The following is a 1,153,433-nucleotide window of genomic DNA, read 5'->3' on the forward strand; positions in this document are numbered from 1 at the left end:
GAAAATTTACGAATTTATACGAAAATATTGTCAAAAATCGCCTAGAGGATGAATTAAGCGAAAGAGAAAGTATTTCCAACAGATAATACGGATTTAGAAAAGCTAAATCAGCCATAGACGCGGTAAAAAGTTTAACTGTAAAAAACACAAAGAAAAGAGGGGCCATACTGGTTATTTTTAATGTGAAGAATGCCTTCTACTCTGTCAACTGGGCACATAGCATAACAAAACTGGAATCAGCACGAGTGTCAGGATATCTCATCAATAGCATTAAAAAGTATCTTACTAATAGATACGTTACAGTAGCAAAAAATATAGTTTTTAAACAGAAGTTAACAGCCGGCGTACTCCAATGTATCGTATTAGGTCCGACACTTTGGAATATATTATATAACGGGGTACTACAAATAGACTTTGGTAGAGGTACTCTAGCTATTGCATACGCAGATGACCTGCCGATACTAGTCATGACTGACATGACCTGGAAAATCGAAGATACAGTCAACACATGCTACAGAAAACTCAACAGCTGAATGGCTAGAAACGATTTTAAACTGACAGAAAGCAAAACAGAAGTGATCATATTAAAAGGACCACGCCAAAGTCCCAAGATGACTTTTCAAATTGTTAGTACTATTATAATGCCTACAAACTGTGCAAATTACCTAGGCATATATATCGACACAGGCCTAAGGTTCACGAAACACCTGAGAAATGTAGTCCAGAGGGCGGAAGAAGGAATGGCAGCCCTACAAAGAATTGCCGAATATGGGAGGCCCAAGCAGCCAAAACCGAAGAATGTACCTGCAAGTGGTACACTCGACCCTCTTATATGGAACCCCTGTTTGGACAGATGTATTAAATTACAAAAAGTACAGAGACATGATAACCAGAGCCCAGCGAAAGCCCCTATTAAAAGTAACAAGTGCGTTGCGTACTTCAATTATGGGCCTACATGTAATAGCGGGCACGTTCGCCATTCACCTCCTAGCGAAAGAACGGCAGACGCTCAGACGTCTCGAGACTCTCGAGACGGCCACCTATCTCAGGTCAGAGCCGCCATTAGAGAATAATTACATTACATGAGAACAGAATGGCAAGCAGTATGGAAGGCACAGATAGACAAGGCAGAATGGATCAAAAAATTAATACCCAATGTGATAGAGTGGTACAAATGTAAGTTCAAGCGAGTAAATTTTTATTTTATGTAGTTCCTGACCGGACATGGATCTTTCAGGTCTTACACGTATCGTATACGAAAAACCAGCGATGATAATTGTGTTATATATAACGTAGATGACGATGCAGAGCATTGAATCTTCAGGTGCAAGGTGTTTGCGTCGGAACAACATATAATGCGAACAAAGCTAGGAGAGATATCCTCTGACAACTTGATACGTGTCGCTATGGAAAGCAGAGAGAACTTTGAATTTCTTATAGACCAAGTAACAAAAATTATGAAGACAAAGTTTATGATAAAGAAAGGAACTGAGACAGGATGAGAGTGATCTGGGGCAATCCGACTCCATTCAAAATTGGTTATCATTATATATTATGTATGAATATATAGATATGTGTATATGTGTGTATATATGTATTTGTGTGTACTAAGGTGTGTGTGTGTATGTACGTATGTATGTATGTACATATGTATGTACTACACTTGTTTACTATACTTACTTATTGTTACCTAGTATTACCTAATACCTAGTATTCCTATACCTTATTGTTACCTAGTATACTTATACATTCCATATACTTTCCCCTTGGTTTCTTACCCCTCTTAGGTAATACCATCGGCAATGCCATGTCTCTATTTTACATACATTTTCTTCTGGTTGCTTACCGCTCTCTGCTAAGAATCGGCAACAAATGATCATTATCAATTCAGGCAGCGCAAGTCAACCCTTTACGTTTACTAACTGAACACGTACGGGGGTGTCTTGACGAAGAATGGATGGTTTTAGTTGGTAGGCAGGGCAACAGGAAGTCATCCGTTTGGAGGACCTCCTCTACACAGGGGGAAATGAGCTCGAATGTTTTCCTCTGCCCTGAATCAGACACACACTGAGCAATGGTATTGTTGTTTAGAACATTGCCACCCTCATCAAAAAAAAAAAAAAAGATGTTAAATAAGCATTGACGGCATTAATATTAAACATGCAAACATGAAATAAAATACCTTTAAATTACACTGTCTAGCTATGGAGACCTGGTCAAAGAAATGAGAGATCAAATACCAAAAGCAAATAGACTTTAGAATATCTTAATAACATTATACGGCAAAATCGACATATTAACACTAAGATGAAGTCAGGAATTTATAAAGCCAGTATTAGACCAATAATAACATATGCATCAGAAACAAGATCCGACAAAGCCACAACACAAAATCTACTGGAAATGGCAGAAATGAGAATACTGTACCAGTAGTGAGTCATTACAGAAAATACGCTGATAGATCAAAAGAAGAGTGAAGACATTAGAAGAAAATGTAACCTACAGTGTATAAACGAATGGAAACTCAGCAGAAAAAAAAAACATTGGAATAGAGGTATCAATCCGCCAACGAATAAGCAGAATTGTATATTAAAGAGGAAGCAGATAAAAGGGAATTCACCATACAATTTGATACATTTGTCGTCGCCCTTACGAATAGTTTTAATTATTATAACTTTTCGCATTTCTGCATACGCCTGTCGAATTATTGCAAGTTCGTCTATGTCTCTTGAGCGGGTTTGGTAAACTTTTTGTTTGATAACTCCCCAAAGAAATATGTCTAAATTTGTGAGATCTGGATATCTGGGCAGCCAATCTATTAACGGACTACCAGGCTTATCTATTGATTTGACAAATTTTCATTTAGCCATTTTTTAACCGTTCCGATGAACAGAACACAAAAAATAATAAACAGAACATTGAACTTGATGCCCAAATTTAATTTTCATTAATTCGAAGCTCATGCATAGCTTCCCATAAGTCGGTGTTTAAAAAATTTAAAATCACCACACACTAGGATCAAGGTTCCTAGTGTGTGGTGATTACAATGCGAAACATCTTTTTCGGGGCTCTACAATAATTAACCTACATGGCAAAAAACTTCTCCTGGCAATTAACATTAAAACCTTAACAGTTATTCTACGAGTGAACCTACATATTGGCCAATAGACAGAAACCTTTCAGATCTCCTTGATTTCAGTATAACCAAAAGTATAGCAGATAATCACCTAACAACTAAATTATGCTTTGACTTAACAAACATCCGATCACTTGCCAGTATTTCTCAGTATGAATTGAATTTTATTTAAATAAACCATTACCAATAAGTTAAACATAAACTTATACTTATACTAAATTCTAAAGACAGAAAGTGATCAAGACACTGCTGTCGATCATCTCACTACATGTATACAGAAAGCGTACCCACCACCCCATAATAAACCTAACAAGGAGTTTTATCACCAGGCCATTACACAACTAATTGGAGAAAAGAGAAAACTTAGAATGACATAGCAAAACAATCGAACACCGAGCAATAAAGCAGTATTTAACAAAGAAGCAAAAGACCTGAAAAAAAAATATATAATAAAAGATCTATACGTCACGTGCTTTGGTAATTTTCAATGCCTCTTGAATTTGTTCATAGAACGATTCCACCTCTTTGTCATCTTTTTCGGTTGTTGGGACATAGACTTAAATTATGTTTATTTTTCTGTCTTTCGTTTTTAATTGTAGTAGCATAACTCTTTTGTCGATGTTGTGTGTTATTATTACCCGAATAGTTCTATTGTATCGTATGGTCTATAACTTTACATTTTCCATTCCCTATCCATCGGGTTTCACTTATTCCCAAAATATTGATGTTAATTCTTTTTATTTCTTGGATTACATTGTGTGTTTTTCTGGATTCGAACATTCTGGTCACATTTCACGTTCCAATTTTAAATTGACGGTCTGCTTTTTTCTTTTTCTGGTAGGGATTTCGCTGGTTGACGACCTGAAAAATCCTGACTCCTTTCCTATCAGATCTTGGTCTCCGATAGCCATGATCAGTATACGTCTGTTTATTGTGTCTTCTCATTTCATGATGATTCGACTAATGATATCTTACGATCTTTAATACAGTGGTTTCCCGTTGCCTTCTGTATTATTGTACCGTTGGCTAATGTCTTAGCTCCCAAGTTTCCCAATCCTAGAACAAAGGACTGCCCTGCCACTTACCAGCTCATCCGCAAGAAGCCGTTGGCCAGTAAGTGGGGGGATTGCTTATACCGGCAATCTCTCGGACGTAAGCCTCGTTTGTTATCTGGCAGAATGTAATGCATTCTGCCAACTATCACTAGAAAATACATTATTAGCGTATAAAGTAATTCCAAAACCCATCTGGACCTATGGCATTCAACTGTGTGCAAGCGAATCCAATATTGAAATCCTGCAGAGGTTCCAATCAAAGGTCCTTATTAAGATTGTTGTTGCACCATACTACGTCCCTAATGAAGTCATTGATTTTGATCTCTCAGTAAGTATTTTGCGCCAAGAAATAAAAAAGTGTAGTGCTAGGCATTTAAAGCAGTTAGAAGTTCACCCAAATTCTAACGCATTAAACCTACTGGACAACAGCACGGAATTGAAAAGACTTAAGAAAAACAAACCCTTGGACTTACCAGATAGATTTCATAATTAAATTGTTCAGAACATAAGAAACTTTTTTTAAATATTAGTTTTAGTTAAATTTAATTAGGAAGGTATCAGAACTGGCAGGTAATCTTTGCTCAATCTAATTTTTCTCTTTGTCTTATTAAATTTATTATTGTCCAAACAAGACAGATTGCAAATCTTTACTTGGAAAATAAAAACAAAATTAGAAATACTAATTTTCATGGCTATCTGTATTAACGGTGTGTTGTTTGCTGACTAGCAGCTTAGTAAGTTTTAAAACTTTAAGTTGCCATAACTTAGTTATTAATACGTCATATATTTTGATAAAATTGTTGTCAGAGTTATTTAAAGCCACCTTAAATACAATGGCGTAGAAATTTTTTTAATAAAAATTCTTCATTTTCAACTAAGAAAAAGTATCGTAGTGTGCAGTGAAAACCTGATTAAACATAAAAAAATTGGTTAACATCGGTTACCAATTATATAGAGGTATTTCCAATCTAAATGGGTATACTATATATATATATATATATATATATATATATATATATATATATATATATATATCTAAAGTATTCAACTAGTGAATTCAGAGGTTTAATCGGTCATTCAGGTTGGCAAATAAAAAAAGAAGTCAACTACTTCATAAGTTTATTGAAGACGTTTCGCTTTATATTTCTAAAGCTTCATCAGTTCTCTAAAATATAACAAATGACATTGAGTTTATAAGAAATACAGATGCTTATAGTTCATAACTTACAACTCAATATGTAGTATGTTATCGATGTTATCATATCTACTGTACACTTTACTCCTTATTTAAAACTAACTTAACCAAAAAAGAAAAAACAAAAAACAAAAACAAAAAACACACAAACTTTGAAGAAAATAATGTTCATATTCGTAGATATGAATATTTAAAAAATTTTAAACGAACATTTGGCTTCATTTAGATGGTTCTCCACTGAAGACCAACAAAGTTCTGATTTATTGCAATCTAAGCAAACAACTTGACGCGATACCGAAAATTTTTTTAAGGGCCATGTGTCACCAAATTCCAAGGTTTGAGACAATTATGAACTTCTACAGGGGACATTGCATAATTAGTTGGACAGATGGAATTTGTATGGCGGAAATATTTGATATATTATTTTTAATTTATGTTTTAATGAAACTTGGAAATAGGGGATGATTTTGTTATTATTTTGAACGGAAAATACGCCAACTTTTAACTGAAGAATAATTGGTATCATTTATTTCGTAAGATGAGAGAGTGGTAAACCTGGCTCAAATTGTCGATGTCGGTTCTTTTGTTTATTGCCGATGAGTTCTTGAGGATCTCACACATTTCAATAAAGGAGCCTTTCTGATGGTTGTTTTGTTTCGCCAGTATTTTGGTATTTGTGAAATCAATGTGATGTTTAGTGGAAATGGCGTGTTGTGCAAGGGCACAAGAGGGTTTGGAAAGTCTGATGTCGCTTTTGTGTGAAGTTATACGCCCTAGAAGAGATCGACTAGTCTGGCCAATGTAGCAGGAGTTGCATTCTGAACAAGGTATCTGATAGACAACATTAGTGTGCTCTAACGAGCTTAGTGGAGTTTTAGACTTGGAGAATAACTTTCCAATGGTTTTAGTATTTTTTAGGGATATTTTGCCGGGTAAGTTTTTAAATAGTTTAGTAAGCTTGTTCGTAATTTGTGGGAAATAGGGAAGAGAAGCATATTTTGTGGCTGGTTTTGGGGTTAACGGGGAAATGTTCGTCTGTGTGCTATTGGATATGGAGGCTAGTATTGCACCGTTGGGTGCTTCCGAAATAGAATGACCGTAGCTTTTAGAGAAAAGATATCTGTTGATGATGGATATGGGGTAAGAGTTATCAATGAGAATGGATTTGAGTAAATCCAAAGATTCCCTCTTGTACCGCGTATGGGTCAACGTATGTACTCTAAAGCTAAGAGCTTGTACAAGGTTATGTTTGTATCTTATTGGGTGTGTAGAGTGGTAATTTAAGAACCGGTTGCTCGCCATGTCTTTCCTATACCACGTAGTGCCCAATGTGTTACTATGTGTGCGTATGATTCGCATATCCAAAAACGGTATGCTGTTATCAACCTCCAATTCACAAGTAAATTGCAGGTGAGGGTCAACGCTATTGAAGACTGATAAGGTGCTTAAAATCTTATCAGGTGGTGTTGCTAGGATCAAGTCGTCGACATAACGCTTTACAAAGGGAACCTGGAAATCTAACTTACTGATACTCTCATTGATAAGGTCATCGAGTACGAAATTAACTAGAATGGGGGAAATGGACGATCCCATGAGAGTTCCAAAGATTTGGCGATAATATTTGTCATTAAATATTAGATAATTGATGTCAAACGTCAGTTTTAATAATTCCGAGAATATTTCCCATGATACTGGACTGTGTGGTTGGATTTCATTCCAATGGTTCCGGAGTGACGTGACGACGCTGGAGAGTGGGAGGTTAGAAAACAGTGATACTACGTCGTTGGCGTATTTTCCGTTCAAAATAATAACAAAATCATCCCCTATTTCCAAGTTTCATTAAAACATAAATTAAAAATAATATATCAAATATTTCCGCCATACAAATTCCATCTGTCCAACTAATTATGCAATGTCCCCTGTAGAAGTTCATAATTGTCTCAAACCTTGGAATTTGGTGACACATGGCCCTTAAAAAAATTTTCGGTATCGCGTCAAGTTGTTTGCTTAGATTGCAATAAATCAGAACTTTGTTGGTCTTCAGTGGAGAACCATCTAAATGAAGCCAAATGTTCGTTTAAAATTTTTTAAATATTCATATCTACGAATATTAACATTATTTTCTGCAAAGTTTGTGTGTTTTTTGTTTTTGTTTTTTGTTTTTTCTTTTTTGGTTAAGTTAGTTTTAAATAAGGAGTAAAGTGTACAGTAGATATGATAACATCGATAACATACTACATATTGAGTTGTAAGTTATGAACTATAAACATCTGTATTTCTTATAAACTCAATGTCATTTGTTATATTTTAGAGAACTGATGAAGCTTTAGAAATATAAAGCGAAACGTCTTCAATAAACTTATGAAGTAGTTGACTTCTTTTTTTATTTGCCAACCTGAATGACCGATTAAACCTCTGAATTCACTAGTTGAATACTTTAGTTATATATTATATATATATATATATATATATATATATATATATATATATATATATATATATATATATATATATAAAGAAAAGAGATTTACCCAACAGATCCTGAAGAAACACAAGGCCGTGTTTAAATAAAGTAACAGACAAGAAATGGCACGACAAAGATAAATAAAAAATGTTCGGTGACGAATGGCAGAGAAAACTCTAAATATACATAAACTAATATACCTAATAAGAAACGTATTATCCCCCAAGCAAGGTATTTTGTAACTACAGTGGGTACAGTAGTTACCAAATTTAGATCTAGTTGTTTTGATTTATACGTCTAGTTTTGTTCCTGACGTCCCTGGACGTTAAACGGACGTACTTGGGATGTACGCAGTGGTACGTACAATACTTCGAGTGGACTAAATATGGACGTTCTCTGGACTTCCGTAGTCGGACGTTCCCTGTACGTCCGTACTCGGAAGTTTTCTTTACGTTTTCTGAACTAATTACCAATTATGGGATCAAATAGCAAATATTTCAATAGAATTAAAAATTATTTACGTTAATAAAATAATTAAAAGCGAAAAGGTTAAATCATGATTAATTAAAAATTGTATAGTTTGTATAGTATTGTAATTGTATAGTAAACGAATTCGTTAGGAGAAGCATTAGAAAGCTGATCCACAATAATATTGAAGAAAAATATAGTTGGCTAGGGAAAAAGCAATATAAAGCTTTTGAAGACATACCTATACCTATGATTTTAAAAGGTTTGTAACTTGCAAACATACATCAATTTAAGGTACATTTAAGAATTTACACTATCGCTTAGGTGGCCACATACAGCCGCGAAGCATATCGTTAACTGTTTCTTATATGTAATTTAAAAGGCAAAATTTACTCTCATAGTCTGGCTATGAGATTGCTTTAAGAACTACAATTAGAAATATGAGATGAAGGTTTGTTGTTGGTCGTATATTTTATTTATACACTGTTATTTTTGTATTTTAAGTGTCAAAGTGTAACTACTACTTATTTGGTCTTCTTCTTCTTCTTCTTCAGCCTTCATTCATCCATTGTTGGACATGGGTGGACAGAGACAGTAAATTTTTGAGACATTTTTATTCATTAAAAATAAGTACCTACAAATTTATCTACTGCTGAAATAAAACAGACAAATTTCCATATTAAGTATTGATCTTTTGCATACTTGTCTGTTTTTAATTGCTGACCACACAATTGTAAGGGAAATCAGAATGGGAAGGGATAAGGGAAGTTGAATGATTCTGTTTTTAGTGAGCGACAGTCATTTTCAACGATTTTAAAATTTTTTTTAGCAGTATCCACGTCTAGACAAGTGTAGTTAAATACCCTATATTAGTCACAGCCATATTCACTCTTTAACTAATAAAATTCGTGACATTCTAGCATGTTTACAGTGTCTTAATACCAATAAAGGTATTGGTCCAGACGGAATATCCTAACTTATTTTTAAGGGATTGTGCATTCATTTTATGTAGGCCTCTATGGCTTATTTTGAATAAATCTCTGGCTTAGGGTCACTTTTCATCACAATTTATTTATTTATTTCATCCTTAAATCATTGATTTCTAATTATCGTTCTATTATAATTCTTTCTGCTATTCCTTAAATTTTAGAAGTTTTACTGACTGATTTTTTAACAGTAAATCTGAAGAATCAGCTCCATACTGGTCAGCATGGTTTGCTGTCTGGTAGTTCAACTTCTACTAATTTACACTAATTATGTTATAATTGCATTAAAAAACATTTTTTATGTCGATTAGATTTATACTGATTTGTCTACAAGCATCTACTGTTCTTGTAAATTGTATAAACCATATTCTTATTCTGGTATGATGAATTTCTTTCAATCTTTATTTTTAAGCTTGTTCATAAAATAACCAATCTCCTGAATTGCTTCAGCTAGTTTGTTATCATATTCCTCCACATTCACTGCGTCAGAATTCAGATTTCCATGTTCCTTACCGCAGAATTAATTATGATTCAAATATGGTCTGAAACTTCTGTATCAATAGCTTTAGGTACTATTTGAAGCACTAAAATGCAAAATGATACTTTTTATAAATATGTACTTATTTATTTTATTCATGTATATTTTATTTTTTTTTTCTGTAATTTTGTGTATATTTCTATAATGTTGCATTTTTGTTATTAATAAATAAATATAAATATATGTAATAATTAATGTAAGGTCCCTTAAACATTTATGTTTTAGTACCCCAAATTATTTTAATTTTTATAATGTTGCATTTTTGTATAATCTTGACAGTGGATTTGTCCCGTTTGTTAATGATAAATAAATATAAATAAATGTAATAATAAATGTAAGTTCCTTCAATAATGTAATAATAATAATGTAATAATAATAATGTAATAATAAATGTAAGTTCCTTTAATAAAATGTAAGTCCGGCAAGCAACTCCACCGGACGCATTATGGACGTTCGATTAAGGTCCAATTAACGTCCCTATACGTCCAACGTACGTCCGCTCGGGACGTTAAATGGACGCCCGTCTATAGCAGCGGTCCGCAACCCTGGGATCACGAAAGATCTTTATGGGGTCGTCAAAAAAGTAAAAAAGTTAACAAGGTCCTGTAGCCTGCAAAGCAACAGCTACATTGGAGACAACTGGGAAGCGTCAACGCATTTTTAAAGAATCGTACATCCAGTTTGGTTTTCAATGTACAGTGTTTAATTTTGAACAACGTCCACAGTGCGTTGTTTGTTTGGAGGTTTTGGCAAACCTCCCAAAGCATGAGAGTATGAAGCCGGCGAAATTGAAAAGGCACCTAGAAACTAAGCATCCTTCTTCTTATGGTGCCGTGCACCTATAGTGCGTTGGCGAATTATCTTAAGGACAGACGTCTGTCTTTTGCGGCATGCAAAAGTTCGCCAGTGTTAGTTACGCCTGTCCAGTTCTTTATATTTCGCAGCCACGACATTTGTTTGCGACCTACTCCCCTCTTGCCCTCAATCTTTCCTTGGATAATTAGTTGAGGGATTGCGTATTTTTCCCCTCAGGATGTGGCCCAGGTATCCAATCTTTCGTGCCTTGATGAAGCTGAGCAATTCTGTCTCAGTATTTGCTCTTCTTAGGACTTCCTCGTTCCTCACCCTATCTGTCCATGGTATGCGGAACATTCTTCGCAAGGTCCACATTTCGAAGGCTTCCAACTTGTTAATGGAAGATATTTTCAACGTCCATGTCTCCATGCCGTATAACAATATGGACCATACATAGCACTTAACCATTCTGTAACGGAGATTGAAGGAAATATTGCGGTTGCAAAGTAGCGGTTTAAATTTAAGAAAAGCTTGTCTTGCTTGTAAGGTACGGCATTTTATTTCTTGTTGAGGATCCCATTGGTCATTCACCATCATTCCCAAGTATTTGAATGTTTTCACTTGCTCGATTGGAGCATTATCTACGTGCAGTTGTACTCTGAAAAATGCGCCCTTTCTTATTGTCATGCATTTTGTTTTTCCAGCATTTATCTTCAGGCCATATGTTTTTCCTGTGGTGTTTATTTTATTTAGTATCAACTGCATATCATGTTCGTTATCTGTGATTATTGCGGTGTCGTCAGCGCAACGAATGTTATTCGTCGGGTACCCGTTGACCTTTATACCACAATCAGTGCCTTCAAGTGCCTCTGCAAAAACATTCTCCACATAGAGGTTGAACAGCATAGGAGACAAAATACACCCCTGTCGCACCCCTCGTAAAATTTCGAATTTCTCTGTGTTTGTTGATTTGTTCAGCCTCACACGTGCCTTTTGATTCCAATAGAGATTCTGGATAACCCTTATATCTTTCTCATCAATATCAGCATTGTGTAGCATTTTTATTATTTCATCGTGTTTTACGGTGTCAAAAGCTTTTTCGTAGTCGAGGAATGTGATGACTATATCTTTTCGTTGGTCCATACAGTTTTGTACCAGGGTATTCAAGCAGAATTATGCTTCGCGCGTCCCGAGTCCCTTCTTGGAACCAAATTGTGTCTCGCCGCTCAGCTCTTGTGCTGTGGTCCTTGCACCTTGTCGCTCTTTGTGATTTAGGGATCATTATGAAGGTTGAACTAAGCATCCACAGTTAAAGAATAAAGATGAATCTTATTTTAAACGACATGCCACATTTTGCCAACTGTAATAAAAATGGTTTCGATCATGCCAGGGGAAAAGTATGCCGTTTTACTGAAAACAATTCCACTATCAAGAGACACTGATCATCGTCGTATCAATCTACTTGATGATGATATCAAAATAAACTTATAGATCGCGTGAAAGGGATTCCCTATTATGCTATTCAGCTGGATGAAAGCAATGATGTAGCTTATGTAGCTCAACTTCTGATATTGATCCGATACGACATATGCGAAGATTTGTTATTCTGTCAAGGGTTAGAAGGAAGAACAACCGGTGAAGCAATTTTTAATGCAGTTAATACCTTTTTTTAAATCCATGATATAAAGTGGAAATATTGTGTATCTGTGTGTACAGACGGCGCAGCTACATTGACCGGCTCCCGAAGACATAGGTCTTATTCACCGTGAAGCCCTTGCAGCCAAATATTTGCAACCAAATGTAAATAAAGTGTTGGAACAAGTCGTAACAAGTTCGCACATTGAACAGTCGCCTTTTCAAAATAATGTGTCGCGAATTGGGATCAGAATACGAAAATCTACTGTTACATACGGAGGTCAGGTGATTATCGCGAGGAAAAATACTCCAACGTGTATTTGATCTCAAAGATGAAATCAGAATATTTCTACTTGAAGGGGAACCAAAGCTAGCGGAATATTTCTTGACTGAAAATTGGCTGACAACAGTTGGCTATGTTTCGGACATTTTTGAAAAACTTAATGATTTAAATCAATCGTTACAAGGGAATAGTACCAATGTATTGATTTTTGCTAACAAAATAAAAGCTTTTTGTAGGAAAATAAGTTTGTGGATAGACGAAATCAGTGCTGAAAACTACGAGATGTTTTTATGTTTGGAGAAATTTTCTGAAGCAAACAATATAAAGCTCGAAGAAGAAATTAAAACAAAAATTATCATGCATCTTACAAGCCTTAAGCAAGACTTGGTAATACGATTCCCAGAGACGTCACACGGCGACCAATGGATAATTAATCCATTCACTTGGGATCTTAACACTGTGAAGATGAACTTAAAAGAAAAGGAGCAGCTGATCGATTTATTTTCCAATGAAATCCTTCGATCATTTTTCAAAATCACGGATCTATCCAAGTTCTGGATAATGATGGAAAAGGAATATCCACTGTTATACAAAACACCTCTGCTGAAATTTCTGCCATTCGCATCTAAATAGCTGTGCAAGACAGCTTTCTCCACATTGACTGCTATAAAAACAAAATATCGCATCAGACTTAACGTAGAACCTGATTTGAGGGTGACTCTTTCTGATAATATATGACCAAGAATTAATATACTGACTGCAAGTGTGCAAGCACAAGGTTCACGTTAGTTTGTAAACTTACGTATATATACCTATTTTCTTTTTAATAAAATGTTAAAATAATAGCTTGTATTATTTATTGCCATCATAAATATTATGTAAAATGCATAGTCTGCTCTAATATTTCTTTTTAAAATAAATAAACTCTTCAACATAATTTACGAAATAAAAACAGCTAAGTACAACATGGAGGATAATTGAAGTTTACCTTAATTTCGCCCTGAACCAACCTTTGCACTTGTTAATTTAGTGATTTTTTTCTGGGGTCGCTCATAACTCTTTTTTTAATTTTGGGGTCGCAATATCAAAAAGGTTGCGGACCGCTGGTCTATAGGACGTTTGGCACAGCGACATTCGGACCAATATAGGACGTTAAAAGGACGTCCTTGGGACCAAAGCGGACGTTCGAGGGATGTCCTTAAAGTCCGTGAGGGACGTATTATGAACGTCCACTGGACTTAGGTTTGCTATTAGGGATTATAGTGTTACAATAATAAATGTAAATATTTTAAATACTACTGCTTGCTTTTTCGAAGTAGGAAGTTTGAATTAATAGCTACCACACACAAATAAAGTAAAATTATAGATAGTACTCCTTAAAATCCTAAATCCAACAGAAATGCGTCAAACCTTACTTACTAAAAATCCCGATAAGGAAACGGATATATGATACCTTGACAAAACTGATAAGAAAGGTTTACCGAAATAAACAAAATTAACAAAGTCACGTAAAAAACTAAGATAATGGTTGAATATCAATCTTCATATGTCACACCAAATATTTTATATTTTGGGCATAAACCACAGTAATTGTAATTAAAATTACATGTTTTCTATTTTGACATTTTGATTTTTAATTCGGAAATCATTCTGAAAAAATAAAATTACAAAGGTTGATATAACCTGTCAGATAATATTTTCATTAGTTGGTGGTAAATAATTTCTTGAAAAAACAGTTGAATACGGTATATATCTATACGATAGATTCTCATAGATATCCGATATTTTTATTCTTATTGTTAGTGGTGCATTACAATAATCGCACTAATATAATAAGGTATCATCATTATCATTAAGCTTTATAATCCATGAGGATTCTAGTTAACGCCATGGCGTTCAAAATCCTGTTCTTGGGTTAGATGGATTATTCCTCTCTCACTTATGGTTTGCTGTATGTCTTTGCTGCTGTAGTGATTCTTTTCCATTTCTTCCACATTTGCTTCTACATCATCCATCCCTCTTCTTCTAGGCCTTCCTCTACACATGGACCATAGTGGTGTCTTATAAATGAGTGTGGGCGTCTCTGTATATGCCCTATCAATTATATGCGAAGTACGAATATGTATCTGACTGTATTTTCTCCCTTTAATTCTTCTTTAATTTCAGCATTTGATTTTATCCTTCTTTCTCGCTTTCTTGTTATATTCAGGCTTAGTATCATTCTCATTATTTTTCTTTTAAATTTTAGTAGGCTAACCCTATCTTTCTTATTAATCGTCCTTGTTTCCATCTTATATGTAACGACAGGTCTTATTAAGATCATATATAGGTTCATCTTTGATCTTTTACTTAGAGTCTTGATTCTCAATAGGTCTATATTCATTCCATATGTTTTTTGCCTATGAGAATTCTTTTCTCTGTTCTCTTGTTGTCAAGTATGACCTCCTTTCCATGCCTTTAAGTAATTTTTAAGTATTCATTTTTAAGTATATTTTTAAGTTTAACCACCAACACCAGAGGTGACGACAAACGAAGAAATAAATATTAAGGAGAAAGAGGTAAAGAAAGCATTAAGGAAATTAAAAATTAGAAAATCACCAGGAGAGAACAGAATACCAAACGAACTACTAAAGTACGGAGGACCTAATCTGACCAAACAACTATCAAAACTAATGCAAAAAAATAATAGAACAAAACAGAATTCCTCAAGAATGTATATCAAGCATCCTAATACCTCTCTTCACAAAGGGATACAAATTGGACTCGGAAAATTACAGAGGAATTAATTTATTAAACACAACACTAAAATTAACAATCAAAGTAATAACAAATAAACTGAATGAAATTATAACACTAGCAGAAGAACAATAAGGTTTTAGGTTGGAAAGATCATGCACCGACGCTATATTAAATAATAAGGCAAGTGCAAGAGAAATCATTAAAATACAACAAACCGGCATATCTATGTTTCGTCGAGCTTAAGAAGGCATTTGACTGGGTCAAATTAAAAAACGTTTTCCACTTACTGTACGCAAGAGAGATATCTCTAGGAATAAACAAAACGATGGAAATTATCTACCAAATCAAAACAATAAAAGTAAAAGTAGAACAAGAACCAACCGACCCTATTAAAGCTGACAATGGGATAAGACAGGGAGATTCCCTGAGTCCTCTAATGTTCAACCTGATTATGAATGAAATAATAAAAAAATTAAAAACTAAAAAAGGATATCAAATGGGAAAAAATCAACTTAAAATAATCTGCTCTGCAGATGACGCAATACTACTCTCTCAAAGTGAAGATGATTTACAACGTATTCTGCACCAATTTAATATAACAGCCAGAAAATTTAACATGTTAAATTTAACATCCAAAAAGGACAAAATGCATGGATATAACTAAGATCTTTACTAAGATGTAAACTGGAGCTGGAAGGTCAGATAATAGAACAAGTGATGGATGGAGTTTAAATATCTAGCTACGGAAAGCTCGAAAGTAAAGTGGAAGATCAAGTAAATAGAGCAAACAGAGCCACAGGCTGCCTGAATGAAACACTATGGAGAAATAAAAATATCGGGAAAGAAACGAAAGGCAGAATTTACAAAACAGTCATCAGACCAATAATAACATACGCGGCAGAAACGAGGTTTCTGCCGCGGTTTCTAAATGCAAGGTGGAGAACATCAATGACTGAGTAAGAAATAGAAGAGTAGAATGAAACGATCATATAAGCCGAATGACAACAAATAGAGTAGTAAAGACGGCAAGAGATGGTTCCCCAATAGGAAGACGATCAGTAGGAAGACCACGAAAACGATGGAACGACAACTTATATTGTCACATTGGCACATTGAAAAACAGAGTCATGTCTATATAAAAAGAACAAGAAGAAGAAAAACTTTATGTAGATTTTTCTGTAATAGAGTGATGGTATAGCTGCTTTGCAATATAGGCTTTCTATTGTCTTTTTTTTTGTAATTTCCGTATTTCCAGAGCCAAGTAAGAGCCTAAGAAGGTATCTATTGAATTCTTGAATTCTCATTGACAGGCAACGGTGGGGGAAATCTATTTTGGACATCTACGTATCTCTTTGTATCTCTATTTGTTCGGCGAAGCGCTTTCCGAAGCGATTATGTTGATTATTTTCCATAATTACTGGATAGTCACATATTGTAACGATCGCTGTCACATATTGTTAGATCAAGTGGAGTAGCTCTTCAAGTTCTTATATTAAATCTAGTTGGACTTCCAACATTTAAAAGAGAGAAGTTATATACCGATCCAAAGATTTGATTAAATGCGTTTAGGCATCCCAAAATGATTCGAGAAGTAGGAATTTGATTCAAAAGATCTTCTAGTGTTTCTGGATATTACTACACCAGGAGGTAGATATATATTGCAAAGGTTTATATTAGTTTTTCCAATAACGGTGACGGCAATGACTTCTAAGTTAGTATTTAGAGGTATCCTTATAGAGTCATATGAATTATTAATTAAAATTGATACACTGCCACTAGCAATGTTTTGATTTTGTCTTATTTGAGTATAACACAAATAATTTTTTAAGTTTATATTTTAATGTTGTTTAAAATTGGTCTCTTGTACACAGATAAAATCTGGATTTTATTTTGAAAGTATGATTTGTAGCATAGATAGATTATTGTAATAGCCATTTATATTTCACTGTATTTATTAACTTTTATAATAAAGTATTTTATATACTTTAATTTATAAAACTTAAGATCGATGACAACTGTCTATTTCAATTTTGTTTCAATCTTTTATAAAAATCCCCTATAGCTTAATATAAAAATACATAAAACTCCCTTACCGATAAATGACTGACAAAATAACTTCCTTTGTTTTAATTTGGACTACAGTCAATGAATAATAAAGGAGACTTGGAAGTTATATGAACTTCCTTTCTCGCTATTGCGTATTGATCCCACTGAAAGTAACCCCTATTTATGTCAAATTCTAGTTATGTCAAATTTATTATTAACATGTAGAGTCTATGTGTGTTTACGCTTCGCGTACAAAAGGTTGGATAAATGAATTCTGGAGCATTATTTTTTTTGTAAATTTCAGGTGCAATCCAAAAAAAATCATTGGGGAGATGCTGAATTTTTTGTAGGTTCTAGTTGAGAGTGGTTGCAGTGGGGAGTAATATAATAATATTTACTCCTAACATCAACCTTATTACTCATTTATCGATGTCGAGCCTTATCCTTCTTACAGTCACGAGAGAGACATAGGTCTTGCTCAACTTTTTCCATCTGTCCCTGTCTTGTGCGGCTTGTATCCAGTTATTGCTAACACTCTTCAGGTCGTCAGTCCATCTAGTTGGTGGGCGTCTTCTGCACCGTATTGCTTCTTGTCTTGGTCTTCAGTTAACAATACGTTTTGTCCATCGATTGTCTGATAATCTGGCGACGTGTCCTACCCATTTCCATTTTAGCGACGCGATTTTTTCCATGACGTCTGTTGTTTTTGTTCTACGACGTATTTCTTCGTTTGGGATTCTGTCTCTCAGAGACACCCAACATCTGGCGCTCCATAGTCCTCTGAGTCACGCAAATCTTATTCAATACCTTTTTTGTGAATCTTAATGTTTCCACTCCATAAGTGAGTACAGGTAACACACATTGGTCAAACTGAGGTCATAGTGATTATCATATCATAATCACCCATCGGTGGTTTTTCATTAATTTTAATTTTTTTAATATTTAGTATGATACGATAAAAAATGATTATAATCTTTTAACCACTCGTAACAAAACAAAATAATTTTTTAATTTGTATTTTAAGAGCGATTTCAGAAGTGGAAATCAAAACGTCAAAATAAATATATTTTCAAATAAAATTGTGGTTACTTTCCATTAAAGATATTTAATTTAATGTAGCGTTTTACCAATAAAACGAGCGGTTATAATTTATATAAATATTTTTATTTATAAGTTTACAGCACGATAATATGTGATCAACTAACTAACCTAATATCAGCGCAGCTTATAATATATACAAGTTGTTATGTACCAGAATAATCTTGAGTAGTCCATCTCTATTCTTCCCGTCGAAAGCGCATCGAAGAACGGCGCTATTGATAACGCCAACGATTAAATATTCTAGGTTTATTCTTCTAAGAATTGTGACACGTACCACGCATCGGAGATGGGTTATTTCGTTACACTGCTCCTCTCTTAGATCTGAGCGTCCCGATCAGCAATTCCATATGTAGGCCCAGGATGGCGTAATCTACAGGACTCTCTAGCTCTGCATAAACCCCTCGAGAAGAAATACCAGTCTAGTGTCTTTGAAGGACACGATCTCTTCGGATTATTGGAACACACAGTAATTCGTACGCTGGTTTCTCGGACCACTTCAAGCATGCTTCTGACAATCTTCTAATCCAGATTTTCTAGTGTATGGCCTATCTTGGGTAAGGCCAAATTCTTGATGTCATAATTGCACACAATTCTCTTTAAATTAGTTAGAGCACGCCATATATCCTCGTAGCTTGCCCTGTCTGTATACGATTTCCTGGTCATCATATACAGCAAAGATCGAGGACCATCTTCTAATCTTAGTACTCTTCCAACTTTAATCTGCTAGAGAAGATTCCTTTAGTCATCTCAAGATCTTGAGCAACACAGTGGGCTAGAGAGACGTTATGCGGAACACTAAAAAGATACCGCTTAATTTCTGTGGTCACACCGAATCTAGCACTCTTTCTCTCTGCGTAATTTGAATTCATGTGATTGAGAGTAAAAACTGTGTGGAATGTGTAGTAGAAGGCGACCTAGATCATGTAATTTTTGGTTACGCCAAATATAATTTGTAATCCACCTTATTATATAATAATATAGTTCATATTACCGGTAAATCTCCGTTCAACGTTGTATCTGCCCTATCAACTCAAAATAGATTAATTTGGGATTGCATAATTGATTTTTTGACCAAATGTAATATTTTAGTTTAGTTCAAAAATAAAATTTTGTTTTTACCTTTATTTTCTCTCCTTTATATGTTTAATCCTATTTACCGTTGCCTAGTTTTCCTGTGTATGTTATATATTATAATGTCCTGATGGGCCCCTGAACGTGAAGCGAGTGACCCATGTTAATTGTATGTGTTTATGGAGATACATGTGTATGTATGTATATTTTTTCTCTTCTTTTCATTAATTGTTGTACTGATTTCCCAACTTTAAATTTGTCTATTTTAGTCTATTCGATTGCAAATAATTCAGAAACTTTTTACTGCGCCTAATGAGATTAAAAGATCATGTAACTGGCTGTATGGCAAACTGCCGAAGCCATTTAAAAAAAAAACATGTTACAGACAAGGTCTGCAGCCAAACTCTAGGTCGCAAGGCAAACGAACTTCACGACCTAACATCAGGCAGGTTGGAGTATGGCCTGCAGTTTCATACACGGCCGAGCGTTAGGCACTTAGGAATAAATGAATGTGCTGGTCCCAATCTCTTTGATGTTCTGATACAACTTTGAACATGTGTTTATCCATCTTTCGGTTTATCCTCTCGACCATTAAAGGTTCTATACAGAAGATTATCTTTTAGTACTATGCAGTTTCATTGGCTCCAGGAAGACTTGGCTGCTGGACTACATGCACTAATGTCTTGCCAAGAAGGTGTTTTACTTCGACGCATCCAATCCAATACTCTTTGTATACATGGATCATCTGCTTGAGCGTCTTGTAGCTGTTACGGCTGCCATTGATCAATATTGATGGTGGTTCGTTTCACGGGGCAAAGTGGTTCAAGTTTAAGACAGTGATTACAATTTGCACTTCATGGCCGCCTTGACTGAGCATCAGCATTTAAATGACTTTTTCCTGCCCGGTGTTCGATCTGTTTCTGCTTTCTGAGTGTTGTTTTATATTCTAGCAATTTACGGCCAATGTGACCTACGTCCCCACCATCCCAACATCTGGTTTCGCGTCTCTTTGGCATTGTGTTATAAACTAGTTTCCATGCGATTTCCTCCAGACGTTTATCGTTTTGTTTGTCGCTCTCTTCAGAGGTTTGTACTCGATAGCTCCGTGAAGTTCGACTAGCTGTTTCGTATTCATGGCAATGGCGAGAGCTTCATCTAAAACTTTTGGTGTTGCTAGTCGTAAAGCTTTCTGTAGTTCAGTGTCTCTCAACCCATTGACGAAGGTATCTACAGCAATTTCTTCCAAAATGTTGTATGGTACCTCCGGATAAGCTAACCGCTCTATATGAGCAACATCTGTTTCAAATTCTTGCAAATTCTCACTTGCTCGTTGAATTATACTTCTTCTTTGTACTTTGTAGACATTTTGTAGATGGACATCTCCGGGTGATATTTTTCTTGGCCCTTAGGAATCAATCTTAGGATATCCGCAGCACCACCTCGTAAAGAAGCAGTCAAGGAGACCTTTTCTTGTTCTGTTCAATAATTGGCTGTCGAAATAGCTTCAATTGTCTAAAGTATATGGACCAAGAAGACTTTCCATCAAATGGTGGCAATTTGAATCTAATATGATGTGTCGTTTCATCTCTAAGTGATTCTTCTTTCACTACAGGATCTAAAACTACTGAATTAACTGGTGGTAGCACGTTTGTATTGGTTATCATGGTCTCTAATTGTTTTATATTATCTTCTACGTCTTTTATCTTGTCGTTTACATTTCTTTGTATCTTATCGAATGTTCTAGAAACTTCTTCAAATTCCTCATTATTCTGAACACATACTTTTTTAATTATTTTAGAAGTCCCGTCGAATCTTATATAAACTTTTTCAAATTTCTCATTGTGTTTACTAGCTGCTTCTTTAATAATTTGAGACGTTTCATCGAATCTTTTGGAAACGTTTTCAAATTTACCATCATTTTTTCTAGAAGTTTCTTCGATCGTTTGAGAAACATTTTCAAATTTGTCGTCATGTTTTCTAGAAGTTTCTTTGATCATTTGAGAAAAAATTTTTATTTTCGTTAAAACTGCTTTTTCTGCTGACTGGAACTGGAATATCTCTGGGTCATCTACATTATTGTTGGGAACATCTTTTAGTCATTCTTGAAGGATCTTCTTGGACCCGTTGCAGTCTTCATCGCGTTTTTCTAGTTGTTCACGCAACTATTTTACCGAAAGTTCTACTAGCAGCACCTTTGGTCAGGCATACACGTACTTTTTAAATGTTCTTTCTTACAAAGATCACTACCGAACTACGCTGATGTTTCCGATGAACAATACTTTTCAAAAGAACAAAAGTCTTTTTCAAAAGTCACTGCTAAATTTATTTTTAAATAAATCAATCATCCTCACACCGTGACACCAACTGTAGCATTTTATCAATAAAACGAGCGATTTTAATTAATATAAATATATTTATTTATAAGTTTACAGCACGATAATATCTTATCAACTTACTAACCTAATATCAGCGCAGCTTATATATACAAGTTGTTATGTACTAGAATAATCTGGAGTAGTCCATCTCTATCCTTTTCGTCGAAAGCGCATCGAAAAACGGCGCTATTAAGAACGCCAACGATAGAATATATTAATATAGGTATAGAATGTTAAAATGCCACAAGAAACTAGCTCTAGAACAAATTTAAAATAAACCAATTAGCTGGAGTACGACGAGTGTAGAACAAATGGCTTTCAGAAAATAAAATCAAAACCGACCAGAATAGTGGAGAAACTTATAATCGATGGTAATAATGGAGAAAATTACTTAGTTTTAATATTTTATTTCTTAACGCAATCCCACAGATCTTACAACCTATATACCAAGACACAAAATTATCTCACACTTGCGTCTATAAAATCAGAAACCCTCCATGGTCTAGAACACCTCCTTACATAAACACTTCCCTTAGTAAATTTAATAAGCAACAAACAAATAATATAATTTTTCAACAAGTTTTTAAGGATATTCTGACTGCATCCCATTATGATTTTAACGATAGTTGTCTGGATGGGAAGTGGGGGATTAAAAGCAAAATATAAAATCCAGGTGCAGGTATGTTCACATTGTTCACCGTGCAAACCGGCGCTCAGGTATTTTGAAGGACAACGTTGAGATTTGGGACGTTTGCCTATAGATTTGGGATGGGGGTATATTTAGAAAAAAAAATTGGAAATTGAAATATACCAATAAAATGATAGAATTTGGTACTAAAAAAAAGGGAGAAAAATTAATGATGCCACCTAGTCCTTTGTCGAGGGACAAGGAAAACTCGACACTAGACCTATGAGAAGACTGGTTCATGAAAGATTAAAACAAATGTCACGCTAAGCCTAAAAAAAAAAACCAAAATGCATACATTGTCAAAACGAAGGAGAAGAATCAAGCACAGTTACCTTATATTGTCGGTCTACATTCCTGTCAGATTTACCTTCTTATTAGTTACCAGAAGAAAGGAAGATTATAAGAGAGTATTAAACAAATAATTGCTACAAATAAACAATTTTTATTTCTTAAATGTATAGCTAGGTACAATTAATATAGAATGTCAACACATTCGTAACGTAAACATAAATCAAACAAGGCAAATAGCAAAAAAAAAACAAAAATGTAAATTTATACAAATTACGTATTAAACAAATATTCCCAAAATTAAATAGAAGACCTTTATAACTAGGTAAAGCTAAAATGTGAATTTAAATAGCAAAATTTAGCAAGAATACTTTGACAATACCACAGTTATAGCATAATTTTCTGATATTTTCGGTATTATAACATGATCTAATAAAAAAATAACTATAAATTAGCTGTACAAAAAGTATTACTGCACATATAAACTTTTAGGTTGTACAAAAAAACCAAAGATTATTACAGAATAAAAAAAAATTGAGGAACATACCCTAGACAGAAGAAAAGTGGCATTGCAATGCACTAAATACGTAGGTAATAAAAGTTATAAATTAAATCAGGTTTATTTATTTGGTTCTTCAGATGTCTAACATTCTACGATCATATTTCAAAATTCAAAAGAAATATTCTTTTTGGAATTTTGGATCACCAAAGACACAAAACTCGGAGATATACAATCGAATGCCAACAATATTTATCCCTAACATCCCAGAACAGAAAAGAGAATTTAAGTATACGAATATTGAGGATTGGACACACACGTTTAACACGTAGTTATTTTATGTCCTCTACACACCAACAGTTACTATAATTACAACGATATTCCTATGACCGTTAAGCACATACTTACAGAATATTAATTCTACCTGGTCACTCGCATTGTCAACCATATAAAATACAGTTTAAAAGAACTTCTGAACAGTCCAAGCTGACTCAAGAGCCTTATAGATTTCTTTAAGACTACACAATCTTTTATATATATTTAGGGATTCTACAGTACTCACTGCCTTCCCTCCCTCAACCGTTTCCATCTCTTTCTGTTGTCCCATTCTCCATCGTTTAGGCCTCTCTTACTCATGGCGTCGTCTACTTCGTTCCTCCAGACCCTTCGGGGTCGTCCTCTTTTCCTCCTTCCTATGGGGCTCCATTCGGTTATTCTCTTTATCCATCTGCTGTCGCTAGTTCTTCTTACATGTTCATACCACTTTAGTCTTTTTGTGGTATATATGTTAGTATGTCCGTTTCAATTGATGATCTTTGCTTTATTTCGTCATTACTTCTCTTATCGATTCTTGTTACTCTGCAGCATCTTCGCAGGCATTCCATCTCTGTTGCTACTATCTTACTGCTGTTTTTCTTGTTTATAATTAAATTTTCAGCCCCATATGTCATAATACTTCGCACTAATGTTTTATAAATCTGTGTTTTTGTCTTCATATTTAGGTGTCTATCCCAACATACTGAGTTAAGGGATTGCTGTTCTTGGTTGTCCCAATCTTTGCTTAATTTCTTTCTCTGTTATTTTGCCTTTTTCGTGATTATAAAACCCAAGTATTTGAATTTATCCTTTCCTTTGATTGTTACGTTGTCGTCAATCTGTAGATCTTCTATGTCTTCTTCACTTGTAGATAGGTACTCTGTTTTAGCGAAGTTAATATCTAGGACAGCCTTGACATATTCTTCTTGTAGTTTCTTTATCATGTAACTGAGGTCTTCTTGGTCTTGTGCAATCACTACTTGATCGTTTGCAATGCGTAACGTATATAGGTATTCGTTTCGTACTGGTACTTCCATGCCTTTGCATTTTCTTTTCCATTTAGTCAAGACTTTCTCTAAGTATATTTTGAATATGGTTGGAAATGTGGATCAACCCTGTAAGAGCCCTTTTGTTGTGGTGAAGTCTGCTATGATTCTTGTTCCCATTTTAATGGACACTTTATTTTCTTTGTACAGAGCTTTTGTAGCTTCTATGAGTTCCGTCTGTTTTTCTAATTTGTACATTGCCTCCCATAGTTCTGACCTTGGTACAGAGTCATTTGCCTTTCTTAGGTCCAGAAATGCCAAATGTACATCCCTATTTTTTGCTTTTTTCTTTTCCAGCAGTTGTTCTCCTGATCATCTCCGATTTTGCCTTTTATCGCTTGCTCTATCTCTTCTCGCAATATCTTCCCATATAATCTTTTTATTGATGATATTACGCTCATTCATCTGTAGTTTTCGCATCGTTTTCTATCTCCTTTTTTAAATATAGATGTCATATATGCCTCCGTCCATTCCTTTGGGAGCTGTTCTTCATTTATGCCTTTCTGAAATATCCATTTTATCATCCGGTTTTTTTTTGAGCCGTATTTTATAAGCTCGGGTGAGATGCCTCCAAGTCCCGGTGCTTTCCTATTTTTGATTGCTTTTATGGCCGTTCTCATTTACCTATATGTTATAGTCTTTGATTTTGTATATTTTCCAATTTAATTTTTTCTTTTGAGTTTTGTTTCAATCCTCTCAGTACTTTCCATGACTCCGAAGTTCTTGTACCTCCTATGTATGTTTCAATATTTAAGCAGGTTCTTTCCCATTTTTTATTCTTTTGTTGTGTTATTTGTTTTTTCACTCTTTATTTGTTATATGTTCTTTCTCTCTAAGGGCTTCGAATGCTGCTTGTTTTATACTCGCCTTTATATGCTCGTATATTTCTTAGATGTTGCCGTATCTGAATTCTATTAATTTTTAGTCTAGACGTTGTTTGTATAGTTCTCTTATTGATTGTGCTTGGGGTAGTTCTATATTGTATTGTTTTTCTCTTATAGTGTTCAACAGTTCTTCTGTAGAGGAGGTCTTGTTATGTGTCCAATTAATGCCCATTTTTGCTGTCAGTAGTTTATGGTCAGTTCCACATTCTGCTCCTCTTTTGACTCTCACATCTTTTATCTTTATTGTGGTATCTTGTTTGACTATTGCGTAGTCTATTATCGATTTTAACTTTCGTGTTTCTTGTGTCCATGTATATTTATAACTATTTTTATATCTGAAGAATGCGTTGGTGATTTTTAGGTTGTTTAGTTCGCATAATTCAATCAGACGTTCTCCGTTATCATTTTGTTCATCCTCTCCAAATCTCTAAACTACTTTATCGTTTTGGCTCCTTCCGGTTCTGCCGTTAATGTCTCCTGTTATAATTATCTTCACGTTCTTCTTGGTTAGCTCTATTTTGTGTTGAAGTTGTTGAAATTTTCTTTTTCTACTCTCGAGGAATCGTCTGTTGGTGCATATACTCCGACTATCGCTGTCTCTTTACCGTATATGTCTATATGAATTTTAATTATCCTGTCCTTGATCGACTCCCATGTTCTAACCCCAACTAACAATTTTTTAACACAATTTAATTCACTTAATATTGTTATTCTTTAACTTTTTAAGTATCTGTAATGGAAATATTGATAACTATGTACTATCGTAAACCCACGTAAATTCGAAATAAAAAAAATAAAGACATAAATTTTTAAAAACATTAGTTAGAAGTAAAACATTTTATAGCGTGTTTAATTCACTCCCCTTCAAATATTTACTTACTAAACATAAATCGCATAAAAATTGAATTCGATAACGAAAAGAAACAGCGTGGAAAGAACATAACAAAGAATCGGTTTTATTAGAGCTATAAGAATTCAATTGCTGGCCTGGGACGTATCGGACACCCCAACCGGAACGCCCTTGGTTAAGTTCGTATTGATTGCGGGGTTAGGCGGGAAAATCTCAATATTTTGTTCCGGGAAAGCTCCGGAGGAGGAAAAAGTCCGTTCCTACAACTCCAGCTCTCATCTGTTCTCGGTCTTCTGCCAAGAAAGCATTCCCGGGTTTAAATTTAAAAAAGATAAACAATTAACATATGCATAGTTTAAATATTTAGTGAATTTTTTGTAATAGACTAGAAGTTTGTAGGAACATTTAGTGAATGTTGCCGTTTTTTGTAGTGAAATAGAGTGAATATTTTTAGGAGAATTGGTGGGTAATGGAAATAGTTTGAGTTTTTTATTTTTAGTTAATCTGTTATCAAACAGGTTGAGGGAGTGCCGCTTTCCACAAAGGGCGCTGCCATTTCACATTTGTTGCATTACCGAAATTTGCATATTTTCTGATAAAGTTAATTGATATCACATATATATGTTTATCTAACACTTGATTATAAATTAATTAGTACCGTTTAGTAAATATCAAATGTACATCCCTTGAACACATATATAACAGTTAATTTGACTTAATGAACTTTTTTTAATTACATAAGGAATATTTTAATAAATTTACATCTATTTTTGTCATTTATTGAATATTAATATAAACTGTTTTTTTATATAAAAAACTAAAAGTAAGCTATATCTTATTTTGGACAATACCTTTTAAACCTATTAACTTATCGTTGTTAAATTTTTTTTTATTTCAGCTTCCACCTTTTTCTCTAAATTAATTTTTGCTCGTTAAATTTTGCTCACATAAATTAGTTAATTTTTATTTAAATTAAAGGGCATATTTTTATGTCAAAGAAGTTGGAGGTCATATCGTTTAAATTTCATACTACGCAAGTTAAATCATCGTTGCTGGTTCTGCAAAATGTGGTAAACATTTTGAGACCATAAGTTTAGTCAAATTATACCTAATAGTTTTCGTGAAGTGGTACATGATTTAAAAACTCGTAAGGGGACATAATGAGACTATTATATAACGACAATACATATATTTTCATTGCTCAGTTAGTTTTGCAAGATGATATTTAGCATTTAAAACTGCTATATTCTTATTTTAAAGGGGAACATCTTGTGTTAAAATTCATTTCAACTCTTAAAATTATGCAATTAAAATTAAATAACATGTTAAAAATGGAATGGAAATTTTTTTTTTATATAATTAGAAAAATAATCGGTAAAATTAAATATTGATTTTAACAAAGTTTTCTACCGAGCGCAAAACATTGGTTATTATTTTTGTTTTCCCATATCCTTAAACAAATTCTCTGTGTTACTTGCTGTTTGTAGTTGTTGCAGCATAACTCTGAGTTCTCATAAGTTGTCTGTTATGGGAATGCTATCATCGGCATTTTGGAAATAATTTAATTTATTTCACACCTATTATAAACATAATAACCTAAGTGTTATAAATAGTTTGGACGACAAAAGATCTCGCTGACGAATACTTCTGACAATTTATATCTTCATCATCATTCTGGCTTTATAACCCTGTGTGTTTCATCCCATGTTATCAAGGAACCTTGTTCTGGGTCTTCCTCTTTTTCTCTGACCAATGGGTCTATCAAAAAGCGTTTTTCTACCTGGGTCATTTTATTCCATCCGCATTACATGCTCTATCCACCTCAGACTTCCTATCTTAATATGTTTTACGATATCTGGTTCCTGTTATATTCTATAAAGTATGAAGTTGTATCGTTTTTTCAACACTCCATTGTCATTCACTGCTCCATAGATTCACCTTAGTACTTTTCTTTCGAAACAATATGTTTTCATTATTTCTTGTTAGAGTCCAGGTCTCTGACCCATATGTTAGGACTGGGCGTATTATTGTTTTGTAGTTTTATTTTTGTATTTCTCGATATAATTGTGAATTTAAGGAGATTGACCCCAAAATAGCATCCGTTTGCCGTGCAAATTCTGCGGTTTATTTCTGCGGTAGTATTATTTTCAGCGTTAAGAAGCGCTCCCAGGTATACAAATTCGTTCACTGCTTCAATGATGTCGTTTTCTCTAAGAAGTGGTCGTAGGATTTGTGGTTGAGTGCATATTTTCTTATACTTCGTTTTGTTAATATTATTTTAATATTGATAACAATATTAATATCATCAGCATAGGCAAAGATTTGCACTGAATTATTATATATTAAACCGATGATTGTGATTTGTGTAATACATATTAATTTTTCCAGAGCCAGATTAAACAGTATACAGGAGATAAAAGGTTTAGACAGTTCCCCCTGAATTCGTACTCTACATTTAATTTTTCAACAGTTAGTTTTGTTAAATTCACCAACTGATTGATGAGTATTCCTAGATCTTCCATTGCTTTGAACATTTTCCTTCTATTCACAGAGTCGTAGGCTAGTTTGTAGTGTATGAATATGTGATGATGCCATATTCTAGCCTAAAACTTGTCTTAGGGTTTCAATCTAATGAATTGTCGATTTACCACCTCTGAAACCAGCTTGGTATTTTCCTACTGTCTGTTCTGAATATGGTGCCATACGCTGATATAGTACTGTGAAAAATATTTTATAGTCAGCATTTAGAAGCGTAAGTCCTCTGTGGTTAGAGCATTCAAAGATATCAACATGCAAACATGGAGTGAAATTTAAAATGTAAAATGTAAATAAATGCGCTTGGCATATCAGTGTCCTACCAGCCTGACAAACTGTTAGAACATATATACAATACTGCCAACTAAACATACGTACACAGGTAATTTTTAACGGTTTAAATACGTGGGTCATATTGACCCGAACGTACTATAGGTAACAATTTAGTTTTTATCAAAAAATCAGGAAGTTGATTTTTTATCTCGTATGCAATTGAAAGACCTCATAATAGGTAATAAAGTCACGAAACACCAAAACGTTACGCCGCGTAATAATTTGCAAAATAAGAAATAAATTTTTTTTTTGGGTCAAATAGACCCGAACAGGACAGCAGGGTTAAAAAAATAACTTTCGACGCTATTTTAACTTTTGTACGGAAGTGATACCTCTTTTTTTTTTAAATACTTTTTGGTTTGATATATACGATTTCGTTAAATGTAGTATTTTGTTTTTTAACTGAAGGTGTAATTAAATTTAAAACATATTTAAACTGAATCCTATTCATTGTAAAATATCCATAATATTTTTCATCGTCATCAATTAATTCATTGTATAAAGTCCAGTATTCACCTTCCTTCTTCCTTTATCTTAGCATTGGATGTACTTCAAACCTTCTTTTTACTACAGTTTTTCCTTCTTCATCGTTAAATAGAAGAGCAATAATTGCACGTAATTTTTGTCGAGAAAAGCGAGATCATATCTTCACCGAACCAAACTGAAACGTTCTATGTATGAAAATGTGAACGCGCAGTCCAATTGCTGGACTGAAAACGCTACGTGCCGGAAACTATACGTGCACGATAATATGCCGCGACCTTTATTCTATTTATTTCGAGAAAGAATGAATGTCGTCATGTATAAAATTACAATGGTTTATACTTTCATATAATAGTCTTATAAACCAAAATATTTTTATTAATTTCTCCAAACAAAGTGATAAGATAGTGTAAATCAAAAGTTTAGAAATAACGAATAAATAAATCAAATTCAATTAAATAATAGACAAATAAAATATTGAATACACAAATAAAAAGTTTTAAAGATAATATACGTATCTAAAGATAATAAATGCATCTACACAGATTCTTCCTCCCTTATTTTCCAACAGGAATTTAAAAAAAAATTTGTGTGTTCCTTACAAATCTGGTTTTCACAATTTGGCTTTCAGTAGTTTGTCTCTCAGAGTTTTTTAGTTCTAGTTGGCTGTATACCATGAATCACAAAAAATTTTCATTTATTAGATTAATATTCACTTCTTCTTCAAGTGCCCTGTCCGTTGCGAACGTTGGCTATTAACATGGCAATTCTGATCTTGTTTGCGGCGCTTCTGAATAGTTCGACCGATGTGAGCCCGAACCACTTCCTCAGATTTTGGAGCCACGAGTGCCTTGCCCTCGCTTACTGTCTATTTTTCCCTGGACAATCAATTGCAGTGGACTGTACTTATCGTTTCTCAATATGTGGCCTAGATATTCAAGCTTTCTTTGTTTAATTATATTCACGATTTCTTTCTCCTTTTCAATTCTTTGGATTACCTCTATGTTGGTGACATGTTCGGTCCAGGATATACGAAGAATGCGTCGGTACACCCACATTTCGAATGCTTCTAGTTTTCTCGTGAGCGTCTCCGTCAGCGTCCAGGCCTCTACACCATACAGTAAGATCGGAAAAATGTAGCATTTAACTAGACGTAGTTTTAGGGGAAGAGACAAATCCCTGCTTATGAGGAGCTTTTTCATATTGCTAAATGCTGTTCTAGCTCGTTCTATTCTCGCCTTAATTTCTGTGGCCTGTTCCCATTTTGCATTTACGTTGGTGCCAAGGTACACATAAGATTCTACATGGTCAATTAGTATGTTACTTATCCGTAACTGTCGAGCAGGCTGTTGCTTTCTGCTTATCAGCATCCACTTTGTCTTCTTGAAGTTGAGGCTCAAGCCGTATTCCTCACTAACTAAATAAACTCTTTTCATTACCTGCTGTAATTCGTCTATGGTACTGGCAAGGATCACCGTGTCGTCGGCATATCTTATATTGTTCGTTAACTCGCCGTTTATTTTTATGCCCTCAATTGGATTTTCCATACATTTGTTAAATATTTCTTCGGAATAAATATTGAATAGGAGTGGGGATAATATACACCCCTGACGGACACAAGATTCTACATGGTCAATTAGTATGTTACTTATCCGTAACTGTCGAGCAGGCTGTTGCTTTCTGCTTATCAGCATCCACTTTGTCTTCTTGAAGTTGAGGCTCAAGCCGTATTCCTCACTAACTAAATAAACTCTTTTCATTACCTGCTGTAATTCGTCTATGGTACTGGCAAGGATCACCGTGTCGTCGGCATATCTTATATTGTTCGTTAACTCGCCGTTTATTTTTATGCCCTCAATTGGATTTTCCATACATTTGTTAAATATTTCTTCGGAATAAATATTGAATAGGAGTGGGGATAATATACACCCCTGACGGACACGTCTTTTGATCTGCACACTTTCAGTGAGTTCGTTGCCAATTTTTGCTCTTGCTGTTTGATCCCAGTATAGGTTTGCCACAATTCTAATGTCCTTGTCGTCAATACCTGTCTTTCGCAGAATATCTATCAATTGTTCATGATTGACATTGTCAAATGCTTTTCTAAAATCCACAAAGCACAAATACTCGTCCTTATCAACGTCTCTACACCGCTGTATAAGCACCTGGAGAGCGAAAATTGCTTCTCTAGTTCCAAGTGCTTTCCGAAAGCCAAACTGCGATCTATCAATATTTGACTCACATTAATCATATATTCTTCTATGAATGATCTTAGTGAATGCTTTAGTGACATGATTGATCAAGCTTATAAGCCGATAGTCATCACAGATCTGGGCATTTGGTTTCTTCGGGATTGTAATAAATGTTGACTGCAGCCAGTTCTCCGGGATTTTACCGCTATTATATATGTTGTTAAAAAGTTCAACTAGATTATCAAGGAACTGTTTGTCTGATTTACATAGGATCTTTAATATTTCGCAGCGTACATTGTCCGGACCTGCTGACTTATTGTTTTTTAGTGCTGCAATGGCATCTTCTATCTCCGATTTAAGGATTGAAGGACCTGTTTCTCCTTCTCCATATAGGTGATCGTCAGTTCTGTCAGATGCAAATTATTTTTCTATGTATGATTTCCATGTTTTTAGGATCGTTGATAGCTCCGAGATAAGATTTCCATCGCCATCTTTTATGCTGTTGGGTGACTTATTGAATTTCCTCTTGTTTGTCATTGATTTTATTTTTTTGTACATATTGTAACTGTCGTATTTTCGTTCGTATTGTTCTATTTCCCTGCATTCGTTGGAAAACCATTTTTCTTTGGCTTCTCGAATTTTCGTTCTTTTGATTTTGTGGATATGCTGGTATTTTTCTGCATTTTTATTCTTGAATTTACGTCTTTCATCCATCATATCCATTATCTCATCAGACATCCATTCTTTCTTCTTCCGTCTGTCACGCTTTTATAGAGTCGCGCATGTTGTTTGGATTGCTTCCCTCGATAATATTCACTAGAATCTAGTTTATTTGACATTAAAAAAACATAATATTGCACGAGCAGTGAGGAATACCCTCATATGAAGAGTGCTATCATAGCATACCGACCTGAAATATTTTAAAACGTTGCCATATTCTCTTATGAACGATGCTAAACGCATTCCTTGATTGTCAAGGTTTTTAGATTAGCTATAACAATGTCATTGCTTATAAATAAATATCGAGAGAAATTCGGTCATAGCGAGTGTGAAATGCTCACAAGAAGCTCTCCAAGAAGGAATTTAAACACACATACGTACTCTTTCCTAAACCAAACCCAATAACATACAGGAGAGATCAAAGAACTTCTTTTTTGGATCTACTAAAACTACTAAAAGAACTACTTTTGTACTATTAAATGGAACAATTTTTATTTGAGAGGAACCTCAAGATCACCGTTAGGATAAATCAGCAGGAATCATACATTCTAAATAGAGACTTTGACAGATCCTACATAATATGCAAACATACCTGGGTTAATGAGCATAGAATACAATGGGACGATGAATCAATTTAAATAATATAAACATAAAAAAGTTTAAAAAATAAATGAAAATGAAAATTAGAAATAAAAATATTAGAAAAAATAAAATAAATAAATACTGAAAAAATACAATCAATGGATAATACAGGACAAACAAGAAAAACATAACCACTGGATACGAAACTGGATAAAATTACAAAACTGTAAAGAATTTTTTCTACTCTCTTACTAGTAAATTGAATATTACCTACTATTTGGATGCTATAAGTAAATACATCAAAACCGATACTGACACGTAATGAGTAGCACGTAATAAAAAAAATTACGCTTCAGTTCTATAAAAAAAAGCCTTGTAAGTCAGTTGGTCGAGTTACCATGGAAACGAATTAACAGACGTTATTGTGACAGATTAAAAATTACTAATCTGTCAGTGTAAATATAGTGGTAATTTAAATACAGATAAATAAAATGAGTTCATTGAATAGTGAAGATGAATTTATTAGCACACCACCTAATATTATGCAGTTAGCTGCGAACACTACCGAGAACCTTTTACCAGAAAAATGTAAATTTATTTTCTGAAAACGTACTCTTGGCTTATTTTGGAGAAATCGCTAAGAATTTTAAACCATCCTAATTATGGGCAATATATTCTATGCTAAGAAGTGTTATAACTTTGAAAAATAATGTTAATATTGAAAATTACCCGAAATTGCGAGCTTATCTAGAAAGACAATCAGAAGAGCTCCTGATGTACAGTACTTGTTAATAAAGGTATGTTATTTAAAAGTATAACATAAATGTGCCTACTTATATTACTTTTATTTTAAGGTTGTTGCAATTATTGGAATATGTGAAGCTTGTAGGAAACAAGAGTTAGAAAATCTTAAAATTTGTGACATTGATGATTTAAGTACCATGTTATTGGTTGAAATTCCTGATACGAAAACCAAAATATGTAGATCTTTCGTTATTTCCGGAAATTTCTATAAAATCTGCAAACAATAGATAGAAATTCGACTACAGATTAGCGATCCGCAAATAAATCAATTTTTTCTTAATTATCAAAGAGGTAAATGTACGAAACAGGTGGTAGGATTCAAGAAAATAGGCGGTGTTCCTAAACAAATAGCCGAATATTTAATGTTACTATTTCTGCCACTATTTTCTGCCACTATTTTGGTAGATGCCGGTGGTGATTTAATGGCTCTTAAACGACATTTCGGATGGAAATCTTCAACAACGACCGAAGGATATATCGATGAGTCAATAAATAATAAGACGTCAACAGCCAATAGAATTATAAATTCAATTGAAAGGAATTTACAGACTAATTACTATTTAACTGGGAATAAGCCACAATTAAAGGTTGAAATACGTTTATTGACGTTTCAATTTCCACTTCGGAAATCGTTCTCAAAATACAAACATTTGTATTTTGAGAACGATTTCCGAAGTGGAAATTGAAACGTCAATAAACGTATTTTAACCTTTAATTGTGGCTTATTCCCAGTTAAATAGTAATTAATTTAAAAATGCCACAAGAAAATAGCTTCAGAATTTACAGACCTTTACATACACTGAAAATACCAATGTTCAAAAAAAACACACCGTACAGTTTACGTCATCTCACCATTCACCACGTATTATTAAACAACCGCCAAACTAGGATAAGGGTATAGTTATAAATAATTGCCAAAATTTTACAATTAATTATTATAAATAAATGTTTAATTTAAAATGTTCCCGAATTTTGTTAAATAAATTAAAGTTGCTTGTTATACTTTTTATTTTTATAAATGAAAATAATCGTAGAAAAAGTATAGTACACAACTTGAGTTGTAAGTTTATTACATGCTTGTAAAATTACTGCGCTCGCCGCTACGCAACTCGCGCGCAACATTTTTACTCGCATGTAATAAGCTTCTTACAACTCTCGTTATGTAATATACTATAAAACGTTTTCAAATGTTTTTACCCTTATTTGTTGCTTAGAAAGTTGCAAAATATGTAAGTCAGAAAATTCGTTTTTTTTTTTATAAATGTTTTATCAACTTTTTTAAAAATAAACCTATAAACTTTATATTACGGGGAATGTTGTGTCTTGTAGTGCTTAAAATATAATCAAAGTTTCAAAGCGATCGGTCAAATAGTTTAAAAGTTATTTTATTTGTTTTACCCAAATTAAATTTTTTTGCAATTATATTAGTCAGAGAATATTGAAGTTACAGTAATTCTAAGTATAGTTTATGAAAGAAGAAGGATTATTCTATTAACATTCAAAATTTATGAAGAACAATGATTTTTATTATAGCAAAATGATTTTGCGAAAACATATCGATTTTTTGCTAATAAAGAATTACAATAACTTTTTAAGTATTGCCTATAGGAAAATTAATTTTTCATATTTGGAAAGCCTGCATTTTTCTACAGATTTTCCACAAAAAAAAAGTTGTTCTAGGACCATTTGGGAAGAAGTTAGTCCATTTTTTTTTAATTGACATTAGTTTTGTTTATAACAATTAAGTTTTATATGCCAAATTTAAAAAGATTGACTTTCAACGCAATCGTCTACATAGCTTCAAAATGTTGTCCTAAAAATTGGTCGGCTTTGAAATTCGCCGAAGTGATGGAGGGGGAAAGAGCTGCTAACTGTATCTCTAGGTCTTGTTTATGGATTTCTTCGTTTCTTTATTTTATTTTGTATGTACTATTTGCGTAAATTACAATGATGTATTATTTTAATAATTAAGTTGTTAAAGAAATTATCTAACTGCTTAAACGATTTTTTTACAATACAATAACAATTTTTTACAACAATAAAATTCAATATTGCCTGAAATAAATAATTTGGCAAGTTGTAACAGCTTCAAAATAATTTAGACTCTCTGGTTCAAACGGGTTTCGCGCTTTCAAATTTGACGAATCGAATTTTGGAAATATCCGTTGCGAACTTTTTACATATTGCATCACCCATTGTTTATATACTATTACTTCAAGTAGTCTTTCGCCTGGAGCTAAAATTTCAGGTTGATCTCAGACTGTGTTAAGCGAATATAACATCAAAGGAATTCTTTTTTCTCCATGTCTTGATCAGCTCAATGTTAGTTTTACGATTGTCAATCACTTCCAGTTTCAGTCTTTTCTTCTCAATGGCACGAAAATCTCTATCCACTGAAATCATAGAGTGTCCTGGAATAAGATACTATATTTTACTATTTTTAAAAGTGTTTCTTTTGTATAACTGGTCTAGGTAAGTAAAAAGAATTCGATTTTTGTTTTGGCTAAATGCGCTGTCATAAAATTTTTTAACTTTCTTTGCAGCGTATCTCTGTATTTTTCAATATAATGATTTAAGTAGGTTATAACCTCATTCGGCCTTTTCGGAGCAAAATTTTCCGTGTAAGTATACATTGTTGTTTTATGTGTTTTTATATTGTGAATTCCAAAAACGTACAACCAGAACTGACTAATATAATATTCATCTTGTACGTTAGTTACAGGTAAAGGCAGGTTTCCATTCATATTTAAAACATATAGTCATTTCAGAAGAATCAGCTGATTTTTGATCATCAGTTAGTTGTGTTTTAAATACATCTGCTTTTCTAAGATTAATCTCTTTATCTCTTTTGAGTGTTTTTAAGATTTCCTCATTAGATTCCAGTTCAGCTTGCCTGATACTAACTAGAAATTTTGACCAGGTTTTACATAATATATCCTTTCTTGGATATTAGAAGAAGATTTTAAATCGGCCTATGATAGTGTCCTAAGAAATAAATTGTATGAAGCCATGGATGAATTCCACGTCCCCGATAAACTGATAAGATTGGTTAAGGCTACAATGCGTAAAGTTGTTTGCAAAGTCCAAATACAGGGCGAACAATCACAGGCATTTGAAACGCATGTTAGGCTGCGACAATGAAATGTTAAATTCTTAATCAAATACCTTCGCCAAAATCCCATATGAGACTTTGTTATCAGAATGTGTGTAAAAATTTTCATGTTGTTTAGTGATTGATAGATTAGGGTGAAGGTATTCTCTATTACAGCTATCAGATCTTGTATAGTGTGATTATCGACCTGGTAATTCAGCAATAAATTTTCTGAAGTTTTCAAGAAATTCTGGTGTTGTTCTGTTTGGCCTAGTTGCCTAGTTTGGCCTTTTCTACATAAAGACACTTTTCTATTTTCGGAATTGTTATTAACCTTGTAGGAGAAGACAACGTCTTCCTAATTCATCTTTATTACGTACACGTCATCGGTTTTCCATACCTTTCTTGACACAACCTTGTAAATAATTTTTTTTGCATGGGTAGATAGACTACATTACTTTTCAAAAATATTTGCTTGCTCTAAATCACTTAGCGTAGTTGCACACTTATACCTACAAATGCCATTTTCACGACGTTTATTCTTTACTAAAAAACGATTTTTCGGTTTTAAAGTTCTTTTCCATTTTTCTGGGTTTCTAAGCCGTTTATTTCCTTTTGAAACAGAATACAAATTTTTGGAGTCACCTTCAACAGAACCTGAGTTATAGGCTGCATTTTTTGTTTCTACAACCTTAATGTCTCCTTCATTCTCGCTGATACATGAATCACTAACCATCGTAGGTATACTATTATAATAATTGCCTTCGTGGGGATCATACTCACTTCTCGAGGTTACATCTTCACTATAACTACTTGATTATAAAATAAAAAAACGTAGTTTACTGAACATATAGTATTTTTCATATAAAAATGCGTGCACGTCATTCAAGATTTACGACGTCAAAACCCCACAGCGTTGCCAAAACATCAGAATAGTTAGTAAATGAGGAATTTTTAAAATGTCAACTATTTGTCAAACTATTATATTAACAGTAAATACACTTAGTTTTAAGATTACTGCAACACACTAAAATACATAAGAAAACATTTTAATACAAAATTATATATTCTAAATTTTAAACTTACCACTTTTAGAGCATTAATAATAAAAACGTCCTGCCATTATTTCTTGTTCAAAATAATCTATGATATATGAAAGCTTATTAGCTTTCTACAGACAATTTAGTTGTTTTGGCATAGCACAATCACAATACACAACAATAATTAGTTTTTAAAGCTATTAATCTAAATTTATTATGTATTTATAAATACAATTTATTAATATATAATATATTGTGATCAAATTGTGTAAGAAATCAAAACATAAACAAAATTCTTACTCTAAACAAGCGGCAACACTTTAAACAATTTTACCACACGCTGAACTGTCAAAAAATTTGAAGTATTCCCATATCAGTTGCGTACAATTCTCTAATATATTTAATTAAAATTATTATTTTGTGGAATATTAGACTTAAAGAATTATTTCATAAAATTTATATTAGTAATAATAACAAATATTTTTGCTTATTTAATCAATATAATTCTAAAATTCCCAATAAAATGATTATTACATTTTTATGATTATTATACCATGTTGACGACTATAAAAGATCAAGCAGTTCCGTATGGGTTTCGTATTATTAGCTGTGTTAGGAAAATTTGAACTCTAAGGTTGACGTTCTGGAAATTTTAAATATAAGTGACTTTATATAAATTTTTATATGAAAAATACTATATCTATATATCCTTAATATCATAATTTTTACTAAGCTATGCTTATTGTTTAATATTGTATTTCCCATATATTTAAACTACTTATTTAGTTTTAATATAAGATCATAAATACCAGGGAAAATATTCTTACCAAAATCAGACATTTTTCTCTATGATACTTGGGTACAATTTCAAAAAATTCACACATTAAAATTACACGTGAATCTATTTTCATCAAAAACCTATAGGTTAGAAATCCCCGTGTCAGTAGAAACGAGTTGTCAAGTCCATAGACTTACACACTTTTTGACACTTAGCAACTGCTTATACTGAAATGATCATTGATTAAAATTTAAAGATATGGGATTTTACCCACTAGGACACGTTTTATTAGACATCTGACTTCGCCACGGTATAGTACACATAATTTTATATAAATGTCGGTACTCAATTCTAAAATAAATATGGCCTTGTTGAGAACATTAAACTCTCCATAAATTGACCTTGACTAATTTATGTCATGAACCCAACACGTGTTAAATAAGGCCATGGAATGACATATTGTACAAATGAATTTTTTGTAAGTAACACTTTTTGAGCTATATTTGAAAGTGACATGTTGTCAATGTACCAACAAGAAAATGATCAATGCGTCTGCCGAACCAACTTTGCTTTGTGGCCACTACGTATCCAGATGGGCGCTAAGTAAGCCCCTGTCGCTTTGGCTCTAATAAGAGAAAGAGATACATTATATGTATTTAGCTTGGCGATCACATATCTTCACCAGTGCTGTACAAAAGTTCTATAAATTTTAATATTTGTTATACTAGATACAAGTGTTATATCACCACTCATATTGCATATTATATCTTATGGTAACGCTTCATTTTATTGGACTATCACTCACAATTTTCACAAACTTAGCCGTTATTTCTTCACTATTCAGTGCACACCACAATATCTCTGAACTTGCTTCCTTATCTACAAATTTTATGTTATAAAAATTATAAAAAACTATTATTTTATTTTTAGCATTAAACGATCCTAAGCCAAAATAATGCAAATATTCCGTCACACTATCTAAGCTTTTTGATAAACAACATAACACACAACTTATGCCACAATATTTACTTAAGGTATTACGTCATTGTAGGTACCTCTAGTTGTTAAAAGTTTGCTTTTAATCATACCACAAATAAAACTCAAGTGCTGCATTTACGCAATGGATTGATTGCTAATTATATAAATAAAAGTTATTCATTAACAGGCATGTTATTAAAAATGTTAAATTTTTTCTCTTACGTCTATAATTTAACATATAAATTATTATTAAAACAACTATAGTTTAACGGATTTCTAGATAGATTTCACTATAATATATTTATATCGCACCTCTGTTGTAATACCGCCATACGTAAAAATTAGTAAATTTTACAGGAGAGCAGTTTAAAGTTTTACTGTTCAATAAAACAACTTGTATAGAAACTAAAAAACGTATATTGTTTTATTTTTGTTGATACATTGCATTCTTTATAATCTTATTGTAATTTTAGAAATACAAAACAAGCAGTAACTGATTAAATTATTATAATTTTGAATATTTTAATAATTAAATATGAGATGTGGCAGTCTTGCATCACGGAATGGAGTCAGACGTAACTTAAAACCGACGATTGCTACATACAAAACTGCAATACAGTTTCGTTGTACACCAGAATAGATTGTCAAAAAAAAATTACTAATTTCACAAAAAGTTAAACAATTGTAAACGTAATATTAATTATAAAAGTATGAAAGTATAAAAATTGATTGATAAAAATTAGTATTATAGAATTATTAGAAATAATTAATTATGCCCAATTAATCTATTTTTTATCTACAGTTCAAGCTTTAAGATTTCAGGCTGTAATAAAAAGGATTCACAGAGGGAAACTAAATCTTTTTTTTTCAGCAGAAATTTTTGGTGGAGTAACAAAAGCTTTTCTTGGTACAACATTTGAACCACGTGTAGTACGCCAAATAACTACTGTTTTAAAGGACGTTTCATCATACGTATACTTATATTGAAAACTAGTAGACTGTTCCTTTGTAACACGCAATATTTTTATATCGTTCCATCTAACTTTATTACCACAGACATCGACATTATAATTAGTTCCATATTGTTGGGATAGATCTTTTAAGTCTACAATATCTGCTGTTTCCATCTCCGTAACAGAATATGGTTGCCCAGTTTTTTTTGCCGTTTGAATTACAGTTACCCACTGTGCAGGAATGTATATGGGTCCAGATTTTATGGTTCTTTTCTTTTGTTTTTCTACAACGGAGTGCATGCTGTCTCCTTCATTCTGTCCATATCCTATAGTGAAATATTTGTGGGTAATAGATGGTATATCATACTTTCCTACACAAAATATATACAAAGCTAATATCAGTCTGTTCTTATTCTGACCGATACAGTTATCCGAATAGAACACAACATCTTGACCACGACTGTGTTCTGATAGAAACTTCATCACAGAACTTCCAATTTCGTTAGATCCTCTATGTGCCACTGACTCACTCCAAAAATAGCAATAACCGTTCATCGTTCCTACATTATATATTGTAAAATTATAAGAAGATAATCGACGTTTATAATAAAAAATTGAAATTTCCCCAACAGGAGATGGCAAAACAGCTTGAAGGTCATAACAAGCCATAACGATTTTACCCTGTTTAGCTTCTAAAGCATCTTTTTCCTTTTCTTTTCGAGAATCATTTTTTAATTTTATATGCTGCTCATAATTTTCTTTCAAGTCATCTTTACATTCTGCGTTTTTGTAGACTGTGCAGATCGAGCACTGATCTTTTTTAGCACGAAAAAAACCGATATTAAATTCCGTATTCATCAGTTTCGTTTGAACCTTCGAAGAGAGAAGTCAAACAACAATAACCGGCTTACCGATTTGTTATTAATTAGTGTTCAAGTTTTTGTTTTTTCGTGTTGCTAAATTTATCAAAACAATTTAAATAAGTTAGATTTTAAAAACTTCGCCCCCGCCATGGGGAGCGTAAAAAATAAGACGCCAGATGGTGATAGTGGAGTTACTTGTGAAAGTGATAGTTTTTCCAATATGGAAAGTACTGCTGCCGTCATGGAAACGGGAACAATAGGTGCTAAGGAGGACGAACCAAAACTATTTGACTCGATAAATCCAGATAAGTACTTGTTAAATAATTATTGCGTATATGTTGAAAAAACTAATCAGCAAAGTTTGGGTCGTTTGCATCCTATGTTTGTAGGACATATTTTACACAAAAATCTAAAAGTACAAAACATTCAGGAAATTAAGGGAATAGGTAGAAATCGCGTTAAAGTAATAGTAAATTCAATAGCAGAAGCTAATAAGTTGGTCACAAATAAAAATTTAAAAGAATTAAACTTAAAAGCTTTCATACCTAATCACCTTTTAGAGGTCAAGGGTCTGATCCGAGACGTTGACACAAGTTACGACGTTGATTATTTAAAACAAAACATAAATTCAAACTCAAGGGTTCTAGACATCAGACGAATGCACAGGAAAATTGAAAAAGATGGTAAAGCTGAGTATGTACCTAAGAAGACCATTGTAGTCAGCTTTGAAGGAAACATATTACCCAGCCATATATCCGTTAATTTTGTTTATTTTAATGTGGAAAAATTTATAGGCAGGGTCACACAATGCTATAGATGTTTGAGATTCGGACACATATCAAAACAGTGCAAAAGCAGCCAAGAACATTGTATTTTATGTGGATCTGTCAAAACCGAAGAACATAACTGTTCTGAATTCAATAAATCATGTATACATTGCAAGAGTACACAGCATACATCGATTTCCAAACTATGCCCAATTTACGAGGAACAGAAACGTATTAAAAATTTGATGATAGAACAGAAAGTATCCTTTTTAGAAGCCAAAAAGCTTTTTCAATCTTCATATTCAGAAATAACAACGAACAATCGCTTTTCTGCCTTAACAAACTACGAGGCAGATTTCCCGAAACTACCTCAAAGTTCTGGTAATAAACATGCTTTCCAGCAGCCACAACCTACAAATTCTCAACGTTCGGATAGTAGCAGACCTATGGCACTAACCCATAACAACAAAAAACGTAAAGCCACTACTTCTCCCTCATCCCCAAACTTACAGAACCCTCCCATGTTTAACTTCCGTTTTGGACCATCACATCCTCTTCCCCAGTATCCAAAGCAATCTACCTTTCAACCCACAGAAGGTGATAATAAAGATATTGCTCAGGCAGTGACGGAGTGTGTCATTAATTTTTTAAAAAATATTCACACACTTGAGGATTTAAAATCTGTAGATAATGAGAGCATAAATCAAAAAATATTTTCAGTATTGGAGGGTACTAAAACATTGAAATAGAATTCTTAGCATATATCAAAATCAAAATTATTTATCTAAATTATGTAATTCAAATGGAACTTTTTTCTGGCAGTATTTCTTATTTAAACATTAATCCAAGATCAAAATGCACTATTAAAAAAACAAATATGAATGTTTTCACTTATTTTATTATACAACTTTTTACTTATTCGTTAGAATCAGATGTTGGAGGACATCTTCAGTAAATAAGGTTTTCCAAGGACAAACAACTCTGAGAATTTTACAATGGAACGGAAGGTCCGTTGCATCCAATAAAAATAGTTTAGTTCATTTTTTAACAGCTGAAAACATTGATATAGCGTTGTTAAGTGAAACATGGTTCAAACCAAATCAAAACTATATATTTAAAGGTTATAATATAATCCGCCAGGATAGATACGATGGATATGCCGGTGTAGCAATTTTGATTAAAACTTCTATCTCATTCTGTCAAGTGAATATTACTAAAAATTTCAATGATAAAATTTTAGTTTGTGGCATCTCCGTTAAATTTAACAATTTAGAATTAAGTTTCTTGTCTGTGTATAGGCCTCCTAAAGTCCATACTTCTAAAGATGATTGGAAAAATATCTTCTCTCAAGTTACATCACCTTGTATAATTGGAGGGGATATGAATGCTCATAACTCTTTATGGGGCTCACTGCACAATGATGCTGCAGGTCATCAAATCGTCAGCAGTGTCGAGGACCTAGATCTTATTATTTTGAATAATGGGGAACCCACATATCTTTCCAAATATGGTACTCAGAAATCTATGATTGACATTTCTCTCTGTACAGCTAATCTAGCCAGCAAAGTTTCCTGGTCCGTATCTTCAGATACCTTAGGGTCAAATCATTTTGCTATAACCATGAACCTTTCCACAACTAACACATCACATGAAACAATTTATCCAAAAAGCAAATGGAATATCAATAAAGCCAATTGGTCACTTTATACATCCTTAATAGAAAACATGTTTGTCAACTATAGTATCTCTTTAAACACTTACGAAAATTATAATTTTCTTATTAATTGTATTAATGAATCTGCTTCAAAATCTATCCCTCAATATAAAATTCTTAAACTCAAAAATCGTCCCCCACCACCATGGTGGGACCCTGAATGTGATATTATAATTAATGAAAGAAAAAAGGCTTTAAAAGCTTACAAACTTTCATCGAGTTTTGATAACTACTTAAAATGTCAGGAAGTTACTGCTCGAACAAAAAAGCAGTTGAAGCAAAAAGCTAAATCCAGTTGGATCAAATGGTGCTCCAATTTAAACAAAAATACCTCTGCTAAGCAAATATGGTCACAGGCCAACAAAATGAATCGAAAACCGCAGAATAGTATAAAACCTTTCAGCAATGAAGTTTTAGATGACTTCTTTAATAAAGTTTCTCCTCCCTGGGTTCAATATTTCTCTAACCAATCCGAACAAAGTCACCAATCCAATCACTTTTTGTTGAAACCTTTCACTAAATCTGAATTAGATTTCGCTCTCAAAAATTGCAATAATACCTCCCCAGGGATTGATCAAATCAAATACCCTATGTTAATCAACCTACCAAGAGCCGCTAAAGATCTGCTGTTACAGGTATTTAATGACATCATTCAAAATAACATCGTTATTGATTCATTTAAAAACGCCATTGTGGTTCCTATCCTAAAGTCTGGTAAAGATCCAAATATTGCAAATTCATACAGACCAATATCGTTACTTTCCTGTGTTTTTAAAACTCTAGAGAGACTCATAAAATTTAAACTGGATTGGTGGTTACAAAAAAATAATTTGCTACCAGAAAATCAGTTTCGTTATAAAAGAAGCTTTGGAACACTAGATGCTCTAACAACCATTGTGGTAGATGTACAAAATACCTTAACCAGAAACAACTATTTAACAGGACTATTCTTGGATATTGAGGGAGCATACGAATCAGTTTGCTTGTCAACTTTAAGAAATAAAATGGTTAATTTATTTCATATGCCAATCGCATTCGTGGATACAATAATTGGATTTTACACAAAGAGGATCATCTATGTAAGAGATCATAATAACAAGCTAATTGGACCGCGATATAATTATCAAGGTATACCACAAGGCTCAGTTTTATCTCCAATCTTATTCAACATATACAGCTCTGACATACATAACATCCAAATAAATAACAGTTCATTCAAAATCGTACAGTATGCCGACGATTTCTGCATCTATACAGAAAACAAAAAATATGAAACCTGTATACAAAGCCTTAGCAAAGTATGTGAATCCCTTTTTTCATGGTTCTTAGAGAATGGTCTCAATTTATCTATAGAAAAATCAGTAGTATCTATCTTCACAAGACACAACATTCCTAGAAATGAAAATATCATTCTGAACGATCAATGTTTTAAGCTTCAAAATCATGTCAAATATCTAGGCCTTATTTTGGATAAGAAGTTAACTTGGAGACAACACATAGAGTACATGCTTGATAGATGTAACAAAGGCAGCAATTTCCTCAGAATGACAACTAAAACATGGTGGGGTTGCGATGTAGAAACATCCTTGTTGTTTTATCGCGCATATATACGATCTATTCTAGATTACGGTGCTACTCTTTATGGTTCCGCCTCTAAGAACCTTTTAAGAAAAATCGACACGTTTCAAAATTCTATTATGAGGATATGTTTGGGTGCTATGAGATCAACCCCTATACAACCCTTATATGTTGAAGCCGCTGAGCTACCCCTGGAAAATAGAAGAAATTTTTTAAGTGAAAAAAGCCTTCTTAAAATTCTATTAACTAACTCCCAGTTATTTTCAAGCGTCCGTCAACTTAACGAGTCAGATCTTACAAACAAATATTGGGAGAAAAAACCTTCCCCGCCTTTATGCATGGCATTACAGAATAATCCTATTTTTTTCAAGAAATTGGACACGGTTGACAGAAGCTTAGACTACTATTCTTTATTCCACAGAACTCAGGTTATAATACCCACTTATAGTGAGAACACCATTATGAGTAGCAATCTTCTAATATCTCTATTGCAGGATTATAGGGAAGCCACAGTAATATACACGGACGCATCAAAAACAATAGAAGGGACGGGATGCGCATACTTTTTACCTGCTACAAACGTAGATTTCAAGTATAAACTACCATATGAATTTTCAATCTTTTCAGCGGAATCAATAGCTATACTTGAAGCTCTAAAATATGTTAAAAACACCTGTAATAGACATATCTTAATTCTGTCAGATTGCCTTTCAGTTTTGCAGAGCATAAAAAACATTGAATTACCCTCAACATTTAGCAACCCCTACATATTTGAAATAAAAGACCGATTGTATCATTTATCATCGACTGGAGTCAACATAAAATTTATTTGGGTCAAAGCACATATTGGTCTCAAACACAATGAATATGTAGATCACTTGGCTAAAATGAGTGTAACAACTGGCTCTACGTTGAAATATATGCTTAACACATCAGATGTTACTACGATTTTCAAAAAAAATCAGCAACTTAGATGGAAAGAGCAATGGAAACATTACTGTTCTACAAACTCTAAAAGGTATACCTCTTTACAACCAACTCTACCTCAAACAACCTGGTTTCAGAATTTCAAAGCTCCTCGTAAATATATTACTACTATAAATCGAATACGCTTTGGACATGCATGCTACCCATGCCATTTATTTAAAATTAAAGTCATCGATGATGATAGTTGCAAACATTGCGGCAAGCTAGGTGACCTCGATCACATCTTCTTTGAATGTCCTAAATTTATTCAGCATTCAAACTCCCTGTATACAAAATTAACTAAATGCAATACATACGCTCCATATAATATACAGTCTTTGTTAGCCATAGGTTCTGTAACAATATATAATTTAATTATAGAATTTTTGTCAGACACATGCATAGCTTTATAAATCTGCTACTCGTTCATGAAAATTTTCATGAGCGTGTATAGGATTAGACTTGTACCCTTTGTTTATCCTATATGTAACAATACCTTATCCGTGGTCCAGTATTGTTTGTCTGTTAAAATAAATGTCTTGACGGACCCCTAGACGAGAAGCGAGTGTCCTTGTATTTTCCTTCGACGTGGTCTTCTATTAATTATTCGTCTATTTCGTTTTAGGGATATCGCTGTGCATTTGTCTGAGAGAAATAATCTGTACTTATCTGTCTATACTTTTTTAAGGAATATATTATAACCTTTCGAGACTGGCTGAATGACGAAAGTCAATGCCACAAAAAAAAAAAAAAAAAAAAAAAAAAAATTCCGTATTAAAAATTTTCGTATATAAATGTATATTTGCTACCTCTCTACCCTCCTTTTCACATTTGCTTGATTGTCTGAATCAGTATCTGATAACTCCCTTTCTGATTCTAAAGGTTCCAACGTACAATCAACATGTGGATCATCAATCGCTTGATGATCAGAATCAATATTTGCTAACTTTAGTTCCGGTGATAATATAGGTTTCCATAACATCTCAGCGTATGTCTCAACTACATCGCTATCTGGGATATCTCTGTGGTTCGATGTAAAAATAGGCACCCCAATTCTGTTTCTGTTGTGATTCCTATATCTGAATCCATACAATTATAATCAGAGGAGGGACAATCTTGAATTACATCTAATAATACCTTAGAGCTATTATCAATATTTTCTATTACCACATCCTGCAAACCAGAAATGAATAAGAATTAATAACACAATTCTTAACACAAACGCGTTTCAAATATATACCGGGTTAGCGTAATATAAAAATGTATACTAAAATACCTTACAAACAAGTAATTCACAAATAACGGCAGGTAGTAAAAGATTTTTAAAATTTTTGTTAGGTTAGAAACACTTACATACCTCTACACTATTATTAGGGCTCCTATATTCATCAGTTTCTTGTAAAACAAGATTTAACATTATTCTTCCTCTTGAATATCCACTCATTTTTTTCTAAAATCACTGTACTTTACTAAACAACGGGTTATAAAACACCAAAAAACACTAAAATAAAGTACACGTGCACGCTAACAAAACGGAAATGAGACTGAATACAATCCAAACGACTGATGCAATACCGCCATAAGTAAAATGTTGCGGTATTGTAGTCGACTAGACTGATATCTCCTTGTGCAATACTGCCGCAATTCATAATGTGGTAGTATTGCAGGTTGTGATTTTAATATTTTTAAAATGTCATAAAGACACTTTATTATATACTGTGGACATTTATTGAATTTTGATTTGTGGCAGTTTTGCACCACATAAATTGACGTTTTTACAGATGTTCTAGACCAAAAAACCAAAATTCAATTTTTCGGAGTTGTGGCGGTATTGCAACAGGTGCGATATTTTAATTTTTTTTAATTAAACCAACAGAAGTTGGTGATATCATATTAAAATAGAGGTGTATTGAGAGTGGTCGATAATACCTTTTAAGAGAAATTAGCCTAGAAGGCCGGTCCTGATAGTATATTGGAAAGGTGTATTTATTTTGCCTCTCCAAAATAGTTCAGTTAAGTGAGAACAAGTTTTCAAAATTTGACCACTCTTTGTCAAGTTATTAGTGATCAACTTAACTCCTGTATTACATATTTATCATAATTGAAAATTTTCATATCGATATCTACTTGGCATTAATCAAAAACATAATGTAATCAACATCGACCTGTTCTCCGGTCTTTTTCTGGGTGCGAACAGGTCCGTACTTAGGAATGTTTAAGTATCGACGAAAATGTCGCAAGACGATCAAATAAATTTACCAGGCAGTTCTCAAATAGAGAATTCTACAGCAAGTAGTTACTCTACCGCACTAACTCAACAAAAATTTCCCTCCAAAAGTCAGGCTACTAAATATCGGAAAAGAAATGAAAGGCAGAATTTACAAAACAGTCATTAGACCAATAATGACATAAGCGGCATAAACACGACCAGACACATAAAGGACAAAAAGTATGTTAAAAACAGCAGAGATGAAAACACTTGATAAAGAGATGAAAAATTGATAGTAAAACACTAGGGAATAGAGCTAGAAGTACTACGATAATATGTAGACAATCAGTAGAAAGAACACGTACACGACGGAATAATAACTTACTGGAGGCAGATTGAAAAACAGAGAGTCATGTCAAAATGTGAAAATATAAGATTAACTCCTTTCCTGAGAGAAAACATCCATCCAAAACCATACTATTCGGCTTTAGATTATGAAGAATATGTTTGTATTTCTTCTTCTTCTTCAAGTGCCCTGTCCGTTGCGAACTATCAACATGGCAGTTCAGATCTTGTTTGCGGCGCTTCTGAATAGTTCGACCGATGTGAGCCCGAACCACTTCCGCAGATTTTGGAGCCACGAGTGTATTCTCCTGCCTGGCCCTCGCTTACTGTCTACTTTCCCCTGGACAATCAATTGCAGTAGACGGTACTTATCGTGTCTCAATATGTGGCCTAGATATTCAAGCTTTCTTTGTTTGATTGTGCTTACGATTTATTTCTCCTTTCCGATTCTTTGGAGTACCTCTATGTTGGTAACATGTTCGGTCCAGGATATACGAAGAATGCGTCGGTACATCCACATTTCGAATGCTTCTAGTTTTCTCGTGAGCGTGTCTGTCAGCTTCTAGGTCTCGATACCATATAGTGAAATCGGAAAAAAGTAGCATTTAACTAGACGTAGTTTTGGAGGAAGAGACAAATCTTTGCTTATGAGGAGCTTTTTCATATTGTTAAATGCTGCTCTAGCTCGTTCTATTCTCGGCTTAATTTCTGTGGCCTGTTCCCATTTTGCATTTAGGTTGGTGCCCAGGTACACATAAGATTCTACATGGTCAATTAGTATGTTACTTATTTGTAATTGTCGAGCAGGTTGTTGCTTTTTACTTATCAGCATCCACTTTGTCTTCTTGAAGTTGAGGCTCAGGCCATATTCCTCACTAACTGAATAAACTCTTTCCATTACCTGTTGTAATACGTCTATGGTACTGGCAAGGATCACCGTGTCGTCGGCATTTCTTATATTGTTCGTTAACTCGCCGTTTATTTTTATGCCCTTATTTGCATTTTCCACACATTTGTTAAATATTTTCTCGAAATCAATATTGAATAGGGGTGGGGATAAGATACACCTATGACGGACACCTCTTTTGATCTGCACCCTCCCAGTGCGTTTGTTGGCAATTTTTGTTCTTGTTGTTTGACCCCAGTATAGGTTTGCCACAATTTGAATGTCCTTGTCGTCAATACCTGTCTTTCGCAGAATATCCATCAATTGTTCATTATTGACATTGTCAAATGTTTTTTGAAAATCCACAAAGCACAAATACACGTCCTTATCAACGTCTCTACACCGCTGTGTAAGCACCTGGAGAACGAAAACTGCTTCTCTAGTTCCAAGTGCTTTCCCAAAATCAAACTGCGATCTATCGATATTTGACTCACATTTATCATATATTCTTCAATAAATGATCTTAGTGAACGCTTTAGTGACATGATTGATCAAGCTTATAAGCCGGTAGTCATCACAGATCTGGGCATTTATTTTCTTCGGGATTGTAATAAATGTTGACTGTAGCCAGTTCTCCGGGATTTTACCGCTATTATATCGGTACCTCGGAGGTAAAGGACACTATGTCCATTTTCTTACTTTTTCAGGAGAGCAGTTTTAACATTTTTTAAATTTGTAATCAGTAAATACTCAAATGTTTCTTATGTTTAACCAAGATTAATATATTATTATTGTGGTGTGTATAATCTTTTTTCTTTCCATAAAGTGTTATATACCTGAAGTTTACCGTTCATTATTTAAAATTTTTTTAAAAATGTGTAGTTGGACATAGTGTTGTTTACCTCTAACACTTTTTTTGATTAATGTAGCATTGCATGTTAAGGTCTCTACGAAATAAACAATACAAACACATTAAACAGCCTACACTATTATTTTATTAGAGGTAAATATTATAATGTTATAATAATTAAGTAAAATTATAGACGACAAGTTTCAAAATTGTTAAAGATGCTCCATATCATCTTCATCTTCTTGTGGGTAATCGTTTGTGGCTACATCGTTATGTGTTAAATTTTGATAAAACGCATGACAAACTGACGGAACAAAAGGCAGTAGTGAAATTACGTCATTGTACTTTTGTTTTGTGATTGGTAATGGGATTACTGAGACTTGATTTTTAATTGTGCTGGAAACGTTACTTGCTGTCTTCGATACCTCATGAAGTCCACTTCATACATATTTTGATTATTGAAATCGGTCTTATAAAAGAGCTTTCTAATGTGTTCTTCTTGGACTTGTAGGAAAACACATGTTGACAGTAGAACAGAGTCTTTATTAACATTCTTTTTTCTACTTACAAAAGGAGCATTAGGTGCCAATTTCTTATCGAACAGCGTTTTGAAGTTTTTGAAATCTGCAAGTTCCATATTGTGCACTGTGTATTTACCTGATGTTTGCCTAACTAGTTGTTGCCAGTCCCATGGTGTTAAAATGGCCAAATTGGAGAGTTTCTTTCTTTTTCTTTCGATTAAAACATGAACACTGTCTGCTTCCATATGTGTGTGCCTTTCAGTAAAAACATTTGAGTGATCGTCTTTATTTGAGGGTACGTACGCAGTATCCAAAAATAGCACATTATAATACTTATATTTTTATTTTGTCCATAGCATTTATCGGTCCAAAGAGTGATTTCCTCTACTTGACTACCTGGAAATGTATTGTCGGCCCATTTCAAAATTGACGAGGCAATTTCATTTGCACCTCGGGCCCCTTTTGATTCGTCCCATATCATACATTGTACAGAAGAATCACTGGCATCATATAATGTAAAATTTAATGTCCAAAGCTTCCTTTTGTAGAAACTAAGACAATTGTTTGTTAGTGGTGAAGGCAAACAATTTTGCAAATCACCAGATAGTACTTTGTATTTTGGTGACTCTTTAGCCATTATAAAGTCCAATTATTTTAAGTTATACCGAGTTTTAGATTCAATTAGGTGAGCATCATGATCAGCCTGTACACTGGTTAGTTCATCTGCAGTAAGATTATTTTTCAATTGAGCGGTGAATGTACTGCATGTATCGCATTAGTCTCTTTCGGGTGGTTTAAACGACAACTTGAAATCTTTATTAAAAATATCTGCGTACAACCACTTTTTTGCTCTGAGCTTTGTCTTTCATTGCATTCATCAATGTACAGTTGATACATCTTTTCCATTGTAAGTTCTGTGCCCAGATAATCTCTCCTACTCCTTTTTCTGGAATAATGACTCTCGTACTTTGGGAATGATTTAATATGTTGATGTATACTATTTATGGTTTCGGTAGGAGTTTTATTGATTGGCGTGTGTCTACCTCTTTGATCAGCTTTTATTAAACCTTCTGGCTCAATTTTTTTCAACATATTTACTACTACTAAATTAGATATACACAGTGTGTTTAAAAACGTAACCTTGCACACCTTCAATCGCTGATTGTTCACTGTAAAATGGTAGTGTAGTGTATTATTTTTAGATTTGGTAGAATTTAGGTCTTTTTTTCTTGATCGAAGAGTAGGTTGGTTGTCGACACATGAGAAGATAAATTGCTTTTTAACATCTGAAACGTTTGTCTCAGTCCAGTATGAGTTGAAAATTTTTTGTCTTTCGTATTCTGGCAATCTTTCAGAACATTTCATGCGACACATGCAAGGAGGCTTTAACATTTTCGCAGGCATTTTTTGCCTCTTTTACTGAGATACTATTTCCCACCAGCTATTTTTCTTTTGCGAACATTACAGGTCCAATTTTGTTCATTTACTACACGTTTTTTACCTTTTTGTTTGCACTTAGTTATATTGTGTACCTTTCTTTCCTTTTCTCTTTCTCTTCTTCTAAAATAACTTCATTATGTCATTCTTATTTCTAGGGAAACGTTGCCAGAACAATGAATATATTATATCAAACCAGCTAAAAGTAGGACTTGAATCGTGTTTTATTATAATTTATGAAAATATTTTAATTCAAAAATAGTGTAAAATAATAAAAAATTTAGACATGACTTTAAATTGATATGTTTAATTTCAAATCGAGAGGTGTCATTCGTTTCTCGTAAAGTGTAGCACAAAACTGTATTGAGTTGTGGCATACTAGAATAAATAAAACACACTGAAAAAATTAAAAATTTAATTTGAAATTAATACAAAATGAATAACTTTTACAGTAAACAAGTGTGGAATTTAAATATATGTATTATAATTCGAAACTGCTGAAATAATAGTATTTTGTTATATCTCCATTATTAAAAAATTCTTCAAACATATTGGACATTAACTCAACCGTCTCTCTGGTTATTAAATTTATTAGATACCGTTTTTTATTGTTAATGATAAAAATAATATTTATCTAAACACATTTTTGAACGTTATTTTTGTTTATTTAGATTTAGTGCAATTCCGTTACCTCTGATGGCAACAATGAATTGTTTCACGAACCATTGTGTCCAGTCTGAACCAGAGATATGTAAGAGAGGCTCTCTTATATATCTCTGGTCTGAACACTGGTTTACATTGGGAAAAAATAGTGTACCATTTTTATATGACGGGTAGTGTACAATGTACAAGGGTACATAACACTATGTCCGGATGGTAAATGACAGTGCACACATATAGTAGAGGTAAACAACACCAAGTCCACATGGTGTTGTTTACCTCTGACTGGAAGTGGACTTGGTGTTTATTAAAAAGTCGGTAACTTGCCGTAAAATTGTCTCTGGACATAGTATGGTTTACCTATGTGTAGAGCCAGAAAAGTTATATTCAACAGTGCAATAATCTAAATTTCGATAAAAATGGACATAGTGTCCTTTACCTCCGGGGTACACATATATGTTGTTAAAAAGTACAACTAGATTATCAAGGAACTGTTTATCTGATTTACATAGGATCTTTAATATTTCGCAGGGTACATTGTCCGGACGTGTTGACTTATTGTTTTTTAGTGCTGCTATGGTATCTTCTATCTCCGATTTAAGGATTGAAGGACCTGTTTCTCCTTTTCCATATAGGTGATCGTCAGTTCTGTCAGATGCAAATCATTTTTCTATGTATGATTTCCATGTTTCTAAAATCGTTGATGGCTCCGAGATAAGATTTCCATCGCTATCTTTTATGCTGTTGGGTGACTTATTGAATTTCCTTTTGTTTGTCATTGATTTTGTCTTTTTGTGCATATTGTAAGTGTCGTATTTCTGTTCGTATTGTTCTATTTCCCTGCATTCGTGGGAAAACCATTTTTCTTTGGCTTCTCGAATTTTCGTTCTTATGATTTTGTGGATATGCTGGTATTTTTGGTATTTTTGTGCATTTTAATTCTTGAATTTACGTCTTTCATTCATCATATCCATTATCTCATTAGACATCCATTCTTTCTTCTTCTGTCTGTCACGCTTTAATAGAGTCACGCATGTTGTTTGGAATGCTTCTCTCGATTTATCCCATTTCTCTATTATGTCCGACATATTCTCGTTAATATCGTTTATTTTCTTATCTAGTTGTTCTCGTACTTTTATTTCGGTTTCTGGGTTAGTGAGTTTCTTAATATCCGTTATCCGTCTTAGTAGCCGTTTTACTCTCATGACCATTCTGCATACCAACAGATTGTGGTCCGTAGGAACATCGGCACTAGGGTATGTTTTTGATAATTTTATCATGTTTTTATATCTTGTTGGAACTGCTTTATAATCTATCTGATTCCTTATGATGTTGTCAGATGAGTCAGCGGGGGATTTCCATGTGTAAAGTCCATGTTCGTATTTATCATTCGAAAATATCGTAGAAAAACTCATAAATGAAAATAGCGGCAACATTGAAGTTAATAATCAGATTATACAAGCTTGACGGTATATTACTCCATCCGAAAGAAATATTCTCTCTAATGTTTACTTAGCCATTCCTCATGATGTATTATTTATTAAAGAACTCGAACCCATGGCCCTTGTTATTCTATTTACAATGACTTCTTTAAAAAGTGATGCGCCGTTACCTGAATTTTGTCACATGCTAAGATTTAAAAGGTAGATCTTTATTATCCGAACAGATCCTACATCTAACAGAATACATCGATTGTAACATTTACTATAATACCTCATACATAATCTACTTATCAATTGGCAAGCTAACGTATGCCAACTGTAAACAAAATGTGCATATGGCAAAAAACTTCAAAAACCCTATTAATCCAAAACCATATGCTATTTCTTCAACCACAGCAGAAAAAATCTCAACATGTACTCCTCCAGAAATATCAATCATTATACCGGCACCTACTTTAACTCAAACAGATAACAGATACTTTAACTACAAAAAATCAAGTATACTCCAAACAAACTGCGGGTGAAACAACTACCCTATATATGAAAATTAAGTCTTGACAAACCAGTTCAAAAGACATATTGATGATATCTTAAGTCCTTCCCCGCTTCCTAATGATACTATTAATAAACTGAAGTTTACCATTCCAAAAGATATTCAGTCAATATTCCAATAACACTTAATCCCAAGAAAAACAAAATAATTGCTAGAAGCACTCATAAACCAGCAGTCACCATCATTTATTTTAAGATATATGTTTAGATAACAGACCTATTCCAGAATATCAAAAGGTTCACCCCATCCACTTGCTACCTTTGAAAATTATACCAACAACTTTCCAACTCTTATCGATATATTAAGCAAAATATATCCTCAAGACTGATCTACAAAAACCCGAAATACCAAATTAGGGAAAATTCTTGTGAATCACTGACAGCTGCAAATCCCACAAGACCTAATATCCGATACAAAGACTGACTGCTCACAAACGAGTTGTTAAATAAATTTAATTAATAAAATGGAGTTTAATAAATTAATACAGTGGAATATAAATGCCTATTAAAATAATCTACCTATGCTACAAATTATTCTTTCACAACAAAATCTAGATTTTGTCTGTTTATAAGAGACCAATTTTAAACAAAATCAAAATATAAACCTAAGAGACTGTCTGTGTTATAACCAAATAGGATCCAATCAACACATTGCTAGTGGCGACGTATCTATTTTAATTAATAATTATTTAATTATTAATAATTCACATGATACGCCGATGATACAGTGTTAATTGCGGATTCCGACGTAGGTCTACAACGACTCATCGACAAGACCAACTCGACCTGTGAGCAATTTGGTATGAAAATAAACATTAAAAAAACCAAAGTGATGTCAATCCGAAAAAACCAAAACGTACCTCAACCTTGCACAATAAATGGGCACATTTTAGAACAGGTCAATAGATTTAAGTACCTGGGATGTTGGATCGATAGCAGCCTAAATCCTGATCTAGAAATAAGATCGAGAATAGAACAGGCCAGAAAATCTTTAGAAAAAATAAAAAAACTGCTTTGTGATTCTCGAATAAAACTCGAAATTCGACTACGTTTATCAAAATGCTACGTCTGGTCGACTCTTCTATATGCAGTTGAAACGTGGACCCTAAAAACATCAACCGTAAATAAATTGGAGGCCTTTGAAATGTGGATCTACCGGAGAATGCTCAAAATTTCATGGACATCGCATACCTCAAACGAAGAAGTGCTGCATAAAATAGGCAAGGAAAGAGAACTTTTTAACACAGTAAAAGTTAGAAAAACATCATACCTAGGCCACATACTGAGAAATAATAAGTACCAATATGCCCAACTTACAGTGAAAGGAAAAATCGAGGGAAAGAGAGGCCTAGGAAGGAAAAGACTATCGTGGCTCAGAAACATCCGACAATGGACAGGGCTAAATTTTGAACAGCTAATAAGAACAGCTGAAGATAGACAAGATTTTAAAATTGTAGTAGCCAACCTCCATTGAGGAGAGGGCACTTTAAGAAGAAGAAGAATTCACATGACTCGATAAGAATACCTCTAAATACTAACTTAGAGGCCATTGCTGTCACCGTCATTGGACAAACTAATAAAAACCTTGCAATATATATCTACCTCCTGAGCAGTAATATCCACAAACGAAGTAGAGGATCTTTTTCATCCAATTCCTACTTCTCGAATTATTTCTGGAGACCAATGGTATGTTATCAAAAAAAAAACAAAACTAAAAAATGATATTCCGCACGGATCAGTTTTAAGACTTTTACTTTTTTAGAAAGGTCTATTATACGCAGACGACATTGTTATGTATGCGAGTAGTAAAAATATGGAAAACATACAAATATGCTACACAGTGTAACGACACGACTACCAAAGAGAATTGAAATACTATTATAAAAATAATACCTCAGTCAACCATGGAAGCTTATCGTCTATGCTCCGCCTAGCGCAGTATCTCAAGTGTGAGTTCGTCTTGTCTTAAACTAGGAATTAAACCTAAACCCGTAGCCAATAGCAAATAAAACAATTTTTAACTAATTATATTTATTAAAAAAAACAATCAAACCTGCCAATGCTTAACAATGAATTAATGAGGATGATACTTATGGCATCGATGACATCAATGGGCTGCTTGTGTGGCCTCTTAATTAGACGTTAGGTCCTTCGGAGAACTGCAGTTATACCATGTGGGTGTAGCCTCCCAATTGAGGGGTTATGTCCTCAATGGTCAATAAATTTTCATAATAAGGCCAATAATCCGTGGATATGGTTAATTAATTCTTGAATATGGTCAATGAAATCGTCAATAAACCAGCCAATAAACGAAAATATCAAAAACAGTTTGTATTAGAAACACCTCAAAAAGGGTTAAATTTCGTTGCCATCTTACAAAATTACAATTACTTAAACAAATACCGGATGGCAAGAATAAAATGAAATATAATTATTATTACTTAGTTAAATTCTGTTCAGATCCCTACATGCATATAATCGAAACGTGGTTTCGAAAGAAGTGAGGTTACGAATCTTGAAAATGCTGTCAGAATTAAAGAATAAATATTACAATGAAAGTACTCACCCCAAGAGAATGTTGCGGACCATCAAATGAAGCTTATAATCATTTTTGCCTTCTTTTATAAATTTTAATTATGGACAAAAAACATATCTCACTATGCCAGAAAAGCTGATTGACAGAATGTAAGTGGGAGACTGAAATGAAGTTAGCACGGATGACATAGGACGTAAGCCTATGATAGAATTAGCTTTTCTGTCAACATAGAACAGCATATTTAGTCTACCGGACAGAAAGAGACAATGCAAATATTTATTCTAATGGAAAGAAAGAGAAAGAAAAGAAAGACAGAGGGCGCCAACTACTTTTTGAAGAAAAAAAAGTAAAAACGAAACTGGAGGTGAAGGAATTAATAAATTAATAAACAAATTAAAATAAAATAAGTATTTATATATAAATTAATAAAGATGTGACGTTTATAACGTTACAACACGTTAAAAAATCTACTAGAGAAATGGTCGTAAAATTATAGATTTCAATTTTTTACAGGAAAACCTAATTAATATTGTTTTCAAATAAAAAAGCCACCCTAATCCCCCTCCACTCTTACTATATAACCATTCTCTAGTTCAAAAAAATAATGTAAAATTTTTGGGAATGACATTCGATTAACATCTAAATTGGAAAGAACATATTAAAAAATTGGCAATCGAATTCTAAGCAAGAATTTTTATCCTTAAGTCATTGTCTAAAAAAGACTGGAAAGCAGATAGACAAACTATGCTCTCCCTCTACAGAACACTAATCAGATATAAATTAAATTATGGTGCGATAACATATTAATCATCTAATAAGTTTTCCCTTACATTTTAGATACAATTCACAATACTGCACTCCGTATTGTCGTGGGAGCTTTCAGAACTATACCAATATCTATCCTAACAACCACACCTTCATATATGATCACCTTAATCGATCATCAACATTTTTCTCTAATAAACCACGTCTACATAAGCCTTTATACCACCGAATCAAAATGGATTTCTCATCCCTTAACACCACTTTACCTCCTTGCTTTCCCGTTAGATTTGAACTTGCTGCACCATGAACATTGGGAGTACCTAAAATAATCAATACCTTAACTTAATTAGCCAAACATACTACTAACCATAATATAATACATCAAAATTTGCAAAGCTTAGTATCAAACCATACAAATTTCTTTGAAATATATACAGATGCTTCAAAATCAATATGTGGAGTGGGAGCAGCTGTTATATCTTATAATATCTGAAAAAAATATAAGTTGCCAATACACTACAGTATTTTTAATGCAGAATTATATTTCATATAGAGGGCACTTACATATATTATATCTTCACCACAACAGAAATACATCATTTTCACTGATTCACTAAACTCATTACAATCTATAGGAAAAATATACCCAGAGAATCACATTTTAGGAAAAATCAAACAAAATCTGGTAGATATAAAAAAGTTTAATAAGGAGGAAATCTATATTTGGATCATATCACATATCGAAATTCAAGGTAATGAAGAAGCAGATAAGTGTGCGCGTGAAGCCGCCAACTCAGCTGACTCTATGATGGAAATATGTGATAACTAATGATGTTTCAAGTTTTACCACATCATGGATCCTAAGTGAGTGGCAAATCCGGTGGCAATTTTCAGTGTTCAATCTTTGGAATATTAAACAGAACTTTAAACCTTGAACATGTTTTCCCACGAAAAGAAGAGATCGAGTGACAATACCCCGTCTCAGATTAGGTCATATAAATGCTACAAATAAGTTTTTAATTACAAAAGAATATGAACCGAAATGTGGACAGTGTAACGTCAAGCTTTCAGTGAAACATATTATTATAGACTGTCCAATTTTCTCTGTAGCAAGAAGCAGTGACGGTATCCCAACAAACCTAGAGAAAGCAGTTGAAATTCCTTCACAAATATGCTAAATTAGGATAATAATTGTGTAAATATTTATATTAAATATTGTAAAGATTCACTTCCGGCTAATTATCTTCCTTTTGATGAGAATTTGTTAATAAAAACCTCCAATATTGTCTGTCATGAGCAGCTATTCTCCATTGCTGTATTCCCATTTTGCGTAGATCACTGGCTACTGCGTCCTTCCATCTCTTTTTTGGGCGACCAACTGACCTTCTGCCATCGGGCCTTGCCCAGAATGTATCTTTCAGGAGTCTTTCGTCACTCGATCTTAGTACGTGGTACGTGGCCCATCTTATTTGGTTTGCTTTAATTTAGCGTACTGTTTTCATCTCCATATACTGTCTGGAGTTCATCATTGTGTCTTCTTCTCCATTCTCCTGTTGTCTCTTCTCTGCAAGGCTCATAGATAGTCCGCAGTATCTTTCTTTCCAGTACCAGTAATTTTGTCGTTTCCCGCTGGTTCAGAGTACATGTCTCGCTTTCATACGTTATTGTGGGACAAATTATTGTCTTGTACACTCTTATTTTTGCTGGTATTGAGAGTATTTTTGATTTAAGTACGGTCATTAATGAGTAATATGCCCTGTTTCCTGCAATGATCCTGGCTGCCACGTCCTTTTTATATTTATTTTCAGATGTTATGATCGCTCCCAGGTACTTGAATTCTTTGACGACTTCAAAGTTGTCGCAAGCCGCTTATACATATTCCAACCTCTTTAGGTCTCATCAAAACGACACATGCAGTTGCTCTCCAGTTGTCTGCTTTGCAAGTTTTAGAAAGCACAGTGGTAAAGACTTGAATTTAGTTTTGCCAAGTAGGAAATCTTAGGATTCCTAGTGCTAGTTGGCTAAGATACATATAAGCGTTTGACAGGCGGTTTTTTTTTATTTTTTATTATATCTATGCTTTGTTGTGCAAGATTGAAAACAAATTTAATTATAAAAAACATTTAGATTGCAAAATTATTATGTGAAATTTGTTAAATCCATTTTAATGGCATTTAGTGGACCGTTTTATTATATTACAAAGATCGTCTGGACGAATTATGAAGGTCCTAAGTGCAATCTAAGTGGTTGAAACATATTAACATTTTTTACCAGCCCTATCTTATAAAAAAATATCAGAGTTAAAAATCAGAGTTAATACTAGATATATGGAATACGTAAACAATGGAAATTAGCAGTGGTATGTCCTATACCTAATAAGCGAGATAAGTTAGACTGCAATACTCGCCGGGGAATATCACTACTAAACGATGGGGACAAAATATTTAGTAAAATATTAGAAGGAAACCTGGAAATGATAGCAGAGTAAAATAAGAACGTGGAAAGAATATCTAGAGAAACTATTTGGAGACCAAAGAGATAACACCTTTGAGGTAGAAAAAGAGGTAAATGATGGACAAAGAATATTACAGCGGGAAGTTTATTCCGTAATAACACAGTTAAAGAATGGCAAAGCGGCAGGCCCTAATAATATACGAGCAGAACTACTCAAACTAATGGACAACGAATCAATAGCAATAATCACAAAGATATTCAACAACATATACAACTCTGGAGAAATACCAACAGAATGGCTGAAATCTGAGTTTATTGCACTTCCAAAAAAACCAGGAGCCAAAAAAATGCAAAGATTACCGTACTATAAGCCCCATGAGTCATCTTCTAAAATTGTTCCTAAAAATAATTCATAAGAGAATCTACAAATGTGTGAAAGTCAAATTTCCCCCAACCAATTCGGGTTCACAAATGTTGTTGGTACTAGAGAGGCTTTATTCTCAGTACAAGTCTTATTCCAGAAATGAAGAGACGTCAACTGCGACGTATACACATGTCTGGTTAATTACGAGAAAGCGTTTGATCGAGTACAGCGCGCCAAGATGGTGCAAATAATAAAAGAAGCAGGAATTAACAACCAAGATATAAAAATAATTAGAAATATTTACTGGAATCAGACAGCAAATCTCAGAGTTGAAGATGAACACACTGACTATGTGAAAATCATGCGTGGAGTGAGGCAAGGTTGTATTTTGTCTCCTCTAATCTTCAATCTGTACTCTGAAAGAATATGTATCGAAGCTTTGCACGAAACTGAAAAAGGTATTCTACTAAATGGTTACCGGCTAAACAACATCAGATATGCAGATGACACCATAGTATTGCGGACGACTTCGAAGACCTACAAGTTCTTATGAACAAAATCACGTATTACAGTCAACAATATGGACTCAATATAAACGTTAAGAAGACAAAGCTTATGATAATTAGCAAGAAAAGGATAACAGAAGGTCAACTCTACGTCAACCAATCCTCTGTAGAAAGAGTGACGCACTACAACTACCTCGGCACCATAATAAATGAAGAATGGACCAACAACCAGGAGAATAGAGCACGCATCGAAAAAGCTATATCCACCTTCAATCCGATGGGGGCCTTCTTCAAGAGTCACAACCTCTCTCTTGATACAAAAGTAAGAATGCTGCGATGCTACGTCTTCTCTGTCTTTTTTTATGGTATTGAATCGTGGACCTTGAACGAAGATATATGTGCAGAAAACTGAAAGCATTTGAGACATGGCTATATCGGAGAATACTTAACATCCCGTGGACTGACCGAGTCATAAATAAGAAGGTCATCAGAAGAGTTAATAAGAACCGAGAGGTACTGACCACCATCAAATCTCGAAAGGTACAGTTCTTCGGACATATTATGCGAAATGAATCCAGATATGCTCTCCTTCGAGCCATCCTGCAAGGAAACAGAATCGCCAACATTCGTAACAGATAGGCATATTAAAAAGAAGAAGAAGAAGAAGAAGGAAAGCTAAACAATATAATGAAATAAACAACAGGGAATTATCAAGGAGGATTCAGAAAAGGTAAGTCAACTATAGACCAAATATTTACAATAAGGAAAACGCTGGAAGAATTCTACGAACGGAATACCGAACTGTATCATCGTTTTGTAGATTTCAAACAGGCGTATGACTCAATAATTAGAAAGGAATTATATAACGCAATACAAGAGTTAAATGTACCAAACTAATTAACTAAACTAAGATTAGTAAAACTATGTCTAACTAACACCAAAGCAAAAGTAGGAATCCAAAATCAACTGTCCGATGAATTTAATATTAACGAAGATCTAACATCAGGAGATGAGCTATCCACAACACCTTTTAACCTTGTGTTGAAACAAGTAATCAGGAAAGCTCCTATAGATAGAGAAGGTACAATATTTACAAAAAATAACCAAGTCATAGCTTACGCAGATAATATAGACATAATTAGCTGGACATTAAAAGATCTAGAAAAGATTTACACATATTTTAAAAAAGCGGTACATACTATAGGTCTAAAAGTTAATGTCTGAAAGACAAATTATATAAAAACAACTCAGAAAAAAGTATAAATGAAAGGCACCTTTATGTATTTAAGCGGGAAAAAATTTGAAAGAGTAGACCACTTTAAATATTAAGGATCAACAGTTACAGAAGGAAATAAAAAAAGTAATGAGGCAACAACGAGAATTTCACTTGAAAACAATTGCTGCTACAGACTACAGACTACTACTATTATAAAGTTAAAATTAGTATCTATTAACTTAAAAATAAAAATATATATAACAGTTGTGAGACTCGTAGTAATGTATGCATCAGAAAAATGGACTTTGACTAGTGAACAAGAGGAACAACTTTTTAGATTGGAAAAAAAATTTTAAGGAAAATATATGGACTTATACAGGAGAATGGGGAATGGCGTATAAATATGAACCAGAAAATAAACAGAATATTTAATAGAACTACTATTACAAAAGAAATACAAAGTAAACAACTGAGTCAGTTGGGGCACGTATACAGGATGGATGATAACAGAAATACAAAAACAGTACATAGAAAAGAATTAAACAAGAAGAGACCGAGAGGTAGGCCCAGAAAAAGATGGATTAATGGTACTAACCAGGGTCTAAAAAAACTAGGAATACGAGAATGGAAAGAACAAACAAATAAAAGTTAAACATGATCAACTATAGTCAAAAAAGCAAAATACATATGACACTGAAATGATCTCCTCAAATAAGACAAACGAGAAAGTAACGATTTTAGATATAAAACGCTGGAGGACTTATGCGTGTGGCTGGCCTCCACACCTTCTAAAACTTTAAAGTCTATTATACCCCAACAGGGGACCAAGGACCTCCATGCGCTGTTAGTGGTCACAGATGATGATGAGGATGACTTTGCTCCAAAATAAAATGTTTTAAAGTTATAACCAAGCAAAATAGAAAAAAATCGATACTTTTAGTAATTTTTAATTATTTTAATGTTATAATAATACTCCCTCTCGAGAGGGAGTGAGTATAAGTCAATTATTATTACAGAAGTTATTACAGAAGTTTTTCTGCAAAAATCCGAAAGCCACCTCTCACATCCACCTCAGAACAGATCCGCCCTGGTCTACTACTATTTTTAACTACATTATTTAAAATTCTTATATTTAGTAAACACGACATTTCCAAATATAATATAAATTCGACCATCCGATGGCAGGAGGTCCAGTGTACTCACTTCACTCTGAGTAGTATAGTGCGTTCATGGATCGATTCCTGGCGATTCCAGAACAAAAAAGAAAACGTTTAACGTAGAAGTATAAAATCCAAAATCGTTACGACTGCGACTTAAATAAGACTACGCCGGTGTATCTGGTCGCCCAATGGATGATCAGTACGATAAGAGATAGGGGCTTACGCTTTGGTGTTCTCATTCCATTGTATTCATTGTATTCACGCCGAAAGGCGTGTTTACGCTAGAAAAACTAAAAATTGTCATATCTATATTTTTTTGCTGTTATTCTTGGCTTTATATAATAATCTTTTTTGTTCTATTCATCGGATTTCTTTCAAATTTAAACTAAGTTTATGAAACTAATAATCTTTGTAACCTAGAACTGTTTATGATGTTTTTTTTTTCGTTGTATCTAGTTGTTAATATTCTTATGATATTCGGTAAATCGTTATTTTAGTTTACTGATTAATTCCATTTTTAAATTTCTGAATTTGTTTAACCCTAGAACGGTGAACTATAATTTACTGGCACTTATGGTGGACTATCGTGATTTTTACATCTAACAACCCTAATAGCAGACGTACGTCCAGTGGACGTCCATAGTACATCATTCATGGACGTCCGCTTTGGTCCCAAGGACGTCCTATATTGGTCCGAATGTCGCTGCGCCAAACGTCCAAACGTCCTATAGACATACATTTTACGTCCCGAGCGGATGTTCGTTGGACGTACCGGGACGTTAATTAAACCTTAATCGAACGTCCATAATACGTCCGGAGGACTTACTTGACGGACTTTTGTGATGTTCTCGGACGTCTATTTTAGCGATGATGATGTAAATTAGTCGTCAACGCCATTGTATAAATTACTAAAAGTGGTATCATCCTGTGCATATTAAGAATGTATTTTGGGAAATAAAACGTAAATGTTTAAAGGAACTTACATTTATTATTACATTTATTTATATTTATTTATTATTAACAAACGGGACAAATTCACTGTAAAAATTATGCAAAAATGCAACATTATAGAAATATAAAATAATTTTGACTAATAAAACATAAATGTTTAAAGGAACTAACATTTATCATTACATATATTTATTTATTAATAACAAATGGAACAAATTCACTGTCAAAATTATACGAAAATTCAACATTATAAAAATATACACAAAATTACAGATAAAAATAAAATATACATGAATAAAATAAATAAGTACACATTTACAAAAAGTATCATTTTGCCTTTTAGTGCTTCAAATAGTACCTAAAGCTATTGATACAAAAGTTTCAGACCATACCTATATGTGAACCATAATTAGTTCTGCGGTAAGGAACATGAAAATGTAAATTCTGACGCAGTGAATTGGGAGGAATATGAAAACAAACTAAAAGCTTATAGCTGAAGCAATTCAGGAGATTGAACCTGAATAACCTTATGAACAAGCTTAAAAATAAAGATTGACAGGTCACACTTCTGATAAGAGAATCCAGATTCAAGACATTGATCATACCAGAATAAAAATATGGTCTACACAATTTACAAGAACAGTATATGCTTGTAGATAAGTCAGTATAAATCTAATCGACATACAAAATGTTTTTTAATACAATTATAACATAATCAGTGTAAATTAGTAGAAGTTGAACGACTAGACAGTAAACCATGCTGACCAGTATGAAGCTGATTCTTCAGATTTACTTTCAAAAAATCAGCTAGTAAAGCCTCAACAATTTTAGGAATAACAGAAAGAATTATAATGGAACGATGATTAGGAATCAATGTGTTAAGGACAAAATCAATAAATAAATTGTGAGAGAAAGTGACCCTCAGTCAGAGATTTATTAAAAATAAGCCATAGAGGCCTACATAAAAAGAATGAACAATTCCTTAAAAATAAGTTAAGATATTCCGTCTGGACCAAGACCTTTATTGGTATTAAGACACTATAAGCATGCTAGAATGTCACAAATTTTAATAGTTAAAGAGTGAATATAGCTGTAACTAATATGGGATCTTTGACTACACTTGTCTACACAGGAGAAAGAAGGATTGTGAATACTGCTAAAGAAATTGGCAACATCGTTGAAAATTACTGTGGCTCACTAAAAACAGAACCATTTATCTTCCCTTATCCTTTCGCTTTCTGATTTCCTTTACAATTGTGTGGTCGGCAATTAAAAGCAGACAAGTTAATTTTTAAGTTTTATAGTTAAAATAAGTATGAAAAAGATCAATACTTAATATGGAAATTTGTCTGTTTTATTTCAGAAGTAGATAAATTTTTAGGTACCTATTTTTAATAAATAAAAATGTCTCAAAAATTGACTGTCCCTTTCTTTCCACCAACCACACAATTTAACCATTACAAAATTAATCATATTTACTAATGCAACATGCAAATTAAATTTTATTTATATTTTTATTTCAGCATCTGTCCTCTCTTTAGATCTCTTCAGATATTTCATTATCAAGTTTTAATTTTCTTCCCCCTGGCAACACTGATTTTGGAGTTTTTCCAAGCAGCATCTGAAAACAAAATTAATGTACATTCATTAATTGAACAAACTAATTTTTGAGTTAGTTCATTATACTTTGCTTATTTTGAATATATCATCATTTAAAGGCGTAAAATTAAACACATGAATTTCAAGTGCTGTAGTTTTAATGAATCTCACCTAAACTAGAAGAATACCAATCCAACCATTGGTATTTATTTCTAATGACCAAATGAGCAGTAATTACATTTTGATACTTAAAAAACAAAAATAACAGTGTATAAATAAAATATAAGGCCAACAACAAACCTTCATCTCATATAGCTAGCTGTAGTTCTTAAAGCAATCTCATAGCCAGACCTGAACATTTGTGAGTTGGTAAATTTTGCCATCTAAATTACATATGACACAGTTAACGATATGCTTCATCGGCTATATGTGGTCACTTAAGCGGTAGTGTAAATTCTTAAATGTACCTTAAATTGATTTATGTTTACAAGTTACAAACCTTTTAAAAGCAGAGCTATAGTTGTGTCTTCAAAAGCTTTATATTGCTCTTTTCCTAGCCAACTATATTTTCCTTGAATTTTATTGCAGATCAGCTTCTTTAGGCTTCTCCTAACAAATTTGTTTATGGTCTTCTCACCAATTTTGGAATCCTCATTATCCTAAAATACAAAATCAATCAAACATCCATTTGCAAATTTTGGTTTCTCATAACGATCAATTTTTGGATATGTAAACAAATTACACAAACTAGGATCAAACTGACTACTAAAACTCTTTTGTAGTGGGATTCCATCAAAATTTACACAAATTTTTATAACATTGTTTTTTGCGAAGATAAAAATACCTTAGAAATTTCAATCATATGGATCTGAGTATTTGTTATCTGGGTGAAGCAAGAAGGATTCTAGCATCTGAAGGCAAATGAGAAAGATTAGGAATTTCTTTATGAATTTTTAATAAATTACCTAGTATTAAAGGACAAAGTCCAGTTGCATAACTTATTAGAAAAATTAAAAACATCTTAATAATGTTCTCTAGAATTCTCGTTACAACCATGTTTAGACCTCTCTTCAGTTTCATTGAAAGAAGAGCTTTGTAAAGGATCACCAGAATGGTCGTCCACGTGGTCCATTTGGATTAGTTTAGGTATTTAGCATGATGTTAATATCGGAAGTATAGTAACCTAAACTATTTGAACTGAAACTCTCATCAAAATGATCAGTTAGGGATTCCGAAGAAAGGTTTGAAGAAGATGGAATATCGGGGTTATTAATATTTTCAACAATATTCTCTACGTTTTTCGTAACCATCCTCTGTCGTTGACGTTTAAAAACAAATCGTTTTTTTTAAACATAACTTATTTTAGGAAAAATTACACTTACCTTTTTGTAATAAAATAAAAACGAAACTCGGAAGTAACCTAACAAATGGTACCAAATCTTTAACAATACACTATAACCAAAGCAAGCATCAAAAAAAGTTGCTAATTCACACTATTTGCAATATATGCTGCTTAAATAGAATTCTTTTATTTCTTTTAAGCATTAATAATATTATAATTAAACTGTGCCATTTATTTAAATAGGTATGACATGAAAATGACAATTGATATCATCATTTTGCTAGTTGCCAGCTGCCACACTTGTTTGTTCATCTTCAAGATTCATATTGTTGATAAAAATTATATTTTTACTTTTAGCAAACTTATATCATCGTGGTAACTAGAATAATAAAACAATTGTAACGAATTAGCTAGAAATAAAAGAGTTTTACACTTTACCTAAAAACAAAAACATGTTTTGGATATATTAAACTATACAATTTTTAATTAATCATGATTTAACCTATTCGCTTTTAATTATTTTATTAACGTAAATAATTTTTTATTCTATTGAAATATTTGCTATTTGATCCAATAATTGGTAAATGTCGGACGTCCAGGGAACGTCCATATTTAGTCCACCCAAAGGGGCCATTTTACGTCCAGACACGTCCGGACTAAAACCGGACTAAAACTGGACGTAAATTGGACGTCCATATGACGTCGTGTGTTACTAGGGAATAAATTGGAAAAAAATACAAATGTAATAAATTATAAAATAAACACTTTTATTGCAAAAGATTAGAATAAATGTAAGTCTGAGTAAGTGACACAAATAAATAAATAAAGTCGATGTACACTACCTGTTTGCACACATTGTACATATATGACCTCGGTGTTTGCCACATATAGCGTGATGGCATTACATACAATATGTAGTAGTCATGCGCCTCTTTTAATTCGGACAATGGAAATATGCCTTGCGTTTCTTTTCTTCAGGTAACGGACGTTCAACTTCTTTGGAAATTTTGAGGACATCTTTACTATTTTTCTTAAGATTTCGACGTATATAGTCGGTTCGCTATATTTACGCGGGTTTCGGATTAAAAATTTTATTGTAAGTACCCAGTTTTAATTACCTGCTCTTTGGGGAAATATCAACTGGTCAAATGAAATGAAAAATAATCCATACCTTTTTTTAATTAAATAATAATGGAAAATCTTTTATTATATAATTGACAGTATAATAAGGAAAATTACTTCATTAATGGAGTCTAATGTGGCTAATATAAACCTAATAATAATTTTATATTACACTTCACACAGAAAATATGGTCTATGTATATTTGTTCCATGGAGAGAATTTCTAATGAAAAATAAAAAAATTTAACTTGCCAACAAAAATGAAAATCAGTCATTATCATCAAAAATATCATAATCGTCATCATCATCACTGTCATCACCATTAATTGTTATTATGATTGGACTTATTTCGTTTATTTTATTTTCACGAGTCCACCAATCTTCTATTAGTTTCTCACACTTGAATATACAGTTTCACCACACTTCTGAAGTTACAATTGAAAGTGCCTTTCGCCAAGTTTCCCGAACTGCGTCGTCGCTATAACCGTTAGGCCCAATATGGTTGTCCTAATACTGTTTTGCTATTCCCCATATATATTCGATGGGATTAAACTGGCAATGATACGGTGGCAGACGTAAAACTTGATGACCGTAACTTTCAATAATCTGATCTACAACAAAGGTTTTTGGTTTTGCGTGGATATTTGCCAAGCGTAATAATTCTGATTTTAAAATATGTTGTGTAAATGGTATATGTTCCTTTGTCAACCATTCTTTAATTTTATTAACAGTCCAAGAATTCGTTGGACTTTTGTTTAATACTTCAGAATGGTAAGGTGCATTGTCTAAAATAATTACGCTGGGCTCACTTAAACCTGGGAGAAGTTTTTCATGTAACCATTTTACAAACATTTCTGTGTTCATATTATCGTGATAGTCACTTGATTTTGATTTAGATGAAAATATTAAATCAGCACCTTCTATAAAACCCGATTTCCCTCCTGCATGTATATTGTACAATTATGTGTCGCTTCCCTTCTCCATCAGTATGTTTGATAGACTTTACGTTATCATCTTGCCATATTCTCTCAGTTGCACCACTAGAAAATATCCATGTTTCGTCTAAATATATAAAATTTGCCCTTTCTTCTTTTAATTTAGAATATTTTCTTAGAAAGTTAATTCTTTTACGCACAACACAATTTCTTTCACAAAGGGCTTTTCTGTTATCCTCCTTTTGAAATTTGAAACCCAAATTATGTATCACTTGCCATAGACTTGTTCTGCCAATTTCGTCAAATTTTCTATCTTTTAATTCCGAGAGAATTGTATTTAAGGTCACATGTTCCTTGTTGGCTCGCATTCGATAAATGGTATCACGAATTTCAAATTTTTTTCCATCTGGAATATCTTTCGTTTTCAATGATAGGCGAGTTTTTCGGTGATCTTCTTTCGGCCGTTCATTATTGCGATTTTGTAATACTCCTCTTAGTTTGGTTTCACTAATTCCTAGAGCATCACATACGCGTTGATGAACAGACATTACCGATTTTAAAGGACCGCCATTTTCTTTTTCATCCGTAAAATACTTATGTACACTACAAATTAGACTATCTACATCTAACACACGTCTAGGCATTTTTAAATATTTCCACCAAACATACAATGTCAACACTGGCAAAGAATCAATTCAACTGCAATATTGTAACAAATTTATACCTACCCTAATGTTATTTTAATGTATTTTAAAATATGACCATTAATGCAGTTGTTACCTAATTTTCTGGGAAGTCGTTTACTGCAACTGGTTATCAATGAATCATTAGCATAATTTTGTTAATCCGAAACCCGCGTAAATATAGCGAACCGACTATAGTTGTAATCCCCAATCGTTCTTTCAGCCAGAGTTCGGCGAGATGACAAGCCAATTCAAACATATATTCGTATCAGGATAAAACTTTTCTATTTGCTTTTAATCTGTTTGTGGTATAAATAAAACTACGAGTTAAAACTTGTAATATTTATCATACTAAAGAAGATACACAAAGGCCATCTCCTCGTTTTACGACCCCCATTCATATTTGAACGCATCTGGTCAAATATATCCACTCCACCTTTCGTTCCATTATAATCAGTTATTATTGTGAGTTTACCATTTAGATGTATTTTTTAATTGTAATTTTATTAATGTTTTTATATTACCGAACGCATCTATACTATAATCTGCTGTTTTTGCTATTGATTTTTGTAACAAGCATTTCTTCCTCGTTAAAAAAAACCTTAAAACAATATTTTATATCAACCACAACTTTGCCGTTAAAAAAAAAAACAAAAAATATCATAAGCCAAATGACAACACCTGTGAAAGGATTACATGCCCTATCTGCGGTTTCCAGTTTAACCACCGCCACTGACGGTTGTAAACAAACCAATGCCAGTCATAACTTTCTTATTAAAAAAAAAATTACGTGTGTATGGTGTGAGGTTGAAATATTTTAATAAAGAAATAATGACCTCCCAAAATATTGAACCAAACAGTGATACACCCCTCTTATTCTTGGTATGTACTTTATTATTATTGCTGATAATTTATTTTAATTCACTATTAAGCATAAACTTTTATCAAAGTTCATCACTATTGTAAACAGAAGGTTTTTTAAAAGATTTCTCAATATTGGAATATTCTGATCTCTCTATTGGTAGCACTTCTCCCTAAAATTCATAAGAGCTGTAGTATATAATTCTCTGCCAAAATTTTATTTTTTACATTATTCTTTTTCTTCTTAGCCTTCTAGCGTCCATTTTTTGACGTAAGCTTCTCTTAACTACTTTCATCGATCTCGTCCTAAACAAAGTTTATTTTGTCGAGTCGATTTCCATTTCAGAAAATCTTTGTCAAAATACAAAACACTAATAAATTAGCCAATATTGTTGAGTTGCGCTCCTGAGACGACTTTATTATAAGATAGTTGATTCGATTACATGAAATCAACTTTAACTCGAGAATACCCATCAGAAAAATAATACCTTGTGATTCGTCCCTAAAAAGACAACCACATGCCATGATGACAGTAAAATTCTCCTGTTAGTGATTCCATAGTAAATTATAAGGAAAAAAACAAAACAAAAACGTATAATACTATCCCGACTTCTTCTAAATGGACCTATCTTCTAGGAATGTTGGCGACCATATTGACCCATCTTATTCTATTCACAGCAGCTCGAAATAGATCAGTTGACGTTAGACCAGTCCACTTCCTAAGATTGGCCTGCCAGGATATACGTCTACGTCCAGGGTCTCTCTTACCCTTAATCTTACCTTGTAGAATCAACTGTAGAAGTCGGTATTTATCATTACGCATGATGTGGCCGAAGTAAGCCAATTTTTTGTTTTTTATGGTGATAATCATTTCTTTGTCTTTTCTAAGCCTCTGAAGAATAGTTATGTTACTTGTGTGGTGTATATATGAGACCCTCAACATACGTCGGTAGCACCACATTTCAAATGCCTCTAATCGTTTTATGACATCTTCTGTAACGCTCCAGCTTTCTACTTCATAGAGAAGGACACTAAAGACGTAACATCTAAGAATTCTTATGCGTATATTGATACTTAAAGATAAGTTGCAGAGAATCTTCCTAAGGCTGTTGAAATAGCTTCTGGCTTTTTCAATACGAGTTTTTATTCCGTAACTGTGATCCCAAGTATTCTTAATATTGCAGTCCAAATAGCATATTTTTTTCACTCTTTCTAACGGTGTATCGCCTTTTGTAATTAGGGTGTTTATGTTGTTGTTCTTACTAATGATAATTATTTTTGTCTTCTTGCAATTTAGTTTTAGGCCGTATTTGTTACATGTTTCTACAACGTTATCCACCATCCTTTGGAGCCCCTGCGCACTATCTGCCAGCAACACTGTATCGTCTGCATATCTAATATTGTTTATAAGTTGGCCATTTACAGCAATCCCATCTTCTAATTCGTCCAAGGCTAAAGATGTTTTAAGAGTATATGTTAAATAATACAGGTGACAATAGGCAATATGTCTTACTATCCCGACATGGTAAGTATTTGGTCTTACATTTAATTTACTCTCAATAAACACCAAACTCTGATTTTATATGTATGTTATTTAAAAACATAAATGATGTATCCTGGATATGTTATTGACTTACTAATAGTGGTATTTTCTTTTTATTGATTTCCTCTTTTAATATGGGTAACCAGATCCTACTAAATTTACCCTACACTCCTACAATTAGCGTATTTAGAGTCGTTTCTTGTATTGTTTCATTTTTGCCATCTGTTTCTTTTTTAACTATACTTGAATCATTTCTTTAAGCCCTATGTTCATTTTCCCATGCGTGTTTACATATTTAAGATCTATCGAATTCTCTATTTTTAATATAAGAAATGTTCACTCATTCCAACATTCAATGGTCTTGATTTTTCACCTAAATAAAAATGATCGCATTCACAAAGTATTTTATAAATACAATTCTTTGGTATTTTTGTTCATTGTTAGGTTTAGTTTTAAATAAAATAGATTATAATGTGTTTGTTATTTTGAAGTTTGTTAAAATGTTGAATTTATTTCCTATCGTTTTAAGTTTTTCTAATCCTTCCATGCATAGTATTGTTATTTTCCTTGTATTATTCCTTGTTGATGCTGCAGTTTCCCGTTCTAAGTTGTTCTGTTCCATGCGGTCGATTTTTAAAAATTCCTTATTTATAAACGAAGGGGTGTATTCTGTAACATTTCCGTTAAATTTAAGAGGCCTCTAAAATTTAACTTTTAACGGTCCTCCTAAAGTTTTAGGTAACATTGACATTCTATAAAGAAATATTATAGAGGACAGCTAAAATATATTTTTTTAGAGGAATCCTCTAAAAGGTTTTCAATCAGATCCGGCAACGTCGCACGTTGATCATGTTTAAACTACTTGTAAGGTAGAAATTGACCAAAAACTAAGTGTTGGAGGCCAAAAACTTAAGAAAGGAGAAGGACAGTCTGCTTAACTTATTATTTTATTATTATTGAAAATATATTTCAGTTTATTTGTGTTTGCGTTGGCTTTATTTTCGTTTTAATAAAATTTTATTATGTCTCGTGCTCCACGAACAACAAAATCTCAAAAAGAGTTTTTGATAAGTTTTTTTAGAAGAAAATAAAAGTCTAACAGGAATTCAAAATTAATCCTAAATGAATTTTGAAAAGTCCATGTGTTATGAGAAAGGATTGATCATATCTCGGATTATCTTTTGATGTAGTCTGAATTCAGCTCTACAAAAAGAATAAAAATATTGAATTTTGTTATAGGTATAACACATGGATTATAAAGTAAACTGAGAGTTACCTTTCATTATTATTTATTATTTCATCAACTAGAGCTTCGCCAAATATATCATAAAAAACCATTTGTCTTTTTTAATTGTTTATCTGCACTATAATATATAAATAACAAACTAATAATCATATAAACCTAACCAAACAAAAATATTCAAATGATATTTAACGGACTGCTAAAAATTAGAGAACAAGTTTTGACATCCTCCAAAACATTCTGTTTTAGCGGGAGTTTTAACGGTTTAGGTTATAATTTTAACGGATACATAAGTTACAGAATACAAAAATAATTTTAGTGGGCGCTAAAATTTTAGAGGCCTCTAAAATTTAACGGAAGTGTCACAGAATACACCCCAAAGGATAATCAATTTTTAATAAACACATGAAAACAAATGTTTGTTCTCTAAGAACGAATTTTCAAGTAATGGATCTATCGTATAAGGATTTAATGATTACCTGTTTAATACCCCTGAGTCTCGTATCCAGTATCTTTCTTTGAAATTAAAACATCCAGAAAAGGTAATATTAATAAATTCCTTTTCCACGGTAAATATTATTCTCTCTTCTTTATCATTTTCGCAAATAAATACATCATCATCGCTATCAGCTCCTGCACAAGCCTCCTGTCCCCATTTTTTACAATTGCAGCATTGTATCCAGCCTTCTCCTTTTTTGTCTAAAGAATATCTATTGTTGCAATAGAAGCATTCCTTATCTGCACTACTGTCACTGTTTTTAATCTTCTTGGAAGTATTTTCTTTTTTACGGTTTTCTGCTTTAGTGACTTAATCTTAGTCTTTGAGTTAACATTTTTAACATTAACTTTTAGGTTTCTCGTAGCTAGAGATGTCTCCAATTCTTCTTTATAAGGGGTGCTTGTTAATATGAGAGATTTACCTTTATTTTTACTCTGTTGCTTAATTTGTTTTTGAGGTGCTTTTGGATAGGGAACAACTTGTTCCGGAGAGAATAGACCTAAACCAGTGCTTGTTGAGGGCATGTCCATAAGCAAATCTTTGGAAGATTGATTATTTTGTCTTTCTGGAGTAACTTGTTCTTCGACAGGCTGGTCATTTTTGGATTGACTTTTTTCGGAGAAGGATATGCTTTCTTTAATATTTGGCTCATGAAGCCATTCCATTTTTTGGAAACCATTAATGGCATTTAATGGAGTAGATGCTCGTAGGTAAGCTTTTCCAAATAGGTGAGGTACCTCTGAGATAGTTACACATCGCCCTGGATGATGTCTCAGCAACACTTCTATTTCTTGCGTATAAAATGTACTTAACGGATACATTAAGGAAACATCCAATGGCTGCATCCTATGGCTCGTATGAGAAGGTAGGCAAATTATTGTCACTCCATTTTCACGTGCTTTATCAATAATAGCAATATTTTGTGTATGGGTTTTATGGCCATCCAAGATTAAGAGAGATGGGTTTTCTTTTGATGATTGAGTGTGATAAAGAAAATGGTCAAATCATGGTTCAAACAAGTTAAGCTGCATCCAACCAGATTTATCAGTAACGACTAAGGTTCCTGGCGGTGCACCCTCCGAGAACTGCGGCTTCATACGAACTCTGGGAATTATGATCATAGGAGGAACAAATATGCCACTAGCACTCATGCAGATTACAGCAGTAGAAAGCTCCCCTCGTTCTGCAGATGTTAGGGTGCCGACCTGTTTTCTACCATTGACAGCAATCACTTTTGATGGACGACCTTGAAATGTTGTAATCCCTGTTTTGTCAACGTTAAAAATACGGGAGGGTGGGAAGTTCATTTTTTCTTGAAGAGGCTCCAAAATGTCAAAAAATAATGAAACTGGGTGTTTTTGTTGAAATGATGTTTGATGTTTTTCTCTACCATCTGATATGCCAAGCTACGGATGGAATGAGTTGTAAGACCGAACATCATAGTTTCCATATTCTTTGCATATGTTACCAATTGCTGCTCCAACTCTAGAGGAAATGTAGGCAGTCGGCTCCCAAGTAATTTAGAATGACCTGTTGCGGATTTATTTCTTCCTTTAAACCTTCTTTCCAATGTTGATTTTGGAACTTTTCCATTGTTGATTTTTTGGATGCTTTTAGAAATCCACAAGTTCCTTTTTCTAATGCTTCCAGAGCGCTGGCCATAGATTTTTCAGACCATTTTTGACGCTCAGTCTTTCGTTGGTAATTTTTAGGCATCTGAAACAAAAACAATTCTTCTAAGTTTATTCTTATATTACCCTAAACAAACTTGAATATTTTTGCTTTTAAAAGTGTTTTAACTACAGAATTTTCACATAAGGGGTAAAACGGGATATCCCATTTTAGCCCACCCGGGTATTTCATGTTTTACCCCACATGCTGTTTAAAAAAAAACTTACCTTGTATGCTCAATATGAGTTGGTTCACTCAAAAAACTTATTTACATTATGCGCAGGGCACTAGACATCATCTTAGTTCAAAAATTATTTCAAAAACTTGTTTAAAACAAAAGTTACAGCTTAAAACGTGGGACCCGAAAATTACATCAGGCACCTGTCAAAACACATATTTTGGTTTGAGCACGAGGTCGGGTGTTTGAACTACGGCGCGTTCGAACTACAAGCCAAGGCGCATTAGACGAATATTTTAAGTATTTTTCACCGCGGCGGACTCCATTGGTAGGCCGCTAGAGGCACTATCCCGTTTTACCCAAGTATCCCATTTTACCTCACCTTCCCCTACATAATGTCAATAACTCCATTGCAGCTGATACATTTAGTCTTGTTCTAGTTGCCATTGTATTATCAATTTCTAATTTTGTTTTATTTTTCAAAATATTATCTATTGGCAGATTTGTAAATAAACTATTTATGTCAAAACTTATAAAACTTACTAAAATATTATTTGAATTAAATGTAATATTTGATAATTTATTTAGAAAATGTCCTGTATTTTTTATAAATGTGTCATTTTTATTTGCAAATGGTTATATAATACTTAATCAAAATTTTGACAGTTAACTACACGAAGAATTCATGGTACTGCAAATAGGTCTGGGTGATGTATTCGCTTTATGAACATTCGGTACTTCACAAAAATGAGGTGTCTTGCTGTAATGAGGTGTAATTAGTCTTCTTTAATAATTTGTTAAATAACCTTTAGACTTAAATAAAGTTCCATATATTCTGTTTTCCAAAGGCTTCGTTGTATCCTTTGTTAATGATGTATAAGCTCCGTTTGTAATTAGGTCTTTAATTTTGTTTTCATATTGAATTTTATCCATTATCACAGTTGCTAATTATCTCCACCACGCTAATTATGTTTAATTTTGATAGATCGATGAGTAACAGCAAAGTTTAAACCCTTTGAGAGTATTTAACTCTGCGTTGCATTTAAATGTCTATTTGATAAATTGACCACTGTAGCGAATATGCTATTATTTCTATTGACGTTATCTAATATGCTGGACGAAAATATGAGTGAAGAAAATATCTCAATATTTACCAACCCACGAAACAAGAGAATATAGAGTATTATGTAAAATTATATTGGAAAAGTCTAAAATAAAATAAAACAAAAAATAATAAACGAGGAACTAAAGGCAGTAAGAATTAAAAAAAAAATAACGACTTCATAATTATCCTTCCAGCAGACAAGGTAAATTCAAGCCTTTGGAAAACAAAATATATAGAACTTTATTCAAGTTTAAGATTATTAAATAAAATATCAAAGAAGATTGATAATTGAAGAAGATCAATTACACCTCATTAAAGTAAGACACTACCTTTCCTGGATGGTTTAATCTCACACAACGATACTGGATATGAGACTCAGGTCTATAAAAAACCAACACACACGAACAGATATCTCCTTCTTCTTCTACTTCTTGGAGATCTTTCGATCTGTTTAATTCTGAAGCAGCCTCTGGTTAATTTCCTGGGAGGTAGATTGCCAACTATCCCTCCATCTTTTAGGTAGTCTTCCGGGAGGTCTTGAACCGGGCGGGTTGTTTTCTAGGGTAATTTTTGAAAGTCTATTCTCATCCATTCGTCTTACATGACTGTACCACATCCTTTTACGCTGCCTTCTCCATCTTACAATATCTTGAATTTTGCACTGCTCTCTAATGTTTGTATTTCTGACCCTGTCTCTTCTTGTTTTGCCCACTATTGTTCTTAGGGTTTTCATCTCGGCAACCCTTAGCATCTGTTTCGTTTTTTTGGTATCTTCGCGCACTTCTATGCCATATGTCATGATCGGTCGTATGCAAGTCTTTAAGATTCTAATTTTACTATCTGTGTGCATATACGGATTTGACCAGACTATCTCCCGCAGATATCCCAACAATGCGGATGCTTTGTTGATCTGACTCCTTAGGTCCTTTACTGGGTCGTGTCTGCTTGATATATCTATGCCCAGATATCTGAATTGCATCACCTGTTCTGTGGGGTTGTTCTCAACCCCTAACTTACATCTGAGATATCTAAATTACAAATTTAATCACAACATCAGTTTTAAAAAAGGAATAATTAAATCCTTATACGATAGAGTCAAAATTACTTGCTCTAACTAAAATTCGTTCTTAGAGGAGAACATCAATCTTAGGTATATTAAAAATAAAGAATTTGATAGATCTCAAATATGTAAACACGTATGTCTAAATTATCAATAAAGGACAATTCAGATAAAATTAAATTATTATAAGAATTTTTCACCAAGTATCAAAAAACAAAATTTGTTTAAATTATTAATGTTTTATATTTTGAGAACGATTTCCGAAAGGGAAATCGAAACGTCAAAAATAAACCTATTTTAAACTAAAATTGTAACTTATTCCCAATAAAAATAGTAACTGTATTAAGATGCCACAATAAAATAGCTTCAGAACAATATCTTGTGAAGTTTTAACGATGGTCTTTTTGTTCGAAGCTTCATTTGAGTTTGGCAAATTTGGTTGTGATATCCTGGACTTTTGTTTTTGATCTTAGCCAGTCGTTCTTCTTTCTATGTGACAGTCATATACCTAACATTGATCTTTCCATTGCTCCTTTCTGTTCTGACTATTTTGTTTAAATTTGCCTTGGTAGGATCCAGGGTTAACATCAATATGCCATGATAGGAAAAATGCTTAAGTTGAACACTTTGCACTTTAAGTATTGAAGTATTTTGCGATTCTTTAGTATCTATCCAACAAAGTTTTCCAAATCTTGCCCATACCAGTCTTGTTCTTCTAGTGATTTCCTCACTTTGATTCGCTTTATTAAGTTTCACAATTTGGCCTAGGTAGATATATTCTTGGACTTGTTCTATCTTTTTGCGTTTATAGTTACACGTCTGGTGTCGTCTCCGTTTGTCAGTGTTTTTTTTTTGTCATATTTATTCTCCACCGTTGTTTGTAATTTGTCGAATGTGCTAGCTATAATCACTATGTCATCAGCGAATCTGAGGTGGTTTAACTTGTTGCCATTAATGTTGGTAACTCACCATTTTGTGAGTCAATCAGTTATTAATACTGCCCAGCTAAGCTGAAAGGTCCTATCTACCAATTGTGCTATTTTGAGAAAAATGCAATTAACTTTAGTTTGCTGCGCCATCCGTAATATTAATATCAAACTGTAATCTTGAATGAACTTGATTTGTGTATATACAATGTATGTGGATTATCCACGGAAGTAATTAGTTTAAGGCTTACATGAGTTTTGATAGATAGGACGGTTTAGCTTAGGATTTTATTAAAAATTTCAGATAGGACAAGATTTTTTATAACGAACCTTTATTACACTTATAACAAAACATTTTTTTATATATATAAAAACTTAATACAATCCTCTAATGTAAAAAAACTAAAAATTCTCTATTTTCGTCCTCTTCAGGTGCATCGCCTACCGGTAGTTCTTCCCAAAAATTTCTCCTGTTGGCTGGAATTATAGCTTGCAGGTTATTCAGCAAATTTTGCTTTCTCGCTTGACTAATCCCTTAGTTAGATGTTCGTGGAGATGGAAGTGTCATACCAGTTTTAAGTTCAGAAGTTTTAGCAGTTAAAAAGCTCAGTTCTGTCAAATGTTTTGTGTCATATGAGTTTTTATATTTTAATGTTTTCTCTCCCCTCGTAAAAATTGCGAGAGAAATATTATTGAGATAGCAGCGTGATGTTAACATTTGTAATTTGTATTTTGAACTGAAATCTAACCACTCATAGAAATTTCTAATCTCTAATACTACAACATCGGTCTGTTTTGTTAAATTTAGAACACATTGAACATAGTCATTAAAATCCCAAACAATTTTGGCCCTCTTTAATGATTTTTCTACCTGGTGGTGAAAATGGTCCGCGGACATAAACGTGTATCCACGCTCAAAGTATTTTATGGTTAATTGTTTTAAGTTAAGTTCTGTAGCATTGACTATATAGACAAAAAATCTAAACAAACACCAATTCTTGTTGTGCCCCGAGCAATTCTCCATCCAAACTGTTATGGATTGTTTATCCTTGTTTTTTAGGAAGAATGCGTAGAAAGTAGACACTATATCTTCTTTTTTTCTTCCTGATATTCCTTCTTGTGCCACAGAATTCCTAAAGGACGGACGTTTCTACCTTTCCCGACACCAACAATACTTTCATTAAAAGCAATTATGCGCCTATTAAAAATGACTTCTTTAAACATATCTGCTCTTGGAAGCATTATCACTTTCTGAAGATCTGCTGAAACTATGAGATCTGATGATTTTAGTTGCGATTCCGCATCTCTTTCATACTCTTTCCGTAAAATATTTATTTCTGTGAGATACATAGTTTTCACACACTACACAATTTTCTGTTGGATTAATATGATTGGCTTCGGTTTTATGGAGATCATATGATGCACACTGGAAGCACTCTTCACAACCAAGTTGTGCAAACGATATGTTGAGTTTTGCAATTTCCTGACGATAGAGCTCATAACTACCCTGATAATTAGGATTCTTTATCTTGTAGTCATTGTACATCATTGTAATTGAAATATCCGATGGTAAGTATAGACGATTTCGAGCATGCTCCCGACGATAATGAGATACGGTAAGTCGAAAAGACTTTATAATATGTTCAACGATCGGTTGTTTGTCAATAAAATTCAGAGCTGGTCGGTGTCCTCGTTGGTCTTGTTTTGGAACAATAGTATTATTATTATCAGTTCCTCTAATATTTTTCAAAAATCGATCATTACTTTTGTCATAGCCTAACGTGGCGAGGAAAAAAGTTTTACATACTTGCATATCTAATCCGTTAGCATCCCGTAGATAAATATTTGTGACGCGAATCAGTTGCAACAGTATTTTTTCTTTTGTTTAGTTGTCTAACATTACCGTGCACAAACAAACGTTGAGCTTGTGTGTTCCTAATACTGATGATAATTTCTGCTTTTTTCTTTCGCCAGGTGCTTTTTTTTATTTTTTGTTCTCTTTCTAATTGTTCCCTTTTTGGTGTACATCTTAGCGTTATTGTTTTCAGCAATGTCTATGGATGAAGTGGCCATGTAGTCGACCATAGACTTCAATAATTGATAAACAGATGCATCTTCTTCGACTAAACTTTCATTATCAGACATAGCTGGAGTGTGGAATAGGCAGTCGCTATTTTCATTACTGACACAGCCTTCTACAGACAAGGACTCGATACAAAAATCGTCTTGCTTTGGATCGTAGTCGGGATCATTGTTAACATTTTTGGTATTGACAAGCTTTTTATTAACATGTAGTCGTTCTCTTAATTGTCTATTTAAGACAAGATTAACCATTTGACGGCCACGGCTGGTGGAAGCGTTGGCGGTCATACTAGAATAAAACAAAGCATTACTTTATACACTGTTAAGAGGTTACTAAATAACTATTCTAACCTAACTACTGCAAGAAAAGATTATATGTATTATTAAAGTGTTTAAGCGAGTTTTATATGTTGGAGATTTTGCAGTTATATTTACCTACCGTAAGTTTCAGCTTCAGCATAGTAAATGTAATGAAAATAAAAACGGAACTAAATATAAGAGGTACTTAAAACAGTCATGGAGGTACTACTATCTGGCACAATAAATAATAATGATTAATTCGATACTTACTTTGAGGTATAAATCAAATTCTTAATTCTCTGCACTAAAAACTGACATTACAGGAAACAAACACTTCTTCTTCTTCTTCTTTTTGGCTTTTATTCTTCTGAATAATCAGCCAGTACATTTGTTTTGTTAATTTTTGGGCCACTGTCGTGAGTCTGAGAATATCTCATGCCCTATTATCAATTATCATTGACATATAGACATTTTTTTTCTACAAATCTACATTTTATTTATGTTTTCTATTTTCTTATCGTTGGTTTAAATGTTAATATTGGATAGGTTATTATTAAGGTTATAATTTTTATAATAACATTTATAATAACAAACACTTTCGATTTTTAGGTTATGTTGTTTAAAGGTGCAATGCTGAATATGTCATATCTGTCACTCAGGACGTGCTAGATTTTGGGTAGCATAACAAATTGCAAGTCCTATCTGTTACAATACGACACTTCAGGTTTGTGAAGATGAAATAGGACGTAATGCTTAGTAATCAGGTTTTAGTTTGAACTTAGGATAACAAGCATCGCTTCAGAACAGCTATTTAATGATAGATAGGACAGCTCAGCTTTGAAAGGAAGATAAAGAATGCCTTTTGCTACCACCCAGTACCGTTAGGACTAAAATTGCAATTTTGTCAGTTAGGACCTTTCAGCTTAGCAGGGCAGAATAGTTCTAGTAAACAGTTTGTACACTTGACTGAGTAACGATATAGGTATATACTTTTTAAAGTCACATTTGTACCATTTTTTGTGTAGGAGTATTACGAGACTTCCGTTCCAGTCTTTAGGGATTTTGCTATTATGGAGACAACTATTAAATAGCTCTGTTAGTATTGGAATTCTTATTATCTTGCTTGTTTTAAAAGCTTGGCAATTATATCGACGTGGCGTATAAATTTCTCTATATTTGATAGTACCTCTGATCCCACGTTTTTTATTTTTCTTTTGACGTTCTCTTGTAGTATTTACTGTCACAATATTTCTTCTCCCATAAAGTTTTCTATTAATATACTTATTTTTTTACATGACGCATTAACCTTACAGGGTTATAACGGGCTCGGATTGTGTTACAAAATTTGGACTTAAACTAAAATTATTATTGTCTTTTCCAAGAGCACTTTTTAGAGTTTCGTACTTGGGACACTGTCATCAACAATATTTTACTTCTTCTTCTTCTTCGTTTGTTTTTGGGTTTCGATTATATAATCATTTACCCAGTACATGTAAGGTTATGCTCGTCTTGCTCTAGGCAATGCACAACCAGGGATAAATTTCTACTTCTGTTTACTTTACTGCTAATTGACAACTGGGTGATACTGAAAGATCAGCTTTTTCATTTGTTTATCTTCTTCATTTAAGGTTACTTTTTACTGCTAATTGACAACTGGGTGATACTGAAAGATGAGCTTCTCCATTTATTTATTTTCTTCATTTAAGGTTACTTTTTACTGCTAATTGACAACTGGGTGATACTGAAAGATCAGCTTTTCCATTATTTGTTTATCTTCTTCATTTAAGGTTACTGTTTACTGCTAATTGACAACTGGGTGATACTGAAAGATTAGCTTTTCCATTTGTTTATCTTCTTCATTTAAGGTTAGATTAGACTTTTCTCGTTTGGGGGTAGCTTCCAAACATTGTCACATTAGGTTTATGGGTAATGCTACCTTCGGTTAGGATTAAGGATTTTAAGGACGTACATTTTTGTATGTTAGGATATTTCCAGTATTTTCTAGATTTATTTTGTTATTTTGACAAGTATAAAAAAAAAAAAAAAAATTTTATAGATCGATTTGAAAAAATTTGATGAATTTAATAATTATTTTTATAACTTTCTCAGAGGGTTTATATAGAATACTATGTAAAGATATTGGACTCTCTACTCCTGCTTTTATTAGTTCTAAATACAGATCCATATTTTTGTGTTTGTTTATGGGACATTCAAAGAAGATATGGATCACTGTTCCAATGGTTCCGCATTCACATATCGGTGTTTCCGTTTTACCTATTTTGTAGAGATAGCAAGGAGTTTTGCAATGTCCACTACGTAACCGATTAATATTTGTTATGGTATTTCTGCCCATATACCCACATTTGGCATACCATGGTTTTATGGGGAAATCACACTGCAATCTGCAATAGTTTGGATCTTTATGTTTAATTTGGGAATGCCATTCATTGTAGAACTGTGTTAAAATGTCTTTTTTTGTAACGCAAAAGATATCTGTACTAACATTTTTTATATTATATGGTACTCTTAATTCTCTCCCAATATTCGCCAGCCTATCAGCTACCTCATTACCTTTAATCCCCTGATGTCCAGGTACCCATTCTATTCCTATCGAGAATCCCATATTATTAGCTTCTACCAATAGTTTTTTGGTCATTATGGTTACGTAATCCATTTGATCCCATTTGAGACTGGAAATTTTGGATAAAGCACTTTTTGAATCCGCAAAGATAACTGCTTTCATGATCCCCTTCTCAATGCACACAGAGATAGCTTTATATATAGCTATCATTTCAGTTGTACAGATTTGTGTGTAATTATGGAGCCTTGATGAAAATTTGTAATTAATCTGTGGTATATAAATTCCAAATCCAGATTGGTTTGTTTGTGGGTCGATAGATCCATCTGTATATACATAGGTATGATTACTATATATTCCACCATATTTTGCTAAAAACATTTCATTAGATTCAATTTCATATTTTTCATATTCTAGGCTATTAATTGTAATAGGATACAAAAGAATTTTTCTTTCTACTTCATATATGGGATTAATTTTGTATCGGATTTTATTTTTTGATTTTTTGAGTATGTCCGTATATGCTAATGAGTAGTCTGGTATAGCTTTATTCTTCCAAAATTGGTTATTTGCGTTTATAGCTTCATTTAACTTATTTAAACTTCTTATTACTATGTTATTTTTTTCAGACATTTGTTTCAATATATACTTATGAGCCAATATTTCCCTTCTAACTTTTAGTGTGGATACTGAACATTCCGCTTGTAATATTAAAATTGGTGTAGAACGTAGATTTGTTATAATCCTTAAGGCCACATTTGGTACTTGTTCCAACTTCATCATCAGACTTTTACTGCAAGGATTTAAAAGATTGGCTGCATAATCTAAATGAGATCTTACTATCCCTTTGTATAAGCTTAAAAGAATGTTTGGATCAGATCCCCATTTTGTACCACAAATTGCTCTCATAACATTAATTCCTTTGTTTGCTTTAGCTATCATATCATTTATTTGAATTGTCATATTCAAGTTACACTGTAGATGGAACCCCAGATACTTTATTTCATTTTTCCATGGGATTTCCATGTTGTGGTACATAAGGTGGGGGAAGTTATAAACTTGAGCTCTTTTTCTAAATATTATTGCTTTTGATTTATGTGCTGAGATTTTAAAGTTGTGTGTTTCAAACCACTCCTGTAATTTTTGTAAGTAAGTATTTAAGCAATTAATTGATTTATATATATCTGACCCTTGTACCAGAATTACAAAATCATCTGCATATTGGAAGCACTCCATTTCAGGTTTGATTAAATCATGTAAAGACTTAGAGTACAAATTAAACAATATTGGACTGAGAGGAGACCCTTGTGGCAATCCAGTTGATGCTTGGATTGGGCCTAGTATATTGTTTGATTTATCTTTAATATAAATATTTCTATTGAGCAAGAATTGCATAATTAGGTTTGTATAGGTTGTTGGAATACCATACTTTATTAGATATTTATATAGCAAAAACGTATTGACAGTATCATATGCCCTACTAATATCCAAAAAAATTGCGATTGTATTTAAATTTTTACTAAATCCTGTTCTAATATAATTTATTGTTAATGCTAAATTATGGTTACACCCTTTATTTCTTCTAAATCCTAACTGTTTTGGATTCAATATACAATTTTTTTCAATTATTTGTTCAATTCTTAATTTAATTATATTTTGGAGTATTTTGCCCACACATGACTCTAGGGCAATATTTCTATAGTTGTCTGCACATAATGGATCTTTATAGGGTTTTAAGAAAGGAATAACAAGAGTGTTTTTCCATTCTTGTGGAAATCCAGCTTTTCTGTTCATTATTTGATTAAATATTATTGACAGTGATTATAATGCTACCGGAGGAAGTCTGCCAATCATACTATATGTTATTAGATCTAAGCCAGTAGCCTTATCCTTTTTTTTAATGACACTTATTATTTCCTCTCTGGAAATGTCCTCCACATTGTCATTGGATTGGATAACAGTAAATTCTGGATCTGTTATATCAATTCCCAATTTATTTAATATATCCAAAGCTATGTGTTTGCTGGGAAGTTTGGCAGGAATTATTGCATTTTGATATGTGGAGAACTGTTTAACAGTTCGCCATATTTCTGCTAGAGGAGTGTCCCTGTTTAGTCCATTACAAAAGCATCTAAAACTATTTCTTTTTTTATTTTTAAATATTTTTTTACTATAGGCAAAGATTTTTTTGATTTCTATATAATTATCTGTACTTGCATCTTCTTTGTATTTTTTGATTTTTTCTTTCCTCATTTTAATTAAATTTGAGCATTCCGTGTCCCACCATGGAGGACTTTTCTTTTTTCCTGTGTGCTTTTTTGTTTCCAAAAAGGGTATTTCTTCATCACTCACCTTCTCCATAATTTGCGTAAAGGTGCTATATTCTTTACACCCACTTTTCATTAGTTCTTCTATTTTTGAACAGTATTTTTCCCAATTGGCATTTTTAATGTTTCTTTTGTAACTTTTTTGGATAGATGTATGTTGAATTTGTGTCTGGATTTTACACATCGTTGGGAAATGATCACTACCACCCGAGTCCTCTAACACATCCCATTGACATCTGTTCACTATTTCCGAGGAGATTAGTGTTAGATCTACTGCTGAAGCATTCTGACCTGGGAGTGTAATCTGTGTGGATCTTCCATCATTGCAACAAACTAGATCCAAATCCTCTAGAGAGTCAGCAATTATTCTTCCATTAGCATTAGTAGTTACCTGACTTCCCCAAAGTGCATTATGTGCATTCAGATCACCCATTATAATTTTATTGCCTCTGATTTTTTCTATTCGCCCAACCCATCCATTTAAATCTATTTTTGCCCCAGGATGAATATAAATATTAAATATTGTTATGTCCCAATCAATTATTTTAACTGCTAAAATTTGAATTTTACTATTATTATTGTTATAAGTATATACTACTTTATGATCCAAACTATTATCAACAGCAGTAGCAATACCACCATAACCATCTAATCTATCCAATCGATGTATTTTATACCCTCTTAAATAAAAATGATGATTTATTTTTAACCATGTTTCATTTAATAATATTACTTTAGGGTTAAAATCGTGTATAAAAATCTTTAAACTATTATAATTACTGTTTAAACTTTTTATGTTCCATTGTAGGATGTATGGATTCTTGGGATCCATCTAGATCTAATAATTTTCTATTTGTTGAAGTTTCATGTGTAATTAGCTTGTTCAAGTAGGTGATTAGGTCTTCCTTATGTCTCCAATTCAGTTTTTTTAGTATTTCATTCAATATTTTTTCCGTTTCCCTCTCTAGTTGTTCTGTACGTGAACATCCAGGGATAGGAATTTTAGAACTAACAGAGAAGGTTCCCTCTTCAAATCTGCTATTTGGAGATATTAAATTCTGATTGTGAAGCTCTCTGTCATAAGTTTTATTTGACTCGTTAATTTTTCTTTTATTTTTGTTCCCGCTATTTTGTTTTTTTGCTAAACCACTGTTCTGGGTTACTTCGAATATTTTCTATCCATCGCTCATTAATTGGAATTCTGTCAGGTATATTAACCTGATTTGATAGAGGTGGAAATTCGTCCTGGCTTACTCTAAATGTATTTTCTTTTGATAACTTTTTATTGGAGACATATGGATACCTTTCACTTGCTCAAAATAAGAGAGATTATCTAATGACATAACAGCTTTAATATTCTGTTGTCTGACATATTCAGGACACTCTTTAAAAGTACTTACATGAAAATTACTACTACAATGGAGACATTTCATCATACATTCACCTTCATGTGCTTTATCAGCACAATTTTTACATTTTTTATCCCCTCTGCATTGATTTTTTGTATGGCCAAAACGAAAACAATGATAGCATTGAACCACCGGAATCATATATGGCTTTACCCTAAAGGGAATCCCATATATAGAAACCTCTTTTGGAATTTGTTTTCCTGAAAAGGTAAAAGCAACTGTCTCTGTATTTATGTATTTGCCTGAATCATATTTTGATTTTCTTTTAAAACGTCTTACCTCCAAAATTTTAATATTTACTGAGGATGTACCCGAAAAACTAATTAATTCAACATCAGAAATACTTGCATCAACATTATTTACTACACCCCTACAAGTTACTTTATTAGCAGGAATAAAGAGTTCATATCCATCATTTTTAATCTCTATATTTGAAACAAATTTATTAGCACATTCCCATTTCTTAAAAATAACGCTAATTCGGTTTTTACCCTTTTTATGAATTTTTTGTATATTCTCAATTTTCTTATCATGTATATATTTTGCTAGCTTTAAAAAACTATAATTTCCGACCTTATTGTTTTTTGATTCCATATAGACCTCAAATGGGCCAGTGTCGGTATACTGATAAGAATACTGTTTTTTGTCTTTTTTACTCTCATGTTGATTAGTGGTCTCCGAATTATCATTATTTCCTACAAATGTTTTGTCTAAATTTATATTACATTCTATATCTGGACCAACCCCCCCTGTGCTATCCCCCATTATTAAACCTCTTTAAATCTTTTTTTTCCAATTGATTTTAAACAATAAAAATTATTTATATACAACTAAAAATTAAATTAAAGTTTATAAAGATAGGAACAGAACTATTATAATACAACCTCTCTCCACAAAAGCCAATCACGGAAACCGAAGATAGCCTCAACCCTCAACCTCAAATGAGTTTGACAGAACCTCTCTCCTACTTTCGATGGACAAAATCGACAAATTGTTAAGATTTTCTTCAAAAAACCGTGCTTCAAGTTTGACAGTTTTTTGACATTATTTTACCGTTTAGACACTTTCATATTTGTCAGACACAGGTTTAGCCACACGTTGCAGTAAGTAGTCATTTGTTAACCAAGCATGGCCAATCTGAAGGCGAGTGAAGTTTACATGTTCTTTTCTATTTTTTAATTTTAGAATATTGTGATGGTTAATATAATTTTCGTACAGCTTAGTAGGACAGTTCTTCCATATATCCTGCCACATTGTAATAGACTTTTCGGACAATGATGTTTTCCATTTTTATTTATGTTTAATATCAGAACTAGTGTATTTAATATGGTAAACAGTATGAAATGTATGTATGTAAATGAATCTAATTTTAGAGGCTGCTGCGTAATCTGATAAGTAGATTGCTGCCCCAGTTTTCTCTTTATTTTTGGAGGTATCCGTGTAAACTTTGTAACAGCTACCATATTTGCTGCGTTGTTCAAGTAATTCTTAATTAATTTGAGCCAGTAAAGAAAAGGCCAATTGGATTATATTGGAGCAGCAAAAGAAAGACAGATCTTCTAAACGTGAGTGGGATCTCTCGAGTCACCCAGTATAGGGTTTGGATTGTATTGTGCCTAAAGGAAATTCAAAGACGTGTATTTTGAATGACATCTATTGTTTTTAAGTACGCTTTTTTTTTTTGAGGGATTTGTAAACCATTGAGCCGTAGTCAAGTTTGGAACGTACTAGTGCACTTTTCCTTATTATTTAGCCTAATTTATTAAGTTTGTAATATCCTAACAATTTTTAAATTATGAAAATCTAATGATTCATTTAAAATGTGAGACATGACTTTATCAGATAATATTTTCTCTAAATCTAGTTAATCATAAATTATCATAGAAAATTATAATAATTATTAAGTCAGTTTCATAATATTTACTGTCATTCAAACAGACTTGCTGAAATTTTGCAGCATGTTATTTGTTAATTTTACTAACAGCGCATTGATCCTACTCACTAAGTCATCTAATCTTATTAATTATTTAAAATTTCGTTTCATTTACAATATTTTCTTTTACTTTAAAGAGATCAGTTCCTCTAATTTTTAAAAACAAAAAAAATAAATAAAAGATATATGTATTACTAAAAAAATGAACTTTTTAAAAGAATATGCAATTTTCATTACCCACCAAGCTAAAATATGAACATTTATTTTACAGTATTTTTAAATAGTTCTAAATGAACTTTATGAACGTTAAATTACCAAAATGGCTCAATTTGTTACGCATATTCAGCCAACGTTAGTGGAGTCTTCCCACCATCACGTTCCTCATCATCACCATAAAGAACACCACAAGGAACACCACAAAGAACATCATAAAGAACATCATAAAGAACACCACAAAGACCACCACAAAGAGCACCACAAAGATCACCATGGTAAAGATCATGGTAAAGAAAAAGATCACCATCAATCGACTAAAAGTCCTTACAAAGCTGATCATTACCCTCATGAATATTATGCAGGAGGACATCACCGAGACTTTCCTGTGCTTCCTCACGTTCCATCTGACTACCATCACGAAGATCATTATCACCATAATGGGGGTAGTAAGAGGGACTCAGATCATTACGAACATGGTGGGAGTCACGGATCAAGTAAGAGAGATTCGGGACAATATTTAGATTCCCACGGTATTCCCCACCAATTTGAATTACACTTTATAGATTCTCAAGGCATACATAGAGATTATCATGGACATGCTATTGACGAAGATCATCACGGCGAGAAAGAGAAGCATCACAAGAAGAACGATAAATCCCCATATAGAGAAGAAGGTGGAAGACCTACTCCACCTCAGTTTATCGACATTCAGCCAATACATTTGGAAAACAAATTACATGTAAGTATTTTTATTTAATTTTTCTATCGTTTTCTGAGTTTTTTATAATACATATTTTAATAAAACAATTACTATTATTAATATCAACTAGTGCTGAAATTTTTAAAAGTTTTATTCTGAATTTACATTTATTAGACCATGCACAGTGTGCACAGTAAGATAAGTGTGCTGGTTTGTATTCGTACATTGGTTTTTGATACCAGAATAAACTTAAAGATTTTTTATGTTTAATATTTTATATTTAATATCAATATAATTAAACTCTACCTAAAGGTTATTGATATTGTTCGGACTACTGAATATATTGCGTTTATTTACAAAAAGTGGACAGTCTATTAAAAAATGTCGTAAACAGGTTGTATATATGTATACAGATATATATATATATATATATATATATATATATATATATATATATATATATATATATATATATATATATATATATACAACGCAAAAGTCTAGGGATATTTTTATAAATAGAGGTATTTTGTTTATCTGTAATCAACTTAAAAAAAGTAATACAAAATTTGTAGTTTAAATTGTTGTTTAATATGTCAAAAACCATAAATTACGTCAAAAATACGAAATATAAACTTAAAATAAAGTATGGTCACCACGTTGGTTTATCACAGCTCCACATCTACTGTTCATGCTCCGAATCACATTGTTAATGTCTGCTTGCGGTATTTGTACCCATTGTTCTCTCAGAAGCTCTTTTAATTGAAACTCATTGTAGATATTGCTCATATGTGGAGTAATTCTTCGTTGGAGCATGTCCCATATATGCTCAATGGGATTCAAGTCCGGTGATTGTGCTGGCCACGGCAATACATCAATATCCTCGTTATCCAACCAGTTTGTTACAATATGCGCAACATGTGGTCGAGCGTTATCATGCATAAAGTAAAAATTTTCTCCAACAGCAGCAGCAAACGGGCGCACAACAGGTTCAAGAATAGTGTCCAAATATTGCTGACTTGTGAGAAAGCTACGTGAGAAAATGAGGTCAGTTCTTCCGTCAATCATGATCCCGCCCCATACCATTAATGCACCACCTCTGTATGCATACATTTCTTGAAGATGTCGTAATCGTTCTTCATTTCCGGGTCGTCTCCACACTCTTGTCCGACGAGAATCTGGATGAAATCCATATCTAGACTCGTCAGTAAACAAAACTGTGGCCCAGTCATTGTCAGTCCAATTCTGAAACTCTTGACACCAGGTTAATCTTGCAGCGCGATTGCCTCTAGATAGAGGTGGACATCTCAATGGTCGCCGACTACGAAGATTGGCTTCATAGAGACGATTCCTCACACTACTGCTCCTAATTGATACATTATGTACAAGCTGTAATTCATTAACCAGCTCGGGTGCTGTGATTGTTGGCTGCCTTCTGGCATTTAAAATTAAATATCTGTCTTAAGCAACTGTTGTAGAGCGACCACGTCCTGGATATTGCTCGGCTGAACTCCCAGTGTCTCTAAACCGACACCACAAACGACTTACGACGCTTTGGGAGACACCCAGCTGGTCAGCAACTTGAGTTTGTCGCATACCAGCTTGAAGGAGGCCCACGGCTCTATTCATCTCGTCCAACGTTAAATGTGGTCGTTGCATGGTAAAAAGACAATATCTTTAACTCACTTATTAAGCAAGAATGGTATAAAGTGACTAAAATTAAAAATAAACAAAACATAAAAATTTCGATTTATTTGTCCCTTATAAAAAACATTCTAAAACAAGTATTGCTATCAGTTTTACAATTTTTTTTTTAAAGAAGTGAGTGTCTGTATTAACAATTATAGTACAAGCAAATTTATATGGTCATGAAATTTCTGTCATTGGTATTGTCAAATTATTAAAATATCCTTAGACTTTTGCGTTGCATATATATATATATATATATATATATATATATATATATATATATATATATATATATATATATATATATATAAATATATATATGCGCACCTTGTGCTGAGTGTGACTCGTGCTACATCGGTCAGACAGGGAGATCACTGAGGGGGCGTCTTACGTCACACCGCAGTGATAGTAACCTATCCAAGCATACTTGTGCTCTTGCTCAGCATGCTATTAATACAAATCACAAAGTGGACTTCAACTAAGTTAAGATTCTTGGCAACGAACGTAATCTCGGGAAAATACAGTTTTTGGAAATGTGTTCGATACTGAAACACCCCAACGCTATGAATAAGAGGACGGACATTAGTAACTTGACCCAAATTTAGCAGAACTAGGCTTTATCAGTTCTTTACTTTAATAATAATATTGTCTCCTATGGTGTGTTTTTGTATACATTTTCACTTTTAAATAAATTCAAATAAATTTTTTTATTTGTTTACTTAAATCATGATTGCTAATCAACTAATAATTTATTGATGCATTTATCAATGTTATAAAATATATAATTTTTTTTTTGTGATGAAATAGTTTAATACAATTTTTTAAATTAATTTGATTAATGTAATCACTGAGGTTCTAAAATATTATGAACCTTGGACTGTTGGACGTTGAATTTAATCTGTACCTGTGGCTGGTTAACCAGCTACAACTTGGTCACTTGTATTATAATATGGAAGGATCAACCTCACTTGTTTATTTTTCTTCGAACCATTCCTTGAAAGTGAAATGGTGTTTCCAAGCATCTGTTGCTTTTTTTTTAATGGTTCGTACAGACAGGGATTTCTTTTTTCTATATCATATTTTTAAATTTACCGCTCCAATGCATTAGCGGTTGGTAATTCGCCTTGTTGTTGTCATGTTTGGACTTCAAGGACACTGTCTCTCACGGGATGGTTCGTTTACTATAAAATAGGTTCCCTTTGTCGAGTGTTTCCGAGAAGTGTAGAAGCTCTTTGTGGTAACTTTCATTACATTTTTTACAAGAAACTTTTGCAATATTTTTAATAATGTTACCTAAAGTTAAAATTAAACTAAATTAATATTCTATTGTTGGAAGGGTGATCTCGTTAGTTTCTCGGTGAATACTAGTTCTTTACATAAGTTTTTTAACATATTTTTTTACATTACATGTATAATAACCACATGTTTCTTTTGCTGTTCTAAGTTTGTGTTAAATTGTAAACTGTACTTAGTTTCAATTGATTGTTTATACAACTATTGAATGGAATGGTTAATCTAATGTCTCAAGCTTTTTTACATTTTATACCTTTGACTGCTACATGTCTTTTTGAGGTAACACATTTGTATTACCCTCTCTATGGATGTTTGGTTTTTTCATATTATTCTTTTTATAAGAACTGATGATGCTTTCTGATTAGAGAGCGAAACGTCTTCAAATAAATAGGTGAAGTAGCCACCTTCTTTGTCTTTTTATCTCCACCTTTTGACCGAAAAACCCACCACTCTTCGAGTGATCCTTAATTATATATAGATATATATATATATATATATATATATTATTGTGATATTTAAAGTCTTGGTGCGCCAAGCAATAATTAGCTAATTAATTTTTTTGATTAATTAAAATTATTTAAATGATATGATTATGACTCTATCACAATTTTTAATTCTTTTATCTCAGGGTTAAATTCGTGCTTCAATATCTATGCTATTACATGTGAAAGGTAAGGTCCAGAGAATACCGGAATAATAAAAAACACATATGATCTAACACTATATATTGAAATAAAAATAATGAAATAATTCACACTCAAAAGTTTTCAATAAACAAATCTCATATAATGATTCTCAAAATTTTGTTCTACGTACGTGAACAATCAAAATTAATGGTACAAACAATATTAATTGAAATCTCAAAATCCCAAACTATTCTAACTCTCCTAATCAAAATATTGGTATCTTTTCTAAATTAAGTGTAAAAATTGTGTTATCAATAAAAAAAAAACTGCAGAAAACAACAATATCTCTCTCTGATGATGAGTGGTCCAAATCCTTGTTCCTTGTAGACTATATTATCTCCTCTCAACCGCTCCCTATGTAATCAGCAATCTTACAACAGTTTATTGCAAGTATATCGTCCTTAATGATCTCCTTCAAAAGCACAAATCATTCAAATTATGATAGCCTTTCTCCTCTCGATAAACTGAATCTCTCGTTGGCCCGAGTGAAAAATGACTCTTGGAATATCTTCTTTTTACGATAAACTGAATCTCTCGTTGGCCTGAACAGTGACTCTTGGAATATAAGTAGAAAAATATGACTTACAATATTTTGCTGCTTCAGCCTCTGTCAGATACACTAACTCCACAAAAACTCACTAACATTCAACACTACTGCTTGCTACTTCTCTTGAACCGCCAGAGAACAATCACTGTTCGTCTTACAGACTTGGAAAACCAACTGATTATCTTTTCTCTCTCCTAAATCTAGCTAAACTTTCATTCCTACATACCTATGCCACCTTTTTCAATCTCCTCCAATCAAAACTCGTCACAATTCCCCCATTTTTTCATTTTGATAACAAACAAATTTTTACCTATAATTATAAAATTTCCTAAAACTTATTTACAAATAATATTTTTCTATAATTCTTAAAAACTAACAAAAACCTCTTTCTAAAATCTCTTCTATTGTCTTTAATCACTGCCTTAATGTATCTGGAAAACCCGGTTCAGTTGTCTTTGGATTTCACTTAAAATTATGCGGGTCACTCAAGTATAACAAAGAAATAATTTATGTATAGCTTACATTTTGTTTAATACAGGTAATCCAAGAATTTAAAAACTTTCCTTCTTCGAAATGTTTGTTGGTTATTCTTTCTGAATTATTTTAATGTTTTTTGAACTTTGAAATATTTTAATCAAACCAATATTTTTCTCGATTTTACATATCATAACAAATCCCCGCCATTTGATCTGCCGAAAACTCTTTGTTAAATTTTAAAAATGACAAAAGTTTTCTAGGATCAAATTATTTCAGTATGTTATTAAAATCTACTTATGATACTGATAAATGTCGTGAATGTTAAAATACCCCGTATATTGCCTGTCTTTATACGGGATTGGATATATTTTCGTTTTAAATTTTTCCAACTATTTTCCCTTAAAAGAAAGTTCATAATTTTTAGCCACTCGGTTTACTTCATTAACAAGATCTCCATGGTTTCCTAAAATCTTCTCTATTTTCTTTCCCATGTTTTCTCCACAATTTATTTTTCTTTCATCCTCCTTTTGTTCACATGTGTTCACTGTCCATAATACTTCTTCACAAAATTCTGGATTCTCGTCCATCAGTGCCATTTTTTCTTCTGTTTTCTTTTTATCCTCTAATTCCCTTTGGTATTCCGAGCACCATGTTTCTATTCCTTTCATTTCTCTGATGATACTTTCTTTTTCTTCCTGCTTCCATTATGTTTTATCGTCGGTTGCCAACAATTCTTCTGTACCTTCTATTTCCTGTTTTTCTCTGGTCTCCATCTTATTTTCCTGCTTTCTTTTCGAACTCTTCTTCTTTTTCTTCCTTCTCTTTTTCTCTTCTGTTAGATCTTGTTCTTGTACTTTCGGTTTATCCTCTACAGTCATATCGATTTCTTTGCGTTTTTCCTGTGCATTGATCCTTCCAGAATTTGTTTTCCTATCTGTTTGCTTTTCTTCTCCTGTGTTGTCTGGTTCTGCTCTGATTTCCAGTTTATTTTCCGAAAAATTTATGGTGATATCTTTTTTCCTCAATTCATCAATTCCCGCTATCATATCATGATTTAAATCTTCAATCACCACACATTTCATAATATGGAATTTGTTTCCCACTCTTATCTGTACTCTCAAACCTTCGTTTACTGTCGTCAAATTTTTATTGTTTGCACCCACTAAATCAACCCTAGGAATCTTATACACAAATCTGTCCAAATTTAATTCTTTTACTAGTTTTTTATTGATTAGCGATATCTCCGAGCCAGAATCAATCACAATTTTAATCGCTTTATGTTTTCTAAATGCATCTAAAAATATTAGATTAGAATTAGAAATTTGTCTTTCGTTTCCTATTGCTACATGATTCATCTCCCTTCTATTTTGTTGTTGGAAGCTCTGGTTATTTCTATCGTCCCTTTGTTCGTTAGTATTCCTATTCGGAGGATTTTGTGCATCTCTATTCCTGTTGTGATTTTCATTTGTTCTATTTTGTGTATCATTCCGGTTATCGTAATTTTGTTGTCTATTGTAATTATTGTAATTTCTCGGCCTATATTCGTTTGTTGATCTGGGATGTCGGTTTCTCTGGTCATAATTTGATGAATACCTTCTTTCCGGTCCATTATATTGGTCATGTTGTCTTCTATTTCTCATTTCTTTTCTTCTCGCTTCTTTTAATTGAAGGAATTGGCACAAACTATCAATATCTTGATAGTTTCTCAAAATCACGTGATCTTCCAACGTTTCCTCAAAATGTCTGCTGATCATTTCTACCAGCTGTTCGGTAGAATATTTGTATTCTAGATATTTTGAATTGTTATATATCTGCAAAGCATATCTTTCTTCAGATATTCCCATTTTTTCGTGATATTTTCCATTCTGTAGCTCTTGGTTGATTTCTCTCTGTTTATTTTTCCCCCAGAAATAGTTGAGAAATTTATTTTCAAAATCTGTCCAATTTTCAAACTCATCTTCCTTGCTTTCATACCATAACGCTGCTCCTTCTTTCAAATGGTTTCTAATTGTTTCTTTGCAATCGTCAAAATATCTAATATGTTGTAATTTGGTTTTCAAATTTTTAACAAACGGTACTGGGTGTGTTTTCCGAATATCCCCGCCAAATTGTATTTTCGCCTCGCTTGTTCCATGGATGATAACTTCTTTCCTGTCTCCCGTCTCTCGTTGTTTTCTGATATCCTCAATTTGTTTTTCTATTTCTTTCTTGTCTTCTTTCATTACATTTTCAAGTTTGCTTTCTAATTCCTCCAAATTATCTTTAATTCTCATTTCTTGTTCTTTCATATCATTTTTAATTTCATTAATCTCTTCTATTTGTTGTATCAGTTCTTTCTTTATCTCCTCAACACATCCTCTAATTTCCTGTTCATAGTTTTCCAGACGCTGCTCTATATTGCTCATTGTTTGTTTTGTTTCCCGTTGGTTTTCTTCCATTTTTAGTGATGTTTCTTGTTGATTTCTATCCATTTTTAGTGATGTTTCTTGTTGGTTTCTATCAATTTTCTTTGATGTTTCAATTTGGTTTTTCTCTATTGTTTGTGTCTGTATTTGCATCATTGCTAATAATTTTTCCAGCATCCCTGTTTCTTTTCTTTCCTCCATTATTGTGGCATTTCCTTCATTATCCGATCCTTCATCAATAATTGTTTCCTCTTCTATCTTATCCTCTTTCCTTTCTTGCGTTTTACTTTGACTCCTTGTGGTCGACATGTTGTTTCTTTTCGTTACTGTTTTTGTCCCCGCCAAATGTGAAATTTTACAACACTCTATATGTTTCAGAACACGACAATATTTCTCCCCAAATGTATTAAATTTTCACGACAAATATCAAATATGCAATCAGTAAAATTCAAATAATTCAAAATAAATATCAAATGTACGATTGGTAAAGAAAATAAAATCAAATAATTCAATAGCAGTAAATATCCACTAACTACGATCAATCAATAAATCAAATTTATATTCCCTGGAAAAATTGTCAAAATACTTTCAAATTCAAATTCCCTCAATGTTATATGTTTTTATCTCTGGATCACCTGTACTTATTCCAGATCTCTTTCCCTTCCTTCAAATGTAAAGCTGCGATATTTTCAAGCCCCACGTTTTGGAAACCAGTTATTGTGATATTTAAAGTCTTGGTGCGCCAAGCAATAATTAGCTAATTAATTTTTTTGATTAATTAAAATTATTTAAATGATATGATTATGACTCTATCACAATTTTTAATTCTTTTATCTCAGGGTTAAATTCGTGCTTCAATATCTATGCTATTACATGTGAAAGCATTTTTTCATTTCGATAACAAACAAATTTTTACCTATAATTATAAAATTTCCTAAAACTTATTTACAAATAATATTTTTCTATAATTCTTAAAAACTAACAAAAACCTCTTTCTAAAATCTCTTCGATTGTCTTTAATCACTGCCTTAATGTATTTGGAAAACCCGGTTCAATTGTCTTTGGATTTCACTTAAAATTATGCGGGTCACTCAAGTATAACAAAGAAATAATTTAGGTATAGCTTACATTTTGTTTAATACAGGTAATCCAAGAATTTAAAAACTTTCCTTCTTCGAAATGTTTGTTGTTTATTCTTTCTGAATTATTTTAATGTTTTTTTGAACGTTGAAATATTTTAATCAAACCAATATTTTTCTCGATTTTACATATCATAACAATATATATATATATATATATATATATATATATATATATATATATATATATATATATATATATATATATATATATATATATATATATATATATATATATATATATATATACGTAGGAATTATCAGGTAAAATGGTCTCCAATAAAAATCTTTGTTTTTTCTAAGAAACTCAATATTTCGCTATTTATTTGATAGCTTCATCAGTAGTACACTGTAAAACAATTTTAACATTACAAAAAAGGCGTACAAAGAAATTAAAAAACACTTGCAGAAATTAAAAGATTTCACAGAAATCAAAGGATTTTACAGAATTTAAATGATTGTCAAGATTAAAATTTAACCTGTAACGAACGTACTTAAGACAATTTAATTGTCTTAGCACGTTCGTTACAGCAATACCGATAAAAAAATTTAAATTACTTCAAATGTAAAAATAAAATAAGAATAAAAGAAACGTTAGAAGAATGATATTTCTTTGATGAATTATTAAGGTTAGTTGTTATGAAGGTGAATGTTAGCTATTTTCAATATCTATAAATTTTGTTCAATATATTACAATATAATGTCACTTAACTACAAAAGTAGATTATTTCTTGAGATATATCACACTGACAAAAATAAAAACACTTTAAATTATAAAACGGACACTGGACAGTTAAGTAACATATATATTGTAATACATTAAACGAAATTTATAAATATTGAAAATAGCTAACATTCACCTTAATAACAACTAACCTTAATAATTTATCAAAGAAATATCATTCTTCTAACGTTTCTTTTATTGTTATTTTATTTTTACATTTAAAGTTATTTTAATTTTTTTTATCGTTATTGCTGTAACGAACGTGCTTGAGACAATTTAATCTTGACATTCATTACATACTTCAATGTCAGTTTTTATTTGTGAAATCTTTTAATTTCTGTAAGTGTTTTTTAAATGTATTTGTACGCCTTTTTTGTAATGTTAAAATTGTGTTACAGTGTACTCCTGATGAAGCTATCAAATAAATAGCGAAATATTGAGTTTCTTATAAAAACAAAGATTTTTATTAGAGACCACTTTACCTGATAATTCCTACGTATTTATAAATTATTTTTTGGTCGAAATAATCACTTGTAATTGCATAATATTTTATCTTTAAATTGCCTCACAAAAAAGTCCAATATAAGTAAATCTATCAAAGGTGCAAAGTTTTATCCTTCTGATCTATTCTTTCGATCCGAAATCTCGTTTAAAAATTATCTAGAAGTCCTGCAAAATTCGTAGAAGCCCCATCTTGTTTAAACATTAAGTTTCCTTTACAATAACAGTTGTTAATACTACTAATAAAGCAAGAATATTAGCATATTTTAACAAAAGTAGATACATTTTGCGATTTAAAGTTTCAGATATGATATAATCTTTAAAAATGTCTACCCAAATATTAAGTTGCTGTAAATGTTGAGTGTGTACCTCATGAAAAATTTTCGGATTCTTGTCTGAACCATAACGAAAGTTATGACAGTTAACTTTCACCATGTAAAAGGAGTACTTAACAGAAAAAAAAATATTAAAACCATAATTATATACAGGTGAACAGACTTTACATGTATGGTATAAAATTTTTCCACTGTTTTTCTCCATTTTCTTTTGTCCATGGCCGCAATTCTCCAATTTGTTATCCCAATTGTTTATAGGTCTTCCTTAGACGCTTCTAGACACTTTTTATGGTCGTCCTCTTCTTTCCTTGTTTTCCCTCTCAGCAGCGAGCCCTTTGTCCACCTTCCATCTACCATTTCTTTTATCTTTTATTGGATCTAATCTTTTACTTCCCCGAATGTCTTTCTTAAAGCACTCTGTTTCCATATTTTCAGTATATTTCAGGACAGTAAGTTGAATCACTGTTCGTTGTAGTCTCAATTTTGCCTCTCTGGAGAAGTTCTTTGTGCTTAGTAGTTTGTGTAAAGCTCCAATCATCTTCCTTCCTCTCGAAATTAGTTTCTCAATTTCTTGGCTTTCTTTCCCTTTACTTAATAGGGTAACTCCTAGATACTCAAACTCCGTCACCTATTTGAAGCAATACTTTTACTATCGGTGTTTGTCGTAGTCTTCAGCTGTGTGTCTTCAAATGCGGTCTGTTCCATTTCCATATATTTTGCTTTTCCTCGTTAATAATTAGTCAATACTGTTTAGCATTTGCTTTAAAGAGTTTGAAAATCCTCAGCAGTTCTCCTTTAGGTCTTGCTATTAACACTTTATCGTCCACAAAGGTCAGGACCTAGTTTTTGTTGTCATAAATCATACCCTTTGTTCGTATTCAATACTCTCTCATTATTGCCTCTAGCAAGAAATTAAAAATTTTCCTGATCGGATTCCTTCTATCCCTACTCTATTGTCGGTCTTCATTAAGCTCATTTTTACTAGTCTTATCATCTTTTCCGAAATTACAAGTACTCTTAAACCATCGTAAATTTATAAAGAGGAGGTTTAGCTTTAAATTTTTGAATCCATTCTTGTATTTACCAACCTGCATGTTTAAGTACCTTTCCAGTCTACTTCTTATGACTCTGGCGAGTACCTTATATGTTAAACCCAGAAGAGTGATACCCCTGTAGTTTTCGCACACTGCTTTATCTTCCTTCTTATGAATGGGACATACTGTTGCCTCTCTCCATACTTCCGACATTTCCTCTTGCTCCCATATTTTCATCAGCACGCTACATATTCGCATTATAAGTGATTCTCTCCCATGCCTGATTAGTTCTGCAGGAATACCATTGCTGCCTACACTTTTATTGTTTTTCATTCTAAATATGATTTGACTTATTTATTTTACGGTGGGATTCTCCATTGTTTCCGCCATGTCGCTCCATGTTGCCGCCCCTACCATTTCCACTTGCATCTCATTATTTCCTTGCGGTTCTTAATTAAGCAGCTCTCTGAAATGCTCTTGCCATCTATCTAGCTTTCCCTGCTTATCTCCTATTAGATGCCCTTCTTTACTCTTTTAGTAATTCTGTTTTAATTTTCAGAAAGATTTTGGGATTCTTGTCCGAACGATAACAACAGTTATGTTGCGGTTAACTTAACAGTGATGATGTCACAAAATTTCAAACTCCTAGCACAATTATCTTCACAGAATTCGTTATTACACTTATTTTATAAGGATGAAATTTTGTATTATTTCAATATTCTTTCAAACTTTATTCGACACACCTAAAAATTTGATCAATTTTTTTTCTCACTTAAGATAGGTTTAATTGTAATGATGCCCAAAGCAGCCACCTCAGCTGCCTCATTTCTTTCGAACGTTTTTTTTTGTTTTTTGTTTGCATTAATATTTTTTTATTCAGCGTTTATGGAATCATTGTAAAGAGGTAGATCAATACAAAAAATCTTCGCATATGGTTTTAACAGAAAAGTTTTAAAAGTGTTTTTAGTTCTTTCCCCATTGCAAATTCGTAACCTAGCAATAAATGAACTTGAGACGTGGGCTTAAGACTCTTAAGTCTACTTACGGACTAAATTTTTCCGGCCAAATGGCGAACATAAAATCCTTCATTTCTATATCAAAGTATAGTAATTGGTGATATTGACATTAAACATACTGGCGGGTTAAAATCTTATCTCACAAGAAGGGATTTGAAGATAGCAACAATACCATGTAAAATGCTTAGAAATATTAAAAAGGATTTGAATATTTCATACCATTGTCTTAGATTTTTCAGCCTTGATGTTCTTCTACCGTGACCACGTTAACTTTGGATCCTTCCCTGAATGATCAGAGGTAAAAGTTCATGTTTTTAATGTGTCTCATAATGTGACCTAAGTATTCCAGCTTGAGCCTCTTTATTATATTCACCAGTTGTGTTGTTTGCGTTGTTGGTTCAGGCGTCTGAGAACCTCCTCGTTTCTAACTCAGAATTGTTCCTCAGTGGCTCGGGCTTGTTTTATGCGACTTTTGATTTCTACGGTCAACACCCAGCTGGCATTGATATTACTGCTGAGATACACGAGTTTATCTACTCTGTCCAGTACGGCATCTCCGGTTTTTGTACCGTCATTCTGTATATAGTTGTGCTTGCTAACTATTATATATTTGGTTTTATTTACGTTAGGTTTTAATTCATAGTGATCACAGGTTTGTTTTATTACGTTCATTCATTTTTGAAGGTCTTCTCCGCAATTAGCTAGCACTAAGGTATCGTCGGCATATCTAACATTGTTTACGGTTACACCATTAACAATAATACCTTTTGTTGTCTCCATTACGGCTTCCTTAAATATTTTTTATGAATACATATTTGTACGTCGGACCTTGTCAAAAGATTTTTCAAAAACGATTGCACAGATGTATACATTTTAAATTATATCTCTGCATCTCTGGACCCGAACAAGGCTTCGCGCGTACCCAAGCCACTCCTAAATCCGAAGTGAGTATTGCTTATTATCTCCCCTAATATCGTCTATATTCTGCTATGAATATAAATCATCAGACTTATTGTCCGATAATCACTGCGCGTCTTGGCAAGATTTTTCTTTTTGTATTTCGAACTGTCTTCTTTTAAATAGTATACAATGTGATAATCTAAAGTTACTTTGCCAGATACACGATCTCATTTTACTTATTCCAAGTTTACTTATATTTAGGCGCTTTATTTCTTTTATGTTATTGTAAACCTTTCCTGGTTCGTACATGCTTCTTACATGCCATGTACCAATTTTTTTTTAATCAGAAAATGCATTCATGCTTCTGGCTAATCGGGAGATTCATAGCACCCCTACTCCATTTAAGGAATGCCCATACTCGGGGTCGTTGTATTTATGAGCCATTTCCATGGGAAAGTTAGGCTCTAGGTAGTTTCCCGTTGCCTTCCTAAAGTGTGTAGTAGAAGTAAATATAGTGACCCGTCTTCCCTCGGAAACCCAATAGGTTTTCGGGGTCGGAATAAACAAGAGTTATACATAGAGTTATACAACAAGATAAAACATTTCACTCAAGACAAGTTAAAAAAGAATAAAATGTGAAGGCCCTTATGATCCGTCAGGTGCTCACATCTCTCACTCATACCTCGGGCTGTTGACTTCAGACTGTATGGCTCGTCCAGTATGGCATAGCATGGAGGATAGAGTGTCCGTCATTTTTACAATGTGGACATCCCAACTCCGTGGCCTGACTTACTGCAAAGAACTGCATCTATAAACTACCTTGTAAATGCAATAATTTTTATGTGGGAGAAACCGCAAGACCATCAAGTGTCTGGATCAACAAGCATGAAACATATATCGAAAATAAAGAATTAGACAGATCCTAGATACCAAAATATGACTGAGACAATAATTACAATGTACAATGAAACTATGCATCAATAGTCATGAAAATAACAGACATAAAAAAAAAATCAATGCAGCAGCGCCTACCTTACTTAATTAAGAAAAATGTGTAGAAAACCCATCAACAGAATGTAGTAGGCTATGGCTATTAATACTAAAAGAAGAAGTTATTAACAAGAACATACCAACATTAATAGATAAATAGGTCAGAGATAGATCATCTACCATTATACATAATACATAGACATATAATAAATGAACACCAAAAATCAGAATTTTATATCAACCCGAGGGTGAAAGTATCAACCTCAGAATTTCCAACTAAACAACAAGGGTCTTTTGCCTACAAGATCGAGGCCAAGTAAGATACCTGTCACATTGGTATAACGAAGCGCCAATTAATAAACGTCCACAGATTAAAATAACCTCCTTTTTTAAATTAATCTTTTTTGAAAACGATTTACGGAGTGGAAATCGAAACGTCAAGACCAATGTAAAACGTAATTCTTATTACAAACAAATTGTGGTTTAATCCCATATAAATAATATTTATACTTAGATAATATTTTGTGTTTGGCCAAGAATATAAGGCTTAAAAGACACTCCATTTAGACGAGAATTTTCTTGAATTATTTTGACGCACAGTTGATGACACATCTATTGATGACGTCATTAAATCTGATGCCACGTATTACGCTAATCATTTTGTTACCACGATAAATACTTTTTGTTTCACTCTTTTGAATATTCTCATATGCAAAAAGCTAAACTACCATTTCGAGCACATCAAATCAATTTTATTTTCAGCGTGACCTTAAGTTAGTGTAGTACAATATTGATTAAATAGATTAAAAATAACACCAGATAAAGTGAGTATCTAAATGTGATCTGATAAACATAATTAAATTACGAGATACCGTACAAAAGCAATCCCGATCTAATATGAACTATTTAGCCCTAATATCTACGCTAGGTTATCTATGTTAGTTAACAAACAACTGTATCAGCGATATTATATCTTTTTAATAGTATACAATATATTAAAATATATTATGGGAAACCTAATGCCGACTTAGATGTTTGATCCAATAACAAACGTCAAATAGTCCGCAATATTCATTTTCACTTTACTGTATATATATATTATAGTTTAGTTCATTTCACGGATTTTGTCCGATGATTGAAATCATACTCAAGGCACATTTAGAGTTATATCTCTGTCAGACACATGCAAGTTAGAATTTTAAAGGTGGACATATGTTTTTAATTTAGCACCTAAGCAACTGCATCTAGTTTCGCCGGTAAATACAAAATATTCAATACGAAAGTCTTTACTAAATTTGACTGGTCCTACGAAGACTGTAGTAACTCATTTTTTATGTAATGGAGGTAATTATAAAAATATATCTGTATCGTTACCAAACTTTATTAATCTATAAAATGAATGTTTTTACATCATTAAGTGATACTTTTAATAATGAGTCTTACAAGAGTAAAACAGATTTAAGACCGAAATGATAATTGATCAATGATTTAAGTGATGGGTTACTAGAGTTTTCGATGGAGATATATTTAAAGTAATAAATACCAGAATTATTTGTTTCTTAACTTTATTTATCTAAATCTAATCAAATCAAGTCAATGAACGATTTAAAAACTGCATAAAATCGGTCAAAACTTACCCAGGTGCCGATATTCGATCAGACCATACTCTACTGTGCTCTACAATCACAGTTAAGCTAAAGAGAGTCTGTAAAAATCAGAAAACCTCCAAAATATCACTAGATGCACTCCCAGACCCTTGCACTCTAAATAAGGTTTCTCAAGAAATTAACAACAAGTTCCACGAAATTAGACTAGAAGATACCCACAACATAAATTATTGCTGGGAACAAATGAAAACGACAATAACCACTACATCTAGGGAAAATCTTCTAAGACGACCAACAGTTAAAAATGACTGGATGACACAAGACATCTTAGATCTTATGGACGTTCGGAGGCAGTATAAATCCATAAACAGAGAAAATACAATGAAATACATAAAGAAATCCGAAAAAGAATTAAAGTAGCAAAAGACCGATGGCTACAAGAATCCTGTTTAGAAATTGAGAAACTGGAGCAACAACACGACAGCTTTCATTTGCATAAAATACTAAAAGAATTAACAGGCAAAAGCAGAACTTATGGGCAAAATATATTACAAGACTCTGGTGGTAGAATTTTAAGTGATAAAAAAGTGCGATGTACCGAATGGGAAAATTACATAATAGAATTATTTAACTATGACCAAAGAATCTGCCAAGAAATAACATCTAACCGAGATACAGGCCCACCGAGTCTAATCTCAGAAGTTCAGAAGGCTATCGACCAAGCGAAGCAAAGGAAGGCTTCTGGTCCTGACGAAATACCTGCAGAATTGTTAAAACTATTAGATAATGAGAGTGTTGCGATTATCACATCCTTCTTTAATAAGATATACAGCAGCGCAAATTACCAGACAACTGGTTAGAATCGATATTTATAACTATTCCCAAGAAAAAGAATGCCAGACAGTATAGCGACTATTGACTTATCAGTTTAATGAGTCACACGCTCAAAATTTTTATGAAAATATTGCATTGTCGCATATATAAACTTTGTGAGGGGATAACTGGTGATGAGCAGTTTGGTTACCGAAACGGTATGGGTACTCGAGAAACTCTTTTTTGCATGCGAATACTCTTACGAAAGAGCATTGAGTTTAGGAAAAATATTTACGTATGTTTTATAGATTTCGAAAAAGACTTTGATAGAGTACCACATACATTATTATTTCAATGCTTAGACTCAGTTGGTCTGGACACGTATGACATTAGATTGCTTAAAAATCTTTATTACAATCAGACCGTTTGTGTTAAGGTGGACCAAGAGGTTTCAGCTTAAGTTTCTATTAGCGTGGTGTCAGACAGGGATGTGTTATGTCACCGATGTTGTTTAATGCCTACACTGAACCAGTTGTTGAAATAGCGTTAAATAATCGCCGCGAAGGTGTTAAGATCGGTGGTGAAATTATTAACAACATCAGATACGCCGATGACACCGCAATAATGGCAGAGAGTCTAGAAGATCTTCAAACCCTGTTGAATGCTGTAAACAACGAATGCACTGAAAAGGGCTTAACAATCAACGCAAAAAAAAAACAAAATGGATGGTGGTCGGAAAAATTTATATCGAAGACTCAGTACTAAGATTAGATAACAAAATCCTGGAAAGGAAGGAACACTTTAGATATCTGGGTAGCTGGATTGACTGCAGGGTTGAAAGTGACGAGGAAATTTCGACCAGAATAGAACTCGCACGGAAAAACTTTATTAACTGGCGTTCGGTATTATGCAGTAGAAGTCTGTCGTTGACCATACGTCTAAGAGTATTGAAGTGCTACGTCTGGTCCACTTTGTTCTATGGATGTGAAACCTGGACAACCAAAATAAAAAATCTCAACAAATTAGAAGCGTTTGAGTTATGGTGTTACCGTCGCATGCTCAGAATCCCGTGGACAGCACACATATCTAACGAACGCGTGCTAGAGACCGTGTACAAAGAGCGAGAATTGATCAACATCATCAAAATGAGAAAGGTCCAATACTTCGGTTATATAATGAGAGGACTTAAATATCGCTTACTCCGGTTAATCATTCAGGGCAAAATCGAAGGAAAACGTTGGGTCGGAAGAACACAACTGTCCTGGCTGCGTAACATTATACAATGAACAGGTCGAACGGTTGAGGAACTGTTTCCTCTAGCTGCCAACCGAGAATCATTTCATCAGCTTGTCAATATGACGATAGCCAACGCTTGAATACAACCACGGCACACAAAGAAGCAGAAGAAATCAAATCAAAGATCTAATTTGCAGTTTTGTATTTTAATTCAATTTTCCTCCTCGTACTATTGTTCGCCCTCAACTGAATCAACTTCGAGCTCGACTTTAAGAGATCATAACTATTTAAATTAAGATTTTTATAAAATCCATGGTACATTGTGAGTATTTTGCTAGTATTACACAGCCACAGTAATCCTTTTAGCTTTTTTTCTTCAATTGGTAATAGTGGATCATACAGTTTCGGTGGAAATTTGATGGTAGTGGAAGGCCGTCCTCTGCATTTTCGATTTAATGTTATGTCACAACTTTTAAAACCATCATCGAATTCGTATTTAAACATAGAATAATTTTGGTGTTCATGTGAAAATTTGATTTCTCGTCTTTTGCTAACTTTTATTGATTTTTTTCGTTGTCAACTTTCCAATTATCGGTATCAGTCAGTTGTTTAATGTTAAAAAAATTATCCTTGGACATTTCCGTAACATCATAAACTCTTCCTGTAGTTGTAGCTATTCTGATTAATGTGACCCACTTGTTCTGGCACACATACAACCGATTGCATTTTCTTTGAATTTTCCATAAGAACGTGCATACTGTCACTCTCGTGCTGAGTGTGGCCTTTTTTTCAGCAATCTGTGAACAATGTTAATGTGAAAATGTGCAGCAGCAAAAACAAACATCGAAAACACCAAATGATTCCTATTTTGTTCCCAACAGTTGTCTGAGTAGAATATTATCGTTTTAAAACTATGTTTGGCCTTGAGATATAAAAAATTTATAGAGGTAACTGGCAATTTCGTTTGAAACTCTGTTTAGCCACCTGCTCATGCCAGACATAGCAGTGATCGTAAAGTTATATGTAGAGTATTTGCTTTTGTAGTAAAAATAACTTATGTTAGATAAAGGGGTAGCTAAAACCTTTTGAAGTTCAAAACAAGCCACACACGCTCTTATCATTTAGTGCAAGCTATTTGTCTTTTGTTTGTTTGTTTTTTAAGTTTCTGATAATTTCTTTGGTTTTCATATGGGACTCGTATTTTTCGAGCAATATTGCTTTTTCATCATCTCCGGCCATGCTAAAAACAGAACAGATGGTACACTGGTCCTTTTTTGGTTTAAAGAACACAATATTGAACTGTTCATTAAAAATAACTCGATAGTGGCGTGATTTGGCAACTGTAGTGATGTATTTTTGTTCACAATACTCGTTGTAAAATCGGCTCATTTTCTGGATATTTAGCCCTTCTTTAAGGTACATCTTCGTCGTATTCTTACGCGTATACTGAGAAGGTACTACAGAAAACTGATTTATGTGATTTTTTAAGTTGTCTATAAGTTATGGTGATGGTTTATGTGGTCTGTTAAAGTGTTTTTCACGTTTATTTTCCTCTAATGATCCACCATCTTTCAGTTTTTTTAATGCTGTAGTGATACGAGTTTCTGAAACGTTAAAGGTTTCCAAAAACATAGTTTTGCAACGTTGTTCTTTATTGCGAATGTAGAAGTAATCTTGTCGAGAGTAATTTCTTCAAGACCGTTGTTCTGCATTAATACTTACTTGGTTTTTGGCAACCTGTCTCACATCACGATTAATAAAATCTCATTTTTTCATATGATCTTTTTAATTTCCAAAATTTATTGAAAAAAGGTCTCTATCTTCTCTTGCTATTTTGGTAGTACATTTGAGTTCACCTATGTTTGCGTATGGTGCACATAAACAACTCTCTATTTAGACAAGTTTAAGGTTTTTCATCCATCCACTCACTAACGTTTCTATTTATTTTCCTGCTTACTCTCTATAGAAATGGCCCTTGTTCCTTCTAGTTTTTCTCTATTTGTGGTTGCCTCAGTTATATTCTTGTTAGGTTTAATTATTACTTCAGAGATATTTTCCTCTTCTGTCGGAATGTAATCTGGGTCAGTATCAGAGTCTGCATAGAATGGTTTTTCATCGCTTTATTTTTCAATTATTCCATTTTCATTCCCATTGGCTTCATTCTTTTCTAAGCTTGCTGAAATTAAACACAAAAGAGGACAATACACAATATTTTTTCATGCAGAATTTAAACCAACCTGTAGAACATTCAGGATTAATATCAGTCTCGTGGTCACTATGATCCTCGTTCGTCTTTTTGTATTTGATTTCTTCTATAATACTTACAACAATATGTTTACCTTAAAAAAAAATAAATAGGTTATTATTTTACTTTTACTTTTTTGTTATTATTTTAAATAAAGTTGATTATGAAATTACCTTTAAAAAACGATAAGAAATATCTGTTTCAGTGTTTTTATATGCTTTCTCAGCTAATTCCAATCTTAACTTAATTCTGAAACACATTATGGCAGTTATAACAAAACTAAACTTTTGAACATAACCTTAAACTAGCGCCGAATACCCTAACTCATGTTACAATATCTCACGGTTCGTAGACTTACTACGGTTGACTCTTCCGACTGGGGTGGGGATGCTTGAGTTACGTCACCTGAGTACATACAAAACCCATTTATTCGCGATTGAAACTGAATGTAGAGGGCAGGTCGATTGCAGTGTTGATTGGTTGAACGGGAAGAATTACGTCACGAGAGTGCAGTTTCTGGCTTAATGTTCATTGGTTAGGCGGAAGAGGCAACCGTAGTAAGTCTACGAACCGTGACAATATCTAATGCTATCGCCGCGGATAACAACGAAGACTATTGTAACTCAAGATACGATAATTTGCTGCTGTTATTTTTCATAAATCGGAGACACTATAAAACGCGTAAACGTAATATTGGTTGCATAACTATATTTACTGAAATACGATTCTTTCCTGGAGAAGAGATCATTATGTTTTATTGTTTTGCGCTCGTAACTCAAAAGGTAAAAAATTTGAGTTACCACAGTCTTCGTTGGACCAGTCTAATTGACATTCATCCGTCATCTACTGCTCGTTTTTAATGGAAAATACTTTAAATTATTTACTGTACCCTTATATTCATTTAATGTTTTTAAATGACTATCACATAGATAAAATCAAGCATAGATGAAATCTCATTAAACAGTAGAATGGAAGTAAGACTAGTAGTAGTTTTAGTATGAAGTAGTTTCTAAAGTATTTGATTAGTAGATTTTTGATTGCAAGCATTATTATTTGATTCATATCTTTCAGTTTTCTTCTGCGTTGGAGAATTTACTTGGATTTACAGGTCTTTCGTGCGACTAGTTTCAAGTCCAAGATCAAATTATGCCCCGTTTGTTCAGTTCTGCATAACTTTCTCAAGCGCATAATCATTTTTATAATTACAGTTTGGTTGTAGTATAGAATTTTAATAATCCAAGGTCGTTAACATCTATAGAACTTTTTTTTATGATCGACATTAGTTTGTCATGGTTTATCTTGACAAATTCCTTTTGGTAATCTATAAATGTATGTATCACAACCTCTCTGCATCTTTGAACTAAGATGTTTGTAGTAAATAGGGCTTCCCATGTACCCAAGCAGCACTAGATTCAAACTGTGTGCGTTATACATGTTCATCCTTGTGCACTATAATTTCCATTAATTAAGTTATGAAATTTAAGGGTTATAAATTTATTTAATTTAAAAAATAATATAATTTCCTGGAAATGAAAACAGCTATATTTACTATAATGTCAATATCGAGCGTTTTATGAAATGAGTTACACGATATACATCCCGGTGAATCAACGTTACATAAACCGAATGACGCCATCCATTACGCTGATACATCCCTTAAAAGGTTATTTAACTTGGACGAAGCGACCGCCTGGCGGCACCTTCTTGGGATACTGCCAGAGAGAAACTCCCGGGTTTTTTAGCTCGAATGGAGCTGCCAAAGTTTTTTTTCTATTTTCCGATGTAATTTTTCATCAAAACAACCTAAGCAAACTTTACTTTAAAACTGTGTTGTAGGTAATCGTGCCAATAGAAATCTTTGTAAAATAAATTGATAATCTCATATTTTCTCATATAACCTCTAAAGTTTTTAAGATTTATACGGTTTAAGTAGAAAAATGGTTATTTCTTGGTAAAGTGGGGAAGGGTGGTTCAATAAAAGGACAACAGAACAAAAAGAAAACAAGTATATATGGAGCTTAAAATCACCAAAAAAGAAATAAATTAATAGAAAATAAAAATAAAGTAGTTATTAACATAAAAAAAAATAAAAAAATTGAATTATGCAACGACGGAAGCAAAAATGAAGTTAAAAGTAAATGCGGATGAAAATATTATGGAAAAATAAACAATTAATCTCTGGCGACCAATGATCAATGAATGACCATGAGACTTGAATCTTAATGTTGACTTAATCGAGATGTGTCACTTTCCCAGTCCGATGCATCATTACCAAGATTGTTGGTCAACGTTTAGAGTGAAAGATTTTCTATAATGTTTTTAGCAGTTTTAAGTGAATGAGATACTAAGCAGTCAGAAGCGTTTACTGAACTAACTTTTATTTTTTAACATATAATTGAATCAGTGGAAGGAGAAAGCAGACATGTCACAAAAATTAAGTTGGCGGTAAATAAGAAAAAACTTCTACCTATTAAAAACTATTCAGTATTTAACACAATTTTAATTACCACTGTATAGAGCAATCCATCACTGATAAATATTGATATTGAATTTAATGAAGGCAACTATCAAAGGACAGAAAATAAATATTTATATATTGGACATATCTTTTTTTAGACAATATTATTATTTTAGGATTATTTATTATGATATAAACAATACAACACAAAATACCAAGATAAAAAGGAATAAATCAAAGTTCTTCGGATTCATCTTCACCTTCTGCAGTTGGCCATGTAAATAATGAATCATAAAATATCTTGCATCCAGGAATGTTCTCATCCAAATACGGTGCAAATTTCAATAGATGTTCTAATTTCTTTTTCTTAATAGAAACTCTGACTTGAGGATAGACCAAGGTAACAGGTAGTTACTCTACTTTGGTGCGTGTAGAAACATCAAATGTATGGTGAACAATTCCATCAATAAAGACCGGCCCTGGCAAGGTACGGTTAAGTAGTACTGATAGCGTACTCCTAGTTTTTAATAAAAACAAGTGGTTTTATTAAATAGTTTTTTAAAATTAAAGTGTTTATCTACTAGATACTACTACGTAAGTCATCTATACGTAATTATTATTTTATTATTGTGAAAAGAAAACGTCAAATAATAAATATACACTAACGTACAAACATTTTGTGAGGTTAGCTGCTATAAGTAGCTTATGGTAGCATGCGACTAGTTTTTCATTTACCAGAGTCGGAGTAAGGCCTTCGCCACCGCAGCTTAAAATGACTTCACACAATGTAAACACACCTTCCGATCTAACCAGTCCAGTAAATCAACGTTCGAATATCACAAACAGTTATGCTTCAGCCGCTTCACATTCTTTTCCGAGTAAGAACCAAGCAATTGTTTTTAGTTGTATGTATCGATAATGCTAAACTGCAGGATTATCTCATTCCTTTGGGTACAATCATCAACCCAAAAAATATTATTTTTTCATCTAGATTATCTCATAATAGAATCTGCATGTATTTGGCAAACAAAACCGTAGTAGATAACTTCATGACACAACATGGCTCTATAGAAGTACTCGGCGAAGTTGTAACAGCACGAAGACTTGTCTTTCCAGCAGAAACACTAGTCTTGTCTGGAGTCTGCCCGTCAATTCCTCATCAAGTATTAGTTGAAGAATTACAGAATATCGGTTTAAAGCTTATTTCCCCAATAACATTTCTGAAAATTAGCTCGACTCTTCCCGAATATAGTCACATATTGAGCTTTCGGAGGCAAGTTTATATAAGCCCTATAACGTCTCCAATTCCAGATTCTATTCTAATAAATTTCGACCAAACACCTTACCGCATATTTTTGTCACAAGGTACACTCACCTGCTTTATTTGCAAAAATACAGGACACATATCATCCCAATGCAAAACCAGTTCAGTAACGGAATCAACTCATATTGAGTCAAACAATGAAGTACCAAATCAAACAGCTTCAACAAGTATACTACACAAGGTACCAAACATCCAGCAGTCATCAAGTTATCCATTATCATATCCGAGCATATCACCTACACCTACAAATCTCCACGACAAAGAAACTACTAATACTCCTACTCATAGCAACACTTTTAATCAACCTCATTCAGCGGCAACACCGTTTTCACAAACTTCGGAAGCAATATTTTCCAATCTACCAGCTGCTCTTCCATTAGATACAACTGCAGAAAATTCTAATATAACTGATACATCACCACAATTTTTTGAAACTACCAATTCAACCAATCTTACAAATAAAACTACAAGCTCGACTTCTGTCACTACCAATGAGTTTGCTCCAGTACTTCCAAATGTAATAAAGCCATATCATCTAAGTGAAAACTCTAATAGCAATTGCGAAAACGCAAGTTCTTCCATAAAACGCAGTATTGGTGAGATCGACACGCCTCCTTCAGATTCAGCAATCTCATCAGAAAATCTGTTTGCAAAACCCAAACTCTCCAAACCAAAAAAACCGCGCTCATCTAAAATTCAATCTACACGGGAAACTCTTGAAAATTTCATTGATAATCATACCCCACCATTCGTTTTAAATTTCCACCAATTGTCCTTATTGATTGATAATGTTCAAGGCTCCCCCGACACTATTAGCGTCGTTAAAGAATTTACAACTGATATGGCTGGTTTACTCCATCTTTTACAAAGCAGCTATCAATATGCAAATGATAGATCTACAAAAAGCAAGTTTACAAAACTTCAAAAGAAACTACACAACCACTTAGGGAAGGAGATTTCTGACTTAGATAGTGACTCTTCTGTAGACAATCGTTCAGTATCATCTAACTCCGAATGTGTTAACAACATTCAACTCGATACTTCAATGGAACATTGATGGATTCTTCCATCGTCTCCCTATGCTACAGCTTCTTTTATCTGAATATTCTCCAGATATTATTTGTCTACAGGAGACAAACTTAAAGACCAATCAGTTGTACAATTCAAAAAATTTCACTTGTTTCCGCAAAGACCGTACAGATGCACGTAGTGCAAGCGGTGGTGTTGCAATACTAGTAAACAAATCCATCGAGGCGATACAAATTCCAATAGTCAGTGATTTGGACCGGGACGCCGTCGTATCTCGTGGTTGAAAAATCTCCGACAATGGTTTGGGATGACCTCAGCGGAGCTGTTTCGCAGAGCAGTCAACAAAACCATGATAGCCTTGATGATCGCCAACATCCGGACCGGATAAGGCACTGAAGAAGAAGAAGTGATTTGGAGGCCGTTGCTATCAGAATCATATCTACCAGTTTAGTATCTATTTGTAATGTTTACCTTTCTTCTGACAAACAAGTCAGTTCTGATAGCCTTTGGAGGTTATTAGAGCAACTGCCACGTCCTCGTATAATTCTAGACGACTTTAATGCTCATAACATAATATGGGGTTCAGATCACACGTCTGTCAGAGGTTCAAGTATTGCCGATATCTTAGATCAACTTAATATAAATTTTCTTAATGATGGTAGCCCTACAAGATTCAATATTTCAACAGGATATTCCTCATGCATCGATTTAACTCTCTGCGACCCAAATTTAGCTCATTGTCTCAGTTGGGACGCTCAAACCTATACATATGGTAGTGACCATTTTCCAATCCTAATTAGAAACCATAATTATCCCTCATCAGGACCCATATTCATATCTAAGTGGAGAATAAAAAATTCAAATTGGCAAAAATTCTCCCAATATATCGATAATAACATTTCTAGTTTGGATATAACAGACGATGTTAACTCGAATGTAGAACAGTTTAATCAACTTATCTTAAGCGCCGCCCACAAATTTATTGGTAAATCTAAATCTGTTAAAGGCCGATGTCCTGTACCATGGTGGAATGACCGTTGTGCTACAGCAATCCGTGAAAGTAAATCAGCCCTAAACCGATACAAAAAACATAAAACATCCGAAAATAAATTAAAATTCAAAATGCTAAAAGCAAGGGCACAGCTAACTGTCAAAACAGCTAAACAATTTTCATGGAACAAATACGTATCGGAAATTAATAGCAATACTCCCCTCTCTGATGTCTGGAACAAAGTTAGGAAAATTTCTGGTTTACATACTTCATATAATTTCACGGGACTAAAAGAAAATAATAATTTCATAACATCGAGCAGCGATATTGCAAACATTTTTGGAAGAATCTCTCAAGGCCACTCATCGAATCAACAGTATACCGCCAATTTTCTCAAAGCCAAAGAATTCGCCGAACAAAATCCCATTTATCTGTTTGAAGCACAAAACAATTCATTAAACCATCCCATCACTTTTCAAGAGATAAACTCATCTATTCTTAACTTGAAGGACTCTAGTCCGGGGCCTGATGATATTCCTTCAGCATTTCTGAAACATCTCCCTGTTTCAGCCATAACGTATCTCAAACATATTCAACAGAATTTGACTTCACCACCAATGGCCAGCTATTTGGTCAAATGCAATAGTCGTTCCTTTCCTAAAAACTAATAAACCTAAATATGACCCAGAATCATATCGACCCATATCTCTGACATCGACAACCTGCAAATTACTAGAAAATATTGTTAACTCCAGACTCTCATGGGTTTTAGAAAATTCTAATTTCTTAATCTCCGAGCAAAATGGCTTTAGAAAAGATCGGTCATCCACAGACAACATTTTAGATTTGGAAAGTGAAATGCATGAAGCTGTTGCTACAAACCAAAAATGTGTTGCTATATTTTTTGACTTAGAACGTGCATTTAATAAAGCTTGGAAATACAACATTTTAAGACAACTTCATAAATGGAATATTCAAGGTCACTGCCTTGCTTTCATCCAAAACTTTTTAAATAACAGATCTTTTTAAGTAAAAATAAATAATATCTTTTCAAATATTTATAGTTTGGAAAATGGTACACCCCCAAGGATCCATACTTAGTCCAACACTATTTCTGGTAGCAATAAACGACATCATCAAAAATATTCAAGCACCCTTACAGGCTCGTTTATACGCTGATGACCTAGTGGTATCTATTAAAGGTAAAAATATTTCCTCAATGTCATCAATCCTTCAAAACTTTTTAGATACTCTCGAAAATTGGTCCAACTTTGCAGGTTTTCAATTTTCAGTAGAAAAATCAATAGGAGTCGTATTCTCTTCAAGTTCCTTGCCACAACCTCCTAACCTAAGAATGTATAAGAAACAGCTGGAGTTTAGAGATCACCACAAATTCTTGGGTTTAATCTTCGATTCAAAGTTAACATGGAAAAATCACATCTCAGAACTAATCCTTTCCTGCAATAAAAGATTAAATGTTTTAAGATCTCTCTGTAATAAAAACTGGGGCTCAGACCAATCCACTCTACTCCTCCTGTATAAATCTTTAATACGTTCTAAGCTAGATTATGGAGCAATTGCCTATTCCACTGCTAATAAGTCTCTACTGAAATCATTAGATATTATTCATAACAAAAGTCTTAGATTAATCTTAGGGGCTTTCCCAACTACACCTGTATCCAGCATTTATGCTCTTTTAGGAGAACCATCGCTACATCACCGCCGCATGTACCTCGCTCTATCACATGCAGCCTCAGTCGCGAGCAATACTTCAAAGCCAATACATCAAAATACTTTTACAAATAAATATTTAAACTTATTCCAAGATATTCGCTATACTAAAAAACCATATTACGAAAGAATTAAATTCATTCTTCAAAACCTAAACATTAATTTTCCGGAGGTTTTCTCCTCGGATATTAAATACCCCGAGCCTTGGCTGATCGATATACCAACTTGCGATGCATCTCTAGAGTATTTAGATAAATCTAATACACATCATTCTCTAATTCGGTCCAAGTTTGAGGCCCTCATAAATAAGTACCCCGACTACCATAAAATCTACACAGATGCATCTAAATCCAAAGACGGAGTGGGGGCATCAATCATTTCTTCAGAGAACAATCTTCTTTTCCGTTTACCCCCAGCATGCAGCACATATTCAGCTGAACTCTATGCCATATACCGTGCTGTGAAACTTCTTAACGAGCTTACACTCACAAAAGCCCTGATTGTAACAGATTCCCATAGCTCTTTAAATTCATTAAAACACATTTTTCCCAAACATCCTTTTGAAAAGTTGCTAAAATACCAGCTTTCCCAAGCTCATGAACATGGAAGAAGCGTCCAATTTTTATGGGTTCCCTCACACGTCGGAATAACAGGAAATGAAGAAGCTGACAGGATTGCACGAGAGGCAATTTTAAGTGATTTGTCGGAGCCGATAGACAAGTGTGTTTCCACTGATTTAAAAGCTTATTTTAAAAATAAAGTGTTGTGTTTGTGGCGAAATGAGTGGTCTCAAACTAATTCCAATTTAAATAAAATTAAAAATAATGTGTCTCAGTGGTTTCCATTGACGCGCAATACACGAGAACAAATTGCGGTTGCGCGTCTACGTCTAGAACATACCAGATTAACGCACTCCTACCTCTTCACAAAGAAAAATCCACCTATATGTGATCAGTGTAATGTCCGATTAATAGTCGAACACTTTTTAACAATTTGTAGTAAATATGACCAAGAAAGACAGCGCTACAAGATCCCAAACGCTCTACCACAGGCTCTAGGTCAAAACTGTTCCTGTGACAATATAGTGAATTATCTCAGATCCATAAACATTTTGTATAATCTGTAGGTGTTTAACTATGTTATTTATATTTTGTTCCGTCGCTAATAACCTTTTGGTGGATGCGACATATTTTTCTAATAAAAAAAAAATTCCATCAATAAATTCATGAGCAACAATTTGACCTTTTGCCTGAGAATTACAAAAAAAAGTGCATAAACTTGCCGATAGAAAAAGAAATTTTTTGTTCTTTGGGAATATGCCTACCTAGTAATCCGTTTCTTGTGTAATATCTAGTCCATCAGGACATATATAATAATAATCTTTGATAATACTATGATAAATGCTCGATTAGGTGGACAGTGAAACTTCTTTTAGTACTAGCAGTTACAGTAAGTTCTACATACTCTTTTAATGTGTAAATCCTATCAGCATTTTCTATTATTCTCTTTGCTACAGCAAACTTACGGTCACAAGGCATGAGCGAGTGACCACGAATAGGGTAGTACTGGCTCACCGTTTCAAATCTTCTGAGGTCTGTTAAGGCTGGCGAACCTTAAAACTGTGTAGTTTTTGTTTTGACCTCCAGCTCCATCAGAGAAAATGTGAAAGTGTTTTACTTTCTCAGATATATATGTTTTAATATAATTCATTATAAAGGAACACACCTCGTTAGGGCTCTTTTTACCTAATCCATCGTGATATACATAGAAGCAGCTTTTACCGGTTTTAAGATCGTTTATGTTAAACATACTGACTGTATGTTGAATTAGGTAAAATAATAAAATAATGAAATAGGGTTTTTTGATCGACGTACATGCTGCATCTTTTCACCTCTTGTTACCCTCTTAGCCCTCTTGTTACCCTCTTCTATTTGAATTTATCATTCAAATATCAGGACTTTATTTTTAAATCTAGTTCTTCGCATTTACTGAAGGTGTCAATCTGAGGCCTGCCGAAGCTTAACTAATGGAAGTCGGTGAAGACAGCTCTATAAAATCCATATTTAACTGGGGTATCTGGAAATTTTTCCGAAAATAACGAATGCATTATTTTTATATTTAGTTTTTCGTTCAAATATTTCACTTCGCGTCCAGTGTTGTGTACTAGTTTGACAAAAAATGACTCAATATAGGCTTTTATACTATTGACTATTTCTTCAAATTTTGCATTAACTGGTTTTTGTTTACCTCTCATGTCAACAAGTACTTGTCCTTTTTCTAAAAGCTCTATCAACCGACCTACTCCGAGTTTCGTTATAGCATGCAGACTTAAAAATGCAGATTTACAAACAAAATAAGCTCCTGTACTAGTCACTCTATACGAAAATGAGTGCTCATGTGGTTTTCTCCTGTTATCTTCAGTGTTTTGTCTAGGACGCCGTCGGGCAACTGTCAATATTTCAATAAGGAACTGAAGATAAGAATCGCAAGAAAGCCTTTCTTCTTACATCTACAATGTAATAAGTCTAGTAAGAATTAAATATTTAACAAAATTTGAGGTTATAACATACCTGCGTGGTTCTCCAATCATTTTGCTTGGAATAGTACGACTTTTATAATCAGTATACTGTTGTCCAGATTGTCTTGCTTTTTTATTGATAACAGCCTTCCAACACTCTGGATTTCGCCTTTTTTAATTTTTTTAATTTTTAATTCGAGATTATCATCTTGTACATGTTCCATTGTGACTAATGACAAATGTATATTGGGACGAATAGACATGCGTTGCAGTTTTTATAGAAAAAGTGGACATGTCCAGGACTTATCCGGTTTTTCCACAATACCATAATTTCTAATATATACACATGAAGGCATTATTAGTATGGGGGCATGTCCGGTTTCTATACAAAACATGTCTTTATACTTATAATGGATTTCTGTCAAAATGTCAAAAATGCCTATTTATGGACATATCCGCTTTCTCTTCTCATTAATTCAATTGGACTTTAGGTATTGGGAAACTGTTACATTGTTTTGAAGATTGATCGACGTATGCGGCTAACGCCGCATTCCGATGCCTAATCGCCATCGTTGCCTGTCTTGAGCGTCTTCTTAGTATACGATTAATATTATAATTAAAATTGTCGTATTATAATTAAAATTATAATACGATATAATATTTTTAGTATACGATTATACAGTTTTTTCTTTGGTTCTTTTAATTGTTTGATATTACTAATGACTCTGTTTGACGTGTGGATAGCTTGATATTTCTTAGAGAACAACCTTTATCTCTTCATGCTTTTCCAGATTTTTCAATATTCACGTTAACTATTCAAGTAGCAAGATTCGTTTAGGATTTTGATGATTTCTCTCCTTTAATTAGGGTTGTGATTCTAGTTATTGTTCAAATACCAATTTGTGTGACGAAATGTGAAAAACAAAACGAAATATAATAAAAACTTAACGGAAATCTGGGGTTTTATCCGGAGGATGCGTAGAAGTATTTATGTAGATCTAATCATGTTTAAAACATATATCAAATATTCATCTATAGATTATAATAAAATCATAATAACCACTTGGAATACAATCAAAGATTTGATGGCATTGTCTAAATATTTTAAGTAAAATAACACTTGATAATTATTGTGACAAATATTAATCTTAGAATTTTTCTCAGATACGGACCCCCAGCTGACTAATAATAGAATAGTAGAGATAAAGATCAAACATTGCTTTATAACATATAGGTAGAGAATATTTAACGAATACGCTTTTGTATACCTGAGTAAGCTACAATCATATGGAAAAATGTTTTATTAAGGATTTTAGAAAAACTAGTCTATAGAAAATGTCACACCGAGAGTGCAGTACAGCTAATATAGGAATGCACAATTGCCGGATTTCACGCCTTGTGCTTGGCGATACAAACAGGCCCAAGTGGTAGTCACAGAACCGTACCCAGATCTCTACGCCCGGCTCTGTTATTTATTATAAAATAATATATTGATAAAATAATTGCCTTCAAGTAGCCAAATAAGAGGCATGAATTTTAATAAAAAGACCTTAAGTTTTTAGCGAGAATTTTATTATGAAACTGTATACTTTATTAAACTAACAAATGTATTTTAAATTACATTTCTTGATAGCTATAAATATACCTGGTGGAACCTCCGGTAACTCGATTTCCGTGCACCCAGCCCAATATCCAAGAAAAACTTTTTCTTTTGTAAATATGTGAAAAATTATCAGGAACGGGAATATCGAAAAAGCTTTGCACATTTTTTAATCCCGGCGATGTTATTAAAAAAACAAGTTGCGCACTTGAATCACTGCGAAATTTTAACAACTACTATGAAATTTTTTTTTGTGGAAATCTGAAGTGCAGGTTTTGTCCTTGTTAAAACATAATGCAGTCTCGCATTTTTTACACACAACATAAGTTTATCTAGTTCCTTGGCATAGCAACCTGGTAGTTTTCAGCGAAACCTTGTGTTATTCCATATGGGATAATGGTTTTCCTTGCCCACACTTGACCAGATGAGCAGGTATAAGGTTTATAGTGTAAGTTATTTAACATTATATTATATTTATACTTTATTAAACTAACAAATATATTTTAAATTACATTTCATGATAGCTATAAATATACAGGGTGGAACCTCCGGGAACTCGATTTCCGTGCACCCAGCCCAATATCCGAAAAGCCCATACTCTGATTGGACTGGTAAATGCATTTTATTGGTTATACAGTGTAAAATAATCGAGGTTACTCACAGATATTCAATTAATTATACTAAAGTCGTCCTCTACATCCGAGATGTCGGATTCGCTTTCGCTACTCTCCCCTGTGTTCGCGTGTATTATCAATTGGTCTACGTCATCTTGCAGGTTGTTCGCAGTCCACATCTCAGTTTCCGTTTTCTCAACAACATGAGTGACATAATTGCGCCAATTTTGCTCTGTGATGCATGCGAAACCGTCGTCGATCAACTGGCGTACCTCGTCGTTTTTAAAAGTGGTATTACATATCGCTTAACTTGGTTCCACACCATTTCTATAGGATTCAATTCGCAGTGATATGGAACATAACTGTATTTTTAATATTTTACATACAATAGAAAAAATCTAATTTCTATGAAAGAATTGGAAATTTTAATATTATATATAATATCTATAAATAATATCATTTCCAAGTTTTCAAATTCTTTCCTAGAAATGATGTAGGTTTTTTCTATTTTATGTAAAATATTAAAACTACAGTTATTGTATGTTGTTCTTGTAAAGAGGTGTTCAAATGTTACTCTTATGAATATGATTCAATTGTATATCTCATGTTGACGTTTTATATGCAAAATTCATAGTTTTCGTTGTCAATAACTCATCAATGCCTTTTTATTCTACTGTATATGTATACATGATATAAAATATTTTAATCCCGGCAGATGCATTTTATCCAAGCCGGTCCTGTGAGACAATGAGCAATCAACAGCTGGAGAAAACCGACAACTCTGCGCGTTTATTCTCCATAAGAAAAGCATTGCCGTATCTTATCCGTACTGCACTCTCAGTGTGACATTTTCTATAGTATAGTCTAAAACCAGCCTACGATTCTGTGAATAAAAGAAAAATGTTTAAAACAATGAAAGAGCTAGGAATACCAAATCGGTTGGTAAATTTAACAAAACTAACTCTTGAAAAAGTTGAATGTAGATTTCGAATTCAGGGGGTAATGTCTAAACCTTTTAAAACAAATAAAGGGCAGCGCCAGGGAGACCCTCTCTCCTGTATACTGTTTAATCTGGCTCTGGAAAAAGTAATACGTGTGTCACAAATCACAACCGTTGGTTCAATATATAATAAATCAGTGAAAATCCTGGCCTATGTTGGTGATATCAATATTGTTGGGAGAACGGAAAACGCTGTACGAGAGGCGTATGTGGCAGTAAAAGAATCAGCTGCAAAAATGGGCTGCAAAAACACCAACAAAACGAAGTATATGAAAATAAGCAAGCAACCACAAATCATACCACCACTTATTATAGAAAATGACATCATCGAAGCAGTGAACGAATTTGTATACCTGGGAGCGCTCCTTAACACTGAAAATAATACTACCGCAGAGATAAACCGCAGAATTTGCACGGTCAATAGATGCTATTTTGGGCTCAATCTCCTCCTTAAATCCACAATTATATCGAGAAATATAAAAATAAAACTCTACAAAACAATAATCCGCCCAGTCCTAATATATGGTACAGAGACCTGAACTCTAAAAAAAAAATGAAAAATGTTAGGATGTTTCGAAAGAAAAGTACTAAGGCGAATCTATGGAGCAATGAATGACAATGAAGTGTGAAGAAGGCGATACAGATTAGGCGATTAAGATAGGACGTCTGAGGTGGATAGGACATCTAATGCGAATGGAACAAAATGACCCAACTAGCAAAACGCTCCTTGATAGACCCATTGGTCAGAGAGGAAGAGAAAAACCATAAAAACAAGGTTCCTTGGTAACATCGATGAAGACATGAGAAATATGGGAATACGTGCTTGGCGGAGAAAGGCGATTGATAGGGATGACTGAAGAGAAATTCTTGGGGAGGCTATAATCCATGCAGGGTTGTAAAGCCAGAATGATGATGATGATAGTCTAAAACCTTAAAGGAAACAATTAGATATCATTTTTTTACAAAGGCATTCTGTAAAAAAATATAAGTTTCGGTCTTGACTAAAGCTATATATTTGAAAGAGTTTTTAAAAAATTTAAAAATTTAAAATTAAAAAAAATTATTACAATTAAAAATTACGTTCAAATTTAAAGTTTATGATATATAAACATTGAAAAAGTTTGTTTATTCCATCTGATACTATTTTATCGTCGCCTGGGTTATATTTTTTTTATTTCCTTCCAGGTCTCATTGATTTCTGATTTTGTTATATCGGACATTAGATCGAATCCTCAGTTTATTACCCCTATTTTTACTATAACTGAACGAACTTGTGTTACAATATAACTCCAACTAACGTTTGGAGCCAATTGGTTTGGGTTTCGACTAGCTCTAGTCTCTCAGGTGTATGTACATACGTGTTATTTTAAACACAAATCTCAACAATGAAAAATGGCAGGGACAAATAAAAGATAATTTTAGCTAATCATACATATTTATTATACATTAAAAATTAAAATCTTAAATATGTTGCCTGTTTGAGTCCGTGTCAATTTACTTAAAGAGAAATAAGAATAAGACTTACTCACAATCATTCTATTTTACCACCGACGACCGGTTTCGCATACAGGTCAACGTTACATGGCAAACTAAATGCTTAACTTACAATAACCTGTATTAAACCCTATTCATTCTACAAATTCCCAATCGTCAATAGAACCACGTGTAAGCCAAACAGGGTCGTACTGATGTACGACCTCTGTATCATATGATTTTTAAAAATATTTACTTTTGAAACTGTTAGTGTAAGAATTTCTTGAAATTTAATCATTATATCACAATTAAACTAAACTCTAAAAAATAACACGACCAGTAAATAACTTAACAATAACTATAACATAAATATAACACAATATATTAACTTAAAAATCAACACGATACAATTAGAATTTAAAATGATCACCAGTTGGGATCTGTAACATGAGAATCTGTCTCGCTTACGGTAATAAATTATATTTTATAGCCTCTTGACGAATGAGACGGCGAATATCAACACGTGCTCATGTTTACTGATGGGAATTTGGTAAACGAATAAACTTTAGAGTGCTTCTTCTTCTTCTTCTTCGTCTAGCCATTCACGTCCACATCTGAACATACGCCTCTTCAAGTCTTCCTTTCTATTGTTTTTTATTGTACGCTACTTGTAGCCAATTTTTTCCGGCAGTCCTTTTCAGATCATCTGTTCATCTCATAGGAGGTCTGCCTCTGGGTCTTTTGTGTTGGTATGGTCTCCAGGTTAAAATTGATCTGTGCCATTTGTTTAGATCGCTCCTAGCTACATGTCCAGCGTATTCCCATTTCAACTTTAATGATTTTTGCACCACATCGGTGACTTTGGTTTTCTGTCTTATCCATGTGTTTGTTTTCTTGTCCTTAAGTGATATACCTAGCATTGCTCTTTCCATCGCGTGTTGAGTGACTCTAAGTATATTCATATTCTTTTTTGTGATTGTCCATGTTTGTGCCGCATAAGTTAATATCGGAATAATGCATGCATCAAAAACTTTAGATCTAAGATGTAATTGAATTTGTTGATTTCTGAGTATATAGTTCAGTTTACCGAATGCTGCCCAAGCTAGCTTTCTTCTTCTTTTTATTTCTTCAGTTTGAATTTCCCTATTTAGTATTATTTTTCGTCCTAAGTATATATATTCTTCAATTTTTTCTATAACTTTATCGTTTATTATTGTCACGGTGTCTTCGGAGTGCATGACTTTTGTTTTGTTTAAATTCATTTTCAGTCCTATTTTAGAAGATTCGGTATGTAGTTCTAAAAGCATGGTTTGCATTTCTTGTAGGTCAGTAGCTATCAGGATTATGTCATCTGCAAATCGTAGATTACTGAGGTAGCGGCCATTGATGTTTATTCCCTTATATTTCCAATTTAGGTTTTTAAAAACGTCCTCCAAAACTAAGGTGAACAGTTTGGGTGATAAAGTATCTCCCTGTTTGACTCCCCTGTTTAATGGTACAGTCGGTTCACAATTTGTTGATAGCTCACTACAAGTTTAACCCTAATTAGAAAACTGAAATACAGAGAGGATAGGTAATACGATATAATAGTAAAAACCAACCTAAAACTGACGGTTTAAGACGTTTTCGACTAACCCACCTTATATCTGAAGGAATACAATACCTTATAATCCTATTACGGGGGTATTTTGAATGGTTAGAGATGAACGACCAGTGTCGTAGAGTATATGATTGAAACATTTATTTGAACTAAATAAATATATTTTTTAAATTGTACTTATGTAAATTGTATTTTTTAATAAAACTTATTTATTTTATTCAAAAATAAAAAGTTTCTTGCCATTTGTAAAAGATACATTTATTTAATTAAGGAAAAAGGCGCCAAATGTCGCCTGGCAAAATTTCCAATGTGTTTTAAATGTATCCATTATTTTCGAATCCGGAGAAAACTAATAAATATTTTTGAAAAATTTAAACGCAGAATGAAAGATTACATTATTACTCAGGGCAGAAAGTCCCGGAAAACTTCTACAATGTTTATTTTAATATGTTATGTAACAGGGGTGAAAATAAAAGAGAAAATATAGTATAATTTTTAATTGAAAATATTGCATACAAAAGAAACTTTTTATTTATTCTAAAAAATATTTCATTCTGCCTTTAAATTTTTCAAAAATGCTGTTTAGTTTTCTCAGGATTTGAAAAAAAAATGGATACATTTAAAACACATTGGACATTTTGACAGGCGACATTTTGCGCCTTTCCCTAATACCTTACGATTACAACTATTATTACTTACCTTAGATTTATTACGATTAGAAAACTATTCAAATTCAAAATAAATAGGATCAACTTCGGAATCCGAGTCATCTTGAGGGTTAATAATTAGCGGTTGTGTCTCTACGGTCGCATCAATTATGTTATCAAGATCCCACATTTTTTGTTCTTCTTCTATTACATGCCTTACTGCATCTTTCCAGTTTTGTTCTGTAATATGTTGTAAAGACTCGTATAACAATTCACGTACAGCTTGTATTTTATATAACGTATTTTTTCTAGCCACATAACTTTTCATTTGTGCCCAAATGAGTTCAATTGGATTTATTTCGCAGTGGTAGGGTGGAAGTCTAAGGACTGTAATGTTTCGCCTTTCCGCCATTTTGTCAACTACGTATTCCTTGAACTTAGATTTGTGTTGCCGGGCAATTTTTAGAAGTTCTGCTTTTACCATTCCATCTTCGTAAGGCAGATACTTATTCCGCAGCCAGTCAAGAATATCCTGTTTCTTCCACGCAGTCGTTGGAAGTCTTTCTACTAGTCGTGAATGATAAGGTGCATTATCTAATACTATAATTGAATTTGGTGGTATGTGTTCAATCATCTGCTCAAAATACTCTTCGAAAACATCAGCTGTCATCTTCTCGTGATAGTCTTTTGTGCTTTTGGACTAAAATTCCAACAAACCATGCTTAACAAATCCTTTTTCACTGCCAATGTGAGAAATTATTAATCTACTGCCTTTACCAGAAGGTGGGGAGATACCAGTAGACCAACCTTCCATAAAGGCTTGCCTGGAGCTTAATATATTTTTATCTGACCAAATTTTTTTTAGAGTATGACCTGAGTTTACCCACGTTTCATCCTGGTAGAAGATGGGTAGCCCGGAATTTTCGTATGGATCTTAGATAATTTCTTCTCCAACATATTATCTCCTCCCTGTCAATCAAAAGTGATTTTCGGTCTGATTTCTCCCACCGGAAATTTAATTCTTTTAAAACTTGCCACAATTTAGTTCGTCCGATATGAGGCAAATCCGGGTCGTCTCTAACTTCTTGTAAAATTTTGTTTAGGTTTGGTATTTCTTTTTTGAAAAAAAATCCATGAATTTTCCTTCGAATACCATTGTTGGCAAATTCATCAATTTCAATAGGCTTTTTCCCTAGTTATATATAGTTGACTCTCCTACGCCAGTCATGTTGCACAACTTTCGACTATGTTGCGAACAGTGTTTGTGGGATTCTGAGAAACCAGAGCATCGTGAACATTCAGGACAATAGTCTTATCTCTTGGTGAATAGACAGACTTACTGACTGTACGCAACAGTACCGGTGTAAAACTTGATGATGTTGATGATGAAGCCATCACAAACAATCCAACAAAACGAGCACGAGCGAAAGGTACGTATATGTTCGTAGGTATATGGAATAAAAAATCACTCACGCACTGCATATAATTCGCAAAAGAAATATTCAAGACGCTAATTACTGCCGTAGACGCGGACACACCGACGAGCCGTAAATTACATGCGATCAAAAACGTACTAAACAAAAAAATTGTTTTCGTTCGTAATAACTTCACCCTTTTAAGTTGTTTCGAATATAAACTGAACAAACGAGGCACGTGGCCAAAGCATACCCATTATATTATTAAAAATCTGGGAAATTCCATCCTAATTATCTTGCAACGAATAGTACCTTCGGATATGAATTCCAGGTTTTCTAGTAAAGTGATTAAACGCGAAGATTAGTATTGAAATATCCAAAGAGATAAGGTATTCTTATTTACAAAATTGTTAATGGTTAAATTCTTATTTTTATTAATATAATATAATTACATAACATTGGCCGTGAAAGTTTTAATTGTTTTTTTGCTAAATATATTAGTATTAAAATATTATTAATATTATATATATATATATATATATATATATATATATATATATATATATATATATATATATATATATAACAGTATTAAAAAATATTATATTATTATTTAATGAATAAACACCTCAGGAACGCCTATGGTTTACGACCGTTTTATGAGTTTGAAGCACATTTCGTGCTCTCAACAATTTATGAAAGGAGAATACAGGGTTCGTGTGTTCATTTTCATTTAGGTAGTATGTAGCTGTAGCTTGGTTCATAGTTTCTTTTATTAAGTTAATATATCTGCTGTCCGTCCATTCTACAATTTTGCATTGCGTTTATTGCTAGGAAAACTTGTATTCGTTACATTTTTCTATTAATATTTTTGTGGTTAACAGGTGATCGGAAGTTGAATAGCCTTTTCTAAAACCTGCCTGTTCATATGGTTGGTTTTCATCTAATTTCCTTGTTAGTCGAGTAGTTAGAGTGCTGTCTGGTACAAAATATATAGCAATTATGCCAATATTATATGCGTTCAATTTTTTTAGTGTTAAATCACTTTAATTAAATAAATAATTCAATGAAATATTTGCCGAAACAAGGATTATTTTTAAATGTTTGAGAAAACAAAGTTAAAAACTTCGTTATAGTTAACTGGAGACAAATGATCATCGGTTTTACTGCACTAACTGACGCCTATAGGGAAAGTTCTTGAGGGGAAAAGTAATATTAATAACTAGGATATGAATATAGTTATTGATGTAATTGTATTGTTTTTTGAAAATTAAGCGTAATGTTATATTATTTAAAACTTATTTATATTTTGAATGAAAAAGACAGTCAAGATTTCATTTAACGTACAAATCGTCTATGTATCTGTTTATATGTATTTCGCTTTAATAAAGCTCATCAGAACAGTTATTCATAGGCGTTCTCAACGTGAAAAATAAATCGTTCCTGTCTTTAGGAAGCAACAATAAAATGGCTTCGAAACGGACTCAATAGCGACATCTAATATTAAATCCGTAAAATAGTTTCGAAACTGTTCTGATGAGCTTTATTAAAGCGAAATACGTATAAACAGATACATAGACGATTTGTACGTGAAATGAAATATTGACTGTCTTTTTCATTTTATTCGGATCTACTCTGTATGAGTACAAGAAACCAATTCGCTAACGATTTCTGCTTAGTTGAGGAGACATGTTGTGGAATGCAAATTTTAGATTCCCCATGTATCTATTAACATCTTTATCAACGTCTGGCTATGCCTTGCAATTTTTAGAAGGCTCAGATTAAGGCAGTTATCTGAATTGTGTTTCGAAACTATTTTACGGATTTATTTATATTTATTGCAGAGATATATTTTGAAAATGTGTTGATAAGATAGATGTTTTGATGTTAGTTTGGATGTGCAAATGATCCAAGGTATAGTTATTACGTAAATAAAGATCAGATCTTGGTCTTTTTTGGCAGAGAGAAAATATTGTGAAACATATAGTAAAAAAGAAAATAGAAATAAATTTTAGAGATTTTAAAAATCTTTAAGTGACAAACAGAACACACTCAACAGATAAAAACACACATTTAATTTAAAAAAATGGGGAAATTTTAACTTTGAGAGATTATTATTGCGTCGCCTGCATAACAGATTATTTTAAGTTGTTTTTACCCCATTTGATATCCTTTGTTCATTCTAACATTTTTTTTTATTAAATTTTTATTTCATCCATGATGAGAATGAACAACCGAGGACTAAGAAAATCTACCTGTCATCCCATTGTCAGCCTAAATTGGGTCGGTAGTTCTTCTACTTTTATTTTTATTGTTTTTCTTTTATATCTACATTTCTGATCTTTATTACAAATATAGCGTCGGTACATAATCTTTCTCATCTAAAACCTTGATGTTCTTCTGCTAGTGTTATAATTTTATTCAATTTATTTGTTATTACTTTGATTCTTAATTTTAGTGTTGTGAGTCCTCTGTAGTTTTCCAGGTTTTATTTGTCACCCCTTTTGAAGGTAGGTATTAAGATGTTCTATTTTTGTGGTATTCTGTTTTGTTGTATTATTTTTTGGATAAGATTTAATATTAGTTTGATCAGATTTGGTCTTTCATTCCTTTAGGAGTTTGTTCAGTATTCTGTCCTCTTCTAATAAGTTTTTATTTTTTAAATTCTTTAATGCTTCTTTTGCTAGTATGTCTGTATGTCCTTCTGAATGTGCCTCATTTTTATTAGTTCGTTTATCTCCTCTGTTTGTCCTTTGAGCATTTTCCATAGTTCGCTTTATATTCCGTAGAGGTCGGGATTCATACATTTTGAGAAGCTCTTCCAGTGTTTCCTTTTTACTTTTCTGACTAAAGTATTAATGTTTCTTATGTTCTGTATTGTAAAAACGCTTTCTTCTCTTTTTCACATTTTTTTATGACGGGGAACAAATTGTGGAAAATTTTTCACGAATCGGACTTCGTTTGGTATATGCACGATAGAAAATCTGTGCTTATAGAAAAAAAAAGTGCTGGAGGAGGCGATATTTAAAAGAAACTTAAAAACTTTTAAGAAAAGTTTGATAAGATAAACTGATTACAAATGCTAAAACCATTTGCTGGATCTACTGGATTAAAATTTACATTTGCACAAGTTCCTTGTTTAAATATCACTCATATTAGATCAGACAAACGAGTTTTCTATCAGAGTTTGTTAAAATTTGTTTCCAACTCCATGAAAGGCTACTAAAGAAGTAAAATCATGTTTTGAGCCACTGTGGAGTGGAATTCTAGTTAAGGCTTGATCATTTACATTTTATATTGTGATTTATTTAAAGTTTATCGAAGAAGTCGGGGTTGCTTAGTATTTTTATAAATTCGTATACAAAACTGAGACAAAGATATTGACATTTATATTTTTTGTACTTTGAATCCTTTGAATAGTCCTGTATTGCGACCATTGCAATCTTCTACGATAAAATCTGTGATATCATCCATTTCCAAATCGAGTAAAAGTCCTAAAGTTTCCACCTCGGTGGGATTTGAATTCGCATGCCAAGGACGAATCTTATCCACTACATAAGCAATGCTTTGCAAGGACAATGAAAATCTAAAATTATCATCATTACTCCTACCCAGTGACGGCTTGTGATAATTTTGTTCAGGAAATCGTTGAAACGATGTGAGATGATTCGAGAATACAAAAAATAATAAGAACATATTAAAAGCCTACTTCTTAAAATAAACCAAGACTTCTGTTTTTATCGGAAATGAAATTAAGGGTCCGCTGATAAATTTCTCCAACAAGTTTTTTCGATGGACAACATGGCAAACCTCGTCAGTAATTTTTGCACATTCTATTCTTTAGAAATGTTTTGATAAATTTTAAAGTAGAGAAAGAGCTTTCAGTTTTTGCGGTTGTCATTGGCATCGTTAGTTAAATAATAAGAAATCATAAAATACTCAGTGTAAAAGTGCTTTTTTAAACATTTTTATAAGGAATTTTCCCAGTTATGCTATAATTTCACTATTTAAGAGAGTGATTCATCGTTTAAAGGCGCAGAAATGCGAAAAGACGTATGAAAATCCAGTGACGTACACTCACTTTTATTTTAACGTTAATTATATTTTATTTTTCAAATATTAATGTTCGAAATAGGCCACAATATATTTATTTACAAGTTTTTACTGACGTTTCGATCTCTATATCCAAAGACCGCTTTCAAAGATATAAATGATAGTTACATTTATTTTATTTGTTTAATAATATATATTTTTATAATCTTATATTGTTTATTTTCTTTTTTTTTCTATCTTTAAAAACGGAATAGAGATCGAAACGTCAGTGTATTAAACATGTAAATAGATATATTATGGCTTATTTCCAACCTTTTCCCTAAAAATATAGAATGCCACAAACAAGAAGCTATAGAAAAATAAATATATCTGTCATTTGTATGTTTGAAAACGGTCTCTTTATAGAGATCGAAACGTCCGTAAAACATTTGAATAAATATATTGTGGCTTATTCCCAACAATATTTCTAAAAATACAGAACGACAAGCGAAAAGTCATAGAAAATAAATATTACTATCATTTGTATAATTGAAAACGGTCTCTGGATATAGAGATCGAAACATCAATAAATAAACATATGAATAAATATTTTGTGGCTCATTCTCTACATTCCCCTAAAAATACAGAATGCCACAAACAAAAAGCTATAAAAAACAAGTAATTTTGCAGAAAGTCTACTGATACCAACCTGCTGTCGCGGAAGTTACGCTAAAACGTCTTTTGACGTGACCCGTCCTTAAAGAGTTACACAATGAAATTTTTTTAAAACAAATTTTAAGACAGTTTCCACACCACCACAGAGGTATGTCTTGTGGCGCGTTACTTTTTTTAAATAGGTGTTCGCCAAGAGCCATATTGTCTTATTAAATAAAATGAACAAAACACTTCCCATCCATCCATCCAATGGCGCTACAGCCCAAATCGGGCCTTGGCCTCCCTCAACAGGCTTCTCCAACCTTCTCTATTTACAGCTGTTCTTTTCCATGAACGCGTTCCCAGGCAGTTCCTGGCATCCTCATCGACTTCATCTTCCCATCTCTTTTTAGGTCTTCCAACATGTCTTTTTCCCTGCATTCTTGCATTTAATAATTTTCTGGGGATTCTATTCTCATGCATGCGGACCACGTGCCCTGCCCATCGTAATCTCTGCAGTTTAGTATGTTGTGCTAAAAATAAAATCCTATAAAACAAAATAAAATTCTATAAAAACAAAATAAAAATAATGTTTGATGTAACAAAACATTGTACTATTCTATTTAAACACAAACACTATACACACTTACTATGTTCTTCTCGTTTTTTTTTTGTTTTTGGTTTTTTTTATGCTGATGTTCTTATTAAACTATTAGAAAATATTATTCGCTGTCTAAATCTGAAGATGCAGTTGGCTCTAGTAAAACTTCGATATGAGTGTCAAGTTCCCACATACGATGTTCTTCTTTAATTATGTTTCCTATACATTTAGCCCATTTCTCTGGAGTTACATGGAGGATTGTTTGAATCAAAAGTTTCTTAATTTCGTTTAATTTGAACGTTTTGTTATTGCGTGCTACTTCTCCTTTCACTTGCGCCCAGATAAGTTCAACGGGATTAAGTTCGCAATGATAAGGTGGTAGACGCAGAACTTTGACATAATAATCTTTTGCAGTTTCATCTACAGCATATTTAAGATATTCACTTTTCCTTAACCGTGCAATGTCAAGTAGCTAAATTTTTAGCATTGATTCTTCGTATGCAATCCCCTTTTCTGTAAGCCATTCTTGAATCCTCCCTTTCAATTTCTTTCATATTCACCTGTTTGTTTCGACTCAAATTGAAGAAAACCATCATCAAGAAACCCTGTATCACTTTCTATATGGGTGATGATTAAACGCCGTCCCTTTCCTGATGGAGCTTTTAATCCTGTAGATCAGCCTTCTATAAATGCTTCGCGTTTACTTTTGACATTTAAATCTTGCCAAACTTTTCCATTTGTATGACCTTCGTTAATCCAGGTTTCATCCAAATAACATATTTTGCGTCCAATGCTGCGAATTTTGCGTATTTCTTCTAAATATTTTCTTCTCCACACAATAATTTTATTTTTTTCTAATAGCATACTTTTTTCTGTTGAGTTTTACATATCGAAAGTTCATTTCGCATGGTTCTAATTAAGACTCTACGAGATATCTTGGGTAAGGAGTCATCGTTTTCGAGCTCTTGAGAAATATTTTTCAGTGTTGGAATTTCACTCCGAAAATAAAATGAATGAATTTTTCGACGTATAATATTCCTTGTCTCGTCATCCCAAATTCTTTTCCTACCTCTAGTTTTACCTTTTTCTTGTCTCAAGTCCAAAAGAGAAGTTGAGGGTAAGAGGAACCTGAATCAAATTTTCAAGCAAATCCGTCGTGACTAGGAAAATTGCATTCCAAAACGGTCATTTACTGGCGTATGTGTAGAACTGTTATTAAAAAATAGACAAAGACATAATACAAATACATGTCATCATCATCAACCTGTATGTGTCCATTGCTGGACATAGGTCTCCCTCAGCTCTTTTCACCTGTCTCTATCTTGTACGGCTTGAATCCAGTTATTGCTAACACGCTTCAGGTCGTCAGTCAATCTAGTTGGTCGGCGTCCTCTGCTATGCATTGCTTCTTGTCTTGGTCTCCACTCTAAAATACGTTTTGTCCATCGGTTGTCTGATAATCTGGCGACGTGTATTGCCCAATTCCATTTTAACGATGCGATTTTTTCAAAGGCTCCTGTTATTTTTGTTCCACGACGTATTTCTTCATTTCGGATTCGGTCTCTCAGAGAGACACCCGACATCTGGCGCATGCTGCATGCTCATGCATTCACGACGTCATGCGAATCTTATTCACTACCTCTTTTGTGAGTGTTAATGTTTCAGCTCCATAAGTGAGTACAGGTAACATACATTGGTCAAAGATTTTCCTTTTAAGGCGTATGGGTAGATCCGATTTAAATACATAGTTTAATTTACCAAACGCTACCCTCCTATGCGACGTGGGAGCTCACATGTCTGGTTATTTCTGTTCAACCGAATTTTATATCCTAAATACTTATACGATGTAGTCTGCATAATATCCCTTTCATCAACAGCAATATTTCAATTGAAAGCGTGATATAATTTTTCAAACATTATTATTGTAGCATCCATACGATGGGCTATAAGGATGATGTCATCTGCTATATACAGAATTTATTTGTTTCTTGTTCAGATAGTCTTACGCTAGCTGTGGCATTTTGGTAAACATATTTGATTATGTTAGTATGGCGATGGTCTATTCGGCATTCTGTCAATGCTTTTAACAATTTCTGATGGCTTATATTGTTGAATGGTTGTTGGTTTATATATGTGGGGGTATAGAAAATACCCCCAATATTTAAAAACAAGAGTCTTCAACCAAAGTATACTTCCTGTTCTCACCTACGGTTCTCAAACTTGGACGTTTACAAAGGAAAACATGAAAAAAAGTAGCAAAGACCCAAAGAGCCATGGAAAGGCAAATGCTGAACATCACGCTATCAGACAAGAAAAGAAATACTTGGATCCGCAACAAAACAAAAGTGACCGAGGTATCAACGCAGATAGCAAAACTTAAGTGGATGTTCGCTGGACATACCATAAGACAGAAAGACGACAGATGGAATAAGATGATTATACACTGGAGACCATATAGTTACAAACGAAAAAGAGAAAGACCACAAATTAGATAGTCAGACGACTTAAAGAAACACGCAGGCCCGAAGTGGATACAAACTGCCTACAATAGAGAGACGTGGAAGAAGGAAGAGGAGGCCTATGTCCAAAATTGGACTGCAAGGGCTGTATAGATAGAGAGATTGTTGTATTCTGCAGACTTCTCTATCAGGTTCTTTATCACTAGCAAGTGGTCGTTAGTGCTGTATCCAGATCTACATCCAGCTTGTTCTCTAGGCTAATAGAAGTCTAATTTAGCGTCCAGGCTTTTTTGGTAATTTTCGTGAAAAATTTATATATGTGTGAAAGCAAACTGATATAGGTAATGGATTTTGACAAGAGCTATCACCTTGTAAATAACAGGTAAACTTGTGTACTGCATCGGCATGACTTATAGCTCTTGTCAAAATCCATTACCTCTGGAAGGTAGTTTTTTAGATCTGATATGTCTCCTTGCTTGTGTAATCAAATAATACCTGCATTGTTCCATTGAGAAGGAGTTTTTCCTTGGTAGATGCCTTCAGTGAAAAGCTTGGCCAAAGCCTGGATAATTTTATTTCCACCTAGTTTGATCTTTTTAATTGTACTTTATATCATTTTTATAGCTTGTTTTCGGTATGTGAAAAAATACGCCATTACAAGCGAATGTAAATTGGCTTTTTCGTTATCAATTTTTGTATTGTTGTAGCTATTATTGTTTCAATTATTGTTGCAACTATTTTAATTCCCTTTTTATCTTCATAACTTCAATTTGATGATCTGAGGATAAAACAACTTCATCTGTAATAAAACAAATTAAAAATTTCTAAATATAATCTAGGAAATTTTATTAACATTGTATGAATTTTCCTTTTCATACTCGTAGTCCCCGCACATTAATAAATTTTGAATGAGTCCCTGTCGTAAGATAAAAAAATATTCTAGGATTTCATAATATGACAGAACTTCATTTTAACGTTTCATTTTGAATCAAATGCTCTTATGAGTAGGATCGCTTATACTTTGGTAAACATGTCAGCCCATAAAAATGTCTAGCAAGGATCTGGATAAGCGCTTGGATAAAGGGATTCGGTGGAGATGGCCTTGATAAGAAAACGTTTGTTTTCGTGCTACGCAATAGGGGCAATAAAACGAGGGCAATTTTCGGAGATTGTCGTTGACATAGCAACGGAATACATTGTCGGAGTTAATAAAAAAATTCTTTGTAAATGCGTTCGTTGAATAAACTGAATAAAAATGTAACGTTTATTTCATTTCAAAAAATAACTTTAAATCAAAACTAAAAAAAAGCAATATATGTAGAACTAGGTCACGAACGCCTTGGTTTAATAAATATATCTAGGAAGTGGTGTATTTGTTATAACTGTGTCTTCCTCGTTTTGTCGTCTATTTTTAAATTAGCTATTTTCTAGACGTAATTTACTTTCAATATCTGCTGTTAGAGAATGTTAAACTTCCACCGTCCTCTTATTTCATCGTTGCAAATTCTTTCTTTGCCGGATACTCCATCTTCTTCTTCTTTTTGTAGTGCCTATCCATTTTGGATTTTGGCGACCATCATGACAATCACTATTTTGCAAACTGCGGCTCTGAAAAGATTTGTGGTTGTTGTGTTTAACCACGTACGTAGTTCTTCTTTCGCTGTTGCTCATGATGTGATAGAGGTATTCAATCTTGACTGTTTTAATTGTGGTTAACAACTCTTTTCCTTTTTGCGTTCTTAATAAAACGTCCTATTCATTATAAGACAGGTGATTGAAAAGAACAAAGAAAAAAACATTGAAACACATATGACTTTATCGACTTAGAGAAAGCATACGATAGTGTGCCCAGGAAACAACTATGGGAAGCAATGAGAAGAATGCGCGTTAGAGAGAAATGGGTGAATATAACACAAAGACTGTATAAAGAAACACAAGTGCAAATAAAGTTAGGTAATGAAATAACAAAAACAATCACCGCAACAAAAGGCCCCCAACAGGGATGTGGTCTCTCACCTACACTTTTTAACATATATATAGATCAGGCTTTGAAAAGATGGTATAGAAAATGCGGAACAATGGGCATACCAGTACAAGAGAATATATTACATTCACTACTTTTCGCAGATGATCAAGTCATTTTTGCACAAGACAGGGAGGATATGGAATATATGATAAGGAAATTAAAGGAAGAATATGAACTTTGGGGACTCAAGATAAATATGTGCAAGACCAAATACTTATGTATTGGACCCGAGGTTGCAGATTTGAACTTAAGTTTAGAAGAAGAGACTATTAAGAGTTGTAAGGCTTTTAAGTATTTAGGGTCAATGATTAGCCGAGATGGTACTTGTATGAAAGATATAGAAATGAAAATAGCACAGGGAAAACAAGCTACAAGAGCACTTCATGGAGTGATATGGAACAACACTCTAACCAAAGAAAACAAAAAGAGGATCCTTCAAAGCATAGTGATGAATATTACCCTATATGGAGCGGAAGTATGGCCAATGACAACAACAATACGAAATAAAATAAGAACAGTTGAACTGGACTTTATGAGAAGATATCTACAAATCACAAGAGCGGATAGAATAAGAACGGAGGAAATATGGAACAGAATGGAAGTAAAATGCTCAATTACAAAAAAGTTGGAAAACAGAGCCCTGCAGTGGTACGGGCATGTACAAAGAATGCCAGAGCATAGGTGGCCGAAAAGAATATTAAACTGGGATCCGCCGGGAAGAAGACGGAGAGGAAGACCTGCTACAAGATAGAAAACATACGACGGAAATGCTATGATAGATAGAGACCTCAGAGAAGGTGACTGGGAGAATAGAGTGCTGTGGAGGACGAAAACGGCGAACTCATAATGGGAAAAGCCGAAGAAGAAGAAGAAGGTTAGTAACGTGGTCTGTAAAGGATATCTTCAAGATTCGACGATAAAGGCACATTTCGAAAGCCTCAATTTTCTTAGAGGTAACATCTGTGAGAGTCCACGACTTAACTCCGTACAACAGTATAGGAAAGATATAACATCGTAGTAACCTGATTTTTATGGGTACTAATAAATTGTGGCATTTGAATAGCTTAGGCATTTTTTGAAATGCAGATCTTACTTTCTCTATCCTGGATTTTATTTCTAGGGAATGGTCCCAATTCTCATTGACGTTCGTACCAAGGTAGGTGTATGTTCTTACTCTTTCTATTGATTGATTATTCATACTAACTCTTTTAATTTGTTGTTCCTTCTTAAAGATCATCATACATTATGTTTTCTTAATGTTAAGTGAAAGTCCATATTTCTGAGTCACTTCTGTGATTCTATTCATTAACTCCTGGAGAGCTTAATAACTGTCAGCGTATACCACCGAGTCGTCCGCGTATCTGATGTTATTGATACATTCTCCGTTAATTTGAATTCCGGCTTCAACATTTTCTAATGCTTCTTGAAAGATTTCCTTAGAGTATATGTTGAACAAGTCTGATAGTAAATCGACGAAGTTTGATTGATTGCTAATAATTCTTAGATCACAGGTGTTTATTCCAATATTTGTTAATATCCATCAGCTTGTCGTGTTTTACTGTATCAAATGATTTATAGTAATCAATGAAGCATGCATAAATGTTGCACTTCACATCTCTACATCGTTGAAATAGCACTTGTATGCTAAAGAGAGCCTCTCTCTTAAAATAACTTTACAATGTGGCTTATTCAGCTGATGGTTCATAAATCATTGCAGGATACGAATTTTAGTAGAGCAATAAACGTTGACTTCAGCCAAGATCTTGGTACTCAGTTTAAATATATATCATTGAATATTTTTGTTAATTGTTGAGTACCGTCAGTGTTAAATAGCTTTATGAGTTTAGCATGTGCATTTTCAGGTCCAGGAGCTTTGCCATCTTCTAGTTGTAATATTGCTTTTCCACTTCTTCTGATGTGATTGGTAAGTGGTCATTACATATGTAGGACCGAGGTTGTTCGGATCTATTATCATCAAAGAGAATCATATTTCTTGATTTTTATCTATGATGATGTTCCCCTGTTGATCCTGCAGTTTGCTAGCTGTGTTGAATTTTTTAAGACCAGCTGCTCATTTTACCTTTTTATGCATATTAAATGTATCGTGTTTTTGTTACAACAACTCTATCTCTTCACACTGTGTTTTTTAACAATTTTCTTTGGCCTGTCGTATTTCGGTTTTTACTTGTCTTTGAATATTTTTGACATTCTTTTGTTGCTCTTTGATTTTCTTCTTTCTTCCATGACTTGCAGTGTATTGTCATTCATCCAACTTTTCCTCTTTTCCTTATTTTCTATTAGATGTTCTTCTGTGATCTTGTGAAAGGTTTCACATATATTCTGGAGTTATTCTTCTGGATCATATGTTTGCTCCATGTTGCTTAGTTTTTTTGAAAGAATCCGTGCGACTGTGTCCTTTGTTGCCTTATCTTCTAGTCTTATATTACATTTTTTCTATTCTTTTTTGTAACCTTTTTAAATCAAAACCTAAATTTACAGGAATATGATCTGAAGGTACGTCAGCACCGGGGTAACTTTTAACTGATAGGCATCCATTACGGAATCTTCACGTTCTTCTTCCTTTAAAAATAGTTTTAATTCACCGCTTTTTATCGCTGATTGGGGCAAACACTTGTAAGACATTTATTTGACCGGAGTAGTATTCAGTTGGATTATTATTAATCTTTCAGAAACAGGTATAATATTTGTAATATATTGACGTAATTGAGGAGAAACACGATTACTCCAACCCCATACATATGTTCAACGTCATCATTTCCCGAATGGTATACCACATGGTTGTCAATAATACAAGCATCACTATTTGGCCACCTTATTTCGGTTATGCCCATTATACCTACTCCAAGTCTGGTAATTTCTTTAATTGAATTATGAAGTTTTCCAGACTGATACATTGTCTTCACATTCCAGGTACATATTTTGATAATCAACTCTGAAGTTTTCAGAGAGACTGTTCCAGTTCTTTTACAGGGGTTTCTCTGGGTTACGACCTAGAATACCCTGTGATCTAGAGGTAGATCACCTCCCCTGCTGAATCTTGGCTTCCGTATTCCATGATTAGTAGCTGTTTCCACTTTAGTTGTGTTTGCCATGATAGCTGTACTAGAGATGTTATCAGGGACCTTTAATGCAGTGGTTTCTCGTTACCTTCTGTATTCTGATGCCGTTAACCACTTTCTTGGTTCTTCCGCCTTCGAGACCAATTTCTCAATCTCAGGACAACAGAGTGCCCTCCCACTTACCAGCTCATCGGCCCTAAGCTGTTGGTCAGTAAATGGTGGATTGCTTATCCCGGCAAACACTCGGGCGTCAGAGCCTCGTTGGTTATCTAGCAGGAAGCACCAGATGACCATGATCATCACACGAGCAGGTGTGGTTGACATTTGAATAGGAGAGGCTATCTGTTGCACATCACTATCCTATTACACTCCATATTCCATCTGATGTTCTAAAATTATCCATTTTAAATGCCTGTAGCTTTCTTCTGATATTTTAGGTTACTCCCCTTTTTTTTTTTATTTGCGTAATTATATTGATTGTAATAAGAGTTTCATACATATTATATTTGCTTCTTTTTCTATGTCGTATCTCGTCAGTACATTGTTTAGGCATATTATTGTTCGACTGGCTTGTATTGTTCTTCTTTTATTTCTTAATCATTGTTCACTCAGGTGTCAAAATATACATTATCCCTAATAACGATATCATTATTTTCTGATGTGATGTTCTTCAAGTCGGTTCTTATTGGCAGGTATTTTTTTCAGTATTTATTTCCGGTCGTCATTTTGTGTATGCTCAGTGGCGGATCCAAGGGGGGGGGTCACGGGGGTCATGACCACCCCCAAAACAAAATTAAATATCTATCAAATAAACCTAAAAAAAATAATTTAAAACCCATCAACCCTATAAGCAAGAAGTCAAGAGTTAAAATTATTCAGACTCGTTTATTCTAGGGGTAAGTGTAGAATTATACGCAAGCCTTTTTAAATTGCTCTTTAAAAAAATCAACAATTCTAAATACCTCGACTAAGACTCCCACGAATTCAGAGTTACCCGATTTTCAAATTTTGTCAATTCGTCATTTGAGTGCCAGATAATCGTTCGATTATCGATGCGATAGAATTACCGCCCACACATTATTGCTCATTCAGTGTATATGATATGACTTTTCGCACGAAATCAGCATCTTTTTATTTTGTATTAGGTATTTCTTATCTTCAGTATTGTCTACGTATTGGTTGTTTGTAATTTGAATATGTATTATAATTGTTGAGACTGTGTGCTACACAGTCTGTGCCTTCTAAAGCAGAAATCTGAATTTGGTTTCGAAAATTAGTTTACGGATTTATTTATCAGATGTCGCTATTGCGTCTAGATCGAAGCCATTTTAGTGTTGCTTCTACTATAACAGGAAATATTGTTTTCACGTTCCGATCGTTTGTGAATAGCCGCTCCGAAGATCCCTTTTAGGGTGAAATACGTATAAGCGGATACACAGACGAACTATACGTGAAATCAAATCTTAACTGTCTTTCCTTTTATAAAATTATATAATATTTACTTATCTTATTCTTATAGTATTTTTAATCACTGAACTTTTATTTACCACCCGTTGCCGGCTGTTGCTGACAATTCGTGAGAAAAATTTCAATACCGAGTAAAAAAATATTTCACTCACTTAGCCTAATATGCCTAATTTTAGAAATAACTATTCCTTAATTATATTATGCTTTTTGGTGAATAAATTAATTTAAATAAACTGCTGTTTACACTTATTCTTAAGGTTTCTTCTTCATTACGGAAGGGTGGCTATAACTACAGCAAATTGATCTCTATCTTGAGCTGTTCTTAATATCGAATGTGTGTCCATGTCTGTCCAGACTCTTACATTCTTCAGCCAGGAGTATTTTCTTTTCTTACTGGACCTCTTTTTTCTTCTACTTTCTCTTTCAGTATGAGTCGTAGAAAGTTATATTTTTCTTCTCTGTAAATGTGTCCTAGATAACTCGTATTTCTGTTGTTTACAATATTTAGGAGTTTTCTCTCAGTCCTCATTCTTCTCAGCACCTCGTTATTGGTCACATGCTCTGTCCACGAAATCTTCAGCATTCTTTGAAATACACATTTCAAAGGCTTCTATACGCTTCATACTTGTAATTCCGAGAGTCCATGTTTCCACTCCGTATAGCAATAAGGAATAAATGATTGTTTCTATAAAATGGATATCGGATATAACGATAAGATAGAGTTTATTAAATACATTCATTAATGTTTACACGTACATTGAGTTATTGCATTTAAATTACTTAACTTTGGTTTGTACTTATTTATCCTTGGTTTGTTCTTGATTTTGTAGCTATAGGATAGGTTAAATTAATTGTCTTTAAAATACCTAGCTTAAATTGACAGTCCTTGATTTTTCAGTATTTATATTTTAATAACTTTCCTTTGGTTTAATAGTCTTGTACACTTGATTTTACTTTCATAGAGTATGTGGGTTTAAATTTTTTTTTTGTTTTTAAGTTTAAGACCCCTTAATGTTGTACCCTTCTTTGCACCCGTAGAGTACTTGGGTTTTAATACTTTTCATTGGTTTAATATATCGCTTAAAATAATTATTGAGGAAATGGTTTCCTTACATGAGGCACAAATCATATCAATCGTAAAGGTGCAAAAATCTAAATCCTGTATCAAAATCACCCTCAAGACCCATGACCCCACCTAACAAAAATTTCTGGATCCGCCACTGTGTATGCTTCCTGTAGTTCATAAACTACAAGCCCATGGGACGTTTTTACCCAACGTATGTTGACCCAACATAAATCATATATAAATCAATACTACAATATATAATAACAACTTTAGAAACTAAGAATTAATTACGACATTAGGTCGCAGGTTTTTATTTTTGTATTACCTACCTAAGTTATAAATGCTGTACAAATATGTTTGGCCAAAAAGTCTCCCCTCCCCTTGACTTGTAAGTTTATCTTACCTGTGGCTCACCTATACTGATAAGAATTAACGGCGTAGTTCCTAAAGTTAATCACCACTTACATATTGTGGTGTTCTTTTAAATGTGATTTATGCTAAGTCAAATGACACATTAAAAATCTCCAATGGGCTTTCAATCTATCACTTTATTATCAGGTTAAAATCTTCTTTCTCCCATTAGGTCATACCAAAATTTCTGAAGCACCTGATGATTCATCAAAATAAACATGTAAACATCTGTGTAACATCTGTATTGTAATGAATGTTGCTAATTACGCAGGTGGTTATTGCTACTATAAGTTTTTTAGAAATAAAAAAAAAACAAAATATGCAAAAACGGGAATTTAAGTGTTTCTAAAAATTAGTAGATACAAAGTATCTAATGTATTCTAATCTATATGATCTAATTTGCGATGATTTAGCATAAGTATTTCATGAATAAATGATAGCAACATAATATGTAGTAAAAAATGAACGCTAAGGAAACATTTTGTAATTTATTGTCACTGTTTTATTAAATTAATAAAAATGCAGACAATATTTTTTTAGAGGAAAAAATGGAAGCAATAATTTCTGTTTGAGAGGGAGAAGTTTTTTGTGAACATGACACATTAATAAAAGACCTAAGCAAACCAAAACTTTACTTCTATGAAAAATTCAAATATACTATAAATTTTTGTATACTGGCAAGATCACTTTTACCATTTGTTATTTTTTAATTGGTGAAATAGTAACGTGTTAGAGATCCAAAACACTATTTTCTTCTTTTATGATTGGGTGTAAAATCGATGAAATCGATGATATATTCAAAACCTATCTCAGCGTTAGAATCTTAGGGGTTGTCTGAACAATATTGTGGTTCATGCTCATCTGCTTTCTTATTCGCACACGATTCTCACGTATTCTCGCACTTTTTCGCTAGAGACTTTACTCCCTTTTCTCCCTCTCCCTCTTCCTATCCACGTTTAATCTCTCCATCTATGGTTTTTCCTTATCTTTCTGCTTGTGACTTCAGTGGCGGCTCGTGGCTTGAGAGACAAGGTCGGCAAGGTATTTTTTGTCTCCTCAGATAGGTATACCGTCTAATAAAGACTTCAATCAGCATAGGAGATTTTTTTTTTGTTTTTTGTTTTTTTTGTTTTTTTTTTATAAATTTAGAACCTAAACATGTTTATAAATTAACTCTAGTCTACGTTGTTTGGAAGTAGCAAAATGGGTTATAACGTCATCGTAAAATTTATTAGAGTTTTGGAGAGATTCTAAAAGTTTTTTTTCTATTGACATTTGAGACAAGCTTGACATTCTCTCTTGTTTCATGGTATTTCGACAGTACGTTTTGATTCTTTTGAGGCAAGAGAAATCTCGTTCATTTGAGGCAGACGTTGGTGGTAATGAGAGAATTAATGACAATAATTTAATAATTTCGGTAACAGTTTGTTGTAATGAATTGCAGTATATAAATTATACATATCTTGTAACTTATCCCATCTTCCGAAAATATTTGGATCAGCATATAAAACTTTTAATTCATTTTCTAATTTTATTTTATTAAAGAATGAATACTCGTTTCGAAAAACGAGTATCTATTTGCATAATAATAGTATCCAAAATTTCAAAATATACTCGTTTTTCGAGATCTGTTTCTGTGTTATGCCTTTGTCTTTTTTTGGGGGGTTCGGAAATATCAAGCGAGTCCAAACCGTCACTGCGTATATACTGGAAATCAGTTTGAGTAAACACTTTCTTAAAAATATTTAAAAGTATGTTAAAAGAGTAATCATTTAATAAAGTTTTCAAACCGATTGCTTCACGGATCGAGATATCATCACTTTCAAAATCGTCGCATTCAATAATAAAATCAAAAATTTCCAAAAGCTGTTCACGAAAATCTGCTACAGTAAAAACTAACCGAGATTTAAAATTCCATCGCATCTGACAAACTGTTGGCATTTTTTTCGAAACAAACCGTTCGGTTTCGAAACAAAACATTAGTCCGTTTAGGCGAGCTTGAGAAAAATGAAGCAAATCCGCTTAAACTGGCAAAAAAGACGACATTCTTTAATTTTTTTACATGTATACTGCAAAACTAAATTCATTCTATGTGCATGACAGTGAGTAAATAAAGCTTGCGGTGCAATAGTTTTAACATTTGGAGACCATTTAATTCACCATACATCACGGCAGCGCCGTCATAAGTTTGCCCTACCAATTTATTTTTGATATCAAAAAATTTTAATCTGTCCTTTAAAACACCAAAAATATATTCTGCCTCATGGCTTTTACTCACGTCTGTAAAACCTAAAAACCTCTCATAGATATTACCACGTAACGTGTATCGAACAACAATTGATAATTGTCAATGACATGATATGTCGGTAGTTTCATCTACTTCTAGTGAAAAGCAAATGGTTTCCTGAATCTCAGATTCAATAACGTTACTCAAAATGTAACTAATTGATTCTATTAATTCATTCTGGATTGTTTTAGATACACCGCTAAATGTCTTCGAATCAGAAAGTAAATTAGAAAATTCCAAATCGTATTTCTTAAACATTTTTATTAGTTCTCTATAATTACCTTGATTTAACGAATGCTCCGATTCATCGTGTCCCCTAAAAGATAATTTTTGACAACTTAACAAAATTACAAAATCAATTAAACGACGTAAAACTGCGTGATTATTTTTTACAATTTCGTTATGTTTAATAGCATTTTCACGTTGGGCATTATCTAAGGAAACATAGATATTTTGTTTTCCAAATAAATCTAATTTAATCTGGCTGTACGTATGATCTTTCGAAATATCATGTTTATGTAAAGCCCTAAATAATTCCTTTAAATTATCGTAACCAGATTCACACCACAGATTTTGATGTTTGCCCCTATTTGTCGAAAATAAAATGCAAGGCCAACAGAAAAGTTTGTTTTTTATTTCACTCCCGGTAAACCATGAGTACTTGCTGTACCAATTATCTGAAAATGATCTATTGCTTCCCTTACCCGCACTAATATTTATAAGCTGGGATATTTTAGGCAGAGGACGCCCCTTATTTTTAATAACAATTTGTTCTTCGTATGGAATAGATGAAAACCCATTATGCAAAATATAATTTACAATATCAGACTTATCAATATTTACAGTTTCTCCCATGGCTTGCACTTTTTAGGTTAATTTACCTGAATTTGTTTACACTTTAATTTAAAAAAAAAACTTCTAATATGTCAAAAAACCCTTTAACCTTTAACTATTTACGGCAGACGTAACGTATCGCTTTAGAAAATAAAAATAAATCACAGAAAGAAAGGCTAGTTCGTGCATCACTTCACTTTACTACTTACGTTCTTATATGAATATGAAATAACATTTCATCCCGCGCTCTCAATGTACAGTTCGCGACCAATCACCAATCCAAATGAAGCATCGGCAAATTTAAATTTGCCGTACTTGGTAATTAAGTTCATATGGAAAGAAATGTATGTTTGGTTGCTAATCAACTAATATTCCGTTGATTTTTACAAGTAAATCGTCAAGGTTGGGATCGGCTTGCCGAAAAACCCAAAACGTGCCTTTTTAAGAAATTACAGGCTGATGGATGTCTCCGATAATATCGGATAATCAATTTGAAAAGTGTCTACGTAGGGATCACTTAACGCTCAGATTGGACGAATTCTTTTAAAAACCATGAATAAAATTTAGTCTGGTCGAATTGGTCGAATTCTTTTAAAAACCATGAATAAAATTTAGTCTTTATTATCTCACAGATATTTTTTTATTTCACAAAAACAAATGACATCAACTGATTACTTGCCACAGTTAATTATTGAAATACTGAATAAATTAAATATTAAAAAAATCTATAATATCTATAAAGGTGTGGGTCGGCACTGCCGACCCTGACCGGCCGCCACTGTGTGACTTACCAACAGAGTGTAAGACAGTGTCCGACATTTCCCACTAACAAGCATTCGTCATTTTCTGCCTTTCCAAACCGTTACATTTATTCCCTGAAGTAGCCATTTACTATTGTTGATGATGGTCTGTAAAAGTGGAGTTCTCGGTCCGACTAGGCCCTACGGACGTCTTCTTCGGAGCTCGACTGCCTAGATCTGATTCTGCCATTGGTTTGGAGCAGATATTCGAAAAGCTGGATGTTAAATATTGCATATATTAGCGGAAACATTTCGTTTTGTACTTACAAAACACCATCAGTCCATATCTGCAAGATTTTTATTCTATTGTTCGACCAGGTGCTACTTTTCAGAGTTCTCCCATTACATCTAACATTTATTGCTCTTTAGCGTTTTCCCGCAATTTACTTACAACATGTTGAGGCCTTTCCGGATTGTACCTGTCATGGTTGGGATAAAGAATGTCAGGTCCATAGGAAAGTTATTCTTCAACAATAAGACTCCCTTGTTGAAATAAGATAAAACCAATGTAGTCTATAGAATCTCTTCACAGGATTTTGAATTGTCCTACATTGGAGAAACTAGTTGTTCCTTAAAAGGACGCCTTATTTTTCACCGAAGTGATATAAATTGTTTTAAACACATGTGCGCCTTATCTACACACGTTTTATCAACAAACCATCAGGCTGATTTTGAGAGTATAGAGATTTTAGCCACTGAAAATAATTATTTCAGAACAGCCTTCAGCTATGAATAGGGATAATGATATTGACCATCTCAGTGAAATTATCATTTACACATTTTGCACAACAAGTAGAAGTCGGGTTTTCTCTCTTTTCCTCTGTTTTTCTCTGGGTTCTGGAAATTTGATTTGTAAGTTGGTTGCCACCTTTTTCCGCTCCACTTCCCCTTGTTTCATAATTGTTAGGGTAAATAATACTTGAGATCATCCTCTCTTTAACGGTCAAATTGGTTTTTTTTTTATCTCAACTGTCAATTACTTTGGGATAGTCACCTTATATTACCTAGAACTTTGTTTATAGTCATATTACCATTCTTTTCTTATTAGAATGCTTTTAAAACTTAGAATATTCTCATTTACTCAAACCAGACAACAGGCAAAACCTTTTTGTTGTTTAGATGAATATAGTATCTACATTGATGAATTGTTTCACACTTATGTAGGTGTGTCACAGTCTTCAACTTGTAAACATTGTAGTGATTTTAGATAATCACTAGTTTCAATACATCTTTTTATATAAAACATCATATAAATGTTTTCAATATTATTATTTTCATTTGGATGATAGACGAAGTGGGTTTTAATACGGCGTACAAAAATCTTATCTAACATCCTATTAAGTCGACCAACACCTTTTGCAGAAAATTTCATAGGACAATACCAAACCGGATTCAGAAAAAATACATCTGCCATAGGTCAGATTTTTACTCTAAGGCAGCTGCTTGAAACTCTTTAATCTCTTCGTAAATTTCCGACAAGCAGCTCGTTAAAATATGTATTTTAATTGTGTGGCTCATCCAACTGATTATAAGTCTAAAATCACTGTATTGTGTGCTTGCTTTTTTTTGGTAATGTTATAAACAGTGACTCCAAACAATCATCTGGTATTATTCCTTCGTTGTAAATTTTGTTACAGAAAGTGGTTAAGTAGAAAACGTTTTTCTCGTCCAAAAGTTTAAGTAGCTCAGCAGGGATTTGATCTGGTCCAGATGCTTTAATATTTTTGGCTTGCTTAACTTCAATACCAACTCATTTTTTAATAATACCTGAAAAATTATATACTTATTCTTAATAAGTTTTTTCCATTTTTCCTATAAAACATAAGTTTATTAGGTATATATTTTCTTTTTAGCATATACTCGTTCAATATACGTAATTATTATTATATATTCAAGTTGAAATGGGAACATCTTCCGAGTTTTATATTATACGGTTCTTTCAAAACTATTGCTAAATCTTTTCGACATACCGTGTATATGAATATGGTGATTGTTCTATGGTGACTTTTCATGCATATTTGCATATCTAAGTATTTAATTCTTTGTTTTTAATGTAAGATTTATATGTTTCTATCATTTAATGGTCTTGAGATCACTGATTTTTTTTGTCTATTCATTGAAAATTTGAACTAGGTACAGAAATTTTTGCCGTATTAATGTTCAAAGTTTTTAATTTTCAATAATATATTAATAATATAATTAAATAGTATATAGTATTATAGTAATAATATAATATTATATTTAAATTTAATTACCAAAATGTTACATTATCCTTCTTTTTTAACATAAAAGAACTTTATAGGTCTCGCCATCTTACATTAGTTCTATAAAACATACAAGCTTCTAAAACAAAAACTTCTAAGTCTGATAGACGGAATTTTATTTCTGTCCCTATTGTCTAGCTTTACTCCGATAGATGGCGGTAAGCATGTCTGCGCCAGAATACAAAATCGATATGAAATAACGTGTGTGGTGTCTATAAAATCAGCAGGAGCCTGTCTGGCTGGCTTGGAATCAACTGCCATAAACTAAAATTTAACTGCAGCAGATTGCATACCGATTCACAATAGTTTATTGCTTGTAAAGTCGGAATATTTCTCGCAAAAAAATATTCGTTTTAACTGAAATTTAAAAAATAAGTTATGGTAAAACTGTTCCCATACTGATGGAGAACAATCACGAATAAAAGAGACCTTTATCAGACATCTAAAACAAAATTTCTTTTAAAAGGATCCAAAATTAAAAAAAGTAGTATTATAAAGTTTAACATTTTTTCTTCTTTCTTTTTTGTAATTCGTAAACCAAAATCGACTTTATTCCACAGACTCAGAACATTTACCTAAATATTATATGAGGGTAAATAGTGCAGAAATAAGTCGATTTGTAAAAAAAAGATTACTAAAATTTATATATCACTAGTTATATTATTGTTCTGCGAGAGACATCTGGAAACAAAAGGAATGTTATGGACTATAAAATATTTTGTTTATACCTACAAAAGTGTATTTAATATCCAAATAAATTCATATTATTATAAAATCCGACCGCTTAAATTTCCTGATACTTACCTATTGATTTTTTTTTATGAAACTTGACTGTAATTATAACAAGTGATGGAGTTTAAATATGTAGGCATCACATTATCTAGCTACGGAAAGCTCGAAACCGAAGTGGAAGATCAAGTGAATAGAGCAAACAGAGCCTCAGGCTGCCTAAATGAAACAATATGGAAAAATAAAAATATCGGGAAAGAAACGAAAGGCAGAATTTACAAAACAGTCATTAGACAAATAATGACATACGCGGCAGAAACAAGACCTGACACAAAGAGGACAAAAAGGATGTTAGAAACAGCAGAGATGAAAACACTTGGGAAAATTAAAACACTTAGAAACACTTAGAAATACTTAGAAAAAAGTAAGACACTATGAGACAGAGCTAGAAGTACAGATATACGACGTAGATGCAAGGTGAAGAACATCAAGAACTAGGTAAGAAATAGAAGAGTAAAATGGAATGATCATATAAGACGAATAATAACAAATAGAGTAGTAAAGACGGCAAGAAACGGCTCCCCAATAGGAAGACGATCAGTAGGAAGACCACGAAAACGATGGAACGACAACTTATTGGAGGCACATTGAAAAACAGACAGAGTCATGTTTATATAAAAAGAAGAAGACTTCGATTAGCTCTTTCTCAGGATCCTACGAAAGAAAGTAGGGCTAACCCTCAACGTTACTGTGAAATTAATAAATATTTAGATTTTGATAAATTCACTCGACCTTCCCCAAAATGTAGTCGGACCATTTCGCTGAAGCGTGTCCCCTTGAGTATTGAGACTTTATTTTAGTTTAGCCTGTTGTACGCCACCAGTATTAACGGTAAACATTTTAGTAATTTGGGCAATTTATACAATAATAAAATACATCTTTGTTACACCACTCCATAGTAAAATTACCACGAGACTGACCGTGACAACCCATAGCCGCGTCGAAAGGAATAAAGGGGTAAGTGCCTGCTGTGCATTAGCTTCCGACCTTCCTTTGAATCGTGTTGATTTATTGACAAATGACGGGACTGCCCGCATTGGCTATAAATCGACAGTTATGCCGTATTCCACGGATCATAAACCAGAAATATTGAGAGGAAGGACTGTATTCCATATGGCGTTGGTTCCCGTCTTTAGATTTTGTCTTTTTATATTACTTATTTTCTATTTCTCTTCGCTAACTGTGAACCGATGAAACACGCCGCTTTACGGATCCAGTTATTATCTTAATGCAAATAGTACAATTAGAATTTTGGAAGGGACAAATAAACGATTATATTACCTAATCATATTTACTAAATATAAAGAAACAAAATTAAGTTCATAGAATCTTGCCTAAGGTTTACAATAAAATAAAAATGTAAAATATACTTTCACTCCTGGAGGAGAACTGAATGATTCTGAACTAAAATTCTACATTAAATACATAAAAGTTATATTCCTACTTCTATTCATTACCATCATCCAGCCTTAAATTCCACTGCTGAACATAGGCCTCTTTCTAGTGTTTCCGCCCTTTTCTACCTTGCGCCACTCTTATCCAGTTTTTATTTTGTCTTCTTAAATCGTCAGAACATTGTAAAAGTGGTCGACCGCCGCTTCTCTGGTCTTCCCTTGGTCTCTATTCCAATAAACTCGCTGTCCATCGCCCATCCGTCATTCTAGCTATGTGTCCTGCCTATCCCCATTTAAGTCTGGCTATCCTTGCGGTGGCGTCAGTCACCTTGGTTTTTCCCTTGATGCAATGCAATGGAATAAACAAGAAAACATACAAATACATTCGAAAAGATATTAAATCTTCATTATAATCATGGACACTTCACGTTATAATCATGGAGTTGAATGCTACAACGTTCCTTCCACAAGGAATAAGTATAAGAAGGCAGCCAATAATAGATACGGTTGTACAAAATGAAGAAGGAGATATCGTCGTTATTGGCTCTCTTCTAATAATTGACAACACTAGATACACCCCACTGAGAATCACAGCTCTTCCGTTGTCAGTGACAAGTGGCCTTGTTCGCTCATTATTGGTCCCAAGGAATCTTCTTGCAGTAGATTATAATAATTTACAATATTTTGAAGTGACATATGAAGATAAAGAAATTACAATAATTAGTATGGATATCCAGCCAAACTGTATCCTAATTTAATTATATGATAGAACTTTCAACACCGCCTGCAATATAGTAGGGTACATAATAAAGGAAGCCAGTGGGTTCCAAAAAAGCACACCAAACCTCTGGCTAGTCATTCCACCATACGCTATAAATTTAGCTATAATATGCGATGGTTCTCGATCTGAACATATAATAAATCAAACTAGATTAGTAATGGATTGCAAATAGCAATTAAAAGTTACTTAAAGACTCCCGTCAGCCCCATTAAAGAGCTTATGCAGAGGCCAATAATAAAACAGATCAACATTCCCAGATATAATATAGACATTTGGGGAGGTGAGTTGCCAAATTTAGTACTTGAGACAAAGCAGTTGGGCCATTTGGAGCAGAAAACCATTGTCAATCATCAGTGGACTCCTCATTTAACCACAGGACTAGTAACTATATTCGTTGTTATGTTGGAAGGTAGTCAGATATCTTCGGAATTCCAAGAGAGCCAAAAACAAAGCCATCAAGGTTCCTGCATCCAATTTCATCCAGCGCCTCGAAGACATACGATATCACAACCAAATTTACGTAGAATTTTCGGGACAATCCCACCCAGATTAGTTTCACTTAATGAGCTTAGATTTGGATTAGATAGTATAACTGAATCATAAATTATTCTAAATATTCAAGTTATAGGTAGCACTGCTCGGGTGAGATAATAATTCAAAAACCGAGTAAATTAGTAATATGATGTTATCGGAACTACTTTGGAAACAACAACTATAGTGTAATAATTCAGTAGCTGTCAATAAAACTATATTTTACTCCATGACTTTTAACATTTTATTTTATCATCGTCCATCGAGAAGAATCGCACACAGAGCATTAGAAATAATTCGAAATTATAATTAGATTCGAACTGGTCAATATGGTATACTTTATAACCTTTTAAGCTAAGGTTACATGTATAAAATGTTATTCAGAAATGAGACATGTCAATTCTTTTAATATCTAATAATTCTTGTTTGTGCTGCACTAGTCCATTTGCAATCTATTACAATATTCACAAAATAATTTCTAATAAATTTGTAAAGAATAGCTCCTTATGTGCTACATTGTAATCTGCTAATAAGCTCATTCAGTTTGAAATGTCCCCAGTATTCGTTGGAGGCTTTCCTCAATGATAGACCTCTGGTACTGGTTAATATTTTTAAAATCCAATTTTTCAATAACTTTCTTTTTTGGACGATAATTCCTATAATTTTGTCCTTAGCGGCCGTTAAGGTAATATCAGTTTTTGTTGTTTATCTTTTAATTTTAGCATGTATTTTGCTACTATGCATCCTCTATCGTTAGCTGCATGGCCTTGTACACAGTGAACATATTTTGGCTGGCAGTCTCAGGCTTTTCACAATTATTGGTCAGTGTCCTACCATTAGATCTAGTTTACAGCAATTATCATATTGTCTAAATGATGGTATAAACATGTTTATGGGTTGTTTCTATTATTCTGTAATCTACTAACCATTACTTTAATTGTTATTCTTCTAATTATTCTCATAAAAGTCCTTAGCATTTAATGCAGCAAAAAAAAATCATTATTGAAGCTTTTGGAAAACTGCGTACCATAATATAAACATCATTAATGTTTATGATCCTCTCTACAACAGTTGCTACAGTCGTTTCCACGTTCGTATTTATGGTATTGAATCGTGAAAGATTGGATGCATTTAGATCCCGTGGAATGACCAAATAAGGATGTCCTGATAAGAATGAAGAAAAACCAAGGGCTACTGACCACCATCAAATCTCGAAAGCTACAATATTTCGGACACGTTAAGCGAAATGAACCCAGATATGCACTCTGACAAACCATGATGCACGGAACAATAATTGGAAAGCGACGACCAGGAAGAAGAAGAACATACTGGTTAAAGAACCTGGTGCAACACAACATCTGTTTAGCTTTTCCGCGCTGATGCAGATAAAATAAAGATGGTCATGATTATCGCCAATATTCGTCATGGATATGCACAGCAAGAAGATGAGGCTTATCTGAACTATTTTAAGTACCCTGATCGGAATACATCTTGGGCTACCCATTTGTTACGTAAAACATGCGTTGAACACATATGGCAGCGATCAATGGGAAAGACGAAGTGCCGAAAGTTTAGCCTACCAATGATTTAGAGGAAACAACGAAACCATCACGATGGTTGAAATGTTTGTATTGTAAATATTAAAGGCATTAATCAGAATATTAAAAAAAATAGATATATCCTGACGTAGATTCAGTAAGGAGGCCAGTATAACATTCAAGAATACCCACTTCAACATTAAGTACTTTCCCTATACTCCCAGAAGATAACAAAGAAGTATCAATGTTTGATGCAGTTAAAGATTTAAAATCGCATAACGCCTGTGAGTCAATCAAAAGGATCTGAATGGCCTTGTTAGAGATCCCAACATTGTATAGAGATCTGCTGCCTTTTTTCTTAAAAAAATAACCTGATTTTCTATAACGACATAAGAGCCCTTAAGACATGTCATGATTTAATGAAAAATTTAACCTCCAGTTACAAGAGAAAAAAATTATATTTTAACCCCTCATATCAGATAGATAGATGTCAGTGTGACAGTCTGAGAAATGTACGTTTCTTTTCATTAGAAGAAGAAAATCCACCGGCAAATAGCTACATGGAAGGTACATTCTCGAAGCTATTAGACTTTTTAAAAAGGGTCAGGCTAGAGAATGTTATCTAGGACTAGAGGACCACAATAGATCTGAAAAGGTCGCAGTGGAATAGGCCAAAAGGCCACCTCTCTAAATCTATCATATCAAGTTGGGCTTATGAAGCAATTTGTAAAGACTTAATTAAAATTCTTCCTAGAATAAGATAGTATTGCTGGTATATTGAATATTATTTAAAAATCTTAATTTTGTTTTTTCATTCATATTATTTCCTGATTTATTTCTAGTTCTTGAAAGATCCAATTTTTCCGTTTGTCTGAGTTTCTAATTTCAATATTGAGAATTTCGTCTTTTTTTCCTAAAAAACCTTAAGTTAAATTTTTCCGTCAAATTCTCTATCGCGCTGTCAACCTTTTAATTGATATATTTTTTCAACCACAAAAATTCACTGATCAGTTAATCAATTAATTAAAACCTACACTTTCCACGTGTTATTTGATCACAATCTCGGTAAGACATAAAATAAATAAAAATAACGCTGATTTCAAACAACGTTATCGCCGTGAAAATAAAGGTGACATTCTTCATACTAATTAATTTCAATAAATCCTCATCATACCATTAACTCATGACCTATTTTTATCGCCAGATGCTTTTTATAGCCTCACAACGCCCAGTAATTCAGTGTGAGTATTGCATTTAATTCGAAGAATTCAGTCAAATGGAAGGTATGCGATCAGGTCATGGGGTTAATTGGTGTATTTCTGCTTTCATGTTGTACGTAGTGTGTGTATTAAGGAATATATTTAATGATGGTTCAGTACTTCATTAGGATAAATCGTATTTGGTATCCAGAGAATAGAAATTGGTGTATTAATATCTTTTTATTTTAGTGCTATCTCTGGTGCAAATGCTTGTACTCGTCTTATTTGGACAAGTATTGTTATGGACTGAATGTAAATAACGAAAAAGGTTAAGAAAAATATAGTTAAAACAAAGTCGGCGAGCTACATGCCTTAAGCCTACAAGGTTAAGTGATATGACCTTGATACTACTTCATGCAAAATGGTCAGAAAGATTTAATCTGACAGAAGTTTACAGTACTAACACAACCTAGGAGATAATTTAGCTTTTTTACTTTTTATATTTGGTAAATAATGGTATATTTTTTAATTGTGGTAATTTTTATTTTATACTTTATAACTTTACATATTATAATACAAACTATTGCCGTGATCAATTACTGTAAACTAAAATTATAACTGGTGTTAGTAACAGCACTATTATATAAATCTGAATGAGTCTGATAAAACTCGGTGCTAGCTTTTTGGTTTTTTGAAAAACTATTGCTTTTTTGTTCCAAATTTCAAGCCGATTGAATTGACAATACTGTGTTTACATATTTTTCAGAAGATAGTTTTTTACACACGACTTTTATTTTCTTTTTCTTTTCCATTTTCCATTATAAGTGCGCCGGTTTAACCCTCCACAGCGTTCTATTCTACCAGTCAGTTTCTCTGAGATCTCGCTTCATCATCGCATTCCCTATACCTATATGTTTTCAATCTCATAGCGGGTGTTCCTCTGCGTATACTCCTGGAGGTTCCCATTTCATTACTTTTTTTTTTAATTTCTGCTTTATGGACCAGTTGATAAATCTGAACTGATCTAAACAATCAATAGGATCAAAAGCAAATATTCCCGTACTACTGATGGACTATCCATAAAAATGTTCTTAAATCTCCCAAAAAATGTGTTGGAAGTCCTGATCTCACTAATTAATGATTCTTTTGAAAAAGATATATTTCCAGAATGCCTAAAAACAGCCAATATTATTATTCTTCATAAGGGTGGTGAAAAATCAAATGCCTAAAACCATAGACCTATTGCCTTACTACTTCTTCTTCTTTAAGTTCCATCTTCTATCGAAGGTTGGAAATCATCATGGCTATGCGGACTCTGTTGACTGCCGCTCTAAAAAGTTCTGCACCACTGCATTTAAACCATTCCCTTAAGTTTTTAAGCCAGGATATTCTTCGTCTTTCCACATTTCGCTTTCCTCGGATTTTGCCTTGCATAATAAGTTGTACTTATATAATATATAATAGTAAGTTGACTTACTACTAGTCCTGTCCAAAATTATTGAGAGACTTAAGCCCAACTCATGTCCTTTCTCGTTGAAAACAACATTTTATCACAAAATCAGTTTGGCTTTTTGTCTAATAAATGTACCAATGATGCTATGTTATCCGTACTACATGAGATTTACCAAGCACTAAACAATAATCTTTACACTCCCACTGTTTTTTGTGGCTATGGCTATGCCAAAGATTTGATTATGTAAATCACTTTTGATAAAAAACTAAATTTCTAAGAACGTATTTCTTTGAATTGGTTCCAATATTACTTAGGAAATAGAAAACGACTAGTTAGAGCAAATGAAACTGACTCTAGTCATAAAAAAATCATTGTATAAAGAGTACAACAAGTGCTAGTATTGGGTCTTCTACTTTTCCTGATCTTTATAAATGACATCACTAATTTAAAAATCGATGCAAAATTTTTCTTTTTGCTGATGATACCAGTATCGCCTGGAGAAACTCTAATATTGCAACTCTTTATGCAACGATAACTTCTGATCTACTTAAAATAAAAACCTGGTCCGACTCTAATTTACTCTCTTTTAATTAGACAGTGGCATTATTCTATAAAGAAGCTCTTCAACTTTTGATTTTTAATAACAGCCAAATCAGTATCACTGATTCTGTAAAACTTCTTGGTATTTTTATAAATCTTCTTCTTCTTAGCCTTCTATCGTCCATGTTTGGACATAGGCCTCTCCCAACTCCTACCATCGGTCTCTATCCTGAGCAACATATTTCCAATTTGTTCCGGCTATTCTTTTAATGCCATCAACCCATCTCATCTGTGGTTTTCTTCTTGGTCGTTTACTTTAGTAAGGTCTCCAATGTTGTATTGTAGTAATCCAACGTTGGTCTTTTTGTCTAGCATTGTGGCCCGCGAAGCTCCAATTAAGTTTGACAATCTTTGTTGCTATGTCCTCGACTTTTGTTTTGGATCTTATCCAGTCGTTTCTCTTTTTATCTGACAGTCGTATACCTAACATTGCTCTTTCCATTGTTCTTTCTGTCCACCATTTTTATACATAGCTACCTTAAATGGTCCCTTCATATCGATTTTTAAGTACACGTGAGGTGGATTATTCCTCTACATAATTTATAGCTTGCTGTGTATCTTTGCTGCTGTTCTGATTTTTTCATTTTTTCCTGTCCTTGCAATAAACTTTCCAGTATTTAACATTCATTGTTCTTATATGTTCTTCTATATCATCCAGTCATCTTCTTCTAGGCCTTCATCTACTAACTGGACACCACTCTGGGCCATAGGGGTGTCCAGTTAGTCATCCTTCTCAGCATATCTGAGTGTGAGCGTCTCTGTATATGTCCTCCTCCATTCTAAGCGTATCTGACTATATTTTTTCCCTTTAATTCTTCTTTAATTTCAGCATTTGTTTTCTGTTTGTCTTTCTCCCTCTCTTGTTACATTGGGGCCTAGTATCGTTCTCATTATGTTTTTTAAATGTCAGTGGGCTATCTTTCTCTTTCTTGTTTATCGTCGGAACCTATCTATCGTATTCTTAATGAACAACTAAGAAATTTCTCTTATGTACAAGTACTCAAGTTCGTAAGGTTTCATTATCCAATTTTCAAGTTACTTAAATTTTGCAGTAAATTGTTTATTTTTTGTTATTATCTTTTATTTCATGATATTGACGACTTATGCAATTTCAGATAATTTTAATTGGTATTGTTATTGTCTGACTTTTTGTAAGCTTTGTCCATAAAATTGTACAATTTTCAGTAGCAATAAAGCATATCTTTAGACCCCATAGTTCGTACTCTTCTTTTAATTTTTCGTATCAATATATCCCATGTCCTATTTTCCTAACATGTACATTGTGATATGTTTTTTCCAAATCTATGAATGTATTTCTCGTTGTTTTTCTCGATGACTTGTCTCATGATAAATATATTGTGGAGGTATCATCGAGTTTTCCGGGAATCTAGATTGTTCTTTACTCGATATATTAAATAGTACTTAGTAGTACTTAGTTATAATGAGATTCAAATCCCTAATTAAGTTATCAACTCTAAATTATCAACTCAACTGTCGTAATGTCGTTGTTTACAAATGTCTATGACGATACCGGTCAGGTTTGTTGTGCATGTGTAACCAAAGCCACGCTTGGATTATTTGCAATTATGCAAATTCGGGTATTTTGTTAATCTTGACACACTACATGTGTCCTTGATTCTGAATTTAAGAAGAATTTAACAATAACGCAATGTAAAATATTACTAATCTTACTTATCAATTTTAATATCTTAGGAATAATATCACACCCGGTTTTGAAACTCGCGGGAGCAGGGGAGAGAGAATGAGGTGGTAAATGTGTCTCTGGTTCCTGTTTACGAATTTCGATGCTTATTCTTTAATTTCTATGTAATTTTTGCGTAAATTAAGAATATGTATCATTTAAATAAATAAATTGTTTAATAGCTATTTTCATTTAAAAATAGTATACAAAATATAGTGTTCTACTGAAATCAATGTGGAGTGTATTTTTCTCCAAAATATGTTGATATTTTCCAATACCAAGAAAATTTCATAATTTAAAAGGTAAACGGTTTTCTATGTAGTTTACTTGATTTTTATTTTTATACTTTATATACAACACACACCTTCTCGTTAATCCATTCTATACGGTTGCTTTTAAAGAAGATGCAGTGTTATGGGACGTGGGAAAATTTATTTTCTTTCCAGACTGTTTCACGGCGACGGTTTCTATTTAAATAAATGATCCCATTAGAATAACACCATCTTTCATAGGGAGACGTGTAGGTTAAAGCATTATTCTTGTAGCAGTTAGGTTTAATCTCTTAATGCGATTCTACAGTTATTTACAAAATAAGAACAATAATTACCAGGGAAACCTATATTCAGTTATATATTACGAAAGCGGTAGAAGAATTAATAAATACATTTGTATTGTATATTAATTTTTTGCTGTAGGTACTTAAACGTGGATATCATACCCCATTACACTGAACAACAAAATATTGATATCGAAATGTCTCATGAACAAGATCATGATTTCTATACATTATGATGTAAATGTATGGAATAAATTCATTATTTCAGAAAGAGACGACTTTTAAAAAAAATCTTAAAACACGTCAATTTAAATTTTTGAATAACCATCAACTGACATATATATGTTGCACATTACGTCATCAGTTTCGGCGTAATGACGTAATCGACGATTTTTTTAAATACAAACCGAGGGCACACAATAGCTCATTTGAAAGGTCTCCTTATCGTCATTGCAACGATGTAATCAGTTGAATATTTATTTTTACACGGTTCACTAAAATTATGAAGTTTGTCAAGTAACATGGAAATATAATAAATATTTATTCCCTGAACTAAAATACACAAAGAAAGGCCACTGGGAATAAAACAAAATATTGTTTTTTGCTGGTTTCGAAGACAAAATACATTGATAACAAACAATGCTACATTATAATCTGAAATAAATATTGTAGTAGGAATTCCAAGTTATTTTCCAAAAATATTTAAATCAATATTGTCCTTGACTCGTCTTTATTTGCCAATGATCTATGAATCTGTCAAATACCTAATAGACGTCAAATTTTTACTCTTTCAGTTTTTTGCAGACATATATATATATATATACAAGGATTTCCACAGTTTTCACTGTATTCCATCACTCAACCGTTTTCTCCAATTTTTCCTGTTTAGCCAGTCCCCTTCCTGTAGGTTTCTTCTACTCATTGCATCGTCCACCTCATCTCTGAAAGATCTTCGGGGTCTGCCTCTCTTTCTTCTTCCTATCGGGCTCCACTCTGTTATTCTATTTATCCAGCGATTTTGGTCTGCTCTTCTGACATGTCCGTACCATGTTAATCTCTTTTGTTCGATGTAGTCTATTATGTCGGAGTTCATTCCCATTCTCCTCTTAATCTCCATGTTATTTATTCTGTCTCTTCTTGTTACTCTGCAGCTTCTCCTTAGGAATTCCATCTCTGTTGCTCTTATTTTGTTTTTGGTTTTCTTATTTATTGTCCAATTTTCACACCCATAAGTGAGGATACTTCTTGTCATGGTATTATATATTTTTTTCTTTGTTTTCATGCTGATGTTCTTATCCCATAGTACCGGGTTCAATTTTCGTATGCAGTCTCTTTTTTGTTCTAGTCTATTTTTTATCTCTTCCTCCGTTGTTCCTTTGTTTGATATTATGAAACCTAAATACTTATACTTGTCTGTTCCTTTGATTTGTTTACCTTCGTCTATTTCCAGCTGTTTTATTTCTGTATTCTCCGTTGTTAGGTATTCAGTTTTCTTTAGGTTTATTTCCATCCCATTCTTTGTATATTCCTGCTCCAGTTTTCTCATCATAAAACTGAGGTCATCCTCGTCTTGTGCGATCACTATTTGGTCGTCGGCAAAACTTAGCGTATATAGATATTCGTTCCTTACTGGTATACCCATTCCTTTGCACTTTCTTTTCCATGGTTTCAGGGTTTTTTCCAGGAATATTTTGAACAGGGTGGGGGATGTGGAGCAACCCTGTAGTAGTCCCTTTGTCGTCTTAAATGGCCTGCATATTCTATTGCCCGTTTTGATAGCTACTTCGTTATTCTTGTAGAGTGCTTTTACCGCGTTTATTAATCTTCGTGGAACTTCGATGTCTTCCATTGCTTCCCATAGCTTGGTTCTAGGTATTGAGTCATATGCCTTCTTAAGATCAACAAAAGCCAGATGGACGGATCTATTTTTGGCCATTCTTTTTTCTATTAGTTGTTCGACCGTGTAAATGTGATCTAAGCATGCTTTCCCCGCTGTGAAACCTGCCTGGTCTTCTCCGATTTTATCTTGTATATATATTTCTAATTTTTCCTTTATGGTCTTTCCATACAGTCTGCCTATAGACGATATAATGCTGATTCCCCGATAGTTTTCGCAGTTTTTTCTATTTCCTTTCTTGTATATTGATGTCATATATGCTTGGGTCCATTCTGCCGGTAAGTCTTCTCCATTCAGTGCTCTCTCAAACATTTTATGTATCATACGGAATAACTTTTCCGATCCGTTTTTTATCAATTCATTTGGTATTCCGCCGGGACCTTCTGCTTTTTTGTTCTTTAAAGTTTTGATCGTTCTTTTTACCTCAGCTAGGCTTAATTCGATTTCGTCATGTGTGTAGATTTCTATTCCGTCTATTTCTGATTGTTTGAATTCGGGGCGGTCTTCGGTTAGCAATTTTTTATAGTATTCTTGCCATTCGTTTTCTTTGATTTGACCGATCTTGATTTTCTCTGTCTTATTTCTTTGGGGCGACTTTAAGATGCGCCATGACTCTGAATTTCTCGTTCCTCCTATGTGCTGTTCTATCTCTGTGCATGTTTTTTCCCATCTCTCATTTTTTTCATTTGCTACTTTTCTTTTCACTTCTTTATTTTTTTTTTCTGTATAGTTCCAAGTCCTCATAGTTTTTTGTGTTCAGGTATTTTATATGAAGTTCTTTTTTCTCTTTTATGCATGTTAGTGTGTCTTCGGTTAATTTCGTAGTTTGTTGGGTGTATTTTTGGTCCACTTCTCGTCTGTTTAGTAATGCAGACATTACTAAACAAAATTTACAAATATGAAATTAACAGAAACAGAACGAATCTAGATTTTAATCATGATTGGTTATGGAGATAGTGTGAGGACTAGAAGCAGAAGTTCGTAATTTATTTAATGCTAAATACCCCAATCGCGAACCAATTACTCAATCAACAGTGAGTAAAATTGAAAAAAACATTAGAGAAACGGGCCATGCTAAAGATCTTCCGAGAAGTGGCAGAAAATCAATATCCGAAGCCAAGAAACTGGACGTTGTACTGGCGTTTTAAGACAATCCCCATACCAGTTCTAGGCAGGTCGCACTAGATAATAATGTCCACCAATCAACTGCTGTAAGAGTGCTAAAAAAAGAGTGGCATCCATACAAAGTACATCTGGTCCAGGAGCTATTTGAAGATAATTTGATAGAAGAATCGAATTCTGCGAAACCATTATGGAAAAATGTATCAGAGATCAGGATTTCATACAAAAGGTTCTTTTTTCTGATGAAGCGTCTTGTATGCTGAACGATCACGTAAATCGCCAGACATATCGATACTGGGCAAGTGAAAATCCACATTGGATGGAAGAGTATAGGACACAATCGACACACCCGAGAAGGTGAATGTTTGGGCTGAACTTAAAGGCATTAAATGAACTTAACTGCTCCTCGTCATTTAGAATTTCTTCAGGATTATCTGTTGCCACAGCTGAATCAGCTATTTCCAAATAGAAATAATTTGTGGTACCAACATGACGGGGCTCCCCCACACTACGGCGTTGAGGTACGAAATTTCCTTAATAACGTTTTCCCAGGTAGGTGGATAGGTAGAAGGAGGCCTATCGAATGGCCACCAAGGTCTCCAGATTTGACTCCGTTAGATTTTTTTGGTAGGGATATTTAAAGAGCAGAGTATATCAAAATCGACCGAATAATGTAGAAGAGTTGAAGGAGCGCATCAGAACGGAAATTGCACAAATAACACCTGAAGTCATCGAAAACGTTAGGAAATAATTTATTGCCCGTTTTTCACATTGTATTATTGCTGAAGGTAGCCAATTTGAACATTTGTTGTAATTTAATTGTATTTTATTGTAAGTTAATTGTATTGATAAACCAACAGTTTTGGTTAGCCCTGTAGAAATAAATATTCAAATTTTTATATCGTTGCAAAGGCGATAAGGAGACCTTTTAAGTGAGCTGTCGCGTGACCTCGGTTTGTATTTAAAAAAATAGTCGATTACGTCATTACGTCAACACTGATGACGTAATGTCTAATACATATATAGCAATTGATGGCCATTCAAAAATTTAAATTTAAGTGTTTTAAGATTTTTTTCGTCTATTTCTGAAATAATGAATTTATTACATACATTTACATCATACTGTATGTATTTTGGGCATCAGAATATAAAAATGCTATCCAAATTTGCCCTAAACGTCAATGTTTTTTTTTTATATTGTACACGAGTTTGGTAATAAGTAATTAAAGCATTTTTTAAATATTCATAAACAATGTGTTTTATTATAATTTCGAGTACGCTGAAGACGATTCCGAACTATTAAACTTGTAAATAATTAATTTGGAAGCTTTTTCTACTTATTTTTCTCTTACGACTTATACATATTTCAGACTCTCTCTTTAGTCCTTAATCCCCGTAGAGAGTGTAGAGGTCATCGTGATGTCGTTTATTGTCCGTCTCCAAAGATCTCTGTCTCTTCTCAGTTCTTCTAACTCATGCATAAGTCTTTTGAATAATCCTGTAATTTGGTCGATCCATCTTGTTGGGGATCTTCCTCGTGATCTTCGTCCTTCTACTGTTTCTTAGATAACAAGTCTTTCCATGTTTTATGTGTCTGCTCTCATAATATGTCCAAAGTATTTTAATTGTTGGAGATGGACTTTGCTGTTCCCCAACGGAACATTTCAGTGGCGTTTAACTTTCGTCTCTCCGCTGGTGATAGAGTCCAAAAAAGTTCCCTATATCAGTATTGGAAATATTAAGCAGTTAATCAACCTCTTTTTTAGAGTTCGTAAAATTTAAGAGTCCTTCCATATTTTGGCCATCTTTCCTTCTTAAGACGACTTTTGCTAGATCACATCTACGTTTTACTTCTTCCTGTAGTGACCTTGTGTTTGTGATCAATGATCTCAGATATAAGTATTAGCTCACAACCTCAAACCGGTCAATCGTGCTTATGTGTGGATGATTGTTATGTAGTCTATCTACTATCATGATTTTTGTCTTTTGATATGCTTAACTGCAGACCAAATATTTGACCTTCGTTTCCAACCAGTCGTATGTATATCGACTACCTGCAAGACGGCATCGTCTTCTAGGTTGTTTATTTTTCGGTTATTTATAGAGATGTCTATTTCACATCCTTTAATCGCTCTTCACATAACATGCTCCCCACATATATTTAATAATTGTGGAGACAGTATATATATCCTTGTATGACACCTTGTTCTAGATGGAATTCGTTTGAGAGTATGTCAAGCACTTTAACTGTTCCAGTAGTATGTTATAAGTGAAATTAAGTGTTGTGGTAAGCCTACTTGATTTAGTATCTGTCATAAAAGTTTTCATTTGACCCTGTTGAACGCTTTGCAATAATCTATAAAACAAATGTATAGTGGAATATTGAATTTCCTAAATTTTTCTATTATTTGCCGTATGTTCAGCAGGAGTTCTCGAGTTCTCTGCCTTTGGTAAATCCAGTTTGCTCTTGGGTATTTCTCTTTGTAGAAAAGTTCTCAGTCTCATATTAATTATGTGTAGTATTATTTTGCTGGCATGTAAGATAATAAAGATGGTTCCATAATTGTCGCGTTTATAAAAGTTACCTTTTTTATGTATTTTCGTTATTGTAGATTTTCCCCCGTGTTCAGGCCATTGCTTGGAATGCCATATTTTGTTATAGAGCAAGTAAAGCTAATTTTATTTTGGTTTCTTCTGTGGCTTTCAGCATTTCTGCTGTCATCTTTTCTGTACCTGTTTTGTTATATTTAAATTTGTTGATCGCCATCTGATCTTATTTCATTTTCGAGTATATTAGGTTTTTCTTCGATTTCTTTAGGGGTTTGGTGAACAATTTCTTGACCTTGATCATTTTTATATAGATCCGGCGATATTATAATCTTCATGTCTCTTTGTCAAAAAAGCTTAGAGAGCCTGTCAAAGACAGAAATTAGGTAAGTGTGAAATAAACAAAATAAAAGATGTAAACGGAATCGAAACAAACATTAAAGATGAAATCATACATATAATCCACCATTTCTACTTAGAATTATATAAAACAAAAAAGGAACCACCAGAAGAAATTAAAAACCAACTTAAGGCTAAAATAAAAAATGTCAACTTAGAGCTACAGCTAGAAATAAGCAAATCTGAAATAAAGAAGGCGTTGAAAAGAAATGAAAAACAACAAATCGCCTGGACAAGATGGAATAACTGCAAAGAGGCTGAAATATGGTGGAAAAGTGGTAATTAATACTCTTCATTCCCTTTTTAACGAGTTATTAAAAGAAAAAAGAATCCCAAACAACTGGAAGGAATCCGTATCCATTATCCTACACAAGAAAGGGGATAAAGCAAATATAAAACCTACCGTCCTATGACACTTCTCAATGTAATGTATAAACTCCTAACAAAAATTTTAACCAATAGATTGACGACAAAATTTGACGGATACCAGTCGAAAGAACAAGCTGGTTTTAGAAAGGGATTCAGCACAAGTGACCATTTACTAAGTATGAAAATACATATAGAACGGGCAAATGAATACCACATTCCTTTATATATAGCGTTTATAGATTTCGAAAAGGCTTTCGACAGTGTCGAACATTGGGCAGTGAAAAGTTGTTTGATTAACAGCAAAATTGGCCACACATATACACAAGGAAGCCAAAACAACAATTAAAGTATCTGAAGGAACAAAATCAATAAATAAATAGAGTCGTGAGACAGGGTGACACAATATCACCGAAACTTTTCAATCGGGCCCTGGAAGATATTTTTAAAAGATTAGAATGGGAAGAAAAAGGTATAAAAATTTGTGGACAACGCTTAAACCATCTAAGGTACGCTGAGGACATCGCATTGATAACCGATAAAAAAGAAGAATTATTTGAAATAATGAAAGAACTGGACCTAGAAGCTGGAAAGATAGGCCTTAATATGAATTACAGCAAGACCAAAATCATAACAAATACAGATGAAGACATCACAATGAGGATGGCACAAGATGAAATAGAACAAGTTCAGGATTATATATATATATATATATATATATATATATATATATATATATATATATATATACTTATCTGGGTCAAACTATAAAACTTAACAAAGAAAACTAAACAGCAGATAAACAGCATTCTTAAAAACAAAAGATATCCACAGCATCTTAAGACCAAAGTATACAATCAATGCGTACTCCCTGTTCTCACTCTAGATAAGACTAAAATAAAGATAAAATAAAAGGTAATTGACAGACCAATCAACTGAATGAGCATGCTACGGGGCTTTATATAATATATAACTATTTTTGTAGGAAAATAAAATTTTTTGCTTTTACTTATTTATTTACAATTTTATTATATTTTCTTCTTTTATTATTAACTTCCTTTTTATTTGATTAATTATTTAATCATTTATAAGATTTAATAATAAAAGATAAAAACATTATTTACAATATTTACATAATATACACAATATTTAAATAATCGTTAAGTTTTCCATTATTGTTTTAATTATTAGTTATAATTATAGTTTTAATTAATTATTTATTATTTAAAGTTTCCTTTCCGTAAAAACTTTTTCCACAGTATTAAAAAGATATTTAAAAAAGATGAATGAAATCGGTACAGTCGTTCTCAGATATGGCATAACATAGGGAAATAGGGATTTCTTTTTATATAATAAATTTACACATTGGCAGTTTTTTCTCTTGTAGTCTCCGGGTTCTTACGTGACCTAGATAAGAGCAGGTACCTTTTAGGGTCTCTTGGGTGATAGGGAGGCCGTTGATGATTCTGAGGTTGAGGTTTCTGTTAATGGGTTTTGATTCTCTTGATGATTGTGGCAACATTTGCGGTCTTATGGATTTCACGGGATGAGAATATCCAGGGTTTCCTGCTTACATTACACAGCATCCTGCGTTCAGCAGCGAGTAGTCTTTTCTTCTAATAATCTTTCAGAAAGCCATATAAGTTAGACTTATACTCTATAACGGGCGGAATGAATGTTTTATAAGTGTAGACGAGAGTTTTTGTATGTGTTTTTTTTTTAATTTTTCCTTTTCCGCTGATTTGTGACCCTAAAGTTGCCTTTAGATCAAGTTCCAAGTTGAGTGTCTTTAAAAAAAAGAACACATAAATAGGAAGCTGTCGGGCGGATATCGAGACTTTGTCTCATAAAATTCAGGAGGAATTGGTCGTTATCGCGGGCGACGACTCATACAGATGTTTTTGGGCTGCGAAACACAATGGTTTTCGTTTTTGTAGCGTTAAGTGTAACTGTCCACTTATTGCACAATTCTTCGATGCCGTTTAAATGAGTTTGTGCTCTTCTAAAAGTTCTCTCAGGAAAATAACTGTTCGCTGTTGTGAGAAGGGCAGTATCATATGCGTAGAGAAACAGTTGAGTGGGATGTTTAGATTAGAAATGCTGTGGTATATTATATACAACAGGGGCGCTAGCACTGAGCCTTGGGGAACTCCGGCACGTGGAATGGGGTACATACATATCTCTAAGCTCTATTTACAATGTAGTTCAAATAATCCGCCAGCTAGCGGCTGTTGGGCCACCGACTGCTAAGACTGTGCGTTTGCGGGAAATTCAAATAAATTTTTGACAAAACAGAAATTTTGCGGAAAAATCAAAAACTTGAATTGAATGAACTTTTGAAAAAAACTGAATTTAAAAGAAATTATGACTTAGTTTGACGCGTTAAATTAAAAAACTAAAACCAGAATCATATTGACTTCTCGAAAACGTAAGAAAACAGTTTTTTTATTAATAGTTAATAATGCTTTAAGTACCTATTACAAAATTCGTAAACAATGAAACCTCTAGAAATGCATTTTTTGTGGATATTAGCGCCGCTCGATTTTTGCAATAATGTCTATTTGACATAAACAATCAGAAAGCGACGACAAGAAAAATATTTTATCATTTAGTAAAATCATATAAAATTCATTTTGCAGAAGCCAAATTATTTTCCGGTAAATCAATATTTGGGTGTTGTAGCTTATAATTTAATTGGAATTTGCTTTCAAAGGTGCGGATAAAAATAAATTAAGCGTTATATAGGTCATCCTAAAAATGGAATAATATGTGTCGATGACTCTATAAAGTAAAGAATGCGACTGCTTATGTTATGCTTATGAATTAATAAATTGTTCGAACGTATTTTAATATAATTTTTGAAGAACATAAAAATATGTATTTTGATATGATAAAAATATGTAATAAAAAAGCATTTCAGTGTCCTATTTGGACAAACAATCAACTGAACTGAAGCCAGATAAGAATAATTTTGAAAATGCAGAATCAGGTGGTAGTCACTGGGCTGTAAAGAAATCAAATTTGATCAATCAAGATCTTCATCTTGAATAGCTGTTTGAAAGACATTAATTAGCACTTTTACTTTTTATTACGTCACGCGGTTTTTGTAAATTTTCATAATTCGTTGCAAAATTAATTTTTACGATTATTAATATAATATTTTACAAATTAATCGACGAGAGATTATCAGGAAGATATAGGTTCAACGTTAGTTATATGATAAAATAAGCGTATTCATGTCTATATTCGCAGCAGTTTTTCGCTCCCTGTTTCTATGGTAATGTAATAAATTCGGAAAAAAGCTAATCTTTTGGAATATTGCTTGTATTATATTATTAAAGATTTTATTTAGTATTCTTAAAGATTCATCATCAAGAAGTTTAAGAAATTCAGATTGCGATCATTTTGCGATACTGTTTCTGCTCTTGCCCTTGCTGGTTGCCCCTCTCATCATTAAATAAATTTTATATGTAATTTTTCAATATTCTTTTGTTTACGATAACCTCCCCATTATCATTAACAAGTTTACTGGTCATGGATATTGGAGACTAAAATTCGACAGGATAAGTGATTTCCATGACTGCAGACCTCAAAGGTCATTAAAATGCGTAATCCCCGTAAAATAACTGTATAATAACCCAGTTATAAAAAAATCAACACGAATTGTCTGAAAAACCTAATGGCTCTATCGGAATAATACAATGGTCAATAAAAGAAATGAAAAGTATTAAAATTGCAATAATGGGCGCAAGGGAAATGAGGTGGTGACTTAAGTAATTGTCACATACAAGAATACAAAGTATACTATGGTCGAAATATTCACACATAAAAGAAAAGTCAAACATGTCAACTTTATATCAGCAAACGATAGAATCCTTTTGTTACAAAGAAATACATTACCGGCGAAGACAAACGTCAAAAAAGCCTATGCACCCACATCAGACAACAGTGACGAGTAAATTTCAAAATTCTACATAAAAATCAGCAACCTTATAAGAGTATCAACATACAAACTCTTTATGGTCATGGGATATTTCAATACAAAAATACACAACAGAAAAGAAGGACAATATAATAATTCTTATGAATTGGTAGAGAAAAATCAACGAGGAGAAACAATGAGTATATTTGCAGTTCAACATGACTTGAGGGTGCTAAACACATTCAAACTATCAGCTAGACGCCTGTATACGTGGAAATCACATAAAAACAACGGGTAGGTAGGAAGAAATCAGATTATGAACTCGTTAAAAAAACATATTGACATAGTTTGAACAGTGTTAAAACCTACCCGGGAGCTAATATTAAATTTGATTAGTTGACGTGTAAAACTCTAGTTGGCGTGTATGAACTAAGTTCAAGAGAGTACTCGTAAAACTGTAAATAAACATGATATCACAAAGCTAAAATGTAGCAAAGTAAAAGAGAGAGTTATTAAAACATTAAATCAATTCTTCCACCTTTGGAGCCGGTTTTTCAGCTTCAGAAAAACAGAGTGCCCTACAACCTACCAACTTGCCCACCCGAAGCCGTTGGTCCGTAAGTGGAAGTTTGCTTTTACCGGTCTATTAAAATAATCTAATTAATCGGTCCATGACCCCCTTAAACAACGCATTAGATGTGGCAACACTGGTGACCTGTCAAATAGAGGGCTTATTTATAGATATAAAAGTGAGCCTATACTGGGAAGAATACAATACAAGAATACTTTTGGAAAACACTTTTTTCAAAAAGTGAAAAAAAGGTGGCTTTACAATGTTTAATTCAGTCGCAGAACATAAGTCGCAATGGGTGTTGCAAGGCTCCGGAATATTCGGTGCTGATATGCGGTAACTTCTTACTGAATTCGCGTGGTCGAATATACTGGACTCTAGCGGTCATTGTACTATAACTACTTCATCCCCTGAAGAAGTTTTGTGAGAGACGAATTAGCATTTATTGTATTTAATTCTATATATTTGTTAATACAGCTTAAAAGTCCCATTGTTTTTCCGTAAACATGCATGATCGATTCTATCGAACCTTGTCTCAAATTTACTAGGTCCCTTGTAAGCAAGTTTTCATCTCTCTGATCTCTAAAATTTTGAATTAATGTATTTTTATCTATAAATATATATATATATATATATATATATATATATATATATATATATATATATATATATATATATATATATATATATATATATATATAATATCAGAAATGTTCGAGCCAACCTTCACCAAAACCATTTCACCATCGACGGTATAAATGAACGGCCGCTGTTCACAGTACCAGTAATGCATTGATTAGTAATCGGTGTAGTGATGTCTGGGGCTTGGGAGACTAAGACTTCGGAAACCTTGAAGCTGTGCTCCTTTATGCCAAACACTCACTATCAGCTAGGCACACCTAACAGGTACGCCTGAACATTTACATCTGTCAGGTATAAGGAGAACATATACTCGTCATATAACTCAGTAACATAACTGTTAAATTTTGTCAGTTTGCCATGGCTTCAGAAGATGATCTGCTCTTTCTCTCCTTATTTTTTGTGAAACGTGAAAACAAACGGAAAAAACGCAAACAATGGTATAAGTAATGGTTGCAAAGAAGAAATAAATTTACCCATATCAATCTCCTTAATTAATTAAGACATGAATTATCTGATTATAAGCATGACCTTCATTATTTCGTTGCGAGATTTTTTAATATGTACCAAAACTGATTTTTTTATTTGGTAAAAAATTAAAGGAACACAATAGTAAAATAGATCAAAATTACACAGCTTTAACCTAAAATTGTAAACTGTTCGCACCAAAGGTTTGTTAAAATCTCAAACCTGTTCAGATACACCTGATGAAACTGCCATACATAAATCAAGTCTACTTATCGAATTGTCATCAGTTGTTAGGTCGCCTCAAAATCCATCCAACTTTGATATTTCTTAGACATTTTGATTTATAACTTAGTCTTCTGATGATAAATATATATTATCTTTACATGAAAAACATTTATATATTTTAGATCTTTCTACAGCGTCTATAGAATAAGGAGAACATAGAAGAAAGCACCGTTTACAATCTAACAATGCAGCTTTTGCCCTTAAATTGAAAATGTCTAGTAACAGTTTTAAAAACAAAACAATATTTAATTTTACTTTATCGTGATGATCTCAAGAAATACGAAACTACCGCATTGTATAAAATACCCTGATTTTTTGGAAAGTTGCCTGTTTGGCTATTTGGAACATGAATAAGAATAAAAGAACAAATAGAAAATAATGTTTTGTAAATTTTCTGTGTTTATACTGGATAATATTTGGCAAATTGCCTGCATTACTATATACTCTGTCCGTTGGTTCTCGGTACAAACATCATTTAATTTAAACCAATTTAATCAAAACATTGGATTCATGTGGATGTCGTCCATGTAAGAATTAGGAAATGGCTAATATGATGGTGAACCATGCTGAAGTTTTATTTTTTAATATAATTTATTGTATTTTAAAAACTGAGTATATATTCACGGGTACCTAAACGTAAACTCATTACCAACTAGTATAAATGCATTCGTAGATAGTAAAAATTCAACACCGCAATAAAACCAGGGTTTTAAAATATACCTGGAGAGATTTGCAATTTGATCATTGGCCTACCTGCACCCTGTGGCAGTAAAGAGGATAAAATAACGTTTGACTGTTTTGAAAAGTCAGGAAATTGCACTTGACCATTTTGATGCATTCTGCCATAATAAATAAATTGCTAATTACCTTTTATGCGTGTAAAAAATTTGTGTAGTGTAGTTTCTTTTGTCTTCTATGCAGTGGTGGCACACTTAAGTTTTTAGCTTTACCTGGTCAAAGAAGAAGAGGAAGACGCAGAACAAGATTCCTAGATAACATAGATCAAGATATGAGAAATATGGAAATACGTGCTTGGCGGAGAAAGGCGATGGATAGGGACGACTGGAAAAAAATTCTTGGGGAGGCTAGGACCCACACAGGGTTGTAAAGCCAAAATGATGATGATGAGAATCCAAAGTCGTCTATTAATTCCAAGAAAAGTCAAATAAGATCAAAGCCGTAATACTTAGATAGAATGTATGCTCAACAAAGTAACCCTAGAATTCAACAAGAAATTCAAAAATGAAAATCAAATAATGAAGTTGGGAACTATTTTCAGTTAACCAGAAAACACATGCTCAAAAATATTTTTGTTAAAAAAATCACTATCGAAAATATATGCAGCTGAATTTTTCAGATCTCAAATACATCTAGATTGGCAAACACTTTTAAAATGCTACTTATAGTGAGACACCCGATAGAAATGTATCAAGTAACTTTTAAAGCCATTTGCTTAAAATAACTTCTGAATTTAATAGAAAACTTTGCCTTAGGGCAGAAGTGCTGGTGATGAGTTTACCTATCTGAGGTAATTAGTTTCTTCTTCTTCTTAAGGTGCCATGCATTTCTGCGTAGGCGTCCACCGTACATCGTCTTGTCAGGTGAGATGTATTACGGGATGTAATTAGTTTACGGGACTTTAAAGGATGCCGGTGATCAGTTTGCGATATCTCGGGGTCTAATAATTTTATGGTGGGCTATAAAATAATGAGTTCGTAAGGTGATTTAATTTTTTTTTTTTTAATATAAGTTTTTGAATTAGTGGTCCTGTTTATTTCAAATCTTGATCTAATTTCTTTGAGCTTGACTCTTTCGTTTAGAGTTAACGACCTTGGTCTTAAAGCTTCTGGGTATATTAATATGCCATAATTACAAAAAACTGTATATTGATTATATTGTAATAATCTTAATTTACACTTAATAATCGATTTACACTTAAGACGACAAAACGCAGGTTGCTCATGTTATTAAATTAAATTGAGAAGAGCAAAACAAGAATAATTGATGTGACCGTAAAGTTCAAATTAAAAACTGAGAAGTGACATTAAATGCATATTAAAACTGATTTGAGTTCTTGAAAGTACAAGTATAGCAATTCTCGGATAAGTAAATATTCTTAAAAATAACGAAGTGATATAAAAAATTAATTCATTATAAACAAAAGCATCGCTTATATACCCTAGAATAAACCAGTCATAAAATTGTTCTACCGGAGTGCAAAAATACACAAAACAACCTCAGAAGGTTAGCTAAAAGGGACAGTTGGTAAATATGAAATGGGCTAACAAAATGACAGAGGAGAAAGGCTACTACATTTTGTCATAAACACTGGTCATGATGTTTCAACATCACCCGCGAAGGTTTTAAATTTGGACATACTGGGAAAGGTATAAAAATCAAATAGACTACATACTTGTCAGCAAACGATGGAAAAGTTCAGTGGTAGCAAACGTAAACAGGCGAATATATTCATCGAATAGAAGAGATGAAATAATCACATAAAAGAATTACACAAACAAGTAGACGAACACCCCGATTGGCAGGAATCTAGAGAACTATTTGACAAAGCAAAATATTTAACCATAGAGTCCAAACCACAAACGCAGATCATTAAAGATAACTTCAAATGGATGAAATCACCAATCCAGAGGGTATAGCGGCGACATGGCAACAATATTGTAAAATGTTCTTTTCTAGTGACCATAAAGAAGTAAATTGAACGTAGAAAAACTGCGAAAGCACTCAAAGAAATGTGAGACATTTGCATTGAGATAGTATTCAAACTATGTAATGAAATCTGAAACACAGGAAAATGGCTAGAAGGCTTTATGGCTACAAGATTAGTGTAAAACCACTTTCATACATGCATACAAGCAATATTTACCAACTGACTGTAATAACTAACGTACCTACCACATATCCTCAGAGTGTCACTTAAGTGAGTGATATTCTTTAGAATTTAACTAAACATTTTTCTTTATTAACATCTAAGATTTTTTACAATGTGTTTCACAATAAAAACAATAAGTGAAATTGTTTGTCTTTACAATGTGCGAGAGATGTAAGGTCCAGTGACCAAAGCATCATATCACAAATATTAGCTTGTTTACCGGTGGGATGCGCATATACACAGACACGCGAATAGGAATACTAAAAACTGCACAGATCACAATGGCTGGGCGCTGTTGAAGGTGTAGCTTCCACTACTGTAGGCATTGTCAGGAACAGTTTGTTAGGTCCAAGGGATTATACCACTTAAATCTCTTCGCTTGTTGGTTGCGGAGAAGATTGTGTGCCAGGGTGTAAGGATGAATCTATTGCGAAGTAGTTAAGAGATATACCTTTTATCACACAGAAATCTAAGAGATCGGCTGTTTTATTTGGATCTGTAGGCCAATAAGTTGGTTCGTCTGTTCGTCTATAATATACATTGTAGGTTGTTTCCCATTATTGATTTCAGGAGTTATCTATCCCTTGTTGTGATTACCCTAGAATCCCAGTGGTGATGTTTGCAGTTAAAGTCTCCTCCTGCTATGAATTTGTGTCCAGGAGAACTAAATTAGGTTGTTTTCGTTAATGGATTGGCCAGGAGGACAGTAGACTGCAGATAAGGTAAAGTTGCCTAGCCAATCTTCAATGACGATGCTAGTTGAATGTAGTTACTTTTCACTGAATTTATTTAACTCATGATGTTTTATATTTGATTTGATGATGATAGCTGTGCTACCGTATGCTTTGTCATTTGGATGTTTTGTGTAGTAAACAATGTATTTTGGAATTTTAAAATAATTTCTGTCTGTTAGATGAGCTTCTGATATGAGCATAACATCAATTTTCTTTTCGTCGAGAAAAATTTTGATTTCTTAACTAAACATTAGTCTATATTTGTCTATAAGAGTTTTATGTATTTGCCTTAAAACCTAATCTTATCTGTTAAGGCAAGTTAAATAAAAATTGATATTTTAGCGTTTGGACTTTACTAACATCTGGCACGTTTAGATGGATATTTAACCGATTAGGGTGGACTGACGTTTTTTCATTATTACCGGCTTCACGGATTTTAAGGGAATATCAAGATACATAATTTCGTTAGAGACGTAGTAGGGGCATCAATCTTTGTAAACTTGATAAATTGGAGTGGCTTGCATTACTCCATAGCTGGATGCCGTAGGTTCACACAAGTTTTAAAATGGTTCTATATAGTAGTAGTTCCTATCGAATCAATAGATTAACTTAAGAAAAAGTTACTTAACGCTAAGACGCTTAACGAATATGTATTTTGTCCATAACAAACGTCGATATCTATACATGCCGAGGTATTTGGTGCTATCAGATTGAGTTAGTTAGCAGTCATTAAGCGCAACAGGTGGGCACATATTTCCGCGAAGAGTAAAAGTCACAGTAGTCGATTTCAACAATCCACTACTACAATTGCAAAGTCTTTTTGTCTTTAGTTGTTCTTATTAGCTGTTCAAAATTTAGTGCTGCCCATTGCCGGATGTTTCTTAGCCACGATAGTCTTTTCTTTCATAGTCCCCTCTTTCCCTCGATCATTACTTTTACTATTAGTTGAGCATATTGGTACTTATTATTTTTCAATATATGGTCTAAATATGATGATTTTCTAACTTTCACTGTGTTGAAAAGTTCTTGTTCCTTGCATATTCTCTGCAGCACTTATTCGTTTGAGGTATGCGATGTCCATGAAATCTTGAGGATTCCCCGGTAGATTCCACGATTCAAATGCATAGAGAAAAGTCGACCAGACTTAGCATTTTGATAAACGTAGTTGAATTTCGAGTTTTATTTGAGGATCCCATAGGAGTCTTTCGATTTTTTTGAAAGATTTTCTGGCCTTTTTTATTCTTGATCTTATTTCTACAAGATTTATGCTGCTATCGTTGATTAAACATCTCTTCCAAGATACTTGAACGCTTGTTCTAAAATGTGTCCGTTTCTTGTGCAAGGTTGAGGTACATTTTGTTTGTTTTTCAGATTGACATCGCTTTGGTTTTCTAAATGTTTGTTCTCATAATAAATTGCTCGCAAATTAAGCTGGTCCTATCGATGAGTTGTTATACACCAAAGTCGGAATACAAAATCAACACCGTATCATCGGCAACTTTATCCTTGGAATCCTCAAGTGCCTTTTTAAATAGAAACTCAGACGTGGAAACTTCGATCTAAACTCTGGCGTTTTGATTCCAGTATAATTTTTTAGTAGTTTGGTGTCCTTCCTATCTAAACTGACTTCTTGCAAACGTTTTAATAGTAAGTCATGTCTTACTCTATAAAATACTTTTTCAAAGTCTATGAAAAATTTGAGTCTATCTTTTTGTTGGTCGTAGCATTTTTTGGCCAGAACTAGTAAACTGAAAAGTTCTCTCGTTCTCATTTTGGCTCTAAATCCAAACTGATCGTCTTCGATGATTGTTTCACACTTTTTGTAGATTTCATTATGTACGTCTACAGGACTGTTACTGCATACTAATAAGGTTTATCAGACGAAACTCGTTGAAGTGTTGTTGGTTTGGTTTTTTCGGTAGTGGGATGAATATTGATTCTAGCCAATCTTAGACTATTTTTCCTGTATTATAAATACCATTGAATAAAAGAACAAATATTTCGATTATTTTTTCTCTTAGCGTGGTCTTCGCTGATTAATTTCAAAGATTCTGGGTATATTCCATGTAGACCTGGGCTTTAATTTATTTTCCCTCGTTGATTATGATTCCATATGGCTGTCTCTCTGGTGCCTTTTTAAATAGCTAGTCCGAGTAAACATAAACCGATGTTGGAAACAAAATGCCACCACGTCTGACTCGCTGTATGAAGATTTCGTCAGTGTAGTTGTCTCCAATTTTTACGATAGCAGTTTGATTCCAGTGCAGATATTTAATGACACGAATACCTTTGTCATCTATTTCTATATTTTTTAACATCAGCATTAATTCTACATGCTCTACTTTGTCGAATGTCTTTTCGAAATTTAAGAAAAATGTCTATAGTATAAGTTATGTATTATTGTAATATATCTTTGGTCAATATTTCTCTTTTAAGAATCTTTATCAATGATTTATGCTGTATGTTGTCCAAGGTTTTTTGGTAGTCCAAGAAACAAACATATAAACCCTGATTTACATCTAAACAGCTATGCGTTAGAAAGTTAAAGGCAAACAGTGCTTCTCTTGATCCTGAGCCGTTTCTAAATCCAAACTGAGTATCACTGATGTCATAACTACCTATATATTCTGTAGTAAATAAACATATTTTTAAAATATGACATTCATCAAATACTTTTGGTAGAGATTTAAAAAAGCAACTTCATATTTTAACATAATTGTTGATTTTAGACAAATTAAATTCTACACAAATATATTGATATTCTTTATACATAACTCCAATCCATTATTGCTTTTAGCTTTTATACTCGAAAGGGAAATAGAACTTTTGTTTTCCTTATCAGTCTATAATGTTATCTATCCAGTGAAGGATGATATTCCCAGTTACCATTAAAAAAGGAAATAATAAAGTTCTTGAAGGGGGATAACATCTGGAAAATAAAAAGTACGATTTTTTAAACAAGGTTAGATATATAAAACAAACGTGAAATTACATCACCAGTCAGTAATCATACGTATAATGTTGTCTGTAACTAATAAGACGTCCATCTGTTCATATTCTTAACCCTTGAAAACAACTGTTGACTTACCTAAGACATCGATTATCTTGTCGTCCTAGTGTCCTTGATATCGTTTAAAGGCGTGGCTTGAATAAAAGAACAACCAATAACAAGCTTCTCAAGTTCGTTGGCAAACTCTTTTCGTAACACTTCTAAATTCCCCATGAAGTGAAATTCAGTTCACATTCTAAGAACGGTATTTTCCGCAAATAAATACGCCACCGGAGTTTAGAATATGCTGGAATTTCGCCAAACATTGATTGAGTATTCTGCTAGCAGCAGCACGTTCCGACGCATTGCACCCCAACCGGTAAACAGCAGGGCATGCATTTCCTAGGTTAGAATCCGAACCGGAATTGATTGTGAAATAGTTTTCCAGTTACTTTCATGCTGCAACATTCAAAAATGTTTGAACTTGATCGGTATACAGTACTCTGAAAATTTCTCTTTCGGTTTAAATTTCTATCTTTAAAAAATGGTTGTGTATAAAAGGGAGCATGAGTGACATTATTCAGACAGATTCGGTAAGTGTCTTTTGATACATTACTGCAGATAGTTAGCGTATTACATCGTCTTTTTAAATTTTTTACTTACGTTATTATTTATATTTATACTTTTTTATATTTTAATTTCTTTATAAACATACTAGTGATTTTGCCCGCCAGTCACCATGCGACATGGGATCCAATCATCAATAAATTTTTAAATTAATAAACTTCTTGCATGTAAACCAAGTAAATATAAAGTAATATAAAACTTTAGCGTGAATTTTTAATATTTTTTTAAAACACCACATATTTAAGTTCTTTAAAATTAAGATACTTTAAATTTAAATTTTTTTTCTTTAAAAGTTTTAGTGTTTTTCAAAATTTGTTAAATATACTTTTAAACATTTTCATTATTTTCTTGTATTCATGTTTAATTACTTCCTTTTAATTATCAATATACTTCATTATAATGGTTTAAAAAAACAAAAAAAAAAACGGTACTCTGGGAGAGGCCGAGAGGAGCAACAGCTTTCTTATCGTCTAAACACCGAGCCATGGTGTGTAATTTAATTTATTTTATTTTATTCCATTCAATTCGATTTTACTTAATTCTATTTAATTTTAGTTAATTTTATTTTTATAATTTTTATAAAAATTTTTGTAAAAATATTTTTAAATAAAAATTAGCCAAATCGATCCAGTAGTTCTCGAGTTGTGATAAGAATGTAAAAAAAAATAAAATGACGTTTTCATAACAAACAAGTCACTTTCAGCGAATCTCTCAACTTTTGTGTACGAATTTCCCAACAAAGTTTTCGCAGCCAATATTTTAGAACCAACAAACTTTCAAAAGAATTAAAAGTTGAATTTTTAGAATAATCACACTTTTTACATGTAAACCAAGTCAATATAAACTAACATAAAGCTTTTGCTTATTAAATCTTTCTTCTTCTTCGTTTTCTTCTGACCACAACAGAACATCGAAAAGTTTGCATTTTAAACTTTTAGTCCATATCTCTGTGGAAATCTCGTTTTTGTTTTTGCGAAGAGTACCTATTGCTGTTAATATATGGCTCTGTAACAGTTTATCGACTATTTTCACTGACGTAAACCAGTTGTCCATGGTTACGTTCCGATTGATTTTGATAGTTCTTTGACATAATGCAAACCATTGGTATAAGTTTTTTTCCCAAATAGAGACTTGCATCCATCATATAGTTTCTGGAAGAATCACATACGATAACAATCTTAATCCCGTACATTGAAGGTCCATTTGGGGATATATATTCTGAAAGAGCATCTTCCCCGGAATCCTAACAGTTATTCATTATAGGATATGATGATGAAGTAAATGAAGTGCAGCATCTTTCAATGAAAGTATCCCATATTTCTCGGATATGAGTGAAAGAATCATTTACTTGCCTTGCAATTCTTAGAAGGCCCAGATTAAAGCAAAAATCTGGATTTTGGTTTTGTCAATTAAAAATGGTCGGATTTCTAGTTCGGTGATTTATTTTCAGATGTCGCTATTGCGTCCATACCGAAGCCATTTTATCGTTGCTTTCTTTTCGACAGGAAAGATTGTTTTTACGTTCAGAGCTTGTGTAAATAGTCGCTTCGAAAATTCCTTTTAGGATGAAATACGTATAAGCGAATATACAGAGGCACTATATGTGAAATCAAATCTTAACTTTTTTTCCTTCTATTTCGATATACTCTTTACGAGTACAAGAAACCAATTCGCTAAGGATTTTTGCTTAGTTGAGGAGATATGTTGTGGAATGCAATTTTAGATTCCCCATTTCTATTTTGACCTCTTTATCAACGTCTGTTTTGCCTTGCAATTCTTAGAAGGCACAGATTAAAGCAAAAATCTGAATTTTGGTTTTATCAATAGAAATCTTCGGATTTCTAGTTTCGTGATTTATTAATCATTTACTTGTTTCTCTTGCCTTGTTTGCTTTTTATTAAATCTTATACAATTTAGTAGAACTGTAAAGCGATTATAACTCATACATGCTCTAGCACGTTCCTGAAATAGAGGTGTTAAACATATATTTTGTAGATAAATGGTCTTTTGTTGCGACAGAAAGGACAAGAATTACAAGTAAGGCAAGCGTAATTCTTTAATTGTTATTTGAGACACATTTTCATGACAATTATGTTTCTCAGCTTGTCTTACAATTTCTACATTTGTATATTGCTAAATAATTTCAAGTAGCGTGTTTGGAAAGAAAAGTAAAAAGCGTTCACTAAAAGTATTAGAGTTTTTAGCGGTACCTCTGGGACCTGGTAAGAAGTGAATAATATTCTTCGAAACTATCCTTTGTGATATATAAGGAACTTCGGTTGACCACTTATGACCATTATTACCCTTAATTTTTTTTATTTTGTCTGATAACTACATACTTTGATTTTCCAGATATCGACGTAGAAACTTTTTCAATATGATCCGTAACGGCATTTTCCTCTGTCGGTTTTTTAGAACAAGGGGATAAAATCAAATCTTCAATAGCTTTATTATCCGAGTATGATAATTATATCTCCAGATTATCGTATTATCTGTTGCTGCCACTGTCCTCGAAGGTATCTGAGTCAAAGTCTTCACAATAATTCATAATACGTGCAATTTTCTCTTCCAGCCCTTTTTTTAACAGTGGTCTTTTGAAATACATTTGACTAAAATCTAAAATGTATATTTAATACAAGAATATAAAATAAAATATTGAGCTAATAACGTACCCTTATGAAATTTATTCGAAGACAATGAAAAAAGAAAAAAAAAATAATGTAAACCTCCGTATAAAAAACTTCCGTAGATTGTTGTACGGTCGGACCATCCTCCGAGGTATTCGGAGATTCTGGATGACTTCCGATCGCCGCTCTGGAAGAGAGAAGGTTTTTCGTCTTCATCCTCGTGCTCGTTTATGTAATCTAGGTTTTCACTTAGCGAGCAGCTCACTGGAGGGTCTGTAGTCAGCAAGCTGCCACCGAGAACCAGAATACTTTACCAGTTCGAGGTTTTTATCTTACATGAATTTTGTCTTACACGAATATTTGTTTAGTATTCTGAGCACAGTGGATGCCTTGAGTCTCACAGAGATACTTCACGCCTCAACGTGTGGCCAAGTTCACACTCCTCTAGGGGTATAGGAACGTCGGCAGAGTGTTGACTCTTCAACGGCCCTTCACTCTGCACCTCCACCTCTCGAGAAATAATCTCATGTCCCGTAGGGACTTTTACTATTCCTATCGAATGATTTTTAGCGGCGCAGTGGTACTGCAGCTCGGCCACCGATTAAAGTTTTTTTACTCCTGACCGTCGGTGGTCTAGTGAAATGCTATGTCAGTTCGACACGATTTGAAATACCTTTAAGACCTGTCTTTCCCTATTTCAAAGATCATGTCTATCTGACCAGGGAACGTTCTCTCCGAGCTGTTAGTCGGCTTCTGCGAGGTAATAGAAAAGTCTGTTGCCAGATTTTTCTTTACCTCAACAAAAGGTAGGCCGTCAGTCAACAATCGCCGGTTTCTTGTAGGTCTATACTTCTTGTAGGTCTGAATAATGTTGTAGCCACACGGCTTCGTGTTTATTTAAACACTAAAGATCTTTTGGAATTGTCTTCGAAGCGAAGTCTTCTTAAATCGAAGAAATGTTTATTCAGGTAATAATAAAACGCAGAATCGTAGTACAGGCACTCGGCCAACAAGGTCTAGCAGGGGCTAGTGGTGTAAGACAACTAGATCCCGATCGGAAGATGTGCTGTCTTTTTATACACTGTGTGTTTGCAATTTAACAGCGATCTTCTGCCGGGAGGCTAATAACAACGCAGTTAATAAAACTGTTTGTTATTGTCCGGCCAGAATGACATCTGCATCGTGATTGGTTACTTCTAGCGACAAGAAACTTTCTAAAATTTGCAATGAAGGTGTGAGAACTTTGTTGTAGGAATCTTAAATGGTATGACTGCACACGACACTTAAAAAAGAATCTAAGAAGTTTGCGGTTCGTGAATTTTACGACTGTCCAGTAATCTAGGGTTAAAAAATCGTCGATTATGTCATTACGCCATCACTGATGACGTTATGTCTAACACATATATAGCAGTTGACAGCCATTCAAGAATAAGAATTGAAGTATTTTTATATTTTTTTAAAAGTTGTTTGTTTTTGAAATATCTTTTTTGTATTAAATTTACAAAATTACAACCTTCTATATAAAGCTATTAGTAAAGGTGAATATTATAGATACATGAGGGGAGAAATTCTCCACTGATAACACTCCCAATACTAACACTAACAAATTAAATTAATGGATTAAATTTGAAAGTAATATTCAAATTTAAATTAAAGCTTAAATTAAAGAATGAAATCTGTTAGCCAGTGTCTTTTCAATCCTTGTCGGACTTCTGGTGTTGGAGGTGTAGTTGCCTTGCTTTCTCGTTTGGATGGGCTGGCAGTAGTTCTAGATAGTTTCTTGTTAGTCTGCTGACTTCGTCTGCAATAAATGGTATACCAAAGTCGTCATGCAATGTTTTCTTACTAACGTACCACGATGCGTTGAAAATCAGTCTAAGTATTTTGGATTTTATTCTCTGAAAGATTTTGGTATTAAAAGGCTTGGCACAGCCCCATAGTTGCACTCTATATGTCCATATGGGCTTTATTATGCACTTATATACAAGAAGTTTATTAGCTGTAGATAGCTGCGATTTTTGGCCAATTCTGCCATCATAAGCTAAAAAGCCCTATCTTCAAAAAACAAAATTTTACAGGAGACAATGAAAACCAATTTTTTCTCCAGCGTCACAGTTTTGATATTTTTCAATGAATTTAATGTGTAAATGGTTTTGTTTAAATGTTAAAATTACGGTTTTAACGTTAACATCAGAATACTTAAATTTTTTAAGACAAAAATGGATATGGCTTTTTTTTTTAAGTTGGATGCTGACATATCAGATTCTAAGAAGCCCTAACTCCCTCGTATAGGCAGTTAAAGCTTTTTACTTATTAACTAATTTTATACATACTGAACATAAAAGGTTTATTGAAAATACAACTTATGTTTTAAAAACTAAGTAACATAAGGGAAAAATTGGTTTTATGACTCATTCAGCGTCAGTCAGTGTTTAATAAATCTGGCTTCTCTGACTCTTGAATGGTTAACCAAATTCCACGGCGATAAGATGGCATAAGAGGGCACAATTATTCAACCATTTCTTTTTTCTTAGCCTTATTAAATCCTCTTACTCCTTTAGTTTTCTCAGACATTGGAAAGTTCTTGATATATTTAGCTTGTAAGAAATTTAGCACGTTTGTATTAGATTCTTGGTAATCAGTGGAATATAGTAGATTTGTATTGCCTCGCTTAGCTATTATTTGTACAATGTCTGTGAGATACGAAACGCTATCGTTGGCACGATGCTTAAGATTTGGCTTGGAAGTGTAGTCTTTCCAAGCGAAAAGATCCTCACTACTAAAAGTGTGACCTGGTTCGAAATAAAAAATATCAATGACGTCGACAGAAATCTCCGGGCAATAATTAACAATATACACCAAAAAGGTAAAGAAAGTTCATTTCTTATTTTGTGCTGAGCAATTATCCAGCCAAATACAAATATGTTTTACATCTCTGAAATCGTAAAAAATGAGTAAAAGGCATTTAGGACGTCTTCCTTTTTTTCTTCCAATTATTGCCTCATGCCACAATACGGCGAGAGGTTTGGTCTTAGGTTTAGTACCAATAGGTACAAAACTTTCATTAAATACTACCATTCTTCGAGTAAACACGACTTCTTTTAAGGAATCCATGCGTGGCAACATAATGACTTTTTAAAGATCAACACAAAAGAACATAGTATCATTGGAAGACTGTAGTTTTGTATCTTCTTCTTCACGTGCCATCTCCGCGACGGAGGTTGGCAATCATCATGGCTATTCTGATCTTAGATGCTGCTGCTCTGAATAGTTCAATTGATGTGCATCCGTACCATTCCCTCAAGTTACGCAACCATGAGATTCTTCTTCTTCCTACACTTCTCTTGCCCTGGATTTTCCCTTGTATAATCAATTGAAGTAGGTTGTATCTCTCATTACGCATAACATGCCCCAGGTATTGCAGCTTTCGTGTCTTGATGGTTTCCAATACTTCCATTCTTTTGTTGATTCTTCTCATGACTTCGTTGTTTGTTACATGCTCGGTCCATGATATCTTCAAGATTCTTCTATACACCCACATTTCAAATGCTTCCAACTTTTTAGCAGTCGACGCGTTAAGTGTCCATGCTTCTATCCCATAAAGCAGAGTCGAGAAAATATAGCACCTTGCCAGCCTAACTCTCAAGTCCAATTTCAGTTCTCTTGCACAAAGTACCTTTCTCATTTTATTGAAGTTTGTACGTGCTTTCTCTATTCGAACTTTGATTTCTTTGGAGTAATCGTTTGTGTGATTAATTATTGTGCCAAGATAGTGGTAGTTTTCAACTTGTTCTAAAACACTACCGTTAATTGTCAGGCTTTCACCATTATTTTGGGTTTTTGATATCCTCATAAATTTGGTTTTCATGGTGTTTATTGATAATCCATATTCCTCTCCATACTCAACTATCTTGTTCATTAGCTTTTGGAGGTCTCGGAGGTTGTCTGTTATAATGATAGTATCGTCCGCATATCTAATGTTGTTAATTGGTGTTCCATTGACCTTGATTCCTGCTGTTTCTCCCTCAAGAGCTCTTTTCATAATTTCTTCAGAGTATGCATTGAATAGTAGTGGTGACAATACACACCCCTGTCGCACTCCTCTTTTGACTTCGAACTCTTCTGATTTGTGTTCATTAATGCGTACGTGTGCCTGCTGTTTATAATATAGATTTGTTATAATTCGAAGGTCATTGTGTTGTATTTGTTTTGCTTTGAGGATGTCCATTAGCTCTTTGTGGCGGACTTTGTCGAAAGCTTTGTTGTAGTCTATGAAAGAGACGTACATATCTTGGTTCACATCCAAGCATCTCTGGATTAGTACGTTGAATGCAAATAGAGCTTCACGGGTACCTACGCCATTACGGAATCCAAATTGAGTTTCTTCAATATCCATATCAAGTGTTTTGTAAATGCGTTTATGAATGATCTTTAAAAACAATTTAAGTGTGTGAGACATCAGGCTTATGGTACGGTGGTCGGTGCATTCTCTAGCATTTTTCTTTTTTGGGAGAAAAATGAATGTTGAGGTCAACCATTCGTTGGGTATGTCACCCGATTGATAAATTTTATTAAAAAGCTTTAAGAGGACATCAATGTACTCATTTTCTATTATTTTAAGGATATCAATAGGCAGTTGATCTGGCCCCGGGGTTTTTCCGTTTCTGGTGTTCTTTAGTGCATACATTATTTCTTCCTTTGTAATTTCTGCACTTGTTTCTCTGTCCTCAAAAGACAAGTCTTGTGGGTTTCCTCTTTCGTCGTCGAAGAGCTCTCCCATATACTCTTCCCATCGTTTTAGTTTTTCGTCAGTCGTTATCATAGTATTTCCATTTTTATCTAAAAGAGTTGTATTGTGGTTTCTTTTTTGCAGTCCTGCCATTTCTTTAACCTTTTTATGTATGTTGAATAGGTCGTATTTGTTCTGAAGATCCTCTATCTCTTTACATTTTTTCTCATAGTAAGTTTGTTTTGTCCCTCTTATCTTTTTTCTGATTTTGTTGTTAATAATTTTGTAATTGTGACTGTCTTTGTTCTTGGGTTGTCTTCGTTGTTCCATCATGCCGAGTATCTCGTCGGTCATCCAATTGTCTTTCTTTCGTGTCGGTTCTTTTAATATCTCTTTGCATGGAGCGAGGAGGCAGTTTTTTAGTGTTTCCCATTGTTCGTTTATCTCGTAAGGGTTAGTATCTAATTTATCAATGTTTTCGTATATTTTCTGTTGAAGTTTGATTGTTATGTCAACTTCTTTCAGTTTTCTAACATCTAATTTTGGAGTTCTTTGTGGTTTTCTTATACGTTTAAGCTTAAGCGTGACATTAGCGATTAGTGGGTTATGGTCTGATGCGACATCTGCTCCTGGATATGTTTTAACTGATTTGATGGTGTTACGATATCTCTCTTTAATCATTATATAGTCGATTCGGTTTCTTACAACTTTTTCCGGTTTATCTGCTGGTGAGCGCCATGTATATAACCGTCTCATTGGTAATTTAAAGAACGTGTTTGTGATTATTAGACTTTGTTCTTGGCAGAATTGTATTAGACGATCGCCTCTATCGTTACGTTCCCCTAGTCCTTGGTCTCCCATTACTGTTCCAGTTTCTTTCTCCCATTCCTAGTTTTGTATGCTCTTCATATAATTGTCTTGATTCTATAGCTTTTACAATATGGCTCTTTCAACAGACGCAAACCAAACAATCTGATTATAAGTTTTCCTGACTTAGAGGTATCGGCGATTTGGTGCATGTTCTCTTCTGTAATGAGCAATACTTGGGTTGTAACTTTCTATATGATTTCTAATGACGCTTCTGTCAATTTTCTTACGATTAGAATGCTTTTTTTAGAAATTCTATGTAGCAATCTATAATGCAACTTTTAAACTGTGTCCAAATTGGTAATATTAGTTAAGCAACAATGTTGGTCAATCAAAATCAGATTCCAGGACCTAGACTATTAAATTTTGAGGTTAACGTACAACTTTACTGATAACTGAATATCTTTAAATACATAATATGAATGAACTTACCTGATTAAATGATGCGGAAAATAAAATGGATATTATATCTTCTTGGGAAAACGGGATCTTAAAATTACAACTAAACAAAATTAAATCCACAAACGAAAGAAGTAGTACTCGTCAGCGTCAAACAATTAATGACAATGAAACTAGCAAAAGCCACGTCAAAACAGCCAGTCACGCCATAACATTTGATGAAAGAATACCCTTAACTCCAAAAACTATTCCGCGGTATTTCACAGAAGAAGGACTTTTAGTTGTTTTTTGCTACATAGGGCTTTCTTTTTACAAAAATGACACCAAACTGGATTTAGGGCCAATATATATTTCACAATAACTCAGCTTTTCATCAAGTGTCATTCCCAGATATTTGACTTCTGTTTTTACTAGTAGTAATATATTGTTCAGTATGATTCACTGCATATGGCGTTTCTGTTCGTGAATGTAATTTGATTAGACTTTTTGTGGTTAACTTTGATTTTTCATCTATTCATTCAGTATTGTAGTAGATTCAGGTATATTTGAAGGTTTTCTGATGTTACTTGAGGGTCATCATTGATAGATATTATGGCGGTGTCATCTGCGAACATGGCTACTGTAGTCATACTTGAGAGACGCCGGATTTTATGGCATAGAAATGAGAGGTTTTTGTAAGAAATCTGACTGAAGTCACGTTTTATGAGGTATGATTTTAATAGTAGATAGTGAGGTGTGGCAAAGGATGACTGACGTTTATATAGTAGACTGTCATGCCAAACACCGTCTAAGGCCTGTTCTACATCCAGAAAAACAGCAGTGCATTTTTTTTTTCTTCAAGGCAAATATTAATCTTTTTAACAATCCTATGACACTGTCTTGGAGTTGAATGGGCTTCGCAAAAACCAAACTGGTGTGTTAAGATCACTGAATTAATTTCGAAGTCTTCTGAGATTCAGAAAACAAAAGCCTTTCTAAGATTTTTGACATTATTGGAAGTAAGCTGATTGGTCTATATTATGATGTGGTAATATTTGTTGGTTTATTTAGTTTACTAATCATAATTATTCGTGCGAGCTTCCAAATAATCGGATAATACTAATCTTATGATACTATTATATGTCGTGGTCAGTAGGATAATTGCTTTCCTCGGTAATTTTTTTAATATTAGCCCGGTGATCATGTCAAACCAGGTGTACCAAAAACATGTGAGAGATGTTTTGCAAATATTGATGCCTTTTCTTGTTCAGGTTTCTGAAATAATGAATTTGTTTATTTTATTTATTTAATTATAATAAATTTGAATCATACTGTGTAATAGTAATCCCTAAAAACAAAGAAGAAGCAATAAAAATGCGAACAATAAGAAAGCAATAAGAAAAACAGTAAATAATATAACAAATCAGTTGTTATAATACAAAAAATAGTGTTTATTACTCGTACTCGATGACAATTAACTACAGTATTTTTTATTAGTAAGAAATGTATACAACACTTATTCCGTTAATTTTGCCACTTTTGATACTGTTTTCATACAATACTATTTTTTTTTTAATTCTTCTCACATTAAATCACATTAAAGTTACCTACTAAAAATATCCGCACAACACAAAATAATCCAAGAAGCGCGATGACTCATCCCATTATAATATATCAAAAGGCCGAAAACTTTTTTGTTGCTTCACTTCGCACTTCACACTTCAACCATTTGGGCAGTCTGGAATAGTTCAAAGATATTTCAGCCGTATCTCTAAACCTATAAATACATCAGAAATTGTTCTGATTTTGAATTATGAAGATGTAGTCCTAAATTTATTGTGAGAATAAAAGTTAGTTGCATTTGTAGATTAGATCGAGGGCTATAATAATAATGAGAGGTTTAATTTTTAACTACGATAATAATTTCTATTATGAATTATGCGGATTTTGCAAACAGGGAAGTAAAATACAAGATGTATGTATATTGATTTTAAAACGCCTTGGACTGAACGCAAATTTTAGTATAAAACCCAACAATATTCGGAATAAATTAAAAAAGGATAGTTCATTAAATTAAAAGGATAATCTTAAAATGCCAGCTTTCTTTTTTTATTTTTATTTATACATTTTAATGTTGAAGAAGCTTTACTTAACAGCCAGTAAAGCTAGAAGAAGAAGAAGTAGAAAAGTTTAATTTTACAGTGAACCATGCCCTAACGTTATCGAAACACTATCTATTCTGAACACCATTGTCACTTGTAAATAAGATGCTGTCGTCAGCGGAAAACTAAACTTCGCTCTTTACCTGAAGTAAACCGTATTTAATGCTATTTCTTCTTCTTGTAGTGCCTTTCCATTTCGACTATTGGAGATCATGATTGAAATCTGTATTTTACACACTGCTGCTCTAAAACGATTTGTGGTTGTTGTGTTGAACCACGTACATAGATTTTTCGGCCAGGAAATCCATCGTTTGGTGATCCTTATTTTTCTCCTACTTTTCCAGGTAAAATAACTTGCAGCAATCCATATCTTTTGCTATTTCCCATGCCGTGATCGAGGTATTTAATGTTGGCTATTTTTAATGTGCTAACCACTCTTTTTCTTTTTCCATCCTTAATAAAACGTCCTGAGTAGTAACTTGGTCGTTATAAGATGTCTTTAGGATTCAACGATAAAAACGCATTTCGAAAGCCTTAATTTTCTTGCAGGTAGCGTCTATGAGAGTCCACGATTCAACTCCGTACAACAGTACAGGAAAGATATACCATCGTAGTAACCTAATTTTTATAAGTATTCATAGTTCATGAAATTTCTATCCTACATTAAATTTCTAGGTAATTGTCCCAATTTCCATTGACGTTCGTACCTAGGTAGGCGTAGGCACTGATTAGTCCAAATTGTTGTTCGTTCTTAGGGTCATCTTACATTTTATTTTCTTAATGTTTAGGGAAAGTCGATATCTCTGACTAGCTTTAGTGATGTTATTCATTAACTACTCGAGGGCTTCATAACTGTCAGCAAATACCACCGTGTCGTCCGCGTATCTGATTTTATTGATACATTTTCGAATATCTCGGATAATTCAAATTCCGGCTTCAACAGCCTCTACTGCTCTTTAAAAGATTTGCTCAGAATATATTTGAACAGCAGGGGTGTTAGTATACATCCCTGTCGTACCCCACATTTAATTTTGATACAATCGGATTCTTCTGCATCTATGCGGATAGGGGATGATTGATTCCAGTAAATATTGCTGATCATTCTTAGATCACATATGTGTATTCCATTATATGTTAATATCTTTATCACTTGTCGAATTTTTGTGTATCGAACGCTTTATGGTAATAATGAAGCATGCTATTTAATGAAACATATTGCTACCTTAATAACATAGGATATAAACAGAGAAAGTTTGGTATCCTGAGTTCTTCTACTTCTACAAGTGCCGTGTCTGTGATCAAACGGTGGCTATCACCATGTTTATAATAAGTTCTTGAAATGTTTTTCTACCATGTGTGCGAAATAGTTCTTCAGCTATCATATTGCACTATTGTCTAATATTGCATAGCCAAGTATAGCCCTGAATGATAAGGCGAAGTAAATGGTATTTGGTCCTCTAATTATGTGTCCAAAATACTATTTGAATACTTTATTTCTTTTTATGGTACTTAGCAGCAGACGTTCACTATTGCGGTTGCTTTTATAGTATATGTCTCGTAACCATAACTTAGGATCGACCTCAAAACTATTTTACAAAAATTTCATGACAGATGTCTATTACACAGAACTGGTTTCCATATAATATTTCAATCCGTATATTATCTTCCCTTCAGAATTGGAATTTGTGTTTAACCAGCTGCCTATAGATTTAAAATGACTGTCACGGTCTGCTTTTTCTACATCTTTTCAAATTTGCTGTTTGGCTATATTTATTTTGTCATCTGACAACGACTTTTATTTTCTTAATATTAAATTTGAGACCTTTGCGATCTTATAAAGTTATAAGTTAATGTTTAAAGGTCTTTTACACTTTCTGTAAGAATGGCTGTATCATAAGCATATCTGACATTATTTTTTCTACACCAATTTTTATTCGTTCTGGTCTTCCATTTAAAGCTTCCTTGAATATTTCCTCGGAATATAAACTAAAAATATTTAGAGATAATAAACAGCCTTGTCATAGATATTTTATTAGTTTTCAACCATAGTTATCCAATCCTACCGTTTCCATGCATTTAAAAAGTAAGTCATTTTGAACTCGATCAAATTCAAAGTCAATAAAACAGATATAGACCTTATTTCGAGGAGAACACGCATACAGAGTACGGTCTCTCTGGTTCCTAAACCATCTTTTTCAATACACATCCCATTTAATTTGCAATCTGTAAAATTTTACAATGGACAAATCGAGGGGTTCGAGCGAAAACCCGATAAATGACAAAATTATGAAATCCGGTATTTTTATTTCTTCTGTATTAAAAACACGTCTTCTATCACTGAAAAATTTTTTAAATTGATATTAACATTTTTAAGCTCAATAATTGATAAAAACCAAACATGGTAAAAACCGTTAACTCGTATTTTTAAATAACACCAACCCGATATATAACTTTACTGATAAAAAATACTTTGAAGTAAATATATTTATAATATGAGAATCCGGTAGAATCATTTATCTTCTTTTCCTGTGTAAAGTTACTAATTTTATTAGAAATATTTCTGAGTTAAAAACAGATAATTAATTTTATCGGAAATAGATATTCATAATAAATTTCTGAAATATAAAATCAGTTCTAGGAAAAATAAGCTAGAACAACTTAACTGCTTTCTTTTTAAAAGAAATTCACAAGTTAAGATTTTAAAAATATATAAATACATTTATGGGATATGAAGATTACAAAGCTGTTAATTTTAACAAAATATATTCATGCGAAAATCCAATAAAGAATTTTATACTACGACACTTTATTAAATTTCAGCACATTTTTGTCCTGCGAAAACCCAGTAAATCAATTTTAGGTTACACGAAGTACAACGATTTACCTTTTTGGGTCGGTAGTTCTGATTAGTTCGCTCATGTCTGAACTTGATTACGGACGTTGCGTTCTCTAACAAGTATAGTTTGATGTTGAATTGTGATGAACTCTGTAGAAATTACTGGAGTCTAGATTTTAAATCTAGAAAAAATTTTATTTTGCACAATATAACTGTAAAACAAATTATGACTAGACTTGTCCTTAAAACTTCCAAAAGAAAGGGACGAAAATTTAGCAAGAAATGTTTCTTTCCACTAGCTAACAACGAACGGATTCCAGTGTGCCAAAAGTTTTTTACAAAAACGCTGTGTATATCCCCAGATGTTATAATAAATGCTGTAGCTAACAGTGATTCTACTGGTTGCTATTCTAAAGAAGACAATCGCGGAAAACAGGAACCAGTTAACACAACAAAGGCTGAAGATGTTCAATTTGTTAAAAGTCGTATTGAATCCTTTTCGGTCATGGAATCTCATTATACCCGAAAGGATACCATTAGAAAATACTTAGATCCCACTCTAAATATCAAAAAAATGTACCAGCTTTACTTAGATAACTGCATCGAAAATAATCAAGACCCTGTTGCTTTACGTAAATATCAATCTATTTTTTGTGAAGAGTATAATCATAAGTTTTTTCACGCCAAAAAAGGACCAGTGTTTTATCTGTGCTAAATATGCTAAGGCTGATCTACAGCAGCAGAGAAAAAACCTTGAAATAATCTACGAAGAACATAAAAAAACAAACGAAATTTGTCAGGCCGCTAAAAGAATAGATAAAGACACGACATTTATGTCTGTAACATTGGATTTACAAGCAATTTTACACATACCCAAAGGATCTATTAGTCAATTACACTATCGTAGAAAATTGGTAGTATACAATCTTACTATTTGGGAATCACCGCTACCCAATAACGCATATTGCTTGTGCTGGAATGAAATGCATGGCAAAAAGGGTAGTTCTGAAATCGGAACTTGTATGTATTACTATTTAAGTGAATGCTTAAGACCTGAGGTTAAGCATGTAACAATTTTTTCAGATACTTGTAGCGGTCAAAACCGCAATCAGTTTATAGCCGTACTGCTGTTGTGGATCGTACAAAATATCGATCAATTGGAAATTATAGAACAAAAGTTCTTAGAAGCAGGACATACTTATATGGAAGTGGATTCTATGTACTCGGCAATAGAATCTGCAAGTAAACATGTAAATGTAACTTGCATGAATGACGAAAAATATATTTCAAACAGCAAGAAAACAGAAAATGAAGACAGTAGACAATGTGAAACATAATATAGGCCCATACAAGGTAAAAGAAATAAAATTTAATGAATTTTTAGAATTAAAGTCACTTGCAGCAAATATATTGCAAAACAGATCAGTAGATTCTGACGGTAATACTGTGCAGTGGTTAAAAATCAAGAGACTAAAATATATTAAAGGTTAAAGAAGGAAAATTTTTTTCAACTACGATCTATCAGAAGAATTAAAGTATTTAAACATATCAGAAGATATTGGTTTGAATTCAAAAAAAACTCCTACTCTACGGTCTAAAAGGCAAAAACAAATTTTATCCCAAAAAGCAACCCTAGACTTACCAACTCCGGGTAATTTACCAAAGTTATACAAAAGTACTCTTCCAATAAGCGAAGCAAAAAAAAGGATTTAATGAAGATGTGCCAAGAAAACATTTTTCCGGAAGAGCTGCATGCTTGGATATCAAGTTTAAAAACAGGGAATAATGTCTTAGATCGAATTCCAGACGTAATGATGGGAGAAGAATCGGAAGAAGAAGATATTACCTTTTAATTTCCTAAAAAGAATGTAGATTATTATCTGTTTTATTTGAATAAAATACAGTTCATTTTTATTTTATAATTAACAAAATTAAAAATAAAAACCAATAAAATCAAATGTTGTACTCATTCAGCGAGGAAAAACCTGATAAAAATCATGTTTTATTTTTTTTTGTAAATACCTTTTAAAAAGTTAAACTAAAAATAAATTATTCTAACTAAACATTACATTCTCTACTGTTTGGCTTTAACAAATATTTGAAACAACTTCCTATGACGATTTTAAAGCCTCTTCAATGTTACGAAAATCTTTAATCGCGATTATCTCCAAACAATGATTTTGTTAGTTATCGGGTTTTCGCTCGAACCCCTCGAAATGTTAATGATATTAACAAAACATTTAGGAAAACTGTTCAGAGACAGTTTCATTATACTTATATAAGGTTGGGTTTGGGAAACTTAACTAATACACAAGACTCTACTATAGAATAGTACTAAGGTTCGAATAATCTAACAGGCAGTTCACATGGAAGATGCCTTCTTTACCTTTGATGGACGCCATGGACGGGACGTCTCATTAGGGATTGAGCATTTGCGAGCGGTAATTTTCTATGCGTTTGTCATACTTCTGGAAGAAGTCGAATATTTCTTCTCTGATAGATTTCATTTTAAGATTAAGAGTAATAACACTGTTAGTTACATACTGGAGCGTTTACGATAATTCTAAGTACTTTGGACTGGAATCTTTATAGGATTTTGATATTTGAGTGGGATACTGTCCTCCACAATTGAACTCCGTAGCCGAACTCCACATCGGTTTTAGGACGACTTTGTAAATTAGCCAACAAATTGTGATTTACGACCTAACATCCAGCACTATTTGCTAAGTTTTAAGCCCAGTTGGTTTTTCTTAGAAAATATATGTGTCCTCTAAGGTTATCGTCGGTCCAGATGAATTCCCAGGTATTTTTCACCTTCGTTTTGTTGTAAGAACTGTCCATTTATTGCCACAGTTGGACAGGCGTCTCTTCCTAAGCTGGAGGTAATATGAATAGATTTAATTTTATTTTCTTTAATTCGGCAGGTTTTTAGCCAAGAGGAAATAACATCCAAGTGAGTTTGTAATATTTAAAAAGCAATAACAGGATCTTTGTGAGATGCCATAACAGCGGTATCATCTGTATATGATGAAATGGTTATATTTTTAATAGTGGGAAGATTAGCTGTGTATATGATAAAGAGGATCGGAACAAGTGCGGTCCCCTGAGGGACGTCATTTGAAGGTTTGACGGCTTTTGAAGACTACACCCAGAAATCTATCTCTTCCCAAATCTAAATCTCTCTCCTGACTCTACACTTCACTTTACATAACTGAATTCCTGATAACAAAAAACGAGTAACGAAAAAATGATACCGAATTAAAAAAAAATAAAAATCCGGACTAAAAAATGACCTGACTTCTATCGTTGTCCATTGTAGAGTGACATCATTCGACCAACCCGGTATTAGCAAGGCATAAATGGAAAAAATCTTGTTTATTTGATGTGCAAAATTTCTAATAGGCGGAATCAATATCAAAAGAAATACCCATCTGTGTTGTATAACCAAACTAAAAATGTTTACATTATCAACTTAGCGACGCAAAAAAATTGAAAATATTTTTCGGTGTTTTAACATATACCAGGGGAAATAGAAATGCTACAATATATGAATGTTTTGACTGGGTTAATGATAAAATTTTATGTAGGTAGTTCTAGTTGATATTGGGTTTGCAGAAATGCTTTTAAATGTCGAAGTTATTTTCAGTGGGATATAATTAGAAGGCTTTTTCTAAGTGCTTTGTCCTTATTTATTTTTGTCCAGAATAGAACAAATAAGACTAAAGTGGTATGGACATGTAAGAAGAACTAGCGACAGCAGATGGATAAAGAGAATAACCGAATGGAGCCCCATAGGAAGGAGGAAAAGAGGACGACCCCGAAAATCCTGGAGGAAAGAAGTAGACGACGCCATGAGTAAGAGAGGCTTAAACGATGGAGAATGGAACAACAGAGAGAGATGGAAACGGTTGAGCGAGGGAAGGCAGTGAATACTGTAGAATCCCTAAATATATGTATATATATATATATATATATATATATATATATATATATATATATATATATTTATCCATTGACCATCTGGAGTATATATAGAAGGGTTTCTAAATTGAGGTCTTTTATACGGCTTTTATACGATAATTTTTTTACGGCTCTCCATAAGTCATAGTCAGTCGCTTCTGAAGATAAACTGTTCATCAACAATTTGGCTTCCGAATATACGGAATGTGCGGTTTTGAATTATTCGCCAAAAATATTTTAAATACATAACTCATCAGTCTAATAAGTCTAAATTTACAGAATATTGTGGGTTTATTCTTCTTTGGTAATGTTGCTTAGAGAGACTCAAGCCAATCGTCTGGTATTTTGTCTTCTTCTAGTTTCCTTAAGTTCTTTAGCGTTGCTGGTTATTTCTATTTCGGCACAAATTAGTTTTTGGATTGTACCTTTGTTTTATTTGTTTGATAAATTTTGTCTTTGTTTATGTGTTTTCTTTTTTTTTTTTTGCTACACAGTTTATCAGCCATTTGTCTTTGGTTTTCAAATACCATTTTTCTTTTACTAGTTCGTCTAGTCAAATACATTCTGTGCTTCATTACGTTCTTCAATTATCGCCTTACACTCATCATCAAACCATTGCTCATTTTTCCTTTTTTGTTCCTAAGTTCCTTGTCTGAGCCGCAGCATGCAACTCGTCTATTTTTTACGTCCAGAATGCTTGTTGCTTATCGTTTTTCTATCCAGACGTGCACTATTTGGTTCACAACATCCCTTCTAGGTGATATCGATGTACATACCTGTGTGTATGTTTTTGTGGGAAAATATGGTAGAACTTATGATAATATTTTTACTAGCTGCAAAGAATAAGATATTGGCCGTTTTCATGTGTGTCTCTATGTGGGCTATGCCTCCCAATTATTTCTTTTTAAGTTGCTAACTCGCCCTGAAGATTATGAGGCATATAAAGGAAAAAAAAGAGGTTAAAATAGCTGTGAAAGCAGAAAAAGAAAGGTCATGGGAAAAGTTTGGACTAAAAATGACAAATAATTATAGAGAAGACCAAAAACTCTTCTATGGCGCATTAAAACAGCTCAGACAAAAGAAAGAACACATGATGCTGAATATAAAAGACAAGAATGGAAAGGTAATAACCAAGGTAAGAAGAAAACCAAATGATGGAAAGATGGAGAGAACATTTAAAAGAGCTAACTCATACAGACGTAGACAACATAGTGGAGATACAAGAAATTAATGAAGAAAAAAAGTAGAACCCATAACAACAGAGGAACTAGAAATGACAATTGAAAGAGTTAAATTAGGCAAAGCACCAGGCAAGGATGATATCACCCTGGAAATAATAAAATTCATGGGAATAGAGGGAGTGGACAGCATGAAAGAACTAATGAATGATATCATAAAGAGAGCAGAAATACCACAGGACTGGAAGAAAGACATTATACTACCAATACATAAAAAGGGCGACAAGAGAAACTGTAATAATTACCGAGGTATTACTATATCAAGTATTCCTGAGAAGGTATTCGCAAGAATAATAGAAACAAGAATAAAAACCCAAATAGAACCAACTATGGAAGATACACAATGTGGATTCAGGAAGGACAGAAGCACGCAAGACCACATATTCACAATAAGACAAATAAGTGAGAAAGTAATCAATAAAAATAGAGAAATACATATATGCTTTATTGATCTGGAAAAGGCGTTTGACAGAATACAAAGAAAAGACGTATGGAGGACATTAAAGTAAAGAGGAGTTGACAGGATAACAATTGAAGTAATAAAGGATATGTACAATAATAATACAAATACGGTGAGAACCAACAACGAGGAATCCGAAGAATTTACTACAAGTCAAGGCGTCAAACAGGGATGCGTGTTGAGCCCACTCCTGTTCTCAGTGGTAGCAATAAAGAAAGCCAAGAGAAGAATGAGAAAACTAACATTAGGATACTGGCAAATGAAACAGACTCAACTATCAGAGCTTCTATTTGCAGACGACATGGTTTTGATAGCAGAAAATAGAGAAGACCTACAGAAAAACCTTGAAATCCTAGAAGAAGAACTGTCAAACAAAGATATGAAAATAAATACAGAGAAAACAAAAACAATGATAATTGCAAATAAGAGAAAGACACACGCAATACAATTAAACGGAAAACAACTAGAACAAGTGGAACATTTTAAATACCTAGGAGCAATAATTGAATCAAACGGTAAACAAGACATGGAAATAAATGAGAGAATGGGACGAACCGGAAGCTTATTTAACACTATGAAAACAACATTTTTGGGGAAAAAAGAAATACCGGAGAAGGTAAAAACGGAGTTAAATCAGTAGTTAGACCTACAATCATGTATAATAGCGAGTCATGGACATTGACTGGGAGACAAAAAAATCTCGAGTCAATGCTATGGAAATGAGGTTCCTGAGGAAAATAGCAAACAGAAAAAGGACAGACAAAATACGAAACGAAACAATCAGACAAAACCTAAAACTAGAACCAATAAACGAAAAAATAGTAGAGGGCAACTAAGATGGTTCGGGCACGTGTGTAGAATGTCGAATGAAAGATTAACAAAACGAGTGTTTGAAACGAGAATGCAAGAGAAAAACAAACGAGGAAGACCAAGAGTTAGGTGGGTAGACGAAATCAGAAAAGAAGTCGAGAAGAAAGGATTGACATGGGAAAGTGCACGAAATCTAACACAAGACCGGATAGCATGGAGACAACAGTGCAAACCTTAACCCCACCAGCCTGTGTCATCTATTCCTATTAAGGTCATATGTTTGCTCTAGTAATTGGTAAAAAGCTACTTTGATGTTCTCATCTTGTTCATTCGTTGGACAGTAAACCTTTATTATTAAGTGGAAGAAGGGAATTTAGGAAAATACAATTCTATCCTGAGTCTACAGTGTTCTAACTTGTAGTTTGTAAATAATTTTTAAATAGTATATTTAGGTTGACATAATCTAACGCCTTCGTTACATTACACGTACTATCAGATATGGTTAAACCATATAAGCAGTAATATAAAAAACTTGACGACCTAAAGCGTGTTAGCAGTAAATGGATGGAAGTCGCACAAAATAGAAACAGATAGAAATAGCTGAGGGAGACCCATGTCCAGCAGCGCAGGTGTACAGGTTGATGATGGTGAAAGTCACACCTTAAAAATGTGATGATAGTTTCTGAACTCCAATAGGAGATCATTATCAGAATAAGATGAGAATAACAACCAAATTGTAAAGAACAAAATAATAAATAAAAAATAAGGAACCTTTAACAGATACTTAAATAGTATGCTTTAAAAATAATTTAACATACTTGATTTATAATCTATCCCAAAGGAACACCTTGTACATATTATGCTCCCGACCTAAAGATGATTCATTCACACATTCTAGATTTGATGCATGGTACTGCACATATCCGCATTCACCAGTTGTAATAATAGTGAAAGGAGGCCTATTGCAACCATTTCTCAAAATTTAACATGATTGATGGCTACATAAAATAAAGTGGCGTGTAGCTAATTCTGTGCAAATACGATGTTCTTTCATTTGCTATTTGACATATTACCTCCAGTAATGACTTTTGCTACATTATAGAATGAAATAATTTAACTAATTTTAATTGTAATATTCCCATAAAAAATTTTTATTTTATGGGAATAATATTATATACTGTGTGAGTTTAAAAATGCAGTACCAGGTAAAACATACCAACGAAATCTTAACGAGAGTTTGATAAATAATTTTATTGTACTAAAAGTAAATATGATGGTTTTATTGCTTTTATTGTTTGCTTTTTATTTTTCTTTTCCCTTTATATAAGCCATTTTGCTTGTTCTTTGGTGGGTTGTTGCCTTATAACTGTCTGATGATTGTCATCCCATCTCTTGCGCGATCAGCCGATACTTGGTCTACCACTTGGTGATTTGTCCCTTGCTATTTTAACGACTCTTGTGTCCGCCATTCTACTTATATGATTGTTTTACTCTTTTTTGTATTTAGTGTCCACTCGTTTATACCCTGCTCTTCTGATTTCTGCTGTTTACAGTATTTTCTCTGTCTTTTGGATGTGCCCGGTCTTGTTTCTGATGAGTATTTAAACATACTGCCATACTACCGTTAGGGACTTATATCTTATACTGGCCTTAAAGATTCTCAATTTCATCCCACAGGTAATATGTCGGTTACGTGATATAGTGTTGTTAGGGTATCCTGCTAATCTATTTGCTTTTTGTACTTGATCTTTTAGTTAATCACTGATAGCTGGACAGTGTAATTTCTAGGTCCCTTATTTTCATTACTTGTTCAATGCTCCTTCAATTTGAAGCTTGCATCTCATTGGTTCTTTACTAATTACTATTGTTCTAGTTTTATGAGTTTTATGAATCAAAATATGGCATCTTCTGCGTAAAAGCGAATTTTAATTTCTATTTAAGTTGCTTTACAAACAATTAAAGAAGGTAATTTTAGTTTCAATCCATGCCAATTTTATTTAGTAAAGTAAATTTGAACGGATCAGAACAGTTGGTAATTCTTTTCGAGAAATTAGATATAGAATTTGTAAAATGTATCCGATACTTTGAGTTTGGAATGAGTGAACGACAAAGTAAAGACAACAAGGTCTTAGAGATACTGGTAATTAGAAACAGAAGGAGTGCATTTTCTAACCGGATGAATTATTTAAATACATATGGTGTTCCACTTTAAAATAAGCTCGATATTACATATTTTATGATCTAGTTATCAAATTGTGAATTTTGTATATTCTGTATAGAGATATTTAATAATTAATCATAAAATACGTTCAACCAATATCCAACTAAAGCAAAACCAAGCAAATTCCAAAAAATTGCATTCCTAGACGTATTTTGTACTGAAGCCGTCTCTTATAAACTGATAGTACCACTTATTGTACCAGTTTATCGCACATTTTTTATTTATTTATGATATATCTTAGAGAATTCTAGAAAACATGCAAACCAGCTTGTTCAGGTTGTACATTTCTAAAAAGTGTCTGCTTTTGCGATCTAATCACTGTCAGTCATTCAAAATATTAGATCTGAACCAAGAAGAAGAGGTATTGGAGGCTACTGTGTCACTTATTTGACGAGGATAAGGTTTAGATTTCAATGAAGCATTTGGACGCCCTGCTGCGTATAATATGCCATTGGACCAGAAGCTGAAGACGGTAATTGAACTCTTTCCAAACGGCCGGTGTGACGGTGTGCGGGGAGACGTAGAGAATGAGCCTGGGGTTCCCTTTACGTTGGATAACCTGGCTGCGGCGGTGGGCACCCCCAAGTCTTGTAAGCCTACATGGCGTTCCGCCTAAAGTGGTTACTGAAGCACATGACCGCTCTTCTTGTGGTCGTTTCTGGATCCTTGAAAAATTTGAGGCTCGTGCTGCTGTCTAAATTCAAGGCGGCAGAATATAGTCCCATTTGCTTCTTCTTTGCGCCAGAAATTTGTATAAGAGAGTACTGCATGCACGTATCGAGGAGGTGATTGTAAGCTCTGGAGGTATGTCTCCGAGATAGTGTGGTTTCTGCCAGGGTAAAAGTACAGTTGATGCGGTGACTGATGTGCTTCGGGCAGTACGGGGTATTGAGGCTGATTGGAGTTCTTTCTAAGCAAGAAACTGTTCGGGTTATCTGAGGAACGTGTTCGTTGATTATATTTTCGACAGGAAGATTGTGTTGAAGAATGGTGTGATAGTGGATATAATGGCTGGGGTCCCACAGGTTCCGTCCTGGATCCGACCCAGGTAGCATATGACGAGGTATTAAACCGCGAATATGGGGAAAATGTTATCACGTTCACGTTCTCGGCCTTGCTCTGCTTTTAGTGATGCAGTAAAGTGATACTTCGGATTACACGTGCGTATATCTTAATTGAAGATTGGATAAAAGAATATGATCTTACTGTCGCGGGGGATAAGACTGTCGGCTGTACAGGAGGCCGTCGTACTTAAATGCTACTGAAAGATAGGTGTTTTTCTGGGTGGGGGAACATTTTCGAGGAGTAATCGTAGAACTTTTTAGAGAATGGGTGCTCTGGTAAGGATATTGCCCAATATTGGTATACTCAAATCTTAAAGGAGGGCGCTTTACGGTATTGTGCAGCCTGTCGTTCTCTACGAGGTCTAAGTCTGGAGTGAAGCGGTAGAAATACCAACTTATAAGAGCTTTATGGTACGAGTAAACAGTCCGCTACGGGTAGCATGTGCCTACAGCAGGACTAAGTCAGCTGCCTATCGGTGGGTTTGTTCGGCTGTGTTACCTTACATATTTGCAGGTAAGAGGGCCATGGTTCTCTAGTTGTAGAGAAAGGAACATTGGAAAGGAAGAGATGAGTAAGATAAGGTTGGCCGAGAGGTTAGTTTCAATCGACCAGTAGCAAGAAGAGTGAGAGTCATCTCGTAATGTAGCAGAGTGGACTGTCACTAATCTCGAACCTGCTGAGCTGGGTATACAGTGGGTAAGTAGCACCTCAGTAGGATTTGGACTATCATAGGTCAAAATATCTGGGCATGAGAAAAAAGACGTGAGAGAGATGGCAGCCTCACCAAGGCAGGGGGTTGAAAATCTTTAGTGGTTCTTGTGGGTGTTGTTTCACCGAAAAATGTGTGGGAGGGAAAGTATTAAAAGTCTAACCCCCTCAGACATCTCGTCGTGGTTAGGATATTGGAAACCGAACATTACCTGGGTCACAGGTAGTGCAGGTTTCCTTCATCTCTTTAAAAATGTAAAAAAAGTCGTGTAAAATATATTTGACTGTTTCAGGTTGTCTGTCACAAAGAACATCTTAAGTAACAATCTGATGGTAATCAGGTGTCTCTTGACTGGCACATGTCAAGTAAGAGAGCTTGCTAGGATTCTTTCGCAAAACTTTAGCCATATTAGCACATTTTACTTTGTATACTTTCCCAGTGGGATTTATGTTGTTTGTAGGTCCAGGCTATTTTCTGGTCGCAGACATTGCTTTTTGAGACTACTAAGGTTTGTTCTAGTCAGTAGTATTTTATAGCTGATCCACTTCGAGAACAACACACAACTTTTATAGGTTGACAGATAAAGTATTTAGTTTAGAACATGGCAGATCTCACAGAAATTTATATTGCGAAAAAGCCTTTCGTTTCGATTCTTGTTCAGGAGATGTAAGCTGTGGTAATACTTTTATAATAAAATATATATTTAACATAGTGAAAAAATACAAAAAAAAATAAATTTAAACTTAACTATCGTCTACATTTAAATCGGTATCACTATCATCGCTATCGTTTACATCTATAACTACTCTATTTATAATGCTTTGAAACTGTAAGCATTTTTCTGCAAGTTTTTTGACGTGCTTTATACATTTTTTCCAATTATCTGCTGTAATATCATTACATTCGGTCTTAATTAAATCTACAACAGTCGAAAATGATTAAGAAGAATTATTATTTTCCTCACATTACTTTTTCATCTAGACCACAACAATTCTATTGGATTCACTACACAATAGTAAGGAGGTAATCTTAATACTTTATGGCCATAATTCTCAGCTAGCCTATCGATAACATAATTTTTTTCACATTTAACTAATTTTAATAGTTCTACAAGTTGTTTTTCTGTGTAAGAATCCATAAAATATATTTCATATTTTGATAAAAATTCTTAAATTTTAGCTTTGTTTGAATTAGTATTTGGAATTTTACTCTTTAGTTTACAATGATAATTATCCAAAATAATAACGCTATTTTTTTTTAATTTAGTTAGTAATTGCTGCTTAAACCACTGTTCAAACCAAGTACTGTCCATATCTTGATGATAATTTAAGCGACAGTCACTTACACTCTTAGCAGAAAGTAATAAAGCATCTTCTGCTCATCCTGATTCTCCCCCACAATGTAAAATACAAATTATTTTCCCTCTAGATGGAGAAACATTGGTGACGCAACTTTTACTACCATCGGTCCAACATTTTTTAACTATATCGTGGGTGTCGAACCAAGTTTCATCCAAATAATACAAGTTCTTTCCTTCACTCCTAAGACCTTAGACTCTCCAAATAATCGAACCTCCACTTTATTAAACGGATGGATTCCACAATTGCCTACCGTTTATGCACTGTTTTAAACATAAAACCATTAGATTTTAAAAACCTCCAAAAAGTAGTATTATGACACTCGGGGATTATTTCTTTGTTACTTAATTCACTCAAAAGTTTATTTAAAGTTGGTAAGTAATTCACTGAATACATATGATATATTGCTTCCCGTATAGCCGATAAATGAAAATTCGGTAATACTCGATGGGCACCAGTATCCTTTCTTTTTTTTGCAACACTGCACCGTCTTTTATAAGTTCGTACACAGTGGATCGTGGCACTTGTGTCAAGGAATACCGTCTTTTTGATCGCTTCTGATTTAACCATCGTCGAAAGAAGATCTAAGAAAAAATATGTAATTTAACTTTTTAAGAAATTCTGCTCGAAATTCTGTGTTTTTTATGAATTAATTAATCGGTAAATATGATTAACCTTCCTAATACAGGATGGAGCGAATTCTCGCCCCAGGTCTAACGTTTTTATTAATATCTATAATTAAGTTTAATCAATCGCTTTGACGGTTTAGGACATTAGTAGTTAATGTATTAAGAGCATAAAGAAGTAGTGAAACCCAAAAATATTCTCGTTAGATTTCGCGGAAATAGTTAGAATACGTTCTACAAATCTGATTTTATCAGTTTAGACGAAAGTTTTGGAAAATAACTACTAATGACTGTACTAATTACTTGCCATGATGTGCAGTCGCATCCTTTACATATTAGCAGTTGATTTTAATGCGTTTCCTTTATTTTTGAAATTCCATTCTTGCTACTACACAGTGGGAACTTTTATAATTCCCCTATTAGCATATTTTTGTCTAGATTCTTCGAAGCATCACTTTCTAGTTGGGATTGTCTTTCTAAGAATTTGTAAAGTGCAATTAGCCCTAAATACGTCTGATATCTGATAACTGCTAAAATTACCTGTTTATTTGGTGAGTTTCTGAATGTGACTGTCTTCTGTCTTTGATTTTTAATTTGTTGAATTGGTACTAAACAAAGTATACAGACAATAAAGAGTTAAAAAAATGGTAAGATTTTTACCTAGAATCCTGGCACTTAAAAGTGAACCAAACTACTGGGGCGAGAAGTCACTCCACCTGGTACTAGTAATTTTAAAATTCAGCCGGTATTAGGAAGATTAACTAAAGAGTGTTTTTAACGAATACTTACCATTGTAAACGTTAAGCATGATTTGCTTTGCATCGTGTGTGAGATGAATATAACCAGAACGTTTTTCAGGTTCAGACTTGTCTTTACTGCCTGAAATAGTGCCAGAAATATACAGGACATCGTCACTAATCATTTCTATATTACTCATATTTACAGTTATTACACTGACTCCTGTTCTAAATGAACGACAAAAGAAACATATAGTTCTTTTCAAATAAACTTTGTTCTCACAGAAGCCCATTTAGTGATAATTTGATATTAAGTGAACATTATCCTTTTACCTGAATAAACTTCCAAGAAATTTTCTAATCTCTTATAAACACGTACCTAGAAATTTGTAATTCTAAATTCCAAGTACAAATACAATTAACTGATTAAATTTAAATATAGGTACACAAAATTATGCTTAAAATTTTAGTTACCAATATTTAACAACTCAAAATTGAAATACATACCTGGCTACACCCACTTTGTATCATTTAGTAAAGTACCTTTAAACTTTGTGTAGTATTTTTATTAATCTAATTTATTGTCTTTATTTATTATCAAAGGTTCTACATTTATAACACTTGGAAGTTTATTAAAGTCCTTATTACAATATTCATTAATTTATTTCACAATATTTATTTATATTTATTTCCGGCTTACAATTAAAACTCGATATTCAAAACTAGAACTAAAACTAACTGTTTTCAACAAAATTCCCTCGTTAAATATCGAACAGCCGTTAGCTTGGAATCTCTCGAAGCAGGCGGATGTTGACCCTCGAATTGTCTCAGGAAGGTGTTACCGATTATAAAAGGGAAAAGCCAATTGTTGCAAATAAAGGGAAAAAGCCGGAATTGGTGAAGCCAATATGAGAAATTATGTAAGACGATAATGTGTAGTGAATCAGAATATTTATGGTTAAACAAAATTGTTAAACAACAGGGAATGTAACCAATACAAAAGAAAATATAAAGTTTACTTGAAACACTACAAGAGAATAGGCTTAGCGCAAGAGAATAAGAGTTGTGCTCAGAGAGGAGGTCGGCACGTTTGCTGCCTGTAGTAACTTAAGGTTAGATCAATCCTAAGATGATCTTAAAATGGGCGCTAGGGTGAATTTTGAATATCACTCCAATTTGGGACATCAATAGTTATATACTAACTGAAATAAACGATTATGGGAAACAAATAAAAATCTGAAATGCTTTATACACTACAATCTTAATCTACTTACGTACCAACTCTATATTTATATACACTAAAATAATTACTGAAATATATTCCCCAAAATATATTTACAAAGAACAGTTACCTAAAACTAGGACGGAAAAATATAAATATATACAAACAAAATTGATCTGCACAGTCCTCAAACAATGAGGTAAAAGGGTATATAACATAAGCAATCGGCGAATTATAAATAACATTTTTAATTTCCCGCTTAGTTTCAAGTTGGTAATACAGTTGGTAGTACTCAAAATTCATAAACAGTATTTTGTGAGACGTTAGTTTCAAAGTTGTTTTTTGTATTTTTTTCAAACTATTTAAACAGTAATTGTCCTCCCACTTTCTCTTTCTGCTCGTGAAATGTGACTGAAATCAAGCTTGCAACGACGACTGTTTTAACATGTCGTCCTTCATTTTGTTTTTAACTTTTTAACGTATTTATTAATTTTTAAAGTGTCTTTTTAACAGTAACATTTTTAAGTTTAGTTGCAATTTCAGTATTATCATGTTATTTAACGTTGTTGTTTATGCCACGAATCTTACATTCGGGTAAGTTTTTTATAGTTTTTTATAGCTTTTTTTTGCACCATTTAAATTGTTAAAACATAGTAATTTTCTTTGTAGACCTTGATAAAGGTGGCAAAAAACCACCGAAAGCTTGGATTCAGAGTACGCCTTAGCAAAGCTCTATTTTTTATTGACTACCACACCCAAAAAGAAAAAAGTATTTACATATATTTTTTCCAAACTAGTCAAAAAAATTTTGGACTACTTTATATATATATATATATATATATATATATATTATAAAAAAAATTGAAATTTAAATATCTATTTAAATAGCTTTGATAAGAATATAATTGTCCTTAGTAATCCTATTGCTGAAAAGGGAGTTCCCTAATCTGCTGTCTAATGTCCAGATAGTGGATGGGCTCTAAGATCAGCTACTGTCTATGTTCCTTGTAACAGCTTTTAAGGTCTGGCAGACCAACCAGAAAATTCAAATCAAAATTCTTCCCCAAATCCAAGTTTCTTCCCAAATTAAAAAATCTTCTTCCCCAAATCCAAGTTTCTTCCCAAATTAAAAATCTTCTTCGCCAAATCAAAAATTAAATGAAAATTACAGTTCTAGAGATTGGAGCCGGCAGGCTACAAGAGAACAAAAAAACCTTTTTATTCTGTGTTCTTGTACTTAATATAGTTTTTGTTCTAGTAACAAAAACTAGAATATATTTGTCATTAAGTGACCTTGGCTCAAATATTTAATGTTACTACTCTGGAATATATTATATATGTGTATAAAAAAATAGGAATGATTGTTTGATATTTTTAATAAGGTGAGGAAGTTTAAATGATTTAGGACTCGTAAATTTACATGTAAATTGTGGTAACTCACTAGAATCTTTTGGAAGTTTTATTTTTCATAAACAACATAACTTCGACTTCACATAAACTAAATAACTTCTTGTAACTAAAAACTCATTCCATTCCCAAAAAAAAATAACAAAAATAACTTAACTCTCTTCCTTTATAAGATTCTGCCCGCCGCAATTAAACTCCACAACCTCTCTTCAGGAAGTTCTGTTCCAAAATGGCCAGAATCCTTTTTCCCTTTTAACAAGGGGAATCGATTATATTATCACCTACATATCGATGTTCGAAAGTCATAAAATGAAATATTGGAGATAGTATTGTGGGTTGCATACTACAACGGCGGCAAATTAGTAGCTATTGTAGGGATTCGGTTTGCTATTGTTCAAAATGTTAGATTATTAACGATCGTATCGTTACAAAGGCAAACAGGTTTTTCAGCAGAGCGGCGAACTTACTAGAATAGAATAGAATTATGACTCATATTTATCGTAACATTTGGATAAAATTTAAAATTAAACCTAATGTAACGAAAGACTAAGGGTAACTATTCGTTACAGCATTAAGGGAGTACAGTCATTTGGTGCTTGATTTCGGCCCAGTATCTCTGGAATCTGGGGAATTCCATCCGAATTTTTTTGCAACGGACAGTATAATGTATAATTTTAAGACTTAAATATAAAACGCATAAAATTTTAATTAACGAAGTAGCTTTCCAAATGCAATAATTTGGACAAACTGGGACATTATTCGGCACATAATATTGCATTGAATAGTTCAGCAACAATTTATTACATCGGAAGTCATTCAATACGAGTCAGATAAAATTAAATTATTAGAAGAATTTTTTACCAAACAACAAAAACAAAATTTGTTTAATTTATTAATGTTTTGTATTTTGACATCGATTTTCGAAGTGAAAATTGAAATGTCAAATAACCTTAATTTTAAATTAAAATAGCTTCAGAACAATATTCATAATTTTAAAAACCACCAAACTGACTTAACGACTCACTCTGTATATACATTATCTAATTTTAAATTTAAATAGTATAATAGTATACTACAATTTAATAAATATTTACTGTTGGAGACGTCCTAAAAATTATTATGCAACAACTAGGCATATTTTTTACCGAAATACGTGATCCCACTACCTTTGTGTGTGACTGCCATCATAAAATTATGTACAACTGGTCGTTACTCTATTACTGAAAATAATTAATTAAATTATGACATGGCATCATTGCACGTCCGCTTTAAAAAAGTATACAAATAGCAATGAAAAAAGTATTCATTCACGTTCGCCTAATGGGATCCTACGCTAGTATTTATAGGGATTATTCAGAAAATTTTTATTGACATTATCATTGGAGGAAAAATAGAAACATCTTTCCTACTTACTCTGAAACTGAACAAATATTATTTTGTCATCGAAGGGTAACTGTTTGCCTTTATTTTTTACTTAAGACATTACAGGACGCATTTTTACCTGCTGTAAGTCTTCCGCTACCGTAAGACTAAGTAACAAATATATTATTTTATGTTTTTATACAATTATTAGTAACAAACGGGACGACTTTTTTTCTGTCTTTCTAATTGTTGTAGATTCTTGGCATTCATAGCTTTAGTTGCAAACTGTTTCCAACTGGTCTTTTGCCTTTCTCTTTCCAAGGTTTTGTTGATTTCCAGTTCATTACTTACTTACTAGCCATATTGTGACTACAGCTGTGCTTCCTCCAGAATCCAAAAGAACAAAAATTATTGCAATTCAGAAGCCTGGCAAGTACAACAAGTTGCCTAAAAGTTATCAACCTATTGCCTTAGTTGTTGTTATAAATTACTGAAACGTCTCTTATATACCAGCATATGTAACAGTATTGAGGCTGCTCTACCAATTACGCAAGCCGATCTTAGAAGAGGACAAAGCTGCTGTTACCAAGTGCTGTCCCTAACTACATTTATTAAAGCGGCTTTGAAAGAGGCGAAAAATCTGCCATAACATTTATAGACTTAACAGCACCTATAACACTTAGTGGAGACAAGGCCTTATTTATAACTTGCCAGCTAATAAACAATTTACTAACTAACAAACTGTTTCAGGTATGTATGAATGATGCACGGAGTAACATTAGAAAACTTAACAACGGCTTACCTCAAGGCTCAGTGCTCCATTATTATTTAACCTTTATAAGGCAGATACAACTGAAACAAAATCAAGAAAATTTGCTCATGCAGATGACCTAGCCATTGGTTATTAAGATAAATAATGAGGAAAACGAAAATCTAATTAACTAAGTACCTACTTTAAGAGCTGGCGTTTACGCTCTAACACAAGCAAAACTAAAACCTGTCTCTTTCACCTGTCGCGTCGACTTGTGAGAGATACTCTAAATGTAATTCTAAATGAAACAGCTATCAAACATAAAAGCAACCCCAAATATCTAGGCCTCACAATTGATAGAATTCTAGCATTCAAAAGCCATCTTAAAAAGCAGCCGGTAAACTGAGAACAAGAAACAATGTAATATTATAACTTGCTGGAACAACTTAAGGTGCTTCCGCAGATACACTACGGAAGCACCTGAGATAGCTTTAGTTTTTTCATTGGCAGAATATTGTGCACCAGTGTGGCTAAATAGTGCACATAACAACAAAATTGATATCCAACTTAATCAAACAGTAAGAATTATCACTGGAACAATAAAATCATTCCCAGTGAGATGGCTCCCTATTTTGAGTAATACCTATTGCTCTACGCCGTACAGCAGCACTATCGAGAGAGTACCAGAAAATTGTAGCCAATGTACAATTACCAATCCACCAAGATATACCACACATAACAAAAGAGTACCAGCGACAGATCCAGAAATCCTCCAATCAGAAATGCCCAAAAACTTGGTGATACTTCTGACATACATTGGCAATGGTCAACAAGATGGACAACAATGGAATCAGACTATATCCAGATACCCATTCCAACTTTAGGCTTTATCGGATCAAATCTGCCCTGGCCCACCTGGGCGAGGCTTAATTGCAAACGTACGGGACATGGTAAATGTGCTGACTAGCTGGTCAAATTGGGCTGTGCACTTTCCGTATGAAATCCGCTTTGTTCTTCCTTTTCTTGACCTTTGCTAATTTCCTCTACTATAAGAACTCTTACTTCATTTGACCCAAAAAGTTAACTTTATTCACTTTATATTGTAGCTTATTAACATTTAATTTAATATTAACACTATTTTTAATGCTTCACCATGCTCTTGTTGATTTGTACCACAAATTATTATGTCATCAAAATATATACTTATGTTAAAAATGTCTCCAAAGATTTCCATATTGTTCTTTTGAAAACTTTCAGGTATCTTACATAAACATAAACCAAGTGGAACACGATGAAATTTATATTTCCCAAAAGGAGTATTAAAAGTACACAGATCTCAGAACTCTTTTTTAATTATTTATTATCTATATAATAAATTTACAACTTGACACATCTGACAAATGATGTCATACTAACATGGAAACATATAATAATTACAGAACAATTATTATAGGAACCTACATTATATACAATATATTCCTATATAATAGGTATAGGAAATAAAATGGGTTTAAAATAAAGAAATGAACTAGACAGGGCTGCATACTATCACCATTATTATGCAACATATATTCTGACTACAGAATAAGAAAAGTACTAGACGAATAGGGTGGAGTAATAACTATAGGAGGCAAAACAATCAGTAACCTGCGATATACAGATGATACACTTATACCAGCAGCGACCTCGAAGTCGAAATTATTACCATCACTGAACGGCTAAGCCGGATAAGCAAATAGCTTATCTGAGCTCATCATCGGAGCTCATCTCAGCTCATCATCGGAGCTCATATCAATACCGAAAAAACAAAAATAATGATTGTAGACAGAGCAAATAATAATTTACGGCACATACACCAAGTGACGAATTTTGAAATAGTTGACAGATTTGTATACTTGGGATCCCTGATAACCAACAATGGTGATAGCTTTTTAGAAATTAAGTGCAGACTAACAATAGGACGAACCGCAACAATGAATGAAAGCCATATTTTTCTCATTGCCATATACGCACTTCAAACATAGACTTAAAAAAAATTGTTATTAGCAAGATTGAAGCCTTCGAAATATGGGTCTATAGAAGAATTCTATGCGTGTACTGGACACAAAACATAACCATCTTGTCAATTCTCAAAGAGCTTCAAACAAAAAACACCAAAAAAAAGTAAAACGAGCATATCTGAATTACTTCGGTTACAGAGCCCGAAGAACAGAGACTATGGAACTATTAGTAGTATAAGGAAAGGTAAAAACATCAAGCTAAAAATATTTAGAGTATCATCAGGCCCTGATAAGGGCCTAAAAAATGAGGAGGGAGAGAAGGATTTATCTTAATATGAATATTTTTCTCAAATCTCTTAATCCGTCAATGTTTCTTCGCACATTATCATCTATACTCTGCTCCACGTTAAAATAAGAGAACCATAGCAGTTTATTCGTCCCTTACTTTTATTTATTTCATATTTACATGATTTTGTAGTAAAATGTAAACATTTTTTTTATCTCACCTTGTATGAATAAATCCATTGTCAGCGCGCTCTTATTTTAATATGAATTGTTGAAAATTGCGGATGAGATCAACACTCTGAAAAAAATGATGTCACTTCGTGCAGAAATAGCTAGCAAAGGCCATCAAGAGGATATTAGTGGGTACACGCTTTGGTTGTTTTCTATTTAACGTCATTAGAAACGCACTGAACTGTTTTATGGATTTGGTTTTGAATAAAAGTTACAATTGAAGCACGTTAGATTTTTATTTCATAAAATCACGGACATGGTACTACTGTGGTTAAAATATATAAAGATCATTATAATTTATTATTAATTATATAGATTTATTGCTGACGTATAATATAGGTTGACGTATATAATATTAATAAATCAAAAAATGGAAAATAAGATTATTTTTGAAGTGTGTCAAATTTATTTCCTAGCTGAGAGATTTCAGCTTATAAAGTCATTATCACAGCTATGCTACAATAAAATACTAATATAAATAACTAATTTAAAGTTTACATTTTTCACTTCTTCTCAAGGCGCCGTCTCCTTTCGAAGGTTGGTGATCCAAATGGCAATTGTAGTTTTGGAAACAGCTGCGCGAAAGATTTCTGCGGATGAGCGGTCGAACCATCTCCTCAGGTCTTTCAGCCACGAGTTCTGGCATCTTCCTACTGATCTTTTGCCCTGTACTTTTCCTTCCAGTATAACTTAAAGTAATTCGTATCTTTCGCCTCTCAACACATGACCCAATTTTTCACTAACGTCAAGTTTTAAAAGACGATCCCACTAATTAAAAGATATCTCATTTTGGTTGTAAAATCCACAATTTTCCTTGTGTATCATATCGCATTCTCGCCTCCTCCTTTATAACTTCTTCTTCTTTTTCTACGGCACTACAGCCCAAAATGAGCATTGGCCTCCTTTATTTTTTGCCTCCACCCTTGTCTGTCTGTGGCTGCTCTTCTCCATACACGGACTCCTAAAAGTGCTTGTGCGTCGCTGCTTACTGTGTCTTCCCAGCGCTTTCTTGCCTTTCCAACTGGTCTCTTTCCCTGCATTCTGGCGTTCAGTGCTCGTTTTGGTAGCCTATCCTCTCCCATTCGTATCACATGTCCGGCCCATTGCAATCTTTGTATTCTAATGAAGTCTGACAGGGGTGTTTCCTTATACAATTGATAGAGCTCGTTGTTATATCGAATTCTGAAGATTCCGTTTTCCCTCACAGGTCCTAGTATTCTCCTCAGTACTTTTCTTTCGAATGTGTCGAGTTTGTTTTTGGATGTTTCTTTCAGGACCCATGCTTCGCTGCCATAACATGCTATTGGCCAAATTAAAGTTTTATAGACTCTCATCTTTGTATTTCGGTGGACACTTTTAGACCGAAATATATGGGAAAGGGCAAAATAAGCTTTGTTTGCCTGCGTTATCCTTTTTCGTATTTCTCCATCCTCTGCTCCATCGGCATATATTTCTACTCCCGGGTATGTAAACTTTCCAACCGTTTCAATGTCATCTTCATGTATAATGTTTTGTGGGATTATATTTCTTCTCGTCTGTACCATTATTTTTGTTTTTTCTGTGTTAATTTCCAGACCTAGCCTTTTCGTTTGTGTTTTTAACTCTGCGTATGCTTCCTGTGCTCCTGTTGATGTTCTACTCATAATATTAATATCATCGGCGTAGGCAGCCAGTTGAACCGTTTTATTGGTCAGTAGGTTTTCTCGTCCAGTTTGCATTTGCCTAACCGCATACTCCAGTGCCAGGTTAAACAATGTTGGTGCCAGCCCATCTCCCTGCTTTAGTCCCTGCGAGATTTTGAAAAAGTCTGTCCGGTTGTTTTGTATTCGTACACATGCCTGAGTTTCATCCATTGTGGCTTTAATGAGTCTAATCAGCTTATGTGGTATTGCTAATTCTGCCAATATATAGTATAGTCTGTCCCTTTTGACTGAATCGTATGCCTGTTTGAAGTCTACAAACACGTTGTGAACATCAATGTCGTGTTCCCACGATTTGCTCAAGACCTGCTTGACTGTAAATATTTGATCCATTGTCGATCTTCCCCGTCTGAAGCCCGTCTGATATTCTCCAATAATATTTTCTGCTAGTGGTTGGAGTCGCTGGTTTATAATATACGTGAGGACTTTATACGCTGTACATAGTAGAGAAATTCCACGGTAGTTTTTGCACTGGAGTTTGTCTCCTTTTTTATAGATTGGGCATACTATACTTTTCTTCCATTCGTCGGGTATTTTCTCTTCTGGCCATATTTCTTTGATAAGCGCGTGGATATGACTTGATAGGTGGTTGCCACCTACCTTATACAGTTCTGCTGGAATCTCGTCAACTCCCGGGGCTTTATTGTTTTTCTGGGCCTTAATAGCTTCGAGAACTTCCTCTATGGTTGGAGCTTCTTTATAACTCTGTGATGTTAAAGGAAGGGGCTCTACTACAACCTCTGTAGCTACTGTTGGTGTGCCTCCATAGCCACTGTGGGCCTAGGGCCAGCAAATCTTTGTACCTGGCTTAGTTTGGTAGTGTCATACCCTGATGTATATGTAATTGTTAGTTTTACCAGAGAAAAAGTTTAGTTTTAGAGAAAACTAAGAATCGGCACATGGAATGTGCAGGGCTGGAGAACTAAAGCCAGTGAAGTAACATCAGAATTCGAAAAGATGAATCTTGATATCCTCGTCACAACGGAAACAAAAAAGAAAGGAAACGGCACGGAAAGAATAGGGGAACTAATCCATTGTTGGAGCGGAGTAGAAAAGAAAGACCGCGCAAAAGCTGGAGTTGGAATTCTACTAAAGAAGAAATGGGAAAAATCTATAGACGATTGGGAATCCATAAACGAGAGAATTGCCAAACTGAAAATCAAGATGTATGGCAGAGAAATTATAATACTAGCAACATACGGTCCAACGGAAGACAGTCCAGCCAATGAGAAAGAACGATTTATCGAACAACTTCAGGAACAAATGTATAAGAGAAAACCTAAACAAGAAATAATAATAGTGGGGGATCTAAATGAAAGAGTCGGAAGAAAAGACAATGACAGAACAGTTGGTCCATTTGGAGAAGACACAATTAACGACAACGGAGAAAGATTGGTAGAACTATGTGAAGTAAATGATTTGAAAATTATGGACGGATTCTACAAACACAAAAATATACATAAGTACACATGGACTCAAGAGACAAGAAAACTTAGATCCATTATTGACTACATTATCATGAACCACAAAAGCTCCATCAAAGTGAAAGACACCAGAGTGAAAAGAGGGGCAGAGTGTGGAACAGATCACAAACTTGTGGTGGCATGACAAAAGGACTTGTACAAGGCTGTGCTACGTCCCCTACTCTGTTTAAAATATTCTTGAAAAAGACACTCAAACCATGGAGGAGAAAGTGCAAAGGAATGGGCATACCAGTAAGAGACGAATACCTATACACCTTAAGTTTTGCCGACGATCAAGTAGTCATCGCACAAGATGAAGAAGATCTCAGCTTTATGCTCAGAAAACTCGAAGAAGAATATAAAAACAACGGAATGGAAATAAACTTAGAGAAAACCGAATACCTAACAACAGAAAGCAAGGATATGAGAAACCTAGAGATAGACGAGGGAAGACAAATAAATGGAACAGATAAATTCAAGTATTTAGGAACCATAATATCGAACCAGGGAACAACAGAAGAAGATATAAACAACAGACTGAGACAAACAAGAAACTGTATAAGACAACTAAACTCAGTGTTGTGGGATAAGAACATTACGATAAAGACAAAAAAGAGAATATATAATACCCTGACAAGAAGTATCCTGACATATGGGTCCGAAAACTGGACAATAAACAAGAGAAATAGAGGTAGAATAAGAGCAGTAGAAATGGAGTTCCTGAGGAGAAGCTGTAGACTTACAAAAAGAGACAGAATTGAAAACGCAGAGATTAAGCGGAGAATGAGAGTGCAATCAGACATAATCGACTATATAGAGGAGAAGAGACTATCCTGGTACGGCCACGTCAGAAGAGCGGACAGAGGACGCTGGATAAACAAAATCACAGAATGGAGCCCGATTGGAAGAAGAAAGAGAGGAAGACCCCGAAGGTCATTCAGAGATGAAATCGACGAGGCTATGGAGAAAAGAATCCTGCGAGATGGAGACTGGAATGACAGGGAAAATTGGAGAAAACGGTTGAGTGAAGGAAGACAGTGAAAACTGTGGAAATCCTTAGTAGTAGTAGTAGTAGTTTTACCACTAGTGTTATGAATTCAATATAAAGTGTCTCATTTTGAACCTCACATTTTTTCTTGAGTGCATCTGGCTACTATTAACTTAGTTAAAAGCTTTATTGGATATTCGTTCTAGCTGCTGATTTCAAGTAAGACTTTAGTCTTATATTACTCCAATATACATTACTTCACTCACCAGATTTAGATGTGTACCATTTAGGCTTAGAGGAACCAATGCCTCTAAATTCCTTTTTCTGGTAAATTATATGAGTCTGAGCTTATGGTAAGACCTACATTTGAAGTTTATCCTGTAAGTATAGTCAGAGCCTGTTGAGAGTATTCTTTTTATGACTGTGCCATTAAATATTTCGTGTGCTCAGATGACCAGTTCATCCGTACAGCCAAGGACATGATAACTGTCATTGTTGAGCCGAGCTATCAGCGCATCTATGACAGATTGCACAGGAGAGAAGATAAGACTCATTCTGCGGACATCCTCTTGTACTGACACTGTATCCCCCAGTAATGTTCTTTATATTACACGGTTCCTCAGCATGCAAACTATTTATCTACATCTTATTAGGTCTATTCCTTTTAGACGAATCGCCTCTGCATTTTGATTTTCGAGAACGTATTTCACCTTCTCTACGCGACAGTGCAGTGCTGTTTCCATACTATTTCTGAGGTATCTGACATTCAACCAATTTAACATCCCCAATGTGCTTAATGTACGTGTCGTCCAGTTTTTCTATAAGTTAGATCCGGGTAAGATTGAAACATCTTCACGAAGTATTTTTCTTAATGGTCGGATAACGTTGACATACAATAAGTTAATTATGCACTGTTTTTGGTTCACAAAATTTATGCGATAACAGGAAGAATTAAAGTTAACACATAGTGATCGATTTTTTTGAGAATTAGAAAACTCAAAATCTAAATTAAACACGTGCATACCACTCTGAGTTCTAGGATTTGGCAGGACCATTATTATATATTTTAGCAAAACTGTCGCTTCATCAGCAACGGTAGAAAATACAAAACATTTTTCTTTCTTTCTCAGGAAATTTATTGGTACTTCAATACCTTCGAAAATAATTTCTGTTACTTTTCCAATATAATGATGGATTTCATTCCTATGCTTATCAACTGTACATTTTATCATAATCCAAGAGTTATTCCCAATTTTGGTAGAATCGTGTTCTTACGTTTTTGCCACTGTATCATCTTCATCTTGAATCGTTATCCATTTGTATACTTATTTCGCTATCAGAACTTAATTAATTTTTTTTTCTTTTTCGCCTTTATCGGCTTTTTTTAAACTTCTTGCATTATTTTCTTAACGAATTCTTTCTAAAACCTCTGCGCTAGTAAGACATTCAGCAAATTTTCTTCGAGCTTTATTCTGTTCAGAATAAAGCTTCTGGTCTTTTTTCTTGCCACTTTATTACTGATAATAATCATAGTTTAAAGTTTTTTCAGTATCACATCTTTCTGTATGGTGGCTACATGTACTGGTAGAAGCTAGATCATCTCACTGAAAGTCACTACTAACCTTAAGTTCTAACTTTTCTGGAAAACTTGGAGCAGCTCGTTTTTGTTGTAGATCTGGAGTAGACGTGTGTACTTTTCACATTTTGTGAATAGTAAAAGATTTTAGTATGGATTGGTAGTTAAATTAAAAAGTATTTTTCTGTCAGTTCGTTTTAAGTAACCTTGCTCACAAATTTTTAAATTCATTCGATCAAATCCAAATTCCAAGTCTGCTAATTTGGTTAGTGCATGAACTATTAGTCACTCGTCGTCTTTGGAAAGTACAGTAGGTTTTTCCACAAATTGACATTTCAAATTATCTTTGTTTAGTGTATGTTTTGTAGGATCTCTTTTTTTTTTCGACACTGTTGCTGAAAAAAATAACTCATATGTAAGTAATTATCTAATAATATTAAAATTTTGGAATAGACACTACTAGCGGACCAACTCGACATAGAGTTTTTTAAATGAAATTTTTATTTTGCGAGAAAAATTAAGAGATCAATACAAACAATATAAGCAAGAATATACATTCATCAATAATAATGCAAGTAAAAAGTGTATTAAATATCACAAAATATTTCGTCGAAAACAATGTTTTTTGTTACAATGTTATCATTTAGCAGTTAATTTTGCATGCTGATCACGAATCCGGTGTCAGATTTGCTCTATCTTGACGTTTTATGCGCGTTTCGGGTCACTTCCGGTGTCGGATCGCAACCGGAAGTACATATTTAGATTCGTCTCGACGAGACCTTTCGATCCATATATACATTGTGGGGTCTAAAACTTAAAGTAAATTTTAACTTCCGGTCATCTCAAAACCGGAAGTGAATTTTTGTACCAAAAGTATGTCTTGACAATCTCATACGTAATACTAATAATATTCCGAAAAAATATTTTAATTATCTAATATGGTTTTTGAGTAAAGTGGTGGACAAGAAAAGGGCTTAGCGTTTTAGTATATAAGATACCGTATTGTAACATTGACACATGGCAAAGTTAACCTCAAAACAAGAGTTGGATGTTTTTTTCAATTAAAGCAAAACGTAACACAAAGTTTATTAATTACGATTTAAAACAACTTATATACCTTACACAGAAAACGCAAAAATTCATAAGGATGACTTAGAATATTAAAGATTTAACTATCACGTAACAGTCAAATTCTCTTACTATTTGAATGAGAATAAGCCACAATTGAAGTTTAAAATAACTTTATTGACGTTTCAATTTCCACTTCGGAAATCGTTCTCAAAATACATATTTTGAGAAGTTTCTTTTAAGAAGAATATAACTTCTCAAAATACATATTTTGAGAAGTTATATTGAATTGGTACCGCAGACGTTGTAAATCATCTTCACTTTGAGAAAGTAGTATTGTGTCGTCTGCATAGCAGATTATTTTAAGTTTTTTTTCTACTATTTCTCCATAAAATTCCAACTGCACTTTACGTAGGCTTTTGTTTTTCTTACAAGAAGGCGACTCTATATGTGAAACTTTAAAACCGCCAAACTTTCATTTTTCTTGAGCGTACAAAACCTGAACGGGATATTTGAAAATATTACAATATCTGCTCCCTGTTAATATTACCCGTTTTTACCTTAGTTATTTGTGATTTTGCAAATGAAGGTTGTTATAAGGAAATTTTAATCACGAAAAGCAACATTTTAAGAATATTTTGAGTTAATGGATGATTTTTGACATGAAACAAATTCACTGATATTTTGACGAGCAGTTAGGCAGTAGTTTTTTGCCAAATTAATTATTAATAAATAATTAATTTAAAATTTCTATAGAATAAATAATTTGATGTTGGAAATATACAAAATACAAACAGGTGTAAAACATACCTCTAGAAATACCTATGGAAATACCTTTTTAGTTGTACTGTTAATGTTTTTTTAATCTAGATTAAAAACAATAAAAATTATTCAAATACTGTTGATTTAACCTGTCCTTCCGTTAATTTCATTTATGTCCAGTGGGTATAAAGTTGTAAAAAACCATTGTTGATTCTAACATTGAAGTGGACAATTCACCTCACCCACACTGAAAATAATCATCATTGAATATGTAGGCCAGTCAGAAAAAACTATGTATGGAAATTAACTTTTTATTCCTAGAGGTTCCGACAAAATAATAGCATCAATTACGTAAAAAATAATTGTGTTTTTTGTGATGTAAGTGTTCTTCCACATTTTTATGAATTTGGCTGTTGTCAATCTGGCCATTGTGATGCGTCGACGGATCTCATGACATTGCATCCTCCACTGTTATAACGGAGCGTAAGTAATTAAATTGCCTGAGCACTTCGTAACCTGCCATGATCTTTGCCTGGTTGTTTCTGATTCTATCGATGATCATCACTTTGGTTTTCTGCAAATTTATTTTTAAACCATATTCCGTACTCAGCGTGCCTAGCCTATTCATAATTTGTTCCAGTTCTTCTGGTGATGATGCCAATATAACAGTGTCATTAGCAAAACGTAGGTTTTTGATTTTTCTTCTTCCTGTCATTGCTCCACCTTGCCATTTCTCAAAAACTTGACGCATAATATGTTCACTATATATATATATATATATATATATATATATATATATATATATATATATATATATATATATATTGTTATGATTCATTTTATCCACCAAAGATAAAATTAAAATTACTAAATAGACCATCTAAATAAATTTTCAAGATATCCTGGAGAGTTGTTATACTATGTAAAATTAAAATTAATATTGGTTTGCTCTTAATATATTTCAAATTATAAAATATAATAATTCAAAATATTTCAACTGATAAACTATGAAAGATATTTCAAAGAAATGAAAGTCCATTATCTTTGGATTACCTCTAGTAAACAAAATTTAAGATATGCATAAATTATTTTCTTTGTAAAATATATTTGAGTGAAAGTAGTGAATTGAACAATACGACCGGGTTTTCCAAATGGACTTGTACAGTGAATAAAGACAATAGGTTAGATTTTAGAAATTATATTTCTCCGTTAGTTCTTAAGAATTTGTAGAAACCGATTAGCATGTTAATAGTTTGTAGGAAATTTATAATTGTAGGTAAAATTGTTGTTTGTTATCTAAATGGGGATAAATATGACGAACTTTGATTGGCAAAGAGTGAAAAAAAGTGGGAGAGATAGATGAATGAGAGTTTAGCTAGATTTGAGAGGAAAAAAAGATCATGAGTTGTTTTCCAAGGGTGCAAGGCGAACAGTCGTTGTTCTTTGGCCGTTCCCAAGTGATATTAAGCATTAGAACTGAATGTTTGTGAGTTTTCGTGGACTAAGTGTATCCTGACGGAAGCTGATCCAGTAAAATATTGTAAGTCATACTTTTCTACTTATATATTCCAAGAGTCACTGTTCAGGCCGGAACGAGAGATTCAGTTTATCGAGAGGAGAAGAGACTGGCATCTGTTGAACGACACGTGCATCTAAAGGAGATCATTGAAGACGAGAGGCTCGCAATAATTTGTTGTAAGATTGCTGATTAACTAGGGAACTGCTAAGAATCGATAGTGTAGGCTACAAGGAACAAGGATTTGGACAACTCATCATCAGAGAGATAATTATTTTCCATTCGTCAATATTTTTTTATCAACAAGTTTTTTTTCTTATTGCTACAGAAAGGATAGAAATATTTATCAGGAGATATAAAACAACAATTTTGATTTGAGATTTTAATTTATGTAGTATATAACATTATTGTTTGAAGGTTCACGTACGTAGAACAAAATTTTGATAATCATTGTATGAGATATTTTTTGTTTAACATGTGTGAATTGAGTGTGAATTTTATTTCAATATATAATTTTGTATCATATATGTTTATTATTCCGGTATTCCTCAGACCTTACCTATCATATGTAAAGTACAGATATTAAAGCACGAATATAACCCTGAGATAAGAGAATTAAATAGTGTGATAAAATCATAATTGCATCATTTAAATAAGTTTAATTAATTTATTAATTAGCTAATTAATTGCTTGGCGCATCTCTGACTATTAATATCACATTAATATATATATATATATATATATATATATATATATATATATATATATGTATATATATAACACTAGTTGTAAAAAAATAAAAATATATAACGGTGCACTAGTTGTAAAAAATATAAAAAGATATAACGGTGCACTACTTCAGGAGGGTAGGAGGGAGAAGTTAAGAAAAAATTCAGGCAGCAAATTGAAGAGAAACTGAAAAGCCAGACAACAGTAAATGATATAGAAAGCAGATGGGTACAACTAGAAGAAAAAATTCAAGAAGCAGCCGACTCAGTCTTATCAGGAAACAGACAATGTAAACAAACGGATTAGTATGATGAGGATTGTAAGAAAGCCTTTAATGAAATAAAGCTAGAATAAATAGCATAATAAGAAATATTGAAGAGAGTAAAAAAGCTTATGCCGCAAAAAGACGAGAAGCAAAGAAGATTTGTAGAAGGAAGAAGCGGTCAAGTTTAGAGCAGAAACTAGTTCGTATTGAAGAAGATTTTTTACATAAACAAGTCAGGAATTTCTACCAAGAAATAAAACGAGACCGAACCCAATACAAAACCACATCAAGATATTATAAAGGTGAAGAGGGGAATCTGTTAGGTGGAACAGATGAAAAATAAAGAAGGTGGGCCAATTATTTCGAGAACATATTATGTACGGACGACCAAGATGAAAGAGAACTTACGCAACTACAACATGAAGAAGTAAGGGACCCAGATGTAAATGAAGACGTACCTACCAAGGAAGAAATTATAGACATCATAAAAAATTTAAAAAAGAACAAAGCACCTGGTGAAAATGGTATTGCTGAGTTTCTAAAAGAAGGTGGCGAAATGGTGCAAGAAGAAATCGAGTTAATACGCGAAGTGTGGATCAAAGAAAAAATACCCAATCAGTGGAAAGAAGCAATCTTATGTCCAGTGCATAAAAAAGGAGACTTTACAGAATGTAAAAATTACAGGGGAATAGCTCTACAAGATACAGTGTATAAGATTCTGGCCATATCAATTAGAAATAAAATTAAAACAAAAGTTGAAAATTGTCTAGGTGAATATCAAGCAGGTTTCAGAGCAAACCGATCGGTAATAGACCAAATTTTTACAATGAAACAAATTTTAGCTAGCTCATATGAATTCAACCTAACATTACACATGCTGTTTATTGATTTTAGACAGGCATATGATACTATAAAAAGAAATAAAGTATATGAAGCACTAGAATATTTTAAATTTCCACCAAAAATAGTAGGACTGACTAAATGCATACTCAATGATACTAAAAGTAAAGTCATGTTAGAAGGACGGGTTTCGGATAGCTTTATCACCAATAGAGGTCTGCGACAAGGTGACCCGTTATCAACAGATTTTTTCAATTTGATCTTAGAGAAGATTTTACGAGAATGGCACAATATATCATCACAGGCATCAATGCGTAGCATATGCATATGATGTTACCTTAATAACAAGGAGACCTGCAGAATTAAGAGAAATCTTTACTAGAATAGAGAGAATAGCCAGGGAATATGGTTTAGAAATAAACGAAGAAAAAACAAAATATATGGTGATGAGGGGAAACGAAAATCATCAAGGACAGTCCTTTAAGATACAAAGCCCAAGTAAAGAATATAACTTTGAAGTTGTTAGCCAATTCGATTACTTGGGAGTGACACTAACAAATAGGAACGAAGAGAACCAAGAAATCGTAAAAAGAATGGCCAAAGGTAGTAAGAGTGCTGAGAGCCTGACTAAGATACTGAGGTCGAAGATATTATCCAGAACAGCAAAAAAACGAATATATACAACAGTTATCCGACCTACAGTACTCTATGCTAGCGAGACCTGGACACTAAATAAAGATATGGAAGTAAAATTAGATAGATGGGAACGAAACATTCTTAGAAGGATATACGGAGGTGTAAAAGAGGGGAACATCTGGCAAAGAAGAACGAATGAAGAAATAATGCAAATATATAGGCAACCAAAAATAACAAGACTTGCTAAAATTCAAAGATTAAGATGGCTGGGACATATAACAAGAATGAAGAAAGGAAGAGTTCCCAATGAATTAATAAACACGGAGGCTGGTACAAAAAGAAAAAGAGGCCGCCCCCGAAGAAAATGGCTGGAGTCAGCAAAAAAAGATCTGAAGTCGCTGCGGGTACAAGATTGGAAAAACTTAGCACAAGATAGAAAGAAATGGAAGAAAACCGTTGAAGCCTTGGGCCTTTAAAGCCTGTTGAGCTGAACTATATATATATATATATATATATATATATATATATATATAATATATATATATATATATATATATATATATATATATATATATATATATATATATTGAATAGAATAGGGGATATTATGCATCCCTGTCAAACTCCAGATTTTAATTTGAAGTTTTTCGAAACCACAATATTAACTCTTACATTAGCAGTATTATTTACATATAGTTTTTGTAATAAATAGATTTGATGTTCTGGCGTACCCATTTCTCTAAGTATATGCCACATTTTATCCCATTTTACGACATCGAAAGCCTTGGAATGGTCAACAAAGCATAAATATGTTTCTATGTTAGCTCTCGAGATTTTTCGATAATTTGACGAATATTAAGAATATTATGTTCTCTTGTTCCTCTACCTGGGACGAATTCGCATTGTTCTTGGGGAATTTGTAGTAAGAGAATTGATTTTAGTCTTTCATTGATGATGGTTAGAAGTACTTTGCTCGCGTGTGATATCAATGCTACTGTACGGTAATAACTGCAATCTGTCGATGAACCTTATTTATATATGGAAATAAACGTGAGTTTACCCCAGTCTTTTGGCCACTTTCCGGTATTCCAGATCTCATTGCAAATTCTAAGCATTACTTTCGTCCCTAACTCTTCCATTTCTTTGACGATTTCAGCTGTTATTCCATCTTCTACTTCTGCTTTTCTGAATTTTAGCTTTTTAATTGCCGCCTCAATTTCTGATTTCAAAATTTGAAGTTCTTTTTCATAACTTCTTATGTCTGTATTATTGTCTGGGTCGTTGTTAGAGAATATTATTTCGCAATATTGTTTCCACACCTCTGCGATACCGTCTGGGTTTTTTATGGTATTTTCACGATTATCTTTGATGATCTGTGTCTGCGGTTTGAATTCACTCGCGAAATACTTGACTTTTGAGAAAGGTTCTCTAGATTCTAGGCGGTCAGCACGTTCCTCTAGCTGTACACATATGTTTTTAATATAATTATTTTTGTCCCTTCTGCACAAGTGTTTTATAGTTGTATTTGTGGTGCATATCTCTGTTTCTTTTTGTTTTAAATTTGATGTGCCGTTTCTGTTTTCGTCTTTCTTATACAAGATTGAGAGTCTCTTCAGTCATCCAATGTTTTTTTCTAGCTGTTTTCTCTTTGGGATTAGTATTGTTGATGGCTTCAGTGATCCATTTCTTTATGTATTCATACGTTTTGTCTGGGTCTCCGGTAGCCACTGCTAGGTTACTGCACGGTAGGCCAATGTTTCTCTAAACTTTTCGGGGTGTTTTGGAATCAGTTTTTGTCTTTTATTTGTGATTGTTTTACTGTGTAAATATATATATACACACAATCAAACTTATATGGAATCATTTGATATTTTCTATTATTCTAATCGAATTTAAAAAATCCAACCTACGAAGTCAAAGAATATTTATTATAAAGCAATTTAATCACCAATACATAAAAATTTAAGAAACCGATAAATTCTTAAATAATAAAAATGAAATTATTTGTTTTAAAGTCAATGGCATATAAAATTTCAATGTATTAGAAGGTACGTTTAAATTGCTTTTATTTATTTATGTTTTTTTAGTAGTAGTTACTAACCCTAGGCCTTATACAAACTCCAATTCACGTGGGCATGCTCCTAAACAAATTGTCAAGATTTTATTGTGGTAGGATGTTTCTTTTTTTTTCAAAAGCAGCTTGTACTAGCTGTAGAGTGTTTTGCGAATTATGCCGGCGAGGTCTAATTCGTTTTTAAGCATATCACACAAATGCTCTATAGAGTGAAAGTCGGGTGAGCAAACAGGCTACTACAGAATAGTGATATCTTCTGCTTCAAGGAAGACTGTAGTGACTCTGCTGGAATGTGGATTTGTATTATTATGCATGAAAATTTAATTTTTTTCACTGCACTTTTTCAGAGTCTAACTACAGGTTCTAGAGCCAAATCAACATACCTGCGAGCTATTAAAATTGGTTGAATGAAAATTAAAGTAGTTCTTTCACCGACCATATTACTTCCCTAGAATATAACACTTCCTCCTTTATGTCTGTGAACAGATCTGGTTGTTTCCGTTTGTGCTTTCTTCCTCGCCCTCTAAATACACGAGTTCATTAGTTATATGATTTTACACAAAAATCTTGGCTTCGTCTAAGAATAGCACATTTTGCCAATTTCCAATGTTCATGTTTTGGTATTAAAAACACTAATTTAGGCAATCAATCTTATGCTGCCTGGTTAACTCGGGAACCTGTAACTGTCTACTGCTGTATAGTCTTTGGGCACGAAGTCTTCTTCTTATAGTTTTAACTGAAACACTTCCACCTGTACCTTCCAAAAGCTGCTTTTGGAGTTCCTGGTAAAAAAGTGTTGGGTCTCTTCTATCTACTTGGACAATAAAATGATCGTGGCAAGCCTTTGTTACTTTTTGGCGACTTTATCTTTGTCTACTCTTAAGCGTTTCTAACTCCTGATACCTAGCATAGGTTTTTAATACAACGACCTATGTTACGCCTACCACTGCAACTATGTCCCTGTGAGACATTTCTTGCTCCACAAGGCCAATAACCTTTCCCTTTTGCACATCAGTTATCCCCAGATAACATATTTTTGTTTTTTAAAGCGAAAGTTAGTTTATTTATTTTCATTCAATGTACAACTACAGCAAATAATCTATACCGTATCGGGCTGTGTTATCTGATTGTTTTATCGGCTTGTTTATTTTCAATAAAAACCTGTATTCTTTGCAAAAATAATAAGTTTTTTCAAAAGAAATAAATATTGGTTTGAACTACATGACGATTCCATACAAGTTTGGTTGTATATATATATATATATATATATATATATATATATATATTTATACATGCATTTAATATAATATATAAATTACTAATTATATTAAATGAGTTTTAGCAACCATTTTTTAATAACAACCAGATAATTATGGAATACGACACAGGACCACAAATCACTTAAGACGAAGTCAAAGCCGCAATTAAAGCAAACAAAGCAGGCAAAGCACCAGGGCCCGACAACTTTCATTCAGAATTTCTAAAAATCATGGTAGACGAAGGAGTAAAATGGCTTACGACAACGTTCAGTAATATCTATGACTCGGGAAAAATCCCAGACAGCTGGTTAAAATCTACATTTATTGCTATACCTAAAAAACCTAATGCACCAAAAAAGAGCTACATTCTTAAGACCTTTTTAAAGATAATACATAGAAAAATTTATCAGAAATGCGAGTCACAGGTCTCACGAACGCAATTTGGATTCAGGGATGCGTTAGGTACAAGAGAAGCCTTATTCGCGGTTCAGGTATTATTTCAAAGGTGCAGAGACTTCAACTGCGATATTTATGTATGCTTTATCGACTCCCAGAAAGCTTTCGACAGAATCAAGCACGATAAGCTCATGGATATACTAAAGGCAACTGATCTGGATAACAAAGACCTTCGAGTAATCAAGAACATATACTACAACCAATCAGCAACCATTCGGGTAAAAGACCAACTAACAGAAGAAGTTGCAATAAAGAGAGGAGTACGACAGGGCTGCATACTCTCTCCCCTATTATTTAACGTCTATTCGGGACACGTCGTGAGCCAGGCCTTAGAGCATATCAAAGAGGGTATTCTCATAAATGGTGAGTGCCTGAATAACATCAGATATGCAGACGACACCATCCTCTTTGCAGACAGTTTAGAAGATTTACAGGCACTAGTAACGCAATTGTGGAGAATCAGTCAAGAATACGGGCTTGATTTTAACATCAAGAAAACAAAGTACATGGTCATCAGTAAGAAGCATATTCCACCTAGTCAATTACTGGTAGATCATCAAAAACACTCCAAGTGCCCCGTTACTTCTATTTAGGAACCAGCATAAACGACTAATGAGATAAAACAAAGAATTGAAAAAGCCAGGTCAACATTTGTCAGAATGAGCAAGATATTTAAGAGCCACGATCTACCCTTAAAAACGAAAATCCGTTTATTGAGATGCTACGTATCTAACCGAGGCATCCATGGGAAAACTCGAGGCGTTTGAGGTGTGGTGTTATAGACGGATACTAAGGATCTCCTGGGTGGACCGAATAACAAACATTCAAATTCTACGTCGGATGAATAAAACATATGAAATTATATCCACAGTGAAATAACGCAAGCTAGAATATATTGGACATATAATGCAAAACGATCATAGATATAACCTGCTGCAACTTATATTACAGGGAAAGGTCTACGGAAAGAGGGGACCAGGAAGAAGAAGAATATCTTGGCTCCAGAACTTATGAAAATGGTTTTCTTTGACCACTTCAAGACTATTTCGAGCTGCGGTTAATAAAGTTAAAATTGACATGCTAGTAGCCAACATCCGTAACGGATAGGCACTACAAGAATTAAAAGAGTTTTAGCTCAATAGTAGAGCTAAAGATACTGTAGTCGAATTCAAGGATAAAAAGTTGGGAATCATAATCTAAATTAGAAATAAGAGTCTCGGTAGTCCACACATTGAGACAAGGGTTTTTCCCTGTATTAGAAATACCGTCCCGAAATAGGAAGATCGCTTATAAGTAGGAAAGGAACTGGGGTGATTTGGGAGATCGTCTCTAACGAAGATGAGCTTCTGTATCTAAATTCATCGATAAATACATTGAAAACACCTAAAAGTAGTCTGGGACATACGTAGAATCGTCGTTTACATCTTGATCCAAAATGGAAAAAAAAAGAATTGAAAATATGCGCCCTTTTATGCACACAAAAGGTTGAATGGGCAAAATAGGGTGGCCCTTAATAATATCTTAGATTATTTAGAATATTTGCAAAAAAACCGAACAGAATCGGTACGTTTGCGACGAAATCGATAACGATCATCACACGATATTTTATTAACACGGCATAAAATGATTTCTTAAGAAAAACTTAGCAAACATTAACTTATATACCGAGTGTTTTACACAATTTAATAAAATAAACTAAATGACGCTAGAGAAGAGTTTATTATTTCGGAGTTTTTCATCGTTAAGAGTAATAACAACATATAAAAACTAAAAATAAAAATAAATTGCAGGTTCAATATTTATCACTCCAATAAAAAACATCTAATTCGTTTAAAAGACCCTACGAAGTAGAGAAAATGGTTCGAATATTAATGATTACGCATGAAAAAGTAATCTAAAAGTTGAAATTTAATTATGGATAATATTATTAAAACAAATACCAAGTATAAATCTGTAAGATATTTGGGGATATTTCGTATACAGCATAATATCTGTTCACAAAATTCTATAAACACCTAAATAAATAAATAAATAAATATACACTTCCCACAACTCTGTATATAAGAATGAGTGTATGCAATTTGGTATAAAGACTTGTAAAGACATAAAGACTATCACTGTTACTCTATTTCTTAAGTAATTTCTCGTATCTGTTTTTTTTTATTTTTATCAACACTAATAGTGTTTCCCTATCATACGGGACATTAAGTGACAATCTCATTAATGATATTAAGTGGTACAAGACAATTGAGGTATCTCGTATGGTTTAGTTCTAACAATGTTTTATTTTTACATTATCATTATTTTTAAATACTCTAGACAAAAATTTTAATGGAATAAGCAAATAAGGATTAGGTATATATCGCTTCCTCGACAAATAGTGGTGCATTTTTAAAATAACTAAATTTGATTGATAGTAAACTTAAAAAATATTTTGAGTTTTTAAACTAAATATTTATAAGCTGTCCCATTCATGTTTTGTATACACTAAATGTATTTTTTTCTTAGTCTTCAATCAGTTTTTTCCATATCTATGTCTTATCGTATATTCAGATTTCATTCTTGTTGTTTTTTTTTATGTAGAGTGGGCCTTAAGTCATTGTACAAAAAGAAACAAAAGACTCTACACTTTAAAATATTACGATTTAAGCCAAATTGTTTCAATAAAATGTTAATATTAAGAAAAATACAGGGTGTTAAAGTTGCAATTTAAAATTTTATTTTTCTTTATAACTTTCATGTTTGTAGACATTTGCATACAAAAATTTAAAAATGTCGGCTTTTGAGTATCAGGAATTATAATTTGATGTAGCTGATAGAGGATGACATATATATATATATATATATATATATATATATATATATATATATATATATATATATATATATATATATATATATATATATATATATATATATATATATATATATATATATATATGTCAAATAATATCTGACAAATATTTGCGCTTAACTTTTTTACTATTTAAGTTAGCTCTATGTGTGTCAAAAATAATAAAGATACATTATTTCAACTAAAAAAAGAGGTTCCTGTGAATAACTTCAAAATTCAACAGTTTTAGCTGTTGCAACTACATAATAATACTTAGTTGTAATATGTGTGTATTAAAGCACTAAATACCTGTGGATAAGCATAAATAATAGTTAATTTTTATAAAAACAGTTCAAATATGGTTATGTAACATCACAAAAGACTTTGTTATGAAGCCAGTTTTTATCTTATCATTAGACAATCCCAATCTTATTTAATAGATCGATTTTATAAAAATCAGTTGCATAACTCTGGCTAACCAGGTAACGAAGAAAAAGAAGAAACATATTAATACTTAACCATCAATAGTAAGTGTTTGATATGTCCACTATTTTCTTCGGTACATGTATCAATACATTTCATAAAAGATCGTTTCATATTAAATGGCATCATTGGTGCAAAAGAAACTGCTGCAGTACTTATTTCTTCCCAAAATTTGTTGCGGGTGATTATGGGCTTTTTGTAGACATGTCGTTTCATTGCACCCCATATACAAAAATCGAGCATATGAAATTCTTGGCTACGTGGTGGCCTAAGAAAATAACTATCACGACTATTATAATGCAGTATTCTTACTGCCCTCGAGTAAGGTGTGGGTGCACCATCTTGCATGAACCACAAATTTTGCCTTTTAACACAAAGTTTGTTTAATGACAATTCTTCCAACAAATCAATAAAAATATTTTGTAAAAAATGTAAATAGTTCTCCAATGAGAATCTCCAAAAAAAGCATACGCTTATTTTAAATTTATGTTTGAAATGTCTTTCTCTATTAACATATTTGTAAATCTGCATGAAGACAAATCTACTGGCAATAGATTTTGCACAGGTGAAATGGTAAGCGTAAAAATGCTCACGGTGTTAGATTTTTAAAATTGAGGTTTTGCTGATTCCTAACGCTAAAGATATACGTCGTGTACTTACATGAGGATCATCAAAAATACATATAAGTAATACTTTTATACTAAAATATATATTTAACATAGTAAAAAAATACAAAAAAAAATAATTTTAAACTTAACTATCGTCTACATTTAAATCGGTATCACTACCATCACTATCGTTTAAATCTATAACTAGTCTACATAAATAATGTTTTGGAACTGTAAGTATTTTTCTTCTAGTTTTTTGACATGCTCTATACATTTTTTACATTTATCTACTGTAATATTCTTACATTTGGTCTTAATTAAATCTACAATAGTCGAAAATGATTTAGGAGAATTATTGTTTTTCCTCACATTACAATTAAATTTAGACCACAACAGTTCTATTGGATTCAGTACACAATAGTAAGGAGGTAATCTTAATACTTTATGGCTATAATTCTCAGCTAGCCTGTCCATAACATAATTTTTTTCACATTTAACTAATTTTAATAGTTCTACAAGTTGTTTTTTTGTGTAAGAATCCATAAAATATATTTCATGTTTTGATAAAAATTCTTTGTTTGAATTAGCGTTTGGAATTTTACTCTTTAGTCTACAATGATACGGAGGATTATCCAAAATAATAACGCTCTTTCTTTTTAATTTAGGTAGTAATTGCTGCTCAAACCACTTTTTAAACAAAGTACTGTCTATACATTGATGATAATCTAAGCAACAATCATTTACACTCTTAGCAGAGAGCATCTTTTACCCATCCTGACTCTCCCCCACAATGTAAAATACAAATTTCAACCCTTTAGAGAGCGAAACATTGGCGACGCAATTTTTACTACCATCGCATCGGCCCTACATTGTTTAACTATGTCGTGGGTGTCGAACCAAGTTTCATCCAAATAATACAAGTTCTTCCCTTCACTCCTAAAATACCTTAGACTCTCCAAATAATCAAACCTTCACTTTATTAAACGGCTGGATTCCATAATTGCTTGTGTCAAAAAAACGTCTTTTATCGCTTCTGATTTAACCATCGTCGAAAGAAGACCTAAGAAAAAATATGTAATTTACTTTTTAAGGAATTCTGCTCGGAATTCTGTGTTTATTATGAATTAATTAATTGGTAAATATGATTAACCTTCCTAATAACGGGTGGGACAAAATCTCGCCCCAGGTCTAACGTTTGGATAAATATCTGTAATTAAGTTTAATCAATCGCTTTTACGGTTTAGGATATTGCTAGTTGATATATTAAGAGCACAAAGAAGTAGTAAAACTCAAACTACCGCGAACGTGATGATTATTCCCAAGTTAATATGCTCCTTTTCTAACTTGGCTGCACCGTTATAATATTATAAGAAAAACTCTACAAAACAATAATACGCCCAGTCCTAACATATGGTTCAGAAACCTGGACTTTAACAAAAAGCAATGAAAACATGTTAAGATGTTTCGAAAGAAAAATACTAAGGCGAATCTATGGAGCGATAAATCAAAATGGTGTCTGGAGAAGACGATACAACTTCGAACTCTATAGAATATACCAGGAACCAGATATCGTAAAACACATTAAGATAGGACGTCTGAGGTGGGTAGGCCATGTAATGCGGATGGAGCAAACCGACCCAGCTAGAAAAACGCTTCTTGATAGACCTATTGGTCAAAGAAGAAGAGGAAGACCCAGAACAAGATTCCTAGATAACAGATCAAGATATGAGAAATATGGTTGCTATACCCTTGGTTAAGAAAAGTGTTTCGGCACCATAAGTCATGACTAGAAGCACACATTGGTCAAATCTTTTCTTTTTTATTCTCCAGGATTATGCCTTTAACATGAAAAAAGGCAATGGCGAAGACTATAAAGAGTCGTCTGTAAAGGTAATGTGGAATACTACAACAAAAGAGGTACAAGAGAAATACAGTATAGCCCAAAATAAACAGTACTAAACGTTATAAGTAATTATTTCATTGTTTTAAAAAATACATATTATTGACACTTTATAACATGTTCTAAATGAGCTCTTCCTCTCTCAAGACAGACTTCAAATCGATATTCCAGATTTCTCGTAATGTTGGAATAAAGGTTGTCTCAAGTCCGCGAAGAACGACATCCTTTAACTCATTGATGGTTTGTGGTGCCCGTTTAAAAACGGTAGTTTTAGTCATGCCCCGAATGGATGCGTCTGGAGACGTTAAGTCTGGAGAATGTGCTGGATAGGGGAAGTCAGTAAAAATCGTAAAATGAATTTGTTTGGAAAATTTCCCTGAAGAAATTAACGAACTGCGACAGCAGTATGGCAAGTTACCCCATCCTGCTGGAAAAATTGGTCTCGAAATGAAAAATTACGTGCACGACAAAATTGACGTAGATCAGGGATAAAGGGTGTTAAAATTTGTATGAACCTCTGTTGATTAAGTGTAACTTGCCTACCATTTTTTTCGATAAAGTATGGAATAATGATTGCGTGTCCCGAAACTGCACACCAGACACTCACTTTTGCGCTATGTAAAAGAACTTCTTGAACTTCATCTGGTCTGGCAAAGCACAGAAATCGTATTGTGCGACGATTTACATGGCCTGATAAATAAAAATGTGCTTTGTCTGAAAACCATACATTTTTCATAAATTCAGGATTTTCATACTGTAACACAAAAATTCTGGCACAATATTCCACTCTACTGTGATAATCCCTGGTATGTAATTGTTGATGTACCTGAATCGCATACGAAAATGCACATAGCTCCTTCAGGATTCTTTGTAAGGAAGTTCGTTTTAAGCCAAGATGCAACGCTGTTCTTGTCTGGCTGGCTTTCGGACTTTCCAAGATTCACGTTCACGCCCAAAAACACGTTCATGCTTATCGTTATTCTTATTTGTCCTGGAACGCCCTGAGTTTCCTTTTCGTTGGCACAATACATTACCTGTATTTCTAAACTTTTCATCATCATCCTGCCTTTATTTATCACGTCCACTGCTGAACATAGATATCCCTCAAACTTATCCATTCTTTGCGATTTTGTGCTCTTTGTTGTCAATTTTTCGTGATACGCTTGGTGTCGTCAGCCCAACGTGTAGGTGGTCTTCCTCTATTACGTTTGTCTGCTCTTAGCCGCCAATGTGTAATTTTACTCGTCCAATCTTTCAACAACCTTTAAAATTATAGAATTACTTGGAGAACGCTTAATAAACCGTTGTGTGAATTGATCACACACGTATTGCAGACTTGCACAATTACATCGGCCGATTCCGTATGAGCGAAAATAATGCTTCACAAGATACACTTTCTCCTCTGTACTTTACCCATTTTTAACAATTAGGCCTTAATAATTAATTGTTTAATGATTACTTGACAGGTCTATACTAGCTAATTTGAATACGACCGCCCGCACAAGGAGACATCTATGATTAAATTTCAGTACTGTTTATTTTGAGTAATACTGTATTTTATGGAGTACGGCATCGACGCTTTCACAGAGATATCTTTCAAATGTGCAAGATTGGCCAGAGATACTAAGCGGAGGCAGTTTTAAAGTGTCCAAGAAAAAATAAAACTCAGTTCAAAAGCATTACCCACCAAAGAACTATTAAAATCATCCAAAGCTACGACGGGGAAACCCCCGATAGAGCACAAAAAAAGTTTTTTCACCTTTGCTCATTTGAACTTGCTTGGAGAGGCAATGAGGCTGTAAACTGCAAGATTCACTTTTCCAGAAGAAATTTAATGTTATGGGAGAATTTACAGGCCGAATTGGATACAACAGCATTTTTTCCAAAATAAATCAAGGCAGTTCGAAAAGTTTGGCAAGCAGCAAATGGCTGGTCAGAAATTCATTAAACAAAAATTTATGCCCAGTTAGATCATTTTTAAAATTAATGGAAAAAAGGGAAACAAAGATTTTATCAGACAGACTCTTTACCGTTCACTCCAATTGGTAGGATGAATCTTGATTCAAAAACTGTCCACTTGGAATCAACACCGTATCTAAGTGGACAAAAATGCCAGCTGAAAAAATTGGAATAGACACAAGAAAACATAAAATAACAAACCAATCTCATCGATCTTCAGCTGTGTCAGCCCTGTTTAAGCAAGGTGTTTCTGCTCTAAAACCATATCTGCAGCTGGATTCCAGTCACCACCAGAAGTTGCTCGAAAATCTCAGAACAACAAATGAAGCTGGACCTTCGAGTTCCCAAATGCAGTTTAATTATATACAAAGTCATGCTTTAGTAGAAAAGAATGGGCAAATTACTATAGCTTATAATAATTGTACATTTAATCTTGTTAACAAATAAATAAAGATTATGGTTAGTTGATATGGTGCATTCATTGTCTCGTGAAATAGTCTTGTGGAACATCATTTGAGAGAAAATTATTTACAGGTAAAATGTTCTTCTTGTTTTATTCAAGTTTGTTGCCTTTTGACACTTTTCGATTACGAAATATTGACAAAATCACTCGACTAACGTCTCGTGATTTAACTGTCATGACATAACATAACATAACTAAAAGATACTCTTACTTTAAGTCGGAGGGATACACCATTCTCGAGAAAAATCGATTTTCATTGTCAAACTTTTGTCAGCTCGTGAATTTTCTCTTGTAGTTTTTACTTTGTGCTATTCAAACACAATAATTTTAATTCAGCAAAATGGTTTTTACTAATGAGGAATACGCTGATATACATTTAGTTTATTTCGAAATGAGGTGTAACACTCGAGCAGTAGAGTAGATACGCTGAAAAATTTTCCGGTTAATAAAAACAAGTACAGTGTTTCCAAAAAATAATGAAACAGAGCGACATAATTATGTAACAGCACATCAAGATATCACTTTAATGGAAGTTTGGGAAAATTTAGAAATTAGCGTTCGAAGACTATCTGTCATGTATCCCACAATTTCAATATCTTCCGCAAGAAATATCTTACACAACAAAAATTTATATCCTTTCATTTTACAAAGGTACAAGCACTGCTACAAGGAGATTATCCTGTTTAAAAAATTTCAAATCGATTTTTCTAGAAAACGGTGTATCCTACAGACTTAAAGTAAGAGTACCTTTTAGTACTAGAATATCGGAAAATTTAATAATCTAGAATCACAAATGCTTAAAAGTTACAGACAAAAAAATTATCCGTTAAAATACCTGTTGACCTACCCAAAACAGACGCCCATGAACGGTACTAGAACTTCGCAATTAATGGAATCGATTCAACTCTGGAGGAAAAATAATGGTATCAGTTTTTATTTTTCTAAATAGAAGCCTTCTGGAGTTATTAAAAAAAAACTACTTACAAGGCGCCATCTTCAAAGAGCTCTAGCTCCCTTAGGAATCTGCGGTTTTTGTTTGTCAGAAGAGTTTCTGGACACCCTATATGGGGAATGCATTACAAAAGTTTTGTACGAACAAACACTTGAGTATTAAACCTATTTGTGACACCAGGTGGTTTGGTCGTTCTGATGCTGTCAAATTTTTAAAGCAAAATTATGAAGAAATTAAACATTTTTTACATTATTTTTCTCAAATAAAGATAAAAAAACCATTAACAAGGTACGAAACTGCCGGTTTACATAAAAAAAATTGATACATTTGAGTATTTAATGTTACTTACTGTATTGAAAAGATTTTAGTGTTAATAAATGATTTAAACAAGACTCTCCAATGTTTGTACACGCTCATTCTTTTTTTCTTTCCTTCGTTTTATAATCCAATAAATAAATAGAACTACATACCATATGATTAAAATCCAAATCACCGAAAGCAAAGTATGTCCCATGACTAAAAAATAGGCCCGGACCCGGAATCACAATGTTGCCTAGGGCCCGTTTTACCTTAGTAAAAGTTTAGGCAGGAATATTAAGATCAGAACAATGCTGACAAGAAGAGAAATGAAAGTTTTCTGTGCTTTAACGTACAACCTCTTGCAAACTTCTTTTTTAGAAACTCTTTGGAAATAAGAAGAAATAAAAGAATAATATATGCAGAAATTCATAGCAAACTGAATAAACAAATTTAATATTCATCAGGTATTCTGTTGATGTTAGTTTGCGATATTACGCAACAGCGTAGACGTTTAAATGAAATATCGGAATTACGCCTATTACATAAAGTCCGTTTCGGTCTCGCCGGACTGGCCTACAATTCTAATCAACAATTTTTTCAATGTTAGACGAATGAAGTTCTGCAGTCGACATGAAGCTGCTGTCAATGATTATTAGAAGCCCGCTATTCGCGGCCCGTGATATGGAAATAGACCGAGTGAAGCACCGCTAAAAATACTGGACGAATTTTCGCCAGTTTCCTTCTTACTGCGGCCCAACACTATCGCGGTCGGACAAAAAGTGTTTTTCAGTTTTTTTAGTTAATATTTTGAAAATCGAAAAGTGCGTGAAAACGTTGAAACTCCGATCGAGATAGTGTAAATCTGTGGAAAATTAGAATTCCGTTAATTTTCGTTAATTTTTTATACTGTTTTTATACTCGCTTCTATATTTTGTTATATAAAGGTTGGAGTTTGGTATTTATGTCGATATATTTTAGGATATGAGTAAACTGTTGCACTAAAAAACAGTCTGCAACTTGTACTACATGTTTAAGATTTTTTTTTATTTTTTTTTTCATTATTGTATCAAATCAGGCAAATATTAACTTTTATTAAAAATAAATTTATTTTTAAATTAATTGATTAAAAGAATAAAATATTTTAAAACGTCTGTAAATATATCAAATTTTTTGACAGCAGTAGCGCGTCTATGTGGAAAATAATTAAATTAATAAATAGAGTCGCGAAATTATATATATATATATATATATATATATATATATATATATATATATATATATATATATATATATTTCTAACCAATATATCAACGATTATATTTGACTCCTGAGATCCTTCTCGGAATCAAATTTTTCTAGTTACATCGTCGTTATGTTTCCTAACTCATATAAACGGTTTTTATTTTATATCACACACTTATCGTAGTAAATATATAAATATATAATACATAATTCTGACTTTTTTGTTTGTGAATATAAAGTTACCAAGTGTCAGTGTGTTTTCTGCTATGAATTCTTCTCGTTTTATGCAGAAACGCAGAATAGTTTTCCGCATTTGGTAATATGTAGCAGCTCACATATATTACTTTTTCTACTTTAAACTTGTAGTGATATGTTAATTCTATGCTGCAACATTTATAGGAAGGTAGGTTGCCGATTAGTTTTGCACCTGGTTATCAATTTTTCATAAAGATATTTTTCGTTTAATTTTTATTTTCTGTAGCTTTTTTTCATTATGTTCTATGGTCTCCTCATTTTTCTTTTTAGCCTGAATACATATGACACAAAATATTGTTCTCTAACTTCTCTGAACTTTTTTGCTTAAACATCCTGTGTTTTTTTCATAATTGATACTATTTTGAAGACTTAAAGTCTGCTCTTAATTCATGTATATCTTGTCCCTATGACATTTGACAGATTTCACTTTCAGCTGTCATATACATATTACTTTCACTGGATTCGTTACTCAGTAATATTTTAATTATAATTTTTTTAGGCTTCTTTTTCTTCGTCTTCTTACTTCTTGTATGTAGGGTTTAAAGCCTGTTTCTTCTTCAATCTTAGCCTCCTAAATTATTTAAATTATCGCACCATCTTTTTCTTGGTCTGCCAATACTTCTCCGTTTATTTGGTGACTTATCTCGTGGTATTCGTACTATCCTATCCTCTGCCGTTCTACTAATGTTTTCGTTCCACTCCTGTTTCCGTTTTTTCACCCATCCATTTATGCCGTCTATATTGCATGCTCTTCTTACATTTTTTCTTCTCTTCCTATCCAGATTTTAGATATGTCAGGTCTTGTCTCCGCCGTGTATGTCAATATAGGTCTAATTGCTGCTTTATAGATTCTTGTGTTTGTGTCTTGTCTTAGGTGTTTGTTCTTTTAAATTGTGTCAATAAGAGATCCCGCCGCTTTACTTGCTTTTGAGCTTTGTTGTCGTACTTCTTCTTCATCTTCGTAACTAGTTATATCATTTTTTGTAAAAGAAAAGAAGGCTCAAAGAACCAATATTTTTTAGGAATTTTTGTATATTATGTCCTTTATAAGACCCATGTGTGATGATTACTATTAGACTGGCTTGTTTATAAAATTTAAATCATTTACCATCAGCTTCAATACAACAAGAATCCTTTTGCATAATTCTCTTGAACAAGAATATCTAAGGGCTGTAATAGTGGTCCAATACAGACAAATACCCTGACTACACAAGACAGCAATTTTTTTGTAGTATGTCATAATGTCAGTGAAACTTTAAAAATAATATGATTTTCCAAATTTATTTGAACTGTTTTACCTTGCCAACAAATATTAACTTTTGGCAACTTGAAATATTATTATTAAATAACAAATTGAACGAAGAAAGATATTTTGTCTACGACAGTTTTAAAATTAACCAATTTTTTGGTACTTATGTGAGTTAAAATATTAAATACAGTATTGTATATATTGTTATATTGTATATCATTAGTTTTAACTAAAAACTATCGATGCATGTATGCTTATTACAACAAAACCAAAAGACACTGCTGAAATAACATTGTTAAGTAATTGCCAAAAAAATTAGAAAAATTTATGTATCGGCGTATAATTGGATAAAGTTTACCTGAGCATTTATAGTATAGTAAATGAGACATATAGGTAGGATAGTAAAGTGGTGCAGTTTCATATAATGGGTGTCCCAAAATTTATGCAAGATTTGAATTAAATAGAAAACACTCTTTTTTTTAATTTAAATTGTATCTTTTTCTTGAATTAGAAAGTACATAGGATATGGTTATGTATGGAATGGGTACACATTTCTTCTTTACGTGCCATCTCCGCGATGAGGGTTGGCAATCATCACTGCTATTTTGACTTTTGACACTACAGTCCGAAAGAGTTCAGTTGAGCTGCATCCAAACCATTCTCTGAGGTTTCTTAGCCAGGACATTCTTCTTTTACCTAAGCTGCGCTTTCCTTGAATCTTTCCTGCATTATTAGTTTTAGGAATTCATTTCCGTCACCACGTGTTATATGACCCAGATATTGTAGTTTTTCTTATTTTGATGGAATCCAGTATTTCCCTGCCGTTCTCTATTCTTTGTAGTACTTCTTGATGCAGTATTGAATTTCCTCCTTTAATTTTCGGGTTGTTGTAGGTTTGTTGACATAGATCTCTAACTAACCCCATAAAAAAATCTTCTTCTTCTTCTTAACATGCCATACACCAAAGTGCGTAGGCGACTATCTCATTACTAGAATTCTGTTCTTGGCGGCGTGACACAGCTCGCCTGTATTGTGTATTCCTGTCCATTCTTTAATATTTCTTAACCAGGATAATTGTTTGCGGCCGGCTCCTCTCCTACCTTCGATCTTCCCTTGTAGGATTAACTGAGGTATTTCATATTTTGCTCCTCTCAATATGTGCCCAATGTAACCAATCTTGCGTTTTTTAATTAATTTAAAGAGTTCTCTTTCCACGCCGGCTCTCTTAAGGACGTCATCGTTTCGAACTCTATCCACCCAAGGTATGCGCATCATTCTTCTTAATGACCACATTTCAAATGCTTCAAGTTTGTTGATAGATGTTTTTTTCAAAGTCCACGTTTCCATGCCATAAAGCAAGATGGACCATATGTAGCACTTGACCATTCTGTAGCGTATTTCGAAATGTAGGTTTTGATTACATAGAAGCGGTCTGAATTTCACAAAAGCTTGTCTTGCCGTTTGTATTCGGGTTTTTATCTCTTGTTGTGGATCCGATTGGTCATTGATTGTGGTGCCAAGGTATTTAAAAGTTTTCACGCGTTTTATGCGATCGTCACCTATGCATATTATCGGGTTTTCTGGAGGGTTTCTGCTAATGACCATATATTTCGTTTTCAAAATGTTGATTTTGAGGCCATATTTTTTACCTATGCTATTCACCCTATCAAGTAATAACTGCTGATCTTCCAATTTATCAGTTATAATCACTGTGTCGTCTGCATAGCGTAGGTTGCTAATTGGTATGCCGTTCACCTTAATGCCTAATTCCGTGTCTTCTAATGCTTCCGCAAATATATTTTCAACATATAAATTAAAAAGCATCGGAGAGAGTATGCAGCCTTGGCGGACACCTTTCCGGATTTCAAATTCATCAGTATATTGGTCTTGATCAATCCTCACCTTTGCCATTTGGTTCCAGTATAGATTCTGAATAATTCTGATCTCCTTCTGGTCAATGTTGGCCCTATGTAGTAGTTCCATCATGATATCATGTTTAACATTGTCAAATGCCTTCTCGTAGTCGATGAAGGTGAGGTAGACATCTTTTCGTTGATCTAAACAGTTTTGTATTAAAGTGTTCAAACATAAAATTGCCTCTCTTGTTCCTAATCCTCCCTTAAAACCGAATTGTGTTGACCCGCTAAGTTCTTCTAGTATCTTATACATTCTTGAGTGTAATATCCTAAGGAAGAGTTTCAGCAAGTGACTCATTAAACTGATTAAGCGGTGTTCATTGCATTTTGTAGCATTAGCTGTTTTTGGGATCATCACAAAGGATGACTGCAGCCATTCTCGCGGAATGTAACCAGTATCATAAATTCTATTGAACAGCTTTACCAAGATTTCGATATTCTCCTCGTCTAGTAGTTTTATTGCTTCTATATTAATTTCATCTGGACCTGTTGCTTTATGCATCTTTGTGGTTCTAACTGCATATTCTATTTCACTTCGCATTATTGATGGCCCTGATAAGTTTTTGGAAGGAAGTTTGCGCGTTGGTTGTGTTGGTCTTTCGTCATTAAAAAGTCTTTCTGCGTATTCTTTCCACGCCATTGTTATCTCCTCTTCTGACTCTATGTATTCGTTTCTGTCGTTCCGTATTCTTGTTCTGTGGTGGCTTTTGTGTATATTCGATATTTCTTTGATCTTCTTATGTAGTCCAAAACTATCTCCTTTTTCCTGCAATTGTTCTATTTCGTTGCACCTTTCCACCATCCAACGTTCTTTTGCTTTCTTAATTTTCTGGCGAATTTCTTTGTGTATCTGTTTGTATTTGTCTTGATTACGTTGTTGTTTATGTTGCCTTCGCTTTTCAATTAGATCCATAATTTCGTCCGTCATCCATTCGTTATGCTTTCTCTTCCTGATCTGTGTTTTAACTTCCCTGTTTACTGCCAGAATCGTTCCTTTAATATCATTGACTATCTCTTCGATATCATCATTTTGTTCTATTATTCGCATTCTTTCATTAATTTGATTTGCATAACTCTTCTTCAGATTTTCGTCTCTCATCAGTTCTCTTGTATTTATAGGCGTACTGGTGTTTGTATTTGTTCTCTTAATTTTTGCTAGTTTTAACCTCACATCTGCTATTAGCGGATTATGATCGGATGCAATATCAGCACCTGGATATGCTGCGATTCTTTTAATAGCGTTACGAAATCTTCTGTTTATTAAAACGTAGTCAATTTGGTTTCTAATTATTCGATTTGGACGGTCTCCTGGTGATTTCCAAGTATATAACTTACGAGGTGGGAGCTGAAACCATGTGTTCATGACGACAAAACCGTTCTCCTGGCAGAATTCACACAGCAGGTCGCCTCTTTCATTTCTCCAACAACTCCAAGGCCGTACTCTCCAATTATGTCTTCATATCTTCCTTTACCCACCTTGGCGTTAAAGTCGCCCATTATTATGTTTATGTCCTCTTTCTTTGTTAGTCTTATTGCTTTTTCCAGATCTTTATAGAACTTAGTTATTTCTTCTTCTGACTTATCTGCTGTTGGTGCATATGCTTGTGTCACATTTATGTTTACTGGTTTGCCTGTCATTTTGATCAACATGACTCGTTCGGAAATTGGAACAAAATCTGTCACCGATTTACTGGTCTTCCTATCAAGAGCAATAGCCACTCCATGTCGGTGATGTCTATCTGTTGGGTCACTACACGAGCAATACATAGTAATTTTATCTTTCGTAAACTGTCCAGATCTAGTCCATCGGACTTCACTGACTCCCATTATATTTATTTTCAGTCGATTCATTTCCTTTATAAGGTTGTGTAGTTTTCCTGGTTCGTAAAGACTATTAACATTCCATGTTGAAATTCGTTGGATATCATCTATTTGGCACCGGGAGATTCTTTGCACCCTCTGACCATCTAAGGCCTGCCCGGGACTGAGGGCCATTGTTTTGTTTTGTTCTGCCATAATGAGATGAGTTATCCTGGGGAAAAGATAGTGTTGTGGTATCCCGTTACTTTCAACACCGCAGTACCACAGCCATTCAAACTGTCCTAGTCATGCCTGTGGAATTCCAATAACAAGCCGGTCCAAGATAATTTCTTTTGCGCCTTGTGTTGGTACTGGTGATCGCTGCTGCCCTTCACCAGGGTTGAGGACTAGGAGGGATACATATGAAGGGTGTAGGATAAAGGTTATGGGACATGAGATTCCACGGTGTGGGATGGTGGAATATCATGAGCTAGCGTGGGCAGGGTCGCTAATCCCTGAAGTAGGTCTGTTTCCACCGGGATCGTGAAAAGTACCCACCCGCTACCCCCGTGTATAAAATACCCGCTATAAAAAAATCTGATAGTGTTAAATCATACGATCTAGGAGGCCAATTCTAATCACCGAAATGAGAGAATACACGACCAGGAAATGTCTTATGCACTTATTGAATTGTTTCATAGGTTACATGATATGTAACACCATCCTGTTAAAGCCACATGTCATCTATATCAATATTATTAGATAGGCAGAAATAACTCTGATTTGGTGTTGCGATATCGAGAAAACTAACAGTTACTAAAGCCTTATTTTAAAGAAGTATGGTCCAATGACGTCTCCAGCCCAAAAACCGTACCGAACATGTGTGTTCTTAGAACCCCAAATGTGACAATTTTGACTATTAATAAAGCCATCAAGGTGAAAATATTTTGCATCGCTTAGAATGATTTTGCTCGAAAAATCAGCATCCACTTGTTGATGTTGAATAATCCATTCAACTAACTCTCTTCTCTGTGTATGAAGATTAGGCCACAGATATTGTGTTATTTGACTTGTCTACAATGCCGAATTGGCATTCCTGGTGTTCTGGTCTTTCATCAATACTCTCATGCACTGCTTCGATAATGAAATTTAAGCCGGTTGTTTTTAGACGATCAGTATGTTTATCATCGCCACTTGGTACAGTCTCCCTGAATTTTTCGATTATTCTATCACAGTTGACGAAATTAAATCAATATTATCAATACTTTTATTATTTTTAAAATATTGTTAAACAAAGAAAACGCGTTGTTCCCTCGTTTAATGCTTTACTTTTACTAACCCCAAAACTGTCAGCTGTCAAAAACTTGTTGTTGCTAATCCTTTTTTGCACAAATGCTAGCTAATTGAAATATTTTGGGAATTTTTGGGTCACCCTTTAGAAACAGCTTGTGCATTAGTAAAGCTTGAAATAAATATGTATGAATGTTCAAAACAACATCCACAATATTTTAGAATCAATATCAATACTACATCTTCAGCTTCTTCTTATTTTTATGATTTCTTCTTCTATCGGAGATTGGGTTTTATCACAGATATTCTCATTTTAATAACCACCGCTCTTAAACGATCTATTAAGATCTAATGTTATTCTCCATATACTTCTTTTGACATTAGTATTTTTGTGCCTAATGAGTTTAAGTATATCTTACTATGATCCTCTGATAATGTTACCCAAATACTGCAGATTTTTTTTGTTCTATAGCACTATATTTTTAAAGCTTCCAATTTTCTTTATATTTTTCGTATTGCTTATTTTTATTGTCAATTTGTCTATCTCGCAGAGAAAAGAAAAGAAAATACAGAATTGAAGACCTGTTTGATATTTATAACTTTTTGTCTTGTTATTTCAACTCGCAGGTACTGTCATTTCCTACTTGGATCATAATTTTTATCTACGCAGGAACTCAGATATTTATAAATGTTAACTATGTCCAAATATAGTCCTGCTATCTCTTAGTTTCGTCTTATATCGTATGTCTTTATAATAATGATACAATTAAGGTTTGTAGCGTTAGTTTTTTTACCATTTCATTCGTTTATTTAACCATATATTTATTCTGTTAACTAAGCCTTGAGGTGGTCGGTTACTGTCTGTCAAAATAATTCAGAATTTTTTTTATTTATAATATACCGAATTCTACTTTATCTTCTTAAGCCTCTAAAATAACGGCCTTCTAGTATAAATTAAATAATAACAATAAACAATTTGGGTGAGCACATCGAAGGCAAACAGTACTTCTTTATTCCAAGTTATTACGGAAAACTAAATTAGGATTTTCCGTGTTTTTTCCAATTTATTTTATAGGCACACAGACATTATTTTTAGCATTATTTTAGGAGTGTCGTTTATCAAAGAGATTGTTTTGTACTGACTACAATTTTTAGCATTATAATGTCGTTGGTATTGTGCTGAAAGTAAACAACAATGTAAATTTTTGTAGGATTTTATAGTCAATTTATTTAATTACCTCTGCAAGTATTTTATAGTGACCTACTAACGTGCTTTGCATTTTTTAGGGCCTAATCACGTTCATCTAATTTTCGGACCCATTTTAATTTCTGCTTGGTTTTTGCAATTATCATTATAATTTTTTTTTTCATTGTTTAACATTATCTTTGAAACTTGTAATAAGTTTACCATTAGAGTCTATAGATATGCCGTATCTATGGACATAGCGCACTTTTCTGCTCTATTCTTTTAACTACTTCGTTAGCTTTTCTCTTATTTTTTTTTTTGGCAATTGTTTCATTTGGTCCCATTTATCTCCATATTAATTCATTTTTCTCTTATAAGATTAAATATTTCCGAGGTAATTCATTAGGTAATTTATCCAAGTCAACTAAAAAATCCAATTTATCACCAGGGCTTTATAAGACCTCATACAGCAGCAGCCACTACCTGGCTCTATCGTGGATTCTAGTTACCGTTTTTACCTCGTCAGCTTCTTCTTCTTCTTTATAGTGCATTAGTGAATTATCTAAAGGCCATGCGTCTATCATTCCAGGCATAACAGAGCTCTCTCTCTCTTCAATTGCACTGCAGGCCAAATCAAAGTTTGGCCTACTCCAAACTATGTCTCCAACCTTGCTGGTCCCGCGGCGATCTTCTCAATTTTCTTACGACTAGTAAATTTTGCACGTCTGCTGCCACTTCATCCCCGCACCTTTTCCGTGGCCTTTGTTTTGGTCATGTGCCCTGCATTTTAAAAATTTGTAAAATGTTCTAGAGTTAATGATTGTACCCGGATCTCCTTTGATATTTTCTTTCAGCACTCTCATATTTCCAGTTTATGTGATTACTCATATCTTGCATCCATAACATACTATTAGTCTGATAATAGTTTTGTAAAACCTGATTTTTGATCTCCAGTCTATGTTTTGGCAGCGGAACACATGGACGGGTGAAAAATATATTTCTGCGGCCTCTCCCGTTCTACAAAACATAATGCTGATGGCATCGGCATAGGCGGTATTGATGTATTTGATAGAAGATTAGCTATTGAAAAATTCTCAGTGGGCTTATTTTGTATTCTGACAAATAATATTGTTAAATCCATTATTACTTTTACTAGTTGTATGCATGTTAGAGAGATGATAAAGGTATAGAATGTTGGATATAAATAATTCAGTCGTAGGCCTATTTAAAATCAATGAATATATTGTGGATGTCAATATCTAATTTTCACGACTTGTTTAAACATTTTTTTACTATAAATAGCTGGTTAGTTGCAGATCTTTCTTGTCGAAAACCGGTTTGATATTCCCTGACAGTAATTTCAGTTAATTGTTTGAGTTGTTTGTTGAGTATGTAAGTAAAAACTTTGTACGCTGTTCACAAGAGGGTTATGCTGCGATAATTTTCGCATTTCAGTTTATCCCCTTTTTATAGATTGGACATATAATCCCTTTTTCAGTCACTAGAATTTTCATCATTTCAAATCTTGTTCATGAGCATACGCATTTATCCTACTAGGTGTGCGCCACCTTATTTATATAGTTCAGAGAAAATTTTGTCAATACTTCGAGCTTGTTATTCTTTTATGTTCGTATTGCTTGTTTTATCACTTCCATCGTCAGGGGTTTTATGGGTTCAAGGGTTCTTAATGTGATGCATGTTTATATGCTCTTTATTTTCTTGCGTCCTAAAAGAATATAGAAATAAGTTTTCCATGCTGATTTTACTTATTTCTTTTGGATTGCAGATTATCTGCTCTTCTTGATTTCTACATATAACAGAGCTCGCCTGTGTTATTTATGCCTGTCCACTTCTTTATATTTCGTAGCCAAGACATTTTTGCGATCTACACCTCTCTTGCCTTCAATCTGTCCTTGAATAATTAGTTGAGGGATTGCATACCTTTTTTCTATTGAGCTGTGCCCTATGTATCCAATTTTTCGTACTTTGATCAAGTTGAGCAATTCTCTTTCAGTATTTGCCAATCTTAAGACATCTTCGTGTTCACTTTATCCGTCTATGCTATGATATTCTCTTCAGCTAGGTCTCTTGATCTTTTACTCATTCTTCTCCTTCTTCTGATGCCGTACCCTACACATCATGTAGGCGTTCATCCTGAGCCATCAGTGTCATTTGCAACCTGGGTCTTATTTCATTCAATAAATAACTACTTGAATCGATTATTGTTGAAAGGAGACAAGCGACATTTTGCAAGTTTTGAGAAAAACGCAAAAAACTATTCTAAGCTAGACTAACTAAACTAACTTATTTTTGATTATTTGTTTTTGAGTAAACCTAATCAAACATTGATAAGTAGTTATATTATAGTAAAACAAGGTCATTTTTTCTTTTTGTTTTTGAATAATTGTTATTTTTGTACATGTCACTTAGCTCCTTTCAACAATTTACAGAAAAATAAAACTTTTTTTTTCAAGAAATAATGTTTATTTAGGAAAAATTTTATCATCATCATCATTGGTGCTACAGCCCTATAAAAGAGCCTCGACCTTCCCAAGTCTATTACGCCAGTCAGTTCTATCCATTGCCAACTGTTGCCAGTTTGCTGCGCCTATTTTTCTACCATCCTCATCTACACAATCCCTCCATCTGAGTTTTGGTCTACCCCTACTTCTACTTCCCACAGGTTGTGACATAAGGATTCTTCTAGGAGGGTTGTTCTGCTGTGATTTTGCCAGATGTCCTGCCCATCTTAGTCTTCCTATTTTTATAAAGGATACTACGTCTTTACCACCAAATATATGTTTATATCTGTGATATATCTCGTAGTTGTACCTCCTTCTCCAAACACCATTTTCACAGATGCCACCAGGAAAAATTTTATAAATTTTATAAATCTCAATTTATTTAGAGAAACGACATTTCTTTTATAAAAGTTGATCCACCGATTCTTAAAATCCAAAATGTCAGAATGTTTTACTTTCATTACAGTAAATTTTCTACTCACACTTGATGTAATTATCAATTTAATAAACTTGTGTACAGAAAAAATTCTGTCGAAGCGCTTCAAAAGTTTTTTGAAGGCAAAAAAGAGTGCTCTCGGAATAAATCTGTTCAACTTTTTTATATCTCGTTTCAACTAATATCATATATATTCTGATTACAGTATTGTTTTTATTTTGCCCAGGCTACTTAAAAGTGAAGGACTTTTAATCTTAACTCCAAGTTTTCACACTGACAACATGTATCTACCTGAGGTCCGCCAAACCGGTAGTTAAAGTATTGCTTAAAATATTTCAGGTAATAATCATACTTTATAGGGAAATCTGGGTGTTTTTCTTTAAAAAGCTGATGCATAATCTTGACGTTTAATCGTGCATCTAGATATGACAGGTTTACCAGAGTAATGTGTATGTTTAAGAGGGAACGAATCAACATGTTGCCTTATTAAAATATTGTGGCCCCTTTTGTCACATGGTGTTTGGTTGTATGATAACAAATTTTTTATTCGTTCTACTCTCTTTTTGGAAACACCATTTATGCTAAGAAATGATTTTTGACAAACACATACCTTCATGTTATCAACAAGAACAAAATGGAAATAGGTACATGATTTTTTCAATATTTCATTTTCAGTGGTCTTTTTTTCTCCAACCAACCCTACGTTTTACAAGAAGTCGTTGTAGATATAAATCCTGCTCATCTTTTGTATTTAATTTGTAAAATTTGTCTATTTCATTTCTGTCGTCCTCCTTTATTTTAGTGAAACATTTTAAGGAACATCTAAAAAACATAACGATACAGATAGGAAGTTCAATTATTATAAAAAAAATTAACTTACTTGCATGCTAATCCAATTTTCTCTTCTCCGGATTGTTTTTTCTTTGTAATTAACATACGAAATGCCTTTTATTCTGCTCTGTTTTATAATATTTTTCTTATATTCGTCGTCATGTTTCACAGCTCTCTTCCTGTGTTTAACTTTGGTTTGTTCACTAATCACATGTTTTTCCATTTTTATGTTTTGCAAACAACAACAGCACAGCAAGAACTTTTAAACCACGTGATGTTTACTTCTTACGTTGTTGAAAGGGGGCTAGTGATATCGCTTGCTTCCTTTCTACAAATGCAGTTTCGAAGTAGAAATTATATCCATGCAATGCATAGCGCTTACTTCCTTTCAACACCAAATGATGCGTATATAAAGAGAGAAGGTTTTTTACTATAACTCGAAACAGTAGAAATTGGCGCTTATCCCCTTTCAACAATAAACGATTTACTTATATTCAATGAGTGAACCAATTTAATAAACTCTAACACACTAATGCGCAGTATAACAAACCCAGCGTAGTATAACTCTTATTTTCAAAATATTTAAATGTTGTTGAAAATAAAATATTTTTATTGTTTTATCATTAGATTTATTTGTGGTCTTTTTAATTAATTTTTATATTTAATACTTATTTACTATATTAATTAATATTTTTACAACAATAAAATATTAATTTGATCACAGACCAATTACTAAATCAAAACTATGTTCATATCTACAAAATATATAGAATGCACAAATGTTCGTTTGTTCATAATTACTTGCGTAAAATAAATAAATAATAATAGTTTTAGTACAGTTACTATTAATATTCTAATCACACAGGCATTTACGTATAATACAATTTCCTTTTATGCACACAGTTAGACATTCATAGGAGACTAAAAGAAATATCATTCATAGATTATAATTAATTGGTTTTGTTTCTGAACATTATTTCCTAAATAATATGGTCTAAAGTTTTGGCCTTGACGGATTTTGTGAATGGAAAAAAATATTTTTTTGTATTATATAAATTATGCAAGATCCTGCTCATTTCAAACAACAACTGTCTATCCCTGCTAGGTCTTGATAATTGATGAATTTTAATACGGAAGTACATACATACCTAAATGAACCAATATTCACTCTATAGTTATAGGTATTGGTATGGAGGTATTAATTAGCGAAGTTTTCTACATCTGTGACTCTTCTGTTTACCAAAAATACCACTTGTATTCCATTAGTGGCTTACAGGAACACGATTTCCATGTAAGCCACCCTCATTTTCTTTTCTTCTAATTGCCTGTTTTCTAAATTTATTTCTTAACTTGTCTGTTACTGATCGTATGTGTCATGTATCTGAACCGTTCTAACTATCTGCCATCTTTTTTAGTACAGACCCAACGCGCGACGTTAAGTTGTTAAGGTCTTTTGTACTTCCATCGGCGGAAAGCGTCGTATCTCATGATCTCTCGCAATATGGAATTTGGGTGATTCTCCAGTTCCGCGAATTTTATCCTGATTTTCTCCTAGCTTGCTTCTTCTACCTGCGAGTTCCCTTATTTTCTGTCTTTCTGTCTTTCTGTCTTTTCAGTTTCTGTCATGTTGGCTTTTTAAATTGTGGCGTCTGCGTGCTTTTTTATTCTTAGGTAATTCTTTTTCCATGGTGACTCCTAGGTATTTTGCTTGACTCTTCCACTTGATGAGATTGTTTTGCAGTCAGTTGTTCCTCTGGCTGTTAATGTCTCTTTAAAAGAGTATCGCTGCGTTTTTTATACTCCATTCTTCGATGTCGTCTAACGCTGTTTGCAGGATGTTTACTGCTATGTCTACATTTCGTTGTTTGGCCGCTAACGCAGTGTCATCGACATAAAAGCTTAGTCGAGTTCCTGGTGTTCTTGGAACGGTGGCAGTTATATTGTGTACAATGGTGGCGAGAGGACCGCTCCCTATGGTACCCCAGCCTCCGGGGTTCCGAGCTCGGACAGGACTGGTCCTATACAAACTCAACACTCCGTTTTCTTAAGTACAAAGAGATTAGTCTCGTTATTGCCCCACTGTATCCATATCCTATTATTTTGTTAATTAGCCCTTTATGCCAGACTTTGCCGAAAGCTTTGCTTACGTTCAGAAAGGCTGCTTCTGTGTACTGTCTATCGTCGAATCTAGCTGCCATGTAATCTGTTGGAGTTGACAATTTGTGCTTCTATGAAACTAAGAAGGGATTAATATTATCTATTGCTGCTTTACTTAGTTAGGCCACCATAAAATCTTTCAACGACCAGTTATCTATTTTTAAACAGATTTATTTAAACAGGCACTTACAAAATAATTAGAATTAAAATAATTAAGATATACCAATATATTTTAAAAAGTTTTTATGCAAAAGTACTATTTTGGTGTGTTGGCAAAATGATCACTTGATAAATATTATATTGCTTCTGGGTTTTCTGACCTCTTGCTTTGTTTTGAACGTTGACTTAACGCATGGTATTCTGTTTTGACTTCTATTTCAACTATGTGACACAATTGTCGATTTCTGGCTCCTGTTTTCATGTACATCTAATAATAAAAGCATTATCTCTTTCTCTAGTATTTGAAAATTGTTTTGTGATTTATGGTTTCTACAACTACATTATATTTCTAAGACTAACGTATTTAACTATTAGGTAACATTCCAGAATTTTGCAGAGAGTTTCGATATTGTGTTTAAGTTCATTTTGCTGTTTACTAGGTTAAGGTTATGAAAGATCGGAACAGGATAAATTTTTGAGCACTTCAGACACTTAGACTTTCTAAAACAGGTCCATTCTATCACCCTTATTATACGGACCAGGCCCATAACGACCTAGTCTTTGGCTTTGTGGCCCCATATTTACTTTAATCAGCAGATACTCAAATTTGAGCTCCTCCTGCTCTTCCGGGCTTGTGGTCTCACAAAAAATCACAAGTCTCTGTAAGGCTAACTTCCTCATGTGGCTCGGTTACATAAATGCTGAATCCAGGATCTGTCACCTATGGTAGGCCAGTGCCGGGTACTTCCAGAGGACATGTGAGGGGGTTTTCTTCTCCTTATTACAAAGACAACACCGTGGGCTATCCGCCAATCCAAGCAGATGAACGTGCCGTCTGACTACATGGTCCCGTGACCATACTGAACAATAGCTAGGTATGAGCCTAGCCTGTCTCATACCTCCACAACTGGCTGAGGAGTCCTGAAACTAGGCAGAGTAGATAAGCCCTGTCTTTTTAGGACATCAGCCCGCCCGTCCCATGTGTGTCTTGGTACTTATACGTACGTATACTCATAAGTTAATCGCCATGGTCAGCGCAATATCAGCAAGTGTTGTTTTGCATTTAAGAACCAGCTCAGAGCTGACTTTTTGCGCGTCTAAAGCTCCTAGCGCTGCTTGACTGTCAGACTGAAAGACTGATGCATGGGAGCCGAGAGCCTAGCCAGATTCAAATCTGATTGCGCTAACATACACTCCAGCACCTACCCTCTCGTCCATTCTGGATCCATTCGTGAACCAGGTGAGCTCGCTTCGATGGATTAGTGCAGGCTCTTGTTCCATCCACTCATCCCTGTCAAGCAACTGAACCAAGAAGGAAAATGAGGTCTTAAATTGGGGAGCTATGCTGTTCTGTACCATATAGAGCATAAGAAAACAATCGAGGTCCTGTCTCCAAATGTCACAATGGCCCATCCGCCCATTTATTCTCAAGCAGTATTTAAAGCAGGTAAAATGATAGGCTGCCACCATAGCTTCATACACTACAATAAGATGCAGGAGGTAAATAGAGCAGAGCGTCAAGAGCCGCTGTGGTTCCTATTTACTAGGACTATAAGATTTTCTGCGTATATTAACTCCAAGATATATACATAAATCAAACTCATTGGTTGTCTTCAAAGGTACCTCTAATGAGTCTCTTTCCTAAAATTATGTTCTATATTTTATTAACTACACTTAGAATAGATGTAAGATAATAAGATGTTTTTGCAGTTTCGGCATTTACACGTTTTAATAATATTTCGAACAATTTTGCCTTGTGAGCATATCATATTAAAAATGTTATGTAAATCCTCACAAAGCAGTTAAAACCAATAAGAAATATTGCTAAAATATTAACAATAAAAAAAGGTTGTGATAATTAGCATAGAATGCATAAGCTAATGAATAAGTTAGGTAGAATCTACTATCAATGAAACAATGAAATCATTAGTCGTTATAAAAATCATACCCAGATATACACTGATGGTTCAAAATCATCCAAAGGTGTGGGAGCGTCTGTAGTAACTCCAGAGAAGGTCCTGAAATTCAATCTATCTAATGTTAGTACTATCTATACAGCTGAACTGTATGCTCTCTATCGCGCCATAGAACTAATCAATCTGACAACAAACTCCAAATATATTATCTTAACAGACTCACTTAGTGCCATACAAAGCATCCGACAACTGTATCCAAAAAACCCGTTTATAAAAAAAATTAAAACAGTCCTTCTTCAGACGTATATCAATCATAATGAGGTAAATTTTATCTGGATCCCATCCCATATAGGAATAAAAGGCAACGAATCTGCTGACCATAGTGCGAAAGACGCGATAGTGAGTGACGTTTCCGAGATCGTAAACACATCAGTATCAACGGATATAAAAGCTTATATAAAAAAATCAATCTTAAGTGCGTGGAAAAATAAATGGAATGTGTCGAATTCAAAATTAAAACAAGTGAAACCCAGCATAGAGGCATGGAATGTGTTACCTAAGTCAAGAAGCCAAGAAATAATAGTAACGCGCCTCAGACTCGGACATACTAGGTTAACGCATGATTACTTAATTAAAAAGTGCGAACCGCCGCGATGTGAAACGTGTAATACGACACTAACAATAATGCACATACTATGTGAATGTCCCCTCTACAATCAACAACGAAGCAATAACAAGATACCAGGAACACTTATAGAAGCTCTAGGCGCAGACTGTAACTTTAACAATACTCTGAATTTCTTGAAAGACATTAATAAGTACCACAATATTTAATAAACCAAATTGTAATGAAGTAATTGTACCTAATGTAATCCACTAATTTTTCGCTAATAGCCATTTGGTCGATGCGATTTTCTAAATAAAAAAAAAAATGAAACAATGGTAAAATGAGTGTCACTAAAATAAACTCAAATAAACATCAATAATGAAACAACCAAGAAGAGTCGAAATTATTCATAACCGATAATTTGAATTTAAAATTAAAAGTTAGACTGCCTTGATGCTACAGATTTTCCACCTTGATATAAGAATTAAAATCTTGGACCATAATATATATAACAGCAAAGACACTGAAAACATTTGAGATGTTAAGAAGTTATCGAGTAACTCATAAAATATTATGTATGAATAATATATTATATCAAGCTACAGAATACTTACACAACTTACTGAAGAAAAAGAAATAATATAGCCATTAAAAAGTAAAAAATTGTGAAATGAAACCAAATATAAGTTACTAAAATGCATTATGTAAGGAAGATTTCAGTGTAAGAGAGGTAGAACGAGAGAGAGAGAGAGTCAGCGGAGAACGAATATTCTGGTTAAAAGATCTAAAAATGTGGTTTACCGTATATTCACTACAGGTCTACTCAGGGCAGTAACAAATGAAATTATCATTATCAAAATAATTGCCAACATTCGGTAGTGGATAGACACTGTAAATGATTTGTATTCATCTATTGTAAGGCTGTGTGTTTCTTATATTATGTTGGATTTTATTAAATTCTTTTGACTGTGTTTAGCAATGATTATATCTATGATTAAATTTTTTTCATCTGCTGCCTTAATCCTGATATAGTTAGAAAATAATTTAGTCTAAAACAGCATATTGCATTTATGAAGTCGCTAAAGCCTTTTACATACTATTTAATGTATGATCATCGCCTTTTGCTAATCTTCTTAACGATCTCTCACCATGTTTGCCTTTCGTTAGTTTTTCCCTACTACTCTCTTACTCCTGCGATATGTAAGTCTTTTTTAACTTCTATCCGCTACTTTGATCTAGGTATTTTCTTTTCTTTTTTCCTTCTAGATTCCATTCTACCATGGCGTATGTCACTGTTTCGTCTTCTGCTCGCCAGATGTAACGTGGTCCTTTAGTTCTACATTGCTTTATTTTTGTCACGACTCTCTTCTTAGTCTTCTTTTAGTTCTTCGTCTTATTTCAGTACTTTCTTAATTTCTGCATTAGTTCTGCTTCTATATTTATTTTGATCTGTTTTGATTGGTCCCAGTATAGTTCTCATAATTTGTCTATCCTCTATTCGCAAGTCTCCCTCATTTTTTTAGTCATTGTTAATGTTACAGTAGAAAATCCTACTCTATATGCATTATATCCCTGAAGTATTGGACTTTTAACCAATACACCATCCCTTATATTCCTGTCTATTAGTTTTTCTACAGTCTTCAATACAAATGACACCAAGAATTAAACTTATCGGCTTTAAGGACTTAGCTTTTACCTGTTCGATTTTATAAGGTTTGGGTATAAAAACTACACTATAATTTTTTATATAGATCACTTTTTTTGCTTAACGGTAGTCTCTTTATTATTCTAAGTTTATTTACCTGACTACTTTTGAAGTAGGGATATATTTATTTGAGGTTTCTTGGAAAGCCTTTTATTTTTGTACAGTATGTTCTATTTCCTTGTAATAACTTCTTTACGATTTAGTTTTTGCCCTTTTTAATCCCGTATTGTATTTTCTGAGCGTTTTAAGTTAATCTACCTACTCTTCTGATTTTTTAGCGGAATCAAATTTTCGTCTGACTTCTCTTCTTTGATAACCTCTCTTGGAATTATTCGGTGGTCATATCTAGTTTTTGTATGTGCCTATAATTTCCTTTTATCACGCTTAAATATTATTCCAGGTATGCATGATGTACTTTCTAGACTATTTTACGAGGACTACTATAAGTTTCCTTGATAGGCCCATTATCTGTTGTTGTTCCCTAGATGGTTTCGCGCTAATAGCTTTCTTGGACTTGAATTTATTGACCAGAAATAAATAAATTTAAGCTTATAAATGAAAGCAATGTTTTAGAGGGTATAACTTTGTTTTTCAATACCATTTATACCAGCGGACACCTACCTAATGGTTGGTATAATTCATTCTTCATAGCTCTACCAGTTGGTCTGTGTCGTTTTAACTGACAAGAACCACGTGTTCAAGTCGAGCAAAGAAACGTTGCTCTTTAAGTATTAAAATTTTTATCCAATATCATCGACCTAGAGTCACATTAGAATTTAAATTTGGAACAATTTAAAACCATATATTGATGTCACAGCTATAATTTTTGTGTTAGCTTCAATGACAAAAGAAGGCACTGAGGATGATTTTATCTAGATCAAAAACGTCACGTTATACTACTGTATAAATTTTGACGACACTTTTTAAAAGTTTTAATTATATATTTTATACCTAAATACAAATGTGAAGTGTTTTATTCTGTATACATTTTTTAAACGATGGTATACAGCCAACTACTGGATCGGAGAATTACAATTACCTCGTACGAGGCAATGTTGCCGATTTTAGCACTTTATGTAGTTTGCAATATCTAATCCAAAAATTAACGTACTGTATAATTAATACAAAGATTATCTAAGGGACACACAGTTTGGTTTCCGTAACGGGTTTGGAACAAGAGAGGCATTGTTTGGGATGAATGTACTATTTTAAAGATGCAGTTATATATCTGCAGACATGTACTGTTGTTTTGTTAGATTCCCAAAGGCATTTGATCGTATTAAGCATTCTATATTGATTAAAGTCCTAAGAGACATTGACTTGGATGGCAGAGACGTTGGTATAATTGTAAATTTGTATTGGAATAAAACAACATCAGTTTAGTGGATAGTTCGGAATCACAGGTTCTTAATAATAAAAGAAAAGTACGACAGGGATACCTCTAGACACATTTGCTGTTCATGTCTACTTCGAAAGAATTTTCAGAAACTTTATGAAAAACAAGAAGAAATAATTATGAACGGTGGTAATCAATAACTTGCAATATGCGGACGACAAAGTATTTCTAGCTTCTAGTCACAAAGATATGCAAACATTAATTGCCAGTGTCGTTGAGAGCTGTAAGAAGTACAGCTTACTTAGCTAAGCAAGACTACTGAGATTGTAAAAACATTAAGAAGAGAAAGCTAAAGTACTCTGACCATATAATAAGAGGTCCTGGTTGCTACAAAATATTATGCAAGAAAACACAGCAGGAAAACGCAGTTCAGGACGAAGAAAGACTTTATAGTTAAAGAACTTGCGAGATTGGTATGGTTTTGATACAAGCATGCTATTTAGAGTGAAAGTGAATAAAATTTAAAATTAACATAGCTATGATGGTAACCAACGTTCTAAAAGGATATGGGAGAACATGGGGCATAAAGTAGAATGAATACATTTTTATTTAAAGTATAATAACAAGGATGTTAAATAGAAAAGGGAGATAAATATATATTTATATTTTGTATATATATATATATATATATATATATATATATATATATATATATATATATATATATATATATATATATATAAGTAAAAAGTAATGGCATATCTCGCAAAACAGAATACCAAAAATTGTATATCGATGGAAGGCAACCGTATATACGTATTTCTGACTATTGGTCGTCTTCAGTACGGTGTAGCCAAGTTAGAAAAAGAGCATATCAACTTGGAAAAGGATCACTACAGGAGCAATGCAACCAATTATGGTTGCAAAACAATTATATATATATATATATATATATATATATATATATATATATATATGTATATATATATTATATATGTTTATATAATATATATATATATATATATATATTTATATAATATATATATATATATATATATATATATATATATATATATATATATATATATATATATATATATATATATATATATATAGATCTAGCGGTTAATGTGGGCCCCGTACTAAAACGGTATTATACTAACTCCAGGAGAATATACACCGTGTATATTATTATCTGGGTAGCGCTTTATGTAGACTCCGACCATCACGTAGGATTAAATGAACTCCGTAATAGGGTAAAACACTTTTGGGATCCGTATGTATTCTTCCCCGTACACAACTAAACTCCTCCGATGTTGCCAAAATTTGATTAGTCGTAGATTTTTAAATTTTACAGCAGGTACGTTTTGGAACTTGAAATTTATTTAAATATCAATCAATTTAGTCATCCCGAAATTTCACAAATACTTGGTTAATGTAGTTAAATATTTTATGGTGGTAATTTATATTACTTGCTTTAATTATTTTTAAACTTAAGTTAGTGTCTGTTATAAGCTTGGAAAAGGCAATTTTTATGTATTAGTATTTTTTTAATGCATTGACACTGAAAAATTTATTATATAAATGTACGTTCCGATATTCGATTGCTACGTTTTATGATGTACAATATTTGTTTCATAAAGTAGTAAAATTTAAATTATAATAATTTGTAAATCAATCTTAAAATTATAATTTTTTACTGTCTAATTTCAATATTTCAGTTTTTAAATGTAGGGAATTCAATATCTTACTATAATACTTTAGTATGTAACTTGTAACAGATACTAAAATAATAAGGAGGCATAACACCTAATTTCGCTTTTAACTATAAATGTATCGTATAACGTAGCGTAGCAATCAGTAGTGAGTTATTACTCAGATAAAATATTTCGGTGACTTTATGGTAATTTGATTATAGCCAACATATCTATTACAATTATTACATATAATATGTTCGGTTGTTTTAAAAACTACTTTGTCGCTTGTAAATTTTGTATCTTTCGTTATCAGGCATACGAGTATTTTATTTTTAATTTAGAAGTAAATGTATATATAATATTCTTTTTTCTGTCACTTATTTTAAATATGGTTCACTTATATTCTTCTTGCTTATTTATTTTTATTCGTAATACTTATAACGTACGTAATAACGTACACGTTGTTGCAAAAAGCAACAACGGGTACGAAAGATATCAGGTATCAGGGGTGGTATTTGTCAATCTAAATGCCGCCTACGACACATTAAATTAGAGGACATTTCTCCAAAAACTGTATGACAAACTGTAAACATCGTTTTATCCGCGTATATCTACAGAACAGAAGATTTTTCGTATCATTCAATGGTAATATGGAGAACGCAGACAAACGGTCTCGCTTGGGGTAGCGTAATGGAACCTACACTGTATTACATTTACACAAATGATCAACAGATACCAGTAGATACTAGGATTTTCATGTAGACCATACATTGCACAACCAAAAACTTTTGTTGCTGGAGTGGAAAAAAATCTAGTAGATGCCTTAAATATAATAAAAATGAACTACGATTTAATTTTAAGCCAAACCCCGAAAATCTTAGGAACGCTCCTTCAATTTTCCCAACACAGGCGCTTTCACAAAACTGAACATCCAATAGTGTGATGAAATCCTTGAACTCTTAATTTCCTATAAATACCTTGTAGATAGTTTATATCGCACGTTGTCAATCACAGAATCTTGTTTAAAACTAAAAGGCAAACTAAGGACCAGAAATAGTATGCTCCGCAAGCTTGTCAGCTAAAAATGGGGCGCACATCCTTTCACCCTTAAAACGTAAATGCTTTCACTTTTCTTCTTGCTTAACTGTCTTTTTCCTTTTATTCCGATATACTCTGTATGAGTACTAGAAACCAATTCGTTAAGGATTTTTGCTTAGTTGAGGAGATATGTTTTGGAATGCAATTTTTAGATTCCCCATGTCTCTAATAACAAACAGTTTTATCAACTTCTGTTTTTCCTTGCAATTCTTTGAAGGCACAGATTAAAGCAAAATACTGAATTTGGTTTCAAAAATTAGTTTACGTTTTTTAACCAAGTTTGACATCTTGGCGTTTATGCATGTGTCTGATCTACCTTAAGCGATTTATTTTCCTAAACAATATATTTATAAGAGCTTTCTTTATTTAGTATGTGTTCTTATTCTATACGGATTTGTAGCAATATGATAATGAGGTTAAAAAAGTTTCCTTATTATTTTTCTTTCAAATATTCGGAGTTCTTCCTTATTTGTTTAAGTCATTGTCCATGATTCGCATTCATGTATTAAAATAGGTCTTAAGTGAATTAAGCTCTGTATTGAATTGCTTTCTTCTGTTGATTCGCTTGTATTTGGTTTTTATTTTGTTGATTTTAAGTAAAACATTGTTCGTGCTCTCTTCACTTTGTTGAAGATGTCGTTTGCGGAGAGAGTTTCTTATAAGATCAATATCATTAGCAGATGCTAGGACTGCTTTGTACCTTGAGCCATTAATGAATTGCATTTTAAATAGACGTTATTTCTATTTTAGTAAGCTGTTCATTAAATTTTTGAATATTTGAATCGAGAATCTGTATTTTATTCAACTGTTTTATAACACAGAGTTTCTTGGCGCCTATCTTCATCTCTGTTTTTTTTGTTTAGCGTATCATTATTTTTCTTCCTATGCCGTCCCCATTAACGGAGGTTGGCGACCACATTTCTAAAAGTATCTCTGTCTTTTGCAACGTAGAATAATTCGTCTACAGTCATGTTTGTCCAGTCACGAATATTTCGCAGCCATGACTTCCTCTTTCTACCTATTCCCTTTTTGCCATCGACTCTACCCTGCATGATGGCCTGCAGAAGACTTTATATTCCTTAGTATGTGTTCCAGGTATATCTAAAATTCAAAGGCTTGAAGCTTCCTAACTATTTGCGCTTTTACTGTCCATATTTCTACTCCTTACAATAGTTGAGACCAGACGTAACATTCAACAAACCTCAGTCTCAGCGCAGTATTAAGATTTTTGTCACAGAACAATTGCTTGAATTTTAAGAACGCTGCCCTTGCCATTTAGTCTTAGTCTGAATCTAATTCTTTGTTGATGTAAGCTCCCAGATATTTATTATTAAATTAGGGTATATATTCAGGTAGCTAACTGATGTAAATATAACCCACATAACACTTTTAAATCCAGAAGTCTAATACAAATCCCTAAAATCAGGATATATAAAACACTGATTAAACCAGTGCTATTGACTGAAAATGTGACGAGAACGCTGACAAAACAATGTAAGTAAAACTTAGGTATTAATTAGATCAGGATTACTAGAAAAGCCATCAGATCTACAAAGCCACCCTCTTACAAAGGTCCGAATACTAACCAATACCGAACCGGAACTAATGCTAAGGTCTAACAGATATATAAAGATAGCAACGTCATACAAGAGACTAAATCTCAACGCCAAAGTTACGCTGGCTACATCCAAAGGCTTTCTAATAACTGCATTGCCAAGTTAAACTGGGAGAATGCCCCGAGAGAAAAAATGCCCTTAGGACGTCCACGAATCAACAGGGGAGGTAACATATGGTCAGATTTAGGAATAATGGGACTACCTACCGCCCCATCATATTTATCAACACATGCCTGTACAACCAACTGCTATCCAACCTACAATCAATACTTATCTGTTGGGAACTATCAAATCCATTACATGTAGTCAAACGAAGTAGGCTTAAAAAAAGTTATCTTAGGAAAGGCACTACAGAAATATTGATATATATTTTTAAAACGTTATTTACGTGGCTAAGTTTTCAATAGGAATGAGGAGACAAAAAGCAGAAAATCCAATAGAACCTTGTTGCGTTCTGACTATACTATGACGATAACCTTTACAATATAAACAATACTTGGGGCAACTGTTTGTCTCAATTTTGTCATTCAGAATTGTATGTATTTTTTAATTTGCTAATTTCCATAGATTCTAATTTCCATAGAATCTAAATATATCTTAAGGCCTTTATTTTAAATATACTTTTTTAGTAATGAAAATACGTAGATAGAACCTGGAATATACATTTAACCTTTAATCTCTGGGATAAATCCATCTCCTAAACAATGGCGCCGATATATTTAGTTAAAATTCTGTGCACTTATTTTAACCGTTTATGTCCTTATCATTCATATATGAGTTGTGACCGATATTACAAACTCATTTACTTTTCACTCCATAGACTCCATATTAACTATACTTATTACTATACAAATCTGATTCGAAATATCGTCTAAAAGTAACAGTGTGTAAAATTATTTTTAATGAAAAGTTAATTAGCCATTTCTTATGGGGTTCAAAAGAAAAGCCTTTACGAAAATTTGAGTACAAATAAGACCACCGTAATCAGTTGTACCCTGGGTAATGAATAATTAATTAATCGGCTAATCAGAATCACCCGGTCAACCCGGTCAATATGATTTTTGTCAAATCGGTCCTTTTTAGGATCAATTATTCTAATGTCTATAAATATTAAGGGCATATCTAGAGATAAAGACACTTTACTTTACTTAACCTTATCAGACATATGCGCTTAGCACAAATGTGACGTATTTCTAGTGCAGAAAATACATAGAGGGCAAAAAATAGTGTATTTGGTATTAAGCTGATCGCTGAAAATCACATAATAAATGTGAAAGTGCTATCTCTGCCGGCAAAGAAGCAAAGAAAAACTTAAAATGAGAGAGGACAAAACCAGTCAGCTGAAGGAACCGTTTAACGATGTTGAGCTTGGATCCACTATCTACGTATATAATGAAGAATAGTACGGCACTGACTGAAGATCTGAGCACAAAGCTTATTATAAAATTTGGACCAAAAATACAACAGTTACTGATATCCAAAGTCTTCAGACAAACAAAGCAAAGACAAAGTTGTTGCCTTGCTTAAACCTGGCAAAAACTCCAACGACCACAAAAGCTATCGGTCAATATATTTATTTTGTCAGCTTTACAAAATACTGCTCAAGAGGTAAAACAGAAAAAAAACTCAAATTAAAAGACAAAAGTTGCTATAGACAGGAAAGATCATGTACGTCACCAATACTAAATCTTACCCAACACAGCAAAGATGGGTACAAAAGATATTAGGTATGAGGAGTGGTATTTATCAATCTAAGCAGCAATTTGCAGTTTTCATTCAACATCTAAGTTACGTTATGCCCTACTCTACGTCCTCTCTCTTGTATGTTAAAGAAATTTATTTAGTCATCTGGGAAAAATTTCTCAAACGATATTAATATTAAAAGGGACTTTAAAGAGCCAAAGCACGCTAAACCGTAAGGCGACTAAACCACACAAAATGGTTATTTGAGAAAAATTATAGCTCGTTCCAGAAAGAATTGTAAATATAACATTAATGTAGATTGAGAAGAAACGCTGAAGAAAAAAACAGTAGCGGTTAGCCTAAATAAAGAAAGACAAAAAGATGTAATTTAATGTTTTGAAAAAATCTGATCCGAAGACTATATGAAAAACATTTCATAGTATAGACATCGAGCGCGGCGATGTCTTTGCCGTCTGGCGGCCTATATCGGAAACTTTTACTACCATTTGACTATTTGTGTACGATTTTGTGTATGGTTAAGTGGCACACCACAAAAAGTGTTTTTATTTTCTCTTTTGTTCAACAATTAAAATGTATTACTATACTTCTAGATGTTCCAATACAATAAAGGATAATAAACATAAAGCACAGGCTACAAAATTTTATTATTTTCTATGTGCTAGTTATTATAAACACATAAGCTATACTACAATTAAAAACTATGACCACTAGGAAAAAATACGGTAGACTATAAATTCATTTGTGCTTTAGCACTATAGTAAGAACAAGATAAAAATTTAAATTCCTACATAATTATATTAACGAGAAGTTAAAAAAACTTTTGTTCGTTATCACTAATAGAAAGCGCATTTCAGAATATATTATGAAAAATGTTGTTGATATTACAATATCAGATGATAGGAATACAAAAATAAAAAACAACTTACCTTTTCAAAACAACAATCAATCACTTCATTTTATCACGAAAAATTTAAAAATTGCAATGTAATTGAACCCATTTTGTGAGCTATAGTTACATTGATACTTATGTGGCAATTAGCTGTAAAGTCATTAGTCGTTTTCGCCGTATAATATTTTCCTGATATTTTTTGTAGGCAAGCGGTTTAGTTTGTGTAATATAATATCCCCAATTCGTCTCATAATATTTAGTTTTCAAAACAGATGTTACGCTAATTCGTTTAAATTTTTTAAAGCACTTTGCAGTACATTTGAAAATAAGTCGACAGTTTTCGAAAGCTCGAAACTGATGTGGAAGATCCACTGAATAGAGCAAACAGAGACGCGGGCTGCCTAAATGAAAAATATGAAGAAATAAAAATATCGGGAAAGAAACCAAAGGCAGAATTTACAAAACAGTTATCAGACCAATAATGACATACGCAGCAGAAACAAGACCTGACACAGGTCATAGAACACATAGAAGCAGCAGAGATAAAACACTTAGAAAAATTGATGGTAAGACACCATGAGACAGAGCTAGAAGTACAGATATACGACGTAGATGCAAGGTGGAGAACACCAAGAACTGGTTAAGAAATAGAAGAGTAGAATGAAACGATCATATAAGTCGAATGACAACAAATAGAGTATTAGAGACGGCAAGAGAAGGCTACCCAATAGAAAGACGATCAGTAGGAAGACCACGAAAACCATGGAACGGCAACTTACTGGAGGCACATTGAAAAACAGACAGAGTCATGTCTATATAAAACGAAGAAGAAGAAGAAGAAGAAAAAGATACACAGGATAAACATTAAAATAGCTGCAAGAAAGAGAAAATGAATCAGTCATATTATTGTAGAATAGCAGAGGACAGAGTGTTTAGAGAAAATAATGAATCAGTCATATTAATGTAGAATAGCAGAGGAGAGAGTATTTGCCATAGCCTTGGACAAGTGCCCAATTGAAAAAAGAACACAGGTCGTTCAAAAAAGACGGAACTCTAGAAAGGAAATAGAATAGATTTAAAAAAATAATAAAAGCATAAACATGTCTTTTCCTACTCTTTTAATATTGAAAATACGCAAATAGAACCTTGAATTAAAATGTAACCTTTGATATCTGTGATAAACCCATCACCTGAACAATGGCGCCGATGTATAGAGTTGAAATTTTTTACACTTATTTTAACTGTTTATTTTTTTATTATCTATATACCTATGAGTTGCGAACCATATCACAAACTTATTTATTTTCCACAAAGAGGCTCTTTAATACCTTAAATTATTACTATACAAATCTAATTCGAAATATCGTCAAAAAGTACTATCTATCGACCCATTATATTTATCAACACCTGCTATCCTTCCTACAATCAATACTTATCTGTTGTGGACTATCAAATCAATTGCATGTAATCAAACGAACTAGGCTTAAATAATTATCCTAGGAAAGGCACTTCAGAAATATTGACATAACTTTTATAAACGGAATTTACGTGGCTTTATTTTCAATAGGAATGAGGAGAAAAAAAAACAAGAAAAGGCAATAGAATCTTGTTGCGTTCGGACTATACGATGACGATGATCTTTATATAAGGTATAGGGAGTAAGAGAGAATAATGTTTATGTTCAATTTAGAACTCGCTGATTTTCACCCTTTTGAATTGGGTATGTATATGTATTACCATAGAAAATAAAAGCAAGAAAACTATAATTATGAAACGAAAAGAGTACGAAATGAAAAGATTATATAAATCCCTTATATTTACACAGACTGCTTTACAAAAGGTGAACGAATGAGCATAAAAACACAGCTGTTTTAAAAACTTAATATTATTAGACGAATTTAGGATCAATTTCACTCAAAATATGATATGCTAAAATATGATACGACAGGAAAAAAGGCAATGACTTTTACAGCTGATAGCTTATGAATATTGTCTCGTACTGTTATATAGCAGTTTGTTGTCACATTTTAACCTGTTTATTTTCTTATTATCCATATATGTGTTGTAAACCGATATTACAAGCTCATTTCACAAAGAGACTATATATTAAGTACAGTTATTACTAAACAAATCTGACTCGAAATATCGTCTAAATGTAACAGTATGTAAAATTTAAATTTTTATTGAAAAGTAAAAGATTAGTCATTTTATGAAGTTCATCGTGGAAGCCTTTACGAAATTTGAAGTAAAAATAAGACCACCGCAATCGAGCGTACTCTGGGTAATGAATAATTGTTAAATCGGTTAATTCTTCAATCACCCGTTCAATATGATTTTTATCAATTCGGTCCTTTTTAGGACCAACTATTCTAATTATGTCTATAAATATTAAGGACATATCTACAGATAAAGACACTTTACTTTACTTAAGCTTATGAGACATATGTGCTTAACACAAATGTGACGTATTTCTACTGCAGGAAGCAAATAGAGGGCTAAACCTAGGGTATTTGGTATTAAGCGGATCGCTGAAAATAACGAAATAAACATAATAAATGCCGGCAAAGTAAAACATAAAATGAGAGAGGACAAACAAGTCAGCTGAGGAAACCTTTCAACGATGTTGAATTTGGATCCACTATCCACGTATATTATGAACAATATTACGGCTCCTGACTGAGGATCTAAGCACAAAACTAATTATAAAATTTGGACAAAAAAATACAACAATGGCTAATATACAAAGTGTGTAGACAAGCAAAGCAAAGACAAAGTTGTGGCCTTGCTTAAACCTGACAAAAACCCCAACGACCACAAAAGCTATCGGCCAATATATCTATTTATTTTTTTAGCTATACAAAATACTTCTGCATATGATCCTTAATATAAACCGATATTAGAAGAAAAACTTCAATTGAAAGATAAAAGTGGCTATATATGACAGGATAGATCATGTTCGTTACACATACTAAATCTTGCCCAACACAGCAAAGACGCATATGAAAAATATCAGACATGAGGAGTGGTATTTGTCAATCTAAAATCTGCTTACGACACCTTAAATTAAAGCACATTTCTCCAAAATCTATGTGATATCCCCTTAGGTAATAAACTCACTTGTATTATCCGCGTATGCCTACACAACAGAAGATTTTCCGTATCACTCAATGATAAGAATAGAAGATGAAGATGGAGAACGTAGTAGAACGGTCTCCTTTGGGGTACCGTAATGGCACCTACACTGTATAATATTTACACAACCCATACCAGTAAATACTAGGACTTTTATTTTGTAGACGATACATCTATTGTTGCACAACCAAAAAATTTTGTTGCTGAAGTGGAGAAAAATCTAAATATCATATCTTAAACACAATAAAAATAGATTATAAATTAATTTTAAGCCAAACCCTAGAAAAAGTCAGGCGGGCTCCTTCAATGTCCCTAACAGAGACGTTTTCACAAATTTGAACATATACCTGAACCAATAGTGTCATGAAATCCTTAAACACACTTTGTAATTCACAGAACTTTGTTTAAAACTAAATGGAAAACTAGAACCAGAAAAATAATATTCTTCGCGAACTTGTCAGCTAAAAATGGGAAGCACATCCTTCCACTCTTAAAACGTAGACGCTTGAACTCTATGCTTCTGCTGCCAAATATACCTTGCTTGTATGGGTGATATCAATACATACTTAACACGTAGATTTAGCTATAAATTAGTCAGCCAAATTCAGCGGATATTAAGACTCACATCCATACATAAGCTCTACAATATCGTAGTTATCAATCCACATAATATCCGAAGATAAGTAGCTAGAGAACAAAAGAAACAAAGTCTAGATTCGTAACATCCACTCCACGAATAACAACCCATTTTATGACTAGAATCGAGGAATAACTAGCTAGACCAACACATCTGCAAGACATACAAAAAAAAAATAAGCTGCTTCTCGCCATCTGAACTCTCGAAAGGAACTTCCTTATGGTAGTTATCTTCCTTAAATCTGCAATGAGGACTCTTGCCTTCAAACACCGGTTAACCTGTGTGAATCTGGGGTGATACAAGATTCATTACACTTTCTTAGTTGACTTTGCCATTCCAATCGCTCTTTTCTGAAGGGACAAGGTTTATTTATTTGAACTAAACATGTAAAGTACAGTCATTAAGCTATTACTTATATTGATCATTGCAAATTTGACACTAACTACACTTATATTGACTACATATTACCCCTAAATAGGAGATAAAACATTCAGTATGTAATATGGGTGTAAGTATGTAATATGGGTGAAGTGGTATAATTGTTGTTAGATAAATTAAGCATTCTTCTTTTTTTTGTGCACTACTATCTATAGTACACAGATAAAACAAGAAATAAAATAATAAAAAATCTGTATAAAAGATATCATAAAACAATGGATAAAATAAAAGAAGTTCTTATCTATCGAATTCTTAAATAAAACGTATGAAGACATACTCACGTTAACAAAATACATTAGGAAATTTCCGCATGTGAAAAAAATCCAATTTGGTAACAAAATCCTTTTGTATCTATAAAGCTATTTTTAGAAAAGCACGTACCTACCAAAAACAGGTAGTTAATAGTATTCATATCTGTTACACAATGTAATGCGTTTGAATGATAACAAAAATAAGGAGTCCATATAAACCGTTCAGACTATACGCGAGAAGTATACAGCTTAATGGCAGAGTTGCCAAACTATCAGAGCTTACTTAAACCGATATACCTATGGTTCCAATATACAATGAAAAAGATCTGAACGACCCCTATAAGATATACACGTGAACTAAGCAATATACATTCATGATACAGGGGTACTTAAGGGCTCCACAAAATTTTTAAAAATTATGAAACTATACATGTTGACAAATCGACAGAGCCAATATTATGGAATGGTCAAGTGAGCTCCGTATATCGGTGTCGACTTGACCACGGAGCTCACTTGAACCTGAATTTTAACATGGGCGGAGTCCACTTTATGCCGTAGATATATATATATATATATATATTAGAAATAAAAAATGAAAGTATTTTAATGAAATCTTCATATACCAGTTGTTAATAAAAGATTGAAATCAAAATGAAGAAAAACAATTTGTGGCGTTTATTTTCATGTTAAAATTTTATGCATTTTAAGAATTAAATAGAATTTAATAAAATAAATATATTGAATATATAACAATAAGATTTACATGACATAAATTTCTGTAGTTGTTCTGCTTTTATTTCGTGTTCAAACATCCTCTAGAGGTGCCTTTTTCTTAAGATATGAGTGAAGTGAATTCTTCTCTTCTTCGTCAATTATCCATCTGTATATGATAGCTCCGAGCCCTGTTCCTACCACAGGTGCTATTTCATAAATCCAGTGGTCTTTCCAGTTGTTCTCAAATACAACAGGAGGTATAGACCGAGCTGAATTGAGACAAGCTCCCGTAAAAGGTTCCAAAGCGAAAATTATACCTCCAACGCCAAGACCTATACGAAGAGAAATCGAGTCAACCAGAGTTACATTCTTGGCACAAACAGCTCCCAGAACTATCCAGATTAAAATCATGCAGGCCACCATTTCCAGAAAAAATCCTTGGGCTGGAGTTGTTCCCCACTTAAATCGTAAAAAGCAAATGGGCCTTGGTTCAGGCGGCATAAGTACAATCAATATTCCATAGCCTAAAAATGATCCAATGTATTGTCCCAGCACATACACTAAAAATCTTTGCCAAGACATTTTTCTCATGATTAAAAAACCCAACGACACTCCCGGATTAATATGCACTGGTCCGCCAGCCTGAAGCATTTGTACAACGGCTAAAATTGCCAATCCGAAGGCGAAAGCTGGTAGCACCGGTCCTATTCCATAGTTAAAAACACACCCCATGCATCCCAGAAACATCATGATTGCCGTTCCAAGAATTTCTGTAATTAGGCCCAATAATATTGGACTTGGAAAATGTTTACTGTCGTCATAAGTCATCTTTATAATTTTTTAACACAAAGAAAGAATCTAAAAACTGTTTGAAAATAAACACAAAATGTCATAAGTTGACAACTATTTATTTTGTAACGTTGACTGTTTAAACTGGCATTTATACTAAAACAAAAGTCATATTCTGTTGTCAGAGCTTGTAGACCTATATCTGTATGCTTTTTTACAATGTTTCTCTGTCAATCGCTTATTTTTCTAAATCTTTATTTTGTTCTTTACTCTTTTTTATATACTTTTTTTATTACTTTTTCCAGTATTTGCAATATTATTCATTAAATCATTACGCCTCTTTCACTTTCTTTAAGAGTTCCAGCCACTGGCACTTTGTTTTAACTGTTTCACCTACTTCTATATATTTGTGAAGATTGCAAACTTGTTTCTCAGTTTCTCTGTTTTTATTAAACTATAAATTATTCGAATTATTCTTCATTTTATAGCTCTATTTTATTATGGACATTTTTTTTTAGGATCCATGTTTCGTAGCCGTGTACTAGTGTTGATCTTAATGGTGTATATATTGATACGTCATTTTGCGAGATAGTTTACATAGTTTACATTTCAGCAAAAGTTTTACTATTGATTTGATGAACTGAAAGGCCATAGAGATGACGCAACAGCACAATTCGTTCTTTGACGCGGAATATTTGATGAATTGGTGTTTCATGCATATAGGTATATATATATATATATATATATATATATATATATATATATATATATATATATATATATATATATATATATATATATATATATAAGCTGTGTTGTTTGTTTGTATATATATATATATATATATATATATATTTATATATATATTTATATATATATATATTTATATATATATTTATATATATATATATATATATATATATATATATATATATATATATATATATATATATATATATATATATATATATATATATACTTGAGTGCAAAACAATCGACTCAAAAGCGATATTTGAGATTACACCTTCTGTTTAAGAAGAAATATTAAAATAAAAAGATGTAATGTGCAAACAATAATTTTGTTATCGAACTTACAAAAAGTGCTATTGCAATATTTGAAAGATGCATTATAAAAAAAATATGCAATACGAACAGAGTTTCCTAAATATTCATCATTCTAACTAACACAATAAAGACGTTATAATCAGAGAAATCATCAATTACAAAATGAAATTCTTTATTTTTCAGTATTTGATAGTACCACCCCTACTCTTAATTACACTTTCCAATCGATTCCGCATGGATCGAATGGCTTTTCTAATACATTCTTGAAGCATTGCTTCCCATTCATTATTAAGCGCAGCTCTCAATTCTATTATTCTCCTTGGTGCATGATTTCTGTCCCGGACCCTTTGTTTAAGCTCATCCCAAACATGCTCTATTAAATTTATGTCCAAGCTCAACGCAGGCCAATTTATTGTAGGTATATCGATCTCAGTCAGATAGGTGGTGACGACTCGTGTGGTATGGCATCGTGCATTAAAATAAAGGCATCACTAATAAATCCCGCGTTTAAAACCCATATCCCTTTAAAATATCTCTGATGTAACGATCCGCCGTTAAACCTCTTTCACGTCCTCCACCAAGCACGAAAACCATCTGGGTTTTCCCATCTATGGAAATGCCTGCCCAAAATATTCAAGAACCGCCTCCATATGACACAATTTCTCGTATACAACATTGAGCAAATCGCTCTCATGGCCTTCTTTAGACTCGACGCCTCTTGTCGTTGCCATGTAGGCAAATCCTACTTTCGTCGGAAAATAATATCTGACTCCATTGATAGTAGTCCGCAAGTAAATTCTAATCGCCTTTGCTTCTGGTCTGCAGTTAACGTGGGACCCGTAGCTGCCCATTTTGATGTCAGGTTGGCTACCTTCTATCTCCTTCTGACTATCCAAGCTGGTTGAACAGCGTCGGTTTTTACTAAACTAAGCTTTCGACATTCTTTCTGATGTCTTCTTCGAGGCTTTCGGCTTATCGCATAATAAGCCTCATATCGCTCTACTAAATTGTTCAGTACTTACTGTAGTAATGGTTATGGTCCAAAAAAATATAAAAATATGACCTAAAATGTTCCAAAATATGGTGTAGAATTTAAAAAAGAGTCTGAAATAATAAAATCTTTTAAGGTATTTGAATATTGATTAGCATTGACGAGTATGTTAAAATAGATTGCCCATCATTAGGTACATAGTAATGAAACTCCTATATATTTAACAGTCACTGTGGAATTACTGAACAGCAAGTTAATCTAATCAAATCTGCGACAGTATTCAACACTATAGAAAGTTCTCCAACTCACAAACGTCGATTTGAGCATAGAACAGTTTCCAATCAAGGAAGTGGACATGTTTAGTTAACAATCGATAATAGTATACATAATATTTTTGCTCGATTTTTGATGATGGATGTCATTTTCTTCTTCTTTGTGTGTCGTGCTTGTTTTTAAGGGTTGGCTATCATCGTATTCACAAGCTGATAAAATGTTTCTCGGTCGGTAGCTAGTTGAGAAAATTTTTCGACTTTTTGACCTGTCCATTATATGTTATTCAGACATTTCTTCCGATCCAGCGTTTTCCTCTAATTTTGCTTGAGCGATCAACCGGAGTAAGCAATATTTAAGTCCTCTCATTTTATAATCGAAGTTTTGGACCTTTCTCATTTTGATTATGTTGATCAATTCTCGCTCTTTGTGCATGGTCTGTAGCTCACGTTCGTTAGATATGTGTGCTCGTCACGGGATCCTGAGCATGCGACGGTAACACCACAACCCAAACGCTTCTTATTTGTTAAAATTTTCAAATTTTGTGGTCTAGGTTTTACATCCATAAAACAAAGCGGACCAGATGTTCAATACTCTTAGACGTATAGTCAGTAACATACTTCTACTGCACCATACAGAACGCAAGTTAATATAGCTTTTCCGTGCAAGTTCTATTCTGGTCAAAATTTCCTCGTCACTTACAAACTTGCACTCAATCCAACTATCCAGATATTTAAAATGTTCCAGCCTTTCCAGGATTTTCTTATCTAATTTTAATTTCTAATCCATTTTGTTTTTTGCTTTAATTGTTAAGTCCTTTTTACTGCATATTTTGATTACAAAGTTCAATGGGGTCTGATATTATTAATTATTTCACCACCGATTTTAACATCTTCACAAATATTATTTATTGCTATCTCAAAAACTGGTTCAGTGTAGACATTAAACAACATCGGTGACACATTACTGACAGCATGCTTCATAGAAAAAAGCTAAAAACCTCTTGATCCATCTTTATAAAAGCGGTCTGATTGTATTAAAAATTTTTAAGCAATTTAAAACGTCATACGTGTCTGACCGATCAAGTCCAAGAATTGAAATAGTAATGTATGTGGTACTCTATCAAAGGCTTTTTCGAAATCTATAAAACTTGTACTGCCTCCGAACGTTCATTAGATCTAGGATGTCTTGTGTTATCCAGTCATTTTTAACTATTCGTTGTCTTAGAAGAGTTTCTCGAGATGCAATGATTATTGTCGTTTTCATTCGTTCCCAACAATCATCGATGTTGTTGGTATCTTCTAGTCTAATTTCATGGAACTTATTGTTAATTTCTTAAGAAACCTTATTTGGAGTGCATGAGTCTTGGAGTGCATCTAGTGATATTTTGGAGATTTACTGATTTTTACAGACTCTCTTCAGCCTGTAATTGTAAAGCACAGTGGAGTATTGTCTGAACGAATATCGGCACCTAGGTAAGTCTTGACCGATTTTATGTAGTTTTTAAATCGCTCGTTGACTTTTATATAATCTGATTTCTTACAATATTGTCACCTATATCTCTTGGAGACTTCAAAGTATATAGTCTACGTTTTGGTAGAAAAAATCATGTATTCATAATTACAAATGTTTCCTCTTTCATTTCGCACTTTCATTTCCTCAGAACTGTACTAACCGGTTTCCTCTTTCATTTCGTTTTCCTATGCCGGACTTTTCAGTAATATATAGAGTAATTTCTGATTACACGTTTGCATTGAAGTACGAAGATACGAGTAAGTTTGTGTTTTTTGTAATAGTTGGCTTATGATAGAAGTTGGTAAGATGTTGGTGCGTTTACTTATATCATATTATTTATATTCACTAGGAATGCAGATGTCATTTTGAACCACACTAAATATGGTTTTCTTTTAGAAGCCGTGTGGTATATACCAATAGTACTGCAGTCAATTTTCTTATTGTACAATCTGTTCATAACACCAAAGCAAGGATTTTAAAATCTTGTATTGTACCTTGTATTGTACAGATCCAGTGGAATGCTATATGTTTTGGATTCATTTGGTAGTATCCGAAAGGATGTTGCCATGCAGTTATGATTGACTCTTTCTGTAGGTTAAATATTAACGACACAGCTGAACAATGTCAATGCCATGCTTCCCTGATCACATGTCTGTAACCAGGTATTACTCTCCAGCATTAGTTGTATATATATATATATATATATATATATATATATATATATATATATATATATATATATATATATATATATATATATATATATATATATATATAGGATATTTAAAGCAATTATGGGATCATCATATGATACTAGGATGACGGTATCAACAGCTAAAGTTCCTGTGACTGTATATCTGTTTGCGGTTTATTTACAATACATAAAAAGTTGGTCAAGGACAGCTGCTTGTAGAGCAACTTACTTTCAATTATCTATTAGTGATTCTTACTCTAAGTTATTTGTAGGTAACAATTAGCACTTAATAAAAATAATGTATATCATCTTACTAAATCACCTATAACATCATCAAACATATATACATAATAAGGGTGTCCAGAATCTCTCCTGATAAACGAAGACCGGAGATTCCTCAGATAATTTTAAGACAATTTAACTCACAATTCACCTAGTTCGAAAATGCTTCCTAAGAGAGCTCTTTGAAGATGGCGCCTTGTAATTAGTTTTTTTTAATATCTCCAGAATTCTTTTAGTTAGAAAAATTAAAACTGGTACGATTATTTATCGATCCCATCAATTGCGAATTTCTAGTACTGGTCATAGGCGTCCGTTTTGAGTAGGTCAACGGTTATTTTAATGCATATCTTTTTTGTCTTTAACTTTTAAGCATTCTTTATACTAGATTATTAAAATTTCAGATATTCTAGTACTAAAAGGTATTCATACTCTAAGTCAATATGATACACCTTTGTCCAGAAAAATCAGTTTGAAAATTTTTCGTACTGCTACAAGGAGATTTTCCTGCTAGTGAAGAATTCGCTAGATGGATACAGACTCAGAAAATCAAAATGATAATTTTTTTATCTTGTACATTTTGTTTTGTTAGACAAAGCTACATTTACAAAAACTCAAATTTTTAATGTGCACACTATAATTCGAATGTTGGTGACAATCCCCACGTTGTTCAAGAATTTAAACATCAGCTTAGGTTTAGCATAAACTCCTTGATAGAAGTAGTTAACGATTATATACTTGGGCCTGTGGAACCGCCTGCTCGTTTAAATGGTGCTGATTACTTACATTTTCTGCAAAATGTTTTACCTGATTTATTGGATGATGTGCCTTTAAATATTCGTCAAAACTTATGGTTTTTACATCACCGCTGCCCGGCGCACTTTAGCAGCCATTTACGAGACTTTATTATAACTACGAAGACGACTAGAGTGGAAGAGGCGGTCGAGTTGATTGGCCAGCAAGGTAGCCGGATTTTAAACCTTGCGACTATTGTATTTAATGATACAAAAAAAAGCATTTGTTTATTCCGTTCCGGTACAAAATTGTGCACAACTCTGGCTAAGGATACAAGATGCTTGCAACGAATTTAAAAATAACTTTGGAATTTTTGCAAGAATTAGGTAGAAATGTTCATCACATCGAGCATCTTTTGTAACTATCAACTTTTGATACGTGTTCTGTTGTGTTAGTTTCGTTCCATCGTAATAAATAGTTTGTTTTTAAAACATTTGATTTTTTGCTTCTTTTCCCCAACTTTTTTTACGAATTGTGTGCTGCATTTACTAAAACAAAAGATAATTTTTAAAATTAATTAAGGTACCTATTAATTTACTTTTATGACGAAAAAACGAAACATTTTCAAATCGATTTTTCTAGAAAATGGTGTATCCTACCGACTTAACGTAAGAGTACCTTTTAGTAGTAGAATATCTGAAAGTTTAATAATTTGTATAATAGCTTATATAATAGCTGTATAATACTTAAAAGTTAAGCTTTGCATATTGTATCAACAATGCTTTAAAGTTAAAGACAAAAAAGAAATGCATTAAAATATCCGTTGACTTACCCAAAACGGACGTCTATGACCGGTACTAGAAATTAGCAATTAATGAAATCGATTCAACTCTGGATGATAAATAATCGTACCAGTTTTCATTCTTCTAACTAAAAATATTCTGGAGGTATTAAAAAGAAACTACTTACAAGGCGCCACCTTCTAAGAGCTCTAGCTTCCTTAGGAAGCATTTTTGGACTAGGTGAATTAGGTTGAATTGTCTTATCTGAGGAATCTCCAGTCTTCGTTTGTCAGAAAATTTTCTAGACACCGCTATATCGCTATTGGTCTGAAATTTTTTACTTAATGCATCGTAACAATATTTAAAAAACAAAAAATAAATAAAAATTTGTATTTACAGTTGCAGTCTGTTAAAATATACAGGGTGGTTCTTTGGGAGTTCCTATTAGACGATATAGAAAAACTTTACATAATAAATATCTAAAAATTTAAGTTAAGGGGTTTTTAAAAATGCCGAATTAATCTAAATATTTAGAGTTTTTAATACTTCCAAGTGTACCAGAAGTTGACTAAATCTTTCTTATTTTAAATATCACGCTTTGTATAATAATATATATGTACAGGATGTCCCAAATTGGTATGTTTTGCAGGGTATACCGAAAACTAAAGGAGATAAAAAAAAAGTAGTTAAGATGTCATAACTTCTTTTTTCGTTAAAGTAATCATTGTCCAATCAAATTATCAATAGCTCCTCACAGTAGCGATATGCAGGGCGATTATTGAAAAATGTAGAAAACGACAGGGTTAAATATCTTCTTTATTAAGAAAAATTTTTAAAAATTTTATAAGAACTTTTAATAGAAATACATAATATAAAAGCTGTCAGTGGCGTATGAAAATTTTTTAAGGGGGTCTCACTAAAGAAATATAATACCAACTTATTATATGGGACACCCTATATATTTTAAAATTTCTCTTTTACATTTTTAATTCTTTTTCACTTGATATATTATATATCTATTTTTAGTAGCTAGTTTTTGAAGCTAATATGCAGATAATATGTTTATAGTTGACGTTATTTTATAGGAACTTATAAATAAAACACCCGTTACAATAATAACGCATTTTAACATTTTATTATGAGGATATTAATCCCTTGATAGTTTTATTTAGAAAAAATAAAATCAGTACCTACCTAACTTTAAAGTAAAGTAAATACTTACTGCTAATTGTTGATTCAAAGTGAATTATTATTTTTAAATTATTGTTTTCATATTTTATAAATAAAATTGACACGAAATAGAACACACTGTATTTTATTACTTTTTTCTTTCTATTTTATAATTTTTTATTTGATATAATATAATTGTCTTCTATTTTTTTATTGTTGTTTTGAAGCTATTTTCTTGTGACATCTTACTACAATTTACTAGTTTTATTGGGAATAAGCCACGTTTATTTTGAAGTTTATATTTCCGTAAATAGCATTATTTTTTTATCTAAAATAAAATATTTAGGTTATATTAAAAGGTAATAGGTAATAGTGAAGGTAATATTTAGCGATGAAGCTCGCATATCCAGTGTGAGAATATTTAACTGACACAATGAACTACAAAAAAGGAATTGTATATTGGAATCGCTCAAATCCACACTTAGTTCAGGGAATCAGGAGGTACAAAAAAAATTCGGTTTTAACGTTAGTGTTTTGTTAAGAACAATAAAATAGTTTATCTTGTATTTTTGATGATAAACTAACTGCTACTAGATATATAGGTATTTTAAAAACGACTTTAAATAACATTTTTAATGAGAAATACATATTTGGCCGAGAGGAATATATTTTTTGTTTTAACAAGATGGAGCATCTTATTTGGAGATTGGAGATTAGAACTTATAGTTCTCGTTTACCAGAACTAAATCCTCATAATTTTTTCTTTGGCGATTAAAAAAAAACAGTATTTATAAAACTCGCTTTAATACTAAGAAAGAATAAATTTATAGCCAATGTATATATTCAATTGAGTAAGATATGTAAGAAAAAGGTGTTAATTATTATTATTATTATAATAAAAAAAGGGGGCACTTTGAGTATGTATTATAATTTTTAAATTTTTGTAAAATAATTCTAGTTGTTCCATAATGTTAATATTTTCGTTACATCAGTTGTTAAGTAGTTTTTTGTTGCTGGTAGATGTGTTATTTTCATTTTTTAAGTTGATTGATCTTATTTCTGGTAAATTAAACTGTAAAGGATTATTATCCCCATAATAAAATGTTAGAAATGTCTATAACGTGATGTCAAATAAAGAATTTATTTGCAGTGTAGCTCCTATGACTGAATATATATATATATATATATATATATATATATATATATATATATATATATATATATATATATATATATATATATATATATATATATATATAATATGTCATATCATGTGAAAGACAATTAAAAATGCAAACGAAACCATAAGTTGTTATAGTATTTCCGTAGTGAGACCCCCTAAAAAAATTTACCGTACTCCACTGAATGCTTCCATAATGTATCTATCAAAAGTTTTATTAAAGATTTTTAAAATTTTTCTTAATAAAGAAGATATTTAACCCTGTCGTTTTCGACATTTTTCAATAGTCGCCGTTATTCTCGCTAATGTGAGGAGCGATTGATGACTTGATTAGGTAATCGTTACTTTAACGAAAAAAGAAGTCATAACATCTTAACTACTTTTTTTCTATCTCCTCTAGTTTTTGGTATACCCTGTAAAACATACGAATTTCGGACATCCTGTACATAGAAGAGCTCTTGAGAATTCCCTCAATCTAAGGTGATATAGCATTACACTAAGTGTTTTACGAGATATTAAGAAACAGTATCTGATTTTACACGCTGGATCTATAAAACTTATAAAATTGCACAGACATTTTGATAAGTATAATTTTTTAGTTTCATTTATTTTGACGAAATTTCAACAGTTTGTCGATAGAATAATATTTAATATACAAGGTCATTCAAAAAGCTTTCTTAAAAATTTCTCTACTGTCTTAAATATATCACCCTAGATGTGTTCTTGTACTTATTAAGCTTCTTAACAAATTTCTATATCTAAATCGAACAGTTATTGAGATATTTAGCTTTTAAGATATATATTAAATGTTTGTATTTTAATCTTGAATATTCTTGTATAGAGTGCCATGCAAATTTTAAACGTTCGCGTAAATTATACACTGATAAACAGGTTAACATTGTTGAGAATCGCCCAAAGAATCATCCTGTATAATCAGTTTTTAATATTTTGAAAACATTCAATAAATATGGAAGTGAGTTTTAACAGAATAATATTTTTTTGTAGATACTTTACCTTTCGAACTTTCAGTTGAGTTTTGTACTAACCTATTTATTCTTTATTATTAATTTGTTTTATCCGCGCGTGCAATTACAAGCAATCGTGAAAAATGTCACAGTCAATGAAGAAGAGATTTCCGTCAATCACCAGTATCGATGTAGAGGTAAGCGTTTGATATTAATAATTTGTTCTTAATTAAGTTAAAGAAACGTTATTCTTTCTGATTTTAACAGTGCTGATTTCTGACTTAAAACGGCAAGTGTGATCTTGTCGAAACGTCGCGGAGTCAAACCCGGAAACTACAGAAATCACATAGTTCTAGTTTAATATTCCGTCTTACCATTCTCTACCTTTTTCTAATAACGTTATAAAAACGAAGCTTAGTAAGCTAAGTAACTATCCTTTCTTACATTTGCTGATGTTGGATTACTAACACATCTAATATTTGTTTAGTACTATATTAGTGATTACATCATCTATCATGGACGTTTGTCCAACTGTATTCGTAAATTTTAATAATGTCGCGGTTTACGATATAAGTAAGATTTAATTAGAAGTGCTCTAAAAACTGCTTAGCACTTTCGAAACAGTAAAAAGGGAGGATCTATTGTGTGAAGTCTACATGTAGCCTTAATTAAGTTGTTCTTCATAAGTGTACCGATTTTTAAACTTATCCTTTTAATGAAATAATTATCATCATCATCATCAACAGCTATTGTATCGATTTGTCACCAGCCATTTGGTTGATACCATCTGTCTATCTGGTTTGAGGTCTGCCTCTAATTCTCCTTATTTACTCTTAGCCATTCAATAGTTCGCTTCGTCCAACTATTGTCTTACATTTTTTTTATGTGTACTGCCCAGTTCCATTTTAACATGACAATCTTTTGGATTACATCTGTTACTTTTGATTGTTTTCTTATTTCTTCATTGGATTTGCAATCGCTGAGCTTAATGTTGAGCATTATTCGTTCTTCGTAATAAAACAACACAATTGGGTTATTGTTATCAAAACATCTCCGTTCACTGTAATTCTAAATAATGACATCATTTAATTATCAATTTCTAAAAATATTATTATCTATAAGCCTGTGCAGGGAGGAGACCTAGACAGACCAATTGAAGGCTATCATCCAAGCCTTAGCTTATTGGCGAAATCAGAAAGAACTAGAGAAAAAGTAGACTGTACTAAAGGAAAAAGGATAAAGTGGATAAGTGTGTCAGGAAGATCAGTGTAGTTAGTTAGTATAAACTCTTCAGAATTTTGCTAGCTCCCTGAGCAACACTTTTCCTTGCGTACCATACATCCCCTGGGTATGATCGTGTTACATCTCGTCTTTCTGGTAATTTGCCGACTAAACATGAAGGAGTTGTCCATGTATCTATTTGATTTTTATCTTTTTGGATCAATGTATGTATGTAAGTGTGCTTGTGTCATGGTCAATCAAGAAATCTCTAGTTAATGATATTGGTGCAGCAACAATGTCATATTCTCAGTGTATTTGCTTGAACCAGTTGTTTATGTTGTTATACTTTATTCACGCTCGTCCTGTTGTCAATTTTTATCCAAAAAATTTAAAAAAGTTTTAGTGGGCCACCCTTATCACTAAGGCAGACCTACCAAATATACAAATAAAAATTCACAAAAATCGATACAACCGTCTCGGAGGAGTGTGGCAACTTACACTGTAATACTAATACGGGTATTAAATAATAGGGGTTAATAATAAAAGGTTAATATTAAGGGCTGTATGTATTTTTTAATACCACATCATAAAAAATAACCACGTGTTGGTTTTTTGTTCAAAAACCAACAAGTTTTGGGATGAACCACCCTTACTCCTTATAAGCATGAAAAATAGCTTACGACCTATTCTTAGACCTACCGAATACACATTATTTTTTTTTTGAACCTATTCTCTATCTTTCCATTGTTGGATGTAGGTCTCCCCCAGTTCTCTCCATCTTTCCGTATCTTGAGCTGTTCTCTGCCATGTGGGACCTCCTTGTTTCCTGATGTCATCTTTCCACCTCATCTGTGGTCTGCCTCTTGATCTCTTTGCATTGTATGGACGCCACTTTCCGATGGCATTGTTCCATCGTCCGTCTTGGAGACGTTCATTGTGTCCAGCCCATTTCCATTTCAGTTTTGCTGCTTGTTCTATCGCGTCTACTGTCTATGTTCTGGTTCTGATCCACTGGTTACGTTTTCTATCTTTAACTGATATACCCAACATTTGTCTCTCCATCGCTCTTTGTGCCTTCCTTATCCTATCCAAATTGGCCTGTGTAAATGTCCATGTCTGTGCTCCGTAGGTGAGCACCGGTATTATACAGGAGTTATATACCTTGCTTCGTAAGTATAGAATACACATATAAAATTTTATATAACTCGGTCAAGCTATTTCGGACGAGTATGGCAACTAACTATGTGACACTAATATGGCTATTAAAAAATAGGGGTTAGTAATAGAGGGGTGATGTTTCTTTTACTGCCACATCATAAAAGAATAAAAATTAAAAAAAATGTCCAAAAATAAAAAAGGCTGATTTGGAGTAAGCCACACTTATCCCTTAGGGATATGAAAAATAGCGTAGGACCTATTCTCAGATCTACGAAATATATACGTAAAATTTTGTAATAATTGGTTCAGCCATTTGGGAGGAGTATGGTTACTAACTCTGCGACACTTATATGGCTATTGGAAAATAGGGATTAGTAATAAGGCAGTAAAAATTAAGGGCTGTATGTATTTTTTAATGTATTTAAAATTTGCTATTGCGATGTTAATTTGAATTGTTAAAACATTAACAATTCAAATTACCATTAACAATTTAATAATAATCAGACATAAAATTTCATTAACCCACATATAGCAATCACGCGCTATAAGAAGAATTCACTTTTGTCATTCACAAATCCCCAAATGCCACACTACGTTTTTTTCAGATATTCTGTGTATTATTCACCATTTATTAAATTATTGTTCCAAATGTATAAAACCCTTAAATACTATATTGTTATTTTCAATCGCTGTTTTTTTTATTATCCGCCGTATAACAATTGGGTATGGCATTATTGGATGCTTTTTGTAATATTTATTGCACTGTTATGTATTTATTCTACTTAATTTTACCTTTATAACATTTAAAAACGAAAGTTTGATGTCATAAAACTTATTATAAAAATGCTCGGTATTTGACTTTACATAAATAAGGCAAATTTATTAACAACAAAATTGCAAAAACAGTTCACAAAATGCACAGTATTTGACGCAAAACATCCGATGCATAAAAAGACGAACAGATGCGCTCGTATCCCGCCAAAGAAAAAAGAATGCATTGGCATTTTTCCAGATCTAAAGCAACCAAAACATACTGTCATCTCTATTAAAGTGTTAAACATTGCTTTCCTTAATAATTAGACATTTCCCTGAATTCTCGAACACGAAAGTAGGCCATTTATATTTCCGCAGCATCTGAAGTATTTTGTAGATATAGCGGTTGTTTATTTCTTGAGCATCAAGATTGCGAAAGTATTTTTATATATTACGTAAGTTTGGAAGATTTTGTAGCTATGAGATGTATTATTAATTTTTCGTCAATTCAATGTGTTTACGGAAATCCAGAAGAAAAATTGGTCAGAATTTGAAGATTTTTATTTATTAATTAGAGTTGTCACTGTAAAGACTCTCAAGTCTACTTCCTCCAACTATTTAATCATAAAACTTTTTTTGTAGTAATTTTGAAATAATTGAACTAGGTTACCTGCTCATAGTTACTATATATATATATATATATATATATATATATATATATATATATATATATATATATATATATAGTTACATAAACTGTTAGTTAGGTAGTGTAGTTAGACTACGTCTCAGGGCCAGTTTGGAAGTCTTAGGCTGCCATAAACTGAATTCTATTTAACTTTTGAACTTTTACATCCTACAAAATTTAAAATTATTAGCAATAATGTAATACAAAACCAATTTAATAACATATTTAGCCGTTTTGACACATGTTTACCTACCTTTTTTTTTCGTCTTTATAGAGGAGGGGTCTGGAATGTTCAAAAGACATCTAAGTCCAAGGCAATAGTTCCCGAGGTACTTTAAAATACCCTCTCGGAAGAGGAAGTGGAAGCGAAAGCGGAATGGCCGCTGTAAGGCCGGCATCACTTCCGAAGCACTACCTTTATTCATTCATTCTCCATTCATACACATTAACACTCTATTCATCAGCAAGAAGGCTCCCTGTCTCGTTCCAGGTAGCGCGTAGAAGACACTCAACGCTCCTAGTTCGGCATCATTCCCAGATGTGCATTTCCTCCTTCGCCACAGTCTGACTCACGCATTCTCTAACTCATACAGTGTGACCCACTTTTCTAGCTTCACCTTTCAGCATCATTCACTCTTACCTTTAGCGTTGGCCCAGCTGTCTTTCTTCCTCTTCCTTTTTCTTGATCACTGCACGGATATAGCTGTGTATGTTAGTCCAACCTAATTTATTTTCAATCATTCTCTCAATCATTTCTCTAACTGTAACACAATTCACACCTGTCTCTCTCTCTCTCCATTCTGTTCCTTTCCACAATACATCTGCTACAATCTAACATCGTATGTGTCACAGTGTCCGAGTATCCACAGTATAGGCATTCATTCCGATCCTATAGAGGTAGGCCCTAAAACACCCGTGTCCTGTGAGCACCTGCATCAGGAAATAATCCAGTCACCTGTGGCCACAGTCCACCCAATCTCTTATGTTCGGTATCAGCATTTGCGTCCACTGTGCCACATCTTCCGTGTTGTTCCATTATTCTTGCCATCTTTCAACTGACCTTTCCCTTTCCTGTCTCCTCTCGGCCACAGTAAGGTTTGGGCCTCTTCTCTCATAAAGCTCTTTTCTTTCCACCGCCAAAACAAGCAACGGAACACATTCAGTGATGGTCCATAAGGCTGCCGCAGACACAGGTGCATTTTGTAGGTGCATTCCACTCGCAACAGACTTGTTCTGTCCACTCGTATCATGAGACTCCTATAGGCCGTTATCTCTACCGCCTCGCTCCAGACTGGTGCCGCGTAGAGGACGATCGACTGTACAACACCTCCTCCTTTCGGATTTGGGTCCTCCAATGTTCGGCATCACCCTCCCCAACGCAGCCGCACTATTCGCAGCCTTCCGGACCACCTCCCGCACGTGCTCCCCCCATTTTCCATACTGGTGCAATGTCACTCCTAGATACTTTACTTGTTTCTTGGGTTTTAGACATGCTCCCGCACATTTTAATTCAATATTTTGCCTGTTCCTTGTCCCCTTTAGAATGATGGCTTCGGTTTTCTCTGTCGCAAGTTTCAGTCTGTGCTGCGTCATCCATGTCTACTAATGTAGACAGCAGCCACTCTTGAGGTATAATACCAGTTTTGTATATTGAGTCATCATTTAAGAGCTTTAGCAATTCAGTAGGAACCTCATCAGGTCCATTTGCCTTTCCAGTTTTGGAATTTCTATGTGCCGCTTCTACTTCACATTTTAGGATTTCAGGTCCCGTTTCACCATTTACCTGAACAATGTTATTTCTGTTGTCCTCAAACAATTCTCTTATGTATTCACTCCATCTATTAATTTTTTCTGTTAAATCTATAATAATCTTTCCGTCTTTGTTCTCAAGCAAACTTATTTGATGTCTTCTTTGAGTTCCTGTAATTTCTTTTACTTTACGAATTATATCTTCTTCTTCAAGTGCCATCTCCGCGGCGGAGGTCTGCAATCATCATAGCTATTCGAACTTTTGAGACAGCTGCCACAGTATAGGCATTCATTCCGATCCTATAGAGGTAGGCCCTAAAACACCCGTGTCCTGTGAGCACCTGCATCAGGAAATAATCCAGTCACCTGTGGCCACAGTCCACCCAATCTCTTATGTTCGGTATCAGCATTTGCGTCCACTGTGCCACATCTTCCGTGTTGTTCCATTATTCTTGCCATCTTTCAACTGACCTTTCCCTTTCCTGTCTCCTCTCGGCCACAGTAAGGTTTGGGCCTCTTCTCTCATAAAGCTCTTTTCTTTCCACCGCCAAAACAAGCAACGGAACACATCCAGTGATGGTCCATAAGGCTGCCGCAGACACAGGTGCATTTTGTAGGTGCATTCCACTCGCAACAGACTTGTTCTGTCCACTCGTATCATGAGACTCCTATAGGCCGTTATCTCTACCGCCTCGCTCCAGACTGGTGCCGCGTAGAGGACGATCGACTGTACAACACCTCCTCCTTTCGGATTTGGGTCCTCCAATGTTCGGCATCACCCTCCCCAACGCAGCCGCACTATTCGCAGCCTTCCGGACCACCTCCCGCACGTGCTCCCCCCATTTTCCATACTGGTGCAATGTCACTCCTAGATACTTTACTTGTTTCTTGGGTTTTAGACATGCTCCCGCACATTTTAATTCAATATTTTGCCTGTTCCTTGTCCCCTTTAGAATGATGGCTTCGGTTTTCTCTGTCGCAAGTTTCAGTCTGTGCTGCGTCATCCATTTCTTTACGACGCCGCCTGCGTTTTGAACCCGGTATTTGAGATCTGGCTCATCCCGGGCCACTACCAGTACAGCGAGGTCATCCGCGAATGCGAAGGGGGTTGTACCCTCTCCGTATTCATAGTGCATAACTATGTTTATGTTTACTAATGTTTACCTACCTAGTAGCAGCACTGATGATGGAATAATTCCGAAAACGTTCTATAATGTAGCCCAAATGGTTTGTTTAAATAAATATACTTTTTTATAAAAAAATAATTAAATATTTTCTTCCGATTGTACTATACCGGACCATAAATTCTTGTAGTTATTTTTCTCTTGAATATCTTGAGTTGCTGTTTCTTGAATATCTCTAACGCAATGGTTGGATTCAGCCGCGATTTTAAATATACATTACTATTGACCCCCCTAAAGATTAGAATAATAAAATTTGGGGCAGCTCGCCATGCAAAGTTAAGTACACACACAATGTGTATAAACCCCAGCTCCGAGTGACATGTGTGTTTCAATGGATCAGTGGGATCCACATGTCCGAAGATCACACCAGTCACACTTCTTAATGAAGAAGTGGACATAACGAATGGGGAGGTTTTTGTACTAAGCGCTACTTTGGATGCGCGGGGTAATGGAACATCCTCTGTTTTACTTTGTATGGTTAGGCCACTTAATTTTAGGAGTAGCTAGACGAGCTTTTCTCCCTATGACTGACTGAATTTATTATTTGAGTTGATTTTGGACTTGTGTCCCAAAAGTTTCTCAAGAGTGCTCAAAAGGGCTAGCTACCGAGCTCACGCTTGTCGCACGTGACCTTGACGCTCAGGTTTTGCGACTATAGGTCGTTTAAACTGCCTGAGGGGCTGTTTTGCCTGAGGGACGATAGCCTGAGGGGCGTCTTTATGTGTGTGCCTCAGAATTCATTTAATGTGGTTGCATGGTTGGTATAACTGCTGTAACAGAGTGTTGTTAGTAAAGGTTAAGATGAAATAATAATAGAAAGAAAGTAGCAATGGGTGGGGTGTGCACTCCCAGGAGTATACGATTTTTTTTGTTACTGCGTACGTTAGACTATCGCATGACCTGTGTTTATTCGTTTTACTTCCTTTTTCTTCTAAACTCATTTTATTTAAGTTATTCGTTGTTCTAACTTTCCTATTGCGGTACATATTTTATTTCTGTCAATTTTGTCATTTGTTGTAATAAAAGTATAATACAAATCATTAGTATTTTATGTTAATAGAATAGGATTTTATTAACAAAGATAGATTATTATAATAGTCCTTCTAATTTTGAGAGTTGTTTTTAAATCTTTAGCAGTTCTTCGGGAGTATACTCGTAACCAAGTTAATTGTAGCCCACGGTAATTTAAATAATTAAGTTGTACACATACATAAAACAAGAGAGGGTGGAATTTTAATACACAAACACTCAAATATACAATGGACTTTCTTAGTGGCAGTTTACTACCTCTCTAATTAATCTTATGTGAAATTTTCTCTGGCCTCATGATCACTGAGAGCATAAACCAAAAGATGAGAGAGAATGTGGTCCATTTTAGAGACCAAAAATTCCTGGTTTTATACTCGGATAAACTTACTTACGTACTTTACTCGGATGTTCTTCAATATTTTTTTAATCTTGGGGTGTTATTTTTTTTGCAAATTTAAAGATAAAGTATACAGTTTTTTATTCTTTGTGCCTAGTTTATAACGAAAGTTGTCTACTTTTTTGAAAAAAACGCGTTTTCCTAAAAAAGTTTTTAGTGTCTTTTTTAATCAAGATTGATAAGAATGACTTTAACTAACACACCGTATACCGTTTATTTCGGTAACGGAGCATTTCCCGAAGGTACGTAAAGACAAACCTTGTCTTTTACGCCGAGTCCCCTGCGAAGATACTTTTACAAAAATAAACTAACGAGTTCCACAAATTACATCCACCAAGCTCGAGACTTTAGGTGAAGTTTCCCTCTCTTTCTAATTAAAATACAGTGGTGTGGATTTCAATATTATTTTAAAACAAAATTATATTTTCATTATTAAATTTAGTAATAAGTACTTCTTCTACACGATAATATGAGTTTGTTTCTTTATGACAATTCTTGATATAAAAAGAATGGTGAGCTGTGAGTGGAGATTTTTCCTATAACTTCTAAAAAACTGATTATTTTAAAGGTGAAACAGTGATTGACCAAAAGGAACTTGTTGCGGTTTTCTTTCACTTCGACTTGGTATTATTAGTTGTAGAAACTTATATTATCTATTTATTGTTTTCTATATGGTTGTTCAATTGAAACGTATCTTTAGTCAGGTTAGCCTTTGAAACAATTACTGTAATCACTTGCAATGAACTGACATTCTGCAATGTTAGTTATGTTTGTTAACGTCACGCTGATCAGTTTCTATCATTTGTATTTGACTGCGTTTTTAAGTATTGTGTCTTAAAAATGGCATTTGTTGTTAATAATCCGGCCGAATTATATCTTCTTCTTCCTCTTGTGCCACTCCTATCGGAGATTGGAAATCATCATGGCTATCCTGACCTTGTTTACAGCTGACCTAAAGAGTTCATTAGTGGTACAGCCAAACCACTCTCTCAAATTACGCAGCCATGACATTCTTTTACGGCCTGGATTTCGTTTTCCTTCTATTTTTCCTTGCATGTTATTTTGAAGTAATGCGTATTTATGTCCTCTCATCACGTGACCCAAATATTCGAGTTTTCTTCGTTTGATCGTTGACAAAATTTCTGGGTCTTTTTCTATCCTTCGCATTACTTTAAAATTTGTAACTCTTTCAACCCAACTTATCTTCAGCATTCGACGGTAGCACCACATCTCGAAACTTTCAATATTTTTTATATTGTTCTGCTTAAGAGTCCAGACCTCTACACCGTATAATAGTGTGTTAAATACGTAGCCCCTTAGCATTCTTAATCGGAGAGGGATGCTTATATCTCTGTTGCAGAAGAATTTCCTCATCTTTATGAAAGTGGCCCTGGCAATTTCGATACGTCTATTTATTTCATTGTTTTGGTCTCCAGTTTCGTTTATTGAAGTACCCAAGTATTTGTAACTTGATACTTTTTCAATTTGAATGCCGTTTATACTAATATATGTTGGTTGTGTGATGTTCTAACTGAAGACCATATACTTAGTTTTTTTGATATTGATACTTATGCCATAATTGTTGCAGGCAATATTTATATTATTTGTAAGTAATCGCTGTAATTATTCTACTGTTCTTGCAACCAGTACAGTGTCGTCTGCGTATCAAATATTATTTACAACCTCTCCATTGATTACGATTCCTTCGTTTGCTTGCAAAAGGGTTTTCTGGCAGATGCTTTCACTATAAACATTAAATAGCAGCGGTGACAAAATGCATCCCTGTCGTACTCCTCTACGTATTTCTATTGCTTGTGATATCTCATTTTCTATTTTGATGTTAGCTTTCTGATTCCAATATAGATTGAGAATTATTCGCAGATCTTCATTATCTATGTCCTTTCTTTCAAGAATGTCTTTTAGCTTATCATGACGTACTCTGTCAAACGCTTTTTGAAAATCGATAAAACATGCATGTACTTCCTGATTAACGTCTAGGCATCTTTGTGTAAGAACATTCAAACCGAAGAGAGCTTCTCGAGTACCTAATCCCTTGATGAACCCCCTCTGTGTATCACTAATATCTGAATCCAACTTTTGATAAACTCAGTTGGAAATGACTTTTAGAAACATCTTTAGTAGATGGCTCATTAAAGATTGTTCGATGTTCTGAACATTCTTTTGCATTGGATTTCTTTGGCAGTGTAACTAATGTAGACAACAGCCACTCTTGAGGTATAATACCAGTTTTGTATATTGTGTTAAATGAATGCAATATTATACCTATTGAGTCATCATTTAAGAGCTTTAGCAATTCAGTAGGAACCTCATCAGGTCCATTTGCCTTTCCAGTTTTGGAATTTCTAAGTGCCGCTTCTACTTCACATTTTAGGATTTCAGGTCCCGTTTCACCATTTACCTGAACAATGTTATTTTTGTTGTCCTCAAACAATTCTCTTATGTATTCACTCCATCTATTAATTTTTTCTGTTAAATCTATAATAATCTTTTTGTCTTTGTTCTCAAGCAAACTTATTTGATGTCTTCTTTGAGTTCCTGTAATTTCTTTTACTTTACGAATTATATCAGCGTGTAGTAAAAAAACCTTTTTTTTCAAATATGAAGAACCCTTGCTCATGGAGTTTACATCATCTAAAGTTCATATTAACGCAAACCTGTATAATAACTCCTTAAACAAGCTTCATCAAGCAATATAACGAAGAGGTTCAGGAAAGTTCTCACGTAGTGTCATTTTAGTGTACGACAATGCTCAGCTCCAGCTTACCAAAATAGTAAAAGAAAATCTTCAATGAAATATATAGAAAATATTAAAGCATCTACTCTATAGTCCAGATTTATTGCACTGCGATTTTTACATCTTTGGGCCACTGAAAAAGCCACTAAAAGGTAATCGTTTTCAGTCGAGCAACGGCCACAAGAAATATTTAGGCAGGGTATACATCGGTTAGTAAAACAATGTGATATGTACCTTAATTGCAGTGGTCATTATTTGTAGATATATTTGCCAATACATTTTTTCTGGACCACAGATTTGTTTCAATTGAACTAGCCTCGTATTTTACATTTTATTTATAAAGAAAAACATAAACCTGAAAATTTTATTTTCTCGGCTATATCCCAATCAATTCTTATTATTTCCTTTTCTTTAAACTATTTCAACACATTAAATACATCGAAAGGATGCGTCCGTAGTCTCACCAAAGATACGGCACTGTAAAACTGTATGCAGGAACTCCAGAGCGTGAGTAACATTATGGGTTACAGGAAGAACAATAATTACGTACTCGCTACGTGAGAAAAAACAGTTGTTTTCTATGCATTCTAAACATTATGGCAAAGAGTGATCTTTTTTTATTTTGTTTTATTACAAAATATGTATGGATATATTAATTACTTAGTCCTTAAGTGTTTTAAAATGTTTTGAAAATAAAACTAGTAGTTATTGATATACCTACGTAGAGGTAATGGATTTTGACAAGGGCTATGAGTCATGCCGATGCAGTACAGAAGTTTACCTGTTATATACAAGATCATAGCTCTTGTCAAAATGCATTACCTATATATTATTAGTCTTTTTATCTTATAAAATTTATAATAAAATTAAGCGATATCGAAAGTGCACATTACGATAAGACAAAGCGAAAAGTTCGGGTTCGTTCAGAAAAATATTCTCATATTTTTTTGCATAATAACTTTCGTGAGATACTCCGAAATAAGATTTAAGAGGTCTTCCAGGCGAAAAATTGTTAATTTTTTAAAAAAATTGTTTTAATATTGTAACAATCAATTTTTTGACACCGATAATTTTTTTTTTTAATTTTTTGGATCATTCTGAATTAATTTGAAATTGAGAAAAACGCAAAATATCGATTTCAAGGTTCAAAAATACAAGTAAAAAATATTACTTTAAAATTCATTAAGGACCTAAATTTAAGCTCAAATCTTGTTCTATCATGTCCTATCATTTCCCCATAAGTATTTTGGGCCTATTTCATTTAAAAACATTGTTTTTTAATCGTTAAAGACTCTCTTATGACAGGACGGGCGCTCAGGCTACGGCCAGCATAAGAGAGAGAAACAAGATCTAGAGCACAAATATTTGCTGGTTTTGAATTTCCATTGTACAAATAAGCGCCCTCTCTGCCATACGCGTTTCATGATCAATTAAAAAAACCATAGTTTAATAGTTATTTATGAACCAAGGGTGTTATTGAGATGATTACTCCCGGAGAGTAATCGAGCCAGAGGGCCTCTGGTCCGAGGGATGGGTGTTTCTCGATGAACGGAATCATCCTGTAACACCAGTGGTATATACAAAATATGCAGATACATTTTGTATGCGCACTAAAATAAAAAGTAAAAAAGTGAAGTGTTTATATATTATAGGAAGTGAAAAATAAAATCTGGTATGTACAACTAGTGCTACAGAATGATTACACCCATCGGGAAATATCCATTCCTCGGACCAGAGGCCCTCTTATGTTGCTCTCCAGGCGTAAATAACTTAATCACACTCTTGGTTCAAAAATACCCATTAAACCATTGTTTTTTAATTAAACGCCCGTGATGTCATAAGATGAAAAATAGGCTCAAAATACTTATTGTAAAATAATAGAACAAGGTTTGAAATGGAATTTAAATCCTTGGTAAATTCCAAAAAAATATATATTTTTTACTTGTGTTTTTGTGCCTTGAAAATCATAATTTTGCTTTTTTTTTAGTTTTAAATTATATACTACTCGAAAACGGTTAAGTTTACAGAAAAACTACAAACTACAAAAAAATTGATTGTTACAATTTGTTAAAAAAAATTGTTTAAAAAAATTTAAACAACTTTTCGCCTGGGCGACCTGTTGAACCTTGTTTTGGAATATCTCATGAAAGTGATTATGTAAAAAAATTTCGTGGCAAGATTTTTCCAAAAGATTCCGAGCTTTTCGCCTTGTTTGTCGCCCTGAGGTGATAATAGCACTTTTGGAGAAAAATGACACTATGCCAGTTAAGTTGAAATGTGTAGTATGAAATACTACAAAAAGATTCTTATTTAGGGATTTATCAATTTTTTAGTGGAACTATTTTTAAGTAGTCATTTAAAACGTCAAACTCATTATTTTGCTTATAACTTAAAAACTTGTCTATTTGGAGATTTAATGTCAACAGAGTACTTTTGCAGAAAAAAGAGATACACAAAATGAGATATGCTAATGAGAATTTGAACTTTAAAATTCAATTTTAATATCATATGTGTCATAAATATCATAAATATATAAAAATTTTTATTGAAAAATGGATCTGAAAGAAAAAGGTAATGAAACAAAAAGAGAAATCAAACGATTTCTACCTAGCAAAACCGAATTCAAATTTTTACCACTGTGTTTCCTAAAATTTGCGAAACAAGCAAACAGCTGGATAAATTACTCGGCAAGGGAATCTAAAATTGCATTCCACATGCCGTTCATCCTGGTCAAAATTCGTAGTAAAATCAGTTTCTGATACTGCAAACCAAGTAAGTAACAAAACATAATGACGGTATTATATTTTTGTTTTGATACAGGGCAGCGACAACCGCTTATACGTATTTCGACCTCTTTAGGTCTCGTCAGAACGGTATAGCCACTGTTCTGAACCAAAACAAAAATCTCTCCCGTCCTAGACAATAGTTATCAAAATAACTATATACGGACGTAACTACGCCATCTAAAAACAAAAAGAGAAATCAAACGATTTCTACCTAGCGAAACCGAATTCAAATTTTTACCACTGTGTTTCCTAAAACTTGCGAAACAAACAGCTGGATAAATTAGGGATAAAAAAGGTAATGGTGTAAATATTATCAGCCTATTGTTTAAACTTCGTCGTAAATGCCGGTTAACTTGGACCGGTTATATCTCAGGAACCACTATTCGTAATTCAACTTGTTTTCTTCTAAAAGAAGCCCTTGGGAAGTCTTTTCTAACGCTGTTTTCTAAATTTAATTTAAGCTAATAGTTACCGAGATATTTTATTTGTTTTTAAGCGAAAAAATTGTTTATAATTTTAAAACATTCCTGAGGCCGCCCAAATAATCTGAGTTTAATTGCATAAAGAACGTTGGATGGGCAAACTGCTTGTTTATGAGTAAAAAAATTGGTAAAATTGTATATGATGTCGTTTTTGTTGTGCAAGATTTTAAAAAATTTAAATTAAAAAAAAAATTTAGATTTATGCAAAATTATTATTAAAATCTATTAGGTGAATCGATTTTAATGAAAGACAATGAAAAAATGTGAAAATTCAAAAACTATATACAGCATAATATGAACAACAAAGAGATCAACACGCATAGGGAGATAAAAAAGGGTATACGAGAAAAACAACACGAAAAAAAAGTCAAAATTGTTTTAGCAAACTAATTATAGAGAGGCAAGTGTTAAGATGATAGATTGTAAAATGCAGGGCGCAAGAAAACAGAAAGATTATCTTTCTAAAATGATAAACATATTAAAATTAATTTTTTTTTTTATTTTAATTAATGGCTTTCGATAATTGGCTACGTTCAGCCACGATAATATATTTGACTACTTGAATTTATTAATGATGTATTGACCTATTGCATTTGATAACAAAATAGTACTACGCCTAGAGGTAAATTAAAAATATAATGTAAACATCAGTATCGCAAGAATCAGTAGATTCAAGAAACCATACTTTTATTCGTTACATTCAGGGCCCTAACCAACTTAAAGTGAATATTTAGAACCAACAAGAGATTTCATAATATAGAGATAATTTTCACGCTAAGGTGCCTTTCGTAGCGACTATATTACAACACAAGACAGGAAACGACTAGAAGGTAAATATATAACATAAGGATAGCCAGAGGGAGCAAAGAAGGAACAAAGCTAGATTTATACATTCACATTACACATTCCATCCTAAATTTTTCTTTTGGTTCTTTTTAAATACCCCCAAAAATTTGGTTAAGCCTAATATCACGACGAGAGATATATTAAATAGATAATTGACACTGAAGAAGAAGTATTTGTTCTTAATGGCAGCATCATTATATATGCACCCGAACATCCAATGATTGATGTCATTACAGTCGCAGAGTAATATTTCACTTAAATTAAATCTATGAAGATAGGCTTTCACAGTAGCATAATTACTAAGGTATCTAACAAACATTGAATATAATCTTCTATTTAGATGACTTCTTTTGTGTCAAAACAGGGTGAATTTCTGAAACAGGTTAAAACAGGGTGAAACTAAACACTTCTACTAAGCCGACTATATAATTTCTAATCCCTTTAAAGCCGCTTCTTTAGCAAAGTAATCTGCTTTGGTGTTACCCGAGATAACAGCATGTCCCTTTACCCACATGAAAGAGACTGAATTATTTCTTTAAAGTAGCTTTAGTTGATTTTCTAAAATTTTGACGATAATACTGTTTTTGACAACGCAGATTTTGAATCCGACAGAATTATTAAAAATCAAAAGATCACTAAAGATAAAAATTTTTTTTCTCAATAGTCCATTCCAGAGCTTGATATATTGCAAACAGTTCTGCGAAATAAATGGAACATTGTTGGTTTAATTTAAACATTATGTGTTCTTAATTATTTTGGATATATACCGCACAACCAACTCCTAAAAAGGATTTTGGAGGGATTAAAACAAGTATATTTCTGGAGATATTAAACCGTTTCCATAATTTTCCTAGCGTATCACAATAAATCGTTTTTTTTATTCTAACGCCATCTATTAACAATTCGAAAAAGTGTCGCCTATAAAGATACTTATTTTTTATGAGGAATCTAAATCTGCAATAAAAAATGGGGTTCCCATTTAAGATTTCAAAGTTGCCCTCTCCCTGCTCTACGCGGTATCTATTCGCTAATGCAACGATAACCCAAACTTTATAATGTTACCATCTTTCGTACGTATGTTGGGAGCATGTGCGGATAAATTTTCAGCTCTTGCTCTATGGTAATTTTATTTCAATTATTCTGTTTTTGTGCTTCATTCTGTCGGTCATTATGGATCATAAAACTATTTTGAATTTTAATTTATGTTATAGCCATTCATGTTGCAATCACCCCTCTGCTAGTCCTGTGTATTATTGTACCTTCTGCTAATTTCTATAGCAGATATCAATCATTTTTTCTTTATTTCATGTAATTTTAAAGCAAAGCTTCTATGCTGGCTTTGTATTGTTTTTTTTTTGTCTAGAGTAAAATGCTGAGGCGAGCGTCACGGAACTAGCGCCACGAGAAGGTGTCGTCACGAGTAGCGTCATAGAATAGCGGTTTTTGACATCGGTTCTCTACTCTCGATCAATTCGTTTCTAGTTATCATATAGTTACTCTAAGCAGATTTAAATTAAAAACTAAATAACATAATAACAAAAATAACCATACATAATAAATAAAAAACTAACTAACAAAATAAAGACATTAAATGAGAAGTAAAAAGTTAAAAGAATATCTGTCACTAAAAGATTTGATTCGTAACGATTGCCAAAATTTAATAAAAGTCATGTATGTCATCCGGTTAATAATACCATTGAATTATCTGTTTAAATTTTTAATATAATTGTCGTTTTAAAATAATAATTATAAATACAATTACTAATTTTAAACATATTTAGTTTATATAATAATTGAATTTGCTATCAAAATGTATTTGTTTATATTTCATATATATTATATATATTCAGAACAAATATAAATATTTGTTCTGAATTTTGACAGGTTTATCATAAGTAAACAACATATGCTTCTATGCTTTGTTAATACGTTAACAGGGGGCGTTAGAAGTAAACATAATATTTTACACAACTTTTTAAACAAATTTAAATTTGTTTAAAATATAAAAAATAAATAAATAATAAAATTACTTTATTTTATTTGAAATATATTATGTAAATTTTAAAAATAGAGAAAACATAGTGTGAAGATCCGCGCTAGTCTCCAATACAGCTTACTTTTCCATTTTTTTTTAATATAACCTATTATATTATGTTATTTTTAATCTTATTTAGTTTTTATGATAATTAAATTCACTGTCAAATAATGTTTATTTATTTTTTCATAATTTCATAAATAATATAATTTCATATAAATACAATTAGTAAATCATTTTAAAAATTTTTATATTCAGTCACAGTGTAAGAGTCCATTTGTCTACATAACGAGGGGGTAGGTCAAAGCTGACCATAATTTGGTATTTTAATTTTTGAAATGTTTAATACTTTTTTTTTATTTAAAAATACAGAAACATAGTATCACGCTTCCCGTTGATCTACAGTACTACTTTTTTTATCTATTTTGTTAATTTAAATATTTATTAAGAATGCTTATTCTATGTGGCAAATATTATTTGCTACAGATATTTATAAGTCGGACTTTATTAGTATAATTAAATATAAATCATCAAGAGAAACCTATATTTTCTTATAATTTAGTAAGAAACATTTATATCTAGAACGGATCCGTTCAAAACAATTTTTATTGGTGATAAAATCTGGTTTGACAGAAAACAAGTTCTAATTTTTCGGCAGAAACTCCTCCCATATCTAATAAAACTTTTCCGAAGGCCGAAGGTCACATTCCGTCTGAAATTATCCCATCGGTCTCCTCCATTCTCGTGTATTTCTTCTTTCCCTTTTTTCTTGGCCTGGAGGAAAAGCCGACCTTCAAAGCACAGTAGCGTCCTCGGAAAGTATATGAAATTTTTAGGAATGTTAGAAATATAACAAAATTTTAATTCTTTCTTAAGGTAATAAAAACTATCGCGAGTAACTATTGATTTAATTTTACTTTTAGTAAATTAAAAGAATTATTAATCAAAAAATATAAATCTATTGAACTTATAGTTCTTTAACTGTCTTGGTAGTAATAAATATGATATAATTACAAAGATTGTTATGAGTGTATGTACATGTACGGCATAGTTTACCTTCAAATTTTCCAACAATTGCGAAAGTTTGGGCTCTGTTTCTCTAAGTACTTAAGCTTAAATATTAGATCTGTGGGACGCTCTAGATCTCTAGGTAGTTGGTCGAAGGTCCACAATGCAAAAGGTATATTCTGGTTTCTTCATCATCTTTTTTTAGAAATAGAATATGCTGGTATCTGATCGGCCTATGGTGGAGCAGTACGGCAAGAGATAAGGGCTTGCGGCTAGGTGATACTCCTCCATACATCCCTACCGGAAGGGCGTCGAACGCCTAAATACCGGGTATATATATATATATATATATATATATATATATATATATATATATATATATATATATTCTGGTTTCTTCATCATCTTTTTTTTTTCATAGAAACCGTCTTATCTTCACACATGTTTCACAATGTTTACTACTTATTGGAAATGGCTTTCCTATTCAGATAAACATCAAACCCAACTTGTTTACATGTTAATGTTTCCTCTAAAAATAAACTTTTTTTTGGAATATTAGCAAAGTATTTAGGTATCATTATTTCGCACTATAGAACATTAAACAAAGCCACAGGAGAAAGATTAATGGCGCTTAAAATATGGCGCTTAAAAAAGCCATTACAAAGTTAAACAGTGTTTTATCGGACCAAGAGACTATGGAGTGAAAGGAAAAACATTGGCAACGCTGAGAGCAACGAAAATAAATTTTTGGAGAAGATCGGGGAAAGATATAGAAAAGAAAGTTTTAACACCGAACTTCTTTCTGTGTTCTGCTCTATTATCGGGAGTTGGCTATTAAATTGGCTATACTAATTTTGTTGACAGTAGCTTGGAAAAGGGATGTCGAGGATCTGTTAAACCATTGCCCTTAAGTTTCTAAGCCATAACGTTCTTTCTTCACTAACCCACTTATTCCGTATATCTTGCCTTATATTAGTAAATGAAGTATATTATATCTTTTTATGTGACGCATAACATGGCCAAACTATTCCAGTTTGCGATTTTTAACTGTTCTGATCACTTCTGTAACTTTTCCCATCCGTTGTAAAATAACCTCGTTACGAGTTGTATCTACCCAACTTATTCGTAGAATTTTTTGATACACTCAGCTTTTAAAGGCTTTAAGTTTCCTTAAAAGTGTATCCGTTAAAGTCTAACCTTCTACACCATATAAAAGAATAGATAATATAAAATATAATATCTTACAATTTAATTTTCAGTCTCAAATTAATATTGTTTCCATACAAGACTTTCTTCATCTTAAAAAATACAGCTCTGGCCTTTTCTATACGTACATTAATTTCAATTGCTCACGTCCCAGTTCTTATTTAGATGACAACCAAGATAACTGATACTGTTGCTTCTCTCCAGTTGTTCTCTATAAGTTGTTACTACTTTTGGTTGTACTGTAGTCTTACTGACAACCATCACCTTGGTCTTTGTGCTGTCACCTAACTTCAAACAGATGTTAAATATAAGGAGGACAAATACCAACCCTGTCTTACCCCTCTTCGTATTTAAAGCTCTTCAGGATTATCCTGGCCCATCCTAATATTTGCACATTATACCAATAAAGATGTTAAGGATACGTAGGTTTATATCATCAATACTTGCCTGCTGAAGAATCGCTATTCTTTCAGTATGTTTTACTCGATCAAAGGCCTTCTATAAAGTCAATAAAACACACATAAACTAGACAGCCTACATTTCTACATCTATTTAACATAACCTGAATACTGAATAGTGCTTCTCTGGTTCCAAAATTATTGCGGAACCCAAACTTTGTGTCACTAAGTTGTTCTTCTATTCTTTAGTACATTCTTAAGTGCAAAATTCGAAGAAATGTTTTTAAAACACGGCTCATTAAGCTGATTGTTCGGTAGTCACTACATCTTTTTGCAATTTGCTTGTTTAGGTTTAGTCACAAAAATCGACAACGGCCAATCCATTGGTATATAGCAAGTTTTATAAATTTCATTAAAAAGTTGAAGGAGAGATTTCTTACCTGAACTTTCGAAGAACTTTATATTTCACTCGGTATTCTCCCCTGTTCCGTCGCTTTTCTGGTTTTTACTAATCTTATTGCTCGTTAATTTTTGTTCATAGTTATGACAGGTTTGTCACCACTTGAAGTGTGTTTCAAGATCCGGCTTTTCATTATTAAATAGTTCCTCAGTGTACCCTTTCTCTCTGTGTATTTTATCCAAATCAGTGATAATCAGTTTGCCGTCTCTACCAATGATGTTATTGTTATTTTCATGTCTTTTGTACTTATCAGTTACTTATTTTTTATTTTTTTCATGCATAGTACATTCATCATGTTTTCTCTATAAATCTTCAATTTCCAAACATTTGTTCTAGAAGTATATTTCTTTTGCAGCTCCTATTTGACTCATTACCTCCTTATTAGTTCGTTGAGAAATTTCAACGTTTTTTGATTCTTAATAACAAACGCATTAGAGAAGTAATGGAAATCAAACGAAAGATCCTATATGACTTTTCAATAAAACAACGTATCTGCTTTGGACCATAAAAAAATACTAAAATGACAACCAGAAGGCAAGAGAAATAATGTAGTTCGAGAACAAGTTGGAGAGAAGGAATAGACAAAGAGGTGATAGATGGAAACAGAACAATTGGACGAAGTGGCGATTGGAAGTCGGAAAACGGTGGATAACGTTATAAACCGATATGTAGTACCAAAGATTAAAACACTTCAAAATATGAACACCGAAATAACCTTTTCCATTTTAATGTGTTTTGTTCAAATAATTTAATATTAAACATTAAACACAATAGTTACATTATATATTTCATACCTTTATTTTCTACTGACTATATACTTTCTCTTCAAGATACTGCCTCTACATCGATGTGAACAACATTGAACAATGCGATCAATTTTTTTTTTAGGTGAAACATCAAGGTCATTAAATATTAGAATAAGTGAACATTAATCTTATATTAAAAATAGAGAATTTGATAGATCTCAAATATGTAAACACCCATGGGATAATGAACATAGTGTTCAATGGAATGATTCAAAAATAGTCCTAAAAGAAACGGATGGTAAAAAGCGAAAAATCAAAGAAGCAGCTCTAATTATGCTAAATAAGACCAATTGTTTCGCAAATTTCTCGGTAGAATGTAGCAGGATCTGGTTACCCATATTAAAAGAGGAAGTTATTAAAAGTAAAATACCAGTATTAATAAGTCAGTAACATATAGAGGATACATCATTTATATTACATAATTTTTTCTGACAGATATTCTCAAGTTAAAGTTAATTTCATGTAATCGAATGAACTATCTTACAAGTAAGGAAGACAAGAGAATCCACCGCAGTAATAATAGCGAAAATATGACCAAAGAACTTTAGAAATTACACGAACTAAGTAAGCCAACTAAGTTGACCAACAGAGACAAGAAAATGTTACCATAAACTGAACAAAAGCCAAAAAAAAATCAAAAAAGATGTGAAGAGATAAAGAGGTTAATATATTGACAGAACAGCAAGACAAACTAAGAAGATTGAATTCCTGAATGCAACCCAAAATGTTTCAGATTTTATTAATATATTAGATATTCGTTTCTAATATTATATGTTCTTAATATGCCATATGCTAAATATAAATTAATTCTCCGCTACTGACATACTTTTTGGGAAAACTCATAGAGACAGTTAAATTATACGATAACTTGGGAGATCACGCGTATTACTCATTACATTATTTCTTTGCTGGAGTATAGGGTATTAGAATAAAGAGTTTTTTGTGATTACTGAGCCAACTATCAATAATTAGACAAAAATATTACCCAGAAAAGTTACTTATTTTCTTATGAGGAATCCAAATCTCTAATAAAAAATTTGGTTCCCATTTAAGATTTGTTGCCCCCCGCCTCAAAGCATACACACGCACATTTAAAAATATTTTACTTGAGCAGACACCGAAAAACTGTATAGTAATATATTAAAAAAACCTTAACGGAGTACCTATTATTATTTTTCAAATGTTATTTCAATTCGATATTCAGCCTCGCTGGAATCTATCAACCTTTATTTTCTCTGGTTTTTTTAGTACTAAAATAGTATATTACTTTATGAGGCGGAGAAGCATGACTTTTCTTGATGCGCCCGATATTACGCGCCGAACGAAGTGAGGCGCATAATAGAGGGCAAGTCAAGAAAAGTCGCTTCTTTGCCGAATAAAGTATACTATTTTTTCTTCAAACGTAGCAATTTTCAACCATAAATAGTACAATTCATACGCTATTTTTACTCGAAATTAACTGTGACAACTATCAAAGTCGTCTAGATGTTAGAAATTAAAATAATTAAGTCGTCGGTGGGATTTGCGTCTCCCTGGTTACAGTTGTTTGACAGTTGTTTGCAATTATTAAAGACAGCTTATTGTTGTTGCAACCGCAAGCGCAAATTTAGTGCGAAAATGGAAAACCTAAACGAAATAAGAAATAAGAACGATAATGCTCAAAAAATTTTAAACCCTCATGATTCGCCAACATCGGGAATGATTGATGAAAGTTGTTCTCGACCATCAGTATCATCAACAATTACCAATGCGTATCAAGAGTCGGGAACATTTTTGCACGGTTTCAATTTTGAAAATGCTTCATTAACTAATTGTACTTTTAATATTACTATAAATAAAAATGATGTTTAATTGTTGTTAATGACATTTGTATTGTTGCTTTGTTACATGTTTCATATTGTTGCCATGACAACATTTTTCCCTCCGCCGTAAAGAAATGGGAAAAAAACTGCTGCCGGTGGAGACATCAAACTTTGACAGGATCAAGTTAGATAAGTAATGTCATCATTATTTGACGTTTGAAGAAAAAATATATTATTTTATTTATAAATACAAGTTTTTTTGGCTTAGTTATGTGAAAATATTCAAACTTTACAGCTTATAAACCTTGAAATAAACTATTATTTTAATATTGCAAATTCCCATTGTATTAAATTAGAAGTTTCTCATGTATGTTACGCAGTATTCGGATTACACAACGATAACTTTATATATAAATCCTTGTTTTGCCGAAAGCCAGTCAACCAGACAGGATTTCCCTGCTATCTAACACCGATCCTGCTCTCGCGTACTGTTTTCCTGCTCGGAAAACATTTCCATGCCACTGTGCACTCAAACCTACTTTCCGCTCGATACTAGGGGTTGCCGATAGCTATTGGCCCGCATCCCTTCCACCGTTCTTTCCATTTTCACCGCTATTCTTCCCAGTGGCAAATAGTTGGTCCAAAGAGTTGGTCACACAACAAATAATGCCGGTAAATTGTAGTGAATTTTCCTGAGATTTGCTCAAAGTTTCTCTCTATTTTCTAGAGTGTTTAAACTGTCTGTCAGTGACGGGGTTAGGTCTTAAGGGACCAAGATGGTAACCGAAAACGGGCAGGTAAGAACTTGTTTTTATCCACCTATTTGACCTTCAAAAATGTTCGATAATATTCGTTATAATTTTAAAGTTTAAGATCACTTCCAAATATTTCTCAAGGTTGTTGTTTGAGGTATTAACTTGATTTATAGAAAATACAAGATTTGAAACCTGTTCTAAAATCGACACTATTAATAACTTAGAAAAATCATTATTTTATTGTATTATTGATAAATAATTCAGTCGTTCAACTAAAAATATAGATTTATGTTATAATTAACTTTGTTAATGTTTTATGTGTGAAACTATTTGTGGTAGGTCTCCGTATCTATCCGCATTGGACCTGCAGAATTAAATTGTCTGCAGAGGTCGCTCTAATCGCTTGTTGCTCATGTGTTAGAAGATTGTTGGTGTGGAAGTATGGCTTCTTTTGGGGGACTCCCTTTGTTAATCGCGGTGATAAAAGAGTGGGATATTTACGGATTTTTGAATACCTAATTAGGGGTATAATTCTAAAGAATTCTCGGGATTCCTCCCTAATTTAATCTAATTAACAGAGTTTTGATCTTAGTGAATGTAGTTACAATATATACGAGGTGTTAAAAAAGTTTATTACATTGGTAATAATGCTTCTTATGTGAAGGTCAACGAAAGTGATAAGTTTCTTTACAAAATTGTTATATTTTTGGTTTCTTTATGAGAAAAATTATTTTTAATAACAAAATTCTACATACTTATGATTATTAAATGGTAAGAATTTGGTGCAAAACTGGTGTGGTAAAAACATTCAATTACTTGGGTAAAAAGTCCATCAGAAAAATCGTATCAGCATCACAGAAAAATTAGGTGGTAATCCAACTTGTAATGGAAATTTGAGCAGCATCAATAAGCCTGACAAAAAGAAACGAAATTACTAACAATAATGCAAAGGAAGCTTATCAGAAGAAACTTAACACCAATATCCTAAAAGGACTAAGGTAATAGTTAAATATCGAGATCAGATTTCATATAATAAAAGAAGAATTACTAAAGGCTCAGATGGGCAAATGACACAATCACGTCCAAAAAAAATGGAAGAAGGATAACCAATAAAAAAATATATTTTGTAAACCAGATCATTTTCCAGAAAAAAGCTAAAGTTTAGATTAAGATCTATTTGGAGTTTATATTGACAAGATAAGACTAAGTTTTATTTTTCCAATAAATATTTGCCTTGCTTTTGCAATTTTTCTTACCTTTTCCTCCGTACTGTTACTGTTTTACTACCCTGTGTCATTCTCTTGATAACTATGTTTCTAATTCAATATCACTTTGTTTTTTGTGTCATACGCCTTACTTTTCCATAGCGTTTATTTTGGGTTAGTAGTTATTTAACATTAGTAAGTCTTTACTTTTAGATTGAAATTATAATTGTATAGTAATTGTAACTTTCTAGTTTACTTTAGTTTGGTAACCACATGGTCTTATTGATTCGTATTCTCTATTTGTTACTTTAACGTCTAACTTTCGAGTTATAAAATGAAGAATTTAACATGCTGTTGATATTTTTGTTCAGCTTATTTTGTTAGTCTTTGCTTTAAATATACAAACCATCATAAATTTTTAACTGCTTTAAATATATGCATGTTCGAAGCAGAATTGGGATATTTAACTGGTGAAAGGTGCCTTTGAGACGCCCTTTTGGAATTTCTTAAGGGTATTATTGGAGACTTTTTGTTAAAGCCCATTTGGCTTCTTGCCAACAGCCAAACAGAAAAATCAATATATCTGGAATAAAAAACCGTTACGTAAGAAATTCTGTATAATTTCCTTCAGTATGTATAGATTATATTCCTTTTGGTTACGTAAAGGTTTTTATTTAAATTTAAATTAAATTTAAATACATAATGTTAGTCTAAGTTAAAGTCTAATCAAGAATTATAAAATATGAATTAGGTGACTGTGTAATAAACACACTGGAGTTATTTATCCACAGGGTCAATACAATATGCCTTACACGATAGCTTTTACTTGCTCTGCATCCATATCCTGCAAACTGTCCACATTCCTAATGTTTACTGTATTAATATTATCTTTCTTTTCTTTTCGACTGCTGACTCCATTCTAGATGGAGATTAATGATAACTCTGACAAAACTTTACCTTTCATGGGAACAGCAATATCATTGACACGCTTACCTTCGATCGCTATAACTGGATCATGTTATTCTTCTTCTTCTTTTTCTTTATAAGCAATTCTGCTTATTAATTGGCGGATTAATACCTCTATGGAAGGTTGTCATTCCATCTTTTGCGCGATCGTCTGATATTTCTGCCGATTCTTGCTATTTTGACGACACGGGTCTATCCCATTCTGCTTATATGGTTATTCCATTCTTTTTCTATGTGGTGTCCATTTATTTATACATTGTACGTTATATTTTCTTCTTAGGTCTTCACTTCTCTTTCGATCTCTTAGCATATTTCCTGTAATTCTTCTCAGTATTTTCATCTCTGCCGTTTCCAGTAGCCTTTGTATTGTGACTGTGTCGAGTCTTGTTTCTAAAGCATATGTCATTATTGGTCTTATACTGACTTAATAAATTCTTGACTTCATCTCAGTGTTAATGTATCTGCTTCGCCATATAGTGTTATCAAGGCATTCTGCCAGTCTATTTGCTTTTTGTAGTAGATCTCTCACTTCTTTGTCCAGGTCTCCATAGCTGGACAGTGTAATTCCAGGGTATATGTGGACCAATATTTGCAGACTATCTTCATTTTGGGCTATCAATATTGCATCGTCTGCGTAACCGAGTATTTTTATTTCTTTGTTTCCCATTCTGTATCATATTCCTTTGTTAACGCTTTTGATGATTTCATTCATTATTCAATTGGAGAACATAGGGTTCAATAAGTCCCCTTGTCTCATCCCGCTGCCTATTTCTAGAGGTTCTAACCATCTAATTTGACTTCTATTTTGTTGTTTTAGTAGATATTTTCGATAGTTTTTATAATATTTAGGGGAACTTCTCTATTATACAGAAGATAAATTACATCTTTGAGTCCTACTCTGTCAAACGCTTTCTTTGAGTTAATCAGACACAGAAATGTTGGTCTATATTATACTCTAGTGATTTCTTAGTAATTTGATTTATAACGACTATTGCATCTGTACACGATCTTATACTACGAAAACTCTGTTGTTCATCTGCTGAACTTATCCTCTGATTTATTAGTACTTGTAAAATTTTTGTTGTAAGTTTTATATCAGGTTTATGCTTCTATAGTTTTCTGGCTATTTTTTATCTCTTTTTTAGAATAGTAGAATTAATTCGCTCGTTCTCCATTCTTCCGGTATGTTATTGTACTTTATAATCTTATTAATTAATGTTGTTAATTGTTCTGTCATTGCTGCTCCACAATATTTCAGTAATTCGTTTGATTTCCCGTCTTTACCTGCTGCTCTTCAGTTCTTCAAGTGTTCTACGAACTTCGTGTACTTTTATATTAAGTATTTTATTTGTGGTAATTTCTGGTGTATCCGGTTCTAGCGTCGTTTGTTCTTCCTCTGCATAGAGAAGGTCTTTTAGGTAGTCAATCCACGTATCCTTTTCTATATGTTTTGGTTCTATTAGTTCCTTTACTTCCGTTCTTTTACCTTTTATAAAGCGCCTTATTTCCTTTTGCAGTCCGTAAAAATCATGTTCCATTTCTTTCTAAAAGCGTTCCCAGTGATCATTTTTTATTTTTAATGCAAGTGCATGTGTTTCGTTTATAATTGTCTTGTAAATATAGTATGCCTCTTGTGTTTTGGCATACATGTTTCCTTCACTTCTGTACAAAACCATGGAGTTCTTCGTCTTGGTAACGATTTACTTTTATTTATATTTATTTCACCGAAAATTTTCTTATCTTTGTCATCTACTGTTTTTAATAGTGTATTTATATTGTTCTTTGTGAGGGAAAAATGTATTATTAATAGGTATTTCGTTTATGCTGCAGAGGTCCGTCAGAAGGTACTCTTCTGTACTCTATTATTCGGATGAGTTCTTTTAAACTCTAGCCCGGTCAATTGCCAGATGTTTCTGATAAAGGTAACCTTTTTTATTTCATTGAACTAGGTTGTAAGGTTCTTTAACCAGGATGTTCTAATTCTACCTGGATCACGATTTCTCAAATATTTTTTCTTGCAGATGGGCTTGTAAAAGGACATACCTGAATTCGTTTCGATTAATGTGTCTGAATTATTGTAGCTACTGAGATTTCATGGTGGTCAGTACCTCTCGGTTTTTATTTATTCTGCTAAGGAGCTCCTCAGAACCCTTTGTGACTAGTCCAAGGGTCTTAAATATTCTCCGATATAGCCACATCTCAAACACTTCCAATCTTCTGCACATATCTTCGTTCAAAGTCCACGAAATAACAGCATAAAAAGGACAGATAGGAGGTAGTATCACAGCATTCTTACTTTTATTCCAAGAAAGTATAATTTCTATATCCTGGTTGTTGGTCCATTCTTCATTTATTATGGTGCCGAGGTGGTTGTAATGCGTCACTCTTTCTACTGGGCTTTGATTTACGTAGAGTTAACGTTTTGTTATATTTTCCGTGCTAATTATCAGAAGCATTGTCTTCTTTACGTTTATATTGAGTCCATATTGTTGACTGTAATACATATATTTGTTTATAAGGACTTTAGGTCTTCTAGATTGTCCGCAAATACTATGTTTATGGTATCATCTGCATATTTGATGTTGTTTAGCAGGTGTTTGTTTAGTAGAATACCCTTTTCAGTTTCCCGATCATTTTAAACTTTATAATTAATCGTTTTTCTTGTTTTTATCACCGATAAAAGTTCTCTCTTTTTATTTTCTCATAAATCTACATTTCGAAAGCGAATCATGAGACATATTAATTAATATGTCAGTAAGTAAGTAAGAAATTAATATAACAGTAGCAACCATCAATGTTGTTATTTTAAAAATTATGTATATGAGATGAAATGTGGAGAGAAGATTGTGTATAATCTTCTCTCCACATTTCATCTCATATACATAATTTTTAAAATAACAACATTGATGGTTGATACTGTTATATTAATTTAAAATTTTTTACTCTAACAATTTTAAATAACGTTGGGTTTTGTCTTAAGTAGACACATACAGTTATATTGACTACTCTGTTACGACTTCCGTCCTAACTTGTCAACATTGTCATTTCAATCAGTTGCTTCCATAAAGTCCTCGTAGACACACCGTCTCAGGACTTGCAACTTCAACGTGGAGTCATATGTCGCCATGTTACCTAATCCAACGGTAACTTTAACATCCTAATTATTTATAAGATATAATGTCAAACAAATGTAACTAATTATTTGTTAACGGGTTTTTACCCATATATTTAGTGGCTACATTCATGTACTCCTAGTAAGTATTAACCACACTTTACATTAACCTTGGTCAAAATTTAAACTTCATGTTCTTTTTAATTAAGTGGTTACATATTTTCTAGGACACCGATGATGGAATGATGAATTCCGAAAACGTTTTGTCTAACACAGCCCGTTTGGGTTTTTAAATATATACCTTTTACAAAGGATTTTAATTAATTTTTTTATAAACTAGTTTAATAATAGAAAATACTTTGTTCACATAATATCGATTACTACTGGACTATACCTACAAATTGAAAAGGTCCCAAAATATTGAAATTCTGAAAGAATTTAAATTTAAATTTGAGAACTTATTTTTAGGAATCTCAAAACAATGTTAAAAATACCGTGGAAAATAGCGGCATAAACGTAAATATTTAGTAGATTGAGTTAGTGAGAATAAATTTATGAAATTATAAACTCAGCCGAAGGAAAATTAATTTTATGACGTACTACCAGATACTGTTCCAGATTCAACCATGGAGTTACTTAATTGAATTAAGACAAATATATTTTATGCTGATCTCTTTCAAGTTTAAATGTTGTAGCTGTATTTAGAATTATTACAATAATGTTTTTTTTTTGTTATATATTTTACAAACAGTTTGTATTATTTTTGTGCAACATTATAAACGTTACAATCACCCTAATTTTAAAAAATGGTTACCAGAAAAACGTTCATCTTAAAATGTTTATGACTTAAAGTTTTGTCGGAGCTCGGTTAAAACAGTTAAAATATTGTACAGTCTAGTGTTACTCTACTCCGCAAAGTTATTGATAGTACTTTATTATTCTTTAGCTTTTAAGCGATAGATACACTTCTGAAAGTATCTGTCGTTCACCCGTCATTTCTTTGGTCTGATTAATAGAAAAACTACACCAATGAACCTGTTTTGGTTTGTTCTCCTGTCTTTATATGCTGTTGGAACATGTTTTTCGTAATATATTTTAAAATTATTTTGTATGTTCTAATTTACTAGATTCTTAATGTCTTTCAGTAGGAATTAATTCGGGAACTGAGAGTTCCCGACACAACTATTAAAACTAATCCAAAAAATAATAGAACAAAACAGAATTCCTCAAGATTGGAGATCAAGCATCCTAATACCTCTTTTTAAAAAGGGAAACCAATCGAACCCGGAAAATTACAGAGGAATTAATTTATTAAACATAATACTAAAATTAACAACCAAAGTGATAACAAATAAACTGAATGAAATTATAACACTAGCAGAAGAACAACAAGGTTTTAGGTCGGGAAGATCATGCAACGACGCTATATTTATAATGAGACACGTGCAAGAAAAATCATTAGAATACAACAAACCGGCATATCTACATTTCGTGGACCTCAAGAAGGCATTTGACCGGGTCAAATTAAAGAACGTTACTCGGCCACTTACTGTACGCAATAGAGATACCTCTAGGAATAATCAAAACGATCGAAAATATTTACCAAAACAACACAATATAAGTAAAAGTGGAAGAAGAACTAACCGACCCTATTGAAGTTGGAAATGGGATAAAACAGGGAGATTCCCTGAGTCCTTTATTGTTCAAACTGATTATGGATGAAATAATAAAAAAGAACTAAAAAAGGATGGGGAAAATGGGAGAAAAATAACTTAAAATAATCCGCTATGCAGACGACGCAATACTACTCTCTCAAATTGACGACGATTTACAACGTATGCTGCACCAATTTAATATAACAGCCAAAAAATTTAACATGATAATTTCCCCAAAAAAAGACAAAATGCATGGTTACAACAGCAAATTTACTAAGATGGTCATTGGAGCTGAAAGGTCAGATAATAGAACAAGTGATGGAGTTTAAATATCTAGGCATCACATTATCTAGCTATGGAAAGCACAAAACTGAAGTGGAAGATCAAGCGAATATAGCAAACAGAGCCGCAGGCTGCCTGAGTGAAACAATATGGAGAAATAAAAATATCGGGAAGAAAATGAAAGGCAGAATTTACAAAACAGTCATCAGACCAAATCAGACCAATAATGACATACGCGGCAGAAACACGGCCTGACACAAAGAGGAAAAAAGGATGTTAGAAACAGCAGAGATGAAAACATTTGAAAAAAATAAATGGCAAGACACTATAGGACAGAGCTAGAAGAACAGATATACGACGTAGATGCAAGGTGGAGAATATCAAGAACTGGATAAGAAATAGAAAAGTAGAATGGAACGATCATATTAGCCAAATGACAACAAATAGGGTAGAAACGACGGCAGAGACGGTTCCCCAATAGAAAGACGATCAGTAGGAAGACCACGAAAACGATGGAATGACAACTTACTGGAGGCACATTGAAAAACAGACAGAGTCATATCTATATAAAATAAAGAAGAAGAAGACAAAGGAGAGTTCCAAAATTTCAAGACCAAATCTTTCGAGTACAACGAATATGTACATTAAATTGCTGTACATTTTAAACAATCATATGACTCTTAAATTAAAAGTAATGGTAGAAGTGGTAGGAGGTGTGTAAAGGATTCATGAGCATGTATCGGAATTGTTAGCAGTATACCAGATGAATTTTAAATCAAAATGGGTCTAAGAAAGGGCGACCTACTTTACTCTTCGTGTTTCAACTTTACTTGAGAATACACAGTTAGGAAAGCAGATTATCCAGAAGCGGGGCCAAGTTTTTACCCTTTTGGCCTTTAGGCCAACGAAGATAATACCAACTACATGGTAGTTATCCAAAATCTAAGATGAAGAATTCGACAAATTTCGATGTATAAATAGTATTTCGAAGTCAGCAAATAATTTAAATACTTAGAAGCATTGATAATATTCGAAAACAGTTATGACAAAGATAAGGCAGAGAAATAAATGTCAGGAAATAGAGTGTATTACTCCCTATCGACGCTGTTTAAATTGCTCTCAGAGACAGCTAAAACAAAGTTATATAAAACTATAATTTGCCCCATAATAACGTAGGGAAGTGAAACGTGGACACTAAACCAACGTGAAACAACAAAATTATTAGTCCTAGAACGTAAGATCCTACGGTAGGCCTTGTAGAGACCATATTAACAGAAAAGTGAAGACAAAGACATAACCTGGAACACCAAGTATTCTATGGAGACAAAAACATAGTACGGTACAATAAGTTAAATAGTATAAGATGGGCAGAATATGTACTGGGATTAAATGATGAAAGATTACAGATACAACCTGCTGAGTAAAGGGCCAATGGCAGAAAGTCAGTTGGCTGCCCAAGAAAAAGTTAGAAGTATACAGTAACGAGTGATCTATTTAAGATGGGGGTGGAACAATAAGAGATTGCTGCACAAGACCGGCAAGTGTGAAGAAAAATAGTAAACTCTGCCAAGACTTACCTGTAAAGTTGTAGAGCCAAGAAAGAAAAGCAAGAAGAAGAAGAGACCATATCTCTCACCATAGTACTTATCCATTGGCCGACTCGATTCACTTCGAATTTCAAATAAAAACTGAAGATCCAGTTTACATTTTATAGTGAACGTTTAAATATATTCTTCAGGAGGCATATAGATCGAACCATAGGCATATACTAATAAATTGCTAGTGTGGCTTTGGGACTATAGCATGATAGACCATCTTGCTAAATCTTGTAGTCAAGCTATCCCTCAAGCGTACGGTAGACAAGGAATTTAACGTTTTACTCTAAGCTTAAATGCTAATTTAAATTGCTTAAACAACGCTTTTTAACTGAAACAAGTTCATGATGAGTAACGAGTATTCGCCCTCTAGCTCTTATTACTTTTCTATTTTCTATTACTTTTCAGAACTTTTCAGAGCAGTCGTCTCAAAAGTTCGAATAGCTATGATGATTGCCGACCTCCGCCGCGGAGATGGCACTTGAAGAAGAAGAGCTCTTATTACTGTCGTATCGTATTTGAAACGGGATTTCTTTGTTGTATGCGGCATTTTAGCTGAATCCACAGGTTCTCTATTGGGTTTAAATTCGGACTAAATGGAGGCCAATCCGATCTTCGAATTTGGACCTCATTAAGATAATTACTCACAATGGCAGCGGCATGTAGTCAAACATTATCGTGTATTTACATAAATCTATCATATCCAATATAACGAACATTGGCCAAACATGACCTTGCAAGATGTTTTCCAATCACTTCCATAAGTGCCGTGCGTCCCTCCCAACTAATACCTCTTCAAACCATTATGCCACCACCTTCAAACTAATGGTCTGGGCGAGATTGCAGGTGACGAATCTTTCTCTAACTCTTCTGTAGACGCGGTTCAGAACATATGAGTTCCATAATTGGATTCTGATCACATCAGTGAGAAGAAAATTTTTCCATTTGTCGATATTACAAATTCTTACAAATTCTAAGAAACGAGCTTTATGATTTTGGAGAATACGTGGAACTTCGGCAGGGCGTCTAGGCTTTAAGTTTTCTTCTTTTAATCTTTGTCTAACTGTTTTTGAACTCACATTAACTTGTCTGATATTTAGTAGCTCATTTCTGAGAAACATCAATGTCAATCAGCGATTTCGTATAAAGTTAAGAACCAAAAACGGTCATCAATTGCGGTTAATTGCCTTAACCAGGCCTCCATACAAAATTTCCTGTCTCGTGATACCTTTTTAAAGTATTCGAAACTGTTGATTGACTTCTCCTGAGATGTCGTGAGATATCTTTTTGTGTCTATCCTTCCTCGTACAAACTTACAATCTGTGCTGCTTGGGCTTCACTACAGTGTTAAATTAGTGGCATACGTATTTTAAACTTAACTTAAATCAGAGAAAATTTTTTTAAGCGAAGAAGGTTTTTTATGATAAAATGCACGAATGACATTTAACGATGAATAAACGTCAAAATAAACATTAAAATATTTCAAACCAATAGGTCAGCCTACTATATGAGTAAAATCAATAATCTAAAATTATTTTAAAATAATTTTGACTACAAAAAAAAGAAAAATTCCAAAATATTCGATATTTTTGTCCATGTGTATATGAAATATATATATTTTTAATTTTTTGATAAAAATTATTGTACCTACCTATTACATTATAAGTTTCACATTTTATTCATAGGTTTTTTAATTATTTATTTAAAAATAGTTTTTGGTGTTTTTACATTCACTAGCGAATTTTTTTCTTCGCGCTTTTAAGAGATTGTCCTAAATCGCTATTCATAAATTTTTCCTTGAAAAATATCGTAAACTTAAAAAAGCTTATTATATGATGTAATAAATCATTTATAGAATTTTAAAATTGCATTTACAGCTTCATCCATCAACTATCAATATACATACTTAATGGTAAATTTTAAAGACAGGAGATTATTTATTTAGCACTTCCCATATCAATCACGTCACTGTTTAATTTATAATAAAAATGAAAACAAACTAAACTTTTTGGAATAAAAATAAATTTTTATTACACAAATTGAAGATGAGTCTAATTTTGATAACTACACGAAAATTTGTAATCAATTTTAAACTACTTATGGAATTGACGGTGACTTAATGGAAATTTTGGCTTCATGATATAACATAAAGCAAAACGCTTTTTTTAATATTTTAAAAATATATCGACATATTTCGTTGAGACAACAGATTCTTCAGAAAAGTAGTAATTTTGACGTGTTTTATTAATAAAACTAGTGGAAAAGTTTAAAATTATGATGCATCTGAAGAAGCTAATGTTTTAACTAAACATACATTTGATCATATTCTGTGAAAATTTAAAGACGATTGTTTTGTTTTATATTATATGTTAATAAATTTTTACTTAAAAAATATATTTTGACACCCATTTCTGAGCTGAAATTCGGTATATCGTATATTAAATTTCTTTTGTGGATTACAAGAATTTTAATTTATTTTGTAAAAAGAAAGTCTTGCGTTTATAAAATTACATTCTTCTGCATTTTACTTAAACAGAGCTTGGAAATGGAAGTGTAATTGTACGTGGTAACCGACAGAATGTGGATAATTTGGAGTGCTATGTGCCATTCCATTGTGTACAACATTGCGAATGGAAATTTTCAAGTTAAAAGATCAATAGTGGTGTCTGGATGTCTGAAGAGATAACAAAAGGAAAATAGACAGTGGTTTCCCAAATAAATTATTAGATAAACTGTTTGAAAGTTTAATTCATGAAAAAAAAACATTAAAACGGGTTTAAAAGATAAATTTATTTTTATAATTGGCCATTCTTAGGGATCAGTCTGAAGCAACAAAGGATTAGACTGAACTTTATTAAATTATTTCAATAAATTACATTCTTACCCCCGTTTTACCCAAATTACTCATTTTCTTCAGGCTAAGCCGATCTGGTGTCTTTAGACAGTTTAAAAATATCTAGATGTTTTTACCCGCGTTTGGGATTAAACCCAGGCCTTCTGTGTAATAGTGAGACATTCGACCGTTTAAGTTTCGGTTCACCTAGACATAATAATTATTTTTATAATAAAATAAAAATAGTCATCATTTAAGCTTAAGGGTACTTTTTTGCTATCTAGAAATCATACCCAAAAGCTAAATTTTGCCGAGAATGTCAATTTTGGGATCTCAAAAAGATACAAAAAAGTTTGTTATACTTACCCCCGAGCTTCCCCTAAAACCCCTCCCGGAGGGGGAGAAATTGGAAAACATCGATTTATCAAGAAACTCTACGCCGTAAACCTCGAAAAAAATGTTTTAAACAAGAAATATAGCTAAGATAATTTTAAACAAAAATGTTAGTTTGCACTTTTTGTGTAGAATAAACCATTCTCTCAGAAATAACGGAGAATTTTGAATTTCAGATCCGTTCAAATCAGTTCAGTTGATCCGCGAAATCAATTTTTTTAATTAAAGGATCAACTCGACGGTAAAAATCTTGTGTCTTTTAATCAGAGTGTCCCATCGACAAAAATTAAAATGGATTTTAAAATAAAGTGCGCAGCATGTGAGGTTATATAGCGTCAGGCCTAGGACGGAGCCCTGCGGGACCTCAGCCGTTACATCCACCATCATACATCCTCTACCACAATCTTCCTCTCGGAAAGATAAGCAGCGACCACATTCCTCAGATACCCAGGACAGTTCCTTGCTTTCAAATAGCTTATTACGTCACCCCACTGCAATGCTGTAAAAGCATTTCGGACGTTAAAGAGAATCAGGATGACTCATCGGTGATCAGCCCCAATTCCCTGTGCCACTGTCAGTGCATCAACTGTACATTTATCCTGGCAGAAACCATATTATCTCGGAGACTGGCCTCCTATCACAATCACCTCCTCGATACGTGCACGTAACATTATATCGACAAGGCAAATAGCACGATATTTGCCTGCCTTGAACTTAGGTAGGAGCACGAGCCTCGAGATTTTCCAGGGATATCGAGATTTTCGAGGGATCCCGGCAAGAACAGCATTCATGTGCTCCAGCAGCAACGTGGGCTCCAAACGGCCGAGACGTAAAACCACCTCAGTCGGGACATCATCTAGACCGAGAGCCCTGCCAGACTTAAATTAGTGAAACTTAAAACAGGCCTAATGAATATGCTACTCTGTATACACTTATGTATGTCAACTCCTTATATATTGATGGATAAACCATTTTAACGTCACCTTCACTCTATATTATTGTGTACACGTCAATATTTTTAGTTCCTAAAGTTTTTTTTTTGTTATAGTTTTAACGACTACGTTTTCCTTGTTCCTGTCACCATAATCCTTTAAAATTTAAAATTGCTATACTTAACCTATCTATTATTTTAGTTCGTTTATCTTCAACTTACTTGACTTTTGATCCGAGCGGCCTTTTAATTGAATGCGTCTGACTATTTGTAATTTTCACAGTACAGATTACTTGATAGCTAGGTAAATCGCGAAAACTCTTCAGTGGTTACACGGCATTAAGCTTGGGGAACGTGAAATTAGAATTTGTTAACAGCTGGATTTTTTTCTGGAACTCTGGCCTTATTTGTCGGGCGTAGTTAATATTTTTCAAAGTTTTGTTGAAGACAGTATCAAACACCACCTCCAAGTTCCATTATTACGACCAAGGACATAACTCCGGTTAACCTTGGGAATATATGCCACCTAATTTCAGTCAGAAGTTGCCGCTATACAAAGATGTGCTAAGGAACTGTGTGGGACTGTTTAAGTATCATCTCATCATCATCACGTAGCGCTACAACCCTGGGTGGCTCTTGGCTGATTATACAACTTTTTTCCAATTTATTCGATCTTTCATCAACCTAGGGTCAAATGGAATGTTCATTATCCGGAGATCTGCTTGGATGTTATCTCTCCATCGCATTCTGGGACGTCCGAGCGGTCTTTTGCCTGTGGGAATCTCCTCTCATACCAGTTTTACAAATCTCTCGTTATGCAATCTGTGCAGGTGGCCTGCCCATCTTAGTCGCTGTGATTTAATTTTTTGGACAATATCGGCGTCATTGTAGAGTGCTTTTAATTTAAGTATCATCTACTAGAGTGTAAGTCGAAATGGACTGATAATACCCTTCTTTTCAGAGTCCAAAGGCTACTAAAGCAATAATAATGCTGATAAACTGGCCTTAGAAGGCGCCTTGTATGCCAATAATTGGTGCGGAGCCTAGCTTTGAGCTTGCGATCACATACAAAACAGCAACATTGATAAATGGGTACAAGAAAAGTATTTTTAATAGTGAAGAAACACATCACGACAAAAACAGCTAGAGTTCATTCAAGGACATTCAGTCAAATTTACTTACTATCGACTTACTGACCCACAATCGAAGGAGTGTGGGAGAGATAGTGGTGAAACGGCTCTACGCGTCTTATGTAAGAGTGATTGAGTCTTAATCATCTCAAGGCTATGGAAGGTCATTATGAGAATTGGGTTAAATGAGAAACTTATAGTGACACAATCACAATAGATATCTAAAGGTTGTAGTGTGTTATGCCGAGAACCGCACTAGTTATAATATGTTGGAATCTATATCTAATCCCTCAAATAAAGCTCCATATAGAATATATAATATTATAAGGTTTATAATTAAAAAAAATCAGAAATCATTTTTATTGTTTCAAAAAGAGTTATTAAAAGTTAGTTGGTGCTCGTACTAAATCAAGCTGATGCTAACACTAGTATTATATCATATTATTTCTATTTTTTTTTACTTCTACATTATAACCCCTCACTAAACAACACGATTAATTTGCATGTACACGTACGTTCGAACTTATCAGCTGACGAAAATTATCTATTTAAATGGACAGAAGCACGCACAGGTCCCTAAGGTCCGTACACACAAACATGATGTCATACATATTTCGTCGATATACTTTTTATGCACCCTTGCATTGGCAATAGTATATATACTTTGTTTCATGCAACATTCCACCTAAAGCGCGATCGATATTCACAAAAAAGCAGTTCCTGTTTTTGGTGTGTTTGTACGGAAAATATATGCACGAGAAACAAAGTTTCAGTTAGTAACACGAAACCATTTTATTATAAATTCACTAAAATATATTTTACTGGCACAATTTTCAATACGGGTAACCAAATCCTACCTAATCCTACTACATTTTACTGAAATGCATATCACCCAATTTGTTTTAATTATGTGCAGAGTGTGCAGTTCTTTGATTTTTTTACTGTTCGTTTCTTTCAACACTATTAAATTGTTCCTTTTCCCTTTATAGATCAGGGAAATAAGCAAAAAATATACCATGTTTGTGACACTCGTCCGGCCAGGCAACCGACAGTAGTTGTTTTGGGTAGTATGGACTTCTATAACAAGAACCTATATGTTTCCTGCAGTCGATTTTTTGGACTTTTAATTTGGAATTAATTATTAATAAATCTAAGTCAAAATACAGTATATTTTCGCATTTTTCGTCCATCAGGAAAAAGTAAAGCGTTTGAAATAAATTTAAGAAGAAAAGAAACTTATGTCATATAAAAAACTTCAAAATGGCGTTTTCTAAAGGTTCATATCCTTATTTGTTGCTTAGAAAGTTGTAAAATAAGTCAAAAATTTTGATTTTTTTTAAATGTTAAGTTTAAATAATTAAATTAAAGTCGATCGGTCAAAGAGTTTAAAAGTTATTTAATTTGTATATCCAAAATTAAATTTTTTTGCAACAATATAAGTCAAGATATTAAATACATATGTATAATAAATATACGAATAGATTCCAAAAGAAAAATGATTTATTCTATTAATATTATTTAAAAAAAAATGAAGATTTTTGCGTACATTACGAACAGTATTATTTAAATAATTAGGTTCTTAAATAAACCATCTAATTTGTTTCAACAATTTTTTTTTCAGTTTTTATTTTTTTTTTTTTTAGTAATATTTGAGATAATTTTTATTATAAAAAATAAATATTTATGATAAATATCTAATTCTTCAATAAACTTCGTAAATATTTTATATATAATAGATTTTATAAAAAAAAATTATCCTATTAAATTCTTTCTACTTTAAATACTTACTAATATTTCTTTAAAAATCCCAAAGAAGAATTTAAGATTTTTCTTAAAGGAAAAATCATCTTACTGAAAAAATTTTTTTATGGCTACCTATTTATTTATTTATTATTATTTATTTATTTAACACTTTTTAAACAAATATTAAAAAAATATATTTTTTGCTTCAAAATTTCTTTCTTTTTATAATTTGAATGATTCTAAGACGTTATTCTTGTATTTTTTTCGTAAAATCATCATCATCATCATCATCATCACTGGCTCGACAACCCTTTTTGGGTCTTGGCCTGTTCTAGGATTCTTCTCCATTCCGATCTGTTTCGTGCTTTTTTTCTCCAGTTTTTTATTTTTAAGGTTGTTATATCATTTTCTATTTGTTCTAAGTATCTCAGTTTCGGTCTTCCTCTTGTTCTTTTTCCTACTGGCATCTGTTTGAATATTTTGTTTGGTATTTCGCCTTCTTCCATTCTTTCTACATGTCCTATCCAACGCAGCCGTCCTATTTTGATGAATGTTATAATATCCGGATCCTGGTATATTTTGTATAGTTCAGAGTTGTATCGTCTTCGCCATATTCCGTTTTCTTTTGTGCCCTTATATATGTGTCGCAAGATTTTTCTTTCGAAGGTGGCTAACAACGTTTCCTCTCTTTTAGTAAGTGTCCAGGTTTCTGAGCCATATGTGAGTACCGGTCTTATTAGGGGTTTTATATATTTGGCATTTTGTCTTTCTTGCGACGTTATCTGATCTTAGGTGTCTAATTAAGCCATGGTAACATTTATTTGCAATAAATATTCGCCTCTTCACTTCCTCCGTAACGTTATTATCAGACGTGACTAGGGATCCCAAGTATATAAAGTTTTTTACCTCCTCTATGTTGTATTCTCCTATTGTTATATTTTGTGGCTGCCTTATTTCTGCGTTTTTTCTTACCTGCATATATTTTGTTTTGGTCTGATTGATTTTAAGACCACTATTTTGTGCAGCTCGTTCTATTTGGTTGTATGCCTCTATCATTTCTCTTCTTGATCTTGCGATTATGTCAACATCATCTGCAAATGCTAGTATTTGCACGCTTTTATTAATAATTGTTCCTCGTGTATTGACTGTTGTGTCCCTCAGTATTTTCTCGAGCACGATGTTGAACAAGATGCATGATAGAGCGTCTCCCTGGCGTAGTCCCTTTTTCACATTTATTGTTTCCGTTAATTCATTTTGTATCCGAATTCTACTTTCTACTTTTAGAGATTCTTTTATCAGTTCTATTAGTTGTGTTGGTATATTAAATTCTTTCATTGCTTTTATTAAGAATTCTCGGTTTATGTTGTCATATGCGCTTTCAAAGTCTATGAAGAGATGATGGGTGTCGATGTTATATTCACTTGTTTTTTCGAGGATCTGTCGCAGAACAAATATCTGGTCTATTGTTGACTTCTGTCTACAGAAGCGACTTTGGTATTTGCCAACTATTTTTTCAGCGTGTGGTCTAAGTCTTTCATAAATGACATTGGACATTATTTTGTATGCTGCATTCAGCAGCGTATGTGCTCATGTGCTGAGAGGCGAAAGATATGAATTACTTCAAGTTATACTGGAAGGAAAAGTACAGGGCAAAAGATCAGTAGGAAGACGCCAGAACTCGTGGCTGAAAGACCTGAGGAGATGGTTCGACCGCTCATCCGCAGAGATCTTTCGCGCAGCAGTTTCCAGAACTACAATTGCCATTTGGATCGCCAACCTTCGAAAGGAGACGGCGCAATGAGAAGAAGAAGATTCAGCAGCGTGATTCCACGGTAGTTTCCACATTCTAACTGATTTCCTTTTTTATGTAGTGGTACAATAATACTGCTATTCCACTCCGTTGGTAGCTTTTTATTCGACCATATCTTTGTTATCAATTCATGTATTGTTTTTTGTAGTGCGTCTCCTCCTTCCTTTAGTAACTCCGATGCTATTTGATCCGATCCCGGTGCTTTATTGTTCTTTAATTTTTCTACTGCTGCTCTAATCTCGGCTATTGTTGGTGGAGTCTTTTCTCTGTTGTCTGCTTGGTCTAATGGTATGTCAGGGGTCGTCTCTCTTCGATCTCCTTCAAACTTTTCCGTAAAATGTTCTGTCCATCTACTTAGTATCTCTTGCTGTTCTGTCAATATATACCTTCCTTATCTCTACACATCGATGTTCTCGATTTGAAGTCTTTTCTGCATTTGTTTATTCTCTGATAAAATTTTCTTGTCTCTGTTGATTTACTTAGTTCTTGTAGTTCTTGAAGTTCTTTGTTCATATATTCTCTCTTTTTTCTTCGGTGTGCTTTCTTTTCTTCTTTGCGTAGTCGTTTATATTCTTCCTCTGCTTGTCGGGTTCTGTGCCCCTGTTGCATCAGTAAATATGCTCTGTTTTTTTTTGTCTGTGATGATCTGACATTCTTCGTCAAACCATTCATTCGTTCTTGTTTTTCTTTCTCTACCTTTTATGCCTAGTACTTCTTTAGCTGCCTCTTTTATGATGTCTCTGCATTCTTCCCACTCTTTATTTAGGTTTTCATGTGTTATTCTGTTTTCTAGTTTATTGTTTATCTTTTCTTTATACTCTTTATTTTTGTTTGTTTCTTTGAGTCTTTCTACCTTGTATCGTTCATGTTTAGAGCCTCTTTCCTTTTTGATGTTTGAAATTCTAGCCCTTACCCTACTTTCGACCAGGTAGTGATCAGAATCCGCATTTGCCCCTCTTCTAGTGCGGACGTTTATTATATTCGATTGGTGTCTCGAGTCTACAATACTTACTTTAAATTTTTCGTAAAATACTTACTTTAAATATAAAATGCGTACTCGCTTCGGCGGTACATATACTAAAATTGGAACGATACAGAGAAGATTTGCATGGCTCCTACGCAAGGATGACACGCAAAATCGTGAAGCGTTCCACATTTTTTTTAACACCTCGCTCACCAACCTTATAAATACAAATAAATACGACCTAATATTATACACGGATGCCTCAAAAATTGACACAGGAGTAGGCTGCTCTGTTACAACCTCTCATTCACTAATTAAGTCATCACTTATACCAGCCGTCAGCAGCGTTCATACTGGCGAATTATTTAGTATATTTCAAGCTTTTAACCATATATCTCCACCTAATAAGCAGGTTGCCATATGCACAGACTCTCTAGCATCAATCCATTCTATCAAAAATATATTTACCGATCATCCAATCGTCCAAAAGATCCTAGACTCTTACCAAATTATCTTGTCCCAAAACATAACAGTTAACATAATTTGGCTGCCATCCCATATTGGTATAGAAGGCAATGAAACTGCAGATCACTATGCTAAACTTGCTACAGCATCACCTGAAATCACCGATAAAATTCAAATTTGTAAGGACCTAAAATCATATACTAAAAGAAGAACCAGACTCCTTTGGCAGCAGCATTGGAACTTTAACCGTTCAATCTTACACGAAATACAACCGTCAATAACCAGTCAGCCTACATTTGACTACTCAGCCCTCTCAAGACGAGATCTCATTGTGATAAGACGACTTCGGATAGGACATTCAAAACTCACATACGGCTACCTAATGTCCTCTAGCATCCGTCCCTCCTGTCAAAGCTGCCAATCATATTTGACAATCAAACATATTCTCACTGAATGCCATCAACAGTCGGCAAAAGATTACAATACAAACTCAAAAGTGAAGTACGAGATATCCTGAACAACCCTGACCAAATAAAAGCTGTGCTACAATTCCTTAGAGATGAACACTTATATCAAAAAATATAATTAGATTTTAATTTAGACATAGTATAACGTATTATTATCATTCCGTATTATTGTAACATATTCTTAATGTAACACTTAATGTTTGTGTAATGAAAATTCATGTTATAGTACCTGTGTAAGTGGCCATAGTAGCCGAGCACGTTAAAGTTGAAATAAAAAAAAATGTATATATATAAAATGCAAATAAACAATTAAAAATGCCGAAAAATGCTGATTTTAATATTTTTCGAGGCCATTTTTTAATAGGTTATACATCGAATTTAAAAAAACAAAAAATATGAGGTGAAAGTTTATAAAACAGGTTCAAAATGCGCAAGTCCACTTTGATTTGCAGCATCATATTCTTCCGATTAAAATAAAATTAAGATTGTGGTAAGAAATAACCAATGTGTTTCAAACGTTTAAGTTTGGACGTTCATCAAGTCTATATATTCCAAAACGCAACGGTATATCAATTTGTTTATGTATATTTTATACTGACTTTTGCAATATAACATCAAAATGAAATTAAGAAGTTTTAAACGAATTGACTTAAGCTTTCATATTGTATTTTTTGTTTTTCTTTTACATCTGATGTTCAGCCTATTAAAAAATGGCCTCGAAAAACGCTAAAATTGTTTTTTCGGCTATTTTAGTAGTTAACTTGCCCTTTACGTTTAAAGTAAGCGTTTTACATATAAACATGTTTTACATATTTTAAAGAATCATTTTCGTCTTAACATTATTAAAAAAAATGTTATACATAAATAGGTTGCCATGGCAAATTTTCGGAAAACTTTTGAGCATAGCATATTGGCATCATATGGCATCAATAATATCGAATAAAATAAGTTTCAGCATATGGATATGAAATCAAACTTTTTCGACAAAAGCCACACGCCTAGCATACTCAGCAAGAAATAAAATCTAGTTTATCTGGGATTATTTATTTTCCAAGTATTACATAAACCAATAGTGTCCTAGGTCAACTTTTTTCCTTTTAAATTTGTAAAAAAAATCAGGCTGTCAAAATATGTAAAAATCAGTATTTTCTGACTTATATTATTGCAAAAAAAAATTAATTTGGGATAAAAAAATAACTTTTAAATTCTTTGACCGATCGGCTCGAAATTTTGATTTTATTTTAAGCACTACAACACCCAACATTGTATGTAATATAAAGGTTATAAGTTTATTCGTTGATTGAATATCCAAATTTGGGTTATTCAATCAACGGTTTATTTTAAAAAAGTTATTAATATTTAAAAAAAAATCAAAATTTTTGACTTCTTTTGCAACTTTCTAAGCAACAAATAAGGATAGGAACGTTTAGAAAACGCCATTTTGAAGGTTTTTATATGACTTATAAATTTCTTTTCTTCTCAAATTTGTTTCAAACGGTTTACTTTTTGCTGATAGACGAAAAAAGCGAAAATTTACCGTCTTTGACCTTAATTTGTTAATAATTAATTAAGTCTAAAAAATCGACTGCAGAAAACATATATGTTCTTGTTATAGAGGTCCATACTACTCAAAACAACTGTCGGTTGCCTGGCCGGAAGAGTGTCACGAAAAAAGCTTATTTCCCTGGGCCATTATGTTCTTAGCTCAATAAATATTGACAATTTAATCAAACTCTCTATATGTCAACTTATGTTCACTTATTTTAACTATATAGTAATAGTAGCAGTAGTAGTAATTTTTATTTCGAAAATGTACATGCATATATACAGGGTGTCCAATTAAGCCGGCGTCATATGGGAAACTACTTTATTCTTAGTGTTATGAAAAAGTTATATTTTATAAAAAGTTCTGCATGATCTTAAAATTAAAGCCGTATACGAGGATTGTCAAAAAATATAAATTTCGCTCGAGAGTACCTTTATATTTCACAATATCGAAAATTGTTATTACAAAAAGTTGTTTGGAATTCAAAACAGTTTTAATATGCAATTCCATCCTACTAATTGGAAAAATATCATTTTTATTTATTATAAAATATGAGTAGGATAACTGTTTTATTCTTAATTTTACGAAAAAAGTTATTCTTCATAAAGAGTTGTGCATAGTCTTCCTATAACCTAAGATGCAATTATCAAATAATACATTGTTTCAATCTTATACGAGATACGTCAAAAAACATAAATATTAATAATAAAAAAAATTCAATTAGAAAGATATAATTACATATTGAAACATAGTTTTTAATTCTGAACAACTTTTCATTATAAAATCTTTCAATATTGTAAAAAATGAAGGTAGGTACTTTACTCTTGAGCGAAATTCATATTTTTTGACATACCTCGTATAAAATTAATAAAATTTAATATCTGATGGCTTCATTTCAGGTTTTAGACCATTCAGAGATTTTTATGAAGAATAACTTTTTTACTTAAAATTAATAATTAAAGAGTTATTTTTGGTATTGGTATAATGGTATAATGATTGGTATAATGATTTTTGGTATCGGTAATTTGAGAAAAATTTGTAATTTTTTTTTCAATTAGGATATAATTGCATAATAAAATATATTTTTTAATTCCGATATTCTGAAATATAAAGGTAAAAAAAAACTATATCTGATGGTTGTGTTTTAAGTTTACGATCATTCAGAACTTTTTATAAAGAATAACTTTATTATATTAATAATAAATAATATAAATAATATTACTAATAATAATATATTAATAATTTAATTTTTGCAAAAACTGGATTTTGTAAGATTTAAATGAATTCTTATGTTTTACACGCAAGACTAAAGAATGACCTACATCATGTATTTATGCAACTCTGCGGGAGAATGTATGTGGATCTTCAACGAAGCTCCGAAGAATGGTTTGGGAGATTATCGTGGAACAAGTTGGCTACTTTACTATAATCTGTTTTTCTATCGCAGTAGCCCCTTATGATTAAAGCAGTCATTTGCTCTTTTTCATTAAAAAGCATCTTTCTTATGGAACTTTTAAAAATACATAAAACAACTGTCACTTTTAGATATTTGCAATTTAATTTACAAAACTTGGCAATACACATCAAGCTATTGCAAGTTTTATGTATATATAGTATTTATGTATATATAACTTTTATTTATATCTTGTATGTATTTAATGTGACAAAAAGGACAAACTTGAATCTACTTTTAATAAAAACTATAATTCGCAATCATTTTGCTCCTTTAAAATATCACAATTGAGCAAATCAAACAAGTGAATCATTAACTTAAAACCAATAAAATAAACTCCAGATACTCGTATGTTATAAAATCTACTCTTGCTTTTAAGAGAGCGATTAAGAAATTCCTTGACTCTAAAATTAGATTATAGTGAAATTTTTAAGTAGTAAAAAATGTTAGTGTCGAAATAAATATTCATTTATAACGAAAACTCGTGGGTGGGAAGTTGGTAATATACAACGTGCGAACAAGGAATCGATAAATGACGCATACGTAATTACCAGTTAATTAATTTTTGGAACCAAATAAATAAAAGCTGGTATAAAGGAAGGCACAATTGTACCCATAAAAAAAGTTCCTGTTGGAAAGTTGGAAGTAATGAAAAGAACAATGAACAGAAGCGATAAATAAACTATTGAATTTCAAAAATCAAAGGATCCTTTATATTCAATAAATATTATAATTCTCACAAAAATACACTAAAAAAAAAACTTACTTTGGAGCCCATAAAATATCACTTACTATCTTTTTCTTCAATCCAGACCCCCCGGAGGGAGTGTAGTGGACATGGTGATGTGTATTGCCCGTCTCCAAAGGTCTCTGTCTCTGGTCATTTCTTTCAACTCATGTATAGGTCTTTTGCATATTCCTGTAATTCGATCCTTTCCTTGGATAATAAGTCTTTCCAATTGTTGAGGTTAGACTTTGCTGGATTGCCGTTTGTTGACATTTAGCTCATTTAAAATTTAAATATTTGTCCTGTAGTCGGTCCATGGAATTCGTAAAATTCTTCCCCAACACAACATTTTAGTGGCGTCTATCTTTCTTCTTTCCGTTTGTCGTAGGGTCCAAGATTAACATACGTATGTCAGTATTGGGAACATTAATCAGTTGATGATCAACTTCATTTTTAGATTTCGTGAAATTTGAGTAGTAAATCGTGGTGATATGTGGATGATCGTTATGTAGTCTATCCACTATCATGATCTTTGTCTTTGATATGTTTAACTGCAGACCAAATATTTGACTTTAGATTTCATCCAGCCATATAAGATCAATTAACCGTTCTTGACTATTTTCAAGAAGTGCTGTGTCGTCTGCAAAACGACACAGGTTGTTTATTTTTCAGCCATTTATTGAGATGTCCTTTTGACATCCTTTAAGCGCTCTTCTCCTAATATGCTCCCCATGTATATTAAATAATGGTAGAGACAGTATACATCCTTTTCTGATACTTTGTTCTGGATGAAATTCGTTTGTAAGTGTGTCAAGTACTTTCACTGTTCCAGTGGTGTGTTCGTATCACTTCCTATAACCATATTTAAAACTCATAATTACCTTTGGGAGTCTAATGATACATGAATCTTTTTTTTTACTTACTTATCCGAAGCTTTACACAGCATATTGTATTATCAAAACCCAATCTCCGTTTCTTCTTGTCATATATATCTTCTTCAGTGTTCTTTTTTGAACTACTGCTTTTATTTGTTTGTTCCTGTAATCTAGGACTTCTTTTTTTCCTTTTTTAATTTGATTCCTATTTTTAAGTTCTCAGCGGTCCATTTTTCACATATGTTCATACCAGAGTAATTTTCGTTTTTATATTTCATCATTTAGTGTCTCCTTCACACTCATTAGTTCTTTAATTCACTCATTCCTCACTCGGTCCACTTTATTAATGTTAATCTTCAGCTTCTTCTCAAAAACATCCTTTCCGTTGCATTTATTCTGTCTTTCGTTCGTCGCCCACTTCTTTGAGCCAGACAGTGAGCAGATTTCCACTATTATCTTAAATATTTGGTGTTTAGATCAATGAGCAGAAATTGATCTCATTGATCTTTCTGATCAGATTGTAATATAAACGACACCTCTTCAGGGTTGTTATATTAATAACAAATGTTAGTTAGTTTTTCTTGTAATATCGTCGTTCCATATAATTAAGTGTAATTGTCGTGTTATTATGATTTCTTTCTTTATTTTGTTTATTGTATCCGTTTCATGTAATCCTATATTTGTTAAAATTACCTCCAATGATTTATATTCACTCTATTACGACTGGTCAGTTTATGAGCACAGCTTGTAGTTGTCATTCTCAAGCATACTATCAGGAACCAATTGATAATAATGAAGATAATTTCTACTGGGCCATGCCATTCTTTATATGCAGTTGCAATAAATGCCTAGCAGCCCTCCTCCATTAGAATGTTAAATGTTTTCTTAAGCTTGACGTCACTATTGACAGTTGTCGTTTTGCACCCGTAAGTATAGTATATTTTAAGTAATTTTTTGTTGCCAAAGCCTGATCTTGAATAGCTTTGTGAAACATCTTTCCCAATTTCAACCAATAATTCAGCGCTGTATTATCGACGTAGTTTTGGTTTCTTCCATCAGTTTAAGAGGTGTTGTGTCATATACATAGATGTCTTATCCTGCGTTTGAAAATAAGTTTTTAAATTACCAAATTATTTTTCCAATTCTCTACCTATATTTATAAGTCTTCTTCCTCTTAGATACCACAGTAATGTTGTTCTTTCTACTATACTACCAGGATAATGTCATTATATTACAATTGTTATTACTTTTTTTATTACTATTTTTATTACTACTACTACTACTATATTTACTACTACTACACTACTACATTTTTATTATTATTAAAAATCAAATAATTAAATGTCAATATGGACCTTTAGGCAAAAAAGAAAATAAAGAATTCGTTAATGATGTCATATAAGCATAAAGAGCCAATGGACAGACTATATAGGATTATGTTGCAGTTTGATATTCTGGGTTTTAGAAGACTTTACATTTTCTAGTATTTAGTCATTTATTACACTTAAAAGTTTGAAATAGACAAATCACTATCATAGTCAGCATGACACAAAAACTGGTTACAAGCTAATAACGGTGACATTTTAACGGCCCATAAAAACGGCAGATATGGTTTAACTCTATAAAATTTGAACGGACAAGCTTCATGTTTACGTCGAATCTGTTCCAGAAATTTTATATGGCGTCGTAACCCAACTTAATTATGCAAAAGTTGAAGTTAAAATTTTACTAAAATTAGATTTGTCTTTTGGTTTGCAACTTTACAACTTGTTTTATTGCTGCAGCTCTTTGGTTGGAAAATGGCATTTTGACTAGACGGAACTTTACAACTCCTGAAAGTTTTAATGGGTTGCATAAACCAAAAACTTTCATTTTTAAATAATGAATTTTGTATAATTTTCTTACTATATATATATATATATATATATATATATATATATATATATATATATATATATATATATATATATATATATATTTAATTTCACAAGTATATTTTTGGTCTCCGAGTATGTGATGTATTCTATATGTACAAATAATTATTTATGTATAGAGACTGCAGGCCGTGGCACACAGTCAAATATTTGATCCAGTTAGTTGACAGCATATGACTTCATATCCTGAATTTGATCAAATCCTTTAAAAATATAGGATCTTATATTTTTAAGGTTATTTTGAACAAACTTTAATTGTGATTGGTCGAAAAATATCTAAAGACAAGTGACAATCAGGAGTTTGAAGTGAAGTTGACGTGATAAAACTTATTTTTGTTTTTTTCTTTGGTTGGCAATGTGTGGTTTGTGTGTGTGTCTTGCTATTTTGTCATAAAATAAAATTTAAAATGTCTTGGAGCCATGAACAAGTTTCTATATTAATTGATTTAAGTATATAACGAAAAAAGCTGTTTATATATTGTGAAGCATCTACATTAGTATTTACGGAAATTTGTAAATGCACTTTACAGCTATACCACTAGAAACAAAACAGGAAATTGCAGTGAAAATCAAAAAAGTAACCAACTTCTCCATGACATTAACATTTTTTCCAACAAAAAACTTAATCGTAACAAAATATCTGATCTCTAAGACCAAATGCCTGTTCTTCAACTAATTATCGGTGACTTAAAAGCACATAATAATTTACGGGATTCAAAAAGAACAATACCTCTTTAGATGCAAACTTTAAATAAAACTCTTTAAAATTTAAATGATTAAGAGTGTTAATGAAGTGTAAATGTTTAAAACTTAACGTTAAGTCGCTGGTTAAATGATAAAAATAATAACGAAGAAAAATGCAATATTTTGATTGTGAATAAATTAGCAATTAATTTAAATATCACAAAATATTCTTTGGCTTAACTTATTGCTGTGATCTGTACAAAGAAAAACACTTACCTTTGAAATATAATGGTGTATTAATCGTGGCAAGCGGAGTAGAGTAGCTGAGCCTCTTGGTGAGGACCGACCCAACGAAGAGGCACTAAAAAAGGACGTCACGTGTTCAATAAACTGGAGATGATTACGGTACGCTGTTTCGATTGAAAGTCGTTTCTGGGTATAAAATAGTCAGACACTCTCTGACCACCCTTCTTAGGTGGTCCGCAGGTTCGTGGGGCAAGTGCGTCTCAAAAGTCTATTGTATTGCTCTTATGAATGGCGATAATTTAACTAAATGGTTCACAGAAATATGATATTTTACAGCGTTTTCTTTGCTTGCAACAAGAGAATATATCATCAAACAAGATCAAATTATAACACAGTAAAAAATACTAAATACTTTCCCAAACAAAGAGCTATAGCCAGATACACTAGTAAAATATCTGGCAGAAAATTACACAAAAGTTGATAAATCTATTAGAGCGAAATAATGTAATACTTATATAAATCTCAAAAGGGACTATCAAATATACTACTGGCTTCAGTTTTTGATATAAAATTTCAGCGACGCGAATTACTTACCAAATTTCTTTCAGAATAAAAAACTTCACCTATCTATCTAAACAAGATCTGAAATGATATTTTAAAGAAAATATAGGTCAAACTGGCTATAGGTGTCTGTATAGTCCCAAAAAACTTAAGAGTGAGTAAATTTTTATTAAAATTGTCTAAGTACTTTCAGCATGTCACATGCCATCTTCACAGCTTCCTATAAAGAACAACACTTTAAGAGAATATTTTATAGTTACAAAGATCAAAAAGTTTACATGTTATAGGAATTTAAGAATGCCTCATGGAAAAGATATTGCCAACACAAAACACAATAAAAAACATTAATAGTCCACGCCTCTGTTATAGGGGTAAAAACCTTTTTAATGCTATAAAAATCACATTGAAAAAGTAATTGGTATACCAATGGTTGTTTGGTTAAATCGAGGAAAAGAACTATGCGGGAGCATGTCAAGAAGGCGGAAACAAAATCCTCAGCCTGGTCATTGGACAATTTCCGCAGGACTTGTGTTGACTTATGTTGGGACAACTGTGAGACCGTTAGAAATACTGATTAAAGAACACTTGACAAATATTGATAAATCCAGTTTTGGTCATATTTAGACGAGACCAATCACACTGTTTGTCAGGAGATAGCGGGATCTTATAGTAGGATCTATTACATTGTAGTATGGCAGAATACATAACAGAAATCCCCTACCAAGCTGTAAGAAGTTAAAAGTAAACCATAAAATTTCAAAATTAAAAAATAGAAGAGAACGAATAACCTTCACTCGCCTCTGAATAGGTCATACTCGGTTAACACATGACTACTTAATAAAACACCGAAATTATTCATAACGACATTAAAGTAGGCCTTTAAGATAGTCAATTGCGCCCACAAAGGAGTAACAATAGACAACGAAAAGCTTAACCATCTACGTTTCGCAGATGACATTGTCCTTATCACATATAATTTAGGAGAAGCCACAGATATGTTAAATGAATTGGACTTTGCATGTTCGAAGGTGGACCTCAGAATGAACTTGACCAAATCTAAATTTATGACAAATATGGTTCCCAATAACCCTTTAACTATTCAAGACAAAGTGGTAAAACTGGTGGAGAAATATACGTATTTGGGTCATGAAATAAGAATCAACAGGGTAGCACAGATACGAATGGAACGGTCTATGCTGGGAGTGACGTTACGGGACCGAATAAGAAACTAAGATCTGCGAAGAAGGAAGAGTATTGCTGATATTCTGGACCGCATACCGGAATTGAAATGGAACTGGGCAGGCTATGTAGTAAGAATGCACGACTCACGATGGACGAGCAAAATTACAAATTGGATACCAAGAGCAGACAAACGTAGTAGAGGAAGACCACCAACACGTTGGGCTGACAACATCAGGCATATCACTAAAAATTGACAACAAGAGCACAAAATCGGAGTTTAATGGAGGCCTATGTCTAGCAGTAGACGTGATAAATAAAGACTGGATGATGATGATGATGATGATGATGATGATGACATATTGTGTGAAAGTGTCTTAATGGCGAAATATTGTTTTGAGCCGTTTTCCAACATAAAAAAGGTTATTTCTGTCTGTTCGTCTGTCTGTCTATCCGTAAACGTAACTCCTCCGTTATTACAACAGATAATGATAAATGAGGCGTCCAATGAGAGGTTATAACCCAAATATGGTATTAAAGAAATTTCACCTTGGACTCACCGAAATAGTACAAGCGGTATATTGTTCGACGCACCTTAGCAAGACGAGGACAAATATATACTTTTAGTTTTTATATAACTTTCGGTTAAAAAGTTTTAATCTAAATTATTCAATGTACATACATTTTAACATCGATTAAAATTTTAATATTTTTTAAGAATTTTTTTGTTAAAAAGTTATGAACGAAAGTTTTGGCAAATGTGGAACAAAAAAGATATAAGGAAAAAAAAACAAATAGATCAATAACAAATTAAACATAATACCACCTACTGCACAAATCAAGTGTAGTTTAAATGGGTATATTTAACAATAATATAATAATATTTTAGAAATGTAAAAAGGGATAAATACCGAAGAGAAAAAAATATATAGAAAAAAGTCTGTCTTTTATCTTACTTGTATTTAATAATTATCTTTTTTCTTATATTAAAACAGACACTGGTTATATTTGCAAGTTATTTATTTTGGTCGATTACACAAGGCTTTTAAATTATATAACTTTTCCGGATATTAGACATTACAATTAAGATCTGCCAAAATTGTTGAACGTCCGTCAATGTTAGGATAGGTTGGCGTCTCAGCTGGACGCCAGGCGTCGCCGACTCATTGTTTACGACGCCCAAAATATGGCAAGTTCGAAAGTTTTTCGTTTGCTGCTGTTGTTGGTTTTATTGCGGCCACATTTATTACGTGTGATAAAATTTGTAATTGGTGGAGAAATATTTAGAAAATTCGCGAAAGTTTAGAAGAATTATATTTAAGATTGAATGTTTTTTTAGGGCTGTCTTAATAAAAATATGTATGAGCCATCTACAAGCCTTTTGGGTTCTTAGCAAATACGATCTTCTTTCCTTAACCTTATCTATCCAGTTTCTCTTCCCTTTTTCATCATACGTAATTGTTTCTGACCATCTTTTTCTGGGCTTTCCTTTCCTTTGTTTTGTCAGGTTTCCTTAATGTAATTGCTTTTACCTATCTTCTATTTTCCATTATATCTAAATGTCCCAACCATTATAATCTTTGTGTTTTTAAAACTTTGCACAGTTCAGTTCAGGTTCTTTGAAGAGTTCATTCTCTTCTAATGTGTTAAACAATAAGCTTTTGATGAATAGATGGCCACTTCTTTTTATGCCGCTTTCTCTTATAATACAAAAAATTAAAAAGTGTTGTGGTTAAGGGATCTCTTTGCCAAACCTCTTGTTACTTCGAACTACAAATCTTCTGCACGTATTTGTATTTTGTTCGGTGTATTTTTTGGAATCAAATTAAGCAGTTTTTTCAATTTTGCTGGAATTATAAATTCCCCTAAAATATATCATAATTTTCCCCGGTTAACAGTATCATACGCCGCTTTAAAATATGTAAATAAAAAACTTACTTATACCATATTCGTTGCACGTTTTCATTATTTCCTTCAACAGAAATATCTGATTAGTTATTCCCTTATTTTTGTAAACTTTCTTTAATAATCTCCCAGTAATTCCTCTGAAAAATGTTCTAATCTTCTTTTTCAATAACGTAGCCAGCGCTTTATAGAATACGTCATTTGAGGCAATCTCTGTATAGTTGTTTTAACGTGCCGTGTTCTTTTTTTTTCTGTTGATAATAATAGTGGTATTTGTTCTGTTTCTTAAACTCATTTATTGATTTCGTATACTTTGGTTGTCAGCAAATTTTCTCCATATTTTATGTTATTGCCATTATTTGACTTACACTTTGGCTTTTATTTTTTTATTTTATCATTATGTCTAATAGTTCAGTGAGAGCTGCGTGGGAGGGGCTTGAAAAAAGTAAACCACCTAGAATTAGAGAGAAAAAATAAGAAAACAAAAAACTAAAGATATATTACAACATATAAGACGTATGAAAAGACATAGATAATAAATTGTGACGCCATATTAGAGAAATTTAAAGGAGAGAGAGGGTAGTCGGTAAAAATCAAGCTAGAGGCCCTAATGCTTTAAGTAATTATAAACGGGGTTAGTGTCAAAAAAAAAACGTGGTATGTGACGTGGTGTACAAAGATGCCAGGAGCATAAAGCTTATAATACAAAGCTGATCGAGGAGCTAAAAGCAGATATCGTAATGGGGCAACCCATCGATGCAAGACCTACGCGATATTGCTTTGACAATAAATTCAAAATATAATATACTAGGCAGAGAAGACTGGAAGGAAGGTGTACTCATACAAGCGGAAGCTACCTGGTACACTGATGGCTCAAAAACATTGGAGGGTGTAGGTCCGGTATAGTCGAAACAAAGCAAGGGATAAATTTCCCGGTAAATATATCTATGGATTTGACAATTTTCCAGACAGAAATAACGGCAATCCATTACAGCGTGGAAAAAATATAAAGGCAGAAACGAACGCACCGTTCAATTTCCATCTTTAAGGATAGCCAGGCAGCGCTTGATTTACTGAATTCCGTAGAGGCTATTTTTTAAGTTATTATGGGGTTGTGTTAGTGCACTAAACGAACTAGGAGACCGCAGCAAAATTAGATAACCTGGTCACCGGGGCACGAAAGTCATAAGGACAATGAAAATGCCGATGAAATAGCTAAACAAGGCTCATTAGTGCCATTGTTTCAACCAGAACTCTCCTGAGGCATTGCAAAGGCAATAACAGGACGAATATAAAAAAGTAGATAGTTCACAAATCTCTGGAATGGTGGAGAAATTTACCAGGATAAAGGGAGACGAAACAGTTTATTATGGAACATTCGCCAAATTTTTTCAGCAGACCTATTAAGCAAAGACAGGAAAACATCTAAAGCCATAGTAGATCTGCTAACAGGGCACTGTAAGCTGAATAGGCAGTTGGGATTGGTAGATGATAACCTATGCAGATTCTGTCACTCAGAGAAAGAAACAGCAGAGCACATTTTGTGTCAAATGCGCGGTTCTTTATATTAGGCGAAGAAAAGCCACCGGCAAAGAGCTATATCATAGGTTCAGTATAGAAGCTATTAGACCGTTTAAAAAGGGTCAGGCCAGAGAATGTAATCTAAGGTTAGAGGACCACAATAAATCTGAAAAGGTCTCAGTCGAATAGGCCAAAAGTCACCTCATTTAACCTATCTATATATCTATGAGAGTAGTAGTATATGGACATAATTCATGCTGTTCAGAACAAATCAAGAAGTAATATCTCTAACATTGTTTATTCTATCTTTATAATACTAAATGAAATAAAATGACTAGCAACTGAGGAAGACCAACATTAATTATGTTTTTTAATAAGTGAAGATAAGACATGATATATTTATGGTACTTTTAAATGACAACTCAAAAATAAGATATTTGTTTACAAAATAAAATAAATTTTAATGATTTTGTGCATGAGCATTATAAGCATCAAAAATAAATGGATAAATTGTAGAAATTGATCTTGATCTTGAAGAAAGCCACATCCTGAAAATATAGGCAAGGAATTAAAGAATTCGATGATTGGATTGGCTAGAAACTCTGTCATAGAAGAGTGAAAAAAGTATGCTAAACCAATACTGGGATTCGATAACTTAGTTTTACTTATTTGATGTAGACGCTGAATACATGAGGTCTTTAGTTTTTTTTTAAACATCCCAATACCCCAGTTTGTTACAAAACTAGACTCTAGATCTAGTCCTTCAAATTTTATTCGGTGTTGCAAAGATGCATTGACGCTTTAGATATTTTTACTAGTTAAGGAAAATAAATTCGTGATGCTTTACCTGGTAAGTAAATTAGTTTCCATACAGTTTGCACTACCTGCTCGCAAATTATTTTTCTTTTGCATATTTTTACTTAAAAAATTTAGTCCCAATCAATACCTTTCCGGTTATTTGATAGATTTATCCATTTATATGTTTACTTTCGCGAAAATTCTATTCAGGAGCTTAAGCATACATTCGGCTTTTTTTAGTCATTTCGGTCTACAAACAGAAGCGAGTATAACTTCTTTATGGAGATGATTGATGATTTAGCATGATTACAAAATCAATAATATTATACCCTTCGTTCCTAAAGCCGATAAAGTCCCTTAATGGGAAAGTGGGGTGCAAAAAGGGGTGAAATATATATAGTATTAATAACTTAGGGTGTTAAAATTTTTTGGTATTTACTACAGGTGTATCTATTTTAAAATGACCACATTTGGGTGGGACGTATATAAACGTAGTTTTTCGCATAAATCACTTTCAAGTATTACTAAAAATAATAATTTTATTATGCGTGAGTTCTCGTTTTTTTTTTCATTTATCTTAGCAACTACTGGTTTTAGAAGAATTAAAAAAAATAAAAAAGTTTTCCAATTAAATTTTATATATTTTATATATTTTATTTTTTTGCACAATAATTTTACAATGAAATTAAGTTAATATTTTTCAAAATTATTCAAGTTCAAAAGTCTTCAGATAGTTGAAAATGTTATGAATTTTATATATGATGGGCATTCATACTTTCAAATATATTTAATTTTCTGCACGTGCACTTTAAATGTGCACGTGGAATAACCTTCCACGTGCACATTGCATAGTTTTGAGAAAAACGTGTCATTTAGTCATAGTTGAAATTATGTGAATTTTTTATTTTACATTTGTAATATAACCAAAAACTCATCTTTTCCAACAATATATGTATATGTTCATTTTGGTTTTTTTGTTGACAGTTGATGTTAAATGTTGCACATAGGCGGTTATTGCTCCCAAAATAAGAAACATCGTCTGAAAAATAGTAGAAATGCTATGTTTTTGCAAAAAATCTTTTTTATTGAACAGATATAACCTAAGAACAAAATACGTAATACAATAATATATTCTATCACTGTAATAATGCAGAAAATCAAAAATAAAATTAAAAGAGGACAGTCTAAAACACTCTAATCAGAATTGTCATTTTTTTTAAATCAGCATCTACCCGTTTGATTGTATCATAAAATGTTTGGCAAAAAGGGGGAACATATTTTTTCACTAAAGGCATAATGCTATCGTATTTTGCTGATTTCAGTGGTATATTTTCCTTATAAGCCAGATGAGCTCCGTTTAGGTCAATAGTTGTTCCTGAACTTTTATTTAAAGCATATGATGTTGAAGAGAACGGATTATGTGCTTCAGTTACCGAAATATTCTCAGGGGATGTAGAATCATATAAAAATAATCTATATTTTGATAAAGTAAAAGGGTGCTTTTTAACCACTGCGGATATAAAAAAAAAGGCTCGAGATATATTTTAAAATCAAGCACCATGTCCTGTGTTACACGTTCCACAGTGAACTTTTTACCAAAGCTTTCAACTAATGAATACCATTCTTCGAGTATATACAAAATCTCTTTCTTACGCTTCTTTTTTTTTTTAATTTGTGCAAAATCTCGGTCACACGGTAAGAAGCTGTGACTTGACTCGGATAAAATGATACACTGTTTTTGAAAATCTTCCGTTCTTGGCTAAAGTTGAAAGGAAATAAATTATAACAGCATTTTTGTTCTGCCCCACAGTTGCCAGTAAATATATGCAGAACAGTATCAGAACTTTTAATATACTTCTGAATAAAATGCCGCAAAAACGATACAGTTTCTATGGAGTCTTTCTTCGCAATTATTTCGTTAAGTATATAATTGACTGATTTATTATTAGAAGAAAAGTAAAAAAGCTGATTGTAACCCCAGATCTGCCTAGCATAAAATATTTACTTCGTAGTAAAAACAAGAATTGAAAAATTTTGCTGATAATCGATACAAATAGTCTCTACAGTTTCGTCGATTTGCGCCATTTCAGTTTTTTCTTTTAAATTATCGTAGAACGCTTGGGCTTTCCGGAGATAATCTTCGTTTTAAACGTTCAGTTGGTGCTTAAGTTCGTCCGTAGAAGCAGCATCAAGTTGTATTTTCAACAGATCACAAGTAACACAAGTGTCCGATCGCGGATAACCAAATGACAAATTAAAATTTTCTGAAATATCTTTAATAGTAATCACACGTAACTATAGGTTTTATTTTTTGTGCCTTTTTAACAGACAATATTGCTCAGGATCATATTTTTTCAAATAGAATTCGTACATTTTTCGCACATTTAACTCTGCTGATGTTTCTTTTTATGTTCATTTCATGAATAGTGTGATTCACACACTGCAAAACTATTTATGTGCTCTTCAATCTGTTTCACAATATTTTCCTGCTTTTTGTTTAGTCGATTATGGTGTTTACCCCGGAAATCCTTTTCAAGCACCACACCAGAAGCGCTTGACTGTGGAATTTTAAATACTTTTGATTTGTGATTCGCATGTAAGCTACAAAATGCTAAGCGACACACTTTTACAGATTTTGTACCCAGTTTAACACTATAGCAATAAGAATCTTCGTTTCACGTACGCTGGTTTTTCTCCTTTTAGATTATTTTCTTACATCTATTAGCGACCCTAAATAACTATCTTGAATGTTCTTATCTCCCATTGGATAGAATGCCGTAAATATTGCATCTTTCTCCATTTCCGTCAGTTTTTCAAAGCACCGGCTACGATACTCACACCTGGAAACTTGTTTCTTTGCTGCAATAGTTTTACCACTACTAGTTGTGTATTCTTTTCCAGAATTTCTGTGCAGTGTTCTAATATTTTTTTTCAAGCTGGGGGTGCACTTGCGTTTCTTAGTATTTCTTCTAAGCGCCTTTCTGCAGTTTCATCTACAATAAAACATATTATATAAATATGGTGCATAGATATAAAACTAAACAAAATAACTTACCTTCATCAGTTATTCATGCTTGAGTTATCATTTGATTCGTTTGCAGTTATATGCTTTGGAATATATCCCCGATTTAAACCTGAACCACTAGCTTTGTTCATCATATCTGCAATAACATTTTTATATGAACAATATTTTATATTTTTAAAACTTATAAAATTACCTTCTCTGTTATCGTTGTTTAAATCATACTTTTTGCTTCTTTTGTTGCCACTTTCATCTTCCACTACATAATGTGGGTCAGCATCACTATTATCTTTATCATGGTATGGATCACTTTCACCAGAAAACTCAGTAAAACTAGCCATTTTCGCGGAGCGATATACACACTGCACTTTACAAACGAGGAAAATGTGAGGTTAGAACTTCCTCAGCCTTGGGCGCAAAAACCGGTCATGTGAATCACATGGCTGGCTATTGCTCTCAATACCATCGATCCTTAGGATTATGCTATCAACATTTTTGGTAAAATAACTGTTTACATTATTCTACACTGAATTTCTTACACAATCGTGTACGGGTTTTGTTCCAAACTGTACAGAGATATTTTTGAAGGCACGAAATGCCATAAACTCAATTTTGACAAAAATGGTCTTTAACCGGTTTTTGCAAAACACCCTTCAATTAATTAGTGGATTCAAAAATAATGTTTTTTACTTGTGTTTTTAATCCTTAAAAATCGTAATTTTGCATTTTTCTCAGTTTTAAATTATTTATTACTCGAAAACGATTAAGTTTACAGAAAAACTACAAGAAATCTGTTTTGTTCAGAATGATCCAAAAAATTAAAAAAAAGTTTTCCATGTCAAAAACAGTTTTTTACAAAATTTACAATTAAAAAATGATTAAAAACATTTTTTAACCTGGGCGACCTCTTGAACCTTATTTTCGAATTTTTCGCCTTGTCAAAAAAGCTGTTTAATTAAAACAGTGGGTTGATTGTATATCCAATTTATTTTTTCACTCAAAAGTTCACGGAAAAAATCAATATTTCTTATAAAACCATAACAATACAGGATACTGTGCTACACTTGTGGTGTGAAACATTTATAAACAATTCTGTAAATAAACCACGTGCAACTATCAAACTATTTTTATTTGAAAATTCCATTTAGTTTAATAATATTATTAATATTCTGAATGATATGGCTCTTAAAACAATTCCAACAAATTAAGAGCATAAAATCTACATTTGTTCTGATTTATTCTATGTAATACGTGTTTAAGAATATTGAATTTGAAAGTTTGTCTGGCGAATGGCCAAAAATCACTTGGCTTCATTACTCGCCAATTAAAAATTCGGAATTGTATTTATAGAGTTTGTTATTACGATTTATTGATGGTGGAGTGAATCTTAAAAAGAGTTATTATTGGATTCAATTCAGTACGAACAATTTTTGAAAACCTTTAAAATCAAAGCAATGGTATTATACTTTTATTTTTCGTAATATTTTATTTATTTTCGTCCTCTACCTCTATCTATGCAACTACCCATCCTTTGGGAAAATCTTTGGGGCAGACTAAACTTTTTTCAACACGCCGTAGTACTTTCCACTAAGTTAATTTTAGGATTTTGTAATCTTTCTCATAATAGCGAGAGATAATGATGGCAAACACCTGGTTTAAACTACGAAAAAGAAGATTATATACATTCAAAGGACCTGGAGATAATCAACACCACGTAATAAGGAACCAGATTGTTTATATATTAATTTACAAGAATTATAGAAACGAAATCAGGGCAATTAAAATATATCCCGGGACGAACATCGGTTCCGACCACAATCCTGTTATCAGTAAAATCTCAATTTAACTGAAGGAAATCAAACGCAGAGAGAATATAAAACCTAGCCTCGAAAAACTTAAAGATCCAGCAGTACAGGCGGAGATAGAGGAAATACTCAATGATAAACTCGGAGAAAAATTCAGTGACGCACCCGCAGTAGCAGAAGAATGAGTAGAAAGTATTTGGCATACCTTCAAAACAACAATCAGAACTATACAAACACAACAACTACAAGACAATACAAGAAAAACAAAGAATACATGAATGACAGAAGAGATTCTAGAATTGATGGACGTAAGATCTTACAAAAACCGCAATGAAGTAAAATAGAAAAAACCCAGAGAACCATCCGAAACAAAATCAGGAAAGCCAAAGAAGAATTGATGAACAGCAGATGTGAGGAACTGAGGGAATTACTAAAAAACCATGACTACTTCAATGCATACAAAAAGATTAAGGAAGTCACAAATATGAATAAAAAATTCACTATAACAACTCTAGTAGATGATAACAACCAAATAGTATTTAGTCCAGAAAAGGTAGGAAATATATGGAAAAATACATCGAAGATCTGTTTGATGACGAGAGAACAGAACCATAAATGAATATAGTACAAGACACAATATTTGATATATGAACATCCGAAGTTACAAAAACAATCAATACGGCAAAGCCACAAAATGCCTCAGGTCCAGATGAAATATATGTAGAGATGATGAAACTTATCAATGAAGAAAATCTTCAGTCCTTACCACTACTATTTAACAAAATATATACCACTGGAATCTTCCCAGAAGACTGGCTTGGTTCGACATTTATACCTATACCCAAGAAAAATAAAGCAATTAGATGCTGACAGTTCAGATTAATTAGCCTAATGGGACGTTTTCTCAAAATTTTACTCAAACTTGTACATCAACGTATGTATATACAGAGAATGCGAAAGAAATCTGAGCGATAATCAATTTGGATTTCGTATGGGGTTTGGTACAAGGAAGGCATTATTTGACCTCCAGATATTATTACAAAAATGCCGAGATCAACGAAAAGACGTGTTTCTCTGTTTTATCGACTACGAAAAAGCGTTTGATCGAGTAAAACACACAGAACTCATAGAAACCCTAACACAACCTGGTATAGACCATATCACGGTGGCCCTTATTCAAAACCTATATTGGAATCAAATGGCGTCGATTAAAATAGACAATCGTATGACAGCAGAAATGTCGACACCGTCATTATTGCAGACAGTGCTGAGGATTTGCAACGACTTTTGAATGCCATAACTAGAGAGGGAGATTACACATGCACCAAATGCCGATATTATTATTTTTATCTACAACAAACAGAGAACCCGTACAAAATTTCCAGTATCTTGGATGCTGGATAACAAACGATCTTAACTACGAAGTAGTTATAAATGCTAGGTCCGCTTTTCAATGAATGAAACAATTCCTAATAAACTCTACCTTATCGTTGGATATCCGATAGCAATTTGTAAAAACATTCATTTATTCCATATCGCTATACGGAGTGAAAACATGGACACTCGGAATCACAAGTATGAGACGTGTAGAAGCCTTTGAGATGTGGGTTTTTCAAAGGATGCTGAAGATCTCTTGGACAGAGCACGTCACCAATAACGAGGTGCTGAGAAGAATGGGGACTGAGAGAGAACTCCTAAATATTGTAAAAACCAAAAAAACACAAGTTATCCAGGACATATTTACACAGGAGAAAAATACAACTGCCTACGACTAATAATGGAAGGGAAAGTGGAAGGAAGAAGAGATCCAGGAAGAAGAAAATGCTCCTGGCTGAAAAATGTAAGAGACTGGACAGGCATGGACACACATTCGATACTAAGAACAGTTCATGATAGAGAGCAATTTGCTGTAGTTATAGCCAACCTTGATTAATGGTGAGGGCACCTTAAGAAGAAAGAATAGCGAGATATGTATAGGAATCTTAGGCTTTTTTCTATTTTCCCTATTTCTAGGAGTGTTTTACGGCCTAAATGGTTTCTCACTTCTCAACTTTCATAATTTTTGTTTTTACCAGTCACCCTCATGGCTCTTCTCCACTGCTTCTTTGACATCTATTTTCCAGCTTATGGAAACCTTGTTTCTTTTTGTCTACTGAGACCCAAATCCATATTTTTTGGCAATACAGTGTCAATCATTCGTTCTAAGTGTCCGTACCACATTATATATATTCCATCTACATTAATAATTCTTTTAATTTCGTTATTTCGGACATAATTCTCCATTTCTAGGAATAGCAATCTGCCTGTGTCTTTCTTTCGAACTTTCCATATTTTTGACCCATTTCTACATTATGATGTCAACAACGGTTTTGTATTTTATTTGTGACTTTTTCGTTTCAGAGGATTAAATTTAGTTAGCGAACAACACATCTTTCTTGTTTAATTTTGTTTTTAATGTCTTCCTGGCTCTTTCCGCCAGATAATAATGTTGTAACCAAGTAATTAAAGAATGAGAGTAAAGCTTTACATCACATTTTTCTTTAACGAGGTCTTGCTGGTTTTCATCGGTAATTACCGTAATTTGATCTTATGTATATTTACTTTTAATTCCTATTTCTCGTATTCCTTGGCATATAGCTTGAGTCGTCAGTATCAGAAGCTATTGGTACTTGATCGTCCGCGAACAGAATAGAGTATATTGTTTCATTGCCATTTACCGTTATTCCCATTTAGCTACATTTCCAATGTCCTCTTTTGATGTTGGTTATGAGCACGTATGTTTGGTTCTTTATTAATTTCCAGCCACTGTCAGTCGGTCAAAATTTAATCAACGTAGCAAAAAATATCTGCTAAATTTACTAGACAGTTGGGACTGCCACTAGCAAGACCGATTATGTATATCAGTATTCTCATGGGATATTGTTCTGAAGCTATTTTCTTAAGCGAATACACCACTTATACCTATTTGTATAATTAGGACCATGAACGCTTTTTGTAGTGAACTGTCAACATTTTATTAAATACTATACAATCATTTGCAAACATTTTTTAAATAAATTATCGAGTATTAAATTTAAAGTTTTGATAAAAATAGTTTATTTACAAATGTATCATTAGATAAGACTTTAAAAATAATCAAAACAAAATTATAGAATGATGATGTCAACCCCAGTAAAACGACTTTGATACCTTTCACAAGGAGACGTAAATACAATTTACAGGCTCTAACTATGAATGGCATCATATTAGACTATTCCAACGAAGTAAAATATCTGGGGGTAACCCTAGATCAAAAACTCACCTGGAATAGTCATATTGAAAAAAATTTATCCAGAGCTTTGGTGGCAAGTTGGACCTGCCGCAAGACGTTTGGAAAGACTTGGGGCCTACAACCGAAAATGACCTCTGGTCATATAAAACAATAATTAGGCCCATGGTCACATACGCATCATTCGTATCTTGGCCAAAAATACAACAAACTACAGCTAATGCCAAGCTGCAAAAAGTGCAGCGGCTAGCTTGTCTGGGAATCACAGGGGCAATGTCAACATGTCCCACTGCAGTTCTAGAGGCGATGCTGAACCTTCCTCCCTTGCAGTTCTGAATAAGAGGGGAGGCAGTAACTACCGCCTTAAAACTGCGACACACACAAATAATGAAACCTGGAGATCTAATTGGCCACCTGAAAATCTTAGAAGAAATTCCATTGGATTCTAAGGATATGCCGACAGATGCTATGGCAGTCAAATTCGACTTTGAAACACCCTTTGAAGTGGTCATAAAAATCCACCAAATGGGTGAAGAAATTGAACCAAAACTGGAAGAAGGTTCACGCGTATGGTATACTGATGGATCTAAGATAGATGAAAGGTCAGGAGTGGGAGTTACTGGGCCCAATTTCAGGCTATCTAAATCTCTTGGAAACGCCCCAACTATCTTTCAGGCAGAAATATATGCTATAGGCATCAGTGCCCAAGAATGTCTCAACCGAGACACCCGTAGGGAAAAAGTCTTTATTTTATCAGACAGCCAAGCCGCCTTAAAGGCTCTAAAGTCATTTACATGTGAGTCAAAATTGGTTTGGGACTGTAAACAATCTCTCAAGAAGCTGGCGGAACGCAACAATGTAACTGTGATGTGGGTGCCAGGTCACAAGGGAATTGCATAACATGAGGAAGCTGACAGCCTCGCAAAAGAAGGAGCTAATACCCCATTCCACGGTCCGGAACCCTTCTGTGGACTACCGAAAAGCCATATCAGAGAGAAACTATGTACCTGGGAACTCAATCAACTAAGATCATATTGGTCTAACACACCAGGACAAAGGCAAGCAAAAAGGCTCATAAAAGCGTCGCCTACTGCAACAAACCGCCTTGTCGAAATAAGTAAAAAAGATATCAAAATGGTCACTGGCCTTCTCACTGGTCACTGCCCTCTGAGATATCATCTCAAGAAGATGGGCAAATCAGATAGTGAGAACTGTGATTTCTGTCACAATGAAAAAGAAACGGAAGAACATATACTATGCAACTGCGTAGCACTGTTCTGCAAACGACTAAAATTCCTAGGAGAGGCCAGTCTGGCGTCCTCTGACATAGGAAACAAGTCACCTAGGAAGCTAATCAACTTCATCAGAAGTATTGGCATTCTAGAGTTTAACTAGATTAAGGTATGCAGAAAAGATCTCTATAGGTCGAAGTGCGGTGAGGCCGCATGGCCTTAACAACTTCACATAATCTAATCTAATCTAGAATGATGATACATTGGCAACTAGATCATTATGCATATATTGGATACATTGAAAACATTAAATGTGTCAGCTATAAGGAAGTTATGACATTATCTACTGATAATACATATTTTCAACTAAATAATAAATTCTATACACAAAATTTTGGTCTAGCAATGCGCTCTAGTTTAATTTTATTATTAGTCAATATTATTTATAAAAGATTTTGAAACAAATATTATTTCTAAACAAAATTTAAATCCCATAGTATGGTGTAGATATGTAGATGATGTATTCTCAATATGGTCTCATGGATTGGAGTTTCTGAACACATTCCTTAATGATATAAAGGATAAAGAAGAGACATTAACATTTACCATGCAAAAGGAGTATAATAATACACTACCGTTTCTGGATGTTTTAATTTCAAAGAACGATACTGGATATGAGACTCAGGTGTATAGAACACCAACACATACCAACAGATATTTAAATTACAATTTAAATCACAAAATCAATAATAAAAAGGGAATCATTAAACCCTTACACAATATAGCTAAACTTACTTGTTCTAACGAAAATTCGTTCTTAGAGGAGAAACATTTGTTAACACCTGTTTTATAAAAAAATTAATATCCTTTGTCGTTTATAAATAAGTAATTTTCAAGAATCGATTGAATGAAACAAAACAACTTCAAACGGAATCTATTAGCATCCACAAGGTATAATACGAGGAAAATAACAGTAACACGCATAAAATGATTATCAAAAAGCCTTAAAAAAAAAGAAAATAAATTCAACATTTTATCATCATCATCATCATATTGGTGCTACAGCCCTTAGAGGGCCTCGACCTTCTCAAGCTTTCTACGCCATTCTATTCTGTCCCTCGCTTGCATTTTCCAGTTGCCGACTCCGATCTTCTCGGCATCATGTGTTACCCCGTCCATCTACCTCAGCTTTGGTCTACCCCGTCTTCTCATTCCCACGGGTTGCGCGAAATTCAACATTTCAACAACATTCAAAACAACAAACCCATTCAGATTTGTTCTATCTAAAACTAAACCCAATAATGAACAAGAAAAAACAAAGAATTGTATTTATAAAGTACCTTGTGAATGCAATCATTTTTATATTGGTGAAACAACAAAACCATTATATGTTAGAATAAGTGAACATCAATCTTATATTAAAAATAGAGAATATGATAGGTCTCAAATATGTTAACACGTATGGAAAATTAACATAGGGTTCAGTGAAACGATTATTGTAGGTATAGTCCTAAAAGAAACGGATAAAGAGAAAACTCAAAGAAACGGCTGTTATTGTGCTAAATGATACCAATTGTGTCGCAAATTCCTCGGCACAATGCAGTAGGATCTGGTTACCCGTATTAAAGTAGAAAATCAATTATTCATGTGTGTAAATAACACACATAAAATCAGAGTTTGCTATTTATTGACCGTAAACTAAATTAGACCAATTACTTATTATGTCGAGCATGATTTGTCGGGCTGCATTTTTTATGCACTGTTTTAAGGCGCTACATAGATAAATTTTAAAAAGGGCTAAACGGGGTAGGAGCCTTATTTAAGACCTTTTGTTTGTAAAAAGGTATCAACAGATTTATTTCCAAGTTTAAAAACCCATTTGGTTATCTCTAGATATATATTACTTTGACGGCTCTGGTGTTTATATACACAAATGGCTTATGAAAATATATAAAGAAGGTATGAAGCTCCATTCCTCTGGCTAACTCTGATGAGATAAAATATGGTGGCAGTGCGCGAAATTTTTAACATTTTCTTATAGATTCATATTTGAATTTATTTAATCTTACACACGCATCAGTAGGAGTCTATTCCTCAATATTGCACGAGTTAAGATTAAAGCCAATATCATCAGAGTAGGCCTCACATGGAGTGAAATTTTTATATTTTACCTACTTGATTCTGATTTGTTCGACTATATATTTAAATAATAAAGGTAGTATTATAAATTATATATTCTCGACAAAATCATTACCCATTGTGATTATTACTAACACTTCTTTTGCCTTTGAAATTTTCAATTTCACGCCAAATTAGGCACTTTTGATTATCATCGTATTTAACACTATCTGTTGATGCTCCATACTATAATGGCTAACAAAACAATGTCGTCAGCATATCGAAACTTTTTATGTATGCAAAACTGTAGATATTTGTTCAGAAATCAAAAGGAATTTAGAATCTTGCAGCTATTACATTTTTGAGGATAATTACTATAATATAGTATTTCCCATTCCATAACAACTTCTCTTAATTAAATGTTGTTTGATATCAAAGATTTAACATGCCATTCCAGCTTAGACTCACACCGACATACCATTATAGCAGATAAACTTCAGTAATGTATGTCAGAGGGGCAACCGAATGCCGATTAGAATATTTTCTAATGGGGTGCACGTAGTTGGGGGTGCCGATGGGATATGAGACGCGCCGCCGCGACGCAAGTATTGACCGGTGACGTAAGAAGGCGTCGGCAAACCAACGCATGGACTTCTTTTCAACCGGGGTGCATCCACTACATTCAGATGTTTAACATTTCATTTCTGATACATTTTTCACGACTGTGATTTCAAACGAGCTGATATATTATAGCAAAATATTTTTCGGAGTACTTTAGAGATTTTATACTAACGTTTACAGACTTGGTGAGGTAAAGAGTGTCCGTGCATTGTTACCTGTTGACGTTTTCTATAGTTTTGCCAAAATGGGGTGCTTTGCTTAATCATTTGCAGAACCCCAACTGTTGGTTAGGATGAAGTGTTTTATATAATGTCTTTGTGCTTGAAGTGTCTACGAATGGTGAGTTTTCAAAAATATTACTAAAGTTACTTTGCTCCCAGGATATAAATTATTATAGAAAGAAAGAAAAATATGGCACCCAAATTTAGTTTCTATAAGGAATTAAATATTTTTAGTTGGTAATTAATTTTAATTTAAGACCTATCACTTTTGCAGTCATTTGTGGGAATATAAAATTAGAAAAAACGTCAAAATATGTAAATAAAAAAAATACCAAAACAAAACATTTCTAATTTAAATATATTGTTTATATAGGACTAAGCTACAACTAATAGTTGTTATGAAAATGACATTTTTAACTACTAATGTTTGACATTTTGACTTTTTCGGAAATCGTTTTCAAAAATGTTTATTTTACTTCTTTTTCTTTCGTTTTATGAAATGTTTATTTTAAAGATTTCTGCGAAAATGTCTTCTTCTTTCGTTTTATGGAATGTTTATTTTAAAGATTTCTCCGAATATATATAACCAAGTTGTTTGTTATTAGGTTACGTCCTTTTAAAATTGACATACTTGGCCTCTATCTTATAGGTAACAGCATGTAACGGGCTGAAAAATTCTGAGGGTGATATTTTTACCCTAGGAATATCAAACTCCGACTGTTATATGTGTTTCTCCTTGTAATATAGGTTTGTGTAATATTTATCGTAATATTGTGATTGTGTAACGTAAGTTGTGCACCGTTAATTTGTGTTTGTGTATCGTGTGTTGCATATGTATTGTGTATAAGATTGTAGGCCATGTTTTTCTGACCTCCAATTAATTCGCTATTGTTGGTATATTTTTGCTGTTGACTTCTTCCTTTAGTATTAGCAACTAAAGCGTGCTATATTCTGCTGGTGGGTTTGCTTCACATTTTTCTTTGTTAAGTATAATGAGGGCTGCTTTTTTTACTTTGTTCTTTTTCGTGTCTGTTTATTTCATAATTATTAATGCACCTTCCCATGGTAATCTGTGCTCATTATCCCACGAATGTTTGCGTATCTGATATTTCTCGAAGTCTCTGTTCTTGATGTATGTTTTGATGCATGCTTGTTTATCATGACCCGAAGTAGTCTTACGGTTTCTCCCATATAGAAAGTGTTGCATTCAGAGGGTATTTTAAAGATGCAGTTTTTTATCTTTCTTATGTGTTGCTTGGTTTGGTTTTGGATAGGATAGATCTCAGTGTGTTAGATGTTGTACTTGTTTCCTATCCATTTTATTTTTTCTGATAAGTCCTTTACATATAATATTGTTGTTATCTTTAAGTCCCTTCTTGTGAGTATTTCTGGATTTTTTTGTGGTGCTTTGTTGTTTTCTTTCTTCAATCTTTTGAAATGCCTTGTTTATAAATGACAATGGGTAGTCATTTTTAGTCAAAACCTAGTTAGGAGGATTTTTCATCTTGTAATACATTTTCATTGGAGCAGGTCCTTCATGCTCTATCATATAGAGATTTGACAATTTCTTCTTTGATGTTTACGTTGTGGTTGGGGTGGTAATTTAAATCTCTGTTCATATGTGTGGGTTGTGTTTCTGTAAACTTTGGTTGAATATCCTCTGTCTTCTTCTTTTGTAATTCACACATCCAGAAAAGGAAGTGAATTGTTGTTTTCTTATTCCATTGTAAATTTTATTAATTCTTCTTTATTATTAATGTTCGTCAGAAATTTATTTAATGCTTCTGGTCTATGAGGCTAAATGGAGAACACATCATCTACATATCTCTACCATACCAGGTTGTTTATATTGTTTATGTATAGTGTTTCGTTTGTATATGAATATATCTGCTAATTATGGAATAATTATGAACCCATGGCCAATCGGAAATTTTGCTTATAGATTATTATATAGAATCATTATCCAGTTGAAAATAAGTTTTATCTTGTTATCTGGATGAAAATAAGTTTCAGAACCTTGTTAAAACATTTCTGTCAGTTATATAATTTTATTTTATGATTTTATTGTTTCGAGTTATATTTTAAAATGATATTAGTATTTAGGATATGTGCTCATTTGATGGTCTAAAATTCTATACAAGATAATAGGTATTAATAATATTCCACATGATTTGTTATCCCTATTAACTATCACATTTAAGAAAAAATTGATCGATGGTATTTTTAAATATCGAATATCGATCTTATTTTTAAAGGCAATCTTCTTATATGATTTAAATAACCGCCTTATATGGCGGTTATTTAAATAATATAAAAAGAAAAAATAATCGGAGTGCAATTTGTGTTCTTTTACTAAAGTTGCAAATAACCTGTAAAACATTTTGTCATCTTGGTAAAACAGCACTATTTTTCTTCATTTGTAGTCCTTTTCTTTGCAATTTCTTTTTCAATATCAAGCAATACTCGCTTTTAATAGTTCTTCACTTTTTAATTTAATCTGTAAAGAAAATCTCTTATGCATCCCAAATATCAAAACGTTGTCAACATGTTGCCCCCTTTGTTCGCTGTCGACCACTTTCAACTACTGCTGTCCACTGAACTAATTGGTGGTGGATCTATCATACATCTACAGTATCATATTGACACAAAAGTGTCTTTTTAATTGCACTAAAACAATTGAAAATAATGATCTCCCCAAAACAGACAAAATGCATGGTTATAGATATAAATTGGAGATGGGAGGTCAGATAATAGAACAAGTTGTAGAGTTTAAAAATCTAGGCATCACATTATCTAGCTATGAAAAGGTCGAAACAGAAGTGGAAGATCCAGTGATAAGAGCAAACAAAGTCGCAGGTTGCCTTAATGAAACAGTATGGAGAAATAAAAATATCGGGAAAAACTGGATGGCAGAATTTATAAAACAGTCATCAAACCAATAGTAACGTACACGGTAGAAACACGACCTGACACAAAGAAGACAACAAGAATTTTAGAAACAGTCGAGATGAAAAATTTATGGTAAGACATTATGGGACAGAGTTAGAAGTACAGATATACGACGTAGATGCAAGGTGGAGAATATCAAGGACTTAGTAAGAACTAAACGAGAAGAATGGAACAATCATGTAAGTCGAATAACAACAAATAGAATAGTAGGCAAGACTGTTCCGCAATAGAAAGACGATCAGTAGGAAGACTACGAACACGATCGAATGACAACGTACTGGAGGCACATTGAAAAACATACGTCGTAGACGGATTACTATTTTTTTTTACTTTTAGAAAATACAGCACCCACTAAGTTAGAGTTAGCTGCCTCAGTGAAAAATTTCCATTCAAAATTCTGAATAAACTACCCCCTTATATATTCAACACTTCTGCTATTTTAATTTAGTTATTTTTTGTGGATTTACGTTTTCAGCTGAACAACCGCGGAATTTGGGCGACCAAAGGGGTGATCTGTCCGACTATATACCTTTCTTAACAGTCATTTAGGACAACCAGAATCTGAATAATACTTATCCACCTACCTCTGTGCTTGGTCAATATATTTCCCATCAGGAAGCAACGCTTTATCAACACATAAAACTCCGATTGTTTCACCATTTTAAAATTATAACACTATCGTCAGTTAAACCACTCTTTTAAAATAGTGCTTTTATGGGTACTTTCTAAACCATATCATATTGTTGCGGCATTTCCGTGAGATTTATTCCATATAGAAAAAGTATAATGAAGAAAAAGAAGAAGTATTAAAGAAGTCTAGAATATTCAAGATGACATCGACAAACCTAAAATGTCTAGTGAAGTTTGAAACGTCAGAAAATATATATAAAAATATGTTGTTAAGAGTTGGGAAAAGTTGTAATTGAGATTTTGAAGTTTATAGTTATAGTTCTGTTAAAAAGTTTTGTTGAATAAAATTTATTTTAAAGCAGTGTAACATTGATGACAGCGGTGGGATGAATTTGTAAAATGATTGCTGCCTGTCTTCGAAGCTTTACAGTCCAGCCATTTGCCCTAGCTACAGATTCGAATTGAAAACGAGAAAAGTTTTTCATGCTGTTTGGCCATCGATTGGGTTATACAATCCCACACATAGGAAAGGACTTTATCCGAAACTTTAACGAAAATGGAAAGGCCCGTACAATATCCTGTAGAAAATAAACGATCTAATCTACCGAATCCAGTTTCAGCTAGAAGTAGACCCAAGGTAGTTCATATCGAGAGATTAGCTCCACACCGTGGAACTGATCCACCCTGTTGGCTTCAATCGGTTCCTGATAGACCAGTTATTCGAGGTGAATAACTATAAAGTGTTAGAATAAAGAGCACTGAATGCTAGAATGCAGGGAAAGGGACCGGTTGGAAAGCCAAAAAAGCGCTGGGAAGGTACAGTAAACAGCGACGCACAAGCCCTTTTAGGAAAAAAGTTTATTCAATTTAATACTTTTTAATAACAATATTTTTATTTTTTTTAACGTTACATAAATATACAAAAACGACTGTTTTCCGACACGCGAATAATTGTTCATGCACGAAACATGGAAACTTTGTGATTTGTTTATTGTCATTTCAAAAGCCAAGACCGCAGGAAATTGTAAACGTTTAAAATCTAATGGTACATTTGTTCATCCTCTCCTATGTATTTTTCCTTGATGATCATTGCATCAATAATATGATTCATTAGCCTTTTTACAGTGAGTCTCGTTCCATTGCACAGTTGAGATTGATTAATGTTATGTAGCACAATGTCAACTGATCCTACTTTTAATTGTAAATTGTTGGTTGGGAGTCCAGGCAATTCCAACGAATTTAAGAACTCGTAGAATATTTAAGTACGTCATTCTGATTAATAGCTGTGTTAACTAATTTCAACTAAAACAACTTTCCTGGAAGGAAAATTCAGAGTGGTATATACCAAATATCATAAAATTTCATAAAACGCGGTACAGTCATTTCGGAGAAGTATGGCAACTAACTCTATGACACCAATATGGCTAGTAAAAAATGGGGGTTAGTAATAGAGAGGTGAAAATTAAGGGCTGTATGTATTTTTTAATGCCTCTGGGCTAGAGGACATGAAACGATGTTACTATATCGTTTTCGTTCATGGCCGCCAAAGCAGGTGGCACCTCTGTACGCTAACCACTGCGGTGGTGAAATTTTAGGAGGCATTCGTTGGACTTTCCGAGTTTGAATTTGTATCAGCCCAAGTGTTTGATGGGGCTGGGATAGGCCGAAATGATTCATAACACTTTATTGATACCGATTCGAGCACGGGAAGTTTAATGAATTTATATAGAAAAGATGTTGACAGTTGGAAACAGTTGTAATTGAAATTTTGAAATTTATAGTTGTCATTCGGTTAAAACGTTTTGTTAAATAAAAACTATTTGCATTGTAACAGTATACTAACACCCCAAAACTATTTTCTTAATAGAATTTTGTTTTAAGTACCAATTTCTTTTATATTTTAGAGTCAAAGAAAGTTTTTTTGTAGTTTTTAACGAAATAGTTTTCCGGCCTACTGAAGCAAGAGTAATGTGTAATTACATACCCAAAGGCTGAATCCCATATAAACATAATATTTAACTTGGACATTCTACAAGAAAACAGTTTCAAAATCTTTTTAAAAATTTTTATCATCGATATTTAATTGTTATCATATTTAATAATCAATTCATGGTATATTATTTATTACGAATAAATTTATACAACATTGCAAAAAGCTTTAACAATTGGAAATATGTTACAAAATATTTCCTTATTTTTTTGTCACCTTCTCGCTTGTCCGCTAATGAGAGAATGAGAATATTATGTCAGGTTTCTTTCGAGATCTATAAACATCATCCACGATTCTTAGACAGTAGTTGCTCTATTCTATAGTAGATATATAAAAATAATAAATAAATCTGGATATAAGTACTTGATCTCACGAAAAAACAAACTGCTTAGTCATCTATATTTAATATTCTGAGACTACATGACGTCAATGGATCTGATTATACTCTATCTAGTTCCACCGAAAATATCGTAATCAAAAAAACGTATAAATTCACAGTATAAATAACTTTGATTGAATTCAAACACACGTTTTCGAATCACGTTCTCGTACCTGAAATAAATCCAATAACAACCTCGATAAATCGTCTAAGAAAATGATTGATTTCTAATGTTTTTAGCTTTGTCTCAAGTATTTGTAAACTTAAGATTCATTTACTAATAGCCAGATGCCTTTTGACAAACAGTTGCTAAATTTTAAAAAATGTTAACAGCATGTACACTTTTCAAAAAATTTTGACATTTTCTAAATGTTTACCGATTATTTATGAAATACCTAAGATAAATTCGTAAAGCAGCTGAACAAAATCAGAAAACATCAGAAGTTTAAAATAATTTAAACGTTTTGTTCTTTTTCCTGTATGTAAACATATAGTTTTACTGTGGTATTTTTTTTTATTTTTGTACGTCTACATTCCCAAAGGTAAATGAACAAATTTTTTCGTGATTCTGTGTGATGATTACCATAATATGCTAATACTATTAATATAATATAATAATATTATAATATAATAATAGCTAAACTAATATTATTAGTTTTCGAATTATTTTATCCCTCAACTCAAGACCTCAAGGTCATTTGTTCTTGGATCGGTATTGGCCGATGATGTCACAGTTGTTCAAGCGACTTTTAAGGCCAATGAAGCAGACTTTACTTCACAATGAGGCAATTAGTCAACGGACACACACTAAACAGTGCAAATTTCGTTATAATATCCTTGTACATAAAATATAATATATCAAATAGGTATGAAGGGCTGTATTAATTACGGCCAAAGCCATAAAAAAACATTAAACAGCCAGGTGGTGTCTGACAGAGTAGGATTAAAACAAAATTCTGCAAAATTAACATATTTAAAAAGCACAATTATTTGTCGCTTTAAACATTTAGAAGCATATACATGTCATTGTTGCCTCTTAATTGGAAGAAATACAAACATTTGTTCAAAACATCGTGTGAATTATTTTTTGTTTTTAGAAACTTTAAATAAAAATATTATACAAAAAAGAATAATTACATTCCCTTTTCAATGATGTCTAAAATCGAATAACTGTCTCGCGGCGTAGGGATGATTCGATACTACTAAATACTCATATGGTATCGATACCTTCATTCGATACTGAGTACTCGATATCGAATGAAAGCGTATTCGATACCGAGTACTAGTATCGAATTAAAATACTAGTATCGAAACACTATACAAATTATTTTGTATATTGTTTTGTTAATAAAATTATTTTTCTTCGTTTTATCCTTTATATACTGTTACTATGATCATTATGTATAATTAAAATAAAGTTGATTCTAAGGGACTGCCGGAGTGATGACGTAGATTTTATTGACATCTGTCAGTTTCACTTTCCAAACATACCTTGTTTAGTGTGGATAATTTGTATTTTTCGTTATTTTTTCATTTTTTTTTACAGAATCTTTCCGCTTTTTGCAATATCTTAGTATTCTAATAGTTACTACAACAATTTTACAAGGTTGTGTAAATAATAAATCATGTTGTTTTATAAAAATAGCAATAAAATGCATGTATCAATAAAGTAAGGTTAGAATTTCTTTAATTTAAACTTTTAAACTATATTTCATATAAATAGAACACTGAATTATGATGGTATTATCGTAAAAAATAATATACTTAAAAGAAAAAGCAGCAGAGGAAGCAAAATGTTAACTTTATAGAAATTAAAAAGTCTTGAGATTGGGCATTTCAACTTTTGTTTGGAAAGTAATAATAACAATATGGCCGCCGTGACGTCACACTCCGGCTGTCCATTCCACAAATTTCATTGTTTATTTTCCGTCATCTGTCTCTGTCCTGTTAATAAAGTAATAGTAAAAGTCCTGTAATAGTATAAAAAAGAAAAACTGTGGCTAAACTGTACTTGTGAGTACTGTTACGTCATACAAGTGGTATTCTACGGTTATATTACGTCACGTCACATATGAGTAATGAGTACTCATAAGTATCGATACCAGAACCCGGTATCGAATGAGGTATCGATGCCTTGATTCGATACCGACCTAAGTACTTGGTATCGAATGCCGAGTGGTATCGATTCATCCCTATCGCGGCGTCGGTCTCCTAGTAGCTGTTTAAGAGCAAATGGACGAACCGGATACTGTTAAGGCCCTAATTGTTGCCTGTCGTAAGAGGCGACTAATGGAATGGAAGATGGTAAGCCGTCGCCTGAGGTGTCGAGACCGCAGCAATGAGCGCAGTATGCGATTTGTCTAAGGCTAGACCCCCACTTGCGGTTTGTAGTCGCGCGAATATTTAGTCGCGAGGATTGAACACATTGTTTCAAATATAAGTCAATCCATTTGCGATAAAATAATCACAGCGATTAAGAAAATGCAATCTGTCTTATTTTTACCGTGATGCGATAGTCGCCCTACCATATTGAATCATACGGACAAACATAGACATGCATCCACTTACGATTGTTTACTGACGATTCTGAAGCTGGCTCAGCCTGGTGTGTCTTCAACAATATTTAATTTTTAATTTTTATAAATGTTAAAATGACAACAAGGAATTTGCTGGAAACGTTGGGGGCAATATGAGTACTATTGATTTAGAGCAGTTGATTCATCAAAACTACTTTTTGACAGGCGGTATTATTAAAATAAAAAAAAATCAGAAGGCTCACATAAATATATCGGTGATTCCAATAACGATGCTTTCGTCGTTTAATTCTCGACCGAAGCAAAAGAGCGATCACACAAGTAGTTTCGATATCATCCATTGGAAAACAGATGTAATTCAGCGATTTATAAATCGCAGTGGAGGCAGGAGACATCCTCTAGATTTTCTACGATAGCGATTTTTTGTCGCCGCGACTAAAAATCGCAAGTGGCCCAGCAGACCCGCAGGCAGAATGACGTGGACGTCGTTTAAAGTGTCGATGGTCGGTATGTGGGCGGCTTGAAGCGAGACAAGTCCATTATTCGCAGTGGTCAACAGGTTGCGTTCTTAGTATCCGAGACGAAGTCACGTGGGACCACTCTACTCTCATTCCATGTAACCTCTGTATGAAGATCTGCAAGCTCATAAACGTGTACTTCCAAACTGGGCGTGCATGTAAGAACGTGCCCAATTTGAAGATGAGTCATATGACCCGTCTCCTCGGCGGTGACCTATACAACATGCGAGGTCGGGACCTTATTACCATCCTCATCTAGAGACAGACTTGTAGGAGCATTAATTCTGCCTGGAGTACAATATACTGCCTCCTGGACTATTGCACTCTACTCTACCCAAATCGGAGCTTGTGTCTGAATTTAGGGGTCCCCGACTTCACCCCTGACATCACTTCCATTTTGTTATATTGACACGGAATCCTTTAGTGGGTATGAGGTCTGAATTTTCTTGGATTTTGCGGACTTCGAATCCTGCCAGCCTCGAAGATGCGTCTTGTTAACACGAGATTCGTGCGGCGGGTCAGCTCTTAAGTGCGTAGTGTTAGTTACAGGAGCGTGATACAAAGTAGTGATACCGCTATCCAATGCCCGCCGCCATCTATTTTTGTAGTAAGATGGGTTCGGTATAACCTGCAGTGGAGCGGTACTGCGGATTTCCTAGCAAGCTGAAACTACCCGAGTAGATCACATTCGTCTCTTTAAAACAACATTCTAACTTGTGAATACCAGAAAGATATTATGTACTTTTAAGATACCTTTCATAGGATCAGCAATATCATTGTCACGCTTACCTCCGATCACTATAACTAGATCATGTTATTATTAGATTATATAAAATCATAACAATCTAAGGATTAATTGGAAAAATTAACCGATTAATAGCTGAAGTGACAGTATAACGAAATCAATCTTAAAAAACTTTGTTGGATTTAGAAATAACACATCGTTTAGATGAAACAAACCCAAGTTACTATTTCTAAAACGTTTTCTTTATTTTTGTGCCATGACAGATTCTTAGAGGCAAGGCGTTCTTTGATTGCTGAGAATAAAAACAGAATGGACAAACACAGACAGCCGCATAAAATAAATCACTGTAGCAAAACCTTTTCCGGAAAGATCAGCAAAAAATAATATTGCAGATAACAGATTTATGATTTATTTGAAACAGTATACGAATTTTTGTATCTTTGAATATAAAACATTATTTTAAATTAACGAATTGATCTAATTTTACAATTATTAATAATTTCACTAATAAGTTCTTCTATTTTTTTTAACTGTGTCTATAGGCAAATTACTTTCCAATATCCTTTAACTCCCACTAATATATAAGTACCAAATGGGAGGACTAATACAATACTTTATAACGACAACGTCATTGCTCGACATGTGTGTGTCGAGAATTCATCTATCAAGTGTCTCCCTAAAAATAAATCTAAAGGGGTGCTTACATCACACCCCAAAAAAGTAGCAGATGACCCCAATGTTTGACTATTGACTCTGTACTAATATCTCACACGCAAATGAAAGACAGGTCCACCAATTAGAACCGTATTAATTAATTATTGTGTCAATTAAGTTTAATTTGTTAGGTGACAGTGACGTAGAAGATAATTTAATTATTTTAAGTGTTTTATTTAATGAGCGGCCTAAATGGAAACATGTATGTTTTATGCAAATGAAGGTCAACTGTTTAAATTTGTCCCTTTTTACTACAAAGTCGTCGGGAAAATTGTACTTTAAATACGAAATGATTTTAAAATTTTAAACATTAATTTTAATCTTGAAATAGAAACGGACCGTTTTTATCAAATTAAAAAAAAAACTAGCATTAGGACAATTCAATTTAAAAATCGCATTCAACCCTAAGTAAAAAGCATAATTTCTCATATGTGTAATATGACCCCTTTTTAGTTATTATCACTACAGTGCTATAGCTCTTAAAAGGCCTCGACCTGCCCAAGCTTTCTGCGCCATTCTGCCCCTTACTTAAATTTTCCAGTTGGTAGCACAGATTTTCTCAGCATTTTGTGTTACGCCGTTTATTCACCTTAGCTTTGATCTGTTCCATCTTCTTATTCCCACCGGCTGCGCTGTTAACATCTTTTTTATCATGATCAATTCAGAGACCCACGCCACATGTCCTTCCCACTTCGGACGGTGTCGCTCGATATTCTGTAGTTTAAAGTAATATCTACGCCTGCATATTCCGTTTCCACAGATCGCTCTGAATATTTTGCGTAATACCTTTCTTCCGAAAATCGGTTCGTCGGTTTTATTTAGGGTACATGCCGCTAATCCATATGTGATAACAAGAAATATCAGTGTTCTATACCACCTTGCAGAGATTTTTGAGAACCTCTTTATAAGGGAAAAAATAAGGTTCTGGTGAATACTCAAAATTAGTGTTTTTTTTTTCTGAAAGCTATACATTTTATACTCATCATACAGCAGCTATTTGTTTTATTATACACCTTCTATTACCTCGGGACTTCGACAGATTTTATATTTATAATTTCTCCGCCAACAGCTGATAGCACTTTTATTTGGCCCTGATATACCCATAGGGCTCGTGTATCAAGCCAAAATTGAACCTTCTGAGAATAACATTAAATTTCGCCAAGGCTATAATCCCCCAGAGTTCGCATTTTCACATTTTCCCCCTATTCCATGTACTCTAGCGAATTGTACAGTGCGGCTGTATTTTGAGTTGTCGATTGAGCATGGTGTGCGTATGCACTAAGTGTATGAATCAAGAAATCTACGACTAATGGAACTGCAGCCCACTATATCATGTTCTTATTTGTCAACGGGTGTTTATCTGGTTATATCTTTTTTACACCCAGTCTACTTATTCATACGGCATCCCCTATAAGCCATTGGGACGCACCGAGAGCGAGCGACAAAAAGAGAGAAAGAGAGAAAGAGGGAATTAAATCCACAATATAAAGATAACGTTTATTAGAAAACTGGAATTTGGAGGTCAAGTAAAAATATAGTTTAAAAATCTCATCTTCGGTAGTAATCCAACAAATTAATTTGACTTATGTAGCATGCTAACTCATTTTGATGCTGACAACCCATCGCAAAAACAAAAATATTTGCTCGATTTGTGTTTAGATTGAACTGGTCAATATGTTCAACAAATTCTAAGAGGATATTTCATTTCTTAGATGTGACTAGAGGATTCACTTATATAAACTTCACACTCTATATAGGCAGGAGATGCATTTACTTCAGGAATAACACACCTGCCAAGAGCTCATGGATTTCCCCAGCCTAACATCATTGAGGAACCAAGTCCAAACTCAAAGCATTTTCATATCCTCCCTCCACTTCCAAACCAACTCGCCAATACGCACGCAGTGGCGTGGCGTTTTAATGGCTTAAAACTCCAAAAGTTGTTTTCCATGAAATGCAAAACTACTGAATGGTCCTCAGTATCCGGCGGTTCCAACACCCCTCAACCAAGGAAGCCGTTGAAACAGGTTTGGATCAGAAGGTGCCAAGAATCCCCGGAAAAATCTGACTACTACAAAGAGCGACAAATGCATATTACTTCATACAACGTTAGAACTCTTATATAAGACCAGAGGATGATGGAACTGGAGGAAGAGCTGAAAAGAATAAAATTGGACATCATCGGCCTCAGTTAAATAAGGCGAAGAGGAGAAACCCAAATTACACTACAAATTAGGACACATATTTCATTTTAGTCATTTCAAATCGTGAAGCAGGATTTATTATACATAGAAAGCACACACAAAATATAGTTGAAACTATCAGCATAAGCCCGAGAATTGTATATCTCATCTTCAAACTAAACCAAAGATGTAACCTTAAGCTAATCCAGACATATTCTCCAACGACTACCCACTCGGATGAAGAAATTGAAAAACTTTATAAGGACCTAGAAACAGCGATACATGCCACACCAGCATATTACACAATAACTATGGACAACTTTAATGCGAAATGGGGTTTAACCGTTTCGCTACGGGCCAAGTAAAGGTTGCGTGTTGCTCATATACGGCGCCGGGAAAATTTTGCACTTCGCGATCGAGACGGTGACTCAGTAGTTTATATTCTTTATATTGAAGTGGTTGAATTGTTTTTCCTTTGTCGGCAGTTTGTTTATATACGTTTTATCGAAGTAGTGGAATTGTTTTTCGTAAACCTTCAAAAAGCAGTATTCAGAAAATACGGCGCTAGGATGAGTGATGTGCTGCCTTTTATGTACGGCATTAGTTTGGTGTATTTGCGGATCGTAACGTATATGGACGATACTAGTAAGCAAGATGGACAATGTAGAACGTACTATTACGATTATATCTCTCCAAAGATGTAAATACTTAAAAATGTACGGTGACAGAACTTAAACGATGGAGATTAATTTGCGTAATAGTACGGCGCTCGCTCATCAGAGCTGCAAATGAAAATCGTACTTTTACGGCAACAGTATCGAAAAGGTTAAAGAGAATGATGCAGAAGTAGCATTGAGTACGTATGGATATGGCGAAAGAAATGAACGAGGGCAAAGATTGCTGAACTTCTTAAACGATAAAAATTTATGCATGATGAAATCTTTTTCGATAAATAGCCTCAGCATAAATTGACATGGATCGCTCAGTGTCAAAAATGAAATAAATTATTCTGATCCATAACAATAAAGGAATTAAATAATTATATTCACACACGCGATATAGCACATGAAAGGGGAGTATATAACGAATATATTAAGATAAAAAAACAAACAAGGCAACTACCAAAAGGGCACTACACAGCATCTTCAATATTAATAAACGTATAGCGACATACAAGATACCATACTGCACGATAGATAAAAATGATTTACTATGAGACAAATTTTAATTTTTTGACTTAAAGAAGGCCTCTGGCTAAGTACAAAATAAACAACTGAACAAATCCAAACATGCGACATAGCAAAAAAAAAGAGGAGGATATAAAAAATATATTAAGATAGAAAAAAACAAACAAGGGGACTACCAAAAGGGCACTACGCACTATATTTATTATTAATGAACGTATAGCGACATACGAGATATCATAGAACACTATAGATAAAACTAGATTAACCATAAGACAAATATTGATTTATTGACGTTTTCCAAGCTGTATATTTTAGTAAGGATTATTTACATCTCGTTTACCTGCCACGGTATTATACTTGGGTATTTTTTTTTCTTCTTTTATAAGGAGAGCCGTTCCAAATGTTTGAAACATACCTCGGTCATAGAAGGTGGGCAAAACCGTCTTCCAGCCTCGGTTATGCAGGACTCCTCCAGCGTGGTTACGATAATATCAGATCTATTCTGTAACTTTTAACAAATCGAATAGAAATGACCAAGTCGAATCGTAATTACCTGAAATCGGAATGTTGGATATCTATCGCGTCGTTTTTGTGTTTGGATTTGCATTCTGTAACTCACATCGTAATCGGTGTAAATCGAAAACGTCAACTTCTACTTGACGCGCTCAGAAGTTGGTGGCAACCCAGCACTAAAAAGAGAAATAAGTGTTCTGTGACGTTATGTTACTGGAAAGGCTAGTGCGCGCGAAAAATTTATCAATAAAGAAGATTATATTTCAAGCTTGTCGTCAAGTAGTTTTGATTTGTTTTGGTTAAGTTTAAAAAGTTCGTTACAAGAATACAAAATGGCAAGCGGAACACCAAAGAAAAAGACATCTGCTGAGCAGTTATATTATTTAGTAACTTTATCTAAATCTAAATTATCTAAATAAATAACACCACGGACTAAAAAATGTCAGACTAAAAAATCAAAAAATGTGAAAACAAACGTCAAGACCAATTTCGATATCGAAACTTGATCTCGACAGAGCTTGTCTAGTCGAAATCAATTTCTACACAACATTCCGATAGTAGAGGTCGAGATGACTTACAGAATACCGATTCCTACAATTCCGATCCGACTTGCTGACCTCTATTCGATTTGACTCGTTTCTATTCGATTTGTAGTTATAGAATAGGGCTGAATATCCGACGCAGCGTGCAAAGCTTGTTCGGGCATCATCGCCGTCAATGCCAGAGACCTACCTGCTAAAAAAACACCCTCCTCAGCTGTGAATTACTGGCCGGATCGGCCTGATTGGGACGCATTATCGGCACTGAATTCACCCGATCTGTCATTCACGCACAATTTTCACCCATTCTAGCACTTTCTCACTACGACTGAATTCCTCTCCCTCCGTTCCTCCCTGTTCATGTTCAAACTCACCCCTTCTCATTTTGCCTTATCTTCTTGCTTGCTCCTGGTCGCTCTGCCTCCCTTCGGGTCGCCTTTCTTCTTGTTCCATTCTCTCCAATGTTCTCCTCACATATCTCTGAACTGCTCTCCACCAATCTGACGACCTAAGTATCTCCTCCACCAGTTCCGCGACTGATTGCACCATAGCTCTATCAAGCAGGCTCATTTTACCTATCCATCCTATCGCATACCAATAGAGTGTGTGAGACAGTGTCCGATATTTTACAATACAGGTATTTGTCATTTTCTGCCTTTTCAAATCTGTAAAAGTATGCCCTGAAGCAACCATGCAGCAAGAGACATTTTCATTCATATATTGGTGGTTGATACACAACCTTCCAGTTAGTAATAGACTAGCGCATTCTGAATTAAATAGAAGTAAACCTAATACTATAACATTATCTGTCACTTTTCTCTAAAGGGTACTAGATGGCGACTCATATTTTTATATAATATCTATAAACGCTCATTACGTAAAAATAATTTGCAACTATCTCCTTTAAATAAAAGTATAAAATCATATGCAAGGAATTTATGAACAGGAATTTACAAATCTTGTCTCCTTGCCACTGTATTATACCTATTTAAGTCTTTTGACTTTATCAGATGCAGCTTGCCTGCCTGTAGACGAGATGAGAAACATATTATTCATTTGTATATTGGTCGTTAATACACAACTTTCCACTCAGTAAGAGACTAGCGGACTCTGTACCTTCTTCATAGAAACAAACGTAAAACTAAGTGTCCATTTGAGACAAAATAGTGTCGAGAGAGACACTAGACTGAGAGAACTCTCAGAGACAAGTTGTGATTTGTCGCCGAGACTGAGCTTGTCGCAAGTGGACGTGATTATTTCTGTATTGATGCCAGAAGAGATGAGACAAGTCTCAGTTTGCTGCTTAGTGGAAAAGTAAATATTGCCTTGTTAATTGGGTGCGCGACATTGGACCGATGATGAAATGTTGCAATTAATTTCTCTTTACGAAGAAAAAGAATTCTTGTGAAATGTTAACAAGTTATATAGAAATGGCGAATAAAAAAAATGAGTTTGTATGATGAGATTGTTTACAATGCTAATCTGGAAAACTGGGAGAGTGTACAGAATGAGAAAACATTAAATGCAGCAATACCACCTATACATGGAAACAAAAAAAGTCAAAGACAAAGTCAAAACGATGACCCTAGTCTTAAAGAAGTCTTTCAAATCATGAAAAAGTCGAAAACAGATTTTGATCATTTGGAAGAATATCTTGGTAGCATTAGAATTAGAAACTTTAAAATCGGATCATTACAGAGGACTATTAAAAAGTCAGATTCGTAAAACAATAACAAATATTTACGATATGGACGAAAGAAGCTACTAGTTGCCACTGGAAACAACTGTCTTTGGAAATAACTATTCTCCATCAGGAGAGTTTCAGACAGCTCAAATTTTTTATAATTCTTTCAAGCTGTTCATAATAAAAATGAAGTTATTTAGAAATTGATTTACTTTTAAATATTTTTCCTTTAAATTATTATAAATTGTTGGGCATGCTTTGACAACTATTCCTCCAATAGTACATGGTGGAATGTGGAAAAGATACTGAAAACTACTATAGGCATCTTCTTAAAGAGAAAAATCTACTAATGTAATCCAAAAAGGTAGAGAAATATTTGCTTGCTTACCTGAAGCTACAAAACGTAGGGTAACCATTTACCTGTCTTGCAACGGAATTGAATCAAATACTTTTGTATTTTTCTTTACAAGCTGGTATTTTACTAAATTTAAAAGCAGTTCAAACTGCCCAGCACACATGCGAATAAAATTTTTTAATTGTTGTGCATCCTTCAACAGCAACTCATTAAGAGAGCTGAACCGAAGTCACGCAGTAGACTGTGTGTTGACACTCTAGTCGACACACAGTGTGGAATTGTCTTTGTCTCGCTCGAGACTAAAATTACCAGCGAGTCTTACATGGACATCTCGAGATGGCCATGGGAGACTCAAGTAAGTGATCTCAAATATATAACACTCTGAGACCAATCTCGAGATTTTATTTTAAGTGGACGTAGTTACCTTAATACTATGATATTATCTTTCCCTTAGGGGAATGTCCATCCCAAGATGTTAAAAAATGTAAACACACATATCTCCGCCTACACAAACAATGTAAGCCAAACAACGTTACCGTTTTAATGGATAATGCCAAATTCTAAAATTATTGCATTCTATAAAGTATTAACAGCTATAAATAACAAAAGACATCTTCATCGGTTTGAAGATGTACCTAACGTCACGTTATTTTAATAGTTTGTCAATTAAATTCGACCCATTCCTGATATAAAGCAAAAGAAGTGTAACTATTCTATATACATGAGCCTAACCTAAGACTTTTCGTACATCCAGTATAGCATTTACATGTTAAAAGGAAATGAATAACTTTAAATCTAAAACAATAAACAAGTAAGGAATTTAAAAGCATGTTTGCGACCCAAAACCTCGTTTTGTATAGAGCATTAAATTTATATACAAACACTGTGCATAAAGTTAATTTTACTTCTAGGAGTAAACGTACTCAATCAAAACTAAACTGTAAACCTCATGATATAACAGATATATTTAGTTCGCGAATACACTCCGCAAGTAAACAAAACGTAGAAATAACGAAAGTCATTCAAATAAAAACGAATCCGTAACGAACAGTTGCCAAAAAGTCGTTACGAAATAGGTGTTTATAAATAAATAATGGCTTGTCTGCGGATTGCCGATGGCACGCAACCTGGTTCATTACCATCCACATTAATTACGGATCTATTAGCAGATTAGCACTCAGTCAACTAGTATCTGTTAATCAAATATCGATCCGTCTGTTAGTGTTTCGTTTCGCTAAATTTGAAGATCTTTCTAGTTACTTTGCACGGCAATGGAGTGGGCTCTCGGTTGTGCTTTTTAACATGATTAAGGTTAGTGTCTAAGTGTCGACGTTCTTTAAGTCTAATTGGAATTAGTTATAGTTCATTTGGTTTATCAGTAAGTTACGTTCTTTTTTTACATGGTAGTTGATAACTGGAGTTTGGATTTATAGCCAACAAAAATTGAAGAAAAAGGCGCCTATAAAGGCCAAGATTTTTATTTACAAATGCAGAAATCTTAACACATAGGCAATATGGGAAAATAACTTATTATGCAGAAATTATAATTATGCTAGTTTATTTACACACTAACCCTAGTTTATTTACACAACACAACATAAGTTAAATTATAAATAAAAATAAACGAAATAATTGTCAAATAATAACTAACCATTGCAACCACTTAAAATTGTATCATTAATAGCTACAACTCAATGCTTTTAGGGTCATTTTTCAGGGCGGATAATAAATCTGACACAATTTGTATTTCCTCGAAAAATGTCCATTCCAAACTTTTAGCAACATTAGCGGCCCTTATACTACTCGCGAAGTTGATCGAAGTTCAGCAAGTACGAGAGTGTAGACAGGTACTTCATTCGACTTCGGGTCGCGTCGCCTCGTGTTACTTCCGTTTTGTGTCGGTTTTTCGCGTCCTAGTCAAAGGGCCCGAAGTTAGAATACGAAGTGTCACCCTACATTACTCGACTTCACTTTACTCGGTCGCATAGCTAGTGCAATAAAGTCTACCTATCGATACCGACTGAGTTTTTTCGGCAATTTCGAATATGTAGAGAGTCACCTCGCTTCGATTAACTTCACTTCGATACTTCGTCCGAAGAACTTCGATCGAGAGTGTAGACGGCGTTTTAGATAAAAACGAAAAATCTTCGTTCTTGTACGGCACATATCTCATACATATCTCATTTTGTTAACAATTAATTGACTATTACTTCCAGTTTTTAATTTACTTTTTGACTTTAAATTATCTAATAATTTTACTGACTCACATAAATTTATCTCTTGTCTTTCTAATATGGCAATTGGGTTATTTAATAATTTATAATTGTTCTATTGATAATAATTGATCTATGCGAGCTGCTGTTTCAATTTCGGATTTCTTAATTTTTTTTTGCTTCTCGAATGGTTTTGGATGTACCATCATCAAATTCTGACATTACTAATTCTGTTTCATAGTAATTACTGGTTTAGGTGGCAAATGGATAACGGGAAGCCTTTCTTTATATATTTGCACCCTTAATGGTGCTATAACGAAAACTTTTTTCACAAAATTTATAAAATTATAAAACCATTCGCCGACGAAAACAGATTCCTTATTTCGTCTGTAATTCTGCTTACCCCGTGGGCTACCTACACAAGTGCAATGAATTAAGTTAGGATGAAACAATATTAAATTAACAACAGCTTTTAATACATATGCCGCAGCATCTGACAGCTTTAAAACTATTTTTTACTAGTATAGTGTCACGAGTCACTATAGAAGAATAAAACATTAATTTAAATATTTTTTAACTTCGTAAATATATTCAATGATTTATTGATTTATTTTGAAATAACCCTGATGAAAGCAACAACAAAATACCTTGAAATAAAGTAAAAAATAATTACGCAAATAATAACATAACCTTAAAATATGAACATCCATAGTAAATATCTTAATACTTTGATATTCTCACCTCACAAATTCAGGAACAACAGATAATTACAATTGTACAGAATGAATGTTCATAACCAAAAGTCCTTATATTCTTCAAACAATTAAAAAACCAATATTTTCAACTTTTTATGGTACAAATACAGATAAATTAGAAATGTTTGGAAATGTTTTTAAAAATCCCGCCCATTGTGAGCTTAGGTAGTCCATCATCATACGGCATAAATGAAATTTAAATATGTCTTCCTCTTTTTTTAACTGCTTAAACTCTCCCACAGAGATATGTGGAGTAACTTAAAAGGAATTTAATTTTTCCAAATTACATTAATTTATGAATTGGGGTTTCTACTACTTGAATTCTGAGAATTTAAAAAATAACAAGAATTCAAATTTTAATACTACTTTGGAATTTAGTTATAAGATGAGAAATAGAGAGAAAAAATAAAACGTAGCGATTTGCAACACGGTTCACAAAATGCTCCATCTCCTTCTAGAGAAAGTTCCGAATATGGTCCGATCCATGAGGCCATAAGCTACATCTGCTTTTGCCCATAATGCAACTTTAAAATAATCTTAAAACTGTTTGTCATTTGTCTAGTGTTAATTCTGAGAGACAATAATTGGACAAGATTTGGATAAAAAATTGTGCTCGATATCTGCCTTCTATTTAAGTAAAATATTTTACAATTGTTGTAGATAGAAATAGTGTATATAGTAATGCGACTTATATAGTTACCACATATTTTGAAAATGTTGGGGTGATGGACGAAATATATGCCTAATATTTTCTCTATCTAAAAAGACAATAACTGATTATTTTACATTGTGATAGTAAAAATGGATTTGTTGATTGCGTCGCTCTCATTTTTAAATATGGACTAAAAACTGGTGATTATCATGACGACATGAATCACCAGAAATTTATGAGATGGTTAAAAGAACAATCGACAACGCTTCATATCATAATGTGACTGTTAAAAAATGTCCTTCATCGGAACAAGACGTCACGAGTAGATGAATGACAGAAAGGAATATACTTTTCGAGGAAAGTGAAACAAAACCGGAGCTGTACAATAAGATCTGTGTGCTGAACCTAAAAATCCTGTGTATGTTGTAGACCAATCACTAAATAAATACGGCCACTTGGTTTTACGTTTACCACCAAATTATCCCAAGCTTAACCGGATTGAAAAGATATAGACCATTTTAAAAATTTAAGTGGAGGCAGGAAAACTACTTTTAAATTAGCAGATGGTCAAGAAATAGCAAATAATACGCTAAATAAAATCAAAAAACTGAAGAAAAGTATTTCAGCCTAGAATTTATTATGGATGACGCACATTAATTTATTATAAATTTAGAAGATGATAGCAAGTTTGAAACATAACTGTCTAGTGGCGACGATAATGACAATGCAAATATATTTTGTAATTTCAGTTGAGTTCATCAGTAGGTAGTGTGCGATCCTTCAAAGTAAGCGGACGTTTCAAGCCGTAAAGTGACCAGTGCACAGTGAAGAAATCTCACGATTAATACTGTGTGAATCACAGGACAAACTCGGCGAGTGACGGCAATTATTTCCATTTACGGTTTCGCTGTATACGTCACTAGTTGGGCACCCAATGTTCTATGGAAGCACATGTCTGTAAATAGTGAGTTTCCTATGTTAAAAATAACCTGTCTTGGTTATAATTGATAGGTTTTTTCGCAAATCATTTAAAATTTATATATATATATATATATATATATATATATATATATATATATATATATATATATATATATATATTAGAAGTGATTATTTCGACCAAAAAATAATTTATATTTAAATTTTTATATTTTTTTCATTTTTTATTTGCGAAATCTTTTAAATTCTGTGAGTGTTTTAAAATGTATTTGTATGTCATTTTTTGTAATGTTCAAATTGTTTTTAGTTTACTCCTGAGGAAGCTTTTAAATAAATGGCGAAATATTGAGTAATTTAGAAAAAAGAAAGATTTTTACTATAGACCACTTTACCCGATAATTTGAACGTATTTATATATATATATATATATATATATATATATATATATATATATATATATATATATATATATATATATATATATATATATATATATATATATATATATATATATATATATATATATATATATATATATTGTTATGGATCAGTTTATCAATCAGAAATAGAATAAAGAGTTTTTTTATTATTTTACTATACCGCGGGCATATAAGTTAAAATACAACCCTGTACTTATTTGTAATAGTTAGAATAAGAGAAGACATTGTTCCGTGACGGTACCCGGACGAGTTTTTCCTTGAAAGACTGAGTGAATAGTGAAAGGACAATGGAACCCGTATAATTATAGATTTAAGAATAAACTTGTAATTGTATTTTGCGGTGGGCATTTTTCGAAAGTAAATAAGAATTAGATTTAGATATGAGATAACAAGAATTTGGAAACTTATTTCTGTTGAAAAAGGCAAAATTGTTAATAGTTTCTGAAAAGTAATTTGAGTGAAAGTAGTTTATTTGTTTTAAATATTATGTTGGAAATTTTCTAAATCGAAAATAAGTGGGAAAGATGAATGCTTATGATTGGTTAAAAAGGAATGATGGGGAATGAGAGAGTTGAGAAGGTTGTCTGGGGAGATTGAAAAGATTTATTATGTTACCGGCAGACCAGAAGAGAAGACGTGTTTTCGTGTAGTCAATCTGAGTACCAGTGTTTTCGTTTGTTAGTGAAAAAGGTGGAAGCTGAGAGCAGATCAAAATCGAGAAGATTAATACCTCTTTTTGAGTCTGCATAGTCCACGAGATAATATATAATTGAGAAAGAAAGGAGAATTTGTGAATAAAGAGTACCGGTCAAAAGAGGCTTGGGCTTGTGTTTTCGGAGGAGTAGTTTGCTGGTATGCGGTTTGGATCGATGCTGAGAACGGGAAAGATTTGATGGTAGCCGGACATAATCAATCAAGGAAGGAACTGTGGTTTGATCGAGAGGAGACATCATTGGTGTAAAAAAATAAAGGTCAGTCAAATAATTTGAATGAAAGAAAACTTATTTTAGAAAAAAGATATTTTAAAGATAAAATCAAATATAAGCATACGAACTAAGATTCCAAGTTTCAAAGAGTTATTTTTTTGTGAATAAATTATATTTTATATGGTCAATTTTTAGTAGATATTATTATAAAACAGATCAATAGATAGTTTGTAATTAAAATTAAATTTAGAGTATAGGAGTTTGTTGGGAAAGATAATTGCCCACAAAAGTTATTTATTAATATTCATCGTATTGCTTATTGAAAATAAATAATAATTTGTGTGCATGTTTATGTTGTTTTAATGTTAGTTCCGTTTCCTGTTCTATCCCGATTATGAGCAACTAGGAGATACTGAACCCACTAGAAGAGATATATAAAGTAAACTGATTAAAGTAAAATTAAGAAGGCACCCTGGGAATTTTTAATAGTAATCGTATGACTCTGCATAAATTAGTGAATTAATTAATTAAATAATTGAATTAATTAAATTAGTGTTAATTAATAATAAAACATCATAAAGCAGATCACATATATATATATATATATATATATATATATATATATATATATATATATATGGTCATATCTAATTACGTACTAATTTTATTACTTTAAACCTTAGTCAATCCGTGTTCTATATCATGCAAAATTAGAACGTAAAATTTTGCAGTTCGTGTCAACTATACTGTACACTACGTGCAGATCCGACCCTGTCACTCAATTCTGTATGAAATTGAAATGGGTTCAAAGTACACGAAAACTATAATTCACTATAAATTTCTATAAAAATAAGGAATATAAGAGTAAAAAGAGTGGCACAGAGTACAAACTACTGTTGTCGTGAAATAAATTTTTCTATGTTTAGAAATAGATAGAACGGGAATTATAACAAAATTTGAAAACAACAACGAGAAAGGAAAATACAACTTTGATTATATTATAATAGAATACATGGATTTCTTGGAGACGCTATTTGTAAAAATAAGTTCTTATTAACGGAAGTAAAAAACCAGCATATATAAAGTTGTACTAAGACCAGCATTGCTGAAACCTAAACTGATACGAAGCTAATGCAAAGAATATTAGTAACAGCGAAAATGAAAATACTTCTTAGAATAACAAATAAAACAGTACGAGACCGATTTTGGAACAAAGAGATAAGGCACATATGCAAAATCGAAGGAATAAGCGGCTGGATCCAGAAAAAAACTACTGACTGAAATCAGCATATTAATTGAATAACTGGGAATAGACTAATAAAAATACCAATAAATAAATTACCAGCTCAAAGAAGATCAACGGAAAGATCAAGAAACGATGATCAGATTATCTCTGAAATTAGTAAACTTGAAATCGGGGAACAACCTAAAGGATGAACAGGCTTGTATGCTTTTAGAGAATAGTGGTAAGGAGTGGTAATTTATAAATATGTAAATATTATTACATCATTGATATAAAATGAAAAAAAATATAGTTGATTTTCCGGGATTTTTTCGAGATTTCCGGGGGATGAAAATTACGTCATCATTAGTAATACTGCGACAGATTATTCCAGTCAAATTAAAAAAGAAAAGTAAGTTTTTACGGTGAATTTCAAATAGACTCACCGGCTAGTGAAAACTATGTTAACTAGTTATTCATATTTCAACGAGCTACCCCAGATGAAAAAACAGGCCTCTAATTGCAATCGAAGCCGAGATTATGTAAATTTTTCCTACGTGTTTCAATTTGAAGTTTCGATCTCGAAAAAAAAAACGGAGCTAAAACAGTTATCCCCTCCACTTTCCTCTGTCGATCTTTCGAAAGTACCTTCGTTTCGAAGAGCTGTAAGTTTCGAAAAATTGGATGAACTTTATAGCTATGTTTCAATATAAAGTTTCGATTTTCATTCAAAATTTGTGCAAATGTTTGCTTCTTAATGTTTATAAACAATGGAGATATGATTTTTTTAAAAATAGTCCCTAACTTAGTTCCCATTGGTCATAGAAGGTTGTTTTTTTTTTAATGTGAGTTTTTTTACCAGCTATCCAATAGTTGTACGTACTAGTCTGTAGCTTGAAAAATATAGTTATTACAATTGTTTATAAGTAAAAATACACACCCCTTTTTCAAACGTTTATTTTGTAAATAATTTCGATTAAAACGCAAAATGAATTTAACTTCTGAGATATTTTAGGTCTTAAAGAATCCTATAAAATTTGCTAAATGTGTCTACCATTATTAATAGATCAAGTTCAATAGTTTAAATATTTAGCTTCAGGAATAAACAAATTAAGTAAATAACTTTTAAATTATTTCACCGATCGTGGGTAAATTTCGAACTAATTTAAAAGACGGCAATTCCTCGATGTTCAAATGTATTAATAACATTTTATTTTGTTAATAAAAATATTAATAAAATTTATAAACTAGTGCAAAAAAACTGCTTTTTTTATATCTCCGTAAATTATTTATCAATTTTAATTTAAAAAACGGGAAAATAAAGATATTCTTGATATAAAAAATGATATAAATATTGTTTGTGTAAAATATAAAGGAAAAAACTTATAGACAAAAAAATTAAATTCTAACCATAAATTATTGTTTAAAAAAAGACGCAAGGTAAAAATCGGAGTACTTTTTCATCTATTCGTCATCTAGTAACCCCCACCTATGTCTTTAAAGCTTCAGATATCTGCGAAAAATTTTGCCTCTGTGAAATCGATGATGTTTGCATAACCAGACTTGGCTATTAAAATTTAATTGAGTATACTTAAATTCAAAAAAATTTCTATAATAATTTTTATCGTAATTGTAATATATTTTAATCGTAATTTATGATAATTTACAGTCGTTAGAGTTGCGCCAAATGTAGGCAACTTACAGTTGTTAATTTCAGCACTTCAGCAGGAACAGCACTTTCAGCACTCAAGCTGCCATTAGATGTTACTAGAAAACCAAATGCAATATGTAAAATTTAAAAAGGAAGTCTAATGGTTGCAGTGATGCAAACGAGTTTAGTTATTAGCTGGAATAAATGTACTATAGCTTATAAAGATTCACTCGAAGCATTACATAGCAGTATGCAAGATTTAAGTGGCAACGACAACCTATTCGGTAATGCTGTATTACTACTGTCTGGTGACTTCCGACCGACATTACCGGTTATTCCTCTCTTTACATACGCGAATGAGATTAATGCATGTTTAACACAATCGTTTTTATGGCGAAATGCCAAATCAGTTCGATTAACCATGAAGATAAGGGTACAAGTGCAAAATTATCGGCGCAAATATTTACCAAACATTTGCTAAATATTGGAAAGGATAAAATAAAACTGCATCCAAATACAGAATGCATCAAACTTCTAGATAATTTCTGCACTTTAGTTGAGACCAAACATGAATGAAGGCATTGAGCGCATTTTTTAGTATAGTATAATATCTATTAATAGATTGCAAATGTTTTTTTTTTATTTCGTAAATTCGCTTAGCAACAACTGTAAGGTAAACACAATTAATCGGAAACACGTCCCTGACGCAGGGACCCTCATCCGGGATAGAAACAACCCCTAAAAATAGATCCGTATAAATAAAATTAACAAGAGATCGTGAGTTCCGTCTTTTGCGTTGGTAAATGTCAAAGTTCAAACCAAACGCCGACGACGAATCGATATAATGTTGGGGTAACAAAAGTTTGACTGTCTCTTCCTGGCACAACACATTTTATTGTTATTTTATATCGCGGTTTGCGAACAGGTGAACGCGTACGGAAATAATTATATGATATTTAGGGAATAAAACATTTACACAAAACGATTGTTGTAGGTCATAAATCAAAGACGTTATAAAAAATAATGCCGAAAAAATTCAACAAATTTCTGTTTAAATTTAACAATGCTAATACAATAATTGTTTAATTATATTATATTATCTATATATATATATATATATATATATATATATATATATATAATATATTGACTAACAGTGTTAATTTAGAACTAATAACCTATCCTTATATATCGACAAAACAAAACTCATGCCTATCCATCATTTGCAATACAAAACGAATGAGTAATAATAATCACGTGCCCAATTCATCATGCCAGTCGTATAGTTTTAATGATTTTCGAGATTGACTACCCCCAAACACTTTGATCGAAGTCACCCTCCATAAAATTTTGACCCTGTTTACACAGCGTAAGGTGACTCCAATCCCCATCGAGAATTCGCACCCTAATGGTTGTATCGTACAAGTGCACCATTGTTGCAGGCCACACGGTTCCTGCTGCATTTTTCATGAAATTGAAATATCATGCTTAATTCAACTGCTTCGAAGCTTATGTTAAAGTCGGTAAATGGATTTGAGGATGATACTTTCGAATATGAATCAAAATAAATGATATTATAAAAGAAGTGGTGATAAAATAAGGGTACGGAAATTTAAAAATAAGTCGGTTGTGTCATAAATAGAATGTGTAATAGATAAATGTTATTTAAATAAGACTTTAAAACAAATTTTATCTTTTTTTCAATCTGAAGACTTTAATCGTATGCAAAAAAATATTTATGTTAATTACTTTATGGGAAAATTTTAAAAATCTTGTATTTTTCTTATATTCCCATTGTTTTTCTGCATTTCTATATATTTCACTGTGTTGCCATGATATCGTATCTTGTTATTTTAATACATTCTAAGAATTTCTGGAAGTTACATTCTGATTCTGTTCTTTGTCCATCGTAAATTGTTGGTCGTTTCTCTTCTTAATACGCGTCCATATAATATCTGTTTTCATTACTGCGATTATATTCTAATTTATTTTCTAATTGTTTGATGATTCAACTCTAGTTGTGCTGTCCATAGTATCTATAGATATATCCATAGTATCGTATACAAACTGAGTTACGGCAAAAGTTTGTGCTTAATGGGTTCCTCGTCTTTTGTCAGATGACTAAAAAAGCTTGCAAATATGTTTAACTTTGCATCATTTCACGGAATTAAGGCAAAACAGTAATAACTTGTGTCAATAATTGCTGGTGATGAATCTTGTTATTATTATTATGAACTATCCAGTAAGCAAATTGTCCTACTCCATAGAAGGTTAAAATTTAATCTTCTGCAGGCAAACGAAGGACCCTTGTTCATAGAGTTTAGAGCGTAGAATAACCTAGGTGCATCGATGCAAACCTGTATTATCTAGTATATGTATAAATTTTATACAAGCTTCATCAATCAATAAATAACTTTGTGCTTAATTTGTCAAAAGCCTTCTTCTTCTTCTTCTTCAGTGCCTTATCCGGTCCGGATGTTGGCGATCATCAAGGCTATCATGGTTTTGTTGACTGCTCTGCTCAGCTCCGCTGAGGTCATCCCAAACCATTGTCGGAGAGATGACCTCTTCTGCCAAATACTTTACCCTGCATAACGAGTTAAGGAATTTGATATTTTTCTTCGTTCCGCATCACGTGGCCGAGGTACTCAAGCTTACGTTGTTTAATTAAATTAAGCACTTCTTTTTCTTTTGTAATGCGCTGTAGGACCTCAACGTTGGTGACATGGTCCACATAAGATATTTTTAGTATCCTTCTGTATATCCACATCTCGAAGGCTTCGATTCGTTTTTCAGTGGCTTGCGTCAGTGTCCAGGCTTCAACTCCATATAGTAACACTGGAAGAACGTAGCACCTCACTATCCGCATCTTGGTTCCCAAACTGAGATCACTGCAGCACAGCAAGGATCTCAACTTAATAAATGTAGACCGTGCCATTTCAATTCTGGATCTAATCTCTTGAGCGTAGTCCCATTGTACGTTGAGGGTAGTTCCGAGGTAAGTGAATCTGTCGACTCTCTGGATCTCTTCGCTACCTGCCGTTAGTGCCCCGGGATCTAAATTTGTACGGCTGACAACCATGAATTTAGTTTTTTTAATATTGAGGTTCAGTCCGTATGTTACGCTCACAGTTCACACTCGGTCTAGTAAGGCCTGCAGATCGTTTAGGCTTGTTGCAGTAACACAGTGTCATCGGCGTAGCGGATATTATTGATGTATTCACCGTTCACTCGGATTCATTAAAAATCTCCTCAGAGTATATATTGAAAAGAGTCGGCGATAGCACACATCCTTGCCTTACTCCTCGCATGATCTTCACTTGGTCGGTCAGCTGGTCTTCGACCTTGACTTGAGCACGCTGGTTCCAGTATAAATTCATGATGATCCGAATGTCCTTCTCATCCAATCCTACTCTTTGTAGTGCGGTGACCATCTTGTGGTGCTGACAACGGTCAAATACCTTGGCGTAGTCAATAAAACAAATATAGACATCACAACTGACATCGCGGCATCTCTGAAGTAGGACTTGTAAGGTGAAAAGTGCTTCACGTGTACCCATGGAATTGCGGAATCCGAATTGCAATTCACCGACATTTTCTTCGCATTTCTTGTAAATTCTGGCATGTATTTTTTTTTTTTTTTTTTTTTATGGCCTTGGCATAGCCAATTGACCAGACTATTTTGTAATTTGTATTCACAGAACAACAATCAGAGTTCGAGTTAGTACTAAATGTAAGTTTTAATTTTTCTTTTTTTTTATTTTTATTTTTATTTATTTTTTTTTTTATTTTTTTTTTATTTCGTTATATTACTTTTTGATATTGTATGTAATATGTATATATATTTTTTATTTTGTTTTGGTCATCTTTTGTAATAATTTTGTTTTACATTTTTTTTTGTTTTTTTTATATATATTATATGTATATATTTTTTTTTATTTTTTTTTGTTTTAATTTTTTTTTTTTCGTATTAAAAGGTTTATTACATGATTGGTATGTTCGCAAATTGCTTACAAGTTTCATTTTAATTCTATGGTTAGTAAATTATATTGTTTAAAGTTTATATTTACAATTCCTTATTAACTGATAAATACAATTATAGATTTCTACGTTTCCAGAGAAAATTAATTCATTTATATGAAATGGGAAACAGACATTTAATTTTCGTAAGTTTTCATATAAACACGTAATGTTTCCTTGTTGGTTTACACATTCTAATAGAATATGTGTTAAATCTCCATATTTACCACAAGTACAGTTTGGAGTGTCTACTAAATTCATTTTGCACATTCTTGAAGGTGTTAGAGCATGATTTGACCTTAGCCTATTAATAGTTTTAATAAAACTTCTGTTGGACTCTGAATGAAACCACCTTTTTTTAAGAAGTGTGGGTTGCCAATATTTAAAGGATGACTGACTTTCTGATTCCGTATAATTGGCTTGCCATTTTAATTTGAGCTGATGTTTATTATATACATCTATATCTGACACCGGTAAAATATTGTTGTCTATGGTTTCTCCGCTTGATAATGCTTCTTTTGCCAGAGCATCTGCTATTATATTACCCATTATCCCAGAATGGCCTTTGATCCATGCGATAACAACTTCTCCTCCGAGCTTTGAAACCTCGTAGTACAATTTTAAAATCTCTGTATCAAGATGAGTCAATTGCTTGGATTTATTTGTTACACATAATCTTTCTACTGCACTTTTACTGTCTGTAAATATTACACAGTTCTTCATTTCCTTTGTCAAAGCGTGAGAAAGCAAACTTTAAACCCAGCATTTCGGATGTGTAGATGGTGGCTTCATCAGGTAACTTATATTTATGCTGTAGTCCAGAATTCTGTTGGTATACTGCGCAAGCAGTGTTATTTCCTTTTTTTGAACCATCAGTAAATATGTAATAATAATTAGGCCATTTCTTCTGAATTTCTGCGTTAAACATGGGGCCTTGGACATCATTGAGAAATTCAGTCTTGATTTTTATTGAAAACAGTACATGAGGCTTTTCAGTATAAACTGGTGGAAGATGACCCTTATAAAGTACCTCTTTGAATTTAGACAGATTTCTATAGCTTACCGCCACGAGTGGAGATTTTTTCTTAAACCAATACCTTTTAGTCAAATCTAAAACAGCCAGATTGTGTATATCTTTAAGAAATACTTGGTCTCTGCTAATGGTACGAGCTATATATTTGTCGGTAAGATACTGCCTCCGTAAATTCAATGGCGGTTCAACAGCTTCAATTTCCATTACATTAATTGGTGTAGATTTCAGATACCCAAGACACAAGCGTAGGCACTTATTTTTCTGTACCTCAATTTTTGTTAAATGGGTGTTCGATGCGTTTCCATACAAGTGACAGCTATAATCGAAAACTGGACGTATCATAGATCGATAAAACATTAAACTAATGTTGGGATCTGCACCCCAGTTTGTTTTACAGAAAGCTCTTAGGATATTCATAGCTTTTTCGGTTTTTTTAATGATATGTTGAATATGGTCTTTCCACAAAAGTTTTCTGTCTAAATAAGTTCCCAGGTATTTGATACAGTTTTTAATTGGAAATTTGAATTGACCACAACTTATATACCCTTCTGGAATTCTATGTTTTCTGGAAAAGAAGCAGATTTCTGTTTTGGATTCTGATAATGTTAATCCATTTGATTCATAATATGCATGTATTGTTGAAATAGCTGTTGTTAAATTATTTTTAGAAACATCGATTGATTTGTCTGATGAATAGAGTACCACATCATCTGCAAATTGTAGTATTTTTGTGTTAATAGGAACAATGACTTCTAAATCTATATTATATAAAATATATAAAAGTGGACTTAAAATACTTCCTTGCGGCAGGCCTATATTGGACAGTCGAGGAGAAAAAAATTTCTCATTGATTTTTAAGTAAATCAATCTCTCTGAGTACAAAGTTTTCAAAAAGGATGTTATACCTATAGGTATTCCGACTGACAATAACTTTTGTTCAAGGATATCCAAATTTATATTATCAAAAGCAGATGATACGTCCAGAAATGCAGCTGCAGTAGATGAGTTTTCCGTGAAATTGACTTGAACCGTTGTTACGAGAGAAGTTATGGCATCTTGCGTGGATTTAAACTTGCGAAAACCAAATTGGGAGTGTGGGAGAATGTCATTAAATTCTAACCAATGCTCTAATCTATTTTTAATTAGTCTTTCCAGGGTTTTAAGAAGACAAGAAGCTAGAGATATTGGGCGATATGAATTGTGATCGTCATCACGTTTGCCAGGTTTTCTTATAGGTATTATAATATACTCCTTCCAGCTTTCTGGAATTGGTGCTTGTTTTTGCCAAATATTATTTAGAATATGAAGTAGATGGATTTTATGTTCATTTGTCAAGTTAGAAATCATAGAATAAGATATATTGTCTTTACCAGGAGCAGTATTGTTATTTTGTTTGAGGACCCTTCTTAGTTCCCATAGATAGAACGGACGATCTAAGCAAAGGTTATCTCTAGAAACAGTGGCTATGGAGTTGGTAATATCATTCGGAACCCAATCTGGAGAAATTTTTTGGTAAAACTCTGTTATCCATGGTTCGTCCGGGTCAATAGGTAATTTATTGGATTGTTTGCGATTTTTGAAGCAATTTACTTTCCTCCATACCTCCTTAATGGGAGTATTTTGATTCAAACTTTCACAATACTCCCTCCAGTTTTTCTTTTTCTTCTCCTTAAAGGTTTTCTTCGCTAATGCGTCCATCTTTTTGTATTCTATTAGGTTACTTATTGTGGGATTTTGCTTATATTTAATATAAGTTAATTTTCTGCGTCGGTCTGTTTCCTGGCACGCTTTGTCCCACCAAGGTTTTGGAATGTGATGTTTGTTGGTAATATTCGTGTATTGTGGTATTGCTGTATTGGCTGAGAAGTAGAAATTTTCAATTAGATCACCATACGTCTTGGGTTGGTTTAGAGATGTAAAGAGTGATGAATACAAATTCCAATCTGCTTTGTTGAAATTCCAGATTTTGTGTAGTCTCTTGGTTTCTTTTCCCTTTGGGTGATAAATTGAAAAGATAATGGGTAGGTGGTTTGATCCATGGGGATCTTGTAAAACATTCCAATTCAGTAGCGCTATAATATCTTGAGTACATATTGTGAGATCTATTGCAGATGATCGTGAATGTGTGGTTAAAGGAACAAGAGTGGGTGAACCGTCATTTAAAAATACAAGGTTACACTGCTCGATAGCATCCAACAATGATTTTCCAGATGTGTCATCAACTTCACAGCCCCATGCGACATTGTGCGCGTTAAAGTCACCTCCCAAAATAAAGGGTTTTGGTATAATTTTAAAAAAGGATAGCCATTGCTGTGTTGTTGTTTTGTTTTTCGGTTCATTATATAGGGATACAAGATGAATGGTTTTATTTGTTGATGGTAGTTTAAAGGAAATACATGTGTAAGTAATAGGAATATTTATGTTAAATCCAATTTCTTGACATTTAATATTTGTTTTCAATAAAATAGCTGACCCACCATATCCATCTATACGATCTGTTCTAAAGCAATTAAAGTTTTTAAAGTTATAATACAAGCCAGGCTTAAACCATGTCTCCGATAATAAGGCAATATGAATTTGATTTTGATGGAGTAAAAATTCTAAATTTACTTTATTTGAGACTGCCGAACGACAGTTCCATTGCAAAACATTTAATTTTGAGTTTAGGTCTGCGAATTTGATAACACATCTGGATTTGCATGTTTACTAATTAGTTGGATGATTTCTGATTTAGAAACATTTAAATTATTTGTTTGTTGTAGAGAATTAACAATTTTCATAACCAATTCTAAAATTACATTAATTATACTAGGATCTAGGACCTCTGACTGTCGATCTGTGATAATTGTTTTTTTGTATTGAGGGCTAGTTAATATTCCTCCCGAAGTACTGGGAACATTAACCTGAGAAATAATCTCTTTTCTGATCTGTTCAGATGGATCAGGAGTATTTGGTCTTGGCCTTTTATTAGATTTATCTTTTAATTCGTTTGAGCTACTGTTATAAAGCAAATGGGAAGCAAATTGTTTTCTAGAGGAGTTGACTTTTGGAATATTCTGAACAGAAGTGGAGGAAGAACTAGATTGTAAATAGGTAGAAGAAGTGGGTTGAACAAGTAAGTCAGATGGATGGCTCGTATTGCTTTTATTTAAAATATCTGCATAGGAAGTTTTGGGAACCTGTTTATTAGCATCAAAAAAGTTTATGTTGGAAAAACTGATAGCTTCCTTAATTAATTTTTGTCTCTTAAACTCTGGACACACTGATAAATTTGTTTTATAGTGATTTCCTTGGCAACTGAAACATTTTGGGATATAGTCATTTATTTGGCAATCTTTTGTATTATGTGACTCTTGGCATTTACCACATCTTGGGCGACCTTTACACTGACTACCCAAATGCCCATATCTGAGGCAATTAAAACATATTAAAACTTTTTGTGTATAGTGTTCAACCTCTTTAATAACTTTATTTATTGAAATATAACGCGGCAATATCTGAGATTTAAAGGAAACAATACACGATTTTGTGGGAACGTAAATTATTTTTTTTGAATCATTTTCAATTACTTCCTGTTTGCGTTTAATTCGCCGAACGTTTACAATTTCAAAGTTACAATGACTATCATATTGTTTAATTTTTGATTTTACATATTCTTCAGAAAATTCTGTATCAATATCTCTAATTATCCCTTGTCGGAATAGAATGAATTTAGGTATATACAATTCTAAGTTATTTGTAACAAATACTGATGAATTTTTTTGATTTATTAAATAATTTGCATTTTTGTAGTCTGTTAATTTAATCCTAATTCTATTACGACCTATAGAATCAATATTTGTAATTTTTGAGTCCAATTCAGGAAACGCAGAAAGAATAATGTCACCAACTCTTAAAGCATTTAACTTACCGGTGAAAGATTCCGAGCAATTTTCTACGTAAACATGATATGGTCCGGTATCTTTATTTGTATATAAATAAACCTGTCTATTATTTACCTTCTCATTAACGTTAGAAACATTATCGTTTTTTCCCAAAGAATTAGACATTAAATTTGTACTTACATTCTGGTTCTCTTGTTTTTGTGAAATTGTTTCCATATTTGTAAATTCCATCATACCAACCTGATTTTCATCTTTATCATAAGGGGGAGGGTCAGGGGGCTTGCTGCCCCCATTTAATTCACTCATCTTTATGAAAAAACACCTAGAGTTTCACCAAAATTAATTGTTTATCGCAAAAACAAATAGGAAAAAAGTTTTGTTATCGATACTATTAACGCCGATAATTTACACACGTCTGATCGATTTGAATTCTACCGAACAACTGTTCTGGCATGTATGATTTTAAGAAAAATTTTAAGTGCATGACTCATAAGACTGATAGTTCGGAAATCTTCGCACGTTTTCGCAGATCGTTTTTTTGGTAGCGTTACAAATCTTGACAATAGCCATTCCTCTGGGATATTACCTGAATCGTATATGGCGTTGAACAGTTCAGTTAACTCCTTCGTGCTCACTTCACTCATCACCTTAATAAGTTCAACGGGTATTTCCTCCGGACATGTAGCCTTACCATTCTTAGACTGTTTTAAAGCAGCCTTTACCTCGCTTTCTAGAATTGACGGCCCTGTCATGCAATTTATTTCCGGAAGGTTGCCTCGGTCGTCCCAGAAAAGTTCTTCGATATATATTTTTCAGGTAACCAACTTCTCATTCACTGTCGTCGCCAGATTATCGTCTTTATTTATGAGAAGGTGTGTGTTTCTCCTCTTGTATTGACGAGTGGCTTCACGAATCCTTCAGTGGATATTTATATGATCGTGTTTCTCTTGGAGCTCCTCGATTAGTTTACATTTTTCTTGCATGAATGTCTCCTTGACTCTTCGTATTTCTTTTTTAATTGTCTGGTTGGTTTCTTGGTATTTCTACGCGTCCCTGTTTTTCATTAATCTTCTTTGTTGTCAAAAGCCTCCAAACAAAAAATATTTTGGTTTATAGACGTCGTAATCCTGAACTCTGACAAAGAGGGAACTATCTAGTTTTTGAATGGCTAATCTATAGATAAATAATATAGTATATAGAAATAGATAGGCAACTCAATGTATAAAGTTCGTTCATTAGCACCACTTGCGACTGGGGTCATTATCATTACTAATCATCTTTTGGCGGAAAATTCAAATAGAAACCCCTTACATACATACCCTTTAGCGCCTCTTGCGGACTATTTCGTTACTAATTAAAATTTACTGGAAAATATTTTATTATTTTCCGATAAAATAATCACACATAAAAAATGCACAATTTTTTCTAGATATACGTATATTTATTTGTTGTTTAAGATTAAACAGTTATAAACTAATTACATAATATTTATTACATTGATATTCTCAGAAACAAATGTTAAATAAATCACGAAACGAAATCCAAAGATTTGTGCTTCATTTGTGATTCATAATTTGTGCCTTCTAAGAATTGCAAGGCAAAACAGACGTTGATAAAGATGTAATTAGAGACATGGGGAATCTAAAATTGCATTCCACAACATATCTCCTCAACTTAACAAAAATCCTTAGCGAATTGGTTTTTAGTACTCATAAAGACTATACCGAAATAAAATAGTGTGTTTGTGTAGAAATCTTCGGATTTCGTTTCGTGATTTATCATCAGATGTCGCTATTGCGTCCATATCGAAGCCATTTTAGTGTTGCTTCTACTAGGACAGGAAAGATTGATTTCACGCTCAGAGCGTCAGTGAATAGCCGCTCCGAAGATTCCTTTTAGGATGAAATAGGTATAAGCGGATACACAAACGCACTGTACGTGAAATCAAATCTTAACTGTCTTTCCTTTTAAATGTTAAATACTATTATTGTTTGCTTCCTGACAACTTACTATCATCATCCTTTCTGTAAGTTTTCCATAATTTGCACACAACGGAACAATACAATAATTCACCATGTTTAGTTTTTTTACTAACACAACACAAAAATTGTTTACTACAATAGGTAACTAAAACGAAACTTTAAAAACTAAGTAACCAACTTAAATTAAAATTACTAAGAATAAATGCAAACGAAAGTTAAAAATAATAAAATAAAATTGAAAGCTTGTAAACGAACAATTCTGTCGTTACCTTTGACAGAATTGACATTGCGGAATTAAGCTTCGTTTGATTATTTTATTTGTGACACCTCTAGATTGTGTTAAAATAAATGATTGGTTAAAGTTTTCGTGAGAGAGATAGGCTGTCATTTCTCTTTATTAACTGGCTGGGGTCAAAGTGATGGGGGAATGTTCCAAGGTCAAGGTTAAAGTCTTCGTGAGAGAGATAGGCTGTCATTTTTCTTTATTAACTGGCTGGAGTCAAAGTGATGGGGGAATGTTCCAAGGTCATACATATAAGTTTCCGGGGCATGGGCTAATCGAAGTGAATGGCTGAAAGTAAAACATTGTTTTGTTTTCGTGAATAACGGTTTATTCGTATTAGCCGCAAACAGTTGCAAAATGAATCTTTTAGAAAAGGTTTCTGTAGCTTAATGTCTGTACCGATGCTTCTGCAATACAATGCTCTGTTAGTCAATTGAAATTTGTAAAATAACATCATGTTTTTACAATTTTAAAGTACTTGCCTATTATAAGACATGTACATGACTAAAAAGCGTATTGCTAAGTCATTAACTTTCAACGTACATCTAAACAACGGAAAAAAGTTCTGGAAAATTCAAATGACCGAAAACGATAATTATTAGACTGTTTTCATTTAAGGCCATCAAAGTAATGCCGTATTTAAACGCTACCACTATGGTTGAGAAAATACGATCACTCGTTGCTGATCTTTCTGTTTAGTAAGTAAAATAAAATAAACAAAAATGTTTCAGTTCTTGTAATATAAAAAGTCGTGTCTGATTTGCTTGCGTGTGTGTTTTTCAATAAATTATTTATATATCAAATATTATGCCAGTGTACCATTGATTTGACAAGTAATTTAAATCTTAACCAAATGTCTTTGCATAAAGTAAAAAATCAATATCACTTAATGACCAGTAGTTGACGTAATGTTTTTTTTTGTTTCAGTCTGACGGAAATACGTCTTTCTTGCGTGCTGCCCGAAATGGCCAACTTGATAAAGTTTTAGAACATTTGAAATCGAATATCGACATCAATACTAGCAACGCGGTAAGTATGAAATAATTTAAGAGATAAAATATTGAATATTTTAGTAGGTACCTATTATTATATCCAAATAAAATATAGCTGAATTAAATATTATAATGACTACTGACTATACAGGATTTTTTTTAAATTACAATTATAATGTATCAAACAATTAGATAAATACTATTTTATATTTGGTTATAAATTTTTCAGTCGGATACACTACTAATGAATACAATAAGGCATATTCTATTTTCGGTTCTCTCTCTGCAAATACTGATCCCCTGGAGGGAGTGTAGTTGTCATCGTGATGTCATGTATTGTCCGTCTCCAAAGATCTCTGTCTCTAGTCATTTCTTTTAGCTTATTCATAGTTATTTTGCATATTACTATAATTTGATCGATTTATCTTGTTGGAAATCTTCCTCGAGATCTTCGGCCTTCTACCTTTCCTTGGATAATTAGACTTTCCATGTTTTGTGTGTCTGCTCTCATTACATGTCCTTCTTCTTCTTGTACTTCCTATCATCACAGCTATCCGTACCTTATTGGCGGCTGCTCTAAAAAGATCTACTGAGCTGCAACTATACCATTCTCTTAGGTTTCTCAGCCAGGAAATTCTTGGTCTTCCTATGGATCTTTTACCCTTGATTTTACCTTGCATTATGAGCCTTAATATCTCATCATATTTCGCACCTCTAGTAATGGTTTCTGTAGCTAAATGTCCGAAGTATTAAATATGAGCATTACATGTCCAAAGTATTTTAATTGTTGGAGATGCACTTTGCTGGATAGCCGTTTGCTGACTTTTAGCTCATTTAAAATTGAAATATTTCTACTGTGGTCGGTCCACGGAATTGGTAACATTCTTCTGCAACAGAACATTTCAGTGACGTCTATTTTTCTTCTTTACGCTTGTAGGATCCACGATTCACATCCGTATGTCAATATTAGGAATATTAAGCAGTTAATCAACCTCATTTTTAGAGTTCGTGAAATTTAAAAGTCCTTTCATAGTTTTGCCATCTTTCCTACGGCGACTTTTGCTAAATCACCTCTAAGTTTTATTTCTTTCTTTAGTGACCCTATGTTTGTGATCAATAATCCCAGATATAAATATGGGCTCACAACTTCAAACCGATCCATCGTGGTTATGTGTGAATGATTGTAATGTAGTCTATCCACTATCATGATTTTTGTCTTTAATCCGGCATTACACGCGCCAAAAAACTTACATTGTAACACGCGCACGGTAAAATCGACTGTATACATAGTTTTGATTTTAATGAATAAAAAACAAGTCGAACTTAAATATAAACCAAAAATCTTTTATTTTTAACTTATGTTATAATTTTTCATTGGTTTTATAGTATTCAGTACAAAACTGGGAAGTATATTCTCGGCATATATAGTTTTGATACTGTACGCATAGAGTCTTCGTTTTCTTTTTTGTTCGTTTTCGAAGAGCAAAAATGACATTTGCCTGGAACGTCATACTGGCTATGTTTCGTAGATTTCTCCAGGATGTCCAATACTTCTTTTATACGACTTCTAATAGTTACTGGTAACACAACCATTTTTCGACGACGTTCAAGTTGCTGTGACTCATTGCTAATGATTTCAAAATTTTCGGCGAGTACTATGAGTATTGTTATTTTTGTCAGCAATAATATGGCTATTAATTCCAGATGTATTAAAGAAAGTAAAAAATAATGTTAGAGGCCATTGGCAACGTTTTCATGACACAGAGTAACTTCCTTTTAGCTCATCAACGGTATCAACACCTTCCTTTATTGCGTTGTAAAATATAATCATTGTTGGCTTGTATGCATCGCCACTTTCTGGATCAATCTCATCTTGTAACGCATTGTTGACAATAATGTAACTATTTTGTTTTGCTTAGGCTTGTAGGATACCAAAGTTATATCTTCGGTTAAAACAAAAATGCTCGAAGTAACTTTACGCTCCTTGAATTTTGCGGTAAAAATCTCAGGAATTTCTATTTTATTTTTGCGAATTGTGCGCCTACAATTAGTTTGTGTTTTTTTAGCAAATCTTAAGCTAAATGTATCGACGTAAACCAATTATCGAAAGATACATTTATTCCAGTTCCAGAAATTGGTTTAATTAATCTTTGTACTACTGAAGAGGTGCTATTGTTAACTTTATAGGGCCCATATTGTTGAGTCCCAACATACACCTCTAGATTATAGGTATAATATGACGTGAACTGGAAGAATATGACATCAACGAACTCTATTAAATATTATTAAGGGGCGTAAACTAGAATATCTTGGACATATAATCAGAGGACCAAGATATGAGTTCCTCGGCTAATTCTCAACGGTAAAATCGAAGGAAAGAAATGGATAGGACGGAAGAAACTCTCTTGGTTGAGGAATTTGCGGCAGTGGACAGGTTTGACAGCGGGCCAATTGCTACACGTAGCGCAAGACCGAGATCAGTATAAAAATATTATAAGCATGGTAGTCGCCGACGTTCCGTAGGGATATGGCACTCTAAGAAGAAGATGACGTGAACTGAACAAGCGCTAATATTTTGATTCCATACTTTGCAAGTTTATTCGGTATATATTGTCGAAATCCACATTTGCCGCGAAATGACTCGCGAAGCATTTCATCAATTGTCACAAATTCACTTAGAGCATAATTGGCTTTGCATCTCTCAACAAATCCATCAAAATTCTCTTATAGGAGATTATCGTACTGTTTCCGTTTCTCTTTATAATCAAGATCGTCAAAGCGAAGCTCTCGCAATAAAAATTGAAATCGATTAATTCCCATTGTAAGACGAAAAATCTCAACACCGGTTCCGTTCTGTGCCCACAGATCTCTCAAACGTAGGTGTGATGACCGCAAGACTCCAGCAAAATATAGAAGACCGATAAGTGTTTTAATTTCTTCCATATTTGCACTGGTAATATCTCTTTCTCTACTGTAATTTGTCCGACACATTAGAATATATTAATAACATAACCCATATAAATGTACACTGTCCCACAAATGAACAGGACAAAGACACTAAGGTAGCCTTTTATCAAAATCTAGAACGAATTTATGACTCAATATCAAGAAATGACATGAAAATGGTGATAGGCGACACAAACGCCAAGATCGAAAAAGAAGAAGAGTACATAGGGTAATAGGGAAACACAGTTTGCATAAAGACACAAATAAGAATGGTCAATTTCTAATAGATTTTGCAGCTGGAAAGAATATGATTATCAGTTCGACATGCTTCCCACATCGGGACATACATAAGGGCACCTGGATATAACCTGACGGAAATACAATCAATTAAATAGACCATATACTGCCTGAAAAAAGAATAGCGACGAGTATATTAGATGTAAAAAGCTGACGTGGTGCAAGCTGTGACTCAGACCATCTGCTAGTACAGACACGGTTTAGATGCAAAATCAGTCGACAGGTAAAGGAAAAATATCCAAAATAAGAAAAACTAAACTTAGATAACCTAAAAGTCTCTGAGGTACAAGAAAGATTTGAGAGAACAGTGGATGACAAATTACTAGAAGAAAACAGAGCAGACTCCACAATAGAAAACCAATGGAACACCATAATCAGTATCATACTCAACACAGCGAAAGAAGTCCTAGGAACAAAGACACAACGGAGAGAAGAAACATGGTTCGATGAAGAATGCAAACAAGCTTTACAGGAAAGAAATGAAGCACATAAGAATTACATACTCAGACGTACTAGAGAGAGAAAAATAGTACTTGAGAACAAAAGACGAAGAGCAGATAAACTGTGCAGGCAGAAAAAGAGAAAGTACGAAAACCAACGGATACTAAAAAGAGACAGGGAGTTTAAGAAAAACGAAACACGTAGTGCATACCAATTTATCAAACATCTTAGACAGGGATACAAACCGAAGACTAGCCTCTGCAAAAATAAGAAGGGTAAATCATTAGCGATATGAACGAAATTAAGAGAACCTGGATAACATATTTTAAGAAATTACTAAACAAAGGGACACAACTACCATTACAACAACATAGGCAGCAGCAGGCACGGCAGGAGGCACAAAAACAAGAACTGGGGGAAGATGGAGAAAAAAATGAATTAACCAGACCCCCAACGCTAGAGGTGGTCCAAACGGCAATCCACATACAAAAAAGCCATAAAGCACCGGAAATAAATAAAATACCGGCAGACCTACTCAAGCAAGGAGGAAGGAATTTAACACAACAGATGTACAAGCTAATACGAGAGATATAGATAGAAGAAGAAATCACCCAACAATTGAAGAAAAGTATAATCTGCCCTATTCATAAGAAAGAAGACAAACTGTTTTGTAAGAATTATAGAGGCATCTCTTTACTTTTTTCGGGATACAAAATACTCACAAACATCATTAATCGAAGACTTCAACCTCTCACGGAAAAAATCATCGGGGAATATTAAGTAGGGTTTAGGCAAAATAAATCTACCATTGACCAACTATTAACAGTTAAACAAATACTAGCCAAAGCATGGGAATATGACATGGATGTTTACAATCTCTTTGTAGATTTTAAACAAGCCTATGATTCAATAGATCAATTCTACCTAATATATTAAAAGAATTTGGCATACCATCAAAAATTAATACGACTAGTGCAAATGACAATGACAGAAACAGAAGCACAGGAATGTATTCAGGGACAGATCACTGATGCGTTTACGATAACGCAAGGACTAAAACAAGGCGACGGACTGGCCCCAACGCTTTTTAATCTTGTTCTTGAATATGTAATTGACGGTGAGCGGAAATAACATACTTACAAACAAATCTACCCAGTTAGCAGCATACACAGATGATATAAACATAATAAGCAGAACAGTGAATGCAGCGGAAGAAACCTACGTTGAGTTGAAACAGAGTGCAGAAGCAGTAGGGCTAGCAATAAATACAAATAAAACAAAACTACTCATACAAACCAGATCGAATAGACTGCCGCAACAACACTTTATTGACAATATAGAACATGTGAATATATTCCCATACCTAGGAATGGATCTGGTTGCAAGAAATGAAGAAAAACCGGAAATAAATAGAAGGCTTATGCTGGCAAATAAAGCCTTTTTCGCGATGGGCCACAAGTTCAAATCGCGAGACATACATCGGAAAACAAAACTCCGGGTCTATAAACCAATAATCAGGCCTATAGTAAGTTATGGTTGTGAAAAATGGGTAGTGACACAGAAATCTGCCAACGCATTAGATGTGTTTGAAAGAAAAATATTACGTAGGATACTGGGCCCAATAAGTGAAAACAATAACTGGCAAATTAGGTATAATAGAGAAATATACGAGCAATATAGCGAACCAACTCTAGCACAATACACTAAACTGTAGAGATTACGGTGGGCAGGACACGTGGTCCGCATGCATGAGAATAGAATCCCCAGAAAATTACTAAATGCAAGAATGCAGGGGAAAAGACCTGATGGAAGACCTAAAAAGAGATAAGAAGACAAAGTCGATGAGGATGCCAGGAACTGCCTGGGAACGCGTTCATGGAAAAGTACAGCAGTAAATCGAAATGATTGGAGAATGGAGAAGCTTGTTGAAGGAGGCCAAGGCCCGATTTGGGCTGTAGTGCCATTGGATGGATGGATTAGAATATATTTGTTTGTATGTTCAACTATTTCGCTGATGACAGAGTCTGGAAAAAACAATTGCCAAGTATTAATAATAGCTTTTGCTTCTATGGCTTTTCCAATTACTCCAGAAGATTAAGTCACTATGTTCCTGCTCCGGGTCCTTTTTTAAACAGCCACGGGGCATTTATTCCACAACGTCTTTTGTCACTTCCCACCAAACACAGACAAGTATTTAGATCTTGCTGAGTTTAAAATCTGGTAGCTCTTCTGATTCTGATTGCTCTGAATTAGAGTAATGATCATTGTTCTCCAAAACGTCATCTTGGTCTTCAAGAGGTCCATCTATCTCATCGTTGCTCTCAATTTTAGCCCATATGGCTAAAATACGCTTTATTTCTTTCTCGTAAGAACACATAACCTGCAAATAAAAAAAATACTATTACAAATTACCATACATATGACTATATTTTTCACTAAAATACTAGACTTAACAAATATTATAAAAAGAACCACATATAGAGGGTTCACTTACCGTAATATTAATTGTAAAATTCACACCAATATCTAAAACTGAGAAGTTGAAACACAAATATCTTTGATACTTATGTACACGCGCACGGTCAAAAGCATTGACTACAAAAATATTAAATTGTATCTCTAAAAGGCGAAATAAAAACTGAAATAATATAACGTCAGTCGGTAAGAGCAAAACCGTTTGGAGCATTCCAGGAAGATAAGTACCACCACCACTATACAAGCAGCATCATTTAAAAATTTTTCACGGCTCGGTCTTTTCGATCGACACGCGTCTAGTCCCGGATTAATAGGTTTCGCGCAGACCAAATATTTGACTTTTGTTTTCAACCAGTCTCGTAACTCTTGTTGACTATTTGCAAGAAGAGCTGTTTCGTCTGCAAAACGTAGATTGTTAATTTTTCGGCCATTTATTGAGATGCCCTTTTCCCATTCTTCAAGTGCTCTTCTTATAATATGCTCCCCGTATATATTAAATAATTGTGGAGACAGTATACTAGACTATTGCAAGAAGAGCTGTGTCGTCTGCAAAACGTAAGTTGTTTATTTTTGTGGAGACAGTATAAATCTTTGTCTGGCACCTTGTTCTGGATGGAATTCGTTTGAGAGAGTGTCAAGCACTTCTAATAGCTAATAAACAAAACTAATAGTTTCAGTAGTGTGTTCGTATAGTTAAGTTATAAAAGAAATTAAGTGCTGTGGTACGCCTACTTCTTTCTGTATCTGCCATAAGTGGTGCCATTTGACCCTATTCCCTACATTACCTACACTTTTCTATAATTTGTCTTATGTTCAGAAGATATTCTTGAGTACCTCTACCTTTGGTAAATCTAATTTGCTCTTGGGACATTTCTCTTTGTAGGCAAGTTTTCAGTCTCTCATTGATTATGTGTAGAATTATTTTGCTAGCATGTTTAGATAAGAGAGTTGTCGCATTTATGAAAGCTGCCTTTTTATGTATTGTCATTATTGTAGATTTTTTGCAGTCGTCAGGCCATTACTTGGAATGTCATATTTCATTACAGAGCAAGTGAAGCAATTTTATTCCGGTTTCGTCTTTAGCTTTGAGCACTTTAGCTGTTATCATATCTGGACCTAGTGCTTTGTTTTATTTGAGTTTACTGATCGCCAGTCTTATTTCATTCTCGAGTATGTTAGGTTCTTCTTCGATTTCTTCAGGAGTTTGGTGAACAAGTTCCTGGCGTTGATCATTATTATGTGGATCCAGGCAATATAATTTTTATGTCTTTGCTATATCTTCCCTGTTGGTTTTCAGGGTTTCGTGTGTGGTCTTCAACGGCTCAAGTTCTGGCTTTAAAGTCTTTTATTATGTTTTGTATTTTTCTAAATACATCTCTTGGCTGATTGTTTTGATCAATGCTCAATTTTTTTGCATATATTGTGATAGTATGGTTGTTTCTCAGACCTGCGTCTTCGATTTATTTCTTTGTTGTGGTCTCTTAGACTGGCTTTTTCCTTAGTCTATGTATACCATTTTGACAAAGATTTCTTCTATTCTCAATTATTCTAAAGGTTTCATTTGTTATGTAGTGTTTTTGTTTTACTGGATTATTTAACTTTGGGCAATTAATTGGTGTAGTTACATAATGTTTAATAGTCTTCCATATTTCTTGTGATGTACCCTTACCAATAGAGGGCATACTTTTTTGCACTTTTTGGAGATCATCCTTCTTTCTGATTTCTATCTACGTTGTCTCTCTTGGTTTGTAGATTGCTTAAGGTTTGACCTTTACTTTAGCTATGAGAAGAGTATGATCTGATTCACATGTCGCCCCTGAGTATGATCTGATTGTTTGGATTAATGATCTCCAGCGAATATTAGTGAGGATGTAGTCTTGACTTCTAGACCTATCACTAGGACTTTTCCAAGTATAAAGTCGGCGTACATGGTGTTTTAATAGAGTATTCATAATAGAACAGTTATGTGTGATAGCAAACTCGATTAAGCGGTCTCCTGTTTCGTTTCTCTAACCTATGCCAAACTTTCCCAGTACATTCTTTAGGTCGTCATTATGTGTGGTGTTGCCGATTTTTGCGTTAAAGTCACCGCATATTAAGGTTAGCTGTTTATTTGGAATGGTGGTAATTGCTGTTTCCAATTTTTCGTAGATTTTCTTGACTGTTATATCGTCTGCTGTACTGGTTGGCGCATAAACGTAGGATATTAAGTTTATGTGGTTGTGAGAGTTACCAGAATAGCAACACATGTCAGAGAAGTAAACATAAATGCTATTCTGTGTTCCAAAGTGGCCCTCTCCTAACCAATACATTTCAGCTAGTCCAGACATTACAATGTTATACCTTGCCAGTTCTCTTTTAATAATTCAAAACTGGCCTATGATTGTCGTTAGCCCTTGCACGTTCCATGTACCGATATTAATTTAGTTTATTATTTATTATTTATTAATTTATTAATAGTTTTAATTTCTGTGGACTAGTACATGATATTCCACACGATGTGGCCGGTTTCCAATTTCGCACTCCTTGACCCGGACTCAAGGTAGCGTCGGTCGTCACTCGGACTGCCTGATAACATCCGAGGCCTTCTCTTAAACATCACACATAACTTTCTTGGGACTTATAATGTAATGGGTTCCCCTGCCTTATTGCATCACAGTAACACAATAATTCTGCTAATACAATTCCGCTTGTAAACATCCAATAAGTCGGTCCAGGATAATTTCCTAAATGCATTCTCTTGGTACTGCTGGTCGCTGCTGTCCTCCATGAGGAATATTTAACGACCTTCCGGTCGATGTATTTAGTATACGGGGGTTAGATGAAGTACAGGATTGGGACCTGTTTTCTCCTAGGATAAGCTTGGTGGAGAAACAGTAGCTGGCGTAGGGGCAGGGTTGCCAAGCCCTGAAGTAGTCTGTCCTTTACTGGGAATTGTAAAAGGGTACTACCTAGTACCCCGGCTTTTCGGTTAAAGTATGACAAAAAAATTTCTCGGGTATATTATGTCTATTATTTGATCAATGCTCCTTCTTCTAGGCGTTTGGATACTCTACCTATAGTACCTATTCATCCAAACATGTTTTTGGGCAATTCCACGTCAACTATGCAAAGTTGGTCAGGCGACCCCTCTCAATTTGGCTTATATTTTACAGACGTATTCCACTATACTATAAAATATGATGATTAATTAAATTTCAACCTTCTAGATCCAAAATAGCGGTCTCTATGGGCAGTTCAATTTTTTCTAAGAAAATTTTTTTCCCGTATCTTATCACTTTCTTGCATAGCGGGCTCTAGATGCTCAAAAAAATGTAAAAATACATTTTCAATGTAAATTCTTTGATGTTTATGTATTGACTAATTGATTCATTTTTAATTTTGTCTATTTCTCTTCTTAACTGTTAAGTAAGGTTATTTAATATATTTTTATTTTTTGCACCTATTTTTCTCATGTTTGTATGGATTTTTCCATCTGAACAAAACAGGAAATAAAGTGATATATGGTTGAATGCTCGAATAAATTAACTTTAATCAAATAAAAGGCAGATATCGAGCACAGTTTTTTATTAAATGTTGCCCAGGTACTTTCGCTCCTAGAGCATCTTCAGGGGCATTTCATTAAAATTAGGCTATCCAACAATTTGGTAAATGTCATAAACATTAACTAATACATTTGTATAACATGAGACAAAGGACAAACAGTTTAAAAATTATTATAAATTTGAAGAAGCTACATATTGGGTGACAGTAGACTAGGAGCGAAAGTAGTTGGGCAAGATTTAATAAAAAACTGTGCTCGATATCTGCCTTTCATTTGATTAAAAAACAGGAAATGCTTACAAATTTGCAAACATGTCCATTACATATTTGCTAATTCTACTCCCTCGTATATTTTAACTGAAATCACTGTTTTGATGGAATCGCAGCTGTAAAGATCCTTATCAACTTTTTTAACTTTTTTAAAATTCCATTTTTATTAAAATGTAACATTTCGTCAGTATTAAGTAACTTCTTTTATATAGAACATTAATTGCATTTTATTTAGTAACAGTTAAACATGTTTAAGTATGTGAGTGGACGTAAAACACACGGCCCTGGCTGTACTAAGGTAACATCTTTTATCTATTTGCCACATTCACGACTTTACGACATAATTTATCGACCAAAAGTCTGTCTCCTTTATCGGCTATCCGCTTTAGACACTTATTCGTGTTGCAAATATATATGGAGGGAGGTCTGGAGGGATATATGTACTATTTAGTTATTTCAACACTTCTTTATATTACGCATAATGACCTCTCATAAAACCTCTTATTCCACGGTACTGTAGCTCGATTTTGTCATACTATTAACATAGGATAGTCCTAAGTTTTTTTTTATCATCGCTAGGAGATGATTCCAACAATCCACCCATCAGGATAGTCTGAGTTTTATAACCTTTTTGGGCTACTATGAAATATCAAACCAAAAATTATTGCTATTTTCAATTTCGGAAATTATTATGTCATAAACTTTAATTAAAACTTTTCTGTCTTCCAACTTTTTGATAGGTACTCCGTCGCCTCCTTCGATAAACAACTATCTAATAAAAAAGTTTTTCATGTCAATAAATGGGTGTCTATCTAGTCTGTTCAATTCTTGGCAGAATTTTTTTCGTGAAATTGTATTTGCTATTCGATAGTACACCCAGGTATTTAAAGGATGTCACTTATTCAACCATAGTGCTGTGTATTTGGAAAATAGCCTGTGTTTGCCATTTCAAAAAAAATCATTAATTTCATCTTAAGAATGTTAATGTTTAGGCCGTAACGCTTACTACATTCTTCTTCTTCATGTACCATGTCCTTTCAGAACGTTGATTCCAATTAGAGTCATCTTAATTTTATTTACTGTCAGTATAAATAGCATGCATGTATCAATTCAATGCCAATCTTACAAGTTCTTTAACCAAGTCTTTCTTTGTCCTGGACTGTGTTTGCCTACTATTTTCCCTTGCATAATATTTTGTAGCAACCTATATTTGGGACCACCCATTACATGTCTCCGAAGTACTCCACCTCTCTTTGATGCTTTTTTATGCTTAGTAGTCTTGCTGAGACCTTGTAGTATTGTGGAGTTTCGAGTCTTCCCCACCCAAGAAACTTCACGGCGATGTGGCAGCGAAGTAGGCAGATAGGCAATACCAATTTTACGTCTTTTTTTTAAAGGCCTGCGGTATTCTAGATCTAATTACACCGTGACTCTCTGCGTTACAATTAAACTGATATCGAAGGTAAACAATTTGATTAACTTGCTCAAGTTTGGTACTATTTACATACATAGACGGTTTTATGTTCTGTTGTTTACTTATTATAAGTATTTTGGTTTTCCGTATGTTCAGATTTAGACCTGCTTTCTTACAGCTCTCAACGACACTGTCAAGTACCTAATGTTTGCAGATCTTCTTGAGTAGAAGCTAGGCGTACTGTATCGTAAAGATATCGCAAATTATTGATGACTTCATCGTTCACAATTATTTCTTGTTGTATGATTTTAAACCGTTTATCAAAACTGATATTGTTTAATTCTAACACAAATTTGCAATTATAATGCGAACGTCTGTGCCATCCAAGCCAATGTCTCTTAGAATTTAGATCAATATAGAGTGTTTAACACGATCAAATGCCTACAGGAAGTCAATAAAAAACAGTATATGTCTACAGATATATCACGACATCTTTATGTAAGTAAATTCATCCCCAAACAATGCCTCTACAAGAATAACGAAGTAGCTATCAAAACGGGCAATAGAATATGCAGTCTATTTAAGACGACAAAGGGACTACTACAAAGTTGCTCCACATCCCCCACCCTGTTTAAAATATTCCTGGAAAAAACCCTGAAGCCATGGAAAAGAAAGTGCGAAGGAATGGGTATACCAGTAAGGAACGAATATCTATATACGCTAAGTTTTGCCGACGACCAAATAGTGATCGCACAAGATGAGGATGACCTTAGTTTTATGATAAGAAAACTGGAGCAGGAATATGCAAAGAATGGGATGGAAATAAACCTAAAAAAAACTAAATACCTAACAACGGAGAATACAGAAATAAAACAGCTGGAAATAGACGAAGGTAAACAAATCAAAGGAACAGACAAGTATAAGTATTTAGGTTTCATAATATCAAACAAAGGAACAACGGAGGAAGATATAAAAAATAGACTAGGACAAACAAGAGACTGCATACGAAAATTGAACCCGGTACTATGGGATAAGAACATCAGCATGAAAACAAAGAAAAAAAAATTATAATACCATAACAAGAAGTAACACACTTATGGGTGTGAAAATTGGACAATAAATAAAAAAACCAAAAACAAAATAAGAACAATAGAGATGGAATTCCTAAGGAGAAGCTGCAGAGCAACAACAAGAGATAGAATAAATAACATGGAGATTAAGAGGAGAATGGGAATGAACTCCGACATAATAGACTACATCGAACAGAAGAGGTTAACCTGGTACGGACATGTCAGAAGAGCAGACCAAAATCGGTGGATAAATAGAATAACAGAGTGGAGTCCGATAGGAAGAAGCAAGAGAGGCAGACCCCGAAGATCTTTCAGAGATGAAGTGGACGAAGCAATGAGTAGAAGAAACCTACAGGAAGGGGACTGGCTAAACAGGAAAAATTGGAGAAAACGGTTGAGTGAAGGAATACAGTGAAAACTGAGGAAATCCTTGTATATATATACAATGCCTCTCTCGTTACAAACCCGTTACGTAAACAAACTGTTAGTCATTTAGATATTCTTTGAATTTATTATAGATACGACCATGTAGTACCTTAAGAAAAAGGATAGTTCTATAACTGATAGTTGCTGTTGTCTTCTTAGGTAGGGCTATGAACAATGAATTGGACCAACCATTAGGTAGATATCCGTTGGTGTAAATAGTTTTGAAAAACGAAGTTATAGCCTTTAAAACATTGCTATCATTTATAAACTTATATATTTCACTTAAAATTAAAATTTCATTAGGAACCATCGCTTTACCATTGTCCATCGCATGGGCCCACCGCAGTTAGTAATATCCGGAGATGAACTAATGCTGTCGTCTTCAAATAGATTCGTTCTGTAACTTTCCTATTATTTAAGTTTGTCCTCTACTTTAAATATGAGTTACTATGTTGATCATGTAGAAGTGCAGTTATTATTGAAGATACCAGGCTTATTGAGGATCAGCCGCTTCTTTCACTTTTTTATACAAGTTAAACGCGTCGCATATATTTTCACGTTCTTTTCATGGCACTGTTTAATTGCTATTTTTATTGGGAATGAGCCACAATTTAAGTTTAAAATAATTTAATTTTTGACGTTTCTATTTTCACTTCGGCAATCGTTCTCAACATACAAAGCATTAATAAATTAAATAATATTTGTTTTTTGTTACTTGAAAAATTTTTCTAATAATTTAATTTTATCTGAGTCATTAATATTAACAATTCAGACATACAGTGAACGGCTAAATTATGGAATATTAGCATTATTTCGAGAACCGTCGAGTTTTGAGTGAAATCCCGAAACAGGTCGATTTTTGTTATAAAATGCCCATGTTATAAAGTACATTAAGTAGGGATGATGTCACCGGTGTAGGTGTAGTGACGTAATCGTTAATGTTTTTAAATAGAAATCCGTATAATGCGATACCTCATTTAAACGAGAATTTAATTCTCTATTTAACAACATTACATTTTTAACTAAAATATTTTTTTAAGGGTACAAAAACAATTTTTTTTTAAGTTCAACTAAATTACAACTAATGATTTAATTAATAATATACATTAAAGTAACCAAATTATGCATAATAATTATTTTAAATTAAATGTTCGAAATGCCATTCATCGGTTTCTTGACAATATGCGAATCTACGGACACATTCATCAAGTACATTGCGGATGACTAATTAGACTCATTTCATGCCTGTAAGTTTTGGGGTCTATTGACATAAACTATTGATTTTATGTAACCCCACAGGAAAAAGTCTAGAGGTGCTAGATCTGGCGACCTTGCTGCCCACTCTATAAAACCTCTTCTTCCGATCCACCTGCTGGGAAAGCAATGATTTAAAAATTGACGTACTTCACGTGCGTAATGCGAAGAGGCTCCATCTTGTTGAAACCAGATATTTTCACTAGGTAAATTTGGATTATTGGCATTTGGATACATGTTAGCAAGGACAGGTATAAGTTGATTTTTTAAAAAAAGTTAAATAACGTTCTCCTGTTAGATTTTCTTTAAAGAAAAGAGATGATTCTGTCATTAATGATCCCTGCCCATACATTTACTTTCTAAGGATATTGCGTGTGTGACTCAGTCATTCAATGTGGGTTTTCTTGACTCCAATATCTCCAATTTTGACGATTCACGGTACCATGTATAAAAAATGTGGTTTCGTCGGAAAAAAAGGATTTGATTGATGAACTGTGGATTGCGGATACATAAATCCTGCATAATTTCAGGATTGTCATGTACATTTAATAAAATATCAATTTGCTATTTTACTTACTGTTGATTGGCTGATGGGTCTGTCTGGATATTTTGCGTTGAATAAATTGCATACCTGGTTCTGTGTTCTTTTTTATATCCGCATCCAACTTTTTGTGTCCATTATTATTTTTACTTATTTTTGCTTTTTTAAGTATTTACTTCAGAAAGTCATGGCAGGAACCGATGGATGGCATTTCGAACATTTAATTGAAAACAATTGTTATGCATAATTTGGTTACTTTAAAGTACATTATTAATTAAATCATTAGTTGTAAGTAATTTAGTTGAATTTAAATAAAAAAAATTGTTTTGTATCCTTAAAAAACTATTTTAGTTAAAAATGTAATGTCGTTAAATAGAGAATTAAATTCTCCTTCAAATGAAGTGTCGCATTATACCAATTTCTATTTAAAAAAATTAACGGTTATGTCACTACACCCGCACCGGTGACGTCATCCCTACTCCATGTATGTTATAATATGGGTATTTTATAACAAAAATCAACCTGTTTCGGGATTTCCCCCAAAACTAGACGGTTCTCGAAATAATGATAATCTTCTATAATTTAGCCGTTCACTGTACATATATTATACATTTTAAAGTACAGTCCATCTAATTTACAAAGCGTTGCACGTCATCGGCGTCATAGCCCGTGACGTCACCTGATACCAACACGAAATATTTAGGCGGTAGGTGTGTTCTTTTTTAGAATCACTTTGCCGAGTACACTGGCATTACAGCCTCTAGACATATTTTGTTATATACGCGTAGAACTAATATTTAAAGATTTCTATTAATGTTAACTTAAAGAAATAGACAACAATATGTTTCACTTAATTTGTATAAATGCATTATAAAGCGTTTTTATGAAGAACATTTGTTCGGAACACACTGTAACTGTAATCGAACGAAGGTGAAATTTTGGCATAAATTGGTAACACTTACTTGACAGTTGCGGTGTTGATACTTTTTGTACTTTATTATTTTAAATTTTAAAGTGAATACCTCTTGTTTTATATTTTTACCTATTTAATAAAATCTTTTGGCAACTATGTCAACTTCGATCTCTGAGATGGACTCTAGACGAATTTAAAATCATACTGCCAATATTGCTGAGTTACGTTCCTGGAACGACTTTATTGTAAGATAGTTCATTCAATTACATGAAATCAAGTTTAACTTAAGCATATTCGTCAGAAAATTTATAGCCTATAATTCTTCTTTAAAAAGACAACCACTTGCATTGATGACAGTAAAATTTTTCTGTTAGTGATTCCATAGTAAATCATAAGGAAAAACCAAGAAAAAACCTCATACTACTATCCCGACATGGTAAGTATTTTGGTTTTACATTAGTTTACATTAGTTTACATTTAGTTTACTCTTAATAAACACGGCGAATATTCTCAAGTTAAAGTTGATTTCAGGTAATCAAATGAACTATCTTACAATAAAGTCGCCCCAAGAATGCAGCTCAGCAATATTGGCAATATCATTTTAACGTCGTTTACTTTAAAATGTATAATATATGTCTGAATTGTCAATATGAATAAGTCAGATAAAATTAAATTATTTGAAGTTTTCACGAAGTAACTAAAAACAAAATTTGTTTAATTTACTAATGTTTGTATTTTGAGAACGATTTCCGAAGTGGAAATTGAAACGTCAAAAATAAAATTATTTTAAACTTAAATTGTGGCTTATTCCGGATAAACATAGTAATTACATTAAGATGCCACAAGAAAATAGCTTTATAACTGGGGAAGTGTGGACAGTTTGAGGAGAAATAGGGACAATTTATTTAACAAGAGGGACAAATGTAAGACGAATAAAGAAGCAGTATAAGTACCAGATTTCAAAAACAAGGGAGATATACAGCAATACACAAACTACAGCGCCACAAAACTTCTTAGTCACACCATGAAAATATGAAGAGAGTAACTGATAGACGGACACGTGACGAAACCGAAATATCCCATAATCAGTTTGGTTTTATGCAAAGCAGATTCATAACAGATGGAATTTTTATTATAAGGCAGCTGATGATAAATACAGGAATAAGAAAACAAATACTCATGTGGTATTTACTGAGTTCCTGGTGAATATTTAAAAATTGAAGGGCCACGGGAAACAACGAGCAGAGTCATATTTTGTTCATTTTGTACAAATCGAATTTTATAGTTTAAAATCGTTTATGTTGGTTTGGCAAAATTAAATACAACATTTTTAATTATTAGTTTGTTAGTATAAGACTTTTAATTACGCAAATAAAAGAAAAATATTTTGCCAATTATATATGTGCTTGAGATCTTTAAATTTTTAATTAAGGAGCTGGACTCTGATCTATTTTGCGAGTTAAATGTTGACTGGTGGATCATCGACAAATTCCACATCACTACCTTTATTCGTACCGACATGGACTAGTCCTTGGTAAAAGAAATGTGCTTCAGGGTTTGTCAGGAATTGGATTGGGTGCAATAAATCATGCACCTTAGCAGTCTTAATAGGCGGAGGTTTATTATACAGGTTGTTTAAAGGAACAGATTCCAATTTCCTCTTACGGGCCCTATTTTTCGAAAGAACTGATACAGCTGTAAGATAGAGGCCAAACTAGTGGTCTTTGTGTGGCACAAAAGGTATGTGTTTTTTTTTCAATTTTTAGAATCCTGATAGGCCTGGTTGCCGTAGGAGATATTGGTACATAAAGATGAAACAAATGAAACAAATGAAAACATGTCCTTATCGCATTCTATTTAAGAGTGTCCACGAATAAGAAATATCGTATTCACTAGGTCGAGTCGATTAATCTTGTGCACTACGTAGTGGAGAAAGCCAAGTACGGTAAAATTTTTGTTTTGACTCCGCCCAAATCACATAAAATTATTAGTGGCGTATGTTTGAATTCAAAATATGCAAAAGAAAGTGTTCCAACATCGAACAGACATCATCGGCACCCTCTCGGGCAACACTTTCGTCGTATGTATAAAACACTGAAGTTGTATTTAACAGAACATGAATATTAAATAATATGAAGTTGAGTTGGCGGCGATAATAAAGTTGGATGTTGAGAGTGGGAAGGTTTTTTTGGTAATCTATCGTTATGGCTTCCATTGTCTCGTTTTTTCGTGATCCTTTTTTATACATTTTTTTAGAGAATAAAACTGCTTACTTTTCCGTAAATGAATTGTCTTTTCGCGCACTAGTATCTGCAGTCTTGCTGTCAATGATTTTTTGTTTTCTTCATTAGTGCAGTTAGCCATTTTATCCATAGTTATTGCAATATTAGCTTTGAAAGCGTCGCAAGAGCTACATGTATCTTTACGTGGATAGCCGAATGATATATTGAAATTACCCACAAATATCTCATAAAATGTAGTGTACCCCATTTTATTACTACTGTGTGACTCATTATACATTGGATGAAGTTTGGCTGTATTAAATTCTGCAGGTAAATACATTTTACTAGTATCATGCAAAGAATAATGAGGTTTCTTTCCTTTCAGGAACTGAATAAAGCTCATAACCATTGTTCTTGTTTCATCGGTCAATGTAGTATGCCTGATGTCATGACCGCCCTGTCCATCTTTTTTAGCATGGGCAAATTTAAGTAAATTTTTTTATGGTTTGAACACGTCGATTAGTGATGCCGTGTAAAGACAAAAATGCTTTATAGCAAACAACAGTATATTGAAACGAGCCACTCACACTTACCCGAACTCTACAACTATAGAAAGATTGATTAAAACTACAACCGTGACAAGACCTGTTAAATATTTGTTTTAAGCATTGTAGTCCCCTAACTCGTTAAAATGAGCAATTTATCGTTGTCTTTCGTTTCAAGGGATGACTTGACAACAGTTGTAATGAATGCACTTGCAGTCTTCTCCGACCTCGCGAATGGTGGCACGTAATTTTTTCATTACATCATTTATTTTGCCGGCTTTTCTCCGCTTTTTAACCTCACGTGGCTCGTTATTCTCTTTGGATGTATCACTTATCACTAAGACCACTTGACATTGTAAATTTACTCAAAAACAAATTAGTGAAAACTGCGAAACAACAGCCATTCGCTTAGCGATAACAGAATAGAACTGATGGTATAAACAGACACCAACGACAATGTTAACATCAAATAATAATGACACTAGATAAAAACAAGAAGGAATTAATAAAAAGTGCACTATACCAAAACAAAATTTGTGTTAGAAACGCTAGCCATAATAAATACCGTCTGTCTTTTTTCTATTGGAACAATTTGGTTTTAAAAAAGGGTTTAGTACTATTGACACAGTTTCTTATTTAACAACTGCCATTCTTTTCAAATAACTATTACTTAGGTGCTGCATTGCTCGATATAAAAGGTACCTACGATTCAATTAATATCATTAGGTTAAGAGAAAAATTGCTTCAGGCAGATGTCTCTGCGAGAGTGTGTAATGTCTTGTGCAATCTTTTAACATAAAAAAAAGTTTATGTCAAATAACAATTCTGTAATAGGTCCCAGACGATCATCCGCAGGTTTACCACAGGGCTCCGTTATCTCTTCCCTTTTGTTTAATATTTTTGCAAAAGAAATACACGACGAAAAAAATAATTATAATATTATACAGTATGCTGATTATTTTGTCGTTTCTAACACTATTAGGCAGGCAAAACTAAGCCCACGTTATATATACAACTAACTACTTTGAAATTTGAATCGTTACGTTTATCCCTAACCCCTCAAAAATCTAGTGTTACTATTTTTACAAGATATAGTCTATCCAATATTGATGATATAAATGTATATGGTATCTTATATACAGTATCAAATAAGGTAACTTATCTTGGAATTACTCTTGACCAGAAGCTTAGCTGGAAACCATTTATATAAAGTATAGAATCAAAATGTATATATAATTTTTTTAAACTTCATAAGGAGAACCTTATAGGGAGCAGATCCACGATCGTGTTTAACTTTTTACAAAGCCTTTATTAGGTCCATCTTGGATTACTGATGTAAGTTATATGGATAAGCCAGTCGTTTCATCCTAAAATGATTGAAAATAATTCAAAATATTGCCCTGTTTATTCAAAATATAAGACTCTGTTTGGGTTCAATGTGTTCAACGCCTGTGAAACCACTTCGGATTGAAGCACTAGAACCACCAACATTTTTACGGAGCGAATGGTTGTCATAAAAATGTATTATTGAGTCGTTTTTTAAAAAACCGTACTATGTTAGATAAAATAGCCTTATTAAATAACCACAATTTAACTAACACGTACTGGTCAAAAAACCTTCTCTTCCATTATGTATGGCTTTTAGAAATACAAGTACTTAGAATAGTGATTTGAAAAGAACTATTTTAGTTGAAAAATCTGTGACATGTTGGTGATACTAGAAATTAATATTCCTGTATACAATGAACATTTGTTGATAAGTAAAATATATTAAGCGCCTGCATGTCAAATCTGCCAGATTTTCTAGAAAAATATATGCCGATGCATCAAAACAAAATAATGGTACGGGATACGCATTCTATATACCATCAACAAACGTTCAAGTAAAATTCAAACTAAATAATAATACTTCCATTTTTCTGTAGAAGCGATTCGTATTATAAAAGTCTGCAGTTATATCGAAAAAAAAAAAAGTTAAAAAAATGTACTTTTTGAGTGACTCCTTATCTGTTCTTAAATGCATCGCTAACCCAATTAATGTGATGGCTATTGATATAAATCCTTTTATTAAAGAATTAAAAGTCAGAATTCATAAATTAAAAAAAGTCAATACGAATTAAACTTTACTTGGGTGAAAGCTCATATAAAGCTCGTGGCAATGAAGTGGCAGACTCCTTAGCCAGCGTTACAACTGGACAGCATATCAAGAACAATATAGGTGATCAATAATATTTAATGGTATCTAAGAGTAATTTTAAGGCAAAATGGGAATTGCTCTAATAAGTTCACACGATAAACACTATTACATCCAAGTATTCCGACAGTTTAGTGTCACAAAGATTATGATCATGAAATGATATTGTGACCATTTGTGGGCAGAAATTTAGACATGCAAGCTTTCCTTAACAGTTATATAAAATCGGTGCAGTTAACACCGAACTTTGTGAAACTTACAATGTGGTTTACGACTTAGATCACATTTTGTATGCTTGTAGTAAATTTGAGATACAAAGACAGGAACTTATTATGGTTTATTATTACAAAAATTATACCCCCTTTCAATCTACTTCATTTAATATCAATAAATATGTACAATATGTATATCAAATTATTCTTAAGTTTATTAAAATGCCAATATTTGGTAAAATATTATTAATCGCCAAATATTTTACCTTTTTACCTATACTTTCCGTGGTGTACACTTTCTGTCTGTGAGTCACCTTGAATGACCCTTAGGTGCGAAAAGCCTCCTACTTAAATTCTTTTAATTTCCAGATTAGTAGTTGAGTTAGTTTAGTTAGAATAGGTTCATTTAAGTGAACATTATGGGCAATTAGCCCGATTGCCAAAAATAATACCATTAAAAAAGATTACACATTGGTATTTAAAACAATTTTTAGGCTACTAGGCGCTAACAAAAGGACAAAGAAATCAAGCAAGAGCTGCATGACGTTCAAGAACATAATGTTCTTACTAGGTGGTGCGACAGGGAAAAGCTCTCTATCAATGTTAGTAAAATAGTCGCAGTCCATTTTACAAGGAGACGGAACCTAGATAGCATCGGGGTGCTCTCTCTACACGGAGAATCTTCTAAGAGACGAATGAGCTCAAATATCTAGGAGTAATACTAGAAGCGGCTTATATGGAACGCCTTTTTTGGTAAAAATAACCAACAAAGCAAATCTGGATAATAAATGGATGTTTACGTAACTATGGAGCCATTGTTCGTGACTACTTGTCATCTTATTCATACCTTTATCTTTATCTTCCATAGCATGGCTCTTGTAGAGGTCGACATTTCTTGTGTACCTAGAAAGATCAACGATGTTCTTTAATACCTTATTTCGTAATCTCTAGATGAAATGGATATTACTTTAAATCACAGCTCGAGAGTTAGCAACTATACGTCCATAGTAGTCTCAGTATTTGTTTGTATAACAACTTTTGATCATGTATGGACAATGCTAAATTTCTTCCCATCATCCATTTTTTTAATACCCAAGTTTTTTGCGGAATATTAATATATTTGGACTTCATTTACTCTAATTAAACTGTTTTGGATTTTTTTTTGTAAAATTACCTTGAACTTATTTAGATTCATTTAGTTGGAATTTCTCATCTAATTTTTCGGATTTTTTTGCCGTTACTGATAACTCAATTCTGTCTTCAAGGTTTGATCTATAACTTTTCCAGTTTGTTAGTTTAATTGTTAGTATTTGATTATACTCCTTTCTAATGATAATCTCGCTTACAGTAAGTAAGGTAAGTGAGCTAAATATTGCCATGCTAAGACTTATTATTTTTTATTAAATACAAATATATTTGAAATAACCTGTAAATTTATTAAACAAGTAACAAACATGTTTATAGTCTAATTTCTAAACAATTATAAAATAAAACAATCAAAAAAATGTATATTCTTCTTTTTTTTTTTAAAACAATTACCAACTGGCAATATTTGGAACCTACACCCTTAGTATTGCCACAGTACTGGCAATAAAAGGAACAGGTATTTTGTTAATAAAAATAAGTAATAATATTAAACCTTAACATTTAAAAAACTAATGTGAGACCTTTACTATTTTTGAGAACAATTGGGGCATATGAATTTATCCTTATCATGTTTAGTAAGACCCACACAGTCTTCATGTACGTATTGGCCACATGCAAGACATAATCTCATGTCAGCCTGGCGGTCTTCATTACATACATGAAAGAACCATGATTCACTACTTTTTAAATTCTTATTTATTTTCTTTTATTTATTTTCTTTGTTTAGATTGTCTTGTTCTTTTTGATGTTTGTTTATTTTCTTTTCTTCCTGTTCTTTGTTTTTGTCTTTTGATTTTTCTTGTTGTTTGGAAAGTTCTTTGTTACTTTTACCTTTGGGTGGTTTTTTTATTGCTGTGGAAAATAAATCCTTCGGCGAAATTAGTAAGCCCATACCTTTAAGAGAAGTGTCTGGTTCTGGAACTTTTTCGGGAGTGAATGGTACCTTATTTTCATCTTTGCTGTTTATATTATCAGATGTACTATCATGAACACTGAAATCTGATTCAGAATGAGACAACTCGCTATATAAACGAAGACGTTTTGTTAATTTTTTTTATTACTTATTCCACTTGTGTAGGGACCGTTTTCATCAACTGTAGTAGTTGATGGCTTATTTACGTTCTTATCGTCGACGTGTATTGGTTCTAACACATTTTCTTCAATATGCGTTATAAGACTGGGTGCAAATGCTGATTCAGGTATGATGTCTGGGTTAAAAGAAAATACTCCAGTTGCTTTGAGTCTAGAGATGATGTTAGCTAGTGTCATCGCTTTTAACCAAAATTTACTAAACATTTCACCAAATCGCATTTTGGTTAAATTTTTCCCAGGTTGAGTTATCAAAAAATTTAAAATCTCCTGATCCCAAAAAGACATAACTTTTGAAGAGTGCTTTATCCATAGGCTGCAGCTCATGAGTGGTGATACTTGGAAGACAAAATAAAGTAACACCATAATTTTCTGCAGCTTCAACAATACTTATGTCCAGATGCGATTTTTCACCATCGAATATCAGGAGTGTTGGTCCGGTATTCTTATACTTTGCAAAATGTCCTAGCCATGAAATAAACGCCTCATTTGTCATGCTCCCTTTCTGTGTCATCATTAAAGTTGATCCTGGTGGTAGATGATCATTCCATTCAGGCTTCAATCTCTTCCCTTTGAAAAGAATGAACGGTGGGATGGCTTGCCCCAGAGCATTTTCACAACCCACAATATTAACATTTTCACCGTGTTCAGGCGCTGTCAAGTGGATATGTTTAGCACCTTTCTTGGCCAATACGGTTTGCTGTTTATGGATCGTTAGACGGCAACCTTTCTCGTCCATATTGTACACGTTTCCAGGTTTATCAAACAATTTCAGTTTAATGAATACTTCCTCCAATTTCTTAAAATAATCCTTTACAATAAATGGATTCATTTTCTGTGCTCTTGCTGGATTCATTTGCTGAGCCTTCCTTCTAGCCACATCGCGATGTCTTGCAAAGAATAATTTCAGCCATTTCCTTCCTGCTAATTTAGATGTATCAGAAAAAGGATAGGAATGTTCATTATCATCGCATACGAAAATACACTTCTTCTTACTATTTTACTAGTTATTGGCATGCTCACCTCTGCTAGTTTATGAATTCTGCGAACTAGGTCTTTTTCTTGTTCAAAACTTAAAACAGTTTTCCTTCCAAGGCGTTCAACTGAATTTTGGCTGCGATAATGTAGTCCAAGTGTTGTTGGAGGTATTTCATATAGTAATGAAGCTTAGCTTATACTGCTTCCAGCTCTTATTGCTTCTAACGCTGCAACGAGATTCGCTTCAGACCACAGGGCTCTCTTTCTATTCGGCATTCTGTTGAAAAGAAAGTTTTTATAAATAAAAAGTAAATTTTCATGTTAGGTTCCAAATATTGCCATGGCAATATTAGGAACTATCTCATGTGGCAATATTAGGATCATTACTACTGCGGAACAAAAATGGCGATTTATGTTTTATTCTCTTTTATATTAATTTCACGCTGCTTTGCCGTGAACACCAATACTAACTGGTTCCACCTATAACGTTTTTAGAGTGGTTGTTTTAATTCGATATTTGAGCTTACATGACCATCTGTGATTCAAGGGACAAAATAATAAATTTATGGGGAGTGGCAATATTAGGAGCATGGCAATATTTGGTGCACTTACCTTATTATGGATGAATAATATGAATTCATATCCTAATCATCATTAGTATCTATAAAATTGGATTAAATACTTTAATAACAAAGAAATTAATTAAATTCGCCAATTTTTTCCTATCTGTTGGCCACTAAGTCGGTCTACATTGCTATACATGACTCTTCTTTTATAGCTGCCGGCAACTCTTTTCCTTTATTTGTTAATTATGATCCCCAGTGAGTGTGCTTTGCATTAAAATCATCTCCAATGATATATTTTTTTTTTAATAAAATAGTATAATATAAATATATTTAAGTAAATATTAATAATACAACGCATTGTATTATTCAAATTGACCTGCAGTCGCATAATTGTACTAAGTGTGTCAGCTGTTATATTTTAACTTTTACAAAATTTATAAATAAACGGCTAGCGATCGCAATAAATATCTAGTACTGTAGTTTTCATGGCTGCAGAAAACGTTCCTAGACTAATATCAATTTTCAATTATTTTAGTATTTTCAGTTTTAAGTAAAGTTTTACAACAATCTCTGTTTTCCAGTATACCAAGGTCGAATATTTTCTTATATCGCAGTTATATATAATATTAATAGTTTACGTTCATTGATAAGAGATTTGAGTTTTTGCTGATTTCTTGTCTTTTATTGCAGAACGGCTTAAATGCTCTTCATCTCGCTTCAAAAGACGGTCACGTAACCATAGTCGAAGAGCTCCTCAAGCGAGGTGCTGTCGTCGATGCTGCCACTAAAAAAGGTAACACCGCTCTACATATAGCTTCTTTGGCTGGTCAAGAGGAAGTCGTCAAGCTCCTAGTTCAACATGGCGCTTCCGTCAATGTACAAAGTCAAAATGGCTTTACACCGTTGTATATGGCTGCCCAAGAGAACCACGATAACGTCGTCAAATACTTACTGGCCAACGGCGCGAATCAAAGTCTATCTACAGAGGTATTTAATAATAAATACATACTATTATCAGTAATATTTTATAATAACGTGAAAGATATATGACAGTATGTTTTTCATTTTATATTCTGTTTACTTCAGATTGTTTCGTAGATATGTTCTTACAAAAATAAAGAATCATATATTATATAATAACTTAACAAATAATATATTTCGTACAAAAATGATCAATAATGAAGTTTTTAAAATTTTTTTAACTAAATTAAATTTTAAATATACAAACAAGAAAGTTGTTAGCGCGTCTTCCATGTTTCTGTATGCTTACAAATATATTGTATGAATCAATCAAATTACATATTTTTGTATTTGAAGGGATACATATAAATATGAGAAACAAAAAAAAAAGATAATAGACCATAACAGAAATGAATACAAAAAAAATAATATTAACGCAAGGAAAACATAATAAAAGATCAATTGCGGCAAGAGTCACATATCACTCGTATCAAGACTTATCTGAAAATGTATATAAATATATATACCTATACTCCTATCTCTCGGATACTCCTATCAACAAATATTTTTCATTACCATATTTCAGAGATATCACTCCGGGGTTAACAAGGATTCTGAAAAGTGTTGAAAATAGCTTTGTTAATAATAATAACAACATTAAACTTAATGTGGCTTGTAGATCAGCCCTAACAATTAATAATCTTTATTCTAAGATAAAAGATAAGACTCCCATAGATAGGCTTAGTAACATTGTCTACAACATTCCATGTCTCTCTTGCAACAATTCCTACATCGGTCAAACATCTCAATTATTGAAATCACGTATTACACTGCACAAAAGTGATTCTCGACTTCACCCTGACCGTTGTGCATTAGCCAAACATGTCCATTCCACTGGTCATCTCATGGACTATACGAACACTACAATTCTCCACCGTGAGAACAATAAATCTAAAAGAGAGTTCATTGAAATGTCTTATATTTTCCTTAACGATTTCTCCATTAATGTTAAGAGTGACATTAAGAATCTAAGCGATATACAGTGTAGGTAAAACTTTATGGTCGGTATGTATCCTACGTGAGATGGAGTGAGAAACACCTATTTAAAAAGAGAGAGGTATATTACGTCAGCCCATTATATCGTCGAAATAGCATTAGTGGAACTAAGAAAAGAGGAGAAGTTCAACGTTGCCAAACTTATTGGTTTTATTTGACCTGTTGTCTTTTTAGCATTTTAACATTCTAAGATAATCAAATTAGGGCGAATTGATTTAAATAACAGCTCACTGTTTTTTATTTTAAATTTGCCACAATTTTTCTTTTCAATAAGTTTAATTTAACATTTTAATTTGCACTTCGGAAATCGTTTTATGTAAATAAAATTTATTAATGTTTCGTATTTTAAGTACGATTTCCGAATTGGAAATCTAAACATCAAAATAAGCTTATTTTAAAGTCACGTTGTGCCTTATTCGCAATAAAAATAATAAATTGAAATATCAATCCACAATAAAAAACCTTCATACGAATTTATTTGGCAACGTCTCATGTCGCGTAGTCAAAGCACCGAATCAAAGTAGAACACAGGTAAGGAATGAGTAGAGGTGGGCATTCTTTTTTTTTTCGAATCCTGAGAAAACTAATAAATATTTTTGAAAAATTTAAACGCAGAATGAAAGAATACATTATTACCGAGGGCCGAAAGTCTCTGAAAACTTCTATAATGTTTATTTTAATAAGTTACAGGGGCGAAAAAAAAAAATTAGTGTGATTTTGAATTTTAAGTATCTCATTCAAAAAAACTTTTTGTTTATTTCGGCCCTCGGCAATAATGTGTTTCTCGGCAACCTTTCATTCTGCGTTTAAATTTTTCAAAAATATTTGTTAGTTTTCTCAGGATTCGAAAAAAATGAATACATTTAAAAAGCATTGGCCTGAAATTTTGCGCCTACGCTCTTAACGCAACTAAACCGATTTTCGTAAACAATAACTATGATTGTTTAACAGTAGTTTTAAGTAAGAGAGTACCTACATAAACAAACATAATGGCTATTATCGTTTATGTGTATATTTATTGAAGTGAAAGAAACTAATCAAGGATATATTTATTATAACTTGAAAAATAAACTAAACAATACAAATAGTAAATCGTACTTACATTTACATTACACGTTATTATTAAATCGCGAATCGTCTAAATTGACATTTAAAAACGTAAATTTTTCTACTTTACTTCTTGTTAACCGTGTTCTTCTTTTATTTCAAATTAAAATCAGATTTTGAACATGTGTTCACATTTACAATACTTTTTGCTAAACCCGATATTAGTAATTGTACTACGTCGGATACTATGGATGTAAGGTTACCGTTTGCTAAAATTTTATTGCAAGATTCTTGAAGGCAGCGTACCATAACAATCACTGAACTACCCTTCAAGTATTTTTGGCCACTCATTGTACTTGTTATTTCTTAAGGCCGTAAAATTTGGGAAAATTGAAAACAAATAATCTTCATTATTTAGTCTTCATTATTTAGATTTGGTCCAAGTCTAAGTCTGTATTAACTAATACAAAAGTGGAACGGATTGCCTCTTCTAACTCGGTCATTCTTTTTAACATGTAATAGGTGAAGTTCTACCTAGTTTCCACGTCTTGGATTGGCCGTTTGGAAAATTTGTTATATTGTAATTGATACTTTAAAAGCCTTTCAAAAGATAAGGTACTTTTTTTGAAATGTGTTTTTTTAGAAACTGAAATTCAAAAGCGATCTTTTCTGAATTATGGTTTCCAGAAAAATGGCAGCAGCCTAATAAAATCGTTTTAAATTTTAAATTTTCGGTTAAATATTGTCCTGTTAATGCGATGTAACTCAGTTACTCCATATGTCCAAAGGTCAGTAGTAATACAGATATTTTCTACTTCTTTAACAACTTGTGATCTAATAATTTGCTTAGTTTTGGTATAACATTCCTGAAGTAATGAGCCTGGCGTAATGAACGAGTTTTTCTTGTTGGTGGTTTATATCCAGGAATCCACCCTGCAAACTTTTTAAAAGCTCGTTCTTCAACTATGGAAAACGGATGAAACAAGTCTTTGCATAGGTTTATAAAATCCATATCTATTTGTTTCTTTTGTTCTAAACTAATATTTTTATTAATGGAAGTATCCATCACCTTTTGACGCTTGGGTCGCGGTGGCAGTATGTCAGTACTTGTAGTAGAAGTAGTCGAAACGGACAGAAATGCGTCAGGAGAAGTTTCAATCATTGCAATATTCAGAACGTGGACCATGAAAGCTGCATCTTCTACAAATGCGCATTTTTTGAAAATAAAATATTATTCTTATACTAGGTCAATAATTTTGACTAAGAAAAATAATTCATAATTGAATATTTACAATAAATAAATCCTTTGACGAACTATCAATAAAGATTTGAAATCGAAAATGCAGATCAATCGTAAATCGAAACTCATTCATTAATCAGAATACCTAGTTATAAAAAACAAAGGAAAGAGTTAAGAAGCTGGTTACTTCTATAAAAAAAGAAAAAGAAGATTGTACTAGTGAAAATCAACCAGTACAAGAAAAAGAAACTGATAAAGATGACTTAAGTCCATGGTGTATTTTGATGAATTTATTAGACATGACTCATCTAAACATACACCTGTATCTAGAGATATAAAAGAAGTCGACATGTATTTGTCTGATGATATTACCCACAAAAAATTTCGAACGGTGATTGGAACTGTCCATTACAGTGGTGGAAAAACCATCGCCATGTATATCCTAACTTAACCACTATATTCATAAAATATTGTAGTATTGTAACAAAATCTGTTCATTGTGAACACATGTTCAAAATCTGGTTTAATTTTAAACAAAAGAAGAAACAACAAGAAAAGTGGAAAAACGTATGTTTTTAAATGTCAATTTAGACGATTCGCGATTTAATAATGTGTCATGTAAATGTAAGTACTATTTGTATTGTTTAATTTATTTTTTAAGTTATAATAAATATATCCTTCGTTAGTTTCTTTCAATATAATAGCCAATATGTTTTTTGTGTACTAGTTAATTTGAAACTACTGATAAACAATCAACTAGTTACAGTTTACGAAAAACGGTTCCGATAAAAATGTCAACGACCCACCTCTAGTTTCTTAGGATCGGAACCAGAGATCTCAGATCGGAACTAATCGGAACTAATCGAAACTAATCGGAACTAATCGTCTTACTATTGGGCAATGGGCAGCAATAAGAAATATGCAGGGGAGACCAAGGGGAAATATGATTGTTATCTTTGTCTGTTCGCTGAAAATATGATTTTATATCTAAGTTAGATATCCTGTTAAATTTTACCATACCGACCATAAAGTTTTACCTACACTGTATACCACTTCTTACTTAAATCAGATACCAAGAACAATACAACATCACAGATAACTAACTTGACTGATATATCCATTAACAACTAACCTACCTTTATAATTAATTTTCATTAACAAAAAAAGATAACTTTCCCTTTCTTTTCTTAGATACATCTCAATAAGATATAATAATACATGAACAATAGAATATAATTAAATAAAGAAAATCAAAATAATATTTCCCTATACTGGGATTTAATTTCATTCGTTTTTACCAATGAACCTTAACGACATAAAGATTCATAAGAACTACTGAATTTGTCAGCGCTTGCGTTCTGGCTAAAACAGAACCTCACTTTTAAACTTTCTAAAAATCAAAAATTTAGTTATTGCCGACAATTCAAAGAATTGCCTCCTTTTAAATGTAGTTACATTGGGTTTTTCAATTAACCTTGGGTAAACCTTTGCGTGTTAAGTTCAAAGCTACCATACATTTCAAACCTTAAAAAAAAACCTTTTTTGCACATAGTAACAAAAAACACCACTATGTTACTAGCAAAGTTTTTTAATATTCTAACTCTACAATTCTAAGTTACGGTAAGATCAATAATGTTTTAATAGATAATATATGGTAGCTAATTATAATTTATTCCCTTTCAGCCCTGAAGAAGCCAAATTAATTCTCTTTGGCGAAAACGTTCGGCGAAACAATTGATACTCATTAGAGTCTTTCTTACAGATTTCCCCAATATTTAAGAGTTTACTATATACCTATATATATATATATATATATATATATATATATATATATATATATATATATATATATATATATATATATACATCTAACCATATCAACAAATATTTTAGCCAAACATAACATAACAGTAGCTCACAAAGGAAACAACCTTTTAAATAAATATTTCCCTAAATTAAAAAAACAAACTCCAAAACTCAAAAAATTACATGCCATGTATTAACTGTAAAGATGTCTATATTCGACAAACCACTCAACTGCTTCAATCCAGAATTCGTTCTCACAAATATAACAAAAACATCACTGCGCTCACAAAACATAAAAATGAGAAGAAGCATAAATTTGACTTCGGAAACATCAAAATTTTAAAAACCGAACAAAACAAAAAGAAGAGGGAGATATACGAATCAATAGAAATAAATAGAAATACCAATGCATTCAATGACAAAAAAGATAGACAGAATCTTAATAAAATATATTTTAATTTGATTTAACCCTATATGAAACACGTGAAACAAAAAATTCCATTATAGCACACGTTAGGACTGAGAGGCCTATGGGTAACAAGTTTTAATTAGCAATTATGCAGCAACACAACTAGTAATTTAATATTATAAAATATCAGAAATACATCACTACATTAAATATTACTTATTACAGTGGGTTTATACTGGAAACTTAAATGCTAAAATCACAAGTTTTCGATGGAATTAGGAAGTCAGAGGTTTTCAATATAATTAGGACATACGTAATTAGCATGTTGCAAACAAATGCAACAGGCGCATTTTTTACAATAGTACCTACTTTTTCTATTCTTGCAAAATGTACAGTACTTTCTCTTAGTGGTTGAAAGTTCAGGGTTATTCTCTTCTATTGGTTTCAGCTCTTTTCATCAACTGCAACGATAACTGTTTTAAAAAATGTCGTCTAGTGAGAGTACTATTTTTGTTAGAATTATAGAGTATAAAAGCGAGAGTATGTAAATACTCTCTGGCGTAAATACTCTATTATACTCTATTATAGAGTATAATAGAGTATTTACGCCAGCAACATTCAGTATTTTATAAAATATGACCATAGTCCAGCGTCGGGTATTTCTTGCACAATTATATTAACCACATAACTGATCGGCGGAATCTACACCTCGTTTGGTCTCCTTATAAAATGTTATTATCTCAGGTTTCTTTAGTTCAGCGGTTTGTTTATCGATGTTATCGTCGTGATGTAAACTGGAAGCTACCAATAAACATTTGTTTTTTTTTTTAATATATGAAGCAATAGTAACGTTTTCGGTAAAGTCAAATAATGTTGAATGTATGTCTCTACTTTTAGGTTGAATAAATGTCGGTGATATATGTTTCTTATTTTTCCGTACAGTTCCAACAACTGTTAACTTATAATCTTTAAGAATCTTTTTCATTATTTCAATTCCAGTAAACCAATGATTCATCGTAACATTTCTTCTAGAATTAAAAATAGGCTTACACAATCGTTGTAAAACGTCGTCAGTTTTGTTATCAATTTTATATGGACCCTCCAACTGAAGCCCTGCGTAAATCTCCAGAATGACGGTATAATAAGTTTTGACGTCTACTAAAGCAAAAACTTTGATACCATATTCTGCTGGCTTGTTGGAAATATACATACGGAAACTGCACCTGCCGCGAAAGGCCCACAACATTTCATCTAGTGTCACATACTCGCCAGCGCTATATGATATTTGGCAATTATTACTGAACAATTGAAAAATGTTTCTAATAGCAGTGATCTTTTCTATTTCTTTTCTTTCTTCTCCTGTGGTTATACGAGTATCATCCAGTCTTATGCATTTCAGAAGAAAACGAAAACGATTTATACCCCTTGCGGCCGGACAATTACCAGTTCCATCAGTGTCCAAAATTTGGCAAAATTTAATATGTTGCTATGTAATGTACCTGCTGGGTAGAAGATTCCGATAACAACTTTAATTTCATTCAAAGTCGTTGGTTTTTTCTGTAATCAGAAACTTCGTTATTTGTTACTTTGCGTATGTAAACATTTGTATTATGTACAATGCAAGATAACATATCTTCGCTTATTAGTTTTCACCAGCATTCTAAGGGTGTTTTTAAATTTCTTGTTATCTTTCCCACGAAAACAAAAAGGAAAACTCTCACCTGGTTGGCTGTCTTCATTTTCTACATGTGCTTCACCTTCAATATCCTCTTCTAAGTCTGTGTTATGATCTCTGACTTCAAAATAATCAAAATCTGCCACCGAGTCATTATCATCTTTATCCTCTACATCTGTGGGTACGTCTACATATAGCTTTTGTAATTTCTGTACTTCTTTCTCGTAATTATCAATTTTGACCTAAATAATAATATAAAATTATAACCTCAATATGATACTACAACTATAAACCTCACCTTTAGTAATTTTAAATTAATAAAATTAACAACACGGCAATTATATTCTTACGACATAAGAACGTTCTAAAATGTACAATATGTGCTACTTTCTTCGTCAAACAAGTAACGCGAATGAATATATTAGGTCTGCAAGGCCCACAGCACCCCCTATTCGAACTCTAAATAACTAACAATTTTAACTGATACAAAATATATATACTGTTCACATAGTTAGGAAGGTACACTGAACATGAAAATTGGAGACATAAACTGGTGCATCTTATCGCAAAAAATTAAACGTCATATGTCTGATAGGCCTAACGTATGCTCTGTAGGGTTAAATATTAAATATAACACCATAAAAGACTCTTAAAGTCATAACATATCCCCACTTTACCTTTTTCGAAAACACCAACGATACGCCCATATGAAAATAATTATATATTAATGATAGTAAACCATGAGATATCAGATATCAATTTTTACTTCTGTCAATTCATTGTCAGTATCCCGTTTTACGTTTTGGTAATTCACTTACCTAATTTACAACAATGGTAAAATTCACGCATTGCAGTATTATTAGAGTTAAACAAATAACAATATATCATATAAGTATATTATATCATATCTGTAACGATAAAACTATTTTTAAACAATTTGTTTTACTATTTCTTGATATATCATTTCTTCATATTTTTCTATTAAGAATTTTCCGAACGGTTTTTTATCTGATCACAAAACTTTACCCAGAAAATATATTTGTTCCAGGAGTTAGCAAATAAACTTTCTTAACTGGTAGTTTTTGATTTATTTTTACTTTTCGTAATAACCCAAATAAGCTCCGGCAAAGTTATAAAATTACTTTTAAACTTTGGTAGAGTTGGCAGTTGGTTCGAATAGATCTAAAACTTTTAGAAGTATAATCTATAAAATTTCATGAAATTTAATAGCCTGTGATAAATATATTTTATTTATAAATAACATTTTATGTGCCAGATGCAACAAATAATAGAAAAATAAAAATGTATTAATATATTTATAAGCCATTGCTAAGGTTTTAAGTCGCGTTTCTTGAAATTATCAACTCTTTACTACGAAAAAAAAAACAGACAAAGAGAAGGTATTAATTGGATAACAGTAAAAACCATTATTTAGCTAAGCATGTATTGCATTATATAGTCAAGAATGAAGATGATGAGAACAGCTTGTATATTAATTTTTTTCTTCTTCTTCAAGTGCCATCTTCATTCTGAAGGTTGGCGATCATCAGCGCTATACTTATTTTCGAAACTGCTGACCGAAACAATTCGTTGTTGCTACAGCTAACCATTCCCGTAGATTCTTTAGCCAGGAGTTTCGTCTTCTTCCTGTGGACCTTTTTCCTGCTATTTTCCCTTGCATAATTATTCGAAGCAGTTCATATCTTTCTCCTCTTGTAATGTGTCCCAAGTATTGCAGTTTTCGTTTTTTGATCGTAAATATGACTTCCTTTTCTTTATTCATTCTTCTCCAGACCTCGACATTTGTGACTCTCTCGGTCCATGATATTCTCAGGATTCTGCGATACATCCACAGTTCAAATGCCTCTAATTTTTTGGTATCAATCTTTTTCAACGTCCATGACTCCATTCCGTAGAACAGCACAGAAAGTACGTAACATCTCATCAGGCGAAGTTTCATTTCAAGGCTCAAATCTCTTCCGCAGAACACTGTCTTCATTTTAGTAAATATGGATCTGGCTTTTTCTATTATTATTTTGATTTCTGCTGAGCTATCGTTGTCTTCATTAATTTTTTTAGCATTGATCAAAGGCACTCGACATAATAATATTTGCAACTAAACATAACCTTAAATTATCCTTACAAATTCCGCATAACAGAAATCCTCAGATTAAGGATTTCTTTTTAAATCTTCTGACGTTAACCATCAATATTGACCAGAGGAAAGAACACTTTTTGTGCAACTGTGCAGGATTGAACAGGATCAAGGCTCAATGCATTTTAGAATTATCAACTAAAGCCCTACTAACTTTAATCTACGGATGGGTCACAATAGACTGCTTAGGTAGAGAACAACTAACAACAAAGAAAAGCGTCAAATATCTGGAAATGACACCAATACACTAATATGGCGGATGGGGGGAGCATATACGGGTAGTAGCTCAGAAAGTAGCGAAGAGTGTGCAGTCTGGAGTGGGGCGTTAGAAATACCGACCTACAAAGGACTCATGATACGAGTAGACAGAACAAGTCTTGCAAGTAGCATGCACCTACAGGACTGTATCTACGACGATTTTGTGGACTAGCATGGGTTGTGTTTCTCTGCATGTGTTAGTAATAGAAAGGAGACATCTATATAAGAGAAGAGAATATTTGACAGCAACCATAAAAATAGAAGAAAAAGAAAGATCAATAGAAAAATGGCAAGAAGAGTGGAACAACACGGAAGATGTTGCTCAGTGGAAGAAGATTCCAATCTTGACCCTAAGGGACTAACTGGACTGTTGTCACAGGCGACTGGATTACTTCCTGACCCAAATACTCACAGGACATAGGTGTTTTAGGACATATCTTCATAGATTAAGAAAGACAGATACAGATAAATGCCTATACTGTGAATACTCTGACACTGTTGCTCACACAATGCTGAAGTAATAGAATGTATAGAGAAATAGGTATAAATCCTATGACTGTAAGAGAGAGATGATCGTGAAGATGACGGAAAGTAAGGAGAGATGGAATGTTGCACATAATTACGTTTTAACAGTAATTAAAAAGAAAGAAGAAGAAGAAAAACACCAGTCGGACCAACGACGATAGATAAGAGAAAGCAGTGCTCCGAAAGTGTCGTCAGCCTTACAGTGGCCATCCTACTTTCAAAATACGGTACGTGCGACAGTCAACTGCGCACATGTACAAAAGGCTGGTTTTAGTTGGTAGGCAGGATAACAGGCAGGCATCTGCTTGCAGGACCTCCTTCTTCTAAGGGTAAATGTGCTCGGATCTACTCCTCTACCCTGAATCCAACACACACCAGCCATCTTTAGAGAAACGGGTTAACCTGGTACGGTTTTTAGAAATTTTCACCCTCAGAAAAAAAAGGTTCAACCCAATCTAACCTATTCATTAGTATGTTCATTTATCCTGTGGAAGAGAGAAAAATGTCTTAAAAACCTTTTTCTCTCCTTTTTCTTCTTTTTATGTAGAGATGACTATGTCTGTTTTTTAATGTGCCTATCCCATAGTGTTTTACCATCAATTTTTCTTAAAAACCTCTCAGGCTGTAATTGCATAAAATTATGTAGTATTTTGACACATTGACTAAGAAGTTGCGTCGCAAAAAAAGAGTACAGCACTTTTTTTTCTTTTCGTGGCGGTTTCTAATGAAGATTGTTGTTGCTCTTCTTACTCTTCTTTAAACATTTTCCTATATTTTACGTCAAATATCTGTTCTGCATTGAGGTTAGTCCAATCTCTGACATTACCCGAAAAGATTTCCTTTTTAGCCTCACCACTTTTTCTCCATGTAGTCTTTCTTGCATGAATGGTGCACGCTTCTGTAGGGCCACATTTCGAGTGCCTCTAATTTTTTATGGATTATTATTTCAATGTCCAAGTTTCTATCCCATATAGCAGGACCGACCAAACGTAGCATTCGACGAATCGCACTTTAATGACCAAACTTAATTTCTTATTTGTGGTTTATAGAGTTGTACTCGGCCTCGGATAAGGATAATCTGCACAATGACGACTCATGCTATGAAAAGGACAACGAAGTGAAAAAAGTGTTTCAAGACTGGGAACGTGGAATATTAAATCACTTAAAACTAAAAATTAGGAACTTATGAAATAGCTAAGAAATAATTGTAATCTTACGCAAAAATGCGTAATCAAAGAGACTAAAAAGAAAGGGAAAGGAAATACAAACTATGAAGAATTTCTGATGTACTACAGTGGTGTAGAAAAAGACAAAATAGCAGTAGCTGGAGTTATGATACTAATGAACGGAAAATATAACTGTCATATAGAAGAATGCAAAACTATATCAGAAGGGAATATCATGAAAAGAATAAAACTAACATCCACAGACTTCATATTTTGTCGTTAAACAGTCCATTAGACTGAGACTGCTACTTTCTTAGAAACTTCTGAAAATTAATGACATCCTTTCATCAGATCAAATAATTATGTTAGGCGATTGTAATTCCAGTGTTAGATATATACAAAAATTAAGTAAACAATATTTGACCATACCTCTAATACAAATACATATTTAAAAACTGAAATTTCTTAGAAAATATTACTTAAATTGTCTACATATTTGTTTTTTATTTATAGGATGGATTTACGCCATTGGCCGTAGCTATGCAGCAAGGACACGACAAAGTTGTCACAGTTCTATTAGAAAATGACACCAGGGGCAAAATCCGACTTCCAGCTTTACACATAGCCGCCAAAAAAGATGATGTCAAGGCAGCCAAACTGCTTTTAGAGGTATGATAATTTTCAATTATTATCTTTTAAGTCATCTATAAATTCTTTAATTGGTAATATTATAAAAGTATACATGCCAACTTATTGATTCTTTAATAACTATTACTTTTTAAAAACTATTGCGAGATAACTAAGCTTTTTAAGATACGTTGTTTTAAAAAGAGCAATTTATATATTATTACATATTAATACGAGGAATAGCCGAACATATAATACGATGTTATACAAATAATAATTGATCTCAGGGTTTTTAGGGTTTATTTTATAATGAAAATTACGAAATTATGAATTGATAAAGCTGTACAATCTTGTTTCTTTTGCAAAAGCTAAACGTTAACTCTCCAAATATAATTCAAATACTGTCTTTTTGTGTTCTATTCACATCTGTAAACTAAAATGTACAAAACGGTCAGACCACACACACAACGGTCCATCTTACAGGGTTCTCGAGATGTCACCTGTTGGGGTTTGAAAATAATATTACGGCTCCTCTAGAGACGCAGCGTCAGAGGTTGGTAGAAGTCAAGGTCAAAGATCTGTAGTTATTTTCTCCTCCAAATTCTTTTTGCACTTGATTATATTTTAATCTCTTAGATTCACAGATTTTTCCTGCCCAATACTCGTCGATAAATCCACATCTCAAAGGCCTCAAACTTTTTCAATAATGTCTCTGTAAGGGTCCAGCTCTCCATACCATACAACAATGTGGAGAATATGTAGCAGCGTATTAATCTGATTTTAAGGTTTAACGTAATGTTTCTATTAATTATAATTGTTGATGGATTCGACCGTTACTTGATGGAAATTCATTTTATGTAACAATAAAACACTGAAAACTTTGTTTTCAAAACTTCCACAAATTTTTATTTTAAATTATTATCACTACAGCTGTTTCGGCTGATTGCCTTTCTCAAGTGATCTGTTTTTGGCATGGGTTTACACTTTATAGTCTCTAATGAAATAAGTTGAGGAGGGGAGAACTGTTTGTCTCAAGCTGGTCATTCAGAATTATATCTGTGTTTTTTAATTTGTTGATTTCCATAGATTCTAACAAAGATAGCTTAAGGCCTTTATTTTGAATGTGTAGAATTTTAAATTCGTCATCAAAAGAATGATTATGATCTAGAAGGTGAAGTACGTATGTAGAATCTGTTTTTCTATTATTGAAAGCCCTTTTATGTTCTGCTATTCGTTTATTAAAATTTCTACCTGCTTGACCAATGTAAGTTTTTGGGCAGTCGCCACATTTAAGTTTGTACACACCACTGTGTAAGTGTTTTTTATGTTGGCTCTTATTGTTTTTAATATATTTGCCTAGGTTATTATTTGTTCTGAAAGCTGGTGTTATTCCTTTCTTTTTTATGTGTTTGGCTATTTTTGTTGATATTTTGCCTGTATATGTAATCGAGCAGAAGGTACTGGGTTTTTTCTCTGGTGGTGGAAATACTAAGTTCAGGGCTTTCTTGTGTAGTTTTTGATTTAACATTTTATTAATTGTTTGTTCGTTGTATCCATTGTTTACTGCTATTTGTTTAATGATATTTAATTCTGTCTCAAAATTGTATTTTGACATAGGAATTGCTGTTAATCTATGTAACATACTATGATAGGCTGCCAGTTTATGTTGTGTGGGATGGGATGATGAATTGTGAATAGTCGTGTCAGTATGGGTAGGTTTATGAAATATGGAGAAGTCATGTTTGATTTTAAGTCTGGTAATTTTTAAATCTAAAAAATTTATGGATTGATTTTGTTCTGTTTCTATTGTAAATTCACTATGACTATGAAGAGAATTAATATAAGATAGAAATTGGTCGAGTTGCCTGTTAGTTCCTGTGAAACATACCAGTACGTCGTCTACGTATCTCCACCAATATAAAAACTGTTTGAATATGGGATGTTTTAAAATCTTTGTCTCTAGATGATCCATAAAAATATCTGATAGCAATGGGCTTAGAGGATTGCCCATTATAAGTCCTGCACTGTTATTTGTATATAATTCATTATTAAATTCAAAGTAGTCCTGGTTTATGCAAACTTCAAGAAGATGTAAAATTTCAGATGTAATGATTGGATTTGTATTATTTTGGTCTAAAAGGTTTTTTACTAGAATAAAAGTTTCTGTTGGAGGGATACTAGGAAAAAGATTTTTTACGTCAAATGAAATTAATCTGGAGTTGTTAGGTAACTGAAAATGTTGTATTTTATTAACTAGTTCTATTGTATTTTTTATGGTAAATTTAGGTGAAAATTTAGTGTGTTCTAAAATAATCTCTAACAGTTTTTTTGAAAGTTTATATGACGGAGCTGTATAAAAAGACACTACAGGTCTTATTGGGTGATGCGGTTTGTGTAGTTTAATGAAAGAGTATAATTTAGGAGGCTGTGGGTTCATGATACTGAGGTATTTCTGTTCTGTTCTATCAAAATCAATAGTAAATCCAATAGAACAGAAATACCTCAGTATCATGAACCCACAGCCTCCTAAATTATACTCTTTCATTAAACTACACAAACCGCATCACCCAATAAGACCTGTAGTGCCTTTTTATACAGCTCCGTCATAAAAACTTTCAAAAAAACTGTTAGAGATTATTTTAGAACACACTAAATTTTCACCTAAATTTACCATAAAAAATACAATAGAACTAGTTAATAAAATACAACATTTTCAGTTATCTAACAACTCCAGATTAATTTCATTTGACGTAAAAAATCTTTTTCCTAGTATCCCTCCAACAGAAACTTTTATTCTAGTAAAAAACCTTTTAGACCAAAATAATACAAATCCAATCATTACATCTGAAATTTTACATCTTCTTGAAGTTTGCATAAACCAGGACTACTTTGAATTTAATAATGAATTATATACAAATAACAGTGCAGGACTTATAATGGGCAATCCTCTAAGCCCATTGCTATCAGATATTTTTATGGATCATCTAGAGACAAAGATTTTAAAACATCCCATATTCAAACAGATTTTATATTGGTGGAGATACGTAGACGACGTACTGGTATGTTTCACAGGAACTAACAGGCAACTCGACCAATTTCTATCTTATATTAATTCTCTTCATAGTCATATTGAATTTACAATAGAAACAGAACAAAATCAATCCATAAATTTTTTAGATTTAAAAATTACCAGACTTAAAAACAAACATGACTTCTCCATATTTCATAAACCTACCCATACTGACACGACTATTCACAATTCATCATCCCATCCCACACAACATAAACTGGCAGCCTATCATAGTATGTTACATAGATTAACAGCAATTCCTATGTCAAAATACAATTTTGAGACAGAATTAAATATCATTAAACAAATAGCAGTAAACAATGGATACAACGAACAAACAATTAATAAAATGTTAAATCAAAAACTACACAAGAAAGCCCTGAACTTAGTATTTCCACCACCAGAGAAAAAACCCAGTACCTTCTGCTCGATTACATATACAGGCAAAATATCAACAAAAATAGCCAAACACATAAAAAAGAAAGGAATAACACCAGCTTTCAGAACAAATAATAACCTAGGCAAATATATTAAAAACAATAAGAGCCAACATAAAAAACACTTACACAGTGGTGTGTACAAACTTAAATGTGGCGACTGCCCAAAAACTTACATTGGTCAAACAGGTAGAAATTTTAATAAACGAATAGCAGAACATAAAAGGGCTTTCAATAATAGAAAAACAGATTCTACATACGCACTTCACCTTCTAGATCATAATCATTCTTTTGATGACGAATTTAAAATTCTACACATTCAAAATAAAGGCCTTAAGCTATCTTTGTTAGAATCTATGGAAATCAACAAATTAAAAAACACAGATATAATTCTGAATGACCAGCTTGAGACAAACAGTTCTCCCCTCCTCAACTTATTTCATTAGAGACTATAAAGTGTAAACCCATGCCAAAAACAGATCACTTGAGAAAGGCAATCAGCCGAAACAGCTGTAGTGATAATAATTTAAAATAAAAATTTGTGGAAGTTTTGAAAACAAAGTTTTCAGTGTTTTATTGACAATTATAATTGTCTTTAATTTATAAAAGGCGGCTCTGGCTTTTTCAATGCGTATTCTTATTTCTTTATTTATATCCCAGTTATCGTTAAGGTTTGCGCACAAATAGGTAATATTGTATATATATATATATATATATATATATATATATATATATATATATATACAAGAATTACTGGATATTAGTGACTGTCAATATAAACAAACAACAAGGTTGCAGTCAGAAAATTGGCCGGGATGTTAATGAAACACTCTTATGACTTTTTGTCTAGCTTTCGGAATAGTTTTATTCCTTTTTCAAGACACTGTAATACGAAAAAAATGTAAATATTTATAAAATATCACAAATCTTCAGTGCAACTTACTAGTCGTTGAGATTATTTATAAAAGCATAGACACTCAACATTATTAACACACATATAAAATATAAAATAGTGGACAAAATACATTTTAAAATTCTTTAAAATTTAGGTACAGATAGTAAAAATTTAGTTTGTCATCTTTTACTGGTGTGTTACTGTAACTCTGACACATAGAGAACAAAAAGAAAAAATCCTATGATTAAAAAGTAATTAGGTGTACTTAATATTATATTTCTTTTTATGAAATACTAGAGGCCCATCTTAGGTGATTTTAATTTTTAAACCTGTCTTAATGGTATGCAACATGTTATGCATATAAGTGTAATTTGTGTGAGTACAGGTAGATATTAATTTTATTTTGGATGTTTTTCCAGTAAGTAACAATAAATGTTGCTCAGTTTATCTATGTCTGACTTTTTATTGATGCAAGATGTACTAGATTTTATGGAACACATTTCCAAGAAAACACGTTTTGAATGGTTCTTTTCTTTTGCCAAAATACAGGAATCCTCGAAATTAAATTCATGTTTCAACGTTAATGCATGTTCTGTCAATGCACATGCATTTATTTTTTTTGTTTTTATATCGCTACGATGTGAGATCACCCTACTGTGAAAATTACGAGATGATTCTCCTATATATATTTTGTTACAATTATTACACAGTATAGAATAAACAAAATTCGATGACTCCTGTATTGTGAAAGGATCTTTTGTTTTTGTGTATAACTTCGATACCGTTTTCACATTTTTGGTTGTAATTTTTAAACCACTAACATTTTTAAAGATGTTCATTAGCTTCGGTGTCAAAACTGGAATGTAGGGTAGGCAACCATAAGTTATTTTAGATGGTATCACTGATGTGTTCTGCGTCAATGTCAATTGTCGGACCTCATTGTTATGAAAATTTTGGTTGTCAGAAAAATGCGAAGGAAAAGGAGAACCGAAAATGAGTTTATTTAACAGCCCTATAGGATAGGAGTTCTCTTGTAATATAGATCTCAGCTTTTTTAGTCCCTTGTCTCTGAACTCGATGTGTGACAAGTTGATAACCCTAGTTTTCAGGGCCAAAACCAAATTTGTTTTCATCTTAGATGGATGTTGAGAATGAAAGTTTATAAAACGGTTACTAAAACAAGGTTTACGATACCACTCCGTCATTGGCATGCTAATATGCAATAGAAGTTTATGAAGAAGAAGAATCTCATGGTTGCGTAACTTGAGGGAATGGTACGGATGCACATCAATTGAACTATTCAGAACAGCAGCATCTAAGATCAGAATAGCCATGATGATTGCCAACCTCCGTCGCGGAGATGGCACGTGAAGAAGAAGATATAACACTTCAGTTATGATTTCTATTTTTCCCTTAAGATTGTCGTTAACACTACCCCTAATATATGAAATTTTGAATTTCCTTATATTTATAATTTCTGTGAGAATCTTCTCTTGCTATTACTTATCCCCAAATGTTTATAGAATTTTCACACCTATGTAATTAGGCACTACTGTAAGTCTTCTACGAAGCACTTTTTCATTAAATATCTTTTAAATCAGAACATATTAGAGGCGTCAATAACTCCTAACACATAAAATATCTTCTAGATATTTATATTTCTGTCTCTTATTTTTCCATTTAATTACGGTAAGAAAATGAATATTACTGTCATCTCAACGTACTATTTCTTTAATTTCAAATTGGTACCTTCACCATTTTTTTACATTTTACTGCAGATGTTTCGAATAGTGGCAAGATAGTAATGAATGAATTCATTTCTCTTTGTCTTTAATTAATTCAAAATGTCAATTTGATTAAATGTTTATACGTTTTTTAAATCTGTCTTAGTTTTTATTTTTTATTTATCTTATTAAAATAAACTTTTTTGTCAAGTAATCCATATTTCTATAATTGTCATAAGTTGGATCCTCCATTTTATTATTACTTTTAAAATAACTGCTTTGTTTGTAGTATATTTAAATTATTTTATCCTTTTGCAGAACGAACACAATCCCGACGTTACATCCAAATCAGGCTTCACACCACTTCACATCGCATCACACTACGGCAACCAACAGATCGCCAACCTGTTAGTCCAAAAAGGGGCAGATGTCAATTACTCCGCCAAGCACAACATCACCCCTCTCCACGTCGCCGCTAAGTGGGGTAAGAGCAACATGGTTGGTCTTCTTCTAGAACACGGAGCTACAATAGAAGCTAAGACGAGGGATGGTTTGACACCTCTCCATTGCGCTGCTAGGAGTGGACACGAGCAGGTTGTGGATATGTTGTTGGAGAGGGGAGCGCCAATTAGTTCAAAAACCAAAGTAAGTTACGTACATTGTAAAATTCGTTTTTATGGCTGAAGGTGTGTTTTAATTAAAATTTAATTAGTTTATGACTATAAACTTGTTCCTACTACTTAATAAATATGTCTTCGTTTGGTTATTAAAACTCTTCCACGGACACTACGGCCTGAGTATTTAGTTGCTGTGGAACCAAACTTTCAGAGCTAACGCTATTTCAGTCGCTAACGAACATAACCAGATGATTAGAAGTATTTAGATTAGATTATGGTGTTCTCTAAGCAGCTTTCTGCTTTTTTGAAATTTATCCCCTGTGAAAATTGTATGTTTAGATATATATTAAAGGTTGGTAAGTCTGATATATGTCTGGTAAGGCATTCTATATTTTCATAAATACTATTATTTCTCTTGATATATTTTTTTAATTTTTATGTTTCATATATTTCGATTAGAAAACTCTGCACCTTCCTAGAATATTTATTTCCAGCGTTTTCAGCATGTCTCTCTTGCTCTTTTTTTTTTCGACAATATTCTGTACCAAATTTTGTGATGGATTCCACTATACTATAACAATTTACAATAAAAGGTTATTCATCGGCAAAATCGTATTTAAAGCAACCAACCGATATTCCCCTAATCAACTTTGCAGAGGCGTGCAAAAATAATATTTTAGTTATCACTATTTTATTTAGTAAAGTTAAGTAATTACGTAAAAATTAAATCTAAGACCGATATAATTATTAAATTATCATGTGTGTTTTGGAAGTTGTAGTTGTCTAACAAAATAAAGTCAAATTTTATTGTTATTATAGAGTGCCTAATACAGTACTTCAAAGAACAGACAACTTTGCAAAATAATTATTCCATTAAATAGTAGGAGAACTACAAACCAAAGAAATAATTATCTTACTTATGCTTATGAAGTTTCAGAATTTAGCGACACGTCCGAACAAGAATCCCAAGTCACATTTAAGTCTATTATTATTTTGTCGAAAAGTATCTACCATTCCGTCCAATCTCGGAATTTTCTCTTCTTCCTTTTTCACATGGGTTCCGACATTAGCCCAATCTTCTTTCCGTATTCGTTCCATTGCAAATTCTAACAAACTTTGAACATTAGAAATTTTATATGTCACGTTTTCCTGAGCTACGTAACGCTTTATTTGAACCCACATTAATTATATCGGGTTTAACTCGCAATGGTAAGAAGGACGTCTCAAAATGGTGATGCCTTTAGCACTAGCCATTGTATCTACAACATGCTGGCAATATCTGTCACGATGCTGCCTATTGACACATAAGCTCAGCCTTAATGATGCCCTCAGAAAATGGAATTCTTTTTATCGTAACCAACACTTCATGTCTGTTTTTCTGCTGGTCATCGTTGACAGATGTTCTACTAATCAGCTGTCATAAAAAGCGTTGTTCATCACTATTATCGAATTTTACTCGACTAGTTAAAAAAAAAAGAGATTCTCAAACCATTTGTCAAAGCGTTTGGCGTCCATCCCTTCGTGATAATCCCCCGTTTTTTTGTTTTGGATAAAAAAATCGTCTAAACAGCCATTATCGCTCTCTATATGAGCGACAATCAGTCGTTGCCCTTTAGCCGTTGGTCCACGAAACCCTGTTGATGAAGCGTCAACAAATGCTTAACAATAACTCGTTACAGTATTATCTTGCCAGATCTTAGATACTATGACCAGAATTCACCCACGTTTCATCCAGATAATAAATCTTTTTCTGGGTAGAACAAACCTTTCTAATAAAGTGAAGATATCTTCGCCGCCATGAGACTAAATCTTCTCTTTCTATTAACACAGATTCACGGGATCGGTTGGCATATATAAATTTTAAATCTTCTTTTATTCTTAGAATAAGATTATTCTCCATCACCTTTGTCCTAACAGATTTAAGGGTTGGTGCTTTATTCTCAAAAAAGAAACGATTTTTTTACCACGACAATGTACTTTTGGAGCTTGCACAATCCCAGTCAACTTTTTCACGTACATATTTTACTTGCAAATGTCGACACAGATACTCTCGTTAAAAATGAACACTGAGCCACAGCTTCCACTGTAAGAAGTGTATTTTTTAAATTTTCATATACTCTACAGACAATCTGCTTTTCTTCTACCGACATAAACTTCCGCTTTATTTGTACATTACTTGGACTTGCTACGGCATCCATCTTAATGCTATAAAAAGAATAAACACAAATTATTTTGCTATTTGTCTGTTGTCCACCTACCTCAAAAACTGTCTTAAAATTAATAAATCAAGTCTATTTAATAAATATAAAACCAAGTGACATTCATAGGAAACAGAACACACCATGCCTATACAGATATGTTCGATTGATGATGAAGAAACCGAACGAATAAACTATTTTTCCCACTCCCACTCTTTCTCTCTTTCCAAGGACGTAAATATATAGACCACCAAAGTGTTGATAAGTTTACCTATATTTCAAAGTATTCAACGAACTTGTTTATTGTAATTGTAAATTGTAAATCAATTTTTGTTGAGTTATTTCAACGGAATTTCTCAATTTTTTTTACTGACTTTAATTGCTAGATATAATTATTTGCACCACCTCAAAAGGTTTTACACAAACTCGAAAGGATTATTTCTTTTGAGTCTTCTCACTCTTACATCCTATAATTTCTGTTCTTATAATGTTTCTGCTTATATTTTGTGTTATTTGATTTAACCTGGTTTTATTTACAATTGTTCTGTCGCTCTTCCAAACATTGAAAATTTTAATAAGGAAAAGGATATTAGTCAAATTACCTAACAAAATCCAATCATATAATTTAGTCGTATTTAATGACCTTTCTCTATATTAATCCTAACTGCACAGGTATTGTACATATTTCTATATAGTACTTTATGTTTCTACAGAATGGCTTGGCACCACTCCACATGGCAGCCCAAGGTGACCACGTGGATGCTGCACGTATTCTTCTTTACCATCGAGCACCAGTAGATGAAGTTACCGTGGATTATCTCACCGCTCTCCACGTGGCAGCCCATTGCGGACACGTGCGCGTAGCTAAGTTGCTTCTAGATAGACAAGCCGATGCTAATGCGCGTGCGCTTAATGGGTTTACACCATTACATATAGCCTGCAAGAAAAATCGGATAAAAGTGGTGGAGTTACTATTAAAACATGGAGCAAGTAAGTTTTTAAAAGCATGTATTATTATTAAAGTTTCTTTAAAGATTATCCCTTAGGTATTATTATAACCTTTAAGATAATATCATTAAAGAAGAAGCCTTTATTGTACCTAGTAGATTATACCAACTAATAATAATAGATGATAAAATAGTCGAGTATATCAATATTGTTATCTTTGCATTTAAGCAAAATGGGTCTAGTAAGGAGTGTTTCGTGTGTTCTTATGGCGTTTCTAATCTTAATCTGCGATATTTGTATTATATTTCATATAGTTTTTTTATAGTTTGTTATCTAAATGTATAGATTTTTAGCTGATTTGCAACGTGTTTTTTACTAATGTTGCAATGATTCATTATTAATGATCGTGTCTTTGATCAATTTATTTTCAAAATCTGTAAAGCAACGTCACCGACTTATATCGCCTGATGTGTATCTCAAAATGTGCATTAATGTATGATTCAAATATTGTCTTAGGCAAAACATGACCTTGTTAGTCGTCCCTTCCGTTTCGAAATATTGTTTGTCAAATTAATAAATTTGACAAAATTGATTATAAAAGTTAAAATTTAGTTAAACTTTATGTAAAGTATTTTTAACTTAACTAAGCTATAAAATAGTGTACGTTAAAACTAAAAATACATTGTGATCAGTGGTTTATAGTTTATACTTTATAAACCATCAATGAAACTAAAAAAGAAGAAGTAAATTTGATGATTTTATGTGACTTTAACTCCAAGGTAGGGAAAGGAAGAGATGGAGAAGTAGTAGGAGAACACGGACTGGGAACACGTAATGAAACAGGTGAAAGACTAGTTCAGTTTTGCAAAGATAACGAACTCATTATCAAAAACACGTGGTATAAACTCCCAAATCGAAGAATATATACATGGAAAGCACTAGAGATGATGGTGGAATTATAATAAGAAACCAAATAGATTACATAATAATAAATCAAAGATTCCGAAATGCCATAATATCGGCTAAAGCGTACCCAGAAGCAGATATAACAAGTGACCACAATCTAGTTCTAGCAAATATGAAACTCAAGTTAAAAAAGTTAAAAACAACTGCCAAAACATCGAGAATCAATCGGAGAAAACTAAAAGAAACTGATATATACCAACAAATCAAAGAACAAGTGCACAAAGAAGTTCAGGAAGTAGAAAGGCAAAAGCAATTGACAACAACAGATGAATGGAGGAAACTAGAGGAGATCTTGAGAAATATCACAAAACAAAAACTTCAAGAAGACACATTATCTAAAAATAAACAATGGATCACACAAGAGTTTAAAGAACTGATGACGGAAAGAAATACAAACAAGAATAAAAACGAACAACGGTACAAAAAAATTAATAAAATAATCAAACAGAAAATCAAAGAAGCTAAGGAACTGTGGCTATCGGAAAAGTGTGAAGAAATGGAAAGGTTAGATAAACAACATGACAGTTTCAACATACACCGGAAAATCAAAGAGACAGCTGGCATATATAAGAAAAAGGGTATCGGAAATATCATGGAAAAAAAAATAACAAGATAATACAACGGAATGTACAGATAAAATAAACAGATGGGAAGAATACATACAAGAGCTATTCGAAGATGACGAGAAAATTGAGGTCATTGAACCAAGAGGAAGAAATGGGCCACCAGTCACCAAAGACGAAATTGAGAAAGCGCTAAAACGTATAAAAAATGAGAAGGCCATGGGACCAGATAAAATACTTACAGAAATCTTAAGAATACTAACAAAAAATGATACCGGGACACTAATATAATTATTTAATGACATTTATGATACAGGAGAGATTCCGAAAGAATGGTTAATATCTATATTTATTTCAATGCCCAAGAATCGAAAGCAATGAAGTGTGAAGAGCACAGGACAATTAGCTTGATAACCATATTCTAAAAGTGTTTTTACGAGTGATACACGAACCTTTTTAATATGTATTCAGAAGAATTGTTTAAAGAGGCACTAGAAGACATAAATGAAGGCATATTTATTAACGGAGCACTTCTGAATAATCTTATGCATATAGGCAGATGACACAATACTCCTAGCGGACAGCAGAGAAGAACTAAAGATCTTGATTGATCGCATTATCCAATACTGCGAAAGGTATGGAATGGCACTGAATACAAATAAAACAAAAACCATAATGGTAAGCAAGAACAAGATTGAGGAAGACAGTGTTTATGCTAAAGGGAAACTTTTAGGCAGGGTGCACAGATATCAGTACTTAGGTTGCGAACTAAATGAAGAATGGGATAGAAGTACGGAAATAACACGGCGTATTGAGATAGCTAGAAGTGCTTTTAATAAGATAAAAGCAATATTATGCAATGGAAAATTGCTCAAAATCAAAATTGGAACTAGAGTATTGAGATGCTACGTATTCTCTGTCCTGTTGTATGGAGTTGAGACCTGGACAATTGCAGAGGCGACAGAGAAAAAACTCATTAAGTTTGAAATGTGGTGTTATCGAAAAATGTGGAAAATATCTTCCACACAACACATAACAAATGCGGAAACGCTACGAAGAATGAAAAAAGATAAAGCAATACTCAACACTATAAAGAAAAGAAAATGAACTACTTTGGTCACATACTAAGAAACGAGAAATACGAATTGATGCAGCTGGTCATACAAGGGAAGGTGGAAGGCAAAAGAGGACCGGGGAGAAGACGCACGTCCTGGCTGAAGAATCTGAGACAATGGAGTGTCAAATTTACACTAAAGTTTTTATTAAAGCAAAATAATTTTAATGGTTAATAAAAATTTTAAAATGTATGGAGTAGTCTTATAGTAAAGAAATAAGTAAACCTTTTGTTATAAAAACTGGTCAGTATCATTAACTGATATATTCAACAAATATACCTAATGCAGTATTATTATTGAAACTATGAAACTTTTATGTTCAATAATATAAATAAAAATAATGGTCTACGATCGTAGACCGCGTGACCAACCGTGTCTCAGTTTACCACGTGTTTAACGGAGGGTTCATTTAGCTTTTAAATAAATATACATAATATGTATTATAGCTGTTGTGTTTTAAAGTATTTTTCAGTTAGTTATGATTCCAATTATTTTGCGTACTGTTTCGGTATTTTTAATTCAAAATTGATAATTCAATGTATTAATTAGATCATAAGATGATATTCTTAATTGATTTTAAGATTTTCTAGTTATTCCTTTATACTATAAATCATCACAAACGATTAGTATAGTATATTAATGTATTTAATTGCAGTAATGGTTTAATATTAATTAATTTTAGAGGATGTATGATTATTTAAAAGTGTGTATTGAACTCAAATCTTACTATGATGTGGCAACTGCGCAATTTCAGTTGCGTTTTTAATTTTTCAATCGCTCTGTAGTCTGAACATGTTGATTCAAGCTTTGTAAAATAAGTTGCTGATTATTGTAGACTTTAGATTTCAATGGAGTTCGTAGACCTTTCCACACTGTAAGATTTTTTGTGCATACTTTTTAGTCTAGTACTTTTATGCTTCTAAGAAAGCCCATCATCCGTTTAGTAGAGATGTTTGTTACCTGGTCAGGCTCTAAAGCTACGTGATCCAGATACTTAGGGCATTGGCGCACAATTGCCCTGCAGTTGCAGAGAATATGTTTAGCCGTTTTCTCTGCATTTTAGCAGAATCTACATGTGGCTCTGTCCACTTTGCCGATAATAGACTCCAGTCAAATATATCTTTTATGTTTGTGAACGCGCACAATGTCACTTCTTTTGACCAGATGGCCCTGTCGACATATTTAAATAGATAATGCCAAGGCAGTTTATTAATAATAAACACCAACAAAATGAAGTATTTGAAAATAAGCACGCAACCACAAATCATACGGCCACTTGTTATAGAAAACGACGTCATCGATTTGTTTTCCTGGGAGCGCTCCTTAACACTGAAAATAATACTACCGCAGAGATAAACTGCAGAATTTGCACAGCTAACAGATGATATTGTGGGCTCAATCTTCTTCTTATATCCACAATTATATCGAGAAACACAAAAATAAAACTCTACAAAACAATAATACGTTCAGTCCCAATATATGGTTTAGAGACCTGGACTCTAACAAAAAATAATGAAAACATGTTACAATATTTCGAAAGAAAAGTACTAAGGCGAATCTATGGAGCAGTGAATGACAATGGAGTATGGAGAACACGATACAACTTCGAACTTTATAGAATGTACCAGGAACATGGTAGAGGATGATTACATAAAACTAGTAGTAAAACTTTTTAATTCAATATATAACATCGGAGTGATTCCCACAGATTGGCTCAAATCCATCTCTGTCGCAATACCTAAAAAACAAAATACGATAAAATGCTCAGAATATCGAATAATTAGACTAATGAGCCACATTCTTAAAATTTTCCTAAAAATACTTCTCAACAGAATTAGAAGCAAATGCGAAGAAGATCTCGGAGATACCCAATTTGGTTTTAGAAATGATAAGGGAACCAGGGAGGTAATGTTTTGCGCTTAACATCCTATTACAAAAATTCCGTGACCAAAAAAAGATGTATTTGCATGTTTCGTGGACTTCGAAAAGGCTTTCGATAAAGTACAGCATGTAAAATTAATGCAAATACCGAAAAATATCGGAATAGATGACAAGATGTGGATCATCGTGACCCACATCCCGATGCAAAGCTTCAATTACACGCAGTCCAAGTTGAGAAAGTTCACAAAATGACATATTTGGGAACTGTGATAACGGACCAACTAGATCCAGATATAGAAATAAAACGTAAAATAGCAATGACTAAAACTACTTTTATGAAAATGAAGTAATTTCTTTGCAGTAATCGTCTCAGTTTAGAACTAAGACAAAGAATGGTTAAGTGCTGTTTGGTCCGTTCTTTTGTATATTGCAGAAGTGTGGACGCTAAAAGTATCGATCATGAACAAAATTGAAGCAATTGAAATGTGGGTTCATAGACGAATGCTAAAGATACCTTGGACAGCAAGGAAGACTAATGAAGAAGTACTAAGGAGCGTCAACAAAGATAGAGAACTGCTAAAGACTGTTAAACATCGAAAAATGTCTTATCTGGGACATATAGTAAGGGGAAGTCGATATAAAATATTACAACTGATTCTTAAAGGCAAAATAGAGGGCCGTAGAGGTGTAGGAAGAAAACAAGTTTCTTGGTTAAAAAACATTCGTAAATGGACACAGATATCAAACGCAGGACAATTATTCCATATTGCAGAAGATCGAGAAGCCTTCTCAATGGTGATCGCCAACGTCGGATAATTCTGATATGACACGTGAAGAAGAAGACCAGGAACCTGATATCGTAAAACATATTAAGATAAGACGTCTGAGGTGGATAGGACACGTAATGCGGATGGAACAAAATGATTCAGCTAAAAAAAGTTCCTTGATAGACCCATTGGTCAGAGAAGAAGAGGAAGACCCAAAACAAGGTTCCTCGATAACATCCATGAAGACATGAGAAATATGGGAATACGTGCTTGACGGAGAAAGGCGATGGATAGGGACGACTGGAGAAAAATTCTTGAGGAGGCTAGGACCCAAGCAGGGTTATAAAGCCCGAATGATGATGCCAATGCAGTGACAAGTATTCACTTCTTATGTAAATGTTTAGTATTTTTTCATGCTATTGAGAAGAAAGGAAGTTAAGCTGGGCCAATAGGTCTATAAGACTTTAGTTCCTTTGAAGTACATTTGCCAATCTTAGGAATAAAGCAGACTCCCCGGTAATATATCCATTCGCTGTTGTAGTAGAACTAAAAATATACTATTTTCCTAAGAAGCCCCCTAGTGCTTAAAAAATTAATATCCCATGTAATTCTATTCTTTGTGAAGATATTTTTTGTATAGTGCTTCAAGCTCATCAAGATGCCTTTGCTTCATCTTCAATAAATCTTGCACCAGAAAAGTGAACGTTTTGATACCCCGTGATCACCCGTGATAAATTTGTGATTCCTTCGCTGAACTGCGTTTTTCTTTTAGACCTTCTTAACTGGGTATTATATTTTGTTAAACCCTTTTTGTAATCTTCATAATTACCTGTATTGTTGTTTCTGCTGAATTTGCCATTTATGTGTTTAATTCCTACAGTCAATAAAAAAACAAAGTTAATTAACACAAAAATATCAATATCTTACCTAAAATTATTATTTGAAAATCAAACATATTTAATTTGGCGTTTATTTATTTTTGCTGTTTATGAAATCATACGAATAGTTTCTATATTTAGATAATACCGGATGTTATTATTTTTCAATATATTGTTTTGTTTTTATTTTTGTATCTTCGTTAAAATGTTGAGCTTGATATTTATTTATGCAATTATAATTTTTAAATGTAATGTGATATTTTTCAAATAAATACTTGCAACACAAATCGATAACTATTTCGATTCTTAAAATTTTATTTCAATACGAAAATAAGTATTTTTATGACTTGATGCTATTTTTAGTAGATTGATTGTATTTTATTTTTAATATCAGATGCACGCGCTGAGTAAACAGTTCTGTTATTACTATTTAATTATACTTATCAATGAGTGTAATTAATTTGTGTTGTTTGTGTTCTATTAACAATGATATCAACAAGTGGAAACTAAAATAGACAATAATTAAAAAATTTAGCATTTTCAGTTTTTAGGCGTATTTATTTATGTAGGATAGTGGCTAGAAGAGCTCGAATATTGCCGTTGCTGTTGTAATGAGTACTTTTTGGAATAATGACTTCTACATTTTTATTGAAAATAAACCGCAATACAAATGAAATTATTTCATTGATATTTCCACTTCTAGTTCGAAAATCGTTGTCAAGATGGAAATAAACAAGCAATCTGTAAGGGCAAAGATTTTTTAAATTTTGGGTGTTTTTTTTTGCCAGAAAAGTCAGTTCTGCTCCATTAACAAAGCCATTTTCACATCCTGCATGTAGGAGGACAAAATGGGGACCACGAGACTGCAGGAGCTTTTAACCCTGCATTACTGCCCATCAAAAATTGACATATTTTACTCCCCGGGGTACAGGTGTACCCCAAATTTAAAACACGTGTTTGCAAAAACTCAAATATATTTAGAAAAGTACAAATTTATTGTATACACTGGTTTTACATTATTAAACATAATTATTAATTATTAGTTTTAGTTAATGCCATCTGGGCGCACTTTTGTCTAATGGTTCAGACATATGTATTTTTTGCACTTCTTGCACGTTATCCTCGATTTTCTGTCTTGTTTGCGTGTACAAAAAGCACATCTCCCGGAAGAAGTTTGCCTTTGGTCTACATTAGGTACTTCAGGCTCGATATGCAATTTTTTTTCTATAACGGCTCGGAGTTCTTTTGACAAAATTTGGATTCCGAGCCGTTCTTTCATCAAGGGACTAACTAGGTCGGTACTACAGTTTTTTTAGGAATGACCTTCTGTTCGGTATTAATTCCTTTTCTCTGGCATCACTATCTTTACATAGAACTATGGAATTAATTACAACGAGGTCTAATAAATTGTAAAAAATTCTTAGAGGCTAGCGTCTTGATTTTCGAGCAGTGGTATATCTATGAGCGAGCTGGTCGAATGTGTCATCTCCGATTTTGGTTCGATGATAAAAATCAATTATTTCGGGAAGCACTGTAGAATTTGGTTTGTCTCCTTCAGGATGCATGGTGGATAACATGACTACAATTTTTTTCTTAGCTTTTGAAAGGCAATACGAAAGCAGTGTTAAGTTTTTATAATAAGCAAACATAGCTGAATTTTGGTTTCTGTTACTTTTTTCGATGAACTTTACTGGGAGTTCAGCTTTATTTTTCTTCATGGTTCCAACTAATGTAACGCAACGATCATCACTCAGCTTTTTTGCCATTCGGATTGAGGTAAACCAATTATCTGTTGTAAGGTTACGATATGTCCCATGAATTGGTTTTTTTAGACTCAACGTGTAGTATTCAGCTACAGGGACACGATATACACTTCGGCATTCAAAAGATAAAAAGTTTTTGCATCACATAATGCTAACATTTTAAATCCGTGTTTATCGGATTTTGAGGGTATATACATTTTGAACGGACATCTGCCTCGAAAACTCATAAGCTGTTTATCTAACGTATAGTACTATAAGGCGTATAAAGTTTGCTACATTTGGAAATAACTGCTTCAAAAATATCTCGCATTGGCGCAAAACGATCTGTTTTATGACGCTCCTTTCTAGCGTCCCTCCCGTCAAACCTGAGGCAATTTGTAAGACATGCAAAGCAAGCTTCACTCATTACAGCGCAAAAAAATGGAATTTCTGTTACTTTGTTAAAAAGTTCTTTCGATGTTACCGAATTCATATTTAGAACCCCTGCGTACTAATAAAGTCCCCATAATACTTTGATTTCTATTAGATTCGTATCTCTCACATAGGATGGCCTGATTGTTGTATTAGCCACTTCCTCCTCGTCAACATGTCGATCTCTTGCAAAACGTTCCCGTTGTAATCTAATTTCCTTGTTTGTGAAAGTGATAATATTTTTCCGAATATCATCAGTGAAAAACAGGGACCATGCTGAAATTCCACTAGTAACTTGTCGAGCAGCTCCTTTATTTCCAGGTAAATGAATCACTAGATTTCTTTGATTGGTCCGACGTGACTTTTGTTGACTTATCCGCTTCATTTAAAGCCATTTTTTCCACGTAGTTTGGTAGGCACTTCCTCAATTTGCACATATTCAATGTCGTTTTCGTTATTTGTAGCTGAGAGAGATTCGCACGGAATTTCATGGCTTGTTAAAACTTCGCAGCCAGTCTGACTTCTTTGCTGCTGCATATCATCATCGTTTGAATCCTCGTCATTCTCCGGAACATAATCATCATCGGAACCTTCGCCAGGTTTCGATCTATAATTGTCTATTATTAGGTCATCCTCCGAACTATCATTTTGATCGTCGGGCTCAAAATTTGGGAGCTTCTCTATTATTTTCTCTAGTTCTTTTTGGGTTAATGGTCTGCTAGCCTTATTATCCATGTTTATACTGTAAGAAAAAGCGCATTTAAAACCCTAACTTCATCAATAAAACAAATTACTTACCCAAATACTATTTTCGGATCGATGTAAAAACATAATGGTAATACTACCCGGGGTACAGCTGAACCCCAAAATCAACTCACGTGTTAAACAACAGCACTTAATAACTCAGCGACTGCAAGATAACAACTGACCTGCTAAAACAAGAAATTACACGAGTGCGCGTTACTATCGTGTTGCAAAAAGTAAAAAAATTACAGGACTTTTACAAACATCCTAGTTTATAAGACCAAATAATGTAACTTTTTTTAGTTTTTACCCAAGTATTTAGTGGCTCAAATCATGTACATCTAGTAAGTAGTAACCACATTTTGTATTAACCTTGGTCAATTAAACATATTATTCAAACTCTTTTAACCAAAGGAATCAATGTACATTTTCTCTGGATTAAAGCACATGCAGGATTTGAACATAATGAACTTATTAGCCAAAGAAAGCATTTTAACCGATACTGGTATTCTACATAAAGTAACGCTTTCTGACAGTATTGTTTCTTGCAAATCAACATTGCTTCGAGAGTGGAGCTACCAGTGGAAGGAATACTCTTTTGTGAACCAAAATAGATACTCGATAATTCAGCCAGATATTCCCAAATTTCCTTGGTATAAGTCTTTTAGAGCTTCCAGGAGGCACATAACCTCCATTATTAGAATACGTTTCGGACACGCATGTAATCCAAAGCACTTATTTAAAATAAAGGTTTTGGATGATGACAAATGTCAGCATTGTGGAGAGGAAAGTGATTTAGATCATATATTTTTTGGTTGTTCTAAAAACAGAGTCTACTCATCCAAACTTATAAATGATTTATTAAAATATAAAATAGCAGCTCCTTGGAATATACTATATTTATTATCACTTGGCTCTGTAGATATTTACAACTCTTTAATTAAATTTTTAAAAGACAGCAAATTATCGTTATAATTCTCTAAAAATTATTTAGTTAATCTTGTTACCTTTGTTTTAAACCATTTGTATAACTTCCTCCTCTCCGTGACCTAGTGTTGTTATGTCTTATATAAATAAATGCCTTGATAGGTCTAGAAGACTAGGTAGAAGAGTGTGTCCCTGTTCTCCTAATATCGATGTAATCTTTTATTTTGATAGGGCATTTAGGTAAAGTCCTTTTGTTTTGTGTAGATTAATAACATCCAGATCATCTACAAGAAGATTTTCAATTGTTAAAAAATATTCTAATTGAAAACTCTTATCCTCAAGATATGCTACATAGGATGTTTTTTTCTAATATTGGTAATATAAATAACTTAACACCATTTTTTGCTAAATCTCAAAACATTGTATCTAACACTCAGAACATCTATTATCATTCACTACCTTTTATACCATCATTAACACCTAAATTAATACAAACACTAAAGGTTATTGACAATATAAAAATAGCAACAAAGAACATCAAAACTATTTCATGTTTATATTCCAAAACTAAATAATCTATAGACAAATTTGAAAAAACGAATTTAGTATACAGCATTAGTTGTACTCAGTGTGAGGCTGAATATGTTGGTGAGACCGGAAGAAATCTTTCAAATTGCATTATTTCTCACAAAATTGATTGCAGAATTAAAAAACCATCTTGTGCTTTGACAGAGCATGTAATCGATAAAGACCATATTATGGATTTTGATAACATTAAAATTTTATGAAGTGAAAGTAATAAATTCAAAAGGACTTTGTTGGAAATGGTTTGTATTAGCAAAAGTGATAATAATTTAAACAAAAGATCAGAAATTCAAATTCTAAGCAAAATTTATAATTATATTCTTTCTTTATAATTTATGTATAAAACTTGTAAAATGTCACATTTTGATTTAATTTACCATATATCCGTTACATTTTTTCAGACATCTATCAATGGTGAATAAATCTTCTTCTTTTTTGTTACTAAACAAAAAAGAATTTTTAAACAAAATTTTATTTCTGGCAATATAATTGTCAAAAATAAAAATTTTAAGTTGGTATTTATGATATTGAGGCTTATTTGTAATTGGTTGCTATTTTAACTTATTTATAAATTCAATTGTTTTTGTATTAAAAAAAATGTTTTCAAAATTATACTAAAAATTTCAAAAAAATTTCAGAGAAGCATTTATTAGATTAGGACATTTTTATATTAATTATTTTTAAGATGTATTAGCAGCAATTTTTATTTACTAAACTAATTTTATTTGGTGAGTTAACAAAAATTGTTTTTTCTCTCTAGTTCAACTTTGTAAGATATTTTGTCTTTTTTAGCAGCTCTTGATAATAATTGTAAACACAATTGAAAGCTCGAGATAAAAAATAGTTAACCAATAGCCCTTTTATTGACTCCAACCCATCAAAAACAGTTATATATATATATATATATATATATATATATATATATATATATATATATATATATATATATATATATATATACTAGCAAAAGTGTATTTTTTTCTTGGTAAAGTCGATTTTTGTATTTAAGGAGTAAAAAAAAACGTCTACACGTTGTCCTTTTACACATTTCTTTAGATCCTTTTAGAGTCGTCAGATCCTTTTTGCTTCACTTTAACGTTTGGAAAGATTGTTCTATAAAACCACTAGACGGTGCTTTATGTAGCTCATGCTTTTGTACGGTGGTATCCACTTACCACCCCACATTGTTAAACAAAAGCCTCTCGTCGTTTACAGGGACCCCAAGGCTTTTTTTATCGGTTTTTGTTTTTAGGAGACAACCTTCACGATTGTCGAATATTTCATGAAACGAATTAAAAAGCGTTTGTGAAGTGGGGAAAATTATTTTGGACTGTAATTATACAGGATTATGTCAGTGGAATTTATATTTAATAGGAAAATGCTGAATGTAGTGTATGCGTTTGTGTGTTTATGTATATGTGAGTGTGTGTTTGTTGATGTATACACATCTCATATTGGGCTGGAAGAGAATAAAAGAAATACTTTCTATGATTATTATAAAACATTCTTGGGATATTTCAAAAGAGAAAAGAAATATTAGCAATCAACGATGTTGTCTGCAAATTTTAGATGGCTGAGATATTCTCTATAATTGAATAGGCTTTTATTCTGCCAATTCATTCTGTTGAATATATTTTCTAGAGTTGCAAAGAAGAACTTTGAAGATATTGCGTCTCCTTGTTGGATTCTGTTGGTAGTGGGAAATTCTGGAGTGTTTTCATAAACTTTTACCTTAGCTTTTGCTTGTCGGTATATATTTGCTGGGATATATAAAATCGAAAGCCTTCTCGAAATTTATAAAGTTTCATGCTAGCGGTATTTCATATTCTTTAGCTCTACTCATTATTTTTAGAAGCGTATGGATGTGATTCAGGGTACCGAATCCACTTCTGAAGCCAGCTTGTTCTCTTGGCTGTGCAGCATCTAATGCATTTGTTAATCTATTGTTGATTATCTTTGCTACGTTTCTTATGTATGAGAATTGTTTTTTCTGTATTCCAATGATCTGGTATGCATCGTGATCTTAGGCAGTTCGTAAATATGCCTGCTAAGATTTTCCAGGTTTTTTTATTTAAGCACTTCCACTGTTATAACATCTTTTATAGCTGCTTTACCGCTTTTCATTTTTGTAATTTTCGATTTTACTTCTTTCGAAAGTACTTCTGGTATATCTTATTGGTTACTGATTGCTTCTTCAAGTGTTTCAGGGGTTTTGTATAGTTCGCTGTATAATTAAGTAATGAGTAGTATTACTTCATTTCTGTCTATAATTCTGGTTAATTCTTTTTATTTGTTAGAGCACCGATTTACTTCTTCCTAATGATTATTGCTTTTCTTGTTTTCTTATAGTTTTTTGTGTTTTCGATTGCATTTTCTCTCAGTCTTTCATTGTATTTTCTTATTTCTTCCTTAATACTTTTTCTTATATTCTTAAAAAGTTATGTGTATTGTATTCTCTGTATGTTGCTACCTATTTTCATCTCTCTCTTTGGTTTTAGCATCATTTTGGTTTTATTAGATATTTTCCTATGTTAATTTTGTTGTTGTGGGTCTTCGATTTCTTTGGCACTTTTAAGGATGATTTCCTTAAGGATGATGATGAGACCTGTCGATTTGATCATGTAATCTTCCATTAATTGCCCCTTGGTACTGATATGAAACTCATTAACTTTGAAATGTGGTGTTATCGAAGAATGTGGAAAATATCTTGAACAATGCGGAAACGCTACGAAGAATGAAAAAAGATAAAGAAATACAACACTACAAAGAAAAGAAAAATGAGCTACTTTGGTCACATACTAAGAAACGAGAAATACGAATTGATGCGGCTGGTCATACAAGGGAAGGTGGAAGGCAAAAGAGGACTGGGGAGAAGACGCAGACGAAGTCCTGGCTGAAGAATCTGAGAAAATGGAGTGGAAAAACGTCAATAGAACTTTTAAGAACGGCTGCAGATAGAATCAAATGGGCCATGATGTTCGACAATGTCCTTAGGGATGGGGCACGTTAAGAAGAAGAAGTGATCTGAGTTTTCTGTTCGATTTTTTCTTAAAGAATGTATTTGTAATAGGCATGATTTGGTAGTGTGCAAACTGAACTAGTCTATCTCCCCTTTTATTTCTCTCACCGACTCCATACTTTCCCATGACTTGTTCCGTCATTTCTCTTTTCCATTTTGGTATTAAAGTCACCGATTAAATACTTAAAGTGACTTTTACTGTCATTTAATGCTTCAGTTACTGTAGAGGTCCTATATTTCTTTAGTCAATGTGAGAAATCTTTGGGTGTATATTTGTATAATTTATATATTGTATCTCTTTACTAGTTGTAAGTCGATGAGTCGACGCACTTACACGTAAATACAATCGTAGATACTTAAACGTAGATACAAATAGATCATGAACAATATAAACCTGCCGATCCACCAAGATACCGAGGATGCACGAAATACCCGTCTCCGTTCTAGAAAACCACCAATGAAAACGGCAAGAATGATACATGAGGAGTTCAACATCACGAATGCATGGTCCCAAGAATGGAACGAATGGCAAAATAACATGCCCTGCATTACCCACAAGCCACCAGGTTTTGATCTTCCACGCAAAACATGGTCCACTCTAAATAGGATCCGAACCAGACATGGCAGATGTGCATACATGCTACATAAATGGGGAAAGAACCCGTCTCCTCAATGTGACTGTGGGGAGAACCAAACCATCGACCACATTATTCAAGAGTGTCCCTCAAGATCCTACAATGGTAGCCCTGACGACTTCAGGGTCAATTGATTATATAAATACACTTGATGTTTGTTTGTAACTATTTAAAGTTTGTCAAATACCTATATTACTATGGTCTGTTTTTTAACCAGGAGGAGTAATTCAAATTTTCCGCGCCGTAATGCTTTTTTGTAATTGGTCCAACCGCAGGCAAGTTTACTCCACTAAATTATGACATTTTGACACTAATTACATTTGTGAAATTTTAAAATTCAAAATTTATATCGACAATTTTTTGTGTTTTCTGCGTTATTCCTTACATTTTTAGATATTTCATTTGTATTTATATAAAAACAGTTCTTTCCAGAAATATTTAGCGATATATTAGTGTTATTAAGATAACAATATGGATTCGATGCCAAGTACTAGTGGTAATTATTCCTCTCCACTTAAAAAACGCCGTGTAGATTTGGGTCATTTATCTTCAAATGAGAAACAATGCATTATAACCATGTATAAACAAATCAAAATTGATAATTCTGGAATGAAAATAACAGCCACGGTAGCAAAAATAAAACAGACAACAGGTTAGTTTTGCAGAATAGTTATTGTGAAAATCAAGACTTACTAAAGTAATGTGCTAATTTTATTAGCATATTACTTTAGCTTGTATTGGAATATAAGCAGACTGGAACAGTAATATTGTAAAATTCCATTGGATTTTAGATACCATTTTATCACGAATATATCGCTTTCGTATACGTTCCGGACGATTTTCTTCTACAATGTGATAAATAAACTCTAAAAATTCTTCAACTTCTTCATAACAGTACAACATTTTTTTATTGTAATTACAAATACTAAATAATATGTATTGGAAGTTAATTCGAAAAATTATTATTCAAACATAAACAATCAAAGTTATGTTAGAATCAACGTGTGAAGGTGTCCGATACTGATTACTGGATTACCGCAAGGCCGAGATAATCAACAAAAAAAGAAGATGTATTTGGTAACTTTTCTAGTAACTTTCTTGGGTGTGAATCTGTCTTTTTAGTTTACTCCTCCTGGTTAAAAAACAGAGTATAGTGTTTGTGTATTTGTTCTAAATGTGTTGTAATTGCCATACGATAAATAAATAAATACTAGTTGTAAGGTTAAGCTAGCTCCTCTATTTGAGGTACTAGTTATTTGTACTACTCTTTGTACAAGAAATGCATAAAAACAAGACTTTTTATGCGTTTTAAGCAAAATATAAATATACTTATTAAAATAGCATTAATCTGCATAAAATATTTCTGCAATTTTATCAAGATATGGTAAGCCTCCTATGTCCTCCAAATTACTTAAATAGTGGTTGTAAATAAGACATGTCTCGTTGTTATGCTAATTTATTAAATTCTATGCAGCAATTATGTGAATAACAAAGTGGGAATTTAAGTTACAAATCAACAACAATAGAACTGAAATTGGCGAAGCAATTTATACTTGTATTTTAATTTTGTTCTCTAGGATCTAGGTTAAAAGATAATAGACACAATACAAAGTTTTATAATAATTCTGAACTATAGACACTTAAAGTAATTTCATAAACACGACAAAATTAAAACTGCACATGCTGTTTGTGTTTATATAATCCATAAGGAAAAGTTAATTTTCTTTAGTCGACTGTATATCAGATATCACAAAAAATTTAGTAAAAATTTCTTTATGAAAAGTATACTTATTTAAAAAACTCTTTCGGGCTAAATCACAGAACGTTTTTGAAATAAATAATCCAACCTCAGTGTTGCTATAAGGTATACATGTTTAAAGACACCAAATACCTACATAGGTGAACACGCTTTAAATGTTATCAAATTAGTATTAGATTACACAATTGCTGCTAAATTTATAGGATGTTTAAAGTTTTAAGTAGATTCACTTCATGGCAACGTAAGCTCCCACATGAGTTACTGGTCTGGAGACGTGTTCTACAATCGGATCTTGGGTAGCAACTGAGCTACCCATGCTAGTTTATTAATATTTATTTAGTTTTATATTGTCTACAATCAGGCCATATTTCCTAGTATCTTCTTCGAATATTTGCTCCTTAGAATTTTAGGAACATATTTTAATCTTATTAGAAATCATAAATCATCTGTGAAACTTATACATGGAAGTCTATTGCCTAAAATAGATCTATCACTCTGGATATAGCCAGTAGGCACCTCCATTACTTTTTCTAATACTGAATTAAATAGGGGTATTATACGGATCTCCCTATTTTAATTCTCTGTTTATTGGAAATTGATTTGAAAAATTTCTTTTCCTCTGTCTCTCCGTTCTCATTTTCCATGCTCCTCTGGCATAGATTGTAGCCTCTTCTACGTTCTTTGCTTCCATTGCTTCATTGATACCGTTACACCAGCTTCTTCAAGGATGTCCTCTCTTTTTTTAGAGAGAACCTATTCTAATATTCTTCAGGGCCATCTGTCTTCTAGAATCCTCTATACGTGTCCGAATCATGTCAACTGTTTTTCTCAATCTCCTCGCCTACATTATTTTCTAAGTTGCTAACCCTTATTTATTTAACACAAATAAATAGTTTTAAATAGTCCATCTCTGTCGTCATAAGTTTGTTTTTATGGTAGGTTTGGATACATCCCAAACCTCCGAACCGTATAGTTTAACACTTTGTACAATATTTCTAGAGATATGTTTTTTGTTTCTTGTTTGATTTGCCAGAAAAAAAAAGAGTTTAGCGCTCTTGTCATTGCTCTATCCTCATTTATTTTTGCTCATCTTCACTATTTTCTTTCTTATTAAAAACTACCCCCAAATACTTGTAGCTTTTTACACCCTTGATTTTTTTATTCTCTACATCTAAATGAGTTGTTTTATTGCCCACTCTTAGATATATACATTTTGCCATATTAATTTTTAGATCCAGCGCTTCATATTCTTTTTTTGATATCCTTATCATATAGCTAAGATCGTCTTCTTCTTCCGCAGTCACTATTTGGTCATTAGCAAAGTAGACTGTAAAAGGAGATCTCTCTAGATAAATCTTAAATAGGGTGAGTGATAAAATATATATTGTCTTAAGCCTTTAGTTTTTTAAACAGAGGGGTAATTTCTGTTTCTATTTTACTTTGTGCAGAGTTCTCGTCATAATATAATTGAGCAGGCTTAATAAGAACTGGATTTACTTTCAAATTTCTCATTTTATTTCACAACTGTGAAATCGACACTCTATCATATGCTTTTTCCATTAAGGCTATATGAGTTTTTTTGTTTCCATATACTTCCCGATTATGGTGCAACCTCCATTAGAGTCGTTCTTCATTTCTGCCCAAGATTACCGAATATTCGCTTTTATGTGCCATATTGTACCACCTTGTTATCTTATATCATAGTGCCATCTTAAATTTGGACGTCTTCTTGGTTTCTTGACGCCTCTTGAATACCACAGTGTTGCTATTCTATCTTAAATATGTTTATCTCTAATATATTCATCTAGTATTCCGTTATAGGCAAGTTTCTTTCTCAGGTATTTATATTCTCTAAAATGTTGTATTTTCATTCCATTATCTCTGTTCTTCTTTTTCTTTTAATAGCGTTGGATACTTTCCTTCGCCACTGCCTGATGTTCATGGTTTTAAGATCCCTCTCTACGTCGTCTATCCATCTTTTACGGGGCCTTCCTCTTGTTCTGTTTCCTTGAGTCTTTCATCTCTGAACTACTTTTAGAGCTCGATTATCTGGTATTCTTTCTAGATGACCAAATCAGTTTAGTCTTTGTGACTTTACCATTGTATCTATTATATTCTCTAAAATTTTTTGTTTCATTCCATTCTATTCGGTTTCATGTATACATATATAGTTACATAATGTACTTTGTTTTTTTTATTTCTTTCAAATTTATGATAACAATCGATACACGATTGTTGACGATATATTACAATAAATAAATAATGCAATACTAAAATAACGCAGCCTATAAATAAAATAAAGAGCTATCAAGTTTATTTTTAAAGATGTTAACACTAATTGCCGATATGGTGTCTTAATATAAATTGTTCCAATATTCTATTTGGTAAGAAGTTCATCCTGGACATTGCAGTAATCTGTTCCCTCTTTAATTTGTAACGATGGCCTCTTAATATTTCGTCTTTTGAAGTGAATGTGAGATTTAGGTTCCCAAAATTATATTTTAAAATACATATAAATATAATTACATAATTAGGTCACCTCGAAGACACCACCGTGTGCTATTTAGTCTTGTGGGTTTACGCTAAACTTTTTCAAGTAGAATTTTATCGTCACTGAGATCTGGACTTTATACTGGCCCGGCAAACTCAAGAATAGGTCCGACGTATATTGAGTAAAGTTTACTAACAGAAGTAAGAGATATACGTGTAAAACATTTACAGATCAAAAGCAATTTCGATTTTGCACGTTTAAACACCGATACTATCTGATCAAACCAATTTAAATCACTATTAATTATCACTTCGATATCGTTTTGGGAGGTTACCAAGTTTAAGGCATGTCCATTAATAAAATATGGTAGTGATGGGTTATTTTTGCCGATATCTGGAACAACGCATTTTTCAATGTCAAGCGGAAGTAACCATTCTGAGGACCATTCGAATATTGCGTCAAGATCGTGGTAATGAACATGTTGATTAATAATTCGATTCCGATTCAATTTCGTATCATCAGCGTAAGCGGAAACCTTACTGGATACAATGAGCGGAAGATCAATAGTGTAAATACAAAAAAAAGGTCCAAGTACTGATCCTTGTGGGACTTCACTCTTGCCTGACTTATCTAGTGTGTAGTCTTCCCCAACACGAACCCTGAAGTATCTGTTGAAGCGAAAATCTTGAATCCAAATGTTTAACTTTCCGCGGATGCCATAGTGATCCAATTTAGCTAGTAATCGACGTATTGGAACAAGGTCGAAAGCTTTGGAGAAGTCTAAGCAGACTACGTCAACAGGATGCCGATTGTTTAAAGATAATTACCAATTATTTACACAATGAAGTAAGTTTGTGATCGTTGAACGACCTATGATGTTGTTGATGCGGGATGACATTATTTTATTGAAGGAGAAACTCAGACATAGCTTCCGAAATAATGAATTCCATGACCTTGCCGACAATAGGAACCAGGCTGATTGGACGATAATTATTGCAATTAAGTTTGTTTCCTTTCTGGAATACAGGACTAACTAAAACCAATTTCTAGGACGAGGGGAGAGAACCTTGGTTAAAAGAAGCATTAATTATGAGGGATATGGGATGGCTACAGATTCTGTACAATCTTTAAGGAAAAAGAAGGTTAGTCCGTCTAATCGAAGTGATATTTATTGCATATTTTGCATAAATGATGTTTAATTGCATTCGGTACGAAAGAGATATTATTAAGAGTTTTAGGGAAACGTTGGCACATTATTTAAGGAATGGTATCGTTAGGTTCATCTGTAGAAACTTAAGAAAAAAATAACGATAAATATTCTGAAAATTCGTTATTTGAAGAACATAAAAACCCGTTAGCTTTTTGAAGTAATCGTATAGAGACTTTAGAAGATAAAGATGTGTAAATGTCCCGATAATTTTTTTTACCATTACCCCTTACAATGATAGAGTCTTCAAACTCTGTTCTTAACTTTGCAACGATTGTTTGACTCGGTTAGAAAAATTGCGGTGAGCGAGAATGTCATCAAGGAAACCAGTGAGTTTATATGTTAGCCAAAGCTTTCGCTTACGTCGAATTAAGCGGGTAGCTTAGAGGTTAATTCAAGGTTTTAGTGGATTTCTGCAAAGCTGCCGTTTGGATGTATGATCAGAAATTGTGGTAATAGCAGAATGAAGAAAAGAGTCTAACATTGACGATGGATCAGAGTAATTAAACTAAACTAAATGGGAGGAGTAATAACCGAGTGGTCAGAAAGACTCAAAGGAGATGACAATTCAAGTGTAGAAACTAATTGATCGTCATTTGTGAAAAATAAGTCTAAAATTAAAGGACTATTGTTGGCTCTAAACTTTGTAGGTTCAATTATCAGTTGTATTAAATTTGAATTCATGATAAATTTTTTTAACAAGTTTGGGGAATTGATAGTATCAGTTTTGGAAATAATGGGGCCAACTAATCTCTAACAACAATGAGATTTTCAAGAGATAATTAATTCCTCGAGTTTGTTAATAAGATAAGCATATTGTCCTGAATAAGTACTGTATCCGGAGGTCGATATATGCAAACTATATTAAATATAAAAGAGTTATTTCAATAAGTAAGTGGATAAATTCTATACTTGTTACGTCGATTATTTTATTACTGATGGAAAAAGTATTAGTATTATCATTTGCTAAATAGATGCATACTCCTCTTCCTCGACGAGTACCTCTGTCTCTACGAAATATAGTAAAATTATCAATGTTTATAATAGCATCGGGTATAGAAGAATTAAGCCACGTTTTAGTTAGGACAATAATATGAGGTTTTAAAAGTTGAACAGTACTTAAAAAATTCATTAAATTTCGATAGAAGAGAGTTTAGATTCATATACATAAGAAGCCAATCAGTAAATTTTGATGCAAGAAAATTATGAACGAAGTGTTAACGAGTTTTAAGCTCAGTACTAAGTTCCTTTAACCAAAGTTGCTGCATAGGTCTCTTATCATTAATAACAAAATAAGTTTCAGAAAATTTGTTCTCCAAAAGTTTATTTTTGTTACGCAGAATTTTTCGAGTGTGGTGTTCAGAATTCATTATCACTGTTATTATGCGGGGATAACGTTTATTTTGATTCGGTTTACCGGCTCTATAAAATGTGGCAGGACTTTCTTGATATCAAATGACTACTGACTACTAGGGCTAAATTAATTTTATTCTTATCATGATCTTTTTTACTTTGACCGTCTCCTGTAGGTCCATGGACGACTCTAATCAAAAAATTTTTGGAACGCGATATGCGATCAGCAGCTTCATTGACAATGCTGTCGGTAAATTCTGATGTTGTAATAGAATCAAGTTGATTTATTTTATTGCTGAGTTCAGATAGTTTAATATCAAAATCTTTAATTTTTTTCTTAATGTCTGTTTTAAACTCCGTGGGAAAATAGAGGAATAAAAATAGGTGGAGAAATGCTCAATCATCTGCGTTTTGCGGACGACATAGTACTTATTACCGCAAATCTGGGCGAAGCACAACAAATAGTACAAGCATTAGAAAACGTATCTTCAACAATAGGTCTAAAAATGAACATCAGTAAGACCAAATTTATGACAAATTTAGTTCCCAGCGAACACCTAATCATCCAAAATCAAGTGGTAGAATTGACAGAAAAGTACATATATCTTGGTCATGAAATCAGAATAGGCAAGGACAACCAGACCTGCGAATTTCAACGACGAATAACACTTGCTTGGGCGGCGTATGGTTCACTAAGAGACATCTTTAAGAGCAACATCCCGATATCTATAAAACGGAAGACATTTGACCAATGCGTTCTTCCTATTATGACATACGGAGCAGAAACTCTCACGCTCACAAAAACAACAACACTAAAAATGCGAGTGGCACAAAGGCGCATGGAAAGATCAATTCTGAGCTTGACAAAAAAAGACAAAATAAGGAATCAAGACTTAAGGAAAAGAACAGGAATCAGTGATGTCGTCGAACGTATAGCCAAGCTGAAATGGAATTGGGCAGGTCACATAGCGAGACTGAAAGACACAAGATGGACCAGAAAACTAACTGACTGGCGCCCAAGAGAAGACAAACGCAGCAGAGGACGACCACCAACACGCTGGATGGACGACATTGGACGAATATCCAAGAAATGGCAACAAGAAGCACAGAACCGTCAAGATTGGCGAGAAATGGGAGAGACCTGTGTCCAGCAGTGGACAGAAGAGGTTGCATGATGATGATGTTTTAAACTCCACTAGTAGACTCTTGATTTCAGCAATATTCCCAATGTTTGAACTACATGAATTGCAAAGTATACATACCCCACGTACTTTTTGCCTCGTAACTAGATCATCGACTGACAGATCCGTACAAGCGATATGTATTGGTTTCTTACAGCCATCACACTGTAGCTTTCTATCGGAGGTAGATGTTAGCTTTGTACAATTAGCGCAAACGATGTATTAGGCAATGATTAGGCATGATTAATTTTGTGTTAGTTTTTGACATTTTCATTGACATTTACATGAAAATGTCAATTATATATTATATGCACAATATTATTGGATAACGATTAGTGAAGGATTCAACGGAAGGTTCAACCTTACATGATTAATAGGAGTAAAGCACAGTATGTATTTAGAAATATTTTATACAGTCGGAAAAATGAAAGATTACCCATAAACGATCATATCAATCACCTATTTTGTATTTGCTGTCTTTTTCTATAACAAACATTTGTTATTTATAGAAAAAGACAGCAAATACAAAATAAGTGATTGATATGATCCTTCATGGGTAATCTTTCATTTTTCCGGCTGTATGTCAAATAGACAATAAAGGCTTCTAATAATGAATTTATCGTAAACAATTCACCAATCACGGTTAGAAATTGAAAGTAATAGTAATAAATCTATCTTAGAAACCTAAAATCTACGTTTTTTATTTTATTTATATTTTATATTAAAAACTTTTAACAATGAGTAATTTTTATTTTTAAGGTATTGGAGCCACCACTGAAAGTGGTCTTACACCTCTCCACGTAGCTAGTTTTATGGGATGTATGAACATCGTCATATACTTACTTCAACATGACGCCAACCCTGACGTACCTACCGTCAGGGGCGAAACACCGCTCCACTTAGCTGCTAGAGCAAACCAAGTTAGTATGCACAACATTTTTCTTTTACTATATAGCTCGGCTTTAATTTTAAAAGCTTTTTTTATGAGTTGTAACTAGTTTTATTTTTGAACTCGCTTGTATTTTAAATTCGTTATTTCGTCTTCTATTGGCAGAAAAATACTACAGACATTCTATTACTGAATAAAGATTATAAACTTAATATGCTTAACTGACCGTTAGCGATCTCTAAAAGTCGACATAAAAAACGTGTTCTTTAATTATTATTTTAAACTCTAATAAAATATTTAAGTTGTCATTATTGTAAGACTGCTTATGTTTTTAGAGTGTATTCTAAAACCAAAAGTGTATTTGCAAATCGAAGCGCTAAAAAGGTTATTCTTTTATCATTTTTGTAGGGTATTTTTCATATAAGATATCTTCACTATCTAATACTAATTATTATTACTGCTTAGCCAGATTTAGAAAATCTCCGTTATATATTTTCTGCAAAAGCACCATTTTCTTAAATTGCTTAATGGAAAAAATATCGTTGGAAATTCTTTTTGGAAATTAGGATCTTCTCCTTCTTTCGTGACTATATCCAAATCACTAGTAACTAAGGTTATGAATCTTGGAAACAGAGTAACTTAGCGATGCTCACTATATGCGTTGCTTAAAATGAATGTACGTTATGCAACTTACGAGAGATTGTGTCCACCACTCGACTTAACTAGCTACAGAATTGTGATATTTACTGGGGAAATTACAAATATTTAGAAGCATCAACCTAAAAGACCGGACGGATCAACATTACGACAAAATAGGCAAGTCAAGAAAAAAATGAGTAGAATAACGAAGAGGTTACAGATAGCTACTTGGTATGGTGAGATGAGTAAGGTTAAAGTTTCATAAATTTTAAATAGATGGCGGTAAGTGATAAAATTTACAGGTTTATCTGTAAATTTTTGTAGTGGCTGCGTTAATTTATTGGTGATGAAAAAGCAGTCAGTTTTTGTGAATGTACGGAGTCAGTTAAATTTTAAATTTCATGTAGCTGATTAAAAAAAACTTTTTTTATTGCATAATGACGGTATTAGATTTTTGTTTCGATACAGGGCAGCGGCAAGCCGCTTATACGTATTTCGACCTCTTTAGGTCTCCTCAGAGCGGTATAGCCACTGCTCTGAATCGAAACAAAATCTATGCCGTCGTAGACCAATAATTATCAAAATAACTATTTACGGACGTAACTACGCCATCTAATAACAGAGAAATCTACAAGGAATCTAAGTTCCTGTGTTCCCTAAACAAAAATTTTTATTAAAAATCCTTTATAAAAGATCTATAATTTAAAAAACCCAATCGGGCTATATCACAAAACGTTTTCGGGATCCATATTCCATCATCAGTGCACCTAAAAAGTATATAACCACTTAATTAAAAATTTTAGTACTCCGGAGTACAAGAAACTGAATTCACTACGAATTTTGACCATGATGAACGGCAGGTGGAATGCAATTTTTAGATTTCCTTGCCGAGTAATTTATCAAGCTGTTTGCTTTGCAAGTTTTAGAAGGCACAGTGGTAAAAATTTGAATTCGGTTTCGCCAGGTAGAAATCGTATGATTTCTCTTTTTGTTTTTCTTTTTTATTGCTTAAAATGTCTAGAATGCGTAGAATTTGCCGGCTGTCCTTGAAGTGGGCTCTTTGAGAGGGATCGAATTGTCGTGTTACGTAAAGCCTGTCTATCGATAAGAGAAGTTTCTAGAAGGACCAACAACCCAACAAACAAGCGAGTTGCACCTTAGTGAGGTTCGGACTGTCGCAGGCCGAAATAGGCGATGACACGGAGCCAACATAAAAGAGATTGCAGCTTCGCTAAGGCAGGGGGTTGAAAGTGTTTGGTAGTTCGTTGGGTTGTAGTTTTCCCGATGAATGTGTAGAAGAAAGAATGGGAATCGGGTGATAGCAGGGCATCAGGAGAGATGTTTGTCTTAACTGACCCTTCCATCTTGATGTCTGGAGTGACACAGAAGAGTTTTTTAGTTGGACGCCGACCATCTCGAAGTGGTGATGGTACGAAGTGTCAAAGGTCTAACTCCCTCGGGCATCTTGTCTTGCCACAACTTCGTTGGTGTATTAGGAATTTAACACTACTTAGGTTAGTCACAGATGTCTGTATGCAGATTTTCCTTCTTCTCTCTCATCATCATCAAGCCCGTTGCGTCCACTGCTGTACATAGGCCTCCCTCATTTTTATCCATTGTGCCCTATCTTTTGCGCTTTTCATCCAATTTCTTGACATTTTCTTGAGATTATCAGTCCAACGAGTAGGGGGTTTTCCTCTACTTCATTTGTTTAACCTCGGCCTCCACTCAACTCTTCATTTCTAACTCGGTCACGAAGCGATATACTCAGCATTGACCTTTCCATTTTTCTCTGAGCTATTTGCAGCATTTTAGAAGTTGTAGCTGTCAATGCCAAAGTTTCGGCAACACACATTGATCAAATGTTTTACCTTTTAAAGAAATTGGTATATCGCTTTTAAAAATGTCTTAGGAGTTTTTCATAGGCGGCCCATGTTAGGTTTATTCTTCTTCGTATTTCGCATATTTGGTTGTGTCTTGTGATCTATATTTCGTATCCAAGGTATATGTATTTTTCCACCAGCTCTACTTCCTTGTCTCCAGTATTAATATTTTCGCTAGGTAGTAGGTATTTCATGAATTTTGTTTTGGAGATGTTTATTTTAACATTCACACTAGCACACACAAACTGAAATTCATGTAGCATTGTACATATCTCCTTAAGGTTGTCCGAGAATAAAACTATGTCGTCTGCGAATTTCAAATTTGTTAATCTTCTACCGTCAATGTTCAGGCCTTTCTCTTCCCAGTTAAGTTTTTTACAAGCATATTCTAGTGCTGCGTTAAACAGTTTAGGCGGTAAGGTTTCACCCTGTCGGACTCATCTGCCGATTGGGATGTGATCCGTGATTTTATGTAGTTTCACCGACATAGTTGCGTTCTTGTATGTATTGTAAATTAACCTTGTATATCGGTAGCCAATGCGGCATGCTTGTAGTGCTTCCAGAATTTTGTCAGGTTCTACCGTGTCAAAGGCTTTATGGAAATCTACAAAAGCTAGAACGAGTGGTCGATTGTATTCGACAGTCTTTTCTATTACCTTTTTAGTGCTCCGTAGGTGATCATTTGTTTAAAATCCTGTACGAAATCCCGCTTGCTCTATTGGCTGGTAGAAATCAAGTTTTTTCTCAAGACGATTCGTTACTATTATTGTAAGGAGTTTGTATAGGTAACTAAGAAGACTTATAAGAGCAGAAGACTTATAAGAAGAATTACCTCAGCATTGTACCATTTGACGGGTATATTACTGTCCAAAAGGCATATGTTAAAAAGGTTTTTTATTTTCTTAAGTAAGCAAGTGCTTGAGATTTTGATTGCATCAGTAACTACATAATCTTCGCCTGGAGTTTTGTTATTCTTAGCTTTTCTTAGGGCTACTTTTATTTCATCTTCTTCTCTTTAAAGATGTTAAAAAAAGGAGAACCAACAGATCCTTACGCAGTATACTACAGTGTGAACAAGCGTGGACGTGGGATTCTGGATATCACAGAGACACCACAGAGCGACAAAATCGCCGAATAAGACTTCTAGCTCTAATAGACAGATTCAGTAGTCCCCGATCAAATCAGTGGTTTGAAGAGTATAAAAGAATGCTTTTCATAAGTAAAGTAGGTATATTGCCTAATATGTCAGTTTACCTTTTTCCTTATCGTCATATTGGATGCTATCTCTTACAGCTAAACATCGGCGAAACCGTTTGCTCTAGTGTAGAGAAAGAATTCTATGGGACCAATAATGCAATCAGGTGATCTTTATTGACAAATCTCGGTTGGTCTGGGGATGCACTATGGTCGGGTAAAAAGACAACGTGGTGAAATACGTGCCCCACAATTTGACACAGAGAGTGGCACATACATCACACTGTGTGAGTTATGGTATGAGGTACTATTGCTTATAAGAGCAGATTCCCGCTAATTGTTATCACTTGCAGTATGACATTCCGATGCTATATTCAGGAAGAAATGGTGCCTCCATACCTAAACACCATCCAAAACCCAACTAGTAATTTAGGATAGATTAAAATTGCTAATTGGTCATTTATGACCAGACTGTAATCGTAAATAAACAAAAAAATATTGATTTATTCCTCTAGGAAGTAAAATATTCTTAATAAATTGCTACTAATCAAATCATTACCGTAATTTCGATATTTTATTTTCAAAAATCTAATGTTTACAAAATCATATTTATTTCATCATTTTTTAATGATAATTATAATTAAATGTCATCACTTTTTCAGACTGACATCATTAGGATTCTCCTAAGGAATGGTGCTCAAGTGGATGCTAGAGCTAGAGAACAACAAACACCTCTTCACATTGCTTCTCGCTTAGGTAATGTAGACATCGTCATGCTACTTCTTCAACACGGTGCTAAAGTCGATAACACTACCAAGGATATGTACACATCGCTTCATATAGCAGCAAAAGAAGGACAAGACGAGGTAAACATATATGTTTGTTTATTTTTAGTTTTAATGGTGATTCTTTAATAAATAAAAAAACTATACCCTATCTTCCTCTTCAGTCTTAATCCCTGGAGAGAGTGTAGTGGTCATCGTCTCTGGTGATTTCCTTTAACTCATGCATAGGCCTATTGCATAGTCCTGTAATTTGGTCGATCCATCTTGTTGGGGATCTTCCTCGTGAGGAGATAATATTCTTCTCCAACAGAACATTTTAGTGGCAACTATCTATCTTCTTTCAACTTATCGTAGGGTCCAAGATTCACATCTATAGATCAGTATTGGGAGTATTAAGCAGTTGATTAACCTCATTGAGAGTTCTTTCACATTTTGGTCATCTTTTCGAAGGCGACTTTTGCTAGATCACATCTACGTTTTATTTCTTCCTGTAGTGTCCCTGTGTTTGTGATCGGTGATCCCAGATATAAGTGTCAGTTCACTCTTGTGATGGTTGTTATGTAGTATATGCACTGTCATGATCTTTGGTTTTGATATGTTTAACTGCAGACCAAATATGTGACTTTCATTTTCAACCAGTAGTATGAGACCAATTAACTCTTCTTAGGCATATCCAAGAAGAGCTGTGTCATCTGCAAAACGTAGGTTGTTTATTTTTGGGCCGTTTATTGAAATTTCTTTTTCTCATCCTTCAAGCACTATTCTTATAATATGCTCCTCATATATATTAAATAATTAAATATTTAATATTAAATAATTGTGGAGACAGTATACGTCCTTGTCTGTTACTTGGTTTTGGATTGAATGTGTTTGATAGTATGTCAAGTACTTTAACTGTTCCAGTAGTTTGTTCGTATAGTTCAGCTAAAAGCAAAATTAAGTGTTTTGGTACGCCTATTTCTTTTAGTATCTACCGTAAGTGTTGCCATTTGACACTGTCGAGCACTTTGTAATAATCTATAAAACTAATGTATAGTGGGATAATGAATTCCCTAGCTGTTTATATTAATTGTCTTATGTTCAGAAGGTGTTCTTGAGTTCCTCTACCTTTGGCAAATCCAGTCTCTTATTGATTATGTGTAGCATTATCTTGCTAGCATGTAAGATAAGAGAGATGATTCTATAATAATTATCGCATTTAAGAAAGCTGCCTTTTTTAATGATTTTCGTTATTATAAAGGGGGAAATATTACAAGGAATACTATATTTTGTTAAAGAGAAAGCGAAGTAATTTTATTCCGATTTCTTCTGTGGTTTTGAGCATTTCTGCTGTTACTTGATCGCCAGTCTTATTTCATTCTCGGGTATATTAGGTTCTTCTTTCATTTCTTTAGAGGTTTGGTGAGCAAGTTGCTGGCGTTGATCTTCTTTATAATATTTATGTCTATACAAGCGCAATTCGCTTCTACAATTGCGCTTCTCTCTGCCATCTACAAACTGTTAGAGAGGCTTATATATAATAGAATCAGTACAGAACTGTTCCAGGCGATCCCAGTCGAACAAGCGGGTTTTCGACCAGAACGAAGCTGTGCAGACCAGGTAATGTCACTCACCACCTACATCGAAGCGGGTTTCCAAAGAAGACTTAAAACTTCAGCGGCATTTATTGATCTCTCGGCAGCTTACGATACAGTATGGAGAGAGGGCCTTATATACAAAATTCTCCGTGCAATCCCCTGTAAACCAATAGCACGCCTAATAGATAGCATGCTCAACGATCGAATGTTTCAAGTAGTGATGGGCACAGATATCAGCCTACCAAAGAAACTTAAGAATGGCCTACCACAGGGGTCAGTGCTCTCTCCACTACTATTTAGCTTATACCTAGCAGATATGCCGGAACCACACACAAGAAAGTTCGGATACGCCGATGACTGGGCCCTCGCTACACGATGCAGAATACTAGAAACGTCTGAAGAAGTTGTGACGCCAGACTTATATACATTGGGCAAATATTTTCGCAAGTGGCGACTTCAACCAAATGCATCCAAAACAGAAGTTAGTTGCTTTCACCTGAACAATAAACTTGCTGGAAAGGAACTCAACATACGGTTTGAAAATACCACACTTATCCACAACAAAACACCGAAGTACCTGGGCGTAACACTAGACAGAACGCTATCATTTAAAGAGCATTTAACAAAAACTGCCCAAAAGTTGAGTACAAGAAATAACATTATACAGAAGCTCTGCGGTACCACCTGGGGAGCATCGATTTCCACTCTCCGCTCTACTGCTTTAGCCCTTGTTTTCTCGACCGCTGAATATTGTGCCCCAGTCTGGCTACACAGTCCACACGTAAAAAAGGTCGACAATCAGCTGCACAGCACTATGAGGATGATAGCTGGTACAATTAAATCAACTCCCACCCAATGGCTTCCAGTATTAAGTCACATCCCACCTCCACATTTACGACGAGTCGACGCACTTACACGTGAATACAAAAAGATCATGAACAATATAAACCTGCCGATTCACCAAGATACCGAGGATGCACGAAATACCCGTCTCCGTTCTAGAAAACCACCAATGAAAACGGCAAGAATGATACATGAGGAGTTCAACATCACGAATGCATGGTCCCAAGAATGGAACAAATGGCAAAATAACATGCCCTGCATTACCCACAAGCCACCAGGTTTTGATCTTCCACGCAAAACATGGTCCACTCTAAATAGGATCCGAACCAAACATAGCAGATGTGCATACATGCTACATAAATGGGGAAAGAACCCGTCTCCTCAATTTGACTGTGGGGAGAACCAAACCATCGACCACATTATTCAAGAGTGTCCCTCAAGATCCTACAATGGTAGCCCTGAAGACTCCCTGTTTGCAACTTCAGAGTCAATTGATTATATAAATACACTTGATGTTTGTTTGCAACTATTTAAAGTTTGTCAAATACCTATATTACTAGTGTTTGTGTATTTGTTCTAAATGTGTTGTAATTGCCATACGATAAATAAATAAATATGTCTATACAAGATTAAAGTAAACAGAAGAGAAAAGCAAAATAACTACAGATTTCAAATCGGAGAACTTGGTCAGGCTAGTAATACTTGAGAAACAAGAGAGCATTATCTTTCTTAGAGTTTATATTTAACAGCTAAATGAATTTAACTATTTTAGTAAACTAGTAAACTATTTGATTTCTTTTAGGTTGCTGGTGTTCTCCTAGAAAACGGCGCTTCCTTAGACGCAACCACCAAAAAAGGTTTCACTCCTCTTCACTTAGCTGCCAAATACGGTCACCTTAAAGTTGCAAAACTACTACTCCAAAAAGAAGCTCCAGTAGATGCCCAGGGTAAAAATGGAGTAACTCCTCTTCATGTAGCATCACACTACGATCACCAAAATGTCGCCCTACTTCTTCTTGATAAGGTAGATATACAATATTACAATAAATTTATTCATTGTTTTTACATTTTTGCACGAATTTTTGAATATCATTAAAGTTAGATAATTATAATATGAAAATTTGGGAGAGTGGTTCGGTTGCAGCTCATTAGAATTATTCAGAAGCGCGGCCAATAAAATTAAGATAGCGATGATGATTTCCAAGCTCCGATAGGAGAAGGAACCTGAAGAAGAATATGCAATGGGAATGTTTTAAATTGTTTCAAATAGTAAAACAATGTGAATACTGGGAAGGTTTCATAAAGGGAGAGATATTTCCTAGTTTAACAATTTACCTGGTTTAAATGTAGTTCCGTTTGTCTGTTTAGAGAAGTGACATCAAAAATACGAATTGCCATGATGGTTGCCTTGTTAGAGAAAATTTTAATAGCTAAAAAAGACGAAAAACATATTGGTACTAGAAGACTTAGTGACCAATTACTAGGGAAATTAATAAGTACTGAAAATATATTTGGTTTGTTACGTCTCTCTTCAATCAGAAGAACAGCCGTGTGGTTTAATGACAATATAGGAGCAATAGATTTAATGAAACTACTAAATAAATTTTGTGAATCATAGCATCTTAGAATCATCACCGGAATTTATTTAGAAGGAAAAATTAAACTAGACTATCAATAACAGAGTGGACCAAAAGTCTGGAAACGCCTAATTATTTCTTAAATCAATAGTCCGGATTGTATAAAAACCGGGATACGCCTATTCTGCAATACAGAGATTTTAAATTTGATGCGGGCAGTATTGCCAGATCTGCCATTTTTCTATTATTAGTAACTTTGGTTTCTTAAATAGAACACCTCGTATATTTCAACCATATGTAATACATAGTATTTTATCTAGTTACGGTGGTCTTAAATAAATATAATTTCTCAGTGCCAAATAGTTTTTAGAAGTAATTCAGTAGATATAGAATGCTGTGATTATCTGAATGCAAGAAAAAGAATAAAAGAAGAAGATATAAAAAATAACCAAATATAAAAAAGAAGCGAAGAAGAGATAAAGTTAATTCAGTATTCTAAATTGATATTTTAAATAAAAAGATACATAAGAAGTAGGATAATAGGTAATATAAAGTAAAAACTGATTTCAAAAATTAACAGGAATGTATTGAAAAAGATAATGAAGAGTGGGAAATCAAGAGAATATGAAAATGCTCGCTTGAATATATGTTCAAAGTATATGAATCCTTTGAATATAATATATGTACTGTTGTTTTTTACACCTTACTAAATATTTATTTTTTTCAGGGCGCTTCTCCACATGCTATTGCCAAAAATGGTCACACTCCCTTGCACATAGCTGCCAGGAAGAACCAAATGGACATAGCCAATACCCTTCTAGAGTATGGAGCTAAACCTAATGCAGAAAGTAAAGCTGGTTTTACACCATTACATCTTAGTGCTCAAGAGGGGCATGTGGACATGACAGCTTTGCTTTTAGAGCATAAAGGAGACGCCAATCATGAAGCAAAGGTAATTTTTATAATTACTAATTTATTACATAGAGAGGTTTATTCAAAATTTTATATAACAGTTTATTTTAGTCTTATTTTCTACCTCATAACTTTCCTTAGTAAAGGAGACCTCGCAATATAAGTTCTCATATGAGAACCTACCAATATAAATTCACTGAGAATTAAATATATAAACAAATGAATTATTTTTCGTACATACGCTGATCAAAGTTCATTTAATACTACGGCATCATTAAAAGATTCATTTATAGTACGTTCTCGATTTATCAAAATTAGTTCGAAAATCATTTTTCAATCTTGGCTCGCTCGCAAATAACTCGCCACTCCTGTCGATTTCTAGCAACGTCCCTCCATTTTCTGACCCTTCTTAAGGTTTTCTTCTACATCATTAGTCCATATAATCGCAATCGTCCCCTACTTATTCTGCCCTTTGGATTTAAGAATATGAATATCTTCGTGTACTCGTTATCTGACATCCTAGTAATGCGTCCAGCCCATCTCCACACTTTATTAAACTTGATAATATCTGGATCTGTGTATAGCTGATATAATTCAAAGTTATATTTTCGACGCCTTAGCCGATTTTTATTTACGATCCCAAACATCTTTCGAAGTTTTGCTATCAAAGATACCTTCATCTTAAAGTGCCCTCTTCTCAATGGAGGTTGACTACTACAATTGCAAACTCTTCTCTGTTTCAGATGTCCTTATTAGCTGTTCAAACTTTAGCCATGTCCATTGTCTACGATAGTCTTTTCCTTCCTAGTCTTTTTTCCCTTGATCTTTATTTTCACTATAAGTCAACCTAAGATGGAAAATGAAGCTTTATGGTCACCTCGACCGTATGAATCTTTAAAGACTTATCCATTGTATTTACTTTTTAATATCAAGATCATCAGCTTATTTAAAATGGACAAGCCAGGTTAAAAAATATTTGCAACAGATGGAAATTCCACCTAGTAACATTCATGATCATCAAGGTTTCAGAGATAAGGTGAAATTTAGTAGAAACTTTATCTCACTCGCTATCCCAGTACCTCTCCCCGCTAGCAAGTGGTCACAAATAAACAAAGAGGAACATTCCATTAAAATGAAAACCTACTAGCAGTGGAGGAAAACTTAGTTGTGAGAAGGATGAAAAAATCTTCGTGGTCCTTAGTATGCCAAAGCGGCAGCAAAAAAAATACAAAAAACACAATAACTTCTGCAAGTTTCACTCCTATCGGAGATGGAAAATCATTTTGGCAATCTGCCTTTGATTTTGCATTCTCTTCCTTAATAGTTCAAATTTTTCACCTCTCGTAATATACCACAAGTATTCCAACTTTCTGAAGTTTATGGAAGTTAAAACTTCGCATTGTTTTCCTAGTTGTTCGAGAACTTGTGCGTTTGTTTTGCGATCCATCCATGATATTTTCAGGATACGTCGGTAACACCACATTTTGAATGCTTCCAGGTTTTTTGTTGGAGATTAAAATAATGCAAATATTTATTAAAATCAAAATTTATTCATCAAAGACAAAATAAAACATACTCAAAACATAACTGTGGAATATTTTATTTATAATACTCCAGGAAACATTCGACCAGACAGGGACCAGGTTTTTCTGCACATGCTGCGCAATGGTATAAATAAAGTATCTTTGCCTATATTTTTTTTTCGTGCATGTACATTTTTTTCTGAGGGTCCTGCCTTGTTTATTGACCAAGCCAATCTTGACAGGTACGTGTTCAACAGGCTTACATTAGTTGTAAATGAGGGTGCTGTACATTATGGTTCCAGTATGTATTATTAGTCCTAAAAACATTAGAAATTCTGACACTGTTAAATCTTTCCACTCTGAAATTTCCAAGCGTTCACCTTCACTTCTAGTAGCTGTTCGTCTCCGAGACTATTTTTTGCAATAAGTTATCGTCAACTAATAGCCTGAACCAATCATATGGTTCTTCACCCAGATAATCGACCGATAATTTATTTGTTTTAGTTAACGATACTTCTATCATATTATCTGTTGTATCTGTTCATATATCATTCTGTAAAATATTCTCATCGTCACTTTCAGAACTATTCTCCTGTGAGGTAGTTACACGTGCCATCTGTGAGTAGTTTGAAATAATTACTACTCTTATGTGCGGGAAAAGTGCCCTGCCTATAAAAGTTGTCTATAGAAATAATGTTTACATAGGATGCACATGAGCGCTTCCTCAGCAAAAGGGTTACGACGATTATGCTGCACTTTGTCAAATGCCTTCCCAAAATCAATGAAACAGTCATATACTTCATTCACAATAACTAACAATATTTTAATAATGAATTGATTACAAATATTCATTTTTAATTATTACGCTGACGACGTTACAATCGGATGAAAAAGAGAAGCTTAGAAGCAAAACGAAGATTATTTGTATATCTAAAATTAAATTAAAAATAAGTCGTGCATATTGAAAAACATAAATTATTTACTTATTTAAAAAATTAAGAAAAGTTAGAGACTGACATATTTCAAAAATAAATCTAAATTTATTTTAATCATTTTTCAATCTAAAGCACTTCACTTATATTGGTTCTGTTTTATTTTTAGAACGGTTTAACACCACTTCATCTTTGCGCTCAAGAAGACAGAGTGCCAGTAGCCGAGGTGCTCGTCAAAAATGGTGCTGATGTCAACTGCGCCACCAAGGGCGGCTACACTCCACTCCACATAGCCAGCCATTACGGCCAAGTCAATATGGTTAGATATCTACTAAAGAATGGTGCTAATATTAAATCTACGACGTCTCTAGACTACACACCCCTTCATCAAGCTGCACAGCAGGGTCACGCTACCATAGTAAACATCTTATTAGAACACAACGCAGATCCAAATGCAGTAACAACGGTAAGTGTATTTTGTGTGAATATTTTAGTAATAATTGAGCTAATTCGTTATGGAAAGACTCAATAATAGATACGTATAATAAGGATAACAGAAGGTCAACTCTATGTCAACCAATCCCCTGTAGAAAGAGTGACGCACTACAATTACCTCGGCACCATAATAAATAAAGAATGGACCAACAACCAGGAGATTAGAGTACGCATCGGAAAAGATAGATCCACTTTCAATCGGATGGGGGCCTTCTTCAAGAGTCAGAACCTCTCTCTTGATACAAAAGTAAGAATGCTACGTCTTCTCTGTCCTTTTTATGGTGTTTAATCGTGGACCTTGAACGAAGATATGTGCAGGAAACTGGAAGCATTTGAGATGTGGCTATATCGGAGAATACTTAAGATCGCGTGGACTGACCGAGTCACAAATGAGGAGGTCCTCAGCAGAATGAATAAGAATCGAGAGGTACTGACCACCATCAAATCTCGAAAGTTACAATTTTTCGGACATATTATGCGAAATGAATCCATATATGCTCTCCTTTACGCCATCTTGCAAGGAGAAATATTTGGAAAACGAGGTCCAGGAAGAAGAAGAACATCTTGGTTAAAGAACGTCAGAATCTGGTTCAATACAACATCTGTGCAGGTGTTTGCGCTGCTGCAGATAAGATAAAGATTGCCATGATGATCGCCAACATTCGTAACGGATAGGCACATCAAGAAGAAGAAAATAATCAAAATATGAGTTTTACGTAAACGTAAATTAGTCCATTGAAATGTTAATGGGTGCAAAGAGTTTTCGCGCTGTATCGTAAAAACAAGCAACTCTACAGAAAATTATATTAGATATTATTTGTAGAAAATTAAATTGGCACTTTATTTCCATTACTTTTAATCGTAAAATGGAAAATAAAAGAAAATGTAAACAAATTTTTTTTGGACCCTATAACTTTTTTCTAGTCATATTACAATAAAAAGACATTAAAGGAATATTATTGAGGGTTTCTTAAACAATACTTTTCACTACAAATTTGTATAATTTCATTAATCGTTCTGTGTTTTACAGCGCTCCAAAGTTAAATGGGTTGTTGAATACCTACTCAAGATTACGATAAAAACGAACAATTAGATCTAGTTTTCTATTATATATTTTTTTATTTATATCATTTTAAATCAATTTATTATCTTCCCAACGTTCCAATGTTATTATGAATTTACTGTCAACCCTTTCTTCCACCATAAAACTTACCACACCTCGAGCGCTTGCGTCGAACAAAAAAACACCAATCGACAGAGATAAAGTTTAATAAGATAAATTTCTTGGTTATGAATAGAACAAAATAAACTTAATAGACCTTCTTAAAACTGCCCTGTCAGAAGTTAGTTTTAGTGACGACCAGGCTGAATATGATGCAGATAGAGTTATCATCAGTTCTGTGCTTGCTGCATTACAATCCTATGGGTCTGTGACTGTCGTAGCAGAGGACATTGACATTCTTATCGTGCTCACGGCATTTGCATTTGGGCGAAGTGTCCAATTTTTTTAAATCTTCAAAAGGGTGAAGTCGCATCAATTAGACTGTTCTTCAAGTTTTATATAGGCGACGTCATTGCAGAGAATTTGCTGTTTCTCCATGTTTTTTTTTCAGATGCAACACAACATCAGCATATTACAAGATAGGCAAACTTAAATTCATCAAAATTTTACAGAAACATCCTGAGTTAGCTAGCGGAACAGCAATATTTCTCAGTGAGAAAGCCGAGCCATCTTTACTCACTCTTTACCCACTGTAGTTGGTGAACGTTTTTTCGTTCATTTATGTGCTGGAAATAAAGATGATTCTCTGAAAGCATGAGATACAAACGATTGGCCAAGACATTGACCAAAAATACATTTAACTTATCACCGCTTCCGCCAACTCAAGATGCAGCTCGTTTCCACAGTATAAGAGTTACACATCAGAAAATACTGCGATCCTAAAGCTTGGGGTTGGAAAAAGCATGCAAAAATTGGGATAGCAATTAAAACTTTCAAAACTTTAGCACACCATAAACTTCTGAAATTAATTTTCTGCAGATGCAAGGGAAACTGTGGAAGTATGTGTGGTTACCGAAAAACAGGCCTCAAATTCTCTGCAGTGTGCCTTAATTGTTCTGGTGAAACCTGCCGAAAAATTCGAAGAATATGAAGATAAATTATCCACAATACAATTCTAACTGCCGGTTTTACGCAAACATTCACTTTCAATACTGATTTAGATCTTGAACCACAATTTGGACCATCAAAGAAAAAACAGTACCTGAAAAACAACTTTTTAGATATATAATTATGCTCAATATTGTCTCGCCTGGAAATTGTCCGTGGATTAGGCCTAATGGGGATACCAATTTAAACAACAATTTTATTCAACATTTTAGGAGATTGGATTTTTTTTACAAAAAACTGCCTCATTGTCAAAATCATAAAATTTGTATGCCGATGTAAAGATAATAACTTAATATCGAAAGGTTTGAGGTTACGTCCAGCATATTCAAGCAGAAGGTTAAAAAAACTCTACGCAGAGCCAGTTTATCCATGATCTGAGAAAGGTTACAGTTAAATAGATACAATTTATTTTTTCTTGAACAAGACATTGTGAGTATTAAAGATTTACTTTTCAATGTGATAACAACTTCTGATTTTGATCGAATTATTTTTAGTTTACATATTGTAAATAAAAATTCATATAAGAAACAAAGAAATATACATTTATAGTTATTTAACCAACAAGTGTATTAATAAGGGCGATTAACAATTGAGATATATTAACGCGCGAGCGAAGCGAGTGCGTTAATGTTCGAGATTGTTAATCGCCATTTTAATTCACGAGTTCGTTACAAAACTTTTCCGTCGACCGAACTTTTCAGAAATAAAAATATCTTAGTTTAAATTCTTATTTACTTAAAGATAAATAATGACATACAATGACAGACAGTACTTACAGCGGCTATGTCATTTTAAATAATTTTTTAGTGGGAATATAAATAGGTACCTATATGTTTGGTTGCCTACACCACCAATCGTTCATTAATAGAAAATCATTCATTAATAGGGGTCATTAATCAATGATTTTGAGGGTGTTAAAATTAATCATAAATGGATGGCCGACGGAAAAATAAATTTAATACTCTTTTAAAACAAAACAGTATACATACTTTAGATAACCTCAATAGAAATAATGACATATTACCGACAGTTGTCAATCTATCGAATAGACATTTAAATGCAACGGAGAGTTTACTACTGGCAAAAGGTCTAAACTTTGCTGTTACTCATCCGTCTATTCCAAAATTAGACATCATTAGCTTAGTGGAGAAAATACGACAATATTTACCAATCCACGAAAAAGAAGAATATAGAGTATTATGTAAAATTAAATTGGAATCTAATAAAATTAAAAGAAAAGAGGAACTAAAGGCTGTAATAACTTTAAAAATGACGACTCCATAATTATCCTTTCAGTAGACAAGGGGAATGCAGCTGTGATAAGGGATAATATTCAATATGAAAACAAAATTAAAGACCTAAGAACAAATGGACGTTATACAAAATTAACAAAGGATCTAACGAATCCTTTGGAAAACAGAATATATAGAACTTTATTTTAGTGTAAAGATCATTTAACAAATTATCAAAGAAGATCAATTACACCTCATGACAGCAAGACACCTTATTTTTATGGAGTACCGAAAGTTCATAAAGCGAATACACCACTTAGATCTATTTTGTAGTACCATGAGTTCTCCTAAATAGAACCCGATGGCGCGTTTTCACTGAAGCTCTATGCTCCACTTAGGAGTTCAAGAACCTTATATATATATATATATATATATATATATATATATATATATATATATATATATATATATATATATATATATATATATATCAGTTCTCCTTGTAGCGAACTGTCAAAATTTTTGAAAAATATATAACCATTTGCAAGTAAAATGACCCATTTATAAAAAATACACAACTTTTTTTAAATAAATAGTTTATTTACAAATGTGCCATTGGATAATACTTTAAAAATAATTAAAACACAATTTCGCAGAATTTCCTGGCTGAAAAATCTACGTACGTGGTTTAACACAACACCCACAAATCTTTTCAAAGCTGAAGTTTGCAAAATACAGATTGCCATGATGATCGCCAATAGGCACTATAAGAAGAAGAAGAAGAAGAAGAAAACAAAATTAGAGAATTAAGATGCATTGGCAACTACAACAAGACTTAATGTATCAGCTATAATGGAGTTATTGACATTATGTACTGATAATACCTATTTTCAACTAAATAATCTTCTTTTTCTTCTTCGTATGTTAGGCATTAAGGTATGTTGTTTTCGGTCTGATTTAGCCTTAGACAAGGAAAGGGAGGGAACGCGTAATCGTATGGAATTGACTGAAGCCTAAACCGGCACCAGAACGATTGCCAGGCCATATTTTATTTCTTCAGTAGATTGAGAATAATGGATATATATCAATAACTAGATTTTTTCAAAATTTATAATAAAATTTATAACTGTAACACTCACAAGGAATAATACGAGGAAAATAACAATACCATACATAAATGGATTATCGGAAAAACTTAAAACGACAGGAAATAAATTCAACACTTCAACAACATTCAAAACAACAATCACATTGAGATCTATTTTATCTAAAACCTAAAAATGGACAAGAAAGAACAAAGAATTGTATTTATAAGATACCTTGTGAATGCCATCATTTTTATTTAGGAGAAACATCAACACATTAAATGTTAGAATAAGTGAATATCAATCTTATATTAAAAATAAAGAATTTGTTAGATCTCAAATATGTAAACATGGTAAAAAGAGAAAAATTAAAGAAGCGGCTCCAATTATGCTAAATGAGACCAATTGCGTCACAAATTCCTCGGCAGAGTTCAGTAGGATCTGGTTACCCGTATTAAAATCAATAAAAAGAAAATATCCCTATTATTAAGTCAATAACATATGGAGGTTACATCATTTATGTTTTTAAATAACATACATATAAAATCAGAGACAGGATTTGGAAAACTTAGTTGGATACTTAAGAACCGCAAAATACCCCAATACTTGAGGAGCAAAGTGTTCAACTAATGCATCCTTCCTATTATGACATATGGATGTCAAACCTGGACCCTAACCAAGGCAAACATGAATAATCTAGCCACAACAGAAAGAATAATGGAAAGAGCAATGTTAGGTATACGATTGTTAGATAAAAAGAGGAACGACTGGGTAAGATCCAAAACAAAAGTCGAGGACATAGCAACAAAAATTGCCAAAATTAAATGGAGCTTTGCGGGCCACACTGCTAGACAAAAATACCAACGTTGGAATACTACAATACAACATTGGAGACCTTACGAAAGTAAACGACCAAGAGGAAGACCACAGATAAGATGGGTTGATGATATTAAAAGAATAGCCAGAAGAAATTGGAAATATGTTGCTCAGGATAGAGACCGATAGAAGACTAAGAAGAAGAAGAAGAAAATCAGAGTTTGGTGTTTATTGGGAGTAAACTAAATATAAGATCAAATACTTACCATGTCGGTATAGTATCATGAGATTTTTTCCTAGTTTTGTCCTCATGATTTGCTACGAAATCACTAACGGGGGAATTTTACTGTCATCACTGCATATTGCATATGATTGTCTAAGACAGTATTCTCAAGTTAAAGTTGATTTGATGTAATCCAATGAACTATCTTACAATAAAGTCGTCCTAGGAACACAACGTCGCCTTCGTCTTTTAAAGTCGTCTTCTTTAAAATGTGTAATATATGTCTGAATTGTCAATAGGAATAAGTCAGATAAAATTAAATTATTAGAAAAATTTTTTTCACCAAATTGCAACAAAAAAATCTATTTAATTTATTAATGTTTGTATTTTGAGAACGATTTCCGAAATGGAAATCGAAACGTCAAAAATAAACCTGTTTTAAACTAATATTGTGGCGTATTCCCAACGCTAATAGTAATATAACATAGGAATGTGAAAAAGAATTACCATTTATATATATACATCGGTTTAGAACGTCTTTCGACGTTGTCCGATACCTAAACACCATCTCTTCCTATCTTCGCAGTCGTTTGTTGTTAAATTTCTTTCGCTCATGGACTTGTTTACGCCGTGTTGCCATTCTAATCTGGGTCTTCCTCTTTTCCGTCGACCTATCGGTTGCCATTCTATTACTTTTTTGGGGAGTCTTGATGCTGGCATCCGTTGAACATGCCCATACCACCTTAATTGTTTCTTCTCTATATCTTGAGTTATATCTCCTTCTATTCCCATACGTTGTTTTATTACATCATTTCTGATTCGGTCTCGTCTGGAAATACCTAAAGATCTTCTCATTGCATCCATCTCTACTGCTTCTATTCGCTTTTTGTTCTTTTCACTAATTCTCCATGTTTCAGCGCCATAAAGAAGAGTAGTTTTAATCATGGTCTCATATATATTAAATTTCCTTCCTTTCGTTATCTCTTTACTCCACAGTATACTATTGAGACATCCTAAGACTTTCTTTGCTTAAGTGATTCGTTTTTCTATTTCCCGTGTATCAGTTCCTGTATTGTCAAAGGCAACACCCAAGTAGTCATAGCTCTGACAGCAGGAAATATGTTGTCCGTTTTCGAGGTCTATGTTATCTGACTCGTTTCCAATACAAAGATATTTGGTTTTTGTTGTATTGACATTCATTCCCCAGTCGTTATATTCTTCTATCAGTTTTCTTAGCATGTACTGCATGTCTTCCCTGTCAGTCGCTAGCACTACCTGGTCATCAGCAAACTGGAGTGTATATATACATTCATTGCTAAGCTCTATACCCATCCTATGTACCTTTCTTTTCCATCTTTCCAATGCCGCTGCAACATATATCTTGAATAAGGTTGGTGAGATACAGCATCCCTGTCGCAAGCCTTTTATAACCAGGAATTCTTCCGTTAGATATTTTCCTGTTTTTATCTGTGCCTTAGAGTCTCTATATAGTTCTTGTACAGCATTTATCAATGTGTGGTTGATGTTAGATCTTTTCAACGTTGTCCACAGTTTTGTTAAGGGGATGTTGTCATATGCTTTTTGCAGGTTTACAAAAGTAATATGAGTTTCTAGATTCTTAGCCGATCTTTTTTCTATTATTTGTTTAAGACAAAATACGTTATCGGTGCACGATCTTCCTGCACGGAACCCGCTTTGTTCTTCCTCTTCATTGTGCTTATATTCTTCCTCGATCATATTTCTCAAAATTCGTCCATACAGTCTGCTCAGGGTGCTGGTTACCGATATGCCTCTATAATTATTACAATTCCTTTTGTCCCCCTTTTTGTGTATTGAGGACATGTATGCCGTTCTCCATTGTTCTGGTACTGGGTGTCCATTTAGACACTGATTGATCACATTTATATCATAAATGTGATCAATATATATATATATATATATATATATATATATATATATATATATACTACATATATATCACCATTTATATAAATAAAAAAATATATAATAGAAAACTAACCCTAATGGTTCGTTTTTATTGTATTCTTCGAAACTCGGTTAACTTGGGAGTACTGTAAAACCCAGAGAAATTATTAAACAAATTTGTAGTGAAAATTATTCGTTGAAAAAACCCTTCATAATATTGCTCTGACGTCTTTTTATTCTGAAATTACCAAAGAAAAAGTTGTAAGACCCAAAAGAAAATTTGTTAAAAGATTTTAAGTTATTTTTGTTTATAACTTTTTAATTTTCCATTTTACGATTAAAAGTAATGGGAATAAAGTTGTAGACAATTTAATTTTAATACAAATAATGTTTAATAAGATTTTCTGTAGGGTTGCTAGTTTGTGAGATACAACGAGAAACCCATTGCACCCTTTTTCCAAGATGGCGGCCGGGGACAAGGATGGGGACCCTACGGGGGAAATTTAAGCTTATTCTTACCCCCCTCAATATATCAAAAAATAAAATAAAATTGCGTCCTCTCAAAAATGTAACCTTAATGTAACTTTTCAGTGAACTAAACTGATATACTGCAGAGAGATAGAGTAGATAATTTTATTATTACAAACACATTTTTCATGTTACCAAACAGACGACTGTATACATGGCGATCGCTCGCAAATACATCGGAGAAAGTAGTCAGGAACCAGATAGACTACATTATGATCAATGAAAGATACCGTAATGCTGTTAAAGCCGTGAAAGCATATCCTGGATCAGACGTGGCCTCAGATCACAATCCACTTATAGCCAAAATTATACTCACCCTTAAAAATATTAAAAGACATCAAAGAATCCCTACAATAGACACAAGAAAACTTAAAAAACCTAAAGTAAAAGAATGCCTCCAACATGGACTGCATATGAACTGCAACAAATTGAACACAAACACCAATGATATTGACGAGTACTGGAATCGACTAAAAGATTATCTACTGGAACCCTGTAAAGAAATACTAAAGACTTCCGCAAGGAGAAAAGAGGAATGGATGAATGACGAGATACTCAATATGATGGAACAACGGAGACAATTTAAAAACAAGGATAACAATAAATACAGAGAGATAAACCACGATAAAGCAGGCAAAAGAAAAATACTTTGAAGAGCAATGCTAAGAGATCGAAGACCTTCAAAATAAATATGATCTGTTTAACCTACACAAGAAAGTCAAAGAACTGGCAGGACTAAGAAAACAAAATCCCACTTGTGCAATTCTGGATAGACACGGTAATGCTATAACACATACGGACAAAAAAGTACAAAGATGGGCAGAATATATCGACTAATTGTTCGATGATGAAAGAGGAGATCTGGAGCACATAGAACTTACGTCAGAAGAAATAGGTCCATATATTACAAAAGAAGAAATATTACACGCATTAAAAACAATGAAGAATGGGAAAAGCCCTGGACCTGATATGCTTCCTATAGAAATCCTAAAAATTCTAGATGAGAAGCACATTGATGTTTTAGTGACACTCTTGAACCAAATTTATAGTTCAGGCGTATTACCCAAAGAGTGGTTAACATCTATTTTTATTTGTCTCCCTAAAAAGAAAAACGCAAGAGAATGCAGCGATTACCGCACCATTAGCTTAATGTCTCATATGCTAAAGTTACTACATAAAGTCATCCATAACCCAGTATATCACAAACTGAACATAGACGTTAATAATACACAATTTGGTTTTTGCAAAGGCCTAGAAACACGTGAAGCTCTTTTTTCACTTAATATACTAATACAAAGATGCCTGGACGTCAATCAAGATATATACGCATGTTTTACTGACTATAATAAAGCATTCGATAAAGTACGACATAAACAATTAATGAATGTCCTGAAATCAAAGAAGATTGACTACAACGACTTCAGGATCATATCAAATTTATACTATAAACAGCGAGCAAAAGTACGTGTTAACGAACAGCTGTCAGAAGAAATTGAAATTAGATGTGGAGTAAGACAGGGATGCGTATTGTCGCCAATTCTTTTTAATGCCTACTCCGAAGAGGTCCTGAAAAAAGCTCTTGAGGGTGAAACAGCTGGAATAAAGGTAAATGGAGTTCCCATTAACAACATTAGATATGCGGACGACACTGTGATCTTAGCCGAAAACATTGAAGATCTTCAGAGACTGGTGACCAGAATAGCAGAGTATGGAAAAGAATATGGTCTAACAATGAATGTCAAGAAGACGAAATTTATGAGAATATCGAAAACTCAAAGAAATAACGAGAATCTTCTAATAAACGGAACCAACGTCGAACAAGTGGACAAATATGCGTACCTGGGAACAATGATTAACTCCACAAATGATTACAATCAGGAGATCAAAATAAGAATAGAAAATGCTAGAGCAAATTTCAACAAAATGAGAAGAGTGCTATGTACCAGGGATTTAAAACTGGAACTAAGAGTTAGGTTGGCGAGGTGCTATGTTTTTTCGACTTTATTTTATGGAATGGAATCTTGGACCTTGAATGCGACATCAATGAAAAAACTGGAATCATTTAAGCTGTGGGTGTACAGAAGAATTCTGAAAATATCATGGACAGAACACGTCACAAACAAAGAGGTTCTGGGAAGGATGAACAAAGAAATGGAAATTTTAAATACAATAAAAACAAGAAAATTAGAATATCTCGTGGGACATATTACACGTGGAGAGAAATACACCTTGCTCCAACTGATTATGTAGGGAAAGATCCAAGATAGGGAGGCGTAGAATGTCATGGCTGCGCAACCTGAGAGAGTGGTACGGATGTACATCAAATGAACTTTTCAGAGTAGCCGTCTCAAAAGTCCGAATAGCCATGATGATTGCCGACCTCCGCCGCGGAGATGGCACTTGAAGAAGAAGAGAGAGATAGAAATACTGCAGAGGAAGTACAAAAACAAGTCAACAAGGCAGCCTAAGTATCGCGATACTTAAGGGATATCATATTGAGGAACAAATATATGAGCGCAAAGACATAAACATATATAAAGCATGTGTAAGACAATAGGTACTAACATACGCAGAGAAAACAAGAGCTGAAACATCGCTTACAAAAAGAAACTACAGAACTACAGAAATAAACGTGTTAGGAACCATAAGAGGAATTTCTTTTTAACCTTATTTCCATTTTAAATTTTTATTTCAATGCTTTCATTGCTATGTATTTGTAAAATTTACAAACCTTTTTTATGATATTTACCAGGTAATTTTTATCTCTTCGAGATTTCAGATCTATCTAAATTTATTTAATTTTTTCATAATTATTCTTGCTCACATTACCATTTAAAATCAGTAATAACAAATTTATTTGGGTCTTATATGGTTGATTCAAATTTTTGAGTCCCGTCCTGGTTTAAAGGACCATTACGTAATCCGATCCACTTGGAGTAACATCTATTTTAGGTTTAATTGTTCCAAATAACTCATGCAAATACGTGGATACGATACGTGCGTAGAGCGAGACAGCAAACAAAAACGATGTTGGATTTAGCAAATTGTTGTCAAGGCCCCACGATAATAAAACTGTAAGTGAATGCACTTGGCCTAATGTTAACGTTTGTATCGTATTTGTCATTTTTAATTTTTGTCAATGGATAAACGTTGATTGCGGATTATAAGAACCGGTGTTATCGATATCCGGATAAAATAATATATATAAAATTTCGACAACCACTGTATACCACTTTATACGATGTTTACTGTGTGCAATAACATTTTCTGTCGATATTTACATTTTTCAAATTTTCTACTCCTACAAATAGGACAATATTAAATAGGATAATCTTCGTTTTCATCAAATTGTCGTCTTATTGTAACGATTAGTAATAAGGAAATTGTCAATCAGAGTGACATCATGAAAAATCAAGGAAAGGTAGGTATAATGGGAAATTGATAATCTGTGGGCGAAAGGGAGATCAACCTGAAACATGAAATCAACAAGATGAAAACTATATTTCTGAAGAACATTTTGACACTGATAATAAACAGTGTGGAGAAGATAAAAAAGATATCATATCACAGTGTTTATTGTGATAATGGATAAAATTCAACATGAAAACAAAACTCAAGATCTAATAATAAACGGACCTTATACAAAATTAACAAAGGATCCAACAAAGCCTTTGGAAAACAGAATATATAGAACTTTATTCAAGTTTAAAGATTGTTTAACAAGTTATCAGAGAAGATTAATTACACCTCATTACAGTAAGACCCCTCATTTTTATGGAGTACCGAAAGTTCATAAAACGAATATACCATTTAGACCCATTTGTAGTACCATGAATTCTCCTTGGACTAAACTATCAAAATTTTTATTAAATATACAACCATTTGCAAATAAAAATGACACATTTATAAAAAATACATAACATGTGGGGTATTAACAAACAAATGTACTATTACAAATTAATAGTATAGTACATCCACTAATAATTTTCCAACATAAACATGTCTTATTCTGGTATCAAAGAGACCGCCTTTCAAATCAAGGTTGTCAGACATATTTCCTAAAATTCCTAAGGTTATATTTAAAAAATATTCTCTATTCTCTATTCGTTATTATTCAATTGCTAGTCAACGAACGACACTCTTAAAAAATAATATGAACTTATTCTCAAAAATATATATATAAATTAATTAACTAGGTACTAATATTTACATGGACTCTTCACTAATGAATTAAAGCAACCGTGAACTTTGTATATATTACTTATATTCTAAGTAATTTTCGAATATTGGCAACATTGTAGTCTGGAGAGAATTTGAACGTTCGACGTTGCCCTGTTGGTGAATTTAGCGGTAATACTTTTATAGATATAATGATCGACTTTTAAGAAATCAGACAACTTTTAAGAATCCAAGTTCTCAAAAACGGTTTCAAGAATTGTATTATTTTTTTCCAAATTTCATTGATTTTATACCTTACCTGGAAACATGAAAAATTGCATATATATTAATAATGGTATTAAGGTTATATTCACTAATTTTAAACTCATGCATTATGGCAACAGCGCGGAGCGCAAAGCCATAAATTCTAATGAACACCTGTTGTCTGGCTATGCGATACGATAAAATATTTCCTATTGCAGAGGCGGGGGCTTATAAGCTATAGGTTATATAAGTTATAAGTAATATTATATTTTTCTAGGATGGCATTTTTTAAGATGCATCAACTTCTGTGTTATCAATAAATAATGACAATTATGTTAATGACAGCTCTGAATTAAAAAATAAAGATTTGCACGTACAATCCCAAAGAATAGTTTTAAATATGTATGAGTGTTTGAAAAAAGAAAATATTGGGATGGCTGATAATGCAATTGTTTCGAGAATTCATGTATTAAAAAAATCGGGTATAAGACGATATATACAATTATTAAATTAGGCACAGTTACAGATCATTCCTTAAAACGAAAGCGACCAAATAAAAAATTGGGTAGGATTGACACTGCTGCAAAAGACGTTATTCAGCGAACAGTTTACAATTTTACAGGCACACTGACGATTCTTTTCAGTCCTTCTAATTAATTTCTTTACAGCTATCGCGATGCATCTTGAACACTAGTATTCATTATTATACAGTGTGTCGCATTTAAGATGAAGACAACTCTATATATCAGCTACTAAAATACATACAGATTTGACATTTTGCACAGTCATACATGTTGTTAGTGCACATTTTTTTAAGATAGTCATCTGAAATTTAAATTTTAAACGCGGCTTACTGCGAATCCACAAACAGGGTAAATTTTCGATATTTTGCTTCGCGTTAGAGAAATCGGAAAAACTTATTTGGAAAAGTTGTTCCACTTATTGTAAAGGCACATACCAAATTTCATGACAAAATTCGCAATTTTAGTTTTTCAGTATTATTTGTAATCTCGATCCTAAATCTACAATTGGCTGTCTAAAGATGCATCTCGGGACAGCCAACTGTCCGTTTTAGAATCCTGACTACAATTGAAGAGCTTATTTCCAAAGTGTCTTACATCCATATAATGAAATCCATGAAATTACAGATTTTCATACAAATTTAACATACAAATTATACAATTTTACAATTTTCATATGCACTTTTAAATGGTAAATAAGAAGTTGTTTTGGTACATATAACTTTATTCTAGACTTGAAGAAATCTATAAAGTTTAAAAAAAGAAAATTTAAAAAATCGAAATTTTGGATTTAAGACACTGGAAATAAGCTCTTCAATTAATGAAAAAAGTAAAAGTGCGAATTTTGACATAAAACTTTGTTATGTGGGGTTAAAATAATATTTGGAACATCTTTTCCAAATAACTTTTTCAGATATCTCTAACTCGAAGCAAAATATTGAAGATTCACCCTGTTTGTGCATTAACAGTAGGCCGTGTTTAAAAATTAAATTTCAGTTGACTATCTTAATTGCTGGATAGACAATGTTTTAAAAATTTCTGACAGAATGAGCCATTATTTACAGATAATTGTAAAAAAATATTATGGTTTATGTAAAAACTAAATAATAAGTCCAATATTCTTATAAATCACTAAAATTAACAAGCTTTAATTTGAAAGAATTAATTTGTTATTTATTCGGTGTTGTGAGCCCGCTCCCATTTGAAAAAAAAACTGATTCTGTCCTTTGAAGAGTCCTATTCAAAAATGCCCCGTTTAAACAAATCGAAGGTTGAAGGGTGCCGGACATTTTTGCCGGAAACAATTCAAATTCAAAAGATCACCTTTTTCTGCTACGGAAAATATTGCTCCGATTTCTCTCCAAAATCAATGTTGATACTTTAGTTTAGATACTCTTGAATCTCAAAAATACTCATTTACATATTTTTCAAGCCTCGAAAATGCATATTAGGTATCGCATTTTTCGGATTTTAAATCGCTTATATCTCCAAAACTATTAACTTTTGAGAAAAATGACATAGATCTTATTTAGAGTCACCCAAAAACCTAAAAAATATTTTTTGGAGCACAAAAGGTGATATTTTGAATTTGTTTAAAAAATTGTTTAAACAATTTCTGCCCAAAAATTGAGAAATTTTCCTGAATATAATTATGTAAAAATTAATAAAAATTATATGATTTTTCTTGAAATATGCGTTTGATAATTGATCCCTTTTCTTAATTTCCACGCCAATGGTCGGCATCGACATCAAAGAACCTCAAAAGCCGACGCTTGGCAAATTGACAATGGAAAAAGTATACTTAATTAACAGAACTATTCCTTCGATAACTCTGGCGAGAAAAATGGACTTTTCCTCATTGGTGCAAATAATTATTAAAATTTAAATGGTTGCAATAAACAATCAAAGACAATTTATAGGTTTAGGTAAAACTAGGTAAAAACTTACCGCTGGGTCTAATTACCAGGGTTTGCACTACAAAACAACGAACGAAATCAATTCAATATGCGTGTATGGGTTCCCGTGCCGGGTTGCGTCTTTTCTTTTCAACGACTGGTGCTCTTCTCTTTTAAAGGGACGCATTCCACGAGCCCGATAGCGGTACTTATAGGGATCGTAGGAATACAGGGAGGACAAATGTATTGATTAATTCATACAACCATATTTAAATTTAAACATTCTCCCCCCTTTAAAGGCCATAAGGTCTTTAAAAAACAAAACGAATTCCAAATACTATAATTACTTAAACAACTAAAACGATAATTAATACAAACAATTCCTATACAAATCTTACACAAATATTCAAAACTTAAACTACACTAAAAAAATTAAAATTAAAATGGTGGTTTCGTCGCGGTTATATTGACAAAAGTCGAACAAAACAAAATCAGTAAAAAGGCTGACCATCTAATCTTCATCTATCGGCAAGGGACAGATTCGAACAATAGGCCGTTTTAAGGTTCCGGTGATCGTACGCACGGTAGCCACTCGAGCTACACCGTCTTTACCCTCATGCAATTCAACAAGACGCGCGAGAGGCCATTTACACGGAGCCAAATTATCCTCCTTTAAAACAACTAAGGCACCGATTTTAGGTACAAAGCCAGAATCTAACCATTTGGACTTTTGTTGCAAGGTGTGCAAATATTCCTTTCGCCATCGAGCCCAAAAATCTCTATGGATGCGTTGTAACAACTGCCATCTGGACAAACGATTGAAGGATACTTCCGAAAAATCAGGCACAGACAAAGAGGTCAAGGGTTCAAGAGTCAGGAAATGTCCTGGGGTCAACGCATTGAGATCTTCAACATCGTTAGTTAATGGGGTAAGAGGGCGTGAGTTTAAGACCGATTGCCCAAAGTTGTTGGATTAAATGTTTAATAAAAAAGATAATAGGTGTTAAGTAACCACAAGGATCATAAATTCGAGCTAATTCGGACAAAACGATCTTTTGGTACAAGGGACGTCTTGCAATTTGACTGAAAATTGAAAGACGTCGGACTGTGCAATCCACTTCAAACCAAGGATTTTTAATGAAGGACCATTTGCTTCTGGATCAAAATTAATGGAGTGAGGATTAATATGGGATTCAGGAAACTGCGACAACAATTTGGGTTCATTCGAACACCATTTCTGTAACTCAAAGCCTCCTAACTTTAACAAAGCGACTAATTCGTCAACTAAAGTTTGTGCTTCTTCGAGAGTCGAAGCACCAAAAACAAAATCATCAATATACGAAGCATGACGAATAAGCGAGACGGCTTTAGGAAAACGAGAGCCTTCGTCTAATGCTAATTGTTGGAGAGTTCTTAAAGCGAGATACGGCGAAGATACTATTCCAAAAGTAACGGTTAATAAACGATATTCCTGAATATCCTCAAGGCTAGAAAATCTCCATAACACACGTTGATAATCCGTGTGCTCAGGAGCGACTAAAATATTACGATACATCTGACGAATGTCCGCACACAGCGCCAAACGATTAAGTCTAAAATTCAACAACAGCGAGACTATGTTCTGTTGCAGCTTAGGACCGACCAGTAAATAGTCGTTCAAAGATTTACCGCGACTGGGACTTTTCTGAGACGCATTATATACAACTCGAATTTTACTTGAAACACTATCTGGTTTCACAACGCAATGATGTGGAATATAATACTTTCCCCTTTTCTTTTCGGCATTAGGGACTAACTGCATATGACCTAAATCAAGATACTCCTGCATATGAAAAGAATATTCTTTTTTCAAACTTGGTTGATGAGATAAGCGTCGTTCTAATGATAGCAATATATTTAAAGCAATATCATAGCTATCTTGCAAACAAGGCGGCGATTCACGAAAAGGCAAAGATACAACATATTTACCCGAGACGTCCCGATTATGCGTTTCCAGATAAATGTTCTCACACAGAACGTCTTCTGGTTCTGAAACTGGCTTTTCCGGTACGTTTTCCAGTTCCCAAAATTTCGTTAACGAAGAATTTAGTGGGTCTTCAATATTTGAAAGACAAACAAGCGAAGTCGACGAAAGGTTAGGTGTGCTAGTAGGTCCTAACAAAATATAACCAAAAACGGTATTTAGGGCATCTGGTTGTCCCGCTTTACCTTCAATTTTACCTTCTAACAACACCTTCGAAAATATGCTACAACCAATTAACAAATCTATAGATTGACTACAGTTAAATTCGGGATCGGCTAACTTCAAATTTTTAATATAATTCCACGTCGATATGTCAATTTTGGTGCTCGGCAAATCCGAGCAAACCCGATCTGTAATAATAGCCTCCAAGTGAAACACCGGTGACTCCTGATGACGAGGTTGGATAGAAAAACTTATTTGACCTTGATTCAGTTTCGTTTGCATCGAATTGAGTCCGTTAACTTCAAATGAACAAGGAGTTTTAGGCCAACCTAATCTACTGGCAGCTTTACGACTAATGAACGAACTCATTGAACCTGAATCTAGCAGACATCTCAAGGGCTGTTTACACCCCTTACTATCAATCGCGTGAACTAAAACGGTACCGAGCAAAATTTCCTTTTTTGTCTCGTTTTTCTTCCCTATAAAACTAGCAGCACAATGTGATATTTCAGGCGAATTTTGTTCGGCTCCCGATGCCCCTGGATTATTAGTATTTTCTATGGACGACTGACTATTGGAACGATTTCTATCAAAGTGCAACAAACTATTATGAAGGTGACTATTACATTTACTACATTTAAAGGCCTTTGGACACGACTTGACAGAATGATTAGCCTGATTAAGACACCTAAAACACGAGGAAGATTCTTTACAAAATTGGTATCTTTCTTTTGGAGATTTTTTCAAAAATAACGAGCATTGGTTAAGAAAATGACTTTGTTTACATAAAGCACAACATATTGACGACGAATTTGTAACAAAGGATGAACTACTATTATGCCTTGACTCATTGGAATGTTTATAATTACACTTTGGCTCCGTATAAGTTGGAGCCCTCGACGATTTCTTAGATTCACTTAAGCTACTATTCAAATTATCGTAAGCAATGTACTGAGTTTCAATAAACTCTACCAATTTTTGAAATGACGGGATTTTATTCGATTTATTTTCTAACTCTAACTCTAACTTACTGAATCCGCGTCTAATTTCGACAAAAGTAAATTAAACATAATAAAATCCCAATGTTCTGTCGGAAGACCTAATGTTTTCAATGCGGCTAAATTTTCTAAAAACGTATCTACTAATTTAGCCAGATTTTTCGAATTAACTACCGATATTTTCTGTACGCCCAAGATCGCATCCCAATGCGCGGTCGCACAACGACGAACATTTGTGTACCGTTTGACAATTAGATCGTAAGCAATTTGATAATTATCGCTATTTATTGACAAATTACGAATCAAACTAAGTGGAGTCCCTTCTAAACATCCTTTCAAATACTTAAACTTTTCTACGTCTGCTAGGCCTGCGTTATTATGTACAACCGAATTATATAAATCTAAAAATGAACTAAACTCCTTAAAATCACCCTTAAATTTAGGCAGCTCTATTTTAGGCAAGCGAATATTTGATTGTGGAACTACTACCGATCTAAACGGTTCTGGAGTTTCAAATTGTGGCTCAAATAATTCCGCACTAAATAGTTTTATTTTATAAAATTGTTCCAAAAATAATTCCCGAACATTTTCTTCAACCCTCGTATCCGCGTCTGGTACAGAAAGAATATTACTAATAATATTAGTGTGATGTTTTAAGAACTCTTCGCGAATCGAATCTAAATCCTCTAGTCTAATTTTAAATAAAGGGCGAATAGAAACGTCTGAAAGGGCCTTAAAACCTAAATCGAAAATTAACTGAATATCATTTAAAGCAGTTTTTCTTAAAAATTTGAGTTTCCTATTCTTTTCTTCAAGTTTTTCCATTTTAAATTTTTAACAAGTTCCAATAATATTATACAAACGAAAGTGTACAAAAATGTGGTCTAAAACCCCGAAATTACCGATTTGTAATTCGATACTTTATTAAAACGACGATAATCCCCTTTTAAAAAGTCCCATATGGTCGACTTTACAAAAAGGTCATAAATTATTCTCGAGCCACGACAAGAGCCGCAAACTTAAGATAAGAACCCTCAAAACGATAAAAAATACGACGAGACGAAACCAACCATTCAAATTTAAATATAACAATAAATATTTTTTCAATAAATGAGTTCAAATCCGGCTAGATAGGCCAATGTGGGGTATTAACAAACAAATGTACTATTACAAATTAATAGTACTTAATTAACAGAACTATTCCTTCGATAACTCTGGCGAGAAAAATGGACTTTTCCTCATTGGTGCAAATAATTATTAAAATTTAAATGGTTGCAATAAACAATCAAAGACAATTTATAGGTTTAGGTAAAACTAGGTAAAAACTTACCGCTGGGTCTAATTACCAGGGTTTGCACTACAAAACAACGAACGAAATCAATTCAATATGCGTGTATGGGTTCCCGTGCCGGGTTGCGTCTTTTCTTTTCAACGACTGGTGCTCTTCTCTTTTAAAGGGACGCATTCCACGAGCCCGATGGCGGTACTTATAGGGATCGTAGGAATACAGGGAGGACAAATGTATTGATTAATTCATACAACCATATTTAAATTTAAACATAACATTTTTTAAATAAATTATCCAATATTGAATTTAATTCAAATAATACTTTGGTAAGTTTTGACATAAATAGTTTATTTACGAATGTGCCATTAGATAAGACTTTAAATATAGTTAAGACAAAATTAGAGAGTGATGATACATTGGCAACTAGAACAAGCCTAAACATATCAGCTATAATGGAGTTATTAACATTATGTACTGATAATACATATTTTCAACTAAATAATGAATTCTATAAACAAAATTTTGGTACAGCAATGGGCTCTAGTTTACCTCCATTATTAGCCGATATATTTATGGAAGCTTTTGAAACAAATATTATTTCTAGACAAAATTTAAAACCCACAGTATGGTGGAGATTGTAGACGATGTATTCTCAATATGGCCTCATGGATCAGAGTTGTTGGACACATTCCTGAATGATATAAACGATAAAGAGACAATAACATTTACCATGGAAAAGGAATATAATAACACACTACCTTTGCTGGATGTTTTAATCTCTAGGAACGATACTGGGTACGAGACTCAGGTGTATAGAAAACCAACACATACCAACAGATATTTAAATTTCAAATCAAATCAGAATATTAATATTAAAAAGGGAATCATTAAATCCTTATACGATAGAGTCAAAGATACTTGTTCTAACGAAAATTCGTTCTTGGAGGAAAAACATTTGTTAACATCTGTTTTATTAACAAATGATTATCCTTTATCGTTTATAAATAAGGAATTTTCAACAATTGACCGAATAGAATAGAACAACTTAGAAAGAGATCCTACAGCATACACAAGAAATAATACGAGGAAAATAACAATACCATACATAAACGGATTATCAGAAAAACTTAAAAGGATAGGAAATAAATTCAACATTTCAACAACATTCAAAACAACAAACACATTGAGATCTATTTTCTTTATTATTATCTTATAAATTATCTTATTATCTAAAACCAAACCTAACAATGAACAAGAAAGGACAAAGAATTGAATTTATAAAATACTTTTTGAATGCGATCAGTTTTATTTAGGTGAAACATCAAGGCCATTAAATATTAGAATAAGTGAACATTAATCTTATATTAAAAATAGAGAATTTGATAGATCTCAAATATGTAAACACGCATGGGATAATGAACACATGGTTCAATGGAATGATTCAAATATAGTCCTAAAAGAAACGGATGGTTAAAAGAGAAAAATCAAAGAAGCGGCTCTAATTATGCTAAATGAGACCAATTGTGTCGCAAATTCCTTTAGATAGGGTAGAATGTAGCAGGATCTGGTTACCCATATTAAAAGAGGAAGTTATTAAAAGGAAAATACCAGTATTAGTAAGTCAGTAACATATAGAGGATACATCATTTATGTTTTTTAAATAACAAACATATAAAATCAGAATTTGGTGTTTATTGAAAGTAAACTAAATGCACGACCAAATACTTACCATGTCGGGATAGTATTATGAGGTTTTTTTCCTGGTTTTTCCCTCATAATTTACTGTGGAATAACTAACAGGAGATTTTTACTGTCATCATAGCATGTGTTTGTCTTTTTAAAGACGAATTACATGCTATGATTTTTTCTGACGGATATTCTCAAGTTAAAAGTTGATTTCATGTAATCGAATGAACTATCTTACAAGTAAAGTTGTCCCAGAAACGCAACAATATTGGCAATATCATTTTAAAGTCGTCTACTTAAAAATTTATAATGTATGTCTGAATTGTCAATATAAATGAGTCAGATAAAATTAAATTATTAGAAGAATTTTTCACCAAGTAACAAAAAACAAAATTTGTTTAATTTACTGTTTGTATTTTGAGAACGATTTCCGAAGTGGAAATTGAAACGTCAATAAACGTTTTTTAACCTTAATTGTGGCTTATTCCCATTTAAATAGTAATTACTTTAACATGCCACAAGAAAATAGCCTCAGAACAATAGATAAAAAGAATAAATAGACCTCTATACTTCACAAAGAAATGTAGTCAGTATATTGGTGTGGAAAAAATTGCTTATTCTGTCTCTCTGATCCGCTTACGGAACATTAAAATCTTATCTACGTTTCTCTGTTGTTATTGGTCCGATTGGAGCGTGTGATGCATTAAATGAAAGGAGAGATAATAAGGATTATATTATTGAAAAATCAAATAAGGAGACTACCAAAAGGCACTACATCTTATCTTCGTTATTAACAGGTGGTTCATTGGGGTTAGCAGCTGAATATTAAAAGCCAAAGTGTACGCTTATCAAAGATATATTAACATTATATTTCGTTATATTTCTCTAACATCTTCAGACGAAAGCTATAATAGTGTTACAAAATGGTGAAATTGTATAATTTACAAAATGAGATAAAAGACTTACTTATGTTAGGTTGCAGCAAAAAGTTGTAAAAAAAACCTCTCGAGGTGTTCGTTGTATTGAATAGAAAAAACTGAACAAAAATCCTGTGTAGAACTTTTTCAAATTATACACACACAGTCAATCTAAGTGAATATACCTAATGTGTATTTCAAAATTATCAGTAGTAATATCCCTAGGACATTGATAACAGACGAGATAATTTCATGACAATCGAAAGCTCGTGCTGTTACCAAGCAACGAGCTTGAGAAATTTGTCATGAAATTATGAGGCATTCATCAATGTCCGAGGGATATTCGGCGGATAATTTTTCGAAAAAAAAAATCATACTCAACATAACGAAACATTCATTTATTAAAAGTACAGTTAGTGAAAGTACAATTATTAAAATTTAAGTTAACATTAAAACATTGAAACGTGACATTTTGAAATTTATTTGGATGAAGTTGTCAAACTCGTTCGTGTTGTCATAGGGATTGAAAATGGCACTGAATGCAATTATCAGTCTAATGTTGACATGATTGGGTGAAATTGTTCCACATGACACAAAATGAAGAAAAATGGTTGTTAGAACAGTCGAAAAATTATCAATTTAATTAACATACATGTATGGACAAACAATTATTAAAATACACATATTAGGACGAACACATTATGTAGTTGTCACTATTGAAGCCACATGGTAAATGAATTAAATACCAAAAATTCTTTTGATCTTAATAATAAGTCTAACAGAATGCAACAATTTCAAAGTTATGTGCTTTTTGGATGTGGTTTCATTGTTCAGTAACGTTATCTTGAAGCTTGTATAAGGTCAGTAAGTAAACATTGGCCTGAAATCAGTAGAGAGTGTACAATAGATAAAGATACTTTTATAAACTTAATTACTTTCTTATTCAATAACACCTATTTTTCTTTTGATAATACAAACTTTTGGAACATCAATGGAAGCAAGAAATCAGGCCCATTTTGGCTGCATATGTAATGGATTACCTTTTAGACACTATCATCCCAGTTTTGCCTTTCAACCTTTTTTTCTTAAAAAAATATGTAGACGATATGATCTTAGCTATACCAAATGATATGTTAGACGACTTACTTTTTATATTTAACAGCTATGATCCATACATACAATTCACCATCGAAGTAGAAGATGAAAAACAATATATTCCTTTCTTAAATACTAGATTAGTTTATTCAAATGATAACATCATTACAGTAGATTGGTATATAAAATCAATGAGTTCAAGTAGATACATCAACTCCATGTCCTATCACAAACATTCTACCAAAGTTAATTTGGGAAAACAAATGAAAAATAAGGTTCTAAAAATTTCAGATGAATGGCTAAAGTGTCTTTTAGACACTTTAGCCATTCTCTTTCGACTTTCCTTGTTATCATCATTTACACAAATGCTAGCTATAATGTCTTCCATTTTAGTAAATTAACATGCAGTGTCTGATGCAACTGTCCAACCAAACAACTCTGTCTAAAGTACCTAAGTAAGCAAAATACATTCATACTCATAACAAAATGAACAGAACTGTGATTACCATCTTTTGGCAATTTGCGCAAACTGAACAAAACTTTCACAGAAATATTTTTTCAATCATTTATTACATTTTGGTTAAATATGATGGATTTGTGTCCGTTTGCTTGGTCTCAAAATGGGATTTAATGCATTTTTGAAATGCATTTAGTTTTGAATTATTCATATAACAGTATATATTGGATTTAAAACACATTGTCTGAAATGAATAGTTCACAATGTAGATTAAACTAAACCAAGTACTTTGTAGTATTTACTTAAAAAATGTCTAAGACTGGATTTATTACTTTTTGCTCAGGTTCTCCTCTTATACCCAATATATATGCAACACACAATACAAAAACATTAATACACGAACACACAACACGCAGACGCATACATTACGCAGAAATGCAAAAACACACAAAACAATCAGAATTTGATGTCCCGAGGGCACAAACACCGTCCCTAGGATTGTTTCAATCAAAATCATTACTTGCCTACAATACCGGAGACTAAATAAATCAACCGTCAATTTTGAAAAAATATATATATATATATATATATATATATATATATATATCCGCTCAAAAACTTGTTGGTTATATTCTTTTCACACAATTCTTAAATAATCTTTTTTAAAAAAGATTTTCGAAGTAGAAATCGAAACGACAAATTTTATTTACAAATGCAATTTTTATTACAATCAATTGTGGCGTAATTTCATATAAACATAACTTAGACAACAGTTTTAGAACTTTTTTAACATTTATTTAATAGGAAAAACACTTGGGGTTTCCGAGGTCCAACTACGCGGTGTAAGTTATATAGAATAACTGTTGTTCCAGGGTTAAATTTAGTGTTAAACTGGTGTTTGAGTTTTTCTATTTTAGTTTTATCTGGTGATCTAATAGCATGTTCTAAATTGAAGATTTCAAAGGGGTTGTAGACATTCCACAATTCTACCTGAAAGATCTGTTGTGAACTTATACTCTGTTGAATAAAATATCAATCCTATATTATAGCAGAGTTTGGAAGATACTATCGTCCCCCGAAATACAAAAAAAAGATAGCTTTAATACCAATAAGAGCTCATTCAATTCTATTTGTCCTAAATAATTTGCGACTCACTAAAATATTTGATATGTTTATATAATTTATATTTTGTACTTTTTTTTTTTCAGAATGGCCAAACGCCCTTGAACATCGCCCAGAAACTAGGCTACATTACTGTGATTGAGACCCTAAAGGTTGTAACGACCGTTACCAACATCACCACAACAACTACTACGAATATTGAAGAAAAATACAAGGTGCAAGCCCCTGAACTCATGCACGAAACGTTCATGTCAGATTCTGAAGAGGAGGGCGGTAAGCAACGAAACTTTGTTAATTATTTGCTTGTGTTTTGTGTTTTTTGCGTAGAAAACTTATGAGAGAATTATTTAAGATAAAAAGTAACATTGATAGCATAGTAGAAACTATAGGTAGCACCTACTAAAAAAAAACATAACATAAAACAGTTTTAGGGACATCTTAAGATATTTTTTACGATATTTTCTACGAAGTTTAAATTAGGTTCAGATATTATATATCAGATATAATATGCACTTGAATGCAAAACAGTCGAGCAAAAGCGATATTTGAGATTACATCTTCTGTTTCAATGAAAGAAGTATAAAAATAAAAAAATATGTAATGTGCAAACAATAACTTTATTATTGAACTTACAAAAACTGCTATTGCATTATTTCAAAGACGCATTATAAAAACAATATGCAATACGAACAGAGTTTCATAAATATTCATCATTGGAACTAACGCAAGAAAAACGTTATGAACAGAGAAATCATCAATATGAATTTCATTATTTTTCAATATTTGATATCACCACCCTTACTCCTACTTTCACTTTCCAATCGATTTCGCATGGATCGGATGACGACGTTTTTAATAAATTCTTGAAGCATTCCTTCCAATTCATCATTAAGCTCAGCTCTCAATTTCATTAGGCTTCTTGGTGCATGATTTCTGTCACAGGCCCTTCATTTAATCTCATCCCAAAGATGCTCTATTGGATTTATGTCCGAGCTCAACGCAGGCCAATTTATTGTAGGTATATTGATCTTAGTCAGATAGGTGGTGGTGACTCGTGCGGTATGGCATCGTGCATTATTCTGTATTAACATAAAGGCGTCGCCAATAAATTCCGCGTATGGAACCAAATTTTCCTTCAAAATGTCTCTGATATAACGATCCGCTGTTAAACCTCCTCCACGTCCTCCACCAGGCACGAAAATCAACTGGCTTTTCCCATACATGGAAATTCCTGCCCAAAACATACAAGAACCGCCTTCATATGACACAATTTCTCGTGTACAACATTGAGCAAAACGCTCTCTTGGCCTTCTATAGACTCCATGACTTCTTGTCATTGCCATCTAGGCAGATCCTATTTTCGTCGGAGAATAATACCTGACTTCATTGATAGTCGTACCAATCTAGATCTTCGCGAGCGTATTCTAATGGCCTTTGCCTCTGGACTGCAGTTATTTTGGGACCAGTAGCTGCCCTTTTTGGTGTCAGTTTGGCTGCATTCTGTCTCCTCCTGACTGTCCAGATGCTGATAACCACAACTCGGACCTCTCTAAGCTCTTCTTTGAAATTAGCATCAGTCAAATGTCTATTTCTCAGGGATTTCGATACAAGAAATCAATCATCTCTCTCGGTTGTTATTCGTTTACGGCCTCCTCTTGTCGGCATACATAATCACCACTATCTTGGCACCGACAGTACACTGGGGACACAGCAAATTGGCTTAAATTTGCTGTGTACACGGCCCTCTGGCTCAGAACTTCTCTCAATAATGCTACTGCTTGAGCTGCTTTGACGGATGTAGTAGCCATTTGTAATGTAGTTGTGAACTTAAGTGACTGATATATTAGTGGGTTGCTATGGAAATTGATGCATACGATGTTAACCGAACGTGTTAAGTCTGTGCGTGTCGATTTCTATCAGTTAAATTCTGACCCCCTCTCTACGTGTTGCATTATTTATTTGTAATACGTCATCCAATTTGCCCAAAAAACAAAACTTTTTTAAAATTCAATAATGAGGTTAATGATTTTACAATAAATATTTGTAAACTTACACTTTTTAGATTGAAAAAGGAGACGTATTTACGCAAAATAATTTTAAGTCGATACTTAATATTTCTTTAGGTAAAAAACTGATTCAGTTACCTCAGATAATAATTTTACAATAAACAAAACTTTTCAACTAAAGTAAATGTTCAAAATATCATCCATCAGTATATTTAGGAATAATCAAATCTACGAACACTGTCAGTCCTCTTGCCTATTACGAATAACTTTCAGATTAATTCTATTACATAATGTATGTGTCTGATGGAACTTGTTTTCCGACTTTCCTGTCTGACGGGTGAAATGTTTCGGGAAAGTTAGAGGAACAAGGCCTCAGAACCAAAAAATATCGCAAAGGGAAACCGTGTCAACTCGATCCAATGAAGCGGTACTCAAAGTTTGAAGAGAATATCTATCATTAACTTTTTTGTCGACAGGCACTCTTACTATTATTATTACTTTATAATTTAAAACTATATCTAACACTGTTGATATTGAAACTAAGCTAGTAACAAAAGCAGGCGCACTTCCAAATTATAATATGTATTGTAGGCATCTTTGATGTCTTGTTATTAAACATGTTATTTTTAATATAAATCTTCTCCAATACACATCTTTTGAGTAAATCGAAAGAATGGTTATTGTCAAAAGAATCCTTGGATAGAGCTAATAGTATTTCGTTTATTGTTTCCTGCTTTTTTGTGCAATAATTATGTTAAGAACATACTGGTGTGTCTGTCCACTATATGCTGAATTACGGTCCTTACAAGTCACTTTAAAACTACGTAATATCTTCTTGAATGTCTTTATTGATACTAGTTTTGAATGTTAAAAAATATTTATTGAATTCTCATGGTGATTTATGCCCAACATTAATAGTATATCTTTGTTTTTAAGAAAGTAACTGAAAGTAACTAAAACCTTATACCATGTATCCACTGTTTCTTCACGATACACAAATACTGTATTTGTGTATCGTGCTGTTTCTTGTCTTGAATGTTGAGAATAAGCTCTATATAAGCTCACCTGAAACTAAACTTTATAAGGAATTAAAATAAAACAAAATACACATAGTACTGTAATTTATATTAAAAACTACAAAAATATTATTATTACTCAAAAAAAAACGAACAGTGTGATCATTCATCTTCTTCGGGTATATTATTCGGTATATCACTTTGTAGTTTTTGTATATCAACAATCTTCTTATAATTAATCGAAATCTTTCCATTGATATATTCCAATGCTTCATGCAATATTAGTTTATTTTTTATTCTTGTTAAGCCTGAAGTTAATCTTGTGATTGGCTAATCCGTTAATAAAAGGATGTGCTACAACCAAGTTTGGTCTTGGAATTTCACGGAGAACATAGTTTTTTTGTAGTGCTCTGCCAACCAGCTTTTTAATCAATTAGGTCTTCCGCATTGACCAATACCACATTAAAGCAGTTATTTTTACATTAAGCTTTTATCAGTTATCCATATTCTTCCATGGTGTATATACGGTCTAGTTATCTAATTTTTCTTTTAATCACCGCAAAATCCCTATCACAGGGTAGGAAGGAATGACCCCAATAGTAAAATACTGGTCAATGGTCTTAAATTTTTCGAGCAAAATCAAAACGGAAAAAAACCTTAACACAGTGAGGTTTTTATTTTGCGCTCCACAACCGTCAGAGAAAACATGAAGATATTTCACTAACATGGCATGTTCTCTATAAAATACCTCATCCGAAATTAGCAAACTTTATTTGGCCCCTTCGTACCATTACCCTTAGGAAACAGGAAAAACGTTGCTGTTCCTACTTTATTCTGGCGAAGATAGAAAACCTCTTGCACCGGAATTTGTGGCAATTGGAGGTTCTGCATAAAATCTATAATCCTCGTTGGACTCTGTCATTTCTTTAACAATTTTCATTTGAGTTGAAAATTTTTTAGTTTCACGTAGATGAATCATTTTCTCGGCAGCTGCAACTCTCTTTGCATTATCGTTCAAATGCGTACTATTTATTTTCATTGCAAGCTCCTCACACACACAATATGTGTCTACCTGCTAAGGTCTTCCAAATGATGATTCAAAATCTTCTTTAAAAACTTTTCTGTAGTATGAATACTTATCTGTGGCATATTCCAGAATTTTTTCTGCAAACATTTTGCACATAAGTACAAGCTTCCTCACCGGTTATTTGTTACTCCGTGAAGAGAACAGAAGGCTAATTTACAAACGGTAATTTTTCTATTGGGCGTTGATATGGAGTACCTAAGCATAGCTACTACTTCTATTAGGTTTTGAAGACTTATCAAGTTCTTTTCTTCTACGTCGTTGCTTAATTTCAGCTGCGGAAATTAGGCTTTGTAAGTAACAATCTTGCTCATTTTTTGTAGTCAGGTCCCTAAATCGTTAGAAAATCTGTATTTTTCGTCGCTACTCATCAATGAAAAGCACTTTTTCTTACACCTAAAAATTAAGTACATATTACAAAAGTTTTCAATTAAAACTTTTTATTATAAAAGAACAAATTATCAACTTACTTGCAATCTTGCAAGTCTTGTAATCTTGCAAGGAGGATGGAGAAGAAACTGCAGAAACATTATTCCCCTTCCAATTGATGTATTCGTTTAATTTGACTCTATTTCGTTTAATTATTCATTTCTATATTCGCAGGTTTTTTTATTCCTTTCTTTTTCTCATTAGGTAAATTAATATCGTTATGATCACTGTCGCTTTCACTTATTTTAAAATATTTTTGTCAAGATATAATACAAATAAGTAATCCACAATATTATTACTATTGTATTCGTATTCACTACACATTTATTTATGTACTTAGATTCACAACGCAAGATTGAACTTGACTAAAAGTTATTGGCATTATTGCGCCAAATTATAACGACATGCGCGTTGCATAGGAGAAACGCCTTTAGTCATGAACATGGTGTTTCTTGTTTTTCTCTAATACATTCTAAAATGCTACCGCTGTAGATAGGTCACGAATGCACTGACTGAAAGCGTTTCTTTACAAAAATGTGTATTTAGAGTTTAAAACTCGATTTTAGTGAAAAAACGAGTTTGCTAAGATTATTACTTATGGGGTTTCTCAAATAATTTATTCATTTATGAACCTTACAATTTACCATTTTCTAGTTCTCTTGGATCATAGATCCCAAACAAGGTACCTAGCATTAATTGCATCCCATTTATTTTACACCGATGCATGAAGGTTCACAATATCATAACACAAACAAGAATCTCCTTAAAACATATATTTTAAATTATTGAAAACAAAGTTAGTCGTAATAATCATCCCAACTAGAACAATGTTTACACAAATGCGAAGATTCCTTTGAATTGAAATTCATGTAATGCTGTTTACACAATTTAAATGCATTGAGTAATAATTTATACTACGCTGAAAAATGTAGGCGACAGCGGCGACCTTGAGATCACTACACTGTAAATACATAAGAAAAATATTTTAATCATCATCCTTGACAATAAATAAATAAATCCTCATTGGGATCATTCATACGAAAGGAATTTTGTTTAGTTATGGTAGCGTATTATTTAATGAATGACTGATTATTTATGAAAATATTTTAAAGTTCAGTTTACTCGTACTGAAAAGACTTATTTTGGATAACTAAAAATAAGCCACTAAAACCAAAACAATAAAAACTCTGATTATTAGAACAAAATGAATGCAATTTGGATATAAAATAAACAAAACGTGCGTAAAAATAAAATGAGAACGGAACAATGGAATACGGGGCGATAGGCAAACGTAAGCTTCGAAATATTCCCAATATTCGACTGGTATAAACAGAGCAACAGTTATACCTTCACTTTCATCTACGTAGTTTTGGTTTTTGTTAGCCCTATCTGTATAGGTTTGTATAGTTCAATGTGTTTGAGTATCTCGTTGGAAGTCCCGATTTCGATAACTGGCACGGGCGAAAACGCTCTGAGATATTTTCTAAAATGTACAAAGCTCGATCGAGCGCTTAATGAAAGCGGGTGTTGGCTAAAACTAGTGGTGTTGAAGCGTAAGCACTAGTCGATGACTGTTTGTTAATCCGTAGGTCCAATCAGATTTAAGAAGTAGAATGCTGACTAGTGACCTAACACCTCCACAACACAGGTCCTCCTCCTCCTAAGTGCCTTCTCTGTTGAGGTTGGCGATCAATATGGCAAATTTCTCTCTGTTCTGGGCTTGATGAATTAATTCATTTCCTCTTGTGTGCGTACAATCGCACACAAATGACTTGTAGCCAAGATTTTTTCTTTCGTCCTATGCCCCTTTTACCTTTAATCTTGCCTTCTAATATTACCTGGAGCTGCTCAAATTCCCTATGGCACATTATGTGCGCCATTAGCGCATTATAGGCGCATTCCCTACAACACAGGTAATATTAATAAAAATAGAATGAAGAAAAAACCAAATATATAGTATAATGCAACATACAGTTGCATTATACTATATATTTGGTACTGGTACTATATATTTGGTATGCATATAATGATACAGTAATAATGACAAATAACAACAATAATTTACAGAACGTAATGCAACGACTTAATGAATGCTTTCATGAATACGGAGTAAATGCACGATTATGACTAAATCAGCAGATGCAAACAATTGATTCTTAAGGATAATGTAATTGAGAGTGTGGATACCTACAAATACTTGGAACATGGATATAATTAAATGTAGACTAAACCAAAGAAATTAAGACACGTATTGAAATAGTACGTGGATCATTCGTTAAACTTTTTTTTGTCGGCAAATAAGGTTAGGACTGCACCTAAAAATGCTTCGGTTTTACGTATTCACTCTTCTTTATGGCTTGGAAACATGGACATTAAAACAAGTGTACCTGAATAAGTTGGTTGCCTTTGAATTTTGGTGTTACAGAAGAATCCTACGAATAACATGGACTCAGAGAATCTCAAACGCAGAAGTTACTAGCAGAATAGGAAATTAGGCTGAAATAATATTGACTATCAAAAGAAGAAAACTTGAGTACTTAGGCCATGCTATAAAAGGGCAAAGATACTCATTATTGCAGCTTATTATGCAAGGCAAAATTCGAGGAAAGCCAAATGTGAGAAGACGAAGAATATCGTGGCTTAAGAACTTGAGGGAATGGTTTAAATGCAGTAGTGCAGAACTATTTAGAGCGACAGTCAACAGGGTCTGTATAGCCATGATGATTTCCAACCTTAGATAGAAGATGAAACTTAAAAAATTATGAAAAAAGAGAACCAACGAGAAGAAGAATTTCTTAAAATAAGGATATCCATGTTAATTGCCAACATCTGCGACGGATAGAAACCGTAAAAAAAGATATTTCCGTTTTAAGAAGAAAACCCAATCCAAATGATCGTCTTTTTCATACTGATTATTAAAAAAGTTATAGTTTCTTACTTAACTACAGTACTTCCATTTTAGATGGTTTCTTGGATCGCCGCAACACCAATTAGAGTTTTTTTATTTATTAGAGAAAAATGCAGCTAATCCTATGATTAATCATTAGCTAGAGTTAAAACAAAAATTGGGAATATGAATTGAATGACAATTTGATATCTATATTAAAATGAAACTAATGATTTGTATAATTCATAATAAAATGTACTAACAAGAGCATTTTGCTGTGAATACTTGATATGATGGGATGCTCAAATAAAGTCTAATGTGTTTATGCAGCCCAAAGTAGCATCTGTCTGCTAGAATTATGCTTCGTTTAATTTTTTCCAATACTGAGTTGTCTTTGGTCATAAGGGGGCATAGGTAAAGGAATTTTTCCACCACTTTTAAGCTAGAGTGATGAACCATAAATTGTTGACTAATGTTTCTGGATCTGATGTTTGATGTTGATAACATCGTTTTGGTTTTTCCTCATTAATTTGTAGACCCATATTTTTTGAGGCATTTAAGAAAGTGATTTACATTTTTTCTAGCTTGCCTGATTGTGATAGTTCACCCTGTATTTCCATTTTGCAAATAACTTTACGCATTGTAGCTTTAACAGGTCTTAAATGTTTATCAGGAATGTAAAATTCGTCCATGGCTTCACAGTTTACTTCTGTGTACATTGTACATTATTAAAGGCTGACTTAAAATATTTGAGGAGGTGGTGGGTATTAATATTAAATTCATTGGTTTTTTTTTCGGTATCTATTTAGTACAAAAATCTGGTCCGTTATTAATAGACCAGATCTAAAATCATTTTGATATTTGCCAAGAAGCTTCTCTGAATATGCATTTATGCAACCATCTAGAATGCTTAAAAATATTTTGTATACTGTGTTAAAAAGAATTATGCCCTATAGTTTCTGCATTTTAATTGATCGCCCCTATTGTGTAACGGACAAACAATTTCAGTACACCACTCTTTGTTCCTTATTCCAAGCTCTTACTTATTATCTTTTTTATCTGATTAGTAAGACTATCGCCTCCACATTTAATAAGTTCTACAGGTATACCGCCACTTCCTGGAGATTTGTTATTTGTTATATGTTCCTGGAGATTATGGATTTTGATCTTCTACTTTGGTTGAAAGTAGCTCTTTATAGTATTCCACCCACCTATCTAATAGGTTTTCTTTTGTATTGAGAATATGCCCCTCGTTATTTTTTCATCTTCTAAGCCTTGGTTTAAATTCCTTCCTTCAGATTTATAGAGTTTTCTGGTTTTATTTTGGATTTTAACATCTCAACTTCTTCCAATATGTTATTTTCAAAAACTCGCTGTGTTCTTCTATGCAGGTACTTCTCTCCTAATTCTAGGAATGCATCCCAAAAATACCAACAATAAACATTTTAAAATTTTTCACTCAAGAAGTTCTAAAGTAAGACATAAAAGTGGGTTATGCGCAGGACTAATTTATTTTATTTTCATCGTAACAAAATAAAATATTTTACTTTATGTTAAAAATATAAATATTTTGAAAACGGCTTCCTATCCAGAGGCTTAAACGTAAAAGTAAAATATTTCCAATTTTTAAAACCTAGTTCTTTTTTAGTGCTTTTTAGTTATGCTTAAACCAACAGCAACTATTTGAAATAGTTGAGACTTCGTTTTATTAAATTCATCATAATATAATTCTTAAAACAATCAATTTAATGTTCCGCTCAACAATGTGTAACATAATACGGACACCAGATTATTTGGTTGTGACAAGAACACAATATACCAAAATTTATGTTTAGCACAGTTTAATGTTAAAAAATGAGTATTTGTTGGTGGTGTTGCATTAAAAGTAAGTGTTTAAACAATTTGTATTTTGTAAATGCTTTACATTGTTCTGAAGCTATTTTCTTGTGGCATTTTAAATTAATTACTATTTAACTGGGAATAAGCCACAATTAAAGGTTAAAATACGTTTATTGACGTTTCAATTTCCACTTCGGAAATCGTTCTCAAAATACAAACATTAGTAAATTAAACAAATTTTGTTTTTGTTACTTAGTGAAAAATTCTTCTATTAATTTATTTTATTCAGACATACATTATACATTTTAAAGTAGACGACTTTAAAATGATATTGCCAATATTGTTGAGTTGCGTTCCTGGGACGACTTTACTTATAAGATAGTTCATTCGATTACATGAAATCAACTTTAACTTGAGAATATCCGTCAGAAAAGATCATAACATGTAATTCGTCTTTAAAAAGACAAATACATGCCATGATGACAGTAAAATTCTCCTGTTAGTGATTCCATAGTAAATTATGAGGGAAAAACCAGGAAAAAAACCTCATAATACTATCCCGACATGGTAAGTATTTGATCTTGCATTTATTTTACCTTCAATAAATACCAAATTCCGATTTTATATGTTTGTTATTTAAAAAATATAAATGATGTATTCTCTATATGTTACTGACTTACCAATACTGGTATTTTCTTTTTAATAACTTCCTCTTTCAATATGGGTAACCAGATCCTACTACATTCTGCCGAGGAATTCGCTACACAATTGGTCTCATTTAGCATAATTAGAGCCGCTTCTTTGATTTTTCTCTTTTTACCATCCGTTTCTTTTAGGACTATATTTGAATCATTCCATTGAACCCTATGTTCATTATCCCATGCATGTTTACATATTTGAGATCTATCAAATTCTCTATTTTTAATATAGGATTGATGTTCACTTATTCTAACATTTAATGGCCTTGATGTTTCACCTAAATAAAACTGATCGCATTCACAAGGTATTTTATAAATGCAATTCTTTGTCCTTTCTTGTTCATTGTTAGGTTTGGTTTTGGACAAAATAGATCTCAACGTGTTTGTTGTTTTGAATGTTGTTGAAATGTTGAATTTATTTCCTATCCTTTTAAGCTTTTCCGATAATCCTTTTATATATGGTATTGTTATTTTCCTCGTATTATCCCTTGTATATGTTGTAGGATCTCGTTCTAAGTTGTTTTGTTCTATTCGATCTATTGTTGAAAATTCCTTATTTATAAACGATAAAGGATAATCATTTTTTAATAAAACAGATGTTAACAAATGTTTCTCCTCCAAGAACGAATTTTGGTTAGAACAAGTAATTTTGGCTCTATCGTATAAGGATTTAATGATTCCCTTTTTAATATTAATATTGTGATTTGATTTGAAATTTAAATATCTGTTGGTGTGTGTTGGTTAAAAAATACACAACATTTTTTAAATAAATTATCAAATATTGAATTTAATTCAAATAATACTTTAGTAAGTTTTGACATAAATAGTTTATTTACGAATGTGCCATTAGATAAGACTTTAAATATAGTCAAGACAAAATTAGAGAGTGATGATACATTGGCAACTAGAACAAGACTAAATATATCAGCTATAATGGAGTTAATAACAGTATGTACTGATAATACATATTTTCAACTAAATAATGAATTCTATAAACAAAGTTTTGGACTAGCAATGGGCTCTAGTTTATCTCCATTATTAGCCGATATATTTATGGAAGATTTTGAAACAAATATTATTTCTAAACAAAATTTAAAACCCTCAGTATGGTGGAGATATGTAGATGATGTATTCTCAATATGGCCTCATGGATCAGAGTTGTTGGACACATTCCTAAATGATATAAACGATAAAGAAGAGACAATAACATTTACCATGGAAAAGGAATATAATAACACATTACCTTTTCTGGATGTTTTAATCTCTAAGAACGATACTGGATACGAAACTCAGGTGTATAGAAAATCAACACACACCAACAGATATTTAAATTTCAAATCAAATCACAATATTAATATTAAAAAGGGAATCATTAAATCCTTATACGATAGAGCCAAAATTACTTGTTCTAACCAAAATTCGTTCTTGGAGGAGAAACATTTGTTAACATCTGTTTTATTAAAAAATGATTATCCTTTATCGTTTATAAATAAGGAATTTTCAACAATAGATCGAATAGAACAAAACAACTTAGAACGAGATCCTACAACATATACAAGGGATAATACGAGGAAAATAACAATACCATATATAAAAGGATTATCGGAAAAGCTTAAAAGGATAGGAAATAAATTCAACATTTCAACAACATTCAAAACAACAAACACGTTGAGATCTATTTTGTCCAAAACCAAACCTAACAATGAACAAGAAAGGACAAAGAATTGCATTTATAAAATACCTTGTGAATGCGATCAGTTTTATTTAGGTGAAACATCAAGGCCATTAAATGTTAGAATAAGTGAACATCAATCCTATATTAAAAATAGAGAATTTGATAGATCTCAAATATGTAAACATGCATGGGATAATGAACATAGGGTTCAATGGAATGATTCAAATATAGTCCTAAAAGAAACGGATGGTAAAAAGAGAAAAATCAAAGAAGCGGCTCTAATTATGCTAAATGAGACCAATTGTGTAGCGAATTCCTCGGCAGAATGTAGTAGGATCTGGTTACCCATATTGAAAGAGGAAGTTATTAAAAAGAAAATACCAGTATTGGTAAGTCAGTAACATATAGAGAATACATCATTTATATTTTTTAAATAACAAACATATAAAATCGGAATTTGGTATTTATTGAAGGTAAAATAAATGCAAGATCAAATACTTACCATGTCGGGATAGTATTATGAGGTTTTTTTCCTGGTTTTTCCCTCATAATTTACTATGGAATCACTAACAGGAGAATTTTACTGTCATCATGGCATGTATTTGTCTTTTTAAAGACGAATTACATGTTATGATCTTTTCTGACGGATATTCTCAAGTTAAAGTTGATTTCATGTAATCGAATGAACTATCTTATAAGTAAAGTCGTCCCAGGAACGCAACTCAACAATATTGGCAATATCATTTTAAAGTCGTCTACTTTAAAATGTATAATGTATGTCTGAATTGTCAATATAGATGAGTCAGATAAAATAAATTAATAGAAGAATTTTTCACTAAGTAACAAAAACAAAATTTGTTTAATTTACTAATGTTTGTATTTTGAGAACGATTTCCGAAGTGGAAATTGAAACGTCAATAAACGTATTTTAACCTTTAATTGTGGCTTATTCCCAGTTAAATAGTAATTAAATGCTTTACAATTTGGATTATTCTCCCTAAAAGATAACAAGAGCTTTTTAAGTATCAAAACTTTTTTACTCATAATAACCTTAGATTTTTTTGACTGTTAATAGTATCCTTTATTTTTTTACCTTATACTAGCTGCTCTATCAAAAGTTTAACATCGATTATATTTTGATTAAATTCCTTTTTCATCCTTTTAAATGAAGTTGTCCCTTCTTATATTTGATTGCCCTCTCATATTGCCCTTCTTATATTTGATTTAATTCTTCTATATCACGTCTTTGTCCAATTTTATCTGTTGTATATCATCTAGTTTCGTTTAATCTGTTTTGTAATATCGTTATATATAAGATTGTATTTTTCATTTTTTTAAGGCGTGTGGCGTGTTTGTGTTCTTTTTCCTTTTTCATTCCAGATGTTTTGTTCATTGTTTCGTGTTTGTTTTTCCATACGTGTCATTAAAATATGTCTTTGTTAGGTTTGTCTTGTTTTTTTTTGATATTTCTCTGTGTTTTCGTCTTTTACTTTCTTATAGCTAAATCATTTAGTACCCACTATCATCACTTATTCTATTTTTTGCTGGTATCTACCAGTTAAGATATGTTTGTGTGTGCTGATTTTAATATTATTTTAAAGGTCATTCTTTGTCATTTAATAATTAATTATAGTAACGGTAAGGCATGGAAGTAGCTGTTAATTGAAATTAAAACCTCTTGTTTTACAACTGATCTACATCAATATTTCAGTTTTACCGCTACAATACTGCCATTAAGCCATGATTATTTTGCCCATTTTTTTCTTCATCTCTTATTGATTTATTTTATAGTTTTTAAAGAGGTTCTGGAACTGTTTTTTATGGCATCTTTAAATTAAATGTTTAATTTATGTGGGATTAAACCACAATTCTGAAGCTGATGGACGAAAGAAGAAAAGCCAAATATAATCCAAACAGACAAAAAGCGATAAACAAAACAATACGAAGGAAAATCAGGGTAGCGAAAGAAAAAGAATTAATGGAAAGATTCGAAGAAAGTGAGACAGAGTTAAAATACGATAATCAAAATGTAGATAGGAAAATTGAAGAACTCACAGGAGACTAAGACAGAGGCAAAAAGGAAATCTAATTCTCACGGAAACATCTTCTTGAACAAACAGAGTAAAACAAAAATTGTGGCAAGAATACCTAGAACACCTGTTTGAATGCAAAAGAGATAACGCCTCTGAGCTAAAATAGGAGGTAAATGATGGACTAAGAATATTGTGGCATGAAGTTTATTCTGCAATAACACAGCTAAAGGATGTTAAAGCAGCAGGCCCAGATAATATACAAGCAGAACTACTCAAACTAATGTACAAGGAATCCATAATTACAAAGATACTCAAAAACCTGTATGTACAACCAAGGAGAAATATCAACAGATTGGCTTAAGTCTGAGTTTATTACACTTAAAAAAAACCAAGAGCCAATAAATGCGAAAAATATTGTAAGATAAGCCTCATGAGTCATCTTTAAAAACTGTCTAGAGTAAAATGGCGAAGATATTGAGCAAAAACGGCTCTACTTTAGATTCAGTCGAGATTTTAAATTTACACTACTATTGACCCCCCTAAAGATTAGACTAAATAAAATTTGGGATAAAGTATATTCATTTAGCAAATTCCCAACTGTAAACATACGCACGTGTTGATATTCGCCCTCTCATTCGTCAAGAGGTTAATAAATATAATTTATTGCCTTAAGCCAGACGGATTCTCATGTTACAGATCCAAACTTGCCAGTCTGTTTAAATTCAAATTGTAGCGTGTTGCTCTTTTATTCAAAATGTTCACTTTGTTATGTATTTCTCAGTTAATGAATGTTTTATTAAAGTTTGCTCACAACGACTAAATTTCAAGAAATTCTTACACTAATAGTTTCAAAATTAAATATTTTTAAAAATCATATAATATACCTCAGTACGAGGCGTGATGAGACGTGAAGCTGTAATTAACAACAATGATCGGGAAATAAAAAGAAATGGTTAGTGGAATCAAACGGCAAATCCCAAAATTACAGGTGAGCACACTAAGTAAGTGAAGATCATGCGTGGTGTGAAGCAAGCCTGTATTTTCTCTCCTCTAAAACTCATGATAATTAGCAAAAAAAAAATAACTGAAGGTCAACTCAATCGCGGTAGAAAAAGTGAAGCACTAGAAATACCTCCGCACTATATAAATAAAGAATGGACCAATAAGCAAGAGATAAGAGCACACATTGGAAAAGCTAGATCCACCTTTAAACGGTCGAGGGCTTCCTTTAAAAGCCACAACCTTTTTGGTACAAAAGTAAAAATGCTGCGATGCCACGTCTTTTGTGTTCAATAGTGGACCTTGAACGAAGATATGTGCAGAAGATTGGAAACATTTGAAATGTGGCTATATCGGAGTATACTCAAGATCTAGTGGACTGAGTCAGAAATTAGGAGATTCTCAGAATAACGATCACCATCAAATCTCGAAAGCTATAGTACTTATAAGCCATCCTGTAAGAAAAAATATTTGGAAATCGAAGTCCAGGAAAAAGAATAAAATCCTGGTTAAAGAACCTCAGAAGCTGATTCAACACATCATCTGTGTAGCATTCCATCGCTGCTTCAGACAAGATAAAGATTACCAAGATGATTGCCAACATTCGTCACGGATAGGTACACTAAGAAGAAACCACAATTGATTGTAATGGGAATTACATTTTACATTTGTATTTGACGTTTCGATTTCCAATCTGGAAGTCGTTTTCTAAAGTTGTTCATAGATTAAAAAATTATTTTAACCTGGAAATGTTATCAATTGGCGTATGGAGGTAGCCAATTTGACAGTTGGCTTACTTGGCCTTGATCTCGTGTGCAAATAGCCATGTTATGACTTGAAATGCTAATGGTAATGTTGTACCCTCGGATTGATATCAGTCATAATTTGATATCAATTTGAGGGTACGTCACTTGTTGATTTCCGAATTGGAAGTCGAAACATCAACATAAAATGTAATTTTCGTTATAATTAATTGTGGTTTAATCATATATAAATACAACATTTAATTTCAAGTTTTTTTTCATTTCATTATTTGCTCTTTTTCTCAAATGATCGTAATATGAACGTTGTTTCATCTCTCTATGTAAGTGTCTGTACGTGACATTTGTTCATTCATCATTTCTATAATATTGTCAGTTCTTATGTGATCTTGTAATGTATTTTCCTGTATCCTTGCCAAAAATCTCGTGTTTACTGTATTTTTTATTGTTCTATGTTCTGGTTTACTCCTGCTGTTCAAACTTCGAATCATAAGATATTTTCCAACATTGTTTTTAATAGGTGTATTCTTTTGTATTACTTAATTTTATAATATTATATGAATTTAACTTCACTGCAATGGTTTGTCGTATATCTATTGTTACTTCTTCCATCATTTTTATCTTTAATTACTATAATTTACAAATATGTATACCCTTTTTGACATTGTGCACCTGAAAATTGGTCTATCTATGTCATAGGTTGCATACATTGATTCTAAATTTTCAGTATTTGATTTAAAGACTGCTGTTAGAAAAAGCAGCCCAATTAACACTCCTAATTCTATTTTGTCAATATCTTGTAGCTCCACCGTTTGTCCCCCTTTTGTATTTGTGTCTTACTAAAGCCAGTCTTCCCTTGTCCTTTTTAGTATTTCTTCTATCACATCACTGGTAAAAATACATCGTCAAATATTAATTGGACTTTAATCTGCATAAGTTCTTATGGGACCTTTAAAACCTGGTAAACTTCTCACCAAAGCGATTACTGGAGTATTCCTGCTTATTGACAGCTGCATCGACCATTTAAAGCGATTTCTTCTATAAAACACCCTACCAACATTGTTTAAACTGTCTACTTCTTGTCGGTAGTACTACTCACATACTCATAGAAGAAAGACGCTATAATACATATCTAGAAGATCCTGCATGCTAATGTATGCGCAATCGTTTTGCAGTAAAACATACACCTCTTTGAGGTACCGAAAGACACTACGTTACCAGTTGAGGGTTAATTTCACCTCTGTCAAATATATACAATCACCAATTAAAACAATTAGTCATCTATAAAAAATGAGATATTATATTTCTCAACAATCTTCCTACATTTGCTGTACCTATCAATATTTCAGGTCAGAGTGTAAATAAATCTTAAACACTGTGTGAAACAGACATACCTCTACGTCAGATCGTATTCGATTGTGCATTAGAATGTCCCAAAATTTATTAATTGCTACAATATCATTTAAGTCTAAAAACATAACAACAATACGGCTTCTAATTTACAATACTAAAACGGTAGGCTTACTTTTGCTTAGGTAAACATTTTTAACCTAAGACAGTGTTATTTGTCATACTCATAAACATTGATATTGATTTTGTTCCACTTTCACAATAATTTCTATTTGTAAGTTCTAACATAATTTTCCAGTTTTGATTTCGAAAAAAGCGTTTTGTATACAAACCCGCGAATGTGATTAAATTCCATTAAAATTATTTACACCATTTGACCCGTCGATCTTCATTTAAAAAATTGGCTTCACGATCATGATCGACCTACATATTTACATTATTCAGTTAGAACTCTAATCTCCCAACTACCACTTGTGCTTGTGCTTTCCGCGTCTGGCCTAATGACTATCCCAAACCCAAAGTATAAAAAGTAAAAGTTTAAACTATAAATAAAAATGTCGATATGCGAAATGTATTTCATGAGTATCTTGTATACGACTAGGATTAACAGTATACCGAGAATTAGGTGAGTAAAAAGTGATATCATTCATTCAGCGTCTGTATTATGTCAAACATAGGTGGCGTGGGAATTAAATAGATAATCTACAAATAAAAAACAAAAATAATTATTTCTACAAAAAACAATTTTCATTGATTTTTCTTTCACTGAACTTTTTTTAAAATGCCCTAACACTTGGTTATCCATAATTTTTAAAAGTCTGGGAGAAAAGGACTGAGAAAGACTAACGTAATTCCTTTGTTATTTTGTTATTATGTACATTTTAACAGATGTATACTTACTAAAAATGTTAATGTTTTTTCTGTATTTGTACTGTAATGAAATTTAATTGACCGTATAGCTATAAAACCGCAGTTTTATGGCTCGTCGGGAAAGCTTGATAGCTCTGCATGTCTTTGAAATAATCCTTCCCAAAAAGATCCTTATAGTTTGCTTTTGCTCACATATTAAAGTAAAATACTACAAACTTCTTTGGGTCTTACCTTTATCCCGGTTTCGGATTGTAACTGTCATTTGTTCATGAGGAAAAATAGCTTTTAGCATTATAGTGTTTTGTTTTTGTATTATAGGTGTCACCAAACACCACAATTCATTGATAAAAGTGATGAACGAATAGATGAACGAATTGACAATTCAGATAATTTCTATACTCAAGTGGTTCTATCCAGTCTTTTTTCTCTCCAACTTGTAATCCAAACTCTAAGGCGTTTTCACTTCTTTCAGTATTTCGCGGTATAGCGAGATAACACAAATCTTCAGACTCCGAACAAGGCATGTTAGTTTAATTCTCGTTTAAACATGACTGTTTTGCTCAATCAGTACCAACGAAGCGTGAGTAAAACCGACATTCTTCAAAACCGCAATATATACTCAACATCGGTCACCCCTTAAGTTTATCTATAATGTCAGTCCATCTGGATGGTGATCTTTCTCTACCACTCTTCAAGCCGATTTTCCTTTTATCTCAAAATTGTCGATATGGATGATAGAAGTCTCTGTTTAATTTTTGATATTGTTTAAATAGTTAAACCGGCGTATTCTTTTCCGGCGTATTTAGAAATATCATGCAGGGCAAAATTAAGGGCAAAAGAAGTGTGGGAAGAAGAAAAATATCGTGGCTTCGTAATCTACGTGAATGGTTCGGGTGTAGTTCGATTGAACTTTTTAGGCGCGCTGCTAACAAAGTCGCAGTGGCCATGATGATTTCCAATCTCCGCTAGGAGTGGCACGAGAAGAAGAAGGAAGATTCTTTTTCTTCTTTTTCCTTTTTTATTCTGTGAATCGTCTGTTTACACATCATCTAAATGCATCAACCAACGTTTAGATTGTTGCTTCACCTTTTTAGGGGCCAAAAAATATTATCCTGAGCGATTCTTACTATTTTTCTTTATTCCATTCTTCTAATATGTTCATTCCACTCTTCTTTCCTGTTTAGCAATCAACCATTCATATCGTCTACCCCACATTTCGTCTACCCCACATTCACCCCCATACCTCATACCCCACCCGTATTTGTTATTACCCGTATTTTCAGTTGGCTCTCTGCCTAGAAGAGTCTTTCCAGCTATGCTTTAAAGTACCTTTACTTGTTTTGTTTTAATCTTTTGGTTTTTGTTATTTCTGGTCTAGTTTGTGCGTTGTATATCATTATAAGCCTTACAGCGGCTTTCTATGTATATTTTCGATTTAGTCTCAATGCCAATGTTTTAATTAAGCCATATTGTATTATTTAGATAATTAGATAATTATGTTGTTCTCTTTGTTTGTTCTCATACTTCTGCTTCAACGTTAGTTCTATGTTTAAGTATTTAAATTCATTTCTTGCTGGATAGTTGATCCATTCACCTCGAATTTAGTGGTTGATATCACCATGTTAAACGATTTGGCTTAATTAATGTAGGAGTTATTGTAGGTCGTCCTCGTTTTCGGCAACTAATGCCGTGTCATTTACATAACATAAGATTTTAATCTTCTTATTCCAGCGCTGGAATACCAGTTTGTCATTAAACCAGGCCAATATCCTACTTAGAGGGATAAAAACAATACCTTATTATACAGAAATATTTTGACCGCCCATTCTATTGTGGTTTGCTCTATACAAAGCCATCACTTTTCCATGATTATACTAACTCGTAATAGTTTTTCAGTTACTTTGCTTAATTTGTTACATTTTAATTACGATAGTTCTGATTTTCTCTCATTTCTTACCAGACAAATCATATAACAATCGACAAAATTTTAAAATGTGAACTCTTAATAACTTGGCAAAAGTCATCAATGAATCAATAATCAATAATAAATTACTTATCTCGTCACTAGACTTCAGTAATAATTACAAATGGTTAATACAAGTTACCTGTTTTAAATAAGATCACTATATATAGATTTTTCGTATGGAAATAACAAACAAGAAAAACAGAAACGTTAAAACTTAAAATCTAACAGAAGTGGCTGTATAAAATATACTTCTTAAAAGACGAAAATATCAGATATACACATAAAAACGACTAGGAGAAAATTCAAAAATTAACTACAATTAAAGAAAGCTTACCATCAAATAATAAAGTACAGTATTGTGCGAATTAATGGAATTTTTGTGACATTTTTCAATATTTACAGTTCGCAACACTGTCCACACATTTACAACTAACCAAGCATTGAAAACATAACCTTACTTTTCTCTGCCTTTTATTTGAGGTTGTTTTAGGACATTTTCCACTAAGTTTGTGTTGTTTTGTACTATTTTGTGTTGTTTTCGGTAATAAGTGAGTTTGTTTGGATTAATTCCATTATGAATATTACGCCTAGGAATCGTGAAAAGATTATCACGTTAAATGAATTACACAAGCGTAAACAAGAAACTGTATCAATATATATGTAAAAAGGTTAGGAAAATGCGAAAGAAAGAGAAAAACACTAGCAGATGAAAGATTTTTATTTCTAATGAGCAAATTGGACCCAAGAAAAACAAGCCTATTCAAAATATACTTAGAGAAAGCTTGACTACATGGAAAAGAAAATGCGAAGGCATGGGAGTACCGGTACGGAACGAATACCTATATACGTTAAGTTTTGCAGACGATCAAGTAGTGATTGCACAAGACCAAGACGACCTCAGCTACATGATGAAGAAACTACAAGAAGAATATACCAAGGCTGGCCTAGATATTAACCTCGCGAAAACAGAGTACCTATCTACAAGTGAAGAAGACATAGAAGATCTACAGATTGATGACAACGTAACAATCAAAGGAAAGGATAAATTCAAATACCTGGGGTTCATAATCACGAAAAAGGCAACAACAGAGGAAGAAATTACACAAAGATTAGGACAAACAAGAACAGCAATCCGACAACTTAACTCAGTATGGTGGGATAGACACCTAAATCATAAACAAGAAAAACAGCAGTAAGATAATAGCAACAGAGATGGAATGCCTGCGAAGATGCTGCAGAGTAACAAGAATGGATAGGAGAAGTAATGACGAAATAAAGCAAAGAACATCAATAGAAACAGACATACTAACATATATAGAACAAAAAAGACTAAAGTGGTATGGACATGTAAGAAGAGCTAGCGACAGCAGATGGATAAAAAGAATAACCGAATGGAGCCCCATAGGAAGGAGGAAAAGAGGACGACCCCGAAAATCCTGGAGGAACGAAGTAGACGACGCCATGAGTAAGAGAGGACTAAACGATGGAGAATGGAACAACAGAGAGAGATGGAAACGGTTGAGCGAGGGAAGGCAGTGAATACTGTAGAATCCCTAAATATATATAAAAACAAGCCAAGAGCTCCAACAAGATCTAGCAGCATCAGTTGTAGTGATTCATGACTCAACTGTTCGGAAAACAGTTTTGCAGAATGGTAGAATGGCAATGCGTCCAGAAAAAAAGCAGCATCTAACTGAACGAATGAAGCAACAAAGGCTACTGTGGGCCAAAAAATACTCTAATTTGACTGTAGACAACTGGAGGAAAGTCCTATTTACAGATAAAACTCACTTTATAGTTCAGGGAGAGCGGTCGAAATTCGAAAGGAAGACATATTTTCTATTAAATGATGAAGTTTACCTTATTTATATATTTAGTTTTGTCAAAATAGATTTGTTTTCTAAATAAACTGTTTTCTTTTTCATTTAAACAGACTATGATTCCATTAATTCGCACAGTACTGTATATAGACACAGATCTATTATGAGCATAATTCTAGCAGCATTGAATAAAGTATAAAGGACCACACCAACATCAAAATGCAGTAGAATAATTTAAAGCAAATTGGAAAGCATAACCAAACATATAATAAGTGAAGTCTAAACTGAATTTAGGCAGTGAGATCAACCGTAGATAAAACGTTCACTGAGCTTACTAGTATTTGATATTTCATTATTTTCTAAGTAGAAAGTCTATGAGAATTCCAAAACACATCTGACATAAATGTTGACGAAACCATTAATGCTGTTTTTGGTGGGAAAGAAACGTTGTGTATCTATTCTTTGGACTTTCTTTGGTTTTAGTAGTACAACGATAAACCTAGATTTTACTGGCAGTTATGAAGCAATGCAAAAACTGATACGGATTGTGGCGAACATGATCCAAACTGTGGCAAGAAGAAAATATTCAGTTAGTGATCTGATGTAAGCAACTATGTCAATCAATGCGCTGAGTATTTTTTCGGTCAAAATGATCTCCACTCAACACGGTCAATTGGTAAACCCACGATGTATGTTTACTCCACGTTCATCCAATACGATCTGCCGGACTTTTTATATCATATCTGTATAAGTAGTAACTTTTGTACGCCTTTTCTAATAGTAATTACCAATAATATAATACCGCTTTATTGTCCTTTCCATTGCAGTTTACTATTTACTAGTATTAAATTTTTAGCACACTAAAATACTCTTCGTTTTCTGCTCCACCTATTTATCAAGCAATACTTATAATATTAAAATACTCCGACACTGGCATCTATTAATGATGTAATTTAATGTAGTAAATCAATTATGGCTGGTAGTAAAAGTAAATGTATTAAGATAACTCTTATAAAAACGAGAGGTATAATGTACTTGACTGTCGTAGATGAAAAAAACTTGATTTAAATGTTTATTATGAACAATGATGTCATAATTCATAATATCACTGAATACAACATATAATTAGGAGAATAAACCTAAAGTGTTCCATTTGTTGGCGAGCAATGTTATTTTTAGAACATTTGATAATAAAATATTTAAATTTAATTTTGGAAAAATACCACTAAATAAAAAACAAAATTAATTAGCATACGAGACATTTGATATTATTATAGTAATATGATTATACTAAATCCGACGCTGAAACGCATAAAGATTCACGAGAAGAAAAACAAAAAGATTCTGCTAAAAGAAATAGAAGTTAAATAAATATAATTTTTAGCAGATTAAGAACAGCCAAATATTAAAATGACTTTATAAGGTTGTTTTATAAAAAAAATCACAAAAGATCTAAATGAATGTAGGCTCATATTTTTAGTGAATCTCATATTATATAATTTCCACTGGATTAATCAAATTATGGGATTGCCCAATAAAGGAATTGCGGAGGTATCGAGAAAATATTGTCAAAGTCTAGATGCAGATGATCCTCAGAATGCAAATCACCACGAGTTCACTGCAGAATTCTAAAGTCAGAGGGAGAAAAACCAATCAAAAAGTTAAAAAATGGAAAATCTCCTGACGCAGACCAGATCACCGCAGAAGTTTTAAAAGAGGCTGGAGATGTTGGAGTAAATGTTATGCATATGATCTGCAAAAAGATTTGGGAAATCGGAGAGTGGCCCAACGACTGGACAACATCCACTTTCATCCCTATATTCAAAAAAGGAACTCCGCTAGATTGCAGCAACTATAGAACGGTAACACTAATATCAAATACAAGCAAGGTTCTACTTCATATAATACATGAAAGACTAAAAGCTTTTCTATTGCCTCAGATATCAGAAGAACAAACGGGATTTGTCCCAGGAAAAGGCACAAGAGAACACATCCTTAATGTCAGACAGCTAATCGAAAAAACTCGTGAATTCAATACTCCTATGCTTATGTGCTTTGTGGATTACACAAAGGCCTTCGATAAAGTCAAATGGCAGCAACTATGGTCCATACTAGCGGAAATAGGAACACTTCACCACTTAATTCAACTAATTAGAAGTCTATATGAAAATAATAAGTGCATGCCTAAAAATAAACAACACCAATTCCGATCATTTCAGAACAGAGGCAGGTGTTAGGCAGGGATGCATAATCTCACCAACTCTGTTTATTATCTACAGCGAACACATTATGCGAAAGGTACTAGACGGATGGAAGGGTGGAATGTCAGTAGGAGGTCAAAAAAGTTATTAACTTGGGATATGAGGATGACACTTTAATAATCGCGGCAAATCAAGAAGAAATGGAAGACATAATGAGATGTCTGGAAGAGAAAAGCAAATCATATGGATTAAAGCTAAATAGGACTAAGACAAAGATCATGATAGTAGACAGAGCTCGGAATAATCTTCAACACAACACATTAAAGAAATTGGGGGCTTTGAAGTAGTAAATAGTTTCATATACCTGGGGTCCCTAATAACAAATGACGGAGGGTGTGACAGAGAGATACGTAGAAGGTTGACTATTGCTAGAACAGCTATGATGAAACTGGTAACGATTTGGAAAAATTCTAGCATAACAATACACACAAAATCAAGGCTGGTAATGGCACTCATTTTTTCCATAACCACATATGCATCTGAAACGTGGACCTTAAAAAAGCGGATAAAAATAAACTAGACGCTTTTGAAATGTGGGTATACAGCCGCCATGTTAAGAATATCCTGGATTGATCATCGCACTAACGTATCGATATTAGAACAACTTAAAGTAAAGGATAGATTATTTAAACAAATACAACAGAGATATTTGCAGTAATTTGGACACATTGCTAGAAAAACAGGTACGATGGAAAAACGATGGATTCAGAATGTATTTTTTACTAACAGAATTTTAGTTGACCGCTGCGGTTCTTTTACTCATCATCATCCTCTTTACTTGTATCTCTATATGAATTATGCCTTAATTACATTTCTCCATAAGTTTTTCGCTTAGATCAAACTATATTAATTTAACCAAAAAAACCGAACGTTTCTAAAAACCTTTGTTAACTGTCTTATCGATATATAAATTCACTTCCCAGGCATGTCACATCTAACTAAAAAAAATGTTTATTGAAAAAATTCCTTTATAAAAGGTATATTAATATAAAAAGTCTACGGGCTACATTGCAGAACGATTTTGGAAAAACTATTCCATCATCATAGCACTAATAAACAAAAAAACAATTTTATTTTCTGTTTATTTGTTAGAAAAAACATACTTTTAGCAATTTTATTTTATATACCTCACTTAAATGACAACGCAAGACATTTAATGTACATTCTATAGTAGAAGGCGATAAAATAGTACTATCAATATTTTTGAGATGCGTTGATATGAGATTTTCGAATATCATTTAATTATTTTATTTAATTTATGACCTATCTTTGTGTTACATCATCATCATCATTTTGGCTTTACAACCCTGTGTGGGTCCTAGCCTCCCCAAGAATTTTTCTCCAGTCGTCCCTATCCATCGCCTTCCTCCGCCAAGCACGTATTTCCATATTTCTCATGTCTTCATCTTTTGTGTTACATCTTTTATATTAATTACAGAAATCCACTGGATCTGTTAACTTTTGTTAATCAGTTTATAGTTTCTGCACAATTTTAGACAGTACCTGTTTATGTAAAACGTATTGAGGTCGCTGGTTTAATAATTTGAATAATAACGAAAAAATGCAATATATGATTGTAAATAAAATTAGCAATTGATTGAACATAAGAAAAAATACCTGCGTTAAATCATAAATGTTACCTATTATGTAAATTTGTGAGAAAATTCATGCTTTTTAAATATAAAAAAATAATATTCTTAGAGACAATGGTTAAAAAGTTATTCTAATTATTTATAAGCAAAAATCGATAGGTTTTTGCAAAATTATTTTGCACTATTTAAAATTAATTTTTTTAATGTAAATAATAGAACAAGTCTTCTTCTTCCAGAAACTACCCTTACAATTACTAAAACTATATAATTTTCTGACTTATATTGTTTGAAATTTTGACCATATTTTAAGTACTACAACACACAACACCCTATGAAATATAAATGTTATAAGTTTATTTTCAAAAAAGCTATTAAAATTTATAAAAGACGAAATTTTTGACTTATTTTGCAACTTTCTAAGCAACAAATAAGGATATAAACATTCTAGAAAACGCCATTTTGAAGGTTTTTATACGACTTATAAGTTTCTTCTTTTCTAAATTTTTTTTAATACTTTACTTTTTGCTGATAGACGAAAAAAGCAAAAATTTTCCGTTTTTTGACCTTAATTTGTTAAGTCAAAAAAAATCGATTGCAGGAAACATATAGGTTTTTGTTGCAAAGGTCCATACTACTCAAAACAACTGTCGTTTATCTAGCCGGACGAGTGTCATGAAAAAATGCTTATTTTCCTGGGCTATTCATCTGGTCTCCCTCCTCGTTGAAGGGATCACTGTTGATATATGTCATTTCATATTGAGATCTTATTTATCTAATAATAAACTTACACTATTGCTTTTTTAAAACAAAAGTTATTTGAGTTTAAATGAAGTATTAAAATGAAAGCATAAGATATTTTTGGAAACAATAAACCCAAATCTCAATTTTCCACTTAGATCTATTACACAAGACTATCATAAAATTATACGGCACATAGAAACAAAAATGTCATATTACGTCTCCCATTTCAGCAAATAATTTGCAACTTCCTCAATTTCTATAGAATTTTTATTGCAGAAAATTGGGCGTAGAGCTTACGGCCCACATTTTTGGTATTAAAAGAGATCATCTTTATTAAAGAGATCATCTTTATTTATATAAGTAAAATTTTGCAAATTTGGGAATTATTGTAAACAACTTAATAAAGGAGGTATATATGCACGTAAATAATTAAATGCAATACCTATGATATAATACATACTCACGGCAAACATATGGAAGCAAACTTTTTTTTAAATTTTATATTTGGCTTCTTGCTACTTGCAATTAGTTCATGGTTGATCTTCTTTTGCGATTTTTTTGTGGTTTCAAACTATATAATTTACTTCTCGATCTTTCTGTTAGATCGAAAGTATTATTCTTGTATACTTTATCGAACCTAACCTTTGCTTTTCATGAACATTATCAGCTACTTTGGAAGATATCTTTATGAATTCTAATACCTAAGTGATATTTATCTTTGTACTTTCTTTATTTAAAAGTCTAATTCCACAAATTTTATAATTTCAAAGTTTCAAACCTATTCTATTCGCTTCATTTTTCGTTGGAGATTAAAATTTTTTCATTTGTGACGAAATTATTACTTTCACCAATAAATATTATTACATATTTATTAAAAAGTCTTAAAGAACTACAATATATGGTTTTAGTACTTTTCCCGAACAAATATAATATCAATCTTTGACGTAAATTACCCAAACATCCAATACATGTTTTTGAGAATTCAAACCTGGCGTCAACAATGACAGTCAATCGATGTAGTTTATAAAGTAAGCACTGTAATTCAACATAATTATAATAAACGAATTACTGCACACAAAAACAGCATAAGAAACAATAAACCAAATACTACAGCCCTAGCCAAGCATTCTTTGGAAAATAACCATTCTTTTGATTTTGAAAATGTACAGATTTTGTAACAAAAGCCAAACTATAATAAAATATGTATATTGAAATTGGTACGTGTTTAAAAACAATAAACCTGTAATAATCACAAAACTGACATCAAAGTATGATATAAACTTTCCAATATACAATATATTACAATGTAAATGATTATAAAACCTAGCCTAATACAATGGCATTCTCTGTTCCTTTTTGTAAAGAGAACTAGATGGCACCTGATGCTTTTATACAATATGTAAAAATGCCCGTCATATAAAATACTTTGCAAATTTCTACTTTAAAACACAAGTATAAAATAATGTGCATATACTAACAGAAATATTCACATCTTGTCTACCTGTCACTGTATTTACGTATGTGAAACTTTTGACATCAGTTACGACTTGCTTGTATATATTCGTACATTATTCGTACATTATTTTACTTATTTTGTTTATAGTTGGAAGTTGCAAATTACTTTTACATAACTGACGTTACTAGATATTTTATAAAATATGAAAGCATCAGGCAAATTAGAATAAATACTTTTATTCTATTTTGCATAGGTAAGCTGGTGATGTATTGTCGGAATAAAGGTATATCTATGTACATCATCAGTTCGTCTACAAAATTATTTAAATAAACAAACATCCATAGATACAAAAACATCTGCACAGGTTTACCTTACAAAAGATATGCAGCAATATTATGATGAAAGAGGAGAAAATAGCTTAATTTATGAATAGAGATTAAAAAAGTACAACACGTTCAGTTTGAGTTATCAAAAAAAACCAAGCTACGTCAGTTTAAAGAATAAAACAAACAAAATAATCCGATATGGATGACCAAACAAACTTCCAAAGGAAACTGCTGATATGGCTGCAAAAGAAGCAATTACAACCAAATCAGACATTAAATCTGTTCAACCAATCAAAACTAAACCAAATCAAAAAGTCCTGCCAAAACCAATGGAAAAACTCAACCTCGAAATTACACAAAATACATTCTACCATATAAACCTTCCAGCTATCTAACTTAAGTAGAAGAGACAAATTAATCGTTCACAGGCTAAGAATTGGTCACACACGGTGATATATGGACACCACCTGATGGCTTCGGAAGAATCACCTGTTTGGTAAAAGTGTAGTGATTCATTAACCATTCAACATACTCTTAAACAGTATGTCAAATACGAGTAAGAACAGACAAAAAAACTTTATACAAGGTCTTACAAATGTGATCCCCAGCCAATTAAAACTTGTTCAGAATGTACTAGATTTCCTTCGAGAAAAGAACTTGTATTACAAAATTTAGAGTTTTCTTTTTTATTACTTTTTCTTTTACGTATTTTCTTTATTGTAAATTATACCTAATGTAATGTAAAATGTATAGTAACAAAATTGAGTTGGCAAAGAGTGACATTTCATAAAGCTCGATCTAACAGAGCGGTCATTTCAAATCAGTTGGATATCAGGGTACATACACTAAAGATATTTTTTAACATGTATGTATATTCTTTGAACTCTTTTTTATCTTTTACAAATATATAATACATAAATTCAGCTATTTCTTCACTTCCATCATAATATTGCTGCATATCTTTTGTAAGGTAAACCACGTGTAAATTTTTTGTATCTATGGGTGTTTGTTTATTTAAATAATTTTGGAGATGAACTGATGATGACTATAAATTTAATACACGAAATTTCTTCAATAAAAGGATGAAGTACTCCTTTTCTCGATTTATATACATATATATATATATATATATATATATATATATATATATATATATATATATATACATATATATATATATATATATATATATATATATATATATATATATATATAATATACATTACGGTTAATGAACAAAATTGTCATTAACCGTTCGTGATTAAGGTGTTAAGAAACTGGTGATGTTGCTGAACGTCATACAGGTCGTATAAGGATAACCAACCGGATTGAAGACCGTTTTATTAGGTTGCAGGCTTTTCGATATCGCACTGCAACTGCATCATAATTACCAGTGAGGCTGCAAAAGACCCATCAGGTGTTTATAAGTGGCTAAACCAATAGAAAGAGTCTGCATAAAGTAATGTTAAATGCTCGAGGACCTGTGACAGTGCCTGTGTTACCCAGAGAAAATCGCGCTCATCGATTTCAGTGGGCACAGGAATACGCAAATTGGGTTAGATGTGAGTGGGCCGGTACTTTGTTCAGAGATGAGTCCTAATTTTAATTTGTACCAGATACAAGACGGACAAGAATTTGAAGACGATCTCGGAATACTGAACAACAACAACACCGTGTAGGAGGTTTATAGACAGCAAGGCGGCAGTATAATGGTATGGGGTGGCATCAAACTACCGCGATATTATTCTTAAACATACTGTTGTACCCTTTGCAGAACAAGCTAGTCCTCAATTTTAATTATTGCACAACAATGCGTATCGCCATACTGCAAACATTCCTTGAAGATAATGAAATTGAGGTTTTACCATGCCCTGCACAATCGTCAGATTTAAACTCAATTGAGCACGTATGGGATATATATGAAAGACGCATTTTACAACAAAATATTGCGTTCAATACAAGACAGCAAATGTTTGAGGACCTTTCAATGGAGTGGAACAGATTACCGCAGCAAGTCATTGACCATCTGATTATGAGTTTGCCTTACAGATGTAGAACATGAACGAACAACCGTGGAGATATACGTTAATAACTTTTTATTAAAAATATTTAAAATAAATTATTTGAAATCTTTCTGTAATATCGCATTTTGTTTTTGTCTTCTAAATTATTTTGATTTGTGTATATTGAAATTGCACATGTATCTGTCACACCTGGTACGATGGAATGGCCAAGTATATTTGTAAAAGAACAACAAAAAATAACTTAAATATCAAATACCGGTTCTGTCATATACCATATATCTAAAAGTGAATATCTAACGATTTGGCAATCATTGGATAAGAAAGAATTTTACATTTATAGACTAGGCGGGATCTGTAGAAATTCAGATCATAATGGACCTTTTCCATAGGAAGCTATTTTTTGCTGGAATCCCTTCAGGATGTGCCCAATATCGATAATCACGATATGCGCCAGTCGCAAACCATGTGCTAAATTTTTTATTTAGAAATTTAGAAAATTTCTCATTTTTTTGCTCCTATTTTCGTTTATAATTCGAAAAATATTGATCCTAGAGGAAAAATTATAAGAAGTTAAAAGCTTCGTTATTCAATTTTACACAATATTTCGTTAGCTAGAAATTGAAAATTGAATGTATATTGTTGAAAAAATAGCAATAATTGGAAAAAAAGTACAAAAAAATGAAGTTAATCCTTTAAATGTTTTTGACTTTCTAAACTTGACTTACAAGCTCCATATTCCGTCATGAAAAACTTTTTAATATGTTTAAAACGTGTGCTAAATTTTGTTAAGATCGGTCGGATAGGTTTTGCATAATAATTTTGCAATCCAGCCTACTGGAAAAAATCAAATTTATAGTAGGCCCTAAAGGCTCTCAGATAGTTGCACATTTTTTTACATATAAAGAAAGGCTCAAACTTTCAAACGCTTTTTATAAAATTCAAATCGGTTCACTAGGAGAGCCTAGAAATTTTTTTAAAGTTTTAAACATTTTTTAGGCTTATAAACAAATTGAATAACTTTACGAGCTTTAAACATATCAATTCCAAAATTTATACACTTAAAGAACATTAAAAGACGCTTCTTTAAAAAAAAGATACATTCGGCTTACTGGTTGCCGAGATATTGAAGGTCAAAGTTGGCATACATTTGCCGTGTAACCATAAGTGATAGAGGGCTCGTTTTTAAACAAATACCCTCGTCTTGCCAAGTACTTTTTATATGAAAAGTTTTACGTAAAGCGCTTCATGGCAACATTCATAAAAAAGACAAATAAAAAATCGTTTTCGCGTAAAATGTCGCTCGGAATGCATGAGAGGTGGTGGTGGGGGACATTCACTCGCTATTTTTTTTAACAATAAACATTAAATTTTCAATTTCTAGCTAACGAAATATTGTGTAAAATTGAATAACGAAACTTTTAACTTGTTATAATTTTTTCTCTAGGATCAATATTTTCCGAATTATAAACGAAAATAGGAGCAAAAAAATGAGAAATTTTCAATTGTTTTCAGATTTTGTTAAATAAAAAATTTAGTACAGGGTTTGCAACTGGCCCATATCGTGATTATCGATATTGGGCACATCCTGAAGGGATTCCACCAAAAAAATAGCTTTCTATGGAAAATGTCCAATCCAAAACAGATCCCGCCTAGACTATTATACAAAGATTCGATTGCAAAATTTAGCCAAGCCCGTTTGAGCTTATTACCTGTTTCTATATTTATCTTTCTTAACTTTTTTCAAGTTCATTCAAATGGATGATTTTATGTAGAGATTACCTAATTATCACTTAAATAATTCTCTCACTATTGTGTTAAGTTTTAAATCGTAAACAAAAGTAATGCTTATTGAAGAACATAAACATTGTTATGAAAATAAAATATAAAAATATGATTTAAAATATTTTATAAAATTTGCAAAATTTTGATTGGTTCGACATCATCTTGTATTTAGCTGTAATTTTCATATCTACTAAGAAATGGTCTTGGTACTTTATTTAACATTTCCTCAATGCTTTGAACAACTGAAAGCTATATTATTATAGTAGATTTGTTTGAATTAAGGCAGTTTTTATAAATAACCAGAAAAATATGCAGAATGGCTTCAATATTTTCAGATGTACGTTTAAGTAAACGGCAGTCAACTTCGAGTTTTGTGACCGATATTATCGTTTTTTCTCAATATCCTATGCAATTGCTCTTTATATCAAATTAGGTTAAGATACTTACGTTCATTTAGAAATAGAAGTTCTAATCCCTTAAAAAAATATGACAGATACTAGATAAAAATTTGTTGTGTCGACAACTAAAAAATTGTTATTTGAAATTTCATTTGTTTGAAATTGTTTTTTTTATTTAGTGTTGTTAGGTTAGGTTAGCTTAGGTAAATGAACTTTGTAAACATCCAGAAACTATATTTAATGTTGATATGAGATTAGTTTTTGCGGAATGCTTGAGAGTGAGTCACAATTGTAATTTAAAATTGTTTAGTTGACCTTTCGGAGTTCAGACCTGAAGCTGTTTTTAACAACAATTTTTAAAAATTAAATAAATTATTTTTTTTTGGTTATGTTAAAAATAGAGTAAATTAATTCTTCTCCTAACTTGAGTTTATCCGCCCCATTTACAATGCCTCGTGCAGACGACTAAACGCTTGTTACGAGCCATTAAGAATTCGAGACAACGGAGCAAATTTTAACAATCTGGTTACTCTGGGAAAATTTTTCTGCCTCTGTAGATTGCAACCCAATTGCGCCAAAACGCAATTATGCTTTCGTTTAAACAAAAGAGTGGCCTACTAACTACCAATTAAAAATCAACTTTGGAGATAGACTCAGCCATATTAAACACCCACACCTAGGTGTGATACTTGATAGAACGCTAAGCTTTAAAAAATATCTTACGAAGATGACTCCAGAACACTAAATAATATTCTGCACAAGTTATGCCAAATAGGTCGACAGTACTGAGACTAGTGTATACCATTGCGGAGTACTGTGTACCGTTGTAACTCAAGCGCCAGCACACCAGACGTATTGACGTCAAACTAAACCAGACTTTGGGTATTATATGAGACACAACCAAGGCCATGCTAACGTACTGGCTGCTAGCACTGTGCTACATACCCACACCGACAGAGACATAAGTAGGCTTCGCTCAAAAAATAACCTCCCTATAGTCTGCAAGAAGTTTAATCGACAGGAATTTTAAGATAACCAACCATCGACAAAAAGAATGTGAGGAGAATGTACCGCCTTTCACGCAAAATATGCCATGTTTTACAAGCAAGCCAGAAGGTTTTGACAAACCAAAACGCTAAAACTGCTTTGCACTAATTTAAACAAAGTGTATAACTTTTAAAGCACAAAAATGTAGGAATATATGAATTACATGCATTACCAAAACATAAGTGAGGTTACCGAAATATTGGTCAAAAAATGGGTCACCAGTCGTGTTCGTATGCGAGGAAAAATGCTGCCTTGAGTATTATACGTAGCTGGTTTTTTGGATGGTATATCGCGTCATGTCCCTGTGTGCATGACGGGATATGCCGTCTTGTCCGCGAATGTGTTAAAGTGAGTGAGTAAGAATGTGTATAAAACACTATTAAGACCAGTGCTAACATATGGAGCAGAAACGTGGTCACTTATACCGAAGGACCAAGACCTGCTTATACGTTTCGAGTGCAAAATTCTAAGAAAAGTATATATTGGTGAATAAAAGAGCTAGATTTTTGAGACTGGCGTTGCAACTTTGAGTATAATGGAATGTTTGGGGAACCTGACGTTGTAAAATTCGTTAAAGTATCACGCCTTTGATGGATAGGGCAAGTAATAAGAAGAAAGGAAGGTACAACAGTCAGAAAAGTGTGACCGAAGAGGGCCGATGGGACAATGAACCAGAGGAAGACAGGAGGATATCAAGATAACCTAGAGGACGATTTAAAATCTATTGGAGTTAGAGCTGGTTGGAGAAGAGTTGCCAGGGGTGAGAGGAGGATTGTTCTGAAGAAATCTTTGGCTCACAACGAGCTATGAGGCCACTGATAATGATTTGTCAGTAAAATGTGGCAGGATTTTATTGCACACATTAATATAAATTGTAAAGTTAGTACACAAAATTAACATACATAACACACATATCATTTATGTTTAAAAACAAAGTAGCAATATGAAATGAAATAAATATTAGACCGAATACGTATTGTATACGATAGTATTATGAGTTTTTACCGAAATGAGGATTAAAGAAGTGTTAAAAATCACTTAGGAGTGGAGATTGTGCCACTTATCTATTAGTATCTGATAACAAAAACACCGAAGATTTTTAAAAATGCGTATACTGTGGGGACATAAAATTATGAAAATATGGAAAAGAGTAATTGATAGAGGGATACCCGAAGAAACGTAAATATCTGAAAATCTGTTTAGATTCAACACATCAACGACATTATAAAGCATCTGATCAAAATATATAGGATGAGACATACGCTCATACGTTTTCATTCACCTTGAAAAAGCAGGGTTTTTTGAGAGATTGTGTGTAGGGCGATTAATAAGAAAGAAGTTCTTGGTGAGTATGTGAGGATTATGATAGATATGTATGATGGAGTAAGAACCAGTGTTAGGACACGTGTTGAAGAGGCCGATAAATTTCATGTGAAAGAAAGATTACATCAAGGCTAACTGCTTATTCCAATTAGAGTCCAATTAAGGATTAGGTAAAAATGTTTATAGGTTCTAAGACAAAAACACAAATACAGACATTTGGATACAAGTAATACTTTTAAGATGAAGATGCATGTAGTAGTAGTAAAATTAGAGCGGAATGGATAAACTGAAATACGGTGACTGGCATGTTGTGTGAGGTTGTCAATGAAACTTAAAATTGTTTGATAAAACTGCCATAAAGGTAACTATGATAACTATGGTAACTGAATGTTATGCAGTAAAAAAGAAAGCAGAAATAAGACTTGGTGGAAGATGCTTAGACAGGACATGTCTGTGAAGGTGATTGATGTAGGTATAAGTCAAAGTGATAACTTATGGGAAATTGTTCTTAAAGAAGCGGTCCCCAGAGAGGGATAAAAGCAATAAGAATAATGATGATTATGAATGTTATCTGGTTTTTTTTTAATTTCAAAATGAAGTTACTAAGACATACACCATCATTATGAAATATGTGGCAATAATAAAGACTACTCACTATTTTCACTATATCACTATATCAAATAAATTTTTTAGGGATGCACCGCAAAAAATCTGAATATGCCATTATAAAACCCTCTACTTTAAAATGTTGGTATATAATACGTCTAGATTATTATTATTAAATTATATAGGTAGTTTAAAAAATATTGTAACAATAATTCATTAATTTTGTTTTCAACGTAAGCAAACAGGATAATTTATTTAAATTTTATGAAAATTGCTTCCCATTTCGAAATAAAAGTGTCAAATTGTAAATTGTAAAAATTCACTTACAATTGTGCTCATTTCCAATCGTATAATTCATAAAAACAACATTTAAACTTTTATATACTTTTATCAAGTGCGTATACACATTTTTTGCTTTGTTTATATTTTTGAAAATATTTATGCATAACGTTGGCATTACTTTTGGTTGCGAGTTATTTACCAGCCAACATGTGGCCGCCAAACCTTAAAGATTGATTCCTATCCTCGCTGTACCCAGCATGCACGTTCGACCAAGCATGTTTTTAACTAGATGTAGGCATACAATGGTTAGCTTATTGCCGATCTGGCTTTTTCTCTAGAGGAATCATTTTTTAATAGACACACCGCTCACCAGTCAGTATGAATCATCGCCATATTTAAACATTTTAACCATTACCTTTAGTCTGAAATTATAAACAATTTGTTTGCGGTATACGTATTCTACATTCGACAAACGCGAGATATTGCTTGAGATTGAGATTTAGTTTCGCGATTTCATCAAGGAGAATCTGAAGCGACTGAATTTTGAATTGTGCGCATTTCTGTTGCAGTAATTTTTATTACTTTATTCGTACTGTCTTGAAAAATCAATATTGTTTTAATTTTTGGCGTGTTATTTTAAACGTTTTCTCGGTAAAGTGTTAAACAATAAAAAAATTGTTATATACTGTGGTAAATTATTGTGAGGATTGTTCTTGGTGAAATAATCAAAAAGGAAGATGGGCAAGAAAGGGGCGAAACAGTTACATATTAGGCGAGTTTTAAGTAAGTTCCGTCTATATTATGAAAGAAAGAAGTAGCTCCAATCAACACATATATGTCAACTACGAAACAAAAATAAATATAATAATAATAATGATAAAGCTTTAATTTACTTATTTATAATTCATTATAATAACATTATAAATATGCTAAAATTTTGTTTGCTTCTCAGTATTTGTATATTTTAGTCTATTACATCGCATAGTGTATAATAATACTCCTATTCAAAATCACCTACATTTTTAACTTTATTTTCAATGTAGGATTATTTTGACGTTACTGTAAAAAATCACAGATGGAGCGTGTCATATGAATATGCTTGTCAGTTCTGTTCTGTTCTGTCACACAATGCCAATTGGCTAAAAAATAAATAAAACAAACACACATTTTTCGCATGAAAAAGTGTTTTAAATTAATGAGTGTCCTATAGTAAATGGGGTGTGCTTATCCCGAATCCGTACTTATCTTTTTTGAATATTTTGAATTTTTGAATATTTATTGAAACTATATAATAAAAAATTACACTGCAAAATTACACTGTTTATAAAAAATGCAGCATAATCTACGTTAGATAATTATTGTTTTTTTTTAATAAAATCGTTGTCGTTTTTCGTGAAAACTGCGTTTCGTAATTTTCTGTTTGTAAGCGAGTTCGTCTTCAATGTCCAGTAGTAATCAACCATCATTCTAATATCCGATCTTCTTCGGTAACGTCCCTTCTTCTTCTTTATGTTTTGATGGAACCTATGTCCCTGTTGTTCAATGACATCTCCAAGATTTTCGGAAAAATAGTCAACGTGACAATCCAGAAAATGAAGTTTTACTCTCATATTGGATCCCAGTTTTTTAAAACTTTTCAACAATGTTGACTACAATTTCTTTGTAGTTTGGAGTTATATCCAAGGAAACCATCTCTGACTTCTATAAAAAACAATGCTTTATCTTGGTCTTGGGTCATTGCATTTTGGAACAATCTCTCCGATCTTAAGGTTCGAATTTGAGAGCCCACAAAATCCAGACTGCTGACCAACAAGCATGGATGTTATTTTCAGGTCTCCACAGGGTTGTGAACAGAATTTGACATAATGTGTTTTATTTAGCAATAGTTCAAAATGCCCATACGTTTCTTTGAGATGCACAGAGCGAGCAACAGGTACCGAGGCATAACTATTATCATCGTGCAACAAGAGACACTTCGGACTTCTCTTAGAAGCATCAATAAATATTCACCATTATGTGGATTCTTAATTGTCAGGTCCCAGTTTCATGGCTACTTCAGGAATATTAATAAAATACACCAGTGAACCCACTTGAGAGAAATATTCTGTGAACTCTTTTTCACCATGCCTATACCACGAAAATGTGGTTCCTAAAAACAACAGATTTTATCTTTCAGTGATCCTAAGATTTATGCGGCATCTTTCAATAGAGTGCCGTCTCCCTACGGAGTTTGGCAATCACAATGGCTATTTTTATTTTTGAACTTGCTACTTTAAACATTGTATTGAAAATGATACTTTTGTATCAGAAATCGTCTCAAGTATCTAATCTAGTAGTAAAGCATTTACTTCCTTGAAGCGAACAGTGTCATTTTTAATTAATTTAAAAATATTCACTCGATTCTGCTGATTTAAGGCCTTGAATTTTAATTTCTTCTCGTTTTAAAACTTCTTTTACCTTACATACATAGCGAAATTCCGTCTTTTTCCGATAACCGGACAAAAATTTCACCCGCAGAAATTTTCCCTTCGTGATGTTTTCTAATGTAGGACAAAATTATTCAACATCCTCTTCATCTTTGTTAATATCAACATCATTGTTGGTGTCATCCAATTCAAGATTTTCATTTGCATTATCGTCACTATAATTCTTAGATGGTTTAGGTGCTGTAATACTTTGACTTGGTTTAGATGCTAACAGTTTGCTTTTACGTCGAGATTTTTCAATGCCGAAATTGTACTTCAAGTCAAAAAGTTCGAAAGAGAGCATCTAAGCTCGACTTGATCAATAGCGTCTGGTGGTAACTTTTCCAAAACTTGATTAGGCTTGAATGGTACATGCTTCAAAAGCAGCAAGTACTTAAATTTCTTTTTATAACACTTCTATAACAAAATCCACTAGGAAACTAAGTTCCTGTAGCTGGCTGTATACCATGTATCACAAACAATTTTTATTTAAAATCCTGTATAAAAGGTAGATAATAAAATACCCAAACGGGCTATATAACGGGTTTTGTAATTGTGATATAGCCCGGTTTGGGTATTTTATTATATACCTTTTATAAAGGATTTTAAATAAAAATACTTCTATAATACTCTTAGTCTGGATTTTTAGGTGATACTTTATTAATGTTTTTAAGTATTTGCTTTAACAGCTTAGGAAATTCATTTTTCGGAATGTCACAGTTTTTGGAATTTTTCATTTTCCATGATGTTAAAGTTTTCCTACAGTTTTCTTTTAAGGGCATGAAGAATGCGATATCCAATGGCTGACAAATATTGGTAGAGTTGGATGGAAAGCATGCAAATATATCATTTTCTTTACATTATCTCAGAACGTGTGATTAAAATTTGATGCTAGATTGTCCCCTATTAACAGCTTCTTTTCCATCAAGTCGCCTAGCATGTGAAAATTTACGTAAAAAATAACAGGTGAAAAATCAATCAATAAATGTTGACATATCAATTCAACCATGTAAGGTTCGATTATACCGTGTCCACAGTGAGCCACATGACTGTTCGCATGGGCTGCCCTTGGGACCATTTTTTGTCCAAGTTTTTCATAAATTTTTCTTGTATATGACTTGTATATGACGTAAGGTGGCGGAAGTATACCTGAGGCGGATCCACAAATCATAATCGATGTAGCAGATTTTAAATAGTTGAATATTTTTTTTTAGAGATATTTAGTACCTCTTCGACAGATGCACAATTTTTTTCCAGGATTGTCTAAGACGTTGAGCTCGTCATAATTAAAAATATTTTTAACAGGAACGTTTTCAATCGTTTGTTTGAATTGTCAAAGTATTTTTTAATCAGGTCCAGAGATACGTCTACTCGCTTTTACCAGCAATATCTCGATTTCCCTTCAACAAGCTATTTATCCAGTCAGTTCCAGGGATATTCTCCTTAAATCTAGATACCCTTTTACCACATTTGACGACTATTCTCAAATCCATTGCGCTTAGTGGATATCGCCAATCTGCACATGTTTAAACGCTATTAACATTGTTTAATAAACAACGCTATTAATAATTTTTATTTCTTCATCACATGTGAACACAGATTGCCCACCTGTTCTTACCACTCACCACTTTTCTTAGCGAGAATCCAGTTTCATACGTCATGCAACGCCCGATTAACTTGTTCTTGATTAAAATGGCCATAACTTCTATTGCCTAATTTTTTTTTGTACGTTCTTCCCATTTTGATTGATATTCTTAAATATGTAACAAAAATTATAAATTAATTTCTAGAACGTACGTAACGTGGGGTTAGATTGATTACTTAATTAATGTCATCCCATTTAATATTATCCGTCATCTTAAAAACTCTGACGTTATTTAAAAAATCACTATTGCAGAACTATACAAAACAATTTTACTTACCTCTGTTTTTTCGCTACTATCAAAAGTTACAATTTTACATTGTTGCCGGTTGTATCTACATATATATGATACAATGACAAATAATAGATGTCATCCCGGGACATCAATCAATATCACCCCATTTTGCGGTAGATTAAAAGCAGAAAAAGTTGGGAACAGAAGTAAACCTGAAAGAAAAATGTCAAAAGCCAATATTTAATTTTTTTAAGAAATACAAAATATTTAGTGATAAACTAAGACAAGCTAGTATAAGGACAAACAGACATTTCAAAGAAGATCATGAATCAAGATTCCGAACTAATGCCAGAGATAAAGGTAGATGAGATTCGACAAGTATTGAAAGAAGTAAGAAAAATAAACACTGACAAAGGTCCAGGATAGAATGGAATTGTAATAGAAGCTATTGTAAATGGAGGAGACATGCTATTAAATAAATTGGGGAAACTGTTTAATCTATGTTTAAAAGAATGGAACAATGCTATAACCATCCTTTTGCATAAAAAAAGGAGATAGAACGGACCTAGAAAATTATAGACCTATTAGCCTGTTGAATCTCATATACAAGCTCTTCACTAGATTAGTGACATCAACATTGGAGAAAAAAATTAAATTTCTATCAATCAAGGGAGTAGGCAGGATTTCGTTCAAATTATGGTACCAATGATCAATGATCACCTCCATAAAGTAAAGACAGACACTCATTGAAAAATCTATAGAATACAACAAACCTCTTGTCCTCACTTTCATAGATTTTAATAAATCGATCGACCATAATAAAAAGTATCACAACATATGGATGCGAAGTGTGGCCCCTAAAAGACAGATCAGAGAAAATGCTTAGAGCAACAGAAATGGACTTCTGGCGCCGCTCGGCGGGAATCTCCAGACGCGACAGAATAACAAACGAGAGAGTCCGAGAAATCATGGGGGTTACACATAATATTGTTGATGACATCAAAACGACACAACTCAGATGGTACGGACACGTAAGGAGAATGCCGGAGAATAGAATACCAAGACAAATTCTTGAATGGCAACCAAGAGGTAGGCGAAGACCAGGAAGGCCTAGAAGAAGTTGGAGAGAAGGAGTTGATAAAGAAATCAGAGAAAGAGAACTGGAAGACGATCTATGGAACGATAGAATGAGATGGAGATTGGAAATCGGAAGACGTCGAAGAACGTTGTAAACCGAAATTATATATATAATAAATCGATCGACACGATCGAAGTAGACAGCGTTATAGAAGCAAAGAATGACAGCAGGATTGACCATAGATATAGTTCTTGCATGGACTTGTTTGTAATATTTACAAAAATTCCACTATGGCTGTTAAGATACACGATAAAACCCGACCAATAAAAATAAAACGTGGGATATGGCAAGGAGATATATTGTCACCAAAATTATTCCTAACGGCATAAGAGTATGCCTTTAAGATGGTCAATTGTGACCCCAGAGGAGTAACAATAGACGGCGAAAAACTTACCCATCTCCGTTTCGCAGATGACATTGTCCTTATCACAGATAATTTAGGGGAAGCCACAGATATGTTAAATGAATTGGACTTTGCATGTTGAAGGTGGGACTCAGAATGAACTTGACGAAACCTAAGTTTACCTAAGTATTCAAGACAAAGTGGTAAAACTGGTGAAGAAATATACGTGTTTAGGCCATGAAATCTAAAGACGAATTACTTTAGCGTGGGCAGCCTTTGGAAAACTGCGAGACACACTTAGGGCCAACATACCAAATAGCCTCAAAAGAAGAGTATTTGACCCATGCGTATACCGGTCATGATCTATGGGGCAGAAACTATGACTCTACCCAAGGCTACGGCTTCGAAATTAAAAGTGGCATAAAGGCTAATGGGCTATGCTGAGAGTGACGTTGAGGGACCGAATAAGAAACGAAGATCTGTGAAGAAAGACGAGTATTGCTGAGGTTGTGGAATGCATAGCGGAAAAGAAATGGAACTGGGCAGGTCACGTAGCGAGAATGCACGACTCCCGATGGACAAGCAAAATTACAAATTGGAGGTCAAGAGCAGACAAACGTATTAGAGGAGGACAACCTATAAGTTGGGCTGACGACATCAGGCGTATCACCAAAAATTGGCAACAAAGAGCACAAAATCGTAAAGAATGAAGGAGTTTAAGGGAGGCCTATGTCCAGCAGTGGACGTTTTAAATGAAGGCTGGATGATGATGATGATGATGATAAGTGATAAGCGGAAATACAATGATAAATAAGTAATGTATACAATAGAAACTATCCTCATAATAACATAAAAAAAACTTAAAATCTTCCAAAGAAAGAAAAAAACCTTATTCGATTTATTTTTGTGTATAGGCCTCCTCTTTTCTTTTCTACCGGTATCTGTCAATGCAAAAATAAATCGAAGAATAATAATTTTACGAAAAACACACAGAAAATAAGACACACCTTGTAGAAAATAGTTTTTCTATTGTCAGTTAAGAGTAATACAAAAGCAATACATTTACATGTGAAGGAGGTCGAATTTACCGTTACGAATAATTGCTCAAAAACAATAGACACATCTGAAGATCAGAAATCATGTAAATGCAATTAATATATAATGATTTAATTATGAAATCTTCGATTAATCATACATTTATCTCACAACCAGCATTAGAAAGTGTCTATTTAATTACTAGTTGTTGCTTTAATTAAATATTTTATTAAATTACTAGCATTATGTAAAGATACGAATATTAATTTTAGATTATGGGATAAGAAAATTGATCTTATGGTTCCTCCCTACACTGCTGCTAAAACGTCGATGCAAAGTATCACCATTTTTTTGTGTAAAAACGCAATCGTAACTTCAGTAACTTTTTTAGTCGATTTGATTATCAATTATCCAAAAAGTCTTCCTATTTCAGCTTTTTAAATGAATATTTAATACTTTGCCATATATTTGAATACTTTGTTCCTTCTAGAAAAGTTACTTAACACATAGAGTGCCATGGTGGATTTAACGTATCCACCACTTTCAAGAAAAAAAATATCCCCAGTGGCCGTGGTGGTCATGCGTTGTACACTAGCTTAGAATTTGTGTTTAGCCACGGTGGATAACAGAAATGCACCAAACCACTGACTAATGCATATGAAGAGGTTTATAAAGTATATACAAAAAAGGTAGTAAAGTTGGTTTCACAAGTCCCTACAAATGGTCAAACTTTTTTTCAGAAAAACAAATATATGTTCATATTTTTTATTCAAAAAGAAAAAATTATGTTGTAACGATTATTTTGCCTACCACCTAGGGTATAAGGGGTTAAAAATTGGGGACATAAATTACGGGGCTAGAGATAGGGTAAGCAAAACAAACCAGAACGTTTCGAACCGCTACTCAGGGTTTCTCTGAGCCTAAAACTAGTTTTTAGAAACAAAATTATGTTTTATAAAAAAACAGTCAAAGAAAAAATATGCCTCGCAGGACTGGCACCGATATTTAGTTTTTTTTTTATTCCTCACTGACTTCCTATCCATAAATGCAACATTTTCTTTGTAGCAATTTTCACAAATTGGCCATTTTTCCATGTCATTCAAAGAAAGATTTTTAGTTAAAACTTCCTGTGGGACAGTTCCTTCTTGTTTTGTCAAAGCTAAAAACTCAACATGTAGATAGTAATAATTGGTATTGAAATCTGACTTTTTACCATTTATGATGTTTTCCTTGAATTTTTTTATTGTCATTTTGTCTTTCGTTACTTCTTGATGTAATACCAGCCAACTTTCTATACCATCTCATGCCTTTTTGAATAAAGGAATTGTACGATTTTTTTTTATCTGAAAACTAAAAGTAGTAATAGTTGTATAGGTACTTCTAATACCAAAACTAATGTTACGTGGTAGAAACAATTTGAGTAAAACATACCTGAATGATCAATATAACTGTTATGTTTGTTGTATTCTATTACTGTTTTGGATTTTTGGACTGGTCCTCTTCGTTTTTGAATTGTAATCATACCCGGAATGTACATAATATTCATAAGTATTGCTGTATTGCTTTCTTGCACTATTAGTTGGCCCTTCTGTAACTTGGTTGTTATAACTATATCAGGATTGTTTTTTCTGATTTTGCGTAATGTATCTAAGAGAAATGTTTGTTTTTTTAGAAGAGCATGATCAGGCTCAACGCTCGAGTAGTAATTGTCCATACAAATTGTCGTCCAGCATTCAGCAAATCTGCACTCATTGTTAGGACTATTTGTGAAGATACTGTAAGATCATAACCTCCATCTTATTTGCCACAAAATATTTTAGTGTTATATAGGTAACCACCATCGAGACATAATTTGAACAATTTGATGCCAAATTCGTGACGCTTGTTTTTTATGTATTGTTTAAATTTCAAGAGCACCTTGAACGGCACCAAAGTTTTATCAAAGCAGATAAATTCTCCAGGGACAATTTGAGATTAAAAGATCGGTTGAGTTTTTTTAATAGCTCACTGATTTTGAAAAATTTTGGTCTGCGGCTTTATTATTTGCGAAATGCCAAATTTTCAATAGTATTTGGTACCGATTCCGTGACATAACTGAAGATAAACAGTTGTATAAAGAAAATTTCTTGGTCAGTACAATGAAATTGCATGTAAATGCATAATACCGATCCACATAATGATTCGTATAAATTTCTTCGGCGTTTGTATCGACCTACCGATGAGTTCAAGCTATAACTTTGCTGCTTTTTCTGGTTGCTGTAAAGCATATTGATTGGTTTCATTTCCAAAAAAATTAATTAGCTTGTCCGAAATAAAAAGTTCATAGAAATAATACGGCAACTTGTCATAGTTGTCATATAAGGACATTGCAATACCAGAATTAGCAGTAGATGTAAAATTTCGTAAATGCTCACCAGTCACAGGACCCCATCTAAAATTTCTGGTTTCATTACATACATTTTCGGTAATTACTGAATGTTTTCTAGTGCTATCGAAAGTATCAGATGCAGATGCATATTTAATAATCACATATTTAATAGTTTAATTCAATGTATTACTTGCACGAGAAGTTGACGTTACAGTAAACGTGGTCGATACTTTGGAAGTAGAAGGCGTGTTATATTACTAGCCTCGTTTATTTCAATTTCAAGGTCAGAATCTTCCAAGGATAATTCATCTTCGCTAATGGGTTCATACTCTGGACAATTCGCCGAAAAATCTGATTCTTCTGAAAGAAATTCATTCCAGATTTCATGGAGACGCTTTTGTTCTTTTTCATAAGACATCAGACAGCTCTTCTGCACGTAATTCCGGCGTTGTCACTCACTCGAATAGTCTGAAATCATTGGTGTATCTCGCTAGTCCACCATGGCCCCACAGTAAACATAACAGTTTCGGCCATGGTAAATATCCGTTATCCACCAACAAAAAAAAAAATTAATATTGTCAGGGAGACACATTTTTTACGTACAAAATTTGCCTATACGTATTTATAGACGTTATAAAAAACAACATTTACGAAAAAAAAAAACATGTGGGCCCTGAAGCCTGATGTTTTTTTTTACGTAGTGGAACTCTGTGTGTTAAATACATCCTTTGACTAATTTATGTGTTTTGGAGATATCGGTTTCCCCTGTTCGTTCCACATCGTATAATTTATCTGATGCCGTTATTCCAGGGTACCAAATTGCATAATATAGCGACTTCCTCTTATTGTTTAAATAGATTTGTTCACTGCCGTAATCTTATGAGTATTAGACAAGAGAAAGAAAGTTAAGTGTTAATTAATCGTTATTTCTACTACGAGTCAGGTGGACTGGAATTTAAATATGAACAGTAAAATATACACCCCCTCTTCTTCTTTCTCTTCGTCGCCACTCATTTCTGTCCATCGGGTTTACTTCGCCTAAACATTTCTCTCTCAAGTGCTCTGTGACACAGTTCTTCCATCTTCTTTTCCGTTTTTTCTCTACCTCTTCTTCCATCAACTTCTAACAGTTCTACAAAAATATAACACCTAATATTTCCAAATATTTTTTTAACTGTCATTATAACCAAAACAAAAGATATTGTGACAACAGCTTTTCCTAGTTAATCGATTTTAATTTTTCAAATTTCAGTTTGAAAGCTGGTTTGCTATTGGTATGTGAAAAAATCAGCGATTTATATTACAACGAATTGTTCACGAAACAATTTTCCAATTTTCCGTAGAGATTAAATCCACTATTCAAAAAAAAAGAATCACATTTTCCTTTGTGTCATTGATTTCAAGATATCCTTACATTTTTAATACCAAAGTTTCGAATTTTCCGATTTTCTGCAGGCTACTTTGAAAAATGTTATTTTTACAACATTTTTCTTTCTAATTTTCGCTCTTACGAATTGGAATTTTTAGATTGAATTAGATTATTTTTTAGATTAGAAAATTGAGGTTCGTAAATTTAATAATAATTATCCAAAGCATGTGTAATTCCGTCAAGTAAAAGAAATCATTGATGAAAATAAATGGTTACTGAGATTGACAAAATTGTTAAAACATTCTTAATAATTTTTGTTTACGAATCAGTCTTCTGAGGTTAAGAACTTTTTTTGAGTTATTTATGTTGTGGTGACAATCTCGTGTATAGTTAAAATATTAAAAATGATGTGTTATAAATGCAGTGTTTCATAATGCGCAGCAATTACATATAATCAACAAGGTCTTGCGAAATATATTAATCATGATGTCTAAACATAAACGAAAAAATATATTCAAATCATACAATATGAATTCCATGTATATCGTTTTATCTTTGACTTCCAGATTTTTGGCGTCTCAATAAAATCTTAAAATAACATAAATACTATTACAAATTCAATATTTGTACACACAACAAATCCCAATGCTGTTTATAATTAATTAAATCTTTGCAATAACATGACATCACGGCAAAGATATTTGCTTGTAATGTAAATATCCCTGAAAATGTTAATTTTTATGTAGTAAAATTGACGCAGCTTGGCCAAATGGTGTAGTTTCGGTAGTTTTCTGAAAATAAATAGTCAGTATCGCGAACTATTAGTCTGAAAATTGAAGGAGTGACGTGACAACGTGTGCGAATAATTGTCGTAATGGTCCGAATTTGCTGCCGATTAAAACAGCGAATTGTTTCAAGGTAATTGTCATTGTTTTTAAAAACTAGACTGCTACTAAAATTAGAAACGGGCCAGTCTTGTTTTTTTTTATAAGTACGAGAGTTCAGTAAATTAGGAAAAAGCTTTGGTTTTTTGAAAAATCTTTCTGATGTTATAGTGGATATGATACAATCATACAACCTAAGACTATTTATTGTGTGAAAGGTATAACACTCTGTTGTTTTATTAAAATAAACATCAGTTTATTTTTACATCCCCCTACCAAAGAAGTATGATAAACCATAATTATATGGTTGATCACAAGGCAGTAGTTTTCTTCTTCTTCTTTTTTTATGTCGACATGACTCTGTTTGTTTTTTAATGTGCCTCCAGTCAGTTGTCTTTCCATCGTTTTGGTGGTATTCCTACTGATCGTCTTCCTATTGGGGAACTGTCTCTTGCCGTCTTTACTATTCTATTTTGTCATTTGGCTTATATGATCGTTCCATTCTACTCTTCTGTTTGTTACCCAGTTCTTGATGTTCTCCACCTTGCATCTACGTCGTATATCTGTACTTCTAGCTCTGTCCCATAGTGTCTTACCATCAATTTTCTAAGTGTTTTCATCTCTGCTGTTTCTAACATCATTTTGTTCTCTCTGTGTCAGGTCGTGTTTCTGCCGCCTATATCATTATTGGTCTGATGACTGTTTTGTAAATTCTGCCTTTCATTTTTTTCCGAAGTTTTATTTCTCCATATTGTTTCATTTAGGCAACCTAAAGCTCTGTTTGGTCTATTTACTTGATCTTCCACTTTAGTTTTGAGCTTTCCGTAGCTAGATAATCTGATGCCTACATATTTAAACTACATCACTTGTTCTATAATCTGACCTTTCAGCTCCATTTTACATCTTGATAAATTTGCTGTTATAATCATACAACCATTATACCATAACCATTTTGTCTCTTTTGGGGAAATAAACATGTTAAAATTTCTGGCGGTTATATTAAATTGGTGCAATCATCTTCACTTTGAGAGAGTAGTATTACGTCGTCTACATATCAGATTATTTTAAGTTGTTTTTCCCCCATTCAGTGTCCTTTTTTAGTTCTTACTTTTTTTATTATTTTATCCATAATCAGGTTGAACAATAGAGGACTCAGGGAATCTCCCTGTCTTATCCCATTGCCAGCTTCAATAGAGTCGGTTAGTTCTTCTTCTACTTTTACTTTTATTGTGTTTTGGTAGATATTTTCGATCGTTTTGACTATTTTCTTGCGTACAATAAGTAGATAACGTCTTTTAATTTGACCCGGTCACAGGCCTTCTCCAAAAAGGTCCACGAAACGTAAATATGCCGGTTTGTTGTATTCTAATAATTTCTCTTGCACTTTCCTCACTATAAATTAACGGTGCATGATCTTCCCGCCTAAAACCTTGCTGTTCTTCTGCTAATGTTATACCTACATTCATTTATTTTGTTTGATATCACTTTGGTTGTTAAGTTTATTGATGTGTTTAATAAATTAATTCCTCTGTAATTTTCCGGGTCCGAAATGTTTCCCTTTTTCAAGAGAGGTATCAGGATGTTTGATCTCAATTCTTAAGGAATTCTGTTTTGTTCTAATATTTTTTGGATTAAGATATAAATGATGAATGAATGATATGAATAATGAAACGTTAAAAATCAATTGCCAAATTCCATTCTTATTGGGCGATAGGGATGACGCTGCTGTTCCTTAAATCCTTTGTAGTCTAGTCTGCTGCTGTTCCTTAAATCCTTTGTAGTCCAGTCGTCAGAGTTGACCCCTAAATATACAAACAAACTGAATTTTGCAGAGAATTTTGGAACCCCAAAAAACGATGCAAAAAAGTTTACCCCTGGGCTTCATCAAATCAATGTTCAATAAAATTTTTATCAGCTGGATAGTAAAAATTCGATATCTTTTAATCCAAATGTCCTATCGTTAAAAATCAAGATGCGTTTGAAAGGCAAAGAGTGCAGCTTTCGTATGCAGTTTTTGTGTTTTGCCGAAAATAAACTCAGTTTTTAAAAAGGTGTAAAATAAATTAACGAACCGCGATTTTTGCCATTTTTTACGATTCTCGTGAGATAAATAAAATTTATCACTTTCATTGACCAGCTGTAGTAAACTTTTTATTTTTAGAGATCGATCTTTAAAACCTATGACATGAAATTTCAATTTTGAGTTGTGGTAATAAATATGAGGCATTTGAATTATGAATAAAAAACGCAGAATTTAATGTTTCACATTACAAACGATCACACGTCAAGAAAAATACATTTAAGAAGACTGTTTTGGGTGTAGATTATTGCAGTAGTTTTGTTCTTTGAAAAACGTACTAGTGTAATTGAAAAAAAGTTTTAAATGTTTTAGATCGTTTGTTGTATGAAAGTTTAAATCCAACGTTTTTTAAGCATGTTTCAAACCTCACATTTGTTGTTAAAACGCAAAACTAAAATTTTATGCTATAGCTTTTAAAGGATAGGCTCTAGTAATCAAAACTTCATAGTGGCCAGTGAATGAAAAGGATAAATTGTATTGATCTCGTGAGAATCATAAAAAATGGAAAAAATCGCGCCACGTTTATTTATTTAACATCTGTATAAAATTTTTGTTTATTTGCGGCGAAATACAAAAACTGCATACAAAAGCTAAACTCTTTACCTTTAAAACGCATCTTGATTTGTGTCAATAGGTCATTTGAATCAAAAGATATCGAATTTTTACCGTCGAGCTGATACAAATTTTATTGAACATTGATTTCGCTCGCGTAACTGACATGCAAAATCGACGGTCGCTGCAAGCGTTATATCTAAGAGAACGGTTTAAATTACACAAAAAATGTTTATAAACATTTTTGTTTAAAATTATCTCAGCTACATTTTTTATTTATATCATTTTTTTCTACAGTGTACAGATTCTGTGTAAATCGATTTTTTTGCGTTTTTACCCCCCCTCGAGGGGGGTTTTAGAGGAAGCCCGGGGGTAAAAGTGGTAAACTTTTTTGCATCTTTTTTGGGGTTCCAAAATTAATATTCTCGGCAAAATTTAGCTTGTTCGTATGATTTTTAGAGGTTTAGTGGCATTTTCGTCTCTGACGACTGGAGTATTGTATTGCTTCCAGGAATATTTTAAGTTGCTTTTAAAATCCACTCATCGCTTGTGTTTACTTGTAGACGACTCCTATTACTAGCAAAATGCGATGGTGAATTAACACCCGTAAACCACAATCACTAGAAAGAAATAATCGTCTGTCTAGTATATTTCGATAGAGATCCTATATGCGTGGATTTTTCCACGCCTTGCAGCTGCTACACTATTCCCCTTGCCATCACATGTATTACCAAAATTAACCATAATTATCTGAAACCCTAATTGCAACGGACCTAACTTACCCATAATTAAATACATATCTGCTATTACTAAAAACGCCATTGTAATAAAAAATTAAATTTTTACCAATAATATTTTTATCTTAGTCTTTAGCAATAATTGTCATAGCAGATATATATATATATATATATATATATATATATATATATATATATATATGTATATATATAAGATATATATATATATATATATATATATATATATATTTATATATTTATTTATTTATATATATTATTTATATATATTATTCCGGATATAAATTACGATGAAATGTTAGTTATTATGGTGTTACACTGTTACTATAAAAAATTATTCATTAAATAAGCTTTTTTAAATATTTTTATATCCGAAAGAAGCAAACTGTTGACACTTGTGTGATATTTATGATATTTATCTAATTATTGGATGTGTATACCTCTCATATTAATAACAATCATATTTTTTGTAATATCCTGCTTCTAGTTTCTACATTAAACTAACAAAATCAGTTCTCATGCGTAGTTATACTAATCTGTGTAAATATGAAACTAATAATGTCGAAATTTATTTTAACACACCATATCCTTTCATCATTAGCGGAACTTACTACTCATCTAACAGTAGCTTACAGAAATCTAGAATTAGTCACTAGGCCAGTTTACTAGTCTACATAACTTAGTTTTAAAAAACTAACCAGAAAAAGTTGCTTGTCGCTTAATGTGCTTAATGTTAACCCCTAAAACTTACAAAACGAGTAAATAGAACTAAAATACTAATCATCAATAACAGGGGATGAAATATTGGACGGACTCGGTAGTACCGCCCCTCACGAACGCCACGTCTATCTGCCGTATTTCTGCGGTACGACAATTTTGAATCGTAAGTGATGAAATCCAAAACTATCCACTCAAAACACAACTACCTAATAGACATTATGATGGCATATAGTTGCGAAAGGACTATTTTTTTATAGAATGAAAATTTTGGTTGTTTTTATTTTGCAACTATATGTCGACTTACTTTATTTTTTACCCATACGAACAAAAATATGTTAACTAGCTATTCAATTGTAGATTGGTTGGTACTAAAGTTCTAATTTAGGAAATAAGTAAGACTATATAGCGTTGCTGATACGGCAAAACGTCGTATGTCAAAAATTAAGATTTTTCAGAACCTAAAAACGTGATATTTGGAAAACTCCTCAAAACTGTTAAATTATTTTACATTGTATTATCTTGTTTTTTTTTCGGATATATTGAAAATAATAATACCCTTATTTAAGGGTACGACATAAAAGTTATTTCCATAAATAGGTATTGCACCTATTGCAATTGATATAGTCTAAAAAAAATTAAAAAGATTTAATAAGCGAATAGGGATTGATATTTCAGCATCCATATGTTAAGGTATTATAGAAATGGTGATGATCACCTGGTACCTATTAATGATTTTATTTCTTGTAAATGAACACATTTTGAAATTTTGTATTGGTAATGGTGCTTGATATAAGGGGGTTTGTTTTATGTTGATAGGCTCAATTGCTTTAATCTCCTAGACAAATCTACACGTTTCAAAAATTACACGTGCCACTGGGTCATAGTGAAGTTCCATGAGATCACTAACATATAGATCACCTTTTTATTTCTAGGTTTAATACCTACTGGTAGTCTGCACAATATCTCTTCCATCAACAGCAATATTTCCATTTAGCATCAGATTAGTCATTATTTGCGTCTTGTTCATTTTAATCTTTAGTCCGATCTCCAAGGAAGCGTTTCAAACATTATTATTGCATCATCCATACTATCGGCTATAATGACGATGTCATCTGCAAATCTCAAATGACTGAGCTTCTCTCCATTTATATTGATACCATGCTCATTTAAATGTGCCTTCTTACAAGTATATTCTAAAAGCGTCGTGAATAGCTTTGGAGAGACTATGTCTCCTTGGCATACTCCTCGCTGTATACAGAATTTATTTTTTTCTTGTTCAGATAGTCTTGCGCTAGCTGTGGCATTTTGGTAGATATATTTGATTATGTTAGTGTAGCGATGGTTTATTCGGCATTCTGTCAATGCTTTTAACATTTTCTGATTGCTAATGGTATCGAATACTTTCTCGTGGTTGACAAATATCAGTGCCAATGGTTTGTTGTATTCTGCAGACTTTTCTATCAGGTTCTTTATCACCAGTAAGTGGTCGTTAGTGCTGTATCTTGTATCCTAGAGGCTGATAAAAGTCTAATTTAGCGCTGTCTTTTTTTGATAATTTTTGTAAAAAGTTTATATATGTGTGAAAGCAAACTGATAGGACGGTAGTTTAATAAAGTAATGACTGCATGATTCCATTCAGAAGGAGTTTTTCCATGGTATATGCATTCGGTGCAAAGCTTGGCCAAAGCTTTATGGCCATAATTTATTTCCACCTACATTTCTTAAAGGGCCGTTTTGATTTCGTATGGAGTTATTTCTGGCATTAATTCTGATCCCTGGTTTGTGATTTTGGGCAGGGACTGATCTTGTCTTTCGTCGGTGCTCTCATACATTTCGCGATAAAAGGATTCGACAACTTCAAAGGATTTTGGTTCTATCAGTAGTAATGTTTTCATCTTTGTTTTTTATTTTCTATATTATTTTGTTGCCTATGTTGTTTGTATTTCGCCTCAACACTTTTAAACTTTTGTTTTCTTGACTTATTTTAGTTATTTCTCCAGTATTGTTTCCTCTTACGTCTTTTCGGTTTGACCGGTGGATATCTTTATTTAATTTCTTCATTTTTGTGTAGTTGGAGCTTTTGGAGCTGGAAAAGGCCTTAAGCGACCTTTATTAGAATGTATGGAAATTACCAAATTAAAAAATACAGACAGAATTCTGAATGACCAACTTGAGACAAACAGTTCTCCACACCTCAACTTAAAGACTATAAAGTGTAAACGCATACCAAAAATAGATCACTTGAGAAAGGCACTCTGCCGAAACAGTGGTAGTGATAATTAATTATAATAAAAATTTGTGGACGGGTTGAAATCAAAAGTTCTTTGTTAGTACTGTTTGTATTATTTTATTTCAATATATAGCATTTTACATAAATATATCTGTATTCACTAGCTGTTACTTCATCATACATATATTATCTAAGGTTTCCACACCTTACCGGTAACATCTTTCTTATTTACTGTCTACACCAAAACCTCCCAAGATAATGTACCATATGCTTTTTGAACTTCAATTGAGTTAATAGAGAATGTTCCACTTATGATTTAATTTTGTTGTCGGTACATGTCAGCGATGCCATTGGTAAAAATTAATTTTATGTGATAAACTATCCCAATGCTGTTCCCTGCTGCTTCACAATCTGATAACAACGTTTTAAAGTGTTATATACATGCACCTACTTGATAATCTGTAATAAAATGTCAAAGTCGTTGATATATTCAAGAAAGTTTAGATTAAAAATAAGGATATTGTTTTCAACTTGATATAATAATTAGTAAAATAGCCAAATAGGTCAATTTTTAATTTTAATAATGATAATTTGCCATATTCCCATATAAAAGTCCGAAAGTTAGTGGAAATTTTATTGTTCCCACTTACCTTTACTTTTTATATATTAAGTAATACCCATATAAGATTACAAAACTAGATGTCACAGATAAGCTATTTTCAAACGAATCACCTTGTATAACATATCTTTCGAAATATAAACTTTCCAATGTTCATAAAATTTTCTTTGTACAAAAAGGAACTGCAATTGCCATTTTAGTACTCTTCGAATTACCATTATATGTAAATGATTTATTTCATACTACTGCAATTACATCAGTGTGGTTTAAAGTGAACAACATAAGGCGTAAATATATAAATACATAAGACCATGACATGAAAACAAAATAGTTGTCACGTACTTAACAGTAACTGCTTACACTAAAGGAGATAATTACCGCAATAAAACATATTTTTGCAATGTGAACTATGCGTACCAACCAACCAATTGTAACGAATCGGGGAATGTGACAATTAATAATTAGGCTAAAGTCGATTTCACAAAACTTTCATTTTCAAACAAAGTTAATATTTAAATAGGTAAATGTTTACTAAGTTTAGCATTAACAAGTCGATTAAATCAGATAGAAAATGTGACAGATGTATATTAGTGTTAATTTGTTCTATAACAAGATTACAAAGAAAATTCAATACGACTGGAAGAATCACAAGTAGATCGAATTTTACTTCTAATCGAGTAACATACTCTATTTTCTCCACAACCGGAAATTATGAATAAAAAATAACTTTCACTCACTTTTTAAATTAAATTAAAAGTCGTCTAATAACTATAGACTAACTATAGATGATAGTTGTTATTACTATAAATATAGTTACATCTAAAGAATCTTTATTCTGTCACTTGTTATAGAACGAAAATACACACAAGGTAATATAAAGTCCTACGAGCCCTATATGCCCCTTTTTAATTAGTTCTCTATATTTTCTTTTTTTAAGTCCTTCGACATCTCTCCAGAACCATCTTGGTCACTTCGTTTTTTTCTAGTGTGTGAAGTCCATAAAATTTGCTATCATTTTGGCCATCCATTTCCAGGCATTCAATGCAGAAGTCCATACCAGTTTAATTTTTTGGCTTAGATTGTGTCTCTTGTATCTAAATCAATTTCCATTTCTCTCCTAATGTCTTCGCTTCTCACCCTAAGTCTAGCGAGCTGGCAACATCGTCTCCAATAGTCCACTTCCATGGCCTTAATTTTTGATTTATTTTCCAGATTTCGGTGTCGCACAACCCAATACTTTCTGCTATTGTTTTATAAATTCCTATTTTATTTTCTTTTGTTATTTTATTATTCTACAATACTTCGTGTAGCCGTCTAGTGGCTACACGATCTTGCTTGGCCAATGTTGGAATATATTTCTTCGTTACTCCCTACTTTTTATGTTATTTGGACTCCAAACGTTTCAGCTGATTTTATAGTTCCCATTGCAATTTGTATATCAATATTAATATTTTTATATATTAATTGTAAGGCTCCACATGGTGTACTTCTCTTTCAGTTTTCTAAGCATATAGTCTATATCACTCTCGTCTTCACGTAGAATGGCTTGGGGGTTAGCGAATATATCGTGTACAATCTCTCGTCTTCGATTGGGATGTCCACGTGCAGTATTTTCTTCTCCACACTTCTCCATTGAGATATATTTTGAAGATTGTAGGAGCTATGTTTCCAATTTTAATGTTTATCGTCATCTTTTTGTAAAGCTGTTGTACTGCTTTTATATATTTTTTGTTTATTCCTTGTTTTTCCATTGCCACACAGAGCATTGAAAGTGGTACACTATCGCATTCCTTGGTCAGATCTATAACGATTACATGAGTTGAAATGTTGTTGGCTAATCTTTTCTCAATAAGCTGATTTAAAGAAAATATGCTGTCCGTACAGCATGTTTTCTGTTCAAAAAGATAAGTCTTTTTAATCTAAATAATCAGTCTAATTTTAAGTTTCCCATACAAATCTCTAATTACTAAATTTACTTTCTCTTCCGAATTTTTTTCAAAACACTCCGCTCCAAGATATTCAAATATTTTCCTGGTTTTTGTCCATGATCCAGGTTTTACTGCTGTAAAGAGCCTGCGGTTGGATTACTGTTCGGTATAGTCTCAAGTTTACCTCCTTGGATATATTTTTTGCTGTCAATAATTTGTGCAGCTCTCTAACGATTTCCTTTTCTATGGCAATCAGCTTTTTAATTTCTAGGTTTACTTCTCTTTGTTTGTTATAGCCATTTCTAGGTACTCGAATTCAAGAACTTCCTTGAACCAATATTTTTGCCCTCATTACTTGTCTCTGCATTTAGTTGGGTGTCTTCGTTTGTATTTTGTTCGATTTTCATATACTTTGTTATCTGCTTGTTTATTAACATTTCATGGTACTGAGCTTTCTCCTCAATTAACTCGAATTATCTCCATAATTGTCTCAAAGTTCTTACTATCTTACTAATAGAACTACATCGTCTGCAAGGGCAAGAACCTGGCTTCTGTTTTCGTAGATATAGTCCAGGATATGATGGTCAAAATAGTAAAAAACCTCTGAATTTTTTATGCATCAATTTGCTTGAAATTTTGATAGTAGTTAAAAAACAGCTCAAAGATCAAAATCTACTCTATGACAATATGTGGTTCTCCTCTGGGGAGGTTACCACCCCAACTCGAGGGGTGGAAAAAGTTTATCAAAACTCTATGGTAGGCGCTAGAATAGTGGATTTTAAAACAAAAATATAATTTAGAGTTTTTTTCGAAAAGTCAATATTTTTGGACTTATTCGTGACTGAAAGTTCACAAATTACAAGTCAAAAAAAGTACTACTTCTACTTTTAACTCTTTGTGGACCGACTTTTTTTTATATTAAATGGTAAATAATTTGTTTTTAGGGCATATTAGGGCACAAAATAGACAAAATAAAAGTTTTTTATATTATAGTTTTGTAATTATTAGAAAAAAAAGGTGGCGTTATGTGGAACCACTAGGCTACAACGAAAAAATTATTTAGCGTGAAATGGAATGAAACAATTTTTGTTTTCAGATAGGCATAAACCTTTATCACATGAAATATAGTGCCATCTTGTACGATGAGGAGTTTCCTTGGTACTGCAGTATATATTATACAACGTACTCTGGCTTCATGCTGATGCAAATGGCTGCTTTGTCAGTTCTTATTTCTAGAGGAACTTGTTTTTTGAATCTGTTACTGGTACTTGGTTTGTCCATGATTTTCTTCCAAATTTAGGCATTTGGGGGTCTGCTCTAATCAAACAAGTTTAAAGCAAGTTTAAATTTTTTCAAAGAAATTGCCTCAGTTGTTGAGTGTATGAAAATTATATATGAGTTTAGTAATGTTTGGTCAACAAAATGGAAAAAAAATATATGTCACCACTTTTTGGATTTTCTATTTAATTAGCAAGGTACTAACAAATCAGACTTATCTACAAAGTCCCATATATTTTTTTGTAATCTTTTACTAATTGTTTGCAATCAGTTTTCACTAATGTCTCATCCTTTTGTTTCTTCTTCTCAGTGACATCAGGTTGGTGAAAATAGTTTAGAAAATGAATGAGTTTTTTGTCCATCCATTGCAAAGCTAGCACGCCATCTTCACTCATTCTCCAGTTTGAGTCACCCCTTTCCATTTTTTATTTATTTTTTAAGTTTATTTGGAAAACCTTTTCTATCTTTTTAAGCTATTTCACATGTGTGAATCTTGTCTCTTAGCAAGTCGCATTGTAATGCAACAGAATTAAAATAGTTATCGAAATAAACTTTATAATTTTTTCCAACGAAATCTCTTGTAAGATCTTTTGTTACTCTTGCCCCGAGCTCTCTTACATCTTTTACTTTTCCGGTGTATATTTGAAATTGTAAAACATATCCTGACTGATCTGCACGTACCACACCTTATAACTTGGTAATGGCTGCACTTTGTAGAGTTTATCACAGTCGCCATTATCTTTCTTAGGTTCTAATGAATTGTTACTTATGTGAAGATGACCCATACAAATTTATCGCGCGACGTACATGAAGAAATAAACTGATCCCTAAGAGCAAAATTGGCAGACCAGAAATCTCTCTAACTGGGCAACTTTTTCACTCGCATCAAAAGGTTTATTCACAAAAAACACTTTATTTCTTCAACTTTTGTGGGAGTGGATTTGAAAACAAGTATATTCAAAAGGTTTTCAATAAACAAATGAAAAAAGAAATCAAGAAGAGTCTCTAAAGTATCAGGAACATTGGGTATACCGTTTTCCGAGAAAGGGCGAAGTTGGGGGCGTATTTTGGGTTACTGGTACCTCGTCTTCACCATCATCAGTCACTGTCATGTACACCATCTTCATTATCTTAAATATCGCTTTGTTCATCTAAAACACTTGGCTCCAAAGTCGTGTCGATATCTTCATCCTCGTTCTCATCAGAATAGGATACGTCAGATCTCTCCGATGGGATATTACTTAGTAAATCTTAAGCGTTATTACTTGTTATTTTACTCAAATCAAGACGTCTTTTTATTTTGAAATTCGGTAACAAAACCTATCAGTTACCGATCGGCGTAGTGGTACCTATTCTAACCACCAATCAAAATATCAAACTTCACTTACTTATCTACGCAGTTCATAAAGACCCAATACGGTAATACATAAACACATCTATTTATCAACAAATTAACATAATACATACCTTTTATCAGTAGAAGAATGTTTGTTTATTTAAACAATAAATAGCCTCAATTTCATTCACTTGTGAGCGCGCCAAATTTTATGATGTACACTTATAATACACTATGCTTAACTGCTCTTAAAATTTTGTAAATACGTGGTATGTGAAATACACGGCGTATACATCGCTTTCCGTCTGGTGAATTTTTTTAAGTGGTTCCACCATAAAGCCACTAAGCGGCAAAGGGTTAAACAGTCAAAACTTTTTTAATATTAAGTATAAGGTAATAATAAAAAGACGAATCTCATTGTTTTATAAGCTTCATTTTATGTCCAAACGGTTCACCCGATAAAATCTAAATTTTTAGAATTATTCGCGAAAAACCGTTTAAAAACAAGCTTTTTTATGTATAATTTGTGATCTTTCAATTACGAATAATTCCAAAAATATTGACGTTACAAAAAAAAATATCTAACAAATACGTTTTTCTTAAAATTCACTATTCTAGCAACTACCATGTTTTTTTTTTTTTGATAAACTTTTTCCACCTCAAGAGGAAATGCACATATTGGCATAGGACAGATTTTGCTCTTTGCTTGACAGCTTGCATTTTGCGGATGGCCAAGTAATATTTATTGATGATATCCACCACATGTTGCGATAAATATATGAAGAATATACTAAGTAGAGGTTATCAATGAATCCATTAAAAATAGACTATGCAATAATGGAAGGTGAAGTAAGGCACTTAAAACTAATTTGCACACAAATTGAATCGAGGCAGACTTTACGGAAATCCAACACATCGACTCACACCGAATCACACCGAAAACTGGGAATGGAATATTTGTTGCCTGGTGACTTAGCAAGCGCTACCACAACGGAACAAGCCGGAAAATAAAATGGACGAAGAAAAATTAATAACAGTCTTTAGTGGGTATCTATTATACGATTTTGGTGACAAAAACTATTCCAATCGAGGAAGAAAAAATAACTATTGAAGCAAACATCAGAGCACATCAAGGAAGCACAATCATGGACCAAAACTAACCCAGAACATTGTGCAACCAACAACATATTCTACAAAATCAAATTTAACATATTTCACAGACGTACAAGAAGTTCACAGAAATAATAATTAATTACATAAATAAAATGAAAACCAACACAAAAATTTAAAAACTTAAATGGGCTTTTTTTAATTATTATGAATATTATCCAGATTTAGCCATACGGTTTACACTCCCTCTAAAGCGAAAATTCACTCTCCAGGATACTTAAGGTATCAAAAGGATTGAGCTCTGGTGGGGCTATTTTCGTGTTATTGAGCCCTAGGTCACTTGGTATGTTGATGATGTTGAGATGTTCATTCAGACCCAGCTTTTTTATGTTTTCTAGGAGGTTCTTCGAAATGACTCCAGTTGTATAAAGAATAATAGGTATCGTCTGTTTACTTTTCATTCTCCATTGTCTCCTTATTTGTAATTCCAGATCTCTGTACTTGGCGATCTTTTCATTGTATTTATTTAACACGCAGATTATTGTTGTTAGGTATCGCCACGTCAATTAGTGTTGTTTGTCTCGTTAGTTTATTAACAAGTACGAGATCTGGTTTATTGTGTGCTACTGTTTGGTCTGTGAGCACAGTGCGGTCCCAATATAGCTTAAAGTTGTCATTTTCAAGCATACTTTCGGGGACGTATTGATAATATGGAAGATGGTTTTCTTGGACAAGTCCCAGTTTGATAGCTACTTATTGATGAAGGATTTCCCTACTGAACCATGCCGTTTTTTGTATTTAGTTGCAGCAAATGCCAGGCAGCCCCCAGTAAGATGTTGGGTGGTTTCTTTCAATTATTCTAAAATTTTGTTAAAATTCGCTTTATGATCGATTAAATCAGGAAATAAAGTAGAAAATTCACTTTCCGTTTTTTGCTTTTTACAAATTTTATGCACCCATTTATTACGCTTTATTGTTGGAAGTGTATTTTGATGTTCCTCTTTTTCTCGCACACCAAACGAACAATAATAGTATTTGATTGGTGCGCTCGTAGATTTAGAGTCCATTCGTGCTACCACATTGCACTAGGTATAATACACTCTCAAACAAGTGAACCGGTTCGCATATGTTAAAAATAGTTAAAAATGAGATTTTTACATATTAAGTAATATATCAATTTTAGATGACATGTAACATTAAACATATCCATATCACTTAAAAAGAATAGTTATATTTCTTTGTGAAATCGACTTTGTGATAATTAAATAGTTAATTCAATAATCCAAATCATACTAGTATCACACTTAACGAGCCAAATGTTGCCAAATTATTTTTAATAATAAACCAAATTACAAATACTTTACACAGCGGCCTAATTTTTTGACGTTTAGTGTAAGGATAAATACCCAACATCTGGCTCAATACTCTTTCCAAAACCAACAAACAAGTTACCTTATTTTGCCAGCTAACACGCTTTATATGTTTAAATAACAAAGTTTGTTTCATGTAGTGATTCTAGTTAATAATTTTCTAGTTTTACTGAGTTGTGAATGTCCAAAATAATTTTATGTAGATATTTGTAGCAAAAGTAACCTGATTTATTATATGAATTGAAAAACTGAAGATTGGGTATACAATTTTATAAAGCAAAGAAATTTTTTATGAAAACAAGAATAATAGTCCAGGCAGGATGTATTTTGAAATTGACATATTCCATAGGAGTCTATTTTTTTGTTGGAATTACTTCAGGATATACGTCTTATCAATAATCACGATATGCGCCAGTCTCAAAGCTTGTGCTTTAACAAAATCTGAAAAAAATTTAAAATTTTTGCTTTTTGCCCCCATATTTTCGCCTATAACTCGAGAAATATTGCTTCTAGAAAAAAATATATACAGGGTTGAGTTTCCTTTTTCAATTTTACATCATATTTGACTAGCTAGAAATTTAAATTTTAATGTTTATTGGGTATCCTTTAAATTGTTTTGACACTTCAAACATGATTCACAGCCTTCATTTTCTGCCTAGAAAAACTTTATACTACGACTGAAACGTATGCTGAATTTTGGTAGTATCAGTATTATAGTTTTTGCCTAATAATTCTACAATCCATGGTATGCAAAAAAATTTCAAATTTGCAAAATTATTTTGGGCTCACTTTAAATATTCGAAAATATTTTTACATTTTGAAATTAAAAATTAAAATTGGTCTTTTGGGAGACTCTAGGAAATTTTTAAAGTTACAAATAATTTTTTGACTTATAAATAAATAAAATAACTTTTAAAGACGCTTCTGCAAAAAAAAAACAATACATTCATTTTATTGGTTGCCGAGATATCGAATCCTAAAGTTGGCATCCATTTGCTGCCTAACCGTAAGTAATGGAGGGCCCGTTTTTAAACAAATACAAAAAGAAAAAAAAATTTCGCGTAAAAAGTTGTTCAATGTGCAGGTAGTGACCAAAAAGTGGATCAGCGAGTTCAGAATCACAACGCGCTCCAAAAATTTCATTTTCTCGGCTTTCTGCCATCCGATTATAACCTTTTTTTTAATAGATTTTCATTTTTGTTTTTCGGCTTATCTTCTTACCTCTAAAAATTTTTTATCAAGATTTTTATCTCTCGAATTATAGCCGAAAATATGATGGCAAAAAGTAAAAGTTTTGAGTTTTTTCAGATTTTGTTAAATAAAAATTAAAGCAAAAAGTTTGCGATTTGCAACTGGCGCAAATCGTGATTATTGATACAATGTACATCCTGAAGTGTTTCTAGCAAAAGAATAGACTCCTATAGAAAATGTCGACAGATCTGAGTGGAAACTATAGTTATTTTCTTGCTTACCTAAGTACTCAGCAATTTCTAATCGTAAAATTGTAATATTCTAATAATTTTTTATTGTAAAAAATTGTGTTAAATTTCAAACCAGCTACATTTATTTATAGAAAGCTTTGATCGAGCAGGCCATTATGGGACAGTTTAGAATGTAAGGATAACGAAAAGGACTATCTACAAATCATACGAAATTAATATTGGAAATATCAAGCTAATATTTTATAGTAAACAAGGATCTATTTTTAACAGTTGGTTTTTACCAATTATCTGAACATTTCTGGAAAAGAAATGGTGTACTGTACCTACCGTTTAGAATTGATCGGATTGTTCGAAGGAATATCCGCATAACTTCAAAATGGTCTGTTGCAAGCAACTCATATTGAATTTATATAACATTGTTGTTTAGCAGAACCTAAGATAGGATTTTTGAATTAAAGAAGGTGAAAGAACATTCAATGTCTACTTTAATATAAATTTGTTTTTACTTTCTGTATTATTTTCTTTTATTAGTTTTCTTGTTCTATGTTTAATCTCTTTGTCTTTAACCTACATTAAGAGTTTTTTTTTCAAAGTTTTACATTCAATGTTGAGACTTAAAATAGTGGGTCTATTGAAAAACTACTCGGCGGTCGTTTGTTCTTCTTATTTCAGGCAAGACTCACTTGATAGTAAAAACTTTTATTTAACTTTTATCAAGAATTCCCATGCTCTAGATAAAAGTCATTAAGCTTCTTATTCAGAGCTTTATGATTTTTGGTGGCTATACAGTTAGATCTACAAAAAATACAGGTTTAAATTTTAGTATCTGCTATACCCATAGTTTGTTCTAACCCTTAAAATTTAGTCCCTTAATATCTTGGATGGTCAGCGTATCATGTATAGAAATGGTTGTCGGAAACTTTGTTTCCTGCTCTTAGACTTCTTAAATTTCTTTCGATCTAACGGCTTATTTAGCCTTCATCTTCTTTTGTCATCATATTATGTCCTTCCATTCAGACCTCTTTTGTGCCCTTCTCCTTTTCTCATTACCTTACATTTATAGTTTTTAGGTCGTCTTTCACATCATCGAATCATCTCGTTCTGGGTCTTCCTTTTTTCGTCTTCCTATCGGGTTCGATTGTCATATTGTCTTTGTCGATTTAGTATCTTTTTTGTTTTTGAACATGTTGCAGCCATGACAGTCTCAGACTTTCAATAAATCTTACAATATCGTGCCATTCATTCAATTCTCGTCGTTTCCCCTGATTCTTTATGTACCGTCTTCTTCTTGCACTGGACCGTATAGTTTTCTGAGTATCTTTATCTCGAATGTCTTGACTTGCGCTTCATCTTTTTTTGTCATTACCCAGGTCTCACAACCGTAGGTTACTACGGGTCTAATTAATCTTAAGGTCTCTTTTTCGTTCCTCAGGATCAATTTCCTTGATACCTTCCATTAGTCATTGCTTTCCCAGCAGATTAAGATTACTAACATTGCCTTTAATACTTTATGTTCTTCTCCTTGTTAGGACTCAGTTGTAGTCCTAAGTATATTACTTTGTAGGTATTTACCTTGTACATGATTATGTCACCTTCATATCTTCCCTTTTGGAAGTTACGCCAACACGCGTTGGATTTAGAAAGTTCTTTACTCTTAAGAACTGAACACACTTTTTTTCTTCAAGAAAGTCGTTTTGATAACAAGGGACTTCTCTATGGCATATATCAACCAAAAGTACGCATGAGTGGGCGATTTCCTTTATATCGAGAAACACGTGGAACGTCCTTGATAACTTTTATTAAGACATTTTGTATTAGTCTGATTTCCTTATATTCATCATCAGGCACTATTCTGTTCAGGCAGTTCTTATATATCAGTTGTCTTGATCCCATTAAATCAATTTTGCAACTTTCGCAATTACCATTTTTCACCATCTTTTGGAAAGTAAATTGTAGCCTTTTGATCATTTTCTCGTCCGGATTACTGACAGTATACACAGTCCGCTAGGCAGCCTGTATCGTATCAGTTATCCCTCTAGAAGTAGTTAAAAATTTCGGTGGTATTATGACCTTATTATTGTCAACATTATGCTTCCTCATGTTATTAAGCTTCCTTATTTAAGCATTGAATATTGCCATTGCCAAGCTGTCTCAAGTCTCTTAGTATTTTCTGTAAGAGTGTTAAAATCTTCTTTTTATGGTGGTTTCTGCTCCTATGTGCTGAGGACTGCGTTCTTAGAGTTCACCCTTTTTTTTAGATTTAGATTTGTACATTCTGGTCCTACTAATATCGGAAAAATTAGGGTCCATACTAGTGGGAGTAATAACGACTAATGAGCACCCGGTTCTTTTAGTTGACTTCTAGTGTCTTTTGTAGTAGTTTGTAATAATTTTTTTTTAAACCATAAGTACCTTGGAGGTTTAGGTAGGGTAGAATAGTCTATTACCTTCCATTTTGTTGCATTTTTGGTCACATTACCATAACAATATCGAATACCATGATCAAGTACCAGGAGGCATTGATAGAAACAGAACTTTTTAAAAAACCTGGAATACTTCTCTTTTTTTGCGACAGGGATCACTTTTTACGAAAAAACACAAAGATGTCTCTTGAAGGAAGTATTATTCTCCAAAAATGTAAAAAACATGGATTTTAAAACCGAGAAGCAGAGTTATTTTGAAGCATTGCTCATGAGTTACAAAATTTTGCAAAATTGCTCTTTTTAAATATAGAACCATGCACGATGAAATTCCGCTGTGAAATAAACCTTTATTTAAGCCTATTAACATTAGATCCATACAGGTTTGCTAATACAGTGTCAAGAAATTCAATTAGTATTAAGAGATCAATTAACATGTTTTTGAAGAACTGTTGTGTATGCCTCACATCCATAATCTTCGAGTACCTATCTGGAATTTTCAACTTGATTAGGACCAACCAAATTCAATTTTCCTTAAGTGTTTTCGCTAATTGAAATAAGCACCAAATAGTTTACTCCACTAAATATAAAAACGATATGATACTTTCAAATAGCTTGGAGCATTTCCAAAACTATAGCTAGCTTTTTTATCACTTTGACGTTACTCCTGGAAGGCGCTTTCTTGTTGGTTTTTTTTGCATTACCACAAGCCTATATTTTAGCTCTTATCAAGCCCTCTTAATAAGAAAGAAAAATTAATTTTAAGTAATACAACGTATAATTACGTCAATTAAATTTTAATTTTGATACATCGAAAACAGAATTGGACATGAAACAAATTTGTTCACTGACATTCTATACATGCCTGAACAGATCTAACCAATATTGTTTTATTCTAGGTGAGGACACAGTTCTAGGCGACCACACATATAGGTACCTCACGGCAGATGAAATGAAATCCTTGGGAGACGATTCGTTACCGATTGACGTCACCAGGGACGAAAGGATAGACTCCAATAGAATGATATCGAGCTCAGAAGCAATGCCACCAATGATTATTGAAGATACAATCAGCCCTGAACACATTACGCAGAACTATGTGGAGTATATGAAGAAGTATGCTCCCGATAATGTGGATATTAACAGGCATCCTATTAATATAGGGTAAGTCTATACATTGTTTTTATTAACACAAGTTTTAAATTTAAAGAAAAAGGAATTAACCTTTATGTGTTAACATTTTATTAACATTTATTATAAATCTGGAAAAAAAATTGGTCAATTTAGTCTGGAAAATATCCACTAAGGGCTTTAATGACCCTCCTGTATACCATTCTCTTTACGAAAGGGGACTCCTCTGTCCTACATACAGATGGTTATACTAATCGAATTATTTAATTTGAGAAAATAACCCTTTCCCCTCAATTTGGTGTTTCAGAATTCATATAGATCTAATAGTTTACGCATATTAACGTTGTAGATCAAAGCTTTTTGGGATACACAATTTCAATTTTACAATAACTGTTAAGTGAAACTTAACTCTTGAAATTTTTAGAGCTGAATATCTGTAATATTGTCGCTATTGTCACGCTAAATTAAAGTTTTTTGTGCATTTTTAGAAAAGGTCTCTCTCCCGTCGATATAAACTTAGCTCCGAAACATTGGTACATTGGTATAAATATTTTATATCCAATTTAATGGTTTGGTTGGAGATTTAGTCAAAGAACGAAACAAATGGGGTGAAAAGTGTGAAAGAAAATAAATGTGTGGGAGTAATACTGACTCCAGGAAAAAACGATGTAAGAGACGTATTGCAGGAAAAACATAATGGATGTATTATTATAAGTCACTTAATTGACTTTTTTTAGTCCAGTCAGGATCTATTCAAGAATGGCATAAATTACTTGCAATGAGTCAGATCTTGGATTTTTGTAGAAATGTCTCCTAAATGTTGTTGGTAACTAAAATTTGACTATGCTCCAGCTAAAAGAGTTGTGAAATTCAAGAAAAATATCAAACGGTAAATCAACCTTACGGACATCCCTATTTTTTAATCTTCACCCTAAGTATCTCGAAGAGCATGATATCCATGACGAAAATGGGTAGAAGTTAAATTGTTTGGTATTTAATTTATTATCAAAGTTTGTTTGTTGACAAAATTTTAAAGCGAGCATCTAAAAAAATTCGCAAAAAAATTGCAACAATAACGTTTTCAAAATTTGTTCATGAGACATCGGAAAACTTTAAACTTTCTGAAAATTTGGTTTGAATATTTACAAAAACAATGGCTTAATGCAAAAAATTCTTAAAACTTTGCTGCGAGCTTTAAAAAATTCATCGGTATAGAAGTGCTTTTAAATTTAGTTTGAAAAAATAAAACTGTTATTAACTCTGTTTACGTTAGAAGTTTTGTTCAAAATAAATACAACAACAAAAATACTCAAAGTTACGATTTTCCCGACCAGACATTTATTGTAGTAATACGTAATTTATTAGACTTTCAGACGTCACCAACTAACCCAATTAACAGATTATTCCTTGCAGAGATACAAAACTGTTTTGTGCACGCAAACTTTTTCAGTGTCAATATCAATGCAATCGTTAACATAATTAATCAAGACAATTCCTTTTTCTTAACGGAATATTTTAAGAAATGTTAATAAGTGTTATTTTTAATTAAATCTAATGCTCATTTTTCTTTGTAACGCTCCAGGAAACTTCATTGGAAAAAGTAAGTTCCATTAATATGAAACTGTAGTGTAGTAAATACTGTAGTTGAATGGTAAAAATAATTAATTATACTGTAATGTAGCTCTAAACATGTCGATAAATTTTTAATTCCACTGTACAGGCAATGATATTGTAAAATATTATACTTTTTATTTCTATTCTTTAAAATTTTGTGTAATTATGTCAAAAATTCCAGCCTGAATTTTTTATAATGGGGGAATTATATACCGAATCAATTGATTTTTCAGTATTATGACTAAACGGTAAAATTTTATTCATTTAGTCTCGAGAAATAAGAAAAATCCAACAGCGTTCAGTACTTCGTAATAGACATATTAAGAGTTTTTTCATTAATATACAGGGTGTTCTGGGAAAGGCCAGAGGGAAGAAGGTCTGTAGGGCGGCCTAGAAAAAGGTGGAAAGATGCAGTCAAAAAAGATCTAGAGAAAATGGGAGTGCGACCATGGGAATTACTGGCACAGGACCGACAAACGTGGAAGGCAATAGTAAACGCGGCAAAGACTCACGAAGAGTTTTAGCGCCATTGATGATGATGATGATGATGATGATGATGATGTTATGTTAAGGTATGTCATAAATTAAATCACGCATTCTCTGGGGACAAAAATAAATTGATTGAATCCAAGTTACCTTAGTACAAAAGTGTACACAAAAAAATTTACAGCCCTTTGAAGTTACAGAATAAAAATTGTTTTTTTCCATTATCTCCTAAACTAATTGACATTTTGTAATCAAAAAGGACACGTTACTTTCTTGTTCTGAAAGCATTTTTTATAAAAAAGAAACAACAAAATATAAGTGCACAGAAAAATTTTAAGGGGGGTGTACAGCCCTAAATCCCCCCAAACTTTTGAGTGCGTTCAAATTAAATGAATTTTGTGGCATCATTAGTTTAACACATTATTTTTAATAATTTTTTGCCTTTTATCACTTTTTTCAAAAAACAGTTTTTATTGAGTTACGGTCCTTTTCATTAACCTTTAAAAAATTACGTGCAACTAAATAAATGGCCTAAATGAATTAACAAGTACAAAAAATGTCTAAAACCTCTATAAATATGATATAACAATAAATGTTCAAAATGACCCCCATTTTCTTCAATACAAATTCGGTATCGTTTTAATAAGGAAAACCGAATGCGCTGAAAAATCATATTTTTCGGACGAAATTGATTTGCAGCTTCAATTATTCTAACCCTTAAGGGTTAAGTCCTGGACTTCTGAGTGGCCAAGAAATAGGTGCGTCACGACCCCTAGGATACTGCCTGCAAAGGTGTTCCCAGACTTATTTTCTGTAATGCGGTGGAGTGCCATCTTGTAGAAACCACATATTTTGCCTTATTGCAATATTCACTTCTTCCAAATACTCTTGTAAATCGTTTGCCAAGAACTGCAAATAATTATCACCAGTTAAATTGTTGGGAAGAAATACTGGGCCTATTAAATTGTTATCCACAATTCCTGCCCAAACATTAATTTTGGAAGTCCTTTGGTGATGAGTCGTTTTTTTGACGTGAGGATTTTCGTCGGCCCAAATGTGCTCGTTATGATGGTTTGCTATTCCATTTCTACTGAAGGTAGCCTCGTCGATAAACAAAATAGTTCTAATAAAATTAACATTTAGAGTGTTTTCCATTAACAACCAATCGCAAAATCCAATCCTTTTAGGATAATCTTCAACCAATAACTCTTGAACTGTTGTTAAGTAATAGGGTTTAAGCAGCTGAGTCTTCAAACGCCCTCAAACCCTTACGTGAGGAACATTTAGTTGAGCAGCTATTACCCTTGTACTTGTTCCAGGGACTTCTTCAATGATTTTTAAAATGTCTTCATCAGTTGCATCCATTATTGGACGACCACTATTGCCAGCAACTTGCGGTTGGAATGTACCCGTTTCCCGTAAACGACGATCAATGGTCAGAAATAATCGGGTGTATTTCGATTGGGGTATTTTACTGCATAACGCCTTGCGGCACTATTTCGTTGACATTCTCCTACGATATTTCCGATAGTTTATTGAAATCATAATTTAATCTGATCCAACTTACCCAAAGTTAAATGCATATCTGCCATTTCCTAAAATGTGTAGGCCATTGTAATATCAAAATTTTTAATATTAATATTATTCACACAATAAATGATAGCTTCAAATTATTGACTATTATTGATGGAACTGTTTGTAATTATTTTATCCGTAGTAACTAATTGTAATTTTATGGCCAACTAGGAAAAAACTAGTTTTTCGAAAAAGTAATAAAAGGCAAAAATGTTTTAAAAATAATGTGTTAAATTAATGATGCCACATCAGTACGTTCACATCAAATTCATTTGATTTAAACGTACTCAAAAGTTTTAGGGGGGATTTAGGGCAGCACATCCCCCTTAAAATTTTTTGTGCCCTTAGATTTTGTTGTTTCTTTTGTATGAAAAATGCTTTCAGAACAAGAAAGTAACGTGTCCATTTTTATTACAAAATGTCAAGTAGTTTAGGAGATAATGCAAAAAAAAATTTTTATTTTGTAAATTCAAAAAGCTGTAACTTTTTTTGTGTACACTTTTGTGCTAAGGTAAGTTGGATTTAATCAATTTATTTTTGTCCCCGGAATGCGTGATTTAATTTATGACATACCTTTTTAAAACACCCTGTATACATATAGTAGGAATACCTATAGTTTTCTATAGAAATTTCGGCATTGTGTTTTAATTATTAACAATTTAGAGCGAAAAATGCAATTTTGTCAACTCTTTTCTTACGATTAAAAAGGTATCTGTTTATACTTAAATATAAATATTTTATCTGTTATAAAATAGAAAACCCGTCAAAATGGCGTATTCTAAAATTTTTTAAATTAATTTGTGGCTACAATAACAAAAATATAAGATAAAATGGTTTATTGTAAAAAGCTTTGGTGATTGCCTTCAAAGGAGAGCCTTGTAGTGCTTAACAAACACTCAAAATCATTAAGAATAAGTTTTAAACTACTACTCGTAGATGATATATTTTATCACATATGAAATGAAAAGCTGACATTTTTACACGAATTTAAAAAAAATATATTTTACTCAATTAGGTAAAAAATAAGGATTTTTTAAATTCACAGCAATGTGTTTGTAATAATTAAAAAACATAATCAGATGATATTATATATTTGGCGCTCCATAGCCCTCTACGCGAATCTTATTCACTACATTTTTTATGAGTGGAAATATTTCCGCTTCATAAGTGAGTACAGATAACACACATTGGTAAAAGATTTTCCTTTTAAGGCACATGAGTAGGTTCGATTTAAATACATACTTTATTTTACCAAACGCTGCCCAGGCTAATCCTATGCGGCGTGGGAGCTCACATGTCTGGTTATATCCGCCCAATTCAATTTCATGTCTTAAGTACCTATACGATGCGGTCTGCACAATATCCCTTCCATCAACTGCATTATTTCGATTTACACCAGATTAGTGATTTTTTCAACATTATTATTACATCATTCATACGATAGGCTATAAAGACAGTCATCTGCGAGTCTCAAATTACTGAGCTCCTTTTCATTTATATTGATACCATAATCGTTCAGATCTGCCATCTTACAAGTATATTTTAAAACCATCGTGAACAGCTTTCTAGAAACGGTTCTCCTTGCCGTACTACTCGCTGTATACAGACTACATTTGTTTCTTGTTCAGATAGTAGTACGCTAGCCGTGGTATTTTGGTAGATATGATTATCTTAGTGTAGCGATGGTCTATTCGGCATTCTGTCAATGCTTTTAACATTTTCTGCTGGTTTATGATATCGAATTAAATGCTGTAGTCCACTAATATCAGTGCCAATGGTTTGTTGTATTCTGCAGACTTTTCTATCAGGTTCTTTGTTGTTCGTTGTTTTCTGAGGGAATCCGTTTGTTTTTTCGTGCTTTTCAGGATCGAGGATCATCTTGGTTCTTTACAACTTGACATTTAATCGTATCTTTGCTAGTATTAATCTGTGGTCTCTTCCTATTGAAAATTTGTTGATTACTTCATTGTTTTTGATTATTTTTTATTATCTGTTCGTTATGATAATCTATTTTATTTTTGACATTGCCATCTGGGCTTATCCATTTCAATTTACACTGAGGCTTTTTATCGAAAAAAGAGTTTACTATGGATAAATTTTCCTGGTGTCAGAAATTCGGCAAACTTTGCCCTCGTTCATTTCTTTCGCTATATCCATACTTGCCCATTGCTATTTCTGTTTTCATCATCTTGTTTAGAGCCTATTTTCGCATTAAAGTCGCCCTTAATTATTGTGTAATATGCTGATGTAGCATGTAAAGCTATTTCTAGGTCCTCACAAAATTCTTCAATTTCTTAATTCAAGAAGGTAGTCGTTGGAGCATATGTGTGGGTTACCTTAAGGTTATAACTTGCATTTAGTTTGAAAATCCTCGAGCTTATCTTGAACATTTTAACTATATTTTGTGTGTGATATGCATTTGTGGCTCTTCGTAGTAGCTTGATTTTTCCCGGGGATTTGTAGCACCCTCCGCTTCAACCCTGTTTCAACCGCTACCTTGGTTGGAGTCTTGGAGCCGCCTGAGACTAAGGGCCGTTCAATAGTTTTATCTTTCATGGAAAATAACTTTTAAGGTTTTAAGCCATTAAAACGCCGCGCTTGGCTAGTGCGTGTTGGCTATTTGGTTTGGAGGTGGAGGGAGGAAAGTGTGAAGATAAAAATGCTTTAGGCTGGGGAAATTCATGAGCTCGCGTGGGCAGATGTGCTATTCCTGAAGTAGATTTATTTCTGCAGCAGATAGCTATCTGCTGCTTCAACTTCAATAAATAGTCGTGTACAACCCCTGTCCTGACACCCGTACCATAACCAAATTTTTTATTGTGTTTTTTGGGGGGTCCAGTTATCAGCCCTTTTTGTGTTTTTCAATGAAAAAGAAAAAATAAATAGAACCAGATTTTTCTGAGATTTTGTTACCAAATGATCTCTGCTAGTAGTGATACTAAAATACTTGATCATAGCTCTGAAGATGGCTTTAGGAAATAAAATTGTTTACACATTTCAAAAATACTTTCCTTTTTTTGGTTAATTAGATTTAGACAATAACCTCATAGACAAATTAAAAATATCCAAATTTACAGGATAATTATAACAAGAAAAATTCTTAGCTACAGACTAAATAAAGATGAATCTATAGTCCAAAAAGACAATTTCAGTTTGTAAAAACCAAAAGAGACTTAATCAGAGTAACTGCCAATATTGCTAAAAATTTAACTATCCCTCTGATTACGTTCCTATACTTTCTTTAAGTTTTTTAGCATATACTTTGGTTTCATTAATCTTCTTCTGTTCATAAGTTCTAGTTTCATATTTCAATACACTATACATTTTGAAAAACTTGAATTGTGTGGCAAAATTGATAACTCAAATTTAGCATAGCAGAAGAAAATAACGGTGGTTTCTGGGCTACAGGTTGAAAATAAAACAGTGCAAAAGTTATTACAGTTAGGCCCAAAAATTTAATTTGATTTTATTTCCACGTGCTAGTTTCATTAAACAATTGAAAAAAATTTCAAATCTTTTTACCAAATTGAGCAAATGTACACAGACATTGGAGGTAAATATAAAAAAAAGAATTCCTTCTGTTGCTTCTACATCAACTTTCAAAATAGGATTATGCAAACAGTGAAGAAACCAAAAAAATTATGTGGCGCTTTCTCGAGCAATTAACTTATACAGCAATTAACAATATTTCCACTTCCTCGGAGTTTGCTAGAAGCTCTTTTAATAAAAGTTTGACACATCGATTAGTGTGATTTAAAATTTCTTGATTTTCATATAGTATGTATTTAGAAAAGATTAATCTCGTGAATTTTGTAAGTTCGTATACAGATTTCGTATACAAAAAAAGAGAAATACCTACAAACGAACATTTTATGAAGAATATTGACTTATTACTTAATTGATTACTACTCAAGGATTTAATCAATAAACGTTACCATTATTAAATTTCTTACTGTGCCGTTTAATTTTGACTTTGAATTTTGATTCATGTTACCAGCAGTTACGGAAACATAAAGAGTTAAAAAGTATATGTACATGGAATTCTCAAAGACAACAGAAGTTGTCAGTTTAAACACTAAATCCATTAAAGTCTAAAAAGAAACTAGCTTGAAAAAAATGGTAAACGATACAAAATTGTGATGTTTGGGTTACATTTATTACATTATTTAAAAAAATATATATTTTTTTTAAAGAAATTTTGAAATACAAGGACGTCTTCAAATGGGGGTATTTGTGTGGTATTTTTTAAAATATCCTTTTTCTGTACACATTATTTTTTTACACTTTTTTGCATGTGCACCTTGCCCTCATATAACACACAGCACCCTTTTGTACAGAACTGTTTTTGTTGTTTTCCCGGAAAATAAAAGAGTTCGGTGACTGCAATGCTTGATCCAGTTTTTCTGTCCTTTTTGTTCTTGAAGTGACACAATCTCTCAAATTTGGAATTCCGGACACGGAATTCTAACTGATCCATCACATTTTCAGCAGAAATTTGATGAAGTTTCCAGGCATTACTCATGACCATGTCAAGAAAGTACCTAGTGGTTCAATGGTATCATAATTGGATAACATAGAACAAACAGTATTGTCATAACATTTTACACATAAAATTCCATTAGTTTTGTCGAATCTATAGTCATATGTACGCCATTTTTTCATTAGCTTAGACTTCATTAGTAGACACTTTTGCACACGATTTTCTCTTACAGTTCTTGTCGCCCTTATGTTATTTTGTTTCAGATATATTATTATTCGGGCAGGTATTTCAAAAGATCAATTACTACTTTAGCTTCAAGTGGTATTCATTTAGTATCTTCAGTATCATTTGGTTTTTTCCATAATAAACGTCAAAACCATAACAATATCCAGTTGAACCAGTTATCATACAATTCTTATATCCAGATCTGACTGGCTTCCCTCTAAATGGTTCCCATAAATGGTTTTGCTGGGTTATAGCCGAAATATTGAACAAAGATTCGTCTATGGATATGTCTATTCCCACTGGCAGAATTTTTCTATAACTTCATCTGCTAAAGGTCTAATTTTGTACATACGATTTTTAGAATTGCCTATTTTGGTATTATCTGCTAGATAAGCAAACGTTCTTATTTTTAAGTACTTGTCTATGCTCAATGCTCATAGCGTTGTAATCACAGGAAAATCCTTGGTCCTGATCTAATGACCACTATAACCTTTCTCGTGGTAATCTGTTATACCCAGTTAGATATAATATTGCAAAAAAGTTTGCAATTCGTTTGGAGATATTGCAAAAGAGTGATTATTTTTGCCGTGCGTATAAATTGACTGGTCACAAATATATGTAATAATTTCTTCAGTAAGTAATTTTAAAAAAATTTTAATTAGTGATAAATTCCTCAGAGCTTTTTTAACGTTTTACTTCTTCTCTTCAAATGATATATTTACTTTTGTAGTAAAAACGATTGAAAATCAGTTTTTACCCACTTGGGTTCTAAAAAACTTCCTTAGACATATTACTTAGACATTCCACCCGAAATTTCATCAGAAGTTCTTACATCTTCTGGTCCATCATGAGATTTAAGAGAAGTTTTTATAGTTTCAGGAATTTCATTTGGATCTTCCAGAATAGCATTATCAAGTTCTTCGGTATTTGTTAATTCATCCAAATTTGGTATCAAAACACACAAATCAATATTCTCCAGTTGTTCGTATTTCTCATTATTAACTTCTTCCAAAGCTTATTTAATTTTTGGAAGGTTTTATAGCCATAAAATATTGTAGGATCCTGAATAATCTGAAAAGAAGCAAATACACGAATTAGACATATTTGTGCCTAACGTCCTCGTTCGAGGACGGTAAAATCTAATTTCAAGTATAAAACTTTTAAAAAATATATTTTTTTTCTTGATGGAAAAATATTTTTTAATCTGTAACTAGACCTCTTCAGAAACTCATGTACTACCAAGCACTATATAATCACAACTGGTTACATTTAAAGCGAACTGAAGCCAGTTACTGAATACACTATTTATCTTTATAAGAGAAAACGTGACAAATCCCCAAAACATTTTTAAATTTAAGAGAATGTTTATTTTTATAGGCGTCCTCAAATGAGTACGGTTGGCGTTAACGGGTTAATATTGGCAATGCTTTGTATTAGGGAAATGAAATCGTCACCAACATTTAAGCATACCTTGGTAGACGTTTTTAAAATGCTAAATAGAGAATTGTTGTACTACACTATATAGTATAGTAGTCTCATTACATTACGAGTATACATTAGACATCCTTCAATTTTGTGATTATGAAGATTAAATATGGACTTCGTTTCAAGCTTCTCTTATTTTTATGACTTCTAAAATTTCAAAAGCTGTTACACAAAAATTTTTTATTCATGTTTTTTCTTTGGAAATAAATTATGAATAGTTACTAGAAATTAATAAACAATGTGGTTAAAACAATAATGACACACGGAAGATTAATAACTACACAACCAATAGTCTTATCATGGCGGTTTATTAGTTCTTATCGCCGACTATTTGATTAGAATTGCGTAAATATGTGATTCAGAGTCGTAAAGAAAAATAATATCTTACAAGTATTCACTATGAATGAAACACTTTTAAGAATTAATTATGTACACTGAAAAGAAAAATGATTGCCCCTTTAAAATTATGATTTAGATTGAAAATTATATTTGAAAATTTTAAATTATTATATAATTTATATCTTTCTTTGACCTAAATATTATATAATATTTTTTTGGTATTTTTAATTATCCATATCCACCATGCAGTGTTATTAGCAGAATACTCATTTTGCCTTGTGTCCGTTGAGTAAATGCTTTGTTACTGAATAAAGTTGACATCATTGTCTTTATAAAAAGTCATTTATTATCCTCTATTAACCGCCCCATATTTTTAGTACAGGGTAAATTCACCCCCAAAACATGCGTTTTTTGAACTTTTTATAAAATTGCATATAAAGGCCTTAAACATATAAAAAAATAACTTTAAAAAGGTTTATTTATTTGTTTTAAGTCTCAAGAATGAAATCCCCTTGGAATTAAAAAAAAATTGTTACAAGGGACATAAAAGTGTCTCGAAAAATTAAAGTGCATCATTTGGAAAACGCCCTCTGCAGTGGTGAAAAACAACTAAAAGTGTCAAAAAAAAATTTTTGTATGCCTCAAATATTTATTAACAATGAATAGAAAAAATTATGACCATAAATATAATAGTTTTTTTGTTTAATATTTAAAAATTGTCTTTTTTTCCAATTTAGAAAGAAAACGTTCCATTATCTTTAAATACTTGGTAGGACATGGGACAACTGTGTTCCAGTAGTGTTTTTTACACAATTTTTTTAAGGTAGTTTTATTGAAAAAAATATAAAATCACATGAAAAAATTAACAATAATGTGGAAAAAAACACGTTTTACATAGTGACAACTCACAAGCGATACAAATTGTTTTGGCTCTTGTCACTTTCTTACTGAGACAACATCTATGGCATCTCCTCCTGGTGGAAATTTGCTTTGGTAAATGGTCTCCGACATTCACCATGCTCTTTTGTAGTTTGGAAATTTTTCCACGGCGACTATTCAAGCGCCTCTACACTTTGGCTTTATATCAGCCATGTTCTATAAGCTGCTCTGCTAGAGGAACTAAAAAACTAATGAGATTACCTTTTTTTATATGTATCGTTGTATATTATCCACGAATTAACTATTGATGACATCAACAATTGATAAAAAACTTTCACCCACCATTTTGCGGATTTTCGGTCATAATTATATCAAGTCATATCAAGTAGATACTTTTGGTTCGAAAGATTTACTCTTCCATGAACTGAATATAGAACACAATGACTTCAGGATATTTAATTTTAGCATGTACACCCGTTTTTAGTTTCCTTCCCGCAAGTTCTATAGATGTATTTTGACAATTAGACAACAGTAATACACTTTTTGTATCTTGCCACCTAGTACTCAGTACCTCAGCATCCATAACTTGAAAGTCGGACTCACCTCTTGACATCTTCTTTACTTTAAATTTTGGTGTATTTTAACGATTGCTTATATATTTGCCAACACAAAGCAAATTTAGTTCACTCAATAATTTTACAAATGTAAAAAACCTGTCGAAACAAAGGCAAACATCAGAAGAACGTATTGTACTAGCTAGTTTTTTCACCACATGCTCACCTAAAGTACCAGCAACAGCTTCAACCTGTTTACCAGAGTAAATGTTAAAGTCATATATGTATTCGGTAGAAGAATCAGACGTTTGCCACCTTTTTATTCCCTTTTATTGGTTTTAGTGGAATATACTGTTTAAGGGAAGATCTTCCCTTGAATTTGGTCATAGTTTTATTAATAGACTGACAAGAACTCTCTATTCCGGCTTTTCCTAAAGTATGCTTTAAACATGAAATCTCTTTATCCAAGTATTATGTCTTAGGTGAATTATTAGGCCTTTCAGGATCATTGTAGTACATTTTTCTTAACAAATAGCAATCGGGCACGTGCTATGGCCTTTTTTAAGATTGGGTACCAAGGTATGCATTATTTGATCAATAGTCTTTTATGCTCGGTAATTTGTTGTATCCATGATCATAGTACAATCAAGAACGATCATTAGTTCGTAGTAACGATCATCAGTTGCTTTATTCTTAGTTAGAATCTTAGCAAGGAAAAGGTTCCTCTAGTACTGACAAGCCAATTGGCTCTTCAACGAAGTTTACAATTTTTTTTATATTAAAAAACATCTGGCCATAATTCAGGAACTCCAATGAGTAGAACTGTTGTCACTATTTAGAGTCGGTATAAAAAACTGATGGGATCTGAGAAAAAAGATTACTGGGATATTTATGTCCTATAACATGAATTGTACGTAAACAATGACAGAAAAATGCAGGTAAAAACACTAAATATGTATCACAGCAACAAAACACAGAACCACGTTGTACAAGAAAACCTATTTCTAGAAAATTTGAGGTTATATCATCAAATTTGTGGTTGCATAACATAACGAACTGTTTAGTAATACAATTATATTTGATTAAAATGAATTAAAGGGACAAATAAGCACCACTAGAACTTTTCTACATTTCGTGGGACATATAGGTCCCCACAGTACCGAAAGCTCTAAAACACACCATTTGATTTTTTTGGTCCTCTACGATAATTTGGTTTCATTTCACTTCCAACTTCAATGTCGTGGATAACCACTTAAGTTGTTGACTGACTATTACCTTTGACACTTTACATTCACATATATTCTTTTCTCATCATATAATAATATATTTTCGTCTAATTCTCTACGTATTTCTTTATAACCGTTTTTGGTTTGACCCACATGTACAATAAAATTACTTCATATTGTGATTCCCCCATCTATTGAAATTTGACATAAGTTTTTCTTTAATTCTTAAGAAGTTCGACTTGGTTCCACACAATATTCAACACTTCTTTAATAAGTACAGATAACACTTCTTCTTCTTCTAGTGCCGTGCACCTATAGTGCGTTGGCGACTTATCTTAAGGCCAGACGTCTGTCTTTTGCGGCATGCAAAAGATCGCCAGTGTTATTTATGCCTGTCCAGTTCTTTATGTTCCGTAGCCACGACATTTGTTTGCGACCTACTCCTCTCTTGCCTTCAATCTTTCCCCGGATGATTAGTTGAGGGATTGAGGGGAGGTATCCAATTTTTCGTACCTTGATCAAATTGAGTAGTTCTCTCTCAGTATTTGCCTTTCTTAAGACTTCTTCGTTTCTCACCCTATCTGTCCATGGTATGCGGAACATTCTTCGCAACGTCCACATTTCGAAAGCCTCCAACTTATTAATGGAAGGTACTCTTAACGTCCATGTTTCCATGCTGTATAACAATATGGACCATACATAGCATCTAACCATCCTGTAGCGGAGATTGAAGAAAAGATTACGGTTACATAGTAGCGGTTTAAATTTGAAAACAGCTTGTCTTGCTTGTTCGCTTACAGATAACACTAACATTGTGCAATTACTGATTCTTACAATTTCTACTTCGTTATCTTTCATTTCCCGATCAGCAATTGTACTAACTCTATTTCTAGTTACTTTTCCCTACATATTTTTATCTTCTTTAATTGTTGTTGTGTTTACTTTTTAACACGTAAACACGTTTAACACACTTGCGACAATTTAAACAATTTCGGAGGCTAACATTGAAGAAGAAACAGGCTTTAAAGCCTACATACAAGAAGGAAAAAGAAGAAGAAGAAGAAGAAAAAGAAGAAGAAGTGTTTACTTTAAACTCGGAATTTTTCAAAACCAAAGCTTCTAAATCATTAATCTTCTAGTATAAAATTTTTGTTATATGAATGAGGTAAATTGTACATGAAAAATTTTTCCGGTTATTAAACATCATATGTTTAAATTTTTTATTCGATGAGTAAAAGTCTACATTTGAACAGCTATAACTACTTTGTTAATATTAAGTTTACGGAAATAATCAAAAATGAATATCTTTGTTTTATAAGCTTCATTTTATATCCAAACAATTTTCCCGATAAAAATGTCAATTTTTTAAGTTATTCGCGAAAAAACCATTTAAAAACATGCTTTTTTGACGTGTAATTTGTGAATATTTAGTCACGACTCCAAACTCCAAAAATGTTGTCTATTAGAAAAAACTCCTTTTTACCTTATAATTCACGATTCTAGCGACTGCCATGGTTATTTTGATAAATTTTTGCCATTCTCGAGTTGGAGTGGTAACCATCCCCAGAGGAAAAGCACATATTGCCATAGAGTAGATTTTGATCTTTGAGCTATTTTTTAACTACTATCAAAATTTTAAGCAAATCGATTCATATAAAAAAATCAGAATTTTTCTACTATTTGTATCGTCATATCCTGGACTACAAGACCCTATCCTGGTTTTTCTAGTATAATAATTGTGTTTGCCCTAAAATAGTTCTCACACATAGATCCGAAGAACAGCTCTATTTGCAGCATAAGCAAATCATTTACTTTCATATGCTTCGTGTCTACCTAAAAACATATAATTTATTTTCAACACCCTTTCCTGTTCCACCGGTCCTTGTGGAGACCTTTTTCTTTTCGGGCCTAAAGGATGCCAATATAATTATCATTTTCCGTTTACAGTCTTCTGGTGACATGTCCATATTGTCACCTATTTTGCGCCATGCATCATCTTTTAAGTTTTTTCAGAAATGATCACGGTCTTTCGGATCCTATAATATCCTCTGGTTCTTATATAAGTCAATAAGTTCAATACATTTATTCTCGGACCACTGTCCCATTATGAAAAACTTGTGAAAAACGACCGAACAGCTCGCTAGCAGTTCATCCCGCCGTACATATTAAGGCACGTACACATTTGGCAAACGCTTTGAATGCCCTTTGACCGAATTTATTCATTCATTCGATGTTTTTGGCGTTCGATGGAAAATTTAATATTTTGTCTACATTACAGCGAACGAACTTGTTTGCAGGCATTCGTTCAGCTTCGCGGCTATTTTGGAGATTCGTAGCGAGGCAGTTATGTAAATTGTAAAAATGATATCGGATGAAGATATAATTATTGCAAGTATATTGTATATTATTATTAGTGAGGCGGAGGCCGAAGAAGTAAAAGACCTCCCCAAAAAACGACGAAAACGGCGCTGCTGGACAACATCATTATTCAAAAGCAGAAGTCGGCATCGAAGGGATAGACTTTTTAATGATCTAAAAGCTGAAATGAAATACGAGCTTTTTCAAAATTTTTGTAGAATGAAGTCTACTGAATTTGAATGGTTATTAAATGAAATTGGTTCAAAAATCGCGAAAGAAGATAAAAAGTTCAGAGAAGCGATACCGCCAACAGAAAGGTTAAAGTGGGTGATCGACGTGCGAGCCATAATACTGCAGTTTTAAGAACGACTGATCGACTAGCGAGCAAAACGGTCATTGTCAACCGTCCACAGCTAACATAAATTGCGTTCAGACGAGCCAAGTAAAAAATAAAACAAACTGACGAGCCGCGAGCCAGGCTCGTAGGTATATAAAACCGCGGTATTGTAATGATACACTGACGGGCTTTACCGACGAGCCACAAAACCGCAGTTTTACTCGCCTGTCGATCATGGCCTTAATGTTAACGCTATGATATTTACCTACTGATGACTCATATACAAGTTTTATGCACTGGATTCCATAAAACTTCCCGCTCTCGATATAAACCAATAAGTTTTAAACAAGAAGAATTAGTCCACTTAATTATTCCAAATTAGAAAATAAAACAAAATCTCGACGATGTTCGACACTTTCACTCGGAAGCGTACACACTAAACACAGCCAAAAGAACTAATTCAATTTTCTTTTGATGTACTGCCCAGTGAGCGAACTCTAACGAAGGCAAACACATGCGTTTGCTATCGTCTTTTGGGGAGTACACATTTACCGAAGACGTTTGGTCGCAAGGCTTCGGCTACATCTGTTCGCCAAATGTGTACGCGCCTTTATACGAATATAGCGTTCGCAAACGGTTCGCGAACAGTTCGGCTCGCATATGTGTACCCACCTTAAGAACTGTCCTGTCAGCTAGATCCAGTTGTCTGTATTTAGCCGCTAAAATATGGTTTGATAGTTTAGGATACTGATACTGCTATGGCAATAAGTTTATTTTATATAAATATTTTTGTATAAACCTATCTGGAACCGAAATCATAGCATATTGCATTTTATTTTGGACACAACACTTATTATTAAACATTGTGTTTATATGGGATTAAGCCACAATTGATTGTTATAAAAATTACATTTTTAACACAAAATTTGAGGTTTCGGTTTTCATTACAACCAATTGTGGCTTGATTCCATACAAACACAATGTGTAACTTGAACATGCCACAAGAAAACAGTTTCAAACACTTATTATGTTAAGTTGCTTTTTTTTTCTTAATTAAAAACATCACAATATGCAATAACCGTGAATAAAAACATTCCACAGTTTTAGCGTTTAATTAATCTCTAGTCGCAAATTTTATAAACAACCGACAACAAACTTAATTTATTCAATCAAAACAAATTAGATACATTCATACACAACCTCTAAAATCTAACCAATTCCCATTACTATGCTAATAGCGTTATTAATGGCATTCGTGATGATTCAACAATGGCATCATACCTAAACTCACTTCGAGTTTGTCATTTTTCTTTCAGTTTTCTCGAGTAGTTACTTTGCAAGTGTTCGCGGTTGGTGGAAAGCGGTTGGTGGTGTAGTTTCCGGGTGCAAAAAAAGGTTGAAAAAAAAAGTGTTAAACTATTTCAGTGATAGTGTTGATTACGCAACTTTTAAAGGTAGCGAAGTGAATTTTCATAAATAGAATTTTATTTTAACATACATTAATTTATTGATTAATTTTGCCATTATTTTTAAATGATATTTAATATTCGGTAAGAATCAATAATTTCTTGCACCTATCTCTTCTTGAATACGTGATTTTTCCTTGTTGCTCTAAGGTAAACGTTTTTCTAGGTATAATACTATTTCTCATTTGTCCTATTCTTTTTAATGACCAAATGAGTTTCGTGTCATTCGGACAAGTGTTTCTATAATTGTCATTGTTTTGATCATGACTTTATTTCTATTACGCTCTATGCAACCGCCTCCTTCCATAGAGAAGAGTTGGGAACACCTAATACCCAAGCATCCTTAGGCTCAGATCAAAGGTTGTATCGCTGTTTTGAAAGACCAGACAAACCAAGAAGTCGTAATATAATACCAATATATTCAGAGCAGTTATCTACACGTAAAATTTGATAATGCACATTAAATTGTTTTCCATGCTTCTTATGCTGCTAGAATCAAAAAGAATTGTTCTGCATTCCGAAGTAAAATCTGGTTCTTCAGTTTTCTAAATGCTTTTATGCTTTTTCTTTTTTTTTTTTATTATAGTTGCAAAATCCTTTATTTCCTAATTAATTTTAATAAGGTTGGTTCGTATTCTCTTATTTCAGTAATATGATCGTATGCCTTTTTTTGCGACTAGTTCCTTATTTTCCACGCTTTCCATGTCTTCCCATTATTTGCTTTATCTTCTTGATGCTTTTTTCATTTTCCTGCTGATTTTATTGCGAATAGATTGCGAATATTTTAAGTTTCGATATTATTTGACCAAATCTATTAAATATTTTTCTTTGTATCATTTCTATTATATATCTCTTGATTTTATCATCATCTCTGGTACAATATCCCAAAGTAAAGCTTTGACAGAAAAGACAATTAAGATTTGAGTTCAGTATAGTGCTTCCACTATTCGCTTATACCTATTTCGCCCTATCAGGTCTCCTCAGAGCGACTATATATAAACGTGAAATCAATTTTTTCCGTCTTCTTCTTCCTTCTTGTATGTAGGCTTTAAAGCCTATTTCTTTTTCAATATTAGCCTCCTAAATTGTTTAAATTATCGCACCATCTCTTTAGGATGGGTAGAGTTCGAAACGATGACGTCCTTAAGAGAGCCGGCGTGGAAAGAGAACTCTTTGGATTAATTAAAAAACGCAAGATTGGTTACCTTGGGCACATATTGAGAGGAGCAAAATATGAAATACCACAGTTAATCCTACAAGGGAAGATCGAAGGTAGGAGACGAGCCGGCCGCAAACAATTATCCTGGTTAAGGAATATTAAAGAATGGACAGGAATACACAATACAGGCGAGCTGTGTCACGCCGCCAAGAACAGAATTCTAGTAATGAGATAGTCGCCTACGCACTTTGGTGTATGGCATGTTAAGAAGAAGAAGATTATCTCTTTCTTGGTCTGCCAATACTTCATAGTCCATTTGGTGACTTTTCTCGTGCTATTCGTACTATCCTATCCGCTGCCATTCTACTAATGTGTTTGTTCCACTCCTGTTTCCGTTTTGTCACCCATTAATTTGTCTTCTTTATTGCATGCTCTTCTTATGTTTTCGCTTCTCTTCCTAGCCACAGAATAAATAACAATCAGAATGCCCACTCTCAGATGCCGCCTTTGAAGTTTGTCAGTACGCGATCGATATATTTTAAACGGAAACATAGACTCGAATTGAGAAGTTTGTGACAAGCTACGACAGATGTGTAATTTAAATTTTTAAAGATAATTAATTTAGTAAATTTGAAATAATTTAATCTATTCTTCAACTAAAAGTGCGAATAAAATAGTGCATATTATGTCTATGGTTGCCGTAAATAAATTCAACCGGGTTAATTTTTCTATGCACAACATATAAAATTTCACTGAATAGCAAACATGGCTGATTCCGTGTGTCAAGTCTTGTCTCCGCCGTGTATGTTAATATAGGTCTAATTTCTGCTTTATAAATTCTCGTTTTTGTGTCATGTCTTAGGTGTTTGCTCTTCCAGATTGTGTCATTAAGAGATCTCGCCGCTTTACTTGCCTTTAAGCTATGTTGTCGTACTTCTTTTTCAACATCTCCGTAACTAGCTATATCTATTCCCAGATATCCAAACATTGCTTCCTGCTTTATTAATTTCTCATCAATTTCGAGTTTACATCGTAGTGGGCATTTAGATGTTGTCATCTTTGGTTTTTTTTTCCGTCAAAATAAGTAATTACAAAAAGAACTACATACAAGCAAAACAGACGATGAATGGACTGAGATGGGGTTAAAGACTTCACCTTTGCAAGTCTTTTTCCCTTATTGTTACAATAAGGGAGTGTTTTTTGTTTGCGAGCTTCTATCCATCCTTATTTACTAATTCTGCGGATTTTTAATCCAGCCAGGAGCTTATTGTTTTTCAAAACTCTTATTTCCCCATATACTTTGTCAAGTGTTGATTGTGGTATTTCTACTTCAATTCGCGATTGAAAACAAAGTATCTGACCTCTGGCGGAATAAATTTAAACTACTAAAAGTGGTATAAACAAACCAGACAGCTGTTGATTTGAATAGAATTATTAAATTTTTTTAGTAAATTTCAGCATTATGACTATGTCACAGTATATTGCTAAAGAATATTCTTTATAAAGCCATATACTGTGACTACCTTAAAGTATTTTAAATCAAATCTATATTGTTCTGTTCCTCAATGCAATTCAAGATCGACAAAAGATATTTCTCTTTCCTAAACTGGAAAACTTGAGGAAATCAATAAAAAGAAAATACCACTATCATTAAGTCAATAACATACTGAGAATACATAATTTATTTTCTTGAATAACAGAAATACAAATACTTACCATGTTGGGATAGTATCGTGAGGTTTTTTCCTCATGATTTATTACGGAATCTTTTAAAGACAAATCATGTGCTATGATCTTTTTTGACAGGCAACTCTCCAAGTTAAGGTTGATTTCATGTAATCAAATGAACTATCTTAGAATAAACTAAACAAGTTATTTATTTATGTAATATACAATAAAGTACTTACATGTCAAAAAATAGTAGAAAATAAAAATTAACATATTAAAAACATAAGGCACAATATAAAATAATGCATATATTAGGTAGTAAGACAAACATACACAAAACATTATACTCTGGGTTCCCAGATATGCACAAAATAGGATTCTGGATGCATCAATACATAAGCCAGTTCCAAATATTTAAGTTAAAATTTAAGAATTCATCACTTGAAAACTGCTTCCCCTTCAACCAATGGTCTCTTTGCTTCACCACAATATTCAAAGATATCGTTAGGCTAATTTCCATTTTTAAATGATAAAAATAACTCGTCTTAAACCAAACTAAACATGCAAAAGCAATGGTAAACATTAGTTGTTTATACCATTTATATCGGCCATGACACTGCAATCGACCTGCCCTCTACATTCAGTTTCAATCGCGAATAGTGGCATATGTCTTTATATCACCGTTTATGCTTATTGGAAGTTTAATAGTTCGGTAAGCTTTCTTTCCAGCTTTGGAAAATATCTTCTCTGTAAGTGACTTAGTTTCCTTATTGATCTTCGATGTTGGTAGTTCTTGCTTTAAACCCGTTTTTTTTCCTTCCGTATTTCCTGATACAAGTTTCTAACTTTTGATGGGTTGTATTGGATTCCTAAATTATTTAATTTATTTTTTATGTTTACTTATGTTTTTTTCTCCTTTGTAAGATTTTTCCCTTTTTACTTCGCAATATCGATCTTCCAACTTGTCTCATTGTTTAGCCATTTATTTCTAACTTACTTCTTTTTAAAATTTGTTTCTGATATTCGTTGTGAAAACGTATTTTGTATTTGAGCCTATTTTTATTTCTTAAAGTTTTTAAGGCAGCTTCTTTGATATTATGTATATCGCTATAGTATCCTATTGATGTTCTAAACTTATTTCATGGTTTTGCAGGGCAGCAAATCTATTTTAAATCTCTATCTATCTAGTAGGTACTGACATTATATTTTTGGATTGTTGGGGTTTTCAATGTCCGTATTTTTTTCATCTCTGTCGCTTACTCTTTCACAGTTTTTGATTATTTGTCGTATTCTTGTTCCGTATCCATGTCAGCTCCCCCAAAGCTTCAAAATTGTCTATATATACTCTATGTCTTGCGTCAATGATTACGTGCTCAGTTTGGGTTTTGGTAACACCATCCGGTGATGTCCACGTTTATTTATGTCTTTCTTATGAGGGAAGTAGATGCTGCCCACAATCATATTATTCGCAATCACCATTATATCTAATATCATTTCTAGTTACACATATTCAGAAATCTTCCTCAGAATTGTCATTCGCGACCGCTTGTCAGGGCATATATATTTATATATGTCCCGTTAAAAAATTTACTTTTCGTTCTTACACTGCATAATGTCTCGTTTACGGAGACAAAGTTTATTACGGCTTCTTTAACTTATTCTTAACTACAAAGCCTACACCGTATTCATTTCATCATGTTTCCTAAAATAGTATATTATTTCTTCCTGAGTGTTTATTTCTCCTGATTCTGTACAGCGAACTTCCGCGTACTTACGTGTATAGTAAATGTCAATTTTAGTCTTGACCCTCTGCTTCAGGTTTATATAGTGATCGTTAATTCCATGTTCCAAGTCATAAACCATTTTTTTTTTCGTTAGAAGCTTTTATTTTCATTTCTTCCATCCTCTATCCAAGGCATGCTTGATCGCATGCTTCGAAGGGAAGGTTGTTAGCCCTGCGCCTGACACTCCTTTATATGGGCTTGGGACCATTAGTGGCTCATTACAAACCACCAACGTAGGAGTTCTTTACCAGTTTGTGTCTTTTTACCAGTTTGTCCTATCAATTTTCCTAACATCTTCATCCACATCAAGGTTTTTCCTACTTCTTTATATAAGTACTTCACTCGGGCTTCCGTTATTTTTGTTCTCTGAGTTAAATTCCTTATTGTTAGTTGTCTACTTAAACTAAAGTAGCATTTGTTTTCTAGAATTATCCCACGTTTGATTTCTTCTGTGATAGAATTCTCATGGATCACAAGAGAGCATAAATATGTAAATTTGTCTACTACTTCAAAGTTCTAATTGTTTTTGCTCATTTATTTTGCTCATATTTTTCGATTCAGTTTCTTATTACGTCCTACTTATATAATCTTGACTTTATATATAGGTTCCGCTATTCTTATTGATGCAATTAATTAGCTTTCGTTAGTTATTTTATTTATAATACTTACTCTCTGATTAATTAGTCATTATTTTTATTTTTATTCGTGATGTGAAAAAGAAATCTATGAAATCGTAAAAGTAAAAATTGGATTATGCATGTGTTTGTTATTAGATTCATGCATCATAAAATACATAAATTAAGAAATGATATCATACTGCAAAACAAGGAGAGTTGGTTGAGATCTGCATAATTTATTTATTCATCGAATAAAATATATGACGTTATTACTTGCTTATTAGCAAAAAGATATAGGAGAGCGGTTTACCCCTATTACCAGAGCATAAACCGATAAAAAAAAATTTATTTCCACCGCACCAAACCCTTTTGATTCCATTTTATATATTTTTTCAAGTTCAAATGTATTTTTTTTTTAATTTTTCCAAGTGGGTAGGAAAGTTTTATTAACAAATATCTTATAACAAAAAGTTTCCGAATCGCTTTGAGTAAAATTTTTTAAGTGTATCTCATCGAAATAAATACTTTTTCTATCTTGGAATTTTTTTAAAAATGCTTCCTTTTCGAGTTATATTTTTTTAACTACTAAATGAATTTTAATTCTATAAAAAGATCTATAATCTTTTGACCTTCAAATACAAACCTTCAATATTTTGACAAGGATAATTGGATTCTATCTTGCTCAAAACATGGAACCAAATATTTCGAATACGCATTTCGAGCAATCTATCGTTGTATACGATAAGCGTGTACTGTTGCAGCAATACAAGCAAGCAGCAAGCAAGCAATTTAATTAAACCCAGCCTGTGAGAAATGTTCACCCCTAATAATTACGTTCGGGTGTAACAATTCATTGGAGCGAGGTGTATTAACTCGAGTAAAAACAGGAGTCACTCCAGCGCGCTCCAATGCTCCAGACCATCCCTTTCCCCCCTATAGCATTCTGATGCACGACAGGGGCACAACTATCAGCCAAATGCTCTTCATGTGGAGATCCTGGGTAATAGAATCCCAACATGGTTTCCTAACTGAATTCAAAACTCAGGACAGCGCATTGTCGCTCTATTCCTGTAATCTTAATGTGACTTATCCGAGAACTAAAATTGCTTACTTGGGCCTCAAGTCTCCACTCTGAGCTAGGCTCAGTTCGACGACTTGGTGCTCAAGGGGTTTTGCCCTACTTGACCGGGTTTTTAATTGTTTTTGTTAATATTTTTTTTTTGTGGCTTGCGCCGGTTTTTGTTGGTAGTTTTTGGATTTTTTTGGTGGCCGAAGCCGTTTTTTGTTGTTTTTTGGATTTTTTTTTTGTAGCATGCCTAAAACATAAAATCAGAATTAGTGCATATTAATATAATAAAGTATCTACTTAAAATTAACTGGGTCCACGCTGTACGTTGCGATTGTCCACGAGTGTTATGAGCTACGAATTATCTTCATTGTGCGTTGTAGTTGTTTTTTGAAGTGTTTTCTCTCTGGTATGTGCAGCAATGCAGGCTTGTGGCGCTTAGAAATCTTTTAAATTTAAAACTATGTAACAAACCAACTTCTGACGCTAATCCTCTGGGGAGATAATATTATGATTTTCAAACTTCAACATGTGGCATTTCGAGAGTCTCGTTTTTCGGCACTAATACAACCGGCGCGGCCCACGCACTTTCGCATTTTTTGATAATGCCTTCCTTCAAGAGTCTATGTAACTCGGCTTTCAGTACCTCTCTCTTGGCAGGTGGCATTCGGTATGGTAGCAGTGCAATTGGCGCGCTATTCCCAGTAATAATGCGATTCCTTAATCTTGTCTCAAATTTTCAATACAATTAATTTCAATAGGTTCTGTACCTTTTTCTTCAGAAAGCAACGGCTGTCGTGTGGTTTCATCCGCAAAATACCATTCCTTAATGTAAAAACCTAGATATATTTGTGCGTTTATCAAAAAATCAATCTTCCCATTCTTCTTTAGGTACCGTCTCCTCTAAGGAGGTTGGTAATCATCACAGCTATTTTCACTTTTGAGATTGCAGCTCTGAACAAGTCGACGGAACTGCAATTATACCACTTTCTCAGATTGTTGAGCCAGGAGATGCGTCTTCTCCCAATACTTCGTTTTCCCTGTATTTTTCCCTGCATTATGGTTTGTAGCAACACATATTTATCCCCTCTCATAACGTGGCCGAGATATTGTAACTGTTTTATCTTAATCGTATTCATGATTTCCATTTTCTTTGTCATCTTTCTGAGGACCTCAACATTTGTTATTCGGTCTACCCAACTTATTTTTAATATTCTTCGGTAGGTCCACATCTCGAATGCTTCAAGTCGATCGCTCACCTCTTTCTTTAAGGTCCAGGCCTCCACCCCATACAGCAGCACCGAAAACACATATGAACGTAATATTCTTATTTTGAGTTGCAAACTAGGGTCTCTACTGCATAATACTTTTCTCATCTTATTAAATGTTGCTCTAGCTTGTCGAATTCTCATTTTTATTTCTTCTGTATACTCGTTATTTTCATTAATAATTGTACCAAGACATCTGTATTTTTTTACTTTTTCTATTGTAATCCCACTTATGTTTAAAATGTCTTGTTGTTGTGTTTTGGAAATTGTCATAAATTTTGTTTTATTAGCATTAAGTGGTAGTCCGGTTTCCTCACTAGCATTTACTACATTATCTAAAAGTGTCTGTAGATCTTGTATATTCTCTGCAATTAGTATAGTATCATCGGCATATCTGATATTGTTGATGGGTTTGCCGTTGACTTTTATTCCAATTGTTACATTCTCGAGTGATTTTTTAATTATTTCTTCCGAATATAGATTGAGCAACAATGGGGAGAGTATGCAACCTTGCCTTACGCCTCTTTTTATCTCTACTTCCTCAGAAAGTTTTTTGCCTACTCTGACTTTTGTTGTTTGGTTAAAGTAGAGATGAGTTATTATTGTTAAGTATTTTTGTCAATGTGTTTATCTTAAGTATGTAAGTAACTGTATAAGACTGTTGTGTCGGACCTTATCGAACGCCTTATTGTAACCAATAAAACAAACATAGAGTGGTTGGTTTACATCCATACATCTTTGCATGAGGACGTTAAATCCAAATAGTGCCCCTCGTGTACCCATGGCATTCCTAAATCTAAATTGGGTTTGAGTAATATATTGTTCCACTTTTCTGAAAATTCTTAAATGGATAATTTTTAAGAATATTTTTAGTGAGCGACTCATTAGACTAATTATACGGTGGTCATTACATTCTTTTGCATTAGGTTTTTTTGGTAATGTGATAAATGTTGGTTAGAGCCAATCTCTAGGAATAATACCCATATTATATATAGTATTATATAAGTCTACTAATACATTGATCTGATCTTCTGATATTAATTTAATTATTTCAGTTGAAAAAAATCAATACCTAGAAGAATTTTATTAGGTGCATCTGGAAAAACTATGAACTTTGTAGGCACCATTTTATCTCTTATGCGTACATCAACTAAAGTTGTCAACGTTCGTTTATACCAACACCATCAGCGAATTTTACAGAAATTTGTTCGGACTTAAAAGTTTGTCCACTGTAATAAAAATTCAATATAGAAAATAAAAAGTATACTATAGTATTAATAACATTTAGTTATAACAGATATTTCGCTTATCTTAGATTCTTACATGGCAATAAAATCATTAATAATTTTAGATAAGAAGATACTATCGACATGTTGATTTTGCTACATACATAACTTTACTGTTTAGTATAGTGACACCTTTAATGGTACTAAATATCGTAAAAATTGACATTCTGTGATATTCTCTTGCAGTTTTCTCGTTTCATTCCTTGTTGATGCTCGAGGAGGCGCGATGCGTGGTTGCCGACATTCGGGTGTGCGGGTGATAGTGCCTCCGAGGTGCGCTCCAAGTCCTACAAGAATAACATGCAGATATGTGCGACCGCAGCGAACGCCTCATCCGCCGCCCCTCATGGAGGGAGAAGCTCTGGCCAGCAGAGTGCTGGAATTGGGGCCAGTGGGAGCAAGGTTCTTAGGGTGAGTGTTTTTTATTTAATTATTGTTTTAGGTTTAATAATAAATATGATTACTTATAACTTGCATAAAAATAAATTTAAAGGACATTATCCCACTGGTGAGAGCAGACAAGCTTATCACACTTCTTTTCCAATGTATTTCCATCACTTTAAACCAAAGCTCCAATACCAATTATCAGTTATTCGAATAAGTATATCTTTGATCCAGTTCTGCCTGATTGAGGCTTTTTATAAATATCGTAGAACATGCAAATTGTCGTGAAAATCTACCAAAAAGAAATATTTAGATGAGCGACCGAACGACGTCCTGTTGGGACGTAGGACGTCCCAAGAGGACGTTATAGAAAACATTGCCTAAAATAGCTACATACTGTAGCGTGATTAAATAAAACGAGCGGTTCGAATTTATATACATATATTTATTTATAAGTTTACAGTTCGGTACTCTCTTATCAACTAACTCACTCCCAACAACGTTACATATATATAATAAAGTTACTTTTCGAGAACATTCTGGCGTTGTCCCACCTCTAATTGTCTCCTGTCCGAAGGACGGGCGCTATTGACATGCCGATTCTTACGTATTCTAGATTCCTCCTTCTACGAATTATGACGTATCGGAGATGGGCTATTTCGTTACACTGCTCCCCTCTTAAATCTGATCGTCCCGATCAGCAACTCTATATGTAGGCACAGGATGGCGGAATCTACAGGACTCTCCAGCTCTGCATAAACCCTTTAGAAAGAAATAACAGTCTACTGACTTTGAAGGATACGATCTCATCGGGTTAATGCAACACACAGTAATTCGTACGCCGGTTTCTCGGAAGATCACTTCAAGCATGCTTCTGACAATCTTCCAGTCTAGATTATCTAGTGCATGGCCTATCTTGGGTAAGGCCAAATTCTTGATGTCGTAATTGCACACAATTCTCTTCAAATTAGTTAGAGCACGCCATATATCCTCGTAGCTTGCCCTGTCTTTATACGACTTCCTGGTCACCATATACAGCAAAGATCGAGAACCATCTTCTAATCTCAGTACTCTTCCAACTTTAGGTTGCTGGTTTTTTTAACTCGTCCAAACGACCGAATTTCTTATAAAATACGGATGAGATTCCTTTAGTCATCTCAAGATCTTGGGCAACACAGTGGGCTAGAGAGACGTTATGCGGAACACTAAAAAGATCCTGCTGAACTTCTGTGGTCACGCCGAATCTAGCACCTTTTCTCTCTGCGTAATTTGACATAAATTCATTAAAGCTTGGTCGCCGGTCATCTTTGCTCTCATGTTGAAGGGTTCGTGCTTCTACTGTTTCATTTGAACCAGCATATGGTGCAAGACGATTTATGTGAACTACTTTCGGTTTACCTTTCGGCAACTTCCTAATTCGGTATATTACGTCATTTATTTTCTTTTTAATTTCATACGGACCTTCCCATTGTCTTTGCAGTTTGGGAGACAAGCCTCGACGACGTTGTGGATTATAAAGCCAAACAAGATCACCTACTTCATAGCTTTCACTCTTGCATCGAGAATCATATTTATTTCCATCATTCGTCTCTGGAAGTGGACCTGCAATGTCGATTGCTACTTTTTCCATAGGACTACCAACATTGTACTGTTTCATGGGTGCCCTCTTTTTACCAACTGGACCATTACTGGTTGCACACAGTTCACATTTCCGGCACCATCTTCTTACATCATCTTTACAGTTCACCCAATAGAACCGTTCTCGAACCTTTTGCAGAGTCTTCGTAATACCAAAGTGTCCACCTGATGAACCGTCATGCAACTGACGTAAAACTTCTGACACTTTACTTTTAGGTACAATCAACTGAAGCTTAGTTTCTGTACCATCATCGTTCTCAAAGGTTCTATACAGAAGATCATCTTTCAGCACTAGGCAATTCCATTGGCTCCAGTAACACTTGACTTCTGGACTACATGCACTAATGTCTTGCCAAGAAGGTCTTCCACTTCGACGCATCCAATCCAATACTCTTTTTATACATGGATCATCTGCTTGAGCGTCTTGTAGCTGTTGAGGCTGCCATTGATCATTAATGACGGCGGTTCGTCTCACGGGGCAAAGTCGTTCTTCTAATTCAAGACAATAATTACGATTTGCACTGTATGCCCGTCTTGACTGAGCATCCGCATTTGAATGATTCTTTCCAGCCCTGTGTTCCATTTGTTCTAGCTTTCTGACTGTTGTATTATTTTCTTGCAATTTACGGCGAATGTGACCTACGTCGCCATCATTCAAACATCTGGTTTCGTGTCTCTTCGGCATCATGTTACGAACTACTTTCCGTACGATTTCCTCCAGACGTTTCTCGTTTTGTTCGTCGCTCTCTTCAGAGGTTCGTACTCGATAGCTCCGTGAAACTTTACTAGCTGTTTCATGTTCCAAGGCAATATCGAGCGCTTCATCTAAAACTTTCGGTCTTGCTAGTCGTAAAGCTTTCTGTAGTTCACTGTCTCTTAACCCATTGACGAAGGCATCTACAGCAATTTCTTCCAAAATGTTGTCTGGTGTCTCTGGATATGCCAACAACGCTATACGAGCAATATCTGCTTCAAATTCTTGCAAACTCTCACTTGCTCGTTGGATTCTACTTCTTATTTGTACTTTGTAGACTGGTTGTAGATGGGCATCTCCGTAACGTTTATCTAGTCGAGTGAACAAGGTCTGGTAACATTTTTCTTGGCCCTTAGGAATTGATCTTAGGATATCCGCAGCATCACCTCGTAAAGCGGCAGTCAAGGAAACAGCTTTTTCTTGTTCTGTCCAATGATTGGCTGTCGCAATAGCTTCAAATTGTCTAAGGTATATGGACCAAGAGGACTTTCCATCAAATGGTGGCAATTTGAATCTCATATGATTTGTCATTTCGTCTCTCGGTGATTCTTTTTTCACTACCGGATCTAAGGCTACTGTATTAACTGGTGGTAGCACTTTCGTGTTAGTTATCATGGTCTCTAATTTTTTGATCTTCTCTTCTACTTCTCCTATCTTGTCGTTTACATTTTTCTGTATCTTATCGAATTTTCTCGAGACTTCTTCAAATTTCTCATTGTTTTGAATACATATTTCTTCAATTATTTGTGAAGTCTCGTCGAATCTTCTAAATACATTTTCGAATGTTTCATCGAATCTTTTGGGAACATTCTCTAATTTATTATCATCTCTTTTAGAAGATTCTTCTATCATTTGAGAGACGTTTTCAAATTTCTTATCATTTTTTCTGAAACTCTCTTCGATCTTCATTAAAACCGCTTCTTCTGCTGACTGAAAATGGAATGTCTCTGGGTCATCTCCATTCTTGTTAAGAACATTCTTCAGTCGTTCTTGTAGGATCTTCTTGGACCCGCTGCAATCTTCATCGCGTTCTTCTAGCTGCTCACGCAACTGTTTTACTGAGAGTTGTACTAGCAGCATCTTTGGTCAGGCACGCGTACTTTTTTAAAATGTACAAAAGTCTTTTTCACAAGTCACTGCTGAATTTATTTTTAAATAAATCAATTATCCTCACACCGTGACACCAATGTAGCGTGATTAAATAAAACGAGCGGTTCGAATTTATATACATATATTTATTTATAAGTTTACAGTTCGGTACTCTCTTATCAACTAACTCACTCCCAACAACGTTACATATATATAATAAAGTTACTTTTCGAGAACATTCTGGCGTTGTCCCACCTCTAATTGTCTCCTGTCCGAAGGACGGGCGCTATTGACATGCCGATTCTTACGTATTCTAGATTCCTCCTTCTACGAATTATGACGTATCGGAGATGGGCTATTTCGTTACAATACTTTTGGAAATTCTTATTAATTTAAATTGTATTTAATACGCTAAACGAAGAAAAACAAGACTATCTCTAGACTCTATAAAAATTCGTTCATTAAGTTGGTATCCGGTGGGATGATTATTATTTTTCCTTATTTTTCATTTTACTGTGTATTGTTTCAATATATATTATTTAACAGCTTTATTATTCGAAGAGACATATTACGTTTAGAAGTAAATGCGTCAAACGCCTAGGTTTGAATATAACAAAATTATTTTAGGTCTGTAAGCTTCTAGATGTCTTTGTTTTGTTTTTCGTCTAAAGTTCTTTTAGTTTGTTCTGGTTAGTCGATTTTATTTATCCTACACAATTTTTGATAAAGTTTTGCTTTATAGAGGAGAGTCTTCTAATGTGGCGTCGGATTTATGGTAAATAAAAAACACACAAAGAACATACTTGCAATTAAAAACATAAGTGATACAGTTATAATCTTATCCACAAAGTAAACGAACAAATTTGATTGAAGATCAATCAGGTGTACGCACCTACCAGTGCCCACACAGATGAAGATGTAACTACTAACTATACTTTACATACTGGTGTGAGACTTAACGCTATATGCCACAAGAAGGAAGATTCGGAGTTTGTAGTTGGACTTCACGGATATAGCGATAGAAACGAAAGGGGTCAAACTCTTATAGAATTTCTTCTGCAACACAGACTATATGTCCTGAACATTTATTTAAAAAAAAACATCCAAAGACAGTGGACTGGGCAGTCATCAAATAGCATAAACATGGAATTGATTTTATATTATTACTAACAAATAAGATGCTGTTTAAGATGTATTAAATCAATTTTCAGTCGGACTAAAGAAAGAATGGTTATAGCGAAGATAGTCTTGGGCGAAAAAAGGAAAGAAGAAATATGGTAACCAGGATTAAAAATGCCACATCTACTGTAATTATTTATTAACCCAAGAATATATAGGAGTACCCCACAGAAAGTCATACAAGATAAAACCAATGTTGAGTCAAGGTAACAAACAAGGAAAAGTGAAAATCGCACAGAAGACACAAGAAACCTAAGGCAACATGAAGGGAAATGAAAGATAATTACACGTTGGACATAGCAAAGCTAAGGAATTTATACAAAACCATTTTTAAAGCCATTAAGAGAGACAAACGGAACTTTAACACTAACGAGACAATTAATACCACAGAAAAAAACAAAATCCTAAAAGTTCTAAAACGCAAGTTTTAAACAATAAGAGATCCTGAAAATAAACGAAAAGTACTATAGAACATTTATAGTCAAGAACATCACGTGTTAGTGATGTTCTTGACTATATGAACTTTCTCATATATCCGAAGAAGAACTTGGATCAGCGTTAAAAGGTATGAAAAACAACAAAACACCTGGAGAAGAGGGCATTGTAAGTGAAATGATAAAACTAGGAGGCGAATGCATTATAAAAGATTTAAACCCTTTATAATACCTGTCTCTTTGAAGGAATTATACTAGAAAATGGAATAGTACCGGTATAGCCGAGGGAAATAAGCTTTTTTTGTAACACTCGTCTGGCCAAACAAACAACAGTTGTTTTCAGTAATATGCAGCTCTAGAACAAGTACCTATATGATTCCAGCAGTCGATTTTTTGAACTTACTTAGTTATTAACAAATTAAGGTCAAAAAATGGTAAATTTTCGCCTTTTTCGTTTATCGGCAAAGAGAGAAGCATTAGAAACAAATTTGAAAGTAATAAACTTATAAGTTATATAAAGACCTTTCAAATGGCGTGTTTTAAATGTTCCTATCCTTATTTATTGTTCAAAATAAGTCAAAAATTTCAATTCGATCTTAAAAGTATGATCAAAATTTCAAATCGATCGGTCAAATAGCTTAAAAATTATTTAATTTGTTTATCCCTAATTAAATTTTTTGCAACAATATAAGTCAGAAAATTATGTAGTTAAAAAGATTTATGTTATTAATAATATTTAAAAAAAAAATAAGAAAAAAATTTGAGCAATAAATTTGAGCAAACAATTAGAATAACTTTTTAACCATTGCCTGCAAGAATATATTTTTTTTTATATTTAGAAATCCTGCATTTTTTTACAAATCTAAAAGAAAAAAAGTTGTCTTGATAATTTACGACGAAGTTAGTCCCTTTTTTTAAATTGATAGCAGCTTTGTTTATAACAATTACGAGATATTATTAGGGTCATCCGAAAGAACATGCTTTAAAGTTTTAATGTACAAAATTCGAAAAAGATTGTATTTTAATTATTTAAAAATCCTTTATAAAAGGTACCTTATAAAAAATACCCTTTCGGGCTACATCACAGAACGTTCTCGGACTCAAAAGTGTATCATCATGTAATATTAACAGGTATACATGAATCTAGCCACTAAATATCTGGATAAAATCTATAAAATGTTACAAACTTGGTTTTGTGTTACATTATTGTTAAAAATATGATGTGATGTTAAAATATTTAACAGATATCCTGCATGGCAACGTAAGACTCCCAATACGGGTTGTTGCTGACGCTCAGACCTTGTCTGAATGGGTTCTAGATGGCATATTTATGTTTTACAAAAAAACTTACCTCAAATATTGATTAAAAAATTAAAAATAAAAAAAAATGTTTAAACAAATTAGATGGTTTATTTAACAATTTACTTATTTAAAATTAAAAAAAGAAATGTCGCAATCCATAAACAAGAACTAGAGATACAGTTAACAACTCCTTCCTCCTCCACCGCTTTCGCTAGTTTCAATGCCGGCCAATTGTGAGGACCACATTTTTGAAGCTTTGTGAACGATTCCATTAAAATGCAATCTTTTTCACATTTAAACTTTAAAACATGTTCTTTTAAATTACCCTAATAAGATTCCTTAGGTGTTATAAAAACTACTGCTATCAGTTAAAAAAAGCGACTTACTTCGTCAAAAATTGTCCTAGGTCAACTTTTTTTTTGAATTCGTAAAATAAATGCAGGCTTTTTAAATATGAAAAAAGAATTTTCTTGCAGGCAATGGTTAAAAAGTTATTCTAATTGTTTATAAGCAAAAAATCAACATGTGTTTGAAAAAATAATTTGCAATATTTAAAAACCTCAAAATACTTCTTCTTTTAAAAACTATCCTTAAAAATATTGTAAATTTATTATTTTGTGACTTATATTGTTGCAAAAAAATTTACTTTAGGATAAACAAATAAAATAACTTTTAAACAATTTGGTCGATGACTTTGAAATTTTGATTATATTTTAATCACTATCAGTCCCAACATTTCGTGTAATATGGTTTTTATATGACATAATTTATTTCTCTTAAAATTGTTTTAAATGCTTCACTTTTTGCTGATAGATGTTTGTTAGAGAGGTTCATAGTACTCAAAACAACTGTCGCTTTCCTGGTTGGTTTAGTGTCACAAACAGGGTACTTTTTTCGCTTATTTCTCTGTTCTAGTATGATAATATTGCATAAAAAGTGAGATGTAACAGAAATTGGTAACTCCAGACCTATCATCTTGTTATCTCATTTATAAAAAACTCTTTATGAGTTAGGTGGATTTAACAGTAGCTTTCGAACGAATGACTACCTACAAGTAATGATGTACTTCATAGAGAAAGTCCTAGAATAAAATAAGCCATTGATAATAATATTTGCAGACTTTGAGAAAAGCATTTAACTTAGCCCAGCATATCTCCATGTTGAGAGCTCTTACAGGGTGCAGTATTGATCATAGTTACACAACTCTTCTTCGAATATATATAATAGTGCAACAGCTGTAGTCAAAATGTACTACGGTGACACAAACACATTTTTCTTAAAGAAGGGAATTAGGCAAGGCATCTCCCCTAAATTAATCCCGTTTTATTAAAGAGTCTATTAAAGATTTTTAAGAAGAGCTCTTGTACATGAAATGGCTTTAAAATTACATTTTTCAAAACACAATAAATGACCAACCTTGTACTGGCCAAAACATTTCAACTAATGGCACGCAAATTGAACAAGTGTATACATTGAAGGTGAAAGTAACCAGGAAAAATCTGAATGGACAGAAGTAGATAGAAGGAAAAAAAGAAAGCATTTAGTTGTGGGAAAAAACACTGAAATGATATTAAATGGAAAAGAAATCAAGGTAGTACATAAGTTGATAGACCTACATGTATACAGGGTCGATCCCGATATGACTGCGGAAAATATGAGGGAACTTATGAAGACTACATTTCCCGAAGTAGAGGTAGAATCCCTAAAATCAAAGCATCCTGATATTTACAGTTCATTTAAAGTTACAATTTTTAATAACAATTTTAAAGAAGCTATGTCTCCTAAAATATGGCCATGTGGAGCTCACGTACAATGTTTTTTTCACGTAACACCCAGAAAGCCGCAAGAGATGTAGATAAAAGTGTACGAATAGAATCAGCGGTAGTGCAAAAGAATATAGGAAACACCTGTTTTTGTGAAAGTGATATGATAAGTTCTGATAAACAAAAGTGGGTAGTAAATCCTGACCAAACCAGTTTGGTAAGCATTTTTCATATAAATACACAAAGTTTATTAAATAAAATTGATCAACTTAACATTTTTTTAAAAGATAAAACTTACAATATTTTGTGCTTTTCTGAACATTGGCTTAGAGAATCTGAATTAACAACAGTGATAATTGACAGATACTTTTTATCAACTTGTTACTGTAGAAAAAGTAGAGAACATGGGGGTGTTGCTATTTTCTGCGATGGCAAAATATCTACACGTCCAGTTTCTTTAAATGATATATCTTGTGAATATGAAGGTGAATTTTGTGCTTTGGAAATTATAGATATAAAAACTATTCTAGTATCAGTGTATAGAACAGGTAACGCAGATTTCCAAATTTTCTTAGGCCTATTTGAAAAATTATTAATATTCTGTTCTAATAATTATGTTCAAACAATTATAATTGGGGATTTCAATATTGATTTCAAAGGCACTTCAAATGAATTAAAATATTTTTCCGATCTAATTTCTTCTTTTGGTTTAACTATGAGGATTGATGAATTTACAAGAATCACTGCTACATCAGCAAGTTGTTTAGATAATATTTTAACAAATATAGATAATGAAATAGTTGGGTGTGGTGTTGTAGACCCATGCCTTGCTGATCATTGTGCTCAATTCCTGAATTTAAAAATAAAATCTGATCAAATTGACAATGATAGGATATTCAGAAGACACATAACATGTAAAGGCACCCAAATGTTAAAACAATCACTAAAATCTGTGGATTGGTCGTTAATAAACAATTCAATAACAGCAACGGAATTAGCTGAGTTCATAATTGACACATATGTAAAATTAACTGAAGTTTGCTTTCCAGTAAAAAAGTCAAGAATTCATTTTGAGGCACCTGTTTCTTGGTTTGACGATGAACTAAGGAAAATGCGAGTAAACCTTTCGAATATAAAAATTACTGCTAACCTTACTAGTGATTACACTCTGTATAATCAATTCAAAAAACACTATCAATTAACAATATCAATAAAGAAAAAACTGGCATATGAGCAGTTTTTCTTAAAATCTGATAATATATCTCGAGATTCTTGGAAAGTCATCAATTATCATAGGAATAAAACTCAAAATAAAAAAGTAACTTCATGTAATATTTCATCAAACGAGTTTAATAATTACTTTACTTCGGTAGCGGGAAATATATTGAACTCGTTAGATGAGACAGATGAAAATGATGCCATGAATTTTTTGGAGGGAATATACTCCCCTTGCCACTCGTTGTTTTTAACACCTGTTAGTGATACTGAAGTTAGGAATACATTATACAGCTTGAAAAACTCAAAATGCACTGATTTTTACTTCTTAAACAAACAATTAGTGATAGAAACTCTGGATATTATTATTGATAAACTGGTCATACTTTATAATCTTTGCCTTATCGAAGGAATTTTTCCCGATGTATTAAAAGTAACAAAAGTGTTACCGCTACTCAAAAAAGGATCTCCATCAATTATCATAGGAATAAAACTCAAAATAAAAAAGTAACTTCATGTAATATTTCATCAAACGAGTTTAATAATTACTTTACTTCGGTAGCGGGAAATATATTGAACTCGTTAGATGAGACAGATGAAAATGATGCCATGAATTTTTTGGAGGGAATATACTCCCCTTGCCACTCGTTGTTTTTAACACCTGTTAGTGATACTGAAGTTAGGAATACATTATACAGCTTGAAAAACTCAAAATGCACTGATTTTTACTTCTTAAACAAACAATTAGTGATAGAAACTCTGGATATTATTATTGATAAACTGGTCATACTTTATAATCTTTGCCTTATCGAAGGAATTTTTCCCGATGTATTAAAAGTAACAAAAGTGTTACCGCTACTCAAAAAAGGATCTCCAGAAGAAATTGAAAATTATCGCCTATTTCTATTATTCCCATTCTTGGTAAAATTTTTGAAAGTATTTTGAATAACCGCTTAATAGAGTACATAGAAAAGTACAAAATACTTCATTGTAATCAATATGGTTTCAGAAAAAAATGCAGCACTACTCAAGCAATTCAGGAAATTGTAAGGGAAGTAGTTGATGGCCTAGAGAGAGGTCACTTCGTGTCTTTAACATTGTGTGACTTATCTAAGGCTTTTCCCCAAGGGTCTATATTAGGGCCTACATTTTTTCTTCTATATCTCAACGATATATTTCATTATACCCACCCCTTAAGGTGTATATGTTTTGCAGATGATACAACCGTTATTAGTACCGACCAGAATCAATATAATTTAAATAACAAAATAGGAAACGATGTGCTTAAAATTAAAAACTGGTTTACACATAATAAACTAAAACTAAACGAGGATAAAAATCAAAATATAGTTTTCAGTTCAGATCGAAGACACATTTTTGGATATAGCATCAAATTGTTAGGGATTTTTATGGATGACAACTTAGATTGGGGCATCCATATAGACAACTTAAGTTCTAAACTCGCCAGTACAATATTTGTAATGCGTAACCTGATTTATTTGGTACCTAAAAGTACCCTTAAAATGTGTTACTTTTCATTGTTTCATAGTCATATACAATATGGAATAGCTGTTTGGGGCAACTCTGGTCATGCCGACAGAATATTTAAATTACAAAAGAAGGTGGTGAGGATACTTGCTGGAGCGGATTTAAGGGATCATTGTAAACCATTATTTTTGAACATGGGTATTATGCCTCTACCTTCGCTTTATATGTATGCAACACTGTTGGAAATTCACGATAATAAAAATAAGTTTACTATAAACTCCCAATTACATGATCATCTAACAAGATCGAGGGATTTAATTAGGTCACAACGATTCAGACTATCAAAGAGCACAAAGAATTCAATTGATATTCACTTGTATAACTATCTGCCTAACGAAATAAAAATTCTGTCTCCACCACTGTTTAAAAATAGGATCAGAAAGCATTTTTTAACATATTGTTTTTACTCAAAGACAGAATACCTCAATACACCTTTATAACGTGTACCCAGTTTGGTCAGAATACTGTCGATTTACTATCTACATATCACATTGTATTATTGCTATTAAAATGTACTAAGTTTTATGTATTAGTTTATTTAGTCATCGATTCGGGAATATTCTTAATTATTTGCACATTTTTGTTACTTCCATATTTCAAAGATTTTTTATGTGACAGTTTAGGTTTGTTTTTTTTTTTTTGGTTAGAGATTTTTTTATCTTAAATTTTTAATTTTAATTCTTCTGATAATACTTACATATGTATATTACTTTAGCCAATATGGTAAAGTTAATTTTAAGTTTACATTATTATATCTTTTATTGTATTTTTTATACGGACTTCAAACTTTATGTAAAGTGGTCAATAAACGTTTTATCTATCTATCTATCTATCTATCTATCTATCATTTAAGTGTATATGTATAAGATTAAATTAGGAATAGACAATCAAACAGCACTGCTTGAAAAGAAAGGTCTTTGATCAGTGTGTACTTCTAATTTTAATGTATAGAATAAAAACATTGACCCTTACCAGAAAAGTAATGGGGAAGTCAATGTTGAATATATCCCTCACAGACAGTGCCAATCAAGCATTTATAAGAAAAACTGGTGTTTTTGACGTAGTTAAGCCATGTTGCCAGAGTCAGAGATAGAAGATTTACCAAGAAAATTTCAGAATGGAGGCCTAGATACAATGCTTATCGTAATCGAGGACGTCCACCAACAATCCATTTTAGTCTATTGGTCTTGATATACCCCACAAAATTTTCCTTTCCGAAGAGAGACTTTAACTTGTTGTTGTGCCTGCGCCTCCATTCGTTTGTCACGCTATCTCTGCAAGGGTCATATATCACTCGAAGGATTTTACGTTCCCACACCAGCAATTTATTATGTTTTGCTTCCATATGCGACTGCTGGTCGTATTATGGTTTTGTATATCTGAATTTTTACCACTTGTGAGAGAAGTTTTGTCCTCATTAGATGTTGAGATCTGATTCAACTTCTCATTCTACTTTGTTGTCATTGTTGATTGTTGCTCCTAGATATTTAAATTCTTAATATTGTTTAAAGGCTATTTTCTTGTGGCATTTTAAAGTAATTACAATTTTAATGGGAATAAGCCACAATTGAAGGTTAAAGTATGTTTATTGACGTTTCAATTTCCACTTCGGAAATTGTTCTTAAAATACAAACATTCAAGTTGATGAATCTGGGAGCACATCAGCTAAGTCTTTATCTGTGGGTGGATTTTTGTGAAAGTCCCACAGTGATCCTGATATGTACGGCAGTAAGTTCATCAGGTGCTTTTTCTTTTCTATCGTTACAGGCACAGGCTTGTTATATGCCTTCTTGGGTAATAAATTTGTAGCCGCTTTTCCTCTCTTTCCTTAATCTATGGTCTTGAAAGGTTCTTATTTATCAAAGGACAACTTGTATTTAAACTGTTTAGATATTTCATACCGTAACCAACGAAACGGTCTCCAGTTTATCTTGTTTTTCTGAGTATCAGTTTCGAGGTTTAATTAGTACGGAATTAAATAGGTCACCAAAATTAAGAAACGCCGAGGGCTGCATTTCTGTAACTTAAAATGGACGTTTTCTCCCAACTTTCCGACTATGAGCCCAATCATGTGGATGTTCTATTTGACTACTAACTTTGTTCTTCTTTTTTTTCTATTAAACTATGATCCGCATCGCACTCCATATGTGTATGGCCTTGTATTAAAAACTTATGGTCAATAATTTGTAAATTTGGAGGGCATTGTAAAGCAGTTAAACAACCTGCTGTTATAAAACTGTTTTTATTCTGGCCAGAACAGCAGTCTGAATACATTATTAGGTGTTCGACATTCGGATCTATTGTAAATCTTTTGTTAGGTATTGATATAGGCAGGAGCTTATTTCATTTCCGCCCAATTTTGCTAAACATTCATGCCATGAAAAGCAGTGAGCTTGTAAGTTGTCATAGTCGTGCACTATAAGATTAAAAGTCCACAATTGCCTCTTGTAAAATGACTCACCGCTTCGGTGGTCTGATGTTGGCAACTGTTGCTGGAGATCAAAAGTAATAGTTTTCATTTTAGCATGATGCTTAGTCAGAAATTTATCTTCTTTGCTTTTATATCCTTGATCAGCTTGTAATAAGTGTTCGTTTAACTCTTCTTTTATTTGTATTATTTTTTCCTTATTAATTAATGTGTCACATATAGCGCATCTGTCATTAAGTTTCTTTATACTGATGTTCAAGCTGTAAAAATGTTTTCTTATATTTTACGATTAATAAAATTATCTGAGTATATCTTCTTGTAAGCTTCATAAATAGCAGTAAGTGTGTAGTTGAAGGTAAATATTTCCTCGATGAATGCCTTCTTGTATAATAACTTTCAGGCTATAGATAAAATGTGATCTCTTGCCATTGTTTTTTCAACATCTAATACCTTTTTTCTATTTTCATGATATCCTCGTTGGTCTAATATCATTACGCCTGATATCTGAGAACATTTTTTCGCTGCTGTAACTTCTATGAATTTGTTACCAATATTAAAAGTTTTCATAAAACAGTCCTTGCAAACAACGAACGCCAGAACGAACGCCATGAACAGGAAAATGATTAATTATGGTATGCTGTCGGTATCGTTGTTGGTTTGGGTCGGAACACCTAATTCGCATAAGCTATATATTCCAACCTACGATTGTAGCTTCCCATTTCCCAGAATTGTTTAAAAAGTTGCAAGCGAATTTTGTCCTTTATTTATTCCTTGCACTTATTATTTATTCATATCAGCTCTTGCATAGTTTTTTCTTTAGGTAATCTCTTTTCCAGTTCTTATAACATACGCCTTACCAAAATTTGGTTTTTCTCGTCTTTCCTGTCTTATTTTTCTCATTTCTTTGTTCGTACGTGTTTTAACTTTCTCGCGGACTTTCCCATCTAAGTTATATTGGCCTACTGAAGGACATTATTTATGTCTTCTTCTGAATTGGCTCTTCTCTTTTTTCTTTCTACCATATTGCTGTCCTTGGCAAAGCTATCAAATTTTTCATACTGAGGTTTCTCATTTAACTTCGTAATCAGATCAGATTTTGTCAAGTACTATTCAATGATGACTTTCCATGTTTGCTGAAGTGATGCTCCTCATATCTAATATTTGTTTTGTTTGATCTCAGTTGGCTGGAATATATATGTCATCTATCTTAATACCCTTTTCTGTGTGTACTTATTGTTGCAGTTTGTGCTACAAACAGTGAACTAAACTACGAGTAGAAGAAATAAGCTCAAGGCACTGAATACACTTGAATCTATGAATCTTGAAGCTACTATTTCTTAATGCTGGTAGATCATGGGCAAGGTCATTATGGAGTTGAGAAACACGCTAAAGATATATACTAAACAATAAAAAAGATAAGGAAAAAGAACAATTTTTTACAAAAAAATGGATGTTACTGTTTTCGGATATTTGAATTTTAAAAAATACGAATAAGATGCTCATGACGCAAAAAAAACTAAATGAAAGACCGCTTAGAAAAGATGATTGAATGACTTTGACACTGTAGCAGTCTCAATAGGAAAAAATATTGCGTCATAATTAATTAAGAGTGATGCGTTAGTAAAACTTAGTATTTAAAGCCTTACAAATTAGAACAAGGTAACGTTGAGACTGTAATGAAACGAGAACATGTATAAATAAGATAGACAAGAAACGAAAAGTACAAAATAAAGAAGAAAATGATAATATAGCTTACGTGGTCTCTCGCAACGAATAGAAGTGATGTTTTACATCTTACCTAGAGAAGATACTGACAAAAATGATCTGGAGAAAGTAACCGTTTCGATCTTTGATCCGCAGTAACAGATTTTTGCGGCATCACGGTGGTATCTTTAAAAGGGGATATCAAGGGTGGTCAATAACGGTTGTTTGGTATTATAACGGTAGTGGCGAGACTCTTTTTTCAACCGCCTTAAGGGAAATTATTTAGAATATTTAAAAAGTACCCTAATAATGCTAAACTAATATCGTGAGGAATATTTAGAAGAGGAACAAATGACTTTACTGAGTGTTTCACAAAATTTAGTAACGTAAAAAGAAAATAAAGAAACAATAACGTGGCGGATTTTAGGCAAGTTTATGATTAAAACAGATATTACTTATTCTTGTAAGTTGTTCGTATAGTAATACTCTACCATTAATTTCCCATTAGTTACATTTTCATTTATCCTTTGTGTTACACCTAATATTATTGAGTGTCTGATAATCGTATGAAAGTTACCCAGAATTATTGCGAACTAAATATTTTTTATTCCACCAATCACATTTTTCTATTTTACAATAAATATAAATATGTAATTAATCTTATTATACTATTATATTTACAGGCCTGTGATAATAGAAGTACCCCATTTTGCTGCGCTGCGCGGTAAAGAACGTGAAATTGTGATACTGCGATCTGATAATGGCGAGTCGTGGAAAGAACACTCTGTAGATGCCAGCGAAGAAATCCTTAACCAAGTCCTACACGATAGTTTCGAAGCAGATGGTAAGTAATTTTAAATAATTTCATTAAAAATAATAATCCCAAAAATTTCTTTTGTATAATTAAGCTCTTAATTTCAACTATTTTCGTAATTCTTTTAAAAAAGATAAATAAAAAAAAAGAGCGTGGCACTTAGGGAGTACCTAAAGAAGTGAATACTTCTTATAGCGTGTTATTCGTAGGTTCATGAAATTTTATGTCTCCTTATTACTAAATTGTTAATATTTTTATAATAACACTACACATTTAAAAACTTAAACTCACTTAGTCCCAGGCATTGCACAAATTCGAGGGCTTTGGCATGAATTATTATCCTATATATTGACAAGTTCATGTTTCTATTACAAAACCAATTAAACACAGCTTGATCCACAGCAAGTTTCTTAGTTTTAGGAAATTTTCTTTTTTGGTCAGCGTTAGCACCTTCTTGAACCAAATTTTAGAACCCTTTTATTTGGTACTAATATGGTCACTTGAGTCTTGCCTACTTTAAATTTTTCAACTAACTTCCTGGTACTTATACCACTTTTTTCACTTTCGTTAATTTTATCCATTTTCTCCTTGATAGAAAGGTGTTCTCCTATACCACGGTAAAAAAAACTGTCGACTAATACACGACAAGCAGAAAAAATCAATGGCAATTTTATTTTTTTTTTTTTTTTTTTCAAAAAAAAAAATTGATCAAATAAAATTTCTAGCTCTTTTAGTTTACGAGCTAGAGGCATATAAACCATTAAATTGTTTATAACAATTTTTTGATCAGACGGGTCAAAATCCACCCTCGAAATTCGTAATGAGCAGCAAAAAATATATAAAAAAAATTAGGTGGGTCCATCAGAATTGAAAAGGTCACGGTGGCCCTTAGCTTACCCTTAGACTAGAAGGTCTGTATAATTTTTCCTCAAACGGAATTCCGCAATCATGTTCGGCGCCACAATCGCATTCGGCGGAAACTCTCATCTTCTATTTGTCAAGGGAGTGCGCAATTTCCATGTCCCGTTGATATTTAAACTATGATTTTAGAGAGAGGTCAAGACCTGGTGAAGTTTCTCTGATGTATGGTATGTTTCTCATTATTGGTTTGGAGCTATCGCTCTGCAGGTTTTTCCAGTAGATAGATATACGTTTGAAAATTATTGTACTTCAGGTTTATTCTATCTCTAGTTGGAGGTTTTCTGCAGTGCAAACGATATGAATTACCGTCAGTAGTGCCTCTGTATATTAGTCATTACTCGTTTTTAATTATTTTTTTAAACTTCTCTGAATAAGCATATTATTGACGAACTTCAAGCGGGGGTATGTGGGTTAACAGTGGCAGCCATTCTATTGGTACAGACTTGATCGTTCCAAATATTAGCTCCATAGTGGTATTAAGCTGGATATACAGAGCTAGCCAAAAGTAGCCTCTCCTCTCATATCTTTTATTAACCGTAACGGTTCTATTTATAATTAAAATTATAAGGGAGGAAATAAATGAACGTAGGCTTATCAACTAGTCATAACAAGTGACATAATAGTGATCTATGACCTATAATATATCTATGATATCTCGTTTAAAAGGTGTTGAACATACCTTCCTAATTTTGTTTGGGATTAAACTGATTTTGATGAATAGATTAAATAAATACTAAAATTATAGTTTCGCATGCTGTGTTAATAAGTAATAAATGTAGAAACAATATCCATACAGCAGAACCTATATCGAGGACTTACATATTTGGGGGAGCTTCTTCGAAAGTTTGAAGAAACAGGCAGTGTTCAAGCTGCCAAACGATCTGGTCGACCAACAACTAGTAATGACAAAAAAATTGACATAGTTGCAGAAATGGTAATATACCCTACATTTTTTTACAGCCCAAGTTGCGTCTATCCATAGAATCAGCCAAAGGCAGTATACCGAGTATTGACTAGAAACAAATTTCATCCATACAAATTAAAAATTGTGCACTAACTTGATGATGACCCCGACCGAAAACTAGAATTCTGTGAAAAAATGTCCAATCAAATTAACCAACAGCCAGATTACATAAAAACAATTTGTTTTAGTGATGAAAGTACTTTTTCTCTCAATTGAGATGTTAACACAATCAATGTGAGGTATTGTAGTGACATAAATCCTCACGTCTTTCATGAAAAACATACTCCATTTTCAGAAAAAGTACGTTTGGACAGGTGTTTTGGAAAACCACATAGTTAGGCCTTTTTTCTCAATCCAAAGTTTACCGATGAAGTGTATCTGGAGATGTTACAAAGCTCAACTGAGCCGTTAATTTGTGAAATTCTGGAAGATAATCCAGATGAATTCGCCAAGATCGAAATAACGTTTCAGGTGCTCCTGTATAATATTACGGTATAGTAAGACGTTTTATAAAATGAAGAATATCGCGGTAGATGGATTGGACGACGAGGTGCGATAGAATGGCAAGCTCGGTTACCGGACCTGACACCATTAGATTTTTTCTGTGAAATCTGAGGTTTATCCCTACAGCATTCGACAGTATTGATGTTTTCAATATGGGGCGGCACATTTTGAACACTTAATATAAGAACTAGTTCTTAAATCATCTTTAATAATTAAACTCAAAACTACAATTTAATATTTATTTAATTTATTCATCAAAATCAGATTAAACCCTAACTAAATTATTATGATTAAGTAGGTATTTTCAATACCTTTCAAATGAGATATCGCTTGTCATAAAGTCCCATTTAAAATTACCTCCATATTGTCCCGCAGATCGTCTATATGATGTTGTTGCAGGTTCCTAGTCTTTTTTTTAATTCTTCTTCTTTCCGTACCCTGTCCGATTATTGAATGTTGGCGATCATATAGGCAATAATAACTTTGTTTACGGTGGCTCTAAATAAATTAGCGGTGGTCTCTTGATACCAGGATGTTCTTCTTCGGCCTAGGCCTCTCCTTTCGTCGATCTTAACCTGTATTATGAGGTGTAGAAGGTTATACCTCTCTGGATGTCTCATTACATGACCGAAATATTGTAACGGTCGAAGTTTTATCGTTTTTGTTATTTCTGTGTTCTTTTTCATTCGATGTAAAACTATTTCATTTCCTATTCGATCAACCCAACTTATCCGCGTCGGATTAACTAATACTCGTCGATAAATCCACATCTTAAAGGCCTCCAAATTTTTCATTAATGTCTCTGTAAGGGTCCAGCTCTCCATACCATACAACAATGTGGAGAATATGTAGCAGCGTATTAATCTGATTTTAAGGTTTAACGTAATATCTCTATTAATTAGAATTTTCTTTAATTTATAGAAGGCTGCTTTGGCTTTTTCAATGCGTATTATTATTTTTTTATTTATATCAAAGTTATGGTTAACGTTTGCGCCCAAATAGGTAATATTGTGGACTCTTTCTAACTCTATTCCATATGCTCTGATGTTCGTTGGTTGTAACTGCGTTTTGCTGACAACCATAAGTTTTGTCTTAGAAGTATTAAGTTTTAGCCCACATTCATCACATGCTTCTGTTTATAAGTCGTTACATTCATCACATGCTTCGGTTACCCTCCTTCTTCATTGAAGGCAATAAGTACCGTGTCGTCTGTATATCTGAGATTGAAATTAATTCCGTTGAGTTTAATGCCTGTATCTTCAACTAAGGCTTCTTTAAAAATAAATTCGGAGTAGATTTTAAAATGTAGAGGCGATAGAATACATCCTTGCCTCACTCCATCGTATTTCCACTGCTTCCGTCGTGTTGTGTTCAATTGGTATGTTTGCACATTGATGCTAATACAAATTTTTGATAATACGGAGGTCTCGGTTATCAATTCCCACCTGTTACAAGAGACCTATAAGTTTGTTATGGTTTACTCGGTCAAAAGCCTTTTCGAAGTTTATAAAACACATATATACCGATTGTTCGACATCCCTACATCTTTGAACCATGACTTGTAAACTGAAGAGTGCTTCTCTGGTTCCAAGGTTATTTCTGAAACCAAATTGTGTTTCACTTAATTGAACTTGTATTTTGTTGTAAATTATCGAGTGCAGTATTCTTAGGAAAATTTTCAGTCCATGACTCATCAGATTGACAGTGCGATGATGACTACACTGTTTGGCATTTATTTTCATCATGTTTGGCATGTTATATCATTACAAATGTTGACAGTAGCCAGTCTGTTGGTATATGTCCTATTTCGTATATTTTATTGAAGAGGCTTAGAAGAGAATGTTTACCCTTATCGTCTAGTAGTTTGATTATTTCGCTTGGAACTTCATCTGGACCGGTTGCTTGCCTATTCTTTGATAGATTTATAGCTCTTTAGAATTTTACTGTCATCATGGCCTGTGCTTGTATTTTTAAAGACGAATCACATGCTACGTTTTTTCTAACGGATATTCTTAAGGTAAAGTTAATTTCATGTAATCGAATGAACTATCTTACTAGTAAAGTCGTCCCAGGAACGCAACTCAACAATATTGGCAATATCATTTTAAAGTCGTCTACTTTAAAATGTATAATATATGTCTGAATTGTCAATATAAATGATTTAGATAAAATTAAATTATTAGAAGAATTGCCTCACCTTCTTTTGTTGATTATTGCCTTTGTTACCTTTTGCTGATTAACTTATTTACTTGATATGTATGGAGACATATTAAAAGTCGTACTAACGTTTTCGTTTTTTGTTCTAGATCTTAGTCAACTAGAAGATGTGTCCTCGGGGCGAATAACCAGGATAGTAACCCAAGATTTCCCACAGTACTTCGCAGTCGTATCTAGGATACGACAAGAAGTGCACGCTATCGGTCCTGAAGGCGGTATGGTGTCAAGCACGGTAGTACCACAAGTCCAAGCGGTGTTCCCTGAGGGAGCGCTCACCAAGAAAATTAAAGTCGGCCTTCAGGTAAATTTATTCAAACCTCGAAAAGGGGTACCTTTGGACAAATTAAGAAAAATTACAGTAAATCATATACCGAAAAAGAAACGGTGGTCTTTGATTTGGTGAATTTTTTAAAATAAGAGGTATTTGATATATTTTGTAAAGTTTCACTGTGTATAATGTACAGTCAAATATTTTTTGTAAATGAAAATACTACGTTAATACTAAAATCAAAGAAAACTATTTTGTACAAAATATATATTTAAATTTTGTCAAAGACATTTTGGTACGATTGCTATTTTAAAAAATTGAATTAAATCATTCGTAGACTAGACAAACGATTGTTTTTCGCATTAGTAAATGTTCTAAGAATAATTTTGGCATTAATTTAAAATATTGTTTCCACATAATTGACTTTGTAATTCTTTAAAATCACTCAAACATAGACTCTAGTTCTAGTGGTGAAATGTATACATCCCCCATGTATATTTAAAAAACATAATGACAAATTACCCTTTTTTATTATTCTAGTATTTACAAAATTTAACCTTACTATATAAAATAACTAAATTTAAATACATTTTTAAAGAATTTCCATTGTATTTATTATACATTGTATGTTTTATCATACTGTGGTCTCACTAAGGCCTAGAATTAACTGTCTCTTGTGAACGCCGCAGGACAGATCTATCCGTCACGTGACCAATATACTCACACCTATCTTCGTTGTCTCCGGTCGTACTCCGATTACTTCGATACTCCGATATTGCAGACTAGTCGTATCCTTGCTGTGGGGCACTTGGCCCGTTTGGTGTTTAGTGTTTAAGTTTTGCGCGGTGTTTTCTGTTGGTAATTGGAATAACGACAGCTATAAAACCGGAGGAGCTAATTAAATGTAAAAGGAAGTTTCCAGTGCTATATTATTAGATGCATAAGAGTATAGGACAATTTTTCTTGTAACTATGTTCCAACTCATTGACCATGTGCATCGCATTCTAAAATATTGAAAAGATTTGGTCTCGTCATCCAACAGATGAGGTAAAAGTGTAGTAAACTTTTCTTCTTCATGTCTTTTTTTCCAAGCAACTTGTATCCAATATTTACGTTCTCTACTCTTTATCAAAGATATTTTTTTCAATTTTATCTTCTTTGTCCAAAGAGGTAGCTATAATAGCTGAATCACGATTATTTAAATATTTCAACATTATACGCAGAGTACTTTCCACGATCATCTGGCAAGATATACTAATGTAAAGTCGAAAAAAGTAGGAAACGAGCATGACATGTGTGCTCATTCATCGGATCGGAAGACTGCATGACAGGTGTCCAGCCTTTAGGCGTTAAAATAAATCTGAAGAAAGTTAAACCGAGACAGTTTCAGTTCCATATTATTTAGTTGCGTATATAATATCATAAGAGAGAAAACTTTTACAGCAATATTTTCGGCTGGTATGAAAGTTTGTTACCTGGCAATTTTGGCGAATTAAATTTTGACAGTTAAATCACGGGACGTCAGTCAAAAGTTTGCTCACTCTTTTCTACCAAAGCATGATTCTGTATATTATTGACCCGTAGCATCTGGAAATTCGAAGGTCCAGCTTTATTTACTGTTCTGAGATTTTCGATCAATTTCTGGTGTTAACTGAAATCCAGCTGCAGATATGGTTTTAGAGAGCTTGCATTTAAGTTGCCCGTTAAATTAATTAACTTTTGTTCATAAACGCCTTGCTTAAACAAGGCTAACACAGCTGATGATCTATGAGAATGGTTTGTTATTTTATGTTTTTTTTTGTCTATTCCAATTTTTTCAGCTGGCATTTTTGTCCACTAGATACGGTGTTGACTCCAAGTGGACAGTTTTTGAATCAAGATCAATCCTTTAAGTTGGGTGAACGGTAAGAAATAGTCTGTCCGATAAAATCTTTGGTCCCCTTTTTTTCCATTAATTTCAAAAATAATCTAACTGGGCATAAATTTTCGTTTGATGAATTTCTTACCAGCCATTTGCTGCTTGCCAAACTTTTCGAACCGCCTTGATTTGTTTTGGAAATAATGCTGTTGTATTCAATTCGGCCCTTAAATTCTCCCATACCATCAAATTCGTTCTGGAAAAAGTGAATCTTGCAGTTTCAAATGGGCAAAGGAGAAAAAACTTTTTTGTGCTCCATCGGAGGTTTCCTCGTCGCAGCTTTGGATGATTTTTAATAGTTCTTCGGTGGATAATGCTTTTGAACTGTGTTTTTTTTTTCTTGAACACTTTGAAGCTGCCTTCGCTTGGTCTCTCTAGCCAATCTTGCACATTTGAAAGATATATCTGTGAAAGATACGATTTTTATGCCGTACTCCGTAAAATATTTTTATTGTACCATTTTTGCTGTAGTATTCCACATTGACTTTACAGACAACTCTTTATAGCTTTCTCCATTGCCTTTTTTCATGTTAAAGGCGTAATCCTCGAGAATTTTTGCTAGTTCCCTTATGGTATTACATCTTTCAAGCGTAAAATTTCTCAACCATAGGAACTCCGAAAATTGGGTCCAAATAGAGCTTCTAGACCTCTGCGTGTTCAACGGGACATTTTCCGAAACCAACTTTTTGATTTCTTCACCTAACTGGTATCCAAATCTTGATTTTTCGTCTGAATTCATTATATCTGTTCAAAATTGATTACACCTCAATGACGTTTGTCAAACTGACAACAATAGAATTACCAGACAACTTTGTGACAGACCTGTCATAATTTATAGCTGAGAAATCACGGGCAGGGATGGATCTCTGGTTATTAGAACACAACTTTAATTTATCTTACAATAAGTCCTCAGCAATTATATTTCAAATAGGGAATCGTAAAATTAATCCTCCAAACGTAAGAATTAGAGGTCATGCAATTAAATGGGTGGATACAGTGAAATATTTAGGGGTAGTTATTCAAAAAAACCTGAAGTGGAAATCATATATGGATTTAATAGAATTAAAAGTAAGTCGTAGCTTGAATGTAATGAGAGCTCTATGTGGAACATATTGGGGTAGTGATCCTAAAACTCTGCAGATAGTTCATAATGGTTTGATACAGAGTCATTTAGATTATGGATGTCAAATATTATCAGATTGTCCTAAGGCGCTAATCAACAGGTTAGATAAATTACAATATAAGAGTATTCGTATCATAACAGGATGTATGAGATCTACTCCTATTCATGAATTTTTAGGTGAAAGTGGTCAAATTCCTCTAAAGTACAGATGGGAATGGCTTAATTCTAAATTCCTCCTAAAAAATCTTATGCTAATTAATAATTCAATAATTTCTGCCTTGAATCAATTACAAATATCAATGCAATCAAATAATAATTACTGGAATAAAAAAAGTATTCCCCTCTTAGTTTCCATCATTAATAAATTCCAGCATACCCCAAATTTATTTTCTAGTGACTTATTTTCGTGCCACAATTTTGAATTAGAATATCAATTATCTTCTATCTCTATTAGGAATGTGCAATCTAATAAAGGTGATGATCATGCAATAATTCAATTTCAAAGAATCTCACTTGACAATCCACTTCACACTATAATCTTTACATATGGATCAGTTAATAGTAATGGCTCAGCAGGATTTGGTGTTTTTTGTCCTGACTTTGAATACTCATACTCTAGTAAACTCTCTACGCAGACTCAAGTTTGCACTGCAGAGATTATTGCAATTAATCATGCGATTCAATTTGTCTTGGAGAAGGATATCAAGAGGGCCTTAATCTTGTCTGATTCTAAGAGTGCTATCCAAAAGATAGGGAAAACATCTTACTCAATGGAAACTGAACATACCTCTATTATGACCAAAAGGGGCATTATAGAAGCCAATCAACAGAACATCAGTATTATTCTGGCTTGGCTCCCAGGGCATTCGGATATTAAGGGCAATTGTGTTGCAGACAAATTGGCAAATATAGGAAGATGACTAAAAATGCCAGCCAAAGTTAAATTGCATTATTCAAACTACTTATTTTATATTAAAAAGCTAATTTGGACTCGATGGGAACAAGAATGGAAGTCAAACAGATCAAAAGGGTCGTTTTATAGTAAAATAGTCAATAAATGGAGCAAATCACCATGGTTCAATAAATTTCCTTATAAAGACAGAAGGCATATCACTGCAGTAATTAGAATGAGAACAGGACATTGTTCCACTCCCGTTCATTTATTCCGCATAGGTATTCAGGACAACCCATACTGTGAATGTGGTCAAATTGGATCTCTAAATCATGTTATCCTAGAGTGTCCAATAAACGTTTCTCCAAGTTTTGACCTCTACAAAGAATTGGTTAAAACAAAACTACAAACTCCTATAGAGATTTGCTCTCTCCTATCCAATCTTAATTCTCAAAGACTAAATTTGTTGATTACTTTTCTTAATCTAGCCAAAATCAATCTATAATATATTTCTATCTTATCTACTATAACATAACCTTACAAATTCCTCTCTAATTTTACACCTGGGTTCTCTATCATCCGTTGGTAGAAAAAAAAAATTAAGAACTTGGACAGTCCACAGTAAAGTATCTATTGAATTAAGTAGATAGCTGCAGAAGAGTTTGCTGTGGAACTCTGAGGACCTCATCACTTATTTTATATATAAATAACTAAAAAGCACCTAATAGAAAGGAAAAGATTATGTAGAAAAAGACTGGTTGCTACACCCAAGCGAGAAAAGTTTTATCCTGTGTTGAATTGTCTTTCCTATACTAACTGTCTGGCCCAAGAAGAAGAAGTTTCAACATAGTGTTTATTCAATATAAAATAATCTCAATTTAGTTTTATATGGGGATATTCGATTGTCTAGAGCAAGTTGAGAATATCCCCCCTGAACTAGCTGGGCAAATTATCCCCTGGGATATTACCCAATAAAGGAAGAAGAAGAAGAAGAAATCACGGGCAGGAAAGAGTTTTGTCAGAAGGAAACGTGGCGTTGCTATGACGTTTTATCAGTTAAAATTACTGTAGTAAAATAGTCGATATACTTATACGCCTGAAGAAACAACAATGTGATAAAACAGGTCATGTATAAGTAAATATAGTAGACATTTATGAAGATAGTTTGCATTCATTTACTTACTTTATGTGTTGATTTCTAATTGTAGTATTTTATTAAGTACCCAAAAGTGCTTCTTAAAATTAAGTTCCTTGTCAGTCTGTCAGTACACTAACTATAAAAGACAGGCCATAGAGTCTTGAAACTTGGTACATAGGTTTCTTTAGTGCAAAGAAGGATAAATCTGATCAATAGATTTTGTTATAGAACTACGAATAGAGAGGACATAAAGTTTTGAAACTTATTGCTTATGAAGTTATGTATAACTTGTACCAATAGTTTAAATAGTTATTTTATCACGTCATTATGAAATCTTGAAGTAATGTTATAATATATTTTCTGTTAAAATAATGAATTAGTATCCTACTTTTTTCTTTTACTTCACCATTTTACAAGACAATCGTTGACATAATAGTAGTAAAAACCATTTAAACGTTTTATATATTTTACAATATATATCAAATACCTTTAACAACTATTAACTTATCGTCACTTTCACAAAGGCCAAATAAAAAACTGTAAATACAACTTGTTACTATTTTTTAAAACAAAAAATTAAAATTTTGATCACATTTTCAAATTTTATATTTCGTATTTAAACTGATGAAGTACAATGTATTTTTTGACAAACTAGTCAGGACTGCTCTAGTCATTTGTATTAAAAAACTTCAACACTGTGCTCATGAGCGTTACGTAGGCCTCAGGTGAATGACCTAACTAAAAAATAACTTAAATTATTACAAAAATAAAAAACGTTTAGTATATTATGTTCAATATATTCCAATGCAAAGAAACAAATAAATGAAATTAAAAACGTGTTGTTTACAAGGTTGCACATTAAAATATCTTATGAAAGTTGTAAACCATGTGACCTAATCTATCAATGAGAAGATCACGTGGTCGATAAACCCGGTCCATTAGACAGAGTTGCAGGGATTGCTTTGCGTCAGTTTTCTCTGTCACTGTATTGCAGCAGTAGGTCTATCTTGTATTATACCATCGAGTTAGAATCTTTGGAGAAGCTATGAGCATATTAGTGTGTGTATTAAAAACGGCGTAGGTAGGCGTGGCTAACGATAATACCAATATGGCGGTGGGATCATGGCCGGACTCAATAATATTAAAACTACTATAAAAATATGACTAGTTATTCAGAAGATTTAATCATAATCTAAAAAAGTGCAATACATTTTTAATAAACTATGATTTTTTTATCCCGCGGTAAACACTAAAAACACGATATATTATACATAAAGATAAATTAATACAGTCAAATACTATTAATTTATTCTTTGAAGTACGGGCCATTACTTTGTTTACATATTTGTATACTAACCTGTAGAACGTTATTCCTGAAAATTTTTTATTAACATTGCTACTGCAACTACTTTGAGAACAAGAAACCATTATTATGCACTATCACAATATATTATTACAGTTTCTATAAAAGTATTATAAAACTAAAAATATTCGAAAAACGTAAACAAACATATACGATCTGTCAAAAGTGTCAAAACAATCTTAACAATATGACCGAAGTGAGGTCGTTTTTAGTCACGTGATGGCCTCTCCATAGATGCTAACTCGATGTATTATACAGTGCTAGCCAAAAGTCCGCCCCCTCGTATCTTTTGAACGGTAATACTTATAATAGTGAAATTTGGAGAGAGATAATAAACAGACGTAGGCTTCTTAACTTGTAACAAGTGACGTAATAGTGACAGATGACGTTGCAGCGTCACTGTGACAGATAATTTTAAATAGGACCTTATGGCAAGTGATCAAGTCATCTTTTTTAACAATTAACCAGAGGCGAACGTTAGAATATATATATATATATTAATTAAATGCGAAACTACAATTATTTTAATATACCTATTCAATCATTCTGTTTTTGTTTGGATTTAAGATGATTTTAACGGATAAATTAAATAAATACTAAACTTTTAGTTTGGCATTTAATTAATAAAAATTCCAACGTCCGCCTTTAGTTATTTATCAAAAAAGTTGAAGTTTATCAATTCTCTAATTATTTTTAGTTTGCAAACGCGTTTATACCTGACTATTTAGTTTCTGTTTCTGCTTAGGTTAGGCAATTCAAATTTCAAGTTTAGTCAAGTTATCGTTAGTTAGTTGTTCTTAGTTAGTATATATACAAGAAGACGAAATTCATGAGTATTTCAAAAAAACAAAGATTGAATGCAAACCTGTACATTCACAATAACGAAATTGAACGGGTGCACAAATATAAATATTTGGGAACAAGCGTTAATAACAACAATGACATCACAGAAGAAATAAAAACTAGAATTGGAAAGGCTCGAGCTGCTTTTGTTAATATGAAGGACATTCTGGGAAGTCATGACATTAACTTAAATCTGAAAATGAGATTGGTTAGATGCTACATCTTCTCGATACTGCTGTACGGAGTAGAGACTTGGACTTTAAACAAGAGCAATACGTGGGGAGACGACGTATATCTTGGCTGCGCAATTTAAGAGACTGGTTCCAGTGCACATCTAACCAATTATTTAGAGCAACAGCTTCAAAGATACGAATAGCACTGATGATTGCTAAACTCCGTAGCGGAGAGGGCACTTGAAGAAGAAGAAGTTAGTATTTAGTTTAATTATTGTTTAACGAGACGTTTAAATTTTTACAAAGGCAGAATGGTACGTACTGTAGCCGACAAAGTAGCAGCTGTGTTAATAATTGGTGAATGTGGAAATAATTTCCATGCAGTGGAACGTCTTTTTAATGAGAGGTATCCCGATCGCCCTACATCGAGAGCTTATTTGAGGAAGCTTCTTCGGAAGTTTAAGCAAACAGGTAGTGTTCAAGATATCAAACGATCTGGTTGATCAACAATTAGTGATGACAAAAAAATTGACATAATTTCAGAAATGGTAGTGAACCCTACTTCTTCTACAGCCCAAGTTGCATCTATCTATGGAATCAGTCAAAAGACAGTACACCAAGTGTAAACTCCGACCGAAGACTAGAATTCTGTGAAAATATGTCCAATTAACCAACAGCTCGATTACATAAAAACAATTTGTTTTAGTGACGAAAGTACTTTTTCACTGAATGGAAATGTTAACACACACAATGTGAAGTATTGGAGTGCTACAAATCCTCACGTCTTTCGTGAAACACATACTTATTTTCAAAAAAAAAAAATGTTTGGGCAGGTATTTTGGGAAACCACATAGTTGGACCTGTTTTTCTCAATACTAATTTCGGTGAAGTGTATCTGGAGATGTTACAAAATGCAATTGAACCGTTAGTACTTGAAATTCTGGAGGATAATCCAGATGAATTCGACAACTTGGAAATAACGTTTCAACAAGATGGTGCTCCTGCACACCATTATAGTTCAGTAAGACGTTATCTAGGTGAGGAATATCGTGATAGATGGATTGGATGACGAGGTACGATAGAATGGCCAGCTCGGTCACCGGACTTTACACCATTAGATTTTTTTCTGTGAGGATACTTGAAATCTAAAGTTTACGCTACAGCACCCGACAATATTGACATTTTGAAATAACGAATTGTTGAAGAATGTAGGACAATTTTCCCCGACACATTTGAACGGGTACGTCTACTGTCATGAAGTAGATGGAGCACGTTTTAAACACTTACTATAAGAACTGGTTGTTAAATATTTATTAATTAAATGAGAAGCTACCATTTTAGTATCTATTTAATTTATTCATCAAAATGAGCTTCAAGACAAACAAAATTATTATGACTGAATAGGTAAAATTATTATGTTTCAATACCTTTCAAATGAGATATTACTTGCCATAAGGTCCCATTTAAACTTATCTGTCACAGTGGCGCTGTAACGTCATCTGTCACTATTACGTCACCTGTTATGACTAGTTGAGAAGCCTACATTTGTTTATTACCTCCCTTCAAATCTCACTATTATAATAATAACCGTTTAAAAGATACGAGGGGCAGAACGGACTTTTGACTAGCAATGTATGTTTATGCGATGTACAAAATGAATTAATATAATAGTCTCTTTACTTGAATCCGTAAACACCAGCATATTCTCGCGACTTCAAGGTCATTCCTGATCATCATAGGTACAGGAACAAACATATGCTCTCTTGTGAATTTCCCCTAATCCCCTTTATTCTGATACAGTTCTTGCTTTTTTTCTCAAATATATGTATATCCAACATGTATGATTGTAAAAATGAATGCTATTTAGACATACAGCACTTTAATGTATCTTTTTTCTTCCTTTTAATTCTTATTGGTCTTTGACCTATATTTTAGTGAAGTTGACAGTAGGTTGAACCGTCATTTGTAGTAACAAGTGTCCATTGTTACATTCACTATATACGATAAATAAAATGCTTTTTATCCCAATAAAACCCTCCCCTTCAGGACTCTTGGACGTATTTTTCTTATTTCAGGTCAACTTGAGACTGAGATTTAAAAGAGGAATTGGGTTGGAAGAAAACAAATTTGGTATAGAGTTGTTGAAAATAATTTTATAATATCCATTTTATCTGCGGTTTTAAAAGTAGGACCAAACTGTCAATAAGTTAAGACTATTTTAGCCACCTTCGTACAGTAGGTCAAAAAAGACAATCAATAATATTATTTGTCATTAATACCACACTTAAAACATTACAGCCTCACGTGCTTATTAATATATATTTACATAACGCTAAATATTTTGCATCATTCACTGTCACCCACATGCTATAAATATTAATTTATTTATGTAATAATTTAAGTAACGCCGACATCGTGTTCTAACCAGTTATTTTTATAAATCGGCATAGTACAAATATTTTTGTAGGTTTAAATAATGACTAAAGTTTTAGATATCTTTGCAAAAATCTCTTTAATTTTACCTCTCCCACAATGTCTCTTCCATACTAAAGTCTGTTGAATTTGGAAATTGTATTAGGGATTGCTTGCGTTGTGTATTCTACCAAAAAATAAAGCATCTGTTACAGTAAATTTGTGGAAATATGGATTTAAAATTAAACAAATGCAAGAATAGTTGTAAAGGTGTAAATGAGAACCTGCGGCATCAAAACTACTAAATTAATATAGTACATAATAATATAATAGTTTAATTAATCACAAACTACAGCCATATCTGACGGAGATGATGACAATTGACGCAGCAGAATGTGCCTGCTTTATTTAGTTAGAAGACCTTGAGGACCTGATGCAATAAATGCACAAATTATTTTAAAAAAGTAAGATGAATTTAAAAATAACCAATTTAATATAATTTTCACATACTTTTTATAGATCAATAATTGCAATAATTACCTTTTTTAATTTTATGTAATTATACCTTCCTACTGGGAATTACATATCAAATTAAATACGTAAATAATTAATTACATTATTAATCGAGTGCTGGGCCGGATATGGCAGAAACGGCCATTTTCAGATCATAAACATTCCATAAAGACAAAAAGTGTCCTACTAATATATCAATATTTATTATATTTATAAATATGAATTTACGAGGCCTGATTTGAAGCTTGTTACCTTTTGAAATAAAAGACAAACACGTATAATTTACTTGTCCTACGAAAAGCTAGGGAATGGATGGTCCCTGTCAATATAAAGCTCCGCACGCACAAGGCTCATGAGACCCGGGTGTCGCCTGATACTCGGAATCCGCATAGGAGGCAACTGGTTTAATAAAGTAGCGACTACGCTGTTCCACTTAAAGCTTGTGAGAAGTTTTCTGGTGGATTTCATCTACTTGGCTAATTAAGGGAGATCCCTACATCGATAAATTCTTCGTCATGAGCCAGGGACTTATCGAACTGTTTAGAGATCTTTTCCGTTCAAGCCACTCGAAGTGTTTTCGTCGCACTTACTTTAAAATCATTCCTCGTATGTAGTTGAACTTGACTTAAATCAATAATCAACTGTGTACACATACATATGAATTTTAAAATAGAAATATTCTTAAATATTTGTGAAATCTATCTATAATAATTATAATCTATAAAATATTTATTAAAGTCTCATGAGACTTGGTGGGAAATACAAAACGCAAGCTCTAAAACAATCTTAACACCAAATATCCGACAATAACAAATTCGTTAGCGGGTTCATGTTAACTTCAAACATACTTATATCATACATTATTTATTTAACCTGTAAATCGAATCATGTAATACTAATTTGACGTCGTAAAAATTGCGGTTGAATGTTTAACAATTGGGTAGTAAAATGTGTTGTACATTATTGTTAATTTATTCATATTCCATAAAGTCTTATATTTAAGATTGTAGCAGGCAATTAGCAATAAGGATTAGTATATTCAAAAATCTTTTATTTAAAGTTTCTACTGATAAGAAGAAAATATTCTTCAAAATAAATTAAAATAATTGTCTAAATTAAAAAAACACTGCATTTTGCAAACGATTTCCAAGCTGGAAGTCAAAACATCCTTAACACATCTGTGAGTAATTCCCGAATTTTTCATGTTCGGACCACTGAGCATCCCCTCGATGAGTGGGCAGTTTGCAGGTGAGCCGTCCATGGTTACATCCAAAAATCTGCTACGATGTGTTAATCTTTTGGATTTGAATTTGGCTCCATAGAGAGCATAATTTATTTGGTCTCACACCTGCTTGTCTTGATATGAGGTTCTGGTTGACTATGTTTCCTATACGATTTAAGAGAAGTATTTCGTTTACCTTAAAGAGATAGCATAGGAGAGACACTGGCCGGTAAGTTTTGGGCGAGTCTGGGTCCTTTTCCGGCTTTAGAAGTGACTTTAGATTTCCTCCACAGTTTCCGGATTTTGCAGTTGTACCAGCAGTTATTAAGCAGCTCTAAGATGCATTTCTTAGCAACTACCTTGTCATTCCTCATTGAATGGATGGCTTGAGCCATCTGTTGAGGCATTATGTTGTCTTAAGCTGTACTTTTCTTTTTTAATAGAAACTGGTGAGCTACTTGGTCTGGCGTTACTTTACAGCATTGCCTGATCTCAGTGGGGCCACAGCTTTTTAAGCCATCTTACTACCGTTTGTCATATTTATTATATCAAAACTGAGTATTCACTTTGTTTGCCATGTTATGCTGAGTATTTTCATCAACACTGTTCCACATGCAATTGTTTCTTCGTTAAATGGGTTTTGACTGCATAGTTTTTCGTATTTGGTCAGAATGGTATTTGACTCCTCGGAAAGGTCCGGTATAAAATGCTGTCTGTAACCCCTAGGTATGATATTCCCTTGACTCTTGATTATCTCTACAAAGATTTACAATTTTTATTGAAATAAGTTATAATTTTAATTTAAAATATGTTTAAAATATCCACAAAAGTCTTAGTTTTTGGGGCAAGGACTAGATTGGTGATGGCCATATCTATGTCCTCTGCGAAGTTTATCCATTTTGCCTTTTTAAAGTTGAAGCTTCTGCTAGAATTTTTGTTGTTCTTATTGTTGCGTAAACTTGTATTCCTATAGGTTTATTTTGGGTCTTTGGGATTGGTCCATAGATTCTTTTGATGCAGCACTCCTGGATATTGAAGCTTATGAAACAATTATCTGGGTTATAACCTTGCCTTTAGATTTTGCTTAAAAAGGAGCAGGGCAGTTTTGGGCCATCAAAGAGTCCTAATTTATTAGCTTCTGCCCACTCCTTTGGCAATCGTCTATTATTTTCCGTCTCACTATATCCACAAGAGGTGCTATGGCTATTGAAATCCCCACGACAAACTGTATTCTTTAATTTCCGAAATTCTGCATCTGTGAGAAGTAAACATTTCTCCTGGTCGTTTGTATACTGATTTTACTGTAATCTCGTCACTTTCTATGGTTGGTACAAGACTGTCATCAACGCCGATAGCACTATCAGATCCGGTCGTGCAAAAATTGCACTACAGTATTTTGAGTGCGACACTTCTACGATAAGACGTATTCCATCTATCTTGGGCTTAGTTGCGCTTTCATCTCATTTGTCCTCTTCTTCTTCCTCTTTATAAGAAATTCTGCTTGTTCACTGGCGGATTAATACCTCAATGGGAGGGCAGCCTCCCTCACCCCATCTTTTGCGCGGTCGTCCGGTATTTCTTCTGCCGATTGGTGACATATCTTGCTACTTTGACGACACAGGTCTCCTCCATTCTGCTTATGTGGTTATTTCATTCTTTTTTTTTTCTATTTTGTGTCCATTCATTTATACACTGTACGTTACATTTTCTTCTAATGTCTTCACTTGTCTTTCGATCTCTCAGCGTATTTCCTGTAATTCTTGTCAGTACTCTTATCTCTACCGTTTCCAGTAGCCTTTGCATTGTGGCTGTGTCGGGTCTTGTTTATGAGGCATATGTTATTATTGGCCTTACAATGGCTTTATAAATTCTTGACTTCATCTCAGTTTTAATGTGTCTGTTTTGCCATATAGTGTTAATTAGTCATCCTGCCAGTCTATTTGCTTGTTGTACTTGATCTCTCACTTTTTTCCAGGTCTCCATAGCTAGACAGTGTAATTCCCAGGTATTTTATTTCCATTACTTGTTCAATACTGATGCCATCAATTTCTATTTTACATCTTGTTGGTTCTTTGCTGACTACTATTTTTTTAATTTTCTAAGATGGGATTGTTATATTAAATTCTTTTGCTCTTATGTTAAATCTGTGGATGAGTCTTTGCAGACTATCTTCATTTTGGGCTATCAATATAGCTATGTGTTTTCTGGCGACATAAAATGTCCCATTTCTTGGTTCTGCTGAGCTTGATTCGGCAAGAATGTCCTGCTCGTTCTTTGTTAGTCTCTCTATATTCAGGCTAACAATTGTCAAAGTTGACTTTGAAAAGAGGTCTTCGGGTTCGGTTGTTGGTCGGATTGTTAATCGTTTTGCGTTTATCGTTTTATCGGATTAGCCTTTGGTTATACCAACGTTTCTAGGGGACACCGGTGATAGTATATTTTGTTCTGATTTCTTGTGAAAATAATCGCATTAATGGAGGCTCCTTCATAAGTATTCCATCTGTCTAGATAATTGGTGCAGTTGGAGTAAGTGTATAAAGAACTGGTTAAACAGTTGTTTACAATACAGATTTTAGTATTTTACATGTAATTTCTGACGACTTTTATTGTAAAATAATTCGGAAGGTAGTTAAGATGTTTCTGACGATTCACAACAAAATATTTGTTTTCTATAATATTTGTATATATAATCTACTGCTAAAAATATTCTTTTAACCTATACTTTATTTTACTGTTTCTTTAATTATTTTAAATAGTAAATCATCTGCATTTTGTTTAAGTAATTTTCTTAATTATCTTCATACCACAGCTTAAACAGGCTTAGGGGATTAATAGAAAAGAAAGAAAGGACATTAACTTTTACTGTTTATTTAGATTCATCAAAATTGATGAAATAGTAACATCTTAGTAATTTATACTTTCAGTTTCTAATTTTTGGTTAAATAATTATGAATTCTGAAAGTGTATCTATACCCAATTATTAACATTCAACTGCCATTACACTACCAACTTACCATTGCACTATATAAGGTACCAACCATATATCATTTTGGAAGCAAAAATTTATTGACAAATCTAATAATAAAAAACGAATGATAAGAACACATTTGATATTAAAAGCTTTATTACTTTTACCCTATTATTCATCTTGTAGGATAGATAATTATTTGTAATTGGAGAGTTTTCAAAATGGTGCTCACAATGTAAGTAAAAATCTTGGAATCTTATTTTCAATTTAGGAATCGACTGGAAAATGAATGTAGTTTGCTGATTGTCAATCATTTTCAGGAATCATTTAAGAAGCCACCACAAGCTAATTTCGACGCGCGCGTCCTAACTCAACGTAAAGGCCGTAATGGTCATCCAGTTATCGTGACACATAACGCATATCTTCTTTTTCTTCTTCTTAGCCTTATATCAGCTATTTTTGGATATAGGCCTCTCCTAACTCCTTCCATTGACAACTATCCTGAGCAACATACTTCCAATTTGTTTTGCCTATTTGTCTTATGTGATCTACCCATCTCATTTGTGGTTATTCTCTTCATCGTCCACCTTTGTAGGGTCTCCAATTTTTTATTGTGGCGTTGCAACGTTGGTTCTTTTGTCTAGCAATGTGGCTTGCGAAGCTTCATTTGAATTTGTCAATTTTTGTTGCGATATTCTGGACTTTTATTTTTACCATTACCCAGCCGTTCCTCTTCCTATCTGATAGTCGTGTACCTATCATTGCCGTCTCTGTTGTAGCTAGTTTGTTTATAGTTGCCTTCTTGATTCCAGATTTGACATCCATGTGTTATGATAGGAAGGATGCACTGATTGAACACTGGTTGGTGCTCCTTAAATATTAAGGTATTTTTCAGTTAAGGTACATGCTAGTCTTGATCTTCTAGTGATTTCCATACTTTGGTTCTATTTAAGTTTCAGAATTTGGCCTAGGTAGATTCAAGACAAGTCTCGGGTCGTTTTTATGTGTCCGTTTATTTTGACATATTCATTTTTTATGCTGAGGTATAGGGAGCTGTCTGCAAGTGAAGATTATGAGGTAATTTTAGTAGATATTAGAATCTCCAAAAATAAGTATCCTCACAATTCCTCTAAAAATCAATTTGAATGACACATCTTCCCCAAGAGTGTTTAAGAAGCTCGATCGTTTTCCTTATAAAACACATTCCTCCGAATATGTGTATCAATGGGCAGACAAATCACTTTTTTGGTTTTTTTATAACCAGATTCTTCATTGTGTCCCTGTAACGATTTTGTGCTCATTGACAAGTTATCGCCCATTGAACATTTACTTCATAGATGACGTGATGACAAGCGTAGAAGATATGTTAAACCCTAAATCTGATTTAATATAGGGAACACAATAATTCGATTTGTGATCACACCTCTTATTTATTTCCAACCAAGTATCTCGGTTTTGTGTTCCGTAAAACGCCATTTTAAAGTTTTTACTTTAAAAGGTATATCGATATGTTCATATTTTCTTAATGATAGAACCAGTCACGATTAAATCATGGGATAGAAGAAGTTTCTTTTGTTTTTTGATTGAAAAGCTTATGAGTTATAGTTCAGTTCTTGTCTTTCTCACATACTGATCTTTAAGGATAAATCAGACATTACGAATTTTAGCGATACACGTGAGGTAACAAATAAATAAAACCAATGCTCCATCGGTCCACTTAATTGTTTCTAATTGTATGGTAAAAGTTATAACGGTTCACAAATACTTATTTTCCAAACCTCTTTGATCATTGTTAAAAGTTTTGTCAATAAAATTGCTCCCTTAACAGTATAACGTTTTACAGCATGTTGTTTATCTGGCTTAGGTACTATAAACGATGTTAAGATACTTTTACGATCTGGCGACCGCTCTATTTATAGATCTAGTTTGTTTTATTAGAAATTTAACTTCTAAGGCATGCTCCTTAATTATTTAAATCCGAGTGACTTTATCAATAATAATCATAAATTATGCCTAATTATTATTAACGAAAAACTATTTTCCAATTTTTTTAACATCCAATATATTATTATATTGCAATCTGTCCCATTATAAACAATAAGCAATATGTATAATTTATGCAAAATAACATAGTGTGAAGTCACCTAGTGGCGAGAAGCCAAATAAAACATTGTAGTTTAATAATTGTAATCTATGACTTAGTAATTAGTTTCTAAACATACCAGACAGAGTTGGCAACAAATATGAATATTATAAGTATGAGTAAAATACAAGAATCTTTTAAAAAATATACCAGATTAAAAATTTATTTCACCGCACTCTCAGATTAAACTCTGTTTTCAAATGATCTGATCTTTTTAATATTCTATCATATGAGGTGTTAATCAAATCTATGCCGAGCGGAGTTGGATGGAAGAGAGTCTAGATGTGGACATTGCTTTTTATCTTATGTTTTTATTGTGTAACAAACGAAGTAATTTTACAAAGAATGGAACCAAAAGTGAAGTATTCATCATCATTAGCCATTTTGAGTAAACAATAATTCCATGGCGTTCAATCTTGAGCACCGTAAATCACCATACCACCGTGCTAGATGCGCTAAATGTCGTCCTACTTTTTTTGCTTTTTCTTGATCCATCTTTCATCTCTGGCTCGAGCAACATAACCTGCCCAGTTCCATTTCAGCGTTGTAATTCTTTTATATATAGAGATCGGTTTAAAACGTTCTCCTACGTCTTCCCATACCCAGTTGCCACTCATCTCGATTTATCCATAAGTCTTCTTCTATGTCTCTGTCTTTCATTTCTCTATTGATGCTTTCTCTCCAACTAAGGCGGGGCTTCTTCTTTTGTTCTAATGTGAGGGGTCCACATTAAGACTTGTTTTGGGAGACGTTCTTCAGACATTCTCTGTATATGACCGTACCATCTGAGTTGTTGTGTACCAATATCGTCTACTATTGTATGTTTTACTTTTATAATTTCTCTTGTTCTGTTGTTCGTTACTCTTTCTAGTCTACATTTTCCAGCTGAACGTCCCCAGAAATCCATTTCCGTTGCCTCAAGTTTTCTCTTGTATCTCTTATTTGTCATACTTCACTACTGTAGGTAATTATACTTTTAATGATTGTGTTATATATCTTGTGCTTGTTATTATTAGAGATTGATTGATCCCAAAGGAGACTATTGAGAAGGGAAATTGCTTTTCTTGCTTGGTTGTTTTTCTCCTCAATTGTGTGGTCTACATTGCCTTCTTTTGTGATGATCATACCTAAATATTTATATGTGTTGCAATGTTTGATAACTTCTCCATCTTCCAATATGGGGTCCTGATGTTTCCCGCCGATACACATATTCTCGGTTTTTTTTGGATATTGATTTCAAGTCCTCATTTTTTATACTCCTGGATTCATTTTCGAGTCATATATTCAATATCTTGTGCTATCACTAGTTGATCATCTGCAAATGACAAAGTGTATATGCTATTGTTGTTAATCGGCATTCCCATATTTATACATTTGCGCTTCGACAGTTTTAGAGCTTGTTCTAGATAAATTTTAAATAATGTCGGAGAGAGACAGCAGCCCTGCTTAAGGCCTTTATTCATTTGGAATCAACTTGATAGATTATTTCCAACCTCTACCTTTAAGTTAGCATTAGCGTACAGTTCCTTCGCCGCATTTATTAAATTCATGCTTATGTTTGTTTTCTCTAACGCTTCCCATAATTTATAATGTGATACGCTATCATAAGCCTTTCGTAGGTCTACATACAATAAATATACTTCTTCATTAACGGCTATTTTTTTTTTCAATAATCTGTGTAATGCAAAACAAATGGTCAACAGTAGATCTACCTGCCCTAAATCTTACCTGTTCCTCAGCCTCTAAGGCTTTATAATCGCTTTCTATTCTGTTTTTAATTACTTTTCCGTATATTCTACTGATCGAGTTTGTCACAGCAATGCCTCTATAATTGTCACGTTCATCCCTTCTGCCTTTTTTGTGTATAGTTGTGTAATTCTTTTTGTGACACCAGTTTTTCTTCTAACTGTGACATATTATTATTGATATTAACGGATAGGATAGACGGAAGAAAAAACCCAGGAAGAAAACAACATTAGTGCCTGCGAAATTTTCACACTTAGATAGATTAGATACATAGATAAATAGATAGATAGATAGATATATTTAATGAGGTGGCTTTTGATAAAGCTCTTTACTGGTGGCTTTTCTTCGCCTAATGCAATGAACCACAAATTTGACAGGCTGCCACACTGACACAGAATATGCTCTGCTGTTTCTTCTTCCAGGCGACAGAATCTGCATAGGTCATCATCTGCCAATCTTATCAGCTTCAACTACTTATTCAACTTACCGTGCCCTGTTACAGACTAACTATGGCTTTGATTGTTTTCCTTACTTATTAGGTCTGCCGTAAATTTTGGGGAATGTTTTATATTGAACCGTTTCATATGTCTTGGTCTTGGTGAATTCCTCCACCATTCCAGAGATTTGTGAGCTACCCACTTTTTTGTAGCTTTTCTTGATACGGTCTTTGCAATGCCACAGAAGGGTTTCGGTTGAACGATTGGCATGGATGAGCCTTGTTTGGTCATTACATCTGCTTTTTATTGCCCTTATAATCCTCGTGTTCCGGTACCCACGCTACCGTAACCTTGTTATGGTCTCTTAGTTTATTGAGGATACCCACACAATTTCATATTAGCTTATAATTGACTTGTATAAAATTGATTGCCTTAAGCACTGCCTGGCTACCTGTGAAGATGGCAATTAAATAGTACGTTCTTTTCTGCCTTTCTTTTTTCCACGCTGTGATGGATTTCCGTTATTTTTGCCTGGAGAATTTTGACATCCCTAGATAGATTTACTGGAAAATGTATCCCTTGCTTTACCCCTAAATGCTTCTCTGCCTGGTACGTTAATTTTGAATTTATTGTCAAAGCTATATCTTGTAACTGTTGCGTTGATGGGTTGTCCCATTACAATATCTGCTTTTAGCTCCTTGAAGCATATGGCATTCCAATAATATTTCATAATAATTCCTGATGCAGTTGGAGTGTTAGGGCGATACTCAAATTTAGACACAACCATCTTAATCAAAATAGTATTAAAAATATCACAGCAACAAAAAATCATCTTTAGTCGTATCGCTAGCGTAGTGGATAGAGCGGCATCGACGAAGTGAAAACTCAGAAAGTTTTTTATAAAAAAAAAAAAATGTTCTCCCTTGTCCGATCGGTAAAAGAGGATTCAGTCAAAAACACACTACTACACAGAACTATTATTCTGTCGATAAACATGTATGGTGGATGTGGATAATTATAAATAAATAAAAACTTTATTTTGTTCAATATTGGATATTAGAAAAGCTAATAGCTTGGATCTAATATTTGTTAATGTAAGATTACATTTTGATTTCAATTGTAAATTTAATGTATATTTATATAACTATATATTAAGACATGCACCTGTTTTAAATTTCAAATATACCAAACTATCTAAAAACTTGCTAAGGATTAAAAATAAATCACCAGATAAAGAAAGTATCTTTTCACAAAGCCAGACTATATATATAACTAGTTGACAATACAACTACTAGTCACATTATTTTGTAGTTTATAGTATGTTCATCAATGGTTTTTCTAACACTGTTTCTTCAATGTATACAGTATGAGTGCCCAATAAAATAAAAAAAATACTAATAAACTAACGTTTCATTTGAACAATCACCATGCAATATTTGGCTACAACATATATTTAAGAGTAGTTCATGGGCAAGGACGTTTAGACTAGAAAAAGAGTTACTGATCTGAAACGTATAATTAGCATCCATTTTTATTTAATAGGAGTGTTTTATAATAGGCGACTATTTTAGATTTCGATACGATTATTATTATTAAATAACAGCAAAGAGAACACTGTCAATATTACAACACAAAAAAGAACTGTATCCTTGTCCTAAACGGGATATCCTAATATATATATATATATATATATATATATATATATATATATATATATATATATATATATATATATATTAGAACATCGATGACATCTTCAGTAGATATTCTTTTAGTCTAGTTATAGACAAATAGACTACTTGTCGTGTCTTCTTCCATAATCTATTATTCTGCTTATATAATATTATCTGTATTGATAATCTTCAATGTTGTTTCTCAGCATGTAATGTATGCCCATTTTTCACATTTATATATATATTTAGTTTATCATACGCTTACCGAGAACTCATAATTAAAATATTTATTGCTGGATGGTACCCATAAAAATTGTTTAGTGTAAAAATCTGGTCAGCCACCGATATTCTCTCCAAAAGTTTACTTATTATTCTCTCGGTACTTATCCATGGTGTTAATCTCTTTTTTCAGTGCAGTCAAACAAAAGTTTCGTATTTGTCCAAGTATTGCATACATTTTTTTTAATTCTATAGTCTAAACACTACATCTTACCAACTTTTTGGCAGCAGCCTCTTCTCCTAGTCTGTTAATGTTTTAGCAAGCTATCTACGTTCTATGATTTCTCCGCTTATCTGAGCATTGGTACGATTTTAATATTTTTTATTTTTCCCACAGACCTATGTATTATGTTATGAGATCTATTAAAAATGTTTGCGATTTTCTAAAAACAGATTAGACCGAGAAACTGTTTGAATTACTTTCATTTAGAAGGCTAAAACCATGATTTTATACCTAACCTCCACAATTATATTCTTAGGCATATTACCGATTACTTTTTGAGACATCACATGTTCCCTTAGTGGTTTAATTGTTCTTGTTTCATTTTTTCCTTTATTTAGGTATATTTCATAATATTTATTGTACGAGTATTTCTAGTTGCCCGTCATTGTAATTAAAAAAAAAATATTTCTGCTTGTATTACTAGTGCTGAAAATATTCTACTAAACAACTATTCCTTCCAAATACCTGATTTCTCATCACACTGTTTGTCTTTATTATTCTGACTCGGCGCTTGAATTATTTGCAGCTTCCTATGCTTCTATCTTGACATTGTCCAATCAATCTGAGCATTGTCATTTCTGCAATTTTTTATTGCTTGTTTTTTAAATTCATTCACAGGAAATTTTACACAACATATTACTTACTTTCCCTTCACCCAATCTAGTCGATTGCACTAAATTCACCAAACTATCAGTTTAAAAAAAGTTATCACCTAAAAAATAGCTATGCCATTTAGATCTTAAACTTTATATCTAAATAAAAATTCTAGACATTTTGTCTTTTTCTAACATTTCAAGCTTTTCCTACAAAAGGTTATCTCCTCACCCTTCTTCTTCTTCTTTTACGTCACTACATCCCAAATTGAGCCTTGGCCTCCTGTATTTTTTGCCTCCACCCTTGCTTGTCTGTGGCTGATCTTCTCTATACACGGACTCCTAAAAGGATCTCCTCCTCTTTAGCGATCTTATATTTGCCTTTATCTCTCTATAAGTTTCTGACGTTAAACCGCTACCAATTCTCTTTACAGACATGTCATGCCTAAATTTATCTCACCAGGCCTTTTTTGGTCTTCTTCTTCTTCTTCTTCTTCTTCTTCTTCTTCTTATTGTGCCATCTTCTAACTAAGGTTGGCGATCACTTCTATAAACACTTCCCTATCTTTTACAACGTGAAATATCTGTTCAACATTGAGGTTAGTCCAATCTCTGATATTTCTCAGCCAATATTTCTTCTTTCTTCCAAAGCCGTTACTTCCCTCTACTCTTCCTTGCACGATGACCTGTAGAAGAGAGTATTTATTGTTTCAAAGTATGTGGCCCAGATACGATGTTTTTCTTAATTTAATTCTGGTAATAAGCTTTCTGCCATGTCTAATTCGTCTAAAAACTTCTTCATTTGAAGTCCAAGGAGTCCTGAAATTTTTGGAGTCCAAGAAACTTTAAGAATACGCCTATATAGCCACATGTCGAATGCCTCCAGTTTTTTATGAAATGGGCTTTCAGAGTCCAAGTTTAGACCCCACATAGCAGTTGCGACCATACATAACCACACTCAATTTCTTATTTGTAAACACTGACTTGTATTTTTTAAATCCTTTTCGAGCTATTTCAATTCTGATCTTTAGTTCCTCATCTTGATCTAGCTGTAAGTGTTCTTTTCTACTCCTTATAAACTTACAATTGAGTAATTCTTGATGTTATCATAACAAAAATCTCGGCGTTAAGTTAGGTTAGGTTCAATGTGAGTGGGGCTAAACCACCCTTCCAATTGACTTAACAGGTGTATTGTGGCTCATCTCTAGGTTAAAGTTGTCGCTTCAACCCAACTTTTTTAACAAAGTCTATTATGGACTTAGGCGACACTTCTACGAAGTTGTAGCGTTCGGCTTGATAATTCTAAAATGTATTAAGGCTTATATTATTCAACCTTGGTCAGTTGCACAGAACCTGTTCCGCCGTTTCGATCATCCGTCAGCTCGACAGAATCTGAAATTCTTACTTTCTGTCAGTCCTATTTTGTTTATGCACCTCTTGAGGAGACAGTGTACTGTTAGAAGACCTACGATAATACGCAGATCATTCCTATTCGTATCTAGTAGATCTTTGGATATCTTCTTCAAAGGTTCATGAATAAAAATCTTTGAATGTTATAGACCCATTTGTTGTTTAAGTTTTATCCGCTCCACCCAACGACACGTTCAGGGCATATGAAAGTTTCTTTCAGGCAAGTAGGCCCGCTTTTTCATTCCCTTTAACACCAGTGCGTCCAGGCACCAAGAGTAAATTTGCTTTTTTACATTTTTTCAATACGAATCAGATTCTACAAACAGTTTCAAACTTTGTTCCTGAAGTAATATATATGGCATCAATCGAATTTCATCATTTTAAATAAACATTCTTGACACTCTCACTTTTCTTACTTTTTTATCCTACTATGTTTTAGACCTTTTTTACAAGAGCGTGTTTCCACTGTTCCACTTCATTTTCCTCTTCTCTATATCTATCTCCTCTTCTTTAGTATTTGCTCGAAGTCTTCAGTTTCAGTATTTTCTATTAACACTACAAAATTAACAAACTGAAAACTAAGGGATTCCTCTTTAAACACTTTTTACAATATAATGCTAACGGATATAGAGATGACCTTAACTTTGGACTCTCACATGAAATTTATCAGTCTTTTCTGTAGCTGACTTAAAGTTTTAGCTGTTTCTCCACTGTAATTATCCGCTGTTTCTACTTAGAAACTATTCCTTGTTTGCACACTGTCACCACATTGCTCTTCGTGAGACCAGCATAAGCTTTCCAAATATCAATAAATACGATATGAACGCTTCGTCATTTCTAAGAGCAAAAACATTTTAGGGATATATTTACGAAAAAAATGAAAATTTAGCAAGAGATCAGGCACTAACAGTTTAATTAATAATAGTAGATCAGAAATAGTATGAAATAAAAAAAATGTGGGTAAAAATGACTACGTCTTAAAAAATGTTGTAGCCAAAGTCTGACAAAAACAAAGCACGGTTCGCAGATAAATTCGTAACTTATACAGGATTGTACATATTTTATTGGGCTCTCAGCTCAAAAATGTTTTTTATTTTCCATTCCATCTTCATTATCATCTACTTTTTTTCTTTTGCACGCTAGCTATGTTTTATTTTTATGTTCGCTGTCGAATCTTGCTTTGTGTCATACCCTTTCTCCTCTTCCTTTTTCCTTTCTCTGCAGACTTTCTTTCTTGAGGTGAGTATACGCTTTTTTTCTGTTCTGGTATCTCTCAGTTAAGCTTATATCATCACTATTTTTAATCTAACGTCACACCATCGCATCTTCTTTAAATAAAGTAAACTATTGGTGTTAGATTTTGAAACAAAATATAATGGTTATGATTGTACTATACTTCATTTATTTTTAAGATACGCTGAAGGTAAACAGTTTCAGACACGTGCTCGATAGGTGTCTCATGTCGTCACAGCTTCTGATTGGTTAGAAATTACGTGCTAACCAATGACAAGCTGTCAGGACACGACACACCCACCGATCACGTGTCTAACACTGTTTATCCCTACCTTATCTTGAAATTGAATGAAATATACACTTAATAGGTTCATTGTTAAGTTTCTCAATATTTTAAAATATTTCGGAAATTATTAGAGTATGTAAAAAGTTTCGCCTGGACTCTATAAGAATCATTTAAAAATTTACTTTTCCACATAACTGTAGCTAATATATATATATATATATATATATATATATATATATATATATATATATATATATATATATATCAAAAATATTTATAGCCTACTTGAATTTCCGGTAAAAGCGAAAATCGCAATCAACTTTGATAGTTTTAATGTAATTCCCTGTATATTTCTAGATTCTAAATAAATTGTTGTATATAAGTCTTATAATGTACTATATTTTGTTGAATGTACAAAAATTTGGCACATAGAATTTATATAATCTATATATCTAAACAGAATGTAAGGTGGAAGAAATAGGCGACTAGATATTGCATAGGAAGGGATCGTGGAACAATCATATAAGCAGAATGACAGACGATAAGGTAGTCAAGATTGTCGTCGTCGTCATTATCATCATCATCAACCTCTATGCGTCCACTGCTTGGCATAGGTCTGCTTCAGTTCTTTCCATCTCTCTCTGTTTTGGCTTGCATCCAGTTACACGCTTCAAGCCATCAGTCTATCTGGATGGTGGGCGTCCTCTGCTCAGTAGTGCTTCTTGTCTTGGTCTCCACTCGACAATACGTTTTGTCTATCGGTTGTCTGATAATCTGGCGACGTGTCCTGCCTAATTCCATTTTAGCGACGCGATTTTTTCGATGGCGTCTGTTGTTTTTTTTTTCTATGGCGTATTTCTTCGTTTGGGACTCGATCCCTCAGAGAGACCCAACGTCTGGCGCTCCATAACCCTCTATGTCACGCGAACCTTATTTACTACCTTTTTTGTGAGTGTTAATGTTGCGGCTTTATAAGTGAGTACAGGTAACACATCGTTAAATATATAGTTTAATTTACCAAACGTTGCGCGAAGAAACTGAAATAACACCAAAAGAAATTAAAAAACACGCCAACGCTATGAAAAATGGAAAGGCTCCAGGACCGGGGGAGTACCCATTGAACTGATTAAATATGGCCCTGACAAACTATTTCTGCTATTGGCTTATACTTTTAATTTATTCTTGAGAGGAGAAGAGCTACCCCCAGAATGGAAAACTGCATATATCAGCAATCTATACAAAAATAAAGGTGATAGAAAAGATTGTAAGAACTACCGAGGGCTTAGTGTAACTAACTCAATCTGTAGAGTCTACGGGAAGATAATTAAAAGCCGAATTGAAGATTGCTGGGAAGACGCTGAAGATCAGAGTGGCTTTCGTGCTAGTCGTTCTTGTATAGACAATGTGTTCTGCCTAAAACAAACAATAGAAAAGCGTTTGGGACATAATATGGAGACACACATGGTATTTATTGATCTTCAAAAAGCGTATGACAGTGTCCCATTAGCCAAGCTATGGCAGGTGCTAGAAGACAAGAATATTCCACCGATTTACATTAATGCTGTAAGGGAGTTGTACGATGATATGACGAGTTTAATAAAGATTGGACAAAAAGTGACAAAAAAGATAAAAGTGACCAAAGGACTTCGCCAAGGCTGCTGCATTGCACCTACACTCTTTAAGATTTATTTGGAGGGGGTTTTGGATATTTGGAAAAGAAAATGTGAACCTATGGGTGTTAAAATTGGAGACCATACACTGTACAGCTTGCATTTTGCTGATGACCAAGTAATACTTGCAGAAGATCAAGATGATATTCACTACATGTTACGAAAAATAGATGAAGAATATACTAAGTGGGGCTTATCAATTAACCCATCAAAACGTAACAATCCAGAGTACGTAGTAGTGGGGGGGGGGGTGAATGAAAGCACTTAGAACTAGGAAGCAAACAAATTCAAAATACTGATAGCTATAAATATCTCGGTGTAAACATTACAAACAATGGTCGGAATACAAAAGAAATAGCTACTAGAATTGGTCAAGGAAATTCAGCAATACGTCAACTGAATAGTATACTTTAGAATAACCACATCACCCGAAACACAAAAATTAGGATATACAAAAGTATCATAGAAAGCATTGCTACATATGGTTCAGAGCTTTGGGTAATAAATAAAAATGACGCATCTAAAATAAAAGCAATGGAAATGAATTATTGGAGAAGATGTTGCCAACTCACTAGAAGAGATAGAGTAAGGAATACTGAAATCAGAGAGCGTATGGGCATAGACATTGACGTCCTGGAAACTATAGAATGCAAAAGGCTGAAATGGTATGGCCATGTAGAAAGGATGAATGATCAACGATGGCCAAAGAGAATATTACAGTGGATCCCCACCAACCGCAGGTAAAAGGGAAGACCAAGAAGATCGTGGAGACAAGAAGGAAAAGGTGCAATGCTCTGCCCAACTGAATTTCATTGCCTAAGCTAGTATACGATGCAGTCTGCACAATATTCCTTCCATCAACAGTAATATTTCAATTTGGCACTTAATTATTCAGTCATTATTTGCGTCTTGTTCATATTAATCTTTTGGGGTGACCTCCAAAGAAGCGTAATGCAAATCTCAATTGACTGGACTTCTTTCCATTTACGTCGATACCATGCTCGTTCAGATCTACCTTCTTTACAAGTATATTCTAAAAGTGACGGTGTCTTCTTGCCGTATTTCTCGCTTTAGACAGAATTTATTTGTTTCTTGATTAGATAGTATTACGCTAGCTGAGGTATTTTGGTAGATATAATTAATTATGTTAGTGTAGCGATGGTCTATTCGGCATTATGTCAATGCTTTTAATATTTTCTGCTGGCTTATGGTATCGAATGCTTTCTCGTAGTCAACTGATGTCAGTGTCAATGGTTTGTCGTATTCTGTAGACTTCTCTATCAGATTCTTTATTACCAATAAGTGGTGGTTAGTGTTGTATCCCGATCTAAATCCTGCTTGTTCTCTAGACTGATAAAAGGGCGTCCAGTATTTTTTTGATAATTTTTGTGAAACATTTATATAGGTGTTAGAACAAACTGATAGGACGGTAGGTTTTTAGAGCTGTTATTTCTCCTTGCTTGTGTAATAAATGCACTGTATTGTTCCATAGAGAAGGAGTTTTTGCTTGGTAGATACATTCGGTGAAAGTAGTTTGACCAAATCCTGGATAATTATATTTCCACCTAGTTTAATCACCTTGATCACTACTCCATCATTGCTAGGAGATTTGTTATTTTTCATTTCTAAAAGTACCATTTTTACTTCTGGTGTTTTTTGTGCCGTATTTTTCCGTAAGCTTTTTAGTATGTGTATTATTATTGGCTTAGTTTTCTTTATGGGTCACGACGGTCGGGAAGTACTCCCTTAGCGTTCCTTTTAGTGCCTTCGTTATGCTATCATTTGCTTGCTCTACCTCTTCTATTTCATCTTCCAAGTCTTCTATATCTCTGGTTAGTGTATCTTTATACAGTTCGTTGTTTTTTGGGGGAATCTGTTCTTTCCAATTTGACAATCGCATCTCATTTTGGATTAATCTGTGATGGCTTCCTATTGAAAGTTATTTCTTTTCTATTTGTTATGATATAATCTATTTCATTTTGATACTGCCACCTAGGCTTATCCATGGCTATTTGCTCTGAGGCTTTTTATCAAAAAAAGAGTTTATCATGGATACATTTTCTGGTGAAAGAAGTTCAGTAGTCTATCTAGTCAAGATAGCAAGGGACAAATCGCCCTCCACAAAAAGATCTTCCTCTTCTTTCTCTGTATAATCAATTCTGCTTATTTACTGACAGATTGATACCTCTACGGAAGGTTGCCACTTCATCTTTTGCGCGGTCTTCCGATACTTCTACCGATTGGGGATTTATCTCTTGTATTTTGACCACACGGGTCTCCACCATTCTGTTTATGTGGTTATTTCATTCTTTTTTTTTTCCTTTTTTTGTATTGGTTTTAACACTGTACGCTACATTTTCCTCTGTCTTCACTCCTCTTTCGATCTCTCAGCTTATACTCCTGTAGTTCTTCTCAGAATTCTCATCTGTACTGTTTCCAGTAGTCTTTGTCTTGTGGTTGTGAAGTTTTTCGGTTTTTAAATTTTTTGGTGCATAGGATTATAAATGATATCGGTGTGCACTGTTAACGTCCGCATTTGCTGCAGGAGCTAAACTCAGGCGGGCATCGATTTCTGCTAGCGGTTTCATAAGAGCAGCCGACCCTCTTTTCGAGAAACAAATCTTGTGAAGTGACGAAGCTCAATTTAAGGTTAAAGGTAGTAACCGTGAATTGTAGTGGAGTTATGGTTTGGATAGGAATTATTTTATCGAGAGATTGTTGGTTCTGCTTTTTTTTGGACAGGTCTGTTAATTCAGAAAGGTACTTGAAGCTTTTACAAGAATTACGTGTAACTGTGTATAAAGATGACAGTTTCGAAATATGAAACATCATATTGCAGCAGGACGGCGCCTCCGAGCGTTTTGGTCTAGACGTTAGCGCCTTCCTAAACCAGCTTTTTCCTGAAGGGATCGGTAAAGGTGGAAATGAACCATGGCCTCCAAGGTCGCCAGATATTACTTCTACGGATTTATCAATCCGTAGCCAGATTTTTGCCAGCTGACTTATGTCAGCCAACCCTTCATAAACCCATTTATATATACAATATACAATTACATGGTGTTTCTTTTAAAATTATTGATTTACTGTTTGAAATTGTAAAAAATGGCATTTCCCTTGTAGACTTATTACTTTCTTGTGTATATTTCAAGAGATTGTACTGAATTTTAAATTTTTCTAAAAATATAATAATATATAGGCTTTTGCATTAAAATTACCTTTGAGTAGTTTATGCCGGCTTCCAGTTTTACCGAAAGTGATACCAAGCTGTAAATATTTCTTACGTTTTCGTCATTCGTTATAAGTTTAGTAAGTTTAGTGAGTTAAAAGTTATTTTATAAGTACATAAAACGGTCAGTAGAAATTTAACTTTAAATTATTACGTAAGGATGGCTTAATTTTAAAAATTGTTAAAAAAAAATAAAAATCTTCGTTAAAAATGAAGATTTTGCCCGAAGTTTATAATTTATAATGTATAAATTTTTACCCTTGCCGTAGAAACTCTGTATCCAAGTATAAAAATGAATATTAAACTCACCAGTCTTTCGGGTTGAAACGCGTTGATTTCCATTGCGCCGAGCTTTCGACATCCTCTCTGATGTCTTCTTCACGGCTTCCGAGGTCTTAGTCTCCCGAGCCACCAGACACTACTAAATTCCTCTCTATTCACTTCACTACTATTACTGAATTCTTCCGAATACTTACTGAATACTTCCGCTTCAATTTCTGAGTGTTGGTCTGTCCACTTTACCCACTTGACTAAGTTAATATTCCAGTAAGTAGTGTCCAATGAAAACACCTGTGATGACTATTTGTTCGATTTTTTAAAGGTTTAAAAGAATTTTTGCGTAAAGGGCAGAAGCTTGTAATTACCATTTTGCTTGCCTTTTTCCCGGAATATTTATTCAGTAGTTTGATATTTAATTCGTTATACCCAATCTATAGTATTTCCATCGATTGTTAAAATGGTACTGATTGTTTGTCCATATCGTATTGTATAATAGAATTCTCTTTATTTTAATTCATCTACTTTCTACTTCCAGAGCCATTTGGAATATGTTTTCCACGTGTATATTAAAAAGTACTGGGAACAGACTTAATGTATTTCTTTATATCCATTGAATGTATCTGTTAAGAGATCCCTGTTGATCCTTATTCCCGCCATTTAATTCCAATATAATTCTTGTATGATTTTTATGTTTGTCGTCTATTGCTGTCTTAATAGTTGTCTATTTTGTAGGATATCATGTTTAACGTTGTCGATTGCATGCTGATAATCTATCATGTATACAAGAACATCTTGGTGTTGGTAATAAGAATTTTCAATTAGTCGTTTGATTGAAGACAGGACATCTCTCGTATTTAACCCTTTCATAAAGCCAAATGATCCAAAAGACTCGCGTCGTCAAAATAGCAAGTGATAAGTCACCAATCTGCAGAAGAAGTATCGAACGACCGCGCAAAACCTCCACAGAGGTATTAATCGGCCAATGAACAAGCAGGATTGCTCATAAAGAGAAAGAAGAAGAAGAATAAAAAGTCAAGTGTTGTTTCTCCGCTACTTTCGTTACATTTCAAGCATATTAGAGCTTTCTAAACATGGTTCATAAGACTGATTAGTCGATAATCTCTACAATCTTTGGGATATATCTTTTTCGGAATTATTAAGCATCAATTAAGAATCAGGGTTAAACCAATACGTGAGATATATTTGATCAAATATTTTAAGGACTTTTGCTTGCACATTATCATGACCAGGTCGCTTTCGATTTTTAGAGCTTGCTGAACCTCAGACTCCAGAATTTCTGAGGCAGATCATCCATTCTTCCCAATTGATAGATTGTTTGGCTTCTTTCAGATCTTCTCTAAGATACGTGTTGCATAGATCTATCAGGTTGAAGAAGAGCTTTTCTTCATGTTTTAGAGATGTCATAGATGATCTTTTGTGATACCAGTAATGTCTTTAGTTTGTCTATAAAAATCTATATCGTCATTAAAGAGCATGCACGCGCTCCACTTCGTGACATTCGTCAGGTGCCCAGTTCTCTTTAGCTTGCCCGTACTTTTGTGTAATAATGCCATTCAGTTTAGAATATTTTTGCTGTTGTTGTTGGGCTTCTGAAATTCTTCTATCTTTCATAAAATAAAAGATCTCATCGGTCATGAAAGATTTATTTGTTTTTTGTTATTGGTGAATCTAGAAGGCCGCCAGAAGAACTTTAAATGTTGTGTTTTTGTTACATATATAATCTGGAGATTCGCTATATCATAAATTGTTACTTGCACACAGTTCTGCTAGTTCTAATTTAATTTTGTCTCTAACCTTTGGTTCTCTCAATTTATTAATGTTATATCTCGGCGTTATCATAAATTAAAGAAATATGGTATTACGATAGCAATTACAAATAACTGCTTCTTCTTCTTCTTTTTATATAGACATGACTCTGTTTTTCAATTTGTCTCCAGTAAGTTGTCATTCCATCGTTTTTGTGGTCTTTCTACTGATCGTCTTCCTATTGGGGAACAGTCTCTTGCCGTCTTTACTACTCTATTTGTTGTCATTCGGCTTATATGATCGTTCCATTCTACTCTTCTATTTCTTACCCAGTTCTTGATGTTCTCCACCTTGCATCTACATCGTATATCTGTACTTCTAGCTCTGTCCCATAGTGTCTCTGCTGTCATCAATTTTTCTAAGTGTTTTCATCTCTGCTATTTCTAACATCCTTTTTGTCCTCTCTGTGTCAGGTCTTGTTTCTCCCACTTATGTCATTATTCGTCTGATGACTGTTTTGTAAATTCTGCCTTTCGTTTCTTTCCCGATATTTTTTGTTCTCCATATTGTTTTATTTAGGCAGCCTGCGGCTCTGTTTTCTCTGTTCACTTGATCTTCCACTTCAGTTTAATTTCATTTCACTTCCACTAGATAATGTGATGCCTAGATATTTAAACTCCATCACTTGTTCTATTATCTGGCCTTCCATCTGACCAACTCCAATTTACTTCTTAGTAAATTTGCTGTTGTAACCATGCATTTTATCTTTTTTTTGGGAAAATTAACATGTTAAATTTTCTGGCGGTTATATTAAATGTATGCAGCAAACGTAGTAAATCATCTTAACTTTGGGAGAGTAGTATTGCGTCGTCTGCATAGTAGATTATTTGTTGTTTTTCTTCCATTTGGTATTTTTTTTTAGTTTTTACTTTTTTTATTACTTCATCCAAAATCAAGTTGAACAATTAAGAACTCAGGGAATCTCCCTGTCTTATCCGATTGCCAGCCTTAATGGGGTCCGTTAGTTATTCTTCTACGTTCACTTTTATTGTGTTGTTTTGGTAGATATTTTCGATCTTTTTGATTATTCCTAGAGGTATCTCTCTTGCGTACAGTAAGTGGATAACGTCTTTTAATTTGACCCGGTCAAATGCGTTGGTAAGGTCCACGAAATATAGATATGCCGGTTTGTTGTATTCTAATGATTTCTCTTGCACTTGCCTCATTATAAATATAGCGTCGGTGCATAATCTTTCCGACCTAAAACCTTGTAGTTCTTCTGCTAGTGTTATAATTTCATTCAGTTCATTTGTTATCACTTTGGTTGTTAATTTTAGTGTTGTGTTTAATAAATTAATTCCTCTGTAATTTTCCGGGTCCGATTTGTCTCCCTTTTTGAAGAGAGGTATTAGGATGCTTGATCTCCATTCTTGAGAAATTCTGTTTTGTTCTATTATTTTTGTGGATTAGTTTTAATAGTTGTTTGGTCAGATCTGGTCCTCCGTACTTTAGGAGTTCGTTCGGTATTCTGTTCTCTCCTGGTGATTTTTAATTTTTTAATATGCTTAATGCTTCCTTTACCTCTTCCTCCTCAATATTTATTTTTTCGTTGGTCGTCACCTCTAGTGTTGATGGCTCATTATCATCACCTTTAGCAAATAGGGGTCGAAAGTAGTCTACCCATGTTTCCTTCTTAAGTTGTTACGTTTTTATTAGTTCGTTCATCTCTTTTCTTTGTTCTCTGATGATTATCCATATTTCTTTGTGTGTTCCATAGAAGTCGTATTCCATCTCTTTTGAGAAACTCTGCCAGTGTTCCTTTTTTATTTGTCTAACTAAAGTATTCGTTTCATTTCTGATTCGTTTATAGTGGTTGTATGCTTGTTGTGTTTGATGTATTCTGTATTGTAAAAAGGCTTTCTTCTTTTCTTTACATTTTGTCTTCACTTCCTCTCTAAATCATGGTGTTTTCTTTTTTGATATGTTAGTGTTCGTTACTTTCCTATCTCCAAGTGATTCTGTTGTTGTGTTATTTATGTTATTTTTGAGTTTGATTATTGTTAAATTTAATTAACGCTAATTAATTTTTGAACACAAATTTTATTATGTTCATTTATTTTTTAAATAAAATACGCTGCTCATGACGTATATACATGTTTTCTATATAAAATTAAAGCTAATTTTTTATTATAATGATATAAGACTGTCTAAGAAAAGATGGTCGTAAATTAGGGTTGCCAGCTGTTAAGAACGCGAGGTAATAAAAATAAAGTAAAATAGAGTTAGCGAGCAACGACACTGGTTTAGCAAGTGACAACATGTATAATATTAACACTATCTATCAACGAATTCTTTAAAAACTCACACAACTGACACTAGCCATGTCAGACCAGTGGCGTTGCGTGCTAGGTCGCTTTTACTTCATCTTTGATACCTCCCGTTTTTAACAGCTGCACTCCTAATTTGCGACCAGTTTTAATAAGGCAACCTTAAATCATCATATTAAAAAGAAATAGCTTTAATTTTATATAAAAACATGCATGTACGTCATGAGCAGCGTATTTTATTTAAAAAATAAATTCATTTGTGGCCACTTTTTGACTGGCTACATGTTATCAATGTGTTTTCCGAATTTTTAGGGCCGATTGTATGAACGCTAATCAAAACTTTATTGTAATCAAATATTTAATTACAATCAAATACGTCACAGCAGCTGCCAAAATTTTTTAAAATTGCTTATTATTATTATTGATTTGTAAATAAAAACATGAAATTAACATCAGAAAGAGCTTAATTATGGTTTATTTTAAATTAACACGCAAAATAATAATATTGAATAAAATAAATCAGTCAACATAACCTCAAAATGTGACGTATTTGATTTTAATTAAATATTTGATTACAATCAAGTTGTGATTAGCGTTCGAACAATCGGCCCTAAATGTAAAAATGTGAGTTTGATTAGCTACGTTATGAATCGGACTAAAACAAATGTCTGATGCACTGACTATTTCTTATGTCCATTATATTTTCCACGTCGACGGACTGGATATGAGAAAAAAAAATTCTAAATTGTTTCCCAAATCTCTGAATACTAACATGTTTGAAAAAGATACAAACTTTATAGACGTGTGTTTACTATGGATGAAACTTTTGGAGATACATTTCTACGATCCAAAAAAAGCAACAGGTTCTACAAGACCTAAGCAAATTCGTGTTTACAAATCTGCGGGAAAAGTTTTTGCTTTAGTTTTTTGTGATGGCCAATATATAATCATGGTAGATTTTTTATATAAAGATAGCACAGTAAATGGTAATAACTATCCGACATTATACGAGAAACAATTGGGAAGAGAAGATGCTGAAAGTTATCCAAAGGAATTTGTTTTTGCGGGGCAATGCAATCCCATGTTGACACGCCAAAATAAGTGATTTAGCGAATTACTCAAACAGCCATTAGTTCATCAGATCTGGCTCTGCCCGATTATCATGTCTTTCCGTGACTAAAAAAAAGTGTAAAAGGTTATAATTATTCAATGACGAGATGATAGAAACTATGGACGCCTTCGGTTTGCCAAGCAATATAAATTTAAATACATTAAATGTTTAGAGACGTTGGAAGTTTGGTGTAATAAATGCATTCAAATAAGAAGAGAGTATAAAGAGTATGAAAATTATATTTCTTATTGTTTAGATTATTTCTAGTAAAAGCAATTGGTAAAGATGTCTTCAACAATAATTCTGTATAAATATACTTTGTATTAAAAAAAACACACCTTTTCAATAAATATATGTGTGGAGACCAGGAAATTCCTAAAGATTGGAATAAATCTTATATAAGCTCCATATATAAGAGAGGGAATAAAAGAGACTGTTTTAATTATAGAGGTATTAGTGTGACGAGCTCTGTGGGCCGGTTGTACGGCAGAATATTAAAGAAGAGGGTTGAAAGACAGATACAAGATATTGAAGAACAAAGCGGCTTTCGTACCGGGAGATATTGCCTTGATAATATATTTACCTACGACAAATAATTGAAAAGCGTGTCGAAAGAAGTAGAGAGACCCATTTGGTATTTATAGACCTTGAGAAAGCATATGATAGTGTCCCGTTAAAGAAAATGTTTGAGGTCCTCAAAAGGTCCGGATTGGATTCGACGTATATCCGAGCGATATATAAATTGTACGAAAATGCAGTTAGTTGTGTAAAAATTGGAACCAGAACCTCAAATGAATTTAAAGTCACTAAAGGCCTAAAGCAAGGATGCTGTTTGTCACCGACACTCTTTAAAATATACGTCCAAGAAGCATTGAGGAATTGGAGAAATAAATGTAGATTTATGGGCATCGAAGTGGGACAAGAAACTCTGTATACATTGTTGTTTGCAGATGATCAGGTGGTGGTTGCAACCGATGAGGAAGATATAAATTATATGAATCGAAAATTATTTGAGGAATATGCCAAATGGGGGCTTACTGTAAACATAAGCAAAACAGAATATTTAAAAATTGGAGGAAATACCACAGATCTAAGGCTTGAAAACGCAGTCATAAAAGGCCGCAACCAGTATAAATATCTAGGAAGCACCATATCAGCAGATGGCAGTGTTAAGATAGATGTACAAAACCGAATAACCCAAGGGAAAAATGCTGAATCCAAATACTGAATTCATTACTGTGGTCTAATAAAATAAAGATGCATACCAAACTTCGCGTATACAGAGCAATTGTAGAACCATTTACCACATATGGTGCCGAATGTTGGACGATGACAAAGAATGAACGAGATAAAGTAGACGTTGTGGAAATGGATTAGGAGCGGTGGCCAAGGAAAGCCTTAATGTATGTTCCGCCAGAAAGAAGGAGAAGGGGAAGACCACCAAATTCCTGGACAAGAGAAATTACAAAAACAATGCAATCTAGAGGTTTAGAAGAGGGAGATTGGAGAGATAGGAAAAGATGGAGGCTGAAATGCGGGAAGCGGCAATCGCCGTAGGACCCCCGTTATATGATGATGATGATAAAAAAAAACACACTGGGCGGCAATTCTCCCCACCTGCTACTAGGTGTTTTAAAAATGGTTTGGTATTTAGGTTAAACAAGATGCCAATGTGTAAAGATAGAAGTAAAACATTGTGTACAAGATCTTAAATAGACAACTATCACTCTACTATTAAGAGATCAATATTATACAATTTATTCAAAATTAGAAAACTGACTCTAGAAAGCATCTTAATAGCAGGTCCTATTTAGAAACGAGAGAAATGAAATACGTACAATTGGCATGCACTCTTAACCCTCGGGCGGGCGCGTTTTTAAAAATCATATGAATATAAAAATATCATATCATAAAAATCATATGATCGTAAATTTAAGATAGTTAAATCATCTTTTATTTCAAAAGAACACAAAAATATTTTACAATACAGTAAATCTTATTCCTTAAAACAGTAATATTTTTTCCTAATCTTCCTCTTCCTTCACTTGACTAAGCACACAATTTTGACAGGTGACAGCCTTAGTAATATGTCCCTTGCATACAAATCAAATTGTTTGCAAATATTGCCATGTTTGCTGTATTTCCATAGAATCCAGATTTTATAAATCTTCTCCGAATTGTTTCGAGTCGCTATTGCGTTCTTCTGCCAATAATTTCGTCAACGTCACTTTCTTCTTCATCGCTAAAGTCCACTGTGCTGACAAATTATTACCTAACTTTTCCAACTCTAACAATGACTTACAATTAATCCTTTACTAAAGCTACAAGCTTTACAATCTTAGACTATTTCTTTTCACAAAATACATATGTACTAAATAAAAAGTAATAAAACCAGATAAAACTTCACGGAATGCTGTCAATTTAGTACCTATTACTTCAGCGTCTTACTGACAACAAAAAAAATCATAAACCTATGATGTATGTGCGTCGTAGATTGCCTAATATACTTATTTGAAAATAGAGCGACGGACAAGCGGATGTAACTAATAGAACTTTACGGAATCTTGAAATTAGTGAAAAGGCGGCACAAAGTAACGATGACATGTCTGCCGAAGGTTTAATAGTGAGCCAGGGGGGGGGTTGAGTATTCACTTTTATGTTCCCCCAGTACCTAACTTTTTTTTACGTTTTTCCGATTTTTAGAGGGTACCGGTTGCAGCGGCTGACGGCTTTCAGCCGGAAACGGCTGAAAAGCCGTCATATAATTTGTTATTAACAATTTAATTTTTAATTGTATCTCCTACGGAACTATTAGTTAGAGATATTAAATTTAACTAAAATGAAAATTGTTGGGCTGAGATTGTTAAAGCCGCAGTTACAACAAATTTCGTGAAAATTAATTGCAAATTAGGCATTCGATGGGGCTTATCTCTGTATAACTCAGCTTAATTACTCTCAATCATTTTAAAAGTCATTATTTCAGCTTTAAAAGAAACTTTGCAGAATTACTTTATTTTTATTAATAAAAAAGTTATAACAATTAAAATTTCACTAAATAGTTGCGAAGTAATTTGTTTATAAGAGATTTAAACAAAATTAAGCACTAAACTTTGAAAATCTGGCTAATGAAGGTAATAGAACCACTCAAAAAGAACATTTTAAGCTTTAATAAATGTTTATATGATAATTTTTGACCAAGATATCTCTCTCTCTCTCTCTCTCTCTCTCCAATGGCGCTACAGCCCAAATCGGGCCTTGGCCTCCTCCAAACTATGCCTCCAACCTTGTCGGTCCCGTGCCGATCTTCTCCAGGTTCTCGCGTCTAGCAAATTTTGCGCGTCTGCTGCCACTTCATCCTCCCATCTTTTCCGTGGCCTTCCTTTTGGTCTTGCGCCCTGCATTTTAATATCTAAGGCTCTTTTCGGCAATCTTTCTGTCTCCATTCTTACTACATGACCAGCCAGCGAAGTCTCTGAAGTTTAACGAATTCTGAGATCGGTGTCTCTTTGAACAGTTGGTATAGTTCATGGTTATACCTGGATCTCCATATTCCGTTTTCGTTAATAGGTCCAAATATCTTTCTTAGGACTTTTCTTTCGAAGACTTCCAGTTTTCTTTTTGTTTCTTCTGTCATCACCCATGTCTCGCATGCATAACATACTATTGGTCTGATAATAGTTTTGTAGACCCTGATTTTTGATCTCCAGTGTGTGTTTTTGGAGCGAAACACATGATCGAGTGAAAAATAAGCTTTTTCCCTTTACTATTTTTCTTTGGATTTCTGGTTCTTCTGTTCCATCCGTGATTAATGCAACTCCTAAATATGTGAAACTTTCTACGGTTTCAATATCGTCCTCTAATTCAACTGTGCGTCTGCTTCCCCTAGCTCGTGCCTGTGTTAACTTTTTTGTCTTTTGAATATTTATTTCTAGTCCGGTCTCTTTTGCCTTTGTTTTTAATTGTGAATGTATTTCTGCCGCCTCTTCTGTTCTGCGAGACATGGTGCTGATATCATCGGCATAGGCGGCAATCTGTATTGATTTATTTGTTAGGAGATTACCTCTTCCTATATTCAGCTGTCTTATCACATATTCCAAGGTCAGGTTGAAAAGTGTCGGTGCTAGCTCGTCTCCTTGCTTTAATCCTTGGACTATCGTTAAGTTTTCAGTGAGCTCATTTGGACTCTGACAGTTGCTATTGACGAATCCATTGTTTTTACTAGTCGGATGTATTTTTGGGGGATATTAAACCTCTGCAATATTTTATATAACTTGTTCCTATTAATTGAGTCGTAGGCTTGTTTGAAATCTATGAATATGTTGTGGACGTCAATGTCGTATTCCCACGATTTGTTTAAAAATTTTTTCACTGTAAATAGTTGGTCAGTTCTTTCTTGTCGGAAACCGGTTTGATATTCCCCGACAATATTTTCAGTTAGTTGTTGGAGTCGTTTGTTTAGTATGTAAGTAAAAATTTTGTACGCCGTGCATAAGAGGGTTATGCCGCGACAGGTTTCGCATTTCAGTTTATCCCCTTTTTTATAGATTGGGCATATAATCCCGGTTTTCCAATCATTAGGGATCTCTTTATCATTCCAAATCTTGTTCATGAGCACATGCATTTGTCCTACTAAGTGATCGCCACCTAATTTATATAGCTCAGGGGGACGTTGTCAATACCTGGAGCCTTATTGTTCTTTTGTGCTCGTATTGCCTGTTTTACCTTTTCCATCGTTGAGGGTTCTATGTTTTCGGTGTCTCCCTCATTGTGATGCATGTCCATATGCTCTTCATTTTCTTGTGTCCCTAAAAGAGTTTGGAAATAGGTTTTCCAGACTGATTTTATTTCTTTTGGATCACTGGTTATTTGCCCTCCTTGATATCTGCATAGATTTGTTCGGGGTTTGTATCCTTCTCTTAAATTGCGTAGATATCTGTACGCCTGTCTTATATTGTTGCTTTGAAGATTTTCTTCCATTTTCTGTACCTATATTGCCGTTTTCGTATTTTCTTTTCTCTGTTCGGCATATTTTATCGGCCCTTCGTCTTGCATCTTGGTAACTTGCCCTTCTTTCTCTGGTTCTTCTTTCCATATATTTCTTGTGTTCTTCATTTCTTTTCTGTATGGCCTTATTACACTCGTCATTGAACCATTCCCTTTTTGTATTTTTCTTTTTCTTGCCTATGATTTTTCTTGCTGCATCAATAACTTGTTTTAATTTCTTCCCAATGTTCTTCGGTGCCTAGACTGCCTGTGTCTGTCAGTGTTTGTGTTATTTCTGTCTCATAGCTCTGTTTGACATCTTGTTGTTTCATTTTTTGTATATCTAGCTGTTCTGTTCTTTGTTCCTGTCTTTCCCTCCTGTTTCTCTGAATTCTGCATCTGTATTTTATCTGTACTAGGAGATGGTCAGATCCGCAGCATGCTCCTCTTCGGCTCTTCACATCTTGTATGCTTGTTGCGCCCGTTTGTCTATCAAGACATGATCAATTTTTTTGGCGGTTGTTCCTCCAGGCACAATCCATATCGCTTTGTGTATGTCTTCTTCTTCTCGTAGCACTACAACCCGGGGTGGGTTTTGGCTGACTTCTTCCTGTGGGGGCTTCCTCCCATATTAATTTGGCAAGGCGGTTATTAGGGAGTCTATGGACATGGCCAGCCCATCTAAGACGTTGGGATTTAATCTCAAGTCTTTCAAATTAATTTAAGTTTTCTTTCAGTTTCTTTGGTCAGGGTCCACGTCTCACATCCATACATGAGCACCGGTCTAATCACCGTTTTATATATTCTAATCTTTGATGTTCGTGTTAGGCTTTTAGATTTAATAGTATTATGGAGGCTGTACATACATCTGTTTGCTGCCTGAATTCTTCCTTTAATCTCTTCCGCGATATCATTATCTGCAGTGATTGTTGCTCCGAGATATTTAAAACTCTCCACTCTTTCAAAGTTATATGGGTCTTGGTCTCAAATTATATGCTTTGTGCATGTCGGGGTATGGGAAAAAAGTCGAACTTATGATCATGTTTTTTCTACTGGCAAAGTTGATAAGTAATTCTCCATTTTTATTGTTATTTTGAGTGTTTACCAATGGTTCCTAAGACAAGTTCTTCTTTGCCTTTTTGAGAATTCATATCTCTTAGTGCGATCTTGATGTCGTTTCTTGGTGAGCTGTCATATACTTCTTCTAACAGTTCGTAGAGATCTTCTTTTATTTCCATGCTATATTCTTCTGTTGGGCAATGTATGTTAATAATTAAGAGATTAAATAATTTTGTTTTTATTCTTAGTTTACATATTCTCTCATTCACTGCTTTGAAATCTAATATGGCGTGTTTTATCTTATTGTCAACTATGAAAGCTACTCCAAACTCTTTCTTTCCGCTCTCTTTTCCGCTATGCGGTATTGTATGCGTTTTTGTGTTTTTTATTCAGTGTCCTAGCCATTTAGTTTCTTGTATTGCTGCTAGTTCTATTTTGTATTTTCTGAGCTCGTTAAGTAATGATGTTTGTGCTCCTGGTTTATTCAATTCCAGGTACCGAGTGCGTACCAAGATATGGAACTTTTAATTATGCGATCTGAGGCGTACGGTGTAATCCGTGCGCATAAACAATAATTTTCAATATCTCGCCAAAATTTGAATAGCTTAAAATGATTATTTTGAATTATTCTATAACTTCCATTAACCAAGCTGCTAACTATTACGGCTCAATTTTGTTTAAAACTCTTATAAACAAATTAATTCCCACTTTTAACGAAATTTTAACTATAAACTGTGACAACCTTTTTATTTACAATGTTAAAGTAATATGCACCTATGAATATACAAGAATACTGATGTATTGGTTTTTATTAGCTGGGAGCTGAACAGCGCCTAGGGGAGACTGCACACAATGATACATTTTTTGGGAAATGGACTCTAACATCGGAATGCAATCTTCGAAAAAATCTCCATTTAGAGTTCTGTTATCTTTGTACATTTGTCTATAAAATTTGATAGTTTATGAGTAAAGTAAAAATAGCAACTTTCAGAAATTTTAAGAAATTTTCAAAAATATCCAATACTGAATTTGTTTCAATGTGTACCACCGGTGGTACTATTTGAAACATAAGATAGTACACAATAAAACGTGTTAAAAAGAATGATTAAGTGCAAAAAATATTTATTACTTCTTCAAGTTACCGTACAATAAAATTGTTAAACTCCACACCAAATCTATAATAGCAAGATAGTCCTTTGTTTTCTGTATATACAGGTGCTGGCAATAACATAATCAATGACAATAACAAAATCAGATTTCAAAACCATATGAATATCAGGAACATCTGGAAAATAAAATGAATTGGAAACTTTCGTACTTCTTCTCAAACATAAAATTTTAAATTTATGAGAGTTCACAATTTCTAAAATTTTGGCTATATATTGGATTCTTCTCAAATTTCACTAACATAAAAGAGTCTTTTAAAATTTCAGTATTTTCAGCAATTGCGTAAGATTCTGAGTCACTCTTTTGTTCCTGCATAATAGGAGAACTTAATTCATTATCTGAACAGTCTTCTAACTCTAAACTTCCCGAATCCGTTTCTGAATCACTTTCACCTGGCTTGGTCTGTTTTCTGGGAGGGTCCTTTTTACAGCCTTTTGGGCTTAACTCTACAAATATTTCATTTATCTTTCTTGACTGTTGCTTTGTAAGTGTTTTCTTACCTTGTTTTATAAGAAAGGTCTTTCATTTCTGGTGTACGTTTTAAAATGACACTTTTCCTTGATTTCCGTCTACGATTTAAATTTTTTCTGAGTGCGGCCTTAGGAAAATCTCATGTCGAATGGGGCGATAAAAGGACTTTTTAATGTCGAAGGTATTTCAAGAGTTGAGTTCAGTCGAGATTCTTGGGTTGTATTAGATAAAGTAAAAGCTATATTAACTGAAGATGAATATACAGATGCATTTTCTTCGTGATTGGTAGAATCTCAATAATTTTCAAAATTTTCAAAATCATCAATCTGTTTGTTAGTAATCGACGGTAAAAGAAAATCAGTTTCACTAAAAATATGTTTATTAAAAGGGTAGATACCAGTCAATTTAAAGCTGTTCATAATATTTTAAGGTGTCATTGATTTTGACTGGGCAATACCAGCACATTCTGCTACTTTGTACAGAGTCATAGGAATGCCGGGGCGGTTAAGAAAGAATCCATGAGCCAATCGCACTAATGTAATAGCTTTTAAAGAAAAAACTGATTTTTCTAAAGGCTGTATCTTATTGGTTGTATGTGGGGGTAAAGTAAAAATTATCATGCCATTAGCTTTTACTTTTTCTGCTATTTCCAGAGAAATATGGGATTCGTGATTGTCATATAATAATAAACACGGGTTTTCTTTTCTAGCACCAGTATGTTTAATAAAATGATCTAATACTTGCGTAATTAATTCGGCGGTTATCCATCCACTTGGATTGTTAGTCCTAATATTCCTGGCGGAGCACCATTTAGCATAATTGTAACAATGATTGGAGGTAGAAATGTTCCATTTGCTCGATTTATCGCACAAGCAGTAGCGAGTAATCCTCTTTAGGCACGTTTGCACTAGTTCAGCTGTTTAACACCCTTTTGTGCCACAACTTTATGTGGTCGTTGGACAGTCGTAGTAGCAGTTTCGTCTAAACTGTAGATGTGAATATCTTAAACAATTGATGGATATTTTACGTATATTTGCTCCAAATTTAAGAAAAATCGGTCAAGATTTGGTTTTGTAAATGAAGTAAGCTTTGACAGTGAACATCCTTCTGGCCTTTCAAGGCTTAATGATAAATTTCTTTTTACAAATGCCCTTAACCAACCTTTACTTGCACATTTTTTGTTCTTCCAAGACTTTGGCATAGTGATACAGTAGCCATTTCACATGCCTATTCTCTCAAAATTTTCATTTTGGTAAAATTAAATATTTCTAATAGTTTAGGAGATACGATCATTTAAACAATTCAATTATTAATAACAAATTATCTGACGGGTTTTCAGCCTGGTACCCTCGAAAAATCAAATCTTCGCACCAAAAAACATAAAAAACGTGGCCACTAGACTATAAACATTTTTTACTGATTGCAAAATTAATGAACACGGTTGTAGAAAAGAAATGTGTTTTGAAAGTGTAAACTTTTGGAGGCAAGCTCATAAGAATACATTATTGATTGTTACAAAATTGTTTATCTTCAATCAAAATACCTAAAACTATTTTGTTTAAAGCCAGTGCTGGCCATTATGTTCCTAACACAGAGCATGCTCTGTTCGGTTTAGTAGTCAGTACATTTTTAAACTCAATTACATATAGTTCTAAGATATTTAATTTTTAAATCGTACACAAAAAAAAACAACCGTACTTCACGTCTCCTGTTTCTCTTCAGGCCCAACCAATCGATCCAGAACTAACAGCAAAACTTCTCGGACACGGCGTTGCCGTCTCGCCGGTCGTGACCGTTGAGCCGAGAAGAAGAAAATTCCACAAGGCCATCACGTTGAGTATGCCCGCACCCAGAGCCCATTCACAAGGAATGATCAACCAGTATTCCGGATCAGCTCCTACCCTAAGGCTGCTTTGTTCAATAACCGGTAAGTATCCTAAGGGATTGGGGTGTAATATATTTAAGTGTATAGATAAATGGGGAAAAGACGTTGGTTTAAACAGATCATATATAATAAAGAGGTAAGCTGTAACTGACAAAGAGAGATAAAGACAGTCCAATTTAGATAAATGAAGCGACAATTGCAATAAGAGCACACATTCGTCTTTCGCTTTTGGTCCGTATGGTTTTTACTAGTCTTGCGGCAGTTCCTCTTTATCTTATAAGGTATGACCTGTACAAGGATCTAGTTACCAGATGATTGAGACTACGTTGCTGCTATTCCTTGTTTGCATTTTATATTTGTTTCTGGTCCAGTCTTGTGCCATCAGAAGCTAAGAATGTATGGTCACTACCGTTTGAGCGTCGCATTCCGCGGGAAGGCTAGTGAAACCTGGGTGTCGTCTGCTTTTACATAGTAGCGGTAACACAACAATCGCAAGATTTTTCTCTGTCTGCCGTACACCAGCGCTGAGGTGAAATTAATCTTTTTGTAGTATTCAATTTATATAAAGCAAATGTAAAAAACAATGTTTTTAAGGTATTGTTAAAACTCCAAATCATTAGTTTAATTTTAAACGATCATAATGAGGCGACTATATCAGTCAAATTTCTATATCAGTGTCATTCAGCTTTTTATTGTTTTTAATTAAACTTAGTACACCATAAAATCGCTGGGATGGGTTTTAGGTTAGCAGCCTCATTTTTAATATCGTGGCCTAGTAATCTCTAGATGAAGTCTAGGCTTGCGTTGGTAACTCCTAGGTAAGATCTTAATTTTTCTTGACTTGGGAAGACTTTTTTATAGGGTAACTCATGTAAATCACATCTGACTATGAGAAGTCAGATGTGACTTCTCAGAAGTCAGATTTATATGTTTGATTTTTCAGCTTATATCTTTAGTTTCTGGAAAGTTATTTCAATTTTTTGTTTTTATTTTATATCAAGTATTTACAGGAGCTCTTTGTCGGTTACTTGCTAAGCCTATAATTTAAAAAGAATGGCAAATAAAAGTTACTAAACTATTTTGGGGTATGGACAATTAGAATAACATTCCTTAATTTACTTATTGATAAAAATCATAAATCTGTAAAGTTATGCATTTTTTTTTAACGAAAACAAAAATAATAGCGTATTATTTTGTACCCTAAAAGTTACATTAAACTATATAGTAAATCTTTAAATCGTAGAGTAAAAGTTTAAAAGTTGTTAAAACATTTAATGCAAATAAAAAAATAATCTACGTTTTATAGTTTATTCAAAATTTCATGTTACATACATTCAAACAGCAAACACTTTTTTTAAAATACATATATTTTTCACTATCACACTATTCATATTGTTTGCCTTTAGTTTCTCTAGGAATTATTAGAGTCTATTCTTTTTAATTTACTAACCATGTAGCTCCTATTGGAGTACAAGCCTTTCTTTCGTTTCTAACACAATATTTCTAGCCATATTATTAGGTCTGTTAATCCTGTGCAGTATGGATGACATTGTGAAAATTTCCCTCCATTTTCCTTATAGCTTAAGACCTTGCTATTCTTTTTTTATTCATACTTTTTATATAAAATCTACAACTCACGACATTCTCTGTCTGTTTACATCGAGAAGGTTAAAATACTACACAAAACGAATTAGAGGAAAAACGTCGTTATGCTCACTAAAGCCATATATGTATTACTACAAATTTTATAAAAATATATTTATTAATAATAAAATTAGAACAATAAAAATGTTTAAAAAACAGTCACAAATAAACACCCTTTATTTATGATAGCCAAGTAAACTGGCTAATAATAAATTATTAAACGATCTACATCTGGACAAAATTTTACATATTATTTCAATTTTAAGAACATACTACAATAACTTTTTATTGTATATGTCGTCGTAATTTTCTAATAAATATTTATTAGCAATTTTTTTTATAAAAAAGATTGCTACACTTCTAAATTTAATTCAAGTCAATGAACTTGCAACTATTTGTCATGACTCTCGATTAAGTGTGTAATACATCAAACGATGTACAGTGTTTTGAAGTACACAAAACGAACGAGGCTGCGTTGTCTAGAATCGGAGAGATGTGGATGTGGTTATTTGGGTCAGTTTTACTAGCATATAATCAAAAGAAAAAAATACAAAGAAAAATCATCTTTATAAAAAAAAAACAATTGTAATCAAAACAAATTACGGGATGTACCCCTTCAAAAAACACTAACACTGCATTGCACTCGGTAAATGTGGAAGAAAAATAAAAATAATGAGATATGTTTATTTTTCATACTGACCAACAAACGGAAATATTTAGCTTAATAACTATCTGCTGAAGCAGTATAAAAAAGGTAACAACTTACAGAGAATTTCTTTATTTCACTACACTTGCTTTCACTGTAGACTTGCGGGTTCTTTTAATAGAAGAAAGGCTGTTTCCCAATATTAACTAAACTATGATAGGTTTCTTAGCAATAAAAAACCAGAAAAAAACTTATGTTTCCACCCCATCCCAGGCAAGTGAACGAAGACAGACATTTTTACTTAAGTTTTAATAAGCTGAACTGGAAATTGTTGATAATAGGGCACAAAGCCCCCAGCACCTAGCGAAATAATGTCAAACTACCGGCTTGTAAAAGCTCGAGTGGTAATATCAAAACGTCCTCGTGATGAATTATATCTAGCAAGCTATTGGTCGAATTTAGAGGAATCAGGCGGAGCCATTTGGCAATTTGTAAAAGACACTTATTGTGCTTATCTGTTAAATGCAATTCTTACAGAGGAAACGATGTAAAGGGCCGCGGTTGCTTTTATTCAGTGTAATTAAGACGTAAAAATAAACACCTAGAGTAGGCCTTCTCGTTCGGAATTCAAATTGTTTCCTTTTGAATGAATATAAGTTGAAACCGCAGAATTAACACTGTATACAGGGTCACATAAAAGTTACTGCTTTCTGAATTAAATGGAATTTTAAAAAAATAAAGGATTTTTGAATATTTACAAGTTTCAAGAATTCAAAAATTGAAATTATCTGGTTTGGGAAAAGCAAACAATGTTAAACCTTTTAAATTAACATTTTAAAACGCAAAAAAAACTACGAAAAGAAAACGTTTCAAATACTGCTTATGGGTCAAAAAGGAAACATTTAAAGCATTAAAATTTACTAAAACAATATAGTATTTAATGGCGAAACACAGTAATACCATTACAATTAGAATAAACTGTAAAAGCCAGTACTCTCAAACAATTAAAGTCTTATGTGAAATAATGAACGAGCCAATTATGGCTTCTTTCTTGAGGAAGACATGGACGTACAGAATTTTTTAGTATTTTAAACAATTTTTTGAGGGTGAGGATCCCACACTTTGTGGGATATTAACGACTCAATTAATAAACGTTTGATTTTAGTTGTCGAGTTAAAGAGATATTTTGTAGAAATCTTCCAGTGTTATACTGTTTTCTGGAGTTATCACGAAAAAGGTTTACAAAACCTCTCCAAGAGGCAGAAATGAACTTTATGCAAGAATTCTATCGGCATGTGCAGAGGTTACTCAAATATATGGTGAATTAGTAGCTGCAAATGTGCAACTATTTCACGTAATTAAAATATTTACAATATTTAAAACGACAAACAGTCAGATATGTTCTTTCCAAAACCATACCAAACAACACACAGGACAGATCAAAGAACTGCATTTATAAAATACCTTGTGAATGCAACACTTTTTATATTGGAGAGACCTCAAGCACACTAAGTATAAATAAGCAGGAATCATACATCATAAACACAGACTTTGACAGATCCCAGATACGCAAACCAGCCGCCTGGGACAACGAGCACAATGTACAGCAAGGGACAGCAAAAAAATCAAAGAAGCATCATCTTACTTAATTACGAAATGTGTAGCAAATACACCAACAAGATGTAACAGGCACTGGCTACCAAATCTAAAAGAAGAAGTTATCAACAAGAATATACCAACATTAATGGGTTAATAGATCATAAATCCATCATCTACAATTAACTGCATACTTACACAAAAATCATAATTTAATATTAATTCGAGGGTGCAACAACCACTCTCATAATTTCACTCAAAGTGGCTAATACTTACAAGATCGAGCACCGGTAAGTCAACTGTTAAATTGGTCACTCCTCAGCGCCAATTCGGAAACATTTACACGATAAAACTTTTTATTAATTTTTATTTTAAAAATTTTTTTGAAAACGATCTTAAATTGAATTGTCAAAACAAATGTAAAATCTAATTTTTATTACAACCAATTGTGGTTTCATCTCACGTAAAGTAATGTTTAAATTAAGTATACTATTGAGATTAGATAATAATTTGCTACTAAGGAATTTTAAGTTGCTCTAACTTCATTATTAAAAAATATATTTTTATAAAATTTTTGTCACTGCTAATTGAAGGTACTAAACATCCAGTGACGTAATAATTCTTGCTGCGAGAAGTCTTCGGAATACAACACAAACCATTGGCACTGATATTCGAGGACTAAGAGAAAGCATTCGACAACATCATAAGCCAGCAGAAAATGTTTGAAGAATTGACAGAATGCCGAATAGACCATAGCTACACTAACCTAATTAAATATATCTACCAACATGCCACAGCTACCCTAAGACTATCTGAACAAACAACAAATAAATTCTGTATATAACGAGGGGTACGACAAGCTGACTCCGTCTCTCCAAAACTATTCACAGCGCTTTTAGAACATACTTGCAGGAAAGCAGATCTAAACGAGCATGGTATCAGCATAAATGGAGAGATGCTCAGACCGTTGAGATTCGCAGATGACATCATGCTTGTAGCCGATTGTATCGATGATGCAATAATAATGTTGGAAAACAAGGCACAAATAATTACTAATCTGTTGCTAAATCGAAATATTGTTGTTGCTAGAAGGAATATTGTGCAGACTGCATCGTATAAGTACTTAAGACATAAAATTCGGTTGGGCAGAGATAACCAGACATGTGAGCTCCCACGCTGCATAGGATGAGCCTGGGCAGCGTTTGGTAAATTAAACTACGTATTTAAATCGGACCTACCCATATGCCTCAAAAAGAAAATATTTGGTGAAGGTAGTGAATAAGGCTCACGTGACTTGAAGGCTATGGAGCGCCAGACGTTGGGTCTAAATGGGTTTGGGTTTGGGACTGAATCCCAAACGAAGAAATACGCCGTAGAACAAAAACAACAGATGTATGAGACTGGTCACTTACTAAAAGACTGGCTACTATCAATATTCATTCCACTTCCCAAAAAAGCCAACGCTAGAAAATGTTAAATATGAAGAATATAGATTAATTATTTTGATGAGTCATGGACTTAAAGTACTCCTTACTATCAATCATTAGCGCATGTACAGCAAATTAGAAGAACACCTGAGTAAAGTTGAATTTGGATTCAGCGTAGGTCTCGGAAAGAGGGAAGCACTTTTTAGTTTAGAGGTTCCAATACAGAGAGCCAGATATGTGAACTGCGATGTGTACACATGTTTCATTGAAATCATGAATGTTTCTTTTAGCTTATGTTTCATTGATTTCGATAAAGAAGAAATAAGAAGAATAAAAATTTCCCATCGATGATTAGGAAAACTGTTGTAAAAATTGGAATATACATTTAAAATTTTGTCCAGGTAATACTATACTATTTTGTTATTTTAAAAGTTTAGGATGTGTGTAACTATTTTCCGAGGTTAATGTTTTTCTAATATATTTTTCCGAAATTTTTGTCAGAGCTGTTTGGGGGCACTCTGAATCTATTGGCGTAGTAATGTAATGTTTTGACTACAAAAAAGTATCGTATTGTTTCCTAAAAGATGTATAATAAACCTTTTAAACTTTCTCTCATGGTATATTTTTCATTACTTAATATTTAACGAAAAAAATTGGTTGAAATCGGTTAGTAGCTTCATATGTTACAAGATTCTTTTTAATTTACGTCACACGCTATACACTAAACTTAACACATATATATTTGTTAATTTATTATAATATATATACTTAGATAAATCTAATTGTCCATACACCCCACCCCATCAATAAAAATGTGCCATCCTGAATAATCAGCAATAAACATCTCACAGCAGTGTAATAAAAACAAAATTTTAACCTTATAATTTTTGATTATTTTCCTCATTAACCATCAAACAATTATTGTCTTGATGTTGTGTTGTGCCCTGTATTTTTTTGTAAATTGTTTTTTGTCGTTAAGGGGTTGGCAAGCTTTTGTTACGAGCGGTAGATGAGTAAATCGTAGGATAGAACAGTAGTTATTACGAAGTATTTTTAGAATAGAGGTTTTTAATAGTATAGTATCAGAATTTTTTCTGTAAATGATGATATTAGATTTAGTGAAAAATGGTAGATTTGTTTTTGATCAATAATTTGATTTTATTTTCCCACTAATGAGTAAATAGTTCATTTAGAATGTTGGTGATAATAAAAAAAAAAACAATATGTCTTCCAGTTTTGAACCGTTTTATCTGTGACTTGTTTTTGAGTTAGATTAAATGTTAAACAGTGATTGTAGATAACTTCTTAAAGTGTAAGCAAAATGGTAATACCTAAAGTCAAGTTACTTTCAACATAGATCAAAATAACCCAAACCATTTATCTGAGACAATTTTAAATCTGACATTTAAATGTTCTTAGGTTATTTTGGTCAGTCTATCAGGAAAGAACTAGACTGGATGACTCTGATATCAGTAACCATTTTTAGTTATACTTTTGGTTATGTGGCTAGCATATTTATCTCTATAGTATTAAGTAAATGATTACACTAAAGAAATTATCGATTTTGTTAACAGAATTTTGATTCATTAATAAGTATTTCACAAATGATACAGTTTAGAGCTGAAAGAATAATTGTTTCTTAAATAGTTATTTAAAGCATTTTTGAGATACGTAGTCTTCTGGCAGATTTACTAGAAATTTAGATTTACCTCATTAGATTAAAAGACTTTTAAGGATAACGTCCAATTAACTTAATCTGTTGTTATGTACGTATGTGAATAAAAGTTTTATACTAGCAAATTATTCTATTCTCGATTTTCCTCTTTTCGTTTAATCTTTCTTCATTTTTGTATATTGCTATTATGGCCACCATTACTCCTTTACAAGGACTCGGCAGCCGCAAAAGCAATAAATAGTACCCAGTTACTTTATATGTATCCCCTAATGCAAACTGAACAAAATTATAACGTAATTATATCTACAATAAATGGAGAAAAGTGGAGAAAAGAAGGACACGCACACTAACAAATACAAAGCAACCATGTAAAATCCTAGTTTCAATGTTACTTGGCCTTTATGTTTTGTTCTAATGTTTTATTCAAATGCATTGCAATTAGTAAGAGACTAAAACGTAATTGGAAAGGTTGGAATCCATTACGTTAAAATGGTTTTTTGTTTTTATGGATTTTTTTTAGTCGATCATTCTAGACCAGTGAAATATATTCAAGGGTTCCAAAAAAATCAAAATAAGGCTTTTAGATGGTAGATAAGGGGGTTATTTGGCCTGATAGATACAAAAATAATAAGTGCGAGTAAAGCAATAAATAGGATAAATGGAGTCTTACATTCAACTAAACTTTCGCAACTGCAAACTTGCAAACAAATGAATTTTTTAAAACGTCTCAGAAATGTAATAATAGAAATGCGTGAAAATGTTAGTATTTTTTTCTTCTTTCGCAGCCTCTTCTAGTTCGCTTCTGGACATAAGGCCTCCCCTTATGTTTTCCATATTCTTCTGTCTTGAGCTATCTCATGCCAGTTTCTGGCCTTTTCTTTAATACCATCGATTCATCTTGGTTTTCCTATGCCTCGTATATATGCTCGTGGTCGCCATTGTGTTAGTGTCTTTGTCCACTTCTCTTCACTTTCTCTTGCCGTATATCCTGTCTATTTGTACTTGGATATATATTGTTACTACCTTTGTACCACAGGATAATGCTAATACAGTTAAACGCCAAACCTATAGATATAAGCATTGTCCAAGTTTATGCTTATTGCAGACAAAGATGAACAGAAATTTGAAAATTTTTACCACCGGATACAAGCTCTAAAAACAACAAAAAAACATGAACAATACTAAATTTGGACAGATGACAACGAACAACATAACCGCAAACTTTGGGTTGAGAGAGAAAAGCCAAAGGAGTGAACATCTGATCGAATTTTGCCAAGAAATCGACCTTGTTATCGCAAATACCTGGCCATTTCCATAAATAAGTCTATATACGTGAAAATGTCATCAAGATCAACACCAAAGCAAAATAGTACAAAACCAGATATAGTCATTATCATCATTATAGGTGTCTCCCTTAGCTCTCTTGCAGGCCCTTCACTTAACATATAGGCTTAAGTGTACTTGTAAAACGTTCGATATGCACTAAAGTAAGTATAGATGAGGCGAGTGAAACTGGTGTACCCCTTCCAGAATATCCTACAACAATGATATTGGCCTCGAAAAAATTACGATGGTTAGTATTCTAGGGTTAAAATAGGCAAAATAGGCTTGCCTTACTAATGTACTGATATTTGTTCTTTGAATGCAAATATTAAAATTGCCACATTTATAATAAAACAAATCGATGTTTAAGCACTTATAAGGTGAACTAGCAGAGATAAACATATTAGGGAAATAATACGAATAATACGAAATAATACGAACAACTAACTAGTTCTATCATCATCATCATCATCAACCTGTATACGTCCATTTCTGGACATAGGTCTCTCTCAGCTCTTTCCATCTGTCTCTGTCTTGTGCGGCTTGCATTATGTTATTGCTAACACGCATCAGGGCGTCAGTCCATCTAGTTGGTGGGCATCCTCTGCTCCGTATTGCTTCTTGTCTTGGTCTCCACTCGACAATATGTTTTTGTCCATCGAATGTCTGATAATCTGGCAAAGTGTCGTGCCGAATTTCATTTTAGCGACGCGATTTTTTCGATGATGTCTGTTGTTTTTGTTCTACGACGTATTTCCTTGTTTGAGATTCGGTCTCTCAAAGAGACACCCAACATCTGGCGCTTCATAAGCCTCAAGTCACACCAATCTTATTCACTACACAATTTATTTGTTTCTTGTTCAGATAGTCTTACGGTAGCTGTGGCATTTTGGTAGATTTACTTGTTTATGTTAGTGTAGCGATTGTCTATTCGGCATTCTGTCAATGCTTTTAACATTTTTTGATGGTTTATGGTATCGAATGCTTTCTCGCAGTCGACAAATATCAGTGCCAATGTTTTGTTGTATTCTACAGACTTCTTTATCAGGTTCTTTATCACTAGTAAGTGGTCGTTAGTGCTGTATCCCGATTTAAATCCAGCTTGTTCTCCAGGCTGATAGAAGTTAAATTTAGCGTCCAGTCTTTTTTGATAATTTTTGTGAAAAGTTTATATATGTGTGAAAGCAAACTGATAGTACGGTAGTTTTTTAGATCTGTTATGTCTCCTTGCTTGTGTAATAAAATAATGACTGCATTGTTCCATTAAGGAGTTTTTCCTTGGTCGATGCATTCCGTGAAAAGCTTGGTCAAGGCCTGGATAACTTTATTTCCACATAGTTTGATCGCTTTGATCACTAGTCTGTCATCGCCAGGGGATTTGTTATTTTTTATTTCTAAAAGTGCCTTTTTGCTTTCATATGGAGTTATATCTGGCATTAATTCTAATCTCTGGTTTGTGATTTTGGACAGGGGCTGATCTTGCCTTTCGTCGGTGCTCTCATACATTTTGCGATAAAAGGATTCGACAACCTCAAGGATTTTGGTTCTATCAGTAATAGTGTTTCCATCTTTGTTTTCTATTTTGTACATATTTTTGTTGCCTGTGTTTTTCGTATGTCACCTCAAAACTTTTAAACTTTTGTTTTCCTGAATTATTTTAGTTATTATTCTTGTATTGTTTTCTCTTACGTCTTTTTGGATTAACCGGTGGATATATTTATTTAATTTTCTTCATTGTTGCGTAGTTGGAGCCGTATTTTTCCGTCAGCTATTTTTTTTACCTATTAGCTCTTTGGTATTTTGGCTTAGTTTTTCTTTATGAGTCAGAACGGTCGGGCAGCACTCCATTTCCGGTTCTTTTAGAGCCTTAGTTATGCCATCATTTGCTTGACCTACATCTTCTATTTCATCTTGCAAGTCTTGTATATGTCTGGTTAGTGTATCTTTATACAGGTCGTTGTTTTCTGAGGGAATCCATTTCTTTTTCTTGTTTTTAGGATCACCTTTGTTCTTTTCAATTTGACATCTAATGGTATCTTAGCTCGGATTAATCAGTGGTTACTTCCTATTGAAAATTTGTTGAGTACTGTGATGTCTTTAATTATTTTTTTTTCTGTTTGTTATAATATAATCTATTTCATTTTTGACACTACTTGGACTGATCCGTGTCCATTTACGCTGAGGCTTTTTTATCGAAAAAAGAGTTCATCATGGATAAATTTTCCTGATATCTAAGAAGTTCAGCAATCTTTGCCCTCGTACATTTCTTTCGCCATATCCATACTTACCCACTGCTACTTCTGCATAATCTTGTTTAAACTCCATTTTCACATTAAAGTAGCCTATAATTATTGTGTAATATGGTGGTGTGGCATGTAACGCTGTTTCTAAGTCCTCATAAAATTATTCAGTTTCTTCATCCGAGTGGATAGTCGTTGGAGCATATGTCTGAATTACCTTAAGGTTATGTCTTGCATTTAGTTTGAAGATGAGATATACAATCCTAGGGCTTAGGCTGATAATTTTGACTATATTTTGTGTGCTTTCTATGTATAATCAGTCCTACTCCACCATTTGAAGTGTCTTCTTCACCTCTAAAATGAAATACGTGTCCTGATTTAAGAGTAATTTGGGCTTCTCCTCTCCTCCTCATTTCGCTGAGGCCGATGATATCCCATTTTATTCTTTTCAGCTCTTTTTTATATATGAAGTAATATGTATTTGTCGCTCTTTGTAGTAGCCTTATTTCTTCCGGGATTCTTAGCACCCTCTGCTTCGAACCTGTTCCAACCGCTACCTTAGTTGGTAACCGGTACCTTAGAGATACCGGAGACTGAGGACCGTTCAGTAGTTTTGTCTTGTATGTAAAATAACTTTTAGGGTTTGAAAGCCATTAAAACGCCACGTTTGGATAGTTCATGTTGGCGAGTTGATTTGGAAGTGGAGGGAGGAAAGGATCGAGATGGGAATGCTTTGGGTTTGGACATGGTTTTCCCGGAGATGGGAGGCTGGGAAAATCCATGAGCTCGCGTGGGCAGGCGTGCTATTCCTAAAGTAGATCTATCCCCTGCCGGGATCGCAGAGAAGTACCCACCCTCTACCCATACTAGTTCTATACACATTAGTAAATAAACAAAATACTGTTAAACGTGTATATAAACACAAACGAATCTGGATCCGAATGCGCTGGCTTATTTCAGAGCGACTCACAACGTCTCACTACATGATCTCATGCGTAACTGAACAAGTCCAACGACTCGATCGCTAATAGTATAGAACTGTCGCTGTTATATAATGCGTCATTCATCTCCGCTCACTCCATCAGCCAGTAGGAGAGCAATAGTGGTTCCTATGATCCATGCTAGATTGTGGGATGGAGAAAAATCTGACGTGGTAGAGAAAAAACCTGATATGGTAGAAAAGCTAATTACAGTTTTGAAACGAGCCTGCCTAAATACCTATAAAACTCAAAACCTCAAAAATAAAACTCAACAGAATCTTATTTTTAAATTGTTACCCGGTATTAATGTTATCTCTTCTTGATATTTTAATATTATTTGTAATCCCCAAAGAGATTCTTATCAATGTCTAAATTTTTATCGAAGTTACGAACTCTCTTGTTCCGATTTTATGCTATCTGAATATACTATCCATCCATCGGTCGACTGGAGTTACTGAAGAAGTCTAATTCAAAGTTGCAGATGTAATTTGGATAGTATACTGCTGCGTTTAGAAAAATTATGACTGAAACCTGATTAGACCATAAACATATCAAACTACTCCTCAGTAGTGTGTCCATCCCCCACTAACTTATTAAGATTCACATTAACAGATTAAGATTAATTTGGATTCATATAAGCTTAATGCATAAGCTTTTATAACGTAATATTTAATTTACGAGTAATTTGTTTATTAACTTGTATTATAAAAAAGCAAACCTACCATAATTTTTGCTAAACATATATAGGTTTAAAGTACAAGCATGTAAATATGCTTTGAATATAAAATAGCTAAAATATTTTGAGTATCAATCTAGGTTTTAGTACGAGAAATATTGCAATTATTTTTTAGAAAATTTGCTTACGTATACCTAGAAAATACCTAAATTAGAAAGTATACCTATTCACAAACTACAAACTGTCAGACAAATCAGATTTGTTAATATGGTTATTTTAATACTGAGTGATTTTTATTTTTAATAAAGAATGACATGAGATTAGAAAAAACAATTTATGGATGGATTCGCCATCTTCTATTTGCATATCCATGAATATAATTCGTCCTTCTTGAACTTCTGTATTTATTTCTGTATTTCTTTGATATTGTCATAGAAGACACTTTAAAGTTCGTAACCCTACTTTGTCTCTTATAATTCTGGACGTTCTTATTTTGACAGTATTTTTAAATTTATCCTTATTCCTTACTCTGTCATTTTCTAAATACATTTGTGTTCTTTTTCTATACATGTTCCCATACTTCCGAATTTTCTCATTTATTTCTCAAGGATCTGTCCAGATCCAGATGAATCTTAAATATGGTAATGTGGTAGGTAATATGCACCAGCCTTGTCTTGAACTTTTTATCGTTTTGAAACAAACGATAATGATGTATTTTTACTGTCCTGCTCACATGAATAATGTCGAGGTTAACGTTTTTCTTCTATTTACCGATTTCTCGTTCAACGTTTTTCTCGCTTTTAATTCTTAGAATAAAAAACATGGGCTTTCACTATTATTTTTAGTAGATTTTAATAATGTGGAATAAATGCTATTTAGTATGTACTGCCAATTTTTTTTATTTTTCTAGAAGTTAAGTGAAAAGTGGTGAATTTAAAAACAATATTATTTAAAAAAATGTTCAATTTTTCAAAATGGTCAATTTAGTGACGCTTTTGTCTTTTAAAATTGATTTTGTAGGTATTTAAAAAAATCAGTTTAGTCCATTGAAAAGTTACATTTAGGGATGCATTTTTCAGAGGACACAATTTTATTTTTTTGATGTGTAGCGGGAGGTTAACATATTCATAGGTTTAAGTCGCCACGCTTGATCCCCGGTCGTTATATTGGAAAATGGGGTAAAAAGGGTTTTTGCGCTGTATCTCATAAACTAATAGTACTATCGAAAATTTTATCAAACATTATTTGTAGCAAAATTAAATTGTCTATAACTTTATCTCTATTACTTTTTATCGTAAAATAAAAAATAAAAAAGTTAGAAACAAAAATATCTGAAAATTTTTGGACAAATTTTCTTTTGGGCGTTATAACTTTTTCTATGGTCATTTTTCAATAAAATAATAGTAGAATATTTTTATAGAAGGGTTTTCAATGAATAATTTTAACCACAAATTGGTTTAATTTCATTTATTTTTCTGTATTTTATAGAGCTCCGAAGCTGACCGGGTTCTTGAATACTAGTAAAAAATACAATAAAAACAAAGCATTAAGCTTAGTTTTATTATTTAATTTTTATAATAATTTATAACTTATCATTTTCTTAACATTTCTGTTACCATTAATTTATTGTCGACTCTCTTCCCTACACAAAACTTTATCGGTTTTTACAATAATTTCTAATCAGTGTACATTTCATGATTATATGACTGTATTCCCATCTTATGATTTTACCATAGATCGCCCGAATTAATTTGTATTGTTAATGGAATAGTTGCTTCAGAAATTATAAATTGTCATCACGTCATTGATATAGGGTAAGGATTGATAATGAACATCATAGGATCCGACTGTCATTTTATTGCAAATCTATGGTTATTTCTTATAATGCTATGGCAAATACTATTGAAGTAGAAAAATCTCCTGTCGTCATCAACCCCTTAATTTTATTTCAACGGATGTGCATTTCGAGAGAAATACTTGGCGATATAAAACTATATCTGGCATACGAATAACCACTTTTTACATTGGCATTATTCGGGAAGAATGGCATGAGAAAAGGTACCAAGTCATGTTTTTATACCAGTAGACCGATCCTCTAATAGAAGTCATTTTTTTATCGATGGTGGTTCTCTGTTACATAAAGTGGTTTGGAATAGCAATTCGTCTTTGAACAACATTTTTCAGAAGTATATTGGGTATCTACAAGAATACTATGGACTATCTGCCAGTATAATATTTGATGGATACTCTGAAAACCCTAATATCACAAGGACAAAGTCGTGAAATCGCTTACGTCCCACGAAAAAGCACCAATCGATAGAGATAAAGTTAGGTAAGAGCACCGTACCAACAGTACCAACATTATCCTCGGCATTATTCGCCGAGACAGAAGAAGAGCTCCAAAGATTAACACACACCTCCAATACAACAGCCAAAAAATACAATATGATAATATCAGCCGGAAAAACCAAATGTATGACAACATCTAAATACCCACTACGATGTAAAATCGAAATTGATGGGAAAATAAGCAGGAACAAGGTTTAGATATCTGGGAATAGATATAACTAGTTACGGAGATGTTGAAGAAGAAGTACGACAACAAAGCTTAAAAGCAAGTAAAGTGGCGGGATCTCTTAATGGCACAATCTGGAAGAACAAACACCTAAGACAAGACACAAAAACAAAAATCCATAAAGCAGCAATTAGACCTATATTAACCTACACGGTGAAGTCAAGACCTGACACATCTAAAACGAGACGACTACTAGAAAATAACAGAGATGAAAATACTCTGACGAAATTCCTGTTGGATAGGAAGAGAAGCAAAGACATAAGAAGATCATGCAATATAGAAGACATAAATGGATAGGTGACAAAACGGAAACAGGAGTGGAACGAACACATTAGTAGAATGGCAGAGAGTACGAGTGGCACGAGATAAGTCACCAAAGTGCGATAATTTAAACAATTTATGAGGCTAATATTGAAGAGGAAACGGGCTTTAAAGTCTACATACAAGAAGAAAGAAGAAAAAGAAATTTTTTGGTAATGAAAAGAACAAAACAAACTTAATAGTCCTTCTCACAACTGCTCTTGAGTTTTAGTGTCGACCAGGCTGAATCAGATGCAGAAACAATCATCATCCGTTCTGCGCTTGCTTTATCCCAATGTTGGTGTGACTATTGTAGCAGAGGATATAGACCTTCTTGTCTTGCTTAAAACATTAGGAAGGAAGCAGTCCAATATATTTTTTTTAAACTTTGAAAATAGTGTAAGTTGGATCAATTATACTGTCGTGCAAATTTTATATATGACGATATCATTGTAGATAATTTACTGTTTATTCATTATTTTTCAGAATGTGACACAATGTAAGCAGCTTACAAGATTACAAACTAAAATGCATCATTTTTTTTTCGTCTCTGTATATGGTGTCAATAAAGATTGACAACATGAGATACAAACAATTCGCCAATACAATGACCAAAAAACACATTTAATCTATTATGACTTCCTCCCACACAAGATGCAGTCCGTTTCCACAGTCACCGAGTTAATCACCAGGTTAAGTCGTGGCTCGGCAAACACTGTGATTCTGAAGATTGGAGCTGGAAAAGCATAGACAAATTTGGACACAAACCCAAACTTTCAAAACTCTAGCACCACCTGAACTTCTGAAATTAGTTTTCTGTAGATACAAGGTAAACTGTGGAAGTATGTGCGATTGATAAAAAACAGACCTCAAATGCCCTGTAGTGTGCCCCAATTATTCTGGTGAAACCTGCAGTAGCATGATGGAAATATCAAAATTAATCTAAGAAAATGAATTCAGTGGGTCTATCAAGTAGCGTTTTTCTAGCTGAGTCATTTTGTTCCATCCGCATTACATGCCCTATCCACCTGATACGTCCTATCTTAATATGTTTTACGAAATTAGGTTCTTGGTACATTCTATAAAGTTCGAAGTTGTATCGTCTTCTCCGCACTCCATTTTCATTCCCTGCTCCATAAATTCGCCTTAGTACTTTCGTTTCGAAATATCCTGTTTTCACTATTTTTTAGAGTCCAGGTCTCTGAACCATATGTTAGGACTGGGCATATTATTGTTTTGTAGAGTTTTATTTTTGTATTTCTCGATATAATTGTGGATTTAAGGAGGAGATTGAACCCAAAATAGCATCTGTCGACCGTGCAAATTCTGCGGTTTATCTCTGCGGTAGTATTATTTTCAGTGTTAAGGAGCTTTTCACTGCTTCGATGACGTCGTTTTTTATAACAAGTGGCCGTAGTATTTGTGGTTGCGTGCTTATTTTCGTTTGCTTCGTTTTGTTGTTGTTTATTAATAAATCCATTTTTGTAGCTGATTCTTTTAATGCTACATACGCCTCTCGTACAGCGTTTTCCGTTCTCCCAACAATATTGATATCATCAGCATAGGCCAGGATTTGCACTGAATTATTATGTATTGAACTAGTGGTTGCAATTTGTGACATACCTATTACTTTTTTCAGAGACAGATTGAACAGTATACAGAAGAGAGGGTCTCCCTGGCACAGCCCGTTATTTGTTTTAAAAGGTTCAGACAGTTCCCCTAAATTCGTACTCTACATTCAACTTTTTCAAGAGTTAGTTTTGTTAAATTTACCAGCTGATTTGGTATTCCTAGCTCTTTCATTGCTTTGAACATTTCTCTACTACTCAGAGTCGTTGGCTGCTTTGGAGTTTATAAATATGTGATGAGTATCAATGCCATATTCCAGTTTTTTTTCCAAAATTTGATTCAGGGTTGCAAATTTTAAATATATAACTAAGCTCAATATTATCTCACCTGAAAATTGTACGTGGATTAGGCCTACTGATGATACTACGTAAATAAAAGGCGACTTCAAACTCTACTTCATGGGTTGTGTGGAAAAGAGTAAATAATAAATTAACACAATTAATAAAATAGAAATAATTTAAATAGAAAATTGAGACCAATGGTTCGTTTTTATCGTGTTCTTACTAGTGTTCAAGAACCCTGTTAACTTGGGAGCGCTGTAAAACCCACATAAATCAATGAAATTAAACAAATTTGTAGTGAAAATTATTCGATAAAAAACCCTCTATAATATTGCTCTGATGTTATTTTATACTAAAATGACCAGAAAAAAGTTATAAGACCTAAAAGAAAATTTGTTCAAAAATTTTTAGTTATTTTTGTTTATAACTTTTTTATTTTCTCTTTTACGATAAAATGTCCTATACAATTTTCTGTAGGGTTGCTAGTTTGCGAGATACAGTGCGAAAACCCTTTGCACCACTTTTTCCAAGATGGCAGCCGAGGGACAAGGGTGGCGAACCCACTTACTAGAACTTAAGCTTATACTTACTCTCCAACACATCAAAAAAATAAAATTGCGTTTTGTGAAAAATGCACGCTATGGCCTAAAAAATAAACCAAACATTTCTATGGACTAGTTATTTTATGTTATGTTTATATTGTGTTTTCAACGCCAATCGTCGATATGTCAGAAATGGCATATTCTCACCTTTGACTTGACTTATGTAAAAAGTTTTAAGAACATCTGTCTTCTTTACTTGTTGGTGGTATTTTCCATTAAATTTTATTTCAAGGTTCCTTTTGACTATAAAAGGAACATTTTATACAAAGTTTTCGTCTATTTTTTGATCTATCGTTCTTTCCTCAGTTTTGCACTTAACTGACTTAATTGCAATGGTTGATAGAGTTAAGTCGTCTTTTCTTAGTTAAGCTTATTTAAGTCTCTTAACTTTCTAAAGATAAAAATTACCATATTAAATAATAACCCATATTACAAATCTAGTTTTATATAAATATTGTCTGATTAATTTGGACAAATTATCGAAGTAAACTAAGTAATAATATAAATCGAAGTCAAGAACTCTACAGGGACAGAGTTTGCCAGCCTCGTGCTTTGTGTTTTCAAATCAAACGAATGACGTCATTGTGACGTCACACAAATGACTTCAGGCAATTTAATCAGCATAAAACTTTCAGTTCTGAATAAGGATTATTTCATTAAAATGTATAGACATACCCGAAAATAGGTGATTGGTATTATTAACAGGTGAACAGAATTCCATACAGTATTAGTAAATTAGAACTAAATTAACTGCAGTAAACATTGACCTATTTACAATTTTTTCTAGCAACTTGTGCCGTAGTCGTATAAATAGTAGGGTAATCTACTTTGTGGCTTGATACTAGAATATTCATAATTGTGTATTGTGATCTTCTAGGGTATTTTTTTATTTGAAGATTGAATGCTACTATTTTTTCACATACTTATGTGCATTTCTAAATACATATTTTATTACGGATTCCCACTCTTCTCTACTATTATTATTAATTAAATATAAGGAGGCGTACATTGACGTTAATAATTATATCTTCTAAATTTGCTATAAAAATAATGTCTTCTGTTTTACTGTTGGTTTGTTGTATGATACGATCAGAACCGCATCTTGTTTTGTAACTATACATAGTCTTGTAAAAACGTTAAAATTCACTGTTTTAGTTCCTATCTATTTATGCTTTGTTTTTATGCTGCTGGGCTATCTATTTATGCTACCTATTTATGCTGTGTATACTTTTCATACTTTTTTTTATATAACAACTAAGTTATATCAATTTTTAGTGTGGCCTAGAAGTTCAACATCTTCCTAATTTAGTTTATCTTTGTTTTTTCCATCATTTTAAGTACTTTTAAACTCATCCGAAGCATGTGTCTAAAGTAAAACTTTTAGTTCAAACTTTTATTTTTAAATTAATGTTAACAAACTAGAAATCAATGCTAAATTCACTAACTACTTGTACTAAACGGGTCAACTATACTCTTCTCTGCATCCATTTTAATTTTTATTTCATCGCACTCCTTTTTTTCAGTACTTCGATTAGAGTCTATTCTACGTCATTGTCGTCTAATTTTATGTTTAACTAGAAATCTGTCATCTGATTTTTTGGTTAAAGTAACTGTTTTTCAGACATTCTTAAAGACCTAATAATAATTTAACGATTTGCTATTATACTACTTTAAGCTAGTAAACCTAAATACAACTGTTGTATTATTTACTAATCTGTATGGAATAAAAATAGAAAAATCCAAAAATAATTTATTTTAACTCCAAAACTTACTACCATAAAGCTTGTACATACAGACAATCTTTAGCTGATTGTATAGATGTAATTTAATATTAAACGTCTGAGTTTAAAACTTTTAAAAGAGTTTTTAAATGGTTTAAAAATGTTTTTAGAGGTACCTTGATTGTGTTTTACTTAATTTAATCCCAAGTTGGTAAAATAACTTCGGATTAATATCAATATTTACCAATACTACTTAAATTAAATTTTGGATAATCGTTTTTGTTCGTGTCTCCGAAATCTATAACTCGTATTGGCAGATAATTGCTACAGAAAATTAATATTGAACGTTTATGAAATGGTATATGCTATTTCATGACCTATGGGACAGAAACTATGACTCTATCACTCTTGAGAGTGGCACAGAGACGAATGGAAATGGAACGGTGAACGGTCTAAGCTGGGAATGACGATACGGGACCGAATAAGAAACGAAGATCTGCGAAGAAGGACGAGTATTGCTGATGTTGTGGAACGCATAGCGGAACTAAAGTGAAATTGTATAGGCCATGTAGCGAGAATGCGTGACTCACGATGGACGAGCAAAAGTACACATTGGAGGCCAAGAGCAGACAAACGTAGTAGAGGAAGACCACCTACACGTTGAGCTGACGACATCAGGCGTATTACCAAAAATTGGCAACAAAGAGCAGAAAATCGCAAAGAATGGAGGGGTTTAAGGGAGGCCTATGTCCAGCAGTAGACGTGATATCTGAAGGCTGGATGACGATGATAATGATATGCTATCTATTTCCGGAGATAAACCCTTTGGAGGATTTGTGAAATATGCTTGATAGACGCATGTGCAACCGTTCAGCTCCTTCAAAAGATGTTGTTATTTACTACAACGTTTTCGACAACTATGACCACTTGTACGGATACGATTACAAAGACAATAGTCTAACAAGTTAACTCAGGTAACGACCATCCATACTCCAGCAAATAAAAAATTAAATGAGTCATACGCGTGATTACTTAAGTTATCGTGTCATTTAGCTCTCCGTATAAGTTTTACCAAGAAGCATGTCTCAAGCGTGTTAAAAACGTTAAATGGAGAATTCAAAATCAACATCTAATATATTAATTTAATCTAAAACATTTTCGGTCGCATTCAGGAATTCCATCTTCTTAGTTTTTCTTGTTGTTATGTCAATATATTACCCTCCTTATCTCTTCACTTCTTTTGATTGAATTCTTTTCTGCTTTTGTTCAGTTTCTGGTAAACATTTTTTGTCTGTATTGGTTTACTTAGTTCCTGTATTTCTTGAAATTCTTTGTTCATATTTTCTCTCTTATTTCTGTGGTAGATTTTCTGTTCTTATTTGCTTTGTTATTTATATTCCTCCACTGCTTGTAGACTTCTGTGCCCCTGTTGCATCAGTAAATATGCTCTGTTTTTTCTTACTGTTATTATCTGACATTCTTCATCAAAACAGTCATTCGTTCTTGTTCTTCTTTGTTTCAATTTCATGCCTAGTAATCATTTAGCTGCTTCTTTCATGATGTTTCTGCACCCTTTCCACTCTTCATTTATATTTTTATGTTTAAGTCTCATGGTTTAAGACTTGCATACGACCGATCATGACATATGGCATAAAAGTGTGAGAAGATACCAACAAAACGAAACAGATGCTAAGGGTTGCCGAGATGAAAACCCTAAGAACAATAGTGGGCAAAACAAGAAGAGACAGGGTGAGAAATACAAACGTTAGAGAGCAGTGCAAAATTCAAGATATTGTAAGATAAGGAAGGCAGCGTAAAAGGATGTGGTACAGTTATGTAAGACGAATGGATGAGAATAGACTCCCAAAAATTGCCCTAGAAAATAACCCGCCCGGTTCAAGACCTCCAGGAAGACCACCTAAAAGATGGAGGGATAGTTGGCAATCTACCTCCCAGGAAATTAACCAGAGGCAGCTTCAGAATTAAACAGATCGAAAGATCTCCAAGAAGTAGAAGAAGAAGAAGAAGGTTATATTTTGTTTATATTCCCTATTTAGAACATATTTAGAACCTATTTCCTTTTTTAAATTTTTTAAATTTTGGTCCTTACTTACTTTTGACCCAGTAGTGATCAGAATTTACCCGCCTTTGCTTCTTTCTGGTATGGACGTTCATTATATTCGATTGGTGTCTTGAGTCTACAAAGGCATGATCTCTCATATTTACTGTAAGTCCATCTGGTGATTTCCAGATGCCTTTGTGTATATCTTTTCGAGCGAAGTTAAAATTATACAATCGATTTCAAAAAACAACTACTTTGAAAAAAAGAAGACATTTTTTTAAATCAGAGCTCCAAAAATATTTAAAATTCGTTATTCCTCAAGACAACAAATTTCTTTCATTTTTTTGTGCTGTGGTATTATTCCTGTTTCATACTATGCAAGTTAAAAGTTTATTTTGTATTACAGTTCTTCTTTTGACGGAATTTTCAGTTTTTTATTGACGCTAATAAAATGAAAGTATTTTCTTCGTTATGTTGTTGCATAAATCGTTGATTTAGCTGCTATTTATTTTATTTTATTTTTATTAATGTAAAGTAACCAAGAGGGAAATATATTTTCTTACACGTCGCCAATGATCGAATTCAAAATTTCCGAGAATGCATAATTGACACGTGATTTCGACTATTTTTGACCAGTTACCACGCGTGATTTTGGATGACTATTTTTACTTTTTGTTTGCTAGAGTATAGAGAGTATGATATGATGGTATATAGCATAATATGATGTAATACGGGAAAACAAGAAACGAAACGTTGACTTTAGTGAGACAAGCAAAAAAACTAATACTGGGAAACCTTTTTCAAAATGACGGAACACGACTTCTCTGGTCTACAGAAATAGCTGTGGAGGTAGACCAGATCACAAAGAAAATAAGTTAGAAAGCTGATTGACATGAATCAAATACCTAAGGAAGAATGGATCGATTATCTCACTAAATAAACTGTACAAGGTCAAAGACACGGAACACACTGGAAATAATAATACATAACAACATTAAAATCGAGCAGAAGGGCATACAATCAGCCGCCCTCCGGAAGAGAAAAAATAGAAAAAGCCCCGGGCACGACTCAATCCCAAATGAACTGCTAAAATATGGATGGGCGAATCCAATACATCAACTAACATAATTTAATTTAGAAAATTCTTCACCATAATAAAATCCCAAATGAATGGGGAAGTAGCACCACCATACTAATGTTTACAAAGGAAACTAAACAGCTTCGAATTATACAGGAATAAACTTACCATGCACAACATTAAAGCTTAGACAAATATTATAACAAACAAGATTGACGAACAACAAAGATTCCGATTAGGCATGTCTGGCCGTCTTTGTTTTAACACATCTAACAGAAAAATCAATAGAATACAACCAGCCTGCCTATATTTGTTTCATTAATCTTGCAAAAGCATTCGAGCGTATCCAACCAAAAGACATCATACATCTTCTCTATGGTAGACAAGTTCCACATAATTTAATCAAAACTACGGAAAACGTATATAAAGAAAATCGAATTTAAGTTACTATAAACGGAGAACTTACCAATCTGATACTATGGGAATGGCATCCATTATCAGTCGGGGTGAGTTCGTTGCTCTTTAACAAAAGATTGCTTGAAACGACAAAAATGAAGTTACTTCGTGGTATAGCTGGACAAACTATTGTAGACAGAGAAACAAGTGTAAATATAAGTTATACCTGTGGAGTAGATGATAGTAACGGTTGGGTGCTAAACAGGAAAAAAGAGTAGAATAAACGTATTAGCAGTTTGAATGAAAGAAGAATGTTGATGCAGGTGAAGTTTAAGCAGGTAATTCGTCTAGAATAAAAAAGGAAGAAGAATATATAATGATATTTTCTTTAAACATTGAATAACTTTGTCTATTTGGTTAAAGTAGCTGAGAATGTGGCAGTGCTGCAATTGAAGTTTTACGTATCTTCTTAAATCACTGTATTGATAACATTAAGTAAGGATGTGCTTCACTATTAGTTGGCAGGTTTGGCAAGTAGGACGAAGATCGAATGTCATCAGAAAACTGTGTATTAGTTTGGTTTGGCCTGTATGGTTTTAACGTTTTGTCTAGACATTTTAAGTCTAACTCCCATAGGGTTAGTATAAAGTGACATACAATGATTGCTCGTAGGGATGTATTTGTGGAACTCCAATGGGTTTGCCATAACCACCTAGTGATTCTGTTCGCTTCTTCATCAACATCTTTGTAAATTTGGAATTGGGCGGTTAGCTTGGCGTCTGTTGAAGCCGTTTTAGCGTGCTAATCTGCGAGTTTAATGCGAGGTATCCTAAGAACAGGAGAAAATCCATATAATTATTAGTTTAGTGTTTAACTTAGTGTTGAAATAGATGGTGACAAGAATGATGGTTGATTTGGGCAAGGGGATGATCAGTAAATAATTCCTGAGTGGATACATTGGAAGCTAGATAGTTCGTATAAATTAAAAAAGTTTTATTGAGAAACTCAATGTGCTTAATATGCTGTAAGATACTATACAAATCTGCAGTGCGTACGCTGCACACACAAGAGAAGTGCAAACAAGCTTGCTTTTTGTAGTGACTGAACCATCAATACCAAAATCACTTTTGGAAGCATCGGCGTATAGTACTTGGTCATAGTGATCATTGTATTTGTATACGATTTAAAAACTCACAGATGCTCTTTTAGAATAATGAAAAAATATATAGCAGCATGATTATTCTAAGGAATATTAAAGTTACAAATAAAATGTTATCATTATTTTTTAATTCCTCTGTGGAGACTCTTTTCATAGTTGATAGTTTTTGTGGGACAATGTTTCACTTTGTTGAGCACTAGGCATGTGTTTAAAAAAATATATATTTGTCTAACGTATTCGTCTAGTATTTCGTTAGTTTTGGGGGACGCTAGTTTATTTTTCCAAATCGGTGTAAAAAGAGTAACAAATGATGGTTTATTTAGAAGTAATATTTACAACAACTGAGTACCTCAAAAATTAGCAGTAGCTTATCAATATTTAAAAGTATTCACGTAAAAGAGGACAAATAAAAAGAAGCAAATGACGTGACAACTTTGTACCAATCTAAAAATATTTTTAAATTATTTAAACACATTAATATGAATTGAGCTTTGGTAGTGAGTTTCCCTTTTACCTTAAACTGAACATTCAGAATTACCAATGTAAATAAATACCAAATTCATAATGACGTCATGACATCACATTTCTGGTAAAAACTAATGCGCAATTGTTGAAAATTTTCACGTGCGTATCCACCCAGGGGTGTTTCGGAAAAGATCTCTCAAAGGTAACTAACTGAAAATTTTGTGGGTTGCCCCCCTTTTAGAATGTCTTATCTTGATCATTTTATTTGTTAGGTATTTTTGAGAAATGAATGTACGCAGTTATTAATCAATATGATACAAAATTTGTACTATTTGTTATTCGAAAAAACTTGATAAATTTCGAATACTCTTTAAACGTAGTATGGGAGAGAAATGAAAATTTTTAGTTTTATAATGAGTAAAATTTTTATTTTCACATAGCTGTCAGTACTAAAGTCATGATTAAAGCTATATTTTTATATGAAGTTAAACATACGTCAATGAATTTAAAGAAAAAAAAATTAAATTTTATTGGAACATTGTAAAAACGATGAATTTATGCAACATTTAGTTATCTTGATAGCAGTTACTATTTAAATGTGAATAAGCCACAATTAAAGGTTAAAGTACGTTTATTGACGTTTCAATTTCCACTTCGGAAATCGTTCTCAAAATACAAACATTCAGAACAATATCTTGATAGCAGTTTCCACTTTATTTTGGCTGATGTTAATCACACTCATATCATCTGATTAAATGTAATTGGTAGAGAATTGTGTATGATATAGGACAGATGACATGTTACTGATTACAAGTTCTTCCTTTGACCTTTCTTAAAAGCTTATGTATATTGTGACATCCAAAAGTCTATTTTCTGGTCAATTTGACATTTCATTGGTGGGTAAGGACTAGGTTTCCGAAGAATCCAGTATTTTTTTCAAAACTTCAAGAACCAATCTCAAAACTTCTACAACAGTTAACCTCACTCGTCAACGACAGTCTCACTAGTCACACTACATTTTTTTTATTTTAAGTCTAATATAAAGCAAACAAATAGAGATAATCCACCATTTTTTAAGGTTACGTGATATAGATTAATAATAAATATGTAAAAAGTTAAACGTCTCTTATTGTAGTAGTTGAAATAAGTGGTGAAGTTGAGTTTAAAAATCGATGATTTTTTGCTTTTCTTTTTGCTGTATTTCCAAGTAAAATCATGATATCGGTATATATACGATAAATACTATCAAATACTATATTTGAAGTTTAAATAAGAGGTGAGTATCTAACAACGGATAAGCCGAAAACAGTAATAAAGATTCAAATCTTTATATCATGACCAAAATCTTAATACCAATCAAATTGGTGGAACACACCCAGGAGCAGATGTGACGTCTGACCATAACCCACTAATTGCTAAAGTCACGCTTAAGTAAACGTATTAGAAAACTCCAAAGGATCAAAAAACTAGAAGTTGGCAAACTGAAGGAAGATGATATAAAAGAGAACCTCCAACTCTAACAGAAAATATTTGAAAATCTTGATTAAATAAAAGTAACACCTGTGACATCAACAAACAATGGAAAACACTAAAAAACTATCTCCTTGTTCCTTGCAAAAATATGTTAAAAGAGCCGATAGAAGTACCATTTTTAGGTAAGTAAGAGTGAGAACGATATACGTCACAAATTACGTCAAATGAATCTACATTACTGGCTGACATAGTTCTGATTATCCGCTAGTTGGCGCCAGTAATTCGTCATCTTTTAATTTAAATTAATTTACAAAGTATTTTTTAGTTTTTTACAAATAGATTTGTCTAAGAGATAATTTAGATAAAAACGGGAACACAATGTTAATGACTCAGTAAAAGTTGAAACGATGAAAAGAATCTACTGAAGAGCTCTTCGAATATAAAAGAGAAAACGTGCCGTTAGAAGAAAAAGAAATAAGTGAAATAATTACAAAGAAAGAAGTACTGTCTTCATTAAAAACATACGAAACGAAAAAAGCCCTGAGCTAGATCCAACTGTCTATCGACATAATTAAGATAATTTGAACATGAGTAGATGGATGTCCTGATAAAGCTATTTAATTAACTGTTTTATAGATCACTACAAGGCTTTCGATAAAGTCTGCCAGAAAGAGCTAATTAATGTCTTCAAAACAAAACAAATAAACTGAAATGACCTTCGAATTATAAGGAATCTTTGGTATAAGCAGCGGTCACGTATACGCATTATTGAACACATTTCAGAAGACAGAGATGTGTATTGTCGCCATTACTAGTCATCGCATACTCTAAAGTACAACCTCGAGGGAGAAAGAACTGAAATAAAGGAGAATGGAACACCAATTAACAACATTAATTATGCAGAAGATGCTGTCATAATGGTGGACAATATCCACCACCTCCAGGAGCTAATGAACAGGATAGTAGGGAGAAGAATATGGACTATTAATAAACATTAAGAAAATTAAATTTATGAGGACATCAAAAACCCAATATAATGATAAAAGCCTGATCACGGCAATACTTTAGAATAAGTAGAAATTGTAAGTAGAAAATAGTAGAACTATCTTGGACGATAATTAATCACAGAAAATAAAATGAATAAGATACAAGAGAACTGAAATCAGACTTGGGAGTTATGCTAGCAGGGTGTTATATTTTCTCGACTATGTTCTACGAAATGGAAGCGTGGACCCTTAACGCGGCGACTACTAATAAGCTGGAACAGGAGGTAGATTCCCTCAGGTCATGGCTGCGTGACCTGAGGGAATGATACAGATGCACATCAATAGAACTATTCAGTAGCCGCATCTAAGATCAGTATGGCCTTGTTGATTGTCAACCTCCGTCGTGTGAGGATTAAACGTTAAGAAGAAGAAGAGATCTAAAAACCCGAAACATCTCTAAAAACTTTGTAAACGGATTTCGTAGGTAAAAATAATCCTTTCAACCATAACTTTATCAAAGATCACCGTGTAGGGTGTTTCTATTTATGATCCCTTCTCTCCGGGGTGAAAATTGGGGATGAGTGGCTAAAGACAAGAAAACTTGATAAAAGACTTTTTAAAGTATATTCATGGTTTACAAAAATGATTTTATCAACCATAGCAATATTAAAATTACTTTTTGTAGTTTTTTATCACTTTATCACCCTTTATAAGCCCTCCACTCCCAACCCGGGAGTAGGGTGAATGGTTAAAATCGAGAAACTTCGCTGTAAATATTTGCTGAGGTTTTCCACGGATGGCGAAATCCTCAGAGTTCCTAATTACCATCCCCCCAAAAAGGGTTTTTGTAGGTGGTTAAAACGATTTTGTCAATCATAGCATTATCACAATTACTATTTGCAGTATTCGCCTTTATCACCACTTCACTTCTACCTTGGAGGGAGAAGGCAAGTGACTGAAGACTAGAAAATTGGATGAAAAACTTTGTAAAGGTTATTTGTGAGTAATGAAAATGATTTTGTGGACCATAACTTTATTAAAATTTATTGTGTAGGGGGTTTTTAATTATCATTTCGTCTCTCCAGGATGTAGAAAGGAGAGGTGAATGACTAAATTCCAAAATCCCGAAATCCAGAAGCTTTTTCCGGTTTTTACTCACTCTCCCCTCTTTTTTACTCTCTGGCGTAAGGGGATCATTCTTGGAAACCCTCTACACCATGACTTTTGATAAAGATTTGATGCATCGTTTTCACCTCCCACGGAAACCTTTACTTTGAAATTTACTTTGAATTTTCTAGATTTTAATTACTCGCCCCCCACTTTAGGAAAGGAAAGTGAAAGAGTGACAAAAGGGAACAATGCAAATAAGAATCGAGGAATTATTGGCAGAATAATTTTCGCGAATGTACGGGTTTTTAGCTACTTAGCCCTTATTTCAATTCCTAATGTAGGGATTGATGGTTTTCTAATAAACATTTTCTTAATATATATATATATTCAATTTGCCACTACAATCTACAATTTAAAAAAACATGTCGGTACATTTATACCGATATTATGATTTCGCTTTGATGTACAGCAAAAAAAAACAAAAAAGTCATCGACGTTTTAAAAATACTCATATTTACCTCTTTTTTCAACCCCTACAATGAGGAATGTTGGTATTCTTACATATTTTCCTTTAATCCGCATAACTAAAGCTTTATTTAAAGAAAATGTTAGTTATTTCTATTCTTTTTCTTTATATTAGATTTAAAAAAAAATGCGACTTACAGTTAATCGTTGCGAAAAATTTATTTGGCATAGTCGAACCATATCATTTTTATGTAAACTAGTAATTAGTTGTGAGTAACATCTATTCCTTAAACTCTATCTCAACGTAAGACAGTATGATCTGAACCTGAAAAGTTTGCTGATTCGAAGTCCCAGGCGCTTACATTATAAACATTTTTTAAACAAAAATGCAATAACAAATGAAGTTTATAGATTACACACTTGATAACTGACTAAAAAATGCGTGGAATGATTATTCTAATGAAAAATATGAGATTTCGTTTAAAACCGAAAGAAGAAAATACGAAAAATGGACAAAACATTAAAATAAAATTAGAAACTAGATATTTAGAGTTACAAATGTGAAAAATTACAAAGCAGTCAATAAAAGAGAACAATACTATAAAAATGTCATCGTCAAAAATACCGTAACGAGCTTCTTCTTATATTTCATAAATAATATTGTCTTCGGTAAACAAACAAATCATTTATTTTTCTTTCGTCATAGTTTATTATCGAGATTGAGATGTTAGTGTAAAGAATTTATTATATTTGGTTGTTATTGGTTAAGTTGTATAGCTTAATGTCTTTTATTTTAATGTTTTTGGCAAGTTGGTTGGGATCTGTGTTAAATGCTTAAAATTGTTGTCTGTTGCGTTTTGTAAAAATAATTTTGTTGCTTTCTACAGAACGACTTGTAGGAATCATAACTATTTAGTAGTAGTTATGTTGTAGTTAATATTTGATATACAGTTTGTTCTTTTGATATTTTTTACGGAAACGATGGAGTAAGTTATTGAGAGCACACAATTCCCTATGGTCACATTCTGAATTTGTTTTTTTTTATATTTTATTTAGATGTTTAGGAGAGACTTAGTGTATTTTATTCTAATGTATTTTCGTATATAAGGAACACTACTTATTAACCAGTGTTTTTTTTTCACTTTTTTGTGAACATTAGTTCAAATTGTCTACTCACATTGCCTCGTATTTACTTCAGATTTTCTGTATATGCTGTATGGTGACTTAGAAAGGTGTCATTTAAAGTAGACATTTTATTTTAATATTCATCATAGATATGGATTCAATGTGTTAAGATTTCTACAAGAATTGAAAATTCCAATTTGGAGAAATATTCTCGAAAAGTAAAATTCACTTTAGAGGAAAAGAGGTACGGTAGTACATGCCGTACCTGAAAGGTTATAAACACAACATTGTGCAACTGAGAATAATAAGGAAAAAACAAAGACGAAAAGCAAGAAGAGCATGGAGATCAAAATACAGAAATAGAGAGAACGCGGAGAGAAATTAAAAGATTAAACAGATGACAAGAAATACGTAACAATGCTTAATAAGAGAACTGATTTCTTATTTAGCGCCAATGACGTAGTTATACTGACGGGGTTTTCCTAGGAACAGTGCACGAGGTCGCCCAGGTGAGCCTCGGGCTCGTTGAGGAATGGTGCCGGGAGCGGACACTCGGGGTTAATCCTGAGAAGACTGCTGTTATTCTGTTTACCTGGAGAAGAGCCATCTAACTTACAAGAGAGCTTACATTCTATGGTAAAACTGTATTGGTTTCCAAGTCAGTGAAATACCAGATCAATACGGAGTGATCCTGGATTCTAAACTTTCATAAAAGGAACATCTCAACGCCAAGGGGAAAAGGGCGCTGCAGCTATATGGGCGTGCAGAAGAGCTTTCAGGGTCAAATGGGTGTGCAGCCGAAAATTTTATATTGGATGTATCAATCCATGATAAGGTTTATCCTGACGTATGCGGCCATTGTGTGGTAGCCCCGGGCTAAAGTGGCTTCAGCTAACGCCCAGCTGACTCACTTCCAGCGGTTGGCATGCGTTGGCATCTCAGAAGTCATGAGGACCCCCACAGCGGCTCCTAAGGCTTTTCTGGATTAACCTTCTCTAATTGTATAGCACGATGCCATGATGGCAGCCTATCGTTTTAACTACTCTGGATACTGGTTGGGAATAAATGGTCGAATGGGCCATTGTAACATATAAAGACAAGCCTTCGATTGTTGTCCTGTGCTCTCTACGGTACAGGACAGCATGGCCCCCAATTTAAGTTCTCATCCTCCTTCTTTGTTCAATTTTCTGATCGGGATAAGTGGATGGAACGAGAGCCTGCACTGATCCGTCGAAGCTAGCTCATCTGGTTCACAGATGGGTCCAGAATAGACGAGCGGGCAGGTGTCGGAGTATATGAGAGCAGAATCGGATTTAAAACTGGCCGAGCTCTCGGCTCCCATGCATCAGTCTTTCAGGCCGAGATCTTTACAATCCCGGTAAATGCGCAGGAGATAATAGATAAGGCTTTCTCAGGCAGGACCATCTCTATCTACTCTGACAGTCAGGCAGCGCTAAGGTCTTTGGAAGCACCCAAAGTCAGCTCTAAGCTGGTTCCTGAGTGCAAGAGCACACTTGCTGATATAACTCGGACTAATAGGGTTAACTTGGTATGGCTACCGGGACACATAGGCGTGAAAGGGGACCGAACGGGTTGACGCACTGGCACGACAGGGCTCATTCACTCTGACGGTGGGACCCGAACCTGTGATTGGAGTACCCTTAGTACTGGTCGGGGTAGTCTCGGAGAGTTTCTTTTGAGGAGATTCCAGGGTTCCTGGGCCAGTTGTGGAGGTATGAAATACGCTGGGCTCCACATAGTGGGGCCATCCAAAAGTCTTACCAAACTTCTCTTTCTAGACCGTAGAAGGTTGTCTCTGGTGGTCAGTATGCTTACCGGCCACTGTAGACTCAGGCGGCACCTTCATTGCAACTGAGCCAAACTAGAGAGTTATTCTTAAAGAAACTTGAGGATTTCTATGAGGCCACAAGGCTACTAAATGACTAGACGTTCAGAACGGTAGGAAGGGCTCAGAATATGTCGTTATGGCCTATTCCGTATGATAGGGGTGATACAATGGACCCGTCTTAGGAGGTCTAGGTGTCTGAAGGACTCATAAGTGGATCCTATCCCAATCTACCATAACCATAAAAATTTAGCGCAAAAAGATATAATATTGCTTTCTTTTTTTTTTCACATTCAACGTGCATAATATCATCGTTCCAGCTCATTTACGTTGACCTCTTGTACTGTCTGCAGCATATGGTTTCCAGCGTCCAATTTTTGGTTTCATTTTCCATTTACATATTTGGTTGGGTACACCCTATTTAATTTTAGTTGTAGAGCGCATGGGACAGCGTCCCATGATTGTTTTTGTTTTGGCCCTTGTCCATTCATTCTTCTGTCCGAGTCTTCTCAGAATGAGAGTCTTTCAATTAACGGCTATCCGATTCTTATTCGTCTGTTTATTTGTCTGCTTTTTTTACTTTGATCTGTCTGCCATCCTCGATATAAAAATAAATCCGGAGGAAAATTTAAATTCGGAAATACTAACCCCAATAACCTAAAAATAAATAGCGAAGGTAATATTACAGAACAAAAAGGAATAAAGCTTCTTTAAAAAATAATATTTTAATTGAAATTTTAAGAGAGGTAGAAACCAAATTGCGTATTACCAATTTTCCCTTAAATTTTAGTATAACTTCTAGAGTGAATTATCCGAAAGATTTTTAAAACGTGACTTATAAGGCTTACTGTCCTATAGCGGGAGCACTCAATTATTACATAATTTGAAATTAAAAGAAGACTTTTGTTATTTATAGTGAATAATTAGCAAAATACAGCCAATAAATCGTAAGCTATCAACAACGCATATACACAATTTTCATGATAAAATGAAAATATTTATAATCTAAAATACATACATGTTAAAATATTTTAAATACATGTTTGAATTTGATTAGGCATAAATTGAAGATGTTGCATTTTGTATATTTTTATTAAATTTTTTGACTCAATAAAAGTATCAATAAAATATTTATTTTTAGATGGTGTGTTGCATCCATAAAAAAACGAATAAATTCCTTACTCGCTACTTGATTTGTAATAGGTTTTTTTTAATATACAAGGTGAACTAGCTTTGTGTGATGATATCATAGACAGTTTTTAATGAAACTTTCCATTCTAAATCTTTCTTGTCCATTTTAAAAATGGTCTATCCGTTGCTGTAAATTGGTACAGGGTGAGCAAAAATGCAAAAATTGTTTCTCCAAAGCAACACATAAGTTCTATATTTTCTATAAAATAATACTATTGAAAATTCCCGAAAAAATAGATATTTGATTTAAATTTACTGATTAAATTATTTAAGGAAACTACCTTAGCGTGATCATGTCATCACCAGTTTTCAAACAGAGCACCTCATTTTCTCCCCATTTGTATATTAAGATTTAAGGCAAAAATATATGTTTTCAATATATTTTTGCATATTTTTGCAATATACACAATTAAGATAATAACATTACATGCAAAACAAACAATAGGTAATGTATTATCATACAATTACTTTTACAATAAATGTTGACCACTATATAATTATTTAACCCAGCAATAGAGTCATATTTAAAATGTTGCATTATACCGCGTATTATGTTATGCATTTCTTGCTTGGATCTGTCTTTTGTTGTCTGAGCTTTTGTTCTGTTAGAGCTTTGTACCTCTACAACCCATCGTGCCTCTTGGCTGACTTTACTATCCACCTCCACTTCATCCGGCCCACTAAAAGGTCTTTGTCTATCTCTAAACTGGTGGTATTGAGATCTTTAGCGATGTTGTATGTCCATCTAGTGCGTGGTCTTAACGTTTTCCGTTCGAAGCACCGTAATTTCTCTTCTGTGTCGGTTATTAGTGTCCAGTGTTCGCATCCGTACAATACTATCGGTCTAATGGCAGTTTTTTATGAATTTGTATCATAGTTTTTCTAGAAATGTGTTTCAATCTAAGGATTTTTATTATATCATACATGCATTTGTTGCCTGCGATGATTCCAGATTTAATTTCTTGTAACATGTTATTATCGCCTGTTATTATTTCTCCCAATATCAGATACATATTATTACCCCTATTAACCCCGATACTGTCAGGTCTATTACTATACAATTAAAATTTTAAATAATGTCATAAAATAAATCTAATGGACTTAGATGAGGTGTTCTAGCGAGATATTTTACTATTATCTCTCTTCCTATTCTCTGAGTAGCCAAAGTTCTGTTCAGAAACTCGCACACGACTAAAGCGTGCACCATTTTGTTGATACCACATTCTATGGTCTAAATTATTGTTGCATCAGAAAAAAGCTGGATCAAATTAGGAATCAATGTGTTTGATACGAAATCCATACACAATTACCTTGTCAAATTTTTGATGATCCAATGATGATCCAAAGATCCAATGATGGACCAATAATTTCTTAAATAAAGTTCAAATAAAACGTTACCTCGTCTGAATATAAAACGTTATCAATAAAATTGTTACTTCTATCCATCCTATACCCCAAAAGTCCATTTCAGTATTTAATAGTTTGGCTTTATATGTTTTGGTTAATTGTCATGCTTATGCCCCATATGTTTACAATGGTTTTAATATTGTATTTTAGATTTGTTTCTTTGTATTTTATTTTATATTTTTTTGCCATAAAACTGAATTCGCCCCCATCACTTGTTTTTATTTTACTATCAGATCTTTTATATTTTCTTTATTTCGCCCTGTACTAGTTAGCTTAATTCCTAATTATGTGTAATCCTTGCAACCTGGTCATGTCGTAGCTTCGTTTTCCGTAGCTTCTTCCCTTTCTATACATAGGACTGTTTTTTTTATATTGACCTCCAGACCTCACTTTTTATATTCTTTCACATGTTCCTTGATATATATTCTAAACCTGCGTAATTTAATGTGTAAAGAACTGTATCACCTATCGATAGTCCCATTCTCTTCTATTTATGTTTTTGTAGTTTTGCAGGTATGTGTTCAGGGCCAGGGGCACGATCATTTTTAATGAGGTTATTGCTTTCTTAACCTTTTCCTCATTTATCGTAACCGGCTCTCCCAAAACCTGGATTACATTTCCTGTTGGAGTACTATATTCTGGTCTTGTTTCTTTCAATAGCGTTTTGTAATGTTCTTCCCATTTCAGTGCTGTTATGAGAATTATCACCACTTCTTCCGTTTGATTTGTTCTTAGATGTTTTATAAATCTTCAGGATTCTCTAGTGTTCGCTTCAGTATGTATCTAGCTCTTGGTATTTGTCTTTCCAACTTTGGTTTTTGACTTTTATTACTTCTGTTCTAAAATTAACCAGTGCTTGTTTGTGTTTTTGTTTACTTTCTTGTGTTTTATTTAGCCATTTAAGATAAATTTCTTGTTTAAGTTTTTTCATTTCTTCTTCATGATCATTCCACCAATTTTTTTCCAAGGGTGGAAATTTTCTAAAAACCGTACCAGGCTAACCCATGCCTAGAAATGGCTGGCGTGTGTTGGATTTATAGTAGAGAAGTACGAGCCCATTTTTTCCTAGAAGGAGGTCCTGCAAAAAGAATGCCTTCCTATTATCCTACCTATTAACTAAAACTACCCTCTCCTACTTGTGTGCAGTTGACTGTCATACGTACCGTTCTCTGAAAGTGGGATGGCCGCTGTAAGGCTGACGAGACAGAGCCTTTCCCTTCTCTTATCTACATCTTATCTCTGTCGTTGGCCCGGCTGTTGTTTCTGTTCTTCTTCTTTCTTTCTAATAGCTGCTCGGATGTAATTGTGTACACTATTCTATCCCTTCTTACTTCCCGTCATCTTTACGATTATCTTTTTTACAGTCACAGGGTTCATACCTGTTTATCTATATATTATGTTTATCTTCACTGTTCATCTACTACACTCCAGCATTGTGTGAGTAACATCTGTCTGTATTTGTATTTCTGAACAATGAAGATACACCCTAAAATACCCATATCTTGTGAGCGCTTGCGCAAGGAAGTAATCCAGTCGTCTGTGATCCCGCTAGGGCTCGGGGAATCCCCTTAGTCTCAGGATGAACATCTTAGTCCACTAGGCAACATCTTTCGTGCTGTTCCACTCTTTTTGCCATTTTTCCATTGATCTTTTTCTTTCTTTATTTTTTTATAGCTATAGTAAAATACTACCTTCTCTCATAGAGACGTCTCCTTTCTACTGTTAACACATGCAAAAGAACGCAACCCTTGATAGTCCAAAAGTCCAATGTTGTGCAATGTCTCAAGTACACTCAAAATTGCGTCAAGTGTACTCTTCCCTTTGCAGAATCCGAACTGTCTCGGGGATAAGCCTTCTGATCTCTTAATCGTGTCGTCGATCCGTCTTCGCAGCATCCTCTTGTACTAAGCTTAACATCCTGGTAGGAGGCATATGGGGCAATACTTCTCCCCAGTTTTGGGAAGCAGTACCAACCATGATGTCCTCCAAGACTCTGGAAATGTATGTGCTTCGAGCAAGTCATTCATGTGCTCCAAATGCCACCCAGGCTCCGCGCGCCCTAGACCCATTACCACTTCGGGCGGTATCTGGTCTAGTCCGAGGGACCTATGCGTCTTTAGTGGATTCAATGCCTCGACTAATTCATGCATGGTAAAGTGTACGGCCCGTTCAGCTCCCTCGTCCTTCCACACTCCATATCATCTGCAGGACGGAAAAAGCTCTTGTGTTACCTCAATATTTTTATCTAGTGGCATTATGTATGAGGGGTACACATGGAAATTGTTCATCGCTATTATATATCCCTGACCAAAGATGTCATGATCCAACTTGTCCCAGAATTCTTTACAATGTCTTCTTTTTTCTGTACGAATTTTTCTGTAGAGTTCTCTCTTTCGTGCGCGGTATCCTATTTCGATTTGCTGGATTTGGTCGACGACAACAGGGTTCATCCCTGCTTTGCCCTTGCCTTGTTATTCTTCTCCTCATTACTATGCATTCATCTCTGAGCTCTTCGATGTCCTTACTTCACCTCTCGACGACTTATTCTACTGCCTTCTATAGCTTCTTTCATGACTCATCCCAGATTTTCCACCGGTGGTTTTCTCTATATCATGTTTAATGAGTTTAAACTTTAAAGCCTTAAATGCCAAAAATATCAAAAAATACTTTGAAATAATGAAAGGATCTTATGTACTTAAGTACATGAGAGTACTAGTAAAAGCTGTTTAAAAAAATGCCAAAAAAGTACGAAGTATTGTTTAATATGTGATCAAAGTAATTGTATAACCATACGTTATCGGGTTTCATTTGTTTATTACCATGATTTAGTGTTGTGTACGAAGAAAACAGTAACATAAACAATCCACAAGGAATCTAAGTTCCTGTAGTTGGCTGTATACCATATATAACAAAAATTGTTAAAAAAATTGTATACCATATATAACAAAAATTAAAAATCCTTTATAAGAAGTATATAATTGAAAAACCCAATCGGGCTATATTACAAAACGTTTTCGGGATCCATATTCCATCATTAGTGCACTAGGTGGGTATACATGTATTCAGCCACTAAATATGTGGGTAAAAACCCGCTAATAGTTGTTTTTTTTAATTTAGTTTACATTATATGGTGGTAAATATTATGATGTTAAAGTTGCCAGTGGATTTGGTAACATAGCGGCGTATGACTCCACGTGAAGTTGCTGGTCCTGAGACGATGTGTTTACGAGGACTTGATGAAAGCAACTGCTTCAAAGACACATCGTCTCAGGACCAGCAACTTCACGTGGAGTCATACGTCGCCATGTTACCAAATCCACTGGTAACTTTAACATAATATTTACCACCATATAATGTAAACTAAATTTAAAAAAAGAACTTTTAACGGGTTTTTACCCACATATTTAGTGGCTCAATACATGTATACCCACCTAGTGCACTGATGATGGAATATGGATTCCGAAAACGTTTTGTGATATAGCCCGATTGGGTTTTTTAAATTATATACCTTTTATAAAGGATTTTTAATAAAAATTTTTTTAACATAAACAACTTTTGTATTTTTGTCACTCAGTGCCAATTTAAAGCAACATGTGATATATTTTTGGAATTAGTCAAGTCCAGAAATTAAAAAATGGGACGTTCCGTTTAAAAAAAGGTAGTTCACTCTGTGTATCAAATTATTAAAAAAATCAGTATATTTAAATAAAAATAATTTTACATTTTATTGGAATTTTTAAGTGTTGTTTATTTAGCTTATAATGAAATTATTTGCTTTATAAACGCAATGTATAAACATTAATCTTTATTTAACCTTATATTCATTGACAGTATATTTAATTTTCATTGGAAGCTGCGATCAAGATTTTGAATCTTTAGTTGCGAAAAAAGAAAAATTTTGTACATTATAATCGACAATTTTTCAATTCTTTCTTTTACAATATTTTATTTGCTTGAAATCAAACGTAACAGTATTTGTCCTAGAAGAATGTGTTTCATTTAAGCATGATCATCAAAATTTCTGGAGACATTATCGCTTGACTATTAAGTACTGAGGAATTTCTCTCTATAAATGTGCTAGGAAGACGTTTTAAAGAGTAGTTTAAATGCGATTTATCTATTTGTAGAGGGCAACTGATACAATACTTGATATAGTCAAGAAGACACTGTAAATAATCCCTAAAACTGTGTATCTTCACTTCGATATTTTGAATCTATAAATTCATATATATTTTCTTTTGCCTTTAGTCGTTACTTTTATGTTATTATACAAACAGATGATGAAAATCACGAAAACACAAATTGCAATATTCACCTTATAGATATGCTGCATTTGTTCGTTTATAATCTTTTATTTTATTTTATTTATTTGTCCCTTCTTCGTTGGATCAGTCGTTTAAATTGTTGAATGTTAAATGATAAATGATATTTTAATTTAAATTGAGAGTTTTGTTAAATCCTAAGTTAGTTGCCATTCGACTGGTCTTTTCTGAAACAATTAAACTGAATGCTTTGCTTTTGCTGCTTATGACCACTGCATTGCTTCACTTAGTCGAAAGGATATTATGAAATGCATTAGTGAATGTTAAGAAATGCTTACAGCTTTTAGGCAACGTTGTTATCGTCTATTCTGCTGTTATTTAAGTCAATAAACAAAATAAATGTACTATTCTAATGTTGACAAAAATCATCAATTATATGTCATTATTCTACATATATAGTCATTGCTGGTCAACTAATAATAAATTTAATGTGTTTGACTAATTAATTGTTATTTTGATTACTATGATTATGTTTACAATTGTTTTAATTAGTTTATTTCACAACTTTTGTTAAAAATTACTGTTTTTCTACCTTCTTATCTATTTCAACCTCATCTATCTTCAAATATACTGATATTGGTATATATTAGTAAAAATAAATCGATAAAACGGAATATCGAAAGAACCGAAATCGAAATACGTGCGAACCAACTTGTTTTAACCTAAGACTACTAGCAATTTTCACCTCCGTATTTCTTCTTAAGGTGCCTCATTCATTTATTGAATGTCGCCTACAATTTTGGCTTACTCGTTTCAGTCTTCAGCATCTCTAAAAAGTTCATTCGCGTCGAGGTTTTTTCTTCCCTTATATTCTTTAGTCAGGAGTATTTTTCTTCCGATGCCTATCTTTCCTTTAATCTTTCCTTTTATAATTAATTATAAAAAAATTGGTACTTGGAAAAATACCCCAGAGTCAATATTCACTCCACTCCCTAAAAAGCCAAACCCACAACACTGCAATGAGTTCCGTCTGATAAGTCTTATGATTCATGCAGTAAAAGTTCTATTAAAAGTCGTACATAAGCTCTGAGAGAAGCCCTATTCAGTTTAGTTTACTAGTTATCGCCCAAAAATGCTACGACAATACGACCTACTATAAGAACGCCAGAGTTAGTTTCGAAGATTCCACATCCGGAGAAGTACAAATTACAAGAAGAGTTTTTAAGAATTACAACAAGGATATGTGTTGTCACCCCTGCTGTTTAATCTTTATTCCGAGTTTCTGTTACGCCGCATCAAATACGCCGATGAGACGGTGTTGATTGCGGACTCCCACTTGTGTCCACAACGACTCATCGACAGAATATACCAAATTCGTCTGCGAGCAATTTGGTATGAAAATAAACATTAAGAAAACCAAAATGTACCTCAACCTTGCACAATAAACGGGCACATTTTAAAACAGGTTAACAAGTTCAAGCGCCTGGGATATTGGATCGAGAGCAACCGAAATCCTGATCTAGAAATAAGATCGAGAATAGAACAAGCCAGAAAATCTTTCGAAAAAATTAAAAGACTGCTACGTGATTATCGAATAAAACTCAAAATTCGACTACGTTTATAAAAATGCAACCTACGTCTAGTCGACTCTTTTCTACGCATTTAAAACGAGGAACTTTACAACATCGACTGTAAATAAATTAGAGACCTTTGAAACGTAGATCTATCGGAGATTCCTCAAGATTTCATGGACATCGCATACCTCAAACGAAGAAGTGCTGCAAAAAATAAGCAAAGAACGAGATTAATACAGTGAAAGTTTGAAAAACATCATATATAGTTCACATACTAAGAAATAATAAGTACCAATATGCTCAACTAATAGTAAAAAGAGTGATCGGGAAAAAGGGAGGACTAGATAGGAAAAGACTATTTTTACTAAGAAACAAGGTACAGGATTAAATTTTGAACAGCTAATCAAAACAGCTGAAGACAAAGCAGAGTTTTCAATTCTAGTAGCCAACCTCCATTGAGGAGAGAACAATTTAAGAAGAAGAAGAAGGTACTTGGAATTCCTAAATATGTGAGCCAGCTCGATTGCTTTCGTTCGCTTCACAATTTGTAGTAGTTCTGTTTCTCTCTCTATTCGGCGTAATATTTCCACATTGCTTTTATGATCCGTCCAGAGAATTTTAAAGATTCTTCTAAACACTCATATTTCGAAGGCCTCAGGGCGATTCATGACGTTAGCTTTAACTGTCCAAGTCTCCACTCCATGCCGCAGTACTTAGTAATTATAGCATTTCACAAAACAGTACTGTACGGTTAAATTATGACACTTGCAGAGTTGCTAAGCAGAGTTATCATATCCATAGCTGTTGCTCTTGCCTGCTCAATTCTGCTACGTATTTCTGTATCTGGGTCAAGGTTATCAAGTTATCCAGCTTCTGAGATATCTAATCTTGGAGACTTGACGAATATTATTACCGTTCACATTTGTACTCAAATGTATATTAGTTATTCTGCTAACTACCATTACCTTCAGTTTATCTGGGTTATTTTTTAAACCAAATTGTTTTTCTTCCATATTTAATCTGTGGATAAGCCGTTGTAGCGCTTCCTGGCTGTCGGCTACTATAACTGCGTTATCCGCGTAGTTAAGGTTATTAAAAACGTGCCCATTAGTCTTTATTCCGTCCTCAGTACTGTCAAGGTTCTTCCAAAAATTACTTCAGGATAAAATTTGAATAGTAGGGGAGACAAAACGCAACCTTGTCATATGCCGTTCTCTATTGGGAAGTTCTGTGTATTATCATTCCTCACTTTTATTTAAATAGAGCTTCTTCTCTTCTTTTTTTTTGAGTAGACATGACTCTGTCAGTTTTTTAATGTACCTGTGTTTAATGTGGTCTTCCCACTGATCGTCTTCCTATTGGGGAACCGTCTCTTCCCATCTTTACGACTATTTTTGTTCCATTCGTTCCATTCTACTCTTCTATCTCTTACCCAATCTTTGATGTTCTTCACCTTGCATCTCCTTCTATCTGTACTTATGCTCTGTCCAATAGATCTGACCATCGACTTTTCTAAGTGTTTTATGTCTGCTGTTTCTAGCATTCTTTTTGTCCTCTCTGTGTTAGGTCGTGTTTCTGTCGCATATGTCATTACTGGTCTGATGACTGTTTTTTTAAATCCTGCCCTTCATTTCTTTCCCGATATTTTTATTTCTCCATATTGTTTCATTCAGGCAACACGCCACTCTGTTTACTCTAGTCACTTGATAAAGATGTTCTTAGAGGACCTCTAAATATATAGCCAGAAATACCATCGACTTCGCCTTATAAGGAAAACGGAGGGAAAGAGATGGATTGGCCTAAAAAAACTTTCATAGAGGCGTAATCTTAGGCAATGGTGTGTTTCCACCGTAGAAGAATTATTTTGCGCAATCGCCAATAAAGGTTTAAGGAAATTGTAAATATGATGACAGCCAACGTCTGAATAAGGACCAAGGACCTAAAGAAGAAGAGTGGATCTAGAGTCATTTTGGTGTATTATTTTATCTTGTAGTAGTTTAATTAGCTCTGTATATTTGACACCATCGAATGCGTTCTGGTTATCAATGAAGTGCAGTAAAACGTCTTTGCTATAGTGCATTTGGTTGCATTTTACAGTCAAACTTAAGTTCTTCACTTGTGGCAAAGCCTTGCCTGAATTCATAGGACCAATGTCTGTTTCACATATGAATTCTTATATGCACTATTTTCAAGATTAGATTTAGAACCTGACTTAATAGACTGATCTTTCGGAATTGGTCACAAGTATTGGAACTGTAGACTGGAGAGAGTTCTGTGGTATTTGGCCCGTCAATCTAATGATGTTTAACAAAATTTAACGTTTATTTTTGCAAATTCTGTACTGTTCGCCCTAAATGTGACTTAGAGTGTATTTATGTCATAAAAAAACTACATGCCAAGCGTCAAGATTCTGCGTCCTCTCTTTTCTAACTGTAACTTTGGTGATCTTTTACCTTTCTCCCCAAATTAAATAGGTTTCTTCGTTGAACCAAATGGAATCTATTTACCAACCAATCTAGTTTCAAGTCTCGATAGTCATCTCAAAAGTTATTATACAGATAGATATTTCTACGATTTCAAAAAAGACCTGTAAGGTCTATATTTAATTAAAATCTATCATGATATCAACAAAGATCGTTTTAAGCAACTTCCACTTTTTTCTGTCCATTTCGATTTTCTTCCATCTTTGGCAGGCTTTGAATCATCTGCCCATCTCATCTGTGGTCTTCCTTTGGAATGTTTTGATTCTCAGAGTCTTCAGTGCAGCAGTTGTTTGTTCACATCTTTGTTTGTTGGCATCCATATATCATCACTGACAGAACGCAATTGAACATAAGATCTAGTTTTCATGTTCACTTATCTTTTGTGCCTCTTTATCTAGTTATCATATTCTTTAACTCCGTTTTACCACTTCCTACCAGGAACACATCATTGCCGTATCATAGATGGTTTAGATATTCTTCATTTATTCTTATTCCTTTCTCTTTTCAATTTAGTTTCTTGAATATCAAATGCAGGACAGTTATTTCATGTGGCAGAAGATCGAGAGGCCTTCGCAGTGGGGATCACCTACGTAGGATAATTCTAATATGGCACATAAAGAACATTTAAGAGCTTGATGATACAACTTTGGTGATATTGTGTCACTTTGAATGTTATATTCATTTGCTTTTTACTCGACTAGGACTTTCGCCTTGGCTTAAAAACCACCATTCATCGCGATATCAAAGAAAACTGTTATATGTAAATATATTGTCTACAAAAAAATAGAACAGGTAGTAAACTGCCTTGAGCCATAAACCAACATCTATGATATCAAAAAAGATCTTTCTATGCAAATTTAATGTTGACCAGATAATCCAGATAATAAAGCCGCAAAATATCCAGGAGTAGTAGAAATATCATTGAAGAATTGCTATTCAGTGCCATTGATCATAGCTACTCTTACTCGGATTTAAAAAATTACCTTTCAGGTTCACTAAAACTGATCGGTTACACACCATACTACTCGCTTCTATTCCAACTCTACTACCCACGCGTTGATCTTTTTCAAGTTAATCTAGTGTAGTGTTTGTCATTGATATCTGAATCTATTAGTTTTTAAACTAGTTAAACATCCAAAAATACCTTCTTAATTAAAGTAGTAATTAATAATAACTGAAACAGACCTAGTTTTTGATTTTTTGCTTTAAGAGACTGTCTCTATTCTTCTAGTTTTTACTTTAAATACTTTTCGGTATTTCCTACTAAAAGAGACGTACATGAAATTTATCGTTATTTCCTGTAACTGTGATAAACTTAGTGTTACTTTATCATACATTTCATTTAATTCTACCACAGACTCTTCCCGAGACTGCTATCTTAGGCTTTATTTAGATTAATAAATATTTTATTACCGCATAGTTCTTTATTACTATATCTTTCCATTAGATGGTCTATACTAGAAGCTGCATTTGTTATTCTGCTTGTACAAATCCAAACTAATATTCAAATATCTCCGTTTTTTCACGTATGTTGCTGTAATCCGAATTAAATAGTTTAATTCTTCTTCATGGAAATGTACAACAACCCAAATTAAACCTGCATCCAACATTGGAGAACCTAGACCGCTCGCCGTTAAGGTACAACGCTCATCAAGTTATGCTTGTCTGCTGCCTCTTAACTCTCCCATATTTTTCATGCCCCTTTGGTCGTCATCTATCCTCAGCAGCGATTAAAGTCTCTGGACTCTAGTGAAACGTGTTTTTAAACAATTGGTACAGTTTATTAGACATTCGAAACTCTTCACTGCTTGAACATCTATCTTCCTTGTTATTTAGTCGGCAGTTTTGTCTTTGTATGGTCATTTCTAGTCCAATCTGCTTGATCTCCTATGATATTAATGTCATAGTCGTAGGCGGCAGGATTTTAGGAGTTGGCTCTTCCTACATTTAGCTATCTTATCATCAATGTCATATTGAATAATATTGAAGCTTGTCCCTCGCCCTTTTTAAGCACCTTTACTGTTTGAAAGTTTATTCTGTATATGGACCATTGCTATTGCAGGCAACTACAAAGATGTTATAGAACTGGCTTCTCTTTATTCCGTTGTAGGCCTGTTTGAAATCAGTAAATGCTTTATTTATGTCAATATTATACTCCTAACATTCAGTTTACGTTGAAGATCTGATCGATTGTCGACAATTCTTGCCGAAAGCAGTTTTGACATTATCCAAGCATAAGAGAATTATGTATGAATTATGTATAATTTTCATACTGCAGCTTATATTCCGGTGGTATTCCGTTTGTTTTTGAAACAGGACATCGGTGGTTGGGACAGACATTAGGGACATTATTGTAAAAACAAAATAACTAAGAAATACTTAAAATCTAAAGAAACTAAAATCTAAACAAGTTGTACATTTGGCTGTAAACGACTCTAACGACTTGTTTCCTTTTTTTGGGTCTCATTTTTCAATAACCAGGAATTATATTTGTTCCATATCGTGTATATTATGAATTAAGATCTTAGATTCCCTATGCTTTGTTGTTTCTCTGAATTTGTATTTCTTGTCTGCACCCTCAAGAATTGGGGTCTTACCGGTTCATCCCCTCTGTCGATATGCCGCAAGTTCAGAGGCTATATATTTTTTATGTTACTAGCAGAGTTTTTAAGTAAGTTTTCGAGATTAATTTCACTTTTGTAATTTCGCTGATTTCTAGCTGAGTTTCTAGACAAACTTATTCTGGGTAGATCTGCTTCTTTAAAGTTTTAAAAATATTTACATGCTTCTTTTAGATCGTTATTTCAAAGATTTTAGTACATTGTCTTATCATTTTTTCTTTCTTTTTCTTTACTTATTGTACAATTAAGGCATGTACATAATTATGCGAAATTATTAAAATAATTTCAGAGTTATTCGGACTGTATCGATAGGGTTGGTTCAAAATAATTAGGAAAGGTAATTAAAAATTTTACAGACAATAGTTGAATTTAGTTTATAAATACTCACTTATATTACTATTGTAACGCGGTATTCACATTATACATGTTTCGCTTATCGCATAGCAGGTTTTCATTCGCGGTATTTACACGCGGAGGTTTCTCGTATGAGGTTTAATTTATCTTTCGCGGATTCGCGGTACTATTACCGCATATATACGATTAGTGTTTCTTTTGTTAATAATCGTTTACTAAAATAGGATACAAGAACCTTCTAAAAGAGACAAAATAAACCGTGTTTTCTACGGGAGGTAAAATCAGAAAAAGCAATTGTCCTTTTGCATTGTCCAAGAATGTCAGGACTTCTAAAGAGTGGAAATTATAGTTGGAGTAGGAATTATTACTAAGGTTTGGATTAAGTAATGATTTTGATATTGAGAATTTAGGATTTGATATGGCGAAATATATAATATTGTTTTTCGCATGTGAAAAATTGTACATACTGGGGGCGGACACAAAGAGTTACGCCACCCCGTGAAATGATTACCATTAGAATAATATACATTAGGGACTCTCTGTCTTTGTCAACCATTCTCCATCCACTCCTGAATGTAGGTCTCTCCCAATTTCTTCCAACTTTCTCTATCTTGCGCCCATCTAATCCACTGTTTGTCTGCCACTGCTTTTATGTCATCTACCCTTCTTTTCTTAGGCCTTCCCATGCTTTTTGTTGTCGTCCTTGGTCTCCACTCTGGAATTCTCCGTGTCCACCTGTTGTCATTATATCGGGCTACGTGATCTGCCCAGCGCCATTTCATTTTTGTAACTTTTTCCACAATATCCCTAATCTGCGTTTTACGTCTTATCTCGATGTTTCTAATCTTGTCTCTCAGTAATATTCCAAGCATGATTCGTTCCATTGCTCTTTGCGTTGTTTCCAATTTTTAAGGAAATTTTTTGGTAAGGGCTACTCTGTCTCCAAGCTGTAGGTACAAACTGGTAGTATGCATCTGTTATACACCTTGTTCTTTAAGTATACAGGAATGGAGGTGTTTTTCAAGATATATGCTAGTTTGCCGAAAGCGCCCCATGCCAGTTGTGTTCTTCTTTTAATTTCAGTATCTTGATTTGGTTTTCCCAGTTTGATGACATGACCTAGATATACATAATATTCAACATTTTGTATGGTATGATTTTGTATTGTTATATTTGTCTGGTCTCGGCTTAGTATTTTTTTGTTTTGTTGTAATTCATTTTTAAGCCTACCGCCTCTGAAACTGCAATCAATTGTTGTAACATATCATTTAGTTCCTGGATATTATCGGCTATTAAAACTATGTCATCTGCGAATCTCAAGTGGTTTAAGTATGATCCGTCGACGTTGATACCCTTGTTGTTCCATTCTAGTTTCTTAAAAATGTCTTCTAGAGCAAGAGTAAATAGTTTGGAAGAGATGGTGTCTCCTTGTCTTACTCCCCGTTGTAGTCTTATGGGATTAGTTTTTGTGCTTTCGTCCAGCTTTATCTGCATGGTGGCATTTTCATATATGTTTTTAATTATGTTAGTGTATCTTGAATCTATAAGTGCATTTTCTAGAGATTCAAGCACTGCTCATAATTCGATGGAATCGAATGCTTTATGGAAATCGACGAACGCCATATGAATTGGAACATTATACTCGGTGCATTTTTCTATCAGTGTTCTTACGGTGTGAAAATGGTCTATGGTACTAAACTGTTTTCTGAATCCAGCCTGCTTGATAGGTTGATAGAAATCGAGCTTATGTGTTAGGCGGTTGGTTATGATTTTAGTTAGTAATTTATACAGATGTGATAGCAAGGATATTGGTCGGTAATTATAGATGTTTGCTTTGTCTCCTTTCTTGAATAGTAGAATGACTTCGGAGTTGTACCATTCTTGAGGAATCTTTCCTTCATCAATTACTTTATTAAATAAAATATTTAATACCTGTTCCATTTTTCTGCCACCAATTTTCAACATTTCAACTGTAATTTTATCCTTATTTCATAGTCGGTATGTCCAGTATTTCTTCTGAACCGGTGTTAATTATTGTTCGTTCAGTACGTCGTTGTTGTGGTTGTGTATTTACAGAGTATAATTTAGTGTAGAATTTTTCAATGGTCTCGCTTATTTCCTTTCTGTCTCGGACGGTGACGTTTTTCTAATTTTTTATTTCTATGATTTTTGTTATGCCGCTTGAGTTTTTTGCTTTCATTAATTTCATATTGCAGTTATCTTGTATTATATAGTTTATTAGATTGTTAATATAGTTTCTATGATATTTCCTAATTTCTTTCTTCACGTTTTTGTTTAAACTTTTGAAGCTGTCCGAAGTTCGATCTGTTCTGTTTCGTCTTTCTTGGAGTAGTTTAATTGTATTAGGTTGGAGTTTGGATGTTTTGGCTGTTTTCGTGTTTGAGCATATTTTCTTAACCGATTTTGTTACAGTTACTTTTATTTTATTGGCTAGTCCGTTTATATCCATTTGTTGCAGTATCTCTATTTATTTTAGTCTTGTGCTTAGCTCTTTTTGGTATTCCGTTTGTCTTTGAAACAGAACATCGGTGGTTGGGACAGACATAAGGGACATTATTGTAAAAACAAAATAACTAAGATATACTTAAAATCTAAAGAAACTAAAATCTAAACAAGTTGTTCATTTGGCTCTAAACGACTCTACGAGTATTGGTTAACAGCTAACTACTTTCTTTATTGACCTAAGGTATTAGCCGTTAGGTGTGTATACCCTAATAGTGCGAACAAGAGAATATTTGCCTGGGAGAAATTCGATGACCTTTGCCACAGGAGCGGCCACTTACTCCTACTATGGGTCGTATTTAAATATTCTACCGACTACCTTTTCCAGCAAGTTGATGGAATGGAATGAATTTTTAAAATATGCTGAAGGGGTGAGAGACGGTTCTGTGATATCTCGAAAAGATCTGGTTCTGGTGAACTTGTGAGATTTTTCCTACAAGGAATTGTCCGGGGGTTATCACTGAGAGATCATTGGGATCATTTTAGAACTGAATGATAGGTCTTGAGTTTAATCTTGTTCGATTTGACAAATTATTATATAAAAAACTTCAAAGGTACTTACATGAAGGTACCTATCGGAAGGTTTCCTACAAGACGATAGAGATAGTATTTGACACCTAAAATTAAAACAAATTTTCAGAACAAAAATTAGTGATCCTTTGAGAGAGGTTTTTACTTTTAAGGAGTTCATTTAACTTAAGAAGCTGAGTGTGGGTACCTTAGAAATTAGTACCATTGTCTGACCATATAATTTCGGGAGCGCTCCATACTTCAATAAATCTTTTAATGGTGATAATAAAAACGTCAGCTGTTAAGCTGGTAAGAAGTTAGATGTATACACATTTGTTGGTCATACATATGAAGAACGCTATGTATGCTTTATATAACAGGGCTCTTCTAAGATGAGAAGATCGGATCATGAAAAACTTTCCATAATCTCCTGAAGAAGGGTTTTGTCGAGAGAACACTATCGGGATGGAGATCTGCCACTTGGGTGTCATAAAACGAAAACATTTCACAGTAGTGTATTATCTTCTTTGTTTGTCTTTGCCCGGAGGTGGGCCAGTATTTTGAACTGATGCATCTGCATGTCCCAATTTGACATGCATTTGATTTTTCATTAATTTGACGACGGTGTAATTATATTATAGAAACAGAGGATATTTATGATCGAAAGAAATGTGAGCAAATTCTAATCTACCACCCACATGGAGAAGTTCAGTTTTTTAGAGAGGAAGGGGTTTACTGCTCTAATAGTTTTATCAGATATTACTTTATGATGTTTTAACTGACGAAGTTCTTTAGAAAAAGCGTTTGATTGTATGTATTTAAAACCAGAGTCATGAAGGAGTTTATGTCATAAACCTGCAGTGGTCCTAATTCTAAGGGTGAATTCGTATGGCGTTTTCTTCGATTTGGGAGAAAACTAAAAACATATGCCAGACTTCGCTGAATTTTTAATAATGATGAAAATTTATTAAAAATAATTTCTTGAGTGTGTCTGAGTTCCAGTAAATCTTCCGTTCATTGTTTTATTTGGAATTGGAAGTAATCTATTGTACTGTAAATTAAGAAGGGGACTTTCGGTCCACAGTTTTGTAACTTTGGCTGGGTGATATTTAGGCTCTAAAGGCCAAATCTGCTATGTTTAAAGAGAAATTTACGTGATGAAATAAAAAGGACTGACTTAATTCTTTGATTTGATTAATACGATGAAGTACAGATAGATTACATGTAAATTTAATTGTTTAAGCATTGAGGCTATCTGAATGATGTTTTTCGAAAGTACCTCAAGTACTCTTTTAGTAAGAGTGTCACCTAACAAGCTACCAGACAATTCTAACCTAAGAATGGTTAATTTATTTTTTAGTAGAGCTATTCTAGTTTTTGATGCTATGAGGAGTGTTGCTGTTATACATGACTCGCAGACATACACAAGTAGCATGTTCTGAGATCCTGAGAAGCATTATTAAAATAATGTTATTGCAAATCCGATATAGGCAGTGTAAGTGTCAGGCATCTGACAAATGTACTTTTAGGTATTGATTGGAATGTATCAAACAATGATTCACAATTAGAGATTAATAGATCTTCCAGGATTTCACTTTCCCAGTCTAAGGGCAATGACTAGAGATATTGTAAGGAACGTTTAGAGTGTACTATAATAAGTGGCAGTAATCCTAAGGGGTCATACATACGTGAAACATATTCCAATACTTTTTTTTTTGTTAGGAGGAGTGCCTCTTTACAAACGGGTGGCGTAAAAAGAAAAATCGTCAATTATAGTAGTAAATATACTCCGTTGTATATCATATACCAAAATATTTACAATTAAGGCATGTACATATGCGAAATCGTTAAAATAATTTCAAAGTTTTAGGAATGTATTAATAGGGTTGGTTCAAAATAATTATTAGAAGTAGCTAAATATTATTCAGACAATAGCTGAATCAAGTCGTTACATAAGCAGGTTTCACACCCGTGGTTTTGTCCTACGAATTTTATTTCTCTTTATCAGATTTGCGGTGTTTGTCTATAACGGTTTCGCGGTATTTCTTCACTATATAGGTACACGGTACTGTTTCTTTGTGAGTAGTCGTTCACTGCGAGAGAGGAGAGAGCGTCCTTCTTCAACGGGAACCAAATTAAGAGAAGCGAAAAACACGTCTGTTGTCTACGGGAGCCAAAATCAGAGAGGTCTGTTTTCTAATGAAGCCAAAATATATACTACGTCATTATATTACTAAAAAGAAACTAAGGGAACTCAAACTAAAAACAAATTCTGAGGGGTAGACGCAAAAAACCATGATTCATAAAAAAGAAATACGAGTATATTATTTAAACGCTAGTTTTTGACTGTTTAGTAATATTTTTCATAAATAAAATCTTATATTAATCTAGGTTGTACTACTAAATTAAGGTTTGGACTAGGAAAAATAAAAAATGAAGTTTGAAATGTTTTGCTATCTATGTGGACACACAAAAACAGTGGAGCAGAATTATATAAATTTGAACTTAAATCCGTAAAATTATTATATATATTAAAAGATAAAAAAACATGAAAAAATTAATAAAGTATTTAATTTCCGTATTGAGCATAACTATCTACTAAGAAAACATTTTATTGAAAATGTCTCAAACTAATTTTGAATATTTTTTTCTATTTTTCGTATTTTAAATTTTTAGCTCTACTATTTTACCCCTTTGAGCTGCAGCTAATATATATTAGCTGGTACTGATTTTTAAAGAATAAATAAGTAAAATAAATTGTCTTTTAGTTTTATTGACTTAAGTAACACAGCGTTTTGTATTGTCTAGTTTATATAATCAATAATTGTTTATGTATTAAAGTATATAAAAGAAAGAGACTACATTTCAAATGAATCTATTATCATATACAATTAGAAATAGTAAAAACACTCATTTAAAAACTAGTGTTGTTTTGAAACAAACGATTACTTACTTACTTAGTCCTAAGCCTTTCTACCGTTAGGTGTAAGGCTGGCGGGGTTAAGATTTGCACTGTTGTCTCCATGCTATCCGGTCTTGTGTTAGATTTCGTGCACTTTCCCATGTCAATCCTTTCTTCTCAACTTCTTTTCTGATTTCGTCTACCCACCTAACTCTTGGTCTTCCTCGTTTGTTTTTCCCTTGCATTCTCGTTTCAAACACTCGTTTTGTTAATCTTTCATTCGACATTCTACACACGTGTCCGAACCATCTTAGTTGCCCCTCTACTATTTTTTCGTTTATTGGTTCTAGTTTTAGGTTTTGTCTGATTGTTTCGTTTCGTATTTTGTCTGTCCTCTTTCTGTTTGCTATTTTCCTCAGGAACCTCATTTCCATAGCATTGACTCGAGATTTTTGTCTCCCAGTCAATGTCCATGATTCGCTATTATACATGATTGTAGGTCTAACTACTGATTTAACGACTGCCGTTTTTACCTTCTCCGGTATTTCTTTTTTTCCCAAAAATGTTGTTTTCATAGTGTTAAATAAGCTTCCTGTTCGTCCCATTCTCTCATTTATTTCCATGTCTTGTTTACCGTTTGATTCAATTATTGCTCCTAGGTATTTAAAATGTTCCACTTGTTCTAGTTGTTTTCCGTTTAATTGTATTGCGTGTGTCTTTCTCTTATTTGAAATTATCATTGTTTTTGTTTTCTCTGTATTTATTTTCATATTTATGTTTGACAGTTCTTCTTCTAGGATTTCAAGGTTGTTCTGAAGGTCTTCTCTGTTTTCTGCTATCAAAACCATGTCGTCTGCGAATAGAAGCTCTGATAGTTGAGTCTGTTTCATTTGCCAGTATCCTAATATTAGTTTTCTCATTCTTCTCTTGGCTTTCTTTATTGCTGTATCCAGTACCACTGAGAACAGCAGTGGGCTCAACACGCATCCCTGTTTGAGGCCTTGACTTGTAGTAAATTCTTCGGATTCCTCGTTGTTGGTTCTCACCGTATTTGTATTATTATTGTACATATCCTTTATTACATCAATTGTTATCCTGTCAACTCCTCTTTCCTTTAATGTCCTCCATACGTCCTTTCTTTGTATTCTGTCAAACGCCTTTTCCAGATCAATAAAGCATATATGTATTTCTCTATTTTTATTGATTACTTTCTCACTTATTTGTCTTATTGTGAATATGTGGTCTTGCGTGTTTCTGTCCTTCCTGAATCCACATTGTGTATCTTCCATAGTTGGTTCTATTTGGGTTTTTATTCTTGTTTCTATTATTCTTGCGAATACCTTCCCAGGAATACTTGATATAGTAATACCTCGGTAATTATTACAGTTTCTCTTGTCGCCCTTTTTGTGTATTGGTAGTATAATGTCTTTCTTCCAGTCCTGTGGTATTTCTGCTCTTTTTATGATATCATTCATTAGTTCTTTCATGCTGTCCACTCCCTCTATTCCCATGAATTTTATCATTTCCGGGGTGATATCATCCTTGCCTGGTGCTTTGCCTAATTTAACTCTTTCAATTGCCTTTTCTAGTTCCTCTGTTGTTATGGGTTCTACTTTTTGTTCTTCATTAATTTCTTGTATCTCCACTATGTTGTCTACGTCTGTATGAGTTAGCTCTTTGAAATGTTCTCTCCATCTTTCCATTATTTGGTTTTCTTCTGTTATTACCTTTCCATTCTTGTCTTTTATATTCGGCATCATGTGTTCTTTCTTTTGTCTGAGCTGTTTTAATGCGCCATAGAAGAGTTTTTGGTTTTCTCTATAATTATTTGTCATTTTTAGTCCAAACTTTTCCCATGACCTTTCTTTTTCTGCTTTTACAGCTATTTTAACCTCTTTTCTTTTTTCTTTATATGCCTCATAATCTTCAGGGCGCTTTGTACTTAGATATCTCTTCCATTTTTCTTTTTTGTTCTTTACTTTCCTTCGTATTTCGTCCGTCCACCATTCAGTTCTCCTCATGCTATTATTTGCTATTTTTGTCTTCCCGCAAGTTTCCTCAGCAGCTATGATTAAGCTGGTCTTGAGATTTTCCCACTTTTCCTCTATACTAGCAGTTTTTGCCCTACCTTTCAAAATATTGTCTAATTTTTCTTGGAATATCTGCTTATATCTTTCTTCTTTTAATTTGTAGCTTTTTACTTTTTCATTTACTACCTTTCTCCTCTTTTCTTCATTTTCTTTTGCTGTTCTCATTCTCATTGTTACTAGATGATGATCACTGCCAATCTCTGAGCCTCTTTTGACTTTCGTGTCTTGTACTCTTTTCCATTTGTTGCTACTTACCAAAAAGTAATCTATGATTGATTTTTCATTTCTACTTTCTTGTACTCTCGTGTATTTGTGTACTTTTTTATGTTTAAATTTTGTATTTGTTATAACAAGTTTATTCTCCATACATATTTCTATTATTCTTTCGCCATTTTTGTTTAGTATTTCTTCTCCTTCTTTTCCCATGCATTCCTCAATTCCGTTGTTATTATTTCCGACTCTACCGTTTAGATCTCCCATTACAATTATATTTTCTTCCCCATTGTCAATTTGCATTTGGAGCTCCTCGAAAAATTTATCCTTCTCTTCCTTTTTTGCATCTTCATTTACTCCGTAGGCTGTTATTATTGTCCATATTTCCTCGTCTATCAGTTTCATTTTCAGCGATAATATTCTCTGGTTAACATATGTTTCTTCTATAACGTATTGTAGACTATTCGATGCAATTATTATCCCTACGCCTTCTTTTGCTCTCTCCTTTGCATCAGCTCCTACCCAAAATAACCAATATCCTTTGTGTATCCTCTTAAAACCTCTTCCTTTCATTTTCGTTTCCGTTATTCCTAATATTTCTATTTTTTGTCTGATCATTTCTTCTACAAGTTCTACCTCTTTTCCATTGATGCTTCTTACGTTCCATGTTCCCATTTTTATCTCTCCTTTTTTCTGCGGTATATCTTTCATCTTCTTTCTATTCTCATCCTTGTTTACCTTTGCATCGTGCTTTTTCCTATCGTTATTCCTATTCGTCGCCCTGGTCGTCATTGTCAGATCCTTTCCGTTGCTTTGGTCGTTATCAATGTTCCTCGTGTGGGTGTAGTTTTCTAGTTTTTTGGATGTTTTTCAAGTTCCTTTTTTATTTTGTTCCATCTCCATTCTTCTTGGTTTACTAACACCTTGTTGTAACCAATTTTGACGTCTTTGCCTTTCTCTTTTTCGTTTTTTGCAAAATTTCTTAGGTGTTTCTGCTTTTCTTTCTCTTCTCTGGTCAAGTCATCATTGATGAATACTTTCTCTCCTACGACGTTTTTTAGCTTATATTTTTTTGCCATAATCTCGTGTTTTTCCTCTTCATTTCTTAGTTTTATTACGCATGTATTCTCGCCTATTTTTTTTACTGTTGTAGGTGTAATATCAATTTGAAGATGTTTATTAAAAAGTCCGTTTATTCTTTCTTTTAGGCTGCTTGGTTCATTTGTATCCATTTTTAGACCATTTATTACAATGTTGTTTTTTCTTCTATTTTTTTCGATTATTTCGACTGCTTTTTTCATTTCTTGTAACTCTCTCCTTATTTCTGAATTCTCTTTTCTTATATCCTGATTTTCTTTTTTTAATTGTTCGTTTTCTACTGTCAGTTTTAGTAGAGCTTCGTTTGTTTTGTTTTGTTGGTCTTTAATTTCTCTTATTTCAGTTTTTATTTCTTTCTGTTCTTGCTTCATATCTTTTTGAGTTGTGTTCATTTCTTTCATCATTATTAATAACTGGTCTAATTTCTCAGATTCAGTTGTTTGGCGTTTTGTAGGAGTTCTTGGTGTTTTTTTGCTGTTTACAAAAAAATCTATATTTTCTCCTTTTCTTTTTCTTCCTTCATCTGTAGAGTATTCGTCGCTGTCCATTCTTACAATATTTTCTTTGGCCTTTTCTTGTTATTTCACTGTTTATCTCCTTCCCTGTCCTACACCGCGAAAAGAGTCGTCGACCAGTCAACCCGTCGAATCTCCGACCCTTATCGGTGTTTATATGTGGGTCACTTCTACCGAGTTACTTTTCGTTGTAAGTCCCGTTTTCCGAGTTTTCTTACAGCCGAAAATTAAAACGATATTTATTCACCAACGCCACTTTGCCGTCGATTTTAGTGTGTGGACATCTTTGTTATAGCGAACCGAACAAACGATTATTTGGTAATATTATGGTGTTATACGTATTATGATGGTTAAATTGAAATATTCTGTGATTTACTGTGAAATGTCGTAAAAGTTTTAATGTTCTCGCCGATGTTTACAGCCATAGTCATATTTTTAATTAATTTGCTACAAATAATTTGTTTGAGTTTTTATTTATAAGTTATAGCATTTCTTTTTTAATTAAAGTAGATTAATCCTTGTTTCTTGGTGTCTGCACAATATTGCTATGTTTTCACCTGATAAACTATACCACTTCATTTTCTATATCCGCTAGTAGTGTTTTCTATTCTTAATTCACTACTTATATTTGATTCTATCTACTTCGTGGTCTTTCCTTCTCTCTTCCATAATCAGAGTGTCATTATGTGCTAGCATCGCATCTTACATTCATCTCATAAAACTGCTTGTTTCAATATTTTGTCTTTTTTCCACTGGATTATTGTATCTATAATACTTTAACTGAATTGAAAACGACTATTGCACTCTCTCGTCATGCTCTCTCTCTCTCTCTCTCACCCTCTCTCTCTCTCTCTCTCTCTCTCTCTCTCTCTCTCTCTCTGTCTCTCTCTTTCTGTCACAGAGAATCGACAGATGTCACCGAATAAGGTCAGTTTCATGTTTACTTCTTTTGTCAACCTGCTGATAGAGGGCGCTTTGGTTACTTTTGTAGAGAACTTCTTTCTAGCTAATTATTTATTGATATTTAGGTTATCTGTCATTTGGTTGCATTTAATTCACTATTATTTATTTGCTTCTTATTAGCATGTGTCTTTTTTACTTCCTTTGTTTATACTGTCCTCTTATACTGTTAATCTCTCTTATTTTCTTTATAAACTACGTAACACTCACTAATTGTGTTCATCTTTGATTCTGTTCTTTCGATGGCATCTGCGACTTTGATATTTGCCTATATTTATTGTAGGCCTAGCTCGTTTTGAGTTATTTGCAAATATTTATATGAGAGCTGAAACATATCGATAAATTTACAGAACAAGACCTCTTAATTCATATATTGTATAGTACGAGTATCATTCTCCTTAGCTATCTATATTATTTGTATAGCATACAATTCTCATGGAATGTCTAAACCGAAAAGGACTTGACAAAAATCATAGCATACATATGTATTGGAACCTACTGGCTGTTGCAACATTAGATGAAAAAAGCACGGATGCGCAACAGATAAGCAGATGAGTAAGACAAGGATGTATACTTTCTCTATTCTTATTAAATATATACCCCGAAAAGGTATTTACTCAAGTTCTTTAAAACTGTACAGAACTAACCAAGGTAAGTGATGACACTATAAATAGCAATTATTATGGTTATGATACAGTCATTATCGCTGAAAATGTAAAGACCAGAAGATGCTACTAAACACAACTTGTGATACTTTCTATTCACAACTATTCGATCAAGAATAGAGCAATCAAGAGCAACCATTTCAAAGATGATAAATTTTTTGAGTAACTAAAGACTTAATCTTGGACTGTTAAGTTGATTTAATAATATTGATGAGAAAGCTGGAATCTTTCGTGGACAGTAAACATACAGACACTTTTAGGAAAAGCAGAAGATGCAGGCGAATTTGCAATGCTATATGCTAATGAAATTGCAATGCAATAGCCAACCTTCATTATTTGAGTCGGCACTAGAAGAAGAAGATCTATATTGTAAAAACTGGTTACATAGTAAAAACGCATAAGGGATCTATATCAAAACAGATTAGGTTAACATATATAACGAGTTCCAACTAACAATAACATCAATACAGAATGCGAAGACATCAAAATTTTCAAAGAAAAGGCAGCAAAGAACGCAATTGGGAAAACAGAAAAAAAACAAAATGAAAAAATAGGATTGTGGAACGAAGACCCAGAAACAGCGATAAACAGAAACGGAATGCTTATCTAGAAGTACAGAAAAATATAGAAAAAGATGAAGATATATACAATCAAAAGAGAACAGCTAACACGACAAGCTCACCAAAAATCTTGCGATAAGTTTATTATTGAGATCAAACATGATGTATGCGAAAATGAGACAGTAGCATACAAAGCCATGAAGTATATACATCAGACACAAAAGTATGTGGCTAAACTAATCAAGAACAACCAATGGATAAACCACTACAAAGCACGGTATTAAATAACCAATGATGCAAGAAAAGTCACCTCTTAATTCAAAAAAGGGTTCCAGAAGCATCTGCAGAAATTATAAAGGCATTACTTCTTCTTCTTTTGGTGCCTATTCGTTTCGAATATTGCCGATCATTCTGGCTATAATTATTTTATTAACTGATGCTTTAAATAGATTAGTTGTTGTTGTTAAGAACCATTTCCTTAGGTTTTTTAACAATTATATTCTTCTTCTCCCAATTCCTCGCTTTCCGAATACTTTGCGTTAAAGGATTATTTTCAGTAATCTGTATTTAGTGCCGTTTCTCATTACGTGTTTGAGAAATTCTAACTTTCTCCTTTCAATCGTATACATCACTTCTATTTCTTTCCCCATTCTTCGTAGTACAGTCTCGTTGGTTATCTTGTCCGTCCATGATATCCCTAGGATTCTTCTGTGTAGCCACATGACCATAAATTTAGTTTTTGATATGTTTACTTGTTGTCCAAATATTTCACTTACTTCATTTACTTTGTTTATTAGTTGCTGTAAACTATTTAAACTGTCTGCAAAAGTAATGGTGTTATCTCCATAGCGGATGTTGTTTAGACGTTCTTCATTTAAAAGGATTCCATGTTCGCAATCTCCAAGGCTTCACTAAATATTTCCTCTGAATATAGGTGAAAGTATACATCTTTGTCTAACTTCTCGCAGAATCTGGATCACTTCCGTCGTTTCATCTCCAAGATTTGTTCGTATTGTGGCTGATTGGTTCCAGTATAAATTTTGTATTATACTCCGGTCTTTATCATCTATTTGGGCTTTTGTTAGAATATCCATCATTTTTCGGTGTTGAACTGTGTCAAATGCTTTTTGGTAGTCCACAAAGCAGGTGTAGAGATCGCAAGTCATATCTCTGCATCTTTGGAATAATATCTGCAGACTAAACAGTGCATCTCTCGTACCCACCCTTTCATAATTTCAAACTGTGTGTCTTTTATTCTCTCTTCGCATAGCTTGTATATTCTGCGATGTATAATTTTAAGAAAAAGTTTTAGTCTATGGCTCATTAGACTTATTAGCCTATATTCTCGGCACTCTTTCGCTTCCTGTTACTATGGTAACGTAATAAATTCTGAAACTGTCCAATCTTTTGGAATATTGCCTGTGTCGTAGATATTATTGAAAATTTTATATAGTATTCTTAAAGATTTATCATCAAGAAGTTTAAGAAATTCAGACTGTACTTCGTCTAGCCCTGGAGCCCTCTTCTTTTAATAATATTATGGCTGCTCTTATTTCTACCACTAGTATAGGTGGTCCTGTTTCCGTAGGTATTGGGGACTGGTTCTCCCTCTCATCAAAGAATAAATTTCGTATGTAATTTTTCCTGGAAATTTTTGTAATGGTACCTATGAATAAGTTTCAACGTAGTAAAAATAGTTGTTAGTGAAACAATAAATACACTTTTTACGAAAAAATATTTTGTGAGGGCTTGTAAAGTTTAGTAAGTGGATAAATAACCTACTAGTAAGTGTGATAATACTCCCTGCTGGGGTAGGTTGTTATAAAGTGCGGGGTACGTTATCACGAAATAACTTAATGACCAAATTAGAGTTCACTTTCAATAAAAAACAGAAATAAAATAAACTATAAAATAAAGAGTGCACAAAATTAAAAATATAAGCACTAAATACAAAACTAACTGTTTCTTCAGAGGAATGCTATTCACTACAGCTATGGCCATTGTTACCATACCTCTCTCAGCAGAATTTAGTGCAATAATTTTTTAGGATTCTTTTCTATCCATGTGCTTTTATACAACAGTGAAACCGTTTTAAACTTAACTTACTTGTCAAAAAAAGCTGTAATATTAGTTTCGTTTATATTGGTAGTCCTGGAAAAGCTTGTTGATTGTGATGTTTTTATTGATAATCACTAGTGTTTTTTAGAAATCCGGTAAACTAATCGGGACCTGCTGTTAACAAATCAGACCAACTTTGAAGCATTGATTTTTGTAAGGCTTCTCCATAGTCAAAGACAAGTTTCGCTTGCTTGCATATTCTTTTTCAAATAATTTTCAACTCACAATTATTCAATCTCATTTAAAATTTTTCTTGGTTTTTTATAACTCGTGTTAACAGTAGTGAAAATATTATTGACTCATTTTTTTGGCAGTATCTTGAAAAGTTCTGTAATGAATATCAAAATTTCTAGCAGGATTCTTGATTAAGAAGATATGCCCATTGTTTTAACAGCTCTAGCAGCTCTATATTAGATACGATCCGCTATAAACAGCTTTAAAACCAAATAAGAAGAAAAATTAGGGAGGCTAAAGAAACCTACTTCTTTGGAAAATGTAAAGAAATAGAAAAACTGCAAAACAGATATGACAACTTTAATCTACATAAAAAAGTCAAAGAACTATAGGAGTAGGAAGTAGAAGAACCTCGAATATATTGCTCGACAAAAATGGAAATATTATATTGGAGACAGAACAAAAACTACGACGATGGAAAGAGTACATCGAGGAATTATTTCATGACCAGAGAGAAGCTAGTACATCTGTAGATAGCCAAACAGGAGATGTAGGCCCAGAGATAACCAAATCAGAGGTTAGTCAGGCATTAAACTCAATTAAAACCAATAAATCTGCTGGTCCAGATGAATTACCAAGCGAGCTATTAAAATTGGTCAACGAGAAAAACCTGGACATAATAGTAGAACTGTTCAACACTATCTATACTACGGGAATCATCCCTAGAGAAATGTTGACATCAGCATTTGTGTGTTTGTCAAAGAAAGTGAATGCCAAAGAGTGCAGTGACTATCGAATCATAAGCTTAATGTCACATACCTTGAAAATGTTGTTGAAAATTATCCACGCCAGAATTCACTCTAAACTGGAGCTGGATATTAGTGACACACAATATGGGTTCCGCAATGGTATGGGTACCAGATAGGCACTATTATCCTTCAACGTGCTGACGCAAAGATGTTTGGATGTTAACCGTCCTCTTTACGTCTATTTTATAGACTACAATAAAGCGTTTGATAAAGTAAAACATGACCGACTCATGGAAATTCTAAAAAAGAAAAACCTAGATGAAAGAGACTTAAGGCTAATAACAAACCTTTATTACAATCAGCGAGCAATAGTACGAATTGAAAAAGAGACATCTGAAGAAATGGAAATAAAGAGAGGAGTCATGCAAGGCTGCATACTATATCCTCTATTATTTAACGCTTATTCTGATGAGGTAATTCGAGAAGATAAGTAAAATAGTAATGTGTAATAGGGAGTACGGACTCTAGCTCAATATCAAAAAGACGAAGTTTATGAAAATTTGTAAAAACAACCCTAATACTAACGAAATCTTGATAGTAGAGGACCAGCAGATCGAAAGAGTAAAAAAGTACACTTACCTAGGAACACTTATAACAGAAAATAATGACTACACTGCAGAAATCAAAGTCAGAATCGAAAAAGCACGTTCTAATTTTATGAAAATAAAAAAGGTCCTATGTGGCAAAGACTTAACATTAGCTCTTAAAGTACGCATAACAAAATGTTACGTATACAGTGTACTATACTATGGAGTGGAATCATGGACGTTAAATCTAGACACAATAAGACGACTTAACGCCTTTGAAATGTGGACCAATAGAAGAATTATGAGGGTTTCCTGGGTAGATATAGCTACAAACAATGAAGTACTGAGAAGAATAGGTAAAGAGAAGGAAGTTGAACTTACAATTAAAGAAAGAAAGCTACAGTATCTCGGACATGTGATGCGGGGCGAGAAATATGGCATCCTGCGACTCATAATGCGAGGAAAGATAGATGGCAGAAGAAGCATCGGAAGAAGACGAATTTCGTGGCTTAAGAACCTGAGAGAATGGTTTGGATGCAGCTCAAAACAACTATTTAGAGCTACTGCCTCAAAAATAAAATAGCTATGATGATTGCCAACCTCCGTAGCGGAGATGGCACCTGAAGAAGAAGAAGCAGATCTAAGAGGTACATTCGAAAGCGGAGCAACTCTATTTGTTTTCAGCTTATAGTTATGAACCACCGGAAGTTTTAACACCTTAAAAGATATTTTTTTAAATGGTTCAATTTAAACTACTATGCAACTGTTACGATTTTCTACGACAAAAGCAATAACAGTTATTCTTATCTGAATGATATGAAATTCACTAAATTCTAGAAATCAACAACTTTTCGACATTAAAAATCTATTTTCACTGGGTATGACGACTGTTCTGACATCTTATTTAGAACTGACATCTTATTGAGACACCGAAGCTCTTATAAGTTTATGAGGGAAGTCTTGGAGGATTTACGAATTCTTGGGTAGATGTCACTAGTATGAAATATTCTTATATTTTTCTTAATTTTCAGTATAAATTGATGATGGTCCACAATGCCGTCCTCGGTCACCCCTATGTACTTAATAAAGAATACAAGATTGTCCACGAATATTTAGAGAGGCTATCGAAATTAAAAAACTCCCGATTGATTTAAATCGAAATTTAAAGACTCTCTAGTGAAGATAGATGTGTACTTAATACCGAATCATCAGTATTTCAATATGATATTTGATTTTAATATTATTTCAAATTCTGTAGAATTATATATATATATATATATATATATATATATATATATATATATATATATATCTTCGTAATATATAAATGTAATTGTGGTATGTTTGATTCGATGCAATTTTTAATATAAAACATTTTATGGCCATTATTACAAAACTTAATTTAAAAATATAACCTGTAAAACATACTTTACTGTTACAAAAATAATAACAAGGCATGTTATTACAGGACATGTCATTCACATAACTTCAAAATAATATCTTAAAATCTATATAGGACTGGTATACTTAATGAAAGTATACAAACAAAACAATTATAAACTGTCGATTACTATTTAAATATTTTTTCTTTTATATATTTTAATACGATTGTTAATACAAATTATCGTTCACTTTGAATGCAACTAGTGAAAAAGTTAATTATTGTAAAATTTAATGTAAAATAACGATCATCATCATGACATTTAACTCATATATGTGTCATTATAATGTTTTGTACGTCATAATGTCGTCAAGTCTATGATATTTGTGTTATGTATCCTTTGGTTGTGATTATAAAAACATTGCCAATTTTGGTATATGTCTAATATTGGATATATTCAATTCGCATGAAATCAAGTAGTAGATACAGCCGGGTTCTTTTACAAGAATAAGTAAGGCAGCAATTTTAAATTAAAAATAAAATCAAGTAAATCTACATAAATAGGCGCCTTTGAATCTAGGCGTTATAGAAAAATATTATGAATATTAAGCATATGAAGTTAGTCAAGAGCATTTGAAGTATTTATGTTAGGAAATGAATCCGATATAATATTGATCATTAAAATAAAAAAGCCTCCAAGCAAAATTCCAGGAAAACGAAATGTTTAGATAAAGAATATTCTAATATAAGAACTTGAGGAAATGAAAGAGTTGTCTCTTGTTTTATTTTGGTTAGCATTCCTTGAAGAGTAAATAAGCAAAGTATGTCTGAGCCCATTCTGGAGAAATTGTAATGTCAGTCCAATGTAAAGGATAAAAGCTGACGTCAGAATTGCAGTAGATCTGGGGAAATTTGAAAGTGGAATAAGAGATGTATGTAGAGTAAGAAAATGAGCTAGATGTGTGTGAGAATAACAACGCGTGCTGTGACATCACGCAAAGGGAGCATTCTCACAAGTTTCTTGTGAATAAACAGCGTATAGAGACGTGCGTGAGTTCACATGATAGGTTTGGACAAATAGAATACGATGATACATAAAAATTAAACATGGCAGCGTGGTATGAAGACCTTAAGCTTATATTGTCTAAACTACTTAATGTAAAGAGACGTGCAAGATATCACATGGTAGAACTTATCGAATAAACTATGACGACGTAGAAAAATCAACCATGGCGGCCTGCCATAAATACCTTAAGCCTATAGCACGCAAAAGACTTGGTCTACAGAGTCTACAAAAAATACAATATAATTACATAAAAAAATCTAGTATTACAACAAAAAGTGGCATACTATTTCACATTTTATGTGGAAAGTGACAGATTATGTGTCATTTTTTTCATGAAATGATATTCTATTCATTAAATCTTATGCTGTGATACCTTGCAAGTCTCTGTAGACCGAGAAGTTTAGACACTATAAGCTTAAGGCTTTTATGACATGACGCCATGTTTGATTTTTTGTCATCGTATTCTATTCGTTAAATTCTTTCACGTGACACATGACACGTCTTTGCACTTTAAGTCTTTGAGCCAGTATAAGCTTAAGGTCTTTATGACATGCCGCCATGTTTTATTTTTTTTTTTGTATTGTCATATTTTATTCGTTAAATCCTATTATGTAACATCTTGTACGTCTCTGTATGTTAACTTTTTTAAGCACTATAAGCTTAATACATCCTTTGGCTGCGTGACTTCACGCGACACGTTACTCGCAGCACGGGCTCTCACTCTCACACACATGTCGCTGCTTGTCTAACTCTTACATATTTATAGTGACACTTTAAAATTTTCCAAGATTTAAGGAAATTATGACGTTAGTTCCATGTAAAGATAATAAAAAGAATAAAAGCTGCTGTCACAATTTCCCTAGACTGCGCCAGGAAATATTTTGTCTATTTACTTTCTATAATAAGTTTCATATTCCGTATTGTGCTTTTCTTGGTACTTTGTATTCTTATATTCATTCGTATTGTATACCAATTTATGATTAAATTTTATATGCCTATCAAAAAATATTATTTATTATCTGCGTATGTTGCCCACTAGGTATCAGTATTTTCCACCAGTTTTCCATTTCCACTTCCATTGGAGGTCGTGGGTGATTTGATATTTTCCATATTTTTTTGCTAATTTTTTAAAATTACCAAAATTCTGACAAAATTAGGTCGAAAATCAGAGTTACAAAAATTAGTCGATATATACACAAGATGATTATGTACTAAAATAATACCCTATGTTGTTCCTTACAACGCCAATTATTCACGTACACTAGTTTTCCTCTGGTGCCACTATTTTTATTTCTCTCAATTCAATTATGTTTCTGATTCTGAAATTTCAAAATTCTGAAATATTTGTGAAAATTTTTACAAATAGTACGATACAATACTTAAATGCTTTACTTATTTTTGTAATAGAGCCATTAAATGCTCCTACATAAGTCAAGGTAATAATAAGACAAATTTCTAATTTTTCTTCAGGTGGAACGACAAGGGCACAATGGGAAGATGTCACCGGGTCCACACCGCTAACATTCGTCAACGACTGTGTATCTTTTACCACGACCGTGTCGGCCAGATTTTGGCTCATGGACTGTAGAAATATTGGCGACGCTACCAAAATGGCAACCGAGCTTTACAAGTGAGTATACTTCTAATTATGTGTAGATATAGAGCAAGACGTGCACACAAACATAACAGTTTTTGTATAACCTCAGCTCCGAACAGTGGGACCCACATAATCAAACCGGTCACACTTAGTAATGAGGTGGTACCTATCTGACTCCCAAGCTATAACCAACTACCCCTCCCCATCGTAGAACATAAAAAATGGGGAGGCTTTGTACTGAAAGTTACTTTGGATGCCCTGGGTAATGTAATAACATTCTCTGTTTTACTCTATGTGGTTAATCCACCTGATTTTAAGGGTAGCTAAAAGAGCTTTTCTCCCTATGAGTAACTGAAGTTAACTTTACATAATTTTGGACTTGTGTCCCAAAATGTGTGTTCTGGACAGCGAGTTACCGACCTAAGTCGGTGAATCCCCGCTTGGATTATGTCCGAAGGATCTGGCTATCAATAGTTAGGTTATCATATGGTTTGTCGGTACATGACCTCGATGCTCAGGTTCCGCGAGCTTGGTCCTTTGACCTACCTCAATGGTATTAGGTAGTGAAGGGTCTTTTACCTGAACAGATTTTCTGCCTGTGCTGCTTATCAGCATTCACTACTTTGGTGTATTGTATGTACTGTTATTATATGTAAGTTTATTTCGTAAAACTTCATCAAGGAACAATTTTTTTGTTAGTCCATAAGTAAACTGAATTCTAGCTAAAGCAAGGAACGAAGGTTTTAATTAACTTTAATTTATTTTATTTTAGTTTATTTTATTTGATTCTACTTTATTTCTATTTGATTCGATCATCGATTTTATTCGATAATCAATTCGATTCGATAATCAATTCGATTTGATAATCGATTCGATTCGATTCGATTCAATAATCAATTTGATTCGATAATCGATTTGATTCGGTTCGATAATCGATTCGATTTGATTCGATATTTGATTATATTCGATATTCGATTAGATTCGATTCGATTTAATCCCGATTCGATTATCTATTAGATAATCGATTCGATTCAATAATCCATTCGATTCGATAATTGATTCTATTCGAAGATTGATTAGATTCGATAATTCATTCGATTCGATAATCGATTTGATAAGATTCGATATTTGATTCGATTCAATTCGTTTTGATTCGATAATTGATTAGATTTGATAATCGATTCGATTCGATTCGATAATCGATTCAACCCGATTAGATTCGATTCAATTCGATAATCGTTTCGATTTGATTCGATTATCAATTTGATTCGATTTGATAATCGATTGGATTCGATAATCTACTTGATGCGATTCTATAATCGATTCTATATCGATTAGATTCGATATTTGATTCGACTCAATTCATAATCACTTCGATAATCGATTCAATTCGATAATCGATTCGATTCGACATTTTATTCGATTTTTTTCTATTCGGTTCGATATGATGCAATTTGATTCGAGTCGATTGTATTTTATTTTATTGTATAAAACATATAAAAATAAACATTGAAAGCTATGCTTCCAAACATATGTTGGGCTGCTTTGCCGTTAAGATTGACTCATATGCAGTAAGGCTAATGCCATCATTTTTCATATATCTTGTCTGTTGGTAGGTACTCCGTTGCTTCTTTATGTGAGTCTGTGCTTACGTGTGTTTCTCCACTCGACTACAGTATACTTATTGGTTCGCTGATTGTATACACAGTAACTTTCTTCCTAATATTAATATTAATCGTCAATTCAAGTGTTTCATATTTGTCGACCGTCCCGTGATTGTCACATTATTATCTTTTTTATTATCAACATTGTTATTATTTTTGGGAAAATGAAACCAATGTATTTTATTGTTTTAGGGAAGCTATACACGTGCCATTCATGGCGAAATTCGTCGTCTTCGCAAAACGAGTAGATCCCCTGGAAGCAAGACTGAGAGTATTCTGTATGACCGACGACAAAGAGGACAAGACTCTAGAACACCAAGAGCATTTCACTGAAGTGGCAAAGAGTCGAGACGTTGAAGTGCTGGAAGGAAAACAACAGTATGTGGAATTCGCGGGAAATTTGGTGCCTATAACGAAGAGTGGGGAACAATTGTCCTTTGCCTTCAGAGCCTTTAAGGAAAATCGGCTTCCGTTTTCTGTTAGAGTCAAAGACCAACACGCTGAAGCTGTTAGCAGATGCCTGTTTATGAAAGAACCAAAGGTAAGTGGTGATAACTTTACTAACAATGATAAAAATTATACCTAAATATCATTTGCATTCGGTTGTCCAAACGTTACAAGTCACAAGCTGAAAATTTGAATTGATTTCTTGATATGAGTATGTTGTGGTCAAAAATTAATATTTTTATGCTAAATACGTTATATTTTATACGTCAAAGTAAATAGCATGCATTGACATTAAAATCTCACATGTTCCATGTCACAAGTTTCAGCACCTAATAAAATAATAATTGTATTGTTGATTTACTTGTCAATGAATCACATATTAATCCATTTTATTACCAAAATTAATCTAGAAATAGGTAAGTCTCCAACTAGGGTTCAGACATGGAACCGGAACAAGAAAACATTGGTCAGCATCAATGTGCAAATACAAATATGCATATGAATATGAATCAAGACATGCTTTATTTTTTTGACAAAGCTTTGCTGTGATAAGTTTAGGCATAATAAATTTATTGACATCTTATGAAAAAATATATTGATGGATATATCAGACTCATAGCGCATTTGTGTTGGAACCAGAAAACCAAAATACAATTATATAATAAACGAGAGGTAAAAATACTTGGAGGAGTTAGACAGGGCTGTACATTGTCTTCCATATTGTTTAATGTATATAGTACGGCTATCTTCCAGGAAGCTATGTTTTACCCAAAAGAGGGCGTCCTGCTAAATGGAAAAGTTATCAATAACTTACATTCCGTAGATGATACGGTTACAATTGCAGTTTAAGTGATTTACAGACTATGATAAAATATATAAATACCACAGGCAATATTTATGAAATTAAGATAAATTACAAGAAACATGATGAAAGTCTAATAATGAAGTAGTGATTGTCTGTAATAACATTACTTCATCGTGTTCGGCTCCCTGATAACCAACATTGACAATCGATCCTCAGAAATAAAGCGTGGACTAGCAATGGCCCGAAAAACAACAGCTAAACTGATTAAAATATGGAAAGACCAAACAGTAACGAGAAATAATAAGCTCAGGTTGGTCAATGCCCTTATTTTTCCCATTGCTACATACGCAGCTGAAACATGGACTCTTAAAAAATCGACAGGAATAAGAGCGAAGCGTTCAAAATGTGGGTCAAAAGAAGGATTCTACGCATGTCTTGGACAGAACATAGAACCAATCTGTCAATTTTGGAAGAGCTTCATATAAAAGACAAAAGAAATATTGGTAGTATAAGGAAAGGTCGAAGGCCGAAGACCAAGAGGAAGCTTTCAAACACGATGGTGAGACCAAATGAAGACTCTGGTGGAAAAATCTCTACATGAACCCGTCCATATATCGCAGCCAATGGAGGCAGTAAGCCAATAATATTTAGAGTGTCACCATGCTCTGACAAGGACTCAAGGAATGAAGAGGATTCATATTCGGACATGTCATTCATATAATTTCGGCCCAGTATCGGGCTATGTCGGTTCCACCTTTGTTGGCGAACCACAAGTCTTTGAAGGTACCCCGATGAGGACAGTTTCTACATGTAAGAAGATGTTCTATATTTTGAATATTTCCACAGTTACAGTTTACATCATCTTGGTCTATTTTTCCCCATTTTGCCATGTCTGATTTTTCTTAAGCGACCCCCGTTCTTATCATATTCATAATTTTCCACGTTTTAAAGTCTTAATCGTTTCTAATATAATAGTAAAAAAGTTTTATAATTTAAGTACCTCGTAGAAAAAGCACGAGCCACCTTTTTGAAAATGTAAAGGGTACTAACAAATAGACATAGACATATAACATTGGAATTAAAAAGAAGATATTACGATGCTATTATATTTTCCGCATTATTGTATGGCGGTGAAGCATGAACGAAAAAGTACACTATTATGTATAATTACGTTTTATCCTCAAACACATGACAATTTATGTTCTTACAAGCCTTCCCTTTCCCCGAAGGGATTGGTTGTAGGAAAAAGAAAATATCACCTGCAATTTCTCAGTAATATCATATAATTGAATAAGTGAAATTTGTTTTAGGTGCCGAAGGGAGAACCTCCTCAACAACCAATATGCATCCTTAACATAGTCCTACCAGAAGATATAGTTACAGACACTATATCTCTTACTGATAGTGACTCGATCAAACACTACAGATTCTTGTCAGAGAACTTCGACTATTATAGACCTGACCCCAGACTGGCAGACATGAGCAACCTACTTGGTGAAGACTGGGTACCTTTAGCCAACCAACTTGGACTTACTACGTCAGAAATTAACGTTATAAAATCTGAGTATCCTGATAGTGTCGCTAAGCAAGCGCAGAGCATGTTAAGGTAAGTCTAGTATTATTCATTTAAGTAAATTTTAGATTTTGACGAAATTAGGTGAGTTGCTCAATTTGGCTATTGCTTCAAACAATTAGGAAATGTGAAGTATGATCAAAGAGAATCACATCACTTATTTTTAAGAATTACTGCTATGCCATGGTCTGTACATCTGTACATGTCCTTGGAATATTTATTGATAAAATCTCGTCACTGTTGAATTAATCGACATAAGTGCAAAAAAAATGACTTATGAAATGTTGGTAGTTATCAAAAAAAAAAATTTTCTTTTTTTTTCGGCCAAACCGCTATAAAGAGTCCGTCAGATGACTTTGGGATAGTTTGCATAATGTTGGAGTCGTCACTTTTCTTAGCAGAAGATCTATTGCGCAGTAGGCCAAACGTTTATTAAACTTTAAGATGAAAGGTTACGCGTCATGTAAGTTAAACTAAATTATCTTACAATAGTACCTTTTCTCTTTTTTATCTTAAAAATTATTTATTGGCAGATAATCCGGTTTACATTTAATATTTATTAATATTAATGCGGTGTCATTTAAACAAACTGTCATATAAGCCAAAGTGCCGTTTTCTGTTAAATCGTCTCCGAAAAAATAATTTGAATAACAACTCAAACCGAATTAAGTGGCATTAATTCAGTTTAAATGATTTTAAAACAGAATAAAATTTTAAGCTATGTTTTAGAAGAAAGGCCGGTTTATCCTACACTAATATAGTAGCATAGACGCCATCTTGGGAGGTATACTGATTAGTTTTATTGTTATTCTAATATATCCTGATTCGTATTGATAAACTCATTATTTTCCATAGGGTAACAGTAATCAGATTTTAAAGTTATACTGACATATCTGCATATTTCTCTAGGTTTAGTCAATAACCTGGTTATTTATTACGATTACTTCAACAAACAAGACTTTTTCGTTAATCTTTATGTTTCAAAAATTTTTTTGTTAAAATCCTTTATAAAAGGTATATAAAGGATTTTAACAAAAAATTTTTTGGAACTTAGTTTCCTTGTGGATCTTTATCTTTCATTTCTTAGTACATATTTCAATTAAATGTATGTTTTGTTATAATATTTTAGCTGCTTGTATGGGATCTGGGTTTTTAAATATAATTGCGGTATCATCTGCGAATTTTGCAATTGTAGATTCTTCTCCAGCCTTCCGGGACCCCTGCATTTATGTTGTGGATGTTAGACACAGTTTCTTTGTACCTTGCATAAAATAGTCTTTCTTCGAGGTATGATTTTATTATCGAGAATTGTGGCTGAGTGATTGCTTTATTCAGTTTGAATAGTAATCTTGGATGAACCTTGTCAAATGCTTGACTAACATCCAGGAAAATGGTATTGCAAAATCTATTTTCCTGAAACGCTGTTTGTATATAATTATAATTCTGAATTAAATATGGTTGTAATATTGTTGTTCTGTATATCTTTAATCAGCCTACTTGCAATGACTTTTTCTGCGACTTTGGACATAAATGGTAATAGGCTGATGTGTCGGTGGATGTAATCTCATGTGAAGGTTTTCCTGGTTATGGAATCGTAATGATTTTTGCTTCTATTGGGCAGGAAAGTAGCCTGTTCTTAATATCAAATTTATGGTTTGTGTTAGATTTAATATGTTGGCCGTTAGATCACGTCCAGACGACTTAATTATATTGAGGTTTTTTATTTGACTTTTACTTCGTTAGGAGTTGCCCCGTTTGGGTGAATGGTTCATTTCATGTTTACTGTCTAAATATTCATAGATGTCATCATGTTCATTTGCCCTGTTTGGTAGAGGCTGAAAGTGTTTTGCGAAAGCGTCTGCTTTTTGCTGATCTGTCTTTAAAGATTTTAAATCTTATATTGTTATAGGTGAAATTTGGTGTTGTGGCCGCTTCAGCTTATTTGTGGACTTCCATAATGAGTAATCACTATCTGGGTTAGGTATCAGATTCTCTAGGTTCTCTTGAAAATTGGCGTCGCTTTGTTTTTTAAGTAGTTCTTTTATTTCTCTATCAAAAACTTTAATCAGAACCTAATGCAATTTATATTGCTTACAATTATTCGAAAATTATTTTCAGTGAAAAAATTAAATTAACATTGTGAAACACTGTCGTAATGCACTAAAGTCTATATCATTTTAACAACTGCAAATTTTATCAATATTTATATTTTTTCCCATACACTTTCTTATTATTTTTAAATAATTACTAAGATTGTCTATTTTGTTCTAGTTAGGAAAAACCAAAGTAAACATATTAAAAATATTGTTCTGAAGCTATTTTCTTGTGAATAAGTGATGGGTTCGACCGTCACTTGATGGAAATTCATATTCATCATCATCAGTAGCTCGACAACCCTTTCTGGGTCCTGGCTTGTTCTAGGATTTTCCGCTATTCTGTTCTGTTCCTTGCTTTGTTTTTCCAGTTGGTAATCTTAAGTGTTTTCAGATCTTGTTCCACTTGTTCCATGTATCTAAGTTTGGGTCTTCCCTTTGACCTTCTTCCTACTGGTGTTTGCCTCATAATATGTTTTGGTGTTTCAGTCTCCAACATTCTTTCAACATGGCCCATCCAGCGCAGACGTCCGATCTTTATGGATGTTATGATCTCGGGTTCATTGTATGCTGTGTATAGTTCAAAGTTATATCTTCTGCGCCATATGTCATTTTCCTTTACCCCCTTATATATGTGTCTAAGGATTTTTCGTTCAAATGTGCCTAATAGGTTTTCATCGCTTTTCGACAGTGTCCATGTCTCTGATCCATATACAAGGACCGATTTTATCAGGGTCTTGTATATTTTGCATTTGGTTTTTCTTGTGATGTTGTTAGGACTTAGATGTTTAATTAGTCCATTATATGTTTTATTACCGATATGTATTCTTCTCTTAACTTCTTCACTGACATTGTTATCTGTGGTAACTAGTGAACCTAGTAGGTATGTAAAATTTTTCACTCTTTCGATGTTATAGTGTCCTATTGTCAGATTCTGTAGGTTTCTTTGGCCTGTCGATTTACTGGCCTTCATGTATTTGGTTTCATCATCATCATACAACGGGGGTCCTACGGCGATTGCCGCTTCCCGCATTTCAGCCTTTATCTTTTCCTATCTCTCCAATCTCCCTCTTCTAAGCCTATAGATTGCATTGTTTTTGTAATTTCTCTTCTCCAGGAATTTGGTGGTCTTCCCCTTTTCCTTCTTTCTGGCGGAACATAGATTAAGGCTTTCTTTGGCCACCGCTCCTCTTCCATTCTCATCACGTGACCATACCATTGTAATTGCCTTCCTTGTATTCGATCTGAAAGAGTATCTCTAATTCCTGTACGGTTTCGTATTTCCTCATTCCTGATTCTTTCCATTCTCGATACTCGACATGACCTTCTAAGATAATCCATTTCCACAACGTCTACTTTATCTCGTTCATTCTTTGTCATCGTCCAACATTCGGCACCATATGTGGTAATTGGTTCTACAATTGCTCTGTATACGCAAAGTTTGGTATGCATCTTTATTTTATTAGACCACAGTAATGGATTCAGTATTCGGATGCATTTTTTCCCTTGGGTTATTCGGTTTTGTACATCTATCTTAACTCTGCCATCTGCTGATATGATGCTTTCTAGATATTTATGTTGGTTGCAGCCTTTTATGACTGCGTTTTCAAGCCTCAGATCTGTGGTATTTCCTCCAATTTTTAAATATTCTGTTTTGCTTATGTTTACAGTAAGCCCCCATTTGGCATATTCCTCAAATAATTTTCGATTCATATAATGTATATCTTCCTCATCGGTTGCAACCACCACCTGATCATCTGTAAACAATAATGTATACAGAGTTTCTTGTCCCACTTCGATGCCCATAAATCTACATTTATTTCTCCAATTCCTCAATGCTTCTTGGACGTATATTTTAAAGAGTGTCGGTGACAAACAGCATCCTTGCTTTAGGCCTTTAGTGACTTTAAATTCATTTGAGGTTCTGGTTCCAATTTTTACACAACTAACTGCATTTTCGTACAATTTATATATCGCTCGGATATACGTCGAATCCAATCCGGACCTTTCGAGGACCTCAAACATTTTCTTTAACAGGACACTATCATATGCTTTCTCAAGGTCTATAAATACCAAATGGGTCTCTCTACTTCTTTCGACACGCTTTTCAATTATTTGTCTTAGGATAAATATATTATCAAGGCAGGATCTCCCGGTACGAAAGCCGCTTTGTTCTTCAATATCTTGTATCTGTCTTTCAACCAGCTTCTTTAATATTCTGTCGTACAACCGGCCCACAGAGCTCGTCACACTAATACCTCTATAATTGGAACAGTCTCTTTTATTCCCTCTCCATATAAATATGGAGCTTATATAAGATTTATTCCAATCTTTAGGAATTTCCTGGTTTCCACACATACATTTATTGAAAAGGTCTACTATTAATTCTAAAAGTGCAGTCGGCCCATATTTAACCAGCTCTATGGGAATGTCTCCAGGCCCTGCGGCTTTTCCGTTTTTAACCTCTTTTAAGGTTTCCGTCACTTCAGATAATGTTATTAAAGGGATTTTCTGTCTTTCGTCTCTGTTGTCTATTAATTCCCTTATCTTTTCCCATCTGTACTCTACTCTATCCTCTTTCAGCAGTTTCGTATAATATTCTTCCCATTCATTTAACTTTATGAGAGAAATGTTGTCTTCATTTTTCTCATTTTTCCTAAACTGATGTATTTGGTTTTTATTTCATTCATGTTTAGGCCACTGTTTTGTGCCGCTCTTTCTATCGCATTAAATGCTTCTATCATCTCTCTTTCGCTTCTAGCTATGATATCAACATCATCTGCAAATGCCAATATTTGTACACTATTTGTTATGGAAATTCATATTATATAACAATAAAACACCGAAAACTTTGTTTTCAAAACTTCTTTATATTTATTATATAATATTTTATCACTACAGCTGTTTCGGCATAGTGCATTTCACTTGAGAAAGGCACTCTGCCGAAACAGCTGTAGTTATAAAATATTATAATAAATTTTGTGGAAGTTGTGAAAACAAAGTTTTCAGTGTTTTATTGTTATTTTTTTGTGGCATTTTAAACCAAAATGAAAATCGAAGCGCCAAAATAAACTTTTAAAGTAAAATTGTAGCTTATTTTTAATAAAAATAGTAAAACATATTTAAAAATAACTAATTATTATATATTTTGTTACAGGATGTGGTTGTCACAAACCGGCAATAAGGCTCAGACAAATACTTTAGAAAACGCTCTGAAGAGGATAGGAAGAGAGGACATAATACCTCAGTGCCTAAATGTTGACCATGGAGGTCAAACAATCACTAGGATAAAACACGAGGAGATAGGAAAATATAGACTGAAAAAAGATATAGATAGTTTAGAAAAAGGTGCTGTGAAAGATGACGTTGCCCCAAGAGCTGTGGCCGACACACAAGAAGGTAAGATATTGGCAACGTTATTGTTACTTGTTAGAATGTCAGAGGGTTGCTTTTATTCATGAAATATATACCAACAAAACATTGTAATCATGTAATGTATTATTTGATATAAGATATCCATAATATATCTATAATCTGTCGAGAATTATTATGTGTGGTTTAACCGTACAAACTAAAGCTTAATGTGAAGGCTCCACGAAGTCTCCCTAATTATGTCTACTATTAAAATAATAGTAGACATTATTTTAATAGATAATAATAGTAGACAATAAAAGTAGCAAACAACAATACACCATTGGAGCCTCCATCAATTCAGGAAGTACGGGATGCAATAAAACACCTAAAAAATAATAAATCTCCAGGAAGTGATGGTATACCCGCGGAACTTATGAAATGTGGAGGTGCTACTCTGACTAATCATATATATGTATAAAATCATACTGAGAGCCTGGAATGAGGAACAAATCCCAGAAGAGTGGTGTATTGGGATCGTTTGCCCGCTACACAAAAAGGGCGATGAATTAGAATGTAGAAACTATAGGGGAATAACCCTCCTTAATACAGCATACAAAATATTTTCGAGTATTTTATATGGTCGCCTGAGTGAATATTCAGAGGCTTCTTGGCGAATATCAAAGTGGTTTTAGGCCTGGTCGATCAACAACGGACCAGATCTTTGTGCTAAGGCAAATACTGGAAAAAACCAATGAATTTAATATCGACACATACCATCTTTTCGTAGATTTTAAATGGGCCTATGATAGTGTCCTAAGAAATAAATTGTATGAAGCCATAGATGAATTCCACATCCCCGATAAACTGACAAGATTGGTTAAGGCTACAATGCGTAAAGTTGTTTGCAAAGTCGAAATACAGGGCGAACAATCACAGGCATTTGAAACGCATGTTGGGCTGCGACAGGGAGATGCGCTGGCGTGTCTCCTTTTCAACATAGCTTTGGAAAAGGCGGTCAGGGATGCCCAAATAGACAGCAGAGTAAACATTTTTAATAAATCATCCCAAATTTTGGCATATGCAGATGATGTTGATCTAGTTGCCCGCACAACACGCAAGCTAGAAGAAATGTATACCACCTTGTCACACGCCTCAAAAAATATGGGCCTGCAAGTAAATGAAAATAAAACTAAGATAGTGGCATCAACACCCAACAATAGAGCCAGAAACATCGGCCACCAATTCACGGTTCATAATTCTACCTTTGAAGTGGTGGACAAATTCACATACTTAGGCTCCCTGATCACCAAGGAGAACGTCATGACGGAAGAAATCAAGCGAAGAATAATCCTAGCAAACAAATGCTATTTTGGACTGAGTAGACATATGAGAAGCAGAAACTTAAGCCAAAAAACAAAAATAACCATATACAAAACCCTTATACAACCAGTGTTGACATATGGGTCGGAGGCATGGACCATTTCCAAGGCAGATGAAAATCTCCTGCTTATATTTGAACGAAGGATCCTGAGAAGAATATTTGGTGGCATCTGTGAAAATGGTGTTTGGAGAAGGAGGTACAACTACGAGATATATCACAGATATAAACATATATTTGGTGGTAAAGACGTAGTATCCTTTATAAAAATAGGAAGACTAAGATGGGCAGGACATCTGGCAAGATCACAGCAGAACAACCCTCCTAGAAGAATCCTTATGTCACAACCTGTGGGAAGTAGAAAAAGGGGTAGACCAAAACTCAGATGGAAGGATGGTGTAGATGAGGATGGTAGACAAATAGGCGCAGCAAACTGGTAACAGTTGGCAATGGATAGAACTGACTGGCGTAATAGACTTGGGAAGGTCGAGGCTCTTTTATAGGGCTGTAGCACCAATGATGATGATGATTAAAATAATAGTTCTAAAAAATGTCGACTACCAACATCCTAGTTCCAAAAAAACATTATTTTCGGGAAAAATTAATATTTTATTTATTTTCTTTTTTGCCTTTATATCTTCATTAATTTTACTAAATGTGCAGGTGATTTAAAAAAAGTCAAATTCATGATTCAGGCCGCTACATTAAAATACCATGACGAAAAATTTGGGAAGAAATGAAAAAGTAAATTAAAACAGGATAATGTTAAAGACCCTATTGTTATGGCTGCTCTGCTAACTAGCTTATTTTGTACCTCTTTATGCCAGACACGAGAACACTGTTTTAGACCATAGTCTCTCATTAAGTCTCAAACCCTTTTTTTGATTGATACAACTTTATTGGCAAAACCTAGTATTTCCATGATTAAAGTTTTCCATTTAAAAAAGCTGTAACAATATATATATATATATATATATATATATATATATATATATATATATATATATATATATATATATATATATGATAAACATCTAATTTAAGCTTAACAGTCAGCACAAAAATGCACAGTCTAAATATTGAATGTTTAACTACTGAAGAAAAAGTTTCATCAAAACCTCTATGATCTTTGACTAAAACCTTAGCAACCAATCTAAACCTCTAAGTTATCGTACCATCACTACCACATTTTATTTTATAAACCTATTTGCACGTCACATTTTGATTGTCACTAAAACTTTTTAATTTATCAGTCTTCACTTCATCAGCAAGAGATTCTCTCATACAGCTAAATCTCCTACTGAAATTTGATATTGTACGGAAACTGATAGTTTTACTGGAATAAAATATGTTATGAAGTCATCAAAAGTTGTAGATTTTCTGTGCACTTTGCGCTTGTCGCTCTAAGAAGGATTGTGTGTACGCTGACAGTAAAAACCGCGTGCAGCAAGAGACACTTCACCAACGAGGCTTTGGGATATCAAAATACGCCTAGTTAGCAGGCTAGTCTCGTTCGTTATCGGAATTAACCAGACAAATCGCTCCACCAACTAAGAACAGTCATGCACCATCACCCAACGAGTCAATAAAGAGCTCTTAATCTGTCAATCCTTCCGGTGTGCGGACCTGTTGAGGTTTTCCGTGTGAAGCCGAGTTTTTCGCTGTATCTAATAAAGTTAATGCCAAAACCTATCGATTTACGCACAAGCCACCTTTTAACGAATCATCTATTTTAGAGTTAAATTTTAAAATAATTTGTTCGAAGTGACTGCGAATATGAAACGATATTTATCCTTACTTTCACCCTAACTGAACTATCCTTACCTTATCTACATGGACGTTTATGGTGTCTTGTTATCTGGTATCTTTTTATAACCCTATTTGTCAAGCTACTACGACAATTTACTAAATATGCAATACTTTTACATAACCGTATGAGTTACTCAAGCCAGAATTTTGTTTTCTTTTTATCCGCTTGTCAAATAGAATAGTAATTATTAAATTATTTGTTATAGCTACGCGGTTTGGAATAAAAGATAAATACTCAGCGGAAGAAAAAGTAGTCGTAAAGTCTGACGAGGACGAGGAAGATGAACAATTCGATAAACCAGTGGCAGAGCGACGAGAAAAGATCGAAAAACGTCTCTCAGCTGAAAGAAGTATTCCTGCGTCTTCGCAACGCCGTGAAATCGTCCAAGAAATCACGACGATCAAACAACAAAGCCTGGTAGAGGACAAATTGGCGGAGGTAAAAGAGAAAATAAAAACAGAAGAAACAACAAAAACCACAGTAACTAAAACGACGATCTCGCCGGATACTAAAACGGTTTCTAAAACTATTGAAGTAAAAACCACACTACCATCTGATTCGACAGTTTTGGAACCGGTTTCGTCTCCTCTAGAGACCCACGTTAGTAAAACCACCATAGTAACGGAAACACGCACAATTGAAGAACCATCGCACAAGGTGCCAGAAGACGCGGAATTATTGGAGAAAGTAACACAGAGCTTCGAGAAGAAGAAACCCATTCCACAGTTGATCGCTGACGAAGGTAAGTTCACAACAATAATCAAAATAATCTTAACCTATCAATAGAATTAGCCGTTACTCAACTATTATTGATCTTATCAATGTATTTGAACATAAAATGTTAATTTCCACTGTATTTGTTATTTTTACATTAATACTAAATTTGTCGGAGGGGTTCAAACTAAACCAGGTTGTAAACAGCAAATTTATTTCAAAGAAATCGTTAGTTTGTTGATACAAATACAAATACATTTGTATTTGTCTTAATTTATATATATCCCATTAATTCTACTTTTGTTAGGACCTCTGTTGTTCTTGTCCTGGATCTTCTTATGATTCTGGACTGATTTACTTAGAATTATCATTTCTAAGGCTATGTTGCTGCGCTGACATGCTGGCACGTTCGCTTGTCTAAGCTATCTGTGCGTCTCAAAGAGCGTTGATGTATTATTCTTAATTCTTATTGCGGGTAGCATCTTGGTCAATGAATTTTTATCGTGCATATAATTCTTTTGCAATGCCTAGTTCATTCATAGAATTGTTCAGGTTTGGTGTTGCGATGTTCTGATATGTTACTTAAATAAAGGTTATGTTTACGAAACTGATAAATAGGTCGTATATATCGATGATGAACTTTTGCGCTAAGAATTTAACAAGTTGTCGTCCTTAGCCAATTGTCCATCCGTCGACACCAGTCGACATCTCCCTTATGCGGGCAAGTGTAGGCCAGATAACTCCAGGCATTCACATAGGACATGCTCGAGAGTTTCGTCTTCTCGTTTTCACTTCCTGCATAGAGGTGTGTTTACTAGCCCCAATATCTGAAGGTGTTGGCTTGTTTCAAGGTTCCTTAGTGTTACCTGGGCAAGTCTACATCCTTGCCCTTCTTCCCATATTTTCACGAATTTGCGTTTGGGAGTGACATTTGTCAATTTCCGCGAGTGTTGTAGTTGACAACCAAAAAGATCACCAGATCATTGGTGATCAGATCACCAATCTTAGACCGGCCGCTTTCCTAGCTTAGTTGGCCAGCAATGCGATTGCCTTTATTCCCATTTTGTCCTTTAACCCATCTCAGGTTGATGTTATTACCATCCAGAGCTTAAGCTAGTGACTTATTGCTAACCCTGATGTGACACGTGATCTATTCAAGGTTATTAAGGATTGTCTGCTGTTCGTACAGATTATTATGGTTTTCCCGGCAATACCTTTTCGGGTTATCTCTTTTGTTGCTATGGAGATACCAGCCAGTTTTGTATGAACTACGCTGATATTTTTGCCCATACCTCACTTTAGCGCATCCTGAGCCTTTTTATACTTTGGAGCCTTTAGTAGGGTATTTCAGTTCTCCCCGCCAGAAACGACATCTCAATTGTCCCGTATCTACATCAAGGTTTGTACCCGCTGAGCGCAATCGCATCATTTTCATCAGCCCCACCTCTTTGACATATATGTCTTAAAGGGTGATGCCAATGAACAACTCCATTGCAGCAATTGCTGTTGTTTTCAAGCAATAGCTCCGTAAGTTAACATTGGCCTAACGACAGTAGTGTAGATCCAGGCGATCACCTTGGGCAAAAGGCTCCAGGTGCGTCCGACCGTTCGTCAACATTACTCATAGGCAACATATGCCCTTTGAGCTCTACCATCTAAGTGGGGGTTCCAGGTTAACTTCCTATTAACCCGTAACCGGTGCCTGGTTACTTTTCTAAAAATACTTCATAAACCAAGCGTTTTTGTTTAATTAGTTTACGTTTAGCCTTTTGGCATTGGAGTCAGCGAGACTCAACGTCACCGTTAGTTACTTTTTATCGAGCGTTTTATATTTCTTCATATAAAGTGTAATGGATCATCGACCAAGTAGGTACGTCATGATCAGTAAGTGTTACAGATCCGAAATTTGAAGAGAAAGTGTTACATTGGTTCAATGATTTGGACTCTGAATATAGTGATATTGATGATATTGACAGTGATGCGCTAATAGAAAGCAGTCATGAGTCGGCATCTAAGCAGTCTGATAGTGAATCTGATCCAGAAGACAATATTCCAGAAACTTTAAACCAAGACTCGTCCAGTGATGATGAAAATAATATATTCGCGTCAAGATCTTCAAACTACTTTTATGGTAAAAACAGATTTAAGTGGTCAGCTAGTGCACCAAAAAATATTCGTACTCAAAGCATAATATTATTGTACATGTACCGGGGCTGCAAGGAAACGCTCGGTCTCTTGGTCTTTCGGCACCTCCAAAGGAAATTTGGAACTGTTTATTTACAAATCAAATATAAATGTTGTAGTCGAATGGACAAATGTAAAATTGGCGAGTGTTAGGGTCAAATACAAAAATAAAAATAGGCCGGAATTAAAAAATGTTGACCAGGTCGAAATGGAAGGCTTACTGATTTACACCTCAGTATTTAAGTCCAATGATAAAGACATAGAATGTCTATTTGCTACAGATGGAACGGGCAGAAAAATTTTTCGGTCCGTAATGAGTGCCAAGAGATTTGCAGTTTTATTGACTTGTTTACGTTTTGAGAACACAAGAGAACAACGAAAAGCGATAAATCCACTAACACCAATTCAAGAACTATTTGAATCTTTTATTCAAAACTGTCAAACGGAGTTTTCTGTTGGTGAATATGTATGCATTGATAAAATGTTAGTTAGTTTTCGGGGTAGATCACGCTTTAGAATGTATATTCTAAACAAACCACGAAAATATGGACTTAAAATTTGATATTAAAAGATGCAAGAAACAACTATGTGTACAATGCGTATGTATATACAGGCCAAGATTCCGACGAAATGAGCCTTTCAGTACTGAGAAAAAGCTTGCTAAGCCTACTCAATCTGTGTTACGGCTTTCTAAGCCATTATTTGACAGTAATCGTAATGTGACAGCTGACAATTGGTTCACGTCTATAGCACCAGTTCAGTTGTTGAAATCTAATGGCCTAACATATGTGGGAACTAGGAAAAAGGTTACAAGATATATTCGTCCTGAGTTTCTTCCCCAAAGGCATAGAGAGATTGGTTCAGGTAGATACGGTTTTAGAATAGACATTACCCTTCTTTCGTATGTTGAAAGATGTAGATGAAAAAACACAAAAACCAGAAATAATTAGTCTGTATAATATGACGAAAGGCGGCGTTGATGCTTTGGATGAAAAATGTACGGTTTACAGTTCGTCCAGAAGAACGCAAGATTGTCCAATGGCTATATTTTACAAAATACTAGATATGAGTACAGTTAACACTTTGGTTATGTATCAGTATTATAGAGAATCCAAATCCTTAGATAGGAAAAATTTTATGAAGGTACTGGCTAAAGGTTAATTGAAGCACACATAAAACAACGAATGTATAACAGCAGAATCCCGACAGAAATAAGAGAAAACATAAAGCGAATACTGTGCGTGGTTGAACCTCCTTTTATTCAAGAAGATCGGTTAGCAGTTCAAAAATATTGCTACATTTGCCCATCAAAACTTCATAGGAAAACTTCTTATTTATGCGTCTGTTGTAAAAAAACCCATTTGCTTGACTTGTTCTCATAAAATATGCAGAAACTGTAACGTTGAAAAAGAATAAAAAAAAAATCATCCCTTTTTTTTGTCCTTATTTACTCCCTGCACGTTCCGTTACGTTTAAACTACTTATGATAATTTTTACTACCATAGATTATTCAATATTTGTTTGTCAAAAATGTTAATAATACGAATAGTTAGTAACAGAAAAAACTAAAAAGGCAATAGGATATTGCAAAAATGCCTAAAGAACAGATTATTATAAACAATGTGATAAAATAATTATTTAAATTTGAATGAGACCAGCATATTTATGATGAGTCCCGGAGACTCCACGCCACCGGTTATGTTCTTAAAATCGACGTCATCAATTACGGGGTAAGGGTAATACCAAGGTATTTCACCTCTTCAGAAAAGTTTAGACTGCAGTATAGAATCCTTAGGGGTATTAGGCCGTGATCCTTCTTTTTCTGGTAAAGGGGGCCATCTCTGTCTTCTTAGTATTAATAGATAGTAAGTGTTCCTTACCCTATGTTTCTATTAGTCTGAAAGCAACTTGTAATATCTCACATAGTGTCTTCTCAAACTTACCGCTTTGCAGGACAGCTATCTCGCTATTGTGTAGAACCCGTTGCTGTTGAGTTCAACTAGGGTGTCTAGAACTATGGTGTCCACAGGAGTGATGATAGCACCCCTAGACCTCACACCACTCGTAACCATGCCTCTTACCGAAACGTCTTCTACATTTATGCTTATTGCTCTATTGGAGAGCATACTGAATATGCTCTCCAGTAGAGCAATAAGCATGAATGTCCCCCAGCCCACGGTCAGGGGGACATTGCTGACGTTGAGCTGTTGGGTGATGGTTGGGAATGTGAATTTATTAAACGCCCCCTCAATGTCTAAAAATATCTAGGGTGGATTCTTTATTATCCAGCGATCTTTTAATTCTTCCCACTACTTGATGCAGTGCAGGATCGGTAGATTTACCCGAAGTATATGCATGTTGATTTGGATAAAGTGAGTTATAAACCAAAAAGGCATCCCTTATATAGTTTTTGCAGCGCCTTTCCATCGTTTTCAAAAGAAACGATGTTTATAAAGGCTAATTGGTCGAAAACCCAAAAGTAGGGTGTAGTTCATCCTACCTGGTTTTAATATGAAGACCACACGTACCTCTCTCCACTTCCTAGAAATATATCTCAGTGCTAAGGATTCTGTGAATATTCCCACAAGGTGCGACAGAAGGATATCCAGTCGCCACCGTAGTAGGGCTGGATATATGCTGTCAGGCCCCTGGTGACCTGATAGGGTTGAAGCACGATATAGCCCGCCTTACCATTTTCTCACTAATTAATATTCTGGCGAGATATTGAGCATTCAGTGAGGGTATGATTGTTTCTTCCGTCCAGTTCGGTGCTGGTGAGGCACTAGTACCGGGGTTTCTTTATAATCTTAGCACTTTCGCCAAGTTTGGAAATTTTGCTTCCATCTTTTTCGCTCACATGTCACACTTTTTGTTTTGCAATAACATATATATTCAGGTATAGAGGTGTATTTTGGGTAGTTTGAACTACAACTCAACAAAGTGTTTTTGCACTTACTTTCTCAATCCAGTATCCCATAAATATGCTAATAGAGTACGATTTTATATGTTTTTAATTTTCAATATCAGTTTTAAGATATTCCTCTGTAGTTTTTGCCATTGGTATGTAGATTTGAAAACTGTTGACTGACAAAAATCTTTTATATAGTTTCATGGTTGCTGTAACCAATATTTACAAGTTTACCAGCTATGTATAGAGTTTTAACATTCCTAATAGTTATTTTTCTTCTCCTTTCGAGAATTCTCATCACCAATTGACGACTGGATGCGATAGTTTCCTATTACCATTCATATCTTACATATATCGTTGCCGATTTCGTTTATCTACCTCAGTGGACCATTTCTCCTCCCTAGGACAAGACAATGCCCTTTCATCATTTATAGGGAGTGCTATTAATGCTTATACCGACATTTTCTCGTTCCTTACCTAACCTTCAGCTAGCTATATACTTAAGTGTTGTACATCTTGTACCTCGTGGAGGTACATATTGGAGATTTCTCTTTATTAAAATCAAAAACATACAGAAAGTTTTTGTTTTAGCTTGCAATTTATGGAAGGCATAGATTAAAGCAACAACCTGCATTTTGATTTCGTTAATAGAAATCTTTGCATTTCTAGTTTCGTGATTTATTCTCAGATGTCGCGATAACGTCAATATTGAAGCCATTTTATTGTTGCTTCTTTTAACGGAAAAAAAATGTTTTTGCGTTTAGAGCTTCTGTACCAGTCGCTCTGATGATTTCTTGTAGGATGAAATACGTATAAGTGAATATACAGAGGCATTATACGTGAAATCAAATCTTAACTGCCTTTTCTTTTATTTCGGTTTACTCTTTATGAGAACACGAAACCAATTCGCCAAGGATTTTTGTTTAGATGAAGAGATATGTTGTGGAATGCAACTTTTGGATTCTCTATATCTTTTTTACATCTTTAGCATCGTCTGTTTTGCCTTGCAATTTATAGAAGGTACAGATTTAAGCAAAAATGTGAATTTTGGTTTCGTCAATAGAAATCTTCGGATTTCTACTTTCGTGATTTATTATCAGATGCCGCTATAGCGTCCATCTTGAAGCCATTTTATTGTTGCTTCTTTTGACGAAAAAGATCTGATTTTACGTTTAGAGCTTCTGTACCAGTCGCTCTGATGATTCCTGGTAGGATGAGATACATATGAGCGAATATACAGAGTCACTATAAGTGAAATGAAATCTTATCTGTCACATCTTATCACTATCTTATCTGTATTTTAGGATCACAAAATTGGTGGTATAAATAATTTTTCGGCTTGATATGTTCTTAATAACTGTCATAAGTTTACTATTATTTCCTTTCTTTCCTACCCGTTTGTATAATTATTTAAGTGCTAATTAAGTGTTATATATTTTTAAGATCCCAAATCTCCGAAGTTCTCCAAAACTCCACCTCCAAGTCCAGCCGACTTTATACTCAGAGAACAGGCAGCCTCAGCTCAAGGTGAGTTATTCGAACCAGACTACGCTTGGATTTTTAGTTTAGTGCTTTTTTAGTAGTGTACGTGTACGGAATACTCATTACGTTAAAACTTTGATTAAATGTTCATGGCCGATGAGTATTCTTTGCACCAAATGTGGCATATCAACTCCAAAACTTCAACTTTAATAAAAAATGTTATTTAAATGGTTCTCTCCTTGATATTCGGTACTACCCTAATTACAAAATACAAAAAGTGGCGTTTTTAATTGGTGATATATTACATATAGACTATGAAAAGAAAACGTTTATAATAATAAGCAATAATACACCATTTAGTATAGTACTTAACATAAAACTAAATAGAAGAGTTTTAAATATTAATGATTAAATATAGAAAAAGAAATTTTATTGTTAGAGAAATTATTTTTCATCTAGTTTAAAAGTACGCATTAACTTACACGAGTATAAGGTTATAGATTCTCAAAATAAAGTTTAAAAAAATCTTGAAATTTTAACATGTCCCTTTAAAATAGCCAAAACAAAGAATTTTAATCTTTAAGACACGATCTTGTTTAATCCTTCTTCGTCCAGACGACGATTAGAGTTTACGTGCTCTAATAACACAATTTTAGTCGTAGAGCAACCACCGAAAAAGTTTGACGAATTGATTTTAGCATTAGTTGTGAAGAACAATACTGTTTATTATTCAGGCGGTTAAATGTTTTCTATGTGGTATAATTAAAAAAATATTCTAAAACTGAAATGACACAGATGAACAATTTTTGAACAATAGACTATCAGTGCGATGACATTAAACGAAGAGATAAACAATATAAATATTTTTAATAAATTAATAAAAATGTAAGTCCACAACATATTTCAATCCAGTTGTTTATAGGTAAGAGTTAAGAGAACTAGTCTATATTTTGTACGAAATGTCTAGAAATCCCATCCATTTTACGTAGTGAATTTACAAAATTTAATATTAAACTCACCAGGCTTCCGGGTTAAATCGTGTCGATGATAACTGCGTCTAGCTTTCGATATCCTCTCTGATGTCTTCTTCAGGGCTTTCGAGGTCTCAGTCTCCCGAGTCCCCAGACACTACTACACTGATCACTAATCACTGCACTACACATCACGTTAGTGATTAGTGTAGTAATGTCTGGGTGCTCAGTAGACTGAGACCTCGGAAGGCCTGAAGAAGACATCAGAGAGTATGTCGAAAGCTCGGTGCAGTAATAATCGACGCGATCCAACCCGGAAGTCTGGTGAGTTTAATAATAGTCTAATTTCAAGCTAGTTTGATAGACTAGCACGATATTATTCCTATTAAAGATTCAAAGAAAATTTCATAAAAGTAAAGTAAAATTATTTATAAACAAATAATTAACATGTATGTTCTATGGATTCTTACTGGAGATTAGAACTAATTGAAAGTTTTTGGAATTGTATATACGTCAATTCACGTGTGTGCGACGTCAATCTTTGGACAGTCTATTGCTTAAAAGTGTGTCACTTCTGGATCGAAATACGTAAATTAAATTAAAGACTAGACGATATTACAGACCCTTAATTGTTGTAAGGAAATCGAGGTCGAGTATCTGAGTATTAAGGAGAGAAAAACCTTCGTGCAAATATTTTGAACCTAAATCGCGTAATTCGATTAAAATCTGTCATCATATATTGAAGGATTTGTACACGAAATCGTCTAAGTGCCTTGGTATTTTTAAAATAGAAACCGTCATTATTATATAACGCCAATTGTGGAATAGTACGTACTAAATATACACATAAAATACTTTACTGCTCAAATTTATCGTGTCTACTGTAGATAACGAAAATAACGATAAAAACTGTAGAAAGTCTTCAAGAAATGCTAAAATCGCACAAAAAATTGTATCCAAAATCAAACTATCTACAAATGGACACTCAAAAAATATCTTTTTTTAAAAAAGAGGTAGTTTTTAATACAAGTGACAAACAATGTGATCAAAATCAAAATATGTGATACTGAAACGGCCCTTAGATTTTCCGAGACCCTTTTGATAAGCAAATGACAATAAAAAAATCAGAATTGGAAATGGGCAACATTTAAAGGTAGCTAATAACCTAAAATAACAAAAAAAAACTACAAGAGAAGATAAAATAAATAAAATGGAGCTATAATTAAAAAAAAATTCACTGTACGTGAACGTAAACGACTCTACTTACTACAAGACATGTTTCACCACACTATATGTAGCCCAGTCTGGTTAAAAAAAAGGTCGAAAAATTTTTCGCAGATATCTGAAGCTTTTAAGACATAGGTGGGGGTTACTAAATAACGAATAGATGAAAAAGTACTCGTATTTTTACCTTGTGTTTTTTTAAACAATAATTTATGGTCACGATTTGATTTTTTGTCTTTAAGTTTTTTCCCTTATATTTTACGTAAACAATATTTATATCATTTTTTTATCAAGAATATCTTTATTTTCTCGTTTTTTAAATTAAAATTGATAAATAATTTACGGAGATATTTGCAAAAAAGCAGTTTTTTTGCACTAATTTATAAATTTTATTAACAAAATAAAATGTTATTAATAAGTACATTTGAACATCGAGGAATTACCGTGTTTTAAATTTGTGCGAAATTTCCCCCCGATCGGTCAAATAGTTTAAAAGTTATTTAATTTATTTATCCCTAAGACTAAATATTTAAACTATTGACCTTGCTCTATTAATGATGCTAGACACATTTAGCGAATTTCATAGAATTCTTTAAGACTTAAACTATCTCAGAAGTTAGATGCATATATTGCGTTTTCATCGAAATTATTTACAAAATAAACGTTTGAAAAAGGGATATGTTTTTTTACTTATAAACAATTGTAATAACTTATATATTTTTCAAGCTACAGACTTGCACGTGCAACCTTTGGATAGCTGGTAAAAAACTCACATTTAAAAATAAAAAAAATCTTCTATGACCAATAGGAACGAAGTTAAGGACTATTTTTTTAAAATCATATCTCTATTGTTTATGAACATTAAGAAGTAAAATTTGCACAAATTTTGAATGAAAATCTAAACTTTATATTGAAACTTATAGCTATAGAAAAATTTTACGGTGAAATCGATGACATTTGCATTACCAGGCTGGGCTGATGCTTCTTCTCAGTAAAACATGTTTTTATAAGTAAATATACTTAGTGGAATTTTTTTAAGATTATAGTTTTAACTTATACATTTTATATAATGGATTTCTGTTACGGATTCCAAAAATTTTACATTAGAAAATCAGATGAGCACAACTAGTACATTTAATGAGCGTGGTCGACATACCTAAACACGGTCCGTGATAAAAAATATTGGAAAAACTAGCAAATAAAGATTGCATAAAGACCTAAGACATTCGAAGTTGATGAGTAAAACACAAACAAAGCTTATGCCAATGCGTATTTAAAAGTACTGAAAAAATAAAAAGGCTTGGTCATACATCGTTGCGAATGAATCACAATTTAAAAACAAATTCTTCATTTGACCCATTTACGCCACATTTAAATTGTCGAATGGATTCTTAATTTAACATTTCCAATTCCAAATCGCAATTTTTTAGCCTACAGTTCAACCACCTCAAGAGTCTTTTTCTTTTTCTGCACTTTAAGAATTAAGCTTGTAGCCTGTTTCTTTTTCTTTCTAGCCATCTTCTTCTGTTCCTACCCACGTCTCTTCTTTTTCATGGTCTGTAGTGGACTGCTTATTTGACTAGTCTTTCTTCATTATTTTTTTTAATGTGTTATCTCCCTTTAAAGGAATTTTTATTTTGTGTCTTCATTGAAAAGATGTTCAATTCGGCCCTTATCTCGTCATTTCTTATGTTATTACTTAAATGCAACCTTTTGTTATTAAATATTTCACTTCAGCAGATTGTATCTGTTGACTATCTTATTTTTGAAGTGCATAAGTTTAGCCAATATTAGTGCTGCAATCGCTTTATTTATATTTCATTTTTGGTTCGTTACTTGTTTTGTTTTTCGTTATTATTTTGGAACGTACAGGTTATTTTGATTTAAAAGTCCCATAGACATAAAATACAGATAGACTGACTGTTGCAACACAGGCCCTTTCCCCCAGTACGACAGAGAAAACTAAGCAAAGCAGTCCCTTCATCTCTTTCTAATGGCCCGGATTTATCCACCACGTGACCTAAATGATCAATACGAAGATAATGTAATCACTTGTATTCTAAAAAACAACAAATTTAGAGATGTGGTTAATAATCTAACTATGTAAACTATTGACATATAAAAATAGCTATTCCTAGAACCATTCTATTGAATAATCTATTGATTTACGTACTATGTTACCTTATATCACACACATACTTATACATGACTTAATTATGAATGTATCATATGGCCTCCCTTAGGCCAAATTGGATTAGGTGTCAGTTCCTACGTTATTCCTTTGAATTTCAGTACACGATTGGTTTCATTCGCGGACGGTTATTTAAAAATAAATCGCGAATACGCGTTAAAAAGTTAGAAAGATTGCTTTTCTCATCCTGGCGAAGAGGTAAGTATTCATTGATTGAAAAATGTTATTCTTGAAAAAATACAGATTTAGGTTGTTTGGAAAATGTTTATTGTTAAATGATGCATGATAAAAATGTATTTTCTAAAAAGTATAGCCAAATCTAGAAAAGGATATAAACAAATAAATAAATTGTTGAACATTAATCGCATACGTACCATAATCATAGAGATGGAGTAAGGCACAATATTCTACATTGTCGAAAACATCTTTGAAATCTGCAAAATCAATAAAGAGTGGTTATTATGTTCATTTACAAATTGTTATTAAAATTTATATATGTAATATTTTTTTGAAGCTGCTTTCTTAGTTACTATTTTAATGGGAATAAGCCACAATTTAATCTTAAAATAAGTTTATTGATATTTCAATTTCCACTTCGGAAATCGTTTACATAAAACATTAATAAATTAAACAAATTTTGTTTTTTGTTACTTAATTAAAAATTCTTCTAATAATTTTATTTTATCTGTCTCATCTATATTGACAATTCAGACATATATTATACATTTTAAAGTAGACGACTTTAAAATGATATTGCCAATATTGCTGAGTTGCGTTTCTGGGACGACTTTATTGTAAGATAAAATTAAATTATTAGAAGAAGTTTTCACCAAGTAACAAAAAACAAAATTTGTTAAATTTATTAATGTTTTGTATTTTGAGAACGATTTCCGAAGTGGAAATTGCAACGTCAATAAATTTATTCTAAACTTAAACTGTAGCTTATTCCCATTAAAACAGTAATTGCTTTAAAATTTATACAGTTTTCAAATAATCACAAAATATTTAATATTTTTCAAGTTTAAGCTTTTAATCCAAAAAGCTGTTAACTGTAGCTTTGTCTAAAATTAAGTTGATATATAAATATTCTAGTTCAAATTTTATTTGAGTAACTACAATAAATACTACTCTTTATTTAGAAAATAACCTAAATCTGCAATAAAATCTGTATTTTAACGCAACATTATGTATCCCCACTCATGATATGCCACATTTACCTGGAGTTTGCAAGTCGGTTATATCAGTTAGTTTTTTTTTAGTAAAGCGTTTGTTCTAAAAAAAATAAAGCAAACGCTGAGTAGATAAGATATATCCTTATATTTTAAACTTATGTTATACCCTTGATTCCCACCCCCAATATTTTCTTTCATGGTTTCCCTGAAATGACAACGTTAGACTCTTTTTATTGTTTTTAAGTTGGTAGATTGAAGTTTGTTGTCATTTTTTGGAACGTCTTTGTACTTAACCAAACACAACAACTAACACACTTTCAATGTGCAACGGCTTTTGGTGCGAAATTGGCTTTAGCTCCTTAAACAAAACTAACAATGAAAAGCATCCCTCGGCCCTTCTAACAGATCTACAGTTAAATTCTAACAGAAAATAAATCATTTCGAGGGCTAACCTATAGTTATTAGTGTTTTCCTTACTAACGCTTTCGATAATCAAAGCTTTCGTTCATCACCGCTTTTGTATATAGCTATATTTAATCCTCGGTTGTCAGGTTATAAAATACTAAATCTAACACATAACCGCATTTTCGTTTAGTCTAACTGTATTAACGAATATAGGAAATGGGTTGAATTTTTGAGTGAATGTTAACGTGAAAGTGGTATGTACAAATGAGACGATAATTAAATGTCTATAGGTAAAACTTAACTCCTTATTCTATATCATTGGCTATTCTTCATGAATGGTCTAGCTTTTAAAAATTATTACCAAAGATAACTAAACCAATTCCAATGTCGTGTAAACACGTCATAAAATAAAAATAAGTTACCTAAGTTAAAAAAATATGTGAAAACATATCTATCTTATTTGAATAGTATGTTTCATATTGAAATTCAAGAGCTTGTGCCCATATTACTATTGTTTACAGTATTTCTTACAGATATAATATCCTCAATGAACAACAAACATTAAGGAAGATCAATTTTACTTTATCCTCTTCTCATTGGGATAGATAAGAACTGAGCATTGAGATATGATGCAGTCCTTCTCTTAAATGAAATTTCTGTCCCCATTCATCTGATATTTAGGTCATAAAAAAAGTGTTAGGCAACTTGTTTCGATTTCTTCTAACGCTGTCCACATTTGTCCATCGAGATCATTTGGTTCAACTAATTTACATTTTATTATCTCTATGATAGCTCTAAGCCTTCAGTGCCTTTCTTTATAATATAAAGTCTAAAAATCATACGAACAAACTGAATTTGACCGAGAATATCAATTTTGAGACCCAAAAAAGAAAAAAAAACTACTACTTTAACCCGGCTTTCCTCTGAAACCTCCCTCGTAGGTATTGTTCTGAAGATATTTTCTTGTGGCATGTTAAAGTAAATACTATTTAAATGGGAATAAGCCACAATTAAAGGTTAAAGTACGTTGATTGACGATTCAATTTCCACTTCGGAAATCGTTCTCAAAATACAAACATTAGTAAATTTACTTTACTTTAACCTTTAATTGTGGCTTATTCCCATTTAAATAGTAATTAGTCCCTCGTAGGAGGGTGAAAACACAAAAATATCGATTTAGCAAGAATCTATACGCTGAAGAAAAAAATGTTACACATAAAAAATGTAGCTGAGATAATTTTGAACAAAAATGTTTATTAGTAATGTTTGTGTAGAATGAATCGTTCTCTCAGAAACAATGCTTGAAACGACCGGTGATTTTAAATGTCAGTCGAGCGCGCGAAATCAATTTTAAATAAAATTTGTATCAACTCGACGGTAAAAATTCGATATTTTTTATCAGAGTGTCCTATCACCAAAAATCAAAATGCGTTTTAAAGGTAAGTCAGTTTCTATAAATCTGTTCAATTAATAAACTTTGCGCGACTTTTGCCATTTTTTACGATTCTCGTGAGATCAATAAAATGTATTACTTTATTGACCGCTCGTAGTGAAATTTCCCTTGTTGCAGACCAGTCTTCAAAACCTATAACATGAAATTTTAATTTTGATTTTTGGCAACAAATATGAGGCATTTGAAATATTACTAAAAAACACATAATTTAAACTTTTACATTACAAACAATTGCACGTCACGGGAAATGCGTCCCAAGAAGACGGTTTTTGGTATAATTTATAGAAGAAGTTGAGTACTTTTGAAAAATGTACTAGTGTAATTGAATGGGTGATTGGAAAAAGGATAAATATTCCTGTGAACCGTGTTTTTAGAAAATATAAAAAAACTGTTTTGCGCCGAAGCTGCTAGTTTTACTAAAAACATTTCTTTTGAACATTTGTATACCTGGACAAGGTACATTGAATGCCAAAGTACTAACAGTTCATGCCTATTAGGTAAGTAGTTATCGATACTTGAAAGTACAAAAATCTTATCCTTTTTTCACTCAAAATCGAAAACGTGAGTAAAACAAATAGAACATGGCATTTATAAAGAACTAATTTTTATTTCAGAAACAAACAACAAACAAACAAACAAATGGCATTTATATTCTTTTTAGTCTTCTGGGTCACTGTTCTCTATATTCTTTTAAGAAGTTTGCATATCAAATATTATCTGTTATTAGTTAAAAAAGACCAGACGATCGTCAGTATATTTGACACCTCTCCCGCCCGCACACCCCTTTGTAGGTACCAGTCGCCAATCAGTCGCTTTCAGTATTTTAAGTTGTTAAGTCGATCAAGACTTTGTTCTCGCCCTCTCTCCCTGTCTCCCTCTCTCTCACCCGTTCTACACAAGACACAAGAGCAAAGTAGTTTAGCATTGTAAAGTAATGTGTATTTATTGTAAAGTGTATACGTAATAGGTATATTGTGGAAGTAGAATAAATCGCTAATAAAAGTGTAGTTGATAATTCCACCCCCACAAACGAATCTGCTACCAAACAAATCCTGTAACACAAACTCGACAGATCGCCACAAGGGTTTGGTGCTTTACGGGAAATTGGTGGAAATAACCCATTCATTTCCCATTATGGTCTGTCTATATTCTTGATAGGAAGTTTGCCGTTGTATGCTTTCGAGATGGAAAGGTTTACATTATCTTGTTTATTTATATTAAAAAGATGATAGGTGAAACCATCAATGAAGTCAGTGAACAAATGACTATTTCTGTTCAACATCTTTGACAGTCTTTTTAAAATATTGTGGCCACCAGCATTTGAAATCCAGTATCTCGGTATTTGTTAGCCGTTTTACTTGGAACTTATTATTGTTTCTTTTCTTGGAAGATGCAATGATTTCGTTGTATTGATCAGGAGAATAAATCCTTTTAAATTTTTTAAAGGGCGCTTAATAACTGAGAAGTTTCTGTCACAATGCAAAAAACTGTGGCCTCGGATTGGAAAATATTGATGGATTTCTTGAAATCTACCATTCATGGTCAGTGCAATAAACAAACTGGTTAAAGTGTGATTTTTACTTCTTCGGGGATATGTTCGGCAAAAAAGTCCAAAACCGACGTACTGACTTATTTGTAGCCTCGCTGAGCATCTCCCTCTGTGTATGTGTAGAACATCGATATATCAGTGCCAATGGCTATGGACATTAAAAACATAATACCAAAGTTTGCATGAATAAAACATTTCTTGATAGATTCTTTTTAGATTGCGCGGATAAACAATAACATTCCAGTAATATTATTCTTTTTCCGCTCAAAAACAAGGTTTTTATATAAAGGCGACTGGCGATTTTATCGTTTTTGCGCTAAGTCCATAGAAGATACCAAAATTCATAAAATGGCTATCTCACTTTAATTCTCTATATTTTTGGAATGTTATCCTTTTTTCAATCACCCATTCAATTAAAAAATAGCAGTTGTAAACGTTTTAGATCGTTTGTAATGTGAAAGTTTAAATTCAGCGTTTTTTAAGCATATTTTAAATGTCTCATCTTTTGCCTTTGGCAACATTTGTTGACAAAACTCAAAACTAAAATTTCATGCTATAAGTTTTGAAGATTAGGTTCTAGTCATGGAAACTTAATAATGGTAAGTCGATGAAAGGGATACATTGTATTGATCTCATGAGAATCATAAAAAAATAGCAAAAATCGCGTCACGTTTATTTATTTAACACCTTTATAAGAATTGAGTTCATTTTCATGAAAATACAAAACTTGCATAAGAAAGCTTCACTCTTTACCTTTAAAACGCATCTTGATTTTCGTTGATAGAACACTCGGTTCAAAAGATATTGAATTTTTACCGTCGAGCTGATACAAATTTTATTATGCATTGATTTCGCGCGCGAAACCGACATTAGAAATCGCCGATCGCTTCAATCGTTGTTTCTGATAGAACGGTTCATTCTACACAAAAAGTGCTTATAAACATTTTTGTTCAGAATTATCTTAGCTACATTTTTTATTTTAAACATTTTCTTCTATAGCGTACAGATTCTTGCTAGATTGATTTTTTTCCGTTTTTCCTCCTCTACGAAGGGGTTTTAGGGGAAAGCCCGGGGGTAAAAGTGGTAAACTTTTTTGCATCTTGTTTGGCATCATAAAATTGACATTTTCAGCAAAATTCAGCTTGTTCATATGATTTTTAGTGGTTCAGTGTAATTTTCGTCCCTGACGGATGAAGTATTTATAAATACATAATTCTATTCTACATACATGTATATGATTTATGTACAAAAACAAATTTTAATGATAGAATGTTTCTAAAAAATCAGAAAGAATACGTAAAATTTTCAACGCCGTACACGTATCAATCTCAAAACCATACAAAATAATATTAAATATGTCTGAGTAAGTGTGGAATGGAATGATCATATTACATCTTTTGTATACATTCTTTAATCCAAAAACCTTGTCTAGCCTGCTCAATTATATCTCCTGTATCTTGAGTGTTGCTTCTGTGGACATTTCAATGGCAGCCAATCTGTTAAGTTGCTACTCTTTCGATAATATCATTACCCACTGTGATTCTTCCATGAGTTACGATTTTTGTGACATTTATTTATTGTAAATTAGTCAGTGTGAATTGTAATTAGGCTTATATGTCGTTTTTAGGCTTATGTGTAAAGAAGTTTACCCATATGATTGATTTTTTAAGCGTTAAAGGTGAACATTATATTGTTATAAATAAATTTATTTTTTTTATAACTCATAAATGTTTATGTTAACTCTTATGCACACCTTTCATACATTCCGACAAATTCCTTTGGATTACAACTAAAACTTTTAAATTATAACTAAGTTTTAAAAATCTTTACGCATAACAACAAACTGAAATCTGTAGTTCTGTGTTTAGACCTTCTTTTCATATTATTAGTGTATCACGTATACTTATTTTATAAGCTGACAGGTATAATATATAAGTTTTGTAAATATTCGCATTATTAAGCTTTTATTCACACATACTTTTATGCAAAACGGTGTCCCATGGTTAAATACACATAAATTAGAATTAAATCGAGTTGAAATAATGAAATTTAACTTTAACTAAACTATCTGTAACGAAACAATCAAAATATCCTTAAAATCCGAATGGAACGGTGGTGTAATTACCATTGTTTTATGTGGTATCGAAGCCACCAATTTAATCAAAGAAATCATAGATAATAGAGATACTTGCAATAAAAACTGAAATAAAAGACATTCTTGAATAAAAATACATATTTCAATATGTCTCCACTCCACGTTATATCATGTACTTCATCTAGTAGTTTTGGTCTTGCTAATCATAAATTTTTCTTTAATTCGCACTCACATAAGCTATTAACGAACGTATATACCGCCTTTTCTACCAGAATGTCAGAAACTTCCGGTTAAGACAACTACTTCTACTCTTCTTCTAAGGTGCCTATCTTCTAGAGAAGTTGGCGATCACATTGATCCATCTTATTCTATTCACAGGAGCTCGAAATAGATCAGTTTACGTTAGACCAGTCCACTTCCTAAGATTGGCCAACCAGGATATACGTCTACGTCCAGGGCCTCTCTTACCCTCAATATTGCCTTGTAGAACCAACTGTTGAAGTCAGTATTTATCATTACGCATGATGTGGCCGAAGTAAGCCAATTTTCTGTTTTTTATGGTGTTAATAATTTCTTTGTCTTTTCTTAGCGTCTGGAGAATAGTTATGTTACTTGTGTGGTTTATATATGAGACCCTCAACATAAGTCGGTAGCCCCACATTTCAAACACCTCTAATCGTTCTATGACATCTACTGTAAGGCTCCAGCTTTCTACTCCATAGAGGGGGACACTAAAAACGTAACATCTAAGAATTCTTATGCGTATATTGATACTTAAAGATAAGCTGCCGAAAATCTTCCCATTGCTGTTAAAAGAGGTTCTGGCTTTTTCAATACGAGTTTTTATTTCGTAGCTGTGATCCCAAGTATCCTTAATATTGCAGCCCAAATAGCATATTTTTTCCACTCTTTCTAACGGTATATCGCCTATTTTAATTTGGGCGTTTATGTTGATGTTCTTACTAATGATCATTATTTTTGTCTTCTTGCAGTTTAGTTTTATGGCATCTTCTTAAGGTTCCAGCTTTCTACTCCATAGAGAAGGACACTAAAGACGTAACATCTAAGAATTCTAATGCGTGTATTGATACTTAAAGATAAGTTGCTGAGAATCTTCCTAAGGCTGTTGAAAGAGCTTCTGGTTTTTCAATACGAGTTTTTATTTCGTAGCTGTGATCCCAAGTATTCTTAATATTGCAGCCCAAATAGCATATTTTTTCCACTCGTCTTAACGGTGTATCGCCTATTTTAATTTGGACGTTTATGTTGATGTTCTTACTAATGATCATTATTTTTGTTTTCTTGCAATTTAGTTTTAGGCCGTATTTGTTACATGCTTCTACAACGTTATCAATCATCCTTTGAAGCCCCTGTGCACTATCCTCTAGCAATACTGTATCTCATATATAATATCTAATATTGTTTATAAGTTGGCCATTTACAACTACATCACACTAGTAATACTACCTCGCAGGTCTGCTTTGTATACTTGTATATAAGCATCTCCATAGAGTTTTCCAGCCAATTGAATAACTTAGTTACTATTACTTACTTCGTGGCGTTACAAATTTGCGTGAGTTTTAGCCGACTTAACAGTAGGAGTAGGAGTGACAGCCGATGTTATCTACGTGGTTTTCTTCAAGTTAGTACTTCTTTTCAAACCAGTCTTACTATTCTTTCATCAGAGTGTCTTCTCTGGTATCCTGCCCACTGGAGACTTCTGGACATTATTTTTTGTATTATTTTGGCATCTACATATAGTTCTTCCAGCTCTTTGTTAGTTTTTATCTTATATTGTCCTGTTGCCCATCAAGCGCCGGTCCAAAGATCTTCTTCTTGTAATGCTTATTCGTTTCGGATGTTGGCGACCATTATGGCAATCTGTATTTTACTTTGGGTTTTTCTTTTCCGTAGGCGCTCTTCGTTTCCTTTGTTATCATCCAGGTCTCGCTACCATACATCACTATTGGTATTATGACTGTTTTATATAGATTTATCTTTGTGTGTCTTGTTAATTGTTTGGATTTTATTTAAAAGGTTTTGAAGGACGTAAAGACAGCTGTTCCCAGCTTATATCCTATTGTTTATTTCTTGCAATCCATTATTGTCTTCAGTTATTGTTGTTTCAAGATACTTAAGCGGCCGGACTATTCTACATGTTGATGCGTCTGAGATATTTTTAATGTTTATAATAAGCTTAAAAGCACACTACTTTTATAAAGCTATTTTACAATATTGATCATACACTTTTTAATGTTAAATTATTTAATTTGATAATATAAGCCTTTCTCTTCAATTTTGTCCTTTTAGATTTCATATGGACCTAATAATTTACGCATAATAACGTTGTAGATATTATCTCTATTCTCACACAAAATTTTCTGTGCATTTCTAGAAAAATTATTAATTATTTTCAAAAATCGACTTTTGAAGCTATTTTTGCAATAATTCAGCAACAACTTAATAAAAATTACTTGATAAACTGTCATTTTAAACGATATTCTATGATTCTTTAGTAAAAATGTGTGACTTTTCTTTATGTATAATTTACCGGTTTTCACCTTTGGTATTTCAAATCAAATACCGATTTTACATTGTTTATATAATGTATATTTAAATATAGTAAAAAATGACGTGTAATCATTTGCATATTTTGTTTATTACGTGTTGTTATCACCAAATTTATCAAAAGCAGTTGTTAGTTACCTGTACCAAAGGGTGTCTAGGGAAAATCGTTACTTCCCTGGTATATGTGCCATGATAAAACCAACAAATAGTGAGCTAAATAATATAGATTTCCTTGACGTTAAAATCCTCGCCAATAGGCGAGTTTTTTAAAAACCTTTTCAAACATTTTTAATTTGTGTGTATTTGTCCTATAACAAGTTGGAAATATTAGTTTTTTAATTGTTTGAAGAATAAATAAGAAATTTTGGTTATTAATATTCATTCTGTGCGATTGGTATTATTTGTTGTTCGTGAATTTGTGAGGTAAGAATATCAAAGGATTAAGATATTTACTATGAATGTTCATATTTCAATGTTATGTCACTGTTTGATTAAAACTTTAAATATTATTTTACATTATTATTAATATTATTATTTTGTATTTCAAGGTATTTTATTGTTGTTTTTATCAGGGTTATTTCAAAATAATTCAATAAATAATTGAATTTATTTACGAAGTTAAAAATTATTTAAATTAATGCTTTATTCTTTTATCGTTGTTTATTCTTTTATCGTATAATATAATATTCTGTGGAACCCTTGCTATCAAATTGCCATAATGAGTGTTTAAAAAAATGTTTTTTGAACGTTGTAATAGTTTTTGAGTTAATTTTTTAGATCTTGGGATATATTGGCTAGTAAACATAATGTGTTCAAATTATCCAGTATTATTGAATTTTTCAGCAATAACAACAAAACTACTATTGACTATTTAAACTACGAGAAAACGTTATATTTAGTCTTTTAGGGGATAAAATCACTAGCACTTAAAAAAGAATAAGATATGTGCTATTATTATAATTATTAAAAATATTTTTTAACTTTGTAAGTAAATTCAATGATTTATTGATTAATTTTGAAATAACCCCGATAACAACAACATCAAAATACCTTGAAATACAATAAAAAATAATTAAAGTTTTAATCAAACAATAAGATAACCTCAAAATATGAACATTGATAGTAAATATCTTAATACTTTGATATTCTTACCTAACAACAAATAGTACCAATCGCACAGAATGAATGTTCATAACCAAAAGTTCTTATTTATTTTTTAAACAATTAAAAAAAAAACAATATTTTCAACTTCTTGTGGGACAAATACACACAAATTAGAAATGTTTGGAAAGGTTTTTAAAAACCCCGCCCATTGTGACGTCAGAGCCTAGGTAGTCCATTACTATTTAACCAACAAAATGAGAATTTATATGACGTATTTTTCTTGACGTCTATCTAATTTTGTATTTAAGTTCAAGGTCACATCATTTTTTGTAATACTTTTGTCGGAGGTATATCTCATTTAACTATGAACATATTTAAGTAATGATAATGACTATTACTACATCCATGGGACACTTACTATGTTTTTATCTTGCATGTTTTTATTTGATTTGTTTCATTTTATTTTTTGTTCCATTTTGTATATTTATATATTCCATGCCGTATATTTTTTGTATGCGCATTTTTTTAATGTTGTGAATGTGGTCGTATGGTTTTAATATATGTTGTCATTTCATTCAAATTCACTAACAGTACTAACATGATCGTCTTTGTAATAAACGTAACAAATATTCAAATAAATAAATACAAACAGATTTAGAAATTACTTGAGAAGTTCCTGATTCAAATAAAATTAACTCAATTATATCAAATCTATGTACTGATATTTTAATATACGCTAAATATTTTAATATGTTAAACATTTTAATATATATGTACTATTTATACATCGACAATGGAATCGCGTTCTGAAGCTTTAATATTGGAAATCGTTAAACAGATACTTCTACAAGCGGAATAGGTTCTACCAGCGGAGTAGGTACTACCATCAATGTTCCTACACCCTTGGAACCCGAGTTAGGCTTGGTAGAAATTGGTTTTTCTTTTTATAATTTTTAAATTCAATTTATAAAATGCAACTATAAAAATAATATTATTAAATATTATTAGTATTTAGGCATAATTTTGATTTTACTAATAGAATAATCATGACAGTCTAAGCGAGATCTGTTTTAAATTGGACAGTTTTCATAGGAGTCTATTTTTTGCTGGAATTACTTCAGTATTTACCTTGTATTAATAATCATGATATGCCTCATTCGCACCTTGTGCTTAATTTTTAACATCTGAAAATAAAGTTTGCTTTTTATGTCCATATTTTCGTCTATAAATCGCGAGATATTGCTCCTAAAAAAAATTATCCATGGTAAAAGTTGCCTTTTTCATTTTTGCATAATATTTGATTAACTAAAAACCAAAAATTTAATGTTTATTGCTTAAAAAATAGCAATTATTGGAAAAAAACTGCAAAAAATGGAGTTTTTCCTTTCAAATATTTCAACTTCTTAAACATATCCCACAACCTTCATATTCCACCCAGAAAAACTTTATAATAGGACTAAAACGTGTGATTAATTTCATTAGGATCGGTGTAATAGTTTTGAAATCGGTCAACTAGGAGAGTCTAGGAAATTTTTTTAAACAAAACAACAAATACCCTTGATTTGTATATAAAAGGACTTTATATAAAAAAATTTGCATGATGCGTCTCGTGATAACATGCATAAACAAAAAAAAATTAGTTTTTGCCTAAAAAGTCGCTCGAAGTGCGTAGAAGGTAGGGTGGGGGTAGCCCCTAGGCACACCGAGTAAAAATGAATCGGCGATTTCAAAATTACAACAGACTCCAAAAATTGAATTTTCTCGGCTTCCGGTCATCCGATTTTGATCTTTTTTTTAATCGATGTCTCCCACGACAAGACAAGTTTAAATATGATAATTTTACTGGCTTTTTGCAATGAGAACACCACTAATTAATACAAATCAAAAGAAAAATCACTTCCAACAAACTCAAACAAATTAACTTATCAATTAAATATAAATTTGTACTTGTTCTCAACAGATAATGACTTTCAAATGTAAATTTTTCTCAAATTTTTCAATTGTAAAAACACAATTAAATAAATTAATTTGACTTTTTGACATTTAAAACTTTATTATGGCAAGGAGAATTCAACGCTATCTCGATATATAGTCCATAAAATAGAAATATAAAGAAATACCTTTCTTTAATACATATTAAATTTAATTAATTTAATTTCATTCATTATTATAATATATTATAATAATTATTTTAATTCACGAGTTTTATATTAATTAATAATTTATTTAATTTGAAAATTATAACATATTAATATGTGGAATAGTCGAACATATAATACGATGTTATAATAATAATAATTAATCTCAGGTTTTTAGGGTTTAATTTATAATGAAAATCACGATGATTTGATGAAGCTGTATAATCGTGTTTCTTTTAAAAAAACGTTAACTCACTAAATATAATTCGAATACTGTTTTTTGTGTTCTATTCACATCTGCAAAACTGAAATCTACAAAACGGTCAGACCACACACACACAACGGTCTATCTTACAGGGTTCTCGAGATACCATATGTTGGGGTTTGAAAATAATATTACGGATCCTCTAGAGTCGCAGCGTCAGAGGTTGGTTTATTACAAAATGTATTTTTATTTTGAAAATAACATAAAATTTTTCAAAGTGCGTTTGAAGACTTGAGCCTTTCTTTATATGAAAACAAAATCGACTCTGTAATAAAGTGTTTATTTTGGGCTTAGCATAGTTTTGTAAAGTTACAATTTTATGTGAACACTAGATTGCAAAATTATTATGCAAAAATTACACCGATCCTAACGAAATTTAGCACACTTTTCGGTCGTATTATAAAGTTTTCTTAGTTCGAATATGGAGGCTGTAAATTCTGTTTAGGGATCGAAAAAAAATTAACGAAAAACTCAATTTTTATACTTTTTTTCCCAATTATTGCTATTTTTAAACAACAAACATTAAATTTTCAATCTCTAGCTAATCAAATATTATGTAAAATTGAAAAACGACACTTTTACTTTAAAATGGGCGCAATATGGGCCCAAAAAGCAAAAATTTTTATTTTTTTCAGATTTTGTTAAATAAAAAATTAAGCACAAGGTTGAAGATTGAGGCATATCGTGATTAATGATACAATGTACATCCTGTATCTGATTATGAATCCAGCAAAAAAATAGCCTCCTATGGAAAATGTCAATAAATAATTTTTATGCTTTTCGACTGATCCCGCCTGTGCTATGAATTGTGGACTAGACCGTATTGTTCACAGTCAGTTAAATACAGGGTGCGGCTTAGTACGAGGAACTCCAACTAGTCATTTATCGTAAGAGATACGAAAAAAAAATTATTTAGGTAAAAGTTTGAACATAGGCAAAATCATACTTTACCATACGGAAATATTTTCATATATACAGCCACCCATACTAACAGGGTGAAACAAAGTTCTCTTTTTTTAATAAAACATCCCGTATATTTTTACACTTCTGAACTTTCCTCGATGTTCTCGTTTTTGCAATATAAAGTTTTGAAAGGTGATACGGGATAATTCAAAACATGATTATTTTTTTATTAATTTCGTAGCAAATTAATGCCCAATAGAATTGTAGAGATTTGATATTAAATTTGATATTAAAAAATCAATTTATGTTCAAAAGATGTTTAATATAGTCTTTTATTGTCTAAAATTATTAACATAGCGAAATATTTAATTTTTCTATACACCATACAGGCTTGGACGAAATTTGGAATAAGTATTTCCTGAGTTTTCGTAAATGAAACATCCTGTATTTTAGTATTGTAAGGAAATGTTATTTTATGGTAGTTTATTATTTTTTAAGCATTTTCTATAATTAATTGCTTTAATTTGTGATTCTTTGTTCTAAACATTAATTGTAACAAAAATAAAGTGAAATTTTTTGAGGTTGGTCGTAAAAATATCCGATCAAAAATAATTTTGTGAAAAATGTAAAAAAAAATATAGGGTGTTATATTTAAAAAAAGATAAGTTTATTTCATCCCGTCAATATTGGTGGTCCTGGATATTTGAAAGTATATCCCTATCTATGTTGAACTTTTACCTAAATAATTTTCATAATAGTATACATAATCTTTACATAATGGACAAAAAAAGAGTGAACACTATTACTACTCAGGAAGCGACATACATCGTTAGAAGAAGAATAACAACATTTACAATTTTACATTGGATCGAAAACATATGCTTTTTGGTTGACAAATTGCATATAATTTGAAATTTGAATATCTTTAATTTATAATTAAATACAAAATAAATAAACCAGACAATTTTATCGGATCTGAATTTGGTTAAACAGTTTTTTCAAAATTGTAATTTGGTAGTTCCGAAAATAAAAAAGTTGAGGATGCTGAGATTTGGACAATTTCGTTAAAAATATTCGTTAAGTTTCTTTACACATCTTCGACATATTCTTAAGTTTATGATAGCATTTTCCGTATACTGCACCTCGTTTAATTAAGTTTGTTTCAACTTCTTTTTGAAATAGTGCCAAGTTTTCAGGGTAGATTCATTTATTTTTTTTTTTGTCTTTTAACAGCAGTTTTCGTTTGTTCTTTTTTTTTAGATCTATTGCTAGCTTTGTCCAAACCATTCTGTGATCTCTACCAATTGTAAAGTTATTTAAAACTAACAAGAGAAATCATACGATTTCCTACCTGGCGAAACATTATGTTTTATTTCTTTTCTCTGTTTGGAGTACCAGAAACTGAATTCACTACGAATTTTGACCATGATGAACGGCAGGTGGAATGCATATTTTAGATTCCCTTGCCGAGTAATTCATCAAGCTGTTTGCTTTGCAAGTTTTAGAAGGCCCAGTGGTAAAAATTTGAATTCAGTTTCACTAGGTAGGAAATCGTATGATTTCTCTTGTTGTTATTAGATGGCGTTGTTACGTCTGTAAATAGTTATTTTGATAATTATTGGTCTACGTCGGGATAGATTTTGTTTCGATTCAGAGCAGTGGCATATACCGCTCTGATGAGACCTAAAGAGGTCGAAATACGTATAAGCGGCTTGCCGCTGCCCTGTATCGAAACAAAAATCTAATACTGTCATTATGTTTTATTTAAAACTGTTATATCTTGGATCATATTCTTTTTATCTGTTATAATAAAATCTATCTCATTTTTAACAGTCTTAAAAGTTATTTGGAGTTATATATTGGTAAAGTCTATAATAATAGCATGAACTATTCCAGAGATTCTTTACACTCTTTGTTGCTGAGCTGCCGGAGACTGTGAACCATTTTTCCTTCTCTCTATTCATTTTGCCTTTAGGGTTTTATGGACATATACCTATCATGCTGGCTAGGGCGAATTAATAGGATATTGGGGATTACACTTCCTTAATTTCCTATGTGCCAGCTATTTTTCTGTAATACAATTATTACTCGAGCAGATGATGTTAACATTTGAATCACATTTCGGTCTTCTGTTGTTCTGGGAAACCCAAGCCAACCAAGACCCCATATCCATCAAGGAATCCGTGTCAACATGAATGAATTTTGACGAAGAATCTCTTCCAGCGGGGTGAAGTCCGGGGATTCCTGATCGCTAACAACCCAACAAGCCCCGATTTGGGTAGAACAGGGCGCATAAAGGGTATAGCCAACATCCAGAAGAAAGTCTATCCTATTTTGGCACAACTAATACCCTTTGAGTCCGGCTCTAGATGAGGGTGGCACACTAGGTGTAACGGCCCAGCGCACGTCCAGCTTGGGGTTGGCTGCATATAAACTTGCAGGATCTCTTACAGAGGAATAAAAGTAGAGTGGTCCCACGTGAGCTTGTCTCGACTACTAAGAGCGCAGCCCGTTAACCAGTGCGACTTATAGAGTCGTCTCGCTTCTAGCACCCCTATACTGACTACCGACATTTCAAATGACGGCCAAGTTACTGTGCAGTACATAAAGACGTACAACAGATCGCGCCCTACGTTTGTTGCTGCGTACTCAACACCTCAAACGACGACTGAACACCTCTTATTCTATCCTGTTAGTGGCCTCTTGTGACAGGTAGGGACCAGCTCCTTAGAAGTATTCGTTTCGTCCGTTCGCTCGTAGGTAGCTACTGGGGATCGGCTGTTGCTATACAGCCAAAACTTGATACCTGGTTTCAGGCTTGCTTATTGTTGTTGGCAACTGTTTACATCACTTCATTGAGATCTCAGTTTTTTTTTAATTTAATTCAAAACCAACCATTTGATTTTTCAGTCCCTTGATTCATTGGGCATAAACGTAATCACAAAAGACATTGTTAAGGTGAAAACTTAGTATTACGAAAAATTTAATATCCACACAGTTTGACAGTGATGTGTTTTATCACTGTTATTATTCTGAACGTCTAATTAACCAAATAATAGCAGAAAGTTTTTATCAAAAGGATGTGTATAAATAATGGTTGATACTAATTGCCTATTGTCGTGTTTGGGGACATTGCAGAAATTTTGGAATTAGTCCTAACATCGATAAAACTAAAACAATAATAATCAACATAATCAATGTGAACTTCCATAAACCATAGAAAGAGTTCAGAGTTTCATATATATTCTATACAACTTTAATGAGATATGGAATCACCATAAGAACTGCTCTTTGCAATCTACACCTTAATATACAAGGTAGAAATTGAGTACTTAATTGTTAATCACGTTAATCTGTGGCACTCGGTTATATAAGACCTTTGTACCAAACTCTGTTTATTTTTAAATAAACTCCAATAAGTCCTGTGACCTTAACAGTTTCCTCACTGGTAGTTAACGATCTGTTCTGGTTAAATCGTCAGTTAACCAATGAATGCATGCCTTATATCACTTAACACATTGCAATGGTATTGGATGTGTATGACAATCTTTTCTTTGATTTCGTATGTTCTGCGCCATGTTTCATTCACCTTACCTATTTTTTTAAACGACATTGTAGTCACCATTTCACTGTTTTTTATCAATATTCTTGATTATTTTCCTAATGTGAATTTGTCGGTGGTGGCTCTCTATTTCTTTTGAACTTCTGAACCTCATTTCTTTCAGCATCTTTGGTGATGCAACATAAGGGTTCTGGTCCTACAAAGGTTTCCCTGGAATTTTGTTTTTTCATGAATTTTTATGTATTTTTAACACTTCTTCAAGATGTGGAGGCGTAGACTCTAAAAGAAACAAGTATTCAAAAAATAAATCCATTAAAATGTGTTATCTTAATATGATGCTTGTCGAGTTACCAATGCAAATAGTTTGTAAAGAAAAAAACCGTAAATGCGTACCACAATATTCAGGTTATAATGCAGGGTAAATTAAAAGCAAGTAGGAGCCCGAATATGGCAAAGATTCTCGTGGTTAAAACGTATACGGCAATGGATAAGTAAAACATCATTAAAGCTATTTAGAACCGTAGAAAACGAATTTTTGTAGGCACCTGTGTTTCCAACGTTGAATGAGGATATGGCTCTATAAGAAAATCTATTTTTTCCTTCTTTAAGTGTCAGGTTGTCCTAAAACGTCGACCATCTAATCGCATTTCATCGATGTCCAGTATATCCGTAGGATGTTCCCACTAAGCCATTGGCACGCACCGGTTTGGAATAAGAACTTACCCACCTACTCTGTCTGAGAGTGGATGGGAAGTCTAATTCAAATCTTTCTGTACCGAATCTCAGACAGCCACGGTTGCTTTTCCCTGGTATTCCTACTTTCCAAATTATAATCTTCTTTTTTATTATTAAGCTGAAGAATTATTAATACCCTTTGACCATTTAAGGCTAAACATATTGAAAGGGCTTAAATGGTATTGATACTCTTGCCCTTAAACACCAAAACGGGTCTATTATTAACGCTTCTGTACTGCTGCTATTTTAAATATACCATAAAATTATCTGAAAAGTTTTGACCCCAAATGTGACACACCGTGTACTTATATCCTAAAAGAACTATGTACTATGCCCTCTCTGTCCGGAGTTATCTATAACTTTGGCGACGTTTAACCAATACTGTCTTTCTTGAACCAAAAGTATCCTCTGTGATAAGTTTCGAGACTTTATGACTTTTCCTTCTAGAATTATCGCACAGACAGACATACAGACGGAATTTTTCTTATGCTCTTATTTCGTTATTGTTTCTGAGTAAACCTAAATGTAATATATATATATATATATATATATATATATATATATATATATATATATATATATATATATATATATATATATATATATATAAATGTATATATATATATATACATCGGTTTAGAACGTCTTTCGACGTTGTCCGATACCTAAACACCATCTCTTCCTATCTTCGCAGTCGTTTGTTGTTAAATTTCTTTCGCTCATGGACTTGTTTACGCCGTGTTGCCATTCTAATCTGGGTCTTCCTCTTTTCCGTCGACCTATCGGTTGCCATTCTATTACTTTTTTGGGGAGTCTTGATGCTGGCATCCGTTGAACATGCCCATACCACCTTAATTGTTTCTTCTCTATATCTTGAGTTATATTTCCTTCTATTCCCATACGTTGTTTTATTACATCATTTCTGATTCGGTCTCGTCTGGAAATACCTAAAGATCTTCTCATTGCATCCATCTCTACTGCTTCTATTCGCTTTTTGTTCTTTTCACTAATTCTCCATGTTTCAGCGCCATAAAGAAGAGTAGTTTTAATCATGGTCTCATATATATATTAAATTTCCTTCCTTTCGTTATCTCTTTACTCCACAGTATACCATTGAGACATCCTAAGACTTTCTTTGCTTGAGTGATTCGTGTTTCTATTTCCCGTGTATCAGTTCCTGTATTGTTAAAGGCAACACCCAAGTAGTCATAGCTCTGACAGCAGGAAATATGTTGTCCGTTTTCGAGGTCTATGTTATCTGACTCGTTTCCAATACAAAGATATTTGGTTTTTGTTGTATTGACATTCATTCCCCAGTCGTTATATTCTTCTATCAGTTTTCCTAGCATGCACTGCATGTCTTCCCTGTCGGTCGCTAGCACTACCTGGTCATCAGCAAACTGGAGTGTATATATACATTCATTGCTAAGCTCTATACCCATCCTATGTACCTTTCTTTTCCATCTTTCCAATGCCGCTGCAACATATATCTTGAATAAGGTTGGTGAGATACAGCATCCCTGTCGCAAGCCTTTTGTAACCAGGAATTCTTCCGTTAGATATTTTCCTGTTTTTATCTGTGCCTTAGAGTCTCTATATAGTTCTTGTACAGCATTTATCAATGTGTGGTTGATGTTAGATCTTTTCAACGTTGTCCACAATTTTGTTAAGGGGATGTTGTCATATGCTTTTTGCAGGTCTACAAAAGTAATATGAGTTTCTAGATTCTTAGCCGATCTTTTTTCTATTATTTGTTTAAGACAAAATACGTTATCGGTGCACAATCTTCCTGCACGGAACCCGCGTTGTTCTTCCTCTTCATTGTGCTTATATTCTTCCTTCATCATATTTCTCAAAATTCGTCCATACAGTCTGCTCAGGGTGCTGGTTATCGATATGTCTCTATAATTATTACAATTCCTTTTGTCCCCCTTTTTGTGTATTGAGGACATGTATGCCGTTCTCCACAACAACATAATATACAGTTACCTATTCCTCATAATGCCTCATTTCATGTTTGTCGAGTTTGCTTGTTTATTGTACATAATTTATTCTTATTTACTAATCCAGGCTGATAAAGCATTATCCGATTTGAAGGTCGGTCCTTTTTTTTATTTATATTAAAATGTATTTAATAAATATGAGCATAATACAGTGGTACCTCGACATATGCGTGTAATTCGTTTCGTAATCTTGCTCGTATGTCAAATGGCTCGTATGTCAAATTGCTCGTATGTCAAAGCAATTTTCCCCATTGAAATTAACTGAAATGTCATTAATCCGTTCCAGTCCCCAAAAAACACGTTAGTTGTTTTTGTTAAGAAAAATGTATTTCAAAGAAGCAACATTTATTTATAAGTAACAAAAAATACATACATATTCTGTAACAACATAAGAAAAAGTGAAGTGATTACGAAAGCGCTTAATTTTCGTCAGTGGTCTTCACTTTTTTCGTCACACGTTGCTCATTTTCATCTGCAGATCGTATAAAAAACTGTCCAAGGAGGTTTGTTTCTTTTTCCTATTCAGAATATTGCGGGAATGTGTTAGGCAAGTTTCATTGAACAACACCGATGCACGACCAGTTGTAACTTTTTCGGGCTGATTTTAATATCTCTTGTATATGTGATCTCCTTTATATCTCTTGTATGAGACAACGTCTTTCAATTCTGGCTCCTCTTTAAAACTAATTTTTCGTTGAACCACCGTATGCTGCTGCGAATGTAGTTTGTCTATCTCCTTGGTTGTCAGCTCCTGAGACTGTTCCTCGACAACTTCGTTCACATCTCTTTCATTCACCTCCAGACCCATGGATTTTCCAAGAGAAACGATCTCATCTACCACTGACACTTCGGCTCCCAGTCCTTCGTAGGCGCTTCCATCTACAGTCTCAGGCCACAGCTTCTTCAATGCAGAGGTTAAGGTCCTTGTTGTAACACCTAGCCAGGCCTACTCAATAATTCTTAGGCATATTACTATGTTAAAGTGATCCTTGTGGCTTTATAGAAGAATGCTGAGAATATCATGGACAGCAAGGATCACGAACAAGGAAGTTCTAGAAAAAATGAAGAAGGAACCAGAGATTGTGTTTACGATCAAACGCATAAAATTGCAATATCCGGGACACGTTATGAGAAATCAGCACCGTTACTCCCTGCTGCAGTCTATATTGCAAGGTAAAGTCAAAGGTAAGCGAGGACCCGGTAGAAGGAGAATATCATGGCTGCGGAATTTAAGAACATGGTTTAAGAAAACCTCAACGGAGCTGTTTCGAGCCGCAGCGAGCAAGGTCATGATTGCCAATATGATTTCCAACATCCGAAACGGATAGGAACCAGAAGAAGAAGAAAGTGATCCTTCCAGAACTCTCGAAGGGTAAGGTTTGTGTTCTCCGTCACCTCAAAGTCCTATTCGGTATCTTTTCCAGAAAAACCCTGTCTTGTCACAGTTGAAGACTTGCTGGGGCATGTATCCTTTGGCTTCTATCAGTTCGGAAAACGTTTTAATGTAAACCTCAGCTGCTTTTACCGAACTTGATGCCTCACCATGCTTGACGACGGAGGGAATGCCGGTCCTTTTTCTAAATGTGTTAAATCAGCCTCGACTGGCTTTAAACGAGTCTTCAGATAAATCATTTGTGGAAGTGTGTGGGATCTGCTTTAGCAAATCTTCGTTAATCGCTTGTGCCTTCTCACATATGATGCTTTGTGTTGAGGTTTCTCCTTGAAGCTGCTTCTTTGTCACCCACACCATTAGTAGTTTTTCCATCTTTTCATGGAGAGAAGTTTGGAGCTTAGAAATTATTGTAACGCCCTTAGCTGGCATTATATTATTTATCACCTCCTTCCGTTTAAGTACAGTACATATCTTTGATGTGGTACGCCCTTACATCCTCGCCAAGTCAGTTACTCGTACACCTTGCTCATGTTTCTCAATGATTTCACGTTTTAGTTCATTAGATATCATCTTCTTCTTTGAACCCATGGTTGTAACAATAAATATAATAACCCATGGTTGTAAAAATAAATATAATATTGTAAACAAGCAAAGCAGACAGACTGAGGCCTAAAGTAAAAATTTACACGTGTGTAAATTACACCGACATCGAAAGTGTAATATGGTTAGTATTAGAATCCGAATTTTTGTCTGATTTAACTTCCAATGACCATTTAATTTGTCGGTCCAAGTAATAGTTACGTACAGACCCATAAAATGATCTTTATTGCGAGCCTGTAAAGATCTATTACCAATAAAACTACCTTCTATTTACAAAGCAAATTAGAAGTAGTCAAATAAGTGGTATAAATTTGAATAAAAATCAATTCCTTGTATCTCAAATCTTGCTCTCATTTCAAAGCAAAATATCGCTCGCTCCGCGGCTCGTATCTCAAAACACTCATATATAAGGGCGCTCGTATATCGAGGTACCATTGTACTCTTAAACTAATACTATATGCAGTTAAATTGTCCAAGGCCCTAAAACTTTTAAATATGGCTTTAAAATTTCGATCTAATATTTATTACCCAATTTATCTACGCATTTTCATGCATTTCTATTTCTTACTTCGTCTTCAGTATATATGCTGTGTAAATTAGTGCAATGTCTATTCTACATTCTCTTCAGTGTGTGATTTCTAACGGTTTTATTTACATTACTTTTATACCGTTATTCAGTTTTCAACAGTAGTATTGTAAAGTCTAGAGATATTTGCATTTACAACAGCACAAATTTTGATTCTCGAAAGTTCGACTAAATATACTATAAGTTTTTATACTTTGAACAAATCTATGAGTTATAAAGTTCTATATTTTTTATAATATATTGTTACAATATTCGTTGCTCCAAAGAAGGTCATGTGTGGTAATTAAAATCAGAACTTATCACCAAATTCATACACAAAGCAACTTACGGTTACTGTCACTCACCTCGAAACTCTACCCCCTCTCTCCCTCTCACACACACAGGTGCGCGCACGCGTTATCTTCGTCTCTTAGCGCGTCCTTTTCGTTGTTTGTCTACCAGTTCATAAAGGATTGGTATATGTTGACATGTGTATAGCACTGTGCGTTGTTTTCTTGGTTGTGGATTTTCTTCTTGGATGGTTCTCCATTTTGGAGGACATCCTGAAAGAAAGATGTTCCTAAAAAAGCAATATTAATTTATTACTCGCCTGATTACCCTGGTGTGTCTTATCGGTTCCTACTTCTGTCGATTTAACCTTTCATCATGTGTAATGGTGTCATCATGTGTACGATGTGTGTATGCGATCTAGTGGGACATTCCTCCTTATCGTTTCATGCTTTAGTCCATACGGAATTTTTCTGCAGTATCTATAATTAACCGGGTCTAATTATCTTTCTCATGGTCTTTTCGCAATCTTATCGCGTTTAAGAGTATTTGCAGTAGCAGTGATCGAAACATTAGGAAGAAAAAGACAACTATCTATTGTGCACAATATAGTACACTATACAATGTATTATGCAACCGTTGTTTATCTGTGTATAGTTTTGTATTTTCTTTTATATTTTACAATATTAATTAAATTTTTTTTTTAAAAAACTCATTTATAAATAGTTATTTGACCAACTAGTGTATTAATAAGGGCGATTAACAATTGAGATATTTTAACGCGTAAGCGGAGCGAGCGCGTTAATGTTCGAGATTGTTAATCGCCATTTTAATTCACGAGTTCGTTACAAAACTTTTCCGTCGACCGTACTTTTCAGAAATAAAGATATCTTAGTTTAAATTTTTATTTACTTAACGATAAACAACAATTTTTTCAGCTTTCATTAACTTTATTCAAAGTTTAATTTTCCTTAGTGGTAGTTTTATTATTGTAAACATTAATATTCGAAATAGTACAACTACTGAAATTAAAGGAAGGTATTGATAAATGATTATCTGCTGTATAGCATTTTGACAAATTTATATTGAAGTCTTCTTGAACTTGAAACTTTGACAAGGTTTAGTGGTATTTTATCCCAAGAGTTTTTTAGCCATCTCAAGTTTATTCTGCATAGAACTATCTATATAACCTTCTGCTACAGCAGTCGATTTCCAGCCACCTAGTCTTTTAATAGCTGAAAAGCCTGCACCACTGTCACGCAGTATTGAGGCAGAGGAACGTCTAAAATTCCCAGTGTAGAGATGCGGGTGCTCTAATTTTAAGAATTTAGCAATAACGGAAGGAATTTTGGAAAACGTATTTATGCCAACTGGTTGTGTGGAATATTTGTTATTTTTATAAAAAATGAAAAATCGTTTATGTGGTGTGTGTGCCGGTCTTAAAGAAATATAGTTTTTGATCGCATTGAGAATGGCATTTGCTTCGTTATCTACTATGGTAAATATTCTATCTGTGTGTTTTTGATACTTTTATTGTGACAAGAAACTTTGGCCCCAAGTCTTGAACGTTATTTGTTTCTAATTTCGTCCTTTCTAAACGCACCAGCCATTCCGAAAATCAGTGCAACCTACAAAATGAAATGTTAGACTTGATTTACTGGTTTACCTTTATCATTAGAAACACGAATTTAGGAGCATCAGAGATTAATTTCTGGACTTGTTCTTTTTCAAGTGTTTTTGATTTCTTTGGTACATAACTTGTTCTTTTTTTCTTGATAAACATAATTAACTTATTATATTTAGATATATCAATGTTTGATTTTAAACTTAAGGTTGATTTTAGCATCGAATATTTGGGCAACAAACTTGGTATTAGTCCTTTTTCGGCAATGTTTGAAAAATATGTCAACAATACAGATTCTGAATATCGTATTATTTTTTTCTCGTCACACCATGCAATAAATTCAGCGTATGTTTTTTCGTACAACACTCAGCTTTTTTCAGGCAGTAAACTTACAAGATATTTCATTTGTAGTTTCTGCCACTTCTGGTGGAGTTAAATTAAACTCTTCGTCAATATCCATCTTTTGATTTTTCAAATACACAGAATTTTAAAGAATAAAGTAAATAATGATACACAATGACAGATAGTACTTACAGCGGCTACTTCATTTTAAATTTTTTATTGGGAATATAAATAGGTATATGTTTGGTTGCCTACACCACAGTTCACTGCCAATCACAGAGCGTTTAATTAATTTATGCAAGCAATGTATGTTGTGTTGCCTATAATGAAATCGTTCATTATTAGAAAATCATTCATTAATACGGGTAATTAATCAATTATTTTGAGGGTGTTAAAATTGATCATAAATGGACGGTCGACGGAAAAGGTATATCAATATAAAAATCTTATCGGGCTACATTACAGAACGTTTTCAGAATAACTATTCCATCGTCAGTGCTATCTGGATTTACATATTTGAAGCCACTAAATACATGGGTAATACACTTTAAATGTAAACTTTAAATTACATCTTTGATGTTAAAAAATTAGGATGTTTAAATTATAAACAGAATTAGCTACATGGTAACGTAGGTCTCCACTGGGGTTGCTAGCCCTTAAATGAAGTGTCTGTGAGGACTTGACCTCGTGTGGAGTTCTGCGTTACCATGAACTAAAAGATGTAATTTAAAGTAATTTTAAATACATTTAAAGGGTTTTACCCATGTATTTAGTGGCTTCAAATATGCAACTCCAAATGCACTGATGATGAAATAGGTATTTTGAAAACATTCTCTGATGTAGCCTAATATTGTTTTTATATCAATATACCTTTTATAAAGCAATTTTTTAAATAAAAATTTTTGTGACTCATGGTATACAGCCATCTACAGGAATTCAGTTTCCTTGTGTATAATCATTTTTATGTTGTATCATACAAAGGCCGATGCCTTGATGGTAGTAGCTGGTATACTCATTAACGCTCCAAGGATCGGTGATTTCGATTAGGTAATTATGTAGGGCGTGTGAAATACGACACTAATGATAAAACAACTATTATGTACTTTTAATGCATGTTAATTTCTAAATCTGTTTGTTAGTAATAGAACAATTAATTATTGCGAAAAACGTGCTTTAAACAAGAATCAAAAGTTGCGATTAAAACTAATAACGTTATTCATTCATATCTATCGTCTCGACTCCAAATCCAAACCCAACACCAACCTCATCTCATTAAAACACAATCCTAAACATCAACGGTATCACCATTAACGCGAAAATATAATATTTCGTATTATTTGGTGTTGCTGAAGATGATTCCTCCCTTGTCCCGTTTTTTTATCACATAGCTTCAGATCTGCGCTTAGTGAACCGTTATTGCAAACTCCATTACTGTTAAAAAGGTACAAAATTACTTTCTCTTATGTGAATATTGTGTGTGCATGGTGTCACATCCTACTTTCATTTACTCTGTGTTTAACCGTTAAAAAAATGTCACTAAATTAAAAGGGTAAATGTGAGCTGGATGTCAGTATGAATTAAGTCAAATCAAGACCTCGGGCTTCAAGTAGCTAAGGCTACAGAAGGTCAGTGAATATTTTAGACTGCTTAATTGGGAAAAATAAATTAACGTTCGGCTCTTTCGTTAAACGGGTCTGTATCTTTGATTTATTTAATTTATTTTGCCCAGTTTTTAGTTAAGGTTTTAAGCTAGTTTGGGCATCATAAACGAGACTAAGACGTTATTGCTTTCGGGTTTTGTGCAAAAAAATGTAGAAGCTTATGGAGATGCGGAATGCCTATAGAAGGCTTTTTTTATAAATATAAATCGCTGTCGTATTCCTTCACATCCCGTTCCTATACCCACACTTTACACTGTTGAAACTTTCATACATTTCATTTTTGAATGTGCTACGTTTGAAAGGAGCTCTGCCGACTCCAAAGAATGATTTATTTTCTGATTTAAAAAGTTAATAGTTGCACATACTACCTCACCTAATGTAAAGACACCTTAATCACAATAAATACACTGTAGCAAGTCCTTTCTCCACCCTATATTGTTTTTCCCTGCGACAGCATCTGCATCGCCTCAAGATGATGACGATTCGCTGGACACTGACGGCTTCCGAGAAGATCAGTACTTACTAGAAACCCCAACTCCCGGAGAAGAACAAGTTTCTTCCCAAGACTACTCTTCCTATATTACTAAAGATATAGAAAATCAAGATGTAACCGCTTATGATAATATCTACCAGTATTATCAGTATCAAGCAAAACTTTTCAATGGGCAACGTAAACGTCTAGCTTCTACGGAAGATCTAGATACTGATGTGATAGATTCTACCTCTAACTTACTGCCTTCCAATATAACCAATAGTGAGCTACCGGGAATTGCAAATGTAGATTTAGATAAATTTAAATTAGTAGAAAATAAAATTAATTTACCGAGAGATAATATTCATAGTTCGCCGGAAGAAAAAGGCGCCAAAGATTCGAAACGGCCTGAAGATTGGGAACGTAAGGAACGAAAGACTGTTGAAAGACTTCACGGTGGGGCTGGAAAAGATGACATTCCAGCTTCTAAGGAAAAAGTAACGCTTAAAACAACCCCTGAAAAGAAAATATCTGTAACTTACTCAGAAGATACGAAAAATGTAAAAACATCACGCAAAAATATTGAACATGCTGTTATTAAAACTACTCAATCCAAAAACTACATAGATCAAAATGCTGCAAGAAAACCTACAGAAACAGAAGAAAGTCAATTACTTCCAGATTCAAACACGTTTAATGAAAAAGAAAAACCTCCTCAAGTGCACAGAAGTACTTCTCCCTTATTAAACAAAGAAATCTCGCCTTCTCCTGATGATTCGCCGCCTACCGTAACAGACAATAGCAAACCAACACTAGAACTTATTATTGGGCGTAAAGAAGTCCGTACAAAAGAAGCTTTAGCGACTGCTGAAAGTAGACTAACCCTTTACGGAACTAAAGACGTAGAAATCTCGATCAAATCGCAATCACATATATCTGTTACCACTACAAAACGTGATAATACTGGAAACGAAACATCCCAAAAGTTCGATGTAGGAATGTGTACTACAGCAGGTACCGAAAAAGATATTCACACTGCTTTCATAGATAAACATGATTCTTATATTATACCACCAGTAACTGAAATTTCACAAAAGAAAAAAGAAGAATCGGTTAACTTTAGTGGCAAAAAACAAATATATACTTATCATGAACCAGATCATTCTTTATCTCAGACTCATTCTCCTGTTAGTGACAGTATATCCCATCACATAACGGATACGGGTATATCTTTAACTAGAGGAATCACTACTGCGACTATTTCTAGTTCGGCTGAGCAACCTCAAGAGACTCTAATACAAACAACTGGCTTCATATCTGATATACCAATTGAAGAGGAGTTTGAATGCACCGATGCAGGTCTCAGTCCTATTCAAGCCGATGAATTACCACCTCAAGATTTTGATGACGACATGAACCAATTTACAGACATCGGTACAAGTCCTATAGAATTTCCAGAATCAGCTTCCATACCAATATCTCAGGTTGACACTTCTGAAGCTGGTACTATTACTGATCAAGTGGATACAAAAGACTCCACTTGCAGTCCTATTCATCCAGAAGAAACTTTTCCAATATCTGCTGCTGAAAAAATAATAAGAGATGATGAAATACTTGCTAAAAGACGAGGTTCTGGAGATGTTAAAGCTAAAATAAAATTTTTAGAAGAACAGGTTCATAGATCTCCTCAAAAAGAATATCTAAAGAGAAAACGTGAAATCGTAGTCGATTCTGAAGACGAAATGTCTAGCATGAAGGAAGAAGAAATATGTAGAGGTTCCACTGAAACTCTTGCTCAAATCGATGATGATGAATATAAAATGGAAACAATAACTGAACAAATTGTTAAAGAAAAAGTAGAAGAAAAGTCTATAATTAAAGAAGCAAAAACAAAATCCTTGACGCCAACTCACACTAAACATGTTGGTAAAAAAATTGCTGAATTGCAGAAGATATTTTCCAGCGAAGCCGAAACTACTGATGATGAATCTTACAAGTCTCCTGTTAAAACCAAGATTAAAACTAAAGAAGAAAAATCAACTACACATGAAATATTGGAACAAGAATCTTACAAGTCTCCTGTTAAAATTAAGATTAAAACTAAAGAAGAAAAACCGACTACACATGAAATAATGGAACAAGAAGAATCTTTGATTGAAAAAATTGTTGAACCGGAACAGGAAATTGATTTGGTGTCCGACAAAAAAGATATTGAAGAAAGCTATACAAAATCTGTAAAGGACAAAAAATCTATGTTTGAAGAACTTATTTCAAAATCACAAGAACCTACCCCGACAAGAAAAATTCGCGAACCATTAGAGATTAGAAAACTTCAAATTGAAATGAGAGCTCAAGACGAAAAGCCCTCTAAAATTTATTTAACTGAAGCACCTGCACCAGTTGCAAAGACAGTATGTGAGGGTCACAAAATAGAGAAGGAGTATACTCCAGAAGAGCTTCAAGAATGTTTAACCAATATAGAAGAGCAAGTGGTTGCGGAAAAACAAAGAAGTAATATTAGGGCTTTGATTAACTCAATAGAAGAACGAAATAAAAAACATGAGGTATGTCCGGAACCACTTTGTATCAAGGTGCACGTAAAACCCCATCATGTAGAAGACGTTGAGAAAGATACGAACGATTTAGATGAACTCGAAAAACGAAAGAAGGAAATAATACCAAACAAACTCAATGAAATGTTTGACAACCAAATGAAAATTATAGAAAGCATTAGCGGCGCAAGTTTGGCTGTATGTGAGGAACCGTGTCTTAAAACAAGTGTATGCCATTGTGAAGAAGGAGACGAAACGGAGATGAGTGACTTAAATAGACAAATTATAAGAGATTTAGGTGAAGGCAGTGTACAGAAAGATTCTTTGCCGTTAGAAAAACCAATTCAAGAAACAAGAAAAGCAGATACATCTCTATTAGCATCTATTGGCAGAATTATAAAGGATCAGACAAATATTATAGAGAGTATAAGTGACTCTTCTTTAGAAGCATGTGAAGAGGTTTGTACGAAAAAATCAATTTGTAAATTGGAACCCGATCACGAAATTATAAATGATGCAAAAGCGTTAAAAAAACCTGTTACCTCAGAACTTTTTCAAGATCAAGCACCTACAAAAACTGCGGAAGATCATTCAGTCTCTATCGTAGAAAAAACTTCGCCAAAAATACTTGATCTCAAAGAATATGACAAAAACATCCCTGCCACTGAACAAGAAATACGAAAGCTGATGTCAGAGGTACTAGAAGTATCAAAACAAATTCGTGAAGAGGTGAAAGAATTAAAACCAGATTTAACACCAACTCCCGAAGGTCAGCTGGTCACAATGCTACCAGAACCAGAAGTAATAGTATTGACCAAAGCTGAAAAAGAATTAGAAAATATACGGTGGTCAGCACGCAGTTTAGTAGATGAGGAGGATAAAAAATTTCAAAAGATGAGAAAAATTCCTGCTGAACTAAAATCAGGCGAAATGAAAGAAGAAACTCCGGAAATAACAATTAAGAGTAAAGTCCAAATCAAGCAAGTAAGAGACATGAATGAAATAAAATCAACAGAAGTATTTTCTGAAAAAACAATTACAGTTGAAAAACCAAAAGTAAAATCACCTACAAAAACAACTGATATTATATCTGGATCAGAACCTGATAGACAAATTGAAACTACTGACAAAACTTCCACAGCCATAACCACATACACAGCAAAACCATATACGGCACTAATGACAGAAACGGACTACCAAATAGTGAATCAAAACATCGACAAAAAAGCAACCACCATCAAAGTAGAATCAAAATCTTCAGTAAAATCCGAAAGAAAAATTATAGACAAAACAAAAGAAGTAGATAAAAAGCTGTCTATTACAGAGAAAGATACAGATCAAACAAAAGCAAAACGTTTGACAAAAAGGGAAGCAGTAACGAACATTGAAAATGAAGATATAATAACTACAGATGTCACTAAAACAACGAATAATCAATTAGTGGAATCACTGATAGGCTTAGATAGTCAAGAAAAAAACGAAATGCATCAAGAAAATCTAGTGCCCACTACCGTGACTAATGGAACTCCGATATTCCCAAAAGAATTAATTTCTACTGATTTGAAAAAAGACGAATATCATATTCAAATTGGAATAGAAGAAAAAAGTTCAAAAACATCAAACGATGTGGTACCTGATTCAATTTTTACAGAAAAACACAACGAAACAATGTACAGAAAGACGTTTCTCAAGGAAAATTGTCATCCAAAGCAGACAGCAAAAACAATAGATGTAAAAAAAGGTCAAGTGACTCAAGATAGTGTTAGCCAATATATTTCTAGTTCAGAAAAAACCTTAATAGAACAAGAATTAATTACACACAAAGACATTTTAACACATAAGCTAACCGAATATACTCAAATTCAGGCTAACCTTGAGGATAACAAATCATATAAAAATGATATAACAGAATCACCAACTTCTGAGAAAACTATTAGCGAACAAAAACCTACACCTGACAAAATAGATCACAACGTCATACCAAAAGCACCAGACAACGGAAAAGAAACTTTGGTCACACATAGAGTGGGAACTAAGTCTCCAACTAAACTTACCCATTCAAAGGTCACTGAAAAAGACAGCACAATGATGAATCCAACAATGACCGCTGCCCAAAAAGATCATACTATTAGTTCTGACACAACAAGCTTTCAAACATTTGTAAAGGAAATTAAAGAAATAGAATCATATAAAAAAGATATACTAGAATCACCATCACCGATAACAATAGATACAGAACACATATCTATTACACACAAAATAGATAGCAAAGCGCTTACCAATATTAAGATCACTAACAAAGATCACGAACTAGTTAGTCCAAGGCCTCTTAGTGTTGACACAAGGGTATTATCTCCTGTTAAAGAGGAAAATAAGCCAAAGTCGACTATGTGTGCTGACGTAACAACGTTGCAAGAACCTAAGGAAATATTACTTGAAAAAGATATAGTAGAATTACCTTCGCAGATAAAAACCGTTGAAGAGCACACATTTACAACTGACAAAGTAGATCACAAAGACATACTTAAGACACCAACGAAACCCTCTGACCTAAAAGTTACTGACCATGACAAGAAACCAGACAGCCAAAAAATAACACCTGTCACAGATAAAGAAAAGCCAAAGTCTCCGATTAAATCTAGCGATATTAAAATCACTGATAAAGATCACGAACTCGTAAGTCCAAAGCCGTCGCTTGTTAAGGAGGAAGATAAACCAAAATCGCCTATTAGCGCTGAGGCCATTGCGTTGCACGAACCTGGAAAAGAGCACACGGAAATATCACATAAAAAAGATATACCAGACATACCAAAAACACCAAAAAAACCTTCTGATCTGAAAGTTACTGACCATGACAAGAAACCAGACAGCGAGAAAGTAACGCCCGTCACAGATAAAGAAGAACCAGCCTCTCTGATCAAACCTAGCGATATTAAAATCACTGATAAACATCACGATCTGGTAAGTCCAAAGCCGTCTCCTGTTAAGGAGGAAGATAAACCAAAATCGCCTATTAGCGCTAAGGCAACAGCGTTGCATGAACCTGCAAAAGAACCTAAAAAAATATCACATGAAAAAGATATACCAGAATCACCCTCGCAGATAAAAACAGTTGCAGAGCACAAACCTACAACTGACAAAGTAGATCACAAAGACATACCAAAGACACCAACTAAACTCTCTGACCTGAAAGTTACTGACCGTGACAAGAAACCAGACAGCGAGAAAGTAACGGCCGTCACAGATAAAAAAGAGCCAACGTCTCCGATCAAACCTAGCGATATTAAAATGACTGATAAAGATCACGAACTGGTAAGTCCAAAGCTGTCTCCTGTTAAGGAGAAAGATAAGCAAAAATCGCCTATTAGCGCTGAGCCAACAGCGTTGCATGAACCTGCAAAAGAACCTAAGGAAATATCACATGAAAAAAATATACCAGACATACCAAAGACACCAACAAAACCCTCTGACCTGACAGTAACTGACCATGACAAGAAACCAGACAGCGAAAAAGTAACGCCTGTCACAGATAAAGAAGAACCAGCGTCTCTGATCAAACCTAGCGATATTAAAATCACTAATAAACATCACGATCTGGTAAGTCCAAAGCCGTCTCCTGTTAAGGAGGAAGATAAACCAAAATCGCCTATTAGCGCTAAGGCAACAGCGTTGCATGAACCTGCAAAAGAACCTAAAAAAATATCACATAAAAAAGATATACCAGAATCACCCTCGCAGATAAAAACAGTTGTAGAGCACAAACCTACAACTGACAAAGTAGATTACAAAGACATACCAAAGACACCAACGAAACCCTCCGACCTGAAAGTTACTGACCGTGACAAGAAACCAGACAGCGAGAAAGTAACGGCCGTCACAGATAAAGAAGAGCCAACGTCTCCGATCAAACCTAGCGATATTAAAATGACTGATAAAGATCACGAACTGGTAAGTCCGAAGCCGTCTCCTGTTAAGGAGAAAGATAAGCCAAAATCGCCTATTACCGCTGAGGCCATTGCGTTGCACGAACCTGCAAAAGAACCTAAGAAAATATTACATGAAAAAGATATACCAGACATACAAAAGACACCATCAGAACCCTCTGACCTGAAAGTTACTGACGATGACAAGAAACCAGACAGCGAAAAAGTAACGCCTGTCACAGATAAAGAAGAGCCAACGTCTCCGATCAAACCTAGCGATATTAAAATCACTGATAAACATCACGAAATGGTAGGTCCAAAGCCATCTCCTGTTAAGGAGAAAGATAAGCCAAAATCGCCTATTACCGCTGAGGCCATTGCGTTGCACGAACCTGCAAAAGAACCTAAGGAAATAGCACATAAAAAAGATAAACAAGACATACCAAAGACACCAACAAAACCCTCTGACCTGAAAGTTACTGACCTTAAAAAGAAACCAGATAGCGAAAAAGTAACGCCTGTCACAGATAAACAAGAGCCAACGTCTCCGATCAAACCTAGCGATATTAAAATCACTGATAAACATCACGAATTGGTAAGTCCAAAGAGGTCTCTTGTTAAGGAGGAAGATAAGCCAAAATCGCCTATTAGCGATGAGGCAACAGCGTTGCATGAACCTGCAAAAGAACTTAAGGAAATAGCACATGAAAAAGATATCGCAGAATTACCGTCACAGATAAAAACATTTGTAGAGCACAAACCTCCAACTGACAAAGTACATCACAAAGACATACCAAAGACACCAACAAAACCCTCTGACCTGAAAGTTACTGACCATGACAAGAAACCAGACAGCGAGAAAGTAACGCCTGTCACAGATAAAGAAGAGCCAACGTCTCCGATCAAACCTAGCGATATTAAAATGACTGATAAAGATCACGAACTGGTAAGTCCAAAGCCGTCTCCTGTTAAGGAGGAAGATAAGCCAAAATCACCTATTAGCGCTGAGGCAACCGCTTTGCATGAATCTGCAAAAGAACCTAAGAAAATAATACATGAAAAAGATAAACCAGACATACCAAAGACACCAACAAAACCCTCTGACCTGAAAGTTACTGACCATGAAAAGAAACCAGACAGCGAAAAAGTAACGCCTGTCACAGATAAAGAAGAGCCAACGTCTCCGATCAAACCTAGCGATATTAAAATCACTGATAAACATCACGAACTGGTAAGTCCGAAGCCGTCTCCTGTTCAGGAGGAAGATAAGACAAAATCACCTATAAGCGCTGAGGCAACAGCTTTGCATGAACCTGCAAAAGAACCTAAGCAAATATTACATAAAAAAGATATAACAGACATACCAAAGACACCAACAAAACCCTCTGACCTGAAAGTTACTGACCATGCCAAGAAACCAGACAGCGAAAAAGTAACGCCTGTCACAGATAAAGAAGAGCCAACGTCTCCGATCAAACCTAGCGATATTAAAATTACTGATAAACATCATGAACTGGTAAGTCCAAAGCCGTCTCCTGTTAAGGAGGAAGATAAGCCAAAATCGCCTATTACCGCTGAGACAACAGCGTTGCATATACCTGCAAAGGAACCTAAGGAAATAGCACATGAAAAAGATATACCAGACATACCAAAGACACCAACAAAACCCTCTGACCTGAAAGTTACTGACCATCACAAGAAACCAGACAGCGAAATAGTAACGCCTGTCACAGATAAAGAAGAGCCAACGTCTCCGATAAAAACTAGCAAGATTAAAATTACTGATAAACATCACGAACTGGTACGTCCCAAGACGTCTTCTGTTAAGGAGGAAGATAAGCCAAAATCGCCTATTACCGCTGAGACAACAGCGTTGCATATACCTGCAAAGGAACCTAAGGAAATAGCACATGAAAAAGATATACCAGACATACCAAAGACACCAACAAAACCCTCTGACCTGAAAGTTACTGACCATCACAAGAAACCAGACAGCGAAAAAGTAACGCCTGTCACAGATATAGGAGAGCCAACGTCTCCGATCAAACCTAGCGATATTAAAATCACTGATAAACATCACGAACTGGTAAGTCCAAAGCCGTCTTCTATTAAGGAGGAAGATAAGCCAAGATCGCCTATTAGCGCTGAGGCAATAGCGTTGCATGAACCTGCAAAAGAACCTGAGGAAATATCACATGAAAAATATATACCAGACATACCAAAGACATTAACAAAACCCTCTGACCTGAAAGTTACTGACTATGACAAGAAGCCAGACAGAGAGGAAATAACGCCTGTCACAGATCAAGAAGAGCCAACGTCTCCGATAAAAACTAGCGACATTAAAATCACTGATAAAGATCACGAACTGGTAAGTCCAAAGCCGACTCCTGTTAAGGAGGAAGATAAGCCAAGATCGCCTATTAGCGCTGAGGCAATAGCGTTGCATGAACCTGCAAAAGAACCTGAGGAAATATCACATGAAAAATATATACCAGACATACCAAAGACATTAACAAAACCCTCTGACCTGAAAGTTACTGGCCATGACAAGAAGCCAGACAGCGAAAAAATAACGCCTGTCACAGATAAAGAAGAGCCAACGTCTCCGATAAAAACTAGCGAGATTAAAATTACTGATAAACATCACGAACTGGTACGTCCCAAGACGTCTCCTGTTAAGGAGGAAGATAAGCCAAAATCGCCTATTAGCGCTGAGACAATTGCGTTGCACGAACCTGCAAAAGAACCTAAGGAAATAGCACATGAAAAAGATAAACCAGACATACCAAAGACACCAACAAAACCCTCTGACCTGAAAGTTACTGACCATAAAAAGAAACCAGACAGCGAAAAAGTAACGCCTGTCACAGATAAACAAGAGCCAACGTCTCCGATCAAACCTAGCGATATTAAAATCACTGATAAACATCACGAACTGGTAAGTCCAAAGAGGTCTCTTGTTAAGGAGGAAGATAAGCCAAAATCGCCTATTAGCGCTGAGGCAACAGCGTTGCATGAACCTGCAAAAGACCCTAAGGAAATATCACATGAAAAAGATATACCAGACATACCAACGACACCAACAAAACCCTCTGACCTGAAAGTTACTGACCATGACAAGAAACCAGACAGCGAGAAAGCAACGCCTGTCACAGATAAACAAGAACCAGCGTCTCCGACCAAACTTAGCGATATTAAAATCACTGATAAACATCACGAACTGGTAAGTCCAAAGCCGTCTCCTGTTAAGGAGGAAGCTAAGCCAAAATCGCCTATTAGCGCTGAGGCAACAGCGTTGCATGAACCTGCAAAAGAACCTAAGGAAATATCACATGAAAAAGATATACCAGACATACCAAAGACACCAACAAAACGCTCTGGCCTGAAAGTTACTGACCATGACAAGAAACCAGACAGCGAAAAAGTAACGCCTGTCACAGATAAAGAAGAGCCAACGTCTCCGATTAAACCTAGCGATATTAAAATCACTGATAAACATCACGAACTGGTAAGTCCGAAGCCGTCTCCTGTTAAGGAGGAAGCTAAGCCAAAATCGCCTATTAGCGCTGAGGCAACAGCGTTGCATGAACCTGCAAAAGAACCTAAGGAAATATCACATGAAAAAGATATACCAGACATACCAAAGACACCAGCAAAACCCTCTGACCTGAAAGTTACTGACCATGACAAGAAACCAGACAGCGAGAAAGTAACGCCTGTCACAGATAAAGAAGAACCAGCGTCTCCGATCAAACCTAGCGATATTAAAATCATTAATAAACATCACGTACTGGTAAGTCCAAAGCCGTCTCCTCTCAAGGAGGAAGCTAAGCCAAAATTGCCTATTAGCGCTGAGGCAACAGCGTTGCATGAACCTGCAAAAGAACCTAAGGAAATATCACATGAAAAAGATAAACCCAACATACCAACGACACCAACAAAACCCTCTGACCTGAAAGTTACTGACCATGACAAGAAACCAGACAGCGAAAAAGTAACGCCTGTCACAGATAAAGAAGAGCCAACGTCTCCGATCAAACGTAGCGATATTAAAATCACTGATAAACATCACGAACTGGTAAGTCCAAAGCCGTCTCCTGTTAAGGAGGAAGCTAAGCCAAAATCGCCTATTAGCGCTGAGGCAACAGCGTTGCATGATCCTGCAAAAGAACCTAAGGAAATGTCACATGAAAAAGATATACCAGACATACCAAAGACAGCAACAAAACCCTCTGACCTGAAAGTTACTGATTATGACAAGAAACCAGACAGCAAAAGTGTAACGCCTGTCACAGATCAAGAAGAGCCAAAGTCTCCGATCAAACCTAGCGATATTAAAATCACTGATAAACATTACGAACTGGTAAGTCCAAAGCCGTCTCCTGTTAAGGAGGAAGATAAGCCAAAATCGCCTATTAGCGCTGAGGCAACAGCATTGCATGAACCTGCAAAAGAACCTAAGGAAATATCACATAAAATAGATATGTCAGACATACCAAAGACACCAACAAAACCCTCTGACCTGAAAGTTACTGACCATGACAAGAAACCAGACAGCGAGAAAGTAACGCCTGTCACAGATAAAGAAGAACCAGCGTCTCCGATTAAACCTAGCGGTATTAAAATCACTGATAAAGATCACGAACTGGTAAGTCCAAAGCCGTCTCCTATTAAGGAGGAAGATAAGCCAAAATCGCCTATTAGCGCTGAGGTAACAGCGTTGCATGAACCTGCAAAAGAACCTAAGGAAATATCACATGAAAAAGATAAACCCGACATACCAACGACACCAACAAAACCCTCTGACCTGAAAGTTACTGACCATGACAAGAAACCAGACAGCGAGAAAGTAACGCCTGTCACAGATAAAGAAGAACCAGCGTCTCCGATTAAACCTAGCGATATTAAAATCACTGATAAACATCACGAACTGGTAAGTCCAAAGCCGTCTCCTGTTAAGGAGGAAGATAAGCCAAAATCGCATATTAGCGCTGAGGTAACAGCGTTGCATGAACCTGCAAAAGAACCTAAGGAAATATCACCTGAAAAAGATAAACCCGACATACCAACGACACCAACAAAACCCTCTGACCTGAAAGTTACTGACCATGACAAGAAACCAGACAGCGAGAAAGTAACGCCTGTCACAGATAAAGAAGAACCAGCGTCTTCGATTAAACCTAGCGGTATTAAAAACACTGATAAAGATCACGAACTGGTAAGTCCAAAGCCGTCTCCTATTAAGGAGGAAGATAAGCCAAAATCGCCTATTAGCGCTGAGGTAACAGCGTTGCATGAACCTGCAAAAGAACCTAAGGAAATATCACATAAAATAGATATGTCAGACATACCAAAGACACCAACAAAACCCTCTGACCTGAAAGTTACTGACCATGACAAGAAACCAGACAGCGAGAAAGTAACGCCTGTCACAGATAAAGAAGAACCAGCGTCTCCGATTAAACCTAGCGGTATTAAAATCACTGATAAAGATCACGAACTGGTAAGTCCAAAGCCGTCTCCTATTAAGGAGGAAGATAAGCCAAAATCGCCTATTAGCGCTGAGGCAACAGCGGTGCATGAACCTGCAAAAGAACCTAAGGAAATATCACATGAAAAAGATATACCAGATATACCAAAGACACCAACAAAACCCTCTGACCTGAAAGTTACTGACCATGACAAGAAACCAGACAGCGAGAAAGTAACGCCTGTCACAGATAAAGAAGAACCAGCGTCTCCGATTAAACCTAGCGGTATTAAAATCACTGATAAAGATCACGAACTGGTAAGTCCAAAGCCGTCTCCTATTAAGGAGGAAGATAAGCCAAAATCGCCTATTAGCGCTGAGGCAACAGCGTTGCATGAACCTGCAAAAGAACCTAAGGAAATATCACATAAAATAGATATGTCAGACATACCAAAGACACCAACAAAACCCTCTGACCTGAAAGTTACTGACCATGACAAGAAACCAGACAGCGAGAAAGTAACGCCTGTCACAGATAAAGAAGAACCAGCGTCTCCGATTAAACCTAGCGGTATTAAAATCACTGATAAAGATCACGAACTGGTAAGTCCAAAGCCGTCTCCTATTAAGGAGGAAGATAAGCCAAAATCGCCTATTAGCGCTGAGGCAACAGCGGTGCATGAACCTGCAAAAGAACCTAAGGAAATATCACATGAAAAAGATATACCAGATATACCAAAGACACCAACAAAACCCTCTGACCTGAAAGTTACTGACCATGACAAGAAACCAGACAGCGAAAAAGTAACGCCTGTCACAGATAAAGAAGAACCAGCGTCTCCGATTAAACCTAGCGATATTAAAATCACTGATAAAGATCACGAACTGGTAAGTCCAAAGCCGTCTCCTATTAAGGAGGAAGATAAGCCAAAATCGCCTATTAGCGCTGAGGCAACAGCGTTGCATGAACCTGCAAAAGAACCTAAGGAAATATCACATAAAATAGATATGTCAGACATACCAAAGACACCAACAAAACCCTCTGACCTGAAAGTTACTGACCATGACAAGAAACCAGACAGCGAGAAAGTAACGCCTGTCACAGATAAAGAAGAACCAGCGTCTCCGATTAAACCTAGCGGTATTAAAATCACTGATAAAGATCACGAACTGGTAAGTCCAAAGCCGTCTCCTATTAAGGAGGAAGATAAGCCAAAATCGCCTATTAGCGCTGAGGCAACAGCGGTGCATGAACCTGCAAAAGAACCTAAGGAAATATCACATGAAAAAGATATACCAGATATACGAAAGACACCAACAAAACCCTCTGACCTGAAAGTTACTGACCATGACAAGAAACCAGACAGCGAAAAAGTAACGCCTGTCACAGATAAAGAAGAACCAGCGTCTCCGATTAAACCTAGCGATATTAAAATCACTGATAAACATCACGAACTGGTAAGTCCAAAGCCGTCTCCTGTTAAGGAGGAAGATAAGCCAAAATCGCATATTAGCGCTGAGGTAACAGCGTTGCATGAACCTGCAAAAGAACCTAAGGAAATATCACCTGAAAAAGATAAACCCGACATACCAACGACACCAACAAAACCCTCTGACCTGAAAGTTACTGACCATGACAAGAAACCAGACAGCGAGAAAGTAACGCCTGTCACAGATAAAGAAGAACCAGCGTCTTCGATTAAACCTAGCGGTATTAAAAACACTGATAAAGATCACGAACTGGTAAGTCCAAAGCCGTCTCCTATTAAGGAGGAAGATAAGCCAAAATCGCCTATTAGCGCTGAGGTAACAGCGTTGCATGAACCTGCAAAAGAACCTAAGGAAATATCACATAAAATAGATATGTCAGACATACCAAAGACACCAACAAAACCCTCTGACCTGAAAGTTACTGACCATGACAAGAAACCAGACAGCGAGAAAGTAACGCCTGTCACAGATAAAGAAGAACCAGCGTCTCCGATTAAACCTAGCGGTATTAAAATCACTGATAAAGATCACGAACTGGTAAGTCCAAAGCCGTCTCCTATTAAGGAGGAAGATAAGCCAAAATCGCCTATTAGCGCTGAGGCAACAGCGTTGCATGAACCTGCAAAAGAACCTAAGGAAATATCACATAAAATAGATATGTCAGACATACCAAAGACACCAACAAAACCCTCTGACCTGAAAGTTACTGACCATGACAAGAAACCAGACAGCGAGAAAGTAACGCCTGTCACAGATAAAGAAGAACCAGCGTCTCCGATTAAACCTAGCGGTATTAAAATCACTGATAAAGATCACGAACTGGTAAGTCCAAAGCCGTCTCCTATTAAGGAGGAAGATAAGCCAAAATCGCCTATTAGCGCTGAGGCAACAGCGGTGCATGAACCTGCAAAAGAACCTAAGGAAATATCACATGAAAAAGATATACCAGATATACCAAAGACACCAACAAAACCCTCTGACCTGAAAGTTACTGACCATGACAAGAAACCAGACAGCGAAAAAGTAACGCCTGTCACAGATAAAGAAGAACCAGCGTCTCCGATTAAACCTAGCGATATTAAAATCACTGATAAACATCACGAACTGGTAAGTCCAAAGCCGTCTCCTGTTAAGGAGGAAGATAAGCCAAAATCGCATATTAGCGCTGAGGTAACAGCGTTGCATGAACCTGCAAAAGAACCTAAGGAAATATCACCTGAAAAAGATAAACCCGACATACCAACGACACCAACAAAACCCTCTGACCTGAAAGTTACTGACCATGACAAGAAACCAGACAGCGAGAAAGTAACGCCTGTCACAGATAAAGAAGAACCAGCGTCTTCGATTAAACCTAGCGGTATTAAAAACACTGATAAAGATCACGAACTGGTAAGTCCAAAGCCGTCTCCTATTAAGGAGGAAGATAAGCCAAAATCGCCTATTAGCGCTGAGGTAACAGCGTTGCATGAACCTGCAAAAGAACCTAAGGAAATATCACATGAAAAAGATAAACCCGACATACCAACGACACCAACAAAACCCTCTGACCTGGAAGTTACTGACCATGACAAGAAACCAGACAGCGAGAAAGTAACGCCTGTCACAGATAAAGAAGAACCAACGTCTCCGATCAAACCTAGCGATATTAAAATCACTGATAAACATCACGAACTGGTAAGTCCAAAGCCGTCTCCTATTAAGGAGGAAGATAAGCCAAAATCGCCTATTAGCGCTGAGGCAACAGCGGTGCATGAACCTGCAAAAGAACCTAAGGAAATATCACATGAAAAAGATATACCAGATATACCAAAGACACCAACAAAACCCTCTGACCTGAAAGTTACTGACCATGACAAGAAACCAGACAGCGAAAAAGTAACGCCTGTCACAGATAAAGAAGAACCAGCGTCTCCGATTAAACCTAGCGATATTAAAATCACTGATAAACATCACGAACTGGTAAGTCCAAAGCCAACTCCTGTTAAGAAGGAAGATAAGCCAAAATCGCCTATTAGCGCTGAGGTAACAGCGTTGCATGAACCTGCAAAAGAACCTAAAAAAATATCACATGAAAAAGATATACCAGACATACCAAAGACACCAACAAAACCCTCTGACGTGAAAGTTACTGACCATGACAAGAAACCAGACAGCGAGAAAGTAACGCCTGTCACAGATAAAGAAGAACCAGCATCTCCGATTAAACCTAGCGATATTAAAATCACTGATAAACATCACGAACTGGTAAGTCCAAAGCCGTCTCCTGTTAAGGAGGAAGATAAGCCAAAATCTCCTATTAGCGCTGAGGCAACAGCGTTGCATGAACCTGCCAAAGAACCTAAGGAAATATCACATGAAAAAGATATACCAGACATACCAAAGACACCAACAAAACCCTCTGACCTGAAAGTTACTGACCATGACAAGAAACCAGACAGCGAAAAAGTAACGCCTGTTACAGATAAAGAAGAACCGGCGTCTCCGATCAAACCTAGCGATATTAAAATCACTGATAAACATCACGAACTGGTAAGTCCAAAGCCGTCTCCTGTCAAGGAGGAAGCTAAGCCAAAATCGCCTATTAGCGCTGAGGCAACAGCGTTGCATGAACCTGCAAAAGAACCTAAGGAAATATCACATGAAAAAGATATACCAGACATACCAAAGACACCAACAAAACCCTCTGACCTGAAAGTTACTGACCATGACAAGAAACCAGACAGCGAGAAAGTAACGCCTGTCACAGATAAAGAAGAACCAGCGTCTCCGATCAAACCTAGCGATATTAAAATCACTGATAAACATCACGAACTGGTAAGTCCAAAGCCGTCTCCTGTCAAGGAGGAAGCTAAGCCAAAATCGCCTATTAGCGCTGAGGCAACAGCGTTGCATGAACCTGCAAAAGAACCTAAGGAAATATCACATGAAAAAAATATACCAGACATACCAAAGACACAAACAAAACCCTCTGACCTGAAAGTTACTGACCATGACAAGAAACCAGACAGCGAGAAAGTAACGCCTGTCACAGATAAAGAAGAACCAACGTCTCCGATCCAACCTAGCGATATTAAAATCACTGATAAACATCACGAACTGGTAAGTCCAAAGCCGTCTCCTATTAAGGAGGAAGATAAGCCAAAATCGCCTATTAGCGCTGAGGCAACAGCGGTGCATGAACCTGCAAAAGAACCTAAGGAAATATCACATGAAAAAGATATACCAGACATACCAAAGACACCAACAAAACCCTCTGACCTGAAAGTTACTGACCATGACAAGAAACCAGACAGCGAAAAAGTAACGCCTGTCATAGATAAAGAAGAACCAGCGTCTCCGATTAAACCTAGCGATATTAAAATCACTGATAAACATCACGAACTGGTAAGTCCAAAGCCAACTCCTGTTAAGAAGGAAGATAAGCCAAAATCGCCTATTAGCGCTGAGGTAACAGCGTTGCATGAACCTGCAAAAGAACCTAAAAAAATATCACATGAAAAAGATATACCAGACATACCAAAGACACCAACAAAACCCTCTGACCTGAAAGTTACTGACCATGACAAGAAACCAGACAGCGAGAAAGTAACGCCTGTCACAGATAAAGAAGAACCAGCGTCTCCGATTAAACCTAGCGGTATTAAAATCACTGATAAAGATCACGAAGTGGTAAGTCCAAAGCCGTCTCCTATTAAGGAGGAAGATAAGCCAAAATCGCCTATTAGCGCTGAGGCAACAGCGTTGCATGAACCTGCAAAAGAACCTAAGGAAATATCACATGAAAAAGATAAACCCGACATACCAACGACACCAACAAAACCCTCTGACCTGAAAGTTACTGACCATGACAAGAAACCAGACAGCGAGAAAGTAACGCCTGTCACAGATAAGGAAGAACCAGCATCTCCGATTAAACCTAGCGGTATTAAAATCACTGATAAACATCACGAACTGGTAAGTCCAAAGCCGTCTCCTATTAAGGAGGAAGATAAGCCAAAATCGCCTATTAGCGCTGAGGCAACAGCGTTGCATGAACCTGCAAAACAACCTAAGGAAATATCACATGAAAAAGATATACCAGACATACCAAAGACACCAACAAAACCCTCTGACCTGAAAGTTACTGACCATGACAAGAAACCAGACAGCGAGAAAGTAACGCCTGTCACAGATAAAGAAGAACCAGCGTCTCCGATTAAACCTAGCGATATTAAAATCACTGATAAACATCACGAACTGGTAAGTCCAAAGCCATCTCCTGTTAAGAAGGAAGATAAGCCAAAATCGTCTATTAGCGCTGAGGTAACAGCGTTGCATGAACCTGCAAAAGAACCTAAAAAAATATCACATGAAAAAGATATACCAGACATACCAAAGACACCAACAAAACCCTCTGACCTGAAAGTTACTGACCATGACAAGAAACCAGACAGCGAGAAAGTAACGCCTGTCACAGATAAAGAAGAACCAGCATCTCCGATTAAACCTAGCGGTATTAAAATCACTGATAAACATCACGAACTGGTAAGTCCAAAGCCGTCTAATGTTAAGGAGGAAGATAAGCCAAAATCGCCTATTAGCGCTAAGGCAACAACGTTGCATGAACCTGCAAAAGAACCTAAGGAAATATCACATGAAAAAGATATACCAGACATACCAAAGACACCAACAAAACCCTCTGACCTGAAAGTTACTGACCATGACAAGAAACCAGACAGCGAGAAAGTAACGCCTGTCACAGATAAAGAAGAACCAGCGTCTCCGATTAAACCTAGCGGTATTAAAATCACTGATAAAGATCACGAACTGGTAAGTCCAAAGCCGTCTCCTATTAAGGAGGAAGATAAGCCAAAATCGCCTATTAGCGCTGAGGTAACAGCGTTGCATGAACCTGCAAAAGAACCTAAGGAAATATCACATGAAAAAGATAAACCCGACATACCAACGACACCAACAAAACCCTCTGACCTGAAAGTTACTGACCATGACAAGAAACCAGACAGCGAGAAAGTAACGCCTGTCACAGATAAAGAAGAACAAACGTCTCCGATCAAACCTAGCGATATTAAAATCACTGATAAACATCACGAACTGGTAAGTCCAAAGCCGTCTCCTATTAAGGAGGAAGATAAGCCAAAATCGCCTATTAGCGCTGAGGCAACAGCGGTGCATGAACCTGCAAAAGAACCTAAGGAAATATCACATGAAAAAGATATACCAGACATACCAAAGACACCAACAAAACCCTCTGACCTGAAAGTTACTGACCATGACAAGAAACCAGACAGCGAAAAAGTAACGCCTGTCACAGATAAAGAAGAACCAGCGCCTCCGATTAAACCTAGCGATATTAAAATCACTGATAAACATCACGAACTGGTAAGTCCAAAGCCGTCTCCTGTTAAGCAGGAAGATAAGCCAAAATCGCATATTAGCGCTGAGGTAACAGCGTTGCATGAACCTGCAAAAGAACCTAAGGAAATATCACATGAAAAAGATAAACCCGACATACCAACGACACCAACAAAACCCTCTGACCTGAAAGTTACTGACCATGACAAGAAACCAGACAGCGAGAAAGTAACGCCTGTCACAGATAAAGAAGAACCAGCGTCTCCGATTAAACCTAGCGGTATTAAAAACACTGATAAAGATCACGAACTGGTAAGTCCAAAGCCGTCTCCTATTAAGGAGGAAGATAAGCCAAAATCGCCTATTAGCGCTGAGGTAACAGCGTTGCATGAACCTGCAAAAGAACCTAAGGAAATATCACATGAAAAAGATAAACCCGACATACCAACGACACCAACAAAACCCTCTGACCTGGAAGTTACTGACCATGACAAGAAACCAGACAGCGAGAAAGTAACGCCTGTCACAGATAAAGAAGAACCAACGTCTCCGATCAAACCTACCGATATTAAAATCACTGATAAACATCACGAACTGGTAAGTCCAAAGCCAACTCCTGTTAAGAAGGAATATAAGCCAAAATCGCCTATTAGCGCTGAGGTAACAGCGTTGCATGAACCTGCAAAAGAACCTAAAAAAATATCACATGAAAAAGATATACCAGACATACCAAAGACACCAACAAAACCCTCTGACGTGAAAGTTACTGACCATGACAAGAAACCAGACAGCGAGAAAGTAACGCCTGTCACAGATAAAGAAGACCCAGCATCTCCGATTAAACCTAGCGATATTAAAATCACTGATAAACATCACGAACTGGTAAGTCCAAAGCCGTCTCCTGTTAAGGAGGAAGATAAGCCAAAATCGCCTATTAGCGCTGAGGAAACAGCGTTGCATGAACCTGCAAAAGAACCTAAGGAAATATCACATGAAAAAGATATACCAGACATACCAAAGACACCAACAAAACCCTCTGACCTGAAAGTTACTGACCATGACAAGAAACCAGACAGCGAAAAAGTAACGCCTGTTACAGATAAAGAAGAACCAGCGTCTCCGATCAAACCTAGCGATATTAAAATCACTGATAAACATCACAAACTGGTAAGTCCAAAGCCGTCTCCTGTCAAGGAGGAAGCTAAGCCAAAATCGCCTATTAGCGCTGAGGCAACAGCGTTGCATGAACCTGCAAAAGAACCTAAGGAAATATCACATGAAAAAGATATACCAGACATACCAAAGACACCAACAAAACCCTCTGACCTGAAAGATACTGACCATGACAAGAAACCAGACAGCGAGAAAGTAACGCCTGTCACAGATAAAGAAGAACCAGCGTCTCCGATCAAACCTAGCGATATTAAAATCACTGATAAACATCACGAACTGGTAAGTCCAAATCCAACTCCTGTTAAGAAGGAAGCTAAGCCAAAATCGCCTATTAGCGCTGAGGCAACAGCGTTGCATGAACCTGCAAAAGAACCTAAGGAAATATCACATGAAAAAAATATACCAGACATACCAAAGACACCAACAAAACCCTCTGACCTGAAAGTTACTGACCATGACAAGAAACCAGACAGCGAGAAAGTAACGCCTGTCACAGATAAAGAAGAACCAACGTCTCCGATCCAACCTAGCGATATTAAAATCACTGATAAACATCACGAACTGGTAAGTCCAAAGCCGTCTCCTATTAAGGAGGAAGATAAGCCAAAATCGCCTATTAGCGCTGAGGCAACAGCGGTGCATGAACCTGCAAAAGAACCTAAGGAAATATCACATGAAAAAGACATACCAGACATACCAAAGACACCAACAAAACCCTCTGACCTGAAAGTTACTGACCATGACAAGAAACCAGACAGCGAAAAAGTAACGCCTGTCATAGATAAAGAAGAACCAGCGTCTCCGATTAAACCTAGCGATATTAAAATCACTGATAAACATCACGAACTGGTAAGTCCAAAGCCAACTCCTGTTAAGAAGGAAGATAAGCCAAAATCGCCTATTAGCGCTGAGGTAACAGCGTTGCATGAACCTGCAAAAGAACCTAAGGAAATATCACATGAAAAAGATATACCAGACATACCAAAGACACCAACAAAACCCTCTGACCTGAAAGTTACTGACCATGACAAGAAACCAGACAGCGAGAAAGTAACGCCTGTCACAGATAAAGAAGAACCAGCGTCTCCGATCAAACCTAGCGATATTAAAATCACTGATAAACATCACGAACTGGTAAGTCCAAAGCCGTCTCCTGTCAAGGAGGAAGCTAAGCCAAAATCGCCTATTAGCGCTGAGGCAACAGCGTTGCATGAACCTGCAAAAGAACCTAAGGAAATATCACATGAAAAAGATATACCAGACATACCAAAGACACCAACAAAACCCTCTGACCTGAAAGTTACTGACCATGACAAGAAACCAGACAGCGAGAAAGTAACGCCTGTCACAGATAAAGAAGAACCAACGTCTCCGATCAAACCTAGCGATATTAAAATCACTGATAAACATCACGAACTGGTAAGTCCAGAGAGGTCTCCTGTTAAGGAGGAAGATAAGCCAAAGTCACCTATTAGCGCTGAGTTAATAGCGTTGCATGAACCTGCAAAAGAACCTAAGGAAATATCACATGAAAAAGATATCCCAGAATTACCATCACAGATAAAAACATTTGTAGAGCACAAATCTCCAACTGACAAAGTACATCACAAAGACATACCAAAGACACCAACAAAACTCACTGACCTGAAAGTTACTGACCATGACAAGAAACCAGACAGCGAGAAAGTAACGCCTGTCACAGATAAAGAAGAACCAACGTCTCCGATCAAACCTAGCGATATTAAAATCACTGATAAACATCACGAACTGGTAAGTCCAAAGCGGTCTCCTATTAAGGAGGAAGATAAGCCAAAATCGCCTATTAGCGCTGAGGTAACAGCGTTGCATGAACCTGCAAAAGAACCTAAGGAAATATCAAATGAAAAAGATAAACCCGACATACCAACGACACCAACAAAACCCTCTGACCTGAAAGTTACTGACCATGACAAGAAACCAGACAGCGAGAAAGTAACGCCTGTCACAGATAAAGAAGAACCAACGTCTCCGATCAAACCTAGCGATATTAAAATCACTGATAAACATCACGAACTGGTAAGTCCAAAGCGGTCTCCTATTAAGGAGGAAGATAAGCCAAAATCGCCTATTAGCGCTGAGGTAACAGCGTTGCATGAACCTGCAAAAGAACCTAAGGAAATATCAAATGAAAAAGATAAACCCGACATACCAACGACACCAACAAAACCCTCTGACCTGAAAGTTACTGACCATGACAAGAAACCAGACAGCGAGAAAGTAACGCCTGTCACAGATAAAGAAGAACCAACGTCTCCGATCAAACCTAGCGATATTAAAATCACTGATAAACATCACGAACTGGTAAGTCCAGAGAGGTCTCCTGTTAAGGAGGAAGATAAGCCAAAGTCACCTATTAGCGCTGAGTTAATAGCGTTGCATGAACCTGCAAAAGAACCTAAGGAAATATCACATGAAAAAGATATCCCAGAATTACCATCACAGATAAAAACATTTGTAGAGCACAAATCTCCAACTGACAAAGTACATCACAAAGACATACCAAAGACACCAACAAAACTCACTGACCTGAAAGTTACTGACCATGACAAGAAACCAGACAGCGAGAAAGTAACGCCTGTCACAGATAAAGAAGAACCAGCGTCTCCGATTAAACCTAGCGGTATTAAAATCACTGATAAAGATCACGAACTGGTAAGTCCAAAGCCGTCTCCTATTAAGGAGGAAGATAAGCCAAAATCGCCTATTAGCGCTGAGGTAACAGCGTTGCATGAACCTGCAAAAGAACCTAAGGAAATATCAAATGAAAAAGATAAACCCGACATACCAACGACACCAACAAAACCCTCTGACCTGAAAGTTACTGACCATGACAAGAAACCAGACAGCGAGAAAGTAACGCCTGTCACAGATAAAGAAGAACCAACGTCTCCGATCAAACCTAGCGATATTAAAATCACTGATAAACATCACGAACTGGTAAGTCCAAAGCGGTCTCCTATTAAGGAGGAAGATAAGCCAAAATCGCCTATTAGCGCTGAGGCAACAGCGGTGCATGAACCTGCAAAAGAACCTAAGGAAATATCACATGAAAAAGATATACCAGACATACCAAAGACACCAACAAAACCCTCTGACCTGAAAGTTACTGACCATGACAAGAAACCAGACAGCGAAAAAGTAACGCCTGTCACAGATAAAGAAGAACCAGCGTCTCCGATTAAACCTAGCGATATTAAAATCACTGATAAACATCACGAACTGGTAAGTCCAAAGCCATCTCCTGTTAAGAAGGAAGATAAGCCAAAATCGCCTATTAGCGCTGAGGTAACAGCGTTGCATGAACCTGCAAAAGAACCTAAAACAATATCACATGAAAAAGATATACCAGACATACCAAAGACACCAACAAAACCCTCTGACCTGAAAGTTACTGACCATGACAAGAAACCAGACAGCGAGAAAGTAACGCCTGTCACAGATAAAGAAGAACCAGCATCTCCGATTAAACCTAGCGATATTAAAATCACTGATAAACATCACGAACTGGTAAGTCCAAAGCCGTCTCCTGTTAAGGAGGAAGATAAGCCAAAATCGCCTATTAGCGCTGAAGCAACAGCGTTGCATGAACCTGCAAAAGAACCTAAGGAAATATCACATGAAAAAGATATACCAGACATACCAAAGACACCAACAAAACCCTCTGACCTGAAAGTTACTGACCATGACAAGAAATCAGACAGAGAAAAAGTAACGCCTGTCACAGATAAAGAAGAATCAGCGTCTCCGATTAAACCTAGCGATATTAAAATCACTGATAAACATCACGAACTGGTAAGTCCAAAGCCATCTCCTGTTAAGAAGGAAGATAAGCCAAAATCGCCTATTAGCGCTGAGGTAACAGCGTTGCATGAACCTGCAAAAGAACCTAAAAAAATATCACATGAAAAAGATATACCAGACATACCAAAGACACCAACAAAACCCTCTGACCTGAAAGTTACTGACCATGACAAGAAACCAGACAGCGAGAAAGTAACGCCTGTCACAGATAAAGAAGAACCAGCATCTCCGATTAAACCTAGCGATATTAAAATCACTGATAAACATCACGAACTGGTAAGTCCAAAGCCGTCTCCTGTTAAGGAGGAAGATAAGCCAAAATCGCCTATTAGCGCTGAGGCAACAGCGTTGCATGAACCTGCAAAAGAGCCTAAGGAAATATCACATGAAAGAGATATACCAGACATACCAAAGACACCAACAAAACGCTCTGAACTGAAAGTTACTGACCATAACAAGAAACCAGACAGCGAAAAAGTAACGCCTGTGACAGATAAAGAAGAGCCAACGTCTCCGATTAAACCTAGCGATATTAAAATTGCTGATAAACATCACAAACTGGTAAGTCCAAAGCCGTCTCCAGTTAAGGAGGAAGATAAGCCAACATCGCCTATTAGCGCTGAGGCAACAGCGTTGCTTGAACCTGCAAACGAACCTAAGGAAATATCACATGAAAAAGATATACCAGACATACCAAAGACACCAACAAAACCTTCTGACCGGAAAGTTACTGACCATGACAAGAAACCAGACAGTGAAAAAGTAACGCCTGTTACAGAGAAAGAAGAGCCAACGTCTCCGATCAAAACTTGCGATATTAAAATCACTGATAAACATCACGAACTGGTAAGTCCAGAGAGGTCTCCTGTTAAGGAGGAAGATAAGCCAAAGTCACCTATTAGCGCTGAGTTAATAGCGTTGCATGAACCTGCAAAAGAACCTAAGGAAATATCACATGAAAAAGATATCCCAGAATTACCGTCACAGATAAAAACATTTGTAGAGCACAAATCTCCAACTGACAAAGTACATCACAAAGACATACCAAAGACACCAACAAAACTCACTGACCTGAAAGTTACTGACCATGACAAGAAACCAGACAGCGAGAAAGTAACGCCTGTCACAGATAAAGAAGAACCAGCGTCTCCGATTAAACCTAGCGGTATTAAAATCACTGATAAAGATCACGAACTGGTAAGTCCAAAGCCGTCTCCTATTAAGGAGGAAGATAAGCCAAAATCGCCTATTAGCGCTGAGGCAACAGCGGTGCATGAACCTGCAAAAGAACCTAAGGAAATATCACATGAAAAAGATATACCAGACATACCAAAGACACCAACAAAACCCTCTGACCTGAAAGTTACTGACCATGACAAGAAACCAGACAGCGAAAAAGTAACGCCTGTCACAGATAAAGAAGAGCCAACGTCTCCGATCAAACCTAGCGATATTAAAATCACTGGTAAACATCACGAACTGGTAAGTCCAAAGCCGTCTCCTATTAAGGAGGAAGATAAGCCAAAATCGCCTATTAGCGCTGAGGCAACAGCGGTGCATGAACCTGCAAAAGAACCTAAGGAAATATCACATGAAAAAGATATACCAGACATACCAAAGACACCAACAAAACCCTCTGACCTGAAAGTTACTGACCATGACAAGAAACCAGACAGCGAGAAAGTAACGCCTGTCACAGATAAAGAAGAACCAGCATCTCCGATTAAACCTAGCGATATTAAAATCACTGATAAACATCACGAACTGGTAAGTCCAAAGCCATCTCCTGTTAAGAAGGAAGATAAGCCAAAATCGCCTATTAGCGCTGAGGTAACAGCGTTGCATGAACCTGCAAAAGAACCTAAAAAAATATCACATGAAAAAGATATACCAGACATACCAAAGACACCAACAAAACCCTCTGACCTGAAAGTTACTGACCATGACAAGAAACCAGACAGCGAGAAAGTAACGCCTGTCACAGATAAAGAAGAACCAGCATCTCCGATTAAACCTAGCGATATTAAAATCACTGATAAACATCACGAACTGGTAAGTCCAAAGCCGTCTCCTGTTAAGGAGGAAGATAAGCCAAAATCGCCTATTAGCGCTGAGGCAACAGCGTTGCATGAACCTGCAAAAGAACCTAAGGAAATATCACATGAAAAAGATATACCAGACATACCAAAGACACCAACAAAACCCTCTGACCTGAAAGTTACTGACCATGACAAGAAACCAGACAGCGAGAAAGTAACGCCTGTCACAGATAAAGAAGAACCAGCGTCTCCGATCAAACCTAGCGATAATAAAATCACTGATAAACATCACGAACTGGTAAGTCCAAAGCCGTCTCCTGTTAAGGAGGAAGATAAGCCAAAATCGCCTATTAGCGCTGAGGCAACAGCGTTGCATGAACCTGCAAAAGAACCTAAGGAAATATCACATGAAAAAGATATCCCAGAATTACCGTCACAGATAAAAACATTTGTAGAGCACAAATCTCCAACTGACAAAGTACATCACAAAGACATACCAAAGACACCAACAAAACTCACTGACCTGAAAGTTACTGACCATGACAAGAAACCAGACAGCGAGAAAGTAACGCCTGTCATAGATAAAGAATATCCAACGTCTCCGATTAAACCTAGCGGTATTAAAATCACTGATAAAGATCACGAACTGGTAAGTCCAAAGCCGTCTCTTATTAAGGAGGAAGATAAGCCAAAATCGCCTATTAGCGCTGAGGCAACAGCGTTGCATGAACCTGCAAAAGAACCTAAGGAAATATCACATGAAAAAGATATACCAGACATACCAAAGACACCAACAAAACCCTCTGACCTGAAAGTTACTGACCATGGCAAGAAACCAGACAGCGAGAAAGTAACGCCTGTCACAGATAAAGAAGAACCAGCGTCTCCGATCAAACCTAGCGATATTAAAATCACTGATAAACATCACGAACTGGTAAGTCCAAAGCCGTCTCCTGTTAAGGAGGAAGATAAGCCAAAATCGCCTATTAGCGCTGAGGCAACAGCGTTGCATGAACCTGCAAAAGAACCTAAGGAAATATCACATGAAAAAGATATACCAGACATACCAAAGACACCAACAAAACCCTCTGACCTGAAAGTTACTGACCATGACAAGAAACCAGACAGCGAAAAAGTAACGCCTGTCACAGATAAAGAAGAGCCAACGTCTCCGATCAAACCTAGCGATATTAAAATCACTGATAAACATCACGAACTGGTAAGTCCAAAGCCGTCTCCTGTTAAGGAGGAGGATAAGCCAAAATCGCCTATTAGCGCTGAGGCAACAGCGGTGCATGAACCTGCAAAAGAACCTAAGGAAATATCACATGAAAAAGATATACCAGACATACCAAAGACACCAACAAAACCCTCTGACCTGAAAGTTACTGACCATGACAAGAAACCAGACAGCGAGAAAGTAACGCCTGTCACAGATAAAGAAGAACCAACGTCTCCGATTAAACCTAGCGATATTAAAATCACTGATAAACATCACGAACTGGTAAGTCCAAAGCCGTCTCCTGTTAAGGAGGAAGATAAGCCAAAATCGCCTATTAGCGCTGAGGCAACAGCGTTGCATGAACCTGCAAAAGAACCTAAGGAAATATCACATGAAAAAGATATACCAGACATACCAAAGACACCAACAAAACCCTCTGACCTGAAAGTTACTGACCATGACAAGAAACCAGACAGCGAGAAAGTAACGCCTGTCACAGATAAAGAAGAACCAGCGTCTCCGATCAAACCTAGCGATATTAAAATCACTGATAAACATCACGAACTGGTAAGTCCAAAGCCGTCTCCTGTCAAGGAGGAAGCTAAGCCAAAATCGCCTATTAGCGCTGAGGCAACAGCGTTGCATGAACCTGCAAAAGAACCTAAGGAAATGTCACATGAAAAAGATATACCAGACATACCAAAGACACCAACAAAACCCTCTGACCTGAAAGTTACTGACCATGACAAGAAACCAGACAGCGAAAAAGTAACGCCTGTCACAGATAAAGAAGAGCCAACGTCTCCGATCAAACCTAGCGATATTAAAATCACTGATAAACATCACGAACTGGTAAGTCCAAAGCCGTCTCCTGTTAAGGAGGAAGATAAGCCAAAATCGCCTATTAGCGCTGAGGCAACAGCGTTGCATGAACCTGCAAAAGAACCTAAGGAAATATCACATGAAAAAGATATCCCAGAATTACCGTCACAGATAAAAACATTTGTAGAGCACAAATCTCCAACTGACAAAGTACATCACAAAGACATACCAAAGACACCAACAAAACTCACTGACCTGAAAGTTACTGACCATGACAAGAAACCAGACAGCGAGAAAGTAACGCCTGTCATAGATAAAGAAGATCCAACGTCTCCGATTAAACCTAGCGGTATTAAAATCACTGATAAAGATCACGAACTGGTAAGTCCAAAGCCGTCTCCTATTAAGGAGGAAGATAAGCCAAAATCGCCTATTAGCGCTGAGGCAACAGCGTTGCATGAATCTGCAAAAGAACCTAAGGAAATATCACATGAAAAAGATAAACCAGACATACCAAAGACACCAACAAAACCCTCTGACCTGAAAGTTACTGACCATGACAAAAAACCAGACAGCGAAAAAGTAACGACTGTCACAGATAAAAAAGAGCCAACGTCTCTGATCAAACATAGCGATATTAAAATCACTGATAAACATCACGAACTGGTAAGTCCAAAGCCGTCTCCTGTTAAGGAGGAAGATAAGACAAAATCGCCTATTAGCGCTGAGGCAACAGCGTTGCATGAACCTGCAAAAGAACCTAAGGAAATATCACATGAAAAAGATATACCAGACATACCAAAGACACCAACAAAACCCTCTGACCTGAAAGTTACTGACCATGACAAAAAACCAGACAGCGAGAAAGTAACGCCTGTCACAGATAAAGAAGAACCAGAGTCTCCGATTAAACCTAGCGGTATTAAAATCACTGATAAAGATCACGAACTGGTAACTCCAAAGCCGTCTCCGATTAAGGAGGAAGATAAGCCAAAATCGCCTATTAGCGCTGAGGCAACAGCGTTGCATGAACCTGCAAAAGAACCTAAGGAAATATCACATGAAAAAGATAAACCAGACATACCAAAGACACCAACAAAACCCTCTGACCTGAAAGTTACTGACCATGAAAAGAAACCAGACAGCGAAAAAGTAACGCCTGTCACAGATAAAAAAGAGCCAACGTCTCCGATCAAACCTAGCGATATTAAAATCACTGATAAACATCACGAACTGGTAAGTCCAAAGCCGTCTCCTGTTAAGGAGGAAGATAAGCCAAAATCGCCTACTAGCGCTGAGGCAACAGCGTTGCATGAACCTGCAAAAGAACCTAAGGAAATATCACATGAAAAAGATAAACCAGACATACCAAAGACACCAACAAAACCCTCTGACCTGAAAGTTACTGACCATGACAAAAAACCAGACAGCGAAAAAGTAACGCCTGTCACAGATAAAGAAGAACCAGAGTCTCCGATTAAACCTAGCGGTATTAAAATCACTGATAAAGATCACGAACTGGTAAGTCCAAAGCCGTCTCCTATTAAGGAGGAAGATAAGCCAAAATCGCCTATTAGCGCTGAGGCAACAGCGTTGCATGAACCTGCAAAAGAACCTAAGGAAATATCACATGAAAAAGATATACCAGACATACCAAAGACACCAACAAAACCCTCTGACCTGAAAGTTACTGACCATGACAAGGAACCAGACAGCGAGAAAGTAACGCCTGTCACAGATAAAGAAGAACCAACGTCTCCGATCAAACCTAGCGATATTAAAATCACTGATAAACATCACGAACTGGTAAGTCCAAAGCCGTCTCCTATTAAGGAGGAAGATAAGCCAAAATCGCCTATTAGCGCTGAGGCAACAGCGGTGCATGAACCTGCAAAAGAACCTAAGGAAATATCACATGAAAAAGATATACCAGACATACCAAAGACACCAACAAAACCCTCTGACCTGAAAGTTACTGACCATGACACGAAACCAGACAGCGAGAAAGTAACGCCTGTCACAGATAAAGAAGAACCAGCGTCTCCGATTAAACCTAGCGATATTAAAATCACTGATAAACATCACGAACTGGTAAGTCCAAAGCCATCTCCTGTTAAGAAGGAAGATAAGCCAAAATCGCCTATTAGCGCTGAGGTAACAGCGTTGCATGAACCTGCAAAAGAACCTAAAAAAATATCACATGAAAAAAATATACCAGACATACCAAAGACACCAACAAAACCCTCTGACCTGAAAGTTACTGACCATGACAAGAAACCAGACAGCGAGAAAGTAACGCCTGTCACAGATAAAGAAGAACCAGCATCTCCGATTAAACCTAGCGATATTAAAATCACTGATAAACATCACGAACTGGTAAGTCCAAAGCCGTCTCCTGTTAAGGAGGAAGATAAGCCAAAATCGCCTATTAGCGCTGAGGCAACAGCGTTGCATGAACCTGCAAAAAAACCTAAGGAAATATCACATGAAAAAGATATACCAGACATACCAAAGACACCAACAAAACCCTCTGACCTGAAAGTTACTGACCATGACAAAAAACCAGACAGCGAGAAAGTAACGCCTGTCACAGATAAAGAAGAACCAGAGTCTCCGATTAAACCTAGCGGTATTAAAATCACTGATAAAGATCACGAACTGGTAACTCCAAAGCCGTCTCCGATTAAGGAAGAAGATAAGCCAAAATCGCCTATTAGCGCTGAGGCAACAGCGTTGCATGAACCTGCAAAAGAACCTAAGCAAATATCACATGAAAAAGATAAACCAGACATACCAAAGACACCAACAAAACCCTCTGACCAGAAAGTTACTGACCATGAAAAGAAACCAGACAGCGAAAAAGTAACGCCTGTCACAGATAAAAAAGAGCCAACGTCTCCGATCAAACCTAGCGATATTAAAATCACTGATAAACATCACGAACTGGTAAGTCCAAAGCCGTCTCCTGTTAAGGAGGAAGATAAGCCAAAATCGCCTATTAGCGCTGAGGCAACAGCGTTGCATGAACCTGCAAAAGAACCTAAGGAAATATCACATGAAAAAGATATACCAGACATACCAAAGACACCAACAAAACCCTCTGACCTGAAAGTTACTGACCATGACAAAAAACCAGACAGCGAGAAAGTAACGCCTGTCACAGATAAAGAAGAACCAGAGTCTCCGATTAAAACTAGCGGTATTAAAATCACTGATAAAGATCACGAACTGGTAAGTCCAAAGCCGTCTCCTATTAAGGAGGAAGATAAGCCAAAATCGCCTATTAGCGCTGAGGCAACAGCGTTGCATGAACCTGCAAAAGAACCTAAAGAAATATCACATGAAAAAGATATACCAGACATACCAAAGACACCAACAAAACCCTCTGACCTGAAAGATACTGACCATGACAAGAAACCAGACAGCGAAAAAGTAACGCCTGTCACAGATAAAGAAGAGCCAACGTCTTCGATCAAACTTAGCGATATTAAAATCACTGATAAACATCACGAACTGGTAAGTCCAAAGCCGTCTCCTGTTAAGGAGGAGGATAAGCCAAAATCGCCTATTAGCGCTGAGGCAACAGCGGTGCATGAACCTGCAAAAGAACCTAAGGAAATATCACATGAAAAAGATATACCAGACATACCAAAGACACCAACAAAACCCTCTGACCTGAAAGTTACTGACCATGAAAAGAAACCAGACAGCGAGAAAGTAACGCCTGTCACAGATAAAAAAGAGCCAACGTCTCCGATCAAACCTAGCGATATTAAAATCACTGATAAACATCACGAACTGGTAAGTCCAAAGCCGTCTCCTGTTAAGGAGGAAGATAAGCCAAAATCGCCTATTAGCGCTGAGGCAACAGCGTTGCATGAACCTGCAAAAGAACCTAAGGAAATATCACATGAAAAAGATAAACCAGACATACCAAAGACACCAACAAAACCCTCTGACCTGAAAGTTACTGACCATGACAAAAAACCAGACAGCGAAAAAGTAACGCCTGTCACAGATAAAGAAGAACCAGAGTCTCCGATTAAACCTAGCGGTATTAAAATCACTGATAAAGATCACGAACTGGTAAGTCCAAAGCCGTCTCCTATTAAGGAGGAAGATAAGCCAAAATCGCCTATTAGCGCTGAGGCAACAGCGTTGCATGAACCTGCAAAAGAACCTAAGGAAATATCACATGAAAAAGATATACCAGACATACCAAAGACACCAACAAAACCCTCTGACCTGAAAGTTACTGACCATGACAAGGAACCAGACAGCGAGAAAGTAACGCCTGTCACAGATAAAGAAGAACCAACGTCTCCGATCAAACCTAGCGATATTAAAATCACTGATAAACATCACGAACTGGTAAGTCCAAAGCCGTCTCCTATTAAGGAGGAAGATAAGCCAAAATCGCCTATTAGCGCTGAGGCAACAGCGGTGCATGAACCTGCAAAAGAACCTAAGGAAATATCACATGAAAAAGATATACCAGAAATACCAAAGACACCAACAAAACCCTCTGACCTGAAAGTTACTGACCATGACAAGAAACCAGACAGCGAGAAAGTAACGCCTGTCACAGATAAAGAAGAACCAGCGTCTCCGATTAAACCTAGCGATATTAAAATCACTGATAAACATCACGAACTGGTAAGTCCAAAGCCATCTCCTGATAAGAAGGAAGATAAGCCAAAATCGCCTATTAGCGCTGAGGTAACAGCGTTGCATGAACCTGCAAAAGAACCTAAAAAAATATCACATGAAAAAAATATACCAGACATACCAAAGACACCAACAAAACCCTCTGACCTGAAAGTTACTGACCATGACAAGAAACCAGACAGCGAGAAAGTAACGCCTGTCACAGATAAAAAAGAACCAGCATCTCCGATTAAACCTAGCGATATTAAAATCACTGATAAACATCACGAACTGGTAAGTCCAAAGCCGTCTCCTGTTAAGGAGGAAGATAAGCCAAAATCGCCTATTAGCGCTGAGGCAACAGCGTTGCATGAACCTGCAAAAAAACCTAAGGAAATATCACATGAAAAAGATATACCAGACATACCAAAGACACCAACAAAACCCTCTGACCTGAAAGTTACTGACCATGACAAAAAACCAGACAGCGAGAAAGTAACGCCTGTCACAGATAAAGAAGAACCAGAGTCTCCGATTAAACCTAGCGGTATTAAAATCACTGATAAAGATCACGAACTGGTAACTCCAAAGCCGTCTCCGATTAAGGAAGAAGATAAGCCAAAATCGCCTATTAGCGCTGAGGCAACAGCGTTGCATGAACCTGCAAAAGAACCTAAGCAAATATCACATGAAAAAGATAAACCAGACATACCAAAGACACCAACAAAACCCTCTGACCAGAAAGTTACTGACCATGAAAAGAAACCAGACAGCGAAAAAGTAACGCCTGTCACAGATAAAAAAGAGCCAACGTCTCCGATCAAACCTAGCGATATTAAAATCACTGATAAACATCACGAACTGGTAAGTCCAAAGCCGTCTCCTGTTAAGGAGGAAGATAAGCCAAAATCGCCTATTAGCGCTGAGGCAACAGCGTTGCATGAACCTGCAAAAGAACCTAAGGAAATATCACATGAAAAAGATAAACCAGACATACCAAAGACACCAACAAAACCCTCTGACCTAAAAGTTACTGACCATGACAAAAAACCAGACAGCGAAAAAGTGACGCCTGTCACAGATAAAAAAGAGCCAACGTCTCTGATCAAACCTAGCGATATTAAAATCACTAATAAACATCACGAACTGGTAAGTCCAAAGCCGTCTCCCGTTAAGGAGGAAGATAAGCCAAAATCGCCTATTAGCGCTGAGGCAACAGCGTTGCATGAACCTGCAAAAGAACCTAAGGAAATATCACATGAAAAAGATATACCAGACATACCAAAGACACCAACAAAACCCTCTGACCTGAAAGTTTCTGACCATGACAAAAAACCAGACAGCGAGAAAGTAACGCCTGTCACAGATAAAGAAGAACCAGAGTCTCCGATTAAAACTAGCGGTATTAAAATCACTGATAAAGATCACGAACTGGTAAGTCCAAAGCCGTCTCCTATTAAGGAGGAAGATAAGCCAAAATCGCCTATTAGCGCTGAGGCAACAGCGTTGCATGAACCTGCAAAAGAACCTAAAGAAATATCACATGAAAAAGATATACCAGACATACCAAAGACACCAACAAAACCCTCTGACCTGAAAGATACTGACCATGACAAGAAACCAGACAGCGAAAAAGTAACGCCTGTCACAGATAAAGAAGAGCCAACGTCTTCGATCAAACTTAGCGATATTAAAATCACTGATAAACATCACGAACTGGTAAGTCCAAAGCCGTCTCCTGTTAAGGAGGAGGATAAGCCAAAATCGCCTATTAGCGCTGAGGCAACAGCGGTGCATGAACCTGCAAAAGAACCTAAGGAAATATCACATGAAAAAGATATACCAGACATACCAAAGACACCAACAAAACCCTCTGACCTGAAAGTTACTGACCATGAAAAGAAACCAGACAGCGAGAAAGTAACGCCTGTCACAGATAAAAAAGAGCCAACGTCTCCGATCAAACCTAGCGATATTAAAATCACTGATAAACATCACGAACTGGTAAGTCCAAAGCCGTCTCCTGTTAAGGAGGAAGATAAGCCAAAATCGCCTATTAGCGCTGAGGCAACAGCGTTGCATGAACCTGCAAAAGAACCTAAGGAAATATCACATGAAAAAGATAAACCAGACATACCAAAGACACCAACAAAACCCTCTGACCTGAAAGATACTGACCATGAAAAGAAACCAGACAGCGAGAAAGTAACGCCTGTCACAGATAAAGAAGAACCAGAGTCTCCGATTAAACCTAGCGGTATTAAAATCACTGATAAAGATCACGAACTGGTAACTCCAAAGCCGTCTCCGATTAAGGAGGAAGATAAGCCAAAAACGCCTATTAGCGCTGAGGCAACAGCGTTGCATGAACCTGCAAAAGAACCTAAGGAAATATCACATGAAAAAGATAAACCAGACATACCAAAGACACCAACAAAACCCTCTGACCTGAAAGTTACTGACCATGAAATGAAACCAGACAGCCAAAAAGTAACGCCTGTCACAGATAAAAAAGAGCCAACGTCTCCGATCAAACCTAGCGATATTAAAATCACTGATAAACATCACGAACTGGTAAGTCCAAAGCCGTCTCCTGTTAAGGAGGAAGATAAGCCAAAATCGCCTATTAGCGCTGAGGCAACAGCGTTGCATGAACCTGCAAAAGAACCTAAGGAAATATCACATGAAAAAGATAAACCAGACATACCAAAGACACCAACAAAACCCTCTGACCTAAAAGTTACTGACCATGACAAAAAACCAGACAGCGAAAAAGTAACGCCTGTCACAGATAAAAAAGAGCCAACGTCTCTGATCAAACCTAGCGATATTAAAATCACTGATAAACATCACGAACTGGTAAGTCCAAAGCCGTCTCCTGTTCAGGAGGAAGATAAGCCAAAATCGCCTATTAGCGCTGAGGCAACAGCGTTGCATGAACCTGCAAAAGAACCTAAGGAAATATCACATAAAAAAGATATACCAGACATACCAAAGACACCAACAAAACCCTCTGACCTGAAAGTTACTGACCATGACAAAAAACCAGACAGCGAGAAAGTAACGCCTGTCACAGATAAAGAAGAACCAGAGTCTCCGATTAAACCTAGCGGTATTAAAATCACTGATAAAGATCACGAACTGGTAAGTCCAAAGCCGTCTCCTATTAAGGAGGAAGATAAGCCAAAATCGCCTATTAGCGCTGAGGCAACAGCGTTGCATGAACCAGCAAAAGAACCTAAGGAAATATCACATGAAAAAGATATACCAGACATACCAAAGACACCAACAAAACCCTCTGACCTGAAAGATACTGACCATGACAAGAAACCAGACAGCGAAGAAGTAACGCCTGTCACAGATAAAGAAGAGCCAACGTCTCCGATCAAACCTAGCGATATTAAAATCACTGATAAACATCACGAACTGGTAAGTCCAAAGCCGTCTCCTGTTAAGGAGGAGGATAAGCCAAAATCGCCTATTAGCGCTGAGGCAACAGCGGTGCATGAACCTGCAAAAGAACCTAAGGAAATATCACATGAAAAAGATATACCAGACATACCAAAGACACCAACAAAACCCTCTGACCTGAAAGATACTGACCATGACAAGAAACCAGACAGCGAAAAAGTAACGCCTGTCACAGATAAAGAAGAGCCAACGTCTCCGATCAAACCTAGCGATATTAAAATCACTGATAAACATCACGAACTGGTAAGTCCACAGCCGCCTCCTGTTAAGGAGGAGGATAAGCCAAAATCGCTTATTAGCGCTGAGGCAACAGCGGTGCATGAACCTGCAAAAGAACCTAAGGAAATATCACATGAAAAAGATATACCAGACATACCAAAGACACCAACAAAACCCTCAGACCTGAAAGTTACTGACCATGACAAGAAACCAGACAGCGAGAAAGTAACGCCTGTCACAGATAAAGAAGAACCAACGTCTCCGATCAAACCTAGCGATATTAAAATCACTGATAAACATCACGAACTGGTAAGTCCAAAGCCGTCTCCTGTTAAGGAGGAAGATAAGCCAAAATCGCCTATTAGCGCTGAGGCAACAGCGTTGCATGAACCTGCAAAAGAACCTAAGGAAATATCACATGAAAAAGATAAACCAGACATACCAAAGACACCAACAAAACCCTCTGACCTGAAAGTTACTGACCATGAAAAGAAACCAGACAGCCAAAAAGTAACGCCTGTCACAGATAAAAAAGAGCCAACGTCTCCGATTAAACCTAGCGATATTAAAATCACTGATAAACATCACGAACTGGTAAGTCCAAAGCCGTCTCCTGTTAAGGAGGAAGATAAGCCAAAATCGCCTATTAGCGCTGAGGCAACAGCGTTGCATGAACCTGCAAAAGAACCTAAGGAAATATCACATGAAAAAGATATCCCAGAATTACCGTCACAGATAAAAACATTTGTAGAGCACAAATCTCCAACTGACAAAGTACATCACAAAGACATACCAAAGACACCAACAAAACTCACTGACCTGAAAGTTACTGACCATGACAAGAAACCAGACAGCGAGAAAGTAACGCCTGTCATAGATAAAGAAGATCCAACGTCTCCGATTAAACCTAGCGGTATTAAAATCACTGATAAAGATCACGAACTGGTAAGTCCAAAGCCGTCTCCTATTAAGGAGGAAGATAAGCCAAAATCGCCTATTAGCGCTGAGGCAACAGCGTTGCATGAATCTGCAAAAGAACCTAAGGAAATATCACATGAAAAAGATAAACCAGACATACCAAAGACACCAACAAAACCCTCTGACCTGAAAGTTACTGACCATGACAAAAAACCAGACAGCGAAAAAGTAACGACTGTCACAGATAAAAAAGAGCCAACGTCTCCGATCAAACCTAGCGATATTAAAATCACTGATAAACATCACGAACTGGTAAGTCCAAAGCCGTCTCCTGTTAAGGAGGAAGATAAGCCAAAATCGCCTACTAGCGCTGAGGCAACAGCGTTGCATGAACCTGCAAAAGAACCTAAGGAAATATCACATGAAAAAGATAAACCAGACATACCAAAGACACCAACAAAACCCTCTGACCTGAAAGTTACTGACCATGACAAAAAACCAGACAGCGAAAAAGTAACGCCTGTCACAGATAAAGAAGAACCAGAGTCTCCGATTAAACCTAGCGGTATTAAAATCACTGATAAAGATCACGAACTGGTAAGTCCAAAGCCGTCTCCTATTAAGGAGGAAGATAAGCCAAAATCGCCTATTAGCGCTGAGGCAACAGCGTTGCATGAACCTGCAAAAGAACCTAAGGAAATATCACATGAAAAAGATATACCAGACATACCAAAGACACCAACAAAACCCTCTGACCTGAAAGTTACTGACCATGACAAGGAACCAGACAGCGAGAAAGTAACGCCTGTCACAGATAAAGAAGAACCAACGTCTCCGATCAAACCTAGCGATATTAAAATCACTGATAAACATCACGAACTGGTAAGTCCAAAGCCGTCTCCTATTAAGGAGGAAGATAAGCCAAAATCGCCTATTAGCGCTGAGGCAACAGCGGTGCATGAACCTGCAAAAGAACCTAAGGAAATATCACATGAAAAAGATATACCAGACATACCAAAGACACCAACAAAACCCTGTGACCTGAAAGTTACTGACCATGACACGAAACCAGACAGCGAGAAAGTAACGCCTGTCACAGATAAAGAAGAACCAGCGTCTCCGATTAAACCTAGCGATATTAAAATCACTGATAAACATCACGAACTGGTAAGTCCAAAGCCGTCTCCTGTTAAGGAGGAAGATAAGCCAAAATCGCCTATTAGCGCTGAGGCAACAGCGTTGCATGAACCTGCAAAAGAACCTAAGGAAATATCACATGAAAAAGATATACCAGACATACCAAAGACACCAACAAAACCCTCTGACCTGAAAGTTACTGACCATGACAAAAAACCAGACAGCGAGAAAGTAACGCCTGTCACAGATAAAGAAGAACCAGCGTCTCCGATTAAACCTAGCGATATTAAAATCACTGATAAACATCACGAACTGGTAAGTCCAAAGCCGTCTCCTGTTAAGAAGGAAGATAAGCCAAAATCGCCTATTAGCGCTGAGGTAACAGCGTTGCATGAACCTGCAAAAGAACCTAAAAAAATATCACATGAAAAAAATATACCAGACATACCAAAGACACCAACAAAACCCTCTGACCTGAAAGTTACTGACCATGACAAGAAACCAGACAGCGAGAAAGTAACGCCTGTCACAGATAAAGAAGAACCAGCATCTCCGATTAAACCTAGCGATATTAAAATCACTGATAAACATCACGAACTGGTAAGTCCAAAGCCGTCTCCTGTTAAGGAGGAAGATAAGCCAAAATCGCCTATTAGCGCTGAGGCAACAGCGTTGCATGAACCTGCAAAAAAACCTAAGGAAATATCACATGAAAAAGATATACCAGACATACCAAAGACACCAACAAAACCCTCTGACCTGAAAGTTACTGACCATGACAAAAAACCAGACAGCGAGAAAGTAACGCCTGTCACAGATAAAGAAGAACCAGAGTCTCCGATTAAACCTAGCGGTATTAAAATCACTGATAAAGATCACGAACTGGTAACTCCAAAGCCGTCTCCGATTAAGGAAGAAGATAAGCCAAAATCGCCTATTAGCGCTGAGGCAACAGCGTTGCATGAACCTGCAAAAGAACCTAAGCAAATATCACATGAAAAAGATAAACCAGACATACCAAAGACACCAACAAAACCCTCTGACCAGAAAGTTACTGACCATGAAAAGAAACCAGACAGCGAAAAAGTAACGCCTGTCACAGATAAAAAAGAGCCAACGTCTCCGATCAAACCTAGCGATATTAAAATCACTGATAAACATCACGAACTGGTAAGTCCAAAGCCGTCTCCTGTTAAGGAGGAAGATAAGCCAAAATCGCCTATTAGCGCTGAGGCAACAGCGTTGCATGAACCTGCAAAAGAACCTAAGGAAATATCACATGAAAAAGATATACCAGACATACCAAAGACACCAACAAAACCCTCTGACCTGAAAGTTACTGACCATGACAAAAAACCAGACAGCGAGAAAGTAACGCCTGTCACAGATAAAGAAGAACCAGAGTCTCCGATTAAAACTAGCGGTATTAAAATCACTGATAAAGATCACGAACTGGTAAGTCCAAAGCCGTCTCCTATTAAGGAGGAAGATAAGCCAAAATCGCCTATTAGCGCTGAGGCAACAGCGTTGCATGAACCTGCAAAAGAACCTAAAGAAATATCACATGAAAAAGATATACCAGACATACCAAAGACACCAACAAAACCCTCTGACCTGAAAGATACTGACCATGACAAGAAACCAGACAGCGAAAAAGTAACGCCTGTCACAGATAAAGAAGAGCCAACGTCTTCGATCAAACTTAGCGATATTAAAATCACTGATAAACATCACGAACTGGTAAGTCCAAAGCCGTCTCCTGTTAAGGAGGAGGATAAGCCAAAATCGCCTATTAGCGCTGAGGCAACAGCGGTGCATGAACCTGCAAAAGAACCTAAGGAAATATCACATGAAAAAGATATACCAGACATACCAAAGACACCAACAAAACCCTCTGACCTGAAAGTTACTGACCATGAAAAGAAACCAGACAGCGAGAAAGTAACGCCTGTCACAGATAAAAAAGAGCCAACGTCTCCGATCAAACCTAGCGATATTAAAATCACTGATAAACATCACGAACTGGTAAGTCCAAAGCCGTCTCCTGTTAAGGAGGAAGATAAGCCAAAATCGCCTATTAGCGCTGAGGCAACAGCGTTGCATGAACCTGCAAAAGAACCTAAGGAAATATCACATGAAAAAGATAAACCAGACATACCAAAGACACCAACAAAACCCTCTGACCTGAAAGTTACTGACCATGACAAAAAACCAGACAGCGAAAAAGTAACGCCTGTCACAGATAAAGAAGAACCAGAGTCTCCGATTAAACCTAGCGGTATTAAAATCACTGATAAAGATCACGAACTGGTAAGTCCAAAGCCGTCTCCTATTAAGGAGGAAGATAAGCCAAAATCGCCTATTAGCGCTGAGGCAACAGCGTTGCATGAACCTGCAAAAGAACCTAAGGAAATATCACATGAAAAAGATATACCAGACATACCAAAGACACCAACAAAACCCTCTGACCTGAAAGTTACTGACCATGACAAGGAACCAGACAGCGAGAAAGTAACGCCTGTCACAGATAAAGAAGAACCAACGTCTCCGATCAAACCTAGCGATATTAAAATCACTGATAAACATCACGAACTGGTAAGTCCAAAGCCGTCTCCTATTAAGGAGGAAGATAAGCCAAAATCGCCTATTAGCGCTGAGGCAACAGCGGTGCATGAACCTGCAAAAGAACCTAAGGAAATATCACATGAAAAAGATATACCAGAAATACCAAAGACACCAACAAAACCCTCTGACCTGAAAGTTACTGACCATGACAAGAAACCAGACAGCGAGAAAGTAACGCCTGTCACAGATAAAGAAGAACCAGCGTCTCCGATTAAACCTAGCGATATTAAAATCACTGATAAACATCACGAACTGGTAAGTCCAAAGCCATCTCCTGATAAGAAGGAAGATAAGCCAAAATCGCCTATTAGCGCTGAGGTAACAGCGTTGCATGAACCTGCAAAAGAACCTAAAAAAATATCACATGAAAAAAATATACCAGACATACCAAAGACACCAACAAAACCCTCTGACCTGAAAGTTACTGACCATGACAAGAAACCAGACAGCGAGAAAGTAACGCCTGTCACAGATAAAAAAGAACCAGCATCTCCGATTAAACCTAGCGATATTAAAATCACTGATAAACATCACGAACTGGTAAGTCCAAAGCCGTCTCCTGTTAAGGAGGAAGATAAGCCAAAATCGCCTATTAGCGCTGAGGCAACAGCGTTGCATGAACCTGCAAAAAAACCTAAGGAAATATCACATGAAAAAGATATACCAGACATACCAAAGACACCAACAAAACCCTCTGACCTGAAAGTTACTGACCATGACAAAAAACCAGACAGCGAGAAAGTAACGCCTGTCACAGATAAAGAAGAACCAGAGTCTCCGATTAAACCTAGCGGTATTAAAATCACTGATAAAGATCACGAACTGGTAACTCCAAAGCCGTCTCCGATTAAGGAAGAAGATAAGCCAAAATCGCCTATTAGCGCTGAGGCAACAGCGTTGCATGAACCTGCAAAAGAACCTAAGCAAATATCACATGAAAAAGATAAACCAGACATACCAAAGACACCAACAAAACCCTCTGACCAGAAAGTTACTGACCATGAAAAGAAACCAGACAGCGAAAAAGTAACGCCTGTCACAGATAAAAAAGAGCCAACGTCTCCGATCAAACCTAGCGATATTAAAATCACTGATAAACATCACGAACTGGTAAGTCCAAAGCCGTCTCCTGTTAAGGAGGAAGATAAGCCAAAATCGCCTATTAGCGCTGAGGCAACAGCGTTGCATGAACCTGCAAAAGAACCTAAGGAAATATCACATGAAAAAGATAAACCAGACATACCAAAGACACCAACAAAACCCTCTGACCTAAAAGTTACTGACCATGACAAAAAACCAGACAGCGAAAAAGTGACGCCTGTCACAGATAAAAAAGAGCCAACGTCTCTGATCAAACCTAGCGATATTAAAATCACTAATAAACATCACGAACTGGTAAGTCCAAAGCCGTCTCCCGTTAAGGAGGAAGATAAGCCAAAATCGCCTATTAGCGCTGAGGCAACAGCGTTGCATGAACCTGCAAAAGAACCTAAGGAAATATCACATGAAAAAGATATACCAGACATACCAAAGACACCAACAAAACCCTCTGACCTGAAAGTTTCTGACCATGACAAAAAACCAGACAGCGAGAAAGTAACGCCTGTCACAGATAAAGAAGAACCAGAGTCTCCGATTAAAACTAGCGGTATTAAAATCACTGATAAAGATCACGAACTGGTAAGTCCAAAGCCGTCTCCTATTAAGGAGGAAGATAAGCCAAAATCGCCTATTAGCGCTGAGGCAACAGCGTTGCATGAACCTGCAAAAGAACCTAAAGAAATATCACATGAAAAAGATATACCAGACATACCAAAGACACCAACAAAACCCTCTGACCTGAAAGATACTGACCATGACAAGAAACCAGACAGCGAAAAAGTAACGCCTGTCACAGATAAAGAAGAGCCAACGTCTTCGATCAAACTTAGCGATATTAAAATCACTGATAAACATCACGAACTGGTAAGTCCAAAGCCGTCTCCTGTTAAGGAGGAGGATAAGCCAAAATCGCCTATTAGCGCTGAGGCAACAGCGGTGCATGAACCTGCAAAAGAACCTAAGGAAATATCACATGAAAAAGATATACCAGACATACCAAAGACACCAACAAAACCCTCTGACCTGAAAGTTACTGACCATGAAAAGAAACCAGACAGCGAGAAAGTAACGCCTGTCACAGATAAAAAAGAGCCAACGTCTCCGATCAAACCTAGCGATATTAAAATCACTGATAAACATCACGAACTGGTAAGTCCAAAGCCGTCTCCTGTTAAGGAGGAAGATAAGCCAAAATCGCCTATTAGCGCTGAGGCAACAGCGTTGCATGAACCTGCAAAAGAACCTAAGGAAATATCACATGAAAAAGATAAACCAGACATACCAAAGACACCAACAAAACCCTCTGACCTGAAAGATACTGACCATGAAAAGAAACCAGACAGCGAGAAAGTAACGCCTGTCACAGATAAAGAAGAACCAGAGTCTCCGATTAAACCTAGCGGTATTAAAATCACTGATAAAGATCACGAACTGGTAACTCCAAAGCCGTCTCCGATTAAGGAGGAAGATAAGCCAAAATCGCCTATTAGCGCTGAGGCAACAGCGTTGCATGAACCTGCAAAAGAACCTAAGGAAATATCACATGAAAAAGATAAACCAGACATACCAAAGACACCAACAAAACCCTCTGACCTGAAAGTTACTGACCATGAAATGAAACCAGACAGCCAAAAAGTAACGCCTGTCACAGATAAAAAAGAGCCAACGTCTCCGATCAAACCTAGCGATATTAAAATCACTGATAAACATCACGAACTGGTAAGTCCAAAGCCGTCTCCTGTTAAGGAGGAAGATAAGCCAAAATCGCCTATTAGCGCTGAGGCAACAGCGTTGCATGAACCTGCAAAAGAACCTAAGGAAATATCACATGAAAAAGATAAACCAGACATACCAAAGACACCAACAAAACCCTCTGACCTAAAAGTTACTGACCATGACAAAAAACCAGACAGCGAAAAAGTAACGCCTGTCACAGATAAAAAAGAGCCAACGTCTCTGATCAAACCTAGCGATATTAAAATCACTGATAAACATCACGAACTGGTAAGTCCAAAGCCGTCTCCTGTTCAGGAGGAAGATAAGCCAAAATCGCCTATTAGCGCTGAGGCAACAGCGTTGCATGAACCTGCAAAAGAACCTAAGGAAATATCACATAAAAAAGATATACCAGACATACCAAAGACACCAACAAAACCCTCTGACCTGAAAGTTACTGACCATGACAAAAAACCAGACAGCGAGAAAGTAACGCCTGTCACAGATAAAGAAGAACCAGAGTCTCCGATTAAACCTAGCGGTATTAAAATCACTGATAAAGATCACGAACTGGTAAGTCCAAAGCCGTCTCCTATTAAGGAGGAAGATAAGCCAAAATCGCCTATTAGCGCTGAGGCAACAGCGTTGCATGAACCAGCAAAAGAACCTAAGGAAATATCACATGAAAAAGATATACCAGACATACCAAAGACACCAACAAAACCCTCTGACCTGAAAGATACTGACCATGACAAGAAACCAGACAGCGAAGAAGTAACGCCTGTCACAGATAAAGAAGAGCCAACGTCTCCGATCAAACCTAGCGATATTAAAATCACTGATAAACATCACGAACTGGTAAGTCCAAAGCCGTCTCCTGTTAAGGAGGAGGATAAGCCAAAATCGCCTATTAGCGCTGAGGCAACAGCGGTGCATGAACCTGCAAAAGAACCTAAGGAAATATCACATGAAAAAGATATACCAGACATACCAAAGACACCAACAAAACCCTCTGACCTGAAAGATACTGACCATGACAAGAAACCAGACAGCGAAAAAGTAACGCCTGTCACAGATAAAGAAGAGCCAACGTCTCCGATCAAACCTAGCGATATTAAAATCACTGATAAACATCACGAACTGGTAAGTCCACAGCCGCCTCCTGTTAAGGAGGAGGATAAGCCAAAATCGCTTATTAGCGCTGAGGCAACAGCGGTGCATGAACCTGCAAAAGAACCTAAGGAAATATCACATGAAAAAGATATACCAGACATACCAAAGACACCAACAAAACCCTCAGACCTGAAAGTTACTGACCATGACAAGAAACCAGACAGCGAGAAAGTAACGCCTGTCACAGATAAAGAAGAACCAACGTCTCCGATCAAACCTAGCGATATTAAAATCACTGATAAACATCACGAACTGGTAAGTCCAAAGCCGTCTCCTGTTAAGGAGGAAGATAAGCCAAAATCGCCTATTAGCGCTGAGGCAACAGCGTTGCATGAACCTGCAAAAGAACCTAAGGAAATATCACATGAAAAAGATAAACCAGACATACCAAAGACACCAACAAAACCCTCTGACCTGAAAGTTACTGACCATGAAAAGAAACCAGACAGCCAAAAAGTAACGCCTGTCACAGATAAAAAAGAGCCAACGTCTCCGATTAAACCTAGCGATATTAAAATCACTGATAAACATCACGAACTGGTAAGTCCAAAGCCGTCTCCTGTTAAGGAGGAAGATAAGCCAAAATCGCCTATTAGCGCTGAGGCAACAGCGTTGCATGAACCTGCAAAAGAACCTAAGGAAATATCACATGAAAAAGATAAACCAGACATACCAAAGACACCAACAAAACCCTCTGACCTGAAAGTTACTGACCATGACAAGAAACCAGACAGCGAAAAAGTAACGCCTGTCACAGATAAAGAAGAACCAGAGTCTCCGATTAAACCTAGCGGTATTAAAATCACTGATAAAGATCACGAACTGGTAACTCCAAAGCCGTCTCCGATTAAGGAGGAAGATAAGCCAAAATCGCCTATTAGCGCTGAGGCAACAGCGTTGCATGAACCTGCAAAAGAACCTAAGGAAATATCACATGAAAAAGATAAACCAGACATACCAAAGACACCAACAAAACCCTCTGACCTGAAAGTTACTGACCATGAAAAGAAACCAGACAGCCAAAAAGTAACGCCTGTCACAGATAAAAAAGAGCCAACGTCTCCGATTAAACCTAGCGATATTAAAATCACTGATAAACATCACGAACTGGTAAGTCCAAAGCCGTCTCCTGTTAAGGAGGAAGATAAGCCAAAATCGCCTATTAGCGCTGAGGCAACAGCGTTGCATGAACCTGCAAAAGAACCTAAGGAAATATCACATGAAAAAGATAAACCAGACATACCAAAGACACCAACAAAACCCTCTGACCTAAAAGTTACTGACCATGACAAAAAACCAGACAGCGAAAAAGTAACGCCTGTCACAGATAAAAAAGAGCCAACGTCTCTGATCAAACCTAGCGATATTAAAATCACTGATAAACATCACGAACTGGTAAGTCCAAAGCCGTCTCCTGTTAAGGAGGAAGATAAGCCAAAATCGCCTATTAGCGCTGAGGCAACAGCGTTGCATGAACCTGCAAAAGAACCTAAGGAAATATCACATGAAAAAGATATACCAGACATACCAAAGACACCAACAAAACCCTCTGACCTGAAAGTTACTGACCATGACAAAAAACCAGACAGCGAGAAAGTAACGCCTGTCACAGATAAAGAAGAACCAGAGTCTCCGATTAAACCTAGCGGTATTAAAATCACTGATAAACATCACGAACTGGTAAGTCCAAAGCCGTCTCCTGTTAAGGAGGAAGATAAGCCAAAATCGCCTATTAGCGCTGAGGCAACAGCGTTGCATGAACCTGCAAAAGAACCTAAGGAAATATCACATGAAAAAGATAAACCAGACATACCAAAGACACCAACAAAACCCTCTGACCTAAAAGTTACTGACCATGACAAAAAACCAGACAGCGAAAAAGTAACGCCTGTCACAGATAAAAAAGAGCCAACGTCTCTGATCAAACCTAGCGATATTAAAATCACTGATAAACATCACGAACTGGTAAGTCCAAAGCCGTCTCCTGTTAAGGAGGAAGATAAGCCAAAATCGCCTATTAGCGCTGAGGCAACAGCGTTGCATGAACCTGCAAAAGAACCTAAGGAAATATCACATGAAAAAGATATACCAGACATACCAAAGACACCAACAAAACCCTCTGACCTGAAAGTTACTGACCATGACAAAAAACCAGACAGCGAGAAAGTAACGCCTGTCACAGATAAAGAAGAACCAGAGTCTCCGATTAAACCTAGCGGTATTAAAATCACTGATAAAGATCACGAACTGGTAAGTCCAAAGCCGTCTCCTATTAAGGAGGAAGATAAGCCAAAATCGTCTATTAGCGCTGAGGCAACAGCGTTGCATGAACCTGCAAAAGAACCTAAGGAAATATCACATGAAAAAGATATACCAGACATACCAAAAACACCAACAAAACCCTCTGACCTGAAAGATACTGACCATGACAAGAAACCAGACAGCGAAAAAGTAACGCCTGTCACAGATAAAGAAGAGCCAACGTCTCCGATCAAACCTAGCGATATTAAAATCACTGATAAACATCACGAACTGGTAAGTCCAAAGCCGTCTCCTGTTAAGGAGGAGGATAAGCCAAAATCGCCTATTAGCGCTGAGGCAACAGCGGTGCATGAACCTGCAAAAGAACCTAAGGAAATATCACATGAAAAAGATATACCAGACATACCAAAGACACCAACAAAACCCTCTGACCTGAAAGATACTGACCATGACAAGAAACCAGACAGCGAAAAAGTAACGCCTGTCACAGATAAAGAAGAGCCAACGTCTCCGATCAAACCTAGCGATATTAAAATCACTGATAAACATCACGAACTGGTAAGTCCCAAGCCGTCTCCTGTTAAGGAGGAGGATAAGCCAAAATCGCCTATTAGCGCTGAGGCAACAGCGGTGCATGAACCTGCAAAAGAACCTAAGGAAATATCACATGAAAAAGATATACCAGACATACCAAAGACACCAACAAAACCCTCAGACCTGAAAGTTACTGACCATGACAAGAAACCAGACAGCGAGAAAGTAACGCCTGTCACAGATAAAGAAGAACCAACGTCTCCGATCAAACCTAGCGATATTAAAATCACTGATAAACATCACGAACTGGTAAGTCCAAAGCCATCTCCTGTTAAGAAGGAAGATAAGCCAAAATCGCCTATTAGCGCTGAGGTAACAGCGTTGCATAAACCTGCAAAAGAACCTAAGGAAATATCACATGAAAAAAATATACCAGACATACCAAAGACACCAACAAAACCCTCTGACCTGAAAGTTACTGACCATGACAAGAAACCAGACAGCGAGAAAGTAACGCCTGTCACAGATAAAGAAGAACCAGCATCTCCGATTAAACCTAGCGATATTAAAATCACTGATAAACATCACGAACTGGTAAGTCCTAAGCCGTCTCCTGTTAAGGAGGAAGATAAGCCAAAATCGCCTATTAGCGCTGAGGTAACAGCGTTGCATGAACCTGCAAAAGAACCTAAGGAAATATCACATGAAAAAGATATACCAGACATACCAAAGACACCAACAAAACCCTCTGACCTAAAAGTTACTGACCATGACAAAAAACCATACAGCGAGAAAGTAACGCCTGTCACAGATAAAGAAGAACCAGAGTCTCCGATTAAACCTAGCGGTATTAAAATCACTGATAAAGATCACGAACTGGTAACTCCAAAGCCGTCTCCTATTAAGGAGGAAGATAAGCCAAAATCGCCTATTAGCGCTGAGGCAACAGCGTTGCATGAACCTGCAAAAGAACCTAAGGAAATATCACATGAAAAAGATAAACCAGACATACCAAAGACACCAACAAAACCCTCTGACCTGAAAGTTACTGACCATGAAAAGAAACCAGACAGCGAAAAAGTAACGCCTGTCACAGATAAAAAAGAGCCAACGTCTCCGATCAAACCTAGCGATATTAAAATCACTGATAAACATCACGAACTGGTAAGTCCAAAGCCGTCTCCTGTTAAGGAGGAGGATAAGCCAAAATCGCCTATTAGCGCTGAGGCAACAGCGGTGCATGAACCTGCAAAAGAACCTAAGGAAATATCACATGAAAAAGATATACCAGACATACCAAAGACACCAACAAAACCCTCTGACCTGAAAGATACTGACCATGACAAGAAACCAGACAGCGAAAAAGTAACGCCTGTCACAGATAAAGAAGAGCCAACGTCTCCGATCAAACCTAGCGATATTAAAATCACTGATAAACATCACGAACTGGTAAGTCCAAAGCCGTCTCCTGTTAAGGAGGAGGATAAGCCAAAATCGCCTATTAGCGCTGAGGCAACAGCGGTGCATGAACCTGCAAACGAACCTAAGGAAATATCACATGAAAAAGATATACCAGACATACCAAAGACACCAACAAAACCCTCAGACCTGAAAGTTACTGACCATGACAAGAAACCAGACAGCGAGAAAGTAACGCCTGTCACAGATAAAGAAGAACCAACGTCTCCGATCAAACCTAGCGATATTAAAATCACTGATAAACATCACGAACTGGTAAGTCCAAAGCCATCTCCTGTTAAGAAGGAAGATAAGCCAAAATCGCCTATTAGCGCTGAGGTAACAGCGTTGCATAAACCTGCAAAAGAACCTAAGGAAATATCACATGAAAAAAATATACCAGACATACCAAAGACACCAACAAAACCCTCTGACCTAAAAGTTACTGACCATGACAAAAAACCAGACAGCGAGAAAGTAACGCCTGTCACAGATAAAGAAGAACCAGAGTCTCCGATTAAACCTAGCGGTATTAAAATCACTGATAAAGATCACGAACTGGTAACTCCAAAGTCGTCTCCTATTAAGGAGGAAGATAAGCCAAAATCGCCTATTAGCGCTGAGGCAACAGCGTTGCATGAACCTGCAAAAGAACCTAAGGAAATATCACATGAAAAAGATAAACCAGACATACCAAAGACACCAACAAAACCCTCTGACCTGAAAGTTACTGACCATGAAAAGAAACCAGACAGCGAAAAAGTAACGCCTGTCACAGTTAAAAAAGAGCCAACGTCTCCGATCAAACTTAGCGATATTAAAATCACTGATAAACATCACGAACTGGTAAGTCCAAAGCCGTCTCCTCTTAAGGAGGAAGATAAGCCAAAATCACCTATTAGCGCTGAGGCAACAGCGTTGCATGAACCTGCAAAAGAACCTAAGGAAATATCACATGAAAAAGATAAACCAGACATACCAAAGACACCAACAAAACCCTCTGACCTAAAAGTTACTGACCATGACAAAAAACCAGACAGCGAAAAAGTAACGCCTGTCACAGATAAACAAGAGGCAACGTCTCCGATTAAACCTAGCGATATTAAAATTACTGATAAACATCACGAACTGATAAGTCCAAAGCCGTCTCCTCTTAAGGAGGAAGATAAGCCAAAATCACCTATTAGCGCTGACGCAACAGCGTTGCATGAACCTGTAAAAGAACCTAAGGAAATATCACATGAAAAGGATAAACCAGACATACCAAAGACACCAACAAAACCCTCTGACCTGAAAGTTACTGACCATGAAAAGAAACCAGACAGCGAAAAAGTAACGCCTGTCACAGTTAAAAAAGAGCCAACGTCTCCGATTAAACTTAGCGATATTAAAATCACTGATAAACATCACGAACTGGTAAGTCCAAAGCCGTCTCCTCTTAAGGAGGAAGATAAGCCAAAATCACCTATTAGCGCTGAGGCAACAGCGTTGCATAAACCTGCAAAAGAACCTAAGGAAATATCACATGAAAAAGATAAACCAGACATACCAAAGACACCAACAAAACCCTCTGACCTAAAAGTTACTGACCATGACAAAAAACCAGACAGCGAAAAAGTAACGCCTGTCACAGATAAAAAAGAGCCAACGTCTCTGATCAAACCTAGCGATATTAAAATCACTGATAAACATTACGAACTGGTAAGTCCAAAGCCGTCTCCTGTTAAGGAGGAAGATAAGCCAAAATCGCCTATTAGCGCTGAGGCAACAGCGTTGCATGAACCTGCAAAAGAACCTAAGGAAATATCACATGAAAAAGATATACCAGACATACCAAAGACACCAACAAAACCCTCTGACCTGAAAGTTACTGACCACGACAAAAAACCAGACAGCGAGAAAGTAACGCCTGTCACAGATAAAGAAGAACCAGAGTCTCCGATTAAACCTAGCGGTATTAAAATCACTGATAAAGATCACGAACTGGTAACTCCAAAGCCGTCTCCGATTAAGGAGGAAGATAAGCCAAAATCGCCTATTAGCGCTGAGGCAACAGCGTTGCATGAACCTGCAAAAGAACCTAAGGAAATATCACATGAAAAAGATAAACCAGACATACCAAAGACACCAACAAAACCCTCTGACCTGAAAGTTACTGACCATGAAAAGAAATCAGACAGCGAAAAAGTAACGCCTGTCACAGATAAAAAAGAGCCAACGTCTCCGATCAAACCTAGCGATATTAAAATCACTGATAAACATCACGAACTGGTAAGTCCAAAGCCGTCTCCTGTTAAGGAGGAAGATAAGCCAAAATCGCCTATTAGCGCTGAGGCAACAGCGTTGCATGAACCTGCAAAAGAACCTAAGGAAATATCACATGAAAAAGATAAACCAGACATACCAAAGACACCAACAAAACCCTCTGACCTAAAAGTTACTGACCATGACAAAAAACCAGACAGCGAAAAAGTAACGCCTGTCACAGATAAAAAAGAGCCAACGTCTCTGATCAAACCTAGCGATATTAAAATCACTGATAAACATCACGAACTGGTAAGTCCAAAGCCGTCTCCTGTTAAGGAGGAAGATAAGCCAAAATCGCCTATTAGCGCTGAGGCAACAGCGTTGCATGAACCTGCAAAAGAACCTAAGGAAATATTACATGAAAAAGATAAACCAGACATACCAAAGACACCAACAAAACCCTCTGACCTAAAAGTTACTGACCATGACACAAAACCAGACAGCGAAAAAGTAACGCCTGTCACAGATAAAAAAGAGCCAACGTCTCTGATCAAACCTAGCGATATTAAAATCACTGATAAACATCACGAACTTGTAAGTCCAAAGCCGTCTCCTGTTAAGGAGGAAGATAAGCCAAAATCGCCTATTAGCGCTGAGGCAACAGCGTTGCATGAACCTGCAAAAGAACCTAAGGAAATATCACATGAAAAAGATATACCAGACATACCAAAGACACCAACAAAACCCTCTGACCTGAAAGTTACTGACCATGACAAAAAACCAGACAGCGAGAAAGTAACGCCTGTCACAGATAAAGAAGAACCAGAGTCTCCGATTAAACCTAGCGGTATTAAAATCACTGATAAAGATCACGAACTGGTAACTCCAAAGCCGTCTCCGATTAAGGAGGAAGATAAGCCAAAATCGCCTATTAGCGCTGAGGCAACAGCGTTGCATGAACCTGCAAAAGAACCTAAGGAAATATCACATGAAAAAGATAAACCAGACATACCAAAGACACCAACAAAACCCTCTGACCTGAAAGTTACTGACCATGAAAAGAAACCAGACAGCGAAAAAGTAACGCCTGTCACAGATAAAAAAGAGCCAACGTCTCCGATCAAACCTAGCGATATTAAAATCACTGATAAACATCACGAACTGGTAAGTCCAAAGCCGTCTCCTGTTAAGGAGGAAGATAAGCCAAAATCGCCTATTAGCGCTGAGGCAACAGCGTTGCATGAACCTGCAAAAGAACCTAAGGAAATATCACATGAAAAAGATAAACCAGACATACCAAAGACACCAACAAAACCCTCTGACCTAAAAGTTACTGACCATGACAAAAAACCAGACAGCGAAAAAGTAACGCCTGTCACAGATAAAAAAGAGCCAACGTCTCTGATCAAACCTAGCGATATTAAAATCACTGATGAACATCACGAACTGGTAAGTCCAAAGCCGTCTCCTGTTAAGGAGGAGGATAAGCCAAAATCGCCTATTAGCGCTGAGGCAACAGCGGTGCATGAACCTGCAAAAGAACCTAAGGAAATATCACATGAAAAAGATATACCAGACATACCAAAGACACCAACAAAACCCTCTGACCTGAAAGTTACTGACCATGACAAGGAACCAGACAGCGAGAAAGTAACGCCTGTCACAGATAAAGAAGAACCAACGTCTCCGATCAAACCTAGCGATATTAAAATCACTGATAAACATCACGAACTGGTAAGTCCAAAGCCGTCTCCTATTAAGGAGGAAGATAAGCCAAAATCGCCTATTAGCGCTGAGGCAACAGCGGTGCATGAACCTGCAAAAGAACCTAAGGAAATATCACATGAAAAAGATATACCAGACATACCAAAGACACCAACAAAACCCTCTGACCTGAAAGTTACTGACCATGAAAAGAAACCAGACAGCGAAAAAGTAACGCCTGTCACAGATAAAAAAGAGCCAACGTCTCTGATCAAACCTAGCGATATTAAAATCACTGATAAACATCACGAACTGGTAAGTCCAAAGCCGTCTCCTGTTAAGGAGGAAGATAAGCCAAAATCGCCTATTAGCGCTGAGGCAACAGCGTTGCATGAACCTGCAAAAGAACCTAAGGAAATATCACATGAAAAAGATATACCAGACATACCAAAGACACCAACAAAACCCTCTGACCTGAAAGTTACTGACCATGACAAAAAACCAGACAGCGAGAAAGTAACGCCTGTCACAGATAAACAAGAGCCAACGTCTCCGATTAAACCTAGCGATATTAAAATTACTGATAAACATCACGAACTGATAAGTCCAAAGCCGTCTCCTCTTAAGGAGGAAGATAAGCTAAAATCACCTATTAGCGCTGAGGCAACAGCGTTGCATGAACCTGCAAAAGAACCTAAGGAAATATCACATGAAAAAGATAAACCAGACATACCAAAGACACCAACAAAACCCTCTGACCTAAAAGTTACTGACCATGACAAAAAACCAGACAGCGAAAAAGTAACGCCTGTCACAGATAAAAAAGAGCCAACGTCTCTGATCAAACCTAGCGATATTAAAATCACTGATAAACATTACGAACTGGTAAGTCCAAAGCCGTCTCCTGTTAAGGAGGAAGATAAGCCAAAATCGCCTATTAGCGCTGAGGCAACAGCGTTGCATGAACCTGCAAAAGAACCTAAGGAAATATCACATGAAAAAGATATACCAGACATACCAAAGACACCAACAAAACCCTCTGACCTGAAAGTTACTGACCACGACAAAAAACCAGACAGCGAGAAAGTAACGCCTGTCACAGATAAAGAAGAACCAGAGTCTCCGATTAAACCTAGCGGTATTAAAATCACTGATAAAGATCACGAACTGGTAACTCCAAAGCCGTCTCCGATTAAGGAGGAAGATAAGCCAAAATCGCCTATTAGCGCTGAGGCAACAGCGTTGCATGAACCTGCAAAAGAACCTAAGGAAATATCACATGAAAAAGATAAACCAGACATACCAAAGACACCAACAAAACCCTCTGACCTGAAAGTTACTGACCATGAAAAGAAACCAGACAGCGAAAAAGTAACGCCTGTCACAGATAAAAAAGAGCCAACGTCTCCGATCAAACCTAGCGATATTAAAATCACTGATAAACATCACGAACTAGTAAGTCCAAAGCCGTCTCCTGTTAAGGAGGAAGATAAGCCAAAATCGCCTATTAGCGCTGAGGCAACAGCGTTGCATGAACCTGCAAAAGAACCTAAGGAAATATCACATGAAAAAGATAAACCAGACATACCAAAGACACCAACAAAACCCTCTGACCTAAAAGTTACTGACCATGACAAAAAACCAGACAGCGAAAAAGTAACGCCTGTCACAGATAAAAAAGAGCCAACGTCTCTGATCAAACCTAGCGATATTAAAATCACTGATAAACATCACGAACTTGTAAGTCCAAAGCCGTCTCCTGCTAAGGAGGAAGATAAGCCAAAATCGCCTATTAGCGCTGAGGCAACAGCGTTGCATGAACCTGCAAAAGAACCTAAGGAAATATCACATGAAAAAGATATACCAGACATACCAAAGACACCAACAAAACCCTCTGACCTGAAAGTTACTGACCATGACAAAAAACCAGACAGCGAGAAAGTAACGCCTGTCACAGATAAAGAAGAACCAGAGTCTCCGATTAAACCTAGCGGTATTAAAATCACTGATAAAGATTACGAACTGGTAACTCCAAAGCCGTCTCCGATTAAGGAGGAAGATAAGCCAAAATCGCCTATTAGCGCTGAGGCAACAGCGTTGCATGAACCTGCAAAAGAACCTAAGGAAATATCACATGAAAAAGATAAACCAGACATACCAAAGACACCAACAAAACCCTCTGACCTGAAAGTTACTGACCATGAAAAGAAACCAGACAGCGAAAAAGTAACGCCTGTCACAGATAAAAAAGAGCCAACGTCTCCGATCAAACCTAGCGATATTAAAATCACTGATAAACATCACGAACTGGTAAGTCCAAAGCCGTCTCCTGTTAAGGAGGAAGATAAGCCAAAATCGCCTATTAGCGCTGAGGCAACAGCGTTGCATGAACCTGCAAAAGAACCTAAGGAAATATCACATGAAAAAGATATACCAGACATACCAAAGACACCAACAAAACCCTCTGACCTAAAAGTTACTGACCATGACAAAAAACCAGACAGCGAAAAAGTAACGCCTGTCACAGATAAAAAAGAGCCAACGTCTCTGATCAAACCTAGCGATATTAAAATCACTGATAAACATCACGAACTGGTAAGTCCAAAGCCGTCTCCTGTTAAGGAGGAAGATAAGCCAAAATCGCCTATTAGCGCTGAGGCAACAGCGTTGCATGAACCTGCAAAAGAACCTAAGGAAATATCACATGAAAAAGATATACCAGACATACCAAAGACACCAACAAAACCCTCTGACCTGAAAGTTACTGACCATGACAAAAAACCAGACAGCGAGAAAGTAACGCCTGTCACAGATAAAGAAGAACCAGAGTCTCCGATTAAACCTAGCGGTATTAAAATCACTGATAAAGATCACGAACTGGTAAGTCCAAAGCCGTCTCCTATTAAGGAGGAAGATAAGCCAAAATCGCCTATTAGCGCTGAGGCAACAGCGTTGCATGAACCTGCAAAAGAAAATAAGGAAATATCACATGAAAAAGATATACCAGACATACCAAAGACACCAACAAAACCCTCTGACCTGAAAGATACTGACCATGACAAGAAACCAGACAGCGAAAAAGTAACGCCTGTCACAGATAAAGAAGAGCCAACGTCTCCGATCAAACCTAGCGATATTAAAATCACTGATAAACATCACGAACTGGTAAGTCCAAAGCCGTCTCCTGTTAAGGAGGAGGATAAGCCAAAATCGCCTATTAGCGCTGAGGCAACAGCGGTGCATGAACCTGCAAAAGAACCTAAGGAAATATCACATGAAAAAGATATACCAGACATACCAAAGACACCAACAAAACCCTCTGACCTGAAAGTTACTGACCATGACAAGGAACCAGACAGCGAGAAAGTAACGCCTGTCACAGATAAAGAAGAACCAACGTCTCCGATCAAACCTAGCGATATTAAAATCACTGATAAACATCACGAACTGGTAAGTCCAAAGCCGTCTCCTATTAAGGAGGCAGATAAGCCAAAATCGCCTATTAGCGCTGGGGCAACAGCGGTGCATGAACCTGCAAAAGAACCTAAGGAAATATCACATGAAAAAGATATACCAGACATACCAAAGACACCAACAAAACCCTCTGACCTGAAAGTTACTGACCATGACAAGAAACCAGACAGCGAGAAAGTAACGCCTGTCACAGATAAAGAAGAACCAGCGTCTCCGATTAAACCTAGCGATATTAAAATCACTGATAAACATCACGAACTGGTAAGTCCAAAGCCATCTCCTGTTAAGAAGGAAGATAAGCCAAAATCGCCTATTAGCGCTGAGGTAACAGCGTTGCATGAACCTGCAAAAGAACCTAAAAAAATATCACATGAAAAAAATATACCAGACATACCAAAGACACCAACAAAACCCTCTGACCTGAAAGTTACTGACCATGACAAGAAACCAGACAGCGAGAAAGTAACGCCTGTCACAGATAAAGAAAAACCAGCATCTCCGATTAAACCTAGCGATATTAAAATCACTGATAAACATCACGAACTGGTAAGTCCAAAGCCGTCTCCTGTTAAGGAGGAAGATAAGCCAAAATCGCCTATTAGCGCTGAGGCAACAGCGTTGCATGAACCTGCAAAAGAACCTAAGGAAATATCACATGAAAAAGATATACCAGACATACCAAAGACACCAACAAAACCCTCTGACCTGAAAGTTACTGACCATGACAAAAAACCAGGCAGCGAGAAAGTAACGCCTGTCACAGATAAAGAAGAACCAGAGTCTCCGATTAAACCTAGCGGTATTAAAATCACTGATAAAGATCACGAACTGGTAACTCCAAAGCCGTCTCCTATTAAGGAGGAAGATAAGCCAAAATCGCCTATTAGCGCTAAGGCAACAGCGTTGCATGAACCTGCAAAAGAACCTAAGGAAATATCACATGAAAAAGATAAACCAGACATACCAAAGACACCAACAAACCCCTCTGACCTGAAAGTTACTGACCATGAAAAGAAACCAGACAGCGAAAAAGTAACGCCTGTCACAGATAAAAAAGAGCCAACGTCTCCGATCAAACCTAGCGATATTAAAATCACTGATAAACATCACGAACTGGTAAGTCCAAAGCCGTCTCCTGTTAAGGAGGAAGATAAGCCAAAATCGCCTATTAGCGCTGAGGCAACAGCGTTGCACGAACCTGCAAAAGAACCTAAGGAAATATCACATGAAAAAGATAAACCAGACATACCAAAGACACCAACAAAACCCTCTGACCTGAAAGTTACTGGCCATGAAAAGAAACCAGACAGCGAAAAAGTAACGCCTGTCACAGATAAAAAAGAGCCAACGTCTCTGATCAAACCTAGCGATATTAAAATCACTGATAAACATCACGAACTGGTAAGTCCAAAGCCGTCTCCTGTTAAGGAGGAAGATAAGCCAAAATCGCCTATTAGCGCTGAGGCAACAGCGTTGCATGAACCTTCAAAAGAACCTAAGGAAATATCACATGAAAAAGATATACCAGACATACCAAAGACACCAACAAAACCCTCTGACCTGAAAGTTACTGACCATGACAAAAAACCAGACAGCGAGAAAGTAACGCCTGTCACAGATAAAAAAGAGCCAACGTCTCCGATTAAACCTAGCGATATTAAAATTACTGATAAACATCACGAACTGATAAGTCCAAAGCCGTCTCCTCTTAAGGAGGAAGATAAGCCAAAATCACCTATTAGCGCTGAGGCAACAGCGTTGCATGAACCTGCAAAAGAACCTAAAAAAATATCACATGAAAAAGATATACCAGACACAACAAAGACACCAACAAAACCCTCTGACCTGAAAGTTACTGACCATGACAAGAAACCAGACAGCGAAAAAGTAACGCCTGTCACAGATAAAGAAGAGCCAAAGTCTCCGATCAAACCTAGCGATATTAAAATCACTGATAAACATTACGAACTGGTAAGTCCAAAGCCGTCTCCTGTTAAGGAGGAAGATAAGCCAAAATCGCCTATTAGCGCTGAGGCAACAGCGTTGCATGAACCTGCAAAAGAACCTAAGGAAATATCACATGAACAAGATATACCAGACATACCAAAGACACCAACAAAACCCTCTGACCTGAAAGTTACTGACCATGACAAGAAACCAGACAGCGAAAAAGTAACGCCTGTCACAGATAAAGAAGATCCAACGTCTCCAATCAAACCTAGCGATATTAAAATCACTGATAAACATCACGAACTGGTAAGTCCAAAGCCGTCTCCTGTTAAGGAGGAAGATAAGCCAAAATCGCCTATTAGCCCCGAGGCAACAGCGTTGCATGAACCTGCAAAAGAACCTAAGGAAATATCACATAAAAAAGATAAACCAGACATACCAAAGACACCAACAAAACCCTCTGACCTGAAAGTTACTGGCCATGAAAAGAAACCAGACAGCGAAAAAGTAACGCCTGTCACAGATAAAAAAGAGCCAACGTCTCTGATCAAACCTAGCGATATTAAAATCACTGATAAATATCACGAACTGGTAAGTCCAAAGCCGTCTCCTGTTAAGGAGGAAGATAAGCCAAAATCGCCTATTAGCGCTGAGGCAACAGCGTTGCATGAACCTGCCAAAGAACCTAAGGAAATATCACATGAAAAAGATATACCAGACATACCAAAGACACCAACAAAACCCTCTGACCTGAAAGTTACTGACCATGACAAGAAACCAGACAGCGAAAAAGTAACGCCTGTCACAGATAAAGAAGATCCAACGTCTCCAATCAAACCTAGCGATATTAAAATCACTGATAAACATCACGAACTGGTAAGTCCAAAGCCGTCTCCTGTTAAGGAGGAAGATAAGCCAAAATCGCCTATTAGCCCCGAGGCAACAGCGTTGCATAAACCTGCAAAAGAACCTAAGGAAATATCACATAAAAAAGATAAACCAGACATACCAAAGACACCAACAAAACCCTCTGACCTAAAAGTTACTGGCCATGAAAAGAAACCAGACAGCGAAAAAGTAACGCCTGTCACAGATAAAAAAGAGCCAACGTCTCTGATCAAACCTAGCGATATTAAAATCACTGATAAATATCACGAACTGGTAAGTCCAAAGCCGTCTCCTGTTAAGGAGGAAGATAAGCCAAAATCGCCTATTAGCGCTGAGGCAACAGCGTTGCATGAACCTGTCAAAGAACCTAAGGAAATATCACATGAAAAAGATATACCAGACATACCAAAGACACCAACAAAACCCTCTGACCTGAAAGTTACTGACCATGACAAGGAACCAGACAGCGAGAAAGTAACGCCTGTCACAGATAAAGAAGAACCAGCGTCTCCGATTAAACCTAGCGATATTAAAATCACTGATAAAGATCACGAACTGGTAAGTCTAAAGCCATCTCCTGTTAAGAAGAAAGATAAGCCAAAATCGCCTATTAGCGCTGAGGCAACAGCATTGCATGAACCTGCAAAAGAACCTAAGGAAATATCACATGAAAAAGATATACCAGACATACCAAAGACACCAACAAAACCCTCTGACCTGAAAGTTACTGACCATGACAAGAAACCAGACAGCAAAAAAGTAACGCATGTCAGAGATAAAGAAGAGCCAACGTCTCCGATCAAACCTAGCGATATTAAAATTACTGATAAACATCACGAACTGGTAAGTCCAAAGCCGTCTCCTGTTAAGGAGGCAGATAAGCCAAAATCATCTATTAGCGCTGAGGCAACAGCGTTGCATGAACCTGCAAAAGAACCTAAGGAAATATCACATGAAAAAGATGTACCAGACATACCAAAGACACCAACAAAACCTTCTGACCGGAAAGTTACTGACCATGACAAGAAACCAGACAGCGAGAAAGTAACGCCTGTCACAGATAAAGAAGAACCAGAGTCTCCGATTAAACATAGCGGTAATAAAATCACTGATAAAGATCACGAACTGGTAAGTCCAAAGCCGTCTCCTGTTAAGGAGGAAGATAAGCCAAAATCGCCTATTAGCGCTGAGGCAACAGCGTTGCATGAACCTGCCAAAGAACCTAAGGAAATATCACATGAAAAAGATATACCAGACATACCAAAGACACCAACAAAACCCTCTGACCTGAAAGTTACTGACCATGAAAAGAAACCAGACAGCGAAAAAGTAACGCCTGTCACAGATAAAAAAGAGCCAACGTCTCCGATCAAACCTAGCCATATTAAAATCACTGATAAACATCACGAACTGGAAAGTCCAAAGCCGTCTCCTGTTAAGGAGGAAGATAAGCCAAAATCGCCTATTAGCGCTGAGGCAACAGCGTTGCATGAACCTGCCAAAAAACCTAAGGAAATATCACATGATAAAGATATACCAGACATACCAAAGACACCAACAAAACCCTCTGACCTGAAAGTTACTGACCATGACAAGAAACCAGACAGCGAGAAAGTAACGCCTGTCACAGATAAAGAAGAACCAGCGTCTCTGATTAAACCTAGCGATATTAAAATCACTGATAAACATCACGAACTGGTAAGTGCAAAGCCGTCTCCTATTAAGGAGGAAGATAAGCCAAAATCGCCTATTAGCGCTGAGGCAACAGCGTTTCATGAACCTGCCAAAGAACCTAAGGAAATATCACATGAAAAAGATATACCAGACATACCAAAGACACCAACAAAACCCTCTGACCTGAAAGTTACTGACCATGACAAGCAACCAGACAGCGAAAAAGTAACGCCTGTCACAGATAAAGAAGAGCCAACGTCTCCGATCAAACCTAGCGATATTAAAATCACTGATAAACATCACAAACTGGTAAGTCCAAAGCCCTGTCCTGTTAAGGAGGAAGATAAGCCAAAATCGCCTATTAGCGCTGAGGCAACAGCGTTGCATGAACCTGCAAAAGAACCTAAGGAAATATCACATGAAAAAGATGTACCAGACATACCAAAGACACCAACAAAACCTTCTGACAGGAAAGTTACTGACCATGACAAGAAACCAGACAGTGAAAAAGTAACGCCTGTTACAGAGAAAGAAGAGCCAACGTCTCCGATCAAAACTAGCGATATTAAAATCACTGATAAACATCACGAACTGGTAAGTCCAGAGAGGTCTCCTGTTATGGAGGAAGATAAGCCAAAATCACCTATTAGCGCTGAGGCAATAGCGTTGCATGAACCTGCAAAAGAACCTAAGGAAATATCACATGAAAAAGATATCCCAGAATTACCGTCACAGATAAAAACATTTGTAGAGCACAAATCTCCAACTGACAAAGTACATCACAGAGACATACCAAAGACAACAACAAAACTCACTGACCTGAAAGTTACTGACCATGACAAGAAACCAGACAGCGAGAAAGTAACGCCTGTCACAGATAAAAAAGAGCCAACGTCTCTGATCAAACCTAGCGATATTAAAATCACTGATAAACATCACGAACTGGTAAGACCAAAGCCGTCTCCTGTTAAGGAGGAAGATAAGCCAAAATCGCCTATTAGCGCTGAGGCAACTGCGTTGCATGAACCTGCAAAAGAACCTAAAAAAATATCACATGAAAAAGATATACCAGACATACCAAAGACACCAACAAAACCCTCTGACCTGAAAGTTACTGACCATGACAAGAAACCAGACAGCGAAAAAGTAACGCCTGTCACAGATAAGGAAGAGGCAAAGTCTCCGATCAAACCTAGCGATATTAAAATCACTGATAAACATCACAAACTGGTAAGTCCAAAGCCCTCTCCTGTTAAGGAGAAAGATAAGCCAAAATCGCCTATTAGCGCTGAGGCAACAGCGTTGCATGAACCTGCAAAAGAACCTAAGGAAATATCACATGAAAAAGATAAACCAGACATACCAACGACACCAACAAAACCCTCTGACCTGAAAGTTACTGACCATGAAAAGAAACCAGACAGCGAAAAAGTAACGCCTGTCACAGATAAAAAAGAGCCAACGTCTCCGATCAAACCTAGCGATATTAAAATCACTGATAAACATCACGAACTGGTAAGTGCAAAGCCGTCTCCTATTAAGGAGGAAGATAAGCCAAAATCGCCTATTAGCGCTGAGGCAACAGCGTTACATGAACCTGCCAAAGAACCTAAGGAAATATCACATGAAAAAGATATACCAGACATACCAAAGACACCAACAAAACCCTCTGATCTGAAAGTTACTGACCATGACAAGAAACCAGACAGCGAGAAAGTAACGCCTGTCACAGATAAAGAAGAACCAGCGTCTCTGATTAAACCTAGCGATATTAAAATCACTGATAAACATCACGAACTGGTAAGTCCAAAGCCATCTCCTGTTAAGAAGGAAGATAAGCCAAAATCGCCTATTAGCGCTGAGGTAACAGCGTTGCATGAACCTGCAAAAGAACCTAAAAAAATATCACATGAAAAAGATATACCAGACATACCAAAGACACCAACAAAACCCTATGACCTGAAAGTTACTGACCATGACAAGCAACCAGACAGCGAAAAAGTAACGCCTGTCACAGATAAAGAAGAGCCAACGTCTCCGATCAAACCTAGCGATATTAAAATCACTGATAAACATCACAAACTGGCAAGTCCAAAGCCCTCTCCTGTTAAGGAGGAAGATAAGCCAAAATCGCCTATTAGCGCTGAGGCAACAGCGTTGCATGAACCTGCAAAAGAACTTAAGGAAATATCACATGAAAAAGATATACCAGACATACCAAAGACACCAACAAAACCTTCTGACCGGAAAGTTACTGACCATGACAAGAAACCAGACAGTGAAAAAGTAACGCCTGTTACAGATAAAGAAGAGCCAACGTCTCCGATCAAAACTAGCGATATTAAAATCACTGATAAACATCACGAACTGGTAAGTCCAGAGAGGTCTCCTGTTATGGAGGAAGATAAGCCAAAATCACCTATTAGCGCTGAGGCAAAAGCGTTGCATGAACCTGCAAAAGAACCTAAGGAAATATCACATGAAGAAGATATCCCAGAATTACCGTCACAGATAAAAACATTTGTAGAGCACAAATCTCCAACTGACAAAGTACATCATAAAGACATACCAAAGACAACAACAAAACTCACTGACCTGAAAGTTACTGACCATGACAAGAAACCAGACAGCGAGAAAGTAACACCTGTCACAGATAAAGAAGAGCCAACGTCTCCGATCAAACCTAGCGATATTAAAATTACTGATAAACATCACGAACTGGTAAGTCCAAAGCCGTCTCCTGTTAAGGAGGAAGATAAGCCAAAATCGCCTATTAGCACTGAGGCAACTGCGTTGCATGAACCTGCAAAAGAACCTAAAAAAATATCACATGAAAAAGATATACCAGACATACCAAAGACACCAACAAAACCCTCTGACCTGAAAGTTACTGACCATGACAAGAAACCAGACAGCGAGAAAATAACGCCTGTCACAGATAAAGAAGAGCCAACGTCTCCGATCAAACCTAGCGATATTAAAATCACTGATAAACATCACGAACTGGTAAGTCCAAAGCCGTCTCCTGTTAAGGAGGAAGATAAGCCAAAATCGCCTATTAGCGCTGAGGCAACAGCGTTGCATGAACCTGCAAAAGAACCTAAGGAAATATCACATGAAAAAGATAAACCAGACATTACAACGACACCAACAAAACCCTCTGACCTGAAAGTTACTGACCATAAAAAGAAACCAGACAGCGAAAAAGTAACGCCTGTCACAGATAAAAAAGAGCCAACGTCTCCGATCAAACCTAGCGATGTTAAAATCACTGATAAACATCACGAACTGGTAAGTGCAAAGCCGTCTCCTATTAAGGAGGAAGATAAGCCAAAATCGCCTATTAGCGCTGAGGCAACAGCGTTACATGAACCTGCCAAAGAACCTAAGGAAATATCACATGAAAAAGATATACCAGACATACCAAAGACACCAACAAAACCCTCTGATCTGAATGTTACTGACCATGACAAGCAACCAGACAGCGAAAAAGTAACGCCTGTCACAGATAAAGAAGAGCCAACGTCTCCGATCAAACCTAGCGATATTAAAATCACTGATAAACATCACAAACTGGTAAGTCCAAAGCCCTCTCCTGTTAAGGAGGAAGATAAGCCAAAATCGCCTATTAGCGCTGAGGCAACAGCGTTGCATGAACCTGCAAAAGAACCTAAGGAAATATCACATGAAAAAGATATACCAGACATACCAAAGACACCAACAAAACCTTCTGACCGGAAAGTTACTGACCATGACAAGAAACCAGACAGTGAAAAAGTAACGCCTGTTACAGATAAAGAAGAGCCAACGTCTCCGATCAAAACTAGCGATATTAAAATCACTGATAAACATCACGAACTGGTAAGTCCAGAGAGGTCTCCTGTTATGGAGGAAGATAAGCCAAAATCACCTATTAGCGCTGAGGCAAAAGCGTTGCATGAACCTGCAAAAGAACCTAAAAAAATATCACATGAAAAAGATATACCAGACATACCAAAGTCACCAACAAAACCCTCTGACCTGAAAGTTACTGACCATGACAAGAAACCAGACGACAGCGAAAAAATAACGCCTGTCACAGATAAAGAAGAGCCAACGTCTCCGATCAAACCTAGCGATATTAAAATCACTGATAAACATCACGAACTGGTAAGTCCAAAGCCGTCTCCTGTTAAGGAGGAAGATAAGCCAAAATCGCCTATTAGCGCTGAGGCAACAGCGTTGCATGAACCTGCAAAAGAACCTAAGGAAATATCACATGAAAAAGATATACCAGACATACCAAAGACACCAACAAAACCCTCTGACCTGAAAGTTACTGACCATGACAAGAAACCAGACAGCGAGAAAGTAACGCCTGTCACAGATAAAGAAGAACCAGAGTCTCCGATTAAACCTAGCGGTATTAAAATCACTGATAAAGATCACGAACTGGTAAGTCCAAAGCCGTCTCCTATTAAGGAGGAAGATAAGCCAAAATCGCCTATTAGCGCTGAGGCAACAGCGTTGCATGAACCTGCAAAAGAACCTAAGGAAATATCACATGAAAAAGATAAACCAGACATACGAAAGACACCAACAAAACCCTCTGACCTGAAAGTTACTGACCATGAAAAGAAACCAGACGGCGAAAAAGTAACGCCTGTCACAGATAAAGAAGAGCCAACGTCTCCGATCAAACCTAGCGATATTAAAATCACTGATAAACATCACGAACTGGTAAGTCCAAAGCCGTCTCCTGTTAAGGAGGAAGATAAGCCAAAATCGCCTATTAGCGCTGAGGCAACAGCGTTGCATGAACCTGCAAAAGAACCTAAGGAAATATCACATGAAAAAGATATACCAGACATACCAAAGACACCAACAAAACCCTCTGACCTGAAAGTTACTGACCATGACAAGAAACCAGACAGCGAGAAAGTAACGCCTGTCACAGATAAAGAAGAACCAGAGTCTCCGATTAAACCTAGCGGTATTAAAATCACTGATAAAGATCACGAACTGGTAAGTCCAAAGCCGTCTCCTATTAAGGAGGAAGATAAGCCAAAATCGCCTATTAGCGCTGAGGCAACAGCGTTGCATGAACCTGCAAAAGAACCTAAGGAAATATCACATGAAAAAGATATACCAGACATACCAAAGACACCAACAAAACCTTCTGACCGGAAAGTTACTGACCATGACAAGAAACCAGACAGTGAAAAAGTAACGCCTGTTACAGATAAAGAAGAGCCAACGTCTCCGATCAAAACTAGCGATATTAAAATCACTGATAAACATCACGAACTGGTAAGTCCAGAGAGGTCTCCTGTTATGGAGGAAGATAAGCCAAAATCACCTATTAGCGCTGAGGCAAAAGCGTTGCATGAACCTGCAAAAGAACCTAAAAAAATATCACATGAAAAAGATATACCAGACATACCAAAGTCACCAACAAAACCCTCTGACCTGAAAGTTACTGACCATGACAAGAAACCAGACGACAGCGAAAAAATAACGCCTGTCACAGATAAAGAAGAGCCAACGTCTCCGATCAAACCTAGCGATATTAAAATCACTGATAAACATCACGAACTGGTAAGTCCAAAGCCGTCTCCTGTTAAGGAGGAAGATAAGCCAAAATCGCCTATTAGCGCTGAGGCAACAGCGTTGCATGAACCTGCAAAAGAACCTAAGGAAATATCACATGAAAAAGATATACCAGACATACCAAAGACACCAACAAAACCCTCTGACCTGAAAGTTACTGACCATGACAAGAAACCAGACAGCGAGAAAGTAACGCCTGTCACAGATAAAGAAGAACCAGAGTCTCCGATTAAACCTAGCGGTATTAAAATCACTGATAAAGATCACGAACTGGTAAGTCCAAAGCCGTCTCCTATTAAGGAGGAAGATAAGCCAAAATCGCCTATTAGCGCTGAGGCAACAGCGTTGCATGAACCTGCAAAAGAACCTAAGGAAATATCACATGAAAAAGATAAACCAGACATACGAAAGACACCAACAAAACCCTCTGACCTGAAAGTTACTGACCATGAAAAGAAACCAGACGGCGAAAAAGTAACGCCTGTCACAGATAAAGAAGAGCCAACGTCTCCGATCAAACCTAGCGATATTAAAATCACTGATAAACATCACGAACTGGTAAGTCCAAAGCCGTCTCCTGTTAAGGAGGAAGATAAGCCAAAATCGCCTATTAGCGCTGAGGCAACAGCGTTGCATGAACCTGCAAAAGAACCTAAGGAAATATCACATGAAAAAGATATACCAGACATACCAAAGACACCAACAAAACCCTCTGACCTGAAAGTTACTGACCATGACAAGAAACCAGACAGCGAGAAAGTAACGCCTGTCACAGATAAAGAAGAACCAGAGTCTCCGATTAAACCTAGCGGTATTAAAATCACTGATAAAGATCACGAACTGGTAAGTCCAAAGCCGTCTCCTATTAAGGAGGAAGATAAGCCAAAATCGCCTATTAGCGCTGAGGCAACAGCGTTGCATGAACCTGCAAAAGAACCTAAGGAAATATCACATGAAAAAGATAAACCAGACATACGAAAGACACCAACAAAACCCTCTGACCTGAAAGTTACTGACCATGAAAAGAAACCAGACGGCGAAAAAGTAACGCCTGTCACAGATAAAGAAGAGCCAACGTCTCCGATCAAACCTAGCGATATTAAAATCACTGATAAACATCACGAACTGGTAAGTTCAAAGCCGTCTCCTGTTAAGGAGGAAGATAAGCCAAAATCGCCTATTAGCGCTGAGGCAACAGCGTTGCATGAACCTGCAAAAGAACCTAAGGAAATATCACATGAAAAAGATATACCAGACATACCAAAGACACCAACAAAACCCTCTGACCTGAAAGTTACTGACCATGACAAGAAACCAGACAGCGAGAAAGTAACGCCTGTCACAGATAAAGAAGAACCAGAGTCTCCGATTAAACCTAGCGGTATTAAAATCACTGATAAAGATCACGAACTGGTAAGTCCAAAGCCGTCTCCTATTAAGGAGGAAGATAAGCCAAAATCGCCTATTAGCGCTGAGGCAACAGCGTTGCATGAACCTGCAAAAGAACCTAAGGAAATATCACATGAAAAAGATAAACCAGACATACGAAAGACACCAACAAAACCCTCTGACCTGAAAGTTACTGACCATGAAAAGAAACCAGACGGCGAAAAAGTAACGCCTGTCACAGATAAAAAAGAGCCAACGTCTCCGATCAAACCTAGCGATATTAAAATCACTGATAAACATCACGAACTGGTAAGTCCAAAGAGGTCTCCTGTTAAGAAGGAAGATAAGCCAAAATCACCTATTAGCGCTGAGGCAACAGCTTTGCATGAACCTGCAAAAGAACCTAAAAAAATATCACATGAAAAAGATATACCAGACATACCAAAGACACCAACAAAACCCTTTGACCTGAAAGTTACTGACCATGACAAGAAACCAGACAGCGAGAAAGTAACGCCTGTCCTAGATAAAGAAGATCTAACGTCTCCGACTAAACCTAGTGATATTAAAATCACTGATAAACATCACGAACTGGTAAGTCCAAAGCCGTCTCCAGTTAAGGAGGAAGATAAGCCAAAATCGCCTATTAGCGCTGAGGCAACAGCGTTGCATGAACCTGCAAAAAAACCTAAAAAAATATCACATCAAAAAGATATACCAGACATACCAAAGACACCAACAAAACCCTCTGACCTGAAAGTTACTGACCATGACAAGAAACCAGACAGCGAAAAAGTAACGCCTGTCACAGATAAAGAAGAGCCAACGTCTCTGATCAAACCTAGCGATATTAAAATCACTGATAAACATCACGAACTGGTAAGTCCAAAGCCGTCTCCAGTTAAGGAGGAAGATAAGCCAAAATCGCCTATTAGCGCTGAGGCAACTGCGTTGCATGAACCTGCAAAAGAACCTAAAAAAATATCACATGAAAAAGATATCCCAGAATTACCGTCACAGATAAAAACATTTGTAGAGCACAAACCTCCAACTGACAAAGTACATCACAAAGACATACCAAAGACACCAACAAAACTCACTGACCTGAAAGTTACTGACCATGACAAGAAACCAGACAGCGAAAAAGTAACGCCTGTCATAGATAAAGAAGAGCCAACGTCTCCGATCAAACCTAGCGATATTAAAATCACTGATAAACATTACGAACTGGTAAGTCCAAAGCCGTCTCCTGTTAAGGAGGAAGATAAGCCAAAATCGCCTATTAGCGCTGAGGCAACAGCGTTGCATGAACCTGCAAAAGAACCTAAGGAAATATCACATGTAAAAGATAAACCAGACATACCAAAGACACCAACAAAACCCTCTGACCTGAAAGTTATTGACCATGAAAAGAAACCAGACAGCGAAAAAGTAACACCTGTCACAGATAAAGAAGAGCCAACGTCTCCGATCAAACCTAGCGATATTAAATTTACTGATAAACATCACGAACTGGTAAGTCCAAAGCCGTCTCCTGTTAAGGAGGAAGATAAGCCAAAATCGCCTATTAGCACTGAGGCAACAGCGTTGCATGAACCTGCAAAAGAACCTAAAAAAATATCACATGAAAAAGATATACCAGACATACCAAAGTCACCAACAAAACCCTCTGACCTGAAAGTTACTGACCATGATAAGAAACCAGACGACAGCGAAAAAATAACGCCTGTCACAGATAAAGAAGAGCCAACGTCTCCGATCAAACCTAGCGATATTAAAATCACTGATAAACATCACGAACTGGTAAGTCCAAAGCCGTCTCCTGTTAAGGAGGAAGATAAGCCAAAATCGCCTATTAGCGCTGAGGCAACAGCGTTGCATGAACCTGCAAAAGAACCTAAAAAAATATCACATGAAAAAGATATACCAGACATACCAAAGTCACCAACAAAACCCTCTGACCTGAAAGTTACTGACCATGACAAGGAACCAGACGACAGCGAAAAAATAACGCCTGTCACAGATAAAGAAGAGCCAACGTCTCCGATCAAACCTAGCGATATTAAAATCACTGATAAACATCACGAACTGGTAAGTCCAAAGCCGTCTCCTGTTAAGGAGGAAGATAAGCCAAAATCGCCTATTAGCGCTGAGGCAATAGCGTTGCATGAACCTGCAAAAGCACCTAAGGAAATATCACATGAAAAAGATATACCAGACATACCAAAGACACCAACAAAACCCTCTGACCTGAAAGTTCCTGACCATGAAAAGAAACCAGACAGCGAGAAAATAACGCCTGTCACAGATAAAGAAGAGCTAACGTCTCCGATCAAACCTAGCGATATTAAAATCACTGATAAACATCACGAACTGGTAAGTCCAAAGCCGTCTCCTGTTAAGGAGGAAGATAAGCCAAAATCGCCTATTAGCGCTGAGGCAACAGCGTTGCATGAACCTGCAAAAGAACCTAAGGAAATATCACATGTAAAAGATAAACCAGACATACCAAAGACACCAACAAAACCCTCTGACCTGAAAGTTATTGACCATGAAAAGAAACCAGACAGCGAAAAAGTAACACCAGTCACAGATAAAGAAGAGCCAACGTCTCCGATCAAACCTAGCGATATTAAAATTACTGATAAACATCACGAACTGGTAAGTCCAAAGCCGTCTCCTGTTAAGGAGGAAGATAAGCCAAAATCGCCTATTAGCGCTGAGGCAACAGCGTTGCATGAACCTGCAAAAGAACCTAAAAAAATATCACATGAAAAAGATATACCAGACATACCAAAGTCACCAACAAAACCCTCTGACCTGAAAGTTACTGACCATGACAAGAAACCAGACGACAGCGAAAAAATAACGCCTGTCACAGATAAAGAAGAGCCAACGTCTCCGATCAAACCTAGCGATATTAAAATCACTGATAAACATCACGAACTGGTAAGTCCAAAGCCGTCTCCTGTTAAGGAGGAAGATAAGCCAAAATCGCCTATTAGCGCTGAGGCAACAGCGTTGCATGAACCTGCAAAAGAACCTAAGGAAATATCACATGAAAAAGATATACCAGACATACCAAAGACACCAACAAAACCCTTTGACCTGAAAGTTACTGACCATGACAAGAAACCAGACAGCGAGAAAGTAACGCCTGTCCTAGATAAAGAAGATCTAACGTCTCCGACTAAACCTAGCGATATTAAAATCACTGATAAACATCACGAACTGGTAAGTCCAAAGCCGTCTCCAGTTAAGGAGGAAGATAAGCCAAAATCGCCTATTAGCGCTGAGGCAACAGCGTTGCATGAACCTGCAAAAAAACTTAAAAAAATATCACATCAAAAAGATATACCAGACATACCAAAGACACCAACAAAACCCTCTGACCTGAAAGTTACTGACCACGACAAGAAACCAGACAGCGAAAAAGTAACGCCTGTCACAGATAAAGAAGAGCCAACGTCTCTGATCAAACTTAGCGATATTAAAATCACTGATAAACATCGCGAACTGGTAAGTCCAAAGCCGTCTCCTGTTAAGGAAGAAGATAAGCCAAAATCGCCTATTAGCGCTGAGGCAACTGCGTTGCATGAACCTGCAAAAGAACCTAAAAAAATATCACATGAAAAAGATATCCCAGAATTACCGTCACAGATAAAAACATTTGTAGAGCACAAACCTCCAACTGACAAAGTACATCACAAAGACATACCAAAGACACCAACAAAACTCACTGACCTGAAAGTTACTGACCATGACAAGAAACCAGACAGCGAAAAAGTAACGCCTGTCATAGATAAAGAAGATCCAACGTCTCCGATTAAACCTAGCGGTATTAAAATCACTGATAAAGATCACGAACTGGTAAGTCCAAAGAGGTCTCCTGTTAAGAAGGAAGATAAGCCAAAATCACCTATTAGCGCTGAGGCAACAGCTTTGCATGAACCTGCAAAAGAACCTAAGGAAATAACACATGAAAAAGATATACCAGACATACAAAAGACACCAACAAAACCTTCTGACCTGAAAGTTACTGACCATGACAAGAAACCAGCCAGCGAAAAAGTAACGCCTGTCACAGATAAAGAAGAGCCAACGTCTCCGATCAAACCTAGCGATATTAAAATTACTGATAAACATCACGAACTGGTAAGTCCAAAGAGGTCTCCTGTTAAGAAGGAAGATAAGCCAAAATCACCTATTAGCGCTGAGGCAACAGCTTTGCATGAACCTGCAAAAGAACCTAAAAAAATATCACATGAAAAAGATATACCAGACATACCAAAGACACCAACAAAACCCTTTGACCTGAAAGTTACTGACCATGACAAGAAACCAGACAGCGAGAAAGTAACGCCTGTCCTAGATAAAGAAGATCTAACGTCTCCGACTAAACCTAGCGATATTAAAATCACTGATAAACATCACGAACTGGTAAGTCCAAAGCCATCTCCTGTTAAGAAGGAAGATAAGCCAAAATCGCCTATTAGCGCTGAGGCAACAGCGATGCATGAACCTGCAAAAGAACCTAAGGAAATATCATATAAAAAAGATATCCCAGAATTACCGTCACAGATAAAACCATTTGTAGAGCACAAACCTCCAACTGACAAAGTACATCACAAAGACATACCAAAGACACCAACAAAACTCACTGACCTGAAAGTTACTGACCATGACAAGAAACCAGACAGCGAGAAAGTAACGCCTGTCACGGATAAAGAAGAACCAGCGTCTCCGATCAAACCTAGCGATATTAAAATCACTGATAAGCATCACTATCTGGTAAGTCCAAAGCCGTCTCCTGTTAAGGAGGAAGATAAACCAAAATCGCCTATTAGCGCTGAGGCAACAGCGTTGCATGAACCTGCAAAAGAACCTAAAGAAATATCACATAAAAAAGATAAACCGCACATACCAAAGACACCAACAAAACCCTCTGACCTGAAAGTTACTGACCATGACAAGAAACCAGACAGCGAGAAAATAACGCCCGTCTCAGATAAAAACGAGTTAACGTCTCCAATAAAAACTAGCGATATTAAAATCACTGATAAAGATCACGAACTTACAAGTCCAAAGCCGTTACCTGTTACGGAGGAAGATAAGCCAAAATCGCCTATTATCGCTGAGGCAACAGAGTTGCATGAACCTGCAAAAGAACCTAAGGAAATATCACATAAAAAAGATATACCAGACATACCAAAGACACCAACAAAACCCTTTGACCGAAAAGTTACGGCTCATGATGAGAAATTAGTGAACAAAATAGCGACATCAGTCACATATAAAGAGAAGTCAAAGTTCCCAGTTAAATCTACAGGTATTAAGATTAGTGATAGAGATCACGAACTGGTTAGTCTAAAGACATCTTTCGATGAAAACGAGCATGAACTTATGTCCTCTGGTACTGCTAATGCATCAGTATTGGGTGAACCTGTGGAAGAATCTAAGGAAATAGTGTTACATGAAGAAGTTATACTAGAATCACCGTCACATATAAAAACAAATTCAGAACAGAAAATTACAACTGACAAAATAGATCACAAAGACATACCAAAAATACGAACAAAACGCTCCGACCTACAAATTACTGATTATCATGAGAAATCAGTGAGCAAAATAGTAACTCAAATCAAACATAAAGAGGAGCCAAAGTCTCCGAGTAAACCTACCGTTGTTAGTATCACTAGTAAGGGTTACGAACTGGTTAATCTAAAACCATCTCTTGTTAAAGGGGTAGATAAGGAGTCGCCTATTAGTGCTGACGCAATGGTGTTGGGTGAACCTGCGGAGAAACCTAAGGGAATAATATTAAATGAAAAAGATATAACAGAGTTACCATCACAGATAAAAGCAATTGCAGAAAAGAAACCTACGAGTGACAAAGATATACCTAAGACAACAACAAAACGATTTGACCTAGAAATTACTCATGATTATGAGAAATCAGTAAGCGAATCAGCGACGCAAATTAAACATACAGAGGAGCCAATCAAACATAAAGAAGAGTCAATCAAAGATCACGAACTAGTTTGTCCAAAGCCTTCCCCTGGTACAGACGATCTTAAACAGTCGCCTCTTGGTGCTGACGTAACAGTTAAACCTCTGGAAGGATTTAAGAAAATAATATCAGATGAAAACGTTATAGCCGAATCGCCATCGGAACCAAAGTCTCCAATTAAATCTAGCGTTATTAAGATCACTGATAAATATCACGAAATGATTAGTCCAAAGCATATTTCTATTACAGAAGAACATAAACAAAAGTTGCCTATTAGTGCTGACGTAACAGTGTTGGGTAAACCTGCGGAAGAACCTTCTCCAACTGTTGAATTCAAAGACACAATACTTGATATGACAGAAAAACATTTGACTAAGCGTGAAATAAAAAAATATTCAGAATTTTCAACTACAAGTAATGTTGAGCATAAATTAGTTACTGACGAGAGTTTAATGGTTGATAGTGAATTAAGTGTTACTTCAGTTTCCCAAGGTATCTTAGAATTAAGTTCTCTGACCTTGACTCAAAATCTTGGAACATATACAAATAGACTCGAACTGAAATCTGATGAGAATGAAGATCGCATTCTTATGTACTCTAAACCTGATTCGCAATCTGAATTATTAAAAAAAGAACACCAAGTAACTGAACGGAACACTGAGGTTATTGAGGAAGCAAAAGTATCTCGGTCAGAGGAAATAATATTGAACGACTCAACAAGCTTGGTTCATGAAATTTGTAGCGAAAGGGATAAAAAAGTTTTGTTATCTGCTGACAGTTTTATACAGTACGATAATGAAAACAAAAAATGTATCGCTACTGATATAATGAATACAGATACAAAAGATGAAGTATTAGAAGAAGGGAGTATATCTAGACAAAGTGATAATAGAAAATTTTCAGAAACTGACATAGAACCTTTATCATCTGAAACCGATTCTTGTCAAAAAGTAGATCAACAAACTGTTTCTGAAACTGAATCCCATATTTCAATAATTGAAATGTCACGAAAGGTTGGTGCCAAACGTTATGACGTTTCAACTTCGGATATAGTTATGACTGATGACTTACTGGAAGTTACTGTAACTGACTATGATGAGAAACATATAAAAAGAAAGCAGTTAACAGAAAAATCATCTCAACAAATTCGAAAAGTTGAAGAAGAGCAGGGGAAGAAAAAGACTTATTCTAGACAAATTGCTAAACCTAAAACCGGAAGATTTAGTGCTGATGCAGATTTAAGTTCCGATGATGAAAAAGTTCATCAAACGAAGCAGAGTTTAAAATCAAAGAGCGTCAAAAAAAGTTCGAAACTAAGAAGTGAATCTGTAATGACTGCATCTACTTCTAAAACTGAAAGATCAATAAGACACGTAGCAGAAACAACAGATCACATTACAAAATCTTCAATTCAAAGACTTTCTAGTACTGAAAGTGTGTCCCATAAAGATAAAAAAATTCGATCTGAAAGAGTGACTAAAAAACGAACTGATTTATCTTATTCTAAATCAGTTAAAACTTCTTTACAAAGTGTAACTAATATTGAGTGTGTCTCTAAAGAATTAACAAGTCTAAAGCCTGACAAAGTTATAAAACAGAGAATCGATTATAGTACAGGACGTTCCAGAAAGAGTGTGTCAGCAACAGTTTCTAGTAGCGAAAGCAGTTTAAAACATACAAAAGTTAAATCCGAAAAAATAGTAGCAAAGCACACAAAAGAATCGAAAGCCTCTATTACTAGCATGTCAAGCACAGAAAGTATTGCATCTGTAAAGAGAGCACAAAAGTCTGATTACAAGAGAAAAATTGTTCCATACGATATTCCTCAACCACAACACATTGTTAGAAAATACGATAGTACAGTTCATAGATATATGATGTCCACTGTATCCAGAGATATGAAAATTGAGCGAAAAGATAAAACTAAGACCAAAGATAAACGGGAAATCGATAACACAAACGAAAAACTTAAAAATAAGTTGAAGTTAGAAGAAAGTAATAAAATTAAAACCGAAAAGAAACGCGAGTCGGATTCTAGATATTCGTATTCTAAAAATACGTTTTCGGCAGTTCAAAAATCTACACCAATAAAAACTCTTAAATTACAAGACCCGCGAAAAGATACTAAAACTCAATCAACTCCTTCTACTCCCAAAAAGAAAGCTCAAACTAAAGTAATTGACTCAAACAAGTTAACCCAAGCTGAGAAATTCATTCCAAAAGAAGAGATTTCTGTAAAATCCTACAAGGCAGAAGTATTTACTAGAATAGAAAGTCCTAAACCGAGTCCATCCCCTACAAAATTGCGTCGTACTATTGTAAGCGAGCATATCAAGAAATTTACCGATAAACCGTCCTATGACAAAACCGTCCAATTTTCGGACCGTACCAGAAGCCAAAGTGTTATTCCAACCACGTACCATGAACTTATCGAAGAAGGACGCAAAAGTGCCAGTCCTACTTCTTTACCCGGTAGTCCAATAAGAGTCAGATCCGCCAACGGAAGCACCAAATTAATGACTTCAGAAGTGTTTACGAGAACGCAAAATTACACCGGTTCTATCGAGGTTATTTACAGACAACCGTACGAGAATATAAGAAGGGTAGCTTCAGCTTTAAGAAACGAGACAGAGATGTCTCTAATCGATACTACTGACTCTAGCCTTTCTGAGTCAGTAGCACTGCCTAGTTCCCCATCGGATCACGAAGTAAACTCTGACGTAAATGGTCGTTTCAAATCTTTATCGCCTACCTCTCCCAAACAAAAAAAATCTCTTGAATCTATCTACGAATCTTCTCACCGAGTATCAGATTTAGTAAACATACAAGAAAACATGATGATACAAGAAACCGAACTACCCAGAAAGCTGGTTATGTCTCAATACCACGAACTAAGACAAGCTGAAATTTCTGCACAGAAGCCAGAAAAGTTATCTCCAGTAGTTGTATCCCCTTCGAGAAGAAAGTATCAGTACGAACATGTAGAAGGAAGTTCTTCAAAAGGTAACACTTCCTCAGTGCCACCCGAACCTAACGCGATGTCATCCTACAGCATGGCTTCTCGAATAGACACAAGTAAAGAGGTATTATCCCTAAATCGAGTAGATGTCGCTTTTAATTCAAATGTTGATTAAACCGTATCCTAAATTCAAGTGTACTGCTATCTAATTTAAAAATCATTTAAAACTATATACCAAGGGTCATATGATAAAAATATACTAAATACCGAACACATCGTTTGATTTTCTCATTATTAATCTTATTTAAAGTAATGCAGATTAAAGTTAAATTATCCAACCAAATATACTATTTGCAGACAATTTAAGCCTTATAATTTTTGCAGTCGTTACGAATGTTTTGTTTTTCTATTTAAGTTTTGAAAATTCGTTTTAGGCTTTGTACTCAAATTTATATTTCAAACTAATTCCATAATCTTCGTCAAGCAACTGCCTCATATGTTTAAATAAATATTCTACTGAGTCTGGTTTCGTTTCTCTTTGCCGTCAGATGTATTATCTTCAATTTGTTAAAAAAATAAGGTTCTTTCCTATTTTAGGTTAAAATTCAATAAACAGTTTGAATTAGTTCAACCTATGCAGGGGCACTTACCTCAAACTGGGATGAAGTCACCTTGTATTCCAGTTCCTTTTTTTTAACCTTATCTTCGTGGTACTTAACAAAATGTTCAGAGCTATTTAGAAGTCGTAAAGCTCCAAGCTTGTCCAAAGCGTATATAAAGCCTATAGAGTTACATCGCCTATCAGATTGAAAACAAATTCTTCCTCGTGAGTTTTTTATCTTCTATCTTGCCTTGCAAAATTATTTGAATTATTTGGTACTTGTTATTGCGCATCATATGCTCTAAGTATGACATCTTTTTAATTTTCCTACTATGCATAACTTCTAGATATTTGTTATACTTTGGATCATGGTATTGTTTGTGACAGACCAAATTCTGAAAACGTAACGATAATATATTTAATATTTTTATTTTACTCTTCTCTCTCTTCTTCTTCCTCTTCTTCGCTTCTGCTTTTTATCTAGAGATGAATGTGTCTTCAATGTGCCTCCAGCAAGTTGTCGTTCCATCCTTTTCGTGGTCTTCCTCCTCATCGTCTTCCTATTGGAAAGCATCTTTCGTCGTCTTTACTACTCAATTTGTTGTCATTCTTCCATTTCTTACCCAGTCCTTAATGTTCTTCATCTTGCACCTAGGTTGTATATCTGCACTTCGAGCTCTGTTTCATAATGTTTCCAGAGTTTTCATCTCTGCTGTTTCTAACATTCTTTTTGTCCTATCTTTGTCAGGTCGTGTTTCTGCCGCGTATGCCATTATTGGGCTGATGATTGTTTTGTAAATTCTGTCTTTCATTTCTTTTCCGATATTTTTATTTTTCCATATTGTTTCATTGAGGTAACCTGCGGCTCTGTTTGATCTATTCACTTAATCTTCCACTTCTGTTTCGAACTTTCCGTAGCTAGATAATGTGATGCCTAGATATTTAAACTCTATACTTGTTGTATTATCTGAGCTTCCAGCTCCAATTTACATCTTAGTAAATTTGCTGTTATAACCATGCAGTTTGTTTTTTTTTTGTAAATTATCATGTTAAATTTTCTGTCGGTTATACTAAATTGGTGCAACATACGTTGCAAATCGTCTTTACTGAGAGAGTAGTATTGAGAACTTTTTTAGTTCTTTTTTTATTTGATCCATGATCAGGTTGAACAATAGAGTTCAACCTGTCTTGCATACAGTAAGTGGATAACGTCTTTTAATTTGACCCGGTCAAATGCCTTGGTAAGGTCCACGAAACATAGGTATGCCGGTTTGTTGTATTCGAATGATTTCTCTTGCACTTGCCGTATTATAAATATAGCGTCGGTTTTATTTTACGATAACATCATATTTATCTCTCTCCAATGGCACTACATCCCGATTTAGCGCTCTCTTTGGCAATCTGTCGACCTTCATTCCTACTACATGACCAGACCATCGCAGTCTCTGAAGTTTAACTAATTTTGAGATTAGTACCTCTTTGAGCAGTTGGTAGAGTTAATGGTTGTACCTAGATCTCCATACTCCGTTTCATTAATATATCCAACTATCTTTCTTGGGACTTTTCTTTGAAAAACTTCCAGCTTTTCTATTGGTCTCATAATAGTTTTGTAGATCCTGATTTTCGATCTCGCGTGTGTTTTTGAAGCGGAACACATGGGCCCGTGAAAAATAAGCTCTGTTTCCCATAAACATAATATTCATGTTCATTTAAAATTTATAAAAAGCGGAACATACTTTTGAATCGGAAAATATTTTTTATATTTGAGTTGCCCGTATTTCAATTTCATAAATCCTCCTAACGTAGCTACAGCTCTTTAAAGATCCGATTAATTTAAATATCACCTAAATGTTTGTATTCTATGTGATAATATTATTAGTTTATAAAATATGCATTAGATTACATAGGAAATGTGTGAAAACAAGGTCAGTTATAGTGCAATAATTGCTATTATTACACACCAGCGACACTTTGAATTTGGGAATTCGGAATCGAGCAAACACCTGTAGATGTTAGTTCGTCCAAACTAGTTATATCGCTTGCTAGCATTTACATTTTAAAATCTAGTAAAACTAACACTTACACTTTTGATTCAAATTTAAGTTAAAGATTATTCAAAAAACAGTTTTGCTTTCATTTCTTTTGTTTGCTATGCTGTTCTATTAATTTTCAAAAGAACATTCCCAATTCAACAGACATTTGAAAAAATGTATTAGGTACACATATTAACGAATATTTCATTGGTAGATATATGAGAAGAGTTAAAAATCATATAAAAATATTTTCACTACATTAATTTTTTTTTGTTTTCTTAATTTACTCACTTTTTAATATTAGTTTTTGTTTCTTTCAAACGGTAGAACGTTTGCCTATCTCGCAAAAGGCGCAGGTTCGTTCCCCAGTGCCGGCGATAACATCTAGATATTTTTAAAACATCTAGGGCCCCATGCCGACTCAGCCTGAATAAAATGAGTAACTTTTAGAAAACCAGATGTAGTAGTAAGCTGTTAAAGCTGCGATGGGTAGCTCTTTCGGGGCAACAGACTCAGTAAAACACAGGTTGAAATAAAAAATAAATCTATTAATTTAGCATATATACAATAAATAAAATAAAATGAATTCTACGCCGTATATACAATAAATAAAAATGAAGTGAATTATACGTCTCCGTCTGAGTCCCGCAATGAATGAATTCCCCGGCGAACGTCTATAAAAGAAAAGAAATTGATTATTACTAATAAAGAAATGAAATAGGTGAAATCGATCATACGCAGACTTATGCTCACTTCCGCTTCAATTCAGCGGGAGCTCCGAACGCACTCGAAAATAAAATATTCGGCTGTGCAGACCCACGGTAATGTTCAATACACAATACCGATGGGTTCCGCTTGGTTAAGGACAGAGTACGATCCTCAATACGGAAATCTCTCTGTCCGGGTTAGCTCGCAGGTTCACTACACCGGCGAGTCAGGGAGCCTAGAGCGCTAGCTACAAGACTGTCTAATTCCGCTACTCACACGCCTTAAATAGCCCCTCTGAATCCCACTTCGTCGTCTCGTTGTAGAAGTGGATGCGCAAATATTGACACTCCCACGGTTCGAACTGTTAAACGATCAGAACATCGTTACAAAGCATAGCAGTTGCCCTGTTACCATACTTGTATACTGTAGGCCAAAAAATAGGAGACTACCCTGCTATATTTTCCTAAACTGCACTAGAGGTATGAAGGGAGATTATTAATATTGCCTTGTTTCTCTTTCCATGGATCATTCAGTTGTTTTAAATTATTTTTCACATATATCATGTCAGATTCATAGCGTCCTGCGCCTTCTGGTTCCCAGTCTTCATTCTCGTCTATCGGCCTAGTCTCCTGGTTGTAGATCTCTCTGTCCCTCTCTCTCACTCTCTCCCCCTCTCTCTCTCTCTCACACACACACGTTGCCTTTTCGACTCCATTAAGTCATCCTCATTTTTTCGCTTAGGTGGCCAATCCAATATTTTCCTGTCCATGATTTGTCTTATTCTTTCATTTGTTACGTGCATTATTTTGAATATAACTGCTGATCTGCGTCAAAAATCTATTTCCAGAACTAGTTCTTGATCCGTTCTCTTAGTGAGTTGCCGGGTTTTAAATCCATAAAGTACAACGCTTTTTAAAAATTTTTGGAGAAAACACTGGAATATGGCATTGATACTCATCACATATTTATAGACTACAAAGCAGCCTACGACTCTGTGAATAGAACAGAAATGTTCAAAGCAATGAAAGAGCTTCTTCTTCTTCTTCTTCTTGAAGTGCCCTCTCCGCTACGGAGTTTGAAGCTGTTACTCTAAATAATTGGTTAGATGTGCACTGGAACCAGTCTCTTAAATTGCGCAGCCAAGATATACGTCGTCTCCCCACGCTTCGTTTGCCCTGAATCTTTTCTTGGATAATTAACTGGAGCAATCGGTACTTTTTCCCTCTCATCACATGATCAAAATATTCCAACTTTCTTCTCTTGATGGTGATCAACTGCTCAATGAAAGAGCTAGGAATACTAAATCAGCTTGTAAATTTAACAAAATTAACTATTGAGTATGAATTCAAGGGGAACTGTCTGAACCTTTTAAAACAAATAACGGGCTGCGCCAGGTAGGCCCTCTCTCCTGTATACTGTTCAATCTGGTTCTGGAAAAGTAATACGTATATCACAAATCTCAACTGCTGGTTCAATATATAATAAATCAGTGCAAATCCTGGCCTATGCTGATGATATCAATATTGTTGAAAGAACAGAAAACGCTGTACGAGAGGCGTATGTAGCATTAAAAGAATCAGCTACAAAAATGGGTTTAATAATAAACACCAACAAAACGAATTAAATGAAAATAAGCACGCAACCTTGTTATAGAAGACGACGACATCGAAGCAGTGAACTAATTTGTATACATGGGAGCGCTCGTTAACACTGAAAATAATACTACCGCAGAGATAAACCGCAGCATTTGCACGGCCAACAGATGATATCTAACAATTATATAACAATTACATTTAGAAATACAAAAATAAAACTCTAGAAAACAATAATACGCCCAGACCTAACATATGGTTCAGAGACCTGGACTCTGTTGAACAAAAAATAATGAAAACATGTTAGAATGTTTCGAATGAAAAGTACTAAGGCGAATCTATGGAGCAGTGAATGACAATGGAGTGTGGAGAAGACGATACAATATCGAACTTTATAGAATACATCAGGAACCCGATATCATAAAACATATAAAGATAATACGTCTGTGGTGGATAGGGCAAGTAATGCGGATGAAACAAAATGACGTGCTTGTCGGAGAAAGGCTAGAAATTCTTAAGGAGGCTAGGACCTCCTTAAGAATTTCTAAGAATTTCCTAGAAGTATACTGTTATATATAGTTGTACCTGTAGCTTTTTCTGTTTTTAAATAGTTTTTGATCAAAGTAATGAATTCAATGCGCCTATTATTGTTTTCCTTTTATAATTCGTTCTTCGATTTCTGTTTCAGTGCTTTCATTTCTTTCTATCTTTGTCTTTAAATAGATATATTCGGAACATGATATAATTAGCTTTCCATCTTCTAAGTTCATCGTTTGCAACTCCTATGCACATATATTTCGTTTTTGTAGAATTAACATTTAGACCCCATCACTCGTCATCATCATCATTAGTGATGCTATAGCCCTAGTTGAGCCTCGACCTTCCCCAGTCCTCGTCGACACTGTCTCTCTATCTCAGTATTTTTATAAAAGATATTACATTTCTATAATTTATTTACTATTTCTTTATACTTCTCGTACAATTCGAAATTATCCTCATCACTCGTACTCTTGTATTAACCGCTTTTCCATAACTGTAGATCTTTCTGGTCTTGTGCGATGACTACTTGATCGACCTTGAAACGAAGCGTAGTCATACATAGATTTTGAAGAGTGGTGGAGGTAGAATCGTTGTATTGTTTTCACAAGTGATATATTAATAGATGATCTTTTCAGTACTTGCCATAGTCTACATGAATTTTTCATCAAGTTCCCAAAAATAGATGAGATGGTCATTCCCAAGTCATTCTTTTCATTTAGTTGGGTTAAAGTGTAAATACGGTCGATGCAAGATCGTCCAGCTCGAAATCTTGCTTGCTGTTCCAGAATAAGTGGTTCGTATTTGTTTTCGACTAGGGTTTTCATAACGTTTCCGGATAATCTAGTGACAGTGTTGATAACTGAGATGCAGCGGTATTTCTTGCAGTCTGCCTTATTTATGAATCGGTGGAATACATCATTCTTTCCAGTTTTCAGGTATATCATCTTCGTTTAAGTATCTATTAAAAAGTGCTGTCAGCATATTAACAAACGTTGTTGTTGCATTTTTCATAAGTTCAGCAGAGATTCCTTATGATCCATAGGTTTTTTATTTTCATTGTTTTTATAAGTTTGGCACTTATGTTTTCTCCGATGTTAATTTTTGGTCCATGGGTTTATCTTCTGGGTGTTTGTTTTAGATATTCAGGTCTGGACTCTTGTAGTTTTTTTGCATAGTGACTTTTAAATGCATTGATGTTGATGGTTTGCAGGTTTGTTTTATGTATGCCCTCCCTCCTTGTAATTTGTATGAATCTCCAAGCCTCCGAAGACTTGGTTCCAACTAGACAAGATTCCACTTCCTTACATTATCTTTCCATGTCTGGTTTTTATCTCTTATCACCATTCTTCTAAAAAATTCTTTGTTGACTGCGATATTGGTTTTTATAGTCTACTTCTTGGGAGGTAAGCTATTTGTGATACGCTCGTTCGTCTGTTTCTGTTGTATGAGTCCATCACTCCATAATATGCTCTTACTTGTTCGTCGCTAGATTCGCCTTTTTTCCACAAAGTTTTATATTCAACTCCCTTTAGTGATTCTAAGATGTGGACATAAAGCATATTTGTGTCGTGATTTACGTATGCACTTACGTATGTCTTTGGTCTAGTCTGTTCTGATATAGTTTTCGTAAAGGCCGTTTATATTAAACTTTGTTTCCCTCTTAGTTGCTTCGTAGTTTTTGGTTGAGGTTTGATTGTTTTTATGTTATATTTTACAAATGTTTAGTTTATACTGTGAAAACTGCAATTAGCGAAAATGAAGAATAGGAGATAAAATGAAAGCATACGGAATATGATAAACTAAAAACAGGGAACCTGGTTAAAACGTGGGTACGAAACAACGGAAATAATAATATATGATATAAACCTACAATATCTTCAACCTTTCCCTATAAAAAAAAACTCGATGACTTTGACCTCTTGCTGGAAGGACAGCGAGAAGATTGTTTGGCCAAGCATATTTCATAGGACAAAACTATAATTGGATGTTAAATTTTACTGAAATTTACAGAAGATTATCTTTTTTAATATAGCTTATTTTTTGTTGGAGACTGCAATAAACCGTTTCTACTAATTAATTTATTTTTACTTTACTTTTTTTATAGTTCTTTCTCGTTATCACTTCTATATTAACTCTTGACATATATGCAAGACTTTTTAATACAACACACAATTTAATAAATATTAGGTAGATCATTTTAAAAACTTCATATATTGACGTAAAATGATCTAACTAATTTTACTTGACTATTTCAACTTATTGAAATTCGCAAATATAATAACTACTTAATTTGAAATAATTATTTCCTCTATAAATCAGGTAAGTAGTGATCAAAAATAAGAACCTAAAGTGAGATCAGTGTGATTTTGATTCAAAACAAATTATACAAGATATTACTTTTAACAAGTACTATAACATTTTGTCACACCCTAATCCTTTTCGGATTATTTGTTAAATTGATTATCATCATTGCTCTTTTTTTATGGAAGATTTAAGGAACATAAAAATATTTGACTAATTAAGCTTTTATTTTGTCCTTTAACAAATTGTCTCACTACTGCTATAGTTGCTTTCTTACTTTAACCTTCCAACCTTATCAATGTTTTGTTTCATTTCTGCATTAACATTTTATGTTTGTATGTATCTGAATTTTATATTCTAGTTGTTGTATCTCGCTACTCTCCTTTCTTCTCGCACTGTTTAATAACTTGATTTGGCGTATAATACATTATATAATTCTATTTTTAATACTTTATTTAATACTATTTATCGCTTTAAACTCTCCTCTTATTTCATATATTTATGGGCGTTCCCTTTTTTTTCGACAGGTGGATTTAACTTCATGGTTAATAGTGGTTGTTGCTCTGAAATGCAGGATTATTTAGCATTAATTCCACAAAATAGTTTTTTTGCAAGCTATGTACTGTAGATACTTCTACCTTGTATAAAGGCCCCGTAAGTAGATAGGTAGCTACTTTAGTCCACTAGGAGCAATATCTGTAGTGATCCAAAGACGACCAATAGTCAGATATACGTATATATGGTTGCCTTTTATCGATATACCTATTTCGTTTTTGGTTTTCCTGTTTTGCGAACATGCCACTAATAATTTGGAAATCAATACTCCTGAGAAAACCCACATTATGTTCCGTTATATCAACTCGCATTAGAAAATATATGTGAGCCTAGTTTGACTGTGTATCTTTCGTCCGACTTCATATGTTCGACAAAATTTTGAGTACTCAGAATGTCTTTTAACGTAGTACTTGTTTCGTACAGTGTTAGTAATATCAGTTCTCACTTGAATGCTATTATCATCCTTCTACCTATTTCCTACGGTGTCGGTTTCAGTAAAATTGAGCACAATGTCTAAACTACATAATTTAGTTACTGTAAACTATTTTAATTTGATTTTTATCAGAATCGCACTAATAAAAACGAACACCACACTTTTCGAAAAGTATTTTTTCAACTTTTTATATTATTAAACATTCGTGGGGATACATAGTGACAAAAAAAACAATATCTGATCTATTAACTTTTAATGTAGGATTTTATAAACAACCAAGATGTCTACTACAATACCAGAAATAGCAGTTACCCATGACGACGAAAACGATATAGAAAACGATAAGGAAAATAACTACCTCAATTTGCAAGAAGCATTGACAGATGTAGAAGATTTATATGAAGAAGGTGACGATTTATTTGTTTCTAAACCGAAACAGATCAGAAAATCTAAACTAAAAATTAAGTTGGTACAAGATGAGGCTTTAACTGATCTAGAAGATTTTGAGGCTTCAGATGAAGAAGACGATAGAAGCAAGAATATAATCATGCATCCTAAACCAATAACTATCGAAGATCTTGACTTGGAAGGAGGTGTCTTTGAGGAATCTTATAAAACACATGTAAGAACTCCTAAGGGCATCAAAAAATTAAAAACTCAGTGTTCTACCACGCAAAAGAAGATGGACGATACTGAAGTAGAATATAAAATTTATGACAATTATACAGACGAAGAGATATTTGATACAGAAAATGAAGTAGCAATAGATAGTGTTCCAGATACCAGCATAGATTTAGATACATACAATTTAGAGAATATGAATGTCGCCGATAATACAAACAGAAATGAAACAAAACTTCTGTCAGTATCCCCAAATAATAATCCTTCCGATACCAATGACTCTGAACAATCTTTTCACAGTGGTCAATTTTTGAATCCATCGTTAATTACACCGAACTTGTCAGACTTAACTGATATAGAAGTATTGCATTCTGACTCAGACGAAGAAAAATCGTTTAAGAAAACAAAACCACGAAGAAGAAGATATAAGGGATCTAGAAGACACTCTGTAACTGACGTAGAAGACTTGGATGTCTCAGACACTGACGACAGATTTAAAAATTACATTTCACATCCTAGAAGAAAAGTCAAATTATTCAAAGTTATCACAAAAAGTCATTCTTTAGCGTATGACTCTGATAATGAAGATAATGCCCATTTACCTTTTCCAATATGTAAAATAATAGCAGTAAAGAAACCGAATATTTTAAATATTCCAGAGTTTGATACTAACTTTCCAACAGACGTAGAAGATTTCGAAGATGTAATAGACACACCAGCTACACCGAATTTTGAAGCTCACGAAAAAGCTTTTGAAAAAAAATTAGAAGAGATGGCCGAGTGTTATAGCAAAATTAATGAATCGCATAGTGCTCTCAAATGTAAAAGTATCCTTAGGGCTTCGTCTTTAAAAAGTAATGATAATGACGGAGATAATAATACTGATAGTGATGTATATCAATCTGAACACGGGGAGTCAGAAAAGGAGGATAATGAAGAAAAGGTTAGTTATGATATTAGATTTGTAGGTGCACCAGCTACGGTGATAAAGAATAAGAAAACTACTCTATTGATACCGATCCTAAATGAAGAACCACTTACTGATTGCGAAAATGTAAATACTTCCGATGAAGAAACATCCAAAATTATACCTATTGCTCTGGCTAAAGAACTGCAGATACATACCGATGAAGAGGAGTTTGAGGACGATTTGGATGAACTAAACAATATACCCGAAATAGTTCTACCTCCTTCTATTAGAAATTTGGTTATCCTGAAAGAAAATGGAATGCTACCTACAGTTCAGATTCTACCCTTAGTAGACTACACCCCAGTACAATCGCCCCAAGAACAGTCTCTCAATGCAGAGACAGACGAAGAAAGTCTTTCTGAAGCAGAAGAAGCTATGGAAATACCAATGTCGCTGTCTGTATCAGATTTTACTTTATTAGACTGTGGTGTTATAAAAGAAACTGAGAACCCACAAAAGAAAAAAGGCAAAAAAACGCTTAATGTTCCTTCTAATGATGATATAGACGAACTAACGGATACGGAAGAAATAGTTCTGAATACGCAAAAGAGGCGCAGAGCACCAAAATTTAAACACTTACATGAACGATTCTTAGCTGAGAAAAATAAACTTTCTGTAAAAACACCCGAGCCAAAGGCTTTGACTGATACAGAAGATGTGTTTTTAAGTGACTACAATTCAGAAAACTTTCAGAGTTTATCTCCTTTATTAAATTTACCAGTCGCAGAAGGTCTTACAGATATCGAAGTTCTAGCTGACAGTTCAGATGAAGAACCTAACTTCAGAGCAATGTCATGTACTCCCCAACAACTAAGAGAATTGGGAGGCGAAGTAATAATGTCCATGGAAGGTTCTGGTCCATTTTCAATTGAAGATCGTCTACAAATAAATAAGCCAGTTAAAGTTGTCTCACACGTGGCAATGAGCCCTGTACCGACAGATACAGAAGATGTAGTTACATCAGCAGACGAAGATTTATTAAGTTATTCTAGAGCAGAAACTTGTACCCCTAATCAAATTCATTTAGACTTAAAGCAAGAAAGTTCCACAAAAGTTTTAGATGAATCTAAAAAAAAGATGGCGTCTGAAGGATGCATGTATCTTAAAGGTGGTGGCTACATCGATCTCACAGATTCAGAATATATGTCTGCTGAGGAAGGATACTTTAACGATCTGATGAGAGGTATTAAGAAAGACTCTGGTTGTATTTCGTTGAATTTACGGGATGGGTCAGTGGCGTTCGGACATCAGCCAGGTAATAGCTTTTTGCTTACTTTTTTTACGAAATGAGCCTTCGCTGTCTTCTCCCATCAATTCGCTATCAAACCATTTGAATGCTTTATGTTGTGCATGAAATTACCATACCCACTTTTTTTAAGGATTGGATGTATTATAACATAACTCAGCTTGAGTTGATGCTTCTTTTTTACTTGAAATATGCAGATAGGTAAAATATGTATTTATGTTTATTATATACGAGTATATTTCTCTGATTAATTGGGTCAAAGCTTTTAAAAGAAACCAAAATTGTTATCATTTATAAAGTAAAAAATATGTTTTTAAATTGTATAATTTTTAATAGTTTTGTAGTCAATTATATTTTATGTATAATTCAAATATAGTGTGTGTGTCTTCTTGTTAGATTTAGTGACACAAAAGCATGTGAATATGTTTCAAATGTGGTGTTTCAAGAAAAATTTTGGGTCATCTATAGTGTTAATTTCTTCAAGTCATATCCTTTAACGTCGACGTGTTGGCATAATATTTAATTTATCTACGGCTAATCACAGTAGTGGTCTGGTGATAACTCAGTTGCATTGATGTAGATTATTTACCATTATAGCTTTATTTTGCTCGGCCAGTTTTTGTGTATTATATTTCCTGTCGAAAATTTAAATCTCTTACACATAACACGACTTCAATAGACATAGCATTGGAAACAGTATAGTAAATATTTTTGTTGTCTTTTGGCTGGCGCTACACATATCTTTCACATATAAAATAAACATAAAAACGTTTATTGCTCTAATATGTACATGTCAAGCAGTATTTACAATATATTTCATTGTTCTTTTCTTCTTTCTTCTTTACGTGCCATCTCCGCGACGAAGGTTGGCAATGATCACTGCTATTCTAACATTTGACACTATAACCTGAAAGAGTTCAGTTGAGCAGCATCCAAACCATTCTCTGAGGTTTCTCAGCCAGGACATTCTTCTTCTACCTATGCTGCGCTTTCCTTAAATCTTTTCCTGTATTATTAGATTTAGGAATTCATATCTGTCACCACGTGTTAAATGACCCAGATATTATAGTTTTTTTATTTTGATGGAATCCAGTATCTCCCTACTGTTTTCTATTCTTCTTAGTACTTCTTCATTGGTTATTCTGTCTGTCCAGGAGATTCTCCGCATTCTTCGATATGTCCACATTTCAAATGTTTCCAATTTATTGAAACATTGTTTATTTATAAAGTCCATGTCTCCACACCATGTAAAAGAACAGAAAATACATAACACTTTATTACTCGTTTTGTAAGATTTAGGCTGAGGTCTCTAGAACATAATATTTGTTTCATATTATTGAATGCACTTCTTTGTTTGTTCTTTTACCTCCTGCCAACGTTCCGCTTCTGCACCGCTTATTTTGCGTGGCCGCATCCTCTTTGGGTACCAGATTATCTATGATGTTTTAGGCTCCTGGGTGTCTGTTTCTATAGGTTCTATTTTTGGTACCCTACCTACTTTCCTGCTTGGCTGCCTTCGGTAACTACCTCCTGATTAGATGATCAATCAGTTTATGGGTTTCACAATGTATCCTCGACACTCTGTTTTTGGCTGATATCCCTGGGCGTAAGAAGTCTTCTGGTGGAAGAATTTTCTAGTCCTGTTCACGGAAACCTTCCTCCTTTCTTGGATGCTTGCGTTTAAAACTTTCCCTTGCCATGATAATCCATCTATTAACTTAAAGCATGCCGTTTCTGTTCTTAAAAGCTTGTTCCAGTTGGTCTTCACTGGTTGCCATATGGTAGATTTTGATCTATTTTTAACTACTCTCAAAATTTCAAGCAAATCGATGCATATAAAAAAATTCGTTTGCATGGACGGTTGAGTGTCACAAACAGGGTAATTTTTTTGCTTATTTCTCTGGCCTAAATGTATATGATACAATATTTATAAAAGAGTAAAACTAACGGTATGTAGGAAGCATTAACTTTGTAAATATACTCAATGTACTTATAAAACAAATCCTGTTAGGAGCAAAATTATTAAAAATAATTAGGACATAGCATGTTCAAAATAAATATCTGATTGGCACTTATAATTGGCAAAAATTCTTGAGAAATTGGTAAGTTTGCAATAAAGAATGTATATATTTGATCTTGATAAATTTTTTAAGTGATGTCATGAGAAGTATTCAATAAATTTTGTGTATTAGTAACATAGTATAATGTCAATAGGTATGCTTGTAATGTATTACAATTAATGCGATATTGAACGTAAAAGAAACAGATAATAAAAACTAGCAAAATAATAGCAGGCAAGTACTAATATGATAGTATAGGTAGGAAACGTACGAGTGAACTTTCTAATGGCGTCACCACACTTCGCTATTTTTTGTTCGTTATGCGCCATATCCGGCCGAATAAAACGAAGTTTGGAGGCTACATTCATAAATTATTTCCTTTATTCGCAAACATAAGCATATACCCGAATAGCAAATACACCTATCCGTCCATTTGTCGGTTTTTTGACACCCTTCAAAGGACACGGATAAACACACTTTGCTGGTACCGGTGTGGCGGTTGTCTCACTGTTTATCATAACATAACTTTATTGTACTTCTCGCTATTCTTGAACCCATATTTCTACAAATTTGTGGATTTAAATACAACTATCGTACCTATTACACTTTGACTTGTGGTGTATCTACTGTGAAATGGAATTGACAATTGAAAAGGTAATAAAATTTCTGGATTTATACCAAATCAATCTTTTAGTCACCTTCTGTTTACACAACAAGTATTGGTAAACTGTATTTAAGTAAAAATTGGTTGAAGCGACCGTCAATACGTCCACGTCCATTTTGGTTCTACCAAACACGCATGACGCAAATATTTGGCATGTTTGGCCCGCCGGCACAAGAGTAGCGTACTTGTTACTCGGTGACGAATAGCAAATATTTGGATGAATACAGCGAAGCCGCATAACAAATAACACATCGCGTTGTGTGGTGCCGCCGTAACAGGTCAACTGGAAATAATAACTTTCACGGAGCTAGCAAAGAAAATAGAAAGTGATTCCACAGAATATGTACAAAAACGAAGGAGAAAACTCAATGGAGTTAAAGTTTTTCTCTAGTTTGATTTTTCAGAAAAGAAAAAGGGGAACATACAGAAATCTTATTGTTTTTCTTTTCACGTTAGGATTACGTCCTCTGTTTTCTTCAATAGTTCAGCAATAGCAGTTAATACTACGAAAACCAACATTCGTACCATCTCGTAGGCCATCGTCCAGCTATCGTGGTGCATTTGGGCGTTGTCGCTAACCAATCGTCTGACATTCTGTTAACATGGTTCTCCATTCTCTTCTTCTGTTATTTACTACGTCTTGGATGTCACATATCTCTCTTACTTCATTATTACTTTTACGGTCGTATAGAGTATATCCTGCTATTGCTTTTAATGTTCGCATTTCCGTGGTTCTTAGCCACTGAATTCTCTTCATTTTTGTGTTTTTTTCTCTGGTCTCTATTGTGTAGGTCAATATCGGTCTTACGCGTGTCTTATTGATTCTTATTTTACTTCTGGTGCTCATATATTTATTTCTCCAAAATATGCATCTAAAATATCCTGATATTAGTGATGCCTTTGTGGTCTTGGTCCTTACTTCGTCTTTTAGATTTCCGTCACTCGTTATATTTCATTATCATAAGTGATGATGGCTCACAAAGAAGTCGCCACTCCTGTCGATTCCTGGCAACTTCCCTCTATCTTCTGATCCTTAGAATCTGTATGTCTTCTTCCACATCATCAATCCATCTCCTTCGTGGTCGTGCTCTACTTCTTGTGCCCTCTGGTTTTGAAAATGTTAACCTCTTTGTGTATTCGTGATCTGACATCCTAGCAATGTGTCCAGCCCATCTAAGTCTCTACACTTTAACGAATTTCACAATATCTGGATCTTTGTATAACTGATATAATTCAAAGTTGTATCTTCAACGCCATAGCCCATTTTCATTTACGGCCCCAAAAATCTTTCTAAGAATTTTTTTCTCAAAAATACCAAGAAGTCTTTCATCATTTTGAGATAAGGTCCACGTTTCAGCCTCATATATCAAAACCGGTCTTATTAAGGTCTTGTATATATTAAGCTTTACTGCACGTTTTATATTTTTATTTTTTAATTGTTTCTGGGGACCGTGAACAGTTCTGTTTGCTATTGCTATGCGTCTTTTTATTTCGTCGCTTGTCGTGTTTGTTGCGTTTACTAGCGATCCAAGATATGTAAATTCTTTGACTTGCTCAAAGGTATGGTTGTTAATTTGAATTATTTCTTGGATATTTCGAGGGTTTTTAGAAACCAACATATATTTGGTTTTTTCCTCGTTTACCACAAGTCCTAATTCACAATCCGCAAGCCTTGTAAAACACTGCACCATGTCTTTTATACTTCTGCCCACTATAACTATATAACTATAACTAATGCGAGAATTTGCGTCGATCTATTAAAAATAGTTCCATTCATTCTAATATTTAATTATCTGATTGCCTTTTCCTAGGCTTAAAGAGGAGACACGCCAGCGCGTCCCCCTGTCTTAGGCCATTATTAATGTCAAAGAACGTAGAGTTTTCTCCTTCAATTCTAAAGCATGAGTTTACGTTTTGCATTGTTAGTTGGGTCAACTTAACTAACTTAGGTGGAATCCCAGTCTATCATTGCATTATATACTGCAGTTCTTTTCATACTGTTATAGGCTGCTTTGAAGTCTAGTTTATTATGTCTAATTTTGGTCTAGTGACTGCTAGTGACTTTTCTAGAATCTGCCTATGTACTTGAATTGTATGTGTAGTTGACTTTCCAGCAGTAAATCCGCATTGATATTGACCTACAACATCCTTTGTAAAATGTTTAAGTCTTTCAAACAATGCATTGCCGAAGATTTTATACGCAGATGCTAACAGAGTAATGCCTCTATAGTTCTTACACTCCAATTGATTACCCTTTTTATGCAACGGACATATTATTCCCTTTAGTCACCCTTCTGGTACCAATTCATTCTGCCATATATAAGTACTATTAGTTTATGGATTGCTGCGAAAAGTTGATCACCACCTTTTTATACATTTCCGAACAGATTTCATCGATTCCACTATATTTACGACCGGGTATTGTCATACGCTCTGAGTGTAGATTGCGAGTTTAGATCTTTTAGGTTGTCTAGATACTGTGAGTCCTTTGTATTCGTAACAGGTATTTGCGTGTTAAATTTGTTGGTTATTTGCCCGAAATGATACAGGAGTCTTTAAAAGTTATCATCATCTTCTGAGATAATGACCGCTTCGTCCGCATAACATACTATTTTGATATCCTTGTTCTTCACATATAAAAAACAAATATGTTCCCTATTTACAAAAATCCTAACAAAATTAGATAAATTCTTGACATTAGGGAAAATATAAGCACGCAATAATATTAAGATTTAAATGAATTAAAAAGAGATTCGGAAGACTTTAGAGAAAAAATTCAAAGAGGCTAATCAAAAATTAATAATCTACGATGGATGATGTCTCACACACTACATCCTCCGTCGTGGAATCTATTCTACATGATACATGATTTGTTGGTCAGATCTTACTAGCTTCATCTGACTTTATATGTCTACTAAAATTTAATATATATATATATATATATATATATATATATATATATATATATATAACTTAAAAATCAAAAATACGTTGAGCACAAATTAGTCAAACCTTCCGCATTAAAATCTGTATCCACAGAGTGCTATAACGGTTATGTTATTTCAGCAAAAAATTTATTAAAATCCTTTATAAAAGGTGTATAATTAAAAAACTCAATCGGGCTATATCAAAACAACAAAACGTTTTCGGAATCCATATTCCATCATCAGTGTCTAGGTGTACATGTTTTGAGCCACTAAATATTTGGGTAAAAACCCGTTAAAAGTTATTGGTTTAAATTTATTTTACATAATTCGATCTTATATATTAAGATGTTAGAGTTACCAGTGGATTTGATAACATGGCAACGTAAGACTCTACATGTAGTTGGTGGTCCTGAGACAAAGTGTCTACGAGGACTTGATGATAGCAACTAGTGTAGAGTTATATGTATAGCTATATTACATGTCATTATGCTAAAAACAAAGTTATTAACATTTATAAATTACTGTAAAATAAGGGTTTTTTGCAATTATATCGGTCAATCGTTATGTATTTTAATTTAGAAACTCACAAATTAGGAAACTTTTTAAGATCTATAACTTTTATTTACACCATTTTTCTATAAAATTTATAAGAAACGTTTTATATGCAATAAATAATTTATGATTGTTTAAAAAAACAAAGTAAAATCAGCTGCACGTCTTCCAAGAATTTGTCACCAACTATCCCTCGTATATCTTTTAAAACCTTCAAATCCTGTATAAAATTGTTTCATGTTTTTCCTTTACTGACCTTAAGTTACTGATGTCATCGGCAGTTAAGAGTTGAGGGCAATCATATTAAGCAGTTGACTGAAGCAGACTGCTGCAGTTGAAGGCGAAACATCAGAAACAATTCTAGCTAAAATACGACCTACAAATTCCGATAACAATGTAGCTTAATCCAAACTGTATGTAACTATTTAATTAAGTGAACAGTTACGATAATATTAATAATTTTGAGTAGTTTTCTTTGTACTCGAATTTTTTTCCAACTAGAAAACATAGTTATTTGTTTATATTTAATTGCTAAATAGGGATTTTAAATTTTACAAATTTACTGAGATCGATATATACATTCTAAAGCACAAAATATTATCAGAAGCAAAAAAGTCGTGAATGAATGTGAAAGAATAAATGTTAAACTTTATGTTTAATAATAATATATATTTACTATTAACCACTTTTTCTATCTGTAGGATGGGAAGCCTCACGACAGTCGCTTAACTTGGAGCCAACACCTCCAACACTAATCAAAGACGCAGCACAGCAAGGTAAGATCTTTTTTGCAATTGGTTTTAATTATATTTTTGAATATTTAATGGTATTTTAATCAATACAATATTTAAAACGTTCATACATGTAATCTTTACCCAGCTAATTCAAATTAAATTACATAACAGTAGTTCGATTTGATTTAGTGTAGGGGATGATCTAAGGAATCTTAGAAAATCACTAGGATGACAGCTTACAGGCTATGCATTCACCACTTTTCACTAAAATATAATAATATGACATAAAATGTTTTCCTAGTATTTTCATAGTGTGTGTGAATCTTTAGATCTTTTGACAAGATTATAGTGTTGTATGTATAATAATTTTGGACTGATAAAAATACCCTCTCATACATAACAACCAACCAGTTCTTTATTTTCAACGTATATTTTCGATAACAAAAATTTTCTAATTGTTCATTGTTCATCTGTGCATATATTAATCCTCTTCAATTCGAGATCCCTTATGTTAATTTCTTTTGTACACTGTAAGATTGCAAAAATCTCTGTTTGAAATACAGAGTATTCTCCTAGTGGAATAGAAATGTTTAAATTTCTAAATTTCCACCAGTACCAAATATTCCTGCACCCGACCTTTCTGCAACCCTCTGTATACCGGGTAACCCTGCAGTTTGACTCGGCTATTTCCCCTCCTTCTTGTGGACAAATGTCTATTTGGAAAGGTACTTTAGAGCTTAACGAAACAATAAACTGGTATAATGTGGGCATAATCTAAATTTGTCGACACTTAATAGTGAACTAAATACTTAATTTGATGTTGCATTTTAGCTTGTTGAACGCTATACTTTCAGCTTCTCCTTAAATACGTTTATGAAATGAATCAACAACATATACTAATATTGAAATGTACAAATTATTATAGTTGTATTAAGTAAAAAGTTTAGAACATTCCACAAAAGATTTTATTATACTTATACTGAATGTTTGAAAATAAGGAACTGGTAAAATTGTTTTGAATATATCTTATTATGAAAATAACATGCAGGTATTTGTAACTCTTTCATCTCACACTAGGAGCACCACCATCAATCGCTAACTTCATTCTCATTTTTCATTTTAATTATTTTTTAACTCGTTTAATTTTTAAGCCAGAGGATGCTCTTTGTGCAATAACAACACAATTTTGAACACACTAACTGCTTAAATTGATTTCCAGCATATAATAACTACGACTTAACTATTATTATCACGTAAAACTATCTCCCGTCATTTTTTTTAAGAGCTTTTCAGCTTACTTCAGGCAAGTAACCCTATTTCATCAGCTTACAGCCATAACTACTCTTTATCCCGAAGGAATTAACACCGAAGGTTTGCACTACAGCATGCGCATGCGAAAACTATAGTATAATTTTTAAAATACGTGTAAAATCGTGGTTGTTTTTTTCTTGAATGATTTATTCATTCGGGTTTAATAATGACCGTTTTATACGAACAAAGAAATTATTATTTCTCTACAATTTTTAAATATAAAAACATAATTGAATCCTGAAGGTCTATCGTCACAAGAATATTTCCAATATCAAACCATTGTCGTTAAAATTATTACATAAAAGTATACCAGAAGTATATATTTATCTTTAGGTTAGATTAATCATAACACATAAATAATTTAAGCATATTATATTACTAAGATTAACAGAAGTATCAAGAAAAAGACATCTAGAAAAATAATGTATATGCAGATAACAGCGATATTTTTTAATAGCCTAGTGAACTTGTAATAAATCATTAAAACTAATAATGAAATTAAAGTTTTAATGTAAAGAATCTTAAGACTAATACTTAGAAAAACTCGATGTTATGGAACATCGTATTTAAAGAACTATAAATTTAGGACTTAATAAACAATTTTACGAATGTAACAATAAAACACTGAAAACTGTGTTTTCAAAACTTCCACAAAATTTATTTTAAATTCTTATCACTACAGCTGTTTCGGCTGATTGCCTTTCTCAAGTGATCTGTTTTTGGCATGGGTTTACACTTTATAGTCTCTAATGAAATAGGTTTAGGAGGGGAGAACTGTTTGTCTCAAGCTGGTCATTCAGAATTATATCTGTGTTTTTTAATTTGTTGATTTCCATAGATTCTAACAAAGATAGCTTAAGGCCTTTATTTTGAATGTGGAGAATTTTAAATTCGTCATTAAAAGATGAATTATGATCTAGAAGATGAAGTGCGTATGTAGAATCTGTTTTTCTATTATTGAAAGCCCTTTTATGTTCTGCTATTCGTTTATTAAAATTTCTACTGTGTAAGTGTTTTTTATGTTGGCTCTTGTTGTTTTTAATATATTTGCCTAGGTTGTTATTTGTTCTGAAAGCTGGTGTTATTCCTTTCTTTTTTATGTGTTTGGCTATTTTTGTTGATATTTTGCCTGTATATGTAATCGAGCAGAAGGTACTGGGTTTTTTCTCTGGTGGTGGAAATACTAAGTTCAGGGCTTTCTTGTGTAGTTTTTGATTTAACATTTTATTAATTGTTTGTTCGTTGTATCCATTGTTTACTGCTATTTGCTTAATGATATTTAATTCTGTCTCAAAATTGTATTTTGACATAGGAATTGCTGTTAATCTATGTAACATACTATGATAGGCTGCCAGTTTATGTTGTGTGGGATGGGATGATGAATTGTGAATAGTCGTGTCAGTATGGGTAGGTTTATGAAATATGGAGAAGTCATGTTTGTTTTTAAGTCTGGTAATTTTTAAATCTAAAAAATTTATGGATTGATTTTGTTCTGTTTCTATTGTAAATTCAATATGACTATGAAGAGAATTAATATACGATAAAAATTGGTCGAGCTAAACTGGCAGCCTATCATAGTATGTTACATAGATTAACAGCAATTCCTATGTCAAAATACAATTTTGAGACAGAATTAAATATCATTAAGCAAATAGCAGTAAACAATGGATACAACGAACAAACAATTAATAAAATGTTAAATCAAAAACTACACAAGAAAGCCCTGAACTTAGTATTTCCACCACCAGAGAAAAAACCCAGTACCTTCTGCTCGATTACATATACAGGCAAAATATCAACAAAAATAGCCAAACACATAAAAAAGAAAGGAATAACACCAGCTTTCAGAACAAATAACAACCTAGGCAAATATATTAAAAACAACAAGAGCCAACATAAAAAACACTTACACAGTGGTGTGTACAAACTTAAATGTGGCGACTGCCCAAAAACTTACATTGGTCAAACAGGTAGAAATTTTAATAAATGAATAGCAGAACATAAAAGGGCTTTCAATAATAGAAAAACAGATTCTACATACGCACTTCACCTTCTAGATCATAATCATTCTTTTAATGACGAATTTAAAATTCTCCACATTCAAAATAAAGGCCTTAAGCTATCTTTGTTAGAATCTATGGAAATTAACAAATTAAAAACGCAGATATAATTCTGAATGAGCATTTTGAGACAAACTGTTCTCCCTTCCTCAACCTATTCCATTAGAGACTATAAAGTGTAAACCCATGCCAAAAACAGATCACTTGAGAAAGGCAATCAGCCGAAACAGCTGTAGTGATAAGAATTTAAAATAAATTTTGTGGAAGTTTTGAAAACAAAGTTTTCAGTGTTTTATTGTTACATAAAATGAATTTCCATCAAGTAACGGTCGAATCCATCAATTTTACGAATCATTTCTTGAAATGGTAGTATATCGTAACAAAAAAAAAACAAGTTCTTTGTTAAAAAGTCCAAAGCTTAGACATTATATCGTCATATAATTAAAAGTCATTGCATTCAAATTAAGTAATAGACCAATCAAATTAGAAAAAATAAACCTTTTTTTGTCACAATTGTATAGACGGGTTAGAAGGGTTAGAAATGTGTAGTATGAGATATTACAAAAAGACTCTTATCTAGGGATTCATCCATTTTTTAATGAAAATATTTTTAAATAAACAATCAAAACGTCAAACTCATTATTTTGCTCACAACTTAAAAAATCTTACCTGTTTATAGATTTGACGTCAACAGACAACTTTTTATGAAAAAATAAAGATACACAAACTGAGATATGCTAAATTAATTAAAATCGGATAATAAACAAAAAAGTTATTGCAAAATGAACAACAAAATCGCTGTTTTTAAATATTGTTAATAACTTTAAAGTAAAGTTAACAATTATTTTGAAGATCAATTCTAAAAAAGATCTTTAGCCAAATAGCAAAATCTATAAGCAAAAATTGGATATAGAGTGGTCAAATAAACACCTCTCTTTTCATAATTCATTAGGGTCCAAAGACTGCGATATCCTGATCATGTAATGAGGATTGATGATGACAGATTGTTAAGAAGTTCATCAAATGTTCAAAATGATATCCAACAACGTCCATATGATTATAAAGACGCTGTTCGAAATTACCACAAACATTTTAAAACATTTTTCATGCACTATTCGTCGTCTTACTTCGTCGCAGACGCAGGAACGGTATTATAAATCTTGCTTTTTAAATAACGCTATAGAAACAAGTCCGGGCGGCCTTGCTGGCCATTTAATAACATCTCTTCGTCCAATCCATCGCCTAGAAAGCGTTCATTAAGGCCTTACGTTATGCGGAGGTGCGCTGTCTTGTTGGGTAAACAAATCATCTTTTCAGTATATGTTATCATTTTCAATTATATCTACCAAAATGGGATCAACTCTCTTCTCTAATAATTCTAGATATGCTCCTTCGTTCAAATTGTGTTGCAAAAATAATGGCCTAACAATACGATCCCCATAAATTTCTGGCCATACGTTTAATTTCAATGGCTGTTGGGTATGTGTTTCGTGAAAAACTCTAAGATGTTCATCAGTCCAATAACAGCAATTGTGTCGATTTGCAATATTATTTAGAAAAAAAAAGAACATTTATTCGAAAAACAAATATTGAATAGAATGTTTGGATTATTATTCTTCTTCTTCTTCTCGTGCCACTCCTAGCGGAGATTGGAAATCATCATGGCCACTGCGACTTTGTTAGCAGCGCGCCTAAAAAGTTCAATCGAACTACACCCGAACCATTCACGTAGATTACGAAGCCACGATATTTTTCTTCTTCCCACACTTCTTTTGCCCTTAATTTTGCCCTGCATGATATTTCTTAAAAGTTCGTACTTTTCACCTCTCACAATGTGCCCCAAGCATTCCATCTTTCTAGTTTTTATCTCATTTAGAATTTCGCATCTTTTGTCTAAAGTTTGGAGTACTTACGTGTTAGTGACGCGGTCCATCCATGATATTCTGAGAATGCGCCTATAGCACCACATCTCGAAAGCTTCGATGTTTTTTGTGGTCAACTGTTTTAGTGTCCAAGCCTCTACTCCATACAACAGGGTAGAAAAGACATAACACCGCAGCATTCGTATTCGTAACTTTATATTGATATCATGATTGCAAAAGAGTTTGCGCATTCTATTAAAGACTGATCTAGCGATTTCTATTCTACATCTAATCTCTTTTGTTTGATCAGTATCGTCTGTGATCCAAGCACCTAGATATTTATAACAGGACACACGCTCAATCGTTGTATTGTCTATTACAAGATTAGCTCTGATGTTCTTTGATTTCGTGATTACCATAAATTTAGTTTTTTTCAAATTAATTTTCAAGCCGTAACTGTTACAGTATATAGTGAGACTTTGAACGAGATGTTGTAGTTCTACTAGCGTTCCCGTTAGGAGAACCGTATCGTCAGCATACCTTATATTGTTGATCGTCTCACCATTTATTATCAGACCAAGATCTTCTTCCTCGAGTGCTTGTTCACAAATAGCTTCACTATACAGATTAAATAAAAGTGGCGACAAGATGCATCCCTGCCGGACTCCTCGACGGATTTGAATTTCTTCTGTTAGCCTACCCTCAACCTTCACATATGCTGTTTGATTCCAATATAGGTTGCATATAATTCGAATATCTCGGCTGTCTATATTTTTCTTTATTAGAATTTGTCTTAGTGGTTCATGTTGTACTTTATCAAAGGCCTTTTCGAAATCAATAAAGCAGGTGTAAATTTCTTGGTTCATGTCTAAGCATCTCTGAGAGAGAACGTTCATTGCAAACAGAGCCTCCCTTGTACCCAGCCCTTTTCTGAATCCCATCTGAGTGTTGCTGATGTCTACGTCTAATTTCCTATAGATCCCTTTTATGGATTATTTTCAGGAACAGTTTTAGAGCATGACTCATCAAAGCTATCGTACGATATTCGCTGCATTCCCTTGTTTATTATTAGTAGGTGGCAAATGAGAGTTCTCACCGCACCGTTCGTATACCCCCACCACCGACCCCCCTTCCACCTTTAGTATACCCCCTCCAAGGGTTGGGTAAGGAGTGAGAGTTCTGGCCTCAACATTTCGTATACCCCACAGCACTTTGTATATCCCCCACCAGCGACCGACTGTCCCCCACCACTGATTGGGTTAACGACCAATCAAGGGGTCAACGAACAGTCAAGAGGTTAATGACCGGTCAAGGGGTCAATGGTCGATCAAGGGTTCAACGACCCTATTTTCTCAATTATAATCTCACAAAACTATAATGGTCTGTCTCGATAACATTCATTTATTTCCTGTACCGAGTGTATTTTGTAGGGATGAAATTTGTAATATTTCAGTACTCTGGGATAGTAGTTCGCGAAAAACCAAATGCTTGAGCAATTTTTTTTTGTAGTACTTAAACCAGGTTTCAAATTAACAAGAGATACAATTTCTACTTCTGCCGCTTCAGTCCCAACACATTTTTCACGCTACCTTTTTTTATCAGCTACTGATCCCGTTGAATGAAATTTAAATAGTTTTAATAGATATGAGTGATTAAGTTGCTTATCTTGATGAGGGTAATTCATTAATTTCGCTGTTCTCCTTGCACACTTTTCATTTTTTTTAAATATGGAAATAATTTCAACGCATTCTGCGATATAATAGGCCATTTAGGACGAATTTAAAACATATTTATTTAATATCGCTGTTAAACGCTACCAACAACAGTTCAAATAAATAGACGTTTTCAAAATTTCTTTCAATGTAGTTCTTCACGCGGCGAAAAAAAATTGTCATTAACATCAGCAAAACATAGGCATTACAATTAATTTTTAAGAGACGTAACACTTTTAATAAATTAATACTTTTTCACAAAAACATAGTTATGAAATGAAAAATCATAGTTACCTGAATTCTCCAGCGAAATATGACACATGGTCTATTCCCCATTTAAATTATGGGTTTGGTACTGGGAGGGAAGGAATTGACAAATGACAGATGTCTATGACGTTATTGCTGACTTTGCAATAAAAATCGACCTGTTTCAGTATTTTCTCAAAATCCAACGAACATTGCCAAATACCAGGGTAGACTCTTTGTACCAGAGTGGCCAACCCTATATATCGTTTAGTACGTTTAATACATTGTATTGTTCTATTTATTGCATCAATTTTTCGTCTTATTAGTTATTATATTGTCCCATTTGTGTTGGCATTTTGGTTGATATTTTCAGTTCCTACCAAGTTTCAATTTCTGCTTTTCAGTAATTTACTAATACTGTAGTATGTAAAACATGCGGGTATTAGACAAATTTCAAAAGTAATGACTAGTAAAGTCTTCGGTTACGTTGGCTTAGTTTGTGTCATATAAATCTAAGTTGCAGAGAACAGTGTGGCTTTGATATTATAATTTTGAGTTTTTTATGGCATTACACATTACAGTACGGCTAACAGTAAGAAGCAACTAGTTTGCTTACTGTGGAATGAGACTATTAAACGGCAAATCTAACAAGAAATTGGTTCTTGCATAAGAAAACGTCTCTTGAGTATACCCGATATATAAATAGAAGTGACTATTTTAAGTGACTCTTGTTTTAGTCAAAATCAGAACGTGTACTGCTCGATGTTGTCCTGAAGCTATTTTCTTGTAGCATCTTAATACAATACACTATTTTTACTGAAAATAAAGCACAATTTTAGTTTAAAGCATGTTTATTTTCACGTTTGAATTTCCACTTCGGAAATCATTTTAAAAATACAAATTAGACAAATTTAATTTTTGTTTCTTGGTAGTAAAAAACAATTTCTAATAGTTTAATTTTATCTGACTCATTCATATTGACAACTCAGATATATATTATTCATTTTAAAGTAGATCACCTTAAAATGATATTGTCAATTGCGTTTCTGGGACGACTTTGTTGAAACATAATTCATTCGATTACATGGAATCAACTTGAACTTAGAATATCTCTCAGAACAATTATAGCACGTGATTTATCTTTAAAAAGACATGAAATGACGACAGTAAAATTCCTCTCTTAGTGCTCCTTTATCAAATCATGAGGAAAAACCCAGGAAAAAACTCTTGAGAAACTATCTCGACATGGTAAGTATTTGGACTTTGATTAATATTACTCTCAATATTAGTATCAAACTCATAACTTTATTATTTCTATTAATATTAGATATTAAAGTTAGAGTTTGATATTAATATTGAAAGTAAACTCAATGTAAAACCAAATAATTACCATTTCGGGATAGTATCATGAGTTTTTTTCCTAGTTTTTCCTTATGATTTACTTTAGGATCACCAACAGGAAAATTTTACTCTCACCATTGCATGTGGTTGTCTCTTTAATCGGCACGCGGCATTCACGGGGTGCCACACTAAAAAATTAGTTTAAGTTTTGCGGTATAGAAGTTATGCCGCATTATATTCCAATGTATTTTGTTGTGTGGCGTTTCTATCATACTGCGGTTGCTATACTGGCAGATCCAAGTCGTCAACTTCTCTGGAATTTATAGTTTTGGTTACTAAAGAACTCAGTATATGCTGATAGGTCACTTTGATTCCTATATCGTAAGAAAGTTGTATATGTTTTGAAAGTTTGTTTATTAGAAAAAACTAAACACATTTTATATGGAAAATACATTATAGACTTAAAATTAGCAACAAAATTTGTAGAACTATATTTTGTTGGCTGAATGGGCTACAAAGAAGCAGAAATTGTGATATTCGGTTGAAATATACCACACAACGATTTCATGTCTCCACATTCTCAAGTTTGTAATTTTCGTGAGGCTCTACCTCCTGTGGCGCTGTGGTAGGAAAGAATATAGCTTCGAGAATATGTTCTTTGAAGTCGGTAATCGACGTCTTGACTTTTGTTACTTCTTTATGTAGAATATATGCATTTACAACTATGGTTCCCAAAATTAGCTCAAATGCCAGTTGTGTGTACTACTTAATCCCTTTCCTGAGTGAACGATTGTATGATTTTATCTGATCTGAAAGGCCTATGAACGCTTTTCAGTTATTGTACTCGACTATGAGTTCAGGTTTTACTACACTATTTCCCCATTTATTTTTAACAGTTTTCATAGTGTCAGTATATTTGGTGCTGTGTCAACACTTCGCGCTTTTCTTTCCACTTAAGCATCAATACTTCCATATCACTTTCTCTGGCACATATTTTACTTTTATGTAATTTTGCTTTTTTAACTTCTTTACAATTCAGTTTTCGATTTTGTCTTACTGTTCCAACTAAGTAAGTTTTATGTTCCAAAAGTTTATGAGCCAAAATAACACCTGTGTAAAAATTTCAAATTTCAGTGTAAATTGTACGACACTTTTCGATCAAGTTTTGTGTAAGATGTAAAACTACGCCTGTAGAGGTTCCAAGTGGAAGAGTATCTTTCCTGCAGTATATGTTAAGGTCAAAGGTGTATCCTCCTTTCACACACAGTTTGTACAAATTGACTCTATATTTATGGCGTTTTTTTGACATACTGCTGCAAAGATAATCGTCCCCGAAATTGCACAATTATCTCATCAACACATAGTTCTTTTTCTGGTACAATAACATCTTGATATATCTTTTTTAGCATAGATAGAAGAGTCGTTAAATTTCTTATTCTATCATTGACATCCTGATTTATAGATTTATTATTATTGAAATGAATGACTCTTAGTATTTATTGAAAACGATTTCTACTCGTGTGATGCATTAAGATATTTTTGTACAAAGGACTTTTGTACCCATAATTTGTGATTTTTTGGGTAGGAACATAATCCCATCCATATGATAAGGCCTAAAAAATGTTCAATTTCTTTAGTTGTTGTATCGCACTACCATTTCAAACGAAAATTTTTATATTTTGTTTAAGTTTTCTTCTTTACTGAATATTTATTGATTTCTTCTACTATCTTAGTAATAATCTTATCTGTAAATAAAAGTTTAAAGAATTCATATGGTCCCTTGTCAAGATAACCGTGAAGTATATGGGGCTTTATGCCGGGCGTTGGCTCGACACATGAAAATCGTTTTATATAGCTGCCATCCGGTATATACCACTTAATATTGTCGTTTTTACTTATTCTTTCATACCATCTTTATCGATTTACGATTTTAAATTACTTAGCAATAATGTATAGCAAACTCATATGGAAGTTGACACAATTGAGACCTTTATCGAGAAAGTACAAATTGATTTATGAAAGGATTGGTCCAAATAACTATGAATAAAATCAGAAAAGAAAGTTACTGAACTAGGGCATAAATGGTAAAAAATACTGTAGTAGAGAAGTAGAGAAGACTTCTCCTTGAGTGATAACTTTATTGCAGTGAGGTTTTCTCTCGTTCTTTTTATATATTTTTTAGTTTTTAATTATATCAAAGATTTGACGTCTAAAAATCATACGAACACGCTGAATCTTACCGAGAATGTCAATTTTGGGACCCCTAAAAGATGCAAACAAGTTAGCACTCCTACCTCCGGCTTTCCCCTTAAACGCCCCCTCGTAGGGGGAGGGGAAGACGGGAAATTTTGCGATTTTTAAATAAAATTTGTATCAAGTCGTCGGCAAAAATTCGATATTTTTTCATCACAGTGTCCTATCGACAAAATTCAAAATGCGTTTTAAAGTTAAAGGGTGCATCTTTCGTATAAAATTTTTGTTTAGACCTTTTGAGTATTTTTGAGTACGCCTCTTCAAGGAAGGGGTACTCCTTTTTTACGGGGTAATGGGAGTGTGGTAAACGTGATGATGAATGCTTGTGGAGATGTAATGGATTGCTAAAAAGCTGGGTTTCAGAAGGTGACGTGTGTGATGTGGACGATATGTTATGATGAAGCGCACAAGCAGAATTATTGGTAAAGAATGCCAAACAAGTCGAAAGAGGTACTTCAGGGGTTACCAGCCATACTAGGAACGGCTTTTAATCCGCGTTTTTGGCATGCAGTTGTTAGCTGCGGTATTTTATGGGAAATGATTCTAGAATATCAAAATACTCATCAGGAAGTTCGTGTCCAGTGTTGTGTAGAAGTTAAGCTGGAGGGGGCGGAACTTTATTTGCCCTCGGCGATTGCAAGGCGTCTTTAATGTTTGTTTGGATCGGTTGTTCGGGCCTGTGATGTTTCGAAGGACATACCTCCTGCTGAGGGATAGGATTCTGTCCTCAATCGGTGTCAGATTAGCTACCTGATATATGTGTGCTGATGGATAATGACTGCACTTACTCATGCAGAATCTAAGGATTTTCCTTTCGGTGGCCATAATGGTGTTAATTTGGTAGTTGTTAAGTGATGCATAGACGCATACCTTGTATTCTATTATCGGTCTTATAAAGGTTTTGTAGGAGTGCAATAATGTTTTAGATGGCGTCCTGCCCATTTTACCAGATAGCACTGCCAGGAGTTTAAACCTCCTTCTCACCCTGTCTAGGCTATCTTGAATGTGGGTTTTCCAGTTGAGAGTCCTGCTAAAATAAACTTCCAAATAGGAAACCGATTTTCTGTGAATAGGGTCTAAGATCCTAACAGTTATCCGACCACAAAAATTGCAACAATTGAAGGATTTTCTAAGATTAGTTGTGTTTTGGAGTCATTTATGGTCACTATCCATTTATTGCACCACCTAATAACTCGGTCTAAGTTGTTTTGTGCTCTTTCAAATACAGACAATTGTCCACGCTCTCTGTGTGGCCCTGACGTGAGGAGTTCAGTGTAATCCGCATACAGAAGAAGGGTTTCCGATCTATGCTGCCGGCGGGGATGTCACTATTGTAGACTGTGTATAATATTGGAGCAAGAATTGAGCCCTGAGGTACTCTAGCTTGTGGAGTAGAGGGTGTGGATAGTGTCGCCAACTTTGATCCTGATCGTCCGATTGGAGAGATAGGAGTTTATTAGTTTAACGAAAGGTATGAGCAATCCAGCAAGGTGCAGTTTTTCGATCAGGTCTGTGTGCCAGACCTGATCGAGTGCATTCTGTACATCTAGGAATATGCCTATGACGTATAAAAGTTGTTGCTTCAATCAATGCATTATGTGTGGAATGTCCAGCCCTGAATCCGAGTTGGTAATCTGGAATGGCTAGGTGAGCGTCTAGGAATTCTACGAGTCTTTCCTTAAGGATCCTCTCGTAGACTTTACCTAGGGTGCTCAGTGGAGAAATGGGTCTATACGATTCAGGGTTGGTAAGGGGTGTCCCTCGTTTGGGAATCATAACTGTGCTGGCCACTTTCCATGGAATTGGAAAGCTCATCGTAAGACATGCATTGATTATGTTGGTGAGCAACGGGATAATATTCTCTGAAAGACTTTTAAGGCATCTTCTATGGACGCCATCAGGGCCAAGAGATGTATTTTTTTAATGTTACACATCTGTCTGACGGTATCCTCAGTCACAGGGGCCATCATCGGGTGAGGACGGGATCCCAAATATGCCTGAGGGTAATATAATATATCTTCCACTCTCTTTTGAATCTTTCATTAAAATTGGGATTATTAGGGGAAAACGAGTGCGGCCTGGAGTGTATTTTGGAAGGCTTAGGTCTTGTCTTGTGGATTACTAAGAATGATGTTATTGACTATGAGATGTGATCGTGGCTGACTTTTTTGCTTCGTTAGGATTTTGAGTTGGTTCCAGCTTTCATTCCTTATGTGGGGATTTTTAGGAAGAAGCCGTGGGATATGAGTCTTCTTCTTGTGGTGCCTATCCGTTACGGATGTTGGCTACTAGCATGGGATATGAGTAATATACTTTTTTGCATATTTTTGGAGTCTCAAAATTGACATTCTAAGCAAAATTCAGCTTGATTGTATGACTTTAGAGTGGAATTTTCGTCTCTGGTGGCTGAAATATTAATTTTTAATGAGTATTCTAATTTGGCTGATTCTAATGATGCAGAGTAATAGGCTCAGCATATTGCCCTGTTTTATTCGTCTGTCTGTAATGTACAATATAAGTTTAAAATTTAATTTATGCAACTGTTATCATTTCTCCACAAATTTGCGATATGTAACTTAAAATATCATTCAAGTAAACAGACAGTGAAATAACGAAAGGTCCAATATATAGTTTATTCGTCTTCCGGGTTTGGACCGTGTCATTTGTGAGTGACCCAAAAGTGGGTTCATCTCATGAAGAGATGAGAAGAGAGAGAAGAGATGAACCCGCTTTTGGGTCACTCACAAATGACACGGTCCAAACCCGGAAGACGAATAAACTATAATTCTGACTCTGGCCGTGGAAGCCTACGATTTCATAGGTCCAATATAGGTAAAATTAAAAACGGTGTTATTTAAAAATTGTAGAGAAATAATATTCTTTTAAAATCAAACCACAATATTCAGAAAATGTGCAATTACCGGCACAGCTTAAGCATTCCGGCGAATCAAAATTCACTTCCTAAATTCACTTTCATTCACATCTCATTGGCAAAAATAACATTTATATTGATACCAAATTAACAACTCTTACTAACGAGAATAGAATATTTTATTATGATTACACTTTGGTTAATGCAAAGATATACACAAAGTATTACCGAAGCACTTTGTTCTTATCAAGTCCAACTGTCTTTTAATTAGGATAATAATAACATTAATACGTTTATAAAACCGTTAAAAGATGTAAAATTGGTATGTGTTTTCCATCTTGTTGTTTTTCTTACTATGACTAACACTTAATATGTAATAATATTATACAGTGTTTTCATAAAGTATGGAAACGGTCTATTCTCTCATGACTTAATTATTTTCAGAGTTAAAGCTCTGAAAGGTCGATTTTTATTTTTGTTTTTTAACCTTTTTGGAAAATTTATAATATAAATATAAAAATAATTTATCTAAAAAATTAAAAGCTTGTATTTTTTTGAGTACAACCGTACCAAACTGATCACATTCAAACTTTAGTATACGGAGTGTAAAGGAAACCAGTGCTCCTATTTCTTAAAATTTAATTAAAAATTTATTTTACAAAGAAAATTATTAAAAAAGTCATTTCATATTAAAAACAAACAAATAACATAATTACAACAAAAAAACCACGGAAGGTATATTATTTATTCGATTAAAGATAACCAATTCCATTAAAATAATAATGGCTTTGTAATGGGCTGTAGATTAACAATCCAATAAAATAAAGTGGTAACTACTGTACTCAGTATATTGACAAAAATCAAGTAGGCTCTGAAGACATGTCAAATTCCTTAGCAACCAGACAGTAAGTTCGTAGTTACCATTGGGTATGTCAATATTAAATTTATTTTTTGTGTCACATCGATTTGGAAAGTCTGCGCTAGTATCTTTTTGAGAAATATTGCCCTAATAGAAATTAATTGAAATTACGATGGTGCTGTCAGGAAAACAGCGAATAAAACTTTTGAAGAAAATCCTCATTCTTCAATTACAACTTGATCAACTAACAATGAGATCTGTCGTGGTGCTGTTTATAAAATTCTAAAGAAGGCCAAATTACATCCATATAAAATTAAACTTATACATGAACTCAATGAAGACGACTTTGATAGACGAATGGAGTTTTGCGAAAATATGAAAAAATTTTGTGATCGAAATAATGGATTTGAACATAATATCTTGTTTTCCGACGAGGCCACTTTTTGTTTAAATGATACCGTTAATAGGCAAAATTGTTGTTACTAGGCAACAGAAAATCCCAATTGGACAATTGAAGTTTATACCCAATATTCCCAAGAAGTAAACGTATGGGCTGGGATTGTTAGGAATACCATTCTAGGACCGTATTTTTTTGACGGTACTGTGATGGGTAAAAGGTGTTTAGAGATGTTACAGACCTACGTAGTTCCATTTTTAAACGCAACACTTCCAGATATTAATAATCCTGGTCAAATAGATCCGAACATTTGGTTTCATCAGGATGAAGCAGGTCTACATTATGATGTAGTGGTTCAAAATTTTCTACATACAACTTTTCCAATCGCTGGATTGGACGACGCGGCCACATTGAATGTCCTGCTTGGTCGCTAGATTTCAATCCCATGGACTGTTCTATTTGGGGTTATTTGAAAAGTAAGGTATATGTAAACCGACCTACCAATTTGGTAGACCTCAACAAAGAATTCGTACTGAAATGCAATAAATTACACCAGTTATGTTGTCAAACATAACCCAAGAATTCATTGGACGTCTTGGATACTGTCAATTAAACCAAGAAGCTCAATTCAAGCATTTATTGTAATTATGTTATTTGTTTTCCATTAATATAAAATGACTTCTTTAATTATTTTCTTTGAAAAATAAATTTTAAAATAAATTTTAAGAAATACGAGCATTGGTTTCCTTTACACTCTGTATACTGAAGTTTGGATGTGATGAGTTTCGTACGGTTGTACTCAGAAAAATATGGGCTTTTAATTTTTTAGATAAAAATATGCCCTTTCTATTTAAAAAAATTATCGATGACGTCACATCTGCTAAGATAATGGGGGTAAAAGTTATTTTTTTCAAAAAGATTAAAAAAACAAAAATAAAAATCGACCTATCAGAGCTTTAACTCTGAAAATAATTAAATGATGAGATAATAGACCGTTTCCACACTTTATGAATGCACTGTATATAATACAGCAATAAAATATAGTATATTCTCAAAACAAAATTAATATAAATTTAACATGGTTCTGAAGCTATGTTCTTGTATTTTTTGTAGAATATTTCTAAGTGTTTTCTTCTTCGTCTCGTCATCGCAATCAAATGCTTAATACAGCCTGTTTTAGGCATTCCGATCCTTTATGTCTTCTGCGGGTTTTGTCGAGTTTATCCCAAATATTTTTTGAGTACTTATCCATCCATTCAATTAAATCTTATCCATCCAGAAAAGAGCGATCTGAATTTTCATGTTAGTTGCATGCAGGAGATCGTATTCAATGCAAAGTTTCTCTAACAGAGAACAACTAAGTAGATTTGTTAAATCTTGTACCAACCCATATTGACACAAGATATCGGAGTCAGCAGTCAACGGTGCACATTTCTCCATGCTGCTTTTACACTTGGATACTCTGACTCGAAGACGATTGAAAGTCCTCAATACAGGATATGATGGCTACCAGACGAAACTTCCTCTTGAAGATTCAGATGACGAGAAACAACTTTTTTTAATATTTTTTGAATATCATCCACCCATATTAGTGATGGTCTTCTGAGATTTCTCTTGCCCCACACGTATTTTCCATTTTACCTTCCTGATTGTCCACTCGTCTCCTATACGGCTGTAAAGCTACCTTAGATTACGATGAGAACATAGTAACAAACCAGATTGACTACATCATTATAAACCAAAGATTTCGTAACGCAATAGTATAGACTACAGAGGCAAATATAGCAAGTGACCACAACCTTGTTATAGCAGACATGAAACTCAAACTAAAGAAAATTAAAACAGCCACCAAAACACCTAGAATTAATCTAAGAAGACTAAAAGTAGCTCTCTGCTAAAAATATCTCTGCCAAAAGATCAAAGAACAAATACACAAGGAAGTCCATTAAGTAGAAAGACAAAGACAAAACGCTACAGAAAAATGGAGAGAGTTCAGAGGAACATCATACAACAACAACTAGAGGGCGATACGTCTCCTAAAAGCAAACAATGGATAACACAAGAAATAAAATCATTGATATCGAAAAGGAGGAAATAACAGAGTAAAAACTAACAACAATACAAAAACGTAAGTAAATCAATCATACAAAAAATCAAAGAAACGAAGGAATTGTGGCAACGAGTAAAAGGTTTAAGTACCTGATGAAGCCTTGACCGAAATGAAGCTCGACAGGGCTCCGCAGCCTATTCCAAAATTATTCTGGGCAAAATAGTGGAGATGACTTCAAAGGCATATCTTCTTCTTGTCGTGCCTATCCGTTTCGGATGTTGGCGACCATCATGGCAATCTGTATTTTGCAAACTGCTGCTCTGAAAAGATTTGTGGTTGTTGTGTTGAACCACGTAGATAGAATCAAATTAAGGAGGCTGCTGCCACAGGGGGATATCTTACTCAGACTCGCACTTATCTTTCTAATAGTGACTAAGACTCAAGATTCTGAGATTCTGCCACAGGACGGTGGCGTCGATATTAAGAATTGGAACTGTACAACTGACCCTTTAAATCCACAGTTAAATGGCTAAAAAGCGTAATTCAGGGGCTGCAGCCATAGAATTGTATCTTAATTAAACCTACAGAGGATAATATCATTCCTCATACCGAGATTCTTGTGACTTATCTTACTTACTTTCAGATTCCTAAAGGCACAGAACGATGGTTTTAGTATTAAGAATTGAAGTTTGTAAAGTAGGAATACAAAGTCAAAAATCACAAATGTTTGAAACGCATGTTGGACTGCGAGAGGGAGATGCGCTGACGTTCCTCCTTTTTAACATATTCTTGGGAAAGATGGTTAGAGGCTCCAGAATAGACAACTTAGACACAGAATATGATATAGTTTTAACAAATTCTCACAAATTATGACCATGGAGATGATCTAGACCTAATTGCTAGTACAACAGGCAAGCTAGAAGAAATGTACACCACTTTCATAATGCACTGTTTATAATTGTAGCGTCGAATTTTCGACAAATTTACATATTTAGGCTGCCTGATTACCAATGATGACTCTATAACAAAAGAAATTAAACGGAGAATAATTCTGACAAACTAGTGCTAGTTTTGACTGCGTAGAGATATAACATACGCTGACATACAGATCGGAAACATGGACCATCTCCAGGATAGATAAAAACCTTCTGGTCGTATTTGAACAAATGATCCTGAGAGGAATATTCGGTGGCAGGAGGTATAACTATGCTATATACCATAAATACCAACAGATATCTGGTGATAAAGACGTGAAATAACTCATAAAAATTGGAGTACTATGATGGGCAGGACATCTAGCAAAATAGCAGCAGAACCGTCCTAGGAGAAATCCTTATGTAACAGCTGGCTGGAAGTAGATAGAAAGGTAGACCCATTATATGGGAGGATAGTGTAGATGAAGATGTTAGAAAAAAGCAAACTGGCAACAGTTGGTAATGGATATGGCTGAAATAGACTTCGGAAAGTCGAGGCTTTGCTTCAATGATGATGTTAATGTTTTCCAACTAGAGGAAGAAGAGCTAATTGTTATTGTTATTTAATATTACTTTTAGCTATCATCATTGGATCATTGAAACTTAATTATAACATATTAAGTTAGCAACGATTAAACACATACTTAAATTTATACTTCTTTATTAAACACATTACTAGTTTAATGACTTAGATAACACAGGCCGACAAAATATTACTAATATTCGATCCAGAAATCAGAATATACTTTTCATAAGATTTTTTGTGTGTTGAATTCAAATCTAAGCTCCAAATTGCCAAATTGACTCTGATTTCTGAGATATTCTAACTTAAAAGTGCAATCAGCAGTGTTTGGCCAAAAAACTGTTATACCCATCTTAAAGTATAAGTCTCAATTTTTTAAATCGCGTTGAGTTTACTCAGATATCTTCTTTTTCGCCGAGATATCTAATTTTAAAGTTTCTTAATTTTAAAAAACCTACAAACCATATGATAATAATTAAAATTTGATCAATATTCGGACCCAGAGATCAGAATATACTTTTCAGAAGGATTTTTTGCGTTATTCTAACCTAAAAGTGCTAAAATGGTGGTTTTTGTCCGTGTTTGAGGTTATGTAGTATCGTAATATAATTTTTTTCCAGAACATGTTATAACAATCTTAAAGTATTAGTCTCAATCTTTTAAAAGACGTTGAGTTTACGCAGATATCTTATTTTATCCCCTCGAAACCTTCAAACCATGTAGTATATAACGGAAAACGTTTAGAATAACGGAAAATCTAATTCTAAATTCAGAAATCCCAAACTTATTCCAACAACCTCAAACATGACAACTCAAATCAAATAACCTCAAATCCAATAACCTGAAACCTACACATCCCAAACCAAACCATCCCTTTCAGTCCACAAGCAGGCAAACCCACGTAACACTGGAATTCCCAAGATTAATTGCTTAATTTAGAATATCAAATTAAAATCACATACAGTAATTGTGTTTACTGATCGAAACAAAATACCTCTAACCCTATCAACCCATATAAACCAACTCTTTTAATCCAGAAACAGGAAAACCCACCAAATCTTATAATCCATAAGATTAATTGATATTGTTTTTATTAAAATAAAATTACGTACAGCAAATTCGTCAAATTAATTCATCCTTAAACCAACCAGAACCAACCCCGACAAAAATACCGTTTTAGTTCGCAAGCAAGCAAATCGAGTTAATCCGGAAATCTCTAAGCAAGTGAGTTTACTTTGTCAAACCTAAATACTCTTATCAAAACCAACCCTAGAGACCACCTTTCAGTTCACAGCCACGCAAAGACTTCAAGCAGAAAGCGCGTCATTTTTCAAGGTCGTTGGTATGTATGAATGATGGCTGATCACTTAAGCGAAATGACGTTTCAGTTGAACATAGACGTAAGACAATCAAACGATCGTTTGAATTAAAGCGAGGTAGAATTCTTAAAAAAAGGTAAACCTAAATTTAAAATAATGATTATTTACCCATACCCATTTGAAAGGGAAAGACTTATACTTTAAGGTGTAAGCGTATTATTTAAGGATAGAAAAAATTTACGTAAATTAAATTTACATAACCTTAACAATGACCAAAAAACCATAGACATATAAGTAATACAAATAGACTGACTGCTGCCATACAGTCGCGTTGTATGCAAAAAACCGCTATTTTTGCACTTTTAGGTTAGGATATCTCAAAAACCAGAGACAATTTGGCAATTTGGAGCTCAGATTTGTATTCAGCACACCAAAAACCTTGGGAAAAGTATACTCTGTTTTCTGGGTCTTAGGTTTGTCGGCCTGTGTAATATGTCCTGGTAGTTTTGTTTTCTTTTTTTAACAAAAGTAACTCGTAAACATTTTTTACGTCGTGGATAGTATTCACGAAATGAAATGTATGTCTGGATATATATCATAGAAAATTTCGATCTGTGCAACAAAGACCACCCTAAAGAATAATATTAAACTAATCTCTTTAAGCAGCCATTGTTGACAACCTTTAAAATAATAACAAGGCCATACTACAATTATAAAAGTGTTCTAAGCAAAAACATATTCTTTAATAAATATATATGATAAATAAATGACTTAAATTACTTTTGTACTAATCTTGCAAATAATTTTAAATCAGCAAACAATTTTTGCTATTAAATATTTTGTTTAAAATGTTAAATACACAAAGACTAACGAAAAAGTTGTTAGAATTGTGGTATTTAAATATACACATGTGCATGTGTCATTTGTTACCATTTGATAAAGTATTTAGTATGGCCAATATTAATATATCTCTCGACATGATTGATGGTTTATTTTAAATTATAAATCTTTAATTTGAAATATAGAAATCAACAGACATTTAGTTTATGGATATGCATTTGCCACAGGAAATGCATAAATATCCCAAAAAATATATTGTTGCTACTCTTGAATTTATACTCCGAAGATATGCTAGAATTTTGCAAAATGTAGCTAGTAAAATGCTACATATATTCGTTCTTTATTTCTGCCCACAATTGTCTAATATTCGCTTTTCTGTGCCATATACCGACTTGTCTCCTTATGGCATCATCATTCAATCTTCGCTTTTCCACTGCTGGACATAGATCTCCCTCATAATTTTTCATCTAGTTTGATCTTGTGCCTCTTGCATGCAATTCCTATGACAACGTTTTAGATCGTCAGTCCAACGTGTTGGTGGACGACCTCTGCTTCGTTAGGCATCATCTCTTGGTCTCCATTCCAGTATCCGCTTTGTCCATCTATTATCTGTCATTCGAGCCACGTGACCTGCCCAGTTCCATTTCAGTGTTGCTACTCTCTCTACTGCATCAGCCACTCCTGTTCTTTGTCGTAGCTGGCGATTTGGGATCTTGTCTCGTAGTGAAACGCCCAACATAGCACGCTCCATCGCCCTTTGACACACATGGATCTTTTGAACTGTTCTTCTTGTCATGGTCAACGTTTCCGCACCGTAAATTAACACTGGAAAAACACACTGATTAAACGTTTTTCTTTTAAGGCATATTGGTATATCAGACGATTTGAAAATACGGTTCAGCTTTCCGAAGGCTGCCCAAGTCAGTCTTATACGACGGAGAAGCTCAACGGTTTGGTTATCTTTTCCTATGCGAATCTCATGACCTAGGTATTTATATATTCATATATCTTCGCTGACTACAAGGTTTGTCATCATCTGGGTTTTAGATATATTTATTTTCAATCACCCTTCTAGCGAGGAAAGGTAGAGCTGATTTAAAAGTTCTTTGGCCTCATCTATCCTATCAGCATCAGTACAATATCATCTGCAAACCTTAGATGGCTAAGCTTTTCTCCGTTTATGTTTATGCCCTTGTCGGTCAGTTTTGCCCTTTTACATATATATTCCAAAAGCGTAGTGAACAGTTTCGGCGATATGGTGTCCCCCTGGCGTACTCCACGTTGTATTGGGAATTTCTGGGTTTAACGATCACCCACTCTAACACTGGCTGTTGCATTTTGATATATGTGTTTAATTATATTTATATACCGATAGTCAATTCGGCATTCTGTCAAGGCTTTCAACATTTTTTGTTGATTTACGGTGTCGAATGCCTTTTCATAGTCGACAAATATTAAAGCTAGTGGTTTATTATATTCAGTGCATTTTTCTATAAGATTTTTTATTACCAGTAGGTGATCGTTTGTTCCATAGCCTTTTCTAAAACCCGCCTGTTCTATGGGCTGATAAAATTCCAATTTATTTTCTAGTCGTTTTGTAATTATTTTTGTAAATAGTTTATAAATATGTGAAAGTAGACTTATGGGCCTGTAATTCCTGAGGTCGGTAGCATCCCCTTTTTTATGAAGTATGATAATTTCTGCGTTATACCACTGGGTTGGTGTTATTGCTTCCTGCAAACATCTAGTGAATAGTTTGGCAAGGACCTGCCACAATCTTTTTCCAGTCACTTTCAAGGTATCTGCCACTATTTCATCGCCTCCGGGGGACTTATTGTTTTTCATTTCTTGCATTGACCTTCGAACTTCATTGGGTGTTACGTCCGGTAAAATTTCAGATCCCTGATTGATTATCTTTGGTAATGATCCACTCCGGTTACATTGCTGTTCTTTGTATAGTTGTATATAAAAACTCTCTATTGTGTTCATAATTTGAACTCTATCCTCGATGATTTGCCCCTGTTCATTTCTTAATTTTCGGACGTTTTTTCTTCCAATGGACATGCTCTGTCTGAGTACTTTCAAGCTTTTGTTTTCTTCTATTACTCTAGTTATTTCCATCGTATTTTATCGTCTCATATCTTTTCTAACTTCCTTTTAAATTTTCTTATTCCAAATTCTTAGTTCATTTTGGTTATGATCCTGATTTTCCCTAAGTTTTCTTCTTTCCTCGAGAAGATGTTTTGTGTTGTGGCTTAATTTTTTGTTATTGTTTTCAGGACGAGGACAGTATTTCTTTTTAGCTTCTTTCAATATTTGAGTAATATTATTGTTCATTTCATTGATGCTGATATTCTCTAAGTCGTGTGTATCCAAACTAGTCTTAATATTTTCTTCTTAAAGTGTTATATCTTCTGGGAACAGCCACCTTCCACTTTTCTTTTTGAGGATAATTTTTGTTCTTTCAACTTCAGTGTTAAAAGTGGTTTTTGCTCTAATTAGTCTATGGTCGCTACCTGTTGAAAATTTATTCAATACTGTTACATCCTGAACAATATCTTTCCGATTTGATATTATGAAATCAATCTCATTTTTTGTTCTTTGGTTCGGGCTCTTCCATGTCCACTTACGTTGGGGTTTCTTTCCGAAGAATGAGATCATCACAAAGAGATTTTCCTGATGTAAGAAGTCAAGAAGCCTGTTACCTCTCTCATTTCTCTCACCAAATCCAAAGTTTCCCATAGCAGATTCTGCATCATCTTGTTTGAATCCCAATTTGGCGTTAAAATCTCCAATTATCAATGTGTAATGTGTTTTTGAAGTTTGTATAGCTGCTCTGATATCTTCATAAAATTAATAAACTTCCTCATCCGGGTGGCTCGTAGTTGGTGCGTAAGCCTGTATAATTTTAAGTTTGTATCTTGGGTTTAATTTAAAAATAAGATAAATGACTCTGGTACATATACTTTTTATTGTGATTATGTTTGGTACCCATTTTTCATGGATTAAAAAATGGGTTAAAAAAGATGGGACTATGCCTTATGGCATAGTCCCATCTTAAATTTTGACGTCTTCTTGGTCTCGTGATGCCTCTTGGATACCACAGTATAATTCTAGTGGACCATCTATTACCAGTTCTTCTCGCTAAATGTCCCTCCCACTGCCATTTTAACGATTTAATTCTGTGAATTACATCAGTGACCTTGGTTTTCTGTCTAATCCATTCTATTCTTTTTCGATCTCTCTTTGTTATACCTAGCATGCATCGGTTCATTGACCTTTAAGTGACTGAGTTTCGCTATTATTTCTATCTTTAGTGTCAAAATTTCGCAGCAGTATGTTATAATTGGTAGTATACACAGATCGAATGCTTTTTTCTTCAGGTGTAATGGCATCTTCGATTTGAATATAACTACATTTCTACCAAAAGATATCCAAACCAGTTTCATTCTTCTGTTGATTTCTGGGAGTAAGGAGCCAGATTTCTGTATTAATTGTCCCAGGTATACCTACTCGAGTACTATCTCAAGTGCAATGTTATTTATTATTACAATTTTGGACATCTACTAGCTCGTTTTACATAGTTTTTATTTTTATTAAGTAATTTTAGGCCAACTTCATTGCTAGCTTCATTTAGGTCGCTTATAAGGTAGTTCTGCCTGATTATTAGCAATCAGAACGATGTCGTCTGCAAATCTTAGATGACTGAGGTATTCTCTATCAATGGATTGACCTTTGTTCTGCCAGTTCATTTTGCTGAACATATTTTCCACAGTTGCAGTGAAGAGCTTTGGTGATATTGCGTCTCCTTATCCCTCTGGTAGTGGGAAATTCTGGAATGTTTTCATAAATTTTTACCTCTTTTGCTGGTCTGTATATATTTTTTAAAGTGTCTACAGTACGTAAATATGCGTGCTAATATTTCCCAGGTTTTTTTGCCAGCGTATTTAAGCAGTTCCACTGTTATGTCCATCTATTCCAACTACTTTACCGTTTTTCATTTTTGTAATAATCGTCGATTTTACTTTTTCCGGAAGGACTTCTGGTATTTCTTCTTGGTTACTGATTGCTTCAAGTGTTACAGGAGCTTTGTGTAGGTCGCTGTAGAATTTATTCACGAGTTGTATTATTTCATTTCTGTTTGTAATTCTGGTGTTTTCGTTTGCTAGAACAACGACTTGCTTCTTCCTGATGATTAATTCTTTTCTTATTTTCTTATAGTTTTTTGTGTTTTTGATTGCATTTTTTATCAGTCTTTAAATTAATTTTCTTACGTCTTTCTTAATACTTTTCCGTATTGTCTTACAAAGTTCTGTGTATTGTATTCTCTGTATGGCTAGTTACTTTCATTTCCCTTTTTCAGTTTACTATGTTCATTTTGTTGTTCCATTAATTAACAGCTGTCGATGTGGTCATATAAACTTTAATCAATTGTCCTTTGGTAGTAATCTGTGTTTTCTTTTAGATTGTTATTTTTATTCTTTCTAATTTTAGATTTAGAACAATTTTTGCTCTGATTAGTGTGTGGTCGCTGTCTGTTTGAAATTTATTTATTACACTGACATACTTGATTGTAGCAATCTTGTTGGTTTGAATGAAGTTAATTTCGTTCTTAGTGGTTCCATTTGGTGCTATCAAAGTCCATTTTCTGTTCGATTTTTTCTCAAACAATATATTTGCAATAGGCATGTTTTGGTAGTATGCAAACTGAACCAGTCTTTCTCCCCTTTTATTTCTCTCACCAACTCCATACTTCCCATTTATATAATCGTCTTGAAGGATGCTGAACGCCAGTGTAAATAGGAGTTTTGTCCACTTAAATAAAAAAATTTTATATATTAATTAAATGAACTAGCAGATTTTTTACTTGTTTGTTTTAGAAATTATAAAAAAATAGTTTTAAAAATATTTACATAATAATAGAATAAAATATATATCTAGATACCACTGAAAAGCCAAGGTATTCAAATGAATTACTTATAGTCCTCTCTTTTTATGTTTTCTGTTTTTAAATACATAATAGCTAAATAGATATTTTCTAATGGCCTGTCTTGCTTATTTAAAAGAGATTAGGATAAACTATTATCTTTTACTAAAATGATTATTCAAAAATATCTTGCAACATCGAATGAATCTCATTATTATCATAAAAATTTAAAATTATAACCATCCATGATGTTAATTAGAATTAATACATTTATTACTTAAAATATTCGCCCAAAAAGACAGTTGGACAGGGTAGAACATTTTTTACCAAACTCGAGCAATAGTATAGCTCACTTTTTTCACCAGATATACCTCTACCTGGCACCCAGTTCGTAACTTACGAAAGCGTGCTTATGCCAAATAGCAGTGTGTCTTCCACCCCATTAAACCAACCTCTTCTACACAGAACCACCTCATACACACAAATTGATGCAATGCTTGAAAATATGCTGTTTGAAGTTCAAAAGCAAGAAAAATTGTTTGGATTAGACTTAGACGTAGTGGAACCAGACCAAGCGTGTCTTAACACACTTGAATTATTGCCAAGCACCGATGCGTTAATAGAAGTTCCAATTAAGAAGGTGATTCGAAAACCAAAAATCTACGAAACCACTCAAGAAATTATTGTAAATCAAGATGAGTCTCCTTATGATCTGATTTCATTTAGTGGACATCCACGGGTAGAATCCATTCATGAGTATGACGATGTGGTCGTTAAAGAAAATGTCAACAATCTCGAAGAGATTTCCAAACACATCAACGACCTTTTAATTTCTGTAGAAGACGACGAAACTAAGCTTTTAACTATTCATCCAGAGGATGAGTATTTAGAAAAACCATACACGTACAAAATAGACTTTCAACGAGCCAATACTGCCTCTAGTGAATCACTAAGTGATCACTATCCCGACAGCTGGAATGATCCAACCGAACACAAGGAAGCTTTAATTGACGATGATTATGAACTTATGGAAACAAAACCACCCGTTCAAGCAATGCAATTGCGTGACAGTAGGACAGGAAATGAAATATGGTGGGAAGGAACATATCGTAACTTAAGTATAGTTCCCGAAGAGGATGAAGAAAATCAAAGTTTATTAGGCAGTTATTACTCAAATAAATCGTATTCAACAAAAGCATATTCTCCACTAATTGAAACAACAGTTATCGAGAGAACGCCAGCTTTGAACAGTTCTCTTAAGGAATCATCCATTGACGTCGATGATTCCAGTGATGGAAGTTCTTCTGTAACGTCAACTAGCTCTGATGAAGGTACTTATGAACTCACAAATAAACTAGTAAAAGCAGAAGTGAAACTCATGGTAAAAACCTTGGATAGTGGTAAGGAGGCTATTGAAATTAGATCAGTAAGGGAATTCATGGACAATCCAACCAAAATAGATGAAGATTTGTATGAAACAAGCACACTTATTAAAAAAAAGAGTCAGACATTACCAAGTAGGCTTGGTGAAAAGTTGACAAACATTACACAAAAGTTTAGCGGAATATTGGACAAAAAGAAATCAACATCGTACTGTCCCATAGTTGATCGAACTGAACCGCATATAGATCAAATTGGACAAGAAGAATCTTCGAAACCTTCATTTGTTCTGCAAAATTTATTTGTTAGGAACTTGGATCAAGATAGTAAGTCAAATCTATTAGCTTCAAAAGAGCTTTCTAAAAGTAAAACTGAGCTCCTTGCTACTTCAAATCAGCGCTTTCCTTTGGAATATGATCCAAATACACCCTCAAGTGCAGAAGATGATCGTAGTGTAGTGGATCTTTTTGCGAATATCCCATTTTATCCTTGTTATGATAAGTATTCTCCTAACGATAAATCTCAGGCTTTCGTTTCAACTGAATTTATTTCAAATCCTTTCATTGAAAATTCCAATGTCCCGGAAGCATACTGCGATTGGCTGCATGAAAAAGTGGATGATCTCAGAGGTAAAGTTAGTGATTTCGAATTGCCTAACTTAACTCGTGCTGACTCATATGCATGGGTTTGGATTGTAGTTAGTTGATTTTTAACTAATATTATAAAACATATCGTGCATTAGCCAAGGTAAGAATATTTATAAAAATGAAATTGTTTTATTGATATGATTTTTACGGTTATAAGTTTTGGTAGTTTAGAGAAGCTTGTTGGAAATTGCATGTTCTTACAGGAAATCGTACCGAAGAAAAATCATTAAGCCAAAGCCTTATTGGTTTTACTACCGACCGACCATTCGCTAACAAAAAAGCAGTTTACGATTTAACTAATGCTCTAATTCAGTCTGAGTCACGCGCAGAACCCTATCATACTCATACAGAGAAACATTATAAACTCGACTTGGAAAAACCTCTGACAGACGATGAGTCTACTCCTCAAAAAGAAGATAAAAAACGAAAAAGGGGTATTTTCGGTACTATTAAGAATTTTGTCGGTAAATCAATCGAATCCGATTCAGAATCTGAAAAGTCATCACCCAAAAAAGAAAAGAAGAAGAAGGACAAGAAGAAGAAACCAAGCGATCTTCCTCCCGAACTTCCTACATCCGCACCTAGAAAGCCAAAACTACCAACGCCACCGTTAGATACGAAATATGACGATATTCCGTTCGTCGAAGCATCTCCAACCGATACTTCCGAACACAAAATTGAAATTACAAAAACCTACAATTTCCCAGTAACCGATTTGGATGACCTAGAGGCTGAAGTACCACCAAACATAACACATAAAGCTAGAGAAATAGTACACGCTGTATTATCAGATGGGGAGCAAACGGCTAGAGATAGACGTGCCAAATCTCCGAAGAAACAAAAAACAGTTATTATTGAAGAGAAAGTTACTAAAACATTTGCACCGCTAACGATCGAAGAAGAAGAATTTACGATAACTATAGATCCTACCAAAAAGGATTCGCCAAAGAAAACGAGAGAAATATTTACCTTAAATATTGACGAAAGCGAAGCACAAATCGAGAAGGAAATTTTAGAAAAGTCTCCAATTTTGCCTGAAGAGAGTCTTATCAAACCAATAGTACATATACAAGAGCCTGTAAGACCAATCCGAAGCCATGTCTATGAAGACATCTTAGAACCCCAAGTTTGCTTATATCCCGATAAAAGACTAGATCCTGATCATATTAAAAAAGCCACCCATGACCTAATTCAAAACGAAATTAGTTTTACTGGATGGGCAGATGATAAACACAACATATTTAAACCTTTAACAATACAACCCGATGACGCTGAAGTAAAAGAAGTAGAAGGTAATATAACAGATAGTCTAAAAATGAAACGTAAACACGGTAAACTCTTTGGTTTGTTCGGAAAAACTTCCAAAGACATCGACGATTCTGAAGATGAAAGCAGCCGCAGAGAAGTTATTGAAAAACAAGATAAAGAAACCTCGAAAGAAGTTTTAGCAGAATCTAATAAGCCAAAAGAGGATTTGCCCAAATCTCCTAAAATAAAGAAAAGTAAAAGTAGAGAAAAAGAGGACAAAAAATTCTTGGGAATATTCAAAATTAGTAAACAAGACACTCAGAAACCAACATTTTCGGAATCTACAATCAAAAATATGATAGATTCCACTGCTTTTTTGAAGGAAGAAGTTGACAAATACCACGATGTGCGGCCATTGAAGGTATCACCGGAAGACAAAACAACTAAAATTCAACCCAGCATTATATCAGAAGTTACTGAAATTAAAGCTCAAACACCTTTAAGTGGAAAACATGAAGCTGAACTTATTGTAAAAGACAAAACGACAATACTTATTTCTGATAGTCCAGTACAGTCAACAGGGATTAAACAAATACCTCAAGAAATTTCACTTATATCTAAAGAAGAACATAAATCTGGTTTCTTTGATGTTTTCAAAAAGAAAGATGATACTGAAAAACATAAACCAGAAACAATTTTATCTGCTGATACTATAAGAGACATGAATGACTGTGAAATATTCCTAAAAGACGAAATACATCGATATCACGATGTCAAACCGATCAAAAAGCCAAAAAGAGAAAGTAGTCCTACTAAAATAATTACAACGGTGGAAGAAACTAAGAAAGTAACCAAAAAAGTCGAAACCACCGTTAAATCTGCCGCTGATGACTTTGTAGTCAGTAGGGAAACTACCTCCGTTATGCACAAAGGACCAAAGGAGCAGATTGTTACAGAAACTACTTCAGTAAAGAAACTAAAGAGTGATATGGAAATCCAAGATGACAAAAAAACAGGTACAACAGAAATGAAATCACCGGAAAAATCCAAACAGATCGATGAAGAAGAACATAAAAAAGGTTTGTTTGGAGGTATGTTTAAGAAGAAAGACAAGTTGCCAGGGGTAGATTCTAAAATCAAGTCTCCCAGAAAAATTATTTTATCTGATTTAACGATTGAAAATATGGAGAATAGCAATAATTTCTTAAAAGACGAAATTGAAAAGTATCACGATGTGCGCCCACTTATTGAGTACATAATATCTACAGAAGAATCAAAACCAACTTCTCAAGAAATATCTAAAATTGAATTCGACTACAAAGAACAACCTTTAACTAAAAAAATAAAAGATAAAAAAGAAAAAGATTCTAGTTTCTTTGGAGTATTTAAGAAGAAGGAAGCTACAGAAAAAGACATAACGCCAGACTTAAAAACTACTGTAGAGATAAAACCATCTCTTTCTCCCGAAATCGTTAAAAGTATGGACGAAAGTCACACATTTTTAAAAGATGAAATTCAATGGTATCATGATGTTCGTCCTATTAGTACTCAATTGGTGAAGGAAAAAGAAACTGTTGTTCATGAAACTGTGGTAAACAATGATAAATTATCACCTAAAAAAGCAAAAGTTAAAGAATCTTCTGGCGTATTCAGCATATTTAAACGAAAAGGACAGTCAGTGGAAAGAAAACCTGACGATGTACAAGAAAAGTCTGTTCTATCGGAATCTACGATTAAAGACATGGGAGATAGTCATAAGTTCCTAAAAGATGAAATTGACAGATATCATGATGTACATGCTATTAAAGAGACTTCTATTGCTAAAGTACCCATTCAAAGCATTGATATTAATGAACCAGAAAACACTACTAAAAAATCTAAAAGCAAAAAAGAAATCGTCGGTCCAATATTTGGAATCGATAAAATTAAGGAATCCATAGAAAAGGATCAAAAAACTATTCAAGAACGAAGACCTATTTTGTCAACAGATGTTGTTAAAAATATGGTTGAAACTGACACATTTTTAAAAGATGAAATTTATCATTATCACGACGTTAAACCCCTCAAAACACGTGACACAACTATAGTGTCACCAACAAAAACAAAAACTGAAACAGTGGAAAGTTCAGACCGGGATGAGAAATTCCCAAAGAAGGGGAAAGGAAAGTCAAGCAAAGATAGTGGTATTTTAGGAATATTTAAGAAAAAAACACCATCATTTGAGGTAGATGAAAATCTTAGACCTGTTGATGAAAAAACAATACTAAAAGATGAAAAGGGCCAACACCGTGATGTACATTATATAATTAAAGAACCCGCTGCGCAAGAAGCTAAAGTTGAACTAGTTAGTAAAGTTGAAGATGTTAAAGTGCAACATATTTCTAATAAATCACCACAAAAGTCAAAACAAAAATCAGAAAAAGAAGGCGGAACTCTTTTTGGAATATTCAAAAAGAAAGATGGATCTCTTGAAAGAGGAAGTAAACTTATTTCTGTTGACAAAGCTGGAAAACCAATTTTAACTGAGACTGTTGTTAAAGACATGGAAGATAGTGATACATTTTTAAAGGATGAAGTAGATAGATACCATGATGTGAGACCTATTATTATGAAAACACTTGAAACAGAAGTGGTTCAAACCGAAACTGCTACAGTGCAACAGACACCTGATAAATCACCTAAGAAATCAAAACAAAAATCAGAAAAGGAAGGTGGAAGTCTCTTTGGAATATTTAAAAAGAAAGAGGGATCTCTTGAAAGAGGAACCAAACTTGAAACTGTTGATAAAGCTGGAAAACCAATTTTGTCTGAGACTGTTGTTAAAGATATGGAAGACAGCGACACGTTTTTGAAATATGAAGTAGATAGATACCATGATGTGAGACCTATTATTACGACAACTGTTGAAACACAAGTGGTTCAAACAGAAACTACTCCAGTGCTACAGACACCCTATAAGTCACCTAAGAAAACAAAACAAAAATTAGAAAAAGAAGGAGAAAGTCTCTTTGGAATATTTAAAAAGAAAGAGGGATCTCTTGAAAGAGGAACTAAGCCTGAGACTGTGGATAAAGCTGGAAAACCAATTTTGTCTGAGACTGTTGCTAAGGATATGGCAGATAGCGACACATTTTTGAAGGATGAAGTAGATAGATACCATGATGTGAGACCTATTATTATGAAAACTGTTGAAACAGAAGTGGTTCAAACCGAAACTGCTACAGTGCAACAGACACCTGATAAGTCACCTAAGAAATCAAAACAAAAATTAGAGAAGGAAGGTGGAAGTCTCTTTGGAATATTTAAAAAGAAAGAGGGATCTCTTGAAAGAGGAACTAAACCTGAAACTGTTGATAAAGCTGGAAAACCAATTTTGTCTGAGACTGTTGTTAAAGATATGGAAGACAGCGACACATTTTTGAAAGATGAAGTAGATAGATACCATGATGTGAGACCTATTATTATGACAACTATTGAAACAGAAGTGGTTAAAATAGAAACTACTCCAGTGCAACAGACACTCGATAAGTCACCTAAGAAAACAAAACAAAAATCAGAGAAGGAAGGTGGTGGTCTTTTTGGTATATTTAAAAAGAAAGATGGATCTCTTGAAAGAGGAACCAAACCTGAAACTGTTGACAAAGCTGGAAAAGCAATTTTGACTAATACTATTGTAAAAGACATGGAAGATAGTGATACATTTTTGAAGGATGAAGTAGAAAGATACCATGATGTGAGACCTGTTATCACGAGAGCTGTTGAACCACAAGTAGTTCAAACAGAAACTATTCTAGTACAACAGACAACCGACAAGTCACCTAAGAAAACAAAACAAAAATCAGAAAAGGAAGGCGGAAGTCTCTTTGGAATATTTAAAAAGAAAGATGGATCTCTTGAAAGAGAAAGTAAACTTGTTTCTGTTGACAAAGCTGGAAAACCAATTTTAACTGAGACTGTTGTTAAAGACATGGAAGATAGTGATACATTTTTGAAGGATGAAATAGAAAGATACCATGATGTGAGACCGGTTATCACGAGAGCTACTGAACCACAAGTAGTTCAAACAGAAACTATTCTAGTACAACAGGCAACCGACAAGTCACCTAAAAAAACGAAACAAAAATTAGAAAAGGAAGGTGGAAGTCTCTTTGGAATATTTAAAAAGAAAGAGGGATCTCTTGAAAGAGGAACTAAACTTGAAACTATTGATAAAGCTGGAAAGCCAATTTTGTCTGAAAATGTTGTTAAAGATATGGAAGATAGCGACACATTTTTGAAAGATGAAGTAGATAGATACCATGATGTGAGACCTATTATTATGAAAACTGTTGAAACAGAAGTGGTTCAAACCGAAGCTGCTACAGTACAACAGACACCTGATAAGTCACCTAAGAAATCAAAACAAAAATCAGAAAAGGAAGGTGGAAGTCTCTTTGGAATCTTTAAAAAGAAAGAGGGATCTCTTGAAAGAGGAACTAAAACTGAAACTGTTGATAAAGCTGGAAAACCAATTTTGTCTGAGACTGTTGTTAAAGATATGGAAGACAGCGACACATTTTTGAAAGATGAAGTAGATAGATACCATGATGTGAGACCTATTATTATGAAAACTGTTGAAACAGAAGTGGTTCAAACCGAAACTGCTACAGTGCAACAGACACCTGATAAGTCACCTAAGAAATCAAAACAAAAATCAGAAAAGGAAGGCGGAAGTCTCTTTGGAATATTTAAAAAGAAAGAAGGATCTCTTGAAAAAGGAACTAAAACTGAAACTGTTGATAAAGCTGGAAAACCAATTTTGTCTGAGACTGTTGTTAAAGATATGGAAGACAGCGACACATTTTTGAAAGATGAAGTAGATAGATACCATGATGTGAGACCTATTATTATGAAAACTGTTGAAATAGAAGTAGTTCAAACCGAAGCTGCTACAGTGCAACAGACAGCTGATAAGTCACCTAAGAAAACAAAACAAAAATCGGAAAAGGAAGGTGGAAGTCTCTTTGGAATATTTAAAAAGAAAGATGGATCTCTTGAAAGAGGAAGTAAACTTATTTCTGTTGACAAAGCTGGAAAACCAATTTTAACTGAGACTGTTGTTAAAGACATGGAAGATAGTGATACATTTTTGAAGGATGAAGTAGATAGATACCATGATGTGAGACCTATTATTATGAAAACACTTGAAACAGAAGTGGTTCAAACCGAAACTGCTACAGTGCAACAGACACCTGATAAGTCACCTAAGAAATCAAAACAAAAATCAGAAAAGGAAGGTGAAAGTCTCTTTGGAATATTTAAAAAGAAAGAGGGATCTCTTGAAAGAGGAAACAAACCTGAAACTGTTGATAAAGCTGGAAAACCAATTTTGTCTGAGACTGCTGTTAAAGATATGGAAGACAGCGACACATTTTTGAAAGATGAAGTAGATAGATACCATGATGTGAGACCTATTATTATGAAAACTGTTGAAACAGAAGTGGTTCAAACCGAAACTGCTACAGTGCAACAGACACCTGATAAGTCACCTAAGAAATCAAAACAAAAATCAGAAAAGGAAGGTGGAAGTCTCTTTGGAATATTTAAAAAGAAAGAGGGATCTCTTGAAAGAGGAACCAAACCTGAAACTGTTGATAAAGCTGGAAAACCAATTTTGTCTGAGACTGTTGTTAAAGATATGGAAGACAGCGACACATTTTTGAAAGATGAAGTAGATAGATACCATGATGTGAGACCTATTATTATGAAAACTGTTGAAACAGAAGTGGTTCAAACCGAAACTGCTACAGTGCAACAGACACCTGATAAGTCACCTAAGAAATCAAAACAAAAATCAGAAAAGGAAGGTGGAAGTCTCTTTGGAATATTTAAAAAGAAAGAGGGATCTCTTGAAAGAGGAACAAAACCTGAAACTGTTGATAAAGCTGGAAAACCAATTTTGTCTGAGACTGTTGTTAAAGATATGGAAGACAGCGACACATTTTTGAAAGATGAAGTAGATAGATACCATGATGTGAGACCTATTATTATGAAAACTGTTGAAACAGAAGTGGTTCAAACCGAAACTGCTACAGTGCAACAGACGCCTGATAAGTCACCTAAGAAATCAAAACAAAAATCAGAAAAGGAAGGTGGAAGTCTCTTTGGAATATTTAAAAAGAAAGAGGGATCTCTTGAAAGAGGAACCAAACCTGAAACTGTTGATAAAGCTGGAAAACCAATTTTGTCTGAGACTGTTGTTAAAGATATGGAAGACAGCGACACATTTTTGAAAGATGAAGTAGATAGATACCATGATGTGAGACCTATTATTATGAAAACTGTTGAAGCAGAAGTGGTTCAAACCGAAACTGCTACAGTGCAACAGACGCCTGATAAGTCACCTAAGAAATCAAAACAAAAATCAGAAAAGGAAGGTGGAAGTCTCTTTGGAATATTTAAAAAGAAAGAGGGATCTCTTGAAAGAGGAACCAAACCTGAAACTGTTGATAAAGCTGGAAAACCAATTTTGTCTGAGACTGTTGTTAAAGATATGGAAGACAGCGACACATTTTTGAAAGATGAAGTAGATAGATACCATGATGTGAGACCTATTATTATGAAAACTGTTGAAACAGAAGTGGTTCAAACCGAAACTGCTACAGTGCAACAGACACCTGATAAGTCACCTAAGAAATCAAAACAAAAATCAGAAAAGGAAGGTGGAAGTCTCTTTGGAATATTTAAAAAGAAAGAGGGATCTCTTGAAAGAGGAACAAAACCTGAAACTGTTGATAAAGCTGGAAAACCAATTTTGTCTGAGACTGTTGTTAAAGATATGGAAGACAGCGACACATTTTTGAAAGATGAAGTAGATAGATACCATGATATGAGACCTATTATTATGAAAACTGTTGAAACAGAAGTGGTTCAAACCGAAACTGCTACAGTGCAACAGACGCCTGATAAGTCACCTAAGAAATCAAAACAAAAATCAGAAAAGGAAGGTGGAAGTCTCTTTGGAATATTTAAAAAGAAAGAGGGATCTCTTGAAAGAGGAACTAAACTTGAGACTGTGGATAAAGCTGGAAAACCAATTTTGTCGGAGACTGTTGTTAAAGATATGGAAGATAGCGACACATTTTTGAAAGATGAAGTAGATAGATACCATGATGTGAGACCTATTATTATGAAAACTGTTGAAACAGAAGTGGTTCAAACCGAAACTGCTACAGTGCAACAGACACCTGATAAGTCACCTAAGAAATCAAAACAAAAATCAGAAAAGGAAGGTGGAAGTCTCTTTGGAATATTTAAAAAGAAAGAGGGATCTCTTGAAAAAGAAACCAAACCTGAAACTGTTGATAAAGCTGGAAAACCAATTTTGTCTGAGACTGTTGTTAAAGATATGGAAGACAGCGACACATTTTTGAAAGATGAAGTAGATAGATACCATGATGTGAGACCTATTATTATGAAAACTGTTGAAACAGAAGTGGTTCAAACCGAAACTGCTACAGTGCAACAGACGCCTGATAATAAGTCACCTAAGAAATCAAAACAAAAATCAGAAAAGGAAGGTGGTGGTCTTTTTGGAATATTTAAAAAGAAAGATGGATCTCTTGAAAGAGGAACCAAACCTGAAACTGTTGATAAAGCTGGAAAACCAATTTTGACTGAGACTGTTGTTAAAAATATCGAAGATAGTGATACATTTTTGAAAGATGAGGTAGAAAGATACCATGATGTGAGACCTGTTATCGGTAGAACTGTTGAACCACAAGTAGTTCAAACAGAGACTATTCTAGTACAACAGGCAACTGACAAGTCACCTAAGAAAACAAAACAAAAATCAGAAAAGGAAGGTGGTGGTCTTTTTGGAATATTTAAAAAGAAAGAGGGATCTCTTGAAAAAGAAAGTAAACTTGAAACTCTTGTTAAAGGTGAAAAACCAATTTTGTCTGGTATTGTAGTTAAAGATATGGAAGATAGTGACACGTTTTTGAAGGACGAGATAGAAAGATACCACGATGTGAGACCTATTGTCACAAGAACAATGGAACCGCAAATCGCTCAAATAGAAGCTGGTACAGTACAGCAGACAACCGAAAAGTCGCCTAAGAAATCAAAACAAAAATCAGAAAAAGAAGGTGGGGGTCTCTTTGGAATATTTAAAAAGAAAGAGGGATCTGTTGAAAAAGCCACTAAAGTGGATTCTGTTGATAAAAGTGAAAGCCCAATTCTATCTGATATTGTTGTTAAGGATATAGAAGTTAGTGACACATTTTTGAAAGACGAAGTAGAGAGATACCACGATGTAAGACCTATTATCACAAGAAGAATTGAACCACAAATCACTCAAATAGAAACAGAAACACCTAGAAATAAAACAGGTCCAATATTTGGAGTAGATAACATTAAAAACCCAGTCGACACAACTGCTTCCATCTTGTCAGCATTAGCAGTACAAGAACTGACTGATAGTGATAGATTCCTTCAAGAAGAAGTTAATAAATACCATGACGTTAAACCGATTATTTCCCAAAAAGTTAAAGAACTATCTGTTCCATCCTATACTGCGAAAATTGATGAAACGCCTGTTGTAATACAATCATTAGAAATATCGCCCAAGAAGTCCAAGGAAAAAGGAGTTTTAAACGTATTCAAGAAAAAGCTTTCAGTAGAAAAAACTACACCAGAAAATATAGTAGCCGAAAATGTTGAAGTAGATTCTACTGACCATACTTCAAATGTAAAACCAGATCAAAAATATTCTGAAATACTCGAAGTGCTTGACAAAGCTGAACAACAAACACAACAACCAGATTTTGTAAAACATTTAACATTAGAACCAGAACGAAAAATTGTTACCATTGAACGAGAAATTACTATAGAAGTATTTGATTTGCCAAATAAACCAGTAATAGAACAACGTTCAATAGTGGATTCCAATAATTTCCTTAATAACGAAATAGAAAAATATCACGACGTACGACCGATTATTTCCAAAAATGAAGTCGCACCGTCCGAAATTATAGAAACGTCCAAAGCAGTTCTTGAAAAACCAAAATATCAAATGGACAAAGAAGAAAAAGCGATAAGTAAATCTAAAAAGAAAGAAGGCAAAAGTGAAACGGGTGGTATATTTGGTATGTTTAAAAAGAAACCAAAAGAAATTGGAACACAACCAGTATCAGAAGAAATAATCGAACAGAGTCAGCAAGCGGGTACCTTCTTACAAGAAGAAGTCAACAAGCATCATGACGTTCGTCCTTTTGCTGAAGAAAAAATTGTTACAGCCAAACCTATAATAAAAGAATCTATTGTTGTCACTATGGAACCAAATTTAGGTACTTCCAGTGTCACCAATAAAACTGAAACATCCAAGGAAAGATTTGTTACTTCAGAAGACCATATTGAAGACATAAAAACGGGAACTAAAACAGAAACTACTAAGAGGATCATTACAACAGAAGCTACTTTTTCTCACTCTTCCAAAGTTGGTGATTTACATAAAGATATTTCTACTACTCATAGTGCAACAGAAACAACTTCTGCTGCAACAGAATCAGATATAGCTTCTACACAACCTATGGTATTTGAAACAACCTTACAACATATTGATGACCCTAATGGATTCTTAAAGACGGAAGTTGAAAGATATCATGACGTAAGACCAATCATTAAGTCTTCTGATCAGTTACAACAGTTAGATAAGGCTTCTGAACCAGTAGTCCAAGAAGCTATTGATATCAAAGTGGAATCAACTCAGAAAAAACAGAAAAAAGATAGTGGACTTCTGGGAATATTTAAAAAAAGATCTCATGATGATAAAACAAGCACAAGTTCTCCTCGCTTATCTGAAATCGTTGTTCAACAAATGAGAGACAGTAATAACTTTTTAAAAGGCGAAATAGATCAATTCCATGATGTTCGTCCAATAGTTTCAGAAACTAATTTAGAAACTGAAGTAAATAAGGATATTCAATTAGCACAAAAGAAGAGTACAAAGAAAGATAATACTGACGCACATAAAGGTGGTCTTTTTGGTTTATTTAAAAAGAGAGAGGGTTCTACTGAGAGAGATAGAGATACTAAAGTTAAATCGGGAGAATTTAATGAACCTACTTTATCTAAGAAAAAAACAGGATCTTTAGAAAGAGAACGCAAAGAAAAAATTAGTCCCATTTTTGGTATTAAACATCAAAAACGTAATATTTCAGAAACTACCCTTAAAGATATGAATGAAAGTGATACATTCTTAAAAACAGAAGTTGATACATATCATGACGTTAAGCCAATTGTCAAAACTTCTAAATTAGTAGAACATATGACCGAGCCTATAACTTTACCAGACACATCATTTACTACAAAAGAAATAATAATACGCGAGGATGTACATAAATCTAGTCAGTCCGCTACGATTAATGATCAAAAATTGTTTGAAAACTTAAAAGATGAGAGTCCAAAGCGAACAATAACTACTACAGTTACAAAAGAAGAAATACCTCACGGCGAAAGAGTAAAAAAAGTACAAACAGAAGTTTTAATAGGTACAGTTCAGTTAGATCCAGATATTCTAGCTGACGTAGACAAACTAGAAAAAGAAATAAATTCTGAGCTTGAAAGATTAAGAAATCAAACTAGTGCTTCTCAGGATAGAAAAGATGAATTTACAAAAACAGTAGACGTTGTTGAAACATCTAAACCTAAGGAACCTACTCTAGAGCAAGAAGTCATTTTTTCGGAAGAAAGTAAACCACAACTATTAGACACAGTTATTAGAGATATTAATGACACCAATACGTTCTTAGAAACTGAAGTGGATAAATATCATGATGTACGACCTGTATTACGTCAAAAAGAAGACGTTTCTGTTTGTGTCGAACCAAAAGAACCTACCCAGCTAGAAGAAAAAACTAAAAAGAAAAGAGAGAAGGATAAAGAAAGCAAAGGTGGGTTATTTGGTATTTTTAGAAAGAAGGGAGATTCGTTAGAGAGAGGTTCCAAACTTGAAACTGTTGATAAAAATGATAGACCTGTTTTGTCACCCATGGTTGTGAAAGATATGTCTGACAGCAATTCATTCTTAAAGGAAGAAGTAGAACAATATCATGATGTTAGACCAATAATAAAAACACCTATAAGCGAATTGGTATTGGTTTCCAAACCGGAACATACGGCAACATTAGAAAGTACACATTTATTCGACAAAAAACATATAAAAGAAATTGATAAGAAACCTACAGAAGAATCTAAAAAGCAAGACGACAAGAATGCAGATACGACTAAAGGGAGTGTCTTTAGCATTTTTAAAAAGAAGACCAGTTCTTTGGAAAGAGGTCTTAAAGGTTTACCAACGGAAAAGTCTGAAAAAGTTAGTCCAATATTTGGAATCAAAAAGGAAAAGCAGAGATTATCGGAAAAGACCATTGAAGATATGACCAATAGTAATACCTTCCTACAAACAGAAATTGATAAATACCATGATGTAAGAATGGCGTCACAAAAAATTGAAGAGAAACCTCAACAGAGTACACCAGAAGATAAAAAGATTGATATGAAAATTTCTGCAAAAGATCACGGGAAAAAAGGTGGCTTATTTGGTATATTTAAGACAAAAACTAGCTCTATTGATAAAGATGTTCCAGACATATCTAAAACAATAAGCGCAGAAAGTAAAAAAGAGGTTAAAGAAGCTGATTCAGGTTTAAATATCTTGGTACCACATAAAAGTCATACGTTCTTAACAACTGAAATTGAGAAATATCATGACGTTAAACCCCTCTTTCAAAAAGATTCAAAAGCAGTAACAGCATCGCCAGCAGCACAAACACTCGAAATAGAAAAAGACCAAACGCAACCTATTAAAGAAAAAATATCAATCAAAACTAGTGACAAATTATTTGAGAGCCTTAAAGATGAAAGTCCAAAAAGATCAGTTACTACAACAATTAGTAAAGAAGAAATTCCCCATGGTGAAAGAGTTACCAAAGTAAAAACGGAAGTATTAACTGATACAATACAGCTCACTTCAGACGTCTTATCAGATGTGGACAAATTAGAAAAAGAAATTAACGAAAAACTAAATGATTTGAGAAAAGAAAGTGATCCTTCAAAAGATATTAGCACCGAGATAGTAAAGGAAACTCAAGAATTATATCAGAAAATAACAGAGGTGGATGTGCCTCCTGTGAAGATAGATATAGCTATTCCAAAAGAAGTCTCCAAACTTTCAGAATCCGTCACAGAGGACATTGATAATAGCAGCAAATTTCTGTATACAGAAGTGGATAAATATCACGACGTTCGACCTGTTATAACGACAGCGGAAACGAAAGTTGTTACAGTTACTACCAAACCAGAAGAATCTACAAAATCTGAAGATAAGTCTAAGAAAAAAGATAAAGATAAGGACGGAAAGGGTGGCTTGTTCGGTATATTTAAGAAAAAGGGAGGATCATTAGAAAGAGGTACCAAACTAGAACCTGTTGGTAAAGAAGATAGACCTGTTCTATCAGATACAGTTGTAAAAGATATGCTTGATAGCAATTCGTTCCTAAAAGATGAAATAGACCGGTATCATGATGTTAGACCTATTATTAGGCAACCAGTTGAAGAGGAGCATATTAAAGTAGATGTCAGAGTAACTCCTGAAGAAAAAAAGCCGGAAAAAGTGCCTAGAAAATCAAAAACAAAAGGAGACAAAGAAAGTGGTGGTATTTTCGGCATCTTTAAAAAGAAAACAGACTCAATCGAAAAAGACTTTAAAGATGAAACTAAAGCAGTTAAGAAAGATTTAAAAGAATCAGGTGAAATCGTTAAAACTAAAGTAACAACTATTACTAAAAAGATGTCTCCCGAAGAAACTCAATCAAAGTTGTCGGAAGTAAGACTTAAAGATAAAGATGACACTAACAATTTCTTAAATTTGGAAATTGAAAAGTATCATGATGTTCGACTAATTCCTCAAAGTGACTCGTCGAAAACAATAAAAGTCGTATCAGCACCTGTACTAGAACAAAACCTAACAACAGAAAAAGATCTCAGTCAAACTATTAAAGAAAAAGTATTAACCGACACTAGTGACAATTTACTTGAAAGCCTTAAAGACGAAGGTCCCAAAAGATCAGTAACTACAACAATTACTAAAGAAGAAATACCTCATGGTGAAAGAGTTACCAAAGTAACATCAGAGATATTAACCGGTACAATACAACTTACTTCGGACGCCTTAACAGATATAGAAAAATTAGAAACAGAAATTAATGAAAAGCTAAACGATTTAAGAAAAGAAACTGAGCATTCAAAAGCTATCGGTACCGAGATGGTAAAGGAATCTCAAGAAGTATATCAGAAAGTAACCGAAGTGGATGTACCTCCTGTAAAGATAGATATAGCTATTCCAAAAGAAGTCTCCAAACTTTCAGAATCCGTCACAGAGAACATTGATACTAGCAGCAAATTTCTGGACACAGAAGTGGATAAATATCACGACGTTCGACCTGTTATAACAACAGCGGAAACGAAAGTTGTTCCAGTTACTACCAAGCCCGTAGAATCTGTAAAATCTGAAGATAAGTCTAAGAAAAAAGATAAAGAGAAGGACGGAAAGGGTGGCTTGTTCGGTATATTTAAGAAAAAGGGAGGATCATTAGAAAGAGGTGCCAAACTAGAACCTGTTAGTAAAGAAGATAGACCTGTTCTATCAGATACAGTTGTGAAAGATATGCTTGATAGCAATTCGTTTCTAAAAGATGAAATAGACCGATATCATGACGTTAGACCTATTGTTAGGCAACCAGTTGAAGAGGAGCATATTAAAGTAGATGTCAGAGTAACTCCTGAAGAACAAAAGCCGGAAAAAGTGCCTAGAAAATCAAAAACAAAAGGAGACAAAGAAAGTGGTGGTATTTTCGGCATCTTTAAAAAGAAAACAGACTCAATCGAAAAAGACTTTAAAGATGAAACTAAAGCAGTTAAGGAAGATTTAAAAGAATCAGGTGAAATCGTTAAAACTAAAGTAACAACTATTAATAAAAAGATATCTCCCGAAGAAACTCAAACAAAGTTGTCGGAAGTAAGACTTAAAGATAAAGATAACACTAACAATTTCTTAAATTTGGAAATTGAAAAGTATCATGATGTTAGACTAATTCCTCAAAGTGACTCGTCGAAAACAATAAAAGTAGTATCAGCACCTGCACTAGAACAAAACCTAACAACAGAAAAAGATCTCAGTCAAACTATTAAAGAAAAAGTATTAACCGACACTAGTGACAATTTACTTAAAAGCCTTAAAGACGAAAGTCCCAAAAGATCAGTAACTACAACAATTACTAAAGAAGAAATACCTCATGGTGAAAGAGTTACCAACGTAACATCAGAGATATTAACCGGTACAATACAACTTACTTCGGACGCCTTAACAGATATAGAAAAATTAGAAACAGAAATTAATGAAAAGCTAAACGATTTAAGAAAAGAAACTGAGCCTTCAAAAGCTATCGTTACCGAGATGGTAAAGGAATCTCAAGAAGTATATCAGAAAGTAACCGAGGTTGATGTACCTCCTGTAAAGATAGATATAGCTATTCCAAAAGAAGTCTCCAAACTTTCAGAATCCGTCACAGAGAACATTGATACTAGCAGCAAATTTCTGGACACAGAAGTGGATAAATATCACGACGTTCGACCTGTTATAACAACAGCGGAAACGAAAGTTGTTCCAGTTACTACCAAGCCCGTAGAATCTGTAAAATCTGAAGATAAATCTAAGAAAAAAGATAAAGAGAAGGACGGAAAGGGTGGCTTGTTCGGTATATTTAAGAAAAAGGGAGGATCATTAGAAAGAGGTACCAAACTAGAACCTGTTAGTAAAGAAGATAGACCTGTTCTATCAGATACAGTTGTGAAAGATATGCTTGATAGCAATTCGTTTCTAAAAGATGAAATAGACCGATATCATGACGTTAGACCTATTGTTAGGCAACCAGTTGAAGAGGAGCATATTAAAGTAGATGTCAGAGTAACTCCTGAAGAACAAAAGCCGGAAAAAGTGCCTAGAAAATCAAAAACAAAAGGAGACAAAGAAAGTGGTGGTATTTTCGGCATCTTTAAAAAGAAAACAGACTCAATCGAAAAAGACTTTAAAGATGAAACTAAAGCAGTTAAGGAAGATTTAAAAGAATCAGGTGAAATCGTTAAAACTAAAGTAACAACTATTAATAAAAAGATATCTCCCGAAGAAACTCAAACAAAGTTGTCGGAAGTAAGACTTAAAGATAAAGATAACACTAACAATTTCTTAAATTTGGAAATTGAAAAGTATCATGATGTTAGACTAATTCCTCAAAGTGACTCGTCGAAAACAATAAAAGTAGTATCAGCACCTGCACTAGAACAAAACCTAACAACAGTAAAAGATCTCAGTCAAACTATTAAAGAAAAAGTATTAACCGACACTAGTGACAATTTACTTGAAAGCCTTAAAGACGAAAGTCCCAAAAAATTTGTAACTACAACAATTACTAAAGAAGAAATACCTCATGGTGAAAGAGTTACCAAAGTAAAATCAGAGATATTGACTGGTACAATACATCTAACTTCGGACGCCTTAACAGATATAGAAAAATTAGAAACAGAAATTAATGAAAAGCTAAACGATTTAAGAAAAGAAACTGATCCTTCAAAAGCTATCGGTACCGAGATGGTAAAGGAATCTAAAGAAGTATATCAGAAAGTAACCGAGGTAGATGTGCCTGCTGTAAAGATGGACATAGCTATTCCACAAGAAGTCTCCAAACTTTCAGAATCAGTCACAGAAAACATTGATAATAGCAGCAAATTTCTGTATACAGAAGTGGATAAATATCACGACGTTCGACCTGTAATAACGACAGCGGGAACAAAAATTGTTACAGTTACTACCAAGCCCGAAGAATCTGTAAAATCTGAAGATAAGTCGAAGAAAATAGATAAAGATAAGGACGGAAAGGGTGGCTTGTTCGGTATATTTAAGAAAAAAGGAGGGTCATTAGAAAGAGGTACCAAACTAGAACCTGTTGGTAAAGAAGATAGACCTGTTCTATCAGATACAGTTGTGAAAGATATGCTTGAGAGTAATTCGTTCTTAAAAGATGAAATAGATCGATATCATGATGTTAGGCCCATTGTTAGGCAACCAGTTGAAGAGGAGTATATTAAAGTTGATATGAAAGCAACTCCTGCAGAACAAAGGCCAGAAAAAGTGGCTAGAAAATCAAAAACAAAAGGAGACAAAGAAGGTGGTGGCATTTTCGGCATCTTTAAAAAGAAAACAGACTCTATCGAAAAAGACTTTAAAGATGAAGATAAATTAGTTACGCAAGATTTAAAAGAATCAGGAGAAATCGTTAAAACCGAAGTTACAACTATTCCTAAAAATTTATCTCCCGAAGAAACCAAACCGAAGATGTCAGAAATAAGACTTAAAGATATAGATGACAGTAACAAATTCTTAAATTTGGAAATTGAAAAGTATCACGATGTTAAACCGCTTCCTCAAAGAGACTCATCGAAAACAAAAAAAGTAATATCAGCACCAATACTAAAACAAAACCTAACAACAGAAAAAGATCAAAGTCAAACTATTAAAGAAAAAGTATTTTCCGAAACTAGTGACAATTTACTTGAAAGCCTTAAAGACGAAAGTCCCAAAAGATCAGTAACTACAACAATTACTAAAGAAGAAATACCTCATGGTGAAAGAGTTACCAAAGTAAAATCAGAGATATTAACTGGTACAATACAACTTACTTCAGACGCCTTAACAGATATAGAAAAATTAGAAACAGAAATTAATCAAAAGCTAAACGATTTAAGAAAAGAAACTGATCCTTCAAAAGCTATCGGTACCGAGATGGTAAAGGAATCTCAAGAAGTATATCAGAAAGTAACCGAGGTTGATGTGCCTCCCGTAAAGATAGATATAGCTATTCCAAAGGAAGTCTCCAAACTTTCAGAATCCGTCACAGAGAACATTGATAATAGCAGCAAATTTCTGGACACGGAAGTGGATAAATATCATGACGTTCGACCTGTTATAACGCCAGCGGAAACGAAAGTTGTTACAGTTACTACCAAACCAGAAGAATCTACAAAATCTCAAGATAAGTCTAAGAAAAAAGATAAAGATAAGGACGGAAAGGGTGGCTTGTTCGGTATATTTAAGAAAAAGGGAGGATCATTAGAAAGAGGTACCAAACTAGAACCTGTTGGTAAAGAAGATAGACCTGTTCTATCAGATACAGTTGTGAAAGATATGCTTGATAGCAATTCGTTCTTAAAAGGTGAGATAGACCGATATCATGATGTTAGGCCCATTTTTAGGCAACCAGTTGAAGAGGAGCATATTAAAGTAGATGTCAAAGCAACTCCTGCAGAACAAAAACCAGAAAAAGTGACTAGAAAATCAAAAACAAAAGGAGACAAAGAAAAGGGTGGTATTTTCGGCATCTTTAAAAAGAAAACGGACTCTATCGAAAAAGACTTTAAAGATGAAACTAAAGCAGTTAAGCAAGATTTAAAAGAATCAGGTAAAATGGTTAAAACTCAAGTAACAACTATTACCAAAAAGATATCTCCCGAAGAAACTCAATCAAAGTTGTCGGAAATAAGACTTAAAGATATAGATGACACTAACAATTTCTTAGATTTGGAAATTAAAAAGTATCATGATGTTAAACTAATTCCTCAAAGTGACTCGTCGAAAACAATAAAAGTGGTATCAGCGCCAATACTAGAACAAAACCGAACAACAGAAAAAGATCAACGTCAAACTATTAAAGAAAAAGTATTTTCCGAAACTAGTGACAATTTACTTGAAAGCCTTAAAGACGAAAGTCCCAAAAGATCAGTAACTACAACAATTACTAAAGAAGAAATACCTCATGGTGAAAGAGTTACTAAAGTAAAATCAGAGGTATTAACCGGTACAATACAACTTACTTCCGACGCCTTAACAGATATAGAAAAATTAGAAACAGAAATTAATGAAAAGCTAAACGATTTAAGAAAAGAAACTGATCCTTCAGAAGCTATCGGTACCAAGATGGTAAAGGAATCTAAAGAAGTATATCAGAAAGTAACCGAGGTTGATGTGCCTCCTGTAAAGATAGATATAGCTATTCCAAAAGAAGTCTCCAAACTTTCAGAATCCGTCACAGAGAACATTGATTATAGCAGCAAATTTCTGGATACGGAAGTGGATAAATATCACGACGTTAGACCTATAATAACGACAGCGGAAACGAAAGTTGTTACAGTTACTACCAAGCCAGAAGAATCTATAAAATCTGAAGATAAGTCGAAGAAAAAAGATAAAGATAAGGACGTAAAGGGTGGCTTGTTCGGTATATTTAAGAAAAAGGGAGGATCATTAGAAAGAGGTGCCAAACTAGAACCTGTTGGTAAAGAAGATAGACCTGTTCTATCAGATACAGTTGTGAAAGATATGCTTGATAGCAATTCGTTCCTAAAAGATGAAATAGACCGATATCATGATGTTAGGCCCATTGTTAGGCAACCAGTTGAAGAGGAGCATATTAAAGAAAATGTCAGAGTAACTCCTGAAGAACAAAAGCCGGAAAAAGTGCCCAGAAAATCAAAAACAAAAGGAGACAAAGAAAGTGGCGGTATTTTCGGCATCTTTAAAAAGAAAACAGACTCTATCGAAAAAGACTTTAAAGATGAAACTAAAGCAGTTAAGGAAGATTTAAAAGAATCAGGTGAAATTGTTAAAACTAAAGTAACAACTATTACTAAAAAGATATCTCCCGAAGAATCTCAATCAAAGTTGTCGGAAATAAGACTTAAAGATATAGATGACACTAACAATTTCTTAGATTTGGAAATTGAAAAGTATCATGATGTTAAACTAATTCCTCAAAGTGACTCGTCGAAAACAATAAAAGTGGTATCAGCGCCAATACTAGAACAAAACCGAACAACAGAAAAAGATCAACGTCAAACTATTAAAGAAAAAGTATTTTCCGAAACTAGTGACAATTTACTTGAAAGCCTTAAAGACGAAAGTCCCAAAAGATCAGTAACTACAACAATTACTAAAGAAGAAATACCTCATGGTGAAAGAGTTACTAAAGTAAAATCAGAGGTATTAACCGGTACAATACAACTTACTTCCGACGCCTTAACAGATATAGAAAAATTAGAAACAGAAATTAATAAAAAGCTAAACGATTTAAGAAAAGAAACTGATCCTTCAGAAGCTATCGGTACCAAGATGGTAAAGGAATCTAAAGAAGTATATCAGAAAGTAACCGAGGTTGATGTGCCTCCTGTAAAGATAGATATAGCTATTCCAAAGGAAGTCTCCAAACTTTCAGAATCCGTCACAGAGAACATTGATTATAGCAGCAAATTTCTGGATACGGAAGTGGATAAATATCACGACGTTAGACCTATAATAACGACAGCGGAAACGAAAGTTGTTACAGTTACTACCAAGCCAGAAGAATCTATAAAATCTGAAGATAAGTCGAAGAAAAAAGATAAAGATAAGGACGTAAAGGGTGGCTTATTGGGTATATTTAAGAAAAAGGGAGGATCATTAGAAAGAGGTGCCAAACTAGAACCTGTTGGTAAAGAAGATAGACCTGTTCTATCAGATACAGTTGTGAAAGATATGCTTGATAGCAATTCGTTCCTAAAAGATGAAATAGACCGATATCATGATGTTAGGCCCATTGTTAGGCAACCAGTTGAAGAGGAGCATATTAAAGTAGATGTCAGAGCAACTCCTGCAGAACAAAAACCAGAAAAAGTGGCTAGAAAATCAAAAACAAAAGGAGACAAAGAGAGTGGTGGCATTTTCGGTATCTTTAAAAAGAAATCAGAATCTGTTGACAGAGATATTAAGGAAGAAATAAAAGAAGGGAAAAAAGATGCAAAAGAAATAATTCAAACAGTTCCTTTTTCTATTCAAACTAAATCTGAATTGTCAGATACAGTTGTTAAAAACATGGATGACAGTAATAACTTTTTATATACAGAAATTGAAAAATATCATGATGCACGCACAATCATTAAAAAAAGCGATAAAGTGGAACCAGTTACAACCAGTACAACAGGTTCAGCACTAGCAGAACCATTGAAAACCAAGACACGGGATAAAAAAGTCAGTCCTACGGAATCTCCAGAAAAAGATTTAAAAAATATATGTGCAGAAACTATTAAAGAGCCTATTGAATCCATTAAAAAATCTAAGACAGAAGTATCTACGTTAAAATCAAGTGTACTTACAGACATTGGCCAACCCGATCTGACTGGATTGACTGATAGCAGTAGTTTTTTGGAAACTGAGGTAGATAAGTACCATGATGTACGGCCTCAATCAAAATCAAAAGATGAAGGAGAAATTGTAACAAAAACTTATGGGAAGCAAACGGAGAAACCTAAAAAACCGAGAGAAGTAGATGATGCCAAAGGAGGAGTATTTGGTATTTTTAAGAAAAAGTCAGGTTCTTTAGAAAGGGAAGTGAAAGTTTTACCAAAAGAAAAGCCTGAGAAGGTAAGCCCAATATTTGGTATTAAAAAGAGAAAACCTAAGTTATCGGAAGAAACACTTCAGAATATAACGCACAGTAATAGTTTCTTGCAAACTGAAATAGATAAATATCACGACGTGAGGCCAATGGGAGATGACAACATAAAAGTTATCAAGGAGATTATTTATCGTGACGTAAGACCAATTGTTGATAATGTAGAAGAGACTAAAGTTAAATTCAAAGAACCTATCTCTATAGATATTCCTCCTTCTAAAACAGAAATTTCCAACACTGAACGAGCTCCTGAAGCTAAATTGATTACAACAACTCACGTTACACACGAAATTTATACGACTGAATTACCTTCGAAAGAACAGTTCGACGAAATAACGCAAAAAAATAAAGAAGATAATAAATTGTTTCTCAAAGACGAAGTAGAACAATTTCACGATGTAAGACCAATAATCAAATCCCCAGAACCTGTCGAAGAAACACAGCTTACCAAAAAAGCAAAACATACAGAAACTGTTGTTGTCGGGCCAATGCGTTCAACAACGACTGACGAGAAATATGTAATAGAAACCAAAACTAAAGAAGGCAAAGGTCTGCTCGGAATGTTTAAGAAAAAGGATTCTGAAGAAAAGGAGATTAAACAAAAAACAGATACCATAGAAAAATCACCTAAAAAGGAGGAAAAATCTAACAAGAAAGATCGTGAACTTGCGCAAGAAGTCCAAAAGCCAATATCTGTAGACGTTACTAAGTCTATGAATGATTCAGATAATTTCCTCAGAAGTGAAATTGAAAAATATCATGATGTTCGACCATTGGAACGAGTACCGAGTGCACCAGCGGCAACAGAAATCGAAGTAGTTACCAAAACAACCTCCGATCAAGAAGTTAAAGCGAGTCCTTCAAAAATTAGCAAACCAGAGTCTGAAGGCAATAAACAAATTATTATTACAGAAAAACATTTTATCAAAGAGGGTGGTTATTTAAACGAAGTGTTCGTGAAAGAAACAACCGAAAAAAGAGTCTATACAACTGACATGAGAACGGCAGAAGCTGAAGAACTAAAAAGACTACACGAGACGTCTAACTTTTTGAATACTGAACTGGACAAATACGAAGATAGCAAACCAGAAAAATCTGATACTGCACAACCAGAAAAGTCCACTCAGGAATTACAAAATTTGGTTTCTTCTGGTGACTTTTTAAGTGATGAAATAAACAATTATCACGATGTAAAGCTTACTGCAAAACAAGACGAGCCTTTAATAAAAGAAAAGGAAAAAAGTAAACGGTTTGGAGGACTATTTTCCAAAAAGAAATCTTATGACAAAGAACAGGACGGTAAACCTAGTAAGGAAGAAACCAGCAAATCCAAAGATAAAAAGAAATCAAAAAAAGAAAAGGACGGTGCAGCTAAACCTGAAAGCCAAGATTTCTCTAAGATAGAAACCGACCGCTATCAGGATGGTAAAAAATCAAAAGAAGAGAGTGGTAGTTTCTTTGGTCTGTTTTCAAAGAAAACCAAACCTCAAGAAAAAGACAAAAGCATTGAACAAGAAATAGCACATAAGCTGTCTACCGAAGTCCTTCAAAACATGAAACAAAGCTCGCACTTCCTAGATACAGAAGTAAAGGTTTATCATGACGTACGTCCAAAACTGGACAAAAGTTTTACAGACGATAATTTCCAACCAGTCACACTGTCACCTATCGACACATCGTTTACATTAACTACAGAAACTACTAAACATGAAGATCATATTAAACATGAAAGACACATCCAAACAGAAGAGACCCAAAAATCAAGTCAATCATACACTACAGATGAAGCATTTACAGACACTGTATCGGAGGAAGGACCAAAAAGAACGATCACTACCACCGTTACTAAGCAAGAAATACCCCACGGAGAAAGAACAACTAAAGTAAAGACAGAAGTTATAACAGGCACAATTCAATTAACACCCGACGTATTGAATGATATAGAAAAATTAGAGAAAGAAATAAACATGAAGTTGGAAGAACTAAGAAAACAAACAGATTCTACGGAAGACCTCAGCAAGCAATCTTCTCATAGTATTGCATCAGAGGATCAGTTTTCTCGTGATGTAATAATCCCAGAAGTTTCAAATGAAGTTACATCTTACACACTTGAAAAACCAATTGCCAAAACAGAGGTTACAGGTAGTCAAGAATTGTTTGGTAAAAGGCTTCCTTCTGAACTTCCTGACACACCCCTTCCGGGTAAAATTTCTGAGTTATCTTTTGATCAACCGCCTCCAAGAGACGGAAAACTATCCAGTGAAACACTCAAGCATATGCAAGATAGCCACAGCTTTCTAGTGACTGAACTAGAAAACTATGACGATGGGAAATTAGAAATTGTTACTGATCTTGACGAAGACCCTAAGGTCAAATCCTCAGGATTATTCGGAATATTTAGTAAAAAAGACAAATCCGAAAGCCCTAAAATAGCAAAAAGAAAGCTAAAAAAGCCAAAAGAAAGGTCTGTAGAAGAAGTTGAAAAAGTTGGATTTTTAGATAAATTAGGTCGAAAACTAACAGGTGCGAAATACGATGTGGAAGAAGCTTCAAAGAGTATGAATGAATCTGCTACTGAAATTTTAAGAAAAACAGATGATACGTTAGACACAACAGCTGCTGCAGTTTCTACAGCAATCGATACTGTAGAAACCAAAATAGAAAAAGAATATCAAAAAGACAAAGAATTAGTACATCAAAAACATGAAGCTTTATCTAAACAAGTAAGAGATACAGCTGACAGTTTATCAAAAGAAAGTGATAAAATACAACAAACTGTTACAACTAAAATTAAGGAAACGGATCAGAAATTAGCAGATACTAAACAGCACGCCACAGAAGTCGTTAGTGAAATAGAAAGAAAGCTTAAAGAAGAAGACAAAGTAATTAAGCAGGAAATTTCAACAGCGGTAAAACAAGTAGAAAATAAAAGTGGTGAAGTGATTCAAGAAGGAAAAGATTCAACGGAAAAAGTAAGTAAAAAGACAACAGGTTTTTTTAGTAAAATAACCGGAAAAAGTGAAGAAGATAAAAAAGTAGAAAAGGAGAAAAAAGACAAAAAGGGTAAAAGATCTCCAGGTTTCTTATCTAAATTAGGTGGGAAAAGTAAAGAAGTATCATTCGAACAGCCAGAAGCAACAATAATAACCGAAAAACGTGTTACAACTTCTCCAGAAATAACGATAAGAGTTGATGACGTTTTACAAACAGAAAATCTAATTAAATCAGAATCGGAAACATTTTCTCATGATTTACTGAAAAGCTTCGATGAAAAACTAGAGCATGTCAAAGAGGAACGTGATGATATTAAAAAGAAGGCCAAAGATGAAATGAAAGAATTTGAAATAAGAACTGAAAATATTAAGCGAGGCGTGTCAGATATTGCACAAAAACAAACTGTGACAATAACTAGTACAGAAAAGCAGTTAAGAGAAAAATCTGATGCTTTTGAAAAGAAAATCGACGAAAAGTTCAGCGAAACCATGAAACTGTCTGAAGAACTATCAAAGAAACCTAAAGAAATAACTAAAAAGATAACAACAGTTTCCGAAAATATACTTGAAACTCAGCGGAAGCAAATACAAGCTGATGTGAGTCTTCTTGAGGACGATATAGACAAACAAAGTAAAGAAGCTAAGGAAAAACTTAGCGATGATATAATCTACGTCCAAAAAGCAATCAAAATAGAAAAGAGCAAACTGGGCGATATGCCAAAAGATTTTGGCAAAAAAGTTGAAAAGAAAGTTGAAGGTATTGAAATAGGGATAGCTTCAACTGTTCAAAATGTAGAAGATGCTGCAAAAACTTCCAAACCTGTACAAGATTCTCCAAAAAAAGTTATAAAACAAATTGATGACTCAGTTGCTTTTATTAACAAAGGTTTAGATCAGTTAGAAAAAACAGAGACTGGCATTAGACAAGAAGCCACTAAAATAAGAGAGGGAGCAGAACCAGTTGTTTCTAGTATAGAAGTTGCTACAGATCAAACAAAAAACGCCATAAAATCAAGTAAAGATTTTTTTGACAATGTTGAAAATAAATTAATAAGTGCAAAAGAAGAAACTGAAAAATTTACAACTGCAGAATCTTACACAGAAAGTAAAGAGGTTAAAATGCCCGTATATGCCCCTAAATATGACATAGGATCTTTCTATCAAATATCCGATATTCAACAAAAAACTCTGGACTTTTTGGAATCTGAAAGTCAAAGAAATGATGATTCTAGAATGAGTCGAGCGGTTTCTGATTATGGTACAACGTTAAAAGCAGGTGCAGTGGAAGGCGCTAGAAAAATTTCTGAAGCCAACATTGATCTCTCAAATTTATCAACCGAAAATGACGAACTAATGAAAAAAGAAAAAACGACGTCATATGTTACATCACCAACTTTCACTAGAAGAACGTTATCGGCAAAAATAACTAAAGGAGGAAGACCCCAAGTAGTAGAAATCACTTACGATTCTTCTTTAGACAGCAGTTCTAGTAGTAGTTCTTATATAGTAACTGAGCCAGATGACGCAGACTCTAGAAGACAACAGAAAACAATTTTTCACATAGAATCTGAAGAGGGTGATTTAAGTTCAAAATCAGATAGAGAAAGAAGAGATAGTAGTAGTTCTAACGTATTAGAGACTTTAACAGAAAGTAGAATAGAAAGCTTACTGAGCGATTTAACTAAAGACTTAGATGATTCGACAAAACCTATACAGATCGTATTAAAAAAAGAAGAACAACGACTAAAAGAGCACAAAAAGGAATCCCAAGCCGAGGTAGATATAATAGAAAAGAAATTGCGTGACTTAGACAGAGCTTTAGATTCATTAGAACAAGTAGAAATAGTAGAACAAATAGAGGACAAAGGGGATACGCGTACAGAGAAAAAACTCCGGCGGGTAGAACGTAAGTTCGAAAGAATGGCATCAGAAGTCCTCGAAAAAGAATCAAAAGAAGGCAAAAAAGTACAATTGACCAGCCCGGAGATCGAAGGTAAACGCGAGAGTGACTACCAAACCGTGGTATCGCAGCTTAGCACAGAGGAGATCAGTGACTTCCAAAAAGAATACAGCCACTTGTGGGACGAACAAACATTCTCAAAGAGCAGTGATCGAGAATCAAAAACTCCTGACAGCCAAGCAGATGCGCAAGAACTTCCACAAGGTAGATGTTAGATGTTGCTTTAACGAATCTTTTCTTCTCACATAACCATTTTTCACGCCTAAGTAGATGTTTATTAACACTAAGTTTAAGACCCTTCTCCAAAGTTTAAGGATCAAAGCATGCTGTCTAATCAGTTGTACTGCCCTCCCCACCAAATAGAGCTGCAAACATATCGGGACGCACCCTTATTTTAGGATTACGTCAAATATTATTTATCACTAAAAGTTTCTCCCTTTAAATTACTAACAAATGCATTGGCTTAACAGTATTTAGTCACTGGATAAAGTTTACTAGCTTTAGATCGTTAGAAAACAGCAAAATAAACTATAATATTCTTCTTTATTAGCTATACGGTGGATTATTGACTACGATACGAATAGGTGGTCTATTTAATACAATATATTAGCAAATAATTTGATATAAAGTTTCATTGGGTGACATTTAGCATGTGACGTTTGGCAGATAATGTAGTTTATGTCGATGGCGTACAGAACTTATGACGTGACAGAATACGAATGTAGAACTTTGGATGTTCTAATAGTTTATTGTACCTTTTTTAAAAAAAAATTACAATTATTACTTGTGTATATAATTTAAATATTAACCGTTAACGTTAAACTTGGTCTGTTTATTAAGTCAATATATTTGGTCAATCCATTATAACCGAACTTTTAACCGATTCAACTTCTAGTGGATGCAAAATTTTGTATTTCTTAGGGCTCCAGTACGCTTCTTTAGCAAATCGTGTCTTTAATTTCATCCTTTATAAATTTTCCTAAAACAATCTTGGTTTTTCTTTGCGTCAGTATTAATTTTTATCGTTGTCTTTTAATCTATGATTGGCTTATTACGTCATATATTGTGGGGCCATGTTAAAACTATTGGAATCATTTCTATCTTTTTAAGTACTATCGATTGCAATAACTTCTACAAAAGAAATTTTCTGTTTGTGTTTCTTATTAAATTTGTTTAAAATTTTCTGCCTTCATACTTATCATCTGTTTGTCTTGATAAAGGGTATCCCCGTTAAGATAGGCAAAATTCCATCACTCTCAGAATTGATTTTCTTCATTTCTTTGCGTTCTATGTGATTAAAAAATAAGACTCAGCGAAATTTTACCACCAAAACCCTTAAAAATCGTGAAAAACATGATTTTTAGAGAGGTTTAAAGGAGTTTTCAATTTTTGAATGTCCTAAAGATCTCATTACATGTAATATATATATATATATATATATATATATATATATATATATATATATATATATATATATATATATATATATATATATATATATAACTCACAAAAAACCTTGATTTGTTCCTTTTTGAAGTCTGGAATGGAGAAAATCACCGAAAACTCCTAAAAAACAGTTTTTGGGATTTTTGAACATGGCACACCATACGGAATACATACATAAAATAAAAAAAGGTTGAGTTTACCGCAAGTATAAGCTGAATATAGCCGCAAATATCAACCAAGAATTAAAATATTTCGGTTTGGCAGTGTTGAAATGTTTTTAGAATGCATCTGTTGTATGCTTCAAATATAAAGAGAAAAAGCTTTTAAAAAGTATATTTTGATTATACCATTTTATAAATTCTGCAATTTTTAATTTATATGAAACAATAAAGAGTAAATATTTATCTCTTTCGAGATTAATTGCAAACATCTGTTGCAATCTGGCAACTGCTGATTTGACGATTGCCAAATGTATCCCCTAATCTATCAAAGGGCAATTGCCAAAAAAAATGTCTAATGATTAACTGCAATTAATCTCCAAAAAACAAATAAATCAAAAATTGCAGAATTCATCACATAATATAAACAAAATGTACTTTTCTAAAGCTTTATCTTTTTATATTTGAAGCATACAGTATCTACATTATAAAAAAATGCCAACACTGCTAAACCGAAATTTTTTGTTTCATGTTTGACGTTTGTGGCTATGATCAGCTTGTACTTTCGGTAAACTCAACCTAAAAAAAATCTGGACCTACAGCCACCTCCAAAAAAAAAGTTACATGCATTTTTGAAAAATAAATGCATTTTTAGGTCGTATACACTCACGTACGAGTCTATAAAAATAGAAAATTTGAGCTGAGTCTTATTTTTTAATAACATAAAAAGTAAAATTATGGGAAAATTCATTCAGGTTGTGTCGATGTCAAAAAATATATTTAACCCCGCCAAAACGCCCAAAAACCGTTAAAAACATGTTTTTTTTTAGTTTAACGGTGTTTCGGCAATTTTTTTAATGTTCTACAGACCTCATTTAATGAAGAATATATATAACCTATAAAAAAATCTTGATTTGATCTATTTTAAAGTCTATAAAATGAAGAATAAATGTTTCTCCGTGAAAAACAGTTTTTTTTTTGGTTTTTGACGTATTGCCTATCTTAAGGGAGGGTACCCTTTGTTTTTATAATCGGTTTTACTAGTTCAGTTATGTGCTATAGTAAAATAATTCGTATAAAGTGGCATTTTTGTTACACCTAATTTCAAAACCAGATTCTAATGGCCACGTTTCTAAAAACTGGCATGTGATACTATGTGTATTATACATATGAGATATCGTATTATTTTTGTGATTATAAATTCTGCAGATTGCATTTTTTGTTCCTAACATTTTTTTTAATTAACACACTCGCAGGGGGCGGTTATTATTAGTACAATCTTAAGGACTTAGCCGCGCAATGCTCTACTTCTAAAACTGACCACATCACCAGTTCAAAAGGCTTCCTCCTCTTGAGTCTTCTTGTATGGTTTGTGTTATCGGGAAGCTGTATGGCCTCGATGTTCACATGTTGGTAAAGTCTCTGCTCGTGCCTTTTGGCAAATTTGATAATAGTTTGGTCCACAGTGTCCGTCTCTAGATCTGTGTAGATATTGCTGTTTCTCGTGTACTAGGGAGCATTTAGAATATTGCTCAGTACTTGAAATATTTGTATCATAATAATATTGCTTTTATTGGTATTACCCCAGAGTTAAATACCATATGTCCATACTGGCTTACTAATATGTAAGACTATATATTACAAAAGTAATTTCTTATATACTGACAACTTGGATTTTCTACCAAGCAGCCAGTACAGACTTTGTATTTGATTTCGAGTTCTTCCCGATTCTTTTTGATATAGGTTTTCCATCGAAGTCCAGCATCCACTGTAATACCCACATACTTTGCAGTGTTAGCAAATAGGATACGGGCATTATGGTTCTAAGTAATTGCTATATATTGCTGTTTTTTGTTTTGTGAAATTTAGGTCTACAGATTTTGTTTCATTTAATTGATTTGTCAACACCTTTGTCTAACTAGATATTTGGTCCATTGATGCTTGTAATTTTGTTGCTGCATCTTTGTGATCTTCTCCTACGGCTGATATGATAGTATCATCAGAAACGGTAGCAGTTGCGTTGTTTTCTGAAACAGGAATGTCGCTTGTGTATATAAGGTACAGTACCGGGCCGAGTACACTTCCGTGTGGCACTCCTGCTTTGAGTTGTTTGAGGTTTGAATGTGCATCTTCTTGTTTTATTCTAAATACTCTCTGTAATATATGATTCTAATAGCAGTGATAAGTGTTTTGGTAGTGTTAATTTCAATTTGTACACAAGCCCTCATGTCATACCCTGTCAAACGCTTGTACAACATCCAGGAAGATAGTAGAGCATAACTTTTCCTCTTCTATTGTTTTTCTATTAGATTAGTTATTCGCTGCACCTGGTCGATAATTGAGTACTTTTCTCTAAATCCAAATTGGTGAGTTGGTATCAATTTCCTTTCCTTTATGATAGGTTTTATTATTTTAAGTAATATTTTTTCATATAGTTTTGAAATAATTGAATAAAGAGATAAGTCTATAAGATCTGACTTCATGTGGCGGTTTGCCTGGATTTAAAATCATATTTATTTTAGCTGCTTTCTACATCTTAGGTACATGTTTTAATCTAAATGTAGCATTAAACAGGTGTGTAAGTTTGATTATGACCTTGTTTGGTAATTGCTTCCGTTATCAAGTCAAACTAGGGGGGCTTTCTTAGGATTTAAATGTTCTCATATTTCTGTTGCAATCTCTTTCGGATAAGTAATTTTAATTTCAATATCTTCAATTCTATTCTATCAGATAAAGGCTCACCTTCATTTAGTTGAAACTTTCTAGATGCTCAGAAAATATGTCAGCTTTCTGCTAAGGTCATGTTATGTATTACTTGTGATAATAAATTCATTACATTTTCATTTTTCTAATAATTGATACTGCAATAATAAACGAGTGGTATCTTAATTATTATAGTTTGTCAATCCAATGCAAGTAAATTTTTGACATAATCCTGAAATCTTCGCCATTAGTGGAATATCGTTCATCGCCAAGTCGAAATTTCATCAACCTTTTACCGATAATAATATTCCCGTAGGTGAAATAGTTTATATGGGCCCTGTCAATTTAAATAAAGATCATTCGATAAACAAAGCCGGTATAGAAGTAGACGTGATTCCTATTATGCGCAGTCCCTGTCCATCTCCGAAACCCAGAAGGAAAAAAACGACTAGAAGATCTAAATCTGCCATGGGATATTATAGAAGCGATAAAGTACGAGACGACGAAAGAGGTAGCTTGCCCAATCTAAAATGTTCATCAGTTAAGGGTTCCCTTCTCGATATCGTGATGGAGATGGATCCTAAATCGTTCTTAAGTACTCAGTCATTAATAAGTGGTGAAGCTAGAATCAGGTCTTTGGGTAGTACAGATTCTATTCCTAAAGGAACTATAATGAAAGCAGTAGTAAACTGGTTAGAAAAATCGAGTCCTTTTAGTTCCATAGATAATATTGATAAAAGAAGCATGGCAAGTATTACTGATATGATGGACACTAGCGTTTCGTTATTTGAAGATGACTTAGAATCTACCGATGAAAGATCTGCATCTAGATCCGAATGTGTACTGCCAGATATTAACATTCAGTTTGAAAATGAAGAACAAGGTAATTAGTGAGAGAGTGTGTGACACTTAGACGAGCCGTTTTTAGGTAAAACCTTTATTACGTAATTAGATCTTAGAACCGATAGATGACCGGGCCCGATATGTTTGAATTTGTTTTATTTTTCTTAAGTTAGTCTAATGGCGATTAAAACAATTAAAAGACAAACAAAATAGTTGTGAATGCAGTTGATTACTCGAGAACATCAAAATATTTTTTATAGACATTTTGGTTCCATCGCTTTATTTTTTGTTTTTGTTATAGATTTTTCTAACTTATGCACACAATGATTTAGCTTTTCTTTGATAATAAATTATAAAAAAACGGTATTTAATACACTTACCAAAGAGGTTATCCAAGGGTTGCCCAAACACAAACAGAATTCTTAAATACATACATATAGGAATGAAACGACATAGTGCAACCATTTTCATACTGAGTCGAGTGTCTGAATAAACTAAAATGGCAGAGTGTCTACCAAAATTCCGACCAAAATTTTTAACCCAAAATTCCAGGGTTAGTTTTTGTCTTAATAACCCAAAATGGTCAAGAATAAACTAAGCAAAAGAAACATATGTTTCGTGTAGTAGCCTTAATATAATTATATCTTTTAAAGTTACTAAAAACAACCAATCTTGTGGAATATTGTTGGTATAAATTCCTTATTGTCGATTGGACAAAAATTGGCGCTAACATTGTTATTAACAATAGCGTGATTAACGCTAACAAATTCAGTATTAAAGAGAAATATACCAAATGGGTTAAATAAATTAAATATACAAGACTGAAAAATAACTTTTATTTGAAGTTTAGGCTTCCAGATCGGAAGAATTAAATCGGAAGAGTTTATTTTGTTATGTTGGTAACAAAACACATTTATTTTTTTCAATGTTCAACCTTACTGAAATTATTTCAATCTATCTCACTTCTAGTAAAAATTCAAACGTATATATTTTAAAGTGAAAAAGCTTAAGACGGTATTGTCAGTGTTTTATGGTGTTTCCTGGGGAGGAACAGATAATTTTATAGATCTCTGATATGCAAACATAAATTTCCAAGATCTACGTTTATTATGCATGGCATATATATATGGAGTACAATGGAAAGATTCATCAATAACTTTAAAGGAACCTGACAATAAAATATAGTAATTAAACCAACTGGAATCGATCGTATTATGAGATTTTTTTATATTTCACTTGATTTACAATTATTAGCAAGAGAATTTTGCTGCCATGATTGATCTGTGTTTTATTAGACCAATTATATGTCATTATTAAATCGATAATATTGAGTTAATTTTATGCAATCATTTAATTATCCTTATATAAAATTTTCCCCATAGCGCACCCCAAAATAGTCGTAATACTATTCGAAAGTCATATTTTAAAATAGCTAGATTATCAGTATAGATTAAACTGTCAACATATCTTTGCATATGTCCATTATTTGGCTATTTTTACACAGATAGCAAAATCTCAGATATATACGATATATATACAGGGTAAGCCAAACCTTTTCTTTCTTTTAATTCGGTTAAATTATGGAGTATATAAAAAATGTTTATAACAAAACTGATATATAGTAAAGACATCTATAATTTAAATTTACTTTCGATTATACAGAGTGGAGGTATGTACAGTTGGGTACAAGTTGAGCTTTTTTAAATGGAACACCCATTAAAGCATTTTTTAATATATTTTTTAAAAATATAAGTTTTTATAGGTCTAAAGTTGATAATTTTTTTGGCATATAGTATTACACTGTGATCACTGTTTTCAAACACAAAATTTTATCATTTTTTTAATGGAACTCCCTGTAGATTAGTATAGTATTTTGTAGAAAATATTTTCTGCTTTCTTTCTTTTGATAAAGAAAGAAACCTTCTTTTGAGAAAAGGTTGTTTATACCTAGCGGATTTCGTTTTGTAGATATTTAGAGACTAACTACTAGATTTTACGTTTTTACAGATTTTTAAAGATTAAATAAAACTTATGCTAGTAAACATTAGTAAAAAATAATATTTACGTAACTGATAACCTATATTTATAAATTTATTATTAACTATGCTAATAAATGTTTAAAATGTTGCCCATTATGTTCGTCACAGTCGTATGGGGTTAATAAAGAACTGTTGAACGTCTTGTAGCATTTCAGATCCAACGCTGACAAAGGCATTTTGTATACGAATGTTCATATTATCCCGTGGTGTAGGTCTGTCGTTGTATACTTCTTCTTATTCTTCCTATGCCGTCCCCATTAACGGAGGTTGGCGACCACATTTTTAAAAGCTTCTCTGTCTTTTGCAACGTGGAATAATTCGTCTACAGTCATGTTTGTCCAGTCTCGAATATTTCGCAGCCATGACTTCCTCTTTCTACCTATTCCCTTTTTGCCATCGACTCTACCCTGCATGATGACCTGCAGAAGACTATATTTATTATTTCTTAGTATGTGTCCAAGGTATGCAGTCTTGCGTACTTTTATCGTTCTCAACAATTTTTTGTCTCGACCCATCCTTCTCAGCACTTCCTCATTGGTGACCCTGGCAGTCCATGGAATTCTCAACATTCTCCGGTATATCCAAAGTTCAAAGGCTTCAATCGTTTTAACTATTTGCGCTTTTAGTGTCCATGTTTCTACCCCGTACAATAGTTGCGACCAGACGTAACATTCAACAAACCTCAGTCTCAGCGCAGTATTCAGATTTTTGTCACAGAACAATTGTTTGAATTTTAAGAACGCTGCCCTTGCCATTTCTATTCGTACCCGGATCTCTTGGTCTGGATCTCATTCTGTGTTGATGTAAGCTCCCAGATATTTATATTTTGTCACTCTCTCTATTTGCTGTCCACCAAGAGTTAGTTGTTCATTATTTATTGGACTCCTTGATACTATCATAAATTTGGTCTTATCTGTGTTGATGTCAAGTCCCATTTGAATGCATTCACTATTTATTGCATCTAGTAAAGTTTGAAGTTCTTCTATACTCTCAGCCATAATTACCGTGCCATCTGCAAATCTCATGGTGTTTATGATTTCTCCACCAATTCTTATTCCCTCTTTTCTTTCCCATAAGGCTTTTCTGAATGTGACCTGTGAGTACACGTTGAAAAGCGTCGGAGACAAGACGCATCCTTGCCTAACCCCTCTCGCAATCGGTATATTATTTGTTTCTATATCGTTCACCTTTACTACTGCTTTCTGGTTCCAGTATATAGCCTTAATAAGGCTATATACTATATTCTTGATATATCACCAAAAAAATAGTTCAGTGGAGTTAGTAGTGGAGATCTTCGAGGGCTATTCCTCAGTACCACCGTAGCCAATCCAACTGTCGCTGTAGTTATTATTTAGCACACGTCTAACATTTTTTGTACAATGCGGTAGTGCTGCGTCATGTTGAAACCACATGGTTCGTCTAATTCCTAAGGGAACGTTCTCTAACAAGCCAGGTAACTCGTCTCTTAAAAACCTACAATACTCATTGCCAGTGACCGTTCGGTCGAAGAAGTCAGTTCCAATAACGTATGATCCACCAATGCCTCCCCAAATATTCAACGACCACCTGGTCTGGGACGTGACTCGAAATAAGTGAAGATTTTCATCGGAATAATAATGGCAATTATGTCTATTAATGAACGCATTGCGATGAAATGTCGACTCATTAACATTTCTTCCTCCTACATACAAAAATTTATTCTTCTTTGAAAAGCATTTTCATGTAATTCATGAGGCAACTGAATTTTAAATGAGTGAGATTTGTTTTTCTTTATAATTCTTCGAGCTGTCGTCGCACTTAACTCTTTATTATTGCTCAATTGGCAAGTACTTGTTTATGGATTCTCTATTACATGTACCAAAACTCTAAATTCATTTTCAATGGCTAAAACCCTTGTTGGTATTCTTCTTCTGAATGTGCCTATCTTGTAGAGATGTTGGCGACCACATTGACCCATCTTATTCTATTCACAGCAGCTCGAAATAAATCAGTTGGCGTTGGACCAGTGCACTTCCTAAGATTAGCCAGCCAGGATATACGCCTACGTCCAGGGCCAGAGTTTTTATTTCGTAGCTGTGATCCCAAGTATCCTTTATATTGCAGCCCAAATAGCATATTTTTTCCACTCTTTCTAACGGTGTATCGCCTATTTTAATTAGTTCAGTTGAAATTATTCAGTTCGAAAATTCGTATTTGAAATATAAAAATTGTTATACAAAATGCAACTACAAAAATATTATTAGCTTTTGTGATACAAGTATATACTATTTATTTTAATAAATATTTTGACAGATATATTTAACATTCATTTTTTTTTCAAAGCATATTTACATGAATTTACATAGGTATTTACATTAAAAAGGTATTAACTGATCATACTCGTAAATACAATTGAACTAACAATAAATTTATTACAGGATAGTTGCTAGGGTAGATTTTAAAATTGGTTGTTTATTTAATTTCATAATTAATTTATGTATATTAATTACGTTTATTAGTATGGTAAACATTGTTTTGTAACATAATGAGTTATTGCATTCAACCAAATTGTACTAGCATATGTTTTTATTTTATTCTTTAATCGCGTTTATATTTTAATTCTGTATATTTTAATGTGTTTCTAAAATCATATTATAACTATTATTTTTTCAAAACAAAGGTTTAATAAAAATCCGCAAAAACATAGAAGCTATAGTTCTTTTTTAAATATCTACAAAACGAATAATGCCAGGTATATACAACCTTGTATCAAAAATATGGTTGTAATATTTCCTACAAAATGTAATATTAATATACGATTTTCATACCAGTTCCATTTTAAAAAAATGAGAATTTTTTTTATTTGAAAATAGTGATCACACTGTATATTGTATCGATAGATGTCAAAGATAACACTACCTTAAAAAATTATTAAAATTTTTATTACCCTGAACACCCAATCTACATCCCTTTTAATATTAGCATTTTTTTCAATAAAAGTGTAAATATTTCGCAAAATTTTTAACTTTACACCTATAAAACCTATACAAACGCTTCATATTTTGTAAAAAATATATTCAGAAATGCTTTAGTATACAAAGTGTTCCATTAAATAAAACAGAACTTTGGTTTATTCCGTTGTTTCGGCTGACCCTGTATAATCGAAAATAATTTTAAATTATAGACGTCTTGGATATACATTTCACCTAATACGCTTTTGATGTTCAGACAGAAAATGAAATATGTCAAACTTTACGCGACTTTAAAAAACTATTGTTTTTCTGTTGAGTGCATTCCTGTTGAGATATTTTTTTTAATTTAGTTTTGTCAAAATTTTGTACGTTTTCAAAAATAAAGAATTAAATTTTATATATATATATATATATATATATATATCTAGAGATCTATGAAAAACGTTAACAATAACAGATAATAATATCGCAAGAATTATCTAGAATTAATATCTAGAGATCTATGAAAAACGTTAACAATAACAGATAATAATATCGCAAAGTATATACCTACATAGGAAACTAACCTATATGTAGTAAACCGCCTATATGTTTTATTAGATACCTCTATAATTAATTTATTTTGGTGTTCTGTGTCCCTCGCTACCATTCACATTATTTTTTGTTATCTGATTGAAACTATATGACTTATGTTTCGCTTTAGATTTGTTTTACTTGCATGAATTGTACACAGACTCTCATCCAAAATTACAAAGTGAGCACAGGCAAACTTTGGCTTTTTATCTGTTTTGATTTGATTTACTTTTTTGTTTGTTTTCTGTCCTTTCATGTTCCTTTTTCAGTTAAGTAGCAATTAATTTTGATGTCTTTAATTTTTCCCACGGTAAGTGTGGTGATAGGAAGTTGTTACCTACCTTCTCGTAAACGAATATGCCTGTATGTACGATTTGGCTTAAAGGATATTAAAATAACATTTTTGTTGTACTGCTAGTATTCCCCCTAACATTTAACCGCATTTTTAGAAATCAGCTGCGATCTACTAACCGAAGCAGCTTCCCTACTAACACCGACCGAAACTAATCAATTACCACAACCAAAGCCACGATCTGCAACTAAACCACCGGACATTCCTCTCGAATTTGCCCAACCGACCGAAGACGAACTCAAACCGGAAAAACCAATATCGCCAGTTCGGGATGACCTTCTAGACCGAGACGACGTTCTAGAAAGCTATTCTGACAGAAAGAAGTTCTGGGAAACAGTTAGTCAAGACAAAAAAATTAGCCCACAGGAAAGCTCAGTACTCGAAAAGACTGTGGTGACTAAAAAACGAGTATCGATCCATGAATTTGGAACACCACCCGTTCCAAAACCACGTACCGTCCTTCAAAGCTCGAAGAGTTTAATGGAATCTGACGTAGACGTTACTCCCGAACAATTACTTGAGACAACAAAAGACGTGGATGAATACCAAACAGTTTCTGTTAAAGATCGAGCTATTTCATTTGAATCGTCAACAAGCGAAAGTAGCGGTCAAGTTCAAACTGATCTCACCAAAATTTCCGAAAGCGATACATCTTTCCAAGAAGAAAAAATAATGACTGAGTACCAAGCTTCGTTCCAAGCGCCATCCGATAGAAAAATTAGTTTCAAAGCAATCGAAACAGTTAAAACAGACTTACACAAAACTGAAAGCATAGACTCAGACAAAGCCCAGAAAGGCAGCAGTCTAATAGACAACACCGGATACATTTCGGACAGCGAAGATGTTGAACAGTATATATCTGACTCAGAAATAGAAGACAGAGTACCTCAAATTCGAGATAGATTAATGAGTGTATTTGTCCCATCAGTATCATCCACTCGCAAATCTTTATACGAACGATCTGCATCACTTCCCACAGAAGATTTATACGAAGTATCAGCAAGAGCCATTAAAGCTCGAAAAGAATATTACGAAGAACAAATCAGAAAAGAGATGATAGAAGAACAACTTACTAGCGAAATAGAAGAAGAACCGTCTCCAGAACGGAAAAATTTACTGAGTTCAATGGATGAAGAACACACCGATGCAGATGCTAGATCTATCGGAGAAGACGTTGAAGAAATTATTGACGAACCTACGAAAAGTGTTAGTAAATTAGCTCAAATGTTTGAATCATCTACATCTTTAGAAAAATCTGTAGAAGAAAAAACTACTGTAATAAAAAGTACAAAAGAAACATTAGAAGAAAAACCTCTCCTAGGAGATAGTGAGGAACAAGAGGAACCCATCAAAATGTCTGTGAAAGATCTTGCTAAAGGCTATGAAAAACAATTAGGTAATGTCATAGCAGGCCAAAAAGTAGACTATATAAGAGACGTTGAATCAGACATTAGAAAAGTTGAAGAAAAAGAAAAGAGTCCTCATGACATTGTAGACTTCATCGAAGTTACTGACCCAACATTAACAAGAGAAACGCACAAACAACCCATAGTTGACGATCAGCTGCCATTATCAACCTCAACACAAACTAAAACGCACAAAGATAATGAAACTGATTATCAGCACCCTATCACATTCGAAACTCAACAAAGTGTCTCATCCGACAAAAGCACTGATGTATTAGAAAGTAGTCATTCTACAAAAATTGATTCTATGGAAGTTCTAGTAGATAAAAGCGAAATAGAAGATACAGAAAAGATCTCAGATCTAGATCAAGATTTAGAGGGTAAATCGTTTGATTCACTTGACCAAGAATATTCACCTAAACAAATTATCGATGACGACAGTATTCCTGAAATAACCGTTACTTTATCAGGAAAGCAAAGAAGAATAAGCGAGGAAAGTGACGAATACGAACCAAAACTTGAAGTAGTTGAAACGTACAGCCCCATTAAAGAAAAGCCTGAAACTGAATCACCTATAAAAGTACCACAAGAAAGTATCCAGGATACTGTGTGGGAAGTTTCAGTTGAATCACATACAGGGGTAGAGTTCACCGAAAGTGTTAAAGAATTATCAGAAAAATCTCCTATTAAAGCTACAGAAACATTTATAGAAGAAGAAAAAGACAAAGTGCCCGAACTAACTTATCAACTTCACAGAAAGGAGTCTGATGAAAAGTCCGACGATTTGTCAGCTGATATTACCCAAAAATTTATTTTAGAAGAAATGAAAATCGCCGAGAAAATAGCTAAAGGTGAAGATGATGATTTGAGGGAAATCGAAATGGAAAAGAAACACGATATTATTGAAGAATCAACAGAAGCTTTTACAGAAATGCTAGATCAACAACAAGAAATCTCAGAATTACTTGAAGCCAAATTACAACGACAAAAAACAACCACACCTTCCGATGAATACTTTCCTGAAGATAAAGACAGCGTAAAGCTGTCTGCGGATAGAGACGATTTTAGTAGTAGTGCAAAAGATGAGTCAGAAATAGGCTCTGAAATTCATCAAGATCACTCCGACTCTTACGAATCCGATAAAATAAAATCTGAAGCCCAAACTGATATTGAAAAGATTATTTTGGATAGCTTATATCAGCAAAAAGTTCATCCTGATGAAGCAAAGAAGATCGCAACTGCTCTAGTAGAAGAAATCGAAGCGGAAATGCAAAGACGAGATTCTTCTCCTCAAGAATATGTCCAGAAAAGCATTCAGTCATCAGAGAAGGGTCAAGTGGCTGATTTTCTAAAACACCTCGCCGAAACTAAGGGTCTAGATGATAGAGAAATAGAACTAGTAGAGTCAGTCTTAGCAAGACGACAGAGAGGTTTAGCTAAATTAACACGAGGTGATACATCTACTAGTATGGAAATCACCGATGAAGATCTTAAATACAGTGGAGCTGAAACCGATTATTCACATATACTAGAACAACAAATGGATCAACTAGAAGCCGAGAAGGTTAACGTAGTTGATTTTGATTTGCAAGATCAAAGCAAACGCTTGCATGATAAAATAAGTTTTGTTGAGAAAAGAGATGAAACATACGCTGAAGAGAAACCCTCACAAGACTTTAAAACTCACAATGAGTCAAAAGTAAAATCGGTCAAAGAAAATATCTTTATAAAAACTATTGAATCATCGGAAGACGAAAAATTAAGTTCGACAGTTGCTGATGTTACAGTCAGTCATGATAAAGTCAAAACAGACATTTTATCTAAAGAAAAAGAAAGCATAAAGACTCATGTAGGAACTGAAATAAAAGGAACCGTTGAAGTCAAGTCTGACGATTTCGAACAAATAGAACAAAATGTAGACAAAATAGATGTTCTATTAGAACACGAGGCTCAAATATCGACTAAAACAGAAATTCTGTCTACTGAAAAAATACAAATTGAATCTGAAATATCTGAAGCTACCAAAAGAGATGCATCAATCATATCAGCTAAATACGAAGAAGATTTAAAATCTGTAGAAAAGATGGATAAATCTATAAAAGAAACCTTAATTAAAACAACGACCGAAGCTGATGAAATATCATTAGAAGAAGAAACCAGCACATCAGAGAAATACGAAATTAAGCAAACAACTGACGGTATAGAAACAGAATCACGAATCGAAATTGACAAGACCCACTTGGTTAAAACCAGCACTGTGACTCAAAAAGATCTAATACATACAGAAGTATCTGTGTCTAAAATAATTAGTACTCCGGAAGATCTAGAAACAGTGTTAACAAGTTCTGAATCAGGTCAAATCACTACAACTCACGAAACTGTAAAGAGAACTTCTAGTAGTGAATCCAAATCTAGCAGTGATGTAAAATCTCCAGTAGATGCCATTGTTAGCAAAAAGGATGAATCGGATGGTTACAAATCATCACCTGTAATACTGAGAAAGGGAGTATCGGCTTCCGACACTAGTAGTAGTAGTTCAAACTTAAAACCTGATAGAAAATCTGGTGTTGAGTTCGAAGCCTATTCCAGCTCAGGCGAAAGTCACTATCACAGTTTTGAAATAGACAGTAGTAAAAGTAGACCATGTTCTTCTGATGTAGAAGGTCTAGTAGCTGCAGGATCTTCGGAGTATGAAAGCGCACTTACGTCACAGGATTACTCTGCTAGATCACACATTACTTCAACAGAATATCAAACAGCAGTCAGCAGTATGAGTTCTAAGGAAAGTATGAAAAGCTTAGACAGTGAAAGCTCAGGTAACTTAGCAAGTGTTGAAGCTTCAGAACATTCAGAAACATTGGTACCATCAACAAGCGATTTAGACGATATATTAGATTCTGTCGATCAACAACTGATTGATGATATAGAGCAAAGTCATGCCTGGACAACACATCCACCAACAATGAGGCAGAGTACTGAAGTAAGTGATTCGGAAATTCTCTCTTACACTGGCGTGGAAGAATCTGTTGATATTTCTGAAGAGGAAGAAATGAAAGTTCCTGATACTCAATCAAAAATGAAAAGATCACATGAAATGACTTTCCAACCAGAACCTAAAGTACTGGTTCCTGACTCTCCTCAAGGTGAAGGAGAAGAAAGACTAGGAACGAGTATTGACGAAGGTAGTTTACTGAGTGTAAGCGTTTCTAGCACATCAAGCACTGGGGCACAAAGAACTGTTATAGAACTTTCTAGAGCTGATTCCGAAAGAGGAAGCTTAACTGTCTCCGGAACTTCTGAACACCTAAGTCTAGACGATGTAGAAAATTTTACTAAAGGGAGTAGAGAAAGTTTAATTATAACTCCAACATCCCATGCAGTGGAGCTAAGTACATCTTCAAATCAAGTCCAATCAGATTTATCAACAGAACTAGAGAGCGGTATAAAAACAATGGCCGCACAAGTAACTTCAGAATCACATTCACCTATTGAAGAAGTAGCACCGATTAAACCAGAAGAACCTAAGAAGAAAGGACACAGGCGAAATGAGAGTTCGTTTGTCAGTTCTATGATCAGTGCCTCCACGAGAGCTGAAGTTGAACGCAAAATTCAGTCAGATCTAGCAGAAAGTGACAAATATACTTCAAAATTAAGCTTTAAAGAAACAAGCAATGATGAGAAAAAAGATATTGATGAAAGTGAACGCGACGAATGCTACGAAACTGAAGCAGATCAAGGTTTTCATAGAGATTTGCGAGAAGGGCGTTATTGTGAAACTGAATCAGATAATGAGCAGGACAATTTAGATATTTCCCGACCACAATCTCATCTGAGCAAATCGGATTCAGAACGTCCTACATCTACAGGATTCAGTGATAGTAGACCTGATTCAGAGTTAGCAGATTTAGTCAAATCTTCCGATATTACAGAAAGCACCGATCCTATAGAAAGACCTGCTTCTCCAGAACCTTTCGATGAACATAAAGATGATACTCCAGAATTCAGTTCTGAAGCACAGGCTAGCGTAGGAGAGCTGGAACAGGAATATTCCTCAGCTATGTTTAGATCACATGAGGCGCATTTAGAAACAAGGAGATCAATTTCTGATATTTGTCCTCCAAAAGATCAATTAGAAAAACGAGATTCTCATGGAAAGTCAAGCACCACTTCCAGTGAGAAGTCTAGTTTCGAGGAAGCTGAAGCGGAAGCTGCTTTTAGCATGGTAGCTCATATTTCTCCAGCTCATAAAATTAAACAAATATGTCCTATTCTTGAGGATGAGGATGCTGAAAAACATGAAATAGAAACTAGAGAAAAAGCTCAAAAAGAATTAGAAGAAAGAAGAGAAAAAATGCTCAAAGATGCCAGTCCTGGTTTTGTTCCAGATATTAAAATAACACAACATATGGCTCCATTAGTAGATAATAGCTTCTGTTATCCAGATTTAGAACTAGAAGCAAAAGAAAAACAAGAGGAAGAAGAAGATTCTCCAGTGGGGGCAGATACACCCCAGACACCTGCTTCAGTATCAAGTAAGAGTTCAGAAGACACTGATCAAGGTAGGGAATATGTTTTGGACCAAACAATTTCAACTATTTCGGAAGAACCGGAAAGCAAAATCATTTCCAGAAGCGAAGGAGCTACAGCTATTGAAACAACAATCAAAGAAGGTTCCGAAAAAGGAACTGACTCTCCTAACAGTGATTCATTCGAAATGTTGGAAAAACCAGATTTAATTGACGATTTTGTAGTAATTGAAGAAGTCGGAAAAGAAGCACATGAATTAGATGCGGAAGGTAAAAGCGTAATAATAGGAAAAACAGCTGGTAAAGAAAAACACGATGTAGAAGTAGAACAATATTTGGCACACTCAGCTCCTACTCCTTTGACAAGAATGACCGACATTAAATACTATCCGGACGGTGGTACATCGTCAAGTGAAGAACTAGCATTCGACTTCGAAGAAAGTCCACCCCAAGATCAAAGTAGTTCTAGCAAATCAGGAACTGTTGATTACGGTGTAGAATACGACAAAGAACTGGAAGCTAACAGAAAATGGATTGAACAACAATTTCAAGGAGATCAAGCGGCTATGAGGGCAGCCGGTTACGGATATGAGATGGAATTTGAACGAGGTCCTCTAGAAGATATAAAAGAAGAAGACATAAATGATTTAGCTGCCTCCAGTTATGGTTCCCAAAGAGATTCAGGTGGCAGTCTAAAAGAGTCTTTCTCAAGCACGCCAGAATATGATGTACTGGCTGGCAAAAAATACTTTTCACGATCTGGTGAACATGATGATATCTCAATGTCAAGTCTACAAGAGTTTGAAAATTTAGAACAAGCAATGTCATTAGAAATGCGAAAAATGCATCAAGGGTCTCAGGATTCTTCAAGTAATGGTAGCTTTAAGTCTAGATATTTGGCCAATAAAAGCGGACAAGGTGACGATATATCAGTAAGTTCCCTAAAGGAATTCGAAGGTCTAGAAAAGGCCTGCATTGCTGCGCATAAAATTGAACTAAAAGTTAAAGAAGAAGAAGCTATGTTATCTCAAATTGATGAAGGTCAAGAAAGTATCACATCAGAATCCGAGAGTTGTGAAACTATTTCGGGTACTGAAAAGAAAATTGTAGATACCGACGACGATGAAGACTATGAAAAACGTATGTTCGAAATTGACGAAATTATACGACAAGCACAAAGTAACGTCGAGAGATTTATTGACCTTAAAGAACCTGAGAAGACCGAATCACTGGGTCGAGGAGATTCTATAGAAGAAGTTTCAAGAGTACCGGAACTAGATTTAGATGCACCACTAGTTCGATCTACTGTTAAGGTACAGTGGAAAGAAGGAGATGACGTTATGGTAACTTCGACAGATTCTCTTGATTTAAAACCCGACAAGCCTAGTCATCATGACAGCACAGATAGCTTAGATCAAAAAACTGGTGGAGACGTAATGACTGCTAGTACTGATTCTATTGAATTCCAAGCACAAAAGTCCACAAAGGACAATATTATGACAGATAGTATAGAAATTAAACCAGAGGACAAAAGTTATATGGTTTCTAGCGATTCTCTTGAACTGGCCGCTGCAACAAGCTCGGGAAACAACGTACTTTTAACAGATTCTATAGATGAAGATGGATCAAGGATTGGTGGTGTTGGAGATCATAGTAGTTCAAGTACAGGAAAAGATTTTAGTTCCTCTGGCAAAGAGGATGACATTATACAAGACAAAGATGATATGATAGAAAGTATAGGAAGCATTAGCGTAACAAGTTCTACTGCTACACACGCTACTTACCAATACGACACTGATTCCGTCTATTCCGGTAGCTTGACGAGTGGTGGTTCAAACACAATGGTATCCTCCACTAACTCTATTGATCAAGCTAGACAGTCAACTTCTGTAGATGTGTCTGCAGCTGTACGAAAAGTCTGGTTTGATGAAGATCTTAGCGGTCGAAGAACTACCGAGTACGTAGATGATTCCAGACCTTATGTAACGGAACTAATTGAACCGATTGATGATGAATCGTTCTCGCATATTGTTCACAGACGAATAGACTTACCACCGGAAGTAAAGCGGGTTACTTTTACCGGTACAAGTGCCGAAACCGGGGATCAAATGAGACAATTCATACAGAATTTTAACGAAGGAGAACAAGTTTATGAAACAGAAGAAGTCGATGAAACTGGTAATGTACACGTCAAAAGAGTTGTCCAAAAGAAATTTATAGTAAGAGACGACGGTTCTGACCAACCTTTATCAGGACCAGAAATCGAAGAATACTTCCGAAGACTGAATCAACCCGAATTTATTCAAGGTCAGGGTGTTGTCACCAGGACAACAGAAGCCAGAGGGGGAGTAATCACGAAAACTTTCTCAGATGGACATGGAAGAACAACTACGACGCAACCCTACGACACGGCTTCTTCTTCTTCTTCCCAACTAACATCACTAACAAGAACAGGTTTGTTGATTCGAATCCTCCAAACCGAAGTAGATCAGTTTGTTTTTGTTTTATTTCAGCTTATTATTTCAACATTTGATTTAGGTTTATGTTATAGTTGCCCTCTTTCATTTTTGGTAAGTTATTTTTATTTTGCATGAGGTTCATTTATCTTTCTGCATGTCTTGGTGAGTAAGTTCACACCTTTTTAATGTTTGGTCTACTTTATATTAATAGTTTTAAATTATTTAGGTGGCGATATTACTTCAACGTCATCTTCCACTAGAGAAACTGCAACAACATCATCATCTAGACGTAAGTAAATTAGTTTTTTTTTACTAATAATTATTGATGTATTAAAGAATGCCGAAAGATATTATTTGTTTCAGTGGATTTACTTGATGTCTCGACAAAGGGCTTATCTTCCATATTTTTTAGAGTGAGAATCTTTTGTCTAAGAATTTTAGAATGAATATGTAATAAAGTGATTGTTGTACCATTCCTCAGCCTTAATATTTGTTCCAGCCTTTTCAAAATGTTTACCATTTGGGGATACCCAAAAATTTAGGATGTTCGTATCCAAAAATCTTCTCGAAAGCATCGATACTACTTTTGTTAACTTTAACATGTGTCAAGACTCGGATATACGAGTATTTATGAAATCTATTGATATATACTGTTCTATCTATTAATATAGAACTGTCTGACTGAGCTGATAGTAACTATGGTTGGTCCTTAGTTTTTTTAATTTTTTTGCCAATTTAGTTACCTTATTTTTGCAATTGCTGATCTCTAGTTTATTGCCTTCAGTATATTCGCAGTATGTATTTGCTATCTAAGGCCACAGGTGCCCAAATAGACTTAAAATGTATGGTAGGATTTTTTAGGATTGTTAATCTTACCTTTTTTTCAATTTCTCTGATTTCAGATTTAAAATATTCTGATATTTTCTCTTCTCTTCTAATAATTTGATTATTTAGATATTTTCGTATGAGATAAAGTAGTTATTGGGATAATTATATGATTCTGTATGTAAAATATTTCTTGAAGGAAAGCCTTTCGTCGAAAGTTGTTATATTAAAAAAAAAACCCTGAATTTTGTGTAACATTAATACCTAATTACAAATTGCTTACTAGAACCAAATATAAATATTAATATTATTATATCCGTAATGTTATCACGTTGTTTCCAGTGGCGTGTCCAAATAAATTAAGTTGGTATGCAATTATAACGATTAACATTTTAATGTTTCTTCCTCTCATACTTGGTACGCCACTGTGTGCATATTAAATGTACATTAAATATTTGTATACCTTTTTATTTGAACGAACCAATAAAAGAAGTAACGTCCATGGTGTGTCATTTAACATTGAAATGTATCATAAATACTTTAAATGATGAATTGTTTGTAAATGTGAGTCCAATTTCAAAATAAAAATGATTCCCACTACTCGTGTATTTTTCAAGTACGCCTATATTTGCGTACTTGCCAAATACACCAAATTTCAAACTTAATTTCAGTACAGTGCTTCCATTACTCCTTTTCTTTGAAAAGTACGCCAATACTGGGGTACTTGGCAAGTACAGCAAAACGCTAGAATTAAAAATATTAAAAACACTCTCGCGCTACGGAAGTTAAACACAAAGTACTGCAGAAATTAACCCTTTAACGGCGAAATTTTTTTTTTTTTTTATTTTACCAAAAGGAGATTGTTCAACGATGTATTAAGACTATATATTTTCGGAAAATTAAAGAAAATATGATAGGAACACATTATATTAACAAAAATTAGACTGTTTCCATATGGTAATGCTAGCCTAATACGTAATACAAAATTATTTGGTATGGAATATTTCATTACATTCTATACATAGCCCATCACATTTTAAACATTTTTACTTACCTTACATTAGATGAACAGCCTTCCCCGGCACATCTTCTTTTCTTATTTCCATTAGGCACGAGTAAATGTCTACGACCACCATATCGTAGATCATCTGGCACTCTGTTAAATGTCACACTGGAACGTGATATTGCTGGTTTTCCAGCGCCTTTAGATTAGATTAAGAGAGGTGGCCTTTCGGCCTATTCCACTGCGACCTTTTCAGATCTCATTTTCAGATAACATTCTCTAGCCTGACCCTTTTTATAAAGTCTAGTAGCTTCGAGACTGTACCTTCCATGTAGCTATTTGCCGGTGGATTTTCTTCTCCTAATGCAAAGAACCGCACATTTGCCAGACTGTCACACTGACATAAAATGTGCTCTGCTGTTTCTTCTTCGAGGTGACAGAATCTGCACAGGTCATCATCTGATAATCCCATCAGCTTCAAGTGCCTATTCAGCTTACAGTGCCCTGTTATAAGACCTACTATGACCTTGACTGTTTTCCTGTCTTTGCTTATTAGGTCTGCCGTAAATTTTGGCGAATGTTCTGTAATGAACTGTTTCGCGTCTTTGTCCTGGTGAATTCCTCCACCATTCCAGAGATTTGCGAGCTACCCACTTCCTTGTAGCCGTTCTTGTTACTGATTTAGCAACTCCGCAGAAGGGTTCCGGTCCAATGAATGGCAATGATGAGCCTTGTTTGGCCATTTCATCTGCTTTTTCATTGCCCTTATGACCCTCATGCCCCGGTACTCAGGCTACCGTAACCTTGCTACGGTCTCCTAGTTTATTTAGGGCACACACGCAATCCCATACTAGCTTAGAATTGACCTCTACAGAATTGAGTGCCTTAAGCGCTGCCTGACTATCTGTGAAGATGGCAACTGAACAGAACGTTCTTTCCTGCCTTTCTATTTCTTCCACGCAGTGATGGATTGCAGTTATTTCCGCCTGGAAAACTGTCACATCCTTAGATAGACTTACCGGGAAATCTATCCCTTGATTTGTCCCTACTATGCCGGCTCCCACACCCTCCGGTGTTTTTGAGCCATCCGTGTACCAGGTAGCAGCAGCTTGTATGGGTACACCTTTATTCCAGTCTTCCCTGCCTGGTATCTTAATTGTGAACTTATTGTTAAAGCTATATCTCGTAACTGTTGCATCGATAGGTTTCCCCATCACAATATCGGCTTTTAGCTCCTCGATTAGCTTTCTGTTGTCAGTACCATCCATCTGGCTTATATGTCGCTGACTATGGATTAATCTGTGCATCACGGATCTGGCTTCGCCCTGTATAAAGATATGAAGTGGTGGTAGATTCAACAGGACTTCCAGCGATGCAGTAGAAGTTGTTTTTAAGGCCCCCGTAATACACAAGCATGCTAGCCTTTGTGTATTACCTAGCAGCCTTATTGCTCCCACTTGCTGCGTCTTTGTCCACCACGTCACCGAGCCATAGGTTATCATGGGTCTAATAACCCTTGTATATAACCATAGAGTCATTTTGGGGTTAAGTCCCCAATTCTTACCGCACATTCTTCTACATCTGCCCAAGGACATAGTAGCTTTCTGTGTGGTTTTTAGAATGTGAGTATTTCATGTAAGCCTATGATCAAAATATACCCCAAGGTATTTTGTTTCTTTGGCAAATGAAATCTCTGTTCTTCCCAGCACCGGTGGTTTTAGGCCTTGTAGTGCTGTTTTTTTGGTGAAGTTGACAATTTGTGTTTTCTGAGCATTGACTATCAGTCTCTCTTGTTTACACCAGTCGTCAACTATATTTAGGGCTGCTTGCATTCTCTCAGATACTACCTGAGCAAACCTGCCCCTGACAACGATTGCTATATCGTCAGCATATCCTAGACAATAAAAGCCTTCTGTGGACAGATTTCTGAGGAGATCATCTACCAAGGTTGCCCAAAGTAGAGGGGACAGAACTCCTCCTTGTGGACAGCCTCCACCTACTTTTGCTTTGATGGTTGCTTTACCCAGAGTGGACATTACTGTCCTATTCTCCATCTGCATCCTTATCCATCTGCATATTACCGCAGGTGTGCCTCGTCTACTCATAGCCCCTATCAAAGAGCTGGTGGTAACATTATTAAATGCCCCTTCTATATCTAAAAAAGCGGCCATTGCTATCTCTTTGTCCTCCATTGACTTTGAGATAAGCATATTTAGATCATCCAACGCAGAGTCCGTAGATTTACCAGGTTGGTATGCATATTGACGATTGCTTAGAGGATTATCTTTTAGCACTTCGTCTCTGATGTACCTATCAAGAAGCCTTTCCAGCGTTTTTAATAGAAAAGAAGATAGGCTTATCGGTCTATATGACTTTGGTGTTAGGTCTGATACTTTACCTACCTTAGGCAAGTATATGACTTTGACCTTTTGCCATATTTCCGGTACGATCCCCCATGCTAAAGTGGCTTTGAGGAGCTTGCATAGGTGTGGTATCAATACCTCTAATCCCATATGCAACAGTATTGGATATATGCCATCTGTCCCTGGAGACTTATATGGCCGAAACTTATTTATAGCCCATCTAATTCTGTTTGGTCTTGTGATTGCTGTGGCTATTTTCCAATCTGTAGACCTTGGTCTAGTGAGCCTTTGGTCTATGTTGGTTTGCCTATCTGCATCATCCAGAATTGTTGAGCCCGTAAAGTGCGTGTTCATTAGTTCTCTAAGACTTTCCTCTTTGGTGTCCGTAAATTTGCCATTAGCTTTCTTTAGGAAACCTACTTCTTTGGTTGTAGCACCATCCTTTGCCAGGACTTTATGGATTCGAGAACATGCCGGGATATATGTAATCTCCTCGCAAAACTCTCTCCATGAATTCCTTTTGGCTTTCCGAATTTCTTTATTGTATAGCGTTAGCTTATACCTGTAGGCATCCCAATCTTGGTTACTTTTGGCTTTATTAAATAGGCTTCGGACTTCCGACCTCATCTTCCTTAAGCCGTTGTTCCACCAGACTGAATTACTGCCCGTACTTTTCCTTGTTTTTTCTGGACAATTTTCCTGGTAAGCCGCCATAATAGCTTCGCTTATCGTTTCTGCCGCCGAATCTATAACCTCTGGGCTTTTAAACGAAATCGTACATTCCTCGAGATTTTTACTGAGGGACTCCCTATATCCTACCCAGTTTGTATCTCTAGGATTCCTGTATTTAATTTCCGATTTAAAAATATCAAGGTCAAATCGTATATGTCTGTGATCCGAACATGAGGGTTCGTCAGACACAACCCAATTTGTTATTATATCACTTATCCTGCTCGTGCAGAGTGTTAAATCTAACACTTCTTTGCGTGCCTTAGTGACAAAAGTTGGCTTGTTTCCTATATTGGATATAACCAAACCTTCAGATAAGATGAAATTCAAAATAGACTCACCCCTTGCATTAATGTTTGTGCTTCCCCACACGGTGTGGTGTGCGTTGGCATCACATCCTATAATGAGCTGTAATCCTTTTCCTAGACAATATGCAACTATGTCGCTTATAATGCTTGGTGGACACAGAGCCTCATCACCTGGAAAGTAGGCTGAACACACCACCAGTTTCTTCTCTCCTACTTCCGTGGTTATAGTTAGAACAGCTGTAACAATATCATCAGTGCAGAGCACCGGGATTAATGTACAATCTACTCTATTACTGTGAATTATACACGACCTTGGCCTTACAGCTTTGGGTGCGTATAAAACCTTACCTTGTTTGGTTGATAGGCCAGCAATCTTCTCACCTATCCTCCAAGGCTCCTGCAGGAGGGCCACATCAATGCCTTCTTGTTCCAATCTTCTAACTAGCGTTGCCGATGCGGCTTTTGCATGTTGAAGATTGGCCTGCAGGAGCCTTATTTCTCTCTTCATTGCGAAGAGATGGCCGGTTCTGGATCTGTGGACATTCCTTCTTCCGTGGGTCCGACACACTCTTGGACATTAGTCCTTATGGGTGTGTCAGCTCCACCCGAAGAAGGTTGTTCCTCGTCCTGAGCCTCCATATGTAGGGAGGTCTCCCCTGTTTCACTGGAACGAGTTGCTGCTGGCTTTTCATTCCGTGTTTTTGTCTTCCCTTCTTTGGGTCGGAACGTTAACCGTCCTACTCCGAAAAAGGGTGACATTTTTAATTTCTGGAGTTCTTCTCGAGATTCAGAATCCATCGAGAAGGTCCATAACACCCCTTTCTCTAAAGGTTTTCTACCCCAGACTGTCCATAGATGTGTCCTGAACCCATGGTTACTTATCCTTAGTCTATTAAGGATCCTTTTGGACTCAAGACGTTCCCCATGCTCGTCCTGTACGAAGGCAGTGCATGAGTGCGGCTTGAGTATGTCTTCCCCCTCCACAGCCCTGAGAGATGCACTCTCCCAAGGCCTCAGGGTTGGAATCACCTCCTTCAGCCACCGCGCACTTATGTCGTCCGCACAGTTAAGTTCCAGGAAACCCGGCCTGTATGTACTCTTCAGGAAGCGAACCTGTGGTCCTGCTTCCGGAATTTTGTCATACGCACCCAAGATGGCTATTTCGACTGCCTTAAGCTTGTCTATATCCATCTTGGCTTCCGGGAATCCTGTTAGTACCACTGCAACCTTAACAGAAGCGGCAGCTTCGCTGAAAGTCACACCTTCGGTTCTTGGCCTTTTCCCTTTGCGTTGGCTTTCGGGTGGTGTGCTTCCGTCTGACCTTAGCCTTTTTGGGCCATCGATCTTCTGGGTTTGTATTACTTTTGTCATGGCCTTTATTGGCTTTGACGGCATCTCTTTTGCCCTTTCAGTCGCCTTGATGAAATTGGCTTTGATTACAGCCCTTTTGGCTTGAACGTAATCTTGGCCTTGTTTCACCAGCCTACTGATTTTGGCTTTAGAAACGCCAGATAGCTTTGCAGCCCTAATTTCTTCGTCTGTCATGAGATCAACGTCTTCCAACGCTGTTACTCTGACAGCCTTTTTGTTTACTTGCCTATCAGCTTGGGAGATTTCTTTAAAAATTCCGAGCCTTTCGGCGTTCGGATTTTCTCCAGAAGCTCCCTGCCCTTCGGCTTTAGGAACTGTGATTTTGGCTTTGGAGTTCCCTGGCCCTTCGGCATCGGGAACCCTTTGGCCCTGAGTTTTTTTTGTATTTGTTTTTGTTTGTTCTTGAGATTCCATATTGATCCCACGAGTAGCTAGGGAAAGACAGTCAACCCCTCGCAGAGCCCCGCTTGCGAGGGTAAGGTCTAAATACTAAGGGGTGTGACCTGTTGCCCCAAAGAAACCGTTTGCGACACTGTCACCCCAGTGCCTCACAGCCTTCACCACGGTGTCTCACGGCTTGGCGTGGGGATTGTTTATCGACTATCTAGTCTAGATCCGCTGAGTTTAGTTTCAACAGGGCCACCACGTGAAGGGTGCAATCGAAGATTGATTACACACCCCCAATCATTGTTGGGGGTACCCAGCGGTCTTGGGATAGTTTAAGGAGATGCAAAGTCCTAAGACTCTCCGTGCAAAACTTGTCCCCTGAGATTTGTTCTTTTCCCACTCAGCTTTACGCCGATTAGAAGAAGAGCGCATCCTCCAGCGCCTTTAGTGGGAGCCCCAAATTTGGTAAGATATGTTTGTACTGCTTGTCTCCTAAAATCTAGTTGAGATATAGGTTCCGTCTTCCTGTAAACATTCCCTGCATTTACCATAGAAACATATAACAACCATGTGAAGGGTGCCCACCACCAGTTTTTATGTCTGATACTTATCTCATAAAGATTCTCATCTAACAAATCAGTACCTCTCATAAATCGGTTATATTTAGTTATAACTGATGGACGACTGATTTGAATAATTTTTTTCTCTGTCCTTGAAAATCCTTTTACACTTTTACACTACTAGCTGGATTTATTCCATGGCATGCAGACGCTGCAGCAACTGCATTGTTATCTAGCTATTTAACGATAACTATGGCATTATCCTTGTTTAGTATTGAAATATAGCCACCTCCCATAGTTTGTTTCAAAAGATCTTTCTTATGGGGTAATGGGCAAGATTTTGGTATGCAGTTTTCCCGAATTGTTTAAGTTTCGGTTCTTCTAAAAATCTCAGTTGTTCTAAATAAAATAAAATATTAAAACCCGTAAATAGGTTGTCAAAATAACATTTGAATGGTAAAGTTTTGTAAGCTTCAGGGAATTGGAGCTAGGTTTTTCCAAATTTTGTTTCAAATGTGGTGTTTCCTTTGGGGTTTTTACCTTGGTATAGATCAAAATTTACTAGATACCCTGATGGAGTATTTACACACTATATCTTGTAGCCGATCCTAATTGGTTTTCCCCGAATAAACTGTTTACAGGGATTTTTTTAATGGCCTTGGCATAGCCAATTGACCAGGAATGTCGCCCAAAATATTTTATCATGGACTCATCAAATTCCAACTTTTGTTCTGTAATCCAGTTATCTAAAAAAAAATTTTCAACTTATCCATCAACGGCCTCAATTTCCACATTTTATCAGATTTGCCCGGTTTGTTGTTATCTGCCTAGTGCAAACATTTTTGAGAGTCCATTTAATACCACAAACTTTGACACACTAATTCAACTAATAGTAATTTTGTTTTGAAGAATCCAGTTAAACCACCGCTTGTACTAATATTCGACAATAAAATGACGCAACCGTTATACTGAATTTCCAGTCTCAACAATATGAACGTAAATAGAGATGGGCGCAATTGTTACCATATGGTAACGCTAGCCGTTCATGGGTTAATTTCGACCAAGTTGGCAAGTATTGGGAACGCATCTACAAGTATGAACTTGTCAAATATTCAAATAATTGAAATCCCTTTGACTCGCGGCATTTTTACCGATAACCGGCTGGACTTCACATGCGGCAAATAATTGTACAAGTAATGGCCGAGTGAACCACTCTCATATAGGCAAGTGACAAATATTTACCAAATACACGAGTAGTAGGAGTCCGCCTTTACAATTAGTTTTTACCAGCTTGTTTTCGCCAGGTCGATGTTGTTAAATAAATCAACTTGTTAGGTATAGGAAAACAAGGATATTTCCTTATAAAAAAATCGATGATACAGGAAAGATACAGGATTTCGGTATTATATGTGTGTAATGCGCATATAAACTGATTTTGTATGTGATTTTTTCTTAAAAAAAGAGTGATGTTTATAAACAAAAAACAAAAAACGAAATACGAGAAAACGCTCAAAACAACAAAACAATAAACAAACAACAGGGACAACAGCGCAGAATAAAAACATCAATATGATGTGGGGAAAGTTAATTTTAACATTTTCATTGTACTGTTATTAAAAGTAGACGATTCTAATTGCCCTTTAATGGTGGAGCTCGATTGAAAAGAAATGCAACCAAATACTATCATTTCAACTTCTTTTCTCTACGTAAAGAGTGCAAAAGATAATGCTTTTTAAGGGTAAACTGTAGATATATTGTAGGAATAAAAGGTTATTCCTAACATCGTCCAATAGTTTCCAGTAAACTTGGATTTGCAATTTACCTAATTTGCCTTCGAACAGAAGTCTCCTGACTTCTTATTGCTTCATACAGAGGTTGCTATTAGCATACTCAGGTGTGTTATGTTACTATAATGACCATGTAGAAGACAAACAGTTTATTTTAGTTCAATCTACCATAAATGTTCCTGATGAGAGTTGATATAACTCCAAACACGTGTAGAACAATGACGGAGCTCGAATTCAAAAGAAATTCAATTGTCTACTTTTATTTCAACTTCTTTTTTCAACTTAAAGAGTACAAAAGATTGTGTTTTTAGGTGTAAACTGTAGAATTATTATCAGAATAAAAGGTTATTCCTAACATCGTCCATTAGCTTCCAGTAGACTTGTATTTGCAGTTTCACCTAATTCGCCATCGAAGAGAAGCCTGTTAACTTCTCATTTACGTGGTAACTTTTTTACGTGGGACCTGATAATGGGCTGACTTTGTGAAGCCCAAAACCGGTCGTCTAACTTACAATTAAAACCAATTGTAAGTTTTTATTTTTTCTTTTTGCCCTTTAAAAATACTTTAGTTTGAACTTGATGAAACTTAGTACACCAGGAAATATGTTATAAATGCCAAATCTTGTAAGGGCAGAGAAGAAAGACAAAAAAACTTTATAGTAGACAATTACACGAAAAATATACGTTTTATGGGCTAAGATTGATATAGGCCATGCATTTTTTCTTTTTAACATATAATTTAACTAAGATTTAATATATCAGACTAAATTCAACACTTTTAATTGCCTCTATAGTTAATAATCTATATAGTACAGACCACTGATCTAGTGGTCAATACTGCATATCTAAAGTTGGTAACTGCAACTCCATTGACAATCACTCCTGTTTGTCCTCCATGATTTCACTAAAAATAAAGTTGGAATATGCATTTAACAGCAACGATGAAAGTACATAACATTGTCTCGCTTATTGTAAAATATGTATTTCTTCCTATGCATTACCATCTTTAACTCCATTGACAAATCTTCCTATTCAAATTCTCGACTATCTCATTACCGTCTCCTCAAAACTTGTTCCGGGAACTCACTCGACTGACTCTCCAGGTCAATTAAGTACTTGCGACGTGAGTCTATATAACTGGTTTGTTCAAATAAAAAGATACCGTATCGTTCAAGTAGATTTTGATGGTTCTGTTTGGTGTAGCCCAAGTAACCCGTAGAAGACCTCTTCGTTATGAGATCAGTGTCGAAGACCAAACAGAGGTGGATCCTAGAGAACACGATTGGCGGTTTAATTTACCCAAACATGGTAGATAGGCTACTGTTCTATATATTTGTTACACCTTTCAAATTTGCCGAGCTCTAGAATAAATTAATCAGTGATATATCGGTCTTTTCGTTTCAATAATTTTCAGTATTATTCATGTAACTATAAAAAAAATTGGTTTAAAAATTAATAATTTGAAGATTACTTACGTTTTCACCAGTTTATTTTTTTTTTGCTCTAAAAACTGCGACAAATAAATATTCATTGTTGTAAAAGATGACGACGTTGTATTGTAAATCGCAGCATTTTCCTCATATTACAATACATGAGCGATAGGAGATTTTTCTATTTATGGAAGAAAAATCGAATGGTAGATGTGAATTAGTCCAAGGTAAAAATGTATTGCTTAGATCGCCAAATACGCAGGTGGCGTTATAAAAAGACTTATAGACAGCTACCTTGTGGACAATGTGGTATTCAAATTTTTGTAGAAATAACCATTAATAAGCAGTTAAATACTTACAAATATAAATCTGTGAAACCACGTTTTGAGATTTTCATTCATCATTTTTTTCTTTTTCCAACTCTAGCCAGTTTAAAAAAAACTAGTGTTTCAAGGGATTACTAATGATATAATATATTAAGAATAATCCCGAACAATATAAAGAACTGGATAGAACTGTCAGCAGAAAGATAAAAGAATCAAAAGAGAAATGGTTACAAGAAAAATGTCAAGAGATAAAAGAGCTAGAACGAAGACACGATAGTTTTAATATGCATAAAAAATCAAGGAGTTTACTTATACTTACAAGAAAAAACAGTTTGGTAGGTTAATAGATGAGAACAACAAACTTATTGTAGATAAAGAAGAACAGTTGCAGACTTGGGCAAATTACATAAAAGATTTGTTTACGGATTATCGTCACATTTCTACGAACACTCTTGATCTGAATGGACCAAAAATATTGAAAAGTGAGGTGATAAAAGCTATAGATCAAACGAAAGATGGGAAAGCAACAGGATGCGATGAAATACCAGTCGAATTTTTAAAATTTTTTAACAAGAGAACAACCTGAATGTAGTATTGGAACTGTTTAATAAGATATACGATACTGGTCAAATTCCATCGGACTGGTTGAAATCTACATTTGTGCCTCTTGTGAATATCGCCTTATAAGTATAATGAGTCACACCCTTAAAGTATTCTTACGTATTATCCATTCCAGAATACAAGCAAAATTAGAACACAGCATAAGTAAAACACAGTTCGGTTTTAGATGCGGTTTTGGAACTCGAGAGCCGCTCTTTGCAATACAAGTCTTGATTCAAAAATGTCTGGATCAACAGAAATATGTTTACGCCTGTTTTATCGACTATGAGAAAGCATTCGATACTATCAAACATGACAAACTCATAGAACTATTACATCTTACAGGACTTGACACTAAGGATATCCAGATTATAAAAAATCTATATTGGAATCAAATAGCCCACATGAAGAATGGACATATGGTGAGTGAAAACGTAACCATTTCGAGAGGGTTTAGACAGGGCTGTATTCTTTCGCCACTACTTTTCAAAGTGTATACGGAACAAATATTTCTAGAGACACTGGAAAAGTACAACGAGGGCATCAAGATTAATGGCGTACCAATAAGTAATTTTCGATATGCAGATGATACTGTTATACTGGTCGATAACATCTAAGATTTACAGATGATGCTAAATAGAGTAAATACAACTGGCAACCAATTTGGACTGAAGATCAATAGAAAGAAAACTAAATTTATGGTGACCAGTAAAAAGAACATTCAACATATCGACCTGAATATTGAAGCCGAACGTATTGAAAGAGTACACCGATTTAAATATCTGGGATATACAGTAAATGATAAGTGGGACCCAAACGTAGAGATTAAGATCCGAATTGAAATAGCAAGATCCAAATTCATCAAAATGAGAAGGCTGTTAAGCAACCGCCATCTAAGCGTTAACCTCCGATGGCGCGCCACGAAATGCTACGTACTCTCTACGCTACTTTACGGAGTTGAAGGGTGGACGTTAACAGCAGCAACTATAAAGAAGTTAGCGGCTCTAGAAATGTGGCTGTATTGGCGCATACTGAGAATACCTTGGACAGACAGAGTGACCAACACAGAGGTATTAAGACGAATGGGTAAAGAGGTGGAATTGTTAACAACTGTTAAAAGGAGGAAAGCGTCATACCTGGGCCATGTGTTCCGTAATGATAAGTACAGTCTGCTACAGCTTATCGTGGAAGGCAAGATTGAAGGTAGATGAGGTTTGGGCAGAAAGAAGAAATCCTGGCTGAGAAACTTGAGAGAATGGTTTCAAATACCAGAAGCTGCGAACATAATACATGCGGCACAAAACAGAGAAACCTATCGTTTGATGGTCGCCAACCTTCGGTAGAAGACGGCACATAAAGAAGAATTTCAGATTCGCCCTTCTCAATTCTTTGAAAACACTGGTTGTGGAGATGTTCGTCAAAAGTTTGGCTATAATCGATTACGTCGTCCAAGTAGATGAGACAAATCTTCGAATGTAATCCTCTTAACACTGTCTCCATCAAACGTTCAAAGGTGGCTGGGGCATTCCAAAGACCAAAGGGCAGAACAGTGAATTGCCATAGACCTTGGCCAGTCGAAAACGCTGTCTTGGCTTTGTCTGCTGAACCCATTTCCACTTGCCAATATCCACTTTTCAAATCTAATGTTGAAAACCATTTCACTCCAGTCACAGCATCCAATGCGGCTCCTATTTTCTGTTCGCTTGAGAAAACCTTTAAGTCTTGTTAGAAGTTCACCAAATTTTTCATTATCGTTGGTGCCCTGAATCTGGCGAATTCTCTTGTGACGTTATGAGGAAATTTTGCCTGCCTCGTACTGTAATGCATGAGCCACGATGTCTCCTAGTGTTTTATTTCTAGCCATTCACATAACCTGCTGCATTTCGACGTCGCGTAGTCCATCTACAAAATTCTGGACAGCCAGTTGTTCCAGAAAGTCATTTGGGGCAGCAGGATAGGTTAGTCTGATAAGGCGTGTTATATCGGCCTCAAATTCTTGTAGAGATTCACCGGATTTCTGCTGTCTGGACCTTAACTGAGTTTGGTACACTTGCTGCAGATGTTTGTCACCATATCGCTTTTCTATTTGGGACACCGAGCAGCAAAATTTTTCTTGCTGTTCATCAGACGCGCAAAACATTCAGAACTTCTCCTCGGAGGGAAACTACAAGTGCAGTGGTCTTTTCTTCATCGGACCACGAATTGGCTTGTAAAGCTACAAGAAACTATTTCAGATAAACTGACTAACTAGTCGTGCCATTGGTGGTTTGATTTTAGCTGGGCTGAAATGACGTGGGAATTGAAAAATAGTTGCAATATTTGCCTGACTCATTATTTCGGCTACATCATCTCTAATTTGCGGTCAAATTCCTGATTTCATCCTCTCTTACTCTAAGCTTTTCTTTGTTTTTTCTTCTATGTGCTTTGAAATTTTTTAGAAATTTGGTTTCTGAGACCTTTAGGTCTTAATTCTTTCAAAGTTACTGCTTTTGCAACATTTCTGATAACAAAAGAAGTACTAGAAATATCACTGTCACTAATTTATTGATTGTAATAGTTATTTTTCAGTAGAAGGTAAGACACTTGACAGCGCACTTTAACCTTTGACCTCCGCGGCTTGAACCGTACGCGCCTTGATGACCGCCTGGCAACCGAAAGCGTACCCGTTTCGCGCCTGTCTATTATTTGGGGAAATGTGATTATGGATGAGTCATGCATTCAATTTTGGAGGCTAATGCATTCGATTTTTTAAATTATTTAAAAAGAAGCAACATGGGTTCGGCCTTATTTTCCAGTTAAGACCCCTTAGAAAACGCTAAGGTTCATTGTGCTCATTTCTGACGCTTTTCTTGGTGGAGGCGCGATAGCTTGTCGGATCGTGACGCATGATACATCTTTGAAACGGAAAGGTGATAGCGAATATGTTGAGATGAAAATAATATCCCTTGTTATTGGTCCAATTGGAGCGTATGATGCGTTAAATAAAAGGGATATGCTAGATAGAAAAAACTATTAAAACTTTTACCGTTGAATGTTCTTTAAGTCCACTTAATTTTTTTTAAACAATGATTGAAGTAGCTGTATTGTCGTTTAAAAGTTATATGCATAATACTGATTTTTGTTTTGTGTGAACAGACATTAATAACGATAATAACTATATTTTTTAGGAAAATAAAACGAAATCTGTATATTATAGTATCAATAATTATTATATATATCACTGGTTAATATTTTTGGATATTTGGTATTTTTGAAATTATACATACATGTATGTTCAGCACACAGTTTCCCCTTTATTTCGTTATTCTGATGTTGTGTTTGTTGAATATGTTTAAATGTTTTTATAGCCATGAGATTTCTGCAGATGAATAGTATTTTGAACGTCATTAAATAGTACATAATATAAGTACTCAGCTTGTTTGAGTTCATATTTAAAAACGTTCAAAATATACTTGTTTTTGTTTCATATTTCACTTTGTATATACATTAGATAGTCCCTTATTCCAATCTACTTATTGCATTTATTTTGAAAGTTTACTTAGTTTACTTAATTTATTTGAATTCAAATTACACCATATTAAATCGGGATAATAGGGTGGACAGGTTTATATTTTAATTGTAAATATTTAAGAGCGATATTAAATACAATTTTAAATTAAAAAAGCTCTTTAATAGTGTCTAAAAGCACACAATCATCTAAGACTACAACCTTTCCTCGGTTTTATAATGTTTGTATTATTTTTATTAGTAAATATGAATACAAGATCGTAAGTGTCTTTCCCTTTTACGGTTCTTCTAGTTGTCCTACGGTTTTTGTATTAAATACTCATCTTCGACAGTATTCATATTTCCTTGGAATTTTTAAATGAAAGAAATTAAAGTGTTGATCTATACAAAAGTTGTTTTCTTGTTAGTACGAAAGTTTTGTAGACGTTTGGCAAAAATATAAATCGTCATGTTCTATAAATAGGGTTTGAGCTTTGCATAATAATTAATAAATTTTGTTAGATGTTTACGTTATACTTATATTATACTATCTGGGACAAAAAGGTTAACATGTGCGGGAGCTGAGTGGTGTACACGGTTGGTCTCTACCGTTCGGTCTTCTGAATGGGGTCTTTTCTTGTAAACTTAGATGTTGGACTTTTTTTAGTTAGAGATTTGCATTAAAAGTGAATGGTAAACTAATAAATAACTTTAGATATGAGATGATAGTTATAATTGCAGATAGTCCTGGAGGCCTACAGCACCTGTTTGTTAAGATTCAGTTGAAGTAAATCTATTGGGCCTAAATATCAACACCTCAAAAATTAAGATATTAGTGGTAAACCGGAATCCGATTTAACCAGTGCACATAAATGTACAAGAAATAACCAAAGTCTCTAAGTTTAAATACAGCTGTATCAGTAAAGATCTGAATCCTGACTTAGAAATCCAAGCTCGAATTGAAATGGCAGGGCAAACTTTTTAAAAATGCGAAGTCTTTGATTGGTCGTGAACGTAGACCAGGACAACGTACTCCTGGCTTAAAACATACGAGATTGGACAGGCTTGGGTTCGAACGGTTTGCTGAGAAAGGCCCAAAACAGAGAGGAATTTGACAAAATTGTTGCCTATATTCGATAGAAGAAGGCACTCGAAAAAGAAGAAAGAAGAGATTTGGATGTTGGGTGAAAGTTTAGGACGTCATTTCTATTGTTGAAAACTCTCTTGTGTTTCTACTCTGTTCGTGCGTGAATAAAGCATATGAGCTTTGCTAAATATGTGTTCTTCTAATCTGATAGAGATTCGGACATTGGTTTGTACTATATATGTTTGCCTACGATTAGGATAGGATAAACTGTAAACTTTTTTCAAATGAAAAGATGTTTTCCCTTTTCTTGTAATGATCCTATGTTTTTAGTGGTATATAGTAGTTGATATATAGTGTTAGCGTAAAACTCGTACGAACATGTCTGTAGTTGCTCTTATAAAGAATAAGAAGGCTTTTGGTTTAATTTCTATATAATCTTGTTGTTGTTCCTTCTTGTAGTAATTTTACCTGAATGTGTACCTTATTTTCGCCAGTTCTTACTGATTGCTGGAATCGGTACTTCGCCGTAGGGATCTTGTAATTACGACAGGTTATGATGTGAGAGAGCATTCAGTATACCTGTTTGTGTGTTTTGGTTTTCGGTAATCGGTATATCCTAAGCAGCCATCTCCGCGTTTATTATTATGATGTCTAGAAAAAAAAATTAGTAGTTCGACTATAGTTCCAATACGAATTGGATTTTCTTGTGAATAGAGTTGAGATGTTCTCCCTATGACTAGATTGTAAGTATGTAGAAATTAAGTTATATAGTAGGAAAGGTTCGTAGAAGTTTTGAAGAAATATAGTTCGTCATTTTATAAACTTAGAATTTGAACTTTGTGAAAAGACACTACAGAAACATAATAGTTTTTAGAGTTTCATTATTTTAAATACTCCACTATTTTTTTTTATTATATCCTTGTTTTTGCGTCATATGAAATCATGTTATCAAATATCTTATATTTATTGTAGGATGGAGTAAAACTTAAAATACAAAATGAAAAAAAGTATATAGATATAGATTAATAGGAGAACTATAGCATTTTCTAATCTTAAATTATTAGAAAAACTATTACACTATAGATTATGGATGGCTAATATTTTAGGAATATGTAAGTGTAATGCTGAGTGGAACCGTCGCGAAAGAAAATAATATTCAAGTTAAAGCACAGGATCGTAATTAGGTGCACAAAACTTTCTTTCAGGCTGTTCGCCCCGAACAGCACTTAAATAGACCAGGTCAATGAATTCTGCCCTTCATAAGGGCACAGTGTGTCCAGGTGAACGATCTTCGGCTTACTCCACGGTAGCAGTTGCACTCTATATACAAGGTCGTTTATCTTCTTAGTGACTAGGTACGGTCCCTCGCAGGGCCGCTGCAACTTGGGACTGAGACCTTTCCTTCTAGAGCCACACTGCATCACCTACCTTAAAGCTAACAAGAGTGGATTTCTGATAGAATCTAACCTTAATCCGGTCACTGGTGAGTTGTAGCTTATTCCTAGCGAAATCGTGGACTTTCCACGGACCAGTCGATCCTTTAGGTCGCTGATTTACTCGGAGAGTGTGGCTTGATCCGCCTCTCCGTTTGATAGATTATCATGTAGAAGATCGATGAGAAGCTTGATCTCTGGCCCAGTCAATAGCATTACTGGAGTATAACTAGTTGCTTCATGTTGAGAGCTTCTGTAGGCTAGCAGAAACAGAGGCACTAGTTTGTTCCAGTCTTCTTGTTTTTTATGTACAAACAGGGACAGGTAGTTGTTGATGGTCCGAGTATGTATTTCTACCATGCCGTCCGACTAAGGATGAATCGTTCTGGTCTTCTTAATCCTCAGCAAAGCCATTATGGTCTTCCAAACTTCCGATTTGAAGTTGCGTCATTATTGGTCGAAAATAAACAGAAGTGGGACCCCATGTCGGGAAACGACATTCCCAAGCAGGGCGTCAACAACTGTGATTGCTGCTTGGTTGGGTAGTGGAACTACTTCTGGCCATTTAAAAAAATAGTCCATAGCAACCATCAAATAATTGTTACTGGAAATGGTCCCAGAGTGTTAACAGCAACTCGTTTTCATGTAGTCCCGGTGATGTATTGTTGGAGTTTTTCCCTAAGTCTCGTTTTAGGCCAACTTTTGGATGCACACAAATCATATCGTTTACACCATTCTTCAACATCTTGCCGACAAGTAACCCAATAATAACTCTCACAGACTCTTACTAGAGTCCTATTGATCCCAAAATGCTTCCTGGAGCGGCTATCATGAAGTTCTGCAAGCACGTCCTTTACACATGTCCGTGGGGGAACAAATTGGGGCACTGTTCTTGTTCCATCTGGACTCTTCCATGTACGGGCGATGACACTATCTCACAGACACAAGGAATCTCACTAAAGCCAATAGCCCTTCACTGCTTGCCCATACTTGGCAATCTCCTACCATTGTGGTCTAGCTCCATTGTCCAGCCACTCAAGGACTATCTTTAAATCTGGATCGTTATTCTGTTCGCCCTGGAGGTTTTCTTTAATTAAAGCTTTTTCGTTATTTCCTCCCTCTATGGTTTTCAACTGTAGAATCTGGCCCTCACGTTCTTGTTGGCGGTCGCAGAAGCGGCAGTTCCTCTATTTGCATGGTCTTCTCGAGAGACCGTCGGCATTTCCATGACTTCTTCCCGCTCGGTGGCGAATTTAAAATTCATAGATCTGTAGTTTCTCCAGCCATCGAGCTATCTGGCCTTCAGGTGTCTTGAAATTGAGGAGCTATTGCAAGGCGGAATGGTTGGTTCTTATCAAGAATATTCTGCCATAGAAAAATGAATGGTAGTATTTTCCTGCTTTGACGGTCGCCAGTAACACCTCCCTGGTGACACAGTAGTTCATTTCTGATTGTCACAGGGTTTTGCTTAAGTATTCAATGACGAAGAACCTACTTCTGATACCAACTGTTACGTCTTCTGTAGATTCAGGTATTAAGTGAAGCAAACGAGGTTTCTCTCTTTTTATTTGTATTAAGCTAACGTGTGGATATTTCACTTATCCTTACTATTCCATTTAGTGCTTCTGCCATGGTTAAAAAAACTTAAAGGAAACAAAACAGAGAACCAGAAATTTTCATGTGAGTTAACCTTTTAAATTATGTGTAATAGTGTGGTGCACCCAGGGGGACTTTTGGGGGTTAAATCCCCCCAGGGCTTATAAAGTAAAAAATATATAAAGAGGCTCATATAGGCTCATGATAAGAGTAGACAGATCGAGTCTGTTGCGGGTAGCGGTTGTGTTCCTCTGCATGTATTAGCAGTAGAAAGGAACCATCTCTATGAGAGAAGAGAGCATTTGACAACAGCCATAAAAAAAAGAAGAAAGGGAAAGATCAATGGAAAGATAGCAAGAAGAGTGGAACAACACAGTAGATGTTGCCCAGTGGACCAAGATGCTAATCCCGAGCCTAAGGGACTGGATAGATTGTCTGTTTTATGGCGTATCTTCATAGGTTCAGAAAAGACAGATACAGATACCTGCCTAAACTGCGAATATTCCGACACTGTTACTCACACAATGCTGGAGTGTAATAGATGTACAGTGGAAAGAAACAAAAAATGAACCCTGTGACTGTGAGAGAGATGATCGTGAAGATGACGAGAAGTAAGGAGAAATGGAATAGTGTTCACAATTACATCCGAGCAGTAATCAAAAAGAAAGAAAGAGGAGAGAAGAGAATACCAACCGGACCAACGGCAGAGATAAGATCTAGATAATAGAAGTGAGTGTTCCAAAAATAATGTCGTCAGCCTTACAGCGGACATCCCACTTTCGGAGTACGGTACGTGCGACAATCAACTGCGCACAAGTAGGAGAGTGTGCTTTTACTTGGTAGGCAGGATAACAGATACCTGAATCTTTGGCGCTGCTATCGTTAGTTAAATTAAACTAAAACCCAAATTTTAAGGACTCAAAATGAAGGTAGCATAAAAAAATTTCGGTGCACAACCAAACAACCAGGAAAATTGTAAGTGCGCCACTGGTGTAACACCTAAATGAAATTGAAGTTAAACTCGCCGCTTCTGTTAATAATCGTTTATAACTAACCAACATATGTACATAAAAGCACTCCATAAAAATTCAAGTTTCACGTAAAATAGAAATTGATACACATAAATCAAAGATAAACCACTCAACATTGACTGAAGGTTTTATTAATTCAATTTTCACTATTAAAGCTATGACATGGTATTGATATTTTATAATATAATTTAAGATTAGAAATTGTATTGGAATTGTAAATATAAACATCACTTGTATATACCCATTTGAACCTTTCTATAAGTAGTATGAGTTTGTCGTGAATGTCTTTTTTTAACTATAATCTATGTTTTCACGTACACTCTTTTTATCATTGTTAACTATGTATATGTACAACTTTACCCTTTACCCCCACTCTTCATACACGTACATTATTTTCCTAGGATTACCTTTTAGTTGTTTTTTCGACTTTTCAGATTTGGATCATTTGCAGTGCACTTTCATAGTATTTTTTTATCATTTAGCATGTAGATTCGACTTATTTTGAAATACTATCTAATTTTTTGTATTTTGTTTTACAGCCGAAGGAGAAGAGGGAGCAGAAAAAGATGAATCTGAATATGAAAGGTTGGTATTGATTTAGTTTCGCGTCGACATGAGTCACGACTGTATAGTTGAAATCCTCTCAATTTAAAAGAGAGTTACTGTTTTTTCCTAATTTTTTGAAAAACCTTATAGGCGAATCTGTTTTTTTCGCATATGAATGAAAATATGGGCAATGACAAGGTTGAGCATGGATAAGGGCATGACGCATTGGTCAAAGAGTTTTGTGTTAAGGTATTGCGGATAATTGTGATTCACTAATATGAAAGCTAACTGTCCATGCTAGTCTTGTCGGATGGCAGATAGATAGATATTCGGAAAGGGACGAATTAGAAACGAAGCATGACATGTTCAACATGCACAAGAAAGTTCGTGCAGTTGCTGGCCTGTATAATAACAAAAACACTAATAAAAAAAATTTACAATGAAGTAAAAACTTCTTTTTGTAAAATGGTATAAAATTTTTTTAATTATCCAAAATGGATTTATAAATTTTCAGAACGTTTTCGATCCTATCAGATTATCATCAGTGAAAAACCTACAAATAAGTATAACCACTTAAAAATGAAAACAAAAATTTTGTAAAAATGTAAAATTTTTACTGGTAAATTGAAAATGTGGTTAATACTTACAGCTATAAAGTAGTTGGAACTAACCACATAATGAGGTCAGATGACCCTTAAATTACATAATTTGAATAACGAAAATTATAATTATTAAATTATTAAGACATAAGGATGATAAAGGATTACATTTTTTAAGCCAACGTTCAATCCCCCAGCTCGAAAAAGGAAACCTTACGCCCTGAGAGGTAACAACCAACTATTGACAGAAGGAAGTAAAAATTGTTATAAAATGACAAGACCTTCAAGGCGATAGGTGGTTTTTTTTTTAATAATCAAATAGTATATGTCCCTTAAGAGTGTTATTCAGAATCAAATTTATATTATCTTTTAAATGATTATGTAATAAAACAAATTATTTGTTGTTGAAGAAAAAAGAATAATTGTATTATGAATAATTAAAAAGTTTATAAATATAGATAAATAAAGATAAATATTTGCCTTCAAGTGATGACGTCATTCAATAAACTGACTTATTAAAATGATGATTTTATAATAAATCAATAAGGTTGAAATTGGAGAATATACTGTGTATGAGGGTTTTGTAGACATGACCGAAAAAATTGACAGATTCTGATTAAATTCAAAGAGTGTTAATGGTTGCCTATATAGTGAGTATCTGTAGAAATTCAAATTCATATACGTGGGCGGTCCCACAAGTACTTTACCTCACCGCCCGATGGCGCCACCAAGGAAATCGCGCAAAGAAATCAAAGATCGCTTGGATGTTGTGTACGGTAACTCTTCTCCTTCGATGGTAACCCTCAAAAATTGGTTTAACGAGTTTCGACGTGGTCGCACGTCGGTTTTTGATGAGCCACGCCTAGGTGCCCCGAAAACGGCTATCACCTAGGATAACGTGACAAAAGTCCACGATCTCATATTAGCAGACCGTCGACTGAAGGTACGCGAGATAGCTGAGAGAGTAGGTATCTCAAAAGACCGAGTATGTCATATCCTGCGTGAAATTGTGGGCATGAGAAAGCTGTCGGCTCGATGATCGACGCGTTTGCTCACTATAGACAACAAGCTTAACCATGAGATCAGTTCAGAGTAGTGTTTGACGCTATTTAAGCGTAATCCGAAAGAATTTCTACGTCGTTTCGTAACCGTTGAGAAAAAATGAATCCATTGGTACACACCAGGGACCAAGAAACAGTCGAAACAGTGGCGGCACCCGGCGAACGTGCTCTGAAGGAGGCGAAGACTGTCCTATCGAACAGAAAGACGATGGCCACCATTTTTTGGGATTCACAAGGGGTGATCTACGTCAACTACCTGGAGAATAGCAGAACAGTCACAGGGCTTTATTACGCCGAATTTTGGGCCGATTTGGCACTGAAATGCAAAAAATGACCCCATTTAGCGAAGAAAAAAGTGCTCTTCCACCATGACAATGGACCCGCTCATACCTCGGCTGTCCTCATGGCGAAATTTGTCGAATTGGGCTACGAACTGTTGCCCCATCCACCATATTTTCTAGATTTGATCCCGTGTGACCGATATAGAAGGTCATCGCCGCCACGGAAGCCTACTTTGCAGACCTCGAGAAAACGTATTTTTTTAGACGGGTCAAATGTATCGAGCTAAAAGTACACTATGTTGAGAAATAAATCGTAACTTGTTTGTAGGCTAAGTACTTATCGGACCGCCCTAGTATGTATGGAGAATCTGTAGAATTTTAAAAGGAAAATGGTACATGAATATTGTGAAATTGTAATTATTTTTAAATAAATATGTTGTAATCACAAAAGGATGTAATATATGACAAAAAAGGGGGGGGAACATATGCACTAGTACCAAAAATATTGGTTAAAAAAAACTGTAGGCAATTTGGATTTATATTCTGTTCAAAATAAATATGTAAATATGTGTATGTTTAATCGACTCAATGTGGTGTTTATAGACAAGAGTTTCTGTATGTTCTTAGAAAAAATGCAATACCTCATTGTATTACAAAATTGTAAATTAAATTTGTGACAAAGTCATAATATTCATAATCTTCATGTCTTATTCCACTGGATATGTGTACAAACATGTGAGTATGTGGTCTATAGAAAAATATTTAATAAAATTTTTGAAGTATGCAGAGTGCAATATTTAAAAAAAATTAATTTTAGATTTTATGGATTAGAGCTTAACATACAGTGTGTAAAAGCCAAATGGAATAAATTCATTATTTAGGTTACTGTACATATTTATAAAAAATCCCGAAACACGTCAAATTTAAATTATAACTTGACATTCTTTAACATGAAAATGCAACCCCTACCTTCAACCCCCTTAGAATGACAGATACAACCCCCAATTTTTAAAATAGGAAGTATAGGCTTGTGATATATCGTTTGAAAGGTCTTTTCATTCTCCATTCAAAAATGTTGTCTCTTTCAAGTTTATTAAGATTAATTAAGATAAAATAAATTAAAATCATGTGGTTACCGAAATTCGCTACAATACAATCAAAAACTAAAATGTAATGCAAAACGTAATAAAATGTAGAACACGAAAAAGAACTATGAATGTTAATGAAGTAGATGTTCAAAATGTTCACCGCGAACGTCTTAGCAATATCCTAATCTCAAATAAAACTGTCTTCTAACATTATTTAACATAACAGGCGTGATCGACCTAATCGCAAGCGTTATTCGTTCTTTTAAGTCATTTAAATCAGAAGGTTTAGTTTTATACACATGGCTCTTCACATATCCCCATAAAAAGAAATCTAATAATGTAAGATCAGGTGATCGCGCTGGCCATTCAATCGATCCTCGCCTCCCTATCCACCGATTGGGAAATATTGTATCGAGGTACTGCCGGACATTAAGTTGGTAATGTGGTGGTGCTCCATCCTGCTGAAACCATATCGTATTCGCTGGAACTTGAAGGTTTCCTGGATCAGGATATAAATTTGCCAACGTTGGAATGACATCATTTTGAAGTAGTGCCAAATAATTGTTGCCATTCAAGTTGCCCTCAATGAAAAAGGGACCAATGATATTGTTTCCTACAATCCCTGCCCAAACATTAACCTTTTAAGGGTATTGAGTGTTCTTCTCTCATCCAGTGAGGATTTTCCGTGGCCCAGTAGCGGCAATTTTGCCGATTAGCATGACCGTTAAGTGAAAAAGTACACTCATCAGAAAACATAACGTCTTCTAATTGGATAATATTGTTATCCAACATGTCCATCATTTGCTCACAAAAAAAAGTTCTATCAAAATCGTCTTCCATGAGCTCCTGAGTAGGTATTATTTTATAGGGATGCAATTTGTTTTCTTTTAATATGTTTACTATCGATGTATGGCTAGCATTGAATGTAGTGGATGCCTGTCTACTCGATGTATGTGGATTTTCCTGAAACTCAAGCAACACATCTAATTTGAGTTCATCACTCAGTGCATTGGCAGCTGCTTTTTTTATCTGCCTTACATGACCAAACTCGCGAAACTGCTTCTCTATTTTACTTATTGTTCCTTGGGATATAGGCGGTAAATTAGGAAATTTCTCATGAAATAGGCGAGTTACTTCCTGTTGTGTTCGGGTGTTATCTCCGTAACCAATCATTTGTAACACTGTTATTTTATGCATTTCCGTTAATCTAACCATTTTTCAGAATTGAATTGAACGAACTTTTTACTTAAATTAAAATACTGACAACTTAAATAAAACAATTTACTAATGCGTGTTAAAATACCGTTGCCACGGAAATTCTTTAAACTTTTTTAATGGTTACCATCTAAAAACCACATTGCTATGGTTTTTGTTCACTTTCTCATTATCAAGACCTAAACGGGAAATAAGTTTTGAGTATATTTTAGCGAATTTCGGTAACCAAATGATTTTAATTTATTTTATCTTAATTAATCTTAATAAACTTGAAAGCGACAACATTTTTGAATGGAGAATAAAAAGACCTTTCAAACGATATATCACAAGCCTATACTTCCTATTTTAAAAATTGGGGGTTGTACCTGCCATTCTAAGGGGGTTGAAGGTAGGGGTTGCATTTTTACGTTAAAGAATGTCAAGTTATAATTTAAATTTGACGTGTTTCGGGATTTTTTATAAATATGTACAATAACCTAAATAATGAATTTATTCCATTTGGCTTTTACACACTGTATATAAAATGGAAGTAAACAACGATTATTTGTGTTATGAAATATATATTTTAAGTCATGTAAAATAAGTGTAATAAGTAATAATATTATCTTTTTATTCTTTCTGGGTAGAAAATTTTTTCATGTTGTGACTGGCTGTAGGGCACTTGCCTATGCCATTAAAACAAAAAAAAAATTGTGAGCTGATGATAAACATGAAGAGTTGTAGTAATATACGAGTGAAAAATCAAAACGTGAATATTTGGGTGGTTATATGTATAGAACATAAATTTATGATAGAGAAAACTGAAAATGCTGATGGGAGATACTTTGAGAACTATCAGAGACGGTTGGAGGAGGAGATAAGTAAATGAAAAAATTTATAATTGTGTGTGGAATGATTATTAACCAAATTTAGAGGGAGGCTAAAATGGAAATGTGAAGATTAGATGTTGCCACAGTAAGGAAAAAGTTAATATGATGATTATAAAAGGGGGTGTGTACGGCTGAGCTAAATTGAAAACATTAGAAATGGTAGGAAAACTCAGATATACTGAAAAAGAGTGATAGGCTGAATGTTTGTAATAAGTGAAATTGAATAATGTTTATATTTTGAAGAACAAACAGGATAGATACAAATGGAAAAGAAAGGTATTGGCCAAGTAGTGATGAGAAAACAATGAATTGTAAAAAGGAGAATGGAACAAAGATTAAAAAAATAAATGTCGGTATATGGGAGTGAAGTAACGATTGAAAGAGAGGTCCGCAATTGGGGCTAGTCCTAATTCCTCTGACAATATCTAGATCTTCATACAGATATAAGCGGAGTATGTTTTTATCTTGAATGTTATGAATCAAAGATACACCGTCTGAAATGTTTAAATGATGTTTATTAACTTTGAGATGATGAGAGAAGGCGGAAGTGTTGTCACGTTTGGAGTGTTCTGCTGATCCGGTGGATAATGATCTAAATCTTCTTTCGATAGAGGAAGCACAGTCGGAACATAACAGTATATACACTTCACTTCGGTTCATGTAGTGAATTGTATTTCGGTGTTGGTTTAACTTTTCTTGAGGGTATTATTGACTTAAAAAAAAATGTGAATATGATCATCAGAACTCAAAAGAACGTATTTAATCTTTCCAGAAATGAACGAATAGTGAAAAGGCAATGACCTGTAAGAGGGTGAAACTGAAGAGTTAGATCTAAAAGGCTGACTATTGAAGAACTGCTTATGAAAAAGAGTTTTATTTTAAAAATTATTCTACAATCGAATGCTCTCCTTCAATATATTCCCCTTCCCTCGCCAAACACCGTTAAATGCGTTTTTTCCATTAGTCAAAGCAATGCTGGAAGTCTTCTTTTATTAGAGCTTTTAGGAGCTCCGCCGTTTTTCGCTTCACCTTTTCCATCGGCTCGAACCGGATTCCTTTTAAGGCAGACTTGATCTTCGGAAACAGGAAAAAGTCACAGGGTGTTAAATCAGGCGATTACGGCGGGTGTTCGAGCACTGAAATGTCTCTAGCGGCTAAATAACGCTTCACAGACAGCGCGTTATGGGCAGGTGCGTTGTCCTAGTGCAAGATCCACGGCTTGTTGTTCCACAACTCCGGCCGGTTCTTACAAACTCACTCTCGCAGCGTTGCCAAAACTTTCAAATAGTAAGTTTGGTTTACAGTTTGACCCTCTGGAACCCATTCAGCCACCACGTTGCCGTTAATGTCGAAAAAAACGATTAGCATGGCTTTAAATTTTGATTTCGACATCCTTGCTTTTTTCATTTTTGGCGATGCAGGAGTTTTCCAGTGCATGGATTGTCGCTTAGTTTCAACATCGTATTTTAATATCCAGGTTTTATCGCAAGTGATGATGTTATATAGGTACATAGGTATGTTAAATAGGTACGCACCCACTAATACTACGGCCACTTGTTATAGAAAACGATGTCATCGAAGCAGTTAACGAATTTGTATACCTGGGAACGTTCGTCAATACTGAAAATGACACTACCGCAGAGATAAACCGCAGAATTTGCACGGCTAATAGATGCTATTTTGGGCTTAATCTTCTTTTTAAATCTACAGTTATATCAAGAAATACAAAAGTAAAACTCTACAAAACAATAATACGCCCAGTCCTAACATATGGTTCAGAAACCTGGACTTTAACAAAAAGCAAGGAAAACATGTTAGGATGTTTCGAAAGAAAAATACTAAGGCGAATCTATGGAGCGGTAAATGAAAATAGTGTCTGGAGAAGACGATACAACTTCGAACTCTATAGAATATACCAGGAACCAGATATCGTAAAACACATTAAGATAGAACGTCTGAGGTGGGTAGGCCATGTAATGCGGATGGAGCAAATCGACCCAGCTAGAAAAACGCTCCTTGATAGACCCATTGGTCAAAGAAGAAGAGAAAGACCCAGAACAAGATTCATAGATAACATAGATCAAGATATGAGAAAGGCGAAGGATAGGAACGACTAGAAAAAATTCTTGGGGAGGCTAGGACCGACACAGGGTTGTAAAGCCAAAATGATGATGATGTTTTTCATTATTTCAGGCTCTTCATGTAACCTCTCAAGAAAATCTGAGCAGATCTGTTGACGGACGAGCTTTTGGTCAAGGGTCAAATTTTTTGGGACCAACTTCGCACAGACTTTCTTCATGTTCAATTCGTCATGTAAAATTCTTCTGACAGTTTCTTTATCGGCGTTTACAGTCTCAGCAATCATCCAAATGCTCATACGATGATCTCTGCGCACAATTTCATTTATTTTGGTCACTGTTTGCGGAGTTGAAACAGAGACAGGTCGACATGGACATTGGTCATCTTCGGCGCTCTCTCGGCCTTCAGAAAACCGTTTATACCATTCGAAAACGCGCGCACGAGATAGAAAATTCTCACCATAGGCCTCTTTCAACAAATTATAGTACTCAGTCGGAGTTTTTTTTAATTTAACGATAAATTTCACATTAATCCGTTGCTCATGTTTTTCGTCACACATTGTTATCGGCACGAGAAAAAAACACGTTCTTTTCTAACGTCTACAGAAAAATACTACTACAGCGACAAAAGCGTGTTTTCGCACTGAAAGAGTAGACACTTCCAGCTATCCGATGCTGCATTCGTTTCCCACTCTTCCCCTCTAGGACGCCTTCTGCGCGCGCAGTCTCATTAGTTAATAGCCAGACCTCGTATGTTCTCTTTTTCGAATGAATATATCGATAATGTTTGGGTTATAGCCATTGTTGATTGTTATTTGTTTGATTAAAAATGTAATCCTTTACCATCGACCCAGTGTCTTAATAATTATAATGTTCGTTATTCAAATTATGTAATATATATAAGGGTCATCTGACATCATTATCTGGCTAGTTCCAACTACTTTATAGACGTAAGTATTAACCACATTTTTAATTTACCAGTCAAAATTTTAACCTTTTGTTTTCATTTTTAAGTGGTTATATGTATTTGTAGGTTTTTCACTGATGATGCTCTGATAGGATCGAAAATGATCATTACAGAGTATTAAGTAAATGTGTTACAGGTTTTGCGCGTGAAGGAGAGACTTCCAATGATGTCTCAGCTTATTCTATTTTGGTTTAGTTTTGAAGTAGGTCTTTGGGCCAGGTCCTATCTAGTCTTCTTGTGGCTGGACCATTGTTGAATAGTTCCCTTACTAGCTCATTTTTATGGTGAATGGTAAGTTCATTTTATGACTCCGTGGTTCGATGGATTTCTTCTCTGATGAAAGGAATCTTTAAGTCGTAGTGAAGTGTTTGATTACTTATGTACCATGGTGCATCCACTATCGATCTTAGCACTTTAGACTGGAATCTTTGGATGATATTCAGCGACGTTGGCTTTGCACAGCAACATAGGTGTAGTCCGTAGAACCAGATAGGTTTGAGTATGGCTTTGTAGAGAATTTTGTTTTGGATGTTAAGTTTTGATTTACGTCCAAGAAGCCAATACATTTGCCGAAATTTTAAGTCGAGCTGTCTTCTTTTGGTCTGGATATGTTTCTTCCAAGTGAGATGTTGGGCAAGATGGAGGCCAAGGTATCTAGCGTCTGTTACTGTTGGTATTCTCACATTTTCCATCCTTACAGGTGGGCATATGTTGTGACGGTTGGTAAATGTTATTTGAGCTGATTTTGTTTTATTCACTTTTGTTCTCCATTTCGTATACCAATCACTGAGTATGTTCAGATGATGTTGCAGGTTTTGTGAGGCTTGTATGGGATCTTCATTTACAGCTAGTATGGCTACGTCGTCAGCAAAGGAAGCGATTGTAGTATTATTAGTCTCTGGTATATCGGCTTGTGTAGAGTGAGAAAAGCACGAAAATGATCTGAAAATTTATAAATCCATTTTTGAACAATTAAAAAAAAATTAATAATAAAATTTTATATCATTTTGCGAAAAGAAGTTTTTACTTCATTGTTTTCAAGTTTTTTTGGTATACAGCCAACCACTGGGAATTTCCCTTTTAAATTTTAAAAACACTAATATTCTAGTAGGTAATGCAGGAAAAGTTATCATTGATGAACGAAAACAAACATAAAGAGCAATATAGATCAAGAACGACCTCTAATTTTAAAATCTTAAGTTCTTCATGCAATAAAATCAGTCAAAACCAAAAAAGCAACTGGATCAGACAACATTCCAGCTGAACTCTTAAAAATGACAGAGGATCGGATCAGTGCTCTAGTTAAGCTTTTTAATGGTCTATGTACTACTGCTGAAATACTCAAGGAGTAGCTGAAGTCTGTTTTTATAGCAATTTTAAGAAACAGCGGACAAAATTATGCGACGATGAGCCACACATTGAAAATTTTACTTCGCTTTATTCATGGAAGAATAAGAAGTCATTGCGAAAGCGACCTAGATGAAAACCAGTTTGGACTTAAGAATGCTCTGGGCACCCATAAATCACTTTTTGACTTAAATGTCTACCCCCAACCAAGATAAAGATGTTAATGTGGCTCTCATCGATTACGAAAAGGTTTTCGATAGGGTAAAGTCTGGAATGCTTTTGAACATATTAAGAACAAAAAAAATTGATGGTAGAGATCTATGTATCATAAAAAACTTATATTGAAAGCTGTCAGGCCACAGGTCCGGACGAAATACCCGTTGAACTTATTAAGGTGATGAGTGAATGAGCACAAAGGAGTTAACTGGACTGTTTAACGCCATATACGATTCAGGTAATATCCCAGAGGAATGACTATTGTCAACATTTATAACACTACCAAAAAAACGATATGCGAAAACGTGCAAAGATGAGTCATGCGCTTAAGATTTTTCTTAAAATCATACATGCCAGAATTTACAAAAAATGCGAAGAAAATGTCGGTGAAATGCAATTTGGATTCCGCAATTCCATGGATGCACGTGAAGCAGTTTTCACCTTACAAGTCCTACTTCAGAGATGCCGCGATGTCAGTTGTGATATCTATATTTGTTTTATTGACTACGCCAAGACATTTGACCGTTGTCAACACCAGAAAATGTTCGCCGCCCTACAAAGAGTAGGATTGGATGAGAAGGACATTCGGATCATCATGAATTTATACTGGAACCAGCGTGCTCAAGTCAAGGTCGAAGACCAACTGATCGACCAAGTGAAGATCATGCGAGGAGTAAGTCAAGACTGTGTGCTCTCGCCGACTCTTTTTAATATATACTCTGAGAAAATTTTTACTGACGCCCTCACAAACCTAGAGATGAGAATCCGAGTGAACGGTGAATACATAAATAATATCCGCTACGCCGATGACACTGTGTTACTAGCAACCAGCCTAAATGATCTACAAGCCTTATTAGACCGAGTGAGAACTGTGAGCATAACGTACGGACTAGACCTTAATATTAAGAAAACTAAATTCATGGTTGTCAGCCGTGCAAAGTTAGATCCCGGGGCACTGATGGCAGGTAGCAAAGAGATCCAGGGAGTTGACAGATTCACTTACCTCGGAACTACCCTCAACTCACAATGGGACTACGCTCAAGAGATTAGATCCAGAATTGAAATGACACGGTCTACATTTATAAAGTTGAGATCCTTGCTGTGCTGCAGTGATCTCAGCTTGGGAACCAAGATGCGGATAGTGAGGTGCTACATTCTTTCAGTGTTATTATATGGAGTTGAAGCCTGGACACGACGCAAGCCACAGAAAAGCGGATTGAAGCCTTCGAGATGTGGATCTACAGGAGGATACTAAAAATATCGTATGTGGACCATGTCACCAACGTTGAGGTCCTACAGCGCATGAGAAAAGAAAAAGAAGTGCTAATTTTAGTGAAACAACGTAAGCTTGAGTACCTCGGGCACGTGATGCGGAACGAAGAAAAATATCTAATTCTTCAATTCGTTATGTAGGGTAAAGTATTTGGTAGTGGCAGGAGAGGACCGGGACGCCGTCGTATCTCGCGATTAAAAAACCTCCGACAATGGTTTGGAATCACCTCCGCGGAACTGTTTCGCAAAGCAGTCAACAAAACCATGATAGCCTTGATGATCGCCAACATCCGGACCGAATAAGGCACTGAAGAAGAAGAGTCGATCTAAGACTAATCAACGAATGTTAAATTTAAAGAGGTGTCAGTCAGGGATGCATTCTACTCCCGCTAATTTTTAATCATTCTTTGAAAGATAAAGATTTTGAAGTGAAAAACAATAATGAACTTATTAATAATCTTAGATTCGCTGTTATCTTATGCGATAAGTGCTCAGGTCCTTTAAGGATTGTTGCATTGCGTAAAAACGACAGAAAGAGAAATGGGTCTAAAAATGAATGGTCAATATCTCATCCTTGACCAATCACAATACTCTGAGTGACAACACTCATATCTTAGCCCCTTCTTTCTTTGTCCAATTCTATTTTTCTGTCTCCTCATTCCGTCCTATTCTACAAACAAAATATCTAGCGGTCTCTTGTTGATATAAAATCTACGTCATCATAGACCATTAGGCATAACCAAAATTGAAATCTATCGTTTCGGCTGGCTAGAAAATAGCTTACCCAACTTTTTTATTCTAAACAATTTATGCAAATATTTCTTACTTAGTACTAATATTTTCTACAGTTACAACTGCTTATAAATAAATTTTAATATTAGGAAAATCCCGAAACCGCATTTTTATTTTCAATGTTCATTGTTTCGTAAAATTCTTATACTTCAATTTGTCCTTTGAAATCTTTTAAGGATTATTAGTTCTTGAAATTGCTTTAATTACTGTAACGCAGTTTTCATTGGAGTACAATAATATATTCTTATTTATATCGAGAATCATAACAATATATATATATATATATATATATATATATATATATATATATATATATATATATATATATATATATATATATATATATATATATATATATATATATATATATATATATATATATATATATAATCAAGAGTCGCGAAAGGGTTAAATAGAATTTGGCACTCAGAGAACAATAATATTTCAATGGATAACAATTACAAAGGTTCACTGGAACATTATTTGCCCATTTGAAATTTGCCTGCTGAATAACTGTAATAAATGATTAATACCACAATTTATTTTAATTAGATTAATATGACAGTCGATTGTTTTTTTTTTAGGCGGGTGGCAGACCAGCACCTACTATCCGAAGAGATGAAAGAACTACTTAAAGAACTAGAAAAAGAAAGCAAGCAATAAACAAGCCAAATCAAATATGAAACCTAATAATATTGACATATCCCCATATCCTCGAAACAATTCCAAATGTGACAAATAAGTGTATAACTTAATATTCGACAAAAATAAACCTTGCAGTTTGACTTATGCTTCGAAGCTTTTGCTTATTTCAGTTGCAAAACGATGTCTAAAACAAAATTTGGTCCATTCAGCACTTTCCTTTTTAGGAAAAAACGCCATTTTTCAGACAAGATTAATATTACTACAATTCGTAACTAGCATTAACTCAAATTCAATGTTATATATTTTTAAAGCAATGTATATTTTAAATTTTTATTTATGTATTTATTTATAAGCTATTTTTGGAGGAATTCTTCAAAATTGGAAAATGTTATAGTCAAATATTTTTGCTTGCTAGGTTTTACAACTCAAAGCTTTAAATACGAACAATTTTGAAGGATTTTCAAGAGTTTCGATCAAGGGCGGCTATGGGTAAAAAAGGGCAAGATTTTACTTTTTGTTTTCAGGATGTAATAAAAAAGTTGCTAAATGCAAAATGCTAAATGGGGGGCTGTCTCCGGAAAAGTGCCCTCTAGCGCCGCTCTTGAAACCGACGTACTTATAGAAAGATAATGTTAAGTTAGTAACACTAACTTACAATAATTTTGAGAGTATTTATGCTGATAATTATTTGTTTTTGTTATAGCTGTTATTTTTATATATATGTATATGCTTTATTGTAAGTTAAGGTTACATGTTTGTATAAAATGAACGAAAGCAAGAATGACGATTTTTTAGATTTAAATAATGTTATTTAGCTTCTATGGATAACGTTTTTTTGTAAAATTACTTCCCTTCAGTTTGTTTTTGTTATTTGCAAAAAATCAGGTTAGTGGTTTTTCCTGTTGCTCGTATTGGATAAAATAAATTGAATGGAAGTAATTCATTTCATATTATTTATTCTCAATCAATGTGAAATACCTGAATATTTAACCTGTGTATCTGAAATATTACAGATAATAAAGCTTTCAATATATACTTTTGTCTTTTATTTGTTTTTTATCGTCAATCCCGGCCTACTGTTGCTTTATATATCTACAAAAGGAATCTGGCCGTGTGTATATATATATATATATATATATATATATATATATATATATATATATATATATATATATATATATATAATCTGGCTCCTGTGAATAAGCACATGTCAATTTTAGTAAATTTTTCAGGAGAGTCGAAACAATGTTTACGGGATCGTGGAAAATCGCAGAATAACGTTTAAACATTCAAAAGCACTTTTTTGGCGAGAACAAGAGACTATTATTGGATAAAAATATAACGAGTTACATTAAATTAAGTTTTAGAAGAGATTGAATGACTTATCCGTATATTCACGGTTGTACTATAGGTGTGAATTTGAGGTATCTCAAGATATCTTAAATAGTTAAATGTATTAGGCACATTTAGGTGTGATTTATTTGCTTACATCTAAAATAATTACACAAAATTTTAATCAAAATATTTTATTATAAACCAAAGTAGCACAAAAAATATCTAAATATCATCAGGATCGACTTCCACTAAATCGGGGTCGATGTCAGGAACATCAGCTACCAACAACTCTTGATAAAATGGCCAAAATTGTTTATCTATGAAAGGCAAAAGTTCCATAAGGTTTTTCTTCTTCTCTTTGCTTATCGGAACTGGCCCATCATGGAGCTTTAGTAGTTGAAGCTGGGTTGATTGTTTTCCTCTTCTTCTGTAGTTGACAGACTTAAATTCTTCTTCATTATTAAGTGACGACTTGAAATACAGAGTTGTAAAATTATCTGCAGAATAACGTGCCCACTGCAGATCTTTCCAAAGAAACTTTTCCCCACTCTCAGTTACTTTTTTTTTGTATCAAATCAGTTTTCAATAATGCTGCAAAATTGTGAAAATCATTGGATTCCATTACTTTTACTATAAAAGAATTCTTTTGTTTACAGATTCTTATAAGTTGTACCCAATCATACGGATGGTTAATTTTCATTGTAGTTTTCTTCTTCTCCTTTTCAATAACAGAATGATCTGCATCACATTCCATATGTGTATGACCACTTACAAGAAACTTGTGATCAATATACTCTATTGTACTTTTGTTTTTCAAAACGCTCATAAACATTGCTGACACGTGACTGTTTTTATTCTGGGCCTGGCATGTATACGAATATAAACATACTCTTTTTATGGTTCATGGAAGATCCATAAGATGTCGGTACAAACATGAGGCAATTTGATTTCCTCCTCTGGCTGAAACAGACTCATTCCAAATATAGCAAGTAGCTATACCAGTAACTAAATTGTGGACAGTTAGATTGTAGGTCCAGAGTTGCCGTTTGTAAAATGAAATATATGTTTTTAAATACGGAGTTGGCAAACATTGTTGCAAATCAAAAGCAAATACTGCAGTTGTCGGATCATTTATGGCTAAAGTTTTATCACTTGACTTTGCGTTATACGCTTCTTGAGCTGCTACGTGATGCTTTTTCTGCTCTAAGATTAAGTTTTCCTTTTCAGTTTCTTCTGCATATGATATTTTAATTGCTAAACTATCGCATTTAGAACACGTATCTTTTTGGGGCTTTTTAAATTTGAGCCCTAGTTCATGGAATTTTGCAGAGTAGATTGTCATTGAAACACAATTTTTTATTTCAGTGTTCTCTTTATAAAGGCGATACATTTTGGCGATAGTCAAATCAGATTGTAAGTATAATTTAGATGTTGTTTGTCTACAATAATGACTCTCGTATGCAGGAAAGCTTCTGATATGTGCAACGACTTCATTTAAAACTTGTTCTGACCATTTATTTTTCGGTGAATTCAGACCTCTTTGATCGTCTATAATTATCGCAGACACCGACGAGTGTCTGTTTACTATAATTTGGTTTATGAAGGCATTTGTTTCACCAAACGTAGCAATTAAACATTTCTTGCAAATTTTTTCTCGCTTCCCATTAACACAAACTTCATATTTACATGAAAATTTTCGTACTCTGTCAGAATTACTTCGTACTCGAATAGTTTTTTTATCCACTATACAAATTAAAGAGGATATAAAATTTGCTCTTCTATTACGGTCCTTAAGTTGCCAGTATTCATTAAAAAGTGAACGTCTTGTGTCATCAGAAAACCTTATTTTACACTTAAGGCGGCAGTCGTTTAACGGGTTCATTGTGCTTGCTGCTATTGTTTTCCCCTTTTCTGTTAAATATAACTTGCCTGTATTTCGTAATACTTTAGCTAGTTTTCTCTGTTTTCTGGATCGACTTGTTTTTTCATTGCCTCTACATTTAGCTAAAGGAGTAGGAACGTCTTTATTCTTTTTCCTTCGAACTGCTGTTGTTTCGCCATCGCTTTCTACGCTGCTATTTAAATCTGAATGGCAGGTAAAGTTCGGATCATCTATACTGTTATCACTAAGATTTAATTCGGTTTCATTTTCGACTCTGTTTTCAAAATTGTTATTAACTGTCGTTTGTAATTTTTCGCCCGTATCTGTTACAGGGTTTGTCAACTCTTTAGTATTTTCTAAAAAATAATCTTCCAGCATGCTCCGTGATTTATACGAAATATCATTATTTTGTATTGGTTGTGCAGCAGAATAATGAGTTATATTGCCATTATTCTGTACGTCCGACCAATTTTCCATTACGTGGAATTGAGTATTTTCTGACAAAATTTCTCTAGTTAATTCATTCTGATTAAACTGGAACTCTGCATTTAAATCATGCTCTAAATCATGCACTACCTGAATATTTTGTAGATCCTCTTGACACGGAACATTCTCTTTCTGGCTACATCCAATCTGGACTAGGCTATGCTTCTCAATCCATGAATAGGTTCTGGACAAAGGTGTTTCCTCTATATCTGAAGAACTCGGTAGAGGTATACATTGGTTTTCATCATTATCAATATTTCCTAAAAAGAAACGTTATGAGAATTTTTAAATAAACTTTTTAAAAAAATTTTACACAACATGACGAAGATTTCAAATGACAAAATAAAAAATTTCGGCTTAAAAAACTAACAAAGATGATGAATAATATTTTTCTCATTTTCTGAAATGTTCTAATTGCAAATAAACAAAAATATTAATAGTATCAGTGTTACTTACCAAATTGATGGTTTTGATTATTACACAGGCTCAAAATAAATGCTGTTCTATTGTTCATTATTCCAATAATTATAAAAACAAACTGATTTAGGTATTTACGAAGTAACACAATATAATTATTCCAACTGTTATAGATAGACATAAACTGAACCGATTAAATTTCAAAGATACTAAGTTCCATATTTTTATGGCTTACGGCGTCATAAACATCTTTTGACGAGAGACGTCACTACCTCTACAGAGGTAGTGACGATGCATGGCGTGAGAAAAGAATGACAAAGAATAACATTTACATTTTACAACATGGATAAAATGCCTACTATAGAAGTTTCAAGTGAACCCAGTCCGTTAAATCGCGTGGTGAATAAGCAAATAACTGTACTTATCGGCTTGTTTCCAATTCGCAAAAATTTATTGAAACCATATAACACTAGTTATTCTGTTACGTTTTGTAATTTTCGAGATGTTTGAATTTTCACATGCTCATAATTCTCTAGATTTAAAAATATTGGACTTATTTGTTTATTCACAGGCTGGGGAAATACATTTTAACGTTAAGTACATAATATCCCAGTTTTGATAATATATATATATATATATATATATATATATATATATATATATATATATATATATATATATATATATAGGAAGATCTTAAGAAGAGAAAAATAACGAATGTCAACTCAGAAATACTCCTTTAGAATAACATAGAATCCTTCGAAATAAAACAAGCTATGGCACTACTAAAGAACAATAAGGCTCGAAGCCCAGACGGAATACTTGTAGAAATGTTGAAGGAGGGAAGCGAAATTATTATTCTCGAAGAATTGAAAATTTTTTTTCAACGAATGTCTTCACAAAGGAGAAGTCCCAGATGATTGGAATGAAAGTTTGACAATACTTCTCTTCAAAGGAGACAGGAGAGATCTGAAGAACTATAGGCCAATCTCCCTGCTGTCCCAAATGGGAATACATACATTAAAGAAAAACAAACTTCCGAAATTACTAGAAGAATAAGGTTAGTGTGGGCAGAATTTGGAAAACTGAGTTGGATCTTGAAAAGCACTAAAATAGATCAATATTTGAAAATCAGAATTTACGATCAGTGTATCCTCGCTATATTTAAAAACAAGAGTCTTCAACCAATGTATACTACCTGTTCTCACCTACGGTTCTCAAACTTGGACGTTCACAAAGGAAAACATGGAAAAAATAGCAAAGACCCAAAGAGCCATGGAAAGGCAAATGCTGAACATCGGGCAATCAGACAAGAAAAGAAATACTTGGATCCGCAACAAAACAAAAGTGACCGATGTATTAACGCAGATAGCAAAACTTAAGTGGAAGTTCGCTGGACATACCATAAGACAGAAAGACGACAGATGGAATAAGATGATTATACACTGGAGACCATATAGTTACAAACGAAAAAGAGGAAGGCCACAAATGCGATGGTCAGATGACTTGAAGAAACACGCAGGCCCTAAATGGATACAAACTGCCTACAATATAGAGACGTGTAAGAAGGAAGAGGAGGCCTATGTCCAAAATTGGACAGCAAGGGCTGTATAGATAGATAGTATCCTCGCTATACTCACGTGTGGTTTACAGACGTGGACACTCACCAAGTCTAATATGGATAAAATAGTAAAGGCACAAAGAGCGATGGAAAGATCAATGCTCGGGGTGAGACTTTAGACAAAAAATAAACTTGGTTAGAAGCAAAACCAAAGTAAAAGGTTCAGGAGAACATGCTGCCAAATTAAAATGCAGCTTCGCAGGACACAATGCCCGACTGAAAGAAAAAAGATGGGACCACGAAATACAACAATGGAGACCATGGTTAGGAAAGAGAAGCAGAGGAAGACCTCAAATGAGATGAGCTGATGACATTAATAAGATCGGAGGACACAACTGGAAGCAAGTGGCGTAAAATAGAAAAGACTGGATTGATTTTGGACATAGGAGGCCTATGTCCAAAGTTGGATTACTTAAAGCTGAAGAAGAAGAAGACATATATTATATATATATATATATATATATATATATATATATATATATATATATACATACATATATATATATATATATATATACATACATATATATATATATATATATATATATATATATATATATATATATATATATGTATATCTATATATATTTATATTTATATTTATATATATATATATATATACATATATATATATATATATATATATATATATATATATATATATATATATATATATATGTATATATGTATATATATATATATGTATATATATATATATATATATATATATATATATATATATATATATATATATATATATATATATTAAACTTAGAGCTAAGATTAGATTAATACTATTACAAAAATGAATAGTAAACTCAACAGTCTTCCGGGTTGAACCGCGTTGATTCTCATTGCGCCGAGCTTTCGACATCCTCTTTGATGTTTTCTTCAGAGCTTCTGAGTTCTTAGTCTCCCGAGTCCCCAGACCCTACTACACCGATCAACAATCAATGAACTACAGTTGTGCACTTGTTGCAACAAACTAAAAAAAACCTAGCCCTATCGAGAGATGTATACGTTAGGGCGATTAAGGCCTTTTCTGTTTAACCTAAAAATGGACAAAATTATCAACAGGATGCGAAATACAGCACTAGAATATAAAAGCATAAAGATTTTATTAGAAACCGTAAGATGGCAAAATACAAAGTACTCCATGTCTAAAAGAGGGCTAATGGTGCTAACATTTAATATATATATATATATATATATATATATATATATATATATATATATATATATATATATATATATATATATATATATATATATATATATTTACATATATATATATATATATATATATATATATATATATATATATATATATATATATATATTGACAAATGACATAATATTTTTTATAATACAAAAAATAACCTAAAATATTATATTATTTGTCATTTGCATAGACATATATGTAATACAAATAGACAGCGCTGCTATATATCCGCGACATCCGCGTTCCCCCAATGTGACAGAAAACTGACGCAAAGCAGTCAGACGATGGATTGACTACTACTGAAAACAAATTAAATAACTTTTGGCCGATCTATTTGAAATTTAGCACACTTTAATAACTTATTAACTGCCACAATTTTAAGTAGTAATATTTGTTACATGACATTATGCAAAAAAAACTTATTAACATTTATAAATTACTGCAAAATCAAAATTAATGCAAAATCTTGATGAATTTTTTATGTATTTTAATTTAGACACTCGCAAATTGAAGAATATTTTAAGATCTAAGAATTTTTATTTAAACCAGTTTTTTCTAAATTGCATAGGAAACGTTTTATCAAAGAATATAGACGCTGCTAAGAATATAGACGAAGAATATAAGCGTCTATATTCTTTGGTTTTATATACAAAAATGACTTTTTCACTTTTTAATATTGTTAAAAAAAAACAAAGCAAAATCAGCTGTAAGTCTTCACGGATTTTTCATCAGCTACTCCTCATATACCTATTAGAACTTTCAAATAGGTATCTGCATAAAATTTTTACGTGAAATCAATGATTTTTTCCCAGATATACTGGTAATAGTAGTGCAATCTCATCAGATGGTAAATAAATTGAAAGACATTATAATAACCTACTTTAAATGAAAAATATATAAACATAACGTTGAGCACCCAATAAAAAGCATTGATCATTAATCACTGAGGAAGAATCACAATCACATTTGATATAAATTTCAGGTTCATGGAGGTCCTACCCTCTTATTACACTGATACCACGGAAACTCATTTTTTTAATTCTAAACATGAATATAATTGTATCAACCCATAAAAACAGTATTTGGAAAATAAAGATAATTAAAGATCTTAATGTTTTAAAATCACAATAGATAGACATTTTTATGGCACATACACTATTTTTTAGAATTGTTTTTTAAAACTCTAGGTAATCATAATTAAAACTCTACATTTTATTGATAGTATAAATAAAAACTTACTATTTTATGTAGAATAGTCTCAATCTTCGATTTGTAGAAATAACTGCGTACCTACGCGTCATCGAGCAAAAAGACAAAAGAGGGAATATAAAGGTAGTGGGGGCAAAAATATTGTTAGACAGGAAGTGCCATCTTGAGAGGCCAAATTAAACAAGGAAAGAGAGTCTTTCCTTGTTTAAGAAATCAAATTTAGTTGGGTTATGTTATTATTTGTCCCAACTGTCACATGAAATCTTATTTATATTGAAGTTTTTTAACAATTGTTTCACATTTTAGACTGTTATCGTTAATATTTAATTAAAATCTTCTCGTCTAAGACACATTCTGAAAACTATTTTATAGCTACTGTTAATAAGTGTCGGAAAATTTAAATTTGGCGCATTCGCATTTCCGGATGTGTCCGCCATCAGAGGCCACTTTTTTGGTCGCCTTTTCATAACGATTAGATTCCCTCTTTTGTCTTTTTGCTCGATGCTACGCGTACACTACTTACTTTTAGGTTAGGGTGAGAGTAAATTTTAAATTTCATGGACGTATAAATTTACACTTCACCAACCAACTATTTTAAAAGATTTTAATATCCGATATCCGATATAAGGAGTTAACACACACCAGTATAAAAGCCTGTTAGAATATTATTGGTTATATGGATATGGGCATGGGAATCACATTAATGATACAACGTGTAGGAACACATAGGTATGTAGGGGAGAATAATTTAAATACCGTTTTGATTTAATATTTAATTATTACACTTTTCAAGTAAATAAAATAAGTAAAGCTCATAAGCATAAAGACACCTTTTAGAGATATTGTATTTGGTTATTATAGTTTTTAAACAATTTCAATAACTATTACCTACTTAATACTTGATAATCGTCTGTCGAGATTGGACATTGGATATTATTTGTTTGAACAATACAAAACAACATTTTTTTGCTGCCGATCATAAATCATGTGGAGTACCCTACCAAAAATCTGTAATACGAGGGCAATATCAGGAGAAATGTTCGTCGCTGTTGATACGAGGGTCGGTATATGAATTAGTCCCAATAATAATTTAGCTTTTATGTACTATAGGTACCTATTTGGAATAAAATTCATTAAATTTAATCTATATTTCTATCAAATAAAGAAAATCAAGTAAATATAAAAGTTGAATTATAATAACATAGATTTTTTTCGGTATTTTGTGGAAAGTGCAACATAAGTTATCAGGAAATTGGTTTTGTATAGATCAACCTCGTTGGGAATATCAGCCTAAATCTATGTTATAGAATTTGGGCAAATTGGAGTGTTGCTGTAAGCATATTTTGAGTGGTTGCCAAGTTCATACCGTATTTTACGGGACATATTTCCACGCCATCATTCCACAGGTAGGCTGAAATGATTACTAAAGCCATCCTGAAGGAATACAACATTAGTGCAATTTGTAGGCCTTGAACCACCTAATCGATAGGGGTAGCCAGTATTTATTGGTGATAAATACGCCGTGGGGAGTAAAAGAGCACTAGATATTGGTATCTGTACTCTGACTAAAACCTTTCTGGTCAAAGTGTTTTAATTTCATTTCATTTTTTTTATTACGTTGTTCTTCGTGGTTGTCTTCTTCGCCATTGATTTCCTCCACTTTATGGAGTTGGGAACACATCGCTGCATACCTCCGCTAATTTTATTGTAAGCACTTTGCTAATTGTTGATGTTCGTTAGCTCTATACCAATTTTAGCTTTAATTGAAAGTAGTACCTAGTGCGTTTTCAGTTCTTCATTTTTTTTATTGTTTATGTTCTACAACATTTACGTCTAAGCTCACGCGACACTTATAACTTGCGAATCATTTTTTGTGTGCAAGAAGCCCTATTAGCTTTGGCGCAACTAGTTACTGTATAGGTTTCATCTATTGTTTTTTAACCGGTTTATTTGTTCGATTTATTTTCTTCTCCTTCGCGTGCCATATTAGAATTATCCGACGTTGGCGATCACCATTGCGAAGGCTTCTCGATCTTCTGCAATATGAAGTTATTGTCCTGCATTTGATATCTGAGTCCATTCACGAATGTTTTTTAAAAGAAACTTGTTTTCTTCCTACACCTCTACAGCCCTTTATTTTGCCTTTAAGGATCAGTTGTAATATTTGATATCGACTTCCCCTTACTATATGTCCCAGATAAGACATTTTTCGATGTTTAACAGTCTTTAGCAGTTCTCTACCTTTGTTGACGCTCCATAGTACTTCTTCATTAGTTTTCCTTGCTGTCCAAGGTATCTTCAGCATTCGTCTATGAATCCACATTTCCAATGCTTCAATTTTGTTCATGATCGATACTTTTAGCGTCCGCACTTCTACACTGTACAAAAGTACGGACCAAACATAGCACTTAGCCATTCTTTGTCTTAGTTCTAAACTGAGATGATTATTGCAAAGAAATTACTTCATTTTCATAAAAGTAGTTTTAGTCATTGCTATTCTACGTTTTATTTGTATGTCTGGATCTAGTTGATCTGTTATCACAGTTCCCAAATATGTCATTTTGTAAACTTTCTCAACTTGGACTCCGTTTAATTGAAGCTTTGCATCGAAATGTGGGTCACGACTAAACACTAAAAATTTGGTTTTGTTTGAGTTTATTTTAATGCCCATTTCCTCTCCTACCTCGTGAATACAATCAAGCAGAATTTGGAGACGTTCACTATTATCTGACAGAATTACTGTATCATCTGCATAGGTATCTAATCACATTAAGTAGTTCCCCGTTGATTTTTATTCCATATGGTTGTCTCTCAAGTGCCTTTTTAAATAACTGGTCCGAGTAAACATTGAACAATGTTGGCGACAAAATGCAGCCTTGTCTGTATGGAGATTTTCATCGGTGTAGTTATCTCCAATTTTTACGATAGCAGTTTGATTCTAGTACAAATATTTAATGACACGAATATCCTTGTCATCTATTCCAATATTTTTCAGTATTTGCATTAATTTTACATGCTGTACTTTATCGAATGCCTTTTCGAAGTCCACGAAACATGCAAATACATCGTTTCGTCACGGCATTTTTGTAATAGGATGTTAAGCGCAAAAAGTGCCTTCCTGGTTCCCATAGCATTTCTAAAACCAAATTGGGTATTTTCGAGATCTTCTTAGCATTTGCGTCTAATTCTGTTGTAAAGTATTCTTAGGAAAATTTTAAGAGTGTGGCTCATTAGGCTAATTAATCGATATTCTGAGCATTTTCTCGCATTGTGTTTTTTAGGTATTGCGACAAAGATGGATTCGAGCCAATCTGTGGGAATCACTCCGGTGTTATAATATACTGAATTAAAAAGTCTTAGTGCTACTTTTATATTATCATCCTCTATTAGTTTCAGCAACTCAGTTGGTGTATCATCTGAACCACACGCTTTTCTAATTTTAGATAGAACACGCTATAAATAATGCTACCTCGCATTTAATAATTTCTGGGCCCTCAGTACAGTTTTGGTAGAATTCGGCAATATTATTCCTGTCATCTTCAAACAACTCTGATATATACAGCTGCCATTCTTTTCTTATTTCGTGCTCATTTACAATAATTTTGTTATTATTGTCCACGAGTACAGAGGGAACTCGTTTTTTAAATATGTTACTCCTTTCTTTTAGTTTTTTGTGCACATTAAATAAGTCGTGTTTAGATATTACATCCACCATTTCGTCGCACCTTTCTCTCATCCATTTTTCTTTGGCTAATTTGATCTCCTTTTTTATTCTTCTCTGCAGGTGTCTATATTCTGTTTCATTAGATTTTATCAGTGGACGTTGTTCCATTAATTTTAAGATGCCGTCTGTCATCCATTTAATTTTTTTTTTTTGATTAAGTTTTTTCTATAATCACTGTTTGTGGAGATTTCGTTAATTTGGTTTTTAAATTCACTCCATAGTTCTTCTGGATCTTCTAGTTGTTCTCTGATATTTTTTATTCTTTTGTTAAATTCTTTTTTAATGTTATGTTTTATGTTTATATCGTCAAAGTTAAGTACATTAGTTTTTGGTTTTTGTCGCTGAATTCGTTTTAACCTTAGTTTAATATCTGCTACAAGTGGTTGATGATCAGATCCAATATCTGCCCCAGAAAATGTAGTGACTTTTTTGACGGCATTTCGGAAACGCTCATTTACAAGTACATATATAGTCTATTTGATTTCTTGAAGACTCAGAGTTATTGCCATCATCAAATGGAGCTTTCCAAGTGTATAGTCGTCGCTTGGGTAATGATCATATCGTTTTTTTTTTTACAAAATTCATACAATCTCTGTCCTCGATCGTTAAGTTGCCCTAGACCAGAAGGACATACAGTCTGACCTCGTCGACCTTCCCCAATTTTTGCATTGAAATCGCCTATAATATATAAAATTTCGTCTTTATTAAGTTTCTGTAAGATGTCTTGGATCTGATCATACAACTTCTCGACTTCATCGTCATATTTTCTATCTGCAGTCGGGGTATAGATTTGATTATGTTAGTTTTAAATGGTTGAGTATTTATTTGGAGTAATATTATTCTATCCGAGACTGGTACGAAATTGGTCACACATTTACTCAGTTCTGATGTTACTAATATACTTACACCATTTATGTGATGCGGGTCTTCTGTGCTGTTACCGGAATAATATAATACACTTCCGTCCTTTTTACATGATCCTGACTCTGGCCATCTCATTTCGCTGATTCCCAATAGTCTATTTTCATTCTTTTCATTTCTTGAATTGCGTTGTCAAGTTTCCCAGTCGCAAATAGACTTCTAACATTCCATGTGCACATTCTAAAATTAAATTTATTTATTTTTAGGATTTCTTCACGAGGTTTTCGCATATTTACGACCTGAGAGGCCTCGTGGTATAAATATGTTTCTCCTCTCCTGCCTAATCTTGGTATCCACTTTCTATGATTAGTAACGGTTTGAAATTACAGCGTCAATTCTATGGTGATTTTCCTGGGAGTACTGTATGAGCCGTTAATACAGTGGTTCCCGTTTATCTTCTGCATTCTTATGCCGTTGACCATTATTTGTTGATTGATCCGCTTTCGGGGTCGATTTCTTAACCCCAGGACCATCGAGCAAAAAGACAAAAGAGGGAATGTAAAGGTAGTGGGGGCAAAAATATTGTTAGACAGGAAGTGCCATCTTGAGAGGCCAAATTAAACAAGGAAAGGGAGTCTTTCCTTGTTTAAGAAATCAAATTTAGTTGGGTTATGTTATTATTTGTCTCAACTGTCACATGAAATCTTATTTATATTGAAGTTTTTTAACAATTGTTTCATATTTTAGACTGTTATCGTTAGTATTTAATTAAAATTTTCTCGTCTAAGACACATTCTGAAAACTATTTTATAGCTACTGTTAATAAGTGTCGGAAAATTTAAATTTGGCGCATTCGCATTTCCGGATATGTCCGCCATCAGAGGCCACTTTTTTGGTCTCCTTTTCATAACGATTAGATTCCCTCTTTTGTCTTTTTGCTCGATGCCCAGGACAAAAGAATGCCCTACCACTCACGCCCTAAGCCGTTGGTCACTAAGTGGGGGATTGCTTATACCGGCAATCACTCGGACGTCAGAGCCTCATTTGTTATCTAGTAGGATGCACTGGATGACCATAGTCAAGATCATCACGCGGGCAGGTGAGGTTGACATTTGGATAGGAGAGTTTATTTTATTATTATTTCCTGTCTATGAGCTAAATTTATTTTTGGTTTACGTATTATTAATATTGTAAGTGAGGTGTCGTGTTATTTCTCTTGTTCCATGTACCATTGTACTGCAACAATTTAGTAGGTTTGGAGTTGTAGTCTACTTTAGGCAAGGGCCGTTCGGCAAATCTGCCTGGAGCCCAGTTAAGATCCATTCAATTTTAAAGAGAGGTCTCAAAGAATCCCCCATCTCCACTTGAGCATAGCGGGCTACGCCTTTGTTGTCATCTGACAGCCGGTCTAGCAACTTATCGTCAGCTTGCGCGGCGAGTTGTTGCACAACCGAAAGGAATCTATATTGGACAGCAAGTAATCGAAGACCTCATAAAAGCAACCAAAAGTATACATACGAAAACAATAAACACAATAAGAACACAAAATATGGAGCATGCCTGAAAAAGGCAAGTAACCGAAGACCATAAAAGCAAACAAAAGTATACATACGAAAACAATAAATACAATAAGAACACAAAATAAGCAATCGTTTGAAACAATGTAATGAGGTAAAGTTTAATCTCAGTAATTTTTATAAATGTAATAAATGAGATAGTTAGAGAATGTAAGAAAACCTTGAAAAATATTGTATAGGATGGAAATAGAATGCAAATGATAAATGCAGAAGCAAAAAATAAAACCTAAATGTAAATAAAGAAAAGACACAAGTGAGAAAAAAAGACACAGAAGACCTAATCGAATTGGTGACGGATGAGAAAAATAAATTAGACAAACATAGACCAATACCTGGGAACAGTAATAAATAACAGAGACAGCATCGAGGACCAACTCAACAACAGACTAGAGTACAGAAAAACTATTCCAGGAGTTAAATAGAGGATAGGGAATAGGCTCAAGAGCAACAAAAATCAAAGTATATGAAACTATAATTCGCCCAACAATAGAGTCTGTAGGCGAGACATTGACATGAACCAGACATTGAACCAGCGTGAAGCAACACAGTTACTGGTATTGGAACTAAAGATACTACGAACTATCTTTGGACCCTGTAAAGATGAGCAACAGAGGAATGGAGAAGACGTAATCAGAAACTCCAAACACTCCATGGAAAAGCTAGGATAGAGTGAAGAAAGATTCCTTAATACGTTTTGGGAAACGCCCGATAGTAAGTCAGTTGGTTGCCTAAGACAAAGATAGACTAATGCAGAAAAAACCGTTATACACAAAATGGAAGAACAACAATGGATGATAATTATACAAGACTGGCAACAGTAGAGGAAAACAGTAAACGCGGCCAAAACTTACCTAGAGCCGTTGATAATTATATAACATTGTAAGCAAGTACCGTCAGATGACGACATTATTTCGGTCTAGTATTTTGAGATGGTTGTCTTCATTCCTATTGCAGTGCTACTACATCAAATTTATTTTCAAAATGGTCACCCAGTATTAAACCATGTGTATCTTCATTGCCTGGTCCGTGTCCGGTTCCAGCTTTCGTGGAGGAAGAGTTCTGAATTGAGTAGAAGCTCTTCAAAACGCCGCTAGCGACGGACTGGGCGGAGATGTCGTCAATCCCGACACGGAACATTCTATAATAATAAACGCTCCCATAGATATGTAAGATAGGAATTATTTCTGCTGTTAGCTTGATGACAGACACGCACGGGTGGGTATCATATAATGATCCAACCGGTCATGGGACTGCGATGAGACAGGCAAGGGGAAACCAGCTGATTATCTGCCCGTGAGTATTCCAAATGAATAAATAGCGTAACAAAAAAAGTAGAGATGCCATGCGATTAGGTAGTGACCGGCGCTGTCCTGATTCCATATCAGACAGTGTGAAATGGGCTACCGGACAAGAGCTCACGAGAAACCCGACCACTCATGGTAAATAGGTGACTTACAGTATCGTGCACAATCCTTTGGTGTAGATTCAATTGTAGAAAATTTGTACGAACTATTTCGTCAAATGCTTCAGTGTTGAATTGTTGTTCTCTTTGTAACTCAATTGTCAATCAATTCTCTTTCATAAAGTCACAAAGGAAATAGGTAACAGTTATTTACTGTCAAATATTAATGGTGCGTCATAAATTTTCTTTGAAAGTTATATTAAGCTCCATAATGTCTTGATAATAAACTAAAATAAAAAAATAAAATAAAAGACAGACCAAACAATTAAATTATAATATTGTGAGTCTATTATCAGTCGTCAAATTTAAGATTTATTTTATTTTATCTAATTTATTTCATTTTATTCTATATTATTTTGTTTTATTTTACTCTATTTTATTCTATTTGATTCTATTTTATCCTGCTTTACTCCTTTTTATTTTATTTTTTTAATTTTATTTACTTTAACTTTTTTATTTAATTTTATTTAATTTTATTTTTTTATTTTACTCTATTTCATTCTATTGTATTCTATTTTACTCTGTTTTATTTTATTTTAGTTCATTTTATTTTATTTTGTTTTATTTTATTATATGCTCTTTTATTCTATCTTATTCAATTTGTATTCTATTTTATTTTAATTTAATTTTTTTTTACTCTATTTTATTTTATTCTGTCCTATTTGATTATATTTTATCTTATTTGATTGTATTTTAATTTTATTTATTTTATTTTATATTATTTTACTCTATTTTATTTGATTTTATGTTAATTTAATTTAATTTTATTCTATTTTACAATATTTTTATTTTAATTTTATTTTCTTTGGGAATCTTATTTTATTTTAACACTTTCTAACTTACCGCTTAACTTAAATCTACCTAACAATATATATTTTATCAAGTGTCTCTTAAAAAAAGGTGAACTTGAATATTAAACTCCACGCTTGGTCTGAGATGTAACACATGCACTGTCCTCTCTATTTTTGTCAAAGGACAATACCGATAGTATGTGTTATTGAATTTATGACTATTTATAATGTCGAAGTAACTCTTATTTAGTAAGCATTTAGAACTAAAAGTAATGTGAAACGAGTATTCATATTATTATACACATTTTTGCAAATAACTAGAGCAGCATTATCACGTGTAATATTTCTACTCGGTAGACACACTACTTGCGAGTGGTAATTACAACTAATAATATAATCTAACGTTTGGCAATAATATGCGTCCCCTTCGTTAACGAATTCCTACGCGTAGAAACTTCTGATGCCGTCTCCCTCAATATTTGAAATTCTATCCTACAGGTAAATATTCGCAATACGCATCTTAAAGTTTTACCGATACCTACTGTATATTACCTATCCAGTTGTGTATCATGCCCAGCTGCATACCACTGATTGACAACTTGTTCTGAAGCTATTTTCTTGTGGCGTCTTAACCCATTAGCGACGAGATAAATTATTGATTTTGCATTATTTTTTGCAATATTATTAATGTACTGTGTAAGTAATAAAAAAACTTCTTAAAATGTCTTTCTCACATATTTAATTTCAGAGATATTAACTTTGGCTTAAAGTAACACTAGGCTCTTACACCACCTAATTTTTGTTAAAAATTAGTAAAAAAAATAAAAGCTTTTGGAATTCAGTAGACAATAAAACAAAAATAAAAATTTATTCATAAAAAATGTAATACTGGGTGATTATTCATAAAAATTTCGCTATCGAGAGTAAAACGATATAAAATAATAAGCACATAGTTCAATATCTAATTTTAAACACATTGTTCTAACAATAGAGTTAATGTTTTAAACGCACTTCTTCTCTTTTTATTTTATTGTTATTGTATCAAATGATTGGTGTCAAAACGAATGTCATCCGATACTCGACTATCGACAGATGTTGCCAAGAAAGCTAAAGGCCTTCCACTTCCGTTGCTAAGGACACTATTCTTCGCTAAATATGTGCGTACAATTTCTCTTTTAAAATTTAACTTAAAATATACAATTTTTTCCACAAATACTGATCCGGTGGCAACTTACATTCTGAACCATTTAATCACTTCCTCCTATAAATGTGTTATATTTAGCGATTAGTTTCGGTCTAGAAACAAATATGCTTCGTTTGAGTTTTTGAGAAAATGTTCTTACTTGACCAACTTTGTTGGAAATCATTGTTACTACTGGATTATCCATCCACCGAACATATAATTGTCCATTACTTCGTTCAATGGTTGTTTCAAAATAATCCCGATCTTTTTTAAGACACTCCTTTTTAGAAGTTAACGGACATGTTCTGGGAACTCGATTTTCGCGAACGGTTCCTATAGCGTTATAACCACGAAATTTTAAAAATGACAATAAAAACGTTCCAGAAAACAAATTATCCATATAAATATTATATCTAGATTGGTTTAGTAGGTTGTCTAATAGTAATAATAAAGAACTAGCAGCTTTTCCAAATAATTTTTCGTAGTCATGGTTCGATTTTGGATTTTTTCCTTAGTATAAGTCACCAAATTATCTAAGTATACCCATGTTTTTTGTTGACACGCTACATTTTGTAATCAAATCTAATTGGCTTTCCTCGAATAAACTGCTTGTGACTTGTATTTTATCATACTTTCATCTCAAGATAAATGTTCTTCGGGTATAAAACTTTCAGCATGTCTGTAAAGCCGGAGATACACTTGCCTGTTACTAGCACAATGGCATACCAGTACCTATACTCGGTTCGCTATCTCCAGTCCGAACTGTCTAGTGAATTTAGTAATTATTTTTTTTTGCGAAGTTAGTTACTTTTTGACAGACTCGAAGTGGTTGGAAATTACTATACAACCAAGCACACGTACTTGTAGCCAATATTAATAGTAAACAAACTAAATAGTATATAAAATAGAACTTTACAAATTACCGACAATCAATATTTATTTGTTTGCACCATATATAATAAATAGTTATGTTAAATTATAACAACTAAAATATATATTTTTAATATATACTACCCAAAATGTTATGGGTTTAGTATACACTTCCACTATTTAGAATAATTCTTCTTTTTTCAAAGAAAGAAGTCTGCAATAGTAGTTTACTTGAGCTATTAATACTGAGAAGTAGGAATTGTTGTGTTGTAGGTTTCCGACAATGAATCTGTCAAAATATGCCCGAGCTAAGCGAATGGAGTATAGCAAGCACCAGCTACTGTCCCCAAACTGGCATGCTAGCTAATCGCAAAGAATTTAATTTTAACTGCTAGTAGCATGCTGTGAGATGTAAGACGCATCCGGGAGTGTCACTGGCATGTGTGAACGCGCGCTACAGCTACGGGCATGCCAGTAGCTAACAGAGAATTGTCAGATTTGTTGTGTTGGTGATAAAAATTAATCGTTTTATTTTTAAACTTGTTAATTTAAAAAATGTTTCGTTGGGGTGACAAAAAACCATCAAATTTATTGCTATTTATAGATAATTGGAGTGTCTTTTGAATTCTAAATCATCTCTATATAAAAATAAAATAGTCCGTGACAATGCTTGCACAAAAATTCAAGAGGAAATGGGTAAAAAATTGCTCAAAGATTTTCTCGCCTATCAATCCAATTTCTCACCCAAATTTTTCTCTTTTTTGAGTTACGCTTCGGATTCATTATTAAATTTCTAACAATATCTGTAGTCATCAGCAATATTTGCTTGTTGAATTCATACCGAATACATTCCACGGATCCTTTTTTTTTTGTTGGAAACTCAAAAACTTTTAATTACGAAACAAGTACTTTAGTTTCAGATGAAAACCACTTGATTGTTTACTAACACTGGCATGTATAAAAATCTACCTTGCTTTTTCGCCTTGCCAATATAGGCAAGCGAGCTACTGGCATGCCAATTACTAGCAAATGTGTTTTGTGCTTGCCAGTTACTGGTCTATGCCAGCAACTTTCCCAATTTACTGACATGTGTGTACCCGGCTTATTTTCCACGCCTTATCATTTTACATAATTGATTTTGGTATTATCTGAACAGTGCAAAAACCGACAAATCTGTAAAAATCGATCTCTTCGCATGGCCTTGGATACTACATAATTTTTCATATTATCATTATAATTCCAATAATGTCGCTTGGATGGTAATTGATTCTACCGACTTATAATAAAATATAGTATTAAGCAAACGAATTTCCTTACCTGTTATTTTGGGATTGGGACAATTTAAAAATAATGCATAACGACGACTTTCGTCCACTAAATGTTGGATAAATGCTTCATTTACAAATTGTTCAAATATTTTCGTTGCAGACATATTTGTCTGTCCCCTTTAGCCATTGAGGTTGATTTCGAGGCTCAAGAAATCTCTCTGAAATTCAATTTTTTACCTCTTCAGATTCAAAATTAAGACCAGGAATTTCTTCATACTCATTATTCCCAACAAAAATAGTAAATTGCATACTATTGCACTTGATAGTAGAATACGCAATAAGAAACGCTAAAAATGGAAAAGCAAATGGACCTGATGAAATTCCTACAGAACTGTTGAAACTTTTGAATGATAAATCCGTAACCATAATATTAAATCTATTCAATACAATATACAATACTGGTATAATACCTCAAGAATGGTTGCTATCTACGTTTGTCACCATACCGAAGAAAACTAAGGCAATGCAATGTTCAGATCATCGAACAATCTCCTTGATGAGTCATCTGCTTAAAATATTTCTTAGAGTCATCCACAACCGAACCTATCAAAAGTTAGATATCGATATTAAAGTTACACAGATGGGATTCAGAAAAGGATTAGGTACAAGAGAAGCTCTCTTTGCCTTAAACGTCCTAATACAGAGATCTCTAGATGTTAACCAAGAGGTACACGTCTGCTTTATAGACTTTGAAAAGGCCTTTGACAAAGTACGCCACAATAAACTCAAAGAAATCCTGGAGGGTAAGAACATCGACACCAGAGACATACAAATAATATTAAATCTGTACTGGAATCAGCGAGCTAATATAAAAATAGAAGACCAAACATCGGAAGAAATAGAAATACGTAGAGGAGTACGACAGCGTTGTATGTTGTCACCGCTCTTGTTTAATATCTACAGCGAACAAATATGCCAAGAAGCTCTGTCACATGCAAACGAAGGGATAATAGTCAATGGAGAAGTTATCAATAACATTCGATATGCTGACGATACTGTGATAATGGCAAGAACAGCGGAAGATCTACAACATCTAGTTGAAATATGAATGAGATATGTAATAACTACGGCATAAGAATGAACGTCAAAAAAACCAAATATATGACCTTCAGTAAGAATCCAATACATGACACTAGTTTCGCAATAAACGGTACACAACTCGAAAAAGTAAGCGAATACAAATACTTGGGAACCCTCATCAATGAAACAGGTGACCAAAATCACGAGATAAAAAGACGTATTGAAATTGACAGGTCTACCTTTATAAAAATGAAAAAATTATTTTGTAATCGTGATATTAGTATTCAGCTACGAACTAGAATGTTAAAATGCTATGTATTCAGTACTTTGCTTTACGCTGTTGAGGCATGGACTCTTAAACAAAGGAATGTTAAAAATCTTGAAAGCTTTGAGATGTGGTGCTACCGCCGTATACTAAAAATAAGTTGGGTGGATAAAATTACACATGAAGAGGTAATACGCAGAATAAATAACGATCCAGAAGTTATACTGAATATAAAAAAGAGAAAACTTGAATACTTAGGCCACCTGATGAGAGGACAAAAGTACACATTCCTACAAAATATAATGCAAGGAAAAATCCAAGGACGCAGAAATCCAGGCCGTCGAAAAATGTCCTGGATGAGAAATTTAAGAGAGTTGTTTGGCTGTACCACTAACGAATTATTCAAAACAGAAGTAAATAAAATTAGAATCGCCCTAATGATATCCAATCTCCGATAGGAGATGCACTCAAAGAAGAAGAAGCACTTGATATCATTGTTTTGCTAGCAGTTTTCAAGCATCTTGGTATATTTGATTCTGTCTCATCAACACCTTTTTCCCCTGATGTTGGAACTTTTTTGTCAGCGGTTCTAAGTAGGTTTATTACCTTTTGTAGATCAATATTTTCTATCCACAAAAGAAATATCTCAATATTAATATTTTACAAAAAATTCATTAATATTTATTTATTTATTTGGCTCCAATGCTCATATCACAATTTCAGTACAAAAAATAATATAGAAAACAAGGCACGTACAAAAGCTACACCGTAGAAATGAGTAACAGCAGATTTTGCAAACAAAAATTTAATCATAGTAAGAATAAGCTTTTTAGACATATCGTTCTTGGATTTTTAAGAAGCCTCAGCCTCAACTAATGCCATCACAGTAAAATTAACATCTTCAGAGTCTCTCTCAATAAATTCTTTGCACACTTTCGCAGCATCCTAAAACAAATAGAGTAATTAATATAATAATCAATCATAACAAATTTTATAGCGAATGAATACGCTAATATCCAGTTCAGCATGCACATTTTTTAAAAGTTTTTAGTTGACTGATGAAACGTAAAAGGTTGTAAAAGAAAATTCAGAAATAATTGAAAATATAAAAATTATAATGTTTAAAACAAATTGTAGTAAAATTTGAAATAAATTATTATTAATACTGATCACCCAGACAAGTTGGCCGAATCATCTACAATTCCGCCGACAATACTGTTACTCGCATGAATCAAATAATGGAGAAATCCCGTCTATAAGAAAGCTATACCTATAAATCTCCTATAATCTCCCAACAACGCTCTCCAATGTAATATACAAGTGATTCGCGAAAATAAACTGATATACTTCTTATATTTTTTAGGTGCTGTGTCCGTATTCAGACGTTGAAATAAAGCTTACTTGAAATACATGTCAACCAAAACACAAGAGGCAACTTAAGGGTTGTCACTCCCGAAGGTACTTTTTAAAAAGGCCTTTTAAATGTACAACTAACAGAAAATCAGCGCTTTATTTAATATAATTACAACTGACTTTAAAATAAAAATTTACAGTATTTATAAGAAATTAATTGATAACGACCCCTCTGCAATATGTGTCGAAACTGCTGATCGGCTGGACTTTGAACTACAATACCGCTGACAATCGGGGTTAATGTATCGTAATTTCACATCCCCTGTGGAAGTTTTGTGAGGGATGAACAAAACTCTGTGTAATGTTTCTTTTAAAGTTCTGGATGCATAGGCGATGGGTTTATCGTTTCCTATTGGACCTTGTGATAGGATGGCTCCTATAGCGAAGTTGCTTGCATCAGTCGTAAGGTTGAAGGGTTTAGTGAAGTCTGGATATTGCAGAAGTGGTTCATTAATCAATAAGCTTTTACAGGTTTTTATACAGTTTAAGAATTCTTCGGTGTGTTCAATTTTTGCATCCTTTTTAAGACATATGGTAAGTGGTTTTGTAATTTTGGCAAATTCCTTTATGAATTTTCTATAGCAACCAAGTAATCCTAAAAATCCTGGAATTTTTTTTGCTGTTTTTGGTATAGGATAGTCTATGATGGCTCTAATCTTAGTCGGGTTTGGTTTAATTCCCTCGCAGGTTACGACGTGGCCTAGAAAATCGACTTCTTTCTTAAATCTGGTCTTAATCTTGTTTCTCTTAATCTTTCAAAAATTTTCTTAAGATTTACCATGTGTTCTTGAAGAGAGGTTGATACAATAATGTCGTCCATGTAGACCAGACATATTTCTCCTATAAGTCCTTTTAGTACGTTCTTCATTACTCTCTGGAATGTTGAGTGTGCATTTTTGAGTCCGAACGGCATTTTCATGTATTCATAGTGCCCATTTTCAACGTTAAATGCAGTCTTCTAAATGCGTCCTAGTTTGTCCAGAATGTCTGTTATATTTGGAATTGGATATCGGTCATCGATGGTTTCTCGTTCACCTTCCTGTAGTCGACAACTATTCGCCATTGAATTTTTCCCGAGGCATCTGGTTTCTTTGGAACGACCCAGATTGGGGATGACCAGGGTTATTGACTCGGTCTGATGATTCCTTGATTGATCATCTAAGTGATCTGCTTACGTACTTCTTCTTTATGGATGTGTGGATACCAATATGACTTGGTATAAACTGAAACTTCGTCTTTGGTTCGTATATGGTGCTTTATTTGGTTAGTAAATGTTTAAGGATCGTTTGGATGATGAAATATCTCTGCAAACTTCCTGCACAGTCGTCTTAGGTGAGATTCTTCTTCTGTATTAAGATGACCGGTTCTAAGGAGAGGATCGACATCTCTTAGATTACTGTTTTCGTTAGGTATGATATCTGACGTGTATATATGATATTCTTCGAGATTTATTGATTGACTTTTGATGATCAGTTAATGCTACTTGGATGTATTCATCGGTGTTATTGACTAGCTCGGTCCAGGCGAATTGATTATATGCGACGGTGAGAGTTTCTCTTAGGATAGCACCTTCGACTTCTTGTCTTGGGATGATGATTGTACCTGATGTTTCCTTTACTGGCACTCTGACTTGGGTAATTGTTTGGGGCTCTAGCTGAACTGTATAATAATTAATAGAAAGAATAGAATACTCTGTAGTAAGAGTAGCTTGGGAAAATCGAGATTTGCTTTCAGAAGTTTAAGATTATCGAGGCCAACAAGACCGTCAAATGTCTTGTGAAATTTGAAAAGATAAAATTTTAGGTTAATATCCGAGTTAAATTCGGGAAAAATTGGAATTACTACAGAATAATCTTGTGAATGATTATGAAAAATTGATGTAACGATAAATGGTTCATATTTAATATTATTCTTGTAGAATGTATTGGCTATATCAGGATTAAGGAAAGATTTAGTGGCTCCTTTATCAATAAGAAGTTTAATAGGGAGATTTTGAATTTTAATGTAAGGAAGCTCTCTTTTGTCAGCATAGGAACGCAATTCTACTACGTTTCTTCTTTTTCGTCTTGAAACGTTTGAAAATTTACATCTTCCTCATATTCTTGACTTTATTGTTCATAATAAGAGTAATCTGGGTATGTGTCATTGTCTATACCTTCATCGTAATTATTTTCCCGTTGTTCGATATTAAAGAGTTCTTCTACGGTGAATCGGGGGCTGGCTGTTTGTTGAAAGCGAAAATTTAAGATTGGGGTCTATTAAAGCCGGTTTGGCGTGTAGATACGCTCATAGGTGTTGGCTTATATGATTGAGATGGAACTGATTTATTAAAATTGGGTTGATTAGCCCTAGAATTTTGTGCATATGGAGTGATTTGATGATTTTGTTGGAATCTAGGAGGTTGAAATGTCCCTCTTGGATTAGTGTTGAATGGCTGTTGTTGCAAAGGCATTTGATTTGGCCTAAAGAGTGGCTGTGGCCATTGGGGCTTGGGCACCTCAGGCTGCCATCGTGTAGGAGCGGGTATATGAGTTAAATTGGGTCTCTGTCTTTGTGAAGTCGAAGGTGGTTTATTAGAAGATGATAAGGAATAATTATGAGTTTTTTGAAGATATCTAATGTTATTTTCTTCCTGAATATATTAAATAGCAAGAGCGAGATTCGGTGGTCTCATGGATCGAATTGTTGATCCTAGGGGTTCTCTTCTTCATCATCATCATCATGCAACCTCTTCTGTCCACTGCTGGACATAGGTCTCTCCCATTTTTCGCCACTCTTCACGGTTCTGTGCTTCTTGTTGCCATTTCTTGGATATTCGTCTAATGTCGTCCATCCAGCGTGTTGGTGGTCGTCCTCTGCTGCGTTTGTCTTCTCGTGGGCGCCAGTCAATTAGTTTTCTGGTCCATCTTGTGTCTTTCAGTCTCGCTATGTGACTTGCCTCTACCCCCCTGGGCAGGGGTTCTCTTAGGCCTGTCAAAAATGTGGTTAGAGCTTGTTGTTGGAAAAATTATTTTTTACTTCTTTTAACTTCCTCGTTTTCTGTGTGTAATTTAATATGATTTGAAATAGTATTTAAAAGATTCATAACTTTTTCATGAAATTGATGAGTGTTTTCGTTTGGAGCTTGACGAAGATTAACTAAATCTCTAGTTAATGAGTTTTCGTTACGTTGGTCTCTAAAATTTTTGACAAGAATTGATTTTATTAAGGCCAGTCTTTACAGCCGTATACAAAAATAATTTCTCTGGCTTTTCCTTTAATTTTGTTCATAATTCCTCGGATAAGCATGTGATTTTGAAAATTTTCGGAATTTGTATGATCCCAGAAATGGTTTAGAAGCATGGAAATAACATCAATAAAATTATGGAGTTCATTTGAATTGCCGTCGTACTCTGGTACGATAGAAAGGTCTTTATTAACATCAAAAATGGGTGCCATATTAGAATTATTTGAAATGGATGCTGGTGTAATTATTATAGAAGGTATTTCAAACGAATTTGTGGACTTAAAAATATGATTATTGTCAACTAAATTTAAATCTGGTTTAATATTTCCACTAGATTCTATATTAGATTCAAAATTTGTTGAAAGAGAATCGCTTATTCTAAAAGATGATACTTGTGAAATGATATTAGAATTAGAAATAAGATGAAATTTGCTTACAAGTATAGGATGATGATTGGATGCATTCCTTTCTGGTACAAATTTCTGTTCTTCTTTAAGTTTCTTTTCAGCTTTCTTCATAAATATGTTTCTATGCCAATTCGCCTGGAATCCATGGGTTAAACAGCTGCAGTTTTCCCAGAATTTGGGTTCGGTAACGGGTAAACGTTAGAAAACGACGAGGATCTTCTGGAGACTTTCCACTAATCCTAGTGACTGCGCCACTTAAGGGTTGTAACTCCCGAAGGTACTTTTTGAAAAGGCCCTTTTTAAAGGTACAACTAACAGAGTAACAGCACTTTATTTAATATAATTATAACTGACTTTAAAATAAAAATTTACAGTATTTATAAGAAATTAATTGATGACGACCTGTCTGCAATATGTGTCGAAACTGCTGATCGGCTGGACTATTAAACTGCAATACCGCTGACAATCGGGGTTAATGTATCGTAATTGGCATATCATAATTACAAGACAATAATAAACGAAACACATGCACTTGTAAAAAAAATAAAAAATTATCACTGGCAACTCTTTTTGAAAGAAATGGAATATGATTTTTATGGTCCACAAAAGGAAATATGGAGCTTTAACAGAGAACCAAAACACATAGAAAAGAAAACATGGATTGACTACCTAAAAAAGATCTATGCAAAGGAAGAACAAATGACGGTAGAACCGGAAACACCAGAAATTACCACAAATGAAGAACTAATAGACATACACAGGGAGTTCGTAAAATACTGAAAAGCTGAAGAAAAGCAGCAGGTAAAGACGGTATACCAAACGAATTACTGAAATATTGTGGAGCAGAATTGACAGAACAATTAATAACATTAATTAATAAAATTATAAAACACAATAAAATACCGAAAGAATGGAGAACGAGCCAACTAATTCTATTATTCAAAAAAGGAGAAAAAAAGAAACAGCCAGAAAACTATAGAGGTATAAACTTGTTGAATATTAACCTAAAACTTGCAACTAAAATTTGACAGTAACTAATGTATCAGATGATAAGTTTAGCAGATGAACAACAGGGTTTCCGTAGTAAAAGATCGTGTACAGATGCAATATTCGTCGTAAAGTAAATTACTGAAAAATCACTAGAGTATAATAGACCAGCATTTCTGTGTCTGATTGACTTAAAGAAAGAATTTGACAGATTAAGATTAAGATGTAGTCCATCTTCTGTATAATAGGAAAGTTTCCCTAAATATTATAAAAACTGTTGAAAACATCTGCCAAAACAACAAAATGGAAGTCAGAATAGATGGACAACTTACAGAACCTATATAAATAGACAGCGAAATAAGACAGGGAGACTCATTGAGCACTATGCTCTTTAATTTAATCATGAATGAAATCATCAAAAGCGTTAACAAAGAAAGAGGATACAGAATGGGGACAACGAAGTAAAAATACTCTGTTACGCAGACGACGTGAAATTGATAACCCAAGATGAAGATAGTCTGCAAAGACTGGTACACAGATTTAACATAAGAGCAAAAGAATTTAATATGACAATCTCATCTCAGAAAACTAAAACAATAGAAATCAGCAAAGAACCAACCCGGTGTAAAATATAAATTGATGGCATCAGTATTGAACAAGTAATGGAAATACAATACCATGAAATTACACTGTCCAGCTATGAAGACCTGGGCAAAGAAGTGAGAGATCAAGTACAAAAAGCAAATAGACTGGGAGGATGCCTTAATAAACTATATGGCGAAACAGACACATTAACACTGAGATGAAGTCAAGAATTTATAAAGCCAGTCTAAGACCAATAATGACATATGCCTCAGAAACAAGACCCGACACAGCAACAGCACAAAGGCTACTGGAAACGGCAGAGATGAGAGTAATGAGAAGAATTACAGGAAATACGATGAGAGATCGAAAGAGAAGTGAAGACATTAGAAGAAAATGTAACGTACAGTGAACAAATGAACGGACACAAAATAGAAAAAAAGAATGGAATAACCACATAAGCAGAATGGAGGAGACTCGTGTCGTCAAAATATCAAGAGATAAGTCACCAATCGGCGGAATATGGAGTGACAACCTTCCATAGAGGTATTAATCCGCCAATGAACAAAAAGAATTGCTTATAAAGAGGACGAAGAATAAGAAAGAAGAAATTCTAAACATAACAGTGTGCCAAAGGAACCTTAGGTGTCGTGTTTAAAAAATCAGCAATTAAGTGGAACGACATATTAAATGAGATCTTATGTGGAACGTATTAAATGCTCACTACTATACAGAGATCTATATACTTAATAAGGTGTATACTATCTATGACAACCTAGTAAAAAAGCATAAAGTATATGCTAATTTCAAATTGCATACTATATCCCATCTAAAACAATTACCATCTCTAATCTTCAGTGAAGTATGATATAAGGCGAAATATAAGGAAAAAATTGGACTTGATCAATTATTACTCTGAAATATTTGGTGGAAAAATGGATTAAAAAGCGAAGTATGACAAAACTGGAATTTCACTTACAAAAAATAATAACAAATAAAAAACGTATTACAACAATGTTCATGTCTATGTCGTCTTCTTCGCCATGTTGCGGGATTGGTGAACGGGTTCCTGTGTTGATGCAGATATTTTTAAAATGATAGTGTGTGACTGGTGGCAGATATGGGAGGACAGACAGCATGTCCTTTTTCTTTGTTTCAGAGTCAAGGTATGGAGTACAGATGACTTTGATTACCAATGAATTTTGAGACATTTGTTTTGGCCATCGCGACAGTAAAAAACGGAAAATCTTTATTCAGCGTAGGTTTGTATTTCAAAACCCAAGCCCAAACCCCATTTCTAACCACTTCTCAGGTGCCCCATCACTATCTTTTTTTCTATTTACAAGCACATCTTCTATTTTCTTTGTTGACACAATGTCACTCATTTTTATGTTAATTACTTTAAAAGTCTCTGTCAATTTTGAAGTTTTTATTACATCAATCCAGTCGTCTAGCCCAAATATGTGAGAAGATTTTCTGGCAGCCTTTTCAACAACCCCAAAATATCGGTCGTTTGGCAAAAAGGAGTGGTCAGATACAAGAAACTTGTGATCTATAGTTCTATTTTTATGTAAGAATCTTGAACAAGATTTAGTAACGTGGCAGTCACTTTAAAATTTCTGTTTTGTCCTGTACATGAATCTGAATAGAGAGTTACGTGGTTATGATTTTTGGCATGTTTTCTCAGATGCATGGTCAATATTGAAGATATTTCCTGAGATCCTCTACCATCATCTGTTTCGTCCTACACATACATAAAGCCGTTGTTTTATCCAAATCAGCCAAAACCAAGAAAACAACTGGACTCTTGAAAATGATGAACACGAAGAGTATGCCAGACAAGGTTTATTATACAGAAAGGACCAAAAGTCTGGAAACGCCAATTATCTCTTAAATGGATAGTCTGCATTATACAAAAATAGGGAAAACCATGAACATCAGGCAGTTGCGAAAGGAAAGTATCCGACAGGGCAGAATGGAAGAACATTGTTAAGCAGGCCAAGACTCACAAAGGGTTGTAGCGCCATTAGAAGAAGAAGGGATACACCTACTTTGCAATATGAAGATTTGTAATTTGATGTTTGTAACGTTGCTAGATTTACCACATTTCTGATATCATTAGTCACCTTGATTTTCTAAATACAACACCCTGTATATTGTACAATAATTGAAATCTCCACTTCAATACCAGTTCATCATCATTATTCTGGCTTCACAACCCTGCGTGGGTCCTAGCCTCCTTAAGAATTTCTCTCCTGTCGTCCCTATCCATTGCTTTCTCAGCCAAGCATGTATTCCCATATTTCTCATGTATTCATCGATGTTATCAAGGAACCTTGTTCTGGGTCTTTCTCTTCGTCTCTGACCAATAGGTCTATCAAGGAGCGTTTTTCTAGCTGGATCATTTTGTTCCATCCGCATTACATGCCCTATCCACATCAGACCTCCTATCTTAATGTGATTTACGATATCAGGTTCCTGGTATATTCTATAAAGTTCAAGTTGTATCGTCTTCTCCATACTCCATTGTCATTCACTGCTCAATAGATTCGCCTTAGTACTTTTCTTTCGAAACATCCTAACATATTTTCATTACCTCTTCTCTCTTGTCTGTTCCCCTTACCTCATCTCTTTCGTCTTCCAGGTTTTCTTCTTCTTCCTCTATATTAAGTGCCTGGGTAAAGTAATCCATCCATCTATTCAATAAATCCTTACTTGTTGTTAATAGGTCGCCATTCTGACTTCTGTATTGTCTTGTGGTTGCCTTAAATTCTTTTCTGTTGATGTTAACTTTCTTATGGAATGCTCTCAATTCTTTCTCTCTGTTGAGATTTTCTATATATTTAAGTTCCTCATTTAGGTGGTTTCGTTTTTTTCTTTTGTGTATCCTCTTTTCTTCTCTTCTCTTTGTCTGGTATTTCTCTGCAGTTGTTCGGGTAAGAATCTTTCTGTAGGCTTCATTTTTTTTCGTTTGTTGCATTCTTGTATTCATCGTCAAAACAATAATTTTTACGGGCACAAATTGCTGTTCCTATTTCATCTTTGGCTGCTGCTTCAATGTCTTCCTTTATTCTGGTCCAGTAGAGTCTATATCTGTCTGACATTCTTCATTTACATTTTGATTCCTTAGCCTGTTGGTGATGTTTTCCGAGTACCTTTCTGCAATTGTCGCATCTCTCAGCTTTTGCACATTCCATTTGTTTGTATCCATTTTATTTTCTTTACTGGTGTTTGAAATTCTAGCCCTCAATGTTGAGATCACTAGGCAATGATCTGAGTCTATGTTTAGACATAATAAATTTCTGCAGTTTTTTACGTCTGTTCCATGATTTGAATCTATTAAGATGTGATCAATCTGACTCGTTGTTCTTATATCAGGATAGGTCCAGGTTACCTTATGTATGTTCTTGTGTTCAAAATAGGTGCTAGCGACTGTCATATTGAGTGTTGCTGCTAAGTTTATCAGTCGTAATCCATTATCGCTACTGATGTTGTGTAGGCTATGCTTTCCTATCGTGGGCATGAAAACTCGCTCTTGTCCTATTCTTGCATTCATGTCACCTAATCAAATCTTAATGTCATTTCTGGGACATCTCCTGTAGGCTTGCTCTATTTCTTTGAAGAACTGTTCTTTTATTTCCTCTGGTTTGTCATCAGTTGGGGCATGTGTATTGATTAAACTGTAATTAAAGAATTTTCCTTTTAAGCACAAATAGCACATTCGTTGACTGTAGGCTTTAAAGTCAATAATAGGGCCTTTTGTTCTTCGGTTTACAATAAATCCCACCCCATCTATGTGTTGGCTTTCATTGCAGCTATAATATATGGAATGGGTTCTCTTGTCAAGAGTGCCACTTCCCATCCACCGCATTTCCTGCAGTGCTAAAACATCGATTTTGTATGTGTTCACTATGTCTAGTAAAGATGTGAGTGCTCCAGTTCGGTATAGGGTTCGGGTATTCAATGTTCCTAATTTCAATTCCATTTTTCGTTTGCAGGAGTCGTCGTCGTGAGTTCCGTCCAGCTAATAGTTCCTGAGGTTCCATAACATATGTTTTTTTACAGGAAGAGGTTGTCAGCCTCTAGCCCAACACACAACCTGGAGGGTGCGAGAGGCTCTTCTGTTAGGGTTGCCATACCTTAGTCTGTTTTGGTTCGCAGTTGGTAGTTTTATTTCCCAACTATCCATCCAATACCAGTTCAACTGCATACAATATTATCGATTTTATGTAATCACCAACATCTTAAAAAGATCAAAAAAAAACTAGATCTCGATCTAGAGCTTAATCGTCTCAATAAATTCTTTGATTCAAACTATGTACAACTAAATTTGAATGTATTAATTAAAAGTTTACTACATTACGAAGTTAATGTCTACCTAATCAAGTGTTCAAAATGCCCTCCGTTGTTAATTTGGCAGTAGCCTAAACGATGGTAGAATGCGTCTATTACATTTCTCCATGTTTCTCTAGAAATTAATATGGATTCATCAATAGCTCTGCTAAAGTAGTTTTATAAACTCTACTTTTCAAGTACCCCCAATAAAAATAACCTTTGGGATTCAAATCGGGTGAACGAGGAGGCCATTAAATACTACCTAATCTGCCCATCCATCGTCCAAAAAAAGTCTGATCTAAATAACGCGGAACATTTACATCAAAATGTACTAGAGCTCCGTCTTGCTGAAACCATAACTCATTAAAATTGGCTCCAAACTCTTTTCAGGGTAGATACAATTTCATTTCTAAGTAGTATTTCATAATTATCACTTGTTAACTTTCCTTCTATAAACAACGAGCCAATTAACTGAGTACCCACTATAACCCGACCATACATCTGGTTTTTGTGGTCTTTGACTATGGTTTTTACGTATCCAGTGTGGATTTATTTCCCATACAGTGTATTGCTTCGTCGGAAAGTTATATATTGTTAACGAAGTTCTCGTCAGTTACAATTTTATTCATAATTACTTCACTAAACTGTAATCTACGGTTGTAGTCACATTCATTTAATTCTTGCAACAACTGGATTTTGTAGGGTTTACGGAAAAGCTTTTGATAATATACAGCATGGAACGCTGGCGGATCGTTCTCGCCTTCGCCGATGACAAATGTAGTATCACAATCAACATTAGACGTTAAGATATCTTCGCGAGCTTTGAAGAAGCTGTACTAAATATCGGTCTAAAACGATGACTAACAGTCGCGTATGGAAGCGAAACATGGACGCTAACAAAAAAGGAAGTAAATAAATTGCTGGTATGGGAACGTAAAATCCTTCGAGTGATATATGGCCCTTGCAAGGATAGCGTGACAAACGAATGGAAGCTCAGACACAACCAGGAAAATATAGTGAGATATATAAAGGCCAATAGACTAAGCTGAGCGGGATATGTGACACGCATTAACGGCAATCGTCTTATAAACAATGTGTTTTGGGAAAGACCAGTAGGGAGGTCTGTAGGAGAGCTTAGAAAAAAAAAGGTGAAAAGATGCAGTGAGAAAGGATCTAGAGAAAATGGAAGACAATAGGAAATAGTGACACAGAACCGACAAACATGGAAGGCAATAGTAAATGCGGCAAAGACTCACAAAGAGTTGTAACGCCATTAATGATGATGTAGACACATATTAAACATGCCACATGATAATAACATATAGCTATATGCCATAAATCAGTAACAAGAACGGCTACAAGGAAGTGGGTAGCTCGCAAATCTCTGGAATGGTGGAGGAATTCACCAGGACAAAGACAGGCGAAACAGTTCATTACAGAACATTCGCCAAAATTTACGGCAGACCTAATAAGCAAAGACAGGAAAACAGTCAAGATCATAGTAGGTCTTCTAACAGGGCACTGTAAGCTGAATAGGCACTTGAAGCTGATGGGATTATCAGATGATGACCTGTGCAGATTCTGTCACCTCGAAGAAGAAATAGCAGAGCACATTTTATGTCAGTGTGACAGTCTGGCAAATGTGCGGTTCTTTGCATTAGGAGAAGAAAGTCCACCGGCAAATAGCTACATGGAAGGTACAGTCTCGAAGCTACTAGACTTTATAAAAAGGGTCAGGCTAGAGAATGTTATCTAGGACTAGAGGACCACAATAGATCTGAAAAGGTCGCAGTGGAATAGGCCGAAAAGCCACCTCTCTTAATCTAATGCCATACCAATTGATTTTTTTTATAGCAAATCTACATTAATACGTATTGGCAACATCAGCCGATAATAGGATTAGTTGATAAATCTACCAGTGCACCGATTCAACATTTCAACCCAACTCTGTGCCAGTGTTGTCAATTTTTTCTTCTGATATAATATAAAGACAGTTATCACTAAATCGTTCAAAACTAATATCATATTGCTTCCCCGACCCAAATGATACTAATAAAACCTTACCTCCAAAAAAGTTTCATGAGTTGTTTTTCCGTGCGTAACAGGAAATTCTTTTCGTCCATCTAACTCATAAAGTTCTCCATCTTTTTCTACTAAGGCTACAAAGTGGTGGTTGACCTGCTCATCAGGTTGGACCTGAAATTGTAAAAGGTAATTAATGTTTAATTAATAACTAAAAATAACAGTTAACAGTTATTTAGTAAAACTAAATTTAAATAAACGTTAAAAAGAATTATGTCCATGTAATGGTACATTATGTTCGGGGTTTTACAGGCAAATCCGTCAGAAAGTACTTCGTCCATCCACGCAATTCCTTCCCCTCCTTTGAGAGGTGAATCTACGTCTATTGAAAAAATACAAGAAAACAACACTGTACCTTTCACACCAACAGAGATATCTCCTGAAGTCAATTACCACTTACATCCTCAAATATCAACTTCTCATTAGAACAACCAAATCAATACGTGACAGATACACAAACACACTATAAACGCACACGCTTAGAACTTTCTTCTCCTAGCGACAGAACTAGCATAACTGAAGAACCTATTCATAGTGAACAAACTAAAATCCATGCCGGGTTTTCTAAACCACAAACAAACCAAAAAGTAAACGGTCAAATTACGGCAGTTACAGCAGTACCAGTCCATAAGAAGAAGCATTAAAATTCACACAAGACATCACATCACTTATTTATACATTATACCAAATCTATCCCAACCTTAATGTGAAATCAACCAAAAATAGACTAACTCGTCTTATAAAAAATTTAAAAACAAATCCGAACCTTTAATGGATGATTCTACAAAATTACCCAATTTTGGCTTCTCACACGAAACAACTGATGTTGAGTACATCTCGGAACATCTCAAAACTCACAGACATCATCCTCTTATTAACAAGTTCACAATTATTTCTGTTGCTATCCTCGCCTGGCACGCATACAACTTATTTCCGAAACCAATATATATATATATATATATATATATATATATATATATATATATATATATATATATATATATATATATATATATATATACCAGACTATATAGAAGACTATATATATATATATATATATATATATATATATATATATATATATATATATATATATATATATATATGTATGTATATATATAGACTATATAGTCAGAAATACGTATATACGGTTGCCTTCCTTCGATATACCTTTTTCGGTTTTCTGTTTTGCGAGATATGCCATTACATTTTACTTATATATATATATATATATATATATATATATATATATATATATATATATATATATATATAATTATCAGTTTAAAAAAAAGTTATAAGGATTATTAATAGATTACCTCTGTTTGGCCTTCCATAGCAAGTTCTTGGTGAGTGTTGATCAGATTAAAAGCTATATCCTCTGCCTTTAGCAATATATCTCCTCTCTCTTCGGGGGTCATGTTTTTAGACTCGGAGAGTAACTTTTTAAAAGCTCCTTCTGTCAGATTCAATCTGAAGTAAAAAAAAAGAGAGTAATTATTTTAGATATAGTTCCTACCACAACATAAGTCAAATTTGGATACCTGAACTAATATATTTTTATGACGTTTGTAACGTTATGAATAATTATTTTATTTGCGTTATATAATTGCGTCGCATCTTTATTAATTTATATTTAAATAATTATTTTATTTTAATTTCTTTATTAATTTCTTTATCTCCAGTGTAGTTTTTACTATTTTTTTTATTTAAAAAGTAGTTGGCGCCATCTGTTTTTCTTTTTCCGTCTTTATTTTCTCTCTTTCTGTCCCGTAGAATAAATATTCTCTTCCGTGTTGACATAAAAGCTAATTCTATGATATAGGAACATCCTATGACATCTGTGCTAACTTCATTCAGTCCCTTTCTATTTTCTGTCAATCACCTTTAATGGTGGGATTATTTTTTGTTTATAATTAAAATTTATAAAACAGGGTAGGAATTATAATAAGCTTTATTTTATGATCTGCAAAATTTCTCTTGGGTTTATTGACCGTATAAAAATTTATTGACCACATTCAAGACCATATTTTATTAACCGTATGAAAATTTATTGACCATTTGAGGACCTAACCACAGGACTCAACTGAACTTAATCAGGAGGCTACATCCACATGTTACTGCAGCTCTCCAGAGGACATAACATTTAATTGGGAGGACACCCAAGCAGCTCATCGATACCCTAAGTATCATCCTCACTAATTATTTTTAAGCTTTGGCAGGGTTGATTATTGTTTTTTTTATTCTTTTTAATAAATATGTTTGGTTAAAATTTGTTTTATTTGCTATTAGCTAAGAGCTCAGGTTCAATCCCTAGTTTAAGACAAGACGAACTCACACTTGAGATACTGAGCTAGACAAGGCACAGGCGATAAACTCCCATGGTTGATTGAGGTATTATTTTATAATAGTACTTCAATTCTCTTTGGTAGTCTTATCGTTACACGTTTAAGTGACCTAATCATTAGCATTAAAACATCAAGTGGCAGGTACGATTTTAAAGATTATTTAAGATAGAATTATATTAGTGAAATTAGATCTAATTACTAAGATTGGTGAAGAGAGAGAAGAAAATGTTGAAGGAGAGTTTGGTCTTGGAAAACGTAACAATAGAGTGGACCGATTTGTAGAATTCTGTAAAGAAATAAATCTGTATATTATGAATACCTTTTTTAAAATGCCAAAATGCCGAAAAGGAGACTTTACACTTGGAAAGCTCCAGCAAGTGGTCCTGAAAAGATCAGGTCAAATCAATTAGATTACACCAATATCAATGAGCGTTTTGGAAACTCGGTAAAAGTAGTCAAAACATATCCTGGAGCTGATGTCCCTTCGGATCGTCTAAGTCGGTGATTTGGAACTAAGATTCAAGAAACTTATAAATCATCTACTCAATAGCAGGTTCGATTTCAAATCTAAGTTACCTTCATCAACGACTCGTAATCAGTTTGGAGAATAAATTTAAAGAAAATCAAGAGTTTCACAATATTGAAGAACACTGGCATCATTTTAAAACTGTACTGGCCTTTTGGCTTTGCTAGTGCCATTATCTTAGGAAAAAAATAAAACTGTAAACAAAACTACTTCTGTAATTATTAAAATGTGATTGAAAAACGAATTAAAGTTCGTCATATGATGATCCCGAACAATCAACACCAAAGGAGTTGGAACAGTTAGTGAGAGATTGCAGGAAAAATGGACAATTGATCATCGGTTGTGGTGCAAATGCGCACCACGGTCTGACCTGACGCGGTAAAAAAAGTAAAGTTCGTGTAACCTTCTGGTTAAGGTCTAGTATTTGGGTTTTCAAGATGAAGATGAATTCGAATTAACGGAGACTTTATCAATAACATCAGATACGCGGATGACATGGACTTTCACTAAACATTTAAGAAAACAAAATGTTTGATGATCTCTAAGAAGGAACAGCAAATGGGAATAATCAGTGTGAAGGGTCAACCAATAGAAAGAGTAAAAACATACACCTACCTTGGTACAAACGTAAATGAAAATTGGGACCATTGGGACCTAGAAATCAGATGTAGGACAGAGAAAGCAAGATCTGCATTTCAAACGCCTACATCCGAAACGGATAGGCACTACAAGAAGAAGTATTTCTGAAAAATAAACTCAGTTTAAAAATATATGGAACTGTTATCCAATTTAGTATCACTGAGAAATCACTAGAGTATAATAGACCAGCATTTATTTGTCTGATTGACCTAAAGAAAGAGTTAAGACAGAATAAGACTCAAAGATGTAATCCATCTTCTGTATATTAGAGAAGTTCCCCTAAATATTATAAAAAGTACCGAAAACATCAACCAAAACAACAAAATGGAAGTCAGAATAGATGGACAAATTACAGAACCTATAGAAATAGGCAACGGAATAAGACAAGGGGATTCATTGAGCTCTTCGATTTGATCATGGATGAAATCATCAAAAGCGTTAACAAAGGAAGAGGATACAGAATGGGAAACAAAGAAATAAAAATACTCTGTTACGCAGACGACGCAATATTGATAGCGCAAGATGAAGATAGTCTGCAAAGACTGGTCCAGAGATTTAACATAAGAGCAAAAGAATTTAATATGGCAATCTCATCTCAGAAAACTAAAACAATAGTATTCAGCAAAGAACCAACCAGATGAAACACAGAAATTGATGGCATCAGTATTGAACAAGTAATGGAAATAAAATACCTGGGAATTACACTGTCTAGCTATGGAGACTTGGACACAGAAGAGAGAGGTCAAGTATAAAAAGCAAATAGACTGGCAGGATGCCTTAATAACACTATATGGCGAAACAGAAACTAGGACATGTAATGAGAAATCAAGAACGTTACGGCCTTCTCCAGCTGATTCTCCAAGGTAAAGTAAATGGTAAGAGAGGACCGGGAAGAAGACGCATTTCCTGGCTTCAAAATTTACGAAAGTGGTATAACACGACTACCACTGAACTGTTCCGCGCTGCAATAAACAAAGTAAAGATAGCCGTGATGATCGCCAACATCCGGAACGGATAGGCACTTTAAGAAGAAGGCGAAACAGACTAGATTCTGCTGGATCTTGCAGGCATACCAGTTCTCAATTTTCACTTTTTTTTTCAACTTTTGATGACATTACAGTACGAATTAAATTGTACAACACTGACTAAAACAACGTGTTTCTGTCTTACGGACAACGAAAACAAAATAAAAAGTACGTACAATATAGTCAAAGGATTCCCCGTAAAACAAATGTAAGGAACAAAATAACAATATTGTACAATACAATCGTGAAATTCGATTTCCCTACATATTTACTAACATATATTAAAGTGGCGTAATATCAAAGGTTAAATCGGAATTCATAAAAACCAAAGCGGGAGTATCGGCAAAACCCGAGATAAAAAGAGACCACGGAAGACTACCATTACCGCCCGTAACAAAAGGTTGCGAAAAAACCAAGGGTTTATTGCACGTTACACCTTTGTATATTTCATTTTTCGCGTTTTTTTTTTTCGTTAAAAAAACTTTTTGAAAAATCATGATTTCATGCATGCTAAAGTTTCATATAAAATACAATCTTGCTAAAAATTATCTACCATAAGTAAAAGAGAAGGAAACCATTACCTCTCATCATTATTTGCGATACTGTGAATCAAAGCAATAGTACCACATGCATTTGATACTTTCTGTTTCATATACCATATATTTGGACTAATTTCTGGTGCCTTGTTTAAATATTCTTCCTTTTCTTTTTGGGCGTGAGCATAGAACTAAAACAGAATAACTTATTTAAAATATGCGAATATATACATATATACAGTCAAACAAATCCACCCAAATCCAAATATTCAATAGATTTTGTGAAAATGTCAAAACAGGTCGATTTTTATTCCAAAGTGGATCATCTTTTAATGACATAGATTGTTTGTCAACCCCCTTCCTACCAGTGCCACAAACCTTTAATTTAAAATATGAAATATACACTGTGTGACGCGTTTAGTATTTAAGAGGAGTAACACTCAATAAATTGATACATTTTCAACGCAGAAAGAACACAGTTAATATGAAAAGAAAAATCATGGATGCCTGAATTCTCCAGCCAAATACCTATCTAACGGTGTGCCATCCATGGTCTATTCCCATTGGTTCAAATTAAAAGTTTGTGGTACTGAAAGGGAGGGGGTTGACAAATGTCTGTGACATTCAGTTTTGATAACGGAAACGTCAAATATACATTTATTTTTTTATTAGTAATAATTCTGATTTTATTCGCAAAAAAATAAAATAAAGAAATTAACATTTCAAGTTAGGAAAATGGTAACCTTTACAACTGAACATAAAATTCAAATTATTAAATGACATTATTCGAAAGCAGTGCCGACGATATAATCGGCAGGTTTTCGTTTTCATTCGAAGGCCCTATACCAACAAAATCTGCAATTCACAACATTATTTTTAAATTTGAAAAAACTGAATGTGTCAGGAATTGTAGAAAATTCACGGATAGTGATGAAGATGAAAATTAACCAGCTCGTGCAATTAATGAAGAACGGGAACAGCGTGAAACTGCCGTATGTAGTCTAACTGAAGTCAAATTTCCTTGTAACAGCACCCTAATTTCAAGAGAAACTGGTATTAGTGTTAGAATTGTACGAAATATTTTAAAAAGAAACAAATACCATTGCTACACATTAAGGCACTAATCTTGACAAAGATTTCATGAAAAAAATCTTGTTTACAGATGAGTCTTCTTTTTCTTTAACTGGCCATCACAATCCATCTGTTACCGTAGGGCAGGGGTCACCAAATGGCGGACCGCGGTCCGCATCCGGACCGTGAACTTGGTTTTTGCGGACCGCCGTTAAATTCAAAATATAGTAATAAAATTATAGTGTAAAATTATAATCAAATCTAACTATATAAATATTTTTATATTTTTAAAATGCATAGTACTAATACTATATAGAAGTACTCGTAATCTAGATAATGTTTTGAATAAACGGTTTTCCAAAATTTCAGGAAGTACCTACCTAAAAATAATCTTTTACCAAACTACAAAAGGGAATCTGTCTGAACACTAAAATTAGTTTAATTTGCATATTTATGATGTACCTAGTAACCAGTCTATAATAAAAATAAAAGGTTTTTTCCAAACTTTCAGGTAATAGAGCCATAATAAAATGAAGTTCTTTTGTATTTCAAATTTTGAAATTCTTTTGTAAAAAAATAAATTTAAATATTTCTTTATCAATAATTTTCAACAATGTTTCAATTTGCATATTTCTGACAGTAACCATTCTGTGGAATTTTATAATAATTCTCTTGTATTTAATAAAACTAAAGATTACTGGGGTTGATGTTGGATATTTTCATTTAACATCGATTTAGCATCGATGTTATCGAATACCTAAATATCGATGGCAAAACGTCGACCATCGAGCAAAGGAGTACGATATTTATCAATCGATGAATATCGCTCATCCCTAGTCTCAGTCTCAGTTTTGCTTGTCGCATCGCTATCTTCAATCAATCGTCATATCGTATTGTTTACGTTTTTATTCTTTCTATCGTGTTTCTAGTTAATACTTTCAAGTGTTGTTTTCTATATAGTTCTAGCGTTGTTTATATTTTACATTCATATCAATATGGATAAGAAGAAAAGAAAAATTGTCATTGGCATCGTCAATTCAAATCATACCTAGAAGACACGAAGCCTCAGTTTGACGATTTGCTTCTTTATAACAAGGTGAGATGGCTAAGCAAAGGTGTAGTGCTTGAAAGATTCTTTTCAATACTTGACAACATAAAAAAATTTCTGTCCACTATTAATAATGAAGCTGCAAATGACCATTTGGGTTTCCTCTTGGACACAGAAAATGTTCCCACTATCGCATTTTTGACGGATATCTTCATCATCATCATTTTGGCTTTACAACCCTGTGTGGGTCCTAGCCTCCCCAAGAATTTTTCTCCAGTCGTCCCTATCCATCGCCTTCCTCCGCCAAGCACGTATTTCCATATTTCTCATATCTTGGTCTATGTTATCTAGGAATCTTGTTCTGGGTCTTCCTCTTCTTCTTTGACCAATAGGTCTATCAAGGAGCGTTTTTCTAGCTGGGTCGGTTTGTTCCATCCGCATTACATGGCCTACCCACCTCAGACGTCCTATCTTTATGTGTTTTACGATATCTGGTTCCTGGTATATCCTATAGAGTTCGAAGTTGTATCGTCTTCTCCAGACACCATTTTCATTTACCGCTCCATAGATGCGCCTTAGTATTTTTCTTTCGAAACATCCTAACATGTTTTCATTGCTTTTTGTTAAAGTCCAGGTTTCTGAACCATATGTTAGGACTGGGCGTATTATTGTTTTGTAGAGTTTTACTTTTGTATTTCTTGATATAACTGTAGATTTAAAAAGGAGATTAAGCCCAAAATAGCATCTATTAGCCGTGCAAATTCTGCGGTTTATCTCTGCGGTAGTGTCATTTTCAGTATTGACGAGCGTTCCCAGGTATACAAATTCGTTAACTGCTTCGATGACGTCATTTTCTATAACAAGTGGCCGTAGTGTTTGTGGTTGCGTACCTATTTTCATGTATTTTGTTTTGTTGGTGTTTATTATTAAACCCATTTTTGTAGCCGCTTCCTTTAATGCTACGTACGCCTCTCGGGCTGCGTTTTCCGTTCTCCCAACAATATTGATATCATCAGCATATGCTAAGATTTGCACAGATTTGTTATATATTGAACCGGTAGTTGTGATTTGTGACGTACGTATTACTTTTTCCAGAGCTAGATTAAATAGTATACAGGAGAGTGGGTCTCCCTGACGTAGCCCGTTATTTGTTTTAAAAGGTTCAGAGAGTTCCCCCTGGATTCGTACTTTGCATTCAACTTTTTCAAGGGTTAGTTTGGTTAAACTTACCAACTGATTTGGTACTCCTAGGTCTATCATTGCTCTAAACAATTCTCTTCTATTTACAGAGTCGTAGGCTGCCTTGTAGTCTATAAATATGTGGTGCGACGGATATCTTCACACATCTGAATTTCTTGAATTTAAAACTACAATGCAGGGGGAAAACTTGTAAGGCAAAACTTTTGCATTTTTCTCTCCCTAAATCCGTTTGTGATAATAATAAAGATATTAATGTTACCTAGTTTTCACGTTTTATTAATGAACTTGATTTGGAATTTTTTAAAAAAAATGCCGATTTCCACAAAATTGAAAAGTGTGCAACTGTTAAGCAACAGTTTTTCACTTAAGCCTAATGGTGTATGGACCAGCGAAGCAGCAGACTTTTTTAAGAGTAACAAAGCTGCCCCTTAGATAGAAATGATCGAGTATCAGAAAGATTCCATTTTAAAGGAGGTTTATACTTAAGTTCCAGAAACGCTTGCCTGTGACAAATTTTGGATTAAATATGTGTGTCACAAAAAATATCCAGAACGGAAATCATTGGCAATGAAACTGTGTACTATGTTTGGCTCAACTTATGTATGCGAAATCGCTTTTTCATAAATAAACTTTATTGAAAATCGGTACAGATCTCGGTTGACAGATAAACAACTCGGCTCCCAAATGCGAATCAGTTGCACTAACCTCACTCCAAATTTCAGACAGGTTGTACAAAATAAAAAGTGTCATTTTTCTCGATAATAGTTTAATTTTGTAAGGAGTTTTACCTTTATTTTTATACTTATTGTAATCATTAACTTTAAATTAATGTAAAATTTGTTATGTGCGTTATTTTATATTTCCTTCTACATGTTAAATAAGAGTACTTTTCAGCTGAGCATTTAATTAAAATAGTTTTCAGATTTATAAAGCTTAAAACAAACATTCATCTTGCATTGAAGCTAATGTAGAAAAGATAACATGTTAGTTACCATTTTATATAAATTTCTAACTTAAAATATTCAGTAATAATTTACAATATTGCTGTGTTCAAAATGAACTGATAATAATATCAAAACAATACACAATTTACATTTCATTTACTGTACCAGGAAAGTATTCAACTGTACAGTGGCCAAAAAAATTTCCATACTTATATAATCCATAGTAAGCTGTTACTAACATTTAAATGTTTAAATAGATTTAGATATGTTCCATAAAATTGTTGAACACTATAGTTGCAGAAAGAAAACAACCAGAAACAGTATCATTAAATGATTAATTTAAGTTCTAAGATACAAATATTTCAAATTACGACGCAAAAATTTATTAACCCTCCGGTGTCCACGCAGCGGCACTCTGTGCCGCAATTTTAATATTTTAATAATTTTTACCAATATTTTTTCGTATACGCTACTGTCTATTTAGATATGTATACGTGACTATATTTAAAATATTACCTGGTGATGTCTCATTTCCTAAAGTGTTGTATCAGTTTGATATTGACGATTGAAGTGGAAGTTGTTCAATAGCGGCATTCCGTACCGCAGCGTAGCTTCTCATGTAAGTAACATTTGTTCATACAGTTTTTTAGCACTTAAATTAATTTATGTACTTTTTGTCATTTTAAGGGTGCAAAAAGGCCAATTAAGTATTTGACAGAGATTAAGTTGCAAGAGATTGCGGAAAATTTGTCTGATTTTGACGAAGATATTGTTGATTTTAGTGATTCAGGTGGAGAACAAGAAATTATTGAAAATGATAATTACGACAGCAAATCGGAACTATCTGGTAGCGATGATAACGATGATACATGTCCGTTAAAAGAGTTAGACGATGATGATTACCAATTTTATATAGGCAAGGATGAAAGTTCCTGGACCAAAAGTTAATGCAAACAACATATTGTATCCATTAGATTCGTTTCTTTTATTGATAACTCCAGCTATGATTCACATTATTGTTACTTGCACTAATATATATATCAACAACAGAAGATCAAATAATCTATCTTGTCAGAGAGACAGAAATTGCAAATTAACTTCTCGTAATGAAATAAAAGCTTTATTTGGGATCTTATTTATTCTTGCAGTAAAAAAGAAAATCATGTAAACGTTCAAGAAATATGGGCAAAGACGGAATCGGTATGATACGAGCCAGATTTGAATTTGTTACAAAACGAACTCTTTCTCCTTCGTGCTCTTCGTTTCGATGATGTTGGGACACTCAAAGATCGTGAAAAAAATGATAAATTAGCTTCTATTGGAAGTATATACACAGACTGTCTGAATAATTGTATAAGTAATTACTGTTTGGAGAAATACGTCACTATAGACGAAATGCTTCAACCTTTTAGAGGACGATGTACAATACATGCCACAAAAACCAGCCAAATATGGCATAAAACTAACTGTGCACTTTGCAATAGCAGGTCTTACTATACATGAAATTATATATTATGGAAATATTATGGAAATCATATATATATATATATATATATATATATATATATATATATATATATATATATATATATATATATATATATATATATATTGTGGAATACAAAGGGACGGACCGTACAAAATGTTCAAATAAACCATTCGATATAGTACAGCGTTTAGTTTCTCCCGTAAAAAACTCCAAAAGAAATATAACTATGGATAATTATTATACTACAGTATACTCCCTCTATAACGAGAACTGAAATGGCAGACTAATTACCTCGTTATAAGCGGATCTCGTTATATCCAACAACAATAATACTGTGCATACATATGAATATATAGTTTTCTAAAACATTAACTTTCTATAGTGAAGCCATTCGAAGCAATATAAGATGCTAATAAATATTGTTTGAATGGAGTTTTTAAAACAAAGTTGTTTACTTTAATGTCAATGAAATGCATTAAAACAAAAAAGAGTTGTTTACTTTTACTGTCAATGATATACGTTAAAACAAAAAATCTGTATTCTGTAAATATGTATAAAGCGTATAAAGTTATTTTGTCATTTTTGACTGCTTTAAATTTGTTCAGTATTCTATCTATCATATTTTCTAAAGATGTGAAACAGTTTTATGCTTCTTCATTTGCGTTTTGTCCTTGGATAAAGTTTCTGACAACCTTTAAAACACGTGAGAATGGTCAACCCAATACAATGACACTTGTGAATCATAAATTTTACATTTCCGACTAAGAATCATAAATTGTAAGAAGCGTTTAACTGCGGGCGGCCCGCAGTTAAAAAGGGTATTTATTTATAGCTACGACCGGGCCAAAACGTAAAAAACACGTTTTTCAATCTTATTTTTTCTCGTTATAAGCAAATTTACCTCGCTATAAAGGGTTATAGTTCAATAGAAATTTCACGGGACATCTAATGTACCTTGTTATAAGCGAAACCTCGTAATAACCGTGTTCGTTATAAAGGGAGTATACTGTAGTTATCCTTTAGCTGATTATCTCATGCAAAATGGCCTGACAGTTATTGGCACCTTGAAGAAAAACAAAAAAGAACTTCCTCCTCAATTTGTTCCGAATAAACTGTAAGCCATTGGAACTTCAATATTCGGGTTTCAAGATAATGTCCCTAGTTTCATATGTTCCTAAAAGAAATAAAGCTTTAGTATTGCTCTATACGAAGATACAGGAAAACCAGTAATGATTTTAGAATACAAAAAAAAACAAAAAGTGGCGTCGATACGGTTGACCAAAAATGTGCTTCCTACACGATACAAAGGATTACCAGAAGATGGCCATTAGCAATATTTTTCGCATACTAGATTTAGCTGGAATAAATTCCGAAGTTATTTATAATTGCACTAAGCCAAATATGTCGCCATAAAGAAGAAGAAAATTCTTACTTGAATTAAGTTTCTCCCTGATGAGGGATCATTTAGAAGACCGATGGAAGATACTAACACTTCCAAAAAATGTAAGAGAATTTCTGCTGCCTTTTCAAAGTGCCAAAGAACCCACCAGCACGGTAAACCAAAGTGGAAGTGGAACGGTGCCATATATGCAGTGCGCATAAAAACAATAAAACAACCGTTTCCTGTGACTCATGCCAACAATTTGTTTGCAAAAATCATAGTGAGAAAAAAATTAAATGTAATATGTGTTTGCATCCTTCAATGGAAGAAGACTAATTTAATTATTTTGTATTTAGATAGTTTCCTTTTTTGATCTTTTGTGAGAGAATATTTTTTATTGTAAACGTTTCCTTTGTTTTTATATTTTGCGCCTGAGTCGTTACATTATGTTAAAGTCATTCAATAAATTGCTAAAAATAACGCTTTTCTTTTTTGCGTCGTTTACGAATTTTTCTGACAAAGTTTTGATAATTTTTAACTTTCAATACCATTTTTTCCATGTGTGGCACTAAGTTTCGCAGTGTGTCCACTCATGTAACTTTAGAGACGTGGCTGCCGGAGAGTTAACATGCTTTATTTTTCTTTGGTACGTAGGAGCATATTGTTACTTTTTCATGGAATCCAAACACAGTGGAGTATACTTCTCTCGATTTATTCAGAGCCATCACACTTGTAATGTAAGATTTTCTTTTCTTCAAACTATCTAGAAACTCCGCCTGGTATCCTTAGTAACTTTACACTGACCTTGAAAATCTTGTTTTCTCTATACAGTAAAACCTCGATATAACGGACTACTTGGGGGGAGGGGCTGTCCGTTAAAGCCGAAAGTCCGTTATATAAAAATATGGTTAAAATAAATCAAAATACTTTTTTTTTTAATATATATGTACACTGTAATTAGATATATATATAAAAAATACAACATACAAACAAAATTCTATTTAAGTAATTGTCTTCGGACATTCGTCGTGAAGTGACGTTGCTGTGGATATCGACGCGCTTGCTGTTGGTAATCCCGTTTTGAACAAGTTTCGTTTGCACTTTCCATGTTTGCTGCTTTTCTATGATCAACTCCCTAAAAACAGTTTAACTATTGGATGAATAATCAATAAATGTTGTTAGATCGTCGAGATGCGATCTTACCTCTGATAACTTCATTTTTAACAGTCTTGTTTTGTCGTCTTGTTTGCTATCTTTACTTCCGTCCTCATTTTTAAGGTTCATAACTTCATCTGCTATTTCACTTTCAGTCATGATGTTATATCCAGGGTCACCTTCATCTACTTCTAGCGATTGTAAAACATATTCCTCTGCTACATGTTCTCCGGCATTATTATGTATTGTCCTACAGAAATTAGTAACTTTCAACCCTTCTAAATCCATGTCTGCATCTTGGCCATCAAACAAATTCTTCCAACCATTTTTTAATGTTTGCTCTTTCACCTCCTCCCATGCTGCAGCAAAATTAAAAATTGTTGATTTTAAATTGTAAGACCTTAAGTTTTGCAAGGTACGTTGCGCTCTTGTATCTTCTGCATTAAAAAAAAAAGCAATAAACATTTTACCTCTTCTGACGGTATGCCCAATTTCTTCTCTTGAAATTTTCTCACTGAAGGTACAATTTCTTTGAAAAACCAATTTTTGAAAATATCTGGGGTGAACCATGCCTTCTTAGAGCTATAGTATGAAAGGGGCATATGATGCATTATGTCTTTTAAAACTCTAGGTTTGCGAGATTTGCCAACCACTACAGGTGTCAATCTATGCGATCCATCAGCGTTAGCACAAAGCAGTGCCAAGATCCTGTCCTTGCTGATTTTTCTTCCAGAATCCGATTTTTTATATTTGGAGGCTTGTGCGCTTTCAGGCAAAGTACGCCATAACAAACCAGTTTCGTCAACATTGTAAATATGAGATTCTAATAGCATTTCGTTACTTACTTGCTATATTTGCTACTAATTTTTGCCTAAAAGGTTCTGTTTCTTCTTTTGGTGCAGTTGAAGCTTCGCCGTAAATTCTTTTATTCATGATTCCGTGCCTTTTACGAAAGCACCAGAGCCATCCATCACTTGCTCTGAATGGTATGTCCATATGATTTGCTAACTTAATTGCAGCAAATTTCAATTCGACTGCTCGGACCAGGATCCCACTAGAACGTTGTTACCCATACCATTTTAAGATTGCTTCTTCCAGTGAAGTTTCACGAGCCAATTTCATTCATTTTCCAAGATTGCTATGCTCTCCTATATCACACATGAATGCAAATTTATTTATTTTGTATTTGATTTTTTTAATGCCCGAAAGTTTGCTTTTTTATGCCATATTGATTACATATATGAGACGCATGTGTAATATTAACAGTATGTTTTTATTTTTTTTTACATTTGATCGGATTTTTTGTACGTTATATCTGAAGTCCGTTAAATAGAGGTCCGTTATATAGAGGTTTTACTGTACTTTGAAAAAATTGGCACCAGGGCATGTAACAATGTTGGTAAATTTGGGTATGCACACAAGGGTTAAATAGGTTTTAACTACCTTATCATTTGAACTAATGATACTTTCCCACTCCTATTCTGTCTTTTTCTCACTAAAGATGTTTCCCAGTATTTCTCTTTTCCATGTATCTTTTATTTTGATATTAGATGTAAAAAGCAGACGTGGTGCAAGCTGTGACTCAGACCATCTGCTAGTACAGGCACGGTTTAGATGCAAAATCAGTCGACAGGTAAAGGAAAAATATACAAAACAAGAAAAACTAAACTTAGACAACCTAAAAGTCTCTGAGGTACAAGAAAGATTTGAGAGAACAGTGGATGAAAAATTACTAGAAGAAAACAGAGCAGACTCCACAATAGAAAACCAATGGAACACAATAAGCAGTATCATACTCAACACAGCGAAAGAAGTCTTAGGAACAAAGACACAACGGAGAGAAGAAACATGGTTCGATGAAGAATGCAAACAAGCTATACAGGAAAGAAATGAAGCACATAAGAATTACATACTCAGACGTACTAGAGAGAGAAAAACAGAACATGAGAACAAAAGACGAAGAGCAGATAAACTGTGCAGGCAGAAAAAGAGAAAGTATGAAAACCAACGGATACTAAACATAGAGAGAGAGTTTAAGGAAAACGAAACACGTAGCGCATACCAATTTATCAAACATCTAAGACAAGGATACAAACCGAGGACTAGCCTCTGCAAAAATAAGAAAGGTGAAATCATTAGCGATATGGACGAAATTAAGAGAACCTGGATGACATATTTTAAGGAATTACTAAACAAAGGGACACAACTACCATTACAACAACAGTGGCAGCAGCAGGCACGACAGGAGGTACAACAACAAGAACTGGGGAAAGATGGAGAAGAAAATGAATTAACTAGACCCCCAACGCTAGAGGAGGTCCAAACGGCAATCCACATACAAAAAAGCCATAAAGCACCGGGAATAGATAAAATACCGGCAGAACTACTCAAGCAAGGAGGAAGGAATTTGACACAACAGATGTACCAGCTAATACGAGAGATATGGATAGAAGAAGAAATTCCCCAACAATGGAAGAAAAGTATAATCTGCCCTATTCATAAAAAAGGAGACAAACTGTTGTGTCAGAATTATAGAGGCATCTCTTTACTTTGTTCGGGATACAAAATACTCACAAACATCATTAATCGAAGACTACAACCTCTCACGGAAAAAATCATCGGGGAATATCAAGCAGGGTTTAGGCAAAATAGATCTACCATTGACCAACTATTTACAGTTAAACAAATACTAGCCAAAGCATGGGAATATGACATGGACGTTTACAATCTCTTTGTAGATTTTAAACAAGCCTATGATTCAATAGATAGAACAATTCTACCTAATATACTGAAAGAATTTGGCATACCATCAAAATTAATACGACTAGTGCAAATGACAATGACAGAAACAGAAGCACAGGTATGTATTCAGGGACAGATCACTGATGCGTTTACGATAACGCAAGGACTGAAACAAGGCGACGGACTAGCTCCAACGCTCTTTAATCTTGTTCTGGAATATGTAATTAGACGGTTGACGGTGAGCGGAAATAACATACTTACAAACAAGTCTACCCAATTAGCAGCATACGCAGATGACATAAACATAATGAGCAGAACAATGAATGCAGCGGAAGAAACCTACGTTGAGTTGAAACAGAGTGCAGAAGCAGTAGGGCTAGCAATAAATACAAATAAAACAAAACTACTCATACAAACCAGATCAAATAGACCGGTGCAACAACACTTTATTGACGATATAGAACATGTAAATAGATTCACATACCTAGGAATGGATCTGGTCGCAAGCAATGAAGAAGAACCGGAAATAAATAGAAGGCTTGTGCTGGCAAATAAAGCCTATTTCGCGATGGGCCACATATTCAAATCGCGAGACGTACACCGGAAAACAAAACTCCGGGTCTATAAAACAATAATCAGGCCCATAGTAAGTTATGGTTGTGAAACATGGGTGGTGACACAGAAATCTGCCAATGCATTAGATGTGTTTGAAAGAAAAATATTACGTAGGATCCTGGGCCCAATAAGTGAAAACAACAACTGGCGAATTAGGTACAATAGAGAAATATACGAGCAATATAGTGAACCAACTCTAGCACAACATACTAAACTGCAGAGATTACGATGGGCAGGGCACGTGGTCCGCATGCATGAGAATAGAATCCCCAGAAAATTATTAAATGCAAGAATGCAGGGAAAAAGACCTGTTGGAAGACCTAAAAAGAGATGGGAAGATGAAGTCGATGAGGATGCCAGGAACTGCCTGGGAACGCGTTCATGGAAAAGAACAGCGGTAAATAGAGATGGTTGGAGAAGCCTGTTGAAGGAGGCCAAGGCCCGATTTGGGCTGTAGCGCCATTGGATGGATGGACGGTATGCCCAATTTCTTCTCTTGAAATTTTCTCACTGAAGGTACAATTTCTTTGAAAAACCAATTTTTGAAAATATCTGGGGTGAACCATGCCTTCTTAGAGCTATAGTATGAAAGGGGCATATGATGCATTATGTCTTTTAAAACTCTAGGTTTGCGAGATTTGCCAACCACTACAGGTGTCAATCTATGCGATCCATCAGCGTTAGCACAAAGCAGTGCCAAGATCCTGTCCTTGCTGATTTTTCTTCCAGAATCCGATTTTTTATATTTGGAGGCTTGTGCGCTTTCAGGCAAAGTACGCCATAACAAACCAGTTTCGTCAACATTGTAAATATGAGATTCTAATAGCATTTCGTTACTTACTTGCTATATTTGCTACTAATTTTTGCCTAAAAGGTTCTGTTTCTTCTTTTGGTGCAGTTGAAGCTTCGCCGTAAATTCTTTTATTCATGATTCCGTGCCTTTTACGAAAGCACCAGAGCCATCCATCACTTGCTCTGAATGGTATGTCCATATGATTTGCTAACTTAATTGCAGCAAATTTCAATTCGACTGCTCGGACCAGGATCCCACTAGAACGTTGTTACCCATACCATTTTAAGATTGCTTCTTCCAGTGAAGTTTCACGAGCCAATTTCATTCATTTTCCAAGATTGCTATGCTCTCCTATATCACACATGAATGCAAATTTATTTATTTTGTATTTGATTTTTTTAATGCCCGAAAGTTTGCTTTTTTATGCCATATTGATTACATATATGAGACGCATGTGTAATATTAACAGTATGTTTTTATTTTTTTTACATTTGATCGGATTTTTTGTACGTTATATCTGAAGTCCGTTAAATAGAGGTCCGTTATATAGAGGTTTTACTGTACTTTGAAAAAATTGGCACCAGGGCATGTAACAATGTTGGTAAATTTGGGTATGCACACAAGGGTTAAATAGGTTTTAACTACCTTATCATTTGAACTAATGATACTTTCCCACTCCTATTCTGTCTTTTTCTCACTAAAGATGTTTCCCAGTATTTCTCTTTTCCATGTATCTTTTATTTTGGAGTGGTTCATAAGCATACAGGCATTTTTATATATTCTTAATATGTTTTATATATTCTTAATATATGAGATGTTCAACAGCCTACATGTCTGGTCTTTTTAAATCTTATTTCTCCACAATTATCTATCATTCAATCCTGGACAGTCAAACCAGTCTATACTTTCAAATTATACTGGTTACATACTTTAGTTTGCTCTCTGTACTATGACCATAATATTGTTTTTATTTGCATTTATATTTAGCTCATACTTCATTACTTTTGAAAAATAAAGAAGATTTTGGACCTTTTCTGACAGTTCTATGTATTCTATAGCTTTATATATTTAATTAATTGTGGAATATCTCTCCCAAGCTGCTGGGATGAGAATATCATCACCTAATTATTGTTATAGTTTGGACCAGTAATGATAGTCATTTTTAAATAAATTTTATTTAGATTATGTTAAAATACCATGTGCAATTATTTTAGAAAAACTGCATAATCAGAATCTGTATCAACTTGCGTAATATATTAATATATTTGTTGTAAATGAAGGAACACAGCAACTTAAACAATTTACATATTATGACAAGTTTTTACATATTGAAATATGACTAAGCTTTAGCAAATGCTCAAATAAGATTGTATTGTGATCAATACTAGAGGCCTGAATTATTTAAAAGTATTTTTACCTTTTCACTGCAGGGAAATAGTAGGATAATAGCAATTACCGGCCGGGGTACCCAAGCAAGTGCATCTGTATCTAGACCATAGACATCTACTACTTTAAACTTCTCAGGAACTCCCAGAACATGCATGAACTGTAATTTATACTATTAATACAAGAACTTAAGGAAATATTACTTACAATCAATTACCTTATTCATAACCTAAAACAAAATCAAATATTATTTACTTATACCCAACACAAATTCAATTACTTACGTCTGGATTTGATTCTAAAGGAAACAGCGACATGTTAATCGAATTTACACCTGAACTCCTGAACAAATTGTTTAATATTTTATAAAATAAAAAAAATCAATATTTGCAATGACCACAAAAATTTTATGACAGTTTCCACCTGTCAACGTCAACAAATCCTGCACAGACCAGTGCATATAGCATCGCATATAGCATGGTAACTAATGTTATTGTATGAAATTGTGAGATGTGAGAGAGTTTCTAGCGCTTCCTGTAATTGGACCGTGAACTAAAATATTTGGGAGTAAATTCAAATCGTACGTTTTGAATTAACTCACTAATACTTGAATAACACTTTCACTGCGGAAGTCGCTAGCAAATATTAATGGCGAAGAAGTATTTTTAACATTTTGGCACTTAAAAGCAATGGAAAGTAAAGTGGCGGCTATAGCTCAGTCGCTGGGCACTAGCTCAACAAGCCGGACGGCTAGGATTGGATCCCAGCGTGATCCCAGCAGACACTAGAAATTCTTGAATTTATAATTTAACCGTACTTCGGAGAGCACGTTACAGCTTAAGGCTTTTTGAGTTTTTTTTTTATATTAGGCTACAACTATGATGCGCAGTGGACAGTAACAAAATGCATCATTATTATTTCATGATCGCTGAAAGCAGAAGGTGCTTCTGCATCAAGGTTAGTAGATGTTAAGTTAAATATCTACTAACCTTGCTTCTGCATCATTTTCGACGCCTAACAACCAAAGAACAAAATCTTCCCGAACTTAGACGATTTTGACAGAGGTTTACTTCGTCGTATGATAATAAATTTGTATACAGGGAACACAATATTTATACAGGGTCACATGAAACTTTGAGAAAATCGATGAGGGATATAGGATTTCGATGGAGGAAAGTGTAGAATAACAAGAAAATTCTGATGTAAAAACCTGTTACAGAAGTTCCTCGGAAAAGCTTTCTTGGGAATATTAAACAACATAAGGAAGATAAACGGCCCATAATTTACATGGATGAAAATATCCATTCCTCTTATACCCATGACAAAAACTGAGGAGACAATAAAACTGAAAGTTTGCAACAATCCAGTGTCTAATGAACAGAGGCTGATTACTGTTCACGTATGCAGGGAAATGGATTTCATAAAAAATGCATCAAAAATAAGTCTGGTAACAAGTCGGTTGATTACAATGGAAACACATGTTTTGTCCCATGTATTATTTGCACTATTTCTTGTGTATTTTGATAGTTAGAATTCAAAGTGAAAGAATGGTTAACAAGTCGGCTGGGTCTGTCGTTTGAACCTGCGTCCGATTGGTTGTGCCATTAAATTTTGGGTTAGATTATTGGGGTGGTCTATTAGCATTGTATTAGTCAGTTCATAGAACAATAAACAATTGTTATTTATTCTGTGGTCATATTGTTGGTAGAGTTTAGTGACTTCTTCGTTGGCAATTGTATTTTGAGGTCTCGTGCGATCGTCTTGTTTGGAACGTACCATGGAGGATTAGTTATCATTTGGAGGACTTTCCCCATAGCTGAATTGCATAGCTCCAACTTTATATGTTAAAATTTTGTTATCGATTGGCAGTTTTCACTTTCGGCCTATTAACCAATATAGTTTGCGAGTTTAAGGCCCAGCTGTTTTCGCTTGGTAAATATGTGTTTTCTCCATATTAGCCTGCGATCCAAATGCATTCCCAAGTATTGTATGTCGTTGTAACACTTATTACGGTTAGTTGCTAGCTCAACCAGGCGTAGATCCTGTGCTGTGCCAAAATAAATTACCTTTCCAAGAGTCTAAGGGAGGTTAATCAATAAAATTCAAAAATAACTTCACATATTTGTTTATTAACACTGTTAAAAGAAATTTGATATGCATTTATTGTTTTTTTTTTTAGGAAAATTAAAGTTATTAATTAATGCAATTTAATAAGCAAATTAACTTGTTCAGTAGTAATTTCTGCTGATGTTCGACTTTAAGAGGGCTACTTATCTGCATACTCGTTTTTAAGCGGTAAACGTGTGAAAAAAAAAACTTGTAGTGAAGAATAGGTCTGATACTCGCTAATTACGTTAAATAGTTTGGGGTTTTAGAAAACTACTATTAGTTTAAGTAATTGAGTAAGTAGAAGCACGGTTAAGAAATGGGCCAGGAGATAGAACAATTGAAGGGCTGAACTTAATATTTAAAAAGCGAATGGGAGCTTAATTCGAAAGGGAAAACTACAGAATGAAATGTAACCCAAAACGAAAAAGCTTGTAACAAAAATTAACTCAAATGTCAAAGAAAAAAAAAATAAAGAGAAAATATATGAGAAATGAAATACAAAAAAAGAAATAGGAGAAATTATAAAAAGGAGATGGAACATTGTAACGTTACAGTATACAAAGTTTAGCTGCTTTCTTAAGAATAAAGTGATCTTTGAACATTCCGGACTTAAATAGATCAGCTCGATAGATTTTGCCTTTCATAAGGGTACAGTCTCTCCAGGTGGACTATCTTCGGCTTACTCTGTGGGGTTAATTTCACCCTATATACAAGGTCGTTTATCTTCTTGTTGACGAGGTACGGTCACTTCCAACGACGCTGCAACTTGGGACTCAGATCTTTCTTTCTCTTTGGTTGGTAAAGCCAGACTGCATCACTTTCTTTGAAGCTAACGGAAGTGGATATCTGATCGAATCTAACTTTCATTCATTTACTGGTATGTTGCAGCTTATTCCTGGCTAAATCGTGGACTTTAACTAGTCAATCCTTTAGGCCACTGACATACTCGGGAAATGATCCTTCATCCGCCTCTCCGTCTGGTTAATTGCCATGTAGGAGTTTGATGGGGAGCTTTATCTCTCGACTATGTTGAGAGTTGTGGTAGGTTAGCAGAAATATGCAAGAGCTGGTCCCAGTTTCTCTGTTTTTCCTGTGCAAACAGTAACAGGTAGTTATTGATGATCCGGTTATGTCTTTATACCGTGTCGTTAGACTGAGGATGCGGTGATGTCTCTCTGGTCTTCTAAATTCCCAGCAAAACCAGCATGGTCCTCCAAACTTCCAATTCGAAGTTGAGCCTTTGGTCGGAATGAAGCAGAATTCGAACTTCGTGTTGGAAACCGTCATCCTCAGGAAGGATTCACCAACTCTAATTGCTTCGTGGTTGTTACTGAGAATGGTGCCAAAATATCGACAGCAACTCGTTCCCATAGAGTCCCGGTGATGTATTGTTTCAGTTTTCCCCTAAGTCTCGTGGTCCCCTCTTGAATGTACACAGGTCACAATGTTTACACCATTCTACATCTTGTCGAAAATTAACCAATACCTCTCATGGACTCTGGCAAGATGCCGCGGAGCGACTATGGAGTTCTGCAAGCACTCCTTTACACGGGAAGAACAATTAGGGGCACTGTTCTTGTTCCATCTTATCTCGCTCAATATTTGCGGTGCATACAGAGTCGTCTATATTATTGTTCCCATTATGTTCTTATTTATAAGCTTAGAAGAGTTACTCATTTCTGAGCTATCCCTTTTTGTTTTTATTTCGCTGTCCAGTTATAGAATAAGCTTGTTGGCTACAGTATTAGGAAAGTACAACAGATGGCATATTAGGGAAGACATCGAAGTTCCACGAAGATTAATAAACGCGGTAAAAGCACTCTACAAGAATAACGAAGTAGCTATCAAAACGGGCAATAGAATATGCAGGCCATTTAAGACGACAAAGGGACTACTACAGGGTTGCTCCAAATCCCCCACCCTGTTCAAAATATTCCTGGAAAAAACCCTGAAACCATGGAAAAGAAAGTGCGAAGGAATGGGTATACCAGTAAGGAACGAATATCTATATACGCTAAGTTTTGCCGACGACTAAATAGTGATCGCACAAGACGAGGATGACCTCAGTTTTATGATGAAAAAACTGGAGCAGGAATATACAAAGAATGGGATGGAAATAAACCTAAAGAAAACTGAATACCTAACAACGGAGAATACAGAAATAAAACAGCTGGAAATAGACGAAGGTAAACAAATCAAAGGAACAGACAAGTATAAGTATTTAGGTTTCATAATATCAAACAAAGGAACAACGGAGGAAGAGATAAAAAATAGACTAGGACAAACAAGAGACTGCATACGAAAATTGAACCCGGTACTATGGGATAAGAACATCAGCATGAAAACAAAGAAAAAAATATATAATACCATGACAAGAAGTATCCTCACTTATGGGTGTGAAAATTGGACAATAAATAAGAAAACCAAAAACAAAATAAGAGCAACAGAGATGGAATTCCTAAGGAGAAGCTGCAGAGTAACAAGAAGAGACAGAATAAATAACATGGAGATTAAGAGGAGAATGGGAATGAACTCCGACATAATAGACTACATCGAACAGAAGAGATTAACATGGTACGGACATGTCAGAAGAGCAGACCAAAATCGGTGGATAAATAGAATAACAGAGTGGAGCCCGATAGGAAGAAGAAAGAGAGGCAGACCCCGAAGATCTTTCAGAGATGAGGTGGACGAAGCAATGAGTAGAAGAAACCTACAGGAAGGGGACTGGCTAAACAGGAAAAAGTGAAGAAAACGGTTGAGTGAAGGAATACAGTGAAAACTGTGGAAATCCTTGTATATATATATATATATATATATATATATATATATATATATATATATATATATATATATATACAACAGATGGCTTCTAGGGAAGAATAAAAATACACAATAATCCAATTTATCTGCAGTACAACTGACCGTATAAGCTTACGATAGGTATGGTTTTCCAAATCCTACAAATGAAGTAGATACTTTAATTGAATTGGAAAAAGTTATTAAGAATGAGTTGGTCAATGTTATTCTAGAAACTATTCATAATAATAACTTTCGTGTAACATGGGCGTTTTAAAGCTAGTGAAATAATAAAAGTTTTATATAAAAGCAATAATTATAGAAATAAATAAGTTCCACGACGTTTGTATTTTCTTATTTATTTTATTACAATGGCTTTGGAATTTTAATATAATTGAGAATAGATGTCATAAAATAGCGATAAAACTTAAATATTGCACAATGCAAACATATGTTAATAAATATTTTCTTTACCTGATATGAAAATGTACATTTATATATTCGGAAATATAATAAATATGTACCATATTTTCGGACAGAGAGAGTATATGTTATGGAACAGTATAAGTTTTTATTTGATATTTTACGGCCAAACTTATTTTGAATTGAATTAAATCAAGAATATAGGTACTAGTTAATTAAAGTCAGTGCGTTATGGTACATTAATCTTAATATACATTTTGAATTACCCACTAAATATTATTATAGTTGAGCACCCAAACACGAGCGGCGCGAAAAACTATAAACACTGAGGTTACATTTTAAAGCTATCTAAAAGCTATGTTATTTGTCTTTTGGTGAATGGTTATTTCTTATTTGTGATTGTGATATATCAATAAATATCAATGAAAGGACAAACAAATTTAAATTGTTTAGTTCAAATAGTATATTTATAATTTAATGTATTGCAGATATTGTGTGTATGCCGAATTATATGTTGATGGAGAAAGCTTTTGTCATGGAGGACAGATCGAATATCTTACGGCGGATGAAAGTCTGCCGTTTCTGCCTTTGCAATGAAGAAAATGATTTATTAAATATACAAGAAAAACATCCACAGGACCCTGATATTAACATTCCGCTACCTTCTTTGTCATTACAAATTATGGCTTGTGTAGCTATAGAAGTACTCCAAAGTGATGGAATGCCCCAATTTATTTGCAAAAATTGCCGAAATATTACTACACAAGCATATATTTTTAAAACGAATTGTAAAAAATCAGACGATGCACTTAAACTGTTTCTCCTTACAGGCCAATTGTCAAAGCCTTACATGCATAATGTGGTTCAAATTAAAGTTTCGTCTGCTTCTGAAAAATGTATCTCTATAGTACAGGAAGATGAAGAGATTGAGAAGACAGAAATAGTTACTACTACTGTTATGGAGGGAGAAACAAAGGTATATATAAAAAATAATTTTTGTATAAGATAAATATTCTGTAAGGTTTTCTTACAGAACGACCAGTTACCAAATTTGGAATACAACACAATTCTTATTGCTTCCCATATATCCATAATAAAAGTTTTTATATTTAAATTTTAGATCGATAATGCAGCAGTAGAAATTAAGGAACCAGTCAATGATTGTTTGGCTGAGGAAACTCTAGAAGGCACAATTGTTGAAGTAGAAAATGAAACTGTAGAAACGGTGGAAACTTCTTGTTTTCCCTGTAACCAATGTGACAGATCATTTCCATTACAACAGTTATTGGATTTACATATGGAAAAACATGCTAAAGAAAGAAACTTTGAATGCGATGTTTGTCTTAACAAATTTTACACTATATATGACCTGCAAAAACATTCACTTATTCACAATCCTGATAAGGGATTTGAATGTGGGGTTTGTAATAAATCATTTAATAGGGTATCAATTTTAAGAAAACATGAGAAGATTCATAAAGATGTAGAATGGCACACATGTCCTAAATGTGACAAATCATTTATGTCTAAAGAAAATCTAAATTATCATATGCATGACCACAATAAAAATAGACCATTTAGTTGTAAAATCTGCAACAAGAGTTTTGTTTTTAAACAGGTAAGATCTTAATTACAATCCAAATAAAGTAAAACAGAATATGCGGTCATATAGTCATATACTCATAATGGGATGGCCCTAATAAAATAGATTTTTTGATAGATTGTATTGTTGAAAACTTATGAACTATTGTTTTTGCTATTATTAGAAAGTTTTACTGTAAGGGCTAAGTAAAAAGCTTGGGTGAGATAGAATCTCCTTGTCTAATCCCTCCCTGTAGTTTTATCTTCTGTTTTTACTTGTGATGATACATTATCTATGTGTATGTTATATATTATATACATACTTAATAATTTTTGAAAAAGACAGTCAAGATTTCATTTCACATACAAATCGTCTATGTATCTGTTTATACGTATTTCGCTTTAATAAAGCTCATCAGATCAGTTTACCATTGAACAGAACAGAACAGAGGCCATTTTATTGTTGCTTCTTAAAGACAGAAAAGATTTTTTTTTCACATTGAGAACGCCTATGAATAACTGTTCTGTTGAGCTTTATTAAAGCGAAATACGTATAAACAGATACATAGATGATTTGTATGTGAAATTAAATCTTGACTGTCTTTTTCATTTTATTCGGATCTACTCTGTATGAGTACAAGAAACCAATTCGCTAACGATTTCTGCTTAGTTGAGGAGACATGTGGTGGAATGCAAATTTTAGATTCCCCATGTCTCTATTATCTTTATCAACGTCTGGCTATGCCTTGCAATTTTTAGAAGGCTCAGATTAAAGCAGTTATCTGAATTCTGTTTCGAAACTATTTTACGGATTTAATATCAGATGTCGCTATTGCATCCGTTTCGAAGCCATTTTATTGTTGCTTCTTAAAGACAGAAAAGATTTTTTTTCACGTTGAGAACGCCTATGAATAACTGTTCTGATGAGCTTTATTAAAGCGAAATATGTATAAACAGATACATAGACGATTTGTACGTGAAATGAAATCTTGACTGTCTTTTTCATTTTATTCGGATCTACTCTGTATGAGTACAAGAAACCAATTTGCTAACGATTTCTGCTTAGTTGAGGAGACATGTCGTGGAATGCAAATTTTAGATTCCCCATGTCTCTATTAACATCTTTATCAACGTCTGGCTATGCCTTGCAATTTTTAGAAGGCTCAGATTAAAGCAGTTATCTGAATTGTGTTTCGAAACTATTTTACGGATTTAATAATTTTTGTAAATTAGTCATCCAACTCTATTGTTGCTTAAGTCATTGAGGATTGCCCAAATTTATATGGAGTCAAATGCCTTCTTGTAATCTATCCAAAATTTTATAATATATTAATTTTGTTTTCGGATTAGTGTCCTTATTCCTTAGATATGATCTATGGTGCTATAACCTTTTCTAAATCCTATCTGTTCCCAAGGCTGATAAAAAGCTAATGGATCTATAATTTTCTAATTTATATTTATTTCTCTTTTTAAATATCAGTATTATAAGAGCATTTAACCAAGCTCACACTAAAGTGGGTACTTCAGTTATATCTATAAATTTATTAAAAACATTTTTTTGCATTTTTATGTGTTGTCCTTCATATTTTATCATTTATAATACTATTCCATCATCAGGAGCTTTTTTATTTCGCATAATGCTCAGGAAATCAGAAAACATTCTTTGCCATTGTCTGATTTCCAGTTTCCATTGGTCTCAGTCATTCAGAAGGTACTCTTCTATTCCTCTTGTTTCTTTTATATTGTTGTTGAATCCTTTTGTCCAACTTAATCTCAGTCTGCCCTTCTTTCGTCTTCCCTGTGTGTCCAATTTAATACTTTTTTTGGGATTCTATTGTCATCCATTCTTTGTATGTGTTTTTACCATCTTAGTTGGTTGATTTTGATATCCTCTGTTATTCTATGTTTAATGCTCATGATTTCTTGCATTATCTCGTTTCTTACTCTCTCTAATCTTAATTTAATGGCCACTCTCCTCCAATAATCCATTTCTGTTGCTTTCAAAGTCTTTATAGTTTTCTCATTCAGTGGCCATATTTCACTTCCATATGTAACAATGCCTTTGATAATGCTATTATAGATTCTGTGTTTATTTTCTCTCGAAATTGTTTTATCCCATAGTATGCTGTTCAATTGCTGAATGTCCTCCCTGGTTATTTCTGTGATTAATCTCTTCGTCGAAATGGCTCTCATTGGTAATGTTTATGCCTAGATATTTACACATTTTACAGTAATTTATTTGTTGGTGTTTCTCTTCCAAAATTAGATTTTGTTGTTCTCCGCCTATACACATGTATACACAGAAATTATATACTATACAATACATATAAATACTATACAATAATTCATTCAACAGTTAATTTGTTTTAGTGTTATTACAGAGAGTTATTATAGTGTTATTTAAAAATCCTTTATAAAAGGTATATAATTAAAAAGACCCTTTTGGGCTACATCACAGAACATTTTCGGACTAAAAAGTCCATCATCAGTGTATTTTTACCAGGTGTATATCAGTCAATCTTCTAAATACTTTGGTAAAAACCCTTAAAAAGTTACAAAATTTATTATGTATTACTTTGTTGAAAAGATGGTGTTTCTGATACCCTGCACAGCAATGTAAGACTCCCAATAGGGGTTGTTGCTGAACCTCAGACCTTGTTTGAATGGGTGCTAGATGGCAACTATTTTCAACAATAATGTAACACATAACAAATTTTGTAACTTTTTAAGGGGTTTTAGCCTATATTTAGAATTTAGAGGCTTGACTGGTATATACCTGGTAATAATACACTGATGAACTTTTTAGTCCAAAAATGTTCTGTGATGTAGCCTGAAATGATTTTTTTAATTATATACCTTTTATAAAGGATTTTTAAATAAAACTTTTGTGATTCGTGATATACAGTCAACTACAGGAATTTCATTTTCCTTGTGGATTTTAATATTCTTAGCTTATTTCTTAAACTCATCTCTTAGTTGACCAAAAATGGTGAAAATGATGACCTCAGGCGTCCAATGATAAAGGTTAGTTCGAAACGTTCTTCCACATTCCAAAGCATTGGCAGAGTGATTCATTGGCTAATATTGTTCCATTATCATTTGTTTCTTCATGAATTGTTTCTTTCCCTGCAACTTCCCCATTATTCACCTCTTTTCCTACCTTGGCATTGAAGTCTTCTATTATCAAATCTACTAGAGCACCCACATATATATTGATTGAAGAATCACATGTGTTCACCTTGCATATGTTAAATAGCATAATAAATTTAAATGGGATAGAAGTTAGGTTCAGTTCGGTGAAAACACAGGCACTAATTTCTTTAAATTACAACCAAAAGTAGCTGTGAACCAACGTTGTTGCACTGAGTAGGAACACAGTGTTGACTATTCTAAGATTAAAAGTAGATCATGGATGTTTTCCGAAGCATTTACACAAAATCGGAGTTCTCCCAACAGGCAGATGTGATTATGGAACTAGCACGGCTGATCTAAATTACATATTTTACAAATTTCCCTTACATATCAATACAATTATGTTTTGAGACAAGAATTTCTGAAAGCAGGTTTAAATATTCCCTTAAACTTAAATGTACTTATGAAGTAAAGATAATACAAACATTTTTAAATTATATTTCTGCAAAAATTAAATTAAAGGTGTGATTGAAAAATTGATTGTTTGAATGAATATTTCCTTTGTATATGTGCCTATATGCTGCCCTTCTATCTAATCATGGTTATGTCTTATAATGAAGTCGCTCCCTGTACAATTCTGTATGAATCAATACTAATATTTATATCTAATTACGTGGCTAAAGGTTCCAAACCAAAGTCAAAAAACAAAAGAAGAAACTTTTATTTGGTATGCTTCGAATTTTTCTTTTTCTCTACTGTTTCCCGAGCTATTTGTGTATTTGCATGTACATACCCTTTGCCTGAGCTGTTTCTTCTAGTCCGTCCTTCCTCCCTGCATCAGTTTTTTGATTTTTCTAGTGTTTAGGTTTCTTTGTTCCATTTCCAAACTTCTCCTTCAATTTTCATTTCGACAAAGCTTATTTTAACTGTTCTCCCTTCCCTGTATAATTTCTGAATACTTGTTGGCATTTTCATTTCTACTTTACTCGATGGTTTATAGATATTTTTTTAATTACACAATTTTGTTTATTTTCCATTATTTTTCTTTCATCTCATTATCAATTAGTGCAATTAGGCAAGTCTTTTACCCTAGTTTTTTTACGCTTTTACCTCTATTTTAATCCCTAGATACTGGTCTATGAAATTGGTCATTACAATACTGTTTTCTCTTTTTTGTTTCTCCAGTCATTCCAGGTTGTTTTGGATATCCTTTATTTTTTATGTAATGGATTCGACCGTTACTTGATGCAAGTTCATTTTATCAAGCAGTAAAACACTGAAAACTTTTGATTTCAACACTTCTTTCTAAAGTGAGCTATTTTTGTTATGCATCCAACACTTTATAGTCTTTAACTAAATATGTTAGGAAAGAAGAACTGTTTGTCTCAAGTTGGTCATTCAGAATTATATCTGTATTTTTTAATTTGTTAATTTCCGTAGATTCTAATAATAATAGCTTAAGGTCTTTATTTTGAATTTGAAGAATTGGAAATTGGTTATTAAAAGAATAATTGTGATCTAGACGGTGAAGTGCGTAAGTAGAAATTGTTTTTTTTTATTATTGAAAGCTCTTTTGTGTTCAGCCATCCGTTTGTTAAAGGTTCTACCCGTTTGACCGATGTAAGTTTTTGGGCAGTCGCCACATGTAAGTTTGTATATTCCACTGTGTAAGTGCTTTTTCCTTTATTTTTTGTTGTCGAATTCCTTGGTTTTCTTTTTGCACTCTTTCATAGATTTTCTGTAGAATTAGGTTTACTTGTTTGAGTGTATTGACTTTTTCTTTGATTTCCTTTTGTCCTTTCTAATTTCTTTTGTTTAATAATAGTATGTAATTGAGCTATATAACATATTTTTGTGTTTAATTCTGTTTTCCTATGATTTGGAACCTTATAAAGTTTACAAATATTAAAAAAGAAATGAGTAATTACATAAAAACGCTTAAAATTATGCCTTAAGCCTAATACTTGGTAGTGTCACCCTTTGCAGCAATGACTGCCTGACACCTTTTTTGCATACTTTTTATGCATTTCTGGCAATTGTGGAATTATTCCACTCCTGTGCAATACTGCTATTAAGCGCTTGATCAATTGGAGCTTTGTAGTTATAATTTCATTAGAAATTTCTGTCTTCATGAGCTTCCAAAGATTTTCTATTGGAATTAGATCTGGTGAATTGCCAGGTCAGTCGAGCACTTTATCTGGTGACCTGGTTGCCTTGTGACAAGGCGCCGAGTCATGCATGAATGTAAAACTCTTATTCGGGAACCACTCCTGGACCTGGGAAAGCATTTTTGTTGGCAGTACTCTCAAGTACTGGTCCTGCCGCATTGTTTCTTCGATAATGTAGAGTCTACCAGTTCCTTGACTGCTTTTGATAAACCACACCATGATGCTCAGGGGTGCTTTACCGTCCTTACAATATAATCCGCTTTGAATTTTTCCCCAGGTCTTATCACAAATTCAGCTCTATTCATGAGGATCTGCATGGTACATTCGTCCGAAAAACAAACCTGGAATATTATTATTTTAGAATCGTGGACACATTGATCAACTGTAAACTACATAAAATATCAACAATGTTAAGTAATAATATTTACCTGATTCCAATCATCAATGGTCCAATTTTATTATCTTTAGACCATTGAAGTCTTTTTTCTTCAGGCTGGTGTGAGTAGCGGCTTTTTTGCAGGGCGACAGGTTGAAAACTTCAACCTGTCGACAGGACTTCGGGGTCGTTTTCTGTTTGCCAAGACAATATCTCGAATTTTTCTTTCATCTCGTGGTGTTGTAATTTTTTTTTTTCTACCACATTTTTGTTTGCGCTGTGGGGCTAAATCCAAATTTTCGTCAAGTTTTTTTTTTATACGGTCCACAGTGGCTCTGAAACTTGATGCTATTTTTCTGTTGGAGTGATAAGTGTTTAATAATAAAGTTTTTATGTCTGCTATTTTTCTTGGTAAGATGTCTTTTACTTTTCCCATGATGTTCTGGTACCACTGGTGTAACGATCGTGCAATGTTTGTTAAATTCACAAAAAATAGTATACGACTGTCAGAATATCACTAGAAAGCAATGGAAACTATTTATTATAACTCTAAACATCAAGAATACAAAATAATATACACACGAGTTGCAAGCTAGGATGCGCATAGTTACGTATTGCCTTGCCCGCTGTGTTGCCAGACTATTTATTGTACTTTCGTACAGTGTTACAAGATAATTAAATGGAAACAAACGCATTAATATATTATACAGCTCAATTATATACCTTTTTTGTAAAAAAAATTGAATTTTACCGGATGGTTCTAATAATTCGATCACCCCGTGTACTTCATTAGAAAATCAGATGAACATTTATCACACATTTATTTCACACAACGCACTGTTGCCGAATCCCCACACAAAATATATATAAAAATAAGGTTGAGTTTACCGAAAGTACAAGCTGATTATAGCCGTAAATGTCAAACATGGAACACAAAATTTCGGTATAGCAGAGTTGGTATGTGTTTTTAATATAGATGCTGTATGATTCAAATATAAAAAGATAAAGCTTTAGAAAAGTACATTTTGTTTATATTATGTTATGAATTCTACAATTTTTGATTTATATAAAACAACAATGAGTAAATATTTGTTTCTTTGGAGATTAATTGCAGTTAATTGTTAAACATTTTTTTTAGCTATTACCCTTTTATAGATTAGGGGATAGATTTGTATATATATATCGGTTTCAAAACGTCTTGCGTCGTTGTCCGATGCCTAATTTCCACGAATTTCTATCATTCCATTGTTCTTCGGTCAAGTCTCGGGAGCTCATTGCCTTTGTTATTCCCTCCTTCCATGTTCTTTTTGGTCTTCCTCGTTTCTTACGATTTGGTGGTATCCATTTCATGGCGATTTTTGGTAGTCTTGTTTCTGGCATTCTTTGAACATGGCCATACCATATAAGTTGTTTCCTTTCTATGTCTGTTGCCAGTGATCCATCTACCCCCATCCGATTTCTTATTTCATCGTTTCTAATTCTGTCTGCTCTAGATATTCGAAGTGATCGTCTAAATACATCCATTTCTGTTGCTTCGAGTTTTCTTTTATTGCTTTCTGTTAGTCTCCATGTCTCTGTACCATAGGTTAAGCTGGTTTTTATGAGAGATTCATATATATTGTATTTTCGTCTTTTACCAATTTCTGAGCTCCAAAGAACTCCGTTAAGGCATCCAATTGTTCTACGGGCCTGGGTTATTCGTTTTCTAATTTCCCTATTGTCTGTGCCTGTGGTGTCGAAATCAATTCCTAGGTAGGTATATTCAGTGCAGAATGCAATTTCGGTTGTGTCCATCTGAATGTTGGATAGTTCTGCGCCTATTGGGAGATATTTTGTTTTTTGTGTATTGAGTTCTAAACCCCACTTCTTGTATTCTTCCTGTAGTTTTCTGGCCATATATGTCAGGTCTTCTTTATCGTTGGCTATAAGGACTTGATCGTCTGCAAACTGTAGGGTATATAGGCAAGTTTCTCCCAGGTCAATGCCCATTCCTCTGCACTTTCTTTTCCACTGATACAGTGCTTTCGCCACGTAGATTTTAAACAATGTGGGGGATATGCAACACCCCTGCCGGAGTCCCTTGTTTACAGGAAATTTTTTTGAAAGTCTATTTCCAATTTTTATTCCCGACGTTGATCCTTCATACAGCTGTTTAAGGGCGTTAATTACTGTGTGGTTAATGTTTGTTTCCTGCAAAACTTTCCATAGCTTTTTAGCGGGTACAGGGGATAGATTTGGCAATCGTCAAATCAGCAGTTGCGAGATTACAACAGATGTTTGCAATTAATCTTGAAAGAGACAAATATCTACTCGTTATTGCTTCAGATAAATTAAAAATTGCAGAACTCATAAAATAGTATAATCATATATATATATATATATATATATATATATATATATATATATATATATATATATATATATATATATATATATATATATATATATATATATATATATATATATATATATATTTAGGGATTCTACAGTATTCACTGCCTTCCCTCGCTCAACCGTTTCCATCTCTCTCTGTTGTTCCATTCTCCATCGTTTAGTCCTCTCTTATTCATGGCGTCGTCTACTTCGTTCCTCCAGGATTTTCGGGGTCGTCCTCTTTTCCTCCTTCCTATGGGGCTCCATTCGGTTATTCTCTTTATCCATCTGCTGTCGCTAGTTCTTCTTACATGTCCATACCACTTTAGTCTTTTTTGTTCTATATATGTTAGTATGTCTGTTTCTATTGATGTTCTTTGCTTTATTTCGTCATTACTTCTCCTATCCATTCTTGTTACTCTGCAGCATCTTCGCAGGCATTCCATCTCTGTTGCTATTATCTTACTGCTGTTTTTCTTGTTTATGATCCAATTTTCGGCCCCATATGTCATAATACTTCGCACTAATGTTTTATAAATCTGCGTTTTTGTCTTCATATTTAGGTGTCTATCCCACCATACTGAGTTAAGTTGTCGGATTGCTGTTCTTGTTTGTCCTAATCTTTGTGTAATTTCTTCCTCTGTTGTTGCCTTTTTCGTGATTATAAACCCCAGGTATTTGAATTTATCCTTTCCTTTGATTGTTACGTTGTCATCAATCTGTAGATCTTCTATGTCTTCTTCACTTGTAGATAGGTACTCTGTTTTCGCGAGGTTAATATCTAGGCCAGCCTTGGTATATTCTTCTTGTAGTTTCTTCATCATGTAGCTGAGGTCGCCTTGGTCTTGTGCAATCACTACTTGATCGTCTGCAAAACTTAACGTATATAGGTATTCGTTCCGTACCGGTACTCCCATGCCTTCGCATTTTCTTTTCCATGTAGTCAAGGCTTTCTCTAAGTATATTTTGAATAGGGTTGGAGATGTGGAACAACCCTGCAGGAGCCCTTTTGTTGTGGTGAAGTCTCCTATGATTCTTGTTCCCATTTTAATGGACACTTTATTTTCTTTATACAGAGCTTTTGTAGCTTCTATGAGTTCCGTCTGTATTTCTAATTTGTACATTGCCTCCCATAGTTCTGACCTTGGTACAGAGTCATACGCCTTTCTCAGATCCACAAATGCCAAGTGTATATCTCTATTTTTTGCTTTTTTCTTTTCCAACAGTTGTTCCAGTGTGTATATGTGGTCTATGCATGATCTTCCTGCCGTGAAGCCTGCCTGATCCTCCCCGATTTTGCCTTTTATCGCTTGCTCTATCTTTTCTCGCAGTATCTTCCCATATAATCTTCCTATTGATGATATTACGCTTATTCCTCTGTAGTTTTCGCATCGTTTTCTATCTCCTTTCTTAAATATAGATGTCATATATGCCGCCGTCCATTCCTTTGGGAGCTGTTCTCCATTTATGGCTTTCTGAAATATCCATTGTATCATCCGGTGTAATTTTTTTGATCCGTATTTTATAAGCTCAGGTGAGATGCCTCCAGGTCCCGGTGCTTTCTTATTTTTGATTGCTTTTATGGCCGTTCTCATTTCCCTATCTGTTATTTCTATTTCTTGTTGTGGGAATCTGCTTCGTCTTCGCCTGTTTTCTTTTCCAATGAATTGTGGTCTTTGTTCTGTTAATAGTTCCTTGTAGTAGTCCTTCCATTCTTTGTCCTGTATATTTCCCAATTTAATTTTTTCTTTTGAGTTTTGTTTCAATCCTCTCAGTACTTTCCATGACTTCGAAGTTCTTGTACCTCCTATATATGTTTCAATATTTAAGCAGATTCTTTCCCATTATTCATTCCTTTGCTGTGTTATTTGTTTTTTCACTTCTCTATCTTTTTCTCTATATTCTTTATAAACTTCATCGTTGTTTGTAGTCAGCCATTTTCTGTATAGTTGCTTTTTTTCTTCAATTATTCTTTTTGTTGGTTCATTTATTTCATTATAGTGCTGTTTATTTGTTTTATGTTCTTTTTCCCCAAGGGCTTCGAATGCTGCTTGCTTTATACTCGCCTTTATATGCTCGTATATTTCTTCGATGTTGCCGTATCTAAATTCTATTAATTTTTGGTCTAGACGTTGTTGGTATAGTTCTCTTATTGATTGTTCTTGGAGTAGTTCTATATTGTATTGTTTTTCTCTTATAGTGTTCAACGGTTCTTCTGTGGAGGGGGTCTTGTTATGTTTCCAATTAATGCCCATTTTTGCTGTCAGTAGTCTATGGTCCGTTCCACATTCTGCTCCTCTTTTGACTCGCACATCTTTGATCTTTATTGTGGTATCTTGTTTGATTATTATGTAGTCTATTATCGATTTCAGCTTTCGTGTTTCTTGCGTCCATGTATATTTATGAATATTTTTATGTCTGAAGAATCCGTTGGTGATTTTTAGGTTGTTTAATTCGCATAATTCAATCAGACGTTCTCCGTTATCGTTTTGTTCATCCTCTCCAAATCTCCCCACTACTTTATCGTTTTCTTTCCTTCCGGTTCTGCCGTTAAGGTCTCCTGCTATAATTATCTCCACGTTCTTTTTAATTAGCTCTATTTGATTCTGGAGTTGTTCCGTGAAATGTTCTTTTTCTACTCTCGGAGAATCGTCTGTTGGTGCATATACTCCGAGTATCACTGTCTCTTTACCGTATATGTCTATATGCATTTTAATTATTCTCTCGTTGATTGGTTCCCATGTTCTAACCCTGTTCTTCCACTTATTTTTGATTAGTATTCCTACTCCTGCCTTTGCTCTACATTCTTTATTAACTCCGCTCCAGCAGTGGATATGGTCTTCTATTGTTTCCGTTCCATTTCCTTTCTTTTTGGTTTCTGTTGTTACTAGTAAGTCGATGTTGCTTTCTTTAAACTCTTTGATCACTTCCGTCGCCTTTTTGTTCCATCCTTGTATATTCCATGTTGCACATATGAATGTTCTATCTTTTCTTCGTTTCGATTTTTGGTTGAGCTTTGATAAGACTGGGTCTTCCCCAGTCTTATCAAAGCTCTAAGTCTTACTCTAGTATAATCAAAATGTTCTTTTTAAAAGCTTTATCAATTTGTATTGGAAACATACCACATATGCATTATAAAAACATGTCAACACTGCCAAACCGAAATATTTTTGACATTTGCGGATATATTCAGCTTGTACTTTCGGTAAACTCAACCAAAAATAATAATACCGTTTTTCAAAACTAGGAACGACTTTGAGAATCCTACAAAAGGTACGTCTACTTGATGCGCATTAAAATTACGGGAAATTATTTTAAGATTAGTAAACTCGAGCTGTAAGCTACGTTTAAAAAACAGGTAGACCAGTCCCATCGATCTACCATGTCTTTCTCCCGGAATACTTTCTTTGTCTCTCACTGCACATATGGGCAAAATTTCGAAAGTCGTTCCTAGCCTTGAGTAGAGTTTTCGCGATAGCCAATTCTGACAGGGGACGCTCAAGATTTCAAATATTGACGATCACTTCGGGAAAACAAATCATTTTGTCATTTGATCTCGAAGCTATAAAACGTTTAATATAAATCATTTACACGTGTGTTTTGCCAAAGTAAAAATTGGAGTACGTTCTTCAAAGTTTAATTGTTTGTGTTTCGAGTTTATACATACGGTAATTGACTCCCAAACCTGATTAAAAATAAAATTAAATGTTTGTTTTCTAACAGTATGTCTGAAACACGGAAAGTAAAATTTACATTATCTCAATTATTTTTGTGGTTGCAAGGTCGGCAGAGATCTGTAGTTGAGGGTGAGGCAGTTGTTGGAGCTGGCCAGGTTATATTTTGTAAATTACGCCTTACGTTTTCTTGTAACGTTTTCTTTGTAAATAACTTGAGACCTTTGGGACAATTTAGCTGATGGAACAGCATTTTTGTTCAGTCTTCTCAATTAAGTTTCAGGTGTTTACTATAAAGTAAATTAAATATAAATATATTAAAATATAAATAATATTTTAATCAACACTTACTTGGAAAATAACCATTCTCGGTAAAATGTAAACTGCACACTGTCATGTACTTGGTTATAGGTTTGCCAATTCGCAAAATGCATTGCCAAACTTTTCTCATACTCTCGTCCAGCGGAAACTTATGTATGGAATTTTTTTTGTGAATTATAATAGGATGAACATTGAGGAACACTGCAATAGTTTTTTGAAGTCGAAGTCATTGTTAATTACAATATAAACCTTCAAGGTTTTCCCGAAGTGGAATTCTTTTGAAATCTACCACCTGACAGCTATCAATTGTCAATTCTTTTTTTTGTTAAATTCTGACAGCTGAAGCCACAAGATGGCGGCTGACAGCTGCCACCTGTCAATTCTTCTTTTTTTTGTTAACCAGTCTGAAGTTGCCGCTCTTCTTCTTGTTCGTCTGTTAATTCTGTCTTCTGTCTCGCTCGAACGCAGGTCTGACACATGCTGACAACCACGCCATGTTAATATACTTAAAACGTAGTTTCAATGCTTAAACAGCAGCTAACAGATATCTAACGCGATCTAACATATAGCAGACGTATATGTGTGATTACAATACCCTTACTCGACATCGACGTTGTTCTTATGCCTTACTAACATCTTGATGTATTTGATTAAAGATTATACTATACTATAAATTTTTGCTTCGTTTAAAACTTTTTTACAATTTATTTTTTTCGATTATTCAATATGCGCAATACTTTGTGGTGCTTTTTATATACACATATTATTGTTAGATTATGTTAAACGGCTATGTGGCTTAGCGGTGTGCATGCTTAGCTTTGGTGCGGGATATAGAGACCTATTACAGCCAGCTTTAACAAATAATGTCGAATTAATAATCAACATACTTTATCTGCTTTTATCAATTTGTTTGTGCAATCCTTTTTTTTATGATCTCTCTCCCCTTTTGATGACGTATGTGAAAGTGTTAATCATCCTCTTAAGAAAACTTTTAGTATTAAACACCTGATTTATACAATTTAAACCTTTTATATCAGTATTATGTTAAACGGCTTTAAGTCTATACCTTTTTTATTCAAAGCTATGAGACGTCGGATCGAATCCCACATAATGAAGACTTTTTTATTTAATAACTTGTAAATTGATTTAATCTAAAAATAACCACCGTTTATAACATTCAGTAAAATTAACAGACGAACAGAAGAAGAATTGTGACAGCCGAAAAGAAGAAGAATTGACAGACGAACAGAAGAAGAATTGACAGCCGAAAAGAAAAATAATTGACAGACAAACAGAAGAAGAATTGACAGACGAAACAGAAGAAGAGCGGCAATTCATACTGGGGAACAAAAAAGAAGAATTGACAGCTGTCAGTCACCATCTTGTGACGTCAGCTGTCAGCCGCCATCTTTTGACGTCAGCTGTCAAAATTTTCCCGCGCTGTCAGAATTTTCCCACGCCCAAGTCCCTTATACTCTACTGCCTTGACAATAAAACTGTCAAGTTAGGTTAAATTCGACAGAAATTTAAATTGTACTTGTTTTGCGTATTTTTCAGTATATTAATATGGAGTTATCTTTCAGGTTATCAGCATAAGATGTTTGTTAGGCTAGCTCGTCTCTGTTTTGTGTCTTTTTAATTTTGGTTTCTTAGGAATTTGATTGACTGTTGATCTCAGACACTCTGTTGCAATTAGTTTCTCTAACTTAAAATTAATTCAATTTATTTTTAATTGATTCTTGTTAATTTAATTTTCAGGGCTTAGAGCGTCACGAAGTAATCCATAGTAACAATAAGCCTCACAAGTGCAACTACTGCGACGCTAGCTTTATTTCGGCCATCAAACTAACCAGACACATTACATCGCACGCTGGACTTCGACCATATCCGTGCAAAATATGTGGAAGAACCTTTCTTCTTAGTCATCACTTAACTCGACATATGCGCAGCCATTACTCGTCCAATCCCACAGAAACTATTATAGGACAGTACAAGTGCGACATATGTAGTATGGCTTTCCGAAGAAAAGATTCATTGATAAATCACAGTGCCATACACTCTATGGTTAACCTTAAATGCGTCATTTGTAATACTACATTTGAAACAGTGGAGTTAGTGAAAGAGCATATTACTACACATTTAGCTAGTCTTCCATTCCCCTGCGATAAGTGCGATTACAGCTTCGAAACTGAAGAGCAGTTAGAAGAACATGAACTAAGGCATGCCGAAATGGAATATGAAGAACAGATTGAAAAAGAAGTGTTTTCTGAAAGCATTATGCAAATTCCACAGCCCTCGCAGTCTGAAGAGGAAGATGAGGCAATGGAGGAAGACATGGAAGGGACTGAAGTAAGTTAGAATGTTTCTTTTTAAAATTTGTTTTAAAGTAAATTTATTTGATCCATACTTCTGATATGCTGTATGTCGCTATACGTTCATTAATACCGAAGATGATGTGCAATGCTCTTTTGGTAGTCGCCTTGTTTGTTGATGACTGTTTTGTAAATTCTGCCTTTCGTTTCTTTCCCGATATTTTTAGCGAATATATATATTGTTGTGATCTGCTTTATGATGTTTTATTATTAATTAACACTAATTTAATTAATCCAATTATTTAATTAATTAATTCACTAATTTATGCAGAGTCATACAAATCAATTACTATTAAAATTTCTCAGGGTGCCTTTTTAATTTTACTTTAATCAGTTTACTTTATATATCTCTTCTAGTGGGTTCAGTATCTCCTAGTTGCTCATAATCCGGATAGAACAGGAAACGGAACTAACATTAAAACAACATAAATATGCACACAAATTATTATTTATTTTCAATAAGCAATACGATGAATATTAATAAATAACTTTTGTGGGCAATTATCTTTCCCAACAAACTCCTATACTCTAAATTTAATTTTAATTACAAACTATCTATTGATCTGTTTTATAATAATATCTACTAAAAAAAATGACCATATAAAAATATAATTTATTCACAAAAAAAATAACTCTTTGAAACTTGGAATCTTAGTTCGTATGCTTATATTTGATTTTATCTTTAGAATATCTTAAAATTTTCTTTCATTCAAATTATTTAACTGACCTTTATTTTTTACACCAATGATGTCTCCTCTCGATCAAACCACAGTTCTTTCCTTGATTGATTATGTCCGGCTACCATCAAATCTTTCCCGTTCTCAGCATCGATCCAAACCGCATACCAGCAAACTACTCCTCCGAAAAACACAAGCCCAAGCCTCTTTTGACCGGTACTCTTTACTCACAAATTCTCCTTTCTTTCTCAATTATATCTCGTGGACTATGCAGACTCAAAAGAGGTATTAATCTTCTCGATTTTGATCTGCTCTCAGCTTCCACCTTTTTCACTAACAAACGAAAACACTGGTACTCAGATTGACTACACGAAAACACGTCTTCTCTTCTGTTCTGCCGGTAACATAATGATTCTTTCAATCTCTCCCAAACAACCTTCTCAACTCTCTCATTCCCACCATTCCTTTTTAACCAATCATAAGCATTCATCTTTCCCACTTATTTTCGATTTAGAAAATTTCCAACATGATATTTAAAACAAATAAACTACTTTCACTCAAATTACTTTTCAGAAACCATTAACAATTTTGCCTTTTTCAACAGAAATAAGTTTCCAAATTCTTGTTATCTCATATCTAAATCTAATTCTTATTTACTTTCGAAAAATGCCCACCGCAAAATACAATTACAAGTTTATTCCTAAAATCTATAATTATACGGGTTCCATTGTCCTTTCACTATTCACTCAGTCTTTCACGGAAAAACTCGTCAGGGTCCCGTCACGGAACAATGTTTCTCTTGTTCTAACTATTACAAATAAGTACAGGGTTGTATTTTAACTTATATGCCCGCGGTATATTAAAATAATAAAAAAACTCTTTATTCTATTTCTGATCGATAAACTGATCCATAACAAATCCCCGCCTTGTTTTGAGATACAAATTTTCTTTTTTTAAGTGTAACCAAAAAAAATATTATTTTCTCTCAACACAAAATTTTTCTTTTGTAGTCATTTTATCCTATCCTAAATTTTTATTACTCCATCTTAAAATTTATACTCTTATTTTTATTCATGGTATTTGTACACATCCTGGATATTGTAAACTCCTCGTATCTTTTCTGATTCTACATGTCTAAGAACATAGCTGTTTATTCCATTTTCATTTTGTATGGACCCTCGAAAATAGGCATTAGCTTTGCACACACGTCCCCCGTGAGATTTGATACTCGTAACGCCCTTACAAGCACCTTTTCTCCCTTCTGGAAAGTCACTGGTCTTCGTTTTCTATTCTGGATTTGCCTTTGGAGATATTTTTCATTACTGCGCTGCAGCCTCCTTCGAACAGTTTCCAATACTATTTGATACTCTCTCTGCTCCGGTTCTTCCCATGGCCGTACTGGCATAATACCCTTCATGACATATTCCGGCGTCTCTTTTGTCACCGTACTTGGAGTGGTGTTCAAGTAGTTTTCGATTTCTGCCACTTTCCTATCCCATCGTCGATGTTGTCCAATGGCAGCAATGCGGAGGAATTTTGTAGTGTCTTGTATAAAACGTTCTGACGGATTACTTTTAGGATGTCGGATACTGACAAAATTTGTCCCTATTCCCCTGTCTTGCAACTGTCTCTTGAATCGGTCACTCCGGAAATACGTAGCATTGTCTAAAAGAATTTTCCTTGGTGTTCCTACGGTGGCTATTTTGTTTTCTTCATTTATTAAATCTTCATACTTTCTCAATATTACACGCAATTCCTTTTCCTTTTCTTCTCCACATATCAATTTTCTTTCTTTTTCCTCAATTTCTTTACACATATTTATTTTGTATTCTGCCTCCTCCATTTCGCATACTTCTTCAAACACCACTGTTTCAATTGTACCTTTTTCGTCTTCTTTTGTTAATCTTTCTTCTTTTTCTTCTTCTGGGCTCATCTCTTCTTTTGAGGAAACCCACTTTTCACTTTCTTTTGCCAATCTCCTCTTTCTTCTCTGTCCTTGCTTCATTGCCAAATTCATTTCCACCGTTTGTTCTTTGTCTAAATCATTTTTCCGTTTCTCATTTTCCTTTTCCATTTCCTTACTGTCCTGTTCTTCTTCTTTTTCCTCTCTGATTTTCATCGTGTTATTTTTGAAATCTATCACCACATGTTTTTCTGCCAATCCATCCACTCCTACGATCATATCATGCGACATGTTTGGCATCACAACACATTGTAGTGCATAAAATTTCTTATCCAATCGTACTTTTATTCGTATTCCTTCATTTATCGTTGCCAAAGTCCGTTTATTTGCGCCCACTAAATTTACCTTGGGAATTTTGTAAATCAAATTCGTTAAATTAACTTCCTCTATTAGTTTTCTGTTGATCAGTGTAATTTCCGATCCAGTATCAATCATAATTTTAATCGGTGTCTCGTTGATAAAACCATCTACAAATTTCAGATTTGCTCCACTTGTTTTGTTCTTATTTTCTGCCAATTTAATAAATTCCTTCGGGCGACAAAAAATTCCTGTTTGTTTCTTTGTCTTTAGTGAGCGCCTTCGTGAAAAGAACGCTTGCTGTTCTTGTTCGCTTCTACTTCTGTCGCTTTGTCTCTCATCCTCATATTCCTCTATGTGTGTGTTGTTGACCGCTCTTCTATTTTCTCTTGGTCTCTCGGACCCGTATCGGTTTCCGCGATTTTCCGGTTCATTCGTTCTATTATTATTTCGGTTTTCCTGATATGTGCGAGTGTTGTTTCTATTCTGGTTCTCTCGATATCTGTTTTCGTTCCATTGCCGATTTCTTTGTTCATAGTTTACTCTTCCGTTGTCTCTACTTTCGTTTTCCCTCCTCGGGACAAATTCTCTTCTTGTGTACTCTCTCCTAAAGTTTTGTCCTCTATCTCTAGTCTATCTATCTATAGTCTTGATCTTCTCGTTGTCTATAATTTTCTTGCGTTCTCCTCATTTTTCTTTCTCTTAATTTTGCTTCTCGTATTTGTAAGAATTGACATAAACTGTCAATATCTTTGTAGTTTTGTAGAGTTATGTGATCTTCTAAGGTGTCTTCAAAATGTCTGGCTATTAGTTCCACTAGCTGTTCGGACGAATAGTTGTAATGTAAGTGTCTTGCATTGTTGTATAGTTGTAGGGCATATGTTTTTTCTGATATACCTATACTATCCTGGTATCTCCCATTTTGTAATTCCTTGTTTATCTCTATCTGTTGTATTTTCCCTCAGAAATAATTCAGAAATTTTTGTTCAAATGTTTGCCAATTTTGCAATTCTTCTTCTTTGCTATCAAACCATAAACTTGCCTCATCTTTAAGATGGTTCCTTATCGTTTCCTTTGCTGTTTCGAAATTACCGATATGTCGTACTTTCTTTTTTAAATTGTTGATGAAAATTACTGGGTGTAATTTTTTTACGTCCCCGCCAAACTGTATTTTTATGTCACCCGGACTTTGGATGAGTACTTCTCTCCTGTCTCCCGTCTCTCGTTGTTTTCTGATATCCTCAATTTGTTTTTCTATTTCATTCTTGTCTTCTTTCATTACATTTTCAAATTTGCTTTCTAATTCCTCCAAATTATCTTTAATTCTCATTTCTTGTTCTTTCATATCATTTTTAATTTCATTAATCTCTTCTATTTGTTGTATCAGTTCTTTCTTTATCCCCTCAACACATCCTTTAATTTCCTGTTCATAGTTTTCCAGACGCTGCTCTATATTGCTCATTGTTTGTTTTGTTTCTTGTTGATTTCTATCCATTGTTATTTTTGTTTCTTTTTGGTTTTTCTCTATTGTTTGTGTCTGTATTTGCATCATTGCTAATAATTTTTCTAACATCCCTGTTTCTTTTCTTTCCTCCATTATTGTAGCATTTCCTTCATTATCCGATCCTTCTTCAACAATTGTTTCTTCTAATCTGTTATCCTCGTTTCTTTCTTGCATTTTGCTTTGACTCCTTGTGGTCAACATGTTGTTTCTTTTTGTTACTGTTTTTTGTCCCCGCCAAATGTGAAATTTTACAACACTCTCTATGTTGCAGAACACGACAAATATTTCTCCCCAAATATTATCAATTTATCACATAAATTTTAAATTCATCAAAAAATTAAATCGATCAAAAATATAATAAATGTAAAATTGTACCTAGATAAAATAACTCAAATAATATTTTATAAATTTTCAAATAAATATATCAAATTCTTTCCGACGGGCGAATAAATTCTCTCAATCACCTGTTTTCCGTTTCTGATCCTTCAAATTCACAACTAGAGATACTTTTAAGCCCCACGTTGGCTCGCTATGTTGTTGTGATCTGCTTTATGATGTTTTATTATTAATTAACACTAATTTAATTAATCCAATTATTTAATTAATTAATTCACTAATTTATGCAGAGTCATACAAATCAATTACTATTAAAATTTCTCAGGGTGCCTTTTTAATTTTACTTTACATCAGTTTACTTTATATATCTCTTCTAGTGGGTTCAGTATCTCCTAGTTGCTCATAATCGGGATAGAACAGGAAACGGAACTAACATTAAAACAACATAAATATGCACACAAATTATTATTTATTTTCAATAAGCAATACGATGAATATTAATAAATAACTTTTGTGGGCAATTATCTTTCCCAACAAACTCCTATACTCTAAATTTAATTTTAATTACAAACTATCTATTGATCTGTTTTATAATAATATCTACTAAAAAAAATGACCATATAAAAATATAATTTATTCACAAAAAAAATAACTCTTTGAAACTTGGAATCTTAGTTCGTATGCTTATATTTGATTTTATCTTTAGAATATCTTAAAATTTTCTTTCATTCAAATTATTTAACTGACAGAATGACGGTATTAGATTTCTGTTTTGATACAGTGCAGCAACAACCGCTGATACGTATTTCGACCTTCTTAGGTCTCTTCAGAACGGTATAGTTACTGCTCTGAACCAAAACAAAAATCTCTCCCATCCTAGACAATAGTTATTAAAATAACTATATACGGACGTAACTACGCCATCTAAAAACAAAAAGAGAAATCAAACGATTTCTACTTAGCGAAACCGAATTCAAATCTTAACCACTGTGTTTCCTAAAATTTGCGAAACAAACAGCTGGATAAATTACTCGGCAAGGGAATCTAAAATTGCATTCCACAAGCCGTTCATCCTAGTCAAAATTCGTAGTGAATTCAGTTTCTCGTACTTCCAACGAAGTAAATAACAAAACAGAATGACGGTATTAGATTTCTGTTTTGATACAGTGCAGCAACAACCGCTGATACGTATTTCGACCTTCTTAGGTCTCTTCAGAACGGTATAGTTACTGCTCTGAACCAAAACAAAAATCTCTCCCGTCCTAGACAATAGTTATTAAAATAACTATATACGGACGTAACTACGTCATCTAAAAACAAAAAGAGAAATCAAACGATTTCTACTTAGCGAAACCGAATTCAAATCTTAACCACTGTGTTTCCTAAAATTTGCGAAACAAACAGCTGGATAAATTACTCGGCAAGGGAATCTAAAATTGCATTCCACAAGCCGATCATACACAATCATACGTCCGTATATAGTTATTTTAATAACTATTGTCTAGGACGGGAGAGATTTTTGTTTTGGTTCAGAGCAGTAACTATACCGTTCTGAAGAGACCTAAGAAGGTCGAAATACGTATCAGCGGTTGTTGCTGCACTGTATCAAAACAGAAATCTAATACCGTCATTCTGTTTTGTTATTTACTTCGTTAGAAGTACGAGAAACTGAATTCACTACGAATTTTGACTAGGATGATCGGCTTGTGGAATGCAATTTTAGATTCCCTTGCCGAGTAATTTATCCAGCTGTTTGTTTCGCAAATTTTAGGAAACACAGTGGTTAAGATTTGAATTCGGTTTCGCTAAGTAGAAATCGTTTGATTTCTCTTTTTGTTTTTAGATGGCGTAGTTACGTCCGTATATAGTTATTTTAATAACTATTGTCTAGGACGGGAGAGATTTTTGTTTTGGTTCAGAGCAGTAACTATACCGTTCTGAAGAGACCTAAGAAGGTCGAAATACGTATCAGCGGTTGTTGCTGCACTGTATCAAAACAGAAATCTAATACCGTCATTCTGTTTTGTTATTTACTTCGTTGGAAGTACGAGAAACTGAATTCACTACGAATTTTGACTAGGATGAACGGCTTGTGGAATGCAATTTTAGATTCCCTTGCCGAGTAATTTATCCAGCTGTTTGTTTCGCAAATTTTAGGAAACACAGTGGTTAAGATTTGAATTCGGTTTCGCTAAGTAGAAATCGTTTGATTTCTCTTTTTATTTAACTGACCTTTATTTTTTACACCAATGATGTCTCCTCTCCATCAAACCACAGTTCTTTCCTTGATTGATTATGTCCGGCTACCATCAAATCTTTCCCGTTCTCAGCATCGATCCAAACCGCATACCAGCAAACTACTCCTCCGAAAAACACAAGCCCAAGCCTCTTTTGACCGGTACTCTTTACTCACAAATTCTCCTTTCTTTCTCAATTATATCTCGTTGACTATGCAGACTCAAAAGAGGTATTAATCTTCTCGATTTTGATCTGCTCTCAGCTTCCACCTTTTTCACTAACAAACGAAAACACTGGTACTCAGATTGACTACACGAAATTACGTCTTCTCTTCTGGTCTGCCGGTAACATAATGATTCTTTCAATCTCTCCCAGACAACCTTCTCAACTCTCTCATTCCCACCATTCCTTTTTAACCAATCATAAGCATTCATCTTTCCCACTTATTTTCGATTTAGAAAATTTCCAACATGATATTTAAAACAAATAAACTACTTTCACTCAAATTACTTTTCAGAAACCATTAACAATTTTGCCTTTTTCAACAGAAATAAGTTTCCAAATTCTTGTTATCTCATATCTAAATCTAATTCTTATTTACTTTCGAAAAATGCCCACCGCAAAATACAATTACAAGTTTATTCCTAAAATCTATAATTATACGGGTTCCATTGTCCTTTCACTATTCACTCAGTCTTTCACGGAAAAACTCGTCAGGGTCCCGTCACGGAACAATGTTTCTCTTGTTCTAACTATTACAAATAAGTACAGGGTTGTATTTTAACTTATATGCCCGCGGTATATTAAAATAATAAAAAAACTCTTTATTCTATTTCTGATCGATAAACTGATCCATAACAATATCTATATATGTATACAGATACTGTCATAATGTGATATCTCGTATGTCGCTATGCGTTCATTAACAAGGTGTAGTGTTCTTTTCTAGTCGCCTTGTTTGTTTCTTCTATCTTAATATAATCCTTATCCTCTCTCCTTTCATTTAAAGCATCACACGCTCGAATAGGACCAATAACAGTAGAGATATGATGTAATGCCGGCGCTGGGGTTTCCATTACGGACAGACAAATAGAATAAGCAAATTATATTAATTGATTGTGTATACATTCAACATACTTGTTAAGAGTAGTAATTCTTTAATAATAAAGTATATTTACTTAAACTTTATCATAGACTTTTATTGACGATAGGTTAGAAGTAAAACGGTACACTATATATATTTGATTAATATATGCATAAAACGCTCATTTTTATTTTACAGTCAAAACATTTAAAACCCTATCTCCAAATGATCACAAATTTTTTCGGTCGACTACGAACTCCCCCGCGCTACCTAGATTTTAATGGGTTCAGTTTTATAGTAGGATTAAAAGCGACACGAACTGCCCCACGCTACCTAGGTACTTAGATAATATTTTTGTAAACATACATAGTTTTTTTTTACTTTATTGTATTCAAAAACGAACCCAATTCCCAAAGCATGAGCGAAAATTTTAAACGATTAAATAATGAAACTATAACAATATAATCGAATAAAATTTTATTGCAAAACTTTGTCCATTGGTCAGCTATTTTTTAGTAGGTATCGTCTTTTTGTAAAAAAACATGTTAGGTTAGGTTAGTAATATAAATAACAATAAAGTGCATGTGAACACATAATTAAGAGCGTAGGCGCAAAATTTCGGGCCAATGCTTTTTAAATGCATTCATTTTTTTCGAATCCTGAGAAAACTAATAAATATTTTAAAAAAATTTAAACTCAGAATGAAAGAATACATTATTACCGAGGGCCGAAAGTCCGTTAGAATAAACAAAAAGTTTCTTTTGAACGAGATATTTAAAATTAAAAATCACACTAAATTTTCTCTTCTTTTTTACCCCTGTAACTTACTAAAATAAACATTATAGAAGTTTTCAGGGACTTTCGGCCCTCGGAAATAATCTTTTATTCTGCGTTTAAATTTTTCAAAAATATTTATTAGTTTTCTCAGGATTCGAAAAAAATAAATGCATTTAAAAAGCATTGGCCCGAAATTTTGCGCCTACGCTCTTAAGATAAAAATACCAAAGAGAGTCTAGCTATTAAAAGAAAAAAAAAAAGAAATACAAAAATAACAAGACAAATGCCTCATTTAGCAAATCATTTTTTTTTTAATTGATTATTATTATGATACCTGTACAAAAAGGAACAACGAAGCGGTGTCCTTATGTACTATGTAAAAGTGATACACGCTCTAAATCATATTATTTTATAAAGACAATACATGTTATTTTATAAAATTTTCAAAGCCTTTATTTCTTTATAAACAACGTTGTTTTTTTATTAAATAAAAAATTTAAAAAAAAAAACGAAACAAAAATCTAATACCGTCATTATGTTTTAAATAAAAAATATTTATTTAATAAATATTTCTTTATAATAAACCAGTGAAATATGACGTATAATATAGATTGTTCTGAAGCTATTTTCTTGTGGCATTTTAAATTAATTACTATTTAAATGGGAATAAGCCACAATTAAAGGTTAAAATACGTTTATTGACGTTTCAATTTCCACTTCGGAAATCGTTCTCAAAATACAAACATTAGTAAATTAAACAAATTTTGTTTTTTGTTACTTTGTGAAAAATTCTTCTGATAATTTAATTTTATCTGACTCATCTATATTGACAATTCAGACATCCCTTATACATTTTAAAGTAGACGACTTTAAAATGATATTGCCAATATTGTTGAGTTGCGTTCCTGAGACGACTTTACTTATAAGATAGTTCATTCGATTACATGAAATCAACTTTAACTTGAGAATATCCGTCAGAAAAGATCATAACATGTAATTCGTCTTTAAAAAGACAAATACATGCCATGATGACAGTAAAAATCTCCTGTTAATGATTCCATAGTAAATTATGAGGGAAAAACCAGGAAAAACCTCATAATACTATCCCGACATGGTAAGTATTTGATCGTGCATTTAGTTTACCTTCAATAAACACCAAATTCCGATTTTATATGTTTGTTATTAAAAAAAAACATAAATGATGTATTCTCTATATGTTACTGACTTACCAATACTGGCATTTTCCTTTCAATAACTTCCTCTTTCAATATGGGTAACCAGATCCTACTACATTCTGCCGAGGAATTCGCGACACAATTGGTCTCATTTAGCATAATTAGAGCCGCTTCTTTGATTTTTATGATTTTTAACATCTGTTTTATTAAAAATGATTATCCTTTATCGTTTATAAATAAGGAATTTTCAACAATCGATCGAATAGAACAAAACAACTTAGAACGAGATCCTACAGCATATGCAAGGAATAATACGAGGAAAATAACAATACCATACATAAAAGGATTATCGGAAAAGCTTAAAAGGATAGGAAATAAATTCAACATTTCAACAACATTCAAAACAACAAACACTTTGAGATCTATTTTGTCCAAAACCAAACCTAACAATGAACAAGAAAGGACAAAGAATTGCATTTATAAAATACCTTGTGAATGCGATCAGTTTTATTTAGGTGAAACATCAAGACCATTAAATGTTAGAATAAGTGAACATCAATCCTATATTAAAAATAGAGAATTTAATAGATCTCAAATATGTAAACACGCATGGGATAATGAACATAGGGTTCAATGGAATGATTCAAATATAGTCCTAAAAGAAACGGATGGTAAAAAGAGAAAAATCAAAGAAGCGGCTCTAATTATGCTAAATGAGACCAATTGTGTCGCGAATTCCTCGGCAGAATGTAGTAGGATCTGGTTACCCATATTGAAAGAGGAAGTTATTAAAAGGACAATACCAGTATTGGTAAGTCAGTAACATATAGAGAATACATCATTTATGTTTTTTTTAATAACAAACATATAAAATCGGAATTTGGTGTTTATTGAAGGTAAACTAAATGCACGATCAAATACTTACCATGTCGGGATAGTATTATGAGTTTTTTTTCCTGGTTTTTCCCTCATAATTTACTATGAAATCACTAACAGGAGATTTTTACTGTCATCATGGCATGTATTTGTCTTTTTAAAGACGAATTACATGTTATGATCTTTTCTGACGGATATTCTCAAGTTAAAGTTGATTTCATGTAATCGAATGAACTATCTTATAAGTAAAGTCGTCCCAGGAACGCAACTCAACAATATTGGCAATATCATTTTAAAGTCGTCTACTTTAAAATGTATAAGGTATGTCTGAATTGTCAATATAGATGAGTCAGATAAAATTAAATTATTAGAAGAATTTTTCACTAAGTAACAAAAAACAAAATTTGTTTAATTTACTAATGTTTGTATTTTGAGAACCATTTTCGAAGTGGAAATTAAAACGTCAATAAACGTATTTTAACATTTAATTGTGGCTTATTCCCATTTAAATAGTAATTAATATATATTATAAAAATTAGTAGTAGTTTTTGTGGATAGGTGGCGCTGGGGTTTTCATTGTGGAAAGACAAGACAGAATAAGCAAATTATAATATTGATTTGTTTAAAATGTAAATAATAAATAAATATAGAAAAGCTAGTATAAAGCTTCGCGGAAGTCGACTGTACCGCCTACTGTAACATCTTCTTTTTTTTTTTTTTAATATAGATCTCCCAATTTACAATGGTTGACATAAACAATCCCGAAGCAGGCGTTAGACCAACTGTTACTACCATTAAAAATGTTGCCACTGCTGAGGAGATCATAGGAGAATTTTTGAAAGACGAATTCGACCCAGACGAGGAGCAGTCAAAAGAATACGAACAAGAAGAAGTGGAAGAAGTGCCAATCGAGCCTCTAAAACCTATTGTTCGACAAGAAGGAACTAAAGTTTATCAGCGTAAAAATGTTCATATGAGGACACCTCATACCAATACCTCAATACCTGAAATTAGGTTTGTAAAATTTGTGTTTATTTTAAAAAAGATAACTATTTATGGTTATTATTTTTTATCCAGATTAAGATTGCTCTCACTTCCTTTAAGGGAAAAATTCACTCAACCCAGATACCTACGGTATCAAAAGGATTGAGCTCTAATGAGACTCTTTCTGTTTTTGCCTATATGACCCTTATTGGGGTCATTGAGACCTATGTGGGGTCACAGACTCAGTCCGCGACCTTGGGCTCCTCTCTGCTCATTCCCTCTACATTTTTATTTATGGATTTAGAAGAGTCCCACATGAGAACTTCCTCACCTAGTCTAATGGGCTGTATGTACAGCTTTGTTCCTAAATTGTAAAAATTACATTATTTGTTGACTATATAACATTTGTTATTAAAATCAACAACGAGACTGACAATCCGTCAAGCTTGTTGCTAGGAGACATCATTTTCACTCAGGCAAGGCCGTCCTATGACATTACAAATAGAATTACAGAACATGCTGCCCGTCCTTGAAAGCACAGTCTTTCAAGATAACCAAAGTTCCTATTATACCATACCAATGCTATATAACAAACAAAATAAACAAATAATGTTCCAAAACCAAAGAAAAATTCTCTTAAACTATAGCTAGTTATCCTCAGTTAACGCATAAATGTTTGCTACCGCTCGTTTTATAAAGTATTCACTACTCGTTTTGAGAATCACTACTCGACCAAGACCGTCTTTTCCGGAATGCTCCTCCATTACCCTTGCCTAAGGCCATTTCAAAGGTTATACAGTTTTCTGTCAGCTGAAGAACGCCATTTATTTCTTTGTTCCAAATTAGCAAGATAACCATTGGACTACTGATTCCAAAAATATTGCATCATCTGTGCTACTAAGTGAAACCTTTGAATACAGCCTGGATTTAAATCTCGAATATTATCTTGCGGTAAAGCCACCAACGAACTGCCAATCAAAAAACGCTCAGGCGTGAGAACATTAATATCGTTAGGAACCTCCGAAAGAGGGGTCAAAGGACGGGAATTTAAGCAGGCTTCAGTCTGTGTTATTACCGTATTCAATTCATCATATGTTAGATTAGTGTCCCCAACAACCTCTTTGAAATGATAAATTGCCGATTTTACAGCTATCTCCCACAAACCACCGAAATGTGGAGAATAGCTTGGTATAAAATGCAAGTTAATAGAAAACTCCGAAAAGTATTTGGCGAAAGTACATTGATTTGTCTTATCCCATAAAAATACAAATAAATCCTGAAGGTGGTTGTTAGCCCCTCCTAAGCTACTACCATTATCTGAATATATATCCCATGGTAAACCTCTTCTAGATATAAATCTTTTAAAACAATTCAAAAATCCCTCTCTAGTTAAATTATTGACCAACTTAAAATGACAAGCCTTAGTCACCAAACAAACAAAAATACATAAATACCCCTTAGTAATTTTTTGCCCTCTAACTTTATGAGCTTTTATATGAAACAGACCTGCATAGTCAACGCCATACCGTTCAAAGATTTACTAGAATCCACAAGGAAAATGAAATTCCTATAATTGGCTGTATACCATCAAAAACAGTTTATTTAAAATCGTTTATAAAAGTTATGTAATTTAAAATCCCTTTCGGGATCACAAAACGTTTTCGGACTAAAAAGCCCATCATCAGTGTTTTGTTACCTGGAATAAGTATTTCTACTTAATTTAAAGCAAACATAAAGGTAAAATTCCAAGATCGAAGCGGCCTTCTCGAACCCCAAACGAAAAGTGTTTTAAAATTTTTTATCGTGACGCCGACGGTGCTTAACCTTGAAAATTTTGCCGTCGTCTATTTATCCTCGACCTTGGCTCTGTCTTTTCGCCTTTTCTATTTGTTTGATTCCGATAATTTTTCAAAATCAGAGGGATGAAAATAGAAGCGCGAAATATAAAAGGATAGCAAGTTGGTCTCTTAGAGGTCTCTGGCCGGATAAATAAACGTTTAGATTATGCTTATTCTTATTGGAAAATTTTAAACGCAATTAACAAAGTGTTAAATAAAAATCTTAAGAAATGTTTACGATTTCTAAGCATTTCTGAGCATACCAAATCTTCTTTCGCCAAAATTTGTGAACTCCATCAGGTTCTGGAGTTTCCAATGTTTTTATTATAATTTTATTCCTTGTGTGAGTAATCGACTGGAAAAACAGTCGAAACAACACTGATGCCGGGGTTTCGCCGCCGGAAGCAAAGAACAGTTTAAAAGTTTGTCATTTTCCAAAATAAAGAGAAAAATTGTTGTGTTGGTAGAAGTTATGGTAACTGGATATTGGGGTTATCTTCTTCACGTGCCATCTCCGCGACGGAGGTTGGCAATCATGGCTATTCTGATCTTAGATGCTGCTGCTCTGAATAGTTCAATTGATGTGCATCCGTACCATTCCCTCAAGTTACGCAACCATGAGATTCTTCTTCTTCCTACACTTCTCTTGCCCTGGATTTTCCCTTGTATAATCAATTGAAGTAGGTTGTATCTCTCATTACGCATAACATGCCCCAGGTATTGCAGCTTTCGTGTCTTGATGGTTTCCAATACTTCCATTCTTTTGTTGATTCTTCTCATGAGTTCGTTGTTTGTTACATGCTCGGTCCATGATATCTTCAGGATTCTTCTATACACCCACATTTCAAATGCTTCCAACTTTTTAGCAGTCGACGCGTTAAGTGTCCATGCTTCTATCCTATAAAGCAGAGTCGAGAAAATATAACACCTTGCCAGCCTAACTCTCAAGTCCAATTTTAGTTCTCTTGCACAAAGTACCTTTCTCATTTTATTGAAGTTTGTTCGTGCTTTCTCTATTCGAACTTTGATTTCTTTTGAGTAATCGTTTGTGTGATTAATTATTGTGCCAAGATAGTGGTAGTTTTCAACTTGTTCTAAAGCACTACCGTTAATTGTCAGGCTTTCACCATTATTTTGGGTTTTTGATATCCTCATAAATTTGGTTTTCTTGGTGTTTATTGATAATCCATATTCTTCTCCATACTCAACTATCTTCTTCATTAGCTTTTGGAGGTCTTGAAGGTTGTCTGTTATTATGATAGTATCGTCCGCATATCTAATGTTGTTAATTGGTGTTCCATTGACCTTGATTCCTGCTGTTTCTCCCTCAAGAGCTCTTTTCATAATTTCTTCAGAGTATGTATTGAATAGTAGTGGTGACAATACACACCCCTGTCGCACTCCTCTGTTAACTTCGAACTCTTCTGATGTGTGTTCATTAATGCGTACGTGTGCCTGCTGTTTATAATATAGATTTGTTATAATTCGAAGGTCATTGTGTTGTAGTTGTTTTGCTTTGAGGATGTCCATTAGCTCTTTGTGGCGGACTTTGTCGAAAGCTTTGTTGTAGTCTATGAAATAGACGTACATATCTTGGTTCACATCCAAGCATCTCTGGATTAGTACGTTGAATGCAAATAGAGCTTCACGGGTACCTACGCCATTACGGAATCCAAATTGGGGTTATGGGAGTATCTTTTTGGACACTTCTAAAAGGATAATAAATAATAAATAACGAGTATTTTGGTAACCAATTTGCTCTAAGAAATCAAAGATAAATGATCTGAATTTGTGAAGATGAAAATGCTTTTTCATCAGATTAACGCTTTAACCAAACTACAAGTTTGCAATTGCAATGTCTCAAATTCATAAATTGAATTTTGAATTATTAGCTCATTCTCCCTATTCCCCACCTTCAGTTTTTAATAATTGTGTTTTTTAGAATGACTCCGTCGCTGATTGACAAGTCAACAGCTGCCTTAACGGATATTGCTACGCCTGATACGAGCACCAATTTGTTAGGAAATAGAACTGTAAAAATGGGAGATAAGATGGTGAAAGTTCAGAAATTTATTCTGACTACAGATGAAATGAAAGCTATGGCAAAACAAGGAATAATCGAGTTAAGAGGTAAGTTGGTATATTTAAATTGTAAGGTTTGTAATATGTGTTAATTTTTTTCTTTTATTTGGTACACCATATAAATGTGTGATGGCAAATAAACCTCTTACCAAAGTTTATATACCTTAGCTCCTCTATCACAACCGATTTTGGCATTGAGTAACTCTTCGACGGCCGAAATAGTTTTGGTTAAGCGGACGGCCGAAATTTGTCTGAAGTGGCCTGGGCTATACTTACTTAGTTCATGCTCTTTCTTTTTTAACTCTTTTCGAATAAACAATTATTCTGTAATAATCATTTTATTACATTGTTTTATAAATGTTCTTGTTTTCTTTGTGATTTTTTGTCCACGGTCTTTCTAAATAAATCTAGAACACATGTCTAGATGACATGTGTTCATGACACATCATGATCTAGTCACGTGTAACCATATATAATTGCTTATAGGGGCTTAGAAGGGGGAACTGAACAATTCCTGGGCTGGAGATAGGGTAAGCAAATAAATTAAAACGTTTGCGAATGGCTTGTGTTTTGGTTGGAGATCTGGGTCGTGAATAAAAGTTACTTTATTTGAGGGACTGGAAAAGAAATCAAAAAAATACTTACAGAGATTTCCTGCGCAACAAACAGAAGAAGATTCCTAAACTATTTAATATGGACTCAGTTTAAAAAAATCCTCTTTCTGGTTAGAAAGAAAGGCTTAAGGAAAGGTTATTATTTCACATAAACAGTTATTACAAAGAAACAAACCTTACATTGGCGCTATTTGTAGCAATTTAAACAATTATTATAAATCAAAATATTCTAATTTTGATCAACATTACTTACATTGAGTTTAACCTTTTAACAAAACAGAATTTAAAATTTTGGTTATGTACCAAATGACAGAAAAGGATAATACTGACTGTCATATGCCAAAATGATAATATCAAACTTTTCCGAATTATTAATTTCAATATTGTTCTGAAGCTATTTTCTTGTGGCATTTTAAATTAATTAATATTTAAATGGGAATAAGCCACAATTAAAGGTTAAAATACATTTATTGACGTTTCAATTTCCATTTCCGAAGTGGAAATTGAAACGTCAATAAATGTATTTTAACCTTTAATTGTGGCTTATTCCCATTTAAATATTAATTAATATTAATTTCAAGTTTCATTTCCGAATAATTAATTATCAAGGTTAACTTTATTTAAAAGAAGACTAAAATATCTTCTTCTTTAAGTGCCGTCTCTCGATCGGAGGTTGGATATCATCATCACTATGTTTACTCTATCTACTGCTGCTCTGAAGAGTTCTATAGAACTGCATTTAAACCAGTCCCTTAAATTCTTCAACCATACACTCTCCTTCATCCTTTAATCCTTCCTCCTCTTATCTTTCCCTGTATTATCAGCCTTAGCAGTTCATATCGCTGTCCCTCATTACGTGTCCCAGATATTGTAACTTTCTTATTTTTATTGTGTTTATTTTGCATTCTTTGCCCATTTCTCGCAATACTTCCGTGTTAGTTTTCTTCTGTGTCCATGCTATTCTAAGCATCCTCCTGTAACACCACATTTCAAAGGGCTGTAACTTATTTATGTGTTCTTGCTTTAATGTCCAGCTTTCAAGTCCATATTGCAATAGAATTGTTTTCATTTTTACAAACGCATTTCTTGCTATTTCTATCCTGGCTCTTATTTCGGTTGTTTGATCATTATTGTCTGAAATCCAGGTTCCTATAGAGCGTTTCACGTTAAGAAAATAACATTAGGCTTATGGAGATCAGTGTTGCCAAAACTCTCAGGAATGCGGTTTACTAGATTGTCGATATATTTTTCGAATTTCCATTTTCAATTAACATTTAACTGTAAAGTCAGAATAACAACTGAAGAACCACAAAGCCTTATTATCATTATGTAGTCTCAGAGAACGACATAAAATCGCTGACATACGCACACCATATTATTTTAAGTTGCAATTAGTAATTAGATATATGCATTCCAAGCGGTCCGTTTATTTGCTTTTAAATCTTTAATAGCCGGTAAAGTGCAGGATTTAATTATAAATTTCTATGATTCATGGTATATGATATTCTTACCGAAAAACAAATAAACTGTCGTTACTATAATTAAAATAAAATAAAATAAAATTATCTTTTATATATACTATGTATTTATTTAATTAAAATCATTTTCCCTACTTTTCATCTCTTGTTTCGAATGGGCACTTTTGGTCAATTACGTTAAAAAACGTTAATTTAATTCATTTCTGTGAAAACGAAAATACAAATTATACAACCCTGAATCGTGCTTGCGTTCATCGTGGCATGGCTGCGCTTCTATCGTCCATAAGAAATACATGGCCCTATCTCCGCAATGTTATTTTCTTAACGTGGAACGCTGTATAGGTATTTGTATTTATCAAACCTTTCTATCGGTACATTTCCCAAATGTATGTTTGTTGGTATATTTGTTTTCTTTGTTATTGTCATATATTTGGTCTTTTTTATATTCATTTTTATTCCATATTTTTCACAGAAACTGTTTGTTTTGTTTAGCAGTAGTTGGAGTTGTTCAGCAGAGCTTGCCATAACCACGGTGTCATCTACATATCTTATGTTGTTAATAGATCTTCCGTTAATTATTATTCCTTCACTTTGAGATAGTAATGCTTCTTCAAAAATGGCTTCACTATATACATTAAATAGTAATGGAGACATAATACATCCCTGCCTAACTCCCCTTTTGATTTCGATTTCTGGACTAAGTTCGTTATCTATTACGATTTGTGCTCTTTGATTCCAGTAGAGGTTTGTTATTATTCGTAAGTCCCTATGGTCTATGTTTTTTGTCTTTAGAATCTGCACTAATTTTACAGTAACAAACATGCACATCAACATTCATATCCATGCATCTTTGAGCTAACAAATTAAAAGCAAATAACGCTTCTCTGGTTCCTAGTCTGTTTCTGAACCCAAACTGACTATCATGTATTCCTTCTTCCACTTTTTTATTTATACGATTCTGTATTATTTTCAGGAATCATTTGAGAATGTGATTTATTAGTGATATTGTTCTGTATTCACTGCAATATTTAGCGTTTATTAGCGTTTAGCAAGGTGGAGAGTAACCATTGTTTCGGTATGTGTCCTGTTTTGTATACTGAGTTATACTCGGTTCGCTATTCCCAGTCCGAACTGTCTAGTGAATTTAGTAATTATTTTTTTGTGAAGTTAGTTACTTTTTGACAGACTAAAAGTGGCTGGAAATTACTATACAACCAAGCACACGTACTCATAGCCAATATTAATAATAAACAAACTAAATAGTAAATAAAATAGAACTTTGCGAATTACCGACAATCAATATTTATTTATCTGCACCATATAATAAATAGTTATGTTAAATTATAGCAACTAAAATATATTTTTTAAATATATACTACCCAAAATTTGATGGGTTTAGTATACACTTCCACTATTTAGAATAATTTTTTTTTTTTAAGAAAGAAGTCTACAATAGTAGGATACTTGAGCTATTAATACTGAGAAGTAGGAATTGTTGTGTTGTAGGTTTCCGACAATGAATCTGTCAAAATATGCCTGAGCTAAGCGAATGGAGTATAAATAAGTCTACTATAGCGTCTAAGGTTTCATCATTTATGCATTTTAAGGTTTCTATAGGGATTTGGTCTGGACGTACATCTTTCAGTATTCCCGGTTTTCTTGTTCGATTGTTCTGAGTTAATTCTTTAATTTTTTTGTGTGTTAAAACTATCACGTCTTTTCTGGTATTCTTCTATTTCTGCGCATTGTTCTTTTAACTATTGTTCTTTCGCTTTCTTAATTCTGTATTTTATTTGTTTATCCACTTTTTTGTACATCTGATTATCTTTGTTTTTATATTGACGTCTTTCTTCCATTAAATCCAAAATTTCTTCCGTCATCCATTGCTGCTTTTTATATCTGGTTGGTATTAGAATTTCTTTTTGACTTTTATCTATTTCTGTCTTTATTAATAACCATTTTTTATCGGTTTCAGTATTTTGTAGAATTTGTTCTTTAACATTCATTAAACCGTTGTTGATTTCATCTGCTAGGCGTTGCCTTATGTGTGGGTAGGTCTTTTCTTTTAAAGACTCCCAGTTTACGTTTACGATTTTCGATATCAAGTGTGTGTTTTTGGAGCGGAACAAATGGGCGAGTGAAAAGTAAGCTTTGTTTCCCTTTACAACTCTTCTTTGAATTTCTTGTTCTTCTGTTCCATCCTTGTGTAATGTAACTCCCGGATAGTGAAACTTTCTAGTTTCCCCTAGCTCTTGCCTGTGTTAGTTTTTTTTTTGTCTTTTGAATATTTATTTCTAGGCTGGTCTCCTCTGCCCCTGTTTTTAATTGTGACTATATTTCTGCCGCCTCTTCTGTTCTACGAGAATTTTAATTAAATATATTAGACAATTGTACGCAACTGATATGGGAATACTTCAAATTTTTTGACAGTTCAGCGTGTGGCAAAATTGTTTTAAAGGGTTGCCGCTTTTTTAGAGTAAGAATTTTGTTTATGTTTTGATTTCTTACACAATTTGATCATAATATAATTATATATTAATAAATTGTATTTATAAATACATATTAAATTTAGATTAATAGCTTTAAAACTAATTATTGTTGTGTATTGTGATTGTGCTATGCCAAAACAATTAAATAGTCTGTAAAAAGCTGATAAGCTTTCATATAAGATAGATTATTTTGAACAAGTGATAATGGCGGGACGTTTTTACTATTAATGCTCTAAAAGTGGTAAGTTTAAAATTTAGAATATATAATTTTGCATTAAAATGTGTTCTTACGTATTTTACTGTGTTGCAGTAATCTTAAAACTAAGTGTATTTACTGTTAATATAATAGTTTGACAAATAGTTGACATTTTAAAAATTCCTCACTAACCTACTATTCTGATGTTTTGGCAACGCTGTGGAGCAGTGGCGGCTCGTGGCTTGAGAGACAAGGTCGGCAAGGTATTTTTTGTCTCCTCAGATAGGTATACCGTCTAATAAAGACTTAAGTAAATCTTCATAGGAGATTTTTTGTTTTCTTGTTTTTTGTTTTTTTTTTTTGTTTTTCCTATAAATTTAGAACCTAAACATGTTTATAAATTAACTCAAGTCTACGTTGTTTGGAAGTAGCAAAATGGGTTATAACGTCATCGTAAAATTTATTAGAGTTTTGGAGAGATTTTAAAAGTTTTTTTTCTATTGACATTTGAGACATTCTCTCTTGTTTCATGGTATTTCGACAATAAGTTTTGATTCTTTTGAGGCAAGAGAAATCTCGTTCATTTAAGGCAGACGTTGGTGGTAATGAGAGAATTAATGACAATAATTTATTAATTTCGGTAACAGTTTGTTGTAATGAATTGCAGTATATAAAATTATACATGTCTTGTAACTTATCCCATCTTCCGAAAATATTTGGATCAGCATATAAAACTTTTAATTCATTTTCTAATTTTATTTTATTAAAGAATGATGGATAATTTTTAATTAACCTGTCTAATAAATATCTTGGAAATTCTTTGGCGTAACTTTTAAATTTTGAATCGTCAAAGAGGTCAAAAATTTGCAAATCTTCAAAATTCGAAAAACGAGTATCTATTTGCATAATAATAGTATCCAAAATTTCAAAATATACTCGTTTTTCGATATCTGTTTCTGTGTCATGCCTTTGTCTTTTTTTTGGGGGTTCGGAAATATCGAGCGAGTCCAAAACTTCACTGCGTATATACTGGAAATTACTATCATTACGAAAATCTCTGAGATTTTGCACCAGTCTTGTTATTCTATTTTTGGAATGAATAATGTCAGTTAACTGATTTTGAACAACATTGAATATCAAATCGGTTTGGGTAAACACTTTCTTAAAAATATTTAAAAGTATGTTTGTAACGATGAGACTACCAAAGAGAATTGAAATACTATTGTAAAAATAATACCTCAATCAACCATGGGAGCTTATCGTCTATACCTTGCCTAGCTCAGTATCTCAAGGGTGAGTTCGTCTTGTCTTAAACTAGGGATTGAACCTGAGTTCTCAGTTGATAGCAAATAAGACAAATTTTAACCAAACATATTTATTTAAATGAATAAAAAAACAATAATTAACCCTGCCAAAGCTTAACAGTTAGTAAGTGTTACTTATTGCTTCGATGGGCTGCTTGTGTGTTCTAGCTGTTGGGTCCTCCAATTAGAATTTGTGGCTTCTGGAGAGCTGCAGTCACACGTGGCTGTATGTCCTGGCCAATTATTGAACTCCAAATAAGGTGGTTGATATAAAGCCAATAAATCCAATAAACCAATGAAATGTCCAATAAAAATAAACTGTCCAGTAAACCAATAAAGCATTGATACGTCCAATAAACTAAAAGATAAGGAACAACTTGCATTAGAAACACATCAAAAAGAAAGGTTTAACTTCCTTGCCATCTTACAAAATTACACTTAAACAAATAGCGTATGGCAAGGATAAAATGAAATATGAATGTTACTACTTAGTTAAATTCTGTTAAAGAGTCCTAATGCATATATCAGAAAAAAAAATGTGCTTTCGAAAGAAAGTAAGGTTACAAATATTGGAAATGTGGTCAGAATTATAGAATAAATATCACAATGAAAGTACTTACCCCAAGAGAATTTGTAGACCATAAAAATTAGTCTTATAATAATTTTTGCCTTCTTTTATAAATTTCAAAAAGAGGCAAAAAATAATCCCACTACAGAAAAGTTGTTTTGACAGAAAGGTGGAGACTGAATGAAGTTAGCACAGATGTCATAGAATGTTGCTATAGATATCATGAAACTAGCTTGTCAGTCAACACGGAACAGAATAGTCTGCCGAACAAAAGTGAGAGGGCGAATATTTATTCTATGGGACAGAAAGAGAGAAAAAAGAAATAAAGACAGAGGAAGAAGAGAAAAACAGAGGGCGCCAACTACTTTTATAAATAAAAAATAGTAAAAATTAAACTGAAGATAAAGAAATTAATAAACAAATTAAAGTGAAATAATTATTTAAATATAAATTAATAAAGATGTGACGTTTATAACGTTACATGTTAAAAGAATAATCATTTAATAAAGTTTTCAAACCGATTGCTTCAACGGATCGATATATCATCACTTTGAAAATCGTCGCATTCAATAATAAAATAAAAACTTCCAAAAGCTGTTCACGAAAATCTGCTACAGTGAAAACTAACCGAGATTTAAAATTCCATCGCGTCTGACAAACTGTTGGCATTTTTTTCGAAACAAACCGTTCTAAAACATTAGTCCGTTTAGGTGAGCTTGAGAAAAATGAAGCAAATCCGCTTAAACTGGCAAAAAAAAGACGACATTCTTTAATTTTTTTACATGTATCCTGCAAAACTAAATTCATTCTATGCGCATGACAGTTAGTAAATAAAGCTTGCGGTGCAATAGTTTTAACTTTTGCCTGGAGACCATTTAATTCACCAGACATCACGGCAGCGCCGTCATAAGTTTGCCCTACCAATTTATTTTTGATATCAAAAAATTTTAATCTGTCTTTTAAAACACCAAAAATATATTTTGCCTTATGGCTTTTACTCACTTCTGTAAAACCTAAAAACCTCTCATAGATATTACCACGTAACGCGTATCGAACAACAATTGATAATTGTGTCAGTTCACTACTTTTAGTGAAAAGCAAATGGTTTCCTGAATCTCAGATTCAATAACGTTACTCAAAATGTAACTAATTGATTCTATTAATTCATTCTGGATTGTTTTAGATACACCGCTAAATGTCTTCGAATCAGAAAGTAAATTAGAATATTCCAAATCGTATTTCTTAAACATTTTTATTAGTTCTCTATAATTACCTTGATTTAACGAATGCTCCGATTCATCTTGTCCCCTAAAAGATAATTCCTGACAACTTAAAAAAATTACAATATCAATTAAACGACGTAAAACTGCGTGATTATTTTTTACAATTTCGTTATGTTTAATAGCATTTTCACGTTGGGCATTATCTAATGAAATATAGATATTTTGTTTTCCAAATAAATCTAATTTAATCTGGCTATAAGTATGATCTTTTATGTAAAGCCCTAAATAATTCCTTTAAATTATCGTAACCAGATTCACACCACGGATTTTGATGTTTGCCCCTATTTGTCGAAAATAAAATGCGAGGCCAACAGAAAAGTTTGTTTTTTATTTCACTCCCAGTAAGCCATGAGTACTTGCTGTACCAATTATCTGAAAATGATCTATTACTTCCCTTACCCGCACTAATATTTATAAGCCGGGACATTTTAGGCAAAGGACGCCCCTTATTTTTAATAACAATTTGTTCTTCGTATGGAATAGATGGAAATCCATTATGCAAAATATAATTTACAATATCAGACTTATCAATACTTACAGTTTCTCCCATGGCTTGCATTTTTTAGGTTAATTTACCTGAATTTGTTTACACTTTAATTAAAAAAAAAACTTCTATGTCAAACCCTTTAACCTTTAACTATTTACGGCAGACGTAACGTATCACAGTATTACTTTAGAAAACAAAAATAAATCACATAAAGAAAGGCTAGTTCGTGCACTGAATATCACTTCACTTTACTACTTACGTTCTTATATGAAATAACATTTCATCCCGCGCTCGCAATGTACAGTTCGCGACCAATCACCAATCTAAATGAAGCATCGGCAAATTTAATTTTGCCGTACTTGGTAATTAAGTTCATATGGAAAGAAATGTATATTTGGTTGTTAATCAACTAATATTCCTTTGATTTTTACAAGTAAATCGTCAAGGTTGGGATCGGCTCGCCGAAAACGCAAAACGTGCCTTTTTAAGAATCCACAGGCGGATGGATGTCTCCGATATCGGATCATCAATTCGAAAAGTGTCTACGCAGGGATCACTTAACGCTCAGATTGGACGAATTCTTTTAAAAACCATGAATAAAATTTAGTCTGGTCGAATTGGTCGAATTCTTTTAAAAACCGTAAATAAAATTTAGTCTTTATTATCTCATTATCTCACAGATATTTTTTTATTTCACAAAAACAAATGACATCAACTGATTACCTGCCACAATTAATTATTGAAATACTGATTAAATTAAATATAAAAAAAATCTATAATATCTATTCGCTCCGTGCGTGACTGACGCGACACCTACCACCTTTATCTGACAGTTTTGGACCTACCAATTTTCAGGTTAAACATATGACATATGTTTGTCATTGTTAAATACAGGCGAAAATGACAATTATTAATAATTAACTTTTTAATTATATTTTTTCAGTTTATGTACAAAATAAATGTAGTATTAAAAACTGGGTTTCTCAAAATTCATCATAATATATCTTTTTAACCGCAAACGGAAAAATCTAGTACTCTAGTACTAGTATATAATTAAAAACAGTAATAGTAAAAGTTATGATATAAAAACTAAAGTCATCAGGCACTCTGCAGTTAGCTTGAAGCCTTATAAAATATCATTTAAGGTAAATTATTTAAATATTTGCTATTTTAATTGCATAAAAATGATGTTATGTGATATTTACTTTTTCATATTAATAGCACGGATCCATCCTTTTCTTTTCTGTAATTTATATGTAATCTTTGGGAACCTATAAAAACTACACTTACTATTTTTGCTATTATTAGCACAATTAAATACGCAACATGTATTTGCACACATTTTTGATAAAATTTATGCGTAAAAAGACTCCAATTTGGCATGGATGGCATGGCAAGACAATGGAGTTCTGACGTCGTAAATCTTAAATGACGTGCACGCATTTTTATATGAAATATACTATATGTGTATTCACCTTCATTATCCTTCGTACGTTTATGTTAGTGCGAGTAGGGCTTAGCTTAGATTCAAGGGGCTAGAATTTATTATGTTTTTGTTTTTAGGTTCTTAGTGTACCTTACTCAGAAATAATTATAAATTTATATGCAAATATGTGCTGCATCCAAATATAAATATTTATTGTCATTGTGCAAATTTTAATTTTGCGATATTTTATGATTTTACCTACTTAATTACTATTAACAACACAAGCGAAAGCAATCGCTTGGGCCCGATAGAATATTTTCCAACTCCAATACTCTCGGTCTGTAGCTAAGTCGCCTTGCACGCAATTCAATATTTAGTTTTTTAAGTTTTCAATCATTCAAACGAACGCAATCATTCCAACAATATTTTCAGTTAGTTGTTGGAGTCGTTTATTTACTATATAAGTAAAAACTTGTACGCTGTGCACAAGAGGGTTATGCCGCGATAATTTTCGCATTTCAGTTCAGTTCCCTTTTTTATAGATCGGGCGTATAATCCCGGTTTTCCTGGCTGATGAAGATATATTACGAATTTTTCTTTTCCCTATAGGTAAACTACCTGGATGCGAAGAAGTATCTCTTTGTATGAGTTCTTTGTGTATGGATGAAATCAACGGTTTCATGTTCCAATTTATGACGATCAGTTGTATACGATGGTTTAAATTTCCAATGTGGAAATATGTTCGGAATTAAACATATTATAGCTTCGACAGACTTGGGGCTTGATACATCAACCAATAATAGGATTTCCAACTGAGCACTCTGTATGTTGTTGAAAATGCTTTAAGAACAAAATGAAGGTGTCAGATTTCATGTACCTAACCAGATTTGTTTATTTATTTATTAAATATATTTATATATTTAAATTTTAGAGTAAGATCCCAAAGCGATCAGACATAACTTATTTTCTCACAGATGAAACCTTAGAGTCTGAGTAGCGTCTCGTGTGCTTTGAATACCTGCGTATTTATGAAACTTGCTGAGTGACACCTGGGCAGGTACCAGGTGAGAAAGGTAACTAAAAATAAGAGCTATTTAACTTAAATTTACATAACTGATTTTTATACATATTTTGTAGAATCTTATTTTTAAAATACAGTAATAAGTGTCAGACACTTGTTATGGACCAGAACTTTTGTCAGACGCTTTAAAGCTCCACTAAAATTAAATGAACTTTACTTACTTTTACATGTCTGATTTTTAAATAGAGATGCAATATTTAATCGGATCGAAAACAGTAAGTATTCTTAATGTATTTGAATTTTTTACTCTGAAGCTCATGCACACAGCACTCTCGCGCTCATACTTCTGGTTAACTAATTTTTGTGTTTGAGGGATGTTTGCTCATTTTAATTTGTCTGACTGATTAAATATAACTTTATTATAGTTCCATTAATAACATATTTAAACAACAGACATGTAAAAGTAAGTAAAGTTCATTTAATTTTAGTGGAGCTTTAAAGCGTCTGACAAAAGTTCTGGTTCATAACAAGTGTCTGACACTTATTACAGTATTTTCAAAATAATATTCTACAAAATATGTATAAAAATCAGTTATGTAAATTTAAGTTAAATAGCTCTTATTTTTATTTACCTTTCTCACCTGGTACCTGCCCAGGTGTCACTCAGCAAGTTTCATAAATACGCAGGTATTCAAAGCACACGAGACGCTACTCAGACTCTAAGGTTTCATCTGTGTGAAAATAAGTTATGTCTGATCGCTCTGGGATCTTGGACTATTTATAAAGCATAGATTAAATCTGTATTATTATTATATTTGGTTATAATTTTTAAATACAGTCTTATTTTATGATTATGTAAGTTTAAGATTATTTCTATAGAAACAATTTATAACAATTCTTATTTTTTAGGAGGACAGGTGGTACTGAGAAGTAAAGGTCAACAAGTACTTAATGCCAGCATTAAATCAATTGGCAAGAACGAAATCGACTCATTGTTGGATAAAAGGGCCAAGATTCAGCTGAAGAAGTACGATAAGAAGATTGTTTCAGCTGGTACCAGTGATCGTAAAGATAATGGTGGTGTGTGAAAATAAACATCTTAATTAGAATTTAAATAATTCGTAATATGATACCTACATAAGTACATAAGAAATTTTATTGCATAGGTTTGAATGTTTATACAAAAAACTATTAGAGGTATTTATGTGAAGTAATGCATTCAAAATAGAACAGTGTACATTAATTAATAATACTTTGTTGTAATGCATATATTACAAATGAAAAAGAGAATCAGGCACATACGAAATAAATTATCACAGTTCTGGGAAAGAAATTATAAACATTAACAAAATTTATGATTCGCAGATTTAAAATTAATTATTGCTTGAGCTTTACATAAAAGCTAAGCTGTGTTTTTAGGTGCTTGCACAAGTTACAATTGAATATGTCTTGCTTAATCAACTTATATCCAAAAATATATAGGACAAACAATCTACGAACCTTCACCAGAGTTAACGGACACGTAGTAAGAAACAAGAAAGTTGCCTTAGCCTTATTCGCACATGAAACACAAAGTAGACGTCAGTTCTTGTAGACAGATTGCAACTATTACACACTTCAAAAGAAGAACAATAAGGAAAGTCGCTGAAATAAAACCACAAAGAAGCTGTCGTGGTTGTTCCTTTCCTACAACATAAGATGTGAACTAAAACTTCTATATTGGTTGATTATAAACAACGCCGATTAATTAATCTTTGTGGAAGCAAGGTTTAGTTAGATGTTAAAGGAATAGTAGACTGTGAGTTAAGTATTTTTATTTTATTTAAGCACAGTTGATTACAAACACTTTGATTACTGTTTCTTTTAGGCATCGACTTGTCTTGAGATGACTGAGGTTAAAAATAGTATTTTGCTATGTCGGCGAATATTGAAGTGATGACGAAAGATTGTAATAATTATTGCGTGAAAGCGCCGACTTTTATAGAGTTTTTCAAAATAAGGGGACATTTTTTACTATCTTTTTCTGGTTTATAGTTTTGTAAATTCAAAAGCAATAAAATATTTTACGACCGGCTGTTAAAACCTTTTAGTGAGGATGGAACGAAAAAAATACAGATATGAGGTTCAAATTGTTACTTATAACCTAAAAGGAAATTGACCTAGATTTACTGACACCTAAGAGATCCTAAAAAGAGCCGAACAATTTCTTTGCGATAGTACGTCTTAAAATTATGGATGATCCCTTGGTCCAATGGTTGCAATTTGGAAGTGGTTTCTGGCGGAAAGAAGTAGAGTTCCACGTTGGACAATGTAGGAGGACTGTTGTGGACAGTGCAATTGTCGAAAAATAGTAAAATTTTCCGCTTTTACCGTTTTATCTCTCCATTAACTGTTAAAAGCCAATTGTTAAAAAATTCTGTCGTCATCCAAGCTTTTTTTTGGCAGCAGCCTAATAAAACCGTTTTGAATTCTAAATTTTCGGTTAAATATTGTCCTGTTAATGCGATGTAACTCTCAGTTACTCCAGATGTCCAGAAAACGGATGAAACGATTCTTTGCATAGGTTTAGTAAATCCATATCTATTTGTTTCTTTTGTTCTAAACTAATCTTTTTATTAATGGAAGTATCCATCACCTTCGAAAATGCAGATCAATGGTAAATCGAAACTCATTCATTAATCAGAATACCTAGTTATTTTATTTTCAACGTTAACCGATAGCCCGATTGTACACTGTCCCGGAAGAGTTATTTTTAGTTTTGTAGTAGTCTCTCAGATCAACTAATCGTCCTCGTCGACGTAAAGTGTTCGTTGCTCCTCTGTTTACGTCTACACAAAACGTAGTTTTTTTGAATCAACCATCAACTAGTTACCAGTGAGAACCAGTGAGGCTTACCAGTGAGAAACCGTAGATTCGTAAATGACATAATGATTTAAAATGCAGGGATTTTCTGATAAAAATGAAGGTAAAAAACAAAAGAAAGAGTTAAGAAGCTGGTTACTTCTATAAAAAAAGAAAAAGAAGATTATACTATTGAAAATCAACCAGTACGAGAAAAAGAAACTGATAAAGATGACTTAAGTCTATGGTGTATTTTTGATGAATTGGACATTACTCATCTAAACATACACCTGTATCGAGAGATATAAAAAAAGTCGACATGTATTTGTCTGGTGATATATTACCCACAAAAAAAAATCGAACGGAGATTGGAACTGTCTATTACAGTGGTGGAAAAACCATCGCCATGTGTATCCTAACTTAACCACTATATTCATAAAATATTGTAGTATTGTAACAAAATCTGTTCCTTGTGAACACATGTTCAAAATCTGGTTTAATTTTAAATAAAAGAAGAACACGGTTAACAAGAAAAGTGGAAAAACTAGTTTCTTAGGTATCTTAGGATCGGAACCAGAGATATGTAAACTAATCGTCGCACTAATGGGCAATGGGCGTCAATAAGAAATATGGAGGGAAGATCAAGGGGAAATATGATTGTTATCTTTGTCTATTCGCTGAAAATATGATTTTATATCTGTGTTAGATATCCTGTTAAATTTTACCATACCGACCAAAAACTTTTACTTACACTGTATATATATATATATATATATATATATATATATACTACAGTCGACTCACGTTAATTCAAACCTGCGATAATTCGAACCTCTCTATAATCTATATATGATATATATATATATATATATATATATATATATATATATATATATATATATATATTCGTTCCGTAACCTTGCTCGTATCTCGAAAGCAATTTGAGAAGTTGAAATTAATTGAAATGTCATTCATCCGTTTCAGCTCCCGAAACATCACCTCAGTTGTTTTAGTTAAGTGTAAGAATAAGAAAAATGTATTTACAAGAATAAACATTCATTTATAAATAACAAATACATAGTCTTTAAAAACATAATAAAAATTATACTTCGTCACTACTAAGCAAACCCGTTTGTACTAATTTTTGATTTCGAAATAACACGTCGTTGATTTAATAATTTATAAATTTATAAGGAACTTCATAACATTTTAAAATAGATTATACAAGCATTTAATGATGGTCATTATGATGAGAATGTCTTATAGAATACCAGCATCATAGTGGCAATTAAATGCAAGTAGTACACATGATTTTTTCTACGATCATTCACAACAACAAATATATTCATTTGTATTTATTTTGTAACACAAACAAATTATTAAATAGTTATTTGATTTAATTAATTATTTTGTTGATACATTTATATTTTGAATATAACAATTATTAAAATGAATTTATGCTAAATTATCAATATCACTATCATCTTCAGACATTTTCTTAAAAAGATTTAATCTTGAAATTTGTCAGTTCGTTTAAATATTGTGAACTGCCACAGCGTATGCATTTGACTTGATATTGCTCATTGCATATGTGCCACCTACAGAACGTCATCTAGCGATTCTATTGCTTAAAAACCTGTATCATAATTAAGTCCATTATGATACAGCTATTGAAATTGTAATTAATAAATTAAAGTATGAGAGTAGAAAAAATATATTTAGATTTTAGATAAACTTGTTACCTTTTTGGGGTACTTTATCTCATTATTAGTTTGCGCATTCTTAGTTCTGATTGATTGATTAGTTTAGTATGTCTTGTTATACACCATGTGTATTAAAGTATGATAATACAGTCATTATTATCTATATATTATTTTCTTTTAAGTCCGTTGCACGTTATCAATGACATTTCTACGTCGTCGCATTATAATCAACTGCAAGTGCCGACTACATGAAATGTTGGTTCTGTTTCCCGAGTTGCCACGTGTTTTATTAATGTTCTAAAATTTTGTGTAATATAAACAAACCTAAAATACTGTTCATATGCAATTATTTATTAATGTATTTCTATTTACAAAATGACTATTTAAATTGTACCAACCTTATAAATTAAATTTTATAAATCCCTAAGCCTTAAAAGATACAAAAAAGTTTTGTATGATAATAATTTATAAGAGTGAAACATGATCTTTAAAAATGAATATTTTGTCAGTAGCAGTTTTTTTGTAAAAAAAATATTTTTTTTAATACTATTTGTTCATTATAATTTAATATTTGTATCATTGCAGCTTTTACAGATTAATTACAGATTAATTAATAATAATGATAACCTTACATTATTTCATAATTCCGTATATTCTCTACTATCTCGACAATAAGGCAACACTATGAGAAAATGATAACGTAAAATTTAAGTGAAAAGCAATGGATTTTTAAGACATATTAAAATTATATAAAAACTTTATAATGATAATTTATAGAATTCAATTACGATTTCATTAGTACGTATCTTCAATATTGATTTTTCAGTATTAAAAAAAAAATAAAGCTCTTAATACGTGTATTATTTTATAAACCTAACATTATTTTTACGTCGTTACTCAGTGTGACGCTGCGTTGTTCGTGTTTGAATTTATATTTTTCCGAACTAACCAACAGTACTCGTCTCTGTTGCCTTTTTTCATAACACTTTGAATTTGATTAATATTGTAACGTAAAAGCTAATTTCGACGTATCCCATAAGAACGGTTGCATCTCTTAAAACGATGATGCGTGTTCGAGAACCTTCAAGATGTATCGACCGACTTACAGAGCGTGGAGTTCATACAAGTGCAAATATATGTGGACTACTCCAGATAATTCTAGAATAATCTATTCGTTATGTAAATACGGCGCATTTATTGAGTGAGTTAGTTAATAAGGGAATGTCGTATTGTAAACTTTAAATAAATAGTTTATATAAATTAGAACCGCTCATTTTATTGTTACAGTGGTGTTACGGTGTGGGGTAATTTATTAATTAAAAAAATAAATTAAACAGTGACTTTTGAAAAGTATTGTTAGTCGGGAACATCCGCTCAGTTGTTCTTTGCAACATAGAGCATTTGTACAGTACGTGTGTGCCTGACCAAAGATGTTGCTAAAGTTTTTTCGGGGCCTTCTTTCAGTGCGTCACAGTTTTTTGATTTCTTTCTAAAGCATTAAGTTGGATGTGACAGAAAAAGCGGTAGTTCCGTGATTAAACACAAAAATATTGCAGCGTTACATATATAAACGGTCTATTCCTAACCTACGTTTGATTTCGTTGATATTTGAAATGCGCGCTTTCTAAAGCTATTTAATTGCGCAAAAAATGAACATTTGACGTAAAACTTCATCCATGTTGGCCGTCCTTAAATGTATAAAAGAGTGGAGTGTTCGTTGTCGTTTAGGTCGGTATTTGGCATTACTTTATAACGCTATGCAGTATTTTGAGTTTTGGATTATTTATTTTTTTAATAAAATATTTTAGAAATGCCAAGATATACGAGGGAATAAGTACTAATACTCAAATTACTTTACTATTTTTAATTAGAAAATAAGCTGGACAAACTTTCTTACCAATTTCTGCTGTTCTTGAAGTAAGTTTAAAATTATGCTGAAAATAAAATTGTTTTTAAAAAGATTCTGATTATTCCATCACAATGAGCGAATCAGTAGCCACCAGTCTTGAATCTAATCAAATAGAATTGATTATCGAATCCAATCGATTGTCAAATAATATCAATTACCGAATTGAATGGATTTTGGAATTGAATCGATTATCGAAAAGAATCGGTTATCGAATCGAAGCGATTATCGAAATGAATTGATAATAGAATCGAATCAGAATTAAATCAAATCCAATCAATTTTCAAACCCTAATCGAATCGATTATCGGAAGGAGTCGATTATCGTCGGATCGAATACAAATAAATTAGAATGGAATAAATTAAAGTAAATTAAATCCGTAGCTCCTGGCTTAGACGATAAGACATCTATGCTTCCTCTCCTCGGTCACCCCCTTAGTGCCACATCCCGTTTTTTTTGTGTCAGATATATTATTAGCTGATATGTCGTTAAATAATAATTATATTAGTTACCTAATAAACATTTTTGAAAACAATATTGTTTTGTGTTTACAAAAAATGATGGCAAATTATTTAATTGTATCACAAGAAAACGAACTAACTAAACTTGTATTATATACGATTATAAAAAACAATAAATGGATCGTTTTATTGTGACTTTTAAATGTTTACATATTTATAAATTTAATAAACAATATTGTTTACTATTTAATCTACCTTGCAATAAAAGTACTAGTTTAATGCCATAAGCTTTTTCCCTGTGGCTAAGTACAATCCTGACATTTTTCAGATTCGTCAATAATTACATGAAATAAATCTCGAAACATCCATTACATTACATCACGTCATAATTAATGACGCATTGAAAGAAGGCTCTAAGAAGAACCATAGTAGAACTATGCGTCTATATTCTTTAGTAGAACTTTCAGTGAAACATTTGCGTGAGCAACTTCGAAAATGTTTCCAAAAGATTCGATGAAACGTCTCAAATTATTAAAGAAGCAGCTAGACAAAATGACGAGAAATTCGAAAACGTTTCTAGAAGATTCGACGAGACTTCTCAAATAAGTAAAGAAGTATGAACAATAAGAAATGTGAAGAAGTTTCTAGAACACTCGATAAGATACAGAAAAATTTAAACGACGTAGAAGAGAAGATCAAATAATTAGAGACCATGATAACCAATACAAAAGGGCTACCACCAGATAATGCAGTAGTTTTAGATCCTGTAGTTTAAGAAGAATCACCGAGAGACGAAACGAACATCATATGAGATTCGAATTGTCACCATTTGATGGGAATTCGTCCTGGTCCATAGAATTCAACGAGCAAGTGAGAATTAGCAAGAATTTGAAGCAGATATTGCTCGTATAGAGCGGTTGTCTTGTCCGGAGGCACCAGAACACATTGTAAGAAATTACTGTAGATACCTTTGTCAATGGGTTGAGAAACAGTGAACTACAGAAAGCTTTACGACTAGCCAGACCGAAAGTTTTAGGTGAAGCGCTCGCCATTACCTTGGAACACGAAACAGCTAGTCAAGCTTCACGGAGCTATGGAGTACGAACCTCTGAAGAAACCGACGAACGAAACAATAAACGTCTGAAGGAAATTGTACGGAAAAATAGTTCGTAAGTAAGTTCGTGCAAGAAAATAATGCAATATTTAGAAAGCTAGAACAGATCGAACTATCTATCTATCTATAGCCCAAAATCTATTCATGTGTTGAATATAGACCTCTCCCATTTGTCTCTGTCTTCTGTTTGTCTTTTCCACATTGGACCTCGCTTTGCTCAATGTCATCTTTCCATCTCATTTGCGGTGGACCTCTTGACCTTCTTGCAGTATATAGTCTCCAGCGGCCAATTTCTTTATTCCATCTTCCATCCTGATATCTTTCGTTATGCCCAGCCCATTTCCATTTTAATTTCAATGCATGTTCGATAGCGTCTATTGTTTCGGTTTTGCATCTTATCCACTCGTTCCTCTTTTTATCTCTCAACGATATTCCCAACATTTGTCTTTCCATAGCTCTTTGATTTTTCTTTATTCTATCTAAGTTGCTCTTGGTACACGTCCACGTCTGGGCACCATATGTCAAAACAGGTAGGACGCATGCATTAAATACCTTCGTTCTTAATTTTAAAGGTATTTTTTGGTTTTTGATAGTATATGAGAGTTTTCCGAATGCAGCCTACCCCATTCTTATTCTTTTGGTTATTTCTTTAGTCTGGTTACTTTTGTCTGCTCTGATAGCTTGTCCTAAGTAAATATATTCTTGGACGTGTTCTATGTTTGTTCCACCTATGGTAATTACTGATCTGTCTTCTGTATTATTCATTATTTTAGTTTTCTTTAGATTCATTTTTAGTCCTTTCTCAAGAGATGTTTTTTCTAGGTCTGAAATCATTATTCGTAGTTGTTCCATAGTTGTTGCTATCAGGAGTACATCATCGGCGAATCTTAGATGATTTAAATATTTCCCGTTTATACAAATCCCTTTATTGTCCCAGTCTATAGATTTAAAAATGTCTTCCAACGCCAGAGTAAATAGTTTGGGTGAGATTGTATCCCCTTGTCTGACACCTCTACAAATTCTAATTAATGGAGTTTGCAAATTAGCTGTATTCTCTTAATATTCCGTGCCATGAATCTTTTTTCATAGTCAACAAACGCTAGGTATATTGGAAGGTTGTATTCTTTGGTCTTTTCTATCAATATTTTAAGGGTGTGAAGGTGGTCGGTTGTGCTGTACCCCTTTCTAAATCCTGCTTGTTCAACTGGTTGGTATGCATCAAATTTGTTGTTTAGTCTAGTTGTGATCACCTTAGTGAAAGTTTTATAGATTTGTGACAAGAGAGATATTGGTCTATAGTTAGCTAATTTTGATCTATTTCCTTTCTTATATATCAGAATTGTATTTGCCTTGTTCCACTCTTGCGGTATTTGCCCTTCAAACAAACATTTATTGAAAAGTATCTTTAGGTAGTCTTTTATCTTTTCCCCTCCTTCTTTTAACATTTCAATTAGAATTTCATCGTCTCCCGGAGCCGGAATATCTCTAATTGCTTTTTCTATTTTTTCTCCGGTTATGGGGGGTAATATTTCAGAGTTTACATTCATTATTTTCTTTTTCAGGTTTTGTTGAGTTGTATCAGGTGGTCTGTTTTTAGAGCTGTAGAGGTCACTATAATATTCCATTGTTATCTTAGATATTTGGGTTCTGCTTTTTTTCTATTACACCTTGTTTATTTTCCATCTCTATGATTTTATTTCTTCCTAGGTGGGACTTGATAGATCTTAAGTTTCTGTTTTCTTCTATAATCTTCTCGATTCGTTCTTCTTGATGTTGTTTGAGTTTTGTCGTCTTCTTGTTTTATATGTCTTCTTATTTCTGTATTTGTGTAAGGGTTTTGTATTCAGTTGTATTTCTTTTATTTTCTTGTAGTAGGCTTCTCCGTTGTTGTAGCATGTCTAAAGATATGGCACTTAGTTTTGATTTTTTGTCTTATTTTGCTGGTGCTACTTCTAAGCTAGTCTTTAGAAGTTCTTCAGTGATGGCTTTGTTTAGTTGATCTAGATTTAGGTATTTTAGCTTTAGTTCTTCAGCTGTTCTTAATTTGTTTTGGTATTGTTCTTTATTCTCCTTTAATTTTTCTGGGTGGACTTTTTTCTTAGAGTGCAGATATTGTCTTCGATCTTTTTTGTGTTTAATACTTATTTTAGCCCGTATCATTCTGTGATCACTACCAGTAGAGATTGAGTTTATTACTGGGACGTCTTCGAAAATGTTCTTTTTGTTTGCTAGTATGTAGTCAATTTTATTTTTAGTGTTCCCATCTGGCGACATCCACTTCCATTTCCTATGTGGTTTTTTCTTGAAGAAAGAGTTCATGGCAAATAATTTGTTGTTATCTAGATAGTTCGATCGAACCTGGGCTGGAAAAGTTCATTCAAATACTGATACTCTGTCAAGACGGCTATGCAGTGCAAATTGTAATCACTGTCGTAAATTAGGAGAACAACTTTGCCCCGTGAGTCGAACCACCGTCATTAATGATCAATGGCAGCCTCAACAGCTACAAAACGCCCATATTCTTTGGTTCAAGTGTACATATTTAGAAAATAAATGTCCTATTAATAACTTAAGATTTCAGCATGCAGCTACTGTTTGAAAAGGGCAGTTCACCTTTCCAAATAAAACGGATATATAAAATTCTTAGTAGTTAGTTCTTATCTAGATGTCTGTTTTTGTTTTAACATTTTCATCAAGTTTTAATAATTGTAATTTGGTCCTTTTTTTTACACATCTGTAAAATAAGTTGCCTACAAAGGGTATTCACGTCATTGCCGTATTCCAATTATGTCTTTCTGTAAATGTCAACTTTCAGTTTCAACAAGTTTCAAGTTTCAACCTGACTAAACGGAACTTATTCTCTGGTTTTAACGTAAATTTAAAATTTTTGAGGTTATAGGATATACTCTGTAGGTGCACTTAAAGTTGATTTTGATTGAAAAGTATAGTAATTTTTAAACAAAATATTATAAAATGATCAGAGCTGTTTTAATTGACTTAAGTGGCACTTTACACATTGAAAATCAAGCAATTCCTGGCTGTGTAGATGCATTAAAGAGGTAAGTTGATAGTTTATAAACCCATTTACAATTTTTATAACTTACAGTTTTTTACCAATATGGTTTATTAAATTTTTATTACATCCAGTGTTTTATAACATGTATTTTATTTTTAAATGCATTTTAGGTTGAAAGAAAAAGATCTGCATGTAAAATTTGTAACAAATACTACAAAAGAAAGCAGGAGAGTATTATTTGAAAGGTTGCAGAGTTTAGGATTTGACATAAAAAAAGAAGACATTCTAAGTTCTTTGACAGCAGCTAAGAATCTAATTGTAGATCGTAAATTAAAGCCAATGTTAATGCTTGATCCAGCAGCTTTAGAAGACTTCGAAGGACTTGCTTGCTCACCAGATGAAATGCCCAATGCTGTTGTTGTTGGCTTAGCACCATCTGAATTTCATTACGATAGATTAAATGAAGCATTCAGGTAAATGTATACCCACGATCTTTTTACAATAACTCAAGAATAAAACTGTGTTAAGTTGTTATGACAATGAACAGTACTTAAGACAATGTTCATAATATATCCCCTAAGGAATATTATGTCACTACTATGGTGATACATTATATATATATATATGAGAGACAAGGACATATAGACAAAACTTCCGTGCGCCCCACCAATCCTCATTAAATAAAATAATAGTTTTGGCTTGTCAAGCAGAGAGTGCGGATGTGCCTAATATTGAAGAAAAAAAAAATAGTGTACAGCAGCACAGTTGACAGTAAGTATTTTATTGTTTTATGTGAATTTAAGGATAAATAGCTGTTTCTAGACTTTAATAATAAAAAAAGGAGTAATATTAATTATGAATTTGCTTATTTTTTTTATAGTTAACTGTTAAAATAAGGTGGACGCGAATTAGTACACCAAATTTCTAAAACTTACAGTTTGCGTCCGCAATGGACGCAAACTATACCTACAAGGGATAACAAGAGAACAAATTGCGTCCTTTTTTTCATTAAATACAACTGACCTTTTACTGTTTTACTGTTTAATTTTACAAACTTTTATTGTTTATTTTTACAAACAAAAAAAGTTTGTAAAATTAAGATGTATTATTATACATTTGATTGAAACGAATGATTTGAATGAAATCATGAAATGAGTAATTTTTTTTATTATAAATTTTTGTAACAATAAAATACTGAAAACTTCCACAACAATTTATTTTAACCTCTTATCACTACAGCTGTTTCAGCTGATTGCCTTTCTCAAGTGATCTATTTTTGGCATGAGTTTACACTTTATAGTCTCTAATGAAATAGGTTGAGGAGGGGAGAACTGTTTGTCTCAAGTTAATCATTCATAATAATATCCGTGTTTTTTAATTTGTTGATTTCCATAGATTCTAACAAGGATAGCTTAAGGCCTTTATTTAGAATGTGAAGAATTTTAAATTCGTCATTAAAAGAATGATTGTGATCTAGAAGGTGAAGTGTGTATGTAGAATCTGTTTTTCTATTATTGAAAGCCCTTTTATGTTCTGCTATTCATTTATTAAAGTTTCTACCAGTTTGACTGATGTAAGTTTTTGGGCAGTCGCCACATTTAAGTTTGTACACACTACTGTGTAAGTTTTTTTTATGTTGGCTCTTGTTGTTTTTAATATATTTGCCTAGGTTGTTATTTATTAGGAAAGCTGATGTTATTCCTTTCTTTTTTAAGTGTTTGGCTATTTTTGTTGATATTTTGCCTGTATATGTAATCGAGCAGAAGGTACTGGTTTTTTCTCTGGTGATGGAAATACTAATTTCAGGGCTTTCTTGCGTAGTTTTTGATTTAACCTTTTATTAATTGTTTGTTCGTTGTATCCGTTGTTTACTGCTATTTGCTTAATGATATTTAATTCTGTCTCAAAGTTGTATTTTGACATCGGAATATCTGTTAATCTATGTAACATACTATGATAGGCTGCCAGTTTATGTTGTGTTGGATGGGATGATGAATTGTGTATAGTTGTGTCAGTATGGGTAAGTTTATGAAATATGGAGAAGTGATGAAGTTTGTTTTTAAGTCTGATAATTTTTAAAAATAAAAAAATTTATGAATTGATATTGTAAATTCAATATGACTATGAAGTGAATTAATATACGATAAACATTGATGAAGTTGCCTGTTAGTTCCTGTGAAACATACCCGTACGTTGTCTATGTATCTCCACCAATATAAAAACTGTTTAAATACGGGATGTTTTGAAATCTTTGTCTCTAGATGATCCATAAAAATATCTGATAGCAATGGGCTTAGAGGATTGCCCATTATAAGTGCTGCACTGTTATTTGTATATATTTGATTATTAAATTCAAAGTAGGATTCCACAATTGTGTGGAAGTTTGAAAACCAAGTTTTTCAGTGTTTTATTGTTACATAAAATGAATTTCCAACAAGTAACAGTCGAATCTATCAATTACTCATTTTTTGTTTAAGATGAGTTCTTCAGAGACAAGAAAAAGGAAGGAAAAGAGAACATACACAGAAGAAGATTTAAAAAAAGCGTTAAATGAAATTCGAGAGACGAAGAAATCGATATGACAAATATGCAAAGAATATGGAATTCCCAAGACCACAATATTGGACAAAATCAGTGGACGCAGACCAAATGGAGTAAAGAAACCGGGACCGGAACCAGCACTAGGAGTAAATGGTGAAAAAAAGGTAGTTGAATGGCTGCTTAGCATTTCCAAATGTGGATTTCCAGTAAAAAAACAGGAATTGTTGGATACTGTTCAGAAAATAATTCGAGACGGCAAGTTTAAAAATAAATTCAAAGATGATCGCCCAGGTCAAAAGTGGTTTGAAAAATTTTTGGCTAGAAATAAAGAAATCTCACTAAAAAATGCCGAGGGCATTAATAAAGCTAGAGCCCAAGTCACAGAAGAGTCAATCAGATTATGGTTTAGACAATTGGAGGAATATTTAGACAGTATACACCAAAAAGATATTTTGAATGATCCGAAAAGAATTTTTAATGGAGACGAAAGCGGTTTTGCTCTTTGTCCAAAAACAGGAAAAGTTTTAGGCCCAAAAGGGTTCAAAAACTTATACCAAATAAAACAAAGCAATGAAAAAGAAAATATAACAGTATCATTAACATTTAATGCGAATGGAGATATGTGTCCACCTTGTATCGTGTTTCCATACATTAGACCACCAAAAGCTGTAGTGAATAGTATGCCACAAGAGTGGTGCTTAGGCAGATCGGAGACAGGTTGGATGAGAGGAGAAATATTCTTTGAATACATCACCAACGAGTTTCATAACTGGATAGTGGAAAATAACATAAAAAAACCAGTGCTTCTTCTGGTAGATGGGCATAAATCGCTTATGTCCTTAATACTTAGTACGATATGTGAACAAATGCAAATTATTTTGTACGCCCTGCCGCCTAACACAACCCACATTTTACAGCCAGCTGACGTTAGCGTATTTGCACCGGTAAAAACATATTGGAAATCTACAGTCCTCGCATTCCTATCAAAGCCAGAAAATTTGAATTCTGCCGTCACAAAAACAAACTTTTGCACATTGTTAAATGATGCCTTAAAACATCCTAACATGTCCGACAATATCAAGAATAGGTTTAAGCGATGTGGTCTATACCCATTTGATGCAAATAGTCCAGATTACACTAAATGTGTAAGAAATACTTTGGAAAATGTAAAGGCCGTTTATCAAGACTCACAAGATGTTACCCACTCAGACATTAAAAGTTTTAAAAAAGTTTTATAACACCTGAAACCGACACTAAGAGAAAAAAATATTGACATTCGAACTATTACGAAAGCAGTCAATACTTTGAAAAAGTCTCTTCCTGCAGAACTAGGATTTGCAGAGATTTTTATCGAAACTGAATCTGAGAATTCACATATGGAACTTTCAATAGAAAAAAATAGTACTATTTTTAGTCCTACTGATTGTGAATTGGAGGTAAGCAAAGAAATCACCAGCCCTTCATTATACAAAGAAGCCGAAGATAAAAATGATGAAGTGAGTTCCGATTCTGCAGTACAGGTTCAAACAGTATCAGCTCAAATACATTCTACACCAAAACAATTTGCCGAGCCTTCCACATCAAAAATAACCGCCACTGATAGAAACCTAGCAACTTCCAAGATTAACTACGATGAAATCAAGGTACATCCAGATAATTCTTCAACTCATCATACCAACAAAAATGATTCGTTCCCTGACTTGTCTCTTTCGACATTACATGTTTCTGGCAGTTACCTCGACATCACCTGTATCGTGTCCATAGACGACTTTCTAATTCTCCCATTACAAGATACTGCATCAACTCCCACTACGTCAAGTGTTGAAAAAGAAACTTTTACTAAGGAACAAACGCCAGAACCGCCTCCGATTTCCTCGATTTATACAGCATCAATTGCACCGCTACCAACCTTTTTATCTATAGAAAAATCTCCTCAAGTACAGCCAGCTTCAGCAGTTGTTGGAGAATTAGCAGACAAGAAAACCCCTGATCCATTTAAAAACCACCTGATGCTGCCTGAAATTTCCAACAAAGCAAGAAAAGATAATCAAAGAACAAAGAACGAAAAGCAGGAAGCAATACGAAAAAGAAAGTTAGAACGAATAGAGAAACAAGAACAGAAAAAAACTTTAAAAGACTCTCAAATGGTTCGTAAAACTTCTCCGAAAAGAAAAAAGAAGATAAATCCTCTTCATGAAGTCCGACAGGAAATAGTAGATATGGAATTTGAGAAAGAAAATTTACCAGTCGTGGAACGAGTAAAATGTCCTGAATGTGACGATATATTAATTTCAGATGTAGAAGATGACGATGAGAAAAACATTGGCTGTGACAAGTGTATTAGATGGTATCATCTAAAATGCACTCGATTTATAGGATTAAGTTATTTAGAGGCCAAAGATAAGTCTTTTGAATGTAACTTGTGTCATTAATTAAAATTTTAAGGCTATAATAATCATACCTTGTCTCATAGTTATTATGATTCAACATTTCTTGTATTAGTAAGATTAGACAAAACTATGGTATTGTTTTGTTACTGTAATATAGTAATAATTTTGATTTTTAAATAACTGTATTCTTAAATAAAGAAATTGTTAAAATCCAGTCTTTCTTTACATTATCTTAAAAATATTACCCTATTCTAACCTGGTGGACGCCAAATGGTCTACTAGTGGGCGCAATTTGGATTTTGTGGACGCAAAGTGGGTGAAACGCTTAATTCTCAAATTTGTCTATTTAAAAAATAAACACAAGATCTTTTGAACCAAACTGAAAGTTAACCTTACAATAGACTATATAATGAACACATTACATAAATATTTTATTGAAATAAGTACTGGGACATTTTTATTTTCTTCTTCAAACTTACCAATTGCACTAAATGGACGCGAACAGGCGAAATGACCCGTATATATATACAGTAGTCTCTCTCTATAATGATTCCCTATGTAACGAAGATTCCTCTATAACGATGAAAATAGTAAACATTAGTTGGTTCGTCATAAGAACAATGTATTAATTCTTTCTCTATACTGATATCATTCTCTCTTTATAGCAATAACTTTTTAGCGTTCAATAGTTAATGACAAATGTGTTATTGTGTTTTAAGTTCAGACTACCTTAGTCACGAGTGGCAAGGTCATTGTCCAGTAGTATATATCCAGTACTAGTAGAGTAGAGTAGTAGAGTCTAGCAGTAGTATAATAAAATGTGCATTAAATAAACATTTGTTTCAAAGTTTAAAATAATTCCGGTAATTTCTACTGACTGCCAAATTTAAAATGTTATTTATGTCCCTGCAGTGCTAATTACTGCCATAATGTGTAAGGAATTTGTAATTTTGGTTGATATCAACTGCAAATACTTTCTTCTAAGTTATTCTTTAATTAAGAAGCAATTAGAGTAATTCTTGTACAGAATGTATTTAAAAGCTGGATACATCTAGGGCCTTAATTAGTCTTTATTTGTTCTTCGGAGCTCGTAAACATATTCGATTTACAATTATTTGTACCATCTTGGATGTACTGTTACTGTTTTGTTATTGTTATTATTTGTTGGTGGCTGTTGTTGTGATTTCCTGTTGGCAATTATTGTTAATTTCTGTTGTTGGCTATTGTTATATTTGACGCCAAATTTTTACCGCAAAATGGAGGAAATTGTTCAATGGAAACGAGGAAAAGCTCTGAAACTTTTGTTTTTGTGTACCGTAGAAGTCGCTTTCCATCCTTTTTGTAAACTGTTCCCAGTGTTCATTAGTTGTTCTTCTTACCAACTGCTTTGTTTCATTTCGTATTCTTCTATAGGTATCTCGGGATTTTTTAGTATTCAATGTTTTGTACTTCGTGTAGTCCTCTCGTTTCTCTTTTATTTTTTTCTGAACCATGGCGTATTGTTGTTGTTTCTTTTGTGCAGTTTTCCTATAGCTTCTGTTGCTGCTTCTTCAATGTTGTTTTTAATTTTCTCCCAGCTTTTGTATCCCAATTTGTATCTTCGATGTCGTCTATTCTATTTGTTTCAGCTGTATCTTCTGTGCTAGCCTCCTTTGGTACATTTCTCTTGTAGAGTCGTTCCACAGTGATTCTACATTGAATTTTTCCTCTGTGATTTCCTGTAGAAAATGTTTTGGTGTTATTTTCATTCTTATTTTTGGAAATGTGGAAACTAGTTTGTGTTCACTCCCTGCATCTGCTGAGTTTAAGGTTCGGATATCTAGAATCTGCTTTGGGTGGATTTTTCTATTAGTGACTATAAAGTCAATCATAGATTTGTGCCCCTGGAGTTTTCAAATGTATATTTATACTGGAGCTTGTGGTCGAAAAATGTATTATTGATTCTCAGTTCGTTAAAAGCACAGAGATTAGCCATGAGTTATCGATTTGTGCTGACATGGTTTTCATTAAATCTTTGTTTTACTCCTGGAACTATTTCATTTCCGATTCATGCATTTAAGTTATCCATAAGAATTAAGGGTTTTTTATGAGGTATTTCATCCAGGTTGGTTTGCAATTGTTCGTAGAATGCCTCTCGTTTTTCCTTAGGTTTGCAGTCCTCGGGGCTGTAGATAGATATGACATTAAATTTTTCGTAGTCCATTGCGATGTTCATATGTATTATTCTTTAGTAGATATAACGGCAGTTATTTATGTTTATTTATGTCTTTAAATTTTTTATGGACAAGTATACCTACACCTGCTCGTGCTCGTTCTTCTTTCTTCACTCCACTGTATGCTAGAAAATACTGGTTATATTCTCTTTGGCCTTTACTTTTCTTCTTGGTTTCTTGGATTGCACAAATATCTATGTTTTTATTGATCAGTTCTTCTATTATCTCTTGGTCTTTGTTGTTGAAAGAAGTAATGTTCCATGTTGCTAATCTGATTATGAGCTTATTTTTCCTTCTCGTTTTCCTTTTCTTTACGTGGTTCGTCATCTTAGGTTCCGTCTGGTTCCGAGGCTTTATATCGGTTCTTTGAGCCTTGTTTTCTTTTACAATGGGTAAGATGCTAACCTGGACCCTCAACCCTCCTCTTTTATCCGGGCTTGGGACGGGCTGTGGGCGTGAGCGCGGCTTCTGAGCTACTCAATCCACCCAGACCTCGCGCTCATAATCTCCAGGCTGAGTTAATAAATATACACATTTTCAAATTTCAGTCCATTAGGATGTTTTAGTAAAAAGTGCCTCCTTTAAGAATTCAATTTTTTTCATATTTTACATTCTACATGATTAAAAATAAGACCCAGCCAAATTTTAACCCGCTACCCCATCCTCGTACTCCTACCATCAAAAACGTCATTTTTCGTTTTTATTATTTTTTAGATGGTATACAATGAATTTAAAAATTTAAAAAAATTACCGCGCATAGTTAAAGGCTTTTACAAAACATGTGTATTTTTTATAGACGCCTAGGTCGAGTGTATATAACCAAAAAATGCATTTTTTTTTTTTCGAAAAAAGCGTGTAACTTTTGAAGTATACTTCTATACGCGCGCTCCACGTTGAAAATTTATATGGGAGTGAATCTGTGAAATCATTACATATGTAAGATAATGAGTAAGAGAGAGACAGAAGATATATTTTCTCTCTCTTCCTCTCTCGAATACAAAAATGTTCCTTTTATATATATTTAATATTATATATATTATATAAAGATATATATATATATATATATATATATATATATATACATATAATATTATATATATATATATATATATATATATATAATAAAATATTTATTAATATTATTATTTATGTGATATGTTTTGTATTATTTATTAAATGTTCATAATTATATTAGCCTTTTGTATTTCAAAATAATAATCTCAATAAATCACTGTATGACCCAGAACTGTCAATTTTGAAATACGTTTATGTCATGTCCTCGGTAGTATAGTAGTCAGTATCCCCGCCTGTCACGCGGGAGACCGGGGTTCGATTCCCAGTCGGGGAGGCCTTCTTTTATTAATATTGTTACATGATAAATTAAACATATGCGTAAGTAGAAAAGTTATGTATATTATTGTCATTTTTAAATGCTTATGAATTATGAATATTACATTTTAATTTGTATTATATTATTATATTGAATTATGTTGCACTGTATTGTAGTGTATTTTTTTATGTATATTATTGTCATTTTTAAACATTTATGAATATTGAATTTTAATTTGTATTGTATTATTATATTGAATTATGTTGCAGTGTATTGTATTGTATTTTTATATTAATAACAAAATAAACAATGAATTTTACTGCAGAGTATTTGTAAAAAATGTTTGCATTCAACTCCTTTCATCATCATCAATTTGGCTTTACAACCCTGCGTGGGTCCTAGCCTCCCCAAGAATGTTTCTCCAGTCGTCCCTATCCATCGCCTTCCGCCGCCAAGCACGTATTTCCATATTTCTCATGTCTTCATCGATGTTATCTAGGAATCTTGTTCTGGGTCTTCCTCTTCTTCTTTGACCAATAGGTCTATCAAGGAGCGTTTTTCTAGCTGGGTCGGTTTGCTCCATCCGCATTACATGGCCTACCCACCTCAGACGTCCTATCTTTATGTGCTTTACGATATCTGGTTCCTGGTATATCCTATAGAGTTCGAAGTTGTATCGTGTTCTCCAGACACCATTTTCATTTACCGCTCCATAGATGCGCCTTAGTATTTTTCTTTCGAAACATCCTAACATGTTTTCATTGCTTTTTGTTAAAGTCCAGGTTTCTGAACCATATGTTAGGACTGGGCGTATTATTGTTTTGTAGAGTTTTACTCTGCGGTTTATCTCTGCGGTAGTGTCATTTTCAGTATTGACGAGCGTTCTCAGGTATACAAATTCGTTAACTCTTCGATGACGTCATTTTCTATAACAAGTGGCCGTAGTGTTTGTGGTTGCGTACCTATTTTCCTTTCATACATATATGAAAATAAAAATATACATTTTCTTCAAAATGTTGATTCAATCCTTCATTTACTATACTCCTATTACAGGTCAAATGTTGTTTATTAATTGTTAGTAAGTGTTATTGCCCATGTAGCATGGGCAGGATTTGGAAAACTTAGTTGGATACTTAAGAACCGCAAAATACCCCAATACTTGAGGAGCAAAGTGTTCAACCAATGCATCCTTCCTATCATGACATGTGGATGTCAAACCTGGACCCTAACCAAGGCAAACATGAATAAACTAGCCACAATGGAAAGAGCAATGTTAGGTATACGACTGTCAGATAAAAAGAGGAACGACTGGGTAAGATCCAAAACAAAAGTCGAGGACATAGCAACAAAAATTGCCAAACTTAAATGGAGCTTCGCGGGCGACACTGCTAGACAAAAAGACCAACGTTGGAATACTACAATACAACATTGGAGACCTTACGAAAGTAAACGACCAAGAGGAAGACCAAAGATGAGATGGGTTGATGATATTAAAAGAATAGCCGGAACAAATTGGAAATATGTTGCTAAGGATAGAGACCGATGAAAGGAGTTGGGAGAAGACAGAAGGCTAAGAAGAAGAAGAAGAAGTTGTTATTAATTCTGTTTCTCTTTCTGCTATGTCTTACCTATAGCATTGCATATGTAATTATTGTGCAGATTGACCCCCAAATGTGTAAAGGCGAATGCGTGTATAGAAGTGTAACTTCTACAGGCAGTTCCACTGGACTGCCACACCCGTTTTTTTTTTGGAGATGACTGCAGGTCTATTTTTATTTTGTGTATATCATCAAAAAATGTGTTTCTGATTTTTATGGATGTTTCCGTAAAGTACGCCACCTTCAAAAATCCGAAAATTGGTTTTGGGAAGTTTTTGGGGATTTTCTCCATTTTATAAACTTCAAAATAGATCAAATCAAGGGTTTTTATAAGTTATATATAATTTAAAGTAACTGAGTCCTTTAAGATATTCAAAAATAGGGCAAAACACCATTAAATCCCCAAAAAGTCATGTTTTTTCAGGGTTTTTACGAGGTTAATCATATTTTTTGAGATCGATACAACCTGAATCATGTTTTTCTTGTTTTTACATAACATGTGATTTTCTCACTGTAAATTTAGCTTGCTACCCCTCCCCCAATCCCAAAAACGTAATTTTTTTGGTGAGTTGCAATCATTTAAAAAATTTCAAAAAATACAGTAAAAAGTGCAATTATTTTTTGACACTCTAGAAGGACTTCTTAATATTGTTCTGAAGCTATTTTCTTGTGGCATTTTAAATTAATTACTATTTAAATGGGAATAAGTGAACATCAATCCTATATTAAAAATAGAGAATTTGATAGATCTCAAATATGTAAACACGCATGGGATAATGAACATAGGGTTCAATGGAATGATTCAAATATAGTCCTAAAAGAAACGGATGGTAAAAAGAGAAAAATCAAAGAAGCGGCTCTAATTATGCTAAATGAGACCAATTGTGTCGCGAATTCCTCGGCAGAATGTAGTAGGATCTGGTTACCCATATAGAAAGAGGAAGTTATTAAAAAGAAAATACCAGTATTGGTAAGTCAGTAACATATAGAGAATACATCATTTATGTTTTTTAAATAACAAACATATAAAATCGGAATTTGGTGTTTATTGAAGGTAAACTAAATGCACGATCAAATACTTACCATGTCGGGATAGTATTATGAGGTTTTTCCTGGTTTTTCCCTCATAATTTACTATGGAATCACTAACAGGAGAATTTTACTGTCATCATGGCATGTCTTTGTCTTTTTAAAGACGAATTACATGTTATGATCTTTTCTGGCGGATATTCTCAAGTTAAAGTTGATTTCATGTAATCGAATTAACTATCTTATAAGTAAAGTCGTCCCAGGAACGCAACTAAACAATATTGGCAATATCATTTTAAAGTCGTCTACTTTAAAATGTATAATGTATGTCTGAATTGTCAATATAGATGAGTCAGATAAAATTAAATTATTAGAAGAATTTTTCACTAAGTAACAAAAAACAAAATTTGTTTAATTTACTAATGTTTGTATTTTGAGAACGATTTCCGAAGTGGAAATTGAAACGTCAATAAACGTATTTTAACCTTTAATTGTGGCTTATTCCCATTTAAATAGTAATTACTCTAGAAAGACGTGCCGCTTCAAAAAAAAGTGGGACTAAATTTGATATCAATATTCAATAATCAACTCAAACCTTAGTTTAAAAAAACACTAAAACCATAATCTCTATGAGTAGTTTTTTTATTTTCCACATTTTTTGGCCTTGAAGGCCTCTGATTTAGTAGTAAAAATATAAAAAATTACTTTTTATGTTTTAGATATTTACAAAACGGTGCCCAACTAATAGCAATTCACGCTGGTAAATATTACAAAAGATCTGATGGTTTAGCACTGGGACCCGGATGTTTTGTAAAAGGGTTGGAGTATTCTGCACAATGTACAGCAGAAGTCGTTGGAAAACCAAACAAATCCTTTTTTCTGTCAGTACTAGGTGATAGCTATAAACCAGATGAAGCAGTAATGATTGGTGATGTAAGTAAATATTTTTCAGTGATATTATTTTTTGTCTTCGGATCTTCGTCTGTCAATCAACCACATCGTGTTACTTAGCTGGCTTTATAGGAATTTGACGATGTTTTTTTTCTGGGATTTATCTAAAAATATGTAGCTGTTGATAAGTGGCGTATAAAATCTCCATTGCATTTTAAACCAATTTGTGCGAAACTTTGAGGTAGCAGTATGCAGGATGTTTTGTAACGAATATATTTTGCCTGCCACATGGGGTATTATTATAAGGGGTAGAAAATTGGGGACGGAAATTATTGGGGCGGAGATAGGGCAAGCAAAATAATTGTTATTTGTGCGAACGGCACTCAGGGTTTGTTTGGAGAGCTGGGGTCGTGGATAAGTAAATGGCAAGGGGTCGGATTGGGGAAACTACGAAAATATGAAACAAAGGGTCATAAATCTCTTGGGACAAATAAAACAAAACACAGAAAGGAAACAGGAAACACCTCTAGTAATTTAAAAAGGACGCCACTTAAAGGTGCCTAATTATAACTATCACAACAGCTAGTTGTAACTATCGAAATAATTATTAAAAATAAAAAACATATCTTTTTCAAATTAAACTCAAAAAAGGGGTTAGTTAAAAAAAATAAACAAAATGTTTAGAAAAAAAAATTAACATTTATTGTGTCTTACCTCAAACAGTTATAAAAATAATGACACAAATTACTACATAGATTAATAGTTACAGAAGTAAATACAAAATATACTATATTAATATGTAGTTTCAAAGGTTTATACCAAAACAATGAAGAAGAAAAACTTACATATGTCCTATTCGTTTTACAAACTTACAAATGGGAGTTGCTACAAAAATTACACAAATTGTTACTGGACTATAAACATGTGGCAGAAATAAATCATTACAATTAAAGAATTCTTTTTAGATAAACTGTTCATAAAGGTTAACCTTTTTTTATAAAAACAAAACAAACTAACGTCACCAAAATAATAAAGCTAGCTGCTAGCTGTCAACATAAAATCTTACAACTGAACAAATAAAATGACAGCTAAGACCACGCCCTAAGATTTACAATATTAAATATCAAAATTTTAAATTGTATGAAAGCAATTATTATTTTAATGTTTATTTTCCTTCAAAAGTTTAAAACATATAAAAATGAGTTACCTTGATTTCACTAAAAACACTAATATTTCTGGGGTTACCTTCTCTGCCACACGATCAAATCCATTTCCATATTGAGAATACCATTTCCATGTGAGAGATACTCTGAGACGGCTTCTTAGGACAAAGAACACAAATTTGAGATTGAAAGTCTGGAACACAAACTCTGGATTGGGCTTCTTAAAAAACATTAATATATAAAACTGGACACAACGGCAACATGTGGTTATCTTTTCGAAATTTTTCCATCCCCGAAAATCCCTTATGTACTTAGAAAAATGGAAATAGTGATTACTCTTTTCAAATTTGACATATTACATAGAGTATAGTCTACTATTTTTAACAATTTTTTTTGCCGGTCTCTTTACTGGCTTACTATAGCGTCTTCATTCTTTCGTTACTTCTTTCAACCTGATCTCAATTCCCTCGGCCGATCTTTCTGTATCTCGGCCGGCTACCTATGCTACCCTTTTCTAACCTGTTCTCGCAACAAAATTTCTTGACAAATAGCACGTATTATATTGATTATTTTAACTTCGTAACTCGATTTTTTCTTTGGGGAATTTGAATGTAAATAAAGACAAACAGATTTATGTATTAATTTATATTTAAATGGGAATAAGCCACAATTAAAGGTTAAAATACGTTTATTGACGTTTCAATTTCCACTTCGGAAATCGTTCTCAAAATACAAACATTAATAAATTAATTTACTAATGTTTGTATTTTGAGAACGATTTCCGAAGTGGAAATTGAAACGTCAATAAACGTATTTTAACCTTTAATTGTGGCTTATTCCCATTTAAATATAAATTAATTTAAAATGCCACAAGAAAATAGCTTCAGAACAAGATTTATGTATATAGTCCAGGAGTTATTAGAAAATTTTTATACTTTGCATTTTAAAGGAAATTATTATTGCTACAGTTTCAATTATAAGAAATTCATTAAAAGTAAGTTATGAAGAGGGACGGTCAGTTAATCAATGAATCTCGTAATGTTCATTGTATAATTGGTGTAGAAACTATGTTATTGTGATCGATAATACTTATCTCAACCAATCGATTGAACTTTTACTTCCGCTGCAACAAAAAGTGCAATGAAATATTGTCCTACAATAAGAAATATACTGTCGCAGGACAGCTTTCATATTCCGGATAGAATTTTATGAAAGATTTATGTAATAATTGTCCCAGATACATACTAGTCTACTGTCTCAAGTGAAATGTTGTTTATTATTACATCCTGGAGGTCTACTGGCTCATTGTACATGATTGTTATTTTTTCAAAGTTTATTTTTCGGCCAACTTTATTGCTAGCTGCATTTAAGTAGCTTATAAATTCTTGTAGTTCTGTAGGATTATTAGCGATCAGAAAGATGTCGTCTGCAAATCTTAGATCATCATCATCCAGCCTCAAGAGTCCACTGCTGAACATAGGCCTCTTCCTCATGTTTCCAACCCCGTCTATCTTGCGCCGTTCTCATCCAGTTTTTATTGAGTCTTCTTAAATCACAGAGATAGAACAGCACATAGGAGGAACGAGAAATTCAGAGTCATGGCGCATCTTAAAATCGCTCCAAAGAAATAAGACAGAGAAAATCAAGATCGGTCAAATCAAAGAAAACGAATGGCAAGAATACTATAAAAAATTGCTAACCGAAGACCGCCCCGAATTCAAACAATCAGAAATAGACGGAATAGAAATCTACACACATGACGAAATCGAATTAAGCCTAGCAGAGGTAAAAAGAACGATCAAAACTCTAAAGAACAAAAAAGCAGAAGGTCCCGGCGGAATACCAAATGAATTGATAAAAAACGGATCGGAAAAGTTATTCCGTATGATACATAAAATGTTTGAGAGAGCACTGAATGGAGAAGACTTACCGGCAGAATGGACCCAAGCATATATGACATCAATATACAAGAAAGGAAATAGAAAAAACTGCGAAAACTATCGGGGAATCAGCATTATATCGTCTATAGGCAGACTGTATGGAAAGACCATAAAGGAAAAATTAGAAATATATGTACAAGATAAAATCGGAGAAGACCAGGCAGGTTTCACAGCGGGGAAAGCATGCTTAGATCACATTTACACGGTCGAACAACTAATAGAAAAAAGAATGGCCAAAAATAGATCCGTCCATCTGGCTTTTGTTGATCTTAAGAAGGCATATGACTCAATACCTAGAACCAAGCTATGGGAAGCAATGGAAAACATCGAAGTTCCACGAAGATTAATAAACGCGGTAAAAGCACTCTACAAGAATAACGAAGTAGCTATCAAAACGGGCAATAGAATATGCAGTCCATTTAAGACGACAAAGGGACTACTACAGGGTTGCTCCACATCCCCCACCCTGTTCAAAATATTCCTGGAAAAAACCCTGAAACCATGGAAAAGAAAGTGCGAAGGAATGGGTATACCAGTAAGGAACGAATATCTATATACGCTAAGTTTTGCCGACGACCAAATAGTGATCGCACAAGACGAGGATGACCTCAGTTTTATGATGAGAAAACTGGAGCAGGAATATACAAAGAATGGGATGGAAATAAACCTAAAGAAAACTGAATACCTAACAACGGAGAATACAGAAATAAAACAGCTGGAAATAGACGAAGGTAAACAAATCAAAGGAACAGACAAGTATAAGTATTTAGGTTTCATAATATCAAACAAAGGAACAACGGAGGAAGATATAAAAAATAGACTAGGACAAACAAGAGACTGCATACGAAAATTGAACCCGGTACTATGGGATAAGAACATCAGCATGAAAACAAAGAAAAAAATATATAATACCATGACAAGAAGTATCCTCACTTATGGGTGTGAAAATTGGACAATAAATAAGAAAACCAAAAACAAAATAAGAGCAACAGAGATGGAATTTCTAAGGAGAAGCTGCAGAGTAACAAGAAGAGATAGGATAAATAACATGGAGATTAAGAGGAGAATGGGCATGAACTCCGACATAATAGACTACATCGAACAGAAGAGGTTAACCTGGTACGGACATGTCAGAAGAGCAGACCAAAATCGGTGGATAAATAGAATAACAGAGTGGAGCCCGATAGGAAGAAGAAAGAGAGGCAGATCCCGAAGATCTTTCAGAGATGAGGTGGACGAAGCAATGAGTAGAAGAAACCTACAGGAAGGGGACTGGCTAAACAGAAAAAATTGGAGAAAACGGTTGAGTGAAGGAATACAGTGAAAACTGTGGAAATCCTTGTATATATATATAAAAAATCAGTTCCAATCCACAAGTAAAACTGTAAGACACAGAAATATGGCGTAATAGACTTACAAGAATGTATAGCTCAGAAAATTGGTATTTTGTTTGTAGAGGAGAAATGCAGTTATATACACCTGATGGCCCGTACCACAGGTTGTGTGGAACTTACAGGTCTGTCATACCCACTAAAACTCCTCTTCTTCGCCACGTATTAGGCATCCGGAAATATATTTTCTGACGTAACTTCAGATACCATTGGCTGACTTTATGTTTCTCTCTTAGTTAGCTAATTCACGTTGCCTTTGTCTTTTCTCATTTTCTTTACTGAGCATGATGCGCCTTATTGCTTCCTGTATCATCTTCCGCTTGCCTTTACGTCCTAGCATTTGCTCCGTTATATTGTCCGAAGTTAGTTCCTGTTCCAAGAGAAGATTGGCTTCCTGTAGTGCTCTGTGCTATCTCTTGCAGGCAAAGAGTGTATGCATCTTCTTCTAGTGCCGCGGCGGAGGTCGGCAATCATCATAGCTATTTGGACTTTTGAGACGGCTGCTCTGAAAAGTTCATTTGATGTACATCCGTACCACTTTCTCAGGCTGCGCAGCCATGACATTCTACGTCTCCCTATGCTTCTCTTTCTTTGGACCTTTCCCTGCATAATTAGTTGGAGCAATGTGTATTTCTCTCCACGTGTAATATGCCCAAGATATTCCAATTTTCTTATTTTAATTGTATTTAAAATTTCTATTTCTTTATTGATCCTTCTCAGAACCTCTTTATTTGTGAAATGTTCTGTCCACGATATTTTCAGAATTCTTCTATACATCCACAGCTCGAATGATTCCAGTTTTTCCATTGATGTCGCATTCAAGGTCCAAGATTCTATTCCATAAAACAAAGTCAAAAAAACATAGCACCTCGCCAACCTAACTCTTAGGCCGTCCGCACATGGGTCGGCCCACTGCTCAAGTTCCTTCGTTGTTGCATTGAGCTCCACAGACGGGGCGTTTAGTGGTCGTCTAGAATTGCAAATCTTCTCGTCTTGTACGACTCTCGTCACTTGAGATCGGTAGCGCACGAGAAAGTTCAAGTGAGACGCACGTTTTCAGTCATGGAGGTAAGATTATTACATTTGCTTCCTTCGTTTTTTATTGTTTTTTGCCCTAAAATAAATTTTAGGTAGTTTTTTTTTAAGATCGACGAATTTTACGTTCGTTGTTTGTAGTAGGTACTACTAGCTTTGTAGAAATATGTTGTTTGTAATATAAAATTCTGAAAACATTGAATTTCTGTTTATAGGTGTTTAATATAAAATTCGTTGGGAAGTGGAAAAATACCCACAATTGTATAATTATACAATGAAGGAATATGCCAAGAGAGACGAGCTTGATAAAGCCTGGAACCAAATAGCAACAGATATGAATCTGACTGGTAAGAATCTCCTATCGCTCTTCTATTCTCCTAATTTAGGTATTCACACAGGCACAAAAGAATACATACAGTATCAAAAGCCTTCAATATGTAGTATCATAAACATACACGATCAGAAAAGTTATTATTTTACAATTAATTCTATTATAACAATTTTAAATATAATTATTTAAAAAAAATACAAATTAAGGGCCGATTGTTCGAACTCTAATCAAAACTTGATTGTAATCAAATATTTAATTGAAATCAAATATGTTACATTTTGAGGTTATGTTGACTGATTTATTTTATTTAATTTTATTATTTTGCGTTGTAATTTAAAATAAACCATAATTAAACTCTTTCTGATGTTAATTTCATGTTTTTATTTACAAATCAATAATAATAAGCAATTTGTAATAATTTTGACAGCTGCTGTGTCGTATTTGATTGCAATTAAATATTTGATTATAATCAAGTTTTGATTAGCGTTCGAACAATCGACCCTAACAATTATAAAGTTAAAGGTATAAATAATCATTTCTTGACAAGACAAGATTCGAAAAACTCAGCGAGCCATGGAACGACAGATACTTGGTATCCCACTAATAGATCGGCAAACGAACGAAGCAATCCGGAACAAAACAAAAATAAAGGTAGCCGCGAAACAAGCAGCTAAATTAAAATGGAAATGGGCTGGACACAACGAACGTCTCGAAGATGGTAGATGGAACAAAGAAGTCGGAAACTGGCGACCGTACAATGCGAAGAGACCAAGAGGAAGACCTCAAATGCGCTGGAGCGACAATATCAAAAGAGTCGCAGGACCAATGTGGAAACGCCTAGCACACAACAGGGATGAATGGCGAGAAATGGGAGAGGCCTTTATTCGACAATTCGGATAGAAAAAGGGCTATAAAAATAATCATTTAAATACAGTAATTGAACTGCCAAGGTAGTGCAGCGGATGCAGTTGAAAAGTAGTGTGCTAGATAACCTCTAATTGCATTGGCAGTAGAACGATGATTTATTTTATCTCGAGTTGAAGGGACGTTCGCAAAACCTGTAGTAGCATGTTGTGTATGTTCTTCTATCTGCTGCGGTATATATTGACACCCTTCTCTTTTTCGGACATAATTATAATATTAATTATAAAACACACTTTAAAATATTATTAATTTTTTCACTATCTCTGCAACGTATCGCTGTGCTAAGTACTTGGAATTTTTCAGTCATCATTCCGAACGCGCATTCAATTGTTTTTCTACCCCGACTTAACCTGTAGTTGAAAATACGTTTTGTATTATCAAGAATACGTTTTGAGTAAGGTCTCAGTAAATATCGTGACAACAGAAAGGCTTCATCTCCTACAAAGTAATACGGAAACAAACAGTCATCATAATCATCTAATGGAAGCTTACAATTTGGTGGAATGTCAAGTTGTGAATTCGTTAACATATTTTTCATTTTCGAGACTGTGAAAATACCTCCATCACTATTTCTACCAGCATATCCAGTTTCAATCATGGTGAAAGACCATCAGCATCGCAGCATCCTAGTAATACTATTGAATGGAAGGATTTATAATTGAAATTAGCCGATCCAGAATTAGGTAATTTTTCTATGCGGATGTGCTTGCCATCCAAAGCTTCTATACAATTTGGAAGGTTCCAAAGGGTCTGAAAACGTTGGTCAATAGGTTTCTATTGTTTACCAGAAGAGCATGGCATGTAGATATTTTTCAGTGTATTCCATAGAATCTTGGTCGTTTCAGCCACTATTTTTCCAACTGTTGTTTCTCCTCGGCAAAAGTACAGTCCTAATGAAACGAATGTATAACCTGTAACCAAATACCTGAAACAAAAAATAAAAAAAAAAATTTTATAAATCTTTTATTTAAACACAGCGATATTCTATATCTATTTATTTCTTTATGTTACAGTTAACGAATGCAAAGAAAAATGGAGGAATTTAAGAAGCACGTTTGCAAAAAACCTTAAACCGAAGCCCAGTGGTAGTGGTGGCTCTAAAAACAAAACCGTACTACTTGATGGACGTCATGCAGTTTGCCATCCCTTTTATCAAGGTAGCTGGAAACTCGAGCGGAAGTTTGCCAGAAAAGATTAAAGCTTCTTCGTCCTCAACACCGGAGTCGAAGTTGGTCAGGAGGAAGGAATCCTCTCAACAGAAGATTTTGCTCGGAAATTACTTTCCCCGAAAATGCATCTCCTGCACCTATTCAACAGAACCGAGCCACGCCTGAAGTAAGTATTGGCTCAAGAGGACCTCATGGCCATCCAATTCGGAAGAGGAAATTGGGAACTTCATTGAAGTTACTACAATGCTTTTAATCATTTCTGGGATCACAATAATCCCGATAACTTCCAAAATCACATGATAACTCGAGGTGTAATGAATAAAATTAAAGGAAGAGCTCGAGAAATCATTTCCGTATATGGGTGTAAAAATTGGCCCACAATAAGGACCATACTAATTCAAAACTTTGCCGATCAACGTAATGAAAATTCACTTACAAGAGACATGGTAAACTTAAGGCAAGTACCCAACGAAACTCCTCAACAATTTCACGATAAAGTAATGTCACTTTTAAACACAATTTCGAATCACATCGAACTACATACCGACAATGCAGATGTAAAGAGGAGCAAAAAGGAATTCTTTCAACAGGCCCTAACTACATTCTTAGCAGGATTACGAGAACCAATGGGATCAACCATACGATCAATAAGCCGCAGATCACAACACCACCAAAATGGCAACAACCCATGCCCATGTCGTCGCAGCAAGAGGGTGTCTAAAACACTTTGCTGTACGCTCTACTTAGGGGCTTCAGGTATAATGGATGAAATACCCCTAAGCATTTATCCACATTAACTTTTGGATGTATGGTATTTTACCAAGTCTTGATAAAGACTTGGTGTAAATTTTCTTATATGAGCTATCAGTAGGATCATCGTTGAAAATAAAACAACTTTTTGGAGCAGGAAGAAGACTACCTACAGAGTCTTAAGGTTTGCGGTGGCAAAAGTGGAGCAGAGCCCCGACCGGCGACCTCCTAGAGCATACGTGCTCTAGGTAAGGCCGTGGTCTATCGACTGATGCCAAGATCCGAAGAATGCTCATATTTAAAAGTATTTTAATATTTATATGGCATTTTCGGATCTCTCGGCCAATGGAGAATTAAGAAATGTGTAAAGGGCGGGGCGATGCGCATCAGGGTGCGTATTAGTTCGCCACTAAAGGCACCAGGATGACACCCAGGCCACAGTTACATCAACCATTTTTCGGAAGTAATCCAGCACCGTCCCGACCAACATTTACCCCAAGATGGCCAATACAACCCGCTCGATTCCAACAACCAAGGCAACAATTCATGGCAAACACACAACCTCCAAGACCTAACCCATGGGCAAGCAGACCACCACAACAGTACAAACCAACACCGATGTCTATAAGTACACGCCAAACGGGACATAACAGAGGTTCAAGCTTCAGAAACTTTAGGCCGCAGCAACCGCAACCACACACCCCAAAGTTCACCGTAGAAGAGCTGTTCAATATTGAACAACAAGACGAAAACGATACCGATGCCTACTATGGAGAACAGACATACTACTATCCCAATCAGGACGCATATTCAGATGACTACCACGCAGAAGATTACCAATACGAAGAAGAAGATGTAAATTTTCCAAAACTCCAAGAGGAAAACGAAGAAACGTAATCGAACTCAATTCTTATTCAGATAAAAAAGAACTTCCATATATCGAAATTAAAAATTCTCCCCTTAAACTTCTTCTTGATACAGGGGCAACCAAATCATTTCTTAACCCCGAAATTGCATCCAAATTTTATAAAAATTTTATCAAACATGAACCGTTTGTAGTCAGTTCGATATTTCAAAACCATTCACAGGAATATTGTGCTGAAATTCCAATCTTCCCAGAATTTAACTCTAATATTAATTTAAAATTCTACCTTTTTAAATTCCATAAAACATTTGATGGTCTTATCGGTCTCGATAACTTAAAACTTCTACAAGCGCATCTTAATTTCCCAGTATCCACACTAACTACAGCACACTCAGTTCTCCCTATCTTTTATTATGAAACCAACAAAATACAATTTTATACAATTCAATTGGAACCCAGAATAACCACACAAGTACGACTTCCAGTAAAACAAACAAAAGGCACCATACTTATACCAAAACAAGAAATACAAGGGGCAACTCTAAGAGAAACTCTCAGTGAAGCCTGCAATCATCTAGCCTGGACCGAAATGATCAACAATACTGATGAACCTATTCAAGTAGCACTCACCGATCCTGTTAGAAGCAATCCAATAGATCTTCATGAATATCACCTGTATACCTCGAACATCATTCCAATGGAAACAGAAACAATAATAGATAGCGATCCTCTCATCAGAACAGATCATCTAAATCCAGAAGAAGAGATGCACATCAGACGTTTATGTAGAAAAATTGCAGATATATTCCATAATCCTGATGATACTTTAACATTTAGAAATCAAATAAAACACCACATACGAACAACGGATGAAGTCCCAGTTTTCACAAAATCATATCGATATCCACATGTACATCGAGAAGAGGTTCAAAAACAGATCACATCAATGCTGGACCAAGGCATCATCAGACCAAGTCAATCACCCTGGTCATCTCCAATTTGGGTCGTACCAATAAAACCAGACGCCTCTGGAAAAATTAAATGGAGAATCGTAGTCGATTACAGAAAGATAAATGAGAAGACTATAGACGATAGGTATCCAATTCCAAATATCACGGACATCCTTGATAAACTCGGACGCTGTGAATACTTTTCCACCCTCGATCTAGCCAGTGGATTCCACTAAATAGAAATGGCAGGGGAAGATATACAGAAAACAGCATTTAACGTGGAAAATGGCCATTATGAATACCTTAGAATGCCTTTTGGTTTAAAGAATGTACCCTCTACATTCCAGAGAATAATGGACAATGTGCTTAAAGGACTCATAGGAGAAATCTGCTTATTATACATGGATGACATAATCGTATACTCAACCTCACTTCAGGAACACATGGTCAACCTTAAGAATATCTTTGAAAGACTACGTGAAACTAGGTTCAAGATACAGATAGACAAATGCGAATTTAAAAAAAAAAAGTTGAATTTTTGGGCCACGTCGTAACTCCTGAAGGAATAAAACCAAATCCAAGCAAAATTAAAGCCATCATAGACTATCCCATACCAAATACTACCAAGCAGATTAGAGGATTTCTAGGACTACTTGGGTATTACAGAAAGTTCATTAAGGATTTCGCAAAAATAACAAAACCGCTCACCTCATGTTTAAAGAAAGATGCCAAGATAGAACACACAGAACAATTCCTAAACTGTATCAAAATCTGCAAAAACCTGTTAACCAACGAACGACTTCTACAATATCCGGATTTTACGAAGCCTTTCAATCTCACCACAGATGCAAGCAACTTTGCTATAGGTGCTATCCTGTCACAGGGTCCTGTAGGACAAGACAAACCCATTGCATATGCATCAAGAACACTGAACGAGACCGAGCTTAAATATTCTACCATCGAAAAGGAGATGCTTGCAATCGTATGGGCTACTAAATATTTTCGACCTTATTTATTTGGAAGGAAGTTTAAAATTCTCTCCGATCACCGACCACTTCAATGGCTATTCTCTTTAAAAGATCCGAACTCGAAACTTGTTAGATGGAGACTAAAACTCGAAGAATTCGATTATGAAGTCATATACAAAAAAGGAAAATCCAATACGAACGCTGATGCATTATCCCGTGTCGAAATCCACACTAAAGAAGTAAGTACCATTGACGAACACGTAGAAGAAATAATCAGTCTATTATCCAGAAAAGAAGATGACAACATATCTATGAAAAACCATCCTAACTCAGTATGCGATCCAGATGAAGAAGATCCTATGGTTAACTTAGACGAAATTATCAAAGAAAAACAAAAGATTGACAGTCAGCCAACAAAATCGCTATACCAACAAGACAACAACACAGATGGTACCCAACATTCTACAGAGGAAAACCCATTACTCGGAATTCCAATCAGCGAAAGACCATTGAACTGTTACCACAACCAAATCATATTCAAATTGGTAAATTACAATCCTACAAAACCTATAACAGAACAGTGCTTCCTAACAAAGAAAAGAATGTACGTCCAACTAGATAAAAACGACCTGAAAAACGATATTTTTAATTTCTTCAAGAACTACGTCGATACAAAAAAGAAATATGCCGTCCTATTCGAAACTGATGAACTCTACCAGTCTGTCTGCAACATACTTCGAGAAACATTCAAGAATTCTGCATTTGATCTTGTATGTAACAATTTACTAGAAGATATAAGCAGTCCAGAAAGACAGAAAACTATCGTACAAGACTATCACCAAGGAAAGACAAATCATAGAGGAATTAATGGAACAGAAATTCAAATCAGAAAACATTATTACTGGCCAACGTTGAAAAGGGATATAGAAGATTATATTAATCTCTGCGATACTTGTCAAACAAACAAATACGACAGAAATCCAGAAAAACCGAAGTTTATGTTAACTCCAACACCAATGAAACCATTGGAAATTGTTCACATAGACACATTTCAAGCAGTAGGACAAAAATTCCTTACCATCATCGACGCATTTTCAAAATGCGGTCAAGCGTACCCAATAGAAGGATCAAACGCGATTAACATCTTAAACGCATTCCTGCTATTCATCACCCACCATGGACTACCACATATGATAATTTCTGATAGTGGAACTGAATTTAAAAATGGACTTGTTCAAGAATTCGTGGACACTCACAAGATCTTAATCCACTACACAACACCTGATAACCCGCAATTCAATGGAATGATCGAACGCTTTCACTCCACAATCATCGAGCATCTTCGAATATAATAATAATAATAATAATAAATTGCCTTTATTTAGTCTGTAAAAATTTACAAACAAGAGATACATGAGGCGAAGTCTAGCTAGAGCTACTCCACTTAACCTCAAGTTTACAAAGTCAGTTTGAAATAAGTAGAACATGAAAAAAAACATGATTTATAAATTGACATAAATAATAATATAATATTGAAATGGTAGAAATAGTCATGTGGCTACTAGAAAAATAAGATAAAGAAAATAATTTGTGATGTATGTGATAAATGATATTAATGATAAATAAAAACAAAAAAAAATTCTAAAAATTCTAATGGTAACAATTACGACAATATACTATATAATAATAATAACGTTACTGTGATTGTAGTAAAAATTTCTTATAATGCCGCTTCATGAAATCAAGATATTTACCTCTTAAATTTTTTGTTAAACTATTAAACACTAAAACAGCATTGTAAGTAAACGATCGCTGGAAAATAGCTAGTCTATATCTTGGCAGCATAAGACTATGAGGATATCTCAGATCCAGATTATGAGCGTCTCCACGAAATACTAATTTGTTCCTTAAATAAATAGAATTTGACGACGAAATAATTCGATATATCAATGAGACGAGGTGATATTTGTATAAATTATCTATTGTTAACCATTGAAGTTCTTTAATTTTGCATGATACACAATCATATGTCCTTATGCCAAAAACAAATCTGCAACAATTATTTTGAATTTTTTGCAACCTCAATTTCGTAACTTGATGTAAGCAAGGGTAAAATACGAAGAGCCCATAATTAAGAATCGACATAACCATAGTTTCACAAAGTAACTTACGCAATTTAAAGTTTAAAATGCCTTTACTTCTATACAGTTGACGCATAACTAAATAGCACTTTTTTACTAAAAGGGTGACATGCTCTTGAAAACGTAGCGTATATTAAAAGAAAAAAAGAAAACACTTAACATAAAAGACCAAATGCTATACGCCATTATGGCATACAACAATTCTATTCACTCAGCTACCAAACAGAAGCCCATCAACCTCCTTAATGGTCACATATATGCTCAAGATCCATTCGATATTGACATTAATAGAACACTCATAAATAATTACACACAGGAGCACAGATTGAAAACAAAAGAAATAAATAAGAAATTGCAAGAGAGCAAACAGAAAAACATTGAAAAGATAAACGAAAAACGACACTCTTCGATAACATATAAACCCAGCACGAAAATATACACTCGAAAAACAGTAAAACAAACTAAACTGCTCCCCAGATTTTCACCTAAAATAGTCCAAAACAACAATCCTGTTACTGTTGATACCCAAGATACTACGGTGCATAAGAAAAATAGTAAACATCAACCACCAATAAAAACTAACCGCAAAAATACTTTACAGATGTATCTCAGTAACAGCCCAAGAAGTGAAAATCCAGGACCTTCGAGACAATCCAGGTATCCTCCCAGTTAAGCTTGGAGAAGCCAGAATCCAAACCAGCACCCATGATTTCATCCACTATTTCCAATTGGAACCAATAGCACAGGAAATCGAAACATTGGCATATCAATATCAAACTACAACTACTGCTATAGAAAATGGACTAAGTCAGCCGTACTTCGACAGTCTACAGAACTTCGAAAAAACATTGCAGTATCTTCTTAAAACAGCCCAAGAGAAACTCGACTCAGTTTATCCAGCAACCAGAAATAAAAGAGGTCTTATCAATGGATTAGGAAATATTATAAAATCCATCTCAGGAAACTTAGATCAAGAAGACGCAGAAAGATACGATGCAGCAATTCAGTCACTTGAACTCAATCAACAAAATATTATTAACAACATTAATAACCAATTAAGCCTTAATAAGAAAATAATGAACAACTATAACGAGACAGTGAACTACTAACCCACAATCAAGAGATAATAGCCGCAGAAACCAACAAAATCCGAACAGACTTAAACCAATTCGTCTTTGATTTCAACCATTACATGCAAGTTCGAAACGTTTTAGACCAGATGAATTTAGCCTTACAAACCATTATACAAATATTAGATGACCTACAGACAGCAATCACATTCGCAAAAATCAAAACTCTTCATAATGGACTTATAAAACCAGATGAAATAAGATGGACCATCCAGAAAATGGTAGAACATCATCCAGCTTCTCAGCTATCATACCTCGAAGAAGAAGACCTGATGAGATATTACGAGATAGTAGAAGTAGATGGTTACTACTCCAACCACTCTCTAGTCTTTATCTTACATTTTCCCATTCTTTATTCCAAAGTATTCACATATTTTCATCTATATTCACTTCCAACCATAAATAACACAATAATTGTTCCACCTGGACCATATTTAGCTTCTAACTCAGAACTTTTTCAATACATGGACCTACCATGCAGAAAGAGTGAACCAAAGAAATTCATTTGTCCAGAGAAGTTCCCGCAAGAAAATACAGAAACTGACGACTGCATCAATCAAATCCTTAAATTATCCAATGATGCCGCCCAATGTCAAAACATGCCGATCACAATTAGCACAACAATTATCCAAAAAGTATCGGAAGCTCACTATATTGCTATTTTCTCAAAAGCTACTAAAATCTCCACCCACTGTTCTACTTCCAAAATTGAAGTACTCAGAGGAACATTTCTAATAGAACTACCCCCAGGATGTGAGCTCAGAACCAACAACGAAGTTTACATCAACTCCAAAGCAACAATAAAAGAAGAACCGTTAACCCTGCCAAAAATAAAAATAAATCTTCAAGGGGAAAATCCAACAGTAAAGCCTCTAAAATTAGATAGAATCCAGTTAGATGAACTACATAAACTCTCAACGGAAGAAGAAGGACTCCAACCCGTGTCTTTAAAAACAATGGATCATTACCATCTATGGACACCACCAATATATATCCTGGCAACAGCCCTAATTTTTATTTTGGTTTACAAATTACGAGAGATATGGAAAAAGAAGACAACTGAAGAGGAAGATACAGCCGATTCAGAATCCATTCCTTCAGTTTTGTTCATCCCTCACAAAACTTCCCAAGGGGATGGAGAAATTACGGTGCAGTAACCCCGGAGGTCAGCAAACTTAATCAACAGTTTTGTCAGCATTTAATTTTTATATAAAAGAAATAGTATTATAATTAAATTCAGTTATTTCCAATCAATAAAGCAGTGCAGTATAGTTGTAAAAGTTAATAAAGGGTCTTTTTAAATAGTATCTTCGCGAGTTTAAACCTTTAAGTAGCGATTTGGGCCACCACAAGCTTATCCAAGCTCAGCAGGGTCTCCCTATGAATATTCCCATTTAGGAATGATGGCTCCACCAACACCACAGCAGCCATCTGAATCATCCCACCCCACTCAAGAGGGTTCATATTGATTTTTTTTTTCAATTTAACCCTTTTATTAATAGATTTATTATATATTATTATTGTGATGTTAGATATTAAATATTTTATATTAGATATTAAGTATTTTATTTTTTAATGGTATATATAAAAAAATTTCGTTTAAGTTAATTTTTTATTTTGTATTTCATTTTTAAGTGTTGAACGTGTTTATTGTTAATAATAATATTCGTGTATACCTGCTAGTACTTGAATAAATTGTATTATATTATCTTGTATATTATATTGTATTATATTATCTTACCTCAAAGTTATAAGTATACGTTCTTCTGCACTCACACATTCGCTCATATTGGTATCCGCATATTGAATAGCTGGGCTAACCATTCTTACTAGAGTGGTGTATGATTCTTTTGACATTCTATAAAATGATAAAAATTTAGTGTCATCCTGTTGCAGTTCTCTTGCACCAACAAATAACTGTTTATGAAAATTGCGTTCAATATAAGGATGCACCCATAATCTACGTTTTTTTTTCATCCGCTGGTACCACAAAAACAACAATGTCCTCCTCATCACTTGAACTGCTCATTGTATACAAATTAAACTAAAAATGTTAAAGCATCGTACTTTTCACATATCGAAATAGTCGTTTTGGTGGATATATAAAAAATGCGTTCCTCCTGGTTGGCAGATGTGAGCAAACTGAATCGACTAGTGTGCGGTGAACAATCGCTCGTGCAGCAGGGTTCGTACAAGACGAGCACGACACATGAACTTAGACACGTGCCTTCGATCGACCCATATGCGGACGGCCTTAGTTCCAATTTTAAATCCCTTGTACATAACACTCTTCTCATTTTGTTGAAATTTGCTCTAGCCTTTTCTATTCTGATTTTGATCTCCTGAATGTAATCATTTGTGGAGTTAATCATTGTTCCCAGATATGCATATTTGTCCACTTGTTGGAAGTTGGTTCCGTTTATTACAAGATTCTCGTTATTTCTTTGAGTTTTCGATATTCTTATAAATTTCGTCTTCTTGACGTTCATTGTTAGACCGTACTCTTTTCCATATTCCGCTATTCTGGTCATCAGTCTCTGAAGATCTTCAATATTATGTATGCTCCAGTGTCATTGTAATACATGCAGGGGTAGATGTTCAAGGGGTATTCTACCCATCATAGGGAAATCAATGTGTTAGAGAGAGAATTTTGAAGAAATGATTTTGAAGAAACGCGCTTGTATAATCATTAAAAAACTACAGATCAAAATTGCTTTTACCGGTCCATTGTAAGTGCTCTTCGGGATCTTAAGAATCGAGCTCGAGATAAAAAACATGTAGAACAAAGCTCTTCATATCCTTACGTTGCCGAAGTTTTACCAACAGAAAATGTTGGATAGGCCTATGACGGCTAACAAAAATTTCAAAATTTGAAAAAATAAATAATATTTCATTAAATGTTTACGCTTTAGAATTAATTGAAACAAAAAACATCATTTGACAAAGTAATACCCATCAGATTGACGAACAAGCGGGACACACACGTTAATTTAATTTTAATTCAAAATAAATATTATCCCCGTTTAAATGATTATGATGATCCACCAACTGAAGAAGATGATTATATCGATGAGATTAAATACTACTATTATTGAATTAAACATCATTTGCGTCTGGTTAATATTCAGTTAAATAAACATAAAATCAAAAATTTCTTGGTACCTAAGATTAACTTAACCCTTTCCGACACGAATTTTTTAAAACGATATATAATTTTTTTTAAGTTTTAGCGATTATTAGAAATATTTTTCTACAATTTTTAAGCTCCTCAGGAAATTTTTCAAATTTGACATTCTGAAGTTACGTCATGTACACTGCAGTGTACACAATGATTAACAGACACATATCAATATGAAATGATTTTTATTTATAAGACTGTAATTAACAAAAACTATTTATTTGGTATGAAAATCTGTAAAACAGTTTTGATTTCGAGCAATACATAATGATACTTGACATTTTGTGCAACGAATGTACGTTCTTGATCCACAGTTGCTTCCTTTACAACGAGCGATTTTGTCACAGAAAGTCGGTAAATGGCCAAAGTTATCATAACGAATATCTTCAATCGGACGCACTTGTTTACCAGAAGGACCTGCTGCGTTACCTACAGGAGAACTACCTTGAGGATGTAGAGGATTATTTGAAACTGGTCTCCCCCGTTTTTTACTGGGTATTTTTCCTGCCAAAATAAGTGCCTCAGCAACGTCGAAAATGTATAAGGTCCATGACATTTTTTTGCGGTATTTTCAGCTCCTTCGATTGCTTTCTATATTCCAACCAGCTGTTGGTGACAGCCATGTCAACAGCATGTGACATTAATCGAACAGTCCATTTCTTTGTTCTGATAAACGATCTGTACAAAGAAATAAGAAAATCGCACTTGTCAACACCTCCCATCCCATTGTTATAAAGAGAAACTACTTTGGGGCGTGTCACTTCAATATACTCTTTTATCTTCTTATCCCATCTTCGACATACATCAGAAGAACTTACTCCAACGAAATTGGAACCCAGAGTAACAACTCCGCTATTAATCCACTTGGTTAGTACAACACCAGATTTTCTGCAGATAACGTTCTCAACGAAACCCCTGGTAAGTTTCTTTTTATTCTCTTGGCACATAGTAAAAGGTGGTTTAGAAAAGCGGTCCAACCGAATTGTACCAGCGGCATATATTGGTTTCTTTGACAACCATTGAAATAACCAATAAGAACTGAAATGATTGTCAAAATAAAGTTGTGCTCCTGGAGGTATTTGCTCGGATAGGTGCATTACTACAGCCGGAGACTGGCCAAACAACATATACTCTACCTTCAGTTCTGTATTTGCACCTTGGTAGACGATGAAATCATATATTGTTCCACTTATCCCACATAATAGGAATAATTTTATACCCCATCTCGTCGGCTTATTTTTAATGTATTGTTTAATATTCACAGCACCCTTAAAAGGAACCATTTGTTCATCGATACTATATACCTCCTCCGGTTCCAACTGCCTGCATCTTTTTCTTATGGTATTGAAAAGGAGGCGTACTTTCCACAGTCGGTCTTCCGGCTGTTGATCTTCGTTGGAAGTGAAATGCATCGTATTTCGTAGTTTGAAAAATCTGTTTACTTGCATATTTTCAGATATTAGAGGAACTGCAAATTTTTGTTCCCAGTACATTCGGACTCTCGGATAATTCAAATTACCCATTATTAACAGAATTCCAAAAAATGTCTTGACTTCTGCAATGTTTGTAGCGGGAAAGTTTGGCACAGACCTAACAACAGCATATAAGTTTATTTTTTCTACGCAGATATTGAGGACCTCATCCGTGAAATACTGGTAAAAAATTTCTACTGGACTGGGTAAACTTATCACTTCTTGTTTCTTGCTTTTATAAAACTGAATATTTTTTGACATTTCATAGATCCCCTTTGTCCAACTGATCTGTTCTTTTTCAATTAAATTTTGTGACTTCAGGTATTCGCTTGCAAATTCGTGTGCTGTCTGACATGTGTGTATTTCTTGCATTGGCGTGTCTTGAATATCATGTGATTCGGACACAATTTCAATCAGCGCAGCTTCTTCTGGTTCCTCACATATATCGCCTTCCACCAATTCATTCTCATCTACAAACAACAGTACTCTAATATCACACAATTTTGCTAAAGAAAAAGGAATAAAAAACTAAGAAGAGTCCCACTTACCCCTACACTGCATATCACGATCTTCAAAGTAATTATCCTCTTCCATATCTAGTTCCTCTAAATCGGAATTATCTCCATTGATGATTTCATAAAGTTCCTTCTCAGTTAACGGTTTTTTCCAGTACCGTCTGTCAGTCATCATGTACACTGTAAAGTACATATTTGTAAACCTTCATGCTATCAAAATATTAGAAGTTTTTTAAGAAACCAATAATTCATAACTTACCTGAAATTACAATAGACTCGAGAAAAATATAACAGTTTGATAAACACGCAAAAAACACCAGAAACACTTATAACTAATTTGAGGTTATACGCCAACGTGATATTCACTGTACTAAGAATGGTCACTTTACACAAAACAGTAGAAGGTAAACGTTTTGATGTGATGCGTCGATTTTATATGCAATTTGTCATATGACACTACAGTGTGCCGCATGACTTACAGAGAGTTGATTCGGAAATAGCCCATTACTAGCATTTGAAGTATATGTACACTACAGTGTACGCCGTGTCGGAAAGGGTTAAGGTTAAGTCATAGAGGGCTGCTTTTTTTTATTTGTGAGACAGACTGCTCGCCCATAAACAACATGATGAGGCAGTGCAATATAAAACTAAAAAAAATAGCGACATAGATACCTATCTTCAACGCCAACATCAAAGCAATTAAATCTAGCTTTCTATCTGCTTCGATCACTTTATCTTAGCATGTAGGTATATCTAATGTCAAAATCCCTACTTGTAATTTTATTCTGTAAAATGTGTTTGTTGTGGAATAAATAAATTTTTCAACAATATCCACAATGTATAATTCATGAATTTCACTTTTTTTCTACAATCATTGTATTTTTGAGTTTTATTTTAATAAAAATCTCATGAAACTTTCATGGAACTTAATTATGAATTTTTTATTACTATCTAGGAACTGTGAGAAAGGAATATTGTTCGACAGTTTTACAATGAATTTCTGTAAAAAATATTCAATTTTCATTTATTATAACAAAACAATTTTAAAAAATACATTACAACCTCTTCGGGGTCATATGTGCCCCGAACCACCAGATGAGAAAGTTTGCCATATTTGAAGTCTTATAAAAATTGATTCCGTCATATACGAAGAACTTTGACGGGGTCAAACAGACCTCGTTCCGCAGGGAACGTGTTAATAACTGTTTCCACTTTAGTTGTATTTGCTATGATAGCTTTACTAGAGATGTTATCAGGGACCTTTAATGCAGTGGTTTTTCGTTTCCTTCTGCATTCTGATACTTTCTTGGTTCTTCCGCCTTCGACATCAATTTCTCAGTCTCAGGGCAACAGAGTGCCTTTCCACTAACCCGCTCATCCGCCCAAAGCAGTTGGCCAGTAAATTGTGGATTGCATATACCGGCATAAAGAAGATAAAATGCCGATAACAGAGTTTCGAGAGAATCTTGCTTTAGCCCTCGTAGGCTTAGAAAAAGTTAATGATCGTTCAACAGATCACCAGTACGAAAATCAACATAAGATAGAAGATACTAGCGGTCGTCGTGTAGAATATTACTCTAAAAGAAAAAAAATATTCAAGGTAGTCGTGTAGTACAGAGTCAAACAACTATAACATTTTTTTTATATAGTCGAAGTAAACAAATAAATTTTGGAACTCTCTTTTTACGTTATTAAAAACTTATACTTTTACTTTTCTATGCGCACAAGATTTCACTTCTATCTCCTACCTCATGCCTGAATGTTTCAAATGCAACAAAATTTTCACGATCGGACTTCATAAGTGTGTCTCCCCAGAAGGCTACTATGTATCATCTTCTTCTTCTTCTTCAGCCTTAAGTAATCCAACTTTCGACATAGGCTTACCCCAAATCAATCCAGTGTCTTCTATTTGCGCCACTTGTGGACCTACTTTTTCCGAAGCTTGAAATAGTTGCGTCATCATGGTCTGTAGTTCTTCAAAAACTTGCAGCGAATATTACAATGTCATCAGCGTATCTTAAATGACTCAGTTTTCTTCCATTAAAATTTACTCCCTAATCTGCCCAGTTAATGTCTTTGAACACGTCTTCATGCTATTATGACGCTACACATCACGCTACTATGTATACGAATTCCTATTAAAAACAGTACTGTTTGACTCTAGAAAGGAACACGCCGTCTAAATATGCTTTTCTGCCTGTGGCCACTCTTATTGTCTCGCCAGCTTATCGTCTGTGGTATGTGTGACACATTGTTGGCGTGCCACCGTACTCTACGTGTTAAGAAAATACATACCTACATAACTTTGGAATTGTAGAAAAAAGAACTTTTTTGTAAACCTATAACAAATCGAAACATTTATTTATCTGCAAGTGCTATTTTTTGTACACGCTCTATATTTAACAATGTTTTAGGATGTTACTGATGATATTCAGGGAGCAATGGCTGCTGGATTAAGTGGCTATTTAGTCCAAACAGGAAAATACAAGCCTGGTGATGAAACAAAAATAAACCCATATCCAACTGCGACAGTGCCAAGTTTCGTCGAGGCTGTAGAAAAAATTATAAGACAAATCTAACATACTGTATTTATTTCTATTTATTTAATAATTTATAAATATGTAGGAGTTAACAAAATATATAGTATTGTAAAAATAAAAACACTTTAATAGATTAATAATATTGTATAAAAATTAATTGTACATATATAAATAAATAGTAATATATTATCATCCAGTCTAAAAATTCTAGCATTATAAAAGAGTACAGAAAGTCTGTAGAGGTACACGCAGTTTCTTTTACTAAAAACTTTCATCTGGACTAAGGTCATATTTACGCATTGTTTGATTAAAGGAACACTTCGATTATTTTTGGGGTATACGTCTGAAACAAAGAAATTTTTATACAATAAACGCCAAATCTTGTATATATAATGTCTGAAACAAAGAAACCACACAGTTGTTACGTCATATTTCTCTAGTTATTATATTTAAAATCTGGATCAGATTCACCTCTGGGTTAAATCGTAAGTACACTTTTCAATGCAGTAACGAATAGAAGTGCGACAGGGTTGTATATTATCACCGATATTATTTAAAATGTATTCGGGTACGCATTAGACGAGGTCCAAGGTGGAATCACGATCAACAGAACTAGTATAAACATCAGGTATGCTAATGATACCGTCCTAATAGCAAGCAACGCACAAGAACTGCGAAATATAATTAATGCGGTAGTTCGTCATAGCGAAATGTTTGGTTTAAATCTAAATGTTTCCACACCTAAAATTCTAGTATTTTTAAAGACAGCAATAAACGTACCGTTCGCGTCATAAAAAACTGGTACAACTCTTATAACCGAAAATCGTGTTTTTCAAGTTGTGTAAGTTGAGCTTTTCACATGTGTCATTCTAATTTCGAAGGCAACGTTGCCAGTTCAACGAAAATATTATATCAAACCAGCTAAAAGCAGGGCTGTGCGACAGGTCGCAGGTTTTAGTATATTAAAAACTAAAACAATATCGAACATTCTCGATCAGACAGTCACATTTATATTTAAACATTTCTTTAAACATACATCTTAAAAAAATTTATTAATTTTGAAAATTTCCACTATTTCATTACCCCATACATTGATTCGTGTTTTATTATAATTTATGAAAATATTTCAATTTAAAAATAATGATAGATAATAAATCTAGACATGACTTTAAATTATTATGTTTAATTTCAAATCGAGAGGTGTGATTGGTTTCTCGTAAAGTGTAGCACAAAAATTTAAAATTTAATCTGAAATTAATAAAAAATGAATAATTTTTGCAGTGAACAAGTGTGGAATTTAAATATATGTATTACAATTTGAAAAGTTAATATTTTGTCATAGCTCCATTATTATTAATCACTTCTTGTAATCTTCTGGGAACTGAGTTTATTAAATTTAGTGACAAATTTTCATCTTCGGCCAAATTTTCCTAGGTTTCTTCAATGATGGTCCATAAATGATCCCTGTTTTGGGGAACTACATTTAATTTTTGTATTTTGTTGATCATAAGTCCCCAAACGTTCTCTATTGGATTAATATCTGGAATTTTAGAGGGCCATTGAAGAGCTTTAATGCTATTTTCCATAAGGTAATCCCTTACACGGTGGGCTGTGTGGATGGAACAGTTGTCATGTTGGAAAATTAGATTATTGTTGGGGAAAATTTTCCTAATCGATGGCAACATCACATTATCTAATATATGTAAATGGGTGTCAGTATTGAATCGTCCTTCAGTTCTCCAACACATTCCTAAACCTTCTCTATATATCCAAGCCCAGACATTTACAGAGAACCGTCCGGACTTATCACTTGATAAAATATAGTTTTCGTTAAACCTATTTCGAGGCGGTCTATAAACCCTAATATGGCCATCATAATGAGACTGGAATACTTTTTCATCAGTAAAAATTACTCGGTCCCAAAAATTGACTGGATCATTTAAAACGTAATTTAAAGCAAATAGGAGTCTATTTTGTTTATGTTCCTCGCTAAATTTGTATTTTCGGGCGGCTGCACAATTTTTTAAATCTGTTCTTCTAATTCTCCTTAATGCTGTAGTTATAGAAGCATTAAAGTTTGTATTAACTTTTGCTTACCTTGCCGTATGGAAGAGATATGCTCTTAAATAATTAGTTGATGTTTCATCTTGTTGGTCTGTAGTAATAACTGGTCTCCCACTCCCTCTCCTTCTATCCAAAGTCTGCTCGTTTTCCCATTTTTTTTTTAATGTTATGGATTGTGGTTTTGCTTCTATTTAACTCTTTAGCCAGTGGTCGAATCGACCAATCATCTTCTATTTTTGAAATTATTCTCGTTTTATCAAACTGACTTAACTGACGTGGCATCTTTAAAAATTCACTTTGACAAACTTGTCAAATCTGACTGATGGCAAGCAATATTTTTTATGTTTAATTTTTATGTTTAATCGTTCGGATATGTTCGGGAAGTGTTCACACGCTGATAACATCTGTAGATACTAAACCAACATTTTTCAGTTATAAGAGGATTTTTTAAGACAGACGATGATATCTTACTCTGCTAATTTTATTCTCATTATCATTTATACACCGTAAATCATTTAATTTTGAAAAAAATATGCATCTTAATGGGTAGATAAATATTTTTTGTTTACATTTTATACATAATAATGTAAAAAAGTAATAGTCTATTTATAGATAAAAACGGATTAAAATTAGGGTGTAGATTCAACCTCCATAAGGAACATTACAGTGAGATATTGGATTGTAATGTAATAATGTCATGTTTTGAAAAGCATTTTTCTCCCCGGATATTTTATAGTTTATAATCTACATAGGATAAAGTATAATGTTAGTTTTTCACATTTATCGTTTATGTAATAAATAATAAATTAATTTAGGTAGTTTGCCTGTTACTAAACTTATTGACATAACATACAGTCAACAGTTTGTGTTCTGTAAATAATTTAAGTATAAAATTACAGTAGATGCATTCCAATGTTCCCTGTGCCAATACCCTAACTTTAAATAGCGTTCAACATTTTGGACATTAACTCAATCCTCTCTCTAGTTATTAAATTTATTAGATACGGTTTTTTGTTGTTAATAATAAAAATAATACCTATCTAAAAACTTTATACATTTTTGAACGTTATTTTTTACGTTTTACGTTTTATTTAAATTTACTGAAATTCCGTTATCTGTGATGGCAACAACGAATTGATTCACGAACCATTGTGTCCAGTCTGAACACAGGTTTACATTGGGAAAAAAAGTGTACCAGTTTTATATGACGGGAAGTGTACATTGTTATAAAAAAGGGCAAATCATAGAACAGGTAACTTTACAAAATATTTGGTAGCAAATATCAACAGCGATTCGAATCGAATACCTCGACAAGTGAACATTGTTCGCTGCTGTGTTTAAAAGCTGTGAAAATACATCTAGGAAAATGCTGGTTTATGAAAGCGAGAACTTCCAGACCAAAATGCGCACGAGCGCCGTCCTGCTTCAAAATGATGTTTCGTTCTTCAAATCTGTCATCTTCATTCAAAGTGCACGTAATTCTTGTAAAAGATACAAGTACCTTGGAAAACTAAACAATTTTTTTCTGATAATGGAACAAATTATGCTGGGGCAACTAAAGAATTATCAAAATCAGGTGAATTTTTACGGGTCAACAATTGGGAAATAAGCGAACGGTCGACTGTCGAAGGTATTCAATGGACATTTATTCCTCCGTACTCTTCTCATATGGGTGGAATATGGGAGGCAGGGGTAAAAACGGTGAAATTTCACTTGTATCGTGTCTTAAAAAATATTAAATTAACGTTCGAAGAATTTTATACGATTGTTTAACAGATAGAAGCAATTCTAAATTTCCGACCATTGTTCCCTTTACCCTTTGATCCGAATGACTTTAATCCATTCACTCTAGCACACTTCTTGGTTGGCAGATCGTTACACGCCATACCACATCCACGAGTTAGTAACATACCTGACAAGAGATTATCTCGATATCAATACCTTGAAAGGCTTCACCAGCACTTTTGAGAAAGGTGGAGCAAGGGGTATATTAGCGAGTTATCGCAGCGTTCAAAATGGAAATCAACACAATCTCAGTTGACCGTTGGAAATATAGTTATAATAAAAGAAGATGTTGTTCCTCCCATGAGTTGGATATTGGGCAAGGTAATTGAGATTCACCGTGGTAGACGCTCGAATTGCTACCATTAAGACGAATACAGGAAATATCAAGCGTTCATTTTCAAAAATATGTCCACTTCCTGTTAACAATGATGTTTAAAGTATTCCATACGTCCGCGTCTGTCCCAATGTGGCCGGGATGTTCAAAAACTAAGTGCGGTCTAAGGCGCAATCTTGATGACAAGGGTCAGCGCGCATTCAATCCCATGAGAATCTGCCGCGAAGGAAGCGGTAGTTTTGTAATACATATATTTTTTCTATCGTCAATTCAATGTTCAAGTTAATAAAGTGCATCTAAAAAATTTAAAATAATAACTAACACAGTCCACTCTATAATCACTAACAGTAACGTTATTTAGAAAACGCATTGTTTTACATGATAAACTCAAAAATATTTCAAAATATTTTGAGGTTTTTTAAATGCGCGTACTTTGAGGTGGTATCACAAATGTAACGGCTGAGAGACAATAATACACACACAGAAAAGACGAGGTCAGAACTGTAATATTTTTGCTTTTTGTAGGATCTAATAGAGCACTGAACTTGAAAAAGCTTGCAGCCAATCCAGATCGGGTGTATAAACTTCTTGATGAACTGGCGTCAGACTTTGAAATAGAAAGCGATAAAGACGATGAATTGTTTGCCCTTCGAATGACTCTTTATAGGGAGATAAATAGTTGGAAAGCATGTATTTAGGGCCAATGTAACAAATAACAATAGAGCGCCAATGTAACAAAAAACAAATGAATTAAGGAAGGTTGTCTTCATGCACCACTAAGGATCAACTATAAAATATACCTTGATACACTAAAGAAACTACTAATCCTCACAAAGAAAGAGAAAATATCAGTATGATAAACATAGGAAAATGTAAAATATGAATCTGAAATATAACACAAAATTTAAATGTAGAAAAAATATAACCAAATTGAAATATAAAAATATAACTAAATTGAAGGCTGGCTAGCGGACTGTACCGGAGAGTGACTACTTGACACTCAAAAGAGTTTTTTTTTTTTTTTTTTTTTCGTGGAATTTATGGCTTTGGCGAGAACCAATTAGCCAGACTATGTTAGATTGAATCATTAATTTGTGCATGATGTATTCATTTGTTTTGTTAGTAATATATAAAATGTGTAAGGTGTTTATATATATATATATTTTTTTTTTTTTTTTTATTTTTTTTTTATTTTTATTTTTTTTTTATTTATTTTTTTTTTCCGCGCTAGGGCGTCAACCCGGTTCATCCCCTCGGAGGTTTCAGCCCTCTTTGTGTGCTTTACGTTTAGTTTCTTTCGCAGAATTGTATACAAAATTGGTTAGTAATTTTACAGTTTTAGTTTACAGTTTATGATGTGTTGATGAAGTACATAAAAGATATCATTATTTCCTGAAAAAATAATACAATTTAGGTCTATTGGAAGGTTTATCTTGTAGTGAATTAAGTTTTTGTATAGTTGATTAATGTTTACATTATTTATTGGACATTCAAGTAAAACATGTACTAATGTACCCATTTTACCACAACTACACATTGGATCGTCTGTAATTTTCATTTTGTGCTTATAATAAGGTGTTAGTGCATGATTAGCACGTACTCGATTTATTGTGGCAACAAAGTTTCTGTTTGGTATTTTGTGAAACCATGGTTTTCTGGGAATTCTTTGCTGGTGTTTACAAAAGTTTGTTCCGGTTGTTGAAGCGTTGTGTAGGTTTTGCCACATCTCATTTATTTTGTTTCTTTGGTTTAAGAATAGGTCGGACGGGGGTAGTTTAAGATTTAGTTCTTCTCCTGATGTTGGGGCTGTTTTTGCTAAGGTATCTACTATTTCATTACCTGTTATACCTGCGTGTCCCTTTACCCATAGATATATGACGACTTTATTCTTGATGTGTATCTCATTATGTAAATACAGGATATTTGCTTCAATATGATTAACTGATCTATTTATGTTTACTTTTTTAAGTTTATCTACTGCACTTTTGCTGTCCGTACATATTATGAATTTGTCGTGGTTAGAGCCGAGTATGTATTTCATAGCTTGCACAATTGCTGTTAATTCTGCAGTGTATATGGAAGCTTCCTTTGGCAGAATAAATTTTTTGTCAGTATTTTCTTCCACATGGTAAAAGGCACAGCTGGTATATTCTTTTGACTTTGATCCATCAGTGAATATAGAATCATAGTTTGGCCAGTATTTGTTTTTTGTTTCGTTAAACTTTGATTGATTGAAACTTGCTACTTCTTGACTTTCAAAATAATAGGTTCTAATTTCCTGTGAAAAAATTTGTTCTGGCGAGTAAATTAGAACCGGGGGGAGTTGGTTGGAATAAAGTATATCTGTAATGTCAAGTATTTCTGAGAAAGTTTCTACTATGAGGGGGGTTTTCTTGAAGTGCCAGTATCTATGGGTCAAAACTTGAACTGTTAGTGATTGTATACTATTGAGGTAAGAAGTTTTTTTGGAAATGGTTTTTATCACAAATTTTCTGCTCAATAGTTGTCTTCTTAGTTTAAGAGGAGGTTCCACAGCTTCAGCTTGCATAATATTTATGGGTGTTGACTTAAGATATCCCAGGCAAACTCTTAAGCATTTATTTTGTTGTATCTCGATTTTATTTAGATGTGTATCTGCTGCTGTTCCATAGAGTTGACTTCCATAATCCATTATTGATCGTACCATTGTTTTGTAGAAAAGTAAAGCCGTATTTGGATCTGCTCCCCACTTTGCCCTACAAAACGCTCTTAAAATATTTATAGAATTACTTGTTTTTTTGATGATTTGGTGGATACAGTCCTTCCATAATAGTTTTCTATCTAGATGTAGGCCAAGATATTTTACAGAGTTGCTAATACGGAGTTTATATTTTCCTATTGTTAATGGTCTTTGATAGTTGTTTCTATTTCTAGAGAAAATACATATATTGGTTTTGGACTCGGATATGGAAAGTCCCATGTTGTCTAGGCATTTTTGGATTTCTATAAATTCAGTGTTGATATTTTCTATACATTTGTCCTCTGATTTGTTACTGGTGTAAATAACAACATCATCGGCGTATTGAATAATTTTGGACTTACGTGATATAACATTTTCTATGTCCATTGTGTACAGGCTGTAGAGGATTGGGCTCAAGATACTACCTTGTGGTAATCCAGATCTACATATTCTTGATTCCGAAACTTCTTTATTTATCTTTAAGGAAACTGATCGACTAGAGTAAGCTGATTTTATGAAGTTGGCAAAGGAGGTTGGTAGACCAATATTGATAAGTTTCTCTTCTAGTATATTTATTTGAACATTATCATATGCTGAAGTGATATCCAAAAATGTAGCCAAAGTGTTGTATTTGTGTGTGAATCCTAGATAGATGTCATTTACTAGTATCGTTAGGGGTTCTAAGGAAGATCTTCCCTTTCTAAAAGCATATTGTGAGTCAGGTAATATTTTTTCATTTTCTAGCCAATATTCAAGCCTGTTCTTTATCATTCTTTCCATGGTTTTAAATATACACGATGATAAAGCTATGGGTCTATATGAATCTGCATTTCCGTTCTGTTTTCCAGGTTTTTTGATAGGTACTACGATGTATTCTTTCCACATTGGTGGAAAAGGAATCTTTTTTATCCAAATCTGTAACACTTGCCGTGCTACAATAATATATACAAGGCCAGAATCGCTCGTTGTCGAAGAGAATTGGGCGTGAGTGACAAGTTGATGAATAGGCTCATCTACCGGAGATATTTGGGAATTACAGAAGAATCCTTGAGTCGGCTACAGGTAGGTACTTGACAGATAGATGGGGCTATTAGTTTTATTAAAAAAAATATAATCGAAATATATAATGAGTTTCTTTTAAATCTTTTGAAACGGTTACACAGCCCTCCCCACGATTTCAACTGGGTACCAGCGTGGAATCGGACTAGGCATGGTGGCACACCATACTAACCTTTTCAAAAGTAGGAATAGATATACGGAGAGGTAAGACAAACAGAATGGACAAATATAGCTACAATCTGGATTCACAGAATCCTTCTTTCACAACTCACGTGGGAACAACTCAAAGATTTCAGAACAAAGCGAAACAGAACGCATAGAAATGACTCAACTATAAAAATGTAAACAAAAAAAAATTGCATTCTCACTCTCAAAATGCATAGGGTATTTCACCTATAACCAATATCATGAACAAAGCGGAATAAAACAAAACATATCTACAAATCATTATTTGAGACCAAATGCTCGCATTCAATCGAAACAATATAATTAAGATATTATTATTTGAAATTTCATAAGTAATATAAAGCAAAACATACTAGTGTTGTCACCAAGATACAAAACAGATAATTTACTGCGTAGTCGTTATGAGACCTAACACAATAAAACACAAAAAAAATAATGTTATCGTTTGTTCGGAAGCGTAGAGTCTTTCATCTATGACTTAATCCACGAATAACATAAGGTAATAACGCAGCGCGTCATTATAGACACATTTAGAAATACACAAATAAAAGGAAAGAGTTACTAATAGTTCAAAATTGGGTACATTAAAGTTCTACAAAGACAAGCCTTAATAAGTTTACTGGGAAAGGTAGACATCAGAATTTCTGTAAGACACATCTATATTTAGAAACAAAAAAAAGCTGATGTTTAGTTATTAGTATGACAACTAGAATTTGTGATAACTAACGTGTATCATCCGCCTATAATAGGGACAACATTGGTAGGTCAACTTCGGGTAGGGTCAACTTCGGGTAGGGTCAACTTCGGGTAGGGTCAACTTCGGGTAGGGTCTAAATAATTCTAGATTACATAACTAAACAGGTATTGGAGAACTAAAAAAAGTTTCCTGACGCGGGAGGCTGTTATTCTAGATTTATTACTGAAATACAATTATGAACGGCTTATCATTCCGACGAGTCAACTAGCGGGAATCCGCTTACTTCATCCCTAGCCTTCCTCAGTGTCTGGCCATTCAGGATGTTAGACAGCAATAATCTTTTCAAACATTATTTTGGGGGGTTTCGAATAGAGAGTCGAAATTCGAAGATCTCCACACTAAGAGTAAAACTTAGGCAAATGAACAGATACTATAATGAACTATCATTGGTAACTAGACAGAGGAATCTTGATATCTTTGGTATAGATACCAAAAAAATTACTTGGATTTATAAATCCGTAAAATAAGATAAATTGAATTTTGTATCCACTTGAAGACAACTAAAGGTATGTACAATTCATTGTAATATAAACTACCATAAGCATAAAAATATCACATTCTACCAAGGCATTCTAAAAATAAAATGAGATTAAAGTTTGCAAACACCCTTAAAATCAATATAGGTTCTTGGTCGGGGTAGCACAAACTCAAGATCTCGATCAATACAAACTAGAGAGAGAATAATACCGAAGTAGAATAAGATAAATAAAAATAAAATTTATGTCGAAAAGAAATACGACATATATATATAGACATATTAAACACAATAAATGATCAATATTATAATAATAAAAAGTAAAACAGTTCAACGAACTGGGGTGCGAGCCAAACTGAGTTGCTCTGGAGATCGACGTGCGGAGTCTCCTACACTATTTCCAGAGGCTCGTCTCTTTGCGACAACATCTAAGATACACAAAATTATTAATTGGAATAGGGATAGGTCCACTAATCCACTTGACTATAGCAGGATGCTCCCTGACTAATAGTCAACACCACCGACATAAAACAAGGGTTGTCGAGACAGCTCAAAAAAATTGAAACGTGTCAACTTCCTGAAGGGAAAGAAGTACTAGGGGACAGATTTGCCAAAGCAAAGTTGTATTCAATGTACTAAGTACTAGGGTATCAGTGCTGTACTGACCCCACGCCAAAAAAAAATTGGAAAGGAAACGAATCCTCTCCAGGATAAAGTTCGCGTTAGCGCAACTCTTCCTGTACACGGGCCACGGAGGGGTTGAATAGTCGCTGGAGTAGGTAGCAAAGATTAAGTACACAAAGGCGTAAAGGGAATCAACTAAAAAATTAAAAATTAAGAATGGACTGAACATTTAAGAAGAAAGGTATTAAAATTTTAAGAAAACCGATTTATTCGGTTTCAGACAAATCTGAATTATCCGACGAAATACTGACAGGTTGATAAGCTTCTAGGTCTGAATAAAACAAAAAAATAAACAAAAATCATGACATATTAACATGCAAAATCAAACTGGATGCTCGATTTGATGAATCGACATCAGGTACAGTTCGTTGGCTATTAGGCACAACGACCAATGGCAGATTTCTATAAACACGGCTCTAGCCTAACTAAAAGTGTGGAACAGACCAGTGTTAAAGTTTCTGGGAGCGAAAAGAGGGATGCTTCCAGCTCAACAAAGGCGGGTGGCCAACTAAGTAGCTTTAGCAAAATTCGCTATGGTTATCCACTAGGTAGACAACCTAAATAGCATCAAACAATAATAAAGTTGACTATGACAGTCAAGCAATGAATGAATTTCCAACAACTGGTTGAAAATTGAACTAACGCAAAAGAAGAAAGACAGGATGGCCAATAGTTCCATAAGAATATCCTCTGGGATTGATCACAGCGAAAAATTTCCAACAAGGAGACTCCCAAAAGGACAAAAGAAGAAAATAAATCCAAACCGTTAATACACAATCTTGGAGAAGAAGAAAGAAAAATGGGTATATGGCATACAAGCCACAATCGCTACACAAACAGTTCAGTCTAAGACTGATGTTTCCAAAAGAAACAAAAAAAGAATCGTAAGAGTCTTTCACGAAACAAAAACTTACGATAAGACTTAAAAGGAACGGAAGAATTATTACAATCTTCCCAAGAAATAGAAAAATATTACAGTCCATCGTCAATAATGAAAAAATCATGATGTTGGATGTAACACACCACAACAATAAAAAAAAGGTTGAACAGTAAAACATTTTTGACACCTAATTGAATCCAATATGGTCGTCATACAAATCACAAAGAAATGTTTACCATTCTTTAGCAGAACTCCAATAGAGTCAAAATAATATAAACTTTTAATTCTCAGTGGGTCATTTAACGGTAGTACCAGAACTATTTCAATTGTTAAACAAACGTGGTCTTAACGTCGACATAAAGATTAAAGATAAATTCACAATAGGCGGCAGCGGGTTGTTTCACCTCTGTATATACAAAGAGTCACAATAGACAACAGCAAACTACTTCAACCTCACTTGTACCATATCGTGAACACAAGATAATAAATGAAAGCTTTTGAGCCTTAGCCAAAAGTCTCAAAGCAAAAAGATATATGTGGTCTAATAAACTATTAGAACACCGCAAAAATGTCAACGACAAAAAAAAGAAAGCTGCTGGATATACCAGTAGTCTGACATCACACAAATAACTCAAGATACAATAATACAGGTCACGTGCCTGTACGTCCTACAGGACATCTCGAGAAAAAAAAGGTAAAACCACAAAATAAAAATAAGTTCCAGTACCAAAAACATACTTCTACTACATCTGACCACACAAAGACATAAAATTAACATAACAGAAGGAGAATAACAATATTTCCGCTCTATATGCTCAACAAAGACGCCTTAGGCAGAGAGAAACGAAGTCATATCATTACTTCCTTATACATGCAAAACAAAAGAACCATGGACTGTAAAATATAGAAAGCATTTTCCTTTTCAGGAAATAAAATTTTCTTTTCAAAGTACGAAAAAGTTAAACTATGAAAAAATAAATTTTTAAAATAAACGAAAAACAAATTAAAAAGAAAATTTAACAGATAACAGATATTATATCAAAAACACCCAAAAAAGTATTCTGCAAAAATCCAGATAACACATTTTAAAATTACGTAGGTTGGGACAGCCTGTATATAGGTATAATTCCCGGCTGTTTGCCGCAAATAAAAACCATGAATCAAGGTTAAGAAATAAAATTCACTTAATTGATTTTTCAAATAACGAATGCTAAAAGCCATTTCGTTTATTTAAAATAAACACATTGAGGAATATAATTATTATGATTCCTATAAACAAAAAGACTGAACTGCAAAGAAAATGAATTGAGGACTAGAATATAAAATTAAAATGCTTGAACATATAAGCCCGAATAAATTCAAGCTAAACACTTCAAAGAGATAAACAAAATTCATTTTTCACTTATGGAATGTTTACATAGACGAGTCTGTAAATACACAAATTAATATCGTTCGCATTAAGAATACCGACAAAAAGAAATTAAGCAGTGAATGTTTACATCACATCATTCCAAATACGTTTTATTTTGATCTCAGAAAGTAGACGGAAATATTTCTACGTAATTTTACGAAGACTAAAAACGAATACATATAAATACTTTGCAAAAAATTCTAAAATAGTAGCAGTGTTGATTTAATGAAAAATTGGATAAAACAAATACGCAATTTAAACAAAAAAATGGTTCAAAACATACAGACTTAATTAACCACATATACAGGGGGGTACAACACAACTAATAATATTGAAAAAAACTCTGAAGATACAGGAATATTCAAAAGCCCCACACGCTGGGCGACATTTTGTAACGAAGGTACAAATGGAGCAAATCTAATACATGCCCCACGTTGGGCGCCATTTATGTAACACTTGCCGTGCTACAATAATATATACAAGGCCAGAATCGCTCGTTGTCGAAGAGAATTGGGCGTGAGTGACAAGTTGATGAATAGGCTCATCTACCGGAGATATTTGGGAATTACAGAAGAATCCTTGAGTCGGCTACAGGTAGGTACTTGACAGATAGATGGGGCTATTAGTTTTATTAAAAAAAATATAATCGAAATATATATTGAGTTTCTTTTAAATCTTTTGAAACGGTTACAAATCGAATTGAACAATTCTAACAGGGCTTTCTTATGGCCTAAGGGCATTTTATGCAACATATTGTATGAAATGTTATCCGCCCCGGGAGATTTATTATTTGTTGATTTAATGCATTGTTCGAGTTCCCATAATTGAAATAGTGATTGTAGAAAAGAAGTGTTTCTATTTACAGTAGCTATTTGTTGAGTAATGTTGTTTTCAACCCATGGGGGTGAGATTTTTGTGTGGAATTCATTTATCCAGTCTTCTTTGGGGTTTATTGGGGGTTTATTTACTTGTTTTCGGTTTTTATATCGGTTTACTTTGTTCCACACTTCTTTAATTGGTGTATTTTGATTTAGATTTTGGCAATAATTAATCCAGCTTTTTTTCTTAGTTTCTTTGAAAGTTTTTTTAGCTACTGCATCAAGTCTTTTATATTCTGTTAGATTATTAAGATTTGGAGCATGTGTGTAGGTTAAGTAAGCTTGTTTTCTTGCTTTAGCAGCTATGTTACAGGTTTCATTCCACCAGTCCTTCGAACAATGATTTCTATTTTGTGTGTTTGATTTTTGTAAGGGAATTGCTTTGTTGGCAGCTTTGTTAATATTGTCGATAATGCCCATTAGTGATGATTTTGGTTCTGTAGCTTCAAGTGTAGCGGTGTATACATCCCAATTAGCAGCCTTGAGTCTCCATATGTTATGTTTTGTCTGTTTAATTTGCACAAGCGGGCTATTTCTTCCAAATTGTATGTGTATTGGTAAGTGGTTAGAGCCATAAGGTTCTTCTAAAGTAGACCACGTAATTAGGTGCGTCAGATCCTGTGTACAGAGGGTCAAGTCTACAGCTGACTTCTTATTGTTTGCTAATGTAGGTGATCCGTCGTTCAAAATTACTAGGTTGCATTGTTCGATAGCTTCCAAAAGAGTCTTGCCATAGATATCGTCATATCCATCATTCCAAGCCAAACTATGTGCGTTAAAGTCGCCCCCAATTATGAATGGTTTTGGAATTTGTTCCAAAAAGTTGATCCACTGTTGTAATGATATTCTAGTTCTCGGTTTAATGTATACTGAAACGAAGTAAATTTTTTTTTGTATAAATGGAAAATTAACCGAGATACAAGTATGCTCAAAGTTTATTGTAGTTGGAATTGAGACTTCTTGGTATATTAAGTCTGATTTTAATAAAATGGCTGAGCCGCCGTACCCGTCGTCCCGGTCACAGCGAATATTGTTGAGGCCTTTAAAATTATAATATTTTCCTGCTTTAAACCATGTTTCCGATAGAAGTGCAACGGAGTAGTTGCCCCTATCTAGTAGATATTCTAGGTTAGTTTTATTAGAAACTGCTGAACGGCAGTTCCATTGAAGAATATTTATTGAATGGTTGAGGTCTGAGAATGTGATGACGTGTTTCCATTTATAGTTAATTTGACTAAGTTTTCGAGTTCTTCCTTATTTATATTTATACTTTTTGTTACTAAAACTTTTGTGACAATTTCTATAACTAATTCTAATATTGAATTTATCATGCTTAGGTCTGAAGGAGATGCAACTGAATTGTTATTAATATTTCCTTTATAGTTAATACTGTCTAATATTCCTCCCTTAGGTAATTGAGATCTAGGGGAAGCTATAATTTCATTATGCAAAATTAATGTTGGATCTGGACTATTTGGTCTCTGTCTTTTAAATGTTCTAGAATTTGTATTATTTGAATTATTGTAAAATATGTTATTTGTTGACATTTGGTTAATTGAATTTGATGGGAGCTGGGTGGGTGTATAATTATTGGGATTTAATGGAGGGAAAGTTTTGAGGCAGGAAATGTTTGTAGTTTGTTCCGTATTAATGGTTGTTGCTTTTGCATAGGAGTTCCTGGGAAACTGTCTGTTGGCGTCTTGATAACTAATATTACTGGAAGACATAGCGTCTTTTACAAGTTTTTGACGTTGAAATTCCTGACACGCGCTCAAATTTGTAGTAAAATGATTCCCCGAACAACTAAAACATTTTGGAGTTATATCGGTCGTTTTACACTCTTTTGTGTTGTGTGATTCCTGACATTTTTCGCACCTAGCCCTGCTCTTACATTGTCCCCCTGTATGTCCAAATCTTAGACAATTAAAGCATAATAGCACCTTCTGTTTATATGGCTCGACTTCCTTTAGTACCTTGTTGATTGTTACATATTTTGGTAGTACCTGTGACCTAAAACTAACTACACATGTTTTTGTTGGAATATATTGGGTACCTTTTTCATCTACTTGCCTCCTATTTAATCTTTTGACTTGAATGACTTCAAATTTACAGTGTAAATCGTACATTTTGATTCTGTCTTTAACATACTCTACTGAAAATTCTGTGGAAATATCTCTTATTACGCCCTGTCTAACTACAAGAAACTTAGGAATGTATATGTCTAAATTATTTTTTGTAAATATTGCTTCATTTTTTTTAGATATGATATAGTTGGCCGATTTATAATCTTTAAATTTTATACGTATTTTATTTCTCCCTACTGCGTCAATGCTCACAATTTTTTCATCAATTTCTTTAAAATTTGTGATAATAATGTCACCTATCCTTAAAGCGTTTAACCTGCCTTTAAAATCGGGTGAATTATTTTCCAAATACACGTAATGAGGTCCCAAGTCGTTTTGTCGGTAAAGAAATTCCTCCCTTTTTGTTCCTACTTCTTTGTTTATGGTATTTGTTATTGAAGTGTGTACATTAGCAAAGTCATTATCGATAATGGGTTTATTATTAACAAGTTTTGTGGTACTTATCTGTATAACCGGAACCAGATTTTGAAATCCTAACAGCTCCTCGTTTGAAGATGATGCATGTTCTGTATCCATTTGGGTTTCTAAAACATTGTTATCGGAGGCATCGCCTCCGCTAACTGCACTCATAAGTTTTTAATGTCTTTCCGAATTTCGCTTTTTTATTTGGTGTAATTAATTTACTTTTAAAGTTCACGAAATATTTATTTATATAGCTAATTTATAAACACCGGTTTTAAAAACAAGCTTCTTTCTTACGCACGTCTAACTACCACGACGAATGAAAGCTGACTGATTTTAAATGTTAACATGCATTTTATTAAATGTACAGTTTCATCAACAATAATGTTATTTTAATATTCAATTTTATTTATGTGTATAATCTTTTAATTTCTGTAAGTATTGTAAATCTAAGTGTACGTCAGTGTTTTTGAAATGTTTGTTTTTTACAGTTACTCCCGATGAAGCTATTAAATAAATGGCGAAATATTGAGCTTTAGAAAAAACAAAGATTTTTTTTTAATATAGACCACATACCCGATATTTCCAACATATTATATATATATATATATATATATATATATATATATATATATATATATATATATATATATATTATATATATATATATATATTATATATATATATATATTATATATATATATATATATATATATATATATATATATATATATAACTATCAAAGGAGAAAGACAGTATTTTAGAAATCAAAATGGCTGATGGTTTTTATATTTTTTCCCTTTTTACTGTTAATTAGAGTGGCTATAAACCAAACGGTACACACACAAAAACAAACCAAATCTTTCTTCCAACTTCTCTTCTTCCCAAAAAAAAACAAAATTTAATATTCTCAAAAAAAAATTCCAGCATATCCCTGGCCGCCTACTTGTTTAAACCCACATGAGAAGTAATGTGGTCATTACAGGTCATTACCGGTCAGAGCAAGAGTCTCGAATCGGAAGAAGCATATATATAGTTTTCCTAAAATGCCGCCTGGACTCGCTGCTTAATACCAACTTAGAAATTAAAAATTACTAAGAGATATCTAATGAATATTAATTTTAAGATTTTATTTAAAAGTGGGGATTATTGAAGTGACGGACTCGTTAGAAGAAGTAGTAGTAACGATGAAGTGCCTAGAAACACCCGCCAAGAAAAGTCTACTCCAGCCCCAAAATGGATAAAGCAGCCATTTGAAGGTAAAGAAATTCCTTCTTTGTTGAAATAGCACTCGGAGAATTTATGATTTATGAAACAAAAAATGGTAAATCTAAATTATGAAGAGGATCATATGGATGAAACTGAAGAACTGTCTGCTAAGACGGTAAGGCATACGCCGCTATCTTGTGTGGATAAAATATTTGATGGATTTGATCACTGGTCAGTACATGAAGATCAGAAAAATCCTAATACTTGCCTAGAATCCTGCCAAAGCCAATCAAGTATCCAATTAATTAAGTGCAACAAATAATTGTTTGCAAAAAAATAAAAATTGAATTAAAAAGTTTCATATCAAGTAATTTTCTAATCTAAGACTAAACGTTTTAAGATATTTTTATTTGTTTTAATATTTGAGCTAGTATCATTTTGACTACCATATAATACAATCGTGAGCGTCCTTGAAGTCCTGTTTAATTTCTGTGACCATTTTAAATTATCGCCTTTAAGAAGTGCATTACAATAGCTCTGATTTATGGAGGTTTACTTTCGTCGACCACCTTTAGAATTTATAGGTGCAGATTTTTATCCTTACAAATTCGAACGACACTTTAAGTCGAGACAGCGTACTGTAATCGTCTCGAGTTTATCGGGAGTCCCCTTTTTCGTGCCTCGGCTGGTGTCGCGACGCGCAGGTATGACTCTACTCCCCTGGCTACAATTAATACACCATATTTCAATGTTGAGTGTTTGTTTCTTTGTACAGATAACAGCAATGAGTTAAGCCAGCTATTTTTCGGGATATTTAAATTAATTGCTAATTTATTCACAATCAAAATATTGCATTTTTCTTCGCTATTATTCTAATTCATTTAAGCAGCAACCTCTAGTTTTACACAAAACACTAATAATGTATTAATAAGAACACGGTAAAATTTCATCTGCAAATTCCAAAAAATGAGCAAAGACCGAAAGAAAGAAAGAATTTATAGAGAAATATTTTTTTATACAAAGCCATACTTACTTTATTAATACTGGTAAATTGGAAGTTTTGGGTGTACTAGGTTGTTTTATTGGTATTTTATCCTTAATACTGGTATTTATTGGCACATTCTCCTTAACTTCTTTGTTACCTAGACTACTTTTATTACCATTAATATTACAATCATTTGCATTTTTATCCTTAACTCTATCATTACTTTCAACATCATCAGTCTTTAAAGTTGGGATTTTTATTTTAGGTTTAATTTTATTTACAACTTCGGTTTTCTCGATTTTCGTTTTAATTTTCCTTATATTAGATTTGTCCGCTAAGTTTTTATTTACTACAGGAATTCTGCTTGTTTCGCTGCCACCAATATTCAAACTTCTACGCTTTAAATGCGTCGCAGAAGTGTTTTTTGGAATGTCACTAACGAAGAAGCAAGAATTTCTCTTATTTCGTTTCTTCACTCCTTCAGAGGATAACTTACTACCAGCCTTCTTCTCGATGTTTACTTTAACATCATCAGTGATATTCGTAGTAGATGTTTTCAGTTCTAATAAATCTTCATCGGACATATTTTCTATGTTAGTATTTTCAACTGAAACTGTAGATATTTCTTCTTCTTTATTCTGAGACGGATCTAATGAAAGAAGTGACAAGTTGTCCTCGATGGAAGTAAGAGAAGTAGTAGAAGCAGTGTCGGGAAGAGCTACGCCAGCATCTATGTAGAAATGTTGATCTAAGAAGCTCATTTCGCTGGAAAAAAAATTAAGCAGTAAGCCAGAAGTCTAGATATCAATTTGTAACAAAAACATGATAAAATGTTACTAAATATAATCAATTTTCAAAAAACTACAAACTGCGTACATCGTAGACAAAGATTGGAAAAAAAGTACTTCCAACTTATACCAGATTTTTATCCGAAAATGTAGCCATATATTTTCTCAAAATGTTATCTTAAAAAATCGTAAAAGATATATAATTTTATTTATAAATATGTTTATTATAATTAACATGTTAATGCTACTATGCAAATAATCGTAGCAGAAGGTCTAGCAACACGCAAAACAAGATCGGAAGGAGAAGTTGGACAGTGGGACATGATCTCTCCAAAATTATTTTATTCTTGCATTAGAAGATGTGTTCAAGAAGTTAAATTAGAAACAACGCGAAATTAAAATCTATGGCAGATTTTTAAGTCAATTGCTGATGACATAGTACGAGAACTATGTCATAAGCAACAATACAGAGGAATTATTTTGCATGCTTAAACAACTTAAACGACAATCTTGCAAAATCAGTATAAAAATGAATTTAAAATAAAAGTAATGAATATCAAAATATCACAAAAAGTCTTGATGGAAGTGAGATCGAAAGTGTCGAAAAGTATATATACCTAGTTCACACCATCACACTGGGAAAACAGAATAAAACAGCAGAGATCACTACAATAAATACACAATGAAGATGCATTAGGAATAAACAAACCAATACATTATGACTGTTACGAGGAGCACTCACAAATCATGATTTTAACAATGTATAAACGTACATATCTACCTCATAAACTAATGTACTGTAGAAGTGTATTAGTCTGTGTCCCCTTTCGTTCCTTTCTCCAAGTGCGTACTTTCCGGTTATATCTTGTGTGATTTCGGCAACAACTTTTGAGTGGAAGTCTCCCATAAATAGTAGCTTCATGTTTTTTTGTGCTTCGGAGAACTTGTTTAATTTGGCTGTAGAATTGCTCCACTTCTTCATCTGGTTTGTCAGTGCATAGACTTGTATTATATTAATATACAGTAATTTATTTTGCAGCTGTATCATCATGATGCGATCATTGAAAGGAACGAAATTTCGAATATACAGTTACGAATCTCTTCTTTGATAGACCCAGACTCCGTTACGTCTGGATCCTTCTGCCTTTGCCGAGTGGTATACAATGTATTCATTATTCTCAAATATGTTTTACCCTGGCCATTTCGTTTCGCAGATATCTAGGATGGAAATCGCTAGTCTGGCTGTTTATAGCCTAATATTTTGTAATTTCGTAGCTTCAAACATGGTTGTTATGTTTCACGTAGCTATCTTGTGGACTTCCACGACACGGGGTTTTCGTGGATTGACGACCTGTGAGGCCCCGTGGTCTGTGATCTTCCGGGAAACGGTGGCTAGATGACACTAAAGCAAAAGTGGGGAGAAACTGGCATCAAATAGCCCAAAACAGAGGAAAGTGAAGAACTCATTGGGAGACCTTTATCCACGAGTAGATGCAAATAGGCTGAAGAAAAATTAACAATAACCATTAAATTAAATAGATTAATCAATTAATATTGATTGATCAATTAATGATAATGGAAGAGGAAGAAGAAGAAAACCTGGAAGACTAAAGAGATGAGGTAAGGGGAACAGACGAGAGGGAAGAGCAACCACTAACGATTCTTGAAGTTAAAGATGCAGTTAAAAAACTAGCCACAAACAAATCACCCGGAATAGATAATCTCCCAGCTGAACTATATAAAGAAGGTGGCCATGATACCATAATGGCATTACAGCAACTTATAAAAGAAATATGAAATTCCATTCATTATGAACACAGAAATCCCTCCTCAATCATTGGAATATTGGAATACTTTGCACCATACACAGAAAAGGAGATATCTTTGAATGCTCTAACCACAGAGGAATTACGCTTCTAAATGCAGCGTATAAAATATTTCCACAGTATAATGTCATCGTATGGCACCATATGCAGATGGATAGTAGGAAAATACCAGGCTGGTTTTAGAGGTGGTAAATCGAAAATTCATCAGATTGCAACCCTGAAACAAATTTTGGAAAAAAACACTAGAATATAGCATTGATACTCATCATATATTTATAGACTATAAAGCAGCCTACGGCTCTGTGAATAGAAGAGAAATGTTCAAAGCAATGAAAGAGCTAGGAATACCAAATCAGTTAGTCAATTTAACAATTTAACTAACTTTTGAAAAAGTTGAATGTAGAGTACGAATTCAGGGGGAACTGTCTGAACTTTTTAAAACAAATAACGGGCTGCGCTAACGAGACCCTCTCTCCTGTATACTGTTCAATCTGGCTCTGGAAAAAGTAAATCGGATGTCACAAATCACAACCACTGGTTCTTCTTCTTCTTCAAGTTCCGCTCCTATCGGAGATTGGAAATTATTCTGGCAATTATAATTTTGTTGGTTACGCGCCTGAATAGTTCAATTGAACTGCATCCAAACCATTCACGGAGATTGCGTAACCACGAGATTTTACGTCTTCTTACGCTTCTTGTGTCTTTGACTTTACCCTGCATTATATTCCTTAGTAGTTCGTATTCTTCATCTCTCATGATGTGCCCCAAGTATTCCAATTTCCTACTTTTTATGGAATTTAAAACTTCGCATTGTCTTCCTAGTTGTTCGAGAACTTGTTCGTTTGTTGTGCGATCCATCCATGATATTTTCAAAATACGTCGGTAACACCACATTTCGAATGCTTCTGGGTTTTTAATGTTGATTTTTTAAGTGTCCAAGCTTCAACCCCATACAAAAGGGTAGAGAAAATATAACATCGAAGCATTCTTATTCGGAGCGATATATTGATATCGCGATTACAAAAAAGTTTTCTCATTCTATTAAAAGTTGACCGTGCAATTTCAATGCGGCTTCTTATTTCTTTTCCTGATCAGTATCTTCTGTGATCCATGCTCCAAGGTATTTGTACGAAGATATTTGTTCAATTTCTGTATTATCTAGTACTAGCTCAACTTTGATGTTTTGTGCTTTTGTAAATACCATGAACTTGGTTTTCTTCAAATTTATTTTTATTCCATAATCGTTGCAATATATATTTAGTTGTTCAGCAAGGTGTTGCAGTTCTTCTAGTGTCACTGCCAGAAGGACGGTGTCGTCGGCATATCTTATGTTATTAAGTGGCTCACCGTTTATTATAAGGCCCTCACTGACCTCGGCAAGCGGTAATTCTGAGATGGCTTCACTGTATAAATTGAATAACAAAGGTGATAAAATACACCCTTGGCGGACCCCACGACGAATCTTAATATCCTCGGTCAGTTCATTTTCAACTTTCACTTTTGCTGTTTGGTTCTAATAGAGGTTACATATGTCTCTCCTGTCTATGTTTTTATTTAATAAAATTTCTTTGAGCCGATTATGCTGCACTCTGTCAAATGCCTTCTCAAAATCAATGAAACAGGCATATACTTCCTGATTTATATCTAAGCATCTCTGCGAAAGAACACTTACTGCAAACAGTGCATCTCGTGTTCCCAGTCCTTTCCTAAATCCCATTTGTGTATTATACTCCATTCGCTTAGCTCGGGCATATTTTGACAGATTCATTGTCGGAAACCTACAACACAACAATTCCTACTTCTCAGTATTATAGCTCAAGTATCCTACTATTGCAGACTTCTTTCTTTAAAAAAAGAAGAATTATTCTAAATAGTGGAAGTGTATACTAAACCCATCAAATTTTGGGTAGTATATATTTAAAAAATATATTTTAGTTGTTATAATTTAACATAACTATTTATTATATGGTGCAGATAAATAAATATTGATTATCGGTAATTCGCAAAGTTCTATTTTATTTACTATTTAGTTCGTTTACTATTAATATTGGCTATGAGTACGTGTGCTTGGTTGTATATTAATTTCCTGCCACTTTTAGTCTGTCAAAAAGTAACTAACTTCGCAAAAAAATAATTACTAAATTCACTAGACAGTTCGGACTGGGAATCGCGAACCGAGTATACTTATGCCTCCATCTAATTTCTCATATATTCTATTGTGAATTATTTTTAAAAACAATTTCAAGACATGACCAATTAAGGCTACGGTGCGATGTTCATTACACTCCTTTGCATTTGCTTTTTTGGTTAGCAGTATGAATGTTGATTGGAGCCATTCTTTAGGTATTATACCTGTTCCATATACTGGTTCAATATATAATAAATCAGTGCAAATCCTGGCCTATGCTGATGATATCAAGTTTGTTGGGAGAACGGAAACGCTGTACGAGAGGCGTCTGTAGGATTAAAATAATCAGCTACAAAAATGGGTTAAATAATAAACACTAACAAAAAAAAGTATACGAAAATAAGCACGAAAACGACGTCATTGAAGCAGTGAACGAATTTGTATACCTGGGAGCGCTCCTTAACACTGAAAATAATACTACCGCAGATATAAACCGCAGAATTTGCACGGTCAACAGATGCTATTTTAGGCTCTCAATCTCCTTCTTAAATCCACAATTATATCGAAAAATACAAAAATAAAACTCTACAAAACAATAATACGACCAGTCCTAACATATGGTTCAGAGACCTGACTCGAACAAAAAATAATGAAAACATGTTAGGGCGTTTCGAAAGAAAAGTACTAAGGCGAATTTATGGAGCAGTGAATGATCATGGAGTGTGGAGAAGATGATACAACTTCGAACTTTATAGAATATGCCAGGAACCTGAGGTGGATAGGGCATGTAATGAGGATGGAACAAAATAAGCCAGCTAGAAAAACGCTCCTTGATAGAACCATTGGTCAGAGAAGAAAAGGAAGACCTCGAACAAGGTTCCTTGATAACATCGATGAAGGCATGAGAAATATGGTAGTACGTGCTTATCGGAGGAAGGCGATGGATAGGGACGATTGAAGAGAAATTCTTGAGGAGGCTAGGACCCACGTAGGGTTGTAAAGCCAGAATGATGATGATGAATCAATTAATAAGGTATGTCACATATAGTTACATCTTCCATTCTTCTTTGTAACCGTCATATCATTCTTCGTTTTTCGACAACTATTTCTTTTCATTTGATAAACTCCTTTAATTGCCATCTAACCACCATTACCAGTTCGCAAGTACGTTGATTTGGTTCTAGAACCAGTAGTTAGGCTCTGGAGAGGTACAATGGGAGAAAATTTAATTTTTATGCATGATAATGTACCTCCACATACCAGCAGAGACAGACACTACAGACTTTCTTGAATAAGAAGATATTACTGTTGTGGTATACCTTGCTTGCTCACCTACTCACCCGACCTTAAATCTGATATGCTTAAAAAATAATTAGGGATCGCCGAGATAATCCACAAAACACCACACTATCTACTACTGAATAATGGAACAACCTACCACAACAAAATGTTGTTGAAAGCTTGCATAAGTGCTAGGGGTGGTGGCATTGATTACTAAAAAAAACCTAAATAAATAAAAACAATTTAAACATTATTCGTTTTACATTGAAATTGTTTATGCTGTTGACTTTAAAACAACTAGTTTGAATTTGTTATTTCAAGAATTTATTGTTTTCTTTAATTTTTGGTGATTAAAGTGCTTTAAAATAAATATTTTTTTACTTCGTATGTTTTTTTTTGTTCAATTCCATATAAGTTGGGTTGTGTAGTTTTAACATGACTTGGTCTAACAGAAATAATATTCGTGCCTGTTAATCAATCTTTTAACGGCGCGCTTATTTACGTAAAACACAAATTAGTAGATAAAATTACGCATCTCAAATGAAAATGAAGGTGTAACAAACCGAAGAAAAAATATCGGATCAAAAAAATGTGATATAGTTTTTTACGGCAAGTTTTAAATAAATAATTATAAAAGTGTTTTACCTTGTACCAGACTGTTGTGACTGTGTCCTTGAAATTATGCCAGATGCTTGAGGTTGGATTTGTTGTTTACGAGCAGACGGACTCTCTCTTATAAGTCTTTGGGCAACAGGTGCTGCTGAAATATAAATTTCAGATAGAAGAAAATTTCGAAACTACATACAGCTAAATAAAAAAATCTCAATATTTTGACATAACACATGACGATACTGTGACAAAATAGTCTTCTGTTTCTTCATTGGACCTAAGGTCTATTTATTTTTTAGAACATGCATTCTTGCCACGTATCGGGAATATTAATAAAAAAATTAAAATATTTAAAACTTCCTAAAAATATCGATTTTTTTTCTACTTTCCTTGAAACGATTCATTTCGGAGCAAAGTCGCAATGAAATAAAATAGCGATAATTGAATTTTCTATAAGATACGACTCATTAAAAATATGATTTTTAACCACTTAAATTGTGGTTAGAACTAGTAGAACATAATAGAACACTGTTAGAACATAACAATATTGTTGCTTGTTTCTAAAACATACTTCTGTGATTTTGCATAACCTTATTTTAGGCATTTTCTTATTATTTCGTCATTAATAATATTATATAAAACAAGTTTCAATTTGTCCTTCTTCCTAGATTAAAAATCTGACCCTATAGATGCTGACAGACAGCTGGTAAATGGTATTCTATAAAAAACCTTCAGTGATAAGCCTGTCGCCGGCGCTCGGTCCACAGCGACATTCGACGCCTAAATGTTTCAGTAGAAACCTAAGACTGGTAAACACTGAATCTTTCTTTTGGAATATCAGTTATCTCGGCTCTAGTGTCTTTTTAATTTTCGATAAAATTAAAATCTTCTATCTCAAGATAAAGTTAAAAATAATACATGGAAATTAAAAGGTTTTGTTCTACTTCTCTTTTCCTTCTTTTCATATAGACACGACTCTGTCTGTTTTTCAATGTGCCTCCAGTAAGTCGTCATTCCATCGTTTTCGTGGTCTTCCTACTGATCGTCTTCTTCTTGGGGAACCGTCTCTTGCCGTCTTTACTACTCTATTTGTTGTCATTCGACTTATATTATCGTTTCATTCTACTCTTCTATTTTTTACACAGGTTGTGATGTTCTCCACCTTGCATCTACGTCGTAAAAAACAGCCCACGAAATTTCAATACATCATCAAGACATCATTGACTCCTCTATTTAACTGTGTGACCATTATGCATGTATGTCTGATTCGTGGATCCTTTCTCTATCCCAACAGTCTTGTTCGCTATTATTCTCAAAAGTTTCATTTCATCCTATATTAATCTGTTTTTGGTTCAATTTCTCAAAACAAAAACTGCTAATTGAAGATGCTAAATTGTCAACAGGTTTTGTCAAATATTGTATGTGTTATTATATTACAAAATAGTTTTTTCTCTTGTAATAATTTTGAAATTGCTTACCGATTCCTCCAGGCATCTTGGATGAGGCGTTTGGTAAAGATTTTCCTTGTTGTACCCTTTCCTCTTCTTCTATTTTCCGCTTTTCTTCAAGCAATCCCTCTTGTTTACTTAATTGTGGCGCTCGCATTTCCCGTAACTTTTTCTTCAAAGTGGCTATTACATCTTTATCCTGTTCCATCATTTCTAGTCGCGACACGAAATTTTCTAATTTCATTTGGAGATTCCTTTCAAGGGGCAACACGAGCATTTGTTTCAACGTAGGACAAAAATTTACTACACACAAACGGACAGTGGATACCGGATCATCTACAACATAAAATTGGTAATTAAACTGACAATATTAAAATAAAAATAAATATGTTACATGAATTATGAAAAGAATAAAGGTAAAATATATGAAACAAGAATAAGTTATACTAAATAGAGCATAGAATATATATATTTTTATATTTTTTACGCCTTTCAATAATAGCATCGATACGATCCTGGCAGTTGATCAGTGAACAATCGGTAAAGTTACTATGATTAAAATTTTAAGAATATATTTAAATACAAAATAACAAAAGACGGCCATTACATATTTATATTAATAAAAATGAATCGCCGAAATGTTTGTACGGGAATCACTTCAGAACGAATGTACCAAATTATATATTATAGATAATTCTTTTTTTGTTGTGTTGGCTATCGATAATTCCGTATGATAAATCGTACGGAAAGACCTTGAAAACAGTTTTTCTGTCATTTTAAATCACAATATAACTAATAGATGGCGCCATACTATGACTAATAAAATAATCGATGATTGATGATGATGATGGTGTGTTTGGCATGGAAACTGACCATTTACCACAGATTTTTGAATGATTTATGTTATATTTATGAATTCAAACTTAATTGTAACAAATTTATATTATATATCCCGATGCATATATGTAAGTGATTACATACGAGTTCGTATATTGATTTCTGATTCAGTGACAGTAGGTGGGTTATGTTTACTGGAAGTTGCACATACTTTAAGGTTTTCATAAAATGTAGCTGAGAGTGCATTATTTTTATTACATCCAAAGAGGATGTGATTAATATCAATCACACTGAAAAATATTATGACATGGTCACTTTCCTGATTATATAATGTTTAATCTAGCCAGGTGAGCAGGAACAGCACCGTGACTAGTTTTTAATCTTGTGATAGTTGCTGTTGACTGTTTGGATATGTTATAATGGAATATGTTGTATTCGCCAATATTTTCCAATTGATTATAATATTTGATTAGATCTGTTACTGTGTAAATATATTTTTGTATACCAGAATGAGTAGAATCCTTAGCAAGCTCGTCTACTATTTCATTACCTTTTATCCCGGTGTGACTTTTTGCCAAAATAAACTTTGTTTCTTACTTTTTGTTTAATGTCACATATCCGCTTACATATCTTATGGTTTAACCCAGTATTATTAAGTCCGCTATGAACTGACTTAGAGTCTGGGATGATCACAGAATTTTACAAATGTTCGTGCTCTACTGCTTAGCTACTGCTTCTGCAGCGTAAATAGAGCAATGTGAAGCAAGTTTTATTTTAAATGATTTGTTATTGGAAGGAATGTACATTGTAGAACCTACCTTCCCATCGTTCAGTTTAGAGCCATCTGTGTAAATTATAGTTTTATTAGTATATTCACTCAATATGAAGTTCAAAAACGTGTTATTTATTTTATGTGAATCAGTGTATTTCGGAAATATAATATTTGATTTTTTGAAGATCGCATTAAATTCTAATTTATAGAGTGGTATAACAATATTTGTTGGTAATGTAACCGGTAAATCATTGGTTTCCAAGAAGGCATCCGATAATGGTGGAGAATTTTTAATTTTCCAATAATTGTTTACTAGATTTTGTATGGATAATTCATACAGCATACTCAGTAAGCCACTTGTTCTGGCCCTTAATTTTAATACATATTTTGTTGCCAATAAATTTCTAAGGTTTTCTAATGGCATTTCATTACTTTCAACATGTAACAGAGGACATGGTGTTGATTTCATAGCACACAGAAACTTTTAAACTGAATACGATCTATTTTTAATAAATGTGTCTTGCTTGCTGATCCGTATAACATACATCCGTAATCCAAAATTGATCGCACGTATGTCCTATAAAACAACAATGCAACTTTGGGATCAGCACCCCATCTCCTACAAGTGACACATTTAAGTAGATTGATGCCTTTCTCACACCTTGTTTTACATATTGGACATGTTTGAACCTTAGTAATTCGGGGTCTAGGATTATACTAAGATATTTATACTCATTAACAACAGGTATCGTGACAGGTTTAGACTATCAGGAGTACGTATCCTATGTCTTGTAAATATCATAATGGCAAATTTTCCTGGGGATATAGATATAATTAGTTCATGACAACTTAGTTCATAAGTTCTTCAATACGATGTGTTGCAGAACCTTCACACAACCGTCATATGAATCACGGATTGAATAAATATATCATCGGTATACTGGATACATTTTATGGAATCAACAAAAAAGCCATGTATACTTGCCGAAAAAATATTAAAGAGGATCTGGCTTAATACAGACCCCTGTGGTAATCCTGTATGCGTTATTGTTGGACCACGTATTTGATTCCTATGGTCTCTGATATATAAAGTTCGGTTGCTAAATAGACAGAAAAACCATTACTAATTTTATTATTATTGACAAGGATCAGATCGTAGCATCCCTATCGTTGGCGTCATCTGGAATATCTGCAACTTTATCGGAAGGCGGACGAATTGCAAATTTTGCCTTGAAATTAACACATAAATTAATGAATCACCAGATTGCAACATCGCCAACAATAGAGCAATGGCGAAGATTTTACAGCTATGCAAATTAATCGTTTGGGATGAATGTACATTGGTCCACAAGAGGTCATTACAGGGGCTGGATAGAATTTTGAAAGATATTCTTGACATTCAAAACTATTTTTGGTAGAGCCATGATTCTATTTTTAGACTGTTCCTTATTTAATTATTAATTACAATTATTAATTATTAATTATTAATTATTAATTATTAATTATTAATTATTAATTATTAATTATTAATTATTAATTATTAATTATTAATTATTAATTATTAATTATTAATTATTAATTATTAATTATTAATTATTAATTATTAATTATTAATTATTAATTATTAATTATTAATTATTAATTATTAATTATTAATTATTAATTATTAATTATTAATTATTAATTATTAATTATTAATTATTAATTATTAATTATTAATTATTAATTATTAATTATTAATTATTAATTATTAATTATTAATTATTAATTATTAATTATTAATTATTCCCCAATTAACTGCTGCGGATTAAACGCATGCCTAACATCATACAATTTGTGCGCAAGTAAAGACGCTTCAATTGACAAATAACATGCGGGTGTTTCTGCAACAAGATTAAAGTGCAATTGTTTTTTCGAGGTAGTTCTTAGATATTGGAAATGGAAAAGTCGCTATTGACACCTCGACCGGATTCATTACCTAAAGAATTCTGCTACTTAAACTCGAAAGAGGAGCTTATTGAATTTTGATAAAATATTTAATTTCAAGGCGGTACGAAGTTCGGCGGGTCAGCTAGTCTTTTATAAATTACCATGTATAAAGTCAAATAAGGAACCCCATTATTCGTTAGTAATTAAAAAAACTCTTCTTTGTCAACCATTTTCCATCCACTCCTGAATGTAGATCTCTCCCAATTGCTTCCATCTTTCTCTATCTTGCGCCAATCTAATCCACTGTTTGCCTGCCACTGCTCTTATGTCATCTACCCATCTTTTTTGAGGTCTTCCCATGCTTCTTGTTGTCGTCCTTGGTCTCCATTCTAGAATTATCCGTGTCCACCTGTTGTCATTATATCGGGCTACGTGACCTGCTCACCGGCATTTCATTTTTGTAATTTCCTCCACAACATCCCTAATCTTCATTCTACGTCTTATCTCGGTGTTTCTAATCTTGTCTCTCAGTGATATTTCAAGCATGATTCGTTCCATTGCTCTTTGCGTTTGTTTCTAATTTTTTAGCAGATTTTTTGGTAAGGGCTACTGTCTCCAAGCCGTAGGTACAAACTGGTAGTATGCATGTGTTATACACCTTTTTCTTTAAGTTTACAGGAATGGAGGTGTGTTTCAGATATATGCTAGTTTGCCGAAAGCGCCCCATGCCAGTTGTGTTCTTTTAATTTCAGCATCTCGATTTGGTTTTCCTAGTTTGATGACATGACCTAGATATACATAATGTTCAACATTTTCTATGGTATGATATCGATACGCAAAAGGAAATCAACAGATAGCGGACATTAGTCCGTCTCACGTTTTATATTCAGTACAGGCTCTTATGGACTATATGCCTCTTTTACTATTCTTTGCATTGTTCCATGATTCTATTGTTATTTACCGTTGCGTCGTTGCCAGTTCCATTTTCTCTTAAGCGTCTCAGTCTTGCGTCAAAGCTTGTGTTCTGTGGTATCAGTTATTCAGTCAACCTAACTATACTGTTACCTCGCCGTTTCGCTTTTTGTTCTCACCATTTATTTTATTATTGATGAACAATTTTTCAATAATTCCTCAATCCTTTTTCCTCATTTATATTTATTGGCGATTTAACCATGCCTTACGTATGTATGTAATAATAAATTTACGGCATTTCATTAAATGATTAGAATCAAACAATGTTCATACACATACCAAAAATCGACCTGTTTCGGGATTTCCCTCAAAACTCGACGCTTCTCGAAATGATGATATTTCATAATTTAGCCGTTCACTGTATACTTCCCATTAAGTTGAAGGGACTTGGAAGAGACTTAGAATCAAACAATGTTCATACACATACCAAAACAGTTTCAATAATATTTTATAAAATACTGCAGGAAACGAAACCGAAAAAGTACTTGAAAAACCTAAAAATTGCTGGACGCAATTTTTCAACTGGAATTTCTGGGAGAACTAAATAGAAAATGTCTATCATCTCGTGGGTATCAAACTTGTTACTGCCTTATGCTCTTTTATTAACATTTGAGCAAAAAAGTGACCGTTTTCATTAATTTCAATATTATGAAAAAACTACGCATTGTAGATAAAAACGTTTAACAGACGACTTTCTTGAAAATACTTGCTCTTTAAAATGAGATTTTCTAACTTAAAAAATGTTTATAAACAAAAAGATATTGTAAATTAAACTCGCCCGTCATTATTTCCAATTGTTTATAATTATTAAAATAAACAATAAAAAAACACATTTCACAATGTGAGTTTTTATGTAGTTACTATGGCGAAAGAGATGTGTTCTTTGTGTGACCTTTTTTATCCCATTTTAGAAAAAAAGGTCATTTTCAAATGGCTGTAAACGATTATAAACAACGATATATTAACGATAAAAAATATAAAGAATTGAAAAAAAAAAATATTTTTTAAAAAAGAAAATCTCATTTTAAAGTCAGTATTTTCACAATAGGCTCAAAGCATTTTTGGCCATTCCTATGCTCCTACGTATTTTGGTTTCACAAGAGACTGCATTACTAATGTAGGATCCTGAATAATTGAACTCGTTAACCATTTCAAACTGGCTCAAGGCTTCAGATGTTTGCAGTAAGTGTTAATAATCGACTATCATAATGTTCATTTTTTGTTTATTGACTTTGAGATCATAT

The 1,153,433-nt window shown here is 33.9% G+C and overlaps 8 protein-coding genes and 1 non-coding gene across 17 annotated transcripts in view; 5 read left to right on the plus strand and 4 right to left on the minus strand.

The window, feature by feature from the left end:
• The first annotated feature begins 26,778 nt into the window (after positions 1-26,778).
• LOC140450234 (uncharacterized) lies at positions 26,779-611,087 on the plus strand. 2 transcript variants are annotated; one of them, XM_072543748.1, is made up of 19 exons: positions 26,779-26,919; positions 91,356-92,039; positions 390,739-390,840; positions 416,036-416,332; positions 428,156-428,311; positions 434,714-435,040; positions 437,924-438,200; positions 461,163-461,323; positions 465,671-465,874; positions 469,016-469,237; positions 470,518-470,742; positions 473,327-473,623; positions 498,305-498,491; positions 549,149-549,238; positions 563,708-563,972; positions 565,522-565,539; positions 589,998-590,222; positions 605,933-606,093; positions 610,759-611,087. In XM_072543748.1, the coding sequence occupies exons 2-19, from the start codon at positions 91,404-91,406 to the stop codon at positions 611,070-611,072; spliced, it is 4,164 nt and encodes a 1,387-aa protein (XP_072399849.1). In that variant the 5' UTR covers positions 26,779-26,919; positions 91,356-91,403; the 3' UTR covers positions 611,073-611,087. The 2 variants fall into 2 exon arrangements, with proteins under 2 accessions (XP_072399849.1, XP_072399850.1); XM_072543749.1 differs by lacking the exon at positions 549,149-549,238 and having other exon boundaries at positions 26,781-26,919.
• On the minus strand, positions 273,678-274,599 carry LOC140450235 (aquaporin-4-like). Its single transcript, XM_072543750.1, has one exon. The coding sequence runs from the start codon at positions 274,497-274,499 to the stop codon at positions 273,762-273,764; it is 738 nt and encodes a 245-aa protein (XP_072399851.1). The 5' UTR covers positions 274,500-274,599; the 3' UTR covers positions 273,678-273,761.
• LOC140451557 (U6 spliceosomal RNA) lies at positions 326,333-326,439 on the plus strand. The gene has a single exon (XR_011952079.1). It is a non-coding gene; the product is annotated as a U6 spliceosomal RNA (small nuclear RNA).
• A 2,815-nt stretch (positions 611,088-613,902) lies between the features above and the next one.
• LOC140451219 (uncharacterized) lies at positions 613,903-614,898 on the plus strand. The gene has a single exon (XM_072544955.1). The coding sequence runs from the start codon at positions 613,903-613,905 to the stop codon at positions 614,896-614,898; it is 996 nt and encodes a 331-aa protein (XP_072401056.1).
• A 361,241-nt stretch (positions 614,899-976,139) lies between these two features.
• LOC140449729 (uncharacterized) lies at positions 976,140-979,277 on the minus strand. The gene is made up of 2 exons (XM_072543049.1): positions 979,084-979,277; positions 976,140-978,887 (listed from the first exon to the last, which is right to left on the minus strand). The coding sequence occupies exons 1-2, from the start codon at positions 979,223-979,225 to the stop codon at positions 977,161-977,163; spliced, it is 1,869 nt and encodes a 622-aa protein (XP_072399150.1). The 5' UTR covers positions 979,226-979,277; the 3' UTR covers positions 976,140-977,160.
• Positions 979,278-996,851: 17,574 nt separating this feature from the next.
• On the minus strand, positions 996,852-1,028,541 carry Uch (Ubiquitin carboxyl-terminal hydrolase). Of its 2 annotated transcripts, XM_072543751.1 has the most exons (7): positions 1,028,392-1,028,541; positions 1,028,325-1,028,336; positions 1,028,139-1,028,267; positions 1,014,329-1,014,474; positions 1,010,529-1,010,682; positions 1,009,192-1,009,323; positions 996,852-997,122 (listed from the first exon to the last, which is right to left on the minus strand). In XM_072543751.1, the coding sequence occupies exons 1-7, from the start codon at positions 1,028,422-1,028,424 to the stop codon at positions 997,030-997,032; spliced, it is 699 nt and encodes a 232-aa protein (XP_072399852.1). In that variant the 5' UTR covers positions 1,028,425-1,028,541; the 3' UTR covers positions 996,852-997,029. The 2 variants fall into 2 exon arrangements, with proteins under 2 accessions (XP_072399852.1, XP_072399853.1); XM_072543752.1 differs by lacking the exon at positions 1,028,325-1,028,336 and having other exon boundaries at positions 1,028,392-1,028,540.
• A 5,240-nt stretch (positions 1,028,542-1,033,781) lies between these two features.
• On the plus strand, positions 1,033,782-1,081,528 carry LOC140450237 (uncharacterized). Its single transcript, XM_072543753.1, has 6 exons — positions 1,033,782-1,034,414; positions 1,034,559-1,035,056; positions 1,048,822-1,049,412; positions 1,061,090-1,061,376; positions 1,065,127-1,065,314; positions 1,077,042-1,081,528. Exons 1-6 carry the CDS (start codon positions 1,033,938-1,033,940, stop codon positions 1,077,218-1,077,220), a joined length of 2,220 nt encoding a protein of 739 aa, XP_072399854.1. The 5' UTR covers positions 1,033,782-1,033,937; the 3' UTR covers positions 1,077,221-1,081,528.
• Positions 1,081,529-1,086,956: 5,428 nt separating this feature from the next.
• LOC140450241 (haloacid dehalogenase-like hydrolase domain-containing protein 2) lies at positions 1,086,957-1,121,666 on the plus strand. 4 transcript variants are annotated; one of them, XR_011951992.1, is made up of 5 exons: positions 1,086,957-1,087,216; positions 1,087,344-1,087,646; positions 1,098,994-1,099,207; positions 1,104,910-1,105,041; positions 1,121,502-1,121,638. XR_011951992.1 is itself a non-coding variant. In XM_072543761.1 (4 exons), exons 1-4 carry the CDS (start codon positions 1,087,131-1,087,133, stop codon positions 1,121,664-1,121,666), a joined length of 768 nt encoding a protein of 255 aa, XP_072399862.1. In that variant the 5' UTR covers positions 1,086,961-1,087,130. The 4 variants fall into 4 exon arrangements, 1 of the variants encoding a protein (XP_072399862.1); XR_011951993.1 differs by lacking the exon at positions 1,121,502-1,121,638 and adding an exon at positions 1,106,963-1,107,093; XM_072543761.1 differs by lacking the exon at positions 1,104,910-1,105,041 and having other exon boundaries at positions 1,086,961-1,087,216; positions 1,121,502-1,121,666.
• Positions 1,121,667-1,121,830: 164 nt separating this feature from the next.
• The window catches only part of LOC140450239 (serine/threonine-protein phosphatase 4 regulatory subunit 4-like), a 76,247-nt gene continuing 44,644 nt past the window's right edge, over positions 1,121,831-1,153,433 (minus strand). For 2 of the 4 annotated variants that reach the window (XM_072543754.1, XM_072543756.1), the window contains 4 exons: positions 1,147,710-1,148,015; positions 1,146,268-1,146,382; positions 1,139,648-1,140,364; positions 1,121,831-1,121,970 (listed from right to left, as the gene is read on the minus strand). In XM_072543754.1, coding sequence (XP_072399855.1) covers positions 1,121,952-1,121,970; positions 1,139,648-1,140,364; positions 1,146,268-1,146,382; positions 1,147,710-1,148,015 — 1,157 coding nt within the window. In that variant the 3' untranslated portion in view covers positions 1,121,831-1,121,951. The remainder of the gene's footprint in view (positions 1,121,971-1,139,647; positions 1,140,365-1,146,267; positions 1,146,383-1,147,709; positions 1,148,016-1,153,433) is intronic. The other 2 variants (XM_072543755.1, XM_072543757.1) reach the window with 2 other exon arrangements.

The sequence above is a fragment of the Diabrotica undecimpunctata genome, chromosome 9, assembly GCF_040954645.1.
Source record: "Diabrotica undecimpunctata isolate CICGRU chromosome 9, icDiaUnde3, whole genome shotgun sequence".
In the NCBI taxonomy this organism is placed as follows: domain Eukaryota; kingdom Metazoa; phylum Arthropoda; class Insecta; order Coleoptera; family Chrysomelidae; genus Diabrotica; species Diabrotica undecimpunctata.

What these genes read in the sequence shown, in the direction of transcription:
- LOC140450234 (XM_072543748.1), top strand. Translation starts at nt 91,404, where the DNA reads ATGGCTCAATTTGTTACGCATATTCAGCCAACGTTAGTGGAGTCTTCC. An exon ending in AGATTCTGAAGAGGAGGGCG is followed by an intron (nt 498,492 to 549,148) that starts GTAAGCAACGAA and finishes CATCAATAACAG; the next exon opens with GGGATGAAATATTGGACGGA. An exon ending in CGGTACGACAATTTTGAATC is followed by an intron (nt 549,239 to 563,707) that starts GTAAGTGATGAA and finishes GTTTTATTCTAG; the next exon opens with GTGAGGACACAGTTCTAGGC.
- LOC140450237 (XM_072543753.1), top strand. Translation starts at nt 1,033,938, where the DNA reads ATGCCGAATTATATGTTGATGGAGAAAGCTTTTGTCATGGAGGACAGA. An exon ending in TTATGGAGGGAGAAACAAAG is followed by an intron (nt 1,034,415 to 1,034,558) that starts GTATATATAAAA and finishes TTTAAATTTTAG; the next exon opens with ATCGATAATGCAGCAGTAGA. An exon ending in AAGACATGGAAGGGACTGAA is followed by an intron (nt 1,049,413 to 1,061,089) that starts GTAAGTTAGAAT and finishes TTTTTAATATAG; the next exon opens with ATCTCCCAATTTACAATGGT.
- Uch (XM_072543751.1), bottom strand. Translation starts at nt 1,028,424, where the DNA reads ATGTCGCTGTTTCCTTTAGAATCAAATCCAGAC. An exon ending in ATCGCAAATAATGATGAGAG is followed by an intron (nt 1,010,683 to 1,014,328) that starts GTAATGGTTTCC and finishes TTTTTACTTCAG; the next exon opens with ATTGAATCTGACAGAAGGAG. An exon ending in CTATGGAAGGCCAAACAGAG is followed by an intron (nt 1,009,324 to 1,010,528) that starts GTAATCTATTAA and finishes TTACAATTTCAG; the next exon opens with GTCCAACCTGATGAGCAGGT.
- LOC140450241 (XM_072543761.1), top strand. Translation starts at nt 1,087,131, where the DNA reads ATGATCAGAGCTGTTTTAATTGACTTAAGTGGCACTTTACACATTGAA. An exon ending in TGTGTAGATGCATTAAAGAG is followed by an intron (nt 1,087,217 to 1,087,343) that starts GTAAGTTGATAG and finishes AATGCATTTTAG; the next exon opens with GTTGAAAGAAAAAGATCTGC. An exon ending in AGATTAAATGAAGCATTCAG is followed by an intron (nt 1,087,647 to 1,098,993) that starts GTAAATGTATAC and finishes TTTATGTTTTAG; the next exon opens with ATATTTACAAAACGGTGCCC.
- LOC140450235 (XM_072543750.1), bottom strand. Translation starts at nt 274,499, where the DNA reads ATGACTTATGACGACAGTAAACATTTTCCAAGTCCAATATTATTGGGC.
- LOC140451219 (XM_072544955.1), top strand. Translation starts at nt 613,903, where the DNA reads ATGGATTTAATAGAATTAAAAGTAAGTCGTAGCTTGAATGTAATGAGA.
- LOC140449729 (XM_072543049.1), bottom strand. Translation starts at nt 979,225, where the DNA reads ATGTCTATCTATAACAGTTGGAATAATTATATTGTGTTACTTCGTAAA. An exon ending in TAATCAAAACCATCAATTTG is followed by an intron (nt 978,888 to 979,083) that starts GTAAGTAACACT and finishes GTTTCTTTTTAG; the next exon opens with GAAATATTGATAATGATGAA.